The sequence below is a fragment of the Pelobates fuscus genome, chromosome 3 (assembly GCF_036172605.1).
Source record: "Pelobates fuscus isolate aPelFus1 chromosome 3, aPelFus1.pri, whole genome shotgun sequence".
Classification (NCBI taxonomy): domain Eukaryota; kingdom Metazoa; phylum Chordata; class Amphibia; order Anura; family Pelobatidae; genus Pelobates; species Pelobates fuscus.
The window spans coordinates 246264753-247418185 of record NC_086319.1 but is presented as its reverse complement, the minus strand read 5'-3'; the positions used below and the strand labels follow the sequence as shown (position 1 = coordinate 247418185).

The window sequence follows — 1153433 nt, the reverse complement described above, 5'->3', positions numbered from 1 at the left end:
CCGGACAGTTGGGAGGCAAAGAGCTGTCTCCATAGTCTGGGGCCATAGATTCTGTGGTTCCTGGGACTTCACTACCAGCAAGTTTACCTACAACAAAGCTCTGTTACAAAGTCAAGCAGGGAAGGTGTGAGATAAGATAAAGCCAAGCAAGAACAATCATAACCCTGGACTACAGGTTATGTAATGTTGTGGCCTAAGAAGCTAAGGTTACCCTCAAGTCACGGTCTTTTTAAAAGGAAACAAAAGGCACAGTTTCTCATGGCTTTGAATTGTAGGAACAAGAAGATATGGCTCTTCTAATTAACTCAGAAAAGATTGTGTTATGTAAACTAGTTGACTAGGAAGAATAACGTTAGAAAGTTAACATATCCACACAGGCTAATTACACTGACTAGTTGAAGATAAATAAAAAATTTTTTTAAAAAGTTACCGGTATACCTATACCAAACGCTACCAGTTCAAGTAGCAACCAAAGACTTTAAACTACTACAAACACAAATTGACCGGTTCATATGGGCCAACAGGCGCGCTAGGATAAGGATGGACATCCTCTATCTCCCGACAAGATCAGGGGGCCTCGGCCTACCCCACTTCCTCCACTACTTCCACGCAGCACAACTAGCGCAGATTCAGGCACTACATGCCCCAATAGGGTTAAAAAGATGGGCAGACCTCGAACACGACTTGTTTGGCCAGGATTTCCCTTCCCTTTATCTCTGGGTACCAAAACGAGCAAGACCACAACTCCCATAAACCACACCGGCACTCGATACTTCTATAACTCTCTGGAATAAACTCTCCATAAAACATGCACTCATGTCAGACCCCTCACCCATGACACCAATCTTGAGAAACGAACACTTCACACCAGGCATGACCCCAAAAGACTTCGCACACTATGAAGACAATGACCTAATCAGGACATATCAATTTTTCCAGAACCAAAAAATCATTGCATTCACGGACCACAAACCAGACCACTCACCACACACAACTTCTTCCGATATCTGCAAATCAAAAACCTACTGGAAACTCCTACATATAAACAAGCCAGACTTACACCCCTCACCGCCTTCGAAAAATCATGTATCCATGCCCCAATACAAAAAAGGCAGATCTCTACAATATATACACAACTGCTCAGAGCGACAAAAACCCAACCGTTAGGGTATGTCTCAGCATGGGAACGGGACTTAGGACCCCCCACCGACCCCACAGACTGGACTGCAATCTGGGAAGCCACAGCAACGATATGCGTGACCCACAAGGAGCAGGCATACAAAACTCTTATGCGCTGGTACCTCACTCCGTTAAAACTCAAGCAAATGGGACTTTCCACTTCGGATAGATGCTGGAAAGGGTGCAGTCAAAAGGGGACATACTACCACCTATGGTGGGAATGCCCACACATAACACAAATTTGGACAGACATAGTGGCCTTGGCCTCAAGAGTCCTACACGACTCCATCCCAAGGGATCCATGGCTATGGCTACTATCCAAACCGCTAGAAAGCACACCACAGGCTCACAACAAACTACTAGCCAAACTAGCCTTGGCCACTAGAAGAGCCATTGCCACCCACTGGGGCTCGCCCACAGTCCCGTCAATCATCGATATAAAGAAAAAAATGAACGAAGCTAGGTCGATGGAAAGTTTATCTGCACTCATTCACGACACCACAACACATTGTAACAAAATATGGGACCTGTGGCTCATGGAACCCACCACAGAAACTAAGACCCCAAGAGAGTCAAGGCCGAGCACCACGATTCACAAATCAAACTGAAACCACACTTCCTCCCCCCCCCCCCCCAAAATCCCAACCTGAACCCAATCCTATTAACCGGATAAAAAGGAAGGATCGAATCGACAGTATAATTATTAGACAGGTAACCAACCATGAAAATAGACACATAATCACAAATAGCCCATGGGGACCATAATCACAATCATAATTACGAAAGAAGCGTGGAAACATGCACAAAAACAAAAGGCCGCACACCACAAAGGTCAGGGATGCCGATTCCTCCCCTACCCCCCCCCCCCCCCCTACAATCCTATTGAAGACTCCAACAGACGGAGCCTCTCTAACACACCTCACCCACAAGGTTATTTATAATTTTATTTATTATTATTATTATTTTTATTTTTTTTTAAACCTTCAATTTCTGCTTCTTTTGCTGTTCCAATGCTACTTACAGTTGCATTCAAACTTGTTTAGCTCTGTATAATTGTTTAAAAATTTGACAGAACAGAACTGCATAGAAAGAAACTAAAGTTGCACCACCAGACAACAACCCTTTTTCTACAAACTTTTCTGTATAACGATGTACTGTTGAAATGTTTGAACTTTGGCTTTTGCATAAGCCCATGCATTACCTTTGCACGACATTCATGTGATTGTCAATTCTGCCACTTGAAAAATAGAATTACAAAAAAAAAAAAGTTACCGGTAGTTATCAAACTGAATGTAATTTGATCATCGGTTCTGATCCATGCAGGCCATGACCATTGGAATGAACAGTGACCGGTCGGTTCAAAAACTGCAGGCAGATTAGCAGCCAAGTGTCTACTACACACTCACAACCAATTTGCTGCTTTTGGAACTGGCAATATAGTGAAGTGTCCTTGTATGCTCTGAACGGCACCTCAGACTAATGAAAAGTGTAATTTTCCCTGTTGTGTTTTGTGTTTTCCCTGACACTTTCCCTTCTGAGATGACTATGCTCATCTTGTTTTTCAGGCAAGTACAAAACTAAGGTAAATTCACAAACTGGCACATCTAATCTTTTTTTTCCCATCTTTAATGTTTATTGAAATGTCATCAGAGTGGTACATAAATAAATACGTTGGTTTCAGGACATTCACATCATGCATATATTGGTGAGCGGCAAATAACATGACATATGTTAACATGTGGATTTAGCATTCTTATTGTTTGGCATACATATAATATCATCATATCTTGGTATGCTATTTGAAAAGTAGTGTTCCACCATCATGCCTTGTCAGCATATGTTATAATATCGTAAAAAAGGGACAGCAAAGCTAAGTTTTCCTCCTCTCTAGCTTTGCTGTCCCTTTTTTACGATATTCTAACATATGCTCACAATTAGTTTTTTATCGCGAACTAGGGGAAGAAGGGGGGGTTCCAGAAAGAAAAAGGGGGGTGGGGAGGGAGGGGGTTGAGTTCATGCAACACAGTATTTGACAGCATTTCAGTTATCATACATCATTTAATTTGACTACCTTGGTCTTCTTGACCTCTCAACAGCTCTTCTCTAGTGGCCTTTATCGCATCTTATACAGATATCCAACATCCCCAGTCCTTTGCAAATTTTTCTTCACATCCCTGGAGCCGATAGGCTATGTGTTCATATGAGCTGATTACGTCTAGTTTTTGTTTAACAACTGCCACAGAGGGAGTTGTTTTACTTTTCCAATGCAGCGCTACATTGACTTTGGATAGAGTCAGCATGTCTATGATCACTTTTTTGTGGGGATGTCCACTAACGCGGGCAGCATGTGCAAGAGATAGTGTTCTGGCCTACGTGCTAGTCTCACTTGTGTTTTGGTTAGGATCATTGCTTCTACTTGTTCTCAATAGTTGTGTAAGTCTGGGCATTCCCAGAACATGTGTAGTATTGTTCCTACCCCTCTGTTGCACCTCCAGCAGATCTCGGAAGTCCCTGGGTACATGCGGGCTAGTCTGTGTGGCACTAAATACCATCTCATAGCTATCTTGCAATATGCCTCCCACAGCGAAAGGCTTCTGGAGGCCTTTTTTGTCATTGCCATGGCTTCGTGCCATTGTTCTATGGGGAACTTCATGCCCAATTCCTTCTCCCACTGAGACATGTATGATAGTTTTGCATGTGTTGGACCCCCCAGGATAGCATTGTAGCAGAGCGAGAGGGGCTTTGACTGTTTGGAGAGAGCATTAGTGTGAGGCGCATCACATCTAATTGGGGCTTGTCGCAAATTAGTGTTAGTCCGTTCGTCAATATGTTTTTGACTCTAAGATGTAAGAACAGGTCTCTTGGTGTCACGGAATATTGTAGTTGGAGAGCCGGGAAGGTTCTCATATCATCCCCCTCTAACAGGTCCCGCACCTTGAGTGCCCCCTTCTCTGTCCATGTTTTGATCGCTAAGTCCGGTGAGAGAGTCGCTAGAGATTCTACCGGGGCCGCCTTAAGTAGTTCCTTAGTGGATCATATACTTGGGCTCCAGGCTACCCAGGAGGAGAGCAAAAAATCAGTGCAATGTAGCGGCCTCGCGCCTGCTTTCTTGTGGTTCGTGCTTACCCATAGGGAGTGAGTTATGTTGTATGGACGTAAACATGCGTTTTCTAGTGATAACCAGACAGGGCTTTGTTGTGCCTGTGGAGCCTTGAGGAGTCTTATACCTTGCGCTAGTATGTAATATGTAATATGCTTTTATGTCAGTCAGTCCTAGACCACCTTTCGTGTATGGGAGCCCAAGTTTGTGGCGTGCAATTCTGGGAGGCTTTTTCTTCCAGACGTGTGCATTAATTGTGGATTGGAATCTGTTCACTAATTTGGTTGGTAATGGTATGGGTAGTGTACGAAAGAGATATAAAATCAGTGGGAGTGTCATCATTTTTAGGGAGGTAATGCGACCCAGCCATGAGATCTCCATGGCGGCCCATCTTCCCAGGTTACTTTCGGCTTTCTTCAGTAATGGTATGTGGTTCTCTTGGGGAATGGCTTGTATGGTTTTGGTCAGTTGTATACCTAGGTACTGTAATGACTTTTTGCGCCAATCAAAGTTGAATTTACCCTCTAGGTGTGTGATTGTATCACGTGGTAGATTAATGGGTAATGCTTGGGTCTTGGCAGAGTTGTTTTTATACTAGGACACCTTCCGTATTGTCCCAGTAGGCCTACCAAATGTGGGATAGAGGCTTTTGGGTCAGTTAAAAATAGAAGTATGTCGTCTGCGAAGAGGGCTATTTTTTCTTTGGTCCCTCAGGTGTATCTAGGCCTGTTAACTGTGGGTTTTGTTTGATGAGGCGCAGGAGAGCCTCTAAACATAGTATGAAAATGAGTGGTGACAGTGGGCATCCCTGTCTTGTCCCGTTTTGGATGGTGAAGGGTTTGGATAGAAAGCCTGTGCTAAATACTTTGGCTGACTGGTCCCGATAGAGAGCTTTAATGCTAATTAGAAACGAGGGTGGGAATCCCATCCTGGATAGGGTTTGTTCCATGTATCCCCAGTGTAATCGATCGAACGCTTTTTCCGCGTCAAGCGCCATTATGAGACCCTCCTGTGAGGAGCGGTTTGCCCAATCTATGAGGTTAACAAAATGCCTTGTGTTATCCCCCACCTGTCTCCCGGGTACAAATCCTGCCTGTTCCTTCGAGATTAGATCAAGTAATAGCTGCTTAATACGTCCTGAAATTAACTTAGCATATAGCTTTAGGTCCGCGTTTAGGAGGAAAATAGGTCGGAGGTTTGCGCAAACTGTTGGGGATTTATTGGGTTTAGGAAGCGTTACTATGAATGCGTCCAGCATTTCTTTGGGGAGATACCCTGATTGATTGATTTGAATAGCTGTGTGAGGAGCGGGGTGAGTTGGTCGGCAAGTTTAATATAGTAGTAGTTGGATAGGCTGTCTGGGCCCAGGCGCTTTGTGTGTTGGTAGGGATTGTATTGTCTTCTTAACCTCATCTTCTGTAAATGGTCTCTGAAGGTGCTTGCCCTGGTCGTCCGTCATGCGCGGGAGTTCCACTAGGTCTAGGAACTGTGCTATTTCCCCATTAGTGGGTTGGTGGGTTGGTGGGTCTCTGTGTAGTTGATATAGTGATTCGTAGTAGTCAGCTAGAGTGTTCACTGTCTTGGGGGTTGTACAGTTTGTCCCCATCTTTAGATAATATGTATGGGATTTTTGTTTGAAGATGTCGTTGTTTGTTTTTTAGCTAACAATTTACCTGCCTTGTTTCCCGCTATGTAATAGTTTTGTTTGAGATATCTCATATGTTTCTCAGTGTCCTGTAATTGAAGTGAATGCAGTTCTGCCTTGAGTCTCCCCAGTTTGTTGTGACGTGCTGTAGTTTGGTTTTGTTTGTGTAGATTCTCCATGACGGAGATTTCTTGTTCCAGGTTATATTGAACACGTTTGCGAGCTTTCTTTACTGAGGAACCTAATTGTATGAAGTTCTCTCTCATTACTGCTTTGTGCGCAGTCCATTGAGTAGTGATTGTAGTTGTGCACTGAGCGTGGTCTGTGAAGTATTGTGTGAGCCACTTCGCTATTGTTGCTAGGGTTTTTGGGTTATCTAGTGTGACTTCGTTGAGGCGCCAGGCGCCTCTACCTCTGTCCGGGTGGGGTGTCTTCAGAACGATTATTACCGGAGCATGGTCCGACCAGGTGATGGGGCCTATTTGTGCTTGTTTTACATGTGGAAGCGTTCTGCTATCAGTTAGGCATAGGTCTATTCTAAAGTAAGTCCGGTGGACTTGAGAATAATATGTATAATCCCTTGCGCTAGGGTGAATGCTTCGCCAGACATCGTAATAGTTATAAGTATGTATTAGGTTGGCCAAGTGGGCTCCCAGCGAGAGAGACGCCTTTTTCGGTGTTCTGTGTTGGGACCTTCTGATGTCTAGGTACGGATCGTGTGTGCAATTAAAATCCCTGCAGAGTATGGTGTGGCCCATTTTCATTTGGTCTATTTTCCTGAAATCCTTTTTGAGGAATGATTTTTGTGTCGTTTGGTGCATATAGTGAAACTACCGTTCAATGTTCCTATTACTATCAATAGTCTTCCATCCTCGCTCGCGTGCTCTGTGGACATTGTAAAAACCCAGTCATCATGAAAGTATATCGAGACCCCCCTCGTTTTGGTGTGGGCTTGTGCGTGATAAGCTTGGGGGTACCGTTTAAAGTGAAATTTGGGGGTATTATTGTCACAAAAGTGAGTTTCTTGTAGACAGACAATGGTTGCTTTCGCTTTGGTGACTTTGCTTATCATCAACCTACGTTTGTGGGGATTATTGAGGCCGTTAACATTCATAGAGAAAACATTAAGGGTATCATCCATTGTCGTGGGTATAGTTCTCGCTAAGTTTGTTCGCTGACCTTCCTAGGATACTGATGAGAGCCGTGAACTCAAGGGAAAAGGAAAATACATAAAACAATTCAAACAGTTTCAACATGAAGCATAAACTAAAGTATATACATAGCGCCCTGGACGTAACTGGCGCTCTTCATGGACGGGATGCAAGCTCTGGCATATTGCCGGCTTGTGCTCACCTCCTTAGGGGCTGCCGATCAGTGCTACCCGATCGACCCAAGTATTATGGTGTATGACCAATTTCAGTTCCACCTCAGTTATAGAAGAGGCTATCGATTTTGTTTATTTTTCCCTTCACACTATCGGGTTCGGCTAATCCTTCTTTGTCACACCTATTAGCGTTTTGTCTCCTGACGGGAAGAGGTGTCCCATAGCTTCCCTTGCGTTATGCTTTGAGCTCATATTCACTTTGTACATGTGGCTTAGCTGGGACAATAACCTGTACCCCTGGTAGGTTACTTGATTAACTCAGACCTTACTAACTTAGTTCGATACCATCTAATTGCTAACATTTAGTTTGGGAACCTGATTATAACTCTTTACGTTTCATAACAAGGCACATCTAATCTAACGCAATGTCATTTTATTTTAATTATCTTGAAGGAGGAAGCCTCTGTTGGAGTTGAAATAATCTCGAACTATTTTTCACAAGTAATGATTCTATCCAGTAACATGATGTAGTTTTGATAAAAGGGATGTTTGACAAAACTCTAGGCAAACAGCATGTTGTTAAACTGCAGCTGATGAACATTAAAAGGACACTACAGTCACCATAACAATTTTAGCTTAATGAAGCAGTCTTGGTGTATATATTATGCCTATGAAGTTTTACTGTACAATTCACTGCAAAATTAGGAGTTAAATCACTTCTGTTTTTGTCCATGTAGGCCTAGCCACATCTCCCCTGGCTGTGACTGACATAGCGTGCATGAAAACAAAATGATTTCATTTTCAATCAGATGTAACTTATTATATCCCGTGCTCTTTACATTGAACTTTAATCACACACAGGAGTCTCCTGCAGGGTCTACAAAGCTATCAGCAGAACAAGCGATAAGAAATTATATATTAAACAGAATTTGCAATAAAGGAAGTGTAAATATTAGATGACTCATTACAGGAAGTTTTTAGGATGGCTGTGTAAGTCAAATGCAGAGAGATGTGATCAGGACTGCATGAACAAAGTGTTTTATCCCGCAAATGGCAGAGAATTGAGCAGTGAGACTGCAGGGGCATGATCTACACACCAAACTGTTTAAGCTTAAGTTGTTTCGTAGACTATAGTGTACCTTTAAAGGACCACTATAGTGCCAGGAAAACAAACTCGTTTTCCTGGCACTATAGGGTCTTTAGGTTATCTCCCACCCTCAGGGTCCCACTCCCGCTGGGCTGAAGGGGTTAAAACACTTGCCTTTCTCCAGCGCCTCCTGCCGACGTCAGCGCCGAATGCCTTGCCGCACATGCATTCAAACCGCCCATAGGAAAGCATTTCTCAATGCTTTCCTATGGACGTCCAGCGTCTTCTCACTGTGATTTCCAAAGTGAGAAGCGCGGAAGCGCCTCTAGTGGCTGTCAGTGAGACAGCCACTAGAGGCTGGATTAACCCTCACTGCTATGGTTTCAGCTGCAGGGTTAACACTAGAGGGACCTGGCACCCAGATCATTTTATTGAGCTGAAGTGATCTGGGTGCCTATAGTGGTCCTTTAAGGTTGGTGAAAGGAAAGTCATGGTAGTTTGAGTTTTATAGCTGCTGAGGTCTATCATTTAGTCAGGCTCTAAAAGATTACTAGTTTTACCACAGTAACGATACTCCTTTGTGTACAGTAGTTGTTTCATAAAACCTCACTGAAATTAAAATTGAACAATTTTCAGAAACTGCCATCAGTTAATAATTAAATTCTGCAAATATATAAAAAAAAAAAACTGCAGATCCCTTGTGTTTTTCATATCAGTGTTAAGGATTGCAAGCTATGGAGAATTGTTTGAGATAAAATATATAGGATTTATCATTTGTGTTAAAGGTGTTTTTTTATGGTTGATTTTGAGAGTTTATATTTAGGCTTTAAATCAAAGACTGTGTCTATGACTTTCGAAACAATTTTTCATTGGTGTCAGTTCTGTGGGTTTCCTTACATTTCTCATTGCAGTAAAACAGTTGAAAAGATGCTTGCCTTTTGTAACCTAGTAACTCTTCAAATTTAATGACAAAAAAATAGTTTAAAAGAAGGTGAAACTAAAGCTAGGATATTGTCTCCATGTCAAAACGGTGCCAGAAAATGATAAAAAATAGCTATTGATCCCTGCAGCTGTTATGTTCATCTTTATTGATCAGGCAAAGGAAAGATAAATCGCAGCCTAAATAGGATTATAGTGAATGCTGGCATCGTGGGGACAGTGGCTTGATAGAAGGCCATTCATCATCTCAAATGGAGACCTGTCCTCTCCTGCTCAGAAGTCTGTCTGCTGCTTCACCACATGCCTATTGATCTAATACAATGCAGAGCGAGGAGGCTGACTTTTAACTACATGACTGCCAGAGACAACTTTCTTTTTTTTTGCGCAGTAAGATCTGTTTATTTTTGTATTTGATTTCCCCTGTAAAAACCACAAACAACAAAATAACAGAATTAGACATTAATGTAACCATACCATTGTGATAAGTCTCAAGTGTTAAGTATGTTTTTAATTTTTTTTTTTTCTATAACATTTTTGCCCAGGGTGACTATAAATTAATTAGTAAGCATAAATACTGTTAGGTAGATTCATACTAGATTATTATTACTAGCTGGATAAGCACAAGGAGGACATATGATATGTACACTGCTGGATTAGTTAGTGGTAGCAAAGCAAAGGAATGGAGAGGGTGACTAAGAATGCAGAGGTGGTGAGTAAGGGGCATTATGGTATTACTAGGATATATATTTGTGCAATTAGTGTAAGGAGTTTAAAGATAGAAAACTAGTAAACTTGAAGCCTGTGGTCTATTTGGAGTATAGGGCGTGTAAAAAATTGAAGCATGTATAGAGTAGCATTTTTTGAATATGTTAAAGGAGTCCTCTAAATCTCTGGTTATCCACATGTTGCTGAGCTGCACCTCCCATGATTCTCTGATGATATATTGCTTTCAAGTATTTCTGGGAGTTGTAAGCCATCAGCATCTCGGCGTGGGAAGCGGGTGCAGAATTTGAGATTACTATGTTAAAGAATTGGAGATTTGAAGAAGGAATCATATAAGGTAGGACCAGTCATGTCCCTAGCTTTCGTCACCTTGGCAACTAGAAATGGGCTTTGGCATCAGATAGTGTTGTCTAGTGTATCGCTGATCATTTTGACATATTAAATATGAACAGTGGACAGAATTGTATATTGTAACATATACATTATGATGTATACTTTATGGGGGATATTTGTTGTGAAAAATGTCTGTTAAATTCCACCTATTTTTTTTTTATTTTTTTTAATCATTTATGAAAGTAATGTAAAAAGTGACAGCTAGCTATGTAGTATATTCTGCCAGTTTTCACTAACATTTCCCTTTAGGAAAATTGCCATGTTTATAGTGTCAGGAAGATTCTGCAATTTTTTTTCTGGGAAAAGTGGAGAAAAAAATGAATCCTTTGCATCAGCAGATATATTAGAAATTGATGGTTAAGACACAAAAAATGTAATAAAATCAGTAAAATTTAATAAATTGCACCAAAATGTAGACAGAAACGTGTCTGTGACAGTTTGATAAATCTCCCTATATGTTCTTAGAGGGAGGCTGCTAATCTTTACTTGCTTTACATGGCTTCTGGTTACAGGCAATCAAAAACATTTTGGATAAAGTCATTTAAAATTTGCTTTATTTCAGCGAATGTAATGAGTTGATTAAACACAATGTTTTTAGGTTTGTGTACTTTTTAAGTTAGACTACACATTCTATTTGTTTAAAAAAAGTTTTTAAAAATGTTTAATTGATATCAAATAAATATTTATATTTATATTGGCTGTGAGATCAGTTCTGATATGCAAATGGCCATGGTTATTTTTGTAATGACACATGATGAGCTAAAACCAGCTTAAGACCTGAGCGGAGACCCACTGAAGGGAAGGCTAATTGAGCTGTTGTCTGTTCTCAGTACTCTTGCACATTGTTGTTTGCTCTCTCTCGCTCTCTCACATTGGGTTGGGTACCGTACATCTCTTGCTCTGGGATTAGGACATGTAGCAAAATACAGTGTTCTGATTATGGAATGGGGTGCACCACCTCCTCCTCTGGGTATGGAGTGTGTTACATTCTGCTCTGGAAGATGTGACATGCTGCCTCTTGCCCTGGAAAATAGGTTCCCAGAGAGTTCAGCCTCCTGTTTGTAGAATCCTAACTATGCTTTCTCAGCCCTGCTTAAAATGATTTTAAAAGCCCTTTTACTTTCTATTACAGTAAAAAATAATATATTTTCTTCATTCTTTCAGAACTGTTAGAGAAGACTGTACTGGATAAATGCTGTTATTGATATTCAGGGCCGTCTTTACCACGGGGCAAACGGGGCAGCTGCCTCGGGCCCAGTTACTCCTGGGGGCCCGAAGCAGCTGCACCGTGGGCCCCGCTTGCCTCAAGCATTTCTCCCACCCGCCAGTGCAGCCACACACTAAGGAGGCCCACCGGGTGGCCCATGAACTAAGGGCCACCCGGTGGGCTTCTGTCAGCAGGGGCCCGGTCTTGCGCTCTGGCGCTTTAAGAGCGCGACCGGGCCCTCTTGCTTTTCGGCAGCCGGCTGGGAGGAAGTGACGGATGCGCATCACTTACTCCCATAAAGAGAGGAGCTGCGCGGGAGGAGGAAGAGGCAGAGCAGAGGAGGTCTGGGCCGAGCTAGCCAGACTCCCAACTCCCAGCAGCTTCAGCCACCCTCTAAGGTAGAAAACGGGGGGTGGGTTTTTTAGTGTAAATTGTGTGTGTGTGTGTGTCAGTGTGCGTGTCAGTGTGCGTGTCAGTGTATGTGTCAGTGCGTCTGTCAGTGCGTCTGTCAGTATGTCTGTCAGTGTATGTATCAGTATGTCTGTCAGTATGTCTGTCAGTGTATGTATCAGTATGTCTGTCAGTATGTCTGTCATTGTGTGTCAGTCTGTCAGTGTATGTGTCAGTATGCCTGTCAGTGTGTGTGTCAGTATGTCTGTCAGTGTGTGTGTCAATGTGTCTGTCAGTATGTGTCAGTATGCCTGTCAGTATGTGTCAGTATGCCTGTCAGTATGCCTGTCAGTATGTGTCAGTATGCCTGTCAGTATGTGTCAGTATGCGCGTCAGTGTGCGTGTCGGTGTGTGTGTCAGTATGCCTGTCAGATTGTGTGTCAGTATGCCTGTCAGATTGTGTGTCAGTATGCCTGTCAGATTGTGTGTCAGTATGTTGTATGTCTGTATATCTGTGTGTGTATATGTTGTCATTGTGTGTGTATCTGTATGAAGTCTGTGTGTGTATCTGTGTATCTGCCAGTGTGTCAGGTGTGTGTATATGTGTGTCTGTGTAACTGCATGTGTGTCAGTGTTTGAATCTTTGTGTATGTCAGGATGTGTATCGGTGTGTCTGTATGTGTGTCAGTGTGTATCTGTATGTTATGTTATTAGTATGTGTGTCTGTGTATCTGAATTTGTCAGTGTGTGTGTATCTATCTACTTGTGTGTTTGTGTGTATATGCGCATACATCTCAACATTCATACGCTAACACTACACACAAATACACCCCTGCATTCAAGCTTCAGCACTACACTCAAATACACGTCTGTGTTAAGCACCAACATTAAATGTATACACACCCCAGCAGTCAAAAACCAACACCAGACATAAATACATGCTTACATTCAAACGCCAACACCACATACAAACATATTCCATACAAAAACCTGTTTACATTGAAACATACAAAAACTGCTTAGTGTTAAATACAAACCTGCAAACATGGGTAAATGGTAGAGCCCCAGCTGTCAAGGCATTGCTGGAGTTGTACGACAGATGGGGATCTACCTTTTAAACATCCTTGCAATAGGGAGGCCCAACAAAAATATTCTTGCACCTCTCTACTTTAGGTTGCCACTGTATTAAGGGCGATAACGTGATTGCACGCCTGGGGAGGGTGTACAGGGTCCAGGGGCCCCAAGCAAATGCTTTGCCCAGGGTCCAATCAATATTAAAGACGGCCCTGTTGATATTATCTTCTCATTAGCACATGCAACCCGATATACAGAAGAGAGCAATAAATTTCAAGGATATGTTATCAAATACTGTTATTTTGTGGTTTTATAATGATTGCAATAGTAAACATGATAAAATACAGAAGTGTTTTCCTGATCAATACATTTGTAATAGGTTTTTAATCATTATTTATCTTGTCTTTTCAGAGTGCTCAGTTCTATAAAGTTACCACTGAGGAATACCAGAAGGCTGCTACAGGTGTAGAGGCTAAATTCAAGTAAGATTCATTATTTATTTTTAACATTACAATGCCAGCAATACCATTCAGATACTTCTTTTCTGTGCACTGATTCTGACTGGAACATACCACTAAAAGTTGCCAGTCAATCTATATATATATTTTAAAAAAAAAGCCCAGTAAATAAAATCACGCTCACTCACACAAAAACACAGAACATTTCTTCATTCATACAAAAATACGCACAATGAAAATTCTGTATAATGTTAGGTACCAACAATCAAATAGTTGTTTGTGTTCATATGTAAATGTGTTGGTATTCGACTTTTTTATTTTTATTATTATTATTTTTTATTTTTATTTTTAAACACATTCAGTATCTTAGTGAGTTAGCTTGTGGCCCACTGTATGGCACTTGTTTATTCTGTTTGTAAGTTAATATTGATGACAATCAACCATTAATAGGATTCTGATTACTGCGTGTGGGAATTATCAACAGGAAAGTAATTAATGGGAAAATATAGTGCCAGGAAAACAAACTTGTGGTGTAGAAGGAGTTAAAAACCCCTTCTGTTATTTACCTGGGTCCAGCGCCAGTGTCCCTTGGCACTAACTCAACTCCGCCCACGCTCATCCCCCACCGGCGGGGGAGACCTAAGACGCATGCATGGCAATAGCCGCGCTCGCATTAGGATTTCCCCATAGGAAAGCATTATTCAATGCTTTTCTATGTGGATTCCGGTGATGCTGGAGGTTCCCATGCATAGCGTCTAAAGTCATCTGAGCACTTCGGATGTCCCTCTAGTGGCTGTAAAAACTGCAATAATTACCCCTCTAGGGTTAAGGGTGATGGGAGTTTGCACCCAGACTACTTCAATGAGCTGAAGGGGTCTGGGTGCCTTCAGTGTCTCTTTAATGTTGTACTCTTTTGACTGATTAGCTACTAAGTAGCCAAACTGTAAAGTAATGGTTTGATTTCCTACCTGGGGTCCGCTGAGTGCCACTCCCCACCTCAACTACAGTTGTCCGAGAGCTAAAAGCTCCTGCCTTGTGAACTTCTGAGAGCCCTGTAAAACCAGATTTAGCCCAGAAAGAGAGCTTGCGGCTGTCTGTAGGCTGCAGTAGAGTTGACGAGCAGCGCCATTTGCTAACAGACTTCTAGTAGTCATTCTGTTAGCAAATGGTTGCACTAATTTAAATATATGGGGAGGTCTACACTACTGGCATCAAACCAATACAGGGCACTGTATTGGATTTTCTGTTTGTTACTTTAAGGGATTAGGTATGGTTTTATAGTGCCAGATATACATCCATCTTACAAAATTTGCTTCTCCCTTTCTAATTATCACGTGCATATTGCATTATAAGTCTGTCCAGTGCGTGTTACACATTCCTGTCTACTCTTTTATGGCACCAAGGTTTCCTAAACAACTTCATTGCAGCATAGTTATTACTCAAGTCTTCTGATAATATGTTCCAGGTAGGCTCAGTCTTTAATATGGTTGGTAGTCAAAGCTAGACTGTAGAATTTATATATATATATATATATATATATATATATATATATATTTTTTTTTTTTTACCTCATTTCCATGCTGCATCTGTTAAAACATTTTTTTGTATGAAATACATATTTCTTTTTTTAATAAAAAATATTAATTAAACCATATGAATTCCTATAATTTTAATGATTTGTGTTTTGTCAATCTCCACTACTGTTTATTTTAACTATCTGTGCATCATTCAAACAGACCCAAGGACTTGTGTAGTGCACCAATGGCATAGTCTGAATTCCTTTATTTTATATCGTATTATTCTATTGTTAATTTTTTTATAACATCTGATCTCAAAATCCTTATCAGAATGTTAAGTAGATTAGATCATCTATGTAGGTTTGAGTCTATCAAAACAAAGCAACAAGGATGAATTTGCATTTGTGGTCCCTCTTGAATCCTTGCTGTTATCATTTTGGATGATGACCTGAAGACTATTCCTCAGTATTTTAGGAAGACTCAAGTAAATTTTCCAGGTAAAGTGCTTGCTCTCGTGGCAGAAAAAGCATTGTAAATGTTAGTTTTATTGATGAACTTAGTACTTGGTTTCTGTAACCAAAGGCAGGCAGCAACTTCCCACCTTGTATGGACTATATGATGCTCATCATGCAAGCTGCTGAATTTGTATGAATAGATAAATACTTTAGTTAAAGGATCACTATAGGGTCAGGAACACAAACATATATTCCTGACCCTATAGTGTTAACACCACCATCTAGCCCCCCTGGGTCCCTGATGTCTCCATAAATATAGTAAAAATCTTACTATATTCAAGCCTGAAGCTGTAACTCTGCATGCTGTTAGACTCAAAAAAACAAGCAGTCTGCTGACATCATTAGAAGTGGTGACCTGATCCAATCACAGTGCTTCCCCATAGGATTGGCTGAGATTGACAAAGAGGCAGATCGGGGCAGAGCCAACATGATTCAAACACAGCCCTGGCCAATCAGCATCTCCTCATAGAGATGAATTGAATCAATGAATCTCTATGAAGAAAGTTCAGTGTCTGCATGCAGAGGGAGGAGACACTGAATGTTTGGATGCATTTTAGGCAGCCATGACCCAGGAAGGATCTCCAATAGCTATCTGAGGAGTGGCCAGTGAAGTTATCACTAGGCTGTAATGTAAACACTGCATTTTCTCTGAAAAGACCGTGTTTACAGCAAAAAGCCTGAAGGCAATGATTCTACTCACCAGAACAAATTCAATAAGCTGTAGTTGTTCTGGTGACTATAGTGTCCCTAACTGAGCAAAATAGAAATGATATGTTTGGCACTAGTGAATTGTTGACTTGTTAGTTAGTTGTATCATTATTGGCTTTAGATAACAAATATATATTTTGGCAAATTTGCCTGCCTATGCTAGAAAAAAAAGAAAACACCAAAAATACTGCTAATCACCATTTTCTTTGATTTATTCCTATTCTCTTTCAGTATCCCAAATAATGAGCACTCCTCAAGAATAGATGTTGATTGGCTAGCCTTGCTGTGCAATATTATTAATTAAAATATTATATTTTCTATATAAAGCACATATATTAGTTTATAGGTGCACTTCGACCTCTAATTGTACATATTTCCTGGGTGCAAAATATGGCAAAACCCCTTATTAGCTAAGATAAGTACAGTATATATAGCAATACAACCAAACTCACACCAGTAATGTATAAAAAGTCTATTATTTCCTCCAAGTTAAAATAACCATAAATCTCTTACATAATGAAACATAAATAAGACAAATTGTTCAACCTAATTCAGCCTCATATGCAGCAAATTTCAAAGTGCAGAGAAAAATATAGATAATGGAAAGAATTCCAAATAAAAGAAAAACGAAGCACAGAAAAGCTAAGCCACTGGTCTAGTTCAAGTGTTACCTTCACAAAACTTGAACAGGAGGAATGCCATTCCAATGTTTTAGCTAAATATATCCTTTAGCAACCAGGTCCTAATATATATATACAGGATACAAATATATATTTTTTTAAAGTGGTAAAACATCACAGAAATCAACTGATCACCCTGGGAGCATGTTAACTATGCTTCGTGTACAATATCCAGCATTCTGTTGTCATAGCAACATCTTCCGGATTTACATGCACATGTAAAGCAAGCCATAATTCACCCAACAAAATAAGTTAAATCATATAATGAGAACACAAAAGCAAGCCCTACTGGAATAAATCAAATAGCCATCAGTTGGTGGTCCTGCACAGAATCACCCAAAAAGCATGCAGGATCCGAGGTTCCCCACTAAAGGTTTCGCAGCCTGAAAGCTAAGAGTCCTAGAGACAAGGCTGCCACCCTAAAAAATGTATGATAACGCAAAGTGTTTTCATAGAGCCCTTCGAAAAAAAATGTGCCATGTATACATTAGAAGAAAAAAAAAAAGAGACAAAGGATCAAATGCAGTCCCCTACTCGGTATTTGAGTTATTGTCAAAGTAAAAAAAAAAAAAAAAAATCGACATCATAGAGCGGAAATGTAAAGAAGTGCCTCCTACTCTGGTTCAGGATGCAGGATTCTGAACCTATTGGAAGCAGGCAGCTGTTTGGCTTTAAGAAGTGGGTAATTGCACTTTGAATGTATGTGCAGCCACAAGGGAATCCTCCTCAACAAAGACCTTTGACCACCCCTTTAGCTATGCCAGTGGTTTAAATAAAATAGAGAGTGAAAGCTGTTTGGTGGTGTTCTTATGGGAGTAGATGTTCTGCATTGATTTCTGTACTCCAGATACAGTTTAGCATATTCTGGGGAGACGTGTGTTTCCATAGAAAGGATATTTTTGATAGACGTACTTAAAATGTCATTGAGCTGGTTTTCTTCATTTAACGTTCAATCGGTAGAAAAGTACTTTATGATTGACTAGAGTGTTTTACTTTATAAAATATTAACAAAACTGCAGTACTTTGCAGCCTCCATTCCCTCTAGTATATTAAAGTGATCTAATAGAGCTGTCTACAGTGTAATAATAGCTTGCTTCTTGATAACACTTGTGTTTGTGATCCTCGAGTAACTTTTTAACCCTTGTATATTTGTGTGCGTAAATGCATGAGTTAGAGGTGTTGTCTTTTTCTTCTATGTGAAAGATGTGTCAATACACTTGCCTTGCACCAGTTATAATTGGCTACATGTGTTCTTTAAACATTTTTGTGCTCTCTTTTTGGATTAGACTTGTGATTTATCAAAAAGGTTTAGCTATAATTTTTATTTCCCATCACGTCACAACAATTTCTTGTTTTCTGAATAATTGTATACATTTCAGTTTTCTGTCACTCATACTGTATTTGAAGGGACACTATAGTCGGCTAAACAACTTTAGCTTAATAAAGCAGTTTGGATGTATAAATCATGCCCCTGCGATTTCACTTTTGAATTCTCTATAATTTAGCAGCTAAAGCACTTTGTTTATGCAGCTCTAGTCACACCTCCCTGCATGTCACTTACACAGCCTCATAAACACTTCCTGTAAAGCGAGATTTAATGTTTACACTTCCTTTATTACATGTTTAAAGGAGCACTATAGTCAGAATATAAAAGCATATATATATATATTAATTTCCCCTTAAAAAATTTGAGTGATTATAATAATATAAACTTGCCTCCGATCCAACGCCTAGATCCCTTTTTCGTCAAAATGACAAAATAGCAGGGCTCAATCAGACGCTTCTCTTGGAAAAGCATCATAGCGATCTGGTACACCAATCACAAATGAACACGAAGCGCTGTAGCGCGCATGTACGCGGTTTGCGCGTTCACGAGCTGACTGACCGCTCAGCTCACTGTCTATGCCCGTCCCCCTCCTAAGCTCAAAGTTTGTGTGTATACAAACACTATATATATATATATATATATATATATATATATATATATATATATATATAGAGAGAGAGAGAGAGATCTCTATATATAGTGTTTGTATAAAAAAAGCACAGATTTTAAAAAAACGTACACACACACTCTATCCATCCATCTCACTCTATCCAAAACACCTGGTACCTGGGTGGAGGTGTCAGATCTCAGTAATAATTAGGTGCCGAAATATATACCATGTGCACTCTAATAACTAGCAAAAATATGGACTACTATTCTAATAGTCCTACAGGGAGTAAGCATAGTGTTTGTTGTGGTCGTGACTTAAATATGAATATTAATCTCTTAATACATAATAATTAAGCAATACGGAACAACATTAATATTTTTATAGTTCATGGTATTATGGTCGAATATGTGGATAGAAAATACACAAAACGTTGTAATATTAAATGTATATTTAATATAACTATAATAAATAAACAGATGCTAGCAGAATGTCAATTTACCACAATAATTATACAATACAAAATTACTTACAAAAGGTTACTAAATGTTTTACAAAAGGCTATTACAATTGCTAAATGTTACAATGGATTTATATTACTTACAAGGCCCCAGCCCTTTGGCTGGGGTAAGTCAGAGCTGGTACTACATCTTAGGTCCAGTCAGGTACAGGCAAAAAGAGCCAGAGTTTCTCCTACATCTGGTTTTTATTCAGTGTAAGTAGGCTGGCCTGTGATGTCACTGCCAGAAGCACATGTCTTCCTACACACTGCCCCTAGTGGTGCCTCCAAAGCATTACACTAAATATGCTTTCTTTATGATGTAAAGTCATTAATTAATAGATACCATTACAAACCACCCTTTGACTTATGTCATAAAACAAGCATTTATAAAACCAGTACATTTTGAATCTTCCCCATTTTAACACTACCTGCCCTACAACAAAACCCACCTTTTGAAGAACGATACCCATTTACCCATTAATTATTACCCATTCACATTTTATTTCTTATATAAATGTTCACCATTGAGCACATGCATTACCAGTTGGGAAACCTTGGCCTAAAGTAGGCACATACCCACCCTTATAATAATGAACAACTCAAACCATGTTTTATTAGATTAACCAATGATATTGTGTTCATGTGAGGATGTGTTTTGGAGCTTAATATAGTATTAGACACCACAAACTCATAACACCTATGAATCATGGCACCGACCGACTCGATTTCTGTAGCCTCTGGCTGGTCTGTGTGCCTGGAATTTTCACAAACATTAGTCCTGGAAACTAGATACTCTATTCTTCGACAGTCTCATAGAACATACGCATAGAGACAGGGATGAATGAAATAATTTGAGCAAACAAGGACGTAGGATTTTTGTATTTACAGTTCATGTGTGCAGGGACTTCTGTGTGTTTGTGGTCAATTGTCACAGTATCCTGCTCTGGCTGTATTATTTTACCTACTCCCATCACTCGCAGCTTCAGTATTTCTTCTAATAACAGTTCATGTGATCAAGGACTTTTGTGTGTTTGTGGTCACATTGTTTTGTTTTTTCTTTCTTTATACCATTAACCACCTTGACGTAACAGTTTCCTGCTCCTGATGCATTTTGTTCCGACTCTCACCACTCTTAGCTGCAATATTTTTTCTCCTTACAGCAACAGTTGAGCACAGTGTCCAGTGCTTCTTCTTAAAATATCCTTGCTTGAAAGTTCTTGAATGAAAACACAGGCAATGACGAACACAAACATAAATGGCAAATAACTGTGCCAATCATCACAAGTACCATTTGATTGTGGTGTCTTAACCATATTTTTCCCTATGGCGTTTGGATAAATACCTACACACCTCTCTTCACATCCAGCACACTCCTGATTCAGAGATAAACACAATATCACTGCTGTATCTACCAATTTAACTCAAACACTCGTTATTACTGCTGCATTTACCAATTTAATCTAAACACTCGTTATCACTGCTGTATTTACCAATTTAATCTAAACACTCGTTATCACTGCTGTATTTAACCAATTTAATCTAAACATTAACCAAAACAATTACATTCCTATTTACCACCCTTCTATTTAAACATGTATAGATAACCCAAAATGCCTACTTTCTCTTATCCCTCTTCCGTTTTTTGTTTGTTTTTTTTTGAACTGCAACCACTCATGCACTTTACACAGACACAAATCAAGCACCTACTGGACAATGGGGTTCCCTCGTTAGAGCCCTCCCACCCCAGTTTGGTTTACACAAAAATACCCCCTGGTCCCTATGGGTCAATTCCCCCTTTCCCAGGCAAGCATACATACATACAACAATAATACATAAGGGTTTCAATTGCAATACAATCACTAGAAATAAGAGAATAGTATGCACAAAATCATAGCATAGACATGTTAAATAGACAATAAAATAAAACATTCAATAGCTCATCAAAGGTCAACATTTAGACACTGGTCTCCATCTGATATTCTATCTGTGTTCCAATGTCCACCTCTGGTTTCTGCTACATCTGAAAAGGTTAGAAAACAGATCAGGATTACTTTCCTAGTCACTTATAGCGTATACTGCAAATATTTTACTTAGAATATATATATATATATATATATATATATATATATATATATATATATATATATATACACACACAGACATGTAAACACATTCCTTCAGTTTTTCATTTTATAAACAATTTTTTCAACAAGATTACTTTCTTAATTTTTTTTTTTTTTTTTTTTTTTTTTTTTTTCCAAGGCTCTTAAAAAACAATAAGCTAATAGCTGCTTTCTGCATCTTCTCTGCAATTCAGGAAACACATTTCTAGCCAACCTAAACATGTTTAATAACTCTCCACCCTTTGGTTAAATTATAGAGGAGTGAACCACAACACCTCTTCCGCCTCTGAAAGGATATAGGTCAATATGTCTCAAAGTTCAACACTTCTGACAGCTATGAGTGACTCCCTATTAATTTCTAGCCTTTCCACGGACATGCTTGCACCTCGCGGCTAAGGGCCTGCACAACTAACCATCCTGTGATGGCAGTGGCTTTCCGCATGGGGGTGACCGCCCCCGCAAAATTATAGAGGAGCAAACATACAGCAGCCTCTTTTCCGGCTCGATTAAAGGTTCTGGGCCAATATGTCTGCAATTTAACCAGTACACTCACGTATCACTTATTGTATATTTCCTGGTCTCTCAGGAATTTCTATTAAATAGCGTATCCCCTTCCCAGGGCAATATACAACAAAAACTAGTCACCAAGGGTCTCTATGGTCATGATAGGCCACCCTACCACTAGTGTAATACGCCCTTTTTAAAATATATTTCCTGGTCTCTCAGAGATTTTGCCTATCCCTTTCCCAGAGCAATATATATATAAACAATTACAAATAAGTTACAAAACGCTACTTATAAGTAATACAGGGTTTCAAATAATACAGGATAGAACTGCACAACAACTATTGGGTATGCTCCCCCTTATCCGGACACGTTTAAATACCCCCTAGCTCAGGTTCCCCACCCGCTACTGTAACTAAAATCACAGCCCACGTTATGGAGGTTCACCCGCTAGGCAGATACACCCTAATTCAAAGCATGGAAATATTAAAATCAGTTATAGATGGCTTCTAAAATAATATAAATCTTAATCTGAGCCCATACACTTACTTTGTTAAAATTGCTAACTTGTTAAAATATTCAGACTAAATAGGACAAAGGAATTATTTTACCATTTTTTTCAGTTCATTTGTTACCAGTTCCTGAAATTCCATCATATGTCCAGTAATTCCTTAGTCCTGGATAATAAGCTAAAAAGCTGAAAAACACTCCACAAATTGATTAGTTTAGGGAATTACATTTACAAAATAATGCATCCTTTACTATGCAGTTTATTTTCTCATACAGGTAAGACTACCCGCCCCCAACAAGGACAAATTCTCCCCCAGCTGTAACTGAAAAGGATGGTCTCTTACCTCACCAACCATCCCCCAAACATGTGCTTCACTGTTTTGATTAGGATATACACTACATGTTCACACAACTGTTACATTAAAAAGGTGGTCTTTCCTTCATGAGTCATAATCACATATATATATATATCCATACTAATATTCTATGTATACGCTCACATAAATCTAATATTCGCTCAATCTGCTTTACTAAACTTATCTTTTTCTTAACTACTAATTTAATTAGTTTAGTCCAAATATCTTTTCAACTACACAAATCCTTGAATGCCAAACAAATGTAAATGTGTACACAAACAAACAGGGTCCAGTAACCAGCAATAAAAACCTGATGAACAGGTTTAGTGAAAAGTCTTTTTCTATGCAAATGGTATTCACACCATGTGGTCAATGGTGGATTGAAACCCACATGGTCAGACAAAAAGTAAAATAGTTTTATTTGTATTTATTTTTTCTATATAAAAATGACCAAAGATTGGTAAAACGTAACAAGCAACACAATAATTCATCACTATGTTCTACAACAAGAGATACCTTAAAAACAAATATCTAATCCCTATCTACTATCTGCATTCATTCAATTAAAACCAAATCATCATTCATCATTACGTATACAGACAGACAATTTACTGTATGATTTAAGCAAAATGCATAACATTTATATTTTCCCCAATATTCAAGCATAATCCTGTTCACAGCGCCATATGTTGTGGTCGTGACTTAAATATGAATATTAATCTCTTAATACATAATAATTAAGCAATACGGAACAACATTAATATTTTTATAGTTCATGGTATTATGGTCGAATATGTGGATAGAAAATACACAAAACGTTGTAATATTAAATGTATATTTAATATAACTATAATAAATAAACAGATGCTAGCAGAATGTCAATTTACCACAATAATTATACAATACAAAATTACTTACAAAAGGTTACTAAATGTTTTACAAAAGGCTATTACAATTGCTAAATGTTACAATGGATTTATATTACTTACAAGGCCCCAGCCCTTTGGCTGGGGTAAGTCAGAGCTGGTACTACATCTTAGGTCCAGTCAGGTACAGGCAAAAAGAGCCAGAGTTTCTCCTACATCTGGTTTTTATTCAGTGTAAGTAGGCTGGCCTGTGATGTCACTGCCAGAAGCACATGTCTTCCTACACACTGCCCCTAGTGGTGCCTCCAAAGCATTACACTAAATATGCTTTCTTTATGATGTAAAGTCATTAATTAATAGATACCATTACAGTGTTCGTGATATCACTGCCGTTATGTCTAGACAGGTATACTGAATTCACAGCTGCCGTTATGTCTAGGCAGGTATACTGAATTAACAGCTGCCGTTCAGTTTAATTGAGTATACCTGTCTAGATATATGAACACTGTGCTTACTCCCTGTAGGACTATTAGAATAGTAGTCCATATGTTTGCTAGTTATTAGAGTGCACTTAATATATATTTCGAGATCTGACCCCTCCACCCAGGTACCGGGTGTTTTGTGCCTTTACATAGCACATGAAGGTGTCAGCTTGCACCTCTTCTGATAGGCTATTTTAGCATATATATATAAATATATATATATATATATTTATTATTTTTTGTTTAGTGTATTGTTTTGTCTTTGCACACATTTTTTATTTTTATTATCGTACTTGTCGTCAGTCTTGTCTTTTAGTCCATTGTGGGACTATTTTATCTTATTGATTAAACGTTGAGTTTTATATATTGCATCAGGATTTTACATCTGGATTTGTCCAGCTCCTTATTCCTTTCTGTTCCCAGTTGCACCCTCAATTTCCTCTCTCTTTGTCTGCACTCTCACTCTCTCTCTCACACACAAACTCTCTCAATCTCACACACACACTCTCACTCAATCTCACTCACTCTCTCACCCACACTCACTCTATCTCAATCTCACACACTCACTCTCTTACTCACACTGACTACCACTGGAGGTGTTACTAGCTTCCAAGGTAAACACTGTATTTTCTCAGAAAATACAGTGTTTACATGAAATGGGCTGCAGGGAGCTATTGTACTCACCTGAACAACCCCATTAAGCTGAAGTTGTTCAGGTGACTATAGTGTCCCTTTAGGTTAGAATTTCTTATCTCCTTTACTGTTAATAGCTTGATAGATCTTGCAGGAGCCTATTGTATGTAATTAGGGGAGATGTGGCTAGGGCTGCATGGGCAAAAACAAAAGTGGTTTAACTCCTCTATGGCAGGTAACTGAGCAGTGAAATTGCAGGGGCATAAAACTATACACAAAAAGCGCTTCATTAACCTCATAAATATATACGTACTGTATATAAGTGTGTTTGTATATATACACACACATAAATACACAGGGTGGCTCAAAAGTAGGTATACAGTATAGTTTATTTGCATTTTATTACAATGTTTTTTATATTTATTTAACACTATTTATTCTCGTAAGTGCTCGAAATGTCTTTTTCATCAATTTTGCGATATTCCTCGAATCTGTCCAGTACACTGTGACACACTGTACGGCACAAAATTCGGTCCGCATCATTGCCCATATATGCTTCCGATAGTAACTCTCTTAATTTGTCTATTGTCTGGGGCTTCATGTCAGAAACCTTGTTCATTATTACACCCCCAACAAAAAGAAGTTGCAAGTTTAAGTAATTGCTCCTATCCTCAGTTCTGCCGAAGAACAATGGTCCAATAATACCTTTGCTGGACAGTGCACCCCACATTGTGACGCTTGGCTGGTTCAGTTGAGATGTTCTTGTCAAATAAAGAATTTTCATCTGCCCAGTACACATAGTTATGCCTCTTTAAGTGGCCTGATAATTTGAAAGAAGCCTCACCTGACCAGATTATCTTTTCAAGAAGGTCTGATTTGTTAGAGGTTTGGTTAAGCAACATCTCAAAGAATTGCAACCGACTGTTTGGGTCATCCTCCAGAAGACCATGCAACAGTCTTGAGTGGTAAAGCTTCAATTTCTATTTATGCATTAAGCATTGCAAGTACATTCTCGATATGGATAGCTGCTGAGATGCACATTGTGTGGACTTTTTTGAACTGTTCAAATGTCATCTCATTTTGCTCTGTCAAAAGACGTCCAAATGTTAGTGCTCCACCACCAGTTGCTTCAATGTATCTCTAATACAATAAATTGTCAGACGTTTTTCAAATGTTTCTTGCCTTTGCATACCCTCTCAGCTATTTTATCCTTCCAGTACTGCTTTAGATCCACGTTTTTTGTTCTTGACTCAAGTTCGCTGCCACCATTCACAATAACCGTGAAGAAAAATAATTATTTTATCTGCCCTCCACTATTCTCTATTCTTTCCAACTACCATACTGATATTTAAATGTGAACCCAAAATAAATATACAATAGTACATAACAAAATTGGAGAACTCTACTTATAATAACAAACCACCCTAAAAGTGGATACATAAAAATACAACCTGCAAAGATATAGAAAATAGAATAAAAAAGAGAAAAAAAATCACAATAGTGTAATATGTACAAGCAAGAGACACTGGGTGGGGGAAGAAACACACTCACAAGATGGAACTTGAATGCAGGCCTGGCTCCCCTATATTTAAATGCGTGAAATGTAACTGCCACTTTGTTGTGTGTCAGTGTGCATGTTACCCATATAATCTGTTGTGATGAATTTAATTGATTCAGTTGTATACCTTCTTTTGGGCCTGTGTGTGTGTATACATATACAATCATATGTACAAAATCTCTCTCATTCTCTAAACGGCAATTTCAAGTCTCACAGAATGTAATAGTTTTTTTTTTATTTTTTTTTTAAAAAAACATCACCATGCAAAAAATAAAGAGGGTTTAGTTACAGTACATGATCATACATTGCATAAGCCTGCCACACCGTCAATGCATCCCCTTCCTGGCAGGTCTTACTCTAGCACTCAATGCCTGCTCTTATGAGACCCCCTTTATTTTTTGCCTAGGTAAGGTTTTTATTTCTTTTAAATAAAACAATTACATTCTGTGAAACTTGAAATCACGGTTTAGTGAATGAATACGCTGTATTTTGTTATATCAATTTCCCCCCCGAAATAAGCAGACCCTGGTTGGTATATGTATTGTTTTTTTAGTACGTTCACAGTTTCCTGTACTTAAACATATCCATCCTATTTATATTTACTTGAAGAAACAATTCAGTTTCACATATTTAATTGTTTGCACAAGAGACAAAGCCAATACTAGTTGTATTGAGCCAACTAGTATTTACCCAGGGGCGGATTGACCACTCAGGCAGATCGGTCATGGACCGAGGGTCCGAAGCAATCAGGGGCCCGGCTGGCTCTACAGCCATGCTCTGGCTGGGGAGTTCAGATCAGAGATCTCCCCAGTCAGAAAAAGTCATAATTGTAGATTTTCCAGCACAAGGTTGCTCCTGCAACCTATCACACACTTAGTATTCCTCCTCTGCCTCTCCTCCATCCCCACCTTTTGAGACCTAGCAGTGATCCTCCTGCTCCTGCCAGGTCTCCTCCATTTCATGCTGTGCGGAGCTCCATGTGAGCTGAGGAGGCTCCAGTGGAGGGGAAGTTACTTCACTTCCTGCCCTGCCCTCTCCTGCAGAATATGCTGAAGCCTGGCAGAGAGCAGGTATGTAAATATATATATTTTTTTAAGATACTATCCCCACTTCACCCATCCCAGCCTCTCTGCCCTCCTGCACCTACAGGCCCTGCAGGTGTGGGTTTCAGGACTGTTGGGCTCTCACACAGCCATCATGGGTGCTGGGTACCATGCACATAATATCTGTGTGAGAGCTGCACAAAGACCTTGCACCAGGAGGGAGGCCCTTGATCTCCTACTGAGCGAGGGCCCTGTGAGTTGTCAGTCCGCCCCTGTATTTTCCTCCCCATATGTTCTGGTAATCCGTACTCCATTCCTGTGCAATATAGAGCGCCCGCTGAAAGCATCTTGTTAGCCCTTTTACTTTTCCTGAATCAGCAGGCTTTAATTCACATTCATGGTAAATGTCTCTTTCCACCAGGCCCCAAATAGCATTGCACAAATTTGCAATGATCAAATAGTTTATTTCTATGAGCCACTGATTCCCATTGATCACAGCTAAATGATCAAGAAGAGTTGACTCCAGCAGGACACAAATTGCATTAAAAGGACATTACTAAAACATGCTACTGTTTCTAATGCAAGAATAATATTTCCAGCAGTTGCATTATAACCAGGTTTATTAGATTATGAAGATGTCTCTTTTGTAATGAAAAGTTTACACAAGAAGGAAAGAATGTGATCTTACAGGAAGAACAAGGCTTTGGGCTAGGATTTGGGCTTTTACAAACTAATTACATTTCTACATTTGTATTAGCTTTCCTCCTCTTGTAATTAAGGATGGTAGCAGGAAACTCAACAGATGCTGTAGTAACATTGTATTCCCCATGGCTCTAAAAGTATAACGGCTTTATTATTCGGTTATAATCACAGTAATTAAGGAGAGATATTCTGTTTTTAAGTTTTATTGTTTCATTAAAAAAAACGTTTTACCGTATTCTCTTTTAGAAATAACAGAATCGATATAGTAGGTTGTAGTACTCCACTGTCACCAAGGGCTATGATTGTCCAAATCCATTTTCCCCGCATAACTTTTAAATAATTCTTGTTGAATTTTACAAATGTATTTAATACACAAAAAAGGCAAAAATACTCCAGCTGGAGTTTGTGGGTAGCGTTTCAGAATAGGCCGCAATGACCCTTACACCTGAATTTTATTTATAAACACTGGCCTAATAGAGGTCATAGGGATGCAGCTGATACTACTGCTCTATGATGATTTAATGGGCACAGGAATATGTCCCAACACCCACTGTGGTAGATTGAGACATGATGATAGAGGGCATGGATGAGCAATTTAAAGCGGAACTTTCACCATCTGGGGACATTGCATAATTTGCAAAGACCCTCAACGTTGACATCACTTCTAAGGGTGCAGTGGCCGGGCGGGACGGTAAAGGTGAGTTTTACTTACCTGAATCTGTCACCCGCACAGGCTACCATCATTTTCCTGCCGATTGCCTTCTGTTCAGGAGGAGATGTCACCACTGTCCTCTCGGGCATGTGCTCTGATGAATATATTTTTTTCTTATAACAATCTGTGTGGGCAATGACCATACTGGTATGATTCAATGGATAACCCATTTTTCCGAGTAAATAAACTGCACATCACTCTGAATAATATATAAATTTTTATGTATGGGAAAAATTACAGATTTAGTAGATTTACCCCTTCCTTTATCATTTGATGATACATATACACTTTATAGTTACCGTAGATCACATTCATCATGTAATGAGAGTTTTCCTTTCTTCTGGCGATAATAAAGTGTCCGAACACTGGGTTCAAACCAAGTGGTTCTGATCCACTATTTGTCATCCCATACTTTAAGGGCCACCTTTTTACAATCAAGTAACCCAATTCCATAATCTTATGGTCACTCGATCGTTTGATAGCTTATTTTATTTTGATACTGCTCTACATTCCAAGGGGACGCCTGCCCGTGATGGGATTTGCTCTGTAGGACTGGGGGAAAAAAATGCCCCTCCTCTATACCATCTACTAACTATAACGAGATGAGTGTAAACACACTTAATTTGACATGTGTGTTTGTACCTTGCCAATACCCGGTGGAGATTAGAGGGGAGTTTTGAACCACCCACAGGTCATTCCCTTATTCACGCGATTGCATGATATCCCAGTGAGGGAGGAGTTTTGTTTCCCTCTTATAGCAGACACGGTTCAGATGCCTGCCAGCTCCTGAGAAAGGCGGACATTCTTGCCAAAACACGCGTCGAGCTCTCTGCTGATGCACTACTACTTTTTAATAAATTTTTCTTGGGGTGGATTTTCTCTGCCTGTTAGTTATGGCTCTTTAGTGTCTTTATGCTAAGTTCTAGATAGCAATTTGGGGCTTATCAGGTAGGCTGCGTTGAAGCAGGAGTTTTAGCTGGATAGTGAGTATAGCCTGTAGTTTGCACTTTTCTGGGGTGGATTTTCTCTGCCTGTTAGTTATGGCTCTTTAGTGTATTTATGCTAAGTTCTAGATAGCAATTTGGGGCTTATCGGGTAGGCTGTGTCGAAGCAGGAGTTTTAGCTGGATAGTGAGTATAGCCTGTAGTTGGCACTTTTCTGGCAGCTGGTCAGTCTACAGTGTGGGGGTTGACAGCTAGATATCACCTTGGATGAGTTCCTTTTCATTCCTGCCATACTGTTTGGCTTCTTATACAAGTCTATTCTATTTTTGGTGTCTAAGTTGCTCTTAAACTTGTACATTGTATCCTCTAAGACATTGCTACTATTCTAACCTTTATGACTATTCATATCAACTATCCTCTTTGCTAACAAGGTCCTTCTAGACCACTCTATTGTATGCAGCCAGGAATAAGTTACTCTTATAAACAATAGTATTTGTCACCTGGATACAGTAGGTTCTGTATCTAATTTTTACAAGGCACTTTGTCACCTATAGTTGAGACAGGGCATGAGATGAACCCAAGTTATCTCTTGATTCTCTGCATACACTTCTTATGGCGAAAAAGTAACATTCATATTATAGTGAACACATATACTCGTATTATTTTAAGTGTATGCACTTTTTTGAGCCTGACTTTGAACATATATATATATATATATATATATATATATATATATATATATATATATATATATATATATATGATTAAAGCACCATAGGTTCTTGGGCAGCATACTAGTTTAGGGACACTAGTTGCAGTCTATCTGGATAAAGTTTACATTTTACTTTTTGTAGATTGTAAACTCATTGTAAAAATCTTCTCTGAACCTCCTGTGGAACAGTGATCCTCATTGTTTTTCCTCCGAGATATTGCTAAAACTTTTATAAAGCTCAATCAACTGTCTGTAGTGCCTATCGTGTTTGTAAACTGTCCCCTGGTTTATTTGTCAGACTGTTTAGGAGTGTAATACATGTGCATTACCAATGTTAATTTTGTCAAATCATTTCATAATGGGTTAACCCAGCAATCTCACCCAATCAATGCAGTCTTGATTATATGAAATTGGCATTGATGCAGATGTGTTAAGTGCATAGATAATGAGGAAATAAAAAGCAGGCAATCTGCCAAGAAGAACCAAAGTTTGTCAGATGATTCCTAACACATTCCTACACTATGCCCAGATAGATAATTTTTTCCTCATTTTGAGAATACCTAATATGCCTAATATGGATTTGTACATGTTTTGCAGTTATAGGAATCAAAGCAAAACTATTTTAGATATTGATCTGTTTGCTAAGTTTTTAGTGGTTACTGGGCCATTGTTTCTAAGCAAAAATAATATATATATTTGTATGTATATTAAATTACTTGGCCCTTCTTCCAGCTCTCCTTCGCCAGTAGTAGAGGCATGAGGCATGAAGTGGCTCCTGGTAAACCCCAAGTTCACCCCAGGCTCTATTGATCTAGTGCGAAGTGCCTGTTCCTGTGCTGCTAGGATTAATGTCTTAGTGCTGTCTTTCAGTCATGCTTATTCTAACCACTAGTAGGATCTCGTAACTTGAGCCAGAACCACTGTACCCACACATCCCATAGAAGGGTTCGCTATACAACCATCCTCCTTATCTGCGTCCTCTATCTTCTGTTGGCTCAGACATTCCCTTAGCAATTTATCTTTGAGAGCCATTTTCATTATATACTTGTGGATGCTCTGTGTTTCATCCAGGACTGTGGTCTTGATACTCATTAGGCTCCTCCTTCCTTCTGGTGTACAGTCCTTGGTTGCTAGATTTCAAGTGAAATCCTTCATTCATCATGAGTAATTTCAGTGTCTACTCTCCTGGCCTGGTCCTTTTCCCAGCTGGGTTCCTGATGACTTGTAGAGAGGTATGTACTGATGATGTGGATCTGGTTCTTCCAATTGTGCTGGGATATCAGGTCTTTTCTAACTCTCTGGGGGTACTTGGACATTGCTGTCCTCCTTGCCTCTTCCTTATGGTGTCTGATGGGATTGTTGGGATTGTAGATCGTGCTTCATTCACCACTGCTAAAATACTGTCTGCTTTCATTGCATTAGGACATCAGATTTATTTATTTCCCCATATATATATATATATATTGACTTTTGACAAAGATTAGTTTTTTTGTGTGCAACTCAAGAATTTATTCATGGAACAATAATAGGATTACATTAAAACTGTAGATAGAAGGTAATCAGGAACAATGAACGTGAACATAAATAACTAAATCTAAAATACAGTCTTGGGTCAATTATACTTATGACTTTTTCTAGGTTTTTTAACACAATCTTAAAACTGAGAAATCTAAATAAATCTGGAGATATTTGCATTTATACTTGTGCAGATTGATGATTGACACTTGGTTTCCTATGCAGACACTTGCTTGTGTGTGTGTGTGTTTTTTTTATATATATATATATATATATATATATATATATTTATTTATTTTTTGTGTGTTTTATGGGTACTGATTTACAGTTGCAAATGGCAGCTGTGTTCAGAGTTATATGATGCTCAACTTTCATAAAGATGCAATGAAAATCTCTTGTACCCTTCAGATCTACTTTAGAAGCAGCTGTGCACATGCATTCATATATTCCTTTTAGCCATGACAAAGCAGAGCCCGTTATTGATTATGAAGGTTAAAGAATCTGAGTAAGAATGAGGCAAGTCTATTTCAAGAGCTCTTAATTTGTGGGCAACTGTATTGGATTGCGGATTAAACTAATGTGCCAAATGCTCAAAGCTTGCCAAGGCAAACACCTGTGGATGTTTAAATATTTGTCCCTTCATCTGACAGCAAAGCAGCCTGATGAATAATAAGTCTTATATTTCAGCCACTTAAAGCCACCTTCTTAGATGCGTGAAATTTCGTTTAGCCGTTAAGAAAATGTTCGAGAATGAAATCGCTTTGCTCGTATTGAAATTGATTTAATCCAAATAGGGCAATCGTTCATTTATAATATATCCAAGAAATAGACGAACCTCACAGAATAATATTTACAAGAAAATATATATATAACACATCAAGTGCTTGTAAGGACTACTCCTGATTGTCTATCTACCATTTTTATATCATACTCAAGCTGCTTATATACAGCATTCACATGAGAAATTATAGGAGTACTCGGGCACCCCCCATTGTAAGTAGTCAAACCATTTTTGTATAGTTTTTCTTACATGGGTTCCACCTGGTTCGACTCCGATCATTCGCTATATTCCTGCAATTATTTTAGCCTGTCTGTATAGATAAATGCCATAATATGAAATAACAATAATTTTTGTGAATGTTTAAAACCTGTTTTTTTTGCAAGCTGCAGTGGGTGACCATAAAAAAAATGAGGATACATGTCTGCAACAAATAGACAAAGATATTTAGCTTCTGCTTTAGAACACGATCTGGCACCTACTATTGCTGTGATTTAAAATTTCAAAGTGATGACCACAAGAACCTTCTGCCATAGTAGACTGCAGTATTCGTCTAGCTGTACATTTTTATTTGGATTGAAAACTTTGACTTGTACTCTCAATAACAAAATACCTTTACAATGATTACATTATCAACTTGCAAGGTAGTTGAAAAGATGCCCGAGTGGTATGAAGTCAGTGGTACTAATATATTAACCCCAAACAGTCGTCTTTTTTTTTTTTTTTTTTAAAGTACCTCTTGAGTGAATTTACTTATACCGTATATACTCGAGTATAAGCCGACCTGAATATAAGCCGAGGCCCCTAATTTTACCCAAAAAAACTGGGAAAACGTATTGACTCGAGTATAAGACTAGGGTGGGAAATGCAGCAGCTACTGGTACATTTCTAAATAAAATTAGATCCTAAAAAAATTATATTAATTGAATATTTATTTACAGTGTGTGTATATAATGAATGCAGTGTGTGTGTATATGAATGCAATGTGTATGAGTGCATTGTGTGTGTGTATGACTGCAGTGTGTATGAATGCAGTGTGTGTGTGTGATGCAGAGCATTGGTGGGGGGTGGGCATTTTTAATTTTTTTTTATTATTATTATTTTAAATTTTTTTGTTATATTATTATTTATTTATTTTTATTATTATTATTTTTTTCGTCCCCCCCTCCCTGCTTGATACATGGCAGGGAGGGGGGCTCTCCTTCCCTGGTGGTCCAGTGGCATTGGCAGTTCAGTGGGGGTGGGGGAGGGGGGCTGGCAGAGAGCACTTACCTCTCCTGCAGCTCCTGTCAGTTCCCTTCTCCTCCTCGCCGGTCCGTGCAGCTCTTCTGTCAGCTCACACTGTAAGTCTCGCGAGAGCCGCACTATGACCCCGCGGGTCTCGCAAGACTTACACTGGGAGCTGACAGAGGTGCTGAACGGACCGCTGCGGAGGAGAGAGCTGACAGGAGCTGAAGGATTGGTAAGTAACCGCACACAGCCCCCAGTCTGTATTATGGCAATATAAATTGCCATAATACAGACAGTGACTCGAGTATAAGCCAAAAAATGTGCTGAAAAACTCGGCTTACACTCGAGTATATACGGTAAGTTATAACACATCCAAAATAAATAAGATCATAGTCTATAAATATATCTCATACTATATTTCTGGGACTGGTACTCTCCAATCTTGACCAGAAAAAGGACTAGTTCACATTATTGGAAAGTAGCTACTCGCTAAATGACAAAGTGAATGAGCATTGTATCACAACTTTATTGAAGTGGTGTTGAGTGGATCTTATTTTTGAAAGCGAAGCCACTAGTATGTTTTCAAAGTAAAGCAATTCAATTCAGAGTTCATCACTTTTATGAAAGTATTGACATGGGTTAATTGTATGAAAGCTTTCATGTACATGGAGTGCAAGATGACTAGCTTCCCTTCTTCAATGAGCACCAACACAGAATGTCTTTTATCTGCTCAAATGAAAAAAACAAAACCAGCAAAATCTAAAAACTTCCCAATTAATCCATTGATCCTGTCAATCAGTTCTTTATCATGTATGTCATCATTAGGTGACATAGAAGAGAAGAACCTTGCCTACAGGCAGTCCTCCTACTATCCATCTTAGCAACTACAGCACATGTATTGTGGTATCTGTCTAGCCTGTGCTGCTAGAGGAATATAGGAACAGAGTGACTGATATCACTTTGTTTAGACACGATCGCACTGGCAATGAAGCCAGCAGGTTTGCGTCCTGGAGGAGAATTCTCCTGCTTTGTGAGGTGTCTCCAATCTAGGTCAATCCTTTTTGTGTTGTGGGCTGGCCTCAATCAGATCTGGAAAATAAATACAAGGTGTAATAAATCACAACTACTTTAAACTGGCAGCTACATACGTTTCACAAGCGTCTAAAAATGAGTGAAAGCTCAAAAATCAAAAAAGTATGTGCGCTCAACAGTAAATACTGTAGAAAATTTATAATATATTTATTGAGTTATAACTCATATAAGATCACTATAAATATAAATAAAATTGAAAATAGATATAGATAAATGAATCAAAACAAACAATAAATAAAAAAATTATATAAACGTGAACCCACATTTCGTGAACAACAATGCACAAATGAACTCTGTATTATAGATACATAGTATACATTGTGTAAAGTAGAATGTCAACCAGCTGCCTAATAAATGACACAAATGTTATAAAAAAGAAACAACACAAAATGTATACAGATGAAAAATAAAAGTAATAATAAATAAAGGAAAATAGTACCTGCCTCGGTGTGGGCCCCCCACCGAGGTATATATGTGTGGAAATCTGTACTTGAAAAAATAAAACTAAGTCGACAATAAATAAAGAAAAATGGTTGAGAGTTCTAAGCAGCAGACCTCTGTTAGATGGCAATGAAATACACCGCGGTCGGGATCTTCAAAAAAGACCGCGGTGCAGTTGTAGCAGACCACCCACAGTTGCAGCTGATGGAATATAAACAAACTGTGAACTTATACCGCGGTCGGAGTCTTCACAAAACACCGCGGTATAGGTAGATGAGACGGCGGTCAGTGAAACCGAAAGTCCTCACTTTCCAGGGATCCGGAGTGGGAAAGCACAGCGAACTTTCACTAACAAAAAAATAATAACTGGCTACAATAAAAAATAAAAATAGAATCAAAATAGGCAGCCGAAAAAACACAGCGGGTGCAATTATAAAAAGCAGCCTCGTCTACGCGTTTCGTCCCGCCCACGGGACTTTATCAAGACTAGATAGCTGCAAAAAAGACCTGATTTAATTACCCCCCAAAAACAAATGAAGTAATTAAACATTAAGGGGAAACACCCTAAATTAGGGAAATTTATCGGATACACTTGACAGAATAGCAACAATTTATATGCATATATGTATAAAGAATACTCTTTAGAAAAATATAAAATATATAATAGTTGGGCAACACAATATAAATAACTGAATGAAATATTAATCAAAAATACAAAAATATATAAACATATGTACAAAAAATCAATCAAATCACCATTTAAAGGGACAGACTTCATTATTACAAAATATAGTTACATTTGAGAAACCTTGATAGAAGTTAGGATGTCACTACCGATGACCAGAAACAATAGATACATATACATCTGATAGAAAAAATGCGGGGACAAATCTCCCCACTAGACATTGGTGCAAAATGAACCAAGAGTAAATTTAGATACTTATCCACCATTAAACAAAGGAGTAGAGTGAACTTAAATACTTAGAACAACTCCAACTCCTCATTCCAGCCAATCAGATCTGCCCATACATAGAGCTCTGTTGATTCTGTCCATTCTGCTTTTGCACTCTCCAAAAGAGAAACATAGGTTACATAATAGTATTTTTGAGTTTGTGTTGATATGAGGCTTCTGAGAAATTGTTTCTATGAGGAACACGTCTGCAGCTCTGCATCACAATTCTACCTGCCCCAAGTTTGAATTACCGTATTTATCGGCGTATAACACGCACCGGCGTATAACACGCACCTCATTTTTAGAAAGAAATTCCAGGAAATTTCCCCCCTCCCATAGTATTCCCCCCCCTCATCCCATAGTGTTCCCCCCTCATCCCATAGTGTCCCCCCCTTTCCATAGTATTCCCCCCCTCCCATAGTATTCTCCCCCCCCTCCCCTCCCATAGTATTCTCCCCGCCTCCCCTCCCATAGTATTCTCCCCCCCTCCCCTCCCATAGTATTCTCCCCCCCTCCCCTCCCATAGTATTCTCCCCCCCCTCCCCTCCCATAGTATTCTCCCCCCCCTCCCCTCCCATAGTATTCTCCCCCTCCCCTCCCATAGTATTCTCCCCCCCTCCCCTCCCATAGTATTCTCCCCCCCTCCCCTCCCATAGTATTCTCCCCCTCCCCTCCCATAGTATTCTCCCCCTCCCCTTCCATAGTATTCTCCCCCTCCCCTTCCATAGTGTACTTCCCCCCCCTCCCCTCCCCTCCCCTAGTGTACTTCCCCCCCCCTCCCCTAGTGTACTTCCCCCCCCTCCCATAGTGTACTTCCCCCCCCCCTCCCATAGTGTACTTCCCCCCCCCTCCCATAGTGTACTTCCCCCCCCCCCCTCCCATAGTGTACTCCCCCCCCCTCCCATAGTGTACTCCCCCCCCCCCCTCCCCTCCCATAGTGTACTTCCCCCCCCCCCCCTCCCATCCCATAGTGTACTTCCCCTCCCATAATTACTTACCTGTCCTGAAGCGTGGGCCGGCTTCACAGCGCGCACCGCGGTACAGGAACTTTAATTTCATGTTCCGGTTTCTGGCGGGACTGAAAGGAAGTGTGCACAATAGTGTGCACACTTCCTTTCAGTCCCGCCGGAAACCGGAACATGAAATTAAAGTTCCTGTACCGCGGTGCAAGCTGTGAAGCCGGCCCACGCTTCAGGACAGGTAAGTAATTATGGGATATCGGCGTATAACACGCACCCACGATTTTTCCCCTATTTTCAGGGGGAAAAAGTGCGTGTTATACGCCGATAAATACGGTATATTGCGTATGCCAGAGAAGAATTTACACTGTAAGCATTTTTTATAGCTATATTGCCTTTGTGTATAAGGAGTGAACATCTTGTTCAAAAGAACACTATTGAGTTATGAATACAAATGCGTATTCCCAGCGCTATAGTGCCCTGGTAGATGTTTAGGTGCCAATCAGGTGGTCTCTGAGACCTTCTGAATAAAACCCAGCTATTTGGATAGAGTGACAGCCACAAGAGCCATTTAAACATTCCAATATAAACATTGCCATTTTGCAGGGTTAAAACATTCAGATGAAGTCATCTGGGTGCCTATAGTGTGACTTCAAGTATTTTAGTAACCATGTGAGAAGGATTTATGGGATCATGTTATTTGATTGGTTATTCAACATTTAGAACATATAGTTCTTAAGTTTCATAAGAAGGGCTGTAAACAATTATTTTTTTTGTGGTACACACATCCCTATTAAACCATGGTAGCATATCACTCTCATTTAGTTTATAACAAGATTTGCTTCCATGTAAAATCTTCTGCTGGACCTTCCAGGACAGATCTTCTAAAGGTGTATGCTACAGCTAAGTGGCCATAAAATAAGAGTAGCACCTGGGTTGTATTTATTTACTTTTTACTTTCACCCCTGAGACCTCCCTGCCAGTGCTGAAGTTAAAGGTCAGACCTATCGGTCTGTCTGTCTGTTAAGTTACATCTCTTTTGTTCTTCTTTTTTAATAATATAAAAACAGGACGTTTCTTTAGAAAATAAACAACTTTGTTATAATTAAAATAGAAAAAGATGTTCATCCTTTTCTTGCTAGTCTAATTGATCAAATATATCAATGCTCTTTCATGCTTGCTAGCTGAAGTAAAAACATGTCCTTTACAGTTATCTCATTCCTTATATCCGTATTTAGGAAAGGAAAATAAAAACATGCGAAAAGCCCTGTACGTACGACAATCTCCTGGCTATGTATAGCATCTCTTTACTTGTCACACTCCTATCTGTGTACAAGAGAAATGGCGACTTTCCTAATATGTCTCTCACCTGCCCTGTCAGCACGCCTTGTATAAGTACAGTACAGGTACTTCAACCATGATAGCAGAAACATATCCTCTTTCTGTGATTTCTCTTATTGTGAGCATAGGCATAAATTATAACACTAGCGACGGTCACAAATTCTACATACTAGAAACTGGTACTAACTTTTTTTTCAGTGACTATTTTGTTGTACATGTCAGGGGATATTATAGTAGCTAACATGCCTATCTGGCATTTTTCTGTAGTGACATTTAGACTTTTTCCTCATTTATGACCGGTCTTCACGTTCTATCTCTTTCTCTGTTGTCTCTTTCTCGGTGTGTATTTATAGTTCTTCTGTCTTTCAATAGATCAGTAGTTCTTCCCACGTCTCCCTGTCCATACACTAATTTCTTCCCTCTTATATAGACTATCTTTTCCATAAACACACTGTGATCCACACATTATAAGAAATTAAAATAGATATGCCTTCAGTCTTTTTCTTAAATGTGTGTGCAGTTTGTGCTTTAACACGGCTCGACAAATCCCAGGCGCCAGGTCGCCATGGCGACAAGATCGTTTGCCCTGGAGCCTGGGATTTGAAGCCCTTTAGCTAAGTGCAGGCTGAGGGAACAATGGAGCTGGCTGGCTGTCCTGAGGAGCATGCAGGCGGGCGGCCATCCTGGAGGTAACAGACTGGGGCAGTGTGTGAGGGAGCAGTAATCTTATTGCAGCTCCTCTCTGCTCCCTAGTGCTGTGTAGTGATGCCGGGAGCCGGAATATGATGTAATTCTGGCCCTCGGCATCACTACAGGGAGCAAAGAGGAGCGCAGGTAGATTACTGCTCCCTTGCAATAACAATAGGATGAGGGAGCAGCCCCACTGGACCCCAGGGAAACATCCACTCTGCTCTTCCAAAGGTAAGGAGGCTGGTTGGATTACAATTTAAAAATGTCTGTCTGTCTGTCGGTGTGGTGTAAGGGATCGACCGATATTGATTTTTTAGAGTCAATACTGACAATCTTTGAACTTTCAGGCCGATAGCCGATAATTTACCAATACCGATATTCTGTACATTTACTGTTTTGAAAAAATAAACTATTTCTACACAAATCTACTGTTAACTGAATGTTTATTTATTTTTTTCGCAAATCTTTTTTTTTTTTTTTTTTCTTAAGGTAAATGCACAAAATATACATGCCAGTCAGAATTTTTTTGGTTTTCAAGAATATATGTGTGTGTAGTGGATGCAGTGAGAGTATTGGATTAGTGAATGCAGTGTGTGTGTGTTTGTGTAGTATGTGTATATAGTGAATGCAGTGTGTTAATAGTAAATGCAGTGAGTGTTTGTGTAGACATGTAATGTGTGTAAAGATTTTTTTTTAAATATTTAATTTTTTTTAACATTTTGTTTTAGTTCCTCCTCCCTGCTTCTTACCTCTATTAATTTGACAAAATTCCCTCGTAACCACAGCCTTTCCCTTCTACACTTATTAAGTGTGCATCTGTGGTGCGTTAACTCAGAGCTATCAGCTGATCAGTATCAAACAAGGATGGATGGATTAAACGTATTCTATTGTGATAGGTGGAGTTGCAGCTAGGGGCTAAACAACTTAACCCATAAATCTTGGCAGGACGGGGGTATATGGCTAATGAAGAAAGACCAGAATTAGAGTCTTAACTTCTTAAACTTCTATTTCCCTTCTCAGCAGCTGCCTTCAGCTCCCCTGTCTAACTCTCTTCCTGTGTGCCGCACGGAGCGTTACCATGGTAACCCGTGGCAATGCTTTGACTGATGCGGGACTCGCAAGATTTAGACAGGGGAGCTCTGAAGGGACATAAGAATATGCTGCTGGCCACCGGGCCCATGACAACCGTCCCGGTTCTCATGCCCTGATGGCGGCCCTGGTCTGCATTATCAGCAATATCTTTATAGGCCGATACCGATATTGCTAAAAATTCTGGATATCGGCCGATAAAATCGGCCAGACCGATAATCGGTTGATCCCTAACTGGTGCACTAAATTTAGTGTTTATAAAAAACAAAACATTTTTTATTTTTTTCACCTTACTCTCTACTCCTCTCTTTGACTTTGTTTAGAGTGAGAGTGGAGGTGACAGATTTTAAGATTTGTGTTTTTATTTTATTTTTATTTATTTTTTTAATATCTAAGAGTTGTTGGCTGCTTAGTTTTGGTACTAACTAATTTTATTAGATCTGTAAATTATGCCTCCGAAGAAACCTATACCAGTTGATAAGCCTGAAAAGAACAAATCTATAGATTTATTCTATTCTCCTAAATCAGATGCTAATTAATCACAATTCTATATAAGATCCTTATCTCCCCCTTCTACGGAGAGAATTCAGGCAAAAAAAAACACCTCCAGAAGCTTTAACAAATACCCATCCAGACACTATAACAAATTTAAGTCTCACAAAGATGATGGATGATCTTTATGAAAAGATCAAAAAAGATCTAAAACAAAATGTAGTTGAAGTCATTAAAGAAATTGCAGTCCTTAACTCTAAATTAGCAGATCAGAATAACGAACTTGAAAAAATACGGGTAGAGGTCACTCTCCTTCACTCTCAAAACTTATCTTTAAAACATCAGGTAAAAGAAATTGATGTTAAATTAACACAAATAGAAGATAGGTCCAGTCAAAACAATTTAAGATTCAAGAGTATACCAGAGGACATAAAAAAAATATTCTCTTTCTGAATATGTTACTGAATTTATTTCTCAATTTATCGATCCACAACAACTTATTTATTTTCATTTAGAAAGACGTCTCAGAATCTACAGAGCTAGGAATACTGATTCCTCTTCCCTTAGAGATGTTATCGTTAGGTTCTTAAACTCTTCTGTAAAAGATACATTCTTGAAAAATCTGAGATTCAATCAACAAGCAGTAGAAAAAAAATGAGCTTTTTTGAGAATGAAGATTAACTTTGATAAAAAAATACATTATGAATTAATGCACTTAATAACCCTTTATTATATTTGAGTAACACAAACACTTTGAGACACATGTAAGTAATAATTAGACAACTCAAATAGTTTTTTCATTTGACATGAAACGTTACCCTATATTCACTGAATTTGAATCTGTTGTAGATGCAATATGTGTGAGACTATTTTTTTTCATGTTTTTGTTTTATCCTCTTTATTTCACAAAGCTTTTTTATTTGACTCATTAATATTAATTATAAGCATTCACGCATATTTATAAGTTCGAATTCTTGATATTTGGACTATTTGTATGTTATTTAAATAATAGCTAAATAAAGCAGTTTTAGTGTATAGATCATTCCCCTGCAATTTCACTGCTCAATTCACTGTCATTTAGGAGTTAAATCACTTTGTTTATGTTTATGCAGCCCTAGCCACACCTCCCCTGGCTATGATTGACAGAGCCTGCATGAAAAAAAAAACTGGTTTCACTTTCAAACAGATGTAATTTACCTTAAATAATTGTATCTCAATCGCTAAATTGAACTTTAATCACACACAGGAGGCTCTTGCAGGGTCTTGCAAGCTATTAACATAGCAGGGGATAAGGAAATCTTAAACAAACAGAACTTGCAATAAAGAAAGCCTAAATAGGGCTCTCTTTACAGGAAGTGTTTATGGAAGGCTGTGCAAGTCACATGCAGGGAGGTGTGACTAGGGTTCATACACAAATGGATTTAACTCCTAAATGGCAGAGGATTGAGCAGTGAGGCTGCAGGGGCATGTCCTATACGCCAAAACTGCTTCATTAAGCTAAAGTTGTTCAGGTGACTATAGTGTCCCTTTAACAACTGGCTTTACATCCATACAGTATATCTTAGTGAAAATTTTTCTTTTTATAATATTTTAACTTTGGGTGGTTTAAATTGAACGATAAGATAGACATGATTATTCATACTAACACCTCTTCTGATTTTATAGTTTACTTAAAGGGACACTATAGTCACCAAAACAACTACAGCTTATTGAATTTGTTCTGGTGAGTAGAATCATTACCTTCAGGCTTTTTGCTGTAAACACTGTGTCAGAGAAAGAGCAGTGTTTATATTAAAGCCTAGTGATAACTTCACTGGCCACTCCTCAGATGGCTGTTCGAGATCCTTCCTGGGTCATGGCAGCCTAAAATGCATCCAAACATTCAGTATCTCCTCCCTCTGCATGTAGACACTAAACTTTCCTCTTAGAGATTCATTGATTCAGTTAATCTCTATGAGGAGATGCTGATTGGCCAGGGCTGTGTTTGAATCATGCTGGCTCTGCCCCTGATCTGCCTTTTTGTCAGTCTCAGCCAATCCTATGGGGAAGCATTGTGATTGGATCAGGCTACCACTTCTGATGATGTCAGCAGACTGCTTGTTTTTTTTTTTTTTTTTTAGGCAAACCGCATGCAGATCTACAGCTTCTGGCTTGAATACAGTTAGATGTTGCTATATTTATGGAGGCATGAGGGGCCCAGGGGGGTCTAGTTGGTGGTTTTAACACTATAGGGTCAGAAATACGTGTTTGTGTTCCTGACCCTATAGTGACCCTTTAAGATAATCTTGGTTCTCTCTCGTTGTATACCGCTCACTACATACCAGCCACCAGTGATTGAATGTCCCCGAGTTAATTATGTATTTGATTATTTTGTTTTTGTTTGTTTTCTTTTGTATGATGTTTTTTTTTCTCATGTTATCTTACTCGGGGCTACTACCGTAGAACTCTTCCCACTTGGGAGTATATCCATTGGTAGATTGTATTTCTGTTGGTCTTGTTAGTTTGTTGAAGACCGCTTTGGAGGGTAGGTCGGATTTTGATTGTCCAAGTCTTAAGGGGATTATTCCTGGGACAATTGCTGAGATAATTAATTAATGTCTATTAAGATAGCTTCAATCAATATCCAGGGCTTGAATTCTCCAACAAAACAGGGCTTTTTGTATAGATCGTTGGTAGTTGAGAAAATTGACCTTTGCTTTGTTGGAGGAGAGAGGAAAATTTATGGAAATTTACTCAATTTCCTTATATTTTAAGTGCAAATTATGTTGTATAAAGGAAGAGAGGAGTATCTATTATCTGCTCAGCTAAAATCACATTTGAACAGATTCATATTGAAAAGGACCCACAAGGTATATTTATTTAATTCTTGTTTGTAAGTTGTATGATATATTATATACGCTCCCAATTAATTTTCCCACTAATTTTTTCAAGAAAAACTTTGGAAAAATTGAAAACCTCAAAAAAAGGGGTCTTGCTAATTGGTGGAGATTGGAACCCAATCTTGTTGTCAAGCTAGATAAAAATTCTCTAATCGCATGTTAAATTTATATAATGTTCGATCGAAATGGCTTTCTGAGATTTTTAATAATTATGACTTAGCGGTATTTGACATTTTGAGAGTCCATCATCTGAAAGAAAGAGATTTTACCTTTTTTTTTTTCTAAAGTTCATCATCATTATTCAAATTTTTTTTATTTTTTTTTTTATTTTTTTTTACGGATTCAATAAACTTAAATTCATAAGCTCAAAAATTGGCCCTATCATGTGGTCAAATCACGCATCTATTAACGTATTAATTGACAACAATCCCAAATTTTAATTTTGACCACAATGGAAATTAGATAACACCATTCATCTATCTTTGGTTTGCAGAAGCTGTTGGTGTACATAGCTATGTTTCTTCTGCTGCTTCAGATCTGTAATATATGGACTCAGATGCTTCCTGCGTTAGCTCATAGGCTGAGAGCAATCAGCTGATATTCTTACTACAGGATTTAGCCCTGGAGAGCTAATGGCAATTAAGTAGAACCTTCCCGGCTGTCCTGGCTGCAGAGAAGAGGTTGGAAGTGTCAGCCAGCGTACAGATGGCACCTACACAACCAGTGTAGTTATCTGCAAGTGCTAAATGCACATAAAATATGAATGGAATAATGAGCTTTGGCACATAGTCCATTTCAATGTACCATCTGTATTGGATGTACAGTAACATTCTGAATAGTTTATAATATAAAACATATAGTACAGTTTAAACAAAAACAAGAACCGGTGAAATTGATAACTGTCTGTGCAGAGCCTTGAGGCATTCAGAAACTGGTCTTTTTTTTTTTTTTGTCTTTTTTTACAAGCCATTTGCGTATCTTGACTTTTTTCCCCCTTATTCAAATTTGCCCAAAAAAAAAATCACGAGGCTAAGGGCAGCATACACACAATTCCTTCCAAAACTGAAATTGTTTATTTTTCCCTCCAGCAGCACAGAGACATTTAGCTGGTGTGCTTTGATCAATACAGGCCATTATGAATGCAATGTAACATACCCAATGTATGAAATATTAATTGTGTGCAGTTAAACTATATAAGTGTACATTCATCTTATCAAATCGAAGAGCCTTTGGTGAAGTTATATACCATAGAAGCAGGAAGAAAAAAAGAAACCAAAACGATTAATATTTTACACATGATTGCAACACGTAGAAAGACGCAAGGAGTTTGAGCTGTCACGCTATATCTGCTGCATACTTTACCATATCAGTTATGTTAATTAAGTCATTTATTATGCTAGTGACAGTTTTGCTTAATAAATATATATATTTATATTCTGCTTGTGATGGGCATTTTATAGAGGGTATCTGCATACTGGTTACCATAGCAGAGAACGTATTTTCCAGAATACAGATTGGTTGGTGTAGAATGGTAGGTGGTACAGCCTCTGTCAGGATGGACACATACAGTGGCAACCCATCATTACTAACAGTGCATACAAAAAGCATTGATTACCCACCTGCACATATGCAGATTAGCATTGTCTTGAAAAAGGACCCATTATAGACATTGATGCTGCTGCTTGTCACTTTACTTATGGAATAAACATTTTTTAGACTTTGAGGAAATCCTGTGTGTGTTCCTATTTTGTTATGGCTTTGTACGGTGTGTTGCTGCAACTGGGGGCACCTGTACAATATTTGTTTATAAAGAAATTGAAACTAAAGTATTCTTCACAGCAATGAGCAATGAAAAAAATAGTGTGTATATGTGGAAGCACTCTGTGTACTGGAATTGAAATTATGATCTATGCACCAAGCCACTTGAAGTGGTTTGGATGCAGTTTCCCTTTTGCACCTAGTGTTAAACATTGCAGTTCCACCAGTGGATGTCTACCAGACAGACACAAGACGGCTTCCTGGATTGGATCGGACCTTTTGTCCGGTATCTGACGCTTGGCGGCCTCACATTCTGCAGGAGAACACCCAGCATCCAATTTTTCCCCATAGAAAAGCATTTATTCAGTGCTTTCCTATGGGGAGGTCTAATGCCTACGTGGCATTTGCCACACATGCACTTTAGAGCCCACTCGGTGCGGGACGTAGGAGGGGGCGGAGTGTCAACCCAGTGCCGAGGGACATCTGCGCTGTGATAAAGTAAATAAGGTTTTTTTTAACCCTTTATTTACACATGCGAGGGGGGGGAGAAAGGGTGAGGCAGGGGGAGTGATAGTGCCAGGAATACAGCTTTGTATTCCTGGCACTATAGTATCCCTTTAAGGAAATACACATTATTTATAATAAATATTTTGTGTAGTTTTATAAAAAATGGTACAAGCAAACAACAATAATGAACATTGCAATATGACAATGTTACGCAAAAAGAATATGTAGCGGAGTCAGAAATTCAAAGATAATTATGCAAGATTTTCCTAATAGTAGTCCATAATTTTCTTTTTTTTTCGTTCATAGAAACATTAATGTCAAGTTTATAAAAGCCACTTAGCCCAGTCCCTTCCGCAGCTATTGCAGACATTACTATGTCTGGCTTTCCTCTTTATCTTCATATCAAAAGCTGTATGCTGGATATTAGGGGGATGGGGTGAAGCCAGTTCCTGCTGGGTTGCTCTTTTTATTGTTATTATTATTGTAATGATTATTATTATTAGTCCATTTGCAGGCGGCAGAAAAGGGAGGTCAGTGGAGGTTATCTTTTTATTTTATTTTTTTATACCCACGGGATAACTTGAACAAGATGAAGTGAGAAGTGATCAGAGCAGAATGCTAGTACATGAGCATGTTCCCGTTACCTCACCAGCCACTTGCACAGCTGCACACTCTGCTGTTGCTGGTACCTTTTAGTTGCATGCAGAGCACAATATGCAGTAAGTGGTTGACATTTTCTAATGAAATACTGTACATATACTGAGTTTGTATGTGTGTGTGTATATATATATATATATATATATATATATATATATTTGTGTTCGGGGCCAGGGGTGTATCCTGGTTTTGTGCTGCCCTAGGCAGGACAAAACTCAGGCGCCCCCTCACCCCCCCCCCCCCCGCCACCCCCACCCAACCCTTCCCCCGCCTTCTAAATACACACACACTGACAGATACGCATCCATTAGCTAACTGTTAGCTAATGGATGCGTATCTGTCAGTGTGTGTGTGTGAGTGTATGAGTGTGTCTGTGTGTGAGTGTGTCTGTTAGTGAGTGTGAGTGTGTCTGTTAGTGAGTGTGTCTGTTAGTGAGTGTGTGAGTGTGTCTGTTAGCTGCTAACAGACACACTCACACACTCACTAACAGACACACTCACACACACTGACATACACACACTAACAGACACACACAGTCAGACACACACACACTCTAACAGACACTCTCACACACACACACTCTAACAGACAAACAGACACACTCACACTCACTAACACACACACTAACAGACACACTCACACACACTAACAGACACACTCACACACACTAACAGACACACACAGTCAGACACACTCACTCACACTCACTAACAGACACACACACACACACACTCACACACACTAACAGACACACACAGTCAGACACACTCACACACACTAACAGACACACACACACACACACTAACAGACACACTCACTCACATTAACTCATTTTTTTTTTATTTACCCCCCCCCAGCCTCCTTACCTTTGGGAATGCTGGGGGGGTTCTCCCTCTCCCTGGGGTCTAGTGGGGCTGCCGGTCGGGCTGCTGGGCTGGTTGCTGGGCGGGCGGCTGGCGAGGGAGCACTTCCTCTGAGCTGTCTGCTCAGCTCCCTCGCGCGCCGCAGAGTGAGGCTGGGAGGCGGAGCCGGAATATGACGTCATATTCCGGCTCCCAGCCTCACTCTGCGGCGCGCGAGGGAGCTGAGCAGACAGCTCAGAGGAAGTGCTCCCTCGCCAGCCGCCCGCCCAGCAGCCACCAGCCCAGGATGTCTGTTAGCCGCAAGGCTAACAAGGCATTTGCCCTGGGCGTTTGGGGGCGGCTTTTTTTGCCGCCCCCTGGAAAATGCCGCCCAAGGCAAATGCCTTGTTTGCCTCGCGGCAAATACACCCCTGTTCGGGGCATTCTCAGACGATATGGAATACTCTGGTGAAGAGAAATAAATAAAAAGGAAATAGTCGGTTGAGGTGTGCAGAAACCGATGTATGCTGTAGGCCGGTAAATAAAGTGGGCTTACATAGAGAAAATATAGTTAATGGGAGTGGAGGGTGGGGCTGTTCGTCTAGACTAACGAAGGTAAGTGAGGGAAAGGGGAGTCCCTTAAGTAGGTCTATAGCCCCTCCCACAACTTCAGGCCATGCCTTCCAATTTGTGTTTGGCATTCTCATATGATATGGAATACTCTGGTGAAGAGAAATAAATAAAAAGGAACTAGTCGGTTGAGGTGTGCTGAAACCGATGTATGCTGTAGGCCGGTAAATAAAGTGGGCAAAAAGAGAAAAGCAAAGTAACTATTTATTCAGAAGACATAGCACATTATTACATATTAAGTAGATATCTTAATGAAAGCCCTCCTAATCTCTTGGACTGGATGTGGGATGTAAGTGGCGTAAGCCGAGGACTTCCAGCGACCTAGTGTCTTAATAACGTGTGCTGTTATGTCTTGGCTAGAGGCCGTGGAGGCCGCTCCGATTCTGAAGGAGTGCCCTGAGTAGTTGCCAGGATTTAAACCAAGTCTGGTGATAAGCATCCGGACATAAAGCATAAATTTTGCCGTAGTGAGAATTGCATCGTGTATTAATAGTAGTGGTTTTGAGGGGTGTGTTGGTGTTGAGGCTAAGAAAACGTCCAGTGCTTTCACCGGACATCAATTGTTCCCTGTGGGGTAGTAGGTTATGTGAACCGGTTCCCCCATCTGACTTGTTTTGGTCTTAGGTAAGGTCAGGACATAGTAGTCTGTGTGTTCCGTGAGGTACGAGGTGAGGAGGCACCCTTGGCTATGGTGTTGGCCACTAATGGTGAATTCTCTTGGTCTAAGAAACCCATAAAAAGCTAGATACATGGCGGTTTTTATAACCGCGTTCGTATGGGGTTCAAATGGTGCCTGGTCGAGTAGGTTGGACAAGGATTTGAACATACCAATGTCAATGGCCAATCTATTGAGTGTTGCTGGGCCGTCTGCTTTTGCTATGCCCTTCAGTAGTGATCGGATGGTGTAAGAAGTAAAGAACCCTTTGTGGTTAGGGAAGGAGCAATACATATGGTGTTGTATCCCCGTGAGGTAAAGCTTAATAGTGTTATGTGAGAATTTAAGTTTAAAGTGGCAAAAAGATGCAAAAGCTATAAGTGAAGAAACCTCAAACCAGTTGGCTAGGTGATGGTCAGACATGAATTGTTTTTACAAGTGTAAAGCTTTGTGATATGCGTGTTGAGTGCTGGTGGATAAGGCTAATTTAGTGAGAACGTGCTGTGCTGAAGTAGTTCATCTACTCCATGATAAGGTCTTGGAAAGTTGGAGCTGGGGTTGCCACATGAGCTGCCGAAGGTAGGGACAGTCTGAGAGCCTGAAATTGAAACCGAGATAGCTGGTCAGCTGCCGTATTGTATATGCCGGGAACATGAGAGCATACAATGTGGAACTGATGGGTAGCTGCCAGACATGTCAGTTTCCTAAGGAAACTCATGATTGCCAAGGAGGAAGAGCGACCCTTGTTGATAATATGGCATATTGCCAGGTTGTCCGAAAAGCAGCGTACGGACTGCCCTTTCCACAACCTACACCAAATGACAGCTGCAGCAACTATCGGGTATACTTCAAATAGGGCTGAGTTTGTGTGAAACCCCTCAATGCCCTGTGTTTCTGTTGGCCAGGTTCCCCAGAGCCATTCTGTGCCGAAAATGGCCGCATATCCCGCGGATGATGCTGCGTCTGTCCAAATGACAGGTGACCGTGAATCAATCTGTGGGAGGAACATGCTCCTACCATTCCAGTCCGAGAGGAATTTGTACCACATCTGGAGGTCAGCGGTCGCAGGACAGTCCAAGGATATGCGGGCATAGTCATTGGAGAAGGTGGGGAACAGGGCGAGGAGCCTAGAAATGAAAGCCCTGCCCTGGTGGATTATGCGCATTGCGAAATTTAGTGAACCCAAAAGTGATTGTAATTCTTTACGATTGCAAGACCCCCTGTGCATGTAGTGACTAATGTCGTGTAGGATGTGATCGATCTTTCCTCTAGGGAGGCTGGCCATCATTGTTGATGAATCCAGCAGAATACCCAGAAAGTTTATGATTGTGTCTGGTCCTTCGGTTTTAGTGGGTGACACGGGGACACCAAGTGAGGTTAATAGCTTGACTGCTTTGTCTAGACTACGTGGGGGGTTGGAATTGGCTTCGATGAACAGAAAATCATCTAAGTAATGTATCACATTTGGGCACCTGCAGGTATTAAGGAGGAGCCAACACAAAGCTTCTGTGAACGTGTCAAACCTCCTCGGACTACTCTTGGCCCCAAAAGTGAGTTTTGTAAAAGAGTAGTAGGCGTCTTGCCACTTAACGCCATGCAGGTGCCACAAAGAGGGGTGTATCGGTAACAATTTAAAAGCATTCACAATATCCGTCTTGCTAAGCCAGGCCCCCAACCCTGCCGATCTGATGGCTGCAATAGCGTGGTCAATAGTGGAGTATTGTAGGGAAAACTCTTCACATAGAATCAATGAGTTTAGGCTGGGGATGGCTGAAGAGTAGGGTGCGGATAGGTCAATGATAAGTCTTAGTTTCTCTGAATTTTTGCTGGAAACCAGCCCAATAGGGTTAGTTCTCCAGCTGGAAAAGGGGGGGGGGTGCTACAAAAAGGCCCGATGACAAATCCCTGGTCCACTTCCAGTTGTAACAAGGTAGTGACTGCAGTAGGGTGATTAATGGCCGACTGCAAATTGTGACACTCTAACACCCCTGTTGGCATGTGCATAAAAATTCCACAAGGTGTTTGGAGTGTTTGGAGGGGACAGCATGTGTTCAAGTACAGGAACGTTCACTGGAGACACATAAGGTTTCTGGTACATTTTATTTGGGCACATGGATTTCGCATGTGCCCGGAAACAATGTGAGCATACGTATAATAATCGGCAGGCACTGTAACCGCAGGAGCCCTCATTGAAGTTGTTGCAAATCTGAGATTTGCCTAGGTACACTACTGGACGACCCAGTTTGTCTCTGGTCTGTTTCTCAGCCTTTGGGGGATGCTGTAAGGTTGAGCCGGGAGCGCGCTGTCCGGACAGAGTGGGCACAGATAAGCTGTGTGAGCTGGTGACGTACATATGGCACAAGCTGGTGTCCTAAGCCCTAAGTTAACATCCTTGCCTTCCAGGATGTCCTTCTTAACCCCTTAAGGACACATGACATGTGTGACATGTCATGATTCCCTTTTATTTCAGAAGTTTGGTCCTTAAGGGGTTAAGATTAGCCGGAACCATGTGGGCAGGATTAATAACGTGGGCGGCTGCCTTGGTGGATATGGAATTACCCGCTATTGCTGTGGGTATGACCGGGATTACTTCTGTGAGAGGCCCAGGAGGCAGTACGGGGGAGCTGCGGGCTTCCAGCCTTTCCAGCCTGTCGTTGACCTTCCCCATAGAAGAAATTAGGGAGGGAACCATAGCGTGGATTTGGCAGTGACTGGTGTCGCCCTCTCTATATAACTGCAAGGCGATTAACTATGATTTGGCCCGAGGGGCGTATAGTACCTCGAAGTGGAGGATGGGAGTTGGCCTCGCGGACCGCTAGGCTAAGGGGCAGGGGCAATAACTAAAGACTGCCGTGTAGAGAAAAGACGTGAACCAACATACCTGTAGAAAATTTTTCCCTGGTTCCTGTATAAGAGAATAAGAGGTCTCTTAAGTAGGGGGTTTAGACTAGATGACCCGTCCATACTGGGTATTCGGGATCCTGGGGGTATGAAAATCTAGATAAGGTACTCTTGTAGGACATACACATAAGATTGTATAACTGAAAGTAGTAAGTGTTAAGGGGGTGACTGCAGAGAGTACTGTCCCCCCTTCAGACATTTTGTTCCCAGTCACCTTGTACATTAACATCAGCAGGGGTTAATTATCCTAGAATTTTAAAGTTTACAAAAGCAGCTTTTGTATAGTGATCTCTAACCAGCCGTAAGTAATGCATATACCATTATCATTATTGTATCTGCAAAGCATGTAGTACAACATAATATGTGTTTAAACCAGAGTTCTATGCAGTAAATTATACAGAACAACACAATATTTAACCCAAATTAAAAGCATGTAATATGGATATATTGACTTCATTCTTCATGGCTGAAAAAGGGGTCAGCCATCCCTAACCAGAACAATGCCCTCCTTTCCCCTTAACTAGAGAATTAACCTGGGTCTAATACAGACAAACCAGCCCACCTCCCCCCTTCCCTGTGTAATATCGGCGGGAACAGGGACTCCTTACGGTATAGGAGTCTGTGAGGCCTGTTCCTGCCCATGTTGTGTAGTTGCACATACCCCCCTTCCCCCATTACATATGTATAGCCGGCGGCTGGCGGGAACAGGGACTCCTCATGGTGATGGAGTCTCTGTACCTGTTCCCGTCCGAGCCGTGCTGCCCAGCTAGCAAACATTCCCCCCGTGGCTTACCGCCCCCATCGAGCTGGGGGTGGTGGAGGCCGGGCTGTGGGGCTGGGCTGGGGAGCCGGTCAGGCTGTGGAGCCGGCGTGTAGGATACTCACGGTGTGACGTCAGGAAAGCGCAGCGTCTCACCGGAAGCGACATGACGCAACAGGAAACCGGAAGTGAAAGATGCCGGCGAGTATCCAAGCTGTTCGTCTAGACCAACGAAGGTAAGTGAGGGAAAGGGGGGAGTCCCTTAAGTAGGTCTATAGCCCCTCCCACAACTTCAGGCCATGCCTTCCAATATATATAATTTTTTTTATTTTTTTTTAGACTGTGCCTTGACACTTTTCCAAAATCACACTAAAAGCTTATATACACTTGCCTGGGTGCCACTTCATGTAATATGTAACAATAAAAAAGTGCACTCTTAGGTCGTAGAATTTAATGCTGTTCCAGATTAAACAAAAGGATCAAAGTTTCAACCATTTTGTAAATGACACCTGCGAACAAAAAGCCTAGAGATCTTCCACATGGGGAGTCCAAGTAGTGAAAGGAAGGCACCCCCATGGGGGCGTGTTGACGTGTACTGCAAGATCAGCATGATGATGTATCTGTGTGTATAGAATATTGCTAAGAAACAGTAAATCAAAATGATATGTGAATACATTAACGAGTGAGTCTAGCATTCTGCTGATTTAGACCTGAAGGAACGTACACAAAAGAGCACAGATATGGAAAAATGTTATCAAGTACATGGGTAAAAAGTGAAAGAAAAAACTATGAAACAGTGCTGAGTGCAAAAAAAATGTGTTAAATGAGAGAAGAATCACAACTTAACCCTCTAGCTCCAATATAGAATAAAACCAATATTCAATGATAAACAGTAAAACCTGCGGAAAGATACTAAATGGTTAGTGAGAGCCATATGTAATATCATATATGAAATATTAAACGGTTATACAAGGGCTACTGGATTGCCGTTACAACAACAATTACAAACAATGCATTCCCTTTTGGAGTGATGTGTTTAAACTTTGAATCCAGTAGCTCTCTCTGCAAACATATGAGACCTACTGGATTCAAACAAAATCACAAGAAATGTTGTGATTGATATGGATGTTATATACATATATGGAAGCAACCAATAAAAAAAATAGTGTGGTAAAATTACTTACCTGACTGTTGTCTAGAGATTCCAGGCAACATAATCACTACATTAAGCTGCTGGGAGGGCTGCATTAAGAGCCGATTGGTATTATGGGCCTTATTACACAATCTTATACATGGAAAAAAAACTTAATCATAAGTCCCAAGTGTCTTGTGTCTGGTGGCGATGCTGAATGTATTAATAAGAGTATACATACACTAATCTCTCACTTTTAGCTCTCAACCAACTCTATCTGTCTAGTGAACAAGCCCCACAGCTCTCAACTCCTTATCACTAATCACAAACTCTGAATCATCTTTGCTTAGGGCTCTCTTGTCCACTCCAGTCCACACAACGTTTGTTCCCCTGTATACCTCCTAGCTTTCTACACAACATTATAGCGCAAGTGCATGTTAAGAGTAGTAAAATAAAAATTAAAAGTTCCTATGTCATGGGCCTGAAGCTTCAGCTCCATTAGTCCCTATGTCAATCTGGTCCTGCTGAGTTGTAATGTTTGTTTAGTGTGTCCCTTTACTGACAACAACAATTCCTAGATTTTACTAGTAACATGACGTAAAGTCATGATTTTATTAAAGACACGGAGGCGAGTATTATGCATATCTCTTTCTTTATTTCCTCAGCAGCAAAGATAGAGGAATATAAATATTATCAAAAATGAAAGAAAAAACTGTACAGGCATAACGAGTAGCCAATCACATAACAGAGGAAGTAGCTATATAAGTCCTGTGTCTCCCACAATCCCCCTCTTTCTTGCGCAACCGAAGACCAGGTAAGATAAACGATGTCCCACTTGATCCAAACAGGAAACGGGAAACAAAACGAGAACTTCAAGCTAAAAAAGATAGAAAAATATGGTAATTTCCAAACTCAAACTGTAGACTTACCAAACATAAACGTGAGGGATCTACATGAAACATGATGCTGAAATAGAATATATATACATGATTAGAAATCAATATAAAACTGTCAAATCATCCAAGCATGATAAAAACTACACAGTACAAAAACATGAACTCAATACAGACCCAATTGCCCACGTACTCGTATTGCATCGAAGCATCTCCAATCCCAAATCCACACCGGGAGGGTGGGAGGGAATAATACTCGCCTCCGTGTCTTTAATAAAATCATGACTTTACGTCATGTTACTAGTAAAATCTAGGAATTTTATTAAAGACACGGAGGCTCCTATTATGCAAGTTTAAAGCTGTGCTATCACCTGAGATGCGACGTGTTCAATTGGTCTGAAATAGAAGTCTCTGAAGGTCGACTCTCGGGACCAGTCCGCTGTGCGCATGATGTCCTCTAGGCGGCAACCAACTGTGGATGCCTTCGAGGCCATAGCACCCCTTACAGAATGAGGCGTAAAGACAGATGTGTCTATACCCGCTAGGGATAAAAGCCAACGAATCCAACGCGCCAGCGTCGGAGTCGATACTGGGCGATGAGGAGCCTTAAACGAAATGAATAGGGGATGGCGTTCAGATGAGCGCACCGCACGTGTAGCCTCTAGATAGGCCTTCAAACAATCCACCGGGCAGAGCGCCGGACACAACGGGAATCTAGGATATACGAAGGATTTGGACGCCGACTTAGTTCTCCTAGATATGGTGAAAGTAACGCCATCCGGCGTAAACACAAAGGCACCCCAGTCAAGAGCCCTAACATCGGAGACTCTCTTACAAGAGACCAGGCAAAACAGCATAACCATCTTGGAGGATAGTTGTTTAAGAGTCAAGTCCTGGTTAGGGTACCAATCCGACAGAAAACGCAACACAATGTTGACGTCCCAAAATGTCGAAAACCGCGACCTAGGCGGACGGACGAAGCGAATACCCTTGAGAAGACGGCATACAAAAGGATGTTTGCCGATGGGTACACCTTCCAACCCACCATGACCGGCCGATATGGCCGATCGAAAAACATTGATAGTCCTGTACGCCTTGCCTGAGTCGAACAGGGCTGTAAGAAACCCCAGTATCAAATGGAGAGGGGCAGATATGGGATCCACTGCCCGTTCCATGCACCAATCAGACCAAGACTTCCATGCAGCTCGGTAAGCTGATCGTGTGCCCGGAGCCCAGGCGTTATCGAGGAGCAAGAGAGTCGACTGTGGAACGTCAGGGACAAGCCAGCGTCCCCTGAAAGGAACCATGCTACCAGGGGCAATTGGTGCTGGAGCACCAATTCGTGCGAGTTCCCATCCGGATCCCGAAGGAGGTCCTGGAAGTTCGGCAACAGACGAGGGAAGTCTATGGACAACTCCATCAGACGAGGGAACCACGGCCGTGATCTCCACAGAGGGGTGATCAGGGTCAGACAACAGTCGTGACGAACCAGCTTCGAGATCGTACGAGCGATCATGTTGAATGGGGGAAAGGCATACAGGTGGCCTGGAGGCCATTCTTGAAGAAAGGCATCCGTCGCCACTGCCGCCGGGTCCGGTCTCCAACTGAAGAACCTCGGTAACTGAGTGTTCAGTCGAGATGCGAACAGATCCATCTCGAACCGACCCCACAGCCTGTTTAGGCTTTGGAAGACCGAGGCGTGCAAATGCCAGTCTCCCGAGTCTCTCAAATGTCTGGAGTTCCAATCCGCACCTGAATTGTCCAGACCCGGAATATGTTCCGCCGTCACCGAGACGTTGTTTAGGAGGCAGAACTGCCAAAAGTCCTTCGCCAGCAGAGCCAACATTTTGGACTTGGTTCCGCCCAAGTGATTTATGTATCGGACTGCCGATACGTTGTCCAATTTGAGGAGAACACAACAGTTCGCCTTTCCAGGGGTAAGGCTGCGAATCGCAAAGGCCCCCGCCAGGAGTTCCAGGCAGTTGATGTGTAACGACTTCTCTGCGTCGGACCATCTGCCCCCCGTGGAGATGTCGCCACAACGAGCCCCCCAGCCGTGCAAGCTGGCATCTGATTCTATGACCACGTCCGGAACGGAACCGAAAATTGCTTTTCCGTTCCAGGCTTCCATGTGTGCCAACCACCATACCAGCTCGTCTCTGGACTCCTCGTCCAGACAAAGTCGGGATTCGTATGATCGACCCGAACGTAGGTGTGACCCCTTGAGCCGTTGAAGAGCCCGGTAATGTAAGGGGCCTGGGAATATCGCCTGAATGGAGGAGGCCAGTAGGCCGATGATCCTCGCCAACTGCCGGACTGACAAGTCCGAAGCGCGAAGAGCTCGACGGAGCTCCTTCTGGATGGCTTTTATCTTGGATTCTGGCAAGTACAGGAACTGCCGCACGGAATCCACCTGGAACCCCAGGAACTCCATAGACTGGGCGGGTGTCAGGACCGACTTGTCCCAGTTTACCAGAAAACCTAGGTTCTGTAAGAGGTTGATCGTCCAGTCTAAATGCAACTTCAGGCATTCCAGCGACTGTGACATGATCAGGATGTCGTCCAGGTAAATAATTAGTCGAACCCCTCGGGTACGGAGGAACGACACCACCGGCTTCATAACCTTGGTGAAACACCAAGGAGCCGAGGAGAGGCCGAACGGAAGGCATGTAAAACGCCAACGCCGTCCGTGCCAGGTGAAGTGCAAGTAGTCCCTGGATTCTATCGCTATTGGAACCGTGAAGTATGCATCCTTCAGGTCCAATTTGGCCATCCAATCCGACTGTCTCAGGAGGTCTCTGAGACAATGGATGCCTTCCATCTGGAAATGTTGGTAGCGTAGGAAGGCGTTGAGAGGGCGAAGGTTTATCACTGGGCGGACACCGCCCCCTTTCTTGGGTACAAGGAAGAGATTGCTCGTAAAGCCTGGAGTGGCGAACGGCAATTCTTCGATGGCGCCCTTTGAGAACATCTCCGCGACTTCCGCGGAGATCATCGCGTCCTGCTCCCGTGGGAGGGACAACTCCCTGGGGGTATACGTTTGGACAGGCAGGGAAACAAAATCTAGTTGGTAACCCTTTACGCATTGCAGAACCCAAGCATCTGAGGTAATAACTGCCCACCTTGGGTAAAATAAGGCTAGCCTCCCCGCCACCCGAACCTGATCGAGAAGGGAAGAAGGGGTACTCACCATAAGGGCGTCTGCCCGACGACCCACCACGGGGGTATCTAGAGCCCCACGATCTCCCTCTGGCCGGGAAGAAAGGAGGCGTTTTCGGGTCCTGGAGCCCACGAGAGGGGAAAAAGGAACCTCTGTTGGCCCTGAATGAGCCACGGAAACCACGGCCGGGAGGACGGTTCCTGCTACGCCCGGCCCCACCGAAAACCTTGGGCGCGAAGACGCGCTTCATATTAGCTTGCGCCTTGTCAATAGCCGTAAAGGTTTTTACATAGGACCCCATGTCCTTCACAAAGGATGTGCCGAACAACATCCCCTCATCGGCTGAGTCAGGTTCAGCTACGGTCATAGCAGCCAGTTTAGGGTCTATTTTCAAGAGAATAGCCTTGCGTCTCTCGGAAGACATAGCCGTGTTGGCATTCCCCACAAGGCATATAGCTCGCTGGACCCACCCGATGGCCACGTCCATATCTAGAACTGAGTCGCCATTACGGGCTGCCTCGAGGAGCTCGTACAGTTTAGACAGGGGGCCCAGCGTATCCAGAATTTTATCCTGGCACCCTTTTAGTGAGTGATCAAGACCCTTTTTAGGCTTCCACCCAGATTTATTAAGAAATTGGGCAATTTGAGGGTCCACTTCAGGGGTCTTACAGGCAGCGCCAGGGAGGGAGGGTCGTGGGCATTCGGCACGCAATTTATTGCGGCCTTCCTTTGACAGAGGTGTGCGAATCCTCTTAGCCACATACTGGGCGATATGGTCCGGAGGGACCCATTCGGCAGACCGCGGGTGACGCAGGTCGTCCGGGTCAAACAGGGGGTTCCCCTGTGGGTCTAAAAGCCCTTTATCATTATCCCCAGCGGGGTCAGGCACTTTTCTACGGGGGACGGCAGAGGACCCCGAAGGGGTGACACCCGTAAGGGGTTGATCCTCGCCAGACTCGTCCTCCCCATAGGAGTCATATTCCATATCATCGGAATCATTGTCCACACTCCGGTCGGTATCCGACCCATCATCCAGGGCTCTAGCCCGTTTCCACAATCTAGCCTTTTTAGCCCGGCCAGGGGCTCTTGTGCGCGTGGGATGCGCGCTATCTGCGACCGCCAAAGGCGTGTCAGTCATGACAGGCAAAGCCTGCATCGAGGAGTGGGACCCGAGATGTCTAGCCTTTGCCTTCGCCTTACGGGCACCCGGCACAGTCAGGGCAGGGGAAGGGGACCCCGCACCCAGGGGGTTAGGGGCAGCCATAGAAGGCAAGAGCACAGACTGAAGTGACTGGGCAAAGGAGGATGAGACAGTCCCCATAGCGGAGGCAATAGCCTTTTCAAGGGAAGAAGCCATAGTAGCTTCCAACAAGGCCTGGAGTTCCTGAGAGGCCATAGCGCCCTCGGGATTATCTATCGTAAAATCCCCAGAAGGGACAGTAGGCCCATCTTTGCAATCCTGCATAGTGAGGTACAACAGAAGCAAAATTGAATACTAGAAAAAAATGGGTTGATTAACCCAGTAGAACAGAAAAATGGCTAAACCTGATCGTTGGTGTAGCAAGGGGACCCGTAGGAAGGGACCGACCGCCCGGCACAGCAGGGTGAAACGAATGATCGCCCAAAATGGCCGCCGCACGTGTCAGGGTGTGCCCGTGGACCGGCTCCAGGCGGGGGAAGGGGCGCGTGCACCCACCCACGTGGGCAGCCCGCGAGAGTGGAAAACGAGCACACTCAGTCGCGTCCACAGAGAAAAGGGGGCACGCGGCTGAGATAGCGCCGAGAAGCGGCAACAGGGGCGGTATGAGGGAAAACAGCCCGCGGCGGCGGGCAAAGCCCCTAGGGGAAAACCCCCAATACACCAACGATGTAGGTACTAGATAGTAATCAACAATAAATAAAAACGACAATAATGAAACAAGCATAAGCAAAACATGAATCACAAGTAAACAAAATGCAATGAGTAGGAGAGCTCAAGTAAAATACTTAGCTGTCTGAGGAAGCAGCAAAGAAAGAGAGGGGGATTGTGGGAGACACAGGACTTATATAGCTACTTCCTCTGTTATGTGATTGGCTACTCGTTATGCCTGTACAGTTTTTTCTTTCATTTTTGATAATATTTATATTCCTCTATCTTTGCTGCTGAGGAAATAAAGAAAGAGATATGCATAATAGGAGCCTCCGTGTCTTTAATAAAATTAGTACTAAATTGAAAATTATTTAATTCTACATTTATCATTGGGCCAATAATGAATTCTAGAAGGGTAAAGCAAGTTTTAGTTTGTAGATTTTTTTTTTGATTTTTTTTTACCATCAAGGACTAGTAAAATCTACATTTAATAATTAACACTTCATTTAAGTCATATTTTCAAGTTAAAGGATCACTATAGTGTCAGGAAAACAAACTCGTTTTCCTGACACTATAGCATCCTTAGGACCCCCACCCTCAGGGTTCCCCTCCCTTGGTGCTGAAGGGGTTAAAACCCCTTCAGCCACTTACGGGCTCCCTCGGCGCTGGTGACCTCTCCTCCCCCGGCTGACGTCAGCTCCCGAGTTGAGCAAGAGCCGCGCGCGTATTCAAACATTCCATAGGAAAGCATTACTCAATGCTTTCCTATGGCGTTCTGCACGCTGGATGCGAATTTTGCGTCCAGCGAAAGAGGTTGGGTTAACCCTGCAATGTAAACATAGCAGTTTCTCTGAAACTGCTATATTTACATCTGAAGGGTTAAAACCTGGGGGACCTGGCACCCAGACCACTTCATTGAGCTGAAGTGGTCTGGGTGACTATAGTGTCCCTTTAAGTATTATTGTCAAGAGAGACAATCTAATAAGTAAAGCAATGTTTTAATAGCTAATGAAAATTATGCCAACCGCAAGCATTCAGAACACTACAAATTAATTTAGGCTAAAAGAAACTTATGAAATATATGCACGCGCACACACAATGTCTGACAAACATGTGGTTGTGAAATATGGCAGAATACAATGCGCACAAAATAGTATGCAATTAGCAAAAGGAGATTAAAGGTCTGTGAAGACTCAATATGATCTGCACAGCATTAGATCAAGGCGATTTTGAACAATAAAGTGTTCATTAGAGAAGAGGTTTGGACATTCTTACATTTAATTATCTCTGCAAGGCTATGGTATATTGTACTTTAATAATGGGATATGTATAAATTGGAGGTAGGGCTATGCACCATGGATAGGCAACCTGTAGCGTTCTCATATTGTTTGTTTTCGTTGCAAAACCTTTCTTTCCATCTGTTGTGGAATATGGAGTTATCTGTGAAATCACCATTTAGTATTAACCCGGGCGCTTACCAATGTTCATCTGATTCACCACTGGCTTCAGTAGCTGGAAAGGAGGTGAGGTTTCACGGGTAGTATTGTTAGTATTGCTTGTGAGCTTAGCCGAATTAAGTAGCTCATAAATTCAGTGTATTTATCATAGAACCTGCCTGGATCCAATGCCACAATGGATACTGGAGAACTCGAGGAGTTAAATATTAGTTATGTATCAACAAGGCTGTATATTCGAATTGTTAAGACAATTTAATTTGTTATTCAAGTATGAATGATTACCTATTGAATTGGAGATAGTGCTCTGACCTTACAATGAGTTTATAATTGTCTATGCATTTCCAATGGTAAATAACAAAATCATAACTGTTAAACTAATCTGAAAAGTTATTATTCTAAATATAAAATCTTCATCTGTTTGGAAATATTACAATTATTGCAACCAGCAAATAGTTAAGTTAAGTTAAAGTCTTTCTTACTAGTGATTGAAATAGTCTTGATTCCATTCTGTTGTTAAGTACATGTAAACTTTGATTTGGGCCATAGGGGACCAGATTTAGAATTATGACTTTAAATCTTTTTTATCATTACATAGTTACATAGCTGAAAAAAGACTTGCGTCCATCAAGTTCAGCCTTCCTCTCATATGCTTTTGCTGTTGATCCAAAAGAAGGCAAAAAAAAACCCTGTCTGAAGCACTTCCAATTTTGCAACAACGTAGGAAAAAATTCCTTCATGACCCCAAAATAGCAGTCAGATGTCTCCTCGGATCAAGCAGCTATTACCCCACTAATAAGAAATTATAGCCCTGTATGTTTTGTTTTTGCAAGTATTTATCCAATTGCAATTTAAACATCTGTATAGACTCTGATAAAACCACCTCTTCACGCAGATAATTCCATATCCTTATAGTTCTTACTGTAAAAAAAAAACAAAAAACTTTTCTGTGCCTTAGATTGAATCTCCTTTCTTCCAGCCTAAATGCGTGACCTCGTGCCCTATGTATAGCCCTGTTTATGAATAGATTTCCAGATAATGGTTTGTACTGGCCCCGAATATATTTGTATAATGTTATCATATACCCTCTGAGGCGCCGTTCTTCCAAACTAAAGAGGTTTAAATTTTTTAACCTTTCTTCGTAACTAAAATGCTCCATTTCTTTTATCAATTTTGTAGCTTGTGCACTTTTTCTAGTGCCATGATATACTTCTTTAGAACAGGTGCCCAAAATTGCACAGCATATTTAAGGTGTGGTCTTACCAACGAATTATAAAGAGGCAAAATTATATTTTCATCCTGAGAATTTATGCCCCTATTTATACATGACAAAACCTTAGTGGCCTTACCAACTGCAGATTGACATTGCAAATTGCTGCCTAATTTGTCTAGAACAGTTACCAAATCCTTCTCGTGTGTGGTTATCCCTAATTCATTGCCATTTAGGGTGTAAGTTGCTTGTTCATTCTTGACCCCGAAGTGCAGGGAGCTGCAGGAAAGGTAAGTTACAGCTCGCTGCCAACCCCCCTCCTGCACAGCCAATGCCACTGGACCACCAGGGAATAATATAGCCCCCCTCCCTGGCCATGTATCACGCAGGTAGGGGGGACAAAAAAATATAAACATTTAAATAATATTATAATAAAATGGAATAATATTAAAATAAAACATTTACAAATATTAAAATAATAATTTAATATTAAAATAATAATAAAAAATAATAAAAATGCCCACCCCCACCAAGGTTACACACTCTGCATCACATGCACAAACACACTCTGCATCACATGCACAAACACACTCTGCATCACATGCACAAACACACTCTGCATCACATGCACAAGCACACTCTGCATCACATGCACAAACACACTCTGCATCACATGCACACACACACTCTGCATCACATGCACACACACACTCTGCATCACATGCACACACACACTCTGCATCACATGCACACACACACTCTGCATCACATGCACACACACACTCTGCATCACATGCACACACACACTCTGCATCACATGCACAAACACACTCTGCATCACATGCACAAACACACTCTGCATCACATGCACAAACACACTCTGCATCACATGCACACACACACTCTGCATCACATGCACACACACACTACACACACTGCATTCATGCACACACACACACTGTATTCATTATATACACAAAATAAATATTCAATTAATGTAATTTTTTGGGGATCTAATTTTATTTAGAAATTTACCAGTAGCTGCTGCATTTCCCACCTTAGTCTTATACTCGAGTCAATTAGTTTTCCCATTTTTTGGGGGTAAAATTAGGGGGGTCGACTTATATTCGGGTCGACTTATACTCGAGTATATACGGTACTTGAAAAAAATGTTGGGATTGGTTTTGCATTCTTTGGCTACCAATTTCTCATTTTCTAGTTTAGCCACTTTAATTGTCTTTTTGAAAGCATTATTGGCTTCCTTATATATTATATAGGATGCCTCTGATTCGTCCGATTTAAATGCCCTTTTCTTATTTTTATTCTTTACTAAGCCACATTGGTTTCACTTTCTTTCTTTTATATTTATTACCCAATGGTACATACTGAGAAATGTACCTTTCTAATATTTGTTTGAAGAGTTTCCATTTATCCTCAGTGTTTTTATCACTAAGGAGTTTATGCCAGTCGATATGTTGTAGAGCTGCCCTAATCTTATTGAAATTGGATTTTTAAAAATTATACGTTTTAGTATACCCCACATGCTTTTGCTTTTTTTAGTTTATTTTACAAAAAATGCCCTATTTTGATCATCATTTCCCAAATGCTCCCCTACTTGAATGTTGGTCAAAAGATCAACATTGTTTGTTATAACGAGATCCAGACAAGCATCCTTTCTAGTTGGTGCTTGTACCAGCTGTGACATAAAGGTGTCATTTAACACATTCAAAAACCTGATTCCCCTTGCTAAAGTACTAGTCACTCTATTACAATTTACGTCCGGGTAATTAAAATCTCAAATAATTAACGTGTTACCCTGATTTGCAGCTTTCCCAATTTGCTCTAACAGCAGTTCTTCCTCATTAATATTTACATTAGGTGGTTTATAACATATTCCAACCAATAATTGATTTTCCTTTGTTTGCCCCAATCAGATTTCACCCATAAAGCTTCCATATTTTCCTCGTTCCACTCCACTTGCCTAAGATTTGACTAGGTTGACATACATTCCCCTCCCCCTTAATTCCTTCGTTTATAGCCAGGGCATATTCCACAAGCATGCAGGAGAGAACATAGATTGCATTACTACCATGTACATTTAACCAAGTCCTTTGGAATTGTATGCGGTATTGATCTATATAAACTAAAACACTTACCCTTTTCTGCATCAGAAGCAATGTGTGCTCTAGAAATACATATTTATGGATACCATTTAGTTCTTAGTACATTTCAAGCTAAGTTTATTGAAAGGTCACGTTACTTGACTCGGCATAATGTATCACATTTTAGCATTTATTAACTGCTCTTCCCATAAAAATTTATATAGCGTGACAGTGGATTTTAAAGATTAACAATAGAGCATCAGCTCCATGACAAGACCATTCATAAGATTCCTGGTGATACGGTAAAGACCTTTTTAAATAGCTGCCAGCTTTAGAGTATTGATAATGCAGACTAATGAATATTCTGGCGATCTGATGGACTTTACTGTTCACACAGATGTCTTTGTTGACACAGAGATATATTGGTTTTCAGTTTTGCTGCAAAACTTTTTTTTTCTTCTGGTGTATGTCCATCTAAAATATTATTTCAAAATGTACTGTTGTGCACAATCTACATATCTCAAGTAGGATCTTGGGAAAAGTCCATCTTGGCACAGTACTGCAGAAAACACAGTTTTAACCAATCCTTAGCAGCAACCACCCCTGTTTTAGTGATGGCAGTGAATACTATTATGTGCCATGCCACAATGCCAAGTGTATATGTGTGTGTGTGTGTGTGTGTGTGTGTATGTGTATATATTACATATATATATATATATATATATATATCACATTATTAAACCAAATTTCAAAAAAATAATCAATACTTTATTAGACAATTCCAAATGCAATGATAAAAATACAAATACAAATTTTAAAAAAAATGTAAGAGAGACTGGCAATTCTTGATAAACAATGAAATAAAGTCACCATGCAACACTTAGTCAATGCCCCTAAGAGCTGGACACATGCAAACCTATACCCCCAACGTTTAGACCCCTAAGAATGTGGGACATACTTGAGAACGGCACATCCTTTGGTTCCGAAACGTATCCGTATTGATTCTTTTTTGGAGACTTGGTTGGTGTGCATCCTTATGTATATATATTTGACTGTTTGACATTTTAGGGATGCCTTTTTTGAACAGCACCCATTTGCTTTTTATTTGTGAACAACTTTTACCATATTTAGTTGTTAACAATGCCAAGTATATGCATTCTGGATACAGTCTGAGGAAAGGTGAATGCATATCCTTACTGACTAATAGTTTTTATTTGCTTCATTTTTATAATGTAATGAGAAAAACAGAATAACTTAAAGAGACCGTTTAGGCACCATAACAACATAAACTATATGAAGTTGCTATGGTGCCAAGAGTCCGCTGGTCGCATTTTTCTTCAGAGGTTAAACCATTCTGGAACAATTTAACTCTAAAGTTGATTCCAACGCCAATCTCCACAGCCCTCCAGGCGCCATCGGGCTTCTGAAATTTCAGTTCCAGGAAGCGCGGAGTGCCAGGGCACCGCTGATTGGCTGAGAACAGTCAACTGACACTCTCTGCCAATCAGTGACTCCCTATTCACAAAACTGTCTTGGAAAGGGTACTGAACTTTTAGAGGCTAGGGGCCTCCTGGCACAATAATAAAATTTAGATTCAGTTGTTATGGTGCCTGGAGTGTTTCTTTAAAATTGTAAAAGTATAATCTCCAAATGGCTGTTGACAGCATACCATGAATATAAATGGAATAATATACATAGATATGTAAAACTCTGAAATACTGTAAATAATAGTGAATAAGGTTATTGTTCAAAGCATATAATGTCTTATAACTGCTTACAAATGGCCTTTCCTATTCTTTTTTCCTATTGTGTTTTGGGGAACTGTTCATTTTGAGTACATTATGGGCAGCAACACTGTAATGGGACAGCACTTATACCATAGCATGCACACGTTATGGTGATTGATAACAGGCAGGGTTCAGTGTTAACTTCAGCTGTCACACAGGCTGCAAGAAAAACTGCTTTGTATTGGCTTTTCCTTTGATTTATGAAAAGGGTGCACATGAAAAAGACATCACATTATATAGACGCTGCTACTATTAGCCATAAAAAACAGCACCATAAGAATAACAAACAATGATAATTACACCCAATGCATGTTTTACAGAACACAATAGTAGTTTGATTGGACCTTTTCATAAGGACCCAAAATAATGTAATGGGCAGTGGTAAAAATTCAACATTTTTGTTTTCAGAATAGCATTCATTTTTATTTAGTTTTTTTTTAAAGATAGTCATGTTTGTCTTTATCTCAGAACAGTAATACAATTAATTATCTATGTAGTGGAGTCGAAGTAATCTGATCAGTATATTTGAGGAGATCCTGAAAGGTTTTAGCTTTTTGGTCTTCTGGGTGTTGGTTCAGGGTGTTGCTGTGGATGGGAGCATTAGATGTGAGATGCATTCTTCCAAAGAATGTTTACATCTAAAGAAGTTTCAATAGACAGAAAAGAGTTTAGATTAAAATGATTGGGTTGAAAGATAGAGCAAAGAGAGTAGTTAATAGAGACATTTCAAGGTTGGCAAATGTAGTTAGTGGAATGTCTTGGAGTTCTACTGCTCTAATACATAAAAAAATATAAACAAATATATTTTTTGCAGTGGTCGTCAAAGGTCACATGCCGATAATATTATATATGATAATACAGTCTAAGGAAGATGTTACTATTTTGCACAGGAATTTGGATGATATGAGGTACTCGGCAGGGTAGATGAGATTCAGTATAGGTAAATACAAAGTTTATCCATTGTGGGACGTGAAGTGGTGTTGAGTTACGGGCATCATTAAACAAGAAAGGCGTACCTAGAGCATTTGGCACCCAGGGTGTGTCCTCATTTTGGCAACATTCACCCCCCATTCCACCCCAACATACTTTAAAATGTAAAAAAAAAAAACTTTTTTTTAATGTATGTGGCATTAAGCAGTGTTTGTGTGTTTAAATGTAAGCATGTTTTTGTATGGAGTATGTGTGAGCAAATGTAGGGGTGTTTGTTGTTACTTGGTGACTTGCACAGCGCCACTGTTTGAGCCTACTACATTTCTGAGTAGTCATTGAAACGTATCAATGCTGGACCTGCGTGTCCACACAGGCGGTCTCTTATACAATTGAAAATACTGAATAAAAAGAAATTCACAAAAATGTAGGGGTGTGTTTGTATGTAGTGTTGGCATTTTAATGCAGGCATTCATTTGTGTGTAGCGTTGGCGAGATGCAGTGGTGTGGTTATTGTGATGGACCTCCTGGCACCCCGACCGTGTACCTCAGTCAATCGCTGCTTCCTAGTACTTGCAAGCACCATAAGTACTGCACTGGACTACCATAACCACCGTACACCCCCACAGACTTGGTTGGGGATCTTTCTGCCCTACACCCACTCTGGACCCAAGACCAGAATCCAGCTTTCAGTGGGTGTACCTCTCTTACTCCAGAGAGTATAGCAGGAACAGCTCTTACACCCAGGAGAGTATTGAGAGCTGATTATTCCCAGGAGAGTATTGTGATATAGCAATCCCCAGAGTGAATATAGTTCTCAAATCCCCCAAACATGAGCCTAGACTTCATGTAGGGTAAAATTAATCTCACTTTAATGGTAGCCACACCGGCCTTTTATGCAAGGGCTACTCCCACATTGACCTTGTGGGGAACTTCAAGATAAAGTTACAGACCAATGACAAAGGTTTTTCAATGCATGACACTCCCATATACAACATACAACCCATCCCCTCTGCCTGGGAGATAATTGAGTCAGATACTGTATTTAACTCCATTATCTCCAGGCAAAAAAAAACACATATTATATAAAACCCCAAAAACACAGAAACCCCCCACAAATGTTACCCCTGATAGCCCTGATCTGGGTAATCAACATATCCAAAAATTATCCAGATCAATTCAGGGGTTCAGGAATTCTATGAAAGTTACATTTTGCCCGACTGCATGCATGGTCCCATGCCCAAAACAGTTCCAGAGAATCAGTCTACTTTGGGGGTTCGAAGTAAAATATAAAAAAACGTATAGCTTCTTAGTTTATGTCTCTCGTTCGGGAGTTTAGTCTTACCGAACGCCGTTCAACTCCCGTTTGAATAGCCAAACATCCGTGGAAGGTAAGTAGTTAGCGGTGTTTGTGCCGTCGAGTGTCTGATTTGAGTTCCATGTACTCGACGACCAACATCGCTCATTGGGCTTGCGGCTTAAGATGGCCGCCACGTGTTCGAAGTGCCGCTTCGACCGTTCGGGAGTTCGGCGTGCCGCTTCGAACTGTAACCATACAAGTCCCAAAAGGCACAGATAGTTTCTTTAACTACCGTTTTTTCCAGGGACCAGAGTCACAGGACAGGAGGCTGGCAAACAGGCTCCTCCAAGAACCAGTGACGAGGTTCAGTTCGTCACCACTATATATAATGGTGGTGTTTAAATACAGATTCTTGTTCTGGGATGGCTGACACCTCTTAACTTCAATCTTTGTCTAGCGGATAACTCCTGTATTTGCTGTCCTTATGTGGTATTATGATTAGGGATATATGGCAGGAAGGGGAGTATAATAGCAGGGAGGTTATTATGATTAGGTATGGATTATGTATTTATCACATGGAGGGTGTGGGTATAGGGTGGGGCGGCGGTAGTATGTGGAATGTAGGATGGTAATATAGGGCAGGGAGAGTGGGAGTATAATGGCAAGGGGGGATTATGATTATTATATGGCTATGCGGAGGGGGATGTCACAGGGTGAATTTACAATAATATTATTAGTTTACCATTCAGGGGGTTCAGCAAGTGCAGGCAGGGGATCTAGAGAGGCTGACTCCGATTCCCTGCATGTTCAGAGTTGCCGCGGGGGAGCAGAATACCAGATGACCCAACCCATAGGGTTATTCACTAGGATGGAAAATACAATTTATTTATTTTATTATTTTAGTCAAAATAGCTAAATCTGGAAAATATCTGGAATTATTTTCTGAAAAGGAAGTGTTTACATTAAAAAGCCCGCAGGAACAGGCTATAGATACCAGAATCACTATATGAATCTGTAGTTGTTCTGGTGACTATAGTGTCACTTTAAGTGTCATAATTGTAACCAAGCAGAACAGAAGTTCTGCCAGAACTTATTTTTGCATGATGATAAATGCCATAAAAAAAAAAAATATCCCATCATGTCTTCCTATTTTTACTACAAACTGACAGGACCCATTGCAAAAAAAAGTCATATTACACACGTGTGTGGTTTTTTTCCCCCCTTCATATATTGTTTCTCACATAATGTGCCATATTTTCACAAGAATCTGAAGGAGGCTGCTTGTGCATATGGAACAACTTCAAGCAGCAAGCTCGTAACTTGGAATAATAAATAGTTAATATGAGTGCAATTTCAATATAAACCACTGGAAATGTTCTTACACTTGTGTAATTGGATGCTGCTAGTACATGCATGAGTGACCCTTCAGTTAGTTATCAGAAATTACTAAGCATGGCATCATAATCGTTATGCATTCTAGCAGTTCTTTCAATTATTTGAATGTACGATCAAGGATTGGCTGAGATATCATTCAATACCTGCTAGTACAGTGTGACTGGAAGTAGATCAGGATCCGTAGACATTGCTTAAAAAAAAACACATTTTTAATGCACTGGCTTATGTGATCGGTTAAAAATGTGGTATTTTATGTCATGCTTGCAGTATAACTATTGAAAAGCATCTGATATTTCCAACTAATGTGTTAATGCTGTGCTTGAAATAATCCATTATTAAAATATTTAAACTTATAATTGTATTTGAACATTTGTTTTAAAATTCTATTTTTGAATATTTGTGGGTGGGGGAGGGGAGGAGGGAGAGAGAGTGGTATTTTCCAGAATATGACTTTCAAACGCATCAGTGTTATAAAAATTAGAAGCAATGCATCCGCCGTTTATCTTTGCCAATTCATCAAGTTCCTTTTCTCCACCCCTCCTTAAAAAATAATTATCCTTCGTATGACAGCCCTGGAAATTATCCATGGTAAGTCATTGCTAATAGCTTAAGTGGTTGGTTCATTTGACAGTTGTTAGGATGAGTTGTATGCAGGGTCACAGTATAGAAACCATTAATCCTGAGTTACCTCGTCTATTCCATGTTCAGAATAGTAATAGTGAACAAATTAAAGCTTCCTGCCAGCACTTTTTTTTTTTCTAATGGGGCATTGTAAGAACAGTTCCTGTTTTCTTTTTTTGCCAGTCAACTGTAAATAAACCAGCAGTAGGACACAAAAATGGAATCATTAAGTTGTTTTATATGAACAAAGATGGTTTGATTTTGCCTGCATTCTTCTTGGGAATTATACATACTCACTCAATCTGTGTATCCGTGTGTTTCCAGTGTAAAGCAAAGGCCAGTCATAGCATCAGGCAAGTATTGACACTGGATACGTGCTTCTCAGGATACCCAACACCTCTCTTTTTCATTACTATGGAAGCAAATATATTGTGTATTGATGTGCAGTTTAGAACACATGCATTATGTTTGTTGACCTGCAAAACTGGACATCTTCTATTTATTCCACCAATAAAGGGACTCTAGCTGTTTACATTTTCTTCAAGCAACACTACTGACTGGAAGGCTGCAGGCTATTGTTTTTAAAATAAAACCTTTAAATTAAGCAGCAGAACTATTGCAGCTTCTTGTAATGTTAATCATATATTAGTAATCTTTGTGTGTAGTTCTTTATCCAACTGTTGAGTGGTTTCACAAACCTTTTGGTTGGGTTCTCAGAACACCCAAAGCTTCCCCTTTTACTGTTAAGATAATGAGAAATTTTGTTTAACTGGACACCCCTCTGCCAAAATAAAAAATATATTGCCCCAATGAAAACATGCATACTTTTAATTATGCATATTTTTTTTCATTTGGATATATATAAAAACAGTTTGCAAATGTGGCGGGTCTCTTGTGTGCTGCCTTTGCAAACCCTCCCCTTCTAGCCCCGCCCAGACTTTCCTTGGCTGTCCAATCACAGACATCCCAATAGAGCTCAATGAGAAGTCTTTGCAAGGCACGTGCTTTGAGCAATTGCTGCTTCTTGAGTTTAGCTCCACTGAATTACCTGGAAGTAACATAACTGATAGGCAGTGTAGAAGGTTCATGTATATATATAAAAAAAATGTATTAAAAACTGCACATATTGCAAAATTTTAAAAAGGACACACTGTTCATACCTAAATAACTTCAGCACGCTGAATTGTTTTAGGGGTCTGGAGTGTCAAGTTAAATATACGTCCATGTTTGTACAGCAGTTATAGTCTGTGAGTGCTTATGGTGTTAATAAACAATAGTGGTTATGGTGCTTATAATGTCCCTTTAAGCTAATATTTAGGTTTCTGAAATATGATTGGGAATAAAGATAATTTTAAAGGAATACTTCAAGCACCATAGCCATTACAGTGCACCTCAATGTAAGTGGTCACATTTTAGGTTTTATTTGCTTATTATGTCAAGTCCACTAGGTGCTGTTCAGAGTCTCCTCTACAGCCTTCAGAGACACAGAAGCTCTTCGACTGAGCTAAGCCCAAGATGCTCTCAGGCACTGAGCTTGCCCGGCACTGCAAGGAACAGTTCAGAAGAGATAGCAGAAACTCTTGACCAATAGATACTGGCTTTGGTTGGGGTAGGGATCAGTTCTCGGCGGATCTCGGGAAGAACTTCTAAAGTGTTTTGACTACTAACAGGGATACCAGGGCACTCCTGGCACCTTGGTGCTTGCAGTGTTTCTTTAATGAGATACTATTGACACCAAAACAATGATCAATTAACAAAGCAGTTTTGGTGTACGTATCATGATGCCCCTACAGTCTCTCTGCTCAATTATTTGTCATTAAGAAATTACATCACTTATTTATGCAAGCCTTGTCACACCACCTCTGCATGTTCCCTAAACCGCTTTCCTAAACACTTCCTGTAAAGAAAGATCTAATTTTTTAAGGGACGCTCCAGGCAGCTAAACTAGTTAAGCTTAAATTAAAACTGCTAATCCCAAATACCTGTGATTAGTTTATTTTCTTTCAAATATGTGTAGTTTTCCTGCAGTGATGTAAAATGTTTTGCTGTTTTCAGAAGTGTAACCCAGTCTCCTTAGCCCTCTCACAGTTCCTTAACTTTTTTATTATTATTTCCATGTTGCATAAAATTATCGAGTCATGTGATTGCAATGTCCTCACAATCACATGACCCAAAAGAGCCGTAGAGCCTATACATTATACCCGTAGAATTGCTTTCAAATGTATATATATTTTTAAAGCCATGTAAAGATATGGCCCCACTCCTGTCAATCACTTTTAGTTGTTGAAGCTTATACCCTAATTTGAATAATGGGTAAGAGCAGTAGAACCTTTTTACAAGCAGTTCTCCTGCTCACTGCTCAGCTCTTTCTCTGACTTGCTAGAGGCATATGGGAATGGATTGATAGATGTCACTGAATTCTGATGCCAGTGTGCTGGCATTTAAATCAGTGTATCTGCATCGTGTGGAATGATTGTCCTACTTCTGACAAAGGGTAGTAGGTGCGCATAAAGGCAGCAATGGAGAGGATTGACACAATAGCTCCTTAAAGGCACACTCCAGACCCCTATAGCACTGCAACATGCTGAAGTGCTTGATAAGTGAAGTATCCTTTTTTTTTTTGGCTTTTCTTCATTTTACAAAAAATACACATTTCTATAGAAATTAGCATTCTTACATACCCCTGTCTGCCAATAAGAGAACCAGTCCTATAACTTCCTGGTTTTGTTAGCTCAGTGGAGCTAAACCAAAAAGGCAGTTAATTGCCTAGAGCACCTACCTTACAAAGACTTCTTCACTGCATAGGGAAGTCTGTGGTTTGACAAAAACGTCTGGGCTGGCTTAGAAGGGGAGGCTTTGCAAAAGTGTTAGGAAAGTTTTTGCAAGCTGAACAAATGCATACTGTTTTCATTGGCAGTATATCTATTAAACAGTGTATTTTTTATATTTATTTGGGCAGTGAAATGTATATTTAAAGGTAACTCATAGTACCAAAAATAATTGTTTTTGTTCGGAACTGTTAGTTTCTTTCTGTTGCTGTGATCTCTGTCCTCTTTAAAAAAAAAAAATACTTACCTCGCTTCCAGCACCAAGACACCTCCCCTGTAGCTGCCTGCTCTGCCTCTGTCTTCGTCTGCATGCCTGTTGACTATTCTGCAATCTTGTCCAATCCAATGTTTCTCTTAGAGAATCGTTGGACATAAGATACACATGCATGGCAAAACACCCCACTTCTAAAATCAAATGCTAGATTAACTTGTAAAGTATACATGGTTGTTTCTAAAAAAAAAAAAAAAAATGGCAGTGTTTTACTTTGAAGGGTTAAATTGACAGGACCACTGCATCCAGTCCTTTAAGTAACTCTGTTGGTATGAAAAATTATATAGTCATTGTTTTAGAATATTTTGTCAGTTGAGATGAACCCGTCATGACATGTTCACATTAGATATATAACAGTATTATCTAGTTAGATAACTGGAATACATATAAAGCTAAATCAGAAATGTCAAAGTATGAATTTATTCCCATGATATAGTTAGTTAGTCTTTGGGCCAGAGTACCCCGTTATTGTGTGCTCCTAGCATAATTTAATTTTATATTTAAGAGTGATGTATAAATGCATACTATACAGTTCTATGGCACCCTATGTAAATTGATCCCTCTTATGTGACCAAATCTCCACTTTTCACAATGAGTGCTTAGCCTTTTTCACATGCAATGCCAGATGCCCCCATGTGTGTTGTGTGTAACCTCTGGTTATTTCTTCAACATCCGTTCTCTCTTATATATACATTTTATTTATCTCTATCGTTTTCTTTCTCTACTGACTGTTTTTACATTTGTCAGATCCATTTTCTTTTCATTAGGAGATTCTGCAATCTTAGCTTGTTTTGAGCAGCTACTAAAGTGCTAGAGTATGTTAGCAAGACCGGGGAATTTGTATATTACGGAAATCAATTGCTAGCTCTCCATGAAGTATTTACTAGCATAGTTTGCCGTGGCTTCATGTTAGCATGGATCGGTGTCTGGCCCTATGTTTTATGACTGTATAATGTCTGACAGTAATCTCATTTTGAGTTTTCCCAAAAGCGAAAACTGTGCATTAAGCGAGCATAACAAGTATCTCCAATCAATACAGGGCCAGCACTTTGCTCTTGTATGCTAATCCAGGAAAATTCTTAGCCTCTGCTGGAGCAACTGGAGCCATTTCTGTTGAGGCCTCATCAATATCACATTGGAGTGCCTAAAGAGATTGGAAATGGATATAGGAGCGTATGAAAATACAATGAGCACTAGTCATAAGCAGGCAGGATGTCAAGGGACTGAAATGGGTATTGACTGTGGAATGAGAAAGCTCATTTGATTTATTATATGTCAGCAATGTTGATATGTGTGGGCCCCAGCTAATGTCACCTCTGGCATTCTGGAAAAGAATCTGGTCCCAGTTATGCTTGAAATGGCATCGGAGTATTAGTATTTTGTTTATTGAGGGAAGGGGAGGAAAACACCCCTTATAAATGTGATAATCTTTCCTTATCAAGGTCAATAATGCATTGCCATAGTGAAGCATACGTAAGTGGACATATTACAATATGCATACAATTTACTGTTTGTAAAACTGTGTCCAAGTTTTTTGTTTTGCTACATTTTAAGCTAATTTTCCAAGGGGAAAAAATACATTTTCAGTCTCAGATGAATATTTTATGTCTATTAAAGATTAAATGTAAGGTAAGCATAATACTTTACTTGAAGAATTTTTTTTTTATTGTATATAACAAGCTACCACTATGTGCCAGTGATGCACTGTAAGCTGTCATTGGAAATTATTGCTTATAGAGATGCTGTGCTTTTTCTTAGTTTTTTTTTTCTTCTTAGTAAAAAAAAACACACCATGTGAAAATGTTTCACTTCTATAGTGCAGCAGATGTTATCATTGATTCACATGTGTAACACTTTGTTTTCACTTTTAAGTGCACCTAGGTACAAAATGTATAAGGCTGTTTGCATTATTTTTGCCCTTTTCCACGCTGTGACTTCTAGGGATGTTGCAGATACATTTTAGCATACGTTGCAGTACCACATGTCACCTTTCCCATAAAATTCTACGTACAACACTTTATCTGTAGCCACATCTATTCCATCACACTGTTACTACTTGTCGCCACAATGGCTATTGACTGGCCACACTCCTATGAAATGGCAGGCTCCTACACCCCTTCCCCTAATTTTAGCAAATTCCCAAGTATACTGGAAACCATTTTAGCACACTCAGGCTTATTCTTTGCAGTAATGTCTGATCTTCTCCATGTATTTACTTTTGCACGCATGAGAGTTACCACATGCTCCCTCACGTTCTTGTCCAAACTCTATTATAGATCTTTTGTTACCGTTACTACTCTCCCCCAGAACTTTGGGGAATTCATTGGATTCTTACTCTACTCACGTTACAGGTATACCTAGTGCCAACGCATCTCTTGTCATTATATACTTTACTGTATTAGTAGAGGATAACTGTAGTTTTATCCCCAGATAACCACTACTAACAATTCCCTAAGAATCACTGTCATCGTACCTTTAAGGGGTCACTTTTGTTTCTATTTATGCATACACCTGCATGAAAACAGTATTTAATTTTCAATCGGATGTTAACTTGCTTTAGAAGTTTTTATATCCTGCTCTGTCAAGTGAACTCTAATCACACACAGGAAGCCTCTGCTCTAAAAGGCTATTAACACAACGGAAGATAAGAAATTCTAGGTTAAACCGACTGCAATAAAGTAGCCTTTTCAGGAAGTGTTAAAGAAGTCTAAGTAGGACACTTGCAGGGAGGTGTGACTTTGGGCTCTATAAACAAAGTGATTTAACTTTTAAATGGCAGAGAATATAGCAGTGAGACTGCAGGGCCATGATCTATACATCAACACTGCTTCATTAAGCTTAAGTTATTATGATGTCTACAGTATCACTTTAATAACATTAGGACATATCAGTACATCCCAACCATTCTGGGCTTTAATGCTGTGTGGGCATATTGACACATCTTAACATTTTGATGTGAGCAGAGCTAAATTCTACCCCCTGGGAGTCCCAGTTATCAATCGATACCTGGGGATGCTCTTTATTAGCTACGGCCATTTTTAGAGGCCCTGACTAACAAATGAGCAGTGTGTTTTTTTAACTATGAAACCCATCTGCTGATATCAGTAATGATATTAGCAGAGGGTTTCCGTAGGGTTAGTGTTAGGGGAAGTGGAGGGTTGGGGTAAGGTAGAGGTTAAATGCAGAGTTTAAATTAATGCTATTTTAGGGTTAGGGATAGTGTAAGGTTAAGGGTGAGGGTTAGTATTAGTGCAAGCATAGGTTAAGGGGTGCTATAGTTGATATAGCATTTGGGGGAGTTGGCAGAGGGTTTTTGTTAACGTGTTAATTACCCAAAAGTTTTTAGATCCCCACCATTTTTTTATTTTATTTACACTTTATGTTGTGTTAGGTAAAAACTTAGAATATTAAAAAAAAAAAAAAAAAAAAAGCTTCTTAGGTGCTTCAATAAAAAATATATATCGGGCCACTTAAAGCGAAACCCTTAAAGGAACACTATAGCCTTGTATACTGTGTATTCCTAATACCATAGTGCATACCGCCTCCTTGTCTGAGATCATAGAGATCGGTGATCTCAGCCATTCCAATGCTTACACAAAGGAAAGCTTTGGATGCCTATAGTGTGCATGGGCAGCAGAGTTTCGCACAGTTCAAATCACTGTCTAAAACACACCATCTAATAGAAATAGCTGAGCACAATGAAAAGACAAAAGAATCTCCAGGGACTCAAAGTGTCTAAACCTCACACAGGTTTATCGGATCAAAGGTGGCAGAGCTTCAACATTTAGACCTATGAAGATATTTTGTTGAGTGTATCCAACTAAGCAGATATACCCTTGGTACCATCACTGCTGATTTACTCGTTGCACGCATAGTCCTATTATTTCCTTAACTCCTAGTTGCTCCTAGAAAATCCAACACTTTTCTTGACACTTTTTCTCATAACCACCCTTACGGACCCTAACATCTCTACAGAGGGATTTGGATAAACTTTGGTAAATGGGCAGGCAAGTGGCAGCTGATATTCAATACAGTTAAATGCAAAGCCATGCATTTTGGCATAAGGAACACACAAGCCACTTGTACTTTAAGACAGATTGAGTTAGGGATAACATTAATTGGAAAGGACTTTGGTACAATTATAGATCACAAACTAGACAACAGTATGCAATGCTGGTCTGCCATTGCAAAAACTAATAAGGTGCTTTCATGTATAAAAGGAGCATTGAACCACACGATTAAAATATAATTTTGACTATGTATAAATTAATGGTAAGAGCCCACCTTGATTATGTGGTGCAATTTTTGGCACCAGTTTTAAAGAAGATATTGCAGAACTAGAACTAGTGCAGAGGTGAGTTACAACACTAATAGGGGAGATCAGGGAAACATTAGTTATGAAGAAAGGGTAGAAAAATTGAATTTGTTTTCTTTATAAAAAAGGTCACTTAGAGGGGATATGATAGCACTAGACAAATATATACAGTGTCAGTACCAACCGCTATGTGATAACCTGTTCATTAGCAAGAATACACAACAGAAAAGAGGTCACACATTGAGACTGGAAGGAAAGTGTTTTTACAGTAACAAAAAAAATGTGGAAATCTCTATATAAGGAGGATGTGTTTATCAATTTCTTATTCAATATTCAAGGATACCAGTCTGGGGGGTTGTCTCCTTTGGAACAACAGCACAGAATAATGGGTTTTAATGTACAACTGATGTAATTTAGTCTTTGTTCCACCTAACGTTTTTTTTAAGTGGTGGTGCAGGAATAGCCCTGCTGCTTGCCTTTGGTGGCTAAAAGCCCCCAAAAACCGCCTGCCTGGTGCCGAGAACTGCATGTGCTGGGCTTGAGACGATAGGAATCCCCCATCCTTGCAAACAAGGAACAGCGCTGTATAGTTTTGCTGTTTTGAGTGTCTCTGGAACTCATAGATGATCATCTCTGTAAGTTTTCCATCTGATGTCCCTGGTTAATTCCAGTTAATTGTAAAAATATTCAAAGCACACATTTCTTTTCTTTTCCAAAAACAAGATTGCTAAGTAGGCTAAATATGTACATATTTACATAAATACACATGCTTATAAATTAACTGGGTGGGATTGTTTAACACATTGTCAGAAGCATTAGCCCCTTAAGGACCAAACTTCTGCAATAAAAGGGAATCATGACATGTCATGTGTCCTTAAGGGGTTAACCATTTATGTACAAGACATATGCTACTCACCCATTTTGAAATTAAAATGTTTTGGGGGGTTTTTGTGATACAGAATTTACAAAAATTGTTGCCTGAAATTTACTTACAATAAGCTCTCTTGTCTTTCCTCCAGGAGATATGAAGCTCATCCAATTTGTGCTGACCTGCAGGCTAAAATTCTCCAGTGCTATCAGCAGAACCCACAGCAGTCTCTAAGTTGCTCAGCATTGGCCAGTCAGTACCTGCAGTGTGTCAGCAATGCCAAACAGGTAAGTTTAAAACTGGAAGCATTTGTCTCTGTATGCTGTAAGCAAAGGACAGGCAAGAGCCTGCAGGGTGGCATTCTATGGTAAGGAAGGGCTTGTGCATTAACAATAACAATTTCAGCATTCCAGAAGAATATATGCCTATGGTTGCTATAATCACACCACTCTCTCTCTCTCTCTCTCTCTCTCTTATGCAATTAGATATTTGCGTAAAGATGTAAAATGAATGTAGAATAACACATTATAGAGAATTAACTCACTATAAAGTGTTTCATGGAAAGTGTTACTGCTAGTTTTAAATGATGAATTATACTGTACCTGTAAAAGCACTCAGTGCATTTTAAAGAGCCCATTAATTTCACATTCATACAGTGTCACCTATGTTAAGTGCTGTGTATAAACAACAGAAGGAATTCAGTGGAGCGTCTGCTCTGTAAAGTCATTTAATATCACATTGCCCAGTATGTTTTGGCGAGTTGACTTCCGAAGTAGGAAAATACATTCATTTTTTTAAATTAAGTCTACTGAATCAAGGTTTTGTAAATAACCTCAAATCTTCATAGGCATATAGTCACTAGTGACATCCATGGGGATACATGTAGAGTCAAGGGAAAAATAATGTACACCTTATTTACATTTTATGTCTTTACATATCAGGACAGAACAATCATCTGTTTGTTAGCAGGTTTTAGGTTTAGGTAAATAAAGGCTCCGATGAACAACAGCACCTGACATATTACACCATGTCATGATTTATTTAACAAAAATAAAACCAAAATGGAGTAGCCATATGTGAAAAACTAAGTACACCTTATGATTCAATAGCGTGTAGAACCAACTTTAGCAGCAATAACTTAAAGTAATTGTTTTCTGTATGACTTTATCAGTCTCACGTGAAACTTGTGGAGGAATTTTGTCCCACTTTTCTTTACATTGTTGCTTCAGCTCATTGAGATTTGCTGGCATTTGTTTATGCACAGCTATGTTAAGGTCCCGCCACAGCATTTCAATTGGGTTGAGCTCGCGCAAGTGCAGAATATTTTTTTAGAAAGGAGGGTGTTTTAAAAAAAATAAATGTACGTACATTAATCTTTTATTTCTACTCTATGCATGTTTATAATGTTTTTAACTTTATAAAGTTTCATGAGAAAACAAAGTAAATTGAAATTGCCTTTACTAGTAATTAATGAGATCCTTGGAGACTAAATATTTGATATCTGGTTCGATTTTCGTGAGGAACAAACGAAGGTCTCCTCTTTCGGTGATATTCAGATGATTTCTCTGTTTGCTCATAATATGATTTCTCATCTGTGCATCAGCTCCCCTCCTCAATCTCCCCCCTCTTTTTCTTTCCCCTTTTTTCTATTTTTTTTAACCTTTTTTATAGCAATGCCCAGCAGAAAGGCTGAGCTAGTGTCAGGGCTCCGCGGGCAGCTGTAAGGGGAGGCTGCAATCCTCTCGCAGCACTCACCCTCGGTCCGTCGCCGCCCGCGGTACCCTCTCCCCTTGCCTGTCAGCGAGCGGCGTCCTCTCCTCCTCCCAGCGGCAGCATGTATAACGCTGGGAGCCGGCACTTATATCTGAACGCCGGGGTCACTCACGTGACCCGGCGTTAAAGCTACAGCACAATAATCACAGTGGGGGGTATAGATATCCCCCACGTGTGATTGTTAATTCTGATTGGATGTTATCCAATCAGAATTAAGCTCAGGATTTAAATACTTACCTTTCCTGTCTCTCAGTGCCCTGTTGTGGTCTTTGCTTGCTAGTATTGCTACTGAACTTGTGTTTTCTGGTTACGTACTCTCTGGCTTGCTTATCTGACTTTGTGACTCTCTCCTACCCTTTGTCCTCGGCTTGTTTCTCGTTATTCTGTCTTCTGGTTCCCCTTACTCGGCTTGTCTCCTGACTATTCTTTGTGTGCTTAGCCCGGCCACTCTAAGGTCCGGTACTGCACCTGTTCTGTGTGTGTTAGCGTGTTTGGTTCCCAGAATCGTGACAGCTAGGTAGCCCACTATTATTAACCAACAACAATTCTCTCCTTTTCCTTTTTATATTTATTTTCCTTCTTTCTCCTATTCTACAAATACTCTGCTCCTTCTTTCTCCTTTTTTACAAGTACTCTCCTCCTTTATTTTATCCCCTTGTTTCTATTTTTCTTCCTTTTTTTATCTTTTCCTGTTTATCTCCCTTTTTTATGCTTTTCTTTTACCTTCCTTATGGCAATGTCCAAAAGTAAGGCTGAGCTAGTTAACCCCATATAATTATTAGCCAACAACAATTCTCTCCTTGTCTTGCCTATAACTTTTCTTTCTCCTATTTTACAACTGCTCTGCTCCGCTTCTGCCTGACCCTGCTATCGTGCCTGTCCCACTCCTCCCCTTCCTCTTCCCACGTGTTACTCGCTCGCGTTGGCACGTTCGCGCGCACATTCCCGCGTTCTCTTGTTCGCGTGCATTCTCGCGTTTGCACGAGTTTGCGCGCGTTCATACTTTCAGGTGTGTTTGTACACTCTCGCCCGTGCACTCGCGCCCTACCGTCCACTCTCTCAAAAGGAGGAGTTGGCATTAGCTTGTTGTGCCGCCAAAACCCCTACTGCCCACCTGGAATCCTGAAACGCCCACTAGTGGGCGGTAGGGACCAGGTTGACAACCCATGATCTAAATACTCGCAAAAAATATACTGCAAATCAGTGGGGGGAAAATTACACTGTTATTTATGTGACTAAACTGAATACAGTGTAGGTGAGTGGATTGGTGGAAATTTAAAGCCCTTTCAAAAAGACAATGACTGTTATAGTTGATATGGTGTATCAGCCAACTGAACTATCTCACAAACTATATATATATATATATATATATATATATATATATATATATATATATATATATATATATATATATATATATAATCCCTTGTGTCTCACTCTCAATAGTTCCCCGTCTTGTCAGTGCCTCAGTGCAACCTCCGGCCTATTGTATAGAATTCGTTGATGGAGCGTACTCACAGGGCTCGTAATAATGAAGAAGGTGCTTTTATTTCAGCAATCAATTCATACATCAAACTTGTCAGTGTCAACGTTTCAGTCCAACCGGACCTTTTTCAAGACAAACAATAAGTGATACCATGGCAATTTAGATACAGGAAAACATGGTGCTCATTGGAGGGTGAACAAGAGTGCAAACGAGATTAGGTGATGTCATAAGTGACGTGTGCAGATTCAAAATACGTCATTTAATAAGTTAACCCTATGAGGTTACGAACACAAGGTAAACAAATGGAAAGTAAAGAGCATAGGAGAAAAATATATATTCTACATATTTACAAAATACAGGGGTGGTCATGGGAGCAATCTCGGAGTGGTGCATAGAAAGATAGAAATATATAAGAAGTTTTTCATCAAAGAAGCCTGTTAAAGATAAAAATTTGCAATACCACCCGAGAGAGAATCCCATGGCCCAGGAGTATATGTCCCATAAGGGAGGATCTTCCTCTCAGGATAAATAGAAAAACTCGGATACTGGGGTACTAAACATACTAGTAAAGAAATAAATAGCATAGTCGGATAAACCCGATAACTGGCTATATACAAATATCTAATATTATCCAGGAGACACTCCTGGGGGATTATCTAATCAGAATAATACATACTAACAATATAGATCGTAAGAAGGCATACACAAAACACATGAAACAAATGTAACAATATCAGTCATGAGTTATCTTCTTGGAAGGAAACAATAGAACGGGTTCTTCTTGTTAAGTCCACGGGGGAATAAAGTGTTTAAGGTTTGAATCCAAAATGCCTCTCTTTGTAATAGTCTAGTGTCTCTATTGCCACCTCATGTTGTCATAGGTACATGATCTATTCCCATGAAGCGTAAAGAGGGTGGCGAGTGCCCTGCTTCTAAGAAATGTCGAGCAACAGGCGTATTAGCGGAGTTATTGAGGAGAGTTAGGTGTATAGCTGACCTGTGCCCCCTCATACGTTTCCTTAAGTCATTTGAAGTTTTGCCTATATGGGCAAGTCCACATGGACACATAATGCGATAATCTACATGTGTGGTGGTACAGGTAATCCTGTATCTAATTTTGTATTCCTTCCCAGATCGAGGGTGAAAGAATGCTTTCCCAGGAGTCATAGAATTGCAGGCTGTGCATTTGAGGCATCTATAGCATCCCAAGTTGCTAGCAGGGGATAATAGCTGTGATAGTGCATATTGATCTGTATGTACCAGATAGTTGCGTAAATTCTTCCCTCTCCTATAGCTCATAAAAGGACTTTGTTGGAGAGAGGATGGCAGCGATGTATCTTTCCTTCCTAAGTACACCCCAGTTGTCATGTATATTAGACGCCACTTGTTGTGATTCAGTGTGTAGTGTTCGAGGGAAGATCAATCGATCGCCTATTCCAGAGCGTGTGGATGGTTCGGTGATTGATTTATATGCCTGTTGTACAGCCCGATTCAAGATGGGCTTAGAGCAGGGGTAGGCAACCTACGGCACTAGTGCCATGCACGGCACTCGAGGTGCCTTTGCACGGCACTCAAGGGTACAAGAGCCAAACAGGCTCTGGCCTGTCAGGAGTCCCAGTGAAACTTAAAATATCTGTTAATATGAAAAGGTGGTGAAGGACAATCCTCCATTTATGCATTGCAGCACGTAGAGGAAGTGATCTCAGATCACTTCCTCCCAGCACTTGTGAATAGGAATCCACACTGAAGTAGAGCAGCCCACAGCCTCCTGTTGCAGCTTCTGTCCTTGAGCTGTACCTGGCCAGCCTGGACCCCACTAAAACCCAGGGAAGCCTCAGAGCTGCAGAATAATCCTCCCCTCATACAAATAATACAAACACACACACAGTCCGCACAAACACAACACCACCAACAATCCACATCTGGTTGCAATAAACACACTCCTGTTGCTATAAACATACCTCTGGTTGCTATAAACATTAAGCCGGTTGCTGTAAACATTTCACTGGTTGTTAAATATTTTTCCAGTTACTAAATGCATATCACCGGTTGATATAAACATATCTCCTATTGCTATTCTCATGTCTATGGTTGCTATAAACAAACTCCTGTTGCTATAAACATACCTCTGGTTGCTATAAACATTAAGCCGGTTGCCATAAACATTCCAATGGGTATTATATACATTTCTGCAGTTACTAAAAGCATATCACCGGTTGAAATAAACCATAGCTCCTATTGCTATTATCATGTCTCTGGTTGCTATAAACACACTCCTGTTGCTATAAACATACCTCTGGTTGCTACAAACATTAAGCCGGTTGCTATAAACATTTCACTGGGTATTATAAATATTTTTTCAGTTACTAAAAGCATATCACCGGTTGATATAAACATATCTCCTATTGCTATTTTCATGTCTCTGGTTGCTATAAACATATACCTGGTTGCTATAAACACACTCCTGTTGCTATAAACATACATCTGGTTGCTATAAACATTAAGCCGGTTGCTATAAACATTTCACTGGTTGTTATAAATATTTTTTCAGTTACTAAAAGCATATCACTGGTTGATATAAACATATCTCCTATTGCTATTATCATGTCTATGGTTGCTATAAACATATATCTGGTTGCTATAAACACACTCCTGTTGCTATAAACATACCTCTGGTTGCTATAAACATTAAGCCGGTTGCTATAAACATTCCAATGGGTATTATACACATTTCTTCAGTTACTAAAAGCATATCACCGGTTGATATAAACACATCTCCTTGTGCAGGGGTAGGCAACCTACGGCACTAGTGCCATGCACGGCACTCGAGGTGCCTTTGCACGGCACTCAAGGGTACAAGAGCCAAACAGGCTCTGGCCTGTCAGGAGTCCCAGTGAAACTTAAGATATCTGTTAATATGAAAAGGTGGTGAAGGACAATCCTCCATTTATGCATTGCAGCACGCAGAGGAAGTGATCTCAGATCACTTCCTCCCAGCACTTGTGAATAGGAATCCACACTGAAGTAGAGCAGCCCACAGCCTCCTGTTGCAGCTTCTGTCCTTGAGCTGTACCTGGCCAGCCTGGTCCCCACTAAAACCCATGGAAGCCTCAGAGCTGCAGAATAACCCTCCCCTCATTCAAATAATACAAACACACACACAGTCCGCACAAACACAACACCACCAACAATCCACATACATGCACACAACCCCACATGCAGCCTCACATGCAATACCCCAAACAGCCCCACACATACACACACTACCAAATACACAATGTGACATATCCATCCACACACAATTCCACAAACAGCCCACATACACAGCCCAAATTCATAGGTATTATACATGATACCACAAACTATTAATGAACATATACAATATAATAACTCATATACGCACAAATACAACGATACAAAGCAAATGCAGTATAAATAACACAAGCAGAATATGGCAACATACACACCTCAATTTAAAGAAATAGGACCGGCACGCTACAGGACATCACAATCATATTTTGGCACAGTGCTGCTAAAAGGTTGCCTACCCCTGGCTTAGAGTATCACCTCTCAAGAAATTTTTGGTACATCTCTTCCATTTGTTCTTCGGCGTTATTAGGGTCAGAGTTATTACGTAGCACTCTCAGAAATTGAGATATGGATAAAGATTATTTTAATTTCTTAGGGTGAAAACTGGTAGTGTCAAGGATTGTGTTCCTGTCTACAGGTTTCAAGTATAACGTATATCCAAGTTTGTTATCGAAGATCCAAAACAGTCTATCTGAGAGTAACTGACTTGGTAGGTAAACTTAACTGGGGAATTCATATATATTATATCTTATATATAAATATATCATATCCTATATATTTCTATCTGTCTATGCACCAGTCCAGGATTGCTCCCATGACCACCCCTGTATTTTGTAAATACTGTAAATATGTATAATATATCTTTCTCCTATGCTCTTTACTTTCCCTTTGTTTACCTTGTGTTCATAACCTCATAGGTTTAACTTATTCAATTACGTATTTTGGATCTGCACACGTCACTTATGACATCACCTAATCTCATTTGCACTCTCGTTCACCCTACAATGAGCACCATGTTTTCTTGTATTTGAATTGCCATGGTATCACTTATTGTTTGTCCGGTTGGACTGAATCGTCAACGCTGACAAGTTTGATGTATGAATTGATTGCTGAAATAAAAGTATCTTCTTCACTATTACGAGTCCTGTGAGTGCTCTCCATCAAGGAATTATATATACATATATATATATATATATATATATATATATATATATATAATTTATTCCAAACCAAACAAAAATATGCCATTAAAATGGAGCCTTCATTTCTCTCTGAGATCCTCCCAAAATCTCTTCAGAAGCATATTTATAGAAATTGGAAATATTCAGTATTTCTGTATATATGCAACTGAACAATCTCATCTGCTTTAAAAAGGGGAAAAAAAACAGAGCAATATGGAAGGAGATCTAATATATTATAAACAGATTTGTAAATAAACCAAGATCATGATATGCATGATTTCTGATGATAACTGTTACACAGTTGTCCGTTATGTGGTGCTTTTTCATATCCTCCAGAATCTTTCTTAGGCCCGGCAGAGTGCTCATTGATCTGAGAAATGTACATGATGATGTAATGTCCTTTTCAAAGGAATCTTAATTTATTAAAAAGAGAGTACTTAAGCATGAAAAACACAGTCTGTCCCTGTCATGTTTTTAAATATCCATGATGAGAGCAAAGTTATATTTAGAAGAATGGAATCAATTACCGGCACTTGCATATATGTAATGAGGCGAAAGGCAAGCCTATGATGCAATGATTAAAGGTAGTCCCCATGAAAGAGTTTCTTCAGAGTGAGAGTCCGGTGGCTCTTGTTCCTTAAGGGATTCCTGTTATTTGACTTGCCTAGTGTAAAATACATGTCATCTATATTTTCTACCTTCAGTCAGTCACGGAAATAATCATCAAAAGTGTAAATTAAAACCTACACCTTGGTACACTTTCCTTAACGAGGTTGACAGCAATGGATGGAGTGCCTGTACACATTTTCATACTGTGCAACAGAAGCTAAGAGTCTTTTAAAAGCTAAAAGTAGGATCCAACCAGACTCCGAACTAGTAAGTCCCATTGTCCCATGGAGCAGGAATTAAAGTTCACTGAACCTTTAAAACTCTGTAGTTCGTAGGACCCTAATCCTCAGTAGAAGCAGGTAAAAGGGATCTTCAGCACTCAAGTTGATAGGGTGAAAATTAAGCTAAATAGACACATTTATTTAAATTGAAAACCTATAAGGCAAGAAATTTGTTTCCAGTCCTTGCACGTTTTGTCTTACATGTTCACATGATGTAATTTCCATCCTATAATCCCCAAAACATACCTACAAATATTTCAAATGGAAATTTGGATTTTAGGGGTGTTGCAAGAGTCTGGGCTGTTCTGAGAATGTTTAGGTGATTTACTGATGACAATTTATGCAACCAAATTGTAATTTAGAACAAGAGCAAAGTGTATTATTTACACAGACTGGTCACTGAACACATCTATTGTAATTTAAAGACACCTGTGAGTATTATTGCTGTTACATGCAGACACAGCAACAAGCTAAAGCTCATAGAAGATAGGGACACTAGGATAGAAAAGAGGGATCATGTAAATTAGGCCCAAAACAGGACACTTGGGAGGTATGCCAAGGCACCTCAGAATGTAATTATTCTTTTTCTGAGAATGTCCGTGCACTCATTGTGCAGACCATTTGAGACCAAAATAATTATCCATTTAAGAACCAATTACTGGCCCCTTTTCAAGACATATCCTGTTATGGGGGGAGTTAAGACCTATATTCTTTATCGAAGGGAACCCTTTGCCTTTGGTTAACATGACTTCATGGTGATGCCAGAGATATAGTCACTTGTAGAGTTAACTTTGCAACACTTGGGACTGGATTTCTGTATCAAGCCCTGTGATTTCCATTTTCAAGCAGACCTAAATATATAGAACAGCCTAAAATAAAGAATAGATGTGTACCACCAGTACTTAAGAGTGACAGGTTTTAATGTGATGCCTAAAGAATTTGAAATGGCAAAGAATGTAATCAAGAAAAACAAGCCAAGATCAAAGGAGCACAAAAGTCACAGAATCCATAATGCCAAGTTAGAAAACAGGATAATCCAGAGCAAGCTGAGTCAAATACCAGGGAATCAAATCAGGAACAATATGTTGGCATTATTGGGATCACAAGGAAACCAAAACAGAGCACTGGATAAGAATCAGCAGGGTTCAGTTTGTCCAAAATGTATGTGGATAATGCAAAATACAGAGGAAGGAGAGAATGCTACACAACCTGAGTAGTAAAAGGGAGCCGTGTGCCAGCATCTGAATTGACACATGAATAACAGACAGAACAAAAATTGCATGTGGCCCAGGTAACCTTCGCCAGGTTCACATAAATGGGACTTTTCAAAACAGGTGGACCACTTCAGAGTCGTAAGAATTCTCGACAGCCAATTTGATGACTGACAATAGTTATCAGTTTACACAGCTTATTACCCTGATTGGTGATATTGCTATTAATTACTTAAAAGGACACTCCAACCCATTAAAGCACTTCAATGTATAGTGTAAAGTGTGTCCTCTCTTTTTTTTTTTTTATTCTATCAAAAGTGCAAATTGATGCTTTTATAAATGAGCCTTATTACAGGCCCCTGGCTGTCAATCAGACAACTGGACCTGTTTCTTCCGGGTTTAGTTAGCTCACTGGCAGCAATTGTCCAGAGCATCTGCCTTGCAAAGACTTACCAGGGAGCTGCATTGGGTAGTCTGTGATTGGACAGCCACAGAAAATCTAGGTTGGATGAGAGGACATGAGAGAAAATTTCTTAAACGTAATAAAAAAACAAAAAAAACAGTAGTTCTCGTGATTGCTTATATTATTATGCCATTGTACCAGGTTTGAACTGCTTAGTATAAACAAATCTTCCATATAATCTAAATGTATACTTCTGGATGCTAAGGTTATGTGTATTGTGTATAATATTTGTATTGACATTTCCAATAAAAATGATTTCTCTTAAAAAAAACAAAAAAAGACTTGCACAGTTTTAATCACCAATGTTATTGAAGTATTGAGCAGTTTACTAATAAGATAAGCCAGGTAGTGCCTAAGAAAGGAATATATTGCACTGGAAATCTCTATTTAGCCAATGATATTCCCCGATGAAATGAATTGCTAAGAGATTATACTGCCCTTCTAAATTACATTTATTGATCACTTCATAGTCTTTCAGTAACAAAAATTAAATTTTCTTCAACATATTTGTGTGTGAAGTCTGAAAGATGATGCCTGTTTGTGTTCAAGTTGGGAATAGTTGTGGAAACATGATTTCTTGGGTTTCTATGCCCAAGGGGGACTTCCCAAAGTCCCAAAATGATATGTCTATTGTCTGCTCACCACTAATATACCAATTTCTTTATTTTCTAATTTAGACCCTGCTTGGAAGAGGAGGCTAGACCCCGTGTTCCTCAAGGCCAGCTACCCTGCAGTTTGTATCTGGGAGCATCTGTATTTCTTTTAGAGAGGCCGCACTGTCAAACAGGAAGGAACCGCTGTCATTTTACCTTAAATAACACCAGTCGTTCAGCCCCTACAATCCTTGTCTGCTGAAGGAACCTGTAAATGCTATAGTCCTGCAATAAAGGTTTCTATGCTCACAAGTAAAATCTTCATGCTAGAAAGATTACATAACTATTACACTGTTTCATTACATATACTGCTTACAATCATGTTTAATTAATAAACCAATGTGTAGTCTCTTTGTTAAAATGATGTTGCTGATGTCCCTTTATTTAAGCAAAACTTGCAGCTTTCTCTCTTGTTGTATACAACCATCTGTGCCATTTGCTTTTACATCTGGATTCCTGATAAAAATAAATAAATATATTTTCTGAATGAGATTATAACCATTTAAACCATTTTTTTAAATTTTGCATTTTGTATGATGAAAGTATGTAATGTACTTTAACCTCAATATAGGCACCTAAAGCCAAGTTTGATGCACATTATAGGTATATAAGACTGCACGAAAACATCCAATGTTGTACAAAGCAGACTTATTCTTAGGCATTCCTTCACTTTCAGTAGTTACATCAACTCACAATTTGGTAAATAATTGGATATCTCTGATTTACACATTTTTGACACCAGCAGTGATGCAATTTTTTTTTTTTTTTTTTACAATTTTTATTCATTTTGTCAAGTGAAGGCTTAAAACAAAATTCAATTGGGTTCAGAAAAGAAGGGGGTGGGGATGATTTGCATTTGTCACATCGTTGGTACATTGCAAGCAAGGTGGGGTATCAAAGAGAAAGGGGAGAGGGACATATAGATTAGTTCCACATTGTAACATCAGCTTTGTGTTCGCACACTGCATTGTGGGTAGTCACAGTCTGTCGGTGGGGAACCCCATGTAGTAAGGGCGATGTTGGTTTTGTTATGGTGGATCACTGGTACCACCAGGTTCACTTGATGAGGTTCGTTCGGGATACAGGTGCATTTGCGATACTCAGTGCAAGTAACTAAAGTTGGTCTGGTGAGAAGGAAGGGGGGGGCGAGAGGGAGAGCGTATAACTGGGTTAGAGGTCTAGGTGTGCCTGGCCAGTGGTAGTGTGTACCGTGGTTGTTGCCTCCATTCGGGAGGCTTCAGGTGCCCGTCTATTGAGGTCTCTAGGTAGCGGCTTGGATGGGCCTGCATTTATCCCAGATTTCCCATGCTACAGACCAGTAAGAGAGTTTGTGATGTGTGCCCCTTGCCATAATCTCGTATGTTTTGTTTGTGTCCACTACTTGAACACATTGGGTGATGGTGGGAGGGGAGGTTTGTTTCCACTTTCTGCTAATGACTGTTAGTGCGGCTACTATGATATGGTATGCTAAGTATCGGTGGTATTTTTTTCAGTGTGTGTGGCAGCAAGAGGAGTAGGAAGGTTTCAGGTCGGTGTGGCAGAGGTGTGTTGGTGCATTGGATCGTTAGATCCGCCACTTGTTGCCAAAATTGGTGGAGCTCCGAGCATTGCCACCATGTGTGCATCATGGTGCCTCTGTCCTTTTAGCACCTCCAGCAGGTGTCAGATGTGTTAGGAAAGTAGCATTTAAGACGCGTTGGGACTAAATACCATCTGTATAATATTTTTCGTGCTATCTCTAGGTGGGTTGTGCAAAGAGTCAGTTTTTTATGTGTCTCGAAGATGAGTCGCCATTGAGCTTCCGAAAGCTTTCTGCCTTTGTCAGTTTCCCACGCCACTATGTGGGAGGGGGGATGTTTTTGAAGCCGAGTATTCTCTGAAATGTAGATTGTGGATATGAGTTTGGCGGCCGGTTTGGGTGATAAGCATAGTCTTTCTATGGCCTGCCAGTGTGTGTTCGTTTCAGTCACTGATATTGGTTTTGGGTGCTTGTCAAACCAGGACTTCAGTTGCATGTAGGAGAATTTGGCTACAGTTGGGAGAGAGAATTCCAGTGCCAGGTCTGGGAATGTCTTCAGATGGGTGCCTTGCAACATTTGCGACATAGTCGTGATTCCATGTCTATGCCAGAGTGTGTGGTTGAAGTCTGGTATGAGATGTTTCAACGATTTCAAGTGGAGGGCAGGGGAGACTTGGTCAGGGTTGCTCATCCGCTTTTTGTAGTTGTTCCATATGGAGAGGGTGAGCTTGGTCGTGGGCAGCAGTGCTGCGTGTTTAGGTGCTTGATTTTTTGGCATCCAGGCCAATGCACATATGTGCATATCACTTGCGTGGTCTTTCTCTATCATGGCCCAAGTTTTCGATTCTCGTTGTTGGGATGCTGCTTTTATAGGCGCGATATGTGCAGCTCTGTAGTAGCCCATTATGTTCGGCATTCCCATGCCGCCTTGCAGAAGTGGTCCATGCATAGTGGATTTCGCTACACGCGGTTTTTTGTCTTCCCATACGTAGCTGTTGAGCAGATTTTGTAAGTCACGTATGTAGGTGCGGGAGAGTCTGATTGGGAGGGTACGGAAGAGGTATAAAATCTTTGGTAGAGCTATCATCTTTACTGAGGCTATGCGTCCCGCCCACGAATTGAATTTACCTTTCCATCCCTGGAGAAGTGTTCGGATTTCGTTGAGTAGCTTGAGGTAATTGGATTTGTATAGTGCTGTAGGTGTGGGTGTGAAGTTGACTCCTAGAAATTTTATGTGATCCTGTCTCCAGTCATAAGTGAAATTGGCTTTAAGTTGGTCGATCTCTCGTTTGGGGATGTTGATTCCTAGGGCGAGGGTCTTTGTCACATTCAGTTTATAATAGGAGCAACGGCTGTATTGGGTGAGGATGTCGTGGAAGTTCGGGAGTGATATGTGGGTTTGTGCTAATGTCAGGAGGACGTCGTCCGCAAATAAAGACAATTTATATTTGTGTCCTTTAAGCTTGATTCCGTGTATGTTAGGATCATCCCTGACCATTTGTGTCATGGGTTCTAGTGCCAATATGTAGAGTAGAGGGGAAAGTGGGCATCCCTGTCTAGAGCCATTGGAAATGGAGAAAGGTTTGGAGATAAATCCCCCATTTACCACTCGCGCTGACGGGGCTGAGTATAGCGCTGTGATGAGCGAAATTGAACGTAGGAGGGAAGTAAAATTTACGGAGGACCGCAAGGAGGAAAGGCCAGTGGAGCCTATCAAAACCTTTCTCCGCGTCCAGGGAAAGTAGTACACTGGGGACCCTCCCACCTTGCAGGCCGTACAGAATGTCTAGGACCTTACGGGTTCCGTCTGCCCCCTGAGTGCCGCCCACAAAACCTACTTGGTCTTCCTTTATCAGCGTTGGGATAACTGGCGCTAGTCTGTTTGAGAGGATTTTAGCTATTACGTCCGTGTTCAAGAGGGATATAGGGCGTAAGTTTTGGCACCTGTCTGGGGGTTTTCCGGGTTTTGGGGAGTGTGGCAACATGTGCCATTAGCATTTCTTGTGGCATGCTGCCTGTATTGAGAATGTGGGTAGGTAGGGTAGGTAGGGGCTTAATATTGGTGTAAATCGTTTATAATATGTGTTCGTTAGGCCGTCGGGGCCAGGTGATTTCCCCGTCGGAAGTGACTGGATGGTGTCCAGGATTTCTTGTGTGGTTATTGGATCTTGTATGGTTTGTGTGTGGGTCTCCGATAGGGTGGGCAGAGGTGTTTTTTGTAGAAAATCGTCTATTTCGTCCAATGTAGGCTGATGAGTAGCTGTGTCGTTTTTTTTTATTTTTTTTTAATTCTTTATTTATTTCAAGGTAGAACAGTACAACAAAAGTGTGATACTTCAATAAATTTTTAATGCATCGTTACATTGTGTATCCGCAGTCCCATCAATCTATTAAGAGCCATGGATTAACACATCCAAGACTGTTACTGTATCAATGTATCCTGCAATGAGAACCATAGACAGGATCAAGCTGAGTACCTGTTCTCCCTGGTATTTTAAGTTAGAATATAAAATGAGAAACAAATATAACATAGAGATGTAACCTAGTACCATACAGGCAAAGCTTTGGTCGATAGATCATGCCTCATCATTTCCAGGTATCAAAAATGCGTATCTAATATATCGGTATCTTAAACGCTTAAAAATCGATATCTATTTGTGTTATTGAGCATAGGCCCAAATCCTTTCGAAATGCAAGTCGGTTGCATTTTGTATGGTTCTATTGTTACATTTGCCATCATATTTTACGATAAGAATAGATATAGTGAAAGAAAAGAGAGAGGGCTGTGTCGTTTTTTAAATTGTAAAGCATATGGTAGTATACGGCCATCTCGTCGTTGATGTCCTGTGGGTTGTGGAGTTTCGCTCCAGACTTTGTAACTAGATAGGGGATTTTAGAGTTCGCTTGTTTTTGCTTTAACAGTGTTGCTAGGTGTTTCCCGGCCTTGTTGCCTTGAGTATATGTTTTCATTTTTAGTTTTGTCAACATATAGGCCGTTTTATGCAGGGCCAAGGTGTTGAGTTGGCTTGTGAGGCTTGCAATGGACTTGGCTTGTAGATCCGATGGGTTGAGGAGATGGGTGGACGTTACGTCCCTGAGTTGTCTCAGGAGGTCTAAGTAGTTTTTTTCCCGTTTCTTTTTCGAATACGATGCTCGGCTTATCAGCGTTCCTCTCATAACTGTTTTGTGAGCTTGCCACAGGGTTGCTATGGAAACCGCAGGTGAGTCATTCAATGCAAAGTACTCGTGCAAGTTGCTGGTAAGTTGTTGTACAAATGTAGTATCTGTCAAGAGTGTGTCATTCAGACGCCATGGGGGTTTGCCTCTATGTTGATATTGGTCCTGGAAGGACATCGAGACAGGCGCATGATCCGACCACACTATGTTTCCTATGGAGCAGTCTGTAATTCGTTGAAGGAGAGTCCCAGACGAAAGGACATAGTCTATTCTGGAGTAGGTCTTATGGACGCGTGAGAAAAATGTGTATTCCCTATCCTGTGGATGGAGTGTTCTCCAAACATCGTATAAACCGTGGTTGTGCAGTAGCTTCATGAGGGCTTTGTGCGTGTAAGGGAAGCGTGTCTGTCAGACAATGCCGGGATTGTGGAGTCTATGCGTGAGTCCATGGTGTGCTTGAGGTCACCACACACCAGGATTTGGGCGTTCATGTTTGCTGGCAGTTTGCTGGGTGGTAAATGTAGGGGCACGATTATGGACAAAGTGTGTTTCCTGTAGGCAGACTAGGTCTGCGTTGTTACGTTTTAAGTCGTCCAGTAGTATGTGTCGTTTATGAGGTGTGTTTAAAGGACCACTCTAGGCACCCAGACCACTTCAGCTTAATGAAGTGGTATGGGTGCCAGGTCCAGCTAGGGTTAACTAATTTTTTTATAAACATAGCAGTTTCAGAGAAACTGCTATGTTTATCAATTAGTTAAGCCTTCCCCTTTTTCCTCTAGTGGCTGTCTCACTGACAGCCACTAGAGGCGCTTGCGTGCTTCTCACTGTGAAAATCACAGTGAGAGCACGCAAGCGTCCATAGGAAAGCATTATGAATGCTTTCCTATGCGACCGGCTGAATGCGCGCGCAGCTCTTGCCGCGCGTGCGCATTCAGCCGACGGGGAGGAACGGAGGCGGAGAGGAGGAGGAGAGCTCTCCGCCCAGCGCTGGAAAAAGGTAAGTTTTAACCCTTTTCCCCTTTCCAGAGCCGGGCGGGAGGGGGACCCTGAGGGTGGGGGCACCCTCAGGGCACTCTAGTGCCAGGAAAACGAGTATGCTTTCCTGGCACTAGAGTGGTCCTTTAACCCCCTGACATTATGCAAATAGATTTTCATGATGGCAAATATGAATACGAGTCGTAGCTTGGGGTATTAAGGCGGGCCAGGAGTCAGATAAGGTTTTATGGCCTTGTACACACTAGAGTCGTGAGCGGGTGGGGGATGGGGTTATGGGGTAGGGTCTTGACCTTCGTAGGTCCGGCGTGTCCTGCACACCTTGGGGGGATGGAAGTCTAGACTACCAGTCAGTGGCTGTCTGGGCTCCAGCAGATAACATTTGTAGAAGCAGAAACATTTATAACATAAACATTGTAACATCATGACATTGAGGAACGGTTGTCATAAAACATGTACGATTTCTATTTGGCCATGCGGAGTGTCAGTCACATGCAATTACTTGTTGTGCAGGTGATACAAAAGTGAGGCTAGTACATAGCTGGTTGAAATGCCATTATCAAGTTTGATAAGTGGGAGGGTGTTAGCAGCACCTCACCTCAGGCAGGCAGTTCCCGTAAGGGGAGCTTCGAGTTGCATGCCGGTGGTTAAGCGGGGGCCGCTACTACAGGGTTGGGGTGCACGGTGTCGTGTCGTCTCATATAGAGTGGGGGTGCACTCCAAAAATGGGTGCCTCTGGGCTTCTTTTCATATGGTTAATGTTGTGTGCCCCGCTAGCGTTTGTGTGCCCAGTCAGGATTCCCACTAATATTTATGATGGGGAAATACAAAACAGACAGTGGACGTATCATGTGCCATAGGGTGGGTAGATAGGATGTTTGTACATATACGGAGAGGGTTCTCCCAGCTCCGTCCTGTGGTTCCAATTGCAGATTGCCCGCAAAGGGGCATATTCACTACCCTATCATAAAGAGCCTGGCTGTTTAAGGTATTGTATGATGCTCACTTGTCAATAAACCTGTGGTATCACATAAAGTTGCCGGGGGTGCAAAATTCAACATAGACAATTAAACATGAGGCAATTCAATCCAAGAGCACAACCCGAATAACCACCATCCACACTCGATTGTGCCACATCCACACCCAACTGAACTACTGTAATGCCATATTGTTATAACCATACCCTTAACCCTACTCTTTTCTCTTCTGTGAAAATGTTTACCCTTATTTTTTTGAAAAATGAAAAATAAAGAATCTTTAAAAAAAAAAAAAACATGAGGCAATTGAAATGACATGCTAGCTATGAGTCAGAAGCTATAAGAAGGATACTTGCGAAGTCTCATTGGTGACAGTTTTCCGTGCACGGCAGTCAGTCTATTTGTGGCCTGTGGCCTTGTTTAGGGGAGCGGTGGGCGTCTTGGGACGCGTGGTCAGGCGGGCCCCATTCTTCTAGTGCCTTCATACCTTCTTCAGGGCTGGATATTATTTTTGTGTCGCCATTCCGCGTGACAAACAGCTTAGTGGGGAAGCCCCACCTGTATCTAATCCCCCGGTTCCGCAGTTCTGTTGTGACCTGCTGGTATTCCCTCCGTCTCCTGAGGGTAGCCGCGGAGAGATCTGCCATTATGCGTACCGTGGGGTAGTCTTCGTGCGGGCTGGGCTTGCTGCCATGTGTTTTGAGTATTAGTTCCTTAATATGGTAGAAATGCACTCTGATGAGAACATCACGGGGCGCTGAGTCAGGCAGATATCGTGGTTTTGAGACTCTATGCGCTCTGTCAACTAAGAGCATGTCCGCCGGGATATCTGGCGCATAAGCGTGTAGCAGGCCCCTCACGAAGAGCGGTAGGTTGTCTTGGAGGACGGATTCTGGGACTCCTCGCAGCCGCAGGTTGTTCCTTCGCACTCTGTCCTCGTAGACTGCCATTTGTGCTTCCATGCTTTCCACTTTGCGTTTCAACGTCAAAACTTGGTCTGTCGTCTCGGCTTGCGCGGAGGCTAGATCATTGCTGCCCGAGAGATCTCTCACCTCCTGTCTGATTTGGTCCGCCGTTACCTTTCAGTTTTTAATCAGGTTAGCAGACATGTTCTCCATGGCCTTCTCAAAATGACTCCTCGTGAGGCAGTCTGGAATGCGAGCCCCTTCCGTGGTGGGGTATACGAGTTCTGCGTCTATGTCCTCGGCGCCTTCTTGGAACGCGGGTCCTGTAGGTGCTGTTTTTTGGCCAAAAAGCTCATTTTGTCCGCTTTAGCGGCGGATTTCTTCGATTTGGGTTGTGCCATGTTAGATGACGTTCCTTAGGTAGTTTACTGCTTGCGTTTTAGCATTAATTGGGGAGCCGGAGCAAATCCTCAGACGGCCATCTTGCTCGGCGGTCAGCCACGCCCCCCATGATGCAATTATTTTAAAAACAGCACCTCTTAACCAAACTCACAGGTGAGGGTATATAGAAAACAAAAAAGAGCAAAAAAACTGCATTTCATTTGATGCACTGCACTAAAAACATTATGTACGTGCACACAATGTAATACAGACAAACCCACAAAGAAAAAGGTGCTATCTAAATTACATCAGTAGATATCACCAGTGCTCTAGTCATTTTTAAAAATTAAACTTAAATTTCCTATGCGCAGTAGGGCCCTGGGTGTATGTCATTTCCAATGTGCAGTGGTGTATGTAGGGCCTGGGGTAGAACAGCATTTTGCATCCTCACTGACACACACACACACACACACACACTTTTATTGACAGACACAGTGACACACTCTTAAAGGGACACTCCAGGCACCCAGACCACTTCTGCTCCTTGGAGTGGTCTGGGTGCCAACTCCCACTACCCTTAACCCTGCAAGTGTAATTATTGCAGTTTTTCATAAACTGCAATAATTACATTGCAGGGTTAACTCCACCTCTAGTGGCTGTCTACTAGACAGCCACTAGAGGTCACTTCCTAGTTTCTAGCACAGAAAACCTGTGCTAGAGCGTCGCTGGACGTCCTCACGCTGTGTGAGGACCTCCAGCGTCGCTCAAAACCCCATAGGAAAGCATTGAAATGATTTTTCAATGCTTTCCTATGGGGAGACGTAATGCGCATGCGCGGCATTTCCGCGCATGCGCATTAGGTCTCCTTGCCGGTGGGCAAGATCAGTCTCGCCCACCGGCCGACGCAATCACAAGGAGGAGCGGCGCGGAGGAGGAGACAGCGGCGAGGGACATCGCCGCTGCCTCAGGTAAGTCCCTGAAGGGGTTTTCACCCCTTCAGTAACCGGGGATTGGTGGGTGGGGGAGAGAGGGACCCTCCAGTGCCAGAAAAACGGATCGTTTTTCTGGCACTGGAGTTTCCCTTTAATGACTTGAACAGACTCTCACTGATTTGAAACATTCCCTGACACACACTCTCAATGACAGACAGACAATGTCACCGATTTGAAACACTCACTGACAAACATATGCAGTGCCAGACTGATAGATATGATAGATATCACTGATAGATATGCACATACAATCACAGACACTCACTGACAGATAAACAATCTAACTGATTTGAAACAAACTCATAGACACACACACGCTCTCTCACTGACATACACTGATGCACACACTCACTGATTTGAAACATTTACAGAAACAGTCACTGACTGACACACTCTGACAGATACACTCTCACTTATTTGAAACTATCACTGACAGACACTCGCTGACAGACGCACACGTACATTTACACATTCATGCACACACGCTCACAAATTTAATTGCATTTCTACTGCCTATCTGATATTCTCATTGAAGCAGTCCACACCTCCAACAGCATTCATAATGATTCGCCCACAACTTGGTGCAGACAAGCCTTGCAGCCAAAGCTCTATGCAGAGCCTGTGCCCTAAACAATATTCAGAAAGTTTAACCCAGAACTCCCTACTGATCAGCATTGCATTTCTGGAGGATCATCTCAAGAACACCTGTTTGCTTACATTTAACTATCTTAATTTTCAATCTCTAAATGTTTTTCTTGACACTTTACTCCTTGCGTGATTGATTTCTTACCTCAATGTGTTTATGCCTCCTCAATGGATAATTGCTCTTCTGTCTGACCCCAAACTTTTTCTTACAGCTTGTTCCATAAACAGCATTTATAACGATTGCAGCCAAAGCCCAAATGCAGAGGTAGCATTTTGGAGGCAAATTGGTCCAGAGATGACTTGTAGTTGTGAAATTCCTCCACTTATAACATAGTAAAGTGCTACAGGATAAGTTGGCACTGTATACTAATAATAATGAACTGGTGCACATTTTACCAGTTGTGAATAGCAAACGTTTGCCATATAACGCTATCATGGTTTCCTTCCAACATATTCTTGATTACCAAATTAAAAAAAAGAATATCTTATCAGGTTTAAGGACTACATGGTAGACAGCTACATCTCCAGAAGCATGTTAATTCCACCCTCATCAGCAGAGTAATAAAGCAGTCCAATCTTGGTGGTCTTGGTTACAAAGACATTTTAGAGTTTCCCTCTTATACATGTGGGTTTGGGTTGCTTCTGATGGTTTTAATTAAATTTCAGAGATACGTTTTTGTTTGTAATACAGATTATGTAACGGCACACACATAAAATACATTTTAAAAATTTTACCAGGCTAATTAAAATTGCCCATTTCAGCAAAGAAATATAGGGATTCATCTACACCATTTGGCCATATTCTGTTAAGCTCAAAACTACTTTACAGTACACCATTGGTACACTAATTCCAACATGGGACACAAATTAAATAGTGCTGGTGCTAAATAAGAAAGTGTGTTTTAATCTGTTGTAAGAGCATTGTGAATATATATATATATATATCCAAGAAGAAAAGAGAGCACTCCAGAGGACTTGTTTGAAGCAATTTATTCCGTGAGGAAAATCGTGCAGAAAATCGACGTTTCGACCCGCAGGTCTTTATCAAGATACATAAACCAGTAAGCCTATCTTTATATACCCTAAAAGATTAAGGAGTGATTACTTGCCCTGAATAAGATGTGCAACCGAAAGCCATGTGTGTTCGATGAGCTGTGATTGGAAAACCCGCACTGCCTGTTCCGTCGGTGTATAGTGACGTCACCAATCGTGCGACGGGACGGAAAAGGACGTGAACGTGCGTCTGAGTAACCCAGGGCACCAAGTGTGGGCAAAAACTTCCGTGATGTGTGTGAAGTGTGAAGATAAAGCCAGTTATAGATGCATGAGAAGAAGATATACATTGATAAAACCACATATTGGGTTGGGCTAGTACTGATGTGAATAAATATAATGCTCCTGCAAATAAGTTCATCCAGTGATGAACAGCGCAATGCGTATGTGAGTTGAATACAAAATGGGAATCTAAGAGGATACTGATCAAAGAGAGACAGGTGCGAACAAATAGAGGACCCAGATTATAGAGAGTGTGTAAAAGGATGGGAAAGACGGAGAATGTGACAAAAAGTAGGTGAAACATAAGGACATACAACCACAACGTGACCAAAATAATGTGCACATGAACTGATCTGTATAGAGGAATCCAGGGGTGCTAAGCGAGATGTATGGAAGTGAGAAAAGAACTGGACAGGTAGTGGAGTGGCATGTGGGAAGATGTTATGTAGCTAGTGGTAGAAGGCTAGGAAACCAAATGTTAGGTGTAGAGTAAAGGAGAAGTGGTGAGATAGAAGGAAAGGTGACAGGAAATGAAATCCCATATAACGTCTAGAATGCGATAACCAAGTAGATGCATAAAGTTGTATATGCATGGACCGAACAGGGTCAAGCACTGCAAAACGAGCGTGTAACAATGCCCAATTTACCAATAAACAATATTATATGGACTGGAGACGTCACTATACACCGACGGAACAGGCAGTGCGGGTTTTCCAATCACAGCTCATCGAACACACATGGCTTTCGGTTGCACATCTTATTCAGGGCAAGTAATCACTCCTTAATCTTTTAGGGTATATAAAGATAGGCTTACTGGTTTATGTATCTTGATAAAGACCTGCGGGTCGAAACGTCGATTTTCTGCACGATTTTCCTCACGGAATAAATTGCTTCAAACAAGTCCTCTGGAGTGCTCTCTTTTCTTCTTGGATATACATATACGCTGTGTAGCACCGAGGCTTTTTTCTGCGATCTTATTTAAAGGTAGAGTGCCAGATTTTGAACATTTTATATATATATATATATATATATATATATAATGCAAAATTAATGTGATAAACGCAATAAAAATAAAATGCTGTGTCAAAACTAAACAGATAAAGTAATAGTTCCTAAATGTATATACTTACAATGCATATCATGTATCTGCTCTATGAAAATTATAATTAAAGTTACATTACTAAAACAAAAATTGGTATACAGCATACATATACCTTAAGTGGAGCGCTATAAGTATTTAGGGGGTTACCTAAATAAGATAAACTTTTATACTTTTAAAATTAGAAGTCCTGATGGCCTAAGCGTGTTTCACTCCTCCTGGAGCTTCCTCAGTCAGCTGTCGAAGCTGTATACCAATTTTTGTTTTTGTATTAATTGCATGTGGAATAAAGGGTAATCCACATTAGTGTACAGAGCTGCTTTACATGGTGTTCACTACAAGCACTTCTTTTGTAACACACACTCTCCCAAAAGGAGATGCTGGTTCTAGTTTAAAGTTACATTACTATCCGAAACCACCTCAAATTTAAACTTTCCTGTGGTCACCTCCAAAGCGTCAGAGTTGCTTTTTTTTTTTTCTTTTCATCTGTCTGCCACACATGCAGACAAGTGGATACTCAGACATACAGATGCACAGACACATGATCCAACCAATGACACACACAAAGATATATACATACTTGCTCTCCTGGTCCACACGCTCTCATCTGCGTGGCTTTTTGTTTGTTCATTTGGAGGAAGTAAACAGCTGTCACTTCCTTCTAGCGCTTCGATATTACAGGGGCCCTCTCGTACTGTTAAAGTACCTCAGCATACGACCGGGACACTAAGGACACATGTTAGGTGGGCCTTAGTGCATGGGCCACTCAATGGGCCACCACAGCATGCGGGCTTCTGTGCAATCGTACTGGCTTTCACAGCATTCAAACACTACATACAATTACACTCCTACACTCAAACACTACGCACAAACATACTCTGCATTCAAACTCCTGACACTACTCACCTGTACATTCACACACACATACTCCATTTAAAAACATGTTTACATTCAAACACACTCTGCTTACAAATCCAACCCTGCGTGGATGGGCAAATGGTAGATCCCCAGCATTGTGGGAGTTGTATGACAATTGAGAATTTACCTTTGGCCAACCTTGCACTAGAGGGAGACAAAAAAAAAAAATCTGGCACCAATGCCCTCTTATATATTCGTTCCACAACTGGTCCTTTGCACCTGATAGGCACGATAGCATATAGAGAAGAGCAGAAATAAACCATTTGTCTTCCTCATTATTTGCTGTGTGTACCCTGGCTGTGCCTGGTTTGCAAGTGTATTTCCACCTGTACAGTTACACAATAATGATGCACTGTAATATACTTTGTACATTTTTTTTCCAGAGATGGTGAGATTTCCACTCTAAGCCTACAAAGGCTTAATCCAAAAAAAGTAGGAACATACTTATGAATAAACTTTTTTAATTCTGTCTATAACTAAAATGGAAAAATATGATTTGAGCACTGCTGACACCTGGTGTTTGTGTCATTTGTATCCTTTTTCCATAGAAGAAGCTTTCAAGTATTCCCTAATGTAACAGTATAGGTTTTGACTACATATCAGAAATCTTTAAAAAAAATCAAGGGGTACTGCAAGGAATGATATCTTGTAGACACTGAAATATAAGCCTAACTCCACGTTGAATTTCACCATTTTAATATCTCAATTATTTAGACTGCTGGAAATGTTCTTTAACCGAAACCTGAACATGCCATATTTCAAGACCTGTATTTTTTATTTATTTTTTTCTCCAGTGTCCTTTAGGGGGCCTGACTGGTTTTCTTTTTCCACACTTTGTTTAATTAAACACATTTTTTCTGTTAAAATCTGTCATGATAGATATAGGTTTGCAGTTTAACTATCTGGCTTGACATGTTATGCAACTAAAGAGGCACTGTCACACACACCCTCCAAGGTGAATATTTCTATGAAATTTTAGAATTTCACTGAAATTCCAACCCAGTCCATAGATAGATATATTAATGCAAAGTAGGAACAATTAGGAATAACTTTTACAGTTAATCTAGTTAAATTCTACTGTTCTTAACTCATACCTGTTTTTGTTGCAATGCATTTGCTTGGGCTTTCCCTTAGTTAAAAGGGTAATCCTGATATGGACCATGTACTCACTGTGCCTAGAGGGGTATCAAATGAAGGTTGACACGATCTTTCGAGGTTGCTGGATTTCTCATGCAGAGAGAATTTGCAAACATTTTGGTTCTGAATGGCCTTTATGGGTGGGTCAGTCTGATCTGCAAATAGTATACAGTTGTAATCAAAATTATGCAACAAATCAAACAAAAGCAGTTGAAATAGTTTAACCCCTTAAGACCGCAGCCAAATGTACAAGTTGTGATCCAAAAAAAACGTAAACAAAACCTGGCATTTGCGCTACATGTCTGTCCAACCGTAATTCACCTCTTTCATCTCTTTCATATTAAATGCACACTTATTATATATCATTTTATTCAGGGGAAACAGGGCTTTCGTTTAACATCAAATATTTAGGTATGGAACATAATTTAATATGAAAAAAATATTACAAAAATGGGAGAAAATAAGATTTTTTTAATTTTTTTTAGTTCTACGTGACATTCTAACTGTGAATGTCATAATACTGTTTGCTTTTACTGCAATACAATACACATATTTGTATTCAGCGATGTCTCGCGTGTAAAACAGTACCCCCTATGTACAGGTTTTATGGTGTTTTGGGAAGTTACAGGGTCAAATATAGCGTGTTACATATTTCAGTTTTTTTACATTGAAATTCGCCAGATTGGTTACGTTGCCTTTGAGACCATATGGTAGCCCAGAAATAAGAATTACCCCCATGATGGCATACCATTTGCAAAAGTAGACAACCTAAGGTATTGCAAATTGAGTATGTCCAGTCTTTTTTAGTAGCCACTTGGTCACAAACACTGGCCAAAGTTAGTGTTAATATTTGAAAATGCAAAAAACTAATTTGAACGCAAATTTTGGCCAGTGTTTGTGACTAAGTGGCTACTAAAAAAACTGAACATACCCTATTTGCAATACCCTGGGTTGTCTACTATTGCAAATGGTATGCCATCATGGGGATAATTTTCATTCCTGGGCTACCATACGGTCTCAAAGGCAACCTGGCGAATTTTAATGTGAAAAAACTGAAACGCAAACCTTATATTTGACTCTGTAACTTTTGAAAACACCATAAAACCTGTACATGAGGGGTACTGTTATACTCAGGAGACTTCGCTGAACACAAATATTAGTGTTTCAAAACAGTAAAACGTATCACAACAATTATATCGTCAGTGTAAGTGCCATTTGTGTGTGAAAAATGTCACTGTCACTGACGATATCGTCGTTGTAATATATTTTACTGTTTTGAAACACTAATATTTGTGTTCAGCGAAGTCTTCCGAGTAAAACAGTACCCCCCATGTACAGGTTTCATGGTGTCTTGGAAAGTTACAGAGTTAAATATAGTGCTAGACAATGTAATTCCCTGAACTTTTGGCCTGGGTTGGCAGGCAGGTCCTGCAAATTGTAATTAATAAAATGACCTAATTATGTAAAATTATTACATAAATATATGCGTAGAATTATTATATATATATGTGTGTATATATATATGTGTGTATATATATGTATATAATTTTTTTAAATTATTTTTATTTATATATAGGTATATACATAGTGATATATACGTATATACTTATGTATATAGATATATATATTATTTCGTTCTACATGTATTTTGATATCAATATATATATATTAATTTTAAAATATAGTTAGAACGAAATTACGCATGTTTATATATTTTTTATCTATTTTTTTTTTATTATTTTTTTATTTATTTTTTTAACGTATTTATATCTTTATTTATTTTTTATTATATATAAATATATATATAATGAAAATTATATATATATTTAATCAATATCATTGTACGTGTATTTTGATATTAATATATATATATAATTATGTATATATTAATATTAAAATACACGTAGACAGTGTATGCATATTTATGTGTATGTGTGTATATATATACTTAGATCATATATATATTAAATATACATATGATCTAAGTATATATAACTTATTTTTACACTGTTTTAACATTTTTTATTTTTTTTTCAGACAGCAGGGGGAGTACCTGTCATTACAGGCACTCCCCCTGCTGGCAATGCCTTGGACGGCTATGCCGTCCATGTGATCGCGGGGTCCTCGCAAGGACCTCGCGATCACATGGCCCTGGGCGGCTGAAGAGGACGCAGGGGGACTCCCTGGGCTCCCAGGTAAGTCCCCCATACCGCGATCGCCGGCGTGGGATCACCGGCGACCGGGTAAGTACATAAGATCGCAGGACGTACTATGCCGTCCTGCGGCTTTTAGAGCCACCAAAATAAGGACGGCATAGTACGTCCTGCGGTCTTAAGGGGTTAAAATAGTCTTTGGAGAATGTTTTGCAGATTAAAGTATGTGTCTCTTTGTATGTACATTTTAAAGATGCTAGTGATTAGTAAAAATATATATATATAGAAAAATATAGATTATAGAGTAGAAAAAGCTGGGCACCCGGTATCATCTTGGCTGGAGGTAGGAGTGCAAAAGTTTTCAATTTGTCATATATATACATTTGTTCATTGGAGATAGAAAATTAGGTAGAAAATTTTATCTTTTACCTCATATTTGTTACCCTACCAACATAGTGCAAACCCACTGAATTAGCATACACATAGCTACCGTATATACTCGAGTATAAGCCGAGTTTTTCAGCACATTTTTTGTGCTGAAAAACCCCAACTCTGCTTATACTCGAGTCAGAGTCTGTATTATGGCAATTTGCATTGCCATAATACAGACTGGGGGGAGAGGGGTGCTGGCAGAGCTGTACTTACCTTTCCTGCAGCTCCTGTCAGCTCTCTCCTCGTCCGCGCCGTCCGTTCAGCACCTCGGTCAGCTCCCAGTGTAAGTCTTGCGAGAGCCGCGGCTCTCGCGAGACTTACACTGGGAGCTGACAGAGGGAGCTGCACAGACCGCGCGGAGGAGGAGAGAGCTGACAGGAGCTGCAGGAAAGGTAAGTACAGCTCTGCCAGCACCCCTCTCCCCCTACTGAACTACCAATGACACTGGACCACCAGGGAAGGAGCCCCCCTCCCTGGCCAGCTAGCAAGCAGGGAGGGGGGACGAAAAAAAAAAGATGATTTAAAAAAAAAATTAATAATAATTAAATAATAAATAATAATACAAAAAATAATAATATAAAAAAAATAATAATAATAATTAATAATATATCAAATGCCCACCCCCACCAACACATACACAAACACACACTGCATCACACACTGCATCACACACTCACACTTCATTCATATACACACACTGCACTCACACACACACTGCACTCACACACACACTGCACTCACACACACACTGCACTCATACACACACACTGCACTCATACACACACACTGCACTCATACACACACACTGCACTCATACACACACACTGCACTCATACACACACACTGCACTCATACACACGCACTGCATTCATTATATACACACACTGGAAATAAATATTAAATTAATATATACGCACACACACTGCACTCATACACACACACTGCACTCACGCACTGCACTCATACACACTGCACTCATACGCACACTGCACTCATACGCACACACTGCATTCATACGCACACACACTGCATTCATACGCGCACACACTGCATTCATTATATACACACACTGTAAATAAATATTCAATTAATATAATTTTTTTAGGATCTAATTTTATTTAGAAATTTACCAGTAGCTGCTGCATTTCCCAGCCTAGTCTTATACTCGAGTCAATAAGTTTTCCCAGTTTTTGGGGTAAAATTAGGGGCCTCGGCTTATATTCGGGTCGGCTTATACTCGAGTATATACGGTATGTACTATATTTTATTCCCAGCTAGAAGCTCCAATGTTCAAGGTCAAATTTAGGGTAGTCAATCTCCAAGTCTTCAGACACATCGAGGTGAGCCATAAATCTCTATGCAATGGAGATGCACATGTCGTAAAAAGCACCTCTGATAGATCAGAGAGGAAATAGAATGTAGGAATTACCCCGATGACATCAGAAAATTATGCCACTATTATGTCACAGCTAAGGATCACTGATCATCAAGAAGAGAGAACATTTTTATAATCAATATAAAAATCAATAAACATTTTATATTATTGTATACATAAATATATAACCCACTTTCACCCCCATTCGCTTCCGGAGCTTTACTCACTTTTGGTTGACTATGATGTTTTGCTTCTATACTTTTTGTTCCTGTATCATTCCACTTCCACCCATACAGTTATTCTTATATGCATCAAATTATATTTTCATGTAATTTTCTTTCAATGGAATATATTAATTAAACAGAAGATTTAGTAAATTGAAAACCAAGTAAATAGCCAAGTTGGAAAAATCTTGAGGCTACTTTGCTCTTCTGGCAAGACATTCGGATATCAGTTGTCAACAACCTACAATTCACTACTTGAATAAATACCATAACACATACTATTTGGATGGTGTTGTCCATGCAATTATTTCGCATAATGAATGGGTCTCCTCTGTTTTGGGGTTCATCTGCCAAAATACATAAATACATAGAGGTTTGCCTTGATGGGGCAGATGAACTTGTACTTTAATCGCCATTGGAATGATACTGAAAACCTCCTGTTATTTAAATGGGCATATGGATTTGGATAGTGCATAGGTAACCTTTTTGCTTTTGTTCAAAGCATTTTCACTATACAGAAGTTGCATTGTATTGTCACCACACCATTTTTGCATGATATGGCTACGTTTTCATTCACCAGCCTCATTTCAAATTTAAAGCGATATAATGTATACAGTGTTAGACAGCCTAAATCCATATATTGCTCGCAGATTTTCTGGTACACCCCTTTAACATTCACCCCTCCATGGACATCCTAACCAGAGTTTTATTATCCATCATACTCTGATTGTTTTCGTATTGACCAGTTCTAGCTCACATGTTATTTTATGTGCTTCTTACTTACTAAAATTCTGTTATCTTTTTTCCCCACAAAATCAATAACTGCCTTCATAATAATTTATGACTAGTATTAGAATAAATGGTCCAGAATAGAAAGATGTCTTATGCAGTTTAATGCCCTCCACACCAATGAAAATGAAATGAAAAAGAAAACATATTTTTAACCTTTGCAATTCCAGAGAAGGAGGTGAGGAGCAGTTTTTCTTTTAGTCATAGGTACTAGAACATTGATTCTATAGCTATTCATAGCATGCCAGTGCATGGCATGTATTATCAGTATATACAAAAAAAAAAAGAACAAGCAAAAAGGAGCTAAAATTTAAATGAAATGATAAAATATATAAATGTTAAAAAGGTAGAGCTGCACCTTAGCAGTGAAATACCTCAAAAACACCCAAACAACCATAAGAATTAAAGCTAAAAGGTGCGCTATACCTTCAGGCACACATTATATAGTATATTAAAGGTATAGCGCACATTTTTTCTATATATCATCAGTACACATGTGGGCCCAGCGGTGTATAAGCCGACCCACAATCGCCTTGGCAAATACCTTGCCAGCCTCTTGTCCTGGCAAACCCGAGGCTGGCATGCACTGATGTTGCAGGCGGCGAGGGAGCATTCTACCTTGAGCTCTTCCCTGCTCAGCCTCAGCAGGAGGATCAGAGCTCCCTCGCCACCCGCCTCCACCGCTCACCTGTCTGCCCAACCGACCGCCCCCCTGGCCACCAAACTGCAGCCAGCCCCACTGGACATTAGGGAAAAATCCACTCCAGCACTCCCAAAGGTAGGAGGCTGGGTAGATTGAAATGTTTTTTTGTTTTTTTAATTGTGAGTGTGTTCATGTGTGTCTGTTTGTTGGTGAGAGTGTGTGTCTGTGAGTTTAAGTGTGTCTGTTAGTGTGTGTCTGTAACACTCCCAAAGGTAGGCGGCTGGGTGGATTGAAACTATTTTCATTTTAAATTGTGAGTGTGTGTCCCCGTTGGCAAGTGTTTGTGTGTCTGTTGGTGAGTGTCAGCGTGTGTCTGTTAGTGAGTGTGTGTCTGTTATTGAGAGTGAGTGTGTTTGTGTGCCTGTGAGTTATAGTGTCTGTTAGTGAGCATTAGTGTGTCTGTCAGTGATAGTGTGTGTGTGTGCCTGTGAATTTTAGTGTCTGTTAGTGAGTGTTAGTGTGTGGCTGTTAGAGTGTGTATGTGTTAGTGAGTGTGTGTGTGTGTGTCTGTCACTGATAGTGTATATGTGTTTGTCAGTGAGAGTGTATAAATGTTTGTCTGTGAGTGCATGTCAGTGCATGCATCAGTGAGGGTGTGTGTCTGTCAGGAAGAGAAATTTGGAAGAGGGAGGAGGGGGCCTGGGTTTTGTCATGCCTAAAGCAGCACAAAACCAGAATATACCACTGTGTGGGCCAGTGAGGAAGACTTGCCATATCATATATTATGAGTTCATGTGTGAACCAGTTAGACAGTAGTAATTAATTCCAGTGCGAGGTATATATCAGCAGTTCCCAAACGGTGTGCCTGTGCAAAATATTGATCATAGCACTGGGAACCATGCCTCACAAGGGAGGGAGAGAGAGAGGACCCGGGGGGAGCTATATCCTGCAGCTCCACCGGGTTCTCCTCTCGCAAGCTCAGAACATTGCCACGGTTACCACAGCAGTGATCCGAATCTCGCGAGAGTGAGCTCTAGCAGCTCCTGAGGCTTCTAGAGTTCACTGTCACCAGTTGGACCACCAGGGATTTCCTTGTACTGTCCCCCCTCCCAGGCAAAGGTAAGCAGCGAAGGGGGATATCAAAATGTATTGTTTTTTATTTAATTTTTTTAGATATATTTATTAATCTACTCTACAACCCCACAGACCCACAATAATTCTCCCATATACCCACATACACACTGCCCCCATACACACAGCTCCCTATACACACACACTGCCCCATACCCTCACACACACTGCCCCCTATACACACACACTGTACCCCTCACACACAGTGCCCCACTCAAACACTCTTCCCCCCGCACACACTGTTCCCCTTAATTCACACACACTGCCCCATACCCTCACACACATTGCCCCATACACACACACTGTGCCCACCACACACACCATACCATAACAGAAAATACACAGACACACTGTACCCCTCACAAACACTGCACCCTTCAAACACACATACACAATGCACCCCCCCACACACACACACACACTACAATCTTCACTAAGACAATGCACCCCCGTACACACGCTGCACCCCTCACACACACACTTAACCCCACACAAATTGCACCACTCACACACACACACTACAGCCCCTATCCTGGAAGACTCCAGGTAAGTTGTCAAAGTTGTTTAACCCCTTAAGGACCAAACTTCTGGAATAAAATGGAATCATGACGTGTCACACACGTCATGTGTCCTTAAGGGGTTAAGTTCTTAAACAGTTTGACTACTTACCCTGGGAGGGTACTGCGTCACTCCTGGCACCATAACCACTACTGTGTGCTGTAGTGGTTATTGTGCCTATATTTTTTCTTTAAATAATCTACCAGTGCCCCTCCCGAGATTAGATTCTGGATCCGCCCCTGACAGGGAAAAATGCCGCAGTGCTGCACCTTGAACCTAAAATGTTTGGGAACCATTGGTATATGTTATCAGTGTGAATGTGGACCAGTTAGACAACAAGGTCTATTGTCCTAACAAGCAATTGAATAAACCATGAGCAAGTAAGGTATAACCTTAGTCTCTACCTTGATGGGTTTATTGCAGGAACATATACACAACACGGTGTTTAGTCTTTGATTACTACTTTTTAACTCATGGAGAGAAAATTGTGCTCTCTGTTTCTATGTTTGGAAATAATAACTGCTCACCTGTCTAATAGATGTTCAGGAAAACCTACTTCATGCTAATGTAGGTTCATGCAAACAAGCTCCCACACATAAATGCATGCAGATTAACCTCCCACATACTTATGTGTTTTGAGAAAGACCTTGATCTACAAAAAAAAAAAAAAAGAGGAAAAATTATATGTAATAACCCAATTTATGTCAAAGCAAGGCGAGCTGAGCAAGCACAATCTTAAAGAGCACTTAAATGCTTTATTGTGTAAGAACACATCTTCAACCTTTTTGTTTTCTATGCGTGGTAGCAAGGCTGCATTTTTTTTTTTTATTCCCTTTGGAAGCACATGGTTAAAATAAGTCGTATTAACTCTTATTTGTATAGGATTCTACTTAAAAGCAAGAATGTAGAATTATGTCTTACATCATGGATTGGTTGCTAGTGTTCCATTTCTATCACTACTTATGCCTCGTTTCCACTGAGGGGATCGGTTCCGGTTGGTACAGTTTGGAAGGTTTAGAATGGACCAGCCCATTCTGGTGAGGGTTTCCACTGCAAGTCAGACCTTTCAGGGCCATGCAGGGTTTGGGAAAAATGCTCTTCCTGTCCACCAATCAATGGATTGTATAGTAGCTCCACCCTAACCGAACCGTTCCATTTGCTATGGCCCTACATCTGAAGCAGGGCCCTGAATGGATCGGTACGGTTCGCTTGTATGGACTACTTTCATAATGGAAACACCCAAAATAACGAACCGTACCGAACCGATCCGCTCAGTGGAAACGAGGCATTAGGCTAGAACTTCAATATAGTCTCTGATCCTTCTTTGATATGGACCTTTAATAATGTAAATGTTGTTGTGGAATCTGACTCCTCTTCTTCACTCCAGCTGGTGGACAACATGTGAGGTTAATTGATAGGATATATAAAGGGAATCAGCCAGAACAAACCTTTTCAACTCTTATCTTTCTGTGAAAGTCCATATAAGATTCAGATGCTTAGGTTGATGAACTGGGAAGGATCCTAGTAGGTTAGTGATGCCATGTAAGAGAGCAAATGGAATTTTTACTATTAAGAAAAAACTGGCCACCTAATTGTCCTTTTTTTGTGTAACTGTGTAATATTAGACTTCTTCAGTTTTATTGTTTTCATGAATTTAAGCCATCTATTACAGATATGCAGTATCTCATAAAAGTGAGTACACCCCTGACATTTTTGTAAATATTTTATTATATCTTTTCATGTGACAACACTGAAGAAATTACACTCTGCTACAATGTATAGTAGTAAGTGTACAGGAGGTTACAGCAGTGTAAGCCATTAACGTCTAAACCAGTGGTTCCCAAACTTTTTAGGTTCAATGCGTCCTTAAAATTTCAGTATTATTCCAAGGCACCCCAAGTCAAAATTTCTAGGTTTTATATCTGTACAGCGCTGCAGCATTTACTGGTGCTATAGTGTAATGTACAGTGTTGGTGTTTAAAGGGGTGCTTGTATATAGTTATTGTGTTTAATACACGGGTGTGTTTGTATGTAATGTTTGTGTTTTATTGCAGGTTTGTGTCTGAATGTAATGTTCACTTTTAAATACGGATGTACATTTGTGTTAAAGTTTTTGTGTTTAAGTGAAGGGGTGTGTTTGTATATATGTTTTTAGTTTGAATGCAGGGGTGTGTTTGTATGTAATATTTGTGTTAGATTGTAGGTGAATGCTTGTATGTTGTGTTGGTGTTTGACTGCTTGGAAGTATGCACATACACTACGACATACATATCTATTTGCACAGATATTCATGCACATTAACACACAGATGCATAGAAATACACCGACACATACACACAAATTCATTTAGAGACCGACACATACACACATATAGATACACACCATATACACACATGCACCCTGACACACAAATACATTGATACATGCCCACACCATGACATATAAACACACACCCTGACACACAGATGCACATACACAGATGTGTGCGCAGACACAGAAGGACACTGACATATATATATATATATATATATATATATATATGTTGTAGAATTATTAAATTACCTATTATTGATTGCCTATTATTGATTTTCCTAACAGTATTTAGAATATTAGAAGGAAATGCTTTTCTAGAAGGTTATGAGCAGCACCGGAACAGTCAAGTTCCTGTAGTATGAAACATTGTATGCCATAGTTAGATCATGAGTTTGGTACTAATAAAATGTCTATTCCCTAAAAGCCCTGAGAAAGTAACCTTGAAGCTAAATGGTGCCAAGTACTCAAAATGGCTGGCTGCCAGATCCCCCCTCCCATCGAGCAAGCCTCGTGCTAAACAACAATGGCGCTTGTATCTTAATGTCCTCCCGTGTCAAAGATGACGACATCCCATGATGGGAGGATGCCCAACTGACCACTTAACCCCTAAGCCAATTAATAATATAGATGGGAGGGCATTTAACTTACCACTTAACACATAGACCAATTATTAATGCATAAACCAATGTTATCTCTGACAATGCTAGTGATGTAATAATGCCTTTGAAAGGGTCTGCGTACCCGCTTTTTAATCAGATGCCATTAAATTTTCTCGAAGTTCTTTTAACCTGAACCCCGTGTGTCAGTGTGAATTTACTTCTGCGTATACGCAATTTTAATCATCTCTAATTTGGACAGGAACAGATAGTCATTCAAACTTATTTGTTTGCTTAAAAGAATCTATATCATATATATATATATATATATATATACCCGAGTATAAGCCGAGTTTTTCAGCACATTTTTTGTGCTGAAAAACCCCAACTCGGCTTATACTCGAGTCAGTGTCTGTATTATGGCAATTTACATTGCCATAATACAGACTGGGGGCTGGCAGCGAGTGCTTACCTCTCCTGCAGCTCCTGTCAGCTCCCTTCTCCACCGCGGCGGTCTGTTCAGCACCTCTGTCAGCTCCCAGTGTAAGTCTCGCGAGAGCCGCGGGGTCATAGTGCGGCTCTCGCGAGACTTACAGTGTGAGCTGACAGAGGAGCTGCACGGACCGGCGCGGAGGAGGAGGGAGCTGACAGGAGCTGCAGGAGAGGTAAGTGCTCTCTGACAGTCCCCCCCCCCCCACTGAACTGCCAATGCCACTGGACCACCAGGGAAGGAAAGCCCCCCTCCCTGCCATGTATCAAGCAGGGAGGGGGGACGAAAAAAATTAAAAATAATAAAAAATAATAATAATTAAATTTAAAAAATAATATAATAATAATAATAAAAAAATATTAAAATAATTTTAAAAAAAATAATAAAATTGCCCACCCCCCACCAAGGCTCAGCTACACACACACACACACACACACACACACACTGCACTCATACACACACACTGCACTCATACACACACTGCATTCATATACACACACTGCACTCATACACACTGCACTCATATACACACACTGCACTCATACACACACACACTGCACTCATACACACACCCACTGCACTCATATACACACACTGCACTCATACACACACTGCACTCATATACACACACTGCATTCATACATACACACACACACATCACTCATACACACACTGCACTCATATACACACACACTGAATTCATACATACACACACATCACTCATATACACACACACTGCATTCATATACACACTGCACTCATACACACACTGCATTCATACACACATTGCATTCATACACACACTGCACTCATACACACACTGCACTCATATACACACACTGCACTCATATACACACACTGCACTCATATACACACACTGCACTCATATACACACACACTGCATTCATACATACAAACACATCACTCATACACACACGCTGCACTCATACACACACTGCACTCATACACACACACTGCACTCATACACACACACTGCATTCATACACACACATTGCATTCATTATATACACACACTGTAAATAAATATTCAATTAATATAAATTTTTTAGGATCTAATTTTATTTAGAAATTTACCAGTAGCTAGTGCATTTCCCACCCTAGTCTTATACTCGAGTCAATAAGTTTTCCCAGTTTTTTGGGGTATATATACTCGAGTATATACGGTATATGCACACCCGACACACACACACACACTCATACTCACACACACACTCTCATACATACAAACACTCATACTCACACACACACTCAAACTCATAAAAAACTTTAACACACTCATACACTCACACACTCATACACACACACACTCATACACATACACACACTCATACACATACACACACGCATATACATACACACACTCAAATTCATACACATACACACGCTCACACATACAATACTTTTTTAAGTATCTCCAGGAGATATTAGCTTACCTAATGTGCCAGGAGGGTGGCTTGGAGACCTGCTACTGCTTGTGAGATTCAGGGGTCTGGAGCTCTTCCTGCTCCTCTCCCCTCACGCTGCAGCTGCCTCCTCCCGCAGGCTGTCACTTCTTCCCAGCCGGCCGATATTACAGGGGCCCGGTCGCGGCCTTAAGGACTGTGGCACCCAACTGGGCCCCTGTTTAGCAGTAATGTTTCCCCGGTAATCATAGCACCATGGAAACATTCTGCTGCACCCTTGTGTACACTTCGCAGAGCCCCAGGGCACCACAGCACACAGTTTGGGAACTAAAACCGTTGGTCTAAACCGATGGCAACAAAAGTGAGTACACCCCTAAGTGGAAATGTCCAAATTGGACCCCAAGTGTCAATATTTTGCGTGGACACCATTATTTTCCTGCACTGCCTTAACACATTAAAAACACAATAAAAACACATTTTGGGGGGATATGGGGTTCACCAGAGCTTCATCGATTGCCACTGGAGTCCTCTTCCACTCCTCCATGATGACATCACAGAGCTGGTGGCTGTTAGAGACATGGTGCTCCCCCACCTTTCGTTTGAGAATGCCTCACGGATGCTCAATAGTATTTGGATCTGGAGACATGCTTGGCCAGTCCATCACCTTTGCCTTCAGCTTCTGTAGCAAGGCAGTGGTCATTTTAGAGGTGTGTTTGGGGTTGTTATCATGTTGGAATACTGCCCTGCGACCCAGTCTCCGTATGTCAAATGTTGGTTCCCTCAATAAACTGTAGCTCCCCAGTGCCGGCAGGACTCATGCAGTCCCAGAACATGACACTCCCACCACCATGCTTGAGTCTAGGCCAAGACACACTTGTCTTTGTACTCCTCACCTAGTTGCCGCCACACACGCTTGACACCATCTGAACCAAATACGTTTATTTTGGTCTTGTCAGACCACAGGACATGGTTCCAGTAATCCATGTCCTTAGTCTGCTTGTCTTCAGCAAACTGTTTGTCGTCTTTCTTGTGCATCATCTTTAGAAGAGGCTTCCTTCTGGGACAACAGCCATGCAGGTCAATTTAATGCAGTGCACGGCGTATGGTCTGATCACTGACAGGCTGACCCCCCACCCCTTCAACCTCTGCAGCAATGCTGGCAGCACTCATACGTCTGTTTCCCAAAGACAACCTCTGGATATGATGCTGAGCATGTGCACTCAACTTCTTTGGTTGACCATGGAGAGGCCTGTGCTGAGTGGAACCAGTCTTGTGAAACCGCTGTATGGTCTTGCCCACCATGCTGCAGCTCAGTTTCAGGGTCTTGGCAATCTTCTTATAGCCCAGGATATCTTTATGTAGAGCAACAATTCTTTTTTTCAGATCCTCAGAGAGTTATTTGCTATGAGGTGCCATGTTGAACTTCCAGTGACCAGTATGAGAGAGTGTGAGAGCAATAACACCACATTTAACCTGAGATCTTTAACACTAACGAGTCACATGACACCAGGGAGGGAAAATGGCTAATTGGGCCCAATTTGGACATTTCCACTTAGTGGTGTACTCACTTTTGTTGCCAACGGTTTAGACATTAATGGCTGTGTTGAGTTATTTTGTGGGGACAGCAAATTTACACTGTTATACAGGCTGTACACTTACTACTTTACATTGTAGAAGAGTATATTTTCTTTAGTGTTGCCACATGAAAAGATATAATAAAATATTTACAAAAATGTGAGGGGTGTACTCACTTTTATGAGATACTGTATTTGGTAATACAATGTTTCACACTCAAATTGTATGCTATCCCTTATCTAGCGATTATTTCAGAAGATGCTTTTTCTTGTTAAATTTATATCATTTTACAACAACGTTTTATGTGTTTTCATGGGAATTTCGGAAATGAGAATTATCGAGTGCCTTCAAATTCAAATTTGTAAAATCTTCCACGAAATGGATGGTAAAATTTAATTTTCCACAATGATGTACATTCTTAAAAAAAAAGATACATTTTTACAGAGATTTTCCGATCAGAAGGAAAGGGTTTATATTTTTGCATAATTATTATTATTTTTTTTTTCTGGCAAATTTAGGCCATTTCTATTCTTAAAGGTCATTCGAGAACAAATGTCTACATTGCTAATATTCAATTTCTGTTAATATTCACTTAGTTTATATTTAAATATGTTGACTGAGCGCATAAATCCAATTATTCTTTCCCTATATTTTTCCACCCTCTTTCAGTCTTGTGCTTGTAAGCTTTATAAATGCATTGCCCCATTAATATCTCCTTTCTTGGCAATCTAATAGAATGTAAAGCTGAGTTTCTGTAATATTTTTTATTCTTTCTTTACCGTGAGTGGAATGAGGTGTTAAAATGTACATTTTATAGTGGTATTTTTAATTTCACTGCACACTGATCTTATGAAGGGCTATTAAAATGATAAACTGGTGATAAAAAGTCAAGTGCTTGGTTCACTTACAGTAAATTTACGAGGAATAAGTATTGTTTGCATTTGACTGTCATCCAGTTTTGACTCTTATGCTGACCTCGCTATAATTCAGAGGATAAAGCAGGGTTATGGCAGAGAGATGGGAAATACCCGCTGATGCTACTAATCAAACGTAATATTTTAGGAAAGGAAAAGCATCTATGAAAGGTATGTTGAAAATTTATGTTACCGACATTGTAATCACTTTATCTTCTTCTCGTAACTCACTTACCATCTGCAGAGGGCCTTCTGTAACCCCTGGTATCTACTGGAGTGGGGGATGAAAGTAGAATTTAAGCAATGTAAGGTCTGGCTAAGACTTATGGGTAGATGTGTGCAATAAATGTTTTTTTTTGGGGGGGGGGGGGGGATGGAGGGCTGCTTACAGTTACATTAAGAAACAGTGCCCATTCTTTCCACAGAGATTGCATACATCCATATATCCCTAGTGTACATATTTAGGAGGGGCAGTCTGGTTTCTGGGTCCATATTCATCTGTTACTATTTTATCTTCCAATCTCCCTCATTTCTAGGAGATCTATATTGTTGGTGTGCCTGAGTGTATAACAGAGCTCAAAATCGTTAATACTCACAGTAATGTGTCTTAAAAATACAATAAATGTGTTTAGAAATCAGTCTGTGTAAATAAGATACATTGTTCTTGTTCTAAATTATGTTTTAGTTGCATACATTATTTGTAGGTAATCTTCAATTTCTCTGAAAAGTCCCGCCCCTAGCCACACCTTCTGAAGTGTTGGGAGGTATGTGTACCTCAAACTACAAGACTGTATGCAAGCAAATATACACAATAAAGTATACCTTACTTAAACCAAGCTCACAATGCACTAAGGGGGTTTAAGCACTAAACAAAGAAAAGCAAATATTACAATTCTGGTAAAGTAAGTAACATAGTTGATCTGGTTGAAAAAAAAAACTAAAGTCCATCAAGTTCAACTTTGAATCCCATTTTTTAACGCTGTTGATCAAAAGAGAAGGCAAAAAAACTGCAAAAAACTGTTGTAGAAGTTTCCAATTATGCCACGAAAAGGGAAAAAAACTATTTCTTGACTCATAATAGTAATCTGATTTTTCCTTGGATCAATAACTTGTTTACATACATATCAATTATATCCTTGAATATTCTGTTTATGCAAAAAAGTATCCTAGCCTTTTTTGCTGGTCTGCAGCCAATGGAAGTGCAGGCTAGAGGTATCAGACTCCGGCCAGCGAGAGAGAGACACGAACACCCTTGGACCCTCAGTCGGTAAACCTGGTATTCTTTGCTTTTAAATCTGGGACATTTTGATGCATTAGTCTTTTATATTTATGTGTGTTGTTTTGACAGTTTGTGTGCAAATAAAATTCTTTATAGTAAGCACTCTGTCTGCTACACTATATAATTGACACATCAACAAAGATTTTAACCCTTTTTGGGAAATCGTTATCATATTTGGATTTATTGTATCCAGTTCACACTGTGTATCGGTTCTTCCACTTTTTAAGTCAAAGAACCCTTACTAGATTATCACTCCAGCAATTTTGGATTCTTCCTACCCTCTTTATTGGAGGTAGTGATCTGATCAGCTGATACATTCTTATTACAAAGTGTAACTGAGTTTATATTTATCCTTTTATCATTTTATTACTCTTCTGTTCTGTTTATACTATTGATTTAATTCAGTAGGCACTCATTACTTAGAGGTATCAGACTGCCTACCATGCATTACAGAGTGGCAGACTAAGTATGTCACATAATACTGTGTTACAGACAAAAAAGTCACACATACACTCAGTTGCAGGCATACAGTCCCACACACAGGTACCGGCAGTCACACACACATTCACACAGTTACAAGCAGTCAGTCACACATGCTCAGTTACAGGCAGACAGTCACACACACAGTTACAGCCAGACAGTCACACATGCTCAGTTACAAGCAGACAGTCACACATGCTCAGATACAAGCAGACAGTCACACAGACACACACTTAGTTACAGGCAGACAATCACACACAGTTACAGGCACACAGTCACAAACAAACAGTCACACTCAGTTACAAGCAGGCAGTCACACACACTCAGTTACAGGCAGACAGTCACTCACACACACAGTTGAAGTCACACACAGGCAAAGTCACACACATGCACACACAAAGGCACAGTCAAACAAAAGCAGATAGTCACACACCGTTACAGTCACACGGTGACAGTCACACACAGATAGACAGGCAGTCACACACATAGTACAGTCACAAACAGTTACACTCACGCAGTCACACACACAGTTACAGTCACACACAGGCAGACAGTCACATGGTTACAATCACACACAGGCAGAAAGTCACACAAACACAGTACAGTCACACACAAACAGTTACAGTCGCACACAGGCAGTCACACACAGTTACAGTCACACTCACAGTCACTCACAGTCACACGAAGGCAGTCACACACACACACACACACAGTACAGTCACACACAATTAAAGTCACACACCGTCACACATGCAGTAAATCACAGACAGTCACAAACGCAGCCAGTCACAGACAGACACACGCACAGACATACAGCCTGACAGTCAGTCACACACACACACATGCAGACAGTCACACACAGACATACAGTCACACACAGAGGCAGACAGTCACACAGGCAGTTATACACACACACGCAGTCAAACACACACACAGACAGTCAGTCACACACACACACACAGGCAGACACACACACAGACAGACAGACAGTCCCACGGGTTACAGTCACACACAGGCAGAAAGTCACACAAACACAGTACAGTCACACAGTTACAGTCACACTCAGTCACTCACATTTAGTTACACACAGGCAGTCACACACACAGTACAGACACACATAGTACAGTCACACACTGTTAAAGTCAGATACACAAAGTCACACACACACACACACACACACACACAGGCAGACAGTCACACACACACGTGCGCAGACAGTGACACAAAGGCAGACAGTCACACACGCAGACACACACACTCAGTTTCAGAAGTTGGTTCTTGCTGGGGGACCTTGCATACCTCCCAAGTACACACACACACACATATATATATATATATATATTCAAATTTGTAATAAGGTGCACTCACAGGACTTTGTCAATAACTTGCTTTTATTCTAAGAAGTGAGTTACATGTAAAGAAATATCAGATCTTGAAAAAGACCCTACAGGGTCGAAACGTCGATTTATGATATTTCTTCACATGTAACTCACTTCTTAGAATAAAAGCAAGTTATTGACAAAGTCCTGTGAGTGCACCTTATTACAAATTTGAATATTTATACCTACGCTGAGGTTTGCACCCAGGCAAGAATATTGCTAGGATTTTTTGAAAGGGTGAGTGCCAAGTTTCTTTTTATAATTCAAAATATTAGTAGTTTCAGGGTAATTAAGGCTCATTGCCAGACAATCTAAATGACACACACAGACAAGGTTACTGGTACACACAAATTTAGTACAGACAAACTCTGATACACACACAAGCTTACTACAGACAAGCTCACTGTCACACACATGCTCACTTAAGACAAGCTCACTGATGTGCAAACACTCTCCCTACAGACAAGCCCATTGACACACACATGCTCCCTACAGAAGAGCTCACTAACGCACAGATTCACTACAGACTAGCTTACTGACACATATGGTCACTACAGACAAGCTCACGATCACACACATGCTTACTACAGAAAAGCTCATTGCACACACATGCTCACCACAGACAGGCTCAGACACACCCATGCTCCCTACAGACAAGCTCACTAACACACACATACACAGGATCCCTACAGACAAGCTCACTGAAACACATACAAGCTCACTCACTAGCAGGCACACACACACACACAAACTCACTCACTAGCAGATGCACACACACAGAAGCTCACTCACTAGCAGATGCGCACACACACACACACACACACACACAGAGGCTCACTCACTCGCAGATGCACACACACAGAGGCAGACATACACATACACGCAGGCAGGCAGACAGTCCGCCCCACACACACACACACAGTCCCCCCCACACACACACACACAGGCAGACAGTCCCCCCCCCACACACACACACACAGGCAGTCACAGTCACACACACACACACACACACAGGCAGACAGCCACACATACACACAAACACACACACTGACCAGCTTCTTACCTCCAGATCCCTTGGAGCTCCTGGAGACCAGTTGTTGGGGAAGCAGGGACTCCTTCCTGCTTCCCATTCTGCAGTTGCCCGGCTCATTTAGCCCCACCCCACCACACGCTAAGCCCCGCTGCATGCTAAGCTCCGCCCTGCCGCAATAGTGTTTTTTTTTTTTTTATGATCCCGGCCGTCCATGTGTGAGGTGTGCCGGCCGCCTAACTCCCCCTGCTCCCATGGGGCCCTGTGCAGCCGCACAGCTCACACATGGCCGGCCGGGATTACAGGAGCCTGAGCAATGATTAGGGCTGTCAGCCCAGCCGCCGCGGCCCACCGGGAAATTTCCCGGTATCCCGGTGGGCCAGTTCGGCCCTGCTCCCAACTGTCCATATTTAGGAGGGACAATCCCTATGTTAGGCCCAAATCCTTCTGTCCCTCTTTTCTAGGTGCTTCATATTGTTGGTGTGTCTGAGTGTATAACAGTCTGGCAGCAACAATACTCACAGTAATCTGTCTTTAAACCACAATAAATGTGTTTAGAAATCAGTCTGTGTATGTGTAATAAGGTACATTGTTCTTATCCTAAATAGGCCTGACTCATGCCTCACCCCTACTCACCCCCTTACCTCCCAAATTTAAAGTGTCCAATTAAAATGTTGGAATGTATGTTCTTGGTACCCCATTAAGTTGCTTCCCCCACAAGAACACCTGATTAACTTATATGATCAGTGTTCAGCCCCCTGTTTTTACACCAGTGGCTGTTGGCAATGTTTGATATTCCCAATGCCTTATATTAATCTCTGTTTGTAACTCATAATCAGAACTGATTGTGATTTCAATCACCATCTAACATGAATATAAAGGCCATCAGCTGAGCAACTTAGCAGGGAAAGGCTGCTGAGAATGTAACTGCACACTGTGCTCTCATATAGCAGAATGTACTGGCACAAACCTCACTATTTTCCCATTTAACCCAGCTCTTGTTTTATTTACAAACCTGTCATCATGTCAGATCAATATGATATACCTTGGCCACTATTTTTCAATGTGAGTTGCTATTTCCACTACTTCAAAGCTCTGTCATAATCACGGTAGCATTGCACCCTTTGTATTGACTCTTAATTAAGATTTTACACAATTTGTAACTATGGTTTAAATATTCTGTTATGTAATGGTATTGTGCTGCTTGCAAACCGTTCTCTAGCAGAGTGATTGTTGGAAGAGAAACTGTAGAAATGATTTTACACAATGCTTGGAAAAAAAAATTGTAAGGATAAGTATTTTCACTGTATATATTACAGTAATATCTGAATATTGAATATACCAGTTATGCTGTTTTATTGGGATTATTTTCATAGTCTTCTATATTCTCTCTTTCACTGAGAGGTTCTCCACACTTTTCATTCTTTTGTGCTCCCGTGATGACTTACCGCACATTTCAGGAATATTAATTGGTGGTGCTGGTATCCTGGAACAAGTTTGATATTTCGCAAATATTGTTGTAGGAATGTGCGAATGACTATTCTTTTTCTTTTTTCATTTATTATGTTTTTATTGAATATCTTACTCAAAGCATATTACAGACAGTTGATAAAACAGTACAACTTTCGGTATAACTGTAAACCGCGTAGGGAAAAGTAAACATTATATAAGTATTAACACAGATAGATTGGCTTTCAGCCCGTCCGTGCATAAGCAGTGTGTTCCTAAAATGTGCCCACTTGGACGGGGTTCGTCTTTTGGCCGGTTGATAACCCTCCGGGTGTAATATGGTAGTGCCTAGGTACTTAAATATTTTTCGGATTTAGAGCTCCTGGGTACCTGCTAGCGAACAATTTACCGGAGAATTAATTACTTTAGCATTCATGTCAGTGTAACGTGTGGATGTACACGGCATGAGGAAGGGGAAAAAAGTAACTGAGCCTTGATCCAGCAGTGTGTAGTTAGTTTCTACAAGAGTAGCAAGTACAGAGTCTGAGCCTGTGTGGTTGTTCGTTGGTTCCTGTTTTCGGTAGGTCACCTGCCGTTGTCTGTCGGTCTGCTCTGTGTGTCAGTCAGACGTCTCTAAATTGTTATTTGAGGTTAGGTGGGGTCCCCATATTCATCTCTCCTGTTGTGTCGCCCCTCCCTCTGTAGACCTCTAGACCTAGTGTCCTATGCTGCTGTAGCCGAGAGTGTAGTTACGCTGCCCTCTAGTGCAAATCATGCTATAGTCGTTTGGGGTATGGTCGTCTTGCTTATGTTGAGGTGTTTGACCCTTTTACGTATCTCTCGTCTCTCTCTACCCATTACCTTCAGCGTTTGGGTGGTTGTCCCTATATGGGCATGTATGGCCTGTTCGAGGTTGGGGCGCTGCGCTTCAATCTACCTTGATGGGTAGCCGTCCTCTGTATGTGGGAGTCGGGGAGCGCCGCTGTGAAGGAGCTGCATGTGTAGCCCCGCCCGTAAGTGATATGTGCTTCGTCCCAGTGTAGTATATGCTGTTGGTGCATAGTTCTAGATGTGTGCAGTATTGTGAGTGTCATCTCTCCGCAGGTCGGGAGGGAATTCCCTCTTTTTGGTCTTATAAGGTCTGTGCCCGCGGTCTATTCCTCTAGCTAATCTCTCTGCTCCTGTCGGGTCTTACTGGGTTGGATTGTCGCGCCCTCCGTCTCCTCCGCCCCGCTCGCTCTTTGTTGGGTGGGTGAGGGGATAAAAAAAAGGGGGGGGGTGAGGGTGGGAGGGGACACATGGGTGGGGAAATCTATGGGGAGAGGCAGGGCGGGGGGGGGCAATTCTAATCTGAAGGTGAATAATATAAAATGTAGCTATCAAAATAATTGTCATACGTTAAAATAACGTTATAGCTTTAGGAATGTAAATATGTATTCCTAACGCTATAGTTCCCTAGTCACTGTGTAGGTGACCGTGACCGGACCCCCGTTGCAAAGGCTACCTTTGCTTACCTTTTCTCCCTCGCAGTGCTTGTCTCCGGGATGCCGCTCTGCCTCTTTGGTCAAAATATCGGTGAGCTCACTAATCCATTGCTTTCTGATAGGAAAGCATTGGGAGGCTGGTACAGATACACAGCAAAATGCCACGCTGCGCCAAGCAGATGCGACCATCTGATGGAAATGGTGGATTTTAACTACAATATTTCGTAGTAACTTTCAGTATGACAGGTTAGCCCTGCAATGAAAACATTGCCGTTCCGGTTGGATGGAGAGGAGGGGAATATGGCACCAAGACATCTTCATTGAGATTAAGTGGTGTGGATGTCTATGAAGTCAGTCCATTGAAACCAAAGAAACCAAAGGTATGACTTGGGAACAAGTGTAGAAGCAGCCGAGATGCTGCTGTGTATGAGTAATTCATTTTCTTACTTTTTAGGAATAACTTGTTACCTAGAACTCATTCTAAAACATAAAAACATTATGTTAGATTATATTAACAGAGATAGCTACATCACTGGTAATTAAATGGCAATTTCCCCTTATATATCAATGGTTTATGAACATGTCCCCTCTACAAACAAATACAACAAAAAATTCAGTTCAGAGGATAAAATATATACAGATGGTAGACAGAAATCCATATGTTTTTATCGGCCTTGTTCATGCTTTATTTTACTATGACTATTTATTTGTTATACTTATCTATACTAATAGGCATAATGTTGCATATGTGAACATGTTGATTGGTGGGGAGAGAGTACTAGAATTATATAGATAAGTGACGGCATCGATGATTACTTCCACTGTTATAGACCATGATCGGCTGAGCATTAGAGGATAGGACAGTGCCCTCTATAACATCTGGAGTTGCATTATTATATAAATTTATGTTAAAGAAAACATTCATCACAGTATATATTTAAAATGTCACTTGCAAAATGGTACAAACCATTTCCCATCATTTGAGCATCTCTAAAATGGAGCTGTATTTATAAGGATTCAGTTTTGTTACAGCAACACTTTACATGTCAGCACTATGACATAAGGGATGACACATTTAGCGATAAATACATTTAAGGTGGCTGAGTGATGGAGAGATACAGTTCCAGGCTTGTAGAGCTTTTTAATGGGTACTCTCATGCTCTAAGTGTCGAGTGGTGTAATAATGATGCTAACGTTGTTTAAATGCTCTCACATTATGACATAGATATAATGCAACGTGCAGTTTTAAAGCCCACCTTTTAATGTTGACATGTTTAAAGTGAATGTAGTTGTATTGAGGATATATTATCTGTTTAAAGATACTCTCCAATTACAATTTGTTTTAAAGTGTCTCTGTATGTAACTCTCTTAATAAACATCTAGAAAGTTTAAGCACTTAGATTTATTTGCTAGTCCTATCTATTAACAAAAAGACTTAAAAACATTTCTTCATGTGGCACCACCAGTCCCTATGGGCTGTACATTGTGATATATATAGTATTCAACAATACAGGGAGTGCCGAATTATTAGGCAAGTTGTATTTTTGAGGATTAATTTTATTATTGAACAACAACCATGTTCTCAATGAACCCAAAAAACTATTAATATCAAAGCTGAATATTTTTGGAAGTAGTTTTTAGTTATAGCTATTTTAGGGGGATATCTGTGTGTGCAGGTGACTATTACTGTGCATAATTATTAGGCAACTTAACAAAAAACAAATATATACCCATTTCCATTATTTATTTTTACCAGTGAAACCAATATAACATCTCAACATTCACAAATATACATTTCTGACATTCAAAAACATAACAAAAACAAATCAGTGACCAATATAGCCACCTTTTTTTGCAAGGACACTCAAAAGCCTGCCATCCATGGATTCTGTCAGTGTTTTGATCTGTTCACCATCAACATTGCGTGCAGCAGCAACCACAGCCTCCCAGACACTGTTCAGAGAGGTGTACTGTTTTCCCTCCTTGTAAATCTCACATTTGATGATGGACCACAGGTTCTCAATGGGGTTCAGATCAGGTGAACAAGGAGGCCATGTCATTAGATTTTATACCTTCTTTTATACCCTTTCTTGCCAGCCACGCTGTGGAGTACTTGGACGCGTGTGATGGAGCATTGTCCTGCATGAAAATCATGTTTTTCTTGAAGGATGCAGACTTCTTCCTGTACCACTGCTTGAAGAAGGTGTCTTCCAGAAACTGGCAGTAGGACTGGGAGTTGAGCTTGACTCCATCCTCAACCCGAAAAAGGCCCCACAAGCTCATCTTTGATGATACCAGCCCAAACCAGTACTCCACCTCCACCTTGCTGGTGTCTGAGTCGGACTGGAGCTCTCTGCCCTTTACCAATCCATCCATCTGGCCCATCAAGACTCACTCTCATTTCATCAGTCCATAAAACCTTAGAAAAATCAGTCTTGAGATATTTCTTGGCCCAGTCTTGACGTTTCAGCTTGTGTGTCTTGTTCAGTGGTGGTCGTCTTTCAGCCTTTCTTACCTTGGCCATGTCTCTGAGTATTGCACACCTTGTGCTTTTGGGCACTCCAGTGATGTTGCAGCTCTGAAATATGGCCAAACTGGTGGCAAGTGGCATCTTGGCAGCTGCACGCTTGACTTTTCTCAGTTCATGGGCAGTTATTTTGCGCCTTGGTTTCTCCACACGCTTCTTGCGACCCTGTTGACTATTTTGAATGAAACGCTTGATTGTTCGATGATCACGCTTCAGAAGCTTTGCAATTTTAAGAGTGCTGCATCCCTCTGCAAGATATCTCACTATTTTTGACTTTTCTGAGCCTGTCAAGTCCTTCTTTTGACCCATTTTGCCAAAGGAAAGGAAGTTACCTAATAATTATGCACACCTGATATAGGGTGTTGATGTCATTAGACCACACCCCTTCTCATTACAGAGATGCACATCACCTAATATGCTTAATTGGTAGTAGGCTTTCGAGCCTATACAGCTTGGAGTAAGACAACATGCATAAAGAGGATGATGTGGTCAAAATACTCATTTGCCTAATAATTCTGCACTCCCTGTAGAGCACAGGAGCACATTGACATATATTACAAGTACATTTCAACACTTTCATAATGCTGCAGAACCCATATGATTCCTATGATAATTCTTGTCCATGTATGTCTCAATAAAAAAAAACAATGGGGGGGCGGAGCCAAACTGGCTAATAGACTAGTCGCACGCTGCATGAGCTCCCGCAGCGAGGGATAGTTATACCTGCAATCGTAACCCCAGACAAACATAGCATGTACACTTCAGATGTGCCTAACCTAATAATCACTACGTGTTCCACACTCCTAGACTACAGCATGCAACTCACTAATACATACACGCTAGTAATGAGTACTGTTATCCTGTTAACTTTATTTTTATTCTTGCTTAACCTTATATGTACATTCTCATGCACGCGCCATGTTCTCCTCCTATGTCTCTTCTTTAACTATCGCTCCATGGCATGTGCATTATGCTGCCATATTCCAAACTAACGTGAAACTAAACTACTGTTCCAGAAATCATATAAATACAAAAAATGTGCCCGTATATCATATGCCATAACATGTAATACCAATGTTCACCTATTCTACCGGACGTCGCTGTTGTGGCACAAGCCGGCTGTTTGTTCATCCTGTGCACAACCAAAATAAAGAATTTAAAAAATAAAAATAAAAAAAAACCAATGGAATCAAACGAACCATGCAGGGGGTGGGATGTAACAAGAAAGGGGAGACAAAGAGAGGAGATTAAAGTGGATCCATAGAAACATAGAAACATAGAAACATAGTGGATTCATTTTGTACCGGGGTCTCTGCGGCACCAAAAAGCACCTTTTTTTGTATCTCCTAGTGGGCTTGATACCTAGTTACACTTGAATGTTGAGATAAAGCCTGTTGCTATTCCATCATAGTAAATGTTCATCCCAGCTCTTTTCCCACCTCAATGTGTAACGCAAATTGATGGTGGCAGCATGCGTTTCCTACCGTATCTATGTAGCAGACACAGTTTTTCAGAAGAGGTGAGAACTTTAGCGTCAGGCAACCCCACACCCATCGAGTGTAAATTATGTTTTATCCTGTAAAGAGGTCTGTTGGTGGTAGCTGAAATTTGTTCCGCAGCTAAGTGAAGAGAATGACCGTGTCTTCCTGCACTAGGGTGTTAATATGGCTAATTAAGCCAATCCGTAATCTGGAGATTGAATGTTAAAACTTGTACAGTGTCAAGCAGAGCACACAGCACAGAGTATTCTTTAAAGGGTCTGAACCCACTGGATCCAGGTTTGCATAGCATATGTTGTGGTCTGTAACACCCGGGGAGGTAAGAAAGCTGTGTTCCAGAGAGCTACAGTTGCTGGTGCATACTGCATAGTTTGAACATATCATTTTAAAGAGTGAGCCATAGCTGTGGTAAAGTGGAGTGATAAGAAGCTAACATTGTAGCAATGCTGTACATCCCATGTTTAGGTGGCAACCATCCCACGGAAGACGCCTTTTACAAATGTAAAGAAACAAAAGAATTAAAGATTGAACATTACAAATAATGTGATTTAGAGTGGGTATGGGGGCAGTGCGAAACCCAGTATGGTCTGGAAAAGAGACATTTTCACAGAATGAATGCGGCCCATCCTGGAAAATTCATATTTAGATCAGGATCCTAATGTTGTTTTCGTGGAATTAATAATTTGGTATGGTTACGTTCTGCTAGCTGAATACCCAAGATGAGATCAAGTCAGACCTCCATTTAAAAGCTAATGAAGTCTTCAGAGTGGCCATCTCAGTTTGAGAAATTTTAAGTGCCAGCGTTTGTTGTTTTCTTGTGTTCTTTGTCAGAAAAAGGAGATACCTTAACGCGCAAACCTAAAGTAACCGTAAAGGAACATGTATTGGTCCCTAGAGTGGCCAGGCTAATGCCTGAGACAGATAAATTAAATGTCTGCAAGCAGACAGAGTATAAAAGAGAGAACGGCCGAGGTCTAGGATAGCAGACATACACAAAATCGATAGTCAGGCCAAGGTCAGGATAACAGAGAACAAGAATAGTCAAACAAGCAGAGGTCAGAAAATAATAAATCCAACACACAGTATGAACACACTCTCAGGTAACAAAACCATAAAAAAGGAAGGAAAACCAGGAAGTATATATACCCTATACTGGGTTATGATTGGTTACAGTGGACCAGATGTCACAAGTGTGTATGTATAATCAAAAAGCGCCAAATAGACTGATATTATAAAATGAGGCCAATGGGAGGGTTCCATGCCATATATGATTTCATAATGAGGCAACAGGAAGCTAGAGATAATTGGTTGTGCATCAGAACATGGAAGAGACATCATTTCAGTGACTGCATGGCACTGCGAGGGACAAGTGTCATTACATTCTTACAGCATGTACTATGCCTCAAGCATAGAGAATAGATTAGGCATAGCAATAGTAGTATTCTGCAAACAAATAAACATACATATAATCACCAAATAGAGCTATGTTATGTTCCACTCAAAGGAAACCTATGCCAGCGATGTTACAGTTTGTTTTAACCTTGTGGGCTAAGAGTTCCAATGTGAGTATCAATAACAGCGGGAAAAGGTGCATCCCTGTCTATTACCATTAAGTTATTGCAAAAACATCAGACATGATCGCTGAGTTGAAAACCCTGGCTGCAGGAAAGTTATATAATGCTGTCACTGGTCTTAAAAACCTGGTAGAGCACATTTTCTCAGTACAGTCAATGTAGACGATCTAACGATTTGTCAGCGTCAAGCTCAAAAAAAGACTGCTTATGTCTTGGGACAGGATCAATTTGTCTAGATTTAAAAAACATTTGGGATTGTTGGACACTTGATGCCCTGGGACAAACCCTGCTTGCTCAATGGGACACCAGGTTAGGTAGGAGTTTGTTCAACCGCAGCCCGGAACTTGGTGTACAGCTTAGTTTCAAGTTTAGCAATTCCATTGGTCTGAAATTGCCACTCTTGGTGGAGAGTTTTTCTGTCTTGGACAGAGTTACAATTGTTGCTAGAAGCATTTTCTTTGATATAGGGCCTGTGGACTAAATATGTTAAAATAAAAAAAAAGTCACGGTGGACAACACCAAGTGCAAAAACGTAAGCAATAACCAGTGTAACGCCACTCAAACAGGATTCAGCTAGTAACTTATATATACAGCATAATGAACGTATTGAGGATTCTTGTTCCCTTTCCCCCTCTTTTCTATTTCTGTTTTGTTTAGCTGGGAATAAAAAGTGAGAAAATAGAAAAAAAGAATACATTTAGATTTTTGATATTTTCTATGACTATTTTCTATTCTGTTTGTGTTTTTCTTTTTTTTTTCTTAAGTGAGTGAAAATATTAAAACTTAAACCCATAAACCTGTTCAGTTGTTAATTTTGTATACTAGTTCGATGTGGGCTGAGCATAAGTTGTCCATCTTTTGAGGTGGTCTTTTTCGATCTGAGCTGATTGTTTTCAAATGATTTTTTTCTACTTATCAGAGCCTTGATCTCTCTATGGAAGTCAGCTGTTATGGTTTACAGTTCAGGACTATCCTTGTGATGGGATCAGTCTGCTATGCACATGGTATAAGTTTCTTCTATGATGAAGATCAAGCTGATGAAATTGTCACCACTCTCAGAGTTCTTTTAGCCCATTTTGGATTATTAAGTTATGTTTTGGGTCTCTACAAGTGTAAAGTATACACCTTGCTTCCTGCATTTCATAGAAATTGTGAAATCAGGCGCTTAGCAAATACAGATCTACAATAAAACCAACAAACTGTGAATTCATTAACACCAAATTTAAGCTGCTACAATACTTCTCACATGTCACACTCTAATCCTTTGGGCTTGTGTGTTTTCTTTTAGGTAGTACTTAATGTTAAAGCAATGCAGCATTGAACAAGTATCAAGCAGACGAGGAAATAGCAGCATCTGATAGTGTAGCACCTTTAAGATGTGTTTGGACCAAACTAAAATATTGTATAACATGCTTACCTTGTATGAAGCCTCTAAATAGCCAGCGTCAGGAGTACAGACACTGGTGCCAAAATAGATTGGCATCTCCCTGCTTCAATGTGCAATGCTAACACCAGAGGGCCCAAGTATGTGGATCTAAAACAGTAAACTCCAATGTTTATTCCTCTAAGATCATAAATGGAAACCTTAAAATTAGATTAGACATATATATGCAATATACAAATTCAATTAGATTAGATTAAAGATATCTGAGGAAAATGATCACAAACACTGCCTCGCCCTGGGAATTTTATCTAATATTTGATTCTGTTGTATGTGTTCAGTTCCTGTGTTCCAGTCTCTTAAACTTATATTCCAGATTGACCCCAGCTTCTGTCTTTGTTTATCCTGATCTCTGGCATGTCTGGACTTCGGCTACACTTTGTTAATCCTGACCTCTGACATCCTTTGACTTCGGCTATCCCTTGACTATCCTGCTGTTTGTGTCCTTGTTGGTACTGCATTGGAATCACCTTTCCTGCACAGCCCCCGTGCACAGATTCACAGTCCAGGTGGCTTCTTATCTGGTCACCTAAGACTGTGTCTATCTGCAAGGGTGAGCAAACATATCTGCGTTACAGACTCCCATCTCAGGTAAGAGCCCTGACAGAAAGTAAACAACATAAGTACAAATGACACAACCATGCAGTAAAAATAACAAAACAAAAAATAACATAACTACTTGACAAGCATTTAAGGTACACAAGCTCTATGTTAGGAGCAAGACATTACTAAAGGACAGAAATGTGAGGATGGATCTTAATAGGTCTGGCCTCCACAGCAAAAAACCAAAGCATAAACCAGCTTGCTAATACAGGACATTAGAACCCTCGAAGAATCAAACAAAAGCACTCAATCCCTAGACACATCCAAAAGCCTACTAGCAAAGAGGTCAGAATTACAATTGATTCTCACTGCACAAGCCAAACGTAAACTCCTTCTGACCCACTCTATATACTACATGCAGGGAGGCAAATGTGGTAAAATGCTAGCCAGAAACTTGCACAAACAACGCCAAAGCTCCTTCATAGCCAAAATGACGAAACCCTCAGGTGAACAATCACACCTCCTTCCTGCTCTAATGGAATCGTTTCATATGTTTTACTCCAACCTATATAACCTTGGGAAAAAAACTCTGACGAGAGAAAAGTTATAGACTTTCTCCAAACAAGACTGAAACAGACTGTAGCGGAACTGGACCCTGCTCCAGAGTCTGCCCCAATTTCCTGGAGGGGACTGCTTGCTCACCTCCTGCCCAGTGATTATGGTCCCGGGAAGATGGGACCCTTTAAAGAACTGCATTTTGACATATTGTACTTTATTGTACTGTGCTGGCCTTTTAACAACAGTGAAGGGAAATACTGAAACTTTTTGGACACTTCCTCTTCCCCTCCCCCGGATCCATTGTTCTCCAGCAGGGTGCTGTCCCAGGGACACTGCCAGACTCTTGTGAAACTGGTTTGGGCCGGAAAGCCATGCTGGCAGTGGGTTTTAAAAATACTTTTGCTGACTTTTGAACCCCTGGTCTGATTCGTGCCATTTTTTTTATATGTTGTTCCCCTGAATGGATTGATTAGGAAAATGTATGTTTTATGTTTGTGACATGTATATTTTAGAAGTTATAAATATTGTGTAAAAACTGTATTCCTCTGCCTGTGATAATGAGATTAACCATTGTTTTCAGTAATCATATCACAGGCAGAGGGGAGGATTTTGTGTGGCAGTGCCTGTGTGTATTGTACGGATTGATTGGTTGTTCTGTAAAACCCTGTGGGCTGTACTGTGTTTGGGGACTGGGAATAAAAGAGGATGTATGGGCCAGGACAGGGAGTTCCTGTTTTAACCCTCAAAGTGAAGTGTCATCTTATTCTTGGGGGAGGATTTATTGTATGCTGTTCCAGTTTGACTGCTAGGAGTGTAAACCTATTCGTATGGTTTCCTATTCAACTGTCTACAGCATTCATATGCTTGAGAGGATTTATATGCTTCTTCGGTTCGGTGATTGTGGTGTCTGCCAGAGTGCTTGGAGTCCTCAGGAAACGCTAGGAGCATCCTTTAACGGAGGTACCCAGTCGGGGTGCCAGGCGATCCGTTACACAGACTATCCCCCTGACAGTCTCCCAGCCCTAGATGCACTCATCTCCGAGGACGAATGCAATCTGGCCATTAAACACTTAACCACAGGTAAAAGTCCCGGACCCGATAGCTTCACAGTCACCTACATTAAAAAATTTGCGCGGGGCGTGGCTTGGACGCTGAAGAAGATGGCAGCATAGACCTAGAGCTCCCTGCAAGGCTCCGCTAAATTACCGCCTAAAGCACACTTTCACCCCGAAAATGGGCAAGACAAATCGACCCTCTCAACCCCCTAAACAAGCGGATACCCCCAGGAGGTCTCAAAACCCCTCCATGAGGCAATTCTTGACCGCACAAGCGGACGCAGACTCTCAGGCCTACACGAGCCAAACGGCCCCAGAGGACACGCTCCCACTCACACCAAACGGAGACGGGATCATGGCGGACAACCTGACTGCCAATCCTGCCACCCAACACCCAGACTGGATGGAAATGCTACGCAACTTACCCACAAAAGCCGACTTAAAAGCGGCCAACTCGGAACTCCGCACCTCCATCTCAACGGAGCTTCAAACGCTCAAGGAGGAAATCCGAGGCCTACACCAGCGGGTCGCCCAAGTGGAGGCGGACTGCGACCACATGTCAGCGGCGCAGTCTGCGAACACGGACACGCTAAGACTCCACACCCTACAACTACAGCAAATGGCGGGCCATATGGAAGACCTGGACAATCGCGGCAGGAGGCAGAATATCAGAGTCCGGGGGATCCCGGAGGAAGCAGACAACTCCGCCCCAGTGCAGACCACGCTGACCGGCCTTTTCAATTCCATACTGGGCCGCACACACCATGATCCCATTGACTTTAAAAGGGCACATAGGGCTCTCCGGCCCAAAGGTCCGGAAGGGACCCCACCGCGCGACATCATATGCTGTTTGATGAGCTACCAACTCAAGGAGGACATACTCAGAAAGGCCAGGGACGCAGGAACAGTGCACCTTGGTGACACCGAGGTACAACTTTTTCCCGACTTGGCACCAGCCACGCTGGCATACAGGCGAGCACTACGCCCCTTCACCAAGCAATTACAAGCAAATAAGCTGCGCTACTGCTGGTGCTTCCCCACGGGGCTACAAGTACAGACACCAAACGGCCCCTTCCTGATGAAGGACAGACAAGACCTGAATGTCCTAGCAGCAGAACTCCATATCACGCCGGCACCCTTACAGTGGCCGGACCCGCTAGCACCGTACACGCCAGCTCGAGGGGCTCCACCCCAACCGCAGAGTACGCAGACCCGGAGAACTACGCGGCAACAGGCGCTGAGGCCCTCGGGGGCCCAACTTTGAGGAGACCGACGACACACGCCAAGATGGCGGACGACACCGGCCGACCACCACCAGTAGAGACTCCCCTGACACAATCGCAGAATCCTAACCAGAAATGGACTACCACAACTCACGCGGACTCCCCACACCTGGGCACGAGGAATGCCCACCTTATGGACTATACCTAATGTTTTATCTAGAACTTTGAATCCCCTCCTTCGGAGACACCTGCCTTCGGAACTAAGAAACCCCGGGTGCGGCCCGGACTTTGCAAATCATTCGATATACCGCAAGACTGCCGCCCCCAGCCACGACCGAGATGGCGCTCATATAGAAAGACTCGCAAGTATATGCTGGACTCTTAACACAAGACTGGCTAAACCACCTGGGGAGGGGGTGGAGGTTGAAGGGTGGGCAGGTACAGCCAAAAAGGTAACAGACAACGCATGGGCCGGGAGGGAGACGGGTACAAGATGAGGCCGACTGGGCTGGGCAAACGCTTCTCCTACACCGGACCCGTGATGATCCCAGCAGGAGCGGACGGGAGGGGAGAGGCGTGGGCCCGGTTCACTCGGGAACTGACAGGGCCGCTATTGGCCCGTGGAGGTGGAGGTTAGAGGAGGGAGGAGGGGGGGACATTCCGTGAGGCCTAGAGGGCAGATACACAGGAAAAGGGACCATAGGTCACCCCATGCGGACCACCTCGCACACAGGCCCCAACACATGCTCAAACCACTCATGATACCCATCCAGAGCACGGAAGAGCTGGCAGGGCACAGGGACACCTATCACCACGAGCTAGGGTAACTGGGAATAACTGGAGTCAGGGGGTGATCTATAGCCAACTTTGTAGGTATTAGCACTAGCATAACTATTATATTACGGCACCATCATCTTACTGTGGAAGGGGAGGGTGAGCGGGGGGGTCGGCCGGCCCACAAAGCCGCGCAGTAATAACTTGGATGTTTATGAAGGTTTACTTGTGTTATTATTTATTGTTTCTTGTTCTTGTGTTACTTGAAGATATGCCCAGGGTGACGATTCGACTGCAGAGATGTCCATAGGCGGAGACAACCACCTACGATCACGACTAGAGCCACTGAACAGGGAGGCAAGGGAGGCAGACGTTCCCAGACCACCCAGACTAGGAAGAGATCGAGAACCGGACCACTTGGGGGAGGAGTTTCCCACGTGGTCACGACACTTCTCGGTGTTCCTCCCACACCCCGACGGGATAGGCGCCACATTCAGGTGAGAGGGGCACTGGGCGCGCAACACGGCCCAGGCCCACGCAGACACCTCGACGCCATAACCCTAACGTCACCCAGGTGACGGTTACTTCATACACCTATTTATCCCCTCACTTCCCAACACCCTCCCCACCTTCCCCACCCCCCTCCCATCCTACGTCCCGAGACCAAACGACTGAAGACATAGACACACACACAGCCACACATCAAACATGTCACTCACACCAGCAAACCTCACATTAGTGTCCATTAATGCCAAAGGGCTTAATAAACCTGAAAAGAGGTCGACTACACTACGCGAACTCCACACTTTAAAAGCGTCCATAGCCTACATACAGGAGACCCACTTTAGAGAAGGGGCACGACCCCGCTTCTACGACCACAGGTTCCCGAAGGGATTTTATAGCGATTTCCAGGGGGGAAAGGCACGGGGGGTCGCGATCCTAATGCACAAGAGGGTCCCCTTCCTAGAAGAAGAGATACTGACGGACAGGGAGGGCAGGTACTTATTTGTGAAAGGGAAGATAGTAGGCCAAACCTACACATTCGCCAATATCTACGCCCCCAACCAGAGACACTATAGGTTTCTATCCCGCACATTGCGCAAACTCCAGAAATTTGCGGAAGGGGTACTCATCCTGGGGGCGATTTCAACGTAGCTATGGACCCAAGATGGGACTCCTCATCGGGGACATCTCATATCCCGACCCAACACTTAACAGCACTTAAAACTCTCCTATCTAAACAAAAGCTAATTGACTGCTGGAGGGCCCACCACCCTGATGAAAGGGATTATACTTTCTTTTCCCACCCCCACAACACCTACACCAGGATTGACTACTTCTTTATGACTCACTTCCACCTCCCATTAGTTGAGCGAGCGGAGCTAGGCACAGTGACGTGGTCGGACCATGCACCAATCTCCATCACGATAACGTCCCCGATGCACAGACCAAGGGTGACCAAATGGCGCCTAAATGAACACTTGCTAACGCAACCGGACATTAAGGCGGACATTAGCACCGTACTGAGAGAATACTTCACATTAAACACACCCGAACAAACGACACCGACTATACTATGGGAGGCCCATAAGAGCGTAGCGAGAGGTCACTTCCTCCAAAAAGGAGCCATGCTGAAAAAGCGTAGGGAAGCGGAGATATCCGCAATACTCACCGAAATCCAGGAGATAGACACACAAAACAAGGGCACCCAATCACACGCACTACAAGACAAACTTCTTACACTCCGTAGGGCACTGACCCAACTCCTACTGAAGAGACATCTCAGGGACGCATTGCGACACAAAGCGTTCTTTGCACTACATGGTGACAAAAGTGGCAAACTACTCGCTAGGATGCTAGCAAAACGCAGACAGCAGACATACATAGAGCGCATTAGAGACGACAAAGGCACATTACACCGACTACCCACGAAGATCCAGGACATAATTAAAACATACTATGCCAACCTATACGATCTGCCCCGCCCACCGACACAGGCTGCCGACGAACGCCTGACGAATAAAATAAATGACTATCTCACTACACAAGACCTACCCTCACTAGACAAAAACACTGCAGACCTCCTAGAAGAGGAGGAATTGGCCCTCGCAATAAAACAGACGAAACCGGGCAAAAGCCCAGGCCCCGACGGCTTACCCCGGAGCTACTACAAAACATTTGCGGACATACTCTACACCCCCCTAGTAGACACATACAACGCTATCAGGGCGGGACACCACTTTCCCAAACAATCACTCGCAGCTCACATCACCATCCTCCCAAAAGAGGGTAGGGATGGGGACCACTGTGGAAACTACCGACCCATCTCTCTCATCAACTGTGACCTTAAATTTCTGGCCAAAATACTGCCCAACAGACTGCAACCACACGTGCCCCGCCTGGTACACCCGGACCAGGTGGGGTTCGTGTCGGGGAGAGAGGCACGGGACAACACTATGCGCACCCTCACTCTGATACACAGCCAGAAACACACTCACGGGGGCCTCCTCCTGCTGTCCACGGACGCGGAGAAGGCCTTCGACAGAGTCGGATGGTCATACATGTTTAGAACACTAGCACACACCAGCATGGGCCCCAGAATTAGAGGCTGGATAGAGGCCCTATACACACAACCATCCGCACAGGTAGTGGTGAACGGGGCACTGACAACGGCATTCGAAATTCGAAATGGCACCCGTCAAGGCTGCCCCCTATCCCCATTGCTTTTCGTCCTCGCACTGGAACCACTCTTACAGGCCATCAGGACAAACCCAGACATCACAGGGGTGACGGTGGGTAAGACCCACCACAAAATCGCGGCATATGCAGACGACATGCTATTTTACATATCGAACCCGGAGGTTTCTCTCCCCAACATCCTGAAGGCACTACATGACTTCGGGGCCATATCTAATTTAAAAATCAACAGCACAAAATCATCCATACTTAACATCAGCATACCGGAACGCAGGACAACACACATGCGACAAAGCTACACCTTTAGGTGGGCAGCACACAAGATCCGCTATCTGGGCATCTGGCTAACCAGAAAGGCAGGAGACATGTACGGGGAGAACTTTACACCGATGCACGCACAGCTACACGCAGACATGAGGGAGTGGGCATACCCACACATCTCCTGGCTGGGCAGAATACAGGTGGTCAAGATGAACTTCTTACCACGCCTGCTGTATCTGTTCCAGACCATCCCCATAACAGTTCCTCGCTCATTCTTCACCACACTACGCTCCGCTCTGGGCAGATACGTGTGGGACGGGAAAAGACCCAGGATAAGCCACAACACACTTACACTTCCCAAAAACAGAGGCGGTCTAGCCCTCCCGGATTTCCACTTGTATTACAGAGCCTGCCACCTCCTGCGGATACTGGAATGGTCCAAGGAGGGGGTACACAAGCTCTGGAAGCAAGCAGAGGAGGGAGAGGCAGGGATACCGACAGCGATAATACCATGGATACCACCAGGATCAGGGAGTAAGACGCTAACACAATCACAATATGTGAGGGCTACCATCCAGGAATGGCAGAGGGCGAAGGGAAAACACAACCTGTCAACGCACCCCTCACCCATGCTGCCTCTGACATACAACCCTGAGTTCCCCCCAGGTCAAGACCCGAAAGCTTTCAGGGCCATAATTCCAAACCCCTTACCCAGGCTCAGACATATCTCCAGACCCGACGGCATTAAAACCCTGAGGGAGCTTAGAGGAGAAGCACCAATCACATTCCTGACGCAACTTAAATACCGACAGCTACGCCACTACATTGCCACACTCCCTCAAGGCACATCGCTCACGAGAACCCCAACGGCATTCGAAAGGGAATGCCTAGAACCCCAACCATTAGCACATGGAGTCTCTTTTCTATACAACCTACTACTGACTCACACACCAACGGCCACACCAGGCTTCATGGGAAAATGGGAAGAGGCACTAGGGCACACACTAGACGAAGCTGCATGGGAAAAAATCTGTTACCTCACACACCACTGCGCTAGCTATAGCAAGACTCAGGACACGGCATACAAAATCATGACACACTGGTACCGCACGCCAACGACTCTACACGCGATCTCCCCGACACACTCTCCACAATGCTGGAGATGTGAAGCAGAGAGGGGCACACACCTGCACATTTGGTGGGACTGCAAGAAAATCATCCCGTTCTGGCAGGGAATCCACAAGATGCTACAACTGTTCTCAGATGACCCTCCCCCCTTTAAGCCCGCAGAAATGCTCCTACACCATACTAAGATATCGAGATCCGCATACAAAAAATCGCTGTCCATACGAATACTGAACACGGCCAAATCCATCATCCCCAAATATTGGAAACAAACCACAACCCCACCACTGACCACTTGGTACGCCCATATGGAAGACCTCCGAATCCTAGAGGAATTCCAACACACAGCAGCAAACAGACATATTATAACACGTGGACACATTGGATATTACAGACCTCAAAACCAGACTTTACGGACCGCTTGAGACGGATAGACAGGAACGAACCATAAGGGACTACAGACGCACCTGACACCCCCCTAATTCCATGACCCCAACCCTCTATCCTCGACCTCTCCTACACACCCAGACCAAGAAGGACCAAGTCTACGACCTAGAAATAACAGATGGGCCTGACGGGAGTAGCAGACCGATCTAGAAGCTAGCATAGGTAACAGTTGCCATAGGCAAGCTGGCGCTAACTGACACCCATAACCAGACACTCTGAGAGGGCACTGAGGAGGCAGGGACAGACACGGTCAAGCCACGCGACAATAGCAGTTCCACACAAGACCTGACAAGGCACATAATCATATGTACCCCGACCTAGAATAGACAACACTAGGCCACAGGCGGCTGACAGGTGTAAGCCCAGCACACACTCAGATACCATCACACCTGTCGGAAGACTCAAACGCAGCACCCCGACTTGAATGTCGAGTCCCGGCTGGCAACGTCTATACTCAAGCCTAGACTCAGGGCGGAGATACCACAACTTCCACAGACCGTTAGGCCGACCCTTAGGACCTCCTACTACCCAAGGAGTGACTGTGCTGCCCACATTAGCATCTTGGAGCAGAGGGTTTACCAAGCCAGGAGTGGTAAGGGTTTTCCTATGTACAGCTGTTTCAGAGACTTGAAATGTCTAGATATGTTGATCATAATGCTATCTAAAGGAGACCGGTCTGTCTCTCTCTTAACACTTTACCTATGGAGATCACTCGAGGCCTGCGAGCCAAAATTAAGAACAGACTATGAACGGGCCTGCGTGCCCATGCGTACATGAGTGAGCTAGAGACCTGCGAGTCTCCATGTTGAATTTCTACGTTTGACACTACTTATTCCAAAAATAATAAAAATTATATTTACAAAAAAAAAAAAAAAAAAATTTGCCACAACACTATCTAAACCCTTCCTGGCAGCGTTCCACAAACTGTGGAAGCTACCTCCAGACCAGACTGTGTTGTGACACCTGCCTCCAATGCTTCTGCACCTGCACAAGAGTCAACAGTGTTGGAGGATATTGTTTCCTTGGGGAGGACCATGGGGCTGGAGGTGACTAATGAGGATGTCTGTGAGCTGGTGGAGGGACATGACCGTGAGCTAACCACCGAAGACCTGGTGGAACTGCAGAAGGAGGTGATGGAGGAGCCAATCTAATTCGAGGAGGAGGAAATGAGTGAGGAACAGCTCTCTTCTAGGGAACTCAAGGAGGCATGCCAAATGTGGGTAAAACTACAGACGTTTGTACAGCAGCACCACCCAGATAAGGCTCTAGCCCAGAGACTTGTTGTGACGGAACGCTGGCACTCCGAAAAAGTACCTCAGCCAATCGATGCTCCTAGTGCTTGCCGAGGACTCCAAGCACTCCAACCGACACCATCAGCACTGCAGACCCCACTTCCAGCGATGCAGCTGCGCTAGGGTCTCGCCGTCTTTCACCCACCCTGGATCCAAGGCTAGGATCCAGCTTCCAGTGGGCAGGCCTCTCTTCTCCCAGAGAGCATAGCAGGAACAAGAACAGCTCTTACAAGAGCTTACCCTGGGGAGTATAGTGTGAATATAGCAATCCCCAGAGTGTAGTTATCCCAATCCTCCAAGCATGAGCCAAGGCTTCAAGAAAGGGTCAAGTAGTTCTGTTTAATGGAAGCAAGCACTCACAATTTATACAATTCTCTGGGACAGAGGCACACCCCCTGGACCTGATGGTACACAGGCATACAAAGGACACAAACCAATCAAAACAATACAACAATGTCTGACACTCCCATTCATTACAGCAAAAACCTCCCCTTTGCCTGTGATATAATTACTGAACACAATGGGCTAACGTAATTATCACAGGCAGGAAAATATACAGTTTTACACAATATTCATAACTTTAAAAGTATACATCACATTCACATAAAACTTACATATTCTGAGCCAGCATACGCAGTATACACACATATGTCAAAATCATACAAATTGGTCCAGTCATTCAATAGTTAGGTGGAAGTCCTTTTTGACCAACTGGAAGCATGGCTTGGGTGTGGTAAGCCAATTATCTCTAGGTACAGAAAATATCTCTATTCACAACAACAGCAAAAATACACAAAAATACATAATTCCTATCATACTGAACAGAACCCCCACATTCAACCTATCCCCTGATAGCTTGGATCTGAGCGCTCAATATATCCGAACAGCCCTTAGATCCCACTAACACAGTCAAATTGCAATGGGGTTTAAGTTTAGCAAGGGCTGATGTAGAGATTGAGGAGGGACAAAGCAGCCAGTTTAAACTGGTCTGGCAGTGTCCCGGGGACAACGCCCTGCTGGAAAACAATGGGACAGTTAAAGGCACATTCTCCCATGGAATCAAAGGTGCAGAATTGTGCCAGTTCCAATTAAAAGGCCAGAACAGTCTTTTAAACACCAATAAGTCCAAATAGTGTTTTTAACTGGCAAAGTCTCTCAGGGGCCATAGTCACATGGCAAGAGGCCAGCAATTAGTCCTCTCCAGGCACAAGTGGCGAAGGGCACTTCATCACACTTGTGAACAGTTTTGACACCGACATCATGTCCCCTTTCAGAGGGATGCTTAAAAGACGGCAGAGGCAGCAGGCAATGGAAATGTTCCTACAAAAATAGCCTAGACATGAAGAAGAACTTGCTTGTGTTAGTACTGCCCAGTTGCCCTCCTCCTCTTCCAAAAAGTGTTGAATTGTTTTGAAAATGTTGAACAGTTGAAGTTTGCCATGTTTTCCCTGTTGAAGTGTACTGTACCATGTTTGAAAAGTTTGCCATGTTTTAACAGTTGATGTGTGATGTTTTAAAAGTTGAAGTTGGATGTTTGAAATTTTATTGCTTGATTGATCATGTCCCTGTCCAGTATTTATGCCTTTACGGTGCACTCTATAAAGAGTTTTGAACAGATAAAATACTTTTTTAAAACTTTTTTTCTGACCTCCGGAACAGATTAATTGGTTTTCAATGCATTCCTATTGGAAACAGCGTTTCGGTTTACGAATTTAATGCGTCTCGGAGAACGCATTAAATTTGTAAACCGAGGTACCACTATATATGTAGAGATTGTAGCCGCTTTAGTCCACTGATGTAGATGTAAGAAACAGATAAAATTTGTGTCTTGTAATACCTTTCCTCCTTTGTTTCTGTCTCTTGTATTACTGTGCCACCTTTTCCACGTATTATTAAATAAAGAATCTACCTGCCCAGATCTAGATTAGAGTATCAATTTATAATAATAATCACTCTACTATCACTTCATTGTATTTATTTAGAAATTTGGCAACAGTCAATGTGCGGTCTTATTTTTTTGTAGTTTTCCTTTTAAATCTCTTTATATCCAGTACATGCGCATCTTGTGGTGATATGTGTAAATGTCAGTGTTTATTTCACAATGTCAATAATTACAATTATTTATATAACATCAACATTCTACAGTGCTGTACAAAAGGTAAAACAAAACAAATCTAACAAAACACATTTGACATACCGTATATTTCCGTGTATAAAACGCCCCCATGAATAAGACGACCCCTATTTTTTAGCTTAAAATTAATAAATAAATATTTTAAATATCAAATATGACAAATTTGATATGTTAGAGGTGACTTCTGTGGAGAACAGCAAACTTCTGATTCTCATGCCTCCCCTGTGCTAAGACACTCTGTGAAGTTAATGGCTTCATAGTGCATACTGGGAGACTACAGCTCCCACAATACAGCAGGTGGTGTGAGGGCATACTGGGACATTTCAGCAGTATTCCATCTGCTCCCAATTTACATCCCTATAAATATAAATCAGAAAGCAAGAACTACCTGAGGTGGAGCATACCTTAATACGGCTGCTCTTTTTATGGTGTGGCATGTCTCTGGAGCTCTGTTAGTGGTAAGTGCTAACGTCTGCTGCAGCTCCCAAGCATATAGGGACCTCTTCCTCCTTGCCACAACATTCAGAAGTGGATCGGCGGTAGGGAAGCCAGGTATGTGTGTGGGTTGTGGCACACTGAAACGCGGCACACGCCATCTTGGCTTAGGCTCCACACACGTGTTTTGTTTTTGTTTTTTTACCTCTGTAGTGACATTCTGTGTATAAGATGACCCTCAATTTTAGACTAAACATTTTTTTTGAAAAAAACATAGTCTTTTACATGGAAAAGTACGGTACATTGACAGTAAGTGAAGAGGACCGTGCCCAAATGAGCATGCAATCTAAAAATAAACAATGAAAGGGTTACTTCAAACACCATGACCACTTAACTGATATGACGTGGTCATGGTGCCTGAAGTTTGTACGTGCAGCGTTTCACTATGAAATGGTGCACATATGGCAGTTAACTCCTCTGCTGCTGGAGATTTCTCTACCTCGGGCAACATCATAGGGGCATCATTAGCCAACACGGAACTAGAGTTCTGAGAGGCTATTGTTAATTCCATTCATAATTGGCGTCTGATGCCAGCACGCATAATTTTAGTTGGAGTAACCCTTTAATATTTTTTTCCATCAATGTCCCTATTCAGTCAGAGATGCCCATTTTATCTATACATAAAAGGTATACGGAACATCAGTAGTTATCACAGGAGAAAGAAAGGGACGCTGGAAAAGTCTCCAATGTGAGTATTAAATAGGAAAAAAGAACAAAGAATAAAATCCCATCATAGTATTTAGAAAAGGTCAAAGAACAGATGAACCTGCACAGTCTGCTCTGGGGGAACCTGCATCCAAACATGAAAGGTCAGTTGTATGAGAAGCTTTCAGTAGCAATATTTTGTACTAATTAACTGTAGGATGCCTGAAATCACGAGCATATTTCATGTTTTGCAGCTTAGAAAATTAGAGGGAACATTTTTACAAGCAAGTATGATCATCTTATGCAAAAATATTGCATAATATTTTAAATTAAAAAATGGTGACTAGTTATAACCTTATCTGGCAACAGCGGGGATATAGGTCCATGGGACAGAAATAAATATCAGATATGAAATTAAATAGAAAACGGTACAAAAGATTTTCAGACATCAAAACCTAGACATCAAAACAAGAAACTTAAAAGTTCACTGAAACAAGCACCAAAACCACTACATCTTAATAGGATACAGAAAAACCTCTTCTGCCTAGATAAACAACTAGGTATAAAGCAGACATTTGTAATATAAAAAAACAACAGGCAAACCGGACTAAAATATAAAATAATCCCAATGTTCTTCTGATGATCACAAATCGTATGTGATGAAATCCTCTCTCATAAGGTGCATATGCAGAAACAAATTTAACAAAGGGGATATATACTGATATTGTAGTATGTAGCACAATGAGTGGATAACATACAACATAAAGTCTGTAGGTGCCCACTCACATTTAGTAACGCTATCATACAAGCTCTGGTAGTTACAGTGTGTAAGGGTACAATCCCCACTAGTGGATGAAGGTATGATTTCTCCCATGGGTCACAGATAAATATGTAAAAACAAACCAAAATACCCAATAGCACATTATTGTTAACTTAAAGTGACTAACGTGCTAAAAATAGGAATTGTACCCCCAAACGTAGAGCTTTTACTAAAGCTCAAACTTTCCAGGTATAAGTGATATTATCCCCATCTACAGATATGACTGATTAACAGATTCTTTAACTGTGCTTGCATATATGGAATTAAAAGAAACCGTATATAGCGCTCTATATATGCAAGTACATATGAAAATAGATGGACATGTACTATTTTTGGAACAGTAAAATTGCTCTGTTTTGACAGCATGGATGGTACAATCAACACAAGGATCAGAGGATCAGATGGTATGCCAGTAAAAGATGGGTATGCCAGTAAAAGATGAAGATGAAAATAATAATTAAAAAAATGTACTGGTCCAAAAGATTAATGAACAACAGTTTTTTTTGAATATTAGGAAAAGGTTAAAAACAGAACAAATATAATATAATGCGTTTCACCAAATAAAGACCCTTTTGAAGTGGCTTATCAAGTGATTTAAATCCATTATTTCAGAGGAAGCAACTCTAGAGGCAGGCTTATCCTGTTTGAACGGCAATGTTTTCAGCTCTAAGGTTAAAGCAGGTGTGTGTGTGGGGGGGGTGGTTGGCAGATGGCATTGAGATGAAGTGGTCTGGGTGCCTATAGAATCCTTTTCAGCAATGTCAACAAATAGGTTCAAAACAGAATATTAAATATGATAAATATTTGAAGATGAATACTTTTGTTTATCACTTTAGGCTGTTCATTAGATATTGTGACATTATGCCATTAAATTGCTTTTGATGATTGACAGAGGCGGCTCTCTAATTAGGCAATTTAGGTGGCCGTCTATGGCCTTGCGCTGGCTGGGTCCTCGCGGCTGCCTAATTCATCTAAGGGCAGAGTGATTTGTTGGGTCCTCGGTCATGAGGACTTGACATCGGGAGGGGGCCCGGCGGCTTGCTCTGTGTGCTGCCGGGTGTGAGGCCCCTCCCATCTGCCCAGAGAGCCAGCCTTCAGTCTGCCCCCTGTCGTCCCCTCGCACACTCTGCACCATGTCACCCCCCAACTCTGTCACCCTCTGCCACCTGTCACCCCCTCCCACACTCTGCCTCCTGTCACCCCTCCAACACTGCCACCTGTCACCTCCCCCTTTCCCCACTCTGCCACCTGTCATGACTTCCCACGCTCTGCCACCTTTCACCCCCTCACTCTAACACATGTCACCCCCTCCAACACTGTCACCCCTTCCCACATTCGGTCACCCCCTCCCTCATTCTGTCACCTGTCACCCTCTTCCTCACTCTGCCACATGTACTTCCCACTCACTCTGCCACCCCCTCACTCTGCCACCTGTCACCCCTCCACACTCTCTCATCCTCTTTCACACACACTGTCACCCTCCTCCACACACTCTGTCATCCCCTTTCATACTCTGTCATTCCCTTCACGAACACACACACTGTCACCTCCCTTGACACACTGTCTCCACCATTCCACACACTGTCATACCCCTTAACCCTGCCACACTCACATTAAACCCTCCTTACACTGTCGCACTCACCCCCTCCAACCAAACCACACTCATCTCCCCTGCTCTGCCACACTCACCCCAACACATTAACCCCCCTGATGCTGTCACACTCGCATTTTCTCTCACTGTCAAACTCCCTCCTCCAACTGTGCCACACTCACCCTCAACCCTGCCACACTCACCCTGTTGCATTAACATCTCTAATCCTGTCACACTCACCCCTCACTTTGCCACACATACCCTGTCAATTAACTCACTTAAAGGAACACTATAGTCACCTAAATTACTTTAGCTAAATAAAGCAGTTTTAGTATATAGATCATTCCCCTGCAATTTCACTGCTCAATTCACTGTCATTTAGGAGTTAAATCACTGTGTTTCTGTTCATGCAGCCCTAGCCACACCTCCCCTGGCTATGATTGACAGAGCCTGCATGAAAAAAAAAACTGGTTTCACTTTCAAAGAGATGTAATTTACCTTAAATAATTGTATCTCAATCTCTAAATTGAACTTTAATCACATACAGGAGGCTCTTGCAGGGTCTAGCAAGCTATTAACATAGCAGGGGATAAGAAAATCTTAATTAAACAGAACTTGCAATAAAGAAAGCCTAAATAGGGCTTTCTTTACAGGAAGTGTTTATGGAAGGCTGTGCAAGTCACATGCAGGGAGGTGTGACTAGGGTTCATAAACAAAGGGATTTAACTCCTAAATGGCAGAGGATTGAGCAGTGAGGCTGCAGGGGCATGTTCTATACACCAAAACTGCTTCATTAAGCTAAAGTTGTTCAGGTTACTATAGTGTCCCTTTAATCCTGTCACATTCACATTCCCTTGCCCTATCACACGCATTGTCACAGTCACCCCAACCCTGTAATCAGGGCCGGCCTAAGGCCTTTAGGCGCCCTGTGAAAGTTTAGTTTGTATTAAATGCAAGCTATTGGGACACCAGATATGAGTGAGTGATGGCACTGGGCAGGTCCTGAAATGCACACTAGTGAAGGAAACTGACTGCTATTATATTACAGTCCAAAAAGTTTTTTTTTGTTAAATGCAAGCTATTGTGACACCAGATATGAGTGGTGGCACTGGGCAAGTGGGCACAGTATACGCTGCGAGCCTGACACACATGCTGGCAGACAACTAACTGCTATTCAGTCAATTACAGTCAAAATTGTATTTAAAAAAAAAAAAAAAAATGTACACTACTGTTACACCAGATATGAGTTGCACTGGTGTGACACTGTGCCTTGGCAGACCCTGAAACGCACATTAGTGAAGGAAACTGACTGCTATTATATTACAGTCCCCCAATTATTTTTTTTTAAATGCAAGCTATTGTGACACCAGTGAGTGAGTGGTGGCACTGGGCAGGCCCTGGAACGCACACTAGTGAAGGAAACTGACTGCTATTATACTACATTAAAAAAAGTTTTTTTTTGTTTGAATGCAAGCTATTGTGACACCAGTGAGTGAGTGGTGGCACTGGGCAAGTGGGCACAGTATATGCTGTGAGCCTGACACACAGGCTGGCAGGCAGGCAACTGCAATTACATTACACAGAAAAAAAAAAAAAAAACCTAGAAACCTAGAATGTGACGGCAGATAAGAACCATTCGGCCCATCTAAACTGCCCAATTTTCTAAATACTTTCATTAGTCTCTGGCCTTATCTTATAGTTAGGATAGCCTTATGCCTATCCCACGCATGCTTAAACTCCTTTACTGTGTTAATCTCTACCACTTCAGCTGGTAGGCTATTCCATGCATCCACTACCCTCTTAGTAAAGTAATACTTCCTGATATTATTTTTAAACCTTTGTCCCTCTAATTTAAGACTATGTCCTCTTGTTGTGGTAGGTTTTCTTCTTTTAAATATAGTCTCCTCCTTTACTGTGTTGATTCCCTTTATGTATTTAAATGTTTCTATCATATCCCCCCTGTCTCGTCTTTCCTCCAAGCTATACATGTTAAGATCCTTTAACCTTTCCTGGTAAGTTTTATCCTGCAATCCATGAACCAGTTTAGTAGCCCTTCTCTGAACTCTCGCTAAGGTATCAATATCCTTCTGAAGATACAGTCTCCAGTACTGAAACACACACTAGTGAAGGAAACTGACTGCTATTATATTACAGTCAAACAAGTTTTTTTTTTTCAAATGCAATCTATTGTGACACCAGTGAGTGAGTGGTGGCACTGGGCAAGTGGGCACAGTATATGCTGTGAGCCTGACACACAGGCTGGCAGGCAGGCAACTGCAATTACATTACACAGAAAAAAAAAAAGCAGACTGATGTTCTAGCCCTAAAAAGGACTTTTTGGGGTTCTGTCCTTACAGCAGAGATCAGATGAGTCCTTCAGGACTGTAGTGGACACTGAATACACTAGCCTAGCTATCAATTTCCCTATCAAATCATCAGCAGCTACACTGTCCCTCCTCTCACTAAGAATGCAGCTTCACAATGAATGTAAAATGGATGCTGTCCAGGAGGTGGGAGGGTCTGGGAGGGAGGGTCTGCTGCTGAATGTATTGTATGTGTCTGCTGACTGTGAGGTACAGGCCAGGGTCAAAGTTTACTCAATGATGACGAATAGGGGGCGGACCGAACAGCGCATGTGTTCGCCGTCTGTGGCGAACAAGCGATGTTCGCCAGGAACTATTCGCCAGCGAACAGTTCAGGACATCACTAAAACTGAATGCTATTATATTACAGTCCAAAAAGTTGTTTTTTTGTTAAATGCAACCTATTGTGACACCAGATATGAGTGGTGGCACTGGACAAGTGGGCACAGTAGATGCTGTGAGCCTGACACACACGCTGGCAGACAACTAACTGCTATTCAATCTATTACAGTCAAAATTGTATTTTTTTTTTTAAAAATGTACACTACTGTTACACCAGATAGGGGACGTAACAGGGATTAAACTGATAGGAATAGTACTACTTAATACACCACTCCTATCTGGTGGCACATTAGATTGCATGCGTAGTGCCCCAAATTTGAAGTAGGGGGACCGACCAAGCATGTTTTTCTATCTCCCGCTTCCTAAAATTGATGCCTTATATACACGTCCCCTGATAGGGGACGTAACAGGGATTAAACTGATAGGAATAGTACTACTTAACACACCACTTCTATCTGGTGGCACATTAGATTGCACGCGCAGTGCCCCAAATTTGAAGTAGGAGGACCGACCAAGCATGTTTTTCCATCTCCCGCTTCCTAAAATTAATGCCTTATATACACATCCCCTAATAGGGGACGTAACAGGGATTAAACTGATGGGAATAGTACTACTTAACACACCTTATAATAACGCAGAGAGAGGCAATGCAGAGAGAGGAGTCTGAAGAAGAGGAGTCAGAGGAGGAAGGTGGCTTTGAGGAGGTGGAAGACCAAACACAGCAGGCGTCCCAGGGGGCTTGTTGTCACCTTTCGGGGACCCTTGGTGTTGTACGTGGCTGGGTAGAGGAAAAGACCTTCAATGACATCAGTGAGGACAAGGAACAGGACATGGCTAGCTTGGTATCCAACCTTGTGCAAATGGGGAGTTTGCGGTTGTGCAAATGGACTGTTTGCGGTTGTTTGCGGTGCGTTAAATGGGGAGTTTGGTCTGTCACTGTGAAGCGGGCGTAACCCTTACACTACCTGATCGATACAACATCATACCTGATGTTTTAAAGCAGGTTATTCCAAACAATTTAGGAATGTTAGGTGATTTATGCCCTTTATGGATTAAAACCAGACTCTGCATCAACTATGTAATTTTCCAGGGGAGTTGTGCCATGGATCCCCCTCCGACATGCCACAGTCCAGGTGTTAGTCCCCTTGAAACAACTTTTCCATCACTATTGTGGCCAGAAAGAGTCCCTGTGGGTTTTAAAATTCGCCTGCCCATTGAAGTCTATGGCGGTTCGCCCGTTCGCGAACATTTGCGGAAGTTCGCGTTCGCCGTTCGCGAACCGAAAATGTTATGTTCGCGACATCACTAAATACAATACATGAGAACTCACATATATAATAATATACATGTAAAGGATTATAGAATATGTGGGGAAAATGTCTGACATTGTTTTCTTATCTGTAACTTTATTATTTGGTAAATATTTTGTTTTGTTTTAAATAACCCCTTCACACTGGCATTAATGTATACACGACTGCCAGGCTCTACAACCATACCACGCAATCGCGTTTAACCTCTTAGTGACCAGACACTTTTTCAATTTTCTTACCTTTAAGGACCAGGGCTCTTTTTATATTTCTGCGGTGTTTGTGTTTAGCTGTAATTTTCCTTTTACTCATTTACTGTACCCACACATATTATATACCGTTTATTATAAAATATGATGACAATTTTTTAAAAAACACACTTGTTTTCAAACTTTGACCCCCAAAATCTGTTGCGTATCTACAACCGCCAAAAAACACCCATGCTAAATAGCTTCTAAATTTTGTCCTGAGTTTAGAAATGTTAACACATTCTTAGCTTTTTTGGAAAGTTATAGGGCTATAAGTACAAGTAGCACTTTGCTATTTCCAAACAATTTTTTTTTTCAATTTTTTTTCAAAATGGCACTTTTACTGGTGATTTCATTGTCGTGATAAGTTCTACTGTTTAAAACACTCACATGGCCCCTGGGGGTCCTTAATTGGAGAGAGGGGACTGTCTGGGCTTAGCATTAAGTTTATTTTTATATTTTATATACATTAAAAAAACACTTAGTATGACATTTTTACTTTTATTAACTGTCAGTTTCAGCAGTCCCCCTGCTGGCAGCATTGTGGACACCTATGGGGGCCATGTGACTGCTCTTTTAGAGCGCTCACATGGCCCCTGGGGGTCGTAATTGGAGAGGTGAACCCAGATAGTCCCCCTCAGAAGCAGTCCAATCGCCAGCGGGGGAATGGCAGCAATCGGTAAGTACATGGAGAGGGAGAGGGAGGGAGAGGGAGGGAGGGAAGGGATTAATTTTAAAAAAATTTAATCAATTATTTATCTTTTATCATTTTTTATTTTAACTAAGTGCCTTGACCCGGAGCGATCATTTAGGTGCCTGGCAGTGTGGGAGGTTTTACACGATGCCTCAATATCAAGATCACGATCGCTTCCAGCCCTCAAATTTACCACGGTCGTATGAGGTACGTCCGCCGTCCTTAAGGACCGTTTTGTGTCGGACGTACCTCATACGTCCACGGTCCTTAAGGGGTAAAACAATAGCATAACGGCAAATTCGATTTGTTTATTGCAAATTATGCCAAAACTACAGTGTGAGAGCTCACAACACAGCGGCATATAGAGCCGTGACAATGCAAGCCTCTAAAGATGAATACAGAGACTAGCTCTCTATATTCAACGCTGCAAGCCTGCAATTTAATAAAGCTATCGCTCCTTATACAAACACACCTATTTCCTTCACTAATGATGTTAGTGTGGGCCTCATGTTTGAGTTTTGCCTAAGGCCTCGCAAAGTCTAAGGCCACCACTGATTGTTAATTACATATAATTTACACCTAAAGGTTGTGTAATGTAATGTAAAGGAGAGTGGAGCATGATTTATTTTAGTTTAACGTGATATAGGTGAAACCTTTCACTGTAACATTGTGTAGTACTGTGAGGTTTTGTTTTGAAAGCCTAGCTGTGGCTCTGGAACTGCTATCTGTGGTGATTATATAGATTACTGTGCAATGAGTTTGTCCTCAACTTTGTCCTCAACAACAACATATACTTCTAAAAGTTCTTAGGATTACCATCCCAAGAATGTAGAAGGTCTACCAGCCACAAACCCGTGTATATAATATAACACAGTTTTTTGTTTTTTCTAATTGTTGATTTTTCAGTAAAGAAGGCTTTATACTCACTTTCTTCATGAGTGCTGATATTTCCTTTCTTTGGTTCAGTCTAAAAGACCTGCCAAACACCAAATCAGGAATGTAAATGAGGCCTATGACACGGGATCTAAATGATCAACAGACCACCAACTCATAGATCTAAACAATCAACGCACTAGCAACACTACGATCAAAGCAATCAAAAAATGACAAACACCACTAACACAGGGATCTAATCGATCAACGTACCACCAAGACAGGGATCTAAAAGATCTAGGATAGTTATATAGCTCACCATTATAAATCTAAATGATCTACAGGATATACTACAGGATACCATTGGCTGGATCTACATGCAACGAATCATGAATCTAAAAGTTCTGCATATCATTATGTGGGAATCTATAAGATTTGTAAACTGACGACATTAAAGGGACACTATAATCACCAGAACAACTACAGCTTATTGAATTTGTTCTGGTGAGTAGAATCATTACCTTCAGGCTTTTTGCTGTAAACACGGTCTTTTCAGAGAAAATGCAGTGTTTACATTACAGCCTAGTGATAACTTCACTGGCCACTCCTCAGATAGCTGTTAGAGATCCTTCCTGGGTCATGGCTGCCTAAAATGCAGCAAAACATTCAGTGTCTCCACCCTCTGCATACAGACACTGAACTTTCCTCAAAGAGATTCATTGATTCAATTAATCTCTATGATGAGATGCTGATTGGCCAGGGCTGTGTTTGAATCATGCTGGCTCTGCCCATGATCTGCCTCTTTGTCAGTTTCAGCCAATCCTATGGGGAAGCACTGTGATTGGATCAGGTTACCACTTCTGATGATATCAGCAGACTTCTTTTTTTTTTTTTTTTGTTGAGGCAAACAGCATGCAGAGTTACAGCTTCAAGCTTGAATACAGTAAGATTTTGCTATATTTATGGAGGCATGAGGGGCCCAGGGGGCTAGATGATGGTTTTAACACTATAGGGTCAGGAATACGTGTTTGTGTTCCTGACCCTATAGTGATCCTTTAAGAATATGAATAACATACACACGAGCAAGCCTAAACAAGAGTATAAAGGATTTAATGCCTACCAAAGTACCTGTATAGAGGCAAGGGCCACTATTAAACATCTACGAAGAAAAGAGAGAGTTCTGCTTTTAAATTAAATATGACCTATAAACTGGATCATACGGCAGCTTTTGAATAATCAATTTGCATACTGGTGTTTGCTTTATTTTATAAGGAAGTAAAATAACTTTTTCACTTATTCAATTGCTAATAGAATTCAGTCTCTCTGAGAATAATGCAAATTACTATACAAAGAGGAAGCAAGAGGCAGAGCAGGATGTCTTTTTTTCTTGAGTAATGAGATCTGTTTATCATAAGTGGAATCTTGCAAAGAGAATTTCCAGTTACTGAAGCGCAAATAAGTCCATTAATAATGACAGGAAAAAAAATATCAAAATGTACACTGCAACTTTGTTACCAACTTCTAACAATGCAAATAAATAAATAATTGCATGCTCGTTACAGGGTTCTTCTCTCAAATATACCGTAATCTGTCTGAAAAAGTGCCAGAGCACCTCAATAGAAATAAAAAAAGTTTTTATTAATTTACATATTTTACCTCTAAAAAAATCTATACTTCCAATCCCATTAACGTATGTCCTGACTGCATGTATACATGTTAATACATACTACATCTCCTTTGTAATTACTGTTTGTAGTGGCATTGAGATTAATTGGGAGATATTTTAATGTACATAGATTTGAATTACTACATGCATATTTTTTATTTAAGGTAAAAGGAACAACATGTTTATTTTCTTTTACTTTCATGGTTTGATATGTCTGAGGTCTAACTTGTCAGAAATTTAAAATTAATTGCAAACTTTGGGTCATACTAGTTTCATTGGAATAATTTGCCAATTTAGTCAAACCTTAGGCCCTAGAGGTAGTGTTTTGGGCACCTGGAGTCCTTTGGTTTGAGCCAAACTATTCAATGATAGTTTGATACAGAACCAGGGGATGGAGTCAGTGCACTTTAGTAGTTATAGTCTCTAGAGTGCCCCTTTAACTGGCAGGAAATGTGTATTATTTATATAATATTTCTGTAGAGATGCCATATAAAAAAACCACAATAATCATTGAAAAAAACAAACCAAAAAAAACAAACTTTATGTACTGTATGTCCAATTGGAACAGCAATGTGGAAATCCATCTTTTTTTTTTAATTTAGAGATATTATATATATGCACCTATGAGCCTTGTTGGTCATTAAGAAATGTGTAGGGACAGACTAGTTTTAAATTCCATTAATAAGTTGAGAATAAATCCAATTGTTCCATATATGGAGCAATCTCATAATTCCAAAATTAAATAATACACTAAGAAATGTTGGGCATAACAAAACCAGCAATAAGTGTAATGTCTTGTAAAGTAAGCAAAGCATACAATGGGCTAGATTCTGCATTAGAGAAATATGCCCATCTATTGCAATGGGAGGGTTACCACATTTAAGTCCATTTGTTGTATTTAGTATAGTTCTATACCAGAACTGTGAAAATGTGTTGTATATGAGTGTAAGATTCTTTCTAACTCTGTTACTTTCTAATACATTTTGCAAGTAAGTTCTGAGGTCTTCAAAATTCTAAGGTTTAATTATTAAATTCAATTTTGTTTTACCCATCAGTTCATACCTATACTTCTTGCCCTGGACCATTTTACGATGCTCAGTTGAAGAGTATTCCTTACTGAAATAAAAAAATAAATTAAAAAAAATCTGCTCCAAATTCATCTGTCTACTGGTGCGTTTGATTAATGTTCATCCTCCTCAGTGCTTGTCTTTCACTCTTAGCAATGTTCATTTCATATTCTTATCCTGTGCTTAAGTATGCTTTATAATTCTAATTCTTCGCTCTATTGTATAATTGTAAAGCGATTTGAGTTCCTTTGGGAGAGAAGCACCAGATAATTAAGATTATCATTATTTTAATAAGTATAAATACATTGAGAGAGGAGGCAGATAGCTTTACTGCCTCTAGCACTGTCTAAACCAATCAAGCTTGGTCGATCCTTATGTCAGCTAATAGTTATATTATAAAATTGTCAACTCGGAGATACATCAAAGAAATAGAAGAGAAATAGAAAACAATGGTTTGGTTTTTTTATGATTGATTAGACAAAGGCAGCTTTTGTAATACTGCTAAACACATACCATATGATGAGCTTTACCTATAGGGTTCTGGAGTAGTAAGATAATTGCATGAGCTATGCTGACGAAGGAGGTTAAGTGGTGGGATTGAGAATTTTGGTGGTGGTCGAGACTTTACTCATGGCCAACACATCCAACATGAGTGAAAAGCTAAATAGGTATTAGCTATATTTCAGATGTCTGGAGCAATATAATCATGCATAATCCAGGGCCTGTGAAAGGAGGTTATCTCCCAAGCATGCAGCCCAGGGAGATTAGAAGGTACAGGATGAAGACACTGTCTACAACTCTGCAGCATCCAGGAGAGAAGGATCCATTTGCAGGACATTTTAATTGGACTTATTCTTATGACAGAACAGAGTAACCTGGGAAGGACTTGGTGAGATCTTGCCTTTATATTGCCCATGGAGAATTGTTGATTTAGATGGGGACTTTTTTCTAAGTTTGTGCACATTATTTTTCATACAATTTTTCCCTTTTTCCTTTTTTCTTTATTTTTAATATATATTGTTTCTCTATATGTTTTCCTGGAGGAAAAATTGCAGCCACTATATACAGTGGGGCAATACCTCAGTAACATGGACAAATCACCTAAGCTGTTCTTGATAATTTAGGGACAAAGTATTATTTAAGAGCTCTTGCTTACGAGAGGTTGAAATTAAATAATCAATTTACTCGTGGTAGTAGACGGGGAGTAAGTATAGATGCAGTCATATAAAAGATATACACGTTAAATAAACCGCTTGAGCCATAATGGCATAATTAGATGGATACCTCTCCTAAGTAAGAGATCTTAACTAATACTTTGTAACAATCTATCTGATATATTGCGACAAAGTTGCCTAGACAAAAAGTGTCCGGTTTGCTGACACTCCTCTTCTATGTGATCTAAATGCATTAACTAGTTCTTTACTGACCTTATATCTATCAGTGGTTAATCCCCTTTTTCTGTCAAAGAATATCTGTTGTTACATTATTTTCAGCCCACTAGCCACACTAGTTTGTTCACGTTTGTAGACACGTTTTTTCCTTTTTAATCTTAGCTAATAAAGTTCTATGTTTTTATCCTAATGAAGTGGCTTCTACCCATTTATAGTAATCTCGTAGTGAAACTTCCATTCTGCTGGGTTTCTCTAACTAGTTTTTGCTTCTATATTGATCAGTAAGGGTTACCCCCTGTTTGAGATTTCTTCAGTAACCATATGTGAGGCTCCTGCATATCATTCACATGCAGTAGTGACTCTCTTATTTATTTATTTAGGGACTTGTGTTTTGTTGTATATATCCTGGTCGCTAGTCTGCTAATGACATGCAATGAAACCCCATGAGAGGATATCTGCTTGGAGTTTGATTGATTGTACCTTCTTTATACTTTGTTTTCATGATGTTTGCACTCGCTTGGTGTGGGTTGAAGATATAGGAGCATTGCACTTTCAATATATAGTATATAGTACTCTGTTTAATATTTCAGAGAAAATCAGCTTTTGCACTTTCCAATTTTATGGCAATATATGTGTATATATAATGAAATAAAAAAAGATTCATTGAGATTTTCTCATATATTTGTGTGCGGTGTTATTTCTTAATTCTTATTATTTTCTGGAGGTTGTTTGAAGTGATACCTTGATACCTGCACCTTGGTTCAGAAGAGTGCTAGCTCATTATTGTTGTTTAACATAATCAGGCTGCCTGTTTCCACAAATAGATAATTCAGAAAAAGAGGAATCCGGCTCGAAATGAAGTAAGGAACAGTCTGGGCACCAAGAGAAGAATACGGAGAGGTGTAGTCACCCAGTTAGAAGGAAGATGGATCAGTCGCCAGAACTGTCCCAGCAGACAGGGGTCAGAGAGGTAACATAGACAGAAGGTACTCAGATCTGCACTTGTCTCAATCTTAAAAGATTAAAGGACCACTATAGGCACCCAGACCACTTCAGCTTAATGAAGTGGTCTGGGTGCCAGGTCCCTCTAGGATTAACCCTGGGGGCACTCTCAGGGCACTACAGTGCCAGGAAAACGAGAATGTTTTCCTGGCACTATAGTGGTCCTTTAAAGCCAGACTAGGAGTATGTTAAGGAATAAGTCAAATTACTAATGGAACATAAAATAGCAGTTAGCAGAGGCATAAAAGAAACAGGAACTATCTGGACTGCAGTGAAATTATGTTCCAGATTGGAAAACCAACTTCAATATCAATGTATCTGGCAGATTACAAGGACAATTGTTGGCTTTGCATCGAACTTTCAAACATCACCTTTACAATCTTCATCTATTCTGTGTTTAGTTGGAAGCTGACTTGTATCCTGACAATGAACAGCCACGTGCATCAAAGTTGACATGGTTCATGGAAAGATAAAACTGGTGAAGCAGCGTATGAGCATATCCTGTGTGAGGGACAAGACCGTAGGGTACTGTAATCACTAGATGACCACAACGTTCCATATGTACTTTTGTCAATACATAAATAGATGAATATTTTAATCCAACAATTGTTATTGTTTAATTATTTGATATATGCTTTTAACAGACTAAATATTTTAGTGTTTATCTGTTCTGTAGAATTTATTAATGTGAAAAGTAAAAAAAAAAGTATTTTCTGGCGCATTTCCTATTTGCTTTAATAATTCCTTAGTGTATTTCTTCTGTTATTATTTTTCCTCATTTTGATATTTTATTTTTTTTCACATATTTGTTGCATCAAGTGTATTATAAAAGAGGCACAAACGTGTGAGTTTGCTTTCTGTCTATTTTTTTCTCTGCTGTCAGATTGGGGGTGTTTGTGCGACATGTAAGCAGTTTTCACATTCTTCCTTTTTGTTTAATGTATAAAAACCCATAAAGTGGTAAATGCTCCTTTTGTTCTTACTAATATTACTCATTTGTCTTATTTTACAAATGTAATGCATGGCACAGACATCAGTAAAAGAAATAAATCTGAAAGAGCAATAAAAAGTGTTGGAAACTTTTCCGGCACACTACTGAAAAGGTGGACATGCACAACGGATGGAATAATGGTTTTAAACATCAAATAAAAACACATGCCCAAACTGTCACATCTGTGAAAGTGAACGTGACACTATTTATTTATAAGCACTAATTTTACAAATAAAGATGATAGAGATGCTAAAATATTTACCGAAAATTTGGTGCTGAAGAATCATCCTATCCCAGTCTCATTGCTCGGCACTTTACCCATATCCTCCTTGTTCCATAACGACTGCAGCAATACTGACTAAGCATCATAGACAATGTAGTTCACAAACACTAGTACACCGTTCCCCATTTACCTTTCTTTTTACAACTTCCTTCCCTTTCCTTTTTGTATTCCTGAGCTTCTCCTCTTTTTTTGTTTATTGTACCATTCCCCCTTTACCTGCAACATGTTTAAGGCATCACTCTAGGAGGAAGATATTCTTCTAAGGAATATTGCTACAGTATTTTTCTCCATTATGGTAACTATTGATATTACCATATTTTTCGCTCTATAAGACGCACTTTTTTCTCCTCAAAACTGAGGGAAATGTCTGGGCGTCTTATGGAGCGAATGTGTGTACACCGCAGTACAGGAAATTCTGTTTCCTGTACCCAGCTGGAGTGAAAGGAAGTGCTCACTGAGAGAGCACTTCCTTTCAGTCTGGCTGGGTACAGGAGACTGAATCTCCTGTACCGCGGGGCGCACTGCTCCGCTCAGCCATGCTGCAATAAAGGTAGGAGACTTACCGGTCCAAGGGGGAGAGAGAGAGTGGCACTAAGGGACGGGGGAGGGGTGGTAAGGAACACTATGGATCGGGGTGGGGGGGGGTGGAAGAACACTATTGGACAGGGGAGGGGGGGAGAACACTATGGGACAGGGGAGGGGAGTGGGTGGTAAGGAACTTTATGGGACAGGGAAGTGGGTTGTAAGGAATTCTATGGGACCGAGAGTCGGGAGAAAGAACAGTATGGGACAGGGGAGGGGAGTGGGTGGTAAGGGACAATTATTTTTCTTGTTTTCCTACTCTAACAACTATGTGCGTCTTATGGTCAGGTGCGTCTTATGGAGTGAAAAATACGGTACCTACTTTTCATATATTAGTATCCTATCATATATCTTATAAGATGTGGCTATTGCTTCTCGTGTGCTACTTCCCTAATTACAATGTTTGCAACTCATTGTATGATTTGCATTTTAGCCCTATTTAAAATAAACAGAAAAGAACATCTGGGGTGCCAAAAGGTATATCAAATTGTCTTCAGGGCCAACCTGACAGCCGAACTTTTGGGTTATTGGTCGCACTATGCATTGTATGATTCAATAAAACATATTTTTGGGATTTGTTTGGAACTGGTTGGGAAAGCTCAGTGAATATGGATGTCCATAAGCATTGGCCTAAAGCATTGTAATTGTGAATACCGTGCTTTTTATATATGATTTACATGGTCAAAGTTGTCTGCGCTTTGTGTAACAAAAACAATTATTTGAAAGAAATGTTTGCAGAAAACTGAATGTAGGCAATAGAGAAGAGAACAAAGTAATTTAACATTAAGATAACCTGTTACATGGATCTCAGCCACCACACTACATTATCGTTTGCCTTCTAGTAGTTTCATTAAAGGAGCAAAAAAATAAATAGATATAAGGTGTAATAAATCACAACTATTAAAACTGGCAGCTACATACGTTTCACAAGCATCTGGAAATGAGTGAAAGCTCAAAAATCAAAAAAGTATGTGCGCTCAAAAGTAAATACTATAGAAAATATATAATATATTTATTGAGTTACAACTCATATAAAATCACTATAAATGTAAATAAAATTCCAAATAAATAAATTAATCAAAACGGCAAAAAACGGCAAAAAAAAAAAACGGCAAAAAATGTTAAATGAAAATATATATAAACCTGAACCCACTGATCTCAACTATGCAAAAATGAATTCTATGTGTTAGAGATACATAGTATGCATAGTGTGAGATGGGATATCAAACCAGCTGCCTAATAAGTAACATAAGTAATAAAAAAAAGAAACAACATCAAATATAAACAAATAAAAAATAAAAGATAAAGAAAAAGAAAAAGAAAAGAAAAGAAAACAGTACCTGTCTCGGTGTGGGCCCCCCACCGAGGTGTATATATATATATGAAAGTCGATACTTGAAGAAGCAGAACAAAGTAGGCGATGAACGAAGAGAAATAAATGTGAATTCTAAACATCAGACCTCCGTCAGATGGCAGTGAAATACACCGCGGTCGAGATCTTCAAAAAAGACTGCGGTGTAATTGTAGCAGACCACCCACAGCTGCAGCCGATGGAACACAAGCAAGCCGTGAACTTATACCGCGGTCGGAATCTTCACAAAAGACCGCGGTATATGTAGATGAAAAAGCGGTCAGTCAACCCGAGGGTCCTCACCTTCCAGAGATCCGGAGTGAGATGGCACAGGGAAATGTTACCAACAGAAAACTAATAATGAATAGTTAAAAATAAAAATAAAAGTAAAATAGAAATAAATAAGGCAGACGGAAAAGCACAGCGGGTCCAGTAATGAAATGCAGCCACGTCTACGCGTTTTGTCCCGCCCACGGGACTTTATCAAGACTGAATAGCTGCAAAAAAGACCTGATTTAAATACCCCCAACACTAATGAACTAATTGAACATATGAGGGGAAAACACCCTACAATAGGGAAATTGTTTCAAATACATTTCACACAATAGCAACAATTTATATGCATACATGTATAAAGAATACTCTTTAAAAGGATATATAATAAATAAAATAGTTAGGCAACATAATATAAGTGACTAAATGAAATATTAGTAAAGAATACAAAAATATAAACATATATACAGAAAATCAAACAAATCACCATTTAAAGGGACAGACTTAATTTGTGCAAAATATAATTAAAGTTGAAAATAAAATTAAAATAAAAATAAAAATAAAATTACAATCCTTGATAGAAGTTCGAATGTCACTACCAAAGACCAGAAACAATAGATACATATACATCTGATGGAAAAAAAGGAGCTGCTCATTAAAGGAGCAGCCTCAGGCGACGACTTGGCTTATGCTTGTGCTGAATGTATGTTAAAAGATAATTAATGGTAATTAGCAGAAACCACAAAATAGATACCTATCTTTTTTAAATAAGGGTATCAAATATTAATTCACTAAGTGCATGAGTCCTACCTCAAATTCAGCCGTTCCTTCATTACAGAATAAACTATGACCCTGTAGGCTAAACACTGTATTTAGCTTTGAATTAGTGCTCCTAACACGTACATTACTCCATCTTCCATATAATTATCAACAAACAATGGGAAGAAAACATGTAATCCAACTGGGAGATGCCAGCTTTGACTTCATGTTTATAACATTGACTGTATTACAACTTAACCCTGCTTTAGAACACATTGCAAATAGCACAGATAATGCAAAAGTTGAGATTATGGATTTTTGTGATCAATTTTTTTGGAGGGCTTAGATGTTTTCTTTTTTCATATTAAAAATGTGACTGCAATTTCATCCTCACAGGCACGGTCCCTTCAGGCTTGGTTTTGTCTGTCCCCCCCCCCCCCCCCCCATCTGTGTATCCTGAAAGCCATGCTCCCTGTATCCTGGAGGCCAGAGTCCAAGAGGCCTGCTTGCTGTATCATGAGTTTTCCTCTGTTTTATTTGTCTTGCATTTGTGTTATCATTTGCTCTCTAGCGATTAATATATTTAGTATTCCCATTTACCTCATTGTGTTGAGTCATCAGTCCTCTTTAAACAAATTACTATTATTGCTGATGCACTGTGCCAGAACCTCTTCCCAACCAAACCCTGACGTTATACCAGATAGAACACTGTGTCTTAACAACAACATGGTCGGACTACCTCTCTAGATTACACTATGCAACCATGCTTCACTTACAAGAAAACCCAATTTCATACCACCTAATATATCATGCCTCATTTCTACACATTCATTATCACTACCTTCACACATTAGTTTTCTTCTATATGGCTTCATTTGTGTCACGCACGCTAGAGCCATCTCCTTCCCGTCAGGCATCAATTCTGACGCACTATGCTACACCTGCAACCTCAAGTGTTTGTGCAAAGTTACGTTATCCCTGCATTATATTTAACACAACTTAAAGTGCACCTGATGCATCACATCACTGGTGACGTGAAGCCTCTGCCTAATCTCTCTTGTACTTTTTAGTACACAGAAGAGTGAAGTGAACCATAATAATAATAATTATAACCAATAAGCTTTCACCTTTTGTTTATTTAAACCCATTCTGTCTCTAGCTAGGTGCCCTGTACTGTTCTTGGAGGCTGAATGGTGCGCTTGCTTGCAGTTCTGGTTTGTGGATGACATATAACTATCAGCTATACCAGTTATCACATTATTGTTTCAGCACTTCAAAGGTTCCCCTGTGTTAACAAAATTGACCCTACAACCTGGTTAGAATCTATGAAGGTAATGAATGGAAAACCGCCTTAAACAAATGAGATGGGCACTAAGAAAATACTGTCATGTAAGGCCCCAACCATGTTCCTGTCATGGTAATATACCCCAACACTCAGGAATAGTCCAGACAGTCAAGAGACAAGAAACCAGGATTCGTCTTACCGGACCTTAGAATGGCCGGACTAGACGAGTACAAGAAAAGACAGAGTCCAGAACAAGCCGAGGTCAAGGGAACGGAGAGACAGCGTAAAGTAGAACAAGCCGAGGACTGGTACACAGAAGACATACCAGCGGATAAACAAGCAAGGATAAAGAGAGAGCGGAGTCAGGAACAAAGCCAAGGTCGAGCACCAAAAAAACAACTGAACGATACAAGCACTAAAGGGAACTGGACAGAAACCACGATAGGGCAAGGTGCAAAGGAAACAGGTGAGTATAAATACCCTAATGTTCACTTTGATTGGCCCCTGTCATATCCACGCCCCCAAAACGTGAGTGTATGGGGAACGTGGCATGACAGGGGCCAATGGGAGACTGATTCTAATTTTGTCTCCCACTGTCCCTTTAAGAGCGCGCCCGAGATGCGCGGCGCGCTCTTAGTGTCAGGCGGGACACGTGACCGCTTCTCGCGGTCACTGCCCGCCCGACTGATCTCGTCGTTGGATGAGCCGCGCGCGGCTCGTGCAGGAGCAGGACCGCGCGCGGCGAGGAGAGAGGACCCCGGCCGGCCCCTGGAGAGGGTAAGTACTGCTACAGTACCCCCCCTGAAGACACGCCCACTGGGCGGGGAGGAGCAGGCCTGGCAGGAAAGCGAGCGTGGAAAGAAAGCACAAGGCGAGGAGCGTGAACAGCGCCAGCGGAAATCCAACTGCGTTCCTCAGACCCATAGCCCTTCCAATGTACCAGATATTGGAGGCGACCCCGAAGAAAACAAGAGTCAAGTATAGCAGCCACTTCAAATTCCTCATGGCCCTCCACAGAAACCGGAGGGGGAGGAGGGACATGCCGAGTATAACGGTTGCACAGGAGGGGTTTTAACAAGGAGGTATGAAACACGTTAGGAATGCGTAGATTCCTAGGAAGATCCAAGGCATACGAGACAGGATTAACCACATGCAAGATACGAAAAGGAACAATAAAACGAGGAGCCAACTTCATAGAAGGTACACGAAGACGAATATTGCGAGTAGAAAGCCAAACCCGGTCCCCCACAGCATAGGATGGAGCCGCCCAGTTTTGTTGGGCCCCCTCGGCCCTGCGACCTTCTCAATCCACCAACCCCCCAATTACGCCCAACCCCCAATCACTGACATATTGACACATACACACACAGACAGACATATTAAAACATTCACAGATACATACTGACACACACATACACTGACACAGAAATATATACTGGCCGACATATTGACACACATTCAGACATACTGACACACACACAGACTCACATACATACACACACAGACACATACACTGACAGATATACTGACAGACGTATTGACACACACACACAGACATGCTGACACACACAGGCATACTGACATACACACAGGCATACTGACATACACACAGGCATACTGACACACAGACATACACACACACAGCCACATACACTGACAGATGTACTGACACACACACAGAGACACATACACTGACAGAAATACTGACACACACACACTGACAGAAGTATTGACACACACACAGACATGCTGACACACACAGGCATACTGATATACACACAGACACACTGAAACACAGACAGACGTACTGACACACACACAGACAGACATACTGACACACACATAAATAGTGACACACACACTGACAGAAGTATTGACACACAAAGAAATACTGACACACACAGACATGCTGACACACACACACTGACAGAAGTATTGACACACACACAGACACACTGAAACACAGAGACATACTGACACACACATACTGACACACACAGAAATACTGACACACACACACACACACAGACATCCACACACAAACATACTAACATACATTTAGCCACCCTCCAACCACCCTTACCTTTTCGGGAGGGTGGTTTCCCTGGAGTCCAGTGGCAGGCTGAGGCAGTTGGGAGTTCCACTCTGAAACTCCCCTCCTCCCTGCCTTTCTCCTCCTGTGCGGCTCTAATCTCCGGTGGGAGGAAGTGACGCGCGGCACTCACTTCCTCCCATCCGGCTGCCGAACAGGAAGGGGCCCGGTCGCGCTGTTTAAGCGTAACAGCGCCCGACTGGGCCCCTGCTGGCACATGCCCACCGGGTGGCCCTTTATGCATGGGCCACCCGGGGGCCCTCTTTAGCATGCGAGATGGTGCGGCTCTGTGCAGCCACACTGCCGGGTCCAAGGGGGGCTGCGCAAATCGCGGGGCCCACGGAGCAGCTGCTCTGGGGCCCCCCAGGAGCAACTGGGCCCAGGGCAGCTGCCCCGTTTGCCCCGCGCTAAAGACGGCCCTGGAGCCGCCCTGCGATGCTTGTCTGCCTGAACCTTCTGGCGAGCAGCGGAAGCCACCAAAGAACACTGAACCTGCTCCCAAGTATTACGTAAACCAGCCAAATGTTCATCCAGAGCTGGCATGCCCTGTAAGGAGAATGCAGCTGGAAGAACCACGGGATGCCGGCCATAAACAACGTAAAAAGGGCTGTTACTGGAGGATTCATGAGCAGCATTATTACGAGCAAACTCAGCCCAAGGAAGAAGGTCAGCCCAATTGTTCTGATGGTGGGACACGAAACAACGAAGATACTGCTCTAGAGATTGGTTGGCACGTTCAGCAGCTCCATTAGACTGGGGGTGGTAAGCGGAAGAAAACGAGAGGGAGATACCCATCTCTGAACAAAACGTTTTCCAGAATCTGGAGATAAACTGGCTACCCCTATCGGACACGATCGAAGTGGGAATACCATGCAACCGAAACACCTCCCTGGCAAAGATAGAGGCAAGTTCCTTGGATGATGGCAATTTGACAAGAGACACAAAATGAGCCATCTTAGAAAAACGATCCACAATCATCAGGATGACAGTTTTACCATTCGAAGGAGGTAATTCAACAATAAAATCCATGGATAGATTGGACCACGGCCTCTCGGGTATGGGCAACGGATGCAACAACCCACAAGGAACTCTGTGGGAGGACTTCATACTAGCACAAGTAGTACAGGCATTAACGTAATCGGTGACGTCCTTGCGTAAGGAAGCCCACCAGAAATATCTAGAAACTGCTGAGAACGTTTTAGAAATACCAGGGTGTCCAGCAGTTCTAGTGTCATGATATAATGACATAATGTCTCGTCTCTCGGGTATATCAACGAACAGTTTATCAGCAGGCCTCTCCCCAGGAGCCATGTTTTGTTTAGCCCGTATAGCTTGTAAGAGGGAAGAAGAAATAGAAAGAACAGTAGTAGCTATTATTCTGTCGGGAGGAATGACAGGGGTAACATCAATTTCTAGTTTGTCAGTAGTCTCGAATTGTCTGGACAGAGCGTCAGCTTTAGTATTACGATCACCTGGTCTGTATGTGATTATGTAATTAAAACGAGACAAAAACAGAGACCACCTGGCCTGCCTAGAAGACAATCTTTTTGCTTCACTAAGGTAGGAGAGGTTTTTGTGATCCGTTAAAATGAGGATGGGATCCCTAGTACCTTCTAGTAGATGTCTCCATTCCTTGAGCGCCAAAATGATAGCAAGGAGTTCACGATTGCCTACATCATAATTCTTCTCTGCTTTGGACATCTGTCTGGAAAAGAAGCCACAAGGGTGTAACGGCTTTTCAGGTGAATCTCTTTGAGACAAGATAGCACCTACCCCAATCTCAGAAGCATCAACTTCAAGAATAAAGGGTAGTGAAGGGACAGGATGCTGTAAAATAGGGGCAGAGGCAAATGAAGCCTTCAGGAATTCAAAGGCCTCAAGTGCTTCTGGTTTCCAGACATGAGTATTACCATCCTTCTTGGTCATTCTGGTTATAGGTGCTACAATGGCAGAAAACCCTTTAATAAAACGCCTATAATAATTTGAAAACCCCAGAAAACGCTGAATGGCTTTCAAACCCTGAGGTAGAGGCCATTCCATAATGGCAGAAAGTTTCTTGGGATCCATACGAAACCCCTTGGCAGAGATTATATAACCCAAGAATTGGACTTCTGATTGATCAAATGAACATTTTTCGAGTTTGCAATAGAGACCGTTAACAAGAAGAGTTCTCAACACTAATTTAACATGCATGTGATGAGTCTGTAAATCAGTAGAATAAATTAATATGTCGTCCAAGTATACTATTACGAATGTATGTATATATTGACGTAGGACATCATTAATAAATTCTTGAAAAACTGCTGGGGCGTTACAAAGGCCAAAGGGCATCACAGTATATTCGTAGTGACCACTCCTGGTATTGAATGCGGTCTTCCATTCGTTATCCTTTTTGATACGTATGAGATTGTAAGCACCCCTAAGGTCCAATTTAGTAAAAACCGTGGCATGTTTAAGCCTATCAAATAGTTCCGCGATCAAAGGTATGGGGTACGCATTTTTGACGGTGATTTTATTTAGGCCCCTATAGTCAATACAAGGCCTTAATTCGCCATCTTTATTAGATACAAAGAAGAAACCAGCCCCTGCCGGGGAAGAGGATCTTCTTATAAATCCCTTTTCTAAAGATTCCTTAATATATTCCTCCATAACCAGATTCTACTGAGGAGATAAAGGATATATTCTCCCTTTGGGAGGCATAGTACCAGGTAGTAAATTAATAGCACAGTCGTAAGGCCTGTGAGGTGGCAACTTTTCAGCCTCCCTTTTATCAAAAACAGATTTAAGAGACAAGTACTGAGGGGGTATGACCGTAGGCACGGGAGGAATATTAGTAGAATTCAAAGGGGTGATTTTAACAATACAAGACTCTTGGCAAGCATCACTCCAAGTAACTATTTGTCCTGACTCCCAATCAATAGTGGGATTATGAGTACGCAACCAAGGATACCCTAACACGAGGTGAGAGGAAGGAGAAGTAATGATCTGAAACCGAATGGTTTCAGAGTGTAACACCCCTGTAGACATATGTAGTGGTACAGTTTCATGTGTGATAACTGGAGAGCATAATGGTCTACCATCTATGGCCTCAACGGCCAAGGGTGTCTCCTTCTCTCTAGTGGGTATGTTATTCTCCTTGACAAAACTGGAATCTATAAAGTTTTCGGCCACTCCGGAATCAACCAGGGCTAGTATATTCCCTGCTGTGCAGTTACTACCAAGGTGCAGGGAAACAGGGAGAAGCAATTTATTAAGAGGCAACTGTGAGGACTCTGATGTCACACCCAAGGCCAGTCCTCTATACGGTCTTAGGTGCGATAGTTTCCCGGACGCACGGGACATTCTTGTCTCATATGGCCCCTCCTACCACAATAAAGACAAAGTCCCTCCTTTCTCCTATAAAGTTTTTCAGCGTCAGTAAGTTTGGCAACCCCTAACTGCATAGGTTCCTCCTCTGACCCTTTAGATCCCTCGGGAGTCTCAGCTCTAGGTGGGTTAACGGGGACAAAGCGTCTATTTCTGGACCTGGTATATAACCTGTCACGGATCCTGTTATCTATATCGATGAGATAGTCAATAAGGTCCTCTAGGGGTACAGGGAGGTCCTTAGCTGCTACCTCATCCAACATAGTTTCAGACAGACCTTCCATAAACGCAGTAGTAAGCCCATTGTTAGTCCAATCTACCTGTGAGGCAAGGGTACGGAACTGAATAGCATAATCAGCTACAGATTTAGATCCTTGCTTAATTCTCATTAACGCCCTGGCGGCATTTTTTGACCTTTTAGTCGTGTCAAATGTTCTACGAAACGCTGTGAGGAAGCTATTGAAATCGTGTACCATAGGTCCATTAGCCTCCCAAATAGGATTTGCCCATTCAAGTGCCTTATCCGTAAGCTGGTGCATAAGAAAACCCACCTTAGATCTATCAGTGGGAAATGAACGTGGGTACATTTCAAAGTGGAATTCCACTTGATTAAGGAATCCCCTACATGTCTTAGCGTCCCCTCCATACCTAGGTGGCGGGGTTAGATGTGCTGAAGCATTAGGCATATTAGCTGTGTCTGGTATAGGGGTTACAGGAGGCGCAGGTACAGGTACCGGAGCTGATCTGGATAACAGTGTCTGGATGGCTTGAGCCATTTGATCCATACGGTGATCCTGTTCTGCGAATCTAGCCTCATGAGTGGCCATCTGTTGTCCTAAACCTGCGGGGTCCATGGCCCTATCGTAATGTCACGGTAATATACCCCAACACGCAGGAATAGTCCAGACAGTCAAGAGACAAGAAACCAGGATTCGTCTTACCGGACCTTAGAATGGCCGGACTAGACGAGTACAAGAAAAGACAGAGTCCAGAACAAGCCGAGGTCAAGGGAACGGAGAGACAGCGTAAAGTAGAACAAGCCGAGGACTGGTACACAGAAGACAAACCAGCGGATAAACAAGCAAGGATAAAGAGAGAGCGGAGTCAGGAACAAAGCCAAGGTCGAGCACCAAAAAACCAACTGAACGATACAAGCACTAAAAGGAACTGGACAGAAACCACGATAGGGCAAGGTGCAAAGGAAACAGGTGAGTATAAATACCCTAATGTTCACTTTGATTGGCCCCTGTCATATCCACGCCCCCAAAACGTGAGTGTATGGGGAACGTGGCATGACAGGGGCCAATGGGAGACTGATTCTAATTTTGTCTCCCACTGTCCCTTTAAGAGCGCGCCCGAGATGCGTGGCACGCTCTTAGTGTCAGGCGGGACACGTGACCGCTTCTCGCGGTCACTGCCCGCCCGACTGATCTCGTCGTTGGATGAGTCGCGCGCGGCTCGTGCAGGAGCAGGACCGCGCGCGGCGAGGAGAGAGGACCCCGGCCGGCCCCTGGAGAGGGTAAGTACTGCTACAGTTCCAGGATATGATTAACAATGTATTGCTTAAACTCCTCACTTTCTGTGTTATTGCTTACCTTGATGACAACTTAATTCACTTTATTCAGGGGAGTGTGCTGTGTTCTCTCAAAAAACAGCTCACAATCAGCCATCTCATCCATGCTTCTCTAGGAAATTGTCTAACTGTAAGAAAATTATGACATAGGTAGCAGAGAGCTCTTAGATATCATACTGTAGTTTAAAGAGTGGTGACACCTTCTCAAAGGTACGAAGAAAAAAAACAAACCCCCAATCACCCGACACAAAGGTGAGGCCTATAAGGACGGCGGGCACAGGAGAGACGGCCGCTCTCCTAACACCACGACCGACCAAGCTCCAGGCCTTGAGCCCCTGTTTCCTCCCCCCCCCCGGACCGGTGGGGGTTATCCCAGTCTACCCCCACAAGATACCCCTGGAAAGCGGTGGGAAAGTGACCACTAAAATGAGATCTACACTTGCCACCATAAAGCCTCCTTAAATGGCGGATACCGCGCTCACAGCCTGTACACAACTTGCCTGGCTGGAAACGGAGCACCGATTCAATACCATCTTCACCTCCTTCTGGCAGCAGTTGACACCTCGGTTGCAGCCTCCGGCGCACACAACACTGACTGCCGAGGGGCCATGCAACTCACCGCGAGGTATCCAGCAGAGGAAAGCAGGAGCTCCCCCTGACAATACACCTACGAAAGCAAAGCTACAGCGGAGTGCCCCCTCGAGACCACAACCGAGCCACAGGGTGAACAACAGCAGACCGGGGGCCTGGGTCCTGGAAGATACCAAAGAGAAGACCCCTACGACACCCTCACCAGCGACCTAAGCACCAGAGGGGCAAGACCAGCCTGACCCGACAGGCGATCTTGAGGGGTGAAAGAGCTAGAGAGGCAACTGCGGCAAGACGGCAAACATGGCGCTGCCCCAGTCTAAGACAGGTAACCCCAGCGCAGCATTCGGCCAGGAGGGCACTATACTTACCGACAACCACACTGCCGCAACGCACAGGAGCTCAGACCTCCCACACACCGGGGAGATGGCACAGGCTGCGACGAACAACACTGAGAGGAAGCACCCAGCCCCAACAAGGCATCGGCTGACCCCACAGTGACTGAGATCTAACACCAGGCAAAGTGCTCATTGTCATCAGTTCTTTATATGCCCCAATTGAACTCACACAATTACCTTATCTGAAGACTCTTAATTTATCTTCTTTAATTTATGTTCTCATGTTAGCTCACACAGGGGATCACAGGGGGGTCTCACTCATAGTTTAAATCGCTCAAATTCTAACAGTAACTAGACTCAAACACATATGCAAGCAAATTAAGGTTTCAACTAATTACCAACTCTCATGTCTGTCTTATCTCACTTACAATAGGCTCAGCATAACTCTCAGAACACACAGCATGTCATCCTAATGCCTATCTTAAACCAGTTAGCTGCATAGCATTAACCAGACAAGTCATATAATCAACACTTACACCTCATTACGATACATCATAGTCACTCTCGCAATGCTCACTACGATATGCATACTGATGTTACCGCTTGTGACTCTTGTGACTTACAATTAGATGTATGTACCCAGCTTGATTATCCTCATACAAATACAAAAGTGCCTATAACTCAATGCCATTTACTGAGCTTGTACCATGCTGTTGTGGCATCGTCAGCTGTTATGTTATCTCATGCACAATAAAAAAAATAAAAAAAAAAAATGAAGAAATGTCTTTTTATTATTTATTTATTTTACTCTTTCAGTTGTTTGCTACCCTTACATGTGATTGCCATATTTAAGAGTACCAAATTGGGAGCAATCTACTAAATAGTAGTAAGATCAAAGTGATGAAAAGCTTTTTTGGTTTGGTTTCTTGCAGAAGAATGTTGCAGAATATGTCATCGATAGGCATCACGGTGTAGTGCAATAAATGAAAAGGTTTCACTTCCTGTCTCTGTATTACTACCCCTCCCATTTTGATATCACGTGCCCTGTACTAGATGCTTCTGGTTACCATGGCAATCTGCTGTTTGCTGGCAGTTAAGTTCGCATTAGGCGCTTACTGGCCCAGTATCTGTGCCGCATGACTGCAGGCGATCATACACAATGGAGATTGTCATATCTTCTCTCAGCTCCCTTGTATTATCTGTTTCACGGTTTCTGTCACTATTTGATTAGTAAGCACAATGATTGAATAATCACACATATGTTGAGACAAATAATTTGATGATGTTGTTTATGGTTTCAATGGCAACTTGCCGTAACTCCTTCTGAGCTCTCTCATCACATCATAAATTCAAATGAGGCAGATGTTTTGGCAGTGATTCCTCTATACATACATGAATGTATTTGTCTGCTAATTCTACGCTATTCTATAAGTGATTAAGGCCAGAGGGCTGAAACTTTGTATTTTTTTATTTTGTGGTTATGATCAAATAAACCTTTTTTATTTATTGCCCTACCAGGAGGCCTATGGATTACTTCTTCTGACTATATTTTGGGGATTGCGAATCCTTACCATGGTGCACTGATGTTATAGCAGAATTATAATTTACTTGTGTGCACCACATCTCTGTATTCAGTGGCGGATCTAGACTTTGTGAGGCCTTAGGCGAAACTCAAACATGAGGCCCCCACTAACACCCAAAGTTGAAAAAAAATAGGAGTTGCATTGTGTGTATAAGTTGATGTAGTTGCATTGAAGGACACGCTTGCAGAGCTGGATGCAGAAAGCTTGTCTCTGTATTCATTGTTCAGAGGCTTGCAGTGTTGCGGCTCCCTGTGCCACTGTGCTGTTGTCAGAATTACTAATTGGTCCAGCACGTAGAAATGTATCACACATAGGACTAAAAGGTAACGTCTTACCGGGCTTTAGAATGGCCGGACTTAATGTACCAAAGAACAATCAGGATACTTGCCGAGGTCGGGGATACAGAATGGGACACAACGATAAGGGATAGCCAAAAGTCAGGGATACCAGAACACAGGGAAATCAAACAAAGCCAAAGTCAATAACCAGAAATAAACGCTCAGGAACACACTCTCGGACAACCACTAAGGGAAACCACGACAGGGCATTGCGTTAAAGTAAAATTGCATTTAAATAAGCCCTTTACAAATTTGATTGGCCGAATTGGCCTTTGACCCCAGAACGTGCGCGCGCCTCCCATGTGATGTCACACGCACGCCGACGTCATCATCAACGTGGGCGGACGTGGGGCTTTAATTTGGCGTGGATACGCAGCGGCCGGCATCCATCAACATGTTGCAGGAGTCAGGTACACAGACGCAGGGCCGCTGAGTGCAAATACCGCAAGGTGATGAGGAATACGTTACAGTTGTGAATTAATTTGCAATAAACAAATTTAATTAGCAATTATGCTAATCATTTATACACGACTGCGGGGTATGATTACATAGCCTTGCAGTCATGTATACATTACTGCCAGTGTGTGTATTTCTGAGTGTGTCTGGCATTGTCTACCTGTGTATGTGCATGAAAGTGTGTGTCTGAACGAGAGTATCCTTGTGTGTGAATGTATGTCATTATGAGTATGTGCCTGGGACTGTATGTGTGTGGGGTAGCTGCTTATGGTGTGTGGTGTTTATGGGGGCTGCCTGTGACCTTTGTGCATGTGTGTATGATGAATGTCTTCAATTTGTGACTGCTAAGGCCACACCTCTTCCTGTTAACTAACACATATTTTGACTGACAGACACACATTCACGGACCAGCACACACTCTCAGATACACTGACATACATACACACACACACACATGCACTCACTTATTTGACACAATCTGACAGACACATACAATCATTCAAACACACACTGACAGACACATACACTCACTGACAGATACATATAAGCACTGACAGACGCACACATTTTCTGACAGACACGCACAATCACTCAGACAAGTGCCGCAAGTGCCACACACGCATTCAAGCTGTCAATAGGAAAGCATTTCTCAATGCTTTCCTATGGACGTTCTGCGCGATGGAGGCATAATATGCCTCCAGCGTTGCAGATGCGCCTCTAGTGGCTGGCCGGAAGATAGCCACTAGAGGCTGGCTGACCTGTCCAGAAGACAGCCACTAGAGGCTGGCTTTTTTTCTTTGTTGTTCTCTGAAACTGCTATGTTTGCATCTGAAGGGTTAAAACCAAATCACTTCATTGAGCTGAAGTGGTCTGGGTGACTATAGTGTCCCTTCAAGGTCTAATCACATATTTTGCGTAACGTGGGAACATATCCATCAAGAATGGTACATCTTCTAAATTATATTTAGCCCTAATCTGGCAAACCTAATCAGCAGAGTTCATTCACAATTGGAAAGAGATGTATAAGAAGATCTGTGTATTTGGAATGTATGATCAGGACTGGGGATTCATGATTTAACGTCACTTTATGGATATTCAGTTTCTTTGACAATTTTGACAGTCATTTTAAATATTTAAAACATATATTTGATTGGATTTGTACACTATTTTTTTTTTCTTTGCTGTTCCATGAAAAGAAACAAACACTTGCAAATAATGACATGAACTCGGATAGACCTTGGCCCTCAAATCAAATTGGATTACATTGTCGCATGGGAAAGGGATCTCCAGAGAGAAATGTCTCTGGATGACTGGTTGGCTGTTTCTTTCAATTTGAAAGGTATCACCCAATGTTTGGCTCATTTGGAGAACCACTATAAAGTTTTATATCGGTGGTATCTGACTCCATCCAGGCTCCGAAAAATATACACAATTCTACAAATCTCTGCTGGCGTGGCTGTGGGCAAACAGGCACATATTCCCATATGTGGTGGCATTGTCCATGTTTACAATTATTTTGGAAGAATGTACATACAATAATCAGGGATATTACTCCTTCTGTTGTGACTTTGACTCCAGAACTATGTTTATTCAAGTCATTTCCTGAAAACTTTACCAAAGTGGATAAGATAATGGTAGGCTACGTCTTGATAGTGACCACTATGGTAATACCACGTTATTGGAGATCTGATGTACTTCCTGCTATTAAAGAGGTATTAACACTGGCCTAAGTGCTATGAGATGCACCTCAGATTGCCATCAAACACAACAAAAACATTAACTTACCACTGGAACATATGGGAGGATAATGTCAAATTAAAATACTCTTTATGATGTCTCTCCTTTTACTCTTGTTCTTTTTGTATACGCAACTGTTAGTACTGTACATTATTTATGTGTCTCTCCTTTTACTCTTGTTCTGTTTGTATACGGAACTGTTAGTACATTATTTATCACTGGTGCATGTGGAGTGCTTTTACACCTTATTTGACACTATGTAGTGTTATTCATGAAGCATACTTTATCAATTTTTAATATGGATGGATATCGTTTCTCTTTGTTTGTTTGATTTATATGTATTCTTATTCTTTATTTCATATATTTCAATGTTTTACAATGATTATTATTGTTAAAAATGAAAACCTTTAAATAAAAAAGATTTGATAAAACATGTTAAAACATGTTTCACTAATTCTTCAATAATAGTCTCAGTTGAGCTCTAAAATAGCTCACTAATGAATTAATAATGAAGTCACCACATTGCAGGGTCAATGACTGGCTCCTCAAAGTCTAAGCCAGGCATCTCTACGATGACGTTTAATGTGAAAATAGAACCCCCTCTTTTGTGGAATAACACAATGGCTAATATAAGATTGACAAATCAATGATATTCTTGTGTGTACAGAAGTGATAATGATAACAAATGGTTCAGTGGAGATTACGCTGGCTGTTTCACATACTGAACAAACTGATTGACTGGCCATTCTGGGAGAGAACTTAATAGAAAATCCTTTATTGACCCACAATCAATAGAGAAAAGCAAGTCAACGGCCATTTGGAAAGAGACATCATTGGCGAGATATGGGAGGAGGGGTAAACTAGAGAGCAATGACAAAGAGGTGACTTGACATCAGATGTCTGGTATAAACCTTTATCTAATGGTGTGTTAGAACTGAAGATGGAATTATGTAAAATGAAAGGCTGGTCACCCACCTGCTTATTAGTTTCTGCCTGAGCAGCTTTACTGGATGGACAAACTAAATATATGTGTTGTTCAGCTTCCACCCTCCCACCCCTTCTGCTGCTAATAAACCTAATTAAATAATCCAAGGTAATTATAACTGTAATTTATTTAATAGCACTGTAAAATGTCACAACCGCAAAACAGATTTTTTTTTTCTTGGGAAAATGCTAATTGCACAAATGTCAATCTGCAGTATTCTGTTAGGAACTATCCAATGAGCTGGAATTTTCTTTGTAGTTTTTACATGCTTTTGAAACACATTTGTCTTATTTATTTTTGTATATTTTATGAACAATTTCTTTTTTATGTTTCTAATGCCTTGATGGCAATTTACAGAAGTATGTGAGTGTGTGCATGCACGTTTTTGTGCCAAATTTGCAATAGCCATAGTTACACCTGATGCATGCAGTACAAAAAAACCAAAGACTATTATCCTTTTTGGGTAATACATGTTATTAACAACGGGGGCTATGGGCACCCCATTTACAATCTTTGTACAATAATATCCAGAGAAGATGGAGCAGAAAAAATGAATACCTGTACTATCTGTTGGACATTAGGTGCCAAGTGACGTAATTGCCAAGTTAGCTCCAATATCCTGTTGTGGTAACCTATCAGGAAAAGGTAGCTACAAACAGTGTAGTCTATCTAGTATTAGAAGTTCATTCTTTTATCTATCTTCATTACGTACAAAACGACTATGGACATGTGAACAAGTTATACCTACGTAGGATTATTTCATGAAGGAGATAATGAGTGGTGCCTCAATTCAAGGACAGGTTCGTCTATTCAGTGATTATAGATCAGCAAAGCCGTTATCATAACCAATAGAAGTGTGTTACATTGAAAAGATATGCAAATCTATTTTTAATGCATTTATACTATAATGATTAATACTCAACATCCAAACAGCTTTGATCCTGTCTGAGTTCTTGATTTCGTTGTAATCAATACTTCATAAAACATCATTAATATTATTATTTTTTTAATAAAGTACCAACACATTTCTCATCATTAAAGAAAAATAATAAATGAATATTTTTATTAAAAGCCTGCCTCCTTGCAGGTCTGGAAGAACTGACCTGGTAAATCGTATTTATACAGTTATTTTAACTCTCTAAACTATGTGATATTCCTATCCCTTTTAGATTATGCTTAAAAGACATATTTACTTGTATGAGATTGGATTTAGTTATAGATAATTGTGTGTTGTCAACAATTTGTGTGTGGGAGTCATACAGCAAATAATACCAATGACAAATGTAATAAAACAATTTCACAGTAGGAACAATCTTAAAGTTCATAATAACATTCTTCATAGTGATCCCATTAAACCTCTTATACAATGATAGCCTCAAAATAGTCTGAAATCTAACTAAAAGACTCTTGCTATTTTAAACAAGAAATTTAATATATCTGGCAAACTCGAATAAATAACATCAATTTGCCCCAAGTAGGTTGAGTATGAATGTGGTCTATGGCTAAAAATTCCTCTAGGCCTAAATCATTAGTAGTGCTGAGCAAATTGAACATCAGATGAAGCATTAGTGTTATCTAGTATACCCTAAGCTATTCATATAATTACTATCTAATAAAAGCAAAAAAAAAATAAAAAATTACCTACTATCCTAAATCCTTATGTACATGCGATGTGGCTATTAAAGTGTGAGTTAACCTGCCACGTCAAGGCAAACCTCTTTGATGAGTCCTACACTAACAATTCACCTCGCTGCTTTCAGCTAAAGACTCTAAACAGAGAGAAAGGGGTATTTTTATAACCCCTGTAATGCCCATTTCTGTCTCATTATAGATTAAGCATTTTAGTAGTGAGCAGTGAGGTGAATTGTTAGCGTAGGGCTCACCTAAGTGATTTGCCTTGATAGAGCAGGTGAGCGTACACCTAAAGGGCCATTGGGGATGATACTAAAACCCTCCTATTATATAAATCTGCATAGAGCTTTCGCATAGTGCAATGTAACCTTTTGTTTTATATATCTTAGCTGTTGAATACTGTGGCCATTGATCCTGCCCAGACATTGTGAGCATTTGAGTGCAGGCTTTAATTGTTGAGTGTTTGAATTATTATATCTCTTCTGATTACGGAGTGTATCATTGCAAGGGATTGAATAACACCATTTCACTTGACCTCTCTATTGCATTCTGAGGAGGGTTTAGCTAAACAGTTAAACTTTTCTAATAGGTTTTAGTAATTTGTGTAAGATTATAGCTCATTACCCTATTGCATTTTGAGCTGGGTTACCTAAACCTTGATTTTGTGTTCCTTAACTATGGTTCTCAAACCGATACTTAGCATCATCTACTGAAGGACATATAATACACCATGTGGATCACCATAGCAGGTTACAGAAAAATGTACAATGTTCTCTGTGTTTCTAGAAACTAAAAGCAGTGCTTTTAGCTTTTTTCAAACTCCCGTAAACTCCGGGCCCCTGTCGGGTCACTGTCGGTGCCGGGCAGGGTCTTGGGCGGTATCCCAGCGTACCCCAGCGGCTGGGGGTCAGTGTGGTAACCGTCGTGGGTAGATGCTCGCGGTTGACCTCCAGTTAGCTCGAATTTCGAGCCCTGGAGCGGGAGCTCAGACTGAGCACGTCTGATCCCGTCAGCGGTCAGGCCCCGCCCTTCTACTAGTTTTCTATGGAAGAAATTAGTATTTTAACAAATAACCCTAATGAGGCCAAATGAGCATATCAAGTAGCATTACAAACAGCTCTTATGGGATTTTAAAACAAAATACACAGGGTTACTCACTAAACTTTTTTAGTAAATTAAAGGGACCCTGTTTGCACTGTAATTGCTTCATCTCATTAAAGTAGTTATAGTGCCTTGAGTTTTCTGGCACGGTACATCCATTCAGCATTAAACAGTTTTTAATGTTTTAAAGCTAAACCGGAAACCCCAGCAGCCGATTGCGTCTGTGCTACTTGAGCTAATAAGAAAGCATTAGTATGAGCAGCAAGGGTGGCTGTGATTATCTGAGAGTGTCAGCTGACTGTTTACAACCTATCACAGCGCCCATTGCTGGTAGGAATCAGTACGGCTAGAAAGAAGTGTGTCCAGTAGGGGCCAGACTGTGGGTGACCAAGGACCCTTATTTAGTGTGAAATTGCTCAAATAGTTTAACACTGTCTGGAAGGACAGTGTAACACTGTATGGAAGGACAGTGTAACACTGTATGGAAGGACAGTTTAACACTGTATGGAAGGACTCCAGGCACTGTAACCATTTCAATGAGATGAGATGAGAGGGGTATAGTGCTGAAAGCGTACCTTAAAATCCAGATAGAAAAAAATTGAGGTTAAAAGCATGGCAAAAATCTCCATATATAACACAGCCACAGCTGGACTATTTTAGCCTTTATTTGGAATTTTTTATTTAATGTGCTAAAATGCAGAGTTTAATGGATTAACCTGTCTCTGCTCACTAATATGCATTTTCCTTATCTCCGTATGAAGCTGCGGCAGTGTATGTAAAATAAGATGATAACACTAAGGAAATATTTATAAAAATTACTGTTCCTTTACATTTATCCCTTGTTAGAGAATCCAGCCCCAGGACTTTGCTAGGGGCCACACGGCATGAATTGTATGGCATCATGCTAGTTAGATAAATACTAACATTTTGGCTGCTTGTGACCCTCAGGAACAAGTACTAGGTATATGAGTGGTCACCAAATTGAATTGAGTGAAAATCAGACAAAGCAGTCAATCCATTGCTATTTCAAACAGGAGCCATTTTGGATCATTTCCAATCACCTGGCAAATATCCCATTCTTCACAAAATACTACACGGAAGGTAGCAGCTCTGCAGCTCCATGTTTAAATTAGTGTGGATGTCTGAAGCAAATGCCATCTGGTGACGATAACTAGTGTTTACTCTGTCTATTAGCGCAAAATTTTCCCCACCTCATCACATTCCTGACACCTTTTAAACAGCAGCTCTCTTTTGTGGTTTCTGCAAGAATGCTCATTACTTTGCTAATAATTTGTAATATGAAATCTTAATAATGTTCTTTTTCTTTTCACCGCCTAAACGTTACTTAAAAAGTTTCAAGTTGTTTTCAAGTTCAAGCCCTTGTCTCAGACCCTGGGCAATTAAATCTATTTAAATTAAAGATACATGGAGTGCTGTGGAGTGGAACTCTCTACCTCATGTCTCCTGCATAGCTAACTTCCTGTAGATATGTTTAAGCATTGTGATTACTGTATTGTATTATCTGGTTCTGGGTGCATCACTCATCAATAGTAATTGTGTTTACCATCTGTTGTGGAAGGGTTGATATAGTAAAGGCAGACATACTGCTACTCTCCTTCCTTATTTTAATATCTAAATACATGGCTCTCTAGAGGTGCACATAAACAGCCTTTCTGCACAAGTGGAGATCAAACATAGTCCATGCTACAACTTGAACAAAGTATAACAATTTGGGCGACTAGAAAGTTTGTTTCTAGTAACTATCGAGAAAGTTACTCACCCCACGGAGTGACTAACTTTCTGACATAACAAAAAGGGCCTAACCCTAATCAATGATTCTATCGCACAAGGAGTGAAGTCCCAAAAGGGTCAAAACGACACAATTTTAAGTAACAAAAGCATCACTTTATGTGGTAATATATTTAATGAAAAAACAAAACCAGTCAATCAGAAAAGAAGGAAAAGAAAAACCAAGCAAATATAAATACATGTTAATAACACAATAGTGAGGTGATTGTGGTACATACACTTATAGAGGGGAGAGGATCTAGTTTATTGTTTGGGTATACTGTACGAGCATAGTACCTTAATAAAGAGCTTATATCTACAAGCAAAACTTCTAAACAAATAGATTTAGGCAATCGTGATGTGTTTGTATATGTTTAGTTGCAATTGCAAAAAATAGCTACAATGTAATAAACTAAGAGAGACTAGGCTAGAGCCAAAATAGGGTATCATTAAAGGACCACTATAGGCACCCAGACCTCTTCAGCTGAATTAAGTGGTCTGGGTGCCACGTCCATCTAGTGTTAACCCTGCAGCTATAAACATAGCAGTGTTTCACTGAGGGTTAATCCAGCGTCTAGTGGCTGTCTCACTGACAGCCGCTAGAGGCACTTCAGCGATTCTCACTGGGACGTCCATAGGAAAGCATTGGGATCTGACGTCGGCAGAGGGAGGAGCGATCCCCAGTGCCGAGGGAGCCCGGCGCTGGAGAAAGGTAAGTGTTTAACCCCTTCAGCCCAGCAGGAGTGGGACCCTGATGATGGGGGGACCTAAAGACCCTATTGTGCCAGGAAAACGTGTTTGTTCTCCTGGCACTATAGTGGTCCTTTAATTCAGGATAGTTATTAAAGGAACACTCCAGGCACCTTAACAATTTTAGCTTAAAGAAGCAGTTTGGGTGTAAAGATCAGGCCTCATTGTTTAATTATCTGCCAATAAAAAGAACAATGTTACATGATTTAAGCTAGGGAAACACAGCTAGTAATAAAGGAAAATAATTAAATCCTGATGCCAACAAGGCACACTCAATCCCAGCTACTATGAAACAATACAGCCCTAAGAAAGGCTAAGCTAGTCCTAAAGCATGCAGAGATTCTAGTCATTATAAGTAGGAGGGTTATAGTCCAAGGCAAAAATGTGTGACACTGGACAAACATCTATGTTCGATAGCTAGCGGCTTTACTTGGTAAGGTAAAACTGCACCATAACTACGCTAAAGGAATACCCTCCAAAACCAAACCCCTCACTGAATTCAACCCTTATCACAACCCAACATTGTGAAATAAAATGAATTAAAAATGACTACAGTTTGACTCACAATTCGGTGCTCAGAGGTGCCTTCATCTGGAACTTAACAGTAGCAGCTTGTCTCCCTTGCTTTTATTTGAGTTAACTCACCCACCAAAGACGTTAAAAAATGGCATTAATTTATGTTTGTAAAGAATAAAGTAATTGTGGTTGTTCATGAATTGGCGACAACATGAACTTTGGTATAGAAGTCATTGAGTGAGCCTTACTACCTCTCAAGATCACACAGCTATACCTGATGTTGTATGTGCAACTGTTTAATTGAAAAGATTGGCAGTAAGAATGAGTACAATTATTATTACCATGTTTAATAAAACAAATATACAGTCTAACTAATATAAAAACAAAGAACACGAGAACGCTGAGAATGGACAAAAGCTTAGAGAACCTTAATAGCTTGCCCCTTGGTAAATCCACGCTCAGGTCTCAAAATAGTTTTTGCTCACTTGTGCCATTACAGAGAGAGCATATTCCAAAGCATATCAGACCGATCCCACCTGTAAGGGCAGCCCAGAACCGAAATGCAGATAAGCTCTCTCTGCACGAGAGATACAGATACAGTGGTGTATGATTTCCCGGGTGATGATTTCTGCCTTCTTTGAGCCTCGTCACAGAGGTGTAGCTGATCCGCCTCTATATAATATAGCCTACATTTGACACACATTGAAGTTCTGATTATATTATACAGACTACAATTTCATATATCACCAAAATCTGTATACAGTAAAGTATTGGCCATGATAATCAGCCAGATCAACTAAATATAAGTTAGTAGCAGGCCAACTCACATTGCCCTACACCTGCGCCGCAAAACCCCCTTCATTAACATATTACATTATGTAACTCATTCTGCCGCTTTGTGCTACACTGTAATTACTTGTCCCACCATTGTGACATGTTAAAAGAGCTAAACTGGCTATTGCTCAAATCCAGATGCACCCTTTATCTTTCCAGCTTTTCTTGGAAGCCCCTGTCCTACCTGAGTAAGATGCTCTCCCCAGATGTTCCCACCTCCTATAAACTCTCATTCAGTACCAGCATGTTTAGCATACCACATTAAAAAATAAGGTGGCTTGATCCTCATTTTCCTACAGAGCCCCACAACTCTGGAACGACCTCTCGGATACAATCAAATCTTTCTCCAGTGTCAAATTCTTTAAGTTCTGTCAACATATCTCTAAACAGAGTGCACCTGTGATCATGGTTGATTATATTTATTACCTGTTCTGTGTTAAATTAATATTATGTTGTCATTTTTATATAACATTGTACCCGGTTGAAACAATGTCATGTTTGTGGACCCAGAACATACTTGAAAATGAGAGAAATCTCCTTGTATCCTTCCTGGTAAATTATTTATTCTTTATTTTTGTGTGCACATGTTTAACAGACGATCTTTCAATGCCCCAACAGCACTGGCAGGACAGTTAATTGGACAACGCATATTGGTTGCAAGGCATTCAAGTATACTGCACTTTTTTTTTGTTTTATGTAGTGTAGATCAGTGTTTCCCAACCCAGTCCAGGATTTAAGTATTACCCAGTTTTGTCTAAGGTGTTTTTTCTTTTTTTTCTAAAAACACCTTAGACAAAACTGGGTAATCCTTAAATCCTGGACTGGTAGGTGTGCCTTGAGGACTGGGTTGGGAAACACTGGTGTAGATTACAGGCTAGGCAGAACATGTCTAGGTTAACTATTAAGCCAGTGCAACTAGGCTATACAAAATCCTAGGCATATTGATAGAGGTGTGAGAATAAAATGAGTAAGACAGGCTAACAAAGTATGTCTGATGTGCTGGGTTGGCATAAAACCGAATAATATAGACATAAGTAATGTGAAATAAAACACATTAGCAGCAAATCAGTTAGATGGAGACTCTAGGCTATTAATGCTTTTGCCTACAATGATGCAGCACATCAGTCCCGCTAAGCACCACAGGTGAGCATTGTATTAGAGGGCCTGCATGGGGATGCTTAGCCGATGCCTGTTGATGGCAAGCCAGCAACACTAATTGACATGAGTTCCCATAGGCTTGCGATCCCGTTTGGTGGGCCTTCCTCTGATGTCCCCAGATCCGTGCTGGTGCCATCATTTTGAGGAGTTAGGAGACCGAGTGTCCCTCACCGTTGGGCTTTGAGTCTGCCTAGTTCTGGTGAGTTAGGGTGGTGAGTATGGGGGAGTCCCGTATGAATCTGTGGACCTGAAAGGGAGCTTTTCCAGGGTGGGTCGTGCCGTGGGGTGCGAGGCCCACTGGCATGGTGCCGTGTCCTAGATGGGGCAGAATGCAGGAGAGAGGGATTCTGAGGGGGTAGCCCCGGGGTGAGTCATTGCAATATTAGACCCCTGTCTCTGGGGCTTAAAAGCAGGCAAAATGCAGTCTGTTGCAGAAGTTTTGGCTGATATTAGGCTGTTAAGCCCAGAGCTTGTCTGAAATGTGACTGCTCAGCTTGGCTGCAAAGCTCCACCCCCCTCCCGCCCCCCCTGTAAATTATTTCATAAATAAATATTTTACATATTTTAACCAACTGTTGGCTTCATCACAACCTAAAATACTGCCAATATTTCTTTGATCAGCACAGTGTTATCCTATATATGATACCTGGCAGGCAGCCTTGTCAAGAGAAAATGTAGATTCATTATTTTATTATCTTTTAAATTGTTCAAATGATTTGCCCAGGAGTATGCCTTACCTACAGCCTTCTTCCTTGCTAGCTCATAGTTAAAACGTCTGTGACCTTGTATATTGAGTGTCATTAATCTAAATGCAGAAGGCCAAGTGAGGTCCCTAGCCAGCTTCTATTCTAACTCCTGGTCTATTAAACCACTATTGCATTTCATGATATGCTGCCATCCTGCTAAATCACTGGTATTTCTGAATTCAACATTTGCCCATCCTTTCTAGGAAACATGCATTCAATATTCCACAGCAGAGCAATGGGAAATCTAGCATATTGACTGACTGAAAGAACCTCAAGAGATTGATGCCTGCTTGATCACAATAATTCAATCATGTTAGATTAACAACATTAATTACAATCATTATATGAATAGTGTGCAGCCAAGAAATAGAGGAGAACATGGTTTAACCTTTTAAACACCAGAATGGGCTTCAAGAAGATTTGAGAAAAAGTGCATAATATAAAAATATTTTTATTTTTAAAGTTTTAAAGTTTTGTTTGTTTCTACAAGTGTACCTGACATGTTTTACACATTAGATTAGAAAGCAGTGCAAGATTTCTGATGAAATAATTTTAACTTCAAATCCAGACATCAACACATAGATAACAAAATGCATGTTTTGTCTGTTCTGTATGACATTTATATCCGTGTTCATTTTTGAGTGTCATTATATAAGCATCTTATTCTGTGTCTATATCATACATTCACCGTAAATGGCACAAGACCAGGCTTATCAACCACCTTAGTATTGATGACACATCAGACCTGCCATGACAACTGAAAGTGGCTTCAACTTCGTTCTGAGGAGCTTAAGATTTGTTACGCCTTTGTGTTTAATAATTATTGTTATTTAATTAGGAATCTGTAGAAAAGCTTGAAAATTACTGTACAGGTGTCAAGAAGAAAATGCAAAAGTCATAGGCTCCATATCAGAGCAGAATTAACCATTAGGTGACCTTTGGCAGGCGCTTATGGCCCAGGGCTCATACACGAGTCCAGGAACCAGGAATTATCTTGGCCCTATTCATTATCCCTATGTGAGGAATGAAGGAGGCGTCTCAAACCAGTAACATGCCTAGGGCCATGTGGGTTTCTAACTGTTATCTGATTTCTGTTAAGAGCTGGTATTACCTTATCCCAAAAGACTTCCAGCAGGAACTGTGTCAAAGGATAAAAGGGGGGATAAATTTGAGCCAAATAATCTAAATAGTACACTAGTAACCGGGGGGTAACCGCAAAACGAAACTATTAAATAAACAAAGAATAGTGTACCAAAGGGAGCTGGGATACAATATAATCAGCAGAGGGTGTCAACTACCTTCCAGACTTGGGAGTACAAAATAAGAAAATAAATACATTTTATTGCAAAACGATTAAAATTGACCCAATGTGAGAAACAGTTAAACAGTGCTTCTGTACAATAATGTGAAACAACAATTATTTGATAAGTATGATAAATAGTAATCAACTTGTATGGTAACACAATAGTTGGTTCTAACCTTAAGAAAAAGGTGATACTAATCGAGCTACCTATTAGGGGATTGAAATATAACATTGCTCCAAAGTAATATATATATATATATATATATATATATATATATGTTAGTGAGTTAATCTCATAAGAGCAGACATTAGGCTGTTAGAGTAGGACCTGCCAAAGATGGGGTACATTGACGTTGTGGAGGCTTATGCAATGTATGATCATATAATGTAACTAAACCCTCATTATTTTTGGCTAGATTAGATTTAAAAAAAACTACTAAAATCTGTCAACATTGAAGTTGCTGTTTAGTGGATAGGTGACTCACCTAGGATAGGTGCACTGGATCTTGTGTATTATATATATATATATATATATATATATATATATATATATATATATATATATATATATATATATATATATATATAAATATCTATGCACACATCTGTGCCAATATATATATGAATATATACCAAAGAAATATGGTTCTAATGGAGTAATGAAAAAAATACCAGGAAATAGGAAAATAAGGAGGAGGGTTAGTTTAACGGGCATAGCATTAGGTGCCCTTGAAGGCACGGGAGGGAGATTGTAGCAGTTACTATAGCTATTATTTGACAACTTGTATCACTGCAAGATCCATCCTCATACTATTTTAAAGAATGATCTTGCTTCTCTCTTTAGGGATTAACTGCTAATAGTCTATTACCAATACAGCAATAGGAGGCACGAGAGTGAGACTGCAGAAAGATTAGCATTGTATACCTGTTGTTTCACATTTTTTCACATTATTGTACACAAGCACTGTTTAACTTTTTCTCACATTGGGTAAATTTTAATTGTTTTGCCATAAAATGTATTAATTTTCTTATTTTCTACTTCCAAGCCTAGAAGGTAGTTGACACCCTCTGCTGATTTTATTGTGTCCCACTTCCCTTTGATACACCATTCTTTTTTTATGTAGTCAAAGGATGTTCCACCAAGTAATGACCAAAGGGAGTGAATACTTGCACTTCTAATAAGTGTTTTTTGTTTTGTTTAATTAACTATGCATCACAAAAAAATATATATTGCCACTGCAAAGTGTTAAGAATGCTGTACAATACAATTGGTTGAATCCCAATAAAATCCATTTAAGGGGGCGGGACCTGACAGCAATGGCGACTGGACATGCTTTCTGAGAGCTCCTCATGGATTACATGATTTCGTCCAGTCGCCCATGAGTTTATAGCTCTACCTTAAGCAGCTTGAGGCTCCTTTGTGACGGTCGTTGGCTGCTGCATGGACGGAGTTTCTTACCACTGGAGGGTGAGGCATGGTGGGCATTGAAGTGGGGGGAGGTGGCCGATCTCTTGTCACGACGCAATCCGACTCGCAGAATCATGGAGTTGCTACCCTTGTACCCCCCTATGGACCAGTGGGGGTTATCCCGGTTATCCCGGTCCCCATCCTGAGGGTCCCTACACACCATGGAAGATGTGTGGTCTAGCTGCAATACACAGTGATTCCCACAACTGCGTACTCAAAATGACAGTGGCCACATGTCCCCTGGTATATAGGGGGGAAAGACCTGAAATCATATCCTGACTGAACACCCTATTTGCGAAGTTTTGGAGGAAGCAGCAAGATATGTTCCTGCGTTCTGCTCCACGAGCCCCACCACCTTATTCACCTGGAAAGGAAACCGGGCGAGCATGGGTATAATATATTCATCCTCACCTTGCGGTATCTGGGCTCAGCAGCTATGCATCAGTGTACCTGACTCTTGCAACATGTTGGTTGACGCCGGCCAGATTCATGCCAACTTATAGCCCCACGTCCGCCCACGGTGGTGACGACGTCGGCGCGCATATGACATCACATGGGAGATGCGCGCACACTTTCTGGGGTCAAAAGCTGATTTTGCCCAGTAAAAGGCTTATTTGAATGCATTTTTAATTCTCCTCATTGCCCTGTCGTGGTTTCCCTTGGTGGTTGTCCGAGAGTGTGTTTCTGAGCGTTTATTTCTGGTTATTGACTTTGGCTTCATTTTGACTTGCCTGTATTCTGGTATCCTTGACTTTTGGCTTTCCCTTATCGTTCTGTCTCATACTGTTTCCCCGACCTCGGCAAGTATTCTGACTATTCTCTGGTACGTTAGGTCCGGCCATTCTAAGGCCCGGTAAGACGCTACCTTTTAGTCCTAGGTGTGATACAGTTCTACGTGCTGGATCCACTAGTAATCCTGACATTACAACATGGCCATAGATCCTGTAGAACTGTGTCAATACATAGCAGCTTGTCAGAGAAAGCTAGAGGAGAATGATCACTGTATGGATCAGTTTGCCCAGGCTTTGAGTATGCTTCTTACCTGAACAGCGCATTTACAGCAGGAGGTTTCTCCGAATACGTCACCTCTGCCTAATGTACCCCCACCTATAGTACATAAGGCATCTACTATTTCCCTATCTCCTCCCCCACATTTTGATGGTAATATTCAAGAATGCCAGGATTTCTTAATCAAATTGAGTACCACTTTGAGGCCTCACCGGGGTCTTTTCCCTCAGATAGAGCTAAGATTGGTTACCTAATGACCCAACCTAAAGGTAAAGCCTTAGCTTGGGCCAATCCGTTATGGGAGAGTAATAGGAGCATTGCACATAACTACCAGGAATTCCTTGCGGAATTCAAATTAACATTTGAACCATTAGGCAGGGAGGATGACGCCTCCACTGCCCTAATGCATATGAAACAAGGGAACCATTCTATCTCAGATTATGCCATAGAATTTCGCACCTTGGCTTCTGAGGTAGACTGGACTAGTAGCGGGTTAATCTCTGCTTTTAAAAAAAGGATTATCTGAGGCTATTCTGGATGAGATTGCTGCCAAAGATCTACCTAAAAAAATTAATGAATTTATCACATTTGTCATGCAGATTGATAATAGACTTAGAACCAGAGAAACTACCAGAAATAGAACCAGACGTATGGCTAAGTCACTAGCCCGTGGGTTCTCCAGATCAGGAGGTGGGTAGGGAGGAGTGAATATATGCCCTCTTCCTAACATGAAGAAAACTAATAATTTTGGGAAAGCACTTTTTGCAACAAAAGTGCACACACTGAAATATGACCTTATGCAGCAGTCAGCAACCTATGGCAAACTTGCCATTGATGGCACAAATGGCACTCAAATTTGCCAGACCCAAATGGGCCTGCTTGAAAGATCAGAGGGTTCCCCAGCTGCCCCAGTGTTTTACTCTGTTAGTGTCCCTCCAGCTGGTAGCTTGTAGTACTCCCTCACCATCTGGTGTTTCTGACTGATTTAGAACAAGCCTCAGGTTACCATGGCAACGTTCTCACTCACTGAGAATAGCCATAACTTAAGGTGCAGAACCTTGTCTTCTCTCACCAGACCACCAGAAATCAGCTCTATCTGAGGGAAAAGACCCCGGTGAGGCCTCAAAGTGGTACTCAATTTGATTAAGAAATCCTGGCATTCTTGAATATTACCATCAAAATGTGGGGGAGGAGATAGGGAAATAGTAGATGCCTTATGTACTATAGGTAAGGGTACATTAGGCAGAGGTGACGTATTCGGAGAAACCTCCTGCTGTAAATGCGCTGTTCAGGTAAGAAGCATACTCAAAGCCTGGGCAAACTGATCCATACAGTGATCATTCTCCTCTAGCTTTCTCTGACAAGCTGCCTTCTTCCTATTAACACAAGCAGACCCCCCTACGCAAGTACACACACACAACACAATCAGCTTCTTAAATGCACACAGAAGCATCCTCCTCAATAAACAACCTTACTTATAAACACCTCCTTCATTTACACATTAGCACTCTGCACAAGTACATAAAAAGGTAAATTCAATTTAATATGGCGGACTTGTCATTTTAATCATCTTTGTAATTGATCTCCCTTTATTAAGCATTAATTTTCTTAACACGTGTGCTCATTGTTTATTTAAAATAAATAGAACCAGCACGCAATAAAGAAAGGGATTTCAAAGTATTTATTTGATATAGCACAGCCAAAAGGTTGCCTATTCCTGATAATGGTGCAAAATTGAATGCATCGTGCATGGCAGCGTGTGTCATTAAACTAGAATTAACAATTATTGCACAAATCTCCAGGAACATTAGACTGTTCTCCATCCATCCCAATTTGCTCTTTTTTTTTTTTTTTTTTCATCTAAAATGTAACCCCATGTTCTTGTTTTTCTATGCAAAGTCGCTATCACAGGATTAGAAAGGCTCGATGCCAAGTTCTTTCAGTCTGTTCTCATACTTCGAGCACACTTATGGCTGGGAGGCTTTCTGGAAAAGGAAAAAAAAGCTTCTACAGTGACTTCTAAGATATTGAGATATTCTTAATGTTAAGGTAAAGAGGGCTCTAAGAAACAGGCATGGGCTGCTGAATATACTAAAAAAATGTAATTCAAATGTATCGAAAGTTTTTGTTTAGGGTGCCTGCAAAGCTGTATATAGTGCAATAAAGGACATCTCTTCACTAAGTATGTTAGATACCGTCTTTATTCTTTCAAATTATGAAAGTATGAAAATATGTTTTCATATAAACACCAATTATAGCATAATCCACGTACAGCCCAACTTCAAAATACATAAACAAATGCATACACTAAACAATGTATTATATTGAAATGCTGTAAAAAATTCAAGTCTAAAATATTGAAGATAAAAAAAAATTCAAACATTTCCAAATTAGCTAGTGTTTTTTTTTTCTCTATCTTGGCAACATGGACCTAAATTTAGTAACTCACGAAAACTCACTATTTGGTACCAATGGCAGAATGATTAAAACATGTGACAAACATTACGACAACAATTTCCAGTTATTGAATTTTTCAAAGTAAATAAAAACAAGATACCACAATGAAAGAGAATGAAATGTTCGTTTCAAAAATGATGTAAAGCGTTCCCATCATAGCACAATATCCTAAAATCGTAAATAAACACTTATGAACTGGAATAATTCTTATGTGTTCAATGTATAATTCCCAAGATTTTCCATTATAAGTTTTTCATGCCCTTTGTGGCAACACATATGGTCCTCGGAGAATGGCTCAATTCCACTCCTAATGGATTCTGCATTAGCTAATCTAGTAATTCAATTAGTCTTGAATACACTCTGATGGTTGGGCTGACCTCCTTCCCCCAATTACCTGGCTCTCTGACATCATGGGCCATTTATTACAGAGTTATGGACTGAACGACTGGAAAACACAGCTCACAGACAGCAGAGACTTTTCTATAGTTCTTAATGGTACCTCTACATTTGATGGTGATTATGTATGCTGATATCATGCACTTGTTTGAAACAAAATAATCATCTCATAGGGTAAGAAAGTTTCCAGCAATGTGAAAAAAACAACTCTGTAATGACTTAAAAAAACTTTGATGAAAAAAATAAAATAAAAAGAAATGATTAGAAAAATAAAGTGCTTTTTGTTTTAGCTTTTCTTTTTAATACAAAATATCTCTAAATTTTGTGTTATGTCTTATTTTATGTATTTATTTTGGGATCAAAGAAAATAAAATGTTACCTGCGCTTTCTCCTAATCCCTATGTATATTTAGACAAATGGAGGTCATTTAGTTGCTCCAATGGCCATTGGAGGGAATGCCCGCCTGCCAACGTCAAGGCAGACCCCCCTAAGCGGGTCCTAACACTGACCCTTCAGCCTGCTTCCTTGAGCTTCTGGCAAAGATATCTCTAATGAGACAGAAAGGGGTATTTTTTATATACACCCCTATACTTATTAACCCTTAATAGGGTACACATGGGATGGGCAGCAGCATTGTAACCAGGCTGTGTGATACAAAGTAAATACAAATACAAAAAGAGAAGTGCTGCGCTTAGTCCCATTACTGCTCCCATCCCATGTGTTCCCTATTAAGGGTTAATAAGTATAGGGGTGTATATAAAAAATACCCCTTTCTGTCTCATTAGCGATATCTTTGCCAGAAGCTCAAGGAAGCAGGCTGAAGGGTCAGTGTTAGGACCCGCTTAGGGGGGTCTGCCTTGACGTTGGCAGGCGGGCATTCCCTCCAATGGCCATTGGAGCAACTAAATGACCTCCATTTGTCTAAATATACATAGGGATTAAGGAGAAAGCGCAGGTAACATTTTCTTTTCTTTGGTTTTTACTATATATTGGGGCTGATGTGTATTGTAGTCCTTGCTGCTGGCCCAGCAGTAATGGGACTAAGCGCAGGACTTCTCTTTTTGTATTTGTATTTACTTTGTATCACACAGCCTGGTTACAATGCTGCTACCCATCCCATGTGTTCCCTATTAAGGGTTAATAAGTATAGGGGTGTATATAAAAAATACCCCTTTCTGTCTCATTAGAGATATCTTTGCCAGAAGCTCAAGGAAGCAGGCTGAAGGGTCAGTGTTAGGACCCGCTTAGGGGGGTCTGCCTTGACGTTGGCAGGCGGGCATTCCCTCCAATGGCCATTGGAGCAACTAAATGACCTCCATTTGTCTAAATATATCTAAATATAGGGATTAAGGTGAAAGTGCAGGTAACATTTTCTTTTCTTTGGTTTTTACTATATATTGGGTCTGATGTGTATTGTAGTCCTTGCTGCTGGCCCAGCAGTAATGGGACTAAGCGCAGGACTTCTCTTTTTGTATTTGTATTTATTTTGGGATGCTGATGCTGACTTATTGATTAAAAAGATTATTACATAAAAATTAAGTATAAAAGAGAATAAAATAAATAAAATAGAAATACTGATGCGTTTCACTTGTAACAAGGCTTCTCAAAGTGTTACACCCTGGACATACACAGTGTATGTATATATACAGTATAACGTAATTTAATGCATTAAGCTAATTACTATCAATGCATGATTATGACATCATGTGACCATTAGAGTTTAAATTGTGCTCCTTATATATTCTGTGTATGTCCAGGTGTAAGCAATTTGGATATTCTGCAGACTAAGAACCTATCTATCTAAGACAATATAAGTAATGCTTAGTGATATTGTTGAGGATGACTCTCAAGTTGACACCAATGCCACTGAACAAGACAACGGTTACTTCCTCCAGTAGACCTTTTATACAACCCCCATTTATTTTATTTTTTTCCAATGGAAATCTAAATATCTAAATACACAGAGAACCTAGCATTTTAACTCTTGCTCCTAGAACAATTTGAACATAGAAAAACATAGACTAATCATGTTACAAGAATAAAACAATCAGCGGCTCTGTATGGCTTTTTGTTAGCTTGTTAATGGGTTGCCCTGGGCCTCTTTACTCAAAAGCCACTAGCTCAGCCTTTTAGCTTACATAATATTGTTAGTGAAGGGGACATATGGCCAATTAAGCCAGACTATTGCACCATGCAGTGATCCTGTGCGAACAGTATGAGCCATCAGCTGACTTCATTTTGCTTTAGATATTCATACTTTCCTATTCCTGCTACAATGAGCTATCACGCTGATGTTACTTACATTATTAGTAGCAATAAATGGAAAATGTACGAAAATATTACAGAATATATTTAACTCTGACACGTGCTGTATGTATGTGTTTTCTGGCATAATCATCACATCAGTGCCATAATGAAAGAAATAAAGAGGTAATGAATATGAATGCATTCATTATTCGCTAATATAGAACTGGAGCAGAATGTAAGTGATTTGAGAGTATAGACCTTCTAGAATCCTTTGTGGAATGTTCCCAATTTGCATGCCGCATCACACCTCCCGGAGTATCGACTGTACAATAGTAGGAAAGAATATTATGTAAAATGTGTAGCCAGATTGGGAGCTGAGTCATTAGGACTTGATGTCAGCATTTTAGTCTGCATGCCATTTCTCAATCCTTCTCACCCCGAGCATGCGCAGTGCGTAAAGTGGATATGCGTACAATTTCTAACGAGCCAGATAAAGTAACTTAAATTATCCCATGTTGGTTTTTAACATTATTTAATTTGTATTAGTATTGTTTTTGCAGTGATATATGCAATAATTAGAACAGATTAATTTCTGCAGTGAAATAACAAAACATTGTTCCTTGTCATAATGCTACTGTCATCAATATGTAAGAGAGGACGTATTCTTGGGATTAAGCAGTATTGATGGTTTAACAGGCACAATGAACTCACACTGGTAATACTGACCTATATAATATATATATATATAAATGCTTTATCTGAAAACACAAATTATTGTTTATATTGTTATAAAGACATCATAAAATCTATATCTGCTTGTCTATTCCCTGGCACTTGACAACTAGTGAATGTTTGTTAAAATCTTTTATCATGACTTGAATTACTGTTATATGATTGTTAAATACCAGGCACTTGGTGCGTCATTATGACAATTCTAAGGTTGCTCACTTTTCTATTTCTGCGTATAGACAGAACCATTCATGTACAATGAACATATATATATATATATTGAGAATTGTTGGGCATTCAGTTCGAATCTCTAAATTTAGGCCAAAATAACCTATTAAGAAAAATTCTCTAAATCAATGCTGTTTTTACTTTGGATATTTTGGGATACATTTGAAATTCACTATGAATCCAATTTGAATTCCCAGCAATTCTTACTTTAGTAACTAACACTGTAGATGTGCACCTGTGCACATTGTATAGGTTGTGATGCAGGAGCCGAGATAGCCCCATGTACACAGCAGGTGTGTGCTAATCTGGCTGTGCAATAGAAATGCAAGCAGAACCCACACAGTGTTCTATGTATGTGAGTAAGAGGCAATGTTTGTGACTTTATGTCTATCTCACGTTCTGGTTGAAGTCTCACTCTGTGATCTCCCTTGGAGAAAGCACGGCCTCAGGTTATATATTGGATTTTGATGATAGCTGCCTGCTCTCATCCATTTTGTACTAAATAGACTGTAAACATCGTTGCCTGTCCCAACACACCTCAGTATCATGCCCCCATATTGTATCTTGAAATCCTGTTTTATTCAAGCCTACCTCACTAATGTGTGCTAGAAAACTATTCTTTGCAATATCTAATAGATTATATATTTGCCAATAGATATTGACAAAGAGACGTGCACATAAAGACATGTGTGACATACGACACGTAGTCCATATTAGCAGATTGTAGGACCCTTTATTTATAAAATTATAACAGAGTAACTGTAAACTGCGAGCTGTAATTTGGAGGTAAAGAACTGCTGATCTAAAATCCTTGTGCTAGCTTAGGTGACAATTGGAATCTTTTATTTCAGAGAACGTTGTGTTCTGCATGCTGGAAAGGCACAGACCCTGACATATGTAAATTAGCATTTAATAAAAGTCTAGCACTGGTAGTTTAAAGTACAGTTTGCTGTTTGGTAACTGCAAGAAAGAAACCCCATGGATAAAATCAGTAGACAGCAGAATGTGTTTTTTTAAAAACATTTTCTTACATGAAAGGCATACTGCCTCGAGTGTATTGCTCCCAGTGCCGTCCTACATAGGCAACTCGCATTTAAGTGAAGGTTTAGCCATTTTAGATAAAATGATTGACACAAATTCTAACAGCGCACAATAGGCCTAAACCCAATGAAATTCCAGTTACAACACAAAAAGAAATTCTACCTGTAAAGTAACATTGATTGGGTTCTACATAACTTGTTTCCATTGCATACTTTTATATTCAGGCTCTATTCAAACTAGCTTAAACAGCCAGAATCTTGTTTATATGTTCTGTCTCTTCATTTTCCTCCACCGTTTCTGTACAAGACTTTTCCCCAACCATTTTCATTTCTCCTTTGGCTGTTTTTTATGACAATTTCTGCATGTACATCAAGCCGCACATCGTCTCTCCCCCCATTCTGTTGTGACCATTAATTTCCTTACTTCTGTCTTCAAGCTTCATCCATCGTTTCTGCTTCCCACCTCATTTTTTCCAGGCCGTTTTCTATTCTGTTTCGTTACAATCTTCTTCATTCCTTTCCCACCTAAGGTATCATTCTTCTACTCCCCACCGTATCCCCATTTCCTTATCTTTCCCCATCTCCCTACCAGTGTTGTCACAGCCTTTAGTTTTCTCCCAGTCCTTACCTCTAATACCTGCAATCTTTAAACTGGCATTCTTCTTGCTCCCATTTCCAACTATTTCTCCCCCCTTTATTTATTGTGCTGTCTCTTGCCCTCTACTTTGTTTTTTGTTGTTGTTGTTCTTTTTAACTGTTTCTGCCCTTACTATTTTATTCCTTCTTGATGTCTTTTGGTCTGGCCTTACTCATTATTCTTTTCCATGTGTTTTCCCAGTTGTGTGTTGTGTCTCCTGAGTCTATTTAACTGCATGCACTCCCTGATCCATAAGCTTTGTTTATCCAATTTTTCCTTGGTGGGCCCCCTACCAAGTTTCTAAAATCCAGAAGAAACCCAAGTGGTAAATTAAATAATTCTAATTTAATGTTGATGCTTTCCTTTTTTGTATATTTTGTATCAATGTATGTTTTTACAGCAGCACTAGACTTAAGAAATGCATGCTATGTGTGTGCACCAAAAACTAAGAATATGAGAACTCTGGGAACAGACAAAAGCTTAGAAAAACTCAGTAGCTTGCCCTTTGGTAAATCCCTGTTCAGGTCTCAAAATAGTTTTTGCTCACTTGTGCCATTACAGAGAGAACATATTCTGAAGCATATCAGACTAATACCACCCATACGGCAGTCCAGATCCGAAATGCCAGCAAGAGAAATAAAGAAACCCCAGACAATCATATTGACCCTCTTTGGGCCTGTCAGTGAGGTGTAGCAGATACCCCTCTAGGTACACTGACCACGGGGCCACGTCTGGATTTGCCATTTAACTCGGGGAGAGCCAAGTTAATGCAATGCAACAAAAACAAAGCATATGAGTACTCTGAGAAACCGAGTAGCTTGCCCTTCGGTAAATCCCAGCTCAGGTTTCAAAATAGTGTGGGAACCTCCAGATCTTTTTAAATCTATTTTTATTAACTATGCATCTTTAGGGATATGAGCAGATTACTGTTTAGACATTAGACATGGTCATAGTAAAGCATAGCTTTGAGGAAAGCATTGTGTAGAAGATGAAGCAGTACGTTAGCATGTTTGTCCCCCATGTTAACATTAGAACAGGACTCACCAATATTGAGCTACTTTGTAATCAGTAGAAGCCTTAAACACAGTATGGCAATATGATGTGACTAGATCCCCAATTCTGTGTGCTCTGTTCCTTAATATAAAAACAATGCATGCTTTTTTGACTCAACTAATTCCCAAATGAGGTAAACAAAGCTGAAATAAATAAATAAATAAAAATGGAGATTTAACATGGCTTCAAGTTCTGAGGGTAGCAGTACGCAAATGTTTTGTGATATTTGGATGGCTAAGTGGAATAGGAGTTTTAATCCACAATGATCCCACAGGTATAGTTTATAAAGGAAAAAAGAAAGAAAGAAAGAAGTAGGCACTCAATCTTAAAATGATAAAATCCACATCTAAATACATTGACTTCTGTCAGTGTTTTTATTTTGATACCGCAGCCATTAAAGCCACAGATGTCAATATTATGACAGTATTTTAAATTATTTTTGGAAATTATCTTTTATTTATTTTGCAATCACTCGAAGCGTAACATTATGATGGTAAAACAATAAGATTATCAATGTAATTAATATCGCAACTTATTGAGAGCTTAGCCCTAGTGGACCCATCCTGCTGATCCTCCATTCTTCACTCTAACTTTAGAGTGAACTTAGGTTTGACAGTGGCATGAGAGATTGCACATTTTTATATATAAGTAAAACAAGTTTGGTTAAACAACGAAAACATAAGCATAAGGTAGTGTGCTCCACGTTGAACATAGCTAGGTCCACTTTGCTAGTGTTTGTGTGTTAGCCGCATGTTTATCATACATTTTGCTTGTCTATAGGCCTTCTGCTTTTTTTTTTTTTATACTATGAATATGCTCAAGCAGTGTACCATCTAGTCTATTGATAACAAAAGTGATCCATGCATACTGGTGTACAGGCCTAACTGGTTAGTCGGTAGTGCGTCAGCAGAGATAGTAGAGTCACAGAGTATATATGCTTGGTCAGTTATGTTAGTAAGTCTGCAATGTCGATCACAGTGAGACCGCAATATAGTCAGGCTAGGTTAATTCTATCAATTTAAGCAGCCGTTACATTAGTAGTGAGTCCACTAGGTTGCGCGTACGGCTTTGTAGTTGCAAGAACTCTTAACTATAACAGCTTTAGTCACAGTGAAAAACATTGACTTTGGGGGTAGTGTCCAGGGGTAGTGCGTTCAAGAGGTGCGTCTCAACAGTGTTGTGTAGTGCAAGTCCCCATGATTGTTCCCATCTGGTACAGGCGGTCAAGGCGACTCATGGCAAGAGTGAACAGCACATTTTTATAATACAATTAACACAGGGCTCGAGTCCTGCAGGAACGCGTGGGAACGTCGTTCCTGCACTTTTTCCACAGCAGGAACGCCGTTGCCATTACTAGTCCTGCAGGACCCAGGGCTGGCACAAGCGGCTGCCAAAGCAGGGGGGAGGACAAATCCGAATCCCCTGCCTCTGACTGGGGACTCGGATTTTTAAACTCACCTCTCCCCCTGCAGTCAGTGGAGTCATCCTGCCACTCCTGATGATGTCAGTAGGAGGGGGCGTGACTTTCTCTGCTCTTCTCACAGGACCGCTGGGGAGCAGAGGAAGTCACGCCTCCTCCTCCTGACATCGTCAGGAGAGGCCGGCTTACTCCACTGACTGCAGGCTGTAGGCTCCACATCCTGTCCCAGCCCTCCTGGCCCAAGGTAAGCCTCAGGGAGGGGGGAAGGCACTTTAGTTTTTTTTTTTTTATCCCTTCCCTCAGTCCCTGTCCCCCTATTTAAGGCCCTGTCCCCCCTCCTCAGTCCCTGTCCCCCTATTTAAGGCCCTGTCCCCCCTCCTCAGTTCCTGCCCCCTTTCCCCAGTCCCTGTCCCCCTCCTCAAGCCCTATCCCCTTAGTCCCTTTCCCCAGTCCCTGTCCCCCTCCTCAAGCCCTATCCCCTTACTCAGTCCCTGTCCCCCTCCTCAGGCCTGTACATTTCCAGAGTCCCTGTCCCCTTCCTCAGCCCTGTCCCTTTCCAGAGTCCCTGTCCCCCTATTTAAGGCCCTGTCCCCCCTCCTCAGTTCCTGCCCCCCTCCTCACTCCCTGTCCCCCTATTTAAGGCCCTGTCCCCCCTCCTCAGTCCCTGTCCCCCTATTTAAGGCCCTGTCCTCAGTCCCTGTCCCCCTATTTAAGGCCCTGTCCCCCCTCCTCAGTTCCTGCCCCCCTCCTCACTCCCTGCCCCCCTATTTAAGACCCTGTCCCCCCTCCTCAGTCCCTGTCCCCCTATTTAAGGCCATGTCCCCCTCCTCAGTTCCTGCCCCCCTCCTCAGTCCCTGTCCCCCTATTTAAGGCCCTGTCCCCCCTCCTCAGTTCCTGCCCCCCTCCTCAGTCCCTGTCCCCCTATTTAAGGCCCTGTCCCCCCTCCTCAGTTCCTGCCCCCCTCCTCAGTCCTTGTCCCCCTATTTAAGGCCCTGTGCCCCCTCCCCAGTCCCTGCCCCCTCCTCAAGCCCTATCCCCTTATTCAGTCCCTGCCCCCCTCCTCAGTCCCTGCCCCCATCCTCAGTCCCTGCTCCCATCCTCAGGCCTGTCCCTTTCATGAGTCCCTGTCCCCCTATTTAAGGCCCTGTTCCCCTTCCTCAGGCCCTGTCCCCCTTCCTCAGACCCTGTCCCCCTTCCTCAGTCCCTGTCCCCCTTCCTCAGTCCCTGTCCCTTTCCTCAGTCCCTGTCTCCCTCCTCAGTCCCTGTCTCCCTCCCCAGTCCCTGTCTCCCTCCTCAGTCCCTGTCCCCCTCCTCAGTCCCTGTCCCCCTCCTCAAGCCCTGTCCCCCTCCTCAAGCCCTGTCTCCCTCCTCAGTCCCTGTCCCCCTCCTCAAGCCCTGTCCCCTTACTCAGTCCCTGCCCCCCTCCTCAGTCCCTGTCTCCCTCCTCAAGCCCTGACTCCCTCCTCAAGCCCTGACTCCCTCCTCAGTCCCTGTCCCTTTCCTCAGTCTCTGTCCCCCTCCTCAAGCCCTGTCCCCTTACTCAGTCCCTGTCTCCCTCCTCAGTCCCTGTCTCCCTCCTCAGTCCCTGTCTCCCTCCTCAGTCCCTGTCTCCCTCCTCAGTCCCTGTCTCCCTCCTCAGTCCCTGTCTCCCTCCTCAGTCCCTGTCTTCTTACTCAGCCCCTGCTCCCCTCCTCAGCCCCTGCTCCCCTCCTCAGCCCCTGCTCCCCTCCTCAGCCCCTGCTCCCCTCAGCCCCTGCTCCCCTCCTCAGCCTCTGTCCCCCTCCTCAGCCCATGGCCCCTTCCTCAGCCCTGCCACCTTACTCAGCCCATGGCCCCTTCCTCAACCCATGCCCCCCTTCCTCCTAAGCTCCTGTCCCTTTTCCACAGCACTGTCACCTTACTTAGCCCCTGTCCCCCTCCTTAGCCCCTGTCCCCCTCCTCAGCCCCTGTCCCCCTCCTCAGCCCTTGTCCACCTTACTCAGCCCAGTGCTCTTACTCAGCCCCTGCATACGAGCATCAGCCCCTGTCCCACTCCTCAGCCCCTGTCCCACTCCTCAGCCCCTGTCCCTCTTCCTCAGCCCCTGTCCCTCTTCCTCAGCCCCTGTCCCTCTTCCTCAGCCCCTGTCCCTCTTCCTCAGCCCCTGCCCCTCTTCCTCAGCCCCTGCCCCTCTTCCTCAGCCCCTGCCCCTCTTCCTCAGCCCCTGTCCCTCTTCCTCAGCCCCTGTCCCTCTTCCTCAGCCCCTGTCCCTCTTCCTCAGCCCCTGCCCCCCTTCCTCAGCCCCTGCCCCCCTTCCTCAGCCCCTGCCCCCCTTCCTCAGCCCCTGCCCCCCTTCCTCAGCCCCTGCCCCCCTTCCTCAGCCCCCGCCCCCCTTCCTCAGCCCCTGCCCCCCTTCCTCAGCCCCTGCCCCCCTTCCTCAGCCCCTGACCCCCTTCCTCAGCCCCTGACCCCCTTCCTCAGGCCCTGCCCCCTTCCTCAGCCCCTGTCCCCCTCCTCAGCCCCTCAGTTCCTGTCCCTTTCCTCAGCCCCTCAGTTCCTGTCCCTTTCCTCAGTTCCTGTCCCTTTCCTCAGTTCCTGTCCCTTTCCTCAGCCCCTATCCCTTACCTCAGCCCATGTCCCCTTCCTCAGCCCATGCCCCCCCCCCCCAATCTCCTGTCCCTCTTCCTCAGCTCCTGTCCCCCTCCTCAGCCCCGTGCCCTTACTCAGCCCCTGCATACAAGCATATCTTTTTTTGGGGTGAGGGGGTGAGGGGGTGAGGGAGCAGGGAGTGGATCTTGGGTGAGTTCCTGCACTTTTTGACCCAGGACTTGACCCCTGAATTAACAGGATAAAAGTACTCATTACTAGCGTATGTGTGTTAGTGAGTTGCACGCTGTAGTCTAGGAGTGTGTGACACATAATGATTATTAGGTTAGGCACATCTGAAGTTTACATGCTATGTTCGTCTAGGGTAATTATTACAGGCACAACTATATATGTTAGTTTAACATTTCACTGCTGTGTATAACTCAACAAATGTTATGTTTAAAGCAAAGATGGAAGGTCTGATGTACCGCCAGGGGCGTACCTAGAGCATTTGGCACCCGGGGCGGGTCCTATTTTTGGCACCCCCCTTGCCTGCCCCCCTCAACTTTAAATATAAAGACAACTCAAATTTGTTTTATGTATTTAGCACTAAGCAGTGTTTGTGTGTTTGAATGTATGCATGTTTTTGTATGGAGTATATGTGAGTGAATGTAGCGGTGTGTTTGTATGTAGTGTTGGCGTTTGATTGCAAGCATGCATTTGTGTGTTGTGTGGTGTTTGAATGCAGTGGTATGGTTATATATAATGGTGGAGTTTGTATGTAGTGTTGACGTTGAAATGCATGAGTGTATTTCTGTGTAGTGTTGGCGAGATTTTTAGATGTCTGCACATATACACATACACACATGCAGATACATATACATATTTAAGGACACCAAATAAGGGAACTATCTGCTAAACAGCACCCTCATTTGGTATCTTTAAATATGGATATCTCACATAAGGGCAGCAATTCAGGGAATGATCTACTAAACAGCTAAAGGATTTAAAAAAACGCCCTTTTCTTATTTTCAGTTGTTTGGTAGATAAATCCCTTATTTGTTATCCTTATGTGGGATTGCAATATTTAAGGACAGGAAATAAGGGAGCTATATACTTAACACATATGCAGAGATACACACAATCACACACATAATCACAGATATACACAAACACAATCACAGACACACAATCACATACACACACAAACATTACATACATACACACATTTAATAATTAAGAGGTCCACCCAGCCTCCCTACCTTGCTCTAGAAGGGCTGGAGTTGATCCTCAGTCCCTGGTGGTCAGTGGTTGCTGCTGGGATCTCTGTGCTCCTTCTGCACAGGTCCATCGCACACCCTGTAATGACGCCGACGCCGCGATGACATTATATCCTGGCTGCCGGCTCACTGCAGGGCGAAGATCGTCAGACACAGTCAGATGCACACAGTCCCACACACACTCACATAGTCACTCACATACAGTTACAGGCAGACAGTCAAACACGCAGGCAATCACACAGGCAGACAGTCACACATACACACACAGATTCACAGACAGTCACACACACAATCACAGGCAGACAGTCACACACACACACACAGACAGTCACACACACACAGTCACAGACAGTCACTCATACACACCCACAATCACAGGCAGACAGTCACACACAGAGTCACACAGACAATCACAGGCAGTCACACACACACACACACAGTCACAGACAGTCACACATACACACAACACAATCACAGTCACACACACACACAATCAGAGGCAGACAGTCACACACACACAATCAGTCAGACAGTCACAAACACACACACACACAGTCAGAGACAATCACTCACACACACACACAATCACAGGCAGACAGTCACACACACACAGACACACACACAGGCAGGCAGTCTTACACACACATACACACAATCACACACACACAGTCACACAGACAATCACAGGCAGACAATCACACACACAGTCACAGGCAGACAATCAAACACACAGTCACTCAGACAATCACAGGCAGAGTATCACACACACAGAGTCACACAGACAATCACAGGCAGACAATCACACACACAGTCACACAGACCATCACAGGCAGACAATCACACACACAGAGTCAGGCAGACAATCACAGGCAGACAATCACACACACAGTCACACAGACAATCAAAGGCAGACAATCACACATGCAGTCACACAGACAATCACAGGCAGAGTATCACACACACAGTCAGGCAGACAATCACAGGCAGACAATCACACACACAGTCACACAGACAATCACAGGCAGACAATCACACACACAGTCACACAGACAATCACAGGCAGAGTATCACACACACAGAGTCACACAGACAATCACAGGCAGTCACACACACAGTCAAAGACAGTCACAATCACAGTTACACACAGCACACACTCTCTCACTTACAGTAAGCTTGGGCTGGAGGAGGAGTGGATTCAGTCCCTCCTGTGCTGTAGTTGGGGAAGCAGGGACTCCTTCCTGCTTCCCCTCTCTCTGTGTGCAGCAGTATGAGGCTGCATTTAGCTCCGCCCCCATGTCCGGCTTGGCTCCGCCCCCACGACCATTCTGGCTCCGCCCCTTAAATCTCCGTGCAGATCTCCTGCTCCTGCTGCCAGCCCCTGCGTGTGAGCTGTGTCGGCTGCCCGGCACCCCTGCTGCTATGGCAACCGGTGCAGCCACACAGCTCACTGAACTTCAAGCCTGGCCAGCCCTGGTGGCACCCCCCTGCCTGATGGCACCCGGGGCGGACCGCCCCCCCGCCCCCCTGTTAGTACGCCACTGTGTACCGCTAAGCTAGTTTGAGAGAAGTAAGCAAGCATACAATAACAAAAGAGTAAAAGCCTGAACTGACAAAAACGTTTGAACCTCGTCTAGTGTTAATGATATGTGGGCAACATCGCTCTGCCACCTTAGTTAAACAAAGGTGATCCATCCTGGTTGCAAGCTTGGCACAGTTATGCAGTCATTTAACCTTTATCCCAGCTGGGCTATGAGCTTCCATCATGCTGGGTTGTCAGTGTTCCGTTGGGCTACAGGTGCAGTTTTGAAGTTTGCCGGGGATGCCCAAGAAACGGAGCCATAAACAATGGGACACCGGCAGAGTCAGCCGAGCTGTTCCCTCTCAAGAGTTGCTTAACCCATGCCCTCTGTTGGTATAGTGTTGTTCTCCAGAGTGGCGTTGTGCGGATCTTCCTGCCAGGGTGAGAGCCGACCATTTGGTGGGCGGTTGAGGCCTCTGAGCCAAAAAAAAACCCAATAAAACCCAACATTCTATGTTTCTATAAAGGTTAAAGGATCTTAACATGTGTAGCTTGGAGGAAAGACGAGACAGGGGGGATATGATAGAAACATTTAAATACATAAAGGGAATCAACACAGTAAAGGAGGAGACTGTATTTAAAATAAGAAAAACTACCACAACAAGAGGACATAGTCTTAAATTAGAGGGGCAAAGGTTTAAAAATAATATCCGGAAGTATTACTTTACTGAGAGGGTAGTGGATGCATGGAATAGCCTTTCAGCTGAAGTGGTAGGGGGTAACACAGTAAAGGAGTTTAAGCATGCGTGGGATAGGCATAAGGCTATCCTAACTATTAGATAAGGCCAGGGACTAATGAAAGTATTTAGAAAATTGGGCAGACTAGATGGGCCGAATGGTTCTTATCTGCCGTCACATTCTATGTTTCTATGTTTCTAACGGATTACATGACAGCACCATCAGTCCAAAACATCTGAAGCTATATTCTCTATCCCAAAGAACCTCCAAATGAGACATATCTTTTTACTTGTTTCTATCCACAGCTAAGATAACTTGGAAGTAATGGAACATGGAAACAATCTGCCCAGCTTCAAGCAATGCTTTACTGATCTCAACGACAGAGATAGTTGCAATTTCTAGCAGAAAGTGACTAACAGAAATGACTATTGCTGGCTGCCCGCCCTGCTTATACCATACAGATTGACGCACGTAGTGAAACACATTCTATGCCCCGATACAGAAAGCAAATAGTTGAGGCCTCTGGGTAAGTCGATTAGGCCTATGGGGTGTCGCAACCGAGCACTCCGAGCAATAAGGTTTGTTGTGAGGTGCATGTAAGGGCCCTCGTTTGGGTCGCGGTTGCTTGGTGGCGCTAGCCGTTCTTTTTTGGTGCAAACCTCCAGATGCTCCGGCGTGTCGATTTTTCAACCCTGAAGGGCAGTAGTAAGCTTTAGGGGACTTTGGGATGACTGTGGCTCTACGGCTGTCTCTCCTCTCTCCTGATTTCTGTGTTTTGGGGGCTGGTTGGGCTTTCCGAGGTCCGCCCGTCTCGTGTTTCAGGCTACCGGGAGGCAAGTGCCGTTGCCTGTCGGTCTCCCCTGTTGTCTGTGCCCCTCTGCACCTTAGTTTCTGCCAGAAGTCGTTAAATAATGCTTCCAGCCACTGTTCATAGTTTTCCAGCAGGCCGCTGGTTACATGCATTGCGGTCGCCATTTTGGCTTTGACTGTGTTGCCGTGCGGTGCGCCCAGTTCAGGATGTTCCGCTTGTCTTTTTGAGGCAAAGTCTGTCTACTTGTAAGTCACTCGATGATGCCGGGATATCCCTCACCGGCGGGGGGGGGGAACAGGGCTCTGATCGTCGAATGGTTGTCCCGCAGAGCCGCTGGCGGGGAGGTCGGCCGCCTCTCCCACGCCCGCGCCTGCTGGTAGGCCGCAACTCTGTGTCTGTTTTAAAGTGCCATTCCAAGCTCGGCGGTCCGGCCAGTTGGGTCTCAGGGCAACACCAGCTCTCTGCAACGTCGGCTTAGTAAGTTCAATGTGGAATGTTGCGAATAAGTCGGTCATTTGTACATTCCAGCACGGAGCTCTGGTTCTGTGCGACCAGTCTGCTTGGCGGTCAGGCCCCGCCCCAGATTTGTGTGTTGTAATTGATCTTGTATTATAAATTATTGATATTTTATTCACTTTATTAGCATTATTTTATGAAATGGAACAGAACAATTCCAAAGAGAGAGATATAACCATTTTTCACATGTGGAACATCTGAAAAAAATCTACTGCAAAGAGTAGTTAATGATCAAATATTAAGGAATACTGAGTAACCCTATACCAGCTACAAAATAGATTTACTGCACATTTAATATCTTAAAGCATTGATGGCTATCCATGCTTGTGAACTGCATCTCCCACTCCCATTACATTCAGCCAGTTAACAGGTAAGTCAAAGTTAGCCATGACTATTGTATTGGATTATTGTATTCTGAATGTGAAATTATAGTCCACATACATTCACACGTTTCTGTTTTGTGTGCAGTTCTGTATGTGTACATGTGTATTGCTATCATTATGACAGTAATTATATTTCTTGGTCCCGCTTGTTTAAAAAAAAAAAAAACCCAAAAAACATGAACACATTTCTTAGATTTACATTTATTACAGTGCTGTAACAGGTGCCTTGCAGGAGTCCTCTTCCTGATTAGTGTTGTTCAATCAGATGTTTTTCATTCTTATTATTGGCATTTATATAGTGCCAACAAATTCCATAGTGCTTTACAATATTATAAAATGGGAAGATTTTTCACAAAGGAGTGTGACAGCACACAGAGCCTCTGTGCCAATACCTGTTATCTGCATAGAGAACCACTGGATGCACATATTGACTGGCATTAACTCAGCATACTTGACATGCTGATGCCAGACTTCAAATACATTTAAACTGAATCTACTTCTATCCGAAGCCCCTAGTGGCTGTCTGTAAACTGCAAAATGCAAACAGTGCTGTTACATATAATTAAATTATTTTGTTGCTTGAGAGTTTGAGAGTCCCTTTAAAGGATCAAAGCACCAAAACAACTTTAGCTGAAACAGGTTTTATGTATAACTCACAACCCTTCAGTCTCACTGCTCAGTTCTCTGCCATGTATGAGCCAGATCACCTTTTCTCTATTTTTGCTGCCTTAGCCACACATCCCCTGGCTGTGACTTACACAGCCTCCATCAAAAAATGGTTTTAATTTTTTATTAGGTCTCACAGCACAATATGTTTACTTTAGAAATTGCGACATCCTGTTAACTGAACTTTAATCATACACATGATGCTGTTAAAGGCTCTGACAGGCAATTAATAGAGCAGTTAATAAGAAATACTAAATTGAAACTCTATGCAATAAGGGAAGCTAAATAAATGACACACTTTTCCAGTATGGATATTGTGTGAGTTTCAGCCAGGAGAGGTGTCGCTAGGACTACATAAACAAAGCGATTTTACTCCTGCATGGTAGAGACTTGAGCAGTGAGACTGCAGGGGTATGATCTATACACCAAAACCATTTAATAAAACTCAAGTTCTTTTGGGGCTTATTGTCCCTTTAAGTTGCCTATAGCTGGAGGCTTTTCAGAGAAGCATTAGAGTGAGGTCTGCTGTCCAAGGTCCTGAAATCTTTAGCAAACTATCCCACAGACTCCATGCAAATATCCACTTGTTAAAAAGGGTGCTACATTAACCTGAGTCATGTTTAGGAATCCCTTGTCCTCTACACAAATCTGGTACTTTTGGGGCTTGATTCTCCCCTGATACATATTTATTTATTTGTGAATTCCATGGTCTATATGTTACCTGCTGTTATTCCACAGTATAAAAGGTTATCCAATGTGTTTAAAGGAGAACAACGAAAATAAAAACTCAATTGTATTAAACTGTATTAACATTTATTACACAGTTTCTTTAACTTGCAATCATGAATTTACACTAATGAAACAACCTACACACATTACAACAGACATTTCTTGTTATTACCCATCTAGTGCTATTATGAGAGAGAGAAAAATCAGATCTGCTTTGTCTGCTTGTTTTTGCCGACCTTAAATGTAATGGCAAGTAAAGACACACCTAATTAGTGCTGAAACGTACTTTTGCAGACAGCGCCTTCTCTTGCCAGATCATTTCAACCACTTATTTGGTCATTTTGCATGTGTTTTGCTAAACCATTTGTTATTGATTGAATTCAAAGACAGCAAACAAGCCCACGTGTGATCAATCACCGTGGTAAGCATGATACCAGTACTTTATTTACTCTACTCTACATATTGGCAAATGTCTGAAATCTGAACTGTTTCTTTATTTTATTTATTGACATAAACCATCCATAATGATATACAAATGTAGTTTTAACCTGAATGCTGTATTGAATATATGTATGTATTTATTGTAAGTTATGTTATTTTCAATGGTTTAAATGTACATTAACTGAACATTCCAAGCACCATAACAATTACAGCCCAAAGTAGTATTTTTGGTGACGAGTGCCCTGAAGCCACGGTAATTTGTGAATCTATTATAGCATGATTTGACAACTTAATTGGCTCCCCAGATATGGTCTAGCTGGAAAGATCCATCAGTTCAATATATATTTTTTATAATTTTTTAAAACCAATTGGTGCCAAATGAGTGGCCAGAACTGATATAATCTGTGAGCTGGCATGGAGGGTCCCTAAAATACACTTTGAAATGTAACTTTGTCCAGTGGCATAAGGCCCTCACAGTGCTGTACAGCGGTATTGTATAAAGTGAAAGTGACAAGAGTATAACTCTGCCCCTCATTCCACTCATAGTTTCTGTGACAGAGCTACCCTTTTAAAGAGGTCCAACTTCACTCCTTGATACTATTATCCCATAACAGACCTACAAGACAAGACAATATACAAGCCTGTCTTTTAAGGGTGCCAGTGGAAGCTGAGAGAAAGCCTGTTTGAACAGACTAAGCGTGTCTATGGTAAAAAAAATGCACCAAAATTAGTAGCTCCCAATCTTGCAGCAGCATCAATAAGTGGGGAGGGAGGAAGCTGTAGAACTAATCATGACAAAAACAACACTATTAATGGTTATGTCTGTCTGCTATCTATCTATCTATCTATCTATCTATCTATCTATCTATCTATCTATCTATCTATCACATATTACACTAACAGGAACGTTTATTCAGATACCAGCACTGACCACATTGGGATCAATTATAATAAATGAGTCATCCACTGACTCAGTTTGCATTCAATTATTTCCCCTGTCTAATAAAGGTTTAACTTCCCTGATAAATCCCATATCTCATTAACACCCTCAGTTTATTTCTCCAGCTCATCTTACAGAGTTTCATTCACCAACATGTCTACAGTACTTCAGTAGGCAGTTAATAATTTTACTTCAGTGGAACGTTGATGCATTCAGTATGTCCTAGGTCCTACACAGTGAGTTAATCCACACAAAACTCCCGGCTTAGCCATGCTTAGCCCCTGTATACTTCAATGAATCTTTTACTTAGATATAGAAGCCTGGCAGGATTAACTTGTAATTTAGATCGTAAATAACCAAGATGATAATTTGGTAAAGGTGAGATTGCTGACTTATACAGAAGCCATATTGAAGGTGTTTGCCAACCACAGCATACCACACATGCACAAACACCATTAAAGTTTTTTTCTCACCTCATACTGATTCCCCTCCCTTAGAGACTGTGTTTTACACAGTTACCAAGAATCCTGCTACATTGTTTCTACCTAGTTTCTACATCCAGACTAGCATTTGATCACTCAGTTAATAGACCTCACTCATTACTATTTTTTTTGTTACAGTTCTCTCCCAAAGTAGACAACTATTTGCTACTTCTTTACCCCAATGGATTCCGTTTTGGTTACTGTCAGGGGGTGCTACAGGGAGTGCTTACAGTAACTTTAGATGAGTTTTTTCTGCATTTAGGATACTATCCTGAGGTACTATTATTACTGAGAGACGGATATTATAGGGTGGGGGATTTTTTGTTTTACTTCATTCAATATCCCTTAGGCGATTTCCTTAGGATATTTATCCCCATCCAGGCATGACCTCTTATCTATATCCTCCTATATTTTAAATTTTTTCTTTTTCTCTTTACTTATAGACACTAGTATTTTATTGCAGTAATTATTAAAGGTTATATTTTATTGTTGTATATATGTATGGTAATCTACTAGGGGGCGCCCTATTTTCTTTGACCCACCAGGTATGCTTTTCTACTGGATTTAACTTGTAAACTAGTTCTAAAGCTATACGAATTTCTCATTGAATATCGGCGCCATATAAATCCCCTATTTATCCCCAGAGTATCACTCCCAAATTATTGACAGGGAAGACAGATATGTAATATTGGATGACACTTTGGCACAAAAAAAATGTCTATTGTTTAATTTATATGCCTCTAACTAGGTTTACAACTTTTTTCACCCATCTTTACGAACGCATTACTTCTTTTCCAACTTCCAATATACAAGGTTAGAAAATACACACATACTGCCTGGGCCCGTTCTTCTACATGTTTTGACAATTTTCTTATCTTCCACCTCCCTTCTATCACAAACATTTTATACCAAAATATATAACATAGTAATTTCAAATCATACTCTGATTGAGTAGTGGCTGTCATGGAGTCCGCTCTCACCTAAGTCTCCCTACTATCACTTTCCTGCACATCTTTGTTCACAAGAATATATTAAAAAGAATTTGGATGCTGTGCAAACAAACTATTTGGATGACAACGTTCAACACATTAATAACCTTGTGCCCTTATGACTTCTAAAGGAGTCATGAGGAGCCAGATCATTTCCTACATGGCCATGGCCAAAAAAAAGAAGACATCTATATATGAAAAGTGTTACTTAGCTCTTTCCCATGCACATACAACATTCCAGGAATCACTGATCCTTGAAAAAAATTGCACTAAGGCGCTTCAAGAAGCAATACTTTTGGAAAAGCTCAAAACTAACATTGGTTACACAGATAAACATTTTTACCAAAGGGGAAGTAAAGCTATCGAGTTGCTCATGCCTGTTGCTTCACCTGTACCTTTTAAGATCCCTATTGCTCAAATAGTTAACACTTCAGGTTGATCTGCAATTACTAACCCCGATATTACACAGTTTTTCTGTACTTGTTACCTGCATCTTTATAAAGAGGATCAATATTATCCCCAGACAGGGGATTACAGTAAGCTAATCTTTCCACCTTGCCCAACGTTCAAAGAGACTTACTTAATGCCTAATCACAGAAATCGAAATTACCTTGGCTATCTCCTTCACCAGCTCTAGGTCTCAAAATGCTGAAACCCTACCTTCTTTCATTTCTGAAACTGCACTTTAAATTCCATTTATGTAGAGCAGATTCCACTAGGTGAAATGAGCCAAACAAACTATATTACTTTTCAAACATTGAAAGAACCTGGAGTTGGTTAACTCTTACTGTCCTATCACTTAATCAATACCTGAAAAGTCTAACTAAAATTATTACCTGTAGATTACAAATGTTTCTACCAGATAGCAATCAATCAAAAGTGTTAGGAAGGCTCTTTCAGCAACAGTAGCAGCAATGGTATCTAACATCTAATGACTCCTTATTCCTAAGCATAGATGCTCAGGAAGTTTTCAATCAAGTTTCATGGTCGCATGTGTTTTGAAACTTGAAGTACCTTTTTTTGGGAATGTAAGTCTTTAAATTGATCAAAAACATATATATCTTACCATTAACAAAGATAACAGTCAATAGTCTTGACTTATTGCTTGTCCTTATGGAATGTGGGATCCATCAGGGATTTTAATTATCTCCCACTTTTTTTTAAACTCACTACTCAATTTACTCTATGACTGTGTTCAAACTATCTACCGTCCAGTAGTACTCATAAATGGACAGCATAATTCTCTCCCTTTCCATGTATGACATTCTCACTGTGACAAACAAACTATTCAAGCTCTCTCCAGTTCTTCTATGCCAAAAACGCATCAATAGATATCATTATATGCCTACTTAGTAGCTGACTCTCAATACTAACCGAATTTGACAGATTCCTCCAAGTGTCTAAATTGGGGGAGAAGCGGGCTGATCAGTTTCACTGTTTTTAAGATTGTCATTGCGTATGAGAATTCTGTAAGGAAGTTCGAACTTATCATGAATCCCTTGTACACTTCCCAGTGTCACTGTCCCTGGAGTGGTCATGGCAGCTATACTGTATTTAGATTAGATTGAATTCAGTCCTCCAAATATAGGGAACACAGAGTTTCTTACGTTTTTAAATATTGAGAAACATATACATTCTACAGATTGGCAACATTGGGCTCTTATCAGTCTATCACTCCAATTTACAGGTTGGTACCCCCTGCATTTTTGTTTTAACCTGACTGCATTGTATAATTTTCCTTTTATCCCTCATCAATTATAACAGAAGCTAACCTAAATTACTATATTTTTAAGTTAAATTGTTATTTTTGTATTTCCTATTAACCCCAACACCAACTGTATTTTACATCTCCCTACTGAAGCAATAAAATGTTTGTGAAAAAAATTTAGTTTAACGTCTCTGGTAATAATTAATTTAAACATATTCAGATAACTGACTGCAAAATATCTATTGAACAAATACATTTCTTAAAATTTAGCACCATATATCAATTGGATATGTTTTCTTAGATTTATATGGCACGCTTTACTGGATAGAAATATTGATACAATTACACCATAATTTTATTTCTAAAAATTACCGTTGGTGCATTGTATTACAGTTGGGAAAATAAGTCTTGCTTTTATAGGAATGCACAAATAATAATAAAAAAAAAAAGGATTACAAATTCTGCATATATTAGCTTTGTGTTAACAATGTTGAGGCTTTGTTTAGCTGTATTTATGTTTAATGTTGTGGTTTTTGGTGCATAGACACTGCCCTTTTTGTCTGGCAATGTAAAACATTGCTGTTTCTGAGAAAGTTGCTCCAGACAAACCTCAAGTGGCAGCCAGCCTTTACTTTTCATTCACACAGCATGATGACGTTGGACAATGCTAATGCTTTTCATAGAGAAGCAATGGATACTTCTCATAGTGCCATATGTTCTCTTACCTTCTCTACTAAAGGCACATGAATGGACACAAGTCATCAGGATTGATGCCTCCACAGGAGGAACATTGGGCTGCAGGAAGGAGACCTCTTCTGGAGCTGGAATTAAGTTAAGTTTAATAACGTTTGGTGCCTATTTTTATTTACTGGGGATGCCCAGTAATCTAAAATAAAAAAAGAATACTCTAATGTTAAAAAAATACATTTATTTTTAATATTGGATTGTTCCTGTACTAAAACAAATGATGAAAAAGAAGATTGACTCAAAGTAACTCCGAGCCAGCCTAGACAGATGGACAAAGTGATGAGAACTGATTATAAGTGTGTTAGCAGTAAGCAAGCTGGGTTTGTCAGGGCAAAATGTCTGCACACAACTCTTTATCATAGTTACCAGCTTGATTAAGTACCTAGGGGGATAAGTGGATAATTATTGCAGCTCTACAAAGCTTCAGACTGCCTCCAGAGTAATCATTTTACTGCTCTCAGCCCCTTCTGATGGACATGAACAATGTAATTGAAGATGGGACAATGTTATCTGCAGATATAAATATTGTAATTCTTATGAGTCTGTAAATCCCAAACCACAATAGTGTTTTTCAACTTTATTTTTAAGAAACAACCAGACTAAGGCTTATTTACATATCGTGATTTGATTGATGGCCATAATGGAGGATCCTGCAACTTCTTTTGGAATGGCTCACAATATTAGTGACAAAAACATCATGTTTATTAAGATGGGAAAAGCCAATCCGGTCAATGATTCCCATTACCGGTAATTAATTTTTAACACATTTAATCTTGAAGTGAAAATGTATAGGACAAAATCTATTTATTTGAATGGTTGCTTTGCTGAGAGAAGGGGTTAATTATCAGATGTGTGTGGTGATGTATATCAGGGAAGGTAGTGGTTAATCATTGGATGTGTGTAGTGATGTATATAGCGGGGAAGGTAGTGGTTAATTATCAGATGTGTGGTGATGTATATTGGGGAAGGTAGTGGTTAATTATCAGGTAAGTGTGGGTGGTTAATTATCAGGTAAGTGTGGGTGGTAATTATCAGGGGATTTGGGGATTATCAGTATTGGAGAGACATAGGGAGTAGCGCACAGTGGCATTAAGTGATCTCTTGGAGAATAGAGAGGCTTAATTAATAGATGAATGTGGGGTTCTATAATAGGGAGGGAGTTGATTATCAGATTAATATAGGTATGCCTTTTGTGGAATGTGTTTAATTGGCAGGAGAATGGCGAGAGAGGAATAATTGGTAGGGGGTTTATATGTAAATTGAGAGGGGAAATTATGTTGATGTAAATGAGTGATGTCTAATATATGCAGTGTATATGAGTGTAATAAATAGAGCTCCACACAGTAATATGCAGTTAGAGATCCTAATAATGTGTACTGTGTGTGATTTTTACAGAATTATAAACAACATACTTTTTTCTGTTTAGCTTTACCCCTCCCAAGAAAAAGACTGAATCCAGCCATGCCTCTGATTATCATTGAGGTATAGTTTTGGTACGTGGTTAATTACATTATTAGTTATTTTTTATACTGATATGATAAATGAAAGGAGCTGGCACAGCAACAAATTAAAATTTTGCAACTTTTAATTAATGTCATCCCCACTCTCTATGGGGTAAATTAAACTGAAGGTTTTTGTTGTTACTTTATTGGCAACTTTACAAGAAAAAACTCCCATGATCATATTAGCAGAACATTTCTCAATGTCACTCTCAATAGTTGGTAAAGCGCCCAAATAATTCATTTCTGCTTGGGAGAGTGAATAGCTAATCAGGATTTGGGTAACTATTCCAGAAGTTACCCACCACAGACATTGCTTTTAAGAAGAATCCTCTAAATACCTGGTTTCTCCAGAAAATATCAGGCCATTGTTAATATAATGAGAACATTTGTATGACACCAATGTAACCTGGCAACCAAGGAGAGAGGACAGGAATGCGCATATGTGAACAATGGTGATCTCACTGTACCAGTCAGTTGGGGCGCTATTCGTGTTTAGAGAACATGTGTCCTGTGTGGCTGTCGCATTCAAAATAACTGAGCAAGTACAGCAATGAATCTGCATCACATTTTGCGTTAAGCTTGAATATTCCTCTGTGGAAACTATTCAGTTGATTCAGAAGGCTTTCGGGGATGATGCAATAAGTGCAGTACAAATAAAAGAGTGGCACAAACACTTCAAAGATGGCCGAGAACCTGTTGAAAGATTTTGCGCCATGTGACTGCTGGCTTTTCCAAAACTAAAATCACCTTTGAAAGGGAAGAGATTTCAGACCGTTGATAAGAATCAGGCAAATATGATAAGGCAGCTGATGGTGATTCCAACAAAGGATTTTTCTGAGTGTTTTGGACAGTGGAAGAGATGCTTGGAACTGTGTGAGGTCCCAAGGTGCCTACTTTGAAGGGGACTGAGGCGTCTTTGTCCTATGTACAATGTTTCTTATATCTTGTATTTGTTTCAATAAATGTCTCTATTTTTCATATTACATGGCTGGATACTTTCTTGGGGAATGTAACAAAAATCGAAATGACGCTGAAAATTTGTAAATTAAAAATGTTGCTCATGACAAAAAAGACGCAGAGAAAAGGCTGGCTGTATAATTTTTTTCCCAAAATGTATGTTTTATAGCACTAGCCCAGCCTAACCTTAAGCCAAGCCTTATCTCTAACCCTAACCCTATTACTTGCCCCATCCCTAATCCTAAGTGTGTATGTGTCCTCTCTAATCAACACGGAAACAGCATCCCATCAAATAAGGTAACATTGCATCAACATTTTGATGCAACGCAGTATATTTTGACATAACATGGCTTTCAATGTCATCTGCAAAATTGTAAACAGGTAGCACAAACATGTACCATTGAAGACACACATTTCCTTTGCCTTGTACAAATATGTGGCAGCAACAGAGTCTCTGAATTAATACTTCAGGTATTTTAAGCTTATAAAACCAGAAACTGGCTATAATTCCAGAGGCCATCCAAATATAACACTGAGTTTAATGGGTTTTGGACCTGGTATGTTGCTTACTCATAAACATATGACTAAATGAGAGGCCATTTTAATGTATGTTATTTATATTCTTACCTGTATTTTTTTTGTTTTTGTTTTTTTAGAAAAATGTTTAGGAGCAATAGTAATAGTTTTTCTTTTATTGAACATTTTGCAAAAAGCATTACAAATAGAAAACTATTCATGAGACATCCATTATATCCTTTCTCTCATGAAGGCCATTTGTTGGTTACAATATGATTATTATGCATCTGTGCGTTGCGTTATATGTACAGTATTGAAAGGAAGTTTGTGTAACTTTTTACATGGACATAAATTATACATATAAAATAAATCATTTCTAGTCCGCAGCCCCAGTAGATCAGAAACACATACAAGGTGAACTGTGAAATAGCCCTCTAACGATCTGCTTTGACCACCTAGAGAACTGCTATAACTACCTGACCTCTTGGTTCCATGTTGCTCTCTACGCTGAGGCTATTGTAAACAAATTTTGTCTCACCCTGCGTATAGGAAATGTGGGGAAAATTAGATAACAGCTCAAACAGAGGATCTGTCCTGTCCTACCCTATTGAAAAGGGGAGAGATTATGAAAGAAAACCTGTAATCTGTAAACGATTTTGATGGAGTTTCAGAGATTAGGTACAGGGTTTTAGACAGAAAGGAGAGGTAGCAGAGTAAGAACATCCTCACTATGAGTGGGCGCAGAAAGTACTGCCAGGCTACTGATGTGTAAAACCCAGAATATTGAATTCTGGTAATGTTTATTATGTTGCATGTTTATTGTGTGTGTAATTTGTGTACGGACCACTTTTTGGTGTCAAAATAAAGCAAAACCTTATTTAGTGAGTTTTCTGATCAGGTGGGGTTCAAGATGTTGGGACAAAATGTTACTTTAGGTTTCGGGAAACATTATATGTTGTTCCCTTTATTTAATACGATATCCCTATAGTCCTTAAATAGTATTGTTTTCCTTAATACATTCTACATGACATAGTTAAGGCACAACAAATATGGTTTTCTCGGGTGTTTTATTTTTGGGGGGCAATGATATCTTCTTGCTGAGTACATGAGACTTGTTATTGATTTATTTACATTAAAGTCATTATGGGTTGTGCCTATTACTCTAATCTACTGGAATCATTGATAATGCCTTTTTCTATTGATCTCTTGGTTTGTGACAATGAGTTACAGACTCGGTTAAAAGACAATTATCAACATGTATAATTTACTTGGGGTGATTTATTGAACTACAGTAAAGCTGAGATTGTCTAACACAGGCAACTTCTCTACCGCTGTTTTCTAATGTTTGATCATTTCTACTCTGTTTCTAATTAATATTTCTAGATCTTCATCATAGGGCGTTAACAGCCAGTATTAACAACTGTACATAGTAACATAGGTACATAGGTACATTTTCATAAATATTTGTTTTCTTCCCCACTGTTAATAAAATGCCCATTGCCCCTGTTTAACCATTACTCACAGTAGGCACATCCTCAATCATACCAGATCCCCCGCCACGCATTTGAGGTAATCATATTTTTTAATATTTTGTTTTATCTTTTCCCCAGGTATATTTCAGAGACCCTCACCGACTCATACAGGTGTGACTGGGTTCCTGTACAGCTTTACAGACTCAGTGTGAGATTCATGTTCATGAGGAGTGTTCATATCCACTGATGCTGTTATTGTTTGCTGTTTAGTGCTGGATTATTATATAAATGTTAATAGAGCTGTAGCAATTTAATTCTCTCATTGCTGGTTATTCATTTTTGAAGATTGCTACTAATGAACAGGGATTGCGAACTTGGGAGCTCAAGTGTGCCTATTGGTGGGTTCATACATACGTGTGAGTGTGTATCTGTTTTTTTTAAACACACACACACACACACACACACATACACTCTCTCTTTCTCTAGTTGGGGTTAACATCTATCTTCACTTACTTGCCAATTTCCCATTTCCCCTAAAATAACTTTGCTCTATTCATGTGCTTTCTGGGGAATCCGGTACTGGTTATCTATTCCCAGATTCCAGTGCATGAGTATATTGAAGAATTTTAATTAGACATATTTTGCTGACAAGTGACACGTCAGCATTTGTTTTCAGCTTTATGTGTTTACAGGCAGGTGGCAAATGATAGCAAGTGGCAGCCCTGGGATTATACTCCTGTACAAGCATCATTATAGTTTGAATGCATGCTAAGATTGCCAGCCTTGAGCTTGCTAGAGTGATTTGACTTCACACAATAAGTAGTTAATCAAACGCTAAGCGATGGTTATACTCAAGCAGTTGTTGGACTACAACTTCCTTGATGCTCAGCCATGAAATGAGCATCATAGTAAAAATAACATTCTAAAGACTCATGGATCTCCATGTATCACTCATTATTGCATAAAACAACCAAGGCCATCAGATGAAAATATCAGAGAATATCAGGCGTATTGAATTAAACAGATTGAGGTATACAAAGGAAAATCTATTTCCCCCCTGTGATTACGTAAAACATATAATTGCTTGCCCTTCGTGGTGTATATATTCAGCACTAAAATTGTGACGCAAGTAATAAAAATGCATTAACATTGTGACATTTATGTAGGGTGCCTGGCAGTCATATGACCCTTGTACATGAAGTGCCACCAGTTTGTCTATTCATAGGTTGTGTGCGAACCAACACTTGCGTACATTGTTATCTTTAAAAAGCAATTATGGGGCAGAGCTCTAAATTACAGAGCAATCAGATGAAACCTCTAGAAATTTGACCCAAAGCTGTTCTCTAGAAGCAAAATCCATTGTATTCCTGTAATCAGTGTTTGATAAATGTGAAGGCTTGGCCTGCGTATGTGGGAGGAGCATGGTTCCCTACTTAAAACCCACTACTCATCTTCCTCTGTCTCGTTCGTGCCTTAGCAATTTGCATGACGCTGGTTCCGGTCGTTATTTACTCTCTTACCTGGTCCTGCTGTTCCCCCGCTGTTCCGCTTGTTTACGGTCGTTCTGGGCTCTGATCAGGCTCTCCTGTCGTCCCTGGCGCTCCAAGCCTCGGCTATCCGAACCAGACATCTCTTTTGAATTGTAAGATACTTGCGCTGCCGTTGCGCCGCGGTCACAGCCCCACGGCGTCATCACGGTTTGGGTCTATTCTCCGCACCCTCATAAGTTTGTTCCTGGTGTTTGGCTGACCCCTAGTGGTTCTTTTGGTTATTGTTTGTTAATGAAAAAAAAAAGTAGAAAGAATTTATTTATTTATTATTATTTTTTTTATTTTTTTCTTTGTTCTGGAGTTTTTTCTGTGGCTTGTTTTCCTTGCTGGCTTTATTTTTGTGTGCTCTCCCTCACGACATTTGGGATTTGTACGCAGGTCCGCTTTTTCATTTATGTTTCGGTTCTAGGTCCAGTTTGATACCAAGGTTCTTCAGCCCCATCGCTAAGTCTGACCTGTTTTCGTACACTGCATATCTGGGCCACATTTACCCTCCGTACTTCTCATACTACACTGTTTTCAGGAAGGTACGTTATGTGTTTTGTTACTGGGTATATGATCTGTCCTATATGAGCCCCGTGGGCTATACACCAACACAATTTCTATTATCAATTTCCAGGCACACTCCATACAGGCACAGTGCTTACTCCGCACTCCAGATACGGTCTGCCTTTCGATCCTCCCTTGTTCACTCCCACTTTCGTTACACGTTCCTCAGGTACGTCCTTTATCTCACTAGCTGCCCTCCCCTTTTAGTTAGCTGTGGCTGGCTGTTAGGGTCCTAGGTGTCCAATAGTGGTAATTCCCCTCACCTTAGGTTAGTGGTCCAGCGAGGCCAACACCTATCCTCATACTCGGAGGTACTATGCCCCTCGGGCCAAATTATAGTTAGTCGCCTCGCAGTGTGGCATAGAGAGGGCCTCACCTGTCACTCCCATTCTATCTTATGTTTAAAAGTCGCTGAGAGGCTTAAACCCTGCCACTATGTTCAGTGGCCAAGTTATCCCCTTGCGCCTCTCTTGCCAGTTGGCATCTAGCAGGGTCTCATCTGTCACCGATCTAGTTTAATTGTTTTGTCAATTTTGGTCCTCTAAACACAGTGGTCCTAATTGTCGATTCTTTTTTATTTAGCATGTCTCAAATACCAGATGGTTGTGAAGACTTATTCCTGCCCGGCACACCGGCTAGGTCTGGTACTCCTTCATGCAGAGGAGATTCGTCTACACCTACCTCCATCAGATCCTGGTCTATTCCTAGCATCACTGCAGAACTTAGGAGATGTCAAATTCTGTTCCCAGCAACCGCTAGGAAAGCGGAACTCTTCAAGTTAATGCATGCCTCCACGGATAACGCTGATGCAGGAGAGGGCCCGAGTCTTCACTCATGACATCTATGGGGCAGATCAATCAGACGTTGGAGAAATTGGAAACTGCCACTCTGGCTAAGTCACCAGCCAGTCTTCCTGCTCTTGTTCAGGCGGAACCTCCTGTGGCTCGACTGGGTAATTTGTTGTCCAGCATAGATACTCCGCTGGATGTCGATCATACCCATATGGTCCCGGCTAATATTAGGAAAGATATCTTGGAAGGCAGGGACGTAAACTTGGTTTTGCTGCTCATTGCCTCTCAGGATGTCGAGGATAATGGTGACTTGTTGTTTGTGATCAGGGCCCGGAACACCAGGCATAACAGGAAACTCTCCATCCCGAAGTTTGTCCTGACGTTTGGGTTATATGGGAATGTTTTATGCTCAGTCTACCCTGCTAGGAGACAAGAGTTGGACATTTACCTGCACAAGCTGGTGGACTTGGGACACAAATATGGCGGTATATCTTTTTACGATTACCACAGGTCCTTCTCTGTCTGCACCATTCACTCAGTTTGGTGTCAAGTTGAATTGGAGTAAACTGGACACGGAATTCTTCCGCAGACACTTTGCGGATCCAAGAACTCCAGCTTGTGCAGTTTACTCCTCCATGACTCATTCTACAAATCTTTTTCCCAATACGGCCGAGGTTTCCTCAGGCCTTGTTGTTCCCTCCCCTTCTACACAACCTGACAAGGTCATCAAGGATAAATTGGGACGCCCCATACTCTTTCTGGGGAACTCTGCTTGATTCTAGAATAATATTACATCCCTCTGCAGCTCGGTATAGATCAGACTATTCTGCAGTTCTGGAATTCAATTCTGTTAAGCTAAGGGTGACAACATCATTAGTTATAGACTTATACAGGATATCCTGTAGGGCAAGGATTTTAACAGTCAGGCAGTATGAATTTCCCACAAGCATTTCTTGAAAAACGACACAGACTGTTACTAGCTGTATGCTAGTTGCAAGCTGCATGATTAATAATCATATACATCTACTTTATCTAGTAGCAGGAAACGTATTTGTCACTATTTTGGTGACAATGACACAATGCTAACTTGTCAAAAGATTGCTATTGGCAAATACACACAAATGTACTCACACTCAAAGAACTAAAGCTGTGATTCTTTTGAGGAGCATAGTAAAGAGAGCATAATTGCAAACAGCATTCTGCAAATTTGCTTCCTATTTGGAACTAAAGTGGAACAAATTTTAGTCATTTTGTAGCAGGGGGAACAAGGATTTCAGGGCTTCAAACGGCTGCCTGTGGGGTTTTGTTCAGCCATCCATAAACTGCAATATCTACTCATTTATTCTTTTTCATTCAATTGACTTCAAATTACTTTGAACAACCTTACTAGCAGTAAGATGCCGGGCAAAGCATCATTAGTATGGACAGAATCATGTATAGATATTAATTGTTTAAGCCTTGCAGATAACCAGGCTGTTCCAGGAAGTGTTGGTTTAAATTAAAATAAAGGAGCATGGGAAAATATAAAACGTTAAAAATTCCATATCTCCATTTTATGTGGTTTTCTTACTACATAGAGGATTAGAACATAAAATCAATGTGTAATGGGTGCAAGGCAATTGCTATTCAGGGAATGAAAAACACTTGGACAATCGTATCAAATAAATAATTACTCTAGGCTAGTATATTTGACCTTGTGCACTTTTGCTTTGCTGGGAAAATTGGTACATTTCATCTGCAATAAACCACCTCATTTCTGCAGGAAGCCAATACAGAGTGTGTCAGTATTCCCGAAGTGGTATTGTCAAGTAATGCAAAGCAGAGTGCCTTTAGTCATTACGTGGAATATATTTACTGACAATACTTAAATGCATGTTTAGTTCCCTTCCCCCTGCTGGTACATGTAGGTCCATCCTGGTGTAATGTGTTAGTCCAGGGGTTCTCAACCCAGTCCTCAAGGACAGACCCCCTACAAGTCCAGGATTTAGGGATTACCCTGTTGTGTCTAAATTGTTTGTCCTCCCCCCCCCAAAAAAAAAAAACACATTAGACACAGCAGGGTAATCCCTAAATACTGGACAGTTCGGGGGTCCATGAAGACTGGGTTGAGAACCCCTGTGTTAGTTCATAGTTTCTATCCCCAGAAGGAACAGCTTCCAGTATCTTCTCTGCTCCTAATAGATTTTTGTGATAGTCTGTCAGGAGCAGTGGTAACATCACGGCCTTAGAACCAGAAAATATGTGGTTTGAATCAGAGTCAGACCACCTCACCAGTAAGTGTCCCTGGGCAAGACCTAATGATATATAACTGCCGACCCCAAATTCCTATAGATTGTATACTTGCTTGAGCAGGGCGTTCTTCATCTTCATCTTCCATTTTTATAATTGTAGAGTGCTTCGGAATATGTTGACGCTACATAAATGATAATAATAACAATCTGTCATGTGTTACCATGAGTAGCTTTATACTACCTCCACCCAGTCTGAAGATTCTGAATGTAAACAGACCTAATCTGAGTTCATCAGAGGGCAGAAGCTGAACAGCCTTGTCCAATACATAGCCAAGTGACTGGAGTCTCTGGAAATCTAACCGGCCAGAATGTAAGCACTCGGCTACTTGGCAAGCATCCCGAGAGACAGCTACTGACATAATGAGAAAGGAAAGTTCAACATTACCTCCAGCTCTATGCCAATGCTCTCACAATCTTTATTATTATCTTTCATTAGACAACTGACAACATTCAATGATAATGTGTTTTAGATGTGTTCATATAGCAAATCAAGAATAATTAGAAGATACAAAATGTAACACACTGTATGCAAGACACATTAAAAAACAACTGCTGGTTTAAAAAATAAAAAACAAGGAAGTAAAAATACCTACTAAAGCAACAAGACAAGACTTGTGATGGAAAATAGCAGCATTTTTAGATGCTCCTCTTGGATATACATATGAAAACCCAATGAGAAAAGATTGACATATCAATGCATTCATTTAATTTGTGGTTTAGCAGTTGGTGTCCAGCTGTGGTTAATTACTTTCATTCCAGAATCCTTTCCCAAATCTACCGTGATCAGAGGGTTATGGTTTGCAGATTAGGCAGTCATGGGATGCTTTAACCTTACTGTCTCATTCTGTCTATAGATGCATCTCATATAAAGATCACATTTTCGTTTCTCTTTTGCTCTCGGCTGCCGATAATGAAGAGAAAGATGATGACAAAGCCTGTTGGTCTAACTGTGATGGAATTCTGGCTGCATTGAATTTGTGATCTGATGCTATATCCTCCTGTCTGGGTACCATTTCCCAGATACTTTGTGACATGATTTAGGAGTCAGTTGGGGGAAAGCTTTAGTCCCAGGAGTATTAGAGATATATATTGAAAGACAGTTTTTCTCATTGGAAATTAGATGTATTATTCTTGCAGATCGATTGCTCCTGTTGTGAGCTGAATAGAAGTAAGAAGTTATGAGAATTTCACAAGGGAAAATTGCAGAGCAAGCTCTAATGCCTGTGACAAATGTGATGCAGGACACAGATACTTACTAGACACTTACAGAGCTGTTCTGGACATTCTGAACGCCTTCCCTGCCAGAAGAATTTCAGAAAATCTCAGCTCATGTGGACACTGTATCATGGTGCAGACTTGCAGGCAATTTTTATATAGCAAAGATTTTCACTAAAGTTTGAAGTTCGTCTTCAGTTTGTGGCTACGATTGTAATTGGTCCGTAATGTACTGTTAGGTAATAAACGTTAGCATGCATGTGCATGTACTTTGGAGATGTGCAGGGCCGGACTGGGAATTCAAAGCAGCCCTGGAAAAAGAATGTATGCCAGCCCCATAAGTCCTTGTGCAATGTAATGTGTATGTGTGTATATATATATATATATATATATATATATATACAGTTCAATCTTGCCTTGCACTCCCGCTTTAATATAATCACTGTTTTAATACCAGGTGCTAGAGACAGCTTTCTAATTAGGCATTTTAGGCGGCCGCCTCAGGCCTCGCGCTGCCTGGGGCCTCGCGGCCACCTACATCGCCTTAGGGCAGATTATGTCAGACCCTTGGTTAGTGACTGAGGACCTGACACCAGGAGGGGGCCGGCAGCTTGCTCTGTTTGTCACTGGTTGCGAGGCCGCTCCAGTCTGCCCGGCTGGAGAGTTTCAATGGCAGCAGGGCTGCCATCAGAAATTTTGGGGCCCCTGACAAAGCACAAGGACTGGGCCCCACCCCCCCGGCCCGCCCACAAGTCCGCCCACAGGACTCCTACCTAGTCCGCTGACAATGATGCAGGACTGAATGTGGTGTGTATAGTGGAAGTGAATTAGAATATGTGTAATGGATGTAGTGCTTGTGTGTATTAGATACTGTTTGTGCAGTGAATGCAGAGTGTGTGTTTGTGTAGCGGATGCAGTGTGTATAGTGAATGCAGCTTGTTGTTTGTGTAGTGGATGTAGTGTGTGTACAGTGGTGTAGTGTGTGTACTAGATGCAATGTGTTTAGTGGATGTAGTGTCTACCTAGTCCGCTGACAATGATGCAGGACTGAATGTGGTGTGTATAGTGGAAGTGAATTAGAATATGTGTAATGGATGTAGTGTTTGTGTGTATTAGATACTGTTTGTGCAGTGAATGCAGAGTGTGTGTTTGTGTAGCGGATGCAGTGTGTATAGTGAATGCAGCTTGTTGTTTGTGTAGTTGATGTAGTGTGTGTACAGTGGTGTAGTGTGTGTACTAGATGCAATGTGTTTAGTGGATGTAGTGTCTGTAGTGGATGTAGTGTATTAGATGCAGTGTCTGTGTATAGTGAATGCAGAGTTTTTGAATGTGTGGTGGATGTAGTGTGTGTACAGTTAATGCAGGATGTTTGTGTAGTGGATACTGTGTGTATAGTTAATGCAGAGTGTGTGTCAGTGTAGTTAATGCAGAGTGTATGTTAGTGAAGTGAATGCAGAGTGTGTGTTCGTGTAATGAATGCAGAGTGTGTGTGTGTTAGTGTAGTGAATGCAGAGTGTGTGTCAGTGTAGTGAATGCAGAGTGTGTGTGTTAGTGTAATGAATGCAGAGTGTGTGTGTGTAAGTGTAGTGAATGCAGAGTGTGTGTCAGTGTAGTGAATGCAGAGTGTGTGTCAGTGTAGTGAATGCAGAGTGTGTGTGTTAGTGTAATGAATGCAGAGTGTGTGTAAGTGTAGTGAATGCAGAGTGTGTGCAGTGTAGTGAATGCAGAGTGTGTGTTAGTATAGTGAATGCAGAGTGTGTGTCAGTGTAGTGAATGCAGAGTGTGTGTCAGTGTAATAATTGCAGAGTGTGTGTCAGTGTAGTGGATGCAGATTGTGTGTTAGTGTAGTGGATGCACAGTGTGTGTTAGTGTAGTGAATGCAGAGTGTGTGTCAGTGTTATGAATGCAGAGTGTGTGTCAGTGTAGTGAATGCAAAGTGTGTGTCAGTGTAGTGAATGCAGAGTGTGTGTCAGTGTAGTGAATGCAGAGTGTGTGTCGGTGTAGTGAATGCAGAGTGTGTGTCAGTGTAGTGAATGCAGAGTGTGTGTTAGTGTAATGAATGCAGAGTGTGTGTTAGTGTAGTGAATGCAGAGTGTGTGTGCTAGTGTAGTGAATGCAGTGTGTGTGCTAGTGTAGTAAATGCAGAGTGTGTGTGTTAGTGTAATAAATGCAGTGTGTGTGTTTTACACATAAAATGTAATAAGTGCTCTGCTTCTTACCTGGTTCAGAGGGGGCCCAGCATCTGTATGTTACAGCTCTTTGCTCACTCTAAGCAAAGAGCTGTAACATACAGATGCGGTCTGCTGGGGGCCCACAGCTGCACATATATATAGCGATCATCAATATATATATGTGCAGAGAGGGAATGTGGGGCCCGGGACTGCCAAAGCAGTTTGGGCCCCCCAGGACCGCCGGGCCCGTGACAACCATGCAGAGCTGCAGACCATGTGTCATGAGATCTGGCCAATCAGAGCCTTGCCACAGGTTACCATGGCAACGCTCTGATGGGATCTTGCGAGATACAGCTAATAAAAGTTTTTTTAATCCCTTACCATCACCCCCCTCCTCCCCTTGCAACATTATTACCCCCCCTTACTCAATCAATACCCCCCTCCATCAATACCCCCACTCCAACAATACCCACCCTCCTGTACACCATCAATACCCCCTTCCCTCACACCATCAATACCTCCTCCTTCACACCATCATCACCCCTCCCTCACTCCGTCAATAACCCCACTCCATGAATAACCCCTTTCACACCATGAATACCTCCTCCTTCACACCATCATCACTCCCCACCCCTCATTCCATCAATGAAGTGAAGGAGGGGGTATGGATAGTGTGAGGGGGGGATATTGATGGAGTGATCAATCACTCCCCCTCACTGTTCATCACCCCACTCACTTCATCAATACCCCCTTCACTCACTCCATCAATAACCCCACTCCATTAATACCCCCTCCCTCCCTCCAACAATAACCCCACTCCTTCACACCATCATCACCCCCCATCAGTCCATCAATACCCCCCTCACACAGCTCACTGACACTCACTACACAGTATATAAACCCTACCTGGCACTGGAAGCTGTGGGAGATAAAGTTCTCTCTGGGGTGCCATATCCAGGCTTCTTCCTGCCGGAGGGTTCCCTGCTTGAGTGCGGGAGGTGGAGCTTCCAAACGGTGGCGGGGCTTACATGCAAGGGCGGAGTTAACATGGCGGGCCGCGGTGTGGGAATCAGGAAGGGAGACTCAGTGCTCCCTCCTGCTTTCAGCAGCATTAATGTGGCCACACCAGCCCCCCTCTGCAGCCCCCAGCACCTGCCCTCTGAATTCCCAGGGACTGACAGAAGCTGTCACAGTCCGAGGGAAAAATGATTTAAATAGAACATAAGGGCTTCTTGCCGGCCCCAAGTGCAGCGGCCCACCGGGAAAATTCCCGGTATCACGGTGGGCCAGTCCGGCTCTGGAGATGTGCAGGTTGTTTGACTGCAGGTTACAGGAACAACACGAGCTCGAAGTTGGTAACAATTTTATTGCGCGGATACTATGTTAGAATTGTACTGTTAGAGTGTAGTACATGTGTGAGCCAGGGCACTTGTGTTAATAGTTACTTTGTGAGAAAATAACTCTTGGGACACTATCATTTCAGATGCCCAGGAATTCTCCAAACTCAGTTCTGGCCTACATTATGTCATAGATAGTATAGTTCAGTGGACTAATCTTTGGGTTTCCAGCTGTTGTGGATCACCATTTGCCACGCCGTCTGTTTTGGACTGTAATTAACAAGGAATATGTGTTCTGAGAGGCCTGTCCCCTGCGGCTCGTTTATGTACATCCATAACTGACGTGACCTATATCAAACTACAAATAAATATTTGATTAATTTACAGGACAAACTTACATATATTTTACAAATGAAGCAATGATTCACCACAGTCCAGGTACATATTAATGTGTGTCATAATAATCTATAGGTACAATCACTATTACTTACAACACAGGAACCATTCAATGGTAAACAGGCAGCTAAAATATTCTTTGGGTGCTCAGTATGAACGATAACATTGGTTACTAAAAACACTATTAGTCTTTTTTTCTCCACTGTACATATGTTATCCCAGAATGCCAATTTCAAATGGATACATTAATGTAACATAGCTGTTCCTTAAAGGGACACAATAAGCACTAAACCAACTGTAGCTTAATGAAATGGTGTTGGTATATAGGTAATGCCTTGGAGTCTGCACAATTCCCTGCCATTTAGGAGGTAAACCACTTTGTTTATGCAGCACTAGTTTCATCTCCCTTGGTTGGGATTCATGCAGCCTATCTATACACTTCCCCAAAAAGCCTACATTTTTTTAGGTTCCCATGTTGCACAGAGTGTTTAATTTAGAATGTCTTATCTCCTGCTCAGTTAATAGCCTGCTAGGGTCTGCAGGAACCTTCTGTGCATAATTAAAGTTCAATTAACAGAGCAGGAGATCATAACTTCTAAAGTAAACAAACTGTCCTGTCAAAGCTGAATGGAAATACATGTTTTCATGCTGGGATTGCATAAAATGAAACAAAAGTGATTTAACTCCTAAATGGCAGATAATTGAGCAATGAGACTGCAGGGGCATGAGCTATACAATAAAATAACTTCATTAAGCTAAAGTATCCCTTAAACTTAATCTTCAGAAGACAAATTTATTCTACAAATTATGGAGCTGGTGTTTAATTTAGCAATTCTGGCAACAATGGTCACTCATATTTACAATTTACTCTATTTGGAGTTTATACTTCATGCTGCAATGTGGCAAGAAAAAACTGTTCTTCACATCAGGATATATCCCACTCATTCATCGATATACCTATACCCATGCTTAGTTAGGGTATATTTACTATATACGCAATTGTAGTAAACCACATTTTAAAATGTAGCTAAAATAGCCTATGTGTGATTACAATTGAGTTGAACATCTCACCAGCACTTTTTGCTGGTTGTTTAGTGAATACACCCTTTTATTGTTTTATTGTAAAAAGGAAAATGTCAGATTTATTATGTAATTTTCCATCTACCCATCATCTATACCTAGATTTATTAGCCTATACTCATCCAGTTATCTTTAGACACACCTGTTACATTCCACCTACAAGCAGAACTAAAGAATACAAGTAGGACAACGTTCGTCAAACAATGTGAATGATATTTAAAAGGCATCTCTAATAAATCCCCGTTCCAGGTGGGCCTCCCTTGATATCTCTTCTTAGTAAACACAATCTTTTCAGGTGCACATGCATTCAATTCACAAGAGTACATTAAAATTCCTGCCCTATGTATCCAAACCCTTACAAACACCCATCTCCACTAGTTTTCTTGTTCCTAAATACAAGACAGTTTACCCTTGGAAACATATTCTTGCACCATGGACACAGTTCTTTCAGAAAGTTCTTATCACAGTTCAAAAATCCAGTCGTCATCTTTGAAAAGTAAGCATTTTCTGTAGCATAAGCATCTCAGTAAAACAGCAAATAAACTAGTTCGTGAAATGGAGAATACCTAAGGCAAAATGGACATCAGGCCACTCTACACAGACTTACTTATCCACCTTCATCCAGTCTCTCATGTCATATTATTTCAGCCCACCCCAAATGGATTTATCCATCCCTTTTAGAACACTTTTACTTACTACAGATTAAGAAAGATTTGCTTTTTAGGTGAAAGCAGCAAGGTGAATTGTTAGTGTAGGAACATCCTAGCAACCCTCATCCTTTACAGCAAACCTTTTGACAAACAGGCCTTCCTCTCCTTATCTGAAGGTGGTACTTGCTCTGATTTCTTTCTAACCCCCACCCAGTCCCAGAATATAGCAAATGCAGTGCCACAATGGGGCATTTAGTGTTGTTTGCAGCCAAGCCATCTGCATTATCATTATTTAGCTGAAAAGAGCAGTGTCCATATAGGACAGGGGTAAGGCGTATTAAGGTCAGCCTTTTTATGTACTCGATACCCATTGAAAATAATGACCTATTTTATGTTCTTGAGTTTTAGCAAAATTTAGCAGGCATGCGGCTTAATGTTTGAGAACCTAATGGCAACAAATTAATGATATATCTCATTATAATTTAAGTGGTTACTAATGGAACCACAACATTATTTAAAAAACAAACAAAAAAAATGCCATGTCTTTCTGGTTTCTCTATCTCACATAAAGTGCTTGTTAATGTTGGCACACAGTAGCCTGCATTAATACTCATGCTTGTTGGCCTGCCAGTGCCAATTTATGCTTTAACCCTTCACATTATTGATAATATCATACAGCTCCAGTCTCATGGTTTTGTTGATGCATATATCTCCTGTGTGTCCTCTAACCCAATGAAACCTGTGACCATTATGGCTGATGGTAATGAGAGAGACTATGTGTATTTAGCGTGAGGATGACAGGGCATTTGCCTTGGGCGGCACTTTCAGGGAGTTGGCAAAAAACACCGCCCCCCCCAAATGCCTTGTCAGCCTCTTGTCCTTGGGAACCCAAGAAATGGCCAGCTGTTTGTGTACTGTTTGTGGGCGGGCAGTGAGGGAGCACTCTCTCCTGAGCTCTTCCTCCTATGCTCCCTCGTGTGCACCGCAGTTCTGCTCGGAGCCGGAATATGATGTCACTCTGGCCCGAGGCATCACTAAGCAGCGCGCAAGGAAGTAGAGCAGGGAGATCAGAGCTTCTTCGCCACCTGCAGTGACCGCCCAGATGCCCAGCCACCCAGGGCAACAGGAACAAGCCCAGCAGCCCCATTGGACCCCAGGCAAATCGAGTCTCCACGCCAGCACTGCCAAAGATAGGGAGGCTGGGTGGATTAAAATTTAGAAAAAATAATAAATTGTGAGTGTGTTAGTATTAGAGTGTGCGTGTTTGTCAGTGACTGTGTATGCATGTGTGTCTATCAAAGAGTGTGTGTGTCTGTCATTGAGTGTGTGTATGCCAATGAATGTGTGTGTGTCTGTCTGTCAGTACATGCATGTCTGTCAGTGAGTGTCTATATGTCTCTCAGTGTGTGTGTGTCTTTCTGTCAGTGAGAGTGTATATGTGTCTGTCAGTGAGTGTGTCTGTCACTGAGAGTGTTTGTTTCTGCCAGTGAGTGTGTATGTAAGTCTTTCAGTGAATGTGTATGTCTGTCAGTGTGTGTGTGTCTGTCACTAAGTGTGTGTGTGTGTGTCGGTCAGTGGATGTGTATGTGTGTCTATCAGTGTGTGTGTGTGTATGCATCGGGGGTGCCTGAGTTTTGTCATGCCTAGGGCAGCACAAAACCAAAATACACCTCTGTGTATGTATACTGTATTATACAATGGGAAAGCTAGTATAGCAAGAGACACTTGTCAACAAGTGGAAAAGTATTACAATTCACAAAAAGGAAGACTTGACAGGGATTGGACAGGGATATGGTGCTGGTACCCAGTTGTTAGTCCCATCATCAGCTCCAGATGACATTAGTTTCATGATCCCATTGATGTGCAATCTCCATTAACAGCTTGATTCTTGATATTGAAAGGGTGTGTGCAAAACTGCTGTAAGCAGCAATTCAAATCATTGTAGTCAGTTAATCTGTAAAATAATTGCAATCCCAGTTAGCTACGGTCTCTGTTTTTAAAGAGGCACTATAGTTTTAGGAACACAAACATGTATTCCGGACACTATAGTTCTTAAACCACTGTTTAGGTGGCTACCCCCCCCATACCTTTTGTAAGAAAGGTGATTTGCTAACCTTTTTCCAGCGTCGCCTGGGACTCCTCACATCTGGCCCCACCACAATCCACCTCCTTGTCTGACATCATCAGAATTAATTATCTCAGCCAATCACAATGCTTTCCCATAGGAACCAAGGAGGCTGGGCAGTGGCGGAGTCAAACCGGACAATAAGCATCTCCTCATAGAGATGCATTGAATCAATTCATCTCAATGGGGAAAGTTCAGCACTGTGCAGCACTGACCCAGGAAGCACCTATAGTGGCCGTCTGAGGAGTGCCCACTAGAGGTGTTTCTAGGCTGTGAAAATCTGTCCCTAGGCATTTTTCTCTGAAAATGCAGTGTTTGCATTAAAAATCCCGAAGGGACTGCCTGTACTCACCAGAATAACTACATTAAGCTGTGGTTGTTCTGCTGACAAGAGTGTCTCTTTAAGGATATTAATTAAAGGGATATTAGTTTCCTAATAAGGAAAGTCTACATTTTCGGTATCTGACTACACCATCAATGCTATTAATGCAAGCATTTTATCAACCACAGTGTGTGTCTTCACTATAAAAGCAATAACTAAGTGAACACAATAGGCAATGTTTAAAAATTAGAGGTATACTAGGGGTTTACAGAATATTACCGAAGACTTGGCAAAATATATCTATTTTATGTACTTTGTCTATGAACATATATATATTTTTTCCAAAACCATTTTTATTGTGAATGCATGGTACACGAATAAAACACGAGTGACATTATCATTTATGCTTTTGAGCTGTTATTCGGTAAGTTACATTCACAATTTTGCGGTTTTCTCAACATAAACAAAACAGAAAAAACAAGCAAAACAAAACAAATAAGAGTTACCAAACCAAATAGGTCGTTGTTAATAAGCAAGAGGTTGCGCTTAGACAGGAACATATATTTTTAATTCTTAAAGGAACGCTATAGTGTCAGAAATACAAACAATTTATTCCTGACACTATAGTTCTGATATCACTATTTAGGCCCCAACCCTCCTGCCAGGAAGGTAAAAGGATAAAATTCACTTTTTTTCAGCGCCGCACAGTTCTGGTTGCGGAAAGCATTGGGAGGATATCGCGCATGGGCAGCAATACGCCTCGCTGCGCCAATCAGCAGCTCATTGAATCAGTGCATCTCTAAGAGAAACGTTCAGTGTCTCCATGCAGAGCGTGTCTAGCAACTGTCACCATAGGTGTTACTAGGCAGAAATGTAAACACCATCTTTTCTCTAAGGAAGTTTTGTGATGTTCAACCTTCTTGCATGAGGTCGTAGAACATCATCAAATGCTGATTTTAAGGAAGCATTGGATTTAATGCCTCCCTATGAGGAGTGTTTGATTGGATGCATGTGCTTGACTCTAGCCATACATGCACACAGGGACGGACTGACCACTCGGGCATATCGGTCATGGACCGAGGGCCCGAGACAGCCAGGGGCCCGGCCGCACAGCCATGCTCCAGCTGGAGAGATCAGAGATTAGAGATCTCTCCAACTGGAATGGCAAAATAATAATAAAAAAAGATATTTTCCTTTATTAGGTTGCTGGGGCCACTGATGGAGCGCGGGGTGCCAGCCACCTACCGCTAAGCATATTACCCCCCTCCTCCCTCCCACTTAATGAGACCTGGCAGCTTCACCAGCTCTCTGCCAGGTCTCCTGCTTCCTTTCCCTTGCGGCTCTCTGTGATAGGAGAGGCGGAGCCAGGAAGTGACCTCACTTCCTGTTTACTCCTCTCACACAGAGCCCGATCAGCAGGGGAAGGAGCAGCAGCCAGTGAGACCAGAGGGATCAGAGAGACAGGTAGGCATTACTCACCCCCCTGTCACTACTCACCCACCCTCTCTCTATCACTACTCACCCTCCCTCCCTCTGTCACTGTCACCACCCTTCCTCTGTCACTGTCACCCCCTCCCTATGTCACTGTCAACACCATCCCTCTGTCACTGTCACCCCCCTCCCTCCCTCTGTCAATGTCACCCCCTCTCTCTGTCACTGTCACCACCCTCACTCTGTCACTGTCACCCCCTCTCTCTGTCACTGTCACCCCTCCCTCTGTCACTAGTCACCCCCCTTCCTCTGTCACTGTGTCACCCCCTCCCTTACTGCCACTAGTCACCCTCCCTCTGTCACTAGTCAACCCCTCCCTCTGTCACTGTGTCACTAATCACTCCCTGTGTCACTGTGTCACCCCCACCCTCCCTCCGTCACTGTGTCACTGATCACCCCCACCCTCCCTCTGTCACTGTGTCACTAGTCACCTCCTCCCTGTGTCACTAGTCACCCCCTCCCTCCGTCACTGTGTCACCCCCACCCTGCCTCTGTCACTAGTCACCCCCTCCTTCTGTCACTAGTCACCCCTCCCTCCCTCTGTCACTGTCACCCCCTCCCTCTGTCACTAGTCACCCCCTCTCTCTGTCACTGTCACCCCTCCCTCTGTCACTAGTTACCTCCCCACTGTGTCACTAGTCACCCCCTCCATCTGTCACTAGTCACCCCTCTCTCTGTCACTGTCACCCCTCCCTCCCTCTGTCACTAGTCACCCCCCTCCCTCCATCACTAGTCACCCCTCCCTCCCTCTGTCACTAGTCACCCCCTCCCTCTGTCACTAGTCACTCCTCCCTCTGTCACTGTGTCACCCCCTCCCTCACTGCCACTAGTCACCCCTCACTCTGTCACTAGTCAACCCCTCCCTCCGTCACTGTGTCACTAATCACCCCCACCCTCCCTCTGTCACTGTGTCACTAGTCACCCCTCCCTGTGTCACTAGTCACCCCCTCCCTGTGTCACTAGTCACCCCCACCCTCCGTCACTGTGTCACCCCCACCCTCCCTCTGTCACTAGTCACCCCTCCCTCCCTCTGTCACTAGTCACCCCCTCTCTCTGTCACTGTCACCCCTCCCTCCCTCTGACACTAGTCACCCCCTCCCTCTGTCACTGTCACCCCTCCCTCCCTCTGTCACTAGTCACCCCCCTCCCTCCCTCTGTCACTAGTCACCCCCTCCCTCTTTCACTAGTCACCCCTCCCTCTGTCACTGTGTCACCCCCTCCCTCACTGCCACTAGTCACCCCTCCCTCTGTCACTAGTCAACCCCTCCCTCTGTCACTGTGTCACTAATCACTCCCTGTGTCACTGTGTCACCCCCACCCTCCCTCTGTCACTGTGTCACTAGTCACTACTCCCTGTGTCACCCCCTCCCTCCCTCTGTCATTGTGTCACCCCCTCTGTCTGTAATTGTGTCACCCCCTCCCTCTGTCATTAGTCACCCCCCCTCACTGCCACTAGTCACCCTCCCTCTGTCACTAGTCAACCCCTCCCTCCGTCACTGTGTCACTTATCACTCCCTGTGTCACTGTGTCACCCCCACCCTCCCTCTGTCACTCTGTATCACTAGTCACCCCTCCCTGTGTCACCCCCTCCCTCCTTCTGTAATTGTGTCACCCCCTCCCTCCATCACTAGTCACCCCACCCCTCCCTCTGTCACTGTGTCACCCCCTCCCTCACTCTGTCACTAGTCACCCCCTCACTCTAGTGACAGAGTGAGGGAGGGGGTGACTAGTGACAGAGAGAGGGAGGGTGTGACTAGCCACGGGAGGGGGACTCTGAGGGTGGGGGCACCCTTAGAACACTATAGTGATCCTTTAACATTTATTTAATGCACATATGTTTGTGCATTCAAAGGGCCTGGGATCTAATTTTGCCCGGGGGCCCCAAAGGCTCTCAGTCCGCCCCTGCATGCACATACCTTTCCCAAGGAGGATGAAGGACAAGCATGTGGCAGAATCGAGTGAGTCTTTGTCAGGCTTTCATTTTTTTTAAAATGTAATTTAAAATGTAATACATGTTTGTATTCCTAAAGCTATAGTGTTCCTTTGTACTGTTTGTCTTCTTATCTGGGGCTGCGGGTCTTATCTTATTGGCTGATAGAGATGCTGTCAGCCATTGACTTGGCTCTGCACTACAGCACTAACTCAGGAAAACTTCCTAAGCAGAAGCAACTGATAGACTCCAGTTAAAAAGTCAAACCGTTCTAAAACGGTTTAATTCTTGATGTTGGGGCGAGGTCACCATTACATTTGTGGCACAATAACCACTACAGTACACTGCTTTGAGTGTTCCTTTAAGAATCAGTCTGTTTTGTAAACATGCTATATATATATATATATCAGCGGCAGGGCAACAGCAATGCGTTTGTAGATCTTACAGTAACCTGCAGTTTTTCAATTTTTCTTTATCTTGTCTCTGACATGTCATTATCCACATCTGTGACCTACATTAAAATGAATATTCTCTTGCGTTGGTTTTGTATTTATTTTTCATATAAAAAGCCTGGTGAATGTTATAAAGTTAGTGTGACTATGTATATTTACCATTACACACTATTGTATTTTATCTTGGGCTTTTTGTTTGTTCTTTTTATATACACGATTTTTTACTACCATAGGCCAGTGTGTATTCTGTTTCCTTTTATTTGTTTTATCTATAGTTATTCTAATTCCCAACCCCATGGCGCACCCTATTATTCTGTATTTCTATTAAACCTTATGTGTTGGTCGTCCTCTTTTGGGACAGAGCAAGTGATGCAATCTGACCTGCCCCCTTTACCCACCCACTGGAGTCCTGATTTTATGGATGCCGGAGTTGGTTGGTATTAAGCTGTGCTCTTTGGCAACTTGGTTTCAGCATTCCCATGGGCCAGCCAAGAGCAAACCTGAGACAACGAGATAGAAGCATGAATTTGCCCAACATGAGACTGTTGGGAGGTATGGTGGTAAAGAAGACAAGCAAATTGGGGTCAGTATTCAGTTCTTTCAGCCCCCTCATAGCAGTGTCATTCAAATGATATTCATATCACTTTATTCTAAACTCAGTGACCCGGTGTTTAAACCTTATTTAGAGAATAGTTCATACTACGGTACTAGGCGATATTTAACTTTTTGAAATTACTCTAATGTGCGTACTCAAGTGCTTCACACAATGAAGACATTGATTGAACAATTATTTATTTTTCTTTTATACCAACAGTGTCCGTTTTTTCTTTTGTTTCATATCCTAGCTGCTATATGATGTGATGCATGACTATTTCAATTTTTATGATACTGTAATGATATGTGACATTGCTTTTTGTCTGTCAATTTTTTTTCATTGTGCATATATCTAAATGAAATAACCCAATGGGAGTACTTGAAGGACTTTTTCGTGTATGGCTTTGTATTTTGTACTTTGTATATACCACTTCATGGTGAATTAGAACAATTAAACAAAACAAAAAACATACCTAATTCTTTCAATGTTGCTTCCTAACTAACAGCCATCATTTATGCTCCTGACCATGACTTGACTATAAAAGTGACTTGACTATAGTATTCTGCTTGTGAAAACAAAAGTATGTGCACAGAAAATGGTCTGATTCCACAGAAGAAATAGAGGGTTCTGTAGCCCTCAAATACTAGATTTTCTCACATATTTCTTTATCAGAATATTACTCAAGATTTATCAAGATTCTTCACTTAAGTACACTACGTTACACTTAACCATTAACCCTGACACTACCTTTAACTCTTAAATACTACACTAACTTAACAGAACAATTAAACCCTACAAAGCTACAACACTTACAAGAACCCAGTGATAAATCGCTACCCTTACACTACTGTAAAACCTACACTAGCTTCAATCATATACTCTAAAACTTCAGAATCTGTGAAATTCCATGTGTGGATAGAAATGTCAAACCTAATTTGAGATATATAAACACTAATACCCAATCTATATGTATGCTCTTTTTTTATTTTTGATCATGTCTGGGAAGCTATCCTTTTTTCCCCCTGTTTAGTTTAAATGTAAGCGTTTTGAATTTTGCTATTTTTATCACAGAAATAGGTTTGAGTATCTCCCCATTATTCCAACAGAAAAACTATCTATGTAGCTGCATTTCAGATGCATGTCTCCTGCATCATGTATGTACAATTACATAACCCTTCATGGATGGCCAAAGACAACCTAGACTGATTTGTCAATACTATACCGAACACTGTCAATGCAATGAATTCAAAATATTCAGCCAGAACTAATGTATGTTTTGTTTGAAGGCATACACTGAAAAAGCATAACATTCTAGCACAATGTTCATAGGCGTTGCTGGGGAGTGCCTATGAGGGCTGATGCCCTGGATGTGGGGCTCTTTAGTCCTGGATCTCTGCAGTTGTTGTAGGGAGCTGGATAATATTATTTTTTTGTTTTTACATAAAGTTGCTGGTTTATGGGATAGGCATACGGCTAATGCAAGTATTAAGAAAATTTGGCAGTCTAGATGGGCCGAATGGCTATTATCTGCCCTCACATTCTATGTTTATATGATCCGGGACTATAGACCACTTTGATGAGCCGAAGTCGTCTGGGTGCCTATAATGTTCCGTTCATTAGAACTTGCTCAGAATTGGTTTCTCATGGCCCTTTTATTCTATTTTGTATGTTGTACGTCAAGGTGATCCAATTTGAGCAAATGGCAAATAAAATGTTATCTAAATTATAGGTCTCTTAAACCTGCAAAGGTAATTATTGTAGTTTGTACAAACTGCCTTAATTACCTTTGAGGGTTAACTCTACCACCTCTAGTGGCTGTCTACCATATAGCTACTAGAGGGACTTCTATACATACATGCAGAGCCCGAACCAGCACCAAAGACGTGACAGAAGGAGTTTTTAATAGGAAGGGTTCACCGCAAGGGAGGGGGACACTATAGGGAGCTATAGTACTTTGTTTTACTGGCACTGTAGTTTTCCTTTAAGCTCATGTAGGACATGTTACCAGCGGTTTTTGGTTTTATGACAATCAGTATTTTATATAATATGTTAATTTAATAACACATACGATAGTAAGGTGTAGGTTGGTTTTATATAATATATATAACACAGCTATTACAAAAGTAATCAATTTTATCCAAGTTGGAACATTTTGCTGGACAAAAGGATGGCCTGACTGATGGCTCTTTGAGTTTGTGCATCTCATAAGGGCTTTTTTTTGTAACTTTCAGACTTTAAAAGAACAAACATTTTATTATATTACCACATTGTTTTAAAAGAGTCCGCATCCTATAAATCTTCAGTTTATATAGCCAATAACAAGGGAACATCATATACTACTACTCTAGACAAATATATAACAGAACACTGTCATTTATTGGAATGGCTATAAATACCCCTTGTTGTGATTAAATTAGACTTTCTCTTGACAGTTATTTTCTGGGCCTAATATGGCGCTCTGGTTTAAAGACTCTATGACGGCATAAAAGTCAATCTGTCTGTTGCTACTATCTAACCTCCTTTGAGGTTAATGTATCTCTACAGTGTTTGATTGCAATGAAACCGCAGAGTGCATCAAAACTCATCCAGTTATAGGGGCCGAAAATAGTTGCTAATAAAGTGGATGTTTTCTATAGAGACGGTTATAGAAATCAAAGCCAACATATTAAACAATTAACTAATGTTCATATAACCTTCATGTCATGGATCACATGCAATAGACTCCATGATATTCTGGTTTTTATTTTTATTTTTTTTATTTAACAAGGATGCTACTTACTGTAATTTTTTTGAAAAAAAATATGTTTTTATATTCTTTATTTTTGCGTGCGTAGTTCGGCATACAAGCAGGCAACAACATCACAAATAACATAAAATGAAGGTATAACGGCATGCTAAACCTCAATGGCTAGAGAGTTAGTTTAATTTAGTGGCAGTAAACTATTGTCTAGATATTAAGGTTATAATAAGTAAACTTTGTGATTCAGGCTAGGCCAACACGTCTAAGTAAATTACACAGGAACAAATTTATAGCTTAAAGTCAAAGACATGACAGTCAAATATATAGGTATGGTTAAGGGAGGCTAAACTCGCTGAACTAATCTACATAATGGTATAGCTTAAGTGCCGCTGGGTTCGTTTTACATCATGAGCCAGAAGTGGATGAAACTATTTGAGCCCTTTCACCATACAAACAGGCTTGTGGCTAGAGTCAGGCAGGGTCTCCACTTTCAATGCCTCATAATTCATCCAATGCCACAAGTAGGCCGCGATATGGAACCCATCTCCTCTCCTTTTTGTCCCCTTACCTACATCACTCGATGTTGATATGGGCTAGCAGCATAAAGGGTCCCTCCATTTCGGTCTGCTCGCTACTTCTAGCCTGAGCCTCATATGGAGTCAGTCATATGGAGTCAGTTTCCCAGTGGAAGGATTGCGAGCCCACCGAGGTTTCAGCCATCTGGTTCTCTCTGGGGAGCGGGAATGGCTCTGTGGGATCAGCTCCACTTGGCCCCAGGCTCGGCCGTGGAACAGTGAGCCAGAGCAGTGTCGGGAGTCTTTGGTGGGGCAAGCAAGGTAGGTACCTTCATTCGGCATTCTATACGGTTCCAGAATTCTTGGCATATTTTGCCTTAAATACTTCTCTTCAGTCCTGTACTCCTGATTGTCTCAGAATATGTTGCTGTGTGGTGGCCATCTTGGATTTGCCGCGTGGTTGTATGGCAGGTCGGAGTTGAAACTTGGATGTGTATGTAGGATTAGCTTTGAGCTGTGCATTCACTGTTGGGAGATTGGCAGCCTCTCCCAACTGATAGACGGGCAGACTCGTTAGGCCACAGGTCCGGATGGCGGGATTACTCACCTAACCTGTGCTTTCTAGGGCTAGCAATGTACTCTCCAGTTAACAGCTTACAGTGTAGATGTTGTGCTTTTAGCTGCTTTTAATGCTTTGAATAGCCGTAGCTGTTGTCAAACCCGTCTGGCCATCTCTGTTGTCAGACCCCGCCCCCCTACTTACTGTAATTTGATGTTGAGGTATGATAAGATTAAATGTCAGCAAACTACCATAGAGGAGAAACCTAAGCCTCAAACATAAAATAAAACATCATACACATGAAAATAATGTTTTAAAGTACAATCGGTTATGTTCCCCACCCAAAAGAAAAATCTCAAAAAGTGTCTAAAAATAGTTTTTTACTTAACTTACTCTAGCGCCGGCTGAAGCTAGAACACTGCACATTCAGACTCCTACCACCATGACCACTTCAAAAAGCAGAAGGGATCATGGTGATTGAATTAACCCTTTAATTAGGTGCAATGTTCAGCATATGGCAGTTTGAGAAATCAATCACTGAAATCTAACTGACGAATGATCTTAAACACTGGTATTGATTGGAACACTGGCATCACATTTAGATGTCTCAGCTATGGTATCCACACTGCTATAGGGATCATCTGTTAATGGGCTCCTGTTACTGAAGTTGCCTAAAGGAAAGAGGGAGGAGTAGAGTCTAGAGCAATGTTAGTCCGTCACTGGTGTGATAATAATATTCCATATTAATTAAGAATGATTGATTGATCACTATTGAGCAAATCAAACTATTATAGTCAAGATGGTGCTGGTACACAGTACTGAAAATGTTAATAACCACAAAACACAGCACCAGGATGACTCATGCATAGCTTCATGAGACTATTATGAGAACAGAGCTAGTTTTTAGATAAGAGAATATTAACCGTACAGATCTGGCCTGGCATTTTTCTGGGACTGGAAAGCCTGGCCAGCTGCAGGTCCCATCCAACGCTTTTACAAGGTCTTTGCTGGGCTGCACTGATAAGAAGATTTGGTGGAAAAGTACAGACTATTCACTCCTTTGATTATTAAGTTTCTTATAAAAGAATAGAAAACTTGGCACTCACTTGGAGTACTACCCACCTGTTATACGGACGCGTATTGCTGGTTCTGCTGATTTGCTAGTAAGAGAGGGTACTCTTCAAGCCTGACAGCCAGAAGTTCTCTCAGTCGAGTGCAGCGAGCCTCTCTTATGGTGATGTATACTTGAGCTGGTTTTTATTAAGCTGTTTCTTTGAGCTGTTCCTTTAAGCTTAAATTTAAGCTGAAGTATTATTAATTAAGTCTTTGTTAGTCAATAAAGTTTGTATTATTATTTACAAGTACTTGATGTCAGTGTCTTTCCCTTTCTCAAATACTCAATTCACTGATCTCGAGTAGGGTTTTGGTGCCCACCAATATCTTAAAAAACCTTAGGATAATTGATTATTGCTTTTTGATATTGGTGCTTCATGAATTTAATGATCAGGCAAAACAACTGGTAAGCATAGCATTGGCACCCGCAAACTACAGTAATCCTGGTCTCTGAGGTCTCTTACATGAGGACCCATTTGTGTGTCAGCACAACAAGATTGCTCCACAGTCAAAAGGAACAATGGTGGAACATGAAAGTCGTATTCCTTTTCAGGAGGGTCCTAACAACCCAGCACTTTTTGTTTTAAAAAAATATTAACATAATGTTTATTTGAAACATAGCTCTCACATAAACATATAATAAAACAGGACATTTGAGATAATTTAGGGAAGGATGGATGGAGAGACAGACAGATAGATGTGAAGTTGTATTCACTTAAAATAAACTTGCAGTTAACTAAAAGGGTAGGAGAAAATAGAGTAAACGTTAGACAAGCCAAAATTCAGTAATACAGAGAACAGAATAAAAGGTAATCAAGCCAAGATCAGTAACAGGAAATCAGAACATGTCACGAACGCACTATTGCGATAAATATGAACCACAACAATGCAATTGGGACAATAAAGGCTGGGATTTAAATACTAGTGGTTGTATTATGATTGGGCCATGCTATAGTGGAGCACCAGAAGATGCAAGTCCGGCAATTAGCTGATTTTGCTTTATTTACTACTTCATTCATGTGTGCTTTATGTAAGTGCAAACGCATATAAATAAACGCGCATTAGCAGCATGCGGTGTCCGAATTATTGCCGGAGTGGTGAGGAGAACCCCCGAAATTAGTAAGTATGACAGTGTTCCTCGATATATATATATATGCATGTGTGGCTATACATACATATACATAAATGCATATTGTGAGCTTTTGTATGTCGATAAATGTTTGTGTCTTTTTTTAATATAGATTTATATAATACTCTGAATCCCTTCAAACAAAATGTACCCTTGGGCCGAAGCCCCCTGGTCTTTTTTGCCACCAGTAACTCCCCTGTCGAGGAGTATAAAGTAAAACAACCAAAAAAGATTTGCTACTTGTTTAAAAAAATATATGATCTGTCAAGCTATGCAAACACACATATATTTTTGCCAATGATGCAAAATGCTCTTTCACATCAAATCAATTTGTATTTTCACATTTATAAGCTTTTAACACATACTTGCTTTAGTTTTTATAGATTCTCTGATTGTGGCTTTGCAATCACGGAAATATTGTAAGGTATTGCACTGCATGCTGTATGGTGTATACCATTAATTTGTACATTAACTTTAAAGGCATAAATTATGCAATTGTTATATTTGCTGATCTCTGCACTGCACATGTGAAAAGAGTAAGGTATGTCAGCTTAATCACTTGGTAAATCAGAGTTCTTTGCACATTCCACATTTGGATGTAAAATGTATAAACATTCATCACTGAAATGTCATCAATGTTAATAAAAATTCTCAGAAACTTACCATTTGCATTCTCACACATATTATACTCTGTTATATATTGCATTTTATCAATACTGTATTTTAATCTGTCACTAACTCAGCAGATGTTCATACCCTGATCATTGGACCATATCTGATGAGCCAGAGGTGATGATTATCGATTTTCATATTCATTTTTTCATAGATTAATATTTTGCTAAGGGTATCAATTGGTTATATATATTTACATACACTGATCAACCACAATGTAAAACCACTGAAAGGTGAAGTGAATAACATTAATTATCTCGTTACAATGGCACCAATCATAGTGTGGGATATATTGGGCTGCAAGTGAACAGACGACTGGGTCAGAGCATCTCTAAAACGGTAAGTCGTTTAGTGTGTTCCCGGCATGCGGTTTTTAGTACCTACCAAAAGTAAGACAAGGAAGGGCAACCAGTGAACTTGCGTCAGGGTCATCACTAACCCATGTGGTGCAATCACACAGAAGAACTACTGTTGCTCAAATTGCTGAAAAACTTAATGCTAGCCTTGCTAGAAAGTGTCATAACACACAGTGCATCAGTTTGCTATGTATAGGGCTGCATAGACACAGACCAGTCATAATGCCAATAATGAATGCTGTCCACCAGCGAAAGCAACTTCAATGTGTATGTGAACATAAGAACTGGACCATGAAGCAATGGAAGAAGGTTGGCTGGTCTAATGAATCATGTATTTTTTTTACATCAGGTGGATGGCCAGGTGCATGTACGTTGTTTACCATGGTAAGAGATGGCAGGAGGATTCACTGAGCAACTTTCTGCTGGAAAACCTTGGTTCCTTTCATTCAAGTGGATGTTACTTTGCTCATACCACCTACCTAGAGATTGTTGCAGACCAAACACACCCGTTCATAGCAGTGGTGTTCCCTGATGGCAGTGACCTCTTTCAGCAGAATAATGCACTCTGGCACACTCCAAAAATTGTTCAGAAATGTTTTGAGGCACATGACAAAGAGTTCAAGGTGCTACCTTGGATTCCAGATTTCAATCCATTTGAGCATATGTGGGATGTGCTGGAACAACAAATCCGATCCATGAAGTCCCCACTTCACAACTTGCAGGACTTCACCTCCAAAGGATGAACAACCCAGTGTCTGGCGTAAAATCAGAAATTCACAGGTAGGCATCCCAAACAAAGTGTAGGTTTCATATGCTTATCAAAGATAAATAATTTACCAAATATTCTCCTATCTGTTCACATTGGAAGTACATTTGCAAAATAAATTAATTAAATTAATTATTCAACAAATTAATAGAGCAGAAAGAATATTACTGCTATTGTCATTACAAATATCCAGCCACATAGCTAAATAACTAAATTAATAAAATGAAACAAATAGACACCTAGACCCACTGCTAGAACTGGGAATAGGGTCAATTAGATCACAGGCAGAAGTATAAGGGTTAATAGAGTGGATGGGAGGTGGTCTGAGACAAATTAAAGGCACATGCCACTCAATGCCTTCACCTGCTGCTAAGACGTACAGAGTAAGTTAGTCAAACACATGGTACACAATGGTGAATCCAAGGTACTTTGTTCACCACCATAGGGCAACATTCCCTGCCTTGAGAAAGGCTTCTGAAACATTAATGGTGATGGAAATGCTTGAATATGTTATTTGTCTTGGCAACCATTTTTGCTAAATTATAGCTTCTATTTTAATTAAAATATGGACTGAGCCTTTGAAAATTCAGAAGCAGTTTATTGAGTTTAGTTCCAAATGGGAGCATTCTAAACCCTTCAGATGACCTAAAACCCAGTGTGTATTCAAATCCATTCAGGAGCTGTCTTATCGGAAACTGATAAGTGTTTCATTTTAACTTTAGTGTGTAAATCGAGAGTCCTCAAAGGATGGGGATGCATCAAAATACAAAAAAAGTAAATAAAGTCCTAGCTTGGATAAGTCCCTGTGTATACAGAGTCCAGGAGTGTGGAGCTGAAATATGGTACTGGTCTCTGAGGCCGCTGAGTTCCGCTTCTTGCAGTGGTCAAATATATAGGAGAAAGCAATAAGAGATGAGAGGAAATAATGGTGCAGTATGTTCTAAGAAGTGCCAATATAAAGGAAATGGTAAAATTCCTACTCACATTCAGTAGAGCTTAAGCCAGCTCTGGTGTGTATGGCTTACAGCGGTATAATCCCCGCTTATGGGATATGCAGTGAGTGTCCTCTTGTAGTATCAGGAACCCAAGGGGGAGATAATAAAACCTGACTGCACTTTAACAGCCCTATCAGCCGAATCACAGCCACTCCCCTTCCTAGTGCCACTATCCTGGCTGGCTTGCCTGTTGGCTGATACTATTACCGACATGTAGTTTACCTAAACACTATGCCAGTGTTTGTTTATTATTTTCTTAATGTGGTTGCTTTTATTGTTAAAACCAAAAATAATGCAAAGAGTAGGGTAGTCATCATGGGTTTTCTTTTTTAAATTAAAAGTTCTGTTCTTTCTTCTGTTATAATGGTATCTATTGTTTTGTTTAAATTAGCTAATGGGTAGTTTTTCTCAGTAATTTAAAAAAAAAAATTTCAATCTGCTTGTTGGTTAAAATCTTATATCTGGGAACAATTTCTCTTTAATCTTAAAAATTTTAACTGCACTTTAACAGCTCTATCAGCCGAATCACGGCCAGTCCCCTTCCTAGTGCCACTATCCTGGCTGGCTTTGCTGTCAGCTGATACTATTACCGACATGTAGTTTACCTAAACACTACAGCCCCCATAAAGCATAGTGGCCGGAAATGATGACGCACCTATGATGCACATCACGTGTCTCGGCAGATAATGCTGAAAATACTCTTACAAACTTTGTGAGTATATTTTATTATATCTTATATACCAGTAATATTTTATTGAGAGCACTATTGCTGTTTTTATTGTTGTCCTTCCTATATTTAATGGTAATGGAACACTCATCATATATCCCAAAGGCGGATTGTACCACTGTATGCTTATCACACCAGAGCATAAGCTCTACCAAATGTGAGTGTTACTACAATATTTTATCATTTTTTACTCACTGTGGAACATACTACACCATTATTGTTTCCATTTTTATTATCTCCCCCTTGGATCCCTAATACTACTACATACAAGAGGACACTCACTGCATATCCCATAAGCGGGGATTATACCGCTGTAAACCATACATACCAGAGCTGGCTTAAGCTCTACTGAATGTGAGTAGGAATTTTACCATTTTCTTTATATTGTCACTTCTTAGAACATACTGCACCATTATTTCCTCTCATCTCTTATCACCTTCTCCTATATATTTGACCACTGCAAGAAGCGGAACTCTGCGGCCTCAGAGACCAGCACTGGATTTCAGCTCCACACTCCTGGACTCTGTATACACAGGGACTAATCCAAGCTAGGACTTTATTTATTAACTTTTTTGTATTTTGGCGCAGCCCCAACCTTTGTTGCATGCAATCTCTCAATTACTCTCAAGGGCACGTGAGGGAGTCCTTGTTTGGGATTGCTGCCTTTTTTTCCTTAGGATTTACTAGCGTTGACTCTCTTCTGTTTTTTTTTTTTCTAAATTCTTTATTTTCTGTTGTGCATGGTATAACAATAGGCTTACTCAGCCACATTAGCAGTCGTAAGCAGTAATAGGCATAGCAATCAAAACATGGCATATGAATATACGGCACAATTTTTTAAGTTTTGTTGAGAGAAAAAGTAAACAGTGGATAGACATAGTAATTTACATTTGAGCTTTCCGGTCTATTTATGATGATCACGTTTAAAGGACCACTATAGGCATCCAGACCACTTCAGCTCAATGAAGTGGTCTGGGTGCCAGGTCCATCTAGGATTAACCCTATCTGCTGTAAACATAGCAGTTTCAGAGAAACTGCTATGTTTACCTATGGGTTAATCCAGTCTCTAGTAGCTGTCTCATTGACAGTCGCTAGAAGCGCTTCCGCACTTCTCACTGTGATTTTCACAGTGAGAAGACGCCAGCGTCCATAGGAAAGCATTGAGAATGCTTTCCTATGGACTGGCTGAATGCGCGCATGGCTCTTGCCGCGCATGCGCATTCAGCCGATGACGGAAGAAGAGGGAGGAGAGTCCCAGCGCCGAGGAAGCCCGGCGGTGGAAAAAAAGTAAGGGATTAACCCCTTCCTCTCCCTTCAGCTCCACGGGAGTGTGACCCTGAGGGTGGGGGCACCCTTCAGGGCACTATAGTGCCAGGAAAACGAGTATGTTTTCCTGGCACTATAGTGGTCCTTTAAGTGAAATTCTGCACATGTAATGTATACTAGGCAGGTAGGTTTAACATTTGTTTATGCTGATAAGGTTAAGTGGTTTAATGCTTATAAAGTATGCTAAGCAGATTACATGTGTATTTTCTATGTGTGAGCTAGTGTAGACTGCATGCTTATAAAACACGAATAGAAGAGAAGGCTACCAGGCAAACCGGCATATGAGTATAAGAGTAGCAGGTGTCCGGCCATCCGGGAACGCAACCCGCGTGTGTAACACAACATTTCACGATATGTGAAGAGGCTTAGGCATTGTGTAACGCTGTTATTTCTCAAGACTGTGCTGTCCTGATTTTGAGAATGTGTTAGGGGGTGGAGGTGAGACCAGATTTTCCCCAACGCTGTATTAAAGAGAGAAGGGGGTGTATGTTGGTAATAGCTGTGACAGAATTACACGTGTATAGTGTAGGTTGGTGGCTACATATGCTCAGCTTATTGGAGTACGTTTATGGATTATTTTAACTTCGCAATATCTTTCAGGGTGACTCAATTAAACCTATCAAATCAAATTAAAAGGTACAGTAGTTGTTCTTGGCGCTCCGCCATTTAAGTCTCGTGTAAAATATAGCTTACAGGTATGTTAGTTGTACCCATTAGGCAAAATCCCTATACAGAAAAATGCAGATTATTCCCCACAGTGATTTTGTGGTTTGGCCATCTGCACCCGCCATGCTGCTCTGGGTCTCGAGACTCCTCTACCTGTAGTCATCTGCATCGCTGAGTGGTGAGTACCTGGAGTCGGTAACTGCGCTCGAGGATACGTCCCCCTGTGTCCTGAGGGCCAAGGGCTGAGTCTGTCTTGAGTTGGTGTCTGTGCCGTTGCGGTGCAGTGTGCTTCCTCCCACCTCTCCACTGAGCTGGCTTCGGTCTGCCTCTACTCCACACCGTTCCCCGTCGGCTTAACCCCTTGGAGGCCCCTCACTGGTGCTGGCTACGTGCTGGTGTACGATTAAGGGGAGGAGGGTTTGCCTTCTTCCGCTTGGCCACCTGTGTCTGGACCCGGGGCAGGTCATTAGGTGAGGACGTTGGCGGTGGAGGTTGCATGCGCGTCTCCCATTGCTCCCAAAAGGAGGCAAAAATTTTGTTCAGCCGACATTCCGTCTCAAGCCATGCGCCTCATGGGTCAAGGGTAAGGGAGGCATCCGCCATTTTGAGAGTTTCTCCGGTTGGTGGTTCAGAGCCTCGAGTGGAGGTAGAGGTCTCCCTGTTGTGCTCGGGGAGTGTGGAGGTGGACTGGGATATCCCCCGCCGGTTCAAATGGGGGCGGGGGGACGCAGGCCCAAGGTTATGGTCGCTGCTTGTCTCGGCAGTAGGAGCGTGGCCGCCTCTCCCATGCCCGCCTTGCTTGTAGGCCTCATGGACATGTCGGGTGTGCATCGCTGGAACCGACTCATCTGAGGTATCGTTTTGTACCTGTCGATGTTGTCAGTTGCTTGGTGGCCTCCTAGCTTATTTTTATTGCCGTTTTATGGGCGAAATGTCACTTTATTTCTCTTGTTAGGCAGGAGCTGTTGAGGCTAGCGTCCTCTCTGCTCTGCGGTTAGGCCACGTCCCCTCTTCTGTTTTTTAAATCGATAGTCCTGCCTTTTTTTTTATCCATGTGTCTTCTTGAAATTACATGACAAGACATTTTAATGTATGTAAAAAAAAGTTGAAAACATATTTCTTGTGATGTGATGTGATGTGATACACCTAATGCACGATACACCTATCTTCTGTATGTTTGCAATTTCGTTTTAAATATCTCCATTTTCTTTCAAATGAAATGATTCAACCTTTAAACACTCTCTCTGGTCATTATTATGAAGGCTGCTCCACTAAAATGTTCTTTATGTAAACATTTTTTATGTCCAGGAAGATCATAATCACGGAATCATTATGCCCCTGGTACCTCCACCTGTCCCTTCTCATCAACTGTTGCTTCATACAGCCAGAAGATTGACAGTATGTATGTGTATGAACACATGTGGCATGTTCCCTTTCTTCTGCACTCACTACATACACGTTTTCTATGTCCCAGACTGCATAAGAAGAGCTTCTGCCTCCTAGAAAGAAGGTATGGAGATGAGTGGACCAGTGAGTGCTTAGAAAGAATAGAGCTATAGTATCATTAGATACATTTATGACAAGCTCAGGGTGCTGTCTGCACAGTATGCCCTTGGTTGGTCATCCTGCTTGATATAGCTGTCAGAAAACGTGCATTAACGCCAGGCTGACCATCTATTTCTTCGTGCAGACAGGCCCTCTTTTTGGGCATGTTTGTCCTTTTGGGCGGTTCTGGTTACATGACTCGAGTCAGTGGCCCATCCTTTTACACCACCCACTAGAAATGCTACACCGTACACTGCTGTTAGGGGGTATGGATTTACTTGAACGATGAAAGCGAGAAATTAGCATAGGATATGTGATTTCTGATAGCTATATCCTGTGAGTTTCCCTCCAGCACCACCTCCACCAGTTACATGATGCTTAGGAGATATGACTGGTTTAGTGTTTTATGTTGATAAGATTTTGTAATTAGGCCCATCATAATTGTCAGCACCAGGTCCAATTGGTTCTTAAACCGGCCCTGGCAATAACTGAAGGATTCATCGGACTTGAAGGGCTTTATTGTGGATATAAGGTTTGAGGGTAAACATTTTATGATAAAAATTATATTTATGGCTCAGCTGACTAAGTATCATGGGAAATGTAGTTTATAAACATTTGCAGTGGCAAGTCTGGCCATCATTGCAACACAAATAAATATAGACTGTGTATGTAGCAACTACCATGCTTTTCTTAATCATTTCTCGTGTAACATAATCATGTGCTATTATTTCTGTACATGTGTTTAATGGTGGCAATAACAGTACTCAGATACTAATGTTTTCTAAATTTATAATTAATCATGCTGTGGTCAGAGTTCACAACAAACCAGCACAAAAACAGGAAAGGGCTGCTTTCTGTTCTGAATCAATTATCGGAAAGTAATGAATTCTATAGTGAAATAATTATCGCGGATATTTATCCGTGCACTTTCTATTATAGTCTATGGAAGATCAAACCGATAAATCCAGAGATTACATTAATCACCGGTAATCCAACCTCATCGTTCCTTCCTTCTTACTCCTCGCTGCTCCATAATCTTCCCACATACCAAGGCATTCATTCCTCCGGATTACAAGCTACTGTGCTGTTCTGGCAGACGTGTACAGCATTTAAACCAGTCCATTGGCAGCAATGCCATATAATATCCATTACAGTCAATAATATATTCATCCATACTGTATGTGAAGCTTCAAGGCCTGTTGTAAATGCTGAAGGATGGTAGAAGCCTACTAAATTGAACTTAAGTTTTGATTGCACTAGATGTCATATTAAAATATAACACATTGTAATAGTAGAAGCAGCATCATTTCAGTAACAGGTTTCACTGTGTATTAAAAAGATTGCACTAATTATTCATCTGCCCTTTTAGCATGCAGTCTTATATTACTATTATAATGGACAGACACAATTTAGATCGCTCCTATAAAAACCTGCATTTATTTATCTTGTTTGGAAAACAACACAACTGCTGAGGGTTGTAGAGAACTTTGTCCTAAAGATCTTTACTTTTCCTGTCTTTTGGAAAGTATAACTTAGTAGTTATCATAATAATAATAATTTAACTAAACATGTATTTTAGTTTAAAGTGATGCTAGATGTCTCTATTTCTACGTAGAATCGTAGGTTAAAATAAACTGTGTTAAAAATATATTATGTTTCTTTAAAGACACATGAGATTTTACACATATTTCTACAGCAAAGCTGATCAGGCTTGAGCGGCAGTCAGAAAACAAGCTTTTGACTGGAGGCTGCCAATTTCTTTCACTGATGTCGAAGTAAGAAAGTCAATTTTTTTTTTCTTGAACCCAATAGAGGCTTGCCCATAGGAGCTGGTGAGGCAGTGCCCCGTCAATTTTTGTTTCAATAAAAAAAACCAAAAAAACAGTATTAAAAACTATATGCAGTGGTATATATTTGTATTGCTGTTTTGTTTAACGTTTCCTTATAAAAAAAAAAAATGCAAATTACACCTTTGAGATAACTGTGTATTTGCAGTATCTTCACCCCTCCACCTCCTCCTAGTGATGGATTTCTGCTGTTGCTGCTGGCATGTAAAATGAATTTTTCGGGGGAAAAACAACCAAATTCTGGATGGAAAATTTAATTGCTGTGATTGGCTGTCTGATGTTTATAATGCCTCAATTTTGTGCGCCAATTATACATGCCCTACAAAATAAGTCTGCATTCTGACAGGTCTTCTAGAGCTGCCATAAGCTCAGATCAGCAGGGGAGGAGTAGGTAGATTTCCTCTTCCCCTGGTATCCATAGCAGTCACCCATCTTGGCTGTCTGTGCTGGCCTGATCAGTATACTGACTTTCTTTCATTGACATCTGGTACAAAAAAATTTCTTGCACATAGAGAGCCTGTCAATCTTTGCATTCCCTCATTAGTCCTTAGTGCAAACTGAGTAGTAAGGGACAATTCTCAATTTACGCATTGCATCACTTAGAGGAAGTAATTTCACATCACTTCATCCCAGAACTTGTGAATGGAAATCCTCAATGGACTAGACCAGCCTGCAGGAGCTATCGCAGCTCCTTTCCTTGACCTGTATCTGGCCAGCCTGGTCCCTACTGGATCCCAGGGAAGCCACACACACAAGAAGCCCCCATACACTGCCCACATTTATGGGCATCTTAGACAATACCATAAACTACTCATGTACATATACTGTACAATATGACAGCCCACATATGCACAAGTAAAATGCTACAAATCAACTGAAGTACCCATAAATAACACAAACAAAATATGGCAACATAAACACCTCAATTTAAAAAAAAAAAACACACCAAGAGACATTTCATAGAGCAAGACCTGCTCTTGTATACAAACCCTTGCTGTTTATACTACAGCAAGTCCTGCTCTAGGAAGTGTAAGTACATTTCTTTATTTCCATCTGGTTCATAATAAGTACTTAATTCACCATCGGAATTCTTTTTGTACTTGCCTTCACATATATCCTGTATACTGCATCCTACCTGGAGTATCTGTGTCGTTTGGACCAACGTATATCCTAAGACGGGGGTCATACCGTCCATGCGCAAAACAGCAGAGCTCTGAGTTAGCTCTAATAAATGTGATTGTATTCTACACAAAAATGTAAGCACAATATTTATATACAACATATTGTGCTGCACTATTATTGTGTCTATTGTTGTTCTCTATTTTGAGGTCAATTGTGTTGAAATAATCCAAAGACCAATTTAAGTATAAGACTTGTACACTAACAATGGGCGTGGTATATGCTGTCTTCTTTTATCAGCCAATACAATGTTTTCCTATGGGAAAGCATTGTGATTTGCTGAGATCATCAATTCTCATAATGTCAGCCAAGGAGGCTGATCAGGGGTGGAAACAGAGCCGGGGGATACGCATGGCGCTGGAAGTAAGGTGAGCTTTTACTAGCTTTTAAGGGGGCAATAAAAGGCCGGGGGGCTAGATGGTTAGTTAAACACTATAGGGTCATGAATTCATGTTTGTGTTCCTGACCCTATAGTGTTCAGGGACAGCGCTACCAATAGGCGAATAAGGCATAAGGAAGTTTTCTGGTGGGATGCCCTGCTGCTGTCTGGGGCTAGAACGCTGGATGAGCGGCTCCTTAGCCACCCCCCAGTGCAGCCATTCACCTGCTGGGCTCCTCTCTGCAAGCAGGGGAAGCCAGGACAGGACCTGATATCCCGGCTGCCCCCTGCCTGAGAACACTGGAAACTCTCTGAGAGGAACTGGAAGCAGCCTGTGCTCACAGTGCACGACTCTCCTGCTCCCCCAGCAGAAAGAAGAATAACTTCCTGCAGTCTGGACCTCTTCTCTTCTTCACAGGACCCAGGTACCCAGGTATGGCAGGCTAAGGGGGTCTGTTTATTGTGTGCATGTTTGTAAATTGGTGTGTGTTTTAAATGCTGTATTTGTGTGTGTAAATAATGTGTGACTTTATGGTGTGGTGTGAGTTTGTTTTTGAGTGACAGTGTGTGTGTGTGTGTTAGTCAAAGTGTGTAAGTGGCACTTTGGCTGTGTGTGTTATTGAGAGTGTGCAAGATACACTGTGTGTGTGTGTGTGTGTTAGTGAGAGTGTGTAAGTGACTCTGGGTGTGTTAGTGAGAGTGTGCAAGTGACAGTGTGTGTTAGTGAGAGTAAGTGACAGTGTGTGTTAGTGAGGGTGTGCAAGTGACAGTGTGTTAGTGACTCTGGGTGTGTGTGTGCAAGTGACAATGTGTATGTCGGTCAGAGTGTGTGTATGTTAGTGAAAGTGTGTCTTTTTCTTTCCCTAAATGTGTGCTCACTATGTCTCTCTCCTAAAATGTTTCCCAGTCTCTGTTTCCTAAATATCTCAACAGTCTCTCTATCTTTTCCCTAAATGTCTCCCTAGGCTGTTTCCATTCTTTCTCACCGTGCGTCTGATTTCACTTAAAGGGACACTATAGGCACCCAGACCACTTCAGCTGCAATAATTACCATTTAGGGTTAACTCTAACTCTAGGGGCTATTTAAGGGGACATCCAGCATCACGCAAAACCCCATAGGAAAGCAATGCACAATGTTTTTTTGTGGGGAAAGAGAAGGTGGCTTCGAGCCAGCGCCGAAAGGCATCAGTGCTGGACCGAGGTAAGTGGCAGAAGGGGTTAAAAACCACGAAGGAGGGTGGGGAAGGGGGTTTGATGGAGGGGGAAGCTATAGTGCCAGGACAACAAGTTTGTCTTCCTGGCACTATAGTTTCCCTTTAATGTCTACCCAGTGCGTCTCTTTCCCTTAATGTCACTTCACTGCACTTCACAGTTTAGTGAATAAACCTCTGTGGGAATGTAGTTGCATTCCTAAGGGGGTGGCAAAATGGATTGTTGCCTAGGGCCACAAAAATCCATGCACCTGCCCTGATAGTGTTCCTTTGAGCGTCTGCTTTTTTGAAAGCTGGAGGCTCCCAAAGTACCAGAAACAACATGTCAGGAATGATGTATATTTAGCATACCAGAAACACGATGGATACAGGGCTAATATAGGCCTTTAGTAGCATGCCCCATACACAGGGAAGAACATGAAGGGTAGAACACAGAATTTGAGGTGAATCATACGCTGAAAGTGACAGAACATATACATATATGTTCTGTGGACTTCAAGGCTCTAATTCAGTTGTTAAGACTTAGATGCACAATAAAGGGTTTTATTTGAAATACTGAATTATGAGATCCCCCCATATTTTTTTTTTTGTGTGTGTATAAAGAAGCAAATATCCCTCTGATTTAGTCAGTGTTTCAGCATCAGTGGTTTCCCATTATCTTAAATACACCACATGATTGGATTTTCTATTTAATTGGAATTTTAACAGATAGTGGACTCTGAGCCAGTTATACGTTCTATTATACGTTCTATTTGGCTTAGACTTTAACAGTTTTTTAATGTATTTACCTAATAATTTTTCAAATCATGCTAGATTTTGCATGATATGCCCCTTACTATGTGATGGTTAAGGGAGTAATTAACACTTTTTATAATTGTCAATTAAAATCAGAATCTCTTCAGTTTTTAAAGAACAGTGCCATGCCGTTACCATTTTAAGTCCAGGGAGTGCTAGAAATTAGATTTAGGTATTCTTTAAGAATTGATTTTACACTTTACTGACTTTATGTGTACCTAACTGAATGAGATATAACATATCAAGATAACTGGCAATTCTAAAGCAAGATTTTCCAGCTCATGCCCTACATTATTCTGTAATTATTTGCCTATACGCATGTTATACTGTCAGCACCCATTAAGCATATAAATAAGCCAAAGTAAAGCTATAGAAACAGGCATCATTTTCTCCTGTGTATACAGCCCATTGAGAAAATTCTACATTTTATGTTTATTTTCTCCTACCTGCTTGGTAATTAAAAGGAGAGGAAACACTTGTCTAACGCACCAACGAAAGACCCCCTGAGGGACTACCACGAAGGAAAAATATAGCCACAACCCTCAGAGACTGATGATACAGCAAATCTCCAAGATGTGACATCTAAATCAAGATGGTTTCGCTCTACTCCCTTATGGACTCCAACGTTGATACCCTCCAAGCTTCACCCCAATCTACTCTTTGGCTTACCCAAGTTGACTAGTTTTCTGTTTTTTGTTTTATTATTAATGTGTTACACCACATCTGTGAAGACCCCAATCGACTTGGCCTCCTTACACCAACACTCCAACACATCGGCTAGAAATGATCCTGACGCCGAGGCACACAACCACTCATGGCAGGAATCACCACAGACCGGTCACCCATCAACCCTCCCCCACCCCCCCAAGCCCAAACCATATAAACATAAACAGACATACTCACACAAGGGGTTGGGAGTAGTCCCCAATAGGGGATGTGTACCAGCCAGAGGCAACTCACATCTGCAGTGACAGCTCTCCCTCCCATACTGGGGACCCGACAGACAGACAACATAGGGAGACACAACAGACCTCATACCATACACCCAAAACCTCGCCTTGTAGGTCAATACCCTAGAAAACACACACACACACACACACACACACAACACTACACCAGGGCCGGACTGGCCCACTGGGATACCAGGAAATTTCCCGGTGGGCCATCGGCACCTGGGGCCGGGGTGACCTGCGGCCGCAGGGAGAACTTGAAAGGCGGCCGCAGGGGAAGCTCTTCATGAGGCCGGGAGCAGGCTCTTCTGGGGGAGCAGGCTGTTCTGTCTCTGCTCCCCCTCCCTCGCATGCTAGAAAGAGACCGGGGCCGGAATATGATGTCATATTCCGGCTCCGGTCTCATTAAGCTGCGCGCGAGGGAGGGGGAGCAGAGACAGAACAGCCTGCTCCCCCAGAAGAGCCTGCTCCCGGCCTCATGAAGAGCTTCCCCTGCGGCCGCCTTTCAAGTTCTCCCTGCGGTCGCCAGCACAGCAATCAGTTTGCCCACCCACAGGTACTAAAAAATATGTATGTCAGTGGGAGTGTGTGTGTGTGTCTGTCTGTCATGGTGTGTGTATGTGTCTGTGTCATGCTGTGTGTGTGTGTGTGTGTCTGTATCATGCTGTGTGTGTGTGTCTGTCTGTATCATGCTGTGTGTGTGTGTCTGTCTGTATCATGCTGTGTGTCTGTCTGTGTCATGCTGTGTGTGTGTGTGTCATGCTGTGTGTGTGTCTGTCTGTCATGGTGTGTGTATGTGTCTGTGTCATGCTGTGTGTGTGTGTGTGTCTGTATCATGCTGTGTGTGTGTGTGTCTGTCTGTGTATCTGTCTGTATCATGCTTTGTGTCTGTCTGTGTCATGCTGTGTGTCTGTCTGTGTCATGCTGTGTGTGTGTGTGTCTGTGTCATGCTGTGTGTGTCTGTTTGTGTCATGCTGTGTGTGTGTGTCTGTCTGTGTCGTGTGTGTCTGTGTCACGGTGTGTCTGTATCATGGTGTGTGTGTGTCTGTGTGTCATGCTGTGTGTGTGTCTGTGTCATGCGGTGTGTGTCTGTCTGTGTCATGCGGTGTGTCTGTGTCATGCTGTGTGTCTGTCTGTGTCATGCTGTGTGTGTGTGTCTGTCTGTGTCATGCTGTGTGTCTGTCTGTGTCATGCGGTGTGTCTGTCTGTGTCATGCTGTGTGTGTGTCTGTCTGTGTTACGCTGTGTGTGTGTCTGTCTGTGTTATGCTGTGTGTGTGTGTCTGTAAGGACCACTAAGGGGGGGGGGTATAAGGACCACTAAGGGAGGGGGGGATTAAGGACCACTAAGGGAGAGGGGGGGTATAAGGACCACTAAGGGAGGGGGGGTATAAGGACCACTAAGGGAGGGGGGGTTATAAGGACCACTAAGGGAGGGGGGGGGTATAAGGACCACTAGGGGAGGGGGGTATAAGGACCACTAGGGGAGGGGGGGGAATAAGGACCACTAGGGGAGGGATGGGGGGATAAGGACCCCTAGGGGAGGGATGGGGGGGTAAAGACCACTATGGGAGGGAGGGGGGGTAAGGACCACTATGGGAGGTTGGGGGGGGGATAAGGACCACTAGGGGAGGGGGGGATAAGGACCACTAGGGGAGGGGGGATAAGGACCACTAGGGGAGGGGGATAAGGACCACTAGGGGAGGGAGGGGGGATAAGGACCACTATGGGAGGTTGGTGGGGATAAGGACCACTAGGGGAGGGGGGGATAAGGACCACTAGGGGAGGGGGGATAAGGACCAGTAAGGGGGGGAAGGACCACCAAAGGGGGGTAAGGAGGGAGGACTACTAAGGAGAGGGGAGGAGGGTGATTACCACTAAGGGGGTGGGGGAGTAGGGGAAGGTCTACTAAGGGGTTTGGGAGAGGGAGGACCACTAAGGGGTTTGGGAGAGGGAGGACCACTAAGGGGGGAGGGGGAGTGAGAAGACCACCAAGGGGGACTGCAGAGGGACAGGGGGCCAAGGCAGAGAACTAAGTGACAGAAGGGGAGAACACGGAGGGACAGAAGGGAAGGGGAAATCAATAATTGAGGGGAGAGCACTATGAATTTTTTTTTAAAAAAAAGAAAGCTGTTCCCATCTCAGTCCCTATCCTACCCCACAAACCCTCTCTTTTACACTACACACATACACAATGCATCCCCCCCCACACACACAGAAACATACAATGCATTCCTACTCACACACAGACACACCCGAAACACACAATTCATCCCTTACGTTCTCTTACATAATTAATGCACCCCTTACAGACACACACTGCATTCAATTACATACACAGAAACAAACCTTGCACCCCTTACACACACACACACACAGAAACATACAATGCATTCCTTACACGCAAACACACACTACATCCCCTATAAACATACTACATCCCTTACACAAATTGCACACATAAAACATCCCCAACTCATGGATGGGCCATGTAGGTGGATTTATGGGTGGGCATTGTAGGCGTATGCAGGGCCGGACTGGCCCACCGGGATACCGGGAAATTTCCCGGTGGGCCGCGGCTCCTGGGGGCTGCTCTGGCAATATGTGCCACCGGGTGGCCGGTCCGGTGGCACACACTTTGAGGGGGCCGGCCGGCAGGCAGGCGGCCGCATTGCACGCTGCAGCCTCACCGGTCCGGCGGCACACCTAATGCTGAGGGCTGAGGGAGGAGCATATCTCTACCATGCTCCCTCGCGGTTCCCACAATCCCCAGCAGCATCCGTGCTGGGGATTGTGGGAACCGCGAGGGAGCATGGTAGAGATATGCTCCTCCCTCCTCCTTCAGCCCTCAGCGTTAACAGTGCTGCCGGACCGGCGAGGCTGCAGCGTGCAATGCGGCCGGCCCCCTGACTCCTCTCAGGTGGGTGGGGGGGTGAATAGAGAGAGAGACAAGGGGGGGGGGTGAAGAGAGAGACAAGGGGGGGGGATGAAAAGAGAGACAGAGGGGGGGGGTGAAAAGAGAGACAGAGGGGGGGGTGAAAAGAGAGACAGAGGGGGGGTGAAAAGAGAGACAGAGGGGGGGGGTGAAAAGAGAGACAGAGGGGGGGTGAAAAGAGAGACAGAGGGGGGGTGAAAAGAGAGACAGAGGGGGGGGTGAAAAGAGAGAGCGAGACAGAGGTGGGGTGAATAGAGAGAGAGACAGAGGGAGGTGGAGAGAGAGAGAGGCAGAGGGGGTGAATAGAGAGAGAGTGACAGAGGGGGGGAATAGAGAGAGAGAGACAGGGGGGGTGAATAGAGAGAGAGACAGAGGGGGGGGTGAATAGAGAGAGAGACAGAGGGGGTGAATAGAGAGAGAGACAGTGGGGGGGTGAATAGAGAGAGACAGTGGGGGGGTGAATAGAGAGAGAGAGAGAGAGACAGGGGGGTGAATAGAGAGAGAGACAGAGGGGGGGAGAGTGCCACAGGGAGAGGGGGGAGAGTGAGACACAAGGGGGGAGAGAGGGGCGAATAGAGAGAGACAGAGGGGGAGGGAGAGTGCCACAGGGAAAGGAGGGAGAAAGAGACAGAGGGGGGAGAGTGAGACACAAGGGGAGAAAGAGGCGTAAATAGAGAGAGACAGAGGGGGAGGGAGAGTGCCACAGGGAAACTCTAGCCCTGGAGCTACGGGCTAGAGTTCACTCTCACCACTGCGACCACCAGGGATTCCTGGTGGTCCAAGTGGTGAGAGTGAACTCTAGCCCCATACAAACACTGCCCACACACACCATACACATTCACACACTGCCCCCCCCATACACACACACAGACCCCCATACACACATTCCCCTACACACACAGCCACCCATACACACATTGCCCCACGCACCCTACACACTGAACCTTTCACACACATTGCACCCCTCACACATTGCACCACTGCTCCTATACCCTACTACAGCCCCATATCCCAGCAGACCCCAGGTAAGTTGTCAAACTGTACTTAAACGGTTTGACTACTTACTCTGGGAGCGGGTCCTGGCACTCCTGGCACCATACCCACTACACAGAGCAGTAGTGGTTATTGTGCATGGATTATTTCTTTAAATAATCTATAGGTGCCCCTCCTGAGATCAGGCTCTGGATCTGCCACTGATTTATATTATAATATATAATATATAATATATATTATATATATTATATATTTAATATATAATATATAATATATATATTATATTATATTATATATTTATAATATATAATATATATATTTATAATATATATAATATATATATATTTATAATATAAATCAGTGGCGGATCCAGAGCCTGATCTCAGGAGGGGCACCTATAGATTATTTAAAGAAATAATCCATGCACAATAACCACTACTGCTCTGTGTAGTGGGTATGGTGCCAGGAGTGCCGGGACCCGCTCCCAGAGTAAGTAGTCAAACCGTTTAAGTACAGTTTGACAACTTACCTGGGGTCTGCTGGGATATGGGGCTGTAGTAGGGTATAGGAGCAGTGGTGCAATGTGTGAGGGGTGCAATGTGTGTATATATATATATAATTATGCCTATTATATTTACACATATATTAATGTACATTTATATATGCATAATACACTAAGAAATTTCATTGATATGTACAATATGTAATAAGCAGATATTGGCCCAGTCTTGTTGCTAGGTGCATAATCCAGCACAATAACATATTTAAAGTGAAGAGTGCACCCACAGGACCTCAAAATAAACAAGATAACGTCATTTTTTACAGTTGTGCCCTACATACATTCACCATTTCAGTCCCATTACCAAGCTTTCCTTAATATGTCATGGTAGTTGGACTGAAACATTGGCTATATGCAAAGGCACGTCTGCTTAAAATAAATCTGCACTCTTTTTTTTTTAAGCCTATATGTGCTTTTTTTCACGTTGGAGTAATAATTTTAATTTTAAGTTATCTTTTCTAACTCTGTATCTGCACACTATGCTGGCGCGACGCATTATGGGGCTGGTAAATAATTTTTTTCCAGGGCTGCTTTTAATTCCCAGTCCGGCCCTGGGCGTATGCCCCCTGGGGGCCCAGACCTTGAGCTGTGTAAGGGGCCCTAAAAAAATGGAGCTGCTTCCTGTTCGTTAATTGTTGTGAGCACTGTTAAAAACAGTCTCCAGAGAGCCTCTTCTACACCAGACCTGTGGAGCCAGACTGAGCCCATCATCAGCCTCTTGTCCTCATCTGGTGGTAAGTAGGCAATCCAATATATTATTAGTGGCACTAATCTCTAATTTACCTCACATTAAATGGATACTATAGTCACCAGAAGCACTACAGCATAATGTAGTGGTTCTGGTGTCTATAGCCTGTGCCTGTAGGCTTTTTAATGTAAACACACTGTCTTTTCAGATAAGACACTATGTGAAGACTGGCGTTGGCCCATATGGCAGAGCATATGGGCGGGGCATTGTGATGTCACATGGTGGGCTGGACATATGGGGGGGGCGGCAAAAAATGTTTTGCCTAGGGCGGCAAAAATCCTTGCACCGCCCCTGCATGGTGTGTGTGTCTGTCATGGTGTGTGTGTGTCTGTCAGGGTGTGTGTGTGTGTGTGTCTGTGTCTGTCATGGTGTGTGTGTGTGTGTCAGTCGCGGTGTGTGTGTGTGTGTGTGTCAGTCGTGGTGTCTGTGTGTGTTTTTAAAAATAGTGTTTTACTCACCTTTTTTTTTTTTTTCCAACGTCGTGCTGGTCTCTGCCTCTATGACTGAGATCATCAAGCTTGATGATCTCAGCCAATCCGCACTGACACAGGAAGCGCCTCTAGTGACCGTCTGAGTGTCTGTCACTAGAGGTGTCACTAGGAAGCAATGTAAACACTGCCTTTTCTCTGCAAAGTCAGTATTTACATTCAAAAGCCTGCAGGGACAGGCTATAGACACCAGAACCACTACATTAAGCTGTGTGTGTGTGTGTGCCTGCTAGTGAGCTTGCTTGCTTGCATGTGTATGTGTGTGTGTGCCTGCTAGTGAGTGAGCTTGTGTTTTTATGTCAATGAGCTTATGTATATTAGTGAAATTGTTTGTCTATGAGGCTGTGTATCAATGAGCTTGTGTGTGTCAGTGAGATTGTCTGTGTCTGCATGTGAGTATGCTTACTGTATAATTAAATGTTTTACTCTGAAAGGACCAATATATTATATTAGAAAAAGCAATATATATATATATATATATATATATATATATATATATATATATATATTGCGACAATATATGGCGCAATGACTTATGGGGCTGGCATAGATTTTTTTTTTTCCAGGGCTGCTTTGTATCCCCAGTCCGGCCCTGCACTACACATGCCTGATCTGCACTCCAGGACAACACAGTCACTGGTTCCCTCTGGACCAGTCATCCCGGCTTAATAGCTGACACCACGACAATAAAATAATTAAAATGTGCAATGTTTACTAATGCCAACCTACTGATGAAAACTGTTACTAAATATGCCTTTGTTTGCTGTTGTGGCACTGTGGGCACTTGTGTTAGTTCCGCACAATGAAAAAAAAAAGAGAGGAAACAATGCCTACCGTAACACTTTAAATATATTTTCCAGCGGCATTTAGTGCATTGCTTGTAGATCAGATAAATAATAATTTCTTAAAAATTGAAGAACATCAGGTATGTTTAAAGGAACACTTTAAACGTCAGTCGACTCAGGCCCCATAATAACGTAATTTCTTTAAAAATAGTTGTGCGTCCTTAAAACCTTGTTGTCATACCTTTTTATCCATTTAATACCAAATTTCTCTCCCTGGGCACTCATCACTCCACCTCCTCACTGCTCTAATTGGCCACTTTGCTTATAGGGAAGCATTGGTTTATGAGAGGCTGAGAGTGTCATCTAATGCTCTGAGCCTCTCATTGTTGCCCATGGAAAGTAATAATACGACTTTGTGTAGCAGTTGCTATGGCACTGGAGTGCCGCTTTAATTGTAATCAGGCCCAAGACATTGCATGTATTTTATCTATAAAATATTTTTTTTAAAATGTGCTTTTCAGGTTTAATAAAATTGATTCTAAGGTTATAAAAAAAATGAAAGCTTGTAAATTGAACATAGCTATAGAGATAGAAGGTATTGTTCTGTTTACATATATGTTATATGCATATATAGGCAATACATATTTGGAACAGGGTAATTAATATCCAATAAGCAATAGAAACAGAAAAACATCATAAACATACCGTATATACTCGAGTATAAGCCGACCCGAATATAAGCCGAGGCCCCTAATTTTACCCCAAAAAACTGGGAAAACTTATTGACTCGAGTATAAGACTAGGGTGGGAAATGCAGCAGCTACTGGTAAATTTCTAAATAAAATTAGATCCTAAAAAAATTATATTAATTGAATATTTATTTACAGTGTGTATATAATGAATGCAGTGTGTGTGTGTATGAATGCAGTGTGTGTATGAATGCAGTGTGTGTATGAATGCAGTGTGTGTATGAATGCAGTGTGTGTATGAATGCAGTGTGTGTGAGTGCAGTGTGTGTATAAATGCAGTGCAGTGTGTGTATGCGTGCAGTGTGTGTATGCGTGCAGTGTGTGTATGCGTGCAGTGTGTGTGTATGCGTGCAGTGTGTGTATGCGTGCAGTGTGTGTATGCGTGCAGTGTGTGTATGCGTGCAGTGTGTATGGATGAGTGCAGTGTGTATGGATGAGTGCAGTGTGTATGGATGAGTGCAGTGTGTGTATGGATGCAGTGTGTTGTGTATGAGTGCAGTGTGTTGTGTATGAGTGCAGTGTGTGTTGTGTATGAGTGCAGTGTGTGTTGTGTATGAGGGTAGTGTGTGTGTGTGTGTGTGTGTGTGATGGAGAGCATTGGTGGGGGGGTGGGCATTTTTTTTATTATTATTTAATTATTATTTTAATATTATTTTTTCTTATATTATTTTATTACTATTTTTTTGTTGTTTTATTAATATGGTAAGATTGTTTATTTAACAACCTTCCAGTCTATTTGCACCATTGTTTTCAGAAATTCAATACAAACAAATAATGGTATAATACAATTCTTCCAATCTGACTCTTAGTGTTTCTAATATCCCCCCGCTGTAAACATGGCTAATTACTTGGTTAACTATGCCTAATTATACACCCATACAGATAAAAAAAAAAAGTTTTTAATTAATATAAAATTATGTCTAAGTTAAACATTGTCTACTATCCTGCATCGCACATTTTTTTTTTTATTATTAATATATATTTTTTTTTTCGTCCCCCCTCCCTGCTTGTTAGCTGGCCAGGGAGGGGGGCTCTCACTCCCTGGTGGTCCAGTGGATGGGCTGTAGGAGGGGGGCTGGCAGGAAGCTGTAACTTACCTTCACAGCAGCTCCTGTCAGCTCCCTTCTCTCTCCTCCGGTCCGTGCAGCTCCCAGATCAGCTCCCTCTGCAAGTCTCGCGGTCGCGCGGAGCGTTGCCACGGTAACCCGTGGCAACGCTCTGACCCCGCGGCTCTCGCGAGATTTGCAGAGGGAGCTGATCTGGGAGCTGCACGGACCGGAGGAGAGAGAAGGGAGCTGACAGGAGCTGCTGTGAAGGTAAGTTACAGCTTCCTGCCAGCCCCCGGTCCTTGTCTGTATTATGGCAATGTAAATTGCCATAATACAGACAATTGACTCGAGTATAAGACGAGTGGGGGTTTTTCAGCACAAAAAATGTGCTGAAAAACTCGTCTTATACTCGAGTATATACGGTAATAACAGCATAACCAGATTGCTAATTTTGGAATATACTAGCTATCATAATTCACTGTGTAGATTAGCTTAAAGTAGTAATTTGACAGCAATGGCAACAGGAACCAAACTTAGAAACTGTGACTCCGTTTGAACACCTCAAGGCATCGTATAAGTAGATTATCCACAGGACAATTTCATCTCTTTTCTCCTTATAACATGAAATCTGTGTGTTGCAGATCTGGTATCCTTGGGATTTAATAACAATGTCATTGTTCATTTTAGGAAACATCTGTTAAACAAACTTTGATATTTCAAGCCTGTTGAATATACTTGATATGTCACAAAACCAAAGCAAGAATAATGAAATAAATTCTGGAATGTAGGCTGATTGTGCACTATTCATGAGCCATCTATAGTTTACTGCCTGCCATTTTCATGTAATCTTTTCACGTAATCCCTATAGCTATCTCTCTTACCATCCTGCTTCTTTAGGATGCAATCACCTGTCTATCATGTTCTATTTATCTATGTATTTATTTATTTATTTCCACCTACTCTTCAAATCAGTCCATGGAACGTCTGTTAATGCCCTAGTTGAATATACATTCATATTGCATCAGTTACATGTGGGGTTTCTCAATAATCTGGTGATAGTACTAAAAAGTTATGGATTTATTTTTTTCTTTAGCTTCACTGAACATGTGCAGAAGTTCCCAGACAGAATCACCATATCTCACCATGCCTGAGCTGAGCTGCACATGGACAAGAAAAAGTATAACAAGCAACTCGGAGCACCAAAGAAGGCAGGTGCCAGTTTCCAGAAATTCAAATGAGCAGAGAAGCCCTGAGCCTTTTTATCAAATAAATTCTCGGGGTGTGAGCAAAAACATTTCTTTACCATTTCCTGAAATAAATTCTGCTTTTTGGATATCACATTGTGTGCCTAGGTCTTCTTTGTTCATTAGAATCATTAAACCATGATGATGAAATAGACAGATATAAACGCATGAACCATGGTCCTGATCACATAAGGACAATTTACAATTAGTTACATGTACAAAATTCAAATACATTACAAACCACGTACGTACAAGCAGGATGGAAAATTAAGAGTAAAGTGAAGCTTGATTCAGAATTTGAACTTAAGGGAAGTAGGAAGTGGTACATATTACACTTCTTCTTGCTTGTGGTTAATTGGACCTCTATTAGAATATAGTTCCATACTTCCCCCTACTTCCTAAAGTGATGTGGTGAGATCTTGGTGATTGGAAGAAGGATGAGTCAGCTGAGAGTCATCATTCCATATCCTACTGGCAGTCTTGTTGCTAAGTCAGGAGATTCCTATACCACATATTGACTTGCAGGTTAGTGACACTATCAGATTAGTGATGTCATGTTCCCAGAGCAGATGGTCCACATTTAAATATGCACTGCTGTGTATTGTACTAATTGGCATTTCCAAGAAAATACTTGTGGTAGACCCATGTGTTAAACATTTGTATAGTCTAAACATACTTAGATGAAAGTATGCATAAATAATAGGGTGTTTATTCAAATGTCTTACACTCGTGTACAAATCTCTACATAATATTTTTGCAACCTACCACTCCTTAATCATCTCCCACTTCACTCCAAACCATTCTCTCTGCTTCTTTAACTCCAACTCTCATACCCAACACCCATGGGCTCCCTCACAATTCTGTTCATTTTCCCTCTTTGCCACCTTTTACTGGAAAATACTTCAGATAAAGGCACTTTACTAGACCACAACAAAATTGCACCTTTAGTATTGGATTTTAATGAGAATTTTAGAGAGATCAAACACATTGTATCCAAGCATTGGCACTTACTTAGAAAAGATAGGGAACTTAATGTTTTATTACCAGATAGACCTTTTATAACATTTAGGGGAGCTCCTAGTTTTAAAAGTATTCTAACTAATATCTATCCAAAAGAGGACAGTGGTAATAGGTTGACCAATAATTTTTAAACAAGTAAAAATGGTTTTTACTCTTGTAATAAATGTATTGGCTGTAGATGTAGTATTAATAGCACCTTGAAAGGGATTAGTAAATTTAAGAATAAGTATAATAATGTCGAACATCAGATTAATGAGTTTATCACTTGCTTTACAAGAAATGTGATATATTTACTAGTATGTCCCTGCGGACTGCAATATGTCGGTAGAACGATTAGGCCTCTGCACAAAAGAATAGCAGAACATGTTTATAATATAAGGAGAGGGTATGAGTTGCACAGTGTGTCAGCTCACTTTAAGAAGTACCATAATATGGACCCAAAAGGCAGGGGCGTACCTAGAGCATTTGGCACCCGGGGCGGACCCTGAGTGTGGCACCCCCCCCTTCCCCCCCCTCCCCCCATAATAAAAATGTAAGAAAACACCCACATATTTTTTCAATATTTTCAATACCAGTGCTTTTGTAGAAAGGGGCTGGTGAGAACCTTCTAGAAAACTCCTGCCCTGCCCCGCCCCTTTCTACAAAGCCCCTTGTCTCGCCCTTCATATAAAAACCCTGCACCCCGATCACATAAATTTCATTCACTCCCTACACATAAAAATCCTGCACACCCCCTTAATAAAAAACCCTGCACACCCCCTTAATAAAAAACAAACGTACACAACCCCTCTTAATAACAAAAAACCTGCACAAAAAACAAAAATCTGCAGTGCACATCCTCCCTTAATAAATAGAATACTGCAACCCCCTTAATCAAAAAAACCCTGCACCCCCATTATTTAAACCTCCCCCTTTAATTCTTTAATCCACAGCCCCCTTTAATTAATCCACACCCCCCTTAATTAATACACCCCCCTTAATAAATCCTCACCCCCCTTAATACACACCCCTTAATTAATCCTCACTCCCCCTTAATTAATCAACACACCCTTTAATTAATACACCCCCCTTAATTAATCCACACACCCCTTAATTAATACACCCCCTTAATTAATCCACACACCCCTTAATTAATACACCCCCTTAATTAATCCTCACTCCCCCTTAATACACCCCCCTTAATTACTCCACCCCCTTAATTAATCCACACCCCCTTAATTAATACACCCCCTTAATTAATCCACACACCCCTTAATTATTACACCCCCTTAATTAATCCACTCACCCCTTAATTAATCCACTCACCCCTTAATTAATCCTCACTCCCCCTTAATACACCACCCTTAATTAATACTCACTCTCCCCTTAATTAATCCACACCCCCCTTAATTAATACACCCCCTTAATTAACCCACACCCCCTTAATACACCCCCCTTAATCCACACCCCCCTTAATTAATACTCACTCCCCCCCTTAATTAATACTCCCCCCTTAATTAATCAATACACCCCCTTAATTAATACACCCCCTTAATTAATTCACCCCCCTTAATTAATTCACCCCCTTAATTAATACACCCCCTTAATACACCCCCCTTAATTAATACTCACTCCCCCCTTAATTAATACACCCCCCTTAATTAATACACCCCCTTAATTAATACTCACTCCCCCCTTAATTAATACACCCCCTTAATTAATACACCCCCCTTAATTAATACTCACTCCCCCCTTAATTAATACACCCCCCTTAATTAATACACCCCCTTAATTAATACTCACTCCCCCATTAATTAATACATCCCCCTTAATTAATCCAATCACCCCTTAATTAATCCTCACTCCCCCTTAATACACCACCCTTAATTAATACTCACTCTCCCCTTAATTAATCCACACCCCCCTTAAAGGACCACTCTAGGCACCCAGACCACTTCAGCTTAATGAGGTGGTCTGGGTGCCAGGTCCTTCTAGGGTTAACCCATTTTTTCATAAACATAGCAGTTTCAGAGAAACTGCTATGTTTGTGAATGGGTTAAGCCTTCCCCCTATGTCCTCTAGTGGCTGTCTCATTGACAGCCGCTAGAGGCGCTTGCGTGCTTCTCACTGTGATTTTCACAGTGAGAGCACGCCAGCGTCCATAGGAAAGCATTGAGAATGCTTTCCTATGTGACCGGCTGAATGCGCACGCAGCTCTTGCCGCGCGTGCGCATTCAGCCGACGGGGAGGAGAAGAGGCGGATCGGAGGAGGAGAGCAGGAGGAGATCTCTCCGCCCAGCGCTGGAAAAAGGTAAGTTTTTACCCCTTTCCCCTTTCCAGAGCCGGGCGGGAGTGGGTCCCTGAGGGTGGGGGCACCCTCAGGGCACTCTAGTGCCAGGAAAACGAGTATGTTTTCCTGGCACTAGAGTGGTCATTTAATTAATACACCCCCTTAATTAACCCACACCCCCTTAATACACCCCCCTTAATCCACACCCCCCTTAATTAATACTCACCCCCCTTAATTAATCAATACACCCCCCTTAATTAATACACCCCCTTAATTAATTCACCCCCCTTAATTAATACACCCCCCTTAATTAATACTCACTCCCCCCTTAATTAATACACCCCCTTAATTAATACACCCCCTTAATTAATACTCACTCCCCCCTTAATTAATACACCCCCTTAATTAATACTCACTCCCCCCTTAATTAATACCCACTCACCCCTTAATTAATCCAATCACCCCTTAATTAATCCTCACTCCCCCTTAATACACCACCCTTAATTAATACTCACTCTCCCCTTAATTAATACATCCCCCTTAATTAATCCACTCACCCCTTAATTAACACCCCTTAATTAATCCAATCACCCCTTAATTAATCCTCACTCCCCCTTAATACACCACCCTTAATTAATACTCACTCTCCCCTTAATTAATACACCCCCCTTAATTAATCCACACCCCTTAATTAACCCACACCCCCTTAATACACCCCCCTTAATTAATCCACACCCCCCTTAATTAATACTCACTCCCCCTTAATTAATACTCACTCCCCCCTTAATTAATCAATACACCCCCCTTAATTAATACACCCCCTTAATTAATACACCCCCTTAATTAATACACCCCCCTTAATTAATACTCACTCCCCCCTTAATACACCCCCTTAATTAATACACCCCCCTTAATTAATACACCCCCTTAATTAATACACCCCCTTAATACTCACTCCCCCCTTAATTAATACACCCCCCTTAATTAATACTCACTCCCCCCTTAATTAATACACCCCCCCTTAATTAATACACCCCCCCTTAATTAATACACACCCCCCTTAATTAAACCTCCCTCCACTTTAATTCTTTAATCCATTATCCACCCCCCCCCTTTAATTAATTTAGCCCCATCACATAAAATTACTACTTACATTTTATTGATGCCTTGACCGACTGGGTGCCTCACCGCCCGGATCCTTCCGCTGAAGATCCGTGAAGGCGGGCTGACGGCCCTGTGCACGATGTCATCACGTTGCGCGACGCCGCGGCCCGCAACACTCCTCCCCTTCTCATCCATGTAAGTCCTGCCGGGCCGCAAAGGTGCTGCGGCTGTGCGCAGTGTAATGATGGGGGCCGGGGGGTGACACATGACACCGGACGTCATGGCACCCCCCTAGTCAGTGGCACCCGGGGCGGGCCGCCCCCCCCGCTTCCCCTTAGTACGCCACTGCCAAAAGGCCTTGTGTTTTTAGGCATCCAGAATGTTAAGAAGTCATGGAGGGGAGGTAATTTTATACAACAAATAGGAAAAATTGAGATGAGATGGGTTTATAGATTGAATACCTTGCAACCCTCCGGTCTTAATATTGAGTTTGACCTTTTTAATTTTATGTGATATGGTCCCTTTAACAATTTTTGTTCCCCCTTTTCTACTATTGCCAGACGTTTTTAAATTAATTATGCACATGTAAGGTAATATCATTTGAAAGTATTTTTATTTAAAACGTATTTCCTAATAATGTATTTAATTATATGTATTTTTTTATGTTTTTATAATACCACTTGTAATTTTGAGTATGTCTCTTTAAGACTTAAAAGTTTTCTGATTAGCAGGCTGAATTCAGCCAGATGGACATATCAGACTTTTTTCTTAATGACTTTTTTCTTAATGACTGAAGTACGCCCACTTTTGGAGGCTGTTATAATGGGATGGTCGGCACACGAACACGTGATCTGAGGAAGCCTTTACGGCGAAACGCGTCATCACGCTAGCACGCAGCACGCAGCACGCAGCACGCAAGGAGGACTGGACGCTTGAAAGACCGAGGGACACTACTCACAACATCCAGAGAACCGGTATCTGGATGTCTGTTTGCCCGTTCGGAGTGGAGTTAAAGCGAGTATAATCCAGTCTAGAGAAGTTGTATATTGAAGGCTGCAGATTATTTTTATGCAATAAAATTTATTTTTTACTGAGACGACCGCCCCATCGTTTTTAACCTATTGGATTCCAGAGGTCTACTCCCTGGAGACACTGTTTACAGTGTACAAGCGATTACAGCCTGAGCAGTCTCTTTACCTGCTCTGTGTTTGTGAGTGTTATACCACATTTTTAAATATTCTCATGTGTTTTACAGTATTATACTATTATATGTTTTGTCTCCTTTTTATATGTAGAGCATCATTTACTTCTATCAATTTGGGTTTGTAAAACTACATTATTTCACAAAATTAACACTTTTTTATCACAATTTGTTGTATAAGAATCTATACACAAGTCACAACATTTATTGTTTTGCACTTAAGCACTGTTGTGAGTGTTGCATTTTGCACAATTTTGTGAAGGCATAGCTATTTAAAGACACAGCGCACTTTATGTTTTAACTATTTGGAAAATACTCATTGCCTACATCCATTCTGCCACCTCTCAATCATCTGTCCATAAAGATCTCTTCACACCTCTGTCACTTCTAAACCAGATACCTTACTTCTCCCTTACACATCAACATATCTGACCATATCCCCCATCCCATTATTGCTTCATTCCCATTAGTGTAGCCACAAGCCAGGCTTCTTCATACCCCCACAATAAGCTCCTCTATAAAGAATCAAATTTACTCTGGGCATTCTAGCTTCTTAGCAACCTAACTTCTATACTAAACTTACTATTCACTGAATGTTTTCTATTTTCTACACATTCACAGTATAGTCATTGTAAAACATTCCTGTTTTATTTTCTACTTTCAACATACTGTATAGAGTACAGTGGGACCTCGGTTTACAAATTTAATGCATTCTCCAGGATGTTTCTTATTGCAAAAAATGTGTTAACCGAAACGCGGTTTCCCATAGGAATGCATTGCAAACCAATTAATCCGTTCTGGAGGTCAGAAAAAAGACAAAATGAGCTGGCATGGAAACCAACCCACAATGCAGAACACACAATAAAAGGAATGCAAATGATGAAGCTCAGCTCCCTACCTTTCCACAGCTTGAGAAATGCACCAAAAAGTCCCAAAACAACTGCAAACAATTTCCAGAATGGCTCCAAAACTCGATGCAAAAGCCGCTCCAACACCTCCACACTCTACGCCACGTGCTACCCACAGACTCCAGCATGCAGGGGGTGGTGCTATAAACCTCCCAGGTGCAATGCATCCTGGGGAACCTTGCTTTGTATTACGAAAAGAAATTGTAAACCGTGGCATTATTTTCAATGGATTTTCATTTGTAAACTGAAAATTATGTTAACCGAGGCATTTGTAAACCGAGGTCCCACTGTATCGTGAAAGTAAAGCAGTACTCCTTATAGTGGCACAACTACAGATATATGTCTGTTAGTTCTACAGCTGCTGAGACAACCTTTTGTCTTAATGCATATTTATGTTTTCTTGCATAGCACATCACAGGAGATTTGAAGCCCCCGGGGTTCTCTACTACTTTTGTATCAGTATGTATAATTATATATTGTTCTGTCTATATAATCTCCAATGTTCTTTTTGCATAAATTGTAAAGTGCCCTGCATAAGAGCGCTATATAAGAACAATGAAATATCATAAACAATGTTCTGGTGTATAGCACAGATAGTCATGCAAATCTATTGTGATGTAATATCTAATTCCCATGGTATATGACTGTATTGGGAACATTTTAATTATGAGCCATTTAGCCTGTCTGCTACTTACAACCATTCTAACATGGGAAAATGCATTTGAAATTAAAGTACTGCAACACTTGCAGGATTATTTACTAAACTTTGAAATCGGAAAGACAAAATAAAAACCAAGCTGTTACCATAACTGAGTTTGAAAATGTCTCAGATCAGCTATTTTAGCCTTCATTTTGCAGTTCAAATTTTCATTTGCTACAGTTCAGGGTCTGGGGGAATAATGCTGTACAAAACCAAAATAAAAAAGAAAATGAATTGGCAGACGTTGTTACTTTGTTCTTGAGACTTCTGCTTGCGATCTAACAAAACTTTCACATTGTAATATCAAAAACAACCTTACAAAATATAGTGTAAAATGTGTAGCTATCTCGTTTATTTCTTTAAGCTAATTTCAGTTTCTGTATTCCAATTACTCAAGTTTAAAAACGCTTAAAGAGTTTTAGGAGCCTAGAACTAATTCTACAAAAAGCATAAAAATATCCAAAGTATAAAAAGTGACCTCAAGTTCTGATCCCTTTGGTGAAACTAGGTAGAATAATTTAAGGGTAATTTATATCCATGCATAAGTAATGCACATCTATGCCTTTCAGACGTCTTTCCATCTTCTCAATGATTTGAAATAAAGACACGCAAATGATCTGATCTTCCTCACCACAAATCAACAAAGTATTAGTCTTTTTCACAAAGTAATGATGGCGGAGGGAGACCAATCATATCTAATGGCACCAGAGATAGAAAAACAGCTGTATAACAAATGTTCCATTAGAGGAAACTAATGCACTTCACTAAATGTAGGATGCATGTTCAGGGTCGGTCAGACAATTTAATATTATAGCTGCAGGAAATGGAAGCCAAATCAGCATGGTAGGTCAAAAATGCAAATGCGATAAAGTTGCCAGAAGAAATTCCTGGAAAGAGAACAAGCATTAAAGCAATGTCCATTTCCTTTTAAAACATATAATGACCTATAGAGATAGCATCAGAGGGAACAATAACTTGCAATGTGCTCCAGTCAATAGACAGAGCAACTGTGATTCAGGGACCACACAAAGACAACAGAATGTAATTAATGTATTAAGGACATACAGTTACCAAGTGCATAGAGTGTAGAACTACTTGCTCTAAACTTTTCTTAGGACCCGTAGGGAGAAAAAAAATGAAATGAACAAATGTGAGACTTTCTTTTTAAAGATTTCTGACAGTGTGGGCCATTAACAAGTTCTATTTGAAGGTTTTAATAAGAAAAGCAGTAAAATAATAATAAAAAAAACAATAATAAAATTAAAGTGAAAAATAAAGGAGGTAAAATGTGTGTGCTTTTTGTAAATTGTGTTGCTGATCTTAAATCTTTCATAAGTTTTATATAGAAGAAATTAGTATTTATTGGTTTCCCCTTAGCAGTTATTAAACCCACCAAAATGTATATATTTTAAACAGAGACCCAAGATGTGTATAATGGACTGCTATTGGTTCACAGAGCATTTTCATTCAATCTATGTGGTAAGTGGAACTGCTGCAAGGGAATACATTATTTATTTATAAACCCATGCTGGACTTTTGGGATAAGAACAGATTCCATAGACCAGAATGAAAAATACTTTATTGGTGAGCTTATTCCTGCTGTTCTGCCTGACTGTTATAACTGATGTGAAAGTGACACTGTGATGTAATTCCAGTAAAATACAAGTTTAGCAGGCTAAGATTGCCACAAGGCATATGTATGTATATGTGTTTGTAGTATCAGTTGGTTAATTACACGTAGCTAAGATACTGTCATCACTGTACTGACCAGGTGCAGGAATGTAAGAACTGGAATTACGCGTCCCTCTCCTTTGTATCAGATGAGCCACGTGGTTAGACCGGATGGATGAGTTTAGACTCTATTCATTAAATAGGTTAAGGGTATGTGTGGGTGTAGTTAATTGTGGGAGGAGCTACAGTGCTATATAAGGAATGTACTCTATGTATTCAGTACTCAGACTTTGCTGTATTTTGGTGACGCTAGTCCCTCTGAGTCCCGATCGGTGATCCAATAAAGAATCTCTTCCTTCCTGAAGAAACCTGTGTCCATCTCTCTGTGCTTGGCTTCCGTCAGTTTCTCCGGTATCATTTGGTGCATTGGCCGGGAAGCTCATCGTTCAACGGTAGCTGAGAGGCAGAGGCGTGAGACGGTCTATCTTTGCCCACGTTCTCTACGGCTGCACCCCTGAACTTCTGCGTGGACCTCCCTTCGTCTCGGCGCCACTGGTCTGTTGTCCAGGAGATCATCGGCCTCTACGTAAGAAGTGCTGGGGTGTCCCCGTCGATGAGTGTGAACTCAGGTTCAGGAACGAGGAGGTAAGATAACTGCTGTTTTAGACGGCAGGACCCGCTAGGGGTATACCGATTGTGCGGTAGGCCCAAAGGGGTTTTTGAATCTGTATCTGCCCCCTCTGTCGGAGGGAAGGAGCGAAGGCGCACCGCTCGATCGAACGCTCTTTAGTCAGACCGTTTGATTTGGTTAGTCAGGCGGGGTCCTGGTGTAAATAGCCCTAGCCGGACACCGGTGTCTTGTCTAGACTAGCGTTCTAGGGTGTATATTACGTTCGCTAGGTCGGAGGGACCGGGAGACTAAGCGGCGCCTGTGTAAATTCGGTTCGCTAGTTCTCATCCTATCTGGGCTAAGTGGGAAGGCGTGTAAATTTGGAACCCACTAGACTTTTGATAGTACGACTAAGAGGCGCCTGTGTAAATTCGGATCTCTAGCTCGTTGTATAGTGCGACTAAGAGGCGCCTGTGTAAATTCGGTTCTCTAGCTCGCTATGTATATGTGGTGATTGGGCAGTGTGGCTAACCAAAACGGGTGTATATAGTTTTAGGTAGTCCATTCAAGGTACTGGCCAATAGTTTAGTTGGGAATTGTAAATGTGTTAATGATTGTTTAGTAAAGTGTATATCTTGTTAGATAGCGCGAGCTCAGCCGTCTAGCGAGAGTGTTAATAGTGTGTTGCTGTATTATAGTGCACGGTACCATAACCCTGTATATTTACTGACATTATATAATAAGTACTAATCATTGTCGTCCATTGCATGTTTAACACCATAACCACTAATAATTGTATTGTGACCTTAACTTGTGCTTTGACCTATGCTAACCGTACTGTAACCGCTATTTGTAAAAGACGATGTTACTGGGGTGTGTTATAGACGGGTAATTCGTATATAGAGAATTATAGCGTGGGTGACTGTGTAGTTACGCCAAAGGGCATAATATTGATTATATAGTGACTGGTGTAGCAGCTGTGTGTGTACGGGAATTCCCTGAGTGTTTATTGTTATTGTGTACGTTTCACTTGGTAACCGTACCACGTGGTGCTGTTGCCAGAGGAAACGGGTGTGACTGTTGAATAGTACGCGTGTATAGTAATCGTTGTCGACGACGTTCCACTGTTAAATATGGGTGCGTCGCAGTCAACGATTCCGGATCCCTTAGGATGTATGGTTAAGAATTTTAAAAAGGGATTCAAAGTTTGTGATTTTGGGGTTAAGATGTCCCCTGTACGTTTGGTCACTTTGTGCACTAGGGAGTGGCCTACTTTGGTTGCGGCATGGCCGCCACGTGGCAGTTTGGATCCAACTCTGGTACAGCGCTTACACGTGGCTGTATCAGGTAGGCCTGAACTTTACGGCCAGTTTCCTTATATTGATTGTTGGAGACAGGCCGTAAATGACTCGCCAAAATGGCTCCGGACATGCCACGAGGAACAGTGTCGCCTCATGGTAGCTAGGACTTGTTCGTCCACTAGGGCTGGTGTTAGGCCCATTTTGGACACGCCCCCTGAGTCCGAGATCCCTTTGCCGCCCCCTTACTTTCCGGTAAGAGGAAGTGACGCAAATACAGGAAGTCCTGTAACCCTTCCCTCATTACCCTCATCCACTTCCGCTTCCTCCTCCAGTACAGGATCCACCCCCCCTCATACTAAATCTCCCCTTCCGGAACCAGAACCCACCCCCATTAGAAACGAATATCCTGATTTGGCGCCACTTCAGACTTCCGGTCAAGCTTCATCTAGCTCGGCCCGAAGTGTTCTATTCACTACCTTTTCCCAAAACCAACCTCCCACATCCCCATACCCTATATCTCCCCGACCGGAACCCATGACTGACGCTTCCCTACGTAGCCCCATCCAAACCCGACAGTTGACTGGTGCCCAACAATTAAAGCACTATCAGATGCCTCTTCGCTTAAATCCCGGGTCAGCTTATATCGATGCCGCAGGTCAAATGGCACACGCTGACCCTGTCTTCGTATATGTCCCTTTCACCACTACCGACCTTTTAAACTGGAAGACCCATAATTCCTCGTATACTGAGAAACCACAAGCCATGACTGATCTGTTCACCTCAATAGTACAGACACATAATCCGACATGGGCTGATTGCCAGCAGTTATTAATGACTTTATTTAACAATGAGGAAAGGACAAGAATAAATCAAGCAGCCATTAAAGCATTAGAGGATAGAGCCCGTGCTTTGAACCAAGCCAATCCAGCAGCATGGGCCGCGACACACTATCCCAACACCGATCCCGATTGGAACGTAAATGGTGCTGATATGGTTCAACTCAGAGCCTATAGAGACGCTATAATTGCTGGCATGAAAGCCGGAGGAAAGAAGGCTATTAATATGTCAAAGACAGTTGAGGTGATTCAGAAAAGCGATGAAGCGCCCAGTGTCTTTTATGACCGATTATTGGAGGCGTACCGCTTGTACACCCCCTTTAATCCGGAAGACGCAGACAATTCCCGAATGGTTAACTCCGCCTTTGTCAGCCAAGCTTACGGAGATATTAAGCGCAAGCTACAAAAGTTAGAAGGGTTTGCAGGTATGTCAATCTCCCAACTAATGGAGGTAGCTAATAAGGTCTATATGAATAGGGAAACAGAAAGCAAGAAAGAGGAGGAGCGCAAGATGCGTAAAAAGGCTGATATGCTAGCGGTAGCGATCGCAGGCGTAGATAAACGGGGCCCAGATAGAGGCAATAATAGATGGAGTAGGGAGCCTTTGAGTAGGGATCAGTGTGCGTATTGCAAGGAAGAAGGGCATTGGAGGAACGAATGTCCGCAAAGAGAGCAGTACGAGAGAGACCAACCCAGGGCAGGCTACGGAAACTTTAGAGGCAGAGTGAGAGGTAGAGGAGGTCCCGGAGGGAGTAATGGTTATAGAGGGAGTAATGGGAACAGAGGAAGTGTTAGGGAAGACAGGTATATTCCAGCAGCGCAAAGGTCTCGCGATAGAGAAGGTAGGGACTTTGTAGGATTGGCTGACACGGTCATGGAGGACTATTGATACCGACCCGGCTCCATCCCCCTTGGTCGAGCGGAGCCTATGGTCGATGTATCAATAGGGGGGAAAAGGAGTGCGTTCATGATCGACACTGGTGCTGAACATTCAGTGGTGACTAATCTAGTTGCTCCTCCATCTGGAAGGACTATTACTGTGATAGGAGCAACTGGAAGAAGTGCTGAAAAACCGGTTCTTAAAAGTCGACTCTGTACATTGGGAGGCCACGTAGTAAAACACCAATTCCTTTATATGCCTGAATGTCCAGTCCAATTGCTGGGACGTGATATGCTATCCAAATTACAAGCGCAGATTACGTTCCTACCAGATGGAACAACATCTTTAAAGTTTAATGGACCTTCAGGTATTATGACTTTATCCGTACCAAAGGAAGAAGAGTGGCGACTTTATACAGTGTTGACTAGCCAAAACCCTAGGAGTGATGAGACATTGTTTAACATACCAGGAGTTTGGGCAGAGAACAACCCACCAGGACTGGCCCGCAATATTCCACCAATAAAAATTGAACTGAAACATGGGGTTTATCCAGTGAGCCTAAGACAATATCACATTCCGCAGAAGGCTAAGAAGAACATCCAATCCTATCTGGATAAGTTCATACGGTATGGTATCCTAAAATTCTGTACTTCCCCCTGGAACACCCCATTGCTGCCTGTTCAAAAGCCCGGCACAGATGAGTATCGACCTGTGCAGGACTTAAGAGCAGTCAATGATGCGGTTGTTAGCATTGTACCCAATCCATATAACCTGCTTGCTTTAATTCCGGGCGGGGCTACTTACTTCACAGTTTTAGACCTCAAAGATGCCTTCTTTTGCCTCCGAATTGCCGCAGAAAGTCAATGTATTTTCGCTTTCCAATGGGAGAACGCTGTAACGGGCTCAAAACGCCAAATGACTTGGACAAGACTGCCCCAAGGGTTTAAAAATTCACCTACCCTATTTGGTTCAGCCCTAAGTCAAGATCTATTGGATTTCGAGTCCATCCCAGGAGAGTGTGTATTGTTACAATATGTAGATGACTTGTTGATAGCAGCAGTTACAAAAGAAATCTGTCAGCAAGCAACGCACGATCTACTACACATTCTCTGGAAGGCAGGATACAAGGTGTCTAGAAAGAAGGCTCAGTTGTGTTTGCCAACTGTCAAGTATCTAGGATTCCATATCTCTGAAGGTCAAAGAATTATGGGGCCAGAGAGAAAAGAAGCTGTCTGCCAAATACCAATACCCAAGAATAGAAGACAAGTGCGAGAATTCTTGGGGGCAGCAGGCTTCTGTAGGATATGGATTCCCAGTTATGCGATACTAGCAAAACCTCTGTACGCAGCTATCAAAGGTACAGAGCACGACCCCTTCTTATGGACCCAAGAACAGCAAACGGCATTTGAAGATGTGAAGAAGGCTTTGATGAGTGCCCCAGCATTAGGTCTACCTGATCACACACGACCATTCTACTTATATGTACACGAGCAAAGAAGAATGGCTGTGGGAGTATTGACACAGTACTTGGGATCATGGCAAAGACCTGTTGCCTACATGTCTAAGCAACTGGATGCAGTGGCCAGCGGACTTCCACCTTGTCTAAGAGCCGTAGCTGCAGCCGCCCTGCTAGTAGCTGAAGCCGATAAACTCACTCTGGGTCAAGAACTTTATGTACGAGTCCCACATGCAGTACAGACGTTGTTGGATTACAAAGGAAATCATTGGTTTAGTAACAGCCGTATGACCAAGTATCAAGCAATGTTGTGTGAAAACCCAAGAGTGCATTTAGAGACTGTAAACACCTTAAATCCAGCTACCCTTTTGCCACAACCTACTGAAAGTCAACATGATTGTTTGGAAGTAATGGATGAAGTATTCTCAAGTAGACCAGATCTTCGTGATTTTCCCATCCAGAACCCCGATGTTCAATATTACACCGACGGCAGTAGTTATGTGAAAGAAGGGATCCGCTATGCAGGATATGCAGTGACAACAATAGACAAGGTGATAGAAGCTCGGCCACTGGCGAAAGGAACATCAGCACAAAAGGCAGAATTAATAGCACTAACACGAGCGTTACAATTGGCTGAAGGTTTAAGAGTAAATATCTATACGGACTCTAAGTATGCGTTTTTAACCACTCATGCCCACGGAGCTTTGTATAAAGAAAGAGGACTACTGAATTCAGAAGGCAAAGAAATCAAGTACGCAGCTGAAATCCTACAACTATTGGAAGCAGTGTGGGAGCCGAAAGAAGTCGGTATCATACATTGTCGAGCGCATCTGAGAGGAGATGGTGATGTAACCAAGGGAAATCGGATGGCAGATAGTGCAGCTAAGCGTGCTGCTGAATCAGGAAGACAGGAGTATGTAGGGCATATAGCTGCTCTTATACCAACTCCACTGTCCCAATGGACTCCAGTTTATACAGCTCAAGAAGAGGAGTGGTTAAAGACTGAACCGGGAAAGTATCTGGAGAACAAGTGGTATCAGCTAGAAGATGGAAGAATAGTTATACCAGCATCGCTAGCGGTAGAAATTGTCCAAAATTATCACAACGGGACACATTCTGGGAGAGACAGTACTGAAGAATCTCTTAGAAAACATTTCTACATACCAAGATTGTCCAACTTGACTCAGGCCATTGTACGCAGATGTGTAACGTGTGCTAAGAATAATGCAAGACAAGGACCAGTAAAGCCACCAGGAGTTCAGTTTATGGGGGGACTCCCCATGTCCGATCTACAAATAGACTTTACAGTGATGCCTAAATCGGGTGGACATCGTTACCTGCTGGTAATTGTGTGCACCTATTCAGGCTGGGTAGAAGCATGTCCTACTCGTACAGAGAAAGCAGGAGAAGTTGTGAGATTCCTGCTACGAGAAATAATACCCCGATATGGACTACCCTGTTCTATAGGATCGGACAATGGTCCAGCTTTTGTTCACCAGTGCCTACAACAACTGACTCATATGCTTGGTATAAAGTGGAGGCTTCATACTGCATATAGACCCCAGAGTTCTGGTAAGGTAGAGAGAATGAATAGAACTATAAAGAACCAGTTGGCTAAAATGTGTCAGGAAACCCAACTTAAGTGGAACGTTCTCTTACCTATAGCCTTATTGCGAATCCGCAGTACCCCTACCAGAAGGATGGGCCTCTCTCCTTTTGAAATCATGTATGGGCGACCACCTCCCGTACTTGGTAACTTAAGGGGGGACTTGAGTCAGTTGGGAGAAGGAATTACCCGGCAGCAGGTTGTAGAGTTGGGTAAGACTATGGAGGAGGTACAGAAATGGGTACAAGATAGATTACCTGTGAATATTTATCCCCCTGTTCATAGTTATCATCCAGGAGATCAAGTGTGGATTAAAGAGTGGAATAATGTACCGTTAGGGCCCAAGTGGAGAGGTCCTTATGTTGTTCTTTTGTCTACCCCTACAGCAATAAAAGTAGCAGAAGTGACTCCGTGGATACATCACTCCAGGGTTAAACCAGCAGCAGTCGATTCTTGGCAAGTTACAGCAGATCCAGAGAATCCCTGCAAGATCCGGTTAAAACGCACTACTCAGTCGGAGTAACGAGGAATTATTGTGGATTACAAATTTTATTGTTACAGGTGTGAGTGAGAAGGCCATAATAAAGCCTGTCCGCTTACCATCACATAGTGTATAAGCCAGGAAAGTCTCGAAGGGACACCTGTGAAGATGAGCAGAACTCCATTCCCTGCAGCCCCTCACATCCTGGAAGCTGAGGCGCCATCGCACGGACGAAGACTGAGGATGACGGCGAAAGATGTGCTTTTGATAGTGTTTATTTATATGTGTTTTTATATTCAGGAAGGTAGAGGTACCGACACTCCTAGCTGTGAGGTATGCATTAAGACTACGAGAACAGGTAACCATATTTCCCAAACCCTAATTTGGCATTCACAATACGAATGTAAAGGAGATGTATCGAGATGTAGATACTTAAATATAGATTATAGTGTGTGCCATTTAGGAGTAGGAGAACCTAAGTGCTTCAGTCCGGAGTATCAGCCTCGTACAATTTGGTTGACTCTCAGGAATGGAGATCCTCAGGGGACCCTAATTAATAAAACGGTGTTAGAATCCGTACATTCTTCGGGTGTTCTGCTATTTGATGCGTGTAAAGCGATATCGAGTGGTAGAAAGCCGTGGAATGTATGTGGGGATCTTAGATGGGAGAGGACGTATGGGTCTAACGATAAATATATTTGTCCCAGTAGCAAAAATAAATATGTAAGTCCTAGATGCCCAAATAGAGATTATAACTTTTGCCCATATTGGTCTTGTGTGGGGTGGGCAACTTGGGGACAGACAGTAGACAAAGACATGATAGTGACTAAGTTGCCGACTAGCCCTTATTGTAAGTCTATGGAATGCAACCCAGTCCATATACTCATTAATAACCCCGACAAGTTCTTAGATAAGTATGGAAATTTATTTGGGTTTCAAATATACGGGACGGGTTTAGATCCTGGGACATTATTGTTTATAGGAATAGAGACTGATACGGTATCCTCCCAGACTCATCAAGTATACCATTCCTTTTACGAAGAGATGAGTATAGATAATAAGATCCCCCATAATGCTAAAAACCTGTTCATCGATTTAGCTGAAAGTATTGCCGGTAGTCTTAATGTTACCAACTGCTATGTGTGTGGAGGTACTAACATGGGAGACCAATGGCCTTGGGAAGCAAAGGAGGTAATGTCCGGTTCTGAGGCAGTTGACCAATTAATATCTACACAAGCCGATTATCATATGAGTGTTAGAGGTAAATCTGAGTGGAGATTAAAGACCTCCATCATAGGTTATGTTTGCATAGCAAGGAAAGGAATAATGTATAATACTTCTGTAGGAGAATTAACTTGTCTAGGGCAAAAAGCTTATGATGATGATACAAAGAATACAACTTGGTGGTCGGCTTCAAATGTCTCAGAACCATCTAACCCGTTTGCAAGATATGCCAATTTAAGGGACGTATGGTTTGATTTATCCATCACATCTAGTTGGAGAGCCCCAGCAAATTTGTACTGGATCTGTGGTAAGAAAGCCTATTCGGAGTTGCCACAGGACTGGGAAGGGGCATGTGTGTTGGGTATGCTCAAACCATCCTTCTTCTTGTTACCTATCGAAACAGGTGAGACTTTAGGTGTTAAAGTGTATGATGTGAATCATAGGAAGAAAAGGGGACCCATAGAGATAGGCGCCTGGGAAGATGATGAATGGCCTCCCCAGCGTATTATAGATTACTATGGGCCAGCCACGTGGGCTGAGGATGGTACCTTTGGTTATAGAACCCCTATTTATATGCTCAACCGTATTATAAGATTACAGGCGGTGGTTGAGATTATCACAAATGAGACATCACAAGCGCTCAATCTTCTAGCGAAGCATAACACCAGGATGAGGACAGCAGTCTACCAAAATAGATTAGCCTTGGATTACCTTTTGGCAGTAGAGGGAGGTGTATGTGGGAAGTTTAACCTAAGTAATTGCTGTCTTCAAATAGATGACGAAGGGCAAGCAATAGCTGAGCTTACTAGCCATATGGTTAAACTAGCGCATGTGCCTACTCAGGTATGGAAAGGGTACAATCCAAGTAGTTGGTTTGGTAGCTGGTATGAGTGGTTTGGAGGGCTTAAGGCAGTGGTAGGTGGAGTCCTACTGATTTTACTGTTGTGTCTACTCCTACCGTGTCTTATACCCTTAGTAGTTAGGTCTGTGCAAAGCCTGATAGGAAGTATAGCAGAGAGGAAGGCTGCTGCACAGATAATGGCGATATATAAGTATAAGGCTCTAGATCAGGGAGAACCAATGCAAGAAGATGAATGTTGAAGATTCACATCATAAGATAAGTCTGGTCTGGTTCATGGTAACCTGAGGTATATGCAAACCAAGGTTAAGTGATGCCTCAAGTAATTGTGAAATATCAGAGGCATCAAAGGGGGGAATGTGATGTAATTCCAGTAAAATACAAGTTTAGCAGGCTAAGATTGCCACAAGGCATATGTATGTATATGTGTTTGTAGTATCAGTTGGTTAATTACACGTAGCTAAGATACTGTCATCACTGTACTGACCAGGTGCAGGAATGTAAGAACTGGAATTACGCGTCCCTCTCCTTTGTATCAGATGAGCCACGTGGTTAGACCGGATGGATGAGTTTAGACTCTATTCATTAAATAGGTTAAGGGTATGTGTGGGTGTAGTTAATTGTGGGAGGAGCTACAGTGCTATATAAGGAATGTACTCTATGTATTCAGTACTCAGACTTTGCTGTATTTTGGTGACGCTAGTCCCTCTGAGTCCCGATCGGTGATCCAATAAAGAATCTCTTCCTTCCTGAAGAAACCTGTGTCCATCTCTCTGTGCTTGGCTTCCGTCAGTTTCTCCGGTATCAACACAATGAACTTAAAAAGTTAAAGGGACACTGGTAAGCATAAAAACAGCTTTAGCTTAATGAAGCACTCTTGGTGTATAGGCAGGGCCGGCCTTGGGTGTTCAGGCGCCCTTTGCGAGATAACCTTGTGTCGCCCCCCTCGCCATCTTTGTTTGACACCCTCTAGACAATTTCAGGCACATTCACAATCTGTCGCCTGCACCCCCTTCAACAAAACCCTGCCCCCTTCATCAGCCCCCTGCCCCCCTTCATCAGTCCCCAGCCCCCCTTTATCACTAGCCCACTGCCTCCCCTTTATCACTGACCCCCTGCCCCTTCAATAAAATGCAATCGGTTTATATATATATATAAAAAAAAAAAAGGTAATAAAGACAAGCACCTACATTAAAGGCTGCTGCTCCCTGGATCCAGCTGTTCATTTTTCCCACTCCGCCAACTCGCCGACTGAAGAGCACCTGCCGCTCTGACACTCACTGAGCGGATCCTTCCGACCTCGCGCCCCTACCTTCCGCCTCCACGCTCCTCCTGCATTCCAGTTTGGGGTGATTTGTGAGTGACCGACTGCGAGCTGTGTCGGCCACCTGTAACTGTGACTGCTTCATCTCATTGAAGTGGTTATATTGTTTGGAGTCCGCTGGTGCTTCCTCTTTATTCGGTGCTAAACCCTTTTGAATGATTTAACAGTAAATGAGAATCCCCAGAAGCCCATCTGTATTTACTAATGACGAAGTATAAGCCTAAGCAGCAATGAGCAATAATTGGTTGAGGGCGTGATTGCTTTCAGTCATTGCTGGCATAAATAAGTATGGCTAAGGACAGGCATATTCTGAATTAGAGAAACCTTCAGTGGGGTATGAATGCTGTTGGCAGCCATGGACCCTCATTCACACGATTATTTACCGAAGTGTGAATTGTGGAATTCAATGTGAATTCAAAATAACATTAAATTTAAAGCCAAACTAGAAAAATCAGCTTTGCTCCAAGTTGGGCTACTTGGGCTTAAATTTCTAATTCACTTTGAATTCCAGACAATTCTTACATTAGTATATAACCCTGTCAGTGTTATACTGCTTGAAAATGTTGAACATCGAATGGAAGAAACAATGTCAGGGGACTCCAGGCACTATAACCACTTCAATAAGATGAAATCATTAATACAATAAAACAAGGATAACACCACAGACAATCCACATACATACACACAACCCCATGACCAGCCTCTCAGATGCAATAACACAAACAGTCCCACACATACACAAACCAAACACACAATGTGACATATCATCCATACAATTCCACAAGCAGCCCCCATGCACAGCCCACATTCATAGTTATGATACACAATACCACAAACTACTGATGAACATATAAAACAGCCACATACACACAAATACAACGCTACAAAGCAACTGTAGCACCCATAAATAACGCATCCAGTATATGGCAACAAACACACCTCAATTTAAAAAAAATAGGAACGGCACGCCAAGGGACGTCAAGATCTTGTTTTGGCACAATACTGCTGAAATGTTGCCTACCCCTGGTATAGTATGTAGTTACATATTAAAATTAAAGGGTAAACCTATACATCAACTAGAGCAATGACCTGGTCCAGTGTGTTGGACTTTAGGTGGAACAATCCCCACCTAGGGATACACTTGACGCGTTCCGCGGAAGATTTCTCAAAAGTGAGAAATGAGGGACTTGAACCTGGGTACTCTGCAATCCTGGACCTGCTCTCTTGCCTCTGAGCCACTATACAGCTCTAGAAATTGCCTGAAGTATAATCTTGCCTTGTATCCAGCACTGGGGGCTGGACGTTATTCTGTGGCTGCTCCAACATTCTCAGCACACCTGTGGCTAATCACCAATCAGCCAGGTATAAGACACTGCCTCTCCCTGAGGGCAGTGTCAGTTCATTGACTCTGGTTCAAGTATTGCTGTTTCGTGTTCCAGTGTGCTCCTGACCTTGGATTGTTATTTTGCTGTACCCTGACTTCTGGCATCCTCTGACCTCGGCTCTCTACTCGCTTATCCTGATTTCTGGCACCCACTGATCTCTGGCTTACCCACGACTATTCTCCTGGTTTATCCGTTTCTGTACTGCGACTTGGAGCATTAACCTGCACAGCCCCCGTGCACAGACTCACAGGCCAGGTGAGTTCTTACCTGACCACCTTGGCCTGTGTTTAATTGCAAGGGTGAGCATATATCTGCGCTACAGACTCCCAACCAAGGTAAGCCGTTACACCAGGTCATTGCTCTAGTTGATGTAAATAGGTTTACCCTTTTCTTTGACTGTGTATCTACATACTATACCATTAGATTTATCGTCTTCTTTTTATATGTGCTGACCTCTATCCACCTGAGAGCGAAGCAGTGCTGATATTCACCAAGAAATCCATAGACGGGGATAATTCCATCCAGGCTCCTAAAATAGAGCTTTTATAGCTCTATAAAGTGTGAGTGTTCCTTTGGCACTATATATACGTACATCTGCACTATTGTCATTACATGTTGCACTATTATTGGGTCCTTTTTCTTTAAGATATATATCTCTGGATTTTGTCCCATTCTGTCTCCGTATGTAATCTATATAATTAGCATTGTTCACCTTATTGTTTTATTATTAGTTTCAAGATGAAATCATTATAGTGTCTAGATTTTCCCTTTAAAATAGGGGTTCATTATACATTTCCCTTAAAAACAAAACAGACCAGGTAACCATAAGTGTTGCTAGGAAACAAGCCATGATAACTAAGAAGAGAGCACTCTGTTAGAGTCTTAAATATAGGATTTTGATAGAAAATGCGTAGCAGTAGCTTCTGCAGGTGTATGTCTCAACTAAATGTGGACTGTTATTATGATTAACTGATAATCTGACAGCCTCACCGAGGTTGCAAGAAGGAATCTCTCCTGTGACAGCTTTAAAGCACAAGTCCATGACAAGAGGTCCAGAGTTCAAGGCTAGGCAGTTATGGTGCTCACACAAACAGAAGGACTACATTTATTGAAAAGTGAGAGAACTGTGTTTGACACATGCAATCTAGAATCTAATCATAGCACAGTTTCGCAGTATTTTACTCCTTTTTCAGCATGCCCAATAAAAGCTAATTTTGTCAAAGGTCATATTTTTTGCAATTTCTAGATTTGAAAAACGAGTAAAATCCATTTACATTTTTAATGTCCGTTTAAATGATCAGGTACATACAAGGTTATCTACATCAAAATGACCATTGAAGTGTCAAAAAAAAGTTCAACTATATTATTAGCTTGATCATTATAATCTGTTTAAAATTGTTAATTGCTGATTTTATCAACATAGACACTAGTTACAGCTTTATAGAGCTACATAGCTCAGTTTCTCTGAAAGTTAGAATAAATAATATACATTTTTGAACAGATGGATTACGGTAAAAAACACCATGTTTTATTACAAAAAGGATTTCATCACCCCAAAAATTATGCAAGAAGGAGCAATGGGTAAAAATGAAAACACACAAAGAATTTCTTGGAAAATATCCTATTTGTTGATTATTTAACTTCACATTTCCTTGGACCGTAGACAAATGATCAGACTATTATGGAATATATTACATGACTTAGCAGCTGGAGAAAAAACAATGCTAATGAGGCTAGTTAATTAAAAGAAATTGGCTACACACACTCAGCAGAAATTACACATAATGCACATCCCAGGCACACAAGGTTTATTTACATTCCCTCTTCAAAAATTGCTCTTTTCGTATTTTAGCAAACGCTATTTTTCATGCCAAGTTCTCTTTATATGCAATGTTAGCTTGGTTTGATTAAATTTGGTTGTAAAATAATTTTTCAGGGCTCTACAAAGGTAGTTCAATTGCAAGATCTTTACAATTGCAATTGGATAGAAAGATTGGCTTTCAATATTCACAATAGACTCCGTATGAATGCTTCTCTATTCAAATCTTAAATGTTAGGAATTATAATGTGACAGTCAGATTTTTTTTCCCACTGCCAACTACATTAACCAGAAGTCACGCAGTGTTATTTGATGCATGCCTCACATAACTAAAAATACAAAGAATGGTTTCTGCCAGTGTATTGTCATTGGGTCACATTACTTTATTAAACATTAAAGTAGCGTGTTTCAATATGCGGTAAGACCCACATTCATGTATTAATCTAGGAAAGAATTACAGAACCATGTGATGCGAGTTCAAACATCTTCCTATGCCGCTTATTAAATAATGTTGCAAACATTACAGGCTAGAAACTAGAAGGTAAAAGAAGGAAAAAAGAGAGAATGAGAGAAGGTAGGAGGAAGGTAAAGAAAAAGAAGATGGCAGAGCTGCGAATTCAAGAGTGTACTGTTATTGTTAAAATGAAATGTCACTTCACTGAAAATTATACCATTTAATAAACCATTGAAACTCACCTCTGACCTGTGTTTACCTTTTTTAATGTGATTCTTAATTTTAAATCAGTAATGAAGCTCCATAGCTAATATAGCATGCTGCAGTGGTTATGGTGCCAGGAGTGCTCTGACATAGCCCCGATGTAAATAGTTAAACTTCTTGCTAACGGTTTTATTTCATACCTGGGCCAATCCATGCCTTTCTGCACTTTTAAGCTTTTAAACAAGAAACGCTAACAGTAGGTCCTAATAGAAGTTTTTGGTTCCAGCTTTCAGCTGTAGAAAGGCTGGGAGCAACACATGATGTGCTCCAGGAAATAAATCAAAATATTAGCACCATAACTACTACAGCGCACTGCAGTTCAGTCCAGGCACGGCCTGGCATTACATTAATATAGGTGAACAGACAGATACGAAGCGTGTTTCTATTACATGACATAAAACAGCAGAACTTATAACAATGACTGACAGGGAGCCAAGATGGAGTTCTCCATTCCAGGATAGAGATAAATAGATTGGTGTGGATTTTTTTTTTTCTTTATTATACATTTTTTATGTCAGACCAGACAAATATATTAAGTGTTTCTTTTAGGAGGACCCAAAGTAGAATCCATTTTCACCAGTAATGTAACATTGTTTGAAAGGTTCCTAACTAAACGATCCTGATGAAGTTATATGCCGTGCAGCTGCATAATGTTTACATACTAAATATTTCACCACCACAAAGCTATGAGCAACAGCAAAAAGGAACATTTGCTATTGACCAAGTAACAACATATTGAACTATTTATAAACTCCTATCCTCTGTGAGCTAGGCAAGGAGCCATTTCAGTGAAGGAGAATGGTAAATAAATTAATATTATACTTTTACAATTTACAATACCAGCTGCCTATGTTACCGCGAAGTATACTGCGGATTGTGTTTGTCAGGTATTTGAGAAACAGAGGGACTACGTGGTCATGTATTTAGGCAGATGAAAAGTAAGTCAATGTGGGCTCGTATGGTGCTTCTTGGACACTCCTCATATTAGTCATTATTCAAATATATAAATCTAGTAATGGGCGTTCATCATCCAAACTGCTGTAGATTAATCTCGAGCTACCTCTGTAATAACCTTTGAAACATAAATAAATCTAAGGATAATTAAAGAATTAAAGAGTATATTTTTTAATATATGTTTTGAAGCATATGCTCTTGCATTAAAAATAAACTCCATAGCAGTATATACTAGTTATTTCCCTACTAAATGAATCCCAGATCTCAGCAATCTTTCATGTAACAGTTTAGGCACTGAACTCAGCACGTCTTTACTAAGAAATTTGCAAACCATTGAATAGGTTGGCAACCATTGAGATACTTATTCTTTAGTACCTCAAATAGATATTTTACCATTATAGTGGAACCTCGGAACTCGAACGGTCCCTTACTCGAACAATTCGGTAGAATCAAAATTCAAGGAAAAAATGTTTCGGTACCAGAATAAAAACCTTGTTACCCGAACAAACCCCGCGGCATTAACCTCGTTGGCATGACGCATCAGCCGCTAGTTCTAAACATAGTAAACAGAGTTCCATTTAGTCAGCCCTTAGTTGTGCAAAAGCTCACTATGGGTCCCAAGAATATGAACATGAACAAGAAAAATAACATCTCTTCTCCTTTCCTCTTACACTATTAACTGTGTTTTCTTAAAACCCTAATAAATTCACTTCCACCTACTTAATTCAGCCATGCACATTAGAATTTAAGCTATTCTGCCATTGCATGATATGGTAAGCAGAGCTCTCTCCTGCCTCTCTCTAGCTTGAATTCCAGACTATAATGTCTCAAACCCAGCAACTGGGCCAATGTTAAAAATTCTGATGGGCATCAGACTTCAGAACTCTGACTCATAATGCCAATGTGTGCCTTATCTGTTCGATAGTGGCTTCCTAGCAGAAAAGTGAGCTCAACTACTGGATTTTAAAAACAATTTTAAAAAATGTTTCTTTTTTTTGGGGGGGGGGGGGGGGGGCCTTGAGCAACTGCCTCTCTTGCTGTGTTTTAAATACAGTTATTACCTGCTAATACATCTTGCAGTGGGTTGTATTGCTGATTTGCTAAGATGTGATTTGGCTTTCACTTTGCACTTCACAGCTGGGAACATTTAATACACATGAATGCGTGAATATATCTATTTTTTGTTCAGATAATAAATGAAAATGAAACAAGTAAAAATGTAAAACTGAGCCATAGTGTCCATTAAATGATATATTATGTTGGCTAGAAAGCAGCTTTTTTATCTATAGCACAGGTGTTAATATTTTCTATTGTATTTTTTCTAATACCAACATTTATACCAAGTCTTAAATTACTCGCTTACCTTCTTTTCTATAAATGGGATAATAAATATGCAGAATTATTTTTTGGACATACTTTGCTTCTTCTAATTATGGACATCACATTCCTCAGGTAGTGACAAAGCCGATAAATTGATATTTGTCCTCCAAATATAACTAAAAGTGGAACTCCTTACTTCTTTGTCCTTCCTGTTTTCCTAGACATCGGGTGATATTCCATGAATATTATCCTATCACTAGCCTGCAGTGGATGCACGCCCCCAACAATAGCTGCAAGTGCTTCATTTCAGTTCAAAGACTTCCTTATGCAAACTTAGTATGCATTTACTTTCGTAAAAAAAAACATTTACATAGCAATCTTTAGGCAGCCGAGCATCACTATCAGCTCTCAGCAGCCTTTTAGAAAGCCAGCTCTAGAAGCATTAGAAATGCATGACCAGAAACATCAGACTTTTTCCACAATAATATAACGGTGGTCTCTTCAATATGGAAAGTCTACAGAGCTAAGGGAAAGTAATGACGATTCAGCATTATTACAAGCCATCTGTGTTGCATATCTTGCTTGATTAAATACTATTCCTTAGGAGAGTTCCCCAAATCCTTCCTGGATTGACAGCTTGCCAATGAGCATTTTGTGGGTTATGAACAACTATACTTTAACCACTTGTGTGCTAGAAGGCCACTTATGATTGAATGTTTGTGTTCTATTTGCTCATTTTTTGTTATGCCAAGTTAACCTAGATGGAAAACCTTTTTTTATAACTCTTCAGTTTTGGCTTTAATTATTCAACTTTATTTAAAAAAACCCACAATTCACTGCAAAGTGAACGATTATTTTGCAGTTATGAATTATATGATTAATGCAAAAGGCAAGGTTTGTTTCACTTTCTAAGCTACATAATAATGGTACAGATTAAAACTGAAGTGGCTTGTTCACCACAATATAATTTTGGAGTATTTCATAAAAATAGAATCTTTATGAAATATTCATAGTTACTACGTTGGAATTTCACTGATATTAAAAGACACAAGACAAAGTAGGGATTGATTTATCATATGGTCAATCCTGAAGTAGACAAAACATGACAAAAAGTGGAATGTCTACATCCGATTTTGTTTGCTGTGGGAATCAGAAATCTTGTGTGCTATTGGTCTATGCAGGGTCACTCCAATCCAGACGATCCTTAATAGGGGGATATGGGCGGCTAGCAGATGAAGAGCCAGGAGATGAAAAAAGAAGTGGTACGCACATCGGAAAGCTTCAGGTAAGCATAACTAACCTCAGCTAACCCCCTGAGTTGAGGGGCAAAGATTTCAAAATAATGTCTGGAAGTATTACTTTACTGAGAGGGTAGTGGATGCATGGAATAGCCTTCCAGCTGAAGTGGTAGAGGTTAACACAGGGAGGGAGATTATGTATGTGTGGGATAGGCATAAGGCTATCCTAGCTATAAGATAAGGCCAGGGACTAATGAAAGTATGTAGAAAATTGGGCAGACTAGATTGACCAAACGGTTCTTTATCTGCCGTCACATTCTATGTTTCTAGGATGCCACTTAGTGTGACAAGACTGCTTTAACTGGGTTCTATTGTAAATTAGTATTTTAAACAAATACCCCAAAAACAAGCAATCAAGTCTATTGTTCACTTACTTCATTGTGCTCTGCCATCATAGTAATATATGGTAATTTGTAATCTGAGCACAGGAAATGAGAGGAGAAATTCCTATCCTGCAAATAGGTGGTGATATCCTTACTTTATGTCTCTCTGGGTGTCCTCGCCTACTAATGAAGATTGTTTTGTAATTCAGATCATTCAGTACTGTCAGTGGCTAAGATGTGTGCATACATTTGAAAAGGAAGTATGTTTTCACAGTGAGGGTATGAGGCTAAAGAGGCAGGCTTATGGTGCAGCATTCTGAAAAACATGTACTGTTGCCCAGAGTGTCCTTTTATTGAAATTTAAAGGGATACTACATTGCCAAATATGAAAATAAATAAATCACTATTTAGTATATATACCCCAATGAAAAAATACATACAAATGATGCATTTTTCATTGGGAGTATCTAGAATCAGCTTGCAAAAGCCCTCCCCTTCTATCTAGACTTTTTGTGGGTGTCCAATCACAGATCTCCCAATGCAACTCAATGATAAGTCTTTGCAGGACAGGTGCTCTGGGAAATTGCCTCTTGAGTTTCATTCCACTGAGCTAACCAAACCAAGAAGTAACCAGACCTGTTGTCTGATTGAGAAGAGCAAGGTGGGGAGGGATGAAATCTGTTGAAATCTGCACTTTTCTTTAAAAAAATTTTTAAAAAGAGGTCACACTCTTCACACTTAAAGCACTTCAACAGGCAAAAGTGCTGTAGGGGTCTAAAGTGTCTCTTTTGTGGTGTTTTTAATGATGTGTGTTGACTTAAAAAAAATATTTTGTCTGTCTGAGCAGCCATTTAGGGTTAGACTCTATGGTGTGTGTAAAAAAACTGGCGCTAATCATGAAGTGCAAAGAAGTACAACACAGTGTGGTGTAATGCGACTTGTTATCACCGTGAAACCAATCACTTAAATTCCAAAATAAAACAAAGATAGATACTGTATATAGAAAAAGTGAGCAGCGCAAAGAAGTGAAATAAAGTTTCACAAAGAGTGTGAGCACAATAAAAATAAGTATATACCCTCTTAAAATTCCTACCCTCTTAAAATACCAGAGCCTGTATGTAAAGTCCTCTTTTATGTCACACTCAAAGCGTACTTAGTAGAGCCAGTAGTACATACAGGCTCCGACAATGTGAGTGTGATTTTTACAATGTTTTTTATATTGATATTAACTGTTGGTACTAGCTGGATTGCCCTATGAGATTTTATGTCTGATTTTTTTCTTAGGAAATATCCAGGAATTTTAATAGGGTATATACTTCTTTTTATTGTATTCACACTATTTGTGGAACTTTGTTATTTCACTTCTTTGTGCTGTTGTCCATCTATGGTTATCTGACCAACTGCTGCTCAAACTAACTTACCTTCTGCCACAATTGCTTTGTGTAGAACTGCACCAGTTAGGTTGGGTTGAGGAGTAGAGTCTAACCCATCAAGGCTTTTAAAAAAGGTAAAACAAGCTATTGAAAAATATCAATATGCATCAGTTAAAATATATCAATATGCCATTAAATGTAATGAACTTTGAAATATGTATTGATAATTTATCTTTAAACAGACACTCTTAGCACCAAAACAACTTAAGCTTAAAAACTAGTAGTGGTGTATAGCTCATGTCCCCTGCAGTCTCATTGCTCAATTTTCTACCATTTTGGAGTTACACCACTTTGTGTACCCAGCCCTAGGCACTGGCGGAACTACTGTAGTTGCAGGTGCGGCCCCGACCGCGCAGAAAAAATGCGGGGCCACATTGAAGGAGCCCATCGAGTGGCCCATGCTCTTAGGGGCCACCCAATGGCAATGGATTTCCTGGGGCCTAGTATGTGTCTCTGTGTTTGTGTGTGTCTGTATGTATGTATGTATGTGTGTCTGTATGTATGTGTCTCTGTGTCTGTATGTATGGATCTCTATGTGTGTTTGTGTGTTTGTGTGTATGTGTGTCTGTATGTGTAGCGTTACTTACCTTATCCGGGGGCCGGCCGCGGTCCTCTCTTCAAGCCGCGCGCGTTCCTGCGGCTGCACGAGCCGCGCGCGGCTCACCCGACTCTCCTAACAGGAAGACGGGCAGTGACCGCGAGATGCGGTCACGTGTCCCGCCTGCAGCTAAGAGCGCGCCGCGAGTCTCGGGCGCGCTCTTAAAGAGACAGTGGGAGCCTAAATTGCAAAAAGGCTCCCATTGGCTCCTGTCATGCCAATCACCCCATACACTTACCTGTTGGGGGTGTGGAAGTGACAGGAGCCAATCACATTAGTTTGAAGGCTACTTATACTCACCCTTTTCCCTTAGTTCCTTGCCCTATCGTGGTTTCTGCTACAGTTCCCTTTAGTGCTTGTTGTGTTCAGTTGTGTTTCTCCGTATTTGACCTTGGCTTTGCATTCTGACTTCGTTTTCGCTTTATCCTTGTCTGTACTGTTTGCCGGCTTGCTGATTCCTGTGTACCAGACCCCGGCTAGTTCTCGTTTACGCTGTCTCTTTGTGCCCTTGACCTCGGATCGTTCCTGACTCTGTCTTCTCCTATTACGTCGAGTCCGGCCACTCTAAGGTCTGGTAGACGTATCTCTCCTCTGTGCTGTTTTCTGTTTGGCTGGATCCTGCGTGTAGGGGTATATACTCGTTACATTACGATAGGGCCATGGACCCCGCAGATTTAGCTCAACAGATGGCGTCCCATGAGGCTAGATTTGTAGAGCAGTATCACCGTATGGATCAGATAGCTCAGGCTCTCCAGACGCTCTTAGCTAGAACCATTCCAGCAACCGCACCTAACCCTCCTACACCCCTGCTTCCTGAAGTATCGACTGTGCCTAACGCTACGGCCCATTTAACGCCTCCTCCTAGGTATGGAGGGGATTCTAAGACATGCAGAGGGTTCATTAACCAAATAGAGTTTCATTTTGAGATGTATCCACGTTCATTTCCCACAGAGAGGTCTAAAGTTGGGTTCTTTATGCACCAACTTACCGACAAAGCACTTGAATGGGCAAACCCTATTTGGGAGGCTAATGGACCTATGGTGCATGACTTTCACAGTTTCCTTACAGCTTTTCGCAGAACTTTTGATACTATGAAAAGGTCTAAGAATGCCGCGAGAGCATTAATGAGGGTTAAACAGAGTTCTAGGTCTGTGGCTGATTACGCTATACAGTTTCGTACCCTTGCCTCACAGGTAGATTGGACCAACAATGGGTTAACTACTGCCTTCATGGGAGGCTTATCAGACTCTATATTGGATGAGGTAGCAGCTAAGGAGCTTCCTGTTGCCTTAGAGGACCTTATTGACTACCTCATCGATATAGATAATAGGATTCGTGACAGGCTCTATACCAAGAACAGGAATAGACGTTTTGTTACACCTATTCACCCCAGAGGTAATACACCGGAGAGTGTAAAACCCATGCAATTAGGGGTTGCCAAACTCTCTGATAATGAAAAATTACATAGGAGAAGGGAGGGACTCTGCCTATATTGTGGTAGGAGAGACCATATGCTAAAGGAGTGTCCTTTGCTCCCGGAAAACTATCGCACCTAAGACCTTATAGGGGACTGGCCTTGGGTGTGATTTCTAAGTCTCATACATTGCCTCCTAACCGATTGCTTCTCCCTGTTTCTTTACATATGGGAGAGAGTTGTATAGTTGAAAATATATACGCCCTGGTTGACTCTGGGGCAGCTGAGAATTTTATAGACTCTGGTTTTGTAAAGAAAAACAATATTCCCATCAGGGAGAAGGAGATACCCTTGGCCGTTGAGGCCATAGATGGTAGACCATTGATATCTCCAGTTGTTACTCACGAGACTGCACTGCTACACATGTACACAGGGGTTCTACACTATGAAACCATTCGGTTCCAGGTCATCACCTCTCCCTCTTCACAGTTGGTGTTAGGGTATCCATGGTTACGTGCCCACAATCCCATTTTTGCCATGAGTCATGTACTATTGAAGTCACGCCTGTGAATTCTATTAATGTTCCTACCATTCCTCCTTTGTCTACGGCTATACCCTCTCAGTATTTATCTTTAAAGACTGTCTTTGATAAAAGAGAGGCTGACAAATTACCGCCTCACAGACCCTACGATTGTGCTATTGACTTGTTGCCTGGCACTATACCTCCCAAGGGCAGGGTGTACCCTCTATCGGTTCAAGAAAACCGTGTCATGGAGGAGTACATTAAAGAATCATTAGACAAGGGATTTATTAGGAGATCCTCTTCTCCGGCTGGAGCGGGGTTCTTTTTTGTATCAAAGAAAGAAGGTGACTTAAGACCTTGCATTGATTATAGAGGTCTTAATACAATCACCATCAAAAATGCTTATCCTATACCATTAATAACAGAATTGTTTGACAGGCTCAAACATGCTACGGTATTCACCAAATTAGATCTTAGAGGAGCATACAATTTGATACGTATAAAAAAGGACCACGAATGGAAGACAGCCTTTAACACTAGGTCAGGTCATTATGAGTATACCGTCATGCCATTTGGGCTTTGCAATGCCCCAGCAGTATTCCAAGAATTTATTAATGATGTCTTAAGGGACTTTATTCACTCATTTGTTATTGTGTACTTGGATGACATTTGAATATATTCTACAGACTTACACACTCATCACAGACATGTTACGACAGTTCTGAAGACCCTTCTTGCTAATGGTCTTTATTGCAAACTAGAAAAATGTCTATTCGACCAATCCGAGGTCCAGTTTTTAGGGTATTTGATTTCCGCTAAGGGTTTTCGGATGGATCCCCAGAAGCTCGCTGCGGTCATAGAATGGCCTCTGCCGCAAGGTCTGAAAGCCATCCAGCGTTTTCTGGGTTTCTCTAATTATTATAGACGTTTTATCAAAGGTTTTTCGTCTATCGTAGCACCTATTACTCGTATGACTAAAAAGGATGGCAATACACGTATCTGGTCTACCGAGGCACTTCAGGCTTTTGACTTTCTTAAGACTACGTTCGCCTCTGCACCTATTTTACAGCATCCTGTCCCCTCATTGCCATATATACTTGAGGTTGATGCTTCCGATATAGGGGTAGGTGCTGTCTTATCCCAAAGAGAGTCTCCTGACAAGCCATTGCATCCTTGTGGCTTCTTTTCTAAACAAATGTCCAAAGCAGAAAGGAATTATGATGTGGGTAATCGCGAACTCCTTGCTATCATTTTAACACTCAAAGAATGGAGACATTTGTTAGAGGGCACTAAGGATCCTATCCTCATATTTACGGATCATAAGAACCTATCCTACCTTAGCGAAGCTAAAAGATTGTCTTCAAGGCAGGCTAGGTGGTCACTGTTCTTGTCTCATTTTAATTATATAATCACCTATAGGCCAGGTGATCGGAACACTAAAGCGGACGCTCTGTCCAGACAATTTGAGACTATTGACAAACAGGAGATTGATGTCACTCCTGTCATTCCCCCAGACAGGATAATAGCAACTACTATATTGTCTATTTCCTCGTCCCTCTTGCAGGCCATACAAGCGAAACAAAGCATGGCACCTAGCGAGAGGCCTAATGATAAATTGTTCGTTGACGTTCCCGAGAGACGGGATATTCTGTCACTGTATCACGATACTAAGACTGCTGGACATCCTGGTATTTCCAAAACGGTGTCAGCCGTTTCTCGGTATTTCTGGTGGGATACCTTACGTAAGGATGTTACTGACTATATAAGTGCTTGTACTACTTGTGCATGTATGAAATCCTCTCATAGAGTTCCTTGTGGGCTGTTGCATCCGTTACCCGTTCCTGAGAGACCTTGGTCTAATCTATCAATGGATTTTATTGTTGAATTACCCCCTTCGAATGGTAACACAGTCATCCTAATGATAGTAGATCGGTTTTCCAAAATGGCTCACTTTGTGTCTCTTCGCAAGTTGCCCACTTCCAAGGAACTGGCTCTTATCTTCGCTAGAGAAGTGTTTCGATTACATGGTATTCCCTTATCTATTGTATCCGATAGGGGTAGCCAATTTATTTCCAGGTTCTGGAAAGCCTTTTGTTCGGAGATGGGTATTTCTCTCTCATTTTCTTCCGCTTACCATCCCCAGTCTAATGGAGCTGCTGAACGTGCCAACCAGTCTCTGGAACAGTACCTCCGTTGTTTTGTGTCTCACCATCAGGACAATTGGTCTGACCTGCTTCCTTGGGCTGAATTTGCTCGGAATAACGCCACTCATGATTCTTCCGGCAAAAGCCCTTTTTACATTGTCTATGGCCAGCATCCCGTGGTTCTTCCGGCTGCATTCTCCTCACAGGGCATGCCAGTTCTGGATGAGCATTTGGCTGGTTTGCGTAATACTTGGGAGCAGGTTCAGCGTTCTTTGGTGGACTCTGCTGCCCGCCAGAAGGCTCAGGCTGACAAGCATCGCAGAGCGACTCCATCCTATGTTGTGGGGGACAGGGTTTTGCTTTCCACACGGAATATTCGCCTCTGGGTGCCTTCTATGAAATTGGCTCCCCGCTTCATTGGTCCTTATCGCATTATACATAAGGTTAATCCCGTTTCTTATGCCTTGGGTCTGCCTAAGAATCTGCGTATACCTAATGTATTTCACACCTCGTTGTTGAAGCCTTACGTACGCAACCGCTATACCCGGCATACTCCCCCTCCCCCTCCTGTCTCTGTGGAGGGTCATGAGGAGTTCGAAGTGTCTGCTGTTATTGACTCTCGTTTCCTTAGGGGTCGGCTTCAGTACTTGGTACATTGGAAGGGTTATGGGCCTGAGGAGCGCAGTTGGATTTCTGCGGATGCTGTTCATGCTCCCCGCCTTGTACGTTCTTTCCATTCGCGTTTTCCTGCCAGGCCTGGTCCTGCTCGCCCGGAGGGCGTGTCCTCAGGGGGGGGTACTGTAGCGTTGCTTACCTTATCTGGGGGCCGGCCGCGGTCCTCTCTTCAAGCCGCGCGCGGTCCTGCGGCTGCACGAGCCGCGCTGCTCACCCGACTCTCCTAACAGGAAGACGGGCAGTGACCGCGAGATGCGGTCACGTGTCCCGCCTGCAGTTAAGAGCGCGCCGCGAGTCTCGGGCGCACTCTTAAAGAGACAGTGGGAGCCTAAATTGCAAAAAGGCTCCCATTGGCTCCTGTCATGCCAATCACCCCATACACTTACCTGTTGGGGGTGTGGAAGTGACAGGAGCCAATCACATTAGTTTGAAGGCTACTTATACTCACCCTTTTCCCTTAGTTCCTTGCCCTATCGTGGTTTCTGCTACAGTTCCCTTTAGTGCTTGTTGTGTTCAGTTGTGTTTCTCCGTATTTGACCTTGGCTTTGTATTCTGACTTCGTTTTCGCTTTATCCTTGTCTGTACTGTTTGCAGGCTTGCTGATTCCTGTGTACCAGACCCCGACTAGTTCTCGTTTACGCTGTCTCTTTGTGCCCTTGACCTCGGATCGTTCCTGACTCTGTCTTCTCCTATTACGTCGAGTCCGGCCACTCTAAAGTCCGGTAGACGTATCTCTCCTCTGTGCTGTCTTCTGTTTGGCTGGATCCTGCGTGTAGGGGTATATACTCGTTACAGTATGTATGTGTGTCTGTGTGTATGTGTGTCTGTGTGTCTGTGTGTATCTGTTTATCTGCCCATGTGGGGGGTTGGGACATATGGGATGGTGATAGATGTATGGGGGCGGGGACATGAAGAGCTCCAGACCCCTCACTCCTCCCAGCAGGACCAGGACTCCAAGCCACCCTCCTGGCATATAAGGTAAGGTAAAAGGAGGGTGGTTGGAGATATATTACAAAAATAACTTGTATGTGTGTGAGTGTGTGTATGAGTTTGAATGACTGTGAGTGTGTGTATGAGTTTGTGTGTGTGTATATGAGTTTGTGTGTGTATGAGTGTAAATGTGATTGATTGTGTGTGTGAGTATGAGTGTGTGTATGTATGAGTGTGTGTGTCAGGGTGTGTGTGTGTGTGTGTGTGTATATGTCAGTGTGCTTCTGTGTATGAGCGTCTGTGTGTTTTTATGTCAGTGTGTGTATCTGTGTCATGGTGTGGGCATGTATCAATGTTTGTGTTTGTCATGGTGCATGTGTGTATATGTCAGTGTATTTATATGCATCTGTAAGTATGTATGTTTGTATGTATGTAGTAGTGTATGTGCATACATCCAAGTAGTCAAACACCAGCACAACATACAAGCACACTCTTGCAATCTAACTCAAATATTACATACAGACACCCCTGCAGTCAAACTAAAAAAAATATACAAACACACCCCTTCACTCAAACACAAATACATCACACAAATGTACATCTGCATTTAAAAGTGAACATTACATTCATACACACCCCTGCAATCAAACTCAAACATTACATACAAACACACCCCAGTATTAAAACACAATAACTATATACAAGCACCCCTTCAAACACCAACACTGCACATTACACTATAGCGCCAGTAAATGCTGCAGCGCAAACAGATACGCAACCAATAAATTTTGACTTGGGGTGCCTTGGAAAAATACTGAAATATTAAGGGCGCCTTGAACCTAAAAAGTTTGGGAACCACTGTTGTATCCTATTATATTGTAAGTCATTTTGCTTTACGTGTAGTTTTTTTTTCTTGAAATGGTGAATTGATTTAAACACTTTTTGTATTATGGTAAACATGAAATATTTTTTTTCATCATATACATTATTTGCAGTATCGGTATTAATGCCGTGTTTCATTTCATTATGAATTAATATAAATATGTTTTTTTTTTAACAACAATGGTATTTAATTATATTGTCTTATGTGTGTATTTAATGTGCTAACATTGGAATTATGCCCTGGAATATATGCTTTATTGAAAAATATGATAATGACAATAATTTAGAATACAGATCATTACAGTTACAACCTTCTAGAGTAGATTAATGGTACATTATTGAATGTGAATTAATTAGCATAGTTAATTTATGAATCTTGAATTTTTCTTCAATTTGCAAAAAAAATATAACAATTAAGTATAATTCATTTTGTACGTACAGGTTATAAGTCCTTAAATCAGAGCTATCAAGCTAATTTAAGTACAAATGGAGGGCTAAATGTAAAAGTAATAATTTTATACAATTGATTTTTGGACTTTGAAGCAATAACATTTAGTAACTGCATTACTGAGTTACTCTGTAATATCAGTGTATCACAGAGGTCCACATAAATACAACTCATACACGCTGCACATTTTCAGAGAATGTTATTGCTGTTGATCCCTATGATAATGTGGATTGTGTATGAATGGCTCTATGAGCTTCACAGCAGTAAAACAATGTTTTTACACACTACACTTACCGTGGGTTCATTTTCTGTGTATATCTATAATACACACATGCACAACAGACATTAAAGGAAAACTCCAGTGCCAGGAAAACAATCTGTTTTCCTGGCACTGGAGGTTCCCTCTCCCTCCCACCCCCCAATCCCCGGTTACTGAAGGGGTGAAAACCCCTTCAGTCACTTACCTGAGGCAGCAACGATGTTCCCTCGTCGCTGTCTCCTCCTCCGCACCGCTCCTCCTACTGTCTCCGTCGACCGGTGGGCGAGACTGATCCCGCCCACCAGACGAGGAGACCTAATGCGCATGCGCGGCAATGCCGCACATGCGCATTAGCGCTCCCCATAGGAAAGCACTGAAAAAGATTTCCAATGCTTTCCTATAAGGAAATGAGCGACGCTGGAGATCCTCACACAGCGTGAGGATGTCCAGCGATGCTCTAGCACAGGTTTCCTGTGCTATGAGTCAGGAAGTGACCTCTAGTGGCTGTCTAGTAGACAGCCACTAGAGGTGGAGTTAACCCTGCAAGGTAATTATTGCAGTTTATAAAAAACTGCAATAATTACACTTGCAGGGTTAAGAGTAGTGGGAGTTGGCACCCAGACCACTCAAATGGGCAGAAGTGGTCTGGGTGCCTGGAGTGTCCCTTTAATGTCTTAATGTTATGGAACTCCATGGTGCACTCACAATCTGTACATTAATGTATCATAACTCACAATAATGTGCACTATAAGTTTTTTTTTTAGCACTCCGCAGCAATAGAAATAGTCTGGAGCAATGTTATTGCTGTAGAACTCTGGTCAACACACTGTAGTGAACACCATCCCCATCTTCATGTTTATTTTACTTTATTAAATGAATAGACTTCCTGTTTGCCTACATTTCCATTGTGGTGGTGTAGTGAAGTTAGTGAGGACACTGAGTATTCCATCTCTCTGTTCTTCCTGGCATGGGTTCCTTGCATTGCACTGCATTCCTGGCAATTTGTGAATTTATCCCAGCATAGTGCAATGCAAGGTCCCACAGGAAATAGTTTCATAAAATGGTTCTTCTGATCTCCCAGATAGCTATGGGGTGTCAGCACTGTTAAAGCGGCACTGTCATGCCGAACTTACCTTTCCACAATCTCTTCCTCTTCTCACCCTCTCTCGGGATCTGTTATTCATTTCTTCCATTCTTCTTTAGTTTTCTTTAAAATCATAAGACAAAGTAGGGACTCTGTCTTATGGAGGATTCCTCCGCTTGACCAGCTCTGACCAGCGGAGGAGCAAAGTGTGCTTCATTTCCGCTGGTCAGAGCAATTTTCCCATGATCCCTAGCTTTCCTCCCTGTTCCCACAATGCTTCCTGTCAGTATTGCCGAACGTCCTGTCACTTAGACAGAACGCCGGCAAAACTGCCGAATTGCATCCTAACAGAATGAGCACTGTTTCTCCATTGGTGTTAGGATGCAATTCGGTACTTTGTTCGGATCGGAATTTCATTCAAATGAATGAAACTCCGATCCTATTCATTGCTGTGGCTGCATCTTGCAGCCGCTTAGTAGATAACTCCCTAATTCCCACAGTATCAGGGAGCTATCTACTAAAAGGCTGAAAGACCTAAATTGGTCTTTCAGCCAAATTTACTAACACCAAGTAAAAATGACTTGGTATTAGTAAATAATATGCCCCTACTCGCTATACCGCGAGTAGGGGCATGTCTAGTAAGCAGTGAGCAGCCTGTGGCTGCTCACTGTAGAAAAAAAAAAATAATAATATTGCCCCCCACCCCTAAATGACGGGTGGGGGCCGTTAAGTAAAATAAGGGAGGGAGACCTATTGTCCCCCCCCCGGCCCCCACCCCTGAGCGGTGGGTGGGGGCCATAAAGATAATGAGGGGGGGGACCTACTGTCCTCCCCCCCGGCCCCCACCCCTGGGCGGCGGGTGGGGGCCATAATGTTAATAAGGGGGGGGGGGACCTACTGTCCTCCCCCCCGGCCCCCACCCCTGGGCGGCGGGTGGGGGCCATAATAGTAGTAGGGGGGGGACCTACTGTCCTCCCCCCTGGCCCCCACCCCTGGCCGGCGGGTGGGGGCCATAATGGTAATAAGAGGGGGGGGGACCTACTGTCCTCCCCCCCCCGGCCCCCACCCCTGGGCGGCGGGTGGGGGCCATAATAGTAGTAGGGGGGGGGACCTACTGTCCTCCCCCCGGCCCCCACCCCTGGCCGGCGGGTTGGGGCCATAATAGTAATAGGGGGGGGGACCTACTCTCCTCCCCCCCAGGCCCCCACCCCTGGGCGGCGGGTGGGGGCCATAATAGTAGTAGGGGGGGGGGGGACCTACTGTCCTCCCCCCCGGCCCCCACCCCTGGCCGGCGGGTGGGGGCCATAATAGTAATAGGGGGGGGGGACCTACTGTCCTCCCCCACCCAGGCCCCCACCCCTGGGCGGCGGGTGGGGGCCATAATAGTAGTAGGGGCGGGGGACCTACTGTCCTCCCCCCCACGGCCCCCACCCCTGGGCGGCGGGTGGGGGCCATCATAGTAATAAGGGGGGGGGACCTACTGCCCCCCGCCCGGCCCCCACCCCTGGGCGGCGGGTGGGGGCACTAAGTAAATCCCCCCCCCCATCAAGGTGACTAGGGGTGCCCAAGCCCCTAGTCACCCACCCCCCACCCAAATAAAAAATGCCCCTACCTACCCCCCTCACCCTAAAAAATAGTGAGGGGGGAATAAAATTGCTAACCTGTAAAGTAAAATTAAACTTACCATTCGACGTCTTCTTTTTTCTAAAATCTTCATTTTTCAGCCCCAAAAAAGGCCAAATAAAAAACCATCATAGCCGTCGAACTAAAAATAAAATAAAAAACCCGAGCGCAAAAAAAAAAAACCCGACGAAAAAGAAAAAACCCGAGCGCACAAAAAAATAATCCATCTTCACCCATGGAGGGCTCCGCGCAGACTGAGCTCCGCAGGGCGGGGCAAGGCTTATAAAGCCTTGCCCCGCCCTGCAATTAGCCTAAGAACACTCTGATTGGTGGGTTTAAGCCAATCAGAGTGCTCTTTGTCATTTTACAAGCGTGGGAAAGTTCTTTGGAATTTTCCCACGCTTGTAAAATGACACAGAGCACTGTGATTGGATGGCTTGAAATCCATCCAATCACAGTGCTCTGTGTCATTTTACAAGCGTGGGAAAATTCTTTGGAACTTTCCCACGCTTGTAAAATGACACAGAGCACTGTGATTGGATGGCTTGAAATCCATCCAATCACAGTGCTCTGTGTCATTTTACAAGCGTGGGAAAGTTCTTTGGAATTTTCCCACGCTTGTAAAATGACACAGAGCACTGTGATTGGATGGCTTGAAATCCATCCAATCACAGTGCTCTGTGTCATTTTACAAGCGTGGGAAAGTTCTTTGGAATTTTCCCACGCTTGTAAAATGACACAGAGCACTGTGATTGGATGGCTTGAAATCCATCCAATCACAGTGCTCTGTGTCATTTTACAAGCGTGGGAAAGTTCCAAAGAATTTTCCCACGCTTGTAAAATGACACAGAGCACTGTGATTGGATGGATTTCAAGCCATCCAATCACAGTGCTCTGTGTCATTTTACAAGCGTGGGAAAGTTCTTTGGAATTTTCCCACGCTTGTAAAATGACACAGAGCACTGTGATTGGATGGATTTCAAGCCATCCAATCACAGTGCTCTGTCATTTTACAAGCGTGGGAAAGTTCCAAAGAACTTTCCCACGCTTGTAAAATGACACAGAGCACTGTGATTGGATGGATTTCAAGCCATCCAATCACAGTGCTCTGTGTCATTTTACAAGCGTGGGAAAATTCCAAAGAACTTTCCCACGCTTGTAAAATGACAAAGAGCACTCTGATTGGCTTAAACCCACCAATCAGAGTGTTCTTAGGCTAATTGCAGGGCGGGGCAAGGCTTTATAAGCCTTGCCCCGCCCTGCGGAGCTCAGTCTGCGCGGAGCCCTCCATGGGTGAAGATGGATTATTTTTTTGTGCGCTCGGGTTTTTTCTTTTTCGTCTGTTTTTTTTTTTTGCGCTCGGGTTTTTTATTTTATTTTTAGTTCGACGGCTATGATGGTTTTTTATTTGGCCTTTTTTGGGGCTGAAAAATGAAGATTTTAGAAAAAAGAAGATGTCGAATGGTAAGTTTAATTTTACTTTACAGGTTAGCAATTTTATTCCCCCCTCACTATTTTTTAGGGTGAGGGGGGTAGGTAGGGGCATTTTTTATTTGGGTGGGGGGTGGGTGACTAGGGGCATATTGACCCCCATAGAGTGAGGGGAGGACCTGGGGGGCTAATGAAGTGGTGGGGAGCACTGCTCCCTGCCGCTTCTGTCTTTACATATTGCAAGGAGGGAGCTGCACGCCGGTAGCTCCCTCCTTGTAATAAACCGAACAAACAAACGAACACTGATACACAGTGTTAGTTTGTTCGTCTGATTTTTTCTATTCATTCATTCGTCTGTTTGATGAATGAATGAATAGGTGAAATTCCCGTTCGCATGTCCAGGTGTTTCACTGGGCATGTGCGGGAATCTCACAGTCTGTGTAGTGTGGGTAGATGACGTGTCCCACAGGGACTTCACCTACCCACACAAAGATGGCGGCGCCCTGAATATAGATCGGGGCAGAAAATAAAGAATAAAAAATAGGTAATGTGGGGGGCATAGGGGCATTTGGGGATGACTAGGGGGTCGATTGGATGTAGTTGAGGCGGGAGGGGGGTTAAAAAAAAAAAACGGAATTCGGCATGACAGTGCCGCTTTAAGAGCAGATACTGTCTGGTAGTAAGAACAATCAGTGAAAGATATAACTTTTTTGCCACTTTTCCACTTCATTCGAGACACAGAGTCTGCCGTTAGATTGTTGCTAGGATTCTCAGAATCTACTGTACTGGATTATCTCTGTTTGTAATAACCCTCCTTTAACGTATCCAGCATTGCAGAATCATCTCAATCTATACAGATAAAGGTTAATAAAATAAACCTTCAAGTGTCATAGAAGAATACATGCCAAACATCACAAGTAAAATATGTCTTGGTCCAGTGCATATGGCGCACAGATGATACAATTTAATTACTGGAGTAAACTAGAATTTTCTCTATGATCTATCACTAAACGTTGAGAATGCCAAACCTTGTTTTATTTTGTAATTCTTCTTGCTTTTGTTATTAATATACAAAAATAAGCATACCCATTACCGTTCAGGATCAAATGTTAGAACTTTCCTAAAAACTAACAGGGTTACTAACTAAAGTGAGAATTGCTGGGAATATAAAAAAATTCAAAGGAAATTTCAAATTGAAGGCCAGAATAGCTGAACTAGTAAAATTACCCAAGTCAGCTATGCCTCCATTTTGGCTACTTTGGCCTTAAAGGACCACTAAAGGCACCCATTAATCTCAATGAAGTGGCCTGGGTGCAGTGGTCCTGCCAGTTTAATCACTTAAGGTAGAACATTGCCATTTTGCAGAAAATGAAATGTTTACCTTGGAGGGTTAAACTAATCTCCAGTGACTATTACACTGACATCCACTGGAGACACTCACTTCAAGAAATGAGTAAAACTTGTGGGGAAAAAAAAAGTGACGTTAATGCTTAAAGGGATCTTATAGTGCCAAGAAAACAAAGTCGTTTTCCTGGTACTATAGGGTCAATAGGTCCCCCTCTTATTCAATGCTTTCCTATGGGGAAATTCTGCGGCTAGAGGTCCGTGATAACGGACCAAACGTCTGTTAGACAGCTGCTGAGGGCAGACTTAGAGTTGAAATGTAAACATTGCAGTTCTCTGGAACTGCAATATTTTACATTGCAGCACTAAGTGCAAAAGGGTCACAGCACCCAGACTACTTCAATGAGCTGAAGTGGTCTGGGTGCCAACAGTGACGATTTACTAACAAATAAGCACACACTGTATATGGGGTGTGTTTGTTGCTAATAGTAGGATTAATACATCTAATTCACATGTCCAAGATCACTCAAAAGACACCAACTTTAAACAATAAATGCAAAAGTAACAACAAATAATTTACATCACAGAAAAAAGGAAGTCAATAGATTATACTTATATCAGCATTTCCCCTCAATTAGAGGTAATATCAGCATTTCCCCTCAATTAGTGGCAATAGGTATAAAGCAGACATGAAAAAACAATACATAGCGTAACAATGCTATAACATTTGGTAAAAATAAGAATTAGCAACTCACATTTTGCAGAGCTTTTTATAGCAGACTCTGACTAAAATAAGTTTTGGTTCCTTGTATGTTCTTGCACTCTCTCCTTGATTGTTCATCTTTTCCCACAATTAGGAACAATGGATGAACCTACAGAGATATGTATAGATAAATAAACTTTAATAAAGTATATGACAAACAAATAAATAAGGCACAAACCACCTAGAATAATTAAAACCAGTATAGGCACAACACAGTCTTCTTCTTGGTTCAGTTGAGCTTCCATCCATATAAATGTCCCATCCAGAAATTTGAATTGGCACCCTTTTCCTCCCCGTGCTTCTCCCCGTGTCTCCAATGTACGTCTTGACGCTTTTGTGTGTTCTTTCTGATATCATTGCAGATGATGTGATGCATGTTTGTCAAGGTCCATTGTATGATAATGTCTACTCTTGTATTCACATAGTTAAAAGAGGAAATATCGTTCATCTTTAAAAGTTCTATTGCATTTTTGTTAAATATATGATTTTGACAGTAATTACATAACATTACAACCTTTATTTTTATATGAATAGATAAAAAATATAAGAACAACCAATATAGAAATAAACGATATAGAAATAAAAATTCAAGTATAAATGACTATCACACATATGCTAAAACATGCAGAGGAAATATAAAAGCAAAAGGAATTAAAAGAGATATATTATATTAAAACACTCATCCCAAAATCAACATTTAATGCACTGGGGGATAATGTATCTAAATCAAATATCCATTTAATTTATTCTTATTTAGAATGGATGCTAAATTGCACAATCTCCAATATCCTTGAATTAATTGCATTATATAAAATAATAATTTACTGGCATCCTTATTATGGCATTCTAAAAAATGTTGGGATACATTATGATATGTATAGCCCCTTGTAATGTTTTATTTATGTTTCCAAATTCTCACTTTTAAACATCTGGAGGTTTTTCATACACTCTTGTAACTTAGTTACCTATATATGAGCTAAAATTCTTTTTTCTTTTTCTTTTATAACTGTTGTTTTGCATCCCATACAATTTCCACAGTAAAAGAACACTAGAAGGGGTTATACGTTGTTCCTTCAGACAAACTTAGGAAGCCAAGGACATTGGTTAAACAGGTTTTGGTTTTATGCATTTTTTTTTTAATTCTTTATTTTTCATTTGCAAGGTGTAGCAAGTCGGCTGGACAAGCCATGATCGCTATAACAAGCGTGGTAAAACAAACAGTATACATCAATTACATGGCCTATGTTTGAACTGCAATTTTATATTTATTTATCGAGTATCCTGCTTACCTATCTGTAATGTGGATAAGTAGTTTGTGGTGTGTGGGCTGGGTATATGTTACTGTAGGTGTGCTTGGTGTGCCGCTGATGCCTATCTGCGCTGCCTTGTTGTGGTAGTTCAGCTTGCTGCGCGTCAAGCGCGGACAGTGGTATTAAAAATAGTGTTATGTGCTTCGCATGGAGCTAAAAACTCGTGTCTCATGACCCTTTAGATGAGTTGGTGCCTTAGTGGCCTGGCTTCTGTGTGTTGGGTGTGAGCGGCACCGTGTGGCCTCGGGTGCCGTGGGTGCCTTGGGGCTGGTAGTATTTTACAGCCCCCATGTTGAGAGGAAAAGGGTGCCGGTTAAGTCAGGTCTACCATAATCTATGGCCGTACTGCCGTGTGTTAAGGAGTGCATGGGTGTATGGTGGTGGGTCAGCTCTATCCTGTCTGACAAGAAATACATTTTAACAGCTAAAACAAGAGAAACAAAGAAAACAATAAAAAAAAAAAGTATAGATATATAGAACACTTCAGGGAGTCCGATTGTTTTAAACTGTTTTGGGCTTTACAGTCCGTAGGGATGCAGGGTTCGTCCCTTCTACCCCTATGTTCAGCACTTCTCGTCAGGTCGTAACAGCTGCATAGTGTGCGGCTTTGCGTTGTCGGGGGACAAATGGAATGGACGTTGCCGGGTCTCCCATCTCAGGTGATGCGGTGGTTGTTTGTGATCCTCTCGAAGGTAGGAGTTCCTGGCGTATGCCTAGAGTAGGGAGGAGGTCTCGTGCGCCCTGCATGTCTTGGACCGTGTGCTGGGAGTTGCCGTGGAGGATTTGTAGCACTTGTGGGCCTTTCCATTTATAGGTGATGTTTTGTGCCCGTAGTAAAGATGTAAAAGGCTGGAAAGAGCGGCGCCAGGCCATCGTGGGCCGTGACAAATCTGTGTAGAATGATAGTGACATATTTTCAAACACATAGGGGGTCTGGTTTCTTGTAGCATTCATCACCGCTATTTTATCCCTATGATTAGGGAAGCGAACCACAAGGTCCCTGGGTAAGGAACTTGTTGCTTTAGCAGGCCGTGGGAGACGAAACATCCCCTCAGGGATCATCTGTTTGGCATGTTTAGGTGTCAGGAGGGCTGAGAGGAGCTTCCGTACAAGGTGGGGCAGCTCGGTCTCCGGCGTTTCCTCTGCTATGCCTCTTATCTTAATATTCTTGCTTCTCCTCTGGTCCTCCAGTACCGCCAACTGGTGTTCGAATTTTACATTTTGCCGCTGCAGCTCAGCAACTTGTTGCTGCAGCTGCTGCATTTGTTTGTCATTCTGGTTCGCGCCATGTTCCAGGGCGCCCATGCGGCCTGTCAGGCCCTGCAGGTCCGTTCGTATCTGGGCTATGTCGTCTGGAGTGCGAGCTGGACCCCAGCAAGTAGGTCCTTCAGTACCGTCGCCATGACAGGAGCTGAGTCAGCTTGTGGGGGCGACTTGTGGGGCTTTATTGATGCTGGTGTAGGCTCTACCTCCAGACTTGGTGTAAAATTGGCTGAGAAGTCGGAATAGTCATCCTGAAGGGCGGCCATGTTTGTGCCCATAGCGTCCTGTGCCTGTTTCCAGAGGTCGCCAATACTTGCTTGTTGCCGCAGCTTGTCGGGTTTGGATTATTTTGTTTTCCGCCCCATCTCTGCTCCAGCTGCCCTGGTATCTGTTTTAAGTCCGGTAAGTCGAGGGTAGCCGGTGTATTCGGGGTCGAAGTGGCTGTTTGGATCGGAGCTTAGACGGCGTGTGCGGCCATTCAGTTCAGTGGCTTGGCTCCGCCCCCCTATGCATTTGTTTTTTTAACTTTATTATTTTAATAAATGTGTTCTTTTCCCTAAGTACATTGGATCTTGCAAATCCTTTTTTTTATCCACTTGGAAGCAAAGAGGGGGTTAAGTGTTTTTCATAAACAGCACTGAATAATAATAACAATAATAATTTGCTATTTTTATAGCGCTGTTCTCCCTGTGAGTCTCAAAGCACTTTATAAAGGAAAAAAACATAAAGACATAAAAGTTATGAGTTTCTGATGGTCAGATGAGCGGATTGAATGCCTGATGGAAGAGGTGGGTCTTTAGCTTTTTTAAAAAGACTGTAAGGATGGTGCTGATTGCGCACGGTAAAGAGTTCCAGAAGGTAGGGGCAGCGTGGCTGAATGCCCTGGAACCGGAGTCTGTATTTATTCTTGGCACTGAAAGGAGGGTTTTGCTGGCTGACTGAAGTGAACGGGATGGAATGTAGGGTGTCAGGAGCTCCTTCAGGTACTGTGGACCTTGATTGTTTAAGGCTTTGAAGGTCAACAGGCCAATTTTAAAATATGTTCACCATTTAATTGGAAGCCAATGCAGGAAGTGGAGAACAGGTGTTATGTGGCAGGAGCGAGTTTGATTGGTCACTAGTCTGGCTGCTACATTTTGTACAGTCTGAAGGTGATGGAGTTCTTTATCTGGGAGGCCCAAGTAAAGTACATTGTAGTAATCTAACTGAGAGGATACAAATGCGTGGATTAATGTTGGCATAGCATCCTGTGGAATTAAGTATTAAGATGGATCCTTGTGGAGCTCTGCAGGTTAGTTCTGTTGGTGCCGATGAGGCTGATCCTGATGTTACTCTCTGTGATCTACCAGCGAGGACAGTTAAGGACTGTGCCCCCTAGACCAAAGATGTGTTGCAAGCGCTCTAATAAAATCCTATAGTCAACGGTGTCAAATGCAGCTGAGAGATCCAAGAGGATTAGGATGGAGTAACCGTCTCTCGCCTTAAGGAGATCATTTAGCACTCGGACTAGTGCTGTGTCGGCATCTGAAGCCTGACTGGAAAGGATCAAATGTGTTTAAGCTTGATAGATGGGCCTCCAGTTGAGTTGCCACTATTATTTTCCTCAAAAATGGAAGGTTGGATACTGGTCTGTAATTAGCCATGCAGTCTGGGTCTAATAAAGGTTTCTTTAGGAGTGGTTTTACCACAGCTTCTTTTAGAGGATCTGGGAAGTCTCCAGTTTTTAGTGTACACTGCACTATTTTTGTAAGGACTGGGGCTAGTGTTTCAATGCATCCAGATATGAGCTGAGTTGGAGTTGTTACATCCAGTGGCGTCACCCCTTTTAATGAGCGGTGTTTGACCAGGTTCTGAGGCTCGGGTCTGGTTCATTGTGATACAATGGAGAAGTAAATGGAGTGGTGGCCTGACCTAACAACTGGATTTACAGTTACTGGTGACACTTCTAGTCCAGACTGGAACACTAGATCAAGTGTATTCAATTAGTTTTCCTGGTGTTTACAAATGAAATCTGAGCATTGCTGAATGGAAGATCAAATCCAAAACCCAATTTACACATGGGGGTAAGTCGTTTTTTTAGTTTAAATGTACCTAGTTTAAATGTACCTTGTTTGTGGTGTTCAGCTGAAGGCATATCTTCCTGGAAGTAAGATTGTCCAGTGGAAGTATATTTCAAGCCGTTGTGTATCTCTGTTTTGTAATGCCATCCGTTCAATTTTGGTAAATCCAGTTGTGATATGTGGAGTCGATATTGGTCCTTGAAATATTTCTGAGGAATTATGATTTAAGGAGGTTAAAATTAAGATAATTCCTGGAGAGGTCAGGAGCCTGAGAAAGATGTGGCAGCCAGCAGGGGCACCTGGTAAAAAAAAAAACCACCTGGAACCGCTTTAATAGGCCCTTCCTTAAAAGGTATTACGTATTGTACATTATTTTTGTTTTTAAAGGTACTACACTAAATTATCATATTTTCCTTTTTAGCATTCTGAATCTTCTAAGAGTATACACGATAAGAGGAAGGTGTTGTACTGCCATAAGAGTACAGAAGTGTCTGTATTCAGAGTATGTATATAAGTTTAGATTTGCACACCTTTTTACTTCATATATTCACTTGCCATAGTGTTGCACTATTTGTATTTTTTTTTTATTTATTTTTTTAAGAGAAAAGTATATCAGTTTATTGAAAAGAGTGAGTGTTGCACTCAGCTATACTCACCTAGCGCTCCACAGTAATTTTGTGCAAATATTTTTTTTACTATTAACTACACAGTTTTCACTCCAGTTTTAAATGATGACAAAAAAATGGAGCTTTGATTTCTCTTTTGTTTAATTTGTTATTTCCATTTTTTTCTAATAAGTGTCTTTCAAATTCAGAGATTTTTCTTTTGTATCATCTATACTGGACTTTTATTTATTTTTGTGCTTTGTGCTTTTTAAAAAATATATTTGTTTGTTTGTTATATACTTTGTTAAAGTTCATTTATCCACATGTATCTCCAGAGGATCCTCCATTATTCTTTAATGTGTGGGAAAGCAAAACAATCAAGGGGAGAGTCAGAGAACATGCAACCACCCAAAAATGATTGTAGTCAGAGCCTGCTATATAAGGCTCTGCAAAATGTGAGTGGTCAATAATTCCCTCTAATTTCTTCCAAATGTTATAGCATTGTTATACCATGAGAGTCTTTGTACCTTTTGTTTTTTCTTCAGATCTACTTTACACTTTAATAATGTACTGTGGTGAAGCTTGGATGTACACAAGGCATTGGGCATGTGCATCAGGTCCCCAATTCTCCTCTATCAGGAGCATTGGATCATCGCAGAGCACCATTATGTTATGAGAGGAGGACAGGCAAATAGCGCAGTTGAAGCTTTTAAGTAAGTAAGTAGATAGCTTTTAAAAAATGTTATGGCACTTAGGGGGTCTATATAACTAGGGACAGAGACACCTAAGTGTTAGAAATATGGGTTTTTATTCCTAATGCTTTAATGTTCTGTGACAAACTACCCTGAAAACCCTGTGATTCCCCTAGCCCAAGTTATTTTCCCTTTATTCAGTGGTTCTACCTACCAAAGGCAGGCTGCCCTCTGGCTCATTATCTTCAAAGGACCCATAAAGTTAAGTAAGTTGGAAAACGTTGGCCATCTTGTCTCCAGAACTCAGGCATTGGTACTTGGTCATTGAATGCCGGGAAGTCCAAGCCAGACACTATAACTCGTGAACACTGGTAACTTTATACCGCCGCCTACTTCTATTCGTGACAAACCAGAAGAGCAATATTCGGTGGACAGGTACGCACGAACTAGACGAACAATCGCTACCTATGAGCCAGTGGAACCGCTTGCTATTTTATTCATTTTGGGACTCCCGGAAGTGACTGACCGTTATCACTGTTCTACTGGAACTATTTTGGGCAGACTCCACATGTGTGGTCGGTCCAAACTGTATTCGTGGGATCTAAGTGCTATTTGGATACTTTGGGCTATCCGGGGATATAAGACTTGTGGGGGTCCCTATTAATATTATGCATGTTTTGGGGGTGTTTTATGTTTTATTCATTGTACCTCTAGTGCCTGGGAGATAATTAGTTTAGGAAAAGTAAACTCACTTATAATTGCTTTGCAGCTGTACTATTTCTGGCTGCATGCAGACAAATATGTATGTATTTGTATAGTGTCATGCTCAGCTAGAAGCCAATGAAGTACTTTAACCCCTTAAGGACACATGACATGTTGACATGTCATGATTCCCTTTTATTCCAGAAGTTTGGTCCTTAAGAGGTTAAGGGTCATTTTATGTGTACGCATGATTTATTAGTAAAGGGAACATCATATTTGCCTCTGTTTCCTGTTTAGTAGTAGTTGTCTGTTTCATAAACTACAAAGTTTTATGAATAGTAATATCAGGTGAAGGTACACCAAGCATACAATATCTAGAGTGTTTTAGTTATTTGATGTCGGTTTTCCGTGTTATGGTTCAGGAAAAGCAAAATGACTTGATTATAATACTCAGTATTGAGGAACTTAAACACATCAGAAGCTTATCAGAATAATATAAATCTATTTTGGGCCCGTAAATGTATTCATATCACCTAAAAGCAAGTTGAAGTTGATCATAAGCACAGCAAAATTGCATAGTAATTGTGTTAAATTGATTTTACCTTATAATAGTACAATGCATATAGCTCATTACCATGCACTCATCCTCTTCATTGTAACTGCTTCAATTTGTTTATTTTCGACATGCATTTTCGATTTCTAATTCAAATGAAGGAAAAACATGCTTTTTAGAAGATGTGTAGTCTGCAGAATGTGGTGAAGAAATATATTGAATCCAACAGAACCACTTGTTAAACTATTAAGTTCTGTTGGGTGAAGTTTATCTCTGTAGTAGATCTAAATTTAAGGAGTAGGTCTGGCCTACAAAACAAAATGTGTTTTGCACTGCAAAGCATTATAAAATAAGTTCTAGTTTATACACAGTGTTGAGATGATAGTTGTGTTGTGATGAGTTAATAAAAATAAGTTTCATCATTAAAGGAACGTTACTGGCACCATATGACAACTTAATCTCAATAAAGTTGTTATGGTGCCTGGAGATCTTGGGTATTGTCTAACCTTAAAGGGGTAAACCTTTGCAATCAGTTTAACCCCAAAGTTGTTCAGACAGCATCCACAGCTCATCACCTCTTTCTCCGCTACAGTCCCCAGCTTCAATGCTGTTACCTTGAACTTGATGCCAGTGATTTGGCAAAGTAGATAAGCCCTGGAGATAAAAGATTCTTCCTGACCAGCCCATGCAGGGTCATCTCACAGTAGGCACTTTGAACTCTCCACTGGTCTGTGGAGCAGTAAAGATCTCCCTGGCCAGCCCAGCACACCCTTATGCTGTAGTACAGGGATCTGGTGATTTGAAACTCAAGCAGGTAAGTACCATCGAAATGCCTCCCGAACCATCAGATCATTAGGCATTAGGCAATAATCTAAAACCTTCAGTAGCGCCAGCCTGGAAGAAGTGCAAGTGGCCTACACCTGCTGGAGGTGCACTGCAGACCACATGCTCAACCTGCCAAAGTTCTATGAATTATAATGCTCCCTTAACTTATTAAAGGGAAGTAAGAGGAAGAGGGAATAAACCTCTTCTTTTCTCTCTTTTTTTTCAACTCTCAATCCCTGTACACACATGCACACTATAAAAATGTGCCATCCACACACTACAAACAGGCTCTATACACATTCATACATACACACACTCTGCAAACTGAACTTCATTTTTTTTTTTTTTTAATTTGTATTTTATTGGAGTTTCCAATTCCAAAAAATATCTGCGTCAAGGTATGAGGGTACAAAAGGTAAGAATAAAACATATGTACAGAACATATACAACATATAGCATATTTAACATTTATATCAAAGCATGTTTATCAAAGCATATTTAGGTCACGACGTCTTAGTGTGCATTGTGGGCTATGTGTGATAGACTCTTGGACCTTGCTCAGTAGTTTGCATAGACTAGGAGAGACCGTCGTTAACACAGTGTTACATATGCATCTAGGCATACAAATCGGAGCATGTGTGGGCCAAAAACTTAAGATCTAAGAAGGAGATCTGTTGCCTTTATGTTTGGTGTCTGTGAAGTCTCATTAGGTGTGGTGTGTGGTGGAGTATGATAAAACATATGTCAAGGTATAAGGTGATAAGATTAGATATGTACCATAAACAACATATAGTATAGCCAACTTGTATATCAATACATAGGTAGGTAGCGACATATTGATACCGGAGAAACTGACGGAAGCCAAGCACAGAGAGATGGACACAGGTTTCTTCAGGAAGGAAGAGATTCTTTATTGGATCACCGATCGGGACTCAGAGGGACTAATGTCACCAAAATACAGCAAGTTCTGAGCCCCGGACAATAGTGCAGGCTCCTTATATAGGCACATAACTCCTCCCATATTAAGCTCCACCCGCACATTCTCTTGACCAATCAAATACAAATAAGAATTAACTTCCTGCTTGACCGCATGGCCTGTCCAGCACAATGGAGGAGGGGAATACTATATCCTGTATTCTTGCACATGCTCCGTACACTACTGATCGTATCTTGCCTCGTGCAACCAACTGATCGATACGTCAGCATATGCACGTACACATGCCACGTGGTAATCTCGGCCTACTAAATTTATTTTTACCGAGATTCCACCACAATATCAGTGTGCAATGTGGTTTATACATGTTAGCTTCTAGGACTCTGCTCAGTAGCAGGCATGTACGTGTGGTGAACATCATTAACTCTGTAGTACACGTGCATTAAGGAATATAGGCTGGTAAACTAAATGCTTAAGAGCCAACAAGTAGGATTGCTCCCGGTGTGTGTAGTCTCTACAAAAGGCAGTCTCTTAGGTGAAGTGTGTGATACTCCCAGTACTAGCATGTAATATAAAACATTTAACTGAAGGGTATTCAGTAACTTAAAGCTAAGTGGATATTCTCTGGTTGGGGGCTAACAGGTGGTCAATATGATTGTGTGGCTGCATTTGCCGTTCATTTTGTTATGGGTTCATAATTATGAACTGTGGAATGTTGGGCAGGTATTATGTCCCGTTGTCAAGTAGCTGGCGGTCTTAGAGGACCGCTATGAGCGATGTATAGCTACAGGAGACGTGGTTTAGCCAGGGGTCGAGCTTGTGGGTTTAACGGGTGGATTCTGGTGAGTCCCTGTGCACCTATCCCTGGCTTCTGGACTTTCGCAGGTAGTATTGAGGTAGCTGTCAGTTTTTGGAGGAAAGTTTCTTTGTTCTCAGGGGATGAGAGGGTAAGTATGTCGTTACCCTGTGCTACTAGTAGAGAGCCGTCCGCTCCCCTCCGGTATCTAATCCGCACCTCTCTCAGCTGTCTGGCCACCGGTATCAGCTGTCTCTTGACTGCAAGGACGGCAAAAGGGAGGTCTCCGTATATGGCTATCTCACAGCCTTCAAAGTGAATGGTGCCCAGCTCTCTCGACTTGGCCATGATTGCGGATCGGGTTGTGATGTCTCTGGTCGTGGCTATCACGTCTCTTGGGGCATCCGCAGGGGCAGCTGCCGCTTTACGGACCCGGAACGCTGATGTCAGTGTTTCTGAGCTCGTGTTGCCTCCTATGCCTAGCGAGGCCATGAAGCGTCGAAGGAAGGGCAGTACAGCGTCCCCCTCAATATGCTCCGGAATGCCGCGGAGGCGGATGTTCCTCCTCCTGTGTCTGGACTCCATCACTAACATCGACTTGGTAAGTTTCTGTACTTGGTCTGTTAGTGCTTGCAGATTGTTGTGAGACTCTTGCATACTCTGGGCTGTAGTTGCTTCTTTAGTTTTGAGCGCTGCGACCCTCTGTTTGAGGGTCCCTATTTCCGTGCGAGTGTCTAGGAGGTCAGACTTCCACACCCGCCACATATCCAGCAGGAGGTTTTTAATGTCTCTCTTTGTAGCCGGTGAGGAGTCTTCCTCCGATTCCGACTCATTATAGGGGGTCTCCTCTGACTGTGTGGTCTGGGCGTCTTCCTCCTCTTGGTAATTCTCCAAGGCCTCATCCTCGCTAGGCGGGCCGGGCGCTATTTTGGCTTGGGCCCGCGGTGTAGTCCTCTCAAAGGATAATCTTATGTCTTGCAATTTTGGAGCCCCATATTACCTTCCGTGCAAGGGCGGTTGGCTCTCAGCTTGTTTAGGTTTTTAGTTTCCATGTTTAAATCGTCTTTTTCTGCTATCTGGGACGGAGCTCTGTATAAACACGTCTTCTCTGTTGCTCGGTTGGCCACGCCCCCCCTGAACTTCATTTTGACTGATTTTCCTCTCTAGTCACTCCTCTCATATCTCACCCCTCTGTCAGTCTTTCCTGTATCCTATATGAGTCAATTCAAAGTGCTAACCCATACCTATAAAGCATTGACCAAGTCTAGCCCCTCTTATATCTCTTTACAGATCCATAGGTATGTCCCTTCTCAGTCTCTCCGCTCTGCCCGTGACCTTCTCCTGTCCACTGCTCACACCCGTACAGCCAACTCACGCTTGCAGGGCTTCTCGCGGGCGTCTCCCTTCCTATGGAATAGCCTGCCTAGGAAAGCTTATGGCCTCCCAGAGTTACCTCTTCCTCACATACCTGTCTCTTGCTCTCTCCTAAAGGGCAGCAATCTACTCTCTCCTCCAGCTCTGCTTCACTCCCACCTTATTTGATAGCTTTTTACTGTCCTAATGTGTTTTATATCCCACCTCCTATAGACTGTAAGCTCATTTGAGCAGAGTCCTCTTCAACCTATCGATCCTGTAAGTTTTCTTGTAATTGTCCAATTTATACTTAAATTCTCACCTTTCATAATATTGTAAAGCGCTACGGAATCTGTTGGTGCTATGTAAATGGTAATGGTAATAATAATAATAATAATAATAATTAGTTATTTAATTGCTATATATTGGAGATTCACTGTGTTATGGGAAGACTTGTGAAAGGCCGGATTGCAGGCCAAATTGTTGCCTTCATATATGGTGTAATAAAGTGGAATGCTGGGAATATGCATGAATGCTCAACTGTTACATTTCAAGTGTGTTTAGCTGTACTGTGTATCCCATAATCACTTGCACCCTTCAACTTAGGTATTTTATTCCAAATAGAGTGCTCACTGCAGTCTTTACTGATTGGTTAAAACTTGACAAAAAGCAGTGCTACCACCATCATGTTTTATTACTTCTTCCAACCATTACATGCAACAGCTGTGGGAACTGGGCATTGTCTAGAGACAATATCTAGAGATCCTCAGTGGACATCATGCACATTCGAGACTAACCGCAAAATAATATCATATATTTGACGAGGAAAAAGAAAGTAAAGTAAACTAAAAGTCATGCTTAGCATTATTTTTATAACTAAAGCTATGTTATTGAGTAAATTGACAATGACTGTAAATTTCTCTCAAATATTGTTCACAAATCTGTCTAAATCTGTGTTAGTGGGCACTTCTCCTTTGCCGAGATAATCCATCCACCTCACAGGTGTGGCATATCAAGATGCTGATTAGACAGCATGATTATTGCAACAGTGTGCCTTAGGCTGGCCACAATAAAAGGCTACTCTAAAATGTGCAGTTTTATCACCCATCACAATGCCACAGATGTCGCAAGTTTTGTGGGAGCTTGCAATTGGCATGCTGACTGCAGGAATGTCCACCAGAGCTGTTGCCCATGAATTGAATGTTCATTTCTCTACCAATAGCTGTCTCCAAAGGCATTTCAGAGAATTTGGCAGTATTTGGCATCCCAGCCCAGGACCTCCACATCCAGCATCTTCACCTCCAAGATCGTCTGAGTCAAGCCACCCGGACAGCTGCTGCAACAATCGGTTTGCATAACCAAAGAATGTCTGCACAAATTGTCAGAAATCGTCTCAGGAAAGCTCATCTGCATGCTCATCGTTCTCATCGGGGTTTCGACCTGACTGCAGTTCGTCGTCGTAACAGACTTGAGTGGGCAAATGCTCACATTCAAAGGCGTCTGGTACTTTGGGGAGGTGTTCTCTTCACAGACGAATCCCGTTTTCCGCAGTACAGGGCAGATGGCAGACAGCATGTATGGCGTTGTGTGGGTGAGCGGTTTGCTGATGTCAACGTTGCGGATCGGGTGGCCCATGGGGTTATGATATGGGCCGGCGTAAGTTATGGACAAGGATATTAAGCATGTTTGGGATGCTCTGGAATTGCGTATACAACAGTGTGTTCCAGGTCCTGCCAACATCCAGCAACTTCGCACAGCCATTGAAAAGGAGTGGACCAACATTCCACAGGCCACAATCGACAACCTGATCAACTCTATGCGAAGGAGATGTGTTGCACTGCTTGAGGCAAATGGTGGTCACACCAGATATTGACTTGCTTTTGGATCCCCCGGATCCCTCCCCGGATCCCTGCAATACAGTAAAACTGCACATTTTAGAGTGGCCTTTTATTGTGGCCAGCCTAAGGCACATCTTTCTAAGGCATAATCATGCTGTCTAATCAGCATCTTGATATGCCACATCTGTGAGTTGGATGTATTATCTCGGCAAAGGAGAAGTGCTCACTAACACAGATTTAGACAGATTTGTGAACAATATTTGAGAGAAATAGGCTTTTTGTGTACATAGAAAAAGTCTTAGATCTTTGATTTCAGCTCATGAAAAATGGGGGCATAAACAAAGTGTTGCTCTTACCACAATGAGACACAGGGAATACACTCAACCTACACAGCCTAGCAAACATAGGCACCATATACATGTGTACACGCCTGTCATGTGCCCAGTGAAGTGTAAAAGTAAGCTCTTAGTAAACACACACAGCCATATATGCTTAGCCTTGCGCATAGCCATCACTGTATGCACGTTTAGCGTAGTTGCCTCCTTACAAATGTGTTTCCTACTGATGAATACTCAGACAGTTATCTAGCTTGCAATATTCTTGAATGTTTAGCCTGACACTTTGATCCTCTAATGTGTGTCTACAATGTTATATAGCCTACCAACTCACTATTTTAACAGTTTACCTAGATAGGCACTGTTTTTGGTTATACTATGTTTATGCTACACCACAAGCCAACGGAAAAATGTTTTAACAAAAAAAAGTGGCGTCTTCTAGATGTTTAAAGATCTTTAGCATATACCTGTACATACGTATTAACGTTGAAAGCTACTGCAAACACACGACTACCTGCTAATATAATACCCATTCTTGTTTTATGCTCAGTTTACGTTAAACGACTTACAAATTAATATAAAAAATGAGGCATTGATAACATGGAAATGTAACTAACGATGTTATTGCTATCTTAACCCTACTCTGTGAAAATCCTTGCATTTCCCTTTTTTTTCTGTACCCTTCACTCGTGCCTTAATAAAAGAAATATTGACAACAAAAAAAGTGTTGCATTTATCATTTTGTTCAGTGTATATCAATAGCTCAAATGTAAATAAAACAGTAATGATATATTACAGAACTGAATCTTATGTGAAGGCCATCTACTCTTTCCCTATTGCAGATATATACTGATGAGCCACAACATTGAAACCACTGACATGTGAAGTGAATAACATTGATTTTATTGTTACAATGGCACCTATCAAGAGGTGGGATGTATTAGACAGCAAGTGAACAGTCAGTTCTTGAATTTTATGTAATGGAAGCAGTAAAAAGTGGCAAGCAAAAACATCTGAGTGATTTTGGCAAGGGCCAAGCAGTGATAGCTAGACAAATTGGTCAGAGCACCTCCAAAACGGCAAGTCTTGTGGGGTGATCCCTGCATGCAGTGATTAGTACCTACCGAAATTGGTGCTAGGAAGGACAACTGGTAAACCGGTGTCAGGGTCATAGATGCACAAGGCTCATTGAAGCTGGCCATGATAGAAAGGTGTCATAACACACAGTGCATCGTGGTTTGATTCATATGGAGCTGCATAGCCACAGACCGGTCAAGGTGCTCATGATGACCTGTGACCACTGCCAAAATCGCCTCCAGTGGGGACATGAGCATCATAACTGGACCATGGAGCAATGGAAAAAGGTTGTATGGTCTGATGAATCATATTTTCTTTTAGATCAGGTGGATAGCCAAGTGGGTGTGTGTTGTTTACCAGGGGAAGAAATGGAAGCAAGATGCAATATGGAAAGAAGGCAAGCCGGCAGAGACAGGGTTATGCTCTGGGCAATGTTCTCCTGGGAAACCTTGGGTCCTGGCATTAATTTGGATGCTATTTTGACACGTACCACCTACCTAGAGATTATTGCAGACCATGTGCACCCCTTCATGGCAATGGTGTTGCTGATGGCAGTGTCCTCTTTCAGCAGGGTAATGCACACTGTCACACTGCAAAAATTGTTCAGAAATGTTTTTTTTTTTTTTTTGTGTGTGTATAATAGAAATATAAGGTACAATTGTATAATAGAAATACAATCGTTAAATTTAGGTTGAAATAAATACTAAAAAAGTATAAGAAAGAGAGGAAATTGAGAAAGAGATAGAAGATTAGGAACTTTTCCCTTAACAGTTTAATATGTTAATAATAAATATGTCAATTTCATTAGAAGTATAATGCAAGATTATATCTCATGTTGTGCACTACGATAACATCCTCTCTTTTGATAACATTGACCTGCTTGATGTGTACTATGATAACATGGTTTCTCTTTATACACCCCTCCTTTTTTTTTTTTTTTCTGTATCCCTTTGGATTTTATATGAAGAAACACAATAAATGGTAAATTCTAAAAAAAAAAGAAATGGTTTGAGGGCCATGACAAAAGGTATTGCTTTGGCCTCCAAATTCCCCACATCTCAATTCAATTGGGCATCTGTGGGATGTGCTGGAACCACAAATCCGATCAATGGAGGCCACACCTTGCAACCTGCATGATTTAAAGAATCTGTTGCTAATGTCTGAGTGCCAAATACCACATAACATGTTCAGAGTTCTTGTGGAGCCCATGCCTCAGTGCAGCAGAGCTGTTTTGGCAGCACAAAGAGGACCTACACAATATTAGGCAGGTGGTTTTAATGTTGTGTGTACTGCCACAAAAGGATATACTGGTAGAACTTCTCCTCCGAAAGTACACAGGATATTGCCATTTTCCCAATAATATGTTTGTTTACTATTCTCTCTTTACATGGGGAATAACACATTTTCCACAATAAGATATTGCAAAGGAGTCTTCCAGCTGTGAGCTGTTTACAATTTTTCCAGCATGAAAGGCTAGTGATATAGCAGGAGAGAGTGGTGCTTAAAGCAATTTGAAAGAATCTCTGGTCACCCTCATAACTGGAAGCTTAGAATTAATATATGCTTGCATTTATATAACATATAATATATAGTGCAAAAAAAATGACCCTTTTGGAATGTATTATAATCCCACTTTTACTACAGATTAAACTTTAAATGTATCATATAATATAATGTGAAAATGTAATATGAAAGGGTTAACCAATGAGTACCATTTCATCTTAGTTTGTTATGATTCAGGTCTCAACTCTTTGTTTTTTCCATCTGTAGAGCTCCAAAGCTTGAGGGTTGTGATCTAATTTCTTTTTTTGCCTTATAACCAAGTTAGTCAATCTACTTGGGTTGATGGATGATGGACCGAAAGAAAGGTGAAGGAGCAGAGGGGCCCTGGGGCTGAAGCTTGTCTACACTGCAGGTGTGCCTTCAGTTTTTAGACAGCTCTAGATGTGTCATCAGGAAAAGTTACCCAATGGACACAGTGTGGCAGTCCATCAGTCATATCTTTAGGTTTTCAGCATGTGTGGCAAACTTAGTACAGAGATGAAGAATCAATCCCCAATCAATTTACTGTCTCTCATCCCGTTAGTCCCCACATCTTTTAGAATGACTCATGAGTAGTATTTTGTGCTAAGCTTGAAAATGAATCTTTAATTCAAGCAGAAGCCAGTAGAGCAGCCTTGCGTGGCAGAGGGAAAAAAAACAGACTTACACGGATTGAGAATAAACACCAATCTAATCTTCTTCTTTATCTAATTTATAAAGAAACTATCATTTCACTTTTTTAAATGGCCCACATAGCACTGCCACCCACCAATCACTCACTTTATGGTAATGAAATAGAGGTTCCTTTCATCTTAGTAAGTTTTCCGAGGAACACTGTCACTCATTAATGAGTTACAAATAATATAACTTCCCAGCCCATGGACCTTATATAAAATAATGTATGTTGTGTATAATTTTTACTCAGGTCTTTCTTTTGTCAATGTAAAGTTACATTTTTACTCAGGTCTTTCTTTTTGTCAATGTTCTGAATGATTTTAATGTATGACACATTTATTTTACTCTTTTTATCTTCTTCTGGTGGTTGATGCCTTGCTTGTAGATCTTTCTGTCACCAACAATGACATATCAATATTTTTTATTTAATATAATAATTTCCACAGCTTTAGCTTTAGATCTTACAATAGTCAATGCACTGGGAGAACTACAGTGTGGAATAACCACCTATGCCTAAATTTTTAGACATCTGTAATTTTTTAAAATAATGACTAATTTTCCAAGATAGCACTGACGAAATATTCTTCCAGAATGTATTTTGTGTGCATAGGGAAACGATATATCTCAACCAAATCATGACAGCATTCATTCTACTCAAAATAAACAATAACTGGCTCCCTATTTAATTTCTAATATAATAAATAATAGTCCAGAAGTCCATTGTAGCCAATAAATATCAGGTTACTACATAACACAGATGAGTTGTAAACACACCTAATAAGCTATCCCATCAGCATATCATAGAGATGCATTAGATGTGTTTGGTGTCTTCATGCTGGGCGTCAGGACGCAGGGCCGCCATCAGGGCATGACAACCATAACGGTTGTCATGGGCCCGGCGGTCCTGGGGGGCCCAGACTGCTCAGGGAGTCCTGGACCCCACATTTTATTTGTGCACATATAGATAGCGATTATCGCTATCTATATGTTCACCTCGGGCCCCGGCTACCTGTAGAATGCAGACGGGGACCAGCCAGCACCATCTTAACTCTCCAGCTGCTCCTGCCCGTAACTCTCGCGAGCTCTGCGGCCGGCAGAGCGTTGTCACGGGTTACCATGGCAATGCTCTGTGCGGCAAATAGCACAGCTCGCGAGACTTACAGGCAGGAGCTGCTGGAGTGTTAAGATGTGCTCGTTGGTCCCCGTCTGCATTGTACAGCGGCTGGCTCCCTCCACTATACCACCGGACCACCAGGGATGCGATCTCCCCCCTCCCTGGCCAGGTAAGAAGCAGGGAAGGGGGAATAAAATGTAAATGCAACCAAAAAAGCTCCCCTCTCACCCCCCACCCCCCTATGCAGCACCCTATTTTACATACAGCCCCCACATTTACACACACTAAAACCACAACACACACACACTGCATACACACACTAAAACCACAGCACACACACACTGCATACACACACTAAAACCACAACACACACACTGCATACACACACTAAAACCACAACACACACACACTGCATACACACACTAAAACCACAGCACACACACTAAAACCACAACACACACACTAAAACCACAACACACACACACTGCATACACACACTAAAACCACAGCACACACACACTGCATACACACACTAAAACCACAGCACACACACACTGCATACACACACTAAAACCACAACACACACACTGCATACACACACACTAAAACCACAACACACACACTGCATACACACACTAAAACCACAACACACACACTGCATACACACACTAAAACCACAACACACACACTGCATACACACACTAAAACCACAGCACACACACACTGCATACACACACTAAAACCACAACACACACACTGCATACACACACTAAAACCACAACACACACACACTGCATACACACACTAAAACCACAACACACACGCTGCATACACACACTAAACCCACAGCACACACACACTGCATACACACACTAAACCCACAACACACACACACTGCATACACACACTAAAACCACAACACACACACTGCATACACACACTAAAACCACAACACAAACACGCACTGCATTCACCATACACACACTAAAACCACAACACAAACACGCACTGCATTCACCATAAACACACTAAAACCACAACACAAACACGCACTGCATTCACCATAAACACACTAAAACCACAACACAAACACGCACTGCATTCAACATACACACACTAAAACCACAACACAAACACACACTGCATTTACCATACACACACACTAAAACCACAACACAAACACACACTGCATTCACCATACACACACACTAAAACCACAACAAAAACACACTGCATTCACCATACACACACTAAAACCACAACACACACACACTGCATTCACCATACACACACTAAAACCACAACACACACACACACTGCATTCACCATACACACACTAAAACCACAACACACACACACACTGCATTCACCATACACACACTAAAACCACAACACACACACACACACACTGCATTCACCATACACACACTAAAACCACAACACAAACACACACTGCATTCACCATACACACACTAAAACCACAACACAAACACACACTGCATTCACCATACACACACTAAAACCACAACACAAACACACACTGCATTCACCATACACACACTAAAACCACAACAAAAACACACTGCATTCACCATACACCCACTAAAACCACAACACAAACACGCACTGCATTCACCATACACACACTAAAACCACAACACAAACACACACTGCATTTACCATACACACACACTAAAACCACAACACACACACACACACTGCATTCACCATACACACACTAAAACCACAACACAAACACTCTGCATTCACCACACAAACACACTCTTTATCTAAAACACACAAAACTACATTCATTATACAAATGTGCAATCTGTATCCATTTTACACACCACACAGGCCATCCTTGTGGGTGGACTCAGAATGGGCCCTCGGGGGCGGGCCCATGGGGCCCACACTTTGAACTGTGTCAGGGGCCCCGAAATTTCTGATGGCAGCCCTGTCAGGACGTGAAACATCCGTCCCGTAGACAATGCAGGACTGCAAAGAACAAACACCTTTAAGGGCTGCCTGAATGACAGTTCCTACATGCGTTCTAACAGCTCAACATAAACCTTGCCTTTTCACAGAAACAAGTGTTTACAAATAAGAGACCGCAGGGACAGGTTCTTTACACCAAAACCGCTACATGAATTTGTCGTGGTTCTGTAGCTTAGAGTGTCCCTTTAATAAAGTTGTACTATGATTTCTGATGGCAGTCATGGTTAGTTATGCTGGATATACATATATAGCACTTATAATTAAGGCATTGATACAGCTAAAACAATGAATGCCATTTCTCCAGTATTATGACATATCATGGATTCTACAAAATATTAACTTATCATTACATCAGCTGGGTCAACATGCAGAAGACATTCTTCATATATTCTGCAATGGCAATGATTGATGAATCTGTTTATTGTGTTATTCATTTCTCTCTAATGTGACCCAGGATATACATATAGGTCAGACAGATATTTTAATGTAACTTGTTTTATGGGAAGTGATAAATAGGGCATGAGATAGGAGGTGACAGTAAGATAAAGTAATGTATTGTAGATATAAGTAAGGACAGCTGTGAATATAAATCATAGTAAATACGTGATGGTAAAAGTTCAGCTGCTACATTGGGTGTATGTAAGCACCTTGAAAAAAAGTAAGCTACTTGAGTAATGAAAAAAATAAAATGACAATCTCATTGTTTTCATGATTCTCGCTGATTGCGCATATGCGATCTACAGATTATTCCTCTGATATGCACTCGAGAGCAAATTACTCCTGGTTATGGTCATGGTTCCTATCGATTTTCCTTGGGTACCAGATCATGATCATATCTCACCCAATGTGCAGACACACAGGTGTGAGTTGAACCATGGGATAAAGATTCCACTATTTCGTGAATACTTCCAGGTTTTCTCCGAAGAGCTCTGTATTTTTCTTTTCCTATGCTTTATATTTGACCCAGGTGGACACATCACTTTCTATCAACTAACTGTTTCTATGATTTTGTTTGTGTTGTGTGGCCACAGATGTCACCATGTTGTGTAAAATGCTGTTTCATGTCATACTATTTCATCTGTGGACACCTGACTGTCTTCCACAGCCAGCAAATCCTTCAGGGAGAAATCTTTGCAATTACGAGAAGAAACACACAAGCCTTGCCGTATTACAAAGTAATATCTAATTAGTAATGGTTAGCTTTATTCCTAGTGACATGGCAGCTAACCTGACAAGATGGGGAAGGCAAATAAAGTGAAAGCTACTTCTTGACTCACAGAACATCAAAGCCAGAGGACACATTCTTGTCAATTTATTTGCTGCCCTTTGTGAAATAGAGTATATTAACAATTCCCTGTAGGACAAGCTGGTACTTAACAAAGCCCTCGGGGTTATTCGGTAAAGGGTCAATTGTCAGGAATTCAAAAAGGAATCAAAGTGAATTTCCAGTTTTAGTCCAACATTTTGCCTAACATTTGGAATCTCTTGCCCATGTTCTATGCAGTCTAATGGACAAATATCCAGCCAGATACAGTAGAGATCATAAACACAAATGCTTCCCAAACAAGCCAGCATTTATTTTTGTCTAGATTGTAGGGGTCCCCTAACTGGGACCCAAATTATACTCATCAGTTAATATGTAAAAAAAAACATTTCCAAGGCTGATGTTCAGCAAGCGTGTTAGGCTTATAGGGAGAAGAGACTATGTTTTAAATCTGCAAAATATACAGCAATGCTCCTTCTACGTTTAGGACTGTAGATCCCCCCTGGTCACATTGAGATTTTTCCTGTTACATTTTATGAATCTGCCCAGTGTATTGTTTGAATTGTTTAAATCTCACAAGCCCTGAACCAATACACTGCAAACCTGCATTATTACAAACCAACAAGACGGAGGGTTTTATGCCAGACCTAGAGTAGGAAAAATGTTTACACATTTTCACCTTCTGAACCTGCAAATTAAAGTGAGCCCCCGAAGACTGTGTTTAATAATGCATTTGTATATTTAGCATAAATATTCATGGTAAAAATATAATTTTATCAGCACACTATCAACAACAGCAGCTGTTTAATCAATTAAGGATATTGTATACACTGCTGCTATATGTTTGTTCAGTCACCATTCTCGTCAGTGCTGCTTTAGATGCCATATATAAATTATAAAGGGGTTATGTCCTTCTGCTTCTAGAGACGCAGTGCTACCGTGATATCAGGATTGTTGCTTCACCTGCTATATTCAGACCAATGAAACCATTTCCTGAGCATCCCTTTAGGATTGGAGGGTGAGATCGAGAAAGACAGGACTTCGGCCAGTCGACACATGGTGAGAGGGTAGGTACGAATACTGAAGGGTAGTTACGAATCCTCGGAATGTAGTTTAGTTCAAAGTCAAAGGCATGGAGGTTCACTAGTGTCAGAGTATAGGAGTCTACAGCACTGATCATATCATTAACTATATCCATGTCCAGTGTGACTGTCTCAAAGTTTCCGTCATGTTCCCAGTGCTCACTAACGTTCTTTAAACCATTATGTAAAAAATATAAGTTCTAATGATTTTGTTGTTCAACTCACACAGCTCCTGAGATTACAATCTATACATATAGGGTTATTCACGAAAGTGAGAATTGTCAGGATTTCAAAGTGAATGTCATATTCACATATGCTCCATCTCTGCTATGCTTCCAGTTTGGATACGTTGCCCTTAAATTTTTAATTCACTTTGAATTTACATTGACATCCTGGCAATTAACAGTTTAGTGAATAACGTTTATAGTCTTTTTATTTGATTTGAACCGACAAAGAATTCCATTCTCTGAAAATTAAAGGGACACTGTAGTCACTAAAAACAACTTTAGCTTAAAGGGAAACTATAGTGCCAGGAAAACAAACTAGTTTTCCAGGCACTATACCTACCCCCTCTGTCAATGCCCCCTCCAGCAGCGCTGAAGGGGTTAATAACCACTTCAGTCACTTACCTGGGTCCAGCGCCGATGTCCCTTGGCGCTGGCTCAGCTCCACCCATGCTCCGCCCTTACCTACGTCCGCCGGTGGGGCAATGGCCGCGCTCGCATTAGGATCTCCCCATAGGAAAGCATTATTCAGTGCTTTCCTATGGGGGGGAAATCTGACGCTGGAGGTCCTCATGCAGAGCGTGAGGACGTCCAGTGTTAGATAATGGACCACAAGTCTGTTTCAATTCCGGAACTCCCTCTAGTGGCTGTCTGGTAGAGTTAACCCTCAGAGGTAATTATTGCAGTTTATAAGAATTGCAATAATTACCACTGCAGGGTTAAGGATGATGGGAGATGGAACCCTGTCCACCTCAATAAAACTGAAGTGGTCTGGGTGTCTATGTCCCTTTAATGAAACAGTATTGGTGTATAGATTATGCACATGCAGTCTCACTGCTCCATTCTCAGTCATTTAGGAATTATATCACTTTCCTTATGCAGCCCTAGTCACCTGGACATTTGAAATTCGATGCTGCAAAGAATCTCAGAATAAAGTTGGTTTAATTCAACTTTTGGCTGAAAGTGCATCCATTAGATCCCACGTGCACAAGGGGCCTATCCTTCCTGAGCTTTAAAGTTGCGAGTGGCACTCTTAGTTTGTGAGTTCTAGTGCAATATAACTATTTTATGGATTTGCAACAATATTGCACTTTTTGTTTTTTCCTGGACTCTCTTACCATGATTATCAAAATTGCAAGTATAATAGTGTGTTATAGTGCCTTTGAGTATCACAATACCACTGATCATTGTTTTTATGCAAACCTATTTGCACTACTACTTGGGCACATATCTGCTAAAGCGTGATCACTAGAAGTCACTTTTATTGATTTTATAGATTTTGCATCAGATATACTACAAATGTATTGGCAGACATTTAACGTATTACTATTTGACATTTTTCTGAATCTTATTACCAGGATTTTGCTTTGGTTGTTGCAACTGTTGCAATCTTATTTATAGATGTATTCTTGTATTTTAGCAGAATTTACTCTGCACCATCTTGTTCATACATTCATATATTATTATGGAAATCTCCATAAAGATACTAAGAGGTCTTTACTCAGCATTTTATGGAAGGCTGTCGAAAATAAAAAATAAAAAATATAGGGCAGCTACATAAAATAAAAGTAACACCTCTCCTTATATCTCTTATATTCAGAGACAAACTAACAATTCCTTTTGCTGCTTTTAGCTAAAAGGCAAAAACACTAATGAGACAGAAAGGGGTATTCTTATGAACTCCTGCAAACAAATAAATCCTTAAAAAAGCACACATGGTTGAGTTACATGTCACAGGTTTATACTATATATGGCTTTTTATCTCTTACGGTATTTCTTTTTGTGGATACCATAAAGATTTAACTAGCCTATGAATGTATATGTATATAGTATTATTATTATTATTATTATTATTATTATTATTATTATTATTATTATTATTGGTATTGGTATTTATATAGCGCCAACTTATTCTGCAGCGGTTTACAATACAATATTATGAACGGGAAAATTTAAAGGTGATTCTATTGTTTGGGAATCTTTTCAAAGACTCTTTGATTTCCTTTAACCCCTTAAGGACCAAACTTCTGGAATGAAATTAATAAAAGGGGTTAAAGGATAAAATAAATGTATGATTTAAAAGAGAATAGAAAATTAATAATAGCGTGTATAACTCCCATCACCAGTATTCCAGGTTTTCTAGAGCATGATGGTCAGAGACACTTGCGCGCAAATGAAGTCTACTCCTGCCAGTGTTTCATGGCGTAGAAAGCATATAGTGAGAGAATTCCTAGATCCATGTATGGATATTTTCTGAAACACATTCAAAAATATATATATTGTTTCTTTTTTTTTCTAGTTTCACTCTAGGGAAATAACAATAGTGTATAGTTTAATAGAATAAAATAAATGTTAGTGTTAGTGTGGGAAGTGGAAACATGCTCAGTGGAAGGCCTTGGAAGTAACACATATCCTTTTTCAGAATGGCAGGAAGCAAGTCCCTGGGGCAATCAGGCAGCTCAATCCATGGCGGAGATTGTGCGTAGGGGTCATATTGATAAAGCTCTGAAGTACGCTGTAAATTATGCTTTTATTTTCTGTATAAAGGCTTCATTGGAGCAAACAAACCAAATAAGTATGTTTCTCTGTAAAACACGTGCTGTTCATAAACTGTCCAGTGCTAGTCTCATAATTAAACTGTCCAAACTTGCCACAGTGTGGAACATGAAGACATAATCATGGCAGGGCTACTGTGACGCTATATATCGAGATTTTACATGTTTGGAGCGGAATAATTGTCTAGGCTGTCTCTATTATTGTTAAGAGTAGCAGCAATCCGCCACAGATAGGAAAAACAAGACGGGTGGTTGGATATGTTTGTATGCCAACTATGAGTTAAAGTCACAGGCATGTGTAGTGTGACAAGGAAAAGGTGGAAGCTTTATAGTAGATATCTGCTTGGGGCAAGCAAAGGGAACTCAATTATTGGTTGGGATATGTTATTAACCACCTAATGTAAATATTAATGAGGAAGAACAGCTTTTAGAGAAAATTGGGAAAGCTGCAAATCTGGGTAACACATTAATTATTGGAGATTTTAATTACCTGGACATAAATTGGAATAGAGTGACTAGTACTTCAGCAAGGGGAATCAGGTTTTTGAACGTGTTAAATGACACCTTCATGTCACAACTGGCACAAGCACCAATTAGAAATTATGCTTGTCTGGATCTCGTTATAACAAACAATGTTGATCTTTTGACCAAAATTCAAGTAGGGGATTGGGAAATGGTGATCTCAATATGGTAATTTTTTAAAATAACCTTAAAAAAGCAAAAGCGTGTGGGGTATGCTAAAACGTATAATTTTTAAAAAGCCAATTTCAATAAGATTAGGGCAGCTCTACAACATATCGACTGACATAAATTCCTTAGTGAAAAAAGCACTGAGGAGAAATTGAAACTCTTCAAACAAATATTAGAAAGGTACATTTCTCAGCAGGGGCGGACTGACCGGTCGGGCACTTCGGACATGGTCCGAGGGCCCGGCCGGGAGGGGGGCCGCCATCAAGGGGCCCGGCCGCCCCTTTAAATGCTGCAGCCGCCTGAGCGCTCTCTTAAGAGCCTCAGGCGGCTGCAGCTTCTCACCTCCCCTGTAGCGCGGAACAGGAGTTTCTGTTTCCTGTACCCGGCCGGAATGACAGGAAGGTGCACACTCAGTGTGTACCTTCCTATCACTCCGGCCGGGCAGCCCGGACCGGAGTGCAGCTCGGCCATGCTACAGGGGAGGGGGGTAAGAGCAAATGGGGGGGAGGGGGGGTAAGAGCAAAGGGGGGGTAAGAGCAAAGGGGGGGAGGGGGGTAAGAGCAAAAGGGGAGGGGGTAAGAGCTAAGGGGGGTAAGAGCAAAGGGGGGGTAAGAACAAAGAGGGAGGGAGGGGGGAGTGGTAAGAACAAAGAGGGAGGGAGGGGGAGTGGTAAGAACAGGGAGGGAGGGGGTTGGTAAGAACAAAGAGGGGGGTTGGTAAGAACAAAGAGGGGGGTGGTAAGAACAAAGAGGGAGGGGGGGTGGTAAGAACAAAGAGGGAGGGAGGGGGGTGGTAAGAACAAAGAGGGAGGGAGGGGGGTGGTAAGAACAAAGAGGGAGGGAGGGGGGTGGTAAGAACAAAGAGGGAGGGGGGTGGTAAGAACAAAGAGGGAGGGGGTAAGAACAAAGAGGCATGGGGGGTAAGAACAAAGAGGCATGGGGGTAAGAACAAAGAGGCATGGGGGGTAAGAACAAAGAGGGGGGTAAGAACAATGTGGGAGGGGGTAAGAACAGAGGGCTGGAGGGTAAGAAGAAGGAGGGGGTAAGAAGAAAGAGGAGGGGTAAGAAGAGAAAGGGAGGGGGGGTAAGAAGAAAAAGGGAGGGGGGTAAGAAGAAAGAGGGAGGGGGTAAGAAGAAAGAGGGAGGGGGTAAGAAGAAAGAGGGAGGGGGTAAGAAGAAAGAGGGAGGGGGTAAGAAGAAAGAGGGAGTGGGTAAGAAGAAAGAGGGAGGGGGTAAGAAGAAAGAGGGGGGGTAAGAAGAAAGAGGAGGGGTAAGAAGAAAAAGGGAGGGGGGTAAGAAGAAAGAGGGAGGGGGGTAAGAAGAAAGAGGGAGGGGGGGTAAGAAGAAAGAGGGAGGGGGTAAGAAGAAAGAGGGAGGGGGGGTAAGAAGAAAGAGGGAGGGGGGGTAAGAAGAAAGAGGGAGGGGGGTAAGAAGAGAAAGGGAGGGGGTAAGAAGAGAAAGGGAGGGGGTAAGAAGAGAGAGGGAGGGGGGTAAGAAGAGAGAGGGAGGGGGAGAGTAAGATGGGGGTATGAAGAGGGGGAGGGGGGAGTAAGAGGAGGGCAATTGCCGCCTCCCCTGTCCGCAGGCACCGTGCGGGCAGGGGAGGGAGGAAGAGAGGACCCGGGAGCTCAGCCTTCAGCTCCTCTGGGTCCTTCTTGCGCGAGCACAGATCGTTGCCGCGGTTACCACGGCAACATTACGGCTCTTGCGAGAGTAAACTCTAGCCCTGGAGCTACGGGCTAGAGTTCACTCTCAACACTGTGACCACCAGGGATTTCGGGTGGTCGCAGTGGTGAGAGTGAACTCTAGCCCCATAAACACACTGCCCCCACACACCATACACATTCACACACTGCCCCCATACACCCACACACCATACACATTTACACACATTGCCTCACACACACACATACACTGCCCACCCATACACACACAGCCCCCCATACTAACATTGCCACACACATACACAGCCCCCTCATACACACATTGCCCCACACAGCCTACACATTCACACACTACACCCCCTCACACACACTGAACCTTTCACACACACACTGCACCCCTTACACATTGCACCACTGCTCCTATACCCTACTACAGCCTCATATTATTATTATTATTTTATTATTATTTTATTATTTATATAGCGCCAACAAATTCCGTAGCGCTGTATCCCAGCAGACCTCAGGTAAGTTGTCAAACTGTTCTTAAACGGTTTGACTACTTACTCTGAAAGGGGGGCCCGGCCCTCCTGGCACCATAACGACTACACAGAGCAGTAGTGGTTATTGTGCATGGATTATTTCTTTAAATAATCTACAAGTGCCCCAGTAGCCAGCAAGCCAGCCAGCCCACAGGCCGGCCAGCCAGCCCACAGGCCACCAGTTAGGCTTACAGCCAGCAAGCCCACAGCCTGCCAACCACAGCCAGCAAGCCACAGCCTGCCAGCCAGCAAGCCAACAGCCTGCCAGCCGCAGCCAGCAAGCTGCCAGCCGCAGCCAGCAAGCCCACAGCCTGCCAGCCGCAGCCAGCAAGCCCACAGCCTGCCGGCAGTAGCCAGCAAGCCCACAGCCTGCCAGCAAGCCCACAGCCTGCCAGCTGCAGCCAGTAAGCCCACAGCCTTCCAGCAAGCCCACAGACTGCCACCCAGCAACAGTAATTAAGGTAAGAGGAGCCAACTTGGCCTAGGTATCAGCGAGCTATGTTGTGTTGCTATATTGTGAATAGGAACCAGAGTGTTGGAGAGACCCCCCTCCAGGCCCCATTAGACTCCATTGTAGTCTCTAATGGGACCTGGAGGAAACACACTCTCTAAAGGACACTGAGATAGCCTCTGCTAGAATGCTCCCCCCCCCCTCCATGGCCCATTAGCCCTCAATTGTAGTCTCTACTGGGGCCTGGAGGCGACTGTTTCCAGCAGGGACACTGAGATGGCCTCTGTTAGAAAGACCCCCTTCCAAGCCTATTAGACTCCATTGTAGTCTCTAATAGGGCCTGGAGGGGATTCTTTCTAAAACACTCTCTAAAGGACACTGGAGATAGCCTCTGCTAGAAAGACCCCCCTCCATGGCCCATTAGCCCTCAATTGTAGTCTCTACTGGGGCCTCGAAGGGATTATTGCACTTTTGTTCCTTGTGTCTAAAGATTGTGTAGGGTGTGGCTGGAGGCGGTGCATGGAGGCGGGGCATGGGTGGCGCTTGCTGCGGAGTATGGGTGGGGCCTGTTTGGGGGCCCTTGATTTATTTTGTCCGGGGGCCCTGAGAAATTGAAAGCCAAAAAAAAAAAAAAAACAACCCCCATTTTTTTTTTTCAAGTACATCAATTCTAAAAAAACAAAAAATTACAGTGTAGGTACACTGGAAACAGGGATGGGTTTGTTAGTTAATGAAGACCAGGAATAGGCAGAAAATTTAAATAACTATTTTTCTTCAGAATATATTAATGAGGATCCAGTGGCAAGAGATATGCAAATGATTGCTGAAAAAAATTTGCAGATAACTTGTGATTGGATGACTCGAGACAAGGTGATACAGCAGTTAAAGAAAATGAATGTAAATAAAGCTCCGGGGCCTGACGGTATTCACCCATGGGCAGGGACGTTTTAGCCGAAGGCAAACAAGGCATTTGCCTTGGGCGGCATTTTCCAGGGGGCGGCCTAGGGCAGCACAAAACCAGGATACACCACTGCCCATGGGTATTTAGGGAGCTAAGTGAGGAAATAAGTGAACCTCTGTATTTAATCTTTCAAGATTCTTTTGGTTCAGGTATTGTACTGGAGGATTGGAGGAAGGCAGATGTCGTTCCTATATTTAAAAAGGGTTTGTAAGTGAAGATTTCCTGCATCGGGAATTTTCCTTTATGTCATGCCATGGACTTCTAATCAATTTGGAACTCTCTGTAACCAGCTGGTGAGGAGCACCAATAAACAACACAAGACAATGTACGGTTCAAGGTGACTTCTTAAATTGAATAGGCTGTGTAACAGGTTATGTTCAAGAGGAAACAGGGGTTGTCTTAAAAACATTATCCAATAATTTATTTATTTATAAAATATTTTACCAGGAAAGATACATTGAGATTTCTCTCATTTTCAAGTATGTCAACATCATTCATCAATCTTATCTCAACATATCTCATCCTATAGCTAGCTTGCAGGTGTAATAGGGGAGTACTCATTATAGTTTCAGTTTAACTACACAGCTGAAATAAAAAGTTACTACGGATTCATAAAATAGATATGTTACTGCGCAGTTAGAAGACAGAAATAGAAAACAGGAAATAAAACCAACAATCTGACAGGAAAGTTTATAGCTCTGTCTAGGGGTATATTCACTAAGCATTGTATATAGACAAAGTGTATTGTTCCCAATAGCTGACATGCTCCAAGATAGCCAATTTGAAACAGACTGGACATCTGGCCATCTGTAGCTTGAGCCTTGGGTCACTAAGCATTATATATACGCAAAGTGTATTATTCCCAACAGGGTTCAAATTCCTTGCCTGGAAATTATAGACCTGTCAGCTTAACTTCTGTGACTGGGAAAATATTTGAGGGCTATTAAGGGATAATATTCAGAATTTCATTGGGAAGAACTTATGTTATTAGCAATAATCAGCATGGTTTTATGAAACATAGGTCATGTCAAACTAACCTAATTGCATTCTTCAAAGAAGTAAGTAGAAGTACAGCTCAGGGTGTTGCAGTGGATGTGATCTACTTGGATTTTGCCAAGGCATTTGATACGGTTCCTCACAATAGGTTAGTCTTCAAACTAAAAGAAATTGGTCTTAATGAATATTCTTGGGTAGAACATTGGCTTAAGGATAGAGTGCAACGAGTTGTCATTAATGGTAAATTTTCAAGCTGGACAAAAGTGGAAATTGGTGTCCCTCAGGGTTCTGTTTTGGGACCGCTTCTATTTAACATATTTTTAAATAATCTTGAAATAGACATTAAAAGCCATGTTTTAGTGTTTGCAGATGAAACAAAACTTTGTAAAGTAATAAAATGTGAGCAGGATATTGCTCTGCTGCAGAGGGATTTAGATAGATTGGGGGACTGGGCACTAAAATAGCAGATGAAATGTAATGCAGAGAAATGCAAAGTTATGAACTTCAGGGTCAAGAATGCACAAGCAACTTACACCCTAAATGGTAGTGAATTAGGGATAGCCACACACGAGAAGGATCTGGGAATTGTTAGAGACAACAAATTAGGCAGCAATATGCAATGTCAATCTGGAGTTGCTAAGGCCAGTAAGGTTTTGTCATGTATAAATAGGCGCATACATTTTCGGGATGAAAATATAATTTTGCCTCTTTATAAAGCGCTGGTAAGACCATACCTTGAATATGCTGTGCAATTTTGGGCACCTGTTCTAAAGAAGAATATCATGGCATTAGAAAAAGTGCAGAGACGAGCTACAAAATTGAGAAAAGGAATGGAGCATTTTAGTTATGAAGAAAGGTTAACAAATGTAAAAGGCTTTAGTTTGGAAAAACTGCGCCTCAGAGGGGATATGATAACATTATACAAATATATTTGGGGCCAGTACAAACCATTATCTGGAAAAAAAAAAATACATAAACAGGGCTATACACAGGACACAAGGTCACACATTTAGGCTGGAAGAATAGCTGCTTGATCCAAGGAGATATATGACTTCCATTTTGGGGTTAAGAAGGAATTTTTTCCGAGTGTTTGTTGCAAAATTGGAAGTGCTTCAGACTGGGTTTTTTTTGCCTTCTTTTGGATCAACAGTAAAAACATATGTGAGAAAGGCTGAAATTGATGGACGCAAGTCTCTTTTCAGATATGTAACAATGTAAATATTTACTTATAATTGAATATAAACTATATAGATTACATAGTTACATAGTTAGATAGCTGAAAAAAGACTTGCGTCCATCAAGTTCAGCCTTCCTCACACCTGTTTTTTGCTGTTGATCCAAAAGGCAAAAAAAAACAAAAAACAAAAAAAAACCCAGTTTGAAGCACAATTTTGCAACAAGCTAGGACAAAAAATTCCTTCTTGACCCCAGAATGGCAGTCAGATTTATCCTTGAATCAAGCAGTTATTACCCTACATTGAAAGATTATATCCTTGAATATTCTGTCTTTGCAAGTATGCATCTAGTAGCTGTTTGAACATCTGTATGGACTCTGATAAAACCACTTCTTCAGGCAGAGAATTCCACATCCTGATTGTTCTTACAGTAAAAAAACCTTTCCTTTGCCTTAGACGAAATCTTCTTTCTTCCAGTCTAAACGCATGGCCTCGTGTCCTATGTAAAGTCCGGTTTGTGAATAGATTTCCACACAATGGTTTGTATTGGCCCCGAATATATTTGTATAATGTTATCATATCCCCTCTCAGGCGACGTTTTTCTAAACTAAATAGGTTTAAATTTGTTAACCTTTCTTCATAGCTGATATGTTCCATTCCTTTTATTAATTTTGTAGCCCGCCTCTGCACTTTTTCTAGTGCCATGATATCCTTCTTTAGAACAGGTGCCCAAAATTGCACAGCATATTCAATATGTGGTCTTACCAGTGATTTATAGAGAGGCAAAATGATATTCTCGTCCCGAGAATGAATGCCCTTTTTCATGCATGACAATACCTTACTGGCCTTGGCCACTGCTGATTGACATTGCACATTGTTGCATAGTTTGTTGTCTATAACAATTCCCAAGTCCTTTTCGTGTGTTGTTATCCCTAATTCACTTCCATTAAGGGTATACGTTGCTTGTGTATTCTTTACGCCGAAGTGCATAACTTTGCATTTTTCAACATTAAATTTAATCTGCCATTTGAGTGCCCAGTCCTCCAGTCTATCTAAATCCTTCTGCAGCAAAGTAATATCTTGCTCACATTGTATTATTTTACAAAGTTTTGTGTCATCTGCAAACACTGAAACATGACTTTCAATGCTGTCTTCAAGATCATTTATAAAAATGTTAAATAGAAGGGGTCCCAGAACAGACCCCTGAGGGACACCACTTGCCACCTCTGTCCAGCTTGAAAATTTACCATTAACGACAACTCTTTGTATTCTGTTTTTAAGCCAATGTTCTACCCAAGAACAAGCATTTTCATCGAGACCGATTTCCTTGAGTTTGAACACTAATCTTTTGTGTGGAACTGTATCAAATGCCTTGGCAAAATCCAAATAGATCACATTGACTGCAACACCCTGATCTATACTTCTACTTACTTCTTCGTAGAACGCAATCAAGTTAGTTTGACATGACCTGTGCTTCATAAAACCGTGCTGATTTTTGCTGATAACCATATTCTTCTCAAGGAATTCTTGAATATTATCCCTTAATAACCTTTCAAATATTTTACCAGCCACAGAAGTTAAGCTCACAGGTCTATAATTTCCAGGCAAGGATTTTGAACCCTTTTTGAATATAGGAACCACATCTGCCTTCCTCCAATCCTCCGGAACACTTCCTGAAAGAAAAGAATCTTGAAAGATTAAAAACAGAGGTTCACTTATTTCTACACTTAGTTCCTTAAGTACACGTGGATGGATACCGTCAGGCCCTGGAGCTTTGTTTATATTAACTTTCTTTAGTTGCTGCAGCACATTGTCTTGAGTTAACCAATTACAATTATTCTGCAAGTTTTTAGTAGCAATCATTTGCACATCTATTGCCATGGGTTCTTCTTTAATATATACGGAGGAGAAATAGTTATTTAGAATTCCTGCCTTTTCTTGGTCTTCATTAACTAACACCCCCGTTTCAGTTTTAAGTGTACCTATACTTTCATTTTTGGGTTTTTTGGAATTTATGTACTTAAAAAATGCTTTGGGGTTGGTTTTGCTCTCTTTAGCTATCATTTTTTCATTTTGAAGTTTAGCAAGTTTAATTGCCTTTTTGCACGCATTATTTGCTTTCTTATATCTTTTATAAGATGCATCTGATTTGTCTGATTTAAATGCTTTAAATGCCCTTTTCTTATTTTTAATCTCTTGTTTTACTTCTCTACTAAGCCACATTGGTTTTAATTTGTTTCTTTTATACTTATTTCCCAATGGTACATACTGAGAAATGTACCTTTCTAATATTTGTTGGAAGATGATCCATTTATCCTCAGTGTTCTTTTCACTAAAGAGTTTATGCCAGTCAATATATTGTAAAGCTTCCCTTATCTTATTGAAATTGGCCTTTTTAAAATTATATGTTTTAGTATACCCCATGTGCTTTTGTTTTTTTGAGTTTATTTCAAAGGACACTATATTGTGATCACTATTTCCCAAGTGCTCACCTACTTGAATGTTGGTCAAAAGATCAACGTTGTTTGTTAAAACCAGGTCCAGACAAGCGTCCATTCTAGTTGGTGCTTGTACAAGTTGTGACATGAAGTTGTCATTTAACAAGTTTAAAAACCTAATTCCCTTTGCTGAGCTACTAGTCCCTATGTCCCAATTTATGTCTGGGTAATTAAAATCTCCAATAATTAAAGTGTTACCAAGATTTGCAGCTTTCTCAATTTGCTCAAACAGCTGTTGTTCCTCGTCAATATTAACATTAGGTGGTTTATAACATATCCCAACCAATAGTTGGTTTCCCTTCTTTTCCCCCAAGCAGATATTTACCCATAAAGCTTCCACATTTTCCTCATCGCATTCAATTTGCTTAAGATTTGGCTTTAAATCATGGTTGACATACAAACATACCCCACCACCCTTCTTGTTTTTCCTATCCTTCCTAAATAATGTGTACCCATTTAAGTTAACTGCCCAGTCATGTGTCTCATCCCACCATGTTTAAGTTATGCCTATTATATCATATTGTTTAGTGTATGCTAATGCCTCTAGTTCCCCCATTTTGTTATTTAGGCTCCTTGCATTAGTAAGCATACATTTAATATCATGCGTCTCTTGTTTATTTTGTGAATTACCAACATTACATAGCTTCTCTGTTCTGAGCTTGCCCCTCCCCCCGTCTCCACCCTCCTTATACTGTTCTAAAGCCCATCTCCTTTCTGTCCTATCTCCATTTTGTAGATTGCTATGACCCTCCCCCCCTACTACTAGTTTAAAATCTCCTCCAACCTTCTAGCCATCCTATCCCCCAGCACTGCAGACCCCCTTCCGTTTAGGTGCAATCCATCACTACTATATAGGTTGTACCCAATCGCAAAGTCGGCCCAGTGCTCTAAAAACCCAAAACCCTCCTTCCTGCACCAAGACTTCAGCCACGCATTAACCTCTCTAATCTCCCGCTGCCTTTCCACTGTAGCACGTGGCACAGGTAATATCTCAGAGAATACCACCTTGGAGGTCCTTTTCTTGAGTTTGCTACCTAATTCCCTGAAATCATTCTTTAGGACCTTCCATCTTCCTCTTACTTTGTCATTGGTACCAACATGGACCATGACCGCTGGGTCATCCCCAGCCCCTCCCAATAATCCATCCACTCTGTCAGCAACATGCCGGACCCGAGCACCCGGGAGACAGCAAACTGTCCGGTTGAGCCGATCAGAGTGGCAGATTGCCCTATCTGCTCTCCTAATGATAGAGTCCCCTACCACCACAACCTGTCTTGCCTTCCTTACATTTTGATCCCCACCCGTACTAGAGGGGCTGTCACCTCGGCTGTTAGAAGTAACAGCTTCCTCTAATACAGCTACTCCTGAGCTGATGCTCCCAACATCTTCCCTCAAACGGGCAAATCTGCTAGGTTGCACCAAATCAGGACTAGCTAGCCCTTTCCTCTTCCCTCCCCCCCTGCTTCCTCGCCCAACTGTCACCCAGCTACATGCCTGTTCCCCATCTGTCATATCTCCTCCCTCTCCACTACCTGTCCCCACTAAACTCTGCTCAGTCAGCAGCAGACTCCTCTCAAGATTGTCGATCTCCCTCAAAGTTGCGATTTGCTTCTCAAGATCTCCAATCTGAGCTTCCAGAGAAGCCACTCGCACACAACCATCACAGAGGTATGGACCATGGACGGGTACATCCAGGCATCCATACATGCAACAAGATGTGCATTGAGTTAAACTAACAATCTTGCTAACACTCATTTCCCCAGAAATTAAAATATGCTAAGAGTGTTGTTTGCTGTGCAATGTACACAAGCGATATGTTTTATTTTCAAACAGTAGCATTTTTTCTTTACGTTTGGAATTTTCTCACTGCCAACTGCTGAACTTGAAAGCCATGAACAAATTTATTGCCAGATGCATATATACACACACTATAAAAACTTGTAAAACCAGGGTATCATTGCTCAGTTATTATGTAGATAAAATGTGCTCCTGTTTACCATATTGTATCCTGGCTTTCTTACTTTTTCTTGTTGATTGGCCTTCCTGGTGCCACACTTTGGACACACTCCCTGCAAATAATTGTATTATAGTTCAAAGTATTTGAGTTTCTGTGTGCTTGTACAGGTGTATATTCCTGTTCCGGGGCACTATTGCGCCTGAGGACCTACTCTATAAAGTCTGGAACCTATCAACTGGCACCCTTCCACTCCAGTATGATATTGCATTATCTGCTTTTATTAATGTCTGGAAGTATCTGAAGTTTAAGTTGCATACGTTTGATTTATCCTTATGAACATAATTAACTCTACAAGGTACACTAACACAATAATATATTCAGTTTAATATGCACATGTAGCATCAAACAGGGCATACAAGAGACATTCCTTAGAACGTACCTGTCATGATAATTACAGCTTAATCTTAAATTATAGAGAATCAAATTTCATCTATACATTGTGCTAGCAGAACTGTCAAAAATTAAAGGTTAAAAACAGCCATTTGCCCCTTTCCTCTCAGGCAGTTAAGTCTGTGCTGATAGGCACATAGATAGAAACATAGAAACATAGAATGTGACGGCAGATAAGAACCATTCGGCCCATCTAGTCTGCCCAATTTTCTAAATACTTTCATTAGTCTCTGGCCTTATCTTATAGTTAGGATAGCCTTATGCCTATCCCACGCATGCTTAAACTCCTTTACTGTGTTAACCTCTGCCACTTCAGCTGGAAGGCTATTCCATGCATCCACTACCTTCTCAGTAAAGTAATACTTCCTGGTATTATTTTTAAACCTTTGTCCCTCTAATTTAAGACTATGTCCTCTTGTTGTGGTAGTTTTTCTTCTTTTAAATATAGTCTCCTCCTTTACTGTGTTGATTCCCTTTATGTATTTAAATGTTTCTATCATACCCCCCCCCCCCCCCGTCTCGTCTTTCCTCCAAGCTATACATGTTAAGATCCTTTAAACTTTCCTTGTAAGTTTAATCCATGAACCAGTTTAGTAGCCCTTCTCTGAACTCTCTCTAAGGTATCAATATCCTTCTGAAGATACGGTCTCCAGTACTGCGTACAATACTCCAAGTGAGGTCTCACCAGTGTTCTGTACAATGGCATGAGCACTTGCCTCTTTCTACTGCTAATACCTCTCCCTATACAACCAAGCATTCTGCTAGCATTTTCTGCTGCTCTGTTACATTGTCTGCCTACCTGTTACATATCTTAGTATCATCAGCAAAAAGACATACCTTACCATCAAGACCTTCTGCAATATCACTAATAAAAATATTAAAGAGAATAGGTCCAAGTACAGATCCCTGAGGTACCCCACTGGTGACAAGCCCAAGCTTCGAATATATTCCACTGACTACAACCCTCTGTTGCCTGTCACTCAGCCACTGCCTCACCCATTCAACAATATTGGAATCCAAACTTAAAGATTGCAGTTTATTGATAAGCCTTCTATGTGCAACAGTGTCAAAAGCCTTACTGAAATCTAGGTAAGCAATGTCTACTGCACCACCCTGATCTATAATTTTAGTTACCCAATCAAAAAAATCAATAAGATTAGTTTGGCATGATCTCCCTGAAGTAAACCCATGTTGTCTCTGATCTTGAAATCCATGTGTTTTTAGATGTTCAACAATCCTATCCTTTAACATGGTTTCCATCACTTTCCCCACTACTGAAGTAAGGCTTACTGGCCTATAGTTGCCCAACTCCTCCCTATTACCTTTCTTGTGAATGGGCACAAACTAAGGAACTAAGGCTAGTGGTGTTGTGGAGAGAGGCACTGAGGCTAGTGGTGTTGTGGAGAGAGGCACTGGGGCTAGTGGTGTTGTGGAGAGAGGAACTGAGGCTAGTGGTGTTGTGGAGACTATGGTGAGGCCTAATAGAAAGCTGTTGTTGTTGGGGGATTCCATCATAAGAGGTGTGGAGATGGACAATGGTGGTCTTGTGAGGTGTCTTCGTGGAGCTACTGCTCACAGAGACAGGAGACGTATCTGTAATATTGTTAAGCGAGCAAAGCAGGAAGGGGAATTGGATGTACTTGTCCATCTAGGGACAAATGACTTGGCTTGCAATGAGGTTTCAGAGGTTAAGGAAGTTTTTAGTGTTTTTGCCAATGATATAAGGCAGGTTGCTTCCACACTGTCATTCTCTGAAGTTCTGCCTGTGCATAACACTCAGAAGGACAGGCGGATGCGTATTAGGGACTTTAACTTGTGGCTTGGTGAATGGTGTCGGGAGCAAGGATTTGGGTTTATTTGTCATGGTAGCTCTGTTTGGAATGGAAATAAACTGTACAAAAAAGGTGGTTTGCATCTTTCTCAAAAGGGAACAAATGTTCTCAGTGAGCAGTTCAGAGGTTTTGCTAGGATGTATTTAAACTAGGAGGGGGGGGGGCAAAAGGGTGATAAAACATCAATCCAATTGTCCCCCAAAACAAGGACAGAAGGTGCCTGTAGCAAGTAGGTTAAAAAATGATAAGCTTAGAGTCATGTCTACAAACGCTCGCAGTTTAGGGAATAAGATCCATGAACTTGTGGCAATAATGGCAACTGATAGTGTAGATTTAGTCGCTGTTACTGAGACATGGTATAATGAGAAAAATGACTGGGTCATAGCAATACCAGGATACTCTTTATATAGAAAAGACAGGGAAGGCAGGAAAGGGAGAGGGGTGGCCCTGTATGGGAAGGATAGCATAACATCTAGCCTAATAAAAGTTAGTGAGGTGAACATAGTCAGTTTGGGTTACGTTAGAATTTGGTAATCACACAGTAATTTGTGTAGGTGTGATTTATAGGCCCCCAGGACAAATTGAAGAGTTAGATAATCTACTAGTTGAGGCAATAGCTAAAATGACAATGACGGGGGAAGTTATCATCATGGGTGACTTTAATCTTCCTGATGTGAATTGGAAAACAAAAATAGCTGCTTGTGCCAGGAGTACACATATTCTAAACTCCCTACTGGGATTGTCTCTAAAACAAGTCATTGAGGAGCCAACTCGTAAAGCGGCCATACTAGATTTAGTGTTAACAAATGGAGATTGGGTATCCGATATTACTGTAGGTGAAAGTTTAGGATCCAGTGATCATCAGTCAGTGTGGTTTAATATAAGAACAGTGACTGAGTCACAACACACAAAAACAAAAGTTTTAGACTTTAGAAAAACAGACTTTTCTAAAATTAGAATATGTGTAAAGGAGTCATTATCAGACTGGAGCAATTTAAATGGCGTCCAAGAGAAATGGGATTATTTAAAAGTTGCACTACTGAAGGCAACAGAAAATTGCATTAGGCTTGTCAGTAAAAGCAAAAAATTCAAGAAACCACTGTGGTACTCTGCAGATGTGGCCAAAATAGTAAAAAACAAAAAGTTAGCATTCAGTAATTATAAAAAAAACCAGAGTGAGGAAGACAGAATGATCTATAAGATTAGGCAGAAAGAGGCTAAGCAAGTTATAAGAGCTTCCAAATCACACACAGAAGAGAAAATAGCACAGTCAGTAAAAAAGGGGGACAAAGCTTTTTTTAGATACATAAATGAGAAAAGAAAAGTAAAACAAGGATTAGTTAGATTAAAAACAAAAGAAGGAAGGTATGTAGAAGAGGATAAAGGTCTAGCTGACTGCCTCAATGAATATTTTTGTTCGGTATTTACAGATGAAAATGAAGGAGAGGGACCTCAGTTAAGAAAAAGGATAAATTAGTTATTTATTACACGTGAGTTTACAGAGGAAGAGGTTCTATTTCAACTGTCAAAAGTAAAGACAAATAAGTCAATGGGACCTGATGGAATACACCCAAAGCTATTAAAAAAGCTTAGTGGTGTACTAGCAAAACCATTAACAGATTTATCTAACCAATCATTGTTAACAGGATTAGTCCCAGAAGATTGGAAGTTGGCGAATGTTGTGACCATTCACAAGAAAGGTAATAGGGAGGAGTCGGGCCACTGCATTCCTTATAGACTGTAACGGGACAAGTTGGGAACATGTAAGACCACTGAGAAGCAGATTCAGTAGTAAAAGTGAGAGAGGATAGCTACATGGACCAACACCTTAGCCGCATCTGGCATTAAATAGAAGTGGATGCATATAATGTGTTTGAGATGGAAGTGGCAGGATTTGGTGATCTACTGCACATGAGGCGTGAAGGAGAGGTTGGAGTCAAATAGAACATATCAGCAACCTGTGAGGTAGAGCTGATGGTTGTGCCATTGACTTGGAGGGAGATAGACATGCAAGTAACAACACTTGAGGGAGGAAAGACTAGAAGTTCTGTTTGGGAAGGATCAGTTTAAGGCAGTGAGCAACCATCCAGTTAGAAATAGCAGAGAGTCAGTCAGAGATGTGAGTCAAGAGGGACAGAGTAAGAGATGGGGGGAGGACAGATAGATTTTTATGTAATCCACATACAAAAGATTTTGGAAGCCAAAGGAGCTGATGAGTTTAACAAGGGAGGCAGCAAAGATCGAGAACAGTTGGGGACCAAGGACAGAACCTGTGAAACATCAACAGAGAGGGGAAGAGACAGAGCCAGATAAAGAAACAGTGAAAGAGCACAGGAAGAGGTAGGAGAAACACCAGGAGAGAGCAGTATCTCGTAGACTGAGATTACAGAGGATAAGAAGAAGCTGCTGATGATCTACAGTGTCAAAAGCGCCAGAATGATCAAGGAGAATGATGGTAGAATAGTGAGCACATCATTTGCAGTGATTAAATCATTGGATACTTTGGTCAGAGCTGGTTTGACAGAGTGATGTGGGTCAAGCAGAAAGTTGGATTTGAGGAAGCCAGTCAATCTCGCGTACACATTTCTCTCAAAGATCTTGGAAGCATACGAGAGTAGTGAGATTAAGGTGGTAGTTGGTTGGGGAGTTAGGGACAAGGTTGGGCTTTTTCAGAATCAGGTTACAGTTGCATGTGTGAAGTAAGCTGCAAAGGTTCTGGCGGTTAAGTTGGTAGGAGGAGGATAAGCAACATGGCTTAGAAGACTTAAAAGTGTGAAAAAGGAGTTTGGGTTTGCAAGAGTGTGTATGTAATGTTAAAAAAGGTAATATTTAGAAAAACATTACCTACTATAACAAATACACTGTAAAGCAGGGTTACAGTGTGCTAAATATTTGATTGCTGGTTCAAAATATAATATATGCTGTGGCAGTATGAATAATGTCAATGAAGCAAATAATGAGACAGACTAACAAAAGCATTATGTCATGGTTATATATCACATATTTTAATTACTCCAAAATTGAGGATACTTTTTAATAGAACAAAATAATGTGGATTCATTTATTTTAAAGCCGAAAGATTTTGTACTAAAATGCTGAATGTGTCACTCTACAGGAAGTCCCTGTGATGCTTTTAGGATCCCTTGAGACCTGCAGACAATCTGCATTATTTTCAAGGTCTCATGTCTTCTGTCCAACGATCATTAGCTTTCAAGGATTAAAACACTTGCTTTATCTTGTCCTAAATTATTAATTGTTAAAAATGTTTGCATTAATCTACTCTTTACCCTCCCTGGAGGTGTTCTAACTAAAATTTCTGGTATATTATTCATTGCCAGTAGTTTGCTGCCTAAAACCTAACATTAAGAGAACAGATGCCAAGGTCAACCAGTTACACCAAAGCTCTGATGTCAACATGCTCTGCACTGTATCTGTGATATATACCGCATGTGCTCTTTTTTTGTGCTTCCCCAGACTTTAAATTCAGTTGTGTATCTGGACATTTGGGCTGTATGATTCTAAGTAGAAAAGCCATTGACTAAATGAATATCTGCCATCTTACAAACAGATCTAGATTTCCTAAACTTTGAAGAAAACATAAGATTACATCATCATTTTTATAGTTATGGAATTTCCTAAAACAAATAGAAATATTAGAAAATCAGATCAATTCAATTATTGTCCTATGAGATGTTTCATTAGAACGTATTTACCACTGAACAATTCCTTATACGTCTTTGTCCATGTATTTGATTCCCATCACAAACAGAGCTGATAAGGTGCAGAGTAATTATTAGAAAAGCTAAATGACAAAGAGGTGTCAGAATGCTACTGGGATAAAACTTGTGAGGTATAAACACAAATGTGAATAAGGAAACTTACCTTGATCCAGATGCAAAGATGTAAGGAATAACAGGAAGAAATAATTAAACACTTAAATGGTTACCCATTTGCCAGAGGTGTGGGAATATTCCCAGACAAGTGGCAAGAGAAGTGAGACTTACATGTCAGAGCACTCTGGTTGGTTGGTTGCTCTAATGAGAAGTTCTAATGAGAAGTCAAAGTGTAGGAAAGCCTCAATAAAGGTTTTTCCCGCCTTGAAGCTCATTCTGCACAGATAATTTGTGATCATGCATCCTGCAAGCTGCATTTAGTCCCACATTTTTGTAAAACCAGAACTTATTTCGAATACTATATTTTGTGCATTGTTTGGATGACAACAGCTCTGATTTTATTGTGGACACCGAATTGTCAATTGTTACAGATTTGCTCGTATTGACCAAATTGTGGCAGATTTTGCTTCAGAAAATATCACAATTGCCATTCTGGTCTTTATTATCCATTTTCATAAAATATTGTCCATTCGAACAAAATCATGTGTTTAGTAAATAACCCTTATTATTCATATACATAGTGCACTCATGAGCACAATGGACCAGAACAATTACACATTACATTACGTATTCCTGGATCATAAGATCATCTAAGGAAGAGGTAGAGATTTGCGATGTCTCAAGTGCATTGAGTCACCACAATTTCTAAGGTAATAAAATGACCAAGTACATAATGTCTAGTTCTGAGTGTTGTTCTTTTGCATAGAGAACACAGTAGTGCAATCAGAGTTGGCATTGCATACCTCATTTAATAGAGAGAAAACATAAGCATTATTTAAAGGATCATGACCACGTCTGCCTGTGCAAGCGGTCTCAATATGCAGTGTTTCAGCTTGAAATGCTACCTATACAAAGAAATTACTAAATTTGTGTCAGACTGTAGCCCAGCCTCTGGCACACGTGACTTAGTCAATCTGGAACTATGCTAGCCATAATTTTCCAGTGTAGGGGCAGTACTCCTCTCTCATAAGGATATATTTCCTTGAGCAAAAATAATAGTAGTATAAACGTGGTGCTCCAGACCCTGGGATTGGCCTTCACCCCCCATAACAGTTTTCAAACGAAAGAAGATTCAGGCACTTTTAAAGATAGACAGTCATTTAACGCAACATCTAACACGATTTCACATGGCAACATTTTGGTCACAAACCATGACATTTATCAAGCAAAGATAAAGATTACGGATTAGGAATGAAACATTGCCTTGTGAAGCTTTGTGAAATGCTACATTAAACAACTGTCTATCGTTAAAAGTGCTTGGACCCTTTTTTGTTTGAATACTGGAGCTCTGTTCTGAGCTGACTAATGTCACTTTTGTGAAATAAAAGTGTTAATCATCAGCATAATTTGATTTCTGACATGCTATTTGATTATAAAAATTGAATGCAAAGGTATTGTCCTTGCAGGCTTCCTTTGGAGACGTGTTAATTTGGAGATAAACACTTTTTATGTGAGTAAGCCCACCTCCCTGGGTTGTCAGTCAGCCAGACAACCAGAATAATCTTCCTGTCTTACAATATTAGCTTTGTGCAACTTGTGTCTGGCATCTGCCCAAACAACATACCTCTCAACATATGGAAGTTAGGAAAGGTAGGCAGGGTCCTGAGGGTAGGATTCACATATAAAGAGCGGTCTTGTCCAAAAATTAGGTGTGTCAGCCTGAAAAACAGGACCAGGGAGCGCTGCCAAAGCATTCCCTGCATGGTCCTAGGGCTCGCTGCACAGCTCAAGCACATTTGATGTTCCGCATCTGGAAACAAATAGACACAGTTATATAGGCACAGAGGTGGCTCTTTAATTAGGCGATTTAGGCGGCTGCCTAAGGCCTCACGCTGTCTAGGGCCTTGTGGCCGCCTAAATCGCCTTAGGGCAGACTGAACTGTCGGGTTCTTGGTCTGTGACTGAGGACCTGACATAGGAGGAGGCCCAGCGACTTGTCCATTATGCTGCCAAGTGCAAGGCCCCTCCGCTCCCCTCCGGGTCAGAGCTGCAGACTGAAGTGACTTGCAATCTCAGCCAATCAGAGCATTGCTGCGGGTTACCACACCAATGCTCTGACTGGAGATCGCGATACATTTACCACGTGGTCTGCAGATCTGCACTCGGCGGAACTGCAGACCGGAGAACCAGCCCACAGACCACCAGGGACACAGCGAGCCCACCAGACCACCATGGAATTGGATAACAACAAGAAAATGTACATTTCAAAACCCTCTCACTCTTTCACCCCCCTCTCACTGTCACCCCCTTCTCACTCTGTCATCACCCCATCTCACTCTGTCACCCCCATCTCACTGTGTCACCCTCCCACTCTCACTCTGTCACCCCCTCTTACTCTGTCACCACCCTTTCACACTGTCACCCACCACTCACACTATGTCACCTCCTCTCACACTATGTCTCCCCTCTTACTCTGTAACCCTCTCTTTCACACTGTCACCCCCTTTCCATATGTCATCCCCCTGACTGTCACTCCCCTCTCACACTCTGTCACCCCCCCTTACTCTGTCTCCCCTCTCACACTCTGTCACACCTTCTCATACTCTGTCACCCTTCTTCTCACTGTCACTCCCCTTTCACACTAATGTCAACACCCATCTCACACTTTGTCACCCCCTCTCACACTATGTCACCCCCTCTTACTCTGTCACCCTCCCTCTCACACTATGTCACCCCCTTTCACTCTGTCACCCACCTAACACACTAATGTCACCCCCTTTTCACAATATGTCACACCCCCCTCACACTATGTCACCCCATCTCACACTATGTCCTCCCTCTTACTCTGTAACCCTCCTTCTCCCTCCCTTTCAATCTGTCATCCCCACTCACTGTCACACCCCCCTCACACTCTGTCACCCCCTCTCACTCTGTCACCTCTTCTCACTCTGCCACCCCCTCACTCTGCCACCCCCTCACTCTGTCACGCCCTCACTATGTCACCCCCTCACACTCTGTCACCCCCTTCCATACACATTTACACATTGTCATCACCCTCCACACTCTAGCACCCACCGCCATAAACATTGTCACCCCCTCCACACTATGTCATGCCCTCTCACACTATGTCCACCCTCTTACCCTGTAACCCTCCCTCTCACACTATGTCAACCCCCTTTCAATCTGTCATCCCCCTCTCACTCTGTCACCCCCTCACACACTCTGTCACCCTTCCTCTCACTATGTCACCCTTCCTCTCACACGATGTCAGCCCACCCTCTCACTCTGGCATCAACCCTCTCACTCTGGCACCCCACCCTCCATAACGCTGTCACCTCTCTCTGAATCCACTGACACCACTCTCCACACAAACTGGCACCCCCCCTTCATACACATTTACACATTGTCATCACCCTCCACACTCTAGCACCTCCCTCCATACACACTGTCACCCCTCCATACACTTTGACACCCCCTTCCATACACATTCACACATTGTCACCCCCTCCACACACTGGTACCACTATCCAAACACACTGGCTCCCCCTATCATATACTCTGGCACCCCCCTCCATACACACTGTCACCTCTCTCCGCACACACTGTCACCCCCCTCCATACACACTTTCACCCCCCTCCATAGACATTTACACACTGTCACCCCTCCACATACTGGCAACCCCTCCATAAACTCTGTTACCCCCCCCCCCTCCACACACAAACTGACACCCCCAGACACTTCCACCACCCACACACACACGGTCACCTTCCCACACTTATATTAACTCCTCGTGATTCAGTCACACTTACCCCCTCCAATCATGCAGCACTTACCTTATAACATGAATCCTGTCACACTCACCTTTTCTCGCACTGTCACATTCACCTCCCCACCCTATCACACTCTTACTCCCTTCACACTGTCACAATCACCCTGTCACATAAAGCCCTCCAATCCTGTTACACTCATCTCCCTCGCCATGCCATACTCACGCTGTCAAATAAACCCCTCCAATCCTGTCACACCCACCTCCCTATGTCCTGTCACACTCCCTCCTCCAACCGTGCCACATTCATCCCCAGCTCTGTCACCCCCCCAACCCTTCCACACTCACCCTGTCTCAATAACGCCACTAATCCTGTCACACATGCCCTCTCAATTAACCCCCTTTAATCCTGTCACATTCACCTCCCCTTGCCCTGTCACCCTCACTCCTCTAACCATGCCACATTCACCCCACCTCTTTGATACTCACGCCCCAATCATGCCACATTCACCCCAACCCTCTGATACTCACGCACCAACCATGCTACATTCAGCCCACCTCCGTGATACTCACGCCCCAAGTGTGCCACATTCACCCCAATCCTGTGGTATTCATGCCTCAAGCATGCCACATTCACCGTATCACATTAACACCCTAATCATGTTATATGTACCTTTTCTCACCCTGCAAGACTCTCTCCGCAAACCACGTCACACTCACCCTCCCTCATTCTGTCACACTCACGCCCTAACCCTGCCTTATTCACCCCCTTGCTCTATCACACTCACACTGCCACAGTTACCCCTTTGCTCACCATGTCACCCCCTGAAGACAATCATTATACATACAGTCACAAAACATAGCTGCGCCATGAACTCAGTGCCCAAAGGCCACAGGCAGCACATCTCCCCCTGACACAAAACAATGCAAGCAGCTGCCCCATACACAAATGGTCCCAGATACAAACATACACATGCTCAGAGAAACATACATACATAAATAGGGATACTCACTATAAGACAAACACTCTGAGGAACACACACAGGTAGAAAATGCAAGACACACTTAGACATACACACAGCCAGATAAATACACATTGTGACTGATTTTTTAACAAGCCCAACCAAAATTAAAATTTCTGTTTCCAATAACCCCTCCACACAAGCACTTATGTATACACAACTGCCAAGCTATGCAACCATACCTTGCAATAGTGTATAAACAATTAGAAATAATTGCAAATTTCAATTTGTTTATTGCAGATTATGCCAGAACTACAGTCAGAGAGCTCACATTGCAGAGGCACAGTGAGCCCCAACAATGCAAGCCTCTGAGTGATGTATACAGAGATTAGCTCTCTATATTCAATGCTGCAAGACCGCGCCCTTCAATATATCTACTGCTTCTTATACACACACACACAAGTCAACCGCTATTTTTTTCCCCACTAATGGTGCTAGTGGGGGCCTCATGTTTGAGTTTCGCCTAAGACCCCCCCAAGTCTAGAGCCGCCACTGTATAGGCACACAGTCATAAAGACACTTTGGCAGAAATACAGACAGGCACAGCCTCACAGTCATACAGACAGAGACATACTGTTAGACATACTGGCCAAAAAAAAAACCATTCAGGCACAAGAACATATTCATACAGCTACAACACCATACAGACAGACAATGACATACAGTTGTGAAAATATGCAGTCATACAGGAACACAATCAGACATACACACAGTCATATAGGTACAATTATACAGGTAAACAGCCATACAGACACAAACATACTGGCAAAAGAACATACAGGCTCACAGTCAGACAGATGCAGGAATAGAAAAATACTACCAAAGTATTTTATACACTCACAAATACATAGTAAGCCCACCCTATGTGCAATCGCGTCCCCTGATAAGACGTAGAACTTGTGTGGAAGCATGCTGGCTCTCTCTTGGAGGTCCACTATTTCTTGTGGAGTCCTAATAAGAATTGTATTCCACAAAAACAATTCATCATTTAATAGACACTTTAAAATGAAAAAAACTTGAACTAATACAACCCAAAAGTTAATTTTTTTTTATACTAATTCCTAATTCTCAATAATAACCGCCGTCTCTATGAAAGATTTTGGACTACAGATTGTCGTCAGTATTTTGCTCTATGAATTATTTGATTGGACAATGCCCAGCAGTAACAAGAAAGTAAGTGATTGTCAAAACAGGGATGGTTCTTCAATAGTTGAAGGGACCAGTTCTGCAGCTAATGGAAGGTAAGTTTTTTTTAATGCAAAATATTAAGGAAATATTTGTCCTGATACACACATTTTGCATCAATTAATTATATGCAATAAAAATATATACATTTCTGGACATAGAGTTTAAGTAATTTATTATCTATGCTCTTGGCATTTTTCAGTCAAGTATTCTTGTTTTCTGAAAATAATTCATAATAGGCTTCTGTCAGACATAAAATGACTTAGTAAGGATGTGCTTCTATGTTACATTGATTTACTTCTTGGCTTATTCATTATACTAGAGGGTAAATGTGGTTAAAATGAGTTTAAACCAACAGTATTTGTAAAACTGAGATGTTAGACTTACTACACTCTGTGCAACCAGCATTCTCCAGAGATATATTCTTCCTGCCTTGCACTTTGACATGCCAGGGTTTAAAAGATGTATGTGCCATGCATAATACATAGCTTTATTGATATCCCAATCCTAACATTGATACAAAGGTCTACCACATTAACATTGCAACAATACACAATGCACCTGATGTGTTGTACTTCATATTTCCTACATGTGCTGATATTTTAAGACATGGACTACCATGTAATCACATTTACTTTCCAACATTTAGCTGTTTATTCAAAAAGTTTCAAACTCTAAAATAAAAACATGTAATTATTTTAGATAATAATAAAAGGTGCCTAATCTCAACATGTACATCATGCATACTTTATATATTGCCCTTTCACATAGGCTGCTCTAGAGTTTGTGAGGCCTTAGACATAAGAACATAAGGCCCCCACTGACATAGATAACAAAAACAAAAATTAAAGAGATAATAAAATTAATTTGCCATGGTCCCTGGTGTCTAGTGGTGAGAACTCCTTCCTACTTCCCCTTCTGCACTCCGCACCCTCTGCCTCAATGCTCAGTCCATCCTGCAGAGCTGCCTTCATAACACTTATAGCCCCTACAAACACAGTCACTGAGCCCCCACCAATCCTCACATACTCACACACATGCTTCCAGACACATAGATACACAATCACACACACATATACATTCCAGGCACACTCATGTATACAACTGCCAGACAGACATACATTCACTCACTCAGTTGTTCTCAATCCCAAACACACTGACAAGCATACACACACCCACTGCCAGGGGTGTAATGGGCACTTTCGTTTTCCGGAATAGCCTCCTCTGAGCACTAGAAAGAATAGATCGAACACAACTTCCTACCAGTGTGACTGTGCATGTGGAGAGACTGTACCTTGTAAGGGGTCCATGCCATCAATGGATTCTGCAAGGTGGTATGATGCCAAACCAGACCAAGTACTATTACAGAACCTCTTTCAGGCCCCAAAGCATGGCTGACCCCCTTAACAGATTAGGGGGGGTTCTCGCATGAACATCGACGAATGCTCCCCCTGGCTGTTAGTGTATGAATGTTCCCCCTGTTTGGTAGTTCATGCCTTCCCGAACGCTGTTCTCATAACTGTTGGAAGTTGGATGGGCAGCGGTACCAGTTTACTGGGTGTTCGCAGGATCGAAAAATAGTTCCACGCCATCACTGACTATTTACCGCGTTTGGGAGACAAAATGACCACCACACAGGGGAAGCACTTTTCTTAATAAGCAATTTGTGGTTAACTGCCAGGGGTGGTCGGTTGTTAAAAGGTGCGAACAAGGGGACCACACAGATGGGGGTTCGGTAAGCGAACAAGGGTGTATGGACAGCCGAACAACAGGGAATAAAAGTGTATTAAGAGCGTCCATTCTGCTACAGGGCTGTATCTATACATTGTGCTAGAAGTTTTTCTAGCAAATGTATAGATTAGGGGGAAAAAACCAATTAAAAAATACTTTTTTCTCTGAGCTGTGATTCAATGCCTCGGCATACACTGACAAGGGAGAGCAAAAAAGACCTCTGCTCTCCTCCCATAACTTTCTAGCCTAGTTTTTATGGAAACTCCCTAGAACTGACGTTGGAATGGGAGAAAAGTCAGCAAACATTTATATTTAGCATTGAATACACTATGTATTTTTGTGATACAAAGCCGGACAGGGACAAAAATTCGGCCTGGGCATTTAAAGGAAGAGCAGTCCTATACAGGTGCGGGCGGGGCTAGAGAGGGGTGTGTTGTGTCATCAGTAATGACATGCACACTTCCTAAAGTGGGTATGTTACTGTGATGCCACTCCAGGGCAACTCATACTGAGAGCCATGTTTGCTTGTGACATGTCTCTGGAAAATCACAGGACAAAAGAGGAACAGGCCTTGGACAGGGAGTTGAATGGGTGTGTATAGGGAGGCCACTTCTGAATTTGTATGCATTTGGAGGTTGCTTATGAGGTCAGTACATAATGACATGCCCTAATCGAGGCAAGACTTTGAAGATGCTGAAAGTAGACATTTCACAATTTACAGACAGCAGGTTAAAATATAATGTTATTTTGCAAAAACCCATTTATCAATTCTGTACATGAAGCAATGCCTTACTATTTATGTTAACTCTTATCAAAAATGTATAATGAAGCATATGTTATTTAAAGAAATGCAAATTCATTTCATTGCCAAATGCATCAAGGCTGTATTAGTGAAATAGGAGAGGTGATATCTAGATAAACATTGCTTCATCACTTATATTATAAGTCTGGCGTGTTTATCTAAGAATAAGGAAAAAAAACAAAAAACGTCACATAAGGATCATCGAAGTTGTTTATATTTACAGTTTGATATATTTCATAGCAGACGTTGTACATTGTGTTGCTCAGCTGAAGGTTGGACTTTTGAATTTGCACGTGTGGGATTGTGTGGACGTTTCATTGTAACTGTCGTAGCTTGTGCTAATTTGGACTCCTAATCCGTGTAGGCAGCAGAGAGAAACTGGACCACAAATTGATTTTCCTGGGACTTCAATGGAGACAAAAAAAAAAACCTTCAATGACTAAAACTATTAATATACAGAAGATGTTCAGCTGGGAATAAGACAACTAGAATGCAGTCTGATATAGCTTACTGATGGCATAGACAACAAAGAAATACCCTGCAGTCATTCATTCTTTCGCTAATATTTTATATAGTGGATTTTTATTATGTTCAGGCAAAGTATTCCCATATTCACTACTGGTTTGTAAATGGGAGAGTTGATGTAGCATAGAAAAAAAGATCCTAGGTATATATACTAGTAAAAAAACGGATTGATGTGTCAATTTTAATACATCAGACAAAACACAAAGCTATCCTACTGTAAGTGATGTAAGACCAAAGAAAACTGTTTGGTGCAGTCACAAGCAGCAATCAAAAAGGTTTTTAAATTGAAAACCACAATGCAAAATATAGGCTGAATTTAGAAATGATGATAATATAGTAAGGTTGAAGAAATTTTCCAAATCAGCTTTTTTGTATCTACATTTTTGTATTCGATTCCAATTCACTACATAGCATTTAGTAAATAATCGTCAAATTCTGGGCTCAACTTTAGAAAGAAGGAAAAAAAAACAGTAGGTTATTCACTAAAAGCGTACTGTTGAGAACAAGGAATGTAGTACAACAAAGATCAGGAAAGTTAGAAATAAAGTTTTTTTTTTTTTTTTAAAGGCATCACACTTTTGATACAATTATGCTTTTCATTGCCTCTCTAATGTCTACATCCAGAAAGGTATTCCAATTATTCCAATTGTGTGTCACAATTAATTTTTTTAGACAATTAAAGCTCAACATATGTACTTCAGAGATTGTGAAGTGCTCTACTCCTCAAATGCTGTTCAGACAGCTAACGCAAACATTGTGGGTCAAGAAGATAAGTGTCCAGATTCAACACAAAGATGTAAATGGCTCCCATTATATATTAAATGTTACCATGTAAACAGTTAGCCTGTTCAAATCATTAATTGTTACAGAAATTGAATGCTCACAGAATCGTCTTTGCTGAACCCATTAAAGGAACTGGGAGGTAACAACTAATGAAATTAAAACATGCTGCTTTTTGTGCACATTTACCTATTTAAATGTCACATTAAATTAACCTACCCTCAATTTATTTTTGTCTATTTGAGTTTCATAGGTTCATGACAGAAATACAAGTATGCTCTGGATGGGAACCAATTTATTTAGAATGGAGCTGTCTAATGTATTGATTTCCAGCTGTTGCTGATTTCCAACTCCCATACTGCAGAGCTAACTTTTGGGTATTCGTTCAGTATTAGGAGAATTGTAATTAAAGTGGCACTGTTCTTTTTTTAAGACCTCTCCCAACTACATTACTTTTTTTTTTATTTTTATTCTTTATTTTATTTGTGCAAATAAGTAACAGGCAAATTTGTTCTGCCACAATAGCTGAAGCAAACCAGATGATATACAGAAAGAAATAACACTATGGCATGAAAGGCATTGCACATTTTTAGAGTTAAGTGACAAGAGAAACATATAATATAGCTTGACGTCACAATATGCACGGTTGTTGCTTGGATCCGTTAGTGATTATACATGTATGGCAGACAGCGTTAAATTACACAGCTTTGCTAGCGACTTTGTTGTCGTCTCTTATTGTAAGTGAAGGCACTGTATGGGATATTATGCGAATGTAGAGATAATACAATTTTTAACAGTTAACACCAGGGCCAGATTAACATAGGGGCTGATGGAGCTGCAGCTCCAGGCCCAGGCCCACGGAATAGGCCCATTTAAAAAAATATATATATCTTTTTTTTTTTTTACACACACTACTCTTTGCAGTAATACCGGCAATACAAATGCAGGTATTTTTCTCAGAATAAATGGAGATTACTCTGCAATACCAGCACCGGCCAGTAGGGGTCACTGTGTGTGGAGAGGGGCAGGGATAGGAAGTTACAGCATACCCCTGCCTCTCTCTACTACTTACTGATCCGTGAGGGAGCAGCAACACAGCAGAGTCCAGACAGCAGCTCTACAGCTCAGGTAAGAGAGGGATGGGGGGAAAGGCAGCAGGGACACATGGGGACACTAATACACTATGGGACACTGAGACACTAGGGGACATATATGGACACTGAGACACTAGGGGACACAGACACTAGGGGACAAATGGGGACACAGACACTAGGGGACACTGACACTAGGACACATGGGGACACAGACACTGGGAGACCTGGAAACACTGAGACACTTGGGGACACTGGAAAACATGGGGACACTGGGGCACTAGGGGACACATGGGGATGCTGTGAAACATAGGGACATTGGGAGACACTGAGACATTGGGACACGGAGACACTATGTCCCCATATCTCCCAGTGTCCCCATGTCCCCCATCCAGTGTCCCATGTCTCTCAGTGTGCCTAGTGTCCCCATGTGTCCCAGTGTCCCTTTATGTCCCAGTGTCCCCATGTCTATGTCCACAACTGTCCCCATGTCTCCCAGTGTCCCCAAGTGTCTGTCTCCCAGCCAGTGTCCCCCTAGTCTCCCAGTGTCCCATAGTCTCCCAGTGTCCCTATGTCACTTTGTCCCTAGTGTCTTAGTGTCCCTAAATCTTTCAGTGTCCCCATGTCTCCCAGTGTCTGTGTTCCTAGTGTCTCAGTGTGGCTAGTGTCCCAATATGTCCCAGTGTCCCCAGTGTCCCCATGTCTCCCAGTGTCCCCAGTGTCCCCTAGTCTCCCTGTGTCCCCTAGTCACTCAGTGTCTGTGTTCCCGTGTCTTAGTGTCCCCAAATGTTTCAGTGTCCCCATGTCTCCCAGTGTCTGTGCCCTAGTGTCTCAGTGTCCCCATTTCTCCCAGTTTCCCTAAATGTTTCAGTGTCCCCATGTCTCTGTGTCCCCGGGTCTCTCAGTGTCCCCATGTCTCTCAGTGTCCCCAGTATCCTAGTGACATGGGTACACACTGAGACATTGGGACACTGGGAGAAATGGAGACACTGAGAGACTAGGGGACTGGGCGACATGGGGAGACTGACACTGTTATACATAGGGACACTGAGACACTGGGTGACATGCGAGACTGAGACACTGGGAGCAATCCATCTATACAGCAGAATCAAACTGTGAGTAGTTTGTTGGTGATTTTACAGAATTTTCTCTGATGTCACTCCTTGTGATTAAATACATGATTAAGACTTGTATTTTTTTCCAAGAAAGGTGGCAACCCTAACTACTCTAAACATACTCTTGCTTAAAGGAGCACTATAGGGTCAGGAACACAATCATGTATTTCTGACCCTATTATGTTAAAACCACCACGTTGGCCCCTTCTTGCCTCCCTAAGTATAGTGAAATATAACTTGTATTCAAGTCTGCAGCTGCTGGCTCTGCCTCTGAACTGACTGTCTGCTGACATCATCAGAAGTGGTGGTCTGAGCAAATTACAATACTTCCCCATAGGATTGGCTGAGCCTGTCAACTAGGTAGACAGGGGCAGAGCCAGCACAATTCCAATCAGCATCTCCTCATAAAGATAAATTGAATCAATGCATCTGTATGAGGAAAGTTCAGTGTCTGCATGCAGAGGGTGGAGACACTGAATGGCAGTGCTGCACACTAGGCAGTACTGCCCCAGGAAGCACCTCTAGCAGCCATCTAAGGAGTGGCCAGTGGAGTTATTTTCTCTGAAAATACAGTGTTTACTGCAAAAGGCCTGAATGGAATGATTCTACTTACCAGAACAAATACAATAAGCTGTAGTTGTTATGGTGATTATAGTGTTCCTTTAAGTTTGAAAGCTTAAGAGGGATGTATGGGAACAAAACTTGTGTGGACTGGCTGACAATAAAATTAGATTAGGAAATGCAGATGTTGGTCTCTCTAACACTGTGGCATGTCCCCTTTCTTCTACACTCACTACATACACCTTTTCTCTGTCTCAGACTATATACCAGGGACTTCTGCCTGCTAATAAGACAATAATGAGAAAAGTGGACATGTGAGTGCTAGGGGACAGTCCTTAGAAAGCATGGAGTGAGCGCAACATTAGACGCATTTATGTCAAGCTTAGGGTGCTGCCTGCATAGTATGCCCTTAGTTGGACAGCCTGCAGGATTGGCGGGCAGCCTGACATGCATTCATGCCAGGCTGTCCTTCAAATTCTTTGGACAGACATGCCCCCTTTTTGGGCATGTTCTCCCCTTTTGGCAGGTCTGGTCACGTGATTCGCACCATTGGCCCACCTTTTACCCTGCCCATTGACTTCCTGCTTCACTGGACACTGCTGTTAGGGGGTATGGATTTACTTGAAAAATGAAAGCAAAAATTAGATAGATATTAGCATAGAGTATGTGTATTCTTATAGCTACATCCTATGAGTTTCCCTCCAGCACCATCTCTACCAGATACATGACGCTTGGGAGGTATGACTGTTTAGTGTTTTTGGTCAATAAGATTCTGTAATTAGGCCCATCATAATTGTCAGCACCAGGCCCACTGGGCTCTTAATCCGGCCCTGGTTAACACTATATGTGCGCTATAAGTGTAGCTGTCAACATGGCAGCTCTCAAGTTTGAATGTCGCTAAACAAGCCACTTATATATAAAAGGTGTGATGAGATGTCCCGGTTATAATCTGCGAGCTATGCATTAAATAACAAATGGTTATAGCATAAAAAACTGTATGTTAGCAGGCTGATTAAACATTAGGTTCAGTTCAAATTAACAATCTAACTGAGGAAACAGGCTAGGGTCAATTGTTACATTAGATTAGTTAATGTGGTTAATTCAAGCTTTAAAACATATATACTGTTATAGCTTTGATACCGCTGGGTTAGCAGTCCGGAGTCAGAGTCCCTGTCCGGTGACTGATCTCGGCCTGCAGCCATCTCCCAGAGTTATGAGGCTAGCCAATTCCCTGGTTGGGCACCTGTTCAACATACGTGCAATGTCCCCTGCAGCAATCCATGCTGTTGGTTGAGAGCGAGGTACTCCCCAGGCCCCAGGCCTCTTCCAGAGCCTGCACCTTGTTGCCACCAACTTGGGTCTTCTTGGAGTCCAAGTTGTTCCATTCCGGGAAGTCACAGGGAGCTGTACCATGTTGGCTTCGGCTCGTTGTTCTCTCCTGCATGCGCGGTCTGTGCTTTGGGGGTATTCCCCGGGTGACTCTAGGCCCAGGAAGGCATAATGTAGTGTGGTGTGTCATATGTGCGGTCGGGATGCCTTTGGGGGGTCTCTCTTGCCTCTTCTCTTTTAGCGTTTGCTTTCTCGCCCGTGGCGGCGCTGCAGGAGGCACTCGGTTCATCAGCTCCTATAGGTTGGCCCATAGTTTTCCAAAGGCTGCATCCAGTCGTGATTCAAAGTGATCTAGCGCTACAGTAAGGTCGGCCGGATTTTGCTCCCACGTTGGAGACATAGGCGCATCCGCCATCTTAGGTGTCTCTGCATAGTATTTCTTTTGTCGTGTAGGCGGTTCACAGCGATCCGGGGGGACCTTGGCATGCGGCCCAGCGGGGACCGGGATGACTCCCACCGGCCCAGAGGGGGGGAAAGCGAGACCTACGCTGCCTGCGAGTCGAGTAGTGGACAGGAGACCGGCCGCGTCTCCCGCCCGGTGTCTATTAGTAGGCCGCAAGGCGCCCTCTTCACCACGGGTGTGTTTCGCCATCGGGTTTTCACACCAATGCTGCCTGTTTGCTTCTGAGTCAAGGTAGATCCTTGCTGGGTGGTGTTGTGGTGTAGATTGCCTTTTTTTTGCATATATATGCTTTAGGGTTGAGGAGCTCCCTCACCCTGCGTCCTGTTGAGGCAGCAGCCAGGCCCCGCCCCCCCAACTACATTACTTTTTAGTGTGCCCCTAATCAGTCTAAAATTCCCCTGACTGCTGATTTCTCTTTTTTTTTGTTTGTTTGTTTCTTTCTTTCAAGTCCGGTGTTAGGGACCCGGAACCAGACAGAGACAGAACGTAGATGCAAAACACCTTTATTAATAAATAGCAACAAATAGCAACAGATGAAATAAATTAAAAGCAAAGTCCAGGAGGCAAGCAGAGGTCAAGTACCAAAGCAGGTAGTCAGACGAGCCGGAATCAGGAGAATGGAGAGCAGCGGAGTCAGGAACAAGGCCAGACTTCAGGAACCAGGAATACACAGGAAACAGGAAAACAAGCAAGGCAAGGAGGTACTGGAACGTGCTGCTTATATAGGCTGCACTGATTAGCATAAGGGCTGGCTATTAACAACCAGGTGAGTAACCGTGAAAACGGTAATGAGGGAGCTGATCATTAAAAATCAACTGAATAGCAAAGACACCCTGACAGTACCTCCCCCTAAACGACTCCCCCCTTCCCCCACGGGTGGATCCAGGTTTCATGTGAAAGCAGGCATGAAAGGAATGAAGGAGGGATGGGGCATGGAAATCGGAGGCTGGAACCCAGGAGCGTTCCTCTGGACCATACCCTCTCCATTGCACCAAGTATTGGATCTGTCCTCTGAACACTTGTGAATCAACGATGCTGAGTATTTCATATTCTTCATGGTTATCAACTAGAACAGGGTGTGGACGTGGCACCAAGGTGGTGAAGCAATTACACACCAAGGGTTTCAAGAGGGAAACATGAAATACGTTAGAGATGCGCATGCTTGGAGGACGGTCAAGTACATAGGCTACAGGATTGGCCCAACAAAGCAGGGTGCCAGTTTTTGTGAAGAAATACAGGTTCGTAGGTTGCGGGAAGACAGCCAGACCCTCTCTCCGACCTGATAGGTAGGCAGGTAGGCGTCTGTGGTTGGCCTGGAGTTTGTAGTTCTGCATTGCGCATCGCAAGGAGTTCTGAAACTGCACTCAAGTGGAACAGAGTTCCCGGAGATGTTCCTCCAATGCCGGTATCCTTTGTGGCATGAACATATCAGGCAACATGGACGGTTAAAACCCATAGTCGCCAAGAATGGGGATAGCCGGGAAGAAGCATTAAGAGCAACATTGTGGGCAAACTCTGCCCAGGGTAGCAGATCAGACCAATTGTTCTGGTGGTTAGAAATATAGCAACACAGAAAATGTTCCAAGGCTTGGTTAGCTCGTTCTGCGGCACCATTGGATTGTGGGTGGTAGCCCAAGGAGAAGGAAAGCTGAATTCCCATTTGTGTACAAAAAGCTCTCCAAAATCTGGACACAAACTGGCTACCCCAAAGTGCAAAGGCACTGTCTATAAACAAGCCTGCAGCCCAAGAATCGAGTAATGCCTGGATATTAACGGATGACTCAGGCCAAGAGAGGACAATAGGAACCAAGGTTTTGTCTTTATTGATCTCTCGGGTTGAAGAAAGGCCACCCAAGGTCTGTCCCTAACAGCATGCATTTTCCTGGATGAATCGGGCAAGACTTTAACAAGTGACCCTGATGTCCGCAGTATAGGCACAGGCCTTCCCTCCTCTTAAAAACCCTCTCTCGACACAGAGGTATGAGAAGTCTAACAACCTCAGCTCTACACCACCAGAGGACTCAGGACCAGGAGGCATGGGAGGTGAGGGAGGCTTGGGTGGGGAAGAAAAGCTTGGTGCCAAATATACAGGAGGCCTCCGCAGGCGCTCCCTGAATGAGGTTCTCTCTCGGAGTCTGATATCAATGAGGGATGTTCAAGATCTTTAGATACTTCTCTGGCTGCAAGCTCATCCTTTATAGCATCGGAGAGCCCATGTGAAAAGGCAGCCACGAGAGTCTCATTGTTCCAGCCACCTTTTGCTTCCAGAGGTGGAGTGAGCTGCAATATCAAATACCCTTTTAAAGGATGCCACAAATTCAGGGTTGTAATTGTAATTGATGGGTCTCTCTGCTTCTCAGAGAGGATTTGTTCAAGCGAGCGCTTTCTTAGAAAGCAAAGAAATCACAAACCCAACTTTGCTTCTGTCTGTAGGAAATGCCTTGGGATCCATTTCAAGGTATCCTCTAACCTGGTTTAAAAGTCCTCTGCACTGAGCTGGATTGCCCCCCAAAATGCTGAGGGAGCGGGACAGGTCCAGTCCTTCCTCTAGCCGCAACAGGTTCAGAGGCTACAACAGGTGTTAGAACAGAAAGTAAGGCAGAGGCGGCCGCAATCGCAGGCTGACCAGGTGCTGGATCCAGATGTGCAGCACGAATCAGGAGGATCTGCAGTGCATGCGCACACTGGTCCAAATGGTAGTTTTGCTGGTCCAAGCGAGTAAATAGGTTAGGTATAGGTGGATTGCCTGCACCATCTGTATTTATGGCCCTTGCCTAATGTTAGGGAGGAGTGGCCAGACAGAGGCAGAACGTGGATGCAAAACACCTTTATTAATAAATAGCCGGGAAGAAGCATTAAAGCTGCATTAAACCAGGTAGTCAGACGAGCCAAAATCAGAAGAATGGAACGCAGTGGAGTCAGGAATAAGGCCAGAAGTCAGGAATCAGGAATACACAGGAAACACAGGAAGCAGGAAGTCTTCTGGGAAACACTAAACCACACAAGGGGAAGGAGGTACTGGAACTTGCTGCTTAAATAGGCTGCACTGATTAGCATAAGGGATGGCTACTAACAACCAGGTGAGTAACTGTGGAAATGGTAATGAGGGAGCTGATCATTAAAAATCAGCTGAATAGAGAGGAAGGGTTGCTGTTTAAAACAGCAGAGACACCTTGACATCTGGATCTTTTTCATTAGCGCTGCCATTTCCTTAGTCCTGGCAATGATGATCACTGGGTCATCCTCTCTACCCACACTTCCTCCGTGTGGTCAAATTCCTGCTTATGCCCAGTAAACCAAATAGAGAAGACAATAGTATTGGGTATGTGCAGTGCACGGAAAGAGGGACTGAAGATCTTGCAGGGATACGTAGGAAGGTCTGCATAGAAAGGTGAGTATTCTGGGCGAAATTTAATTGACAAAGGAAGTGGAGGTTACTTAAGCTCCACCCAGTGTTAATAAAAAGTCTGACGTTGGGAAGGAAAATACATAAGACAAAGTAGTCCCTACATTGTCTTATTTTTTTAAATCTAGAAATGAGATGAGCAGCTTAGTAAAAAGGTAGAGAAGAGGAAACAATTTGAGAAATGTAAGTAAATAGGATGATAGTTCTGCTTTAAGGAACAGAAGCAGGGCTTCTTACTGAGCTGCCCTCATTTAAAAACAGAGATATATGGAGTTTTGTTTATACAATTGCTACAATATACACAAAATTGTATCCAAGTGCACTATTAAAACAACACCAACAATCATTAACACTATAAATATTATTTGGGTTAAAGATAAGAACGCTTTTATGGTGGAGTCCAACAGCCGCTAGCTGGATACGATAATGATATTCTCACTCATTGACACATACCCTTAACATATACTGTCATTTTTTTTCTTAAAATGTCATGTTTAAGCACATGTTCGTCCATGTAATATTATTCCGAGCTCTACACAGTGCAACCTTTAACTAATTGTCCTTGCTGGAACTCACCAAATGTCAAAAGCTGTACTATGATATATCAACATCTATGAGGTCCATCTATCATGTCAAAGGCAGAAAAATAAATAAATCTATATTTTCTGGTAGGAGGATCAACAGCCAAAAGATGCTAGTTATGTTGCCATTGTGAATTACAACAGGTAATTCAGCAATGAGATTACAGGGGCATGATCTACTGACCAAAACAACTTTATGCAACTTTAGCAAATATATGTATTCCTGACCCTATAGTGTTAGAAACAGTATCAAGACCCCATTACCCCCTCCCCTTATCCCCCTAAATATAGTAAAATCTTACCATCATTCCAGTCTGACCAATCAGTGTCTCCTCATAGAAATGCATTGAATCAGCACTGCACGAGGAAGCAACTATAGAAGCCACCTGAGGAGTGGCCACTGGAGGTGTCCCTAGGCTGTAGAGGTAACATTACCTTTTCTCTGAAAACACAGTTTTTACAGCAAAAAACCTGCAGGAACTTACTATAATCTCCAAAATCTTCATTAAGCTTTGTTCCTTTCAATTCTTACCACATGAACCTTTGAATAGCTGAATACTACTGAATCTGGTAAAACCTGCATAGTATTGATGAGCCTGAATTTTTCTGCTTTTTTCTAAATTATGTTATTATCCTATAAGTTCTTTCTCCATTCTATGTTTTTAGGTATATCCTGTTGTTTGTCCCTTGTGAGGCATGTTGGTGTGTGCGATCCATAATCCTTCTCCAGAAATCCTTGAAGAGCAAGATGAGCTTACAGAGGATGTCGGCTCTGGGTGGCACTCCTCGCTGAAATGCTTGCATATTAGATGCTTTTGGTTCACAGGTGTCTGCAGTTTCAGTTGCATGTGGTTGGGGCACCGGGATAACCCCCCCTGGTGGTGGAGGGTGGGACATCTAATGCTGATCTGTCCCAAAGAACGTGGGATGGAAAGATCAGCCACCTTTCTCACATCCCTGTCCTCGGGGAGGCCACAGCACCAATTCTCACTTTTGCCGCCAAATGCACTTCCAGCAAGCAGCGAAAATCACGTTTTGAATGCCAGGTAAGCTTCTAAAGATCTCCCAATCTTTCAGTTAGGGAAAATTCGCTTAAAAGAACGATTATTGGGAACTTGGAGCGGAGCTCATGCAAGGTGTGTCTGCCCAGTATGGCTGTCAAGCCTCGCCCCCAAAAAAATACATTTAAATGTTACTTTCCAGGACATACAAAATACTCGGATTCTGGGGGTGACTTTTCTGCAAACTGGTAGGTAGTGGAGTGGTTACGTTGACCAGAAAATTACTAGTCTTTCTCCACTGTCATATACCTTGGAAGTGCATTTTCTGTGCAATTTTATTTCAATGCTGATGAATAAAACAGTTGACAAAAAAATTATATTGGCAAGTAATTTACTCATGTAAATGACATGTGATTTAGATGCAATTGCAATATCCAGGAAAAAGAAGTGGCTTTTTCCACAATAAACCGTGATTGATATGTAGAATTATGCTTGGTGCCTTTTGAAAGATTTTTGCTTAAAATGTCCATGACTTTTAAGTGGGAAATGTATGCATTTTGCTCACCTTCGAGATATAGCACACATAACGGTATTACAGATACTCCAAGCACCAAAACAACTGTAACTTAATTAAGCAGTTTTCATGTATAAATCATACTCCTGCAGTGTCAATGCTCAATAAACATAGACAATTCTAAATTACACACAGTGTACAATAAAGAAATGTAAAAATTAGACCTTTCTTTACAGAAAGTGTGCAGGGGGGTTGTGGAAGCAATTTTAATTGTAAATTGCAGGGAACTGAACTATGAGACTACAGGGACAGTATCTGTACACAAAAAAAAACACTTAATTAAGCAAAAGTTGTTTTGATGCTTAGATTGTCAATTTAAACGGACACTATAGTCACCAAAGCATCTTTAGTTTAATGAAGTAGTTTTAGTGCATAGATAATGCCTTACTGCTCAATTATCTGTCCTTTGTGAGGTAAATTGCTTTGTTAATGCAGTCCTGCTCACACCTCCCTGCATATGACTTCCACAGCATTCCTATAAAGTGAGAACTAATGTTTACACTTCCTTTATTGCACAGTATGTTTAATTTAGAATTTCTTATCGCTTGCACTGTTAATAGCTTGCTGTGTGTGATTAAAGTACAATTTACAGATCAGGAGTAAATCCTTGTAAAGTAAGTTACATCTGATTGAAAATGAAACCATTTTGTTTTTATGGAGGCTGTGTCAGCCACAGCCAGGTGAGGTGTGGCTACGGGCTCCATAAAAAGAAACAAAAGTGATTTAACTCCTAAATGGCAGAGAACTGAGCAGTGAGACTGCAGAGTCATGATCTATACACCTAAGCTCCTTCATTAAGCTAAGGTTGTTTTGATGACTATAGTGCACCTTTAACCCCTTAAGGACCAAACTTCTGGAATAAAAGAGAATCATGACATGTCACACATGTCATGTGTCCTTAAGGGGTTAAATATGTTTTGTTTGGTTGTTGCACTATGTTTATGTGCTTTTTACTCCAGAGAAATGTATGTGGCAGTTTCAGTGCACGATCCATGATTTCCCATTAAAAACAACAGAAAAAAACCATAGTTACATTTTTCAAGGATTTTGCTTGGCACGGAAAAACATTCTAGGTGTAAATACGATTTTCCCCTTATATTATTTTGTATACTGCTCTCATTTGCTTGCAGGATCTCCATATTATTAATTATTATTTGAGAAGTGCCTGATTCTTTATATGTTAGCTAAAGCTATCTAAACTAAACTATATCTTCAATTATAACTCCATAACAAGTCTTAGACTGACTCTCTTAACTAAATTACTGTTTTACTATTTTTTAAATTGTTTTTTTAAATATGTTGTTGCCTATGGGATGGTATTAGAAAACATTCCAAAAGATTGATAGCTGCAAAAAGTGTTTTATGAAATTCAATGCAATTTAATACATTTCATTTTGATGTGTCATGAACTCACTCTTTAATCTGTACTCTGATGCTCAAACTCAGCATGTTACTTGGAAAATGAAAGCTGTAGAAGAAAGCAAGATTGTGATGAGTCTTTTCAAGCAACAGTAATATACAAGGTTAAGGTATAGCAGCAAATAAATGACAGGCATCAGCAATTCCATGAATGCTTAGCTATGATGAACTAATGATGTCACGCCTTCACATAATTTCTATTTTGCCTAGACGTCCGCTCTTCTTCATTCCAACTAGGTATAAAAAATAAAAAACAGCAGCACAAACATGGTAACAACAAGCAATGTATAAAAAAAAATCTTAAAGGGACACTATAGTCACCAGAACAGCTATTGCTTATTGTATTTGTTCTGGTGAGTATAATCATTCCCTTCAGGCTTTTTGCAGTAAACATAGTTTTTTCAGAGAACTGCCTAATGATATGTCTAGTGGCCACTACTCAGATGGCTACTACAGGTGCTTCCTGGGGCAGTGTCTCTACCCTCTGCATGGAGACACTCAGCTTTCCTAACAGAGATGCATCAATGCATCTCTATGAGGAGATGCTGATTAGCCAGGTGGCGTTTGGCTTGTGCTGACTCTACCCCTGATCTACCTACTTGACAGTCTGAGACAATCCAATGTTTTCTTATGGGAAATCATTGTGATTGGCTCAAATCATTACTTCTGATGCTGTCAGCAAAGCAGGCAGATCGGGGCAGGGCCAGCAGCAGACTGGAATAAATGTAAGACTGGGGGGGGGGGGGGGGGGAGGGGGAGGGGGGGGGAGATGGTGTTTTTAACACTATAGGGCCAGGAATACATGTTAATGTTCCTGACCCTACAGTGTTCCTTTAAATTGTTCACAAAAGTGAATAGGGGTATAGCAACAAAAACATGTTTCAGGCTGAAGTGTACTTAAATGTAAGTTTTAGGATTGGGTGCACTACTGCACAGAACGTGTTAAATTTTTGCTGCTGTGCCCCTCTGTTATTTGATTTGTTCTACACTTTTGCAAATAAATTGTGAAAACAACTTTATTGGATACATTGCTTGCTGCTCACAATGTTTGATCCTGTTCATGCCTTGAGGTGTAGGTGTAGCAACATGCTACAATCTGGAGTATGTCTGAGAGAGAACTTTATGTCTGAGAACTTCCACTCCCAAGATCCCACAAGAAAGGACTCCTTACCTGAGAACAAGTCAATTTATGAATTAGACATACCTTTGTGCTGATTAACCCCTCTTAGATTAATTTAGTTTCACTCATGGGGTTTGTCAAAATTTGTCTTGACTTATTGTCTACACTGTTGTGATTTCTATGTGAATACTGAATGTATTTTGCATGTTTATGCAGAATGGCACTATTTAATTGATGCAATTTATATTTGTCAGAGAAGATAGTTAGCCATACAGTTTTAAAATCTAGTAAATGGGTTTCAATTCCAGGATCTTTTATTTTTCTGTTCCATGGTCTCTACACCTTCGATCAATTACTGAGGGAGCATCCCATTAAAATAATAGTATAGTTACCTTTAATTAAGCCAAAGCCAGCAGATTCAGAACTTTAGCGGATACACCGGGATGTATACATTAAAATAATCTTTAAATGAACAAAAGTAATTAAAATCATCATATACTATTGGGTAATGATTAATTTACTCAAACTGCCCAAGTACTTAAATTCTTAATAGAAAATTTTTTTAGTTAACTTCGGAGGCTGGGATTATGCATGCAATAGAGAGGCTTATGTCCTTTGCCCTATAATTAATTCTACATGTGACCCTGAAGTATGGAGTGAAATGTAAGCAGATAAAATTAACAGGGCTTTAAAGAGAACCAAAAGAGCCCAGGGTTTTTTTTTTTTTTTTTGTCAAACTACTCAAAAACTAGAGGCACTTTAACCAGTTAGCAGAATAATTCCCTAGCACTGTAAAAAAGAAGGTAAGAATACAGCCTGTATCAAGAGTTAGATTGAATGATAAGGATACAAATGTCGGCTGACTTTATCAGTTAATGGAATGGCAGCCTAATGATAAAGATTTTACATTTAAAATCATTGGTTGAAACAACCAAATGCCATTTGGCCACCATTCAGCACTTAGTGAACAGACTTCACATCTGCAGTGGTTATGGTATTTTGAGCATCCACGAAAAAGCTAGCCAACATGCTTCACAGAGTGTAGGAAATCAAACGTAGGCTGTGAAGGAGAACAAGACTCTAGATAGAGAACTGATATTAAGCTGCATCATTTAACTCTTACTCATTTTCACCAGATTCACCAGATTTTTCTGGAGACAAATCACTCCTTAATGCAATCGTGATGGACAGTAAATGTTAAGTGTTTGTCTGTTATATGCATACATAACCTTCTCATGCTGCAGCTGATAAATCAATTATAAATATATTTAAGGTTGTTTCTATGGTGTCACTCATTGATTAAAGGGACACTCTGGACACCAGTACTACATCAATGCATTTGATAGATTTTAGTCTTATTAATATGCTGTTATTTTTGCATGCGCAAATCTTTATAGTTTTTTCACACAAAAAAAATAGATAAATGTTTTTCAGAATGTTTCACCATAATCCTGCCTTATACTTAAAATACTTCATTATCAAAGGTATGCACACAGCTTAGCCACTGACAGCACTGAATGATCTGAACAACAAAACAATCTGCATTAGAAGGAGAGGACATCCTGAGAGGCATAAAGTAAGGATATTATTACTGGTTTGCAGTTTTTTTCACTGCCTGCTGCCAGGCTGTGAATTAAAAAATGCTTACTCAGTACTGTCAGTGGCTGAGCTGGGTGCATACACTTGATAAGGAAGTATTTTTCTGGAGTGAGGGGGTGTGTCTAAGGAGGCAGACTTATGGTGCAGCATGCTGAAAAACATTTGTTTTTTCTTAGCAAAATCTCTAAAGAGTTGAACATGTAAGAAATACAGCATATTAATGAGGTCAAAATCTATTAAATATATTATAGCTGTATTGGTTCCCAAAGAGTCCCTTTAACAGATTTATTTCCAACAGGATCTATATTTCACTTACTTGGACGGAACACCATTAATAGGCCATCTATGTCTATAAAAATATGGCGGATCTGGAATATCCATACACCACAAAGAAAAATACACCACATAGGTGCTCCGATGAGGAAATGGATCTGTCATTACTTCTCAAAAGACATAGTAATGGCTGTGTTATTAAGTAATCAAATGTAATAATGAACAAAGTGTACGGTAAGAGTATCTGGTGTGTCAGATAAGCTTCTAGATAGGCACTTGGATGTTAATATTAAAACGTTCGGTAGGGGGTTTTCTGTTGCAAACTAAATCTAAACTGATAAATCTCATCAGCGTGAAGGGATTAAAGCTCTCTACTTCACATAGCTAGTGATAGTATAATTACGGCTGCATTTATTTATCCTCTGTACACCATAATTAGATAATTGCTAAAGATACCAACTGAAAACACCGAAACAAGTTGCTCCTTGAGAATTTTGTTGAAATAGAAGAAATTGAGGTCAGCCCCCTCACTAGGCATCTCTAATGCTAAATGATGATTACATTGTGTCTACATGACTTGGAGTGAATTAATCTGCATGCAAAGCAGATTGGATCCTAGCGCAGCATTAAATGGATACCAAAACTCTGCAAACCTCTGTACTTTTTAAGTGTCTACCTACATTACTGGGAGCAGTAAATTTGTTAATTTGATTCACTACTCGCTATGGGTATCTGCACCTGTTTTCTCTAAGGTATTGCCGTAGGTATCAATACAAGAGAAACAGAATAAAAAGTATAAACAATAAAATAATTATATTGTTGACACTTGTGGAGTAAACTAAAACTCCGTACTAGTCATAAGACACTCTTACAGAGAGAATACTGAATATAGTGTTACGGAACACGACGTTCCAGGGACACTCCAAGTTACTGCCTTAAAAGTATACAAAAAACAAACAATAAAATAAAATTCACGAGAATGTCTTACCGCAGTATCAAACCAGGAGGGCTGGAGAGACAACATTAAGTGTATGCATATCCTTAAATTCTTTTGGTTTACAAAGTTCATAATAACAAAATGCAGTACATGCATACAGAGCCACTTTCTATGCCATGAGATAGCATTTACAAACCTTATAAATAACAGATAAAACAAAGGTGGTATCTTTATGGACACAAGGTTTTCTGGTAACAATTTAACTACAATCCACATGTAACCAACATCACAGAGTAATTTATTGTTTTGTCAGAACAACAAAATGTATTATTTTGTTTTCAAAAAACTAAAAAAAATAATCTAAGAAAATCTCATCAAGCATATAATTTTATTTTCTAAAAGTGCCAATTTCAATCTGCGCTTTTATAAAAAAAAAAAACCTTAGTTAGTACCACCTGCCGGCTCTTAGACAGCCGACAGGGTTTCTTGCCTCATTCGCAATATATATATATTCAAAATATAGTTCAAAGCCGAAGTGAGACCTTCATATAAAGAAGCACTGGTCCCATTGTTGGTGTGTCCCAATACTTTGAGAAGCATCAATAATTGGACACAAGTCATCAGTAATAATGACTTCACAGTAGCACAACTGAAGTTGGAGTGGCGTAATTCTTTCTGCGCTGTAATAAAGATTGGTTTTATTGGTTTCAACCTTTTCATGGCTGAAAGTGGGTGGTGGGGAGTAATCAAAAGCGTTTACATTATCACCCTTATTATATGTATATATTTTGCAGTGTTCCATATGAATGTCGCAAACAGCAAGGCATGAGTTTTCATGGAGCACTATGTGTCATGGTGGATTTGATAGCCCTATGTATCACAGAGCCTAATGAGGTTGAACTGTAAGACTCTAACTGTAGATGCCGGCAGATATATTAAGCATGACCTATTAAACAGCTGCGTATTGTTGCTACATTTCCAGCATCCTTAGATGCTTAGAAACACTATTCATGTAGTTATAATGGTGGAACAATTTGTAACAATATACCATTGTCTTGCATTCTTTTTATAACTTTACCTTGGAATTGCGCGAGGATAACTGCTTTCTTGCGTTCTCATGGTATATTTTGATGTGTTGCTTCTTTTCACACTAGCAGGTACGTCTTTGCTAAATGTCAGGAAGACGTTTCGTTCACTATTTATTTAGCTGAGGGTCCACCCATTATTTTTAATGCTTTAAAAGATGAAAATACAATAAGTAATCATTACAAAAATGTATATACATGGTGCTCGTGGTTGACATTCTTGCATTTGCTGAAAATCAATATTTGCAAATTCCAGGTTCTCCTGTAAGCTAAGACCAGGAATAAATCTGCCAATCATGATGCTTGCTCGACTTTCTACAGCAGAATTTAGCAAATTCCATACATCCCTACATATAAGAGCTTTATGGATACAGCAGGAGTTTCTGGGTGATATAGTTTGATTTTATTTTTTCTTTGGTAAAAAAATTAACTACAACTTCAGAAACTTGTCATGACATCATACACGTCAGTATTATAGGATCAGTAATAGAATACTGCACGTTATTTAGCAAAACAATATGCGTAAAAAAGAGAAAAAAAAGATTGAATGGAATTCCTAAGAATTCACACTCTAGTGAATAACCCTGTGAGGACCTTGCTCTTGACATATGTGAAGGCTGGGCCTGCAGTTGTGGGAGGGGCATGTTACCTTCTTAAACCCCCTCCTCAGTCCCGTTCGTTTTTCGGCGATTCACATGTCGCTGTGTCCGGTCGTCATCTCTTCCTTGCCAGGCTCCTCGTGGTGTTCCTTACCCGGCGTACTGTTCCCCCGCTGGTTCACCCGTCTGGCGTCTGCCTTGGTTGGCTGGTTTGTCCGTTCTCCATTTCTGCTGTTGTGAGTACTTACCCTATCGCCGTGCCGCGGTCGCAGTTCCACGGCGTCATGACTGTCTGGGTCTATTCTCCCTCTTCGTTGTGTGTCCTTCGTATTCCTCCTTCTGTTACAAACTCCCAAACGCGTTGGGTTCTCCGTTCGGGAGTTTTTCCTTCCTCACCTGGTTCGCGTGTTTTTTTTCCCGCGAACGTCCCCTCTGTCTTCCATGTCCGGGCTTCACGTTTCCTTTTGGTCCGTGTGGATGCTATCAATCTGGTGAACGTGGACGACCCATGTGCGGGCAGACACTCCGGATACACCGTTACTCTCTTAGTAGGAACATGCTATTAGGGAGGGGGGACAAATGAGATTTGTATGTAATTTTTTTTTCTTTTCTTTTTATTGTAGTTAGCTTATTTCAGATGCCCATGGGCACAGGGTCCATTAGAATATGCCCACCTATGGACACCATGCTGGGGGCCTATATGCCATGTCCACAGTTTTCCTGGACACTCGGTGACGGCAGAGCAGTGACATGAGTCTGTGTTTCTGTCAGGATCGGGACAGGGATCCAACACGCAAAGTACAAACAGGTACAGGGTACGTATACCGGACCTTAGAATGGCCGGACTAATGTACGGAGAGTATAGAGAATGGTCAGAGACAAGCCGAGGTCGAGGGAACGAGAGGACAGGTAAGCGAGGAACAAGCCGGGTCAAGGATAACAGAGGTAAACAGAGTAAGACAAACGAGCCGGGTCGGAACCAAAAGGAAAACTGAAAAACACCAGAGCACTGTGTGACTAGACAGGCTAGAACCACGACAGGGCAATGAGCAACAGGGCGAAGTATGTTTAAATACCCTGGCTAGAGGGGATAGACACGCCTCCGACGAGTCCTGATTAGTCTCCAATGGATTGAGTGACAGGTCGTTCCGGATTGGCGTCATGATGTCGGTCTCCGGGCGCCATGCTACATAAGGAAGTGACTCCCTCGCGGCCGGCGTTTATGTGACCGGGTCGACCGCGAGGAACAGGAGAAACCTGGCGTCCGGACGGATAAACGTTTAAGTCTCTACCTCTCTCGGAGGCAGAGACTTCAGGTACCCTGACAGTACCCCCCCTCTCAGATACGCCCACCGGGCGGAAGGAACCGGGACGAGATGGGAAGCGGGCGTGATACGCCCTGCGGAGACGAGGAGCATGAACATCCTCTTGAGGTACCCAACTCCTCTCCTCAGGACCATATCCCTTCCAATCGACCAGGTATTGTACCTTCCCCCGGGATATTCGAGAATCAATAATAGAGTTAACCTCATACTCCTCCTGACCCTCCACCTGAACAGAGCGAGGAGGGGCTGTTGTGGAGGAAAATCTGTTGCATATAAGTGGTTTCAGCAATGAAACATGAAATGAGTTAGGGATGCGTAAGGTAGTAGGCAGAGCTAGACGATACTTAACTGGATTGATACGAGTCAGCACCCTGTAAGGTCCAATATAACGGGGAGCGAACTTCATGGAAGGCACTTTTAAACGGATGTTCCTTGTGCTCAACCATACCCTATCACCTGGAACAAAGACCGGAGCCGCCCTTCTACGTTTATCAGCGTGTTTCTTAACCAGCATAGAGTTGTGCATAAGGATTTGTCGAGTCTGATCCCACAACTTCCTCAAATTGGCAACATGAACATCAACCGACGGCACCCCCTGGGAAGGGGAAGCCGACGGAAGAATAGACGGATGAAAGCCATAATTCATGAAGAAGGGGCTTGAATGAGTAGAATCGCAAACGAGATTATTGTGTGCAAACTCCGCCCAAGGAATCAAACCGACCCAATCATCCTGGTGTTCGGAAACAAAACATCGTAAATATTGTTCAATTTTCTGGTTGGTACGTTCAGCAGCTCCGTTAGACTGAGGATGATAGGCAGAAGAAAAGTTCAATTTGATACCAAGTTGCGAACAGAAGGACCTCCAAAAACGGGAAATAAATTGGGAGCCTCTGTCAGATACAATTTGAGAGGGTATCCCATGTAGGCGAAAAATCTCCCTAGCGAATATCTCTGCCAATTCGGGAGAAGACGGGAGTTTAGGCAGAGGAATGAAGTGAGCCATCTTAGTGAATCTGTCAACCACGGTGAGGATAACAGTCTGTTTTTTAGAGATAGGTAGATCGACAATAAAGTCCATGGCCAAACAGGACCATGGTTTCTCTGGAACCTCTAAGGGGTGCAGGAATCCACATGGGAGCGTATGGGGTTGTTTGGTTTTAGTACAAACCTCACATGCAGCGATGAAATCTTTAGTATCCCTACGTAAAGCAGGCCACCAGAAGTCTTTAGAGATCAAAGCATACGTCTTGCGAATACCAGGATGTCCCGCCACTTTGCTGTCATGGAAACACTGCAACAGTTCCAGTTGAAGAGCAGGAGGAACGAAATGTCGACCCGCAGGAGTCTGTTTAGGTGCTAGATGTTGCAGCTTAATGATCTCGGCCAGTAACGGGGAATGAATCCTGAGATTCGTATTAGCAACAATATTGCATTTGGGAACTATAGAAGAAAGAACCGGTTCAGGTACAGTAGAAGGTTCATATTGGCGAGATAAGGCATCGGCTTTAGAGTTCTTAGAACCAGGTCTGTAAGTCAGCACATAATTGAAGTGAGTCAGGAATAAGGACCAACGAGCTTGCCTAGAGGACAAATGCTTAGCCTCCCCAATATAGGACAAGTTCTTGTGGTCCGTCAAAATAGTAATAGGGTGTAAGGTCCCCTCCAATAAATGTCTCCACTCCTTTAGGGCTTTAATGACCGCTAACAGTTCCCTGTCTCCGATGTCATATCTGCTCTCAGGACCAGAAAGTTTCTTGGAAAAAAAACCACAGGGGTGTAATGGTTTGTCCACCCCTAATCTTTGTGACAAAACCGCACCTACTCCTGTCTCAGAGGCATCGACCTCGAGTAGAAACGGCAAAGTCGTATCAGGATGGACTAATATCGGAGCAGAAGCAAAAAGTTCTTTGAGATTCTTGAAAGCAGCGAGAGCTTCAGTAGACCACGTCTTAGTATCCGCGCCCTGTTTGGTCATATTGGTAATGGGCACAATAATAGAAGAATAACCCTTAATGAAGCGCCTATAATAATTGGAAAACCCAATAAACCTCTGAATAGCCTTGAGTCCCTTAGGCAATGGCCAATCTAAAATAGACTGAAGTTTGTCAGGGTCCATTTTAAAGCCTTCCCCAGAAATCACGTATCCAAGAAAGTCTATCTGGGTCTGGTCAAAACTGCATTTTTCCAACTTACAGTATAAACCGTGTTGCAGAAGTTTGTGTAATACCTTTCTGACTTGTCTATGGTGGGTTTCAATCTCTCTAGAGTGTATGAGTACGTCATCCAGGTAGACAATAACACAATCATGTTGAAACTCCCTAAGAACTTCGTTAATCAAATCTTGAAAAACTGCAGGTGCATTACAAAGACCAAAAGGCATGACCGTGTACTCATAATGACCATAGCGGGTATTAAACGCTGTCTTCCACTCGTGGCCTTGCTGAATTCTCACCAAGTTGTATGCCCCTCTGAGGTCCAACTTGGTGAAAATTTTAGAGCCCTTTAGCCGATCAAAGAGCTCGGTAATCAAGGGGATAGGATAGGCATTTCTGATGGTTATTTTATTCAGACCTCGGTAATCGATACAAGGTCTGAGTGAACCATCCTTCTTTTTTACAAAAAAAAATCCAGCCCCGGCAGGAGAGGAAGATCTCCTAATGAATCCCTTGTCTAAATTCTCCTGAATATATTCCTCTAAAACAGAATTCTCTTTAGTAGATAGAGGGTATACATTGCCCCGGGGAGGCATGGTACCAGGTAATAGATTAATTTTACAATCAAATGTCCTGTGTGGAGGTAGTGTATCAGCGTTCTTCTTGTCGAACACTGCTTTTAAGTCCAGGTACAGAGGAGGTATCTGTATCCCCGTAGACTGGTTAGAACTGTCTGGTGTGTTAATTACAGCCAAAGGAGATACCCTGCGTAAACACCTCTCCTGACAACCCTGGCCCCATGAGAGTATTTCCCCTCTCTCCCAATCGATATTAGGGTTATGTCTCTTTAACCATGGGTACCCCAGGACTATGGGAACAGAAGGAGACGAAATGAGCATAAGTGATAAGTTCTCCTCGTGTAAGATACCAACCGTTAGGTTAATGGGTATAGTCTCACGAGAGATAACAGGCTCGAGTAGCGGTCTACCATCTATGGCCTCAACGGCCAAGGGTGTATCTCTTAACTGGGATGGGATAGTGTTTTTAGTAGCAAAGGCTTGGTCGATAAAATTCTCAGCAGCTCCGGAATCTATCAAGGCCATAGTCTTTAGTACTCCCTTCTCCCACGTTAAAGAAACTGGTAGCAGAAGCCTGTGATCTTTATAATTATGCGTAGAGGACAAAATAGAAACACCCAAGGCCTGTCCTCTAGAGAAACTTAGGTGCGGGCGTTTCCCGAGCGAATGGGACAATTCAGGCGCAAGTGACCTCTGACTCCACAATACATACATAATCCCTCCCTTCTCCTGTACTGTCTCTCCTCTTCTGAGAGGCGAGTATTGCCTATCTGCGTAGGTTCAGGAAACAGTGGGGTATTGGAATCAGGGCTTAGAAATGCGGGTGCTAATTTAAAGGCAGGTCTCAGGTTCCTCTCTCGAGTGTTCTGTCTCTCTCTTAAACGCTCATCAATACGAGAAATGAACGAAATTAAATCCTCTAAATTCTCAGGGAGCTCCCTAGTAGCAACCTCGTCAAGGATAACATCTGATAGCCCGTTCAAGAATACATCCATATAAGCCTGCTCATTCCACTTGACTTCTGCCACCAGAGACCTGAACTCTAGTGCATAATCCACTAGTGTTCGGTTCTCCTGTCTCAGGCGCAACAGTAATCTGGCTGCATTGACCTTTCTACCAGGCGGGTCAAAAGTTCTTCTAAAGGCAGCTACAAAGGCATTATAATTATATACCAACGGGTTATCGTTCTCCCATAATGGGTTGGCCCATCTCAGAGCTTTCTCAATGAGTAAGGTGATAATAAATCCAACCTTTGCCCTATCGGTAGAATAGGATCGAGGTTGCAATTCAAAGTGAATACTGATCTGGTTTAAAAAACCACGACACTTCTCAGGTGAACCACCATAGCGTACTGGTGGGGTAATACGGGAAGAGGCACCTACAGTGGCTACCTCTAGGCCTGAACTTACAGAGGAAATTGGAGTAGGACGCGTCTCCTCTGGTGGGTTATTAGCACGAGATAATAACGCCTGTAGTGCTAAGGCCATTTGGTCCATTCTGTGTTCCATGGCGTCAAACCTGGAATCAGAGGAACCAACCTGACTGTTTGTACCTGCAGGATCCATTGGCCCTGTCGTAATGTCAGGATCGGGACAGGGATCCAACACGCAAAGTACAAACCGGTACAGGGTACGTATACCGGACCTTAGAATGGCCGGACTAACGTACGGAGAGTATAGAGAATGGTCAGAGACAAGCCGAGGTCGAGGGAACGAGAGGACAGGTAAGCGAGGAACAAGCCGGGTCAAGGATAACAGAGGTAAACAGAGTAAGACAAACGAGCCGGGTCGGAACCAAAAGGAAAACTGAAAAACACCAGAGCACTGTGTGACTAGACAGGCTAGAACCACGACAGGGCAATGAGCAACAGGGCGAAGTATGTTTAAATACCCTGGCTAGAGGGGATAGACACGCCTCCGACGAGTCCTGATTAGTCTCCAATGGATTGAGTGACAGGTCGTTCCGGATTGGCGTCATGATGTCGGTCTCCGGGCGCCATGCTACATAAGGAAGTGACTCCCTCGCGGCCGGCGTTTATGTGACCGGGTCGACCGCGAGGAACAGGAGAAACCTGGCGTCCGGACGGATAAACGTTTAAGTCTCTACCTCTCTCGGAGGCAGAGACTTCAGGTACCCTGACAGTTTCCAAATAACTTTGTGCTCATTTCTAAAATAAATCCCATTAAATTAATCCTTATATCTGACTGCATTCTGATGCTTCCAAATTCCTCTCCCAATTAACCATCTGCCATAGGCAGAGGTCAAGTTGCCGACTACACTACTAGTGCCTAAATAACCACATGTTATCGAAAAACCTGAGAAGTCACAAAGCAGGAATCCCAGGCCCCCAAAAATGACAAAAAAAAATAAAAAATAAAAAATTACAATAAAGAAATCATTGCTGGCTGAGGATTATGGGACTCGTACTTTCTTTTATGTCACCACATGCTGGTCACTGCTCATGGTACATGCTGATATGCTGGCAAGCTATACTGTGAGGCTACCTGCCTACCTAGTTTCAGAGTATGTCTGTTCTATTCAGGGTTGGATGATTTTGTTTTCTCATCCCACAATTTCTGTTGTCTTTATACAGAAGAAATTTTATTGCATATATTAAAATAAAAATAAAAATGTAAAAAAATTAAAAAAAATTAAAAAGGGAAGGGGGAATGCGCATCTCAGTCTTTGGCTATCTTCGCCCTGTTTTTGCAATCGACTCAGCATGGTGGGATTACATATTACATTCCCTGCTTGGCTGGGTCACGTCTGACCGCCATACTCGTACTACGTTATTTGCCGGATGGAACGCTATGTTTTTGTTGGCTGGACACGCGTATGTGCTTTCTTTTTCTATTTTCCATGCGTACTCTATGCAGCCTGTCCACCTGGTCTCCGACAGGCTCACTCTGCCCTCCGGTTACGGTCGGTCTTACGATTTTCCTTGTCCCCATCCCCCTCGCTGTCATCACATGGTACGTCCCCTCTCTCACTCATATGCCTACTTTCTTAGTTAGCAGTTGCCACTCGCACCGGGTCTCGTGACCCCCGTGGGGCTTACCCCAACTCTGTTTCTGTTCCCTACTGCCGGGCTCGCTCCTTTTCAGCCGTCCGCCTGGACACTGTCGTGCTTGCTCTGCTTTCGGTTACGGTCGGCCCTGCGGTATTTCCTTGTCTCACACTCTCGTCTCCTATGCACATTCAACAATCTATCCTCTCACACTACTTTCCCTCCCCTCTTAGTTAGCTGTGGCTGGCTGTCAGGGTCCTAGGTGTCCACTAGTGGTAATTCCCCCTGGCTTCTTCGCCTTAGGCTAGTGGTCCCGCGAGGCCAACACCCATCCTCATACTCTGAGGTACTACGCCCCTCGGGCCAAATCATAGTTAGTCACCTCGCATGTGGCATAGAGAGGGCCTCACCTGTCACTCCCATTCTATCTTATGATTAACTGTCACCGAGAGGCCAACACCCCGCCACAACGTTCAGTGGCCACGTTATCCCCTCACGCCAACGCATAGATAGAGCCTCTCACGCCGCTTGGCATCTAGCAGGGCCTCACCTGTCACCAAACCTAGATTTTAATTGCTTCGCCTTTTGGCATTAGCTAGTATGCCAGCACGCTCACTCACTCACACACTTTTTCACACTCTTGCGCACATTGGGTCGTTTGTGGGCTGTTATTAGTATCTTTTTCGTGCGAACGGTCCTGTGCCTCTTCCTACTCTTTCAAAGTGGCCCTGCCTATGGCCTCTCCTGTAGCCGATACCTTTCCCGGCGTTTTTCGGGGCATGATTGCGGGCTGCTAGCCTCGGTAGCTCGGGGTCGTCATCGTTTCACGTCTGGCTCTCTCTCCTTTTTCTAGCACTCACAGTGCTCGTGTTAGGTCCGGTCTTCCCCTTGAGGGTCCTTTCCCACACATACTGTTACTGTCTCTGTCGATTATGTTGTCTGTATTCGATTTTCGCTTCTTTTGCCATCTCTTACTTACTTCCACTCTACTTATCCAGTCTACAACTTCACATGTTGTTTCAAGTTTCATTCACACGCAGTTTCATCTCCTCATACCGGCATTTTCCCATACTCAAGGCATTTCAGGTTCCAGGAATTTTCAATTTACAGATATCCCATCAACATCCTAGTATTTCGATCACAATCAGTCCTAATCATGCTTGTCATCACGAACCGGGCATCAACCTTTCTATGTAGGGTGATATCTGCTTGATCCAAGGATAATCCGACCGCCATACTGGGGTCAAGAAGGAATTTTTTCCCTAGCTTGTTGCAAATTGGAAAGCGCATCAAACTGGGTTTTTCGCCTTCTTTTGGATCAACCGTTTAATCACAGATGTGAGGTAGGCCGGAATTGGGGGACCCTAGTCCTCGTCAGCCAGGTAACTAGGTAGCCTAGTTGTCAAGACGCTTTACAGGTTCTCACCTATTCAAGCGGTCTATTGATTACCTTCTCTCCCCCACACTTAGTCTGCGATAGTTGGCCATACATGTTTTATTCCTTACTTCCCCTTGCACTAGTTAGACGGTCCATTATGAGCGCCGGGCACCTAATTTTCACAACTCAGCTGCCTCCATACATATAGATTTTTAGGTTGTTGATTGCTTTTATACAGGTTTCCTTTTTGCCCTCTTTTATTACAGGCCCTACCACGACCACAACCGACTTATTCCCCCCCTTTTTTATATCCTTTACGGCCTTATTTGCCCCTCACACAAATGTGAAGGCTGGGCCTGCAGTTGTGGGAGGGGCATGTTACCTTCTTAAACCCCCTCCTCATCTTCCTCAGTCCCATTCGTTTTTCGGCGATTCACATGCCCCCACCCTCCACTCCCTTTATTTATTCTTTTCATTACACCTCATGGGTGGGCCCTCTTTTATTACAGGCCCTGCCATGACGTCGGTTCCAGCACACCACAACCGACTTATTCCCCCCCTTTTTTATATCCTTTACGGCCTTATTTGCCCCTCACACAAGCTTTGTATATGTAACTCTCAAAGTAACCTAAATGCAGCCAAAATATGCAGCTGTCCATCAATGAATACTTAATATGACGGCCTCCTCCCACATCTCCTGTCTCACAGTTTTATCGACATTTTTGGTTCAGAAAAGCTGTTATTATATCATCTAAACATACATTCAAAACTGAAAGTGTTAATCCAAATGTGTTTGGAATCCCCACATTGCCATGCTCCTTTGCAACACATGACATTATTTATGTGATCTTAGTGTCCAATAGCTTCTTTAAAGTACCCCAGTAGGAAAGACAACACACAGGGGGATTTAGATGTTCATTTTAATCAGACCTACACCCTCCTTGTGCTTGTTTTTTTTTTTTTTTTTTTTTTTTTTTTAAATATGTTCTGTAGTTTTACTTTTTTTTTTTTTTTTTGCTACAATACATTGAATCGCCGTATAGCTGCTTCTTAGAAGTCTATCCAGGTTTTAAAATTAAATGTAATATGTGATCTATACAAAAGCCATGCATGTTTCATCTTTACAATGAAAGACCCCATGATGCTCCCATATTAAAGTGCACACACAGCATTAGGCAGATGGCCAAGAACTCTAACCAATTTAAAAGAAAGAAAGCCTTGCAAGTATACTCCTTAAAGCACTGTGCCTTTTAACATCCTTGTTAAATATTAAAATCCAGTACAATGGATATCATGAGATTTAAAGTGTTTTATGCTATATAACTAGGATTTAGAAATAAATTAGCTGTATTGCACATCACCCATGTGATCATCCTTAAGCACTGGCAGGTAATGCAATGCAGATGAACTTTCAGTTCAGGCCATCTGTAAAAAATGTGTCTTTGTTCTCTAACCTCCACAGCACCTTAGGTATTGATGGACTCCATAAAATTGGGTAAAACAATAGTGCATACATCAAAGCCTTCCTGCTCGCATTTTACGGAGCAATGCATGAGTAATAGAAAGGTGTGTGTGTATATCCTAGATATAAGGGCAAAAATGAGGACACCCTGCAATATATTCTTAATAGACAATCGGATCTATATGAACTCAGGAACAATGTGGAAAATATTGGTACTTTAAAATTTAACAGATAAATAAGAATATCATTGCTTGGTGGAAAATAGTAATTCAAATTCTAAGCAATTGTACCTGTTTATTCTATTATAGTATAATATATAGAACCAAATCCTCCAGATAAATGGAAATTGAAAAGAAAGAACTCCTCCAAACACTCAAATAAGAACAACCAAAAAAGGATGGTGTACAAAATATCTAATGTCACGACCAAATAAATGCTAACAGTTTTTAGCACCATCTGCTGCATAAAGGCAAGACAAATATTGAAACTTTAACCCCTTAAGGACAGAGCTTCAGAAGCTTGTCTTTCACTTAATGACACAAGCATTTTTTGCATTTTTTTGCTGTTTGCGTTCAACTGCAATTTGCATTTTACTAATTTATTGCACCAACGCATATTATATACCATTTTTTAAAGGACAGAAAGGGCTTTAATTTGATGTAACATATATTTACATAAATGCTTATTTATTATTAAAAAATAAAGAAAAATGCAAAAAAAATGAAAAATCTTGATTTTTTTTAACAGTTTTTGCAATAATAATGTGTGCACAATTAGTGCAGGTTAAGGAAAGTAATTAAAAATAAATTCATTTAGTTGTTCTGATTTACAGAATATATAATGTGTCTGGGATTTTAAGGTTTTTTTGGTAGTTACAGGTCACAAAGCACAAAATAAACTTTTAATGTGGAGCGATTTTAGAATTTGGTATGTTTGTCTTGTAAGCTTAATAGCCTTAAAAGAAAACAAAATTGCCACACAAAAGTATATATTTATATAAAGTAGACACCACAGGCTATTTACCTAAGGTTGTTTTGACACTTTCTACGAAGCCATTTTACCGCCAACCTCTGCTAAATATTGGAGTAAAATTGTGTTTTTGGGGGGTTTTCGCACACAAACTTATAACAAAGAACTTCTCATGTGTATTTTGTAAAGTTGGTGTGTGCTATTCCTGTACAAAGTTTTATTATGTGTTCAGTTACTTCTGCTGAGTACAACGGTACCCCCATTGTATGTCTTTGGCACTATTTTGTGAAGCTACAGTGCCATATAGGAGACCTGTCCTTGTCAGTATTCACAGTAGAATTTTGAGAGACGGATTTAATGAGCCTATGCTTCCATTTGGGGTATTATAACAGTTTAACTGTTCAAAAACCCCCCACAAAGGCCTACCATTTGTAAAAGTAGACACTCCAGGGTATCTCATAAGGTGCATATTGTGCCTTAACATGCCCCCATTTTTTTACCATTACATGCCAAAGTATGTGGTAAAAAATAATTTTGTGCATTTTTTACATACGGATTGCATTTTTGCTGGGCATTTTGTATATTTCATATGTGCCACTAAGTTCAAACCCCCCAAATTATGCTCAGCTAAGTCTTCTGAGTAAAAGGACATCCCCAATGTATGTATATGGCACTATTTCGTGAAGCTACAGTGCCATACAGGAGACCTGTCCTTTTCAGTATTCACAGTAGAATTTTGAGAGACGGATTTAATGAGCCTATGCTTCCATTTGGGGTATTATAACAGTTTGACTGTTCAAAAAAAACCCACAAAGGCCTACCATTTGTAAAAGTAGACACTCCAGGGTATATCATAAGGTGCATATTGTGCCTTAGCATGCCCCCATTTTTTTCACCAATATATGCCAAAGTATGTGGTAAATAATAATTTGGGGCATTTTTTTACATACGGATTGCATTTTTGCTGGGCATTTTGTATATTTCATATGTGCCACTAAGTTCAAAACCTCCAAATTATACTCAGCTAAGTCTTCTGAGTAAAAAGACATCCCCAATGAATGTCTTTGGCACTATTTTGTGAAGCTACAGTGCCATATTGGAGACCAAGCCATACCATACCTTATGTGTGCTATGACTGTATAATACTTTATATGTTGCTCAGCTATGTCGGCTGAGTACAAAAATACCCCCGTATGTACCTTTGCCAGGTATATGTGGACATCGGAGGGGCACATTTGGGACACAGCCATTCCATTTTTTTCAAACTTTACATTTTTACGCTGTGCCCATGTCCCATTTTAGAGTATTTTACCAGGCTATATAATCCAAATACCCCATAGAGCCATACCATTTCTTAAATAAGACATCCCAGGGTATTTCAAAAGGCATATTTTGAACCTTAGCGTGGGATCATTTTTCCGCTAGCTTGTACCAGGTGTAGTGGTAATAAGCGTTTTTTCTGCCTTTTTGACACACAAAGTGAGTTTGCACAGTATATTTTGCAAACCTTATGTGTACCACCACTCTATAATACTTTATATGTTGCTCAGCTATGTCGGCTGAGTACAAAAATACCCCCGTATTTACCTTTGCCAGGTAAATGTGGACATCGGAGGGGCACATTTGGGACACAGCCATTCCATTTTTTCAAACTTTAAATTTTTACGCTGTGCCCATGTCCCATTTTAGAGTATTTTACCAGGCTATATAATCCAAATACCCCATAAAGCCATACCATTTCTTAAAGAAGACATCCCAGGGTATTTCAAAAGGCATATTTTGAACCTTAGCGTGGGATCATTTTTCCGCTAACTTGTACTAGGTGTAGTGGTAATGAGCGTTATTAAATGTATTTTTTTAACTTTTTAAAACTTTTTTTACTTTTTAAAACAATTTTTTAAACTTTTGTTATGCTTATTAATTTTTTTAAAGTTTCTTAAACTTTCGTAAAACTTTTTTTACAGATTTAACATTTTTCAAAGCTTTTTTTTTTACCGTTAACCCCTAACTAGCAGTAAGCAGCACTAACAGTAAATTCCCCATTTTCCCATAACTCCCACCCACCCCAGCTAGCAAAATATTTAATTATACAATATTTAAATTAGTTAATTAAATAAATTTAACCCCTGAGGGTTAAAAAATAAATAAAAGTTAATCGTCAGGGGTTAAAAAAAATTAGATCACAGTATAATACTGTGATCTGTATTTTGATCACTGTAGGCAGTGATCGACTGGCAGGGAAGGGGTTAATTTTTATTTGGACTGGGTAAAGGGTTTATTTTTTTAATTTTTTACTTAAACGTTATTAAAACTTTTTTTAACTTAATTTTTTAACTTTTTAAAGCTTATTTTAAAACTTTTTTTAACGTTAACCCCTAGTTAGCCTAGCACTAAATCCCCCAATTCCCCACTAACTTCCACCCTCCCCAGCTAGCTAAATTTATAATTTAAAAATATTTAAATTAATTAATAAAATAAATTTAACCCCTGAGGGTTAAAAAAAAAAAAAGAATTAACCCTTTAGGGGTTCAAAAAAAAAATCAGATCATATTAAAATGTAATCCCTGCCAATTGATCACTGTAGTCAGTGATCAATTGGCAGGGAAGGGGTTAATTTTTTATTAAAATGGGTAAAGGGGGGGGTGGGATTTTAAATGTACTTTTTTTTTTACACTAGGGGGCAGGATCAGCACTGATCCGTCTCCCTGCACTTCGCACTGAACCCGGAAGTGCAGGGAGGCGGAGGTAAGTATACAGAGCACATGTGCTCGCTCTGACATGCTGTCAGAGCGGGTACATGTGCTGGGGCAGCCCGATCCGGTGCTCCTGGTCTGCCTCTAATACAGAGGCAGACCGGGAGCACCATTAACCCCACGATCGCCGCAATTGCGGCGATCTGGGGTTAATTTTATTGCGTGACAGACAAGGTCTGTCACCCGTCGTTAAGGGTATTCCCTGGATGACGGACCTTGTCCGTCACCCGTCCTGAAGGGGTTAATGAAAGTGTGGAAATGTGTGAGTTTTCTGATATATTTTTCCCCCCTCATTTATGACGGTAGCTGTCACAAAGAGGTTTATCAGCTAGTTGTGACAGTGGGGACAGTGCGGGCATTTACCGTCAGGGAAAGTGCGGGTCCACAACAGCCATAATATTTTAATAAAATAAAGAATAACTAACAGCGCACAACATAACAACAAACAATTGAACAGAAGAGACACATAAAAATAAACAACACAGGGTGCATACAAAATTCAAAAACAAAACACGACTTGAATCAAAATACAAAACACCCTAAACTTAGAAAGCTAATTTCTCTGCAGGAAAACTCAGACTTAGTTCTTGTCATAATAATGTTCATTGAGAATTCATAGAAGTGTTGATTGTATCACAATATATGGAGAGGCATCTTTTGTCTGGCAAGAGTCCTCCCTCTGCAGGTGACGAGGCAGGACAATGTTCAGGTTTGAAATATCCATCAATCACAACCAACAGGTCTCTCCTTATTTGTTGACTTACACAGTTAAATCTACCACTGAGACTGCAAATTGCATGAAACATACATATGCTGTGTTATAATTTAGCATATGTTCCCAGTTGTGCAGGCACTAAACATGTACAGTCATCAGATTTCAGGTCATTTCTTCCTATAATGTAATCCCATCCTGGTATTTGTGGATTCAATTTATAGGAATTAAACCAGATGAAAATCAGATATGCTTCAGGCCAGGAAACCAGATAAACTCAATCCATCACATTTTAGATTGTTTCACACACAAACACCTACACTCACACATACTGAAATCACGCACTGTGCTTGACAGTGCCTGTAAGAGTTGCTTGCACATTCCATGTGTCTCTATGCAGCTTAAGGAAATACATTTTCAAAGTTAGTTGCATTGCGTTAAAGGAGTTCTCGAAAGATAGAAATACTTTAACTCCATGCTCTGCTGGTCTTGCAGCAACCTCTAATCCTCTAATAGCTGAGATCATCCACGCTGCAGCATTGGGAGTCTCTTCCTTATGTCTTGCCAAGATTACAAGAACACAAATTGTCTGTATTGGCAGCGACCAGAGGATTCCTTATGTCAGAAAATATATTGCTTACATTGCTGAGACTGCAGGGACCGTCCCTTTGCATCAAAACCACTACATAAAGCTGCAGTGGATCTGGTGCTTAGAGTGTTCTTTTATTAAAGGAACTTTCAGTGATGAAGGGGACTCCCATTTAAATGCATTATATAGATTTTTGTGAATATTTAAAAACAAAATATTTTGTTAAAAAATAAAATAAAAATGACACTCACATTAAAAATTCCTATTGCCACTTCTAACCCACAGGCACACAGCAGCAGCAGCAGAGTGCCTGAGAGCAGGAAGGAGACTTACATTTTGGACTGTAGGTCTCATCGTTTCTCATACAGTACTGTCCATCAGGTTTAATGAGTAGACCTGCAGGATACATTCACAACAGCTATACCACGTAAGCTATCAGCCTATTAAAGGCCCCTTTTACAGTTTTGTGAATTAAGCTGTGCACAGTATTTGTTAGCCACTACCTGTGCATGCAAATAGGCATTGCTTCAACTCTCTTTTAACCCCTTAAGGACACATGACATGTGTGACATGTCATGATTCCTTTTTATTCAGAAGTTTGGTCCTTAAGGGTTTAAAGGGACTCAATTGTCAAATTTAAAATAATCACTATTTAGTAGATATACCCAATGAAAACATACATTTAAGTATGCATTTTTTTATTGTATATAAAAACAGCTTACAAACACTGTAGTCTTTCAAGTCCACCCTTTCTAACCCCGCCCAGACTTTCTGTTGCTGTCCAATCACAGACTTCCCAATGCAGCTTAATGAGAAGTCTTAGCAAGGCAGGCGCTCTGGGCAATTGGGTGCCCTTGAATTTAGCTCAACTGAGCTAAACAAACAATTAAGTAACATGACCTGTTGTCTACTTGAAAGCCATAGGCGTAACCAGGTTAATTTTGAAAAGTGCCAATTTCTATTGAACTATTTGTAAAATGAAAAAAAGAGGACACACTCTTTACACACCTTCATGCATTTCAGCAAGCTAAAGTATCATAGGGGTCTGGAGTGTCCTTTTAAAAGAGCCAATGAGAAAAAGTGAAGATTTGTACAACATAAACCCAGCACACCAGCTTTATAAATATTCATACATTTAGTGCAGGCTTAAAGCTGCAGGACATTTTGTTAAACCCTACACTTTTAAGTAACTACATGCACAAGGACATTTCCCTGCACCATAACATATTACATTTATACAGGCTGTGATTTATTTGGGGTGCCTCGTTAATATGGTAAATGATGTTGTATACCAGACTTTAAATTTGAGCTGATTAACTTTGGACTAAACATTTTTACTTGAAAATGAGTTAGGAAACATATTATGTTTTTTGACATCTGGTATTTGCTATTTTTTTCATTCCTGCTTTGTTATTGTGGGTTTTTGTTAAGTATCACATTTGGCCAAAGTTTATAGTTCTGCACTACACAAGCTAATAGATAACATCTTTATTTCAGGCATGAAATGAGATCATTGTTTACAGACAATATGACTACACACATCTGAGGAGCACTGGTAAGGGGAGCATGGGGCCATCTGCCTTCCCTTGGTCCCTGGCACACAACGTTCCCCTAGCACTGGGAAAGAGTCACCAAAGTTACTATAGCCCTCCCCCAAACACCAGTTGAGGCTTAGTATAGGGGTAACACAACATCTGCCTTTATTGAAAAAGCACATCTATTTATATAGCACACAGCTAATTAACATACAACAGAATACATCTAAAACACAATTCCTGGTACACTTATTAAATACATTAACAAACAGTAACTTGAGATAATATAATTAGCTTCCTGGCACTTGGCCAATGACTCCCTGTGGTTATATGTTGTCTGGTGAATACAAAATCTGCCACCCCGGGTCCTTCCAAGGAAGTACTCTTACCAGCAGGGTGTCATTGGATAGTTCAGGCTCCCCAATGTATCTAGGCTGAATATTGTCCCAATTGGGTGTTGGGGTGACCTAGCAACACCTCTTTAAAGATTTAATTTGATGGTCTGAGCTACATCCTGTTAAAGTACCATTGGGTTGTACCTATCGGCTTGGCAGTTTCACAGAGTTTTTAGGTTTGTCCTGGTTGGGCTCCCACATGGAGCCTTGTTAGCTGATTAATTTGTGGAAGTCTGGTTTGAGTAGATTAGACTGGGTTACCCAGTCACCATGTGCCTCTAATAAGCACAGGGTGACTTAGCTATATGAGGGGACTGGAAAAATGAGAAAGGGAGTTCCCCATGAAACTGCCATGGCTCTCCTTCCAAACACAAACCTACTCAGGGGGTTACCGTGATACCCACACACCCAACAGCAAATCTGGAACCATGTGTTTCCAGCCCAGGGAAATTCTAGTCACACGGAGGTTGTGGGCTCCTGACCCACAATGCCATTCTTCTGTGGATTAAAGCAAATGGACATGTGTTGGGATACTTGTTGGCAAAGTACTTTGTTAGCCCAGCATTGCATGGGCTTGTACTTGGGCATGTGGATTATTATCCCAATGCTCTTCATGCCTTGCTGGACTTGCTATTATGACATTTCCCAGGATCTCAGTACATAAACAATGATGCCAGATTATGATGAGAATGAATTATGTCCTTGGGGGAGTTTGTAAGGGAAATAAATGATAAATTAGAAGAAAAAAAATGGCAGGTGCTCACCAAATTACTGCTGCATTTGACACAAACTGAGCTATGAAAGAGTTATAGATTTTTTTTATTTTCCTATATATGTAACATTTGGTAACTGAAATAGAGGTTTATAAGCATTTTCAAGTAAATATAGATGACGTTACATACTGTGTTTTATTTGTAGATATGTATATTTATGTGTATGTATGTGTGTATGTATGTGTGTGTACATTGCATATTGTTGCTTTATATAATGTTCCCAAAACATTATTCAGTAAACAATATATATTAAAAAATAAATAAAAATACTGCTGCTGATAAGGTAGAAGAGAAAGGTCTCTAGACTGGGCCGGTTACCACAAAAACACCATGCTCCAACAGAGTACACAAATCATTGCAGCTTTATTAGTATTAACAATATCGGCATGAGGAACTGCCCCATGAGGGAGCTAAAGCCTAACATGTTTCAGACCCCAAGGTCCCGCTCTCCTCTTTGGTGCTGTTCCACAAGCCGATTTTGTTTGGACTCATAAAGCTGCAATGATTAGTGTCTCTGTAAGTGGGCATACTGGTGCTATACCCTGTAATTTCAAAAGCCTTGACCTGTCAAAGCTATGAGTAGTATAATGCACATAGAGATCTGTGAGTTTTGTGCGAAAAAGCCAACCATTCTTTTGTACCTGCACCTAAGCTCCCCCCAACAATGTTACAGTCAGTGCAGGATTCTATTAATATCTGCACTTTTTAAAAAAAAAAATTTTTACCTTTACTATTCCTAGAGCATCTCTTTCAGCACAATCATGTTGATCAATGTAATGAGGACACTTTCAGACTTTAAAGAACTGGGAAAGACTCACACATGGGCAACACAATTCAAATTGCTCTGTCATCAGAATTAATGCCTGCATCATCACATAGTTCTTCAGCATTGGGCTGTGCATGGTTTTAATAATGATGAAATACGTTCATGTGGCAGTTGAAGCGCGTCATGTACTGTTCTTCACACAGTAGACTGTTTTGGTGTTTTTTTCTTTGTTTTATTCAACTGCTGACTATTATTTCTTAACTGATTGAGGACAAGTAACATAACAGGACTGTTATAATGACATGGGATTTGCCGAAACTGTGTCATGTTAAAATGTATTATACAAATTCAAAATGGCCAAATACCATTTTAAAATATAAGATATTCAAGTGGTAATAACAGTTACTATACTTTACTAAACATTAGCTAAATAAAAATATCTGTTTGGAAAAAAAAAAATCTTACATTATTTATTTCCTTAGCTGTACTTTGTCATAGGTGAGCTAAAGGGACAATTCTAGTACTATTAGTGGATGTGGGGAACAGTGCTCAGCCGTCCGTAGGTAAAAAATGGTTTGACTACTTATAAAGGGTGATACCAGGGCACTCCTAACACCATAATCACTACTGTGAGCTAGAGTTATTTGTTTTGGAGTGCTCTTTTATTTAGGAAATAGGAGAGAACTAAAATCTGGACACTGGATTATAGTCAATGCTGCATAGTAAAATATGGAAATTGCATATAGCTTAAACTTAATAAAAAATAAAAGCAATAAATAATACTTACTTGATTTCATGTATTATAAATATAAAAAAGGATCCACTACGCACCATAACCCCAGTGCACTGTAGTGGTTATGACACTGGGAACACCTAAGCGCCATCCAACAGCAAGCGGTCAAAACATTTACAAATGATTTGACAATTAGACTTCGATTTAATATTGTTGGATAAGCTTTTTTTCAAATGATTCAATACTTTTGGATAAACTTTTAAAATTATTTTTAAACATATTAAAATTACATATATATCAAATGTAAAAAATTTATCAATATAAAAAAATGACAATATTAAAACATTCTGATATTTTTCATAATACTAAATAATTTAAAAAATGTATCCAAAAATATATTAAATCATTTTTAAAGTTTATCTAACAATATTAAATAGAGGTATTAATTGGCTGTGTCAGGCAACTGTGATCCTTCTTGTCTGCCATAATACTCTGAATCGTAAACTCGTATTTCAGTAGCTGACGCCTTCAGCAAAATATGGCTAAAAATTGCAAGTATGAACTTCCACTTTACCTGTATCAGACCACACCAGAAAAAATGTCCAACAGTACCAGGTAATGGTCAACCTGTTCATAATGAGTTTGACAGCTTACTGAAGGGAACTCCTGACACCATAACTACATATGCGCATGTTTTTCCTGTCATTTCTATTATTTGCAAAGATGAAAATTATTGCATGAGACGTTTATCCTGATTAGTGCATGCCTGATGATCCTACATTTAAAAACATTCCATAACAACTTGGGGAAAAAAGGCTAAAATATAAAAGTTGTGTATGCAAACTAGTAATCTCACACTAGAGGCAATGCCATGTCTAAAGGAACACTCCAAGCCTGCTGTAGTGGTTGTGGTGCCAGAAGTACTCTGGCATCCTCCCAGAGTCATTTGTCAAACCGTTTTAAAAAGGGTTTTTAATTTACCTGGGTTCTGCCAGGCACCAGTGCCACATCCAGTTTTCTCCCTCTGGATGTCTTCACTGAGATAAGCAGGTCCAATATAGCTCATAGGAGAATAGTACTCAGCTGACATTCTCAATCGATGAGTGCAGACCTGCATAGCTCAGAGCAGATAACAGAATTTTATTGCAATAAAAAGCAGAACCTCATTTAGAGCATATGTTACATGGTTACTTTCAGTGTAAAAATGCATTCATCTTCCAATATCCTTCCGCTTCAATTTATTCAAATTGCTCTTTAGTGAACTAGCATCCACAATATGCCATATTACATTAATTTTCCTTTTTTTTGCAAATGTTTAAAGATGACTTTTGATTAGACATGTGCAATTTGTTTCGTTCCAAATGTCAATTCAGACGAATTTTGGGCAATTCAGACATTCGGATACTTCCGAATGTCCGAATAGCTGAATTGCCGAAATTGCCGAAGTTCCAAAGTGACGAAGTTCCCAAGTTCCGTAGCTTAGTATTGCCGAAGTACTAATATACCTACCCAGTGGAAGAATGAAGAATGTTACACTGTACACAAGTTTAAATAAAAGTATGCAAACATAGCCAGGATTCAGCTGTAAGCATTTGCAACACTTACAACAATCAAGTAACACACATTCATATAAAATGTAAGTTACTTAGCCTGTCAATGGAATGACAGGAATGAATAAGTAGATAACTCCCTAATTCCCACAGTATTAGGGAGTTATATACTAAAAGGCTGAAAGACCTACATTGGTCTTTCAGCCACATTTACTAATACTAAGTAAAGATTAGTTAGTAATAGTAAATTATGCCCCTACTCGCTATACCGTGAGTAGGGGCATGTCTAGTAAACAGTAAGCCGCCTGTGGCTGCTCACTGTAAAAAAACAAAAAAAGTCCCCCCCCCCGAACCTATTGTCCTCCCCCCCGGCCGCCACCCCTGGTGGTGGGTGGGGGCCCTAAAGTAAAGTAAGGGAGGGGGACCTATTGTCCTCCCCCCAGCCCCCCTAAGCGGCGGGTGGGGGCCCTAAAGAAGAATAAGGGGGGCCTATTGTCCTCCCCCCCGGTGCCCAACCCTGAGCGGCGGGTGGGGGGCCTTAAGTAAAATAAGGGAGGGGGACCTATTGTCCTCCCCCACGGTCCCCACCCCTGAGCAGCGGGTGGGGGCCCTAAAGTAAAATAAGGGGGGGGGGACCTATTTTGTATAGTTTAATATCACAGGTATGTAAACCTAAAGAACCTAATGCAACCAATAACCCAGTACTTCCCATAAAGATGTTATCTTCATACAAACGTGCAACATTTTGTCAATCACATTCATGGCTCGATGCTCTCCTCTGAGATACCTAGATATCGAAAATGTAGCTCTCCTTAGTTAAAGCAGCAATTTCCTAGAAATATTTATGGTCCATGAGACTAACTTGATTGCAAAGTTGGGGACATTACAGCCTCCAAGACTTAATTATTTTGACAGGATACTGTATCTAAAGATGAATTGGAAGACATGTACAATAAGCTCACATTGTAATTATCTAAGTAGCTCTATATATTTATTTGTGATGTGAATACACTTTCACAAATAAATAATATGTACACTATGTAGATTTTTACCCCGTATCGTTAATGTCCTAGGGAAATCCCTACATCCTGCTTTCAATATACACTAAGGGTTAATTATTAAACAACTTAGCTTACTAGGGGGTTCAAGACAAATTCATGGTTTCGAATTTACTATCATCACAAAATGTTCTCTCTGAAATGGGTTGACTCCAATTAGCACCAAATTGTGACCAGATTTTATGAGTTAGCCAAGGAAATAAATCAGGAAATGCTTCATAACAGAACTATTTATCTGAGAAATGACAGTTAAATAAATAATTAAACAAGTAAATGTTTGCTTTTTAAATCAAGCATGAGTGCCCTGGACTTTATTAGCCGAAGGAGTCCTTGCAGATTAGTCCATTCTGTTCTCTCACAATATGTGGAATAGTCTTCCAGCTGAAGTGGTGGAGGTTAACTCAGTAAAGGAGTTTAAGCATGCGTGGGATAGGCATAAGGCTATCCTAACTATAAGATAAGGCCAGGGACTAATGAAAGTATTTAGTAAATTGGGCAGACTAGATGGGCCGAATGGTTCTTATCTGCCGTCACATTCTATGTTTCTATGTGTGGCAATATCAAAACAGGTTTACTTTAACTCTCCCCCCTCTACACCTAAATGCACTGATCATACATCACAGAGAGACATAATGTTTTGACACATAACTATTTGATATATCAACTCACCTTATTTCTGATCCAGCGCTTCCATCTCCTCAGCTATGTGGTTACTCATCTACTCATCTATTACATCGACTGTTAATTCTCCTTTGCTCCTTACACAGTCTTCTTTCATTTTCCCTGCTTGCGGACCAGGGCAGACACAACCATAAGTGGTCACTGGTCTGTGGGGCGCAATGTACGGAAGACTAGCAGGAGGGGAGTGCACAACACAGGGCCTTGGGGGAAAGAGACATACAAAGATGCTGGAGAGAGAGACACACTCATGGGCTCAGCGAAAGTGAAATACAGAAGTTGTGGGGGGCGGGAGAAAGAGACACACAGAGAGGCTGGGGGAAGAAAGAGGCACACAAAGGGGCAGCAGGGAGAAAGAGACACACAGAGGGTCTCCAGGAAGAAAAAGACACACCAAGGGTCTGGGAGGGAAAGAGACACACAAAGGGGCTGGGGGCAAATACTCTGAGCTAGGAAGAGACACACAAAAAAGGGCTTGGGGGAGAAAGAGACACAAAAGAGGGGCTTGATTAACCAGAGACACAAGGGTGCTTGAGAAGAGAAAAAAGAGACCCACAAAGGGGCTGGGGGTGAGACACACAGAAGGACAGAGGAGGGGAAGAGAGACTCAAATGGGCTGGGGGAGAAAGAGACACACAAAGGTATTTGGGGTTAGACACCCAGAGGAGCTGGGCAGGAAAGAGACACACAAAGGAGCTGGCGGAGTAAAAGACACTCAACAAGGGTTTGTAAGAGACACACAAAGAGGTGAAGGAAAACAATGGTGTAAAATATACACTAAACGTGTAAGACACATAACGGACATAAGATACACTAAAGGTAGTAAGACATTCAAAAGTAACACAAAAGGGTGGTTTAAGAGTAAAAATGCATTTTTGGGGGGATGGGAGGCAGAATGCATGTGTTGCCAAAATCCTTGCACTGGCCCTGTTCAGGAGACTTCCACTAAGCAGGGCTAACCCCCTCTTTGATGCCAATATGTTGGCTTCCTTGCCACTCAGTTCCTATACTTCCTAGTGAGTGCTAGCAGCAATGGCTATGCAAACCACAGCACCTGCTAAGTGTAAAGATTAGAAGTACCACCTGTCGTAGTGTCTTTTTCTATCCCATTTTTTTTGCAATAGAGTCTATGCTGAATGATTAATTGTAGATTGAAAAAAAGGACATAGTTACATAGTTACATAGTTACATAGTTAGATAGCTGAAAAGAGACTTGCGTCCATCAAGTTCAGCCTTCCTCACACCTGTTTTTTGCTTTTGATCCAAAAGAGAAAAAAAAAAAAAAAAAAAAAAAAAAAAAACCCAGTTTGAAGCACAATTTTGCAACAAGCTAGGACAAAAAATTCCTTATTGACCCCAGAATGGCAGTCAGATTTATCCTTGAATCAAGCAGTTATTACCCTACATTGAAAGATTATATCCTTGAATATTCTGTCTTTGCAAGTATGCATCTAGTAGCTGTTTGAACATCTGTATGGACTCTGATAAAACCACTTCTTCAGGCAGAGAATTCCACATCCTGATTGTTCTTACAGTAAAAAAACCTTTCCTTTGCCTTAGACGAAATCTTCTTTCTTCCAGTCTAAACGCATGGCCTCGTGTCCTATGTAAAGTCCGGTTTGTGAATAGATTTCCACACAATGGTTTGTATTGGCCCCGAATATATTTGTATAATGTTATCATATCCCCTCTCAGGCGACGTTTTTCTAAACTAAATAGGTTTAAATTTGTTAACCTTTCTTCATAGCTGATATGTTCCATTCCTTTTATTAATTTTGTAGCCCGCCTCTGCACTTTTTCTAGTGCCATGATATCCTTCTTTAGAACAGGTGCCCAAAATTGCACAGCATATTCAATATGTGGTCTTACCAGTGATTTATAGAGAGGCAAAATGATATTCTCGTCCCGAGAATGAATGCCCTTTTTCATGCATGACAATACCTTACTGGCCTTGGCCACTGCTGATTGACATTGCACATTGTTGCATAGTTTGTTGTCTATAACAATTCCCAAGTCCTTTTCGTGTGTTGTTACCCCTAATTCGCTTCCATTAAGGGTATACGTTGCTTGTGTATTCTTTACGCCGAAGTGCATAACTTTGCATTTTTCAACATTAAATTTCATCTGCCATTTGAGTGCCCAGTCCTCCAGTCTATCTAAATCCTTCTGCAGCAAAGTAATATCTTGCTCACATTGTATTATTTTACAAAGTTTTGTGTCATCTGCAAACACTGAAACATGACTTTCAATGCTGTCTTCAAGATCATTTATAAAAATGTTAAATAGAAGGGGTCCCAGAACAGACCCCTGAGGGACACCACTTGCCACCTCTGTCCAGCTTGAAAATTTACCATTAACGACAACTCTTTGTATTCTGTTTTTAAGCCAATGTTCTACCCAAGAACAAGCATTTTCATCGAGACCGATTTCCTTGAGTTTGAACACTAATCTTTTGTGTGGAACTGTATCAAATGCCTTGGCAAAATCCAAATAGATCACATCCACTGCAACACCCTGATCTATACTTCTACTTACTTCTTCGTAGAACGCAATCAAGTTAGTTTGACATGACCTGTGCTTCATAAAACCGTGCTGATTTTTGCTGATAACCATATTCTTCTCAAGGAATTCTTGAATATTATCCCTTAATAACCTTTCAAATATTTTACCAGCCACAGAAGTTAAGCTCACAGGTCTATAATTTCCAGGCAAGGATTTTGAACCCTTTTTGAATATAGGAACCACATCTGCCTTCCTCCAATCCTCCGGAACACTTCCTGAAAGAAAAGAATCTTGAAAGATTAAAAACAGAGGTTCACTTATTTCTACACTTAGTTCCTTAAGTACACGTGGATGGATACCGTCAGGCCCTGGAGCTTTGTTTATATTAACTTTCTTTAGTTGCTGCAGCACATTGTCTTGAGTTAACCAATTACAATTATTCTGCAAGTTTTTAGTAGCAATCATTTGCACATCTATTGCCATGGGTTCTTCTTTAATATATACAGAGGAGAAATAGTTATTTAGAATTCCTGCCTTTTCTTGGTCTTCATTAACTAACACCCCCGTTTCAGTTTTAAGTGTACCTATACTTTCATTTTTGGGTTTTTTGGAATTTATGTACTTAAAAAATGCTTTGGGGTTGGTTTTGCTCTCTTTAGCTATCATTTTTTCATTTTGAAGTTTAGCAAGTTTAATTGCCTTTTTGCACGCATTATTTGCTTTCTTATATCTTTTATAAGATGCATCTGATTTGTCTGATTTAAATGCTTTAAATGCCCTTTTCTTATTTTTAATCTCTTGTTTTACTTCTCTACTAAGCCACATTGGTTTTAATTTGTTTCTTTTATACTTATTTCCCAATGGTACATACTGAGAAATGTACCTTTCTAATATTTGTTGGAAGATGATCCATTTATCCTCAGTGTTCTTTTCACTAAAGAGTTTATGCCAGTCAATATATTGTAAAGCTTCCCTTATCTTATTGAAATTGGCCTTTTTAAAATTATATGTTTTAGTATACCCCATGTGCTTTTGTTTTTTTGAGTTTATTTCAAAGGACACTATATTGTGATCACTATTTCCCAAGTGCTCACCTACTTGAATGTTGGTCAAAAGATCAACGTTGTTTGTTAAAACCAGGTCCAGACAAGCGTCCATTCTAGTTGGTGCTTGTACAAGTTGTAACATGAAGTTGTCATTTAACAAGTTTAAAAACCTAATTCCCTTTGCTGAGCTACTAGTCCCTATGTCCCAATTTATGTCTGGGTAATTAAAATCTCCAATAATTAAAGTGTTACCAAGATTTGCAGCTTTCTCAATTTGCTCAAACAGCTGTTGTTCCTCGTCAATATTAACATTAGGTGGTTTATAACATATCCCAACCAATAGTTGGTTTCCCTTCTTTTCCCCCAAGCAGATATTTACCCATAAAGCTTCCACATTTTCCTCATCGCATTCAATTTGCTTAAGATTTGGCTTTAAATCATGGTTGACATACAAACATACCCCACCACCCTTCTTGTTTTTCCTATCCTTCCTAAATAATGTGTACCCATTTAAGTTAACTGCCCAGTCATGTGTCTCATCCCACCATGTTTCAGTTATGCCTATTATATCATATTGTTTAGTGTATGCTAATGCCTCTAGTTCCCCCATTTTGTTATTTAGGCTCCTTGCATTAGTAAGCATACATTTAATATCATGCGTCTCTTGTTTATTTTGTGAATTACCAACATTACATAGCTTCTCTGTTCTGAGCTTGCCCCTCCCCCCGTCTCCACCCTCCTTATACTGTTCTAAAGCCCATCTCCTTTCTGTCCTATCTCCATTTTGTAGATTGCTATGACCCTCCCCCCCTACTACTAGTTTAAAATCTCCTCCAACCTTCTAGCCATCCTATCCCCCAGCACTGCAGACCCCCTTCCGTTTAGGTGCAATCCATCACTACTATATAGGTTGTACCCAATCGCAAAGTCGGCCCAGTGCTCTAAAAACCCAAAACCCTCCTTCCTGCACCAAGACTTCAGCCACGCATTAACCTCTCTAATCTCCCGCTGCCTTTCCAAATATTCCTAAATAGTTTTTTTTTCTCTCTCCCAATTTATAATCTGCTTACACAATGTATAGATGGGATTCCATGCTCTTTCAAAAGAATATGCATTAAGGTTCTGTGATAGGTGCCCCTTAATAAATGTTTGTGCTGCACTTATCCAGCCAATACAGCCCATATCCCCCACGCTACAGCCCCTGTCTTCCCACTATAACACCTAATCTCCTTACCACAGCCGCTATCCACCTCACTATGGCCACTACCCCCGCCCCCCACCACTGTTCCTCCTCTTTTGGTTACTTGTTCTTACTTGAGCTGTGAACCAAATGGCGTTAAAATGCTCCAAGCAGTGTACTACTAAATATGTACATAATATAACATTATTATGTATATATTTATCAGTACTCTGATTAGCCTACTGTCGCTTCCTTTTAGCAAGTTTGCCAGATTCATTTCCCAAATCGTTTTTTTGGTGATAATATTCTGCTAAGCTAAGCAGACATATAGACAAAATTCAGGAGTCCTGGAAAATGTTATATTATTGAGAAAAAATGACTTGGGAATACTGTCTAAACCAGGTATGAATTAGTATAATATTGTAGAAATATGAACTTCCACTTTATCACAGTAACACAGATTGGTAGGAAAACACGGGGCTGCCCAACACAGCAATGTAAGTGTCAAACCATTTGACAGATTACCTTGAAATGGCACCTGGAAGTAACTTTAGAGAACTTTCTACTGGTGAGGAAAACTGTTCTGGTCCCAAGTGGTTTCAGATGCCTAGGGTCCAGAATAGGCTGTCTTTACTTGTGCATGATTTGAGCAGTCTTAAATGTGTTCTAATAACACCAATCCAATGCAATATATATGAATGTCAATGTGGACATAGTTTGTGAGAGTATTCCATATTTCACCCAATTTCATGTAAATATTTCACTTACATTTTTAATCTTTAAAAGCGGTGGGTTTAATAATCACAGTGTTTTGTTGAATATTATAGATACCATCACTTTGTTTAGTTATCAATGGCATTTGGGTGCATTAAGTTCACTTGGAGCCCAGCATGCTCCTTGGTGTGCATTCTTATTTAACATTTAGCATGCGTTCTTCAAAGCTTCTTATTGGATACCTGCCTTATAAAAAATAAAAGTGGTCCTTTCAGCAGATTGGCCCCTCACAGGCCATGACATACTGGATTAGATGCAAGATATATAAGCCCAGTTGCTATGGCCACAGAGTCATTTACTGCACGAGACTACATACAAATAAATTCTGAATAATTTGAGTGCGATGGACACTACATAAATAATTAAAATTCCCATGCACATATAAAACTGTGTTAGTGTTTGGTCAAATTATTTTCTGTGCCATAATTGTAATCTTGGACTGCAAAGAATTACACTGGGACATGCACATGGAAAATCAGCTGAGTCTGAGAAACAGCAGACTATATTTCATTTTATCATTGCATGCACTCTCTGCATTCCATGTACTGTGGCCAAATTAATGTACAGAATGAACATAGCAGTATGCCTGGGAAACATTCTCCACAATAGAAAAGAAGTTTGTTCAGAGAATTATCTCAGCAATATGTACTGTCCAGAGACCTCCCGCAACACCCCCATTCACCCCCCGCAAAAAAAAAAAAAAACAGTTCATGTAAGAAAAAAATAGACTTGTTTTTTTTGTGGATCACATTGTGTTAGCAGCACATTTGTCTGTGTACATGTGTAGAAAGTATTCACATATTTTAGACAGATGTGTAGCGCAAAGCATAAATGTTCTCTTGAAAATACAAGCAAACATTTAGATTATATTATACAGAAAATAACTCATACTGTTTGCAAGAACTCTAGAAACACACTTTGTGTTTAAAAGTTTATTATTTGTGGATGCAATCAAATACTACTGACAGATAAAACACTGTCAGGCATTGTAGATAACTATACACGTTACATCTTATTGCAAGCAGATATGTGACTGTGACCAGGGCCGGTGCAAGGATTTTTGGGTACACAGGCAAAGATTCATTTTGCTGCCCCCCTACCCCCAAAAAATCTTCACCTGTGTGCCTCTTAACCCCCGTTTTGTGTTTCGTATCCCCTCTTTTGAATGTCTTACCCCCTTTAGTGTATCTTATCACCTATTTTTTCCCCATTGTGTGTCTTACACCTCCCTTGAATATCTCTTACAACCCCCTTGTGTGCCTCTTTCCCCCCTCTTTGTATGACTCTTGCATCCTCACATATTTTATGTCTTACTCACTGCAGCGTGTATCCTTCTCTCCCAACCCCCTTGCATCTTTTACTCTTCCCAGCTCCTCTGTGTGTGTCTCTTTCACCCCCAGCCCATCTCTCTCCCGCCCAGGCCCTCTGTGTGTCTCTTTTTCCCCTTCTCTAGCCCCTCTGTGTGTCTCCCCCCAGCCATTCTATGTATTCCCCCAAAGGCCCTTCTGTGTGTCTCTTTCACCCCCAACTTGTCTGTGTGTCTTTCTCCCCCATCATGTCCCTCTGTATGTCCTTCTCCCCACTTATGCCCCTCTGTGTGCCTCTTTCTCCCCCACCAGCCCATTTATGTGTCTCTTTCACCTCTTCCGCCATTTCTTTGTGATCCTGGCACTGGAAATTCCCTTTAATTCTGGCACCAAAATTCAAATTTAACTGCCATTGCCACCTATATGTGCCAGGTCAATCTGTTTACACTTGAAAAAAGCTTTTATTGGTGAAACGCTTGTGTAGTATTTGTTTTATTTCTGTTATCATTAAAGTATATATGGTTTTCATTTATTATATGTGTTAGACCAGGGATAGGCAACCTTCGGCACTGCAGATGTTTTGGACTACACCTCCCATGATGCTGTACCAGCATTATAGCTGTAAGAGCATTGTGGGAGATGTAGTCCACAGCATTGGGAGTGCCAACGTTGCCTATTGACCTATTGACCATTTATTACACTTTTTATGCTTTTTAATAGTTTTTAACTATTTTATTTGTCCCTGGCACATCCAACTTCAATTTTGGACAACTACTCCAAACCATATCCCTGGTGGGAATTATACAACCAATGCGCAGATATTTGAGTATTCAAATGTGAGTAAAATACGTTCATTTATTTTTATAATAATTGTACTTACAGTGAGCACTGTTGTGTCTCTGTTTTTTATATAATCATCTGTACACTGAGACACTGGCCTTCAGAGTTTTATATCCATCAGTTGGGATTGTACCGCTGCAAGCAATTTTACTTAGAGCTAGTTTAAGCTCTACGAAATGTGAGTGCAGTTCCAATTACCATTATTTAGAGTTTTATTTTCCTGCTTAAACAGTCTGCACTATTATCTTTCATTTTGTATCTTTTTACATATGTTGACAAGCACCTTAATCAAGAACTGATACATATCAAGCAGCTGGGATTGTGATCATTGGACTGTAAATATTGGACTTTATACGTTTATTTATTATTTATTCTATATATACTTCTTTACTCGTTTTACCTTTATATCTATCCATTGGCGCAGCCTGTTTTTCTGTGTTTTATGTTGTTATTTTTGGTGGTTTTGAAGGTATACCCTATATCCAGCGTTTGCTGCCTATATTTTGTCAGTTGTTCTTCCAGCGCTTATCCATACCTGTGATTTTTTCTAAATGCACAAAAGTTTGGTTAGATTAAAGTAACAGTTAGTACATTGATGCCATCCCATGTTAACTAGTTAAACCATTTTAGAACTGTCCCCTTTAAAGTTATAGAATGTTAACATTTTGCAATTCCAGCGTTAGGTAAGGAAATAGCAACAACTTTGAAGTCTGTGCCTGCCATAATAGGATAAGAGTGGATTTCATGACTTTTTCTGTGCTTGTTTCTCAGCATAAATAACAAACATTTCAGGCTTTGCAGGATGAATCATAGAGCTGTAAGCATATAAAACCCATATTTACTAAACTGCATTATTTCCAAAGAATATTAAAAAAAATCACACACATTCCTTACCTATTACATGCGTGTCTAGGAGATTCTTTTTCTGCTTTCTCCCATAAAATAACTATTTGGTAGACTTCCTATCGATGAAAACATGCTTGCATTTCATGCCCTTTTTTCAATAAATATAATATTCACTTTGGACTTGCACACACCACAATTCTTTCCATGCTTTACCTGAGAAAGTCCCTGTTGGGATGAAACGCATAGTACTGGCGGTGACAGTACATGTTTGCTGTTATTAACGTCTGTGTAAATAAATAAATCTGGTTGGGTTTTTTTTGCACTTTATTCAGCATTGTTTACATTCTTGCTTCATTGTGTCTCTCTTCCGCTATACAGCATTGGAATGTTTAACCAGTATCTCTAAGATGGAGATCTTGGAAGGCATCTGGGTATATATACTGTTCTGAATGCTCCCTTGTGATCAAAAATTTCTGACACAAACCATCCTGACGTCATCCTGAAGAACCATCCTTAATTCATAAATTGTGAGTGGCCAACTGAAATATATTTTGCTTAAGTGTATATACAATCTTGCACTATGTTGTACCATTCGTATCTTCCCTAGCAGGACCCCCACTATGTATTATATAGCGTTAGGGTACAGGAAGCCAGTGTAAGGATCGACAGAGGGGCAAAGTGTGAGAGGAGAGACAAGAGAGAAAGATTAGCCTGGCAGCAGAATTCATTACAATTTGTAGTGGAGCAGTATGGCTTCTGGGGAGACCAATTAGGAGAGAATTACAGTAATCAATGCGAGAAATTACTAGAGCATGAAGAAGCTCCTTGGCAGAATCTTGCGTAAGAAAGGAACGGATGTGGGCAATGTTTTTAAGGAAGAATCAGCATGATTCCCAATAGACTGGACGTGAAGTGCAAAGGTGAGGCAAGGATCGAAGATAATACCAAGAAAGCAAGCTTGCAAAGATTGGGGGACTCCAACTGAGACAGGACGAGTGGAGGAGGTGTAATTGGAAAAGAAGCCACTTAATGAACGTTGGAAGAAATAGGAGGAAAATCACGAGCGGACAATGTCACAGAGACCGAGGGATTGAAAATTTGGGAGAAGGAGGACATGATCAACAATGTCAAAGGCAGCAGACAGATCAAGCAGAATTAGTATTAGTAGTGGTTTTGGATTTAGCTGTGATTAGGTCATTTGTAACTTTAATCAGAGCAGTCTCAGAAGAGTGGAGTGGGTTAAGGAGAGAGTTGGAATTGAGTAGGCAAGAAACTTTGACGAAAAAAGGGAGCATGGATATGGGACGATACTTGGAAGGGGAAGAATGGTCAAGAGATTACTTTTTTAAGGACTGGTAGAACAGTAGCATGTTTAAGAGGATCTAGAACAATGCCAAAAGAAAGAGAGCATTTGAAGATGGGTGTTAAGGGCAGCACAAGACAATGGAAGAGAGATCTGATAAGTTGAGATGTGACGGGATCATGCGGACAAGTGGTGGAACGAGAGGAAAGAAGAAGTGCAGCCACCTCCTGTTCAGTAGCTGGGGAGAAGGCCTGAATGGTATGAAAGGTACAGTTCAAGTGCAGTTGAGAGAGAGAGAGAGGAGTGAAGGGGGATTTTTTTTATCTTACCTGTTTATTTAAAACTATGCCTTTATTTTAATTTATATAAAAAGGAAATAGTAAAGACCTGGTAGTGAGTAACATCCTAATAAATTATTAATTACTCCTATTAAAGGCAAACTATAGGTTAGGAATACAAATTTTAATCCTAGCCCTATAGCCTATAGCACCGTATAGTGCTCCGTGCCGCGTGCGCATTTAGACAGCCACATAGAAAAGCACTGTTTAATGCTTTCCTATGGGCTTTTTGGCGATGTTGGATGTCTTCATTCATAGCGTGAGGACGTCCAGCGCCAGTTAAGTGGCCAAAAGTCGCTTAACGACCCATGATAAACAAAATACCAATAAAATAAATATTTCATATTTACCATTAAATGTTTTATTTCTTCCATCTTCTCTTCTTCTACAACAAAAAAGGACAAATAAAAATCGATAAGGTCCCTTTGCAGCTTTTAAATTAAAAAAAGACTGGTTTGCAAAACAAACAGAAAAACATGCAAAATAAAAATATTCCAGATCAAATAACAATCCATCTCATCAAATTAGGTCTCTGCGCAGACTGAACTTGCAGGGCAGGGAAAGCCTTATAAAGGCTAATGAGCCAACACATCAGAGTGCTCCGACAGGTAAATCTGGAGTTTCACAGGTAATTCAAGGGTGGTGACTTGAGGGGGACATTACAGCCTTAGTTAATTAATTTTATTTAGTGCCCCACCATGGGGGCATGGGATGGGCCATGTTCCCCTTTACTGGATAATCTACTGGGTAGCAATAGGATTGTATGATCACGGCCACTAGAGTGCAGGGTACAGGCTGTTTTTCACTGATCCAGTACACAGTAACCTCAAGTAGTCCTTACTTTATCCTAAGATATCTTTTGATTGCATTGGAATTTCAATGAAATACTGATCAACATGAATATATCATAAAGATCTTTTATTTAAAAAAAGTACACACAAAAATGACCAGAGGCGACAGAACCACCTTAAAACCTCTCTAGCTTAGAAAAACGTCACCTCAGAGGGGATATGATAACATTATGCAAATATATCCAGGGCCAATACAAACCACTGTGTGGAAATCTATTCATAAACTGGACTTTACATAGGACATGAGGTAATGCGTTTAGACTGGAAGAAAGAAGATTTTGTCTAAGGCAAAGAAAAGGTTTTTTTTACTGTAAGAACGATAAGGATGTGGAATTCTCTGCCTGAGAAAGTGGTTTTTATCAGAGTCCATACAGATGTTCAAACAGCAACTACATGAATACTTGCAAAAACAGAATATTAAAGGATATAATTTTTCAATGTAGGGTAATAGCTTCTTGATCCAAGGATTAATCTGACTGCCATTCTGGAGTCAAGAAGGATTTTTTTTCCTCGTTTGTTGCAAAATTGGAAGTGCTTCAAACTGGGCCTTCTTTTGGATCAACTGCAAAAAACAAATGAGAGGAAGGCTGAACTTGATGGACACAAGTCTCTTTTCAGCTATGTAACTATGTAAAATTAAGATGTAAAGAATATGTTAATCAAGTATAAACTAGTAGTATTTGCTCAAATACGTGACAAGTTCATTATTCTCTCTTGTGTCTTCCAGATAACAAGTCTAACCATGTATTCAGTGTTTACTTTTCACTCTGTCTGTACACGGCATTCCATTTTTATTTGAAGGATTTGACAAGTTACAATTAATGTTTGCTGTTTCAAGCATGTCCCAAGCAAGTTCTTATATTCAGTCCCGCCATCCATTATGCGTGCAGCGAGATGTTTATTCTTGATTTAATTGTACAGTACAATGTTTACATGGTGGAGAAGCCAAAACAATGTGCCGAACTATAACCAATTTAGAGCTTTTTTAGTCCAGTAAACTGAAAAAAACAAGTTCATAAACAAAATAAAAAATAAAAAAATCTGCTAAATAAAATGAAACACACTAACACACAAAATGAGTCAATGTGGAAATAGGCAATGTCCTGGCCATGCTAGGAATTCAGGAATAACCAGTGAAACAGGGAGAAATGAAAGATGGACAGGGAGAGGAGGGTGATGAGGTGAAAAAGGGAGAAGAAGAAAGGGAAGAGAGTCACAATGGTAAAACTGGTCTGAACACATCGCTGAGAATAATATTATAAAGACAAACTATGATGTACTGAAAATAATACCATTTGAAGACTAGAAAGGTCTCTTTGACTGCATTTAAAATTTCCCAATAAATTTGGTTCTAGTTAGCCACATAAGGTGAAGGTGCTGTGATGCTGGCACACACAGTACCAAAATGCATGCCAGTGTTGAAATTCAGTTGTCAGAGACATGGATTTGTCAGCTATTAAATGCATTGCTCTATGCTACACAGCGTTACTACATTACATGTTAATTAGAATCACCCGGAAGCTCTGTTAAGATAGGAATAAGAGAGAAGTAAGTTTGGCACTACTGTCTACATCTGTCTACCTAGAGGAGCTAAAGATAGAGAGGGTGTAAAGGAAGAACCCTCTATTTGTTAAGGATATACATATGTACGAGGGAATTCTATTCACTATAGTACAGTATTCCATTTGGTTCAGCTCAGCAACATTCGTATGTTTGATTATTTAGCCTAAATCCACTTTAATTCGCTCTTTCAAGAATAAACTTTTTTTGTAGTGAAATGTTATGATGCTTTCCAAATTGTCCAGATGTCAGGAACAGAACCTCATGTTTGTTTTCCCCAAATCATAACTGTTTAAATATGCCGTGAAGTCACATGCTCTTTGAAGTCCAGCTAAATGGATGACGGGAGGAAACCTTCTACTTTGTTTACTAAATGGGCTTTTTTAAAAGAAGTCCACAAATAAATAACAAGCATCACCAAAGCTGCTGCATGCTGCAACTCACATCACGTTCACCTGCAGAAGATTTTAACAAATTCAGGAATAGCTAGAAAAAAAAGCAATGGTCCAGAACCTACAAAGTTTTTTCAGAATAAGTTCAGTCTGTACCTTACAGGGTAATAGGGCAGATGTAAGTGGGTATTGTAATAGGCTAGCATTTGATAAAGTAGTGGAAATAGAATTGTCAGATCCACCATGTGTATCTGAACACTTAGCACTTATAGATATTGATTAACAGCACATGGAAAGTGGAAGTTGTGTCAATAGTCATACTGGTGGTCAGTAATTTTCATGTGCTGCTTCTCAACCTGAAAAAGCAATATATGACCTGGCAAAAATGCTGGATCTGGAAACCTTTTGTGGAAATTTAAGGGTTAAAGGCAACCAGATCTCAGGCTAACCTGCTAGTTTTTTTCTAAGAACACACACCACCAGAACAGAAGAAAGATGAAGACAAAACCTGTACTACAAGTAACACAATTTAAAGTCTATCAAGGTTTCTGGTTTTATCTGCCCTCACCAAGTCATGTGTAAAAGGACACTCTAAGCACCAGAGCCTCTAGCAGAGCTACGTTAGTGGAACTCATAAAATGAACTATATAAATTATATATAAATTAACTATAGCCAGAATTATTCATAAATAGAACTCAAAGTCACGGTAAAGGTGAGTTATGGTCATAAAATTCACTCATCAGTCCCAGTGACATTTAATATGTAGGCACTAATAATGCTAGGTTACCAGGTTGAGTGATCCCTGAGAGAGAAGCTTCCAGCTCAACTGGCTAAAGATATGAGAAAAAGTCCATATTTATACTGCATCAAGTGCTAGATAAAAGCCATAAATGGGACATGACTTAATGCCAGCATGTGAAAGGGAAGGATCTACACTTCACTTCAACTTCCAATCTTCCACCTTCAGGATTGGAGAGGTCTAACCAATTGGTGCCCATGTAAGATGTGTCTCTTCTAGATAGCCCTGACATATATTCAGGCTTGTCCCAAGTCATTCTTCCTTGTGTGTGGGGCAAGGGGAGGAGGGGGGAGGGATACCTAATGCATCACCAATGGAGTGTTTAAAGTGTATATTCATCAATTAATCAAATATATATAAAACTACCAAACATCTCACCTTTACCTACCGGGCAACTATCAGCCATTTCCATTTGTCAGTTATATTATCATCCAGTAGAGCATATTACAAGAAAATAGAATATATTCCTAATATAGGTCAAAGAATAGCTAAGCATAAATTTCTGTTTTGAAAAAAAAAAAGCAGAAGACCTGTGTGACCTTCAACCTATATCCTAGGGCAAGGTCATGATTTATTTACTCATTTAATTTTCATCTAGAACTTCTTTGGCTTTACCATCTCCTTTAGCAATTGGGTTCACATTTAGGTCACACTTATTTTATGGCGTGTTGTAGTTACTCTTATACACTAATATTGCCCATGTCATTCCATTGTGTCTGTCTGGACACTGCTGCCCAGAACTTGTCATAATTCTGCCATCTACAAGGTCTTTGTCACAGCAGATGTGATGATGCTCCTGCCATTATCTGTTACCCTTAGTATAGTTATCTTAATTCTATAAATATCTAGGTATTCCTGTAGTATAGACACATCAAGTGAATCAATAAATAATCTATAAACTCACTTGCCATCCACTTACAATTACAAATGCATACATATTCTATGTGGATTCGCCATGGGAATGGCACCTGTATTAAAGAGGAACAGTCAACTTGGAGATAGAAAAAAAATCCCTTCTTTCTTCATACCATTAAATATTACTGTTTTATTAAAGTAGGTGTAGTGAATGTAAGTATAAACACATCGACTGAAGAACGAGCACTGATATCTTATCACCATACCATAATGCCATACAGGTATATAATAACAAAGTATTTATTCAGGAAAAATACATTCAGATTATTCTGGTTTCCATGTACATCTTGGATATGTACATCTTCTTCATTAAAGCGTATCAATTAAACTGTCAGCAGGTTTCTCATCCCCCACCCCATGACTCCTTTCATGCAACTGTCAAAAATGACCTACCAAGCACTCAATAAACCCTTCTCTAACAAACTATTTAATTCCCTTACTTTAACCCTTTGTGTCACTTTACCCCACTCCCTCTAGCATGTAAGCTCATCGAGCAGGGCCCTCAACCCCCTCTGTTCCTGTACGTCCAGTGGTCTGATCTCAATTATGTGTCTGTTAGTCCACCCATTGTACAGCGCTACGGAATTTGTTGGCGCTATATAAATAATAAAATAATATGTTACTTTTGTCCAGCATCCAGGGGATGTCACTATTACCCGGTTTAATGGCACTAATGTTATCTACCTTGGAAAGATGAACAGCTGAGTCATTGCTGCTGGAATTAGAACCCATGATGTCCCAGTGTTGGACAGAATCTATTGAAGACATGTTAGCCCACTGAGCCATGTTACCAGCTGTAGCTTGATATTATACAGAAAACATGGCACGTGCACGTCATCATATAAATAATGAGCATCATATGTCAGGATACTTAAAAATCCTAAATTTTAAACAAATCAGAAATATAGAATAATCAAAACTAACAGTAAGTTACTAAGTTGTCAACTTACTTTTAAAATCTTAATTAGTTGCTGATTTTCTACGGTATTTTGAATTTATCAATTGCTTCCCAGTCACTGCTTTGTACTCAGACTGTACTATGCTTGATGGCTGTCTTTCCTGCCATGTGCACAACTTTAAAGTGTGCGGTTTCATCATCCATCCATTTGGATCACCCTTCAGATCACATGCAGTCCAAAACAGCTATTGCGACAATTAATATGCAAATTCAATTTCTCTCATTAAGTCATCAATCTTGCAGCTCCAGGATCAGGAAGCTCTAAATCAAGCACTGCATTGCACAGCTGCATGACAGCCACCAGCGCTCTACAGGGTGCATCTCTTGGGAGCATCAGTAGTTGGATGGGGCTGTATGGTCACTAGAGATGCCTCCCTTTTTTCTAAAACCAGGTTAAATTCTGCATTCCATGAAGCGAGGAAATGAATGTGCCTCCTGGCAGTATGAATGTACTCCTGGCAATAAATCAATTATCCCAAAATAAAGCCTATGATTATTTCAATGATTTCACCTCCGGGGGACATGAATTTCACACATCACAAAGCTGTACCCGCCAGAATGCTGAATTCATAAGCACCCCAAAACAATGGTGGCCATCCTAATTTCCACCCTCTTTAAAAGTGAATAATTTCTTGGGGGGCGGAGCCTAACCTCGGAGCTGAGCGGACGTGTGCCGCACGAGCTCCCGACCGCTGATCCGGCTTTTTGGGGAAAAAACCCAGGTTTCACACAGCGACTGATGCCACACTGGGCTACGACAACTGGGCACACAACGACAAAGCGGCAGACACCCTTCCCCAAGGCCTACGGTACCAGAAACCGCGGCAGCGAGTTGAGGCCTGCAGACGGCTACGAGGGGGAAGTGCGGCCGACTTCCATACCGACTAGTACGCCCAGCAGACCCACTCTTCTCCTACCCCCCCCCCCTGGACCGGTGGGGGTCATCCCGGTCCCCGCTGGCCGGCACCCCGGAGTCTCTCTGGAAACAGAGGTATTGCACGCGGAGGAGCCGCACCCAAGATGGTGGCCCAGCGGCAAACCACAGCAATGGACACAAACATTAAGCCGAACACATGGCCCTTGGAGGCTTTTGATCAACAGTGCAAAAGCTTCTGGGCGATCCTCTGCAACCAGGGCCTGACCCGCAGACGAGCGATGAAAGTGGTGGCACCCTGGATCAGACCGGTAACCCGGCGCCGCTATTATGGGCCCCTACCACGAATCCCCAAAACGACCACCCAGCAGGGTAGGCAAAAGCGACCGACGAAGCAGGCAGGGGAGCCGCATGGCATTAGTGCCGACACTCGCTCCCACGATCACAGGAGCTGGAGCGTCAGGCGGGCCCAACCAGCGTGTACCTCCCACAGCGCCAGAACCTGGAACCAGCACGGTGCACCCCCACATTCCACAGCCCCAGCGACACACAGCAGCCTAACTTGGAGGCCCAGCCCGGGGTCTAACATCAGAGCTAAATTCCGACCGAGGGGCACCCTAAACGACACGCAACTGGAAGCCCTGCAGGAGAGATGGGAGAAACATAACCCCCACAAACCGAGAACCAGTCGAAGCAAAGCAAGCAAGCCGAGGGGTGACAACGGAGAGGGACTAAAGCATCCACCCGCAAGCAACCCCCCCTCCCTGGGCATTGGCTGAACTTTCTAACTCATGGACTGCATCAGAGCAGCAGGTTTATTAGACCCAACAGCTTCTATATGCTCCCTAATGCCACTTTGCTTACCTATAATATAAAATTGTACACAATCCTGCAGCCATTATGCCTTTAGTCTCTCCCCTCTATTGTTGCAGACCCTGCACGCCATTCTTCTTATTTTGTTTAGTTACTCTGCTCATTATTTAATTTATTATTTAAGCCTTTGCCTTGCTCAATCACCTCTTATCATTGTGAATGCCCTCTGCGAGCATGATCTACCTACCCTTGATGCGGTTGGGGGGTCAATATATTAAGGCATTCAACTCTATCCGCGCTAAGCCCCTATAGCCACCACTGTAATATAGAATGTGCCCATCCGTTGCCGTAAAACCTACTACTACTGTTGTTAATGTATTCAGCACAGTCGAGGTATCATTGTCCTTTTCAAAGTCAGATAGTAATGCATACTGTAACTCTCAACATATATATAGCGGTCATATCTGTTATGTAACATGGAATTTCTAGCACAACTAGCATGATACCCTCACTACTTACTAGCAAAGTCTCTACAGAAATACCACGCTATGTAAGGCTACTGAATAGAAAATACCACGCATGTAGTCAGCTGAACTAGCTCGACAACCTACGCCCTCGCTCCTTCGACTACTAAGTTAATCACTCTTGTTAACCTTAACACTTAATGCTAGCCTGACCAGCAAGTACTTGTATTGTTTTATTACCTAATCTTAATGTCAGTATATATCCTGATTCTCAATGTTTTCTGTTGCCTGTTATACTGACATAGCTACAGTTTAACCCTGAACCAAGCATGGCACTTATAACAAAAAATGTGCAGATGTAACCTATGTCGATTAATGGCCGGTACCTGCTGTTGTGGCAGTGCCGGCATGTTTGTCATCATTATGCACGCCAAAATAAAGAATTTAAAAAAAAAAAAAAAAAAAAAAAAAAAAAAAAGTGAATAATTTCTTGAGATAACTTTAATGCTCCTAAATAGTCTGATGTCTGATTCATTCACAAGATTACAGTTAATCGCTATAGAACAAAAAAAGAACAGTATATTATGACATTTGAAGCAGATTGCAAAGAAACTTCTAAGTAGTGTGAGAAAGAGCAGATAGATTGGTTGACGTTTCTTATAAGAGTAGCAGAAAGAACATTCAGCACACAGTCTCTCCTCGGAGCTTGCCAACGTAAAACCCAACCATTTGCTGCCAACTCAATAACAGAAAACTGCTAAAGCAGCACCTTCAGCACAGTTCTGCTGAACGGTGTAGGGCACTACAGGTGGCTGAACAAGGATCTGCCAAAGAGTATAGAGCAGTAAATGTGCTACAGATACACATTCTCTCCAGAACAGTGTCAGGCAAGGAGCTTTCTCAACATGTCCTAACACTGTAACTAAAACGTTTCAAAGAATAACACAACAAATAACTTATCGACTTCCCTACAAAAAAACACTGATAGGGAATGTGTCTGGTGGCCTGCAGCCAGTGTTTAAATGCATAATCATGGTTTGCTGATGAATATGAAATCAGCAACAAAAATAACAGGTTACTCTGCTCAAGCTGCTTTATATATATATATATGTAGTTTTTTTTTCAGATGTTCCAAGTGACACATCAAATACCACGAAACAATATAGAAAATTACAGAAAAATTCAGGGAATCAAAGTTGTCAGAGTGACCACTCAACATTCCCTAAAAAGATAAATAAGAATAAGTGAAATACACTAAACAGGGCTAACCCCCTAACAAATGATCACATCATAAAACCAGATTCTCCCAAAAGCATTACTCAATATATAAAAATTGTATAAGATTTATCATAAAAGTCCAATGAGTATTTAAGTCCAAATATCAATGAAAAAAAAACTTTGTAAAAAATTAAAAAGTCACAAAAACAATACCAACTCCAATCGCATCAAACGGAGTCTGTGAAAACAAAACGAAAATTACCTAGTGCTCTCTGTTTAAAAAAAGTAGCGGCCAAATTAAGAAAAGCCCTTTTATCAATGTTGCTCTTTCAGCTATTTATTATATTGCTCCCTAATTCACACACAGTTGGTGGGCATGGTGAAAATAGTTAGTCCAGTGATATGAATCACATCATTAGCACTGCCCAAAGAGTTAGGGTTAGTGGTAAAGGTAGGGTTAAGGGTAGGGGTTTGAGTTAGGGGTAGGGTTAGGGTTAGGGTTATGGGGTATGGTTAGGGGTAGGGTTAGGGAATTGCCAAAGTCCCAAAGTCCTGAATTTCGAAAGTGCCGAACCGAAGTGCAGAATTGCCAAAGTCCCAAATTTCGGAAGTGCCAAGCCAAACCGAACCAAAGTGCCGAATTGCTGAAGTCCCGAATTGCCGAAGTTTGGAATTTCGGAAGTGCCAAAGCAAATTTTTTGCCCATGCACATCCCTACATTGTATGTTGTTGCCTAGTTGGTTGTCTATAGCAATTCCTAAATCCTTCTTGTTTTTTGTTATCCCTAATTGACTACCATTTACAATGTAAGTTACTTGTGCATTTTTCACCCCGAAGTACATAACTTTACATTTTCTACATTAAATTTCACTCCCCCAATCTATCTAAATCCCTCTGCAGCAAGGCAATATCCTGCTCAACAGTGTGTTACATTAAAGAGTTTTGTGTCACCTGCAAATACTAAAACATGGCTTTCAATGCCTCTTTCAAGATCATTTATACATATGTTACATACAAGTGGTCCCAAAACAGAACCCTGAGTGACACACCTTACAACATTTATGCTGCTTGAAAATTTACCATTAATGGAAACTCTCTGTACTCTATCTTTAAGCCAATGTTTTACCTAACGACATGAATTTTCATCTAGACCAATTTCTTTTAGTTTGAACACTAACCTTTTGTGATTAATTGTATCGAATGCCTTGGCAAAATCCAAGTAGTTCCCATATTTAATTCCCTCTGCACAAAGCAGAACACAAGAGTAGTAAAATAAATTATTAATATTTGTTTTATTTTTTTAAATCAATGGGTCTAATACAGGAGAATGGGCCTTGGGCTTCAGCTCCTTTAGCCTCTATGTTAACCTTGGTCTGCTGGCAACCTTAACTTTGCCTGCAAGTTTGTGTCTGAAACACATCTTGGAGTCTGTGTGTTTTCCCGTGTTATGGTCTGTATTATAAAATATGAATTGTCTTTTATTACTGAAAAGTACACAACTGTATGAGCATGTTTTTCAAGTTTTGCATTTAGACATGCACTGTGTATTGGAATAGAAAAAAAAAAGAGTGGAAATTCTATTTGAAAGATACAGAACAATGGTTGCTAGGAAATGTAGCAACGACCACAAAACACCCCCTTCCTTCTTGTACAATAAACAAAAACATCAAACATAGAAAACAGTGATTATACACTCTCTTATATGAAATAAACAAAGTAAAAAATACAAATAATGCAAAGCATTGTATCTTCCACTACTTGGTGAAAATAGAAAATAGCAGCCTAAAGATATGTGGGTCTATAATACTCCCACTTATTTGAAAGAGCTTTTTCCAAGCTTTGTAGAAATCAACAATATTAAGCACCCTTCAGGGTTAAAGTTTAACCCCTTAGTGACCAGGCCATTTTTCAATTTTATTACCGTTAAGGACCAGGGCTCTTTTTACATTTCTGCAGTGGTTGTGTTTAGATGTAATTTGCCTCTTACACATTTACTGTACTGCAATTTGCCTCTTACACATTTACTGTACCCATACATATTATATACATTTTTTCTCGCTATTAAATGTTCATTCTAAAGATACCATTATTTTCATCATATCATATAATTTACTAGAATAAAAAAAGTAAAATATGACAAAAAAAACAAAAAAAAAACAGCTGGCCATCATGCAATCATGCACCCATGTCCCAGTTGGAACATGTCTGAAGCCGGCCAATGTAATTCACCTCCATCAAACTGTATGTTTCTGAAAAGTACACACCCTAGGGCATTTCACATGGTGGCATTTCAACACTTTACATGCACTAATTCTACCACCAGTCTCTGTCAAACGTTTTGGTGGTGTTATTTTTCACTCACACATTCTACTTTGGGCATAGATTCTAAGCTCCTGTTAGGTGTTACTGCCAAAGGACACCCCAATATGTACTCGGCATCATCTCCCGAGTACAGCGATAACACCCATGCATACGTTTGTCGGGTTCACTGGGGGGTGCAAAGCAAAATGTCTGATATGCGTTTTTCAAATTTTACATATCTTGTTTGCCTATGTTCCTTTTGGGTGCCTTATCAGATATCCCAATGTATTTTCTTGCCATGAGCGTGCATATATTTGAAAAGTTGACACCCCACAGTAGTTGAAGAACGTGTGTGGAGGTAATTGTTCAATCCTCAATTTTACACACGCACACCACTTTTTGACTGTGATTTAGGAGAGCCCGTTGTTGATTATTGCAAGAAAACACCCCGGGTTGTTTTCTGCAAGGCCTCCTTAGGACACCCATGCCCCCCATGCATAGGTTTGCCAGGATTTTGGGAAGGCACGGTTACAATTGTATGACTTACAATTTGAGCTGAAATTGAGAGTATTTCTTTTGATTGGCCTATCTTTAGCTTGGGGCTTATCACATACCCCAGTTTTATATATCGCCACAAAAGGGTACTTACTTGAAACATAGACACCCCGAGGTATTGCATGTGGAGTGCTTTGATGCAACTTTTTTTTAGCCAGACAAAAAATAAAAAAAGTTGAAGAACGTGTGTGGAGGTAACTGTTCAATCCTCAATTTTACACACGCACACCGCTTTTTGACTGTGATTTAGGAGAGCCCGTTGTTGGTTATTGCAAGAAAACACCCCGGGATGTTTTCTGCGAGGCCTCCTTAGGACACCCATGCCCCCCATGCATAGGTCTGCCAGGATTTTGGGAAGGTACGGTTACAATTGTGTGACTTGCAATTTGAGTTGAAATTGAGAGTATGTCTTCTGATAGGCCTATCTTTAGCTTGGGGCTTATCACATTCCCCAGTTTTATATATCGCCACAAAAGGGTACATACTTGAAACGTAGACACCCCGAGGTATTGCATGTGGAGTGCTTTGATGCAACTTTTTTTTAGCCAGACAAAAAATAAAAAAAGTTGAAGAACGTGTGTGGAGGTAACTGTTCAATCCTCAATTTTACACACGCACACCGCTTTTTGACTGTGATTTAGGAGAGCCCGTTGTTGGTTACTGCAAGAAAACACCCCGGGTTGTTTTCTGCGAGGCCTCCCACCAAAAAAAATAACTGAACGGCAAATAAAAAATGGACCAGCGTGTGGTATCGTTTGAAGCAGTCGCCAATGCAGAGTCCAGGCTGCCCAGGGCAATCAGGACAGTAATATACACACATCTTTTCTCTGCCCCCTCTTAGAACAGACCCTGCATCTTTTTGGGGGATTCTGCTTTTCCGCAGTAGGGGGAATTTTAAAAATAAAATGTGTAGCCCCAACTCTGCTCTCTCCCATCACCGCCCGGGGAGCAGGTGCATCACGGTACAAAATCTACGAAATGATCTGGAGCTGAAACTGTAAAAATCTCAGTTGCGTCCCGGGGTTTGCTTTTTTGAACAACAAGAAAGCGTTGTGGGTTGCAATCTACATTAGGTAGATTGCAACATTTTTGTACCAGGCCCTTGTCTTTCGTATAATTAGGTAGGGCTGCAGCAGCTGATCTGCCAGATCAACCCCACCCATATGACGGTTATTGGCCTTGATGCACACTGGCTTCCTCGTTCTCTCAGCTCTGCCACGTACAGGGACCTCCACAGTCCCCTCAGTGTGGATGGTGGTAAGAAGGTACACATCCTTCTTGTCTCTGTACTTAACTGCCAACAGCTCCTCTTGGCGCAGAGCTAAGATCTCCCCCCTTCGTAGCCGGGTGCGTGCAAGTTGTCCTGAGAAACCTGTGCTGTTCTTTTTAATTGTGCCGCAAGCCACTGTATCAAAACAGTACAGTAGCTTGAACAAAGGGACACTTGTATAAAATTGTCAGTATACAAGTGGTACCCTTTGTTCATCAGGGGGAATATCAGGTCCCAGACAATCTTGCCACTGGTTCCCATATGTTCTGGGCAACCTGTTGGGTCAAGGTGGCTATCCTTTCCCTCGTACACCCGGAAGGCCTGAGTATACCCAGTCTCGCTATCACAGAGCTTATACATCTTTACACCATACCTAGAGCGCTTGGAAGGAACATACTGCTTGAATCCCAGCCTTCCCTTATACTTCATCAGGGATTCATCCGCGCATATATTCCTTCCAGGTGTATAAGCCTCTGCAAACCTGGCAGCAAAGTGGGTAATCAGGGGGCAGATTTTATACAGCCGGTCAAACTGGGGATGCTCCCTAGGGGGACACAGGCTGTTGTCGCTGAAGTGCATGAAATGCAGAATCATTTCATACCTCTTCCTCGACATACATTGGGAGTAAATGGGGGTAGAGCAGATGGGGCTACTGCTCCAGTAGGAGCGGATGGAGGGCTTCTTTATGATGCCCATCAGCATAGTCAATGCCCAGAATCTTTTAAATTCTGGCACATCGATGGGGGCCCATTGCTGCTTTGCCAAAAAAGAGTCCGGATTTGTAGCTCGGAATTGATGGGCATATAAATTAGTTTGGGCGACAATGTTCCCCAATAAATCATCGCCCAGAAACCCCTCCATAAACTGCTGAGGGCTAAATCCTGTGACATCCAAATTAATGCCAGGATTTGCAGTAAAGGATGGGATGTCTGGCCTCTGGCGATGAGGCACTACCCACTCCTCAGCAGTTCTGCCAGCTGGAGCAGCACGTCTCCTTCTGGCAGGGGGACTAGCAGGCACAGATACAACATCACCAGATACATCACTAGCAGTAGACACTGTATCTAGTGATGATGTATCTGAGCACCTGTCAGGGTCAAAATCAGGGTCAGAGTCTGACATAGACACGTCAGACTCTAGCACAAGGGTGGCATATGACTGCTCAGCACGGGTTGAGTTCCATGACCCATGGGACATGATCACAATCACTTTACTTAGTGACCTGTCACAAAAAAAATTAACCCCTGAAAAAATGAACAGACAGCAAAATAAGTGATGCTGTGCAAGAGCCTGTGATCTGTATAGTGATCACTGGCAGGACAGGGGTTAATCGTTCTGAAAAGAGCTTTTGGGTCTCAAAAAAGAAAAAAAAGATCACAAAAAAATGAACCCCTAAAAAAAAAGGCACAAACAGCAGAAAAGTGCTGCTGTGCAAGAGCCAGTGATTATAGTGATCGATGGCAAGACAGGGGTTAATGGCTCTGAAAAGAGCCTTTGGGTCTCATGATTTTACAAATCCCTACCTATAAATACCTAAATCTCTCTAGCTAAACCACAGATATCTCTCCCTCTCTCACTAAAACATAAGTGAAGAGAGGGAGGCAGATCCACACTAATCAGAGAAATGGGGAACACACTTGGGATGAAATTGCTAATGGGGCAAGCTGTGATTGGATGACCCCAGCCTGCCCCTTATGATGCGGCATGCTAGGGACGCCCCCAGAAGCCCCATGATTCACTGCCTTTAGAAAAAAGGGGGGGGGAATTAATATTGATCATTTTATTTATTCTATATTTATTTTTTTATATATATTATTATATATGCACTGAGTGCCAGGACCCCTCAAGGCACTCATCACATGCAGAGCATCACTGCTATACTATCAGAGCTTCCAGAGCTCAAAATAGGTGCAGACGTACCAGATACGTCCAAGGTCATTATGGACTGTTTTCTGCCAGACGTACCTGACACATCCGCGGTCGGGAAGGGGTTAAAATGTTTTTTTTCTTTTAGGTATGCATATATCCTTATAGGTGTCGGTGAGTCATTTTTGCCAAAAGATAACTGGTGATTGAGTAAAATGTTAAACTAAAAACTTTTTAACACATTTATAAAGAAATGTATGCAGTTGTAGAGTACATTGAATTTTATCTGAGCTATAAAGTGCTCTGTCTCTTATATTTGATAAAAGTGGAATTGGGGGCACACCCAGATCATGCATTTCTCAGCAGCGGTGCTACCGTAGAGACGAAAATGTATTTAAAAAAAATACAGGATAGGATTGCTTAGGGAGTTTAGTGTAGAAAAATAAATACCACTGTTTTTAATATTTCAGGATTCTTTTCTTTCAGGAATTCTAACAGAGGATTGGAGAAAAGCAGATGTGGTGCTTATGTTTAAAAAAGTTGCAAAAGCTCAACTCATAAACTACAGACCCCTGAGCTTAACATCTGCGCTTGGGAAATCGTCTAAAGGACTGCTAAGTGATCACATGGAATAATTCATTTTGAACATACTTATCATTAGCATGAATCAACAAGGAAAGGTTATGCCAAACTAACTAATTACATTCTATGAAGAGGTTAGATGAGGGTGTTTCAGTAGATGTGATCTACTTCGATTTTGCTAAGGCATTTTATACAGTTCCACACAAATGGTTACTAGTAAGACTGAAATTAGTTGGTTTAGATGAAAAATTGTGTTCTTGGATAGAACACTGGCTTAAAGATAGAGTGCAGAGAGCAGTTGTAAATGGAATATTTTCAAATTGGACAAACTTGGTAAGTGAAGTGCCTTAGGCTTCTGTCTTGTATTCACTTCTCTTTAATCTGTTGATAAATGATCTTGAAGTGGACACCAAAATTCAATTGTCTATGTTTGCAGAGGACAAAACTTGGTACGAAAATACAGTCTGAACATGAACCTCCCTAAAAAGGATTTGGATAAATTAGGAGACTGGGCAGGCAAGTGGCAAATGAGAATCAATGCAGATAAATGCAAAGTCGTGCATTATGGAATAAAGAACCCACAAGCCACTTATACATCAAATTGGGTAGAGTTATGTCAGGGTATTTATATCGGCAGACATTTTGTGCTATGATAGATATTAAAGTGTATATTGTCAGAGTCACTCTGAACAGACCAGACTCCATTTTGTTATTGTCAAGTTAACAAAAGAAACAAGATTTCTATCCCTTCTGTAAAACTAACCACTTTGCCAGAAGCTAAGGAATGTATTATATAAACAAACCCAGTGATACAATGAGTCTAACAGAGAAGGGGGTGGAATACTTTTCTTAATGTTAGCTTCACACAAGAAAGCCAGACACCAGTGACCAGATAAGACTTAGTAATTAATTTTACTTTCGATATTGTATAACGTCCCATTGTAAGTTTAGGGGTCATACTTAGTTATAACTGTCATATTAGAAATTATAGCAGAATTTGCCAGACACATAGTCTGGATAAAACTTAAAGTAACTCTTGAACTGACAGAAAACTTAAGTTATAGACAACTATAAAGATAAGGTAAATGACGTCAAAATAGCCACCAGGAAAAGTTAACTCTTTCCTGGATAGGTATGTTTAGTGGGACGAGACTGCCCTCTATAGACCAAATACTTAAATTGTTATCTGGAAGGTAACCACACCCCCAGTGTTTCTATTGGTCTATCACCTAGTAACGAACAGAGAATTTTTCCCTTTAAAAGTTAAGACAAAGGGAAGAGAGAGGTATGCAGAGAAAACAAAGGATGCAGAGAAAGCAAGAGAGTGAGCAGTCGGGGGCAAAGAGTTGGAAGCAGGCTAAGTCAGGAGACAGAGAAAGAGACCCATGACATTCAAATTCCTGAGAATACCTACTAATCTGATGAAAATATCTACTCAACTGGTAATTATACTGGTTTCATTTAATTAATCTAAATTAACTTTCTATTCTGCAGATAGAAATGAATAATGATGTATTAATGTGACATATCACATGTTAGCATATCGTGATATTTATCCAGGTGTATTGATTTGCTCTTAAATAAGATAAAATATCTGTTTAGGCAAGTTAAGATTCTGCTTATAGAACATAGTAGATTACTCTTATTGGATGATTCCAGGAAATGACTAATAAACTGGTTTAAATGTTATTTTATTTGAAATCACATGAGAATAGGTCTTAATTACTTAGGAGGTCTAGCCAGCATTGCCAGGGTTATTTTAACTGTCAGCTAAAGTTTTATGGCTTTATGCTGCAAACTGTGTGAAACTTTTTCTTTGTCTCTGTGAAGCCCATCATAAATCTTCTTGACAATTAAGATTGCTGTGTTAGCCATCGGGAGATGTTTTTACATTACCATTGTATTGCATACCATGTTATACTAAATATTCATTGATTATTATCACGCATGTTACATATTATTATTATTTAAATTGTAACAATAAATTGTATCTATTTTTTTAACAAATTGTGATTTTATTTATATGGAATACATTTCACTTACACGATAACGATCTTTGGGATCTGAGAATTGAAATAGTGGGCAATTCTCAACTGTTTACTATTATTAGCCAATAAATATCCCCACAGTTAGGATAGCATTAAATGAGAACTACTGGGGAATAATTATAGATCACAAAATAGACAACAGTATGCAATGCCGGCCTGCTGCTGCAAAAGCTAACAAGGTTTTTTTGTGTATAAAAAGGGGTTTGTTTTACGTTATCCAAATATAATTGTGCCTCTTTACAAATCAATGATAAAAATCAAATGTGGCACAATTGTGGGCACCAGTTTTAAAGGATATTGCGAAACTAGAAAAAGTGCAGAACAGAGCTACAAAACTAGTAAGGGAGATGGAAAACATTAGTTATGAGAAAAGTCTAGAAAAACTGGAATTGTGTTCTTTAGAAAAAAAGGTGTCTCAGAGGGGATATGAAAGCACTATATAAATATATACAGGTTTAGTACAAACCGCCATGTGCTAACCTGTTCATTAGCAGGAATATACAACAGACAAGAGGCCACTCTTTAAGACTGGATTTAAGTTTTCACTTACAGCAGAGAGGAAAAGGTTCTTTACAGAAAAAAAATGAAGATGTGGAATTTTCTGCCTAAAATGGTTGTGTTATCAGATTCTATAGATACATTTAAAAAAAGGCTTGGGTGCTTTTTTGCATAAGCATAATATTCAAGGATATAATTGATATTTATGTAAACAGGTTGTTGATCCAAGGAGAAATCTGATTGCAGTTATGGAGTCAAGAAGGAATGTCCTTCCCTTTTTGTGTCATAATTGGAAATAACTATAATTTTTTATTTCATTTTCTTTGCTTTCTTTTGGATCAACAGCATAAAAGATTGGGCTTCATGGTTGAACATGATGGGGGAGTCAGTCTTCCTTTAGCATAGACCAGTATTTAACATTTAAAATGTACACGGCTATATAAAATTACCTTTCTCAGCAAACAAATATGGGAATTCAGTCCCACCATATAGCCATATTGTGTTAAGGTAGGTGATTTTAAGCCTAAAAAAACACAAATTATAAAAAATACTTTTTGTGTGTGCGCAGTTCCTTAATCTGTATTTTGTATAAATTCTGGTCTCTACGGCAACAGCACTACTGAGAAATGCTCCAGGTGGGCTCCCAATTCCCTTTTTTTCTATGTATGTTTAGCGTCCAGACCAGATTCCTTTTGAATTGAGCACCCTGCCTTGCACCCAGCTGCAGATGAACCTTTGGAGGTAACAACTGGAAAGCATGAATTTGAAGATGGTTTGGCCACATAATTCAATAAATGCAAGCCTTTGAAAACATATGAAACAGCATTAATATTTTGTCTTAAATGTGTATTTATATGTTGGTATGGTTATCTAGGGTGGGTGGACAGCAACATAGAAACAAACAAACACATTACTGCTGATCTAAAAAAATGCACCCTGTTTGTGTGTTGTTACTCTTGGGATCTTGCAAGATAAAGTGATATTGATTTGTGCAGCTAGCATGCATGTACACTACTTTACACTCCAGATAGCATCACACGGACTTGCCTTATCTATATGATATATAAAAGGTTAACATATTTTCACCAATAAATAAATGCATCAGTGTGTTTATCACTATCAAATTTACAGTGTGTGAATTGCAAGAGTGTATTATTTGTAGACTGGCCACTAGACCAATCCTGTGCTTGGCTGCCTTACTTTCTCTGCTATGATATAATACTTGCTGTTGTTTATCTATGTTGGTATTCTCTGGTTTTAATGATCTGTTGAGAAAGAGCTACAAACATACTCAGAGAAGATGGTTTTCTCCCTCTCTTTCTCTGTATTTCTTTGCAAATCTTATTTATACACAATGTTTGTAAAACTAGTTATGCCAGATTCACACAGGCACATTCCAACACTTCTTAAAGGGACACTACACACATCAATAATTTTTAAAAAGTTTTTGTTGGTTTTTTGGTGTGTGTGTGTGTGTGTGGGAGGGAGGGGGGGCAGGGATGGTGGTTTCTTAAAAGCCTTTGCAAGCCCTCTCCTTTTTCCCCAGAAGAGAATTTCTTATTGAAGGCTACGAAGTTATCCTCTGTGCATGCGCGTACACTTTATTCAGAAAGAACGCTTTTTGAGGTTTGAGAAGAAGGCATGCTAACGAAAGTAGGACAACAAACCACCAAGGCTGTTTGATTGACAGTCAGGGTATGTTCTATTATTTAATAAATCAGCACTTTTATAACGCACCTTTTAAATGGGATAGACCTCAACCATAAAGGATGGGTGTGAAGTGTGGATTGGAGTGGCTGTATAAAATAATATAAATTTGCTCCATCAGATATCTTCTCCTTAAATGTAACTTACAGCCTTTATACATCCTTTCACTGCTTTCATATTAAATCCCTGATTCCCTTCACGAAGGTAAAAACAACCATATGCTCTATCTGACGCTATTGCCTGATGTCATAAATGAATTAGATCCCACTAAATCTGGGCATTGTTCAACAACAGACTACAATGACCTCATATCCATTCAATTACATTAAGGCTGTTAATGCACATGTACACAGTTCTTGATTTGAAGATCTAAGGGGGCATTAAGAGACATTGAAAAATATAGATCAAGAGGAAGACATGGGCTTGGGATTCATACTTTGAGTAGGGCAAAAGAGGGCAGAGGCTAATTTATAGTGGAATATCATGAAACATAAATTACAACCCCACTAAACCAGCAGTCACCAGCAGCTGTCACTTGGTAGTATGTACAAAAAAACTGATATGTGAATATAAAAAATGTGGAGAGATAAAGTAGTTTGTGTTGGCGTATCGTACTTTCATTACAATGCTTCATACATACAATACAGTCTTTAAAAAGATGTGTTTACTGCACCTCCGGAAAGCCATGTAATTTATTCTAATGATCACATTTAACACATTTTGCAAATGTTCTACTTCTTAGCAGTATGTTGTTATTTTATACAAAAAATAATTTTGTGATCTAGCCCAATCTTGAACCCTTGGAATAAGAATTTAAGGATGACTTAATGTAAATGTATACGTATTAAAGTATGGAACTCGTATTTCTCTTTTGCTCTCTTTATTTACAGGCCTACCCGTACGTAGGTTTCGGCACACCACAACCGACTTAGTTTATTTATACTAATGGTTATAGGTATAGATCCACAATTATACGACTTTCTTCCCTGACCACAAATATATATATATATATATATATATATATATATTTATATTGAATGGTGTTTTTGCTATTTGTACTCATTTTCATAAGTGAAAAGCATGATGGGAGTGTTCTGGAAACACAGTTTTTGCTACTATGTACAATAGTTTTTTTCTTTACAGGAACACTATAACGTTAGAAATAGAAATGAAAATGTATTCCTATGCAATAGTGCCCTAGTCAGCATTTAGCTGCTGCTGCACCGCTTTGGCTGAGATCATCATAGGAAGGCATTGGGAGGCAAGTGTGCATTCGTGAGCAAAAGCCACGCTGTGCCAATCACACAGTCTCTATGAGACCATCTGATTTAAATAGTTGAAATTAAACAACTGGTTAATTTATATGTTGAGCTTTAATAAAACTATGCCTAATGCCAATAGGAAACATAAGAAATGAGGTCTGGAAAAAAAAAGTTTTGCTATTTGTATATAATTGAAAATCTTAGAAGATATATAAAGGTAGAGACACACATATATTCAGTACATAATAGAGAATTTATAAAGGGCAATCAATTATCATGTATTGAACAGCTAAATGTCCTGCACTATAGAGCTAGAAATACGTTATACAAAAATAACTGCAAGAAAAAAAAAAGTGATTAAAGCGATGGGTGTGAAAACTAACATTTGCTTTACATCAATACACATATGTACATTTTGTCACAATTGTGGTAACTTTGTCAATGCTGCATTTTTGATCATTTTCTTTCATATCTAATTTTCAACAACCAAAGCTATTGTGTCTAAATAGTAATAATAATAATAATAATAATAATACTGTGTGCACATCACCCTTCCAAATAACTATTTCTTAGCTTAAGGACGACGTAATAATTTGTTTTCCTGTAGGTGGCGCTAGCATGTAGATATTCAGCATCTTCGAATGTTAGCCTATATGGAAGACTGACTGACTGCTGCATTGCTTTCTCCTCTTTGATAGCAACCAGCAGCAATTCGATTTAACAAGCAATCGTGCCTTCTATAAGCCTAAATAGCAGTTCTGTTTCCAGCCCTGCTAGCTCAGAAAAGCAAAACTTGTTGTTGCTTTTTCAATTGACTCCTACACCCAGCAATTAGGGATAATTGAGACACGAGCTATGAAAATGTAATTTTATGAGCTGTAACCCAATGTAGAATTGTATAATGAATTATGTGTTCCGCAATGCCCTTCTGTATGAGGATAACAATGCAGGGAGAAAACAAACCTTTATCTGTAGCAGGTTGTAACAGAGTAATCAGAGGGAAAAAATAACCATTTCCGGGCATGTGTATCCCAAACCTCTCAATTTATGGCATTTATTAACAAACTAAACTGTGTGTTGTCTTTTGCATCCAAAAGATCACATCACTGAAATAGACCTGCCGGCTCCTGGATCCTTCTTAATAAAATATACAGTTGCAAAGTAAGATGCAATGGTTATTGACAAATGTCTCATGACTACAAAACTGTGGAAAACAGAATCACAGAAGCAACTTCAGCCTTATTAAGAAAAAAAAAGACTTATTGATTTCTATGTAGAGACATTTATTTAATAAGCTACACAGAGAGAGAAGAGTCCTGGGAAATATCTTAATGTAAAGTGGAAAGAAGCCCCAATACTAATTTTTGTAATATTATATCTAATATAAGAATTGGATCTCAGCTCTGTATCCATTATCTGCTTGTGTGCTGGGGCAGAACTATGTAATTTCTAGTCTCCGGGGCACACTTGGCTCATGAGATATTTACCTTCTTATGTGTTGGAGCTTGTTCGGGATAATTATGACGTCTGTATGAGGCTCGTGTCCGGAAAGCAATAAAACTGAAAATGTTCTTGAAACAACGCTATGGCAAGATGCCGCATGATGTTATTTTAGGCCACGTTTCACTTTATTTACTCATTTACACCAAGGGTAGTAACATTTTCTTTCTGCTATTCACTGACACTTTCACTTGACAGTCAATGCCAGTTTTTTTTTTTTTTTTTTTGATGCTGCCAAGTTATACTAGAATGTGATTTACTAGCTGGCATATATGTCAGCAATAAAAAGAAAAATAATTGACCTGAGCAAATCCATTTTACAGGAAACTATAGAAATTGCGATGACATGAGCTACTCACTAGGCATTGTTTTTTCTCTGGTGTAAATGTTGAGCCTAGGGGACCATGTATAAGGTCTAACTAGCTGAATGACCCCAGTCTGGCTTCCTGATATTGCTTAACTAGGCATGTGTACCATTCCAGTCCACAGCAGGAAGGGCCACGATACACTGATCTCTTCAAAATACACTTAAGTAAATGTAAAAAATGATGACTTGGAGTGGCTTTGGTCACAACAATGAACACTGAGAGTGCTAAGGATTAAAAGTAAACAACCCAGGACATACTTAAAATAGAGAATTCTCAATGCATCCTTCCTGGTAAAATATTATATAAATAAATGTTACCAAATCCCAACATTGACCTGTGAGGGTCTGATAAATCCTCTGGTGCTATTTAGGGGAGGGGGTGGAGGTTCATTTTAGAATTAGTCCCATAGGGTTTGGTGTCACACAATGTCTGTTAATGCCAAAGGACTGGTTACAGAGTGCTGAGGTGCATGGTGCGTAAAGGTTAACACTCTGCTGATTCCATAGCCAAAGTGTTCCAAACTTCCACTTGCTTTAATATCAACCGAAAAACTAGGAGCTTCATCAAATGGGTTTCCATTGGCGAGCAGCTGCATGCAAGCCTCACATCACCAATATCACCATAAAGGACAGACAATTAAATGCTACCAAGAACGGTTATTCCTTCAACAAATCCAAACTTGGCCGCAGCAATTATTACTAACAGGAAATTGATAAAGGGAGGAACTCCCAAAAGCTCATCATCACTAGAAACTTCTGTTAGTTCCATAAAAATAGTATTAAAAGAAACTGCCTTATTATTTCGCACTTACATTACTGGAATAATACGGCAACACAAAAATCAAGACAGGTATCAAAGTAAATTCTTATGGCAATTCATACAAGGAAATACCATTCGTCCAACATTACAGCCATTGTGTCTGATGTTTTTTACATCAATCTAAGAGTGGTGTTACATAGGGGGTTGAGAAAACTAGCATATTAGGCAATGACATAGAGGTGTATTCAATAAACACAAATCATACTAACATGCAATTGTAAAATGTAGGCCAAAAAGATTTTATTTGGAAACATTCTCCAGCTCAACAATAGTTACAGCTCGTATAATTTTGCCCAAGTTTTAACTCTTGGTTTTAAGTCTGCTACAATTCACTGTTAAGTGAATAAGCCTCTGAGATGACTATTTATCAATGTAATTCCTGCATAAACATGCTACAGTTTGTAGTAAATGTATTTTGTTTTCACAACAGCCCAGTCTGATTGACTGACAATTGAAGAAAATGGTTATTGGTTTGCAAAGATTTAATGTAAATTCTTCCAGTAGAATGTGCTACCAGGAACAGAATACAAATGCTTTGACCTTGGAAGCAACTCAGTAATGATTAGTGCTGGCGACTGGTGCACAGTCACATATCTAGTGCACATCCAAAACCTGTTTAAGCTACAAAATAGAAAGATTGGATAAAAAGCCAAGCCTGTATATTGAATTTGGAGGGAGGCCATAGGCCCCACAGACTACTTCCTCTTATTGAATAGGTCTGGGTGCAGTGTTCCTTTCCCCATCCCGCCCTTAACCCTGCAGCTGAATATATTGCAGTTTTGGAGAAAGGTGCAGAGTTAAGACTACCTCTAGTGGTAACTCCATGAAACGATGCTAGATGTCCTCAAGGATCGGTTCAATGCTTTTCTATGGGGAAGGCCTTATGTGTGTACTAGGTTCCCCCTCATGTTGACATTGGAGGAGGTGGAGACGGAGCCAGCGCTGACGGACCTTTAAACAGTGTTTAACCCCTTAAGGACACATGACATGTCTGACACGTCATAATTCCCTTTTATTCCAGAAGTTTGATCCTTAAGGGGTTAACCCTCTGATTGCAGTATTCATAGCACTATAGTGTTCCTTTAATATCAATATAATATGTTATAAATTGCATTGTACACTGTAAGTATTTTGAGCGGATTAACATACAGGCAAATTATTGATCCCAAGGAAGATACAAATGGAATTTATTGGTGTCAGGAAGAGTAAAATATAATTTTGTCCCATGTGAGAGATAACAGGAAAATGTTGCACCGAGGATTTTATTTGCTTTTCTGTGGGTCGATAATAATAATATAAGCATCTTGACAGGTTAAAGAAAAGCATTTTTAATTCTAAAGACACATCTAGTGTAATTCACTAAAATGGGAATATCAGAAATTGAACAGGGGATCTCAAATTGTATTCCAAAATAGCTGAACTAGAAAAATGATCCATCTCAGTCAGTTGTATTTCTAGCTCAGCCATTTTCGTCTAAAATTTGATATTACCTAGTTAATTTCTGAGAATGGCATCTTTAGTGAATAATGCTACTGGTTTATTTAATAATCTACAATCTCTTTTACATTACGCAATCACATGGAGCTGTTTGCATAGTACATAGAAAATAGCCTCGGTGATGGTGATTTTAGATATTGAATAGTAAGCTCATATGCTGACCTCTACTCTAACCTTATTTCTGAATCTTTCCTAAAATGTTTTTTTTTTTCGTTTACTTTTTAAAAGCATTAGCAGCACTTTTTCCTACACAAAGTATGTTATATAAAAGAGACAAAAATACCTTGTGCAAAAGTCTTAATAGCAAGGGGGTAGAGGGCCAATTTGGGCGCTCCTATTGCCTCATACTGTAACTGTGGGATAATGGTTAATAACACTGCACAGCTCCTGGTCCTGTATTGGGGGGTCCGTTGTATTTCTTAATAAAGTGGGCTGTTTCCTATCCACTCATTTTATATGTTGCTGGTGATAGATCAATAAGATAGTAGTGATTACTCAAGATTCTACCAACCAGGTGGCAGCCTCAGTCTAACTCCTATCTCCTAGCCATAAGTGCAAAATGAAAAAAAGGTATTAACAACAGTCCACAAAATTGCAATTAAAGGCGGTGAAGAGTCACATGTCTCCCCTACCATTGCACCACATTTATGTGAGAAATTACCAATGGCATACATGATCTCTAGGGATTCCTCTAGGATCCTGTCCCCAGTATTTCAGGAATAGCTAAAGGGTAGTCAAGGTTAAAAAGGAAATCTTAAACAGTTATATGGACCTGCAGAGATGGGACCTCTAGTTCATGCTTGAATTTATACTACGCTAGCCTAAGAGCTGAAGTAAGTAGCTGAGGCCCCATGTACCATCATCCTCTTAATTATTATTTTCTCTGCTCTGTTAATATGGGTTCCCGCTGAGGTAGTTTTTAAAAACTCCCCGCCTTGCCCTAGCACATAAAGAGATAGTAGTGATACCTTCCACCGTCACTGCTTTCTTCTGCTTTATGAAGGTCCCTGTTTTTTTTACCTTTCTTTTGAATGAAGAGCAACGGAGCAATCTTCATTCCATATCTTAGCTCCATCCTGGTACTAAGGTGCACTCAGAATGTTGTAAAATTACTCCCTTAGTATTGACTTCAGATTTAACCCCATTAACTTATTCTGCTCCATTAACCACTATAAGAGACCTTACTCTACAAAACCCTCATCAACTCATTCTCCTTCAGTATCTACAAGATTTGCCCTTCCATTAATGCTTTAGACTCCATGTCCACTCTGAAAGATTTCGATCTGTGTGGACCCCCTGTTTAACTGACTAATGTCTGGTAAGAGCATAGAAAGTGCAGGACTGCTATGGAGTGCCCAGGTTGAATAAGGCAACAGTTACCGTAGTTGCCAACATTTTGGGAAGGTTTGTGTCATCCTCTTGAAAAAAAGATAAGGAATCTGTTGCAAAAACATTGCAAGTTTTAGTTACATTCATTTGAACAAAGGAAACAGCCAGTTGCTAATACCATGGGTTACTTGCTAAGTAATCTTGTTCTCCGATCTGTAAGCTAAGTGTATGTGGTTATTTTTTGTTAGAATTTATTGGGTGTAATTTGTCTTAAAGGAACACTGTACACATTTATAACATATCATTCTTAGAGTGTTTTAGGGGTTAACAGAATGTCCCCTTTCTCACTTTAAGTTTCAAGAAAAATCTACTTTTATAAAAGTGCTAAGTCAATCAGACAGCTGGGAAGGTGATCCTCCTGATTGCTTTGTGCTCCTGTACAAAGTGGAAAGTAATGCTTTATATTCAATGCTTGTATATGTGAAATACTGTCAGTGTAGCAATTGCTGCACATGTGCACTGACTCTCAATGCTTCTCTTTGAGAAGTATCTTAGTAGGTGGGAGATTATCAGCATTTACAATCTCCTGTTGGCAGAGTGAAGCTGTAACCAGGAGACCCTCTTGCTGCTGGATTTTATGTTACAGGTTTTGCTGGGAGAAAGGACAGGAGATTAGCCAACCCTCCAGCGTTATATATAAATATAAATCAAAACGGGACCACCATAACCATAACTACAAATCGATAATGTAAACGTGGTGATGAATAACCAGGTGTGTAAGTGACTGAATATACCTCTAGTTACACATAAGTGCAGTAATAGGGTTGATATAACTGTATATATTGATAGCACACAGTTTACAGTAAACTTAAAGGGACACTATAGTCACCCAGACCACTTCAACTCAATGAAGTGGTCTGGGTGCCAGGTCCTGCAGGTTTTAACCCTTAAAGGGAAACTCCAGTGCCAGAAAAACGATCCGTTTTTCTGGCACTGGAGGGTCCCTCTCCCTCCCACCCACCAATCCCCGGTTACTGAAGGGGTGAAAACCCCTTCAGTCACTTACCTGGGACAGCGGCGATGTCCCTCGCCGCTGTCTCCGCCTCCGCGACGCTCCTCCTAGTGATTACGTCGGCCGGTGGGCGAGACTAATCTCGCTCACCGGCCGAGGAGACCTAATGCGCATGCGCGGAAATGCCGCGCATGCGCATTACGTCTCCCCATAGGAAAGCATTGAAAAATCATTTCAATGCTTTCCTATGGGGTTTTGAGCGACGCTGGAGGTCCTCACACAGCGTGAGGACGTCCAGCGACGCTCTAGCACAGGAAACCTGTGCTAGAACCCAGGAAGTGACCTCTAGTGGCTGTCTAATAGACAGCCACTAGAGGTGGAGTTAACCCTGCAATGTAAATATTGCAGTTTATGAAAAACTGCAATAATTACACTTGCAGGGTTAAGGGTAGTGGGAGTTGGCACCCAGACCACTCCAATGAGCAGAAGTGGTCTCGGTGCCTGGAGTGTCCCTTTAACATGTAAACATAGTTTCAGAGAAACTGCTATGTTTACATTTGGGGTTAATACAGCGTCTAGTGGCTGTCTTTCTGACAGCCACTAGAGGCTCTTTTGCGACGCTGGATGCAAAATTCTGCCAGCGTGTAGAACGACCATAGGAAAGCATTGAGAAATGCTTTCCTGTGGACTGTTTGAATGCGCGCGCGGCTCTTGCCGTGCCGTGCATGCGCATTCTGCTCCACTCGGGAGCTGACGTCAGAAGGGGAGGAGAGGTCACCAGCGCCGAGGGAGCCCAGCGCTTGATTAAGGTAAGTAGCTGAAGGGGAGGGGGGAGAGGGACCCTGAGGGTGGGGGGGTCCTAAGGATGCTATAGTGTCAGGAAAACAAGTTTGTTTTCCTGACACTATAGTGATCCTTTAACTGTTTAAGGTCCTTAAAGATAGAAAAGGATGTTCCACAGCAATATGTTATAATAATTTATTCCTACTGGACTTCTCCAGAAAGAGGGGTCGTTTATTTATCTATAATGCTGGAGAGTTCAATTAAATATTCTATAACTGCTGGTGTTACCAGTGTGCATGAGAAAGTATTGCTTTGGGTTTTGTTTTGTTTTAGCAGTTTTGGAGTGAATCTCTATACTCATTGAACCATGCATTCACACTCCATAAACAATATTGTACATATCATGCCATAGTGATTTCCCTTCATGTCACGCTGCTGGGATTGTGCATTAAGCTGCAGTGTATTCAGAAAATCTGTTATAATGAGTAGGCTGAAGGACAACAGGAACAGTAAGTTCATTGCACCATGGCCTATGCAATGAACATAAATTGTTACAGCATATCTACCAACTGTCCAATATTTAATGGGATAGTCCTGATTTTAATGCCTTGTTTTTTTTATTTTAGGTTGGCACCCCTCAAAAAGTGCAGTATACCAAAAAAAATCATCATTAAACTATCCCTGTTTCCCAGTTACAAATCTCCCAATGTTTAAAGGTATGCTTATAGTGATTGAAGTCTCTCCTTAATGAAAGGTGTTTCAAAAATTCACTGATTGATTGGAAGGTATGTGCTTAAGCAATAATGCCCTTATATCATAGTTTGTTGATAGGTCTGTAATTTTCTTTTTGTTCTTTCTTTTTTTATATATATATTTATATAGCGCCAACAAATTCCGCAATGCTGTACAATGGGAGGACTAACAGACAAGTATTTGTAACCAGACAAATTGTAACCAGACGTACTGGAACAGATGGGTTTGATGGCCCTGCTCAAATGACCTTACATTCTAGAGGGAGTGGGGTAAAGTGACACAAAAGTGCAAGACAGTTAGTGAAGGCAATGTAAAGTAAGCTACAAAAAAGGGTATCACACAATTGCAAACTAAACAATCAAAACCTTGTTTTGTAAAGTAAAGAAAGACAGATAGACCAAAGGCCTAAATGCAAAGAATACATATACCAGTGACTATAAATCAGACAAGCTGAAAACTTTGAAAGCATAGTAGATAATTTAGTAAATAATGTTTTCCTGACAATAAGACATCCCCGAAAATAAGCCCTAGCTTATTTTTGGGGGATGCTCGTAATAGAAATAAGCCCTAGTCATCAATCCCTAGTTCGCTAATATACGTTCAGGTAGTTTTCCCCGAACATAGATTCGCGGGATTCCATTCGCAAGTAAGCTAAGCTATGTTTGGGGAAGTTTCCCCGAGAATAGATTGGAATGATTCCATTCGCGAGTAAACTAATCTATGTTCGGGGACGTTTCACCAAACATAGATAGGCTGGATTCCATGCACTATTGAACTAGTCTTTGTCCCCGAACATAGACCTGCTTTCTAGTGCATGCTTTTAACTGTTTTTCCCCGAAATAAGATATCCCCTGAAAATAAGCCCTAGTGTGTTTTTTTGGGAAAAAGTAATATGACCCGGTCTTATTTTCGGGGAATCGCGGTAGAAAATAAAAATATAGAAATAAACTATGACTGCATAATTCTCTGCTGTAAGTAAAGGGTTAGTCCCTGATACTCAACTTAGGAGACAAATGGACACATTTGTTGAAGGGGACCATAGATCCTTTCTCATTCCTTTTTGGAAGTATGATGTCACAAATATAGCTAGGAGATGGGTGGCTGCAAAGCCTCTACAAGCATTTTTTTACAGGGACCACGCAAGCGAAATATGGCTTGGATGGCCACGAGAATTTAGACCACAATACATGTATTATCAATAATGTTGCTGACTTTACATATACTGCCCTAGACTAAAGCCTTGGTTGGCTTAGGGCAACATAGCACTGTATAAACTAAAGAGTTAAGTAGAATTTACAGCCTTTTTCAATAATTGTGGATCCTATATATTAAAAGTAATGCTAACTTGGTTTCCCATCACTGGCCATTAGTGTCAACCCATACAAGCAAGGTCAGACTCTGTACTTATATATTAATCAATCTGCCTTGCTTGTTCCTGTGTCACTTATCTCATTCTAATGCAATGCACTGCATGTTAGCTCTATATAAATGAATGTTAATAATCTTAATAATGCAGATCTTACATCGTCAGCACATCATAAATGTTTTAATGCAATTTATACTTTCATAGGGAGCATGACAAATGGTTTCGGTAAAATTAACAGGAAAGACCAAAGGTGTAAATAATTAATTTTTTTTAACCCAATGACATTATATAGAGCAACCTACATGTTCCCAAGTTCTGAATGTCGGTTGGAGAATCTGGTGTAACTTATATGGCAGCCATCCAATTTTTATGTCTCTGCCAAGCATCAATAGGAGATTTCAAAGCATATAGCATTCTGATGACATTATAATCTCCTAAGAAATCAGCTCTAGATATAACAGAGCTGATAACCTCATTTTAATCTGATCATTTCAGTATCCACTGAAAATCCTGATTATCTCTGAGCTGTTCAACGGTCTAATTCTTTAGCCGGAATTCTGCACAGCTCTATATTAACTTTCTAGTATAATGAAAGAACCCAAGGGCGGTTAACTATGCATTTTTTTTATTTTTATTTCAATATATTATAAAAGTGGTGGCTATTTTAATATTATTATTTGCATGCCATTTAGTAATGCAATTATTGGTGAAAAGGGTAGGAGGGTATATATTTCTTTGAAAAACTCATTAATATGTGTTGCCTCTACTCAAATGTAATCACATATCAAAGGAAGAGAAAAAAAATGTAACCAGCACTTTCTTAATGCATGATTATCTGCCTCCTTAAAGGCTCCCAGAAATCCTGAATAAATCCACATATTCCTGTAAGTCTCCTTACATTATGCACATTGTATATTTTGTATCTCTGTGGTTGTATTACTAAATTACTTATATTTAAATGTTTTACATCTATAGTTTTATTTATTTATTATACATCACTCCCTGAGGCCCAAAGCACAGTATGATCATTTTACAATTACTATATAATACTTCTATTATTACATCATGGCAGTTTTACAAGTCCATTGTTCCAACTGTTCATCAGTTAATTGCTCTCCTTAATTTCTATGGTTGTATTGATAATTAACAGTATATTACTCTGAGGGTTATTTTCTAAACAACAAATTTGCTACTACGAATTTACAAAAAAAATACAGCAATTCAATTTCTTTCATTCAGCAGGAAAAAAAAATGTATTTTAATTGAGTTAAGATAGCCAAAGATACAAATAAACCAAATATGCTTATCAGTCATTTTTCAAGCAATTAGTGAAGCATAAATACATAAATATAGTACAAATCTTACTATATTCAAGCCTGAAGCTTTAACTCTGCATGCTGTTAGACTCAGAAAACAAGCAGTCTGCTGCCATCATCAGAAGGGCTAGCCTGATCCAATCACAATGCTTCCCTATAGGATTGACTGAGACTGACAAGGAGGCAGATCAGGGGCAGAGCCAGCATGATTCAAACACAGCCCTGGCCAATCAGCATCTCCTCATAGAGATGAATTGAATCAATGAATCTCTATGAGAAAAGTTCGGTGTCTGCATGCAGAGGGAGGAGACACTGAATGTTTGGATGCATTTTAGGCAGCCATGACACAGGAAGGATCTCTAACTGCAATCTGAGGAGTGGCCAGTAGAGTTATCACTAGGCTGTAATGTAAACACTGCATTTTCTCTGAAAAGACAGTGTTTACAGCAAAAAGCCTGAAGGTATTGATTCTACTCACCAGAACAAATTCAATAAGCTGTGGTTGTTCTGGTGACTATAGTGTCCCTTTAAGTAAACCATCCTATCTGGTTGACTTAGAATAATACACTCATAATTTTGTCATGTCCTCTATTTACTGATGTTTCTGTCTTTCATTTTACATTCTATAGTATTTTTACAAAAACACATGATATAATGGAGGAAGTCGTGGATGAATAAACTGACATAGCAAATGAGGAAAATTGAGAGAAAACTGTTGAAGACACAAGTAAGCGAAAGGGAATATCACAACTGTACTGCCCTGTTGCTCATGGTGCCGGCCTCCCTGCATCTTTTTCAGTTTCTCTTTGGATTTAGTCTGTTTTGCGATTTAGGGGTGCTGCTCTGTAAGGGCTTTGCTTTCCCCACTCTTTCTTACCTTTATGCCCTTCACTCCATGCTGGGATTCGGTCAAGATTCTCTCACGGCAGCCATCTTGGTTCTCACGTCTTGCGAGATCGTTGCTGCCATGTTTGTTGTTGCACACATTCCGAACAAGAGGAATGGTTTAATGTTTGCCTAACTCAGTCTCTGCTCCATATAGTAGAGGTATTTGATAGCTGGGTGGCTACAAACAGAGCCACTATCTAGTAATGATGCAATCTCCAGCATTCAACCCTCTCATGCTGACCTTCATGGCATGCAGAGGCCAAGACCCACACAAGGGAGTCGAGAAGGGCTTCAAAGGGGCTTAGGACAAGCTGTTGGATGCTATTGGACGGACCACTGTCCTGGATTATGTAACTGGCGGATGATGCCTTTGCAAGAGCAGATTCCTTTGAAGCTGGTGCCATATGTGACTGTGCTTATGACATAAGAGGTGCTTCTGTTTCTTAGGAAACACAAATATCACTTTTTCTTCAGAGAAGCGGAAGACAGCCTTGTTCAGAATCAATGCAAAGTTGGCAGACTTTGGTTCAAGGGAGCTTGGACTCCAGACACAGGGTAGATTTTGTTGCCCCTTTATGCCTGCTGGAAAGGATTGTGGGGCTCCGTTTTGCAGCCCAAGTTTCCGTTAAAGATGTTCCTCTTGGTAAAGACCCCTTGGTTTGCCATTTATTGTGAGGTATTCGCCTCCAATGTCCTCTGTGTCCCAAGTACATATCTCTCTCATTTCAGCGTTTTCTGAAGATTGACCTGAGATCGACAAGCTCTCTCTCTGACAGTTGTGTTTGGTATCCTTTTTTCGGTTATCAGATGTTCGGGCATTTAATGTTGATGTCTTTTCGGGTTTTCCCCTTAGGGGGTTACCTTTCAGATTTCTCATTGGACGAAGACAGATACTTTAAAAAAAAACTCGGGATTAAATAAAGCTGTCTTTCCAAAATGTTGCAAGCATGCAAATTTATTTACAAGCAGGCTTGCAAAATGTTATCTTTCTGTATCAATAAAACACCTCCATGTTCTGTCCATATTACTGTTGGCGTGGACAATTGTAATTGATTAACTATAAAAAAATCTGATACAATATCTGGGTATTAGGTTTCACGCAGGTATAGTTGAAGCAAATAGACAACTCAAACACCCAAACCAGAGTCTCTCTGTTCCGATCTAGTAGATGATGCGTAAAGCCTGTTTCCATTCCTAGCCTTTTGGAGTCCCTTGGGGTACCAGGTAAAAATCCTCACAACAGTAACTTAAGTGGTCCTTTAAAAATTAGTTGGAATCAAACTTCCTATAAAGAGCTATACAATACAAAGAACAAAATTAGTTTAAATGTTGATTGCACCGCTCTCCTCACCACTTCTGCACACTCTAAAATGCAGACAAAACCAGCTCATTTTAAAACATGTTCTAACTCCTCTATAGGAGGAGCCTACATTTTCCAATTTCACTTTCATTACACTACAGTTTAGCTCTTAGCAAATAAACCGGTTGTAGGCAATTCACTAAACATAAGTGAAACAAAGTGAATTCCATGATTTAGGCCAGAACAGTCGCGCTGAATAAAATGTGAGTTGGCAAATTTATCCAGTTCAGTTACTTTGGACTTAAGTTAAAAATGTACTTGTCAGTTTTCAGCAAATTCAGTCTAATGATTATCCCATCCTGTCACTCACATTTGCCTGTTTCGTGGATGGCAGAATCTCTTCCAGGATACAGCAAGGAATTGGGAGCTGATTGGGATACAGACCATGAAGGGTGCAATATTTGAGCAAATTTCATCATTTTCTGTCGCCTTTACGAGTCCAAGCATAGACGTACCTGGACACTATAGATACAGCTGTTCCACTAGTGCTACTTGTTGTCTACCCCTGGACCAATTAAATTGGAAGAAAAATCAGCATTTCACATCTGTCAAGTTGTCACCCAGTAAAGATCGTCCATGCTTTGTCATGTTGCTGCAGTACTGTACAAAACCTGAAGCAACCCAGTGCATTCATCTATTTCCCTGAATGAAAAAAAATGACACAGTGTGAATTCAGTGAGAGATAAAACCTAATAAATACATTTCATGAACCAACTGAAAAAGGGGCTCGCCATTTCTATCCATCCATCATGACATAAAGAAGAGTGTTTGTTAAAATAAACAACAAGAGCACAGAGGGGAATATAAATACTCCCTTCTACAGAGGAACAGACACCCTTGTTGTATGCCTCACATCTTAAGAAGGACCTGCAAGCAATTCCAACACACCAGGTTGTGAGTTGACAACTGGCGTAAAGACATGTTAACCTCTTAAAGTGACACTGCGACAATTCTGTTGAAAATGACATGGTTTTCTGTTTTCCATCCCAATGCTGATAGTGGCTGTCATACAGATAGCCACCGTGGGGTTCAGACTATATATGAATAATTGAATCTATTTTAAACATGCAAAGTATTAGATCCAATGCTCCTCAAGGAGATAAACTGAATTGGTGATAGCCCCTCACGTGGGGAAGGGGGGGGGGAAATGGGGTAAGGCGCAGTGAGGAGTCAGTCCTGTCACTGGAATAATGTTTAAATCAATCAATTAATAAATAAATAAATCTATACAATAAATCGATCAATCGATACAATAAATTATGTTTTTGTACATTTTTAAGAAACTAATGAGTCAACTCCAGCCTTCAGAGTCCCTTTCACCAAGTATTAGACTCAATATTTCATTGGTTATTTGTATTACAAACTAAACTACAGATGTTAACTGATGTTAAAATGCAGCAGTGTAGAAAGCAGAAGTTTAGTTTACATTTAGTATACTCGTTCTATGAGCCTGCCAATGGCTCTCCTTGTTTGATTTAACAAGCCAATGGTTCTCATTTTCTAATAATATTATTTTAAAGAATACGAGGAGTGCCTTCCAAAATAATTAATGATTTGGGGGTCTAGCTTTAAGACAGTTCATAGTCCACAGAAACCACAGCGTTTGCCTATCCAGCCAAATGTTGTTATCTCTGGAAGAGAATCCCGCAGCTGAACTGCATAGCACATCTAAGGGTCCATTCCCTCATCAGAACCCATGGGGTTATTGTTCTAATTTATCAATGACGAGCTCAATGTAAAGCAGTTTGTTTGTTCTAATAGGTGTAATCATATATCTCCATTATATGCCTATTGCCTGACATTAAAAGAAAACCAACATATTACTTTTTTTCTCTACAATAGCTCCCTGGAACATGAAATAGTCTTTTGAATGGCCTTGTGATATGTAACTATCTTAGCTCAGTGCTTTCTTTAGATAATATTTGAGTATGAATAAACATTCAGCTGCATGAACTGTGTAGGAGGAAATTATCGCCATTGACACAAAGGGTCTCGCTCATGCCTTTCCCTAATTACATGCTTTTTTTTTTTTTTTTTTTTTTTAATGCTCTTTTTAAAGTTTAGAAGGTGCTTATGGAGTGTTATTAGAAGCACAATTGGGGCTTACTTTTCTTCAGTTGTCTTCATTTCTAATATAATTCCAAAATTCTACAGAGAATTCTCAAAAATGTGTGTATATATTAGCCACCCACCATGTGAAAAGCAAGATCATCATTTTAAGTAATTGCTGACTCCAGCATAAAGCATATATTCCATAAATCCTTGTTGAACAAGGCAGAGAAAAGGGTAATTGTTAGCAGGGGCCTAACCTGGTCTACATCCCAGAGTGGGGTCTGATTTAGGTATTTCGATGTAGGCCTCGACGCCCATGTAATACTGACAGAGAAATTAAAACTCCGTTTACATAATTTGTAATACTGTCATTTAATGGACACTATTTGTTAGTTAATTGTACAGCGAAATGTATGGGAGTAACTGACAGTTTTCAATCTCAACCCAAGCATGACTGAAGAATCCTGTCATATCATAAAGGTTGGGAATATGTTTTTCAAATTTTTATATATACTTCATTTAAAAAATATATATTTCCTTTCTGATGAAAGGGTTATTATAAAATATCATTTTAATTTTGAGGTTATGGTTGTTCTTGAAGAGGATAAAAAGCTTGAGAGGGGTTATAGCTGTGTTGTAAGGATTGTTTAGTATTATTTGGGGTTAGGGTGAGATTACATTTAGTATTTGGGTATAGTGGGTGTTAGGGATGATTGAGTTTAGATGTAGAATTGGGTTACATTTAGTATCTGCAGGCCGGGACAGCCATCAGGTAAACTGAGCAAATGCCCAGTGGGCTGTGATGGCCATGGGCCAAGGCCAACGGCAGATCCAAGATTCTCCCCTGCCAGCCCATGCAGAGTCGGCACTATCCAAGTGCCAGCATTGGTGTGTGCATTCACAAGCTGGTGGGGAGATAAAAAATCTCCCCCACCGCCCACTGGCCCTTTAATGTGGAGAATGAGGGGAGGACATGGGAGGCTAAATATTCTTTCTGTCGGTTGGGCAGCTTGGAACCATGAGCACAAGACTTATCTTTGTGTATTTGTATTTGTGTTTGTATCACACAGCCATGTTACAAGGCTGCCACCCACCCCATGTGTTCCCTATTAAGGGTTATTAGGTAAATAGGGGTTAAGAAAAATATCCCTCTCTGTCTCATCAGAGATTTTATTTACCTGAAGCTGAAGGAAGCAAGGTGAATTGTTAGTCCCCCTAAGGGGTTTGCCTTGATGTGGCAGGTGGGCTTACATTGGAGTGATAATAAAAACCTCCAGTTATTTAAATATGCATAGGGATTTAGGATAGTGCGCAGGAAATGTTCTGTTTTTTTTTATTGTATGTATCGGGGATGATGTGTACTATGTTCATTGCTGCCACCCAGGAGTAGTGGGAGTTTCAGCGAAGACTTATCTTTGCAAATGTGTTTGTCAGTATCACTCCAGTATCTTTCATACTACATTCCCTAAACACATGCTCTCTACAGTCCCTACACACACTACATCACCTACACCTACATACACACAGGGCCGGATTTAGATGAAAAGAGGCCCTAGGCTATTCCACTTATGAGGCCCTTTCACCTCCCATTTTTAAGTTTGTAAATTACATGAGAGACAATAAAATACATCATTACTGTGATATATATCAATATGTTAAATGAAACATGTTGTGATTGGTACTAACCTTTATAAAAAATGTGGCACGGATAATAAATTTAAAAAAAGTCGAGATGAGGAGAGGGGGGTTGATTGTGAGAGGGAGAGGGGTGATGAGGAGAGGGGTGGTGATTGTGAGAGGGAGGGGGTGATGAGGGGGGGTGATTGTGAGAGGGAGGGGGTGATGAGTAGAGGGGGGTGACTAAAAAAATTACCTTAAATCCCTGGTGGTCCAGTGGGGGCTGCCTGGTGGTCCGTTGGGGTCTCTGGTGGTCCGGTGGCCCTTATTTCCAGTCTGCAGCTCCGCAGAGCTGCCGACCATGGATCTCGCGAGACCCAATCAGAGTGTTTCCGTGGTAACCCGCGGCAACGCTCTGATTGGGCAGTGCACGCGAGATCCATGGTCTGCAGCTCTGCACATTGCGGAGCTGCAGACCGCCGGTCTTGGCGATCGCGGCAGGAAGGGCATTGCAGTCTGCCCCGGGAACCCCCCTAGTAAGTGGCACCCGGGGCGGACCGCCCCCCCCCTCCCCTTAGTATGCCACTGGTCATATCATATGCGTAGAATTTCTCCTTATTTTCGGTTCAGTGTTTTAGTGTTCACTGTTTTTAGAATAGTGTAATTTTCATTTTGCTAACAATTTGAATGTAGGCCCCTCTTGATCTTGAGGCCCTAGGCTGAAGCCTAGTTAGCCTATAGGAAAATCCAGCCTTGCATACACATATACTAAAGTCCGTATGCACACACTCGCTACATTCCTTTATGCACCCTAAACAAACACTACAGCACCTATACACACTACAGCCCTTAGCCACACACATTATACCACCTCACAACACAAGTGAAATAAAGTAGACCTATTTACACAAAACACTACACTCCAATCAGCTCACTCTACACACATGCAATCCTACACACAGCCTCAAAACACATTCACAATACACTTTTCTGGTCCTACACCTTTTCAAGTTACCACTGGGTTTGAGAAAGGCTGCGTGTGGCACCCTGATAAAGGACCTGTGGACTGAAAGGTTCGTGCTGGACATTCCTATTCTTTCTATATTATTGTTGACTGGGGGCATAGCAAGGGTTCTTGCCAGGGCCAGATTAAGAGCCAAGTGGGCCTGGTGCTGACAATTATGATGGGCCTAATTACAAAATCTTATTGACCAAAAACACTTAAACCTCCTACCTCCTAAACGTCATGTATCTGATTGAGATGGTGCTGGAGGGAAACTCATAAGATGCAGCAATTAGAAAACACATACCCTATGCTAATCTCACGCTTTCATCTTTCAAGTAAACCCATACCCCCTAACAGCAGTGTCCAGTAAAGTAGGAAGTCTATGGATGGGGTAAAAGGGTGGGTCACTGACATAAATCACATAACAAGAACTGCAGAAAGGGGAAAACATACACAAAAAGGGGGCATGTCTGTGTCTCCCAGTCTATTAGTGTCTGTGTCCCCATGTCTCCCAGTGTTCCCATGTCACTAGGACACTAGGGGACATTAAGAGACATTGGGACACTGGGAGACATAGGGACACTGAGATACTACAGAACTCTGGTCAGACCTAGAGACAGTGAGACTCTTGGGGACATTGGGAGACATGGGGACACTGGAGACTTGATAAAGACCTGGGTACAGGTCAAAACATTGTGGTGTCCAATAAACCTGCTTAAATCTATCAGTGTGTGCCTGAGATTTTTTATTTTATACTAGGGGACACAGACACGTGGGGGCACTGTAAGACATGGGGACAGTGGGAGACTAGGGGATTCTGAGAGACTAGGGGACACTGAGGACACATACACTAAGGACACTGAGACACTAAGAGACATGGGGATACTGAGATACTAGGGACACTGGCTGGGAGACATGGGGACACTGGGAGTGCCCCATATCTCCCTTTCTCCATGTCACTGTGTCCCTAGTGTCTCATTGTCCCCATATCTCCCAGTGTCCCCTAGTGTTTGTATCCCCATGTCTCTGTGTCCCTTAGAGTCTGTGTCTCCATGTGTCCCAATGTCACTAGGACACTAGGGGGGTGTGTCTTGGGGACACTGAGACACTGGGTCAGACATGGGGACACTGAGATACATGGGGACACTGAGAGACTAGGGCACTCTGGGAGACTAGGGACACAGACACTAGGGACACTGAGAGACACCAGGCACACTGGGAGACATGGGGACACTGAGAGACACCAGGAACACTGGGAGACACTAGAGAAACTGGCTGGGAGACATGGGGACACTGAGAGACTAGGGGCCACTGGGAGACATGGGACCACTGTGTCTCTAGTGTATCAGGGTCCCTATGTCTCCCAGTGTCCCAATGTCTCAGCGTCCCCAAGTCTCTCGCCGTCCCCATGTCTCGCAGGCTTGAAACTGCTGTCTGGACTCTCTGTGCTGCTCCCCGCGGATCAGTGAGTAGAGAGAGGCAGGGAGGTTGATGCTGTAACTTCTTATCCCTGCCTCTCTCCACACAAATAGCGACCCCTACTGGCCGGCGCTGGTATTGCAGAATAATCTCTGTTTATACTGAGACAGACATTTGTATTGCCGGTATTACTGCAATACCGGCACCGGCTAGGCAGCCTCAAATACCTGAGAAATACCTGGCAACCATAAGAAATACTTCTGAGAAATACCTGGCAACCTTAAAAGTAGTGTGTGTGTAAAAAAAAAAAGTACTACCGTCCTCCCCCCCGGCCCCCACCCCTGAGCGGTGGGTGGGGGCCCTAAATAAAGATAGGGCCTACTGTCCTCCCCTGGCCCCCACTCTTGAGCGGTGGGTGGGGGCCCTAAAAAAACAATAAGAGGGGGGACCTACTGTCCTCCCCCCCTGGCCCCCACCCCTGAGTGGTGGGTGGGGGCCCTAAAAAAATAAGGGGGGACCTACTGTCCTCCCCCTGGCCCCCACCCCTGAGCAGTGGGTGGGGGCCCTAGATAAGAATGTGGGGGGACCTACCATCCTCCCCCCCGGGCCCCCAGCCCTGAGCGGTGGGTGGGGGCCCTAAAAAAACAATAAAAGGGGGGACCTACTGTCCACCCCCCCTGGCCCCAACCCCTGAGCGGTGGGTGGGGGCCCTAAATAAAGAGAGGGGGGACCTACTGTCCTCCCACCGGCCCCCACCCCTGAGCAGTTGGTGGGGGCCCTAGATAAGAATGGTGGGGGGGACCTACCGTCCTCCCCCCAGGCCCCCACCCCTGAGAGGTGGCCCTAAATAAAGAGAGGGGGGACCTACTGTCCTCCCCCCGGCCCCCACCCCTGAGCAGTGGGTGGGGGCCCTAGATAAGAATGGTGGGGGGGCATACAGTCCTCCGCCCGGCCCCCATCCCTGAGCAGTGGGTGGGGGCCCTAGATAAGAATGGTGGGGGGGACCTACCATCCTCCCCCCAGCCCCCACCCCTGAGCGGTGGGTGGGGGCCCTAAAAAAATAATAAGGGGGGGAACCTACTGTCCCCCCCGGCCCCCACCCTTGTGCGGCGGGTGGGGGCCCTTAATGAAACCCCCCCCCCCCCCAATCAAGGTGACTAGGGGGCCCACTGCTCACGGCTTACTAGACATGCCCCTACTCGCGGTATAGCGAGTAGGGGCATATTATTTACTAATACTAAGTAATCTTTAGGTTACTGGCTATGGGGGGGATAATGTATAATAAACACTGGTTACTGGCTATGGGAGGGATAATGTATAATAAACACAGGTTACTGGATATGGGAGGATAATGTATAATGTATGGAATGTGTCTGCTGACTGTGAGGTACAGGGTCAAAGTTTACTCAATGATGACGAATAGGGGGCGGACCAAACATCGCATATGTTCGCCGTCCGTGGCGAACGCGAACATGCTATGTTCGCCAGAAACTATTCACCAGCGAACCGTTTGGGACATCACTAAAGAGTAATACAGACATGCATCGTTCTTATTGTTCCTAGATGGATATCAGCAACAATTTCCTAATGAAGCCCATAGAATCCAAAATGATTATATGTGGTTTCTGTATCTCTTGTGCAGAGGGTACTTGCTAGTATGTTGGATCTTGCGGGTGGGATCAGTCTGGTATATTACAAGCCTAGGTTCTCTCTGTCCTTGTTCAAAAACCTGTCTGGAGGCTAACCAACGGGCAATCAACTAGGTTTTGCCTGTTCTCAGTGTTTTCATATTTTCATTCGTAAATTGCAATAATAACATATCAATTTGAAAGCACTGTCTAAGAGGTTAAACATGCACAGTATGGCAGAAAGATAAACATCAAATTGAGTATGTATCTGCAGAGCGAAGATTTTAGACTGGGTAATTTAGGTCAAGTGGCCCTTATCAGCCAGGGAAAAATTCGGGTATGTTTTGCTGTAGATGTGTGATTAATTGCACTGGCCATTTTGTTAATATGCCAAGTAAAATTGCATCTATAAAAGATAAATAGAAAATCAGAATAAAAGGTCCAACAGACTGTTTATGGTGTATCGGAATAGGTCAAGGAAAACTCAAGATTAAAGCTTAGTTTATCCATAACACTAAAATGTAGGATAATATTTACAATAAACCATAACATATCATTGACTATGACGCAAGACTTGACAACTTAAGGTCTCTACTCTTATGCCAGTGGGACACCACTAAAAATGACTGGGCATAAAATCCCTCAAATATATAATATGAGCACTGAAATAGGTAAAAAGAAAAATGTTCTGCCCAGCTGGAGATTTCCTCAGTAGTGTACAATTAAGACACTTTCTGTTTAATGTTAGTCGCAGCTACAGAGTGTAACGAAAACAGTCTAAACACACCTATACAATGCTCTCCGCCTATGTGGAAGGCATTGTACACACCAAAGACCACTACTATGAAAATAAATATCTTAAAGGGACACTATAGTCATCAGAACCACTACAGCTTAATGGAGTTGCTCTGGTGTCTATAGCATGTTCCTGCAGTCTTAGCACTGTAAGCACTGCCTATTCAGACAAAAGGCAATGTTTACCTTACTGCCTCGGAACACCTCTAGTGATAGTCACTCAGTCCAGTCCTGAACAGTGTGCAGTACCTATGTTCAGTGTCTCCCTGCTCTGCATGGAGACACACTAAACGGTACCCATAGAGATGCACTGATTCAAGCTCGGTTTTGACGCACATGCACAATAGCCTCGCAATGCTTTTCTTTCAGAGATTGACGATCTCTGCCAAATTTGATGATCTCTGCCACAGCCACCTGCTGTGAGGCCAGCGCAGCAGTGGAGAAAAGGTAAGTTTAACACCTTTTTACTCCACAGAGGTGGTGCCAGACACCTAAATAGGTATTCCATCAATATAGTATTAGGAATACATGTTTATAGTCCTAGTTTTATAGTGTTCCCTTAACTATAACCTAGTGAGAAAATTTTCATTTGGGTGGGGAGTTTTTTCGTTCTACTTATTTTTATGCTCAATAAACCACATATTCCTTATTGACAGCAGCAAGCAAGGATTTTGATTCCAGTTCCACCTCCTGAGAACCATAAGAATAGAAATATATGGATTCGCTCTCCTATCTTGCAACCTATTGCACACTTCTTTCTTTCATTTTCTTCCACATTTTCTTTATCTTCATGCATTATTTAGCTAAATACTAAATGCAATATGGTGTATAAAGCTCCAATATGGTGTATAGCTTTATTTAATTTAATTTTACAATCAATATATATTGAGATAATGTATCATAATTATCATGGAATGATGTGATTCGAGGTTTCTTTAGATACTACTAAAAAAACTAAGTCATTGTATCCTGTACTTTTTATGTAGGTTTATTCTTCTGCATTGTCTGAGAACACTGGCCGTTCAATTGTTTGCAGTAACAGCCAAGTCATGGTCATGCCCTTTAACCTCCAGTAAGGCATACAGAGCTTGTGAACCAGACTGCTAATGATATTAACTCACTAATAGCTGCAGGACCCTAAGTCCACATGTTTTGCATACACGCATAGCTTTGTAAGTCATTCACATTCGTCAACTGGGACATAGTCTCTTCACTGCTATGGAGTCTGAACTTTCACCTTTGGAGAGGCATGTGAGGATTTGTTTTGTAAGAAGCAGAAAATGCTGTTTTCTGGTGCATGACACAATCTGGAAAAAGCCACACACAAAAAAGACTCCTATATATTTTCTTCCAATGTCTTGCATCCCAGAAAATTCAGCCACCCTAGTAATAAAATATATCTTCTGATTTACAACTTTCTGCTGGATCTGTCCACAGTAACCCATGGAAATATAAAACTTCCAAGTTCTATACGAAAGATGCTATTTTCAAGCACAAACTACGATTATTTTTAAAGTCTTTTTGACACCTTTAATGTCTCCATAGTAACCAAATACTCTGGAGTGATATTTACAACCTATTTCTAATCTCTATGGGTAATAGGCATAAAGATGCTATTTTGCACAACATTCCCAGTATTGATATTTAAGGTTTTTTTATATTTTTAGTTGAATTGCCACAACACAATATTTATTAAATGTGCCACCTTAGACCTTTGAGAGCACAGAGAGGAGAATCGAAACCACACCAGTTCTCACTGAAGCAGACATTCAGATGTTTATTAACAGAACATATTATCGATAAAAATAATACATTTAATTTTATCTACATTTTAATTCTTCTCATTTTTACTTCTGCTTCCTGCAACTTCTGCTTCAACTTTGTGATTAAAACTGAATAAATAAACAGAATAAACAAAGAACACACAAGAAGCACAATAATAATTTCAAAAAAAGAGAGCAATGTCTAAGCTCTTGTGACCATTTGTGTGCCAGTGTGATAGACACTGTTCTATGTTCTTCTCTGGATCTATCAAGAAGAACCATCTCACCTAGTTATGGTCCATATATACTACTGTTTGTTATATGTTAAATATTCTGGCTTTAAACCAATAGCTCAAAAGACAGCTATTATCTTTTGGGTTCATTTTTTTAACATAAAAAAAGAAAAAAATCATCCTTTTCTATTTTTATTGATACCTTTTTATATATTGGGACTAAACTTCATATACTCCATTGAGCAATGCTGCTAAACCGTCCTTTCAAAAAAAAAAAAATATATATGAATATAGGACAGTTTGCAATGATAAGCAATGTAAATAATTAGGTACCTCCATTGGATGACATCAGAGGAGGCAGAGCACAGAGCCAGCACCGAGGAAGATCAGCGCTCGAATTTGGTGAGTAAATAAAGTTTTTTTTAACCCTTTAAAGGGAAACTCCAGTGCCAGGAAAACAATCTGTTTTCCTGGCACTGCAGGTCCCCTCTCCCTCCTACCCCCCCCAATCCCCGGGTTAAAACCCCTTCAGTAACTTACCAGAGGCAGGGATGATGTCCCACGTTGCTGCTTCTCCTCCGCCGCCGCTCCTCCTAGTGATTGCGTCGGCTGGTGGGCAAGACTGATCCCGCCCACCGGCCGGGGAGACCTAATGCGCATGCGCGGCAATGTGCGCATGCGCATTAGAGCTCCCCATAGGAAAGCATTGATAATGCATTTCAATGCTTTCCTATGGGGAAATGAGCGACGCTGGAGGTCCTCACACAGTGTTAGGACGTCCAGTGACGCTCTAGCACAGGTTTCCTGTGCTATGATCCAGGAAGTGCCCTCTAGTGGCTGTCTAGTAGACAGCCACTAGAGGTGGAGATAACCCTGTAAGGTAATTATTGCAGTTTATAAACAACTGCAATAATTACAGTTGCAGGGTTAAGAGTAGTGGGAGTTGGCACCCAGACCACTCCAATGGGCAGAAGTGGTCTGGGTGCCTGGAGTGTCCCTTTAAGTGCTGGGGGCAGTGGCGTACATACCGGGGTCGCAGGGGTCGCGGCTGCGACCGGGCCCGGCCCACCAGGGGGCCCGGCCGCCCCTGCGACCCGGTATGAACGCTCTGGGCCAGCCTCTTCTCCTGGGGGGCCCAGGAGCCGGCCACCTCCGGGCCCCACGAGGCTGGCCCTGCTTACACCCGCGGCCGGTTGGTGCGCGAGGGAGCACTCTCCCCTGAGTGCTTCCTCTTCAGCTCCCTCGCGCACCGCACTGATACCGGAGCCGTAAGATGACGTCATCTTCCGGCGCCGGTATCAGTACCCGGCGCGCGAGGGAGCTGAAGAGGAAGCACTCAGGGGAGAGTGCTCCCTCGCGCGCCCGCAGGACCAGCCAGCCCGCCGGGTGACCGGCCCCCCCAGGAGCCCAGCAGCACCACTGGACCCCAGGGAATCCCCTCAGCACTCCAAAAAGGTAAGGAGGCTGGGGGGATTAAATAAAAAAAAAAAACATGTGTAAGTGTGTGTGAGTGTTAGTGTGTGAGTGTGTGTTAGTGTTAGTGTGTGTGAGTGTTAGTGTGTGTGTGTGTGTGTTAGTGTGTGTGTGAGTGAGTGTTAGTGTGTGTGTGTGTGTGTGTGTGTGAGTGAGTGTTAGTGTGTGTGTGTGTTAGTGTTAGTGTGTGTGTGTGTTAGTGTGTGTGTGAGCGTTAGTGTGTGTGTGTGTGTGTTAGTGTGAGTGTTTGTGTTAGAGTGTGTGCTAGTGAGTGTCAGTGAGTGTGTTACTGTGTGTGTCTGTTACTGAGTGTGTTTGTGTGTGTGTGTGTTAGTGAGTCTGTTTGATGTCTGTTAGTGAGTGTGTGTTTGTCAGTGAGAGTGTATGTTTTGTAAGTGAGTGTGTATGTATGTCTGCCGCTGAGTGGGACAGCCGCTAGAGGCTGGATTAACCCTCAGTGAAACATAACAGTTTCTCTGAAACTGCTATGCTTTCAGCTGCAGGGTTAAAACTAGAGGGACCTGACACCCAGACCACTTCATTGAGCTGATGTGATCTGGGTGTCTGTAGTGGTCCTTTAAGTGTGTGTGCATCTGCATGCAGTGGCGTACATACCGCGGTCGCAACCCCTGCGACCAGGTGCCCGCCGCCATGTGTTGCTGCCCCGGCCCACGCAGAGTAAGCGCGAGGGGGGGGGGGGGCCCACGGATCAATTTTCGCACCGGGGCCCCATGGGTCATGTGTACGCCACTGGCTGGGGGCATGAATATGAGGGGGGGAGGGGGGAAAGGGAAGGGAGAGGACACACCAATGGACACACCAAAAGTCTCTATAGTGTTAGGAATACAGATTTGTATTCCTAACACTATAGAATATCTTTAAAGGGACACTATAGGCACCCAGATCACTTCATTTCATTGAAGTGGCATGGATGTGGTGTCCCTTTCCCACTTAGTCCTGCAATGTACAACAGTCCTAAGACTTCCTCTTAAACGATGCTGGACATGATGTTGTGCATGAGTACATCCAGCATCAGTGAATTCCCCATAGTAAAGCATTGGTTCAATGCTTTCCTGTGAGGAGGGCCTAATGGGATTGTGTCATTCGCCACGGGTTAGGTCCCTCCATTGAATGATGTTGGAGGAGGTGGAGGGCCGACAGAGTGCCAAGAGAGATCAGTGCTGGAATCGGGTGAGCAAATAAATGTTTTTTTTTTAACCCATTGTGTGCTGGGGAAGGGGGAGGCACGAGGGAGGGGGTGACCAGAAGGCACTATAGTGTAAGGAATACAAGTTTGTATTCCTAAAACGATAGAATCCCTTTAAATGTACACAGCCTGTAAATTACATATTTACCCACACAGGGTGGACACAGGGAGACAGAATTTTATTCAGATTTTTTTTTAATGTGACAAAGGTACATCTCAGAGCAGCCAGCTGTTTCACTACAAATATTACTAGGTATCCAGCACCTCTAGTCCCCCACCTCCCAATGTATTTGTTTTTCACTGCAAGAATCCTTGTACGTACCTAAGCTGTTTAAATTTGTATTGGGCAGACAATACCTCAGCACCCAATAAGGTTTTGGTCATGCACAGAACTACTTTAGTTTGTGTGTTCCAGGTATGGAGTATAGTTTTTATTTTATAGAATGATATATAGTATACGTTTCTGCATTAGAAAATCTAATATCAAATTAGCTTTCCGTGGCCCATCTACCTTCACATCTATACTGCAGCATGAATGGTCCATGTGGGAAGATGGACTTTAACCATGTTCTCACCTGACTGAATGCTTGTTCTACTTACTGACTTTTTGTTTTGTACCATGTTATAATTTATTTTTTTAATTTTATTTTTGCGTCTATTCATACTCTATTTATGTCATTTATATAGGAAACTATAATTTGTATGTGTATTTCACTTATTTATCTGTTTTATTTGACAACAGTTCATACATTATTGTATTTATGTTATTATGATATCTGATATACTATTTAAAAAGAAAATAAATAAATAAATATTTTAGACAAGAAAATCCAATATCAATATTGTCCAATTTGGAGGGTAAATTCATTGGCAGAATGTGTCAGCTGATGTTTGCAGCCAATGAATGCAGTCCACATATAAACATAATAAAAATTGCTTAGGTGGAAATGTAACATAACCAATAGCAACATGACAAGCAAGGGAACAGATCACTGATGCCCAGAGAGCCCTCAGTTTGTGTAAAACCTTTTGAACATTGTTTGGTACATACCTGTGGATGGAGTTAGGGGCAAGTTGACACCATAACCACTACAGATAGCTGATACTTGTATGGTGCTTAGAATGCCCTTTTAACAATTGGCATTCTCAAATCATGTAATGGTTGTCGTGATACTTCGAATGCCTTTTTATGCCCTGGTAACCCATATACTATTTCTGTGCTATTTGCACCTAAATATTGATTTGCATTAACATACCCCAATCTATGTTCTGCTGTGAGGAATAATTATTATACAATAAGATGTAGGTGGGCTGTGAAAACGGCATATTATGCAGTTAAGCTATTCCTACTTGTTAAGTTAACTAATCCAACTTAAATGAATCTAATTCGACTTGCAGAGAATCTTTATTGCACAGGTAATGAGCTGAGGTTTTTCAATTCACATTAACCTGCATTCAAGCCATAAATGACTAAATAAAACCCATGGTGCTCCAAATTGATAGTTAAGTAAAATGACCTAAGCATCCAACTTAATCTCAGACATTAGTGAAAATACTTTCTCAAATGCACCACAGGCCATCATCTGTCCCTTCCCATTCCCCAACAATTTATGTAGACAGGAATCCATCCCCCATATCCTATACCTATGTCTGGTTGAGGAGCAGTCTATTCTTTACTTTTGAATGTACAGCTCTATTATTGCATTACATGGTAAGATGTGTGTATGTGTGTGTGCGCGCGCATACATGCATGCCCATTGAATCCCATATAGTCATCATGAAGTTCAGATGTACACAGAAAAAAAGGAGAAAAAGGTGCATAAGGTATTGAACAATATAATTACACCAAATGGGAAAATTACAAAAACCATAATGAAAAAAACCAAATGTATATAAAATACTATAATGTGGTTAGTTTATAGCTATATGTAAAATAAAAAAAAAAACAGTTTTAAAAGACATGCCACATATTATAGAACTGCATGCATGGGACCCCTCACATGGAAATATTCCACTACTCAATGATGCTTAATTAGCTATACTATCTCACACATATTCGCCTAATTAGCCACACTCTCTCACACACAACAAATTAGTTATGCTTACGCAGGGTTATTCACTAACTCTGAATTTTAGTTAACTATGGCCTTAATTTAATATTTTTGTATAACATTTTAAAATGATTTATTATTTTTGGATATACTTTTCAAATGATCTGTAAAAAAAAAATATATATATATATATATATATATATATATATATAGAGAGAGAGAGAGAGAGAGAGAGAGAGAGAGAGAGAGAGAGAGAGAGAGAGATATTCAATATTTTGATATTTTTTAATATACTGATATTTTTTTTATATATGATGTATTTTTTATATTTTTATGTAAAATTATTTGGAAAGCTTATCTAAAAATATTAAATCCAGGTCTACATTTAAAAAGGGCAGATTGAGACTAAAAAAGCTGATTTGGAAAAATGTGCAACTTTGCTATAGTGACAACTATTGTAGCTTCAACATGGACATAAATCACTAGATTTCTGAGTTTAGTAAATGACCCTATCAGTTCTCCCCCTCTCTCACTGACGCTGAATACACACACTCAAATCAATACATTAATAGTCAAATTATTATGCACCTAATTTGCCACACACGTATACACAGTAACACATTTAATTTACCACCCACTTGAACATATACCTAACAAGCCACACAGGCACTAACTAGCCACAATCTCACATCCCTAATTACTTACACACCTAGCTATGTCCCATATGGCCAAACACCAGTGCTGGCTGGTGAAGTTTCAAGATGGTGGGGTGCTAGACTTTCAACCTAAAATTTGACTTTGCCCACTCAAGTCTGTGTACTCAACCAATGACCCAATGACCCAAAAAATCCCTGTAGATTTATGTATTTGGAAAACAACCACCACTTCAAAGGAGTCTGAATGCACACTTTGATGATTTTGCCCAATGACAACCCTATACAAAATGTGCTTTAGAGCATGCAGGCTATGCCAGCTCAATGCAAAGCTAATGAGTGGTATCAGAAATCTGTTAGATTGAACTAAGCAAGTCTGAAGTAGTCTATATTCAGAAAATTGGGCATTTTTGTTTTCAAAACTGCTGAAAACTCTTGACATGGTTAATTGTCATCAATAAAGGGAAGGGGAGGTGGGACAAATAATGACAGGCTCAACATGTTTTTAGTTAACACACACACGCATATTATAAATCCTTACCATGACAATAGATTTGATTTTTTTTTTGCAGAAACAACTGGGCCCCATCAGCTCCAATGGAAGAGTCTCGAATCTGACTCTGTAATATGTAACAGCACACATACATATATGTATACATATGTTACTGTTGATCAATTGATAACACTTTGTACAATACTCTAAGTACAAGCACTTTATATGAACTGGTATGTCACCTGCTTACATCCACCCTTTTATATACATTCATAATTTGCTACACTCCCACACACATACATTTAGTCACACCTAATTAGCCACACTCATACATGCACACATGCCTCTGTTAAGCCACACTGACACACATACCTAACTAGTCACACACACAGAGCAGGATAGCTGAGCCTTTGGCCTCCTTCCTGCTCCCCCTCAACATGTTCCTCTTTCACATGCAAGGGTAATAGGGATATATTATCATATTCCAGCCCCCCGCTCCCTAATATAGTGTGTGCCACCTAATGAACACTTCTCCTCAGGGCCGGTGCAAGGATTTTTGCCGCCCTAGGCAAATAAATTTTTGCCGCCCCCCCATATGTCCTGCCCACCATGTGACATCACAATGCCCCGCCCATATGCTCTGCCATATGGGCCAACGCCAGTCTTCACAAAGTGTCTTTTATCTGAAAAGACAGTGTGTTTGCATTAAAAAGCCTACAGGCACAGGCTATAGACACCAGAACCACTACATTATGCTGTAGTGCTTCTGGTGACTATAGTATCCATTTAATGTGAGGTAAATTAGAGATTAGTGCCACTAACAATATATTGGATTGCCTACTTACCACCAGATGAGGACAAGAGGCTCAGTCTGGCTCCACAGGTCTGGTGTAGAAGAGGCTCTCTGGAGACTGTTTTTAACAGTGCTCACAACAATTAACGAACAGGAAGCAGCTCCATTTTTTAGGGCCCCTTACACAGCTCAAGGTCTGGGCCCCCATGGGGCATACGCCTACAATGCCCACCCATAAATCCACCTACATGGCCCATCCATGAGTTGGGGATGTTTTATGTGTGCAATTTGTGTAAGGGATGTAGTGTGTTTTTAGGGGATGTAGTGTGTGTTTGCGTGTAAGGAATGCATTGTATGTTTCTGTGTGTGTGTGTGTGTGTAAGGGGTGCAAGGTTTGTTTCTGTGTATGTAATTGAATGCAGTGTGTGTCTGTAAGGGGTGCATTAATTATGTAAGAGAACGTAAGGGATGCATTGTGTGTTTCGGGTGTGTCTGTGTGTGAGTAGGAATGCATTGTATGTTTCTGTGTGTGTGGGGGGGGATGCATTGTTTATGTGTGTAGTATAAAATAGAGGGTTTGTGGGGTAGGATAGGGACTGAGAGGAGAACAGCTCTTTATTTAAAAAAAAAAACAAAATCATAGTGCTCTCCCCTCCGGTCAATTATTGATTTCCCCTTCCCTTCTGTCCCTCCGTGTTCCCCCCTTCTGTCACTTAGTGCTCTCCCTTGGCCCCCTGTCCCTCTGCAGTCCCCCCTTGGTGGCCTTCTCACTCCCCCCTACCCCCCTTAGTGGTCCTCCCTCTCCCAAACCCCTTAGTGGTCCTCCCTCTCCCAAACCCCTTAGTAGACCATCCCCTACTCCCCCCACCCCCTTGGTGGTAATCTCCCCCCCCTTAGTGGTCCTTACCCTCCTCCCCTCTCCTTAGTAGTCCTCCCTCCTTACCCCCCTTTGGTGGTCCTTCCCCCCCTTAGTGGTCCTCCCTCTCCCAAACCCCTAGTGTACCTCCCCACCCCCGTTCCCCCTGTGTTCCTTTACCCCCCTCCCCCAGTGGTCCTGACTCACCCCTCCCCTAGTGGTCCTTACCCTCCCCTCCCCTAGTGGTCCTTACTTCCCCCTCCCCTCCCCTAGTGGTCCTTGCTCCCCCCTCCCCACCCCTACTGGTCCTTACCTTCCCCTCCCCTAGTGGTCCTTACTCCCCCCTCCCCTAGTAGTCCTTATCCCCCTCCCTCCCCTAGTGGTCCTTATCCCCCCTCCCTCCCCTAGTGGTCCTTATCCCCCCTCCCTCCCCTAGTGGTCCTTATCCCCCCTCCCTCCCTCCCCTAGTGGTCCTTATCCCCCTCCCCTAGTGGTCCTTATCCCCCCTCCCTCCCCTAGTGGTCCTTATCTCCCCTCCCTCCCCTAGTGGTCCTTATCCCCCCTCCCTCCCCTAGTGGTCCTTATCCCCCCTCCCTCCCCTAGTGGTCCTTATACCCCCCTCCCTCCCTCCCCTAGTGGTCCTTATACCCCCTCCCCCTCCCTCCCCTAGTGGTCCTTATACCCCCCTCCCTCCCCTAGTGGTCCTTATACCCTCCCCCCCTCGTGGTCCTTATACCCCCCCCTCCCTCCACTAGTGGTCCTTACACCCCCCCTCCCTCCCCTAGTGGTCTTTATACCCTCCCCCCTCATGGTCCTTATACCCCCCTCCCTCCCCTAGTGGTCCTTACACCCCCCTCCCTCCCCTAGTAGTCCTTACCCTCCCCTCCTGCCCATGTAGCGTGGCCGGGCGGCGCGGAACGCGGGACTGGAACCTCTGTTTCCTGTACCCGGCTGCCGGCGGAATGACAGGAAGTGCTCACTCAGTGAGCACTTCCTGTCATTCCGCCGGCGGCCGGGTACAGGAAACAAAGGTTCCTGTCCCGCGTTCCGCGCCGCCCGGCCACGCTACATGGAGAGACCGGCAGGAGGGAGCGCTCTGCGCTTCCCTCCTGCCGGTCACTCAAACCCGGCCGCCCTCCATGCAGCAGTGCTGCGCCGCCTGGGGCTTGTTAAAGCGCTCAGGCGGCGCAGCATGAGGAGGCGCAGCGGGGACAGGGATCCTGCGCCCCCTGGTAAGTTGCGCCCTAGGCGGCTGCCTAGGTCGCCTTACAGGTGGCGCCGGCCCTGCTTCTCCTGCTCCCTACTATACTCTAGGTCGGATGAAAGTAACTCACACTATAGAGCTTGAGCCTCATCTTTGTTCTCAGATAAAATAATGATTACACCACTCATATAGAGAACAACTCAGATTAATCTGTGCATGACTGGAAAACAAAGGTACGCAGAAATCAGGATCGAAATTAAGTTCCAAGGAATCAGATTCTCAATGTGAAATTGTGACTGATATTTTGAACTATAATGAGAGTAATAGGGAATGTGATAATAAAATGCAATAAAATATAATTTAACTGCTTACATAAAGCTAAGCGGAAAAAACTGCCTATACCAATTCTCACCTAAACATTTAATAGAGGGGGCTTAAAGTGCTTATGGACACTACTTATTGCTTCATTTACTATGATGTGTTGCTGGTGGCTGCTATCTTACTATGGAGTGTAAGGTGCAAATTTACAAATGTTCTGGGGTGAATGCAGCACTTAGGTCTGTACCTATTTAGAATGTATGTTATAAGATCAATGGCTAAATCATGTTTCCAAATTCCATGTTGCACAGTGTGCATAGACACTATCTATTGTGGAGGCTGTCATCACCAGGACATATATATTTAAAGAAGAAAAACTACCACAACAAGAGGACATAGTCTTAAATTAGAGGGGCAAAGTTTTAAAAAATAATATCAGGAAGTTTTACTTTACAGAGAGGGTAGTGAATGCATGGAATAGCCTTCCAGCTGAAGTGGTAGAGGTTATCACAGTGAGGGAGATTATGTATGTGTGGGATAGGCATAAGGCTATCCTAGCTATATAATAAGGCCAGGGACTAATTAAAGTATTTGAAAATTGGGCAGACTAGCTAGGCCAAATGGTTCTTATCTGCCGTGACATTCTATGTTTCTATGTTTCTATGTTTCCATACACAGTCTGTCTCTTTCCCTAACTCCTCTCCAGTCATACGAGTAAGGGGAAATGGACACACAGATATGAATTACTTCTGCTCAGAAATGTGCCGCCCATCAGAATCACATTGCTAGGGGGTGTGCAGGGCCGGCGCGTCCATAAGGCGGCACAGGCGGCCGCCTTAGGGCGCACCGGCTCCGGGGGCGCAAGATTTCAGTGACCGTCAGGAGGGAAGCTATCCCTCCTGCCGGCCACTATTTCCGCCCCCGGCACGGCAGTGCTGCGATCAGGCGCGGCGAGGGAGCTCTAACCTCTCTGCTCTGCTCCCTCGCGCGCTGTCTAGTGATGCCGCAGGAGCCGGAATATGACGTCATATTCCGGCTCCCGCGGCATCAGCAGACAGCCCGCGAGGGAGCAGAGCAGAGAGGTTAGAGCTCCCTCGCCGCGCCTGATCGCAGCACTGCTGCACGCCGCCCAGCAGCCCCACTGGACCCCAGGGAATGATCCACACCAGCTCTCCAGGTAGGGAGGCTGGGTTGATATTATTTATTAATGAAAATAATTTGTGAATGTATGTGATGTGTCTGTGTGTGAGAGTGTCTGTGTTAGAGTGTGAGTGTGTGTGTGTGTGTCTGTGTGAGTGTCTGTGTGAGTGTCTGTGTGTGAGTGTGTGTGTGTGTGAGTGTCTGTGTGAGTGTCTGTGTGAGTGTCTGTGTGAGTGTGTGTGTGTGTGTGTGTGTGTGTGTGAGTGAGTGTCTGTGTGTATGTGTCTGTGAGTGAGTATGTGTCTCTGTGTAAGAGTGTCTGTGTGTCTGTGAGTGAGTGTGTGAGTGTCTGTGTGTGTGAGTGTCTGTGTGTGAGTGTGTGTGAGTGAGTGTATGTGTGTCTGTGAGTGTGTATGTGTCTCTGTGTGTCTGTGAGTGTGTGAGTGTCTGTGTGTGAGTGTCTGTGTGAGTGTGTGAGTGAGTGTCTGTGTGTCTGTGAGTGTGTATGTGTCTGTGAGTATGTGTCTCTGTGTGAGTGAGTGTGTGCGTGAGTGAGTGTATGTGTGTCTGTGAGTGACTGTGTGTCTGTGAGTGACTGTGTGTGAGTGAGTGTATGTGTGTCTGTGAGTGACTGTGAGTGTGTGCGTGAGTGAGTGTATGTGTGTCTGTGAGTGACTGTGAGTGTGTGCGTGAGTGAGTGTATGTGTGTCTGTGAGTGATTGTATGAGTGTTGCATGTGAGTGTGTCAGTGTATGTGTGTGTCTGTCAGTGTGTGTTTGTGAGTGTCTGTCAAATCAGTGAGAGTATCTTTGTCATTGAGTCTGTGTGTGACTATCAGTGTGTCTGTCAATGAGTGTCAATCAGTGTGTGTGTGTGTGTGTGTGTGTCAGATCAGTGAGTCTCTGTGTTTGTCATTGAGTGTGTGTGACTGTCAGAAGAACACTAAGGGACAGGGAAGGGAGGGGACCAATAATGGACGGGGAGAGGGGCTGGTTAAGAGGCACATAGGTGAAGATGTTATTTTTGAATGGGGGGGGAGGGGCGGAAAAATGCATCTTCGCCTATGTACCCAAAAATCCTTGCACCGGCCCTGGGGGTGTGTCTGTCTCAGTATCTGTGAGTGTGTGCATATGCATGTGCATTTTTTGGTATATATTGTGTACTCCTGGCCTGCAAGGGTGTTTGATGCTTCCTGAACCGGTCAGTGACATTAGTTTACCATAATGAACACATTACCAGTATGTATTGTCTCTTACTCTCTCTGTTTTTTTGTGTTTTTTTAACACCAGTTTTTGTTTATTCTGTTTAAGAAGGTATTTATAAGTCAACATTATTTATAATTACAGATTTTCTTGGGAATTCGTACATATGCCACATGCATTTAAGGACCTATTCCTTTTTAGACACATTTATATGGATGCTGCTCTGTTTATTTTACATTGCTGTGAATTATACATATAAACAACATAGATATTTTTTTATAATTATACAAAGGGATCATTCTGCATTATGAGCCATACAGGGAAACAGTCAGTTATGTTTTCTCAGTTATGTTATCTACACTACAGATAACATTTATAATGATCCAAACAGTCTGCAAAATATACATTTTTGAAATCTATAAATTCAAGCCAGGCTCTCCCCTTTCTCATTAACCTATGCTGAGTTTACTGTTATCCAAAACAATATCTTTTTTTTTGGTCATTATATGCATGACCTGGCATGAGATGCAAATGACCTGAAGGGCAAGATGTAACTTAAATTTATTAAGATGAACTCTGGCTCATAAAACCACCACTAATCACACAATGTGCCAGACACTGAAAAGAATGGGCCTGGCTCTCTCATAGTAAAAGAACCCATTGATTGTGCCTTCAAAAACCTTGCTGAATCCTTAAGTGCAATAGCATTTAACAGCATGCTGGGATAAATATATATATATTTAGATGCTTTTTATGAAAGTAAAATGTACTTATTACATATTTCACATTATATATGACTTATATACAGGAAAAATAGAAAGGTTAATGGTAAATGTGTACTTAAGCAAACTGCCACTCACATTAATAAGAGCCATCATTTTGGCTCTGGAGGGGATATTTCTAATCTTTCATTTTCATATTTCCTCAGTTTGATTAGTTATAGAGAAGAATAGAAAATATGTATTAATATTATAGCCTTATCATAATAACTCACTAACTGTGTAGGTAATAGCAGTTCAACTCGCATAAAGCAGATAGCAAACAACTATACTGTAAGTCATGTGACTCCTTATAAATCCCTGATAAGACCACATCTTGAATATGCTGCGTAATTATGGGCACCTGTTCTAAAGAAGAATATTATGGAACTAGAAAGGGTGTAGAGGCGGGCAAAATTAATTTAAAAAAAAGGTTAACATATTTTAACCTCTTTAGTTTAGAAAAACAGCACCTTAGAGGGAATATGATAACATTATACAAATATATCTGGGGCCAATGCAAACCATTATCTGGAAATCTATTCACAAACAGGACTATACATAGGACACAAGCTCATGCATTTAGACTGGAAGAAATGAGATTTAGTCTGAGTCAAAGGAAAGATTTTTTTTCAGTAAGAACAATAAGGATGTGGAATTCTCTGCCTGAAGAAGTGGTTTTATCAGAGTCCATACATATGTTTAAACAGCTACTCGATGCATACTAACAAAAACATAATATGCAGGGATATCATTTTTAATTTGTGGTGTCATTGTTTCTTAATCCAAGGATAAATCTGACCTAGTTTGTTGTAAAATTGAAAGTGCTCCCGAATGGGCTTTTTGCCTTATTTTGGATCAACAATAAAAACAGATGTAGGAAAGGCTGAACTTGATGGACACAAGTCTCTGTTCATCCTATATAACTATGTAACTGGTCTTAAGTCGATGGTCCTAAACCATAAATTCGATTTATAGTTGAACAAAAATAATGAAACCCAAAACAACAAAACTACCACAAGGGCAACAAAATACGGAAGTTTCTATACAAACCAGTAATGTAATGTAATAATAATAATACCCCTTCCTATGTATTTCTCTTTTTGGTATTGCTCGTTCCTGGGGCTTCCTGAACTAGATAATAATCCAATTGGAATCCTGCTATGGTTGGCTTACTCTCCCTTACCCCTATCACTGTATGCTTTGTATACCACTGAAAACAGCATGTAGACAAATGGCCACTGTATTGACTAGGGCTAGCTGATATTGTCCATTTGAATTGACTTAAATATAAGAATTTTCAGTATGAAAGTATACGTGATCTTCTCCATTCATATACTGTTTTGCCTTAGTGTTCTATGAACTCACAGAACTAACTCTATGTTTTTACTATCTGTCTGTATTTTATGTTAGAAAAGTGTTAAACGTGTTGTGTTTTACATTTAATGTTCCAAAAAAACCCTCATGATTTTGTCCTACTCACCTATTGTTACTAGATTTGCAGGTTGGGTATCACTTACCACAATATATATACCACACTATAACACAATAAATTGGGAATTATCGGAAATTCCAAGGAAATTTAAATGTGTTGTCAAATAACCAAATAGTAAACATTATCAGCCGTGTTTCCAGTTTGGCCATTTTCCCCTTAAATTTTTTAAATTATTTTTAAATTCCTTATAGCTCACTTTAGTGAATATCTTGTCTATTTATGGAGTAGATCCCTGATTGTAAAGCTAAATAATTTTAAAATCTGCGTAGAAAAAGAAGCGTCTGGCCAGGATTACATGACTCAGGCAATCTATCCATTCAAATTCAGATTGGATTAGAGACCCTTGTAAAGTAAGAAAGTTAAAGAACATTCATTTCTAAAAAAAAAAAAAATGACAAAATTACACAATCATGTTATTAATCTCATGTACAAGAGCATCTGCATATGAGTCATACACTAACATACAAGCATTTACTAGTATATATAATGACTTATTTAATTTGCACAGTAAAACCAGAATAAATATAGTTTACAGTGAAATGATTATAAAGGGATAATTATTAATAAACCAAATATGTTGTATCCATGATTTCACCAAGCTTGGAAGAGAAGAAAATAAAATGTATGCATCTCCTTTTTGTAACGATCTTGCCTCAGTGCTGGCAATAAAATGTTACAATTAGCCCAATCAGGCTGCAGATCCTAGATGTCACTGGTGGTGAGTAAGAAAGAATGGGAGGACTTAGAGGCTGAAGCCAGGCAGCTGGAACTTGCAGGCATTGGTAGTGTTTCTGTGCAAAAGAGCACCACACATGCAGACTCCACACTCACATCTATACACAGTTTGGTGTCTGCAACACCATCTCAGCAAACTTTACTGTACATTGCATAGAGGGGAAGGGAGCATGGCAGGAGCAGCAAGCAATGCCTAGGGGATCTGCTGGAGTGTCAGTTTAGGAAACAGGAACAGGCACAAGGAAGGTGCATCTTGCATAGAAGTGGGAGCACAGAAACCTCCACCTGGTGATGAATAGCCTTATCATTTGCTTATTATAGGGGATCTAAAACCTGTGTATTTTGGGAAGACTGTGTTTATTGGCTGGATCCTTCGCCCCCGTTGGAAGTAAGAGAGCAGATCTGTGTGTTAAAGCAGGAGGCAGTGCGAAGGGAGCGGGAGGAGGCTGGACAGGCAGCCGCTGCACATGCTTACAGAGACGGATACAGATCACCCGGTAACCCTGCAGCTTCTCTCAGCTGGCTGTCTACATCCAAAGGCGGCAGCGATCCGTCGGAAAGGGGGTCATATTTAACCGCCAAGGACATCTACCAACATCGGCTCACCCTGCCAGTGCTGGTTCTTTTTTATACTAAAGGTGTGTGTTTTATTCCACGGCTGCTGCATCGCCCGGGATCGCTGTGTTCTGGGGATCGAACGTTCGGGGAGATCTGGAGATTCTTGGAACGCTTTCTTGGAGTATTGGAGGGTTGGGGGATCTGCAGTGTCAATGCGGCTGTACTGAGGGAAGGGGGAGAACAGGCTCATCTCCCAGGTAAGAAGTGACGGGGGGCAGGGTCTGGGGGCATTTTTCGGGCACTGAGCGTTTTAAGGAGGCGGTGAGATGCCGTACGACTGGACCACCTCCAGCCCCCCGTGCTCGGCTTATTGCCATGGCCATACTCTGGGGGGTAAATCTACCTGCTTGTTGCCCTAGTGACTCTGCGTGCACCTAATCAGATGTAGGATGGCACAGTCAGTGCCAGCCTTGCCCTGCTCCCTGTCTGGCGTGCCTCTCTCACTATTCTAGCTGGCAGGGTAGCTGTGGTGGGAATTCATTGCATTTCCAGACCACTTGAGTTAAAGGAGCAGTATTGCGGTATAATAATGAACCCCTATACTAGCACCACGATGTTGTGCAAAGCAATACTGAGTATGACTGCGAACCACTGCATTTAGTTTCACGGATATTTTATTCTATTATATTATTGAGGGGTGAGGGGGGGGGGGGGGGGTCTATGCTAATTTATTTCAGCTGATGCCCCTTATGTCCTTCAAAATCCTAAATATTAACCCCCCACTCCAGTTCCTGAACACACACCCACTGCAGGGAATGGTGGCTAGCTCCATTCATCTGTTGGCACTGGGCAGAAAAAAGTGAATAAATGTAATATTTCTTCTATGATAATTCTCCACCAGGTTAGGCTCATTAACCCACTAACACACATAAGAAATCAATTTAGGGCCTTTGGAATTACTAAGAAGATTATACCGTGGCATTATTACTGTCTGAATAGGAGCCCCTAGTAAACCGAGCTCAGCTTTCCCCAGTGGCAGGTTAATGGGCATAGGAGAGCATTGGATCTGACCCAGTGTGAACATTGCAATGTGAGCTAAGTGAGGACGGATGTGTAGAGTAACCTCAGCACCAGCATACGATATAGCCTGTTCATAAGAGAGTGGGAAATCATTGTAATACTGATTGTGATCCTGTAATGATGGTGACAATCACCTCCACGGCTACTAGGAAACGCACAGAAAGTAATATTAACACATTTACACATATAAAACATCTATCTACTTTCTAATTTTATACATATATATATATATATATATACACAATATATTGTTATATTTGAAACACGTACAGTTAAAAAAAAAATCTTTATATATATATATATATATATATATATATATATATATATATAAACATTATAATTTATTTTCCAAACTACTGTGATACAGAGATACACAAACAGATTCACATTACATTTACACATTAAATGTATACAGTAAGGCTTTATTTTATCTATCTATCTATCTATCTATCTATCTATCTATCTTTCTTTTTTCTTTCCACACACATATCTACTGCCCCTTAGAGGCAATACAAGTTTAACTGGCCCCAACATTCACTGTGTACCAAACTAATGCAGTGTGTGTCTCTCCAGTCACACACAGTGGATAGACCCCTTTGCAGTAAAATGTCTTGTGTACAAATCTGTATATCAAGCTACAGTAGTCCATGCAGGAGGAAGCAGGCACTGTAATTAAATGTTGGCTATGACCAAATGTTGGTGTCTATTCCAAAAGCATAGATACATTTTGTGACTGGTTGCATGAGCATAGTTATTTTCTGTATTTCTTTTTACTGCAGCATGCTCATTTAATATGGGTTGGCAGCAGTTAACATGCAATGTCGCTTTTCAAAAATCCCACAGATCTGTGGCTAGCTAAGCTCCCTTCTGCTGCACTGGCTGGAGAGTCATATTCCCCGATCACAGCTTCATTTAAACCCCCTTACCATTAAACTCTGTAAAGCTTGACAATTGTTGTGTCTTCAACATTATACTTTGTTTCTCTTTAATGTTTTTTTGTTTTGTTTTTTTGCTAATATTTGGCCCATCTTAAAATGTTTCCAGTGACAAGTTAATTTAATTTTATAAAATAATTGCATAGTGCAGAACTGTTTTATTAAGCACTGGACATTCTTGCCATTGTCCTACATCAACTGCACATTTATTCGTTAAGTTCATTTATGTCGTGAATCTGGCTAGTCGTTTCACTGTCACTGGGACACATTGCAGTACTTAACTAAGCACGCGTCTGACAAAAGTGGCAGCAAGAGGACTCTGCACGTGGCAATGGCTTCACCTGTATTTAATTCAGAATTTAGCATCTTCCATATCCCCCTATCCAAAAGAAAAATACAAGCATTCCATCCTCCATGCAACGTGGGTACTTTGATGAGAAGGCATCCTCTTTACAGATTAGTTCAGTTAACACTTTAGCTTGATGGCAATATCAGCTCTAAGATAGGGTTTCAGGCAATAATTGGTTCTCTTCTTCAGCTTGTCAAACAGAGCCAGCCATCTTTGGGCTCAGAAAATGCGTTGGAATCAAATATTTGAGGGGCATAGTAGAAAACAACAGAAGGTTCCCCTGTGCCTAATTGTCAATAAATATTTGAGCTCATCAATCCCTCATATCCAAAAGTCTTTGATCGCGAGTAATGACCAGGTTCCAATCTACCCTTTGCCCAGGATGCATAATCTAAAAGTTGTAAATCCAAGTATATATAGTATTTTAAACACAACATTTACCAATTCTATGTTATTTTATTCTACTTAAGTTCTTTGGAAAATATCTACAAGATTTAAAGGCAAATAGTGGTGCACCCTTGTGGCTTGGTAGAGTATTTTTCCATACGTGTATATACGTATATGCTCCCCCTGATATCCAGACTTAATTCATGCATGATTTCCAAAGTTTTACTTAGGAGTTCTGTTCATTAACACAGGATGCCAATCAATATCTTTCGTGCCTTCATTTGTTGCCGTGCTCCATACATAATGTTCAGAATAGATGTCCACTTGAAGGACCACTTGTATTAGAAGTAGCATGACTAATACTATTCAGGCTTTCATTGCATTCTGTACAGCTTCTTATTTAATGTGTTTATGATTCATCATGGTTTTGCAGAATGTCAAGCCTGCTCTTTTGAGAAGATAGGTGCTTAATTTCGCTTCTGAGAAACTTAAAGAAAAAGTTTGATTTCTTCATACAGTAAGGGCTAAAGTGGGTCAGGTTGAAGGAGCATTGATTGTCTGATTACGTTCTTAGACAAGGAATGTCCACTAAGTCTGGTTAATTTGTGACCAACTAAGACTAGCATGGAGAGCAGCTGGTCTAAAATAGCTCCACTTCTGTGTTGAACTGAGCTTACATGGAGAATCACCTAAAAAAAATAAAAAGAGTTTCCAGGGAGGCTATGTATTGAACAAAAGAAATGTTTGTCAGTATCAGTGGTCAGATTAACAAGCATTTGTAACCTACTGATCTAACAATCAAAACGTTAGCACTATGTTCCAATTTCAGAGTCTCATTTGGTGGTAGAATGCTTCTAGAGTCTTTGTTATATTCATGTTGTGTGTGCACGTTTATATTGTAATAAAGGCAGACAGACCATTTTTGTACATACAGTATTTCTGGTCTCCAGGAATCTCGAGCAGGGAATAAATGCATTTCTTCAGATCTCCTTTTTCTTTATTTTTATGAATCTAAGCTATCCAGAAATGTGTTGTACAATGTCCACCAGCATCTGGCTCTCAATGTATTGAATGCAGCAATAAGTCAATCTTCAGAGCTAGGAAGAACACGCACTGTACTGTCTGTCTGTGTAGAATCTGTTTTATGTTATTTAAGATATGTATACTTGCCTTATTTTTTAGATGGGGAAGATTTTTAATGATCAAAATAACAGGTTTCGTCCAGTATTCATGTAAATGTTAAGGTAAATACATTGCCAGTACAATTTCTTTTTTTTTTCTTCTTCTTTTTGTTCTTCAATTAAATCCTGCACAATCAAAAGTCCTTAATCCACAATATGCTCTGGTAGTTATTCATAGCATTATACCAGTGCCTGTATCCATACAAAGACATAATGTAAACTTTATGTGACTATATCTCATGCTGCACTTCTTTAGAATAGCTGTTCCTACATACTTTCCAGTCAACAGCCTGGGCAAGACTTTCCAGTAATTCAGAAAATGATGGGGCCCTAACAGTACCTAATTCCAAAAGTCATCTTGCAGGACTAACTTTACATTTGAACTTTTAGACACTGTACTATAGGTTTATTTGATTGATTTTATTCATGATTCTTACCGTTATTACTGTGGATTTCATTATTACTGTTGATATATACGGTATATTATAAACAACTAATTGTGCAAAGCTGGCCGTGAAACAGGTTTGCTGATCAACTCAAAACCTCTGGTTATGTAATAATGTGGCTAATTTGTCTCAATCTGACGTATAGTAAATTACTGTGAGATTTACTATGACAGTACTCTCTACATCTGCAATAGAGAGAACCAGAGGCATACTCCTGGAAACATGGCCCTATAACATGCATTATGCAATACATTCAACCTTATGGAGTTTTCGGGATGGCAGGGGCATGATGAAAGTGTTTCAGAGATGCCTGCATTCTAGAATGAGGGTTGGTTTATGTGTCTACCTGTAACATATTGTACTGGATGAGTGCGCCTTAGTTTAAAACATAGGGTGTATGTAACATGCAAACTGGAAAGACTCATGTCACCAGGATGAACAAAACTACTTGCATAGCTTTAAGACCATAAAAAAATGGATTGATAACCCATCTATCACTGATATAGAAACTCAGAATGTGACGGCAGATAAGAACCATTCGGCCCATCTAGTCTGCCCAATTTTCTAAATACTTTCATTAGTCCCTGGCCTTATCTGAAGTCTAGTATAGCCTTATGCCTATCCCACACATGCTTAAACACCCTCACTGTGTTAACCTCTACTACTTCAGCTGTAAAGTAATACTTCCTGAAATTATTTTTAAACCTTTCCCCCTCTAATTTAAGACCTCTTGTTGTGGTAGTTTTTCTTCTTTTAAATATAGTCTCCTCCTTTACCGTGTTGATTCCCTTTATGTATTTAAATGTTTCTATCATATCCCCTCATCTCTAAGTGAGGTCTCACCAGTGTTCTGTACAATGGCATGAACACATCCCTCTTTCTACTGCTAATACCTCTCCCTATACAACCAAGCATTCTGCTAGCATTTCCTGCCTTTAAGTCATCTAGCATTTCCTACCTTTAAGTCATCTGAAATAATTACTCCTAAATCCCTTTCCTCAGATGCTGAGGTTATTAGGGTATCAAATATTCTATACTCTGCCCTTGGATTACGCCCAAGATGCATTATCTTGCACTTATCCACAATTAATGTCAGTTGCCACAGCTCTGATCATTTTTCTAGTTTACCTAAATAATTTGCCATTTGGCTTATCCCTCCAGGAACATCAACCCTGTTAAATATCTTAGTATCATCCGCAAAAAGACACACCTTACCATCAAGACCTTCTGCAATATCACTAATAAAAATATTAAAGAGAATGGGTCCAAGTACAGATCCCTGAGGTACCCCACTGGTAACTAGAACTTTGAATATACTCTGTTGACTACAGCCCTCTATTGCCTGTCATTTAGCCACTGCCTTACCCATTCAACAATATTGGAATCAAAACGTAAATATTGCAGTTTATTGATAAGTGTTCTATGTTAGTATACTTGTTAGTATAGTGGTGAGTATCCCCGCCTGTCACGCGGGAGACCGGGGTTCGATTCCCTGACGGGGAGCGCTACTTACCTCAGGGATCTGTACTTGGACCTAGTCTCTTTAATATTTTTATTAGTGATATTGCATAAGGTGTTGATGATAAGGTGTGTCTTTTTGCGGATGATACTAAGATATGTAACAGGGTTGATGTTCCAGGAGGGATAAGTCAAATGACAAATGATTTAGGTAAACTAGAAAAATGGTCAGAGTTGTGGCAACTGACATTTAATGTGGATTAGTGCAAGATAATGCATCTTGGACGTAAAAACCCAAGGGCAGAGTACAGAATATTTGATAGAGTCCTAACCTCAACATCTGAGGAAAGGGATTTAAGGGTGATTATTTCTGATGACTTAAAGGTAGGCAGACAATGTAACAGAGCAGCAGGAAATGCTACCAGAATGCTTGGTTGTATAGGGAGAGGTATTAGCAGTAGAAAGAGGGAAGTGCTCATGCCATTGTACAGAACACTGGTGAGACCTCACTTGGAGTATTGTACGCAGTACTGGAAACCATATCTTCAGAAGGATATTGATACCTTAGAGAGAGTTCAGAGAAGGGCTACTAAACTGGTTCATGGATTGCAGGATAAAACTTACCAGGAAAGGTTAAATGATCTTAACATGTATAGCTTGGAGGAAAGACGAGACAGGGGGGATATGATAGAAACATTTAAATACATAAAGGGAATCAACACAGTAAAGGAGGAGACTATATTTAAAAGAAGAAAAACTACCACAACAAGAGGACATAGTCTTAAATTAGAGGGACAAAGGTTTAAAAATAATATCAGGAAGTTTTACTTTACTGAGAGGGTAGTGGATGCATGGAATAGCCTTCCAGCTGAAGTGGTAGAGGTTAACACAGTAAAGGAGCTTAAGCATGCGTTGGATAGGCACAAGGCTATCCTTACTATAAGATAAGGCCAGAGACTAATGAAAGTATTTAGAGAATTGGGCAGACTAGATGGGCCGAATGGTTCTTATCTGCCGTCACATTCTATGTTTCTTTGTGGAACAGTGTCAAAAGCCTCACTGAAATCTAGGTAAGCAATGTCTACTGCACCACCCTGATCTATTATTTTAGTTACCCAATCAAAAAAATCAATAAGATTAGTTTGGCATGATCTCCGTAAAGTAAATTTATGTTGTCTCTATAGTTATTGGGCTGCTATTAAAGGAACACTATAGTCACCTAAATTACTTTAGCTAAATAAATCAGTTTTAGTGTATAGATCATTCCCCTGCAATTTCACTGCTCAATTCACTGCCATTTAGGAGTTAAATCACGTTGTTTCTGTTTATGCAGCCCTAGCCACACCTCCCCTGGCTATGATTGACAGAGCCTGCATGAAAAAAAAAAATGGTTTCACTTTCAAACAGATGAAATTTACCTTAAATAATTGTATCTTAATCTCTAAATTGAATTTTAATCACATACAGGAGGCTCTTGCAGGGTCTAGCAAGCTATTAACATAGCAGGGGATAAGAAAATCTTAATTAAACAGAACTTGCAATAAAGAAAGCCTAAATAGGGCTCTCTTTACAGGAAGTGTTTATGGAAGGCTGTGCAAGTCACATGCAGGGAGGTGTGACTAGGGTTCATAAACAAAGGGATTTAACTCCTAAATGGCAGAGGATTGAGCAGTGAGGCTGCAGGGGCATGTTCTATACACCAAAACTGCTTCATTAAGCTAAAGTTGTTCAGGTGACTATAGTGTCCCTTTAAATATCTCCTACGTAACGCACTCTCCGGCACTGAAACTGTTACATTGTAATTAAAAATAAATACATGTTTATTTATTGTAGACCAGATAAATATATGTATTTGCTGATTAATAATACAGAAAGAACATAAGCATAGATAGCACTGTCTGGGCTTAAGTGTTCTGCTCTAAAGAGCTTACAATCTAGTCAATGTATAAAGCGATAATCTATAGGAACTAACTAGTGCCGATCACTTTAATTTAAGAAACGTTACTTTGGGCACATGAATCCCATCCTTATCTTATAATTGTAAGGTAAATAATGGTGCAGTATTTATGCAGTACATGGTACTTTCATTGCCTTAGCTGTATAATAACATTGACTTTAACAGCATATTGTAAATCCTGCCTTGTAAATACAGCCCGTCTTGCTTTCTGGGTAATGCCTTTTATAATGAGTATACCTTCAGCTTTCCTAGTGACATTTTTTCATAGCAAGCAATTGGAAGCAGTTGTTTTACAATGTGCATATCAAGATAATATGTTGTATATAGAAACTGTATTTCATGGCTGACATGGGGATTGATCCTAACAACCGCTAGTGAGCAAGACATGTCACATAGCAAACTAATTGATGCTTATCCTTTCTCTGTTGGGGTTGTAATAGTTAAATCCTTTTTATCCCCCAAGAGGTACATCCTTAGATTTGCTTAAAGCTCCTGAGTAGACAAACTGCCTAATTGCCTTTATTTTGGTCTAAAGGCCCACTGCCCATGTTTTTTACATGTCGGGCCACGTCATATTCACCAGCATATCCTGAGAGGGTTATTGGGGTGTGAGCTAATACTTAAACAGAATTGATGTCTGTTGTGTTTCAGTTAGGGAACTAACATTTCCCTGGTCTTTATTGATTTTAATGAACATGTGCATTGCAGATTTGCAGAAGTTCCTTTGAAGGTTTTTTTCCTAGTTTTTTTTTTTTTTTTTTCGTAGATCCAATCGCAAATCACAGCTTGTAAATGTGCTGAGAAAAAAAAAAAGAATATTGTACGTGAATATATAGTCAAGAGAAATCTGATTATATATTTATATCCTGACCCCCACGTGTACAACATGTCATATGCAAATACCTCCCTGCAATGCAAAATAATAAGCTAGCATACGATCCTATATGATTTGGCCACAGATTAGTGGCAAATAAAATACTTCTTGTTTCCTTGAGTTTTACATGTGCTACTGCTTGCGATTCTGTGCACATTAATTTCATTATTTTCTACTCGCTGTGTTCATCCTATAAGAATGGTTACTCGGAGTAGGCAGTTAAAGTGCACCTGCCATGTTTAGCAGTTTAAAGAGCATTACATCTAATCTCTAAATCATGATGGCAGAATTGCTAGAAAATGTGTAGTTATTACAAAAATAAATCAAACTAAAATATGACCCTTTACCTGCTAATCATTTTAGGCATGCATGCAGGGTTGTGCTGTGTGTGCAGAGAATTGAATGACAGGTGAGAACTGGGGAACCCTCCTTAAGGCAGTTCTGCTCTCTTTCACCATGTGCGCTGTAGTCACTGTTATTATTCCTGTTATTAAAGTCTTTCACTTTTCCAGAAGAATATAGCAATGCTAAAGCTAAGCAGTGATGTGCATCCCAAGCAGAATCAATCAGATGTTTGGTTGGTGGTAGGAGACAATGAGAGGTTACCACTGTAACGCCATAAAGGCTCCATCATGGCAGCTGTGACAACACTGTAGAGAGAGTTTATTATCTTAATAGCTATTTATGAAATGGAATATATCACTTTACCTTTTTGATAAATTACGGTATATATTCCCTGCTTAAAGGAATACTTTAGTCACATAAATATAACCTTGTAATCTTGTCACTATAGTCCTGAAAACAACATTGAAGTCCCCTGCCCGCCTGTCAGGAAAGTGAAAGGTGATTTTACTCACCTTTCTAACAGCGCCCTGCCAGTACACCCCCTCTCCGCCCCCTTAGTTGAGATCATCAAACTTCCTCTAGTGGTGGCCACTCTAGTGAAGGTCAGTAGCGGTGTTCCTAGGCAGCAATGTAAACACTGCTTTTTCTCTGAAAAGCCAGCGTTTTCATTAAAAAGCCTGCAGGGACAGGCTATAGAGACCAGAACCACTACCTTAAACTGTTCTCGTGACTCTGGTGTCCCTTTAAGGGACTGAAATAGGAAAGGTGAACCTGTCGTGGCTGGTTCACTTTAATGTGTTTATAAAAAGAAAAAGGAGTAATACATAGTTAACACAAGGTAGATAATAAGACAAGATAGATCATTTTCAAGGATGTAAATTCCAGAGAAGTGGTAGGTCCCATTTAATTTGCACTCTTATGTATGAGTTTTTAATAAAGATACAGATATTTAGCGAAGTGAGAATTCAAGTAAATTTAAAATTTTAAGGGCAAAATAGCAAAACTGAAAACATTCTCTAAGTCAGCTGTGGCTTCAGTTTGGCTACTCTGGCCTTGAATTTAGCGAAGAATTCAGTTTGACCTATTTATTGTTTTGTTATAATATTCTTTTAAATAGTTTTTAGCTTAAATGTTGTACTTTGGTATACTATAATCTACTTTATATCAGTGTATGTGCTTGTAGTCACGTGAGTTACCAATGATTGATGGCTGATGTCGTAGGTATAGCATAATAAAGAACGCAATAGATGTCATTGTGCGTGTGCTAGTCGGTCACGTTGATGCCAATGTTTTGACTGGTTTCTCCACGGAGGTCCAGACAATTAACATGTCCCCACTTTTTCCAGTGGAGCGAAGAAAGAAAAATGTAGTTAAGTATTTAACTTATGATGAAACTTGAATTAAAATGCTACTAAAACGGCACTATGACTTCTGTGTTACGACTGTGGGTGGAGCTGTCAGAATTGATCACATGACCATGCTTGTGAATTACCGTGAATTTGATTACTTTATAGTGAAATATGTAAAAGCTGAGCATGTTCCCTGCGGTAGGGATTCGTATAGTATGCACACGCTCAGCTTCTTTTTTTTTCTGTGATGGCACTGGCAGACTGGGCTAAAGTTGCAGTGTTTTTGTGAATTGATGCAGTCTAGTCCTCACAGTCAGAATTATGTTCTTTCAAAGACTTCGACTGGTTCCTTTTTATAGTCACTTCCCATTATTAAAGGACCACTCTAGGCACCCAGACCACTTCAGCTTAATGAAGTGGTCTGGGTGCCAGGTCCTTCTAGGGTTAACCCATTTTTTCATAAACATAGCAGTTTCAGAGAAACTGCTATGTTTATGAATGGGTTAAGCCTTCCCCCTATGTCCTCTAGTGGCTGTCTCATTGACAGCCGCTAGAGGCGCTTGCGTGCTTCTCACTGTGATTTTCACAGTGAGAGCACGCCAGCGTCCATAGGAAAGCATTATGAATGCTTTCCTATGTGACCGGCTGAATGCGCGCGCAGCTCTTGCCACGCGTGCGCATTCAGCCGACGGGGAGGAGAAGAGGAGGATCGGAGGAGGAGAGCAGGAGGAGATCTCTCCGCCCAGCGCTGGAAAAAGGTAAGATTTAACCCCTTTCCCCTTTCCAGAGCCGGGCGGGAGGGGGTCCCTGAGGGTGGGGGCACCCTCAGGGCACTCTAGTGCCAGGAAAATGAGTATGCTTTCCTGGCACTAGAGTGGTCCTTTAAGGAGGAAGTGAACCAAAATACACAGTCACATTGATTCTCCATGTCAATGCCTTCACTGACAATTTCTCATTATGTTTTTCTTTTAAAATATATTAGCATTATATTTATTTGAAATATGTTGTGCATAGCAAGCACACATATACATATATATAATAACTAACAATTTTTTGTAAAGATTTATGTCTAAAGATTCCTACAGAATTATGAAAATTATGTAGATGTACACAATTTTAGTTTTTCATTTAGTAAAGGACCACTATAGTCACCCTGGTCACTTTAAAACATTGCTTAGATTGTGGATTAAGTCCACCTTTAGTGGCTGTCATACTGGCAGCCACTAGATGTGTTTCCACTGTACTAATCGAATAAAACTTGTCACATGATGTGAAAGTCACCATAGGAAAGCACTGATCCAATGTTTTCCTATGGAGACGCTTGGATGCACACACATACAAGCGCATCAGGGCCCCAAATGGAGGGACACTTTGGACACTGAGTAATTCTGAGATATTTTAGGTGATTTACTAATATGAAATTATGCGACTAAAAATGTAATTTAGAACAAGTACTGCTTTCTTAACACATTTATTGTAGTTAAATAGTAAAATAAGGATTGTCCCTCTTAAAGATGGACAGCTGGCAGGTATGCATTTAGCACCTTGCACCCAAAATGACATCTGTTTGGCTTTATTAATTCCCCCCGCCCTCTCCCCCCCCAGCCCCATTTTAACACTATGTTGTGCAGAAAATAAGGGCAAAAAAAAAGTAGCCATTGAAATTAGAGTAATATATCTGAAATAAGCCCAGTGTCTATATATAGTATTTCAGTTTTAGTTCCCTAAAATGGTGCATCTTGTCAATAAATCCTAAAGTATATTTAAAGAGAAATGAGAAAGCTTCTTTAGACTAGAGATAATCCAACCAGTCATCTACGCCCACTAACCCAACACAGATTAACACTGTCTTTAACTGACCTAAATAAGTCTTGTTCACTAAGTAATATAATACCTTTAACTTGTCTCTGGCTGTTGGTTACCTGTTTTGGACAGGCTGTTTTACACTGCGCTTTCCTATTACAAATATTGTTATAAATAGTATCATGATGTCTGCCAGAGCTCCCTATAATAGGCTCATTACAAAACAATGTACGTAAGACTGTTCAACACAGTAATATTTCCAGCAGCTCTTTTCAGCCAATTTATTCAGTTAGACTATAAAACCAAACGTAATACTAGCACCCATTAACCATTTGAGCTTCAGTGTGAAGATCCGCAATGTTGTAATAATTACCAACACCAGCAACATATTAAACAGATGCTATATTTTTAACAAACAATCTACGCAATAATTAAACCTTTTTGTTCCCATTAATTTCTTATCAGGATGCTATATTAGTTAATTTAATATTTATTTACATAAGGTCCGAACAGTTGTCACTTGCCAACTTTGCCAGTCCTCCTCCTTCATTTCTCGGAATGAGCTTTCTAGTATTCGGAGATTCTGAGATATTGCCCTAATGGTCCTTATTCCGAGTGATATGATTGTGACTGATGTTTGCAGTTGCTATAAATGGAAACATGGTATACAAATATTTCATGATGGGAAATGCTTTTGTTTGTATATTGTTTATCCACCACATACAAGCAATGTAAGGAATGCATTGTGGGTTATGGTGAGTTGTTGGTCAATTTGCGAATTGTAGGCCCCAAAAAACGAATTTTCCCTACTTTCTCATTTAGAGTAGTTTGTTTAAATGAGAGAGCATTACTTGTGATTCTAACGGATTGGCACTAAACAACATTTCAAAAGGAACAGATTTGAAGTAGCAAATATTTTTTTTAGACTCTCGTTCACACATGCACATAGTGCAGTGTTACAAATGATGAAGGAAGATCACTGGGTACACAAGGGCCCAAATAAAACAAGATTTTTGTCATCCTGACCACATCACAGAGGGAGGAAGATCATCAATTGGAAGTAAATGAAGCAGCCCATCAATTTAAGGCGACCAGCAAAGAGCTGAATTGATTTCTGGCTTGAATTGTGTCTCATTCTCGAGGAACTGCAAAGTGGAAAATCTGTTTTTTAGACAAATGGGGTTCATTTTGAAATTATAATTTGCATATTGATGGAGTAGACGCAACATATCAAGGGACAGTGTTCCGCTCTGTAAAGCAAACCTCAGCTAGGGACCTATTTAAAGGGCACAGTGGGTGAAATCTGTCTAAATGGGTGCTGTGTGACAGTATAAGAGAGAGCAAAATGATGGCAATATCACATGGCAAACTAGCCTTAGCAGATGTTTCATTGTAAGCCTGATTAAAGGCAGGTAGAAGTACTTTGTTTATCAGTTACAAGGGTCTACAGCGCATATCCATTATCATCTCTAACAAAGAGTGCACAATCTAACATATTACAATGAATAAAAGCCAATGCAAGCTGCAAAGCTTTCATTTTAGACATCGCTTTTTTTTTTTTTTAAATGCAAAAAAAATAAAATTCGCTTTCTCTATTCCACTTTGGTTAAAAAATACAAAAATAAAGGAATTTTTATACTAAACCCCCACTGGTAGCAAAACTGTACCTTTATGGTCAAAGATAGAACTGGCCGTTCCGACATTTCGCCTGATACTGTGTTACACACACTTATTGAAAGCAGTGCTAAAGATTACTTCCTGATACATATTTCACAAGCTAAATTATCGTCATTCCTACCGGTAAAATAATCTCTCAGGAACTAGATGTTTTGTTGCAAAGAAAAAGAACAGGCTCTTTCTCCAACAGGCTAAGTCTATTGGTTAATATTTAAAGAAGACTTGAGCTGTGAACATACATCGGACATCTAATATATTAATTTTTTTAAATTAAATTATCCGGGTCTTGAATGCTAAAATTCTGAAGTTTAAAAGGGTATTATAATTTCCCAGGATTTCTAATATTATGTGTACTTATCCCCTATATTTCAAGAGTCAATCTAGACTCTCATGGTAAGTAGTCAAAGTGTTTAGTCCATTGGCTGTGCCTTGATTAAACAGGATTGCGATGGACTGTCATTTTTTTGAATATACATTTAAAGAAAATCCTGTAAATATGTACCCATATTACAAATTATGAATACATTTCTAGGTTTCATTTAATGGCGTAAATTCTAAAGATGTGATAGATTGACTTTAAGAATATGATTTGGTGACAGCTGTTTAGATGCCTACATTAAGGGTTTTTCCAACAATTTTTTTTCCTTCTTCACACTGAAATCTGATCTACCATATGTAAATAAAGTTATTGCTGTGGATTAAATTTATAATGTTATTTTTTTAATATGAATTCGGAATATTGGGGGTATATGCCTTGGGTCAGCCACACTTGCAGTAGATTAATTTGAATAATAGGGAGAAATGATGACTAATGAGAACAGATTGTACACAGTGAATAATCTTTTTCATAACAAGAATTCTCGAAATTGATGACCTTTCCCTTCCTAATGTCACTATGATGTGGACTTTCGCCACACAGGGAGCACAGATTACATAGTCTGCGGTGACGGAGTGAGTGTGAATGGTGAGTGTGACGTTGTATGCTCTGAATGTAGAATTCTATCTGAGCAGCTGTTGCAGATGTCTGGAGAGTTTACTGAAAATGTTTTTTAAGTCTGAGGGCCCAATATAATTGGATGGCGTGCAACAGGACATTTTTTAGATTAACAAGCTTGTGAGGAATGCAGACTCTGTGATTAGAAAAGTACATAACCATTGTTCCTTTTAGGGTGATTCCAGCTGAGGACCGTATCTAAATGATAATATTTGCTGTATTTGTTTTTTTTTTATATACTTTTAGCACTACTAGTATTTTTTAAATTAAATAGTCAGCTATTGCTGCGTTTCAGAACTGCACAAATATATTCACCAATTGGAATGATTTTAGCACACCAACTTTTTGGCCTTTAATAATGGATGGTAATGTGTTCTTTTAACACTATGTTGTGCAATTTATGTGATATTTACAGTGAGCTTATTCATTCACTAGTTAACGCAGTAGTGCAATTATGCTTGCTATATTGATTTCGACAATCAAACTGCAAATAAGCAGACGTGTTCTAGTGTGACTTTTTTTTTTTACAAACCATTCATTATTCTGAATATTTTTCTAACATGACTTTTCACTTGAAATTGTTCATAATAGATGCGTAAATGGTTGTGATTAGGACTATGTTCACATATAGGATTCTTGGTGCAGAGCTGATAATAATGCCAGTTGTGTTGTGACCTACAGTACACGCACCCACTAGTACCAGCTTCAATATTAAGGATCAGGTAGGTATGAGATCACCTGCCAAGGTTAGTTAAGTGCCAAAGCAGCAAACAGGAGAATAGGCAGGCAAATACAGTTCACAGGCAATCAAGCTCAGTTTCAAGTAAATACTCAATAATTAATACTCACCAGAATCGTTCTGTTCGAGTGAGCATCAAGTCATTGGACTGACCAGCTATAGAAAACTTGGTCCTGTTTCCACACACTGTGCATTGCTACAGTAGTGTAACTTTTTATATATAATGCACACACATGTGTGCATGCGATAAGCTGCTATGCTGGATGTGTGATCATATACCAAGCACAGCAGTCTCTCAGTAGTCATATTATTCACTACAATATGGTAGTGAATTTTGAGGCCACAGTATACTTGGACAGTCCTGATTCATACTTTTTGGATGGGGGCGGTGGGGTGGGGGGTCACGGTTACTGTAACCTTGAAATGTAACCAAAAAAGCCTGGACACAAACAATATTTCTCCTAAAGAAAAAACTTTCAAGGTTATTCACTAAAGTTATTCATTAAAGGATCACTATAGTGTCAGGAAAACAAAGCGGTTTTCCTGACACTATAGTGCCCTGAGGGTCCCCCCACCCTCAGGGTCCCCCTCCTGTGGCGCTGAAGTCCAGGATTTAGAGATTACCCCGTTGTGTCTAAAGTGTTTTTTTTTTATTTTCTAAAAACACCCTAGACCAGTGGTTCCCAACCCAGTCCTCAAGTTCCCTGTAACAGTCTAGGATTTAGGGATTACCCAGTTGTGTCTAAGGTAATTTTAGAGGAAAAAAACAAAATCACAAAATCCTGGACTGTTAGGGGGGTACTTGAGGACTGTGATTCTTGCTATGCAATGTGATCCTTGCTATTCAATGTGATCCTTGCTCTCCCTTTATAATTTCTCCCCAAAAGTTTTTTTTTGTTACCCCTTAAGGACACATGACATGTGTGACATGTCATGATTCCCTTTTATTCCAGAAGTTTTGTCCTTAAGAGGTTAAATTAATATTTAAAGAGTATTTTTTTTTCTCCCTCTGGCAATTACACATTGAAAAATCCCCAGTAACTTTTTTCATGTGATACTCCATTTTCATTGCGACAACCGTTTCAAAAGACAGAGCTTATAACAATGATTGACAGGGAGCTAAAAAGGAAGCACCCATTTGCAGGATCAAGGATTTTTCAATTTAACTTTATTTTTCAAAAACTCACAAATACACGATTCTTGAAAACCGAAGAGAAGTAAATATAGTATAAAATCCTGGGAAATAATTAAGGTATTAAGTATGTACTTCTATATGGATATTAAAAAAACAAAAAACTTACACAAGAAGCAGGCACCGTGTTCATATTTCTATCCTCTTCAAAGTGATCACAATGCCTCAAATATTTTAATGAATTAAAACCGGCAATTGTTTGCGAGGATTTAATACAAATCCTAAAGTATTGAACTAAATCCTAAAGTATTGAACCTCTGAGTTCTCAATCAAGATACTTTCAAAGAGATTTCTGAAGGTTGTTGTGATTGACAGCTGTATTTCTTTAATGTTGATGAACCGAGTACTGGAAAACATCATAGATTGCCATGTTACTCTGCTTTTCCTTTAAATAAGCACAATGATATTCGGTATCGTTATACAAGAGAAGAAGGTTGTGTTACTGCTTGTAGCAAGAGCATCATAAATGATTACACTGGTGATTTTATCGACATAAAACTGTTTGTGGCGTTCAGAATGAGGGGATATAGGGCAATGAATTAGCAGTGAATCAAGTCCCAGCTGATGTAATGAGAGTAACAGCAGTTTACTATAAATTAAAAATATCTGGCAGGGCTGAAGGGAGCATAACTCACATCCTGGCATTCTGATCGCGTCTGTTTCGGTTAAGTAGCTTCGTGCAAAGCAAATTGTGACTGTGCTAGTGATTGATCCTCTCTATTATTTGAAAATAGCTGCGAAAAATGGCGCAATTTGACATCCTCCCTAAAACCTATGCCCTGCTTTCCAGACTGACCACATATATAATTGCAAATCAGCCGAGTGCTTCTGTGTTAGGCAAAAATGTTTATGTATGCGTGTATATGATGTGCTGAGCTGTGCACTTTATGTACACAGTACAATTTTCATGCAATACTGGCAAAATAATACACATAAGGTAACAGCTGGAAAAGGAGAACAGGGATCCTGCCCCTAGAGGTTACACTCTGATTTACATATTAAGCAAAACCCCCAAAAAATATATACAAGTATTTTTTTTACCTTCAGATGCTATTGCACAATGCAACAAATAGTAATATAAAGACATAATCAAGGTTTTATTTACTGAAAAGAAAATAGCGGGTAAATGACAATTGACTTTATTAAAGGGACACTATAGTCACCAGTGCAACTACATGTATTCCTTACCCTATAGTGTTAACACGACCATCTAGCCCCCCTGGGCCCCTCATGCCTCCATAAATATAGTAAAAATCTTGTATAAAACTGTATTTAAGCCAGAAGCTGTAAATCTGCATGCTGTAAGACTGAGGAAAAACAAGCAGTCTGCTGACATGTGATAGCCTGATCCAATCACAGTGCTTCCCCATAGGATTGGCTGATACTGACAAGGAGGCAGATCAGGGGCAGGGCCAGCATGATTCAAACACAGCCCTGGCCAATCAGCATCTCCTCATAGAGATGAATTGAATCAATGAATCTCTATGAGGAAAGTTCAGTGTCTGCATGCAGAGGGAGGAGATACTGAATCACAGGATGCTGTGCACAGTGCTGCCCTGTGCTCTGCTGACAGCAGATCTGAGTGGATGGAGGCATATTATGCCTCCATCAACACAGAAGTCCCTCTGGTTCACTCTGAGTGACTGCAACTGGAGGTGTTCCTAGCTTTCAATGTAAACACTGTATTTTCTCAGAAAATACAGTGTTTACATGAGAAAGGCTGCAGGGAGCTATAGTTCTCACCTGAACAACCTCATTAAGCTGAAGTTGCTCAGGTGACTGTAGTGTCCCTCTAAGGCAAGTCTAAATAGCCAAGTTAGAAAATAATCTCAAACTAGGTCTACCAAAATTTTCCAAATGGGCTATCTGCTGCACACAAAGCACAGCTTAGTGCATAAACTACCCAGTCACTTCTAAAAATATATTAAATCATTTAACAGAGCTTAGAAGGGATTACTCACCTACAGACGGTTTCATTTTTATTAGGTAGATGAAAGACAGAATATATTGCAGCATCCCTTCTTTCTTTAGTCCACCACCACCTGTGGAACTAGTAACGTTTCAGTAAGGCGTTCTTAAAAACACCACAATGGTCGAAACATTGCTGGGTCCTCAGGTAATGGTTGTAAAAATAGGTCACATTGCTATATTTAAATGTCTTATGGGAGGCTTATATCTAGCTTACTCTTCATGGGGAACAGAAGCTGGGGTCCATGCACACAAAAGCAGTTTTTCTTAAACTGTATAGGTTATTCTGCTTGTCTGTCTGTCTGTCTCTCTCTTTCTCGACCCTTTGAAAGTGTCTGTTTTACACCATATTCATTAAATAAGTGAACTTGCAACCAGTCTGTTATCTTTCACCTGCAGTTTCGATTCAATTTTTGTGAATGGGATAGCAGGAGCAGACACGTATGTGTCTGACTTTTCATTCCTGTGTTAGGAAATCATTGCGCTTGACTTTGAGTAAGAGGTCAGATAGGACAGTTTTCTAGTAGCTGCTAAGTTGCACTGGCCATAACATGCATCTGGCATTAAATATTGATGATTATTTCAATGTTGCTCTATTGGATTGTTGGTAGCACTTTAGATACCCAGATTGTCCCTTGAATTTAACTTCTAGTGATTTTATACCAGTGCCAAAGAGGACATGACCTTTTAGCACTCTATTTTTTTTTTCATGAAAGTAAAGGAAACCTCAGACTTCTGAGAAACCGCAGAAGTACTTTGCCATCCAGAGGTTAGACAGCTTAGTACATAATCCTAGCCATTCACCAATGTATAGGGCAGCTGTCTTGGCAATGCCCTGTCAGTGAATCAGTTAATGTGGAATAGCCATGTTTTCTGCTAATACACACTTGCCTGGTGATTCCCCCAAAAAACAACCATACTTCTCTTGCCCTCGCTGTCCCATGGGTCCTCACACAGTAAATGAGGCTTTTAGAGGAAACGTGGCCTCCCCCTTAGGGAGGGAATGGAAGACACTAAATAATTAAATAATCCTTTCACTGCTTTATAACTGAGCTTTACTATACTGAGTGAGATGAGCTGGGGGCCTCTTGCACCATCTGCACTTAGAACTAATCTTTCGATAACCCACTAACACATTAAACAGAGAGCAGGGAGCTGTCATATATACATATAGTATTCTCTATAGAATACTAATTACTGTATGCTGATGTCTGATACACACATGTGTTCGTATATAACTGTATCTTTTAGTAGAACATACGTTCATGTTTAAAATAGTATGCTGTAATACAAAATTTAAGATATGTTTTTGTATTTCACATCCTCTATAATTTTCAGTCTTGTAAACTGTTATGGTACTTGATTTTGGAAACTTAATGTGTGACTTAAATGGGTCACAGGAAAATGTATTTCTGTGTGTCAATCATCATGAAACTTTAAATAGGTCAATACCAACATTTGTACAAATGGTAAAAAAAAAGGTATTTTGTGTTCACAAACCAAATTCAGTGCAAATCAAATAGTTTGTCGAATTTTGTCTGGTTGTCTATTTGTCAGTCTGTATACAAAAAAAAACCTCAAAACTTTTTTTGGATTGACAGCAGGAGAATTCCATTATAAAAATAGGAAATCTATTGGCAGGAGGCTTCCTTGAGTAGGTGATATATAGGTTATACCTTTTTATAGTTCGTAAAATAGTCCTATTAAAAACAGGTGCAAAGAGTATAAGCCGCCAGTACACAGGAAAAGAAAAAAAAAAGGTTTTGCTTGCATGGTTAACATAGAAAACCACAAAACAATTGGGAAACAATTGCAACATTATACAAATGATTGTGACTGTATTGCCAATGTTTTTCTTGAATTAAAGGAAAGACAACTGGAAAATTAATTATGAATTAAATAAAAAAAACTAAATTAAAAACAGTCTGTGGGTAATTGAGTGAACCATTAAACAGTACAATTGAAATCCTTTTAGCTCTGCTTCACATCATACTCTGCCAAAACAAAGGTAGACTCTTTCAGTGATGTGACTAACCGTGAGATTCATTCACCAGGCAATGATAAATCAATAATACATTTGTAAATTTTAGGCAAGCTGGAAAAATAGGTGAACTGGAGACATTTTAAAATGTACTACTCTAGCCATTTCACGTGTTGACTCTCAAGAATTTTGGGATTAGGATATAGATTTTTATACCTGTAACATGTGGAACTGACTTGACTTAGCAACAGGGTGATGGCTTTATTGGTTTTATCAGATATACTAAAATAATGTGTCAGGGCTTTAATAAATAAGGCATGACAAACATGCCTAAGTGTTTATTTTATCCAGCACAGCCTTTAAAGGGACAGCTGGACACTATAACCACTTCATCTCATTGACGTTCCCTAGCACCCTTCCAATGTTCAATGTTAAGCCATGTTTGAATGATTTTGATACAGAATGAGGGTTCCCAGCCACTTGCCGCTTGGCCCCTCTCTGCTTCTAGGACTGTCCTGAGCAGTGATGATTGTGTGCTTGTCTTAGCCCATATCTGGAATGACTTATTTTGGCTAATGTGAACTAAAACCTCATTAGCTATACAGTCCATTGGGAGCAATACAATTGGAAACCCTCATTGCGTGTCAAGCAGTTTGAGAATTGTTTGATACTAAAAGTGATGTGACACCAGGGGACTCCAGGAACCATAATCACTTCAATAAAACATCCCTTTAAGAATGCATTTTATAAGTGTGCCTGGATAAAATCTGCTGTGTGCTCACTCTAAAAACAAGTAACATATAAAAAAAAAACAAGAATTCAAAAAAGCACATATTAACTAAGCATGCGACATTAAAGAGCAGGGAATTTCATACATGCATTGAGCATGTATATGTATGGATCAAATCCTGTTTAGATGAATAGTTTGTGTTGCTATCTTACATACGAATAAATAAATTTACAATATATTTTAATTTTTCAACTATAGGTAGCACAAGCTGAAATATTTTAATGTATGCCAACCAGTCATATGAATTACATGTTTAATTTTGAAGAGAAAATGCTTGAATCAAAATGTACTAGCCATACCTCTAGCAAAATATTTCTTTAAGATATTAGCTTATTCCACTTGACTGTACTGTCTGCAGACAATTGGATGCATACTTCATATTAATATACTCATCTATACATTTTCTGGTGGATTTGCTTGCAGTAGGGAACATATTATAATTTTGTCATAAACTACTAGAAACTGTTTGCTTTAAAGCAGAGGGATTGTCTTTTAGATGGCAAATGAAATATACATTGTTATTTACTAAAGTGTGAAAAGTCAGATTTCACAGCGAACTTTAAACTTTAGACCAAAAGAGATGAAATGGTAAAATTCTCCAAGTCGGCTAGTTTTCCTTTTTGGCCTAAAATGCGAAATTCACTTTGATCTCGTAGTTCCTAATTCTGTGTGACTAAAGGGGGAAAGGGCACTTTATGTGAATATGAGCATTAGTCACTTGTACTAAATATATGTCAACAAATTGCATAATAGTAACACATAGTAGAAAAACTTCTAAATAAATATTAAAGGCCACCTTATCTGATTACCATTACCCATCATGATTGTATCAATGTAAATATGTGTTTAAATAGTGCAATAGGTCTTACATTTATCATTACAATATAGAGGTGGATTGGGCAGAAAGTGCATATTATATGCGGTGTACAGTAACTAGAATGTCTCTGCCCTGCAGAATTTAAAATCAGTCTGTTTGGGAGGCAAATAGGGAAAGGGGTGGGGGTCATTGTATTATCCTCTATCATCCCAAACTGATTGCTTTAAAAAATAAGAACTGTACATAATATATAATTACTAAATAAATGTTAAAGAAACAAAAAGTGGAATTCTAGATATTCTAGATATTTCTATTTTTTAATCATAAAATAGTATAATAGCCCAGCATGCCAATAAGTGACCAATTAGCAGCCTATTGTTTGTTGGGTATGTAATTATCATTATGCTATGTGTTCGGAGTCCTTACTGGGTCTTATTTTCTGCTGAATGCTTTACCAGTGACACCATGTCACACGGCGCTAATCTCATATCACTTGAAATACTCGCTCTCTGTGCAGAGGTCAGGCCTCGGGTGGACGGCAGCCCTTCTAAAATATATATATATATATATAAACATGAAAACTGGGATTGTAATCCATTTGTGAGGAATTGAGAAATGTCCTCTAGGGCGAAACACATACAATTTCTTTGTAATTGTTTTGCAACGTTGTGTATTTTTTTCCCCTTTAGTTTGTTTTCATGCATATTGTGTAAAGCTCAAATGTATCTTTCTAGAAATAAAGGCTGACACGGCACATTCATCATTATTTGAGCTTGGGTCAAACATCCTCAGTCTTTCCATCACTACAGTGACAAGCACATATTGTCCATTTAGTCATTTGGATGTTTTGGTTGGTGATCAGGAGAAATTGCAACAAAACACATTATATGACAAAGACCATATTTTTTGATGCAGTTATAGTTAATTAATTAAATAATTAATAAAAAAAATGCATTAACTAATTTAAAAAATGAACAACTTTATTGCCTTACATTAGCACAGAAGCCAGTTTTACCTAAATAATATCAACCCCCTTATTTGCTCAGCACTTAGCTCCTAGTTGCACTGGGCATTGCCCAATCAGATGCTTCAAAAGCAATAAGGAAGCACTGGATTGGGAACAACGCAAGGCCACAGCTGGTCAGAGGAGATCCAGATTGCAGAGTAGGGGAGAGACGTAGGAGGTGTCTACACCGATGCACACAGCACAATGTATTTCAGTGTCCTTGTTTGCAGGAGCATGCAGGTCCTGCAAGTAGAATAGGCCATGTGATTAGCATTAGCATGCGATGCATGATAAAGTCAACATTCAACATTAAACTTTCACAGACTGAAACATGGACGTGATCCTTGTACAATAACTACTTTATCAAGCTGAAGATGCTTTAGTGTTTTTACTAATCCTTTAAAACATTCATATTTGTGATAAAGGTTTTACACTAATGTAGGCATCAGGCTTCAGTAATCTGTTGTATAGAAAGCAATTAAAGACTGCCATCAGCTCGTTCACAATATCTGGGTGCGGACTTGCAAGGGTCATGGGGGTCAATTATACAACATCTTTGGTAGGGGATAAACAAGTACTGCCCAGCGTCAGATTGTGGTATAGCTAAAACAGGCAGGATGATGTTTATGTAGTCTCCTGTATCCAGAGTATTGAAGGTGCTACCAGGCAATATATACAAATCATGTGCATCTGGTATAAGCCAGATAAATGGGTCAAAAAGGAACCACTGTGTTGTTTGTATTGATTTCATACAGAGAGCACATGGTTTGCCCAAGCTCTGCTTAACAGTCTCTAGAATACATGTGTCTGTAACATGGTGATCTGACAGCCCTAGCTATCCTCTACAAAGAGCTAGGAGTCAAAGGTTGTACACCCCTGGGCTAAAAGCTGCATTCTTATAGTTCTAGGGATCGAAACCACACATAGTGATGCTTTGAATCTCACTGTGATTAATGCACTGAATGTTTCTTATTAAATGTGTAATACGATTTCCAATGTGATCTAATCTGCTCTCCAGGACATACAGGAAAACAAGGGAAATCTTAATGTATTCTTCCTGGTAAAGCATTTTCAAAAAAATGGCTTTTTGTGCTGGAACACAGAAGCAAAACTGGCAGGATTATTTACTAAAGTGAGAATTCAAATTGAATTTCAAACTTTACAGACACTTATTCCTGTCACTATAGCTCTAAAAACATAGTTTAGGTGGTCAGCCCCCCTCCAACCTATGCTAAAGGTGAGTTTACTTACCTTTATTCCAGAGCTAACATCATCAGAGTTCATGATTTCAGCCAATCACAATGCTTCCCCTATAGGAAAGCATTGGATTGACTGAGATAGTCAATTCTGATGATCTCAGCCAGGGTTGCGGGGCGGGTGGGCAGAGTCAATGCCACCCTGGCCAATAAACATCTCCTCATAGTGTATCCCAATGAGCAAAGTTCAATGTCTCCATGCAAAGCGTGGAAACGCTGAACATCAGACCCAGGAAGCACCTCTAGTAGTCCTATGAGGAGTGGCCACTGGAGGTGTCCCTAGCCTGTAATGTAAACACTGCCTTTTCTCTGAAAAGACAGTGTTTACAGCAAAAAGCCTGCAGAAACTGAGTATACATACCAGAACCACTACATTATGCTGTAGTTGTACTGGTGACTATAGTGTCCCTTTAAAGCCAGATCATCCAAAGTGAAAGCATAGTTGACTTTGTCATTATTTTCAAGTTAACTATTTTGACCTTAAATTTCAAATTCTCTAATATTCACTTTGAATTCCCACTTTAGCAAATAACCTGTGAATTATTAATTTGTTGAGGGTTGCTTTTTCAGTAATGTATGTGTGACCAGCAAACAAGCCTTGTCCTATAGCCAAATATGTCCTAAATAGTGGCATAGCTGCATATATAATACAGTGCATTCGGTAGAATAATGTTCAGTAAGCCAAATTTTCTATATCATTTCGATAATGACTTGTCATCTACTTTTCACCTAGAAAATGTATTATACCGTTTAAAAATGGGGAGATAAAAATGAAAGCCAAATCAATTGTGAACTGTAATGCAAGCAGCAGAGAGGGTCAGTGGTATTACTCTGAAATCGCTGCAATATTGCCGCTTTAAGAAGTAATCTTTATAGAGAAATTCATAATGCAGCATTGTATTGAAAACATGGGGACTTCAGTGCAGTCCTCCCTTACAGCCATTCAGCTTTCCGAGACGGTTTTAAACTGCTACAAAATTGGGATTTTAAGTGGGCAGTGACAAGCTATCACATCCTATCCTAGTCTAGGGAAAGCAGGAATTTTAGGGGAAAATCTAGATTGTTCAGATTACAAGCCATAAGGTGACTATTCAGCTAGTGAAGAATCTTACGTGAACAGTATATTTTTTTCATGAAGGTTGCTTACATTGTGGGCTGTTTGCACATCCATATTCTACAATGCCCACTTGCCCATTCACTAACATGTGAATTTTAAATTTAAAATAGCCCAATTGGAAACATTTCCAAAGTCATCTATGCTTTTAGTTCAGCTGGTATGGCCTCAGATCTGAAATTAAATTTTAAATATCTACAGCTCACAATTAATTGAAAACCCCCGCTAACTTGTATCTCTACATTGCCTGTAAACGTAGCCAATACAATTTTACAAATATATATTTATAAAGCCGTTCTTTTGAAAGACATTTTAAGCACTGCTAATAGTGAAAATTCAATGTGCAAACTATCACCCTACAGTCATTTAAACGTGATGTAATGCACTAGGGAGGAGCCACTCAGTCTATAATGACTATATTAGGACCACGTACGAGAAGATTATCTGTCATGCATGTTTGAAGGCTAGCAATGAAGGGCTGATATGGTTAAGTACCTTAATCATAATCTTGGCCCATGCCTGTGTAATCTGCATTTGATTTTCTACTGATATTCCTCTTCCTTTTATCGGAGTTTATTTATTGCCTTAATAACTGCTGCTGAGAGCTCAATGTATGCCAGCCTTGAATGTTGGGATTGAATGTTTTTTAAACTGCAAAAACCTTTCAAATAAGAAGGTTATAAGAAGGTTAATTTTCACAAAATTCAGATTATGGGGATTGCTTAATTAATAAAAAAAACACCCTATTGTGTGCCATTCATTTTTAATGCACCCTGTGGTATACATTTTTCCATAAGTATTGTTTGTTAAAGGGACATTTGGTCAATTAAATAATGATCTGTGTTGCCATTGTGTTTTGGTCTTTTTGCCTTTTAAAAGATGGAGGGTCCTGTCATGTTAGAGACCATTTAGAATGTTCCATGAACAGTTGATTGTCACCAAGTTAAAGTTTAGTTGTTCTGTGCTGCCTAAGTTAAGCAGAAACGTTGCACATACAGATTCTTACCATCATTACCACTTCAAATCACTGAAGCGGTCATTGTGGTTGTTGGTTGGAGCAACTCTTTAATTGTATATGTTTACAGTATCAGGACATTAATGCATTGTAACCGTGTATGGAAACAGTCTGTCTCTAGGATCACTGTCTATATTTGCCAGGATTAAGCATAGTGAGTTGAATTTAGTAGTCAATTTGACGTTTTTGGGGATATTGGAAGATGGTAAGCCTCTACCCCACCAGGGGCCTTATGAAGAGTTAATCCTTCTCTGGTTAAAGGAGATAAAGTCGACAATATTCTCATGGGAGCTCTATCAGCAGGTTACGGTGGTAGACTTTCGAACACCCCTTTCGTTTTCCTGAGATGTGTCATGACCTACCAATCTGAACACCACACTGCCCCAAGGTATAATGTCCTCCTCTTGCCCTCAGTAAACGGCAAAGGGGCTTGAAATAAGATAATGGGGTGCTTTAATTATCTGACATTGAACTGTCAGCATGAATTTAGAGAGTGACCCATTTATAAATAGCAAATGCATAATATAGCGTATATAAAACCTAATGGCTTTATTCACTAAACTGTGTTTAACTGAAATACAGAGCAAAACAAATGTGAGTTAGAACATCTTTTCTGTTCCCTAAAATTCAAAGTTAAATGATTAAATTCCAAATGTATTAACAGTTGAGATCTTTTACAACAAACTCTGTTAAACAATATAGCATTGCTGATCTAATCTCTGAACAGAATTATTAGAATATTTACATAAAAATATGCAAACCGAGTATGTTCCTAAAATGTGTTCTCTACATAGTCCTGAATGTCTTGTATCTGCAGCGCACATGTCTGTTTTTTTATTTTCCAAGCAGCTTCTATTTTATCTAATCTTTTTAGAAACATGTCCTCCAGCAATGGCCGTGGTATTTAAAACTATGCCCCACCAGTGATCCGTAAAGGGGCATCACTGTTTCATTATTTTTGCTGGTAATCTGCGTCTACACACACAGCCCAGAGCCTGACCCTTCTCTCTGCTTTCTAAAGGCTTAGCTTTAAGCAGAAAGCGATAGTGAGTCCAGGGGCCACAGCAACTACACAGGCCACATGTTTTTTTAAGGGTCCCTGTAGCAGCAGAGAGTTACATTAGATTAATATCTCTACTGCCAATGCTTTCACTTTATCTGAAGATGCTGGTAAGTTGTATTTTTTTTTTCTGATGTTGACTGCTGGAAGGAAGTTTTTATATTATTTATCGGTGACCTTTTAGAGCTCTGTTGGGTCCTGTGATTTCCCGCTCTGTCTCACAGCCTTGCATGACAGTACATGCTAGCTTAGAATAGTGCTCAAAGCATTTACATGCATGCCAACAATTGCCAGCAACCTTAGTGTTACTGATCACTTCGGGAACTTCGAGTCTAAAGTGCACTTTTTTTGCATTCATATGTGTCAAGAGAGGACAAATGTGACTAGCATTTTACAGATCTCAAAAGGAAGGTTTCTTTGGTGGCAGTTTATGACCTATCTTTATGATTCAGCAGGAAACCAGTGAATTAGACACATTTAGACAAGTTTTTCATGTTCTAGAATACTGCCTCCCTGTGGATCATTTATTCTTTAGGTAACATAAAAAGCAATTTTGTTGTTGTTGTTTGTTTATTACGAACAAAACTATTTTTTTCCCAAAGATTAGGTTATTGTTTTAATATGTTTATACATATTTATAGGCTTTCTCTTATGTGTTTGTCAGCTGTTATGCATGCTGTAATCACAATTCACTGTACTACTTAGAAAGCATCCCTTAGATAATCCTACCCAACATTTCGAAAACAGTAAAAAAGAATGAACATTTCAACACATTTCATAATGAACAGCAGGTTAGAACGTACTACGTGTATTATATTGGTGTTTTAATACCTGTCCTATTTCTATTTTCACTTTTGTTATCCCTTGCCTTAGAGCTCAGGATGTTTGATGACTGTGAGTATGCAGAGAGCTCCGCCACAGCAATAAAACTCACAGTATGAGTGTATCACAGAGCTCTGCAGCAATATAAAGAATCCCTACAGTAATGTGATATGTGGTTGAGTGTATCGCAGAGCCCTCTCATCAATAAAGCTCAGACATAGAGTAATGTATGGTGCGCATTAGTTTGTCACAAAACTTCACAACAATATAACCGATTTGTTATGTTTGCGTGCCTGTAACTTGCTATGTGTGAATTAAACTAGTGCTTTTCTTTGAAGTAACTTATAAACACGGAAGCGATCCACTGATCATGAAGTCACGCATACTGATAATGTTCTGATTACATTCAAAACAATGAAGAAAAAAATGTCCCTCTTAGTTCCTCTTTTGGTAATTAAACATTTATTCAGGTAAAGGTTTCAAGAAGAGCATAGAACATTAACCCCTTCATGACAACCTATCAGGCAAATTCCTGTAGATCATGGCTGCCATGGCTGTCTTAAAGGTATTAAATTGGGGCAAATTCCCCCGGGACATGGAGCCTGCACTAGAGCTTGTCCCTGCAACTCTCGATACTTGGCAGGTATGTAACATGTACTCCCCAAATTGAAAATAATAGGATTCTTTCTAATGTCTGCTTCATACATCATTTCTGATAGCTATAAATGGTCATGTTGCTGACCTCGTTCCAGAGTACCAGTCAGGTTTATTTTTAGAACACACTGGAGACACAGTGATGATATCTATAATTCCATTGTATCCTTGTAAGTGAAGCAGCACCTTATGTACCCCAAAAATTAGAAACACACTAGCAACGTAAATAAAAGTCCCCAATACATGCAGTTACAGGGAAGTGAGCAAACTTTGTTTGACATGTTCTAAACAGTTGCGTACACATAGTGTTTAAAAAAATTATGGGATTTATAAGAATAAATATTCTTATGAACTTTCTTTTTCTCCTAAATGTAGTCCAATAGAAATCCTCTTTGCTGTCTAACTGATGGAGCTGTGCATCCCTCTCACACTTAAAGGGTAAATGCATTTTTACAGTGTCCATTTAAAAAGAAGGATCACATTTGCATAGTATTTAGAAATGGTCTGAAACACTGAAAGGCAGAAGTTCTCCATATACATAATGAGCAACCACAGGTTAAAGATTGAAACATGCAGACACAAGTCCAGCAAGAAGCCAACAGACGGTGCAGTGACAGGTATATAAATTGTGAGCACTCTGGAAATGTTGGCTAGGGTGATGACTAGAGGCATGGGAGGAAACCACAACTTGCACAACTTTAGCTATTTACTAAAATGAGAGTACAAGGTATATACTCACGTAAAGAGTACGTGTGTGTGTGAATGTGTAGCAGTGCACGTAAATGTGTCTGTGTGTCACTGTGTTTGTGTGCAACAATGTGTGTGTGTAACTGTGTAGGTAGCAGTATGTTCAGTAGTGTGTCTAGCAGTGTGTGTACAGTGTGGTCAGAAGCATGTGTAGAAGAAGTGTATCTGTCTAGCTGCTGTGTGGGAAGCAGTGTTTATGTGTAAGGACATTGTGGAGAGCAGTAGTTGTGTTAAACCATGTTGGCATCAATATGAGTAGAAGTTTGTGGATAACAGTATGTGCTGCAGTGTGTGAACAGTATTGGTAGCAATAGGTATAGCAATGTGTGTATGTACAGTCTAGGTAGCAATATGTGTAGCAGTGTGTGTATGTGTCATTTCTTGCCCCAGTGCCCTCCCTTCTCCTGGCAGACCTCTCCCCTGTTCCTCCTGGAGATTGCTGTGTTTAACTGAGGGGGCAAGGCCATGCCATCCCTTAATCCCAGAGTCATGCAGTCAAACACCTGTCAGGAGGTAGGGAGTGGACTTTGAACAAGCAGAGCAGGTGCCCCCTTTGACTATTCTGCCAAATGTGAAATATTTTATACATTATGCTGAAGCGTACCAGTGCCAGAGAATTTAAAAAAATTGTGTAATTTTGCAAAGCAGGACCAGAGAAAAAAATACTTAATGGACCATATCTAATCAACCATTTTAGAGTTCATCTACTGTACTATATTAGTCCCTCCCCAAGTGCTCTAATTCACTTTAAGAAACAACCTTTTGTAGACAGGGCTTTGATACACAGCCAAAAATATTGACACACTTTTCACAAACCCAATGAACTGTCCATGGAGAAGGGATAAGTATACCTAAATTATCTATTCCTTTAAAGGGCACCTATCATGCCCCAAACAATGTATCCTCCTTAGATAGAGCATAAGATTATATCTATACATTGTGCCAGCAGTTTTGAAATCACATGTATAGATCAGAAGAAAAACCTATTTAAAAATAGTTTGTCACCGCTGTCAGTCAATGCCTTGGCATGCTAAGGCTTTGTCTGACAAGGGAGAGCAGAAAAGACCTCCTACCGGACGTCCCTCTGCTCTCTTTCCATAGCAACCACAGCGGATGCGTTTTGGTTGCTGTGGAAACTCCTTAGCAGGTGCTTCTAGCGCTAGCTAGGGAGTATAACAACGAAGTCAGAGTGCTGACCTCACAGACGAGATTTGTCCAAAGAAGAACAGAGGCAGAGCTGAAGACGGTCAAGAGGTTGGTCGTGACACCAAGAGTAATACCCACTAAGTGACACTGGAACGGAGGAAAACGGAGTAAATCTTTATATTTTACATTGAATACACCATGTATCTTATTGGTTATATGGTGTATTCAACGTGTATGGGAATGATTTAAGGTAAGTTGTTTTTCTCATAACACTTTAATTTCTGCTTGAAAAAAGCCTGGACTGATTGTTCCATTGTAATCCTGACAGTACCAGCATGAAATTTTGCATATAAACAGTCATGTAGCTCTGTTATTGCTTCCTTGTAGAACTGTCAGTCTAATCTTATGACATCACACAACTGCTTTGTATGGATTTGGTGTACAATGCTGATTTTAATTGCCTTGTGTAAATTATCATTACTCTACTTAGCAGAGCATTTTGCATTTTTAACTTACTGCTGCCGGTCCTTTTTTTGCAATAGCAACAATTGAATGTGCTGTTAAAAATGCAGTTTTCCAGTGATGAATGGGTGCCATGGCAGAAACAGAGGTGTTCTGACCTTGGATCTAGAAATTCCAAACTCCATCAACAATAATAAACAATGTAGTATGGAAAATTTATGCTGAGATTGGCAAGTCTTTTTTTACTTTTTTTAATCTCAGTAGTAAAGAGACCTTTTTTCACATTTTCTTATCCTCACAGAGCAGGAATACAAAGTATCCTTGAGTGTGAGAAGCTGTTAAAGGAACACTACAATGTGCTATAGTCGTTATGACTCTTGGCACTTTTCCATGGTACGGAGTCAAATTATTTTTGAATGTTTTGATTTCAAGTGGATATGGTGTCAGGAAGAAAATTGGTAATTGATATTGATACTTATTTAATTATTCTGAATTAAATCAGCCAAGTTATGTGTATGTGTGTGTGTGATAAAGGCCGCTTGACGGTTGAAACGTTGATTTGTTTGCTTAATATTTAATATAAGATTTATTTAAAGCCAGTGAGTGCTCTCATTTCTTGGATTATATATATATATATATGTAAAAAACAGATTCAAGGGGGCGGGGCTGGACTGCCAAGCTGGACGGTCGCAACTACGAGCAGCTCCTACCAACTAAGACTCTCTAAACCCTCAAAAACGTGATTATTAATCTTTCCAACCGACAGCATGGGTACTCAGCGCACAGGGGGCACTGGCTCCAGGGCGAGGCTGGCTCCTCGAGCTCCAGTCCCCTGGAGGGGAAATCTTCTCTGCATCGGAGGGGGCTTTCTCCGGTGGTGAGCTGGGCGGACGGCCGCTGCCCTGCTATCCTACCCAGCAGCACCCGGCCAGAGACCTGAATCGGTGAAGATCTGGCCCTGTTCCCCCCCCTCTGGACCGGCAGGGGGGATCCCGGTCCCAACTCTGAGGCAAGTCATTTGAGGCCCAACAGAGCTACCACCACGATCTGCGGCCTATACCCCTCTATTAAGATGGCAGATACCACGCGCGCTGTCAGCACTAAGAGGGCCGGCAACAACACAGGGCTGGCAGCACACAGCGCCCACAGACACAAGCTAACCTGCTACCCACAACAGTCGGAGGTTAACCCCCATCAAGGAGCTCTGACACAACATCTGCTCTCTGGGACGCAATACTGCACTTCGGCACCAACACCAGGGCAGGCTCAAAATGGCGGGAGAGATGGGGGCACAGCAAACCAGTACCCACAGCAAAACGAACACAGAAAGCAAAAAGCCAGGAAAACTTACTCCTCGGAAGTGCAGGGGTGCCGGTCTCCCACATGAAGTGCCGCACCCCACTCTGGGAGGGCCACACATCTCCTCACAGCAAACACAGATGAAGCCGGGCCACGATGGGGCCACAAAAAAGACCCCTGAGGACGGCAACACAGCGGAGACCTGAGAAGCCACACCGCTCCACTACCTTGCAACCATCCCACCAGTGACAGGTCCAGAAGCGACTGAATATTCTTTTTAGCCATAATGTGGTGCAGGACGATGAGTCCCTGAGCATAAATGGGACATATATTGGTGGACATTTTATACACACGGAAGCAGAGCGCTCAGCGGCTGACTCTCCAACTATAATAGCTGGCTGTCGATCAGGCTACGTCTGACAGGAACCTTCACCCGAGATGACAGATCCAGTGGCACACAAGTGACAACCGTAGTACTACCTGGTTTAAATTTTACTGTATGATATTATGTGTAAAGAAAAAAATAAAAAAATGGAGTAATAGGCGCTCTCTATAGTAACTAACGTGCAGGCAGCAGTATACAAACAAGGATTCCCAAACCTTGTGAACAATATGCAGAAAAAAGGAAAGGTGTATCCCGCGCCTAGTATATTATATGTGCAAAAAATACATACATATATTCTCAAATATATCAGGAAGGAGCCGAACCTCAGGATAAAAACAGAGAATAAAACACAATAGTGCAATACAGTAATAAAAAATATATTTTGTGGTGGTGAGTACGGCTATATATAATCCACTCACATTTATATGAGCTGTAACAGAGCTCAGCTGTGCAGCGCTTGGACGGTACAATCCCCGTCTTGGGATATGTTGTAGTATATGCAGGTGCTTCCAAAGTGCAGTATGCGTGGTATATGCAGACAAAAGGAAAAAAATAGCAGCCAATAGTGAAGTACGTCCCAATAATGGTGTAAATAACGAATAGTATTGTACTTACAATTACTAGAGCATGTAACCTGCTCTAGTGTGGTCAGCTTAGGTGGTATAATCCCCACCAAGGATATACTGGATCCAGGAGGTAAAAGAATGAGTATAAAAAGTAACTTAAAAAGTATACTTTAATATTAATACAATATAAACAAAAACCATAAAAGGTATAAAAAGTAATGTCCCACTTAACGCGTTTCGCCTCACAGGGCTTCTTCAGAAGTGTAGATAGACCTAACTTGCTCCATTTAGCCCTACACCCATAATATACTGCCTAGGATATGTATGGGTACAACCTAGAATAACGCACTAAGCATACCCCACACCCTAGCCTCTCCCGCCACGGCTCCGCATGGAGGCATTAACACCACTTTGGCCAACTTAATTAAACTAGTGGGCTAGGCACTAAGATAAAGCGCTGCCACATGTCCCATGCCGATCCCCCTTTTTTATTCACAAATCACAAAACGCCTCATCTCACTGCACACCTTTACATTGATGCAAAGATGTTATATAGCAAAATGGGAGGGAGAGAACACCGCTATAACGGTCAGTACCACGCTGAGCAATGAGCCTACCTGCTATAACCTATGTCTAAGCTTGCTTATATATAAACGTAGGATGATCGGATAGCCTAGCATTTATTCTAAACGTGAAACTTAACCCTGCATTATAATTACAGACACTAAGAAAAGCCTGTACCTTCTGACTAAGTTTTGCCTCTCCACTGTCTCTTTTTCCTATCACTATAAACTAAAAATGTGCTGAATATCTGTAAGCCATGTTATGACCATAATGCTTATTCTGATTGTGACAGCTATCGTGGCTGAGCAAATCTACTGTTATACCATGCACAAAAAAAAAAAACAGATTCAATTTGTATCTTGTAATACCTTCTTTATTTGGCTAAACACATTTTTTTTAATGACAAGCTTTTGGGAAAACCTCCTTTTCTCAAGTCTGAAGCATTTCTGAGCAGGACAACACATAGAATTCAAAGATGAGTTGTGATACAGGGTTTAAAGCTACACGAGTCCAGATAAGACACAGGTTTGATAGAAAATAGACAACCTTCTTGTAGAGGGTCGTAAATATTTTTCTGAAGGTCAGAGTGAGAGGGGATAGGGAGAAAAAGAACAAGCAGACAGTGCAGAAGATGGTGAACTTTATACATACAAACACATTTTTGGTTGTTGGTATAAGAGAGGAAATGGAAGAAAGCATTGATGACATCTGTATGTGGATTGTTGCTGTACAGAGATTACACGTCCATGGTTACAAGGATGGTGTTAGCAGGGAGACTGGTGATTTGGCTGAGTTTGTTGAGGAAGTCAGTGTCTTTTATGAAGCTGTTGGTGTTGATGACTAGAGGTTTTAGGGTATTTTCTACCAGTCCTGAGATCCGTTCTGTGAGTTCCCATTCCTGTAATTATGGGTCTTCGAGGAGTGATTGCAGTTCTAGATGCAAATTCTCAGGGAAAGATTTAATGAGCTCCCTAAGTTGTAATGTATATTCCTTGGTGGGGGTCTTAATTTAGTTTTCTATAGTATTTGTCATTTGACAATTGCCTGTTCCCCTCTTTTATGTAGTCCTGGGTGTTCATTATCACTACTGCTCCTCCCTTGTCTGCTGGTTTGATGGTGATAGCATGATTATTTTTCAAGTCATTTATAGCCGTTTGTTCCTGTACTGAGAGATTATGAAACATTTTCTTTTGGTTTTGCTCGGTTGTCAATGATACTGATCTTAGATGGAAGCTTTCAATGTAACTGTCCAGTTTGGCATTTCGTCCTGGTGCTGGAGTGAAATTAGTGTTATTTCTCCTGTTGTTGTAATCCATTGTGGTTTGAGTTCTCTCTTTGTCATGGAAGTATTCCTTAAGTCGCATCCTTGTGAAAAATTCTTCCACGTCAGAGTAGAGCCCAATGTCAGCAAGTTTTGTGCTAGGGCAAAATGATAATCCTTTGATGCTTCTGAGTCAGATAGTTTATAATCCGAAATGTTAACAATACCAGATTTCTCTTGCCATTTCTCTTTCTCTGCCAGATGTTTGTAATAATCCTGCTGGAATCCTGGTGAGTTTATTATTTTTCTTCTTAAAAAGGTCCTGTTGTTGCTTTTTGTAAAAATAGCGTAGATCATGTTCTAGTTGTTCAGCAATATATATATTATCCTCACATAGATTTTGGAGTAAATATTGTTTTTTATGTTATATGCTATATTTCTTGTTGTAGAGCTGGTGGATGAGATGGTTCCTTAGTTTCTTACTAGTGTGTTTACACAGGTTTTCAGCATACTGCGATTTGTGCGTAGTAGCAAGTGGATTTTTGATTTTTAGGCTTTTGGGGGATCAGCTGTCTTTTTTGGGGGGGATAGAAAGTGTATGTCGTTGTTGAGCTGTACTTCTTTTGTGGTCATCATGCTTTTTCAGGCGGCTGTATGCGGTATCTTCCATATTGTTCAAGTAGAGATTGTAGCCGTATTAGTCCAGTGATGTAGATGTAAAAAAACAGATAAAATTCGTATCTTGTAATACCTTTTTTATTGGACTAGCAGAGTTTTTTAATGACAAGTTTTTGGGAGAAAGCCATAGCCCTACTCCCTTTTTCCTCAAATCTTATAGAATGACTTGTCTTTACCCATCTGGCTTGCTTTCTCAATTCCAACATTCTCCTCGACCCTCTTCCATCTGGCTTCTGCCCCTTCCACTCTACTGAGACTGCTCTGATTAAAGTAACAACTTATCTAATTGTGGCTAAATCCTAAGGTCACTAGTATTTACTAATTCTTCTTGATCTCTCTGATGTCTTTGACACTGTTGTTCATGTCCTCCTTCAAACTCTTCAATCCCTTGGTCTCTATGACACAGTTTTCTCCTGGTTCTCCTCCTATCTCTCCCAATGTTCATTGTGGGTCTCCTTTTCTAATACCATCTCCTCTCCTCGTCCTGTCTCAGTTGGAGTCCCCAAGGTTCTGTTCTTGGTTCCCTTCTGGGTTTTTTTTAATACTACTTCTCTTGGAAACCGTATTAATTCCTTTGGATTTCGCTACAACCTGTAAGCCGAGGACACCCAGATATATCTCACCTCCCCTTTGATGCCCTTCATTTTGTGTTTTTATACCTCCCCTCCTATAGACTATACGCTCCATTGAGCAAGGTCTTCATCAGACTGTTGTTCCAGTAACATTTTGTAATTGTCTAATTTATTGTTGAATGTATCCCATTTATAATATTGTAAAGCCCTGCAGAATACATGCCAATAATAATAATCTATATAATAAAAAAATAGTATCCTGTACAGATAAGACTGTCTCTAGGAATATTTTTTAAAAAACACTTATTTTACAGTGTAATTTTTCATTTACCAAAATATTGAGTAGTTTTGCTAGCAGCCTTTAAAACACTTGCTGTTTCAGTCAAAGGCCGAGAATGATGAAATGAACAGTGTAGTTCTCTGCAGTTTATCTAGTCTGACGTTCTCTTTGTAAGTGTCTAATGTGACATTTATACTGTCACAGCTATTGAAAAACCCACCAGATATTTGGTCCTTGGCATACAAAACATACAAAATTGTAGTAAATAATGCATGGCAGCAATCCTCGCTTTTGTTTATTTGAAGAATAAGCTCTTTATCTGCTGGTCGATCAGCTCTTGGAATATAGAGCATTCTTAATGTTTTAATCCAAACTACATCCACGCAGCAGGTACATCTCTGTAAGTCAATATCTTTAATTTATAGAGCTACGTGCCACCAAACCTCTCAAACAAGAGCTGCATAATTATTAACTATATGATGGCCTTCATTAATTTCCTTAATCTTCTAATAGCCTTTTAAATCACAATAATGATTAGAGAGCCATCATGTTCATATTATAATGTATGTTCTGCATGCATTTCCCATATTCATGGACAGGTGGAGTAAGGGGGAGCATGTATGTATAAACAAACCAATATTTAACAATATTGTGTTGTGGATACACTTTAGAGATGAGTATTATGTATCCAAAGCCATCCTAAGTGAAAACCATCAAAATGAAAAGCGGATATCAATAAAATAAATGAAAATAAATCTCATCAGGACCTATAATGGATCTGTGTATCTTCACAATCTTTAAATAGTTTAGAAAAGACAAAATAAAATATACCTGGTGTAAAATTGTAATTACAATATTCAGTGTAATGAAATGCAGTACACTTACAAACGAGTAACGTTGAGAGTTAAAACAGAGCAAAAAGAGCACAAAATAGCCCTGTGGACCCTTTCCCGTGATAACTGTGTCCATGTACATTCCCCTAAAGCCAGCTGGAGGTTCAGATCTGGGTGCTATGGAGAGGGTGTCAGCCATTACACAGGCTCTCATCTGAAAGTGTGAAAGTGCAATACTCCAATTCAACCGGTTTCTTCTATACAGACTTTATCAAGGAAAGCTTGAATACATTTCAAACCCCTAGCCTATAAATACTCCTCCAATTAGCCCTTCACACTTTTTGGTGAGTGTATGATCTTGCATGATATTCGCATGAATGGCGACCAGGGTCCATATTGGCGACCTATAGTAAGCTATTACCATTTACAAATGAATAACATGTTAACCTCTTTGCACTGGCCAAGAAACAATTATTATATAATAACAAAGTATTTAACTTTTAGATTACTCTGGTTTTCAAGTACATCCTAGGGATGTTACCTTTGCCCAACATCCAAGGGTTGTTACTTTTACCCAATCTAATAGTACTCATTTTATCTTCCTCAGAAGGTAGTTAACCCTGCTGGGATTCGAACGTGTTGAATAGAGTCTACTGATGATGCATTAGCCCACTGAGCTATCTCACTGGCAATAAGCTGCATCTAATCAATTCCTATGGTATACGATAGGAGTTGTGGAATGTAAATGCATTATTTGGCAATGAGATGGCTGGCACGTATAGATGGAAAAAATATGCTGGTGGCATAGTAGTAAAGCCTAGGAATGTCAAAATGCTTGATAAAGAGAATACTTCTCCATCTTAAGTGTTACTAATTTTACTAGCACACTATATCGATGTAATGGTGTTCTCTTGACAGTCATGTTGAGATTGACAGGTGTACTTTAAACTCCTGACATCATTGGTGGATCAGTGGCCTAGGGCCCTCCTTCTTCTTGTTATGTGTCAACCCTGTTACAGGTAGGACCATAAGATATAATATCCGTGTCATTGAACAAGAAGCATTATAACACCCAAAGTTACAGTTTTGCAGAACAGTAAAGTAACACTAGATATGTTCTGAATTGTCGATAGGTGTAGAGATTGGAACTGCAATATAATATCAATATCCCACAAGCGAAACGTATAACTTAACAGGAGGAAGTATTCATGTGAAAATGGATATTTCATTTGTATACATTAAATTTAAATGTGCTATAAAGTTTGATGATTATTTGAACATGCTTCTATTTATGTTGCATATCAAGTCGTTTTAAAATCTCTAATAGATGAGAAGATAGAGTTCTAAAAATATATACTTAGCAAATGAGTATGAGAATATTGCTAACTGTAAAGATGTGTTTCTGTTTGGTTCCATGTATATTCTGAAATTACTGAAACATATATGTAGATGTAGAGATAAACTGTTACAAAAAAAATGAATGAGAAACTGTTAGCTCTAAAGTAACTATACCTGTGGTTATGTTAAAAAAATATATAAAGTAACACAACTATAACTATTGAGAAGAGAGATGAAAATAACTTAATTGCAGCAATTTATATAAAATCCATTTCATAGGTTAACAACATACATTGCATATAAGTCATTAAAATAAGGCTTTTCTTCCTAGAATTGAATATTTCTGTGGTAAAAAAAAAATACTGGGATTATTTTATAGTATGCTTTAATATTCCCCCCATCCCAAACAGTGTGTTAAAGATTAACATTGGTCTCCCAGGGGTGGAACAGAGAGGCGACAAGGGACGCACTCAGTTCTGCATTAAAAAAAAAAAATTTTTGTGCTTTTTTTTTTTTTTTTTTCAACAGGGCACTGTGGGGGGCAAAATAATCTAAATATAGTTTTAAACACTCCAGTGTAACAAATAACGTTTTTTTTTTTTTTATTTAAAAGACTGTCGTGTTCCTTAAATCGACATTTTAGGACAACTTGTGATTTAGTGCAAAGAGCAAAATAAAAATATGACTACCCTGTAAAAACCGAGGCAGGGTGCCTCCATAATTGAATTGCGGTATGCTATACCATGAAAGTATTGGCTGTTCAGCAAAAGTTCAATTTTAAAGCTCAGTATTAGATTCCTCTGCATCACAGGCCGTGTGCATTTTAAATCAATCCTGTATTGATCAGGAAGATTGGTTTGAGAATTAATTTATTCACTGAACAGGATAATATAAAACAGAAGTGTTGTGACCTAAAGAATAATGATTACCATTCTTTTGGATCAAATCCCTGCTCTACCATGTAACCCTTGCAGATTGGGAATGAAAGTGGCTGAATACTAATACATTCTACGCTTTATTTTATCAGATTGTTTAAAATGTGCAGCATTTACAGATTAAAGTTGGCTAATTGCTGTTTATCTTTATTTTGTTGTCCTTGCTGATAACTGAGAAGCATAATATATTATAAAATTTTCACCTACTTTACACGATACAGGAAAACGTGTAAGAAGGACTGGCCTACAGACAGTGGTGTATCCTGGTTTTGTGCCGCAAGGCTAACAAGGCATTTGCCCTGGGCATTTGGGGGCGGCGTTTTTTGCCGCCCCCTTGAAAATGCCGCCCAAGGCAAATGCCTTGTTTGCCTCGCGGCTAAAACGCCCCTGCCTACAGATGATGTGCGTTTAAAAGAAAAGCGCCAACAAAAAGTGATGGCTGACTGAGGGAGCCAGGATCTGTACTATCACAATTCGACAATTTGTGTATATGTGATAGATCTAATAGAAAAGAAGAATTCAGTGTACTTACAACATAGCCTTATATGTATAGAGAGTATGAATTCATTATTATGAATTTGAGACTTTACGAGGCAAACCTAGATATATGTATCTAGGTTTGCCTCGTAAAGTCCCAAATTCATAATAAAAGTTTGATACCCTCAGCCTTAGTTCCCAACACAGGCGCACACGAATTTGAGGACTTAGGCATATGTCAATTGAGTTTCTACAAGGATACTAGTGAATCCTGAACCATTGTTGGGTTTTGAGTAAAGGGAGATTTAAAGTTTAAAAGTTTTAGAGAGGGGGTTAAAGAGATTACATAAGGTGTTTAAGTGGATTTATTGAGAAAGGTTATTAGTTGTGCTTAGAATTATTGAGTTTAGGGTTAGAGTTGGGTTCAATTTAGTATCTGGGTACAGAATGTGTTTAGGAGTATTAAGTTTATAGTTAGATTTGGGGTAAATTTAGTATCGGGGTACATGGGGATGTTTAGTGATAATAGGAGTAAATCCTGGATTAAAGGTGATCTGTTTAGGTTTGAGTGGTTACATTTAGAACTAAGGAAACAACTTGGTGTTTTGGGTAAAGTCATGTACACACATGGAGTTTGAAGAGTTATTTGCAAAGTACTCACCATTCTTCTGCAGTCCAGTCAGTCTCCTATGAATCATAGTAGAGCTGCAGCAGGTGCTATACAGTGTGTATCACTCAGTGCTGTCCCTGCTCCGTTTGTGAGCCATTTCCTGTGTGAGAGGCTGTTAGTGGGCAGAAGGGAAGTGATCCCTTTCACTTACTGTCCAGCCTCATAGTCAGACACTGGAGGAGCTGGGACAGCACTGAGTTTTACACTCTCTATAACCGTTCCTGTTATCAACCATAGGAGGCTGACTGGACTATTATTATTATTTTATTATTTATATAGCACCAGCAAGTTCCGTAGCACCTGACAGTGGAACTATAGAGGGCACTGGTCAAAGCTCATGTTACTTATCTGTCCCCATCATCCTACTTGATCTCAAAAAGCACCTTAGTGCTGATAACAGGCGACCCTCACAGGGCTGGTGCCTACTGTGCCTAATGGGAAATCCGGCAATGTTAATTTACATTTACTGAGAACATTTGTACTGGTTTAAAGCCAGTTAGACCAAAAAGAAATGTATTGACTTTATGTACAAATATGCTTATTTAACTTTAGCCTATTTACATATTTCACATAAGTTATTTAGTATGGGTAGACTAAAGAATAATAAGCGCTGGAGTCTGAATACAAAGTCTGTATACTTTTCAGAGTAGTCCTTTCGGTACGCGATATGTAGTCTTTCTATTACATATCATAGTCACGTAAAGCATGTTTTGATCCATTGAAACAATGTGTCTAATAGAACTCTCATTGCTGGCAGATGGCATAGTAAATATTGTACACAAAAGAACAAAGGGGCAGCGTAGTCAAAGTAGGTAAGATTTATTGGCTGTTCTGTCATCTGCAAGTATTATATCCATATAAATACACACACACACACATATATATACACACATACATACATACCATGGGCTGTTATATATGAAAAATACAAAACAAAAAAGTTAAACTATGTAAGGCCATTACTAGATGGGATTTTTAATTTTGTGCAAATATTTCCTTTATTATCGGTTTGCCATTACGGATATGTCCTGTTATAAGGTTTCTCTTCATATACAAAGTATTATATATATGGATTACATATATATATATATATATATATATATATATATATATATATATATTTTTTTTTTTTTTTTTTTATTATTATTATTTTTACCTCTTCATAATTACCATTTACTCCCTTTTGGAATAACATGAGATTGTAAATTCACAGTCTGTACTGACATAGAATATGCTGTTTCTCTTCACTTCATATCTTTTTATTGATATCTGATATCCATTGCTTGATGAGAAAATTAGATTAAACATGGCTTGTATTGCTTTAGGAGATGTATGTTGCCATCTGGGCTAGGCCACGGCACAGTGTAATTGTGTATTAACTTTGTTGTTGATGTTAGGACGATATCTATCTATCTTTCTTTTTTTTTTTTTGCGTCTGGCCGGCTCTGACAGAAGCTACTTCCACCTGCTCCTGTTGAAATAAATGCTAGTTCACATCCATTCGTAGCAATGCTTCTTTTCAATGTGTTTCTGTCTTGCTGGAGAGAAGAGTTGTTTGACCATTGGGAGCTCTCAATATGTATTTTTAAAATGATCTGTCAAGGGAGCAGATGGCAGAACTTCTTCCAGTTCACACAGAGTGCCGAAGGATGATAGAGAGAGAGGTTTTTCACTGAGAACTCTCCAGACATGATATATTTCTTATAAACCATTTACATAAAACATTATGCAAATGTGTATTTCAATGTATTTGAGAATATTAGCGCTTAATGCTGTGTAATTTGTTTATAAGGTTGGGGGTGGGAGATGGGTGCAGTTTGTTACAACACACAAGGATCTATTGGCTTTTCATGTAGGCTTCACTTGAGGCCTATAAGTTTAGAGCTATATATTTCCCAAAATGTCAAGTGGAAAAAGAGGGACACTTTAATATCAGGGGTGTGAGAGGGGGTGGCTAGGTGACTTACTAATAACACTTTATGCAACTAAAATATAATTTAGAACAAGAACAATGAATATTACTTACACAGACTGGTATCTAAACACATTAATTGTAGTTTAAAGACACAGTACTGTGAGTATTATTGCAGTGGAGCTCTGTTATATACTCAGACACACCAACAATATGGAGCTCCTAGAAAAGCGGAACATTAGGATAGAAAAGTCGAACAGATGGATTTTGGTACAAAATAGGGACTGTCCCTACTTAATAGGGACACTTGCGAGGTGTGGAACAGCAATACAATAAAGAAATTGCTTTCTTCACCCTAAAAGGTAAAAATAATACTTAAAATGCTAAAATAAACATTATTTTGTTATTAATATTGTTCTGAGAGCCCGCCTCAATGAGCTTACATGCTAGAGGGAGTGGGGTAAAATGACACAAAAGGTAAGGATAGTATTAGACTAATGACAGTTGCAAGAGAGGAATCAGGCAGGAGCTATTAACAGTTTAATTGATACACTTTTATAAAGAAGTGGGTTTTTAATAATTTTTTGAAGGAGTGGAGACTGTGTGAGCATCTACAGGAGGAGGGAAGTGAGTTCCACAGGAACGGTGCAGCCCTTGAGAAGTCTTGAAGGCGAGCATCAGAGGTGGGAGTACGGACAGAAGATAGACATAAGTCTTCAGCAGAGCGTAAGGGCCTAGACGGGGCATACTTGTGTATTAGGGAGCATAGATAGGTGGGACAGGAAGATGAGCTTCGCCACCGCAATCATTATGGACTGTAACGGCGCAAGTTGGGAGCACGTAAGACCACTGAGAAGCAGATGACAGTAGTCAAGGCAAGAAAGGGCAGTGGAATGGACCAGCACCTTAATTGCATTTGGCATTAAGTAGGGTCGGATGCGGGCAATGTTTTGAGATGGAAACAACAGGATATATGGCAATAGACTGAACATGAGGCGTGAAAGAGAGGTTGGAGTCAAAGAGAACACCTAGGCAGCGAGCCTGCGTGGTGGAGCTGATGGTAGACAGACAGAGACAGGAGTAGCAACACTTGAGGGAGGAAAGACCAGAATTTCAGTTTTGGTCAAGTTGAGTTTAAGGAAGTGGGCAGCCATCCAGTTAGAAATAGCAGAGAGGCAATCAGAGACACTAGTCAAGAGGAACAGGAGAGGACAGGTAGATTTGCATGTCATCAGCATAGAAATGATATTGGAAGCCAAAGGATCTAATGAGTTTACCAAGGGAGGCAGTATAGATAGAGAACAGTAGGGGACCAAGGACTGAACCTTGGGGGACACCAACAAAGAGGAGTTGGGTAGAAGAAGCAGAGCCAGAGAAAGAAACACTGAAAGAGCCCTGGGAGAGGTAGGAGGAGCACCAGGGGAGAGCAATGTCTTTAGACCGATATTGCAGAGGATGAGAAGTTGTTGATTATCAACCGTGTCAAAAGCCGCAGACAGGTCAAGGAGACTTAGGATAGAGTAGTGACCACGAGATATTGCAGCGAGTAGATCATTGGATACTTTGGTCAGTGCCGTTTCCACTGAGTGCTTAGCGCGGAAACCAGACTCGAGGAAGTCTGTCAGTTCTGTCAATCCTGCATACACAACTCTTTCAAGGATCTTGGATGCAAAAGGCAGGAGCGAGGTAGGACAGTAGTTGGATGGGGAGTTAGGGTCAAGGTTGGGCTTCTTTAGAATTGGGGTTATAGTTGCATGTTTGAAGGGTGATGGAAATATGCCAGAGGAGAGAGAGAAATTGAGAATTTTAGTGAGAGGTGGAGAAAGAGAAGAAGACAGAGTACGGATGAGATGCGAGGGAATTTGATCTAGGGAGCAGGTGGTGGGGTGGAAGAACTGTAGCAGACCAGAAACCTCTTCCACTGTAGCGGGAGCGAATGAACATAGAACAGCAGAGGTAGTGACATTAGGGGAAATATTGTAAGGGGAAGAAGAAAGATGAGAGATCTCTTCCCTGATTGTAGAGATCTTGTCAGTGAAGTGAGTTGCAAAGTCTGAGGTGGTCAAGTTAATAGGTGGAGGAGAAACAATAGGGCGAAGAAGAGAGTTAAATGTGTGAAATAGTCATTTGGGTTCGTGGGAGAGTATGGTTATGAGGGTATTGAAGTAATTTACTTTTGCAGAGGAAAGAGCCAAGCTGTATGAGCGCAGCATAAATTTATAGTGGAGAAAGTCAGACGCACAGTGAGACTTTCTCCAACAGCATTCAGTAGTTCTGGGGCATTTTTGGAGTTATTGAGTCAGCATGGTGTGCCAAGGTTGTTGTTGGGGGCACATGCTGCGTTTAAATTTAGGAGGTGCCATGATGTCTAGTTGAGAGAAGAGGGTGGAATTGTAGAAGGAAGTTGCAGAGCTATGACAGGTGAGGTTTGAGATAGGTAAAAGAAGAGCAATACATTGAGTATTTGCTATTTCTTTCGTATTTATATATTGAAAACTTAGCATCACCATTTAAGGTTTTAACCCAATTACTTTCCTGCTCTAATTTATATGTTTTTCACAAAATTAGAATTGTACATTTCTTACTGCGAACAGCGCCTTATGTTGAAACAAGCAGCTGTGATCTTTCCAAGTTTCTGTCTGTTATCCATTTTAAGATAATATGGTAACATAAAGGGTTTCCCACACACTAGCTAAACTAACAGGAAGTGTTAATTGTGCATCTATGCACATAATAGAATTCATAGTTACTAAAGACTCCTGTTCTATCACTTCCTATGCTATATAAATAGAAGAACATTTCTCCATCCCTGCAATCATAGCAAGCAGATGGGGTGGAACAGCATGCAAAGGAAACCTGTTTAACTCATGGCAACATGCTCTGATGCAGGGAGAATTTTTTGATCTTCACATTCTATTTTTGACCTAGTAAATAGTGTGAAATAGCAATGTTTGTTTCAAATGTTATAGTGGAAATGTTAATTAAAATACAGTTTAAAGTCCTTTTTATATTTTTTATATTGATATTTTATCATGTATTCAGTGATGTCCATTCACGTTTTACAGTAAACCTTTACATTTAAGGAAAACAAGAAGGGATCTCCTGGTGTCTGCTAATAGTTACATAGGCTGAAAAGAGACACGTGTCCATCAAGTTCAGCCTTCCTTACATCTGTTTTTTGCTGTTGATCAAAAATGTTGAGTGTTTTGCTTATGAACAAAGAAAAACATTTCTTTATTTACAATTGTATTATAACCAATGTATCTGCACTCCTGGAATCCCTTTGCCCACAGTGACTTATTGATAATGTTTTAAGACGTGCAGAGTACTTCCATTGAAAACAAAAAGAGGATAATGATAAGGATAAGAAAACACTGCCACTTTATGGTTCATGGATAACCTAGAGATTATGCCATGCCATGGTAAGATGCCAAGCTGCTTTAGTATAGAGTGCCAACCTACCTGGGCCTCGCCATACATCCACAGCGAGATCTCTCGCATCTAGTCTTTGCCAACAGAAAAGCCAGATGTACCTTTAGAATAATGCAAGGCTGCTGATCTGTGTACAGCTATATATCTATAGATTTGCAGAGCAACCAGATTTTGCAAAAGATCTAACTGTAGGATGCTGCTAGGTCCCAGGCACTTTCATTGGCACCAAAGTCACTAGAGCAGGTTCCTTTAATGGTCATATACAATACTTGCATTGTTGGTTTAGTGTAACGATGGGTACTTGTGTAATGTAACATTGCTGCCTTCATCTGTCTCTGTGCAATACAGTTAGGGAGCCATGGCAACATGTCCCTTCACAAAACAAAATTGCCGAAAATGCACGGTAAGGTAGCAGGCTCGTTAGTTTACCAACATGTAGATTTTTGTGGTAGACAGTAAAATAAGTCAAATACCCACTCATTTTTATTACTTTACTGTCCCTTTAAGCATTGTTAATGGTCCTGAAAGCTGCAGGGTTAATAATTCAAATTTAAATATAAAAAATGAAAATGATCAGATTTTTTATTATTACAAAATGCACATAAAACAGTCACGGTTTTTATGAATCTGTTGATTCACACTGAGGCTATAAATCATTGGTGAATGCATTTTCTTTAATACAATTCCAAATGTATTTAGTAAGGCAAGATAGTAGCATGTTTGTATAATTTCTGAAAAGGAATCAAGCACAAATATATTGCTAACGTTTTGTATATGAAAATCAAAGCTAATATTTTGTTCTGCATACCCTTCAGAGTTTGAAAGCCCCGTGTATGTGTGCTAATGGGATTCTTAATAATTTATGGGCGCTTTGATTTCAAGTATGGCACAAGATTTGTTGTTTTTTTAAAGAAGGTTAAAGGAACACTTCTGTCCTCATAACATCTTAAAGCGGTACTGTCAACCCTATTGAAAAATTAGTATTTCACTCATTTTACTCAAATTCCAACCAGTCAAGAGATATACTGAGACAAAACAGGGACTACTTTCTCCCAGTATTTCTCCTCGGCCTGACACTTCTTGACACTGGATGGAGCAACCGCCGTCAAGAAGTGTCCCCCAGACATCAACAGTGATGGAATCAGGGAATTGTGGGATCCTCCAAAGGGCTCGGTGCTATGTACACGAGAGTTCAGCAGTGATGTTTAAATAGGATATACAAGGAGAAGATGGTGAGTAGAACTCCTTTCCCTGACCTCTTCTGGCCACCAGACTAACAAGCAACGATGTCAACAATGGCAGTGCCGTTTTAAGTTCATTTACTTTTTATGGGGGTAGTTAGGTGACTACGTACTCTCGGGGGTTGAACGGTTTAGCAATGATTTTGCTATGAAGTTGGAGCTTTGGTGCCTGGCACCTCCGCCTCCTAAGTTTGTTCCTCTCTACTCTGCAGTATGAGAAATGAATTTAAATTTTAATTATGTGGTGGGAGTATTTCTTTAATCTACTAATTTAAACCCTTAAGTGCAATTTGCAATTCTCTAATGTATATACTAAAGTGGGCTTTAACTGCCAACCATGTTGGAGTAACGTGGTGACTTTTTGCCTCCCATGTGCCAGCTGCCAGGGTACATACCTTAGAAGTCTGTACATAGAATGTTCCAGTGCCGCTCATTTGTTGTGGTTATTTTGGGTTCTATAAGTATAACGCTAGCCTACAGGTTATATTATGGCAATGCATCAAACTGTATAGCTTTGTGTGCAATTTAAAATGCAAACTACAGAATATTATTATGCCCATGAAATGGATACATGCTCTATCTTTGTATTGTTTGCCTGGGAGAAGGTTTTCCAACTAGATACAAGAAAACAATTTGTTATGCAAGGATACAGTGTCAGTTCACCAAGTTGTATCTTACAATAAAAACAAAATAGATTTTCTGAGTAATGAAAATGTCTGTTTCTGTCAGATATACTATTTTCATACTTCAAAACTTTCCTGTAAAGTAGATATGGCCAGAAATCCAATTCCTGACTGATATATGGCAACAGCTTTTATAATGCACCACCAGTCAGCCAGCACTACAGCCGCTATAGCTCATAGTAGCTGTTTTGGTGATGTAACTCTACAGGTGCCGGCCTCCCTTTTCAGTCAAACTGCTTTTAAAGGGACACTGTAACCACGTCAGCTCTTTGAAGTAGTCTGGTTGCTGTGTCCCTTTTGCACTTAGTGCTGCAATGTAAAACATTGCAGTTCTACAGAAACTTCAATGTTTACATTGCAGCTCTAAGTCTGCCTACAGTGGCTGTCTACCAGACAGCCACTAGAGGACTTCCGGAATCCACGGACCTCCAGTGTCAGATTGAATAATGCATTGATAATGCTTTCCTATGGGCAGATCTAATACGCACGCGGCCATTGCTGCGCATGCTCATTGGGTCTCCCTAGAGGAGAGGGAGGAGTGTGGGCGGAGCCTGACCCAGCACCAGGGGACATCAGCGCTGGATTCAGCTTAGTGGCTGAAATAATTTTAACCCCTTCAGTCCCGCGGGAGGGGGGCCCCGAGGGAGGGGGGCACTCCAAGAGCCTATGGTTTGTTTTCCTGAAGCTATAGGAACCCTTTAAGCAATGTCAGAAAAACACTCAAAGTTCCAACTTGTACTGTGATAAGCTGTGAGTGCTGGGCTAATCTACCATAGTGCTTGGCACATGTTTGGGTAGCATTGAATGGGTAATATGGAAATTAGTTTTCTGCATTATCCAAGTGGTTGTAGAAGCATCCGTCTTAAGGTGCTAGGGAGAGGAGAACAGGGTTTAACAGAAAACAGGGGTATAACATCCAAAGACCCACAGGGTTATTCACTAATGTGAGTATTTAAGGTGAATTTCAAATTTAAGTTAAAAATAGCCAAACTTGAGCACTGATCTAAGTCACCTGTCCTTTCAGGTCAGCTAGTCTGGCCTTAAATTTTAAATTCACTTTGATTTCTCACTTTAGTAAATAACCCCAACAGTGAGCAGCAGTGTTTATAGTGCCTTTAAGTTTGGGAAAGCTTTACGGGGGCTTTAATTTAACTACTAAGGAGCTTTATTTTGCCTTCTTAGATCTAACACATATCCCAATGTTCCCCATATTATTCAACAATATCAAACATACGTAGATTTAAATAGTTACGTCGGCCGTTAAGAGTCATACACCCATCAAGTTCAGCCTTTTAATTTAATTTTTAAAGATTTAATTTAATTTACCACTCCTGTCAGTTTCCAGATAAATTATTTTGGAATGCCATTAAAGTGTAAGCTATCTCCATCATGCATACCAGTTAATGTTTCTTATATCCACAGTCAGTGCCATCACTGAATTCTGACCATTGTTAGTAAAATTCAGCTATAGTGTATGAATTGTTTAGACGAGGGCCATGGTGCATTGATAGGTGGGGGAGTAGATTTGAAAACCACTGCCCGTGGATTAATTGGAAAGATAAAATGTCAAACATGTTCAGCCTGAAATAATTGTATTCCACGAAACTCTGTCTTAAGGGCAAAGTTTCCTAGCTTGATAAACATGCCGCTTGAAGCAATGTTAATAAAGAAGACACAGGCAGCTAATGTATATTTATATTTATTTTCTTTTTTTTCTAAATATAGGGAGATAAAATGGCAAATATGCATAATTCCCGAGCATTATCCACAAAGCCTAGATTATTTATTACAATGTTTAACTGTTTCAGTGCTTCAAAAATATACCTCCTCTTTATATTCCACTGGCAGTCCGTTTGGACTTTGTTGTAATACTCATTTTGTTGAAATGGCTCTGAATTACTCATATGTGTGATCGGGCCGAAAGAATATCAAGTTGCATCTCTACAACAGTTGGTGAAATAGAACTCCCATTACTCATAGGCCATTTCTGTCTGTTACAGTTTATTTGACTTGCACTCCAACATTTGACTAGTGTATGTTGCATGGGCTTTAGTCCGCATTAACTTTCCATGTCTGTTGAGATAGCCAAGGATGTCAGGAATTGTAGTCCTTACTGCAAGAGAGCCATTCTTGGGTGTATGATGAGACGTGTATTCCAATATTATCTGCTGAAATGCATGTAAGGGGGCTTTTGCTCCGCAGCAGCTTGAGACACATATGTTGGGTTATCTGAAGATGATGACAGACATTTTCCAACAACAGCGGAAGACACGAAGGCTAGGCTGAATGAGGAAAGCTGTACTTCAAGAAATATAGAAATCCATGTAACAATGGCTTGTTGACTGTCCAATAGGAATTCCATTATATACCATGATATTTGATTTGATTCACTCCTTAAGTGACATACTGGGGGGAATATGCACACACACAAACACACACGGAAAGTAAAATCCAGAATAGGCAATCAGTAGGTAACTCTGAGACCTGTATATAGTAATCCTCGTATTATTGGTAAATCAATCGTGTTTAGATTTCAGGTATTTCAGTTTCTTGGGGTCAGGTCTAATCAGTATCATCCACTAGTTTTCCCAGATATTCCAAGCATACAGGGACAGATGGAGGGTAAAACGGATAGTATGTACTATATACCAACATTTAAATGGCAATCATATATTGGTAAGAATGTGCCCAATTTCTACAAATGCATCTTTTGCCCTCACATTTCTACTGATAGTGCCTGCATTAATTATAGGATGTCAGGAAGTTGAATCCACCATCTGCAACAGCAATACAATAATTAAAATAGAACCCTTGTGTGTTTTGTCAGAAATTGCTCCATCTTTCTCTGGGTATCAAATGCCCTGGTATCTTGCCATGAATGGACGACACCTGGAGTGGTACTGCAAAGAGGATCATAGCATATTCTTCCTATGATGTGGGATCATTGAAATCTGTGGGTTTACCTTGGATGCCAGGATGTGCCTTATTTTTATGCCTTTGAAGGCAAATAACTTTCAAGTTATCATCATAATCTTTTTCTGATAGACCCCGTTCCAATATGGAATGCCCATCTTCTTTAGAAGAGGCAGGTCTATGCAGCACTGCTAGTGTAGCTGAGTGATATATTTTATATTTATCTATTTTCTTGAAAGACACAGATGCTGTGATGACAAAATACCATCATTTATCTTTAAAGGAACACTATAGTGTCAGGAACACAAACATGTATTCCTCAACCTATAGTGTTAAAACCACCATCTAGCCCCCCTGCGCCCCTAATGCCTCCCTAAATATAGCAAAATCTTACTTTTATTCAAGCCTGAAGCTGTAGCTCTGGATTCTGTTTGCCTCAGAATAGCAAGTTGTCTGCTGACATCATCAGATTGGCCTGATCCAATCACAGTGTTTCTCCATAGGATTGGCTGAGACTGACAAGGAGGCAGATCAAGGGCAGAGCCAGCATGAGACAAACACAGTCCTGGCCAATCAGCATCTCCTCATAGAGATGAAATTAATCTCTATGAGGAAAGTTAAGTGTCTGCATGCAGAGGGTGAAGATACTGAATGTTTGGATGCATTTTAGACAGCCATGACCCAGGAAGGATCTCTAGCAGCCATCTGAGGAGTGGCCAGTGAAGTTATCACTAGGCTGTTATGTAAACACTGCATTTTCTCTAAAAAGACAGTATTTACAGCAAAAAGCCTGAAGGGAATGATTCTACACAACATTATTATTATTATTATTATTATTATTGTCATTTATATAGCAAAATTCAATAAGTTGTAGTTGTTCTGGTGACTATAGTGTCCCTTTAATGGGTTTTTTAAATTAATTAATTTCATTTTTTTTTTTTTTTTTTTACAAAACTTGCAAAGGTGACCATTGCTCTTTAATCATATACTACATGTGTAGTCGGTAGCTTTATAATTATTTTTAGACAAGTATATGTATAGGGTTATTGTAACTTTCACTGTAAAGTGAATTATTGGAAATTCTGAGTAAATTTCCAATTTTAGAAATTGGTAAATTATAGCTGGCTTGCAGATTTTTTTCTCCAATTTGTAAAATTTTGTTTAAAATGTAAAATTCTATTTAAAGGACAATTTATGCTTTAGTGAATAACCTTGACAGTATTTAACAGTAAAACCAAGTTCAACTAAAAATAAACACCATCTCCACTGCAATCGTGTCACAGCGTGATGAGTTTCTTATTTGCAGTGCTTAATCCAAATCCATTTAGGTGCAATCAATATAGGTAATTTAATTTTGGTTCCGTGTCATGCCTAGAAATTGATAAATATAAATTTATTAAACAGGTTTGGGCGAAGGCTTGAATAAAAAATAAAATATGTCTTCATATTGTATAACTACACAATTCATTAGGGCCGAATAGCACAAAGATCGAATAGGTTCAATCTTCATATGCGACTGTATATGTTGTGAATTTTCTTTCTTTAATATTGTCATTTGAGGCTAGTCAGTCACAGTTTTCTCACTGTGGATATTTTAATAAAACTGATTTCCATATCCACCAGTAAGTCATTTCCATGGTTTAATTTTGAGGCTTTCATTTTCTTGTAAATTGATATAAATATATTGTATATGGCAGTCAGGAATCCTAAGGGGGAAGCCTTAGGAATGTCTGATTATTTATCTGGCACCTGTGTGCATAAACAGGGAACCGAAATCAGCAGAAATACAGAGAGCAGCACTATATGAGTAGATAAATACCAGGCAAGATGCCGGATGACTTGGGTTATTCAGTAAAGTGTGAATTCAAAATGAATTTCAAATTTAAAGGGTTGCTCTAATCACCATTACCACTTCTGCTTTTAGAAGTTGTCATGGTGGTGAGAATCTAAAACTAATTTGCTCAGTGATATTTTTCTAAAAATTAATGCCTTATCCATTAGTTTTCTCTAGATTTCTCCTTTTGTTCATGTGAAAAGTGCATAAAAAGAGTATAAAACTAACCTGAAATCTAGCGCCATGCCAAGTTCTCCTTGAGCTCTTCCACGCCTCCCCTTTCATTTTTTTCCTTGGTTTGATCCAATCAAATGCTCGCCTGCACACAGTCCAAATGATTCACTGTCTCCAAGTGAAGAATCTGATTTAATCTGTTGCCAAAACGCAGAGCGTGCTAACAGTTGAATTTTGCACATAATTGACGCTAGGCAGTCTGGAACAGAGTTCAGTGCTGTAGGCTAGTTACTGCAAATATCTCTGGGTGTGCGGTGCGTCAAACAGAAATTACTATTCTGGCCCTTGTCAAAGTCACTCGGATCTTTCCGCTTGCCCATTTTACCTGCTTCCAACACATGAAATTCAAGAACTAGCGGTTCACTTGCTGCCCAATATATCCCACGCCATGACAAGTGCCATTGTAACAATATAATCAATGGTATTCACTTCACCTGTCAGTGGTTTTAATATTGTGGCTGATCAGTGTATGATCAGGGAGCACCTTAACCCCTGGGAGCCAACATTTTAAAGCACATGCAGTATTTTCCAAGCCTTATCCATAATGCTAAAGCGAAGAAGAGATACCATCGTAAGTGTTATAAATGAGCTTTTCAAATCCACAGCCAATAAAATTATAAACAGCTTAGTAAATATGTGAGTGGCTCTCAGCCAGCGCATTCACTGACAGTGAAAAAAGCTTCACCCCAAGCTTTCCAGAGACCGAGCAGAGTGGAGTGAAATTCTTACAGTGGTAATGATAATGATACTCCTGGCGCATCTGACCTGCTGTAGTTCTCGTTAATTGTAAAACAAATCAAGCCTCCGGTGCATTATAATTTATGCAAATCATTAAGAGAAGCAGAGAATATTATTTTCCAGAATAAGTGAATATTAAAGAAATGTTTTACTTTTTGTGTCAGTCGGACGGTATATTTATACTATTGATTGGACACCAGGCCATATAGGGCAATTCTTTCCACACAGTCATGTAAATGCAAGGACGATTGAGGAACCAAAATCATTGTCACCTATGGCACAGCCCATGCAAACCTCAAGCCCAGCATTTTTACTGTTTCTGATTAGAAATGTCCAGTTGACTTAGGACAGATTACATCATATTCACTTAAAGTCATTTCCTGCATTTTGACTTATTGACTATAAATCAACTGATGCTGAGACAGTGCATTGAGTATGATGGGAATTGCAGTCAATCCACAGAAACTGACATTGCATATATTGTGTCTCACTGCTGGAAAAACAACTCTAGTCTATAAACTAGAAATCTTTGCAGTCATCATTTTTTTTTTTTTATTTCAAATAATTCTACTGCAAACAGTTACCAGAGTACCTAATAATCTACTTGTGTGATAACCAGGATTTATTGGATGGTAAAGCTACTGTACAGCTTTCCCTTACTGCAGCAGTTTCTCAATGCTTAATAAACCTAGATGTACACGTTCTTAAAATAGAAGCAATGCAAAACTCCTTACTCCACAGGCTGCGAGGCTGCGATACTTTTTAGCAGAATGTACTTGTTGCAGTAATTGCTCTGTTGGTACCAATGATGTAGCCTGGAGTGAGCACAGAGGGATTGAGCTGCGTGCATTGTGGGAGCGTGTCCATGCATGCATATCCCAAGAAGAGGACTTCAGGTAATAATATTGCTTAATCTATACATTTGCAGATGAATACATTTTATTTCTTACCTGACAATGAGCTTATCCAGAGAAGCATCCCTTTACATTTTTTGAAGATCTACCTTTTCTTGTCATAATCCTATAGACTGTAAGCGCGTTTGAGCGGGGTCTTCTTCAACCTATCGTTCCTGTAAGTTTGTAGCTTATAAGTGTTCTATTTATAGTTAAATCCCCCCTCTTATAATATTGTAAAGCGCTACGGAATCTGTTGGCGCTATATAAATGGCAAAAGGGCAATAATAATTATTATTATCATCATATTGGGTACCTATCATCTTTTAATTGTATGAAGATATTTAATAGAAACGGAAAAAAATGAAAAGTGGCGCTAGAAATCAATATGACGTACAATGTGGAAAATGGAATATAGTATATCCCAGTGCATCTAAACACACCCAAGTGTAATGTCCCAAAAAACACTTACATAAACGAATGGGTACAAGAAAAAAGGTGGTTTGCGCGCACAATGGCATGTAGCAGTTGCTGGTTTTATATCTGGAAAGTACAAGTGTAAAAAAACATCATAGGACAATATGTATTTACAGAATTTAAAATGAGAGATCACTTGGAACACTCACAATATGGAGAGCCATATAAGTCGGCTCTAAACTATGATGGCATATTCATACATCCGATGTGGATACTGGAAAAGATGCAGGTCCCCAAGACCGTAACAATATTCCTCTGAATGGTAATGCAGGAACCAAGCATGAAGTAAAAGGTCATTCTTTATTTGAAAAAAGCTGAAAAAAGCTTAAACACAACGCGTTTCAAACATTGACAATTGGTCTTCCTCAGGTGCAATACTGACGGGTAAATATGACAAACTTATATATCACATACATTTTTATGTGATATATAAGTTTGTCATATTTACCCGTCAGTATTGTTCCTGAGGAAGACCAATTGTCAATGGTCGAAACACATGTTCCAAACTACTGGGAAAAAAATAAAAAAATACACTACACAAAATGTTATATTAAATCCTCTGCATTAAAGGATCATGGATTTATTTATTTTTACATTTTTTATTATTGTTATGCATATGATTACAGAAAAGGTTGCAATGCAACAACAGTTAAAGCAAGCATGATATCGTTATGCATAGCAAAACATAAGCATGGCATTGAAACAGTGGTATAATCTTGAGAACATAATGAACATAAAGCATGGTATAAACTGGATCTACTATAAGCAGAGCTGAGAAGATTTTTGTAGCACATGCAATCATAAACAAAGTAGTAGTAATGTTGATGGGTACTTGTTACTGAATGCAGGTAAGTGGATAGAAATAAACAGGATTAGCTATGCAAGATCACCATCACCCGAGCTTAATCCCACGCCACACAAAGGCTACACCATAAACTCTGTGTATGATGCATTCCCCCTTGTTGTACTAGGAAAGTAACCAGGCTCCATGTGTTCAAACTGTAGTAGTTCAGCTGCCCCAGGGTCTTCACCTCCCCCCCCCCCCTAAAGCCCAGGCCTCAATGGGAACCGTCACTACATGTCCAAGGACATCCTGTTCCATTCAGCAGGGCCTCAGGCTCAAAGAATCTCCAGAGGTTGGGTAACCTGTCGGATACCTGGACTACTAGTTGTGAGTTCCTCCAAATGGGCTCCCAGCCCAGAGTTGGGTCGGCAATGCGACATAGCAGTTCAGGGTTCGGGTATTTCAGGCAGAATAGTGTCTGGAAATCTGCTATAGATGAGCTCCCAGAACTCACTGAAGAGCCTGTCAAATTGGATTTCAAAGCTTTCTCCAGTTCAGGGTTGTTGCGTTCTCCTGATGTTGTTGGTGCTGCGATGCGGTGGCCATCTTGGGTGCACCACAAGGTCGATTGTGCAGCAGGAGATTACGCTGTTGCAGCAAGGTGATTTTCCCCAGCAGGTACTGGGTTATCCCCCACCGGTCCAAAGGGTGGATCTTGAGGCTCCAGGAACATCTTTGTTTGCAGCATGTCCCATGCCGGGACTTCCTCCCCAGGGCACTAGGCAGCAAGACAAGCTAGGGCTCAACGTAAATTCTCAGTATTTCGAGTCAACTCAAGTATCTTTGTGTTCCTGCTTGGTACTAGTTGTGTGGAGCTGCATCCAGTGTTGGTTTGAGGATTAAAAGCTTGATTTGTGCTCAGTTGTGTTGGAACTATCACAGGACATGTCTGGCCATCTTGGCTGTCAGGTCTTTCTACTCCCCACCCTCCCCCAATCATGGATAATTGCCCATACCCTACTGAAATGCATGCATACTCAGCCATGTGATCTTCCACTCGTAGCACTAACTGTATCTCTTAGCCCCATACATCCTGGAGAAATCCCTCATGTACTGTTAAGTTCTTTGTCTTTTTATTTTCCTTTCCTTAAGCACTTCTATATTAATGTTTGCACTAGCCCCCTTGCAACATGTATTTCTTTATATAATCTTTCCTACCAATATCTGGTTGTTTCCATTTTGTTATCCTTTGTCCATAATCTCTGCAGTTTGCCATTCTGTGGGAGTCTTTTAATTGATGGATTGTGGGTAAATTTGTTTAGTAATTCGTTTTTGGGTAAAATGAAACTGTACTTAAGTTATGACCACTGTAAAAAAACATGTTCTCCAGAATAAGAAGTAGTCCCTGCATTTTGTTAAAGGGAAACTATAGTGCCAGGAAAACAAAGTTATTTTCTTGGCACTATAGCTCCCTATAGTGCCTCCCTATCCTGAGTCCAGTGCCAATGTCTCTTGGCGCTGGCTTGGAATTCGCCACCCAATGTTCGGGCTCACATTAGGACTTTCCCGCATTATACAATGCTTTCCTATGGGGTTTCGGGTGATGCTGGATGTCCTTATGCATAGCGTGGTATTTATTACAGTTGATTAAAAACTGCAACAATTCCCTTTGCAGGGTTAAGGGACCTGGGACACTGCACCCAGATAACTTCAATGAGCTGAAGTGGTGTGGTTGCCTACAGCGACTATTTAAGTATAACTAAAACAATGAAAAAAACAGATGAATTACAAAAAAAGAGGATAAGAGACATTAAAGGAATAGCAGAAAACCAAAACCTGCAAAGTGACAGTGCTGCGGTAATATCAATTGCTACAAAATTATTCAGCTGACCCAACTATTCACAATCTTCGTTCTTTACGCACATATTTCATTCCAATTCCTGACCCCATATTATCTTGTCATGTCCTCTCATATGACCTCATCATGTTTTATTCCCACCTCTTAACATCTACTTGCCATTTCCACCTGATGCCAATATTAATTTAGTTGAATGCATGTAATGCTAATGCTATATATGACCTCACCTCTGAAAGACTTAGGCTATAGTTGACATTATTTGTAAAGTGTTCTGGATATGAGTGCTATGTGCCAAAAACAAAACAAACTTATATATAATATTATTTGTAGGCAAAGTGTAGGGTCAATATGTTCTTGAAACTAAAGGCACTAAATGCCCAATATTTGAATGCCTTAGAAAGTGAAATGTTTATTTGATCATTGCAGAGGATTTGTGAAAAAGTCAAAAATTAGACAATCTGTGTATGCCTTTCAGCTACACTAAGTTTGTCTTCCTAAGGGATCGTATTTCAAGGATCTTATCTTATTTCCTTTAAAAATCATCTGTGTTTATGGTTTGTGATGGTAGGTTTTATGACTGCCCAACTTTTGAATGATTTTTGTTGACAGAGTCAAACACATCATTGCTCGTAGTTTTTTGTTCTTTTAAATCTCTGTTTATTACTTAACCAATATTTGTTTAATTTCTTCCTTGTTCCAGTGAGAACTTGTTTGTTCCATGGCATATTCTGTTTGATTTTTTCCTTTATTTACTTTGCTAATTCATAAGTGTGGGAAGGCATATTATTCTTTAAATTAAACTGAATTAAGAGGTTTAATCAATAATATAAAATATGATCTTTAAAGGGGCACTATAGTCACCAAAACAGCTTTAGCTTAACTAGTCAGTTTTGTGTATAGATCCTGCCTCTGAAGGCAGAGAATTGAGCAGTGAGAATTCAGAGGCAGGATCTATTCACCAAAACTGCTTAATTAAGCTAAAGCTGTTTTGGTGACTATAGGGTCCCTTTTAAGTAATTGTGTAAACTAACTTAACTTTGTAGTTTCATTCATGATTACTTATTGAGAGATATTCAGAATGCCATCATTCTTGGACTGAATCTTGCTCTTCAACTCTTCCAAAGACTGAAATGTCATGAACTAGGACATATGTAAAGCCTGACATAACAGAGAGGTTTTATTAGCTTTGATGTGAGATATGGGGCTTAGTGAGCTCATTGTACCCAGCATATCAAGCCGTGATCCACCCAGGATTTAGACTAGCAGTAACAACAGCTTAATTTCCGCACACATAGGATTTGTGTCTCCCCATGGCTAGCAAATTATCATATTCCTGAGTTTTGTTGCATAACAACTGGAGAGCAGTCTGTTGGCTACTGCTCTAAGAAAATCTATTTATTTTTAGCAGTCCTACATGACAAAGGATTTCAGAGTGGGATGTTGGGCTATCCTGGTAAAATAAATATAGAATGCTTTATATAATTGGGTGCTAAGCTGATAGGCAGAGGAGGTGGGAGCTTTGGAGTCTAAAAACATAGTTTGTTTCTGAATGCTGAAAACAGTACCTGCATATAGGAAGTTAATTATTGTGATAGAATTATCAAGGTCTACCATGGTACTCGCCATGGACCAATATAGTGAGAATGATGCTCCGTATCACTAGTAAAGCAAATAGTTTCATTCATTTGAAATGTATACGTTTTGACAGGTTGGTGTAATAGGACATATTTTTTTGACTTAAGGGAATATTACACATTCTGCTAGTAACATTAATGAAATATTTTTGGCATTTTTCAGAAGTGTCTTCCATACAGCTTTACTCACATGTGATTTCTAACACAGATTTTCACACTGTAAGTTTTAATTCATGTTAATTGGTCTCTTTGACAGCTGTCATGATATGTTTAGGCTAAAAACTGAAAACGTATTGAATCTCAGCGTAGCATCATGTAGGATCTTGAACTACAAACCATTTGGACGTTACTTTTTCACGATGCGTCATAAAAAGTAAGTTACTTCCTCGTTAGTAACATTCCAGTATGAATAAAGTATTAGTTGTTCTTATATAAAGAAATAGTAATTTTCAGGAATCTGGAGTTTACTACACAGCAATTTGAAATGGGTTGAAAACTGAATTGCAAAATTGAAGTGAAAATATCACTATTTCAGAAGTTATAGTTCCTTGTTACCTCACCCCAGTAAACATTGTTGAAGCGTCTAATTGGGTGAAATGTGCAGTGAAGATAAGTGAAAACATAGTTATGGTCCAATTCTGTGTTTAGCGTTAATGTGCATTGAGGTAGCTACAGGAAAATGCCCAACTGCAGGTGTACTTGGCAGTCATTAAATAGTGCTGTACATGCCCATTGCAGTGTAGCAGTTCATTTAATGTGTTTACCACTTTGGTGAAACATGTTGTGGATATTTAAACTGTTTGTTTTACATTGTATTTTAATAAAGGTATTTTGGTCTCTTTCCACTGTGAGTGTGCCATTTTACTTTTTTATTATTTTCTACCTGGCATCCGATTTTAAGTTCCAGTGAGGACTACTCTAAAAGAATCCACGGTGGGGATTATACCACTTACGCCTACACATTGAGCAGTTAGTCTGCCCAATTAAATGTGAGTACCTATTCTTTATTCTATACTCCTGGTACCTTTTATACTGTGAGCACTATTGCTGTCTCTTTTATATTTTTTATGATCTTCATACTGATGATACATCTGCATACCTACACCGTCTCACGTATCCTATAAGTGGGGATTGTACCACTGTATGCCATTCAGACTAGAGCTAGGTCAAGCTCTATCAATTGTAAGTAGGAACATAGACGTTTTATTTACTTTTATGTTATTCTGGGATTTTCTGCACCATTAGTTCTCTCTTTCTGTTACATATATGGTTGCCAAGAATACTCTGATCTGACCCCATTCCAGAGGAACTACCCTGACTCTTTGAGGTTTTATCTTCCAGCAAGTTTTACCATTTGGATTCACACTTGGACTTATATTTGAACTTTCTTTTGCTTTTTCTTTGTTTGTTCTTTTATATATATATATATATATATATATATATATATATATATATATATATATATATATATGTTATAAAACATCTCTTTTTTATCATTTCTGGCGTAACCTTTATCCCCCATGTTTGACTCATCTCTGTTGTCTATAAGGCTTAGAGGAAGCCTTATGTTTTAAGGTGTGTTGCCTTCTTTCATTTGTTGTATTTTTATATATATCTTTTAGTTAGGTATATTAGCACTGATCCTTTTTTATCCTTTTGTCTAATGTGTACGCCGTGCCTGAACAGCCAGACAGGCCAAGTATATTAACAATTAAAAACGAGTGAGAATTTCTGAATACAAATAGCAAGTAGCAAACATTTAGCTGGCTATGGGATTGTTCATAAACCTCTATAATTACATTTCTGATTTAAAGGAACACTCCGTGCACAATAACCACTACATTGTTTAAATGCCCTGCCCCTTCCCAATGTTAGTCAAACTATTTTAGAACTGTTTGACTCCCATTTAGAGGGCTAATCTTAGTGGTACATGGCTTATTTTATTGGTTGAGAGTACTCAGCTAACCTTCTCAACCAAACCAATGAGCAGGCCCTAAACTACAGACTTAGTTCAAGTAGGCTAGTGGAAGCTCATAAGCAGGAGCGAGTTTGACTGCATGCAATGCAGATGGGGTGGGAAGAATGCACAGCGTATTGTGCTAGTTATGTTGTTTGGAGTATTCCTTTAAGGCTAAAATAGGCAAACTATAACTACCGTAGTTGGATTTTTTTTTTTTTTTTTTTAAACAACTATTTTCAGTTTCAGTTCAGTGTACAATTCACGCCTGTTTACTGTTTAGTGAATAACTCAACTTCCCCTATTACTTTAAACTGTGGAACATCTACTGTTGAGCAACCCTTGATAACCACCACATCTATAAAACAGAAATACATTTTCTTCCAGATTCTGTACGTTTTCCGTAAACTGACACAGAGTAGATTTGTTGATAAACCTGCTTATAAGATGCTTAATTATTGTCAATTAAATGACATTTTGTTGTTTGCCCTATTGATTTGTCCCTTTCACTAGTCACATAACCACTAGACAAGTCACTCACCTGTCTCAGTGGTGTATATGAAAAACTAATCTGTATTGATATGATATTAAAGAATTGTCCGAGACAGGCAAAATAATACAGATGATAGCTTTCTGCAGAACTCTTCTACAACTGACTTGTAATTTTTCCCCCTTAATTATTTTCTCTTGCAAAACACAAACAAATAAATAACTAGTGTGACACTGATTGTTTGTGATTGGCATTCTGTGCTGAGCCTGCTTGTTTTTCTTCCCATACAGTGATGGGCATTCTCTTAACAAGTTAGTGCCTCGGGTCCATGCTGAGATTTCTAGGCTTTGACCCTTCGATTCCCAGAATAACTGAGAAAGATAATCAGTTCTGCAGCCTCAACGGAATCGTAGAAGTCAACAGTTGTAGGCAGTATGAGGATTCGTCATAACTGTGATAACACTGTTTTATACTTTTTTTGTTAGCCTCTTCATTATGTTCTAAAATAGTTACCATATGAGCAAGGGAATGCTGATTAATTCATCATACAACTAAAAGAGCTGATCTGAATTCAGCAATAAACCAGGGGTGACAATATTTTATATATCTCTTATACACTTTGGGAATTAAGGTGTTCCAAATTATCTCAAGCGTTGGGAATCCCTGCATACCGTATTTTATTGCTAGCGCAATTACTGATGATAAATGTATCCCCAAGGAGGTCAAAATGGCAGCCAAATCACATGCTTCACAGACTTAACCTGTACTCATTTTACATTTTAGTATTGCTATTTGCATACACTGCAGAAATAAAAGTTGTTTTACCTATATCTAGTGTAATCCTTTGCTGCATCAAAAAAGGATATTTGTCACTGTTTATATGTGGATAAGACATGATCACAACATAAATGGAATCAATGCTGTAGGGAATAATTGTGATTGACACCATTGCTTCTTTAAAAGATTAGAAGGGGTATTTATCAAGGCAAAAATTTGAGCTTTCTGGGGCAAATAACTAAATTGGGGAATCATTTTCAAGAGAACCAATAAAATGTGTGATATTTATCAAAATTTTTCTAATATTCTATTCCACAAATTGTGCAAACATGTAAGAGGGAAGGAAGTATGAGATGCGATAGCTGGTTCCAGTGGTTTAGATGGTGCTTGTCCTACTTTTAGTGCTTTAGACTACCTTTTAGAACAGAACACTTTGATACATTTTCCCCATGTTTCTTACAATTTAGCACTTAGCAACCAAAATAACACTTGTGTTTGTCTTGATACATCTTCTCCACGTATCTAATCATATACAATGGGAGCATCATGTACAGTTGGAATTAGAAAAAAAAGGATCTTACATTTTATAGTACAGAGAACGGAGCCAATTCTATTGCAAAGATTTCATCAAATGAATGCTTTAGTGGTAACCATTTAGCGTTTCGAATTCACTGCAGATTTGTAGTATCAGTGTGCAGTATTTGGATTTGTTTATCACTTAATCCTACTTACATGGATCAAAACACATCACTTGGATTTCTGAAAAAGTTAATAGTTTAATGATTAATCATAATTATCAGTAAAGTAATTTGGGATTTTGATAACCCATGTTCCAATAATGTTCACAGCACCAGCTGGGAAACTGTTTGATGACTCCAATACTTCACACTTGTGTGGGCTCAGTTTCTCTGCTCTATATGTTTAAAAAAGAACCAATCTTTTTAATTTTATTTCACAGAAGTGCTGGCTAAGTTTGAAGTTAAATGTCATGAACCTCCTGGCTTGATTTGATGCCTAATTAAGGACGTCAGCATGAGAAAAGTGAAACAAATGTAGGGGAAAAAATAGTATTTTGCTATTTACACTAGTTTAGGTTAAGGGTTCTCTGTACTAAATGGAAAGTTCACAACCGATGTGTAAAATTTAGAAGAAAACAGGCGAGTAAATGAATAATCTTCAACCTGGCACAGCTGGGCATTTTGTTCCAACTTTGTTTTTGGTATTTCCCAAACCTTGGTGGTCAAATCACCATGTTTTACAATTTAGTGAATACATTTCCATTTTTTTTTTTAAAGTGAATATAAATGAAGTTGACTAGGTTTAACAAAGGGTGTCTAAATAAAGTAATTTATGTTGCAATATTGATATTAGTATAAATAATATTTCATGAAGAATGGATGAGCTGACCTAGTTTTACTGCTAAAGAATGAGCTCTTGAGTGAATTCCATGTGCCAAAGTTCAATCCCTGTCAAAAAAGTTCAACACTGCTGTTCTGGGACATTGTGAGTGATGCAAAGGCAGTGTACATTGTGATTAATATAGAACAGGAAGTGAAGAGTGCAACAGACATTTCTTCCCCCAGGCTATAATAAAAAAAATAGTTATTTTCAAATAGCAGTGTGCCAATAAACTGCCAATAAACTGTAAATTACAATGTGCCAAAATATTATGTTTGATGTAAACAGCTTTTCCATTTAAGATAACCTTGTATTTTAGCCATGGCTTCCCTCAAAATGAATTAACCTGATAGAAAGCAAATACAGGAGACAGAAGCATGAGCTCAATGACCCAGTTCACTGTGAGATATCTCATTGGCACAGATTGTTTTCCTTCTGCATTGCTGCTGCCGAGGGATATCAGTGACATGGTGTTGTCAGGCATGCTCCTGTTCAGCTGTCTGACCTGTATCAGAAGGTGAAAGATTAAGCCCTTATGCTTGGAATGGGTATGTCACAGTACATTGAGTATACAAATCAAGAAGGAAGGACTTGGGAAGAGGCAATTTCTACAGGGATTGATGGACCATGCTTTAATATGGCCCTCCAGTAATAAAAGTGACTCTGGAAAAGAAATACCTTTGTGTGCCTAATATGTAACGGTTCCGTGACTGCCAAATTGTTTTTCTTTCTTTTTTTTCTTGACTAAAACTTAACACATTTGCTGTTCAGTCACTGGGGAGTTAGAATTTATTAGGTCCTCTGAAATGGGTTTATTATGTTGACTAATTCATAAAGTAAAAAATATGTAAATATCTCAAATATATATTGATATAGAATGTACTCTCTTAGTGAGATAGTGTGGTACCAATAAATGCTTTGCCCTGTTGTCTGCTCTTGTGATAGTTCTAGAACTTACATTTGTTGTAAATGTCATCAATAATTATTCATTGAAATCTTGCAGAAATGTATTATTATAATTATAAACATTTATTTAAAAAAAAAAATCAGAAATTAAATTTTCTGAATATTTAATACAACAGTTTATAATGTTTATCTCAAATTAAAACCATAAAAGGAAAGTGATGGAAGTAGTACATACATTCTGGGCAGGGCCGGCGCGTCCATAAGGAGGCACAAGTGGCCACCTTAGGGCGCCCCGGCCAGGGGGCACTAGATTGGAGTGACCGGCAGGAGGTGGGCGCACAGCGATCCCTCCTGCCAGGTACTCTGTGTAGCATGGCCGAGCGGAGCAGTGCGCACTGCGGTACAGGAACTTATGTTTCCTGTACCCGGCCAGACTGAAAGGAAGTGCTCACTGTACTAAGGGGAGAGGGAATTATGGAGGAGGGATGAACACTATGGGAGGGGGGAAGGAAAACTATGGGAGGTGGGGATGGAAAACTATGGGGGAGGAGGAAAACTATGGGAAGGGGGGAGAAAACTATGGGAGGAGGAAGGAACACTATGGGAGGGGGGAGAACACTATGGGACAGGGGAGGGGGGAAAGAATGCTATGGGACAGGGGAGGGGGGAAAGAACACTAAAATGAGGGAGGGTTGATGAACACTCAGGGGGAGAGAGGAACATTAAGGGGGGCACTAAGATACAGGGGAGGGAAGGGAAATGAACACTGGGGTAGTGGGGGATCACTAAAAGAGAAGGGAGAGGAACACTAAGATTGGAGGGGGTGGGAGGAACATTAAGGGGAATGGGGGGAGAATAAGAGACAGGTAAGGGGGAAGGAAGAGGAACACTAAGGGACAGAGGAGGGAGGGGATAGTAACACTAAGGGGCAGGAAAGGAAGGGGAAAGGAACACTAAGGGACAGGGGAGAGGAACACTAATGGACAGGTGAGGGAGGGGAGAGGAACACTAAGGGACATGGAGGGGACCACAAATGGACATGGAGGGGAGGAGAGAGGAACACTAAGAGACATGGAGGGGAGAGTGGCACGGCACACAGGGGGGCCTGAATGGGGAGAAAAACACAGAGAGGAAAAAGACACAGAGGGGCTGTGGGGAGATTGAAGGGTTGGTGATGAAAGAGAAACCCACAAAGGAGTTGGTAAGAGTAAAAGACACAAAGGGTCTGGGAGAGAAGGAGGTACAGAGGCTGGGGGGAGTAAGAAACACAAAGTGGGATAGTAAGAGATACACAAGAGTGCTGTAAGACACACAATGGGTAGAAAATAGGGTATAAGACACTAAAGGGGGTAAGACATTTAAAAAATGGGATAGGAAAAACAAAAGGTGGGTTAAGAGGGACACAGGTGAAGATGCTTTTCGACTGTGTACCAAAAAATTCTTGCATCAGCCCTAATTCTGGGTATTCTATTACAGTCACCATATTTCCATTTGATGGGCTGTAGAGCAGCACATTTTTTATTCAAGAATGAAAACTATAACCTATGTAGTCATGGAAACAATCTAGAATTTGTGTTTGTGAACATTTTTCTGTGTTGAACAAAATAGATCTAAAAACTATAAATCTGTTGTCCATTTAACTACCATAATTAATAAATACAATTTTACTAACTATAAAGTTTTCACAATTCTCACAATTATGTCAACTGAGCATCCTCTAGTTACTACATTTTGTATATTTTAGTATATACTACATATACTCCAAGTACTGGAGCCACTGGAGGCTGGATTAACCCTGCAATGTAAACATAGCAGTTTCTATAAAACTGCTATGTTTTCAGCTGCCGGGTTAAAACTAGGGGGGCTGGCACCAAGGCCACTTCATTGAGCTGAAGTGGTCAGGGTGCCTATAGTGGTCCTTTAAGCTCATTATGCTTTATTTTATGACGTAAATCATTATATTATTCCATTACACTAGGGAAATGCGTTGACTTGATCCTCTGGAGATTTTAGTACTGAGTTGAGTAGAATAAATAACCAAGCTCTACTAAAAGATTATTTAAAAGGAAACATGGTAAAGAAAATGACCAAACAAACTATTACATGGTAAGGAGTTCCAGAAATATGGTAGCGCCTGTGTAAAGTTTTGTAGGTTTTGTTGATATGGAGGTGTGCATGTTCAAGGCATCAGAGTTATGGAAGTCTTTGTGATTCAGAGTTAGGTCTTTAAATTTGAATGGAAAGAAGATCAATGTGGAAGGAAGATCAGCTAGTTGGTGGCACTTTGTGCAGATTGAAGTTGATTAATTTGCATGTCAGGAAGGCTGATAAGGAGAAGGTCCATAAGTCAAGTTATGAGCAAGTGTTTCATAGTTGAAGCAGCATCTTGAGTGAGAAATCGGCCGATCCTGTACATCTGGTAACATTCGAGAAGAGATTTGAAAGATGTTTGCATATAGAAATAATAGTCCCATCTCCAAAGGTAAGAAGGCAGTGAGTTATTAGAAATAAAATGAATGGTTGGGTATGACAGTATACTTATAAGGTAGAGCAGGTCAAAAACAAGCTGTTCATCAAGAGTAACAGAGGCAGCAGAGAAATCAAAGAGAATTACTAGGGATCACAGTGAGTGCAAATAAAATAACTCCAATCTGTTTATTTCATCTTAGCTCACAAGAGCCCCATAGCCTTAACACATGCTGTACTTATATGTGTCAGTCAAAGGCTGGTGAGATGAACACATATCAGATGGATGTTATCACCACACTTATTGTGTTATTTCTCCAACTCAGATGAAGTACAGTAAATGTGCACAGTTCATGAATAACAGGCTTTGTAATACAGAGCAATATCTGTGGGATGGACAGGTTTTCATCATGTATCTCCCTAGCTATTATAGGACTACACATCTCATCATCTCCATGGGCTAGATGGGCCATCTCCATCGTCACTGCCAGATGTGTGTCATAAAGGAAACTGACGGGTTTTTGTTTACCAGTTAAAGCTTTAAAACACAAGTTGTCAAATATGGACCCCAAGTAGATATTGGTATGCAACTCCCCTAAACCTCTGCCAGTTAGTGTCATTTGAAATTATTCATGGCAATATAACCACAATATTGCAGTATGCAATGATCTCTTTTTAATTGGGCTATCATAGTATTTAAAAGATCAGCTTTGGAGTATTTCCTCTCTTCCTCAGGTCTAAAGCAATACTGATCAACAACTGATGTTATATAAGGGGAGGGAGGTGAGTGAGGTGACATATGTAGCAGGAGATGGGCCTAAAATTAAACAATGCAGAGTGGTTGAGAAGGGCCAGAACAAGAAAATTAAATGAGAAAAGACAATTAACATATTAAACAGCAGAGATTATTAAAAAAAAAAAAATACATAAGACATAAAGATGTATGTTCATACTTGTATAACTACAATAAATACATATAAAGTTGTGGTAGTGTGTCAGAAAACCAAAAACTATATGAAGTCCCTCATTTATGGTATTGGAATGTGTACCCTTTAAGCACATTAGTCTTGAGGTTTTGGAAGGACTAATCAGTGTGGGTGAAATAGTGTCCAACATGGGTACAATATCTGTTTTCCTTGTGGTGTTTGAATGTCTGTGCAGGTTCAGCCTAAGATGCAGTTTCTCTTATATAACTTTTGTAAATGTGCAAAACTATTATCACTTATAGGGACACTATAGGCCAGGGTCAGGCAGTCTTTTCAGCCCTCCAGATGTTGAGGACTGCATCTATACTTTTACAACCACAGTGTCGGCAAAGCAGCGTGGGATAAAAGTTAAGTAATACATTTTTAACCCATGCCAGAGGGGGTTGTTACCTAAACAGTGACTATGACAATATATGGCGATAAGAATACAGAACTGTGTAACGAACGCTATAGTGTTCCTTTACTCTTGTATCATTTTGTTATTGTGTCTGGCTGTGTTATTGTCACATACATGTTAGTAAAGTTTGCAGAGTGATTTTTTGCATCGCCCAGTCACATTCTGTGTGAGCTGTTGTTTTAGGGTCCATTTGCTGCGTATATGAAGTATGTATCATTCTACCCATGCTTTAGAATACCCCCCCCCCCCTTTCCCCCAATTCTATTGTTTTCAGGAAAATCTAAATAGCGACTAGGGGATTAGCAGAACATGAAATTGTATTTATTCCAGAGTTAAAGTCCCTTTAATGTCATTGGAAATGTACACATGAAAACTGCAAAATGTGCTTTTATTCCAACAGACGAGGCGGCAGCAAAGATTGGATATTTGTTATATGGAAACGTCTCCATCCTGGTGCTTCCTGCGTCCCTGTTTATGCTGCTTGCCTGCAAAGTTTATGGCTGTTAAAAGCCCAAGCACTGCTGAAGCTAGAGTGCTAATTACACTTCAATTAGCCAGAACACTGTTGCCAAAGGACCTCCAATGTAGATAAATGGTAATGTCATACATCAGATTTATCTACAGTGTTTGCTGTGAAAATCAAAACACTCATAGTGGTTACATCCAAAATATCCATTATTGTAGTATTTATTTATTGCAGAAGATAGAAATCAACACTACATCATTAGTTTTCTGAATTTGTAGATATAAAACATCAAAGTGCTCTGTACCCGAATAAAAAATAAGACAAGAAATAATAAACAGTGGCTTAAAATAATATTATAAACTGATGGCGCCTCTTTTAGAACACTCTGCATAATTAAATGATTACATTTAATCTGGGTTTGTAAAGCACTTTTAGAAAACCATAAAGTCATTTTGGCACTCCCATTGCTGTTTGTTGTGGTTTATACGATAAGTTTTGTTTTTGTGATGCTTTTTCCTTAAATGGGATCAAGGTGCATGCTCTCTAAGGTTTAAGCAATAGGACTACTGGTAAGTAGACTCAATGGCACTTATATAATTGACCTTGAAAGTAACTCTAAACTGTTGAGGATATACGATGTGATCCTAGATTCTATTGCTCATACTTAAGTTAGAGTGATGCGGTGGTTTCTAACTCTGGGTTTTTGATGCCATGGTTTATTAAGATTTTGACTACTGCTAGCTGTTATTTAAAATGATTATTGTGCATAAGCTTCTCGTTAGTCTTTGACATGTGTTTTCGAGGCAGTGGGTTAAAATGCAGGTGGAAATATCTGAAGGTTTGCTAATCTTCTTTTAGCTACTGTTTTTATTTTCTACCTTGTTTGAATGAAAATGCAATTGTAAAATAAAAAATATAAAAAAGGTTAGAAATGGCTTATTGTCAGTGCAAGGAATGTCAAAAGTATCTTACCCACCTCTTAGCTATACAGAAGCGAGTAACTGTCACCTTGGATATTTTCTAGTTAGTCAAAAATTCCAACTAATTCTAAATTAGGATTAAAGAAATACTCCAAGCACCATAACCACAACAACTAGTTTCTGTGATCTGCAGAGACCTGCAGTGGATCATAGGAGAATTAAATGACAGTTTATTAAGTAGATTTAATTGAACACTGGAAGCATTGTAGCATGAAATCAAGTTTGAGTATATATGTGGTTAGGACGAAGTATAATCTCCCAATTTAGAGTCATCTTTTCACTAGCCTGGATTTTGCCAAGCCCAACAGCTATTGCCACGATACTTGAGGCAATCTACACAAGAACACACGTGTTGTTGACTCCAGAGTGGTTAATAGCATGATTGTAATTCCTGTCGAAATCACTAGGAATTTGAGTGACAAAAAAATACAATCTATTTACAGTGTGTTCACAGAGATCTTTGTTAGGTGATTTAGAGAAGAAAACCCTTAGCCTGTATCTTGGTTTGTCTCTTCTCAGAATGGTGATGGGCAGCACACAAGTCACAGTTCCCATTAGCTGTATCGATTGAATTGGTCTGTCCTCTAAAAAAGTGAACAAAATCTGTAAAAAAAAAAAAAAAAAATATCATCAATGGCAAAATGTTTGAACTGTAAAAAATTGTTAGATTGAACCCCCCCGAATAAGTTTTGCATTTCAATGTTCTGGTTTTATGTTAATGAATACCTGAATGATAGCTGAGTCTAATTGTTGATGTTAAAGGTAAATAATTGACCCCATTTATAAGTTATTCTATTTTTTTCTCAGCTGTTCAACTTGTAAACATTTAAAGGACCACTCCACACCCATAAAGGACTTCAAGCTTGCTTATCAGTGAGAAGTATCCTATTTTTACCCTAGTTTAATTTTATTAAAGTGCCAGTTTATATGAAACAATTTCTATGAGAAAACTCTAAAAGGCTATTTAATAGCTAGTTCATATGAACTGCACTTTTTGAAGCTGTTTTAATATACTATATTAATATACCTACTAAGGTAGTATATCTACTAAACAGTGATTTTTGTTTGAAAATAAACACTTAGCATGGATTGTTCTTTTAATTCTACACTCGGAATGACCAGCTTGGGAGGTTAAGCAGTTAAATCCTCCATTCATGGAATACAGAATAAGGTTTAGGATTGCAGTATTGTTACTATGTACCTATTGCCACTTCCCCTGCTTGATGTTCCTGAGTTGGGAGTTGAAACAGCCAAAGACTGTTAAGGAGATATTGAGGCTTCTTCCTGTTCTTGCAAGTGGCTGGGATTTCTCTCTCTGCTGGTTTGATAAATGATAACAGAAAAGATATGAAGGTTCATTTGGTATAGTGTATGGAGTTGCCTGCCTGTGCATTGCTGTGTGAAATTGGTAGAGTGAGATGTGACTGAGAGAATGGCTTGATCCAGATAAAAAGTTCCGCATCGCTTTTCCTATTCACAGAGCTGTGACAATATACTCAGCCTTTTTGCTGCACACAAGTCAGCTGGACTAGTGAGAAAGCATTAAATTAATTCACATTTTGCAGATACCAGAATTAGCACTGGATGTTCTCATTCACCAGCACTGAGAAGGTTAAACCTCAGCATGTAATTGCTTGGCAAAGTGCTGAACAAAGTAACTAATACAGTGTAGGCCGAACGAAAGGCCGAGAGGCCATATGAGGCGCAAATGACCCAGAGTAACACATACATTTTGACAATACATCGCTGGTTTATAGGGTCCCACATCGTTTGAGTACTATAAACTTATGGAAATTAAATGCAATGTTTGTTTTAATCTTGAACTGACAAAATGAAATACTACATACCACAATAAGTAACAATATCTGTACTTCGCATAATAGACATCGTCAGATGTACATGTGAAATATAGAAACAAATAAGAACGGTAACTGTATCAGATGGTTGTGTCCTATGTAGACTGTTACCGGGGTTCTTCTCTCTGATTAATGCTCATTAAATTAAGAATTATTTTGGAAAAAAAATAGTTTTGTTTTTAGTATGATTGTTTGCGATCATGTCTTTTTGTCTTGAATTCACTGTTTAGTGCACAAGCTCCTAGTTGTGTTTCCCTTTTCTTTTTTCTACTTTAAATGTAGAGACTATTTATTCTCATGGGCCTTTCTTCCTCCTAGCTCTTTAAGAGTGTTAATTGGTGTGTGGTGTGTGCAGCTGAGACCACCAATACTAAAAAGTGACATGTGGGGAGTTGTGAGCAGATTGACAGAAGCACTGGATAGTAATTAGCATTCTGATTTTCTCTGCTTCAGAAAGAAGGCACATAAGGTTACATAAGCCCCACATTTTCACAGCAATAACCACAAAACAGGGGTACATTTAGAGTAATCCAACCCTAAAATAAACAAATAGACACATACAGTTGACCTATACTATAAACAAACATACAAAAATACAAAAATAAATACAACAAACAAAAACAAGACAGATACATTTTTGAAATTCTAACAAACTAAGATCGCCATACTTATTGGTAATATAGCATCTGCAAAACTACAAACAAAGTTTACGTGGCGATACCTCAGATGTAACTGATAACACAATAATCCAAATGTAATTAACATCACCCCAAATGCATATTAAGTTTCCATATGTTCATGTTGATACATTACATTTACATTATCCGGCCTACATGATTCCAATAGATATTGATCAGAAACACTGTGTATTCAATTCTAACTCACTAAGCAGAATGGCGGTTTATTTCATTTCTACTCAACGCATACGTATTTACCTTTATATTTTTTTCAACCAACTTGCTTTTGCCTATGCTTTCCAGGGAGTTTGAAAGAACCGGTTGTTTGATATCTGCTGCATCTGATAAAATAGAGGCATGTACTGTTTTTCCTCTATTAAATGATCAGGTTTGGTTAATGCAGTCTCATAATTAGAGAATATTTACTTTGATCTTCTGATAGTCTACAGCAGGTATATGCAACCTTCGGCACGGCAGATGTTTTGGACTACGCCTCCCATTATGTTTTGCCAGCATTATGGGTGTAAGTGCATTATGGGGGAAGTAGTCCACAACATCTGGAGTGCCGAAGGCTGCCTATCCCTGGTCTACAGCAGACAGATTCCTTCCCAAATTGTAGTGTCTGCAACATGTTTAATCTGACATGAACTTCAACCCTCCAATAATTCTGGACATGCATCATCCTCTGTATTGATATTACATAAAATGCAGCCTAATACAAAGGAGCGTTTCTAGGTGGCAAACGTCAAGGGGCTTTAGACAGAGGGTATATTTTATAGCCCCTCCCACATATATTGGCTTAACAGGACTCTATAGATTCCCAGACCATGCCCTCCCCCTCCCCCCCCCCCCCCCTGTTTTAAGCCTGCAGCTGAAAACATTGCTGTTTTCTAAAACAGCAATGTTTTCATTGCCGGGTTAACCTGTCTCTAGTGGCTGTCAGACTTACAGCTACTAGAGGTGCTTCCACAAAATTGTGGAGTAAACCTCCACTCTTTCAATCAGATTGTCTCAGAGAGATCAGCTGATTGGCGCAGCATAGCATTTTCTTCGCATGTGCACTAGCAGCACAATGCTTTCCTATAGGAAAGCATTGGAATGGCGGAGCTTCCCCAAGGAGCCCAGCACTGCGCATGTACATTTGTATTCTTAACGCTATAATGTTCCTTTAAGCCTTTAAAAAAACCGCAACCTCTAAACCCTAACTTGTACTTTAAATCACACTGTGATGTTACAGAGTATTATAGAAACATCTATTTAAACAATCCACACCTGTTGTATTCAATGATGTAATTTGAAGTTTTATTTCTTATTCAATATTACAGGCGAATCAGAGCAAATAATAAAAAGGTGCCAAAACTGTTACTCACATTTTATTGATTAAATATGCAAACCGGTGATTGTTAATGAACAGATCCACCTATATGATGCATATTGGAGCATATATGCAAAATGGTTTGTTTAAAAAAAATGTTATCACCGTGTTCAAGAATTTTAAAAATAATTGTAGGATTTTCTAAAAACAGACACATTTCTGTTTGAAGGTTAGTGGTATATTGTTAATTGGTATAGTGTGTTACATATCAAAAGATTACAACCATATGATTTAAATATTATGGCTGTATACATTTTAGAATGTAGTAATAAACAAATTCTGACATTCCTTTTAAATTGATGTTGAATATTGTAGGCTTACATTGTGATTGCATATACAAAAAATATATAAGTGGAGCTCTAATATACCTGAGTAATATCGTTTTCAAATAAGTACAGTAGATAGGTAGTATGTACAAATCTGTAAAAAAAAATACAAAACAGGACAATAGTGCAGATGGTATGAACTAAATAGAAAGTGTGGGTGATAAATATTCAACTCACAAGGAAAGAGCCAATAAGTCACCTGGCTCTAGTGTATATCACGTTTGGATCCTTTAGGGAGATCCACAGCCCTCTTCCATATCCTTGTAACCCAGTTAGTCATCAGTAGGGAAATGCAGGGAACTTGTAGGTATAGGTAAATAAGTAAATGTATTGGTAAAAATAAAGCAAATAAACAAACTCTGATCAAATGATCAGTAAGCTATAAAAAAACAAATAGTATTTCAGTCCAAAACACGTTTCATCATAAACTGGCTTCCTCAGTTTGTGAATAGTGTTAAATTGGAGTTTTGTCTCTTATATTATATTATATAATATTTTATTATATATTATGTTGATTGAAAGATCTGTGTTCCCGGAAGTAGATTCTGTGAAACGCACGTTCCGTCTATTGGAACGCACGTTATATCTGGTATCCGGTCATGCGGGTCAGGGGGATGCGATCTACATCTTAATTCAAATTGTCACTTTCTTCTTTATGTAAGGCATGTCTGCGTTTCATTGATGTGCTTCTTAACCGGAAGTGCTTATCAAATGCTTGCGATATTATGCATTACATTGTGATTGGAATGGGCAGTATAAAATATCTTAGTTCTGAACTTTTGATCTTCAAGTATGCGCTGCAGCTTAATCAGTTGCCTGACACTGTCAGCAAAGGTTCACCTTATAGATGGGAACTCATCTAATTGCCTCCATATACATTTAAAAAGCTTTTTTTTTGCCTGACATTTGATTGCTCATTCTCTAACTTCATTGAAGTAATCTTTTACTGGATAAGCACAATATTTTGTGGTCAAAATAACAAAAGAAGTTCTAATACCACTGTCTTTCCTGATATATAAACAGAATATGCTTAGATACAAAAGGCAAATATCACACTTCTTTGTAATAATGGTACTCCTCACTTACCGCCTGGGTTCTGTTCCTACGACCCGGTCGTAGAACTAATTGGTCAGTAAGTGAGGAGTTAAGGTATTCCCTGCTCTGGTGCGCTTGTCTATGTTCGGGGAAATCTCACCGAACATAGACGAACACACTAGAGCAGGGAATCCCTCTAATCTATGTTCCCTGCTCTTGTGCGTTCTTCTATGTTCGGGGAAATTTCCCCTTGCATAGATTTGAGGGATTCCCTGCTTTGTTGCGTTTGGCTATGTTCGGGGAAATGTCCCCGAACATAGACAAACGCAGCAGATCATGGAATCCCTCTAATTCCCACGACGGCTCGCACTTACCACCATGCGAGAGAGCGGGTCGTAAGTGCAAGCCGTCGTAAAACAGGTAGGTCGCAAAACGAGGACCACCTGTATAACAACGTTAAATTCAAAGTGTCATTTAACAAAGTGTATTTAACATTTTGGGAAATAACAGCCTACGCTTTTTGTTTGGATATTTTGGTTCAAAAAATAAGAATTCATTTTAAATTATTAAATAACTTTAGTAAGTAACATAAATTTAGTAAGTAACTAGAAACCAGTGAGCACTTCCTGTGAGACCACGGACCGCTCTGGCACACTACATACAGTGACCACCAAGAGGTGGAGCACTGTGCTCTGCGCTCTCCTCCTGCTGGTTACTCAGCAACCATGCATACTGGGCCCTGAAGTTATACCGGAGGTCCACGGTTGCAGGGGTCGACAGGATGACCAGGCCCCCTTGAGTGACGGGCCCCGTTGCAGCTACGACCCCTGCGACCGTGGTACTTAGCCACTGCCTGTGAGTATGAGTTTTGAAATGAGAAGGATATGTAATTGGTGAGCAAGAGAAATGTAATTGAATGAAGGAGCAGCACTCGGGGTAAAAAGGTCTCTGTAGGACGTGAGGTCGATTTTGTTTGTTTCATAATCTCTTCATCTTGTATTATGTATAATTTGTTCATTATTAATAACAGGCAATTTAATTCTCCGTCATCCATACTGTTAATCCCCAATAACCACCTGGCACAATGTGTGTTTTTAAAGATTAGTGAAATGTCCAAATCCTAGCTGAATCTCTAGTTAAATCCCACACATTCTTGGTAAAGTCAGATAGGCCTTTGCTGAGAATTTTTAATTCTGTAGACAAGCACCAAATCCGGAGCCATGCAAAATTTTAGAATGTAATGTATATATCTGTAAATGTTCCGGATGTATTTCATGTAAAAATTCAAGAGTTATTTTGGTGGGAGTTAAGGGCCACCTGTGGGAGAATATTATGTAAAAATGCTGATAAATAATGTTTATGCATACTTCCAATTTTCATCTCTCTTGTAGAACTCTTTCATTGTAAACAGTGTTTAATAAGGCACAAAACAGTGTTTAGTTTTACAGCTGAAGTCTATTGCTGTGTTTATTACTATTGTGAAGTGCTCTATAAGTGTATAATGCTGTGCAAATCAAAATATGTACTTTGAAATATGCAATTTTCTGAGTTGTTAGTTCAGGACTCCCGGCTGATACATGACTACAATGCCCATTATCCTTCTCAATAGTAATTTTAGAGGTATGCTCGCAATATGGTGTTTGGGTGCTGCATTTGGACTTCTGGGAAACCTATGTCTCCATATACCATTCTTGGTGGGAACAGGCCAGCTGTGAAGAGTGAGGTCCTAAATTTCAGGGTTTAGTGAATACATGTTTACCCTCTTTGATTCATGAGCTCCATAGCTGAGGACATTTTTCTCACAAAGTCTGTTTTATGATAGTTTACAGAAACTCTCATTAGAGCTCAACATCTGTTACACCCACAACCAGCCAGAAAACATTATGCAATTGCACATAATATTAACCCCGTCAAAGTACTTTGTATTGAAGGTCCGGGTAATTTTGACATTTTTGCCATGTGTTTATAGAACTGCAATCTTTCTATTTTTATTACAGGACAGTTAGAAATTCCTTTTGATACCACACCTAGTCTGTAAAAAAAAAACATGTGTTGTGTATATATATTACAATTATAATGCATGCTTACGATTTTTTACATTTATGGCAGTTACACTTTGTATATGAAAAGCAATTAATTAAGCAATGAATTATTGTTAAGAAGCTGTTTGAAATTTGTTGGTGCTGAACTTTTAACAAAAGTCACCAAACACAAAATCAGTACACAAAAAACTTTTGACAAATAGACACACTAAGGTACTTCCCTCTGCTACCGTCATGCTTTCCGTCCAACGATTTTCCCTCTAATTGCTGGTACTGTTTGTAGCAATATTTTTTTTTTTTTTGTATGTTTTCCATAAGGGAAAAAAAACAGTTTGAATCCAGAAAAACAAGTTAAAAATAATGGACACATTTTAACAAGTTAAAAATTCTGGAGTGCAGACATAGATGGCATTGGGATTGTCATTTATTTTTGTACATTTAGTATTTTATGGGGGGGGGGGGGGGGGGGGGACGCGGGGATAATTTCTGGAGAATTATTGCTGTTTGTAGAATCATTTTGTAATCTATCAATTATTAACAGCAGTGCAATTTAGAAGGAACATTTTATGTCATCATGACCTTTAGTATTTTATTTTTATATATATATATATAAATATATTATAATAAAATATATATAAATATATTATAATATATATATATAATATTTAAAAAAAAATTAGCTTTTGTTTGGTTTTCCTCTAAATAAAGTCTCACAACTTTTCTATTTTTCAGGGTCAATAAGGAGCAAACAGACTTTAATATATATGCTGCAATATCAAATAAGAAAGGTCCACTGTGCACTAGGTTATACAAGCATTGTTATTTGCACTGCCTGGAATTACATTGCAGCTGGGATAGGGGTCAATCCAGCTATCATCCATTCACAGCCTCCCGTGTCCTGGGAAACTCCCTAGCTATGAAAGCACAGGGAGAAAATACACACTATAAAGCATTGCCTGATTAGCAGTAGGCATTCCGCTGGGTTTTATTTACTACACAGCCTTTCCTTAGGTGTCCTCTGGCAGAGTCACTAAGCTCTTTCTCCATTGCTCGCTGGAAGGGATCTGAAACCTATACTCTATCTGTTTTCCCAGGAACAGCTGGGCACTTTTTGGCATCGATTCTCCCACACATAAAATGGATACAATCAGACGATTACCTCGTTTGGTGTCTTTCACATCTACTTTTTCATTCCTCAAAATGAATTCAGCTTCACGATGAATGTGATTAAATCACTTGATTAAATATTGCAGAATTTTGGGATTAAGCCTGGGTGGGTTTCAAAAGATCTTACTGAATCAGACTTGGATTAGCGGATATATGTCTTTATATCCATCATTGTTATGGAGTGAGGCTGTACAACGTGATATTCCACATAAGCTTGGATGGAATCATTGTTTAATAGTGTAACGGAATCATGGGAGTAACAAGTAATAGCCATTCACGTTGTAACCATAGGAATGTTACAGACAATATAACTGATGTCACATCAGGAATGAAGGCGATCGGCACATGGCTTGTGTTGGTACTGAGCATTACTATGTATAATAATAATTCATAGTAGTTAAAGCAAACCCATCATCTATAGAATGTGTGAATACCTCCCAATAGTCTTGAATCCAGTGTGACAGTCCTGATTTGGCATATGGATTTTTGGCCTAGTTTTTTTCCTCTTACATCCTACTACTGTGATATAAACAGTGCATCATCCATCTTGCATGCAGTTGTGTAAGGCAATTTCAGGGTGTTTCTACACACACAATAATGCATCAGCAGTGCTCTGGCTATAGTTATTCCTTGTCAAGCCTGCAGGGCTACTTAGCAGATACATCTCCTTTCCTGCAGGTAAGCATTAGGAATTATGCTAATTGCATCACTGACTTGCTCCCATGTTGTCTTCTTCCCCATAGTTCCAATTCCATACCTCTTAATGCCGAGAGATGTGTGTGGATATCAATGTCACCCCCAGATGGCTATATATTTAATATATACATTGTGCTGGTGAAACCATATACTGTAGCTAAAAATATATGATTATGCCACTTTAAAAATCACAACCACTCTGACTCACCAACTTACATATCATTTGAGGGTGGGAGAGCAGTGGATGAAACTACATACATCTGTTATATTTGTATCTTTAGCACTAGTGGGTTAGACTGAGACAGTAATGATCTTTGATCTATACACATGCTAGCAATATATTTTGCACAATACTAAAGGGACACTGTAGGCATCCAGATCACTTCAGCTAATTGAAATGGTCTGGGTGCTGTGACACTTGGACAGCCACTGGGGGCACTTCTGGAATCTAAATGGACTTTTGGTCCGTTATCTGACGCTGGACGACCTCACGGACCTCCAGCGTCAGATTTTCCCCATAGGGGATCTGCACGAGGAGCGTGGGCAGAGCCTGACCCAGCGCAGAGGGACATTGGCGCTGGGTTCAGGTAAGTTAACCCCTTCAGAAGGGGGGGTATATAGGTAGGGGAGGACTATTAAACCTATAGTTCCAGGAAAACAGGTTTGTTTTCCTTGCACTGTAGGATCCCTTTAATGTTACTACTTGAGGGTCACAATCATTTCCTTACTTTTGTGGAACCAGACTGTAGAAAGGAGTATCAAATGACCAAAGTTTTTCACCTGCTCTGTTATATGGTGCTGTAAAAACGTGATAAACTTTTTACATAATGCAGATTTATATACTCGGGCCTACCAATCCTGAGCATGCAGAAACACAGGAACACAGAGATTTTATTTAATGAAATGTATATTATATATGTTATTTTATATTTTACTATATTATGTTACATTAACTCGCACTCACCTCCGTAATATATTGTTATTGGACATTGCTCTTCAACCTCTTAACCCCAGTTGTGCCCACTACATTCTTGTTAAATTGCTTGGAAACCTGGATTACTAATGCCGTGCAGTATATATTACATATCGTGTTTAGGAAAACAGTATGGAAAGGGTCTAATCACTTGTAAATACAAATAACTGGGTTTCAACAGATTGCACGTTGTGTACCGATTTATAAACAAACAAAAAAAGAAAATTAGAAGTTGATGCTTTTTCTCTCAGTTCTATCATATTCAATTTGAAATTATAGCTACAACTGGGTATAACTTGTTACGTGATGATATCGATAGTGTGGAAGCTTCATGTGTAAAAACATTGTAACATAAGTAACAGTGTTACTGACAAAATGTCAAACTGGATCAGATATATCATACATTCTATGCATCTATTGTATTTGTAACAGAATGTCTTGTAGTCTACATATGCTTGCTGTTGCATTGTTTTTATATTTACATGTAACAATGTTTTTTTGTTTGTTTGTTTTTTCCACAGGCCAAAACACAAGTGTAATATCTTTTGAACAGCAAACAGATTTAAAGTTACAATTAGAAATATGGAAACCACAAGAAAGACCTGGTTCAGTGTAATCACCCAGTGTGTATTATTAACTATAGTATCAGCCATCTCTCGACAAAACTCACAAGTAAAGAGAAATTTCACAACTTTTCATGCTGAGCAAGCAGACTGGAGTTTTAACCATATGGTGGTTGATGCCAGAAGTGGATCCATTTATCTTGGGGCTATCAACAGAATTTACAAACTTTCTGAAGACCTAAAGGTCTTAGTGTCTCACCAGACTGGGCCAGACGAAGACAACCCAAAGTGTTATCCACCAAGGATAGTTCAGCCTTGCAACGAGCCACTGGCTGTTACTAACAATGTCAATAAAATGCTTCTTATAGATTACAAGGAAAATAGGTTAATAGCTTGTGGAAGTCTTTACCAGGGTATCTGCAAACTTCTCAGGCTAAGTGACCTCTTTAAACTCGCTGAACCTTTTCATAAGAAAGAGCATTACCTTTCTGGAGTAAATGAGAGTGGATCTGTGGTCGGAGTTATTGTACCTCACAACAATCTCAATGATAAGCTCTTTATTGCAACGTCAGTGGATGGAAAACCAGAATACTTTCCTACAATTTCTAGCAGGAAACTCAGTGCTAACTCAGAAGATGATGGAATGTTTGCTTATGTATTTCATGATGAGTTTGTTGCCTCAATGATAAAGATTCCATCAGATACCTTCACCATTATCCCTGACTTTGACATTTATTATATTTATGGCTTTAGCAGTGGCAATTATGTCTACTTCTTGACTCTTCAGCCAGAGATGACGTTTCCACCTGGCTCTGCCACAAAAGAACAAGTCTATACTTCCAAACTAGTTCGTCTGTGCAAAGAGGAAAGAGCTTTCAATTCTTATGTTGAGGTGCCTATTGGCTGTGAAAAAAATGGTGTGGAGTACAGACTTCTTCAAGCTGCTTATCTGTCCAAAGCTGGGTCTATACTTGCCAAATCTTTGGGAATTAAACCTGGAGATGATGTTTTGTTTACGATCTTCTCCAAGGGTCAAAAGAGGGGAATGAAATCGTTGGATGAAACTGCTTTATGCGTATTTGTTCTCAAAGAAATTAACAACCGTATTAAAGAGAGACTACAGTCTTGCTACAAAGGAGAAGGTACATTAGACCTTGCATGGTTGAAGGTGAAGGACATTCACTGCAGCAATGCGGTAAGTATCTTTATTATTGATTAACTGGAATTTATTTATAATGTACACCAACAATTTCTTGCTCTATAAAATGATTACTATACAGCAGTAAAGGGTAGTTTGCTAACATTTTTCAGAGATCATTCTTTAATAAACTGTTATATGCTAAAATATTAAGTAGATGTTTATACTTTTCCAAGTTCTAACTAGGTGAAACATTTTGCCATAATATATGGTTTACACATTTCTTCAGATATTTTTTTATTATTCCAACGGTTTTTGGCAATTCTCTTGTGATATACCAACCAATTAATTTGTATATTTGTTCTTTAAAAAATGGATCCCTTTCATGATGAAAAGTTATGTCCCTAAAATGTAATATGGAGGGATTCACTAAGTACTACATATGTATGGCTGCATTTAATTTAGATATTTAATTTTAGCTATTCTCATATTTACTATAGGCAAATCTGGTGGATAATTTGGTATTTTCAGCCATTCAGTCAGTAACATTTGGTATGTGGTTTAAAATCAGTCAGAATCATCTATGTCAGGGATAGGCAATCTTAGGCACTTCAGATGTTGTGGACTACATCCCCCATAATGCTCTTACATCTATAATGCTGACAAAGCATCATGGGATGTGTAGTCCAAAACATCTGGAGTGCCGAAGGTTGCCTATGCCTGATCTATGTGATGGTGAGCTTCCTATATAGGATTTAAACCTACTATTAATTGTATGAGGATCATATTGACCCCCATGTGCATTATATTTATATATTTATGTATTTGTTTTAACGTGTCTGCTGGCCTGTATTATATAGTAGCTGCCTGCTGTATACTATATTACATGAAAACATGTGTCCATGTTTTACAATTAAGTTCTATATTATCATTATCATTCAGATCTGTATTTCACGTATGGTCATGTCCAGATAATAGACAGATATCATTAGGAGCCAGTATTGCAAAATCTAGACATTGGTAAATAGTGTGAACATTGTTTCCGGTTTTGCTTTTCAGAGTAAATTTGACCCTTGTCTGTATTTGCAAAAATCATCCTGTCAGACTTTAATAAATAACTCTGTTTTTGACATTTGTGAAAGTGCATTCTTGTGTGGGATTCGTATGCCCATGATCAGAAATGTTTTTGCATCAGCATATACATCTTTTAAAATTACTTTATTTAAATTCTTTTAACTTAAAATGCATCAATGGTAGCAATGCCATCATCACTCTGAAACGCCACTACAGTCCTCCCTTCATGCAATACACTATGCATATTCATTGAACCTGGAGTTCTCAATCACTCTTGTGTGTGAGAATAGCATCTATCTCATAATTCTTACATAAAGGGTTACTCCAGATACCATGACCACTTCAGTAAGTTTAATGTATGTGCAGTGCTTCACTTTGAACAAAATGCACATAATTTAACTCCTCTGCTTCCAGAGGTGTAACTCCACCTATGGCAGCATCATTGAAGTGGCATTAGCCAATCCCACATAACCTATGTCATAGGCTGAGAGTGGTCAGCTGACACTCTCAGCCAATAAATGATCAGCATGATCGGCATCAACTTATGCAGCTGTGCAGAAGTTGGATGTCGTTAATTCTGCTGCAGAGGAGACCCGGTGCCAGACATGACCGGGTAAGAGGCCAAATCGCTGTGAAACTAATTTTCCGCATTACTAGGAAACAGCACCATTGTATTCCTACCATCATAACCACTACAGCCTGCTGGAATGGTATTGATGGTTGGAGTAACCTTTTAATTGGATTAGAAGTTTTTGTCTTTCATAAACATACCAGAAAACACTGATAATAAAACAGCAGGCTGAGGTCTTCCCTTTTCCAATGGAAGTTCCGAAAATCGGTGGACTGGGTTAATTTTGAAAAAACCTTGGGAGAACCCCACGTGGCACAGATATTTCTATAGTTTTCTTGTATTACCTTTAAAACCACCTGCTAAAGAGTGTTGCTAAAGGCATTTGTATAACATTAAAATAAAAAGGAAGTGAACTAAATAAATTAAAATATTTTTACCGGATGCCAGTTCAGTCATTGTTATTTACACATTAATATTTAAACAGAGACTAATCAGCTTCTCACAGGATGCACGGGCAAGGTCAAATATCAATTTTCTACAGGTCCCATTATGCTGTAGAGTATTCAACCTAGGAAAAGATAATGCTCACTTTGAGTAAAACATACCAGTTGTCTAGAGGCAATGGATTGCTTTTTTTGTAGTGAGGATAGATACGCACTAGAGGTTACAGATCAAATTTGCATGAAAATAGAGGATAAAAAAAATGTATAACTTGCTTATCCCTCTTCAGAGTCTGAAATCTAAAGGAAAATTCTTCAGACGCATCCAGCAAGAGAACAGATTGTTATTCTGCCTAAGTATGTTAGCGAGGATTTAAAATCTCTCTCGTCTACAGTACACTACACTACAGAACTAGCATCAGCAAGTATAAGACATCAGAAGCAGGGTACCAGAATCTCATGTGATCAGTGCATCACTAGAACACAATCCATTTCTGTTTGTCTCTTAAATAGCAATGTCTTAATTACCACCAGGATTCCAACCATGCTTTTAGAGATTACAATATGTAAAATTCTTTAGATTATAATCAGAAAAAAAAGGAATTGTATAGATGATCTGTTGTCAATGTTTCTGCAATCAGCCTATCACCCTTGGTGTTGGCATATCTCCTTAGCCATCAAGGTCATGTAAAAAAGAGGATCTATTAAACATATCAGTCCATACACTTCAAGTGCTAATAATAGATAGATATGTCAAGCACCACTTTGATAAAAGCCATTTCAAAAGAGCACAGGATCTTCTAAAATGCGAATATTTCTGTCTTGTTAGACAGTGATGCACCTGTAATGACAGGAAGCAAGATGCAGGCAATGATTATAATAAGCTATAATGCATTGTAAATGGAAAATAAAAGAGGCCAGAATGAAAAACGTGTTAAAATAAGCCTTGACGTGAGTGTTGAAAACACATTACTTCTTATTTCAGTCACTTTACAGATACTTACATGATAATGAATGAGGCAGATTTAAAGCTGGTAATGCAGTGATATGTTGGTTATCAGACTGTCCCTCTCTGTGTGACACAAACAAAAGCCTTGATCAAAATAAAGATCATTCAACGTTTCAGCACAAGTAAGGACATTTACAAAATCATTTATGCTCAGGCTTAAAAAATGCTCAATTGTAGGCATGCACTTTGTGAGAGGAAGACAAAAGTATTAGGAAAAGATCAAAACATTCCCTTTGGGAGTCACTCGCTGAGACACTAGTAGCATGTCATTATTCCAAATACATAGACGTATGGTTTATACAATTCATGGATAGATGGATAGACAGACAGACAGATGGCAATGGTTAGTAACTAAGATTGATAGATGGAGATATGGACATATCAGATTAGATGAGTATATTGATAAGCTAGATGCATTGTTTCCCAAAAACTGAGGTGGTGCTGTGTTCTACTTTCTCTATACATAGAAAACCTTTTAATTAAATTAGTAAAATCAGAATAAACCATATTCTATCTCCATACCTCCTGAAGCCTTGTTTAAAAGGTTACTCCGTGCATCATGGCCACTTCAATGTTCTGAGATGGTCAAGGGTATTGGAGTCTGTATGTTAAATTTGAAACGTTTCACATACAGAGCTATAGCATATTGTTGGCGGTGGTATAACTCTACCTCCAGTAGTGTCATTAGCAGAGTTCCAGGCGTGCAAATGTTAGAAGGACACTGTAGGCACTGTAACTGCTTCATCTCAGTGAAGTGGTTAAGTGGTTATAATGTGTGAAGTCCCCTGGTGCTGTCCTTTCATTCAGTAATAAACAGTTTTTAATATTTTAATGCTGCAAGCATTAGCCTGAGCAGCAAAAGGTGGCTGTAATTGGCTTAGATAGACCACTCTCAGTCTATCACAATGCCTACTCAGGTATGAACCGATATGGCTAAAAGGAAGTGTGTAACCCCTGCCTTAGAAACACCTCCAGTTGGGCCAGAGCTAGCCGCATCCAAAGACCCTTATTCAGTATTAAACTCAGGGCCGTCTTTAACGCAGGGCAAACGGTGCAGCTGCCCTGGGCCCATGCAGTAATGGCCACCTGGTGGGCCTTTGTAAGCAGGAGCCCAGTCGCGCGTTGTAGCCCTTTAACAGCGCAACCGGCCCCATGCTTCTCGGCAGCGCTGGGAGGAAGTGACGGGCATGCATTACTTCCTCCCAATGAAAACACAGAGCCGAACGTGAGAGATAAAGGAGGCAGTGACACTAGGGAAGGCACCCTTTAAAAGTGTCAATTCTGCATGTGTGCATGTGTGATTGTGTGTCAGTATGTCTATCAGTGTCTCTGTGTATGTGTCAGTATGTCTGTTAGTGTGTGTGTGTGTCCGCATGTCTGTCAGTATGTATGTGTGTGTGTGTCAGTATATGTGTCCATGTGTCAGCATGTCTGTCAGTGTGTGTGTCAGTATGTCTGTTAGCATATGTGTGTGTGTGTCTGTATGTCTGTCTGTGTGTGTGTAAACCCACATTAGCTGTCTCCCCAAATGTGGAACGTGGGCTACTCTGCTGTACCCCACTACAACCTTTTTCTTTTTTTGCACTGTTCAATGACTCTGAGTCTGCGGTCATATGAATGCAGCATCATTATGATGTGCTACTTATCTGCAAGTATACCATTTATAAAGTGAACAAGTGTACTATTATAGAATTCTTCTTTTCTGTGCTTTGCTGCCCTGTCTGATACAGTGATGTTTAGTATATTAAAGTATCTGATCTATGTCATGGAGTTTGCTATTCGGATTACCAGAGATATGTAATCGATAAGACATATGAGAATTCACAATGTCAGGTAAAGATTGCATAATAGGAAATCATATGGTGCTGTTTGGCATTGTAACTCTTTTAACAGATGCAGAAGATGTTCTGTCATTGTAAAATGCTTAAAATGCAAACATCTGGATAATCTCTTCATCTCCTGCCCTCACACTGATCTTGTAAATTGGTTTCACTGCAATCTTCCTCTAATTCGGCAGTCCAAGATTGTATATGTTTCTATTTAAAATCCACAAATGCGCTATAGACTCGTTTTGACAGATCACAGACATAGTTCATTTTCCAAAGTGCTGTGCCCCCTATGGAATTGAAAGATAAGTTAAGAAATTTTCAACGGACATGTTACATAAACGTACCCATACCATACTTTTTTCTTACCCATAGATGAATTAATGATTGATTTGTGCGATATCAGCCTAGTTTGACATTGTGTGATGGTAAGCATGGAGGCAACTGTAAGAAATATATTAGAAGCTACGTAGTCCTTTGTGAGTAGTGTTAGCCAGAGAGGCTATAATCTGTGAATCCAAACTGCATTTGGTTCTATTTGCTGTCTGTCTACGTTACTTGACATGGTTCAGACTTAGAATGTATGGCATGGAGAAACCGTGCAAACACATATCATTTGGAAGAGTTAAACAGAGGCTGTTCTGTGATACATCAATGGTTGGAAAATGTTGTCAGGGTTCAGGCAGCGTTTTAGGTGATTATTGTTGACCTATTGGTTGAAATGTGTCATTTATGTAACTGAAATCTATCTTAAACGTACATTTAGTTATTAAAAGACACATATTGTGGGTTTTACAACATTGGAGCTCTACACATATCTGCAAACACTAACATTTCAGAGCCCCTAGAAAACCAGTACAGAAAAGAGGGAGGCATAGATACATGTTTATAGTCATACGTGAAGATCTCAGGATCTTAATGTTTTTAACCCCTTAAGGACCAAACTTCTGGAATAAAAGGGAATCATGACATGTCACACATGTCATGTGTCCTTAAGGGGTTAAACACTACAACATGACCCAGCTATTATGCATGCAAAAACAATGGTGACAGTAGGGCACTGCAGACCCTAAGGGTATTTACACATAGCTTCTCATAAACTACCAATGCTGCCACCAGGAGTATAGGACACGGCTGCTTTTTTTATTGGTGGAACTCAATCAGAATACTCAAAGGACTGCCAAGAGAATAAGAGAAAACAGCCTGAGTATACATTGTGAGACACAGCATTTCTTAGTATCAATGTTCACTGCATATAAAGTGTATTTATCTCCTTTATGGCTTATAGTAGGATTAAGAAACAAAAATTGCCAATTCTCCAACGGCCATAGCTTTCACACAGAGAGAAAAATCAATATTTAAAAGTTCTCATGTTATTTCAGATAATTTTTAAAAGGTATAACTTGCTCATTTTAACATACTATGTAGAATACAAGAAGAGGTAAGTCAGATCACAGGGAAGCTTATATGCTTGCTCTTAGAAAGGGTCACTCCACCAGATATATCTCATAAAGAATGATATTCTATATATAGACTTTAATTACACAGTGATAGAGGTAACGCTGTGGTATAGTTGCCTATACTTCACAGTCTGATTTTTATTTTATTTTTTAAATAAAAATAGCTGATTATTTCTAAAACTATTATTTTCTTTCATTTGTTTCTCTTATTATCATAGTTCTAAGTAGCTATATTTTTTGTCAAGTCCGTAATTCAGCTTTGACAATGTGCTGTTAAATTAACGGACGTATATAAATTAGACTTGTTATGCAGTTTCTACATGAGAGAAAAAGAAACTTCAGGCATGAAAAGAAATAGCATCGACATAAAGTGCACTGAGAGCAGTTGGATCCATAGGAAATTGTTCTGTAGAAAAGTTACATATAATATAATTTAACAGGGAGTTGAGTTTTAAGATGAGAAGGTGTCACCTTTCTGCCTGCTAATCGTATCCTCTAATGATGCCTTGTCCAAGTGAATCACACATCGGTCAAAATAGGCAAAACTGTTGTAATACAGTGCACGGTTCCCATTTTTCCACCAAAGGAGCAGATTTTGACAATTAAATTACTATATTCAAGCCTTTCCTATTTCTAAGAACACTGCATATATATATGGGAATAGTTGAATAAATGAGAGATGAAGGAACAGGAAAAAAGAACACAGGATACAAATTTAGATGGGAATGGATGGAATGGAAGGTGGTGGACTTGAGGACAACTTGGTCGGTAGTCAAGGAAAAATGAGAAGACAAATCACATACAGTCAACATTGTGCTACATTTTAGAAAATGAAGTAGTTGGAACTACAAATATCCACTTTTGTCACTTCTCCTTTACTTGTGTGGTGTAAGTGTTCCAATATCTTTAACTGGGTGATCAAGAGAACATCCTTTAATAAATTTGTTACTGCAGCAGTATATATGTGTGCATATATATATATATATATATATATATATATATATATATATATATATATATATATATACTGAACAAAATTCTAAACGCAACACTTTTGTTTTTGCCCCCATTTTTCATGAGCTGAGCTCAAAGATCTAAGGCTTTTTCTATGTACACAAAAGGCCTATTTCTCTCAAATATTGTTCACAAATCTGTCTAAATCTGTGTTAGTGGGCACTTCTCCTTTGCCGAGTTAATCCATCCACCTCACAGGTGTGGCATATCAAGATGCTTATTAGACAGCAAGATTATTGCAAAGGTGTGCCTTAGGCTGTAAGTTTTCATTGAGGCCCAGCTCGGGTAAACTCAAATTTGAATAAACTGCTATGACTATAGTTTTCAACCAAGTTCAAGAACTCATGACAGCTTCCACTTCCACTGAACTCTGTCAAGAAAATGGCTACAAATACAGCAAATGATAATAAGTTCAAACAGAATCTCCCTAATTTCTCTAGTTTGTTCCTCACACACAGTAATTTAGGAGTACATGGTTAGCATTTTTTTTTTTAAATCCATGTTTGTGGGAATCCCTAGACAAGGTGTACTGAGAATGTGAATGTATGGTGCATATGTCTGCCACTGTCACAACTACAAACCTAGAACATCATATTTGAGAGTTGTACAGGGTCTGCCTCCATTTTTTCCACAGACTGCTATTTATCAACAAGGTAACTTCTTCTTTATTGGGTGGCATACTTCTATTTATTTAAGTGCTAACTGCCACAAGGGACATTGTTTTATGAAACAAATGGTGTGAATATTCTAGGGTTTCCAGGTCATAATTGTTTCGAGACACTACCAAATGTGAACCACCATGATGGTGTAGTTGGCTTCAAACTCGTACTACATACTTCAGGACTGCACTTTTAATACCTTTACAGTAGAATATGTGTACATTATAAAATAATAATCTCGAAACATTTTTATATTAAGCTATCATTACATTACGATATATTACCCTGCCTTTTCAGCTGGCAGATAAAAAAAAAATCTTATCATAATCTTATTCAGAATTCAAATACCCAGTCAAGGTCAGATTTTGCATAGCCAATCATCTTGACATGGAGGTTTAGGAAAGCATTTCATGTGGCACACATAAAGTATTTCTGCGTGAAAATGGCCAATAAATAGTCACACAGGTGGAGTGCCTAATAACCTATATTAAAGGCAATTCTGGGACACTTTAACATGGGTGCTTTGTTGCATATATTGTATTTATGAGTAAAATGTATGAGTGTAAAAGGTGGTCTTGGTTAATGCAATTCGTTTTGACTAATGAAGAAATTACAGCAATTATCATAGTGAGATTAACAAGCAAGCCAGCCCAGCCTGAGTATAATTTTATTATAGCACCCTGGCTCTAATTATTTCCCCTAAGGCTAACATTCTTTATTACAGAACCAACAGTAGAAACATATTTTAAAATAAGGGTAAGTTCCAAACTAGAGCTTAGGAGACAATAATTTAATTACTGAATGACTCATCTATGGTTAAGAATTAAAAACGACATTTGCCAGACCCTTAATTTTGAGTTTTATCATCCACCCTCGCTTCTCAAAATGCATTAAATTAAGAATCAATTAAAATAAGATCCATGATATAGATATACATCCTGCATAGTTCAGGGTTAATTATTTCTATTATATATTGATTTTTTTTTTTTTAAACAAACCCCTGGAGCCAAATATATTATTATACCATGTATACAATTGATAATATATATTTTTTAAATATATGATGTTTCACCTAGAACAAACATCACTTCTAAATTTGCTGTGACGTGTTAATTTTAATGGTCACTCCAAGCACCATAACAACCTACACATGTGGCACAGACATATCAAGTCCCTTTCTCATTGCATAGAGTGGCTTATAACTACATCATATTTTACTTCCTCCTTACTGTCCATCCAACTTGGGTAACATTGTCTCTATCCAACTCGTTTAACTTGAGTTACCACATGTGTAGACACACACCGCATTACATAAGCAACAGTCTCAGACCTATATGGTGAACAGCCTTGAACTCTGATTGTGAATAGGCTTATAGCATCTGTGATATGCTTAAAGTATATGGTTGTCATGTTTACCCCCTTTTCATTTAATTGCTCATTATACTTATTAAAAAAATGTACATAACTTTGTATATGTTTATGTAAAAACATTGTCATTTTCTGTTGAAGATATATTTTCATGCAAATTAACCTTATTTTCTGAAGGACATGAGGTTAATTTGAATTCAAACTGTGCTGATAATGCCTCTTTTGATGTCTGATAACTGAAATATAAATCTGAAAGGCTTACATTTCAATACACAACCTGTATGGGCTGCGTGAGTGACTCAGTACTAATGTACATGTGCACAATCCAATGTATAATTAATGTAAGGCATTAAGTTTCACACCTAAGACACTGTTTATTGTTTGAGACTATGACAAACTCATTGTTAAATCCATAATCAAGTCACCATTTATGGTATTGGTCCAGAAAGACAAAATTGTAGGAAAAGGTAGCAATAGCGAATACAAAGTTGGCCCTTGAGCTGGTGGGAGGGAGGGGTGCTAATGCACATGCGTAGCAAACACTGCAAGCACTTTAGGTCTTCCCATAGGAAAGCTTTGCTGCAATATTTTCTATGGGGATTTGACCAGGGTGACCAAATCCACCATGTTTACAGGGACACATATACATTTCTCGTATTTATGGCAATGCATGAAAAGGGTTGCCCTGCAGTGTGTATAATGCATATTCTGCTTTATTGCCTACTGCCTAATTGCTTAATTACAGGATTCCTCATTGACTAATTGCTTAATCTAATACACCTTCTTCACAATTCTACACATTATAGGGCTACCCTTTTCATGTACTGCCTATCAATATGCATATGTGATATGTGTCCCAGAAAACATGGTGGATCTGGTAACCCTGGATTTGACTGATGCTGGATGTCCTCTTGCAGAGTGTGAGGATGTCCAATGTCAGGAAGTGCCTCTAGGGGCTGTGTGATTTACGGGGACATTGCACCCAGACCACTTCAATAAGATGAAGTGGTTTGAGTGCCTATAATGTCCCTTTAAGAGAATAGGAGAGATGTATTTTGAAAAGGTGCTACAGCTCTTAAAGAAAATAAATGTAAATAAAGCTCCAGGCCTGATGGTATTCACCCAAGAGTACTTAAGGAGCTTAGTGGGGAAATAAGTGAACCTCTGTATTTAATTTTCCAAGATTTTGTTTCAGGTATTGTACCGGAGGACTGGAAGATGGCAGATGTTGTTCCTATATTTAAAAAGGGTTCAAAATCCTGGCCTGGAAATTATAGACCTGTGAGCTTAACTTCTGTGACTGGAAAACTATTTGAATGGCTATTAAGGGATAATATTCAGGAATTTATTGGGAAGAACTATGTTATTAGCAATAATCAGCATGGTTTTATGAAACATAGGCCATGTCAAACTAACCTAATTGCATTCTACGAAGAAGTAAGTAGAAGTAGAAGTAATTAGTGGGGTAATAGCTGCTTGATCCAAGGAGACATCTGACTGCTATTTTGGGGTCAAGAAGGAATTTTTTCCTAGTTTGTGGCAAAATTGGAAGCGATTCAGACTAGGTTTTTGCCTTCTTTTGGATCAACAGCAACAACATATGTGAGGAAGGCTGAACTATGCAACTATGTATAGATCAGGGTGTTGCACTGGATGTGGTCTACTTGGATTTTGCCAAGGCGTTTTAGTTACGAAGAAAGGTTAAAACATTTAAATCTCTTTAGTTTGGAAAAACGGCGCCTCAGAGGGGATATGAAAACATTATACAAATATATTCAGGGCCAGTACAAAGCATTATCTGGAAATCTATTCATAAACAGGGCTATACATAGGACACAAGGTCACACATTTAGGCTGGAAGAAAGGAGGTTTTATCTAAGGCAAAGAAAATGTTTTTTTTACAGTAAGAGCAATAAGGATATGGAATTCTCTACCTGAAGAGGTGGTTTTATCAGAGTCCATACAGATGTTTAAACTGCAATTGGATAAATACTTGCAAAAACATAACATACAGGGATATAATTTCTAATTAGTGGGTTAATAGCTGCTTGATCCAAAGAGACATCTGACTGCTATTTTGGTGTCAAGAAGGAATTTGTTCCTAGTTTGTTAAAAATTTTGAAGTGCTTCAGACTAGGTTTTTATTGCCTACTTTTGGATCAACGGCAAAAACATATTTGAGGAAGGCTGAACTTGATGGACGCAAGTCTCTTTTCAGCTATGTAACTATGTAACTATATTAGTTAATTTGTGCTTGCATAAACTTAATTAGATTGATAAATTGCTTTCCTTGAATGCAAATAAATAATTTTAACATCTCCCAAGTAGGTTTCAGATCAGCGAGCAAATCTGAAATGTTTGTGCACCTTGTTGCGCTTTTTCTGATTTAATTAATTCAGATGTGATAATATAGGGGTGGGGGATGTTACTTGAAGAAAGTCATCAAAAAAGGAAATGTTATGACCTGCAATTGATTAGATCTCTATGATTAATAAGTGTCCATCAGGCACGAGATAATTCAGAACACTTATTGTATTTAAGAATTCTAATAAGGTTAAAAATGGGAAGAAAAACAGATCTGTGTGGGTTGGCAGCTGGTGTCCAGCAGGTCTGGCCGAATTTGACGGGAGGATATTTATAAAGGTCAAGTTGGTGAATAATTAACTAGCTTCTGTTCTGTTGATGTTTACAAGACAGGTTTTGTTCCTGCTCTTTCCCTTCCCCTTAATATATCCTCTAAAAAATAGATTAAAAAAAAAAAAAAAGCACTCTACAATAATAATAACAACAATAATAAGCCGCTAAATAATTATGGAAAAATTAATAAAAATAGAAAAAGTATGATTTGGGGATATTTACATATGTGAATATGAATGCCTTATGAATATTTATTGGTGACAATGTAATTGGTAGGTCTGGCCCAGTTGTAAGTGTTTTATAACCATTCATTTTTTAATCACCAGGGTATTTTACAGTCTAAAGTCATACCATCAACACAAAAACAGCGAGTATTAAAATAGATGAGGGACGGACACGCTTAAGACACACTTAACTATTGCTTTCATTAGTAGGTATATAGATTAAACAAGCACTCTACAACTGGCTCTCATACAAAAAAGTAAATCATACATTAGCACTGTATTAATTAAACTAACCAACAGATAACTAACTGTATTTTACTGCATTTAAGCTAATATTTCAAATCAATTAATAGCCCATTCTAGAGACATGGACTGCACGTTTCCTCAAATTATTTGATGGCTCTGACAAACAGTTAAACACACTTGATTAATGAAATACCATGCAGGTTAATACAAAAACATCTTATAGAAAATCCCGTTTTTGCTATGGCTAGTGTTTTATTTTTTTCTAAATTCTTTATTTAAAAGGGTTTTTGGTTCACATAAAGAGAAATTTACCCATCACATGACAATGTACAGTTGGTATTACATGTTGGGTATAGGTATAGGGCATCTTGTGGTTGAACATTGTTTATATTACATTTCTGACAGTAATCGCGGTGTTAGACACAGTAGCTGTGTTTGCGGAGCAAGTGCATTTTGGGTGTCTAGGTGCCCCTTGTGGGTGGGACTTTGCACCGCTGTTTATCCGGTCGAGCAGTGCATCTCAGCCTGAGTGACTCTGTTGTGGTATCGTTCATGGGGACTTAGGGACGGTTATTGAGGCCAGGTCTACGTCTGTTGTAAGAAATTAAGACCCTCTTACAAGATTATTCTATTAGGGAATGTGTTACAAATAAGACACAAATACAAGTGTATAACATAAATGTATATTTAATATTGATTTAGGAAACTGTTACAGATTTTAAAGGAATATATATGATATTATAACCATATCCAGTCTAAAACCAGAGGATACATGGTAAAAGGGCAATACTTAAACATTTAAATGAAGATCTTCCCCTTGCGCCTTCATCTTTGGAAGTCTGGGACAGTCTCTCTCAGTTCACCATGGCACCTCTGCTTGCTGCTACCCTCCCAAAAGAGACAAAGAGAGAAAAAGAGTCCAAGAAACTGACCTCCTTGGCTGTCGTTCTTTAAGGACTGATTCTGGCAGTCCTTAACTACATGTCCCAGAATCCCTTTCACCTCCCAAATGTGGTTAATCCAGTGTCCTTTTCTTTGATCTCTTCCTTTTCTTTGATCTCTTCCCTCCAGCTATATTAGAATTTATGTAAAGTTAGGTTGACCAGTTAGGTTAGGCTTCTGGGTAGGTTGAACAGGATGGCTTGGGAAAACACATACTTACATGGTTACACCTAGATGTTAATTACTCTGATCTTCTGATTTCCTGATAACATGACCCTTGATACCTTTATAGTAAAGATGTACACCTATTTGTACTCTTTGATGACAACCTCCTTTTGATATGTAAATGGGATTCCATTGTGAAACCAGATAGCTGTCATGAATGTTGGCTGGAGTGTAGAGGGGGAAAGGGAAGTAGTATAGAGTGGTGAACCTCCACAAGCTGGGTATGATTGGGGTTTGTTTCTGGAGTCTAGTGTTTCGAAGGTGGTGTACTATGGGCATGTGTTAGTGCTTAGTACAGGGATGTTCTCTGTGGCCCCTTTGCATTGCGGTCCCTAGGTAGGCTGGTTGTGCTCAGATTCTAATGAGGCTATTCCTGTACTAGGCTTAGTGCAAATGTTAGCTATGACTAGTGTTTTAATACCATAAAATAACCATTTCCAATTTTAATTGAATGCAGTTTCAGAGTGACATCTCCTTGGTTTGCATAACTATTAAATTTTTCAAGTAAAACTAGTTGTATTAATGTAATTAATTCACGATTATTAGCTTACTGAGTGACGAGTTTATAGAATTAAACTGGCCATTACAAGTTGATGACAAAACATTAGGTTACTATTTAACTCTTGTGCACCTATTAGTAAACTCTTGTGCACCTGTTGTGAATATTTGTAACACAGAAAAATAATGTTGAACACAGTAAATCAGTTAAATCGTTATCAGTTACCGAGCAACATCTTTACTACAGGAAATACGTAATAAACATAGAGTAAAGTAATATGAGAGTAGCAGCCTATGAATCTTCTAGAACAGGAATGGCTAAAAATGTATACCTAGCTGTTGTGGAAATATGAATCCCATGATGCTCTACCAGTCTTAAAGGAACACTTTAGTGTTAAGAATAAATAATATATATTCCTAACACTATAGTGTCCCTCTGTCCCGTTGAATCCTCCACCGCCTCCCTCCCTGTCCGTGAAAGACCTCAAAAACCGTCTCCATTAGTTACCTGTTTTCTGGGTCAAGCTCTGGGGCTGGGTCAGGCTCTTCCTCCGCCAATGTCAGCCGACAGGGGAAACCTAATGCGAGTGCCGTACATGCATTATACTTTCCACACAGGGAAGCATTGACTCCATGCTTTTCTAAGAGGCTTTGCTTGATGCTGGGTGTCTTCATACACAGCGTGAAGATGTCCAGCATTGTTTCATAGAGTCAAACTACATGAAAATACAGGAACCACCAGTAATGACTATCTGGATGTCAGCCACTAGAGACAGTCTTAAAACTTCAATGCAAACATTGCAGTTTCTCTAAAACTGCATTGTTTTACATTGCAGGATTAAGGGAACACTGCACCCAGACCACCTCAATTAGACGAAGTGGTCCCGGTGCCTATAGTGTTCTTTTACATCTGACAAAGCATCATGGAAGTTGAAGTTTTAGAACAGTTGGTGATCTACCTTGTTGTCACCCCAGAAAACGTGACATCACCTACTTTTTTTGGTATAACATGGCCCAATAAACGATGCAAAATGAAACTGCTGTAAGCATGATCACGTTGTATTTGTATGAGTGACTGATTGCTCAGGTAACATCAACTTAATACACTGCCATTTATGCAGTAACATGTAATTACATTTACGTTACTTTAGCTCCATTATAGTAGTGTATGATGAGACAGTAGGCTGTAGTGTTGGCTGTTATGAATTTATTTTCCATTATGTTATTCCTCATGTAATGGCCCTAAAGTTTCTTCAGTGTTTACTGCATAACAATTTGTGGTTTTCTATGGAACAAAAAATGCTGCATTTATAAAAAAGCTTGTGTACTCTAATAAAGATAAATAAATGTAATTGTCGTCATGCCTTTCTGAGAACTAAAAAATCTCTTCAGTTTAATACTTTTCAGAGAAGAACAGATGAAAGGCCATGTATACTTCACTAAACAATGAAAGAATGATCATTATGTATTCATTGCCACATGTATGTAGGAGGTAGTATGTAATAAGACTTTTCAAATTAGTATTTAATGGATCACAATAGGGTCAGGAACACAAACATGTATTCCTGACCCTATAGTGTTAAAACCACCATCCAGTCCCCCTGAGGCCCTCATGCCTCCATAAATATAGCAAAATCTTATTGTATTCAAGCCTGAAGCTGCAGCTCTGCATGTGTAACGAGTATATACCCCTACACGCAGGATCCAGCCTAACAGAAGACAGTACAGAGGAGAGATACGTCTACCGGACCTTAGAGTGGCCGGACTCGACGTAATAGGATAAGACAGAGTCAGGAACGATCCGAGGTCAAGGGCACAAAGAGACAGCGTAAACGAAAACTAGCCGGGGACTGGTACACAGGAATCAGCAAGCCGGCAAACAGTACAGAATAGGATAAAGCGAAAACGAAGTCAGAATACAAAGCCAAGGTCAAATACGGAGAAACACAACTGAACACAACAAGCACTAAAGGGAACTGTAGCAGAAACCACGATAGGGCAAGGAACTAAGGGAAAAGGGTAAGTATAAGTAGCCTTCAAACTAATGTGATTGGCTCCTGTCACTTCCACTCCCCCAACAGGTAAGTGTATGGGGTGATTGGCATGACAGGAGCCAATGGGAGCCTTTTTGCAATTTAGGCTCCCACTGTCTCTTTAAGAGCGCGCCCGAGATTCGCGGCGCGCTCTTAGCTGCAGGCGGGACACGTGACCGCTTCCCGCGGTCACTGCCCGCCTTCCTGTCTGAACAGTCGGACGAGCCGCGCGCGGCTCGTGCAGCCGCAGGACCGCGCGCGGCTTGAAGAGAGGACCGCGTCCGGCCCCCGGATAAGGTAAGTACCGCTACAGTACCCCCCCGAGGACACGCCCTCCGGGCGGGCAGGACCAGGCCTGGCAGGAAAACGCGAATGGAAAGAACGTACAAGGCGGGGAGCATGAACAGCATCCGCAACTGCGCTCCTCAGGCCCATAACCCTTCCAATGTACCAAGTACTGAAGCCGACCCCTAAGAAAACGAGAGTCAATAACAGCAGATACTTCGAACTCCTCATGACCCTCCACAGAGACAGGAGGGGGAGGGGGAGTATGCCGGGTATAGCGGTTGCGTACGTAAGGCTTCAACAAAGAGGTGTGAAATACATTGGGTATACGCAGATTCTTAGGCAGACCCAAGGCATAAGAAACGGGATTAACCTTATGTATAATGCGATAAGGACCAATGAAGCGGGGAGCCAATTTCATAGAAGGCACCCGGAGGCGAATATTCCGTGTGGAAAGCAAAACCCTGTCCCCCACAACATAGGAAGGAGCCGCTCTGCGATGCTTGTCAGCCTGAGCCTTCTGGCGGGCAGCAGAGTCCACCAAAGAACGCTGAACCTGCTCCCAAGTACTACGCAAACCAGTCAAATGCTCATCCAGAACTGGCATGCCCTGAGAGGAGAATGCAGCCGGAAGAACAACGGGATGCTGGCCATAGACAACGTAAAAAGGGCTTTTGCCGGAAGAATCATGAGTGGCATTATTCCGAGCAAATTCAGCCCAAGGAAGCAGGTCAGACCAATTGTCCTGATGGTGAGACACAAAACAACGGAGGTACTGCTCAAGAGACTGGTTGGCACGTTCAGCAGCTCCATTAGACTGGGGATGGTAAGCGGAAGAAAATGAGAGGGAAATACCCATCTCCGAACAAAAGGCTTTCCAGAACCTGGAAATAAATTGGCTACCCCTATCGGATACAATAGATAAGGGAATACCATGTAATCGAAACACTTCTCTAGCGAAGATAAGAGCCAATTCCTTGGAAGTGGGCAACTTGCGAAGAGACACAAAGTGAGCCATTTTGGAAAACCGATCTACTATCATTAGGATGACTGTGTTACCATTCGAAGGGGGTAATTCAACAATAAAATCCATTGATAGATTAGACCAAGGTCTCTCGGGAACGGGCAACGGATGCAACAGCCCACAAGGAACTCTACGAGAGGTTTTCATACATGCACAAGTAGTACAAGCACTTATATAGTCAGTAACATCCTTACGTAAGGTATCCCACCAGAAATACCGAGAAACGGCTGACACTGTTTTGGAAATACCAGGATGTCCAGCAGTCTTAGTATCGTGATAAAGTGACAGAATATCCCGTCTCTCGGGAATGTCAACGAACAATTTATCATTAGGCCTCTCGCTGGGTGCCATGCCTTGTTTCGCTTGTATGGCCTGCAAGAGGGACGAGGAAATAGACAATATAGTAGTTGCTATTATCCTGTCTGGGGGAATGACAGGAGTGACATCAATCTCCTGTTTGTCAATAGTCTCGAATTGTCTGGACAGAGCGTCCGCTTTGGTGTTCCGGTCACCTGGCCTATAGGTGATTATATAATTAAAATGAGACAAGAACAGTGACCACCTAGCCTGCCTTGAAGACAATCTTTTAGCTTCGCTAAGGTAGGATAGGTTCTTGTGATCTGTAAATATGAGAATAGGATCCTTAGTTCCTTCTAGCAAATGTCTCCATTCTTTGAGTGCTAAAATGATAGCAAGGAGTTCGCGATTACCCACATCATAATTCCTCTCTGCCTTGGACATTTGTTTAGAAAAGAAGCCACAAGGATGCAATGGCTTGTCAGGAGACTCTCTTTGGGATAAGACAGCACCTACCCCTATATCGGAAGCATCAACCTCAAGTATATATGGCAATGAGGGGACAGGATGCTGTAAAATAGGGGCAGAGGCGAACGTAGTTTTAAGAAAGTCAAAAGCCTGAAGTGCCTCAGTAGACCAGACACGTGTATTGCCATCCTTTTTAGTCATACGAGTAATAGGCGCTACTATAGACGAAAAACCTTTGATAAAACGTCTATAATAATTAGAGAAACCCAGAAAACGCTGGATGGCTTTCAGACCTTGCGGCAGAGGCCATTCTATGACTGCAGCGAGCTTCTGGGGATCCATCCGAAAACCCTCGGCGGAAATCAAATACCCTAAAAACTGGACCTCGGACTGGTCGAATAGACATTTTTCTAATTTGCAATAAAGACCATTAGCAAGAAGGGTCTTCAGAACTGTTGTAACATGTCTGTGATGAGCGTGAATGTCAGTAGAATATATTAAAATGTCATCCAAGTACACAATAACAAATGAGTGAATAAAGTCCCTTAAGACATCATTAATAAATTCTTGGAACACTGCTGGGGCATTGCAAAGCCCAAATGGCATGACGGTATACTCATAATGACCTGACCGAGTGTTAAAGGCTGTCTTCCATTCGTGGTCCTTTTTAATACGTATCAAATTGTATGCTCCTCTAAGATCTAATTTGGTGAATACCGTAGCATGTTTGAGCCTGTCAAACAATTCTGTTATTAGAGGTATAGGGTAAGCATTTTTGATGGTGATCTTGTTAAGACCTCTATAATCAATGCAAGGTCTTAAATCCCCTTCTTTCTTTGATACAAAGAAGAACCCCGCTCCAGCCGGAGAGGAGGATCTTCTAATAAATCCCTTGTCTAATGACTCTTTAATGTACTCCTCCATGACACGGTTTTCTTGAACCGATAGGGGGTACACCCTGCCCTTAGGAGGTATAGTACCAGGCAACAAATCAATAGCACAATCGTAGGGTCTGTGAGGCGGTAATTTGTCAGCCTCTCTTTTATCAAAGACAGTCTTTAAAGTTAAATACTGAGAGGGTATTGTCGTAGATAAAGGAGGAACAGTAGGAACGTTAATAGAATTCACAGGCGTGACTTCAATAGTACATGACTCATGGCAGGCTTCACTCCATGATTTTATCTGCCCTGTCTCCCAGTCAAAAATGGGATTGTGGGCACGTAACCATGGATACCCTAACACCAACTGTGAAGAGGGAGAGGTGATGACCTGGAACCGAATGGTTTCATAGTGTAGAACCCCTGTGTACATGTGTAGCGGTGCAGTCTCGTGAGTAACAACAGGAGATATCAATGGTCTACCATCTATGGCCTCAACGGCCAAGGGTATCTCCTTCTCCCTGATGGGAATGTTGTTTTTCTTTACAAAACCAGAGTCTATAAAGTTCTCGGCTGCCCCAGAATCAACCAGGGCGTCTATGTTTTCAACTATACAACTCTCTCCCATATGTAAAGAAACAGGGAGAAGCAGTCGGTTAGGAGGCAATGTAGGAGACTTAGAAATCACACCCAAGGCCAGTCCCCTATAAGGTCTTAGGTGCGAGAGTTTTCCGGGAGCAGAGGACACTCCTTTACCATATGGTCTCTCTTACCACAATATAGGCAGAGTCCCTCCCTTCTCCTATGTAATTTCTCAGTATCTGAGAGTTTGGCAACCCCTAATTGCATAGGTTCCTCTTCAGATACTTTAACACTCTCCGGTATATTAACTCTGGGTTGAATAGGTGTAACAAAACGTCTATTCCTGTTCTTAGTATAGAGCCTGTCACGAATCCTATTATCTATATCGATGAGGTAGTCAATAAGGTCCTCTAAGGCAATAGGAAGCTCCTTAGCTGCTACCTCATCCAATATAGAGTCTGATAAACCTTCCATGAAGGCCGTAGTTAACCCATTATTGGTCCAATCGACCTGTGAGGCAAGGGTACGAAACTGTATAGCGTAATCAGCCACAGACCTAGAACCCTGTTTAACCCTCATTAATGCTCTAGCGGCATTCTTAGACCTTTTCATAGTATCAAAAGTCCTGCGAAAAGCTGTTAGGAAACTGTGAAAGTTATGCACCATAGGTCCATTAGCCTCCCAAATAGGGTTTGCCCATTCAAGTGCTTTGTCGGTAAGTTGGTGCATAAAGAACCCAACTTTAGACCTCTCTGTGGGAAATGAACGTGGATACATTTCAAAATGAAACTCTATTTGGTTAATGAACCCTCTGCATGTCTTAGAATCCCCTCCATACCTAGGAGGAGGCGTTAAATGTGCTGTAGCGTTAGGCATAGTCGATACTTCAGGAAGCAGCGGTGCAGGAGGGTTAGGTGCGGTTGCTGGAATGGTTCTAGCTAAGAGCGTCTGGAGAGCCTGAGCTATTTGATCCATACGGTGATCCTGCTCTACAAATCTAGCCTCATGGGTCGCCATCTGTTGAGCTAAATCTGCGGGGTCCATGGCCCTATCGTAATGTAACGAGTATATACCCCTACACGCAGGATCCAGCCTAACAGAAGACAGTACAGAGGAGAGATACGTCTACCGGACCTTAGAGTGGCCGGACTCGACGTAATAGGATAAGACAGAGTCAGGAACGATCCGAGGTCAAGGGCACAAAGAGACAGCGTAAACGAAAACTAGCCGGGGACTGGTACACAGGAATCAGCAAGCCGGCAAACAGTACAGAATAGGATAAAGCGAAAACGAAGTCAGAATACAAAGCCAAGGTCAAATACGGAGAAACACAACTGAACACAACAAGCACTAAAGGGAACTGTAGCAGAAACCACGATAGGGCAAGGAACTAAGGGAAAAGGGTAAGTATAAGTAGCCTTCAAACTAATGTGATTGGCTCCTGTCACTTCCACTCCCCCAACAGGTAAGTGTATGGGGTGATTGGCATGACAGGAGCCAATGGGAGCCTTTTTGCAATTTAGGCTCCCACTGTCTCTTTAAGAGCGCGCCCGAGATTCGCGGCGCGCTCTTAGCTGCAGGCGGGACACGTGACCGCTTCCCGCGGTCCCTGCCCGCCTTCCTGTCTGAACAGTCGGACGAGCCGCGCGCGGCTCGTGCAGCCGCAGGACCGCGCGCGGCTTGAAGAGAGGACCGCGTCCGGCCCCCGGATAAGGTAAGTACCGCTACAGCATGCTGTTTGACTCAGAAAAACAAGCTGTCTGCTGACATCATCAGAAGTGGTAGCCTGATCCAATCACAGTGCTTCCCCATAGGATTGGATGAGACTGACAAGGAGGCTGATCAGGGGCAGAGCCAGCATGATTCAAACACAGCCCTGGTCAATCAGCATCTCCTCATAGAGATTAATTGAATCAATGAATCTCTATGAGGAAAGTTCAGTGTCTGCATGCAGAGGGAGGAGATACTGAATGTTTGGATGCATTTTAGGCAGCCATGACTAGGCTGTAATGTAAACACTGCATTTTCTCTGAAAAGACAGTGTTTACAGCAAAAAGCCTGAAGGTAATAATTCTACTCACCAGAACAAATTCAAAAAGCTGTAGTTGTTCTGGTGACTATAGTTTCCCATTAATTACTCACATGCTTTATTGGAACAAAGATCGGTAGACTAATATATGAATATTTTTTCCCGATTAGCTATAGAAGTTCATATTGGTTAACCGCTACCACTTTCAAGTTCTTCTAAGCATGACAATTATTGGACACACGAGGGTATATGTTAAAAAATAAAATAGTTCTCCTATAATATTTGCATTATCACTCACTTATAGTTGGCTTTTAGATTCTGCTAGAATTAAGGAGGCTAACATTTATTCTTTATATATTTTTTTGTTCCAAGCTAGCATAGTAAGTGATTTTATGAATGCAGTGTGAAATAGTACAGAGAGACAATATAGCAGCAGATTAACACTCAAAAATGAAGGGTGCATGAGCTTCCCCCCTACAGCCAATAAGGCATCTCCCTCCCTGCGGGCCCGCCAATAGGTTGGGCCTTTCACAGTCCAACAGCCAATAGAATGTGTTTCTCCTTATGCAAAGCTGCCCCTTTGCCTGTTGTCATTGGACAGAAGAAGGGTGATACATTATAACAGCTGGGCCAATAATTAGGGCAATTAAAGCTGATTTGTAAAACCTGAAGGTTTATTTTATCCAAGTCTTATTGCCACATGTTGCATATAAATAATGCCATTATCCTCTATCACCTAGAGTCTCAGAAATGGACATTTAGAAAGTAAAATTCCATCTATACCATATCTCTCCAAATATACTTCAGTTTTGGGGTGCATGTTTAAATGTATTTTATCTAGTGTTATGGATGCAGATAGATTAACTTCCTGACTTCGATTAAAGCTTCACCTAACTATTTTATCATGTCCAGCCGGTGCACCGTGTCCCTAGACAGAAATTGAACTTGTAATCTGTAAGTTTCACATTTATCAAAGGTGCTTCAGACAGCAGCGTAAGCTGAATATCGTCTCTGCTTTTTACAAGGCAGCATTAATATCTCAGGTTTTGCCTTCACAGGAAATGCTGTTAGTATTCTGCCCTCGAAGGCTGCCGTCCCACAAGCTTTACACCGGCCTTTTGATTTATTTATTTCCTGAAACCAAATGACAGTGGAATCCCGATAGACAAAACATGCTTCAGCCTTAACACCTTCCCAGTACAAATCGAGACTATAAATTTCTCTTTTTCTGTGAGATGGTCTTTGTAAAAATAAAAAAAAAGGAAGGAGGGGGCAATTTTTACTGAAATGTGCTATCGATAGTTTTTCAATCCCATGATGCTCTTCACAAGCTCAGATCTTTGTAGAAATATTTTGAGGGATGGCTGGCTGTGTGAACATTGCAATGAATTATAGTTTGCTCACTGTAATCGACGTCTGTTGGGGTTTTCTGGCAACCATCGAAAAATTGAGCATTCTGGGTCTTTACTGTGCTGTATTATAAAATACTATAAATTGCCACAAGCAATCCAAGTTCTGAGCAATGTAATAACATAACCAAACTCTAATTAGCTTTGTTGGTAAAGTCACAGTCTGAATCTCATAGGATTATGCCGACAATGATAACATAACTTTTAATGTAAAATTGAACTTATCATCAAATTTTGGATGAGCATGTTTACACTTTTTTTTTTTAATTCTTTATTTTTACTGTGCGTAGTTTTACATACATGTTTGTCGCGCCCCAAAGGCTGGTAACAAACCAAAGAGTTAACAAAGCTTACAATCACCTTTAGGGCATTGATACAACTTGCACATTTTCTTTTTAAAGGTAGATAAACTAACGTTGACAATTGTAAGAATTAACTGTGTTATCCGACGATATGTGCTAAAAAGCAGGCTAGATATAGATGCATAAACAGAGCATAGGCTTCTATTAGTTACACATTACAGTTGAACTTGTTAGCTTAATCTGCGCATTTTATGAAAAGTAGGCAAGCTAGGTAAGTACAGTGCTAGTGGATTAACTGTGTGAGGCATGAGTTAAGAGCACCGAATTGAAAAGAAAAAATCACCTAGTTACATTAGCATCTTAGCTTAATATGCATCAATTCTGGCTACAAGTGATGGGAGTTATAGAAGGAAAAACACTGTATTGGAGGTAAGCTGACTTAACGGAATGCGAGGTGGGTGCATAGTCTGGATGTCAGGTCAGTCCAGTTGAAGATAGTCCTCTCAGCCTGTGCCTGTGGTGGTCAGACCTAATGCGGGTATATTGTCAAATAACTCTCAGTAGCAGGTGTATCCGTTTGGTGGTGGTCACAGCCAGGGTTTCTGTTAGTAGGGCTGTCAGCAATGGGTCTAGCAGCTTCTGCTTTAATTGCCGTCTGTCACAAGGAGCTGGGGTACTTGTCGCTTTAGTATCATGGATGGTGTTGAGCAGTGTCCTTTTCTCCGGCACATAGATAGTCCTTTGTGTGTTTGGGACCCTCTGCAGGTCGAAGTGTCTACGGACCTTCTTGGTTGAGTACCCAGCCGGTTTGTGAGTGCGGGTATGTTGCTTTACGGGTCGCAGTACCCAGATGTAGGTAACGCTGTAATGGGCTGGTCGCTTGGGGGCGTTCTTTCCGGGCACTGCCTCAGTTTGGTCTGCGGCATGAGTTGTCAAGAGCTCCAGTGAGGCACGCTCAGTGAAGGTAGGCGCTGGGTCCTCTGCTGGTGTGTAAGTTTGCTTGTGGTATGACTATTCAGCAGAACGGGAGGTCTCCGCTGTCGCCCCGTCGTGACTGCTGGCAAATGCTATGGGTGGTCATAGCCCTGGCTGTGTGTTGTGGGAGCTTCCCTCAGCGCTCCTTCTTCAGCAATGTACAGGTTAGGTGCCTCGCTGTTGGACATTTTGTAGGGGCCGCGTGGTAGCTATCGGCGGCTAGTCGCCCAGAAGCCCCCGCCGGCCCAAAGGGGGGGGGGGTAAGCGAGGCCAGGGGCCCCAGATTCGTCATGGGTCTCGGTATTTGCCGGGACGGAAAGCAAGGCAGCGGCCATCCGCCCCACTCCTCTCCCGGGTAGGCCTCAGTCTCCCCAGACCTGGAGCATCTCACCAGGACCCGGTCCACCCGTTATCAGGTGCTCCAAATGCACCGGGACACTCCAGGGTCAGGTATCACGCACTTCCAGGGGGTTCCAAGCTGATTATGATGGGTTTTTACCCATTATTAGTCAAGATTCCCTGGAGCCATAGTGACTTGCAGCCTGCTGGCATGGCCGCCTGGCCCCGCCCCCAGCATGTTTACACTTAAACAGTGGTTAAGTGTACTAGTCTGTTTAAGAAAAAATATTCATATATTACATGTTATTACTGCACGGTGAGCCTCTTTGGTTGAAGTTATATTTCTTATTTTTTTTAACCCAATATATCAAGTAATTTACCATAAATCTGATAAGGTAGTTGTTACTTTGGGTTGAAAGAATTTGGAAGTATGAAGCCAGAGCAAAGAAAGAAGGTGTGCCAGTGATATGGTTACATCACTGTTGATACCCAAAGGGCTTAAAAATAGGCTGGGCTCGTTTACAAAAACATGCCAGGCTGACTGGCCATAGTGTTGGCCAGCAGCCCCATGGGCAGCACTTTCACAGACCGTTGTTAAAGTGTTCTGTCTGTGAGCTGAATACACTCAGTACAGGTTGTGCAGTGCCAACATGTGCTCTAATGGTGTGCTCGGACTGTGCCATCTGGGCACAGCAGAAAGCAAACCCGGGTTGGTGAAACAGGATCTTTCATTTATAACTTTCCCACTGAACACAGGATTGTTGGAAGATATACATGCATTAAAATCTGTTCAAACGATAGTATTTCATAAACAAATGATCAACAGATGTTGCTTAGGAGTAATTTTTAGTAATAAAAATTGACCTACCTGCCTTATTCTACGCATATTCTGAATGCCTCATATATCTGAGACATTCATTTTCTTTCAAATATTTTGACCGGTTAAACAATGCAAAATAATTAAAACTATAAAATAAAGAAGTCATAGGTCTCAAATTAATATTTCTGTTAGAAACATTTAAAACTTTTCACATGATTAATCTTTAGAAGTCACAATTAAATCCTGTTGAATTTTGAAAGGTTTTCTAACAGATTGTGATCATTTGAAAAGCTTATCTAAGTATATTAAACCAAGGCTATGGTGTACAGTGTGTATAGTCACAGATTATACAGTGAGCAGGATTGAGTGGGCAAATTAACACTGACAAAATGTTGATCAGTGCAGGCAATTCTTCCACCTTGGCCATGTTCAGTGTCAATTCCACACACCTCACTATTTAATGAATAGAATCCTTTAGCTTCTGCCGACGTAAGGATTATCTGTTGGTTTAGTTATTGTGATGAACAAACCTGTGGGCTTTTGTCCTGTTAACCACATTAGTGAGATAATGTTCTCTGCCCATGGGTATGTTATTAACTGAGCCTAGAACAATAGCATCTTAAAAACTCAAATTCAATAAAAATTAAATACATTTGATATTCAGCTGTATGCTATAAAACGTGTTAAGTACTTTTGTAAAAGACATTAGAAGTTAGTGTGCATTTTGTCTTCTGTACTAATTATTTTAGCTTACAGGAGTGGTGGCATAATTAGGGATCAGATGCATAACTATATAAACATTTCTTACTAATATAATATTATTATTTATAAAGTGCTGACAAATTCTGTAACACTGTATAATTGATATTGAGCTGTATGCCATATCCAGCAGGAAGAAGATGTCCTTAAGTACTGGCAGATCTTTTTTTTGCACAATTTGATAACGTAACTGAAGGTTAGCTGTGGTGTTGTGCAATTTAAAAACAAAATACTGAAACTTTTGAATAACTTTATTTACACCATATTCCACACTACTGAAGCGCAGCAAGAGCATATAATGCACAGATTAATGTAACTCCTTTGGTGCTGTGCATGGAGCACGGGCAGGATGCTTGCCAATGTGTGGCACTTATGTATAAGTGTATCTGAAGCATCACAGATCTTGGCATTGCTCTGTGTGTGAGATAAGTGTGGGCTTGCAGAGCAAGGAACTGCTATCAGAGGAGCAATTATTGCTCTGAAAAGAAAATGCTAATAATATAATTTGTATTTTTGTTTTTATGACACACATTTAAAGGGGAGCTATCACTTTTCAGGATTTGTAATACTATGTTTACTTATCCCTGTATTTAATAAATATGTACTTGTATGGTGTGGAAAATAAAATGAAATGTAGAATTCCACAACTCTTTATCCTGTAACTTGGAGCCACCATCTTAGCTCCCTGTCATTTGTTGTTATAAGCTCTGTCGTTTTCACCTCACAGTCAGCATTAGGAAATTTTAAAGGGAAGAGGGAAAATGGAACAATCAGGATAACTCATTAAAGTGAAAATTCAAAGTGCATTCAATGTGAATTTCAAATTTAAGATCATAATAGCCAAACTGGAAAAATCTTTTGTCAGCAAAGCTTCCAGTTAGTCTATTTCGGTCTAAAATTTTCACTTTAATTATTTGAATTCTCACTTTAGTGAATAACCCTTATTGTTTCATTTATCCTCTTCATTTCAAATGGTTAATTCGGCCTTGCCTTCTCTGAACTGGAGTATATTGTAATCTACTAAAACCTTAAAAAAACTATAAATGTAAAGGAAAACAGAGCATCTCATAAAAAGATATACACAACTTATAGATGATTTCAAGTATTTTATTCAATGGTATAAGTTCAAGAGAAATTACAGTTTCCGTTTAAAATATAGAAAATATAGGGGTTAGAAAATATGCAGCTTTTGATGTCCTATTGCCTGCATTTGTATAATAATCATTTGTCATGTACTTCCTGCAGCTTATTACCATTGCTGATGATTTCTGTGGCTTGGACATGAATGCCCCACTTGGAGTATCGGAGATGGTTCGAGGGATCCCCATCTTCACAGAGGACAATGATAGAATGACCTCTGTTATTGCCTACGTCTACAAGAATCACTCTCTGGCGTTCGTGGGTACCAAGAGTGGCAAGCTGAAAAAGGTAGGATCCTTGGTGAACAGAATTACAGGGCTGGTATTTCCAATGCATTACAATCACGAGTTGTCTGAAGGTCATTATTGCATTTCAGTAATGTATATAACTACATACAGACAGTTGCCTGTAGACAGAGAACAGGTTTCGTCACCAATGGTTTATTATGGATTTGAGGATATGAATGGTTTCTAAGTAACAACAAAATAGGCATTATATTAGATTGACTATATGCACTATAATTAACCAGTATAATTCAAAATAACATGGAATTGCTCTATTCATATGAGATAGCATAACCGTATTGTAGACTGGAAAACCATTGCTTATTTTTCACCAAATTTGGAATTGGGAAGAATAAAAAAACAAAAAACGGAAGAACTGAAGATTTAGGGTAGAATAAATTAACTGGAAAATAATTAGATATAATATTTTTTTCCAGTGTGGCTATTTTCCCTTCAATTTATAATTTCCTTAACAGTTTAATGAATAGAGTCCCGCTATATCCCATTAGCCAATGGCAGCCTAATATTGGACAATGTATCCCTTACATGTGACACATTGTTGTGATCCAAATGTATCATAGAAGTGTCTTTCTGTCGGAAAAGGGCCTAACCCAGTCTGTTTCCTGAAATTAGAAAGAACTCTGATACAAGAGTAGCAAATAAGATTATGGGAAGAGCACATCAAACAAATATGTCTTTCTGGTGTGCCCTTATTTAAAGTACGACACAGACACACTCAAACACTCACACAATAACACAAACTGTTTGCTTTGTTGTTTTATTCACCAATGTCATGATGACACTTTTTTTTTTTTTAAATTAAAACGGTATAAAGGTCCTCCTACACTCATTTTGATAACATCATTAAAAATACCACTAATGCCATACCCTCTGGATACTTCCTTCTCCATCATAACCCAGTTACTGCATAGATCCTTGCATTTAAGTAATAATCTGCTTGAAGTTTGCTTTGTGTTATAACCACACAGAAGTTAATACATCTAAGTATATGCTAAGATATCAAAGGTTATTTTATGAGTATTAAAAAGTTACTGTCACTTCTCAGGATTTTTAATACTGTGTTTACTTATTTCTATATTTCACAAATATGTATTTGTGAGATGTGAAAAAAACATATCGGCTGGATAGGGCAGTGGAAATGTCACTGGGAACACAGCTTCGAATCCCGGTCAAACCACCTTACTTGTATATTGTCCCTCGGCAAGGCACCAAGATATATATATCTGCCTACCTAAAATTATAGGTTGTAAGCTCATTTGGACAGGGCCTTCGACTATCTGCATTCTATAACTGTAAAGGAATATGTTGGCGCTATACTCATGCTAATAATAGCAAAATTAAAATATAGAAATCCACACCTCTTTATACTGCAAATTAGTTCCTCTTGTTGCTCCTGGCAGTCAGAATGGATAAATTATACAGAGGAGGAGAAATTAAACAATCTTTCTATTTCTTCTAATCATTTTCAGTGTCTTTGTCTGGACTGAACTAGATTATGATATAATTTGCTAAAATCATTGATTAATACATTTAAAAGAAAAACATGCATTTTACAAACAAAGGTTTACCCAAATTATATGGGATGTTTTTTAAAATGTTTTTTTTATTCAGTGATGTAAATCCAGAGAAGTGACAGGTCCTCTTTAAGGAATTTTGATCTCTGACTCTATGATACTCGTTTTACTTAAGTCTACCAACACTGGCCCACTGCGGCCTCTACAATGCATGGGCAGCAAGCCACATGCACAGCTTTCCATAAATTCTATGTGATTTCTGAAGACAATTTGGACCAGAAATGAATGTCATGCTTAAATGATAGCAAATAAATGATTGACTGTGTGAATGAATTGTTGTATTTTACAGGGTTGTACGGCTCTGATTTAATGTTGACCTACTTCTGAGACAAATTGAAATAACTACTATCATAAAATAAAAAGAGACCTGCTGTCTAATGAGCAGCTTCCTGTCATGATGTTTATTTCCCATAGATCATAAAGAAAGCATGAAACGTAATTATTAACACTTTCTATGCAGCCATCCCCCAGTATAAACAGCTCTGTCTGCTGACCGGAAGAATCACTCAGAGATGGGTTGCTTTGTTCTATTGTAAAAATCAGATTCATTCCCACTGAATCCATCTCACTATGCTCACTTTGTTTAGGATATTGTCATATTCAATAGTGAAATAACATTTTATGAACCATTTACACTACTTTATCACTATTTACACATGTTTGGAAGTGTGTAGCCAAAACCAATATATGTTTGATGTGCTATTTCAGCATTTCCCCAATTCAGATGAAGTTCTTAGAAAGAAGAAAAATTGAAAAGTGGTCTTGGCTAAGGGCTACTTCCCTACCCAGAATTGCATTATTTCACAGATTGATTGACACCTTTATTTGCAGTATTTAAATATATTTCCAAAAGCTAATGTTACTGAGCAGCTATATTAGTCCAACGATATTGGTGTAAAAAAACAAGTATTCTAGTATCAATTTATATTAATTTAATTCAATTCTAAACAGGCTTTCAGTGCATGTATCTTTCATCAATGGCGGATGCTCTATACTTGATAAAGTAAGGGTCTCCTGAAAGCTTGTCTTTCCAACCTTCTGTTAGTCCAATACAAATACATTACAAGATACTGCAATATCATTTTACCCTTTGAAGTACCAACAAGATGTATGAGATGCGTTTATCACACTTCTAGAACTTAAAGTGCTAAAGGAACACTACAGGCATTATAACCACTGCCGCTACCCAACCCCCCATTTAAAGTGTTTGTTTTAGAACAGTTTTATTTCTTACCTAGGGTCCGCTGGGTGCTGCTCCCCGCCACCACTAGTTCCTATTTAGAGCCGGAAGTTCCCTACCTGAGCTATACCAGGATATATATATATATCTACTGTATATATAAAACATTCTGTGCCCACTGTTGCAATACTGAACTGCATTATTTCTGTTGTCAATCAATGAATTTAGTGAGGGCATTATACTTGTAATTTGCTTGCAAACAGTTCACATTAATGGAGTTCTGTCTTAATTACACTGTTTTGTTTATGGGGGCACCATACGTCCTGTCAATAAGCTTGACCATTCGATCTATAGCATTGTCTTAAGTGGAGAACTTTCAGTCTCCAAGTTTAAAACCACAGCACAAGACATTAAGTCATAGCCGGCTCATTATGAAGGATAATCTTATTAATTTTAGGTGCTGCCATGAAGAATGCATTAGCATTTTAAGGCTGAGAGATGATTTGAGGATAATAGACTTCTTGTCATATACGATAAGGGATGTTGATTCACAGAAAGTGTTACAAGCAGGCTGTTGGAAATCAAAACAGGAAGGTTAATTTAGTTTAATGCTCTTATGTGAATCATTTCTCTGCACCCACAAGTATGTTGTGTATGGGAAATAGTTCAGACTTAGCATAGCAAATCCATAATGCCCAGCTTGCCAGGAAAGGCATGCACATTATTTTCTTTGCGTAGCTAAAACCTATTCCTTTCAGACCTTTTTTTTCTGTATTTTTCTGTAATACAGCACTCTGCAATTCAGGCAGATTAAGAAGTCTTTATGTGTCAATAATTACATTCCTTCTTATTAAGTCCAACATACATACACCCTTCTATATTGAGAAATACTTAGCTCAGATTCATGTGAGTGAGTTTCTATATGATTCTCTTTACAATATACTATTTCTTATGTTTTTCACATAAATATTACAATAAATTAGACTCCTTATCTTCGTGCGGTGACTGTAACTGCACAAATTTATATTTATATAGTGCTGGGGGGCTCAGGGTTATGGGAGTGATCATATGCTTTCTGTTTTTAGTACACATATGTAATTCAGTGTTGTTCTTTTACATGTCAGGATTTTAAACCTTCTGTCATTTACCTGATTCCAGCGCCTATGTTCCTCGGCGCTGGTTCAGGCTCCGCCTCTGCCAATGTTAGCTGGCGGGGTGACCTAATGCGCATGCATGGCGATAGCTGCACTCACATTAGGTCTTCCCTACCATAGGAAAGCATTATGCAAGGCTTTCCTATGGGGTTTTGATTGACGCTGGATGTCCTCATGCACAGTGTGAGGACGTCCAGCGTCAGTTAGGCGACCGAAAGACGCCTAACCACCCAGGAGACCCTCTAGTGGCTGTATGGTAAAGAGCCACTAGAGGTCGAGCTAACCCTTTAAGGTAATTATTGCAGTTTCCTGGAAACTGCAATAATTACCATTGCAGGGTTAAGGGGACTGGGACACAGCACCCAGACCACTTCAATGAGCTGAAGTAGTCTGGGTGCCAATGGTGTCCTTTTAAGGTGGAGCTGCTTAGTTTCAGCTCTTCAATTCATAGAAGAGAGAGATTACAATCTCCCCAGCTTTACTACAAAGTGACCCCCTCCACTTTACCAGGCCCCATATAAAAGTAGAACATTCACCACTTTGATGATAGACCTGATTATCACATGTAAAAGAAAAGATCTATAATTCTGGGCTGCTGTATTTGCTGCATTGACAGATAGCCATTACAGTTTGTAATCTTATTAAACCTGTGAGTGCAAGAATCAGAGAAGGAGGGGTGAAGAACTCTGTGTTAAAGTGATTAATACTAATTTGTGATAACACATGAGAAAAAAATTAAACAGTGTACACAGGGCAGCACAACAAATATAAGATCCAGATTAATAGCCTCCGTTTTGGCATTTCCATATTTCTGATCGCTCAGAGCATCAGCATTTTGGAGAAATGCCCATTTCAATGAACTGTTTGTTTTATTACCTGTAGTTAATCACCATAGCACATATCTGCAATAATCAGAAATGAAACATACCCACATGGGAATAATTCCACGACAGATATGAGCCAAGAAGATGATGATGACCATATAGAATGATGTGTTTACAAAATCAATAGAACTATCAGCAGATACAGGATTTCTGAACGGGTTAAGTCATTCTGTCTTCTATGAAGCATTTGTGGCTAAATTGTATTGCAGTTGCTGATGCTGACTCCCTGTTCTTTGGAAAGTCTTTGTTCAGCTTGGCTGGAGTCCCTACTCTTTTTATTTCCCTTTACAAACCTGGACTTGACTGCAGTGAACATTCTAACAAAGAGAATTGATTAAGCAAATAAACACCAGGAATAGGTAGTGCGAGCTAGCAATACAGGACGCATGCTCTGTGCATTGACATTAGTCTCTTTAAATCGGAGACTCCACATGTGTAGAAGCATACACAGGGTGCACTTACAACATCTATAAAGGCATTCATATACACCTGGTCTAAAATGGCAAATTACCAATAATTACAATGTTTGTGGTTGTGGCTGGATGCGTGATGGGGTTTCGCTATTCTGCAGTTTTATCACCTGCAATGTATCCATTTGTATAAGCTCGTTTGAGTAGGACCGTCTTCACCACTGTCAATACTACTATTCTGTGTCACTCATAATTAAATATCTCTTTGCATAATTGTAAGGAGCTGCAGAAAGCGGTTCTATTGCACAAATGATAATAATAAAAATAATAATACATTATTAAGTGCATTCCAACAAGATCAATATATTACACAAACTCAGCTCTAAACACAAGTGCCATTCTTTACAGACCCAAATATGAGTTCCTGCTGTAAAGCTCTGCTATACCTTAATATATACCAAAGATTATCACACCCTAGAAAAGTGTGAGATTAGTCTAGTCAAGATGGACTTTTAGGGAATTTTAGTAATTTATTCTGTTGTAACAAGAGAAATCAGTATTATGTTCCGGCAAAGGGTGAATTACTTAAGCTGTGTATATTGCATTTTCATAAAATGGATTTATCGCCAAAATAACTATCTAGGTAATGTTAACATTTTAAACAGATTCAGCAGCTTTCAGATCCTTTTTATTGAGATGTTTCTATTTACTTTATATGTCTCTACTATAGGAATCTTACTCCAACAATTTGTTGCTTGTTGTGAATTCTATAATGTTTTTGCTAGAGCACGGCTCCAGATAGATATCAAGCACCATAGCAACTCCTAGGTTATGGTACAAAGATGTCCCCAGTCACTGTATCCCCTGCACACATTGGTTTACAACTCTAGTGTTTTGCTGCTGCTGGAAATATCATCTACTGCTAATTCAGTTATGATTAAAATTGTGTAGAATTCTATATGTTGTCATTATGTATGTGGTCCTGTGCGCCAGCCACCATTAACTATTGGTAGCAGCTGATTTGGATTGAATGTCAGGTCATTGCAATAGGAAATTGTTATGATGTAAAGCATATACGGAAGACCAAAAAAATCCACATATACAGGCACATGCTCTTCCCAGGAGGGTGAAAGACCTGACTGACACACTCTCTACTTTGTTGCTCTGCAATGGAATCAGTGTAGTCATAAAAAGTTTTACAACCATGCAAGATGAGAGAAATTGGGAGAGAGGTAAGCAGCCTCCTGCTAACAGCTTGCACATGGCTGTCATGTGTTACGTGCCCCACGGGAACAGTGAAAGGTGTAGGGTTTCTGAGACTCTATATATATTTAGGAATCAAGCATTGCACTTCAATAGGCAGGGATCTCTGTGTGCGGCTGCAATTAACAGCAACCTACAATCTCGTTCTGACAAATTAGAACATTTTCATGAGCTCATTTTTTATAAACTGTCGCTCCTGTTAGAAAAGGGTAGATGGGGGTGGTGAGGGAGTGTCACAGTCAGAAGCAGACTTGAACGTATCTGAGCAAAAAAAAAAAAAAATATAGCTGCACAAGCAGACATCAGATACTTTATCTTCTGGGTTCAACATGTGCAGCAATTTCAATGCAGTACATGTAATGCTGCGATACTCTACTGTGCGGCAGAATATGTATACAGCGTGGCTGACTCTACTTAGGGAGGCTTAAACACTAGCCCGCACCATAACCCTAACCCTAAATCTAGCCCTAGCCCCAAATATATCAAGATAGATAAAATATATGTAACAATGAGAAATATTTTAAGGGATTCTGGATTCATTCTATTTTCTGCCATGTGCTTTAACAGTATTACCTGAAATAAGTGTCAGGGATACAAATGCCCACCTTGCAATGTGAGGGCTCAAAGTTGAAGTTTCCACCCTGCTGGCATGCCTATTTGACTAAAATCGATTATCTCAGGCAATCCAATGCTTTTTCATTGGAAAACATTAGGAGGCTAGTGCGCATATGCTGCAAAAACACTGCACTGCGCCGATCAGATGGTCAGTATCAGACCATGTGATAGAGGTATTAAAACCCTGCAATGTAAACATTGGTGTTCCTACATAATGGCAATGTTTCAGCTGCAGAGTTAAAACTAGAGGGACAATTCACCCAGCACCCTTTGTTGAGAGGAAGTGATCTGGGTGCCTTTAGAGCTACTTTAACCGTATTTACCTAATTGGACACTGTGAATTGTAGAATACCAAGATCTTAGTCTTCATGACATACATGTCCAGGGCTAAACAGCACTGATGTGATTTGCATTCCAAAGCGGTAGCTGCGATTTGGTGCACAAGACATACAGGTACTCTCACAGACAAGATAAAGAATACCTGCACTGACGTTTACAAATTTGATAGTATTATTTTTTTACAAATCGCTTCAATTCTAAGTGAGAGATTTATTGTACACAGGGACAGAGGACCTCTTTGCACCATCACTAACTAGGTTAGCAAGCGTGAGCACAGGTAGTTGTGGTGGCTAATGTGTATTATTTTCATAACACAATATATATCTTCAGGAAAAATAAGTGCATAGTATCCATGTGTTCCTATTTAGGAGGGACAATCCCTATTTTGGGCCCCAACCCCTCTTTTCTATCCTACTGTCAACTCTTTTATAGAAGCTGAGTTTATAACAGAGCTCCACAGCAATAATACTCACAGTAATGTGTCTTTAAATGTGTTTAGAAATCAGTCTGTGTAAGTATGATACCTTGTTCTAAATGATATTTTAGCTATATAAATTGTTTCTAATAAGTCTCCTAGAATTTCTCATCAACTGGCCAAACCTCCACTCATACCCCTAAAATGAAAGTGCCCCCTTTGTCAATTTGACATCCTGGGAGGTATGTAACAGAATAAGTTAGAGAATGTGAACGTTTCACACAAACCGTGAAATATAACAATTACAGATATAGTGACTCTATTACTAATATCTTAAGTTTATCTGTAAATTAAAGTTTAATTTGTGCCATTTTAAAGGATGACTATAGGGTCAGGAACACAAACATGTATTCCTGACCCTATAGTGTTAAAACCACCATCCAGTCCCCCTGGGCCCCTCATGCCTCCATAAATATAGCAAAATCTTACTATATTCAAGCCTGAAGCTGTAGCTCTGCATGCTGTTTGCCTCAGAAAAACAAGCAGTCTGCTGACATCATCAGAAGTGGTAGCCTGATCCAATCACAATGCTTCCCCATAGGAATGGCTGAGACTGACAAAGAGGCAGATCAGGGGCAGAGCCAGCATGATTCAAACACAGACCTGGCCAATAAGCATCTCCTCATAGAGATGAATTGAATCAATGTATCTCTATGAGGAAAGTTCAGTGTCTGCATGCAGAGGGAGGAGATACTGAATTTCTGGATGCGTTTTAGGCAGCCATTACCCAGGAAGGATCTCTAACAGCTATCTGAGGAGTGGCCAGTGAAGTTATCACTAGGCTGTAATGTAAACACTGCATTTTCTTTGAAACAAGCAGTGTTTACAGCAAAAAGCCTGAAGGTAATGATTCTACTCACCAGAACAAATTCAATAGGCTGTAGTTGTTCTAGTGACTGTAGTGTCCCTTTAAGCCTTCCGAAGAACTTTTAGCAGTGTATTCCTGCTTTCTGAAATCCCAGCCAGAATCAAAGCATAATTGAACTAAATTATGAATATGAAAATAAACACTATTGTCAGTGGGCTCTTATCACTGACACACAGTCCAGCTGAAAAGTCCAGTACCTGCGTGTTGGTCAGAAAATTGCAGTTGATAGGTTGTTTGTTGTTGTTTTGTTTTTGTATTGTTTTTATTTTTCATTGTGAATGACAAAGTTGCTATTGAAATGGTCTGTGTTAATGTAATTAACTTTTCGTTCGTGAGATATTAATACTGAGACATCAAGCCTCTGTGCTGCAGTTTTCACCATGTGCCTCTAACTAGATTCATTCTTAGCCTGTGCATTTCACCCTGATGTGCTTTACAATGTGGAACTATTCCTTTTCAAGAACACAGCCCAGCAATCCATTATTCTTCTACAACTACATTAACACTTTGCTTCAACTGCATTGTCCAAGAGTCAGATCCATGGCAACATGTTCTCTTTAGGTAATCAGTTTAGCTTTAATTCCGCAGCTCCAGGTCTCAAATGATGACAAAGTGATCCAATTTAACTGTCAGGCACTTCCTCTGATACCCATGTGGAAGGGCTGCTGATTGTATGTGACATTGTGAATGTGCATTAACCCCTTCACTGCCGGATAACAGAGCCAAGTAGTTTTAACTAATTAAGCCTGCCTATTTATTTCTGTGTCACTCACTGACTCCATTAATGTTGTTTCTTATACATCTTAATTTAATTTGTAGTTGAGCCAGAACTTGCATATAATTAAAGTACTGCTATTGGTTACATAATAGAAAGACCAGTGTTTTTCCTTATTCTGTTGATAACTAAATAAATCCAGCATTTATACACTGCATGACATGTACACTTTTAACAATGTCACGTGTAATACCAAAAATATGGTATTTGCTAAGTATACCTTTAGTGGCACACGTTTGAATCTTGAAGTGCAAGAGGCAAATTGCAGAGGGTTAAATCGATGAATGTATTAGCTCATCTTGCTATAAATAAAAGGCGAGACAAAATGATTGGAGAGGTGGCTTGAAAAACACAATGTATTTTGTTTCATTTGATGCACCATTCTAACTGACTCAGTTCCTTCCCAATAGACTATCATTAGCATATTTGATTAAACTTCCTACTTATCAGTGAGTAGGAATAACATAAAGACTGAGATAAAACGCCAGTGTCTGGGTGCGTGCTGCGTCTTCTTATCCGCTGATCTGTTTATCCTTGGCTTATTGTTGACTTTCTCAACGGGTATTTCATCTCATTTATTTCATTTTCTTTTACTTTTTTTTTTTATCAAGTTTACTATTTTCCCAATAGGGTGTTATTTTAGCATTTGGATAACACAGGCCACATTTATTTTGGTAACGCATGAAATGTACTCACACTGCAAGAGTCTGCTCAAATTGCAAGAAAATGGCCTACCACTGTTCGCTTAAAGGGTTAAGTGAAATCAGCACAAAGGATTTTATTTTCATTGTTTTAACAATTTGCATAATGCCATATTATGCACAACGTAACCATTCTTTTTATATATATATATATATATATATATATATATATATATATATATATATATATATATAATCAAACCAGGAATAATTGGGTTGCACTCACGGTCTTGGATAAAAAGTTATAAATTTATTCCATAAATTGATGCAAAATCGACGTTTCGGTCCTCTCAGGGATCTTCCTCAGGATCAAATGGATCAAATTTATTTTTTGAGCAAGAGTGCATGGACTATTCCATTTTTTGTATATATATATATATATATATATATATATATATATATATATATATATATATGTATAAAGCAAGAAACCAGCACAAAATTAGATTTGTTAAAAATCAACTGTGTTCAATCTGTGTTGCTGTGTTGATTACAAGTCAATTTTCTATTTCTGTAACAAAACAAAAAAAGCCATTAATACTAATTACTCATACTAATCTTCTCTAAGTCATGAATTTAAATTTGAATTGCGAAATTTCAATTAAAGTAGCCAAGCTCTGACTATAAATTGAGTTGGGAAATTTTTTCAGATCTGCTGTTGTCACCGAACTTTCGCAATTCAGTTTTCAATTCGCTATAGTTCAGAGTTCAATGAATAAACCCACAAAATGAATTACTAAGTGGTGAAAAACACAGTATTTCATGTCTAACATTGTTGCTAAAATTATGTGGTTTTGCCCATTTCCTTTGGTACATATTTGTTGAGGTTCTTTGAAAGATTTTTAGTCCCACTGGAAAAGGTGTCAAATTCCTACACACAGTTTAATTATTTCTGCTTATTATAACACACCTTTACCATATGTTTACATCCACTTCACACCAATTTTGGACTCTTTAAAAAGAAGAACATAATAGATTCTCGTTCCCTACTCCAATTTCCCCAGTATAGAGCATGTTTATCATCTTAAAAAACAACACCATAAAGATTAGCAGCGATGGCTAATCTTTATTGTGTCGATGTTTGTGTATTGTATTTTCCCATGATGCTCTCCAGCACTCCTTCAGAATTATGGGAATTGTAGCACACAAATGACACTGCTCTCAAGAGTGAAATCTCTGAACTCTTTCATAATGAATCATTTTTATTATTTTTGTCATTAGAACTAATCTTGACAGCACACCAATTTTATGTAGTAAAATAAAAAAAATAAACATTTATTTCACAATTTAGCAACTTTCAAAAGGTATTGTTTTATTTGTTCATACATATGCACTAATTTGCCTTTATTTCTATTTTTTTATTCAGGTCTTGCACTTTTTACACATACTGCATTACATAAAGGTTATTTTTAGAAAACAGTTCCATGTTATATATGTGTTTGTTTATGTATACTATATATAAAGGAAATGATGAATGAGGTGAATATCATCTCACCTCTTCCAGTTTTCCAGTTATCACCATGCTATACTGTGCGTCTGAGCTAGGGATTTATTTAAGTAACATATTTAAATTACAGTAAGTTTTTATAAGTATTACTGGATATAATTAGATATTGCAACTTAAAATATCTACAGAAGACATTGCAACTGGAGTGTGTGTGCCAATTACCATGGCGGAATACCAGTGATGTTCTGACAACCTGCTGAGCTGGAAATAGGGCTCCAAATGATGTCAGACTGTAACCAGTGTAATAGGTAGAAAGCTGCGTATAACTAATTTAATTGGTGTAAACACCTAAAGTTGTTGATTCACTAAAAAAAGAGTGAGTAATGGTGAGATGACAACCACTTTTACTAAATACTTTTAGACCACTTAGCCAAGTTGCATAAATACCAAGAGTCCAAAGTTAGGCAGGACAGTCTCGAATTTGATGTCCTGTCCATCCAACTCAGGTCTGGTCTCTGTTGTGCCTTCTTCTGTAGACATTAGAAACCAAGTCCCCAAATACAGGGCCGGTGCTACCATAAGGCGGCAGTGGCGGCCGCCTCAGGGCGCACTGACCCGAGGGGCGCAAAGATGTCCGAGTGACCGGCGGGACCACCGAGAACTCTGTTCCTTGCACTCAGCAATGCCATGGCAGTAACTTACCAAGCTGGCTGGTTGTGTGATGGGGGGAAAAACATACAGCCACTGAGGTAGGGGGGTGGAGCAGCGAGGAGCAACTGCGGCCCATCTCTTCATGAGCTAAAGGCCGCTGGGATACGTGACATCATATCCCGGTGGCCAACTGCTGTGGAGAGCGGATGGAAGCTACTATAGTGCAGCAACACCTGGGGACCTCTATTTAGAAATTATAAGAAACAGTAAGTCTGTGTGTGTATGCGTTGATGTATTTAAGAGTCAGTGTGTGTGTGTGTGTTAGAGCCACTGTGTGTGTGTGTGTGTATAAGCTGTATGTGTGTGTGTTAGAGCTAGTGTGTGTGTGTAAGAGTCAGGGTGTTTGTGTGTGTGTGTAAGAGTCAGGGTGTGTGTTTGAGTCATTGTGTGTGTTTAAGAGTCAGTGCGTGTTTATGTAAAGGCAATGTATGTGTGTAAGAGCCAGTGTGTAAGAGCCAGTGTGTGTGTGTAAGAGTGAGTGTGTTTCTCTGTGTGTAAGAGCCAGTGAGTGTGTGACACAAGGGGGTAAAGAGACCACAAAATTAGGATGAAGACACAAAAACATGAAAAGAATGCCAAACAGGAGATACAATATACAAAAAGGTGTCAAGATGCACAAAAGGGGCAAAAGAATGGGTAAGAGGGGCAAAAGGAGGGATATTAGACAGACAGTTGAAAAAAACATTTTGGGGTAGCAAAATGTGTCTTCGCCTGTGTAGACAGAAGTCTTTGCACCGGCCTGCCCAAATAGCACATTATTCAATGCTTTTGTGCTGTGCAATGTGCATTCAGTTTATGAGCTGAGCACTATGGAATTGCTTTGTTAGTGTGCATCCTTGAAAGGGGATGGCCAATAGTGGCTGCCAGTCTGCTTGAACTGCATTGCTGATTGACTAACTGGCTCCCTTTCTGAGTGGACCCTACCCATTTATACCCTTTGCACATCACCTCTTTCCAATCACAAATTTGTATCTTACAATGTTGGGCAGTATGAAGTTTGAAAAAAATAAATGTTTTATTTCGGTGTTACATTTTTTTAAACTGGTTAACTCATCACAAATAGCTATTAAATGATATGCCCCAAGCTGAGATTTACGTATGACCTATTTTCTTTCTATTTATCTGCCCATTTTTCCATGCATCCACCTGCCTATACGTCCATCCATCTTGAATTTGTCATTAGAAAGCCATACCTCTAAATTTTCAAATGTAATTATTTTACGTGAATTGCAAAATAGCTGGTTACCGATGAAGCGCGGTCGGTTCCTAAGCTCTATAGCCATCTTCCTTATCTTCCCACTAAAAACAGAAACAGATTTGTTTGTCAGAGGGAATAACAGGAAGTATTTCAGCAACTCTACTAGCAGATGCACTTGCAATAACACCGAACGCAAGCCCCTTCTGTCTCTGTAAGCTCTTCCTCCTAATAATCTGATTGCAAGATCTGTAGGGCAGACCTTAAGACCATGTGTTAGTGATATGTCTGAAGATCATCCAAAATAGAGATCTGTGCAAGTCTGTATGTGCATAGTTAATTTTGCAAGCTATGCTCCAGTAGATAGACTTTATAAAATGTGTGGATTTTCAGGCATTACAAAAAAAAAAATAAGCATACATTTCTATGGAGTCTTTACAGTCTCACATCTTAGTTGTGATGTGGAATAGATCAAGTAGAGAGTAAATTAAGGGGTTAATGGAAGCTGTGCTTATGACATGCCAAGATACCCTATTGAGAGTCTGGTGAATGTGTGAAACTGCAGAGAGCTCAGCTGATGGCAGAGAGATGTCAAATGGGGCACGCAACTTCTGTGTCAGAATCCTTTAAACAATGTGAAAATGTCCCATTCTTCTCATTACAGCTCTCCAAATCTCACTTATAATGCACAATACATATGTTTGCTATGTTATTTAGAAGACTTAAGTGGTACTGTCACCCCCTGAAGAATAGTATTTTATAAAGATAAAATCTTTATGAAATACTCATAGTGACTGTGTTGAAATTTCATTCAAATTCCAACCCAGTCAAAAGATATACTGAGACCTAAGTAGGGACTGTCTCGCTGGATTCTCCATAGACCTTTGTGCTGTACCCTCACATGCGCAATAGAACAGAGGTGATGGCAGAAAAGGACCAGCCAGCAGAAGATGGCAGTGCCAGCGAGGGACAGGTTCAGGTAAGTAAATCTCACTTGTCACCCAAACCCCTGGACAACCAGTAGCAATGTCACCGTCAGGGGTCTTGGCAAATTGGCAATGTCACTTTAGTTGTGACATTCTTGTGTATGAAAGTGGAAAAAATCAAAACAGGACACACAAAAAAAACATAAATCACAATGCTTATTTTTCCACTAACCATTTAACTATTACTGTTTGGTGGTTAAATATAGTTAAATATTTAACAAGTTCAAATTTGCCTTAAAGGGACTCTCCAGTGCCAGGAAAACAAACCCGGTTTCCTGGCACTGCAGGATCCTGCAGTGCCCCCCTCCCTTCCACTGCCCATCCCATGTTGCTGAAGGGGTTAGGCGCTGGGTCAGGCTCCGCCCACGCTCCCCCCCGCCGACGTCAGCCGGCAGGGGAGACCTAATGCGCATGTGCGGCAATGGCCGCACGCACACATTAGACCTCCCCATTGGAAAGCATTCGATGTTGGAGGACCTCATGCATAGCGTGAGGACGTCCAGCGTCATTTAAAACACTTTTTGTGTTCTAAGAAGAAGTCTGATAGACAGCCACTAGAGGAGGACTTAATCCTGCAATAATTACACTTGCAGGGTTAAGAGTTGTGGGAGTTAGCACCCAGACCACTCCAATGAGCAGAAGTGGTCTGGGTGCCTGGAGTGTCACTTTAACTTCAGTTTGCTTTGAAAAAATTCCTAATGCCAATTTGCGACTTTAAAAAGAAAATCTTCCACGTTCTAAAAGTTGTCAGAATCCTCTATGGATAAAACTTTTAAAGTACCCGTCTAGATAAATATAACAAGGTGCCACTTTTCTGGGGGAACTCTGTAATTCAGAGAGGCACTAACAGCAGATGCTATCTAGGAATCCTACCTTCGATACCAAAATACATAATAAACAAACAAGCAAAAACTGTAATCTAGGAAACCTTAATTACTGCACCCAAAAACGATCTCATAAGAACACTATATAAGAATTTCATAAGTAAAGTTTCAAAAACCTTTGGGTAAGATTATTATTTTTTTTTAAAGGAGGTGCTATCCTAATTGAGATGTCTTTTCTGCAGGAAGTGGCTGAAATATTTTAGCTAATCCATATTAAGAGTACGTGCACACATGTGATATCACACACATCCTTTGCAGCATTTGGCTAGTGGACTAGGAATGAATGTGTGTTGCTTGCGCTTTTGAAGTCAAGATTGAAATAGTTCCTATTCATTTGTATGGAAGCCCTTGCAGCTGTGCACTCTATATGTGATTCTATCTATATGGCAAACCACCAGACTATTGTGAATTAACCATGAAATAAATTAAAGTTGCCTCTGATTAAAATACATAGTGTTACTAAAAAAAAAATTACTAATAGTCAGCAGTTGTTTCTTAAGACTTAACAGCTAATATATGTGCATTGCTTTAATTCAATACATTACTTGTAAAATTTGCATTCCATTTGAAAGAACCTGTACATCTGTTCCTGGGGGAAATTAGTATCAGCTCGCAGAGAAGTGTTACGTTGAACAACCAATAGAAGCCTCCCAATCACAGCTTAACTCGTTTTATTAGAAGAGAAAAGAGTAAACTGTCAGACACCCCAGATAGTGCAAATCAGATTAGATGGAATGGTTTGAGACTGTAAAATGTGTGAACTACAGGGTCTATCACCCTATTGTTCTGCTCAGTGTGGTACAATGTGTATTTTGGTTTAAAATGTGAATTATAACGATACCCTACTAAATGAAAGGTTTTAGTAATCTGGAATCAGGTACTAATAAGAAAACAATTCTAATTATTACATTTTTTTCTGATTGATTTTATTTACCAAATATAAATTTATTATGGCGAGCTTTCTGCGCACTTTGCGTCTGCGATTTATGCATATACTGATAACTGCTAGGAATAGGTAGGAGTACATCACAATACTGAAATATAAACACACTAATTATTGGTTAAGAATATTGGGGTAACATGTAAAAACGGGGCTATGACTAACAAATCTTGATTTCAGATACAGATTTAACTTTATTGTCATTGTACCATGTACAAACATGGGCAATGAAACACAGTGGTTGTATTTTTGCCTTCGTGTCTGAACGATATTTGTAAAAACGTCTGAATGTCTTTCATACACGACACAACTGCCACATTTGATTTTCTCATTAAAACTTAGTTTTCGTATCATGAGTTTTTATGCAGCTCAAACGATATAAGGCACAAGACAGTGAAGAATTGTAGTGCAATTATTAGATGGAAAAATGGGCTATTAAAATGTTTCACTTTGTGATCGCTTTGTTTCTTGTCCCCTGTTTCTGTGGATATGGCTACGTTTATGGACTAAATTACAGTGATTGCAGCCTGCAGGAGAAGTGTTTGTCTATTTCCTTGTCATATTACTGTCAATTTTTGGTTGGTTACTAGGCAAGTAACCCCCATATTGGGCTCTCGAGGAGTTTCTGGCTCTCGTAACTGAACTTCAGCTAATGAGAAATTGATGCTCTCTCTTGAGAGGTTACAAGAAAGGCCAGCAGAAATCTCTCTATATTAATTTTTTGCACCTTTCATATGAAATCTAATTAAAGCTGTGACCTAGCGGTTTGCAAATCTTTTTGTGTTTGCGGCTCTTGTCATATTGATGAGGATGGAATGGATATACCAGGGCAGGCATCAGAGCTATGGCGGAGACTCCAATATGCTCTAGACATGCAATCAATGGCCCCAGTGCTTGGTTACTTGTCTGTGATTTTATCTTAGAATGGTAGATCACACACCTTGGGAGATACTGGGAAGAAATAAAAGCCTTTCTGTGTACTTTATGGCGTGTGTCTCGAAGCCTGAGATATTGGTTACACACTGGCAGCTACTCCCTATCCTCGCATGTAACCCTAATATGCATCTGGCATTAGAGGACTTGGGGGCGACACATTAACTATTTACACTTCCTGTAGTCCTGCGACGGATGATAGTATTATGGGGTTTATTCAGTAAATAGTATGAAGTAATAAACCCAGTAATGAGTTGCAGAATTTGGGACATAATAATTAAGCTGAAAATGTTCTCCTACTTGGCTATTTTTAAACTAACTTCACCCATGTTTTCCACACACATTGATCAATACACATTGCCTTAAAGGAGCACTATAGTGTCTGCAATGAAAACATGTATTCCTGACAGTATAGTACTTAGCTCAGTGGCACCCCTCAGATTTCTCATGCCGTGCTGGTCATGCTGCGGCTGGCCCCTCCTCCTTGGCTGACACCATCAATCTTGATGATCTCAACCAATTCAATGCTTTCCCATAGGAAAGTATTGGGAGACTACTGTGCATGCATGGCAAAATGCCACACTGTGCCAATCAGCATCTCCTCAGAGACATGTGGATTGGATTAGTGCATGTCTATGGGGAACATTCAGCATCTCCATGCAGAACGTGGAGAAGCTGAACGCGAATACTGCACACTGTGCAGCACTGGACTAGGAAGCAGCTCTAGTGGCCATCTAAGTGACTGTTACTACAGGTGTTCCTAGTCAGCAATGTAAAACATGCCTATTCTCTGAAAAGGTAGTGTTTACTTTGAAAAGCTTGCAGGGACATGCTATAGACACCAGAACCATTAATAAGCTGTAGTGGTTCTGGTGACTACGGTGTCCCTTTAAGTACACCCTCTTTTTCAGAGAGATTATATTATGCCTAATGCTGTTCAGGGTTAATAGAAAAATATTTGTAAATTAGAAATACATAATTCTATAAATCTGTTCACACACAGTTCTCTTATCAGATAGTAAGGGTTATTTACTGACCTTTAGATTGTATCAAATTGAAATATGAAACATTTTTTTTTAGATGAGATGGAGATATTTTCCATTTCATCTATAGTCACAGTTTGGTTATTTTAGCATATATTTGGTTCATTCACAACAATTTTTAGTTTAGTGAATAACCTTCATTGTGTAATTCTGAGCGATGAGTGCTAGGTAATGATGTACTAACAGGCTTGGAAAACTGAATGCTTTATTTTAACCTCTTTCCCCCATTTTTTTATTGCACAAAGGGTCTTTTCATGCATTTAAATAATAATGATAAATCTGAGGCATTTAAAGAGAGAGAAAGGTGAAAAAATGCACAAATTACAACCGGTAGACTGAAATACCTACTTAATATTTCAAGTGGGATTTTATTGTAGCACTGCGGGGGTGAACATTCTTTTTGCTTTAATGAAAGGGACACAGATTTAGTGGTGCACTATTTGCTCTTTCTGAAAGGGATATAGTATGTGGCATAATTTTTAATTGTGCATATCAAACACTCTGTAGAAGAAATGTTGTGTGTATAATAGTTCATTACATCTCAGTGAATTTAACCTCTGACATCCTAGAAGGGATGGTTTGCCAAAAGAATTGGTCGTTATTCACAAATACCATTCTATATAATGATACACACAGACATATATTATATATATATATAGCATAATTTTAAATGTCCTTGTCCTGGGTGGAGGACCAAAATGTTTCATTTTTTAAAAATAGATTTATTTTATTTTTTCAAGACCCTTTAAATGCTGGATATTTCTAGGATATTATATGTGTGGCAGAACTACCGCGGTCGCAGGAGTCGCAGCTGCGACTGGGCCCATCACTCCAGGGGGCCCAGCCGCCCTGCGGATCCCTGCGACCACGGTGCCCGCTGCCATGTGTTGTGGCCCCGGTATAAACGCCGGGGCCGCACGTTAAGGGGCCCATCGGGTGGCCCATGCTGTAAGGCTATGGATTTGCAGGTGGCCCGGTCAGCGCTGTGGCGCTTTAATAGCGCGACCGGGCCCCCCATGAGGACATCAAACGCTGGGAGGAATTGACTGCCCTGTCACTCCTCCCAGCTTCCAACGGGAGCCGCGCGGGAGGAAGGAAAAGAGGGAGTCAAAGTGGGACCTCAGACTCCCATCAAGCTGAGCCACCACTGGACCCCAGGGAAGTCACTCTCCTGCATCTAAAAGGTAGGAAACAGGAGGGTGACTAAAATATTTTTTATATGTGTGTGTTAGTCTGTATGAATGTTTCTCTGTATGTGTGTCTGTATGTATGTGTGTGTGTATGTCTGTCTGTGTGTGTGTTTGTGTGTGTGTCTGTGTGTGTGTTTGTGTGTGTGTGTGTGTGTGTGTTTGTGTGTGTGTGTATGTGTATGCGAGTGTGTGTCTCTGTATATGTGTGTGTCTATGTGTGTGTCTGCATGTGTGTTGGGGGGCCAGGGCAATTTTTGCACTAGGGCCCATGGTTTCTAGTTACGCCTCTGGTGTGTGTGTGTGTATATATTTATCTTGTGTTTATGTACAACATATATTATATGTTGTACCTAAGTATATGTATTTTATACATACATTGGTATCCTGTGTATTGTGTCACTGGCACTGCCCAAAACGGGCAGGCTCAACACCCAATATATTAGTAGGACAGCCTGGCATGAATGTATGCTAGGTTGCCTGCCAATCAATTGGACGTAGAGATACTTTTTAAATTTAGGGGTGTAAGTGAGGGTGTGGCCAGGGTTGTGGCAGTTTTGAAAAGTCAGAATGGCAGAAAAGGAACCTTAAAGGGACACTATCGTCACCCAGACCACTTCAGCTCAATGAAGTGGTCTGGGTGCCAGGTCCCTCAGGTTTTAATCCTTCAGATGCAAACATAACTATGTTTACTTTGCAGGGTTAATCCAGCCTCTAGTGGCTGTCTCACTGACAGCCGCTAGAGGCGCATCTGTGACGCTGGAGGCACATTTGCCTCCATCGCGCAGAGCGTCCATAGGAAAGCATTGAGAAATGCTTTCCTATGGACACTTTGAATGCGCGCGCGGCCCTTGCTGCACATGCGCATTCGGCTCCGCTGGTGTCGGACGGGGGAGCTGACATGGGGGCACCCTCAGGGCACTATAGTGTCAGGAAAACCGCTTTATTTTCTTGACACTATAGTGATCCTTTAACATTTCTCTGTTACTGTATTCCTGTGCAGTGATTAGCAAATATTACTGCAGTTATAAAACTGTTCCTTCTTCCTCTGACGTTAACTTGCTCATTTTATTTTTCCCCTTGTATGCCATCCACATTTTTCTGTCTTGAGCACCGCTCAACAAGGCTGTACAAGGCTGTTTTCCCAGAACTGGGCTGTCAATGAACTGGTACTAGTTGCAATATGGTTGCTCTCAGTTTTCTCAGAATGTCCACTCATCTAGTCTGCCAGTCATGGATTTATAAGGTCAGACACCAGCGACCATTAATGAAAGGCTTCTAGTGGTGTCTCTGCCTGTTCTGGGAGGGGACTGTCTATTGTGCAGTGTGCCCATGTAAGTGCAGCAGTTTGGGAATTTTAAAGATTTTTTCTTTCATTCTCTCTTTTTTTTTCTATGAGTATTATTTTGAAGCATTATCTACATAATGCATTAGACTATAAGTCACACCCAGCCTTGATTATCTCTTTAACAAGTGTATCTTTTCTGCACTTCCACTCTTTTAAATAACATAATTTTCATTTGTGAGAAAGCATTGAAAAGCTGTGGATGAATACATATGTAAATTCCTGGTTTAACAAGTAATGTTCCTGCACTAACAATTCAATCCAGACTTCCGTTCCTTGTTGCCATTTAAGTGATGAGTGCTGTGTTAATGCCATTGACATCCTCATGCATTTTATACAGCTTGATTTAGCAAAGAGGTAGAGAAATATTTTTGGATTCCAGCACCAGAGAGACATTTTCTATTCAGCACTCAAAAATATTGAGCATAGGTTTATTAAGTTAGAAGCTACGGTAATATAATACATGAAACAGCAAGGTATAAACTACATATATATATATATATAAAATCAGTAATGTATCAGCCCAACTATTGTATTAATGCATAAAAAAATCACATTTGTTTAGTATCATATGCAGAGGTATTGCCAGATTCCCAATGTAGCCCAAAATAACCCAAAATAAAACCTCATGACCCCCTTCCCAATTATACTCCATAAACATGTAAATTTCTCCCCTTGACCCTATTGGACCTTACTAGCAAAATAATGTACATACTTTATATAGACACATGTTGGCAAAGTAGCAAACAAACTAGGTGGAACATTTTATAATAGAATTATTAAATTAATTCACATTAATGTCCATAAATCAAGCAAATTACCGTACATATAAACTAAAACATAACCAAGCAAGGACAACTATCTATGTGGTGTTCACTGGCATACTAGCTCTTTCTTATCATTTGTTCCCCTTTTTCTCAATATTCCCAATTTTGTATTTTCTATCACCCCTTTTCCAGACTTTTGAAAGCCACTCTTACTTTCTACCAAGCTTTTCTATCCCTTGATGATTTTGTGGATGAGTTTGTTTGAACCTTGTAACTCTAGCACACTCAGACGTCCATCAACAATTCTGCTTTTTATTTGTAACTTGCTCTTTTCCTATTTGTCTGTGGAGCCTCAGTCTACTTTTGCTTCTAGTTTTCCCATTTTGAACCTTCCATTTCTTGCTCCATATAAAACAAGACACTCTAAGCACCAAAAACTAGTAGTTTTAGATGTTGTCTTTTTTGTTTGGCTATCTAAAAGATAGTGGTTTCTGAGAAATGGCAGATATCATACCTTTTATAGTGGATCAGCAACCTCTAGCATGAGGTGCCTTAACTTAGCACAACACTCAAAGCTGCCAGACTCAGTTGGTGAGATCTAAGGATATCTTCTGGGGCTGACCTACCAGGGATCCCAGTTGGACATCTTTAGATATCTGCTAGTGCCAACTAAACATTCGTCACAAGCAATGATTGTAGTAGGTGGTGAGGGACAGTCCTTAATTTACTTATTGCAGAGAGCTTGTACCATGCCAGCCTGGTCCTCAATGAACTCCTAAGACATCACAACCACAGCCAGACATACAGAAGAAACCTCCCCTACATGCAAATAGTACAAACAGCTCACACTGAAAACACCACTGACAACCCAGATATTTGCTTACATCCCCACAAGCAGCCTCCTACAAGCAATACCCGTATATTTACATTACACCACAGATCCAATATGACAAATCACCCACACACAATCCCACACGCAGAATTCAGAACTCACACCCACACACATAGCATGATACACACACAATACCGCAAACCGCTCACACACAAATACAAAATAAAATAGCCCACATAATCAAAAATACAACCCTACAAAGCAAAGCACACATACACAACCATAACAGAACATGGCAACATTTACACGTGTTAATTTAAAAAACAAAATTAAATATAGGACTGGCACGCCAAGGGGCTTGACACAGTATTACTAAAAGGTTGCCCACCTCTGCTCTAGAGGCTGTCTATTTGAACTCTGTTTTTCTCGACTCACTTTTTCACCTGGTCTTCACCCTTACAGTTTGATTCTACTGTTTTTCTCTGCTGTTCTGTTGATCTCCATCCGGTCCTTTTAGCCCTTTGGCTTTGGTTTAATCTTTCATTATTAAACCTTCCAGGGCAGAAACATATGAAGAGGTTTTTTAAAGTTCATGTTACACTAGAATTAGTGAAAATTAATAATATATCGTAAGTGCTAACTCCATTAGGTACTTGTATCTCTTTGGATAACTGCTGGGTGGCTGCTTCATGCTCTAATCTGTCTATTGTCACTACAGCATTAACTATGCTTATGAATGGAGTGATATTTCAAAGCATGTTAGAGACACATTCCACTGAAGGGGTAAGGAGTCCCCTGAAAACATCTCTGGTTTCAGACTCTAAGGCCTCCTACCTAGAAATGCTTCTATGGGTATTTATTCTTAATAATAGTGCCCATAGGTACAATGATACACACACTATGGGTGAAAGAGTGTTGCCTAAAGGTGGCCGAGTATCATGGATAATGTATTTCGCGACCATCTCCAGTTGATGGATTTAGCCATTATTAATGAGGGATATCCAGCTGAAAAAAACCCATTGAATCTACAGCTTGGACTCTGCTTACCTGCCAATACTGCACTAAGCAGGTAAAACCTAGGAGACTGGATGGGTTAACATTCACCTATCCACGGAATAATGCAACATAGGGTTGAGAGGTTGCCCAGTGTAACTGCTCTGGTATGATGTCAGGTGCCTGCCAGACTCACTGTGAACAAACACCAGGGATGCTCTTCATGACAGTATGAAATAGACACTCAACAACCTCCACACCAGGGGAGACCCTGGGGAGACTCAGTACTAACTATGAATGGATAGCAGTTTCCTACTGACAGACAGAGAGGCTGGCTACGCTCTCTTTTTCAAAGGAAAAACAAGGAGACAGACACTCTTTTCTAGCATGTAACTTCAAACATACATTGTAAAAGCAAACCGTGTGTTTACCTGGCGTTTAGCAGCTGTCTCAGTGAGGGTTAGCATATTAGTCATGCTGGGTTGCGTCTGCTATAGGTTAACTTCTTTCTCCTAAATCTTTTTAATGGCACTTGGTAAAGGAAAAAGGAAAGAGAAATAATGCAGGAGAGACTTTTCCAAATGAGATCAACAAACCAAATGGTACATAGATTAGACAATGGGTCCTCAAACTCCGCCCCCCCAGATGTTGCTGAGCTACAACTCCCATGATTCTCTGGCTATCTATGTAATTCAAAGAATCATGTGAGTTGTAGTTCAGCAACATCTGGGGGGGCGGAGTTTGAGGACCCCTGGATTAGATGATACAGGTAAAAAAAAAGGGTAAACCATGAACGTATCTATCTATATATCTCACTCCCGCGCTGCTGATGTCAGAGGTAATGTTAGTGGACTAGCTAAAATCTTGGCAGGCTGCGTTTGCTTTTTACCTTTTGCATTGAGAGAGTTAAGCTGATGGCAGTACTCCACTGTGTATAGGAATCCCTGAGCTGTGCTTGGCAGACAAGGCAAAGTGCTGGAGACCGTCCCCAGGTGTCCCCATGCTGTTTCTCCTGTGTTAAGCTGTCACATGAGTGCAGGGCAGAGATGCTGCTAGATGTCACCTAGAATTCACATGCTTGTCACTTGACATGATTCCCATCTTGAAGCCGCACATCAGCTGGATGCTGTTGAAGATTAGCAGTTAAGACTTATCTTTCGGTGCCCCAGAGCAAGAAACAGAGTTTGTATGAGGAGATAGAGTTTTAGAAAAGTGTATTCTGTAAGATGTCTGGATGTGGTTTGTGGGTATTCCATGTCTAAAAAACTCTTTGTAACCAGTTAACGTGTGTATTCTCTATTCCATATGGAGGAGATTATACAGTGTATATTTTTTGAAGCGGCTTCTCATACATTTCTACTATGCACACACATGAATACACACACACGAACATACACACTATCTCTGCTAAGTGCTAACTAAGGTCCAATTACCATGGAAACCATAGAACATGTATTAGCGTTTACCACTTTGCACTTAGAATTGCACCTCTTCCATAGACTGTATACTGTTTGCATTCCAAATTATGTCTTTTTTATAATTACAACTGAAAACTAAAGGTTGTTTATTAAGTTTTACTAATTTGTAATGAACGTAGTTAGTGAGTAAAATCAACTGACCATATGTTTATATTTACATTTAAAATGCTTATATTTAAAATGTATTACAACATTTTCTCACAATAGCACAATATAACACAATTTACAAGGATGAGCTGAGACAGTTGCACTCGGTGCATTTGTCCCCTAAGGCTCCTAGTGCTGGCTTCTTCCTTTATTTACACAGATTCCAAGAGTTTTGTTTTATCCATTTCTTTTGGTTTGCAGCTCCCCCGTACTGACATCACATAGAATCAGTATAATTACACTGACACTTTGCTTTGAAGCAGAATTGTACTGATAGAATAAATACAATAGTATTACCTGCAAACAGTTTCCCACTGGTGATCTATGGGTAATTACTATCAGGGTTATTCAATTACGTGTGAGCCACTTATGATATCAATATCTTGTGTTACGTCAATTTTGAGTCATTCTAACGACGCACATATGGTGGCGTACAGCCAAAATGAACCTCAATGATGTTAAAGAGACACATGAGTGAGGCAATTGCCGAACTGAAAACAGAGCTTCCGTTTTAAAATTTAAAGGGACGCTATTGGCACCCAGACCACTTCATCTCATTGAAGTGGTCCGGGTGCAATGGCCCTGCCCCGTTAACCCTGCAATGTTAATTATTGCAGTTATTGAGAGACTGCAATAATTACCTTGCAGGATTAACTCCACCTCTAGTGGCTGTCTAGCAGTCTAGCAGTCTAGCAGGACCCTTAGCGGTCTTTTGGCCCACTAAATAACGTCGGACATCCTCACACTTTGCATGAGGACATCCAGCATCAGCTAAAACTTCATAGGAAAGCATTGATCCTATGGGGGAAGTCCTAATATGACTGCAGCGATCGCCGTGAATGCGCATTAGGTCTCCCCCGTCGGCTGACGAGCAGAGGCAGAGAGAATACTTTGTATTCTGGGCATTATAGTTTCCTTTTAATCATTTTGGTCTGAAAATTGTTATTTTATTGAATAACTCTGATGGTAATTACCCATAGTTTACCAGTGAGAAACCGTGTGAAAGAATGGGATTAATCAAGAAAATAAACTCTTCTCCACAAAAAAAATAATTAAACTGGACCACACAAATCCTCACGGGAAACATTTTATAGTTGTGATGAGCTAGGGTGGACACAGTGGCATATTATCTTTGCTTACATTTTGCAATGTAATGCACTTCATTCAAAAAATCGTATTTTGAGAATTCTGGCAATATCAATAACATTGCCAATATTTGCTTACCGGAAAACCATGTTTCTAAACATACAAATAACCTGTTTACTCAGTGTATAGCGGACTAAATACAATGGAATTCATTCTGTGCTGAACTATTTTTATTCCTCCAGAAAAGCACCTTAGCGTCTATTGAAGAGCAATATAGGAACAGGGAATTGAAGGCCAATTGAACCTTTTAAAGTCTTTAAACTGTTATAGTCAGATTGGGGATATATTTGGCAGGCAGTGAGCACTTCAGTAACCATAAGCAAAATGTGAGGTTTGCAATACTCCTGCTTTTGTAAGTGAAACATTCTTATATAAGAGAGCACAGAGCACCAAAGGCTTAGCCTGTAAGCAAAAACATGAAAACAGAGGATTAACAAGGTGGTAGGTGGTCATGTGCACAATTTCAGGAGTACCCCATTGCTGAATCTAGCCTTTTTGGGATAGTGATGCCCAGGGTTCCTGTTTTAAGTAGGGGAATAGGGAAGCTGTGCATTGGCTCCATAGCTTTCTTCTCGGATCCTTATCAAAGCACTCTGATGTACTATTGGTGGAGCAAAGGCATTCTATCATTTGACTACGGGCACTGTTTGTAAGGATAGAGATACGACATATATCCTGATCATAGCACAGATTCCCATTACATCTTGGAAAAAGGTGGTGGTTGGTGCAAAGGGCCTAAGGACCTGTATTTTTGTATATCGGAGGTGAAAATATGGGGGTAACAGGGGAAATTTAGCAGTTAGATCCTTAAAAATAAAATAAAAAATAACTGTAAGCACCAAAACAACTTTAGAATAATTAGGTAGTTTTGGTGTATAGATAATGCCCCTGCAGTCTCACTGCTCAATTCTCTGCCATTTAGGAGTTAAAACTATTTTGTTTCTGTCCATGCAGTCCGAGCCACACCTTCCCTGGCTGTGTCTCAAACAGTCAACGTAAAAATATGGTTTCATATTCAGTCCGCATAGTATGTTTACATTAGAGGTATGATCTGTTAATTGAACTTTGATCACATACAGGAGACTCTAGCAGGCTATTAACAGAGCAGGATATGTGAAATTCTAAATTAAACAGATGCAATAAAAACAGGTGCAATAAAATAAGTTTAAACATTAGATCTCTCTTAAGTAACATGCAGGGAGGTGTGACAAGGGCTGCACATACACAGTGATTTAAAGGAACACTATAGTCACCTAAATTACTTTTGCTAATTAAAGCAGTTTTAGTGTATAGATCATTCCCCTGAAATTTCACTGCTCAATTCACTGTCATTTAGGAGTTAAATTACTTTGTTTCTGTTTATGCAGCCCTAGCCACATCTCCCCTGGCTATGATTGACAGAGCCTTCATGGAAAAAATAGTTACAGAGTTACATATATAGTTACATAGTTACATAGTTACATAGTTACATAGCTGAAAAGAGACTTGCGTCCATCAAGTTCAGCCTTCCTTTCACTTTCAAACAGATGTAATTTACCCTAAATAATTGTATCTCAATCTCTAAATTGAACTTTAATCACATACAGGAGGCTCTTGCAGGGTCTAGCAAGCTATTAACATAGCAGGGGATAAGAAAAGCTTAATTAAACAGAACTTACAATAAAGAAAGCCTAAATAGGGCTCTCTTTACAGGAAGTGTTTATGTAGGGAGGTGTGACTAGGTGTAGCGGTACTTACCTTATCCGGGGGCCGGCCGCGGTCCTCTCTTCAAGCCGCGCGCGGTCCTGCGGCTGCACGAGCCGCGCGCGGCTCGTCCGACTGTTCAGACAGGAAGGCGGGCAGTGACCGCGAGAAGCGGTCACGTGTCCCGCCTGCAGCTAAGAGCGCGCCGCGAATCTCGGGCGCACTCTTAAAGAGACAGTGGGAGCCTAAATTGCAAAAAGGCTCCCATTGGCTCCTGTCATGCCAATCACCCCATACACTTACCTGTTGGGGGAGTGGAAGTGACAGGAGCCAATCACATTAGTTTGAAGGCTACTTATACTTACCCTTTTCCCTTAGTTCCTTGCCCTATCGTGGTTTCTGCTACAGTTCCCTTTAGTGCTTGTTGTGTTCAGTTGTGTTTCTCCGTATTTGACCTTGGCTTTGTATTCTGACTTCGTTTTCGCTTTATCCTATTCTGTACTGTTTGCCGGCTTGCTGATTCCTGTGTACCAGTCCCCGGCTAGTTTTCGTTTACGCTGTCTCTTTGTGCCCTTGACCTCGGATCGTTCCTGACTCTGTCTTATACTATTACGTCGAGTCCGGCCACTCTAAGGTCCGGTAGACGTATCTCTCCTCTGTACTGTCTTCTGTTAGGCTGGATCCTGCGTGTAGGGGTATATACTCGTTACACTAGGGTTCATAAACAAAGGGATTTAACTCCTAAATGGCAGAGGATTGAGCAGTGAGGCTGCAGGGGCATGTTCTATACACCAAAACTGCTTCATTAGGCAAAAGTTGTTCAGGTGACTATAGTGTCCCTTTAACTACTAAATGGCAATGATAGAGATGATTTTTTTTGTCACTGACTAACTCGGTAAGGACCAGCAACATCCCATGCTGTCATCACAACACGGTGCTTAAAGAATCTTTGCTAACATGGAATGTCCCAAGACTTGCTGTCATGGTTTTAGAAGAATACAACATTTTGAAGCAGAATCAGATGGTTATGAAATATAGACCATTCTGTTTTTTTATGGATGTAATATTGTTTATACACAGGATGAGTACTTGATGCTAGGAAATCTATATGTTATTAAATAGTGTTCACCACAGGGTGTGGAGGTCCGCTCTGTGTTTCTTAGCCCACTCTTTGAAATGCCCTAAAAGGGCAGGGTTTACATATTTTAATGTGAGTCCTATTGACAGATGTGCAAGACTCTATAACAGCGTACCAATGTGAATGGACAAATTATGGAAATTAGTTAATGACAGTGCTAGAGACTAATAGAAAGATTTCAAGATTTATATGTTTTAATGCTAGAAAAAATAAAAAACTGGAAATCTCAAGCATTGTTTATTGTGTCCTCAAATATACTAGATCAGGTTTCCAATACCTGTCTGATAATGAACGATACGATACCATATGACCTGTATTTAAATGTAAAAATATAACAATAAAAGAACACAAAACTAAAATAAAAAAAAAGAATCAATGTTTTATGTATTGGAGTATGAGAAGCACTCACTTCAAAGTGAGTGAGGCATGAAGCCACCCTGTCTGTCTACTTAAAAGTCCAGAGACTTTTTTACCCTGCAAGAAAATGTAGTTAGCCGCTGAAGTGCTTTAGGGAGACAGGAGTGTCACTTTAATAGACAATACTACTATTCGTACTACTTAAATTAGTGTTCCTATACTAGTTATATCATTTTTAGAATGAGACATACTTGCTGAGACTCAGACTTGCCACATTGATGACTGAGCAGATGCTGATGTTGAGGTATTTGCCCTCTGCGCCATTTCTTATCACAAAGCAACGGTACATTAAAAACCTCCTAGTTAAAACTCTAGAAACACAAAATATGTGAAAAAAAAATCAAGAACAGATAGTGTGTGAATATATTGGGAGTAGTGCCAGTGTACCTCTGCAGCAAAAATAGATGTTAGCATTGTCTAATTAACAACATCCATTACATATGCTGCACTCTAAATTGGACACAAATATAAGATAGTTTCTACTTAATTGCAGTACATCCATGTTGAACTCATTTAAGTAAATTATGATTAGGCACGAAGTCCATCGCCTACTGAGACAATTCTAAATCCATGGATCATGTGAATTTGAGCTAAAGCTTAGAGAATGGAGGAGGCAGAAGTCAGTAGGAAATAGTAAATATAAATACTGTGCTGGTAGGCAGCCATAATAGCAATCCTAGCAGAATGACAGTGAATGTTAGCAATGGGTACTTCTAAGACAGGTATGCCTCACCAAACATAAGACCCCATCTAGGCCCCTACGCTCTACGTCTAACCTCTGTTCATACTTCCACCTCTGATGCTCGCCTTAAAGACTTCTCTAGGGCTGCACTGTTCCTATGGAACACCCTTCCCCTCTGTGTTAGACTTTCACCCAATCTCCATTCTTTTAAGAAATCTACTTCTTTAGGAAAGCATATCAATTAAACCGTGAATAGCTTTCCCTCCCCAGGCCCTGATTCCTCGCAGAGGGCAAATACCTCAACATATATATATATATACACATAATGCCAGGTGTTAAATCTTTTTTTGTTTTTTTTAAGAATTTGCATGGCAGAAGTATTTTGCAGAACTAAGGTGTGCAGACACTACGACAGGGCACCCAGAAATTGGAAATTACACTTGGTCCCACACAGATTGCTAATGAGACAAGAGCATACTACTTAACATTTTCCACCTCTGAAAAACACCCAGTAATGTAGATAGACATATGGACAAAGAAACTGGTAGATACACATGGAGACAAAAGATGGATGGATAGATTGATGGACAGATAGATTTAGCTTTGGTTTACCTTATATAACAGATTTCTGATCATTTAAAGTTAATGGATTTCATAAAATGGATAATGTAATGACAATGCCATGAAAACCTGCACGCTTGTATTCGATCTCTAATGGACAGTGGCTTTTCTAAAGCCAAGGGTCAGCCTTTTTATTGGATAATTAAATGCCAAGCACAATGAATGCAACGTGCACACATTTTGTATGCTTATGCTACAAAGACTTTAGCCAGTATTCACTCAATGCGTCCTGGAACTCCTTAATCATAAACAGGCATTTAATAAGTTCAGAGAACCCATATCTCTAGCCATTTATCTGCCTGATAGATGCATCTTCTCTCTCCTCCCCTCGCCATCCCTTTGCTTTTTCTGATTATTTCCTAAATGCATCCCGAGTGGGCCTTGCTAGCACTTCGCCCCTCTTCTTATCAGCCCACCGCACATTCATCTTCGAGCAGTAAAAGCATCATAATAACATTTGTCATCTGCTTTAATTCCATCACTGTCAGGCACATCTGATTACATTCCTCCTTCTTCTGTTTGACTGCAACCTTGTCCTTAACCCATTTACTTCCTGGGGTGAATAAAACGAACAGCCGCATGTTTATTTTACTGGTTCTTTACAGTTTAGATCAGCTTAAAGCTTTACAATTTCATCCTTCTATAAATAATGCACAAGAAAGTTGAGAAATGTATTGAATGAAATTTATTGAATTATCATATAATAATTTTTCATAGCTCCGTATCGGTGTGGTTTTAGGAAGACAGATTGTGCTCATTTTGAAGTGCTATCTAAAAAGGTGTGAGTTAAACTGCGGGTCAGAGACTTAAAGTGCGTGTCATAAGAAAATGGTGGCATTCCTACAACAAGACTTAACTATTTCAGGTTTTTAAGTAAAATCAAAGTTAAATAAAAAATGTTAGGCCAAAATAGTCAGACTAAAAATGTAAAATGTATTTTCCCATTTTGGCTATTTCTTTGTAAAATTCAACTTTTTGTTTAAATAACCTATTCGGAATCTTTGGCTGCAATTCAGTGATGATGGTTAATGATCCCATATAGTACCATAGGCCAAAGCCAGCAATATATGGTTCTCCATGGCATGCCATATGGCAGAAAGACTTAGGACTTCAGCCCAAATGATAGCTCTTCCACATGTGTTGCTCTTCCAACCTTGCTAAATCCAGCCCTATACCGTGTCCTAAATCCAACTTTAAACCATAACAAGTTCTATAATTTACATTGTGACACTACATTTGAATGTATTCAGTATTAGATAAACCTACCTTTATAAATTCCACTTCTTTTGTGTTAACCATACACCATGCTCTGTATTAACCCTGCACCACACTGTATTAAAACACTGCATCAAGGGCAAAACTCCCACACTGTGCTCTGTAATTCACTTTAAATATCGAACATTAAGGTGGCACTGTCACAAATGTTGTAATTGGGGTTGGGGGGTTATTTCTCTCTCAGTATTACATGGGACTTAGGGCTAACAATGAAATGAAACCAGAATTGGATCTGGAGCTTTTTAGGATCCTTAGTAAGCCCCTGACACCCCCCAGTAAAGCCACTGGGTACTGCAGAATTCGATTCATGCAATGTTGATGTTTACAAGACATACATAATGAATGCATCTTCTGTAGTGTGAAATGTTTATTGTTACTGTTATTATGTTCTATTATCCTGCATTGTAGATAGCGTCACTGAGCTGATATCTCCAGAGTAGCAGGCGAGGGTGCTACTATAAGAACTTTTTCTGCAGCCTCCTGGATTTAGTCTCATTAACATGTCTGTCAAAGCCAGAATCAATTCAACCAAGTGAACAATCGGGACTGCTGCCATGGCAAAGGGCTGTCCAACAGATTTAAAATACTTGACCCTGTCTGACCCAAATAAGAAGAGATCCTCTCTACTTCTCCTCCATTAACAAAATGCACTTCATTCACAGAAGAGCAAACTAAATTGTTACCCCCACTCCCCTTAGCCGCCCATTTGTATTGGATATAGATTGTTCTTTGTAGTAAAATCCTGATGCTTATGGCCATAATTTGTAACGGTAACCAAGACATATAACAGAAGGGACTACTTGTTTCTGTATGCAGTAGTTCATTAAAAATAAAATTTCATGTTATATTTTTCACAGATTTGTCACCATGTTATTATTATTAGTATTCATAGAAGGTTAACAGATTTCACAGCGCTTTGATACCAGTAGGCATATACAGACACCTACAGCAAGGCACATACATACCAGTACATACACAGTTCAACACTAAAATATAAACAGTTACACACTGCCAAAGACACACACACACATGTATTGGATTTTTTTTTTGTCCACCCTACTATTTACCTGCCTTTTTGACACAGAAGGGTGGCTTTCCTGGTGTCCATGGGAGCTTGCAGGTATAAGTTGCTGGCTTCCTTATTCTGACACATGACTTTTTGCACAAAGGAAGATATGTCATTTCACATCTTCCCATAAATGTTGTACATATGTGGACCGAAAACACATGGTCTGGCTGCTTGGTGGGATATCATTGTGGCCAGATTTAGAAGGATATTTTTGTCCCTCCGACTAGACCTCAAAGTGATACAGGGCTGAAAGCAGGACCCCCTTCTTCATTGGATTCCTTACACGTAAACGCACAAACACTGTATATGGCTTAACAGAGGAAACATATATTTTCTATTTCCTGAAAGCTTATCTCTCTCTTCCTTTTTGATGTGGAAGATATCAATGTAGACATAGAAGACTTTTATGAAAACCCCAAAACTAAAATAAAAAATGAAAAAGGAAGTTTTGAATCGTGTATATTTGTTCATATTTTGCAGTTGTGCTATTTCTTTAAGAATAAGCTTAGTATGAGTGTTAGCCTACAAAGTACAGTAAAATATTGTAGCACAATAGTTTATTTCATTTAACTCACCACCTCCCCATTGCCAGGTCCCTAATGTACATTCTCTGGAACAGCAGGAGTTTATTGTCATATCTCTTTGTTAATTAATTGAATGTTAATTTGACAAGCTGCAGGCTTCATGCAAGTTGCTTGTGTTGTATGATGCTATGGCGATGCTGCATTAAATTGAGGATTTATCCAGAGATCAGCATTAAATGAATCCAATTAATGGAGTTCATCATTCATTTATGCACAGGGAGGCTGTCTGCGGCATAAACTTTTAGGAAACCGGGATTGAAGACTCTTAGGAAAGGAGCTCATTTGTAAATATTTCCATGCATTTAACATGTTAGTATCGTCTACAGTGTGTATAGACCTTTTATAAGCTCATTTGCAAATCTAAAATTTGTTTTCTATGAAGCCCCATAAATCCCACCAATTATCAATTAAAATTACCCTGCTATTTTTTTTTTTTTTTATCTCAAATTCTGGCATCTCCTTCAGATTGTTTGCTCATTAAGTGCCTATAATCAAGTGGACAAGCATATGTCTCTGTTACTTTTGTGGAGGAATATTTAAAATGACACTGAAGTCACCCAGATCTCTTCATCTCAATGAAAAGGTCTGGGTGCAGTGGCCCTGTCCTTTTAATCCTGGAATGTAAAAGATCGTATACCCCCCAGTTGGCAAACAGACAACCGATCCTATTACTTCCTGGTTTGGTTAGCTCAGTGGAGCTAAACCCAATATGCAGACTGTTGCCCAGAGCACCTGCCTTGCAAATACTTCTCATTGAGCTGGATTGGGAAGTCTGTGATTGGACAACAACAGAAAGTCCAGGCTGGGAAAGAAGGGCGATCTTGTAAACTGTTTTTTAGATTAAAAAAATGAATAATTAAATGCATGTTTTCATTGGTGGAATATCTACTATATAGTTATATGTATCCGAGCAGTATATTTTCTCTTTAAATATACCCTATTAATAAATTTGGATGTTGGCAAACCCTGACCCCGTATAGAGCCTTAACCTATTTGTATAATTTAATGTTAAAACTGGTTTGTAACTATTGCTCGTAATGTACTATTGTATTGTACATGTATAATAATAGTAAATAATTTCAGTATTGTTAGACACAAACATGCACAATTTCCTTTAGCTGTGTCTTGTGAAAACATGCTAAGAATATATCCCCTGAGCTGTGTTGGTGGGGAAGTAAGTGTTAATGAAGGTGCATTTGGTTACCAAGTGACGGCTCTCATTCATCCCTTACCCTAGAGATTCACATAACTTCCCTCAGGTGTGCTGCTAAAATATTAGCTGAACAAATGGCTGCAGTTAATCTTCTGCCAATTACTATAATAAGGTAAAATCCTGCTCCATAAAGAGGACTACACTTCTCTGGAATAAGATGTATGACAGGAGGAGAAATGTTCTCTGTGTCATATATTAAGACATTTTATTAAGCTTTAGTTTTGTTAAATATGTTTCCTTGGTGCATTATATTCTTTATATTGCGTATGCTGATGTAAGTTTACAAATTCTGCACATATTAAAAGTATAACACTGATTGTAACTTACTAGTTTAAGTTTAGTTGAATGGGCAGAAAAGACCTGTATTATTTCATGTTCAACAACTCACTCAAGCTGCACATATCGGGACGTTTTCCATGATGCCTCTCAAACTTGGACAGTAGAGAAGAAACCAGGATGGCTGGACATAGGCAAGAATGTTATTAAAGAGGGTTTTAGTAAAGGACATCCTTAATATCCCAAAACTGTCCATCTGACAGATTCACAAGCATTCTTACTAAGAAATCTTGAAATGAGTTTTTGAGAACCTTCCTTTTCCAAGCTGAAATCTTCTTTCCTCAAATCTTTGGGGATGAAAAGGCCCCTAGAGAGCTAGGAATGTATCGCATTAATCAAACACCCACATAAACAGAAATGAAATAAAAACTTCTTTAATCTGTTTTTAATAGCATCCAAGGGAGCTGGAACTGTGATTGTGAGACATAACCTCATTCCTGAAAGTAGTTGCTTTGTAGTTGGAAAGCATTGTATTGAAAAATGTAGACCAGGATATCCTAATCACACATTTGAGACAGTTGGCCGATGCAGTAGAAATAAAGATGTTTATAGAGTTGTAACCCCGACCAGTGAGAAGCCATACTGCCTTTTTGCACAATAAAACTTTTAAAACTAAACACAAAATTGTAGACTTTGAATAGGCTTTTCTTCTTCCTAGCCAGAATTCGTCATGACAAACATTATTTTGAGCTTCCTATATATTCTTTAAAGTTAATTCTATCTGCTCAGAACAGAATTCTTTTCATTTTGTTAGGTCATAGAGTGTTTCACTAGGACTTTAATTTTAGACTAGGGGTGGATTTATGAAGGCCAAAACAGGTGCTAATCTGGGGCAAAGTGCCAAATAAGGACTACTGACCATTGAAACCAACAGAACGTGTCTCACAATATCGCAATTTGCACACAAAATAGCACCTGTTTTGCCTTGATAAAACTCATCATATTTCTCAGCAATTGTACATAATTGCACATGTCTACACGTTATTCCAAACAATTTAGGAATATTAGGTGATTTATGCCCTATATGGATTAAAACCAGACTCTGCATCAACTATGTAATTTTCCATGGGAGTTTTGCCATGGATCCCCCTCCGGCATGCCACAGTCCAGGTGTTAGTCCCCTTGAAACAACTTTTCCATCACTATTGTGGCCAGAAAGAATCTCTGTGAGTTTTAAAATTCGCCTGCCTATTGAAGTCTATGGCGGTTCGCCAGGTTCGCCCGTTCGCGAACATTTGCGGAAGTTCGCGTTCGCCATTCGCGAACGGAAAATTTCATGTTCGCGACATCACTATCAAGAAAGATTAAACGACACTTTTCCGTCTATGCAGGATCAGTTCTCAGTAAGCTGACCTTTCATGATTGGCTATCAACCTGGCGTTCCTTCATACCAGACTGACCTGCCAATAATTCAGGTGGGCATGCCCAACCATTTTTGTCAGAGCTAGTGAAACAATTGCATCACTGGATAGGCCCCTTTACCCATCTCCCACCGGTGTCCCGATTCTCTGGATGCTGGAGTTGGGAGGTATGCATGCATCTTTTGGTTCTTAGAATGTTCCTTTATCTATCTATCTATCTATCTATCTATCTGTCTTGTGTAAACATTGTCCTGATGAATAATTTGTTGTTAATCTGAAAAGTTGTTCTCAAATAAAAAGCTTAAGCAACGGGTAAAAAAAATACTCTTTTTGCATACCCTTGAGTACAGATTCTTTCTCCACTATGTGTATATATGTTTTAATGCAATTTATTGATGACATGGAAGTGCAACATCTGCCTTATATGGGTAATTTACAAAGAAAGGGAAAACTAGACAAATACAAGTTAATGTATTTTCATTTGTTCTCACTGAGGAGCATTGATTCACATGTGTGAACATAATTGAACTATCGACTATTAGGCTTGAGCCCTAGGAAGACAAGAAAACTAGAGTGTCTCTATTACTAACTTGTTTATAAAAGATGGAGAGTATCCTGGCATACTCTAATGGGAGTCTTCACAATTTATTTTAAACTGTATGCTTATGACAAAGTATGTACCATTGTAAAACTGTTTGCAATGATTAAACAATATGTTTATTCACAGTGTTACCTCCTGTTACAAAGTACAGCATTTCTGACTTTAAATGGTGATATATCTGAAAGACTTCATCTGGATGGGCATCATGTGTGCAGCCCTTTTTACCATTAACAAGCCTTTGACAAATGCCCAAAGGGATCAAAACATTTGCCAGGCCACCTCTTTACTGTGACTGCAATAAGGGCTTGTTAATTGTGAGATGCGCTTGGTTTAATGATGATGCGATGTTGGTGCCCAGTAGCAGTATATAATAGATATGTTGCTTTCATTCTAGTGCTGCCAACAACTTGATTTAAGGAACATTCATAGCAGCTGTATAGAAGGCTTTAACTGAGGCCTCTTTTGCCATGAGGCAGTGCAATTTATTCCTCTGCGGGTAGATTGAAGTTCAACACCAGCTGGTCATGGGAAAGAAGTCTTCCATTTTATATGAATATGTGACCGTATCTACCACAGCTGTGATCGGGCAAACAAAACAAGTTATAGCACCACGGTTGTTATGTATAATAAACTTTACGCACAAAAAAAAAAAAAAAAGACACAATGGCAATTTCTTTGTTTAATGTTATATTCATCCTGTCAATTAGGAAAAATATGGCCTTGTTTGATGTTTTTATTATTTCCCTCATGTATGAGTCCAGGTGGAGAAAATGTCAAAGAATGAACATCTCTATGATTCACTAGTCTTAAGTTTGAATGTTGGTTAGCTGGAAAAGGAGACACTAATTATGTTTTACTGATGGTAAAGAGGAGATGTTTTATTTCTGGAATTACACCGTTACACCAATAAAACATTAAAAATTACATTTTGTTTTACATGCAATACTCCATTTATTTAAATTTTTTAGCAAATTACATCCCAGTCCAGTAAATTCTTGTCAAAGCTAGGGCACACATGTATTGGAGATCTCTCCATCTCCACATTTTATGTTTAGCAGGAGAAAATGACAGAGCACTGGAAAGCACTAAATACAACATTGTGGATTTCTACATGAACATTTATTTTCCAGACCTCACAAACACATATTTGTTAAATCTAAGGGATAAGTAAAGATGATATTAAAAATAAAAATCAGCTTTTATCTTATAATGGAGGCTTGGATTTCACAGTAAACAAAGGGGATTGGTGGCTTTCCATGTGTTGTGCAATATGCCTGCTTAATTTGCAGCACATTGAAGATCTACAAAATGACTTGTGACATTTTAAAACCCACATGACAGGAAAGTGGGCGCTCAGTGTTACTGAGAGGTTGGAATTCACACTTTCAAGGTTATGTAGCCACCTGGGCATATGACCTTTCACTGTTGTACCTTAAGCAAAACAGCTAAAACGATTAGTGAGGTGAGTCGAGACGGACAAGCTGTCGCTAAGGACTTGGGGTTCAGATCTCTGTTATGCTGTCAATAGTATTTTTCTACAGGCTAACTATAAACAGGCATTTTCACTGATTATAACATGCAAGCTTGCATGCTGTTAATCAGCATACAATAGGAAGTCGACAGAAGGGAAAAATTGACAGAGCAAAGTAATAAAACACGATATACCCAGGGCTCCATGTGTTATATATAAAATGCCCCGAAACACAGAAACCACATTTTAAAGTCCTTTTTTTCATCCTGCTTTAATTAAATGAAAATTGGAGCCCCTTGACCCACTGGGGAATAGGAATTTTACATTGGCAGCTAGGGTAGAAGGATAAAGCAGAGTGTCTGGACAAGGATACTTGGATAATTTACGCGTCAGACCATGCACAGGAAAAAAAGAAATAATATTTTTTATAGTCTAATCCCTATGGACTTTGTCATAAACAATTATGCAAATGTCAAAGTCAGCTTTCAGCTAAATGTATCCATTTGCTCTCATGTTAAATTATGTGTATTGCGGAGGCCCAAGTTAAATATAATCCTTATTAAAAATGTACAATAGTTACTTAAAAACATTTAAACTGATTTCAGTTGACTAAAGAACACAATTTCATTGATTAGCATTGCGGTTGCATGGCAACTGCTTCATTTATAGAATGTTGCTCCAGCTTCCTGCTAGTGAGATTTATATAAGTTTCTCCAGTGCATAACTCCCAAATGTTCCAGGTCTGTTTTTTTTTTTTTGGTCATCAGAGTCCTCACCCATCTTCCTGTGATTGTTTAGTGGCGTTCCACATCTGGGGACACCAGTGAATGTCCCCAATCAGTATACTACTATTAGTTCATGCTTAGTGTGCTTCAAAAGCACTCTGTGTATGTTCTGCTCTAAATGACAAGCTGGCACACTCCTTTGAAAAATAAGAATGATGTACTTGTGCCAATCATTTTGGGGACCTAATTATGGGTCCTGAGTCGGGTTAAGTACCACAGGACTAACATATGAAAAATATGTAGATTTGTGCTATATGTATCTGCATTCAGTTAGCACAAGAATGTATACATTGTTAAGGTGTATATGTATATATTACATTTAGATAAGAATATTTCCTATACTTTATTTTGTCGAAATTTCCTGAAAATATATAGATTGGAAATATACGTATATGAAACCCTGAGTATAAAAGCCTAATGCATATTTTAATTTAATGTTCAAATCTATCTTATTTGGTTCTCATGTGCAGTATACATTTATTGGCAATGACATTATACTTTCTAAATCTTTTTGATAGACACCTTTGGCACTGTGGACATTCCTAAAATAGAGACTTGGAAAAAAATACTTATATGAATAGTTTATCTACCCCTTCTGTGATGGCCAGCACAACACAAGTTAAGGCGTTTTTATCTGCCCTAAATCAAATTATGTACCTGGTCCCGTGCAAGGTTTAAGAGCATTAAATAAAGCTATACATTTGCTTTCATAACATACACATGAAATCATTAGTACATTCAGTCATATTTAAATACCAATACATGCCAATAAATTACTGGGGCCATACAAGTGTTTATGTCCAAAGAGCATAGATGATCTAAAATTGCATTGTAGTTTCGTAGACTAGGTCTGAGATATTGAAGAAAAATTATACAGTATGTGATGGGGAAATATGTCAAATTCTGGGGTTTAACATCCACTACTATTCCATAGCACCTAATTCTCAGTTGGATTATAAATTCCAAAGATTTTCTACAGTTTAGTAAATCCTCTGCTTGATTTACTATTTGTCTTCAATACAAATGCTTCAAAGCACATAAAGTTGAGGTTTTGAAATTGGACGCTTGTTTCGATTTACATGGTTTATCCAAAAAGTATGCTTAGAAGCTATACATTATTGTAGTATGTTTAATGTTGGTTTCCTAATTAACCACCTGAAACATTTGTTTTGCTTTTGATCATGGAAGCAATAATACAACATGCAGTAATAGAGAACCATAATTCTTCCATGGCCATTGGACTCCGTTCTGGCAATGCATGTTATAACATAGCTGCATTTGTGCTCCAGGCAATTAGGAAACTTCTAAATTAGGTGCAGCTGTTAACATTATTCTAAACTGCAATAATTCAAAACAGGTGCTTATGTCTGCCGGTGATACATTGCTAAATGATACTTTTTTGGATATATGTTTTTCGACTGCTTGTCAAAGTATTTACCCCATTCCTGTTGTTAATATGTTTATCACATAACTATAGGTCTTGGGAATTTGGATTCTGCTAGCTAACCAACTACCTCTGCCAAGATCTTCTTTACTCCAGCCAGTTTGGTTTATTTGTTTTTGTGATGAGGCCGAATGTAGTTACATAGTCCAACATCCTATACAAAAACGTCATATTCTGCTGATTGGGGTGTTGTGCCACTTTTTTTTTTTTTTTTTGTCAATCTTTATTTTATTGAAGCTTTATGGATACGTTACAGAAAGAAAAAGTAAGGATACATGTATCGTGGTAAATGCACGTATAAACAGTTGTTAATAACATTGGTACATTCTTACATGAGTGTCCGCTTCATTTTATTTTATAAAACGTCTTTGTGTTGTCAGGTGAAAGATCCCTATATAAAGGTGGTGTATAGTGTCGTCCGGTTGTAATAACAGGCTACATGTGTAAGAATAAGGAGCGTGGTTCGTTTGCCTTTGCCTTGCTCTTGTGTCGTGACATGGATCATTATAGTCGTGACAGTACATTAAAGCTAGCACTGCGTTCATCGATAAAATATTCGGTGCAGTCGGGGGGTACACTTTCATGTGTGCTAAGGCTATCTAGTGCTCTTCAATGGTAGGAGTCAGTGGGTGACCTGAGCTATTCATGTAGTTAACATACCCCGGAACCTTCTACGTGCTGTATTGGTTCTGTTTGTGTTGTTCGTGTTTTCCCATTTGTAGTTTTGACAAGTGATAAGACGTTCACATACAAAGTGAACTTTAAAGTCGTGTGAAATATGCACGTATATAAAGTGAATTTTGAGAAGTTTCTCGGGTGTTTATACGTCCGTCGTGCGTCTAGTCGTGTGCTGCAGTGTTGAAGGCGGTATCAGTGTGCCTACCCGGTGTCATTTACTCTGCCCGGTCGGTTGTAGTCTGCGCCTTAACATAATAGGAAGTGTGGGCGCCTGTGGTACCTAGTGTAATCGTTTATCTGTGGTGTTCGGTATAGGGTGTCTACTGGTGGCAGAGACTTATGTTTGTGTGGGTGGAGTCGCCACAGTGGTCTTATCTCGTGCCGGGGTTCCGTGAGGGTGGGTATGAGGCCATTTCAGAGTTGTTTTAACCCCCCCGTGTAGTAGAGTATCTGAGTGTGTTGGTTTGTGTCTAACCTTTGTGCATAGAGTAACCTATGTCACCGTAAGCGTTGTAAGTGTGCATTGCGCCACATTATTATACAGGAGAGGTATTATAGAGGCAAACAAGGTTAAATAAACTTAACGTTAAACGATAACATGTGAGCGGAGTGTATTTAGCCAAAGTTCAAATTGTGCCGGGTACCACTGTTCCCTGTTATCGAGTACAGTTCTTTCAGGTTGGGGCCGCTGGGCGTTCGCTGACTCTCGGGGTGAAGGGCACCGATCTCTCTGGGTCCCAGTCGTGTGTGCCCGAGGTAGTTGCTCTTTCCGCAGGTAGTGCCGGGAGACCCATAGATTGCAGGTACGTGGTTGCTTCTTGTAGGTTGGACAGTCTCTTCGTGGTCCCGTCTCTGGTGACTAGGAGGGTACGTGGTAGGGCCCACCGGTAGTCCACACCAGCGTTGCGGAGTTGGCTGGTCGCTGGGCCCATCGATTTACGCCATAGCATCGTGGAGCGGGTTATGTCTTGGTAAAACGATAGTTGCGCATTTTCAAAATTAAGCGGGGTTTTGCCCCGGATTGCTGTCATCATTTGGATTTTATCGGTGGTCGAGTGGCATCGAACTATCACGTCCTGTGGTGCTCCGGCTGGTGCCTGCCGTGGTGTCGGGATCCGGAAGAGGCTCTCGAAGGTAAGTTTCTTTGCCTGCGTGTGTGGCAGTATCGATGTGGTGAGCCTCCTGATGTAGTGGGGTAATTCCGTTAGAGTGACAGAGTCAGGGATGCCCCTTATCTTAACATTGAGGCGCCGGTGGCGGTCCTCGGCTTGGTCAGCTCTGGTTAGGAGCGTGGTTTGGGATGCTTGCAATTGATTAATGGTGTCTTTTATGTCCTGTACCTCCTGTCTGAGCTCTAGGATGCCATCTTCGGAGGTCTGAGTATAACCGCTGTGATTTCCTTCTTGAGTAAGTCCAGGTCAGCAGCATGTAACCGCCGCATTTCTTGTAGTAAGTCCGCTATGTCCTGTTTCGTGGCCGGCGTTTTGTTGGGTACCAGTGCCTGCTCCACCATGTTCAGTTCGGGCTGTGTGGTGTGAGTGGGCCTATCTGCTGGTCCCTCTGGAGCTTTCGGGCCCTCAAATTGCCCCTGAGCCGCCGTCGCGGTAGCTGGGCGCTGTAACATCGCGCCTATGTCCTGGGTGTCTCTGGTTGTTGACAGGGGGGCTTTGTGGTTTTTTTTGCCCATGGTTTCGATGGGCTTTGGGGTGTGCTGGGTCTGGTGTGGAGGGGAGTACAAGTAGGTCTCCGGCCACTCCGGTATTTCCCACGAGGTTCGAGCGTTACGCGGTCCGGGGAAGGCCCCAGGCCTCCGGCGTGTCTTCCTACTGGGTTGCGGGAACAGGAAAGGCATCGGATTGTAGCTCCCGACCGGGGGTATCGAGGTGGGGGGTGTCCACTCTCCGTGGTGTGTCTGGCACGGTAATTTACTCCTGTCTTTCGTTCTCCTTTGTCGGAGCTCTAGTTAGTTGCGGCCATTTCGTTTGAGCGCTCGGCTCCGCCCCCCCACTTTTAACAGAAAACTACTGATATGGGTTTAAGAATCCCCTCAAAATCTGAGGGATAGCAATTTACTAAGGATATCTGATGCTACCTCAAAGCATACATCAAACTATGTATCTTTGAACTGATAAACATATATTCAGAAATAAGAAATACACAATACACTATAACTATTATTATTATTGATACAGTGGAACCTCAGAACTCAAACTTAATCCGTTCCAGAAGGCTGTTCGAGTCCCAGTGTGTTCAGGAACCAAATCAACATTTCCCATAGGAATTAATAGAAATTTGATTAATCTCTTCCAGACATATCATGTACCAGATGTGATCATGTACATGTACATCCAGTTCATCCAACCCTTCCTGACTACTGTATTGCCAACATGCAGTCACTACAGTACTTGTGTAACGTGGAACAGCGTTGTCCCAAAAGATTGCTCAACTCCGTCATGACCCCCAAGTTGCTGCCACTCATGTGGACATAACTCGTCCAGTCATATTTTCTAGCTGGAATGGCAAAAAAATAAAAAAATAATTTCCTTTAATAGGTTGGTGGGGCCCCTGATGCAGCGCAGGGCCCCAGCAACCTACCGCTCTTTAAATCCCCCCCCCCCCTTACCCTCACATGAGACCTGGCAGCTTCACCAGCTCTCTGCCAGGTCTCCTTCTCCCTGTCCCGTGCGGCTCTGTGTGATGAGGAGAGGCGAGGCCAGGAAGTGACCTCACCTCCTGTACTCTCCTCTCACACAGAGCCCGATCAGCAGGGGAAGGAGCAGCAGCCAGGGAGACCAGAGGGAGCAGAAAGAAAGGTAGGCACTACTTACCCCCCTTACCTCCCCCCCACTGTGTCACTACTCACCCTCCCTCCCTCCCACTGTCACTGTCCCCTCCCTCCCTCTGTCACCCCCTCCCACTGTCACCCCCTCCCTCTGTCACTGTCACCCTCCTCCCACTGTCACCCCCCTCTCTCTGTCAATGTGTCACCCCCTCCCTCTGTTTAATGGGCTTAAGAATCCCCTCAAAATCTGAGGGATAGCAATTTACTAAGGATATCTGATGCTACCTCAAAGCATACATCAAACTATGTATCTTTGAACTGATAAACATATATTCAGAAATAAGAAATACACAATACACTATAACTATTATTATTATTGATACAGTGGAACCTCAGAACTCAAACTTAATCCGTTCCAGAAGGCTGTTCGAGTTCCAGTGTGTTCAGGAACCAAATCAACATTTCCCATAGGAATTAATAGAAATTTGATTAATCTCTTCCAGACATATCATGTACCAGATGTGATCATGTACATGTACATCCAGTTCATCCAATCCTTCCTGACTACTGTATTGCCAACATGCAGTCACTACAGTACTTGTGTAACGTGGAACAGCGTTGTCCCAAAAGATTGCTCAACTCCGTCATGACCCCCAAGTTGCTGCCACTCATGTGGACATAACTCGTCCAGTCATATTTTCTAGCTGGAATGGCAAAAAAATAAAAAAAGAATTTCCTTTAATAGGTTGGTGGGGCCCCTGATGCAGCGCAGGGCCCCAGCAACCTACCGCTCTTTAAATCCCCCCCCCCCCCTTACCCTCACATGAGACCTGGCAGCTTCACCAGCTCTCTGCCAGGTCTCCTTCTCCCTGTCCCGTGCGGCTCTGTGTGATGAGGAGAGGTGAGGCCAGGAAGTGACCTCACTTCCTGTACTCTCCTCTCACACAGAGCCCGATCAGCAGGGGAAGGAGCAGCAGCCAGGGAGACCAGAGGGAGCAGAAAGAAAGGTAGGCACTACTTACCCCCCTTACCTCCCCCCCACTGTGTCACTACTCACCCAACCTCCCTCCCACTGTCACTGTCCCCTCCCTCCCTCTGTCACCCCCTCCCACTGTCACCCCCTCCCTCTGTCACTGTCACCCTCCTCCCACTGTCACCCCCCTCTCTCTGTCAATGTGTCACCCCCTCCCCCTGTCACTGTCACCCCCCCCCTCTGTCACTGTCACCCCCCTCCCACTGTCACCCCCCTCCCTCTGTCACTGTCACCCTCCTCCCTCTGTCACTGTCACTCCCCTCCCACTGTCACCCCCTCCCTCTGTCACTGTCACCACCCTCTCTCTGTCACTGTCGCCACCCTCCCTCTGTCACTGCCACCCCCTCCCTCTGTCACTGTCACCCCCTCCCTATGTCACTGTCACCCCTCCCTCTGTCACTGTCACCCCTCCCTCTGTCACTGTCACCCCCTCCCTCTGTCACTGTCACCACCCTCCCTCTGTCACTTTCACCCCCCTCCCTCTGTCACTGTCACCCCCTCCCTCTGTCACTGTCACCCCCTCCCTCTGTCACTGTCAACCCCTCCCTCTGTCACTGTCACCCCTCTACCTCTGTCACTGTCACCACCCTCTCTCTGTCACTGTCACCCCCCTACCTCTGTCACTGTCACCCTCCTCCCTCTGTCACTGTCACCACCCTCTCTCTGTCACTGTCACCACCCTCCCTCTGTCACTGCCACCCCCTCCCTCTGTCACTGTCACCACCCTCCCTCTCACTGTCACCCCCTCCCTATGTCACTGTCACCCCCCCTCTGTCACTGTCACCCCCTCCCTCTGTCACTGTCACCACCCTCCCTCTGTCACTGTCACCCCCTCCCTCTGTCACTGTCACCCCCTCCCTCTGTCACTGTCACCCCCTCCCTCTGTCACTGTCACCATCCTGACACTATAGTGATCCTTTACATTTATTTAATGCACATATATTTGTGCATTCAAAGGGCCTGGGATCTAATTTTGCCCGGGGGCCCCAAAGGCTCTCCGTCCGCCCCTGCCTGAGGTGCCAAAATTAGCTATTACTCTCCTATGTGTTCTCTTATATCTATAACTCCTTCCTACTTAAGCTTTCCTTACCCAAATGATGTATCTCTAATAGCAAAGTCAACCATCTGTTCAGTTCATGATTTCTGAGAATTTCTACATTTTTTATATTCAGTTTTGTGAAAAGCGATTTGTTAGATATCTCAGATTCTGTTTGCAGCATATATACTATTTAAATCTTTCAAGTGCACAAAGAGTTTGTGTGTTGCCACAGGGTGCCTTCGTCGTATGTAGCTCTTGCTCCGCAGTGCTAGATCATGTGATTGCTAGGGTACTGCCTGCTATAGCAGCATGTTATGTTTGGTCTGTGTCCCAGACTTGTGCAGAGAACAAGAACTGAAGTGGGTGTTTAGAAATGTTAGTGTATAAAAATAGCAAACCAACTGTGTGACATCTGATATTTTAAAGATTTGCAGTCCAAGATGCTCCAGATTGCATAATGCAAACATGCACAGGCCTGGTTCTGCACCCTTCATTTCTTATTTATTTTGTCACTTTTGTAACTTTTTGTGATGAATGATTGTTAAGATCTTAATGTTAAACATCGCACAGGTGTATAGTACAGTATGCGTTCCTGCATTCATTTTATTTTTTTCTGATGACTCTTGCATTTCCATCTCTAATCTGTTTCCGATCCTATTGAACTTAAATGATGATAATCAGAGTGATTAAAATAATTTTCGGAAATAATAAACTGAAAACCTGCCATTTTTGTTTCCTGAAATAAAGAAATGTTAAGGAGCCAAAAAAATGATTTCAGATTTTTTTTAAAGAGCTGAAATGTGGTTATTGAAAAAAAACAACAACATACTATATGAGACAGGCAGGGTATAATGTAATAAATGCTATATCTAGGATGAACCTTTTACTCAATCGCTGGTATGAAGAGAAGGTAGCCTCCAATTGTTATTATAGTCACCCCTGCTCAATCCCATTACCTCTATCACTACCTATTCAACTCAGTAAAGAAAATTCAGGTCTCATTCCAAGAGGCAGATTAGCTATTACAATGCTCCTGCAGAGAGAAGACATAACATAGACTTGTGCAATTGGATGAGAATAATAAAAATACATTATTTGCAAAGTTATGCATGATGAAAACTCTTGTTATTTTTCTGTTGAGCCCAAGTGGACAACCATAAAAATAATCTTTGCTAATGAGTGATTCCCCATGCTTTCTCACGTTATATCGATATAAAGTCATTTTAACATCATCTAATTTAGAGCTTTGTTTAGTTGGGCAATCTCTGAGAGGCAATTAATCAATTGCATCTTTTAAATTCTAGATAAGTGGGAGTCATTTTGTAGGTGTATAAGTATAGCAGAGACTGTAGCAAAGAAGAATTGCGTAAGCAATGTCCACATTTATGTCTGGGAAAGGTAAACCACGAATGATGGTGAACTCACAACTCAACTGCAAAATAGTGACAACAATTGTTGAACATTTGTCCATTCTTTATGACATAGTGTTTGGAATTTGGCTAAATGATAATTTGCTGTTTAGTGAATAAACCCCTAAGTATTGCCATGCATTAAAGTTAGGGGCAAAACATATAATTAACTTAAGAAACTAACTTTGGGCAGAGATTTTTAGATGCTGAGGTTGTAACAATCAAAACAAACTTTTATCCATTTGATGAAGTAAACCTAGTTATATCATGTTAGGTGGCTGAATGTGTCATCACTTCTAAAGTGAGAGTTCAACGAATTCCAGTTGCAAAAAGGCTAAAAATGTATTTCAAAAATGTAGTTGTTATTGTAAAATTGTAGTTCGTATTTATTTAAAAAAAACAAACAAACAAACAAACAAAAAAATAAATATATATATATATACACACAAATGATTTTTCAAAGATTCTTGAAGGAGAGAACTGGTTTGCGCAGGACACCTTGCTCCCTTCTGACAAACCAGCATTATGTCACAGTATGCAAATTGCTGCGTCGGAGAGTACTCGCAGGTGTCTATGTATGATTGATCTCGAAGGGTTGGTTATTTATGCAAATTGTGACTAGTTAGCGTTTCATGTAAGAAAAAATGTAAGGCATATTGAGCCAGAGCAACATGATGAGGGATTGTAACTTTCTTTTTCTTTTAATAAAAACCTACACGTGTACAAATAAGTCACTCGGGACATAGATAAGCCTATCGAAACATACCCTTTTTTTTCTTCTAAGCTTTTCATTCATTATTCATCCTAAATGAGAATATGTGCCACATGCAGTGTGTTTGTTTGCTGTAGGACGTTATGTGCATGTTATCAAAATTAGCTAAGACTGGGCTCAATTTAAGCATTATTGTTCCAATTTGTTTTAAAGGAAAATGCCACCATAATTGGAATATGATATTAAAACACACACACACACACACACACACACACCTCTTTAATTTCAGTTTAGGAGGTTTTTGACATGACCGAAGAGAACATAGATAAATCCAGTGCTCATAGCTTGCTGTTGTTTATTCAAATGTATAGTAGCTATGCATGGTACCCCAGGCAGGTATGCACAAACCCACTTCATACAGCACTGTGTAAGCACAATGAAATGTCACTGGAGTTCAGATATCAGAGCAGGCCAAAGCCTTAGTTAATGTAAGAATGAATAGTTGTCATAGCAACAGGTTTTTTTGTCCTTGCATTTTTTCTACTTTTTTCTTTTATTGGCGTTTTCTCCTCATTCTAATCAGAACATTGAACTGTAAACATAGAGAATATAGTGAGATCAATTTGCTTATGCTGCGTTTCAGCTATTTAACCCCTTTATTGATTTCTCAGTTATTGCATTGCCATATGTTGGGATTGTTATTAGTAATCGCAAATCTAAATTACTGTGAAGTCACATAAACATTTAGTGGCCAGGCCTGCACTCTGAATATAGAAAGCACACTGCAAACATTACATTGTTCTTACGCAGTATATATATATATTTTAAGTGTCCTGTGCTGAAGGGGAGATAAAAATGTTTAAATATAAATAACTGTTATATGCAAAAATAAATAAATAAAATTTAAAATACATGAACAATACATGAACATTTTAAATAGTTTTGTAGAAGAAAAGAAAAAATTACCTCATCGGTCGAGAAATGACTAAATGCTCTTATTGATGTAAGTTATTTGTGCAGTTTGTGTGTTGATGATATGTATGGACATTTCTTGGAAGTGCCATGAAGAGGGACACCAGATAAGGGATGGCAGGCCAAGAATCCGGTGGGACAGCGCAAGACATTGGTATACTAGTAGTAACATACTATAGTATCCATCCATCATTGTGATATGCTGAAACTCTTGTATCAAGATGTACTCTTCACCTTTCTTGTTTGGTTCATATCCACTTCTTTGGAAATCTCTGTCTGTACCTGAGCTGTATGCTCACTCCAGTTGCCTCTACCATTTATGTCCACTGCTCTAGTTCCTACTCCTTAATCTCCATTCCTCAACTCAAAATGGCGGTCATTGGAATGGCTTTCCCCTACAGACTGCCACAAAAATATCAAATCTGCCACCAGTCTGAAGTTTCTGAAACATCTGCATCTACGTTAAATCAAATAGCAGCTGCACTCATCGTTAATTTACATTTGCATTGTTTTGTATATATCTCCTGCAATAACGGTGTATTTGTGCATGCTCCCTAGGAGACACTTACAAATTTGAGAAATCTCAATGTATCAATCTCAATGGTTAAAGATTGAATAAGTAAACATTTTGTTTTTGTGACAATTTTTATGCTTTCCAAGTAATGTTTTTTTTTTTTTTTTTTTGTTGGAGCAGTCATCTCAAGTGCCACAGTTTTTTTATTTTTTATATTTTTTATGTATTTAATCCAGCCAGCACCCTTGTTTTATATTGAATCCTATTATTTCACTGGGGGGGAGCAGTTAAAACATAGTGTTAGATTGAATTGTAAAGGTTTCACCCATCTGCAGATAAAAAAAAATCCCATGCTAACACGGCACAGATTTCTATGCAAGCTTCCCTATGCAGAGAGCTGTAATTATGTAATTATTTCTCGTTATTCTCTTAATTGTTCCCTGCACTGTTTTTTTTAACCTGATTAGAAAGCAAGTGCAGCCCAGGAAGCAGTAAGGAGGATATACACGCCTGTGGCATAGTGCCAGCCTCATCGTATGCCCCAGGGATATACTATGGTGTCCCTTGCCGGCTAGCCAGCAATTTAGGGCATACCTGTATCTATCGGGACTGGGGTAGATGGCACTGTAGATTTTCTTTAATCTAGGGAATGCCAACTCTCAGAATACTTGATGTTTGCCTTGTCACCAAAGTCTCAGTGACGTAGGTAGGGTCCTTTAGGATCCTGTGAACAGCCCTTGGAGATTAACGATGCAGCCTCTTGCCAGAGCTTTGTTTGTGTTTTCAAGCTAACGAAACTCAGGCTCCTGAAGCCCTCTGGGAAATAATCTATGCAAACCTATCAGGTGTGCCACTTCTGTTATTCTTTGTTGTTACTGTGATAATTGATATGGTGGACAGATCAATGCTTCCAGGAGCAGAGGATTCAATAGAAGAGTGGCATCCATTGTGCTTTTTGTAAATTAAGAACTCTCACGATGGGCACAGTGGATATTCACATTTATTTTTTTTCTGTGTGCATTATCATTATGCACATGTCAGATAAGGAATGATTAATGCAGCCAATATATGCACCTTACTGAAAACCTTGGCGGTTCATTTTAACTCATGAAAGAGACGCTAGCTTCTGGGTGAGATCACATGAAGGCTTTGAATGACTGCTTACTCACCCAGAAGACAAAACCATCCGAGAAGAATTTACAATAGAGAAGTCCACTGGCTGACTGTGAGATTCTTTAGCAACATATTCACTTATTTTCCCACATTTTCTGCCTTATTTCTTTCCTTTGTCACCTTTGAAAAGCAAAGTGCCAGTTGGTAACACAAAATGAACTTGCTATTAATCTGCAAGAACTCAGCTAAGTGCCATCTTTTGTTACGTATATTAGTTTTTATAACAAATAGGCTACTTATTCAGGATGTTTGCCACATCTGATGTTGGCTGCCCTAAATGGCTAAATTAAAAAATGTGTTTTATGTAAATACAGACTAAATAAGCTTGTTCTCTCAGAATTATAATTGAGCTTCTATATACCAGATACTGCTATGACTAACCAGGGATATTCATGTTTTACTCAGGACCGAGTAAGAACATCTGAGGCATATCTGTAAATATGGACTGATCTTTGCCCTTTAAATAACTCCCACTACTCTAACACATACTATTAAGCACTGAATACCCAAACATTTCTGTGTGAAATCTATTAATATTGTTGGCCTCTCCCTCATAATTGCCTTTTGCAAAAACCAACCTGTCCAATGATACCACCACTCAAACAAACTTTTTACAGACTTTTACATTTATTGTCTGGTATTCAAAAATATCACGTTTTACTAATGCAACTCAAATAGACAAATTTACCAGACGTTAGTAATTTTCCACTTGCCTGATGCCAAAATCATTTTCCTCCTTTAGTGACATAACTGGTCATCTCTATACATGCAGTTCCATTGTTTGTGTCTGCATGTAAATAAATGTCCTGTTTACCAAAGAACCATCAACAGAGCAATGACTTAACAACTCTGGCACAAAGAAGCATCACATAAAACCAATGTCCAGTGTCCTAGACCTGAAAGCACACCACTACATACTCCAGGAACAGGAACCAGTCACCATCATAGCGTGAGATATCCACTGAGTAGCCCACATGAAGAGTTGATCAGTCCCAGGACCTAACATGATCCACAAAGAAACTATAAATGCTGCACAAATGAACCAGCTACGAGCAACGGGCTCCCAGCCTGACCGGCTAACACAAGGCAGAACAATGGTCACGAAGAACCCTCAGAAGGGAACAACACCATCCAACTACCAACCAATCACCTGCCTCCCACAACATGGAAGGACCTGTGAGGTATTGTAGCTTCCAAGATCTATAGGCAAATGAGTCAGTACATGAGCAAAAATGGTTTGAAAACAACACCAGCGGCTCAAAACACCAACTGCTGGTAGACCAGACTAAGACTAATCTGTGAACAGCCTGCATTGACTACACAAAAGCCTATGACACAATTCAACACACATTGAAATGTATATATACCATCTGGAGGGGTGAGAAAGTCAGTTATCAGAAACACCAACTTTGTGTCAAGTGCATATCTAATTTGATCACTGAATCAGACCCCGGTTAAATTTTTAAAAATTCTTTATTTATGAGCTAGGGCATACATATAGAGCAGTTTATCACAGGCCAACATGAATAAGACATGCATAAAAATTACATAACAGTAAAGAACATTCATAATTAACACTATGTACAGTGCATGGGTGTAGAAACAATATTAAACGTAATTTTTTTTAATACCGAAGAAACATTAGTATATAAATTGAGTTTGCTTGAAAACAGGGTGTAAAATTTTGTGATAAAGGCAGTATTGATATTGTTAGGAAGAATTTTTATTTTGGAGTGTTGCGTAGTTGGCCCTGTAATACGTGTTAGGTAGTTTTAGTTTCTCTGCATATGCAACAATATGTTTTCTTTTGTGTTGAATGTATCGCAATCACCCAGGTTCCATTTTTGAGCACTTGCACATGACATTAGAACTTACAAACATACACCAGTTCTTGATTATTAGTATGGTTTTGTCAGCTAAGTTGTGCTTCTGGGCAGGGCAGGCGCTTCCATTAGGCCACTTAGGCGGTGGCCTAGGGCGTCAGTTCCCTGGGGGTGCTGGGGAAAACCTCCAGCTAATGGTGTCTGGGTCTGTCCGGGCGACTGGACCGCCCAGACAGACCCAATAACAAGTTGTAAATCTGGCCATTACAGCCAGGCGCCAGCGGGCGTTACTGCAAGTTGATGAATAAACTCCTGGCTGGCGCCTGGCTGTACTTTATCCCATGAGGTAGCATGTGGGTGCAGCATCCATGCGCTCCCGCCCCCTGCACTTTGCCTGGGTACATACCAGAGAGGGAATCAGAAAGTGGGGCAGGGCGGGCAGCAGACAGTGTCCTAGTAGGCCTTTTGCTGGGTGCACTTCTCACTCGCTGCCGCCCCCTGCCTTGTGCTTGGTGGCAAGTGGGCAGGAGCACAGAAAGAAGTGAGGCGAAGGCAGGTGACTAGATGCCAGGGGCACTCATGATGCCCGGAGTGTGTGCACATGCAACTGATATATGAAATGAAGGTAAGTGTTTGTTTCAGAGAATGTGTGTCAGTGTGTGTCTGCATGGGTCCATATTTGTGTCGGTGTGTGTGTGTCTGCATGGTTCAGTATGTGTGTGTTTTATGTCAGTTTGTGTCTGCATGGGTCAGTGTGTGTGTGTGTGACTGAATGGATCAGTGTGTGCGTGTCTGCATGGATCAGTGTGTATGTCTGCATTGATCAGTGTGTGTGTCTGCATGGATCAGTGTGTGTGTCTGCATTAATCAGTGTGTCTGCATGGGTCAGTGTGTGTGTGTGTGTATCAGTGTGGTTGTCAGTTTGCATTGGTCAGTGAAGTTATATGTGCATGGGTCACTGATTGTGTGTATCTATGTATGTATGTATGTATGTATGTGTCAGTGATTGCATTTGTGCAAAAAGGACAGTTTTAATTTAAAAAACAAAAAAGCTAAACAATGCTTTTAAAGGAACTTATATATTATAGTGTTAGGAATATAAACATGAATTCCAAAAACTATAGTGCTTCTCTCCATATATAGATTCAAACCCCCACCCATCTCCACCCCTCATAAAAATAGTGCAAAAAGATAAATACAATTTTAAAAACAAGCAAATGGGGCGGAAAAATAATTTTTGCGTAGGGCGGCAAAAATCCTTGCACCGGCCCTGCTTCTGGGCAATGATGCATAGTAATGTTACTTTTTATGTATATATTACAAAAATATGTCTTTTAATTAAGAATAATACCTTTGAATTTTCATATGAATGAGCAACCCATGTCGTCTACCAACAGTGCATACAATGGCATTTTTTATACATATAATAGTAAAGCAAAACTTTCAACAGGCTAAAACCACAAATTTACCTCAGATCCTTATTATCCATTAGACAAAGAAAGATCAATCCAACAGAAAATTATCAGCACTGTGAACTTCTGTTTTCAAGTCAATCTGCACAAAATGCAGCTCCATTGAGTTGAGTTGAGAAGTCATATGTACTAAATCAATAACATTAACACTATGATATTATATTAGTAATACGGTTAATTGCAAATCAAGGTATATTCTGTTAAAAACTAAACTAAATACATTATAATAATAACATATGGTTAACACAGTATTTTTATTCAATGCTTCATTTTGAAGAGTTTTGTCCTTTGACAAACTAAATACTGCCTCACAAAATGGGTACTTTTTCCCATCATTTCCTAATTCTTCGGTTAATCAGGTAATTTGAGAAATAAAAAAAGGTTCTCAGAAAGGTTCTCTTTTGCCCTGTGTTTAATTTTCCTGTGACAGCTCTAGTTATGCAGGGGCTAAAAAAACAGGCCAGCTGACATGTTGTCGCAGTGACTGTGTGTGCGTGCGTGCGTGCGTGTTTTTTTTAAATTTAGTTGATTACAGAGATTGGAAAGAAGTGATAGTTTAGATCTTGATGACAAGCACAGGATGCCAGCTGGTTGGGCCTGGCTTTGAGTTCAGAGGCCAAGAAACAAATATGTGTTCGAGAATCCAATTAAGATGAAATATGTGGAAAAAGACAGGGAGATAACTTTTTTGATTACTATTCATATCATTTTATACCAAATGATAGAAATGAATAATGCAGTTTTTGCTCACAGAATATGTATCACACTGTTTTAAAAGTCTGATAATCTTGACGATAAAGGGTGTACATCTGGTTGATCCAAAGATGGCTCACATTGTGCTGAAAGATGTTGGCATATAATTTGGAAGCATCACTTGATTTGAGGTTCTGTTCCACGTTCTCTGTAACATTAATCATTGGCATTGAGAGACCTATGTGTTTGTCTGTCCTTGTGAGGTAATTTGTAGGATGAGGTCCAGCAGCTGGGGTGCCATAAAGCTGCGAAATACGGGCAAAGTATAAGTTTCATAAACAACCCAATAAATCAGGGCTGCCGGCTACAACAGTGTCCAATGAACCAGTTCATCTGGCCTGGTATCCAATGGTAATAGAACTTGCACTGCATTGAAGACACACCACACTAGCAGACTAGGTTTATATAAACCTGCCTTACAGACAGCAGGTGCTTTCACTCGGTAATTATTGCTACCAGGTGTGATTCTCAGAATTGATAATGCAGTTTTAAAGGGAGATTGCAACACAGTTCCCTCTAGTTGCAGACCAACAAGGAGAATGTGCATGGCCCTGGCTGGCTGGACACCTGCAACAAACTGCCCTCTACTGGTAGGACAATAAGCAGCATGCACATTATCCAATCCCCCACCTGTTAGCTCACACATACAGGGTTATATTCACTAAAGTAAGAGCTCAAGGTGATTTCAAAGTGAATTTCAAATTCAGGGTGAAAATAGCACAACTGGAAGAATTCTCCACGTCAATGATTCTTTCAGTTCAGCTAATCTTGCCTTAAAGTGGAAATTAATTTTGAATTCTCACTTTAATAAATACCGTGATAGTCTGTTTCCCTCTTTCTATCATAGTGATGTTAATTTTCCTTAGAAATAGTTATGCAATTTACATATTTTGCATCACAAATTGCAAATGATAGGTACTCAAAAATTAGGCAGTGAATCATAACCATAAAGAACACTCAGAATGATTTTTATGTGCATTTTATTTTGCACAAATTGTTCACATATTAACTAAAGCACTTATCCTGAAAAGCTGCATGATAAAGTTATTGCTAAACTACATAGATCTTATCAAACGGAGGATGGTAATTTGCTGAGCATCATGGGAAACGAAGTTCATAAACATCTGCAGAGTCACTGCGGAAACACATGGCATAAATATGGTTAGAAATGCATTCAGAGTATAGCTTAGCATAGCCTGGGTATCAGTTTAAATATTAATGCTCTGGAATAGGACTTTAGCACATGATGCTAAAAATATAGATTCATCTTTTTTCTAGACCATTCACCTTTGCAGTCAGGATATTGTGTGGTGTAGAAGGCAGACAGCCAGTACTCTCAGGAGAATGAAGTGAGGATGCTAGCAGTGTACATTTCTCACCTCTAATAAGCATGTTTAATAGGGCAGTACCCTCGGGGCCGTGTGGCATCAGATGATGCAAAGCTGGAAAGGCCGTTACAACTTTCACTTTTCTGACTGTTAACTATGCAGGTGAGTTAGAGTAACACAGAAAGCATGTGTCAAGGAAAAAAGGGTGCACAGAGGCATTAAAAAAGAAACTATTTTATTCCTAAGGCTTTATGGTACACCTTACTTATTCTCTAGGTTAAATGCTAATTTTTGTGGTTCATTTCCTCAGGCCTGCACAAATTACACTTTGAATGAAAAAATGAATACAGAATTGGGGGTATATAAAAATATAATTTTTCAAATGATGTTTCACATTTCAGTCTATCTGTGCCAATTTCATTGGAACGTATTAAAAATCTGTACAATCTTTTTTATTTTTTTTCAATACCTATGTCTAACAAGCTCTCCTGCATCAAGTCTGCAATTTATTGGTAATATTTACATTAACCAGGAAGTGGCAAGGTTTACTTAGCCAGACGAAGTTCCCCAATGGAATCCAGTGGTAATAAGCACTGCTCATGTAGCAATAAATAGAAGCAACAGCCCCTATACAACCAGAAAGTCTTATTTGTACAGGTTAAAGGGATTCTCTAGTGATAGGAATACAAACTTGGATGCTTAATTTGCCCATTGGCCTATGGCATGAGCCTGCATTTTATAAATACTTCATAAAGAAATGTACACAGTGCACATGTTTTGCAGGTGTTGAAAGCTTAAAAAAAAATGACAAATACATGACACTTGCTGTCCTTTTCATAAAAATACATCGAGTTTCAATGTAATAATATGCTTTAACTGATATGTTGAAATTGAACCATTGGCAGGGCCGGTGCAAGGATGTTTGACGCCTTAGGGCATAGGCAAAATAAAAATTTGCCCCCACCCATTACATCACAATGCACCACCCATGTGATCTGCCATATGAACCAACACCAGTGTTGCACACAGTGTGTGTTTACATTAAAAAGCCTGCAGGGACAGGCTATAGACACCAGAACCACTTCATTAAGCTGCAGTGGTTCTGGGGACTATAGTGTCCCTTTAATGTGAGGTAAATTAGAGATTAGTGTCACTAATAATATACTAAATTGCCTACTTACAACCAGATGAGGATGATGATGGGCTCTGGCTGCAGTTTGGCTCCACTGGTCTGGTGTAGAACAGGCTCTCTGGAGGCTGTTTGTAACTGTGGTCACAAAACTCAATTTCCTGGGGAAATGGGAAGCAGCTTTTTTGAGGGGGCCCCTTACACAGCTGAAGGTCTGGCCCTCAGGGCCTGACGGTGAGTATGTCCATAAGCCCACCTACATGTTCCACCCATGAGTTCGCTCACAGGGAGTGCAGTGTGTAGGGGATGTGTTATGTGTTATTGTAGAGGATCTAAAGTGTGTGCTTATGGAATGTAATGTATAGGGATACCAGTTTGTGTAGGTGATGCAGTGTGTGTGTGTAGTGGATTCAGTGTGTTTTTGTGTGAGGGATAGAAAGCAGTGTGTGTTTGTGTGTAAGGGATATATTGTGTTTTTCTGGTTGTTTGAGTCTGTGTTTGTATGTGTAAGGGATGCAAGGTATGTTTATGTGTGTCTCCCCTCCTATCCCTTAGTGCTTTTCCCTCCTGTCCCTCAGTGCTCTCCCCTGCCCCACTGTCCCTTAGTGAGCTCCACTGTCCCTTAGTGATCTCCCTGCCCCCTTTCCCATAGTGCGCTCCCTTTCTGTCTCTTAGAGCTCTCCCCTCTTGTCCCTTAGTGCTCTCCCATCCCTTGGAGCTCTCCCCTCCTGTCTCCTAGTGCTCTCTTCTACCCCCCCCACCCCGCTGTCCCTTGGTGCTAACCCCCATCCCTTAGTGCTCTCTCCTCCCCCCTTCGCCCTAGAGCTCTCCCCTGCCCCCTGTCCTTTAGAGCTCTCCCCTGGCTCTTAGTGGTCTCTCCACTCCACCTCTGTCCCTTAGTGGTCTCTCCTCTCCCCCACCCGATTAGTGGTCTCTCCTCTCCCTCCCCCACCCCTTAGTGGTCCCTACTCTCCTCCCCTGTCTCCCTTAGTAGTCTCTCTCCTCTTCCTCCCCCTTTCTATTAGTGGTCTCTCCTTTGCCCCTTGCCCCTTAGTGTTCTCTACTCTCCTCTGCCCCCTCAGTGGTCTCTTATTCTCCCCTTTCCATTAGTCATCTCTCCTCTCCCCCCCCTTGTTGTCTCTCCTCCCTCCCTCTCTTAGTGGTCTCTTCTCTCCCCCCTTCCCCTTAGTGGCCTCTCTCTGCCCCCCCCCCCCTCCCAGTGTGGCCTCTCCTCTCCCCCCACCCTTAGTGGCCTCTCCGCTCCACCACCCTTAGTGGTCTCTTCTCCCCCCACACCTCCCCTAGTGGTTTCTCCTCCACCCATCCTCCCCCTTTAGTGGTCTCTCCTACACCCCCCTCCAAAACAAAAACAAGTTTAATAGTTATCATAATTATAGCAACTTATTTTGGATCACTTCTTTCAGGGTCCTACAAGCTCCTTTAAACACACCAAAATGTATTTCGATACTAGAGAACCTTCTACTAATCACCTAAATTTAAAGCAGCTAATTAAATCAGTTTCACACAAAGTGCTATCCAAACTGTTATTGGCACAGAAGTGTGCAAAGAAAATATTTAAGGGATAAAATACAGCTGAAGTAAAATCATTATTTATTTTGTGCAAGTTTTGTGCAAAACAACATAGTCATCTATTTCACTTTTTTTTCCATTTATTTTCCTCAGCAAGGTGCTTACTTAACACCTAGTAATTTATAATAAAGGTCAAAATATACTCTGGCTTACACAATGCCTTTAATTGGGTTTGTGTATGTCTTCGTTCTTGGTTTTATCTCAGATTCTCTAGTACAGAAGAGATTTAAAAGGACTTTTAATGTTTTTTTGTTTTGTTTTTTTTGTAGTTTATTTACTTGCATGTATTTTCTTGGTTTTTTTTTCTCAAATGTTGACATTTTCATTTTAAACCTATATAACTTTTTTAAAACTTGTCCACCTTTTTATCATTACATAGAAAAAAAAATCTTTTGTTTTGCCTAGCAGAATTTTGTATTTAAGCTGCTTTCTAACACCGTAAAATCATGTTTCCCACTCACAGTATCATTTTCGGATTTTTTTTTACATTTGAGAGTCAAATGCTAACCCGGTGTCTTGTAACACCCTTAGCCAAGTACTTTTTTAATTCTCCTCTTCTCCTTTTGTCCATACTTCCTGTTCTATTTTTTCCTTTTTACTGATCAAGGGTCTCTATCCCAACTGGCAGCTTTCCTGGTCCACCATACTGAACACTCCTAAGCATTTCATTCCCATATTCTGGAAAATGTCAGATCCACTATCTATGCGGTTTTGGTTTTCCAGAATAGAAAACTGGGACTGAGGAGCTCATATTTAGCTCATCAGGTCACATTCAGATGTACACAGCAATATTGGACCAGTGGTTGACTACCTTCAGAATCTGATGAGTTTCAGGCAGTCCTTGATGGATCATAACTACCCATTTGTAACCCCACGTTTTAATTAATTCTTGGACTGACATAGCTGACATCCTTGATCGATATTCCTCTTCTCCTCATCGCCCTCTTTTCTCCTCTGTCTTTTCTTTTCTGGGCATTGGGAAAAGTTAAGTAAATCCCTTACTTTACACATTTTTTGTGCAATTGCTATAGTGTTCCATTACGTCAAATATTATATTTACATAAAAAAATGAAAAGCCATAAATTATGTTCATCATAGCAATGTTATTCTGCACTGGAAGCCCACTCAACGAAATTATTTATTATGCACACAGTATATAATAGTGTAAAATACAATTTCGATGACCAATCCACCTTAAAAAAAAGTTCACTATTCTTTATGGTGTAGAGAAATAAAATTGCTGGGAGTAGCACTTTAAAGAATTAGCTAACAATTCTTTAAAAATATGAGATTATTTTATTCTGTTATCTCCATAGAGGAAGGTGTTACTCTTTTGGAGTTGTCATGCTGTCTGTCAGCTCATATCCGGCAGGACGTATTAAAGGAAACTAGTAGAGCAAGTTAGTGCTTGCTGCCTATAGCTACATTGTTTCCATTTAGATTCCTTTAGCAAAGTGAGTGGGCAAATGAAACCTGTGACAACCATCACTTAGTTTTACATTAAATTGACAACTGAAGGCTGGTATTTGATAGCAAGGTAGAAGAGACAGTGTCAACAGCGAGACAATGTTACTGCACAAACATATGGGTAAAAATAGGTTAGAAAGCTAGTTCTCGAAGCGATGAATTAAAATTTGTGCTATGCGATGCCGAAAAGGGTTTGGAATGCATTGTGATCCGACATTTATATTGAAAACTGAAAACTGTTTTTTACATTCTCTAGGCAAGATATGTTCCCCCTGCAAACATCCTGAAAAAATATGGTCTACATTTCCTAAAAGATTAATTAAAGATGCATATCCAGGCACACATATCTAAATAATAAATAAACAATGTAGATACTATAATAAGTCCATTGCTACTCTGCTTGCACAGAGAACTTTTTTCAACTCTCTTTTGGCATTAAACCATTAAAACATGTTTAACACTAAACGGAAGGATGGCGCAAGGGGCACATACTATAACCACTTAATTAAGATGAACCAGATACTGTGCCTTCAGTGTTCCTTTAAATAACAATATTTTGGATTCCCCTAGAGGCCATATGTGATACTACATCTTAGATTCTACAAATAATACTAGCACAGTAGAAATATTTTCCCTACCTCCAGGCCTCTTAGCTCTCCCACCAGTCTCTTTGGTCTGATCTCACATTTAGACTATGCAAATACAAACTCATTTTAAGTATCCATCGAACATATTTCCTTTAGTGTGCACCGAGAAAATCTGTATGTTAAGGAATAATCTTTTACTGTCACATTTGTCTTTGTTTGTAACCATATATTTTCCTTTACGTCTGTACCCCTTTTTTATTCTGTTTGATGTCTGTGAACTAATGTGACAGGTTTAAAACAGTCACAGAGAAGAACCAAAGTTGCACATCAGTCAGAAGTGGGAACAAGAGTGTGAAAGGACATGCAAGAAAAACCAAAGGATATCAATAAACTAACAGTGTCAGGAAACAGAGATTGTGGCTTTGTTATTCCAGCAATCTATCCTCGAGTTTCCTTATTCACCCTAATGCATCATTTAGACTTTCTGTGTTTTCCCAGTTCCTAGGCAGCTTTATATTGTTCTTTTTTTCCATTTGCTTTCATACTGGCATTTTTTGGGGGGTTGTCGGTATTGTTTTCTCCCTCGATAGATTAATAACAGTGTATCCTATACATATATTTATTGGGTCTCAACTTGCTGCCTTGCAGTGAGATAAGCAGTTCAGCCTGGCAGGTAGCTTCTAGGCTTCTTGTTCTTCCTTTGCTGGTAGGAAGTCTGGAGCTCCTAGAATTGTTATTGCTACCGTCTACAGCAGTGGAAGCGTGCTCCGTGGTGAGCAGACAATAACTAGGAGGTTTGGATTTCATTGGAGCTAGTGTTTAATAGAAATATAAAACAAAAACAGGCCTGAAATTCCAGACAAAACATTCCTTTTATGTTTTCTTTACCTTTTCCTAACAATTGGCCTTTCTTTCTTTGTGTGTGTGTGCTAATGATCGGGAGCTAGATTGAGGAGCTTAATAAAGTGTTGTTCCATTGCTGGATTATAGACGTGCCAGTTACAAAATATCAGGGAAGGAGACTGAGAAAAATCACGCTGTCCTTGTCCATGTCTGGGAACAGGCTCATAAAATTCTGTACATAGCCAGATGTATAGGAACTTTATGGATTTAAGGAATCATGCCTCAAAATATTGCTCAGAAAACTCTTCTCAGAGCACTGATATCCTCTTAGCTGTAGTTACCTGAACGTTTTCTCTGGGAAACTTGAGATGCAATAACATTGTGCAATGAGGAGCGAATGAATGAATGTTGAAAGAGAATGCCCATTAAAGGTTTCCCTTAATCCTCTCATAGTCTGTCAACTAGGTGGCACTACAGAGTACGCATAATAGCTTCTTGAATTTCATGGTTCTCTCTTTGACACTTATATGGTTATCCACTAGACTCTAAAATGTAGAATATGAAAATTTGAATGGCAAAAATGAAACTTAAATTTCTCATTTTGAGAAATTGTCCCACTCCGCTATAATCATAGCTTGGCTATTTTAATCACTGTTAAGCCATTTGGTTTTTATTTGCTGCAATTCATAGTTTGCTGGGTATTTAAAGTGAATTTCTAATTGTAACAATATCAAATAAGCTTTGTGATCACTTTGAATTCCTGACATTCACACTTTAATAAGGAGTTGTGTATAACCCTGTTAGTTCTATTGGGGAGACAAAGCATTTTACAAAAATGGTTCAGATATTCCTTCATGTCTACTGTGTATGTAAAGGACTCTATTAATGTTCATTTTATTTTCTTTTTATAATGTAGGCAAATGATCTGTAGTTAAAAAGTCTAAATACAATAAGCACTTTGCAAAATACACTGTGCTTAGTGCACCCTGAGCCCACTCGTATCTATGAGAATGGGCTTTAGGATTTGTAAAAATTACTGCCAGCAAAGCAGGCTACAAGAGTTATCAATCAACCTGCACTGAAAACTTTAGTATAATCCATATTCTGTGTGTAGCATTAGATGGAGAGGAGTCTGGGTGGCACATGCTTAGTCAGTGCCTTAGACAGTACTACAAAAAAACGTCCTGGTACACTAAACAGTGAACTGGGCAGGGCTTAAACTGGTCACAGCTGTATACTGCAATCATTTTAAAGAGCAGCTCAAATCATCCTGTGTGATGATGTGAACTGCTCTTTGTCTATAAAGGACTTATCCCATAATCCGCTGCTCAACATAGCAATATAGGATAAGATCTATCCCCATAAACCAGAATGAGATTCTCCTGATTGGACCTACTAAGCATTGCACCAACAGGCAGACAAGTAACATTTTTTTCCCTTCAGTTTTTTGCCATTATTTTTTAAGAAGCAAAATATATGTAATGCATTCCAATTATTTGGTCAAAATTTACCCAATAAATCCCTTTAGCAGACCCTCTGATAGGAAGTACATACTGCAGGTTTTTATTGAATATGGTGCAGACTCTCTAACTGTTGTGATTCGGATCCCATTCACTCTCTCTCACATCAGCAATATATTAACTACAATAAATAAATATATTCAACACAGGAGGCATCTTTAGAATTACATTTTATGCCGTATACAAAGATAAAATGTTGTAAGTCAATAAGGTTTTCTACTTTGTGTATATGATTTATTTTATGTCAATGGCTTTATTGTTTATATTTATTTTTGGTCATTTTCTATATATACAGTAGTGTGTGTGTGTGTGTGTGTGTGTGTGTGTGTGTGTATATATATATATATATATATACCGACAAAGGCTTCAGAAAAGTAGAAATGGATTTTTTTGCCTAATTGTTTCTATTCTGTGGAAATAGGGCATGCTCACAGTGTGAGTTCGGCTTATTGTTAAACCTGACAAAGTGTAATGTTCTCATTGCTCTTCTGTCTGTGTGATTCTGTGCTATTCTATGATTCCATGCCTGTGTGCATAAAATGTAGCCCTGTGCACACACTTTCATATGCTATCACAGTAAGTTTCTGTTTTTCACACCCACTCATGAACGTATACTAAGCATACAGATTGAGTGAGATAACTTTACTTTTCGCCCCAATTCTTAGACGCTGAGACAGATGGAGAATTAAGGAATTCAGTATTCCCAGCGATGTGTGTATGTGAGTATTGTGGGTGTACTGTGTCATGAACATGTCTCTGCATTCAGAAACCGAAGTAGAGGTCCAGGCACTCCAAGGTACTAACCAGGCAATTTTATTGAACCTACTCCATCACAACGTCTCGACTTTGTTAGCTTGACAAAGACCGTGTAGGTCGAAACGTTGTGAAGGAGTGGGTTCAATAAAATTGCCTGGTTTGTACCTTGGAGTGCCTGGACCTTTCTTTTTTTTTTTTTACTCAGCCTTTGGTCTCTGGTACTGAGACTGTCCGAGTTGCAACCAGCTACACACTACTTAAAGGGACATAGTGCAGTTCCACACCCTACCATAACTGCATTAAGAAACCAACTCTCTCACAAACCATATTTTGTTTGTAGTGAAATGTAAAATATCGTTCAGTGAGCAATACATCATTTGTTAATGGTGACTATTATTATAGAGGAACTGTCCCTTCCGTGCAATTTACATAATTGAATACAACATTGAAAATCACCTATACCTTGTGTTAAATGAACAATACCACCTCAATAGCAAATTAAGCTTAATTAAGTTGTTATGGTGGCAGGAGGCTCCGGGTGCCTTCTTACCTTTAGAGGTTAAACAGTTTGGTGGCATTTTACCACCAAAGTTGGAGCTCCAGCATCTGGCCCTTTTGCATCCTGGCTTCTGTACCTCTAAGCACTGCAGTAGAGGAAGGGTTAGGGATGAAAATGTTAGCTGACCATGTTGAAGGAAATCACATCATTAATCAATGAACATACAAAATCTACCTACAGCATGGCAGCACTATTCATATCTTGCCCATCAATATAAAGGAGTGACGTAAGTCTTGGAAATCATGGTGGCTATGACAACCACAGCTTTATATTATGTTATCTTTGTTCATTCATTTGACTTAATGTTGTATAAAATGTATCCTTAATTTATGCTTTTTATATTGCTTTAGCCGTTCATTCTTACTAGCTTTATGATACTTTTAGATAATTTATTTGCATAATAAATGATCTAATAATTATTTGCTATAATATATCTAGTTACTGAAGGTAAACAAAAGAACCCAAAACCTTCCCATTATACTTGGCAGTGGTATGACTTATATCCATTTGTGTTTTTCTTTTATCGTTTATTGCATTCTGCATCCTTAATGAAATTTTAAATTCTACTCTCTAAATATTTAAAAGCACACAACAGACTTTGCCATTCCACTTTCAACATTGATGTATTTATCTCAGAAATACATTTAGACCACTAATGCTTCTCAAGATATCAATAAGAATATATCATAATAATTGCATCTAAGTTTGTTTTTTAACCCCTAAGTGCCAGTGGTCTGAACTGTATACAGCAGGGGTAGGCAACCTACGGCACTAGTGCCATGCATGGCACTCAAGGTGTCTTTTCACGGCACTCAAGGCTGCTAGAGCCAAACAGGCTCTGGCCTATAAGGAGTCTCAGTGAAACTTCAGATATCTGCTAATACGAAAAGGTGGTGAAGGAAAATCCTCAATGTATGCATTGCAGAACGTAGAGGAAGTGATCTCAGATCACTTCCTCCCAGCACTTGTGAATGGGAATCCACACTGTAGTAGAGCAGCCTGCAGCTGCTGTTGCAGCTCATGTCCTTGACCTGTACCTGGCAAGCCTGGTCTCCACTGGAACCCAGGGAAGCCACCCACACTGCTAGATATACACAGACCTGCAGAGTAAGCCTCCCCTCATACAAATAATATGAACAGCCCACTCACAAACATACACACAATCCCCACTAATGCAACACCACTAACAATCCACATACATGCACACAATCCCACATGCAGCCTCTCACATGCAATACCACAACCACACAATGTGACATATCCATCCACAAACAATTCCACAAGCAGCCCTCATACACAGCCCACATTCATATGTATCATACACGATACCATAAACTACTAATGAACATATACAATATAATAGCTCATATACGCACAAATACAACGAAACAAAGCAATTACAGTAAAAATAACACAAGCAGAATACGGCAGCATACACACCTCAAATTAAAAAAATAGGATCAGCACGCTACGGGACATCACAATCCTTTATCGGCACAGTGCTGCTAAAAGGTTGCCTACCCCTGGTATACAGCATAGAAATCTTGTACTCAAAAATATACACAAAAAATACAAAGTACAGGGTATATAAATTGACATTTATTTTCAGTATTGTGGGCTACTTTATTTTTAAAATTCTGAGCTTTCTATTTTAAACAGGTTGTTGTTCTGGTGTCTCTGCGATTTGCGCTATACCACCTGAAGCTTCTGAATTTTACCATTGTAAATCAATAGTGAGCTGTGACAATTTTTGTGTGTCACTAATTTCGGTCTATTTAGGGATGCCTGTTATATTTTCTATCACACTGGGGTGCCTGAGACAACGACGCAATTAGAGGTTCAGAAAAAAAAATAGTTTTTTTTTTGAGTATTCAAACAAAAGAAGAAAAAAATACTTATCCGCTTTTCAACAAAAGTTTAGTTGCCAAATCTGTAAACTGGTCCTTTTATAACGTACCCTTTTTTGTGTGTTCACAGTCGCAAAAATTATGCAAGTAGAAAAAAATTCTGACCGTGAAATTGGAGTGAAGGTAAATTATGCCAGCTCTTATTCCCCAATGACCCGGCTCATGGGCAGCCTTTCCCACAAAGATCCAAGTTCTCTTATCTGCTGGGCTGAAACCCTGACAATGTTTTAGTTACATGAGACCCAACTGAATGCAAAAAGAAGAGAGAATTAAAAACTCAACTGCAAGCTTAATCAGCTGCTTTAAGCGTACTAGAAGCACTTTAATCGACCTTTGCGTTTTCCATTGTAGCTTTTTGCTAATAAGGGAAAACTTTTTTTTTCTTTGCAAAGCGTAATTAGCATTTTTCTTTAAATTACAGTTTTTAAAAATACAGCTAATTAGTTGGTTACAAAATTGCAGTCATGAATTTATGTTTGGATGACTGCAGAAGTTGGCTGCGTGCAATATTAACCATCTGTGTGTTACTGTACGTCTGGGTTTGTATTGCTTTTCACTGTTGCAATATGGAATTCTAGGAGTGGTGTAGAAAAACTGCTTATAGATGTAGGCAATTGATTTCCTGGGAATTATCTAGGTATCAGAGATTATTGATGGCCGGGTCTCTCAATTAAATATTCTTTACACAGGTGATGGAAAGTGGGCGATCACAGTGAATAATGAATTTGGTTTGTTGCTTTGTCAGTGTGTTTTGTTAATGAATTGCAAGCTGTGTTCTTTAGGATAGATTATTATTGTAGTTATAGATTATTATTGTTTGACCCAAGTTTAGATTTGTATCCAACTACTCATACTAAAATCATTGACATTGGCTATCCTAGCTCCATGTTAGTCATTGTTATAAGCCCTGATTTTTTGTCATTGAACAGAGAAACAGGAATAAATTTATCAAAGATTTGTCAAAGTTTTGCTACCACTTTCATGTCTAATTTGGGGCAAATTCTTCTGCAGTTTACTTGATCTGTTGGATTTTTTACTCCACTGCTCTTTTTTTGCACCCTAAACATCATTGTTTAATACTGTATACGCCATTTTTTCAGCAACAAAATTGATTTATGCCGTCTTTTTGTCAGAAAGAAAGTGATACCTTTTTTTCCCACCTATGTATATTTGGCAGTGTTCTTAAATTTAAAATTCTCCGAAAACTGGTGGAATTAACTAAAAAGAAAACAGTCACTTTTTAGAATTCTTTAATAATTTTGATTAAAATAATGATGTTATTTGACCATCACTTTTCAGAACATCCCAATAAATATTCTCCAATGTTTCTATAGTTTTAATACAATGAGGGCTCAGGCTGTGCCAGGAGACAACTGAATTGTGATGCAATTTGCTAAATATTTAATATATAATTTAAGGGAAATTGAGCAGTTCATAAAACATGGTTTCACAGTTATAGGTGAACTTTAAAATTTCCCCTTTAAATTGAAGATTAAACTGCCCTTCATTTCCAAATGTGTGGAGTGAAGAATTTGATCAAATGGAGGAAAGAAAATCTCTCTGTATGCTATGGCAATGCAACCTGGAAGATATGCACTTGGCCATCTTAACCCATGACTAAGGTCTGCATCAAGGTTGATGATATCATATAATATTTCAAATTTCACATGATATGACACAATATTTTTTGGTGGAAACATTATCAGTCTTATTTTTTTTCCCCAATTAATAGATAATGTCTTTGAATTGCTTGAGCATGCTCCAATATATCATTTCCCATATCGATCTGTTTCCGATATATTCTTCCCTTTATTGATCAGTCCTTTCAGGCTGCCTACAGCTATTATCACAGGCTGCATGTCTATTTTATTGTCCTGGTGGAATTCTCCAAGAAGGCTGTTTATAGCCCCTCCATATTGAGTGATTGCTATTTAACGCAGTACAAGCACTTTTGTTTGTTATTCTGCTTAACCTTAGCCTGTAGATGGACTATTGAAATGATTATACATTGTGCAATGAAGAACGTATCTTCATTCCAATTGTTCTCAGTTGTTTTGCTGAATGTGACCAAATAATTACTATGACATTGTTTTTTTCTCCTTCCATGCCATGCAACAATTGCTCTAATTGCACATAGGTTTAACTAGTCCAGCAGTAGTGACCATCTTCAGCTCTTTTGCTGAATGTGACCAAATAATTTCTATGACATTGTTTATTTTTTTCTCCTTCCATGCCATGCAACAATTGCTCTAATTGCACATAGGTTTAACTAGTCCACCAGTAGTGACCATCTTCAGAACACTTGGCCAGCTGGTCCTTCTTCCCCCGGAGGTCTACCACAAACCCAATGGGGAGCAGTAACTTAGCAGTGACTGACCCAATAGGCTGTATGTACAAACACATTATATTTTTTCAAGACACATAGTATTAAAAATAGAAATCCTCTCCATGGTATTGAACCAAGGGAGATGTTGCTGATAATTGCTTCGCATAAATGTAAAAAATGATTGTCCTACAAAGCATATATCTTGACTGTCTTATTTATGGGAAAATGGGTTTCATTTTATGTATATTCATGCCTGGAGATTGTTTTTGTATAGCCATCTACATCTCAGATGCATGACTGGGATTGTCTTGAACATAACGTTTTGTGGTTCAGTGTGTTTACCTTTTATAAACAGCGCTGGGCAAATTGTTGAGCTCCAGATGTTGTACAGCTACAGCTGTCACAATGCTTCCCAAGCATATAGAATGGCAAACCATTATGGATGTTACAGTTCTGCAACATCTGGGGATATACTATTGGCCCACCCCTACATAATATACTTCATGTCCTTGGGTAATTGCTCATGGTTATATCATAACATCACATTATACTGACTCACTAAGGTAGGATATTCTAAGCAATGTCAGCTAATTATTGGCAAGTGCCAACTATGGTTTTACTACCCTGTAAAACTGTACTACATTGAGATGTACTGAAGAAAAATGGGTAGAACACAATCGCAAACCAAACCATAGAATAACTTGAAATACAGTTATATCTAGATATACTCACGAGTTTTCACCTATAGACTGACACACCTGTATGACAGGTGCAATCTCCTACAGCTATAAGGTCGATATGTTGTAGAAATGTTGATATGTTCAATTGAAATTTATCCAGATCTGTTGTTGTTTTTTTTTTTTTGTTTGTTTGTTTTTTTATTGATTTCTAAACTGAACAAAGTTATAAACACAACACTTTTGGTTTTGCCCCCATTTTTCATGAGCTTAACTCAAAGATCTAAGACTTTTTCTATGTACACAATAGGCCTATTTCTCTCAAATTTTGTTCAAAATCTGTTTAAATCTGTGTTAGTGAGCACTTCTCCTTTGCTGAAATAATCTCGAAGGTGTGGCATATCAAGATGCTGATTAGACAGCATGATTATTGCACAGGTGTGCCTTAGGCTGGCTACAATAAAAGGCCACTCTAAAATGTGCAGTTTTACTGTATTGGGGAGGTCCAGAGAGGGGGTCTAAAAACCAGTCAGTATCTGGTGTGACCACCATTTGCCTCACGCAGTGCAACACATCTCCGCATAGAGTTGATCAGGTTGTTGATTGTGGCCTGGGGAATGTTGGTTTACTCCTCTTCAATGGCTGTGCGAAGTTGCTGGATATTGGCAGAACCTGGAACACGCTGTTGTATACGCCAATTTAGAGCATCCTAAACATGCTCAGTGGGTGACATGTCCGGTGAATATGCTGGCCATGCAAGAACTGGAATGTTTTCAGCTACCAGGATTTGTGTACAGATCCTTGCAATATGGGACTGTGCATTATAATGCTGCAACATGAGGTGATGGTCGTGGATGAATGGCACAACAATGGGCATCAGGATTTCATCACGGTATCTCTGTGCATTCAAAATGCCATCAATAAAATGCACCTGTGTTCATTGTCCATAACATACACCTGCCCATACCATAACCCCACCGCCACCATGGGCCACTCAATCCACAACGTTGACATCAGCAAACCGCTCACCCACACAACGCCATACGCGCTGTCTGCCATCTGCCCTGTACAATGAAAACCAGGATTCATCCGTGAAGAGAACACCTCTCCAAAGTGCCAGATGCCATCGAAAGTGAGCATTTGTTCACTCAAGTCGGTTACAACAACGAACTGCAGTCAGGTCGAGACTCGATGAGGACGACGAGCATGCAGATGAACTTCCCTGAGACAGTTTCTGACAGTTTGTGCAGAAATTCTTTGGTTATGCAAACCGATTGTAGCAGCAGCTGTCTGGGTGGCTGGTTTCAGATGATCTTGGAGTTGAAAATGATGGATATGGAGGTCCTGGGCTGGTGTGGTTACACGTGGTCTGCGGTTGTGATGTCGGTTGGATGTACTGCCAAATTTTCTGAAACGCCTTTGGAGACGGCTTATGTTAGAGAAATTAACATTCAATTCACGGGCAACAGCTTTGGTGGACATTCCTGCAGTCAGCATGCCTATTGCACGCTCCCTCAAAACTTGCGACATCTGTGGCATTGTGCTGTGTGATAAAACTGCACATTTTAGAGTGGCCTTTATTGTGGCTAGCCTAAGGCACACCTGTGCAATAATCATGCTGTCTAATCAGCATCTTGATATGCCACACCTGTGAGGTGGATGGATTATCTTGGTAAAGGAGAAGTGCTCACTAACACAGATTTAGACAGATTTGTGAACAATATTTGAGAGAAATAGGCCTTTTGTGTACATAGAAAATGGGGGCAAAATCAAAAGTGCTGCGTTTATAATTTTGTTCAGTGTATTTATAGTAAAGTTGTGTCAATTGCTTACAAATAAAGTTGCTTCTGAATTATCTCTGCTACTATAGTTAGAGGTGGGCTTTTACAAATACTCGGCACACATCTACTGTTTTATTTCATTCTCTGCTTCATTAGTGTGACTGTACATCCAATGCCACTTTTTTGTTTCAGTGATAACAGTCAAGCAATCCCTTCTGTGCTGTATTCTGCTTCTCAGTTCTAAAGATGACTAAGATCCCTAATTAAAAGAAAAAAGAATTATATGCTTTCCCTCCTAGCCCCAGCTAATGATTCCAGCTCGTTTACCTCCGTTCACAGAGTTTCGGAGTCCAACACTAATTGCTGGCAAGGAGCCATTTATTGTCTGTTTTAACAAGAAGCTTGTTTATCTATGTAAGACATATTAGGAATTACATGCATTAAAAAGACACCTAGCTTACTCTATGTGTATTAACACCCCTGCTACCTCACATTTAACCCCTTCATGAGACGTAATAAAAAATGGTTATGCATTTAGCCTTGAACTATTGCCTCATACCCATCACAGCCCCAACCCCATCCCCCTTTACCGACCAATTAATATATACCCTCTGCACCCACTATTGCCGTTGGCATTAACTACAGTCCCTATTACCCCCCTCTAACCATTGACGCTCCTATTCCTTCTTTAAACCCACTAAAGCCTCTATACCTCCCCTGCACCCTCTGTAGCACCATATCCCCTTACACCTCCTAAGCCCCTAATAGTCCTTGCATCCGCCACAACCGCTTACCCCCCTGCACACTACAGCCTCTGGCCCTCCCCTACACCCACTACAGCCCATATCCCCATGCACCAACTAATGCCTCTTTCTCCCTTGCACCCACTACAGACCCAACTACCCCCTACAGGCTACAGAACCTTTCTCCACTTCACTCACCACATCCTCTATCCTCCTGCACTCACTACAGCCCACATAAACTCCTGCACTCACTGTAGCATCTGTTCCTTTGCAACCACTACAGCCCTTATCACCCTTATGTCCCCTTTTAACCCCTGCACCCACTACAGCCTCTATTCCCATGCACCCACTACAGTGTTTATCACATCCTACAGCCCCTATATCCCACTGCACCCACTACAGACCTTACCATCTCTTACAGCCGCAAACCCATTTGCACCTACTACAACCCCTATCCCCGCTGCACCCACTAATGTCCCTATTACCCCCTACACACACTTGTTTAGAAGGCATAGAATGGCTGTAGCCTTAGCATTCCTTATAAAATATCAAAAACCTTGTGTACCAGCTGTAAAATGTTAAAAAGCCATGCTCCCTGGCTCCTGAGATTTACCAGCCCTTTACATGGGACTGTATGTTTTTATGATTGCTATGTGCAAATAAAATTTCAACAGATCTGGGCCTTGCATTCTTTGTTGTTCGGGATATTTGTGTTCAGTGGGATAGGAGTACGGGGGAAATGTAAACGGATGTAATTGAACATACCTGAAAATCGCATTACAACTTTTTAATGAAAAGAATAGGCCATATTACATCACCTGCAACAGGATTTCTGGGGATATAAAGCATTGACAAGCTTTCCATAAGTAATAAAATATGATCCAATGTGGGAGAAACCCAGCTCCAATAATATCTGAGTTTCTTATAAAATAAAAAGAATAGAAATGTAGTAAATGAAGAATTAAATTGCAATTCACATTTTTTTAGCCACAGATTCCCATCCAAATTGACCACAAATATAGCCATTTGGAGGCAGACTCCAAAATTTCAGTACACCTGTGTTCAGATCAGTTGAATTACAAGGAAAGTTACAGTTTGACCTAAATTAGCAAAAGACATCATCAGGTAAGTGTTAATGAACATAAATGAAGTCATGAGCAGGTTTTTCCCAGAGGTTCATAATAATCTAAAAGTAGCGTGGCTATTTGAGCCTAAATGCTGTCCTTTTCATTTTCATTTGCTAGAGTTTGAAGTTTAGAAAAATAATCCCTTATTGTTTTGTTGTCTCTTTAAAACATTTCTGTTCTGATCAATAAAACCATTTGGCAGGAGAGCAATAGGCTGGAGCTCTCAAGGAAAAGGTTAATCACTGTGCACTTGGCTCTTACAGTGAATAAACAGGGAGAGGAAAAGAAAGATGTAGGTGTTCAGTGTCTGGAGAGGATGCACACATTCCTTCCAACCCCCTGCCAGCTGTCCATCCAAAATGCCAGTGTAGTTTAATGATCTGCCAGGCTATTGGAAAAACGCCCTGTCATTAAGCCAGTGTCATGAGCCATGACTGTCGTGCTCATAGAGACCCACAGCAGCTGATTTCTGTTTGAGTCTATATTTGGACTGATTGTTGGTGCTCTGAGACCAAGGGGGGAGCATGGGAGTCTGTGTTAAAAATAGGTAAAACGCTATAGATACAGAATGCCTCAAAGCAATCTTAGGTGTTCTGTATATTTATCTCCATCATATCTGTGATACATGCAGAATGTACAAGGCTGTTCAAGTAATTAACTGTAAAGCAGAGGCAGAAAGTCACACACAAAATAAAGTAAATTTTTTATATATTTATATATATATATTATGTCTGTCTGTCTATTCAGTTACCCATCCTTCCCTCTAAGTCTGTCTGTCTGACTAGAAAAGTCTGCTCATAGACAAATTTCTGAGTGCCAACTTAAATTAAACTTAGAGTGAGCTTTTCCAGAATTCCTGGAATTGTTCCTAGGTTTAACTGCACGTCCCACTGTTTTGCTGGAGCCATGTTTTCACATGACATGTCTTTCAGCGTGTGTTCCCTACAATGTAATAAATATTGTCTGTTTATCCTGATCTTGTATGATTTGCAGCTCTGTTTTGGCTGATTATGTTTTTCTTTAACAGCATCTCAGCCCAAATTTTGAACTGCAACTATTTCTATTTCGTTTTAAAATATATACTCTAATGTGACGACTACTAGAATGCGGTCGTATTTCTTCAGACAGCATTCTGTGTTCAAGGTGTAAGTGAATTAAATTTTAAAATCAACAGGAAATAAATTGTATAACATTCTTATATCAATCATATTATATGGTACTTTACTGTCTGTCTGTATCTCTTTCTGTCTGTCTGTCTATCTATCTAGCTAACTATAATCGGTTCTATCTACAGTATCTATCTATCTATCTATCTATCTATCTATCTATCTATCTATCTATCTATCTATCTATCTATCTATCTATCTATCTGTTATACATATCTATCATCTGTTCTATCTACCTGTGCTATCTATCTGTTCTATATAATTTTTTATTTAATTTGCCATTTGGGTTCAGAGGGTATTTTTCTTTCGACATTGCTAGGATTATCTTCTAAGGACCATATTTTGGAGGGAAAAAAAATCTGTTTTCAATTTTACATGCCTTGTTTTTTTAGAATACATTTTTACAAAGTAATTTGTCACTTTTCTGGAATTAATTTGAAGGACAAAGAGGAGCATATTCATGCCCATTTAGTGCTCACGGTGCAGGTGAAGTCCCTGCAGCTGAATGGGCATCAAGTCAGGTGGAACTGTTGGATGGTATCTACAGCAACCTGGGGCCAGGTTGGCTGACTCCCTGAGGATGTTAGATAAATGAATGGATAGAGTCACATTTCCTCCAGGAAAACAAAGAAATCTGTTTCTTGTTTGCTGCCGAGTAAACACATACATCCTTGCCAACTTCACCTACGGACTGGGAGATGGTTTTAACGTGCCACAGCTGCCTATATCATGTGCCTGCTTGCTGTTTATCTGATTCTTGTAAGTAGGCTGTGCATTACAAAAAAAAAGGAAACAGTATCTATCTATCTATCTATCTATCTATCTATTAAGTGTTAGTAATTGGTGCTATCTAAGTAATATATGCAATATATATTAACCATTCATTATACATTATATGCCCAGTCCATTTATTTTAAATAATAACTCAATTTTTACAATTGGGAGGTTGTATAATAGGGCAATAGGTCTGGTACCCCAAGTCCACGTTTTAAACAAGGCAATAGTAAATGAGTTAAATAAAGCCTTGCTCACGTTCCTCAGCATATAAAATGTACTTTCACTGAAGCTTGCATCGATCTAATTAAACTGTATGTGACTTGAAGTGATTAAGAAATTTTGGAAGGATTGTCATTTTTTTGGAGAAGGGATTTGATTGAAATGTAGAGGTCACACCGTAGAGGATATTTTAGCAGAGCTGCAATCCTGAGACTGAATGCCTCCATTGAAGTCCTCTGGAGCTGGGAAAAGCGCTGTTCAGTGATTATAGCCTATTCCCCCAGTAACTGGGCGATACACAGTTCTGGGAGTCAACTGAGGTTTATTATGCCACACTCTTCCTTTTATGCAAAGACCCCCAGCATTGGGTCTCCATAGGAAAAAGTACAAACCCCTCCCAGGTGTCTGTGTCTGGAAGATAATTGAGTCAATAGAAGGATAACTCAATTATCTTCAAGTTACAGGAAACCATACAATTTTACACAAAACATGTAAAACATATAAAAAAATATGCAGGAACCCTATCTTATATCCCCGAATAGCCTGAATCTGAACGCCCACTTTGTCCAAATAACGCTCAGTTCTGACCGGCCAGCCATGAGGTGATGACCCAAAATAGATCCAGAGAAACGAGGGCAACATCCGGTCTGCTTTTGGGGGTTCCTAGGCGAACACTGACAAACGCTCCCCCTGGCTCTTAAGTAGTGAATGCACCCCCAGTCGTTAGTTCTTATTTCCCAAAAATCGTTCGTCTAGCTGGTCGGGAAGCAGTACAATCTTTTCCGGGGTTTGTGAGATTGCGTAACCAAAAGGAGTTCCATGCGCTCGACAACCAAGTACTGCTGCCTGTGTTCGGTAGACAAAATGGCAGGGAAAATCACTCGAGTTAATCACTTAATTGCGGTTAACAGCCAGGGGTGGTCGGTGTTCTAAGAGCTATTTAAAGGGGAACCACACATATTTTGTTTGGTCCATGAACAGGGGGATACGAATGAGTTTGGAAAACTTGGAGATAGGTACGGGCAACCAAAGTGAATATTACCAGATCTGCCACAGATATCATGTCTAGGAGTGATACCTACACCAACATATAGCATGTCGTTGGAGTTGGCGGGACATTTCACAGGAAGGGCCAATCCTTCATGTCAAACACTATTTCAACATCCACGCCCAAGACCATCATCTTAGAGTTTAACTTATTTGATGAATCAGTAAAATCAAGAACCAGTTGAACGGCATCTGTTGCCTCTCTATTTATGATAAAGCTGACTTGGTCTGCATGGACTGGGAAGCAGGGGACTCCGTCTGTTAGCTAAAATCTTAATGTCAACATTAATGAGGGATAGTGTGAGGTTTTTGTAACACAAAGAGTGGTCCTTTTTCTATTTAGGGAGTATCAAACAATCAGCATTTAGAAACTCACCCGGGACTTTGTCACCATTCAAGAAGCTGTTCAATAAGAAATGAAGATGAGGGTTTAGATTATTGCATAATTTCTTGTAGTATGTGTTGGCGCTTTCCCAATTTTAAGATCTTTAATCCTTTTTGTTATTTCCTCAATAGGTTATAGCATCAACCAGAGACATAGAGGGGGCTGCACAGTCAAATGTTATAGGCACTTTGTAATAACTTTATATTAGCTACCTCCTTGTATTAAAAACACGTGTATACCTAGGGTCTCATGGTTTAACCCTGAATCTCACTCCAATCTCGGGGTCTCAGTGCGACCTGGCAGAGTCTCTGGGCTCAGTGCGACCTGGCAGAGTCTCTGGGCCTGGAGGTCACTGTGATGCTATATAAAGATTAGTAAATACTCTATAGAGAAAAGCCCTATTTTAATACGTATGACTTATTTATTGATATCATATAGTTAGATGTTCTATCCATCAGGTTTAATATAATTATCTGCAACAATGCATATTACCTAGAATATCTGAAATAGGCTATTTTAAGAATTACTATTTTAAAATGTCTCATGGTCATGTCACTTAGGCGCAGGCATGTTTATACAGATATATATAATATTATATATATATATATATATATATATATATATATATATATATATATATATATATATATATATACTATATATATAATGTACCTAAGTCATTTAATAAGATTTATTTAGTTTTTATGTGACAAACTCTAGACTGGAAGAGAATATTTATTCTGCACGCAAAGCTGACGTGTGTTTAATTCATGGCATATGGATGGGCTGGAAAATCTCTGTTTAATATCTTTCTGAAATAAGCCATGTCTTTGCCTGTAGCTCTTTATTTAAAATGAACATCTGAAATCCAGGGCTTCTCAATAAAATATTTTTCTATAAGGAAATGTTAGTCATCGAGGATGAAAGAGTAAGCTCGATATATGATTCACAGAATAAGTAAATGTTAGCACATTCAGCTGATTTGTTGTATACAGTAGCACCAATTTGCTGACATCGTCTACCTCTTTAACAAGTCCTCTAGGGGGTTACACGGTATATGCAAGTTGTGTTCTATACCATATCCTATTGTACAGCGCTACGGAATTTGCTGGCACTATATAAATAATAATAACAATATCGTACTGCTAAATTATTCAATTTGTATATACTTGTAGCACAGACTATACTTTCTATATAATCTACATTCCCAAAATATATTATACATTTTAGCTAAACGAACCAATTTACTACAAAAAAAAAAGTGCTAATTTATTAAGATACTTTTCAGTTTGTTTAGACTGATTTAAGTTTCCTATAATTAAAGGATTACTTAAACCAAAAAAAACTGTGTTTTATGAAAACACTGTTTTGGATGAGAGTAACCCTTGCCGTGCTGCCCCCTACCCCAAAAAAAAGCGTAAACATTCCTCCGTTCCATTGCAGAGGCCAAGTTCTCCCTGCAGCTCGATCTCTTCGGCTGAAGTTACTACCCTTTGCCAGAAGGGGAGGAAAATCAGAGAGGGTAGGCTAACATGGCAGAGCCTGTGTAGCATGGAGGGAACATTCTGCCATTGGCTGTCTAGTGCCAACATGCTGTGCATGGTGGCATCAGGCGCCAAGTATGCACAGAATTGATATTAGACAACCAGGAACTCTTCTTCTGGTCTGGCTAATGACACCCATTGACTGTCTAGTGTCAACATGCTGTGCATGGTGGCATCAGGCGCCAAGTATGTACAGAATTGATATTAGACAACTCTTCTTCTGGTCTGGCTAATGCCACCCAGATATGCTGCCAGAGGCGGCGTTACACCTTCAGCAGCAGAAGGGTTAATCTCCATAACAGCTGTGTGTCATAGCAAAACCCTATGCATACAGATTCCTGGCACCATGACCACTTGAAATCACTGGAGTGGTTAACATGTTTGGAGTAATCAATGGTAGATTGTGATGTTTGGACTAACCCTTTAAAGCATTTAACTATTTCCTTTAATAATAATAAGAAGATGTTCCGGGTCAATAAAATAAATCATGTTTCCCATCAGGATTCCCTATATAAAAGTGCTACAAATGTTAGACTAAAGTAAAGCAGTCTAGATTAGAGTGCTACTTACAAACTGTTAAATACGTAAGTAAATAATTTTTTTGGGGTTTATTTACTAAACATATTTTTGGGGTTTATTTACTAAGAATGAGCTATAGCTCCTAGTTTTCAATAAAATGCTGTTATTAAATTATTGTAATAGTGGCTGGAACACGATACTCAGAGAAACAGCTTCTTCTAGAGCAGTCTTCCCCAAACTCCGACCCTCCAGATGTTGCTGAACTACAACTCCCATGCTTCTCAGCCTATCTATTTTATTCATAGAATCATGGGAGTTTGGGGAAGCCTGTTTCTAGAGGACTAGCTGTCAGACGTGCAGCCATTGATTAAAATACCACATCAACATTTAATTTTTTCTCTTTATATGTTTTCATTACTCTTAAAAGTTAAAATGTAAAGTTTATAATTGATTATAGTATACAATCATGCACAAAAATATTGTTAAACATTCCTAGCGAATAAAGCCATGAATATCGTAACTCTGTATTGCCCGAGAGGGTCAGTCATTGTATTATCAAGTCATGCACTTGTGTTGTGAAAAGGTCAATCAATGTATTATCAAGTCCAACACTTCTTCTGGGAAAGAAAAATAATAATTTGCGTTCTAGAGAACATTGTTTGTGACCTGGGTAAACTCACAGCATCCCACAGCTCAGTCAAACAGTCTCTGTGGTACAAGAGGTTAGTTTGGCGCACACAGAGCTATGCCTTTTAGTTTGTTCTTGTCCATCAGTGATTATATGCTTTAAGTAAAGAGAGCAAATAATCATGGAAGTACACATATAGTGGGTAGCGTTGTATTAGATGAGTCGATTAAGAAACCAAATGTTTCAAGACAGCACTGGCAGTTTGAGTCCTGCAGTGCAATACAATACAGTTCCTGCAAGCGACTCTTGACAATGGACCAATTGTATTGTTATCACACAATCTGGGATTAAAGTCTCTATTCAAAACAAAATGACAGTAGCGTTTCATGGAGTTTTGGATATACTTTTATTTTCTTGTATTTTCCTTCAATATGAAAGCTTGCGTTTGTTAGTTAGAATGAGGAAGGATATACTGCTGTCCTTGCACAATTGTCATTTGACTAGTCTCTGGACAGATATCAGTATTTGAAAGGACTCAATGCAATTAAGTATTTCAGTATTTTGAAGTATAGAATAGAAGTGTAATGTTCCATCATTATATATAATAATAACAAAGTATTTAACCAGGGAAGGTACATTCAGATTACTCTGGTTTCCAAGTACGTCCATGGGGAGGGACCACTTAAGGCAGGAGCAGCTTGCCCTGGTAGGTTTTAGAACAGGGCTGGGCAAAACAATAGCTAGTAGATCCCCAGATGTTAAAGAACTACAACTGCCATGATGCTTTTATAGGCTTTAGAATGGCAAATCATTATGAAAGTTGCAGTTCTGCAACATTCAGGGATCTACCATTTTCCCATCCCTGTTCTAGAAGACAGCATGTTAATTACCTTCAACACACCTCCTCCTACTGTCCCCTAAGGCTGTTCCTACAACAAATCATATTAAGCAGTAGAGTACGTTTTAAGGGTTGATAGGTGGCCAGGTCCTGAGTAAATATATATAAAAAAAAAATAAGAAGTAGGATCAGGCTACAGAGCGAAATAAGGCTGGTGCCAAATAGTAACAAGTAGCAAACTCTTTACATGGACAAAACCAACTGGTGGCGGTATGTTAGAAATAAGCAGCAATGAGTGCCTTTAGCGGAAGTCACGGGTAGTATACAACCACCATAAAGCTCTGTATAGCTGTCTGGTAATTTTAGGTGAAAGGCCAGTTTTAAAGTCAGATACCAATTTCTCTTTTCCAAGCCATGAAAAAAATCCCTTTGTGTCTGTGGCTAAGGCCATTTGGATAACTTTATGATGAGTACCAAGATGGTAAGGGAACATGCTGGACAAGGCAGTTTTAGATGATAGAGAAATGTTATAGTGGTAATAAGCTGAATAATGAACGTTGTATGTTATCACATACCTACAGACAGTGGAGCAGATCTGCAAGTCAGCTGTGTTGCCAATTCAGCTATTGTGGCCTAACATTTTACATTAAATATTAACTGATTTATCACTTTTAACACATCTACCCTTTAGGCCCACATTTGTCTGACAAGACTTTATGAAATTAAGCCATGTTTAACCTTGTGGTTTTGGGATGCAGTCAGGGCTGGATTCACCCTCCCTGGTGTTCCAAAGCAAGTTTAGTCAATATACCCCCTGATATATATATATATATATATATATATATATATATATAAATCCCAGTAAATATATATTGGTGGAAAATAAAACATTTTTGTTAAAAAAAACTACAAAAAACCTCCTCAAAACTAAATGTATTCTCCCTCCTTGAGGCTTACCTTAGCCCACGGGGAGGGGTCCTGATCCCTAGTGGTCCAGTGGGAAATGCAGCATGTCTCACTCCCAGTGGGTGCAGCTACCTTGTTCCGGCCGGCACCGGGAAATGTATCAGTGTTGCTGTGGTAACCTGCGGCACACTCTAACCCGATGAAAAGGAGAGAAACCCATTTGGGCACAGGACCTGCAGGCACCACAGTGGGAGAATTGGCTGGCAGGTGAGGGAGATCTTTGATGCCGCCTCTCTCCTGCTTGCCTTTCAGAGACTGTTGCCTCAGTGACCTTGTGGGAAATCTGACCCTGGATGCAATAGTGAAAAGAATCAAGCTTTCAGATGCCAGGTGCCAGACTTGGTAGCTGTGCCAGGACTTCACACTCAACATATGTTAATCGTTTTACTCATTATTGATATCAATTATAGGATTAATTATGGGATTAAGATTTATGGCAGGTTTGTTAATTTGAAGTTCTTTCAACTTTGCACAAGGAATGCACATTGAACATATGGTAGAGTTTATTAATAAAGAACAAGCAGATATGGCTGTTAAGAGAGCACAGACCTCTTCTTGTCAACCACATAGACCTGCAGTCTTGCACACCGTACACTTAGTATTCTCTGCAATTTAATACACAACATGGATTTTACACTTAAGATTATTTATTTAACGCCAACATATTCCGAACTGATGTACAATAGATAAACCAAGACAAACAATTCATTCTGACAAAACACGTTTGACATACAGGAACAGTAGTTGAAAAGGACCCTGCCCAAATGGATTTTCTTGACTTTACAGATATTTTACATGGAGACTTGGCTTGTGATGCCAAGAAGTTATAGAAATGGAATAATGTAATGGAACTTCATCACTGCTCTCAGAATTTTATTATTATTATTATTAATAATTTTATTATTATCATAACCTTTTCAATTGCCATATCTTGAATTCAGATTTGTAGCACTATTGTTCAATCATGGACATTCTAGGCAAAAATACACTTGTAAGATGGAGAAAGAGTGGCTTGTGAGTGTCTTCTGATCCAGATGGTGCTCAGTGCATGTAAAAGAGCAGGAGACACAATACAGTGTAGTAGGTACTTATACTTGGTAAAGAAAATATAAAAAAATGCACATACAGTTTTTTGGAGCTTCTGATCAGCTCCAAATAGTAGTGCTTGGGCGGTATGATTCTCACCTGTGGGTATACTGGTGCAGCAACAATTTTCCAGGAAGTGTGTCAGGATCCAGATGCACTGTATGGGAGTCCTGGCGTGGGTAGTAGAAGCTCACTGATGCAGATGTGGCATAAAAGGAATATAAAAACAACCAACAGTGGCCTAAAAGGAATTTATTTAAAAATACACTTGTGCAAGCAGGTTTTATTTATATTTCAGTAAGTTAAATTGAAGGGAATCATGTTGCTGGGATAAACATCGGGGTACAGAAATATATGATGGTATTAACCATATAAACATACAACATAGTGAGCAATGTGTGCCTTCCTCTTGCACCACAACTCAGCATATTCTCGTTAATTAATCTAGAACTTTGATAGCTTGCTGGGCTAGTGAGATTCGAAAACCATTGCATACTGCATCAATCACTGTATGAATACATTCAATAGGAGTGTTTTTTTTTTTAGAATTATGGGTATCCGTGTACTTTTCCAATTACAGGCAATGGAAATCTTAGGCCAGTGTGTTTTTGAGACATGGGGACCAAGATTTGACTGCATATATAACATTATGTCTCATTCTTTATTTATAAATAGGCCATATAATTATGTGTACATTTCACACTGAATACATGATGATTGTGCCTCCCTTGAGGACAAGAGTCTGACATTTTTTTATATTTTTCTCAGAGACATTTAGACAAACAGAACAATCCCTTTGAAAAATATGTATCCATGTTTAGAAGCATTTCTTAAAGTGTGTTTTTGAAAATACAAATAATCATTGTTAAAATGAAATAGGCTCAACCACTTCTGGATCAGGCCTAAATGCAAAGATTGGTTCCTTAGACAGTCGTTTAATGAACATTTTGCCAAAATGTTATGTATTAAACAGGAGGTCAGACCATCTTGATATATATAACTTGGGATATCATCGCTCTGCAGCCAGCAGTACGGCAGTTCACATTACATTAGCTGTGATTGCTTCATTTGTTCTACTCCCCATCCATCAATTGATAGCATCTTATCCAGGGTAGGCTGATGTAGCTTTGATATGTAGGTAGCAGGTGAACATTTTGAATTTAGTACCATGGGGGCCATTTCTGCTAGCATGTTCATGATGGATCTGATTGTGTACTCAGTACCCGTGTGTTAGAGGTTAATGGAATGTGAAGGAGGAACACTTAGGCACCCGTGGAAGAGCTGATTTATGTATGATTCATGCCGAAAGAACTGCAAAATAGATACATTCTGCAAATTAATTACTGGAAATCTCTTTTTATGCTGGAATTATGAGTGGATATTAAAGGTGAGGCAGCACAGATGTGGGGGTCAATGTTGCATGGTGTCTGAGTATTGGATTTATGGGCATGTACAGATGGCAAAATATTAATACAACTGCACTATTCCCGGTTGTGGCTGTGAATGGCTGTGATTTTTTTTTTAATACCACTATCATTTATTATTGCTGTTAACTGTAACTGTAAGATTTACAAAGCTATGGCAAGGTATATAGATTTCTCTCCAATACAAAAAAAAGGCAAAACAAAACACTAATTTGTTATTCCACATTGTTTAATTATTAGCAGTCGGTTATAAAATCTGCCGTAATAGTTTATTTCTGCCAATACCATTTTAGCGTATCTATTGCCGATGACGAATCAGACCATTATCAGTTTTACACCACCGGTTTAAGAAGTATTGTTTTAACTAAAGTGATGAAAAATGTAGGTAGTGCAGATTCATGGAAACTACATATTCCATGATGCTCAAGCAAATTCCAGGCTTTGTTTAGGCCGTATCAGACTGGGTTTATATTGCAAAGGGGTGAAATGTAGGTCGGGGTAGGGATCAAGGCTAGTGAACTGGAGAATTTATTTGATAATCCTTATTAAGGCTTCCCATATACACTCATTCTTTCAACGCAAGTGTTCTTGCATCCAGGCAGACAGCAAGCTTATAGCAAAGCTGTCACTACATAGCCTCCCATTCATTGCTGGCTTGCAGATTTAGCACCTGATCACTTTGCTGCATTGCACATCCACAGACCTAATTCTCGTGATTAATAGCCCTCTCCAGTCTATTCCCCTTATCAGCAGCACTATCCCTGTCTCGGTGTGCATATGATAAACAAACAAAAAAATATCGAACAGTTAAAGAACCTTCAAGCAGCTTCTTCATCTGTAGCTTTCTAATTATGCTAAATATGATTGGTAAAAGCATATAAATATCATAAATAAGGCTAAAGGGTGCAAGGAGCTTGGGGGAGGGGGTCCACCACTAGAACTCTGAAATGCAGAGCTTTCTATGCTAAGTAACATATCTGAAAATTAAAGAAATACTAGACATGTTAAAAAAAGCACATTATCAACATTATTTTATAGCATAGCTCCGAGTAGTATTATTCTATTTTTTGTGATATGTCTCCAACAGTGGCGTGGATTTTTTCCCCCCTATATGACATTCAGTGCGTGTTTCATTGTACCTCATACCTAAAATATTCTACTGCAGCACCCATTTGGGAAAGTTTCTGGCTGGAAATTAATCCCAAAGGGACTTCTAAATTCTGGAAAAACTGTCTCTGACTGTCTGTTTATTGTTATCAAGGATATGCCTGAACAATATTTTTTGACTGGTTATTATTGTTGGAAAATGTATTGTTAGATGTTGATTTGAATGTTAATAGCTTACAAGCAAGAAAGATCTAAAACGATATGAAATATGTTTTCAGGACAATGTATTTTTTCATCTGTATAAGGATCCACATGACACTTTATTTAGGTATACTTTTTAGCATCTCGAATGGACAAACAGGGACACTTTAATTGGAAGGCTACGAGTGAGGGTGTGGCCAGGGGCAAGATGGGGCTGTCCTGCAGCATTGTAATTTAGAACAAGAACATTGTAACTTATTTATACAGATTAATTATTATTGGGAGTATTATTGCTGTGGAGCTCTGCTATACACCCAGACATACCAACAATATGGAGCTCGTAGAAAAGAGGGACTTCAGGATAGAAAGGAGGGACAGAGAGATTTATGAGGATTTATATAGTGCCCTAAACAAGCAATAGCCATACATATGATTGTCTACACTAAGCAATATACCATCTATTAGCAGCACCTTGGGTGTCATTGGGGAAAGAATGCTATATAAATAATAGATCATTATTATTGTGTAATACGTATCTAATATACCATTATCTTCCAAACATATATTGACTACATGTGTCATGGTCCCAGGACTGCTTTAGAATGTTGCATGATAAACCGCAGATATCTAAACAAGCCAAATAGTGTGCAAGTCCATAAAAATATAGCGTGCATCAGGACACATTGCAAGTACGCAAATAGGCCAATGACACATCTTGCTTTGTAGAAGGATGGCCCAAGGCAGTACTGGAAACCCAAACAAGTTTAGGTCAAGACGTACAGCTATAAAACATCAAACTGTTTTGTTACGCCTGTTTCATATTGCGTGTCTGATTTCACATTTATCGTTATCACATGCAAGAGCTCGAGTTCTATATGTACGGAACCTCTATGTGTGTGTGGGTTAAGTATACGAGGGTAGAGGTGGAGAGTTCATTACATACAGTACAGCGTGAGTACACTGGCTGTACCTTCCAATATATCAACTAGCTAAGTCACATATTACTTAAACCTCGGAAATAACATGTGAGTAGGAAAAAACACCCGTCTTTTGTTGTAAATTTGCATCATACAGCTATTTGTATAGTTGAGAGTGGATGTTAGAGAGAGATTTTCTGTTTGCAAATGTGACGAAGGTGTCATACACAATGCTGTTACTTTAGTTGAACAAGTGGGGCTGTTCTCTAAATCCATTTTACAGTTAGCACTGATTAGCAGACTTTTCACGGCTCTGTTTCCCCGGCATTCTAATTTATCCTATTGTATTTCCAACGATTAACTCAACAATCAAAAATCCCTTTTGGGTTTTGGTGTGCCAATCACACAGGCGTTTCAGTACTATGTCTGGCGACGTTTGAATTTGCAGGCTTGGAAAGGAAAGGATTATATAGCCCGGGGTTTAAAAAATATTTAGTTTTCTCAAGATGTGGTATCCAGATGTAGGATTGATTTTTTTTTTTCCGTCCCAGAGAAAGAATGAAACCTCGCAGCAAAGTTTTATTTCTACCACTGGGGATTTTTATACAATAAGCATCAGGCTAAAATCCTTTCATTTAACTCTTTAGACGCAGCATGAGCAAAGGAAGTCTGACATACAAACCTCTAGTCATAGAGATAAACTATGAATTTATCACTGTGATATGTCTGTTCCCGGCATTGATATAGCTATACCTGTCAGAGCTGTTTTAATACACTTATAAGATAGCTCGGAAGTTAATGCCCCATCTGCAGTAGCTAAGGTTCAGGTTTGATCCACATCCCATTTATAACACTTGGTATCCAAATCTATTGCAAATTGTAAAGTTAAATGTACAGGGAGTGCAGAATTATTAGGCAAATGAGTATTTTGACCACATCATCCTCTTTATGCATGTTGTCTTACTCCAAGCTGTATAGGCTCGAAAGCCTACTACCAATTAAGCATATTAGGTGATGTGCATCTCTGTAATGAGAAGGGGTGTGGTCTAATGACATCAACACCCTATATCAGGTGTGCATAATTATTAGGCAACTTCCTTTCATTTGGCAAAATGGGTCAAAAGAAGGACTTGACAGGCTCAGAAAAGTCAAAAATAGTGAGACATCTTGCAGAGGGATGCAGCACTCTTAAAATTGCAAAGCTTCTGAAGCGTGATCATCGAACAATCAAGCGTTTCATTCAAAATAGTCAACAGGGTCGCAAGAAGCGTGTGGAAAAACCAAGGCGCAAAATAACTGCCCATGAACTGAGAAAAGTCAAGCGTGCAGCTGCCAAGATGCCACTTGCCACCAGTTTGGCCATATTTCAGAGCTGCAACATCACTGGAGTGCCCAAAAGCACAAGGTGTGCAATACTCAGAGACATGGCCAAGGTAAGAAAGGCTGAAAGACGACCACCACTGAACAAGACACACAAGCTGAAACGTCAAGACTGGGCCAAGAAATATCTCAAGACTGATTTTTCTAAGGTTTTATGGACTGATGAAATGAGAGTGAGTCTTGATGGGCCAGATGGATGGGCCCGTGGCTGGATTGGTAAAGGGCAGAGAGCTCCAGTCCGACTCAGACGCCAGCAAGGTGGAGGTGGAGTACTGGTTTGGGCTGGTATCATCAAAGATGAGCTTGTGGGGCCTTTTCGGGTTGAGGATGGAGTCAAGCTCAACTCCCAGTCCTACTGCCAGTTTCTGGAAGACATCTTCTTCAAGCAGTGGTACAGGAAGAAGTCTGCATCCTTCAAGAAAAACATGATTTTCATGCAGGACAATGCTCCATCACACGCGTCCAAGTACTCCACAGCGTGGCTGGCAAGAAAGGGTATAAAAGAAGAAAATCTAATGACATGGCCTCCTTGTTCACCTGATCTGAACCCCATTGAGAACCTGTGGTCCATCATCAAATGTGAGATTTACAAGGAGGGAAAACAGTACACCTCTCTGAACAGTGTCTTGGAGGCTGTGGTTGCTGCTGCACGCAATGTTGATGGTGAACAGATCAAAACACTGACAGAATTCATGGATGGCAGGCTTTTGAGTGTCCTTGCAAAGAAAGGTGGCTATATTGGTCACTGATTTGTTTTTGTTATGTTTTTGAATGTCAGAAATGTATATTTGTGAATGTTGAGATGTTATATTGGTTTCACTGGTAAAAATAAATAATTGAAATTTGTATATATTTGTTTTTTGTTAAGTTGCCTAATAATTATGCACAGTAATAGTCACCTGCACACACAGATATCCCCCTAAAATAGCTATAACTAAAAACAAACTAAAAACTACTTCCAAAAATATTCAGCTTTGATATTAATGAGTTTTTTGGGTTCATTGAGAACATGGTTGTTGTTCAATAATAAAATTAATCCTCAAAAATAAAACTTGCCTAATAATTCTGCACTCCCTGTATCTTACCTGGTTATATAGGATGATATTATGATTGATTAATGTCAATGTCCAATATTAAATTATATCCACCTACTTGCATTTTATTAAAATTATTCTTTATTAATAAAGAGATAACATATCGGAGAGAGTTGTTCAGCGACCACGCGACAAACAAGCAACGGAAATTGAAACACAAAGAGAACAAAGGGAAATTGTGTTTGCCAACTTATGCATCACTTTATAGACCTGTGAATACAGTTACTCACTCCTCTCAATACGAAAATCATGCTAAGTTTAGGGTTTTAACCATTCTTGGAAATGCACTTATAAAGTACAAGTTGGTTATTGTTGCAACTGTCTCAAGGCATGCTTTCCTTGCAAGGCATTTCATTTGGAAGAATTTGTTGGCAGCTCAGAGTAATAAATGCCATATAGAAAGTGCTTTATTTGGTGGATTGTATTGTTCAGAATTTTCCAGTTCTCGCGCAGAACATTACAACATTTCATCCTTTGTCGTTCTATATCCCCCCAGTTAAATATTGTATTAGGTACCCCACCGTGGGAGTTTAGGGGATCATTTCCATGTCCTCCTTTATTGGATTAGCTACAGCCCAGTTGCTAGACTTTTCTTATGACAGCTCACTTTTAGTAGACATGCCACTACTCAAGGCACGGTGGATAGGGGCAGGAGGGAGGATTTAACCTCTCTTCTTTACTAGTGCTAATTATTTTTTACATAGTATTATAAAGTTGTCTGAAAGACCAACTTAACGAAAAGGAGGGCTTATCGTAATCTTGCTCTTTCAGTATCTTAGTAGATAGCTTCCTAATTCTTGTGTGATTGCCATAAGAATAAAAAAAATTAGCTATCGATTAAACTACTCATTAATTTGGTACCCTTAAATATAGCAATGCCAAATAGGGTACTAATTTAGGGAGTTATCTACTAAACGGCTGCACCTTGAAGCCGTGACCTGCAGCATGGAATTTCATTCGTCCAAATGAAATTCCGAAACAAAAATAATGACTGAATTTCATCAGAAAACAAATGGACAAACGACATTTGTTTCGGATGAAGCAAAGATTTTTTCAGACTAAACAAAAATGTTGGTAGAACCCCAGTGTACTCTGTATTATGATTTTAAAAGGTGTCCTGGTGTGTGTTTGTTTCTCCAGAGAAAATCCCTGTGACAGATATATGGAGAAACTGAACAAAACCATGTTTGCCAAATAGTAATATCTTATAATTTGATAAAAAGAAGGTTTGAATCACAAGGTCCTACCTCAGTTTTCTGTGTTGGTAACTGATCAATATTGTTTTCTGCTTATGTTTTCAAAAATGTGACGGTTAGCAAAGCCGTCACAATCCAAATTTAACAAACCATTGTTCTACTGGTAATGCTACTGACGTCAGGAAAAGTTACAGGGCCTACACCTTGACTTCATGATGTCAAGTACATAGGCTATTTGATTACATTACAGATTAAAGGTTACAGACAATCAAATGCCTTGATGATTCTAGTAGGTAGTGGGTTTGTCATTAACCTGTTATGTTTAATGCAGACATTGCAAACTGTGTGTGTGTTTTTAAGGATCTCAAAATCAATTTACAAGTATTGTGCAAGAGCTAGTCTTATTTTAGAAATTTTTCTTTCTTTTTTAATTTTTCTTAAATTTGGATTAATTTATTAACAAGGAATTGCTAACTGCCTGTGTACTACTTTGGGTTATTGGTGATATTTTGTAAAAAGTGTTTTTAAATCCTTTGAGATACTGAGCTGGCCAAGTTTTCAATTAAGTGTTAATAACTGTTCTTCAGTAGCAGAACGATCCTCGAAACTTGAATATTTCATGTGAGGTGCAGGTTCTATTTTTACCAGTGAGATAATGGTTAAAGTGGTAAAGTACAGCAAATATCTGATGTATTGCAACAGGACTATATACGTGTTATATATATATATATATATATATATATTGCTTATAATATGTGTGTATATATATATATATATATATATATATATTTATATATATATCAAATTAAATAGTTGGACTTTTTGTAGCTAAGTATAATGTAGGGTGTTTCACTATCTCAACACGTCTTTAATCCCTTAAGGACCAAACTTCTGGAATGAAAGGGAATCATGACATGTCACACATGTCATGTGTCCTTAAGGGGTTAAGCTTCCTTGTCACAATAATTAGATGCAAAAGTCTAAGAGCGTTTGGTAAGTGCCCTTTTGTAATATCTTGAAAATGCAGTAGTGACCTACATTTAAATAATGAATTGACTCTTCGATCAATGAGAGGGCTAATTAGTGAGTCTCACGAGCTGAAGTGTAAATCATGAAAAACTGAATGATAAGTTCTGCAATAAATTGGCCAATTGTTTGAGAGATACATATTCATGTTAAAATGTCAACCATATACATACAGGTTACTAGGCCAACTGAAGTTATCCGTGAGAATTACATTTGATTCAAGATGTCCCTATTCTTTTATTTGTAGTCTACATTGATCAACCTCAATATTAAAACATATGACAGGTGAAGTTAATAACAATCATTAAATAGTTACAATGCCACCTGTCAAGGGGTGGGATATATTGGACTGAAGGGAACAGTCTGTTCTTGAAATGCATGTGTTGGAAGCAGGAACAGTGGCCAAGAGAAGAGGTTTGAGTGACTTTGATAAGGGCCAAATAGTGATGGCTAGATGATGTGGTAGAACAACAGATCTTATCTATGGAAGCTTCATCTCACAACTTGCAAGACTTAAAGGATCTGCTGCTAAAACCTTGGTGCCAGATGCCACAGGACATGTTCAGAGGACTTGTAGAGTCCATGCTTCAAGGAATCACAGGTGCTTTGGCAGCACAAGGGGGACAAATGCGATATTAGGCAGTTGGTTTTAATGTTGTGGCTGATTAGTGGTGTATATCTGTTAATTTCAATTAAGCATTACCAAAAACACTTTTTTTGATGTAGAGATATAGGAAGAAGAAATGCTAATATAATAAAATGATCATTGAACTCTGTGGCAGGAAGTCCACCATGATATGGAACCACTGCTGCAATATGCTATAATAGTTATATAGATTGTGTATTTTACAATGCTTGCCCATATCAGATTTGTGTTTTTTTTGTTTTGTTTTTTACTGTTATGAAACCGCCTCAATAGTATGCTGGCTGTCTGGTTTGGGAGAAGTGATTGCCAACTGAAGCTGGCTAGGAACCAGCTCTCATATTTCGGACCGCTGACAAGAAGGGCAGCGGAAAAATGAGCAGCCTGGCAGCAGATTGCTATTCTATTGGGTCAGACATCATATTTGGCAGTGAATTCGAAGAAGGTCTTTTGGTGACAGCATTGCAGCCCTCTGTGTGTATCATCCACAAGCAAAGGTTTTCTGTGGCCTAATCTGGAAAGATTAGCTGGAGGATGTTTTGTAGAGTGTGTAGGACTTAATGTTCCTGATATCTCAGTTTGCTCTTTGTGCTATTCTCCTTGCGGGAGTTTTTATTGAAATTCAATACAATACCATAAAATCTAACTCTAATGTTTTAGTGGCAATGCAATAAGCGAGCCTGAGCACATTTTGGTGGGTACTGCTTAAGCAGCTGCACTATGGAATGATCAAATACTGTTTGCAATGGTACTGAAATGTACGATTCTTGTAATGAGAAGATAAAGGAATTAACAGTAAGATGCTAGCAGCATATGTGAGCATGGCCTCCTTCCTAGAAGAAGCATTAATAGCAAAATGTAACAGAATTACAAGCATTTTAATATCACACAATTTTAGCGTTACTCACTTCTATTCATTAGGGGCCTTCAGAAGGCACATCATGAAGGTAGATGGTCAGTTATCTAGGAAAACAAAAGTTAGAAGACCTTGTTGTCCGTAGTCTCTGCACTAGACCGGTGGAATATTTCTTTTTTTTTTTTTATCACCAGTGGTTTTTAACCATTTAATTATGATAAAGAAGAAGTCAGAAACATATGTGTGAGATATGTAGCAGCTTGTGTGACTTGTACTATTACTTAATTCTATGCCTTGAAAATTTCACAAAGTCATTCCCAAAGGCTTCTTTATATGGGCCACACGTCAAGCGAAACGTCAACAGATATAAACACAAAGTTAACAAGAATGTATAAACGTCAGGGAAATGGATTTAACCACATATCTGATTAGTCAGTGAGAATGTTTAATAGACTCTTGTTTGAGAACATTTAGTCTGATAATCGTTTTAATTAAATGGCAAATTTAAAAATGTATATTGACATCTGTCTTAGTAGAAGAAACCATGCACCCCTTAAATGAATGAAGCATTATTTTAAAATATCTAGCCATCAGAACATTGGAGTGGACCAGTTTTCCTAAAAAAGCAAACTTAGTATCGTGGCTGCCCTTGGCAGTCTGAGCAGCAGGAAAAGTTGGGTCATTGCATGCTGCATTGCAGAGGTTACCATGACTGGTTTAGAATGTCTGATCAAGTTTACTTGAGAATTTATTTTTCTGTTAGAACTGATATAATGGTACAAATGGAAAACATGCACAAGAGCTATTTAAGAGTGTTGCAGTTTATCTATATCTAGCAACATTTTAGGCATATATATAGATCTTTAGCAATTTATTTTCATTTTCAGTACACCTTTGAATCCTAATTATAACACTGCTTAATTTCCATGCCTAACTAGTGCTATTACATGCTAATTCACTGGATGAGGCTGCACAATATTAAAATCCAGCTGCCTAAAAAAAGCTTGGAACTGGGTACTTGTTGCATCAAAGGAACACTTGCATGTAACAGGAACACATATGAGTTGAGAACTTCAAGTTTTGGTGTCTTTTTCTTGTTTATTTTTATATTATAGCTCTATAACTGATATATAAAAGTTCCTAGGCTCTTAAGAGTGAGGAATCTTATTTTTGTGAACTTTAAATGCTTTACAGCAGGGGTGCCCAAAAGGTAGATCCCCAGATGTTGCAGAACAACAACTCCCATGATGCTGTAGTTTTAAAACATCTGGGGATCTACCTTTTGGGCACTGCTTCACACGATGGGAGACTAAGACTGATGTAGCTGGGGTTGTTTGACTGCAAGTTCCATAATCCTCTGCCAAGCTATTGCAAACAGATAATTATGGGAGTTGGAGCCCAACACATTTTTATAATCTCTTTACCAGTTTAAGGGTTAATTGGGGTAGCTTCTTTCTATTTGTATTTGAGAAATGTGTTTTTAAAGGGTGTCCAGCCCAGTTTTGTGAAAAACACTGTGCTGCAGCAAGAAGTCTTTGAAGCACATGTTCTGCCACTGAACATCTCGTCACGGAACGTAAAAACACGACAGCTTATTTTGCAGTGATTTCTGCCGTTTGCGCTCATGCACCGTGTGGAAAATGAGACATTTTGTCTGAATGTGTAATACGCCAGCTCACAATAAATTAACGGACAGAACAGCCCTGAAGCTGTTGAAGGGGAAAAAAAATCTATATAATCATTTTTGTTTGCTTTTATGTGAGATTTGATGCAGGGGTATAGTAGCTCTAGAGACATGGGCAATTAAAATCCAGCATGTGTAAGCCGGAGGATCTCAATTTAAAGTCATCATATAATAATCATACTCAAAATATTACAAGAATAAAACATGCCATTTTAACAAGAAGAAAAAAAAAATCTTTGTGTTATGTTTTTGGAATTAGATGCAGTTTTAGCTCAAAAGGACAATTGTTAGATATAAAATATTTTACATTCCCATCCTTGCATTGTAATATTGTTATTGTACAATGCTTACAATGGATATCACATGATCTAATGAAGATCTTGGCTGGTCATTCGTGGATATCAGTCAACAAAGGTATGGACAACATCCATGAGGTGGATGATAACAAGGAGACCATGTAGTGCAATTTTCATAATCTAACATCTGTGTTAGCTATTCCTGAGACCAGGGCCGGCGCGTCCTTAAGGCGGCACAGGCGGCCGCCTTAGGGCACACCGGCTCCGGGGGCGCAAGATTTCAGTGACCGGCAGGAGGGAAGCTTTCCCTCCTGCGGGCCACCATCTCTGCCCCCAGTGCGGCAGGGCTGTGATCAGGCGCTGCGAGGGAGCTCTAACCTCTCTGCTCTGCTCCCTCGCGCGCTGTCTAGTGATGCCGCGGGAGCCGGAATATGACGTCATATTCCGGCTCCCGGGGCATCAGCAGACAGCCCGCGAGGGAGCAGAGCAGAGAGGTTAGAGCTCCCTCGCAGCGCCTGATCGCAGCCCTGCTGCACGCCGCCCAGCAGCCCCACTGGACCCCAGGGAATGATCCACACCAGCTCTCCAGGTAGGGAGGCTGGGTGGATATTATTTATGTATTAAAATAATTTGTGAATGTATGTGATGTGTCTGTGTGTGAGAGTGTCTGTGTGTGAGAGTGTCTGTGTGAGTGTCTGTGTGAGTGTGTGTGTGTGTGAGTAAGTGTCTGTGTGTCTGTGAGTGAGTATGTGTCTCTGTGTGTGTGTGAGTGTGTGTGAGTGAGTGTCTGTGTGTCTGTGAGTGTGTGTCTGTGAGTGAGTGAGTGTGTGTCTGTGTGTGTGAGTGTGTGTGAGTGAGTGTCTGTGAGTGTGTGTGTCTCTGTGTGAGTGAGTGTGTGAGTGAGTGTGTGTCTGAGTGTGTATGTGTCTCTGTGTGAGTGTGTGTCTGTGAGTGTGTGTCTGTGTGTGAGTGTCTGTGTGTGTGTGTGTGAGTGAGTGTCTGTGAGTATGTGTCTGTGTGTGTGTGTGTGTGTGTGCGTGAGTGAGTGTATGTGAGTATGTGTCTGTGTGTGTGTGTGTGTGTGCGTGAGTGAGTGTATGTGTTACTGTGAGTGACTGTTTGTCTGTGAGTGACTGTGTGTGTGAGTGAGTGAGTGTCTGTGTGTCTGTGAGTGTGTATGTGTCTCTGTGTAAGTGAGTGTCTGTGAGTGTGTGTCTGTGTGTGAGTGTCTGTGTGAGTGTCTGTGTGTGAGTGAGTGTCTGTGAGTATGTGTCTCTGTGTGTGTGTGCGTGAGTGAGTGTATGTGTTACTGTGAGTGACTGTGTGTGAGTGTGTCTGTGAGTGAGTGTGTGCGTGAGTGTGTGCGTGAGTGTATGTGTGTCTGTGAGTGACTGTGAGTGTGTGCATGAGTGAGTGTATGTGTGTCTGTGAGTGTGTGCGTGAGTGAGTGTATGTGTGTCTGTGAGTGATTGTATGAGTGTTGCATGTGAGTGTGTCAGTGTATGTGTGTGTCTGTCAGTGTGTGTTTGTGAGTGTCTGTCAAATCAGTGAGAGTATCTTTGCCATTGAGTCTGTGTGTGACTATCAGTGTGTCTGTCAATGAGTGTCAATCAGTGTGTGTGTGTCAGATCAGGGAGTCTCTGTGTTTGTCATTGAGTGTGTGTGACTGTCAGAAGAACACTAAAGGACAGGGAAGGGAGGGGACCAATATTGGACGGGGAGAGGGGCTGGTTAAGAGGCACATAGGTGAAGATGTTATTTTTGAATGGGGGGGGGGGGGGGGGGGCAGAAAAATACATCTTTGCCTATGTACCCAAAAATCCTTGCACCGGCCCTGCCTGAGACATCATCTCTGTTCTGTCTTCAAAAGAAGGTTATATGGAAAAAGAGCAACCATCCAATATACCTAAACCCTCCACCACCTGTCTGGGACACATTTTTCTACTATGTGTAAACCAGTTTAACTGGGATAGACATTAGGCAACTCAACCAGAAGGCATTTAGTAATGTATAAAATATAGAGCTAAATATGTGAGTCATAATAAAGGTTGATTTACTTTACCCCCCTTTAAGAAATAATTATTGTATAACTGATATAAGCACAGTTTGTAAAATTATATTATTTGATATCTAAAATTGTATTTATTTTAGCCCATTACATTTGCCACTTACCTTTACTTTGCTCTCGTGCTTATCCTCACCTGATGAAGAAACAAATTTTTGTGCACAATTTCTAGGCAATCCCACTGCATAACAAATTCAGGGGTGCATTCCGTCAGACAGGAATAGAATAAGAACACAGTGCAGGATGTTTTTACATACTGGTCTGCAGACTACAATATTATTTATCTTTCGGAGAACAGCAGTCCATACATAAAATTATACTTTCGTCCTGTTATTTGCTTTGCAGGTGGCAGTGCCAACAGCACTATACTTATGCAGCTAGAGCCAAGACATTAGTTTGAGTTTCTGGACTTCCTTTAAACTTTTTATATGGTATGCTACTGAATGTAACCTAAGGCTGCTGAGTATCTTGTACTTTAGTAATATTACATGATTGCCCTCTGGTTTTGAAATATAGTGCATGAAAGTCCTCTGAATTAGGAAGCTACATATAATTACGGCTATTGTAATTGAATGAAGCCTGTCTAATTTCGTTATCTCGAAGTGAAAATGTTTCCAGATATGTCATCCTTATCACTGTTGTCTCCCTTAGTCTACAAGAAGGGTATTTTAATCCATTTATTTTTTTCCGTTCAAAGGATTTATTCACTAAATGGAAATGTGATGAATTGAAATGTGACTTGCAAAATGATGCCAAATTAGGAAAGCAGTAAAAAATATATTCACATCACCTAAATTAAAGATTTCTTCTAAATTGAGTTATGTTAGCCTAAGTTTTGTAAGTTTATTGTCAATTCACTATAACTTAATATATTCTCTAATAATAATACATTCCTAATAAAGCCAATAGTTGTGGTGCTCATGGCCATTTTAAAGGGACATTCCAAGCACCATAACCATTACAACAGAATGCAATGGCAAAGTATCTTCATTTTTGTTTGCAACAGTCTTCAGTGTCGATGTCCACTCCCCTCTGGCGGCATCTGCCTTTTGAATTTTCAGATTATCAGAGTGACGCCGGGCAGGAGCACTGCTGATTGGCTGAGAAAAAACATATCTTTCTCAAGCCAGTTTGGGAATGGGGAGTCACTGAGTGAACACCAGATGACCGCTCTCAGCCAATCAGCGGTGCCCCTGCCTGGCAGCACTCCTGAATCTGAAACTGCTGAAGCCTACTGGCAGCATCCGGGGGGAGGGGAGTCCACATCAACACTGGAGACAACTCAGGGGTTAAACTGTTCCAAAACGGTTTAGCCCCTTGAGGTAAGAGTGCCGCTGGGGGACTCCTGGCACCATTATTATTACCTCCTATTAGAGAATCTCGAGTCTCACCACTGCTGAAAATAAACATCTGGCTGTGTTTGTGTACATGTGTGCATATAGTCCATTATTAGACTGGCTAATGAAACATCATCTGCTTCAGCCATACACAGGGAAGATCTAAATCATACTTTTATTAACCAGTGCTGTTTGCTGAGGTGTGTGTTGGATTATTTCTTTTGAAGTTTTCTTTTGAAGATTTGAAAATCAGACATTCCATACTCATTGTCCATTTAACTCCATCAAACGTTTCTTGAAGACAAGAAATGGAAGAGATTTAAATTGTTACTCCAACCAAAAACCATATGGACTCCCCCACCGAAACAAAAAAAGTAGAAAACAGCTTAAATGTCCACTCTTTTACCAAGTTCACGTTCCCCCTGCAGTCCCATATTCCTCCGCTGGCATCCTACCCCTCTGCCACAAGGTGGACTTACACCTCTATATGTGAATTGTTTAATAGTGAAATGTTGCAGACATACAGACTTCAGAGACCATGACCACTTAATATCACTGAAGTGGTCATGGTGCTTGGAGTAAACCTTTTAGTTTAGTGTATTACAGATGTCACATCTACCTCCTTCTAAAACTACTGCATGCATAGCTCAGCCTTTTAATGTCTTAACACTTAGCTGATAGGGGGGCAAGCCGCAAGTCAACCTTAATTACTAAATATGGTTATACATGCTGAACCATGGAGCAATGGAAGACGGTTGCCTGGTCTGAAGTATCACATTTACCTGGATAAGATGCATGTGAAGAAAGGAGGCCCACTGATGCAGTGTTGTTGTCACGATACCTTACCTGTCATCCTCGGACCCACGCAGTACAGCATCCTCCTTCACTGAGCGGCACGGCACCTCTGACGCCGGCCGCTCACTCAGAGCGGAATTTCTAACTTCGGCGCATGCGCGCCACTGCCGTCGGCTGGAAGCCGACAGAATCATGACGCAACCACGCACCCGGACCTTTTGGGGGCGTGGTTTTAAAGCAAAACACACCACACTATAAAAGGGCTGTCTTGACAGCAGTAAGACGCCCTAGTGTGGTTCTTGCTAGTTCCCATAGTGCTCTTTATGTTTATTGGTATTCTCTCCTGGTATTTGACTTCTGGCTACTCTATTTGACTATTCTACTCTCTGGTTCCCTGTACTTTGGCTTGTTAATCGTTATTCCGTCTTCTGTTATCCCTTGACCTCTGGCTATCCCATTTGACTACTCTAACGTGAGCCCGGCCATTCTAAGGTCCGGTATACGTTCTATAGTTAGGTTGCACTCTGCGTGAAGGGGTCACTGTCGTGACATTACACTAGGGCCATGGACCCTGCAGGTGTTAACCCTCTTGGGCTTGGTGCGGACAATAGGTTTGAGGAGCTGGACCATCGTATGGACCAGATCGCCCTCGCCGTACAGACCTTAATTAACCGCACTGCTTATCTCCAGCCGGAGGAGCAGATTCCTAGTCTGAGACCCCAAGAACATCCCATGGAAGTGCTACCTACAGGTACTTCCAATCAGGCTACAGCACCTCTCAGGTATGGGGGTGATCCTAACGGATGCAGGGGGTTCCTAAATCAGATAAGCATATATTTTGAACTCCATCCTAGAGCTTACCCTACCGATAGAGCTAAGATTGGGTATATTATAACCCTGTTAGTAGATAAGGCTTTAACCTGGGCTAATCCCTTGTGGGAGAATGACAACCCCATAGTCTTTAATTACACTAACTTTGTTGCAGCTTTCAGGAGAACTTTTGATACCCCAGGCAGAAAGACTAACGCTGCTAAATCCTTATTGCGTTTAAGACAAAATACCCGTTCTCTAACAGATTATGCCTTGGAATTCCGTACTTTAGCTGCAGAAGTCAGATGGAACGAACAAGCATTCGTAGATGTGTTCCTGAATGGAGTATCTGATAGAATCCTAGATGAAGTAGCCACAAGAGATTTACCAGATACTCTAGAGGAGCTAATAACATATTTAGCTCATATTGATGAACGTCTTAGGTACAGGCAGAACACCAGAGAGAGACCTAGGAGAGTACCGGAACGTCTTGCTCTAACCTATCCCTCGTCCGAAACCCCTCCAGAACCCATGCAATTAGGGGCTACAAGATTGTCTGAGACAGAGAGACAATACCGTAGGAGGGAAGGTTTATGTTTGTATTGTGGCAGGAAGGGACATACACGAGTGAATTGTCCTAACCGGCCGGAAAACTCTCGCACCTAAGTTCACAAGGGGGACAGGCCTTGGGTGTTATGTGTATGTCCTCCTTCAATGATAAAAAAGATCTCCGGCTTCTTCTACCTATTACTTTAGAATGGGAGGGAAAGAAAATATCCACCCTTGCTTTAATTGATTCTGGGGCTGCTGAGAATTTTGTAGATCTCTCATTCGGGCAGAAAAATACCCTTCCATTCCAAAAAAAATCGGCACCCTTGGCCGTTGAGGCCATAGATGGTAGACCATTATCGATACCTCTTATTACCCAGGAGACCATTCCTCTAGTATTATCTACAGGTCTTCTTCATAGGGAGGTTATCATTCTGCAACAGATAACATCTCCTATTTTTCCTGTAATACTTGGGTTTCCTTGGTTAGTCCAGCATAATCCGTCGATTGACTGGGAAAAGAAGGAGATCATTAAGTGGGGAGATTCTTGTCACAGTAAATGCATTACTCCGATTAAACCAGTAGGCTTAATCAATATACCTACTATGGAACCATTGACTACCCAAATACCCAACCAATATATTGACCTTAAAGATGTCTTTGAACCTAAAGAGGCAGAAAAGTTACCTCCCCATCGTCCCTATGATTGTCCTATTGAATTGTTGCCTGGTACTATGCCTCCAAGAGGCACGGTTTATCCCCTGTCGATGGCCGAGAATAAAGTATTAGAGGAGTACATTGCCGAGAATTTAAAGAAAGGGTTTATCACTAAATCCTCATCGCCCGCGGGTGCGGGGTTTTTCTTTGTATCTAAGAAAGAAGGGGATTTAAGACCCTGTATTGATTACAGAGGGTTGAATAAGATTACTATCCGTAATGCTTATCCTATTCCCTTAGTGACTGAACTATTTGACAGGTTAAAAGGAGCTACTGTCTTTTCTAAACTAGATTTGCGGGGAGCATATAATTTAATCAGAATAAAAGAAGGGCATGAATGGAAGACTGCTTTTAATACTCGTTATGGTCATTATGAGTATCGAGTTATGCCCTTCGGCTTATGCAACGCCCCAGCAGTCTTTCAGGACTTCATCAATGATGTGTTGCGAGACTTTTTACAAATGTTTGTAATCGTATATTTGGATGATATCCTGATTTATTCTAAAAACATAAACGAACACTATGAACATGTCAGATTGGTTCTTTCAAGGTTATTAGAGAATGGTCTCTATTGTAAATTGGAGAAATGTTTGTTCCACAAGGAAGAAGTGCATTTCCTGGGATATATCATTTCTAGTACGGGTTTCCAAATGGAGCCGAAAAAGTTAGAAGCCATTCAGCAATGGCCCTTACCAGTTGGACTCAAAGCAATCCAACGCTTCCTGGGGTTTGCCAATTACTATAGAAAATTCATAAAAGGATTCTCTTCAATAACAGCCCCTATTACTGCTATGACTAAGAAGGGAAGAAATCACAGGGAATGGTGTACTGAAGCTAAAAGAGCTTTTGATTTATTGAAAGAAGCCTTTTCCTCAGCACCAGTATTAAGACACCCTGATCCTTCTCGTCCTTTCATACTGGAAGTAGATGCATCCGAGTCAGGGATAGGAGCAATACTATCTCAAAGACCTTCGGATGATCAACCATTGCATCCTTGTGGGTTTTTTTCAAAAAAATTAACGGAAACTGAGAAGAGATACGATATAGGGGAGAGAGAGTTGTTGGCAATTATTTCTGCCCTTAAAGAATGGCGATACTTGCTTGAAGGGTCACCCATCCCTGTTACCATTTTTACAGATCATAAAAACCTCTCTTACTTCAGTGAAGCCAAGAAAATGTCTGACAGACAAATACGTTGGTCTTTATACCTCAATCGTTTCAATTATGTTGTTACATACAGGCCAGGGTCAAAAAATACTAAGGCGGATGCTCTATCCCGCCAATATGAACCTGTTACTTCCTCCAATGAAGTTATGTCCTCTTTAATCCCTCATAATCGTATTGTAGCAACTGTCTTTGCTAAAGTCTCATCGGGATTAATAGAGGAGATCTCTACATTCCAAGATCGTACTACCTTGACTGTTCCTCAAGGAAAACTATATGTGCCATTAACCTATCGGAATAAAGTATTATCCCTCATGCATGACTCCAAAATGGCAGGACATCAAGGGATACATAAAACCACATCATTGCTGGCGGAACGATTCTGGTGGCCTTCCTACAAAAAGGATGTGCGTGAGTTTGTCCTTGCTTGTAATATTTGTTCCACTACAAAATCACCTAAGGGTCGTCCTATAGGACTCCTTATGCCCTTACCTGTTCCAGAGACTCCATGGTCAAGTATTGCTATGGATTTCGTAGTAGACCTACCCCCTTCTAAGAACTACACTGTCGTATTAACGATAATTGACAGATTCTCCAAGATGTCTCATTTGGTTCCTCTTTATAAATTACCTACATCATCTGAACTGGCGTATATATTTATAAAAGAAGTGGTCCGTTTACATGGGGTACCCCAAGATATTGTCTCTGATAGAGGGCCTCAATTTATTTCTCGTTTCTGGAAATCATTTTGTGGACAGTTAGGTATCAACCTTAACCTTTCCTCTTCTTATCATCCCCAATCTAATGGGGTTACAGAAAGGATGAACCAATGCCTGGAACAATACATCCGTTGTTTCACTTCGGTTCATCAAGATGACTGGGTGGACCTGTTACCATGGGCAGAATTTGCTCACAATCATCATATCCATGAATCCACTTTACACAGCCCGTTTTTTATTAATTATGGGTTTAATCCTACAACTTTACCGAGTTCCATTCATTCTACCGGAGTGCCAAGTGTAGATGACACCGTTAGGAACATGAGGGAGACTTGGTTAGGGGTTAAACAAATATTGACTCAAAGGGCTAGTGTGTACAAAGCCAATGCGGATAGGCATCGGAAACCTGCTCCCACGTTCATGATCGGGGATAAAGTGTGGTTAAGTACCCGTAACATTAGACTTAAGGTCCCATCTATGAAATTCGCTCCCAGATTCATTGGTCCATTTCAGGTTCTCAAGCGTATCAACCCTGTTTGTTACAGTCTTCGTTTGCCCTCTAATATGAAAATACCGAATTCGTTCCATGTCTCACTTCTCAAACCATTAATTTGTAATCGGTTTACTCGTAATACCCCTCCTCCTCTTCCTGAAGTTGTGGAGGGACAAAACGAATATGAGGTGAGGTCTATTTTGGATTCTCGTTTTTCTAGGGGTAAACTTCAATACCTTTTAGACTGGAAGGGTTATGGACCTGAGGATCGTTCGTGGGTGGACGCTTCTGATGTGCACGCCCCCCGCCTGATTCGTTTATTTGAAAGGAGGCGTTCTAACCGCCCTGGGGGCGGTCCTTGTGGGGGGGGTACTGTCACGATACCTTACCTGTCATCCTCGGACCCACGCAGTACAGCATCCTCCTTCACTGAGCGGCACGGCACCTCTGACGCCGGCCGCTCACTCAGAGCGGAATTTCTAACTTCGGCGCATGCGCGCCACTGCCGTCGGCTGGAAGCCGACAGAATCATGACGCAACCACGCACCCGGACCTTTTGGGGGCGTGGTTTTAAAGCAAAACACACCACACTATAAAAGGGCTGTCTTGACAGCAGTAAGACGCCCTAGTGTGGTTCTTGCTAGTTCCCATAGTGCTCTTTATGTTTATTGGTATTCTCTCCTGGTATTTGACTTCTGGCTACTCTATTTGACTATTCTACTCTCTGGTTCCCTGTACTTTGGCTTGTTAATCGTTATTCCGTCTTCTGTTATCCCTTGACCTCTGGCTATCCCATTTGACTACTCTAACGTGAGCCCGGCCATTCTAAGGTCCGGTATACGTTCTATAGTTAGGTTGCACTCTGCGTGAAGGGGTCACTGTCGTGACAGTTGTGCTCTGGACAATGCTTTGCTGGGAAATCTTGGGTCCTGGCATTCATGGGGATGCATCATTTTTTTCATCATGCCTAAGGAAATAAGGACAAGAAGACGTGAATATTGCGAGTGTGGGTATATGTACACTTAGTATAGCACTTATACTTTATGCTATAGGTGCTGTACTTGTTCATTTTGTTTCGGCTGAATTGTAATTTGTCTGAATTTAGGAATTACGTATCTCCAAAGCATAATATAACCAAGTAAACAGCTAACGCAATAGACGAGCATGCATATTTGCTTTTGGATTTGGAGCTGTGATCGTGGTGCAAAAAAAAAAAAGAAAAGAGCTGATTGATGGGAAAAAAAGATTACTAAATGTAAGGGGACAGACGCTAAATGTTGTTTTTATTCACAGGTCAAGTGAGAAATGATCAAAAGAGGAAAAAAGAGCAGTAAAAAAATATAAATTATTTATTAAAGGAACAACATTGTGTTAGGAATACAAACAAGTATTCCTGACACTATAGTGCCTGTGTTTCTTAGATCACTCTGAAAAGATGAGTTTACTCCCATTTCTTCCCATGCCATGTTGGTCTCCATGCGGTTGGCCCTGCCTGGCTCCACCTCCATGGCTGAGATCATGAATCTTGATGATCTCAGTCAATCCAATGCTTTCCCATTGGGAGGCTAGTATGCATGCACAGCAAAGTGCTGCTTTGCTCCAATCAGCATCTCCTCACAGCGATGCATTGCATTATTATTGTTATTATTTTATTATTTATATAGCGCCAGCAAATTCCGTAGCGCTGTACAATGGCTGGACTAACAGACACGCAATTGTAACAAGACAAATGGACGCACAGGAACAGAGGGGTTGAGGGCCCTGATCAATGAGCATGAGCATGAGCATGCTAGAGGGAGTGGGGTACAGTGACACAAAGGGTATAAGTAGTACAATCATTTTGGAAGCGAATACTTACAATGATTAAAATCATCACAGGTGTGACAGTACCACCCTCCCCGGAATATCTATTGTTTCTCCTGCCCCCCCTCCGATATGAAAAAACAAACCCTAACACTCACCACACACCTACATATGGCAGCAAACCAATTGATCCCAGTAAAATGGAAACAAGCAAACCCCCCATCCATAAGGGAATGGATAAACTGGATCGACTGGACATAAAGGGTGAAGGAGAGGTTGGAGTCAAAGAGAACACCTAGGCAGTTAGCATGCGAGCTAGAGGTGATGGTGGCGCGTTGACTTGGAGTGAGACAGACACGTGAGTAACAACACTTGAGGGAGGAAAGACCCGAAGTTCTGTTTTGGACAGGTTGAGTTTAAGGAAGTGAGCAGCCATCCAATTGGAAATCGCGGAGAGGCAGTCAGAGATACAAGTCAAGATCGGCGTAGAGAGATCAGGAGAGGACAGGTAGATTTAGCAGTGATTAAATCGTTGGATACTTTGGTCACAGCTGTTCAACAGAGTGACAAGCGCGGAATCCAGACTGAAGCTGGTCAAGCAGAGAGTTGGATTTGAGGAAATCTGTCAATCTCGCATACACAACTCTCTCAAGGATCTTGGAGGCAAACGGCAGTAGCGATATAGGGCGGTAGTTGGATGGGGAGTTGGGGTCGAGGTTGGGCTTTTTCAGAATTGGCGTTATGGTTGCATGCTTGAAGGGGGAAGAAAATGTGCTGGAGGAAAGGGAGAGATTGAAAACTTTAGTCAGAGGAAGAGCATCTTCTATCTATCTAACCTAATTGTAGAAATCTTCTTAGTGAAGTGAGTTGCAAAGTTTGAGGTGGACAGGGTGGTTTGAGGAGGGGGAGCAACAGGGTGAAGGAGAGCATTAAAAGTATGAAATAGGCATTTGGGTTGGTGGGACAGTGTGTGCTTCTTAGGGGTTTAAGTAATTTACTTTTGCAGAGGAAAGAGCCAGAGTGTAGGAGCACAGCATAAACTTATAGTGGATGAAGTCAGGTGCAGAGTGTGACTTTCTCCAACAGCGTTCAGCAGTTCTGGAACATTTTTGTAGATGTCGGATCAGCTTGGTGTGCCAGGGTTGTAATTGGGAATGCTTGCTGTTTTTAAATGTAGGAGGTGCCCTTATGTCTAGTAGAGAGGATAGAGTGGAATTGTAGAGTGAGGTTGCAGAGTTAGGGCAGTGAGATTTGAGATGGGTAAAAGGAGAGTTTGGAGTATGGTGGAGAAATGCTGGAGATCAAGGCTGTGGAGGTTTCTGAGAGATTGGAGAGTTGAGGGTGGTGAGATTTGGGTATGGGATATGCCGATGTCAAATGTTAGCAGATGGTGGTCAGATAAAGGAAATGGAACAATTGAGAGATTAGAGGTGGTACAGAGATTGGTGAAGATGAGGTCAAGAGTGTTTCCTACTGTATGAGTTTCAGAAGTAGACCACTGTGTGAGGCCGAAGGAGGAGGTTTCAGAGAGCAGACGGGAGGCATCAGGGTAGTTGAGGTTGTTGATTGGGATGTTAAAGTCTCCAAGTATGAATCAATGCATATCTATGGGGAATGTTCAGCGCCTCCATGCAGAGCGTGGAGACACTGAACGTAGGTTCTGTACACTGTGCAGCATCGAGATAGGAAGCACCTAGGCACCGATGTATTCCTAGGCACCAGGGTAAACACTACCTTTTCCATGAAAAGGCAACGTTTTCATTGAAAAGCCTGCAGGGACATGGTGTAGACATCAGAGCCACTAGATTAAGCTGTAGTTGCTCTGGTGACTATGGTGGCTCTTTAAATATAAAATATATAGAGATTTATTTTACTGCTTGTCCACTTTTTCCTTCTATTGGCTACTTTTTCTAACTTGTTCTGTAAACCAGATGTATATATTTTGCTGTACACTCATTATTTTGTTTTTCAGAAATATTTTCCCAAATATTATCCTTGAACAATGTTTGGAGGAGCCGAACTCTTAAATGGATGAGGTTAAAGGTCCCGACAGTCTCAAACTAGCAGTTGTAGATTAAATTACCATTTCATGCCAGTTAGCAGTTATTTTGCTCACAGGAATTATTAATAAAGACCAATTACCATAAAACTGAAATATATATTTTTTAAATATATTGTTCTGAAAACGTGTATAACTGTACAACTACTACAGTGGGTATACTAAAATATCACATGCCATTTAAAGCATATCTGTCCATCAAAATATTTTTGTCATAATAAGAAAGCTAACAATTGATTACATTCAGCTAGGCTACAAACACAGGTGGCTTTCCTTGACTTGTATGTAGGTTGAACCAGCTATTGTGCATCAATACAGTACTTTCGAGGGGAGCTCCTCGAACACTATCATTTGAAGCATTAATAGTCCATTTTATACACAAGAGTGTATGTGTGTAGTGTGAAAAATAGATTGTGAATTCAATATATAAGAAATTGTCCAAATGAATTATCCCACATACCCCATGCACAATGACTTTGATTAACCTGTCAAATGAAGCAAAGTTCAGAGGGATTAAGTGGACATCATACAAACAACAGGTCGAAGAAGAGAGTTAAAAGTGTGAAATAGTCGTTTAGGTTGGCGGGAGAGTGTGGTTTTTAGGGTATTTAAGTAATTTTACCTTTGCAGAGGAAAGAGCCAAGCTGTAAGAGCACAGCATACATTTATAGTGGAGAAAGTCAGATGTGGAGTGAGACTTTCTCCAGCAGAGTTCATCAGTTCTGGAGCATTTTTGGAGGTATCGAGTCAGCTTGGTGTGCCAAGGTTGTAGTTGGGGGCGCTTGCTGCATTTAAGTGTAGGAGGTGCCATGTCTAGTTGAGAGGAGAGGGTGGGATGGTAGAAAGATGCAGAGCTAGGGCAGGTGAGGTTTGAGATAGGTAAAAGGATAGTATGGAGAATAGTGGAGAAGTGCTCTAGGTCAAGACATTGGAGTTTTCTGTGATACTGATGTGCTGAGGGTGGTGTCAGTTTGGTCCTGGTGCTGATGTCAAAAGTCAGCAGATGGTGGTCAGATAGAAGAAAAGGAATATTGGAGAAATTAGAGGTGGTACAGAGGTTGGTGAAGGCGAGATCAAGAGTGTTTCCCGCTGTATTGGTTGCTGAATTGGACCATTGTGTGAGGCCAAAGTAAGAGGTTACAGAGAGCAGACAAGATGCATCAGTGCAGTTGGGGTGGTTGATTGGGATATTGAAATCCCCAATTATAAGGGAAGGAGTGCTAGATGAGAGGAAGTGAGGTAGCCAGGAAGAAAATTGCTCAATAAATAGCCTAGGATAACAATGGGGGTGGGGGGAGGGGAGGTTGGATGATAGCAATTCTTAAAGGAGTGGGTTTAAAAAGGCAGATAGTGTGAATTTCAAAGGAAGTAAATGATAGGCTAGGGGAGATTGGTTGAAAGGTACATTGAGGGAAGAGAAGGATGTCTACACCACCTCCTTTACAGTTGGATCTTGGAGTGTGTGAGAATTGTAGCTAACCAAAATATAAAGAGGCAGAAGTAGCGCTATCAGAGGGGGAAAGCCAGGTCTCTGTGAGTGCTACTCGTGTGACTAAGTGAGTGCATTATGGACTCCGCTTCAGAAGGTATATATGGATCATCTGTATATTGTGCTGGCCAAACAACCAGTAAATGTATGAACTAAATTATACTTAATGGAAGATTGCATATACAACATCACCCCACTTAATTGTGTAACATTATATGCTTGGTTGGTCGAAAAAACAATGTGGGCAGTAAGTTGATCAAAACGTAACCTTTGCAACAAAAAAAAACCAAAATCAGTCATTGTAATGTTTTTATATAACATATTAAAATAATAGAGAATAAAAACTAAAGTCTGTTTAGGGTGAAAACCTTTTAAATAAATAAGTTGAATTTTAAATGTTGCTCCCACAGGATGCTTTGTTTACTAAAATGAACTCTACAGGAGTAGGATTGCATTTCTGGTGTATGTTGTTTGGTCAGTGCAGTAAACCTCTTCAGGGGATAGCGGACCATCTGTACAACTCAAAGAACAAGTGAAAATGTTTAATTTCAGGCGCTATCAGAAAGGAATGTTTCCCCCACACTAAGAGGAAATTGGTAATGGTCCAACATGGGGATAATGTAATACAGTGATCTCTTTTTTCAACATCATGTGACTGTGCACTTCTAAGGCTTTCAAAAATCATAGTATGTTTAACTTGATGCAGAGGTTTGAGTATGTACCAATTTTAAAATGTGATTGACATAAATGCCATGCAGCTCTGCGAATCAATATATCAATGATTGTGTTCTACTCTTGACCTTTAGAATGCATAGTGCTAGGTAACAACTGTGGAAATCTGGTGTTCAACAGAAATTAAAGGGCAAGTATCACTATCATTATAACCTTTCATACTTTTTATTTGAAGACAATGGTATCTAAATTGACAGAGTTTTTTTTTGTTGTTGTTTTATATTTGCTATACATATTTGTCTTTATAACCTTTACCACTCTAAATCTGCTAAGAAGTCAACAATTTTTTTTGACAGAAAAAAACGTTGGGTTTTGGACCCGAGGGATCAATTCACTCATATGATGGATTTACATTGATTTGCTATAAAAAATATAACATTGTTTTTTGCTTCAGTGCATTTGCTTAGGCTTTCCCTAAGTTAAAAAGGTAATTCAGATGTGGACCTCGTGCTTACTGTACCTGCAGGGATGTCAGCTACATGTCACTGATGAGGCCCAAAGATGGCTGATATGGGCTGCTGTATCTCTTGTTCAGACGGTATTGCCGGCCTTTTGTACCCTTGGGGTGGGATCACTGTGATATGCAAATAGTATAGGTTCTCTCTGTAATGGCACAAGTGAGCAGAAACTATTTTCAGACTTGACTGGGGATTTACTGAAGGGCAAGCTATTGAGTTTCTGTCCATTATCAGAGTTCTTATATTCTATGTTTTTCCTTATAAAATACATTTATTTTGTAGGTGCCTAATAAGATAGTGAATTAGGAATAATGAATACTCTCTTTTCAGAACTTTTAATACCAGGGGTGGATCAGAGGTTAACTTGTGTGTAGTGAGCTTTCTGTAGGTGAGCTTGTGTGTAGTGTGTCACGATTCGGGGAACCCAACACGCTAACACACACACAGACACACACACAGAAAGTGTGCAGTACCGGTCCTTAGAGTGGCCGGGCTAAGCACACACAGAATAGTCAGGAGACAAGCCGAGTAAGGGGAACCAGAAAACAGAATAACGAGAAACAAGCCGAGGTCAAAGGGTAGGAGAAAGTCACAAAGTCAGTATAACAAGCCAGAGAGTACGTAACCAGAAATCACACGTTCAGAATCAATACTAAAAAGCAAAGACCACAACAGGGCAGGGAGGAACAGGAAAGGTAAGTATTTAAACCATCAGGTTAATTCTGATTGGATAATTTCCAATCAGAATTAACAATCACACGTGGGAGATATCTAAACCTCCCACTGTGACTGAGGCACTGTGCCTTTAATGCCGGGTCAGGTGACTGACCCCGGCGTGACATATCTTGGGCAGTCCTCCAGCGTGCAGCGTCATGCATGCTGCCGCTGGGGGGCGTGGAGGAAGACGCGGGCGGCATCCGAGGCTGGAGGGATGCCGCTCGCCGAGACCCCGTGGAGAAGGGGACCGCGGACGGCTGGAGGGTGAGTGCCGCGAGCGGACTGCAGCCTCCCCTTGCAGCCGCCCGCGGGGTCCTGACATTACCCCCCCCCGAAGACCGCCCAGAGGGCGGGAAGCAGAAGGCTTTAAAGGAAACCGGGCATGAAAGGAGCGGATCAAAGAGGGAGCGTGCAGATCAGAGCACGAAACCCAAGATCGGTCCTCAGGGCCGTACCCCTTCCAATCCACCAGATATTGCAGCCGACCCCTAGAAACACGAGAGTCGAGAAGGGCAGCCACTTCGTACACATCACTGGGGACAGTGCGAGGGGAAACAGGCCGCCCGAGGGGACGAGAGAACCGGTTGCAAAGCAAGGGCTTCAAAAGCGAAACGTGAAACGTGTTCGGAATGCGCATGGAAGAAGGCAAGTCCAGGGAGTAGGAAACGGGGTTAACCCTACGCAACACCTTGTAGGGACCAAGGAACCTGGGAGCGAACTTCATCGAGGGAACCTTGAGGCGGAGGTTCCTGGAGGACAACCATACCCTATCACCCGGAACATAGGAAGGGGCCGCACCCCTATGGCGATCAGCAAACTTCTTCTGAGCAGCCGCTGAACGGGACAGCGCAACATGGACCTGATCCCACATCTTCCGCAAAGAGGCGAGGTGCTGGTCCAAAGCGGGCATTCCCTTGTCGGAGAACGCACCGGGAAGGACGGAAGGCCGAAACCCATAAGCAACCTCAAAAGGACTTAAGCCAGTAGACGAATGAGACACCGTATTCCTGGCAAATTCAGCCCACGGAAGGAGGCGAGACCAGTCATCCTGGTGCGCATTAGTGAAGCAGCGCAAATACAATTCCACAGACTGATTAGCACGTTCGGCTGCACCATTAGATTGCGGGTGATAGGCGGAAGTAAACGACAAGGAGACCCCCATCTCAGCACAAAAACCCCTCCAAAACCGAGAGACAAATTGAGGACCCCTGTCAGACACTATATCTTGAGGTACCCCATGCAAGCGGAACACTTCCTTGGCAAACACCTGAGCAAGTTGAAGCGCAGAAGGCAGTTTCCAAAGCGGAATAAAGTGCGCCATTTTAGAGAACCTATCCGTCACAGTTAATATCACTGTCTGACCATCGGAAGGAGGAAGGTCTACAATAAAATCCATGGATAAGTGGGTCCATGGTTTCTTGGGTACCGATAGAGGCATCAGGAGACCCTGGGGTCTCACATTAGGGGACTTACACTGCGTACAGACCCGACAAGCCTGCACAAAATCCACTACGTCTCGCTTGAGTGAAGGCCACCAGAACTGTTGAAGGAGGCCCTTATAAGTCTTGGTAACCCCCGGATGACCAGCAGTTTTGGCGGTGTGAAATAAAGCTAACAACTTCTTTCTGTCATTCACTCTAACGTATAGTCTGCCAACAGGCGTCTCAGGAGGTGCTTGAGTTTGGTATGTCTTAATATTATCGAGAACAAGGGACGAAACAACCAAACGGGTAGCAGCTATTATCTGAGACGCAGGTACAATAGGTTCAGGGGTCGGGTTAACAGATTCTAGAGGTTCATACTGTCGAGAGATAGCGTCAGCTTTGGCATTACGGCAACCAGGTCTGTAGGTAATCACGTATTGGAAGCGTGAAAGAAATAGAGACCATCTAGCCTGCCGGGCGGACAACCTTCTAGCATCAGCTATATAGGAGAGGTTCTTATGATCTGTTATAACCATGATTTTGTGTTTAGAACCCTCCAACAAGTACCTCCATTCCTTAAAAGCTAACACAATAGCCAATAGTTCCCTGTTCCCAACATCGTAATTCTTTTCCGGATCAGATAACCTTTTTGAAAAGTAGCAACAGGGATGGAGGGGTTCGTCATACGATGACCTCTGTGACAGTACTGCTCCCACACCTGATTCAGAAGCGTCCACTTCCATAACAAAGGGAAGAGAAGGATCAGGGTGGCGCAGTACTGGAGCAGAGGCAAATGCCTTCTTGAGAGTGTCGAAGGCCTTAAGGGCTTCAGGAGTCCAAACCCTAGGGTGTAGACCTTTCTTAGTCAGCTTCGTTATAGGGGAGATAAGTGGTGAAAAGTTTCTTATAAATTTCCTGTAATAGTTGGCAAATCCTATAAAACGCTGGATAGCCTTAAGACCTTGGGGAAGCGGCCAGGATAGTATGGCTTCTAATTTAGCAGGATCCATACTGAAACCCTGTTCGGAAATTATATATCCTAGAAATTGCACCGAGGTCTGATCGAACAAACATTTTTCTAATTTACAATAAAGTCCGTTCTGTAATAACCTTTTAAGCACCATCCTAACATGATTATGATGTGTCTGTAAATCAGGGGAATATACAAGGATGTCGTCAAGGTAAACCACGGCACAGACATGCAATAGATCCCTGAGGACATCGTTTATGAGGTCCTGGAACACCGCGGGAGCATTACACAGTCCAAAAGGCATGACTAGATACTCATAATGTCCGCTACGGGTATTGAATGCTGTTTTCCACTCATCATTCTCCTTTATACGAACAAGGTTATAAGCCCCCCTGAGGTCCAATTTAGTGAAGTATTTAGAACCTTTGACCCGGTCAAACAACTCCGTGATGAGGGGAATAGGGTAGGCATTTTTAATCGTTATATTGTTCAGGCCCCTGTAGTCTATACAAGGCCGTAGGTCACCCTCCTTTTTGGCAACGAAAAAGAAACCAGCCCCAGCAGGAGAGGAGGACCTTCTGATAAAACCTTTAGTTAAGGCTTCCTGTATGTACTCCTCCATTACCTGGTTCTCTTTTTCAGAAAGAGGGTATACCTTGCCCCTAGGCGGCATAGTACCAGGTAAGAGGTTTATGGCACAATCATATTCACGGTGCGGGGGTAGTTTATCTGCCTCCCTTTTTTCAAACACCTTAGCTAGGTCTGCATACACAGGGGGAACATAAACAGATAGTGGTTTGGCTGTGGGTACGTTAAGCAAGCCAACAGGACAAACACGAGTCATACATTCCTTTTGACAAGATTCCCCCCAGGAGAGTATCTCCAAACAACCCCAATCAATCATCGGATTGTGTTTAACCAACCAGGGGAAGACCAAAACGATAGAGGCTGTAGGGGAGTTGATTATTTGAAAGGACAATCTTTCCTTGTGCAAGGCACCCACAGACATAACCAGTTCTTTGGTCTCATGGGTCACCAGAGGCTTCTCCAGTGGTCTACCGTCTATGGCCTCCACAGCCAAGGGAGTGACCCTTTGGATCAGAGTCAACGATGTGGCTTTAGCAAAACACTCATCCATAAGATTGTCAGCAGCCCCTGAATCTATCAAGGCTTTGGTTATCACGGAGGTATTTCCAACAAAAAGGGTAACCATAATAAATGGTCTAGTAATGGGGGCGTGAGGGGTAAACGACATAACGCCCGAGGCCGACCCCTCTATAGGCCTTGGGTGCTGCAGTTTTCCCCGCAATTCAGGGCAGGTTCTTAGAAGATGTCCCCTTTTCCCACAGTAAAGGCATAACCCTTCCCTTCTTCGGTATGATTTTTCTACCTCGGTTAACCCAGTAACACCCAATTGCAAGGTATCCGGGGGAGGTAGTCTAGAAGGGGGTAATGCCAGTAACGCAGTACTGGGTAAAGCAGGTGACATCTGTGTAAACATACGCCTCTGACTACGTCTCTCTCTAATACGATTATCAATACGGATGATATAATCTATAAGATCGTCCAGAAGGACAGGCAATTCCCTGGATGCTATTTCGTCCAGGATGTAAGCGGCCAAACCCTCCTGAAAGGCTGTAACGAGGGCATCATTATTCCATACCACCTCAGCTGCTAGAGTGCGGAATTCGATAGTGTAATCCGCTACAGATCTGTTAACCTGTCGGACCCTAAGCAGAGCTTTGCCAGCAGAAGCAACCCTACCGGGTTGATCAAACGTGCGTTTGAAAGCTGTCAGAAAATCTGCGAAGGACATAGGAGACGTATTCTCCCACATGGGGTTGGCCCATGCTAAAGCTCTCCCAGACAAGTGGTTTATCAAAAAGGCAATTTTAGTTCTGTCAGTGGGATAGGAACGTGGATTCATTACCAAATGGATGTCAATTTGATTGAGGAAACCACGACACAAAGTTGGGTCACCACTATAGCGCTGTGGCGGTGTCATATGGACTACATGAGCAGGAACGGGTACTGGAGTGGCAATGGGTTCGGACACAGCAGCAGCCACCTCCTGGACGGCAGGCTGCAAGTGTGCAGTATGAGTCAGTATGGTCTGTAAGGCTTGAGCAAACTGAACCATACGGTGGTCCAAGCCATCCATTCTAGCCTCCTGATTAACCAAAAGCTGGGGTATGTCAGCAGGTTCCATTATGGCCCTGTTGTAATGTCACGATTCGGGGAACCCAACACGCTAACACACACACAGACACACACACAGAAAGTGTGCAGTACCGGTCCTTAGAGTGGCCGGGCTAAGCACACACAGAATAGTCAGGAGACAAGCCGAGTAAGGGGAACCAGAAAACAGAATAACGAGAAACAAGCCGAGGTCAAAGGGTAGGAGAAAGTCACAAAGTCAGTATAACAAGCCAGAGAGTACGTAACCAGAAATCACACGTTCAGAATCAATACTAAAAAGCAAAGACCACAACAGGGCAGGGAGGAACAGGAAAGGTAAGTATTTAAACCATCAGGTTAATTCTGATTGGATAATTTCCAATCAGAATTAACAATCACACGTGGGAGATATCTAAACCTCCCACTGTGACTGAGGCACTGTGCCTTTAATGCCGGGTCAGGTGACTGACCCCGGCGTGACATATCTTGGGCAGTCCTCCAGCGTGCAGCGTCATGCATGCTGCCGCTGGGGGGCGTGGAGGAAGACGCGGGCGGCATCCGAGGCTGGAGGGATGCCGCTCGCCGAGACCCCGTGGAGAAGGGGACCGCGGACGGCTGGAGGGTGAGTGCCGCGAGCGGACTGCAGCCTCCCCTTGCAGCCGCCCGCGGGGTCCTGACATAGTGAGCTTTCTGTAGGTGAGCTTGTGTGTAGTGAGCTTTCTGTAATGAGCCGTGTGATCTTGTGTGTGTGTGTCAGTGAGTATGTGTGAGTTTGTGTGTAGTGAACTTTTTTAATTACGCCTGTGTGTGTCACTGAGCTTTCTGTAGTAATTTGTGTATAGTGAGATTGTGTGTGTAGTGATTTTTCTGTAAATATTTTTGTTGTTGTAAAAATACATCTAAAAAATAAATATGCCTATGAACTATTACCCTTACTTATTTCAGAAGTATAAATAAAAAATAAGTAGAAATTGTTGAGACAGAACCTCAGGGCTCCCATGAGTGCATCCCTTTTACACTCTTACACTCTTAACACATAAATTTAGAAAGCTATGTAGTTCACCATTTTGCCATCAATCATTGGTGGTGTGAGTTTTCTTCCTGTTACTAGCGCACACATTGCTAAAATGCTCCTGACAGGTTTATATCTAGACTACATGCTTTGTTTCTTTTAAATATCTTATGTATTTGCATGGTTGTGACGCAAACAAGAACATATTTTAAATCATTTTGTTTCACATTTTCTATAAGTTTACATTAAATATATGCATATATTTTTCAAATTATAAATGTAGACTTAAAATCTGCAAATAACTTGTTGGTTCATTTGTAGCTCCGATAAAGAAAAGCAGGTATATGCTAAGAATTAGCAAAAATCTTTTTTTTCTACACTTTTTTTTGCATTCAGCCTACATATTTCACTAAAAAAAAAAAAAAATGTTAGTAGATTCCATAGCTGATTAACTATATTTACAAAATAAAGCTATTTTAGTATTTGAAATATGTGCATGCGTTCCTTCAACACACAATGCATTTTTAGTAATACTTAGTAATATTTAGTGCACATTTTTCATCCGCTGAACTATTTCATGCTTCATCTTGAACTGCGTGGAGGAAATGTCTAAATTATGGAAATACTGTTATGGTGTAATCTGCTATATATACAATGAAGTATGTATTGGCAGACTCACCTGCCGTATATTTCATTTGTAGGCTAAAAGTTCTGCCAAACAATTCTAATATTTAAATAGATACTATAAGCACCAAAACAACTTTAGCTATATGGAGTGGTTTTGGTGTATAGATCAGGCTCCTTCAGTCTAACTACTTGATTCGTTGGAATTAGTAAAATCACTTTGTTTTTGCAGCCCTAATCACACCTCTCAATGTGTGTGACCTACACAGTCTCCCTACATACTTCCTGTAAAGAAAGATCTAATGTCTAAAAGAGATTCGGTGCTGGAACACAGACTTTGGGTTTAAACCATTCAAGAATGGTTTAACCCTTAAAGTAGAATCAGCACCGGGGACCTCTTGCCACTATAACAACTTAATTTCGAGGAAGATTTTATAGTGCTCCCTGGCAAGTGTGTCACAATTTTTTTCATGAAACTATATGTTGATAGGTAGTTCTGTAAGTGCATTGTTTATATTTCTTTGCGCTCTTCATTCATACTTTACATTTTTATGCAGTTTTCATGTTTTGGTCATCCTCCTGCTGTGGTACATTTAAAGCAGAAAGCTTGGTACGATGGAAAACAAGTTCCTGATGAGCGTTTTTATCACATATCCTGCACAGAGTGGGATCATTGCTGTTTTTTTTACAAACAGCATCAGTTGCAGCTCACAGACCTGGAAAAACAGTTGAGGGGAAAAGCTAGCCGCATCCATCTTTTTCTGTGATTGGGAAAGGGAGTATCAGCGGGGGCTTGTTATGGAACCCATATTGAAAAGCAGACTTCTCTTTTTTCCAAACACAGAAAGGAAATAAAAAGGTAAAATGAGAAAATGCTAAATTTTCTGCAAGAGAACTCATTTTCAAGACATACGTGTGTCCAGCAGCAGTATGCAAATTGTTATATCAGAGAACGATTTGACATTGATACAGTACAAATTATCAGGTTATAGTCTCTTTACAGTGAGGCTTAACAGAAGGCATTTACAGGGCAGAATATTTACAAACATTCACAAATATAATTGTCTAACTATATCATCATAGTATGTGGGTTAATTTTTTTTTCTTACAGTGTACTTGTTTTAATGGCTTCCAAGACACTAAGACACAACACACACATATATACCAAAAAGATTGTGATTAGACCAAACACTATAAAACTCCCCACAGCGCCAATAAAAATCCTTCTTGGGCATAGATACTCGAGAAATCATGTTTCCACAACTATCTCAGAGTTCCCAGCTTGCCATGCCAGTCAGCACAGACAGGCATTGTGAGCACAGACGTCATACTGCATTTCTACAGATATCCTCAGCAATGGACACAGATTTTAACACAGATTTTTTAAACCAAAGCATGGGCCAAAAAAATTGGTAACCAGAAACCCACCATGAATGCAGTTTTGACTTTGTTACATATTTTACATAGTTACATGGCAATTGAGAGTCTCGTCATCATGGTGCTGGTCCTGGGCTTGAAGTTGAAGTCTCTCTGAAAGCATATAGCTTTTTTTGTACCTACACAAAACGATGCAATGCTATATTCTATATGCAATATACAATAACCTGTATGTACACAAACACAAACAAACCTGTTTTGTGAAGAAATGTAGTTCATTTCAGAGTAGCAAATTCCAGATATCATTGAAATCCTTTTCAGGTGTTTGTCATTGGTACTTTTACTAGAAGGCCTGCTAACCTCCTTCTGACCCAACCTGTTGATAGCCATATAATATCACATGATCATCTGTACTTTTATACCCAGGCACTGTTTAGTAGTACAGAACCTGATTAGCTGTTAGCTGGTAAGCTGGTAAGTTGTGGCAATAACATGGGTCTTAGTTTTTATTAAAGGCTTCTGATTTTAGAAGTAGTCATGGTGGCAGGAGTGTGTATTTGCAGCTTTTCTGCTTGAAATGCTGCACATTCAAATATAAAGAGTTCCAGGCTGCGCAATGACAATTCTGTGTAAAATTATGATGTTAGCACACACAGCTCATCGGCAACATGTGTATTGAGTTTCTCCCTTGCAGGTTCGCTTTAAAAAAAAAAAAAATAAATAATTCCTGTCCAATCTCCCTCCCACTCCCCTTCCTCGCTGGCTCAGAGCATGTGCATAGGCTACAAGCCGGTGAAACGGTCCAATCAGATGCTTCTCTTTGAGAAGCCCTTAATTAGACTGTGAGAGGCTCCTTGTAGACTGGAGATTCAATAATCAAAAAACAGCTGAAGAATGTGTGATCTTGAGAATCTCCCCATTCACCCCAAGACTAGAGCTTGAGCCAGAGGGACCTCAAGTTAGGGGGTCAAACAGTAAAAGTTCCCTGGCTTATTCATCTCGTCGAAGATGCGGTTTCTGAAAAGCAAATTAACTTCCTGGACTTCTGCAAGGTTACAGAACCACCAAATGACTTTCTATTAATGGTTCTAATGTTCTAGAATTAATTCGAATCAATTAATAGAAGTGTGGTAATTTGCAGCACTAATTAATAGGTCATTATTAATGCTCTATTTTAGCTTTCTGCTAATAAAGTAGGCCAGTCTGTCAAAATAAAGTGTCTTGACTCTCATTAATATTTTCCTTTTTCTGTCTGACTTAGCATATACGCTTCAACGACAGTGTAGTAAATTGCTTTCTCTATACGTTCTGCTACATATTTTTTTCATCTTCCGCATTTAACTTTATTAGTCTTAGTTATTGGTAATCACCCCAAAATTGCATGACAATATGCAAGAGCTGTATTTTTTTTTTTTTGTTGCTATGCATTTAATAAATTACTATACCTATTTTTGTATTATTATTATTATGCCAGCTAATGCAAGGTTTATTCCTGTAGTCTGGGAAACACAAAACAGATCATTTGGGTTATAAATAATTTGCTAAATGGGAATCATTAAGAGACAGGTACCCAACAAATATATACCTTTTAAAAGGTATCAAGTTAAGGATGTTAATTTTGAGAAAGACGATTTAATACGTCATAACTGGTTGCTTGTTGCAAAATAGAACAACATAATTGAATACTATCTATGCTTCCTCAAATTAGGAAATACATAAGAAAGAAATAGTGCAACATTTTAACTAACTTAAAAAGAAAGGCTTATCTCAGCTGCCCAAATAGTTTTTGTTGCTTTTACCACACAGTACATAATAAGCTATTAATACAATGTCATTTTATCATATTTCTGAAAGGAACCTCGTTCAGGGTTCATGTACTTACTTATAGTGTTCACAAATGTAAAGGGATATATACCTCCATATATATTTAAGACATAACGTGCATCATATTATCTTTATTCATTTTTTTTCTTTGTAGTCTGCAGAGTTACACATTCTTGTCTACTGGTGGAATTCTGGGTAATGGCATTGCCTAATAGATCCGTATAGAACATTTACCAGAAGCGTATTATGTTCCGTGACATAATCCTTTTTTAAAATGGGCAGCAAACCTGTCATTCGTTTGACTGTTCAGCTGAAAAGCAGTCTAGGAAAAACAGCTGCAAGAACCATAGTTATCAAAAATGCTGTGTAATGGTTTGGTGAGTCTTCGAAAACAAGACAAATAGTGACAGCAGTCTGAACGCAGGCCTTAAAACCACACTCGGAATGGCCTGTGCAAAGTGATGCTAATGTGGTAATTGCAAGCAGTTTGATTCTTCTAAGATTACTCTTTAAAGATTCATGTGGCACAGGAGAGCTACAGGCACATTAATATATATACCAGCTTGCTGGTATTCTAGAGGAAAAAGCCCACACGAACAGGGCTTAAACCGCTAGAGAAACTGTATATTTATGCTAAAAACCAACTTGTAAAATAAAAGGTTCTGCTAGCCTAGAAACCCCATCATTTGTTTTTTTGCCTTCAGTTTGTCAGTTAGTTTCCATACATGAGAAACAAAAAATATATATATTAGTACAACAGTTTAAAGAAGGCATTTCAAGCTCTGGCCTCACAGATTCTGTTTGCCTACAACTCCAGAATTCTTGGAATGCTATAAATAGCCAGAGACTCATGGGAGTTGTAGTACAGCAAGTGGGAAGAGTTTGATATGCCGGGTTTAAAGTATTTCCAAAGGCTTGCAGTGAAATAATTAGTGAAATCTAGCTATTGTAATCATAAAAGCTTGAAATATGTATAACTGCTTATATTATTTTGAATGACTGATGAGAGCTAAATTTTGGAACATTCCGATATCTAAATATTCTATAGATCCAACCATTGATTATTCAGCATAATACATGCCATATTCTTAGTACTGACATTGTAGAGTAGTGATGGTGGTATTGCAACAAAACCTGATTGATACCACTACAAGCTGTACTTAAACTTACATTACAATTGCTATATTCTTAATTTTGGACAACATTATTGGAAACATGTCTCTGTAAATGGGAAAGTATTCTAGAAGAGTCACATGTTCTGCTATAGTAATTATAATTCACAAGAGTAATAGTAGATAGTAGTTACAAATGCCTAGGGTCAAATGTACAATCAGTTCATTCTACGATGCAAGTAGAATTATATTGTGCCTATGCTCCCCCCATCCCGCAAAAAAGAAACAAAAAAAAACTATTATCAAAGGCAGGTAGCATGTGGATATTGTTATGGATGTAAAAAAAGATTGATTTATAGAAAATATACTAGTTAATATATTAGTTGAAGAACATGGTCACACCTCAGGGTCTTAAGTTCAGTTTCCGGTATGCTTTGGCTTTCATCCTTAAAACAATGAAATAGGCGCCTCTGAGTTGGATATTAAAAAATATATTACAATCTATACTCTATGTCTTTGACATATTTGAATAGGCAAGTAGGTAATTCTTCATGGTGGATTATTTTATTTTTATTTTTGTATTATTATTATTATTATTATAATTATTATTATTATTATTATTATTATAGAATAGTAGTAAGTGTTTTGTTGGAAGTCATATGCTTTTTTTTTTTTTTAAGAACAAACATTAGAACATTGTAAAGTTACATATCCCAGAATAAATTATTCTATTCATTTTACTTAGTAGGCATTGTAAAAAGTAAGATTTTCATTAATATAGGTCTACATTTGAAAAATCTGATTTTATTAAATTTTATTTTAAAAGAAAGCAACATGACAGATATATTGCTGCTGTTTTGCTCTTTACGCAAGGGAGACACAATTTTGATAAATGTTTCCAAAATTAAACTGCTTAGCTAGTAGAAAGTCAAAGCTGCTCTGCAAATAGTGAATTTGCTGAGCGCTGTAGCTAACGAAGTCACTGTGTTTTAATAATCCCCTTATGCTTTGGCTAGTAAGACAGCCATGTTCTAGCAGATGTAATAGAACTAAATAAAGCAAGGACAGAAATAAATGAAATCCATAGTTCTCTTAAACTTTCTAAAATCAAGCCTATTGAAATCAGAAGTCTTCTATTTTCCATATGAAAATATGGGGTCTCTCTTGACAAATTTACAGCCAACATTGGTCCGGTTTTACATGGAAATGTGGAATTTCAGTAGCCACGGACTCCTGGGGCCTTTTGATTACTAATCTTTACTAAATAATAGCATTAAAAGGTTATTCCGACCCTTTAGCAAAACCATATTTTTTTGGTTAGTGTAGCCATGCTGTTACTAACCTCCCCCCCCCCCCTTTAAAAATAGTGTAATGATGATAGCAATTAACTTTTAATGTACCACTATGGCCAAGTTCTTCTGCCATCAATTACGTCACCCTCCGTTACTCTGCGGTCTGGTGATGTAATTCTCATAAAGAAGCAATATTGGGCGTATGTGCGACTGTGTGCCAGTGAGGTGGAAGTGGGGACAGGGACAATTGATTTATTTTATGCACTATATTAACCAGCCCAGAACTGTCATGATCCTGCCAGAGCAACAATATCTCTGTATGTGCATTTGTGCACAATTTTATTTTGAAATATTGCACATACAGTCTCCTTGCATCATAATCACGTCAAAGCTGTAACCAGATTTTGTTCATACAAGTTGAACAATAGGCTTGGAGATTCGTTTTGTTATGAACTGCAGTTTGCCCAAATTTGGGCCAACCAAGTTATCAGTTGAACTCCCGATCTCCAAGCGGAAATGTATCTGACTCACGAACCAAACAAAATGTGCAATGGTCGAGCATGTTTATTCCTCTGTGGTACCAAAAAAGAGATTGATTGGAAGAAAGATGATTGATGGCGAGGGGGCAGTCACTAAATGTTAATTTTGTTCACAGATCAAGTGAGAAGTGACCAATAGAGGGGGAAAATGGAGTAAACACAACAAACAGCGTATATGTATACATATATAATATATTTAACTATACAAATATAATATTTTTACCACACCTCTTTTTTTCTCCATTAGTTATGTTTTCTCACCTGATCTGTGAACCAAAAGGTGAGAAAATTAATCTATCAGTGTACTGTAAAATATTTACATAATATTTAGAATATTCTGTGCACTGAGTGGCACATTGTGCCGCCATTTTTTGCGTCTGATTTGTTTTTACTGAATCTTTCCTAATTCATGGCCAAAGTTTAGGGCCGAAATTTGTCCGTTTTTTGGGGGGCAGCAATTCACTAAAACAAATATTTCTGCCAGGCACAAGTCTCTCGAACAATGTAAACATTCAGTATTGGGAAAGGTTATTGTACCTCATTTAATGCCAAATCAGTTTTTTCCTTTAATTGGAAATTTTACAATGTTTGTGTCCCTCTGAGACCCAATGAGAGGAAAAGCCTTGATCTCATTCTGTAATATACATTTGAAAAGTTGCTTGCAGCGTAGGAATTCCAACTCTCTTAGCTTAAACAGTAATGCAAACCCAGTTTCTAGGCAACAGACCCTTCTGACCTCCATCCTGTGATATGAAGTCATTACATAAAATGCAGGAAAATCAGCTAATATTTAGCTGTCCCTACACAATCTTACTGCTAATTGCTGGCTGTCTTTTCTGAGTTAAATTCATGGGGCAAGGGTCTAACTGGGTTTAAGATAGAGCTAAGTAAAAAAAAAAAAATTATAGATAAGATTTCCTGTTAAAGCATTAAATATATAATTGTGTATATATATATATATTTTTTACAATACACTATTTTTCGTTTTGACTTTTAAATGGACTTTTATTTGCATCTTAGCCTTTTTTTTGCTGACTATTAAATTCAATAAAGAAAAAGATGATGAGTGGGAAATAAATTAATTACGGTATTTAGTTCATTTTAAGAGAACATTATTGAAAATTGCGCCAAGTTTATTACACAATGGGCCACTTTAATAAATATGGCATTTGGTAAAAATATTATACAATACTTGTGTTTATTGCTTCATCACAACATGGTTTATACTTTACCCTACTGTTATTTTTTTAAAATCTTGTTTCCTTGTGTAGTTCAATATATTGATTAAATAAGGAACAACTACTGTTATTCAAATAAACAAAATAAATAACTGCTACCGTGGTCCACCTGTATAACAGGGTCTTGATAAGTGTAGATTGATAACTGTAAGATGTAGCCAGTAATGTGTCAAGTTTTTAATATTATTTATATTTATTATGGACACGCTGTGACCCTTCTAGTCTCTTATAATTTAACAGGATCCAAGTGACTTTCATATGTAATGAAAAGGATACTTATGGGATTGCCAGAAGCCAAGAACATTTTGCTTTAATTGAGAATGTTACATTGTTGGAATCCCTTTACCATTTCCTCTAATAGAATGTAAGTCTCACTCATCTATTAAATGCACATGTGTTCAGTGACCCTATGGGGTGGGGACATTGGGAGGTCAATTCCTTAGATTAGAACATGCTATAAAGAAATAATAAAAATAAAAAAAATTACATTTGTTTTATCCAGTTCATCTATGTTAAGACAATGTACAAAAAGAAGGGATACATTAGTCCTAAAAAAAAAAAAAAAAAAAAATTCTTTGGTTTTTACTGTATGTATCGGGGCCAGGGCCGGACTGGGAGAAAAATTCGGCCCGGGCATTTTTTTAGCACAGCGGCCCACTAAGGGGGTGGGACAGAGAGGGTGTGTTTCGTCATCACCAATGACAAACACGCCCCCTCTCAAAGTGAGCATTGGGTCAATGCTCTTCCAGGGCAGAGCTCTGCTAAAGAGCTCTAGCATGAGAAAAAAATGCCCTGTGTTTGTTCTGCACAGTGCAAGCAAATTTAATAACATGCTTGCACTGTGTTTCCTTGCAACTTGTCTTTGGTGTCTCTATAAATGGATACCAGGAGACAAAAGGGCCAGGAAAGAGTATTGTGCGTGTGTTTGGACCCTGCTTGTGGTATTGCGTGTGTGTAGAGTGAGCTGATTGTGGTGTGGTATTGTGTAATAAGGTCGGTTTTAGTCAAGTTGTGTTTGTGGTGTAATGCATATGTGGCTAGGGGCTGTAGAGAATGTGTGTGTATAGGGGATGTAGTAAGTGTGTGCATACAGGCTATAGTGTGTGTGTGTGTGTATATAGGTGATGTAGTGTTTGTAGGATTTGTAGAGAGTGTGTGTTTAGGGGTGTAGCATGTGTTTGTTTACAATTAATCTAGTGTATGTATAAGGGATCCAGAGTGTGTATGTTAGGAATGTAGTGTGTGTGTGTGTGTGTGTGTGTGTATGCAGGAGTCTAGTGTGTGTTTGAAGGACCCAGAATGTGTAGGAGATCTAGTGAGTGTGTGTATATAACGGAATCAGAGCGTATATAGGGATCTAGTGTGTGTATATGATCCAGAGTTGGGTAAGGGATCTAGTGTGTGTCTGGAATGTAATGTGTTTAGGGGTGCAGTATGTGTGTGAGGGGTGTGTGTGTGTATATATATATATATATATATAATATGTTTGGAAGTATTGTTTGTGTGTGTGTTGGGGTTCTGTGTGTATGTGTGAGGGGTGCAGTGGGTGTCTGTGAGGGGTGTAGTGTGTATGTGAAGGGTGCAGTATGTGTGTGTGATGGATGCTGTGTTTGAGTGGTTCTGTGTGTGATGTGTGTGAGGGTGCTGTGCGTGAGGATGCTGTGTATGTGTGTGAGGATGCTGTGTGTGATGTGTTTAAGGGTGCTGGGTGTGTGATTTGTGTGTGAGGCTGCTGTGTTTAAGGGTGCAGTGTGTGTGATTTGTGTATGAGGGTGCTGTGTGTGATTTGTGTGTGTGTGTGCTGAGTGTGATGTGTGTGTGAGTGATGTGTGTGATGTGTGTGAGAGTGCTGTGTGTGATGGTGGTGTGTGTGTGATGTGTGTGAGAGTGCTGCATGTGCTGTGTGTGAGAGTGCAGTGTGTGCTGTGTGTGAGAGTGCAGTGTGTGCTGTGTGTGAGAGTGCTGTGTGTGATGTGTGTGATGTGTGTGCTGAGTGATGTGTGCTGTGTTTGCTGTGTTTGCTGTGTGTGATGTGTGTGATGTGTGTGCTGAGTGATGTGTGCTGTGTATGATGTGTGTGAGAGTGCTGTGTGTGCATGTTAAAAGGGATTTTGTGTTGGGGGTGGTAAAAAAAAACAACTAATAAGAAGGCATTATGCCCCCCCCCCCTCCCTTCTTACCTTTACCCTGGGAGGGGGGGACCGGCACGGTGGTGCCAAGGAGAGGCGGGGGAGATGACACCGGCAGTCGCACACCATCTCTGGCGGTCCAGTGGGTGACTGAACTCTAGCCTGCGAGGCTAGAGTTCACTCTCGCAAAATCCGGTCGTTGCCATGGCAACGATCCGTATCTCGCGAGAAGAACCCGGTGGAGCTGCAAGATAGAGCTCCGCCGGGTCCTCTCCCTCCCCAGCCGGCAGCTGCAGGTCTATTATAGTGGCCCGGTGAGGGAGATCTCTGATCTCCCCACCGGCCCTACATGGAATACAGTGGGGCCGGCGCTCAGATAGTACTACATAGACTGGCAGGGGAGATCCTGGGACCTCCCCTGCCGGCCTCGGCCCATGGCCACCGCAGCCCACCGGGCATTTGCCCGGTGTGCCCGCTGGCCAGTCCGGGCCTGATCGGGGCTGATGTGTACTGTGGTTGTTGCTACAGCCCAGGAGTGATGGGAGGAAAGTCCATATATTCAGTGTTTTAGATTGGCATCTACTTTACCATCTACTTTACCAACAGCATTCAAGAGGTCCTTAAATCCTATAATGAACATATGAAATGGAAAAATAAATCATCGATCCGGCATAAAGCACAACCACCCCCTTACTATTTATAATTATTATTAAACACAATAGAGATGTAAATATATTGATCAGTGACTTCTCCCTCAGCTTACAATTCTCTGACTTACACAATTTTCCATTGTCAGTGGCTTATTTAGGGGTAAGTATGATGGTTGTAGTAACAGTTATCGAAAGCAATAATGCATTACGAGTTAATAAACACATCTCAGTAGTCAGCTGTTAACTAATGCAATTTCCCAGTCTGTGTTCCCAGTCATCTCATCCCAATGGCCAATCAGCTAGTGTGATGCATTCTTATAAATTATACTAAATTAGGGATGTGTTACCATTAAAGGAACACTATAGGGTCAGGAACACAAACATGTATTCGTGACCCTATAATGTTAAAACCACCATCTATCCCCCCCTGGCCTCCTATTTCCTCCCTAAATATAGTAAAATCATATTTGTATTTAAGTCTGAAGCTGCTGCCTCTGCCCCTGAGCTGCCTCTGTCTGTTGATATTATCAGAAGCGGTGCTCTGAGCCTATCACAATGTTTTCCTATAGGCAGAGGTATAACTAGAAACCATGGGGCCCCGGTGCAAAAATTACCCTGGCCCCCCTACCATACATCTACCTCCCACCCCATATGTCCCCCCCCCACACACACATGAAGACAAAGAGATACACATGCAGGCACACACACAGACACATACATGTAGACACACACATACAAACACACACACACACACACACAGACCCATACATAGACACACATAGATACACACACACAGACATGTAGAGACACACATATACAGACACTTAGACATACACACACACATACATACAGACACACATGCACTAACAGACACACATACACTCATATATACACAATCACTGACATATACACACATACACTCACAGACACACTCACAGATACACATACTCAGACACACACACACATACACTCACAAATTATTCATATTTTTTAATTTTAAAAGTGTCCACCCTCCCTACCTGGAGAGCTGGCGTGGATTTGTCCCTGGGGTCCAGTGCGGGTTCAGTGAGGCGGGCGGCCACTGGACCCCAGGCCACTGGACCACTGATCTGTTAATATTAAAGTGATGTGAGTGTCTTGAAAAGTCTATAGTCCATTTTGCTCCATTCACCTTCATGTTATAATGCCATTTGTAGACCGTACTCCGGAGAATACATGATCATGCAAAAAGCTGTACTAAGGCCAATAGATAGCACCTTTCCATGTTACTATTTACGCTATCTTATTTGTGTGGCTCCACGATGCTGAGCATCAAAATTAGACCTTTTTAATACTTAAGTAATTTGCAAAACAGATGTGTAAAAATCTCTCCATTTTAAATGTAATGATTCCAGTTTGCCCAATAAAAAATGTATTCTGATTAAAAAATACAAATCCCTGATTTAAAGTGTTCTTGAAGCTTTTTTAAACTATCGGAGGAGAAAATATAAAATGAAGCTAACTGATTATTTTTTTTAACAAAATGTACAAGTGTAATTTATCTCAATTTATGACAGCAGGGGAAGAAAGTGGAGATCTAAAATAACCTGGTCAATCTCTGTCATGAAAATAAGAATGACATGTCTCATTGTAAATAATACAATTTTATTTTGACAGAGGCTGTGGTAGAGAGGAAGGTCACATTAGATAATATGTACCTCTTTAGCCTTTCTGTCACGACACATAGCTCATTTAAGCATCCATCATTTTGGGATTCAGGCTCATAACACACCAGTCAATTTGGCAATGTGGATGTATTGTCAAAGCCCTAAATTAACATGTCTGTCAGGCTGGGTTGAGAGAGAGCTACATGGATACATTGCTGGTAATTTTTGAACTGATTTGTAAGATGGAAGAATAAAAACACAAGATACGTAATTTGCTAGGCCATTTCAATTTGTTGCTGGATATTGTTAGCTGCTGTTTGGCAATTTGTACACCTCGCAGAGAATGCAATCTTGGAGTTAATTATATGCAAATTGTAGAACATGTTTGGAGCTAACTACCTCCAAATAAAACATACAGGCTCTATCCAATCAAAGTTGAGTTGTGGCATTGACTTTGTGGTGGACTTGAACAACTCCATGTAAAATTATTGTTATTATTATTATAATGGTTTATATAGCACCATCAAATTGTGCAGTGCTTTACAATAATAGAATGGGTATAATTGACAACAATGAATTGACATAAAAAAATGAACACAGGCAAGAGATAAAAAAGGCCCTGCTCAAACGAGCTTAAACTCTATGAAATGAAATAGACAAGTAAACTGTTAACTAAATACATGGTAGGTTGCAAAGTACAATCTATTGCAGCCAACATGTTTCACATGTTATAGTCCAAAAAGAGTATGTCTCACTAATAAACGTCATATCTATATATATATGTCTTGTTATTCCAAATGTAGCAGGTCAGGTTTTTAGTGAACTCTAATTTCTACGTGGCTTGTGAAGCTATACCAGTCTGATTGTTCATATCACATATGTCAGGCCAGACTGTATCAATATATGAAGAACCTGAAGTGAATGTTTAATGTTCGCAGTGAAAAGATAACTAAAATGAAATATACATACATTAAAAAAAATAAGATTGAGGGTCACTTGACTCTTCATTGAAGTGGAGAAGCACACAAGGTGTTACTGTAAGAAATAAAGAAAACAATTAATGTGTTGCGTCATGATGTCTATTTACCATCAGTGACTTAATAAATGATCACCCGCCACTTCCTTCTCTCATTTTGTAGCAGGTATATTAAATTGGGACCCTGACAATTGTAGTTATTCATTTTCATATCAATTTAACTATATAGCGCCAACAGATTCCGTAGCGCTTTAAAATATTAACTATATTTAACTATAAATAGGACAATTACAAAATTACAGGAACGGTAGGATAATAATAATAATAATAATAATAATAATATAGCAAGTAGAGGTGCATTGACAACAAAAATGCAAATTGAAATAAATAGTTCCAAAAATTCCCAACACTGTCAGGGTCTTTCATTAAAGTGAGAATGGCTGTAAATTCAGTGTGAATTCAACATGAATTTCACCTTTAAGGCAAGGAAACCCAAACTGGAAGCATAGCTGAGTTGAAGAATATTTCCAGTTGGGTTACTGTGGTTTAAATTTGAAATTCACTTTGAATAACTGATAGTTCTCATTTTAGCGAATAACCCTGCATCTCTGTGGATATTTTGTTCCAACTTGGTCATTTCAGATTGTCCATTTTGCAAGTCAGGTTTCACCATATCAGAATTCACTGTTATTTGAATGGACCTTCTGCTATTAGTAATTTTAACCACAATGGATTTATGGTTATAATGACTAAAGGTGACATTTTTATTTTCACATCATTATTCTGAAAAATAAAGTACTGCTTCTGTGTAATATCATATTTTTATATGTATTTTAAATGTGTTAGAAATCCTCACCTGCTCACAATGCTTTGTTGGCCAATGGAAAATTACTCTTTTTTACTACAGTCTGCTAAAATACAGATTATTCTTACCTGTACCTCTACATGAGACCTTATAATTAACCACAAAGTCAAGGCAGTCCAAGTCTGTTGAGTTTTTTTTTTTCTAAATCCCCATACTAAAATATGTAATGTGCAATGTATATCTGAGAACTTCAAACTCCTTTAAAGGAACACTCCATGCGTGGGTTTTCAAAATGCAAAGTTCACAGCTTAATGTGCCATTATTTTCATATTTTCCAAGCTGAAAGCTGAATTGCTTTTGCGTTAAATATTATTAAAAGATTCTGTGTAATTCCCTTGGTCTTTATTTGCAATCCAGAAACTTGGCTTGGTAGAACATGTGCTATGTACCCCAGTGCTGAATTTTATTATTCGAGGGAATTAGAAAGTCATAGAAGTGCGAGTAGCTTCTAATTCAGTTATACACAATTAAACTAGGGTCACTCATACATGTCATTAGAACAGAGTAATCCCATACGAAGCTCTAGAAAAACCCTGACTGGCTAGGTGATCTCTGCCATTCCACATCTGAAACATATATATTAGTGGGCAACACGAAGAATTGATATTTTTTTTATATAAATTAAAAAGTACACAGCATGTATGAGGAAGGCTTAGAAACTAGAAATTTGTAATGAATGGGAGACATGACAGTATCGTTTTTTTGTGAGTTTTTTTTTAATACATTGTTTGTTTATTACGCATTTAAATGGGGTAGTAAACCCTTCTGAGAGTCTTTTCAACAACAAAGGCATGCTTGCATTTCAATGTGTTGCCTCCCTTGCCAATATTTTGCAGCTGACAAATACTATCGCCATACGTAATGAGGACTTGGAAACAAAGTTATCACAAAGTGTATCTGGCAAACTAACACTTAGGAATATTATTGATAAAACTAGGAATGCTTGATATTTTGTCGACATCTGGATGGTTTTGTTAATTAGTCCATAATGAAATCCGTTCAGCAGGAAACAGCACTGTCCATAATTTGATAGCTGTATGTAAATTTTTGACTTTTTAGATGAAGTGGGCTCTGGTACGATAACTATCAGCAATATTAATGCCAAAAGAACAATTGGATGTGTTGCTACTTTTTACAAGTCAATTGTCAAATCACCATAATGTTCTTCCATCGAATGAATGGACACAGAGATCCGACCCTTCTCTACAGCTCATTTAGCACCCAGATGTGCTTTTTCTTAAAAAGTGCAGAACAACAAGTAATGGTAAGAGAACAGTTCTGTAAGAGAGGAACCTTCAATTGCTCCTCTGTATCCAATGCTCCGTGCAGTGCAACCTGTGAGGTACTAACATGCCTGGGACAGGTCTGTATTTAACAAAGAGACACGATATGCTCTATATGCCCATTGTTGTACATCCATAGGTCTGTGGTGTTTACTATTTATAGTCATGGTTGAGTAGGCCTTCCACAAATCCTGGTTTTGTCAGGGCATTTCATAATGTGTGTCCCTGACCTATTTTTCTGGATTTGGTCTCAGGAAATGGTTTGACCGGGTCTTGTCAGATCTAGCACTATTGGGGGTATACTTGTCCTCAATTCGCACAATGCGAGTGTATCATAAAACATACTTGTGCTACACAAACTGAACTCCATTCATTCAGCCTGCATCAGAATGCTTTGGAAGAGCTCTATTCCTAGGCAACCTTGAGTTAGGCTTACCAGAGTGGCTTAAGGTTACTCATGTTGTACATCCACATCAGGCTCTCACCTGTCCCTTTTTCACAAAAAGTCTGCATATTGCATCACCAGTAATGTATGCATTCACTATCATGCACCCTAGTGAGGTCATCCATATCCATGCTTCCCCGTTTACGGTGCGGTAAAATAACATAACACCATAAATCTATAGGACGATGATAATTATTAACACTGTTACACCTGACAAAAAGTATAAATTCTATCAGACTACTGTGCTTAGCTGTCCTTGAAGTATACATATTTAAGGTATGAGTTTTTAGAACTGAAAAGTTTCAAATCATAAAGTTGCAAATCTATATTGAAAGTTATCAAAATCCTTTTCAGTAGCTTTCAATAAAAATAGCAAGTTTGACTATCTAGAATGAAAAATAATACCTTTTTAGAACTTCATTGTAATTTATTAAGTAGAGCTACTTGTGAAATACCCTATAAATGGGTTTTAGTTGTCCTAATACTGTTGGAAAATACACAACATCATTGTTGATTAAGATGTATTTATTTAAATCCTCTACTTTACTTTGATCCATAGCAGGTGGTGCAAAAGTTCTTTTTCATCAGCAAGTAAGCTTTATTTAGCTTATGCTGGCACCACTGAGAGTTCGGCTTTAGATAGAAGTCAGTAATTGTGTGAGAGATTGTGAAGTGCTAACTTTTTACTATAAATCATGATTCCTTCTGGACAAACAACATACAATAATCCCAGCTGATTCTCCAAACATTAAATGAGCTGAAACTCTTCATCATGGCCTTTAATCTTAAATCAAACTCATTCAAACAGCTTCACTTTGCAACCGTAAATAATTGTCTTTTTAATGCATGTCTAAATCATTTCATCAGGTTAAACTCCCGAAAAAAAATCTGGCCTTGTTATTGCTCCCTTGGATATGTCTAATAATGTTTTTGTGTTTTGATAATAGCTACGGGTTAATATTTAGTACAATCAGGACTATTAGGAAACTTGGCAAATGATTTGTTAGCTGTATTAAAAAAACAGGACAGGGTTTAACTTCAATAACTAAATATATATATATTTTAAAATACTTAGCTGTTGTCAGCTGTCTGTTTTACTGGACTAAACCCACTAGCTATCCTATGGCTCTGCCTCTAGAGGATACTCATACTGTGGCTGAGCAGATAAATTGCAGAGTTCAGACTGGGAGTCCTGTCCCTTATTCACGTTGTATTGCCACTTTGCAAGAAAGCTTCAGTATTCAGAGTGAAAGCTGCTGAGCCTGCACTGGGAGTTTGGCAGACATTAAGTGTTTAGTGTGAAGGCCAAGGAGGGGTGGAAGATCAGAAAAGACAATAAATGGGAAAGGAATATGGTAACAAACCCAAAAATGTGGACAGACACAGAACTGGGGGTGGGAATGAGAAGGGAAAGGAAAAAAAAATGATAGATGACTTCAAACACATATCTGTGGGCGATGGGGGGTACATGGGACAGACATAAACTGAGGAGGTTCTAGATGGAGACAGATGGAGAAAGACCTAAGACTGCTGGGGTACATGTGGACGCAAAACTAAGAAGTCAGATGGATACTGACACATAATTCGTACAGAACACACAAATTGCACGCGCACTGTCACTACCCTGTGTATAAATCCAACCAAGCGCACTACATAAATACACACTAAGTATATACACCCCGAGACACTACATAAATACACACTAAGTACATACACCCCGGCACACTACATAAAAACACAATAAATGTATACACCCTGGCACACTACACAAATACACCATGGCACACTACATAAATATACCACGGCATACTACACAAATACACCATGGCACACTACATAAATATACCACGGCACACTACATAAATACACCATGGCACACTACATAAATATACCACGGCACATTACACAAATACACAGAGGGACACTACATAAATACACCCTGGGACACTACATAAATACACTCGGGACATGATATAAATACACACTACATAAATACACCTCAACATTCTCACACTTACCACAAACAGATCCCCCACCTTTTTTCATATATTCTAGCTTGCCTGTCTCTGGCCTACCCACACTCTACCACTATAACAGTAGTGATCTGCAAACATTGCTTCAGCTTTACGATCTTTTTTTCCATAGACTTCCCTCTATCAAGAAATATAATATTTTTCTTCACAACTGATTTTAACAATATTTCTCCATCTCAGAGCACAGAAGCATGGAAAACTAGTGTCTCCCTGCTCTAGACATTAACTCTCAAAATTCCTGCATTTAGTTTTTTCAATTGTGCAGAATAAAGTATTATGCCTTCATTGGCAATAGAAAAAAATGTTACAAAACTGCAGAGTTTGCAAACACAACCTAACAAGACTAATGCCCACAGAGGTAATCCCATGTCAAAGCAATAACTGAAACTGACCAGCTTTGCAAACATGGGTGACTTAATGTCAATCAAATCACTTAGATGTTATACACTTTCTTAGCTGTAGCTGTACACTGGGGGTAAAAAGAATAACACAATGAAAATCAGTATGTATATTGTTATTGTAGACTATGAGTATTACTTCTGCTTAGGCTTTCAGAGAACAGATCTATGAGATGAAGAAGTATAGAATAAACTGAACACGTGAACGTTATGCTTTCATATTTCATAGACTAATTTTTACCCAGTCTAACAGGCTCCATTTAGAGATAATGATCACACCTACATTGAATTTATGGTTTGCCATCCAGACTGAACCTGCTCATGGCTGACTGTGAATTATAGAACTGACATGTTCTATTCTTGTAATCACCCTATCAACCTAATTTACTACCACAAGAAGAACATCAATATTTACCTTAGTGATTAGCTAAGAAAACCAAGAGAACTACGTCATGTAAAGACGTGCAATTTAGACTCCATTTGTTTACATCTAATTGTCATTGACCACCACGATTGACTTTCCATGCAATCTCCTGACATTGAATCTTATGAAATCACATTACTTTCCTTTTCAATTGACCCATCTTTGAAAAACTGTGTTTTGTGTAGATCCATAGGACATCGTTCGGACATTTCCTTTAATTACTGTCCATCATTTCACTATCCCGAGAGAAGGTCGCTGTTATCATAATGATGATTACCTTATTATGTCGCTGGAAACCAGGTTGAAAGAATGTGCTAAATCAATAGGATCACAACTTTACACTTCAATTTTGCAAGATGTCACTCATGGAGATAATTGCAGGGTGACACTGGAAAGCATTATCACAAGGGCATTTACTGAACAGTAAACTTGGCTTATTTTAACCAGAGTGCTCTAATTAATTTCAAATGTTGACCTATGGTTCTAGCATTACATTTCTTATATATATATATATATATATATATATATATATATATATATATATTTGTGTGTGTGCATGAATACATGTATAAGTATTATGTATCCATCAATCTTAGGACAACCCTGGGGCATTTGCTCCCCCTGTGTAGTGGATGCTGTACTCAAAGAGGCACACTAAAAAGGTTTTCCAAAGACAGATGCAACAATACAGTTACTGTAAGGTCTTAAAGTGTAACTAAAAAAAAGTAGCATGTTCACGATGGTAGCATGCAAACACAGTCCCATGAGCCAAGGACCAGGTGTTGAGTTGTTTGAGTAACATAAGAAGAACCCTGAGAGTCATGTAAATGCATTGCAGTGATTTAGTGGCCACAATGTTAGCCATTGATGTGTTTCTTTGTCTAAGTTGTGTGGTGGCTATATGTAGGGTTTTATTTGTCAAGACAAAATAGGAGTTATCATTGAGAACGTGCTACACCTGGAGAACAACTCTATAGTATTCATCGTTTTGTATTTTACCCAGGAAGAGATTGGTATATTATATGTTAGACAAGGCTTACTACTTGGACACTAATATATTTTCTCATATATGCTTACAGAAGAAAATACCCTACTGTAGGGGAATCATTATCAAGAGAGTTACTGTGAATATATACAATTCATGCCTTATTTGTTGGATTCCCTGCATTAATGAAATGTGTTTTTGCCCCAGCCTTAACTGAATACTGACATTAGAACGCTCTGATCTAGACATATATTTCATACCAAAAGCTTCTTTTTTAGATTTTTGAATTGGGAAACTAAATAAAACATAACGTTCTGTAAAGAGCATTGGAAATGAATGGTTTTTATACTGGATTTATCTGTAGAGAACATTAGAATTCAGGAAGAACACGGCATGATATTTTATTCTTCATTATGTCAGGTTTGTATACTTAATAGAGCAGGACCATTTCCTGTAGGAGAACATCTGTTCTTTGAAGAATCCATTTAAATGTGAATGGATCAAGAGATGACCTTCATTTGCAATATAAAGGTGAAAACTGCATGCCAGCCCTGATCCTGGACCCTGTGGACTGTCTATAGTTTCATGGATTTCATAATAGTACATAAATAGTACAACTAGGTGCAATCAAACATGGAATTGCAATTAATAGCCATTTAGAAGAGTGTGCAATGTAACCAGTTAAAGTGTACCTATTGTAACTAGCATTACTAAAACATACTATGTTGCCAAATGTATCTATCCAGGCAGGCAGAAGATAACAGCATTTATGTAAAGTTGTTCTGGGATAGACCTTTCATTGGGGATGCCTTAAGAGGTAACAATATAATGCTGTATTGTGATTGTTAGGACTGTGGTATATGTACCTCTGGAAGTTCATAGGGAGTGCAGTCTGAAGTTTGTAAATTGCTCAAAGCACTTGGACACTTTTATTTATTTATTTATAAAATATTTTACCACGATGGATACATTGAGATTTCTCTCGTTTGTAAGTATGTCCTGGGTCCACAAAACATATACATACACACATATATAAATTTAATATATAACAGGTGATAAATATATTCAACCATGACAGGTGAATTATGTGCTGAGGTATACTGCCATAGATCTCTTAAAATATTTTAGATTGAATGAAGATTTTACTGTGTCCCTGAGGTTATTCCATAATTGCGGTGCTCTGTAGGAAAAGGAGGATCGAGCGACTTTATTTTTGTATTGCGCTATGCTAAATATCGTGCTAGTACTGGATCGGAGGTTATAGGAGGTAGGAACAGCTGGGGAGAGCATTCTACTAAGGTAGGGTGGGAGCTTCCCAGAAATGCTCTTATGCACAAGGCTGGAAAGATGAAGAGTGCGTCGGGATTACAGCGATAGCCAGTTTATCTAATTTTTCATTTTTAAATTATTAAGATATGTATTAACGACACTAACAGGCACAGGTCTAAAATTGAATTTCTCTAAATGAGGATTTTGAAGATTTGGCAGGGCCTGATCTTTATTTGTGTTCTGAAAATGAGCGTCATTTATTATCTTAGCAACCAGGGTGGTAGCACATCCAACAAAATAATTATTAAATGCATTTTCTACATCTAGGGGATGTTGCAGTGTTTGGTTGTCCATTTTGACAGTGCATGGTTAGGAGTGGATTGTGGAGGTTTGTATGCTATTTATAATTTTCCAAAAGTTTCTTGGGTTTCATAGGGCCTTTGCCATTTTTGTTTGTTTTGTGCATGCATTTCGCCATTGTCTGTAGGTACAGTGCCAGTACGCTTGAAATTTGACCACAGTGAATCTCTAAACTGGTACATTTGAATGAGGTCAGCTGTAACCCAGGGCAGGTGTGCCCCTTTTATTCACACTTTACGCAGAGGGGCATGCAAATTCCAAACACACAAGAGCTCGGACTGAAAAAAATGCATTTGCAGAGGTATGTTCTTGAGATCATTTAAAAAGGATTCAAGATTACATTTTTTGAAAGACCTGGTGATTATAATCTTGGGAGGGCATTTAGTGGCCTTTATTTTGCGTATGCAGTACACTAGACAGTGGTCACAAAACTGTTAGGGAGAACGCCGCCTCCTGGATTCTGTCAGGACAACTGGAGAGAATCCGATCTAGCAAGGTATGGTTCTGGCTTTTAATATGAATGCGAGTTGGGGAGGAAATTAATTGTGTAAGCTGCAAAGTCTTAAACAGCGTACATGATTTATTATTTTTAGGATTCAGCCAATAAATATTAAAATCTCCAAAAACCAACAGTTCACTTTTTTGGTTTTGAGCTACAGTTTCATTACGTAGTTGTCAGAAAGGGAGTGCAGGGCGGTAGATTCCAGCAACAAAGATAGTTTTACTGAAAGGGATCTCAATTGTGCCAGAAAGGAAATCAAAGGCAGAAGGGGAGTTATACTTTTTTAAAGGAGTACATTTTATGGACTTATCAACATAAATAACAATACATCTTCCTCTCTTTCTAAAACATGAATACCCCCTGTATTGCAATGGCAGAGTCTGGTATTTTAGTTGTTAACCATGATTCTGAGAGCACAAAGATTTTTGGTTTATAATGGGAACACCAGGTTAATATCATATCAATAATGTTTTTTTTGTACATAGTTTATTACTTTATTTTCCATTGTTTCACTAAAGGTTGGTCCCTTTTAGCCCCTTTCTCCCTTTGGGAAGGAGGGAATTGAATTTGTTTTTTAATTTGCTTGGGTTAAGCCCTGATGCCCAATTAAAGGGGGTGGAAGTGTCTGTTTTCCAACAGAGATATTTAACTTTGTTAACATCTTTATTATACTCGTACAAAGCATGCATCTAATCACTTCTACCTGTAGCCACACTGTCCATACCCATGTTGCACAATTTTTAAATAAGAATATTACTTTTTTAACCTATATATTTGCTGTGTTTTCTTTTAGCACAGTGTATATATTGCATCTCTGCCTAAGTAATGGAGAACTTAAAGCGGCACTGTCATGCCGAATCCCGTTTTTTTTTTAACCCCCCTCCCGCCTCCACTACATCCAATCGACCCCCTAGTCACCCCCAAATGCCCCTAAGCCCCCCACATTACCTCTTTTTAATTCTTTATCTTCTGCCCCGATCTTTATTCAGGGCGCCGCCATCTTTGTGTGGGTAGGTGAAGTCCCTGTGGGACACGTCATCTACCCACACTAGACAGACTGTGAGATTCCCGCACATGCCCAGTGAAACACCTGGACATGCGAACGGGAATTTCACCTATTCATTCATTCATCAGACAGACGAATGAATGAATAGAAAAAATCAGACGAACAAACTAACACTGTGTATCAGTGTTAGTTTGTTCGTTCAGTTTATTACAAGGAGGGAGCTACCGGCGTGCAGCTCCCTCCTTGTAATATGTAAAGACAGAAGCGGCAGGGAGCAGTGCTCCTCGCCACTTCCTAAGCCCCCCATGTCCCCCCTCACTCTATGGGGGTCAATATGACCCCCATAATAGGACAAGGGAGATTAAAATCTCCCCAATGCCCCTACTCGCTATACCGCGAGTAGGGGCATGTCCACTAAACAGTGAGCAGCCTGTGGCTGCTCACTGTAAAAAAAAAAAAAATGGTAATAAGGGGGGGACCTACTGTCCCCACCCCCGGCCCCCACCCCTGCGCGGTGGGTGGGGGCCCTAACAATAAGGGGGGGGGGACCTTCTGTCCTCCCCCCCGGCCCCCACCCCTGAGCGGTGGGTGGGGGCCCTAATAAAAACAATAAGGGGGGGACCTATTGTCCTCCCCCCCTGGCCCCCACCCCTGCGCGGTGGGTGGGGGCCCTAATAAAACAATAAGGGGGGGGGACCTATTGTCCTCCCCCCCTGGCCCCCACCCCTGCGCGGTGGGTGGGGGCCCTAATAAAACAATAAGGGGGGGGGACCTATTGTCCTCCCGCCCTGGCCCCCACCCCTGCGCGGTGGGTGGGGGCCCTAATAAAACAATAAGGGGGGGGACCTACTGTCCCCCCCCCCTGGCCCCCACCCCTGCGCGGTGGGTGGGGGCCCTAATAAAAACAATAAGGGGGGGGGACCTATTGTCCTCCCCCCCTGGCCCCCACCCCTGAGCGGTGGGTGGGGGCCCTAATAAAACAATAAGGGGGGGGGACCTACTGTCCTCCCCCCCGGCCCCCACCCCTGCGCGGTGGGTGGGGGCCCTAACAATAAGGGGGGGACACCTTCTGTCCTCCCCCCCGGCCCCCACCCCTGAGCGGTGGGTGGGGGCCCTAATAAAAACAATAAGGGGGGGGACCTATTGTCCTCCCCCCCTGGCCCCCACCCCTGCTTGGTGGGTTGGGGCCCTAATAAAACAATAAGGGGGGGGGACCTATTGTCCTCCCCCCCTGGCCCCCACCCCTGAGCGGTGGGTGGGGGCCCTAATAAAACAATAAGGGGGGGGGACCTACTGTCCTCCCCCCCTGGCCCCCACCCCTGCGCGGTGGGTGGGGGCCCTAATAAAACAATAAGGGGGGGGGACCTACTGTCCTCCCCCCCTGGCCCCCACCCTTGCGCGGTGGGTGGGGGCCCTAAATGGACCCCCCCCCCCCCCATCAAGGTGACTAGGGGTCCCAAGCCCCTAGTCACCCCCCACCCAAAACATTCTATCCCCTACCTACCCCCCTCACCCTAAAAATAGTGAGGGGGGAATAAAATAACTAACCTGTAAAAAAAAAAAAAAATAAACTTACCATTTGACGTCTTATTTTTTCTAAATTCTTCTTACTTCAGCCCCCCAAAAGGCCAAATAAAAATCCATAAACCCGTCGCACTTTAAAAAAAAAAAAAAAAAAAAAAACCGAGCGCAAACAAAAATTAATCCATCTTCACCCATGGAGGGCACGCCGCGTACTGAGCTCCGCAGGGCGGGTCAAGGCTTATAAAGCCTTGCCCCGCCCTGCAATTAGGCTTAGAACACAATGATTGGTTGGTTTAAACCAATCAGAGTGCTCTGTGTCATTTTACACAGCGTGGGAAAATTCAAAAGAACTTTCCCACGCTGTGTAAAATGACAGATCACTGTGATTGGATGGTTTTCAAGCCATCCAATCACAGTGCTCTGTGTCATTTTACAAGCGTGGGAAAATTCCAAAGAACTTTCCCACGCTTGTAAAATGACACAGAGCACTGTGATTGGATGGTTTGAAATCCATCCAATCACAGTGCTCTGTGTCATTTTACAAGCGTGGGAAAGTTCTTTGGAATTTTCCCACGCTTGTAAAATGACACAGAGCACTGTGATTGGCTTAAACCAACCAATCATTGTGTTCTAAGCCTAATTGCAGGGCGGGGCAAGGCTTTATAAGCCTTGACCCGCCCTGCGGAGCTCAGTACACGGCGTGCCCTCCATGGGTGAAGATGGATTAATTTTTGTTTGCGCTCGGTTTTTTTTGTTTTTTTTTTAAAAGTGCGACGGGTTTATGGATTTTTATTTGGCCTTTTGGGGGGCTGAAGTAAGAAGAATTTAGAAAAAAGAAGACGTCAAATGGTAAGTTTAATTTTTTTTTTTTTACAGGTTAGTTATTTTATTCCCCCCTCACTATTTTTAGGGTGAGGGGGGTAGGTAGGGGATAGAATGTTTTGGGTGGGGGGTGACTAGGGGCTTGGGACCCCTAGTCACCTTGATGGGGGGGGGGTTCATTTAGGGCCCCCACCCACCGCGCAGGGGTGGGGGCTAGGGGGGGAGGACAGTAGGTCCCCCCCCCTTATTGTTTTATTAGGGCCCCCACCCACCGCTCAGGGGTGGGGGCCGGGGGGGAGGACAGTAGGTCCCCCCCCCCTTATTGTTTTTATTAGGGCCCCCACCCACCGCGCAGGGGTGGGGGCCAGGGGGGGAGGACAATAGGTCCCCCCCCCTTATTGTTTTTATTAGGGCCCCCACCCACCGCTCAGGGGTGGGGGCCGGGGGGGAGGACAATAGGTCCCCCCCCTTATTGTTTTATTAGGGCCCCCACCCACCGCTCAGGGGTGGGGGCCGGGGGGGGGGGACAGTAGGTCCCCCCCCCTTATTGTTTTATTAGGGCCCCCACCCACCGCTCAGGGGTGGGGGCCGGGGGGGAGGACAGTAGGTCCCCCCCCCCTTATTGTTTTATTAGGGCCCCCACCCACCGCTCAGGGGTGGGGGCCGGGGGGGGAGGACAGTAGGTCCCCCCCCCTTATTGTTTTATTAAGGCCCCCACCCACCGCGCAGGGGTGGGGGCCGGGGGGGAGGACAGTAGGTCCCCCCCCCCTTATTGTTTTATTAGGGCCCCCACCCACCGCGCAGGGGTGGGGGCCGGGGGGGGGGCAGTAGGTCCCCCCCCCCTTATTGTTTTATTAGGGCCCCCACCCACCGCGCAGGGGTGGGGGCCGGGGGGGGGGCAGTAGGTCCCCCCCCCCAATCTTTAACCCCGCGCAGGGGAGGGGGGGTGTTTATTGTTTTTTTTGTTTTTTACAGTGAGCAGCCACAGGCTGCTCACTGCTTACTAGACATGCCCCTACTCGCGGTATAGCGAGTAGGGGCATATTATTTACTAATACTAAGTAATCTTTACTTAGTATTAGTAAAGTTGGCTGAAAGACCAATTCAGGTCTTTCAGCCTTTTAGTAGATAGCTCCCTGATACCGTGGGAATTAGGGAGTTATCTACTAAGCGGCTGCAAGATGCAGCCGCGGCAATGAATAGGATCGGAGTTTCATTCATTAGAATGAAATTCCGATACAAACAAAGTACCGAATTGCATCCTAACACCAATGGAGAATTCTGTTAGGATGCAATTCGGCAGTTTTGCCGGCGTTCTGTCTAAGTGACAGGACGTTTGGCAATACTGACAGGAAGCATTGTGGGAACAGGGAGGAAAGCTAGGGATCATGGGAAAATTGCTCTGACCAGCGGAAATGAAGCACACTTTGCTCCTCCGCTGGTCAGAGCTGGTCAAGCGGAGGAATCCCATAAGACAAAGAGTCCCTACTTTGTCTTATGGTTTTAAAGAAAACTAAAGGAGACAGGAAGAAAAGAATAACAGATCCCGAGAGAGGGGGAGAAGAGGAAGAGATTGAGGAAAGGTAAGTTCGGCATGACAGTGCCGCTTTAAGAATACAAGTTCCCTTCATAGTTCTTTTCGGGAATATAAATTAATTGTAAGGTGTAATTAGTACTTAATCGGGTATAGAGATGTCTGAAAAGCATCTCAAAAATACAGATATGTATCCACTAAACCAAGAATAGTTGAGAATTGATAAGCAAATTGTAATTTTATAATAAAAATAAAATGTTAACGTGAGTGTTTTTTCATCTCACTCATAATACCTTAAATTTCCACATCTTTTGTAAGTTCTGAAACTATCCATATTAGTGAATAAGCTCCCATGTATGTATTGCCCATCTGGGGGATATTATTTCTGACCATGCCAAATCCAGCTACTTCTGAGTTTGCAGTGCCAGTGACTAAGGGCCGGCACTTTCATTAGACCACCAAGGAGGTGGCCTAGGGTGCTTCTGGCAAACCGGCAGCTATAATTATGTCCGGGTCTGTGTATGTGTGTGTCAGTCAGTCAGTATGCATGGGTCTATGTGTGTGTGTGTGTTTGTGTGTCAGTCTGCATAGGTCTGTGTGTGTGTGTGTGTGTGTCAGTCTGCATGGGTCTGTGTGTGTGAGTCAGTCTACATGGGTCTCTGCATGTGTGTGTCAGTCTGCATGGGTTTCTGTGTGTGTGTGTGCATCAGTGTCAGTCTGCATGGGTCAGTGTGCGTCCGTTTGCATGAGTCAGTGCATGTGTGTCATTCTGCATGGTTCAGTGTGCATGTGTGTGTCTGTCTGCATGGGTCAGTGTGTGTGAGTCAGTCTGCTTAGGTTAGTGTGTGTCAGTCTGCATGCGTCAGTGCTTTTGTATATGCATGGGTCACTGATTGTAAGTTTGTGGACCATTGAATGTGTGTGTGTGTGTGTATGTATGTGTCAGTGATTGCATTTGTGCACAAAGGCCAGTTTTAATTTTAAAACAGAAAGCAATACTTTTAAATGAACACTATAGTGTTAGGAATATAAACCTGTATTCCAAATACTATAGTGTCTCTATTAGTAAACATAGATTCATAGAGTCTTGACCCCCCACCCACCATAAACATGTTTAAAAAATAAACAAAAATGAAAAAATAATTAAATAAAAGGTTTATTTTAATTATGAAGCACCAAGACTTCCTTTGCACTGCTTGCCTCCCTACCTCCTGCAATGTCACCAATGGGAAACGCTGGTTCAAACTCATGCAGGAGCACAGGACACCTGATGCACATGTATGGCAACGGCTATGCACTTCCAATGCGACTCATAGTTAAACATGGCATTGCAGTGAAGGTGCCTCTAGGTGTATTTAACCCTTTAAGGTAAACATTGCTGTTTCAGAAAATGGCAATGTTTTACCTTGTATGTTTCAACCTACAGGACCACTAAACCGAGAACACTTCATTGAGATAAAGTTGACTGGATGACTCTAGTGGCACTTTAAATTGTGGGAGAGGATTATAATTTATACTATATATATTATATTCATATTTATATGCACTGTGTATATATACACAGAATATAATTTCTACACAAAAATTACTATAACACCCATGCATTAACATACAAGGATAAAACATACTATTTCTCTCAACTGGCAGCCAGTGATAGGCTGAGATTGTCAGAGTTTGATCACAGACTATCACTGACACCCTGGCTAAAACTTGCTTGGAGTGATCCTATAATGAAAAGTACAATTTGAACTATGCTTTAACAGCGTTATTCACAAAAGTGAGAATTGCTGGGAGTTCAAAATGGATTTCCAGTGAATTTCTAACTTAGCCCAAATTAGCCACATTGGAAAACAAAAAATCTCCAATTCAGATATATTTTCAGCTTAACATTTATTTAGAATTCCTGATAATTTTACGTGATGTCATGACATGGGAGGATCATATGGGTTGGGCATTGTGATGTCACACCATGGGTGAAGTGAATGGGGCAGCAGAATCTTTCTTGCCTAGGGCGGCAAAAAGCCTTCCCCTGGCCTTGCAGTGACCTGAGTTTGCTGTGCCAGTGAACTGTTTCTTTCATGGCCCACAATGGATGATATCACAGGACAAACCTAAATATGATTCACTAAACAGGACATTATGAAGTGCTGACAAGGGTTTTGCAAATTATAGACCAAAAGGACAAAAACATTTAGAAAAATCTCTAAACTCAGCAATTTTCTGGCTCAGCTGCTTTGGATCAAATTTGCAGTTCTCTTGTCAATTCTCTGCAATTCTCAGTTTAGTCACTGAATTCTAATGAGTGTATTCCTTTCCTAGGGGACTCAGTATTTGCATATTTTAGGCTAAAATAGCCTACAGTAATTCTCCATCGAGGCTATTTTCCTGTTTTAAATGGTATAAATGTTGTAGTTGTCTAGTCAATTCTTTATAACTCTCTATTTAGTGATTAACTCTGTCATAGAAAAGTATTGTCATGATCAATGTGGAGCAAGGGGACATTGATACTCATTGATTTGGAACGAGAAGTGAATAGCGTAACTCCCAATATTTCAATTGGACAAAGAGGGACACTTTTATTATAGGCTTGGGAGTGGGGGTGTCGCCAGGGGCAGGCTGTTCTGAGAAAATTTAAATGACTTGTCAATAACAATTTATAACAATTTATGCAACTAAATTTAATTTAGAGCAAGAACAATGTATTGTATTTACACAAACCTATTTTTTTGTGTGATTCAGTCTTATTGAGCATCAATCATGCAAGCAGGTCAAAGAAACAACCCAGCAATAAGGGGAAAAACAATATAGTACAGTCACCGTAAGAACAATCAAAATGTGGGTCCGATATAGTGACTGTCCCTCCTAACGTGGGACTCTTGGAAGAAATGGTATAACTTGGGGACGGTGCTCATTCATTTCTTCAGCTTCCATAAGTTAAATTGCAGAAATTTCAATATCTGAAGCAAAAATGGATTTATGCAACATATTCTTTTAAAACAATTCCTTTTTGAGGCAGGCATCAGAATATATACAGTTAATGCCTTTGACATAACTGTGAACGATGCAGCGTTTACACATGAAACTGTAAAGGAAAAAACAACAGTAACACGGACATAAAGGAGAAAAACAATAAGGAAATGGTAAAGTAGATATTAGCTGTGTACAAAGAATAGCTTTAATCAACTCGCCATCTGAACACAATGATCTCTAATGCAGCTTCCCTTGCATCTGGGTAACATATCCCTTCATTAAAATGATCTATTATCCGTGAGTTTTTTAATATCCTACATTGTGGTTAATGGGTTAACTATTCTTTGCCTTCGGGGAAGCATAGAGAACAGAAGTAAATCAAGGCTTGCAGCAATTTATTAAAAAGTTGGTGGTTTCAGGTAAGCTGCCAAGACGTGAATATGTATAAATATTGATCAGCACTGTCTTCGCTTTGAGACAATGCCAGGCACAATCACTTCGAGCATGACGTATGCACAGCAAAGGATTCAGCTTTAGCCGTGCCCGTGTGAGGTTTGAGAGTGGTTCATCAAAAAGTTTGCAAAGAGCAGGCAGTTCGATGTAAACCGAACTTTTTTGCTCTTAATGTCCCGACCTCCCATTTTTAATTGCAGTAGATTTAGCTTAATTGAATGTCTAGGAGCCATGAGTGCCATAGATAATTAGACAAATTAATGTCAAACCATGTAATGCCACATGCCAACTGAATCTGCTACTTGAAGGGATAGTTATCCTAGTTAGACTTGACAACACAAAATAAGGTGCAATTACTGTTCTGCATTAAGTGGGTTTGTCAAAACATTTGGGCATTTTCTTGAGAGCTTTCTAAATAAGTAGTGTTTTGAATTTCTTCCGTTCAAATGCAGGTGTCAGGCCAGGCAATCCGGTGTACCTCTGCACATTTGTATGATAATTTTTCAAGTTTTACCATTAAAAACGTCTGTTACATTTTTTTTTTTACAGAATTCCTTCCTTGTGTAGTAAGACATAATTGCTATAGATTTTTTTTAGCCATTAGCTCATTTTGTGTTTATTGTGAAGTTCGTGTGAAAATATTTCCATTAAAAAAGCAATGAAGTTTAAAGTAGCCGTATGAGTCCAAAATACATATGTAAGTCGTAGTATCTTGTAAGAATATTAACCAACAGTATTTGAAGACAGTGAGCTTTCACTAGTTGTTCAAGACTAATTCATATCGGAAATATATGCTTAAAACTTTCAAGGATATTCATTAAAGAGAGAATTGTCGGGCATTGAAAGTGACACTCTAAGTTCTAAAACATCTTTAGCGGAATTAAAGGAACACTATAGTCACCTAAATTACTTAAGCTAAATAAAGCAGTTTTAGTATATAGATCATTCTCCTGCAATTTCACTGCTCAATTCACTGTCATTTAGGAGTTAAATCACTTTGTTTCTGTTTATGCAGCCCTAGCCACACCTCCCCTTTTAGTATATTGGTCATTCCACTGCAATCTCAATGCAGAATTTCCTGCCAGTCAGGAGTTAAACTACCTTTTGCAGCCCCCGACACAACTTCCCTGGCTGTGATTCACACGGTCTCCATGAAAAAAAAATGCTGTCATTTTCAATTAGATATTACAGCACAGTGAGTTTACTTCAGAAGTGCTTTTCTCCTGCTCTGCTCTGTTAATTGAGCATTGATCACACACAGGAGGCTCCTGCAGGGCCTAGCAGACTATTTATGCAACCCTAAAGTGATTTAACCATTAAATGGCAGAAAATTGAGCAATGGGATTGCAAGGGGCATGATCTATACACGTAAACCACTTCATTAAGCTAAAAAAAAATTGGTACTTAAAGTAATAAATAAAATTATTATTAATAATAATAATAATAACAATAAAAAGAAATAAAAAAAAATATTGCATGCCTTTAAAGATCCACAGGATGTGGGCAGACCCATAGATGCTACAGTCAAGAGCATCTCATTCTTTAGATTGTAAGTTCATGGGAAGGATCCTCTACCTTTTATATTGGTCTGTCGATATTGAATTGTCTTTCTCCCAATTGTACAGCGCTTTATAAATACCAGTAACAAATAAATTAAATTAAAGAATCTGTTCTTTTGAGTTTGATCTTAACCCATAAACACCTGCCCAACCAATGTTTATGGGATATATATTTTATATTTCACCTGCAATTCATCTTGTCATTTAGGATGATTGGATCTGCAATTTAAAATGATAGCAACTATACCTCGTCTGGTGTCAGATAACACACAGCCGATTCACTGTTTAGCAGCAGGGATTTTTACAAATCACTGCGACTATAAAGCACTCTTAAAAAGGAGAGTGGGTTGATAGAAATTTAAACACAGTGCATTTTGTATTAATGCACAGAGGATATAGTGCTTAGACTGACCTTTAATATTGTCTTTTCTGTTGCTCTGTTTATAATCCTTGTTTGTTTCTTATCCCTGTAAAGCTTAATCCCCTCGAGTTCATATTTTGAGTACTGCATAAAGTCATTCCAGCAAGCATAACTAACATTGAACTCTGGAATAGTTATTTTCTCTATGATTTCAAATACACAATCATGGTAAGGGGCACACACTTTCTGGTTCCAATTACCCTTTCTTTCACTTGGATAAAGTTTAGAAGCTCTCTAGACATGCTACCCAACTCTACCTTGTTATTTTGTTTTCTGAGAGGCATTATCCCGTCAGAATTCCATGTAAGTGTTATCTCAATAACCATGTTTCAAGAATTGCAGTTCTTGTCCTAGATTCTCATTGTAGACTTTGTACCACCAACAGTACAGAGTATAAGCTAAGATAAAAGATGGGTCAAGGAGATACAAATGGTCTGCCAATCTTGATAAAAATAATTTTATTTGAAATAAAGTCTCACACAATCAATATAGCATAATCAATATATGAATTCCTTTGTTGGTGTTATTGACCTCTACATGTATAGTATTTGGTTATTATTTCATTTATAAATGACCAATTGTGTGTTTTAGTGTGTTTTTATCAACTTTACTACCTGGTATGTCTTAACCAAACGCCTACTAAATCATTAAATAATTATTATCATCAAAATAAACATTTAATTGTGTAACTTTATGGTGCGGTATATAAGACCGTGATAAAAATTTGCAACAATGAAATGTTATTCATAGACCTGTATAAGAGTCCTGGTAGCAAAAATAATTTACAATAAATTGAATTGGAGTGATGTACGTAGGACAAAAGAAATATCAATTATTCTAATCTATTTATAACCCAAGTGAATGTATACAAATTGCCACTAGAGTTAACTGGGATTTCATTGAGGAAAGGATACTTTTAGAAATTTATTCTGCACGAACAGCCCCAATTTACACAATGCTGTGTATGCAAAACTGATTTTTGCAAAGAAATGCCAGTTCTTTAGCACACAATGGGCATAATGTACATCTCTCTATGCACAATAGAGCTATAATTGCAGCAAAGGACCTGATAAATGAGAAAGTGAACTGAAATTTAATCTGAGTCATGAAACAGCATCACAGAGAATTAAACCTGTTTGACGAATGTGTTTGAATAGCCAAACATATGCGAATGGCAAAACCTATGCACAAACCCCACTTTTCTGGTCTGTGATGTTCCCCTTATGAGTATAAAAGCAGAATTGACATCTAGTAAAATGCTGAACATCACATAAACACGATGAATGCTTGCAGTGTGTCAGTAGGCACAACTAAGCATATGCTTTGCAATAATTAATTGGAAAAAAATAGTAAGGACGTATTGTATGTTTCAAAGGTTTTTTGCTGTAATTGGGGTCAGAAATGTCAGAAATAGCATTTAATTATTTAGAAAGAAGAAAATCTAAAATGGTTTCATTATATTAACATTTTCCTTTTTTTTTTTCTTTCTCTATTTTTTTGTGCACCCTTGAAATCCTGTAAAGGTGAGTCGAATTGCTTATCTCTATGTATAATGCTATTATTGTGTGGATTATTTAGATTTTGTTGCCTGCAAGTGAGGGTGGAGTGGATGCAGGCTTTGGGTCTAAAACATGGCTACAACTGTCTGTGCTGCTGAAAATTAAGTAATTTATATGATTTTTTTCACGTTTTTTTTTTCTAAAGAGTAGAAATAAACAAGCTTCACATGCCCTTTTCAGTAAGATGCCATGTAATAAGTCTTAAGTAAATACATGTTGGATGTCATTTAAAAATGACTAGCATATCAGATTACTTAATTCTTCCAGGACATCCAGCTGATCTCTTTGGCTGTCCACACCTAGCTAGCTGTAATCCATCCAACAAGCTAGTTCAAACATGGATTTTGGTTTGGTGTTGTTGGATTGATGTTTCTTATTTATGTAAAACATATAAAGATAGAGATGTTTTTTTATAAAGATCATTAACAGGACAAAAATATTTGTGCAACACCATTACAATGGCTTTTACCATGTTAATAGTATAATAAGAGATGCAGTCATTTTGCAAACAATTATTATTATTATAGAACTTCTTAATTCATTATCTCTCAATAATCCAATAAACGTGATTATTATTATTAGGTTAGAGGAAATATACATAGAAATAAGCAGTGTATTGTAATTGGATAGGCATTTTACATTAAGTAAACACAATGAGAGAGTGTTTGTTCAAATTGGTGTGTTTATGAAATGACAAAGTAAAAAAAAATAGACTTAAATAACAATACTACTTTTGGATACTGTTTTGCTTTACTAATAGAGAGAGTTCTAGGAAAAAAAGTGAAACTAGTTACTCCATCTGAGTAGTTTCTTAATATAATACAATGATGGACCAGGGGACAAGTCCTACGAAAAAAGTGCAGCAACTCATCCAAGACACATGGTGGGAATCTCGCATGAGTTTGTTTTGTACAGCGCAAGCAAATGTAATGATATGGTTGCACTGTGTTTGCTAATGTCTTGTCTCTGGTGTCCCCATAAGTAATGGTTTCAAGGAATGTTTGCATGCACAGACTGACCCATACAGAGTGCACACTCACCTGCAGCTGCCTGGATGCATTATGGATTTCCTGTGCAGAGCCGAGCCTCCTCCTCTCTGTCTCTCTCCCCCGTGCTGCTCTTGGTGACCCAGGAGGAAGTGAAATATTATCACTTCCTTCCAGCACAGTGACAGCTATGGCTGCATGGGGGAACTGCAGTCTAATTGGCAGGTAGTCATAATGGCTTGCCACATTAACATTTTGTGGACTGGTGATGGAGATATTTGATCTCCCCACCTGGCCTTCAGTTTTCCTGTGCAGGAACGGCATTACTGTTCCCATGTGTTCCTGCAGCTCGCAATCTCTGTCAAGGACGATATCTATCTAAGGCAACCCTGTAGTTTAATGTTATATCCCACACCTAAATTATAACTCAAAATATGTTCTAAGTGTGACCGTTACTCCCCTGAAGAACCACTCTTACGCCAAAACATGAGTTGACAGAGGTAAATTAGATTTTCAATATATAGACTGTGTACTTCGCTACCCTAGATGTAGATGAGAGTCTAGCAAAAAAAACAAGCACAGATATATTTTGCAGAGATAGATTAAGAAAATATTACTACCAGTTATTCAGAGGTTCAAGAGTTATTCACAGTTATTGGAAAATAAAATATGGGGTTTAATAAGTGCATTCAGCTTCTCACAGCATGCATTGTATGTGATATACAGTTTGTTATGGAACCCCTATTGCACATAGTGTCATACCTAAATAACATAAGTACAGTTTGATGGCTGACCTAGGAATTTAGAGAGGATCCAGTTTTTAGCATGCAAATAACATATTTTGAATTGGAATTATCTTCTGGTGTGTGTGTGTGTGTGTGTGTATATATATATAATTCCAATTCAAAATATGTTATTTGCGTGCTAAAAACTGAAACCTCTCTAAATATCCTTGATACATATATAGTCAGAAATAACAAAAAAGAAACTCTTGTCCACAATACATTACACGATTTGAAAGTGCTTATGACTGCTGATGTATGAAGGCCATCAGAAATAATGGAATTTGCAGTTGAGGACAGCAGCAGAGTTTTAAATGTAAACAACTAAGACAACTTTTAAAAGGGTATAAATATGGTGCAGATTGCCTGATTAGTAATCATGTAGAACATATGACTCGATTACACCTTAAAGTGCCTGTCAGTCTATCGGTGCTATTTATCAGTAAATCTCTGCAAGTTCTTTGCTTAAAGGGAATTTTGCCTGTCCTGACCTAGCGGTATAGGTGCCATCTGGAAGTGCCTTTTTTCCTCACTCATGACAGAGTGACAAATGGTGACACAGGTGATGTGATGTTGACAGCTGCTTATCTTTGAATGCCCAATAATTCCATTACTACACATTAATTAGTTTGCATCTGTTAGCATAACTAAACGGCATCTGGTGCTGGTTACCATTATGTTCATTGCCTCATATCAGGCTGGCAAAGAAGAGGGGGACAGACAATTGGAGCAAATATGGGTTATGAGTTTTAAATGTGTTGCAAAATTAGTTTATAATTAGAACAGGCCCACAGGAGTTGTTGTGAGATGTGAATCGAACCTTACTCCATTGCATCATTTTAAAGAGGCGGAGGATATTTCCACATATAACACTAATCTGTTGCATGGCTATTTATTCTAGTCACTATCTGGTGCTCAGATGAAGGTGTCACTCAAGTGTGAAATATCAAACTAATCCACAAGTGTTTATTTATTTAAATACGGTGTGTATCAGATGCGACAGTAGATGCACTGCATAAAGGTAATGAATGGTTATACCTGTCTTAGGAAATGTAGAGAATTGTCAAGGGAAATATACATTTTAGACAAAAATTACCAAACTGGAAATATTGTCCAACCCTGCTATTTTTTTCATTATTATTATTTTGGCTTCAAATTTGCAGTTTAGTGAATTAAACCCCTGCCCCGTATCAATGTGCGTATTTAGTCCTTTCAAATCATAAAAATGACTGTCCCTTTAAAAGAAAATATGGAGGTTTATTAAGTTTATTCAACATGTCACAGCCAGCATTGTATGTGATATAGAGATCATTGTGGAAAGCCTATTGTGCAATATGTCTTCCTGAAGATTCAGTATGTTGAATTAAAGGTGGTATTAGTATGACACACTATGCACTTTTTCTTTACTGAACCTGCAGTGGAAAGTCTTCAGAGGTATCATAAAATTACAGATATGAATATTTAATGTTTTGCTGTGGGTTTATAACGGTAGACAGACAATCAATATGTCTGGGATGTTGCTTAGAGTGATATTATTACAATGCCTGTTTTGTTTATACAGATATAAACAGTGATATATGATGATTGCTATTGACAATTTCATATGCAAGCAGATTGCTGAATGCAGCGAGGCATCAACGTGCAGTGATGATGTGTTATATTAAACTCCTTAGGCTGTTCTATTAGACTGCTAATCCTGTGTCCTCACTTACCCAAACCAAAAGGGCATTGCTGCCAGCAGAGTTGATAAACAGCCCATATGGAGTTATTTAAGTCCTATTTAGCTCTCTTTTTTTGTAATCATAATTACTGAACGTTCGATAACAGCCTGACGGATTTGACTTTGTTACTCAGTTCAATTCAGGAAGTTAAAATAGCCTTACCTTTCCTAATGATGATTATATACTGCAACTTTGGTAAATTTAAAACGTTAAATTCAAGTGCTCACTTCGTCCAATTTCCTTTTGATAGCAAGGGAGCATGGTAAGAATGGATAGCAATTTAAAGATAAATCATTCTGTCAGTGTTCTCCTGGATCCTAGTACCTCTGTATGCTATTGGGCACTGCTTGGTAGTATGCTACATGCATATATAATTCTAGGATGAAATTAGCTAATGTTGGTAGTTCTCTCCTTAAAGAATTCCAGTACCCATTTAAATATTTCCAATTTCTTTTCCTTATGAATCTTTAGTTTACCTTGCTATACAATGCAAAAATGAAATGTAACCTATAAAAACACCATTTACTTTTCTATTGGCTCCTGTGCTGTTTTTCACCCTGCAAAAAAGGGTGAAATTTTGGGTGAAAAAAAAGGGTAAATTTCACTGTCAGGGTCCAATTAACATCTTTGCAAAGATGACCGTAAACAGCAACCCCCCTTCCTTCTCGAATACTTTACAGGTATCTATAAAACACACTTTATGATAAAAGGGAAAGGAGACTGGAAGGGCTATTAACACACTGAGCAAACTATATGTATTGTACAGATGTTTGGTGTAACCAGGGTCAGCCCAAGACAGTTTGCTGCCTAGGTCCAAGACTCAAATGTTGTACCCCCACACTCATGCACCCACACACATGCACGTTGACGCAGATATATACCACACATATACAGAGACACATTCACTCATAGAAACATTCACACACTCACCAACACAGTCACAAATGCTTGGTTCGGTCCACCTCCTCTGCTCTTCGCACGCCATGTTCTCTGCACCTTTTCACACTTGCTGCCTCTTTTCACAGCACTAGATTGCACCCACAGCATTTCCCACAGCACTAGATATTCAACCCAATGCACCAGACTGCACCCGACTTCCATGTCACTCTCCCTTCCTTCCATGTTTCTCCTCCATCCTACCATGTCTCTCTTCCCCCTGTTCATCCATATCTTTCTTCCATGTCTTTCTTACTCCTTCCACGTCTTCAAACCTTCTATCCATGTCCCTATCCCACCTTCCATCTATGTCTCTCTACCCCCTTCCTTCCATGTCTCTCTACCCCCTTCCTTCCATGTCTGTCTACCCCCTTCCTTCCATGTCTCTCTTCCACCCTTCCGTCCACGTCTCTCTTCCCCCTTCCTTCCATGTCTCTTGTCCTCCCTCCTTCCATGTTTCTTGCCCCCCTTTCTTCCATGTCTCTCTTCCCCTTTTCACCCATGTCTCTCCACCCTTCCACGTTTCTTTTCTCCCTTCCATATCTCTCCCCTCCTTCCATGTCTCCCCCCCCCCACCTCTTCCCAAACTTCAGTCAGCTGCCACCCTTACAGAGTCTGGAAGATAGATCCTACTCAGCTCACACACAGATTGGTGCCCCCCCCCTCCCCCTCACTGTTGTTAAACCTGTCATGGCAGGTAGGAGAGTCTCCATGTCTGTAGTTTTAGACTGAGCACTGGGTAGTGTCGTGACACCAGTCACTCAAATGCAGAGTGCAAGTGGGGAGGTAATTCCATGTGCATGCTCTTCCCTTGTGAAGCCGCAAGCTACCTGTAAAAATGTGGGTGGCACATTCCCGCCTCCATTAAAGTGCCACCTGGGGCCATGACCCCAACTGCACCCATTGTAGGGCCAGCTCTGGCTGTAACTATATTAACTGTGCATAGGTATTGTCAATGAAATGGTAAGACTGACATTTAGCTATATCTGAGCAGCAATTTTTAACTGTTTTATGCTATGATTATTAAATTAAAAAAACAACAATAAAACAAAAACCTAAAAGAGCTTGGTATTGAATAATTAAAAAGGAGCTTAAACTAAGATATTACAAATGGTTAATTCCAATCCTGATACTTTAATTTTAAATTATTCTCACCGTCATATTATAATTGACTAAATCTACTTTTGGAATTCAAAGAGTCATGTAAATAAGGAATTAGTATGAAGTGAACTGATGCATTCTATTATCTCAGACCTCGAATTCTGTCATCTCACAATGCCAACTGTTTTGGGCATCATTGTTACCCACTAAAACTGTGTGATGTGTTGATGCCAACCAGGAGTTTGAATCATAAACAGGAGTTCTGTTCATCAAAGTGCATTGAAGCATTAAAGTTTGTCTCTTGTCTGCACTGATATAATTGCTTTCTGTATGTGTATTTAATTCTCGTCACATCCAATAATGCCTTAAACATGAATTTTGAAATAGATAATGGTCAAACTCTTTGCATGTAAAGTTCATTCTCACTACCAGGAACAAAAAAATCTTTGGATGGATGAAAACATTAAACAAACAGCTAGGCATCTGCAATTGAATTATTTGTGTATAAGGGTAGTGATCATGTTTGCTGTTTCCAAGGCAACCCTTTTTTTCTTCCATTTTAAAGGCAGGCATGCTTAACAAAGACTAACGTGAGTCACTGACTCTCCACACAGCTTGGTTCTAAATTTCTTTAATTGACTTCCAACAAATGTATCAAATGCTCAATAAAGAAGAAATAGATAAAATGTGTATTTTTTTCTTTTTTCTATACCAGCTTAAAATAGATTTCGAACATGTTTTGGGGCAAACACAAGTGTGCTAAATAATAAAACTTTTTGCACCCAGAGGAAAGTTGTGAATCAAAGGTAAAATTTAAATAGTAGCGCTTTGTTTTTGTTTTTTGTTTTTTTTTCTAATCAAAAGAATCACACGTTTACTATAAAAAATACCAGTGAACTAGAACCTCAATTGTAATTGTAGTGTAGATTCCCGTTTCCAAAATAGTGTTGATATATTCATGTGCTAAGCTCTTTGCTGTATATTATTATTGATTTTTTTAACTATGGAGGGACCATGCACAGCAGTCAATCTATTTTTGCAGATCTAGTCTGATAACTACCATTTTAGATTGGACAGTGAAACAATGAATGATTGATGTCAATGTCTATAGGCTGGTCATTCATTCCAGTATATATATATATATTAAATATTTTTTTTTTAAAAGTCTTTTCTTTCTGAGCTTTTAAAAAAAATAAATTTATAAAGCTCAGAAAGAAAGGACTTTAAAAAAAGAGGTAGGCACAATAAAGCAAAAATGGCTCAAATGCAAGAATAGTACAACAATGTACCAATTTGCTTTACATGAAAACAAAAACAACATCACTTTGAGTGGCTAGTGGGGATCTAGAACATACCGCTCTGTTTACAGAACTCAGAGCAGATCTGCAAAATGCTGTAAAAGCAATGTATATTCCTTAATGAAGGATGTAAACAAAACCTGGAAAGAAAAAATAAAAAAAAAGAAGGAAGGAGAAAAAAAAAAAAAACTTTAAAATTAAGCAGCTAAAGTAGTTCACCCCCATCCAAGGGCCAGATCTGCCCCCTGAAGCATGATAAGCCTCAAAAGGAGGATATTAAACAACATACACAAAGTAATTCTTTACTCTTTTTATAGTATGGTGAGCACGTGGTCCTCAACTAACTATTAAACAATTTAGGAATACTGTATCTATCATGTAATGACCATGCTTCAATTTTAAATTCATTCTAGTGAGTACTATCATTGTTAGAGTAATACATTTTCATAGCAATACACGTGACAAGCATCTATTTCTAATTCCACACTGAGGAAAGTGATGCTACCTAGATGTTTTATTATTGTGAGAATTCAAAGTTGATTTAAAGTGAATTTCAAATTTATGGTAGAAATAGCCCAATCGGAAAAGTGCTCTAATTCAGCTATTCTTCCAGTTCAGCTATTTTTCGTCTTAAATTTGAAATTCACTTGAGTGATAAATTAACCATGCTATTTAGTGTGAATTGAATTGGCTCCCCATCAAAAATGAATAAACAGATAAATAGAAAATCAAACTTTGCTTCTAAAAAATGTTAGCTTGTCAACATTAAATTCTTATGCTGGCAGATCACCATATTAATATTTCAGAATCATTACCGGATTCATATTAGGACAACTGAGCACTTGCACTATTTAGTAACAAAGTTTTACTCCCCTGGTTAGTTTACATTTTCATATCACAGTAAAAATATTATGATGCGCCATGCTAGTGCCATGAAATCAGTGCTGATAAAACAGTTTGTATTAAATGATATAGGTACTATTTAAGCTATAAATATCTTGCCATAAGCTCAGCTCGAAAAAAAAAAGCCAGAAAACTATAATATTCACATATGGTCTTTGCATACTTAGTGTTCATTCTTTCCTATTGACATTTCATCTTCTTTGGGAATTAATGGAAATTTATCTTTTCATAGTTTTTGGTGACACTGTGTTTTCAGAAAAGAATAGCGTTCTTATGAGTGACTGTGTTTTAATTACGGCATCTTCTATTTCATGTTCAGCAGCCTTATGTCGCAAGACTGTAGCCTAGGATTTAGGCACAGGAATGACTGCATTAAACAGATGCTTGAGTGCTAGCCAGCTGTTCATAGAATGCAGAAGGACTATCCAATGTTCCAAATTTGTAAGCAGTGATTAAATGGCAACTTTCTTTTTCCAGTGTGTGCAGTATTCATAATTTTACTGATTTTAACCATTGTGCAAACCAGTGGGTCTTTGTTATAGGTTGTGAATAGAAGAGATGATCTCACATGCAGAGCTTACTACATAGTATAGACCAGGGGTAGGTACTTAATTGTTGGACTACATCTCCTATAATGCTCTTATAGCCATCATGTAGGCAAAGCATCAGGGGCGATGTATTCTATAATATCTGGAGTGGTGATTGTTGCCTACTCCTAGTTTTGAGCATAGTTATTCACTTTAATTTTGTAGATAACAATCTGCAATTTCCAGGTTTCTATGCCAGATTTTGGCAGAAATTGTCCAACAATAATTGCCGTATGAAGGTTTGACTTGTAGTGTACACTGGTTATAATATACTCAATGATATAGTGTGATCTGTAGCTGATCAATAACTTCTGTGATTCTGTAATATAGATCCATCAACTCAAAGGGACACTCTAGACTGGAGTAGAACTCCATTTGATTGCATTATATGTGCAAAATAAATTGAAAAAAAGATATTTAAAGATGTGCATTTCATGAAAATCCCCAGGGTTTTGATGAGTGATCTTCATTAAACTTTACCACAAACCTCTACTAATAACCCAGTTCTCAAAGAACCATCAATAGTCCAGTGATTACATCCAATGGGTATACTGATAAACACATGGTGTTCTATATATTTTATTTGAAATAAGAGAAGTACTAGCGCTAGTTGAGTGATAAATATTTCTTAAAAATAGAATTTATTAAGTATTTTAAAAAAGCTGCTATAACACTGTGGTATTATCTTTTTGGCATAGATAGTCAAAAGGAAAATGTGTCTCGGTGAAGCACTTATTTAAATAATAGATATAAAAGATGTAAAAATAGTGAGAAATGTGATAAAGTAATAGCCCAAGGGTATACCCAAGGGTATACCTTTAAAATTATATTCTCTTTTCCAGAGGCACAAATAGTTTGGTATATCCCTTTAAATATAAAGCACACAAATACAAATCATACTGCTAACTGTACAGTATAAATAAGGCGTAAGAGATAATGCTAAGTGCCAACTCACAATTTTCTGAGCTAATCAACTTAGCTCAAGTTCTTGCGCCTTAGGGTCCGTTAAGGCGACCCTCTCCTTCCTTTACGTCCAGAATTCCTTACAGGTTTGCCCTAGGTGGTTGGTGTAAAGGATATATATATACCTTTAGTGCAATATTGTTTGAATAAAGAGTGGGTGATATAAATATACATACTGTACAGTTAGCACTATGATTTGTATTTGTGTGCTTTATATTTAAAGGAAAATACTGAAATATTTGTGCCTCTGGTAAAGAGAATATCATTTTAAAGGTATACCCTTGGATATTGGGCTACTACGTTATCACATTTCTCACTATTTTTACATCTTTCATATCTATTATTTAAATAAGCTCTTCACCGGGACACTTTTTCCTTTCAACTATATATTTTATTTGTTCTACTTCCCATCTACTAGAAGTAATTTTAAAGGAAAAGGTGGAACTTAAATTCGTTACAATATATATATGTATATAGTTATTGGTGAATAAATTACTCTGTTTATATTGTGGATGTCATTATTCCAAGAAAAACAACTGACTGACATGTTTGCTATAACAACTAACAGACACTTTTATACTCATTGTTTTCTTGACCTTCACTTTCAACCTAGAAACACAGTTGTCTGAGCATGATACCCTATGTCAGTGATGGCGAACCTATGGCACGCGTGCCACAGGTGGCACGCCGGGCCCTCTCTGTGGGCACGCGGTCATAAGTTTGCAATCACTGCAGAGTAGGCACCTGCCTGCCCAAAACGGCAGGTGCCTACTCTGCTTCCGTGTCGGGAGGACCGGAAGCAGGGGGGAGGGATCGAGGAAGCAGCTCTCCCGTCCTCCCGCGAGCTGTGTGGAGCGTTGCTGCGCGTTACCATGGCAACGCTCCACACAGCATCGCGCGGGAGGACAGGAGAGCTGCAGGACCTGTCCTCCTGTCCTGCATACCACCACCGGACCACCAGGGATGGCTGTGTTCCCCCCCTCCCCTTCACCAAAGGTAAGAAGAAGAGAAGGGGGGATACTGATGTAATAAGTATTTAATATGTTTAAACTTTTTTTTTTTTAAATGTTATGCATCTTCAACTCCTCCCCCCACACACAGCACCCCCTACTTCCCTACCTCCAGCACCCCTACCCCCCTACCCACAGCACCGCTACCCCTAGCACCCCTACCCACAGCACCCCTACCCCTTATACCCACAGCACCCCTACCCCCTTACCCCCAGCACCCCTACCCCCCCACCCACAGCACCCCTACCCCCCCTACCCTCAGCACCCCTACCCCCTACCCACAGCACCCCTACCCCCTACCCACAGCATCCCCTACCCCCCCTACCCACAGCACCTCTAGCCCCAGCACCCCTACCCCCCTAACCCCAGCACCCATACCCCTCCTACCCCTAGCACCCCTACCCCCCCCCCAACCCCCAGCACCCCTACCCCCCCTACCCCCAGCACCCCTACCTCCCCTATCCACAGCACCCCTACCCACAGCACCCCTACCCCTCTTACCCACATCACCCCTACCCCCTACCAACAGTACCCCTACCCACAGCACCCCTACCCACAACACCCCTACCCCCAGCAGCCCTACCCCCAGCAGCCCTAGCCCCAGCACCCCTACCCCTCCTACCCATAGCACCCCTACCCCCCCACACACAAAGCACCCCTTCCCCAAAACACACACAGCACCCTAACCCCCACACACAGCACCCCTACCCCCCCCCCACACAGCACCTCTCACACACACAGCACTACACACAAACACATACACAGCACCCCTCAATGCAGTATATGTGTGTGTGTGTTCAGCATTCTATATGTATTCAGCAGTGTGTGTGTGTGTGTGTGTGTGTGTGTGTATTCAGCTGACTGCGTGTGTATTCACATGACTGCGTGCGTACTCAGCAGACTGCGTACTCAGCAGTGTGTGTGTGTGTATTCAGCAGACTCTGTACTCAGCAGTGTGTGTGTGTGTATTCAGCAGTGTGCGTGTATTCAGCGGACTGTGTGCGTGTTTGTGTGTGTGTGTATTTAGCGGACTGTGTGTGTATTTAACAGTCTGTCTGTGTGTCGGTGTGTGTATTATGTATTAAGCAGTTGGTGTGTGAATGTGTTCAGCAGTCTGTGTGTATGTATTGCATTTGTTGGAGATACTAATAAATATAAGCTTAATTTATATCATTATTTATATTTGTATAATTTAACTCTCTGTTGTGTTCTTCTTTTAAAACAAAAGTTGTTAACCGTACGAGTAGTTTTTTCTAAACGTAAACCTCAGAATTCAGGTTTATTTGCCATGTTGGCACTTTGAGGGAAAAAAAGTTGGCATGTATTGCAGTTTGGGCACTCGGGCTCAAAAAGGTTCGCCATCACTGCCCTATGTCATTGTGTCATTAAGGAGCTCATACAATCCATTGTTAACACATTCATTGATGTGCGTTTAGCTGGAGGTAGTTCGTGGGTTATCAGATCACCCTCCTCTGTCAGTACAATGAGTGTCAGTTGGTGGGGCATATGGTTGAGGAAAGGTGAAGAGAGTTCTAAAAGGCTTTTTAGTGAATAGAAAATTGAACGGTGTATTCAATAAAGCATGCATCAATGATGGACAAAAAGAGTACTACAACAGAGGTACTTTATGTGTACTTTAAGAGGATTCTGCATGCTGGAGTTGACCCTGTAATTTTGTGGAGATTTAAAACATTAATAAAACATTCAAACAATAAGATAAAAAATAAAAAATTACTCCATATTTAAAAGAAGAAAAACTACAGCCAACAAGAGGACATAGTCTTAAATTAGAGGGGCAAAGGTTTAAAAATAATACCAGGAAGTATTACTTAACTGAGAGGGTAGTGGATGCATGGAATAGCCTTCCAGCTGAAGTGGTAGATGTTAACATAGTAAAGGAGTTTAAGCATGCGTGGGATAGGCACAAGGCTATCCTAACTATACGATAAGGCCAGGGACTAATGAAAATATTTAGAAAATTGGGCAGACTAGATGGGCCGAATGGTTCTTATCTGCCGTCACATTCTATGTTTCTATTAAATGGGCCTCATATGAACATGCTGAACAGCTCCCCTAGGAATGTCATGGAATATGACTAGGCAAACAGTAGATCTCCAGATGCTCCAGAACTTCCACTGCCACGTTGCTTTGTCAGCCCTTAGAATGACAAACCATCATGGAAAGATGCAGTTGTACAACATTTGGGGTTCCACCGTTTGCCCGGCCCCGTCCTAATGCAAGAGATGGGCGTGTAGTTTTACAGAATTTTGCACATCACTACAGATATGACAAATAGAAAATAGAAGCGTATATGAAGTGTCTAGCACCATAACCATAACCGGAATTCATCAATAGTTTAATGCGTGCATTGTCCCTTTAGGGATGTGGTTCGTTTCTGTGAAGAGGCTGAATACCACTGTCCCCTGTATTTGTGATGTGGGAAGCCATATCCTTTTTTTTCTTATTTTTTTTTTTCCTTTGCCACAGATGACATGACAAGTGACATCCTGATTCATAGCATTAACACAATTAGCATTTGCTGTTTTTGTTCACTTGAATGTCAAGTTAAAATAATGGTTTGCTAGATTAATGTGATATTTTGATTAGTAAAATTGATTACAGATTGCTGCTGGTCTTTCATTTGATTTAGGAAACATGATAATTTACATGTGCCAGTTGAATTTCCATTCTTTTATTGTATTGTAAGAACATGGTGATCTTTGTAATTGGACTCTGCGTGGGCTTGTTACCATGTAGGCTGAATGAATAACGCACACAACATAAGCAACACGTAAAATGGAGTCTAAAGGTAAATGGTGTAACACATTAGGATATATTTGCTAGAAGATTCTGCTTAACATTAAAGACTCTCTAAGAAGTTTATTCTCTAAACAGGAAAGTTTGTTATGTACACAAATAAAATTTGCATATTTCAATCACAGAGTAATGGCTTCATTTCTCAGAGCTCTGCATGACTTCTGAGGAATGAAACTGAGCCACAGCTTTAGACTTGCCATATTGTTGTGATAGAGAGGACGACTTTCCTACTAAATAGTTTTGTAGCTGTTTTTGTTCATATGCAATAAAGAGAAAATAAATAAATAAGCACACAAGTAAAAAATGTACAGATTATATTTCAGCATATTTTAAAAACATGTTTTCTGGTAAGTGGTCAAAAAACCACTAGCGATCATTAATGAGAATTTGGATTTTGAAGATGAAGATGGTCGGTCATGATGTCAGAGAAGTACTGAACATCTAAGCCTTGTGTGTTCTGAACAGGCTATATTTGTACATAGCGCAGAAAGCCATTGACTTACACTTTTATAAACCAGTGATACACATCAGAATCACAATAGTCTATCTCTCCATTACCATCCAGACATTATCTGCATATTTCCTATAAAGTTTAGTTATTCATTAAACAGAGAATTGTAGAGCATTGATAACAAAACTGGAAATTATAGGTCAAACTAGCTCAGCTTTAAAAGTAGCCTAGTATCCAGTTTCCTTGACAATTCTCCACAAATCCAAGGTCAGTGAATAACCCAGGGGTAGGCAACCTTCGGCACTGTAGATGTTGTGGATTACGTCTCCCATAATTCTCTTACAAAGCATTAGGGTAGTCCTCGACTGGAGTGGAGAAGGTTGCCTACACCTGGAATAACCCAAAGTGTGCCTCTCCATTTATGACCAGTGGTAGTCTACGTCATCGTGTCATTATTATCCATTAAGTCTCTCAGCCAGCATGGAATGTCTTTCTTATTTGCTGCTAGCAACTCTGTAGAATATTCTTAACACTACATGAATAGGCAACATGCCAGCAAAGGGTCTCCCTAGTGTTATAACAACAACGTGATCTTCAGATTTCAAGTAATAATGGGTCACTTACCCATGAATGGAAATGGGCATATTGTTCAATTACCTACATTTCAATAGGAGTTAGTATAACTAATATTCTAAATACTATGAGGTGTAGTGGGAGTCTAAACGCAGGACTTATTTTTGTATACTTGCATTTGCTTTTGTATCACACAGCCATGTTACCATGCTGCAGCCCATGTCCATGTGTTCCCTATTAATAAGTATGTAAAGGTTTACAAAAGTCCCCCTCTCTTTCTCATTAGAGATTGTTTTTGTCTGAAGCTGAAGGAAACCAGATGATTTGTTAGTGTAGGACCCACCTGAGAGGTTTGCCTTGACGTGGCAGGTGGGCTTACACCGAATGGCCAGTGGAGTAAAACAAAAACCTCAATTTGTTTAAATATACATAGGGATTGGAGGTAGTGCACAGGTAACTATTTTCTTTGATTTTTATTGTATGTATTGGGGCTGATGTGTGCTATGGTCGTTGCTGCCGCCCATGAGTAGTGGGAGTCTGAGTGCAGGACTTATTTTTGTGTATTATGAGGTATATGCTTACAGGTCTTGTGTAGCCCTTACAGGTTTTCTAGTTCTCCTGTCCCTTTTTAGATGTCTTGTCTGGATCAGCCTTGCCCCTCCAAAGCCTGGCAGAGTATTATTTGAAAGCACAGAAAGAGGGTGTACACCCTCAGTATTATTTCATTCTAGTGCCTAACCCCCTAAAGTAGGGTATTAATACTCTAAACACTGAGCACATTACCATATAATCAACAGAGAACATTTTTATTAATTTTAATATGGTAAAAAAATAGCAATACGGATCCCTGCTCAGCAGTGTAAAACTGTTACGGTGATATTGTAAACTTTCATAATATCCATTATGTTCTCATTTTTCTTTATTCAACATGCTTGGAAACTAAGCTAATTTTTTTTATCTGCCTCTTGAAGGTGGAAGTGTGGAATACAGCCTGCGGCAATGTTTGTTTAAAGAATAAATCTTGCCCGTATGTTCTCTCTTCATCAAACAAGAATGTCAACAAAACCTCAATTTCCAAGCTCATGCATTTTGCAAACCTTCTCCTTTCTTCTTTTTTTTTTTTCCTTTCTAGACTCTAGAGCTAGTCTGGTAAAATATGTCATTTGTATCAATAAAGAAATGTGCTGCAATTAAAATATATTTCAAACAAGTATATAACATCACATTGATATAAGTAGTCCATTAAAAATTCCTGCACCTACTCGGTCACATTGTTTAGTCTTAGCGGCATTTTCTAGAGGTCACTACATTTGCTTCACTGTCAAAACAAGAAATGGGTACATTTCACAATGAATACAAAGCAGTCCAGAAGACCTTGTAAATGTATAAACTTTGGAAAACCCAGCTAATCTGGACTCTGTATAATTCTAAACAATATTTTGTCTATAAAGGCAGCTATGGCAAGGCTACCTTGCTCACAAGTGTTGCATCTTTACCACTACCGTGCCTACTCTACCTTATACATCTGTCTCTTGCTCTCTCCTATAGAGCAGCACTTTACTCTCTCCTCCAGCTCTGCTTCACTCCCACCCTATTTGGTTGATATTTCCTGTCCTAACCTGTCTTATACCCCACCCCCTATAGACTGGAAGCTCGTTTGAGCAGGGTCCTCTTCAATCTATCGTTCCTGTAAGTTTTCATGTAATTGTCCTATTTATAGTTACATCCCCCCTCTCATAATATTGTAAAGCGCTACGGAATTTGTTGGCGCTATATAAATGGCAATAATAATAATAATAATAATAATAATAATAATAATACACTTTTGGTGGTTTTCACCCACCTGCTTTGTGTTTTCCTTGGATTGACAGGGATATCACAGTGTATGACTGTTGTGTTTAACTTAGTTAAATTGCTGTGGATGTGAGGATACGCTGCCACTTATATTTTGTTAAAGGGAAATGTTGATCTTACCAAATAGAAATGCTAGATAGCTGCCTTGTCTCCAAAAACTACAGCCCAACTTACTCAGTGCTGGGGATCTATATCATTATTCTCATAAAAAAATGAGGAAATTGTATCCAACCTTGGGGTCCTTCAGAAATCTTGACACAATAGCAGTGTGAGCTTTCCTAAGATTGCACAGTTATAATAGATGTGTTTCTCAGTCACACAGAGTATGGCACCTAACTGATATCTAGAATGCCTGCACACTCAGACCCAACATACAACATTTTTCTCTGTTCATTGAAAATCAATGGTGCAATGTATAAAGAAGTTTTACTTTTTAATCATAGTGTAGCTTTGATGACTTAAAAAAAATACCAACACAGGATTATAGTCCTAACTAGAACTATGAAATTAAAATAATGATAATAATTTGCTCAGGGAGTAAACATGGCCAGAATGTGATTGTGACCAAGATTAAGTATTTTGTAATTACACACACACATAAGATGATTAAGCATTCATGACATTTGTGTCATGCAAAGATTTATTCAATCTGTAAAAACATCTCCCAATAACTTACAATAATATCTTTTAATAATTTTAGAGTGCACCTATCGTTTTTTCGGGGCATCCATCTTTATTTCAACCCTGCTGTGGTAGAAGCCGATTAGTATTAGAGAGAAGGCGAGATGAACCTTAGGGAGGTCCATATATAGCTCTCGTGGCAAGGTTTAACTTCAAGCTGTACAGTGGTAAAAACAATCACATCTAATTACAATACAAGAAAAGACGTATACTAAGTTTTTATCATGACATAAATACTTGTGTGAAAGTGGACAGTTTGAGATAGGCAGACACTTCATATAGTCAGTCACTGGCACTATTCCACTGTGTAAGGAACGTAGCAATTTTCATATTAAAATAATGCCATAGGCGCTGCCATATCGGTTTTATCATAATAGTATATCAGTAAATTTTATTTTTAATAAACAATATTCACATATATAACTATTTCTAGCCAAAACATGCAAGTACACATCTGCATGTGAATATCTTTACTGACAATTAGTATGTCCTTTAACCCCTTAAGGACACACGACGTGCCTGACATGTCATGATTCCCTTTTATTCCAGAAGTTTGGTCCTTAAGGGGTTAATATACTTGTGTAACAGGAATTATTACCAATGGAATTATAATTGTGTGACATATAGAGCTGTAAACACAGAGATCAGATTCATTTGAGAGTATTTTTGTACTTTTTCTTTTGGGATAGGTTGTCGATGTATTAAATAGGCAGACAGACATGTATTAAAAGCATGAAGGTGCCTTCCAGCAGTTTATTTAATTTCAAGCTGCTACCGTGTAAGAATTCATGTACTGACCATAAAAAGACAAATTAAATCTAATTAGTTGGGGAGCTTTCAGTATAAATGAGGTTTGAGCTTTTGTGATGATCACATGACATAAAAATGAATCCTTTAGCACTGGCTCACCCAGGAAGGAGATACGCATTGACACTATGAGCCATCCGTATATGCACATTAATAGCATTTTCTACACAGCTGACTTCAATAAGGAGCATGTGAAAACATTGTGCGTCTCTTTAGTTATTGAAACTGACCTTTTCAATTCTCCCCAGTTGTAATATCTGACTACAGTACTGAGATGTGGAAAGAGAGGCGTTTATAGCATCTCTCGTCAGATCATGTAGGTTAGTTTATGACGTGAAAGCTTTGAAATACTATTTATTTTGTTGTGCTGGGATGACAACTTAAATTCAAGTCATGCTTTGAAAAATACATGGTAATGGCGATAAGGTGAGGGAAGCAGAAGGCTTTGATGTTTAAGATCAAGGGTTCGTGCCCAATATTAGCTGAAAAGCTGAGGAAATCACTTAAACTACAGAGGAGTACACACGGAAATGATATGATGCAATGTACAGTACTTATAGTCAGCATGTCATTGCTGCAAACATTGTGCACTTTAAAGTGGATGATGACAGGTCTGCTTTGAGAAGAGAATGACATATACATTATGCTACGCCAGGCTGGTAGCAATGTGCAAGTCAAGAATATTCTTCTGTGCTGGATCACAAATAACTCGGTGTAAGAGCATAAATGTTTTTACAACCAGCAATGAATCTACGAATCTTTATAAGTACTTTCTAGGTACTTTGGGATACATGTTGCTTATATAGAGGAGTACAGAGGAAGGAAGTGGATAAAGTATAAATAGATGGAGGCCAGTTCATCAAGGGCATATGTCAGGGTACCTGCAGAACCTGATACACATGGACGAGAGGGAATTAAATAATCGGTTGGTGATGAGGAAAGTGACCGCCATTGCTTTTTTTTGCCGCATTGGTGAGCGTCAGTGTACCCAGTGGAAAGAGATTGCTTGCCTGATTCGTAATTGATCCAAGTTTGGCTTTCTTATGATTGGTCTGAGAAAATAATATAAATTGAGAGGGCTAATGCCCATCTTCTTTTACATTCACATGTTGACTTGTTGAAATGTTTCCCTTCTCTCATGGGTCCCTGTTAGCCTGAATCCTGACAGCAGGTAAATCTTTTGGGCAAAGTTAATAAACCTGCTGGTTGACACAGTGGCATTTTACTGGGAATATGAATCAAACTGATGTCTTATTGTGGAGATTAGTTCAGTCTGTGCAACTGATTTTGCCGTAAGGCAAAAAAGGAAAGTTGAAAGGAGATTTATCAGTCTCAAACTGTGGAGAGGATTCCTTCCCGTTGGAAAACATCTTTAAAGATGGAACTACATTGATATCACGTTCAACATTCAATGGGCACCTGCTAGCTAGCAATGTAGCTATTTATTATTCAAGAAAAAGTGCTCTTATTACATGTGAAAACTTGTGAGAATTTAGACTTAAATAAATTAATTTAACTCCTATTATCCTTCTCCATCACGCCAATTGTATTACTTTGAATGCTGATGGCATCTATAATAATACCAGTCAAACTTTGCTATGCATCCCATGTTTCTTAGCTAGTTCTTACGTTGGTAAAATTTACAGTATCTATTAGTTTCCCACTCACCACCTTCATATCTTCTCTTTCAATACACAGTGAGCCAGGAAATATGCTCATTAAAATGTGTTATCTAGGTTTGACATGCTTGCAACGCGTAACAGTCATATACCTACTAATGTGCCAATAAATAAAGCAATCCTTTTGTACACATTAATTAAAGGGTTACTCTAAGCACCATGGCCGCTGCAGAGATTTGAAGTGGCCATGGTGCAGGGAGTCTGTATGTACAATGTTTTGCAATAAAACGCACATACCGAGATTGACCCCTCTGCTGCCAGAGATGTAACTCTATCTCTGGCAGCATCACTGGAGTCTTGGAGTGGCTGATGTCAATGATGTACATATTCCTATTCACAGAATTGCCTTCATTTACAAAGAGCAGTCAGATAGAGGTATGCAAGGTTAAGAACAGAAGCTATCTTACCTTTCTGTTTCATCTTGAAATTTCACTTTTGCATTATATAAAATAACCTCTATACAATAAAAGTTTTCATCTATTATTTGTTGTTTGGTTGTAAATGATATGATTACGTTTGGCAATTTGCTAGGATCCAAGTGACTTAATTACTATTTTATTTTTTTCGTAATATTACCTATTGTTCACTATGTAATATGGCGCATATTTCAGCAATGAGGCTCTAGTCTATGGTTATTGGATTACAACACCGGGTACATCCCCATGAGATCCAGACAGTTAGTGTAAAACATGTTTCATAGAATAAATGTGAAATTCCCTCTTACATCCAAAATAATGGGATGCATACTTTGGTTCTAAATATCAATACAGCACAGTCTATAATTAATATGCCCAGAAAAATGCCTTTATATCAGTAGTTACCAAGCCAGTCTTCAAGGCACGCCAACAGTTTAAGCATTTAACAGTTTTGTTCCAAATGGGATAATGTCAGGACCCAGGTGTCAGATACCAGGTAATTAGAGGATCCCTAACTGCAGGTTTGGGCAAGGAATAGAAAGAAGAATAAGCCCAGAGTGACTGGGCTTAAAATACCCTGATAAAAAGACACCAACACAGTGTACACTAACTAGACAAAATGAGAAAATGACCAAGGTCAGGATTCGTGATAGCAGGTAATCAGACAAGCCAAGGTCATGGCAGGCAGCAATGATATCACAAGGATGCAAAATGCTTGAAATTGCATGCAAAAAGTGGCAAGGCAAGCAGAAAAAATAGGACACAAGGTCCTTTAATGTCCAGAAAGGAAGTGGACTTACTGACTCACCTAAAAAATTACACAGCCTTGCCTCAAAAAGAACACAGACGTGCGTCAAACCGGTGAGTCATACCGGACAGATACTAACAAAAACTGAAGCACTGGCGTGAGGACTGAGAACCAGTGCTCTGTATGATATTTAATTGTGATTATATTTCTTCGTATTTAGATGTGCATGCTTTACATATTTAGTATAGCTTATTCGTGTCCCTATTTTTAAAGGGACAGCGGTTCTTGGAGACTTAGATTCTTCTCTATGACATTGCTATCTACATTTTTCAGTAAAAAAAAAAAAAGATTTAACTACAGGATGGACCAAGACAATATACTTAAAAAAACGTAACTTATTCTATATGGTGAAAGGGCAACTTTGTAAATAGTGTTAGTGTCCATCAGCTATAATAGATCTATATCACACATATATTAAATACTATATAATCTCTCTCATCCTTATCATTATTATTTAATATTTTCAATTAGTTACACTTAAAATATTAAATGTTATAAATTAATTGCATGCACATATACGGGAGGGACGATTACAAGCAAGCTACGTACTGGATCATGCCCCGGGACACATCTCAAAAATATTAAGAAAATTCAAACTTTTATAGCCTATAATCTCCATTGTCATTTATAAAACAAATAAAGGTTAATGACAAATCATTGTGGAGTATATTTTCCCAATCAGGAAGGCTAGGCCTATTATAATGTTTTAGCTGCAGGCCCAATATGCCATTAATCTGGCGGTTTTTGTAACATGACTGCTTGTAAAGTGATGTATAAACTGGGAGATAATTGCTATCGCTTGGATCTCTGTTTATATGACACTTTGGAACCAGTGTTATTACAAAAAGGATGAACTGTTTTATTTCCCAGTAATAATCGGCAAGCTACCGCAGATGGAGCCTATTGATAAGCAAGATGACTTCTACCAGTGGTCTTATTGTCTTGATTTTATTCATGTAAAAAAATATTACAGTTCGGCATATTAAAAAGTCTTAGGACAGGAATACACAGAATAAATGTAATTATGTAGAGTGGTGTTAGATATTATTTTGAATCTCCAAGATTGCAAGCTCAGAGGATATCTTGCAATCCACTTTGTATATAAGTTTTACAACTGGTAGATTGTAAGCTCGTGGGCAAAGGGCAATATATATGTATATTGTGATAACCACTACACTGTATAGCACTGTGCTATATGTTAATGCTTAAATATTAAAGCGTTACTCCAGGCATTATAACCACCACTGCCTGCTGTAGAGGTTATGATGGTCCGCTTCCTGACATTCAGGCAAATTATTTTACAGTGATCTGCCATTTTAACGAGGTCCTAGTCAGAGGCGTAACTAGAAACCATGGGGCCCCGGTGCAAAAATTGCCCTGTCCCTCCCCCCCCCCCCATACATCTACCTCCCACCCCATACTTCCCTGCCCCATAAAACCCCACCCCCCACATGTCCCCGCCCCCCCACACATGCAGACAAACAGATAAACATGCCGACACACACATAGGCACACACACAGACACATACATACAGACACACACATACACACAGAGACCCATGCATACAGACATACATACAGACACACATAAATACACACACACACACACACACAGACATGTAGAGACACACAGACATGCAGACACACACATGCACTAAGAGACACATACATACACTTACATATATTACACTCACAGACATATACACACACACTCACAGACACACACACTCAGACACACACACACACATGCACTCACAGACAAACACATACACACACACTCACACTGGGGTACACTGGCATCTGGCTGAGTGTGATAGGAGTCTGGTCTGGGCTCCCATTCCTCTTTGGACCTGGCTCTCAGTCCTACCATCTGTCCTGCGGGCTCGATGTTAACCTGGAAGGAAGTGACTTGTACTCACTTTCTCCCAGCACAACGGCATTACACAGAGCAGGGGGCCCTATCATGCTGTTAAAGGGCCTGACCGGGCCCCTGATCAAAGATGTCCATTGGGTGGCCCGAAGTGCATGGGCAACCCGATGGACATCTTTGGTCAGGGGCCCAGTCAGGCCTTTAACCCTGTGTATACTGTGCACAGAGTGCTAATAGTGAATCAGGAGTAGCTGAAATGGCTGGAGTCTATCAATATTGTGATGCTTTAACCATGTGAACACTGTGTGCTGAAAGCTAATGGAGTATCTGACATGCTTTTATAACAGCAATATTTAATAAAAAGCTAAATGTATCATAACAGGAGCACTACTGAAGAGGGAGAATTAAGAGAGGACTTGGAAGAGAGAGTGAGAGTGAGAGAGAGGTAAAGCATTTTACGAAGACATATGCTGTGTAGGGATCCCTGTGTTGCAGCTCTGTGAACCTTTGCTTCATATTTATCTGTATTTTACACAGAACTACCTGTTGTATCTCTGTAGTCTACCCAGCTCTGTGTATTGTATAAATATTGTTGTGTTGTGCCCAGCTCTGTGTATTAGATCTCTATGTTTTATCAGCTCCTTTTGTGGTATGATTATCTTTCTATTGTACTCAGCTCTATGTATGTTATAGCTATCGTTAAGTTGTACCCAGCTTGTTTTATTGTATGATAATCTCTGCTTTATGCTCATCTCTCTGTACTGTATAGGAAGCAGTCAAATTCTGGGTGAGGAGTCAGGCACCCCAACCATCTAAAAACATCACCAGCCACCAATGATCACACCACATCTCTTCAGAATTTTCCTAGTCACACCTCCATCAGTAGGCCTTCTTATGGTCTTGTCATGATTCTTATAGCAGATACTGTGAGATTAGTGTGGCCTGAACGAAAAATCAGGACCTGTTCTCTCTCCAGTGTTTCATAATACTATGAATCTAATATGCACTGCTAGATTTAACTTTATTTGGGCACAGAGGACATTAAGCATCAAATTGCATACACGTAGCTCTTAGTCTCTGAACAAATACCATGTGTGGGGATAATCAGTTCAACATAGGTTCAGATTAGCTTCTTGCACTATATACCCATAGTAGCTATTTATTGTCGGTGGCTGTTTAAAGCATACATATATTCCAAAATGGCCTCATCTGCACTGACAATCTGTGATATCTCCGTGTGAGTAATTACAGAAAAATGTACTAGCTTGGTTAGATGTAAACGGTGTTTATATGATAGGAATATTTTTCTAAGATTTTAGGTGCAAAGCTGCAGTCTTTAGTAAGGGTTGTTTAATATACTGTGTATTTGAATTAGAAAACAAGGATCATGCCAATTTCTAGACACCAATTTATGGCAGAGAAATGAAAAGAGGGCCCCCACGCACTGTGGCATATGGCATTTAAACCACCTTCCCAGCTGATATTTACAGACGGAAAGGTCAAGGAATTTGCAGGATTTCTCTGTTCCAAGAGGCTTCAGTGATGTCTGCTGACCAAATGGAATCCTCTTTTTTTTATTTTTTCGAACTTCAAAGCAGCTTTGTGTGTACCCAACATGTTCACGCCACATGTTTGGTTTTTTATAGTGTAAATATGTTACAAATAATATGCCACGGTAGTGACCCTGCCAGTTCTATCTGCAGGGTAGCATCTGAAGCACTTCTCATTAGTGCTTCTGCATTGCAAAGATTTCTTCTAATGGAACCATATTTTATAACCATGGGCACTGTGCTTTGTATGATAAACGTGAATGGGAAAACGCAAGACACTCGCGTCATTTACAAACTGTCCGGCCTTCCAGTCTGCGTACTATGAGCAGAAGAATCCGCAGCAGTTCTAGAAATCCCTCTCAGCAACTTATTAAAAAAGAGAAGGGAGATTTTTGTCAATTCCCACTGTAGTAAATAACGTGTGTTAGGTTGGAAATACCAACACCCTGTGAATATTTTTGTAATATACTCTTAATATGCTCAGTCAGCCCATCGTTTACAAGTGCTATTCAGACATGCCTGCATTTGAAAGGTTGGATATGAAGGAACACTTCTTCTTGTGCAACAATAATTCTTTATTACCGACTGAAACCCAGTTGGAATGAAGCTAGATGGTAGGCACTAAGAAAAATAAACAAAAATTGAACACAGGAGTTTTGCATTGTGAGAACTGCTTCTACCTAGTTATTGGTTTCCCAAATAGTAAGGAATTATGGAAGTCATTGCTAGCAGTTTGACGCCCTTAATTAAAATGTTTTTTTGGTTTTTTTTTTCAAAAAATGTGCAAGAGTCACCTCTCCCCCCACAATTGCTCTTTACTCCTTCCTCCCCACCGACAACAATCCTTACTCAATGTACATCTAATTCAATCCGACTTGGTGTTATCTGCACTCCTGCATGTGATATAATGTGCGCAAGACTTAACTCTATGAAATCAGCTGAAAGCGAACCTAACTTCATTGTCACAGTAACAAATTGTGACGTTGGCTGGGATGTGAGCCAGCTTCATAAAGTTGCACCACATGATACTAAATGCCACAGTGAGCTGTACCCAACTTCGGCATCGATTTAATATTTTTGGGATGAGCTTTTTAAATGATTTGATACTTTTGGATAACCTTTTAAAAATATGTTTTCTAAATGTGAAAATATTTTTTTAAAAAAACCAATATGTGAAAATATTAAAATAATAAAATATAAAAAAAAAAAATGAAAACCGTAAATAATTTTAAAAGCTTATTCAATAATATTAAATTGAGGCCTTAGGACTCGCTTTAATAAGCTTTCCAAATTATTCAGTGCTGCTAGGAACACTTTCCAAATGATTTGTCTACAGAAATCACCATTAAAGTCTATGGAAATGTAGCAGATAAATCATTTGGAAAGTTTTGATAATGGAATTGAATCATTTGGAAAGCTTATTATTAAGGCTTTCAAATGTATGTGCTGTAAACCTTCAGGAGAGGGATGGGAAATGTGATTTAGCATCTTTTAAAAACAAGTTTTCATTATATATTCATTGTATAAGATATACTTTTATTGCAATATATATATATATATATATTACATACATTGGTCGGTAGGTAATAGAGTATTTTTTTCTAAAATATGTGTACATGTGTCAAGTAAGGAAGAAATGAATGAAGTTCTCGTTTCCAAGAAATAGGAAAAACAATGAAATTGTGGAAAACAAGAGATTTTCGTTTGGTTTAGTCTTAAGAAAGTGGGAAAAAAATATGTTAAATATGCAACTTTCTATAATACAAACCAGAAGTTAAAAAAAAAAAAAAACGCAGAAAGAATAAAAGTAAACTTTAAAAATAAGTGTAAGGCAAACCCATGCCATGGCTACTTTGATTTCACCCCATGGTTTTAATTAGATGCTGTAAATAAATGCATTATGCTCTTCCTGGTGCAAAGCTGGAAGATGTTCAATGTGTTTTTTTTTTTTTTAAGCATTCACATCTGTGACTTTCATGGTTTTATCAGGCCTGTAAATAGAAAACTTCTTGTGCACGCTTATATTTCCATACCATTGCACAGGAAATGCACTTTTATAGACCAATAATCTATTTTTAAGAATATGTCCAACATTTAAAGATAATTAAAAATCAGCTAATATAACAAAACTGTATGCAAAGAAAAATATGATGATGTGAAACTAACAACATTTCTGCACAGTCACTTTGACATGGTCTGGGATCTGGACCTGGTAACACGGTGTCAGTCCATTGAATACACATATTATATTGCATGTTCTAACTGACTTTTAATTCAATTATATGAAAAGCAGCATTAAGATGAGAAAACTATCATAGCAACACAAGGACAGCTTTATTGTATTTTGAATTAGTTCAAGTTCTACTTTATTTTATTTTGCACAGAGCGAATCTCTTGCAATCCTTTCAGTTGCTAAACATCTACAGGGAGTGCAGAATTATTAGGCAAATGAGTATTTTGACCACATCATCCTCTTTATGCATGCTGTCTTACTCCAAGCTGTATAGGCTCGAAAGCCTACTACCAATTAAGCATATTAGGTGATGTGCATCTCTGTGATGAGAAGGGGTGTGGTCTAATGACATCAACACCCTATATCAGGTGTGCATAATTATTAGGCAACTTCCTTTCCTTTGGCAAAATGGGTCAAAAGAAGGACTTGACAGGCTCAGAAAAGTCAAAAATAGTGAGATATCTTGCAGAGGGATGCAGCACTCTTAAAATTGCAAAGCTTCTGAAGCGTGATCATCGAACAATCAAGCGTTTCATTCAAAATAATCAACAGGGTCGCAAGAAGCGTGTGGAGAAACCAAGGTGCAAAATAACTGCCCATGAACTGAGAAAAGTCAAGCGTGCAGCTGCCAAGATGCCACTTGCCACCAGTTTGGCCATATTTCAGAGCTGCAACATCACTGGAGTGCCCAAAAGCACAAGGTGTGCAATACTCAGAGACATGGCCAAGGTAAGAAAGGCTGAAAGACGACCACCACTGAACAAGACACACAAGCTGAAACGTCAAGACTGGGCCAAGAAATATCTCAAGACTGATTTTTCTAAGGTTTTATGGACTGATGAAATGAGAGTGAGTCTTGATGGGCCAGATGGATGGATTGGTAAAGGGCAGAGAGCTCCAGTCCGACTCAGACGCCAGCAAGGTGGAGGTGGAGTACTGGTTTGGGCTGGTATCATCAAAGATGAGCTTGTGGGGCCTTTTCGGGTTGAGGATGGAGTCAAGCTCAACTCCCAGTCCTACTGCCAGTTTCTGGAAGACACCTTCTTCAAGCAGTGGTACAGGAAGAAGTCTGCATCCTTCAAGAAAAACATGATTTTCATGCAGGACAATGCTCCATCACACGCGTCCAAGTACTCCACAGCGTGGCTGGCAAGAAAGGGTATAAAAGAAGAAAATCTAATGACATGGCCTCCTTGTTCACCTGATCTGAACCCCATTGAGAACCTGTGGTCCATCATCAAATGTGAGATTTACAAGGAGGGAAAACAGTACACCTCTCTGAACAGTGTCTGGGAGGCTGTGGTTGCTTCTGCACGCAATGTTGATGGTGAACAGATCAAAACACTGACAGAATCCATGGATGGCAGGCTTTTGAGTGTCCTTGCAAAGAAAGGTGGCTATACTGGTCACTGATTTGTTTTTGTTATGTTTTTGAATGTCAGAAATGTATATTTGTGAATGTTGAGATGTTATATTGGTTTCACTGGTAAAAATAAATAATTGAAATGGGTATATATTTGTTTTTTGTTAAGTTGCCTAATAATTATGCACAGTAATAGTCACCTGCACACACAGATATCCCCCTAAAATAGCTATAACTGAAAACAAACTAAAAACTACTTCCAAAAATATTCAGCTTTGATATTAATGAGTTTTTTGGGTTCATTGAGAACATGGTTGTTGTTCAATAATAAAATTAATCCTCAAAAATACAACTTGCCTAATAATTCTGCACTCCCTGTATATATATATATATATATATATATATATATATATATATATATATATATATATAAATATATATATATATATATATATATATATATATATATATATATGGGTTAGGATTTACATTTACTGATTTCTACATTGAGGTGCTTCTCTTTTTATTTATTTTTCTTTATTTATTTTGCTCCTCCTATTTAACACAAATCCCAATCTAGTGTAGTATATCCCTATACAGAAACTGCATCATCTTATTCCAAAGATCTTCAGAAATAATGGAGCAAAAACTTAAAAAGTAAGGTTTTGCTTTTTTTGTTTTCTTCTACTTTGCTTCTCTCGTTTGAATCCTGTTGGTAATGATTCGTTTTTTTTTTTTTCAAAGACTGATAAGTGTTGATGCCTGCATCCCATGGTTTTCACCCTATTCCACATGGGACACAGTATATTTTACCAAAAAGTGACAGGTGACACTAAATCCTTTCTCCTAAAGCATCAGTATACTCTGACTGACTCACACAAAGTGTCTTAAGCTTGAAGCCAAATGCATCATTAGAATTATGTTTCTCTGATCTAGAGTTTCTAATGATATGGTTCAGGAAAGTGACTTGATTCTGTGTTTTGAAAGCTGTGAGATGTTCCCTCTGGATCAGCAAATGGGACAGAACAGTAGCCAACAGATTGAACTCCATTAACCAAGTGAGTTTCTTTTGGATTGTATTACAATATTACTAAAAATCAAGAGCCGTAATCAAAGAACCAGGGTATAGTGTGCCAACAGGGAATTTCTAGGGGGTGAAGGACTCAGCAAATCTGGGCATTTGTTCAACTTTCATAAACCATGCACAAACAGAAGCCAAATCCAAGAATGCAGAGCGAACAAGTCATTTTCACCGAGAGCATCATTCTCTTGATTACAATCCTTCATTTTCAGACAACACAGTTATTCTTAATGTTACTAGCAGACATGGCCAAAGGCGTAAAATGTCATAGTCCATTGCTTTGTCTATATATCATATCACTACCAGCAATAACCTCACGATAAGGAAGCTTAGACCTTGTGGGACCTGGGATACTGATGATCTCAGCTAAAGCTGGTATGCAGCCTCAGCAAACGGATAGGGGCATGCCAGATGAATCATTTCTTGGAGAAGTCATTTGCCCATTAGCGTTTGTTTTAATGCATTTTTTATTACATTCATTTTCATTAGTTTCTTTATAATGTATTCAAAACTCTTCAAGGGTGCCAGATCGTTGGAATATGCCACTGCTTGGGAAGAGTGACCGGGAAGGTTAATGGTCTCTACATATTTTATCTAATCTACTGGTGCCCTGTGTGAAAATGTAGGGCTTGCCTTATCCGTTTTTGATTTATTGTTCCCATTATCATGTATAATAATAAATGAGTTTGATAGAGAATTTTGAATGTATACACAGGCCTCATTTAATGGTAAGCTACAGCCTACAGGCAATGATATAATGTGCAGAAGGAAAGTCTGCTCAAAATAAAGCATTATTGATGGTTATCAACAGTGAGTATGGGCAAAATGAATAAAATAAAAAATTCTGAAAGTTATATTTAGCTTACATTTATCTTTAAAAACCCTTCACTGCCTTGTGTAGCCTATCTATATCTTGCTACAGAATTAGGTTCCCATTCAATATCTAATAATCAACATTTGATACCCATTTCCAATATCAATATTTACATGGCTCCCCAACCATTTTCCACTCTCACCTCCACAACTGTTTTTTTACATCTTGACCTCCTGGTCCTTTGTCACGTTGTTTGAAAATGTGTGCAATAGAGCATCCTCAGAAAAATGTAAGCTCACTAAATGTGAAAGAGAACTTCAAATAAACTGCAGGAAAGAGAAGAAACAAGCAGAAATGACCGTTGAAGTCCTCCAGCAGCTTTGCTTGTTCTTCCTGTAGTCCCACGTGTCAGTAAAAATATTTATCCACCCACCCCCTCCCAAAAAAATGAAACAATCAAACAAACAAACAAAAAATTAATAAAACCAGAAAAACAAAAAACAAAATACTTGTGAATACAGCATATCAACAATGTTGGTGTGTATGGCTGGACCTTTTATCCCATGACACATAATCCTTTTTGTTCCTTTTTGTTCCCCAGAATGTGAACCAGACAGGGTTAATAAATGTAAAGCATGTTGGGAATTATGTACCAATAGAGACACATAATAAAATAACAAACACTAGCTATATTATCTCTGATATTGTTTACATGTTACATATTTTTCCCCGTTGACTGCTTTGACCTGAGTTTGCAATTCCTTGTCAATTTTCAACAATTTCCACTTTAGTGAATAAACAACATTAATCCACAGAATCATTCCAAAACGTTTGTAGTGGCAATATAATTTAATTAAATTGTAGTAAAAAAAATTGGGAAATAGATTTTTTTTACCATGAATCATAAAAAAAAACCTATAAAACTACATTTTTATTTATAGATACATAATGTCATAATTACCAGTATGTCTCCATTTATATACATACATAACTCATCACTCGATCTCGATCTGGAGTTTTAGGAATGTTGACACAGCACTGCACAAATAGTTCCCTTTCAGAACTTGATTTATTTGAGTTCTAATAGGGTTGTGGTGTAGGGATGCAAAGTGATATGCTTACCTTACTTGAAATTGGAACTACCAGTAATGTTTTATTACCCAATTTATCTTTAAATACAGCCTGAAGGATAGTTTCAGAAAAATGGCTCTTAATTTGCATACAGTTGCAATTTTTAATGCATGGGTCTGCTCATTTAAATCTGAGAGAGTGATCGAAAGAGAGAGAGAGAGATAAAGCTAGAGAGGTAGACACACATATGAGAGACAGACACACGTGTATATATTAGTGAGAGAGCACAATATAGAAATAGAGAAATAGAGACAGCTATACAGACAAAGATAGTGATATATAAAGAGAACTTGGTAGAGGGATAGAGAGCCATAGATATTTGCGTGACAATGTCCTTTTACTACTTTGCATATTTTTTATATTATTTGAGTTTTCTTGGACAAACATGGTAAGAACACATACATACACAGACACAAACACACACACACACATACAGAGATCTGCATTTCTGTGTTTATAGGTGGATGATTATCCTTTTTTTTATATTGGGGCAATCATTACAAAACCATGCAAATTCCAGTTTGTTCACATTAAAATCAATGCGAATTGCTTTGTGTGCTGGATTTCTCCAAGCTTTTTAGTATATGTCTGCAAGTGACTGTAGGCAAAAATGCAAATATATGCAGATTTCTAGTACAGGTCGGCCTTAATGCAATAGAGAACAGGGAATTAGAAGAATAATCTGGTTAAGAAGTATTATATCAGGCATAGGAGTATAATATTGAAAACGTATAGAATTATTCCAGCTGGATCATTTAATTTTGTTTTGAGATCATGGGAAGTGGCATATTTGAATATACATCCCTCAAGGGGATGTGTTTGTTAAACATTATAATTAACCTCCAGTGATGAATTTTGCAGCTCGTAAATCTACAGCGATACACATCACCATCTTTAGTAGAGATCCCATCATTTCCATATGACATACAATTATACCTCTTGAGTAGGTCAATGCTCCCAAGTGACTGGCTTTATTAACTAGGGCTAGCCTTTCTGCAAATTATTTTACAAAGATGCAAATACAAATTAATAAACTATTTGGAGTCATGCTGCTATCCTGTTTATAATGCAATTTTAATAGATCAGTATATTAGTCAATCTCTCAGTCATAACCTGAGGACTGAAATATTTAAAATGTGGCAAAATAATACCATATTTTGATATGTCATCCTATGTTGCAGACATGTCTTTTTCTATTACTGTTGCGCGATTAGAGTTGTAGTTTTACTATGTGTTGACCTGTGGCTGCACCATGAGTTGTATGTTGAACATAAAAGTAACAGGCCAAGAACCACGACCACTACAATACGATGTAGTAGGGGTGGTTCCAGGAGTGCCCTGGTACTCCCCATTTGAATGGCTTGACTTCTTACATGGGGTCACACCTGTCATGATGCTAATGTGTCTAGTACTAGAGTACCAGCATAACAATAGCATTGACGGACCCACATCAAAACAGGACCAACTTGCTAAGAATGATGCAGGGAAATCTTTTTATCCCCTCACTTTTAGAAACATGTGGTGTCCTCTTCTCCATCTAATGGCTGAGGTAATTCTGCTAATAGTACTGTTTGTACTAGATTGTGGTTGCATAAATTTGGCAACAATGTAACGTAAATGACAAGAGTCGCAATCTTTGTCTCTTGTTATATTTGATTGCTTAATTGATTTGCATCCTGACTGCAAGCCAATGAGCAGCATTGCATTGCAGGACTGAGCTCGTGAGAGCAAATAGAAGCCCTGCTTACAATGTCAGCTCTCCTTAGGAAGTAGTAGTGGTGGGGAGTGGAGCAATATAGACCCCATTTAAGAAGTCAAATCATTCTAAAAAAGGTTTAACTTGTTGGGGGGTTGAGGAAAGTTGAAGGGGCACCAGTGCATTCTTGGCACTATACAAACTGAGCTGGTTATGGGGCTTATAGTGTTCCTTTAAGCGTTAAATTATTATATTGCTTGTGCTTCAATTGATGCATGTGGTAGCTACACTCATCCGAATGAACGTTACAAATCCATACATGTGAGCTTATAAATAAATAAACGTAGGACCGCAGGGAATAGCACATTATCCTCTTTTGTATTCCTGGCCTATTCGAGCAACAGCAAAAACAGACAACATAGAGGCATGTTTGTTGTATTTTCTGTGGTAAAATAGCAAAATAATTCTGTAAACATTTAAGTCATGGATAATTATCCCTTTCAAGATGGATTGAGGCATTGATACCTTGTCTCGTGCTTGAATTAGTGTTTATAAAGTTTGATTGTGCGTGAAAGTTTAGGGATAATTTTTGCTATTCATAAGGCACTTATTAATGTTTACCATGTTCTAATTGGTGTCATTAAGCTTAGGTGATGTTATTAATATTGCTAATTAAAATGCTGCAAACCTCGGCTGCACACAGCGACTATTATTTTCTATTCTTTTTTTTTTTTTTTTTTACGCTTTCACATTAAAGTGGCTCTGAGAAGGTGTTAGTTGCTATGGTGACTGCAGTGAATTATACAAGGCCATGAGATTTTACCATCTTACTCCAAATTATAGCCATAACAATGAAAACATGTGACAAGTCTACATCACAGAGTGTATCTCATGCAGCAACATGTGCATCTAATGAGTAAAACTACCCATTACTGTGTAACTTTCCACTGATCTTCAGTGGAGGCTAAGAGGGTTACATAGCAGAAGGCTTTTATTAAGCTATACCATGTTGCTAATTGGAAAATGAGCTCTAAATTATTTTTAGAATTTAATTAAAACGATATTCGTGTTCAAGATTAGCACAATGCACAGAAAAGACAATGTTTAAAATATTAGGTTTTGCTACCAGCATGGGAACAAAATGTAGCAGGCTAATAAAATGAATTTAGTGAAATATTGCTGATTTACTTACTTCTTAGTATTTGACACCAAAATGCTCACAATGGCTACAGCTTTCAGATCCCTGCCAGACCAGAAAGAGTTCACCAATCAGGAGCCTTTTTGGAAACAAATCAATGGGGTTTATACTAAGGTACTCTGCATCATAACTGATACAGTCACAAAAAGTTGTTATGGAGGTTATAATGGACCATTATTTCTTTTTTTCTAAGCAATCATTGTCTGTTACTTGCAATGTGGATTACCAATGCTTATTCACAGTTAAGTTTTTCATTTTTGCTGGGGTGCCAAATAAGACTCATCTGGGCAAATTGTAGCCCTCACTTGTACAACAGCCCTTCTTCAAGATACAGAAATAGGGCTGTACTAAGCTCATTTATATCGCTGACAGGGACAGCATTCAAAAGAAAGATCCCAGTGATCAAGGGAAACAATCACACAATAGCACGTTCTGTTTATTGGATTGTCATAGTATCAGCAATCATCTCTATGAGCATGCTAGGTGCGCCCTTGTATTAAGTGGACACTGTAGGCTCTGCGACAGCTTTGTCTCATTGAAATGGTCATAGTGTCTGCAAACCCCTTGGTGCTGTTCTTCCATTCAGTGTTGTTAGATATTGTTGAAATCGAAAATAGTTAAACCAGCCTATCCAATGTTTCAGCAAATACAAATAGGAAAATGCCAACATTGGTGTAACAATAACCAATAAGCATTAATTAAATACATTTATCAATTACGGATATTAAAATACATATTTCCTATTTGTGACTTCAGTGTAGAAACAATGTGCCATATTGCACTGCCAGTGTAAGCTGTGCTTTTATTATGGGAGATGATGTGGTCTTGACTATTTTTGGATAAACTTTTTTAAAAAAAAATGTTAGGCTCGCGTGCAGCTGTGACAATAAAGATAGAGAAATACAAAACAAAAAATGGCTGCAATATTAGATAGGCGGAAGTAGGACCTGCTGCAGTGTTGCTGTAGTCAGTGGGTTGTCCGACTATTATAGCCTTTATGCATTGTTTACAAATATAACGTTTGATAGCTCCAATCAACACCTTCGTTACATTCTGACTGCCAAAAACAGCCTAGAAATCATGAACCTTGTCTCTAATTGGTCCAGGGGTTTTCCGAGAGAAACATGCATCTGCCTATCTCAAAACATTAGAACATCACACACTGCAAACTGCCGAAAAGAGAACACTTTTTATTCCAAGGGGAGTGGCTTCATAGATTCTCATTCAGAGATGCATTCATGACTTGACGGCAAATTTGTAAAGAATTCTAATTTGTTTCTTCCTACTGTGAGAACGTGAGTGTTCTCTCTTTGCAACAAATAAGATTACTTGCTGACAAAATCCCATCGCAAGGAGCATAGCAACTAATCGTATTAATTATTGCAAGTTCAATTACTGTATAGTTACAGGGGAAAATAGCAAGACAAATGGAAATCACTATATATAAGGAGCAACATTAGCCTTCTTTGCAATTTCTTATCGCTACAAGGCTGCAGAGGTTGCTTTTGGATGGTTATGAACTAATTAAATGCATTGCACTCTGGTATTTTATATATTCTTTACTAAAGAGTAAAACAAGAACCAACTACAAAGTTAGAACTATCATAAGACGTCCTCCCTGATTTTCTACAGGAGCTAAAAATGGACTATGCATTAAATACAGCATTGAGCGAACACAGACCTAGATAAGAACACGCATCAAATACAGTATATCAAGTTAAATATCTGTGCAATATGATGATATGTTACTTAAGTACTGTACAGTGGTGGAACTACCGGGCCCACCAGCTGGGGGGGGCATCAGATATCCCATGCACTTAGGACCACCTGGGTGTTTTTGAATGGGGCCTCAGTTGTGTGCAGTCGCCCTTTAACAGCGCGAATGGGCCCCTGTAATATTGCCGATGCTGGGTGGAAGTGAGTACCTGTCACTTCCTACCAGATACAGAACTGTGCGGGAGGGAGAGACAGTGCCAGCCCCAGGTGCGTATATGCGTGTCATGGTGTGTGCATGTTAATGTATGTATATGTGCATTTGTGTGTGTGGTTCAATGTGTCAGTGTGGGTATATGTGTGTTTCTATGTACAAGTGCATCTGTGTAAGTATGTATGTATGTTTCAGTGTACGTATACATGTGCATGCATACCAGCAAACACCAACACCACATGCAAATACACCTTTGCAATCAAACGCAAACATTAGAAACAAATACACCCCTGTATTAAAATGCATTAATTATATACAATTATTCAAAAACTACATACAAAAGTACACCAAGACGTAGAAGCTAACACTACATACAAACAAGCCCCTGCATTCAAACACAAACATTACATAGAAGTACACCATTGCATTTCAGTGAAAACAGTACATACAAATATACCCCTACATGTACAAACACTGCTCATAAATACAACCCTGCAAGGATGGGCAAATAGTAGATTCCCAGCTGGCATAGCATAGTGGGAGTTGTATGACAGATGGGGATCCACCTTTTGACAAAATGTTTTGCACCAGGGCCCTCTACAGATTAGTTCTACCACTAGTACTGTATGCTTATATTGCAAGATTTCTTAGCATAAGGGTACCTTGGTTTAACATGTAATGTGATGCTAAGCTAATTGGCTTTGAACACTTTTTTTTTTTAAATTTTAACCCCATAAATTCTTAAGGGCTAGAAATAGACCCTGTTTGTGAACCTTTTCTTTCACAGAATACGCAAATTGATAGATTAAAGCAATGTGTGACGTGTGTCTGAGAACAAGCCTATCAACCTACTTATTTTAAAGGACTACGAGATATAACAGACCCCAGCAGACTGGTGTGCAAGCTGTATAAAATGTTTCATTTAAATCGTGGTGTTGTCATGGAAACAGCATCAGCTTGATTCACATGTGTAGCAAACTATCAAATCTCTCAATAGACTGTGCCTCACGTAATATTGTATGCATTGTAAAGATGAATTGAAGGAAGCTGAAGGAAAGAGAGTATGATCAAAATATGAAAATCAAATATATATTTACTGTACTCTGAAAACAAAATGTATTTTTAGAGTAACAATAATAGTAAATGTTTGTGTATTGATCCATTTTCAGAAATACATTGTGGCACGGAACATATTATTCTTCCTCTCTGGTAACATTAAAGAGTTATATTAATATTATGAGGGTTACGATATTTAATAACAAATTTGCCTACATTACCCATGTCATGTGATTATTTAAAGATATTTTTATCTTCAAAAATGGTCACTCAAAGCACCGTACAGTATCTCACAATGCGAGTACACCCCGCACATTTCTGTAAATATTTTATTATTTCATGTGACAACACTGAAGAAATGACACTCTGCTAAAAGGTAAAGTAGAAAGTGTACATCCTGTATAACAGTGTAAATTTGCTGTCCCCTCAAAATAACTCAACACACAGCCATTAATGCCTAAACCGTTGGCCACAAAAGTGAGTATACCCCTAAATGGATATGTCCAAATTCGCCTCAAAGTATCAATATTTTGTGTGGCCACCATTATTTTCCAGCACTGCCTTAACCATCTTGAGCATGGAGTTCACCAGAGCTTCACAGGTTTCCAATGGAGTCCTCTTTCACTCCTCCATGACAACATCACGGAGCTGGTGGATGTTAGAGACCTTGCGCTCAATAGTGTTTAGGTCTGGAGACATGCTTGGCCAGTCCATCACCTTTACCTTCAGCTTCTTTAGTAAGGCAGTGAACATCTTGGAGGTTTGTTTGGGGTCGTTATCATGTTGGAATACTGCCCTGCGGCCCAGTCTCCGAAGGGAGGGGATCATGCTCTGCTTCAGTATGTCACAGGACATGTTGGCATTCATAGTTCCATCAATGAACTATAGCTCCCCAGTGCCGGCAGCACTCATGCACTCCCACCACCATGTTTGACTGTAGGCAAGACACACTTATCTTTGTACTCCTTACCTGGTTGCCGCCACACACACTTGACACCATCTGAACCAAATAAGTTTATCTTGGTCTCATTGGACCACAGGACATGGTTCCAGTAATCCATAGTCTGCTTGTCTTCAGCAAACTGTTTGCAGGCTTTCTTGTGCATCATCTTTAGAAGAGGCTTCCCTCTGGGTCATGCAGGCTGACCCCTCACCCCTTCAACCGCTGCTGCAATGCTGGCAATACTTATATGTCTATTTCCAAAAGACAACCTCTGGATATGACGCTGAGCATGTGCACTCAACTTCTTTGTTCGGCCATGGCGAGGCCTATTCTGAGTGGAACCTGTCTGGTCTTGCCCACAGTGATGCAGTTCAGTTTCAAGGTCTTGGCAATCTTCTTATAGCCTAGGCTATCTTTATGTAGAGCAATAATTCTTTTTTTCAGATCCTCAGAGAGTTCTTTGCCATGAGGTGCCATGTTGAACTTCCAACGACTAGTATGAGAGAGTGTGAGAGAGATAACACCAAATGTAACACACCTGCACCCCATTCACACCTGAGACTTTGTAACACTAACGAGTCACATGACACCGGGGAGGGAAAATGTCTAATTGGGCCCAATTTGGACATTTCCACTTATGGGTGTACTCACTTTTGTTGACAACGGTTTAGACATTAATGTCTGTGGTGTGTTGAGTTATTTTGAGGGGACAGCAAATTTACACTTTTATACAGGCTGTACACTTACTACTATACATTGTAGCAGAGTGTCATTTCTTCAGTGTTGTCACATTTTGTGAGATACTGTTGATGGTGCATTGAACAGCTATCTGGAAGAGTGGCTAAGACCTGCAACAATATGTAAAACACACTGGAGCACTGAGCCTGCCCTGCGACTATAACAGAGGTAACTAGAGACCACACCAACTAACTCACACTAGACTCAGTCATAGTGCTAACAGAACACACACCTGCACATCTACCCACTATGTACAAAGTTCTAGTTCATCCCTTTTCTCCCCCTTTTTCTTGCTCATGCTTCTTTAAATATACTTTATCTTATGTTTATTTCCTACATGTTTTTCTCACCTTTTTTAAAATATGGAAAATCACAAGGCACGGATTCGGAGGAGAGGGAGTGGGGGGACTGGGGGAACGAATGGGTAAAAATAAAACAAAAAAACAACACAATGTCTGGCACTCAGTTACTTAGACCACTACAATATATACAAACCTATACTGAGACCTACAATTGTGTTTTAAGGGCCAAACTAGAAGCACTTACTGAGTCAAGACAAGCAGAAGTGCAAAACAAACTTAATACAAGCAAAATATCAGATGTAAATTTTGATCCTTTGTACTGTATTCCCTATATTGTAACATAAACTTGATATATGTTTCCATACGTGATGTAAACTAACCCCTGTCATACCCTCTTCCTTTCTGTACCTGGGCACAGAAGCACCACACCTTTTTGCCTCAATAAAAATTGTCAAATTGAAAAAAATATATATAATAGTATGGGATACTTGAAGCAGATAAAGAACAAAATAAATTATAATTCTATCCAAAGGAAATGCTAACATTGCAATGAAAAACCTTGATTGAGTTATGCAAATATATAAATCATGAAGCTTAAAAAAATAAGCAATGTGCATACCTGCAACAAAGCAGCCTTCAACGAACATATACTGTTTCACAAAACAAAAGGTCCATGTGAATTTCCGTGTTCACAGTGCCCTGGTCTAGGCTCGCTAGCAAAATGTCTCTGAGTCAATAAAGGGCCTATAGTCTGTGGCTAAGAGGCTACTTCCAAGGACATTCCACAAGCAATATATTTTATACTTAGATTATGCATGTTGATGAACAACTCTGATAGCTGCCCATGGTATTATAGCAAAAGGTATATTAAAGGACCACTATAGTGCCAGGAAAACAAACTCGTTTTCCTAGCACTATAGTGCCCTGAGGGTGCCCCCAGCCTCAGGGTCCCCCTCCCGCTGGGCTGAATGAAGAGGAAGGGGGTTAAACACTCACCTTTCTCCATCAACGGGCTCCCTCGGTGCTGGCGACTCTCCTCCTCCTTTGGCCATCATCGGCTGAATGCGCATGCGCATGCATTCTCAATGCTTTCATATGGACGCTGGCATCTTCTCACTGTGAAAATCACAGTGAGAAGCGCGGAAGCGCCTCTAGCGGCTGTCAATGAGACAGCCACTAGAGGCTGGATTAACCCTAAAGTAAACATAGCAGTTTCTCGGAAACTGCTATGTTTACAGCAGGCAGGGTTAATCCTAGATGGACCTGGCACCCAGACCACTTCATTGAGCTGAAGTGGTCTGGGTGCCTATAGTGGTCCTTTAACAAGGGACAGATGGGCACCCGAAGAAAACTAGTGAAAATAAGGGTGCTCACTCCCAAAGCCCCATTTCCAAAAGGCTACTAATATAATTATATAATACTAAAAGGAGGAGCACAACCGAGACAATACAAAAAAAGCTTTATTATTAAAAAAACATATATATATATAACAGGTATCAAAAAATACATCTTAGAGTGTCAAAATGCTCAAACATATCTGTCCAGTATACAAGCAATGTCTAGAAGTAAAAAAAAAGAAAGAAAAAAAACAGATTATGATTAAAGTGATCAAATTGGAGTGGTATAACTACTTATACAGAAAAACAGCATTATGATACCTGTATATAATAATGAACAAAAATATACATACCAAAAAACAAGGAATATGAGAAGAGAGTACAGACGTCAACATTTCGGCGTTATCCGCCTTTATCATGGGAGCTTATAGCAAAAGGTAACCTGGACCAGGAGAAGTGGAGGGGAGTTTCTGTTACAATATTATTTACTAGTTTTGCAGTTGACTTTTGCTTGTTCCTAAATGACTTTTGAGTATCTGGATATAAACATAGCAAGACAAATGAAAATTACTATCTATAAGGAGCAACATTGACCTTCTTTGCAATTTACCTTCGCTATAAGGTTGCAGAGGTTGCTCTTGGAGGGTTATGAACTAACTCAATGCATTACACTAAACCAAGAACCAACCATAAAGTTAGAACCATCCTAAGACATCCTCCCTGGTTTTCTACAGGAAATTAAAGAGCCAAAATTGAGTATGTTGTTCCTAAATTACTTCTGAGTAATCTGTATATAAATTATTAGTTCAGAAGGTGGCAACAATCCCTAAAGGTCTTCAGCATTATTATATTAAAGGAATGGTTTGGGCATCTTTAATATCTGCACGTAACATAGAGTGATAAAATATGTGGGTGGAAATCAGAACCCTGACCATACAAATACGAGTATGGGTTTATAATATATTGTCAATATTTCATATACTGTATTCCATAATTAGTGCTTTAAAGCAGCTATATGTTCTCCAGAGCGGATTATTTCTTTGATAAGAGAAGAAGCTTTTGGATAAGATATTGTGTTTTGTACATGCTGGTGTTTCTCTGTGTGAGTACCAATAAATGCTGTATGATACTCATTGAGATCGGGAAATACGATGTTTTCTTGTCATTAAATATCAACATGACAGCATTCTTCGAGATGGCTTTAAACAGCAGCAGATACAATCCATAGCTTGAATGCAAGGTTTTCAAAGCATACCAACATATGTCTAAACTGTATTCTTAAGTGTACAGTGAGAAATATAGGAAAATCACAACCTTTAATTTAGATGTGTAAAATGTATGGAACACTTTATAAAATCCCAAAACAAACCAAGAACATTTTTTAATGGTTTCCTTCTGCTCAGCATATTGAGTTGGAATATTACACACAGATGGAAAATGGTATGACCCATTGCTACCACAAAGGCACAGAGTTAGTTGATATATAAACACTAGTTTTTTCAGGATAAATGTATGTGCTTAATTCCAAGATTGTGTGATTTAATACACTCCAAAGTAACAGCTCATACCATAACAGTGGGCTATTCAAATGTATTGATTCAACTATATAACAATTTATTTGGTATCGTAACCTGGCATGATATGATATGATGTCATTGGACCAAATAGTTGCTGTTCTAATGTTGCATTATTGCATTGATGTAATTAGGGTTTATTAGGGTTTATTAGGGTTTATACTGGAAACATTGAGTTTTTGATATTAGCTACTAAAGGAAAACTCACGCTTAAAATGATCCCTTCTTTGTTGATGGATTATATAAATATGGCATTTAAAAAACGTTCAAAAATAAACAATACAACATATATAAAACTAAAGATACTCACATTTGAATGGACTGCACTTGCAAGAAGTCTTACTGTTAGAAATAGTTGTCCAGCAATCCATTATTGGTTATTGATAATGGAATAGCACATTGTGTGCGTAAATTGGCAAACTGGAAAATATTACAATTCAGCTATTTTCCAGCATCGCTGTTTGTCTTAAAATGTGCAATTCCCTTGTCATTTTCCAGTTTATTGAATAACCCATCTAGCGTTTCACACAGATCTTGACAGGATCTGTTACTGTTAGCCCAAACTAATTAGACTTGTAATGCAATGTTAGTTCTTTGGGTTATACAAAATAATTATTGCTGTTCAATATAAACTGATGAAATCAGCATTTGTGAGAGAACCAGAAATCTTTGCTTCATAAAGTCACATCTCTAATAATTTACCCAGCCTCCTTTATCTGAAGGTGTTGGTGCCATGATGTCTGAGGGTGATGATGAACTCTGTGAAGGATTGTGTTGTGAAGGTTGGGGCTTAGGTAGTATGAGGATTGTCTTTACTCAAAGATTATATGGCCCTACACTAGAGGACAAAAAAGTAAAATTGTCCCATGCAATTCAGCAAATGACCTTCCTGTGCTTTGTTGATTCAACAGAATGTGCACTAGCCCATAGGTGAATGAAAAAAAAAGACATTTATGGATCTTGTAAAAGGGCTAAATATATATTTTTCTATATTTTATTGTATAAAATCAATGTTTTGATCACTCACAGACCTTTTAGAAAACATTACCTATGTTTATTAATTACAAAAATAATTTCTCATAAATTCCTTTAAGTCCCACCCAGAAGATTTGTTCATACGAGAAAGCAATATATAGTACATGCTTCTCTCTCTCTCTCTCTCTCTCTCTCTCTCTCTCTCTCTCTCTCTCTCTCTCTCTCTCTCTCTCTCTCTCTTTCTCTCTCTTGGGGAAGACTTAAAAACAGATTCTACTTAAATGAAGCTTACTGAGCCTTTATTCCAATTAAGTGTCTATATAATGTCAGAAGAAATGTATGTCAATCCTAATATAACAAATAAACCTTAAAATAGAACTCTGTTATTAGAAGCCACAAGGTTTAATTGGATTTTCAAGATCAGCACTAGACTAATAGGACTGAATTAGCCCCCTTTAATCTGTAACTGGTCTTATAACAAGTATTATTATCAAAACAAAAAAGATCTAGGGGTTTTCATTGTCTTATTGAAATGATCAGACATTGAGGGGGCAAATGCAGAAATCAGAGCTAGATCTTCTCAAAGACCATCAATGCAGTGGGTTTGCACCCTTCCACTACACAATAAGGCATTTTGTATTTTATTGAGAACAGTATTAACAGAATGTGAAACATTTCCTATGGTAAGCCTCTCAACCTCCAACCCCTAATATGTTGTTGAACTGCAACTCCCACTATTCTCTGGCCATTTAGGTTATGTCTCTTCAGTTTCTGTCAAACTGTTTTTGAACCGAGACTCTCCAAGTACTTAAACTTGTCCTGTCTGATTCTGCTTAGCTAATGCAGAAACGTACTTCCATAATATCCTGGTTGACTTTGGGTGGCAATGCCAGGCTAAGATTTATTTGCCCAAAAGACTCTCTGTCCCCAATGGGCTGTCCTTGCAGGCATCCAAACGTTCAGAGCTTTTCCAGTATTCATTCAATGTGAAGTTTTATGGAACTGATATAAGTTACTACCAATAAACTCCAATCATTCATGTTAGGATTATTCAATAAACTATGATTTTTTGAAGATTGACTTCGGCATTTAGAACAAAATAGCTGTATTAGAAAAAAATATCCTACTTAAAGGGACACTATAGGCACCCAGACTTCAGCTCCCCTTCGTTTTTGAGAAACTCTACCAGACAGCCACTAGAGCCGTTTGTGGGAGTTTTTCCGGACTCTGGGTGCCTTAAACAACGCTGGACGTCCTCACGCTCTTTTTGAACACATCCACGTCTGTGGAATTCCAATAGGAAAGCATTGATTTAATGCTTTTCTTATAGTGAATGCCTACTGTGCTTGTGGCAGTCACCACACATGTGCATTAGGTTCCCCCCTTCGGTTGATGTTAAAGCAGGCAGACTGTATGGGATTCATTAGTTCTCTTCTGACTGAAAAGGCTGATATTTTGGGTGATCTTGTTAAATAAAACATTGGTGTATTATGTGCACTTTCCTGGAAAATCTGTTTGTGGCTACACAAGAAAACTATTGTCTTGATGACTGTATTCAGTATGTGTGTCTAGTCCGAAGGAAGCCTTTTAGCTTAATGACACAAATGCACAAATGTTGCACCATAGTCATTGGACTAGCATTCAGTGTACAGAATAAGCACTCAGAGTTACCATCATCCTTAATCAAGCCTGAAGCACTAATACAATGGGGTATACAAATCCTATAGAAATAGCTCAGTAAATATGATTTTAATACATTAGGATCTGAAAGCAAACTTCAGAAAACCTAGGTCTGCTGAAGGTTATCTTTTAATGAACTATATTAGAGACATTCAATTCTTCCTTACTACTTAGTAGTTTTAACCCATTTCTTCCGTACAGTATGTCTGTCAACCTGCTACTAATTTGTACAGATATATGTATGGCTTAGCAAACAGGTAGGTCTCTATCTGTAACTTTGGCACAGTTATATGATGACTGCATGTTATAGGAGCTATGATCCAGGAATGGTGCAGAGTTATCCATATATGTTAGATATTATTACCAAAATTCCTATAAATCATTCCTTCGCATTTTACTATTTCGTTTCAGTCTGTCTTTTCTTGTGCGCATTTCCGTAGACTGGCTTTATGTGAATCATAATAGAGGTTCTAAATTCAGATAGTATTTCCCTATGTCGGTGGCTTTATTTGCTAGAATTGTTATGTTGCTTTCTGAAAATATATCTCACTTTATTACTGTTCTATTGTTTTTTTTTCTCCACTTATTTTCTGTATCAATATTGAAAATCAAATAAATATTTAGACGTAAAATTGCTGATTTTATTTCAAGTCAGAAGACTTTATTAATGTGCAAATGCAATATTATGATGGGGTCTAAACAGGAATGTGACATAAAGTAGATGGCTTTGTGCGTGAGCCGATTTGGTCATGCTGGAAAAGCATCATTCTAGCTCGCGGCCCTTGGCCGTGTAATAGATCATTGTTTTTAACAGAAGGACATGTGAGTAAGCTGCTGAATTTCAGATTTTAGGCTTGCCCTGGGTCAATTCATGTGCTATGCATTGTTTGCATTATTGCTTTTGATATTAACTGGCAGAAACGTCATGTTACATGAATCGTTTTCAACAACCAATAAACATATCGTTGGATAAGTCATTTCTGTTTGTGTGCAATATGCTTTAAAGTGCAACATTTCTTTTTTTTTTTTTTTTACTTTCTAGCCTTGGGAAGTGCTACATTTATTCCAAATCACTTATCTTTGGATGTACTGAAAGTAACAACCGTCCATAAACGAAACATGCACTTCAGTTTGTAAACAACCTAAGAAAACTACTTAATACATTAGTGTATATATATATATATATATATATATATATATATATATATAAACATGTATGTTGAGTTTGTCCTTTAAAATGCTTAAATAGCAGAACATTCCTCTTTTTGTGTGCTCTGGGAGGTATTGTTGTTAATAGGGAATTTGGACACAAATGCAAATGCATAACTGTACAACCGTGTTATTACTGATTACCTTTAAATAGTCCATCGTGTGATTTGTGCCATTTAAAAATGTCCCTATTATTTTACAAATGTATCCCTTGGACTGCCTGAGCTCCACAACTGAGACACTGTTGCTGCTCAAAGGGTTACATAAATGTATTTGTTTTTATTTAATACTATTGATGCATGTGTGCCACGTATATATATCAATCTTTTTTTTTTTCCTGTGACATAGACCTTTATTCACCTGTACATATGTATACTTTTCACAAAACATAAAGCAGAGGACATTTTTGCCAGATGTATTTTTTTATATCAGTTTTTGTTGCATTAGATGGAAATAAATGTCATTATCTCTTGCAATTCCTCCAGAAATCTTTCTGGCAGATAAAAAGGATAGAAACATATGTGTGATTGAAACATCTATGCAAAAGCAACCTAGGTATTTCAATTCCAACTTCCTTTAAGGCCTCATCAGGATATCTTGCAGGTAAAACCATCTTAGTAGTGGGTGGTTGCCATGGAAATAACTAGGCCGCATTCTGTTTTAGCACTCAAACCCTTTGTTATCGTGACTTAATGTTTTTTTTTTTTTTATCAGCGGTGTATTATCAGCAGTGTAACAAACCATTTAATCCTGGTTGCACCTCCAAAAGACAAAACAGTAAAATGTTTTCCTTTGCTCGTTTTGTTGGCCAGTTATCCCAAATATTATAAACAGAGAAGCAAATTAGATGTAGCTTTGTAATGTCGGTGGTAATCGTTTCCAACCGTGCCCAGCTTAGCTGTAGACCAACAAAAGAATCTGGTTTTCTCCTGTTTTTATTTTTCTCACTCTCTTTCTTCTCTGATACATTTATTTTTCACAATACTTTCCCGGAACTCAGAATACTCACTACTTTGTTTTTTTGTTTGTTTTTTTGCAATGCATGAAAGACCTACTGCCTTTGACTACAAACACTGTCAACTGCTACATAATACTATTCATGCTAAGTGAGCAATTATCAAATAGAACAATTCTCACATTTTCGGCAGTAAGTCTATAATTATAACTTTCAGAAATGTTTATTTCTCAAAGAATTTCCTAATACTTAATGAAATCCAACATTACTTTAAAGAATATACTTTTACATATTTTCAACTGCCATATAGAATGAAGTGTGTTAAAGGATAATTGTAGAATGAAACAAGAATTTCTTTCCTACTGTGTGAATAAAATTATGTATTTATATTTGTATTGTTTAGTAATGCAGTCTATAAATCACATGCTTGTTTGTAACTGAGAATAGAGAATTATTCGTAGAAGTTTTCTTTTTACTCTGTGGGAAATCTGTAACGTATTTCATTGAGATTGTACATTTGTGGGACTTGAAATAAAACTTGCTGTATCGGTTGTTCTGGTACATTATTGTCATTAGGGTTGTTAGTTTTGTGGGAGCCCATTATACCCCGCAAATTCATTACCTGCAACTTCATAAGATTCATCACCTGCATCTTCACCTGAGCTGTAACTACAACATTTCTCGATAACTTCATGTGGCGATACTATACTATAAAAAGGTGAGCCAAAGGCCTTTGCCAACATATTCTGCCCAGTGGTTTCCTCAAATCCTTCTAACTTTGGTAGAATCAATTTGAAAAATAATGGACAAGTCATATGCCTTCTTTTTTTATTTTTTGGGGACTTATATTAGCTGTACTCTGTGTTTAAAAGTTTCATGTTGTGCACTGTTTTTTTTTTTTTTTTAATCAATGTTTTCCAAAAAGTTTTAGTAAACAGTTTAGAGAAAGTCACAGTATAGTTCCACACGAGACAACAGAACAATAATGATTATTGGACATTTATTTGGACAATAATGCAGTACAGTTTTTTTATGTTAATGATAATAAAAACATTTTATATTTATGTTATGATATTCAAGTTCTCAAATAACTGGTGGTGTAAATCTGGTATATCATTTTTAATATAAGTTGTTTAATGTGAGGTTAATCAGTTATGTTAGTTATGTTCTAAAATAAATGCTGGGTGGGAATCCTGTATATTTATTTAATATAAGTTATTCATATAAGGTTAATCAATTATTAAGTTATGTTCCGAAATAAATGTTGGGTGGGAACATTTGTTTACGTTTTGATAGCATGCTCTTATTGAAGTACCTGAAATGTCTTTATCATGTTTTGTATTAACAAACATCAATTAAGATAAGTAGGATTATTATTATTATTATTTATAAAGCGCCAACAATTTCCGTAGCTCTGTACAATGGGTGGACTAACAGACACGTATTTGTAACCAGACAAATTTGACGCACAGGAACAGAGGGGTTGATGTCCCTGCTGAATGAGCTTACATGCTAGAGGGAGTGGGGTATAGTGACACAAAAGGTAAGGGTAGGATAGAAAAGTAGGTTGCTTGGATAGTATTCACTGAGAGGGCTTAGTGTTTTGATGAAGTAGTAGTTTTTGTTTTGATAAAGTAGGATCAATGTAGTGAGCCCCAATATGGAGTTCTCTTGTCCTAGCATATTGCCTGTCCCATGACACAGAGTGGCGCTCATTGTGGGCTAATCCATAGGTCCACGGCTGAACCTGATTTGTGCAAACCTCTTTACCCGGCGATTTCTATTGTGATTTTTATTAGTTTATAACTGTTATGCTTAATGTACATGTACCTATCCATGTTTAACCAACATTGTCTGCAATATGTAGAACTGCAGAGTTATTTTGCAAGAACACTCGAAGAATCAACATTGGCTTCTGTTGATTTACATGATTTAAAACTCAAGCCGTCTACAATACTCCTGCAGTATAAAGATCATGTTTTCAAAAGTAATCTAAATCCCTTTTCAGTGTCTGGACGTCTGACAGCATCCATTTTTACTTTGTTATCCTACACATAAACATCCCACTGAGAATAAGACTGTATGGGAAAACAAACAAAAACATTAAAATATATAATCACATTCAAATACAACTGTGTGTGTCTAGCTTCCATCTCTTTACAGCGCTATCTTCCATGTTTATTTTAACTGCATTGTAACAGGTTTTTTTTTTATTTGTATCTTTGCAAGTGTGCTTTAGTGCACACTGCACTGATTATATCTACTATCTCTTTTATTTTGGAAAAAGAAAATGAATTAAAGAAGCACTATGCAATTTAACCTTTACTCTCCCCAGACACATGACCTCTCGTTTTCAGCTGATTAAATATCAGCTAGCATACAATGCAGCAAAGCAAAGTCGATGTTAGTAGACTGGATGGATCTACTTTCGGAAAGCCCAGCTTTTACTTCCATTATTGCGATGTGACATTAGCTATCATAATATTGTTTACAGTTAATTGTATCCGGACAATAATGAAGTTAATTATTTATAAAATTATTCACAACTACATTCTGCTTTCCCTGAGAAGAATACTTAATATTGCCCTGGTAAAATATAAAATGATTCATAAATAAAACTTAAAGTTAATATTGTTACATTATTTATTTATTTTCAAACCTGACCTATTAATTTTTTATTTTTTTTGTAATTATATCTAGGGTACAATTATATACATCACATACATATATCTTTACACATAAAGAAAAGTCTAAGTAAATGCATATATTGTCCTTTTCTGACTATAAAAAAATAGCATCAATATGAAATACATTTCAATACAAGAAATTAATTTATTGTGGTTAGACTAACAAAACTCAGATATCAGACAATACAATGTTAATGTATTATAACTAAGGTTGGGACATTCATCAATAAGCTACATATTTATCAAAGTATTTCAGTGTTACGTCTGTCCTAGGTCTTTGGCTGTTTTCTACGTCTTGGTGTGTTATTGCTACCACAAAGAACTTCAGTGCTAAAGACACCAAATGTAATACTCTTTAGATGGATTGGTCTACATTATGGGGATTTTCTAAGACAAAATCCTGGTGTCATTATTTGGACTTAATTTTTTGCTTTTATTACATCTGTACATTTATCAAAAATGCATGAATAAAGTAGGATTCTTACATTTCTACTCAGCTAGGTAACCAGTACAATCTCCAAACCATTTTTCTTAAAAGCAGAATGCAGTAGATGGCTTATACCTGCAAACAGTTTCCTACCTGGTTCCCAAACAGACTTATTCAACCCAAAAGTCAGAGGAAATATAAAAAAATCCCCCCCCCCCCACACCGCAAAAAAAATAAACAATAACAATACAATAAAATAATAGAAGTCTCTAACCTAAAATGTTCTGTGTACTTACCTAGGTAGCCCCCTAAAATTTAGGACTGAGATCTGAACCATTCCCATGGTAAACTGACCCTAAAATTTTATATTTCAATGATTGCAAGCCTTACATTAAGGAGTTAAGATGGAGGCACCTAGTTCGAGGATAACCAAGTGTGGATTTCTACATTTAATTTTATTTTAAACACTACACATAGACATATTTGTTGAAAATAGCGATAAATATATTATATAATATCAAAATCCATGGAAGTGACTGTTCGACTTTAATGTGTATGTTCTTATCGCCTTTTATGATGAAGTACATCATTGTACAGCTTAATGTAGTTGTTCTGGTGAGTATAATCATTTCCTGCAGGCATTTTCATGCAAACACTGCCTTTTCAGAGACACATTACATTGCCTCTTAGAGACACCTGCAGTGGTGACTCCTTCAGATGGCCACTGGAGGTGCCTTCAGGGGCAATGCTGCACAGTGTGCAGCACTGCCATTCAGTGTTCTCACATTCTGCATGAAGATGCTGAAATTTCCTCATAGAGATGCATTGATTCAATGCATCTCTATGAGGAGGTGCTGATTGGCCAAATCGGCGTTTGGCACTGTCCCACCTCCTTACCTTCTAACACTATACATGCTTGTGTTCCTGACCCTATAGTTGTCCTTTAAGTACCCACACCTTCATTGTTCAGCTCACTCTCCCACCTTCCATTGTTCACTTGTTCTACTTGCCACTTTTATAAACTTATTTCAACACAAGCAACTTATCCATCAATTCCTCCTCCACTCTGACATGCTGGTATCCCTTGTGTGTGTCTATTGTTGTTTTAGCCTTGCATTTATATATGATTGCATGTATCGTAGTGGAAAAAAACGATTAAGTCATTTTCTAGATCTATTTCAACTGCATTAGTATCGTTGCTGTAGTGTAATGTATAGGTCATATAGCTTCAGTAGATGACTTGTCAGTCCAACTATTGCGGTAAGGCATAGATTGCTCTGTAATTGATTCTACTTCCCCACAGAATGTTAACAATGCTAGAGAAGGACATCTGTGAATGGGCTAAAATGGATGATAATGGAACAGAAGCAGGAATAAACTCTCAGTACGGCTATATACGTATCTTCTAATATCATAATAAATATGGATATGTCTAACAGATCAGCATTATGATTCATTAGATAACTTGCAGAATTGGTGTATTATGGTGAAGAGAACAATATCTGTAATATGTTTACATAAAGGACCATTACTATTTAATCATGAAAATCTGTATTTTTCAAAGCTTTAGCTGGACCACTTTGAGAGGCTTTAGTGCTGTTTTCTCCCCAGCCTCCACATATAAGGAAGCTATAATTAGTTGTGTTATTGTCAAGTTGATGGTATCGATGGAGGGGGTAGGAGGGACAGAAAGACAATTCCAAGGCAATTGAATAATTTATGATCTCCAATCTGTTACATTTGACCACTAGGTGCGCTTGGTTTATAAGAACATTTGTTCAGATATCATTCTGTTATGTGATTACTTGTAATACAAATCACTGGATTGTTTATCATGGTAGTTAGACTTGGCAGTATTTCAGAAAAGTCTGACATAGTTATTCACTAAAATGATTATTCCAAATTTAAGGCCCGCATAGCCAAACTGGAAAAATTCTCAAATCAACTATGCTGTTAGTTCTGCTACTTTGGTCTTCAATTTAAAATTAACTTGAATTTGCCTGAAATTCTCACTTCAGTGAATAAACAAACCACTGATACAGTCACTGAAATAGTGTGCGTTGGGGAGATGTATCAAAGTGTCACAGACAGTATTGTGCCTTTTGGTGTTTTTTGTATGTTTTTTATTCCTCGGCACAGTATATAAACATGTTTTGTCTGTTGCATTATTTAAGCCATAATTTTTCATCGAACACTTTTTTTCTCAGCAACACAAATATTTATCGATCTTTTCTTTACCTTTTCCACCAGAGCGTTCTCTTTACCTTCTCATTTTCTGGCAGCCTTTTTTTTTTTTTTAATATATATTTTTGCAAAAAAAAAAAAAAAGGTGGAATTGAGTTCACATTTTTTAGACCATTTTTACAACAATTTAGCAGTTGTTAACAGAGTTTAAACAGAAATATGAGACACTTTCTAGATCACTTTGATAAATCACCTCCTAAATGTTGAAAGGGTTTTTACGGCATGCTCATGCTGATCACTTCACTTTCAGAGCTTCCACTATGGCCGCCATTATCACTTCTGTTCCCTGGCCTTTTTCTTGAATTTGCGCACAAGTCCTTTAGTAAACAGCACAATTGGAAATGTTACGCCGAGACCCAGCTTTATGTGAGCTGATTGACATGCTACTTCATATCAACTTGTAGTGACTGACTGCATTTTTCTGCACAGACTTTGAATGCAACTACATTGTGTAAATCTACTAACCAGTGGAGTGCAGTGAGTTACTATTTAGTTACTACTTAAATATGTGGGTTTAGAAACAGAGCCAGAAGGGCAAGTGGGACTTAAGTGGCACAAATATAAGCTTTATGACCTAAATACATGTTAATAAAGTAGCGTTGTTCAATAATGGTGCTATGTTGATCACCAAGTCCAGAAACATGGCATCCAAAAACCTCTGGCTGAATTATATGTAAATAAATAAAAAAAAAATCAGAAATCTTGGCAGTTATAGACAATCAAAAGTAGTAGAGTTGAGTTGCAACTCAAATATTATTAATCCAGTTCAATCCAAATTTTAGTAATCCTTTTTGTGTTAAATACAAAAAAAAAAACTTTGTGCCACTAACCCACTGTTTTTTTTTGTTTTTTTTAATATGTTTTAAAAAAAAGGGATGCATTACTCAGGTCATCTACTTGGAGTCTTCATTAAATGTTGGATATGCTGGCAAATGCATTACAAAGCTGTTTACAGTGTTGCCTTGAGTTTTAGTAGTTCCCCCTCCACTATTCATTGTTGATAGACACCGTTGTTTGGTTGCCAGCTGATTGTGTAAGATATGTTTTTTTTGTAACACGCATCTGCATTTTTTTTGTATAGATTCATAGAGATCATTTTGAAGGTCTGATCAGGGAAATATTGTGCTGGGTTCAGTTTTGTTTGCGAGGAGGTCCTGGATTGCTCAGTAAATGCATATATTTGTCATTGTCAGACCAATTTATTGTCAAAGTAGAGACACACAGAGCTTCCACACTCTTGCTTTTCAATTAATGCTATAGTCAGAAAATGGACTAAGTCAAGGTCCTTTGGGAAAAAAGTGTTGAATTCTCTGGTAGAGCAGATCTTCTCATTTTTCCCCTGCATAAATGCGAGTGTTAGATTCTCAGTTTAATTCTTGTAAAAAATGTGTTTCGGTATGTATGAATATAGAGAGAGTCACTATGCTGTAATATTTATTCATAAAAAGGGACATTTTAGCAATATAGTTCACAATAGTCTAACAATGGACATTTAATTACAGTACAACTTTGGGCCACAAAATGAAATGTTCAATGCCATACAAGATAATCACGTAGAGATGGGAACTCACATTTATATTTATTAATTAATATACACACTTGAACACAATTCATTGAATTTTACCTAGCCACATTTGAATTTCTTTCAGAGTAAATGGAGAGATGTAAAAACACTTAAAACCATTTTGCACTGGCAGCTGTGATCCACATGTCTTGTTGGCAGAATTTCTGCTAAATGCATAATCTCTAGAACTGTTTCTGTCCATACATTTTTATGTAATTGGTATACAATACTACACATTATATGATGGTATAGTGTTCATGCTAGACTTACACTGATTTGGCATGACACATCCACTTAGTTTTGGCTTTATATATTGTTCTATTGTATTCTTTTATACATACTTGTTTGTTAGTTTTTTCACAATGCAATAAAACTAAAGGAAGAACAGAAACAAAACAGAAACAGAAAAAGTAGGCAGGACTACATATTCTACATACAAAACACTGCTGAACCGCAAATATAGTCAAGTCAAATATAGGGCACACAGGACCGCTACTTCAGTGTTTGGATAATACGTAGCAGCTACCAGCAATCCCATTGAGGTGAGTAGGCCCAGCATGCTTAATTGACTGGGCACATGACTGGTTGCTTAAGCACTCAAGGTTCACACTATGATAGACTGACTCTTCCTTTATTAAACTCGTGTAGGAAGAGTCAGTCTATCATAGTGTGAACATTGAGTGCTTAAGCAACCAGTCATGTGCCCAGTCAATTAAGCATTCATATAGAAGATTATTCAAGAGACTAACCGATCAAGTATCTGATTAGCTCAGGACTTCTATAATTAGCAAATAACAATTTTCATCCCCTTCCCTCCCAGCAGACTGGCATTGCACATAGCCCCTTTACTCATCTTCTCTCCCAGTAAGAAATCCCTCTGGTGTCAAGTACTCCCATCCATGCCTACCACAGCTCCTCAACAAGAATGTCCATGTAAGAGTCCGTACGGTAAAGATTTAATCCTGCCAGAGGTACCATGGGATTGTGCGAGATGATTTGGAGAGAGTCCTATGTGTTGATATGGTGTTCCAAACTTTGCTATCCAACCATCTGAACAGGAAGGTCAGATGATTTCTAAGCTCTGGCTACACTAAGTTGTGCCACTATGGGGATGTGAAGGAATAATGCATTTACATTGGGAAGTATAACCTGAATCTCATCTCAGTTATTTCCCAAAGTGGTAGTCCATGGACTGTCAATTTACTGTGTGTAACTGCTAATGCATCATTGAACAGGAGCTGAGCTCACCTCAAACACGTCTTCCTACATCAGCTTCATGTCACCCCATAGTTTTTTTTATTTGTATATGAGTTACTGAGCAAGAGAAGATCATAATGACTTGTCTACTAAAAGCAATCCTTTCTATGTGTATTTTTTATTGCAGTGAGTGTTACTATGTACAGAACCACAATCTGCAAATCACGTTACATGATGTCGCTGTCATGGTGCACTAGTATCGCAACTGTGCGCTCATGTAAAACGGAAATATCCCCAACTCCACATCAAAGGCTTTTGACTTCCTGGCATTCAAAAGCGCTTCTAATTGGCTTAAAGACATGTAAAGGCGATTTGTTTCCATGAAATAATTTATTTGATTTAATTTCATGTGTCTGTAGCAGAGGATCGACCAGATGCTTCTCTTAGGGATTGCGTTTGTGCCTGAGGGTCAGTGTTCTATCCAGCCAGAGACATTAATAGTTTCTCTGCGCTTTTCAAAGAGCGCTTGAGATCACTTAGATTTTCATGAACGGTGACCTTGTTGCAGTTTTGCTGTAATCCCGTGTGACTCAGCCAGGGATAATACAATAGTATACTGCAAAATCTCAACCTTTTTTTTTATTAACTCTCTGAGAGCGAGGGGATTGCTAATCCATCTATCATGTAACCATTCGATAATATATTAAATTAAACCATATCTTATTTAAACTCATGACATTTTTATATGTGCATATACTTACCCTTTGGTTCAAGAGACAAATCTGTGACAATCTGTAGATCATAGGTAGATACTGGTGACTGTCCTTCTATGGTGTTTATGTTAAGAAATCATTGTTTACCTTTGTTACCTATACAAGTCATCAATTTTAGATTCTACTTTGTAACTCATACTTGCAGCGCTTGTGGAATTAAAGAGTTAAATCTCACGTGGAATGCGGAATCCAGCTCTAAAGATGTGTTAAAAAGTAAATTAAGGGGAAAAAGTCTATATTTGGAGGTGGTCCAGGGCAACGGAGCTTATGTAGTTATCACTTAGACGTAATTAAGGTTCAGGAATAAGTATTTCTTGATTGTGTTCTCTCTGTAATCACTAGCTATGAAATGAAGCTATATAGACTGCACACTAAAGATAGGTGTATATATAATCTTCAAAGATGGAATGCTAGCATGTACAGTAAATATCGACACTGCTCCTGTAATCTTCGGATTGAGGGACTATATGTAAAATTATTGTTTCTGTTAAATGACATAAGCTTTTTTTTGGCAGGTGTTGTGTGCCAACATGGACATGATTTGAGATGGTTGCTTTTATTATGCAGAATTTTGTCTCATTTCAGCTCACACAGACAATGAGATCCCAAAAAGTACACCTATACGTTTGAGCTGGCAAAGCCTCTTTGTAGACTAAATGCATATGAATACATAAGACGAAAGATATATCTATTAACCATAAATGGCATGTAGCATACAGTCCAGATGTATTGCTAGATACGGTATCACGTCTGTTAGTGAATCATTAACATGATTCTTCATATTCTCTCCAGACATCTGGCTGTGCAGATTGGGTGTTTGGTGCTTGTATTGGAGAATGTGTTTTGACTTTGTATAGTTGTGTCATGTTGATGAAGACCTTTGTCTGCTAGTTTTAAAGCTACCTTGGAGTATGCACATAAATAGGAGAAATGATAGGAGCTCTAACTTATCAACACGTAGTAAGGCACAGACTGAAAGTTTTTGTCATACTATTAACTACCTCCCGGCTTCATTTCGCTATCTGCTTCTTCAATGTCCTGGGCAGCGTGACTCTGAAACATTGTGGGCTCAGCCATTGCATATTAATGGTTTTGCTAGCAGCTGCATTGCAGGCTTCTCGTAGCTTTTCGAGTGCAAAATGCATTCTTCATTCCCATAGATTTAAGTTTCCTAAGTCATGCAACTCATTTTGAATATGGTTTGTTTCCTGTTATCTGCTCTTATTTCATTTTAAATGGGCAATAATGTATCATTGAAAAAAACAAAAAACAAAAAACCTTAAAATGATCTAGAATGTCTTGTTCTTTTGTAACAGGCGACCAGTATATTATGACATCTAAAAAGCGCAACATGTTTTTTTATGCTGGTTCTCTTCCTAATATCGTCCTAATTACAAAAATGCTTAATTCTCGTTACTTCTGAAAGTACTCCCGTTGTGACACATAACTCTGCGGCACTTTGTGGGTAATAACATTTTGCCTATACATTCTGCTTACCAAAACAGGAAAGGAATTTAGTGTGGGACAAGTGTGCCTGCAAAACACAGTGTTCATTAATGCGTCAACATATGCACACCTTATTACAAAACCATATGTCTTTAAACCCTGACAACAGGGTGGCCACAGTTTTCAGCCGTGTATACAGAAATGAAATCCATGTTTTGCTTTCACGTGAAATGTGTTTATTTTTGAATGCATCTGCAGTTTGCTTTCACAGGTGATATATCACACCACCTTTTAATCAATGTCCATTACATTACTTTCACCGTCACTGTTCAAGATATTGCCTTCCATCTGACATGGATGGAAAAGATGCACTTTAACCCACTCACACTTGAACTGCTCAACTTATCTGTGATTGATTTGCTTGCTGATGTTGATGTCTCATATTTGACACAGACATTGTAAAAAGCTGTATTTATATCTGCTCTTTAGATTTTAAAAATATTTTCTTATGCACTTGGCTGCTATGAATTCTTAATACATTTTGCTACTTGTATATCAATCTTTATACGTTGTTTAATTTTATAACATTTTCTTTGGCTGTTGAAACTTTACTTTTTTTCTGCATTCTGTATTTGGAACTCATGAGCAAGTCTTATTGGAAATATACAAGCTAAATTCAATATGTCTAAAATAAATTAAATATTATTTCCACTGTCCAGATTGAGCATGGCTTTGTGTTATGCTATTTGAAAAAAAATGTTTTTGTGTATAATGGACACTGTGTTTGCTTATTATATTTAACCTATTTTGAAGGAGGCAACTTTCTCTGTTAAACTGTTCAAAAACAGTTTAGCCCCTGAAGATTAAGAATGCGCCACGGGGCCTCCAGAAACCATAAAAACTTAATTTATATGAAGTTGTTATGGTGCTTTCAGATATAATTTATTTGGCAATGCAGCTGATATATATTTTTTTTGTTGTTGTTGCAATTTTGGCCTTAATTTAGCACCTGTACTTCAATTCATAGTTAACAAATATAAATGTAATTTAAAATATTTAGGACTAACACCACTGTTTCTTCTTTTTTTCCAATTTATAGTTTTTATTGCGTTATTATATGCTGTACATAACCAAATCAAAATATAAGAGCATTGAAGTGTGCAATGGTAGTTAACATACAACACGGGGTTTGTGCTTAGTACAACATAACATGGCACTTGTCATCTGTCTAATGGCACTAAAGGTGCTGTTTGTATGTAACATTAAACATTGAGTATCAATGGTGCAAGTTAACATGCTGCAAGCTAGTGTAATGCCTCTAGGGAGAAATATCTAAGGACAAGGATATAAACCTAATTACAAGGAAACGGGGAAACAGCCAAGGTCCAGGAGTCCTGTATGGCAGGAGGTTTAGATTATAGACTGGACCTTCAGGTGGGGATTATCACCTGGAGGGTGCTCCCCCAGTCAGTCTCGGGAGTCGTTGTATGGTGCTGTTCCTTGGTCCACCACTTTGGTGTAGCTTGGTAGTAGGCTCTGGTTGTGTTGGGATCTGCAGACTTAGATCCCTGAAGAATGCCTCTGGGTCATCCGCCGACGTCAAAGTATGGAGTTCTTCTCCATGTGTGGCCACAATAGACCCTTCCAATCCCAATCTGTATTTAATGGAACTGTCTCTGAGTCTTTTAGCTGCTGGTTCCAATGTCCTTCTTTCCACCAGGACAGAGAAGCGGATGTCACCATATACAGTCACCATGCAGCCATCAAAGGATATAGGTCCCTGAGCTCTGGAGTAGTTTAGTATAGCATTCCTCACTGCTTCATCTCGTGTATCTGCAATAGTGTCTCTCGGGGCTCCCTCTGGCGCCGCAGCGGATTTGCGCACTCAAAATGCTGACATGATCTGTGGGGGATCCATGCTCCCCCTGATACCCACAGTGGCAATCAGGCTCTGTGGGAAGTCCAGCAGACTCTCTCCGCCGACCGTCTCAGGGATCCCTATGAAGCGTATGTTGCGGCGCCTATAGCGTGTTTCCAGTGTGTTTACTGCTCGGCTGAGCCGCTGTACTTGGGAGGAAAGGGCTTCAATTTGCGAGTTGGCATCCCGCAGTTGTCTCTCTCTGGCAGTCTCCCACTTCTCCACCGCTCGCACTTTCCGTTGGACAACCCCCAACTCAGCCTGAACTTCCTGTTGATCCAACTTCCAGACCTGCTGAAGGTCTGTGAGGAGTTTTTTTATGTCTCCGTTCGCGGACGGAGAAGAGTCCTCGTCAGAGTCAGATGCTTGGTATGCACCTCCAGATCGTGGCGAGGTAAGAGAATCTCCCTCCTGGAGCTCATCACAAGCCTCTGATTCACTTTGGGCCTCGGGCGCCATCTTTGGAGGTGTCCGCGGTGCCGGCCTTTCAAAGGATAGCCTGATGTCTTGCAGACGGGGGTTTCTGGGTGCTGGTGTCTCTTGTTTTTGCGCCCCATTGTGTCTACTTGTAGGGGGGTAATGATGTCTCGGCTAAAGATTAGATTTTCTGTGGTTAAAGTCTATTTCTTGTAGTCTGGAAGCGGAGCCTCACAGTAAGATGTCCGCTTTGTTTCTCTGTTGTCCATGCCCACAAACACACCACTGTTTCTTAAATTAACCAGTAATGGAATCAGTTCCCAAAGAATAAAGGTTTTATATATAAAGTATATATTACTGTATCTCCAAATTAAATAAAGTGTGCAGTCTATATTACAAACATCATAATAATGTAGTCATATATTATATATTTATATATTAGTATATTCTGTAGAGTATGATTGTGTTTATGTTGAGAATCAGCCATTTCTACGAGCATGTATTGACAACATACATTTTACTTTGTCCTTTGGCAAGTTTATTGCATTTGACTTATTTCTGAAAATCTCAGACAGAGCAGGCGAAAAGTCTATGATTCAAGTGGTAATTCCAGTTACCCTACAGGCATTTGTCTGTCTTGTTCATTCCAAGATATGTTACTGTTGGAATTTGGTAATATTAATTTTATGAAAGCATTGGATGCTACTTTAATTTCTGTATTTTCTCATGGCTTGTAAGACAAGGTAAAAGCAGGCATTAGCAGAAGGCATGGCTATGTTATCCTTTCCTATTTAGCTTTAGGCTTGTTTGTGTTAGGAATTGATTCTAATTTGAAGCTTGTGATTGAATCATTTGGGGAATTCTCCTAATCCTGACTGAAGCTGATCCTTGCTGTAAAGAGGCTGATCCAGGAACGAAGTAAGCCCCTCAGTCCCCACAGCCTAATTGTCCAAGGAAGCTGTACCTGTTTAAAGAAGAATAAAAAATAAAAAACACGCAAATACTTTTAATGACACCCATTGAGTGTCACATTTATGAAAAATGTATCTATCACTTAAATAGTCAAATTAATTTATACCCTATATCGGAAGGGTCATTATTCAACTCGGCGTACAACAGTCTTAACAGGAGGTTACACATACCCTATTGTTTTGGTATAGAATATCTATGCATTATTTAGTAAATTGCCAGGGAAACATTATTTATAATTAATGTGATATATGTGTAAGCATTAAGAATTCCATTTCAATGTAAAAAAACATATATATCTATATAGATAGTTTCCTGTGTCCACTGTTGGAGTGTGTCATGTACTGTTGAAAAGGAAGGTTTTCCACATTCTTGAGAGGCATACAGTAATCATTTGTATACATTTATCTCTGTTGCGCTTTTTTTTTTTTTTCTACCCTTTTAAAATTCTGTGTGCTCCTCTCCTGCCGATCAGCCAAATATTGCGCCCCTCTAGGCTGGTGCATCCTAAGTTACTTGATGATTGAGGGTATTGATGTGGTATGAATGGTGAAATTTTGGCCCCAGAGGCTCTTTAACATGAGGTTGGGTTATTTAACATAACCAGTACAGATATGGTGGTAATGGCACGTGGTATGAAAGGGTATAGTTGGTAGCAGAAACAAACTAACAATTCAAGAGATGAAAGACATAAATATGAAGTAAAATCCAAACTATCCCCTTGTACACAAAAAGCAGCATTTACCTGAATATCATTCCCATTTTAGATGGATTAGGTGGCACAATATCTATCACGGTCTCTGAATTATTATCCTCTGAACCAAAAATAGAGTAAACCCCAATAGCATTAAGGGAATAAAATCTCGAGCATATTCCACGAAACCTGTTAGAAACATCTTTTTCAAAGCTTAATTTGACAAAGGGACATGTACTGCTTTAGGGAGCACAACAAAAGAGAACCATTTTGGTACAGTACACCATTCAGGACAAGTGGTTAGCCAACACTATAACAGCATGTAAGTCATCACATGTCATCTGTCATGAACAACAGAAAGATTTCATGCACACTGCATGGCTATAACTCGGGGGTACACAACTTTTATTATATTAATAGGAATATGAAATGGACCTAAAGAAAAACAAAATAATAAAATAGTAGTTGAAAATTCTGGAAAGTGCTAAAAAATGTGTTTTTAATAAGAAACTGTTTTTTTTTTTTTTCTAATATTAGCATTTTGAGTCATCTGAGTTATTCTCAGTTACATATCAGCAGTAACTATGATATTCATTTTACTGTCTTGTTGTTCTGGTTAGTTCCCATGTTTAAAGAGATCCTATAGTCCAGCGTCAGAGGATGTCCAGCGTCAGATAACGGACCAAAAGTCTGTTTGGATTCCGGTAGCGCCCCCAGTGGCTGTCTGGTGGACAGCCACTGAGGGCAGACTTAGAGCTGCAATGTAAAAACTAAGTGCAATAGGGAGACAGCACCCAGACCACTTCAATGAGCTGAAGTGGTCTGGGTGCCTACAGTGTCCCTTTAATTTACTGGGATACCACTGATGATGTGCTTGGGAATCAGCAATGATAAGAAAATGGCACTTTTATATTTTTCTTTCCCGATGATCTAAAAAATATAAACAGCATTTATATGAGGATTATTGACATATATAAACAGATTATTTTTAACTGGCTTTTTGAAGAAGGGATATGTAATTCATTTTGCTGTAAGACACCTTAAGACGCTTAACACAAAGTTTAAATGGATTTCCTTAGTATGGAGAGGGCCTCTGTTCTTATTGTATGTACAGCAAAGCTTAGAAGAAATGACCTTTGTTTAGGTTTAGCCTTTTCTACAAACTAGGAACATTGAAAACATTTATTTATTTAGCAATTTAAGACTATTTTTTAACCTGCTGCCAAAGAACTACCACTAGTTCTATGTTTCAACAAAGAAACGTGAACATTAATAATACATGCTAGGAGGGAGATGATGCATTAAAGAAACTAAATAAAAATCTAAAAATTTGTAATGGACAAAGCAAGACATCCTCATTATAGGGGTGTGAGAGGGTGTGTGGTTATAGGCAGGGCTGAAAAATTTAGGTTACTTACTAAAACAATTTTTGCAACTATAATTTAGATCAAGAACGATGTATCTTATTTACACACAGACTAAACACATTTTATTGCTGTGGAGCTCTGTTACATACTCAGACAGAGGGATTTTGGCCCAAAATAGGCACTGCTCCTCCAAACTGAAACTGACACTTAGAAAATACTATAGCGTTAGGAATACAGACATACAATATACAAACCTTCTATAGTGATCTACTCCCTATTTAGATAAGAAGGCTTCTAATGGGGAAAAAAGGCTTCTACTCACCCTTTTTCTAGTATAGAGAATTACTCTGTGCAGCTGCCTGCTCTGCCTCTGGTGATGTCACCCTGCAAACAGTCTCTTCTTTTATATAATCCAATGCTTCTCAAAGAGAAACATTTGGAATGAAATGCACGTGCATGGCAAGCGCCGTGCTTGGCCAATCAAATGCTTCTCATAGAGAAGCACTGAATCCATTACTTCCCTCTAATCAGCATTAGTGGACGTTCAAAGTTTTCATGCAATGCTTGAGGATGTTGAACGGCACATGACCGAGCCCGACTTATTTGTCACAGTGAAAACACCCAGGAAAACAGCCACCAGAGTTGTGTTTAGCCCTGCAATGAAAACATCTCCATATGCACAAAACGGCAATGCATTATTACATAGTGGAACTAAAAGTACTAAAACTCCCTTTTGTGAATAACACTTTAAGTTAAAAAATGATGCTATATAGTAAAGATGGTAAATAAGACCTAGTCAGTTCACGTAAACTAACCACAACTTCCTGTTTGGTGTTTATTAAGGAAAGAGAAAAAAAAACCCATCTGTTTGTCTACATAGCTGCTGTGACAGGGACATGGCATATTAATTGATTCTTAACAGATCGTTCCTTAGTGTTCATGTTATCGATGCCTTTATATTTTAAAGCTGCATGAGTAAACAACTGTCACATGAATAGTTTTTTGTTTTCCTTCACCTGCTGCTACATGTCAATATCTATCATAGATAGTTAGATAAAGGGATAGTGCTTTCATAATTGTGATGCACTAGTTCTTCCTTTAATATCAGGCTTATTTGTTAGGAGACATTTATTAGCTCTTTCAGTCTGTCCCAAGAACGTATACCTGCATACGCAGTCCATTACTTTCTAACCCATTTGTCTTAATGGAATCTCAGGGTTAACTTCCTGCATTTCAGAGATATATAGTGTTAGCCTCTAATATAAAATGTAACCTTGCTTTCTCCTCCATCAGCAGTTTGGTCAACACATGTTTGTAGCTGTAACCCCTCAAGTGCCACAGGATTGCTAGTGATGTTCTTTTTTCTAAAAAGGTACATTTTCTACATGGTTGTATTTATTACAAAGAAAAACAGTTTTAGTGTATAGATCATACCCCAGCAGTCACACTGCTCAATTCTCTGCTATTTAGGAGCTAAATCACGTGTATTTCTGTTTATGCAGACCTAGCCACACTTCCACCGGCTATAACTCTCTCATCTTGGACACAAAAATGGGTGTCACTCTCAATCAGATGTTTACTTGTTTTAGAAGTTATCTCCTGATCTGTAAATTGAACTTTAATCGCACACACGAGGCTCCTGTAGGCTATAGCAGGTTATTAACAGAGCAGGATATAAGAAATTCTAAATTAAACAGACTGTGCAATAAAGTAAGTATAAACATTAGATGTCACTTTACAGAAAGTGTTTAGTAAGGGTGTGCAGGTTACATGCAGGGAGGTGTGACTAGGGCTGCATTAACAAAGTGATTTAACTCCTTAATGGCAGAGAATTGAGCAGTGAGACTGCAGGGGGCTAAAGTTGTTTTGGTTACTATAGTGACTATAGTGAAATGTAAAGATTTCAGGCAAGATACAGCCAAGGCAAACATCAAGAGGAGAAATAGAAACATTGTTTAACCCCTTAAGGACGCAGGACGGTTCAGGACCGTCATCGGCATTTTTCCATTGCCGACCGCTGACGGACCTGAACCGTCCTAACTTCAAGATTTACTTACCCGATCGCCGTCGTTCCCCCGGCGGCGAACGGCGTTGGTCCCGGTGTGGGGAGACTGCCTGCAGCCCAGACAGTCTCCCTATGGCAGATTAGGACCCCTGTGGCCATGTGATCGCTCAACAGGGCGACCACATGGTCACAATAGGTGTCCATGTGTCTGCCTGCAGGGGAACTGTCTGTGCTGACAGGCAGTCTCCCTGCCAGTGTAAAATCAGAAAAAAAATTAAAGTTAAAGTTAAAAAAAAAAAAAGTGTATTTTTATATTAATATGTACATATAATACAAATTTAAAAAAAAATTATATATCTATACGAAATTTTATTCTAACTGTATTTTGATATTAATATATATATATATATATTTATATCAAAATACACTTAGAATGAAATTGTATATATATCTATGTATATATAAATAAATAAAAAGAATACGAACTATTCATATGTCCATATACAAAATTACATAAATAATTATATACATATACACGTAGACTTCAAATATTACATAAATATTACATAAATACGCACGTATAATTTAAATATATGCATATATATTTAAATTCTACGTGCGTATTTATGTTATATTTTTACATAATTAAGTTATTTTATTGATTGCAATTTAAGGGACCTGCCTGCCAACCCAGGCCGAAAGTCCAGAGAATTTAATTTGCTATCACTGTATTTTACCCTATAACATTCTACGACACCCTAAAACCTGTACATGGGGGGTACTGTTTTACTCGGGAGACTTCGCTGAACACAAATATTAGTGATTCAAAACAGTAAAACATATCACAGCGATGATATTGTCAGTGAAAGTGACTTTTTTTGCATTTTTCACACACAAACAGCAATTTTACTGATAATATAATTGTTGTGATACATTTTCCGGTTTTGAAACACTAATATTTGTGTTCAGCAAAGTCTCCTGAGTATAACAGTACCCCCATGTACAGGTTTTATAGCGTTTTTGAAAGTTACAGGGTCAAATATATGGGTCAAATATTTTTACATTGAAAATGGCCAGGTTGGTTACGTTGCCTTTGAGAGCGTATGGTAGCCCAGGAATGAGAATTACCCCCATGATGGCATACCATTTGCAAAAGAAGACAACCCAAGGTATTGCAAATGGGGTATGTCCAGTCTTTTTTAGTAACCACTTAGTCACAAACACTGGCCAAAATTAGCGTTCAATTTAGTTTTTTACTTTTTTCACACACAAACAAATATGAACGCTAACTTTGGCCAGTGTTTGAGACTAAGTGGCTACTAAAAAAGTCTGGAGATACCCCATATTGAATACCCTGGGTTGTCTACTTTAAAAAAAATATGTACATGTGGGGTGTTATTCAGCGATTTATGACAGATAATAGTGTTACAATGTCACTATTGATACATTTTAAAAATGTATGTTTTGAAACCGCAATATCCTACTTGTACTTATAGCCCTATAACATGCAAAAAATAGCAAAAAGCAGGTAAACACTGGGTATTTTTAAACTCAGGACAAAATTTTGAATCTATTTAGCAGTTTTTCTTATTCGCTTTTCTAGATGAGTAAAAGATTTTTCACATAAAAGTCAAAAAACATGTATTTTTTTAAATTTTTCATCATATTTTTTCATTTTTTAAAAATGTAATTACATGAGATTATATAAATAATGGTATGTAAAGAAAGCCCCTTTTGTCCTGAAAAAAACAATATATAATTTGTATTGGAACAGTAAATGAGAGAGCGGAAAATTACAGCTAAACACAAACACCACAAAAGTGTAAAAAGATGCCTGGTCGCAAATGTACAACATCGCAAAAACAGTCCGGTCCTTAAGGGGTTAATTTATCCTGTTCTCTGTATTATTTATGTATGCTTACTATTATTTGAAAATAGCAGCACTTATAACAGTGATTGATTGACAGGGCACTAACATGGGGACACTCAGCTGTAGCATAAAGAGGTGTGCATTTCTATTTTTCAAAATTCACAGAAGCATTGTTGTTTAATATAGAAAGGAGTAAGAATGATATTAAAAATCCCAAGAAGTGATAGTTCTCCTTTAAATCACTACAATTTGACGTTTGACAAATGACAGAGATTTTCAGGGAAAAATACCTGAACCACAAGCATAGTTGACTTAGACACTGTTTCCAGTTCATCTATTGTAGCTTAAAATTGAATTCCCATCAATTCTCAATGAAAAACCCTGAAAAGGGTTTTGCATCCAGGAGTGTGCTTTTAAAAACAAATGAAATGCTTAACCCCTTAAGGACCAAACTTCTGGAATAAAAGGGAATCATGACATGTCACACATGTCGTGTGTCCTTAATGGGTTAAACATATTTATGTAACATTGTGCATGCGTCCACATTGTTTTTATTTTTTTTAATTTATTTATTATAGCACAAGGTGTTTGTTACACATCTAAATTTATTTTTTGTAGGCATCAATAGAGATCAGTAGCTTGTAAACCAACCATGTTAAAATTAATATTAAAACGAAACCGTCAATAACCGTAACAATTCTAATTGTGACATACCATGAAAAACATACATATCTGTATATCACTACTTGGTAATCCTGGGAAGTTTTTTTTTTTTTTTTTTTTTTCTGGGATGCAGACATTTTCTTCAAGCACTCCCTTGGTGGCAAGAATCCAGTCCAAATGTTAAGGTGTGGTCTTGTCACAAATGTGGATGTGCCAACATGAAATGGCTGCCACCATGAAGAACTAGGGCAAACCATTACATACCGGGGCAAACCATTACATACCGGGGGCTGATATTAGGTATTTCAGGTGTGCATAACTACAGGTAGGAGTTTGACCTACAAACCCGGCAACAAGCTGTTCAATTCCGAGTGTCTTTTCCAAACCTGGTAAGCTCCTAGTTCTAATTAATAAAAAGATTGCTTTATTTGTCCTAGTTCTACCTTCTAAAATACCAAATGTTCTTCCAGCATCACAGCCTTACAGTACACCTACTAGCTGGGGAAATCAATAGACAAGGGCAAGTTAAATCATTCCAACTGCACAATTCTATTATTTTAATTTGACCCTAGTTACATGCCAGTTAAAGCAATCTGTATTCAAAGTGCAGCAGTAAATCCTGTTGTACAGTGAACGCGGAGCACGCAAATTCACTAGCTCTAATGTCTGGCCTTGTTATCGGCTGCTGTTTACAGGTATCACATTATTTCATGAAACACCGGGGCTCTGAACCACCAGCAGGGTGCTGAGAAAGTGACTGACTTCAAGTAATAGGATTGTGGTATTTAGATTTTATACCAACATTAACCTCCTCAGACAGTGTTTCAGCCAGGCTTCTGAGCTTGTGCAATACACAGTGTCTTGCTGTTAGATGATAGGCTTCCATTAGTACTTTTTATCAGCCCCAAATTAACTGGCGGGTTGCCAGGTTGTGGATAATGCTGGCAATACTCTGGGAGAAAGAGTTTGATTTGTGCCACATGCAGGGCAGGCAAACAAAAATACGGAGTGCAGCTGATATCAAATGGTACTGCAGAAAAGCATATTGTGCAACATAATATTTTCTTTTTCACTCCATGTTCTGAATTTATCCCAGTTTAGAGTATCTATCTATCTATCTATCTATCTATCTATCTGTCTGTCTGTCTGTCTGTCTGTCTGTCTGTCTCCTTGCATGGTGGATTTATGTGTTGACTTTATTAATTGGAATTTTGGTACCACGTTAATACTCTAGTTCTGTGTATGTGTGCTCATGCCTGCCTATTTATTGTTATGATACTTGCCTACATATAAGGACAGGGGTTATAGCTAAATTTGTATGTGAAGGATTAGAGTGTTATGGTTTATAGTACATCCTAATCAATGTTCTGCCATTCAACTGGCAGAGATATGGTCCATCCATCTGATGGTGAAAATGTGACAAAGGTACGTCTGACTGTCAGGTATCATCAGGGCACCATCCTTTGCTGAGTTTTTGGTAAGATTTTGCATTTGTCATGTTCTTGTTTCTAATGTTGAAATACAGAGTGCTGGGCTACAGTTACATGATTCATGTTTCTACAGTTGCGTCTTGATATAAAATGTGTCCTTTATTAATGTTTATTATAACTTCCTCCATCCTTTACCATCTAATTACACCATAACCACACAATATTGCCATTGTCATGGAGGAAGACAGATCAATGAAGTCACGGCGGAAGTAAAGTCAGATGACAGTCGAGAATGCTGCAATAGTTTTCCTTGGCTTGGAATTGTGTCACTTTGATAATTTCGTGCTAGAGGCTAAATCCATCTCTTGGAGTGTTGTAGCTTATTTCTAATTGAAAAGATTATTCACAGGATAAATGGTCTCTTTGCCTGGTTGTCCTACATGACCTTATGCCTTCAGGGGGATTTCAGTAACATTTTATAGCATTTGGTCTGGAGTAACTTGTTTGAGCTCATTCAGTTTTTGAATATTGTTGATTGTGTTTCTATATCTTATTATCAAAGAGGAAGGATATATTTTAAGCATGCAACTGCTCTAGGAAATGAATGTCTTAGTACTGCCCCTATGTTTTATATAGGATATTCATGATTATTTATTAAAGTGAAAATACAAAAGGAATTTCAAATTTAAGACCAAAGTCTTAGAGAATATTTCCAGTTTGGCTATTTTGACAAATTTCTAATTCTTTTTTAATTAAATTTGAATTCTCACTTTAGAAAATAACTCTAATTATGTCACTTGTGTGTAGTGCGATATCTGCTATTTGTTGCCTGTCTATTATAATGATTACTAATTAAACGTCTATAATGGGAAACTAACACCATCAAGAGATTCTTGAGACATCATGATAAACCACAAATCTCGAGTCAACCTATTTATAGATGTCTCGAAAAACTTGTGGTGCCATTATTTGCCCAATAATATATGAATCATTATTCTACTTTTACATATTACATGATTTAAAAATAAAAAGGCTCAGGTTACGGTTAGCAGTAGGGTTTCTTTAATCGTAGGGCAAGAATGGGACATACATGTCCACACCTGACCATGATTGGTCGGTGTTAAACTCGCTGGCAGAAGGTGCTGTCTGGGGTTGTTGCTGTTAATTCAGTCTCTCTCACATGACTAAAGTAATAGAGGTCCAGGCACTCCTTGGTTCAAGACAGGTGCTTTATTAGGAACCACAACAGCAACGTTTCAACCCCAAAAGGTCTTTGTCAAGCTCACATTACTGACATACAGGGAGATAAAACTCTTTAAGATTCTTTCTTTCCTTATGGAATTAATGTTGGCAGCAGGAAATAGAAGCTTCTGCCTGGGAACTCTGTCTGTCCATCTGTCTGTATGTCTGTGCATAGATCCAATGATTAATGTATTAATTTCCCCAATGCAGCATATTAGTTCTATATACTACAGGGGTAGAAATTTACATGTTTAATCCATCAGTATAAGTACACATCTAGAAAAACAATTTGAATTAAAAAGATCCCTAAGGATATGTGTGGCAATGAAGAATTAAATGAATAAGTTTGCTTCTATTAAACTTCAGTATCCCACAAAGTGCTGGTAAATAGCCTTTCCCAACAACAATAAGAGGCAGCCAAATTTATCATTGCTAGTAGAATGTGCTTAGCGCTCCTGGATTTTAATTTTACATAGAAACAAGCAATTTATAATAACACCCCAGGCTTGGCTTAAAATGCTACGCACTTTTAAGAGCATTAACCTGGGACTGGAATTACTATGTATTAGATCTGTTAATGAAGCTGAGCTACACACGTACACATTATCCAAGAGCCCAGAAGGGCACGAAGACATTTTTAAGCCCCTAAGGAAATGACTTGCAAACAAAGTGTGAGACACATTTTGTCACAATTGCAATCATGTAGGTGTTTTGCTGTCATAAATGTTGTTAGATCCAAAGAAGATGTTCAACAGCTACTTATCGATGCTTTTCCAGTCTTAACGCTGCCCTTGTATTATAGGAGTTATTGTTCTCTTCTACAACATCTTGTGTTCTACCTGGTGGGCATCTCTGATTTAGAGTATCAAATAAACACAATATAAAACATAAATAACAGTAAGAATTGTTTTTTTTAAATATTGAATACAAACCATAAATATATTACTTACAAAATGGAGGCAAGTTGTCTTATTTTTTTGGTATATTTTGTTTCTCTTGAATTGTTTATAGATATCCCAGTTATACACAAGTAAGATTTCTAAAGTTCCAAAATTCAAAGCAGAACTATATTTTAAATAAGCTCAGTTGGAAATTAAAGGGACACTATAGTCACCTGAACAACTTTAGCTTAATGAAGCAGTTTTGGTGTATAGAACATGCCCCTGCAGCCTCACTGCTCAATCCTCTGCCATTTAGGAGTTAAATCCCTTTGTTTATGAACCCTAGTCACACCTCCCTGCATGTGACTTGCACAGCCTTCCATAAACACTTCCTGTAAAGAGAGCCCTATTTAGGCTTTCTTTATTGCAAGTTCTGTTTAATTAAGATTTCCTTATCCCCTGCTATGTTAATAACTTGCTAGACCCTGCAAGAGCCTCCTGTATGTGATTAAAGTTCAATTTAGAGATTATTTAAGGTAAATTATATCTGTTTGAAAGTGAAACCAGTTTTTTTTTTTTCATGCAGGCTCTGTCAATCATAGCCAGGGGAGGTGTGGCTAGGGCTGCATAAACAGAAACAAAGTGATTTAACTCCTAAATGACAGTGAATTGAGCAGTGAAATTGCAGGGGAATGATCTATACACTAAAACTGCTTTATTTAGCTGAAGTAATTTAGGTGACTATAGTGTTCCTTTAACCCCTTAAGGACACATGCCATGTGTGACACGTCATGATTCCCTTTTATTACAGAAGTTTGGTCCTTAAGGGGTTAAACTATATGAGAAGACAATAGAATATACAGGAGATCAATATGAAATTAACATAAATCGTAAACAATAAAACATACACAAATTGAATTATGTCCAGAATACATAGGGGATTTAACCCAGACTGATCAATTTTGGAACTTTAAACTGTCCCACTACATATGAAGGAGTTACAATACTAATCTACTTTCATAAAGTGTGAGCGAAGACAGAAATGAATCCACCTAAAAGTGCTATCATGAGTGTTGCCAAGAGAGTAAATTAGCTATTGAGATCACCAGAATTACCTCAGAAAATGAGAATATCCCTAGATTCCTTTTGTGAGCAATTCAGCTTATGGTGATCAGACACCTCTGATCATTTTGTCAGCAAATACCATATGTGTGGACATATGCTAACCTCATAGCACATGAGCTCTGTGTAAATCTGCCTTGTCTCTTTCTTTTAAGAATGTCAGTTGAAGAGCAACAAGACATATTGTTGCTGTTCCATAATATATTTATATCATAGGTAAAGAGCATTGTATTTCTATGGCTGCCAGTAAGGTATCTTTTTAGTATAGATTGGTAATGGTGAACCTATTCTCCTACTGCTGGTGAACTATAAATCACTTGATGTTTGGTCTACCCAAGTGAAGAACACATTGAATGATCACTCCATTACTAAAGACCAAAGCACATAGTTCTTTATTAGATATATCAATGTAGATTTAGCATTAAAGTAACACACCAAGCACTGTAACCACTACATCGTGCTATAATTATTATGGTGCTAGGGGTTACCAGGCACCCTCCCAGGGTAAATAGTCAAACCATTTGCAAATGGTTTCACAACTTAACTGTGGTCCACCTGATGCTGGCCACCTTCTCAAAGAGAGCCAGAAGCTATCTGAACAGAGGTAGCGGTGCAGGGCTTTGATCATTGGCGGAGAGTGTTCATCTGGCTCTCACTATCAATGAGCGGGCTGTACAATGCAAGGCCTAGCTCAGGCGAGCTTATTATAAACCCATACAGAAGCTTAAAGGAACACTATAGGGTCAGGAACACAAACATGTATTCCTGACCCTATAGTGTTTAACCCACCATTTAGGTGGCTTGCCCCCCCATATCCCTCCTATAAAAGTTTAAAACTCACCTTATTTCCAGCACTGCCTCCGCCCCCTTTGTGACATCATCAAAATGGAAAAATTTTTCCCATCGGGAAAGCATTGGATTGGCTATAATCGGCACAGGGGCGCGGCCGTTTTGGCCAGTCAGGACCTCCTCATAGAGATGCATTAGGCAGCACTGACCTAGTGAAGCACCAAGGAGAGGCCAATTGGAGGTGTCCCTATGGGCATGTTTACATGAAAAAAGCCTGAAGGGAACTATTATACTCACCAGAACAACTACATTAAGCTGTAGTTGTTCTGGTGACTATAATGTCCCTTTAAGGGAATCCTGGTGACAGGCACTCAGGGGACCCCAGGTAAGTTGGCAAACTGCTTGCAAATGGTTTGATTACTTTCCCTAGGAGGGCACTCTTTAACTATAGCTTTAACTATATGACAGCATTGTACCCAGGAACAGCAGGGAAATGGTAAGTATAATATAATTATACTTTGCTTTAGTTATGTATGTGTATATATAGTTGGTATGGTACTCGTGATTTCTATACGTACAAAAATGAAAATGATGCATTAGATCTATAGCACTGCTTTTATAGCAACATGCATAACAGTTTAAATGTTCTTTTCCTCTTTTAATGCCAGTTACCTTTGTTACAACAACAACAACCACAAAAAAAGCATGTTTTTGTGTTACATACCATTTTTAATGTTTATTTAAAGACTCGAACAAGGAGGTCCCCTTGGAAATATGTTTTCTGTGGGATCGTTTTAGGGCTCTGAATGTGAAATTGATGGCATAATGTTTGTGAAACCTTTCATAGTAAAGAGATGAATGAGCATCAGAGATGTTATGATAGATGAGTTTCGAAGCCTGCAAACGCCTCTTGGAGGATGTGATAAGTTAAGGACAGAAGGCTAGTGAATGGGACAGGTGAATGAATGGTTCCCACAGCGTGATTTTGAACCATTGTCAGCGGATCCCATATATCTCCAGCACAGGCGTTCTTTTGATGCCAGGTTATAAATTTCAGAGATGCCAGAAAAGTGAAGAGGATATTGTATTTCAATGCTGGCTGTTTATTAGCCTCTTACTCACCTTCTGGATTCTAGGAATGCAATAATACCCTGTGTGCTGTCTCTAAAGGTGCAGGATTCATTTGTAACATTTATTGCTGTGCAACAATTACAATTATTTATATAGCGCCACCATATTCAACAGCGCTGTACACTAGGTACACAAAACAAGCAATTCCAGAAAAAAATCATGTTTGACATACAGGAACGGTAGAGTAGGTGGAGCATGATTTTAGGGTTGGGGGGCAGAAAACATTTATAGAAACATGGTTGATACGGCGATATATGGCTCCTCAACTTGAGAATTTGAGAAAGGTTGTTTTAGCAATAACCTCAAATGCATTTTTTAATAAAAAAAACTTAAAGGAGTACACATTTTGCAATCTCAGTGTAAGCTGACCTAGTGGAATTTAAAGAAGTGGCATAAATGTGGGATTTGGTGCAGTGGCTGGATATTGGAATTTCAGGATGTAGCTGGTGGGGTTTGGACAGAGACTTGTGTGACTTTGGGTCAAGTAGGATATTGGACATGGTGGAATGATCATTGGAGTTGAAATAGAGTGGATTTGGGGAAAGGCAGTTGACATATTGTCAGTTGGTGAAAAGTGGACAGGAGAGAGAATGTTGTCACAGGGCAGTAGGCTTGTGGGCAGTGGCAGGAGTGTGGGAATTGAGGCACTGTCAGGAGACTGGATTTTGTGAATTGGAGGAGGTGTCAGGATTGTGTCGGTTGAAACAAGGGCAAAATGGTGGACTTTAAAGCATTGTGGAGTAGTGGAAGGTGGAGTAGTGGCAGGAGTGTGAAAGCTGATTCAGTGACAGGATAGTGGCTGTTGGCTAGAAATAAGGGTTGACATGGAATTGCTGGACGATAGTAAGATGAATTTAGGATAAGTTTAGGAACTTACCTTGGACATTCTGGCTTAGCTCAGAGGCAGGAGCCTGTGGCAGTAGTTGAGGTGTCAGTGGGTCCCTGGTGTGACCCAGGTAAGTTGTCAAATTGTTTTTAAATGCTTTGACTACTGAGTATGGGAGGGGGCCAGTGTATTGTTCCATACCACTATAGCAGGATGTTTTGATTACAGTGTATATAGTGTACCCTTAGATCTAAATAATGTTACCATCCGGGCATGCCTGGTATTAGTGACAGTGTATGTTACTGCACATTCTGGTTGTATAAGTATAAGGTGAAATTATATTGTACAAATTTCAAGATATTGATTCATTGAGGCTGTATTGTCCTCAGTACAATACTGTAACCACCGAAACCAGAAGATGAATACATTTTGCACCATCCTGTTGTAAGGATGATAGGGTCCATAAGATAATATAAAGAACACATTTCTGTTTATAATAAAACATCTTCTTTTATGCAGCAAACATTATACAAATATCGCAGGAGAGTAACAATACGGAAGAAAAAAAGTCTCACTGAGAAAAAGCATTGCTTTTGTGTGCTGAAAGAAGCCTTTTCAAAGAAATTTAATTATACCGCCTTTGATCAATTTATTTAAATCAAAGGCAAGCCAAAGCAATTTAGACCTTTTTGAATGCAATTAATAGTGCGCCAACATTACTCGAGCTCTGCAAATTCTGCCTGTAAGTAAACAAACTGCATTTGTAGACAGTTTATAAACATCAAGTGTCGACGTAACATATAGCTTACACATAACTAAATGCTCCCATTCAAAACCCAAATATAGAATGGGAGGCAAACAGAAAGAATCAGCTGCCACAGTCTGTCCATTTCCTATCTACTTACACAGCGCAGACATATAATTTACTTTTCAGGATTACCTTGTGTCTGTCCCAGAAATACTAAAGTGTCACTAAAACAGGTCTGTAATATTAGGTATGAGAGTGCTGATTTACATGCATTAATGCAGCTGGTAGTGTTGCTGCAGTGCTGTATTCCATATAAACCAGGATGTTACATATTAGGCCATTTTTGTTATTTTTTTTATCAAAGCAAAGTGCTAAATAAGGATAAATCACCATGGAAACAAGTAGAGTATTTCTTCACATTTAGCACTTTGCCTTTGAATTGCTCCAGTTTTGCCTTGATAAATATGACCCATTATGTTTTGCGATGTGCAATCACTTCCTCCCTGCAAGTAAATGCAATTTATTATTCAATTTTTTTCCCCTCACGCTGCCTTGTCACATTGTTTAAAAATAGCAGTAATGATAAATTAGAGTCAACATAGAAAATAACAAGCATATCAGTATTGCCCTAAATAGAAAATGCACAACAAAAAAGGAAATATGCAGTGTAATTGAAAGAGACTATTTTATTGTTGTATGGTACTCAATAATGCACCCAGTGGTACTAACAATACTGGCTAAAGTGAGCCTGGGAGCAAACGGCAAATGACGTATGAATGTTATATAAATGTATACAATATATGAATGTTAGATGCTAGGTTGGCTTTTGGTGTTGGAAATGGGGTAGGAGAAAATAAAAATGAACTCTAAATTCATCTCTTTACTATCTGAAAGTCTTGTTTTGGTATTTATTCAGTAAATAGTCAGCTGACTTGGTTATAGTCCACAGATTAGAAACCTTAAGGGATTCTATATCAGATGAATAAAGTAATATTTGCCCAATTGTGGTTGCAAGAAGCTAACTTGGACTCATGCTAGTCCTATGCGTGTGTCTACCTTGAGGAAACAGATTATATGTGTATAGTAAACTAGCTGAATATACAGGGAGTGCAGAATTATTAGGCAAGTTGTATTTTTGAGGATTAATTTTATTATTGAACAACAAGCATGTTCTCAACGAACCCAAAAAACTCATTGATATCAAAGCTGAATATTTTTGGAAGTAGTTTTTAGTTTTTTTTTTTTTTTTAAATTCTTTATTTTTGGTGCAAGTTGCAGGAAAGGTATACACTGCTTCGAATCATTTGATATATCTGTGTGTGCAGGTGACTATTACTGTGCATAATTATTAGGCAACTTAACAAAAAACAAATATATACCCATTTCCATTATTTATTTTTACCAGTGAAACCAATATAACATCTCAACATTCACAAATATACATTTCTGACATTCAAAAACAAAACAAAAACAAATCAGTGACCAATATAGCCACCTTTCTTTGCAAGTACACTCAAAAGCCTGCCATCCATGGATTCTGTCAGTGTTTTGATCTGTTCACCATCAACATTGCGTGCAGAAGCAACCACAGCCTCCCAGACACTGTTCAGAGAGGTGTACTGTTTTCCCTCCTTGTAAATCTCACATTTAATGATGGACCACAGGTTCTCAATGGGGTTCAGATCAGGTGAACAAGGAGGCCATGTCATTAGATTTTCTTCTTTTATACCCTTTCTTGCCAGCCACGCTGTGGAGTACTTGGACGCGTGTGATGGAGCATTGTCCTGCATGAAAATCATGTTTTTCTTGAAGGATGCAGACTTCTTCCTGTACCACTGCTTGAAGAAGGTGTCTTCCAGAAACTGGCAGTAGGACTGGGAGTTGAGCTTGACTCCATCCTCAACCCGAAAAGGCCCCACAAGCTCATCTTTGATGATACCAGCCCAAACCAGTACTCCACCTCCACCTTGCTGGCGTCGGACTGGAGCTCTCTGCCCTTTACCAATCCAGCCACGGGCCCATCCATCTGGCCCATCAAGACTCACTCTCATTTCATCAGTCCATAAAACCTTAGAAAAATCAGTCTTGAGATATTTCTTGGCCCAGTCTTGACGTTTCAGCTTGTGTGTCTTGTTCAGTGGTGGTAGTCTTTCAGCCTTTCTTACCTTGGCCATGTCTCTGAGTATTGCACACCTTGTGCTTTTGGGCACTCCAGTGATGTTGCAGCTCTGAAATATGGGCAAACTGGTGGCAAGTGGCATCTTGGCAGCTGCACGCTTGACTTTTCTCAGTTCATGGGCAGTTATTTTGCGCCTTGGTTTCTCCACACGCTTCTTGCGACCCTGTTGACTATTTTGAATGAAACGCTTGATTGTTCGATGATCACGCTTCAGAAGCTTTGCAATTTTAAGAGTGCTGCATCCCTCTGCAAGATATCTCACTATTTTTTGACTTTTCTGAGCCTGCCATGTCCTTCTTTTGACCCATTTTGCCAAAGGAAAGGAAGTTGCCTAATAATTATGCACACCTGATATAGGGTGTTGATGTCATTAGACCACACCCCTTCTCATTACAGAGATGCACATCACCTAATATGCTTAATTGGTAGTAGGCTTTCGAGCCTATACAGCTTGGAGTAAGACAACATGCATAAAGAGGATGATGTGGTCAAAATACTAATTTGCCTAATAATTCTGCACTCCCTGTATCTATTTTTTGGGACAGAATCCGCATTGGCTTTTCAAAAATGTAAAGCCAAATGGTTAGTGGATGGGTCTACAGAAAGGCCAGGGTATCAATTTCAGTGTACCACAATTCCTACAGAGTGCAGTGTGAACATATATATTAGTAGGTGGGACTGGAAATAAAAACAAGCCTGGCAGCCCATTTTTTATACCTGAATCCAAACTACCCCTCATCCCTAATTCTTTAAACAAAACTAGCTGCGGTGTTGCTGTGTGTTTTAATGCGGTGATGTAGCCCCACTCACATTTCACATCCTGTCATTCAGCACCACCCATTAATTTTACAGTTTCCTCTCATTTAGTCTTCAAACCAGCAATTCTCTTTTTAATTCCAATTCTTTTTGCATTCCCTCCTAAAGGACTTCTTTACCCCTCTCTTGTATAATGGCAGATCTCCTATCTTACTAGGTGTTTTACAGTATTCTCCAAGTAGGTCTGGTGCTGATGCGTGGTCTAGCGCTGCCTGGGGGGCAAATAGTCAGAATTTCAATAAAGTCACTTATTAAATAGCATTCTCATGCAAACATTTTAAAGCAGACACCGAATGCTACCAACTAATTGGTGCTCGTTTGGTCAGAAGGACCAGATGCAATAGTATTGTATTTAGTAAATATGAGAATTAAAAATATGTAGTCATAGGCAGCAGAACAAAAAAAAAATGTGTACACAGAAGTCATTCTGCAAAATAAAGATGCCTGAAAAAATCTATTATGGCATGACGTGAGCACAATCTCCCCTATGAATTGGCTTAGCAATTAATCTACTAACACCTGGAAGCATAGAATTATACAGATATACTGACTTAATCCAGGGCTCCATTTATCATCTATGATGCTAAGCAGATACTAAAATCAACAGGGTGGCAAAATATTAAAGAGAAACTGTCACTTTTATTAACATTGCCAGGAGTTTTTTTTTATATATATATATATAGTGTACTGTGAACAGTAATTTCCTCTTTTATGTACCAGAGGATTGGTACCACCTATGTTATACCCTACCCCTCCTTAATAAGATGTGGCACAGAGCATATGGCTGTAAGGGAGTGTACAGTTTCAGATCCTGGAATGAAGGCACTAAAATGCCACCCAAGATTGCATTATACTAATACAATCCATTTTACGTATGTCTCACATGAGGTCCTATGGAGTATAGGGCAGTTCACCAGCATCTTGTGACACCATGGAAATAATAAACAGGCAGTGGTGAGGCTGAGAACCCAACCTTCCACAGTATATAATAATAATAATAATAATAATAATAATAATAATAATAATAACGTATTTAACCAGCAAAGGTACATTCAGTTTACTCTGGATTTCAAGTATCCCCACTTAGCACTGGTCTATGGTTCCTCATGTGGTAAGTCAGGTCATGATGCACCACCAAGCTTTCCTCCTGTAAAGGTTATTGTTTTGTTTTGTTTTTTTGCTTTTCAGTGCTGCTGTTTAGAATTGCACTTCTGTGGCACTGAATGGTTTACTTTGTTCTGACTTGGCTACTTTGTCAATTTACGGCCTCCTCCACATCTCCTGATGTACTGGCTTGTCTCCTGGTAGCGCCTCCATGCTCTGGACACTACGCTGACAGACACAGCAAACCTTCTTGCCACGGCTCGCATTGATGTGCCATCCTGGATGAGCTGCACTACCTGAGCCACTTGTGTGGGTTGTAGACTCCGTCTCATGCTACCATTAGAGTGAAAGCACCGCCAGCATTCAAAAGTGACCAAAACATCAGCCAGGAAGCATAGGAACTGAGAAGTGGTCTGTGGTCACCACCTGCAGAACCAATCCTTTATTGGGGGTGTCTTGCTAATTGCCTATAATTTCCACCTGTTGTCTATCCCATTTGCACAACAGCATGTGAAATTGATTGTCACTCAGTGTTGCTTCCTAAGTGGACAGTTTGATTTCACAGAAGTGTGATTGACTTGGAGTTACATTGTGTTGTTTAAGTGTTCCCTTATTTTATTTTTTTAGCATTGTGTGTATATATATATATATATATATATATATATATATATATATATAAATATATATATATATATATATATATATATCTTGATATATATATTTTTTTCTTGCCCCCCTCTGTGTGGGAGCAAACACTTCAATGTTCTATAAACTCCTTAAGTGTACAACATGAAGATGGTATAGCAATGCTGATGTATGTTTTTAATAGAGATTTGTAGATTTTTAGTCTGCTGTTACTATGAGGGGAGGTGGTCATTCAGCACGTGTGAGCCCTCTAGTGGACAAGCCATGCAAACTGTACTAAATGTGAACCTAACATAAGGTGTATTAGTGCAGTGCAGATTTAAATCCTTAGATCTGTTATATTTTGTTCAAAAAATGATAAATATACAAAATATTGCAATAGCACACTGACTGTCCAGTTCACTAAACTGAGAAAATTGTGGAGAATTGATACTGGAACTGCAAAGTGTAGGGTAAGAATGTAGAACTTGAATATTTCCATTTTGTTTATTTTAGCCTGAAACTTGTAATACCCTGTCAATTATCCACAATTCCTAGTTTACTGAATAGCCCTGTATGTGTACTAATTATGTCACCATATGCAGTCATTTGTAATATAGAATGCATAGTGACATTACATAATAGTAACCCAATATAAGTGATTGTTTTTGAAGTTTGGTTATTGGGTGTTCTTTTTTATATTTTGGGATTTATTGCATCTCTATGAAGAGATGCTGATTTGCCAGAGTCATGGGAAGGCATTGTGATTATCTGAGATAATCAATTCTGATGATGTTAGCCAAGGGGGTGGATCGGAGGCATGGACAAATGCTAAGAGATCCGTTGGGTGCTGGAAAAGATGAGTAAATCAGACGGTGGTTTTAGAACTGACACCGCAGTGTCCCTTTAATATTTTGAGCAGTTTGCGCAAAGAATTTCTTTTTAAAATATGTATGTTCAAACATTTATGTTTCATAAACTACGTACTACATAGTGATAGAAGCACTGTGTTTACCATTAAATCATATACCTTTAAAGAGAGATACAAAATATACTTGGTTATATTCAAATCATGTCTATTTTAGCCAAACTCCATCCTATATTAATCAATATTCTTCTTATACCTACTCTCAAATACTTTTGTTTTAAAAAATAAATGCATATTTCACATATTTCCTCAGGTAGTAGTTTTTAAACTAATATTTATATGTTTAAATATGTTTTATTATAGAAGGATAGGGCAATCAGTAAACCTTGACAGGCAGCAATGTAAAATGTGTAATCTTTCATTAATTTGCTCAAGTTTAGAACAAGCAAAAAGTTAAGTCTAGGGAGAGTTCTCCTACATCTTCACATTAGGCCAATCAGACCTATTCTTTTGGAATTTGTCACGCTTAGTTTATTTTTACTATGCTATTTGCATTGCTGATTACATATGCCTAATATGCTTTTTTTCTCATTTTACTGTAATCATCTTCCTCTGCTGATCTATTTTATGGTCTTCTGGATAACACTAGCAAATCTTTAATGCGTTCATCTCAATCCAATGATCCTTGATTGTCCTTGCCGTGGAATGGACGCGTCTTCCTTTATAAAAAATATTAACCAGTTCAGTATTATTTGGTTGTTGTTACTATTATATGCAGGCTGTGTCCAAAGCTGCGTGGTTTGTTCACAAAAGAATGCGCGGTAGTGAATTGGGAGTAAACAGCATTATAAAATCAGTAAAGATGCATAAGCCAAAGTGGTTTGGAAAATCTCTTAGGTAATAGCTACAACCATTAGGTGTAATAACAGTTTCACTAGATGGCTGCATTTGATAGGTGTATCAAATCCCTTAGCCTTTGTAACAACAGGCACTTGTATTGTCTCTGAACTACTGACCTTGCCTTGTCTGTCTCTGACCTCATGTTGAAACCGCTTTGTCTTCGGTTACATTGACCGGGTTACTATAGCTCCCAATCTGACAGATGATATCTGTATTGCCCCGAGTTCACTTTGTAACATACACTGTGCCTGCAATAAAGTGAAAGCATTTGGATACTTAACACTTACTCTAGTGATATTAATTGATTGATGTGTTAAATATCAGATTGATACTTATAACATAATATACAAAATATGATGTACAACATGTTTAAGTTGTTGTTGCACTGTGTTTTCATTGTTGATGTCTTATTATTGGCACTCAGTTCAGCAGAGGAACTGTAACAGAGATCTGGGTTCATATTTTAGAAAGTTGTCGCACAGGATATTTTTTGACCTATGCATGTCTGCTACAATGAAACTCAAAAAAGTTACAAATACACATGGACAAAAAACCCAACAAACAAAAACAAGTTATATAGATCATTGTAACATTACTTTCATATCTATCTATCTATCTATCTATCGATCTATCGATCTATCGATCTATCGATCTATCGATCTATCGATCTATCTATCTATCTATCTATCTATCTATCTATCTATCGATCTATCTATCTCTATCTATATATATATATATATATATATATATATATATATATATATATATATATATATATATATATATATATATAGGTAATGGATTAAAATGTATAATAAATTATTTTAATGGAAATAATCTCATACTTTCCAATAAACCCCTGCCATTGTGTTTAGTTTTATCCACAGTGAAAGACGTGCAATATATCTCAATCAATAAATATTGAGAGTCGATTGCATGAAAGGGCTTTAAGCGTTTATTGTAGAGCATGTTTTCCATAATTCTTTTTCATCATTTGTTAAACATCACAGAAATATTAGTCCACAAAAACAAGAATATCAAATGGTGTCAAAAACTGTATAAAATAATGGATAAAATAGAATGGATAAAAAAAAAAGACTTATCTAACTTAGCTACTTGCACACCATGTTCTTTTCATCATACCACCCCAACTGACCCTCTTTGCTGAACACTCGGATCATATGATTGTGAACAGTCTCAGAGACAACATGTACAGGATAGGAATCCTTTATCCCACCTAAATGTGGCCTTGCTGCAATTATAGATTACTACACCAGGAAATCCCGAGCACTATACAACCAACTCCTTCTTCCCAAATCCTTTCCTATACAAGCTATATGTCAACTTTTTTTGCTGTCCTTTTTTTCTTCCTTTCAGAAAATATCTCAATAATGTCCAGCAGACTGCTTCCCAACAACTTTTTGCAAAGGCATGAACCCTTTTAAAAATGCTTATTTTGGTCTTTTATACACTGAAAAAAATTATAAATGCAACACTTTTGGTTTTGCCCCCCATTTTTCATGAGCTGAACTCAAAGATCTAAGGCTTTTTCTATGTACACAACAGCCCTTTTTTCTCAAATATTATTCACAAATCTGTCTAAATCGGTGTTACTTCTCCTTTGCCGAGATAATCCATCCACCCTCACAGGTGTGGCATATCAAGATGCTGATTAGACAGCATGATTATTGCACAGGTGTGCCTTAGGCTGGCCACAATAAAGGCCACTCTAAAATGTGCAGGGGTCCGAAAACCAGTCAGTATCTGGTGTGACCAGCATTTGCCTTACGCAGTGCAACACATCTCCTTCACATAGAGTTGATCAGGTTGTTGATTGTGGCCTGTGGAATGTTGGTCCATTCCTCTTCAATGGCTGTCCAAAGTTGCTGGATATTGGCAGGACCTGAAACACGCTGTCGAATACGCTGATCCAGAGCGCCCCAAACATGCTCAATAGGTGACATGCCCAGTGAGTATGCTGATCCACCCAATCAAAAGCAGCTGTCTGTAGCTGAGGATTTTCATCCCTAGTAATCCTTTTTTTTTCTTTTTTTTTTAAATATACAGCAATCCGGGATCTAGTGCGGGTTCAGTTTATCTATCCCATGAGAAAACTAGACCCTCTCACTTTGCAAACAGTGAATTGCTGTTGATGATGACTGGCCATACTGATGTGAGGTATAGACATTCCCTCACATGAATAAGCCTATATCCTAAAAAATAAATACATAATTATATCCCCTTTCTAATGGCATTTTTCATAACTGATATTACTGCAAACATGGCTCTTTAAATTTAGTTAACATGTTGAACTTGTTGTTTTATCACCTAGTTGTTCCAGTGTATATTGTAGGAGAATACTTTTTATGTAGCTGTATACTACTCTAGTAAGGCATTCAGAACTAGTGCTCTGATTAACACCATCTGTTTGATTACTGACAAATCGTGTTAAAGGAATAAAATTGTATTGCGACATTTTTTGTTTATCGGTTTAACTAAGAAATCCTTTCATTAGTCTGTAAACAGCCCAAAGTGCTTCTTGACAAAAGTACAAATGCCATCTATTCTCTGTCTCATTCCATTTCCTGTTCGTATTACAGCAAATTTGCTTTTCATTTTATCCTTTGTCTTCTGATAAATTGAATGGAGAACAAGTAAAATTCTCCATATGGAATCAATGTACCCCTGTTTTGGTCCAAATATTAAAAATGGCTTAACATGAAATGTGCAGCCACAGACACGCATTGCCACATCATGGACGAATGGAAAATAATATGTGATTAATTTTTTTTCTGCATTCAAAAGTGGATCATTCTTAATTAGCCTGTGTGGAGTGTGACATCATGTTCTCCTGTAAGCATACATTTCTAAAGACAAGGGCACCTAGGGAGAAACTGGACACCAAAGGAGCTGGTCCGACTTCGAAGACATCTTGTGTATTGAGATTGGTAATGGTATTGAATGACAGAAATCTGATTCCTTCTCCACTGAATGCCACACATAGCATTCAGATTATTCTGCTTTGCTCCTTCAGAATGTATCCTGTTTGCAAACAGAGGCATGCGCCTTATATTTACAGAATAACTATTTATTCCTTGTAAAGTGAATTAGTTGGTGATCAACACATCTATTTCTTGATGGAACTACTAGCAAGTTTAATTTTGAGCTAAATGTTATTTTTTGGATATTAAATTATAAAAAAAATTGTGTTTTTGAGATTAACATGTACATATGTTACAGTCATTGAAAAACACGTGGTTTGTGTAAATTGTGCAAATTTCTATGAGTTACACACTCCGATTGTACATAACACAATGTACAGATTTGCCTCTTTATAAATTAAGAGCAAGACCCCACGTTGAATATGAGGTGCAATTTTGAGCACCAGTTTCAATAAAGATATTGCAGAAAAAGTTTTGAAAGTAATAAGGTGGATGCAAAACATTATTTATGAAGAAAGGTTAGAAAAAGTCAATTCATTTTCTAAGAGGGGGCATGACAGCACTATACAAATATATACAGGGTCAGTACAAACTACTATGTGCTAACCTGTTCGTTAACAGGAATATACAACAGACAAGAGATCATCTATTATAGCAGGCTCGCTGCCTAGGTGTTCTCTTTGACTCCGACCTCTCCTGCAAGCCTCATGTTTAGTCTATCGCCAAGTCCTGTCATTTCCATCTCAAAAACATTGCGCGCATCCGCACCTACTTAACGCCTAAGGTATTGGTACATTCCACTGTCCTTTCTCGCCTTGACTACTGTAATCTGCTTCTCAGTGGTCCCAACTTGCGCCGTTACAGTCCATAATGAATGCAGGGGCGAGGGTCATCTTCCTGTCCGCCCGCACCTGCTTCATCTATACAACAATAGATTTGCTGCAATTAAGAGACCAAGAAACATAGTTATGTGCACATCATTTTGTAATAGTAAAAATGACTCTGCCCATGTACAGACATTCCATCTCTGTCCTGGTGGCATTTGAAAATCGTTATTCCAGAAAAATGTTATCTGGTACTCATAAGCAAGATATTTGTCTATATTCCTCATCCCTATTGTACTGTGCCCTTATGTAAAATAATAGATCACATATACTATGTAAAATGATTTATCCCTCTGATATTCCTGTAAAGGATGAATGAATAACTTATATGATATAACATTAAATTTGTAACAGGGCTTACATTTTATATCGCACCATGACTATCAACAGCTTACCCGCCATTGAGTAAAAATGTATTACATACATCAGTTTCTGTTCCCATTGCTGTTATTTGCATAACAAAGGACATCTCCTGATTTCTGCTTCTTGATTCACGACTGTCCAATTTGTTTTAGATGCAATAACCTAAAAAAAACAACCCTTTGCTTAGAGTGCGTAAACACAGATTACAAAAGGTTATGAAGGCAGCAGCAGAAGTGTGATCTGATATATAACAGTACTAATATGTCATGTTGCATGGCCCACTCCAGCTCCCATGGCATTAAGAGATGCTATCACATCTGACCTTTTTAATATATCAGACTGAGCCAAAGTCATGTAACCTGTAATTAAACTGTAAGACCCCCTCTTGACATACACCCTCCTTAAAGCCTCCCATTCTTCTTGGCTTGGCATTAAATAAAGATGCTTATTTTGCTAGCATTTGTTTTTGTCTATAACCTGAATTAAAGACCGCTCTTTTTTATTTCTATTGTTGTATTTTAGATTTGTTTTAGATTTGTATTACATTTCACAATATAGGTTAAATAGATTTTTGTTTAAATATCCATCCCTGCCAAATCAGCTGCTTTAAACTCCATTTTGAACGGCGACTGCCAGTTATCTACAATTCTCCAATTAGTGAATAGACCCCCTAAGTTTTAAAATTCCTTCTGGAAGTGACCATTTCAAACCCCAGTACTGCCCTCTTTTGAAGTTTAAAGTTGGTGTTACTCCAATTGAAAAAGGACTGAACTTTAAGAAAGGATTCTCTGTTCTCTGGAAAAGCTAAGTTTGGCGCGCATGCATGAATGCTACCTATAATGTCTGCACTTCATACTGTCGCCACTGTCTTTCTAAAGCAGAAAAAGGAAATGTAAAAAGCACTGAAACCATACTGTGATATTGTTTGCTACTATGAGATCATTGAGTTCAGCGTGGTCTCTACCAGTTTTTGCATGGCAATATCAGAGAGAAAATTGGACATAATGGCTGGATCAATGTCTTGCCTTATTCATATTAAAACTTAAATCAATGAAACAGTATGAATGCATCATCATAATAACACTGCTCTGACATGAGATTATGCTGCTATATTTTACCTTGCTCTTACCACTTTTTTTTTATCAATTCCTGGCTGCTACTTAGATGTAATTGCTCAATCATAAAAGGAATTTAAAACTATTAACTCATACATACCTGCTTCATTCTAAATTACTGAAAATTATAATTCTTTGGCTTAAATAGACCTGCCAATAACTCTGCAAAAACAGTCTATATGTTTTGTTAACATTTTCTTTCAAATACTTTAAAGTGGGTTCTGATAGGACAGGATAGAAGTGTGTATTGTGGAAAAAATATGTTGACCCTTTGTCACAATTGTCAAGTTTTGGGACAATACATAAGACAAAGTAGTCCCTACTTTGACTTTGTCTTAGTCCCTACTTTGTCTTATGTATTAAAGAGAAATAGATTAGAAATGAAGAAAAGAGGAAGAGGAAAGGAAACAATAGGAGAAAGGTAAGTTTGAGGTGACAGAGCCACTATAAGTAATACATTATGCTCGGTGTGCTAAGTTATTATTGGGTACAAAAGATAGAGCAGGTTTAGTGCTAAACAACCAGATAAGGCAGGGCAGCAAACCAAAAACCAGCGGTATCTTACTCACATTTAATGGAGCTATGTCCAGCTCCAGTTGTAGTAGCATACAGTGGTATAATCCCCACTTGAAGACTTGGCGGATATCTGTAATCTTCTTTTTGACCTTATTGGAGAGGGAGAGACACACAAGACATAGTGCACCAGTATAATATAAAACAATATTATTTATTAAATTGCACTCACAAGAAAATGGTTGAAATCCAGCATATCAAACACTTAAGGATTCACAGTGTCGACATCCCTCCTCCTGTAGTGAATATTGAAAAAGGCCGGGTAAAAAACATATAAAACAATCAAATTAAACAAAATAATTCAAATAACAGGATAAAATAAAAGTTCAGTAAAGTGCTGTCGTGGTCCCTCCGCCCTACGCTGTCTGTTGCATTAAAAAATGCTAAAATAATAATTGTAGTGAATACTCACAAATAAAGAGCAGGCAAACTGCTCTATGGATAAGGCGCCGGTGGTATGATCCCCACCTAGGATTTCTTTGGAGTAGTCAGGAAGCAAGGAAGTAATTAGGATCCGATAAATAATTTTAAAACAAAAGGTAATTTGGCACAGTACCGAAAATCCTTTATTAGATAAAAAATAAGGAAGTAAAAATTTCCATAATGTGTTTCACTGCATAGGGCTTTATCAAATTAAATGTTTGCTCCATTCTCCATTGATAATCTCAACCAAAGAGGAGGAGCAGTAGCAACTTACCGTTTAAGCTCCTACAATGGGGGATAGAGGACACTTAGATAGGTAGAGGAACACTAGAACATTAGGAATACATGTTATATGAACAGTTATATTAACATGTTAGAAACAGTCAGATAGATGCATAGAAAGACAAACTTTGAAACTGCCTTTTTTTGTAAATTATAGATAACCAATAGAACCTGGCAACTAGAAATGTTTACTCCCGCCATACCACCTTGTGCATTACATTGTTTTCTCTCTAATATTCCTACTTGTAAAAATAACCATATGTTTTGGAAAACAGACATGTATTCTGTCGCTTTGTTTTCAAGGAACATTTTGCAGTTACCATTCTATTAACCCTATACTGCCAGGCATTAATCCCTGGAGTGGGTTGGAATTACATGAGCTTTCAAATGAGTTCTGCAACTTGATCAACCAAAGCAGAGTCAAAGGAACCTGGCTTATTCAGTGTTTTATTTTAATTCTCAGTCTCATAGAAAACCATAGAATGATAATCCTGTTGAGAGAGTTGATATTTGTTCAGGTATTTTGTGTTGAGTCAGACAGGTTTTCTCAGGTCCATGGATCAAAGAAAGTTTACAGTTTCATTCTTTTCTCCACTCTGTGACACTAAAACAAAAGGTCAGAAACAATCCATGTTTGGAGAACCGTTACTTGGCCTTCGCGAATTCCATGTACTTTAATCCAAGGACAATGGAGATGAAGACATACAGCAAGCAAACAATGTAGTATAGAGTTGACTTATTTTTCTTTCAATAAATAATGTTTTAATTAATGTGCAGGCAATCTACAGGTACAAATCTTTATAAGATAGACACTGGGTTATTTACTAAAGTGGAAATTCAAAGAAAATTTCAAATTAAAAGACAGAGTAGCAAACTGAAAGCATAGTTAATTAAGAGAATTATTCCAGTTTGGATATTTTTACTTTAAATTTGAAATTCCCTTTTAATTCACCTTAAATTCTCACTTAAAGCTCAATGAAGTGGTCTGGGTGCCAGGTCCCTCTAGTGTTAACCCTGCAGCTGTAAACATAGCAGTTTCAGAGAAACTGCTATATTTACATATGGGTTAATCCAGCCTCTAGTGGCTGTCTCATTGACAGCCGCTAGAGGCGCTTCCGCACTTCTCACTGTGATTTTTCACAGTGAGAAGAGACCAGCGTCCATAGGAAAGTATTGAGAAATGCTTTCCTATAGACTGACTGAATGCGCGCGTGGCTCTTACCGCACATGCGCATTCAGCGGATGACGTTTGAAGAGGGAGGAGAGTCCCCAGCGCCAAGGGAGCCCGGCGCTGGAGAAAGGTAAGTATTTAATCCCTTCCTTCCCCGTCAGCCCGGCGGGAGGGGGGACATGAGGGTGGGGGGACCCAAAGACCCTATAGAGCCAGGAAAACTAGTTTGTTTTCCTGGGACTATAGTGGTCCTTTAAAGGGACACTCCAGGCACCCAGACCACTTCTGCCTATTGGAGTGGTCTGGGTGCCAACTCCCACTACTCTTAACCCTGCAAGTGTAATTATTGCAATTTTTTATAAACTGCAATAATTACCTTGCAGGGTTAACTCCACCTCTAGTGGCTGTCTACTAGACAGCCACTAGAGGTCACTTCCTGACTCATAGCACAGATTATCTGTGCTAGAGCGTCGCTGGACGTCCTCACGCTGTGTGAAGACCTCCAGCGTCGCTCATTTCCTCATAGGAAAGCATTGGAAATCTTTTTTTAATGCTTTCCTATGGGGACCGCTAATGCGCATGTTTGCCGCATTGCCGCACATGCGCATTAGGTCTCCTCGGCCGGTGGGCGGATCAGTCTCGCCCACCGGCCGACGGAGACAGTAGGAGGAGCGGCGCGGAGGAGGAGACAGAGACGAGGGACATCGTTGCTGCCTCAGGTAAGTGACTGAAGGGGTTTTCACCCCTTCAGTAACCGGGGATTAGGGGGTGGGAGGGAGAGGGAACCTCCAGTGCCAGGAAAACTGATTGTTTTCCTGGCACTGGAGATTTCCTTTAAGTGAATAACCCTGATATACATTGTCTTATTATTGATAATTATGAAGTATCCATCGTGCATGATATCATTTTTTTTTTATATAGTCCTACCTTATCAATAAACCCACTTGGAAAAAAAATATGAAATCATATTGTTCTAAACCTATTCAGTGCCAGTGGGGTATAGCCTAGATTGGACATAGTATAGAACACATTATATAAATTGTGGATCTTCTATAACAGCCATTCTGCTGTTATTGACGCATGATGCTATATATAACAATAACTTGATGACCCACATTGTGTTCCCAGATGCCCATGAGACATAAAGTATTAAAAAGTGTTACTGGCTAGAATAGGTCAGAATGACAGCTCTGTGCTTTTTACAGAATATTTGAACGATTGCTGAGCAATATTTTTGTGTAAATAATTCATATATACTTTTTTAATTTATTGATTTGGAAACTTTATGTAAGACATGTACTACCTGCATCTATTTTAGTGTATGTTAAATAGTTTCTCTCATCAGAATATTTTGTTTAACTTGTATTGTCTCTATATTTATGCAATACGCTAAGATCATTTTGAATGATAGATAGATAGATAGATAGATAGAAGGAAGTTTAAGAAATAACCGTAAAAGAAAAAAAAAGTGTTGACTCTTGATTAATCCTTTCCTATCACCTTCTAAAAATGGAGTTCAATTAGGAACAAATAGACAGATAGAACTGTTAACGTTTTGAGTGGCCTTTTCTTTCATGACACATCCTAATTAATAGTCATATTAACCTTTTGCAGAGTCTGATATGACTGTGAAATAGCGCTGCCACTTAGCCAGGTAATAGTCTATGTGGAGACATTCTAGTTATGTCAAAGTTTCACAGTCTTATAGTAGAAAGCAACCATGTGTCGTGTCAGTAATATATATTATGCATTGTTTCAGAGATATTGTGTCGGTTCTGTGTAGTTGACATGCAGATGATATTTTCTCTCTCCCATTTTCATACTACACCACTTTTTGTGCATAATTTTCAGCTCTAATTGATATACTGTGTTGCATTTCCCCCTTCCTTTTTAATCTCCTCTTCTTTCCCTTCCAACTTTGTATTTTTATGTTATATCTGTTATATGGGAACATACCTTGACATGTTGAAATGTTAATGTTTCTCCAAAAAAAAGAACCTATTTACTTAATCACAAACCTAGCCAGATTTGCAATATTTTGTGAAAAAGTGCCTGCTTTGCAAGGAAGTGTCAGATGCTAGTTGGAATGGGTAGATGTACTCCTCTTGCACACCTAGCTGTAGTCTTTTCTGCCTATAACATATCTTTGAAAAAAGTTTCAGCCCACCACACAAGTGTAAAATTAAACGAGCACTGTAGGGTCAGGAACACAAACATGTATTCCTGACCCTATAGTGTTAAAACCACCATCTAGCCCCCTAGCCCCCTTTGCCTCCCTAAAGATAGTAAAATTGTACTTGCTTTCAAGTTTGAAGCTACTGCCTCTGCCTGTGAACTTCCTCTGATCTCTGACATCATGAGAAGTGGTGGCTTGATCCAATCACAGTGCTTCCCCATAGGATTGACTGAGACTGACAAGGAGGCAGATCAGGGGCAGAGCCAGCACAATTCAAACACAGCCCTGGCCAATCAGCTTCTCCTCATAGAGATGAATTGAATCAATTAATCTCTATGAGGAAAGTTCAGTGTCTGCATGCAGAGTGAGGAGACACTGAATGTTTGGATGCATTTAAGGCAGCCATGACCCAAGAAGAATCTCTAACAGCCATCTAAGGAGTGGCCAGTGAAGTGTAATGTAAACACTGCATTTTCTCTGAAAATACATTTGTTTACAGAAAAAACCCTGAAGGTAATGATTCTACTCACCAGAACAAATGCAATAAGCTGTTGTTGTTCTGGTGACTGTAGTGTCCCTTTAATTCAGAGTTTGAAATCCCAGAGTAAGTGCTGGGCATTATTTCTAAATTACAACTGGAATAGGATTGCAAGTTGCACATGCTTCAAAACCTTGCACAATGCATTTTGCAATGTTAATTTCAACATGAATAATTGGCTATGGATTCATGGAGATAAGTAAGGTTTTGCTAAATTATACTTAACAGCATTTTGGGAAGCATTTTCTAAATATATGCAACTGAAGAGAACTTACTGAAAGCATAATTAGTTAAGTGGTTAAAATATTTTAATTTTGAAAAAATAGCCTGAATTTGACTTGTTTTAAACTATAGGAGAAAAAACAAACAAACTATGAGCTAAGAAAATAAGTCCATTGATATCTAGTTCAAGGTCAGTACCTAGAACTCTCAAACGACCTGTTTATAGTGCTGATAATACAAGCTGATATCTCTTGGGATTATAGCTTGGGAGCTTTCTCTACATTAAAGGAAATGGTTGTTTACACTAAAAGTAATAAATAAGTGAAGTCAACTACCATTGTGTATATCGTGTTGGCAGATACGCTTCATATAATGAAGAAAGAGCTACCTGTGTAGCAATTCAGAACACTTGCAGAATCACACGAATTATATAAAACATTGTTGATCCAAGGGCAAACCTAATTCCAATTTGAGTCTAAAGGGATTTCTTTTTTTGTTCCTTTTGGATTGAAGCTAAACATGGTGTCTATGCTGTGTTTATTTATCTGTTGGGTTGAAGGGACACATACTTGTACATATATTGTATCTTAGAAGAACCCCATTATTATTATCTAAACTGAGAGAATAGTGAAGAATTGGCAAGGGAATTGCAAACTTCAGGAAATCGGCATATAGCTAAACTGGTAAGATGGATAAGTAGGCCATATTTTCCAATTACGCTTTTCTGACCTCATTTTGAAGTGTCATTGTTAATTGTCCACAATTTCCCATTTATTGAATAAGCCCTGGGTTTATTTTTACTTATAAATTATGCTTGTAGTATCATCTTGCCATATTTTCACATATGCAGCATTATACATTATTATTATTTTTTTTTTTTTTAAATCCACCTTTTGCTTTATACGTTGTTATGCATGATGTTTTTGTCCGATGATAAAAAAAATAAAAAATAAAAAATAATGTTTATCGAGAGCATTGCAAGAAAAACCTAGCATAACATTTTTCCAATGCACATAAAGAACATAAAACCTTTCCAGAGGCTGCTACCATATATTACAAAACCATCTCTATATATTACAAAACCAATAGACTTTTTTTTTAACAAGTGTGTCTACGAGCCATCCATATAGTTGAAATGCAGCACAGATACGTTGACAGCTGCTGGCCATTTCTGGGCGATAAGACCTTTCTAGCTTGTTCCTTTGAATATATGACAAGAAGCCGCGGTAGCACCGGGATGCGGCATTATTGTGCAGTATATTGTTTTCATTTCCCACTGCACTCGCATACACCAGCACACTGTTATTAATAGTGTTTCATTAATTTACTGTGATGGAATGTGCTTCACATTGCAGATGCCTGTGGGATTGCTGCAGACATCTTGAAAGCTGGGGTCAGGATCCTTACAAACAGCCCTATGATGTGTTTTCTACTGTTTGTACCCAGTGTTTGAATGCAAACCTTGTCGCTTTCTGATCGGGCTCGGTGCATTTCCTGTGCAAAATTGGGGACTGTGAGCAACTTCCCTGGGAACTGCAGTCTAGACCAACGCAAATCACAGCATGCTGCGGGCCACCTAAATAACATGTAGATTATATGGCTGCACGTAATGCTCATTATGCAAGGAATGCATGTGTCAGTCCTGATTAATAATGCACTTGAAACTGGAGACTGGTAGCTAGTAGAAATTAATTTATAAACATTTTTTTTAATTTATTATTATTATTATTACTATTATTATATATATCATTGTATTCGTTTTTTTAATTTTTGAGATTTTTTTTGTAATATAGATGTTTATTAGATTTTATAAAGGTATATAGACAATCATCAAAACTCCATGACATAGGCATGGATACAGAATAAAATGCTCTTGGGTATTTTAATATCATCCCCAACATGGCAGAGATGGTAGAACTTTAATCTCAATGTCAGGTACTGATTGCCAGAGTCAGACTTACATTTCACATGCCTCTAGGCACAAAATTGTAAGCTGCCCTCCCCCCAAATGAGGCAGATAAAGTAAGTATTATTAATTTAGTAACTGGACATTGCAGGCCTAAAACCACTCAAAAAACATAATCATATTTGACAACAGCGACAGTACCCCAATATTGATGGGTCCTACACTAATTTTAAATGGGAGCCAAAAGTTGGTGTAGGACCCACTGATATTGTGGTAGTGTGGCCCAGTGGTGGGCTTAACACGATATGAGCATATGGTGGAATTGAATCCCCATATTTGTTTGCGGACATAGGTTTTAGGTAGCCTTTTAAAATTTAAAGCTGTATTTTTGTATGCGCCATGTTCCTTAATCTGTTTTTCGTATTTGTTTTTGGTCTTTACAGCAGGACCACTGCTAAGAATTCCATGTTCTGGATGCGCCCCCCCAAATCTCCTTTTTCTAGAACATTAATTAACACTTCAGCATGCTGGAGAGAACATTATTTCAAATATTCATTTCTGGCACTCGTGACCCACTATTTACTGCTGGAACATAAAGTGTTAGCTACCCATAATTGGCTCTTGACACTCTGCACTCAAAGGGTTACCATAAGTGATACTCAATAAGCAGTTTTCATTCAGTTACAGTCATCTGTACTATAGTGGGCCATTCCATCAAGTACCACCTCTCATTTATCTTAAACATGATACCCTCTTTCTTAACACAAGTCTCTGATAGCATAAAGGGAGCTTTCATCCTCCAATGCCTGAAAGAAGAACAGGTTCCTATTGTGCAGAGTGGACATTGGAACGCTCCATGCAACAAAGGGCCATAGCCAGTGACTGGCAGCAGTGAATCGGAGTTCCCGTTTGAGAGCCAAACCTGGTTCATCAAATACAATTTGAGAACACAAAACTCTGTGCAAAGCAGGTGTTCATTCCAATGGAACGCTGAGTGTGCCTGTTACCTTCTTCCTCTTACATCAAACCTTCTACATTCTGCACCTGCTTGCAAGGTGCTTTAAGACATTCAAATTAAAACATTGTGCTGCAAATGAATAGTCCATATCCTAAATGCTATTCTAATTTAGTCTTATTGATAAGATAACAATGCTTGCGGTGCTTACATTAACACTATAAACATTCCCCAATTTGTGCCAAGTTGCACGTGTTTTTAATTGGCCGTACAATTAGTATGACAAAGCCCGCTCTGTTGTCTTAGCATGCTTGTCTGACTGATTCGGTATGATGAACAATGCCATGTTCATGTGATTACATTGCTGGATTTTTTTATTTACAGTAATAATACTGCTCACTCATCACTTTGTCATATTGCTGTAAAATGCATAATGCATCCTCCGTGATTTATGATTCCCAAATGTATATAACAAAATGGGCATATCTGAAGATGTCTACAGATACAATTCCAGATATTAAGCAAATTGGACATTAATATGAGGTCACATGGAGTATTCTTGATAAAGAGACAAGGAAACTGTTCATACTTGAAACCTTTTTTTTTTTCTCCATTTAGAAGTATATGCCACCAGATTTAACAGTGTGGATTTTTAGGGTGCCCCTGTAACAATATCCTAATGTAAAGGGTACCTGCATGTTTTATAAGTAAAATGTTAGTGTTATTGATTGCTACAGGTCTTAATCATACCTAATAGCATCCCTACTTAGGAAAGACAGTCCCCATATTAAGCCCAAATTGTCCAGTCTTTCCTTGTTATCCTAATGTCCCTCCTTTCAAGGCGCTCCACGTTATTGGTGTCTGAGTGTATTACAGAGCTCCACAGCAATAATATTCACAGTAATGTGTCTTTAAATTACAATACATATTTTTAGTAATCATTCATTGTAATAAGACACATTGTTCTTGTTTTAACCCTTTAACCCCTTAAGGACACATGACATGTGTGACATGTCATGATTCCCTTTTATTCCAGAAGTCTGGTCCTTAAGGGGTTAAGGACCAAGGCTTTTTTGAGATGCAACACATTTGTGGCCAAGGCCTGTTATGGCATTTTTGTCATGCATTTATCCTAGCACAATTTCCTGCTTTCTGTTCAACTGCACCAATACAAATTTTATACCATTTTAAGGGGCGAAGAGAACATTTTTTGTTTATTCCCTATATGTATACATAATGTTATATTAAATAATAAGAAAATATTTTTTTAAATATGCTTTTGAGGAGTGCTCAATTTGATCGCTGATCATTGCTCATCTGTCAAACTGTGGCCTTAACTGACAGAAGGGTTTCGATACCTGGGGGTCCTTGGTACCAGCAAGGATTTAACTCCTGCTGGTACCTTTACTGCATGATGATTTATGCCGTCACTGGCATATTAGTTATTGTTATTATTAAGTCACCTAGAATTTCTCAGAAGAGACCTGTCCCTGGCCACGCTTCCACTCATATCCCTACCATTAAAATGTCCAGCTGTGTCCAATTGAAATGTTGGAAGATATGTATAATGTATCAATAGGTGCATATCTCAACAATGGAGCTATAGATCAGTTTTACAGTGTCATAGAACAATATGATGTTACTTGCCAAGGATTGCCCCAGGAGGTGCATAATAAAGAAATAATATCCGTTATGCACTGCTTATATTGTCACATTTATAAAGGAATGCACCGATGGAGCTCAAGGAACAGTACCGGTTAAATATTGTAACTGTCAAGTTGCAGTAATGACTAATGGAAAATATACTGTCGAGTGCAGTTAAAGTGTCACAGTCTCGCTCTCAACATCTCATAGCAATCAAAGGCTTGTAGCTTTCAATCAGAATGTCCGTTTAGTGCAAAGTTATTAAGTTTTCTCCAAGAGAAACTTCAAAATTAGGGTCATTGAGTGAACTGCAGTGCCTGCAGCTGTACAGCAAAACAGCTATACTGGAGGTTAGATGTAAAAAGTTATAATAAGGCAAAGTTCTAGAAGTGGAGCAATCAGCGGGAACATTCTATTTTTTTCTACGGTGATTGCTCCATTTTTAGAATGTTGGCACAGGATTATTCTTCATATATAGCTTGCATTGTGTAATTTCATATTATGTAACATCAGAGATTCTTGCAAAACTACATTTAGTACTGCTGTCCGGGTTTATTCAAATATAATTGTATTATTTAGTGTAGGAACTATAGATGTGTAGGCCAATGTGTTGTGTGATGTAGCTAAGAAACAACTGAATGTGCATTTCAAAATGCCACCGTTTGTATGCCAAATGATAAAGTATTTAAGAAAATTAAATAATATGTGTTTCTGTGCTTATAATACCAATTGAATTAAGTGCAGACTAAAATGAGTTATCCCTTTAGAAATAGATATACCATCACACATATCATTTTTATTTAATTATTTTTTATTTATCGTTTCATGTGTCCGTTGGTATGGTCTGCAAACTGCAGTTATGTTATTATATCAATGCAACTACTCGATCTATAATTTAGCATAATAGCACATGATAACAGCATTGTATGCAAGTAATGCACTTTAAATAAACTGCCTGTAATTTCCAGCAACATCCCTGGGCAGCAAATGGTCACAATAAATCATCCCATTCCACAATAATTCACCTAGAGCCATAATAATCATCCAGGTCTGTCTGAATGTATATCTGTAATTTAATAGAAAATGCCTGACACGAATCACAATAATCAGGAGAACCTTCTCCGTAAAAGCCATGATCTTCCTATAAATCCTCTGCAATTTACAGGGACTGGCTTTGAGAGCCTTGGGTCATATCAGATGAACCAGGGTTGCATGTTGTTTCTCAGACCAGTATATTTAGCTTATGGGGCAAATCACTGCACATGTTTATTTTGTATTTAAGGTTAACCTACAATTGTATTAATAATACTATTTAATTAAAATCCATTTAATATCAGCTCTTATTGCACCCCTATGTTTTAAGGCCTGTTTGGGAGAATTCATTCACTCATTCACTTATTTTATATTTTTTATTTTCGCCTTTCCCCTTTTTTTCCTCTTCCTCCTCTGCCTTTGTCTCTTTTCTTTTCTATTCCCTTCCCTTCCCACTTTCTGTATTCCTTTAACTGTACATATATGATGACATACTTTCATGTCACTTTTTTATATTTTAGTTATATCTGATATATATCTATATATATATCTACATAAGTTGTTGGGATTACTGTTATGGTTAATGTTAGATGCTGATCCCGTTACGATTATGTAAAGATACATAAGTGTATGGACTGTGCAGTATGGTTTTTATCATATCTATCTGTATATTTTGTTAAATAATTTTTACATAACAAATGTAAAAAACTGTAAGCCAATCAATGTGAGTTTCTAGATAGACTGCTCGATAGTATCAGTGCTTACGACACTCAAGATAAGTAGCGGTAGGTACCAGTAGGTTGGTGGCTCATGGCTTTATTTAAATGGGAAAGATCAGGGCTGGCCTTGGAGGTCTCCAACCTGAGCAAAACATCACACGCAGATAATCTTATGCAATTATGTATGAGTGATTTACTGTTTTAGGTCAATCAGTGCAGCATTTAAATTATTAAAATAAGGTAATATTTAATAATTGTGGATTTGTGGACAATGTGGGTCTTAAAAGGACACTAGAGGAACGCAGACCACTTAATTTCAATAAAGTGGTCTGGGTGCCATGTTCCTGTCATTTTAATAGTGCAAATGAAAAAAAAAAATCTATTCTGCAGGAATGGCAGTGTTTACATTGCATTGTTAAAATGCTACTAATGGCTTTCTTCTGCTGAAATAGCCAAGTTAAACAAACCTATTTCAATCAGATGGTGATAGAGAGATCAATTGGTTGGTGCAACGTGGCATATTGTTCCGCAAGGTGATGTCAGACAAGGAGGCAGGGACCAGCCATGGAGAGAGAACCGTGGTATAGGAGAAAAGTTAAGCAATTTTTTTTTTTACTACTTATGGAGAAGGTCGACAACCGCAAACAATAAGCAGGACACTATATAGTTAGAAATAAATGCTTATAGTCCTAACTCTATAGTGTTCCTTTAATTATAAGTTTCATACAGAGAGCCTGAAGGACCAAGGCCACCCCTGAAAGAGTCTGACACCTGACCACAAAAAGCTGTGACTTGCACTTTGTATTATCTAATAAGAATAAGGGTGGATAGCGAAATCCAGATCGGTAATTAATGGTACTGAAATAAAGGGACATTTTCCTGAAGGTAAACTTGGAGCAATACTAGAGTAAAGTAATATTTCCATATTTGTTAGAGAAATGCTTTATAGAAAATTATGTAATTAATAAATCTGTTACAGCATCTAGCTAGTATATATAGATTTTTATTTTTTTTTTTCGTTTGCGAAATGTTAGAAGATATGTAACAGGTTTGAAAAGAGGGTGTATTGTTGCCTACGCAGAGGCATATTACTTCAAATAAACAAAAGGAAGGCTTATTACATATTTCGTAGTGGTTCCGACCTAGGTAAAGGTGGGCAATTCTTAACATTTGATAGAGAACAGTTTACCCACGCAGGGGTAGTGTTGTAGGTTGGATAGATGGTTTGAGATGCATGGTTGTTACATTTGTAGCTTTGCAACATTAGCCTATGCAGAGGCTTATAACGTATGATCCCTGTGATTTTTGAGGTCGGCATTTTGTTTCATTTTGTATTGTACCTTTCTTAAGTACATTGGGTGTGTGTGGTCTCATGGGGCATAGTTACTATGGTGATATTGTTTAACGGTATATTGCATAGTGGTCGCTGTTGCGTGCATTCCATAGGGAACCGGTTAGCCGATGTTAGAGTGCTATATAATGTCTCTAGGTCATGTTTCGTAGAGGTGTAAAGCGGTACGTCTCTATTGGTTGCCTTGTAGGAGTGTCCATGTTCAGAACCCGTGTCGTGGGGCCCTTGTGTTATTTCTCTCTATTCGAGGCTGTCTCTGGGTTGGGGTCAGTCGGGCTAATTGCGTGTTTTCGTGTGGTTGTGGGTATGGGGGATGTGTGCTTGTGGGTGTGCCGCTGGTGGTGTTAGTTTAGTATTTTGGGGGTTAATGGCTTATAGTCCCGATGGGTGGGGGGCTCATTTGGCGGGTTTCTATGGGTAGTGTTAGCCTCCCATTATCTAGTGTGGTGCCCTGGTCTTTGAGTCCGGTCTCATTCGCCCTGGATCTCAGTCTCAACCTTCCCATGTCTACGGTCGGGGTTCAGTGTTGGTTCAGGGCAGGTTCGTGTCTCGACTCATCGGACCGTGGGCGCGTTAGGGGTGTTGAGTTGGCGAGTGATTGAGTCGGGGTGAGTTCTTGCGTGTCCTCCCTCCTCCTCTCTACTTGTGTGTGATGTTGTCACTTATGTCTTGTGGAGGTTAGGACAGTGTGGGGCGGGGGGGGGGGGGTCTGGTGTTCTGTGTGGTATATAGATTATTTAAGCAATTAATGATGGAACCATGTAAACAGCAGCTAAATGACTAAAATTATCTGCAGAATCATCATATGAGGGTGATAGGGAGAGATCTAAATAGGAAGCAATATACAGAAAATATATTTAAATACAAATCTGTTTATTTATGTAAATATGTGTATCATATGTATTCTTACAATGTGTCAGCTTCTATTCTTTACTTTTTTTAAATTGAAATTATTCCCCTTTCATTTTTTTTCCCCATCAAAGTAGATTCTTGCCAGAATTGGGATGAAAGTATATTTGATGGATTTGTTATAATTTTTGAAACCTGTTATACTAGAGTTAAATTGAAAAGAAGTTGATAAAATAAAAACATAATTATGTTATAGTATACTATAATTGTTAGAGTTTTTATAAATGTAAAGTTCTAAAATATATTAGGTGTTTTTCATTTCACAAACTGTATTTATAATGATTCTATAATAAGGGTTAATTATAATCAGATGTGTCTTCTAAATATATTCCTAGACTTTTCGAAAACTCTTTAGCCTCAGAACTTAACATATGTTTGACTTATTTCTTGCCAAAATAATTCATGATTATGACCATTTTGAGTTATTTTTAGATAAAAATCTGCTTATTCGGAGACTACACTTTTGTACAGGATCTGTACTGATCTCCTGCAATTAACTATAGTCTAGCTATACTGATATAAAACTATAGTGTTCTTGGCTCTAGATTGGGTCTTTACATTCTAGATTGGCAAATCATCTACAGTGTCTGTTACATCTTTAGAAACTATATTGCTAGGCCAAAATTAAGTGGGTATAAGAGTCTGTAATTTATTATTTTTTTATTTGTCAGTATCTTTCTACAACGCTGTCATGCCATCACTAGTCTATAGGATTAAATAATATTAAAATCAGTATTACGTAGCTTATTATCTGATGATACCACAGGGCCAACATAGGGCTAGCTCAGGGATGGTGTTTAAATATAAAAAGGACTATATATGATGTGCATGATATTGATACAATTATACTTTGTCCTATTTTTGAATAGTTGGGTTGCATATGGATTATTGTTAAGATGCCATTGTATTTTAACTGGATTTTGCCAGTATAGGATAGCTATGTATTACAGTCACACCAACCATGTTTGGTGATTTGGGGAGATGAGAGCCTGGGTATCAAGGAGAAAACCCCCAGGCAATGCAGCTTATCCTTTTGGTATCAAAAGAGAAAATAGGAGATTGAGTTAGTTTAAATATGTACTTTTGTACTATTACTAGAGTCTTGCGATTATCTCATGAATGCAAAAAGTGCCTGCAAAGTAAACCATTTAGCTCAGCACTGATTTATGTAAAAGCCACCTGACATAGGCTTGCACCAGTTTCATTAATAGAATGGTAATTGAGCCAATGTGTCTTTTTTGTACTTGAGATGTGCAGAAAATAAGCAGCAAGTGCTTAGTCTGACCAAAGAGTTTAGGGGTCATTTCCATTTGTAACCTCATGTCGATTTCTACTGCATCAGAGCCTTTTACCTGCTGAGTTACAACTAGATGACTTTGAATGTTACCTCTTTATAAACTGATTAGGGACCCTGAGACATTATTGGCAACTCAAGCTTTCTAAAGTGCTGACAAATGCTTTTGGCTCCCATATTAGAGAGTGACCTATTTAACTCTGCAAGTGTCAAGAAGAATGTTTAAGTAACAGTCACTTTTATTAAACAACTATACAAAGAGCTAAGGAGAAGCTAGTGCGGCAATTGAAAGCCTCAGACATGGGTTCATGCAACAAAGTATAAATATATGGGATGAAACTGATGGAAAGTTGTCTGTCTGTCTATCTATCTATATTACTGTTTGGTTACAGAATCTGTAGAACCTGTTCAATCCTTGGAGTTCACGTTAGCTTCCAATAGCACCAATTCAGTGTTTCATGCTTGCTGGGTCAATCAAATTATTACCACTGATATTAATAATAATAAAGAAAAAAAATAGAGAGATCTAAATGAAATCTCCATGTTTAGATAATTTGATATATGTTATGTAGAACTTTGTAGAACTTTGCTACTCAAACATTTGGACTGTTACAGGTCCATAACATTGAGTAGATAAACCACCTTTCTCTCTATTGTTCTACTGTGTTCTATTTTGTGCTTAAAAATGAAACCCCAGTAAACCTTGTTTAATTTGTATTTGTTTTTTAGATTCGTGTTGATGGTCCTATCACTGGAGCTTCACAGTATGAGATAATCCAGGTAGTGGACTCCGGACCTATACTACGAGATATGGCTTTTACAAAGAATGAAGAACAGCTCTTTGTCATGTCTGAAAATCAGGTTGGTTCTGCTTGTTTTTTTAATGTGTCTCATATTTAAGGAAGCTGTAATGTTCTTTTAAAAAAAAAAAAAAATAATTTTAAAGAGGTATTCTACATTTTTATCAGTGTATGGTATATGAACAGATATTAAGTATTTGTCATTTAAAATTACTTGTGGATTGCAACCTAAGGGTTGAAACTCTGCAGCAAATGCAGATGCTATAGCTTTCTGTTTGCTGAGGACGGGCTTCTTATGCTAGCATGTCAGATATGTAAAATATGGTGTGAAAGACAGATTTAAATGCCACTGTAAGCCACCATTGTCTCCTTCATTTGATGCTTATCATTGACATGTAATGGTTGAATTTTAACTCAGGAACAAAAATACAACATATTATTTAAATACTGATCACGTGCCAGATGGCTGTCATCTGTATGTTTACACACGTGTACTTATATTCCGCATAACTGACTATTAAGCTTAATCCTCAAAGATGCAGATAATGACAACTGTCACTCAGATTATATCATGTGATGGCTAATCAAACAGTAGTGGATTCCAAAATAATATAAAAAGAACAATTGCAAACCACCAATAGTAAAAGGTTAGTGCAAACACAAATGTATTAAAATAACTAAACTTATAGGTAGTTGGTAACCATATAATACAGATATATCGGAAGATAGGGTTTTTGGGATATCGCTGAAATGCCTATAATAAAAGATAGAAAACGTAGTGCAATATTGTTTGAAACCAGATAAAATTGTAAGGTGTAACATTACACTCACAAATTCCAAGCGTTTTTAAAGCATATCAGAGGTGCCTCTCCACAGTAGAGATGGGGGTTGGAATAGAATGCCTCCTTTAATAATGACCGCAGGGTACCCGGTTGCTAGGACGTAGCAAGTATCCAGCCTCACCAAACAGCTCCCAAAAAACGGTTTTAATTGATGAATAAAATCAAATACAATACAAAATAACAAATTGATTCAATATAAGAATAAAATAAAATGGAATAAAAAGTCCACAGGTCCTACGCGTTTCGTTCTATGCAAGAACTTCCTCAGGGACCGAAATAATAAGACAATGATTAAGATTCATACATCAAAAAATCAATCAAGTAGTGGATTCCATAATGAATGTTTACTAAACTTTTGGCCCTAGTTGCAAAACTGTTAAGGTATGGTTTACGTGGTTATGGTGCCTAGAGTGCCCTGTCAAGGATACGTTTAAAAATGGATTTGCTTACAAAGGCAATAAATGCACATATATAATTTTATTAATTCTCATTGTTCAGAAATGTCATTGGTGATGTGCAACTCTGGAGTAGCCATTTGTGATGTATATTCCAAGACATTTTCAATATACTTAAAAATTACAACCAGAAACAAAATGGTGCTTATTTTCTCTGTGTGAAGATAATTGTTTTAGTTGTTGATTATTGTATATTGATATTATATAAAAAAGCCTTGTCCATCCACAGTGTGCTACCCAGGGTGCCATTCTGGCTAACTATGCCATAAAATAAATGTTTATAGAATTTGCAGATATATCACAGTCATAGGTAATGTAGTGCATTAAGTTCCTAAATCAGCCATTCTACACAACAATGCAAATCAGCAACAGAGATAACAGGACTAAATGAAAAGGATTGTAGGTGTTTTTACTGACTTCTTAGCACATTTGCTAGATGGGTACAGTGTTTTTAGCAACCACGATTGCAATGAGCATTTACTGTCTACTGGGCTGACCTCTAGGTTCATGTTTGATGTTTTCTTTATTTCCCTTTTGTAGTCATTTTGTCCTATGCCAGATGCCTGTGGCTAAACAATGCATAACACCATGTGCTAAGAGGAGCATTGACTTGGCATATCTCCAGTCTTGCCTTCTGTACCAGGATACAAGCACATGGTTTTACGCCCATCATCTGCCTGGATCTCTGACTAAATATGACAGCTGATCTCTGTAGACCAAGATGAGTTTCCCAAGATAGATGTTCAAGGATACAGGATTCTTGACCTAACATTTTAGAGCTTTAGATGACAACGTCAGCTCTGGGTATTTTATGGGTCTCTCTCGATTGCTTTTTAGATAAATATGGTGGACAAGCAATTTTATATCATTGGAAGAGAGTAATGTCTTTAAGAGTGCTATAGGTACTACTCCGACATGAAATATTGGAAAGAGCTACAGAGATCGGGTTTGTTATACCAACTGATAATTATCTGATTAGCTCGAATAAATTGTAGGGAGCTTTTGTGAAGCACAGGTTAAATATAAATAGACATTATTATTATTATTATTATTGCCATTTATATAGCGCCAACAGATTCCGTAGCGCTTTACAATATTATGAGAGGGGATTTAACTATAAATAGGACAATTACAAATAAACTTACAGGAACAATAGGTTGAAGAGGACCCTGCTCAATCGAGCTTACATTCTATAGGAATCGAGCTTACATTCTATAGGACATGTATTTAATGGGTACATTTTCATTAAACCAGTGAGTTTACTGACGGATAAAGGGGCAAATCAATGTACATGACTCCAGTCTGGATTATTTGTGTTAGGGACAGACATTATTTGGTGAGGCAGAGAACCCAATCAGTTATAAATACCAGAATTCTAATGGGAAATTATAAGCAATGAGTTTTCTTTGAATCCTTGCAGATTTGTCAAGGTTACATGCATGTTTATAAGACAGAGTCAAAACCAAATTATCAGCAGTCAATCTGCAGTTCAGATCTAAATCATATAATGAATGTTATAATGTCTGTTTTTGGCAATTAAACTAATTGAATGCCTGAAGGATGATCAATAGTATACCAAGTGTTGTTCAAGACACAGGGACTAAGGGGGTTAATAGAAGATATTCTAGCCAGAATGTGTGTTGTGGCAGATTTATTCTGTCAAATAGCTTCATTTCTAGAGCCCTGTGCAGTTGATCCAGAATAAAACAATATTGGCCAAAGTAAAATAACAAAAAATATATATGAAATTAAATTTGGCCACAACATGAAAGCTATATTCCAGACATTGTACAGTAAATGTCAATCTGATTCTCCCCGCAGCGACATCCTTCCAATGTTGATATGAGCCACTGTGAGTGGCCCTGCAAACATTTGTATTTCTTTTAACCAAAATATAAAAATACCATCTTTCTCATTCATCACTATCTTTCCTGTGTATATAATTCAAGAGTTTTTCTGCCTTTACTGAAAATAATATTTTCCTGCTCTCCTTACCTTTCTGATATTGTGTGTTTGTGTATGTATGTATGTATATATGTGCACATACACACACACACACACACACACACTATATATATATATATATATATATATATATATATATATATATATGCATAGGTTATTTCTTGTCCAATGCTTTGTTAGTTCTTACATTTTCTATAAAGTAGATTAGAATTCTGGGCCAAAGTTATAAATATTGCGCAATATCCAAAAACCATTCCATCGCCTTTCGTTAGTATTGTTCCATGTTTGGATGATTGCCCTAGAATTACTGTTGAGACATAACCCACTATTGTCCTTTATGAAGTGGAAATGCTGTAGGTTTTAAAGCTAACCATTTCTTTATATCCACGAACATTACAATTTCAACCGATCTCTAGCATAATACTGTTTCCATTTTTTATAGCACTTTTGAATCATTAAGATGACTGTATGTTGGCAAGGAAGCCAGTGTACATAAATAGTGGTAATACCTAAAATAAGACTCACTAATGTTTAATAAAGCATTAAGCCATATAAGCTGGATATCACTGAAGAATGATCTCACAGTACACATTGCCATGTCTCTTTAAGACTGAACATGCATTGTCAAAAATCTAATTCCAAGCTGCACAGCTAAAAAAAAATTTTTTTTTTGTCTTTTGCTATGTTTTGGACTCATGTCACTGATAAGTGACCAAGATAAGCAGGCATTTCCTCCAACAGAATTCTAGGAAGCAATCAGCTTTGACATTGTTTGTTCTGCCCCTAGGATTAGTCAGTGTTCTGGATCATCTAATAATAAATATAATAAATATGTTGGGGGAAAAAAATCAACTGTTAAACCTCGGGGGAAATATAGAGTACAGAAAATTCTGACATGGCTTATCTTTAATATAACTCTAATTCTTAACATCGAAATATCCAATTATGTCAATAACTTTAAAAAAACTGAGATAACTTTCCCCCTGGTTAACAAAGTACCCACAGAACAGGTTTTGATTTGTAGTTTTATTCTGTGATTAGTGTGTTTTTTAGTGGTAATCTTCTATTTATATGTTGTAACATTATTGGGCTTATTCACTAAATGAATTAACAAGTCACTTGCCAAATGCAAGTCTAAATATTTGGAAACATAGCCTATCAGTTTTCCAATCTGGCCTAGATCTTTGCATTTGCTTTCAATTTACCATAATGCACTACTTAACATATAATTTCCCAAATGAACTGCAGATGTTTCAATGTTCTAAGAATTCAGAATAAGTATTATATGGAATTGGGTAATGTCCCAGTGTATTATTATTTATATAGCACCAACTAATTCCGCAACGCTCTACAATATTATGAAAGGGGGGTGGGGGAATTTACAATAAATGAGACAATTACACAGTGACACAGGAACAAAAGTTAGATGAGGGCCCTGCTCAAATGAGTTTACAGTCTAGAGCAGGCTTCCCCAAACTCCGGCCCTCCAGATGTTGCTGAACTACAACTCCCATGATTCTCAGCCTATCTATTTCATTCATAGAATCATGAGAGTTGTAGTTCAGCAACATCTAGAGGGCCGGAGTTTGCGGAAGTCTGGTGTAGAGGTAGTGGGGTACAAAAACACAACAGGGAAGCAAGGGTGACAGCCACCGAACAAGGTGTAGTGTAACCTAGTTGTTAAACATACTTGCTCTGTACAAGAAGATTGCAGAGCAGTTTCCATGCAAAGAAGCTTCTGCAGTACCTCTTTTATTAACTGACAGAATTGGCTACCCGCCTGGTGCCTTCTTTTTGGTGAGCTTTTCATATAAAGCTATGTTTTGTACATTGTGTCAATGCAGTTCCCCACGCCATCCCTACTACTTCTGGTCCTAATTTGACACCCAGCATGTTGGCTAGAAAGGACGCATATTTCTTAAATAAAATAAAAAATACAGAAATGTAGAATGTATAGTTGCTAGCAGTTTTTTTTTTATAGAATAAATAAGAAAAATGTGTATATTTAGAAGCATCTTTAATATATTAATGATTACATGTTTAAAAAAAAATAAAAATAATAATCTAGCGATGACATCTGAATGTTGTAAAAAAAAACAGTACGTGAAAAGAAAATCGCTATCACTATGCATTGTTCCATAAATAAACACTAAACATTGTGTTTACTACACATGTTTGCTGATACTAGTTTACCTAATGCCCCTTGGAGCATTTGTTTCATGGTTATATAAAACAAAACATATGGGCTTTAACAAGATTAGTAAGCAAAATGGAAATATTAGCTATATCCGTTAGAATATAATGGAATTGGGAATACTGTTTCTCTTTACAAGTGAACAAAGTGATTTTAGTTAAGTAATGACATTATCCATGATTTAAAAGGATGAGGAAAACCATTGAACAATAAAACACAGATAAAAGCTTTGAACTATTCCCTTTACGAGTTGAAAACATAATCATATTTTGAATAAAGCTATTATACCTTAAACAAAAAATTGTAGCTTTGTAATTTGCGAAAGGCCATCTCCCACCAATGCACCTTACACTTTTATCCAAATTCTTTATTCCCTAAGCTCTGAGCCTACTTGAAAGTGGAGCTTTATACCCATTTTGACAAGACAGCACCTCAAAAGCACGTCTGCCTTTATAGTATTTAATATTTCTTATGCATTTATTATTTTCATATTATATGTTGAAGGACTAGAAGCTTAATGTGCAAAGATAAGAGATGGGTGCTGGCTTTTTCCTTGTGAACTGTTCTGCTTAGTGTTTCATTACTGTAGACCCTTTTATAGACCTTGTAATCCAAGGTCAGATGGATGTAAAGCCTCACTGTCCACAAGGCTAGGTGATCTGACACAAAAGACAGTACATCTTGCCTGTATCCTGGGAGCTGTAAAGACTATTACTGGAGCTTAGCACTTTATGTTATCACTAACTATATATTGGATATAACCCTCGTGGAGCTAACTAAAAAGCATGCGACGTGATGCAATCCTTAGGTCCTAAAATCCACTGCTGTCCTAAAGATACACATTGCTCTAGTCAAATTGGGCAATTCAACAGATTGCATACATTGATTTGCCATATTCTTGAAACCAATGTGAAGAAAAATATATTTAAATTAATGAAAGTAATCAGCCAAGACCTTGAGATTTTCATGTCACAATTTATCCCAAAAACGTTGACGTAGATGCAGCAGAAAAGAACATGAAATTAAGTGTGGCAATTATTGGCCTATAGCTGTTTATGCATGTTGTTGCTGTATCTTGGGTTTGTATAGGCCTATTTCTTAATATGTTTAGGTGTTTGACTATGAAAATGATGTATCTTTATGTATAATAAAAGACAAATCTTGTTAATTACCCTGAGTGGTTTGTCAGTTGAATTCCTAATGCTTGGCTTAGCCTTCATCTTTATGTCCCCGAACGGGGGCTGAAACGTTGATCAACAAACTTTTAAAGTTTCTTCAATAAAGAATGGAATTTTAATCTAAAGATCGCGAGTGCAAGCCAATTTGTTTACAAATATACAGTATATATATATATATATATATGTATATATATATATATATATATATATATATATATATATATATATATATATATTGCAATAGCTTGCACTCCAGGTTAACCGTAGAGATGCCCGGTGCTGGTCTGGAAAAAGAGTACAGAAAAAAAACCTAAAAAAATGCACTCCAGGGATTTGCAATCGATTAAATAAATTGTCCTGATGAAAGCTCCGTGTTGGAGCTGAAACGTTGACATCTTTTATTATGGAGTAAATAAAAGCTAAGTTTTATTCATCGATTTCATGTCCCTAGAGTGCATTTTTTTTGTTTATATATATATATATATATATATATATATAAATATCAATATCGAGAACTCCGCACTCAATGTACCGGTCTTGTGCTCGCCTCGGTGCTGCCTCAGCCGTCAGTATATACAATGAAGAACGAGTGCACTCAAGAGGACTTAGTAGAAAGTAATGTGTTTATTCACAAACGTGCCAGTGATAGGTTCAACGTTTCAGTCCTCGCAGGACTTTTATCAAGACCTTGATAAAACCTTTTACCAAGAGTCTTGATAAAAGTCCTGCGAGGACTGAAACGTTGAACCTATCACTGGCACGTTTGTGAATAAACACATTACTTTCTACTAAGTCCTCTTGAGTGCACTCGTTCTTCATTGTATATATATATATATATATATATATATATATATATATATATTTATTTATATATTTTTTTCGATGATCTATCCAAACTATACAGGCAATCTTGATAGATACAGTGATTTTAGTATGCATTACCAGGACTTTTTATTTAGCAATTTTGCTGCTGTCACATATTGATAAATACTAACTGTTCTACCTCTTTTCTCTGATGTTTGTAGTCTTTTCCTGTAGACAATTATCACATCATGCATTTTAGAATTAAAAATTCCCAATGCTCAGCATAAAATTCCTTTTTCACCTTTTTATATACCCTTAGAGAGCAATTTTAAGGGGCCCCGCAGGTTTGATTTATTTTATTTGAGGGGCATGGTGTGATAAGATATGCCTGATTAATCTTGTAAAACCAAAATCTAATAATTAAGCTACAGAGTTTCAAACCCGTTCAGAGAAATATGCTAATGTGTATTGATTGCAGAAGGGGCTTTTTCATTTTATGAACACACTGCGAGGTGAGAGCATGGAATTTTAATTGAGGGGAAATCTTCTCTGTGCAATAGGAGTGATGGGTTTGGGTAATGGCAGTCAGAAATGATGTCATTTTTGGAGCCATTTACTTCATATGAAGCCCGTATTGTGTCTGCTGGATTACTATGAGTTATCAATTCAAATTTTATCTTACGGATCTTTAAAACTGTTTATATTTGCATTTAGTACAGCAGTGATTAATATCTTTGGCTTCCACGATGCTTGTGAATTACCCATAATGTTTAGCTAGTATTTAGATTATTATTGCTGAGGTTAAGCATTATTACACTAGGGAATAGACATGGCATTATTGTTCATTACTGTGTCTAATATGTATAATATTTATTCATTATACATCACTGTTAGTTGATATTTTACGTCCCTCCCTTTATTGCCATTCATGGTTTTTTTTTGTTTTTTTAATATACATAAGAAAAAGTAGGGACTACTTTTTATTCTTCTGTAGGACATGGTCTTTGGCAAGCTATGACAATGGGAGGAGCTTAAGCAAGACTCCTTATCTATTTACAAATCTAAGTTACTCACAATCCATCAGACAAAAAGCCAGCAGCTGGGCAAACTGCAGACGCAATGTCAGAGGAAAACAAATTGTAGGCACCCAGGTTTTAACTGATATTACAAAAATATTAGAGTACACATGCAACATGTTTTCAGCACCACATCTCCGAGACAGCTCCTTCAAAGAGATGTCAGTGCTAGACTTTGTTTTGTAATATGCGGAGTCTTAAAAAAAGCATTGGGATTGAAAAGAGTTTGATGGGGAAAGAAAGCTGTTCCAATATTGGCTAGTAATGTCACTGGAAATGGAAAACCTAGGTTTGAATCCCAGTGAGACCTTACTAGTAAAATATCTTTGGGCAAGACACCTAATGATATATATATATATATATCTGCCAACTCAAATCTTTATAGATAGAAGTCTCATTTGTGCAGGGCCTACTGTACCTCTAAATATCCCCTTTCTATAATCATAATGCACATTGGAATATGATGGTGCTATAGATCACGGTTCAAGCATAAAATACATCATATATATGTTTGAACTAGTAGGCAACACCATCTATTTTCAGCTCAGTGACAACTTAATTCACTGTGTTTTTAATTGGAGATTTGGATACACGTGCCCTAAACGTTTACTTATCACTGTACTGAAGGGGCAGGAGAGGATTTTTGCAAACCGCTGCAGGTAAAAGCAAATTTAGGCAGAAAGTCAGGAGAAATCCTTAGATAATAAGGCAGCACCCCTCGTTAGACTTTTAGCATTCGTGTGAAGTTGATGGAGGTACTTTTTAGAAAGAAAACTTGTGGGGTCAAGTTCTATAAGTGGAACAATCAATCATTAGTTTTCATATTGAATGAACTTCTACTAACTGGGGATTGATTTCCTATATGTGTGAATAATAAGAGAATATTTTTTTCCCCTATGCCCCACATACTTTGTAGTTCAGATGAAATCATAGAGCAGGATCCAGTTTTCTAAAGTACACATCTAACAGACATATCACTGGGATCTGTAATTGAAATCACAGTCTTCTCCATATATCGTGCTGTTTCAAAATATCTGTCACCACAAACAGCAATCCTAAATTCAGTGTTTATATTGATTGGTAACTTAACCCCATAGGTTACCAAGGGACATGGAACACAATGCCTTTTGTATGATATTTATTGATTTTCACTTAATATTATTTAATGTGAAAAAGCCACAAAATAGAAAGACATATTTTTTTTGTTTTCCAAAATAAGCCATATTCCCTGGGGGGAGATAGCATTAGTCACTCAAACATGGCATTGTTACACTTGCACAATGCTTTGAGAAAGCCGCACAAACTCCTTGCACGTTAGATGAAGGCGCAATGTTTTACTCTTTTGTTGTGTACAGCTGTGTATTATTGAAAGTAACTGCAGTAGCATCAGGGACAATTCATTGCATTGTCTATTTAAATACACTTTCAGAGATTCATATGTGTATACAGAGACTGCAATAAGTGATCCGGGATACACATTAACTGGAGTGGCATTATTAGGACAATCATCCGGCTGCAGACTGCAAAGGAACAGGTTGAGCTATTCCAGGCTTTGTTCTGTAATATTGCACCTGGGGGAAACAGTACTGAGTTCTGTTCAGAGTAATTGTTACGACATAGGAATAAAATGATGCTGCCTCTGCTAGTCTTAAAGGTGATCAGATAATTCATCACTTTAACCAGTCATTCGCTAATGCAGCACCTTTATTACTAATGTCTAATGAATATTAACACTAATCGCTCAATAACAATAACATAGTCAATCAAGTTCTACCTTTCAAACATATGTTTCTGCTTTTGCACCAAAAGAAGGTGACAACATCAATTTGAAGCAATTTTACTATTTTGTCATACGATTTAAAACATTCCTTCTTGACCCGAAATGGCAGTCAGATTTCTCCTTGGTTTGACAAACTGTAAACCCACATAGTGACTGTAATTCTGTAATGTTTGAAGATAAACATTGTTAAAAAGAAATCTCAAAGAGCCTAATTGCGCTGACTTTGCTACTAACTCTATGAAATAGCCTTTGTTGGTATTTTCCAAATCCGCTGTTTACTAAAGGCAAGTTGGCTGCAAAGTCATTAAAACACAAAATCGCCATCTTTGTAAATTTGGATAATGCCATATTATGTATTATTTAAGCTTTGGTAATCTTAAACATTGCTTCTGGGTGCATGGCTACCCACGTAGCTGAATGGATGCACACTAATTGAGCTCCAGGCCTTAAATGATTTAAATCCGCGATAATCGAGACACACTCACAACATGGGGAATCCCAAAAGATTGCAGAGTTCCCACGGCACATCGTAGAAAACCCAGGCAGGAAAGTCATGCTCCCTAACCAAATAATTTAAGGACACAGGAGAGAGAGGCCTGCACCACACGGCATCAAACATGGTGCCACTGGCCGCAATGGGGGACTACACTCCTCCGAGTCCAGCACCGTCAGACGACTCATCTATATACCCAGATGCCGATCTGAAAGACCAACTCCGTGAGTTACCCACAAGAGGGCATCTTGCCGCAATGTTCGGCAAGCTCTAATCATCCTTCCAGACAAAAATAGACAGCCTGGGGATGGACATCCGCCACGTGGGCCATCGAGTCTCGGAGTTAGAGGAAGACAGAAACATGATTCTAGTGCAGGCACAAGATCTCACCTCCACAGTGGAAGCCCACTCCACTTATTTCACGGCCTACCAATGCTCCCTGGATGACTTGGACAACCAGGGACGCAGGAATAATTTAAGACTCAAAGGCCTTCCTGAATCAGCAAGGGAAAACCTGATGCAAATCCTGCCTGAACTCTTTAATCTAATCTTGGGCAAACCAGCTGACAACCTAGTGCTTCTGGACAGGGCTCACATCACCTCCCCTACTCTTCCACAGAAACCCAATACAAATACACCCGAATCTTTCCTGGCTCACACTCCAAGCCAGAAGAGCCCTAAAACTAGTAATAGAGCAATTGAGAAACCGTAACCTAAAATACTGGTGGGGCTTTCCATTTGCCCTTATAGTCTCGCACACAGGAACAACTTACTCTATATCCTCAATAGTGGACGTAAAGCCATTCCTTCAAGCCCTGAAGACTTGAAGTAAGGGACTGTTCCTCACCGCAACCACCCAATACTATCAAACACCTACCACAGTGCCAAAAGTGGCAATATCCGTCAAAGAAGAGATGCTCGGATACGACTGCACAGCCGCATAGGATGGACTCAACAAGAAGATCACCGACGCACCACTGATGGACACTATTTTGCAACTCCACAGAATCGGAACGCATGTCCCATTCATATAATCTACAGTAATACCAGTTGATAAAAGGACATTGTCACTTGCATCTCCACAACCATCAACTCAACTTCTACAATTAAAGGACTCACTTCCTACTCACCTCAGGCCTTGTTCCGACTTTTTGGGACATGGTGACCCCCCTCTCCAGAACTGCTATGGATCTCTCCACATGCAGAATCACATAATCTCCCTCCTCCTCTTCCGACCGTCCTATGGACATACCACGAACTAGCACTGCAATTTATCATACATCACGGAACAGGTTGTATACCATACTTCTTGTAACTGCTCCAGCAGTGGCTAGAAAGTTTTTTATTTTATTTTTTTGGCACTAGCGCATTTGTAATTTCCATATTGTCTATGGTATATTGCTCCACACCATGAGATGTCTGGTTGTCATGACAATGTACTAGGACACACTGCTCTTTTTTCGGGGTCATACTTTTTGCAGCTAACTTACTTTTTACTTACAAAGACCACATCTTTGACAATGCAGGTAGATACATACTGGTCAAATGCAAGGTGGGTAACACAATGATCACCTTTGCCAATGTGTACCTATCCAATAGAAAGCAAAACCAATCGCTCCGCAAAATTCTATGAAAGCTGGATGAATTCTCGGAGGGTATGACAGTTCTAGGAGGAGACTTTAACATGACACTAGACGGCACATTAGACACATCGTCCATATCCCAAATTTACCAGACTCAGACCCACAAACAATTATTGAACGTGCTAGACCAAGTACACCTGTATGACTTCTGGCACATTCTACACCCATCCACCCATGACTACTCATTCTATTCTCCATCAGCTGATACATACACCAGAATTGACATGTTCTTCCTACTACACAAATTTTGAAGTCTCATTCAATCCTGCTCCTACAGGTCAATTACATGGTCTGATCATGCGCCCCTGTCTCTTGCCATTACTATCCCCTACCTTAATGAGACGATACACCAATGGAAACTTAACAACATCCTTCTCAATGACACTGAGGTCACTACACAAATCACCGAAACCCTGTCCCAATGCTTCCAAAATAATTCCATGATGGATATATCATGTCCCATTATATGGGAGACTCATAAATGTGTCCTGAGAGGAACGCTTATCAAACTCACTTCAGCACACAATAGAGCCGGAAAAGTCAGAACAGAACTATTACTTACACAGATTAGAGCTCTGGAAGAAACCCACAAAGTAGACCATAACTTCAACATCTACAATGACCTTATAGCAAAAAGATCTGAACTCCAAATTTTACTAAATCTCCAAACTAAACGTAGACTTTGGTTCAAACTGGTTGAAAAAGGATGGGAGTCATATACTCCACTCCTAAACTCCGCATTAATGGGCCTTATCCTTGGTACACATTCGGAATGGCACGAGACAGTGGTATCCCCTGTCCCCCCTCCTATTCGTTCTAGTCGTAGAACCCTTCTTACAGAGCATTAGGGACAACCCACAAATACAGGGCTTTCAAATAGCAGGAGAAGAATATAAAGTCACAGCCTTTGCCGACGACCTCCTCTTCACAGTAACTCAACCCCACACAACTCTCTATCATATTTTACGAGAAATAAAACATGTACAATCAGGTTTCCAACTTTCAAGCCAGTCTAGCCAAATGTGATTTTGCTCTGAACATTCTTCCACAGACAAAACAATCCCTCCGAACTTCCTTCCTATTCTCCTGGGCAGACAAAGAAATCAAATATCTGGGTATATATCTATTCGAAAACTTATCCCTGTTGTTTGATCTTCATTTTCCACCTTTACTGCAATCAGTGTCAAAAGATCTCAAGAAGTGGCACTTGCCTCACTTTGACTGGCTATGCAGGATTAATATCCTAAAGATATCCATACTCCCACCTCCCACCAACAAGTATTAAGGCCAACCACGATTGTCTTAATGTATACTTGGTATCAGAATCATAGAGAATGTCTGTAGTATCTAGTATATGACCTTGTATTAGTTATACAATTACTGCACACCGAACAGACTGCATGACTCACGGAGCACTATACCCATGTTGTACTGTGATCCACACCAAACCTGTAGTGCCTTCACCAGTACCTACACAGTTCATGAGCTATATCGATGTATAATTATCTGTTTTTATACTTCTGTACTTCTTTATCTAAACATGCTTGGAACTACTTTTTGAAAAAAAAAAAAAAAAAAACAATACAAAAAAAACATGGCTTCTGTACATTTGGTGTTCTGATTTGCTAGTAAACACAATATTCTGGGTAACCCCTTGCACTAGGTTGCTGGCTATTGAATATAGGATTTGGCTGATTGGCCAAATTAATGATATCACTCTGCTTTGACCTCTGCCAAAATAACATTTTAGAATATTAAAACCATATATGACACACTGCACGGCCAAAAAAATAAATATATATTAATAGGCAGCTGCATGCAGTGGCTCCACTTACAGGGCCTACGTGCTGCTGTGGCTGTCTGCTCCCTTAAAAACTGTTGACATCTGGGGAGGGTGTTCCTGCAACAAGCAGGGTAGTAGATATAGATCAGGAAGGATCAGGAGTGGATATGAGTATGAAGTCAGCTGAGGAATGTTGAATGATGAGTGAGGAAGGCATAGTCATTGCTGAAATCAAACGCATTCAAGGCAGAAAATGATAAAGGAAAAAGAAAAAGCCAGAATGTGAACCCCCTATGAATATGGTCAGAGCTCATGTATGCTTTGCCCATTCTACCTTGCAGGTAGGTGGGTTCATAAATCAGTTAAAGTATGAGCCATGTGTTCTCAACCTTCCAGTGGACCATAGGTATTGAGTCCAACATTCCTTCTGTAGAATGACAGCAGCATGCTACATCCCCTGGCAAACAGCGTGACCAAATCCAGCTAATCATGAACACCGTGTGTCCTGTATATTGTGTTAATTTGTATACATATTTTAGTAAAGCAACTCTTATTGGTAAGAATACTTTCCACAGGGGGGATTGTCATGCAATGAGAGGGGTAGTTTGTTGCTTTTTATTAAATGCTCTTAAAGGGGAACTTTTGTGATTTTTATCTGGTAAGTTGTAGTAAACACTGCTGAAATATGTTGTTCTAATAGCAAGGTTGAGTCTGTATGAAACCATCTTATTTCTAATAACTCCACTTTAAATGTTCTCACATGTTGCTTTTACCTTAATTTCCCTTACTTGAAACGTGCTGGTAATGAGAGTAATTTCTAGTTAAATGCAAGGCTATTAGTCGCGTTGTGAGATAAACTTAGTACTTTCTTTAGAATGAATGTAATAATCCACTATATGTAACGGGTCATAATATTGGCCATTCATTATTACAATCATTAGATTGAATGCCAAGATGGAATACATTTTCATTTAATGCCATGAAATGAAATTTTGAGTACAATTGCTTTGTATAGACTACCTTATTCTACGAAGCTCTTAATAAAAACAATCCAGAAAAAAAAACCCCTCTGAAAGCCTTTAGTTTAATTTCTTTACTGTTGCAAATATTGGTTTCTACATTGCCAGTAGCAATGCACTTATTACAAGCACTTATTTAAGTTCTGTTTACTGCGCCATAACCAATAAAATCCTAGGCTATATTTTGAGTGCTTGTAGCCATAAGTGGTTCCCATTACTGCAAACCTCCTACTCCTGAGCATTCAAGAAAAGTACTGATAAATGCTCATTGCAAAGAGACTTGACTTAATTTAAAAGGCTTCAAAAATACAAGTGGATTAACTGTCGAGGCTCCATTCTTTGTGAATGCCTAGGAATGTGGAATTTAACTGAGTTGAGGTCCTTCAAATTTTAACCCTTGAGATTAACCTTCACATACTTTCATACTTTAATAGATAATAATTAAAACAATAGAGAGTCTTTGCAGTTGTATCCACTCGGCAATACCTCAAAAAGTAGATCAAAACCTGGTTGTAAGTTTTGTTGGTAGAGTGTCCCAGATGTGAACATCTAACTCTACTTCTTGAGAGGTGTATTTACCTATTGAATACTAGAAACTGCAAGATAGCTTTCAAGCAGTAAAGACATATTCAGACGGTATGTATCGTTGCCATTATATAGCCTATTTTGCTAGATACATATCAATTATGCTGTTTATATGCTGTTGGGAATATACAGTTATCAATCAACAGTTATCAGTTCATTATTCTTGAGGATTGTCAAGGGAGCTATGATGATTAGCTAATTGAATTTAATTCTGCAACATATAAGCACTACATACAACAGTGAAGTATGTGTTATATGCCACCCATCAGCATGGAGAAATTATTATTATTATTATTATTATTATTATTATTATTATTATTATTATTATTATGCATTCTGTGCAGTTATTCATCATTGTTATTGTACTGTTGATTTTATGGGTTAGAGCATTGATCATGGTCAGGATAATGGACATGCTTATGCCTCTACTTGTATGAGTGTTAATATCACAAATTCCTAAAACATGTCTACTTTAACAGAGTGATAACTGACTACAATATATAAAGCAAGGGGCGTGTAAGCCTGGGCAGAGGCTTTAGTGTTAAGAAGGGAATAAAATAACTTTTTATAAACTTAAAAGGAAATAATTGCGTTTTTACTGTACCCATGACCTATCAATCATATTATATACCATGTTTTTGTGAAATAAGTGTAAAGTAATGCAGTAGAACTTTTAGGCTGTTGGTTCTTTGTAATTATCATCTTGCCAATTAAAGTTCATCAAACCTTCAATTTTTACATTCTTTTGTCTAAAGTCATTCTACATTTGTTGTCTGTGTCATTATTTCTTTTCCCTCATATCCAGGTGTTTTAAAATTCATTAAGAACACAGAGAGTCGACTTGTGGATTTGATGAGTACTTCAATTATATTTCCCCTTTTTCTCTGTTTGGCAATTTGTCCGGACCGAGACTGTAATACGTTCCTAACAGTGACAGAACTGATGAAAACCTGGAAATTGACCACTTGCCGTGAAAATATTGCTTGCCCAGAATAAAACCTTGAAATCAATAAAATCTTGAACCAGCCATTATTGATTTTTTGATCATCTGCCGGTTAGAGGCAAGAGCCGAAGAAGAGAAATGATGAATTGTGTCCCTTCTTATTCTACTAAAAGGTGCCTACAGTGTACAGAGAGATTGGTGGACTGGAAATAGCTAAGAAAGCAATAAAAGAAAGCTTCAGGGAAGTGCCAGACATATCAGTTTATTTGTTTGTGGGGGAAGATTACACTGGTGATTTAACCCCTTCAGTATAGATGGAGTTAAATTGATATATTAAAAACTTTTTTTACGTGTCATTGGTGTGAATAGCAGTGTATAGCACTGTGTACAAACTTTATATTTGACTCTTACACGTTTATGCACTTACCTCTGAAATACAGTCAATGGAAAAAATATAGTGAAAGGTAGCTGATATGGAAAAAAACTAAATTAAGCGAGTTTAACTCCATGAACTGACATTGGACAGTCTCCCTCTCTGCCTGAGGACCTCCAGTGTCTTCAGAATCCTATAGGAAATCCTTTATTCAATATTTCCCTATGGGAAAGCTCTAATGTGCGCACACGCGCTATAAGTTGCCCCCTCGGCGTGACGTCGCTGGAGGAGGAGAAGGGATCCAGCCCCAATCCAGCACCAAGTGTTAAAAAGGGGAGGCAGAGCGAATACAGTTTCGCATTTCTAATGCTCTAGTATTGTTTTAATGAATAAAACTCTAAACTGCGAATTTAAGAAATTCTAAATAAATTCCAATTGAATTTCACATTTTGGTCTAATAAACTGAAAATAGCTGACTTGGAATTATTTTTTTCCAATGCATTTATTTTTGGCAAAACCCTGATTTTCACCTCCAATTAACGTAGAATTCCTGTCAATTCACACTTAAATGAATAGCCTTGATAAACTTGTAATTAAAATATGTTTGTGAAACGTTAAGGATGTACTAAGTGGAATATAAACACTTTACCAAAGGCAGGCAAGTGTTAAACCCAGAATAAAATGTAGACACAAAATCTAAAATAAAAACAAACACAACAAAAATCTGCAGCCTATATTTAATAGATTGAATAGTAGTTGCATTCCATTAGATACCATTACTTTCTGCAGCTATCCAGAGGGCTACCCATTGAGTTGGCAAATCAATTAAACCCTACTCGTTTTTTTAGGTTCTAGCAGGCTATTAACAGATCAAGAGATAAGGAATTCTAGAAAGAAAAACACACTCTGCAGTAATGGAACATAAAGAATTAAAAATAGACTCTTTTTCATGAAGTGTGTTGTGAGACTGCTTGTGTCACATGCAGGGAGGTGTGGTTAGAGCTGCATAAACAGTGTCAATTTTAAATGGCAGCACATTGAGCACTGAGACTGCAGGGACATGATATATATATATTCCAAAACTGCTGTATTAAGCTTGAGTTATTTTTCCGCTTGGAGTATCCCTTTAAATATAAGTATCAGAAAATGTGCTTAGTAAAGCCAGTGGCAGGGAGGAAATTCTATGCAGGAGTCTAAAAATTAAATACATTGTTTTGGTAATCAGATATTGCTGGCTGATTGCTGTTTGATGTGTTGATGTACAGGCGGCTGTTCTCTGTACTGCATGCATTGATATGGATGGGTAATTGCATAACTGCTGGGGCTTGCAAAGCATTGTACTGCACGCCAATTACATCCTATCTTTATTCAGTTGGTAAATAGGATCCAATTATATTATTATTTTAAATGTATTATGTATTCATTACCCATTTCCCAAATAAATATCTACAAATGTCATTATTTATAAATGTATAAATTCTCCCCATGCTTTGATCTCCAGTATATGAAAACACTATTCTAGCTGCCTATGCTGGTTCTATTTTTGCATGCACTAATCTGTAATATATCATGCTTTGCAGTCATTGTTTGCTCACATATAAAGCTTTTTATATACCATATATCAGCTCTGTTATCCTTTACTATCTTTCAAGAGACAAGTACAAGAAAAGGATTAGTTCACTAAACAGTGAAGGTGAATTGTTTAGTGACACAAACAATATCTAGATCAAAACAGCAGAGCCAAAAAAAAAAATCTACAAATTTTGAATTATTTGTTTTACTCATAGTATAGACATTTATTGTTTTGTTTGTTTGTTTGTTTGTTTTGTTTGTTCTTCCTTTGCGATGTTCAATGCAGTCTTTATTAGTTTGTTACCACTGTTGGCCAAAATCATGTTTATAAAAGGTCCCTTGGCTAACATGACCACTTTGAATTAATTATTACTTTGTAGAAGGTTCTGTGTAAAATATGATATATCTTTTTTTTTTTATTAATTCTTTATTTTTGGTGCAATAAAGTTTACAGATGGCCCGTGGTGCCACGACAGCAGTCACAGGCTGAATGATGTAGACAATGTCAAGATGATATACAATTGCACATTTTTTTTTTTAAAGACAGGTTGTATACATAAGTGAATTCGTTAAGAGTGAGTTGATTATGTTGGCAATTGAGAGATACATACATATTAATGATTAGGACACAGTGTGTATGCTTTGCCGTTAAACGTAGATTTGCATGCGCGTAAGTTGCACGTGTAAAGATAGAATATTGATAATGCTCGAATATAGAAATGCTGTTCTACATGTTTCTCCAGCGCTAGGTGTCTATGTTGCCTGCATATGCTGGACTATAGCACCCTTCCGTGTAGGTGTTGGGTTGCTATCTAGTTAGGCGGTTGCTCAGGTAAATGCTGTTATATGGGAACATAAGTATAATGTATGCTTCTAAGATACTAGTGCCAGAAAGGAAAAGTACCACACGATTTGCCAGGCAGTGAGGTTAGAAAGCATAAGATAAGTAGGTGATAGGCTATTTGGGAGCATGACTGGCATGAATTGTAAGACAGTATACAATTTTACAAAAGTATTCTGAGGATGCTAAGTCGTCAGACAGTTAAAGACCATTAAACAAATAAAGACGGACAGGCATTAAAGATTACTGTAAAGTTCTCTTGTTGTTATAAGATCAGGGAACACTTTGTTCTGTCGCCGTAGATGGAATAGATAAAGTCCTCTGTTTTCTGCGCTTAGACATATCCGCAGTGTAGGTGAGGTCAATAAGTGTCCCAGAGGAATACGGGGTAGGTGATGGGCTCTTGTTGCCTGTGGGAGGTAGTCAGCTAGCCGGTTTCGGATCTTCAGCGTCTGTAGTCCGGTCTCAGGGATCTACTGTGCCACCTGTGGTTGCTTGGTTCGACCTGGGTGGTTGCTGACTGTTTGGTGCGTTATTAGCTCTCCGGTCTTTGCTTTACTGCATGGTTCCCTCTTGTGCGTTTATCTGTGAGCGCGAGATAGTTCCCTCTGCAGCGCCTTCTCAGTGCTCTCTGTGGTCATGGTGCGACGTGGCAACATTCTGGTATATTAAATGCCCCCATTTGCAGTGTCCATAAGCTTTACTGCTCTGTAGTAGGCTGGTGGGATAATAGTAGGTGCTTTTATCATTAGCTGTGTTGGGTTCCTCACTTTTGAGCAGGCTTAAGCATGGTCCTTCTGGCAGCTCATGCACATGGCGGCGGCCATCTTGTGGACTGGAGTACGGGGAATGTTCCCGGCTAGAGCGGCTGATTGAGCCCAGGTTGGTGCGCTGGTTAGTGCCTCTGCAGACCGGGATAACCCCCCCGGTCCAGAGGGGGGGGGGGAGCCTGCCACCTGTCAGGAGACCCGGGAGAGCGGCCGACCCATCCCGGCTCTAGCCCCAACTAGCTCCGAGCCCAACTGGGTTATTGTCAAAGCCGGACAGGTTCCCATGCTCTCCCCAGTAACTGGGGGTCTGTGGTGACGTTGGTGGGGTTGCTGGTCGCGGTTATCGTCCAATTTGCTCCGGTTTTAGGGCCTCGGAGCGGGAGCTCAGACAGAACGTGTCTGATCCGTCGGCGGTCAGGCCCCGCCCCCCCCAAATATGATATATCTTGCTTGATATTTGTAACATCTCTAATATTTAATTGGTACATTACTATTAGTTACGGTGTAAGAGGATAAGCCCTTCACAGGGAATACAGTACCATAGTGGTTCCCAACCTTGTCTCAATGACATACCAGCAGGCTTATTAAACAGAATCGGAACTATTGGTGTACGTTGAGCACTGCTGGGAAACACTGCAGTAAAAGTATTATTGGAGATATTTTAGGATTGATTCCTTCACTACCAATGTATGTGCATATTGGTGATTTAATTTTGCTTTGTTGTACCCTTCCCTCCCTCCAGACATTTGGTGTTTTCAGGGACCTTGAACAGCCTTAGGACATATGTACAATCAAGGCCTTTGCAATGCCCTTTAAAATTTAGATGCCAGGTTTTTGCAGACATACCATTGTTACATTTTCTGTAGTAGTAATGCATATACTGGAGATTTATCTAGACAGTAGTCTGGAGAAGAGTGCTAAATAATGATCAATCACCAAAGGTGATTCCTTTCTGTGTCTCATCATTTAGCATGTGTTTTCCTATTGATACATTAATCGATTGTCAAACCTCCACCATAATTTGCTGGCTTTTAGGGAATCTGCATGAGATTTTCAGAATGTCCCCACATTCCTTACAAATACTATTAAACAGTACATTTCACCACTTTGTCTGTATTTGCCTAATCATCCAATTTGCGCTTTGATGCAAAAAATTTTATGAACATTAAAGCGACACCGTAGGCACTGTATCTGCTTCATCTCATTAAACTGGTTAAAGTGTCTGAAGTCCCCTGGTACCATAATTTCTTTCAGCATTCAACAGTTTTTAATGTTTTTATGTTTTAATGCTAAACAAGAGTTCCCGGCAGTCCATCCCCTCTGTGCTGCTTTGGCTAATAAGGAAGTATTGGCCTGAGCAGCAATAGGCAGCTGTGATTAGCTGAGAGTGTCAGCTGACTGCTTTTAGCCTGTCAGAGCTCCAACTGACGGTATGAATGGGTATGACAACAAGAAAGTGTGTAATCTCGGCCTTAGCTGCACATACAGCAGGGGCTGGACTGTAGGTGTCCAGGGACTCTTATTTTGTGGCATACTGCACGAACATGGCACAACACTGAATGGAGGGACAGTGCCAGGGCACTCCAGGCATTATAACCAATTCAAAGAGATGAAATGGTTATAGTGACTACATTGTCCCTTTAAATACTGAAAATCAAATGTTGTAACTGCAACATTTTTGTGGATACTCCCATAATTATACATGGCTTAGTTTATGTTCATAATATTTGGAATATGTTAGGTCACCAGAAAAACAATACCATTTGGGCATCAACCGTACCAGCCAGCACTATTTTTTCTTCTGACTCTAACACCCTTTATTATTTTTGCAGTGCATGATTTTTTCATAAGCAACACACATAAATATTTATTTTTGCGGGTTTTTTTTAATACAGCAAACATATGATGTTTATATCGTGCATCCGTCCCAGCAATTTAATTGGCTACGTTCCTGGAGATGAAAGGTTACTGCCTGGACCAGCATATTGTTTAGGGCCATGGATTGTATTATGGAATAACGCAATAAATTCAATCTAGAAAAGCTGGATATCGGCTGCCTCATACACATTCATGGCCAAAATCAGTTTAGCAACCCTGCAATCATAATAGTAAAACAACATCTGTATCATTCACTGATTTGCAATATAAATCCTGCCTGGGAAAAGGCTTTCTTTATTAGAGGGCTTTAAGGGAATAAATCACAGTTGACACCTCTTACGGCATTACACCATTTTAAATAACAATCTAAAATCGTTTATCTCCAAGGTATTTTTAGGCCGAACTGGAGATCAGGAGCTTCCAGGATAGTTACAAGGCGATAAATCTTAGCACAAGAAGATGGATCTCTGTGTATTACACGCAGTACAGTATGTTTCATTCTTGGCTGTTATGCCAGCTGTTGCTTGTGGGTGAACTTTGTGGCAGGGCTGGCAAATATATTCTCTGGCTACTTATGCACAATGATTGCAGAAGGCAAGAGGGAGGTTTGATTTCGAAAGCTGATTGATGTAATAGCATTCGCATTAGCTTCGCTGGTTATATTGGGAACGCAATTATTTATTTATTGTGCTTGCCAAAGTGCTGCTTAGAGCTTTATTTCCTTTTTCTTTTTGTTTCCTTCTAGTGTATTGCATACTGCTAAAGAGCACAAATTATTGTTATTAACATTTGTATAGCTCCAAAATAATCTGCAGCTCTTTACGACTTTAATGGTGGCATATAACAGAAAATAACTACAGGGCAAACTATCACAAGTGTTAACAGGACAAGAGGTTATTGACGACCTCACTTTAATTAGTTTACAATCTAGACAAGGTGACGTAGGAAAATGCAAGAGGGGGTGAGACAGTCGTGTGTGTGGAGAAACTGTAGAGTTGGAAGGTAGGAGAACTGCGGAAGTGAAGCCACTAAGTATGTTAGAGAGAGGGCAGAGAGATTTAAATGAATACTCCAAGCATCATGAACACAACAGGCCACTGTAGTGGTTTTAATGCAGAGAATACCCTTAATACCCACTTAGTAACAGTTTGTCCTCCTACTTGGGCTCCTCTTGGGCGCCGTGTCTCCTGGACTAACTGGCTTTCAGAGCTGCAGAAGCCAGAAGCTTATCTAGTTGTCATTCAGACAAGAATTGACATTAACCAGGCTAGAAATCTAGTTCAGGGCTAGCTGATGACATCTCAAGATGCTGCCTGAGGTGGAGCTACATCTCCTACAGCCAATGGGTTAAAATTGGTATATTTAGCATTTTACAGCTAAACACTGTGTATACAGACACTAGGCACCATGGTTCTTCAAATCATTCAAGTGGTCATGATGATCAAAGGAGGTTATAGACTTACCTGAAGAAATAAGTTTTAAGGGATGCTGTACCCCCTACCATAGAAGAGATATTTCCAGAATTTCTGAGTGTGGATTTACCTTAAATTTTATTTTACTGCATTCAAGCTTTTGGGGTTAAGAAGCTGCTCTGCAATCTACTTAAGATTTGGAGCAATCTTGCATATTAATTTGAATGTTGGTTGGTAATTAAGCCAGCACAATGCATACATTAAATGTTGATCTACATTTTGGTGACCTTATCATTCCATTTTATCATAACTGGCCTTTAATTCTTTCTTATCATGCCAGAACTACATGGTAAACTTTATATAGCATATGTTTTCATTTACATATATTGAATATATAGCTCACAATATATTTCTAGAATGAGTATGCATTGTATAACTCTAAAACTTCAATATAATATAACTGCTGTAATAGGTGGACATGCAGTCATGTAGATTTCAATTAACACTTTTAAAAATTCACCTGGTTATACCCCCTTGCCTTTCAAGCACACAACAGGTTCAGTTCGTTCCTGGTTTGGTTAGCACAGTGGAGCTAAACCCAAGAGGCAGCAATTGCCCATAGCACCTGGTTTTGCAAAGACTTCTCATTGAGCTGCATTGTAATGTCTGTGATTGGACAGCCTCAGAAATTCTGGGCGTGATTAGAAGGGGAGGATTTACAAAGGCATAAGGCAAGAAAATTATCCGCTTTGCAAAAAGCATAATTAAATGCATGCAAATTTTCATTGGGATTCAACAGTGATTTTGATTTATTTTGTATTTGGGCAGTGGAGTGTCCCTTTAAATGTAAAAGTTATTTTGAATTCACCAAAAGTTATTTTAAATTCCTGACAATTCCCACTTTAGTAAATAACCCTGAAGCTTATTAATTTATTCTGTCTACTATAACATGTATTTCACATTCCACATGAATCACTAAAAGTCTAAAATAGTTTTCATACCTTCTAAACATATAGTTGAACTGCAAGAAAATACTTTTATATTGAATGTAAGGTAAAACATTACTTTTAGCCCACAAAAAATGTTAATGCAATTTTCTTTTTAACATCCGCTGTCATTTTATTGAATATCCATACACAGTGTGCTAATATGTCACACAAATTAATAGATCTTATAGCAAAAGATCTGATCATATCTACACAAATAGACATTAAATTAGTATGGAAATTTAATTAGCATGAACAAAATTAATGTTCATGTTACTATTGTAATTCTAGGCTCACTCTTGTTTAAAGTGAAGTTCAAATATATTACACTATTAAACCCAAAAGAACATAGATAATCTCACATATCATATAATTACCATTATCAGTCTTGATATATATGCCACTCAATAAAAAAAATGGGATTTATGATGTCTGCAGTTTATCTGTTAGAGAACGGAGCTCCCCACTCTTCTGTGCCCCACTGGGGAGTACATTAATTTGGCTGACATTGATTTATCATCAAAGCTTAAAAGCAAGCAAGGAGCTGTGGGAACTGAAATATTGTAAGCACGTTCGCCATACTTACAGGAAAGGCGGAAAGTATTTTTTAAGACAGCAACAAGGTGAAAGATAGCTAGTTAACAAGAATAACCTCACTTTTAATCGCTTAAATAAAGCTATTCATAAGATTTAAATAAAAGAGGCTTGTAAAAAATAAAAAAATAAAAACAGATGTGTAAAATGGCAGAGACGTGAAATTTGGAACCACTGTTCCAGGTACATGTAAATAAAGACTGGTAAACCCATGTATGTAAACAGGTATGATTACATATTGAAACTTCAGTTTTTGTACTGAATTCGCCAAATTAAAGAGAAGTATTTCATCAAATCTTAATTCCACCATTATTTTCTGTAGAAGTGTTAAACACATCCTGTAAAGCTCTGTCTAGCAAGGCTTTATGGGAGATGTAGTTTAGCACTTAGTGGCTATTTCATGCATATAATTTGATGTAAAGCTGTGAGAGAGTCTTTACAAGAAATGAGATACTTGTGGAGCATATGCCAACTTTGCTGGTACATAGCATGCAATTACTTTCATGGCCTTAGAGAAGCTTCTTTCTATGTGTGTGTGGGGGGGGGGGAGGAGGGGGGGAGGGAGGGGGGCTAGGGGATTATTTTAGATGCTTCACATTTTTTTTTTGCACATGACAATAATTATATGCATATGACGGATGGGAGTCAAAGATATTGGACCTCTTTGTACCATGACCTGTGCAAGGAGCAAGTATTTTTTAGTTACGGTATGTTACTTACAGGGTTATTTACTGAAGTAATAATTCAAAGTGAATTTCAAGTTTAAGGTCAATATAATCAAACTGGAAAAATGCTTGTAGTCAACTAGGCTTTCAGTTCAGTTACTTTGGTCTTAAACTTAAAATTCACTTTGAATTGTCACTTTAGTAAGTAACCCTGTTAGATACCGACCACTTTCATGTGTTGGAAAACACATGTACATGTCCAACCACGTAAAGGTAGATTTCTAGATTATTTATGATCTTCTGGAAACACTTGTTATATGTGCATTATACAGTGGTATATTAGTCACTTTACGATCAAGGCTTCCAGCAATCTAGGACAACAGTAGTCATTTACTGTACTCTGTGATTGGAAAGTATACAGCATAGTTTACCTCATGAAAGATTAAATATATTTCAACTCCAAACCTTTGTTTCTGTTAGCCATGAATAGACTTACAATGATGGCTAACCTTGACACCATAAATTGTTTCTGGACTACATTTCCCATGATGCTCAGCTAGCTTTTACGATCTAAAAGCTAGCTGAGCATCATGGGAAATGTAGTCCAGAAACAATTTATGGTGTCAAGGTTAGCCATCACTGATACTATTATAATCTCTTGAGTACAATGTGGGTATATTCACTAAACAGCTTTGAATGTGTGGTGAGCTCAGCAGAATTGGAGAAACTCCAATTTAAGTCTTGTTGTTACAGGGTATTTGCCAGGATACCACAAACTGTTATATAATGAACAAACTGCATTGTGTAGAAGCACCTTAATGCCTGCAATATTGTTTCTTGGATTTTTGGACATATTATTATTATTTTTTTTTTTTAAGTTTTGGTACGATAAATACCAGCACATATATGTGCTAAAAAAATATTTGAATTCAACACTTTACCCTGGTCTTCTAGTTTCTTATTAAAAAGTAATCATTGAGGTTTGAATCTCCATATAAATGAATATAAATGAACACACAGTAACTATGAAATAATTAACCCCTATTTAAAGGAACACTCCATTTATACTTCTACTTCTGTTAGAGTGGAGTTAACAAAAGCAGAGTTAAAATACCCTGACTGTATGATTGGGACACAAATGGAATGTGACCGTCCCACTGAGAGACAGTCCCATTTTTAGTAATCCAGACCATTTTTTTGCAACAGAATACATTAACAGATTCCCCCCACAGAGTTGGAAAATGTATCTATGGACTTTTCTGGTTTATAATTTGCAAATTTCTTACAATTACCAGTTATGACGCAGTAAACGGTTTATTAATATTTTGCATAATAAAAACCGATAGTGAAAACACATATGCTTTGATAATAAAGGTTCTGTCATGCTAGATTACTATCCCTTGTTGAATATTGAGTAGTATAGATGTCAACAGTTCCAAACCTGCTTGCACAGCCCTGCATGTTGCTGCTGTCTCTGCAAAATCAGGTCCTGTGGAGACTTTAAGATCCATAAAGTGACTGGGCCTAGTACAAAGCACAGAGTGGGTCAGCATTGTGCCATGCATGATCTGCTCTGAGGTTAGTCTGGCCATCCTCTATTGATAGTCCCATCCCTTCAATAGGCAGACCTGCCCTTGCACTGTGTCCTGGGAAGGAGGGCAGGCAAGATTGGCAGGTATGGAATAGTAGTTGTCTACAGCAGTGCTTTGTAACTTATGTGCAATAGAATGATAACATGTTTAGGAATGTTTTATAACATAGCTTAGTAACTGGGAATTTTATTAGCAAGATTTGCCATAGGTGGCAATTCATTTCCCCAGATATTCTAGAAATCATAGTCAGTTTAAGACACAGTGCCCTACTATTTGGCATGGAGGAAGGGAAGGGAGAAAGGCATGGAGAAATTATGAGAGGAGAAAGGGAAAGGATTCTGAATCTCCCATTCTCAATTTACCTATATGTTTATCATCCTTTTGTTTGTGGAGAAAAACTGCAAGGAAGTGCTCACTCACAGCAAGAAGTCACTGGTGGAAGTGGAACATGTATCAGGGCGTCTGGGAAATAGCAATGGCGCCTTTAGAGGTTCTGGTACAAATACATAATTTAGAAGTGTAAGTGAGATTCCATTCAGGGTTTAGGGTAGGGAGCGATTGTTATCATAATAGAAGAATAATTGTCATCAGTGGCAACATTCTTAAGGTCTAGTAATACAGCAGTAATCATTGGCCAAGTTTATTGATCAAAGAGAAACAAGGGGAGGAAAACAGGACATTAAGAGACAACATTAACAATGTCAGGTACCTGAACACTGGAATGAGCCTGGGATCTATTTAAAGAGATTTGAAGCTTTAAGTAGTTCTCTATGTGTGGTCAATGGTTACATGTGCATGGAATCATGGTAAACAATGCTCTGTATTCATACACATGTGGACATCTTAGGAAAATGACAGCACTGGTCACCTGGAGATGCAGCCTAGATACATTTGTAGTTATGTCAGGTGCAGGTCTTAGTCCGATGGCTGATTGAATTGTAGGTATGTTGAGTATAAATGGAATAATCAATAATAAGTCAGTGCCCTTGAAGCTGAATTAAAGCATCTAATTTCTAAATTTCTAGAACTACATAAATATATATTCATACATTTATATTTATGTAGTTCGAGAAATTAAGGGACATAACGTTAGGTCATTGTTTCAGTAGCACAAAAACTAAAATGATTCAAATATGCTTGTTCGGGGTTGTGCTGTTAACGTGCTCCCGTGCATGATGATTTTCTGTATGTTTGAATCCTTCTAACTTGTTAAATGTCAGAGTTAAAATGTACATTGCTTAGCAGACATGTTCTGTTCATCAATTGTTCACCCAAATTGTCAATATCCACTTCAGAAAAGAAGCAATTATTCTCAGATGTTAAGACCATAAAACATTTATGAAGTTGGAAAAAATATGACTCGGAGCAATGAAAAAAAGCTTAACCAATAGCAGACTTTATATCCTTTTAGTATCTCAAGGAATTTTAACCATCATGCTAATAATAAAGCTTAACAGAGTCATAAGAATGAGAGACAGTAACACTTGTGTGGTCTAGAAACTGCTACATTTCACAGAATTAAACCAGATTTTTTGTGTTTGAGATCTCTTTGTTGAAGAAGTCAATATACCAATGCTCTGAAGACTATTTGTCATGCGTGGGAGTAGCAGAACCCTTTCCAGATTCCTCTCTGTCCTTCTCTAGCCAAGCTAATTAGATAAAGCCGAATTCCTGCCTATAAATTGCTCAGTTTTGTTACACAATACCATTATCAGTACCACTCCGACTCATACTTCACGCTGTGTTTCCCTATATGAAGCTTTATACATGCAACCCTGTCTTTTTAATGGTAAATATGGAATAGCTATAGCTGAATAAATGAAACTGGACATACTAACTAAACATATTTTGTCATTATTATATGTATATATCAAAACTACCCACCACTTGTGCTTTTAATCTTCAGTTGACAGAATTATTTTTTTTAGATATTTGCAATGTTATTCACTAAAGTGAGAATTCAAAATTAATTTAAAATTTAAGGCCACGGAAGCTGAACTGGAAGCATAGCAGATTTAGAAAATATTTCTATTTTGGCTACTTTTACCATAAACCGTCTTGTTTTTTTTATTTTGATGGCTGGTTTAATTCCTTGTTCTGACATCACTTTTAAGATCTAAATTGTAGACTAGCAGAGTCAATAAGCTTTCCCAATGTGGAAAGGAGTAAAGGAACACTATAGCATAGGAATATAAATGTCTATTCTTAACGCTATAGTGCACTGTTGGCTGTTTAGGTCCACACCTGTAAGGCGTAAAGATGGTATTTAACTTACTTTTTCTCCTTCACAGCTCCAGTCTCCATAGGGAAGCACCACCTCCTTGGCTGAGATCATTGAGTTTGAGGATCTCAGCCAATCCAGTGCTTCCCAAAGGAAATCGTTGGGAGGCTAGTGTACATGGGCAACAAAATGCACCGTGTCAATCTGACCATCTGAGTTTTACTCTGCAATATTTTTAGCTGCAGGGTTAAACTAGGGTGGGGAGATTGAGATGAAGTGGACTGAATACCTATTGTGTCCACTTAAAGAGGAAAATGATCCGGCTCCTTGGTATGAGTACAGTAAAAATTGGCTATTTTCACTGGCATACTTATAAAATGTATTTTCTGTTGCAGATTCATTTTTTAAAGTAGACTGATCTGTAAAATTTAAGACTTGCTAAAGTGATATTTCCACTTTAACAGTAGCTCAAAACCATAATACATTTACTCTTTTTTTTGAAACACGTTTGGACAAATTAGAGCAAGATTATATCTTCCTAAAATAAATGGATGCTTATAGTAATGTTAAGTAAAGAGGACAATTAATGATAAAGGAAATGATGCAGTGAACTAATGGGTGAGCACTGGAAAAGAGTTGAGCTGATGCTCTCTTTATCAATGCATGCACACTGAGAATAATAGTACATACTAGTTTTTTCAGTCGGTGCTCTCTTATAGGCTAATGCTCTCTACCTAAGATTGGCCACATGGCTAACTCTTCCTCATGCTGCACTGCAGAAAGCAACTGAAGCAATGCCAAATGCCAACTTTGGTGTGAAACCATTGCCAAATGGATTAACCCATTGAGGTACGGTGGCCCCCAGACATTCTTACCCTTTAACAACTTATATAATTTAATGTATGTGGTGTGAGTGTTTCTTTAATGGATCGAATGCGAGTACTGTTCTTTGCCATGGAGTCTGCACAACAATCAAATGCTGCCTATATTTACTCATTATTCCCTTTTTGCCCTAGCAGTTAGATAGCTGACTTTATATAAGATATAGAAAAAATAGTCACAAATGTCAAGAAATCATTTTAAGATAGAGAATAATAGCCAACAATTCTATTTAATTGAATTACAGCTCACGTCTCCTGTAAAATGTCGGGGGAAGAAATAAACAATTGGAATCTTTGGAGCCAAAAAGATAGACAGTTACAGGGGAAGGTGATGCTTGTATTAAAGAGAGATACACATTATTTGACCTTCAGTTTGACATTGTGTGCAATTGACCGGTTAATGCTCAGTTCTGAGTCCAATTAAATGTAAACACTCTTTGAATTAAAAGGATTTTTATCTCACACTGTTGACAGTATACAATTTGCAGAAGAGAAATTGGCTATCTAATGATATTCTTGTGAGTGACTGAATATATTGCAACACGCTCTTGTATGTTAACTGATATAACACATACCTTAACAGAAAATGCATTTTGTCTTTCTATGTAAGAAGGTTTGTATTTATTGGGAATATTATACTTCATCACACTGTATCATGTACACTGTTGTCCTGATGTGGTCTCTTGACTGAAGTCCAAAACGTTAGTATGTACAGTTTTGAACCAACTTTTTTTTTTACATTGCTTTATCCCAAAATATAATTGTTGAGCTAAAGTTCTGAAATTCCATCAATCCATTAAACCAACTTCTAATACTAATCTTAGTTATATATTAATGATCTAACACTAACCTCTTAAAACCGACTGCCTAACCATAACCGTATCTTTTTTTTGGCATCGTTATTATTTGCTGGATAACACTTGCTTTATCTGTTTCCACTTATTCCTTTTTAAAATCTGAACTAAAGGTGTCACTAATGCTTATCCCTAACCTTGATCCAAAACTTTCACATTTTGTTTCCTGGCCCTAAACTCCTAAATTTGTAACCACCACACTAGCCATATATCCAAAAAAAATGTATGTATGTTATACCCTAACCCAAAATATACACTTAGCCCTAAATGTCATTCTACCTAAATCTATGATGCTTTGCCAGCATTATGACTGTAAGAGTATTATGGGAGATGTAGTCCACAACATCTGGAGTGCCAAAGGTTACCTACCCATGCTGTAAACAAACCGTCACAATTTAGATTTTAGCACCATTATTGGGTTTTTCTCATCATGTTAGTTTTTATTTTATTGTTTCATTATATTGTTCTTAGCTCTTCCTGTTCATTATAAAACTAACTGCAAATTTAATTGAGATATATTTTGAAATTTTTCAGTATCATATAGTTTTAAATTATAAATGACTTTATTTTTGTAACATGTTTTAATTTAATGAAAAATCTAAGAAATGCTAGTACTAAGAAAAGTATTGTGGGATGGAAATCATCCCTGGGGGAGCCAGTAAACCGTTCAATGGAGTAGTGTAAGTTTGATTGACAATGATCTTGTCCCATCTTTGTAAGTTGTGTGCACTTAATGAAGTTCTATGTTTATTCTTCATTGATCTTCCTTCGTACCAATTTTCTTTACTCTTCGTGAGACTCTAAAACCCATTATGATCTCTTTTACATTTTTTATACAAGTATTTTTCCTAATATAAAACCTGATAACTGCACTAATAATTAATTAAAATGTTGCAAACGATAAATCTTAGTGCTGTAAAATACATTAATATTTTGCTGCCATTTGCAGAGTGTAACATCTTTGGGATTTTTCTCTAGTTTGGAAATTCTCCGGAGCTTTTATTTTTTTCCAGGATGAAAAACAAGCTTTGTAGGAGTTGTGAAAAGAAAATTGCAGCTGTTCAACCTGGTTTTCCCCAGCTAAAAGACCTGCTGTTTAGTTTAACATAACTCCAAGAGCAAGTGATGAGAGAGGCTCTTCCAGAAGGAAAGTGGAGTGGGAGTTCTGTGTAACTCAACAGAAAAACACTTTGTTCACTTAAACCCATGTTTGTTTGTTTTTCTGGATTTTTTTTTCTTTTTCTCATAATTGGCAAACGTATATTCAGACTGTTTAAAACCGGTTTTGCAATAGTGAAGTATATTTCTAAATTCAATATGAAATTACTTATGTGGGATATGTAACAAACTACTTTTATCAAGAACTCTTCGTTTTTATTTTATTTATTTAGCTATTTATTATTAGGTGATGCACAATTTATAAAGTTTATTTTATGTCTAAATAATAAAATAATAAAAAAAAAAGGTTAAAAAAAAGAATTTAGCCAACTTTATTGATTTATTCCAACTCAGATATTTTAGTCTGATTATTGCAAGCTGTTATTTTCTCACTGGTACTAATTATTTAGTAATAGACCTTACAAAAAACGATTTCCGTGAGAGAAAACTATCACAGAGCCTGTATTGGTTAGAGGGTAATTGTGAGACAAAACCCCATATAAATATTCATAAAGGAAATCGGATCAAGCTTAAATAAACAAGCCCGGTTCCAATAAATTATCCGCAAAACAGTAAGTATTCAATACAAGTCTAGAGATACAAGAATATATTTATTAGAAGGACTAATTGTATGGTGATTAACTGCTTTATTGGCTCCCAAATTGTCAGGATCCCGCGGGCGGCTGCGAGGGGAGGCTGCAGTCCGCTCGCGGCACTCACCCTCCAGCCGTCCTAGGTCCCCTTCCTGGCGTGCGCTCCGGGGGCAGCATCCTCCCAGTCACGGATGCCGCCTGCGTCTTCCTCTACGTCCCCCAGTGGCAGCATGCATGACGCTGCACGCTGGGAGACCGCCCATTTTAATAAACGCTGGGGTCAGCCACCTGACCTGGCGTTAAAGGCACAGTGCCTCAATCACTGTGGGAGGTCTAGATATCTCCCACGTGTGATTGTTAATTCTGATTGGAAATTATGCAATCAGAATTAACCTATGGATTTAAATACTTACCTTTCCTGTTCCTCTCTGCCCTGTTGTGGTCTTTGATTGCTAGTATTGCTACTGAACTTGTGTTTCTGGTTACGTACTCTCTGGCTTGTTTATCTGACTTTGTGACTTTCTCCTACCCTTTGACCTCGGCTTGTTTCTCGTTATTCTGTCTTCTGGTTCCCCTTACTCGGCTTGTCTCCTGACTATTCTTTGGGTGCTTAGCCTGGCCACTCTAAGATCCGGTACTGCACCTTTTCTGTGTGTGTGTTAGTGTGTTTGGTTCCCGGAATCGTGACACAAATGGGGGCAACACACTCACACATGTAAAAAAAGTGTGAATTTAGAGTGAAAAAAGGGAAAAACATTTAAATTGGATAGCTACTAGAAATTTTATTAGATAAGTAGATATGCTCTGTATATAGACTTTAAATTGTATCCCTATATACGTTTTAACGTTTCAAACCTGCTAGCTTGAATTGCTATTAAAGTAATGGTATACATACCATGATAATGTTGCAATCCAACTAGCTAAAGTCGCTACTTTGGTAACGTTGCAACTCTTTACGGCTAGATATCCTTTGAGATGTTCAGTATTAGAGAGTTGTTATAACTGTATTGACTAAAAAATCTATTAGAAATAACGTAGTTGATTTATTCGATAAAGTAAATGCAAACTGCTGAATGGAAACAGGGATGGTATTTATACCCCTATATAACATAGACTTCAAGGGGAATAAAGCAAATAACCCCTATATAAATAATGAAGGTTAATAATAAGAGTTTAGGAATTAGGGAATACCTAGGGAGGACCCTTTTTTCCACATATTCACTTTGAAAATTAAGGCCACTCATTTATACAGAATGGAGTTTTTAAAAAAAAAAATATTATTATAATTAGAGTAGTGGAAAGAAAAATTGGTACCAAAAGTGGTGGTCATGGTGGTTGTAATAACCCTCTAAAAAGAAGCCTGTAAAATGCAAACCTTAAATATTGCTATTTCTTAATTCTATTTCCCCAACCCTATGCCATCACAAATTTACATTTTATCAGTCACTGGCCACATTTAGAAAAGCAAACTATACAGCGCATTGAATTGTGATATATATTGAAATTTGAGATATATATGCCATATATTAATTTTAGTTTGAAATACATATAATCTTATCTGGGCTGATTCTGTGGATTTAATATAGGGCCTCATTAGCCTAGAATATTGCAAAGTGGTTGTTGTTTTTTTGTTGTTGCAATTTTACCACAGGCTAACCTTGCTTTACAAATATCATGGTAGGCCCTTATAGAATGCCTTTTAGGACAGGTTGATGATCCCAAAAACAAGGTGATGGGGTCTTGTCTCTTCAGGTGCATGTCAGATTGATTGTCCTCTACTGATTGGTTTGGTGGTAATCGTATCATTTGTCCCATGTATTAATTTACATTTGAGCTGTGGATTTTTAGTGTCTGCTACATAATTATAGTATGACTAGGCCAGGGATAGGCAACCTTTGGCACTCCAGATGTTTTGGACTACATCTCCCATAATGCTCTTACTGTATAATACTGGTAAAGCATCATGGGAGGTGTAGTCCAAAACATCTGGAGTGCTGAAGGTTGCCTATGCATGGACTAGGCAGTACACAAGGTAACAAAAGTCAGAACCATAACAAAGTCAACATTTGGAAGAGACATGCATGGAAAATATTCAAAATACTTTGGAAGCGGCTGATATGAGTCATACTGTGCATTCCATTCTAATCTGTATGCTAGATAGTACCTCCCTCTAACTAATCCCAAATGATACTGATACCGTGTGACATTCTGCACTAATCCTACAAGTGAACGTTACATAAAATGGAATGTGTATAATTTTAAATGTTTGCAGTGCTAATTAAATGTATTCTAAGCATGAGACTGACAGTTTCTGAGTTCCAGTAGTAATACCATTCAATGACAGACTCCAAGTCACAAACATAAAAACACTGCACACACAGACACACAAAAATTCTGTATTTTTTAAATGCAAAGCTTTTATGTGTCATCCACAAGTGTTTTGAGCCAGCTCATACTGTACACCAGAGGTGTGAAAAATGGGTGGCGAGGGCTAGCATGAAATGGATAGGCTGCAGTTGTTGTTTTTGGAATTGGATTAGACTTGCAGTTTTATACATCCTGTGGAGGTCACTCTGTAAGAATCCAGTGCCCTCATTAGAACTAGTGCCATTACAATTCAATACTTAACATGAGCCTCATAATTTGACACCCTCAGCATTAACTCAGCTCTTCCAACCCGTACAATACACTCAAAGGATTATGGAAGCTAATCTTCTTCTGAACACTCTAATTCCTCTGGATTTATACACAGATACAACACTAACCACAAACAAGGAGAAATACATATGTAACTAGTAACACAGTCTCTATAGCAAAAACTAGTTTGTTGATCTACTAATGGGTTCCAGCTGTGACCCAGCTGAACATCTTCTCCTTGACCTAAAAGTGCCAAGGTTATAAATGTAAATATCACATCAAATCTAATTTTGTTTGACAATCAGCCTTTCCAGTAAATAAAGAGGAATTTAAATTCCATTGATTAAAACCTGTATATTGTTATATTAGAAAAAGTTATATGTTCAGTAAAAAAAAAAGGAATAGAAACACAGTGCTAAGTGAATACAATTAGCCGCAACATAACTTGAATGATGTCAAACGAGACCTGAAAGAATTCATTTGTTTTGTTTATTTGTCACATACACAATATGTTCATTATAGATACTGTTCTTGTCCTTGTAGAAAGAATAATGTGTCAATCCATAATGTATAGAATGCAATTATCAGCACTGGAGTCCCCATATCACTGACTGACTGCTAAATGGAATATTTCAATTCTTTATTTAAGCTGGTAAACAAATGTAAAAATAATAATACAATGAGGACTATATATATATACAAAAATGATGGGAGTTGCACTCCAGCCTTCCCTCAGTGTTATGCCCGGTGCCAGGGCCAGATTAAGAGCCCAGTGGGCCTGGTGCTGACAATTATGACGGGCCTAATTACAGAATCATATTGACCAAAAACAGTAAAACACTCCCAAGCGTCATGTATCTGATGGAGATGGTGCTGGAGAGAAAGAAAACAGCAGCTATAAGAAAACACATACCCTATGCTAATCTCTCACTAATTTATGTTTTCATCTTTCAAGTAAATCCATAACCCCTAACAGCAGTGTCCAGTCAAGCAGGAAGTCAATGGGCACGGTAAAAGGGTGTGCCACTGACACAAGTCATGTAACCTGCCAAAAGGGGCGAACATGCCCAAAAAGAGGACATGTCTGCCCAAAGAATTAGAAGGCCAGCCTGGCATGAATGCATGCCTATCATGCAGTTGGCCAACTAAGGGCATACTATGCAGACAGCACCCTGAGCTTGGCATAAATGCATCTAATGATGCGCTCGCTCAAAGCTTTCTAAGGACTGTCCCCTAGCACTCGCTGGTCCACTTGTCTCCTTACCTTCTTACTAGCAGGCAGAAGCTCCTGGTATATAGTCTGGGACAGAGAAAAGCTGTATGTAGTGAGTGTAGAAGAAAGGGAACATGCTACAGTGTTAGAGAGACCAAAGTCAGCATTACCTTAAAGGATCACTATAGGGTCAGGAACACAAACATAAATTCATGACCCTATAGTGTTAACACCACCATCTAGCCCCCCTGGGCCCCTCATGCCTCCATAAATATAGCAAAATCTTACTGTATTCAAGCCTGAAGCTGTAACTCTGCATGCTGTTAGACGCAGAAAAACAAGCAGTCTGCTGACATCATTAGAATTGGTGGCCTGGTCCAATCACAGTGCTTCCCCATAGGATTGGCTTAGACTGACAAAGAGGCAAGTCAGGGGCAGAGCCAGCATGATTCAAATGCAGCCCTGGCCAATCAGCAGTTCAGTGTCTGCATGCAGAGGGAGGAGATACTGAATGTTTGGATGCATTTTAGGCAGCTATGACCCAGGAAGGATCTCTAACAGCCATCTGAGGAGTGGGCAGTGAAGGTATCACTAGGCCGTAATGTAAACACTGCATTTTCTCTGAAAAGACAGTGTTTACAGCAAAAAGCCTGAAGGTAATGATTCTACTCGCCAGAACAAATTCAATAAGCTGCAGTTGTTCTGGTGACTATAGGGTCCCTTTAACCATATTCATTGTCAGCCAGTTCACACAAGTTTTGTTCCCATACATCCCTCTTAAGTTTCCATACTTAAGTAAGAGTATGTGAAAAGTAGTTAGGGTTGCCACCTTTCTTGGAAACACATACCGGCCTTGCTAATTTGCATAATTAAATATGTATGGATGACATCACATGATGTAAATCACAAGGAGTGACATAAGAGAAAATGCTGTAAAATCACCAAAAAACTACTTAGTTTGATTCTGCTGTATAGATGGATTCCTGTGTCCCCATGTGTCTGTATCATAATGTCTCCCAATGTCCCTTAGTGTCTCAGTGTATGTCTCCTTGCAGCCTTTCCCCCCATTCCTTAGTTCGCTGAGCTGTAGGCTGTCTCTGCAGGGTGGAAGTTGCTATCTGGACTCTCTGTAGCTGCACCCCTGCAGATCAGTGAGTATAGATAGGCAGGGAGGGATATGCTGGAACTTCCTATCCCTGCCTGTCTCCACACACAGCGACCCCTACTGGCCAGTGCTGGTATTGCATAGCAGTCTCTTGTGTATACTGAGGAAAATACCAGCATTTGTATTGCCAGTATCACTGCTCTATTGGCACCAGCCAGGCAGCTTCAAATACTGGCTGTGCCAATAGAATAAAATCCAGGTGGAATCCCTAAGAGTAGTGTGTGGGGAAAAAAAATGTAAAAAAAAAAATTTCTTTTTTTTTTTTAAAATCAATGGGCCTATTCCATGGGCCTGGGCCTGGAGCTGCAGCTCCATCAGCCCCTATGTTAATCCGGCCCTGCCCGGTGCTCAGCTGCACAAGTATACAACATATGGAAAAAGCTAGCACTCAAGGACTTCAATAGGTAAAAAGTAAAAAACCTTTTATTCCAGTGTGTCAAAAAAGCAGGGTCGACGTTTCAGTCCACCGTTGTGAACTTTCCTCAGGACATCGATGGTTAATATTCACGTCATTCTTTGCAGTTGCATTGTTTTGTGTGGCATGTCATCAAGATATTACACGTATTGTCAGTTTGGTTTTTCTATTTTATTCCTTTACACCTCTGCAATCATTGTAGGATTTGACCTCTACCGAGAGTCCGATTTGAGGTTTCCAGTGGGTCAGTGTGGTGTAAACCTGTGGGGAGTATAAAAGGTGTGGTTGGGGGGGTTTGTGGGGTAGGCAGTCAGGTGATACCCGTGTGTGACAGTTTTTTGGAAACGTCTCGTGGACCATGGTTCAGTTTAGATATATAATATGGTATTTGACCGGGTGTCCCCTTCAATACTCTCGGATATTCCGATGGGAAGTAATTACTTTTTACTCCAAAAAAGCAGAATAATGTCTCAAAAGATCAACATGCTGTTATCCTACAGATTAACAATTATATACATGAATATTTCCCCAAAAGTCATCCATGTTGGAAAATTAGTTGAACCAATTTATTTTAATAGTAAGTAGAAAGCTACATTTCCAATAAATACTATTGAGTATTGCATTGTCAAGGAATGTAAGTGAAAAGAATGTCACTAACACACTGGGTTCCAGGCTTGACTAGGTTATATTTTTTATTGTGGCTCTGCTTTCACTCATATCTAATTAACAGGGGTGGAGATGTGATTAAATGACCACCAAAGTCTTAGTCTTGGATAATTAGTGCAATCTCCAGGCCTGAATCCAGTTGAACATTTGTGTTTCTTAAAAATCAAAATCCAAAAGAACTTTTGAATATGCATAGGGAGTTATTTTCAATATAAGTCTGAGCGAGAAAAAATATGGCACAATTGCCTTTGTTATCTTTCTGTTGTTGAATGTACTATTGCATATTATAAATTGCAGATCTGCTTCTTGGAATGTTTCACCCATTGTCCATGACAGCTAACTCAGACTTGTAGAAAAGAGACATACTGACTACAGTATTTCCATTTACAGTTTAAACATTTAGTCTAAAGTACACAAGGGTATGGAAAGGATGATGGGTGAAACATGTGCACACATAATTGTTGTATGGATTGCTATGTGTTCAGAGTTGGAAGCAGATTAGGGAATTAAGAATTCTGAGATAACTGCCCATCAAAGAATGTTACTGTGTGTCTGGTACAATGTGTAAAGAAAATATTACACATTTAGCAGAGTCCTTTTAATGTGCATCTGTAATAAATGATAGGTTGAATTGTCTATTCTTCCATTTCACTATTTTTTCAGGTCTGTTAGTACAGCATAACATTTGCTTTGCTGGCTTTGAATTCACTGCTTAGGGAATAGATGCACTGTTCGTATGCGCTCCTCATCACCCGTGTAGTCCTATTTTTCCCAACTTGCTGGCTGGCGGGCAAAAACCCACAGGGTAATTTTCTAAAGTGAGAATTCAAGGTGAATTCAAAGTGAATTTCAAATTTAAGACCAGAGTAGCTGAATGGAAACCATAGATGACTTAGAGAATTTTTAAACTTTGTCTATTTTGACCTTAAATTTCAAATTCCCTTTGAATTCAGCGTGAATTCTCACATTTGTGAATAACACTGTGAGTGTTAGCCCAAAGTGCACTGCCACCCAATTAGTCCAATTTAATCATCTACTTTCCCACCCTGCTTTTATGTCTTGCAATGTTTCAAGGCATGTTGGTGTGCAGAGAAAATAATTTCCTTTCAATTCAACTAATATCCAGAAATGTCACTCCTGGTCATGAATGCTAGAGCAAATCGCCTCAGGCAGGATAAAATAGCTGTGACTATAGTTGAATTGGATTTATTTTTCAAAATTAGCACTTTTTATAAAAGCACACTCCACTGCCCCAATGAATAAATAAATACATACATAAATGACTAGGTAGTTGTTATACCCACAATGAAAATAGTGTACATGTACTTATGCATTGTTTTAATTGGGGGCATATCTGAAAACAGCTTGCATAATCTGCATATCTTAATTTCTTAAGTCTTTGAAAGCTGTGCCATTCTAACCCCACCCAGACTTTCTGTAGCTGTCCAATCACAGACGTCCCAAAATCCAGGAAGTAACAGGACCAGGCTTGGCATAACAAGGTTAAAGGACCACTATAGTGCCAGGAAAACATACTCGTTTTCCTGGCACTATAGTGCCCTGAGGGTGCCCCCACCCTCAGGGACCCCCTCCCGCCGGGCTCTGGGGAGAGGGAAGGGGTTAAAACTTACCTTTCTCCAGCGCCGGGCGGGGAGCTCTCCTCCTCCGACCCTCCTCCTCTCCTCCCATTCGGCTGAATGCGCACGCGCGGCAAGAGCTGCGCGCGCGTTCAGCCGGTCTCATAGGAAAGCATTATCAATGCTTTCCTATGGACGCTTGTGTGCTCTCACTGTGATTTTCACAGTGAGAATCACGCAAGCGCCTCTAGCGGCTGCCAGTGAGACAGCCACTAGAGGATTTGAGGGCTGGATTAACCCATTTATAAACATAGCAGTTTCTATGAAACTGCTATGTTTATAAAAATATGGGTTAACCCTAGCTGGACCTGGCACCCAGACCACTTCATTAAGCTGAAGTGGTCTGGGTGCCTATAGTGGTCCTTTAATTTATAGAAGTTTCAATTTATTTTTAAATCTGCACTTTTTGCTAAATGAACATGAAAGAGGATTTATTTACTAATCACCAAATGCAAGTCAACTGAACAAAAACTGAATTAGAAACTAAAAGGGTCACTCCACACACCTAAAGCACTTTAGCTTGCTTTTAGTTTAAAATTCAGTTTTTCAGTTGACTACAATTTGGTGATTAGTAAATAAATCACTAATCCTTGGAGACACACATTTGATGAAGTAAAGAACATCCACGACATAGCTCATTGATTGGGAACGTGCAGATTAGATGAATCCAGATTGAAGGAGAAAGGAGAAAGTGTGAGGGGCTCTTAATCTACAGCCGGGTCCTCAGTCAATGTTATTTCAATCAATATGCTCTTAAAGAAATATGCAAGCACAATTGCTGTGTCCAAATATTGTTGTTTTTATTTTAGCATTAAACGTGACTGACGGTAACATTGTCCATACATGAATTTAGTATACATGGTGTGATTTTAGGCTAGCTGAAGGTCATGGGAGTTTTAGTCCAGACAGGGATATTTGCCAAAGGTTCTCAAACCCATTTAGGGCTAGGAAATTGATTTCACCTTGGCAGGAAGAAAAGGCATACATTATTTAGTTTGCAGTAAAGGATGTAGTGAATGAGAGGCAGAGTATGAATGAAATATGGCTAGAGAACTGCCCTGTATGCTGCACAATTACTATTCATGCTGTTATTAATGCTGTAGCCTGCACATTAAGGTGTACATTACACCATGGGCCTAAACATTGTCTAAATGCATGCTAACACATAAAGATAGGAGTATGTAATCATTAAACTAGCAAATCTGTATATGATGGCATATACAATATAATATTGTATTATATATATATATATATATATATATATATATATATATATATATATATATATATATAGCCTAATTGCTGCATAATGGGAATGTATGTAATAAAACTGAATAAAGTACAATTTCACCATTCATTGAGTAACTGATAACTTAAATGTTAAATAAACATAATGTAATTAGAGTAGCATGTAATGATTTGGTATTTTTATCATTAAAATGTTTTACTCACATAACTTGTACATCAGTGTTTCACAAAAAGAAAATATACATAAAAAAACATAAAGTTTCTTTCACTGGAAGAGAAAATAGCAATGTGATTTTATGCCGTCACTCGACATATATTATGTTTCTTACACCTTTTCCCTCTGTTCTTCACAGCTCACACGGGTTCCGGTTGAGTCCTGTGGACAGTATACTTCCTGTAGTGAATGCCTGGGCTCTGGGGATCCACACTGCGGGTGGTGTGTTCTTCATAACATGTAAGTTTTTTGATTCAGTTTCTGATTATAGCCCATCACATTAAAGACTACAACCTGTTTACATGTGCTTCTTTAATTCTGAATTTCTAGTCACTGGCATATTAAATGGATCCAGTAGTAGTAGTAATAGCAATGTTAATATGACTTGTAGAGATGAATAGTTGGACTGGCTTGAACTTGCAAGTGCCAGGTGTGAAGTGGCAGCATTTTTGTGGCTGATGGGGCTTATAAGACAGGTAGCTGTAAGGAAATCAAGCTTTAAAGAGAAGAGATCTTAAGTCTTGGCAGTGTAAGGAACAGTGTCAGTAGAAGACGACTAGGAGTGGCACACGCCCTGTGCCATTTTGTCATTTATTTGCCATTATATTTTTTGGGGGGCAGGAGTCATCCTCCTGGAGCGAATTGATAGAGGATGGATTTTGTTCCAAGTATTGATGCATTTTGGCTGACAGATTTGATTTGAAAAAAAAAATTCTAATGAATTATCCATATATCCTGGAGCTCTGTGTAAAATTTTGCCTACTGTGTGTCATTAAAGTTAAATTAAAGCAAAAGATGAGAACTTCTGTTTGAAAATTTAAACTTTTTTTTTTTTTATGATGGCTGTTTGGGTCATAGCCAAGGGAGATTTGACTAGGGCTGCATAAATACGGAACACTGTAGCCTTAATAATACAATCCTATGTTTCTAACACTATAGCGTTCTCCTCTTTATTTAGGTTTAGGGCCCTCTTCATCTAAATAAAAATTTTAATAAAGGGTATTAATTACCTTTTTTTTTTTCAAAGCTGAGATTGAATCCCTGCAGCTTCTCGATCCTCCTTATTTAAGTTTATTCCATTGCTTTTTAAACAGCCAATCTAATGCTCCTCCTAGAGAAGCATTGGGGATAAAAAATGCATGGATGGTCAGTGCTGTGAATACCGAGTTTGACTCAGTTCTCACAGCTGAAGTGCCTCCAGTGGCTGTCATGAAGACAGACACTAGAGGCATGTTTAACCCTGCAATGTAAGCAGTCCTATATCTACTAAACAGCAATGTTTTACATTGCAGGGTTAACATGAAATGACCACTTAATTGACTTGAAATGGTCTGGGTTCCTTTATCGGTCCCCTAACATCTAAATTGCAGTTAATTTAGCAGTGAGACTATACTGGCATGATCTATACACCAAAGCTGCTTCATGAAACTTAAGTTGCTATAATGCTTAGGGTATCCCTTCAAAATGTTTTATTGAGTTATGTATTGATGTAGTCTAAAAAGCCCTTTTAATAAATGTCACGGACTTAGCCCACTCTAGCTTTTATGCAGTATTTTTATTGTGTTTAATATAAAATAATGCAAGCAAATACTTTGCACATGGTGGACCCAGTTTATACTGAATAACTGTGTACAGGTACCTGCTAGATACGGCTTGTACTGTAGTATGTCATAATGAAGAAAGGTAGTAATTTGATATCCTTTGTAAACTGCACAAAGGGATTACTGGAGATCAGTGCATGTTCTGTTGTATGTGTTGCTGAGTAAAATTGACTATTGCAACTCTCTGACTCGATTTTGTGGAATTATGGATATAATCTGCTTATCTCCAAAAGCAATTGTTATGTCAATTCCTTTCCCCTTTTATAGATCACTATAAAAAGTATAGTCTGGGACTGTGGCTTTCTCCAAGGTGGAACAAATTGAGCACTGATTTAGTCCATTGGACAGAAGAAATATAAGATTGGGCTACTTGTAATAACCTCTAAATTAAAGCTCTTGGTTATCTTCTTAGTATCCGGATATGTCTCCTCTGGTACTTATATTGAGTTATGGACATAGTCCCTTATGACCACCCGTTGTCTTGAGTTAAAAAAGATGCAAAAAACATATCTGCTGTAAGAAAGACATCTAGCTGTAGGGACATCTGTTTCATGCTAAAACAAAACAAAATGTGATTAGATAGAAAGAAAGTGACATGGATAAACAGCAGTATTAATACAGATGTACATGTATTATTATTTATTTTTCTATTTAATATATGCTACCTGTGGAGAAGCGGTGTATTAGATAAAGCCTGGGTGCCAGGGTTATTAGAATTCGACATGGGAAAATGTAATTATAATTAGCATTTAAATAGCAGACGAGTATGCCAATTAAAGTCCCATAAAGATAAATTTATATAACACGGGAACAGGATATTAGGACAAAAATCAGTTTATTTTATTTGTCATTTGCATCACTTTACCGCAGATGATGGAATATTGATATACATAGAAATACACTTTCTAATGCTACAAATTATCTTTGTAGGTTTTAGATGCTTTTAATGAGGATACAAGGTCATTTTAGTATCATTACCTTAATTTTTGTTACATAAAATCAGCATATTTTCTGGTTACAGTTGGACAAATGTTTCCACCCCATTACTTTGTATTTCCGTAATACAATGAACAGCTGGCAAAAGTTGTATTACTCCCATGAGCCTTTGCTACAGGACGAGTGTAGATTTTTGTGGCAACTTCTTTGCTTCATTGCTTTAAGTTTTGATTCCAGGATCTTTGTTTCGAAGGCACCATGCCAAGGGTCTGTAATTAATTTCCATGATCTGTTCCAGTTCTACATTAGTAAAGTCAACTCTACTGAATGAGAGCTTCAAACTACAACTGACATATCCTATATTCATTTATATTTTAACAGAAGTAATCTGCAGGGGCCACCTCTACATCTTTTTATTCCTAAATCTCCAAATGGTCATATCATGTTTTCATATCAATTACTTTAAACTCTGAAAGTCAGAAGGGCATCACATTTAAGTAGTTATTAGATGAGACACATTATGGCTCCCAATAAAGTCATACTTAAGTCCATCTAGAAAATAAAGGTGACTTGTGTTGTGTAACAAAGTAACATAGTAATCTAGGTTGAAAAAAAGTCCATCAAGTTCAACCATTCATACATCTGTTTTCGTGGTTAATCCAAGAGAAGGCCGAAAATAATTCCTTCTTAATCTCAATCACACATGTCTTTGGATCAACACACTGTTTCCACCTGCATTAATTATTCTACTTTACAATATTCAGATTTTTTTGCAAAAACATCCAAACTTTATTTTAAGAATCTCTGCAGAAACTATTAAAACAACCTGTTTAGGCAAATGATTGCACATCCGTATTGTACTTACTGTGAAGAATCATTTAATTTGCAGTAGGTAACATTTCCTTTCATCAAGAATGGCCTCTTGTTCTGTGTACAGGGTTAATGATCAGATTGCCAGATTGCCGTTAGTATTAATCCTTTATAGATTTGTATAGGGCTGTTTTATCTCCTATCTCCTATCTTATGCCCATTTTTTTCTAAAGTAAACAGTGTCATTTTTTTATAGACTTTTTTTATAACTTTTATTTTTAAAGTATAACTGCACTTACATCCACAAAATATTTCCAATTGAACTCTCCTTTACATTCAAGGCCATTTACTAACTAGGCGTTGTTGGAAATCCAAAATAATTTATATTTAAGACCAAAGTAACCAAGCTGGCAGTATTCTTCAAGTCAACAATGCTTTCAGTTTGTGTACTTTGTATTTAAGCCATTCTCACTTTAGTATGTAACCCTGTTTGCCAGTTCAATGTAAGCTTCTCAAATGAGGAGATATGAATCGGAGCGATGGACTATGGATCTACTGTGGAATTTGTTCCAAGCAGACATTTCAAGCATAACCTGGCATTAAAAAGAAATTAAAAAGGAAATGATAACACGGTGTGGCATGATGACTTTTCATGTGCTTCTGAGTGACAAAGATGCAAGAATACCACTCATTGCCTTTCCTTCTAGCGGTCATTAACAAGTATGTAATTAATTAGTTTTTGCTCTGCATCTACTCAAAGGTTTCACAGTGTGAGGTGACTTGCACAAGATCCTTTTATATCATTCGTATTGCTCTCCAAACCAATTAATTTACAAACTGGAATACTTCTGATCTTCATAGGGAACATCACTGCCACTGGTGCTATTATTGCAGATTAAAATATCACATAAAATTACGCAGTTACTGCATGAAAGACTGTATCAAGTGTAAAGATAGCTTTTATTTTTAATTTTTAATTGTTATATATTAGTAATGATACTGTTTAATAAATATTAAATAACTCTTCTTTGTTATATATATATATATATATATATATATATATATATATATATATTTATTATTGCAGCATTTTATCAGAATATATTAGTTTTCTTTTTAAATAGTACAAAAAAAATTAAAATTACATTATCATTGTAAAACTAGCATGCCTTACATTATAGTGATCCCTTTTGGATAATTACAGCCTGCAATTAATACTATTTTAACATTACATTTATTCCACCAGTTAAATCTTATACCACTCTTTCTTCCTTGTCTGATTCTACTGGCCATTAAAGAGTTAACTGCTGTTTAGTGGGTAAAATAGCAAAAGGCAAAGCATCAACAGTAACAAAGTTGAAGCCACGTCTACTGGTCCTTAAAAGCAGCTCTGAATCACGGCCATGCAGTGACTGATAAATCATTTAGATGATGTGAAATAAAATCGTGGAGCTTGGCTGCTAGTGGAATCTCTTGGGATGGACTGGAGCCTGCCAGATCTAAACATTAGCTGGCATGGAGTAGATTCTATGCCTAGGTCTCCTACAATTGGCAGACCAAGGGCAATGTCAAGGACAGAGGTATATCACTGAATCTGACCACAAAGGTTATTTGGAATTAATTGGAAGAGGATGATATTGCCATGGAAAAAGAAGCAATCAATAGTGTTTTAAAATGAGAGAATGGTGACTGAACATTGGGGAAAGTCATCACAGGACAACAGCAACATAAATGACACATCTATAATGTTATGTAACTTGTTTATCACAAAAATGGTCAAGTTCAATGGATGGAATCTCATCATATTGATAAAAAAACATGTTTTTTAGCCTGTTCTACTAAATGCAAGCATGGCATACAGGGATATATAAGAGACACGTAACAGTAATTGTTTTTTTTGTTTTTTTTTTTTAAGAAGGATTATCCTGTATTCTTAATACAGTAACCTGCTATTCAGGCACTGTTTATGTGGGCTTGTGATCTTATCTTAGCTTGCTAGGCTCTGATGAGAATTTATTTATTCTTGCAATGGTTATTCTTTAAGCTCCAAATGAGGCTCTGATGTGCCTATTTCGACCACTAAATTGCAATTCAGGTATTCACTAAAGCCATTTCACGGTCTAATCTGGAGATTAGTGCTAAATGTACAAGTGCAATATAGAGCAATACTGTATCTGCTGAAAAATGAGTTTGCAAATGTCAGATTTACATTTATCAAACACAGGATTGTTGCATATTTTGGAGCCTGTAAAATACAAACAATAATTTCTAACGGTATAGTGACCTACTCACTTGGTTAGTGTACCAGCATTCCCATATGAGGGAAAGTAGTAGTTTATCACCAGGAAAGCATTGGTAGGCTACTGTACATGCAAAATAAAATTCAATTTCTCTAGGAAACCATCTGAGTGAATAGCCAAGTTGAACTCACCTATTGTAGTGGTAGTGTCTCTAGTGGCAGTCAGTTTGACTGCCTCTAGAGTCATGTTAACCCTGTGATGTAAACATTGGCGTTCCTGCAAAATGGCAATGTCTTCTGTTGCAGGGTTAAAACTGCAGGGGCATGGCACCGAGATCACGTCATTAAGATGAAGTTGTCTGCGTGCCTACAGAGTCCTTTTAAATACAGAAACATGTACATTGTACATTGGCACTGTCTTCTCTGAACTTAAATATGATCAAACTTATTACATTTTTAAAGTGACAGTTCCCCATCAAATCAAGTTCTGTGACATAAGCATAACACATGGGGATAATACAACCGCCCTTCCCACTGCTTTTCATAGGAAGCTGCAGCTTGGCTGGCTAATTGTGGTGATATTTGTAATTTAAAGTATCTGTAGTGCCAGTGATTGCCAATTCCTTGATATCACTAAAATAATACTCAGTACTGTTTAATGAATTCATCATTTTAGTAAATACAAAACTGTCAGATGTTCAACGCAGAAACCCAAAACTGTTTAAAATAGAAACGCATTGTGAAGAGAACATGGGATTTTTTTTATTAATAGATGATGTTAGCACAATTTAATATAGATACTCTGAATTAAAGAGTTAGCACTGTGTTACAATAAACCCTACTGCAGAACATGTTCTACATTTTAATGTTTGCTGAAGACTCCCTGGATAGCTATTTAAACTAATGGATAGTATTGCAATGCAGTGTACAGAAGCGATTAATAACAATAGCTCAAGTGAAGCTTATTGCTAGATCTTTAACTCTTTTAATACAGCCTGTGCTTTAATGCTTAGTGATTAACCGTATAACCGAATACTACAGGGTGGGCCAAAATTCAGAGTAGAGTTTGAGGAGTCAATAACTTTTTTTTTTATTAAGGAACCAATTTTATTGATAGTACATACAATGTATGTGTAACATATGGAGATTTATTTGACTAGGTACGCAAGATGACATCTTTGCCTTGCAAAATTGGGATCTTTCCATTGGATTGTTCATAACATTAGTTAATGTTTGAGATTCTAGCTATCGAATTTCTGCACAGATATGTTCCTTGAGTTGTTCAAGTGTACGTGGTTTGTTCAATACACTTGTTCCTTCAGATATCCCCACAGAAAGTAATCGGAAAATGAAAGGTCGGGCGAACATGGGAGCCAATTAATCTGGGAATTTGTTGAAATTATCCGCTCACCGACCAGTTGTCTCAGGAGGTCTATTGTGGCCCTCGCTGTAAGGGCAGTAGCCCCATCCTGTTGAAACCACATTTCAGGACAATTTTCCACTACACGATATAAACATTTTCAATCAGATCCGGATATCTCACACTAATGAAATTTCACAATTTTTAATTTTAATGTTGAATCCATGTTGAATCTCCCAAGACTCAGCTATAATATGTACCTGCAACAACAAAAAATGGAACTACAGGTGGAATCCTACTTTTGATTTTGGCCCAGCCTGTAGAATAGTCCATGATGCTAGAAAAGATTGATTCACTAATTTGTAAATTGGCAATACATTTCAGGTCAAAAATAGCCTATATTGGAAAAACGCTAATTTTAGCCTATGTCCTTCTTAAATCCCCACAATAGTTGATTTAGTGAATATAGTTCCATGATATATTTACTATTGTGCTGTGATCACATCGCTCTATACCAGAAACCTTGGGGCCAAATACCCCTTGCCAGGCCTCTCTTGAGTATTTACCACTGGCATGATTGAGTGTTCAATTTAAGCAGTCAGTTTCCTATATGATTTAATACTGTTACAAAAAAGTATCAAATTATATATCTACAGAAAACACTATTTTAGTTTATGGAAATTTGTGTGGATAAATAATTTGGAAGACCTTTCTAACAGTATTAAATCATTTTGAAAACCTATTAAATGGAGACCATATAGGTCTGCATGGTTCAATGTGCCCTACTGTTTTTTTTTTGCCATTTATAGGTATATCATCATTTTATAATACTTTTAAAATGACATTTACAGCAAAAGACTAAAATATTTCCTCTATGTTTTTTACATCTCATTTTTTTTCATAAATAGATATGATTAAATTCCTAGAGCAGTATATTTTTTTCTTATCTTTTCCTTCTTACCCTTATATTTTTTTTTGCGTTTTAAATTATTCCCAACTTTTTGGCTGCTGGCTTTATGCCTGGTCTAGAGAATACCTACACTGTCTGTTCGTAGAATGCAATATAACCCGTACAGCAATGCACGGTCTAATTGATTGACCCTAAATTTACCTTTCTTGGTGAAAGTCTTCTGAATTATAGCTAACAGCGTTCAGGTAACTCAAGACATCTACAGAGAGCGAGATAGAATCTCTCTCTCTCTTTTTAAAACCGTGTTGTGTGGTTGACTTTCAGTCTGCAGAACGCAGGCTCCGTCTTTGATTTCGCTTTTCTCCTTTCAAACTTCTTAGCTGGAACCAGAGAGGGAAAGAAAAATATGTGGTGCATGATTGGACGGAAGAGAAATATAAAGCCTTTTGTTTGTCTCTGATGTTTGTAAGAGGGTGGGCTAAGAGGCTGTCTTTTCAATGCAAGCAATGAGATATAGAGAGCTCATTATTGTGCAATGTCAGAATGGCTTAGAAAGTGAAAATAGCCATCTCTCTCCAAACTACTCAGGTCACAGTGGCATTCAGTCACTTTTGAAGTAGAGCTGTATTTGCATGATATTAGTGAGTGCTAGGTTGTGCATTCGATTACTGGCCCTGACAAATTCCGCTGCATTGTTTGGAATTTGAATATTTTGGATATAGCAATACATTGTGACCTACAGCATATTTAGTATTAAAAATGTTAAATTCTTGATGTAATATTCCATCAATATGCAAATGTTATCAGTTCTCTATTTATGCACAGCAAGCATTTCAAACTCAAAGTCTAGCATGGGTCACATAAACAAAGTTTAAGTTTATGTGGGCCACAAAAAAAAAACCTTACATTTTCATAGAAACGCAGGCTTATTTGGAAAAGTACAGTATAAAAAAAAAAAAACATCATCCCTTTACTAAACCACAGCACCCCCCTATACTAATTCCTAGTCCCCCCCCTCTACTAAATTTCAGTCCCCTCCATATACTAAATCCCAGCACCCCCCTCAAGCCAACAAGCAGACTCCACTCACATTGCCGCTGCCAGTATGCGACTCCGGAGTCCGGCATCTGGTATACCCCAAATGATGCCGTCCGCACCCTGTGCCAAATCCGATCCTTCACGCTACTTCTTGAAACCCTGTGAAGGTGGAGCACGTCGATGTCATGTCGGAATGTGACGTGGCATTGCGTGCCTCCATGCACCTCCAGGTCCTCCACTGTCCAGTCGCAGCCAATTCATCACTGACCAACACACACACTCACTGACATACACACACACTGACAGATACACAGACACACTGACATACACACACTCACTGACAGACACACACACACACAGACACAGATGCTCACAGAGAGACACTCACAGACAGACACTCACAGACTGATAGACACAGACAGAGACACACACACATACACTCACTGACAGACACACAGACAGACACACAGACAGACACTCACTGACACACACACACATTAACAGACACTCACTGACACACACATACTCATGACAGACACACACACACACACGCACACACTGACAGACACACACACACATTTACACATCATTTTATTTATTGCTCCCAACCTTTTGGGAGCTGTTGTGGGCCCTCTTCTATCTGGAGATCTCCTTCCTGCTTTCACTGCTCCCTTGCGCGCAGTTTAGTGATGCCAGGTGCTGGAATATGACATCATATTCCGGCACCCATCATTACTATAGACGGCGCGAGCAAGGGAGCAGGGAGGAGCAGGAAGGCTGAGCTCCCTCGCTGCTGCCAGGAACCTCTCCTCCCCGGCCGGGTAACTTTCAGCATAGTAGGCACCTGCAATGTGGAGAAAGCAGGTACCTACTCTACTTTAACACTAAGCATCCACTTGAGGCTCGCCGGGCAGCAAAGATGTCCATTGTGGACCGCATGCGGCCCGTGGACTGCATGTGGCCCACGGCCCGCGAGTTTGACATGTTTGACATGCTTGATGTACAGGCTTCATTTGTGTGTGTGATTCTCTTCAATAAACAATTCTTATAAATAGATTTAAAAAAAAACAATCACCATCAAGCCTTATACTTAGAAATAGTCTGAAAAAATATAATTTTTGTAATATTTTTTTTTCTTCACACTACAAATTAAAACAGTGTGGCTTTTGTGAAAGTAACTAGTAAATCATTAAAATGACCTGAGCAATATTTAGAAATGACTATAGTTTTAAACGGGCAGCCATGTATAAGCTGCCAAGTGTGTATTTGCATGTGTGTCTATGTGTGTTTACATGTTACAAAGATACATAGTTACATATCTTAAAAGAGACATGCCTCGAGCGTTCAGGCTTTCTCACATCTATTTTTTATTTTTGCTGTTGATCCAAAAGAAGGCAAAAAAAAAAAAAAAAACTGTTTGAAACTATTCCAACTATGCAACAAACTAGGGGAAAAAAAATCCTTCTTGATCCCAGAATTGTAGTCAGATCCCTCCTTGGATGAAGAAGCTATTACCCCACATATTAAAAATGACATCCCTGAATATTATGTTTTTGGTTTCCACATTAGCTGGTATTCCAAGTGTTGTGGAATTAAATTCAATCAGAAGACTTAAAATACATCACAAGGCTGAAGTTTGTACTAGGAGGAAACTAGAATAACAGTTATGAATACATCCATAAACCACTCAAAAGTTGGCCATGTGGCCTATGATGAGTCCAGAACCCCTCAATACACTGTTAGCCATAAAATATCCTCTCTCTATACGGGTGATCAGTATACAGATGCCCAGCTATCTAATATATAGGTTACAGTTCATATATGTTGGTTATGACACTAACAGCATAAGTGGAGAGTGCTAAACTGCATACATATCCTGTTTACATTCACTTGTCTCCCGTGTAGTTCGTAGCAGTTTGCAAACTATTATGAACATTTTTTTTTTCAGTTTGTGTGTATAGATTGCACATACAAAACTTTGTTTCTGATACATTTATTATGTGACAGTAATGATGGATGGCCACTTAAGTGTGACCAGGTCTGTAAAAAGTGTCATTTTTTTATCTTGATCTTTTTTTGGTCCCAAATTCTGAAAGATTTTTGCAGGAAAAAAATGATGGTTTGACCTTCACACCTTTGCTTAGCATTCCCTGTGACATAATACATTGTTTCAGGGATTGTGGCAAACAGTATTAACATTTTTGTTTTATAGGTGTGAAATAACTGCCTGTCATGGCATGAAGGGGTGCTGCCCTGCAACAGCACTGTCCCTTTAAGTGTGGGAACCAACTTAGCAGAGAAATAATTCTAGGACACGATAAATGGAGTAATAAAGAAAATGTATTAAGGCAAACCAAAAGGATATAGATAATATATACAAAACAAAATATGACAATGCCACAAATATATAAATATATACAATAACCCAATATATACAATAGAGCAGGCAGAGTCCACGATAGTCCTAGGCAAAGGTAAAGGCTTAGTCAGGTTAGTGCAGCCACCAAGTACAAGATGAACATCAAGGGGCAAAGTCCTAAGCAGGTCACACAGAAATAATGCAGCAAGGTCAGAATCACTGGAGAAGGAGTCTAGACAGGAACATTGCAGGCGAACACTGGAACAGGAGGCACAGGACACAGGACCATAAGGACATCGGAACACCAGATCAGGAAACACAAGATACTCAGGATACTCAGGAAACAGGAGCCAAGATCACGGGAGCCAGGAAACAGCAGGTACAGGGTCAAGGATAGAGGATAATGATCTGACAGGGAGTGAGGGGAGAAACCAGAATATATAGGTGCTAAACAAGGGCCAGGTGTAGTGCCTAACGAAAGGAAATGAGAACAGTGCCAAACAGAAAGAGTGGTGAGTGCGAGTACTGCACGAGGGCATGTCGACTAAGGAGTGTCGTGACACTGCCTTATGAATGATTTATGGTAACAATGTACAGTACTGGGGCTTTTCAGTTTTCAAGTAGGGGATCTATATTGTAATCCATCGGTTGCCAAAAGGTAAGCTTGTTGCAGAACTACAACCGTTCATTGATTTTTATCAGCTTTAAAAAAATTTTTAAGGTTGAAGCCATGTATAAGCTACCGAGGTGTATTATTTAGCAAGCAAAAACAAAACAAAAACAAAACTATATAGACTCAGCAAGGATTTCTGAAAAATAAAAGTGAATAAAGAAACAAATCAACCCAGTATAACTAATTGCAAACTAGCCAAGACATTACAACAAACGTGTGTGCCTTGATTTTCCTTTTAAGGGTTTCAAAGCATCACAGGAGCTGGAGTTGTACCTGTTTGCTCCACTAAAATATAAGGGTTTCTTTTTAAGTGACCCCATACATATTATATATTGTTTTCTAAAGGACAGAAACAGCTTTCTTTTAATATATACCTAACACAAAATTAAGTGTTAATAAAATGTAAAAGAAATGTGAAAAAAAGGGGGGAAATGCATTTTTTCCAAAATCTTTGCGTAAAATTTTTTTGCACATCCAGTGCAGCTAAAGAAGAAGAAGATAAACTCAAAATAGATTCACATATAATAATAATAATAACAAAGTATTTAACCAGGAAAGGCATATTCAGATTACTCTGGTTTTCAAGTGCATTCTGGGGATGTTAACCCCCCCCCCCCCCAATGCTACACCAACTTTACTCCTTACCCTATGCTTACACAAACTCTAACCATTTACTTACCCTAACTTATCCCTAAACCAGCATTAACTCTAACCCTGCATTTACCCTTACCGTACCTCAACACTAACCCTACATAAATCCTAACCATACAACAAACCCCACCTCTAACCTCACCCTTAATTCAGAGGAAACCCTCTTCTAATGTCAGTATATCAACAGATACGTTTTGTAATTAAAACAGTAGAGACTGGTGTGCGATCACCAATTGCTGGCTGTTTTCAGCATGAAAGGGAGATCCCTCCAGCATGTCAATTATACTGTGATCATTGTTAGGCAACTAGAGGTAGAAAATAATTGCTGCTTAATGTGATCACTTAGCCATAGTGATTTCGATGAATTTAAAGGGCTGTACTCATTGGGTAGTGTAGAACCACTAAACACATAGCAACCACAGGCAGTGGTGTATTTACCATGAGGCTGACAAGGCATTTGCCTTGGGCGACACTTTCAGGGGGGCGGCCCCCCAAATGCCCTGGCAAATACCTTGCCAGCCTCTTGTCTTGAGGGTGCACTCTTGTCTTGGGCTGGCCACCTCAGGCCCCCCATAGGTTGGCATTACCTGATCTGGGAAGCAGGTGGTGAGGGAGCACTGTCCCTGCTCAGCTCCCTTGCGCGCACCGCAGTGATGCCGGAGCCAGAATATGACATCACTCCGGCCCCAGCATCACTGAGAGCTGTGCAAGGGAGCTGAGCAGGGAGATCAGAGCTCACTCACCACCTAAATTGACCACACGCCTGTCCCTCCGGCAGTTAAAGGATCCTCACTGTACCCCATGGAAATGGAGAATCCACTCCAGCACTCCAGCAAAGGTATAGAGGCTGGGTGGATTGAATAAAATAAAAATTGTTAGTGTGTGTGTGTCAGTGCATCTGTGTCTGTTAGTGAGTGTGTTAGTTTGTGTGTGTGTGTGTCTGTTGGTGAGTATGTTAGTGTGTCTGTTGGTGAGTGTGTTAGTTTGTGTGTCTGTTGGTGAGTGTTTGTGTGTCTGTTAGTGAGTGTGTGTGTCTGTCAAAGAGTATGTGTCAGTGAGAGTGTGTATGTCTGTTAGTGAGTGTGTTAGTGTGTCTGTGTCTGTTAGTGAGAGTGTGTGTGTCTGTTAGTGAGTGTTTTAGTGTGAGTGTGTGTGTTAGTGTGTCTTGTGAGTGTGTTAGTGTGTCTGTGTTTGTTAGTGAGAGTGTGCGTGTGTGTGTCTGTTGGCGAGTGTGCCTGTTAGTGAGTGTGTGTCTGTCAAAAAGTGTGTCAGTGAGAGTATATATATATGTTAGTGAATATGAATGTTTGTCAGTGTGTGTCAGTGAGAGTGTATGTCTGTAAGTGAATGTGTATGTCTGTCAGTGTGTGTATGCGTTTCTGTCACTGAGAGTGTGTATCTGTCCGTCAATGTGTATATCTGTTAGCGAATGTGTGTGTCTGACACTGAGTATATATCTGTCTGTCAGTGAGTGTGTATGTGTGTTTGTCAGTGTGTGTCTGTCAGTGAGTATATGTGTGTCAGAGTGTGTTTGTGTCTGACAGTGAGTGAGTGTGCATCTGTCAGTGAGTGCGTATGTGTATCTCTCAGTAAATGCGTGTCTGTGTGTCTATCGGTGAGTATGGATGTGTGTCTATCAGTGAGTCTGAATGTGTGTCTATCACTGAGTGTGCATGTGTGTCTGTCAGTGAGTGTGCATGTGTATCTGTTAGTGAATGTGTGTGTCAGTGTGTCTGTAAGAGGATGTGTATGTTTCAGTGAAAGTGTGTGTTGGTTAAACAGTGTGCGTGACAATCACTGTGCATCTGTCAGTGAGTGTATGCCAGTGTATGTCAGTGTATACATCAGTGAAGGCGTGTGTCTGTCAGGCAAAGAGCGTGTTGGTTTTTAAAAGGAAGACAAATTTAGAAGGGGGAGGGTTGCCTGAGTTTTGCCATGCCTAGGGCAGCACAAAACCAGAATACACCACTGGCAACAGGCATTTTAATGCCCACTTAAGGGCTTTTTGCAGCGTTCACTTTAAAAATAGCCCTTGGTAATTAATACCTGGGCCTCCCTGGTGTGAACAGGAATTTAACCCTGCTCACACCAAAACACTAACAAATGTTATTATACCCTAACATCCTTAAAACCCACACTCTGTAGGACATAATGACACTTCCAAACGTCCTAACAGGTTAAACATTCAACAAGTTGTGTTGAGCGGACCAATCTTGCAAGTTTTAGGTCAAATTACACAAGTTAGAAAAAGATCTGTCCCAGCATAGTTGATTTCAAATCCATCTCAAATTACTTTCACACAAATATTTGGAAATATGTGCAGCCTTTCTTTTAAAAAGAAGGATGGTTGCAAAAGTTGCCGAATTGCTGGGATCCCTGTTTGCAACTAGTCAATCAGCATTCACCACCCTGTGCTTTAGTTTTATAGAAGGTCAGCATTTTTTGAGTTTAAGGAATCTCTCCCCAGTGCTATATTCAAATTGTTGTGTGTATCTATCCAATCTACAAGATCATTTTCTCAGCACAGCCCTTCCATTTACATGAACAGTTATCATCAATCTCTGTGAAATACATCACTCTGGACTGGAAATGTAGAAAACAGAAGATTTATTTGACAGTGATCACAGCAAACAGTAATTCCCTTGTAATCATGGCTCAGCAACATACATCTTCCCCTTCCTAGCATTTGATTTATTTATTTATTTATTTTGGACTGCATTGCTCAAAGACTGTTTTGGGCTGATAGGGTTGATAGTCTATCCATAGACGGTGAGGGGATTGGTAGTCCATCAATGCCTTTTAAAATTGTGATATGTTTCGAGGCTGTGCAGAATATGAAGCAGCCTTAGCAGGATTAAGTGCCTGTTAACTTAAGTTACTGTTGCTTTAATTAGGTCAAAGTAATGAGCAGGCTTTGCTAATTCTCTGCAGGTGCCAGGTGTCCACAGTAGACATGACAATGTGTTTGTAAGGACAGAAAATGAATGATGGCGACAGTTTCCAATTTCATTGATGGCAAACGTTCCACTAGCTAGCAGACTGACCATCAGGCATGGACAATACAGCCACTAGGGGGTGCATAACTAGTTAAAAACAATCATGTGGGTTGAATTGTTAAATGTCCCTCATAAACGAAAAAGTATTTTTAGATGGTCAGCCTTCATTTTGCCAAAGAGCTCTGATTGCTGTCAATCTATCCCTGCCCCTTAGGCACTTAGCAGTAATAACAGAAGCAATATTGATTCAGAGTGTCTGTGAGCAGTGCCGTGATGCAATCAATGGCAGCGTGTATTGCAGAGTATGGAAGACGTTTCTGTGATTAACTTGTAGGACTTACAAAGCTCGGACATAAAATTGCTTTTAATGATGACAAGACAACATTATGCATGCAGTTATTTGAGAATGAATCTGTTACTTAGTTTTAGTCATATGATTGTATTTAATATTTACTAAAGCCTCTAACAACCAGATGCTGTTGACTGATGAATATGAATCTGCATTTAAGATCCTGGATGCCAATGAGGGTGAAGCGTAGTAGGATTTACTTTCAAACACTCTATATAGGAGCATGCCTATTTACCAGGGACGTATAAAACAGTGATTAAGCTCTAACACCTGTGTTGATCCAATGTGGAAATACGCACACACCTTTATCTATCTGTATTTATCTATTTACTTACAGTAAGCAAAATATGTTTAATTACACCTTAACTTCAATTTGTTTATACTTTTACGGTGTTGTTAATAATTTGCAGGTTCAGTTTATCACACTGCAAGTCTGGGGTGAATAATTACACAGGATATTACAAGTGAAATCAAATAGTGTCTAGGATTTTGCGCTATTAACAGGCTTGTCACATCCTGGTGCCATTTTAGAGCCACAATGATGGCGGAAACAATGGTTACTTTACTTGTATTAAATTACATTTTAGTGTCAACAGCTGGTATTTTGGGACTGATTTTAAACTTTATTGTTTTCATTCATTGCACATAAAATTGACTTAATAAAGCAGTTGTTCTGGCATTCTAATTGCTTTTCAGTCACATAAACGGTGTCAAAGAACTCCTCAAGGGCCAGATGTGTAAAAAATGCTAAGATATTTCATTTATAATATGTAGTAATAGTTTTCAGTTTTGGTTTAGTAAGCACGTTAGAACTTGATGAGGTGTACAATGACTTGTATCAGATGGGGATCTTATGTCTGGAATTGAGGCAAACCTGTTTCACTTTGATTTAAATAATCACAATTAAAACAGGTAGGCACACTCTAATAAGCTAAATAAAGAACAGTAAATAACAACTTATCCTGGGTGCTCACTCGTATAAGGCCGTATTCCAAAAAGGCCAAAAGAATTGCATATATTACATAGACAAGGAGCACAACCCCATGAGTATATGAAAAAAAGTTTATTACATGGGTCAAAATAATAGGCTTTCATACACAGTATCAATGCATAGAAAGGACAGTAAATGCCCAATACAATGTAATAGCAATAGATTCTTGAGTAGCATATAAGCAGACTACATAATACATAAATAATTACATATAAGAGTACTAAGTGGTTATATGAGATACCAAGTTCAGAAAACCCCACAAAAAGAAATAAATTACACAAAAGTAACCACAAACATAACAATATACCAGACCTAGTGAGAAGAAGGACAAGAGTCAACCACTGGACCCACTTTGATTTAAAAGCAACTTAAGGTAGATTGAATGCAGGTGATCCTCTCCCAAAAACATTATAAGGGAAATAACAAGAGATTATTGATAGAAAGTGTGTTAGAAAGTCAATGTGGGTATTCGTTGAGGTATGAGGGTGAGATATAACAAGGCAACAGATGCTGCTATTTAGATACTGAATAAGGATCGATTACAATGGAAACCTATACCTTAATACCTATATCTTAACGGACTCCTTCAGGCACCATAACAACTTAATTGCAGGAAGCCTATTAGCAGCTCCCAGTCCAAGGCTTCCTAATGGAAGCAACAGATCAATAGGGGGAGTTGCTTGGCAGAACAAATGAATGTCTTCAAAAATGTGTGGTTAAACTTTTCTTCAATGGTTTAACTCCTTAAGGTAAGATGGCACCCGTGAACCTCCTGGCACCATGACAACTTCATTGTGATGAAGTTGTTATGTTTTCAACACATTTAACATTTAGCACTTTGCACCCAAATTAGCACCTGTTTTGGATTCATAATCTCCAATCAATATGTTCTAAATTTGAAGCAATCAGCAAGGACATTCTTTTGCTTTGTATGGTGACCTGATCAATTTTAGAAAATTGCTCTTTACAAAAAGAACTTCCAATCTACATGGCGGAAAAACAAAGAAGAATATGTTTATCTTGTTTTTCTTAGGTATAACATTTAGATATTTTTTCATACTTAGAATAGACTTTAATGTTAACTCAGACATAACTATAGTTCCAGGCAGCAGAGAGCAGGACAGGCTCTCTGGTACACTGGACAGATGTATCAACTCTTGGTAAAATATTATCTCCTATTACCTTTGCATCATAACTATTGCGTATATCTAATTCACTTTCGGTAAATTATATTCTCACCTAACTTCATAACATATTTTATGATCATCTTCTTTTCTGTTAATATTTCCTTTTTTTTTTTTTTTACATTGTTGAATAACTTGATCCTTAAACTATGAGCCCTTTCTATAAATGTATTCATTCATACCTCTGGATGGTCATCTTAAATAATTGAATCCTAATCTGTAGAGAGCATACCATTATTTGACTCCTTGAAGCAAAGACATAGAGCCTTCTCCTCTCTAGAGATTATTTCTTTACCAAAAGACTACAGTGTTTGCACTATTTAAAATACACTTCTCATCAAATGATCAACTTCAGAAAGATTAATCCTTTAATGTGAAATATATGTCTCCAGGCCAAGGTGATTTGCATAGATGAGGGTAATTGAACATGTATTTAATTTGCTGGCAATGTTTTCTAAGAGAAAAAAAGAACAGGCGTAGTGCATACTTCCATGGCTGTCACTTGCATTAGGGAAGACACTGGCTACTGTCCAATGTTCTGAAACACTTACTCCCAAGGACAAGTTAAAGTCTGGGGCTTGTGTTTTCATGGAATTATTACATGAAACAAAGGACTGTTCTGGTTGGTGGTTGAAATGATAATAATAAACAATGATAGAAAGAGAAATATTCATTCCACATGATGTTGTGTCTTTATATATAGTAGTAATCACTATGCTTTATTACAATGTTTTATGTGTAGTTTGCAAACATAAAATCAATATTCCCAATGTTAGCTAACTTTACGACATTGTTATTAATTGCATGTCATTTTAGTGTCCAATCAAACCTTTTATTAGAGATTTAATAAATTAAAAAATCTTTATTCATTTACAGTACATTGACACGGATAAAAGACAGCATTTATACTTCTAATTTAGAAACCAAAAACAGCTAAAAAATCTCATCTTATGCTTCTGCAAACCAATTGTGATTATGTAAAAAATTATTTTAAAAATAACAAAAAACTATTTTACTATTTTTCTCTATGTTGTGGCAAGAAAAAAATGATCTATTTTAACAAGGTTGAAGATGTTTTCTAAATCTGATATATTGGTCTAAATTCTGCAAGTCACTAAAGTCTGCTCAGTCATCAGAACTCACTCTTTAGTGAATTTACAAAGTTTTGGCTTTGTGGAATATAAGCACAATTTAATTACAAAGGTTGGTTTTACTGTCTTTTAATGAGCATACTATATTTCTGGCAGCCCATTCGGTGTCTCCATGGTTATTCGTCATAGATCCTTAATCCCTGGTTGAATTGCAGAGGTTAATCTTTTCTTCGGTGATTGCTTCTCTAATTGTTGATTGGAAGTTGAGCTTTACCTGAAAAGGCTGCAGGGGGTGCCCTAAGCTCCATATTTGAAGCTGGGACATTCTGTTTAATATAGGAAAAATAACATTAGAAATCAAATATGATTTAGTTTAATCAAAATCTAAAATTTCTGCTGCATGAAATATGAAAAAATAAATAAAGGACAAAAAAATCTTCTACCTAAAGTAATCTGCTTAGCCCCTGGAGCCCAAAAGTGAATGACACCCATAGCTCTTGGTAGATACCATAGGGCTGGGGAAGGCAACCTTTGGCACTCCAGATACTGTGGAGTACATTTCCACTGATGCTTTGTCAGCATTATGGCTATGAGAGCATTATGGGAGATGCAGTCCACAATAAATGGAGTGCCGAAAGTTGCCTACCCCCGCCACACAGTTTGTAGGAATAATAGGTTCCTTGCTATCTACCACTGTGTTGTTAGCATAATCTAAGAAAGAATTGATCTTACACAACCCTTTGCTGCTTGATGATAAATAAGACTAAAGTGGTTATGGTAAGTAGGCGATGGAAAAGGCTGAAGGAAAAGACATGCTGTAATAAATGATACTCAAGTTCTGCAAGAGGCTCAGAGTAGCCCTGATTACATTAATACTTTAGAATTATGAACAGCCTTTCATAGTTTTATGTCCCTCAGTATATCTTAAAATAAATATGCTTATCCTTATAAAACAGTGTCTTTAACATTGTGCCAGGAAGGATAGGCATATAAAATTTACTAACCATGAATATGCATGCCTTTTATATAACGCATGTGTCTAATAGGGAGCCCTTGCCTAAAACACTTCACCTATGAATATACATGCATCCTATAGGGGAATTTGGTGTGGTAATGCAAAATGAAATATTTTGTGCAGCACTGAAGAGGTTAATACTGGAGTACTTTATGTATGTTCTCTTCCCCCCAGGAAGGGGAAAGAATCCAGATCAGGGACGGTGTGCTTACTTATAGAGTGGCACACTTAATACAATATTGATCTTGGCATGTGTAATGAAACCATAAAAAGGGCATCCTTCCAAAGTAAATAAATAACGCAAATAGGATGAGCAAGCCACTGCAACATATAGACTTGGCAAGTGTGTTGCGTGTGTAAAACGAGGGATGGGAAAATCAATGAGTAATAATACTAGCTATTAAACCTATTATGAACTAAAACTTTATTGGGCTGGACAGGAGAGGTAATAAAGCTTCTGGCATGATGATGACATTATTGCTATGATATAAGAACACATTTAATCACATTATATCTACCAGCCGCAGCACTGCTTCAATCAATATTTTTAGAAAGCTAATGAATAAGTGAACCCTTGCATATTTATAGACTTTATATATTTGCTCACTTTTATGTTAAAACTTTTATGTTAAAAGTTCAAAATCCTAGAAAGATACCATATATTATTATAATCTTTCAGTTTTACAGAATCCTGGCATGTTTATAGCTGGAAAGCATGTTACTATAACCAGGTAGATTGAAAAATGAAGTGGACTTTTATTCTGCTGCTAGCCCGTCTTATGTAGAGTTTTCCGAAATACTGATAAGGATTAATAAATAAAGAATTGTGTCAGTCACAAAAAATGACAAGAGGAATTGGGAGTGCATTAAGTTATTTAGATTTAATTTTATGTGTCAGACCTCGAAACACAATTTCAGTTGATGACTGCTTGGATTAGTTTACTAATTCACATGAAACTATAAATTGTTACATTTGAAAAGTAGACGGTTGGGTATAAATAACAGTGTGCCGGTGAAGATACAATAAATCCCATCTGAACATGTCCATGTACTTAAGCCTGTTTTTCCAATGTGCAACCATCCGGTGCTTCTCATAAAGAATTATTGAGTCCAATGCTTCTCTGAGAAGCATGAGAAGCATTTGGCGTCATCATGCAGTGTGTGAAGAGACAGCATTTAAAAAGCTTACATTTTCAGAGGTGTTCAGAAGGAAGTGCCTCCACTAGAGTCTTTGCTCTCTGGCAAATGTCGTTTCTCTGAATTTGTTTCTCTGTTTTACATTGCCAGAGAAAATGGACTACGTATCTACAGCGAAACCGCTATATTAGATGCAATTGTTTTGATGCTTAGAGTGTTTTATCACAAATAAATTGTATTGCATTTTTATAAGAGGTGCTGAATATGAGGAACAATTTGGAGGCCTGTTTAATGACCACAAGATTCCCTAAATACAGAACAAATGTGACAAGTGACACATTATCTTGAATAGTGTCCTAAATTTCTCCACGTAACCATAAGGGCATTATAAAATGAGTTGGGACCAGCAGTGACTTTGCCATGGTACTGTACGAAATGATGACCCTCTTACAAGGATATTCTTTTAGGGAATGTGTGAGAAATAAGACACAAACACAAGTGTATACAGGGAGTGCAGAATTATTAGGCAAATGAGTATTTTGACCACATCATCCTCTTTATGCATGTTGTCTTACTCCAAGCTGTATAGGCTCGAAAGCCTACTACCAATTAAGCATATTAGGTGATGTGCATCTCTGTAATGAGAAGGGGTGTGGTCTAATGACATCAACACCCTATATCAGGTGTGCATAATTATTAGGCAACTTCCTTTCCTTTGGCAAAATGGGTCAAAAGAAGGACTTGACAGGCTCAGAAAAGTAAAAAATAGTGAGATATCTTGCAGAGGGATGCAGAACTCTTAAAATTGCAAAGCTTCTGAAGAGTGATCATCGAACAATCAAGTGTTTCATTCAAAATAGTCAACAGGGTCGCAAGAAGCGTGTGGAAACACCAAGGCGCAAAATAACTGCCCATGAACTGAGAAAAGTCAAGCGTGCAGCTGCCAAGATGCCACTTGCCACCAGTTTGGCCATATTTCAGAGCTGCAACATCACTGGAGTGCCCAAAAGCACAAGGTGTGCAATACTCAGAGACATGGCCAAGGTAAGAAAGGCTGAAAGACGACCACCACTGAACAAGACACACAAGCTGAAACGTCAAGACTGGGCCAAGAAATATCTCAAGACTGATTTTTCTAAGGTTTTATGGACTGATGAAATGAGAGTGAGTCTTGATGGGCCAGATGGATGGGCCCGTGGCTGGATTGGTAAAGGGCAGAGAGCTCCAGTCCGACTCAGACGCCAGCAAGCTGGAGGTGGAGTACTGGTTTGGGCTGGTATCATCAAAGATGAGCTTGTGGGGCCTTTTCGGGTTGAGGATGGAGTCAAGCTCAACTCCCAGTCCTACTGCCAGTTTCTGGAAGACACCTTCTTCAAGCAGTGGTACAGGAAGAAGTCTGCATCCTTCAAGAAAAACATGATTTTCATGCAGGACAATGCTCCATCACACACGTCCAAGTACTCCAAAGCGTGGCTGGCAAGAAAGGGTATAAAAGAAGAAAATCTAATGACATGGCCTCCTTGTTCACCTGATCTGAACCCCATTGAGAACCTGTGGTCCATCATCAAATGTGAGATTTACAAGGAGGGAAAACAGTACACCTCTCTGAACAGTGTCTGGGAGGCTGTGGTTGCTTCTGCACGCAATGTTGATGGTGAACAGATCAAAACACTGACAGAATCCATGGATGGCAGGCTTTTGAGTGTCCTTGCAAAGAAAGGTGGCTATATTAGTCACTGATTTGTTTTTGTTTTGTTTTTGAATGTCAGAAATGTATATTTGTGAATGTTGAGATGTTATATTGGTTTCACTGGTAAAAATAAATAATTGAAATGGGTATATATTTGTTTTTTGTTAAGTTGCCTAATAATTATGCACAGTAATAGTCACCTGCACACACAGATATCCCCCTAAAATAGCTAAAACTAAAAACAAACTAAAAACTACTTCCAAAAATATTCAGCTTTGCTATTAATGAGTTTTTTGGGTTCATTGAGAACATGGTTGTTGTTCAATAATAAAATTAATCCTCAAAAATACAACTTGCCTAATAATTCTGCACTCCCTGTAATAAAATGTATTGTTAATATTGATTTAGGCTACTGTTACAGATTTTAGAAGGATATACAAATTACACATTATAACCATATCCAGTACATAATCAAAAGATAAATAGTAAAATGTCAATACTTAGACATTTAAATGAAGATCTTCCCCTTGCGCCTTCATCCTTGGTAGTCTGGGACAGTCTCTCTCAGTTCACCATGGCACCACTGCTTGCTGCGCTGTCCTCTCCAAAAGAGACAAAAAGAGAAAGAGAGGAGTCCAGCCTCCTTGGCTGTTGTTCTTTTAAAGACTGATTCTTGCAGCCCTTAACTACATGTCCCAGAATCCATTTTCCCTCCCAAAAGTGGTTTATCCTTGTTCTTTTCACAGAGAGTTCCATCTTTACACAAGCCCCTTTTCTTTGATCTCCTCCCCCCAGCTATACGATAACGTTGTGTAAGAAGTGACCAGTTAGGATTGTTTTTTGGGTAGGTTGGGAACTTGGGAACAGGCCTGGACTTCTTTTAGAGACAGGATGGCTTGGGAAAACACATACTTCCATGATTACACCTAGATGTTAATTACTCCAGGTCTCCTGATCTCTGATCTCCTGATAACATGGATGGAAAACTGGTTGGCAGGAGAACTGCTGGAGGGATGTAAGCTTTTGTTTTAGATGCGTGTTGTAAAATGCAACTGAAATCTTTCATAATTATCACACTGTTATCAAGTAGATGACCTCCAAGTTGTGAAAGCAGTCACATACACATGAAGTTATATACAATATTGCAGTTTTGCATATTAATTTCTTACAGTACAATGCAATGTGGATGATGTGCGGTTTGTGTCTGATTAGCCACAATGATGTAAGTTTGAACAAGTTGTTCACACGCTAATTATAATGCTACAAAAAATAAGTACAAATATTGAAATGATCTATAGTTTGTGCATATATGTTCTTGTAATTTATTATTATTTATAGAGCACAATATATGGCATAGCTTTCAAAAATAATGTGATGAATAACCATGTTTAAAGCCATAAGGTTGGTCTGGGTTATTAAAAGTCTCTTCAGCCAAGTATTAAATACTGTGTATTGACTTATACTAATATATATATAATATGTGGATATTATGTTATTCAAAGCCATAGCTGTATTAAGATATGTACATGTCACTGATTTTAAACATAACCAGCCCTTATTTTATCCTTTATGTCTTTTGTGTTGTGTATTTAATTACATAATTGCTGTACTCCTATAATGAGATTCATTTTACGAGATGTAGTATCTAATTTAATAGTTATAATACCCTTGTTACCTTTATTGCATATCAATTCATGCCAGAGGGACAATAAAAGGCTAAAGAGGGTAAACCTTTTTCAAAACTATTTTGATGTACAAGTCCATAACTCAAAAAACATTTATAATTTCATAGGGCTAGTAAAACACTGCTCTTGGATCATTTCACAAGCGCATCAATTATATATTTGTTCCCAAGATATAATTGCATTGGTGGTGGCCATCCCAAAGTGTTGAGAGTTGAATGTCTATTTACATTTTTATTTATTGTATATTAATGACAATGTTTAAAAATAGAAAATGAGCTGCTATAATTTAGACATGCACATGGAAAATTTTGTTTTCATTTTGTTTTGTTTTGGAAATTCCAAATTCGGATTAGACTAAAATTAGAAAATTATCAGTTCGGAATGAAACAAAATTCTGTTTAATAGCTCCTTAACTTACATGTGGGATTTCCCTATTTAGGATACCAAATTACAGCGTTGTTTAGTGGATAGCTCCCTAATTTGTTACTCTTATATGTGAGATTACCCTTAAACATACTAAATTATCGAACTATCTGCTAACAGTGTCTTAACTTTGTATCCTTAAATAGGCAATCCCACATATACGGGTACCAAGTTAGGGAGCTATCTACTAAACAGCTCCATACCTTGTTGCCCTAATAGGGCAATCCCACATAAAAGGATATAAAGTTAGGGAACTATCTTCCAAACAGATACATAAATGTACATATATGCATATAATGACAAATACCTACACGCATTTATACTATTAACTCTCTCTCTGCTATCACATACAAATCCCTCTGCGACCTCTTGTTTCGTCTCTCCAGTTTAACCTTTAGATTGTAAGCTCACGGGCAGGGTCCTCTACCTGTTTTATCGGTCTGTTCTTATTGTGTTTGTCTTTTTCCCAATTGTACAGCGCTGCTGAATTAGTTGGCGCTTTATAAATGCCAATAATAATAATAATAATAATAATTTAAATGCCCATTTCCTTATGTACTGAGTGAGGGACAACAACTTTAATAATTTGGATGCAGGCATTTGGGTACAGAATCAGAGTTACCCTTACGTAGCCTACTGCTGCTGGCCACACATAAATTCCCCTGTCTATTTGGGGGGAGCATTCGCCCTGGGACTCCCCCTGAATGCCCCACTGACTGTAGAGCACTATTTTCAATTACAGTATAGAAATTATTTTTTTCCTCTGCTTGATGCAATGTTTGTTGGGTGTAACATAGCACCTGCAACCTAAGATTTTGTTGAGTAATAGATTCAGGAATTTTAGATTTCCAACCACAAAGTCAGCCTTGCTTAAAGCAAACTTTCACATATGTTTATACAACCCAGTAGCTAAATAAAGTTAGCTATGGGTTGTGTTGTTGTTTTTTTTTAATTATTCCTAAATGCTTTTATTTTCTAAATTACACTGTACACCAGGTTGATGTGGTTTTTATACTTAAAGTATTATAGACATAAGGAGTGTACCAGTTTTGCACAGGGACACCCTAGATTAGGACTGAACTGTTGCCCCCCTGAACCCGCCCCCACCCTTGCCCTTTTAGATCCTTACCTGCACTTTTCTGCCAGTATTGTTGCTTATCTTATTTATGATAATTTGTAATGACATTTTCTGTAATATTATATGCCTGATTATTGCTAGAACAGCATTTGGTACTTTGTTGCTTAATTTTTAAGCTTAATCAGTTAAATGTATATGTAATCTTTTTTTTTTTTTTATAAAAGTAAAGATAGTTTTACTTGAATAAAATTAAATGTTCTTTATGCATGAGTAATCAATATGTCATAGATGTATAATAAATCCTCTGGAAATGTGCAGCACATGCTCTAATTACAGAGTTTAACCATTGCAAGTAAAATGCTTAAGTAATAAAACTTTCATTTTTTTTTTCCTAGACACTTTTAGAAACAAATAACAGGACATTAATTGCAGAGTAGGATAGTGATGCCAAACCAATACACTTCTAATTCCCTACACGTATTAAATGTACAATTGCCACTAACACCACTCTTACACCATCCTCCTTGCCCTGTTATTTATCCAATACGTCAGTTAATCACTGCATCATAGGTTTGTTAAATGTCTATTCACACATTGGACTATTGTTGAATTGTAAGCCAGCAATAAATGTTATCCGATGGGATACTTATGATTACTTTTTCCAATAATATCCAACGTTTCAAAAAATGCAGCAAATTTTATCCTGATGAGAGATAATGAACAAGAGTCATTAGCACTCAGAGTACTTTAAATCTGCTAATCTACAATATACCCATATCCAATAAGCCATTTGAGTTTAAGATCAATGAAAATTTATCACAATGCAAGACATGAATGGGCAATTAAGCCTCAGTCGTATTTTAATTAAAACAGACTTTCATTACCGATGAACAAGCAATCTTCTTTGGATATATGCTTCCTTGTCGCATAAGCCAATATTCTCTCTGTGAGACTATCGACCCTTACATATTGATTTTCATCATATTCTCCTTTCTTTTCATCTCCTCCCAAGATAATCACCAATAGTTAAGATCCAGGCAACCAATGGGAGCTGTGAAAAAGCGGTACTGTACGGCATTAGAAGTTAGCAAAATTAAACTATTAAAGACAGAAACACAGTGGATAATAATTAAAGATCACTGCTGAAGCTTGTTTTACAGTGACCTAAGATACTTACTATGTAACTAGAATTGTGTGCATGCATCCCATCAAATGTAAGTGGGATGACGCAATGGTCTTTATGCCATTCGTTGATTTCTCCCAGGACGTTACTAAATATAGGTTGGAGATTGTTTCCAAATCCGCACTTTTCCATTAGTTTTGTGCTGGGGTGAAGTATATGCCTTTTACAATGTATAAAAATAATATATACATATATATATATATATAACATTATTATTATTTTTATTTATTTCACTCTATCCTTTTGTTTATTGTCGAGGAGTTGTGATTTCTGTAGTTGGCAGCTCTGAAATGACTGAACTCTGTATGTGCATTTCACAGCACGACACATTGTTATTCAAATATTCAGCTACACATCCGATATACCTCAGCTTACATAGTCAGCGAGTGCTGTGGACTTAAGTGTGAATTGGGCTTTATCTAATTAGTTCCATTGAAGTCTAATTACAAAGCTAAGGGAATACGGGTTTCTTTAAATCAAATAAGCAATGGAGCAAATCAAATTTCATTTGCTTTCTGAGGGACCTGCATATCTTTTATCAAGTAATGATGAAAATGAGTATGTTAAGTATTCTCCCATTTGAGATAAGCTCATCATCGAGTGTTTAGAAAAGATGAACCAAATCTGTGGTTTTGTAGGAACATTAATCTCCTCTGAAACACATACATGGTTATACACTAAAGTGAGAATTGCTGGGAATTCCAAGTGAATTCAAAGGGAATTTCAGATTTGAAGCCAAAATAGCTGAATTTAAAACATTGACTTAGAGATTTTTTTTTTTAATTCAGCTATTTTAGCCTAAATTTAGAAATTGACTTTGCATAAACTTTGATTTCCAAGTAATTCTCACTTTAGTGAATAAGTCCAATTTAACTCTGATACAAACAAAACAAAACAAAAACAAACCATACCCCATGCAATGTATTATACAATTAACACATTAAACAAATAATGCAAATAATAAAATACAAATCTTACATACCTGTATAGTTACCTAGAGATCCACCGTTTAGTTTGTCTACCTGCAGCTACTGCCAGGCCCCTCTCTAACTAGGAAGAAACCACCAATCAGGAGTGTTTCAATCTAATCTGTGTGTTCTATTCTAATGTAAACACAGCATAGAATTTATAGGAGAAAAAGTTTATCACACAACAGTTCACCTCATATAGGATGATTGAAACTGTTATATCCTCCTGAGAACCAGCCCATTAACTTGTGTCCACTGTACTGGACATATTGTTCCCATGCATATCTCTCTCTCTCTCTCTCTCTCTCTCTCTCTCAACATCCTGGGCTTTACAGTGATATGTCATGCTGGGAACTTCCTCTTCCTTTTCATCAAAAATGGATGGCATATTGAAAGACAATTTTTTTCCCTCAGTTCCCAGGAGAATATAAATGTTAAAGGAACACTACAGGGTCAGGAACACAAACGTGCATTCATGAACCTATGGTATTAAAACCACCATTTAGGTGGCTTGCCCTTCTTAAAAGGTTAAAAAAAAAAAACTGTTATTTCCAGTGCCTCAGGGTCCACTGTGCTGGCCCCTCCGATATCCGCTTCCTTGGCTGACATCATGAGAATTCATAATCTCAGCCAATCCAATTCTTTCCCATAAGAAAAGCATTAGATTGGCTAAAATCGTCAAGGATGCAGCGTGTGGGCAGGGCCAAACCCCGGCCTAGCCAATCAGCATCTTCTCATTCAGATGCATTGAATCCATGCATCTCTATGGGGAAAGTCCAGCACTATGGAGCACTATGGAGCACTGACCAGGAAGCACCTCTAGTGACCACTAGAGGTGTTCCTAGTTTGTAATATAACCACTACCTTTTCTTTGAAAAAGCAGTGTATACAAAAAAGCCTACATGGACTGACTACACTCAACAGAACAACTACATTAAGCTGATGTTATTCTGGTGACTGTAGTGTCCCTTTAAGAAGCTATATGGCTGTTTTTTACATTTATACAAGTTTCACTCATCCTATATAAGTGGAACTGTCGCTGTGTGGAAAACAGTTCCACAGTACAGTTCAAAGTTTATTGAACTAGACTTTGTGCTATTATCACCAGCACGATGCATGCGTGGTTCACAGTTTGACTTTCTCTTTTCAAAAGAGAGGTCATGCTAAGGTGTGTGTTGGGTGCACATGCTACACTCAGATTGAACAAAATGAATATGGAGGAAACAAGTATTGTGAACTCTGATGGCCTAACTAGCAGTTTTTAAGAGTTGTCTACTTTGAGCTAAACAATTCTCAGAGCTGAGAGTTAGTTATGTGTACTTTTACAATGATGTAAATCTGTGACAGTGCTAAATGACCCTTTAAGACTTTTTGTTTCCTAGCATGTGTTATTAAGAGCCTTGTGATACAAACATCAAGAATGTACAAACATATAGTAAAAGTGTGCATAGTTATAATGATACTGATCCCAGATCTGAAAGAAGGGATTGTATAAATTGTAAAGCTTTTTTAATTTAGCATATACTCGAGAGTGGATTTGATCTGCCGCTTTTTGTATGTCTTAGGTAGCCAATACATATTCAAATAAATATATCGACATCTAAGTCTGAATGTACCTGCTTATCAGTGGTTTCTAACATTCTGATCTGCCTTCTGTGCCATTTCATGCAATCAGGAACTAGTTGAGGTCTCTCTGCCAATCCCTGGATATCTCTTCCAATGAATGCTGGATTTGGGAGGTAGTGACAAAAAATCATCGATGATGATTGTGTCATCTTTGTTTCATAGAGTCTTGCACAGATGAAGACTAAGGAGTGGTATCAGATGTCTATTGCAACCAGAGTGATTTTTACATGGTTTTATTTTTTGCACCTTAGATGCTTGGATATCAAGTCAACACATTTTTTATCTGAATATGAAGCTAGTGATGTTTAGTTTTCTTTTGTTTTCTCCTTAGCTGTAAGCCATGTGCAGTTCATTTTACTATAAACATTACAGGCTGCTTAAGACTTTAAGACCACTGATGTTCTTGCAGTCTCTTGGATGATCAAACACCACATGAACAGAGCTCAGTAGGCGTCTGGCCAGGAGCCAGGATCTTTTGTCTCACTGTAAAACATTGACTGAAGCAGCACAGTCTAAGGCCTGAGTGCAGGACACTTTCGATTGACTTTCAGACACGTTTCAAAATGTAAAAATGCCTTTTTTTTCCTTCTGCCTTGGCAAGAATCAGGTATATGATATAACAGGGGATAGTGTCTTACATGACTTCTCCTTGTATGACACATAGTACAGGGTACGTTTCGAGCTGCAATGATATGGCTTAGTAATATTAGGAAAAGTGAACATTAAAATTTATCAAACAAAACTGTGAATTTTCTACAACAAAATCACCAAAAGCACTAGACTTACTGGATTTCATATTCGCACAGAGAGGGTTTGCCGGTCTGTCTATGTTTGCATGCTGTGATATGTTCTGTTAATGCCAATACATATGTTCCAGGGTGTATGTTCCTAGGGTGGACATATGGTAATCTTTTTATTTTGGCCCATAGAAAATTCCATGGAAATGAGGGACCTTGCTGTGTGGCATCCTATGCAGCAGCGCGCTCAAAATCTTCATTATAGTTAGAATACATTTAAAATGCATGTCATCAATAGTTACACTTGGAATACATCAACATTAAATGAATTTACAATCTAGGATGAGGTGAGGTAAACGAAGGTACAAGAAGCCAATGTAGGCACTGGTAAGAGAATGAGATGTCAGAGGAACAATTGATGCATTCATAACATACCTAATATTGTAGTGGGGCAATGTGGGCATTTTGAAGGCTACTAAGGAGTGAGTTGCAGTGGTCAAAATGCAAAATGATAAGTGCGTGAACAAGTGCCTTACTAGCATCTTGTGGCACATGGGTAAATATAATCCATAATTTTAGGGTGGAAATTGCATGTTTTGGAGACAGACCAGATGTGGAGAGAAAAGGTAAATATAGAACCAAAAATAACAACAAATGCCTTCAATTGATTTTTAAGGGAAAGAGACAAAGATGGTGGGATATTTGAAGGGAAAAAAAACCAAGAAGTTACATTTTGGAAAGATTGAGGTTTGTAAAATGGGAAGTCATCCATCCAGTTAAAGACAGAAGAAAAGCAGTTAGTGACAAAGTTCAGGAATGCAGGAGAGAGACTAGATGGGAGTAGGTAAATCTGAGTGCCATCAATGTGTAGATGGCATTTAAAGGTTGCAAAGAGAGGCAGTATCAGTTATCAAATCAAACTATATTAGGTACTTGTCCTACAACAGCCAATGACAATTTAGTTACTATCTAGGAATTACATTTTTATTTTTTGTTCCTTTTATTTAATTGCTATATGTACAGTTAAGCTATATTTTTCTTGCTTTGTGTTTTTTTGCATAGAAATTCATCAGAAACATCAGCTGTTTCTATGTTTCTTAGTCTTATCACCTTGGTGATAATAGAACAGTTAACAAAGTAAATATCACAACCACTACGCTATATAAAACATCAATAGGGGAATTCAGAGAATGTGTATAACATTCAAAAGTGAGACTAACATATCTGTTACAGGACTCTCTTGATGATTCTACTTTGTAGTAAGAGAACACTAAATATTAAATATTACTATAGAAAACATAACCTAGAGATATGCAAGGATACTAAATGCATTGCGAGGGTTGTTTTTATTTAAATAGACAGGTCCTTGGTTAATGACCTCAATATTCACACATTCACATATAGGTATCTTAGTATTGTAGCTGCAGTTATTCAAAGCTTAATGGAAATGTAAGGTGCTATAGTTTATTTTGACACATAAAATCGTAGTTACATTAAAAAGAAAAAATACTGCTATGGCACAATACAAAAAACAGAGTCAAAGAAAATTGCCTGTTGTTGGCTTAGCACTTGATTAATATATTTTGCTCATGGAACTTGTACATTTAAATTGAATAAAGAAATGCAGATTTAAAATGAATCTGCAGTGATAAACATTACAAAAAGTATTTCCCTTTAAAATAATAGTATTTAAAATTGTGGCTGCAGGGGACCAATGTGCTGGGTATGCCCCAGGTAACAACTAATTGGACAATCCATAAACATTGCATTGACAAAGATCTGGCATCTGAGGGTTGGTTCATTCACTCACATCCAGATGACATTTGTGAGAAACTACCAACAAAACCTTTCTTTACCAATGCTGTGTTTTGGAGCTGAACAAAAATTACCCACATGGGCAATTTAATATCCACAACTCACTAAACCATCCACTTTGCATCCACTCTGGTATCTAATACCCAATGTAATATGATAGAATTAAAGGTACAGTTCAAGCAATGTAACAACTTCTGCATATTGCATAGGTTATGGTGCACAGAGTCCCTGGCAGAATTGTACAGGAGGGGGTTACAGGTGGCAGAGCATGCACATAGCACTACATAGCTTTCTTGTGAACCCTTGTGCCGATGTTGAGACTGGGATATGACTTAATAATAATAACTAGTATTTATATAGCACCTTTCTCCCAGTGGGAATCAAAGCGCTTTTCAGCACACGCTTTTGGAATTAACCAAATTGGCAGCTGAATAGTAATAGATGTTATTATTACCCAATTGATGGTACTCATTTTATCGACCTCGGAAGAATGAAGGGCTCCGTTGACGCTGCCAGGATTTGAACCTGGGACCTTGCATCGTTGAACAGGCTTTGAACTGAGCTACCTCCCCAACCTAGTATCCAGTATCACTTCACCCGAGCTCCAGTATCACTACTGAAAAGAAGGGATCTAGGCAATCAGTGCAGAGACTGATCCCAGCAGCAAACCACTGGATGAGGTTCTACTCCAGTTATTCTTATCAATTGTAAAAGTGAAAAGTGAGGCCAAATGGACCCATTGTGAAGTCCCCAACCAATATAAATAAATAAATGACATGAACATTGTGTGTGTATATGGAAATGTCTGTGTGTGTGAGTTGGTATGTGTGTATGAATGTGTGTCTCTGGATGTGTCTGTGTATATATATGAGTTTGTGTGTGTATATGAATGTGTGCTTAAGTATGAGTCTGTGTCCATGTGTTTCTCTGGATGGATGTGTGTATGAAATTGAAAGTATATTTGAATATCTGTGATACAAAAATGTATGTGTATATCATTGTGAGTATGTGCATATCATTTCCCTAAAGAAAAGGAGTTGGGGGGTTGCATAGCGAGACACACATGGCAAACAAATTCTGTAGTTCGTAGATGCCATAATACACTTCTGCCCCTTGCTACAGTTTACAATGCATCAACATAAATATACCTGCTGGAAGGGATTTTAATGGGATGAATAAAAATCAGAAAACAAAAACTAGCCAAACACTAAGACCATATTAATAGCCATAAAAGCCTGTTAAGTGGGGTAATCTTTCTTGCTCTAGGAGGGATCTACCTTCAGCTTCCAGTTGCAGTATGTTAGTAGAAGCAGCTGAGACATTGAAGGCAAGTTTTTTTTTTTTTTAGGTGGATTAACCCAGTATTTATGCCAGTTCCTTTACTGATCCCTAACTAGGCGGTTATTGTGGTGTTAATGTTATAGTGGTCACTATTTTACTATTACCGTATTTGTTCATTATTTATTGGAGCGCTCACATACCAGATATATAAAGTTTTTTTTTTTTTTTTTTTACACTTTACTATAAGCTCTATAGTCCAGTGTTACGGGTGTAATGGACTGGGACAAATAGAAAATGAGTAAGAAGCACGGACTGTTTGGGGTTGACTAAGGGAGAGTCTTATGTGTAATGTGTCATTGACAGTCTTTTACTTGTTTATTTATTTTTGTGTTTATTATGTTGTCGTATCTCCTTTAGCATTCAAGAAATCGTGAAAAATTTGAAAAAGACGTTGCTGCTGTTGTAATGTGCCGACAATCTACACTGCTGTGCACATAATTACCGATATGAAATGAAAAATAAAAATATCTACATTGATTACCTTTAATGAGTTCCTTTCTGCATACATATTTCTTTGAGACCAGAAAGAACAGAGGTTCATTAGTATAAAAGAAGCATTTAGAGGAAAGAAGACAAAAAAAAAAAAAAGAAAAAAGAGGAATCAATAACATTTAATGTTTTATCCAACTGGGGCTGATAAATGCAGAAAGCTTTGAATTGATGACCCCCTACATTATCTGAAAATCAATGCAGACACAATGAGCAGTATCTACAGAAATGTATGATTTTACCCTTTAATTGCCTGCAAAGTTTTAGCATATCTGCAACTGCTATTAGGAAAGAGAATTTATGTGAATACTAGAACAGGGTTGTCTTAATGGATGCTTTTGGTTCACTTGTGGCCTTACTTAAGCTTTGCATTGGCCCTCATCCTAAAATCAATCTATGTTCTCTATTCTATTCCATTCCATTATTGTCTGGTCAGTACTTCCTTTCAGTATGTGAGGTTGAAGAATTTACTGGCATGAAAGTGATGAACCTTGTGGTTAAAGGAGAAAGAAAACACGATGAATAGAATTTGCTTATCGCATTTTAAGGCAAATTGGCTTTTCTCTTGGTAGTTTCTAGTATATGAATTTTAGGTTCTTAACGGCAATCAATATCCTGTCTGACGTGCTAATCATACTTGTAATATGAGCACAGTTACACCATCAAGACAAAGGTAGCAGGATGTCCATGGGACCTATGAGAGGGCAATCTTCTGTGTGTATTGATTTTCTTGTGGACTCCTGAGCAGGAAGTGGTGGAAGAGCTACATGTTTTTAGGGGAGGCGTATCAGAGCTAGACCATGGAACAATAGAAATTGCGAAGGTTTTCTGGCCTGATAAATCACATATTTTAGACCAGGTAGATGGCCAAGTGCATGTACGTTGTTTACCTGGGGAAGAGATGGCTGCAGGATGCACTATGTGAAGAAGGCAGGCCAGTAGAGGTAGTGTTATGCTATGGGTAATTTGCTGCTGGGAAACCTTGAGTCCTGGCATTCATGTGGATATTACTTTGATACGTACCATCTACCTAGAGATTGCTGCAGACCACATAACCCTTTCATGGCAATTGTGTTCCCTGATGGCAGTGGCCACTTTCAGCAGGCACTTGCAAAAAACTGTGTTAGGAGGTAGATGATAGTATGTCCATCCCATTGTATATTTTATCAATAGCACCCACCAATAGGTAGGGGATGGGGGATCTCAAGTCCCCCTAGGGTAATATTAATATGAAAGCCTCCACCTGCCTTAGTATGGGGACATAAGATCCCCCTAGTTATTATTAGTATTTGAACCCCCACCAACCCCTCAATGGTAGAGGCTGGCGGGCACAAGAGGTTCCCTCTTTGCTATAATTATATACTCCACCCATTGACCAACAGTGGTGCTGGAGGGGGTACTAAGTCACTAGTTTTTTATCTTGTTAATTGCTGCAACCATGAAGAAGTTGTCATGTGTTTTTTTTTTTTTTTTCTTTTCATTTAACATTTGGCAGAGAAGCAATAGCCGGTTTGGCTGCTGAAACTCTAGCTGGAAATCCAAAAAATAAAAAATAAAAAAATACAGTTGATATTTTGTAACTATTTTTGGTTGAAATCATTCTCCTATTATAAAATATCCTATTCATTCTTTAATAATGATCTATGTTCCTTCATTCTATGTGATGCATACTTTACGGAGGTAGAAAGTCATCCTGCAATGCATGCCATCATCTTTTATCCATGCCGACTACTAAGTTCACATTTAAGCCAGCTCACGAAGAGAATCATTGAATTGAAAGTGGGATTCAGGGAATGCTGGGATAGAGAACATAGAATCCTTTCAGTGTGTTATAGCTGTGCAAATTGAGTTGGTGTTTAGTACCACAAGAAACATTTCAGATCATCTGCACTAAAAATATTAAGTAAAGCTATTTTGAATCACTGTTGATCCATTATGAATTTAGTGTCTACGTTGTTTCCTGCACTATAGAAATAAAATATATTTGAACCAGCTGTTAGCTTGCCCAGACCCACCCTGTGATGAATTTGGCAGCAATAGACTTCAAGTTAAGCAATAACATATGTAACAAAGACAATTAAAAGCTTATATAACAACCACATGACGCCTACATTAGGTTGCAAGAAGGATTTGCAAGTGTGCACATTGTTGCCTTCTCCAGCAATAATTTGGTTAAAAATGTACTACAATGAAATATACATTCCTCTCTGAATGCATGTATTTCTGTCTGTATTGCTGTCTGGTTGCCTGTTTGTCAGTACATGCGTCTTTTTGTCTGTTTCTGTCTATTCGACTACCTTTTATATCTTTTCAAATAGTTTTTATTAGGAATTTAACATCATAATAAAATAAAAAGAACGATAATTAAAATGAACTATAATACAAAATAGGGAAGGGAAACCTTTATTTCTAGCTAGCCATTTCAATATCTGTGGCTAGCACAATTGCATCACTAGATGGCAGCACTACTGCCTGGTTTAGAGTTAGATGGAGAACAGGCAACAGAGATGAAATATATGTCAGTTTATATCTGTGTATAGTTCAGTATATGTTTGGTTTGGGACAACAAGTGGGGTAGCAATATCTACTCTAGTAAGCTATAGACGTGATGGTAAAATGCAGTCCCCTAATATAAAAAGACGGATTAATATAGTAACAATGAGGAAATGTGTGAGTCTCTGCCATTTATAGCTAGCACTGCACAAACAGGTGATGTAACTCCTAAAGGGCAGATAATTGAGCAGCGAGACAGCAGAGGTTGGATCTTTACACCAAAACTGCTTCAATAAGCTAAAGTTGTCTTGGTGTCCCTTTAATAAACAAGAGTATTATTTTCTACTTTCATTGCTCCCAAAAATGAAATTTTCTATTTAGCTCATGCTATGCTATTTTACACGTTACTTCTTTACGGAACAGCACAATATTATAATACCTAATGTCAGACCATGTAGATGGGTAACATGCTATGTAAGACCTGATTGAAATCAATCACTGTAATTGCTTCAAACTGAGAAAGAAGATGTTGCAGGTTATTAGTGGCCCTTTTATAGAGTGAATGGATTAATCTGTGTGTTTGGCAGCCTTGACAACCTATGATATACTGATCCATCATAAATTGTATTACCAGCATGACAACTGTAGGCAGGTGGACAGTGGTAATAATGTGTTTTCATTACAATTGCATTCCATCCTGAAATGTAAATTCAGATATTAAAGTCAGGAGCGACGATGAGTATGTTTTTATTTTTATTTTTAAATTACACCTACAAACAACTGCATCAGATAAATCAATGGAAAAAATAGATAAACCAGTGACAAAAAGAAGAAAACAGAATGGATTTATATTACCCTAATTCTCTCTTTTTTTTTTTACATTTCTTTGTGTCAATAGTATTTTTTATTGAAACACTATATAATAACACTGTATATAGTTATCCTATATAATGTTTTATTTAATAACTGTGAAGAAAATAGACTCATTTTCGGTATTTTCTTCTTCATTTTGGGATTTTCTGCTTTATTTCGGTTATTTTGTATTTACTGGTTTGGTAGATTAATCTACCGAACACCGACAACCCTCCTGGCTCATTATCTTCAAAGGGAACCGTCTATTAAGCGCTCTCTGGGCAGCCGCCATTTGTATAGTTGAATGCCACGTGGAAGATAAAATGGCGGCCATGTTGTTTGCACGAAAGGAGGCAGTGGAACTTGGTCATCGAGTGTCTGGAACTAAATTCGGACACTCGACTGAAAACATACGAACGCCTGGTTGGGAATAGTTCAGGAATAGTTTCACCTTTAGTCTGTACTCCTACCACACCAAAGTGTTCTACTCTGACTGTATATAACTCTGAATATGGTTATGCAGCAGTATGTACAGCTTATAAAAAAACCTCACATACTGGTGACGTATAGTTCCTTGAGCACCAGTGGAGAAGTGATAAGCCAGTTTGGGTGGCTAGCTTGGCCATGCTTATCTTCTTGTAAATCTTCCTCCAGGCTTCAGAAAGCAAAGCCACAGCTTGATAATTAGATCTATCAAGCAATACCATGGCACCCAGCGATTTTCCAAGCATTGTCTTTGCTTGTTCTTGCTGTGAATTTTATGATTCTCTCTGTTCTCTATGTGCCAAAGAGCAGCCCACACGAATGAAGCTATTCAAATACTTGTAATAGCTGTAAACATAATAGGTATATATCAGTCTGTTTTTCTATGTCTTTGCAAAGCATTATAGGCAACATTAAGCAGTGAAAGTTGTTATTTTTTGGGCAGAAGAACTTGTCTGTGCTGCACAGAAATGATATTGCTCGAGCACCACAAAATGCTAAGGTGGAACTGAAATAATTAGCTTAATTCTCATGGCTATTGCATTTGCGTCTTGGCTTCTCACCCTGGCACCAATACTGCAGACTCTAAATAAGCAATAGTATCATTGAATAGTCCAGCAGACAGCAGTTTAGATATTTTGTCTTGAGATAATGGAATAAAAATAGACTTAGTTCACTTGATGGTTAACCTTGACACTGAATATGTATTTGAACTACATTTCCCATGATGCCCAGCCAGCCTACAGATATAAAGCTTAGCCTCAGGTGACCTCTTGTGATTGTAATTCATCTGACTGTAACAATGGTACCTAATGCTGTAAAGAACGGGAACAAAAATTAAATGATTTGTTTGAACCTTCATCTACTACCATTCTTTTGGCCAGCAGTTTTTATGAGGTAGCCAGTGTTAAAATAATAGAGAAACAAGGAATTAAGAATAATTTAATTAAACACAATTTCACACTAAACATACCAAAAATATATTGAAGACATCAGTACCGTTCTTGTCAGAAAGAACATTGAATGTTAATGTCAGGAATACAGGATTCCAATTACATAAGTGAGATCATATGTGGTTACTTGGAACAGCACCCATTAAAATCAGTTTCTTCTAATTCTATTTGAGGATTAAACACATACTTCCTCAAGTAGATCCCCCAACATCCCCCAACATCCCTAGACATGAGTTTCAGGCAGGCCAATATCAGTTCTGAGTGTATTGACCATCTGATGCCAGTACAAACAGCATACTGGCAATAAGCGCCCAATGGTGGCACAGTGCACCTCCATGCTGCCCATGTCCTTTACTCAACCCGCCATCCTCCTACATCACCCCCTTTCAGATAAAATGGAGTTGAATTTTAGCTTTATTTTTTAATTTATTTATTTTACATTTGGGGAAGGACTAGGATGAAAACTCTTTAACTTTAACTTTTACCCTTTTTGTGACATACACTAATAAAAAACAGCTAGTCCAAATAGAAAAAAAGCAACAAATTAATTATTATTATTATTGGAAGAATTGGTCAAATGTATGTAGGAACAGCAAAAACTACCTGGATATTGTAAACCAGACTTGTGCAGGGCAACAAAATGTATTTTATTTGAAACACTTTGTGCGTAAATAAAAAGCAAACAAACAATATTTGGGACGGCCTAATTTTGGCATATAGCGGTTTGGCTTGTCCAAATTTTGTTGACAAAAAAAGATTTTAAAAACAAATAAGATAAACCAAAAGGGTGCAAAATGGGTTAATCAGTGCACTGCAAAATACGTACTTAGTATAAACATTTACCTGCCGTTTGGTTAACAAATCAAGTGGGAGAAAGTAGCAGTAAAAAAAAAATATATATATATATATATATATATATATATATATATTCTACATGTGCATGTTTATAACTCCAAATAAATTGGACAAGTATTCTCCTTAAATTTGTGAATATTTGTGATTTGGACATATTTCGACTTGAAGTTCAGGAATTCACAAGATCATGTGATCAGCCAAAATCTGGACTAACTGCAGGTCAGAATGAAATGAATCTCAATGTCTACTGGAAACGACTTCATTTACCCAACCTATATGAATGTCATAGGGTTTAAGGGACACTCTTAGCCTCATCGTCTCATGTTTCGGGTGCAGTCCTTTTTTTTCAAAAGGACTTTGACCGGTCTGACACAAAATATCTGGATTCTACTGTCATGAACTATAATAAATATATAAATGTATCACTATATTTTTCGGCAAATGTTTCTAGTCTGTGTAGATGTCTCTTATGAAGAAGATCTCCAGGCTTTATGCTGAAGTGACTGAAATATCTCCTATATAAGTCTTTATCCTGGGTGGCTATTGTGTTATGTCAGAGCAGGGCTGGTTTCATGCCACAAATCACAGATTGCAGGGAGACAGAGATAGGAGAAACAGGAAATTGAGCATAGATATGTGCTTAGAATGTCACTTTAATGCCTGAAGTAGCGATAAAAAAAAAAAAGAAAAACGGGAATAAAAAATCCCAGTGAGGCTTCAGTATCCAAAATACATTACTAGTAGTGGCAGGGAATATGTTCATAACAAATTAATTGTTTGGCATGTTCTCAACAGTAAGGGGAATACACTATTATTTTGGCAAAAGGCTTCATTCTTGAAAAAAGAATTTCAATCACTTTCACTGCGAAACACCATTAACCTTTAAAGCAGGATTAGATTTTGCACTTTACAAAAGTAATAGTGGTGGATTTGATGAACCTATTCCATCTTGGAAAGAAAAATCAAATATGTATTATCCCAGTTTAGGAAGGCTTTCTACTCTTTAAAAGGACACTATAGTCACCAGAACAACTACAGTTTACTGTATTGTATAATCTTTCCCTTCAGGCTTTTTGCAGTAAACACTGTTTTCAGAGAAAATGCAGTGTTAACATTACAGCCCAGGAAAACCTCCAGTGGCCACTAGATGGCTACTAGAGGTGCTCCCTGGGGCAGTGCTGTACAGTATGCAGCATTGCCATTCAATGTCTCCACCCTCTGCATGGAGACACTGAACTTTCCTTGTAGCGATGCAGTGACTCAATTCATCTCTATGAGAAGATGCTGATTGGCCAGGGCTGTGTTTGGCTTGTGCTGGCTCTGCCCCTGATCTGCCTCCTTGACAGTCTTAGCCAAACCTATGGGAAAGAATTGTGAGTTTTGCCAGCTTCCGCAAACTATTCATGAACATTTATTTTGCAGTGTCAGGGTGTATTATACTGCAGAAAGAGGCCATCAGGGAACACCATTGCCATAAAAATTCTGCAACAATCTTTAGGTAGGTGGTAATGTCACAAGGTTTCCCAGATGAACATTGCCCAGAGCATAACACTGCCTTCTTGCCACTGGCCTGCTGGCATCTGCTCCCCAGGTAAACAATGCACACACACCTGGCCATTCTCCTGATCTAATCAGGACCATGGTCTAGTTCTGACACTCATGTCCCCATTGGAGGTGCTTTTGGCAGTGGACTGAGGTCATTATGGACACTCTGACAGATGTGTAGCTACGCAGCCCAATATTCAGCAAACTGTGATGCACTGTGTGTTCTGACACCTTGTTATCATGACCAGCATTAAGTTTTTAATGATAACAAGATAGGCTAGCCTTCGCTCCCCGTGTGCATCAATAAGCCTTGGGCACCTGTGACCCTGACGCCAACTCTCCAGATGTCCTTCCTTGCACCCCCACATTTGGTAGATACTAATCCCTGCATACCTGTTACTCCCCACAAGACTTGCCATTTTGGAGATGCTCTGGCCCAGTCATCTAGCCATCCCTATTTGGCCCTTGTCAAAGTCACTCGGATCTTTTTGCTTGCCCATTTTACCTGCTTCCAACACATGAAATTCAAGAACTAGCTGTTCACTTGCTGTCTAATATATCCGACCCCTTGACAGGTCCATTGTAATGGTATAATCAATATTATTCACTTCACCTGTCAGTGGCTTTAATGTTGTGGCTGATCAGTGTATATATCTGGCATAGCACAGTTTATTCATTTGTTTACAGTGTCACTATTTCCTGCTAAGGCCAACCACAAGGTGAAGTGTGCATTCTCAGTGCGTCTTTTTTTGCCAGCAGGGTGTAGTTGCTATGCTTACAACTTAAACAGTGTGTGTTTCTGCACTTTACCAGCAAGTGGCTACTATAAGACTGCTCAGAATTTTTGGGATCAGATGTTAGTGACTAAAAATAGTGACCAGATTGGAAACCTGCTGGCAATTATTAACTGCTACAAGCTACTTGCTGTTGTAATATAAATTTTAAGGGCAGCTATTTCCAGGCAAAATTAGAAAAAAGTCCTCAGTTACTAAACTCTGAGCTTCGTAAATAACTAACTATCACTTGCATGATGCAACACTTTGCACACAGTTAACTGTTTAATGTTTCTACTACAAATACTTGTGTGACTGACATTTTATTAAAATACATTATTTCTTCTAAGACAGCCCACATGCATCTGCCTGTTACTATATGGTATATAACTAAGAAACGAAAATATATGTAATTATTCTGCAGCATGCTAGCAAGTCTGAAGGACAGAATGCTTTCTGAGTAAATGTTACAGTGCAGATCCTCTGAATAAAGTGATTAAAATAACCCCCTTCCAAACAAGCCGGCTCAGAACACAAATACAAGAGAAAATCACAATGCAAGAAACACCAGATTATCCTCAGGAGTCACCTTTTGTGCCTAAAGCCTCTTTTTTTTTTTTGTTTGGAATGGAAAAAAAAAAAAGATTTGTACAGTTGTAGGTTAATTGTTTATCGCTGTCCAAGTATAGCATAGTAAACGCATCTCTCGTTGATCTGCCCTTTTCATAGCTTGATGTTGATAGTCCTGTAAATAGATAAACTAGGTTCTCAAAGGAATCCTGAAGAAGTGTGCACAATAAAGCAAAAACTACATCTGGGGACTTGGGACTGAGTCCATGATCATTTACTTGATAGCTGCATCACTGTGGGTCTCTGGAAGAGATATTTAGGGTTGTTGATAATTAGAAGACTATGCAGTGCTACCCCTGTCTTTACTTCCCTTTTTGTCTTTTATTTATTACATTTTATTTATTACATTAGCTTTGCTTGGTAACAGAATTATTGACTAAAATGGGAATTCCAAGAGAATGCGAAGTGAATTTCAAATGTAATTGACTTGTAGTCCAACAACTTATAGACACAAGTGTATAAACGCTAATGCAATATCATTTAATGTCAATGAAAGGCGTGTGCAATAGAGCATCTTGCAACACGCCTCATATATATATAAATAATGTGATCATGGTTCATTAAGTGAAAGGAAGCCAGTGGCAGCTTCTGCTTATTTTCCTGTGCATGCATTGCATTCTGGGTATATGCAATACAGATCTTTACTGTGATGCACGACTGTCTTGTTATACCTACTTTCACATATCCCAGATAAGACTGCCTCTAGTGGTGGAATGTGTATATAACCAACTTAATCCAATCTGGATCAGAAACCATTTCAAATGCTTAAAGATCAGGCCCGCATTCTAGCAGTACTTTTGAAAGAATCTTGTTTTGTGATTTCAAGTACCTTTAAATTCTATTCACCAAAACATAGCTCAAACACAGATATTATTTCTCTGCCAGTTTAAAAAGTCATGAGTTCCAGACTTCGGCAGAAATGAATCAAATATTTGTGCGTGCATGAATAAATGCCATTCATCTCCCAGACAACACTGCTACCTTTAATGCGGCAGTGTAAGTGATCTGATTTTCTGCCCCACATTCACTTTTTCCCAAACTAGAAGCCTCATATATCATGTGCTGATAGCAAATTGGTCTCAGTCAGATCCTTCTCTCCCTGTAACTCTGTCGGAGCTGTCATCAAGAAGGAAGATGAATGGATAGGACTGGAAAGCTGCTGGGTACGAGCAGGCCTCCTTCTTCCATCTTAACCCTTTGAATCTACATGGGAACCTACAAAAGCAAGCAGAAGTGACGTCTACAGCTGGTTCAATTGAATACACAAGAAACATGTGACAGCTACTCCTGTGCATAAGAGTATTAGACACCACCAATAATATCACGATAGAAAAAACTTATACAAGACACAGCAGAATGCACATTCTTTGCAAGAATAGTCTCTCTCTTTCATGGTAACAATAAATAAAGTCAACAATTCATCTACCATATGACTTCGGCAAGCCGCTTTCCATATCTATGAAAGGCAACATTTCAAACTAATATTGGTCTTCTACTAGCTACAAAACCAGTTGAAACCTGATGGATGGAGAAAGGATCGATCAATGGCATCATCTTAACTTATGTTACGTTGGCACAGTAAATGCCATTCAATAAAAATAGTAGGAAACACACATACATACATAGCCAAGACATGACTGTAGCTGGCTTTTTATAAACATTTTAAATTTTATTTTGGTTTGAATTTTGCAATTTGTTTTTTTATTCACTGTAGAGTGAGGAAGAAGGAAAGCAACTTCCTATTACTTGTGGGTCATTCAGACCCCTGATCAATATTTCTTTTAAAGGTGTAATACAGTTATAAGTGTTAGTTTACTTAACGTGGAGTGGAGGGTTTGGTATCCTAAAAGGTGTTTATGGTTATTTCTCTTTGTTTTTGAATGGCAGTCAACTCATATGAGAAAAATATTTATAATGTAAACTGCCACAATGTAGGCTTCATCTAGCCCTATTGCACTAATTGCAAAGGCATTTAATTAAAAAGAATATATATATTCTTTATGTAATCCGTTCGTGATTTAAATTTTAACTTGCGTTTTAACATATAATATATAAAGTATGGAGAGACTACTTAATGGTATAAACAATAAACTATAAACACTTGGGTGCTATTCATCACCGGTATTCCCTCTAATACCGAAACAAACAATAGTTTGTAAATGAAAAGGAGAATGCACACCAGAAACCATATAAAATCTCATGAAATCTCAATCTTGGTTTAATAAGCCAATATTAGGTTTACAAATATAATACAATAATAAGTGATAGTAAACAGGCTAAACATAATAATCAACAGTAGATATTTACCAAAATTCCACAAACCTAATAGGGCAGAAACACGGACCAAAAGAAAAAAACAAACAATGTTTTGGCACCTCCTGGCTGCCTTTATCATGTGCGTTTTAACATCACATACAAAATTTCTGCCAGAAATCACAGCATTTGTTGACTGGTTTTGTTGCTGTGAAACCACCATATTTGATGTCTTATAGTGTCTGCAGACGTAAACGTGTTTATGTGTCACTATGTTACCATTCACTTTGTCACCATGCTACTATTCTGTTTATTATTTGGTGCGTGGGCACTGGAATGAAAGTCACTCAATCCCCCGGTGTCTCTAGAGTTTTATTTAAATATTTATATATAAAATAAAGTTTATTCTGTTAACTGAAAGTTATCTTGAGTTTTTCTATTGGAATGCAATAAAGATTTTCTGGATGAATATTCACATGTGGAAGTCGTTAATATGTAATTGCTTCTGGTTTACTCCTGCCCAGTTTTAGGCGATCACATCTGTAACTAAGATTCGAACATTTTGTTCCATTGTAATTAGTGATTTTGAATGCAGTGCAGCTATACCTTTAAATCATTGGGAGGTCTCATTAGAATGTTGTGTTTGATACGTATTAATGGTAGTTTGTTTCTTTTTATTTTTATTTCTACTATAGACCTGATGTAGTGCTTCTGCTATCCATTCCAATGTCATTAGATTTCTTGGGTTATCCTAAAAATATAACAAAACAATAGAAGCAAGAACACTCTTATACATTGAAATACAAGCAATTTATTAATGTACCAATTAAAATACCTACATATTTGTAAAAAAAAAAAAACAGAGATGTTCACAGCTTTAAAATAGGTGCAAAGCCCAGCACTCACCATTTACATGGCCCAGAGCAGAACCTTAGAACAGTGGGTGATAAATGCAGCACAATGGTATAAATGCGTGCGTTCCAACTGTCCGAAAACCGGAAGTGACGTCACACGTAAAACCGGAAGTGCCACGACACCGGTATGAAATTGAATCCAGGTGAACGGCAAAGATAGGACCTATATAAGAAGACTCAACAGGACATGGAGATAAGGACTGGAAGAAGGCTGCTAGCCGAAACGCGTCTGCTTTTATACTTGTTATTTGTGATTTCATGTGTATTTCTACACTCTGGGCTACTATACAAATAGGGGTAAATGGAATTCCAATTTTGTCATATTTTATTCATTTCTGTATTGGGTTCCATCCCCATAGTGCTCTGTAGTGCATAATTTTTATATATATATTTTAATAATAAATATATTTTGCACTTATATTTGGAGTCTCATCTGCCTAAATCACCTGAATCGCTAGCCAGTATTTGGCACCCCTGAGCCTGATTTACAGAGCCTGGTATGGCTCTGAAGAATTCTATATCCCAATCAAGCTCTACGCTGTTTGTATTACAATCAAGTTTCATATTGGTAAAATTATCCATTTTTTTTGTTGTGATCACATTGGGGAGGTGTATATACTGGTATATGTCTTTTTAAACTTTACTACTAATATCTGGTGCATAAGGGAAGCACTAGGGTACCGGTTACACCACTTGTTGTATAATTTCACTATATACGAAACTGTCATAATTTCTGTGAAGCGCCTACGCACAATTTTTTTCTTTTTTATATCAATGGTATAAATGCCCAGCTCAATAATCCTATAGGTTTGTTACTCCTACTATGTAATTACTGCAACAACATCTAGTGGGAAACATGCACAGATATGAATTATACTGCCACTGCAACGTGTATACAGTGGTGCTGGTAAATGTGTAAGTCGATTTTGCTTATGATTATCCTGTTAATAAAACAGGATGGTTGCTTACTGATGGAATATCTCCATTTTTATTATATAATAAAGTGTCTATTACAGTAAGTCGGAAATGTTAAGGAGATCCGGCTTCCTTTTTTGACCTTTGAGCTTACTGAAAGCGCCCTGACGTGGATACGTGTGCAGCTTAGATAAGAGCAGCTGTTTTGCATTTCCTTAATGTTGTGCAAAAGCCAACCAGATGCTGCGTTGGTTAGTGAAATGCTGACAAATTCAGAGAGCCAAGCATAAAGCATAGGATATAAACTGTGCTGTTAACCAGTGATCAAAGCACCATTGCAAAATGCCTCGTGTACTATTAGAGGAAAGCTTCTTAAATTTACTGGAAAGGTGTAAGCTGCACATTATAAATTGTCAGATTACCTTTTTTCTCTCCGGTATTTACTTTAATCCAAAAATAGAGTAAAACGAAAATGCAGATACCCCTGTAGACTGTAAAATCAAACATTTGTGTTTTCTAGAGCAGGGTTGGTATCAAAATGCTAGCTACTGTCTGGCTGATGAGAGATGTGCGTGTTTCAGCTACATTTGGAGAACATCAGGTTTTTCCACTATTATTTAAAAGGGGGTGATACATAATCTAGAGCTTTTCACAAACAAATTGCATGATTTAGGTAAATTCATTTAACTTTTATTTTGTCTTAAAAGGGACACTATAGTCACCTAAACAACTTTAGCTTAATGATATATAGATCATGCCCCTGCAGTCTTCTTGTCCATTTAGGAGTTAAAACACTTTGTTTATGCAGCTATAGTCACACCTTACTGCTTGTGACACAGCCTTCTTACACACTTCCTGTAAAGAGTCATCTAATGTTTACACTTCTTTTATTCTAAATTATGTTTAGTTTAGAATTTCTTATCTCCTGCTCTGTTAATAGCTTGCTAGACCCTACAGGGGTTTCCTGTATATAATTAAAGTTCAATTTACAGAGCAAGAGATAAAAATTTTTAAATAAGTAACTTTTTATAAATAACATTTGAATAATAATGAATCTATTTTGTCTTCATGAGGTGTGGTTAAGGATGCGTTAATAGAAACAAAAGTGAGTTAGCTCTTAAATGGCAGATAATTGAGCAGTGAGACTTCAGAGGCATGATCTATACACTAAAACTGCTTCATTAAGGTAAAGTTGTTTTGGTGACTATAGTGTCCGTTTAAATTTGAGTTCATCAATAAAATAAAAAAATGGCTTCGAATTCTCTACAAGTTACTATTCTACCATGAAAATCAGCCCTATATTTTCTCAACATAGATTCTGTAATTTTATGGTTATTAACTAAACTGGCAGTTGCAGAGAGTTAAGCATGTCATTTAAAAGCTCCACTCAGGTGAAGTGCAGTGGACTCCTTATGTCATATATTCATCTTCAGTTTGGATAAAGATGATGCTGGTCAGGGGCATCACTGGGGGAGGACAGAGGGGACCCTGGCCCCCCTACATCATGCAGTGCCCCCCCTTGTGCCCAGCCAATTAAAATTGGAGTCGGGAGCACCGAGTCTCTGTTTACAAGCTGCAGTAGCACTGTCACTGTGGAACTTTGTTCCACCCTTTTCCCATGAGCGGCCAGAGGGGGCACTGTGCTGGGAGGACATGGAGAGGAATCCCAGCTCTGCATAGATGCATCCAGGCAGCTGCTGGTAAGTGTGAGTCAGTGTGTGTGATTCACTGTGTGTGTGTGTGTGGGGGCGTGGGGGGGTTGTCAGTCTGCGTGTGTGTGTGTGTGTGTGTGTGTGGGTCAGTCTGTGTGTGGGGGGGATCAGTATGTGTGTGTGTGTGGGGGGATCAGTCTGTGTGTGTGTGTATGGGTCAGTCTGTGTGTGTGTGTGTGTATTGGTCAGTCTGTGTGTGTGGGTGAGTGTTTGTGTGTGTGTGTATATATGGGTCAATCTGTGCATGGGGGTTCAGTCTGTGTATGGGGGGGGGGGTCAGTCTGTGTGTGGGGGGGATTACCACGCCTCACCCACCCGAATTACTCACTTAGGTTTTCAAAGTACAACTATTGTCCAGGGGGTCTCTGGCAAAGAAAGATGGTGACTCAATTAGAATTAGATTCTGACCCTTAAGCAAGTACACTAGCACCCTTCAGGATCATTAGAGATATACCCTGTGGATTACCACGCCTCACCCAGAGGCGTATCTATAGAGATACTAAATGACCACCCCCTTGTGTCCAGACCCACATCAATCCAAATGGAAACATTTGGTTCTATCTTCTCTTATGTACCTGCCACAGAAATAATAATTGCCTCTATGAATTTGTTATTATTTTCCCATTCTATTCATATGTTGCATGCCGGCCCTGTGATCCGCTAGGATGGACACCACAATTCCTTCCCCTACGGTCAAGTTAGGCCACTCATGTTTGGACTTGGTTAGAAGATGGCACTTGTCACATTCCAAATATAACAAAAGTGAAGCTTTATTATTATTCTGTGGGGTACATATGAATGTTTTTGTCCTTCCTTTGGATATGATACTGGAACAAGGCTAATGGCATTTACATATCAAAGAGATTGACTCATCGCTTACAAGGTACATGCCAAATGGATGAAGAGGCATTCAGACTTTTTCTAAGTGTAGAACCTCACACCTTGCAGAGCCTTGATTACTTCACATCCATATCGTAAAATCTTTTTCACATTCACATTCATACTACCCCTTCTGTCATCTGACCTCTGTGGGGGTCCCAGCTTCAAAAAGATGTAACCCCGTTTGACCTCATTGAACAATTGCCATCATTTGAACAATGCCATCTCTGTAATTTGTGCCATTTACAACACAAATTACATTAAAGGATAATATTCCATAGTGTAATATTAAATTATGCACCCCTGCCGTGACAGTCTTTCCCTGGCATCCAGTGTGTCTCCTCTCAATCTCCCTGCAGTTTATCTCTGCTCCCGCGGCTTAGCAAAGGGCTAATAAACGCCAGGGCAAAATGTCTAGTCGCCATGGAATTTGCCTGGAATTTGTAATATATATATATACACACACACACACATATATATACATGTCTAATAACTGCCCCCCTACTTTTGTCCCTGGCCCCTTATGTGCCCCCCCTAAGTATGAATCCTGGAGACGCCACTGATGCTTGTCTGCTATAGACAATCACATTGCCATAGTTTTTCCCAACTGATCTCACTGCAAAGTGAAATATGTTAAAGTGATTATAAATGAATGGAGCAGTGCAAGGTTCTTTACAACTCAACTAAGTTTAATACATACTTTTAGTCCATAGTCAACTAAATATTCAGTTAGTTTATTTGATTTACAAATGTTCTACATGTTTGAACTAAACTATTGTGTTTTTATGGTATTTAGTCATCAGTCAGGTGGCTTTAAATGACCCTTTGAAATGTAACTATTAATGCTGAATCCAAAAGCGGTTTAATCATTTAACTGGGAACGGTCCTGAATTCAAATTTTAGGTTAAAAAAACTGGAAATATTCTGCTGTCTTCATTTGGACTATTTTGATCTAAAATTTGAAATTTACTTTGAATTCAATCTGAATATCAAACAATTCACAGGTTAGTCAGTGACCAAGTGTTAGATGCATACCTTGTTTAAAAAATGTCTTAGTTTAGCTATATGTTAATGGTACAAAAAATATATTAATAGAGAAATATGTACCCCCATTATAATTTACTGAATATGTTTCTTGGGCCAATGGAACCCTATCACTTACTCGTGTTTTTGACCAAATTATAACTGAAAGGAGTCATTTTATAGAGACCACTACAGATGCGTAGATTAAGAAAAAATTAGTGATAAGTCTTCACAAAGAGCTTTCAGGGAAAACTAATTAAACTTGGCTTAGCTATATTTTTCTAGAGAAGGCAGCCTGCCAATACATCAAAGAGAGCGGCCTCAAACTAACATATATTTTAGGGAAACCACAAGGTAGATAACATGCAGTTAATGCATTAAAAATAAACACTGAACATTTTTTTTTTCTTCTTCAAAGATACCTCTGCAAATCTCTATTTTTTGGCTTTGTATGGCCAAACTCATGTTTTGACTGCAGCAATAAAGATATGGCTGAGATGCTAAAGCCAATTCCTGTTCTCCTATTTAAACTGTGAGAAGCACTTATATGACTCTGCAGTGCTAATATCACAGGGATAATAGGAAGTCATGCAAGCACCTTTGAGGATTAAGTCAAGTGAATTCATATACAAATACAACACTCTACATTTTATATGTATAGTGGTATTAATGGTATGCATCCTAATATGTTTCTTGACACATTCTGCTGGAAATAAGACACATTCGTTTTTTTAAACAAACATTGTGTCATTCATCATAAAAAAAAATTGATTTACAATAAAGTAAAGCTAATGTATCAAGTCCTTTCAACAAAAGTCGGTGTATTATTTATGTTGTGCTATACTAGACAAATGATTGACACCAGTTTGGAATCAGATTTATCATGATTATCTTTATAGGTAAATCAATCTATAATCAACAGTTTTACTGTATGATGTGTGTTATAATTAAATGAATTATCCAAAACAAGTGTATTCTTCAAACTGAAGTTAAAAGTATGGAATGTTCCTAATGTGGTATTTTAGAACAGACTTTTGCACTCAGATTCTAATTTGCCACAGTTTGGCTTTTGGTGAATGACCTGTATGTTACCTAGCATAATTCTTAATTAACCATCAAACAATTTGTAGAAACTGTTAATCATAACAATTAAAAAAAATGATTTCCCCACAATTGGGTAACATTTTCAGATGAACATGTTTGGCCTTAAAAGGCATTTTTTGCTAAATGTTGCTTGAAGTACAGATATATGCATATCGACTGTATAAGTGTGACGATAAGATGCTGGGCCTGAATATATTCCATCTATTTACCTCCATATGACCCAGCCCCTTTGCGTGTGGTTGTGTGTTAGATTATGTATAGAATTCTTCTGTGACTGTAAAGGCATCCAAAGCACTTCAGCTCAATGAAGTGGTCTAGGTGTTATGCCCCTGTCTTTTTAACCCTGTAATTTAAAACATTGCCACTAGAGGCACTTTCACCCCAATAGTCAAGTTAAACTCTGCTATTCAATCAGAAAGTCCTATTTGGGAAACATTGGATTGGCTGAGATCACCTACACTGATAATCTCAGTAAAAGATGTTGGAGCGGCATTGTGAGATGGGCTCTTCGAGGGGTTAAAGGTTTGTAAATCTCACCTGTTAAACTCTCACGCAGCGGTGGACCCTAAAATAGGAAGCTGAAAACTACAGCATTAGGATTACATAGTTACATATGTTGTAAAAAGACTAAAGTCCATCAAGTTCAACCTTAAAAAACATAATTTTATGCCGTTTATCCAAAATAAGTCATTAAAACAATTGTAGCCATTCCCAATTATTCCACAAGAATGGAAAAATCCTTCTTGACTCCAGAATGACAATCAAATTTCTCCTTAGATTAGACAACCTGTTACATATTTGGTATCCTAACACTATAGTGTTCCTTTAATGCTAGAAAACTTATTGTGAGTATTCCATCCTACTTAATCCTTATATCCTTAAACTGGTTCATGGATTGCAGGATAAAACTTACCAGGAAAGGTTAAAGGATCTTAACATGTATAGCTTGGAGGAAAGACGAGGGGGAGATGATAGAAACATTTAAATACATAAAGGGAATCAACACAGTAAAGGAGGAGACTATATTTAAAAGAAGAAAAACTACCACAACAAGAGGACATAGTCTTAAATTAGAGGGACAAAGGTTTAAAAATAATATTGGGGGGGGGGGCGGACCGCCAAGCCAGACGGTCGCAAGACAGACCAGCTCCAGCAAAACTTAAACCATTCAGCCACAAAACTACAATTTCTGCCCAATATGCCGACCGGCAACAGCGCCCGTGGATGGACAGGGTGCACTGGACCTAGGGCGAGGCTGGCTCAACGAGTATTAGTCCCCTGGGGGAGAAATCTTCAATGCTAAAGTTGAGGCCTACCCCGGCAGTGAGTGGAGCGGACGGCCGCGCCCCGCTATCCTGCCACAGTGTCCAGCCACGGGCCCAGACCCTCAAGGAACCGGCTCTGTTCCCCCCCCTCTGGACCGGCGGGGGTGATCCTGGTCCACACCCCGGTGCCCCGGCCGCTACAACAGGGACTGAGTCTAAGGCCTAGCAGCACGGTCAAACTGATATGCAACCTAAGCGATGAATCTAAGATGGCGGAGGTTTGGCACAACAGCACCAAGAACGGCGTGCATGAAAGCTGCCCCTCCACATCCAACGCGGACCAGAAGCACCAACGGTTCCGACAAACACAAAGCCCAGCTGCACGCGCACATACTAACCCCATAACGGGGCACTTACCTCTGTAGACCCTCCTCTAGCTCTCAGCTCAGTTCAGGAGATAGACCAGCAGCGATCAAGGGCACAGCCAACCACCGCTTACACAGCAGGGACCATCAGCCCTCAACCCGCGACACGCTAGTCTCCAAACTCACCGAGATCCAAAACCATCGAGCCGGATGCCGCATATTGCCCCCGGACTGTCGTGACGCACATGTCAATCAACCCCGCGAGAGCCGCAACACAGGCAGATCGCCGAACAACAGCGGGAAAATGCTGAGCCCACAGAGGGCAAACGCTTAACAGACACAAGGGGACTTTCGGCACCCAAAGACCGTCAAGACTAGTCCTGGTACAGCAATGCAATATTGAACTACACCTGTCATAATGTACCAGCCTTGCTATCATCACTCAGGGGTGGCTGTGGAAGTAATGGGGGGGATGTTAACTCTCAAATTTAAGCAAGCAAATCGCAAACAGAAAATAACACATGCATGTACCTTTATCTTGTAACTATTAACAAAACAAAAAGTGCAATGCTTAGCAACTACCCTAATTGTTAGACAAGTTAAGTAGCTCGAGGAATGCCGTTGGGGTACCTGGAGCCCGTTTGTAACTGTTATTTGCACTGCAAAAACAAAGAATAAAAAAAAAAATATCAGGAAGTATTACTTTACTGAGAGGGTAGTGGATGCATGGAATAGCCTTCCAGCTGAAGTGGTAGAGGTTAACACAGTAAAGGAGTTTAAGCATGCGTGGGATAGGCATAAGGCTATCCTAACTATAAGATAAGGCCAGGGACTAATGAAAGTATTTAGAAAATTGGGCAGACTAGATGGGCCGAATGGTTCTTATCTGCCGTCACATTCTATGTTTCTATGTTTCTATGTTTCTACTATACAAAGAGCTGTTTGTGAAGAAAGCTGGTGCAATATAACTAAATGGTGGAGATTTTTTAATTTTTTTTAAATAATTTAATAATTTTCAGTTTTATAATCTGTGAAGTGTAATTCAACCCACTGTGTATTATAAATAAAAAATACCCTGGCTGTGGTGTGATTTCATGTTTTGCCCCAGGTGTATTTTTTCAGATATATTTCTAATGTGCAGTGAAGCAGTTCTGGAAGCAGTTGTGATAGTTTCATCTACTTAATGGGAAAGACAATGTCTTGAGACAGAGAAAGCAATCAGATCTTATTCAGACGCATCCTGTGCAGTGCTTTAATGTTACATGGACCCTCGGGCAGCAGTCCTTTGGGTGAAGTAGATTTAACTCCCTATCTAATGCAGCTACAGAGATGGAACTTTTCATAGTAAATTAACCACATTGTTTTACACAACAGCAGTATACAGTCCAGTAAGTACTGGATATGTAAAATGAACATGTAATCAATTGTACTATAACGTCCCCAAAATGTCATTTTGAAAATACAATCTACTGAAGCCTGCAAATGTAAGTGTGTAAGTTCACACATTTTAGATATTGAAATTTTTTATTTTATTTTTCATTTATTTGTCGATAGAAACAAGGGGTCTTGCTAAGGTATGCAATGCATTAATAACAGATTTTTAAACAAGTATTTCAAGATAACTAAAATTGCCTAATAAACCATTTATGACATGATATTTTACATTCTTCATACAACACTTTAAAACTTAGAAATGTAACACTTATATGCACAGACAATGTAGATCCCATTATCCAGAGGGTGAATTTTAATTACTGCGTATTAACGTATGTAAAGCCTGGGCGAGCTGGTCCATACGATGGTTCAGTTGCTCAAAGCTAGTGTTTGGTTATAGAACGAGATATTTTGGATCATAGAGTGGCCAGGCTCAAGCAAATAATGCACAGTAGCACAGGTCACACACCTGCTTAGAGTTCCCTTTGGAAGAGCACATATGTATAAAAGAGTTTAGAAACTGACATTGCCGAGGGTAAATGGATGTAGGATAGATAGAGAGTATAGACTTGCTCAAGTTCCCCTCGAATTTAGGTATTTTGGATTTTCATCATTTAAATCTTTTTTTTTGCATGCAAGTGAATTTTTTTCTTTTTTTACTTTGTTGACAACTGCTTGAATATTTGTTTTTATAATTTTTTTCTGACACAGTCAGAGACACTTCGTCATGTTTGCAGTTTTGTTATATGTTGTAACATGAATACTTAATGATGTATGAGGACATGTCAGTAGAAGGATAAGTAAATTAGCTCTAGAATGTTTTGCGTATGAAAAGAGACCCACAGTAATTGAAAATATGAAGCCTAACGGGTTTGGTATTTTTCTTAACGTTCCTCTGATTGAAGTTATATCACTTTACAAATGAACAGTGAGATGTAATCTAGTTTTTCATCTTCATCACAGGTTCTCAGATCTCTTCTTGTAGCAGCGCAGTTAAGTACAATTAATTTGCTGTTACACAATATATGTGCTGGTTTAATTGGAGATTCAAAAGGATGGTTTCTGTGCCACTTTACCCAGCATACAGATTGCACTAGGAACGGCTGCTACTGGAAATTATGTGAACCATATTTGAGGGCAGCGACATCAATTCATTGTTTATTCTAGATACATTTTCAGGAATTTTATTCACAATGAAGCTGATGCCAGAGCTCCCTGACTGTTATGTGGTTTCAAATTTGGATGGATTTGGACAGATAATGACTAAGTAAAACTTTAACAGCATTAACAGTATCATCTCAGTGACAGGAGAGGGTCTGGGCTTTGTAACTCTTTGAGGATCTGTACTCTTGGTGCTATAACCATTATAATAAACTGTTGTGGCTATGGTGCTTAGAGCATTTATTCAGTGGCAGTTTTATCAGTTAATTATAAAAGATGACCCCAATTTATTTGCAGCGATGAGGTTTTTTTTTTTTTTGGGGGGGGGGGGGGGGCGTGGGGTTTGCTTGAAACTATATATATTATGTTTTTGCTATTTTGTTTGTATTGTAACTTGTACTAGTTAGGGCAAATGAATAGAAGTACAATAATGGGTGCAGCTCTCCATGATATGCACATGTTGAGTATACTAAGGTGTCACATGTAGTAATTTGCGTCCCATTGTTCATTTAATACTTTTATTAAAAGAAATATGCCACTAGGACGTGACTGATTCTGTGGGAGAATATAGTCCCACTAAGGAATCTAAAAATTGATGTACCACCTGCGTGGCAGATAAGATAATAGTATTTAGAGGACTCATTTAGATAGAGTCCTGAAACTGATTTTTATTACATCTTATTCAACAACATCAATGTGTTCAGCTAGCACACACAAAGTAGTGAATGAGGTTCCAAGCTCTCAATCTGAATAACATCCAGCGAACCTTGAATATTCCGAATTTTAAGTGTCTCGAAAATGTCACTTTTTAAGGAAATCTCACATTAGTGCAATGAACACCATTATATTGGGCTAGGCTAATCTCCCTAATGTAGCAATGCTCTATTGATCCAAAAAAGACTACCAAATACCTTTGGATTCCATACTATCCTGAGTACTTACTGTGTCACATTACTAATAAGCATTCTATAAAGTTATAAGAGTATCTGTCCATGTTATACAAATTATAGATATTTACATAGGCAAAGTCTATGATATTATGGCAGCCCTGACATGTAAGCTCTCCTGTAGGGGTTAATGCATTGCTGCCACAAGGCACTTAAAGGGTTAATGTTTTTTGTATTCTGGGTTCTATCTTTATTTTTTGCACTGAACCCAGCTGTATTAATCACCTCCTTTAAATTGAGCTTTTTGAGCTTTGGCCTTTGACATATGTACCTTTTGATGTGTGCCTGTTTGCAGGTGTTTGTGCTGAATTGTTCCATTCTCTTAGAATGTGTTGAATGATCCTGTTATGGTGAGATCTGTGTATTTTTCATCTTCTGAATAGTTTCTGCTCACTTAAAAAAAAATGCGGAGATATTAAAGGTTCCTTATAATGCACAGGTTATCTAAGGGAGCAAAAATATCCTTTTGGCTTGCTTGGCAATCATTCTCCTTCACAACGTTTCTACACAATTACTTATTATCAATAGAATGCATATTCATTGTCAGATCATAAACCATCTTAACAAGAAGACATAACCTTGTGGCTAGGTTTGCGCCACAAACGGGAGTCCAGCTTCGCCATTTCCATGGACTTTGTTCCAAGCATGCATTCTTTCTTTGTAGCACAATGGTTGAAACACAGACCTGAGATCTCTGAGCTTGCTTTATTCCCTACTTGCAACACAACACTATTTCTATTGCGAGAGATTTGCTAAGATCTAAGCCTTTTGCATTCTTCATGATTTCAGGACCGGTGTGAAATGAACACACAGTGTTGTGCTCAGCACTGCTATAAGTGATGTGTCAGTGCCCCCTCTGGTCAGTAGACTCCAATTTAACACAGGACTAAAAGTTTAACTTTCCTTGTGATGATCTGCAGACTTAGTCATTATTTACAGCATGTGAACACAGTATGCAATCAGGAGACAAGTGTTTTGCAACATAAAAGTGCACTTTAGAAAATGAATACAAAGTTACAAATTATCGCAAATAATTTCCCCACGTAAAGACTGAGATTTAACGCTAATAGCGAAGCTTTCTTTTTAGAAAATGATTTATTATACAGAACAAATTGAATGACTGGTAGCACGGCTATCTCTACCAATAAAGGAATAAGTATTACCTTCGTAATGATTATGCTGTTACTTGCAAAAATAAAGATTTCAAAATGTTCCCTGTCGTCGTCTGTTCCCAGTGTTTAGCATGACGAACATAAGTAATAGGTACGGAAAAATCAAAATGTCCTGAATTGAGAAATGTTCTAGACACAGAGAACATCTTATATTTTTACATTTGCTGAGCAGCCAGAGTAACATGTAAGTTTGTGGACTTACATACTTGTTGGTCTGTATTTACTAAAGCAGGAATTACAAAGGAAGTACACGTTCCAGGTCAAAATAGCTATGTATGTTATTACAGTAATATATGGTAAAATTTATATATTTAAAATAAACGCATCAATGGCTTATAGATGCCGCTGTGACATTACTATATCTTGTTTCATTTAAAGAAATATGACCTTTGAATATATCATGTGCACAGGGCGTACGCGTGAAGGAATACCAGCTTGATACCCATGCGCACATACGATTTATGGGTGATGGTGGTGCATCAACATAGAAGTGCAATGTTTTGCACTCACCTATTCTGCACTATTCATCAGTAAAAACCTGTATAGCAATAATTGGGTTGAGGGGACTGTCCCTTTCAGAGAAACTATAATTCCACTTTCATATGGCAAATTCATTTTGTAAATGCATCATCCTTATATTATATAAAAAAATTAAATTGACATATATACTATAATATTATTATGATATTTTACTTGTCTGTTAGGAACATAATGCTTGGACTGATAGATTGATTGCTCTCTGTAGACCTGTATTTGTGATATTGTGCTTGGCAAGTTGTGGGTGACTGAGGGATACTAATCAGTTGATAACTGAAAAGTTTCAATTATCAAGCAACCTTTATCAGTTTGTGAATATACTCCAGCACTTTATGACCCAATGCCTCTTAACATTTAATGTACATTAGCAACATGGGAGAATGTGAACCGCATTGTATTTGTACAAATTGATCATTTGCTTGTTTGATCAATCAATCGTATATTTATACCTAACATGTAGCCAGAAAACTGTGAGAATTAATTTATATGACCTTGGGAATTTTCTACCATGAAAGAAATCCAAACATTAACATATAAAAGCTATTCCATGAAGCCATTATTTTCTATAAAAATAATCATGTTTAAGTGACAATAAAGGGACCCACACTACTTTATCTGAATGAAGTGGTCTGGATACGGTGTTTTAACCCTGCAATGTAAAAGTTGCAGTTTTGCAGAAACGACAATGTTTATACTGCAGGGTTATCACAGCCACTGACAGCCACTAGAGGCACTTCCACTGCAATAACTAAGTCAAACTGGGTTACGGTATTCTCTCAAATGTGTCTCATAGAGAGCATTTGATTGGTGCAGCCTGGCACTGTGCCACGCATCAACATAAGCCTCCCAATGCTGTGGAAAACCATTGGATTGGCCAAGATCATCAATATTGATGATCTCAGCCAAGAAGGGGAGGTGACCATGGAGAACCAGTGTGCTGCAGGATATAAGGTATGTGAAACCTACCTTGTAGACCCTCATGGCGTTTGTATACCAAAAATGTTTGTATTACTACTGCCATGGTGTTTCCTCACATTTGCTGTGCTATGTTAAAACAAAACAGTTGATACCTTGGTCAGATTTATTATGCAAGACTTAGTAGACTAGCAAGCATGCTTTAACAGTCACCTTGAAAGTTTCATTCTGCATTGCTACATACTTATTCCCCACACACAGCAACTCTTAATGGTAGCTAAACGTAACACAGTATGGGAAATGTACTTCTATTACTCCAAGCAATATTATTTTTTTTTTAATTAAATAAATAAAATAAACGAAACATTGCCATTAGCATAGATTAATTGACCTGGGATTCTTAATGAGTTCTACATTTGAGGAGGCATATCCCAATAATGTATTCCTCTGACTTTCTGCTAATTAAATCATATCTGATTGGTAGAATTTCAGTGGGTGTCTGAGCTGTGCCAAGCTGCCTTTTCTCTTTGAAATATCTGATGAGAGAGGTTTTATTTTCACAGCTAATAGCTCCCCTGCTGCATTATCGGCAGCTGCCTCAGTTTTCAAGAGGTTTATACACTTAACCCAGTACAGTGGCTGCAGTACCTTAGAGAATTACCATTAGTATATGATGCATATTTAAAATATGTAGTTGAAAAAACACAAAACTTTACATCTAATGGCATACTTTAGGTTTCTCGTGGACTCTCACACATCTGTTGTAGCTCTAATTTGTTTTAAAGGGACACTATAGTCACCAGAACAACTACAGCTTGATGTTCTGGTGAGTATAATAGCTCCCTTCAGACATTTTCATGTAAACACTGCCTTTTTAGAGAAAAACATTGCCCCTATGGACACCTCCAAGTTGCCACTTCTTAGATGGCCACTAGAGGGGCTTCCTGGCTCAGGGCTGCACAGGAAGCAGCCCTGCCATTTGTGACAAACAGCCATTTGCCACTGGGCATTGGAAAGGACTGATTGCCAGCCTCCTGCCGTGCGACTATGGCCCTGGGATTTAGTGCCCTTCTAGGAACAGATTTGGGCATACTTGATTCTTATATTGCTGTTTCTGGCCCTTTAATTCCCAGAGAAAGGCTTTGTACTTTTAAACTGGCACTTCAGATGCAGTCGAAGTGCCGAAGTCATCGAAGTGGCCACCATTCGAATACCGAACATGTGGCGGCGGCCATTTTAACTTATTCGAACGCGGTCAGCGGTGTGTGCAGCCAAATCGATGGAACTGTTTTCGGCTACCCAATTGCACGAACACCGCTGACCCATACCTTCTACTCTACTTCGACACTGTGGCTGGAGACTAAGTCCCGTTCGAGGATTTGAACGCTCGTTCGAATGGGACTTAGTCATTTTCTCAGTGTAAAATAGACCGAAATAGTGACTTATATCTATCTCCCGAATGGCTGAACGGATTCAAATGATTTTTGGGTATGTTTGTATTTGAAATGTGCTGATTAATAATATGTATAATTGTTGTGATACGTTTTACTGTTTTGAAACACTAATATTTGTGTTCAGCGAAGTCTCCTGAGTATAACAGTACCTCTCATGTACAGGTTTTATGGTGTTTTCAAAAGTTACAGAGTCAAATATAAGGTTTGCGTTTCAGTTTTTTCACATTAAAATTCGCTAGGTTGCCGTTGAGACCGTATGGTAGCCCAGGAATGAAAATTATCCCCATGATGGCATACCATTTGCAATAGTAGACAACCCAGGGTATTGCAAATAGGGTATGTTCAGTTTTTTTAGTAGCCACTTAGTCACAAACACTGGCCAAAATTTGCGTTCAAATTAGTTTTTTGCATTTTCAAATATTAACACTAACTTTGGCCAGTGCTTGTGACCAAGTGGCTACTAAAAAAGACTGGACATACTCCATTTGCAATACCTTGGGTTGTCTACTTTTGCAAATGGTATGCCATCATGGGGGTAATTCTTATTCCTGGTCTACCATATGGTCTCAAAGGCAACGTAACCAATCTGGCGAATTTCAATGTGAAAAAACTGAAATATGTAACACGCTATATCTGACCCTGTAACTTCCCAAAACACCATAAAACCTGTACATAGGGGGTACTGAGACACGTGAGACATCACTGAATGCAAATATGTGTATTGTATTGCAGTAAACGCAAACAGTATTTTGACATTGCCAGTTAAAATGTCACGTAGAACTAAAAAAATTAAACAAATTCTTATTTTCTCCCATTTTTTTTATATTTTTTTCATATTAAATTATGTTCCATACCTTAATATTTGATGTTAAACGAAAGCCCTGAATAAAATGATATATAATAAATGTAGGTGCATTTAATATGAAAGAGGTGAATTACGGTTGGACAGACATATAGCGCAAATGCCAGGTTTTATTTACGTTTTTTTGGGATCACAACTTGTACATTTGGCTGCGGTCTTAAGGGGTTAAGTGTGGAGATTTTCTCTTATTTCTATTTTTTACTGTGTGCATTCACAAGCAATTATTTCTTGAATTTAATTTTTAATTGTGATATATAGGTTGGGGCAGTGTAGAGACTACTATTCAATTGGCCTGCTTTTTTACCGTTTGAATACAGTGCGTGTGAATTTAGTTTGCGATTGTGTTTTTTTGCCGTTTTCTCTTCTCCGTTGTCCTAAATGACATTGCACATTACACAAAATTTCGACACAAGTTGGTTCTCAGATAGTTATTACAACCAATTTTCTCTCAGTTTACCTCATACCTTACACTATTGTTTCTTTTTTTCATTTGGCAACATAGTTTACCTCAATTTATTTCACTCTCAGTAAGCTTATTTGAATTTGGGAATTGTCTAAATAGTTTAATTTTCATTTATTTACGTACTGTTTTGCTGTAGTTATAAGTTCAAAAGAACCCAAAACACCTGCAATTGACATGTCTGTCCCTGTAACTTCTGTAGACAATAACTATATTTCAGAGGAACACTTCCCAACTATTTTAGATAATACTGTAAATAAAAACAGAGAATATGAGAACTCTGAAAACGGACAAAAGCTTAGAGAAACTCAGTAGCTTGCCCTTCAGTAAATCCCTGTTCAGGTCTCAAAATAGATTGTTCCATTACAGAGAGAACATATCTGAAGTATATCAGACTCACCCATACGGGCAGTCGGAATTGATGGCAAGTTCTCTCTTCACGAGAGATATAGCAACCTTTAGATGATCATTTTGGACTTTTTTGGGCCTCATCAGCGAGGTGTAGGTGAGACACCTCTAGACACAGTGAGCATGGAGCCCACATGTGGATTATCCTTTCGAGCACAGAGTATATGAGAGCTCTGAGAACGGATAAAAGCTTAGACCTTTGGCACTTTTGTCTAGATTGGAACAGTATTCTGCAAGCAGAGTACCTTCCAGGTCCAACACCATAACAGACTGGAATTCATGTTTCCTGACAGATTTCAGTGATTGGATGTTGAATCCCATAGTTTTTTAACAACTCATATCCTTAAGGGGGCTGTTTTTCTACAAAAATCCATCAGTTGAATAACTTTTAAAAAGTTTTATTTTAAACCAGAAATGCATGTATCTTCAGTGATTCTGTAATTGTTTCTAATCATTATATTTTATGTTAGCTTTCAACATGCATAACATGCATAATATGAGCCTCCTGTATGAGACAATATTTAATATTCCTAACCTCCGGTGACAGAAAATATAGTTTTTTTTAAAGACAGGAGGCGAACATTATTCCACTTGAATAAACCACCCTTTAATTTGATCTTGATGTTTCACCATTAATGTTTCTTTCTTCAATTTCTTCACCCCGATGTTCATTATGGATTGGTTATTCTTATATTTCTTTGAATTTTGCAGCACAAAAGAGGAAGATCAGTGGGTGGTCGCAATTAAGTCCAAAATTCGATTAAGATAAAGTTAAAATATGTATAATATCAAAGTCACAGAAAAAATACTTATTTGTTCATGGAGGAGCAGCAAAGAAAGAGAAAGATCAGCTGGGGGTCATCTCCTTTATAGACTGTGCTTCATGTTGATTGGTTCCTGAATGTTCTACATTTGCTAATATCATGTTTGATTGTTTTTTTTTTTGTTGCACCAAACTTTATTAACTATTTTGCTACTGGAGTAGTAAAGATGGAATTTAATGCATACTATTTGCCTCCTGTATTTAATGAAATCTATATTTTCTGTCACCAAAGGTTAGGAATATCTTACATTTTCTACATGTCACATAGGGTTATTATTAAGTGAATGTCAAGAATTAAAAGTTAATTTCAAAACTGAAAGCATAGCAGATTTGCTGTTTCTTTTCCAGTTTGGCAATTGTGGTATTAAATGTGAAATTATCTTTGAATTCATGACAATTCTCACAGATTTTTTTTTTTACTTGAGTAAGCTTGGAAGGCATTAGGAGCACAGTACTTTCAGGTTTTACATTTAAATGTGTCCCTTGCAATTTGAGTAGTGTGAACAACATTATTAGGCACATAAATACAAATTGTATCTTGCTTTATAAAAAATATGTGTGAATAAAAAAATATATGAATGCGAGAGGTGATATCAATAATGTTATAATAATAAACCAAGAAGGGTACATTTAGCTTTCATTAATTTCCGCATGTCTTGTTGTACAGGGACCTCAGTTAAGAAAAAGGATAAATGAGTCATTTATTACACGTGAGTTTACAGAGGAAGAGGTTCTATTTCAACTCTCAAAAGTAAAGACAAATAAGTCAATGGGACCTGATGGAATACACCCAAAGCTATTAAAAGAGCTTAGTAGTGTACTAGCAAAACCATTAACAGATTTATTTAACCAATCATTGATAACAGGAGTAGTCCCAGGAGATTGGAAGTTGGCTAATGTAGTGCCCATTCACAAGAAAGGTAATAGGGAGGAGTCGGGCAACTATAGGCCAGTAAGCCTTACTTCAGTAGTAGGGAAAGTGATGGAAACCATGTTAAAGGATAGGATTGTTGAACATCTAAAAACACATGGATTTCAAGATCAGAGACAACATGGATTTACTTCAGGGAGATCATGCCAAACTAATCTTATTGATTTTTTTGATTGGGTAACTAAAATAATAGATCAGGGTGGTGAAGTAGATATTGCTTACCTAGATTTCAGTAAGGCTTTTGACACTGTTGCACATAGAAGGCTTATCAATAAACTGCAATCTTTAAGTTTGGATTCCAATATTGTTGAATGGGTAAGGCAGTGGCTGAGTGACAGGCAACAGAGGGTTGTAGTCAATGGAGTATATTCGAAGCTTGGGCTTGTCACCAGTGGGGTACCTCAGGGATCTGTACTTGGACCCATTCTCTTTAATATTTTTATTAGTGATATTGCAGAAGGTCTTGATGGTAAGGTATGTCTTTTTGCTGATGATACTAAGATATGTAACAGGGTTGATGTTCCAGGAGGGATAAGCCAAATGGCTAATGACTTAGGTAAACTAGAAAAATGGTCAGAGTTGTGGCAACTGACATTTAATGTGGATAAGTGCAAGATAATGCATCTTGGACGTAAAAACCCATGGACAGATACAGAATATTTGATAGAGTCCTAACCTCAACATCTGAGGAAAGGGATTTAGGGGTGATTATTTCTGATGACTTAAAGGTAGGCAGACAATGTAATAGAGCAGCAGGAAATGCTAGCAGAATGCATGGTTGTATAGGGAGAGGCATTAGCAGTAGAAAAAGGGAAGTGCTCATGCCATTGTACAGAACACCGGTGAGACCTCACTTGGAGTATGGTACGCAGTACTGGAGACCGTATCTTCAGAAGGATATTGATACCTTAGAGAGAGTTCAGAGAAGGGCTACTAAACTGGTTCATGGATTGCAGGATAAAACTTACCAGGAAAGGTTAAAAGATCTTAACATGTATAGCTTATAGGAAAGACGAGACAGGGGGGATATGATAGAAACATTTAAATGCATTTAAATGCATAAAGGGAATCAACACAGTAAAGGATGAGACTATATTTTAAAGAAGAAGAACTACCACAACAAGAGGACATAGTCTTAAATTAGAGGGACAAAGGTTTAAGAATAATATCAGGAAGTATTACTTTACTGAGAGGGTAGTGGATGCATGGGATAGCCTTCCAGCTGAAGTGGTAGAGGTTAACACAGTAAAGGAGTTTAAGCATGCGTGGGATAGGCATAAGGCTATCCTAACTATAAGATAAGGTCAGGGACTAATGAAAATATTTAGAAAATTGGGCAGGCTAGATGGGCCGAATGGTTCTTATCTGCCGTCACATTCTTTGTTTCTATGTTTCTATGTTTCTATGTTATCATTTCCCAACTCACTGTTACCGACTTTATTCACCTCGTAAGGATGAAATAGAAAGTATAACTTAAGTACCAGAGATAATTGTCATCTAACTCTTTTTAATATAAAAAAACAAATTCACATTTTTTTTTACAGTTGGGGAGCTTTGGATATCATTGTAGCACACATTTCTCTGGCACTAAACTTAATCATGTCATCAATGCCTACTACGCAAGCTACAGGAGACCATATAGCACTTCTCATTACACATGGCTACAGTGACACTGATTCAACTGAAGTTTCCATTTAATCAGTGTATATACCTGAGCCAGTTTTATGCATAGAATAGTAGTTGCTAATCACATTAATTGGTGAAGCGTGATCATACATATTCAGTGGATAAAGTATGCATATTCTCTGTGTTGCAGGTGTACAAGGAAAGAAAGATGTGAGCGTTCGCATGAACCTCGAAGATTTGCATCCGAGATGAAGCAATGTGTGAGATTAACTGTCCACCCAAACAACATCTCTGTCTCCCAATACAATGTGCTGGTAAGGATTCCTCCAGTCTTTATATATTATATGTATTCTGTATTTTTAATGTCTCAAGACTGTATATATTGTATATATTATAGACTATGTATGGTGCCTATAATATACATTGATCATTGGTTCAAGACTTCACTAGAGTTGTGTTCATGTGTTACACACCCCCATTCACAATCCTTCAATATTCAAAAAATCTAAATTCATGTGTAATATCTAAATATCTAAAATTCATGCTTTAGCAACCGGTTTCTCAACTTGTGTTGTATGTACCACTAAAGCAGGGGGTATGCCAAGAGCTAGCCACCTGGCTTCCTTAGGGCCCAAAGGAGGTGGCCAGCTGTGTGCTAAGGCAGAGTAGGCACCTGCTTATCCGTACAGCAGGTGCCTACTCTGCCCAAATACAGTGTCCGGAGGAAGGCTGTACCCAGGACATGAGTGCTGTAATTGCTATGCTCTTCTTGCACTGCTCCCTCGTGCTCCCTGCGGTGATTCCGGGAGCAGGGTTATGATTAGGCATGTGCATGGGGAACATTTTCGGTTCGGTTCGGCTCGGCATTCCAAAATTCGGAATTTTCGCAATTCGGGAATTTGTGCAAATCGGCACTTCAACACTTCGGAACTTCGGCAACTTCGGAACTTCGGCACTTCAGCACTTCGGAACTTCGGCACTTCGGCAGATCGACACTTCGGAAAGTCGCCAACTTCGGCAACTTCGGCAGTTCGACACTTCGGAACTTCAGCAACTTCGGCACTTCGACCCTTCGGAACTTCGGCATTTCGGAACTTCGGAATTTCGGGACTTCGGCACTTCTATTGCAGCCGCTTAGTAGATAACTCCCTAATTCCCACGGTATTAGGGAGTTATCTACCAAAAGGCTGAAAGACCTAAATTGGTCTTTCAGACAAATTTACTAATACCCTGAGCAGTGGGTGGGGCCCCTAAATACTAATAAGGGGTGGGGACCTAATGTCCTCCCCTCTAGCCCCCACCCCTGAGCGCCAGGTGGGGGCCCTAAACTGGTATAAGGGGGGGACCTAATGTCCTCCCCCTGGCCCCCACCCCTGAGCGGCGGGTGGGGGCCCTATATACTAATAAAGGGGGGGGACCTAATGTCCTCCCCCCTGGCCCCCACCCCTGAGCTGTGGGTGGGGGCCCTCAACACCAATAGGGGGGGACCTATTGTCCACCCCCCGCCCCCACCCCGGGGGGGACATTGCCCCATATAAAGCCTTGCCCCGCCCTGCAATTAGGCTCAGAGCACTCTGATTGGTGGGTTTAAGCCATCCAATCAGAGTGCTCTGATAGGTAAATGAAGAGACTGACAGGTAAGTCTCTACATTTACCTGTCACAGCACTCTGATTGGTTGGTTTGAAATCCACCAATCAGAGTTCTCTGTGTCATTTTACACAGCGTGGGAAAGCTCTTTGGAATTTTCCCACGCTGTGTAATTTGACTCATAACTCTGATTGGTGGATTTTTTTTTTTAACAGTGAGCAGCCACAGGCTGCTCACTGTTTAATAGACATGCCCCTACTCACAGTGTAGCGAGTAGGGGCATAATTTACGAATACTAAGTAATCTTTACTTAGTATTAGTAAATTTGTCTGAAAGACCAATTTAGGTCTTTCAGCCTTTTAGTAGATAACTCCCTGATACTGTGGGAATTAGGGAGTTATCTACTTATTCATTCCTGTCATTACACTGACTGCCCAAGTAACTTACATTTTATATGAATGTATTTTACTTGATTGTTGTAAGTGTTGCAAATGCTTACAGGTGAATCCTGGCTATGTTTGTATACTTTTTATTTAAAATTGTATACAATGTAACATTTTTCTTCTTTCACTGGGTAAGTATATTAGTACTTAGGCAATACTGTGCTTCGGAACTTCGGCACTTCGGCACTTTGACACTTCGGAACTTCTGCAACTTCGGCACTTCAGCACTTCAGCACTTCGACACTTCGGAAATTCGGTAATTTCGGAACTGTTGACCTCTGCAATTCGGCACTTCGGTAATTCGTCACTTCAGCAATTCGGACATTCGGAAGTACCCGAATGTCCGAATTGCCCAAAATTCATCCGAATACATATTCGGAACGAAACGAATTGCACATGTCAAGTTATGATGCCACTCTGGCCCCGGCGTCACTAAACAGGGAACAACGGAGCAGAGGAAGAAGACCATGAAGATAACACGAGGCAAACTAGAAAGGTAAGGGATGGTAGGAAGGTTGTATGTGTCTGTCAGTGAATGTGTGTGTGTCTGTCAGTGTGTCAAATCAGTGAGTATGTGTCTGTCAGGCAGGCAGTGTGTGTCTGACACTGTAATCTGTGTGTAAATGGGTGTGTGTGTCAGTCCCCTCTATGTGTACCTGTGTGTGTGTGTCAGTGTCCTCTGTGTGTAAATGGGTGTGTGTGTCAGTGCCCTCTATGTGTACTTGTGTGTGTCAGTGTCCTCTGTGTGCAGCTGTGTGTGAGTCAATGTCCTCTGTGTTTAACTGTTACGTGTGTATTATATTTTAATTTTGTGACTTTTATATTCGATTATTAGTTCATACACTCCTCCTTACATACATAATATCCACATTATGAATTTTTTATTTTACAAATATTCATTACTACCTTTAATCAGGCTTGTTTGCCTATATGAGATTGTCTTAAAAATATGTATCTACACATTTCATTTCATTTAAAATGTAAATAATTTTTAGACCTGCGGGGGTAGTTCTCCATAAATAGTTGAGAAACACTGCTTTCGCAGACACATTGCCTTTGTGTTGCACTTGATCTGTATCTTTTTAGAACCAAAAACAAAATTAGAAAGCAAGAGTTCCAAATTTTTTTTTCTCCAGTTGTAAATGCAAAAAAAATCCAAAGACTCAAAAGTGCTTGTTGTGTAAGTTAAGATCTAACTGCGCAATCTGAGACTGAACCATCAAATTTTCCACGGAAAAAAAGAAAAATCAGGAGGAGAAGGGAAATTTTTTAATGAAGGTTTTTAATGAAGGTTTGACAAAACAATTACGCATGTTTTAATAATTTTCAATGATGAAGTGGTGTAACTGAGTCATTAACAATTTATTTAAATAGGTCCTCACCCAGGCACATTCAGAAAATGTAATCCCTGTTAATACTTTTGATTTCTTTTTTTTTACTGCGCATGATAAACTGACCTTTGGTTTGATGTTCAGGGACACTTAAATTAGATTTTTTTTTTTTTTTTTAACCCCTTAAGGACCAAACTTCTGGAATAAAAGGGAATCATGACGTGTCACACACGTCATGTGTCCTTAAGGGGTTAAACGACTACTACTGAGCAATTTTAGACAGTCATTCAACATCTAAACTCATTCAAATGGATCTATTACACACGTAAACCGGGATATGTTACTCTATATTTAAAATGCTAAGTGTATATTTGTTGGTTAGTATTCTGGGACATAAGCAAAGCAGACATTCTAAAGCCCACTTTGTTCAATTCACTAAGCAAAGATAGAAAATCTACAATCCTCTATATTGAAATCACTTGTCTAAATCCTAACACTCTGAGACTAAGATGCTGTACTGTATGCATGCTATTCACTTGATAAATAGATTTCCTTGGATAGCTCATCAAATACAGATTTTTAGCCCACCTAGCTAGGAGTGAAACATATAATTTGTATCTGTATGTATTATCATAAGCACATTATTGATTGATCAATATGTAATAAAGACCATTTTTATTTTGTTTTGTTACATACACATCCAATATATCAATCCCCCCTTTTTAATAGATTCTAAACCTCAGTGACCCACAGGCCACTGTGGTTTAAGAAAGTATTTTTTGTCTGTTGATACTTTAAGGGTTACCCCATACCGTGGAGCCTCTGGGTGAGGTTTTACCTAACCCACAGATTCATATTCACTATATACAGTTTCCAAGATCAAGATGTCTGTTGTCTGTTACTGACAGTGCTCCCTCTTTCACTTGTAAATATTTAGCAAGTAAATACTCTTCATTGTCACAGCTCTCAATGTCTTGTGACATCACATCTTGCAAAAATAGATTTTGAAAGAAATGTTGACAATTTAGTGTAGTCCAGGATAAATCATTCACACACAAGTATATATACTTTAACTTCAAAAAAAATCTGTGTTTATATTTAGTGATCAGTATTTGCAAGAAATGCATTTGCCAACAAAGGAAGGCGAGATAAGGCGGTGTATCTGATGCATTTCAAATGATGCAGATTAAGGTTAACCATTCGAATAAAAAGTAAAAGTACTTTACATTAAATGAGCCCATAAAATGTAAATGTGGTGTGTTGATATATTATTATTATTATTATTATTATTATTATTATTATTATTGTTTATAAAGAGCCAACAAATTCTGCAGCGCTGTAATATGGGTGGACAAACAGACACGTATTTGTAACCTATATCTGAAAGAGATATACAGTATCTCACAAAAGTGAGTACACCCCTCACATTTTTGTAAATATTGTATTATATCATGTAACAACACTGCAAAAATTACACTCTGCTACAATGTAAAGTAGTAAGTGTACATCCTCTATAACAGTGTAAATTTGCTGTCCCCTCAAAATAACTCAAAACACAGCCATTAATGTCTAAACCGCTGGCAACAAAAGTGAGTACACCCATAAGTGTCAATATTTTGTGTGGCCATCATTATTTTCCAGCACTGCCTTAACCCTCATGGGAAATGGAGTACACCAGAGCTTCACAGGTTTCCACTGGAGTCCTCTTCCACTCCTCCATGACGACATCACGGAGCTGGTGGATGTAAGAGACCTTGCGCTCCCACACCTTCCATTTAAGGATGCCCCACAGATGCTCAATAGGGTTTAGGTCTGGAGACATGCTTGGCCAGCCCATCACCTTTACCTTCAGCTTCTTTAGCAAGGCAGTGGTCGTCTTGAAGGTGTGTTTGGGGTCGTTATCATGTTGGAATACTGAACTGCGGCCCAGTCTCCGAAGGGTGGGGATCATGCTCTGCTTCAGTATGTCACAGTACATGGTGGCATTAATGGTTCCCTCAATGAACTGTAGCTCCCCAGTGCTAGCAGCACTCATGCATCATCTTTAGAAGAGGCTTCCTTCTGGGACAACAGCCATGCAGACCAGTTTGATGCAGTGTGCGGCGTATGGTATGCCACGCTGAACTTCCAGTGACCACCACACCTCCCCCCCTGTTTTATGGGATTTTGGAAAGTTACAGGGTCAAATATGTCCAGTCTTTGTCAAGAAAGGGCTATAAAAGTCTAAAAATAAGAAACAATCATATTGGTTTCAAAATAAAACAAGTCATAAGAGTATTATTTCTATAAAAATCTACAAATATTGGGAGCTTGTGTTTTGTGCAACTGAAGTCAAAAAGTCTTAAAAATGTAATGTAAATGATCAGTGTATTTTCTTGAAAAATTAAACCAGGTATTTCAAAGGTTGAACTTGATAGACTTGTATTTTTGTGAACAATATAATAACTACACTGTACACTTAGGAAAAAGAGTCTTTGTCATGGGGATCTGACAACGTTTAATTACGCATTTTTTCATTAGTGTTATATTTAAACGCCGCTTGCAGTTCTCCTGTCTGAAACCTTTGCAATTCCTCACCTTTTTCCCCCGCCCAGACTTTCTGTAGCTGTCCAATTACAGACTTCACAAACCAACGCAATGAGAAGTCTCTGCAAGGCAAATGCTCTGGGCAATTGCCTTCTTTTTGAACTGACCTCCACTGAGCTAAACTACCAGGAAGTAACAGGACTGGTTGTCTGGTTGATAACCCGACAAGTAATAAGTGTCGCAAGCTTAGTTTATAAAAGTACCAATTTCTATTGAAATCTGCAAATTGAAAAATAAGAAGGCACACTCCACATATAAAGCACTTCAGCAAGTTGAAGTGATTTAGCTATCTGGAGTGTCTCTTTAAAAAAATACTGTGTTTTTTTTATTTTTGTATGTGCACTACTATTGAGTAAAGAATAAAGTTACAGACACCCTAAATCTTCTCTGTTTTACACATTCAGCACTTACCAGCTGTTGGTCGACTACAATTTCTATAATTCTCTGTCAGCCATAGGCAAATTCTGGAACTCAATTGGTCAGTACAGGCCTATAGAATACTAATATTTAGAGCCACTAGCCCATGTGCTAACCCACACAGGGAAATGCTGGCAACATCCTTGCATGAATCCTGCCTGATGCCTGACTCCAGCATTACTATGCCACAGACATCCCAATGAACCTGCTATCTTCAGAAAAATGGTGTGAAAACGCAGACCACAACCCATGTATGCTACTGAACTAACAGGCAATCGCCCCGCCCTTCCTCTGCCAACCCTCCCATGACCCCAAGGGTTAGACTGATGGGTCTAGGTTATTTTCACAACTTAACAGTATTGATAGGAAATGTTAAATATGTGAGTATAAATTGAAAATGGTGTTATTAAATGGACAGACTGCATCATAAACACATACAGATTATGGTAGTGGTTATGGTACAATGAGTCAGAGGGTGGTATCGCCTGTTTTTTTTTTATCAAGCATTTTTGAGCCGTTTTGAAAAACAAACAAACAGGCCTTTCTCTTGTACTCATAGGCCAACTCCGATTCAGTCACGGCAACCTAAAACCCTCAGCAATCAGCATGGTCCTAGGTTGCACTGCTTTGATCAGATACTGTTTAAGTGTAACTTCCTCATTACTCAAAAATGGTTTGACAGAAAACCAGGAAAGGCAACCAAAGTCTATTTTACACCACAACCACTACAATGAGCTGTGGTAGTTATGGTACTTAAAGTGTCCCTCTAAGTACTGGATGAAAATATCTGTTTCTCAAACAGTTGTCTAGTAGGCCGTGTAAGGGCTATATATATTTTTACATCATTGCATTGACATTGAACATCCTGCTTAGTTGGAAAGCATTTAATAATCTCAATTAATTGAAGGTAAGAGCACAGCTTACTAAAACCGGGCCTTTCTCTCTTGGTTTTTCTCCCTTTAGTGATTGTGTTTTTCAAGAACCTACAGTTTTAAAAAGAGTAATTGATTTTCTTTTGCAAAAATGCACTTGATTGCAGTCTTCTGGGGTAATTATTTGCAGTAGAATTATTTTAAAGATTTGCAAGATCTATTATAAATGGATCTTCGGCTCACAGCAGCAAAGAATAACAATACTATTTCAGCATAATGTACTCATCCTTGAAATCGTCAATTTCTTTGAACATTTTATATTTTTCTTACTTTGAATGGACCAATTGTATCCACGATGCGTGAAGCATTGGCTCCAGCAAATACTATCATTGCGCTAGTTCTTTTCTTTCTTTTTTTTTTTGTTGGACAAAAAAACATACAGTATTGAACAGTCTCCAAGTTTAACCGTTAAACATTACCAAAACATTTTAAGTATATAACTTTGAAACTTTTTTCATCTTGTCACTTGTTTCACTTTTAGTTAGATACCCTTCAATGGCAGTTTTCCTTCAGTATTATTTATTGTTCTGATTATTGAGGTATAAGATGTTAGAGACAGGTTGCTGTCTCTAACCTTTTCTGTTTCACCATCGTAATTCTTGGGTTTGAGGGTATCCCAACCACCCGTGTTTGTGCCCCACAAGTTAGCGCTCTATCTACTCTCTCTCTTTTAGGATATTGAGGTATATCATTCCAGCTTTAAAATATTTAGCTCTATGTTGTGCATACTGTGTTGTATGCGGTTGTTAAAACTTCAGTATTGCTTTAGATCTGCTGTGTGTTAAACTTACAGGGTTATTCACTAAACTGGGAATTGTTAAAATGTCAAAGTGAATTTCACATTTTAGACTAAAATAGAAAAACTGGAAGCATAGTTGACCTGGATAATTGTTCTATTTTTGCTATTTTGACCTTAAATTTGCAGCTTACTTTGAATTCTCAACAATTCTCACTTTAGTAATCTGCCCTGTTAGGGATAAATCGTTAATAACCTACTTGGTTACCTAAACGTTTGTGTTTATTTAATTAATTTGTTTAATGTGTATATGTTTTTCATTTGTGAGTGTGAATTAATTCCTCTTAGCCTTGCACTTGTTGATGTGAGTACCTGCGTTTTGATTCATTCTATGCATTTGTTATGTGATGTAATGCATAACGTTTAGGACTGAAAAAGTGAATTTTTCTACATTAAATTCCTAATTCATTTGCTTCAGATCTGTGAATAAATATGTGTAAATGCTATGTATGTATTATGTGTGTATGTAAATATGCATCTGGTGAGTTTATATGAAGCTAGGTATTAAAAGGTTTTATTTTCCTTACAAAAAAAGTAACACATTTTTTTTGGAAGGAACACAATAGTATGTATTGATCAACTTATTATTGTATTTCTTTGCCATAATGGAAATAGCATTTGCTTAAAGGGACACTCTATGCACTGTAACTGCTTCATCTCATTCGAAATGAATCCCCACCAGCAGTCCATCCCCTCTTGGTTCCTAAGGCTAATGAGGATGCAGTAGCCTGATCAGCAATGGGCGGAGTTGATTAGCTGAAATTGTCAGGTGATGGCTTTAAGCCTCTCACAGTCACCCAATGCTGGTATAAATTGGTATGGCCGAGGAAGCTTATAATCACTGCTTTGGGCCCAGTTGTGTCTGGTCAGTGTTAAACTTCTTGAAAATGGTTTAGCACTAAATAGAGGAACAGTGCCAGGGTACACCAGGTACTAAAACCACATAAATGAAATAAAATATGCATAGTGCTTACAGTGTCCCTTTAAAATAAGATATGTTTTGTTTTATTGTAAGTTATTACCTACTAGTAATTTTTCGGGATTCAGTATACATTCATAAAGTCGCAGCACAACAAATCAACACAGCAAAAGTAGACGAATGTACAAATTCTAGAAAATGTATCAGTAATTGAAAAATGTGAGCATGATGCAAAAGTTGATCTTGACATTGTCAAATATGTCACTTCCTTCACAGACTGAAATTGGTACTTCTTTCCCAAAGCAGACAGTGACACATTATGTTTAGTGTAAAACTAAAATCATAACAATAACTAAGCATAGCTTGTCTTCATTTTGTGATGCTATTAGAAAAGGAAACAGAAGTTTCTGTAACGGTATAAGTATTTTTATTTATTAATTTTTATCGTATTGGTTGCAGCTGGTGTTAGAGGCCTACAATGTACCAGAATTATCTGCGGGTGTCAACTGCACCTTTGAAGATCTTTCAGAGATGGATGGCTTAGTCGTTGGTAATCAAATTAGATGCGTCTCGCCAGCAGAGAAAGAAGTACCCAGAATTATCACAGAAAATGGTAAGAGAGTTTTATGGTTTTATTGAATTCTCACAAACATTTTTTCTTTTTTTACAGAATTATTTATCATATCTTCTATCTGTAAGGATGATGAATTTTACCTTTACAATAATTTCAGACCACTTTATATGAAAAAAAGAAGTAAAAACATTACAATGATATTGATGTTAATTCAAAAACATGTTTTTATCAAGAATATGGAGAAAGGTTGCTGTGTTTCAAGCTAATAAAAAAATGCTTAAAATGATTTTACCCATGTATGCCCTATAACTTTACAACAGCCCTACTATAGATCTTATTCTTGTGATTCTTGTATATAAATCAAATATGAATGAGCAGACTCATAAAAAAAAAAAAAAATTAAATGGCAACACTGATATAAAATATTAAGGATGAGAAAAAGGTCAGTTTCCGGATATAATAGCAAAGAAAATAAATATGTTGACCTCACGCTGTGAGAGAAAACAGAGAACAGAAAAATGGTTTGAAAGGTTTCTGGGCTTTTAAGATATATTCAGGTTTAATCGAGGTGAGAATCAAAGTTTACAAAGTAAATCCATTATTATATTCCTTTTGGGTCTCATCTCTGAATAAAGCTCAATTGAAATAAAATCTAATAGATCTTTATGAATTATCGAGTGCACAGATTTTATATATATATATAAATATATTTACAAAATACACAATCCAGCGCACTCGCTTATTCACTAAACAATTATTTCAAATCTTACAGATTTTAATATTTTTACTTAAAAACACCTCACCTAGGCAAAAAATAATGGGGGTTTAGTTACATGATCTGATCATACATTGCATAAGCCTGCCACAACATCAATGTACCCCACATATATAAATATATATATACATATATACAGTGGGAACTCGGTTTACAAATTTAATGCATTCTCCAGGACGTTTCTTATTGTGAAAAATGTGTAAACCGAAACGTGGTTTCCCATTGGAATGCATTGAAAACCAATTAATCCGTTCTGGAGGTCAGAAAAAAGTCAGAATGAGCTGGCATGGAAACCAACCCACAATGCAGAACACACAATAAAAGGCATGCAAACTCTCTACCTTTCCACAGCTTGAGAAATGCTCCTTTTATATTTTCCACAGCTTGAGAAATGCACAAAAAAAAATCCCAAAACAATTGCAAACAATTTCCAGAATGGCTCCAAAACTCAATGCAAAAGCTGCACCAACACCTCCAACACCTCCAACACCTCCACACTCGACACCACGTGCTACCCACATGATCCAGCATGCAGGGGGCGGTGCTATAAACCTCCCAGGTGCAATGCATCCTGGGGAAACTTGCTTTGTATTGCGAAAAAAAATTGTAAACCGTGGCATTATTTTCAATGGATTTTCATTTGTAAACCGAAAATTATGTTAACCGAGGCATTTGTAAACCAAGGTCCTACAGTATATATATATAATATACAAATTTCCTAAAACCTCATAAAAACACATGATGTTTTTAGTATTCTAAATATATATATAATATATATATCTGTAATAATTTAGAATGTATTTTCATGAGGTTTCTGGAGATCAGTTCATTGTTTTGTGGCAAATATGGCCAGGTCCTGTATGTTTTTCTATGATTGATACCAAGAAACTAATAGCTCTTTAGTCTTTTACCTGTTTGTCCCTTATCACATCTGTGTTCTTTCCTGATTGACATTAGCATCATTTGGGATCCAAAATATTTCCCTAGAATAGAAAATGACCTGCCTGGAAACTACAGAAAACAATAGATTGTGCAGTCACATGACAATGATTGCCCTTGCTATAGAAGACTGTTTAATTTAAAAAAAAAAAGGGACAGTTCATTTTATATTATCATTACTAGTTTTTGGTTGGAAGCAGACTCAATGCACCCTTATTTAATTAAATGCTTCCCTTTTCATGTTTTGCCACTCTGTTGTATGTGATTGGAATGTGCATGGATAAGTGGTGTTCCACCCTGGAGGTATATTCTCTGCACATAGCTGCTGAACCTCACATCTACAAACTGTGGATAACCATTCACATGTACCCATCCTACAAGTTAAGCAATATAACTGTTTCATCTTGCTGGTTGGTTATAGTGCTTGAGCTCCTTGTCACTGTCCCATCATTTAATGTTTAACTATTTTCAAGCAGTTTAACAAAAAATAAAGGCTCCTGGCTTCCAGTAGCCCTACCCACACTGGAGGTTTGGTTAAAGCAGAGATTATGCACTTCCATATATCCATACCAATTCATACCTGCAATAGGCACTGTGAAAGGCTAAAAGTAGACAACTGACACCCTCAGCCAATCACATCTGCCCATTGCTACTCAGGCTAATGTTTCTTCTTAGTCTAAGCAGCACGGGAGGGTGGGAGAGGGGGACTGTGGACTCTTGTTTAGAATAAAACCATTAAAACAGTTTAACACTGAATGAAAGGAATGATGCCGGGAGACTCCAGACATTATACCTACCTTAATGAGATGACGCAGTTACAGTGTCTGGAGTATTCCTTCAAGGCTGTCCAGCATCCCAGCTACACCAAAAGTTACATGCTTTTATTATTTTATTTTCTGCATAAAAAAAACAAACAAACTAACAAACATTAATCACTTGTCAGCCTGTGTGTTTTTGTTAAAAACCTGTTTATTACTATTTTATTTTTAAGAAAAGCCATATCATCGACATTAACAATAGTTTTTTTGTGCCACATTGGGGTTACAAACTGTGCATATACATTTTTCTGAAAACCATTACTTGCAACATGCGACTTGTGTGGGTAAATAATCTCTTCACTACTGAGCACTTTTTGATTGAAAAAATATTAGCATAAAGTATTTAATGCAAGGGATGCATAGCAGGCATAATAATATATCATAAAACAGAAATGGTGTGTATCGATTGCTTTGTAAACAAACGTAAACATTTAATTTATATACATTTACATTTTTAATTTTCACTTATTCATTCACCCTTTATAAAACATATTTAGGAAATGAACAGGTTGTGACAGTATACAGCAGGGGTAGGCAACCTTAGGCACGCCAGATGTTGTGAACTAAATCTCCCCTGATGCTCTACCAGTATGCTATTACCAGGTAGGCTACCTCTGGTATACAGTGTCCTTGCTCTTACAATATATCTCACAGGATTTGAAATGTTAGCAAAAATACTATTTTTCTCACATACGGTAGATGAATCAAAAATATATAAATACCTTACTTATAAGTATTTGTAAGGACCCTGGTGGTGTTACTAGCAGTACAGCTAGCTTACCAAAATTAGCAGCAGACTGTAAACAGAATGCCTGCATTTGAGCACAATGCCCACATACAGTAAATACAGTTCAATAATATGCTAACTTAATTTAATGCTGGCAGTGAAATGCTAGAGTCCATTCACTCCTTAACCTCCTGTGTAGGAATTATATGACCCATTGAAACTGTTTAGAGTAACAATTATTATTACTATTCAAAATAAGGTTTTTGTAATTCATACTCTGCCTAATGCAATAGGTATGATTATGAGCACATTTCATTTGGTAATCAAGCACTATAATGTACTCTTTTATGTAAAATTACTATTGTTTATGAATCTGAGATTTGGAACATGGTGAGAGGTAGGGAGCTGGATCTTATATAGAACTACACTCTTCGCGGTACTTTCAGCTATATCTGAATTCCATAAGCTCTAGATGTGAGGCTTAATAAGGCACTACAACTGGTCATGCATAGTTATTCGGCTAAAGATGTTTCGGTTTATAGGTTATTATTAAAAAGTACACAGAGTCTCAGAGATGAAGAGACTCTTTCAGAAGATCTGCAATGAGCTGCAATGCCTCTGGTCACGAGGGCAGATATTGAGAATTTTATTAAGAATTTTGATTATGTGCCCAACAACACATTTTTATTACCACATGTATATGTTGATAACTGTGTTATGTAGCATCATCCTGCCCTAGATGACTCAAAGACACAGATCTCATTCTTTACCAAAAAAATTATCTTATAGCACTCAATTTTTACTCTTTTCCTTCAATATTATTTGCATTTCTTCAGCACCGAGCCATTAAATGAAAACCACTTAACAAGGTTGTCAAAACAACAAGTGGCAGATGGGCAGAGGTGCAGTGCTGTTGACAGGTAAATTTACACAGCAAACTTCTTCTGCCTAGATTAATTGTCAAGGTCAATTTGAACTGATTGATTAATGAATCTTTTGCAAGTGGAGAAAATAATTGAGGTGCGAGGTCAAAGAGGTCAAAAGCTTGCATTTAATCATGGGCTGCTTAAAAATATATTTTAATTAATTAACTCTAACTATGCCTCACACCTAATAAAATGATTATAGTTTTTGCCCATTTATATCAGTTTTTGAAAGACTCGACATTAATAGCAGACGCTGGATAAAGACTATGACTGTCATGGTCTATAGTTTTTATGGGATATATCGTTGGTAAAAAATAATTTTGTAAATATTTTCACGTTTATATGAATTATAGTTTCTTTTTATTTTTTTACTTTTTTGAATATAAAATTTATTTCTGTCATTTGAACAAAATTTAACTTTTTCCTTTATACACAATTTTAAATTATTTTTTTAATTTACTTGTTATAACCCATAAGCACACTACTCTAGTCAGCATGATTTTTAAATATCAGCAGAATTTAGTCTTTGTTTCTATAGTTTACAGTATATGCACAGTATTTCATTTCAACTTTAGAATGTATACATTTTACCAAAAAAAATGCTTAATTAAAATTAATAAAATTATTTAATATAACTTATTCTTTATAACTCTTTTTGTATGTAAATTGTCTTCAATTAAACAATTATCAAATTATAATGTATATGCTTTTACTTTTATAAATATTGTTTGTGAATTTCATTTTTAAAGTTTGCTTGTAACAATCAATAAACAGAACTCTCTACATGCCGATTGTTAATCTTCAATAAAAGGTGAAATTACTTTTACCTAGCATTTACATGTTTGATTGAATAGAACACAGGATCAATAAAAAAACACATGGAAAAAAATAGCTCTATTAAATATCAATGCCGTTGTTTTCCAGATAATATGAGATTATATATGTTAAATTATCTTTTTTCTTTCCTTTGCTTTCTTCCCTTGCTTATTTTCTTCTTTTATGTCCTTCTTTTAAGTGTAATCCACATTGTCTGGTGTTAGTGTTCATCAATGGGAAGTCTCTAGTACTTGGCTGCCCTTAATGCTTTCTTTAGATGTCTTTTTTTTTTTTAAAAATCCAAGTGAAGCACCCAAGAGGAGATCTTAACACAGGGTCAGTGCCTGATAATGACAGAAAGTTGTCAAGCTCAGGGTTTCAGCTCTCAGAGGAAAATAAGCTGTAATTCATATAGCAAGCATTTTTGGAAATATGAGCACAAAATAAATTGTAAATCAGGCTTGGGACCTGCAGTTGAAAAATACACATACTCTTAATTCATGTACGTTGCCACCTTAAGTCTACGTTATCATTATTCTTTTCCCAGTCCACTGGCACTAGCCTGCTATTACTGTATAAATCATGTATAAAGAAAAGTGGAAAGTGGCAAATTGTGTAGTACTGCGAGTGGGGCAAGGTGTGAAATAATGAAAGCTTTATTGTGATTGATCTTGGCTCACTCTATCTTGCTGATTGGATACCCTAGGACCACACACAAGATCTCCTAGATTTAGGGTGGAATTGCATATATAGTACATAACACCTTTGTAGCTGGGTTTTTTATATGAATGGCTGTGTATGTAGAGCACTGACAAATTCAAATGGAATGAGAAGTCTATACGTCTGTCTATACACTAGACCCTGCTCTAGATTTGACTTGTGTTTAGAGAATTTGTAGACACATGTGTCTCACTCAAACATGTATATCTACATGGAAGTCAAATATCTGCTACATTCCTGTATGTCAATATAGATGATAGAGCCATTTGCTAATGACATTTTTTTATATATACGAATGGTATAGTGGTATCACACTGTACCATATCGTTTATTTTTTTTAAAATACATTTTACTAAAATTCCAAAGACAATTATAATTAACAAGAAGAAAACAAGTTATAAAATATATGCAATTACAGAGCGAAGACATAAATAAATTATGCATAATTTTAGACACTTTTTTTTAATTGCAACTTAACATAGCAGTACAACACACAAGCACGTTTAAAAAACAAACACACGTTAAAATAACCCTTAAAATTACCTGTAATCCAGTGCAAATACAGACTCCTCAATGCAGCCTGATCTGCCTACTGTGAATTCATCAAGCATGGTGACGTTTTTGCTGCTCAGATTGTTGCGGACACATGGTGCATGTGTGGCAATTGCAGCAATCAACCAATACAGTGCATTAAGATGAAATGATTTTGGAGCTGAGGAAGTCTCTTCAACAAACACATTTATTATTAATTAAGAATTATTGGAACGCTATAGTCACCAAAACAACTTTAGCTTAATGAAGCAGTTTTGGTATACAGATCTTGCCCGTGCAGTCTCACTGCTCAATTCTCTGCCACCTGGGAGTTAAATTGCGTTGTTTATTCACAGCCCTCCTAAACACTTCCTGCAAAAAGTCATCTAATGTTTACACTTCCTTTATTGCTAATTCTGTTTAATATAGAATTTCTTATCTCCTGCTCTGATAATAGCTTGCTAAACCCTTTAATGCCTCCTATTTGTAATTAAAGTTCAAATAAAACAGCAGGAGAACATTTTAAAGTAAGTCACATCCAATTGAAAATGAAACTATTTTATTGTATGCATTCTGTGTCAGTCTCAGCCAGGGGAGGTGTGGCTATGGCTACTTATACAGAAACAAAAGTGATTTCACTCCCAATTGGCAAATAATTGAGCAGTGAAACGTCAGAGGCATGTTCTATTCACCAAAACTATTTTGTTAAGCTACACAACTGTTCTGGTAACTATAGTGCCCCTATAAGTGTTATTTAGTATTACAAATTAACCCAACATTTGTTTATTCTTTCATTTTGTGTGCAATTACCACATTATAAAGCTTTTTTGTGTTATTCCAACATATCTCTTATTGAAACTGTGAAATACTCAACCTGCAAATGTTATATTTTTCAGGTGACCATCATGTAGTTCAACTTCAGCTCAAGTCCAAAGAAACTGGAATGACTTTTGCCAGTACAAATTTCGTCTTCTACAACTGTAGCGTTCATAACTCGTAAGTATTGTGTACAAAAGTACATTATTTTGCAAAAGACTGCAATTATATATCTTCATATCTCAACTATCCTGTAATTCTCCATATAATGGCCATCATTTTCTTTAGTGTTCTGGAGTGCAGATGCCATTATTAACCTACGTATTGGTATACAACCTATCAACCACAGAAGAACAAAAGTTTGAGATGAATATGCAAGGAATAGATCAGATAAATACCCCAAAGGCTTGGATAAGCACTAAATGGGATGATTTACCAAACTGAACTGTCTGTATAACTATACAACCTGTAGAAGCAAAAATTATTTTAATGGTCATTTCTGATTGACCATGTATTTATGGCTGATCATCAGTTTGGTAATGTGTCAGTTATTGTCAGATGGATGAACAAATACTGTCCTACTTTGTGTGTGTTATTAAGTGTGTGTTCTACTTTGTGTGTTCTTAAAGTGTAGCAGAAGATCCTTCAAGGATTACCCACTAACTGGTTTTGCATAACACTCACCTGTTGATCTATATCTAAATATGCTTATAGCTTAGGGCATACAAGGTAAAATTGTAAAACAAGTAATGTGCCCTTGCATAGCTGATGCAAAATCTGATTCAACAAACACTACTGTTATTTCCAAATGGCACATTAGCAGAAGACCTAAAAGAACACTACTTGTCTGCTTGTACTGAAAGAAATATAGTACATTAATTACTTAACACAGAGTTAAAGTTATATAGAAAATCTATGGGGCAACATTCTAAGAGCGAAGCAATCATTATAAACATTCTATTGGTCGCAAGGCCTCCCATTTACAACTTCCCATAACTGTTCATTAAAAATAACCTTCACTCTCTTCCAGCTTTACAATGACTCTTACATTAATTCATTAATAAATAAATACGCAGAAGCCCAGCTACCATATGCCCTTTACATACTTAATAATTCAAACTGCTTCATTTTATCATCCTACATGTTACACAAACATAAACTACAAGCTTTAGTGTAGGTGAATATAATTGTGCATATACATTTAATTCCTGTGGCTTGTTGTTATGTAAAAAAAAAAAGTGAAACGAAAAAGTTAATTGAGTCATTTTAACAGTTTTTGTAAATTTTATATAATTTCCAAACTAGGTGCAGAAATAGTTTTTTGCAGTGAATTACAAATGCCTTTGTTTCCTAATCATTGCATTTTGAACTCACGACTAAATTGCAAAATTTAGGCTAAAATGCCTGATTTGAAAACAATCTCTTGCTCGGCTAAGTCAGTGGTTGGCTATTTTAGCTGGATTTTTGCTGTACAGTTTCCAATTCATCATTGCTTAGTAAATAAGTCATAAATAAGTCATAAAACAACATAGTATTTAACTAGTTCTCTAACAAGTGAAGTAAAGTCCCAAACAGTGGATAAGAACTTCCGATATTTCCTTAATTAAAAAAAAATATAGATATCACTTTTAATTAGTAACGTATACATTATTTCAGTCAAAAAAGAAAAACAAAGCAATATATCAATAAATGAATTAAGAAGAAGTGAAGTGAACATGTGAATTGTGACACACACAATTAAAAAGAACGGGAAACATTTTTGCATCCCTATACATCTCAGTAACAGTTTATAATACAGCAGCCAGTTACAAGGTTAAGATACAATTTCTAATTTGTTTAAATTTTGCAGATTGTGCAACACTTAAAATAGTAATTTGTCTCATTCTTGTTGGCTTTTGCATGTATATCTACTATGTTGCTTACTCGGATGTCACTAATTTTATTGGTGACACTATTTATCATTTCTTAGTAACTATTTCTCTACCATCCATTTCTGTACTTATGGTTTTGTTTTGCCTTGTTTTGTAATAGAAAATTGAATTTTGAAATATAACATTTATTTTAGCTAGTAGTGATATAATTGTACCACTTTCAGAAATTACCTTAGTTCTCCAATACATTTTCCCACTATGAGACTTTCATTTAATTACATTACTTTTTTTTATTTATGCATGCAAGGAATGCAGATATAATTACTTTAAATAGCAAATTTGCAAACCACCAGTGTAAAAGTGATCAGTGCAAAACCAAATATTTTTAAACAACTTAACTTATAGGTACACAGCACCCCACGGTTGCCTCCCAGTTAGCAACCACACAAACAGATATATACAAGATAGGATTTTTTGGGATCTCGCTGATGTGCCTAAAATAAAGGACAGAAAACGTAGTGCAATATTGTCTGGAACCAGTTATAAAACAAGATATTCCATTACACTCACAAATTCCAAGTGTTAAAAGCGTGTTAGGTGTGCCTCCCCACGATGTAGATGGGGGGTAATTGAGAATCCTCCTTCAATAATGACCGCAGGGTGCCCCGGTTACTAGGATGATCCAATGATCCAGCCACACCAAACAGCTCCCATGAAACGGTTTAATTGATAAATCAAATATGAAGGATTACAAAACTGCATAAAAACATAAAATTAAATAAAACATAAAAGTCCACAGGTCCTACGCGTTTCGTTCTATATATGAACTTCCTCAGGGACCAATTAATAAAATGCAATAATCAAAAAAACAATCTAACATTTCGCTTCAATTAACTGCTTTAAATAGGGCTAATCCCTTACAATCCATTGGTGGAAAGAGGTGGGCGTCTCTTCTTGGGACCTCCGTTATTTGCTCGTAGATTTTCTCTCATGTGTAGAACGTTACCAGCTTGATGAGCGTTCCGGTCCTATCTTCTAGCAACACTTCCGTGTTGGTACACGTGTTCCGCTTGCGTTCCAATTGATATGGCCGTGCATTCCAAACGGCAAGGATATGTAAAAGCTTACGAGCTCCCCCTCTGGTCGCCAGAGGAATTTATCACCAATACATCGAAATGAAAAGCCTATTAATGTGCAGTATCAATATATTTACATATTAAACGTCCTTTTAATCTGTATACATAAAAGATTCAAACATTTTAAAACAAGATGGGGCTCCCTATCTAAGTATCCCACTTGTTAATATAAAAACTTATAAACAACATAATCAAAAAAATATTTCACTCAGTCAGTTTTCTTGTGAAACTGTGATAAAGTGCCAATTATGTAAATTATTTACATTGTGTTATTAACATTACTATTTATCTATTAAAACACTTATTATCAAATGTATTTCACAGTTAATGCTAACAAAACATTAAATCAATAAATAAATAAATAAATAAATAAATGGGAGTGTAATGGAATATGCAGATATAATTATAGGATTAAGTCTGCCTTCACCAAAACCCTTGCCTTTACCCAGTTCCAGCTGGTGAAGTTAAAGATGATGACCTATTAGACTCCTGCCTACTCAATGCCATATAAACATAGCCACCCCTGATCCAACAAGACATTGGAGCAGCCTCCGTTGCCTTCACCATGTTTTCTAAAATGTTACATTTACATTAATATTAGACTTTTGCAAATAGGAGTAATATCTACTTATAGTGAATACAGCATATTCCCAACAGTGTGCACTGTAAAGATTAGCCCTAGGGTTCATTTACCATCCACACTTTTCAAGTTCTCCTAGGGTCAAAATACCCTGTCTGTCACTATGTGCCTTTGTGTGCCAAACCAGCAATAACCTGGTACATGAGATTCCTCCTCCAGTACCTAGTCTCCTGTTGCTTTAAATGATACATTATATAGTGTGTGCAAACGTATGCACATGTTCAATGATTTATGATTGAAATCCCCAAATGTCTTGTGTGCCTGTCACAACCTGTACTTCATTCTTTGTAAAACAAGAATCAATATAGCTATAAGAAGTAAATGGAGTCAAGAGGCGACTTATATGGTTTTGTTTTATTCGATAAATAAAAAGCTTTTCTCCGTAGATAGAAACGTGCATTGCTCTGCCGGTTACAGAGTTCTACTAGGAATTAGGTTAGACATGAGTTTTGTATGATGTACAGCTGTGTGGTTTGTCTCGAGCTTGCCTATCTTTTTAGAATTAAGAGTGGAGTTGCTAGCAAATAGTTTTTTTTGTAAAATTAAAGTAGATGGCATAAAGAAAAAAACAAACGATGAGTTTAAGATGCATTCTAGTAACTTTAGGGGTTTATTGACTTAAAACCAAACTGTAGTAGTTGTAAGCCAAATTTAAACTAAAACAGCCAAGCTATCACTCTAGCTGAATTTTTCTAAATCAGCTGATTGGCCTAAATTTTGCCATTTGATATTTAGTCAATAAACATGTGTGCTTGGAGTGTCTTGTACATCCATTGAGACTCACTATAATGTTTGCCTTTGAAAGCAATCGAGTCAAGAAAGAAGGATTATGAAATAATTAGTTAACAGTATAGAACTGTCAACACCAAAACATTTTTTCATCTTAAAAACCAACTCATGTTATTATCGTTTAGTTGTACTAAGTTAGAACTCATATACAGGCTTGCATTGTAATGAGCGCTCATTTTCCATTTAGTATTCTCATACATTGTTGTACTTTCACAGTGATAATTTCATTACAAACATTTCTATGTTGCGTCTTCTATGTTCTCTGGAAGCAATAAGAACAAAAAAAAACAACTAAAATTAAATATTCATGGCAGTCTATGTTATGACTTGACACAAAATGATACAGTATACATTTTTAATTTGATTTATCAGAGTGAGTGCTTGTTATCAATTTGAATAACAAGTATGTCTTTGCCACAGTTGGGCTTTTTTAAGAGACTCCCTCTCCTGCTGGTTAAAAAAACTCCTTGTACATCTCCATATATTGCCTTCATTGAATCAGATCCGTATTGGTGTCTGCTGAATGCAGATGTTCTAGTGCACAGGCCAAGGACGTTCAGTACGCACCAAAAAGAGAACCTTCTACATAGAGAAATGGCTTCACATCCTTTATGTAAGAGACAAAGAAAGTACAGCTGTATGAATATCTGTATTGTGCTTTTTAAGTATGCCTGCAAACACTTACTATGTAGGGAATTTAGATTGAGTGTTATGTTTATTAATATACAGTATATTGTAATTTAAAAACAAACAGAAAAATGTATTGTAGCATTAAATTTAAATGTGGAATGCATAGCTATCATATACATATTGACAAAGTCACATTGCTCAACAATGGGAGGTATGGTATCAGGATGGGGTGGATGATGGAGCCCCGAATGGGTGTCGCCAGGTTATGTCACTGGCGATAATATCCATAATGATCAGGTTTGCCCAAAAATGGTGCCTAATTTGCTGAGGGAGGACTGTCTGGGCTATCATGCAGTCCCCCCAGAACGGGAGCAACAGCGATCGCTGGCGGGGGAATGGCGTCGATCGGGTAAGTAGTATTAGGTATGTCCTAATAGGTATAGTAGCTAAATAGCTTTTATCCATAACCCCCAAAGTGTATTGCATATATAGTGGCACTCCATAGCAACCTACACACTGCCTTAAAAGGTTTATGATCCAAAAAAGAACAGATATTTTAAAGGATTATTAGGGTTAAGATTATTATTATTTTCATTTGAAAGATGTACCATTCTTATTAAAGCATTGCAGCCACAGGAGATAGCAGTATTGAATAAAAATTATGTACCAAAATAGGCAAACCACTGCAACCAACATCGGATCTGATGTCCTTTATGAGCTTAATCAATGAGGACAATGATCAAAAATAGTGTTGTAATTAGTGATGTTTTACATATCTGCATCACTATTTTGCCATTTATTAAAACATATGCACATTTGTTCCATAAATTGTACCAGTGCAATGTAAATGATTTACATTTATAGAATGCTGTGAATGGAGAAAGACTCCTATTTTTAAATCTGCTTAATAAATTAGCTTGGCGTATTAAGTCATAATTATTACTAAGTATGCTGACATATAATGTTTTAATATTTTTACCTATTGTCAGGTGCCTGTCCTGTGTGGAAAGTCCATATCAGTGCCATTGGTGTAAATATCGACATGTGTGTACTCATGATCCTGAAACATGCTCTTTTCAAGAAGGAAGGGTCAAGATGCCAGAGGTAAATATTGTTCTTTCAAATGATTTTAGTGACCAAGAACCCACTATATTAAATTATACGTTATTATTTCATTTGCAATAACTTCCCTTTTAAAAGTCTTAAAGTCCTTACTAGGGATATGCAGTATTTGGAGATAAGATAAAGGACATATCTATCTGAAGCAAATGTATGCAATATATTCTTGTATTTTCTATTAATACTTTGAAACACCTTATTATCATAGTTTAACATTACTTTTTCAATGTTATTGTCGTACTCAAAACTGATAACATCAATAACAGGAAATTTTTCTTAGTAATTGTGTAGGTATGTAAATCCATGAATCCAGCAGGGGCATAATTTGTTGTTATAGATACACAGAGCAGTCAAGTTACTGTTTCGTCTGTTATTTTAGATACTTTTTGTATTGGTAATTTTAATTGAACTCACCAGAACTCCAGTACTGAACAGTGAAAAGTTCTGGTTGTATCTTTCTACAACACGGAACACAAAATAAATAGAAAAGGCCTTGTTTAATGTATTTGGTTTTGTTTGTTACTGTAATTATTCTCTATTCTACTTTCTCCAATTTCAACAACAATAAACCTATATTAGTCAAATTTAAAAATAAATACATTTTAAATTGAATTGGTTTATTGGCTATTCAATATTTACATACAGATCATAGAGTAAACTTGAGTTACTAAATTATTATCATTTGATTATTTTTTTTAATTGTACTTGATATCTTCAGCTTAAAGGAACAGTCCATGTTCTATAGAGGTTACAGCCTGCTGCAGTGATTATGGTTCTAGGAGTCTCCTAGCACAATTCTATGATAAGAAGTCAAAGCATTCCATTTTAGCAACATTTGACAACCTACCTGAGTCTACCAGGTGTCTACTTTGTATCTCATCACCTTCTCCTACCGGAGAAGCTGAATGTCTCTGTAGAGAAAAGCATGGCTGATGCAGAACTGCTCATTAACAGCCAATCAGCACTGTTCTGGTTTGTTTTAAGCAATCTGGCCTCTATTGATGGGGAATACCCTGTTTGGATGCCTGGTGGATCCTGGGTACATTTTCAAACCATCTGGCATCTGACAACAGCGTGGTTATGGTACTTGGAGTGTTCCTTTAATAGACACTAGGAAGATGAGTCTATTAGGTGAAGCAGTTCATAAAAATGGTATCAAAAACAACATTTTTCTTAAAAGTCTATTTCCTAACGTATATGTTAGTTTTAGCACCACACATTCTTGCTTGACTTTTAAAACAGATTTTGTTTTCTAACCCTCACATCTACTGGCCTATTTAATCCGTCTTCTTGAATATATAAATGTTGGCTCAGGAAATAAATATGTCAGGTTGATAATGTCAAGCTCGCATCATATATATCGGGATATGCACATTTTCTTTCTCTTGCTGATGCTGCTTATTGGCACATGCCTGTTCACTATACATGATGAATTGGACATTGAAAAGGTCTTCTAAAAGTAACTGGCCTTTATGGCTGATCTGAATTGACTGGAAAACATAGCAGAATGCCGCAAGTTTATCATACTCACCGACAGGTTACTTTAGGAGTCCTGATCCTGTCACCAGTAAGAAAATGTCATCTGCGACACTTTGGCTTAGCTTTTCCCACCATAGTGCAAACGTTATTGGTAGAAAACAGAAATAGAAAAAAAAAGTAAATGTCAAGATTTATTCTCTTTCTTTTATAATTCTTTGGCAATAGCCACTTGTTTATTTTTTTTAAACTGTTCCTTCGACTCCATATGTGTATTGAGCTATAATGGGGAGTAAGCAATATTGCCAAGGCCTAAATGCTTATTATCTATGAGATAACAGCTCTGTTGTTCTCTGCTCTTGCCTACAATAATTCTCTGAGGAAGCTATTATTACTGTCATATAGGCTGCAGCACAAGTAAAGATAAGATGAGATTGGGGAACTTTCTCTTTAATTCTTTCTGTGTCTTTTAGTTTTTTCACCTGAACAAGTTGCCATGGAGACATGTTTATTGCCTTCCCCGGCCTCAGCAGATACATAATGGGTATTACTGTACTGTAGAGTCAGCTTTGCCCCTTCAATATTAGCATTAATCCTAATATTGGGTGTATTTTATTTGAATAACACATTTTTTTCTGCATTGTTCACTATCAGAGGCTTGTTTGGCTGGCATTTGTTTGAAGAATGGGAGTTGGCTGCTCAATTTTAATGAAATCTCTGAGGTATCCCTTTAAGAATTAGTTCCACTTCATCCTTAACAATGAGGTGGTTAAATGCTGTAAATGATTCCCTTGGGAAAATGAAAAGCTCCCTGTTGTTTAACAAGAAGAACATAAAAATTATTATTAGGCGCTTATATAAAAAAAAGGTATAAGCGCCTAATAACAAAATAGCATACTACACATTATTCTAACCCTGAATATGCATTAAGGTAATACAGCAAAACAAAGATGTAGATGCACTATACATAATTCTACATATACACTAAGTGTAAACACAAATCGACTGAAAGCTTAGTTAAATTATATTTTTATGGAGTACATGGAAATCAGAGGGAAATATACACCTGACTATTCAAAAATGAGCATATATCAAATAAATATGCACTCACATTTATCAGAGCAGCTTAGTGCTCATAACAGAAGGCATATATAGTCACAAATGGTGGATGTTTACTCCTCTGTTTCTCCACATGCAAACACAAACAAGAGCAATAGTGTAAAACTGCATTAAGGAGATATACAGGGTTATTCACTAAAGTGATAATTAAAAAAAAAATGTCTAATTTAAGGTCAGAGTAGCCAATCTGGAAGCATAGTTGATTTAGACAATGTTTCCATTTTCCTTTTGTTTCAGTCTGGACCTGCAGCAGTGTTTCAAGTCTCTGCCCTTTCTTGCAGATCTCACTTAGAGATTCCTTTATGTTCCCTTTCTCCACAATATATATTGGAAGTACGACCTTTGAGGAGATCCAAAAAGGGGGGTGTATGTTACCCTAAAACATACCAGCTGAAAAGTTTAGAGCCTATCCCTGAAAAGGCTCGTTACCATGTGAGTTTGCTAATTTACAGACAACTCTAAATTGTGGTTTAAACAACTCTGCACTATATATTTTCTATTGTGTTTTCTCTATATATGTCCAACTGAGTTGAACCACCCAATCAATACCAATAGGGTCGACTTTATCCTTAATTAGCGCTGCACTAATATCTCACGGAGTGGAGACGATTCTTTTATTTTCTATCCTCTCTGTGGGTTCTGTTTTGCTTTAATGTTTCCAGATCAGCTATTTTTACCTTGAATTTGAAATTCACTTTGAATTCTCACTTTAGTGAATAATTCTGATGGTAAATAATCCGACAAATGCCAACTTACATAATATAGAGCTACTCTGCTGCTTTAACAGGGTGCATTGTGGATATAATCCCACCAACGGATTTACTATAGGAAAATGGAGAACCAATAACGCTATATCTAGTGTTATATCCAGCAGGTGTAGAGAATGCATGGAATATATCCCTTCATTATCGAACCTCCTTGACTGTAAAATTATAGCCTTTCTGGCATAATCCTTGCTTATGATATGTATAAGATATGATATGTATAAGTAATATGTGTCCTGTGCAGATACGTAGATACGTAGAAAGACGATATAATGCAAAAAAAAGCAACCGTTTATGTCCAAAGAGAACATGACGATACTCTGGAAGACATTTATGCTTCAAGAGTTCTTTAACATGACAAAAAAGGGGGGGCGTGTCTGGCTTCCGGTGTGAGCAGCCGCATGGAGTAGGAGCTCCGGCGTTAAACCGTCCTGAAAGCTACAATTCAAGCTACCTAAAGCGATAACTCAACAGATTACCTTACCTTATCATAGCAGAACTTCGGTGTAAGAAATATGTCTTATCCCAAGCAGCCGAGAACTCGAGAATCGGCCAAAATAAAGAAAAAAGACCGCCAAGTACTTACCCAAGATGGCGGCGAGGAGACAGAAACTATGTCGGACGGAGCTTCCGATCAAGAATCCATCTCTTCCAAATATACGGACTCTCCAGTAACGGAGAAGAGCCTCCATAAAATGCTGCAAGAACTGAGAGCTACCATAAAAGCTGATTTCCAGCGTATCGACAAAGAATTGCGGAAAGAAATCACGAGCCTAGGTGACCGGACTAGCCACCTGGAGAATAAAACAGGAGACCTATGCAACGCCCATAACGAAGTTGTAGACAAGCTCCAATCACTATCAGATGAAAATGAAGCACTAAAACTGAAGCTGGCTGACCTGGAGGACAGATCCAGGCGGCAAAATATAAGATTCCGGGGTATTCCCGACGACATTTCCCACGATGCTCTCCCAGCGTATGTTCTTTCTATTTGCAAGGCCTTGGTCCCGGACTTACCAGACTCTGCTTGGGCCTATGATCGTATGCATAGACTCCCTCGACCGTCTCGTCTACCTCCTGAATCGCCCAGAGACGTGATAGTAAAATTTCATTATTATGTACATAAAGAATCCCTATTGTCAGCAGCGAGGAAAACGGCGAACCTTCCAGACCCACACTCTGCAATTGCTTTATTTGCGGACTTGTCTGCTGCCACCATGGCGAAGCGCAGAGAATTTATTACCATTACAAAAACTTTGCGGAATAATAATGTGAATTATAAATGGGGTTACCCTACAAAGTTGATCGTCTGGAGACAGGGATCAACCCGTATTTTCAGCGACCCTAAAGAAGGTATGAAAACTCTCTCCGAATGGGGACTATGGCGACCAACAGGAGAAAATCAAGTGGCACCCGGGGAGAGATCTCCGAAGAAAATCCAAAATGAGTGGCACATGGCAGGAGACCGAAACACAGCGAAATGAACTTTTACAGCTATCATGCACCACATATTTCGAGCAATATTGGTATAGTATTCCATTGTATGCTCCATAGAGGTCCCTATATTGTATGTGTACACCCACCTGGTAACTTAGTGCATATACCACGGCTAAGTCTTGCTATAGGACCATAGAAATAAGAGCAAAAGCGAATGTCAGTATTTTACACCCTGTCAATATGGTTACAACTTCCACCATTTATTTAGTTCTTGGTCGGAAATATTAATCACTTTGCAGGCCTTGGGTCTGAAGTTACCATCATGGGCTATGTCACACGTAGTGTTCCCTTAGAAGGCGTGCAGACGCTTAAGTCGACCCGCACCCTTGGCCATGCAGATGGTTCAACTTTAAACACAATGTTCATGTTTTATGTTTTATTTATACTGTTTATTCTTTTACTGCCGTGATTAATGTAGCATTGGCCCTTTCAATGTGCTTTATATGTGCACAGGTCGCACTACGACTCACGTGTCATAATCGTAGGCTCCGTCTGATATCCAGACTTCCATTTAAATTTTAATGTTTAGCTTCCGTGTATACTTTTGACCTAAATTAAAGCTAAGCTCGGTTATACAACCACCCTGACCAATACAACCTAACGATTATAACGACTCCGAACTAAGACCAAAATTAACTTGTTACTATGTACTGCAGTTGGACCCAGGTTTATTTATTTGTTGTGGCTACCAACCGTACTTTATTCGAATCACTTGTTATATTGATGTTTAATAGTGATGTTTCCTAACATGAGCAGGGCGCGACATACCCGCCATGATACTACCCGCTAGGAAAACACGTTCTCTCTTTTTCTGCTTTTGAGTTATATACCACCAGGGCGGTAGGAGCTCCACGTTCCCACGTTCCCACCAACTTTTCAGGTCACCTCTTGAGTGCATCTTTCGGTGCACTCTATATGACCCTCTCTCATCTCCTTCTGAAGGGAGATAATTGTATATACTTTTGTTTGCTGTTCCCCTTTATTTTTCCCCTCTCTCCCCCTCCCCCCGCAATTTCCACACTCCTGTACATGCTACCAATGGAAGATGCATTTATCATTATTGGCTTGCGAGGGAGGCACAAACGCATCCCGATCACTTCGCAAGGCGGTTTATCTGTAAAACAAACATCCACTCAAATTACAGTTCAATTTTCTCATTTGCCCATCGGACATTTCGGTCTTGTCTTTAGCACTTTCTCTATACTGTTGTTGTTATGACTCGTAATATAATGAAGATTATGTCCCTCAACGTTAAAGGGCTTAATAGCCCAAACAAGCGGCGGCAGGTATTACGAGACATGCATGCCTCTAATGCTGCAATCGTTTGCTTACAGGAAACTCACCTCCAAAAAAAAGGCCCGCCTAGGCTATACTCGCCACGTTACCCAACTGGGTTTCACGCACATGCACCAAACAAAACCAAGGGAGTTGCCATATTCTTCCACTCAGACTGGGCTTTCTCATTGTACAAGCAATATGTAGACCCAGCGGGTAGATTACTAATTTTAGTGGGTGAATTGAACGGAATAAAAGCTACAGTAGTATCCCTATATGCACCTAACGAAGCTCAATATCCTTTCTTAAAAAAAGCCTTTAATAAAATCTCCAAGCTTAAACAAGGACATTTAATAATTTGTGGTGACTTCAATTGCGCCTTAGATCCACAGTTGGACACCCAACGCACGCATAAAAAACCCCCCACCAAGGCATCTATACAGAATGGCAAACTATTTACCCACCTTCTACACACATCTGATTTATATGATGCCTGGAGAAATTTATATCCTACGGGCAGAGATTACTCCTATTTCTCACACGTCCACACAACTTACTCGCGTATAGACCTTTGTATCATAGACAAATCTACTCTACCACATCTAGTCAGCCAAACCATAGGCCAGCGCACCTGGTCCGACCATGCCCCAATTGAAACCACCATCGAGGTCCCGTACCCCGCCAAAGGTCGGGGAAAGTGGAGGTTAAACGAATCACTTTTAGACTGTCCGAATAACCTTAAAACAATTGCTGCTGAATTAGACCACTATTTTCAGACTAACTCTACCGAACACACCTCCGTTGAAACACAATGGCTTGCCCATAAAGCAGTCATTAGGGGTGCATTTATAAAACTGGGCTCAAAAAACAAAAAACGCATCCAAAACTCCATGATTAAACTTACCCAACAGCTGGAAACATTGGAAAAATCCAATAAAACTTCCCCCTCCAAGTCCATATCCAAACAAATAGCTCAAATACAAGAGGCCATTCATCATCTACATGCAGACGAATATATTAACCATGCTCGAAAATTGAAACAACATTTCTACCATATGGGTAATAAAGCCGGCAAATTGTTGGCGCGCCAATTAAAATCTAAGTACATCCAGACTAAAATTCCCTATATTACATCCAAAGACGGAGTGAAATTGTTTAATCCTAACGATATTGTTAACGAACTATCCCACTACTATGAAGACCTCTACAATCTGGGTAAACACACTGACACGCACACACCCACCATAGGAGAAATTAAGCATTTCTTAACAAATATAACTCTCCCGCATGTCACATCGCAGCAAAACGAGTTGCTGAGCACACCATTCACGACCGAAGAGGTTGAAACGGCTATCCGCTCCCTCCCCAAACATAAAGCCCCTGGCCCTGACGGCCTCTCCAATTATTATTACATCAAAATGGCATCACATCTGTCCCCTCACATTACAAACATGTTCAATGCAGTCCAAAAATCTGGGTCTTTCCCGCAAGAAATGCTGGAGGCATTCATCATAACTCTACCCAAACCAAACAAACCCCCTACGATCTGCAGTAACCTTCGGCCGATTTCACTCCTAAATGCTGATGTTAAATTATATGCCAAGATCATCGCTAACAGATTGAAACCTTTACTGCCCAATCTAGTCTCAGAAGAACAGGCAGGTTTCGTCCCAGGTAAACAGGTGGGAGATAACACCAGGTATTGTGTAGATATATTAGAATGGGCCATGAAGAAAAAAGTACAAGGCGTTTTTATGGCATTAGACGCTGAAAAAGCGTTCGATCGCCTAAATTGGTCATACATGGAAAGTACGCTATTGGCATTTCAATTCTCCAGCCCCTTCATTAATAGCATTAAAGCCCTATATTCAGCGCCCTCTGCCAAGGTGTTCAACACTGGTTTTCTTTCTCGTAGTTTTCCTATAACTAATGGGACTAGGCAAGGGTGCCCCCTTTCTCCCCACATTTTTATCCTATGCCTGGAACCACTGATCAGAGCGATCAAACAAGATCCCTTAATACCTGGCATATTCACACCAGCAGGTGAAAAGAAGGCTGCACTTTTCGCAGATGATATCATGTTATTTCTTACCAAACCGTCTCATTCAATTCCGCATGTTATAAACAAATTGCTAGAGTATGGCAAAATATCGTACTATAAGAACAATATAGTTAAAACACAAATTCTTCCCTTTAACCTGGATACACAGCTGTTACACACACTTCAAACCCAATATTCATTCGAATGGCGCAAAACTTCTATCTCCTACCTAGGTGTCAAAATAGCTCGAACAACGAAACAAACTATCCTAGAAAATCACGAAGTGGTACTAGCAAAAATCTCAAAACAAATTGCATCATGGGATGGGGCAAATGCCTCCTGGATTGGCAGAATTAACTCCCTAAAAATGATGGCTTTACCGCATATCCTATATTTATTCAGAACATTGCCTATAGCCCTTCCTAATGCCCTGCTAAAACGTTTTCAAATGACCTTAAATGCTCATGTATGGAAAAAAAAGCCCCCAAGGGTATCCTTCCGTTCCCTGTGGTACCCCATTAAAAAAGGTGGCCTTCAAATTCCTAACGTTAAAAACTACTATATAGCGTCTGCTCTGGCTCAAGGTATAGATATAATGACACTCAAGTCGACACCTGTCTGGCTAGATCTGGAAGTTAAATGTGGTACCTCACTCCCCCTGAGTTATAACTTATGGTCAATGACACATCCAACATCACCAACCATGCTGTCTACTACAACTTTTTTATTGAAATCATGGAGGTCTTGGGGCTCATTGCTGGGGCCCTGCACGGAGCTACTCTTCGCGGCTCCCTTGCAGGCGCTCACGGCTATCTCCCCAGACTTGCCACTATCACGTTGGATCTCCAGCGGTATTTCACATGTGTCTTCTTTATATACAAAGACAGGTTTAATGCCATTTCCTACCTTACAAAAACTCTTCCAGCTGCCACCAAAATACCTTTTTGTGTACTTACGTTTGAAACATATTCTGCAATCCAGATCCATCGAATACATCAACCCACGAGAGTGGAGCAGGCTAGGGCACTTGTGCTTCTTGGCCCGCCAAAGCACACCCTCTGTAAGATCCTTATCCTTTTGCTACTCGTCCCTATCATCCAATCCAAACGAGAACAAATTGCCATACATGGTCCGATGGGAACGAGACCTAGATGAAATATTTCCCCTATCCACTTGGGAAACCGCTATCACATACACTAAAAAATCTTCACAATGTGTTACTCACTGGGAAGCCTATTTCAAAATATTAATGAGGTGGTATTTGACTCCTTCCAGGTTAGGATTAATTTATCCAGGCTCAACCCCTAACTGTTGGAGATGTGCTGATCCCAATGGTACGTTGAAACATATATTTTGGGATTGTACAGCTCTACACACGTTTTGGGACTCAATACGACTTTTGATCAAATCAGTTAGTGGCCACAATATTCCACTCAAACCAGCCAATTATCTGCTCCATTTACTGCCTGATTTAGGCGACCTCTCATCAAAAGCAGCGGTATTAAACATTTTGGTAGCAGCAAAAATTAGCATAGCCACTCATTGGAAAAGTGTAAAATGTCCCATAGTTCAGGAGGTAATAACCAAAGTCAACTCCATTTATGTCTTTGAAAAAAAATGGGCAATGGGAAAAAACATGAATTCCTTTAATGCAATGTGGTATAACTGGGAAGCCATTGGTAATCCGTACTCGTTTACGGACATCACTTAATTTACGGACATCACTTAATTTACGGACTTAACTTAATTTCTAGTATTAGAGTGTTATTTCATTTTATTCACCAGAGGTACAAAGGTTGTATGATGCAGGCTGAACCCCTGCATAGTAAAAAAGGTTTTGTAAATTTCTATGCTTAACAGTTGCCCTACATGTTTACTGTGATGTTTCACTCACTCCTTAATTCTACAAGGATTCCTTATCCCTTATATAAATCGGCTCCACACATAAAATTTAAACCAGTATCTTGACACTCTTACCTGATTGAGAACCACTTGCAGATCTTCTTTAACGTGAGCCATAAAAGAGCAAGGTATAATGTATAATGCTAATCTATTGATGTTGAAATATGCTATTGTACTGTCATGGCGGAAATGTGATCGATTATATGATTGCTTATATGATTGCTTATATGTCTCTTTCCCTCCCTTATCTATACATCTGTAAATCTGTGATTTGAGAACAATGTGCTTCACTGTGTGTATTTTGCTACATCTATTGCCCCCCCTCCCCCCCCTTTTTTCCTTTCTGTATCCCCCCCCCTACTAGTATTTTTGTATGAAAAATTCTTCAATAAAAATCATACATTGAAAAAAAAAAAAAAACATGACAAAAAAAACCAAAAAACAATAATAGAGGTAAATTTATATGATACTAAAAAAGAAAATACAGGTTGCTTTTTATGATACCAAAACTATTCTGTTAAAGATATTTTTTTAAATTCTGCAAGTTATTCTTACTGGTGTCAGTGAGAGCAGGATTCGTATATGGCAAAGGATGGTTTGTTGTAAACAAGCTTTTAGACCACAATTTTAACCCCTTAAGGACCACACTTCTGGAATAAAAAGGAATCATGGCATGTCACACATGTCATGTGTCCTTAAGGGGTTAAAAGCTGGACTGTTCAGTGAAATGAACATAAAATGCTTGCGCGGTCTTTGTGTTGTACATATATGTGTATTTCTAGGTGCCAAGAGGACATTTAATAGCTGTGACCAAACGCTTTTGTAAAGTATTGGTTTTCCCTACTCTAATACAAGCATTGAGGCAGTCCTATTTTAAAAAGGGCACCAGAGGGCGAAAGTTTTCCATTCTTTTCATGGATTATATAGGTAAATAGATAATGCATTCAAGCATGGATAACAATTATTTGAAATAATTATATGACTTAAATTCTTCCCCATTCCAAATGTATGGACAGAGAGACACACACACACTGCTTCCTACATAGTCAAGAAAAATAATGAATTTAGAATTTCAGACAATTCTCAGTAGTGAATACCCTAGTTCTTGCCATAAACTGACTTAAAATTACGATTTATTCATGTATCAAAGAAAAATGTATGGGAATTAATAATAATAAGAAAAACATCCAGGTTGAATTGAAGTTAACACAAGACTTAGTACACAGGATACATGTTGTGCATATGCCATTTTGATTTAAGGGTCATCTACATATTGCCCTTTAAGCTAAATTAAAGACATACAGGTGCACGTCAGGCAACCCCCCACTAAGAAATCATGTTATCAGGTTTGTGACAAGGCATTCCTGCTGTGACCTGCTAGGTTATTTTCCTTCTAATGCCAGGAAACATCCAACTGAGGTTCTAAAAATGTTTTTGTGTTCCTCAGAGAACGAGGTGCCAGTATAAGACCTTTTATGTTTATTTTTTTTTTTACTATGTGCAAGCTTATCCAGGCAGCTTTCTACAAGAGCCATGTGTTGTTGTTATGGAAACCTGTAGACTTCCTGCTGTGTTAACGGAAGAGAAAATGGATGGCTAATAGTGTAAGGTAGTGCCTGCTCTTAGAGAATAAAGATATATTAGAATGATACAGAAGGAAAGGTTAGATTTTAAACAGGATTACACATTTTAAAGCTTTACAAAAATGATTTGTGAATAGTACGCAGAAATGATAATAAATATAAAAAACCAACCCAGCACATACGCGTGTGTTTAGGTATAAATATTGTATTGAGTACAAGCAGACTATTTGGTGCTTTAATAGAGATAATGTTTTACAGATATTATAGAAAGTTTAAAATAACACATAGTAGTACTGAAGGGGTTTGCAGGGGAAAGGACATCTTATTGGGAGGAAAAATATATGTTTGGAAATGATGGCTTATTTTGGATTCAATATGGCAAATTTGGGATTATTTATGGCTAATTTTGAATTATTTATGGGAGATTTCTTGAATGCACGGGTATGGGCTTTCCTGGAAATGTGGAATATGGGAGAGAGCCTTAGTGATCTAAGGAATCCCAGAGGACAGATACCGCAACAGAAAATTCTTTGAAATGAGGAGAGTGAGAAAGTAATGAGAAGAGATCAGGGTTGCTGGTGCTGGTTAAAACATAACGAGTATTTGGAGAACGCAGAAATATAGAGATGTTCATTGTTATTTAGAGCTTGGTAGGCAATGATGAGGACTTTTCATTGTGAAATGATGGAGATCCAGACTTCATCAACAATTGATTTGGTAACAGGTATGTCATTTTTGTGAAATCAAGATAGCCTTTTGTCTATCTAACTGTGTGGGCCACTGGTAGACTCAAAGATCAACTTCTTCTTGATTTTCTGATAACTTTTATGAAGCAAGCTCATAACTTCTCATAAGCTTTATGAAGCAAGCAAAAACTTACAATTATTTTTCTTTTGTCCTTTTAAAGTTAATTGTATGTTTGTGAAGGACACTTTATCCACCAAAACACTATTTGTTGTCTATATGTGTGCACAGTTTTGGCTATAATGTTTGCATTAGAAACATTGCATAGAATATCCTATTGTTCAGTGTTAATCTCTTAAAGGGACACTATAGTCACCTGAACAACTTTCGCTTAATGAAGCAGTTTTGGTGTATAGAACATGCCCCTGCAGCCTCACTGCTCAATCCTCTGCCATTTAGGAGTTAAATCCCTTTGTTTATGAACCCTAGTCACACCTCCCTGCATGTGACTTGCACAGCCTTCCATAAACACTTCCTGTAAAGAGAGCCCTATTTAGGCTTTCTTTATTGCAAGTTCTGTTTAATTAAGATTTTCGTATCCCCTGCTATGTTAATAGCTCTCTAGACCCTGCAAGAGCCTCCTGTATGTGATCAAAGTTCAATTTAGAGATTGAGATACAATTATTTAAGGTAAATTACATCTGTTTGAAAGTGAAAACAATTTTTTTTTTCATGCAGGCTCTGTCGATCATAGCCAGGGGAGGTGTGGCTAGGGCTGCATAAACAGAAACAAAGTGATTTAACTCCTAAATGACAGTGAATTGAGGAGTTAAATTGCAGGGGAATGATCTATACACTAAAACTGCTTTATTTAGCTAAAGTAATTTAGGTGACTATAGAGTTCCTTTAAGTGTTTACATTGTATAAATTAATTAATTTGTGTGATTTGTTGTATCTCTCTGTGCTCTTTATGATGCTGTGTCTTCAGTTAGTGCCTTGTGTGTTGCAGTTTATGTCTTCATTTAAAGCGAATGCTTTTTATTCATTATATTTTGTTTGATTAGTCAATGCTGTTCTTTTGGTTTCCATAGCAATGAGTCAGAAGCAGTAAGTAGATGCCCTCCTCCTTTTACTGTATTCTATTATAAAGATGTAACTGAATGCTATATCCAGTTGGTTACAACAACAATAGAGGGAACATTGAGAGTCTCCAATCACCTTCTCTCCCAGCACACATTTCTATATTCATTGTTTTAATCTATTCACCTGATCCAGCACTTTTAGTGTGCATTGCTATAGTGTGCTGCTATTAATAGAGATACCATAGTTGTGGTTGTCTTCATAATAGTTTGTTTTTGCATTCCACAAATCATTTTTAATAATGATAGAAGGTATGTATTTAACCCCTTAATGACCAAACTTCTGGAATAAAAGGGAATCATGACATGTTACACATGTCATGTGTCCTTAAGGGGTTAAAGGTGATTTTATAACGGTTAAGGCAACATGCATACATTATTTCGCTAATGAACTGTATAGAAACATGTCGTATTACAATGAAAAGGAACACAGACATGTTAGCTAGGAGATTTAACTATTGATATACCTTAAATTGTAAAAGATTATGGCCTGTGAGGTCAAAGCTGAATACATTTGCTATAGAAAAATTGAAATTCAATTCAAGATTTTATGAGGTGCATTATAAATATTGAGCAAAACATACTAACAAAATATTACAGGGCATTTCTGCTTATAAGAGTGTTTTGGCAGCACACTTTATGGAGAGTCCTGATTGGCTGCCTTTCATCCTCAAACAGCGCTTGGTTATATCATATGCCAATTACATCATGGGCAAGCCCTCCATCTGAGTGGTCTTTCTCATCTCTCATTATTTTTCTGTGGTGTGAGGGATCAATATACAAAGTCCGAGCTCTAGCCCTTTTCCCCATTCCTTTGTCCAATTGAATAGAGTAGTAATAAAAACATTGTACATGGAGGTCTCTTGGCTTACAATCACACTCACATAAGGACCAGCGGATTCCAGTACTAATTAGCCTGCCTCAGACTTCCCAGCATGCAATACAATCATCAGTCTCTTGCTGGCAAATCAGCCTTCGTAAGGACTAATGGGAAACTCATGATCATGTCAGAAATGGAAAAGATGACTAGGCAATCTATTTTCACATGAGAGGAAGATTATGATGTGAATTTCTGACATGCCAGGAATATAAGGAATATAATGGTGGCACCAAGAAAGCAGGACTTGAGGTAAGTATAGCTTCTTCTACCTTCCTTCTCCGAGGCATCACCATCTAATATACGTTTCCCAAACAGTTTGCCTGCTTTAAATAAGATAGTGGTGCTCTATCTATCTATCTATCGATCTATCGATCTATCTCTCGCAATCCTTTTAGACCTATTAACACTCCATTTGTTACAGATTTGTTTATATTATCCAGTTTGTCTTACATTTAGTCTTGTTAATATCAGTGGGCATGAAGAGCTGATGAAGATAGCAAGGTGCTGATTAAAAGCTGGCTCTCATGGATGGTATGACTGCGGACAAGCATCCATGATTAATTTCTGTACAACCCACTGAGTCAGACAACACTACTGCTGGTTTTTCTGTTAAACCACAGGGGTTCTTGTGCTGTCAGAGAAAGTTTAAAGGTAACTCGAGAATTTTATTGTTCCAAAAAATATTTTTTTTAGGACACAGCATCTCTCAATTGATGATTCTAACAAATGATACATTATAAGCAATTAAATAGATCATCCATATTGAAAGAATAAGGAATCAAAGGAAGCTGAAGAACAAAGATGCAGACCTGTGGGTGAAATAGGCCTGCCATATGGTATAATAGAGAACACTATCAGAGAGAAAAAAAAGCACAGCAAGGACATTTAGCAAAGGTGTCTTCTTCATACATTTATCTTTTAAAAGTAGAATCAGCTATGATTTATTGGATAAAATAATGCGAGAGTGCATTACAGAAAGTGCTGTTAAGGACATGAAAGACTACCAAGCGCTCTCATGAAGTTACGTCTCTTATGCTGAGTCCGTCTAAGAATGAGCAGTATTGGTTCTGATGAAAAGAACATTGTAAGAAAATTATTTCAACTTTGTTATACCAAAAAAAGCATCACAGGGAAAATTGAACACAAAGAATAAAAATCAGCAAGGAAATATTCCAGATCCCCATGTGCGTATCATCTTATTAGACAGAATATATTATCCTTTGCTTGTATAATGTAGGACTATTTATTAGCTACAGTGATTGGTAAAAGCAAATGTCCAGCATTTAAAATGTTTCTTCAATGATATGGTTTATATAAAAAGAACATAAAACATTTTGTTGTGTATTTGGGCTATCCAGCATATCCAGGTATGATGCACACATCATTAAAGGAACACTCTAATGTTCAGAATACAAGCACATATTCTGTAAATTTTAGGTGTTTCTAACTATTTAGATGATAGCCCTCCCCCATATCCCCATACAGAAGCATAAGGGGATATTGCACATGTGTGGCATTTGCAGCTCTGCACCAATCAGCATCTCATCATAGAGATGCATTGGATCAAGCTCTATGTGGATCATTACGCGTCTTCATGCAGAGTGTGGAGATGCCGACCGTCGGTTTTTCAGGATTGTACCAGGAAGCTCCTCTAGTGGCTGCCTGAGTGACAGCCACTACAGGCAGTTTTAGGCCCAAATGTAAATACTGCCTTTTCACAGAAAAGGCAGTGTTTAGAATTGTTAACTTGCAGGAACAGACTATAAGCACTAGAACCACTACAATAAGCTGCAGTGGTTCTTGTGCTATTAGCTATAAGTGTTAATAACTGAATGTAGAAAACCTAAAGGAATATGTTTCATTCGATTGAGTGAAACATTTGTCATTCTCATGAGGATCCAGGCCCAGACTGGCCATCGGGCAAACCAGGCAAATGGCCCAGGATGGCCACAGGCCGAAGCTGGCAGGGGAGATAAAAAAAATCTCCCCTGCCAGCTCAAGCACAGCAGATTGGCCCCAAGAGAGGGTCTGAACAGCTCCGTTCCCTCATGGTCCAGAAGGGAATTTGGTTACGGAGCAAAGGGCCTCCAGGCTGCACGCAGGGCAACCCTCTTTCGATCTCCGATATTTTCAGAGTGTTGCCGTGGTAACCCGTGGCAAAACTCTGAAACTCCAGCTCTCACGAGAGAAAGGCATGGTCTGTACCCTGCAGAGGTACAGACCACATCACTAGTCGACTGGATCACCAGGGATTATCAGCAGCATGCTCTCTCTCCCTTTGCAAGGTAATAAGGGGAAAAGGGAGTAAATGTGTAATTTTTTTAAATTTGAATTTAAATAATGAAATAAGCAAATTAATTATTCTATCCTATCCAGCCCTTATATACATAAATTTTACCTAACCCCTTACAGACTACACCCAAAATACACCACCTATATACACACTGCACCTACACACTACACACACTATACACCATATATGCACGCTACCACACTACACCCTCTGCACCTACACACTACAACTGTTATATACACACACACTACACCCGCTGCACCTGTACCCCCTGCACCTACATACTACACACCCTGCATCTACACACTATACCCCCTCTACATACACACTACACACACCAAATACACCCTACACTCTATACTCCCCATAAACACACACATTACACTTCCTGCATACACAAATGTAAATGCACTACACACTCTATACCCCCTATAAACACCCTACCACTGCACTCATACTATGCCCATATACACCTTCTGTGCACCCATTGTACCCCTATGCACACACTACATTATTACCACACCAATACACACATGTGCACAACACCTATACGCATACACACAATGTCATCCCCTGCAGCTCCTAGATACACAGAATACAGCCCTTACATGCAAACGCAACATACCACTATGCACACACATCCTAAGGCCCTATAAACACACACATACCCCTGCCCCCCCCCCCCCTAAAAAAAACCCACACCTATACGCTACAGGTCCTAGCTACATATTATACACCACAAACAGACCCCTTTACACTCTACAGCATAAACAATCTCCTCTACACACATGCAATCACATAAAAAAACATCCAAACACATACAACACCGCAGGGAGCATCCCCACACGTGCAAAACACACTTTAACAATACTTTTGCACTTTCGTTCTCTGGTACCTGATATAGAAATTTACGATGAAAAAATCATCTAAGAGATAACCAGAGGCTTCAAATTAGATGTACGAGCACTCGGGAGAACCGATAATAAAACCACAGACTTACTCCTTTGTAGTTGAAATATCATCTCATCTTTTAATTGGGAGAGCATTGCATATATAAAATGCCATTAGTCCACTGCGCATGTGTACACGAAAACAAGCAACAGTTACTTAAAAGTCTTATCTAAGCTATGCTAGAATACCAAGGGTTAACAAAAGTAACTTTTCAGACTGCTGATAGAAGCAGAAATGAAGGAATTAACTTTGAACCCTTTCAGATGTGGAAGGAATCAACTACGGCAAAGGTTTTAACCCTTTATTTACATCTATGATATACCCACTATTTGGGACAACTGAGACAAATCACTAGTACATTTTCTCCATCAGAGAGCACTGAATGCTCTGGAGGGGAATCACACTAACATATCAATTGGGAGGGCAGTGGGTGCTTGTCGTTGGTGGCGACATAACACGCCACATTTCTGGCCCACCCTTGCTAGTGGGCTGCTCTGCCTTTAACTGCCCTGGCTGAATTTTTGTCCCAGTCCAGCCCTGTGGGTATCTACATATGTACTAAAGTAACAAACTTTGCAGATTAATTAAACTAATTGTATAATATCTAATTGATTATTGGTTGTAGTTGGATTGAACAACAAATGTATTGCAGGTGTCGTATTAAGTGTAAATAAAGTTAGATATCAATTACAACCAAAATACTAGTTGTAATTTGCTTACATGAAGATATTAATTACATATATGTTGTACATATCTATGTGTCTGTGTACTAGAAGATAAGTATGTATACAGGGAGTGCAGAATTATTAGGCAAATGAGTATTTTGACCACATCATCCTCTTTATGCATGTTGTCTTACTCCAAGCTGTATAGGCTCGAAAGCCTACTACCAATTAAGCATATTAGGTGATGTGCATCTCTGTAAGGAGAAGGGGTGTGGTCTAATGACATCAACACCCTATATCAGGTGTGCATAATTATTAGGCAACTTCCTTTCCTTTGGCAAAATGGGTCAAAAGAAGGACTTGACAGGCCCAGAAAAGTAAAAAATAGTGAGATATCTTGCAGAGGGATGCAGCACTCTTAAAATTGCAAAGCTTCTGAAGCGTGATCATCGAACAATCAAGCGTTTCATTCAAAATAGTCAACAGGGTCGCAAGAAGCGTGTGGAGAAACCAAGGCGCAAAATAACTGCCCATGAACTGAGAAAAGTCAAGCGTGCAGCTGCCAAGATGCCACTTGCCACCAGTTTGGCCATATTTCAGAGCTGCAACATCACTGGAGTGCCCAAAAGCACAAGGTGTGCAATACTCAGAGACATGGCCAAGGTAAGAAAGGCTGAAAGACGACCACCACTGAACAAGACACTCAAGCTGAAACGTCAAGACTGGGCCAAGAAATATCTCAAGACTGATTTTTCTAAGGTTTTATGGACTGATGAAATGAGAGTGAGTCTTGATGGGCCAGATGGATGGGCCCGTGGCTGGATTGGTAAAGGGCAGAGAGCTCCAGTCCGACTCAGACGCCAGCAAGGTGGAGGTGGAGTACTGGTTTGGGCTGGTATCATCAAAGATGAGCTTGTGGGGCCTTTTCGGGTTGAGGATGGAGTCAAGCTCAACTCCCAGTCCTACTGCCAGTTTCTGGAAGACACTTTCTTCAAGCAGTGGTACAGGAAGAAGTCTGCATCCTTCAAGAAAAACATGATTTTCATGCAGGACAATGCTCCATCACACGCGTCCAAGTACTCCACAGCGTGGCTGGCAAGAAAGGGTATAAAAGAAGAAAATCTAATGACATGGCCTCCTTGTTCATCTGATCTGGACCCCATTGAGAACCTGTGGTCCATCATCAAATGTGAGATTTACAAGGAGGGAAAACAGTACACCTCTCTGAACAGTGTCTGGGAGGCTGTGGTTGCTTCTGCACGCAATGTTGATGGTGAACAGATCAAAACACTGACAGAATCCATGGATGGCAGGCTTTTGAGTGTCCTTGCAAAGAAAGGTGGCTATATTGGTCACTGATTTGTTTTTGTTATGTTTTTGAATGTCAGAAATGTATATTTGTGAATGTTGAGATGTTATATTGGTTTCACTGGTAAAAATAAATAATTGAAATGGGTATATATTTGTTTTTTGTTAAGTTGCCTAATAATTATGCACAGTAATAGTCACCTGCACACACAGATATCCCCCTAAAATAGCTAAAACTAAAAACAAACTTAAAACTACTTCCAAAAATATTCAGCTTTGATATTAATGAGTTTTTTGGGTTCATTGAGAACATGGTTGTTGTTCAATAATAAAATTAATCCTCAAAAATACAACTTGCCTAATAATTCTGCACTCCCTGTATATTACAAACACAGATAAACGGATGGGTAAATGGATAGACACATAAATCCATAACATAGATCAGGGGTAGGAAACCTTTGACCCCCCCAGATGTTGTGGACTACTTCCCCCATACTGCTCTTACACCCATAATGCTGGCAAAGCATCATGGGAGGTGTAGTCCAAAACATCTGGAGTGCCAAAGGTTGCCAATCCCTGACATAGATATAGGAGATAGAAAGCATAGATATACAGTTAGATGATATATAGATAATATATAGATATACATAGATAGACTAAGGTAAAATCAGTTTTCATTACGTTGAAATACATGGTGGCTATCAATCTGCCACATTTGCCGTAGTGCCTTAGAAAGGCTTCTACAATATAGTTCTGAAATATTTTACATGACATGCATTATTCTCTACAGATCAGATGCTGGATATGTTGCCATTCAATTATAGTTCCTTCAGATCACACTTGTCATAAATTATATATATTTTCTGTAGCTGAAGCACCTACTCATAGCATTTCTGCATCTACAAACATGGGATTTGTGTGCAGTCTATCAATATAATGGCATCGTAAAGTTTTGGAACAGAGATAAATTATATGGGACATTCTGCATTTGTTGGCCAGTTGCATATCATCATGGTTTGATTGCTTGTAACGGTTATGTAAATATGTGTAGAAATTTATGAGGCTTGGAAGTCTGCCTGGATCACATCGACCTGTCCTGCTTTACAACTTAATGACATGTCTGATTCCTTTTCTTGGATACTTGTATATGACTAAATGGCGACATAAATTGATGGTATATTACTGTAAATATACAGAGAAAGTTATTCTGTGGACACTTTAAATAGCACTCAAAGGTTGTTGAAGATGATTTATGTTAATAAAATCAATGTGGTCTAGGTGGTAGAGATTGGGTGTGTACTAAACACAGAGAAGACTTCCATTTGTATGAAAACACATACAACACTGAAGAGAAAGCTAGCTGGATTAACTAAACACTCAAGGAACAGCTAGTTACACAATGTGTAAGCATCAAGAGAAAGCTAGTGTTACAACTAGAATTAGATGGACTACACAAAACATAATTCATGAGCCACGGTGAGGAAGAAATTCCCATACACACCAATATTTACAGGGGGTTTCCAGACTGAATCTTTGCCCTAATGTAAAGACAAAATATAAGGTGGTTAGCAAGCTGGATCAACTTCACAGAGTAGCCATAAATATTGGCTACTGAGGAAATACAAGTGGACACCAAGGGCACTAGAAATAGCTAAGCAAAAGCACTTTCAACCAGACTGAGCAGATACACCAGAAAAGCAGAGGCTAGGAGAATATTTGCCCCATGTATCAAAGACTCATCCAAGGTCTATGCACAGCTGCAGGGTAACCACAACATATCCACCCACCCAGAGCAGAGACTGAACTGCACTGGAAGAATATCTGGGAGAAAGAAGCATTACATAACACCAAGACCCAGTGACTACAACCTGAAAGCAGGCCCCTGCATGCTCTCAGAACATGAACCATTACAGTGGGAGATATCCAACAACAAGTAGTTCAAATAAAGAGTTGGATAGCCCCAACACCTGACATAATCCACACTTAATAAAAAAAAACTAAAATTTCTGCATTAACACCTCAAAGCAAAAAGTAAACCAGTTACTAGCAACAGGCTCCTGCCCTGACTGGCTAACACTAGGTAGAACAATATTGGTTATGAGGACAATCACAAGGGAACAACACCATCCAGCAACCAACCAATCCCCTGCCTTCCCACAACATGGAAGGTCCCGTCAGTGATCAAAGCCTCAAAGATCGATGATCAAATAAGTCAATACATGAGCAATATTCTTAAGGGGACTGGAAGCAACACCAGAGGATTAAAACTCAATGTCACACACACAGAGTGACAGACAAACAAGCAAGTACTGTCCAACCAACCTGACATTGTGGTGGTAGACTGCAGTGGTGGTGGATGGGACAATACCCAGTGACCATAACATCAAGAAGAAGGAACATGAGAAGGTGGACTAAGGAGGAAAAGAGGAGCTAAAAAAGATGTGGAAAGTGAAGGCAGTAGTAGTCCCAGTTGTGATAGGAGCACTGTGACTCCCAAGTTAGGTGAGTGAATTTAGCAGATTCCAGATGAGACCTGAGATCTGATCTGAGATCGCTGTCCAGAAGAGTGCAGTTCTAGAAACAGTTGAGATACTTTGCAGACCCTTCAGACTCTGGGTCTCTGGTAGAGGACCAGAGAATGAGAAATACAAAAAACTTATCACCCAGAGGGGTGTGAAAATCTATTTTATATATATATATATATATATATATATATATATATATATATATATTATTTATACATAATGTCCAAGTGCTCGTGTCTTTAAAGGGTAACTGTTATGAGAAATACAACTTAATTTCAAATGTTAGAGAATCAACTTTCATCTATATATTGTGATAGCAGAATTGTTAGCAAATATCTAGATGTTTCTAAAGTCAGAGGTTATAAAAAAGGCTCTTTCCCTTTCCTGAGCCGATCCTCTGTCATTTATCACAGAGATAAGATGGCAGCGCTCTGCGCGTCTGTTGTCAGGGAATCCCTCCTCTGGGCGTCTTTCCTTCTTGAATTCAGCCCAAGGAAAAGCAATTCATTTAAAGGGAAGTAGGGAGAAGGGGCAGGGTCTGTGTGATGGCAACTTGGAGAAGGAGTCAGAATAATGTATTGCAGTAGCTTTGGACAAACAACCTGATAATGGAGCAAAAACAGATAAGCATTATTAACATAGAACCGATGTAAAGTGTTAGGTACTTTATCCTGCTATGAAAGCAAATCTGTGACTCCCAAACAGAGGTAAGCAGGAGAGGTGTGTCTTACAGCAAGTTTAACACCCATTGAAACATGACGCTACCAGCAGGAGATAATAATAGGTAATAATAATGCATTAGAAATATGAGCTTTTAGTAGTATTAAGGGAAGAAACACTTAATTGTAAGTTAGTGAAGACATGTAGTTACAAAATGCAAACCTATATCTGTGATGACCAGTTCACTGTAAGGAGAACCAACATGATCAGGGTTTTGAAGGAGATGAAGACCATTGGCAGGCTTGCAACAAATAAAGAAAAAAGCAAGTGTGATCAATGCCCATCTAATTCCTTTTAATATCAGAGATTTTGATTACTAACTTCAAGCTTTGAGAATTTAATAGGTTGAACGTGTGTGACAGGTGATAAAAGGCAAGTACAAGATAATATCATACAAATATGTATTACATTCCCTCTAAAGCAACTTTTGGAAAGTAGAATAAAAATTATAATTGTTGTGTATTATTTTTGTAGCAGTTATATAAAACATAACTCAAATTCCCGACATGATAAGTACGGCTGTACTATACTATCATGTAATTATCATTAGAGTTTGAAGTCAATGCTGGCTCATACCCCTTTGATCTCTAAGGGTACATTAGGAATGGACCACGGATTTGTCATGCTCAAATCATCTAAAGCAATTACCCACAACATTTAATTAGCAGTACCTTAGGTAATCACATATAGAATGTTACAAAATGTACTTCTGAGTGATGCTTGGCTTTTTAATTATCTTTAACAAAATTTTAGACATTTTTATATGCAAGTAAGTCTAACTTGAAATCAAAGCATTTAAATGAAGCACATTGATGCAAGTATTATGATTATACGTAGCAATAAGTGGATTAAAAAGCACAAAACCAGTCTTCATAAAATAGATGAAATTATTTCAAATGGCTAGTGTCAAAAGAGCAAGAGTGCTATGCACAGATTACAGAAAAACCAAACACACGGGAGATGTATTTCGGACACGCATTTGGAATTTATATAATTAACATGCAATCAAGCAGTTGTAGATGTATTACTGGGTTATATATTATACTGCAAACCCCAGTGGGGATTATTTACCAAAATGGGAAATTGCAAATTCTAGGCAAAAATAACTGACCTGGAAAAATAGATGGGTTGCCTAAAATGGAAAATGATCTTGTCTATCCTAAACAATTCCCCTGTTGGACCCTATGGGTAGGTGGATGACATAAGCAGATTCAAGAGTCTATTAATTAATCTGGAATTTGTGAAATAGTGAGAATTTTTCTTTTGCTAAATTGTTTGTCATTGGAGAACAAATTTTTTAATAAACTGATTTGGAAATGTCTTTCCAACTCAGATGTTTACATAACTTTTACAGTTGACTCTCAACTCACATGCTTATTATTATAGGACAATTAGTTTTCTAGTCTGTTCTGTATGAATCTACACTGCGCGCCAATGTAGAGACAAGCAGCTCTTTACTAGAACTTGCAACGCTTGACATTTTTCAAACTAAACCAATCTAGAAAGTTGACCATGACAAAACATATCAATAAAATTGAGTACTATTCAACAATTTTATTTAAGTAGGATCTTAGAACCATCAATGCCATTATGTGAAAGCAAAAAGGGGAAACATTATAAAGATGATTGGCAGGAAACCAGCACAAACATATATTTATACACTAGCGGATTTTATTTTATTGAAACATTTTACTTCCATTGAGTTGTGCTGTTTATAAAATGTACAAGAAGAAAAAGCGATTGTAGTTTACTGTAGTGAATATATCTTTACAACTTTGAAAATGCTATATCATTTTTAAACTAGCCACATAAACTAGGCAACACACATCATAATGTAACTTATTGTAAGTACTCTGAGTTCATACTCAGCTCAGTTTGATATGAGTTGCTGACATTTATCTGCCATGCATCCAGTCACGGTCCTCTTATGATATTATTTCTCCTTAAAATAGTTTTGAAATACTATGCAGCTATCCATGCACAAGCAGCTTTCGTGTACATATGCCCCTTCAATCTCACTGCTCCATTCTCTGCTATTTAGGAGTGATATAATTTTTGTTTCTGTTTAGGCAGCCTTAGCCACACCTCCCCTAGCTGTGACTGACACCGCCTTCATGAAAAGAGGTTTTATTTATTTACAATCATATCTGACAGTACAGTGTGTACAATGTCATGTTCTATTAATTGAACTTTATTTACATGAATGAGGTCCCTGCAGGCTCTAGCATGCTATTAACAAAGCAGGAGATAAGACATTCTAAATTAAACAGACTGTGTAATAAAGGAAGTGTAAACATTACATCTCACTTTAAAGGGTGTAGGGAGACTGTGTACATCTTTGTTCATCACATGCATAAAGAAAGTGACTTAACTCCTAGATGACATAGAATTGAGCAGTTAGTCCACAGGAGTCTATACACCAAAATCACTCTATTAAGCTAAACTTGTTTTGGTGCTTACAGTGTCCCTATATGCTTCCTATAAGCATTTTTATGACAAACCTTTATAAATGTTTTAACCTAAGTTAAAGGAGCTGAACTGTGCCTCCGCCGCCCCCCCCTCCTTCCCCCCTCAGCCACATTGATAATGCTGAATTTAGAATTCTGCATTGTCTTGACCATTTTGTCCAACCTAGGTGGCTGTGATTGGCTGAGAGTTCTTTAGGCTGCTAAATTGTATGACATTGATTGACATTCATAATGCAGAAATATCAATACCATGTTTTCATTGGTGGTGAGGGGGTGGGGGTGGTTTCCAGATGACAAGAATAATTTGTCAAATCTTGTTTAAATGGTTAGACAATATACTGGGGGAGGGCGACTAGAGATTCTAGACAACATGACCATTACACAGAGCTGTAATGGCTATATGTTGCAGAGAGTGTCCCTTTAATGGTGTCACAGTTGGGAGCCTGGCATACAAGTGAGGCATGCTATTAGATATCATTTATGTTGAATGAGTTGCTTTATAGCATTTTGAAGACCCCTGTCCTAGGTCAACCTACCATTTCTATGTTTCTTCTCATTTTAACAACAGACCCATCATTTGCAGTCTATTTATTTTCTGAATTGGTCTTTTAGAAAACTGATTTCTTTGCAGTTCTTTTTTTTCCAATTGTTGAGAAAAAATAAACCTTTTTTGTTTAAGTTTAAAGAGTTGACTCAAAGGATTCATCAATAAAGGAGAGCAAAGTCATGTAAAAAAAAAAAGCTTTTACTCAAGTAATATTGAGCTCTAATCATGACTGAGTGCTCAAGCATCACCTGACTTCCTGCCAGCATTCTATTTCTTTCTTTAAAATTGCTCTCAGAGGATACCAGATCAGGTTGGTTCAATATCACAGACTTCTGTTAGAACATATCAACAAAGAGCTAAGTTTCAAGCAAATTAAATAATGTTTAGGAGAATGAAGAACAAAATGTGCACTTACAACTAGTGAGGGTGAGAATTACATTTAAACTGAAAAGGTATGTAAGTGGGTATGCAAGGCTAGAATTATTGGCTATTGCTGTTCAGAGGCAGAATATTCCCTGACCTTTAAGTAAATCTGATTTATTTTGCATAATTATGAAAGGCAAGGCAAGACAAGTGCATGGGTTAAGTTAAATCAATATATACAATCAGGGCCGGTGGAAGGATTTTTAGTACACAGACGAAGATGCATTTTGCCGCCCCCCACCCCTCCTTTAAAAGAAAATAAATGCATCTTCACCTGTGTGTCTTGTTGTAACCCACCCCTTTTGAATTGCTTACCCCTTTTGTGCTCTAGTGTATTCTATTCCCCCTTTAGTTTGTCCTACAACCCCCTTTGTATGTATCTTACTTGCCCCCAACCCCTTTGTGTGTCTCTTACCTCCATCCCCTTTATGTGTCTCATTCTTACCTCCATCCCCTTTATGTGTCTCATTCTTACCCCAGCCCCTTTCTGTGTGTCATTCTTACCATATCCCCTTTGTTTGTCTCTTACTCCACCACAGTCCTTCTGTGTGGCTCTTTTCCCCCTCAGTCTGTTTTATTTTTCCCTCCCCTCCAGATCCCCTTGTTTGTCTTTCCTCCCAAGACACAGGCACACAGGCATAGTTTTTCAGGCACACATTCAAAGTCATACAGGTACACTGTCATACAAACACAGAAATAATCATACAGAGTTACAGACACAGAATCTTACAGTCAGAGACATAAAGACACACAGACATACAGACACAGTCACACAGAGACATACAGGCAGAGACATACACACATACAGACATGCATGCATACAGAGACATATATGCATTCAGAGGTATACCATCATACAGACACATACATACCTACAGGCATACAGAAACATACATACAAAGACATACAGGCATACAGAGACATACAGACACATACAAACATGTGTACATACAGAGACATACATGCATAGAGGAACATTCATACAGAGACATACAGGCATACAGAAACATACAGTCATACATAGACATACATACAGAGACATGCATGCATACACAGGCATACCATCATACAGACACATACATACATAGAGGCATACTGAGACATACAGACTCATACACGAAAGAAGAAAGGACCACAGGCACTCCAAATTGAAACCGTATGCAGATTTATTAGGAAAGCTTGAAAAAGACCTTTGTTGGTCGAAACGTTGCTTGGCGTTGCATTTTTTCCTAATAAATCTGCATACGGTTTCAATTTGGAGTGCCTGTGGTCCTTTCTTCTTTCGTGTATAATTCTGGGATTGCTGGTCCTGATCCGGAGCACCCTTGGCCGTTGGGATTGAGTGCGGTTCCCACCATCTACTTTGCGTAATACAGACTCATACATACATACATACATACATACATACATATAAAGACATACAGACTCATACATACATACATACACAGACATACAGGCATACAGAAACATACATACAAAGACATACATACATACAGAGACATACATACAGAAGCATACCGTCTTATAGACACATACATACATACATACATACAGGCATGCATACAGAGACATACATACATGCATACAGAGACACATACATACATACATGCATACAGAGACATACACACACACACAGACAGTCACAATTGCATACTTACATCTGTTCAATCTGGTCCATGGGGTGCATCATGTCCGACTCTGTGGAGTCCTGCCTTGCAGCCCTGCCTCATCACTGGGCGCCAGACGTGCTTTGTGGTACATAGGGAGCAGGGATATGAATTACTTCACACACACAGCCTGTGGCACACACCAGTGTAGGAGCAAACCATAGAAGGCTGGGCGAACCATAGAAGGCTGGGCGCCGCAGGAGGTAAGACCTGGACTGCACTCGGCCACGCTACAAGAAGTAACCAACTGGAGGGAAGCGCAGTGCGCTTCCCTCCTGCCGGTCAGCCTGACATTGCACCCCCAGGGCCGCTGCGCCATAAGGTAGCCTTATGGTAGCAAAAGGGGTGGCGCTAAACAAAAGATGTGCTAATAATATAGCATGCAGCAAAAAGCACCTTAGTGTACAGTCACAAAATACACTTACATATACACATGAACAAAAAAGAATATGTGATTGCGCAGGTTGAATATAGCTCTACAAATTGTTGTAGAACGTCTCTAGGTTCTGTAAATAACCTACACCTGGCTACCTGGTTCCTGATCTACCTGACTGAGGACTGCAAACACCTCCTGGGGGACCTAGCCTTCACATATGTACATCTGATTGATGCACTCTGCCTATACAGTTTAGAGCAAACTTATAAATGCTCAAAAAATTGTGAGTTTTTCCAAGCTTCTCATCTCAATATTATGTGTCTAGCATACTACCCTATGTTGGTGTTTTTTATTTACAGAACCTAGGGACGTTCTACAACAATTTGTGGAGCTATATTCAACTTGCGCAATCACCTATTCTTTTTTGTTCAGCCTTATGGTAGCGCCAGCCCTGTATACAGTATTATTAAGTAAAGGGTAATGCATAATTTTTGCAAATTATTTGTGAATGGAAAACTGAGGCCAGAATACCAGATGTGGAAAAATTATCCAAAACAACCGTAGTAAAAACCTGGATATTTTTGCCTCAGTTTTTTCCTTCTGATTTATTTGTGAAAATTTGGAGTTTAGTGAATTACCCTGTAAGAGTATATTATATGCTTTGTATCTCTTATTAGTCTGATGTCATCACAAAGTATGATTGGTAATCGAGATTCAGTCAGATGGGTTACCAGTGTGTAGTTAATTTAATGGTCCATAGATCCAGAAATTGTGGGGACAGTACATTGGAAGGGTTGTGATAATTGAACTATTTGGAGAAAATAAAGTTTACAAAATGTAACAGTAACACTTCTTCAAATAGTCAGTGGAGAGATTCTTTATATTATTTGTTTTGTGGGTTGACTGTTGGGTTTGGAAGAGTTGCTACAGAAGTAATTAAATATATCAAGCCTTTTAATAAGTTTTTATTGACTTAACCAGTTGTTTGCAAATTATTCACAAGGGAATATATTTTTATCCACTCAATCCATTTAAAAATGATGTTAGAAGTTAATAAGTGTCTATTTCAGCCAGTACATTTTAAGATTCAGATAGTAGCATACTTCCAGTAGCAGGGGTGCCCAAAAAGGTAGATCCCCCAAACCTCAATGACATTCTATGCCATTCTGAAGCTTGCAAAGTATCATGGGATTTGTTTCTTCAAAACATCCAAATAATTACCTTTTGAGCACCTTTATAGTAGATTTTCATCTTATATTCATAGTTGGTTTTGTATAAGTCATATCACTTTGCACTTGCGTAGAGTGTTTATCTTGTTTATCAGTGTCTTGTTTTATAGCAATCGGTATACACCAATAACACATGATAGTGTCTCACCTTTGGGTAATGTAGTGGAAAATATTAAGTAATATATGTATTTTAAAAATATACAGTCAAAATCAGCCTGTCAATATATCTATCATAAAGAAGTTAATATGAATTAAAGATGCAAGATTTTATTAATTCACTTGGTCTTTCATAATCAATCATACCTATGTTCAAAACATTTGTTTCCATTATAACTTTTTTTTAATTCAGCGCCAGCATTATAAATGGAATAGCTATCCCCTTGTGTATGAGCTAATTTGTTATCCTGTTAAAGTGGTTCATAAAATTAAAAAATAAATTTGTTGCCATAGCAAGCGTAAAAACTTATTTGTTATCTCCTCTTGCAGGAATGTCCTCAGCTGCTTCAGACTGAGAAGATCCTTATTCCTGTAGAAGTGGTCAAGCCTATCACCCTCAAAGCAAAAAACTTACCACAGCCACAGTCTGGCCAGAAAGGCTATGAGTGTATCCTGAATATCCAAGGCAATGAGCAGAGGGTACCTGCCCTAAGGTTCAACAGTTCCAGTGTGCAATGTCAGAATACCTCGGTAAGTGTGACTTGTAACTGTAACCAGACATAGAACTTGACTCTGCATAAGTGTTTTAATCAAGTAAGGAGATACGTTTCTGCCGCTAATGATGTAGGTAATGGCAGGAACCTGAAACAATCCAAACCAGAGTCTCTCCTGTCCTGGTCAGAAAACGCATGTATACAAATGGACGGGGCAGCACCTACAGTGGTCCTTAGAAATAGGCCAAATCTGAAATGAAAATGAACACAAAATCGAGACTGTATAGTGTAGTACATTGGTGATATCTACAGAAGGAAAAAAGAAGAAAAACACTTACAGTATGTACAGCTTCCAGTAAGCTTTACTTAAAAGCGCCTGGGTGGTATGATCCCCGCCTGTGGATATGCTGTATGGTGTCTTGGCTTCCTGTTCTCTCACATGGTAAAATAGGACGTGTCTATATTTGTATGAGGTCATGCTAGATTTCACATCTGTGCAGATGTACAAATATCCACAGTTTCCAAGTGTGCATTCACTTGAGCAATTAGACTGATTGGGCATAGTTAATTATTAGAGGACCATATCCATCAGGATTTCATGTTCCCTCTTTCTAATTGTATTCTATAAATAAATAATTATAAAAGAGCACAAATTTGGGAAACTACGTGATATTCTTAATCTCAAGATAAAAACATATGAAGAAATAATATTTCTACATTAGAACAAAATAAGATTGTAAACTTCACATTCACAAATGACAATGGTACACAGTAAAGGAGTTTAAGCATGCGTGGGATAGGCATAAGGCTATCCTAACTATAAGATAAGGCCAGGGACTAATGAAAGTATTTAGAAAACTGGGCAGACTAGATGGGCCGAATGGTTCTTATCTGCCGTCACATTCTATGTTTCTATGTTTCTATGGACCAGGCGACTACAGTACATTTTAAATAAGTAAAACGTTCCCCCACAGCTGCCTTTAAGCCACAGCATTGCTTGCTTTATTCAGTGCACTGTAGATACAGGAAACCAGGAACAAAAATAAGTTGTAGGTGCAAATGGCTAATGCAAGGTGCAGATCCCCACAATGTATTGAAGGTAACAATGCATAAAGTAGTATAAACCTTTTGGACACAATGCCCTTTATCAATGTACCATGCCCCCAAAACAGTGTACAGTGAGACTACCGTCTGCCAAATACTCTAGCAGCAGACAGATTTTTAGGCTAACCCCTGCAAGAAGGGACAAAAGGAGCGGAAAAGCCTACAAGGATAGATATAATCTTACCAAGGAGCAAAAACACTCTAAAGAGACTCCAAGACAAAGGGTATTAAACTTACCTAACAATGCTTTAACTAATATCACGATTATGGATTCAAGCAGAGGATTACATGTTTTTGTGCTGTGCATTAACCAAGTACATCTACAGCTTTATTTATTTTGGTTAACATTTACTTTCATTACAGGATATTAGATTAGGAGCATCTTTTGGTCAATTCCCAAAAAATTATGATTTAGAAAATGATAGCTTAATCTCAATGCAAAATATCAAGACAAGGATGATCATAAACGTCTCCTGGTTCTTTTAGAAAGTTAAAAGCTTCTCTTTATAGGTAAGATGATGGGCTTGTGGAGTTTATTGAAAACTCTAAATACTTGTTATTTAAGAGTCAATTGCAAGTCCATTCATTGAACAGAATAAGCACTGGGCACGTAGCTTCCTTTGCTCTATCCTGCCAAAGGGGAAGCAGGAGACCTAATAACACCGTAGGCATGCCAAATTCTTTAAACAGGTTGCTAAATGGATGGCATTTTTAGTTTATGTTTTGATTAGTGTGTAAATTTAGGTCCTTGAGCAATACATTTCTCACTCTTCTGGTACATAAAACATTAACAAATCAATAGCTCATAAAGCAGTCACTTAAGTGCCAAAGAATAAGTAGTGCCAAAAAAACAAGTATGCAACATCTCAGCAATGATTCCTCTCTGGCACTTTTAGGTTTAAGATGCTAATTCACACATATTTACTTATGGCATACCTGCATCACATTTACAACAAACCCCCCCAGATAGTCTCAGAAACACATCTCTTTACACATCTGAAATTAAGTGCATATTTCTTTAAGAGGAACATATATATATATATATATATATATATACACACACAGTGCCTTGCAAAAGTATTCACCCCCCTTGACTTTTTACCTATTTTGTTACATTACAGCCTTAAGTTCAATGTTTTATTAATCTGAATTTAATGTGATGGATCAGAACACAATAGTCTACGTTGGTGAAGTGAAATTAGAAAAATTTACACATAAAACTATTTTTTTAGAAATAGAAAACAGACAATTGGCATATGCGGATGTATTCACCCCCTTTGTTATGGCCCATTAAAAGCTCTGGTGCAACCAATTACCTTCAGAAGTCACATAATTAGTGAAATGATGTCCACCTGTGTGCAATCTAAGTGTCACATGATCTGTCATTACATATACACACCTTTTTTGAAAGGCCCCAGAGGCAGCAACACCTAAGCAAGAGGCACCACTAACCAAACACTGCCATGAAGACCAAGGAACTCTCCTAACAAGTAAAGGGACAATGTTGTTGAGAAGTACAAGTCAGGGTTAGGTTATAAAAAAATATCCAAATTTCTGATGATCCCCAGGAGCACCATCAAATCTATCATAACCAAATGGAAAGAACATGGTACAACAGCAAATCTGACTGGGCAAGGAGGGCATTAAGAGACAGAGACCTGAATTAACCGTGGAGGAGCTGCAGAGTTCCACAGCACAGACTGGAGTATCTGTACATAGGACGACAATAAGCCGTACACTCCATAGAGTTGGGCTTTATGGCAGAGTGGCCAGAAGAAAGCCATTACTTTCAGAAAAAAAAATGGCACATTTTGAGTTTGCGAAAAGGCATGTGGGAGACTCCCAAAATGTATGGAGGAAGGTGCTCTGGTCTGATGAGACTAAAATTGAACTTTTCATCCATCAAAGAAAACGCTATGTCTGGCGCAAACCACAGTGAAACATGGTGGCGGCAGCATCACGCTGTGGGGATGTTTTTCAGCAGCCGGGACTCGGAAACTGATCAGAGTTGAGGGGAAGATGGATGGTGCTAAATACAGGGATATTCTTGAGCAAAACCTGTACCACTCTGTGCGTGATTTGAGGCTAGGACGGAGGTTCACCTTCCAGCAGGACAATGACCCCAAACACACTACTAAAGCAACACTTGAGTGGTTTAAGGGGAAACATGTAAATGTGTTGGAATGGCCAGTCAAAGCCCAGACCTCAATCCAATAGAAAATCTGTGGTCAGACTTAAAGATTGCTGTTCACAAGCGCAAACCATCCAACTTGAAGGAGCTGGAGCAGTTTTGCAAGGAGGAATGAGCAAAAATCCCAGTGGTAAGATGTAGCAAGCTCATAGAGACTTATCCAAAGCGACTTGGAGCTGTGATTGCCGCAAAAGGGGCTCTATAAAGTATTGACTTTAGGGGGGTGAATAGTTATGCACATTGACTTTTTCTTTTATTTTGTCCTATTTGTTGTTTGCTTCACAATAAAAAAAAAATCCTCAAAGTTGTGGGCATGTTCTGTAAATTGAAAAAATATATATAAAAAACACAATGCTTATCACAATGTCGGAAACAATTGTGACTCACTGTGTATCCTGGAGATGTACAGTAGTCTAAACGGAGATACTTAAATAGTACTATGATATCCCTAAAAGGTAAGGGTTATAAAATAAAAATAAATATAAAGTTGCCCAAATGCTTCACAATGTATGGAAATATATAGATATTAGGATTGTATCAGGTATCTACTATGAGCTTTATTGTATCTGGCTCAGTTGGTAACCACAATGCTATCTATATAAAATCTAATATATTAACCAAAAGACGAAGAAAAAACACAATACTCTAAAGTGCTATCTCTAATTAGCACAAGAAACACTCCATATTAGCATGTATATCCAAACTGGCTTAACTTGCCCCCCCCAAAAAAGATCCTCTATAAAGATCCTCTATATTAATAACCAAATAAAAAGAAATAAAGTATATACAAGGCTTCAAGAAGTAAAGGAGTCTTGTCTCTCTCTATATGTCTAGTTTAAATAAATTAGGGTGTGTTAGATATAGATGTCATGATGCTTAGAATGCTCAATGATACATCTATAGATAGATAGATAAAGTATAGAGTATATAGTTATAAGAAGGTAAAGGAATGTAGATGATATAGTAATAAAGATATACTGCATATCAAATTTGCAGTGACAGATAGTAATAACCAATCTCTCCCTTCCCATGTACCCTTCTAAGCAAAAAGTGGAGCCTTAGGCGTTTTATTTTTATTATTTTTTCACTTATGGAAGGCGTTTTATTATTTATTCACTTATGGGCACTTAAAACGTATCACGACATAATATTTAGCTTGCCTTATAGGGTTTTCTATGTTTACTTTTTGTTTAATTTAGTCTTCTCCACTTTTTGCTTAGAAGGGTACATGGGAAGGGAGAGATTGGTTATTACTATCTGTCACTGCAAATTCGATATGCAGTATATCTTTATTACTATACCATCTACATTCCTTTACCTTCTTATAACTATATACTCTATACTTTATCTATCTATCTATAGATGTATCATTCAGCATTCTAAGCATCATGACATCTATATCTAACACTCCCTAATTTATTTCCACTAGACATATATAGAGAAACAAGACTCCTTTATTTCTTGAAGCCTTGTATATACTTTATTTATTTTTATTATTTCTCTGATATATGTATTTTTTTGCATAAAATTACCAGCATTACATATCCAGCATAATTTAATCTCTAGACCTCACTATAGAGGATCTTTTTTTTGGCAAGTTTAGACAGTTTGGATATACATGCTAATATGGAGTGTTTCTTGTGCTAATTTGGTTAGCATTGTGGTTACCTACTGAGCCAGATACAATAAAGCTCATAGTAGATACCTGATACAATCCTAATATCTATATATTTCCATACATTATGGAGCATTTAGGCAACTTTATATTTATTTTTATTTTATAACCCTTACCTTTTAGGGATATACTAGTACTATTTAAGTATCTCCGTTTAGACTACTGTACATCTCCAGGATACACAGCGAGTCACAATTGTTTCCGACATTGTGTTTTTCTTTATATATTTTTTCTTTATACAATTCCCGGGGTTAAGCCGCTTGAGACCCCTGGAGTCTCTCTTTTGGTACTTTAGCTGTTTTTTTTCGCAATTAGAGCACCGACACAAGTAGCTGGTGTTCAGTTGCGAATTATCAGAGTATATATATGTTTTGTAAATTAAATTATGCATATCCTCAAACAATCCATGATAATTCCAGGTTTTGAGGCAACAAAACACAAAAAATGCCAAGGGGGTTGAATACTTTTGCAAGGCACTGTATATATATATCCTCTCTTGCAACTGTCATTAGTCTAATACTATCCTAATACTTCCCTTACCTTTTGTGTCACTTTACCCCACTCTTTCTAGCATGTAAGCTCATTGAGCAGGGCCCTCAATCCCTCTGTTCTTTCGTGTCCAACTTGTCTGATTACAACTACATGCTTGTTCGTCCACCCACTGTAAAGCGCTGCGGAATATGTTGGTGCGATATAAATAATAACATAATAATAATAATAATTGCACCTGCCGCACGTAAAACAAGAGGAAGCATTACTAAAAGAGGGATCAAATTTGTCACGTTTTGTCAAGTGAAGAAAAAATACAAAAGACAAACTAGTTCCTACTTAGTCTTTTAGGAGAAAAAGATTCAAAAAGAAGAAGAGAAGAACAGATAGTGAATGAGAAAAAGAAAATGAACAGATTGAAGCAAGGTATAGGTTAACAGAACATCTTTAAATATTAGTTAGGCAGGCAAATCTCATTTTGTCCATGTGAATCAGTGACAGAAATTATGATTTTATTGACTTTCCACAATGTTTAAGTCATATGCATCATAGAAATTCCACAGTCACTGTTATATCCCCAAGTCTTTTATGCTTCTCAGAATCCAGAGCCAAACTCAGCTGTCAGAAACATCACAGAGTACCCCAGAAACTAATGGTATATGTCTCTGTTGCATAGGGTTTGAGCTTTTATGGCAGGGGTTTCAAATTTATTAACTATTTTATGGCAGGGGTATTGAAATCATTAACTATTTGTATAAAGGTAAAATGTGTAAATATTTCTATGACTTGGTAGATAATCAAGGAGAAATAGTTTTGTTTTGTTTATAAGCTAAAAACCTGTGAACTAGTATGTGAAACTTTATCTAAAACAATATTTTTCCTTCTAGATAAAGGGAAAAAAATACTTATTTTGTTGTTGTAAATATTGAAATTGCCTTGGGGACTAATATGAATAATATGACTAATATGACTAATGAATTTGAGCCCATGGCTTCATTTTGTATGTCTCAATTTAATATTGTTAGATACAATTTCCAAATGATTTAGTGTTGTTGGATACATTTAATCCTAATCTTTAAATTTATCAGTAATGCTTATATATAAATTATGCTTACATGAAAAGTTACTGAACCAAGTTCAACAATATGTGTGAAAAAAACTGTGATATATGCTTAGTACTGGAAGGAGAACACAAATACTGACAATTTTCAAAAAGCTATATCATTATCAGTATACCTTTGCCTTTTGGACAATCAGAAAACAATTCATATTATGGTAAATTCCACATTAGGAAATTAACTAACGTCACAGCCTAGTCAACTGTATACTAAAACCGTAATTCCTCGGGCTCTATACACAAAAATAAATGTGTGAATGAATTGTGCACATATTTGAAACTTTTTGAAATGATGTCCTTGATATACACTGAACCCGTTTGATAATTTATGTTTCTTTAAGGTGCTTGCAATTTCCTTCCCTATTCTACTACATTGATTTTCTCATGTGTCTTATAGCTGCTTACTAAAGAGAAATAAATTAGGAAGAGAAGAGATCAACAATAGATAATCCCCACCACCAACACTCAAACTACTATTAAAAAAAAATAGACCTTAAAAATAATTTCTGTTGACAAATAAGATTCTTTGCATGTATATTCAAAGCCTGCTGCAAAGTATCCCTTAATATTAAATAAACTTGAATTTCAGCAATGTTCTCTTTGAATTCTGAAAAATGTGTACTTTTGAACAAGTTGGTTCAAAGAAGTTCTAACAAGACAGGACCATTGTAAAATCAAAGTACGTTTTTGTACCATAAGGCCAACATGTCCTTATTATACAGTAGTTGGCTATTTTAGCACTGCTGTTTCTCTTGAAGTGAAAAGATCAGTACTTTTTCCAACCAAAGCAGAGTATTTCAAATATATCATTACAGAGAGAACTGTGCATTAACCCCTTAAGGACACATGACATGTGTGACACGTCATGATTCCCTTTTATCCCAGAAGTTTGGTCCTTAAGGGGTTAAGAAGTCCACACTTCGGAGCAGGGGCTGTGACATGGAGAGAGGGATTGATAAGCGATTTTGGCAGAAAGCAGAGACATTTTGTATAAAAATGTTCATAAAATACCGATTCAGTAGTATCTTGTTTCTGCAAGTTTAGATGTCTTTTAAAACTCTTCTAATCATCAGATCTTTTGGTGACCTTTATTTAATTTTCTGTTCTGATTTCAAATGTCAGCTGAAGGCTATTTTCTCCTCTGTTTAATCTGTATAATCTTTGTGCTACACATGGTGAATGCAAGATAATTGAATAAGAAATAAATGTGTAATTAGACAAAACATATGAATTATGGGTACGACATAATATACTGAATGATGAGTGTCAGAAAAAAATACTTTCCCATCAAGGTTTTGACTTGGCTAAATTTAAGCTTGAATGCCTTGGATGGATAATAGCAAACGATGGATGTTAATCTTAAGTGTAATCATTCCATAACCATGTTTATGTTATCAATACTATTGTCGAGCTATTTTCATACCTGCTCCCATCATGCAAATGTAAGAAATTGTCAGCGTTCCAAAAATTGAAAACTGGTTACTTCTGTTTCATTGTTGACCTCCACTGCCCTCAGTGTCCACATGATATCCAATGGGTGTAAGTTCTTCCCCTTTTCGTATGAGCAAGCTTAATAATACTTCAACCACATTTATACCCGTGTCCTGCTTTTTGTTCAAAAGTATGTAATAAATGGGGAGTAAACATGTACAAAAGTAAAGTTTTCTACTAGTGCAAATGGAAATATCTCCAACTGCTGATATATTGTACTTATTTCACATTATTTAAATTGGGGTAAGGAATGCGGATGATACTGCAAAGTATTTTAGTTGTGAGATTATGTTATCCTATAGTAGATATCCTTTATGAAATAAATACTCAGTTTTGATCTAGCATATACATCTCACCCAGATATTTACTTAATATTCTCTGTTATATATTAAATTGTACCTGTCGATTTGCTATTAATTATTTTAGCATACACTACTTAACATAAATGAACTTTAATCCTCAATAGTCAATAGCAGGACATATATTGGATATTTTTATCCACTGCCCTACAACGTATAATTTTTTAAAATATATATCTTATTTATTACTCAACGACAGTACTTTGAGCAGTCGTTACAGTCTTGTTACTGACTCCAATGATTTGCCTTTGGGTAGATTCATAGTTTGGATCTCACCCAAGACTAAATTGTGTGTTATTTTCTCTTTTCTGACTCCTCCTGGAGGTTCTGCCTGAACATCTTGGAACAGCTGTACCTCCTGAAAAGTGCCTTTTGTTACATGAATAATTTGCTAATATAAAGAGGCAGCTGGCAGCAGATTCGCTGTGTTAGCCTCACTGAGCATTAAAGATGGGAATTCTGGCAGTGAGCAGGTTACGTATGGCTCCCTTCTAAGCAAGCAGAGCTACAAAATCATTAAGTTTTCTCTTATCAGGAATTCTTGATCCATCGTAGGACAGCTGTGATGGATTGCAGGATATGCTCATGTCCTGTTGTTCTATCTTAGAATCATGGGAATTATAGTTAAACAGAATTAAAAATGTAAACTCCTTACTCTGACCTTGAAAGCACTTCACATCTTGGTTCCTATTTATCTGCCATCATTATTAAATAAGCCCAATTTTGGCTTCTCTGGTTTTTGCATAACTTAAGATTCTCTGCCTCGTTCATCATTCTTCACCACTTCTAATACATTTCTATAGGTGTTTCATATCTTTACCAAATGATCTCTGATGATCTTTTTCATCATCATGAAAATTGAGGTGCACCTTTATGTGTTGTGCACCTTTTATTTCCAAAAAAACACAATTGATATGGTTCAACTTAATACACTTAACATGCTTTGTTCCATATAGCACTTAATCATGGGTGTCACTTATGATACTTATAAAAGATGCAAAGAGAAACATTTTTTTTGGAAATGCTTCTTTTTTTTAACATAAGAGTGCACCTCAATTTTCATTTTGGAGATTCGGTGTTCAGATATATCATTCAGATCTTTGAGGAGGAAGCACCAGTATAACTGTAAAGTTATAAGGCATTGTAAACCTTAAAGATAATACTTAAGTTTTGTTTTGTTTTTTAATGCCCACCAGTTTTTTCAGACAGGAATATATTCAAATGCACTTCTTGTTTTTCTGCCATGAACGAGAAAGCTTTTTAGATCACTTAAATACATATATTAAATATTAAATAATGATGGGATTTAACCTTCACTTTTTAGAACACCTTGATAAACATCTCCCACTGTTTTGATTGCTTTATGTGATGTATTTAACCAAACTCAACTATACCATGCATGTCACATATTTCATGAAAGCTGTAACAATGCCCTAAAATGTACTTTATTTGTACACGTCTACCTGTCAAACACTGAAACTAGCACTTTGGAATTTATTGTTCCTGTATAAATGAATGATGATACTATTCAAATAAGGAAAACAGTGTGCCGGTAGTTCTGTATTTTGATTTTTTTTTTTTTTTTTGAGCAATAGAAGCACACTCTTATACTAGAGTTCTCACAGGAGATGACATGTGACAATTCTACTAATTCTTCTAAAAATTTGGATACTTCAACCAAAGTTACTGATCACTTGCATGTCTCTTCCTTTCTTGGCACTTAAAAGCCAGGCATTGAGAGTCACTTTCCTTTCAAGAGCAAAAAGTATGGTAGTAATTTACTAGGAGTTAATTTCTTTTAACTCAGTGTTGTTCATCAGGCTCAAACAACCTGACATGATACCCAATCTCCTGGTACTAGAATGTATGACTATAAGGCGGTAAACTATCAAAAGTTAAAAGATACAAAAGATTACAGCTTTCTACTTCCCTTTACTTTAACTTTACCAAGACTGAATTTAATCATCACCATCAAAACCAGTCCTTCAAAATCACTTTTTAGTTTCTAATGGAATTTTCAGTAGTTAAGGTCATATAATACTATATCTAAAATGTGATATAATTCTACAATGTATATAAGAATAGTATTTCCATTAAATGGAATGGAAAAGGGAAAATTGTGTATTCAAGATAATAATATTTTGCTCTGCACAACCTTCTGACTTTTTTACTGAAAAGATTTAAAAAGTCTTGTGTTGATCAATGAATTAAATATGTCCACTTTCTCCAGGGCTGATATACTCTGCGGTTTTGCAGTGATATAACTTAACAAAGCAGTAGCAGGTAATAGCAACCCTCAGGCCATACCAGTCTGCAGAATGCTTGCCATTAAAACTACATGAGCCTCTCATGTTCACGAGTTGGACAATAATTGTATTAGATGTAATTTATGTTAAAGGTTCTCACTCCAAAGCCAATGCTTTCAAGAATTATCCGTCCAACAAGTTATTTAGCTTGAGAGAAAGAAAAAAGAAGCAATAGACATGTTTTGTTATTAAATAATTCCTCTGGGAATTAAGCCCAATGTTAATGTTACATGAAAATCAATTTTCATTGGTACAAAGAACATAACATATTATGAACTTTACATTGTTTTTCTATAGGCTTCTTCTCCATAAATGAAAACTACATTGTCAACTGTGTTGTTGGAGTTGTTTATCTTTACTTTTAACTTTATTAATACTAATTCATAACAATTCTCACTTTAGTGAACAACCCTGTAGGTATTTAGCCATAGGTATCGCTAGATACCATACACATCTCGGGCTTCAACCCAAAGAAAATCTTGATGACCTTTACACTGACATAGAACTAGAGATATGTCATTACATACCTTTGCCTTTCTATGTCATGTTCTCTTCTCTTTACCTGTGAACAGCATTTGCTGATTCTCTCAAGATCTTAATTAAAGCATAGCTGGAAACTAAGACATGCTGCACAGTCAGGTATTTAATACTATCCTCCCACACTACACAACCAGTAGAGGTGTATGCTGAGGTTATGTTGTCCAGCACCCCTTCACAACAGTGACATGAGGGTAATCATACTTTTTCCTTTAAGTGGTCTAGCACTATACTACTAATCTTTTTATTATAGGCAGCTTCCTTAAGAAATAGCCGCCTTGTTAAAAATAAAAAAATACAAAATAAAAAAACAAGCAAAACACTTAAATTCACCTGTCCCCTCCACCGGCTGTAAGATTCAGAGTTAAAGAACCCCACATCTGGGGCCTCAGCCCCTAAAGCTTCTCCTAGCAAAGCCTATGTGTTGGACAAACCCTTTGCCATGAAGGAGTTAAATTTATTTGTTTAATAACAACATGTTTTCCTGTATTCATCCCTTACAATTTTAATCTATTTTTTTAAGGAATACTGACAGTTTATGGAGTACGTCTGTGGCAGAAATCATAATATAGCTGCACTCTAAATATTCAGCACACAGACTTACATTAAGATGATAATGGCTTCAAATAGACATACAAAAACTTTATTGAGAAAAAACATGCTTTGAGATACAAACTTAACAATATTCCAAATATATCTACAGTCAAATTGCTACTTTGTCTAGGAGAATGTATAGGGGATTTAAAACATATTTAACATATATAAAGCCTGCTAAACATTTAATTCAGAGATTCAGAGACTAAACAAACCACTTTCTCCTTTTATGAAGTATTCCTATGAAGGGATGGAGATCGACAGCCTGCCAGTGGAGCTGACCGTTGTATGGAATGGAGACTTCAGCATTGATAATCCAGCCTTAAGCAAAGGTAACAGTTTTCTAAACCTTAATTAATTACCTGCATAAATATTACCTTTACTTTAACAAATAAACATTGCTATAAGTTCTGGTCTTCCAAGCATGATTAGAAAAAGGTAGTCCTTATATTGCATCTATGCAGAGTGTATGGTTTTTTGCCTTCCTGTCTAGAATAACCAGTTGATAAGGTTCCTTGGTGAACATTTTATTTCTCTTTTTTGTCTTCAGTTCATCTTTACAAATGTGGTGCCAAGAGGCCAAGCTGTGGTTTATGCCTAAAGGCTAATCCAGATTTTGAATGTGGTTGGTGTTCAGGAGAAGGAAAATGTACCCTCAAGCAACACTGTCTACCTCTCGAAAACCCATGGTTAGAAATCTCAGGGACTCATGCAAAGTGCACAAATCCCAGGATAACTCAAGTAAGTAAAGAATGATCTTGCTGTATTGTTAAAACCTAGAATATTGCTGTTATATTGTTAAACATTCATTTTTTTTTTTTATTTATTTGTCTATAAGATTTTCAAACATGAAGATTAGATTAAGATGTACATTATTTATAACATTTATAAGGTTATTCACCACAGTGAACAGTCAAGGTGAATTCAGAGTGAATTTTAAATGTAAGGTTTATAGCCAAACTTAAAAAAAATACTTTCCATTCAGTAATGTTATCCAAACATTTTTCACTGGGAATTATGCAGAGTGTCCGCAGCAGTATAGGCGTCGGGATTACATTTCTGAATACCTGAGATGATCAATTCTATTAAATAAAATAAACAAAAAGAAACAAAATAAAGTGTCACATTATGTATATCTGAAAGTAGAAAACCTAGTAGGGAAATGACAGAGAAACCACTGTGAAATAAACAGTAACTTTGTGTCAGTTCAGGAAGGATAGTACAGGTAGGCTGAACACGTTTGGTCCCATGGTAAAATATAGGGATATTGTGCCCAAGCTAGGAAAAGAGGATGAGGTAGCATCCCTATCCAGATGCATGTTCAAGCGCTACACACTCCCTCCCATTAGAATTTGACTGTGGGCTGCCCCTGAAGTATTCTCAGGAAATGGTAGCTAGTGCATTGACATATTTTTTGAATGAATGCATGAATATATATATATATATATATATATATATATATATATATAAATATATATATATATATATATATATATATATATATATATATATATATATATAAACATTGATTTTCTCACCCTTCCCGGGTGGTATGTTCATTCTCAGGTCCTCTACTAGAGGTCTGGGAGTTTGAGGGTTCTGCACAGTATCTTAGCTGTTCCTAGAACTGCACTCTTCTGGACAGCGATCTCAGATGTCCCACCTGGTATCTGTTGAAGCCACTCACCCAACTTGGGAGTAACAGCCCCGTTTGCTCTTATCACAACTGTGACTACTACTGCCTTCACTTCCACATCCTTTCAACTTCTTCTTTCAGTCCTTGGTATTTCTCCACCTTCTTATGTTCTTTCTTCCTGATGCTACAGCCACTGCATATTTCCACATCCACCATGACTGCAGTCTTCGCGATGTCGCATTGGTTGGTCAGAACTTGCTTATCTGTCTGGATATTGAAGTCCCACAGGATCTTAGTCCTGTCATTCTCCACTACCCTTTGTGGTATCTCTCATCTGGACTTAGGCAGGTCCAATCCATATTCTGCAGAAGTTTTGGTACACAATCCCAGCAACTTGGTTGTGTCTCTCTGTGTATGCTGTTCCTGCTAACATCTTGCATCCGGCTACTAGGTGCTGGGCTGTCTCAGAGTGCCTGTTCCTGTGCTGCTAGGATTAGTGCCTCAGTGCTGTATTTTAGTCCTGCCTTTTCCAACCACTGGTAGGATTTTGTCATGTGAGCCACATACACTATCTGCCAGTGGTACACCCCATGGAGAGGTTTGTCTTGCCAAGGGACCTCCTCTTTTTCTGCATCCTCTATCTGTTGAAGTCTCATGCATTCCCTTAGTAGTTCATCTTTGGGAGCCATTGTCGTGATGTACTTGTGGATGCTCTGTGTTTTAATCCAGGACTGTGGCCTTGACACTCATTAGACCCCCGACCTCCTTCCTTCCGGCAGGTGTACAGTCTCTGGGTGCTGGACTTTGGGTAAAATCCTCCATTCATAGTGAGTAGTTTTCTGGTCTTGACATCCATGGTGACCAGTTCTTCTCGTGGCCAGGTTATTATTCCAGGGCATATGTGTTGATGGCTTGGATCTTGTTCTTGCCATTGAGCTGGGTCTTCAGGACCTCTTCCTTATGGTTGCCTATATAGTTGTATTTGTCTGGAATACATATTTTTTTATATCTTTTGCTTTAGTTTAAGATAAGAAGGATTTTTAAAGCAAAGAAAATTCATGTAACTATAGATTGAAAGAGTCAACCCTAAAAAATTTTTTATCACCTTGCTAACAATTATTTTAAGATCCTGTAAAACTTACGTTAACTAAGTTATAACACTATAATAATACTAATAATCGATAATATTTATACTTATGTAAAAAGTAAATTCACCTTTGTTTTATGACAGCCAAATGAACAACTTAATCTTAGCTTAAAATTGTTGTTAATTGATTTATGCAATGTATATTATTTCCCTAGCCTATTGCAAATTAGATGCTGAGTTTATTATTACTAGTCATTATTATGTCAATTAAAACCACGGTGCCACATTCTAAAGCAAGACAGTAACCACGCATATTTGAGAGTAGGACTATATGGGCAAATACGGTATTTAAACACCTACACACATACATGCACACACACATTTACTTTCTCTCGACCATTAATCAAAACTAACTCAATAGATAAAAAACAGATGAAGAATGAATAGTATTTTTTGAACACATAGTGTTTTTTTCACTGGCAGCTTTCCAAAAAGAGACATGCACCGGAAAGTATGCGAGCAGGCTTTGAAATCACCTAGCGTTATTTACGGGTGCTTGCATTTATATTGACACACTGTGAAATTAGATGGCTATAAAATTGCCCCAATGCTAAATACTTTGTAAGGATGACAAGCTGAGCTGTAACATTTTGCTACTGTTAGCAGCAGGTGTAAATTCTGACAGGTTGTTATGAGTCGATGTGTTTATTTCCATACAGAAACAGTGCTTCAGATTTCACAGTTAAGAAACGCCTGCTCCATATTTTTCATGAACTCTACATTATAACTGTTATTCGCTTTTCAATTAAAATGCAGGCAAACACATTTAAGATTCAATTTCTATCGCCATTCCCTGTCTACTGCACTAATAATTGTAATTTACATTTATATAGCACCGACAATACATTCTGCAATTTGTTCATAGATGCTAAGGTACTACACCTGCTTAAAATAATCAAATGTTTACAGTTGAGACACAGGGAAAGTCATGTCACGAACACTGTACGAATTTAGACAGGGCACAGTGACATTGGCTAGTTGTTACTTGTACATTATTTTGTCACAAGTGTGAATTGTTATGGCAAACATAGCATGTTCTGCAATTTATGACCACTTGTGACTGACAATGTAATTACCGTAAAGGATGCTACACTCTTCTGGATCCCAAGGTGCAACCGGGCCTGGGGTTGGCCAATCCTCACAATGTAATTTGCAGAAAATAAATGATTGTCCAGGCACTCAAGGTAAATCCAAAGTGAACAGGTTTATTGGAGCAGATGAAGGCAACGTTTTGGCCCACAACAAGGCCTTTGTCAAATTGTGGGCCAAAATGTTGCCTTCATCTGCTCCAATAAACCTGCTCACTTTGGATTTACCTTGAGTGCCTAGACCATCATTTATTTTCTGCAAATCACTTATTACTGATATACTTATCAGTGGAGTCAGTAGTGGCCCTACTTGCTCATGAAATAAAACCTGCATTAATTGTAAAGACAATGAAATATTTTATGCTGCCTGCCTTCAGTCTTATCTCATTCCTGTATACATAATATATGGGTTAACTGGCACTTTGAAGGATTTAAATGAAAAGACTTAGGTCATTATGCATTGTCATTTATGTGAGAAATACACGGAGGTTCCTGTTGTGAATCCACTTTAAACGATTGTGCAATAGATCAGCGGCTAATAAGCAGGTACTAGAATCCTTTATACCACATGCATTCCATTAACATGTGAATTTTTTGGCTTACACTGATAATTAGGAAAATGAGTGATAATTAATTTCTCTATTAGCAGAGTCAATATAATGGCTCATTATTAATTATATTCTACAAAATATTCAGCCAAGGCACGGCAAAAATGTCTATAAAAAAAAAAAATGATGAACTTTGGGAATTTGGTATATTTTATGAAATGTTTAATGTAGTTAAAAATACATTCAGATAAATGAAATGTGAATCAAATTAGTTTATTAAATAATATATGATATTGGATAAGCCTTCTCATCGCCCATTGATGCTATTAATTATTTAAGTGTAACTTTTAGGAGACATTATTCACTAACCCCATGGCATTAGCATAGAAATGTCGCTTAATCAACTAGTTTCTGTTGGAAAGGCAATTTTATTAAGCTTGATCTGGAAGGACTTCATCAAAGGACAAATGTGTTATATTCAAGTCTGAATGACAACATACTTGGATCACCAAAATCACCATGAATTAAAACTTCTCTACACACACACACGAATGAATGCATTTGTGCACTTCTCTTATATGGTAAAATAGTTTGTAAATGACATGGTGTCCTATCATGGCATAAACTGTATTGTAAATATACCTGACCAGAACCCAGGCATTTTTTTTTTTTATTTCATGAAAAGTCCAGATGGAATATAAATGAGTCTTGAGTGCTTATACCCAACTCTGCAACTAACTGTTGGCTAACACCATCTGTCAATCAAGTTATGCAGCAAAGGAAACTATTTACAGTCTAATATTACAATTAGAAAGCATAATAAAAATAATGTAAAACATAGACAGGAATAGGATGAAAAGTGTATTAGTCAACATTTAACAACAATGTAAAAGTCATCTGTTTTAATACACCTTTATTCATGAAAATCATAATTTCCCAACACTACAATGTAATTTTATATAAGTAGAAATAATGTTTCTGAATTTGCAGAACACAAACCATGTCAACCAGTCATATAATGGACTTTGCAATTCAAGACATTGTAACCTAATGTATTTCTTTCTATGTCACCTGTGGATAGAGTTCAATTAATTTATTTTTCTAATTTCTTTATTGCATACACTTACTATGAAAAATAAATAATGTATACACACATAACATTTCAATTCAAAGTTAGGTAGAATGCATATTTATTTTCAGTGTTAATCGTCTGTTGTATTGTGCCAGTTCCTCAATATTCCTACAGATTCCTACAGATTTTTTCACCATACCATTTTCTATTATTTTGTCTTGAGAATTCAATCTATATGTAATGTTAATTACCTAGTATTGTCTTTATCATTGCTTAGTAACTGTACGTCTGTGCGATGCTGTTAAACATTAAAAAAAAGTCTAGCCCAAAATGTTGGCAATTGTAACCAGGTTGGGGCAGTGTCCTGTCATTGACTAATTGTGTTTCACAAGCTTTATAAAATTTCAGATGAAGTTATTGAATAGATAGAATTGAACAAATTGTCCCATTAGATAAAAACATTTAAATGCATATTCAGACAGATAAAGAGATGCTTATGTTTCCATGATAAAACTCTTTAAGAATTCCAGCCTTGTACTAATTACAACCTAACACAAGTGCGCAATCCATCAAACTCCAGTGAATTTAATAGCTTTATAATGGTTTGTATTGCATTCAAATGAAATCAGGATGATACATTTATTGGCATGCTAACCAAGTATGTATACCATAATTAGACCTGTAAGGGCTGTCTTGAAAAAAACGGGAGGATGGTGCAAATGGTCACACCTGTAAGATTTTTGAACATGTAACAGAATGAACAATAAAACATTTAACTTTCTCAGTCAAAAATGTGAGATCACAGTTTACGGTGCATATTAATTCCCCAGGGAGCTTATATTCTTGCTAAATTGCAACATTTTATATTTTATGTTTTTTTTCCAGATAATACCCGTGACGGGTCCTCGTGAAGGAGGAACAAGAGTGACTATACGGGGAGAAAATTTGGGCTTGGAGTTTTCAGAAATCCAAAATGATGTAAAAGTTGCAGAGGTCAAATGCACACCTATCGCTGATGAATATATTCCCGCAGAACAGTAAGTGCTGATGTTAAGCGTGCACTGATAATCCTATTTATAAAGCAGATTAAGTTCTCAATAGACTGCATGATTTCTACACCTGGAACATGCTCCACTTGATCAAGCAAACTGAATGCAGGTTCAATGAACACCTGGAAGTGCTCCAGTATACCCTCCAATAATGCAGTCACCCTTCTGTGTTAATGATCACAAAGCTCTATGAAAGCCAGCATTAACTAGCAATTTTTCATATGAGATATTATGTCAAAGATTGAACTGTAGCGTTGCTTTTATCTAAAGAATATTCGTGAACTAAAGGATTTAGATCTGCTACTTGTGTTGAAGTGATTTGGTACATGAATTCATATTTCATTTAACTGAAAATACAGTGTGATGTTTTTTCCCCATGCCTACCTCAAATAATATTAACACTGAATTGTCAGGATTTTTTTGACACAAAGGAAAAAACTAAATCTCACTCATGAAGACATTACATTCCACAACTCATGAAGACATTACATTCCTCAAGGTAACCTTTCCACTAAAATTATTTTTTACAAGAGCAAAGCCATCTGAGTTTATTTGACCTCAGTAACTAAATGTGTTGATAAAGTAGCTACTGTAGCCTTTTAAACTTTGAAAATCATCCCACAACAAATTTTTATTGATAGACAGGCTGGAATGGATCTATGAGGCCAAAACTATTTCAATACATAAAATATAAATTTAACCCCTTAAGGACACACGACACGTGTGACATGTCATGATTCCCTTTTATTCCAGAAGTTTGGTCCTTAAGGGGTTAAAAGAGCCATTTTCTTGTAAAAGAAAATATACATGTACTTCTGCTGATCTAATTTAAATAAAGATGTTAGGGAGTTATTAACTAAGCATTAATTCATAAAGTGTATATATATATATATATATATATATATATATATATATATATATATATATATATATATATATATATATATATATATATATATATATATATATATATATATATATATATATATATATATATTGTGATTGGTTTTAGTATAAATTTTGCAAGTTAATTCACTGAGAGCAAATAAAACACCTAATAAACATCCAAATATGCAGCATCAAACCAATTTGTCAGTTTTAATGTGTTAAATAAATGTAGCTGTAATATAGTCACCCATCATTGAGGATTTTATCCTATCACAATGGTTGGCCCCTGCTCTGTTTTTGTTTGCTTTGTTTTACAATAAATTACCATAGCCACTGCTTGCTAATTAGTAGTTTTGGTGTCATTAGACAGAGTGGCCCAATGTCAATTCCATGCATATTGTGCAGTCATTTATTGGCTAACTTGGTCAGCTGTTGGCTCTCAGCCAATGAATGGCTATAAAATATAGAAAATAATATATAATATAGATGAAGCTGATCTTGCTATTGCAGAAGTGCAACTGCTATATTAGCAATAGTTGAGCAAGGTAGAAGCCTTCGGCCCCTAGTTTTTGCTAAAACTCTCAAAAACTAAGGTTTGACTTTGTTTTGAAACAGGATATGGTCAAGGCCATTTTTAACATTGATTGGACCCTAGGCAGGCATTTGCTTGGGGCCCCTGGATCCTTCACTCCCGTCCACACACTTCCACTCCCTGGCTTGCAATCCTGCCCTCCACCCCAACACAGTGGCAGAACTAATATAAAGAATGCCCTGGTGCAAGAGAATTTTTTTTGGTCTCCCCTCCAGCGCAAGAGTGTACAAATCCTACGATGCTGTGCCAGCTGGGGATCAACCATTTGATAATTTTCTCAGGGCTGTATTTATAAGCATTTGAATGTGAGCATGTTGTTGTATAGAATATGTGTGTGCATGTAGGGTGTAGTGTTGGTGTTTGAGTGAAGGGGTATGTTTCTATATACCTTTTGAGTTTGAATTCAGGGGTGTGTTTGTATGTAATGTTTGCAGGGGTGTGTTGCATGTTGTGTTTAATTGCTTGGATGAATAACATACATTTACAGATATACATACACATTAACACATTAACACACTTATACATGCACACATCTGGACACATGCACACACTGACATAAAGAGACTGGTGTATAGACACACAAACACATACATACACACACACTTCCTCCCAGCAGGCAGGTAGACAGGGGCCTGTCCGGAGCACTGCAGCTGCAGTATCCCAGTGGGCTGTTTAGACCTGGTTGTGGGCAGGGGGCCCACAGGGCAGCTGCCTGGGCCCCCCCAGAAGTAACTGGGCCCAGGGCAGCTGCCCCGTTTGCCCCGCGTTAAAGATGGCCCTGGAGATGGTACCTGACGCCTAATGGCAACATAACCCCTGTATTAATATGAAGTGGTTATGGTGCACAGAGTGGTCCTTTTAATCATTGATTCTACACATTTGTTGTTCATAACATGAGTTCTCTAATAGAGATAATGTGGTTGAAATATTATTATATTCGTATTTGCAATTTATAATCTTATTTGTAAAAGACTATTGTAACATAACAAATTAATGTTAAAAAGTTTAATGTTATTGTAAAGTAAATTTAAGTAATTTATAAATATTAGACTTGTGCATGAATTGATTGTCCCCCCGAAAAAAAAGGAAATATAGCTTAGTTGGTCCAAAATCCGTTCAAATGGTTTTTCCATTTGCACACATTTTGTCCATGCAAACGATTCTGGAAAAAAATTCGGACAAACCTGAAGGGTGCAAAAATTAGCCAATCAGTGTACTGCAAAACATAAATATTATAGATATATTTTTCAGTACTGTTAAAGGTACGTTTTCGTGACATTTGGTTCACAGATCAAGTGAGAATAAGTATATAAAAGAGTGATCAATCATCTTTTTCCCATCAATTAACTTTTTTTATGGCTCCAGTGATGGAAGTCTGAATCATGTAGCAAACAAAAATGTTTGTCCATTGTCTCTCTTGTTTGCTTCATGTGCCATTTTGAATCTCAGAATTCAGATGACGCTCCAATCACCCAAAATTGGGATGAATTGAAATATGCTTGATTAAGATTAGCAATTATCAGTTGAATTTTTTTTTTTAAGTTTGAGGTAATCATCTTTGAATTTTAAAATGTTTTAAGGACCACTCCACACCTTAAAAGCAAGCTGAAGTGCTTTATAGGTGAGAAGTACCCTCATTTAACCCCAGTTTATAAAAGTGCTGATTTCTATGAGAAATCAGCACTTTTATAAATTAACTGGGGAACTCCCCCCTGGCTGTCAATCAAACAGCCAGGGAGGATTCCTTCCTACCTCCATTAGCTCCCCTGAGCTAACGGAAGTGACAGGCACACTCTATTTGTGTGTGCCTGCCTCCCCCTCGTTCCCTAAGAGGCCTCAGATCAGCTTCAGCAGTGTACCAGTGTGCACAAGCTAGCACACGTGCGTGCACCTGGGGACCAAGTCACGGGCTTCTTAATGAGGAGCCTCTGTTTGGTTATTTCCCTGTGAAGAGACTGAAAGTCTCTTCCGGGAAAAAGGGTTAGGGGCTTACAAAGGCTGCAGTTATAAGAACTGCAGCTTTAGTAATCTATTCTAGACTATACGTCCAATAAATACATATGCATGTATGTATTCAATTGGTGTATATCTACTAAACTATCAGTGTTTATGGGGGGTGGGTTGGAAAAGTGGAGTGGTTCTTTAATGAACATTACTAATAAAAGATGTGCACAAAACATGTGCTGTTAGCAGCCAATCAGAATCTGTATTCCACTGTGCAACTCCTAGCTTATTGCTCAGCAGGAAAAAAAGAAACGGTTTTGGAATCCTGAGTTTATTCGGTTAATATCTAGCGCATATAAATATAACTCATCTTGTATGGAATATCATCATCTAACTTTTACAGTGTATAGTTTCACAAACTATAGTATTTGTCAGTTTATCAGTAGCTAGAATACCTGGGTCTGCTCTAATAAAATGACACTGAAAAAAGATTTTTGTTTTTACCAACAGAATTGTGTGTGAAATGGGTGATGCCAAACCTAGCCAGCATGCTGGATTTGTGGATGTCTGTGTGGGAGAGTGCAGACCACAATTTATGGCAAGATCCTCACTGCTTTACTATTTTGTGGTAAGTACAAATCCAACAGTTCATTGTACAGCAATTTAATGTTAAACAATTCAAATGATTATTCAAAGCTGTGTTTTCTGTTAAGCATTTTTATGCATGTTGTGTGTGCATGATATTGAAACAGTTAATCAAGTAAACTTGTAACAGTTACACCAGACAGGTGCTTTATAATGAAATACACAATTCATATTCTGTTGTGTAGTAGATTCGGATTGATTTCAGCATTGTCAAGTGCTGGACAGCTCGCAAATAATTAGTTTAAACTGCAAGTCACTAGTTTTGACACCATAAAACCACTTTATCATGCTGTTCTTAAGTTTACCCCTTTATCATTCTGGGATTTTTTTACGTGAGACCCTATAGAAAAGGCCTTCAGAATGCCACTAGCACAATACTGTTTTATATTCATATAGTATTATACATAAATGGTGTTTAATTTGGTTAGTCCTCAGATGTTTAGTGGCAGTGGTTCTAAGTCCCAGAATCAGGACTGAATAAAGGTTCAAAGCTAATGTCATGTATTTAATTTTCTCCCCTTTCAAAAAAAGGTTAACAACCTCTAGAATAGTACAATTAGGGCATAAATAAGCAAGAGGCCCTCTAAATGAACTGGTAAAGACTAATAGCAGGCTTCAGATTTTCAACAAGGCAATCCATAAAAACAGGAGAGCAATCCAAAAAAACAAGTAGGAAGGAAACTTCCTCATTATCATATTGGCAGCCAAGGATGTCAGTGCCACACACCATAACCACTATAAAATGAAGTAGTTTTTATAGTGCTTTGAGTGTCCTTTTAAGAAGATTTCAAAGTAAACGTTTTCTAGGAGAGCATCAGTCAAGCAAATATCCAGGTACAGATGAAAAGGTCACTCAGTGGTTTTCAGACATTATCACTATGTAGTTAAACAAACCAAAAGGACTGAAACAATTAGATTTTTTTTTTAGATGTTATTATTGAATATTGGAATGACAATATCTATAAGGGACCCATACTCATGTTGATCTTCTACACTACACAAAGATCCTTCTATGGAAACGTAAGCCTTGTATTTGGACTTTACAGAACTTTAACAACAACTCTAGGCTAAGCTAAAATCTTATATAGATAATAACATTTATTACGACCTTGTCACCACATTTTTCTGTAAGGTTTTGTTAGATGTAATGTCTACTCTCTAACAGGGTACATTTCTTATAGATAGCTTCTGAAGTTTCAGAATTGATGCTTCTTCTAAATTTATAGGAAACGTACTGGCAAATTTACCTCAAGTTTTGTTTTGCTTTTTTGAATTGAAAAAGTAGATGGGATTACATGTGTTCTTAAACTAGACTTGCAAACTGTTTTTCAATGCTTGAAACCAAAGAATCTCCAGAGCCTCTGATGAAAAGCATTGAAATAAAGAGTGATTTCCCCCCCCCTGTAACTTTGTAGTTCATCACATCTATTGTTGCAACAACTTAATCCGGAAGTGTTTCTAAGTGTTCATTAACACTAAATTGCATTGGGATGCCTGTGGGAAAAGCATGCGAGATCCGCACAAGGATCTAATGAGTTTGTAATGATGGAACATTTGAAGTGAAGTGTTACTGAAAATTGACTGCATTGCACACTTTCCTTAATTATTTCATCTGAAAAGGGCACATTAAGAAACAGAGTTTATCTCTCAGAGAATTTACCTCTGCCTCTTCATAGTTATGGGTAATGTGACTTGATTTTAGCAATTCGTTTCCTCTTGACTAGCACAGAGCGAGAGCTGAATTGGCACCAAATCGTCATGTCAAGCTCAGCAAAGATTTTGTATGCATTTTTTCATACAATTTGGATCAGTTCTCCAGAAAATATTATTAGAACTATGTAAATGCTATCAGGCTAAGCGTGCTAATATCCAGAATGCAAACAACATGCTATCCAAATGCCTGAATAAACTGATGTTTAATATGGCTATGTGCTTGTATTAGCATGTGTGTGTGTATATATGTTCTTCCTTACTTTATATGTGCGCCTATACTTCAATGAAATTGAAAAAAACAATATTGCTATCAGACATTTTGGAGTGCTCTGTGCATAGATTGTGTTTACCTCCAGTCTTTTTTCATGCTTTCTTCATTATATCCCCTTGTTTTCATTTCCCAATCTCTGCAATCCTTTTCTCTTTCCCTTAACAATTCCTTCTTCGTCCAGCAGTTCCTTTATCTTGCTCACCATTTTTGTCTTTTTAAGCCCCCCATTCACACCACAATACAGATTAATGAAGAGCACAGACACACAACAAAAATGAAAACAAAATAAATGTTTACATTTTGCAAGGATTCTTAAAATCACCTATTATAACAAATAAACATGGGGATTCAGTTACAACACATTCAATTACAACATATTATGTACCACTACATCTCAGTAACCCAATATCGGTGCGTCCTACACTAATGTTAACATGGGAGATTAACATGCTAACTGCAATACGCACTGCTTAAACTGATTCCAGAGACTCCTCAATTTATGCTTTCCTGTGGTCACCTCCAAAGGGGCACCTATAATGCAGAGGAGGGGTGCTCTGCCCAAAAGGAATCTGGTATGGATTCCAAATCTACACAGAAAAAAATGGGAATATTTGTTGCTAAGAAAGGTTATTTTAAGCAGCCTTGTAAAATTTAAAACTTTATTTTTTATGTGTGTGCACAGTTCCTTTATCTGTATTTTGCACATATTTTGGTGTTTGTCTGGGTGTGCTACAATTTCCTATTTTCCCAGCTCATGCCATCTTGGTAACACTCCTAGGTTATATATACACAGGAGTAGGCGTTTCCTTGAGTCCACGAGTCTGAACACAGATTCAAGCAGAGTAGTAAAACAATTGTATACACAACACTGCTCGGGTAATAATTTCCCACCAAACCCCACAACTCTCTCTCCTCACATGTAAAATTTGGCTGTTTTGGATCAACCCATGTATCTGTATTCCCCATTTTTTTTTTTTACAAAATGTAAACATTTCCCTTTCTAAAAATGATGTTTACATTTGCTACACATTTAGTGCTGACAGACTGATAGCCTCTAAAAGGCACTTCCTCTCTAAAGAGTGTTGAAAATCAAAGACATTTTTGTTCAGGTTCATCATACACAGGATGATGCATTTGGAATCATTGCTTCTCTATGATATAAATCTGACTGACAGTGCAGCAATTGGCACACATGCACTGTAGGCCCCCCATGGACAGATATTAGCAAACCTGGTGATCTCACAGAAGATTGTGTATCTGCAGAGAGGAGTCTTTCCAGAAAGATACATTTTGTGGCCTTTATTTTTATTAGGTAAAAAGTGTGTTATTTGTTTGTGTGTGTGTGGACTGAATATGTGAGAGTAGGGAACACACTAAAAATAAATGCATTTATGTTCATTTTTTCTAATTTTAGAGTGTTCCTCTTAGAAAGACAGAACATGTTCAGCACCTCAGTTGTGAAAAATGCAGGAAAGATATTATATACATATTGTACAACATATTTAGAATCAACAGGTTCATCAACTTTTTAGTCCTTTTCAAAAGAGAAGAGAAATTACAAATGCTCCTTTGTTTTCCTTGCAGTACATTACATGAAATCAGAGATGAGCCTACAGCTGACATCTAGGGGTCGTTTCCTATTTTCCTCTGTTTAATATAGATTGACCAAAATCATTTTTAGCTGTAAATAACTTTAGTCAGTAATGAAACATATTGATTGTGATTCAGTAGACACCGGTGACCTTCAGTCTATGCATGGTTGGACATGTACTGATATTTGTACAACGTTAAGGACAAAACAAGTATTGCAGAATTGTATCAGTGGCAATAAGTACGATCGATATAGGCTGGGAACCTGCAGAGCTTCTTTTCTGCAAACCAAGATAAACATGTTTGGAAATAATTGTTAGGTTTGACATTTGTATCATACTCATGTCCTTGGACTGGATCTTAATCGCATACAACTTTCAATCAAGTGGCTCAAACAACATTTCCAACAGAAGTGTGATCATACAATACGAACAACATACGCAGCAACTTACGAGTTTTACTCTTCTTCCACTATAAGTTGTAAATTCCTCATTTTATACGTATGTCTGTTATTTATTTCTAGAAAAAACTTTTTTAGGTATGGCAGAACTCAGCCGATGCAACTTTATTGTTTTTGTATGTAAAAGTATCCTCTATGTATTGTCTTATTTACATGGAATACAGTAAAACATTATAAAGATTGCTGTCAGAATATAAGAGGAGCTAATTTAATTCCTCATTTAAAGTCTGATTTCATAAAATTATTTTGAATTTTTGCCTCATTAATACCCCCTTAACCCATGTGCAGCAGGCGCGTGATTCAATGTAAGCAGTGGGAGTCCAGTGAAGATCCTAATAGCCATGAAGCATTCATACATTGTTCCTGCCACTCTCCTACAAAACTAGCAGAGGTAATCTAATGGAGTAGGTGGAATATGTCAGTTTCCAAACTATATTTGCAAATCCATCCAACCCATTCAGTAAACATTAACCTCAAGATTTCTTCAAGAGCTTTTCATTCATGAGGAATATAGCCAGTAGGCTAGAGATTCCAGATTTAATTTTATTTTGCGATAGAGGGATATTTTATATTTTGTACAGTTTAATCAGGTTATGTCTTTTATGATAGAAGATCTGCAAACAAGGACAATAATTTATTTATAAAAGGTTATACCATCCGCCTTTCCTTCCTAATCACTATTAAAGATTGGCAGGGTATTTACATTTTGAGATGCTTTGGTAGTTTGGTAGCTCAAGTGTAGGGACTCTAATTCACCAGGGTGGAAGGGGTAGCGCCTGGTTCTATTTGGTGTAATTGGGGCATTTGTATTTATTGGGCCCAAACTGATTGGACATGTCATGATTTTGTTAGTTTTGGGCAAATGGCTTGGGTAGCCCTTTGTCTTTATTATTATATTTGCCTTCACTCCAACTTACACAAGATGGAGAAAGTGGCAAGGGCTCATCATTATTAGTATTATAATCTAGCCTATTACAATATAGAGTTGAGGAAGGGGTTGGGCTATTTGGTGACAAATATCCAGATTAACAATTCTCTCACTCGGGGATGGGGAGGCTGTACTTTGACTTCCCTGGTAAGTATAAGGCTTTTGTGCAAAACTATTACAGAAAGTTCACCATCTCATTATAGATATTTTCATTATATGAACTTATGGATTTTTCCATTTATGTCTTGTGGAACCTTACAGTTAGTCACATTTGGTCACACAAGACATAGAATTAACCCCCTCCACAAAACATGCATATACACCCTTTTTGTATTTCCTCCTTACTTATTTTATTCACATTTTACTCCGATTGGAATGCACACTTTACATGCACTTATTTTTTAATACCGCGTCACTATGGCAACCAGACGCCTTCCCGACCTTCTGGTCAGGTATGATGACATCACACGCCGGTCACACGCGCACAGTACAGCATTCACTCAGGGATCTGGGGATCACACCTGCACTGGGTAAGTGATTATCTTTATAATTTATGCCCTATATACGATTTACTCACTTGTATTTACATCTTGACAAAGACCTTTTGGGTCGAAACGTTGATCATTTGGTATCACATATAAAGTTTTCTAAACAAATCCTCTAGAGTGCTCTTTTCAACATCCTGTATATATAATATCTATCTATATATATATATATATAGATATATATATATATAGATAGATATTATATATACAGGATGTTGAAAAGAGCACTCTAGAGGATTTGTGTGATCCCCAGATCCCTGAGTGAATGCTGTACTGTGCGCGTGTGACCGGCGTGTGATTTCATCATACCTGACCGGAAGGTCGGGAAGGCATCTGGTTGCCATAGTGACGCGGTATTAAAAAATAAGTGCATGTAAAGCGTGCATTCCAATCGGAGTAAAATGTGAATAAAATAAGTAAGGAGGAAATACAGAAAGGGTGTATAGATGTATGATACACAACTGATCTATCAAATCATACGAAAAATGTCTATTGAATGAAAAGCCCAAACCAATGGAATACCGAAGGAAAGATTGAATGAGGATGTAATCATGAGTGGATGGATGGGGTGGATGGGGAGTGGATGTTGTGAGTAAAGCAAAAAAATGAAATATGTGTGTGCCCAAAAGTAAAACTAGAAAACGTGAAAATATCCCCATAAACAGGTGTGTAATGGAGGACAAGGGTGATAAAAAAAAGGGAAGTGATGTGTAAGTGAGAGGGAGAGGAGATGAGGAAAGAGTGTAATCGTGGGAAATGAATAGAAGAGAGTGGAGAGGCGTGGGCTATATACAAACCTAAGTGCATATATACATATATATAAAGATAGATCAATGACTTATATGGCAGGGTAGAGAATAATACAGTCAAAGGAACATGAACATATTACTAATTTCTGAACAGAGAGCAAAACAAACTTAGATGGAATATGAAGATATTCACACGAAAGTGATATGAATAGTAATCTTAATAAGAATAATAACATTGTTAAGACTATGGCCACAAGAATCAATAAAAGTATAAGGGAAAGAGATATGAATATAAATATGGAAATGTGCAAATGAATGGTCCGAACTAATGAAGAAAAAAGAAAAAAGAAAGAATAATAATAAAAGATAATAATGATGAAAAAAATACATAAGGAAATATATAAAGAGACATGTAAAAACATATAAGAAAATATAAGAAACTGTGTACAATTATGATCACAAAACAAATTCAAGTAAAATTCGAAAAACATTCAAAAGAAGGTTTTGAAATGATCGTGTCTCCAAAAACGAGTTGAAGGAGATATATTCATTAAGACCTTTCGGTTGCACTGTGTCCAATGTCTTAATCCAGTAGGTTTCTCTTACTTTATATATATATATATTCCCGGGAACCTGAATGCAATCTAGTGAATATCCAGTCACTCTGTTCGGAAGCCATTTTTGTAACATAGTTGCAGCTAGGCTATCTAGTAAACTGCATTGGCATGAACCTATTAATTGATCACTTAATGTGAAGTTCTTTAAGGTAGCAATATATCTGTATTTCCGAACATAAATGCCAGATTGCAAAGCTGCAGAAAAGTTTTGAAACTAAAGTACTTTCTAAAATTATAATTTACTATCTATTATCTCTCTCTCTCTGGTATTCTTTTGTTTGCATGAATAAAACAATTTAGACAAGGGGAAAAAAATAATCTTACTATGATTGTATTGCAAATAGAAAATAAAACATTCATAACTACAGCCTTGAATTATTAATATTTCATTTAATATTTTTCATTCTTCATAATAATGTAAACTACTGTTAACTTAAAAATAATGGATTTTTGAAACTACACACTTGGTTACATGAGGAACTGACATATTGCACTGCAGTTGATAAGGCAAGCATTATGGAATATATTGTTTACGGCATCTGTAGTCCAAGATATTCTATATTCCTAGGTTAAAGGAGAAAAAGTTCTCAACGTGACCCAGTATGAACTTGCCTGAAGTGACATTTGTTATGAAGTACCACTGAAGTCAAGTATTCATGGCTTCATAATAGTCCTGTTTAAATACAGTGAGGGAAAGAAGTATTTGATCCCCTGCTGATTTTGAAAGTTTGCCCACTGACCAAGAAATTATCAGTCTATAATTTTAATGGTAGGTGTATTTTAACAGTGAGAGACAGAATAACAAAAAAAAAAAAATCCAGAGAAATGCATGTCAAAAAAGTTATAAATTGATTTGTATGTCATTGACTGAAATAAGTATTTGACCCCTTCGACTTAGTACTTGTTGGCAAAACCTTTGTTTATTGTAACATTTATTGTAGTTGGCCACCAGGTTTGCACACATCTCAGGAGGGATTTTGTCCTATTTCTCTTTGCAGATCCTCTCAAAGTCATTAAGATTTCGAGGCTGACGTTTGACAATTTAAACCTTCAGCTCCCTCCACAGACCTTGCGGGCGCTACAGGGTTTCAATCCTTCACGGCGTAGTGTGTTACCAATTGTTTTTGTGGTGACTATGGTCCCAGCTGCCTTGAGATCATTAACAAGATCCTCCCGTATAGTTCTGAGCTGATTCCTCATGATCATTGAAACTCCACAAGGTGTTTCTTCCATTTGCGAATAATCGCACCAACTGTTGTCACCTTCTCACCGTTCACTACTTGGTGATGGTCTTGTAGCCCATTCCAGCCTTGTGTAGGTCTACAATCTTGTTCCTGAAATCCTTGGACAGCTTTTTGGTGTTGGCCATGGTGGAGAGTTTGGAATCTGATTGATTGATTGATTGCTTCTGTGGACAGGTGTATTTTATACAGGTAATGAGCTGAGATTAGGAGCACTCCCTTTAAGAGAGTGCTCCTAATTTCAGCACGTTACCTGTATAAAAGACACCAGGAATCCAGAAATCTTGCTGATTGATAGAAGATCAAATGTTATTTCACTCATTGACATGCAAATCAATTTATAACTTTTTTGACATGCATTTTTCTGTATTTTGGGGGGGCTATTCTGTCTTTCACTGTTAAAATAGACCTACCATTAAAATTAAAGACTGATCATTTCTTTGTCAGTGGGCAAACATTCAAAATCAGCAGGGGATCAAATGCCTTTTTTCCTCACTGTAGATACAAAGTTCAGCCTATTGCCTTTCATGTGCTGATTTCTACCTCTACTTACTTAATTTATCTTTTATATTATGCTATTCTTTTTGAGAGAGGAATATTTAGTAGTTGTGCTTAAGGGCACATTAGGTATAAATATGACTGAGTAAAGAGTATTTCATAAAAACTGGGTGGGCAAAGCATGCTGGGACATGTTCTGGGCTTTACAAAAATAACATTTGCCATCTTATTAGTGTAATGTTGTACTGACATTATTAAGACAATCCCCATGCATTATACAATGTACAAGACGCTAAAGGGACACCAGGCTTTGCTAGGGGCGGGCTATACTGTTACTACTTAATAATTATTCTAAGTTAGAAGACACATAATGCTGCTTAACAATTAATTTTGCTTAAATAAAATAACACATTTATCTGTACCTTCTTTGTTTTAATCAATATGTGATTACACTTCCGATTTAAGTGATATTATTGAATCTGGGATATCTTTGCATTAAAGCATCAGGTTCCACATTATGTGATTTAATGATATATAGATAACACCTTCTGGAGTGGTAAATTATATTTATTGTTAAAATATATTGTGCTGTCAACCATTTTAAAGTGTGCAATTGCAATCTAATACTGAATATAATGCAGTTATTGGAAGCAACTAACTTAATTTTATAGCGGTATACCACCGTAAATAAAACATTAATGTTTTACACATACATTATTTTACTAATGGGGTGGTTGACAAAGATGTTGGGTTTTTTTATTGTCACAAAAAACATTTTGAAAAGTCTAATGGGAAATTCAATAACACTCTTCAGCCTATATTTCCATTTTCAGAAGACACAATACAAGCCACTAATGCATGAAAAATAAAACAAAATAAAACATTAAAGTGGGCGGTGATCATGGACCAAGTTGGATAGTTTAAATAAAGCACACACTTGATGCTCTTGGTTGTACAACCTCATTCTATTGATATCATGTCAAGGAGCCCATAGACTTTCCAACAGGGCTTTCCAATAAAGTGGGAATCCAAAGTGAATTTCAAATTTAAGATCAAAACAGCTGAACTGGGAAAACTCTTTAACTCGGCTATGCTTTTAGATGAGCTAGTATGGCCTTAAATTTGAAATTCACTTTGAATCCACTTAAAATTCTAACTTTTGTGATTAACCCTGCAAGTTCATACTACAAGCTCAATCTTGGTTGAAGATCCAGTCTGGAGCTGAGTTTGGTGACTCACAGAAGCTGGTGGTTCAACGTGTCCCACAATTCGAGTAGCTAGGTTTTGTTTTCTTGTATGCATTGTGTATACTGCAAGGTCACCAGATCTAGAAACATAGAATGTGACGGCAGATAAGAACCATTCGGCCCATCTAGTCTGCCCAATTTTCTAAATACTTTCATTAGTCCCTGGCCTTATCTTATAGTTAGGATAGCCTTATGCCTATCCTATGCATGCTTAGACCCCATCACTGTGTTAAACTCTACCACTTCAGCCGGAAGGCTATTCCATGCATCCACTTCCCTCTCAGTAAAGTAATACTTTCTGATATTATTTTTAAATAATAATTATTTGTTAAGAAATGTTACTTTAATTGTTAATAATGCTGTGTTATAACTATGAATCATCAAATCTAGATGGCTCTTGTTTTATTTCCCTTCTTGTGGTTAGACTTACCAGTCTTTAATATGAACTGGACTCTATATTTTACCACGCCCAGGGATAGCATGTAGTATTTTTTATTCCTTAGCACAAACTATCTCTAATCTGATTTAAAATGCCACCGTGAATTCTCCATGTACCAATGTACTCTGGTCTGCTGTAATTTCCATTTAGATGTCATTACATTACGCTACATTGCCGGCAGCAATTAAAACATTTACCTTCATCATGTTTAGAGGACACCTAAAATTCCCACAATAGGAAACACTCAAATATAAATGAACTGAATACAGCAAGGCGGTTCAGATTTCGTATTTCATAAAGTGATTGAATCCATTGCTTGGGAATGTTCTGCCATTCCTTCCTAGCTATAAAAGAAAGCTCATCATTTGAATGCAGACATTCTCTTCTCACACGAATCTTATGAGTATTTCCATTAAAATGCTAATCTAGTATACACTCCACATTTCCATCTGCGAAATAGACATTTCTATATGAGTTTACTTTTATATCATTGAAATACTCAGTGTCAGGTTATAATCATATGGTGTCACGTTCTAAATCCAAAAATGAAGCTCTTTAAGATGAAGGGAGGCCAAGGTTAAACATCAGCAATGTTAAATAATGTCAGAGGACGATTCAGCCTTGCACAGTGTGAAGTCAGGGGTCTTATTTAAAGGTGTTAAACAAATAATGCATGCGGTAAATAATAATCCAATCATACATCACCATCAGGTGGGAAAATGTACATTTTCCCTATGTGTTTAACCTCCCTTTTCAATGCCAGTTAACTACCACAATGCATTGCCTTGCTAAGTATTCACTCCCTTGGATGATTCCACATTTTTCTAGTGTTATGATCTAGAATTAAAATGGATTTATTGGTCAATTTTACAAACTGATAAACATAATAAACATAACAAAAAGTCCATTAAACATTAAAAATATTAAAAAAATCAATAAAAAAAATCTATAAACTAGACATTTAATTGATGCATAACTATTACCCCCACTACAGAGCAAATTCTTCTTAGGAAAAAAAAAATAGTTTGACAAAAAAATATATAAAAATTCAGAAAAATAATGTAATAAATGTATTTATTGACATCATATTATACATGTTCTACTGTGCTCCTAGTGCATGCTTATGTTTTCCCCATGTAACATATTTCACTCACATATTCTGTATTCCATATTCTAATTCCCTAAAAGCAATTGTGCAATTGTTACATTGCCATTTGGTATCCATATTACTACCTATATTTTTTCATATTAGCCCATTTATTAGCTCATATTTTGACATGTTGTCAATTCTATATTTTATCATATTGCTCCAATATTGCTCATGTGTGTTGCCATTTTTCCTATTAATTTCCCTTTGCTTGTTGTATTTATCTTAAATATGTTGTCATCTTTTTCCACATTGTCCCCCTTAGGTTGCTATAATGTCTCAGCTCTGCATCCCATATATTGCCATATTGCTCATACATCATGTGTTGCCCCATGAATTATCTTGCAATGTATTTATTCCTCTGTATTCTGCCATATTACCCCTATGCTGCCCCATGTGCTGTCTTGTTTGCCCCTATATTTTGTCATACTGACTCCTGAACATACGTTATCATATTACTTGCAGTGCATCCTATGTGTTGTCATGGGGCATTCTTGTATGCTGTTATATGTCATTGACAGTACTCTCTCTCTCTGCAGACAGAGAGACACACCCACACTAGGTGACACACACACACACACACATGGGTAGAGACAAGCACACATAAACACACATTCAAGAAGACACTGTAACACTCAGTTATGGAGGCCCACACAGATGTCTAGAGACACAAAGTGGGGCAAACATACTCTTAAACATAGAAAGACATAGACAAGGAGTGATAAGGAGATGAAACACACAATCATTTACCTTTTTATCTGTGTATTAGCAGCAGCTGGTAATTCTGATGCACACAGCACTTCCAAGGCTGCTCGCAAGTGAACTGCAGCTGCCCTTATGTAAAATGAGAATGTTAGACCAAAATATGTGAGTTTGCAATAAATAAAATTTAATTTGCACTAGTGCCAATTGTGTATACACAATATGCCTGTGAAACTCCCTTCCCTTTTCCGTTAGATGCTCCCCAAGTCTCCACTCCTTCAAAAATCATTAAAAACTCACTCAAAAGCATATAAATTAAACTGTTAATGGCTCCAAAACCCCCCACACTAAGCCTTCATTGAATACTATTCTACAATCTACTTCCCTAATACTTCCCTTACCTTTTTTGTGACTTTACCCCACTCCCTCTAGCATGTAAGCTCATTGAGCAGGGCCCTCACCCCCTCTGTTTCTGTGTGTCAAACTTGTCTGGTTACAATTACACCCACTGTAAAGTGCTACGGAATTTGTTGGCACTAAATAAATATAATAATAATAATAATAATAATAATAATATTGGAACAGGGAGTATCTAGTTAATAATAATACTCTATATTATTTAGTATACACATGTATAATAGGATGCATTTTTGCCTGCGAACAGGATTGTGCAGAGTATCACATAAAGATATGAGCACCGCCTTATACAAGTTTTATGTTCCAGTTCAGGATTTTGATAGATGCTATATAGTTATAAACATGGGGTGCCCAGAAGATAGATCCCTAGCTGTTACTGAACTAAAAGTTCCATGATCCTCAGGCAGACTCAATGCCACCAGAGCATGAGGGTAGTTCTGCGACACCTGGAGATCTACCTATTGGGCACCCCCATGTTATAAACTGTTGTCTCTACTTTTTTTTATTTTGTGCCCTCACCATGTAATGTTTTGCTCTTTTATCTAAATAATCATTTTTGTTTGTTTGTATTGTATTATTCATGTCAACCATTTCTAAAAGCAATATTTCTACTGTATTATGTTAAAAAACGTGTATGGTAATTTACAGCAATTCAAGAGTCACCAATTGCTGGAGTGAGCAGGTTTTTTGATTTTTAATGATAGAAAACTAGATTGTAAGTTGAGATAGAATTAAATCCTAACCAAACACAACTGGTTATAGTTATAGATTTCCTTACAGGAAGATACCCACACTTACAGCATTACATCAGAGGTACTGTGGCTTACAGATGTATTTTGTAAACCATATCATGACATTACATTGAGAAGGGACCAGTTCTGCTGATCCACTAAGCAATGCATGTAAGAGCAAGCCAATGATGTGAAAATATTTGAGTACTATAGTTGTCTGGATAGAAGCATATAGAACGTTTCATTTTTGACATCCATAAAGATTGATATATCTCTGTTATCACAGACATGAGCTAGATAAACACAATACTTATGACCATTAACAATTCTTTCAGCTACTCTAACGAGCTCTTCATTCATGTATTGTTTTAATAAATTTGTCTTCTTTACAGACGCTGTCTCTGTCTAAACTAGAGCCTTCCCAAGGACCAGTTTCAGGGGGCACTCAAGTAACTATCACTGGCACAAACCTGAGTGCCGGCAGCAGCGTGAAAGTCATGTTTGGACAGCAGCAGTGTATATTCGACAGGTATAATTAATCTTCCACATCCTCTTCCTTATTATGTTTGCTGTCCTTTGAATTCATTTGCAGGTGTTTTTCTTGGTGTAGACTTTCCATTATAGATCCGACTGATTCAGCCAATAGGTATCCTTGTACACAAGTCACAAGGTGGCCTGTTTGGACAATAGTATGAGTTGTGCTTTAGAAGCTATACTATAATAGAGGTGAAGATTGCTTTAATTTACTCTCCAAGGAGAAAATAAATATTTGTATTGCAATAATTGTTAGAAATCTTTATTTGTTAATTTTCCAAGCAATTGTCTACCTTCTAAATTTGTTTTATTACATGAAAAAAAAACAATATAAGGGCTTAGTATGCCTTGCTCATTTCCAGCCTTTGGTTCCAAAAGTGGCATGATTCAGAGGAGAGTTAGCTTTCCATTTGAAAGTAATATTTACATGCCGACCTGGTTATGCTAATATTTACATGCCGACCTGGTATATTTACATGCCGACCTGGTTATGTTTGTAGAAACAAAAATAATTACAGGTCTTGAACTAGATCAATAAATTATATTTCACTAAAATTTGTCTAGGAGACTCAATACGACAATATTTGTATATATTTTATTCTTTTAGCATATAAATATTGCAAGACAGTTTGTGTATAAAGATTTCACTTTTCCCCTGGCACCTGCTAATAATTTCCTCCAATTAATGGTGATGTTTTTTTCAAACATTCTCTTGATTACCTGTATTGCATTGTCAGGAGAACAGCGAGTGAGATATTCTGTAACACCACAGCTTCCACTGAAGGTTTGGAGAAAGTGAAAGTCACCGTTCAGATTGACAAGGCCAAGATTCCACAGGAGCTACAGTTTGAATATGTGGAGGATCCAAAAATCATAAAAATTGAGCCAGAATGGAGCATTGTCAGGTACAATTAACGTGTTTGGCATTTTACTGCGATGCATTAATATGAATTATTTTATGCTCGTTTTTAAGTGCTCTAGTAATATATTTTTATGACCTTTCATATCTACATTTTTATCTGTTCTTGTTTTCCTGTTGTTCTTTGTTTTACTGTTTTCTCTCCTGTCTGACAATGTCTTCTTCTCTCAAACGTGTTTTTGCATTTTTCTAATTTTTCTAATTTTCCTGCTTTGATTTGCCTATATTGTGCTGCTTTGGCTTCATCTTCCCTCTACTATATGCTTACATGTAGATACATAGATTATGTAGTCAAATGTGTGTTTGTTCACTTTTTCTTGAATTCTTTGTGACAACTAGCTCCTGGAAATATTCCTTAAGGAACTTTCACATCTAATTTTCGAGATAATGTTGGAGCAATATATTTAATCCGATTTTTTCTAACTTTAGCTTTTTTGCATCCTAATTATCCCTTTTTTAATATATGCCATTTTTTCAGTGACGCAGCAGATTTATGATTTTTGTTTTGACCGAAAAGTGTTCTGTTTCATTGCCTTTTCTTGCCACTGTAAATTAACTGTGGTCTGAAATGTATTTTTGTGCAAATTTTTTACAACACTTTGATAAATATCTCACTTTGCTTTTTGATGATTCGATGGGCTTACTAGTTTTATATAAGCGAGACTGGGTAAATGTGCAGGAAGTTTATTTATTTTGATTGAGTGTTTGCAGAGCACTCTTGAGATGATACTGTATATTCATCGTGATTTGGCTCCTCCTTGTCAGTAGATTGTGGCAACAAATAATGCACATATAAGGAATAATGTTTTCACTGAGATATTCAGATAATATCTACTTTATATTAAGGGATCCAATGCATGCCACAAACATACTACCCATGCTATTAGTTCATGAACAGTAATCTGTGCTATTGACTCACAAGATGATGGCTTCACATCATCACGTAGTGGTGATCAAATAACAATGTAGTAGTCCTGTCACCCTTGCCATTGGTGACAGGAGGGGAGCTAGGTATTACTGTAGTCCATCATTTTAATGCTCAATACATTGAATGTTCAGAGCCACCTTTCAGCTCACAACTATTGTAAAGAGAGTTTATTTGAGGTTTTTTGTCAGCTTGATGTCTGGACTTTATTTTCAAACCCCATCTTCTTGAAAACATGCTTTTGCCCACAGACCTGTTGGTCACAGGGTCTTTCTTTTTATTATCACACCATTCTCTGTAAACTCTAAGGGGTACATTGCATGAGACAGATATTAATAATAACTTGCACACCAGTGAATTTTAGGAGATGTTATATTTGTAACAATAATAATGATCATAATTCGTACATAGCAATAAACAAGCCAGATTATTTTAGTAGATGTAACATAGTAAATGTAACACAGAGTTCTGAAAAACAGAGAAGATATTTTGGGATATGGGTTTACGTAATACATTGTACAATTATATCATACACCATACCTCTTGGCAAAATATTTTACTTTGGCATAGTTGCTGACCTGGTATTGTTCAAAAAACAGTCCTAAATGTCTATGCCTTTTGGCAAGTTTAGTTTGCAGGAATTTGGAGATATTTTATTATGCAGGTTCTATGATGTTTCACACAGCTTGTTCCCATATTTTCCCGTTGTACCTGTCAGTTCCTTCTTTCACAAAGTAAAACAAACTAAAAGAGGTATTTAGTGTTCATGCCAAGTCAAAGATCTAAGAAAAGGAAAGTTTCACTTAGGTAAAAGAGCTGACATATATACAAATCCTTCCAATTAGCATCTCCTGCACAGGCAATATTCTATGAATCTATGTACTTGTTTTATCTGGAGGCTGCAGAACGTTTTATGACTGCAGCACAGACTCAGATTGCTTTGTGCAATTATAGCTTGCAAAGATGCCCAGGTGCAATGCAGCACAGCAGGGGATACAGGCAAACAAACTGCATACAACCTATGTCAAAGCAAAGTTTTTGTGTTTGCTGCTCCGAGTTATAAAAATTCTATTAAATGTATGTGACTTGTTTTCTGTTTTTGTATCAGACAGGCTTCCAAGTATCTATTTTATGGAAATAGTTGAATATAGATGCATTGTTTAAACTATTCACATTTGCATACATGTCTTATTTGTTAGTTTTTTTATTGTTGTGAGGTTATGTAAGGTTGTTATGTAAGGTTGAGTGCTTAGTACAGCCCTTTGCACCTCTTAGAGGCTCGGTTATTGGTTTTCATATATAAATAAACAGAATTAATAAAAAAAAAAAAAAAAAAGAAAACCAATAACCGATATATAAAAATTACAAGTGGTGTTGCACTCACTGAAGAAAATGTTCAATGCCGGGTGCTTATCTGGCAAGAATATAGTGGTAAAGATAGACAGCACTCCACGGACTCCAATCTTCAAATAAAAATTAACTTTTATTGCTCCAAGTTTAAAAGAATCAACGTTTCAGTCTGGACAATCAGACTTTCATCAGGGCTTTCACCTTGTCCTGATGAAAGTCTGATTGTCCAGACTGAAACGTTGATTCTGTTAAACTTGGAGCAATAAAATTAAATTTTTATTTGAAGATTGGAGTCCGTGGAGTGCTGTCTACCTTTACCACTATATATATATATATATATATATATATATATATATATATATATATATATATATATATATATATATATATATGTATCTTTTTATTGACATTTTTTATATAATACAAATACAATAATAGACAAAGAAAAAAAAATGTATAAAAAGCAAAGTAAGCTATGTACACAAATGCATAGGTAAATACTAACATATAGCCAAAAGTAAATTTTAAATACATTTTAATTGAGATTTTAAAGTATAGATATACAAAATAAATATTTGTTTTTTTGCTTTGAATATTTTTATTGGTTGCGCAAAAGAACATGAGCAGGCACAATTTAAAGCGATAAATGTAGTATGTGGTTGCCTGCGCAGAGGCATATAAATCAGAATGAACAAGCATTTCTGAGAATTTAATCCAACGTGCAGTACGGTAATCATATATAAAAACAGTATTAGAAAAGGCAGGCGTCTCAATGTAATGTATAATCCTATCTATAGGCATTATGGCAGCGGCCAGTTAAACGCAAAATAACCATGTCGCAGATTGAGTGCAATATCATCAGAGCTGTTAGTTTACAAATATATGCCGCAATGAGCATAGTTATATCTATAATTAGGATGAGGCGTAATGGTTTACGTTGTACATTGCAATCGTCTGGCCATTTTAATAAGCAACCATAGATGACGTATGCATACTGGAGCTAATGCGGAGAGTCACTCAAGTATGTCTATGTAGCAGTGACGTATAAGGCTGAGTGACTAAGCTGTTAATATTATAATTTAGCCCCTGCAAGGGCATTCTAGCCATTCTAAGCCATACAAATATACAATTACTGCCGGTTACTAAGCAGCTTAAACTGGTTCTAAATGACAGAGTGAGAAAATGTTCGCATCGATCATGAATTTAAAAAAGCGTAAAGACTAAAAACCTTAATATGCATCAAGAACTTATAGTAGGTGCGTTGGTCGCGCATTGCGCGTCTCAGCTCTGGCTTACTATATTAAGGAATGCATAAACAAATAACTATAAGAATAACAACAATATTATGGCAGAGCTGTCCATAATGTCAGTCCGATGGGGGCCTCCCATGGCTTGGCCGTGGTGCGTCTCCCGCGACGCCAAGTCCCCGACAGTCCCCCCCGGGACGGTCCCAGCCCAGCACCTGAGTCCTCCGCGGGAGCAGGGATGGCCCACTGGGCCCCCACACCTAGAGTCCGCGGGCCGCCCGCGCCCTGCACCTCCCCAACACCACCCCAGTCCCAGTGAAGGTTGTGTCCCAGTGTCTCTCCCGGTGCCGGCCTCATACTTGGGACCGGTGCGCGCAGCCCCCGGCCACCGGTGCGCCGGAAAGGCTGCGCAGACCCACCCCACAGGGCTCTCAGCATCAGGGACATGGCTCTCCAGGGACCTCCCAGACCCGGAGGCCCAGACACTCACTTCTCCTGCGGGTCGGCAGGCATCGCGGGGGGTCCATCAGGGACCCGGCAGCGCTGGGGTCCGCCCAGGCCGTCAAGGTCGTTGCCCCAGAATGGGTTGTCTCCTTTGGTGTCTCTGCACTCCTCTTTCAATAATGCCTTTACAGAGAGGCCATGTTAGTAATATGGCGCGGTTGCGTCGGATCACCGGCCTCCTGGGCTTCTGTGTCAACGTATATCACCTCTGTTCCTGCCAGGTTACGTTCCCAGTGTAATTTATTGCTCCTCAGTGTTAATGTCCATTACATCTGGCTGGCTATCTCTTTGCCATTGCCAGTTTAGGTGGTCGGCACAGTGTCCACGTGGGGGCTCCCGCCGTAGTACATGTCGCCACCATACGGTCTCTCCACGCCAGGAATATTTATGTTACAGCGGGTTGGCTCTGTGTTGCGCCATTTCACGGCGCCATGCTGCATGCAGTGGCGGCCGATGCCCAGAAGCCGTGTGCAGGCCAGACCCAGTCTTCTCCGCCCGCTTGCCACTCAGTCGACTACTTGCAGGTATCAGGTGGGTGTCGGAGCTTTCCCCCTCTTAAATGCAGCATGCTTTGCTTTTTTAAGCGGTTTTGGGCCATGTTTGGTGCTATTTCGGGCGATTTGCCGCTGGAGCCCATCCAGATGGCGTTCTGTCGACCCGGCGGCCCGGCCCCGCCCCCTCAATATTTGTTTTTTTGTAATTACACATATACCACGCTATATTGGCATCTTGTAGTACAGTTCATGTTAAAGCATAATTCAGTTTAGGCATATTTTCCCTGCACAACTTTCAAAAGGCCAGGCACATATCCCCCTTGCTTCTCCCTAGCAAGGTACTATCTTCCTAGATCAAATATAGATAAGCTTTAGGATTGAGAGACTAGGAAGCAATACGCTAAGTTTTACATTTAGAAATATGCAGAAACATAGGTTAGCATTAATGCTTTTGAGACCACCAAGTCACTGTTGTAAAATATCAAAATATTTTGTTGTGTTACCTCGTGATTGTCTGGTGTACAATAATATAGACTTCATGTGCTACAGTCCAACATTATATCTCAGGACTACAGTCATTGTGAGAGCATGCCCATGAGTGAGTAAGGAACAGAGAATTGCTTGATCGCACAAATTCCCACACATCAATTTCCTCAATATTCCCTCACCCCTTTGCCAGCATGACATTTGCAAAATAGTTCTCATATTTTTCAATGTGAAATTGTGTTCTGAAGCTCTTTTCATAATCATAAACTCTATCAAACAAGCCATTCTTACACATTGACCAATCACATTTAGCCATGTTCTGAAGCTGTTTTCATAATATAAACTCCATCAAACAAGTCATTCTTACACTTTGACCAATCACATTTAGCCATGTTAAAGTCACACTCATCTTGGCTAACCATCCAAAGAGCATTTGCCAGAATGTTAATTTCTAAACATTATTATTAAAATATTTTATATAATTGTTTTTATGATTTAATTATTTAAGTTTTGAACCATTCTTAATAGATTCTAATGTTCTGCAGTATCAGAATGACTACAGTATGTTGCATTCAAGGACATAGAAGCCACAAATAAATGCGTGCTGCCTTTTCCCCCTGCTAGTGGCACTTGCTTTTTCTAAATAAATGAATGAAGGATTTAAGAGCAGAGCAGCTGCAGATCTTCTTTATATTAAATCCCACTGAGAAAATAGCCTAGCTTTGTGCATGATCCTACTATTGGTATTCTATGAATATCTCAAGGTAATAGATATCTGTTGTATCAATGCACTGCAGGTCTACATATATGGGTTTTACACTTTACAGTCAAACATGAACATTTTTAATCTAGTTTTTGTTGAGCAAAGTTTGTATGTTTCTTAGCTTAACATTCTATCTCTTAATTGTGTGTCTATGTTTCTTTATTTGTAGTGGAAACACACCTATATCTGTGTGGGGAACTAACTTGGATATAATAAGGAATCCCCGTATAAGAGCCAAACTAGGTGGAAAAGAACATATTAATGTAAGTAATTGTGAATGCTAATATGACTTATTTACATTATCAATTTGTATTCAGCCTGTGTCACTTTGCTACCGGAATTGTGATATAGCAATGTAAATGTTTAACTTCAGTCTTCCATATGCTACATATCAGTATTACAGAAACGTTATATCAGTAGTAGTTTAGGCTGATTGATAACACAAGAAAATATTGTGATCCCTGAAAATGCATGCTAATTCTGTTTAAAGACCGTAAAATTAATGGTTGGCATGATTCACTAAAAGGCTATTTAAACTGAGTTGAGTGTGTTAAATAAAAACTCCATGATATTTTTATATTTTTCCATTTAAAGGACCTTGCCAACTGTTTGTTTTATTAAATTTAACATTTCATGTCAAGAGGTAAATAAAGGAAATTTGATACTTAGGTATAATAGTAAACAAGGCAAAACGGTTAATAGTTAAGTCAATTTCGAATAACATTAAACCAGATGAAAGGACCAAGAACCATAACCACCATAGCTCACTGTAGTGTTTATGGTGCAGGAGTGCTTTAACGCTCTTCCCCATTGCAAGTAGTCAAACTGTTTCTGACTGGTTTGACTTCTTACCTAGGTTCCACTGGGCAATAGTCTACACTAGTAGCTTCAGTTAACTCTCTTGAGGTAAGAGATATTCATAGTAGAGGTGGGGAGTGGGTGGGTGCTTGGAGTGGTCGTTTAATTATTATACATGCCTGATAAGATTCTATTAGTAACCATTTCTATCACAAAACAATGAGAATTAAAAAATATTAGATCAGTGTTTAAGCTGTAATTTTTAGAAATAACAATAACAAGTCCTTATGAATTAAAGATAGACTAAAATGTAATCTCATTTCACCTCACCTTCCTGTTATTGGAATCCCACGACATTTCCTTATCTGACAGGACTGAGTTCATTGGGACTCTTGTCCCTTGTTGTTTTATATTTCCATTTTTTGTTGTTGTTTTTCCGAGTCACCCAAAAAGGTCCCAGCATTGTGCCAAACGTTAGCAAATGTCTATGTGACTGCAAGAAGCCTTTGCATATTATTCCTCTGTGCATGTGCACTCTGTATGTCTGGCAAGGCATTCACATTGGGGTGAAATGCCTCCTTTTTGAGATTTTCTCCTTCCAAACGCAATGTATGGCACTTGTATGCGCCCGCTTTTACCCTTGCACCTGTCCTGCTTTATTGACTACAAATTATAGGAGATATGCTTTAGATATGCATGGTACAGCTGAAAGCATAGTCCTACAAATATATATAATTATATATAAGTTTAACATTACAATGAATCCAATTAAATTAAATAGAAAAGTGATAATAAAACATTATTTTTAGATATACTTGCAGGACTATAAAATGTGCTAACTACTGCTACATATAACAGCAGTAATTATTTACTGACATCTATCCCTCTTTTCTTTGTTAGATTATTACATGCCTCCTGTACTATTTTAACTCAATAAGATTAACGTAATACTTTTCTTGTTTTTTGACTGACTGTACAGTTTAATAACAAAAGTGTTATCAGTGAAAATACTGACCTTTAGAAAATCAAGCTGGAAATGAGTTGTAGACTTCTTAACATCACTTTATAAATATGACCTACTTAAAACACTTCTACATTAGTCATGGAGCTTAGGACGAATTATAGGAAAATCGAAATGAATAAAGAATATTATGTTTAAGAATGTTAGAAACATGCATATCTAAACTCTTAAAACAAATAAAAAGACCAGCAACTATGCCAGGTTTTATTGGAATTACATCTTTTGCTATTGCAAAGCTTCTTTCTCAAAAACTAAATTCAGGTTATGAATCATTGGAAAGTAGTTTTAGTGATGAAACTGTAACCATGAATATATTGGACATATGGAGGTGTCTGCATTAGCAACTTGCTCGATCACAAAATCTTTCTCATAGTAGTCCAGGCAAAGTAATGAAGGCCATTAAAGATCTTTCAATGTCACATCTTCCCTATCATCCTCTTGACATGTGGGTTAAATTACTTTATGGTCAGCCTGGTTTGTGTGCAATTGATTCTTGCTGCTCTATTGCTTATAAGTGCTGAACAAATAGACATAGAAGTGGTTAATGACTGAATTCGAAAATTTGTAACAGAAAAATATCCCATGGATATTGATTCAACCTAGGTCATCCATCCATTGGCTTGACATTAGTCTAAACCTAGGGTTATCAACAACACATATAACAACACCGCAAGTTGTACAGAATGAAGAACAAAATAGTCTAGTTTGGAGATTCACAGCTGTGCTGCATCATGTAAGAACTTCACAGCATGGCTTCTTATGTTGTAGACAATTTTTTTTTATTCTGCACATAACATGCTCCAAAGCAGGCCGTGATTTGCACCACATGCTCCAGCAAATGCGAAAAATGGAGGGAGTTGGCATTGTCAGCTGTTGCAAAATGTAAAATTTTTAATCAAATATGGGATTGTTTGTGAACTTTTTATGTTTAGTCCAACTCAGGCAATAAACCCCATTCAGGCCTTCATGGATGTAACATTAAAACTACAATTTTTTCTCTCTCAGTCCTGTATAGACCAGGATTAGCTTATTGATAGAGCTCATAGAAATCTGAATTATTCTCCACTGGGGGACCCATATAAGTTGACTAAAGAGGGAACTCCTGGCACCATAAACACAGTGGACTATATGGAGTGTTCCTTTAAGGGATTATGCATACTAAAATTCTGAAGAATATAATTTATTATACCATTCTTCAAGATTGAAAAAAAAAAATTAAACATTTAATAAATACTTCTGCATTTAGATATGTATGTATAATGGTAAACTGCGCATTGCAAGAAAGTAATAGAAGAATACCCTAAAAAAGCATTATTTTCCCCAAATATGTTTTGCAGTTATATTATTATAATATATTATATTACAATATATTTTTTAGATTCTGTTTAGTGTTCGTTTAAATGGGGTGCCTAAAAGGTAGATACCCAGATGTTTCAGAACGACAACTTCCATGATGCTTTGCATGCCTTTAGAATGGCAAAGAATCATGGGAATTTTTGTTCTACAGCATCTGGGGATCTACCTTTTGGGCACCCCTGGTGTAAGTTTTAAGTTAGTGTGTGAATTAATGTTTAGTGTGGGTGCAATGTAAGGGTTAAAGTTTAGTCATAGTGTAGAGTGTTAAAAGAGGTAAGAAGTGTAAACAGTGTAAAAGAGGAGGACTCTCCTGTGAGGGGGGCTTCACTGGGATATACAATCCAGTGTTTAGGGGTAGTTACAGACCTGGGTCTCAACTGTTTTATCTATATATTAAGATAACGGCAAACAACCTAAACATGTACCAGTTCTGCCTGAGACTAGTTGGAGATACATCCTCCGGTGGAAGCTATTGCAGTTCCCATCTTTAAACTGATGGCAGATTTGCAGACTATATTTATAACTGTCCAGTGGAAACTGGTAGTCCTGGCAAGTATGATGTGTATACTCATGTAATGACATTGTGATTTGGGAATATTCTACAATGTTCTTCAATGCAAGAAAAGTATATGTTTAATTGCAGATGCTGTGTATATAGTTTTTTTGTGGAACCTGTGTATCTGTGTCCTTCTGCCAAATTCAAGCTATGTCTTCTTTCTGTGTGTCACAGAATTGCACCGTGCTAAACTCTACAGAAATGATGTGCCAGGCTCCTGCATTAGCTGTGAGCTACAACCATTTGACTGATGTTACAGAACGCCCAGAAGAGTTTGGCTTCATTCTGGATAACGTTCAAGCCTTACTTGTCCTTAACAGGACCAATTTCACGTATTACCCTGATCCGGTGTTCGAGTCCTTCAGTCCAACAGGGATTTTGGAACTGAAACCCGGTACTCCCATCATTTTAAAGGTAAGTTTAGCTTTATTGAGCATGTGCCTGTGCTGATGATGAGTGGTTACAAAACTGCCAAGATTATTAATTAAACTCTGAATTTTCACAAATTAAATCAGAATTGCACAATTGAAACATAAATAACTGATCTGGGATAATTTTATAAGACAGCCATAATCAGATTATGGAAATTTTTGCCTCCATATTTTCATTTGGAATCAATTCGCAAAAATCCAGGATTTTGTGAATGGCCCTGTGAATATTTTGTAGATTGGGACTAATACACAAATATTTTAGAATGAAGTTGATTCACGTTTATACAAAAACACATCAAGTATATTAGTTTAACTGTGTATTTTAAATCTTACAGTGCACAGTGAACTCTTTAGAGGTTCTCCATTTTCTATTAAAATTGTGTAAAATACGGTAAAACAGTATTATCATTAATATAAAATAATACAAATCATAGAATGAGTACCTGTATGCAAATCAGCTGTGCATTGTGCTAGGCATTGTGAGTCCAGCTCTAGACATTTTTGTACACTATGGAAAAATTCATAGTAGCTGCAGCAGCAAGCTCCGATAAATATGTTTGAATCAATACATTTCTAGATTATATTTTAAATACCATCTAAACTTTTGTAAACGACAGTGTAACTGTATGTGAAATACATTTTAAAAATTTGGAAAAGTTGGCAATACAAAAAAATACTTCTTCAAATAAAGATATATTGAATACTATTTTTTTCAATTTAAGTGCAAAACAGATCTGTAATTTAAATAAACCAAACTAGTGTATATAATATGTTTAGCCATTTATGCACTAGTAATGCTTTGGAATACAATTTGTAGCAAATGTTCCAATACTTCCCTTTGCAATCTGTCACTCATGCAAGTACCATTTTAATAAGATTACTGCATCCTTTCATTGGTATTTGTTGTAGAAGAGATATTCAGTGCGTGTAAAGTATTCATGCTGTTTTTACTGTTTTGACTTTGTTCTAGGGAAAAAACCTTATCCCACCGGTGGCAGGTGGCAACATGAAGCTAAAATACTCAGTGTTCATAGGGGATAAGCCATGTACAGTGACAGTGTCAGATGTTCAACTGTTATGTGAGTCCCCCAATCTCACAGGACGTCACAAAGTGTTGGTGAGTGAAAAACCAAGGAGAACACACAATAAACATTTATAATTCTTAAATATCCTGTCTCATATATAAGCAACCATTATTTTAATTGTTGTCCAAGCATGAAATATACAATGTAGAGAAGGTATATTTCTAAGACTGGACCCATTCATTAAGTTTTCCTATTTTTTCAGCATTTGCAGTACCTGTTCAAACCTCCAGGTGGCAGTTCTTTACCCATAAGGGCCGAGCCAGGCCAGCATATAATTCTTCATTTAAAATAGTTGTATTGGCTTGTGTAATAATAACATGCACTCCAATACAATTTATAACATGAGAGGATTCGCAAAGTAGCATTCAGGTTGAAACTTTAACTTTCACTGCAGTACATAAATTTGTCTTAAACAAAAATAAGGTATTATGCAACAGTATGATTACCAAGATCTTTATCTGGGTAAATACTGTCTGAAGATACTGTGGACAACTAATTACCAAAACTTGGACTGTTCTATTCTAACTCCTATTGGCCTGCAGTGGTATTAAAGGGAATCTATCTTGAAAAATAAGAACGAATACCTTATCTCTAAGAACAGCATTATACTCTGCTGCGTGTATTTAAGCTGCACATATAGAATACATATTTTAATGTGCAGGTAATCTAAGCTGTCATATAATCTTTTCTATCTTCAGGTTTTCATTTTGAATGACTGTAAACTGCCACCTCACTGTTTAAATAACTGGCATAAAATGGAAATTCTTGGTTGGTACAGATAGATTGTGGATATATTCTGTCTTGGCATCTGTTTTAGACTTTTTTTTTTCTTCAGTTGAAAGATTAGAACATTTGGGTTATTAAATCTAGTGTGATTAGGAAAGGTAATAAACTGATGGAATGCTGTCAATATGTTATGGGGTTAGGCAGTCCTTAAAAAAAATTATGTCAGATAGATCTGAAATGCTTAAAACAAAGACTTTGTTTTACTTAATAGAACTTTAGTTTCTCCACCTTACAGTTTAAGAGCGAGTGAGACACCCACCCTATCCTAATTAAGCTAGTTTAAAAGGCCAAAGAGGATAAATTATGCACAGTCTGGAGATAATAACATTAAAAATGGTAACGAGTATCATTAATATGACACAGGCTATTCAATGTGAATTAAGAATTTGCCATAAATATCTCCATAAAACCCCTGCTGTGTCGAACTGCTGCAAATCATAAAGAAGACAAGGTTATCGGTTAAAGGTAGTGGTTTGGAAAGCAGACAAAACTGGGCTGATTTCAGTTCCTTGTTGTATTTTCTCTCTGATATACAACCAGTCTGCTATATATTCCTTCACTTTTTTCTCTTATCATTCAAAGGTTAAGATTTATTTGATCCACAGTCTACCAGAGAGAAGTTAATATTTCCTGGTCTTCTATAATGATTTCACAGCCATTTATTTAGTGTATCCCCAATTAAGTTAAAGTTAAATGTCAAATTATATATTTAGTTAATCCAAGTTATTTAATATAGTTGGGTACACTTTTCAAAGGATTTCATATTTTTGGATAAACTTTCAAAATATTAAAACAGTATAAAAAAATATAATATTAAATAATTTTAAATGTTTATCCAAAAATATGAAATAATTTGAAAAACATATCAAACTATATTAAATAATTATTTATTAATTAAAGTAACCCTCTATGCCCTCGCTAGAGAGTCCCCCATTATAAATAGTCAAACCATTTGTGAACATTTTGCCTTATTAACTTGGGTCTGCCTCATGAAACTTTCCTCCTCTATTCCTATGCCTGACTCTCTTTTTCTGTGCATTCTAATTTTCATAAAATATATAGGGAAAAGTAAATACTGTTTTTCCATATGTATAGTAAAACTGACAAAATGTGACAGTGCTTATATGTCAGCAAATTACTGTGACAGGTGCCAATCAAATTAACACACACTCCATCAGTAAAATTAATTATGCAGAAAAAATAACCAGACATCATATACAGAGTATAAAAAATGGTTACACCCAGATATTGAGATCTGATAGAAGATAGCAAAGAGGTTACAAATACATAAAGTTAAGTGGCAAGAGGGATGGAATACAATCATTCTGATACAGGGTCATAAGGAAAGGAAAACCACACAAAAAAAGAAGAAATGATGACAGGGCTGCATTAATGGACATGTGTTTCTATACATAGGCTAGTGCCTTATAACTTAAAATGAATATCAATAATACAAATAATAAAGGATTTGTTATCCAAAATGTTTTCCAGAAAAGCTCTTCAAGAAGTTTCTCCACCACTAATGAGGCATAAAGTAACCGTAGTCACAGCGTTCTGCTGAAATGTGTTTTCCATGGCCACAAATTGAAAATGCATATGTATGTTTGATTTTCATAGTCACAATAGATATTAGCATATTACAAATAAATATAGAATTCAGTCACAATATTGTCTCATCTTGCAGCAATATGCTCTAGCCTATCAGATGAAAAAGAACAATGAAGCTGATGCGTGGCATATCTTTGCAAGACAATCTCATGGGATCTATACAAATGCTTAGTAGGACTATTGACATAGAATGTTGTTCTCTCATAACTTTGTTCCTGTGGTTTTGGCTGCCTGGCTAACTGCGGGGGGCTGGATCAAGCAGCCTCTATTAATAACATCTATCACATTCTGGAGTGAATAGTTTACAGGAAAAATATGATAGGTGTTTTTAACACGGAGTTCAAGGTACTAACTTAATGAAAGAAAATAAAATGCAATGTCTAGATGTGTATTACCTGTATGCACAGAATAATGGTCTGATTTTATATTATCTTAGACATTTGTATTCTCTTATCAACATGTTCCAATATGGTCACATATGTTTGAAAAGAATAAATGCAATACACTTATATTGAAAAGTGAAGCTTATTTACAGAGTTACTTTGTATTTTTCCCTGTGAAATGTAACCAATGGTCCAGTGGTACCTTTTTCCCTTCAGCCTCATCAACCATCTCCTGACCTGTCATGGGCCATGAGATGTGAAGGTTTCCAAGAAACCTCTAAAAAAGTTAGCTGGAATTTCATGTTATCAGTAAGGGAGTAAACAACATCAAGTGTATAGCTTTTTGGTTATGTTTCTGCATATTTTGTAAGTGACATTAGAAACTCCTATATACTTATTATTATTATTATTATCGCCATTTATAAAGCGCCAAGAGATTCCCTAGCACAACAATATTATGAGGGGGGGGGGGGGGGTTAACTATAAATAGGACAATGACAAGATATCTTACAGGAACGATAGTTTGAAGAGGACCCAGCTCAAACAAGCTTACAGTCTATGGCCGTTGGGTGTTTAAAACACAATAGGCCAGGAAGTAATAATCAAAAAAGGTGGGAGTGAAGCAGAGCTGGAGGAGAGAGTAGAGTGCTGCATGTTAGGAGAGAGCAAGAGACAGGTATGTAAGTTAAAGGTTACTCTGGGAGGCCATAAGCTTTCCTAAAGAGATGGGTTTTAACGCACTTCTTAAACGATTGATGGTGGTAAGCAGGCTATTCCATAGGAAGGGAGCCACCCGCGAGAAGTCCTGCAAGCGTGAGTTGGCCGAACAAGTGCGAACAAGGGACAGGAGAAGGTCACGGGCAGAGCTGAGAGACCGAGAAGGGACATACCTATAGATCTGGGAAGAGATATAAGAGGGGCTAGAATTGGTCAGTGCTTTATAGGTGTGATTTAGTACTTTGAATCGACTCTTATAGGATACAGGAAGCCAATATAAGGACTGACAGAGGGGTGAGGTGTGAGAGAACAGACTAGAGAGGAAAATCAGTCTGGCGGCAGCATTCATTACTGACTGTAGTGGTGCAATACGACTTTTGGGAAGACCAGATCAGGAGAGGGTTACAATAATCCATGCAGGAAATTACTAGAGCATGGACAAGCTACTTGGTAGCATCTTGCGTAAGAAAGGGGCGGATGCGGGCTATGTTTTTAAGATTGAATCTACAGGATTTGGCAACATACTGGATGTGAGGCTCAAAGGTGAGGCCATAATCAAGTATGACGCCAAGACAGCGAGCTTGCAAGGATGGACAAGGATGTGGATACCACTAACTTGAAGGTAGAGCGAAAGAGGAGGATCAGTATTAGGAGGAGGAAAGACAATGAGCTCAGTTTTAGAGAGAATGAGTTTCAGAGAGCGGGAGGACATCCAGTCAGAGATGGAAGAAAGGCAAGTAGTGACACGTTGCTGGACGGCAGGAGAGAGGTCCGGGGAGGAGAGATATATCTGGGTGTCATCAGCGTACAGCTGGTAGTGGAATCCAAAAGAGGTAATACGTTTGCCAAGAGAGGCAGTATAAAGAGAAAATAGAAGGGGACCAAGGAAAGAGCCTTGGAGACTCCAACCGATACATACAGTCACTAATGTGGGAATATTAGTATTTTATCGATCTATCTTTACATATGATGTGAATAGTGGAGAGAGAAGGACTATATCAGAAAGGTTCTAGTCTTGCTTGCCCTTTATGATCAAAGATGCATAATTAGATAAACATGCACAGGTTCTTGGCAGTAATGCCATACTATCCAAGAGCAATATAGGCTTTCTCCAACGTTCATTTATGCACAACATAGGAGAATACATGCATGGTTTGGTGATGTGAGAGTTATTGATGATTTAAATAAAAAGAATTACAATAAAGTGATGTTTTTAATTGATTGAAGTTGGGTCCAATGCTGGGACTTAGCTTTATTGATTATTATAACTAACCATCCACTGAACATTATTTTGAAAATTTACATTTTCTTTGATCAATTATTTTTTTGTACATTAATTACAGGCTCGAGTAGGAGGAATGGAGTTTTCACCTGGAATGGTCTATATAACGCCTGACAGCCCTCTAAGCCTTCCAGCAATTGTCAGTATTGCGGCAGCAGGAGGACTACTTATAATTTTTATTGTAGCCGTACTCATTGCATATAAACGGAAATCCCGGGAAAGTGACCTGACGTTAAAGAGACTGCAGATGCAAATGGATAATCTGGAATCACGAGTGGCCTTGGAATGTAAAGAAGGTGAGATGTTTTTATTAAAAGGTCAAGTGTGGAAATGGCAAATAATGTCAGATTGTATGTTTAGTTATGTGTATATCTTAAAACTTTTTTTTAAAATTGTATTGTGTAGAATTTATTTTCTGTTAAAAAGGAAAATTTAGATGATTTAGTAGATTCACTAGAATAAACCAATACCAGTCTGGTATACTGATGTGATTTACCAAGTACACGATAACCTGTCTCTATGTGCTATTTTAAAAAAGCTGCATTTATAGAAGAAACAAAGGATATGGATTAAGGCTACTCTAAACCATATTTAAAACATATTTATAGACAATACAGTATATTACAAGGTATTGTATGGAACAACACTTGCAGTTAAATACAAGTTATTCATAAAAAGTTAAAATTTAGAAAAATGTACCATTGGATATGTAATGAAAGTAGGTGTATTCACAGTGCTATATAGAAACCATGGATTGAGTAATATCAACCTATGCATATACTGAAGCGTTATACACGCAGGATAAACATGTGACAAATTATGGGATACTTTGGTAAAACATAGAAGAGGAGGATATGTAACGCTCACATATATAAGAGCTGCTCAGAGCTATATATAGATGGATGATATAATGACATCTTATAGATGAGTAAAAGAACTTTTCTAAGGGGAGGTGCCTAGCCCAATATTAGAAAAACACAAGACAAATGCACAGAATATAACATAGTTATATTAAAATATAAAATAGCTTGTACACTCATATTTACTGAACCAGTCCGTGCTCTGACATCCAGCAGGAGATAGATGCTCCCAGCAACATGGGAAAATATATATCGTAATACAGACTGTCATATAAATATTAGAACAAAATGTATTAAAAAGTGAATAATATACTCAGAAGGAGTTCTTAAATGTCTTCTGGTTAATGTTTTTATTTCCATTGTTCGTTTATTGAGCATTTTAATGTATCTACATTTTTTTTTTTTTTTTTTAAATTCTTTATTTTTGAGTGCAGGGTAAGTGGTACATACATGTCAGTGATGCCCCAACAGCGGTCACTGACTATTATTGGTTAACAGAGTTATGACATTACTGCACAATTTTTGTTATTAGTTTACAAGCGTAACTTTGTGTAATACAACATGAAATGCAAAAATCCACGTATAACATAAGCGGTTATCAGCCCATCAGAGCTGTCTTATTAAGTAAGTTAGGAACAAATCTGTGCGTCTAAGGCTAATTAATTAAGATTTAAGAGGTACATGTCAGGTTACAAGAGGGTTGCTGTAAGCATTTCACAAGAACGGAACATTGTGCGTCTCGTTATCTAACTGTTGAGTAGTATGTTGTTCTGCGCGTAAAGGTAGGTATGGTCTACATCTAGTCTGGGATCAGAATGGAATGGCGTAATACCTAAACCCTTGTACATCATATAAGTCTTCTAAGGAGCTATGTGGGTCCCAATTTTGTCTGGGTGGAGCGTTCCAGTAGTAGCGGTAAGGTTAATGAGGAACTTACATATAGGTACGTTGAGACATTAAGTTTAGGTGGTGTTTTGGTCTGACAGCACTGTCATATAGAGAGCGATGCCCCTGTTACCCTGGGGTGGGGGGGGGGGAGGGTGGTATGGTTTGGGGTCAGCCTGCTGTCAGTCGTTGTGGTGTCCTGCGTCAGTGCGGGGAGGTCCTCTAAGTCCGGTGTCTGGGTCATCTCTTCCGTCATGTTAGGGGTACCTGTAATCCAACTTAACTAACAACCGTACCCTGCTTTAAGGTCTCGGGTAAGAGAGTAGTGTCCCGGAGGTGAGGGAGAAGAAAAAGAAAAATTGAAAAGGAAAACAATTGCGTTGTAAGTCCCAATTTCTCCTCAGGTTGCTCCTGTGGTTGAGAGCGTTCCAGGTGGGCATCGGGGTACGAAAGCTGGAGCTTCAGCGTTGCCCCAGTGTGGATGGTGCGTGGGGTTCGGTGGGGGCTGTAGTGCGGTAAGTGAGTCCAGAGGGAGGTCCAGTGACCTCAGGGTTCTCTCAGCCTCCTGCATATTACGTATGGTGTGTGTGGTGTCGCCCTTGGTGATCTGCAGGGTGTGGCTTGGGCCCCAGCGGTACCTGATCATCTTTGTTCTCAAGAGGGATGTGAACTGTTGTAGGGATTTCCTCCAGGCCATGGTGGCTCCCGAGAGGTCTGGGTAGAAAGTGAGGTTCATTTCTTCGAAGGTGTAAGTCGGGTGTTCACGGACCGCTGTGAGTACCGCAGCCCTGTCTCTCAGGTACTGGAATTGCGTGATAACGTCCCTTGTAGCTGAAGGTGGGGCCTTAGGAGATTTAGGGATGCGGAATATGCCGTCGAGAGCCACCGATTTGGAGAGTTTCGGGGAGAGCAACGCTGTCAGTAGCCTCCTGATTAGGTGAGGTAGCTCAGCGTCTGGTATGTGATCTGCTATGCCCCTGATCTTCAGGTGTTTCAGACGGCGTTTATCCTCCAATGAGGCGAATTGCAGATCATACATTTGGTGTTGCTTCCTGAGTTCCTGAACCTCCCGCTGCAGTACCTTGATTTGGCCTTTCTGTGTGTCCGCAGCTATTTCCACCGCTCCCAGTCGGCCATTCAGACCCTGCAGGGTCTCTCTGAGGGAGGCCACATCGGCCGCGATTTTCTGGTGGTGATCTGCCATTAAATCCCGTATTGCCTCCATGCTTACCGGTGTGTGGGAGGTAGCAGGTAGTATTTGCTGTGTCCGGGCTGGCGGTGGCTGTGGCTGGGCCTGCGTGGTGTCCCCCTCCGCTTCATCCGACGTGTCTTCATAGAAGTCGGAGCAGCCGCCGTGGAGGGACACCATCTTAGAGTTCGTGGCTTCTGAGGCCTGCCGCCAGAGCTCTCCTATATTCATGCCTTGCCTCGGTTTTTCAGGCTTTAATTTTTTGGTCTTCCTGCCCATGGCGGATCAATATGTGGCTGGCACTGTGAGTGGTCGCCTTGCAGGAAAGCCCCTAGGCTCCGAAGTTTCGACGCGTAATAGGCCGCAGGTCGGTGCCGCGGTTCAGCGTACTTGCCGGGTTCGAGAGAGGTATCAACCGGTGCGGTATCGTTCTGGCAAGACCCCTGGAGCGTTACTATTGTCGGATGGGGCTAAGTTTAGAGGATGTTTGACGGATTCGGGTTGTGTGTAGAGGAGCTCTCGATTATGGCGTCCGTTCTAGTCGGCTGGCAAGCCCCGCCCCCATGTATCTACATTTTAATATGCAGTCATTGCCAATTCTTACACGGTGTGCAGAGTTAATTTTCTGGAGCTGCACATGAAAGTGATGTAATGTGAGCCTAATTGGAATGTGATATTATGCTAATTATTTATTCCTGGGGAATAAATGATTTTATCCTAGTACACAATGCATGTGTACTATAATATAACCTACACAATTCTAAATGCACTTGTATAATACAAATATAGATGAGTTGTCACTGGAACACACAAACAACTTTTTTATTGCTATTTTTTTTTTTTTTTATAATAACCAGTGGAAAAGGGGTTATGAACCTCAGCTACATAAATGCAATTAGTTAAGTAAGGAAGCATGAGTCTGTAATAAGTATTTGGATTTAAGCCATGATTGGCCCTGAAGTCAAACTGATTTGAAAAAGCCAATGATTTACATGAAGCTTGATGTCATTTTCAGATAGAGTTACAGCGGAGACAGATGTAGATATCCGCCAAACAATAATGGCAATGTTGCAAGAGCAGAATAAACCATTAGGTGACTCTAGGCATTTGCCTAGGGCCCAGGGGTTAAACAATAATTTTGCTTGGTCATATTAACAATCATTACGTGAAAAATAACTAGGGTGGGGGCAAACTGGTAACCTGCATAGAATGCCGTGGGATCTTAATCCTTCTCATTATGGCTGGCTAAATTTGTTTTCAGATATTATTTCAGCTTTTCTTTTTTTTTTTATGTGTACAAAGTCTCTATTCTTGACTAATTGTCAAAGCTACAGACAGATAAGACAAACCTTCTAGATGCGAGGCCCAAATATCTGTATCTGCATAAAGTATATTTCATTTGATTTCTTTGTCCAATACAACGTAGGTGGACATTAAGACTCTGGTGTCAGTAAACATGTTTAATTGCCTTTCGAGTGGTAGAACTGCAGCTAACAACCAAGTTCTTAAAGTATTACCCATCTGGTTGTATTTTAAATGTCAACAAGACTTTCATCATCTCCATAAAAACAACTCCTGAATTTCTATGGCAGCCTTTTAATTCATGGATACATTTTCCATCTTAAAATGGCATTGTACACAATTAGGCCTCAAGAGATGTGTAAAAACACATGCCACATTTATTTCATTGGAAGGTGCAACACACATGGAAGGTAAATACACCTGTATTTTTTTGCAATTTAGCTTGCTTTCACTTTTTTTTTTTTAAATATAATATTTCATATTATTAGCTGAAAGTAAAGTTTTTTTTTTTAAAGAAACTGTCTGTTGGGAAACCTAGAGAAATGTTTTTTTTGGATCTGTCCTGAGATTGTTAAATTGCTCCCCCTAGTGTTTTCTCTCAATCATATGGATGTATCATTCCCTTAATTTTTATAGTCTCACATAATATATACTGGCTCTGCTGGTTAATGCACAAGTTGTAGCACCTGTTCAAAACGTTTCCAATCAAACTTCAGATGATACTATTATCAAGGGCAACTCGATCAAGTGCTGAAGTCTTTTAACTAAATACTGGGTGCAGAAGGAGATCTTAATGTCACATTAACAATCACATTCTTTCAAAATTTGATGTCTTGGATTATGATGGCAGCTGGAACTTTGCTAATAACAAACACACAGGCAGAATGTAGCAAGGCAAAGGATACACCTGTACCTTTGACAGACTCAACAAGGGTATAAGAAGGATCAGAAGTTATATCAGTAACTTATCAAAATAACCCACTCTTTACATTTCCTAGCACTTTTAATCATATGGAAATGGTGTCTTTTAGTCTTAGGAAGTTACGTAGCCGTGGATAGATGCCTTCAGAGACTCAGATAGGGGCAACAAATATACTATTAGCACTAACTTAGTTACAGATAATATTCACTAGGCCAGTGCCTAGTTCCTACCCAATCCTATCTTCCTATCTCAAAAATCTGACAAAGGTCTCCTTGTGTGCTATTGCTGTACCCAGGGGTAGGATCAGGTTTTATGGTCTGTGAAACTTTCTGGAAAACTGAATTTTGTCTAAAAAAAAAAAAGAAAAAAAAAGGACTAGCTCTAAAACCTCAATTCACTCCAGTTCCAAAAAAATAAATAAAAATAATAATTACAATCCTAGACATATGCAATAGAACAATAAAATAGCAAAGGTACCAAAAATCCCAGTCACTAATAAATTAATTGTCAGAAAAGTTTCAGTCACTATGTGGTTAAAAGAATACATAAAAACGGCAGAAGATAATGATTAAAGAATGCAAGAGCAAATCTTTAAAGCAGTGTTTATGGTATGGGCATTCTTTTAAAAGCTTGAGCTTGAGCTCTTCATTCCATATATACCCATGTGTGTGAATGTATACATATACTCTGACTTTCCATTTAACAGCTTTGTTGAAAGCGTGTTGCATTATAAATAAATGATTATAATTAATTAAAGGCACTACATAAACTTGGGAATGAAAAAACATGCAGCTAACAAAGAGAAATGACTTATATTTATGAAAGTAAAGGTTGGCTTAGTAATTAGCATTCATTAGCTCTCATTAACTAATAAAGATTAAATGAACACATGTCAAAAGATCATAATAAAATGTTTCTTTCCTCTTGTTCTGCAGCATTTGCTGAGCTTCAGACAGATATTCATGAGTTGACTAGTGATTTGGATGGAGCTGGGATACCTTTCTTGGATTATCGCACTTACACAATGAGAGTCCTGTTTCCTGGTATTGAGGACCACCCTGTCCTAAGAGATCTCGAGGTATTACATGGAATTCTCGAATATGTAAATAGTACTTCAAGGAAGCTGTTACATGCATTATTCATTTGCTTAAATTTAGTAACTCAGTATTTTATACATTTTAATGTACCCATCACATTTTCATACATTCTGCACGCAAATGCCAGAACCCAGGTTCGTAGGTGTCCCGGAAAGCAATGCATTACATGTATTTTTACAAAGGTTGTCTACCTTGCATGTACAGATAGATGTCACTTTTGTGCATAGAATTCTGTTCAGAGTCAAGAAAATGTAATAATTACATGCAGAGGTTTGTGCATTTATTAATCTCTTGAAAAGATGTTACCTACATATCAATTATTACTGATTGTGATGTATTCTGTGATCTCCATTTCTTACCATAAGTTCTAAATAATTAATGCAGAAGCATATTATCAGTTTAAAAACATAAAATATGTAAAGCAGTGAAAAAATCTATGCAAATTCGCACATATTTTGATCGCAGAAACTGGAGTTTATGTTTGGGAATTCAGATTCATAAATGTCAGCACAATAGGTTAATGTATACATATGTGGCCATCATGTTGCCTAAATTGTATACAGAAATCTATGTTATCTGATGCATCTAGGTGTATCACTTAGCAGTAGTCTGCTGTCTGTGAGTAGTCTGTGAGACTATGTTTGCTATGCAGCTGCTGTGCACTGTACTATACCATAAACCTGGCAGACCTGAAACTATATTTTCCTACTTTTTGACTACATGGCTACACCATAACTTTCTTCTGAACAAGCATAATAATATTAATAATAATAATAATAATAATAATAATAATAAAAATGTGCACAGAAGTTACTTATATAATATTAGCTTAAATATGCAATTTTCTCAAATACATAATACATAATATACAGCTTGGGTTCTTAGTATATGTCCTTGTAGTTCTACTGGTACAATGTGATCACTGGTGGCTATATTTGCCACTACAGTTTATTTTAACATCCTGTGAAGTGTAGTTCTTAAGCACCAACAGTGCCATCTTAAAAAAATAGTGACCAATGATTATCATTTGTGAAGCCCAGACTATTTCAGTACATTAAAGGTACACTATAGCATTAGGAATATAAACATGTATTCATAACACTATAGTGTTCTCCTCTTTCTTTAAACCCCTCAACCCAAATATATATTTTTTTTTAAATAAAAGGTTTACTCACCTTCTCTTTCAAGCGCTGAGATCCAGTCCCTGCAGCAGCATGATCTGAGATGTTATGAGAGGAGCATTGGGGGCCTTAAGCGCATGTACGGCCAGTGCTGCACTCATACAATGAGATGGAGGTCAATTGTAAGAGAAGAATTTGACTTTTTTCTCACTGCTGTAGCGCCTCTAGTGGCTGTCAGGAAGAAAGCCACTAGGGGCGTATTTAACCAATACATAGTAAATGGCAATGCTTTACATTGCTGGGTTTTAACTAAAGTAGCATTGCGCCCACACCACTTCATTGAGGTAAAATAGTCTGGGTGCCTTTCATGGTTCTTTAAAGAGGTCCGATAACTGCCAAAATCCACCAAGGAGTAAATGGAGAGAGGTTTTGCCTGAAATGTTAACTGATCCCTAATGAGCATTTTTAAGAAATTAATTGAAAATGATTTAAACGAAATGCACTAGTTTATGCAAAATACAGAAAAACTCTAATGGAAATTATTTTGTTCTACACTCCCTTGCTAATTGCCTCATGGTAATTAGTACAAACAGGAACCATTCCCTGGAAGGAATGCCTTTTGAAGTTAATTGTTGGAAGAGGTCCCTCTGAAACCTCCTTTCTGAACAGGTTATGCGGCCCACACATTTCTAGTGAATTTACCAATTACAGTTACATCCAGCAGCTTTGCACGGGAAGAAAAACAAAGTACACTTTTCTCAGATCAGCAAAATTCAGTTAGGATTAGTTATTACTTGTTGGCGCCCTTCTCATAAACAAGCCTGATACTTGGAAGAATCTGCAGCCTACATACAAAAATTCAATCAAGCTGCATTTGCACATGCCAAAAAAACACCTAATAAGTCAAACGTCTACACAGATCTTTATTTGCAAAGCTTCCGAAATCTAATTTGTTGTAAAGCAGATCTAAGGCTGCTTTTTAACGCTGTTATCAGCTTGACGGTGCAGCATGGAGTCTCAGATGAATGTTGAATATTCCTGAAACTGCAACAATAAAGCAATTGTGTATTCAATTTATATACACATGGAGTAAAATAGAATTCATGGCTTTTGTGTCTAGGACATTATATTACCCATATATAAACCATCAAAGCCATGCATGCCTCTTGTATAATACATCATTCTGAGCATTTAAATCTGGGGTAGTATCTACAAATGATGTGATAGATGAAAGATGTATTAATATTCTTTTTATTCAAGTTTAATAATATTTCTGATATAATAAGCAATAGTAGATTAGAAATACAGGTTTCTATCTTAAAAAAAAATAAAGGCTCTTGGCTCCATCATCTCTTATGTATTGATTTTGAATGATCATTGTTAAAATTACAACTAAAGAATGGCTGTTTTAAAAGTATTAAAATAACAACCTTACAGCTAATTAAGAAATAAAGATTAGTACTATAGCTGACAGGTGGAAAAGTACAATTAAGGTTTAATGGCAGCTTCATAGATATGAGCATCTATGTCTTCATTATGAAATAACAATGTTTTGGGGCCAGAAGCACCCTAATTTAAAGGGACACTCTAAGCACCAAAACCACTTTAGCTTAATGAAACGGGTTTGGTGTATAGATCATATCTAATATGTTCTAAATGTTTTTGGGGAAAAACTTACCATAGCAAAAATTACTTTCCATCCTGTTAGATCAGGATAAAGATAATTTGCCAATGGAAAAAAAAATCAGTATTTAACCCTTGAGTTCACTAATTTTCTTACTTGTTCCCCCCCATTTTGTTTTTAAGTAAAAGTTTGTCCTCTTATGTTTGTAGGTGCCTGGATATCGGCAGGAGCGTGTAGAGAAGGGTCTCAAGCTGTTTGCACAAATGATTAACAATAAAGTGTTTTTGCTGTCCTTCATCCGAACTCTGGAGTCTCAGCGAAGTTTTTCCATGCGGGACAGAGGCAACGTTGCTTCACTCATTATGACTGTGCTGCAAAGCAAACTTGAATATGCTACAGATGTTCTGAAACAGCTTCTCTCGGATCTCATTGACAAGAACCTGGAGAGCAAGAACCATCCCAAACTACTTCTGAGAAGGTAAGACACTAAGCTATCTTACAAATTGTTTGATGGACAACCGTCAAATCTCTAGGATTGATAACAAGTAATGATCCAGAAAAGAAACCCCATCAAATATGTAAACATCACTGAATTTTTCTAGCAAATCTAAACCATTTCTTTTTCTGTGCTGGTCAAAATGTACTAAGTTGACTAGAATGAAACAGTACAATGTATTATTGAAACTATATTGAAGTTGGTTTGTCATGGTTCCACATTTTCAATTTTGTAATTCAGCAAAACAAACTACTTGTAACGCATGATGTTATACACAACATGCATGCCAGCAATAAAAGTAACAATACAAATGGAGTAATGAAAATGCTTCACTTAAATCCATGTTGTGACTGGTGGGTGGATTGCAAAAAAGCATTGTGATGCCCTGAGGACCCGAGTATTAACAAGGTGAGCAAGTTGAGTTCCTCCACTTTCTAGGCAGGGATCTTGCCCTTCTTTCCTCATTAAAATAGTAGTAAAAAAACCCTTACTATGCAAAGGAAAGGGGCTATGGTTGAAAATGTGTAATTGTACTTAACTACTTCTGCTATGTTTTTCCCACTAAAGCACTAACCAAGTACTTTCACCTGCAAAAACCATGCACTAGAAGTAGTGATTTACATTTAGAAGTCAGCCCTTGAACAGAAGAAGTAAATAGCAGAGAGGTTATTTTTTCACAGTTTGAAAAAGTAACACATCTAATGACTTATGCCACTTTCAACTCATGCTGGTGAATAGATTCTTAAGAATTGGTAATATGTATCATTAGCGGAAACACCCCTTGAGAGATAAAAGATCATATTCTAATAGAAAAGAAGAATTTGTGAACTGATAGTGATGCCAGTGATGGGATCAGATGTAACCTCTGTTATTTCTGAATGTAATTAGGGTTGCCAAAGAGAGAGAATTCCTAAGAGATTTCATAGTACAGTTAAATGCATGCATTTCATTTTGATTTCACACACAACTTTCACTAGTCTCAAATGCACAACAATCCATTAACTGCACATTGATGGCTAAATTCAGTTTTTTTTAGATGTCGTACATGATCACTGCATTGCTGTTTTAGTGACCGCAATAGACATGAAAGAGATTGATTCAGTCTGCTTTATTCCATTTAAGATATATCTTTTCAAAGAGTTATGTTTTCTAACTCTCAAAAGCAATTTGAAAATGTCTGCACAGTGCTCCAGTAACACTAGAAATCTTAATTTAAGAACCAATGAGCTACCAGCAGGCAACTCTATAAATGTTTGTGGTGTTTTTCTGCAAATATCATAAAATCCTCAGTGGTACGGTGACAGCAAGGACTTGGATAAGTTATTTGTACCTTTGCTGTGTTCTCGGAGGAGCCATGTCAATTGAGAAGAGACTGAGATTTTATTTAGTGTTCCTTTATAGTAGAAATAGTTTATAGGGTATTGTCTCAGAATCACTGTAGGGTCTCAGTAAAAATGTAATTGGACCCATCTTTCAGAGTTTAATCCACTAAGTAAGAATTGTGTACTTGAATCAGATTGCACTTTAATTTTATTTTACTGTAACAGATGTCTTTGCTGTAATAATTCTAGATTACTCTGTTAGTTTGCCAGTAAACCTATGTTTCTTGTGTTACTCAATCTTTTCAAATTATTTTCTTATTATTTTTCCAGGATTATTTGTACTGTTGTGGTATTTTTCTTTCGTTTCACCTCGTAACAACTAACTGAGTTTGCCTTAAAGTATGTCGATTTGTAAAGTTTGTGACATTGGGCTAACAAATTAATGTTTAGACAGCAAAACCCATTATTTTGTGTTATTGTGCTTTGCTTAGATGCAGATCCAATCTATTGACTAAACTCTGAGAGAGGGGTCCAATCTATTGACTAAACTCTGAGAGAGGGGTCCAATCTATTGACTAAACTCTGAGAGAGGGGTCCAATCTATTGACTAAACTCTGAGAGAGGGGTCCAATCTGTTGACTAAACTCTGAGAGAGGGGCCCAATCTATCGACTAAACTCTGAGAGAGGGGTCCAATCTATTGACTAAACTCCGAGAGAGGGGTCCAATCTATTGACTTAACTCTGAGAGAGGGGTCTAATCTATTGACTAAACTCTAAGAGAGGGGTCCAATCTATTGACTAAACTCTGAGAGAGGAGTCCAGTCTATTGACTAAACTCTGAGAGAGGGGTCCAATCTATTGGCTAAACTCTGAGAGAGGGGTTCAATCTATTGACTAAACTCTGAGAGAGGGGTCCAATCTATCGACTAAACTCTGAAAGGAGATCCTAAAAAAAGTTGTTTTATGCATGTTGAAAGTGGCTAATAGGGTTTCAAATTGGCTTACCTGATAACCGAGAATGATTAACAATTCACTAAACTAAATCAGCATGAAAAGATGAAAAAATGTTTTTATACTTATGAGCTTGAAATTTATTATTGTTTACGTATGAGTTTAAAATGTATTTTCCAGTCATGTGTCTCATTTATTCTCGTTTCTTTCTCTGTATTTATTTATTTAGTTATTATTTATTTTTATTTTTTTTTAATGACTTAACCACACTCATTTCTTTCCCTGCTAAATTACGTATTACAAACAGTATGCTTGTGAATTGTTATTGAGGGACAGAATTTTTTAAAGGTCAAATATTTGCTTGGTGTACTGAAATGATTATTCCCTACTGGGTAGCAGTGGTGCAGAACATTCAGATATCATGACTGAACATGAAATCCCTGTACTGCATTACTTGTTTGGAATTCAGAAGAGGTTGCTTTAAATCTGATGTCCATAATTAGACCAGTCACCCTTGCAGTGAACCCTCTCCACTTTGACTTTAACATTCAGCAACATAGTCAGTGTATAGAAGCTGTCTTATAGAAATAATAATTGAAAATGCAAGCAGAATGCTTATTGTAGATTGCTATTTAATACATTGCATATTGAACATCTTGAAATTACTCTTGGTTTCTACAATTTGCATTCTTGCTTGCTGTTCTATACTTCATAGTAGAAAGTATTTGTGAAATTTGTTCAAAACATACAGTAATATACACTGATTTCTTGTAAAGTGAAAAGTTCAAATTAGTTATTTGGACTTGTCTTTGTCTAATTTTGCATTTTCATATCATCATATTTCCAAATTTAGTAAGCAAACTTATTTTCTATTTTATTTATGGGGTAATTCACTAAAGTGAGAAATCAGGGTGAATTAAAAGTGAATTTACATTTTAAAGAGACACTCCAGGCACCCCAGACCACTTCTGCCCATTGGAGTGGTCTGGGTGCCAACTCCCACTACCCTTAACCCTGCAACTGTAAATATTGCAGTTTTCATAAACTGCAATATTTACCTTGCAGGGTTAACGCCTCCTCTAGTGGCTGTCTATCAGACAGCCACTAGAGGGCACTTCCGGGTTTATGGCACACATTTCTTGTGCTATAGCAACTTGGGATGGGGGGTGGGAGGGAGAGGGGACCTGCAGTGCTAGGAAAACGGTTTGCTTTCCTGGCACTGGAGAGTCCCTTTAAGTTCAAAATATCAAAACTGAAAATATCCTGCAAGTCAGCCATGCTTCCAGTTCAGCTACCCTGGCCTTAAATGTGATCACTAATCTGAATTCACTTTGAATTCACACTTTAGTAAATAAGCCTGTCAGTAATTTAGGAATTGGTGAATTCAGAAGAAAATAGTAAAAAAAAAATAGGGAAAAATAGGCAAAAAATAGCTGTATCAGGTCAACTATCCAGTTTGGCTATTTTGGTTTAAAATGTACAATTTTCTTTTCAATTCTATACATTTACTGGTACATTGAATATGCCCATTTATTTATGTATTTATTGTACTCTGGCATTTTATACTTTGACATTATTTAAATAATGTAAATAGTTGAGAGGCTAATACAGTTTAATGGAAATATACATAAAAATAATTAAATATTTTACTTTAAATGTATATGTACTACTACGTGTAAAGTTATATTCTAGGCATCAGCATGCAACTCATGTAAAATGTATTGCCAATCCCATAGAAGAAGGTTTATTCAATTATTATCATGTAATTATGAATCACCAGCACTTGCACATTTGTGATATATATCACCAAGTGTGGGTGGTATGCAGAATTACATTCCCTCAACTTTACAGAACAAAGTATTTTAAAACTCTATGTCCATGCTACTTAGTCTTACATAAGGCAACAAAGAAATTCCCCAGGCACTTAAGGTGTTGAAGCCGTGGGTAGTTTTATTGAAACAAAAAACAAATGATTTTTTTAAAACTGCCTGCGGCTTCAACACCTTGAGTGCCTGTTGAATTTCGTTTTTGCCTTATCATTGTGGGATTGCTGGTTCTTGCTCCAGAGCACTGGGTGGCTGCTGGGATTGAGTGCGGCTCCTACCATCACTTTTGCAACTTAGTCTGACATAGGCACATGGTGATGCAATGTTTATTTAGTATACAGATACTATTTTAAAGAGGAACTGTCACTTCTCTAGAACCACCGAATAAATCACTAAAAATCACTTGTAACTGGTAACCTGTAATGATTTTCTTTGTGTGATGCTCCACTCCCTTTTAAATGTATATGAAAGAGTTAGCAAATAACTTCATAGACCAGTTCAGCAAAGGCAAATGTTGGGCAAACATTGCACATGAAGAGGATAAATAGAAGCATTATTTTATTTCTCCTCTTCACTGAATGCTTTCTACATTTAATTTTATAATTCGCACCTCACAGATAAATAAACATAATATTAGAAATCGTGGGAAATGACAGTCAGTCTCTCTTTAAATGTGACTTTTATAATTAGCTGTTTCCTTATATGTTATACATTTAATATGTCTTGTGAGTGAGGAAAGGAAGATTGGGAAATTATTGTGTCAGAACCCCAAAAAGAAATCTTTGAAATACATAGCACATACACAGGAAGCTTACAAGAAAAAATAGAACACTAAGCAGATACACATCTGTTGCTCTCCTTGGTGCTGAAACGTCTGCAATTTGGTTTTCATTGCGGTTTAAGCCAGATAAATTGCAGGTACATAGTATATGGAAAGAATATATATGTATTTATCTTACAAATTGTACATAGCACCCTTATACTCTAACGTATTACATATTTCATACAATAGTGAGATAGAAACTTGATTCTTAAAGCAAAGATATGTGTTTGATTCATCTGACTGTAATGCTGTCCTGTTGTACAAGTAAAGTAATTTGAGTTTATCATATGTTTGGCTGTCCATGGCTGGTGCTCAAGCGTTTTATATTTTCAGATGCTTTTCTAAATGTATTTTTCAATTCACTTTTCATCTACACTGGTTATGATATTCCTGGATGTGTGGAAAGCTATTTTTTACTCTGTGTGGCTGTCCAAAAAATGTTTCACCATCAAATTTTCTTGAGGAATCTGTTTAACCCCTTAACCCCTTAAGGACCAAACTTCTGGAATAAAAGGGAATCATGACATGTCACACATGTCATGTGTCCTTAAGGACACATGACATGTGTGACATGTCATGATTCCCTTTTATTCCAGAAGTTTGGTCCTTAAGGGGTTAAATTAAACCTCAGATTTGAAAATCCTACTTAGATTTAAAATATACTATATGTATATCTACAATAATATAATGTACATGTGCTTTATGTTTATATAAATATGGTATATTTTTAAATGTATTTTTATCTTATACAGAAATATTAGAAGATTGCATATTGTTTAGTCTCGATCAGTATAGAATTGAAAATGTTTTTTGTGTCGGTTTTTAACACATAACAAGTAAATAACAAGTTTAATAACAAGTATACATTTGCATATCAGACAGATCCCACTCAAAAGAGTGGTACAAATCCAAAATGCAGGCCGGATCCCTTTACATAAGAGATACAGCAACCCAAAATGATTTTCAGCCTTGTTAAGCCTCAAAAGTGAAGTATAGCCAATACCCCTCTAGGAAAAATGAGCAAGGAGTGCACACCTAGATGATCCTTTTACGCTTAGGAGAGCAAAAACAAAATCACACACAGTGCTTCACAATAAAAGCAGCACCACATGTGTGTGATTTGGTGGGGGAGGTGTGGCAGTACACCCCAGAGACTGACACAGAACAAGTACCAGTTGACTGGCACAGACACTGACACAAATCAGCATTACAGACACTGGCAGAGGCAAGGACTGACACAGAACAATACTCTGAAGTTTGGTACAGGGATTAACACAGAACAGCACCCCAGAGACAGGAAGAGACACAGATCTTTAAAATCTATATGGGTCAGTGAGTGTGTCCGGTTATGTGTGTTTATTTCAGCGAGTGTGTGTGTGTGTGTGTGTGTGTGTATGGGTTAGATTTTTCTGAGAGTATATTGCATATATATTCAATAGTAAATGTGCCACAGGTGATTATGTATTATGAATATATACATATATAAAATGTATATACAAAAATATGTGATATTGCAAAATATGTAAAGACCCCTGAAAGTGAGAGCTACATTAATATAGTGCACATGCATTAGTATACATAATACATACATAATACACAAACTATATCTATGTATAATGAATTGAGGGCTTCACACTCCTCACAGGATTTTTAATTATTTCTTACTGGTATGAGGTAGATTTAAAAAAAAAAAACAAAAAAAAACATTTATGCTGCCGTGAGGTACTCTCTCTTTCTTTTACAGCTTTTGCTGCTATGAGATGCCTTCTCTTATTTTTGCATGTTTTGTACTTCTCAAAAGTACATTTATTGCCTCTTCTGTATTTTGGCTAGTTTATGTTTTCCTATGTACATCTGATTAAAGAGATCTTTAATTATTTATGTTATTAATATTAAAATGTGATTTGTTATTTCATTTCCTTCCCATGTTTTTTTTTTTCTTTTAATAGTGAGCTGAGATGTTCCATAATGGGCCTCTTGGTTATACTTGCCCCTTTGGGCAAAAGTTGCCAGTCAGTCCCTGATGCCACCATATAGTTAGTACAGTTACACCAAACATCTGCATTATGTAATGGCATTGCTAATGCAGCCTGCAAATAATCCATGTGCTGTTAGTTAGTAATATGTAAAAAAAAATTAAAAGTTCAAAATACCAACATATGGTTCTCACCAAATGGGCAGGGATATGTTTTACTTGTTATACAGTACAAGGATGGCAATCCAGAAGGTTAGAAACAAAAGCAAAACAAAAGATTTGGCACACATGCATTTCCAAAACAGTTACTTTATTCAGAACATAAAGCAATGAATTAGTTCCAATAAGGGGTTTAATCAATCCCTGTTAGGGCTGAAACATTGCTGGAGGGTCCCAAATAAAGTCACTGCTTTTTGCTTTTGTGCTGTATTAAGTGTCCTCAAGCCTTCACAAATTCCAAACAGTTTAATTGAATACAGAGAAGCTTCATAGTATAAAAAAATGTTCAAGTCATTTCATTGTTCCTTTTTTGTCTATCTAATGAGGAGAGATGATAATTATCATCAAACCCAAAATGTTGTGTATTTTGCGTCAAAAAGCATAGATTAAACTCTAGACAAAATTGATCAATGGCTTTCTGTTGTGAACTGCAGAGTAGATTTCACATTCATTTGTATAATGGAGAATTGTGCATGGAGTGTTTGGTCTTAGTTGAAACTAATATATATATATATTTTTTTTTTTTTTCCATTTCAGGACTGAGTCAGTTGCAGAAAAAATGCTTACCAACTGGTTTACATTTCTCCTATATAAATTCCTCAAGGTAATATAAATACATAATTTTCATTTAGATGGTTGTTTATTTTACAATTTCCATTTCATTTCACTTTACGTTATTGTTTGTGTCCTTTTGTATCACATTAAAGCTTAGGTTAAATGATTAAAAAAAGAAATTAGAAAATTAATGTAGTACAGTGGTTAATAAAGTATGCAAGATATTATATACCTGTACTGACCTTAGCCTACTAAAGCACAGCCTTTTATAATCATCAAGTCCTTTTATCCTTACAATGTTAGTAAAATAAGGACTATTAAGTTCAGTAATGGTACATACTTAGACCTCATGATGTGCTTGTGAAAGCTAAATGTACCTTTCCTAGTTAAATATTATGAAATTATTAGATTAGTTTATAAAACTATACACACCATTTTCTGAATACTACAAGACATTTCCTGGCCATACTTTTTTTAATCAAATTCATTAAAAATAAATTTTTGTTGATCTCAATAAAACCAAACCTGTGCTAAGTGAATACTACCCAAGGTCAACATGAACTACTATTTTCATTATGTTTTATAGTTTGTTTTTTGGGGGGATTAGTTTACCATTTAGAATAGATAACTGTGTTTTATTAAAAATAAAATTGCAACATTCAGGCCAAAAATTGTTAAAACTAAGAAAACTAGATTAATTTTGCTATTCAATTTTCTACACGCCCTAATTCACCATTTAATAAATAGTTTGCTTTGTTTTGATTTTGTTAATCAAAATAAACAGTTGCTGTTTGTTTGCCTCTCAGTTTACGTTTATGATTAGCTTAATTAAGGATAAAGAAAAATCTGACAACTTCCCTTGGTTTATTTACCCAACACATCAACCTACCAACAAGTAATGTGGCAAAATCACTCTCCAAATTGCTGTGATTAAGCACACAATCCATTTTTTCTTTGTCCCTAACACCTGTATCTCTAGAATATGTTGCTTGTCTGTCTAACTCTCCACCCTGTTAGTAATAAGCGGGAGACCAGCTCCCAACACAGGCTCTCACACAAGCTGCAGCATGTTCCCCTCTTTCTTTTCAGATGTTAGGTTAGGTCCAGCTGTGCCTGGGCATTTTTACAGCTTTCGTGCTTATGTAAACATTATACATAGCATGTAATTATCATGTAATACAAGCCAGTGAACTGCAATTACCACATGATATCTGTGCCATGGTTTCTCAGAGATAAGGGCACATTGCTGCATATTTAACAAGTCATTTTCTTTAGTTAATTTTTATTTTAAAACTGTTTAATGCTGAATATTATATTACGTGATGAACTCACAATTACATTTGCAAGGTTTATAGTAAGAAATCTGATTGCCATTATGGAGTCAAGAAGGATTTGTTTTTTGCCTTTTTTGGCACAGTTGAAAATGGCTACAATTGGGTTTCAGGGTTGAATTTAGTGGACTTTTCTTGGAGGTTTTTTTCCACCTAGACTATTATGTAACTATGTAACAAGAGACATAATACATTAATAAAAAAAAAATTATTAAGTTATTATTATTATTATTATTTTATTATTTTTTTAAACCCTAGAGTTATACAAAGTAAAATTGTGCAACTTCAATTGCAAATTTAAGTATTGTAATCAGGTTTTAAAATATAAAGTCCTATCCCATTAGCCAAGCCTTGAAAGCTACTCACCACTGCAAGTCATAGAATACCATCCAGGGGCGAATTTCTAATCTCCAGGGTTACATTTTCACCCACCAATGACTGGCTCACAATTTTGTAGGCTATAGAATTTGTTACGTGCGTGGGCTTTTGTGGTGCCTATTTTTGTCAATTGTGTAGAGTGTAGATCCATCAGTCAAGGTACATTGATGTGTAGTTTCAACGGTGCAGCATGTTTAATTCCCAGTTTACTCATTACTTGTTAAATCTGTTTCTCTGTAAAGGAATGTGCCGGAGAGCCACTCTTTTCCTTGTTTTGTGCTATCAAGCAGCAGATGGAAAAAGGTCCCATTGATTCCATTACTGGGGAAGCACGCTATTCACTGAGTGAAGACAAGCTTATCAGGCAACAGATTGACTACAAGACATTGGTAAGTTATGTTATGTCAAGTAAAAGCCCTGGAGGAAAATGCAATTAGAATTGTCATTTTTATTATCTTGGGGAAAGTGCAATTTCCATCTGATACACTGGTGACAGGATGCCAAGTTGAGTCTGAAGTTTCTGACTATAAAAAGGAATAGGACTTATAGAATAGTATGTGATGGAATAGCCTTGTGAGATTTGTGGACTAACATTAATGGTATAAACTACCCTTCTGAAATATGATCTGAAATAACCGTGCTAAAAAGGAAAAGGAACGTATAAAAAACACTTAGATAAATATATATACACACAAGTACAATATAATGGTCAGGGTTGGTGGTCACAGGTGGACAGCACAAAATTAAGTCTGAATAGGAAACCTTGCCAAGGGGATATAGTCTTTAAGGAAAATGTCCTTTGTAGGAGCCGGGTAATAGATAGTTCTTGGGATCCGTATGTGGGGACAAAAGTTCTGAGAATTTCAAGTGCAATATAAAAATGCCATTTATTTGTACTTGCTTTCTAGGCCAAAAATTAGTAGCCCTCTGCTGACCCAGTGTATGCTGAAGCTTCCATAAAATGTCCTTCTGCTCTGGTTTTTTCAGCCAGTGTCTATACATGTCACTACAGTACTTCTTCTTTCTCATTCCCTGGGGGTATATAACAGTCATTCACAGCTCTGGCAGATTATATAAGGACATCATCTTGTCATTTGGAGAACCAAAGCAATACATTTGTTACACAGACAATTTTAACAATGTACATCTGGCGATCAAGAAATGTAAATTGGAGTCAAGCTGGAGACTGAACTCACCAGGACTCTTTTACTTTGGCAAGTTCAATGCAAGGTCCGTTGGTTTCTTTCTTGAATCCAGCACTTTGTGTTAGAAATATTCATAGCCTTAAATTGTTTTAGAAATAGATAAAGGTAAAATTTAATTGAAAACAATATATATATCTGCTGACACTGAATATGCAATAGCAGATCTCCATGTGAACACAAGTGTGTCCTAGTGCTAAGTGCATGTTCCTCAGTCCGACCAATCCATCTTCTATGATTCATACTCTCTTGACCATTCTGTGTCTTCATAGTAGTCATTTTAAGATTCTTTTCATGACATTTTTGCTAAACTTTAACAAAGTGATTGTTGGGAAAAGTTTGCAGAGGTGAATTCAGGCAATCTCTCACTATTCTGTCACCTGCCATGCTTCAGAACTGTAGCAAATATCAAACACTTTTTCTTTCCTTTTTCTGAGATTTTTTTTTGTATAGAGTACATTACAGATCTCAGTGACTAATTGAAATCCCACTAGGCTCTTTAAATGAATAGGTCAAATTACAGAGAGCTGGCTGTGACTGAATTGATGAATAGGATATGCTGCAGCAGATGATAGATACCCACCTACGATGGAAATGAATGAATGAGAAAACACATGAAGCCTGAGGGAGGAAACACCATAGCTACTAGCCCAGAAAACAGACTGTGTTTTAAGTATTAATGTGTCATTTAAAACAGTTACTTCAATCAATCAGGAGTTTTTTTGCAAAGAATGTAGATATAAAGTAAAATAAGTTTTCTTGTAATTTCATTTAAAAAAAAAAAAAAAAAAAGGAGTTTACTTGCATGTAGCCAGTATAGTAAGCAGTCATATCTGTAGTGGATAGCCCACCATGTGTTGCACTTTGCCGCATAGTGACACTAACATCATCACGTGGGAACAAAAATAAATAAATATGAATGCAGCAGTACATGCTAACTACATACAGCAGAGGTAGTAGTATATCTTGCTGTCTACCTGATACCCAATTTGAGATATTATACTCTCTAAACAGCACACGATTGGAAATTGAATATGATTGTAAGCTCTTTTGAGCAGGGTCCTCATGAGCCTATTGTTTCTGTAACATTTTGCAATTGTCTCATTTATTGATAAATTTCCCCCTTTATAATATTGTGAAACGCTGCACAATCAGTTGGCGCTATGTAAATGCCAATTAATATAATAATGATCCTATTGGCATTTGTAAAATACATAGACATCTCATCTAATATTAGTGAGATTTTTTTTAATGTGCATCTTGATTATTATATACGAAGCAGCACAGACCCTCCCTTATGATCTATTAGTAAAACGTCATATTATAGAATAAGGCGTTTTAATTGTCTAATGCAAAAATATTCATCCAGAATAAAAACAAAAACCAAAACCCAAGTTATAATAGGAGAGGGGAGACAGAGAACTGAGTACTGTCAGCATGAGACTGTAACAAGGGAGAGTGAGAAAGTTAAATGAGAGAACAATATACAGCAATAGACATTGTGGGAAGGTTCGATAGCATTACAAACAGTGAGTATAGAAAGCGATAGAATGCTATCAAGGAACAGTGAGCAGTATCAGAAGAGAATCAGTGAAAAGCACCACAGGAGAGGCAGCATGAGAGAACAGGGACAGCTAGATCAGGAAAAAGAAACCAATTTGATGATAAAAAGTGAGTAGGTAAACCTACAATACAAAATGCATTGCTCTAAGGAAGTCCCCGTTTGAAAGACACAAGAAGACAGTTACAATAAGAGACAGACAGTGAGAATAAAACTATGACAGAAAGAGATTTAGAGGAAGAGTCACAGCAAGAGACGGGAAGTCAAGAAACAAAGTGGATACAATGACAATGAGCGGAGTGAGGTGGTGAAGGGTGGTAATGATGAATAGGATGGATAAGCTTAGGAGAAGCATGAAAAGAAAGGTACAAGAATAAATTGGACATTAACGTGGGTTTCCCATCTGTCTGATTCACTTTACTTAAACCGTTCCTATTTTGACATGTTCCATGGTTATTCACTGAGCATGCAGGCCTGTGCACGAGGGCTGAGTGTAATTAGCGATATTAAAGTGAAGGACAAGGTAGGTTCATTAACATGGCCTTGGGTGTTCGGACACCAGGACTTTGGATGTTCATTTGTCTGCTCTGCTCTAGTTCATGCCATCAATCAGCTGGACACCGTAGCCACAAATTATCTGTCATTATAGTTATTATTCACTTTTTAATTACTAATATTTGCACACCAACAAAATTAATTACATACAAAACCACATCTTTCACACGTATTAATCAAATCTAACATTAGTTTCCAATCAGATGGGAACATCACTCATTGAACATACACAAAGCTAGTGTTTCATCATTTTGTATTATTTTATTTGTTAATCAGGTTTTATTACATCAAATCAAATGACACAAATCAGCTAGACAAACCTTGATATAACTCATCAGAGTTATTTACTTTAAGGCAATTGGTTTTGCCTAATGAAATCGAAAATAAATGATGCAGTTGCATCTTGTTGATCTTTGCTGAGATATGTTCTTGGTATACTTTCGATAGATTGCTACTTTAAATCCTTTAAATTAATTTATTTAAATATCAGGGAGGTATGGCACTGTCCTGCACATTTAATAATTCACTATGCTCACTTTCTGACATTTTGATTTGAAAATTAAAATCCTGACGTTCTCCAACATACAGAGTGTTCAGTCTACCAAGATGGATATTCAACACATTCAAGCTTTTTTGATACCCCTATATTGCCTTATCCCTTTTAGTATTTATGGGATTTCAAACCAGATGTAATTCTGAACAGTGTTAGTATTGCTTGGACCTGTTTTGTTTTTGTCATACAATAAAAAAAACAAGATTAAAGTATACACTCAGAATACCATTAATAATATAGAGGAGAGTAACTGATATAAGGAGGATTGCACAAAACGAAAATGCATCATAAGTGTATAACTTTAAGTATAGCAATGCTACAAAGTATTTAAGGAGTAAGAGAGTGTATCCATCGAGTAATACAGACTTGCATGTACTTTTTCTGTTGTTTTCAGGTACTAAACTGTGTCAACCCAGACAATGTAAACAGCCCTATGATTCCAGTAAAAATCTTGAATTGTGATACCATTACTCAAGTCAAAGAGAAGATCCTTGATGCCATATTTAAAAACCTACCCTGCTCCCATCGACCAAAGGCAGCAGATATGGATTTAGGTAAGTAACTGTAAAACAATGTCTCTATATCATATTGTGCATTGTCATTCATATATACATTGCATGTTTCTAAATGTTAAATAATAAAATTGCCAATTGTATTTAAAATGAAGACACTATCTAGAAGAGTACCATGCTAGCTAATTGAACGAAGAACTGGGGGACCAGAGTCCCTAATAGGAGAGTAGTGCAAGGGAAGGAGTCCCTACCTTTAATAATCCTAAGGACAAAAAGTTAAAAAGGCAGGAAAAAAGGTCTTAATCAGGGATATAGAATAAGGCTAAAGCTATATAACCTTATTCTAATATATGAAAAGGTAAAAATAGGTAATTGAGGGGGGGGGGGGGGAGAGATGAATGGAAGGGGAACAAAAGCCTCCTAAATGGAGGATTAAAGTTTAACCAATAAGTAAACCAAATCCCCAAATTCACAAAATTCCCAGAAACCCCAAACTTCCCCAAACTCCCCACCTTAAGAGAACACTTTAACCGTTCCCTAAATACCTCGGCACTATAGTATAAGTGCCTACCTATTACCTTAGTGACCTTACTGCCTGAGTAGCCAAAATAATAAACTAAATCATAAGTCAATCCATAGTGCTACCTAAAATGAACAAGAAATTAAAAGTGAAAAGTCTAACTCGACACGCGTTTCAGCGTTCTAACACGCCGTCGTCAGGAGTAATGAGCTCTTCTTGCAACACAGTATCCGTTTATATACCGTGTAAATCACCCTGTAAATCATAAGCCGGTGTGAGTGTATCGCGTGAAAATATCACGAGAGTACCATGCTAGCTACATACTTTAATGCAAAAATTCACACAACTTTTCTGTAAAAATATTTAATGGAATACTTTATTTGTAGCTCTCTAAGAAATAGTTTACATTTTTTAAATGATTTTAAGAAATGTTTTCATGTTGAACCATATGCGCACACATTCATGCATGCACACACAGACAAACAAGTGCGTGCGCACACACACACGCATAAATGATTAATATTCTTTTTTGGACACAATGTATTTTTTAAAGATCATTAGAACAGTAACCCCTGCAATAGTTTAATGCGTTGTGCATTTTGTAGGGAATGTTATCTAAGAAATGCAGTTGACCAGAAAATTAGTTAGTTACCATTAATTGGAAATGTAAGAGAAAATAGAAGGCAAATTAACTTGGAAACAGAAAAGAAAATTAATAAACAAGATTATTTTTATAATTGTCTTTACTAAAATGCAGATCACTACTAATGGAATAATGCATTTGTTTATTTCAAATTATTAACAAATGTGTACGGTAAGTATGCAATGTCATATTTCCACTTAGATATATATTTCCATTTGTCGAAAAATTATACCCCCACAAATTCACCAGTGGTTACTTATATTTATTTTGTAGTATCCTTGTCATCAGCATATTTGATGTACATTAAAACTATTCAGATTTTTTTTGATAGCAGGTCTAAAGTAACAGTTCAGGCAACTGATCTAGATAACATCATTCTTTAGTAGTCTTTAAAAGAGCAGAAAGGTTCTTTCTATGAGACCCATCTTGGCTAGGTTTGCTGTTATGTACACCACATCAAGGGAACAGTTGTTGATTTGAATGCGTACCATTTTGGGAGAGGTTTAATATTTATAAATCCTAATAATTGGGATGATTTAAATATAGAAAAGAATGTTGGTGAAGTTTTTGAAAATAGGTACATAGATAAATAAACAATGTTTCGAGGGGCATTAAGCACCATAACAACTACAGCTTATTGTAGTGGTTTTGGATAAAAGGATCTTTGGGTTTAAACCTAGACCCAAGATTTTGGGTACATATGTTAATATGTATCCCCACATAAAGAGAATAGTTGCTGATTTGAATGCATTCCATTTTGGGAGAGCTTTGATACTAATAAATGTCAATATTCAGGATGCTTTGCTCTGGGTATAGAAAGGAATGTTGGTAAGGTTTTTGAAATAAGTAAATAAATAAAATATGATTAAAGGGACATTTAGCACCATAACAACTACAGCTAATTGTAGTTGTTTTGGATCAAGGAATCTGTGAGTGCTTTTGCAGTTTTCTTTTAAACCATTTTTGAACCTAAACCCTCACTAACCATTCAGCTAGCTCACACATTATCTGTACAGAGCAGTCCAAATGTGGGTAGCAATTAAATGCAGTGGGTGTTTCTTTCAATTTAATCACAATGCCTTCTTTTCTTGGGATTGATAAACTTATAGTATACATAAAACAAAGACATGGCATAAAAGAAAAGTTTGTATCTGAAACATATACCATTTAGAAATCAGGAATTTAAACTTTTAGAATGATATTTTTTATTTTGGAACTTTTTTTTTTACAATGAGCGGCTTGCTGTCTTGCTATGTTTTAATAGTGATCCTGCAGTCATTTTTGATCATTCTTTCTTTTGCACTTTGACTTTTTTCTGCAAGACTACATGCCGTTTTTCTTTGATTAGACAGAAATATTTCTAACAGGACAGAGATCCAATCATTATTTTTGAAATGTTCTCTGACCTTTCTTCAAACAGTAAAATAATAGTAACAGTATGAAAGTGTAAGAGCACTCCCATGTATGATTATTAGTCATAAATATAAAATATGACATATTTTAAAATTGTAAGCTTACAAATAGATCTAAGATATTGGTAGGGCAGTTATACTATGGGTTGATTCCTATTATAAAGTGATCAATGGTGTTTTGCAATAATAAGGCATTTTTAAATAGAAATAACTATAGGTCAAATTAGATAACACAATTACATATTATTAATTTCCTAAACAAATGTAATAATGTATTACTAACATTTGAATTTAAAGAAGAATGTTGAAAAACACCAAAAACCTGTGTTCCCATTGTATTCTAAATATTTTAATCAAGGTGGCTTTACTGGGCAGTAGCACATGTTTTAAACACACCCTGAAGCCATAAAGCCACATAGACGTGGTAACCCCAATTCCAATATACTGTATTCCTTAGCATTGAGAGAAGTGCAAAACAGTTTCAACAATGTTTAAGTTTATGTGGGCTGAAAAAAAAACGAAAACCTTAAATTTTCATAGAAACGTAGCTTTGTTTTAAAGCGTACAGAATAAAAAAATCTGCATCCCCCTCTACTAAACCTCAGTCCCCCCTCTGTACTAAATCCCAGTCCCTCTATACTAAATCCCAGTCCCCCCTGTCTATGCTAAATCCCAGTTCCCCCCTCTCTACTAAACCCCGGCCCTTGTTTAAAAAAAAAAAAAAACAACAATATTAGCCAACAAACAGACTTCACTCACGTTGTTGCTGCCAGTATGCGACTCTGGAGTCCAGCCTCTGGTATACCCTGTGCCTAAGCGGATCCTCCTGCTACTCCTTGAAAACTTGTGAAGGTGGAGAATGATGACGTCACGTCGGAATGTGATGTGGCATTGCCTCCGTGCACCTCCAGGTCCTCCACTGTCCAGCCGCGGCCATCGCAACACTGGCCAACATACACTCACTAACAGACACACACTCTCTGACAGACAGACACACACTCTCTGACAGACACACTCACATTCTCTGACAGACAGACACACACACACACACACACACACACATTCTCTGACAGACACACACTCTCTCTGACAGACACACACTCTCTCTGACAGACACACATACTCTCTGACAGACACACACACATACACTGACAGACACACACACTCTCTGACAAACAGGCACACACACTCTCTGACTGACAGACAGACACACACACACTGACAGGCGCACACACACACTGACAGACTCACACACTGACAGACACACACTCACTGACAGACACACACACTGACAGACACACCAACACACACTGTCAGATACACACACACTCACTCTCTGACAGACAGACAGACAGACTCTCTGACACACACACACACACACACACACACTCTGACAGACACACACACTCTCTGGCAGACACACACACACACACACACACACACACACACTGACAGACAGACATACACACACACACACACACATTCTCTGACAGATAGGCACACAACTCTCTGACAGACAGGCACACACACACACTCTTTGACAGACAGACACACACACACACACACACTGACAGACACACACATGCACTGACAGACACACACACTCGCTCTCTGACAGACAGACACACATTCTCTGACAGACAGACACACACACACTCTCTGACAGACACACACACACACATACTCTGACACACAAACTCTGACAGACACACACACACACGCACTCTCTCTCTCTGACACACACACACACACTCTCTGACAGACAGACACACAGACACACACACACTGACAGACACTCACACACACACACATTTCCACATTCTTGCACACACTAACATCATCTGATTTATTGCTCCCTACCTTTGGGAGCTGGTGTGGGGCCTGATCTCTCGGGAGCTCAGTCTTCCTGCTCCTCACTGCTCCCTCATGCGCATAGTTTAGTGATGCTGGGTGCTGGAATATGATGTCATATTCCGGAACCCGGGATCACTACAGAGGGAGCTCGCGAGGGAGCAGTGAGGAGCACGAAGACTTAGCTCCCTCGCTGCCATCACGGAATTCTCCTCCGGCCAGTACCGGGTAAATTTGAGCAGAGTAGGCACCTGCAATGTAAGGAGAGCAGGTGCCTACTCTGCCTTAGTAATCATGGCAAACTTGAGGCTTGTGGGTCACAAATATATTCATTGTGGACCACATGCGGCCCGTGGGCCGCGAGTTTGACATGCTTGCCCTAAACCCCGCTATATATCGAGGAGGCCTAGCAAGTAACCTTCTGTCTTCCTCCACTCTGTCTGTAAGGGGTGGAGAGGGAACTTAACTGGGCAGGGGCCCAGTGAATGGTCTCTACAATTACTGTGCAGGGAGATGAAGAGTAATGCAGAACTCTAACAATTGGCCTCTACTCCTTTCCACACTACCTTAATGGTGGGGTTGATTGGTCCCTTAGCCCAATAAAAGAAAACCAGGAGATTACTAGTCTCCTACTAGTGTTAACAGCTATAGGGACAAAGGATGTCCTGTCCTGCAGTCCAAGAATATTCTCATATTCTCCCTAAATAACACCAGGGGAATTAGGGGATATTGAAAATTTAGCTTCCCTGTCTCTCCGTTAGAGGATAGAGACACTGACATTTTTCATTAATTAGTAATGGATTGATCCATCTATGTGAAGTTTAAATATGTCTGTAAGATTATATATGATCTTCCATTTGCTTTTTATTGCTGCAAGTATCCTGTTATTTAAAGCAGGAAAAACTAAACTTCCCTACTAGAAATGAAAGCTATCCATTTTCCTTAGTTATTGTCTCTATTTAAATTTTTTTTACAAAAGGTTTATTAAAAATCATACAACTTAAATAAATGAAAGCTGTATTCCAGTTGCTTGATGCTTCCAGCTAATCTGGATATAACTAAAGCTCACATCATTGTCAAGGGCAAAAAGAAACATTATGTTTGAGGATAAACTGGTGTCAGTCCCATCTGACATAGTTTAATGTAATACATTTTGTATAATGCTAAATAATAACTCGGCTAAGACCATCTTTCTGATAAAGTTCACTGCCTTTATCAAGTGTCCCCCAGCTTACTCTGTTTCTGGTGTACAACTATCTGTTTGACTGTATATGATGGGATTTGGAGGTATCCTACATTGTAAGTGTCCGTGTGTACTGTAATAGCTGCATTTTGATTGACATCTCTACGTGAACATGTGCGTATTGTGCACCCAACATTGGGAAATCATATGAAAATGCAATTCTCATACCACTTATTTTTTTTTTCTTAATTCACTTCAACTCACTGTTTAGTGAATACACACTATATCAACACTGTAGCAATATTATAATTCTGTAAAACCAAAATTCTAGCTGAACGGGTGTAACCTGGCCATTCTTGTGTAGAAAAGCTTTCTTTAACAGGTCAATTGCGTCTAGCAGCACAAAGAGTTAGAGATTCGAAATTTTGCATGGAATATGGTATATATTACCAAATGCCTTTTTATGTTATAGAATGTTTCATCTCCAAAACACAAAAACGTAAATAAATCCATTTTTATTTAACCCATTCACTGCTGGTGTTTAGTAAGCTGGGTCTATTGTTAGCAGTGTGAAATGTATATTTCTTATCAGAAACATTTTTTTTATTAAATGTAATAAAATCAACTAGAGTAAAAAAAAAAAAAACACAGTACAGGAAAAAAAAAAAAAACGTCTCCTTCCACAACAAAATATGTATGTATAAGAAAGTGGAACAAAAAAATGGTTCTAATAACAATCCATACATTGCTAAATAACGTAGAGGCCTATAGTGAATAGAGTCTCTTAATTTAAATAAACATTGTCTTTGCTCACTCTAATCTCAAAAATGTATTTTGTATGTTCTTAAAGTTTCTGGTAGTGGGCAGGCTTGTTATTGGCAGTGTCCTTGGCTTTTATTCACAATATTTTCTGAACGGAAGCTTACTTGAAGTAAAAGAAAAATTCAGCAATTCATGTATGCAATGAAAGATACACTATCTCTTCTGAATGAAATATAAAGAGTTCACAGCAGCTGTCTTCTGAGTTTGCATTCAGCAGTACTTCTGATTGGAAGGAGAGATAAAGATAATGGGATTTTTACTTACCTCCCTCTCTGCAAGGTAGAACTGTAACAGATTGGACTGGAGAGTGTCTGTCTTTAGAGCTTCTGCCTAGAGGAGCTCCCTGATCTGATGACAATGAAAAGGACAAACTTTCTCTACCGCTATGCATTGAATAGGATTACCTAGTGGAGGTCACCTTTAGCTGAGTTTTTCATAGCAGTTTATTGGATCATTCATTAGAAGTAAAGCCACTACGGTGGAAAAAAAAGGTCTCTTTTTATACATTACACTATAATGATATTTTTCTTAAATCGTGACTGGGTTTAAATTTCAAGGTTAAAAAATGTATTTAAAGAAATCTTTGTGCACTTTGCTAATAGATTTATAGAACCAATTATATCCTGCACATTAACGTTCATAGACTGCTGACGTATTTCATGTAATAAAAGTATTTTTGACACTTTGGTTGTTGGCTTTGGAGTAGATTAGAGTGCTGTTATCATTATTACCAAGTCTTATCAAATTTGGCCATAATTGTCACTGTGAAGGCTAATCACACCATTTGAAAATCACAAAGATCCTAAGTCTATATAGAGATTATTTCTATTACCTCTCACCAATACACATGTAATATTTCTATAATTTTTCTTTAGTTAACTTTCCATTGGTATTTTCACAAGGCTCTGGCCAGTGCGGAGAAATTATGTCCTTCTTACTTTCTGGATGCTGCTGCTAGAATAAAAGGAAGTAAAAGATGCAGAAAACACCACTAGTGAAATATAGTAAATGTATATTATTGAGTACATTTATATGTGGACCTCACATTTCCAAAGTGTACACATGTGACATATGCCAAGTATTGGACCCCCAGTAGAAGTTGCTAAGAGATATACAGTGACACTTACAGAGACTTTCAACTAAGAGAGTTAACAGTGTTTCAACACAGAATGAGTTCAGCAAGCATGTGACTGCTTGCTTGCTTGCTTTGGCTAATATAACATGATAGTGAATTACTGGAGATAACTGTTGAACACATCAATTTATTTACCTTAATTTAGGCTATGCAAGACTGGAATATTATTGCCCAATACAGTCTGTATCAAAGTACATTTTTCTAGAAATCAAATAAGTGAATGTGTTTCTGTTGCTTTCTTTATATTTAAAATGATAATAATAAATATACATGTTGGAAAATTGTTACCTACTTACCGATATTTTCCTTTCCCGGTAATGGGCCATGGCAGCACTAGTCCTATTTTATAGGAGCCATTTACAAAACTGGGAAGTAGAATATTGAATATGCACAATACTGTATAACTGTCAAGTGGCTGTTCAGTATGGATTTGCACTGGCATGTTTTTCAGTTGAATAATGTCTGCTTTGGTGTATATAGTTTATTTATAGAGGCCGCTGTTCTTTACTCATAGATGGTGAATATTCATCCAATGGACCTGGTTTTAGTAATGAATTAACTTATTTTAAAGCAGCTTTTGTAGCAGCACAACATTTTTTAAAATTAAACACAAGATATAGATATATGTATTTCCCGGCCATGGGCCATGGCAGCACTACTCCAGGGTTAGCTCCCCCCCTCACTCCTATTGGACAGGACAAAATTTTAGCCCATAAAAGGCCACATGGCCATAATACCCCAGTTCGTAACAAGCCAACGACCAGGGATGGTGCGCAGTAAAAACCAAAGAAAAGAAAAAGTTACCTGCACTCTCTCCTTAATCCCTATGTATATTTAGGCAAATTGAGGTCATTTAGTTGCTCCAATGGCCATTGGAGGGAATGCCCGCCTGCCAACGTCAAGGCAGACCCCCTTAAAGTGGGTCCTAACACTGACCTTTCAGCCTGCTTCCTTGAGCTTCTGGCAAAGATATCTCTAATGAGACAGAGGGGTATTTTTTATATACACCCCTATATACTTATTAACCCTTAATAGGGAACACATGGGATGGGTGTTACAAAGTAAATACAAAAAGTTAAGTCCTGCGCTCACTCCCATGGGATGGTGCGTAGTGCTGCCATGACCCATTACCGGGAAAGAAAAATATCGGTAACTATGAAACAATTTTCATGGCTATGGCAGCACTACTCCAGGGCAATGCATAAGCTATAAAACTTTGGGTGGGAAAAAAAGAGATACAGAATACGCTTTGATGCTGAAATCTATTAAGTGACAAATTAAGTTCAAGAAGTTGATAAGACGGCAAAACCAAATTGAGCCTCTCTACAGGATATCACATCAGGACGATAATGCCGGATTCTGAGACGGCCATGTCGGTGCTCTGCAGATCTGATCAGAAGATACTTGTGCAACAGCTGCCCAGGAAGTGGCTAGAGCTTGGGTTGAATGGGCTTTAAGACCTTGAGGAACTGGAACCGATTTAGTCTTGTAAGCCTTAGTAATGGCCGAGATCAGCCACCTAGAGATGGTCTTAGGAGATGCTTGCAGGCCCTTATCATGCCCTCAAGGGAGATAACCTGTTGAGGTAGACTGATGAACAGTGAACCACATCCAGGCTGTTCAATGTAATGAAAACCAATGTGAATGGAGTAATATTTTTTTTTAAAAAATTACATTTCCTTGAATACCATATGTAATTTAGTACTGTTCTAGAAAAATGACATGAATGTAGTAAGATATATTTTCCTGATAAATTAGGAAATATTAACTTGTTTTTGCTTATTAGATACTGTAGATTATGTTCAGTCACACAAAAATGATCTATCTATCTTTGTTTTACAGAATGGAGGCAACCAAATGGAACTCGGATGATTCTCCAGGATGAAGATACCACAACAAAGATAGAGAATGATTGGAAGCGATTAAATGTTATTGCACACTATCAGGTATTCTTGTTAGAATATTCTTTTTTTCCATCATATGGTTCCCAACATTTGACACAGACAACATGTGATTGTACGGTTATTTTCTGTTAAGGTTATGTGGCATGTGATGTTCATGCTTATACCAGGTGTGCTAATTTATGGGTCTATTCTATACATGTCAGGCCAAAATATTTACCTGATCATTTTGTAGCGTGTTTTTCAGATCAAAGTACAGGATGTGAGTAAAAGTCCTAAACTTTGAACACTCAACACAGAAAGCAGTAGAATGTTTTTGCCAATTGCCCAATAATTGCTCTTTATACATATTGTCCAATTTATCCTCTTTTATCTAGTCAAAGTCTCCCTTTTCTGACATACACATTTAGTAAAAAATAGCACAATTTACAACTGTGCCAGGTGTCAACGAGAAGATAAGCAATAAAAATTGTGTAACATTTTATTTTTGTACTATGTTTGTTCCTGTTACTGTATGAAAGTCTTTTTTTTCTTTTCGGTGCTGGAATCAGGTAAGTGAATACAATTTTTTTTTAACCCTTTTGCCAGGGAGGGGAGGCAGAAGAAAATTGTAGTGTTAGGAATACAGTTTTGTATTTCCAACAATATAGTGTTTCTGTAAGTCCAACTAAATATCTGCAAGAACATTTGAAATTCTATGGACGTGTTCCTCCTCCCATACAGTTTGAATTAAAAACTTGTTCATACTTTCTACAATTAGGAGAAGGGTTAGATGGCTCAGTGTGATCAGTAAGGAACATTAATTATCCGTTATCTTTGAATCCTGTATAGTGTACAGTAGTTTAGTTCAAATGTACCACTGATTATGGGCATTAGACCCTCAAATATACATTATTTTTACATTCCATTTCACTTATATAAAGCAGAATCGCTTTTAATTAGCAGTTCTGCAATGCTATGAAATTCATTACTAATACCTGTTATCTATCCAATCCTTTTATTATTGACATTTATATAGTGCCCACATTTTTCCACAGTACTTTGCAATATTATAAAGGTAGAAATTTAACAACAAATAAGAACCTATTGCAAACATTGGCAGGAACTGGAAATTGATGATTACCCTGCTCAAACAAGCTTACAATCCAGAGGAGGTGAGGTATAAAAAAACAATTGGATGGGCAGTGTTAGGGATTGAAACCAAGCGACAGGGTAGGAGAGAAGCAGGATTTGAAGGTGAGAGTGAATGGGAGTGGAAGAGAATGAGAGATAACTGTTACCCTGGGAGGCCATCGGCTGTTCTGGGGGCCTTTTTTGGGACTTTTTAAAGGATTGAATATTAGAGGGAAGTCTGATGGGAGTAGGAAGTCTGTTCCAGAGGAGTAGAGGTTCCAGCAAGAAGTCCTGTACGGACCAGTTAGAGGTACAGGTGCATGCAGAGAAGGTCACCCGCAGAACAGAGAGACAAAGTAGAGGTGTATCTATGAATTAGTGTAGTGGGGGTAGCACTGTTGAAAGCTTTGTAGTTAAGCGTTAATATTTTTAATTGAATCCTATAAGGAAGTCAAAGTAATAATTGGCAGAGAGATGACATGTAAGAGGAGCAACAGAATGAGAAAAATAAGTCTGGCAACAGCATTCATTATGTCTTTTTTATGCAACTCTGAACAGCAGTTTATTTATGCAAACTAAAAGTTTTATATATTTTATGTGAGCTATAGCTAACTATATATCTAGTACCTAATAGTGAAAATGATAATAGGATAATCGCAATATAAAGCACTGACGTTTTAAGGAATTATATACATTGCCTCTCTTTTAGGGTGAGTCTTTTACAAGACTCTTACCCCAAAAAAAGTATGACTTGTCAGTTGCTGGCATACATTTGACATCTTCAGAGAAGAATTAAGATCCCACAAGACTCTAGGCGAGTTACCAGCTGGCCACTCCCTACATTCATCACATAGTGATTGTGAATGGAGCCAAGCAAATTCATGGTTTCAGGGCTCCTGTCTCAGTCCTGGGCCTTAAGCGGCTGCCTAAGGTCACCTAATGGTTAATCCTGATCTGGACTTCCTCTGAAAACCTTTTCTTAGAGTTCAGAATGTTTGGCATGCACAAGCAGTCATCACAGAGCTTCATAAATCCAATAAAGTATACATCACATGCAAGTTGTAAGTAAAATAAAGTAAATGTCAGAGCCATGCAGTATTACAATTTACAGGAGTAAGCAGTGTATACAATTATATCACAGAGTTTTAAGCAATTATACCAAATGTAATGTGTTATTCCATTGCATCAGTACAATCATAGGCGTGCGCAGCCTATTGCATTAGGGTGTGCACCCTAAAGCACAAACACACGCCGCATGTATATATACACACATACATATACTGCTGTTTGTGTGTGTGCTGTGTGAGGGTGCTGGTAGTGTGCTATGTGGGTGAGGGTGCTGGTAGTGTGCTGTGTGTGAGGGTCCTGTTAGTGTGCTTTGTGTGTGAGGGTGCTGTTTGTGTGGTGTGTGTGTGAGGGTGCTGTTTGTGTGGTGTGTGTGTGTGAGGGTGCTGTAAGTGTGCTGTGTGTGAGTCTGCTGTTTGTGTGAGGGTGCTGTGTGTGTTTGTGAGGGTGCTGTTAGTGTGCTGTGTGTGAGGGTGTTGTGTGTTGTAAGGGTGCTGTGTGTGTGTGTGTTTGTGAGGGTGCTGCTAGTGTACTGTGTGTGTGAGCGTGCTATGTGTGTGTGTGTGTGAGGATGCTCTGTGTGTGATGGTGCGGTGTGTGTGGGTGCTGTTTGTGTGCTGTGTGTGAGGGTGCTGTGTGTGCGCACTGTTTGTGTTAGGGTGCTGTGTGTGTGTGGGTGCTGTATGTGTGTGAGCTGTATGTTTGGGGGGATTGTGAAGGTGGGGGCAGATTAGTAAATAACACCCCTCCATTCTTACCTTATGTAGGGAGGGGGGATCCTTGATGTCAGGTGCCATCCCTGGTGGTCCAAGGGAGAGTGAACTCTAGCCTGCGGGGCTAGAGTTCACTCTCGCGAGATCTGAGCATTGCCGCCGCACCGCTCAGATCTCGCGAGAGGAACCTGGCAGAGCTTCTGTCTAGAGCTCCCCGGGTCCTCTCCTGCCTCCCTCCATGCTGCTGTGGGCTGGTGAGGTAGATCTTTGATCTCCCCGCCGGCCCATGGAGGCTTAGAGCAGAGCCACACTTTATTCCTGGGGAATAAAGTGTGGGGACTCTCCCAAGATCCCCCCCCCAAAAAAAAATATACACTTGTGTGTGTGTGTGTGTATATATATATATATATATATATATATATATATATATATATATATACACTCACACACACATACTCAGACACACACACATACATTCACAGACACACTCACAGACTCACACATACATTCACAGACACACATACACACATACACACACACACTTACAGGCAAACACACACACAAACTCACAGACACACACACTTACAGACACACTCACACACACACACTCACAAACACACAAATTATTATTTTTTAATAAAAAATTGTCCACCCAGCCTCCCTACCTGGAGTGCTGGCGTGGACTTTGTCTCTGGGGTCCAGTGGGGCAGGCGCCTCTCTCCATATCAGCCGCGGCAAGGGAGCTGTGTGCTGTCTGCTCCCTCTCGCCGCGCGGGCTGTCTACAGTAGCTGGGAGCCGGAATATGACGTCATATTCCGGCTCCCGGCATCAGCAAGCGGCGCGCGGCGAGAGGGAGCAGACAGCACACAGCTCCCTTGCCGCGGATGGTGACAGGCACCCGACCGGGGGGGGGGCATGGGGGGGAAGAGTGCCTGCAGGAACAGTGGGAACATTGTTCCCACGCGTTCCTGCAGGACTCACAGGCGTGCCGCGGGGATTAGGGTGTGCCCAGGCACACCCGGCACACCCCGTGCGCACGCCTATGAGTACAATGTACATTGTGTATGACTGTATCACAGACCTCCTTAAGAGCAGGACTGTCAGTAGGGTGCTTTGTGAATTAGTATACGGCAGAGCTATATAGCAATAACACTCATGTACACCACACATTACTGCACGCGTATCCCTGAGATCCACAGCTTACAACTCAAAGTTGCAATCACATTCAGTATGTATGAAAATAGTGCAGAGCACCATAATAATATAATTAACACAGGTTTTATAATGTTGTAAATGCTTATTTACATATCTGACATATATATAGACATAGTGATGTCAGTATGTATAGCTAATGCATTGAGAATTAAACTTCCAGGAACCCATAAAAAATCTACCAGTGTTTAAAAGTTATACTTCTAGACTTCACTATACTCATTAATAACTAAAACAAAGTTTCTTATTCTACGTGTCATCTTGTATTTACCTAATATAAAGCTATCTCATAATTACCTGCAATTAGCTTGTGCTCAAACTGCCAATTCCATGTCATTAGAACAGTTAACGTAGGTGTACTGAAAATCACATGCTCCAAAGCTTAAAAGGCATTTAACTAATAGGCACAGGGAGAAAGTAGCCATTAAACGCTCGCAATGGCTTAGCATGCAAAGTGTCAAAGCAATGTCTATTTGGAAGCAAATCTACATGTGCAGTGTCTCAGTATGCAAATACCTCTGTAACATTGAATCCTGATTTCTAATTTCCCAAGAGTGGTTTGTTAAATAATAAAAAGCAATATGAAGCTATATTAACTCACTGGAGGGTTGTTTGCACAGTTCTGCAGTGAATCTTGGTTGCCTTACATTTAAAAGATTGACCTTGCTCATTAACAAGATTCACTTTAAGTTTAAAAAAGAGCAAGGCATTTGGATCTAAAAAAGGGCCGTATAAATGTGACACTCTGAATACTATTACACTATAGTTCCCATCTTCCTGAGTTAGCACCTGGACCAAGGGTTATGAGAGCTGGTTTAAAACAACAGTTGGAAGGCCATCATTTTATTTCCCTGTTCTATAATAGATAGAACACACAGTCAAGTACCAAAAGACAGAAAGGTTTATTTCCTGTTAGGCTCCTGTTCTTATCTCTCTCTGCTGCAGCCAAAAGAACATGGTCAGCTCATAAGGTCACAGAGCCTTTCTATCTATAGAAATACACATGCAGTGCTACAGTGTCAGAATCTAACAACATCGAAAGAAATAGAAGCAAGAACTGAATAGAGGGGAAAGGGGCATGGAAAGCACTGTGTTAAAAAAAGAGATAAAACATTTCCTTGTCATCTAGCTGCCAATCATGACGAAGGGCTTCCCTCCCACATGCTGCTGGCATTGTCTGTCCTGTTGCCTTTGCCAGGCTTTATAGCCTGATCAAAATCTCCCTCTGTTCATTAAAGTGCAAATAAATTTGGAGATAAGCCGACCAGTCTTTCATCCGCAAATCATGACTGCGGTGTTGGCTTGGCCACTAAATTAAATGTCAGGGTGTTGACTGTTGGTGTGGGAAAAGGAAAGAACAGATCAAGTAAAAGATTGCAATCTGAGAAGAAATAATGAGGGCAGAAGATAAAACCAAGGGATAGTATCAACATGTTACCATTGCATGGTTCTAACAAAATGGAACATTAAAAGCATTTGTTACGGTGATTCATATATGAAGATTTGATACTGCAAGGTGTTGTAAATACTAGGTTATATGAGTATAATAAATTAAATTGATATACAATAGATTTCTAAAAATATCCTAAGCAATTCACACCATAACGCGTAGAATGATTTCTCATTATATGGAAATGTAATGAGGCGCAATTAAGAAAAAACTAAACTACACTGAACAAAATTGTAAACACAACACTTTTGTTTTTGCCCCCATGTTTTATGAGCTGAACTCAAAGATCTCAGACTTTTTCTATGTACACAAAAAGCCAATTTCTCTCAAATATTGTTCACTAATCTGTCTAAATCTGTGTTAGTGGGCACATCTCCTTTGCCCAGATAATCCATCCACCTCACAGGTGTGGCATATCAAGATGCTGATTAGACAGCAAGATTATTGCACAGGTGTGCCTTAGGCTGGCCACAATAAAAGGCGACTCAGTGCAGTTTTACTGTATTAGGAGGGTCTGGGGGGGATCTGAAAACCAGTCAGTATCTGGTGTGACCACCATTTGCCTCATGCAGTGCAACACATCTCCTTCGCATAGAGTTGATCAGGTTGTTAATTGTGGCCTGTGGAATGTTGGTACACTCCTCTTCAATGGCAGTTGCTGGATATTGTCAGGACCTGGAACACGCTGTCGTATACGCCGATCCAGAGCATCCAAAACATGCTCAATGGTTGACATGTCCGGTGAGTATGCTGGCCATGCAAGAACTGGGATGTTTTCAGCTTCTTGGAATTGTGTACAGATCCTTGCAACATGGGGTCGTGCATTATCATGCTGCAACATGAGGTGATTGTCGTGGATGAATGGCACAACAATGGGCCTCAGGATCTCGTCACAGTATCTCTGTGCATTCAAAATGCCATTAATAAAATGCAAATGTGTTTGTTGTCTATAACATATGCCTGCCCATAACATAACCCCACCGCCACCATGGGCCACTAGATCCACAACGTTGACATCAGCAAACCGCTCACCCACACAACGCCATACACACTGTCTAAAATCTGCCCTGTAGAGTGAAAACCGGGATTCATCCATGAAGAGAACACCTCACCAAAGTGCCAGACGCCATTGAATCTGAGCATTTGCCCACTCAAGTCGGTTACGACGACAAACTGCAGTCAGGTCGAGACCCCGATGGTGATGACAAGCATGCAGATGAGCTTCCCTGAGATGGTTTCTGACAGTTTGTGCAGATATTCTTCGGTTATGCAAACCGATTGTTGCAGCAGCTGTTCGGGTGGCTGACCTCAGATGATCTTGTGAAGATGCTGGATGTAGAGGTCTTGGGCTGGTGTGGTTACACATGGTTTGTGGTTGTGAGGTCGGTTGGATGTACTGCCAAATTCTCTGAAACGTCTTTGGAGGCGGCTTATGGTAGAGAAATGAACATTCAATTCTTAAGCAACAACTCTGGTGAACATTCCTGCAGTCAGCACGCCAATTGCACTCTCCCTCAAAACTTGTGACATCTGTAGCATTGTGCTGTGTGATAAAATTGCACATTTTAGAGTGGCCTTTTATTGTGGCCAGCCTAAGGCACACCTGTGCAATAATCATGCTGTCTAATCAGCATCTTGATATGCCACACCTGTGAGGTTGAATGGATTATCTCGGCAAAGGAGAAGTGCCCACTAACACAGATTTAGACAGATTTGTGAACAATATTTGAGAGAAATAGGCCTTTTGTGTGCATAGAAAAAGTCTCAGATCTTTGAGTTCAGCTCATGAAAAATGGGGGCAAAAACAAAAGTGTTGCGGTTATAATTTTGTTCAGTGTATTTACAATCAAGTGCCTCTTTAAATTAAATATACTTTTTATTATGTTTAGAGATGTCCAAATCTTGTATAGGCTGTGTTTGATTAAGGAAAGTTCATGCTGGCTAGTTTCAGTCATGGTCATTAATGATATCTACAGACCCATATAGTAATTAAATAAAATGGAAGTTTAATACTTGATCCTTTTTGTGGCCGGGAGAGGACATACCATATGAATAGTATTATGCATCATAAAATATAGAATGTTAAATAATCTTTTAAAATGCATAATTATTTTGGCTTTGCACTCACATCTACCACAGTTACTAGGGCTAGGAGCTAGTGCTAGAGTTATGGATGGTAGTATTATGCACATGTTTATTGGTGTTAGATACGGTTTAACGTTCTGAAAGTAAGATGGTTGGTAAGGTGTTGGTAGTTTAAGGCCACATCATCTGAAATACAACATGCTTTGCTTCTCTACATGCTCTGTAGACACATTGTCGCCTTCTGTAATGACACTGTAAATGCTCTAGTGATGAATACTAGGAAACTGATCTTATACAAAAATAGTTCACATATGGTATTGATTCGCTTTGTGCCCCTTTTTGCAAGTTTTATAAAATGAGTTGTCATAGTAAATGTAATGCCTTGAGACGTTCTTACTCCCCCAATGTTACATAATACAACGTTTTAGAAACAAGTGTATGTAGATCACTGCCGGAATTATTTCAAAGTTTGATATAGTGTAACATTTTCAGAAATTTTGGATTCTCTTCAGGTCTTTTGACACACAGAATCAAAGTCTCAATTAAGAGGTCAGAGTAATAGTTTTCAAAAAATACCCATAGATGCAAAATTAACTATAGCTGTTACTAGATTTTTTTTATTTATTTTTTTTAATGGAGAATTATCAATAGGAGTACAACCTCTAGGATATAGATTTCTGATTCCCTCTGTATTTCTAAGAAACAAGTAACATATTTTCATATTTCTAATGACTACTTGTCTGAATATTTGATCTTTATTATTTACAGGTGCTGGATGGTTCTGTGGTAGCACTAGTGTCAAAGCAAGTAACAGCTTACAATGCAGTCAACAATTCTACAGTTTCCAGGACGTCAGCAAGTAGATACGGTAAGACATTGTGTACTAATGTCTTAATATATCTTTAACAAATGGTTGATGCCTGGGAATTACTTGATCCAGTAACTGGATCAATTTGTGCAGCAAACAACATTTGGGTTTTAATTTTCAGAATGTAATCTCAAATGGGCTTGTATAGGACAACCACCTTACCTAATGGTAGTCACTGAGATTAGGAGACTAAAAATGAATCTGCTTCAAAGTCATAACCAGGTATGTTAAACAAATGAGGAGTGACACATGCCATTTACACCCTCATCCATTGTTCAGACCTGGAGAACTACATCCAGTACAGTTAACATAAATAGCCGAAGCACTCAAAGGTAAATCCAAGTTATTGTATTCACCACCAACACTGAGACCCACTTTATTTACCCCACAAGACTGACACAGGCTTTGCCCATAGGTGGTGAATAAAATGCCCTGGAATCACTATTTAGTGCAATGTTTATTTTGTCTATAACCAGATAATCTGTGAAAAAAAGCAGGAACGCAGTTCAGGGTTCTGGCAGAAATTCAGGAGCAATGGCTACAGCACATTTGTGAGTATAGGTTATCTATTGATAACTAAGCCACTTGTAGGACCATTCAAGTAGTCAATTAAACTGTTTATCAGTATTGATAAGTTCAGCAATCTAGTGAGACTGTGAAAAGCTGAAAAAAACTGGCCTGCTTCAGTGGATGTCTTACAGACAAACAGAAAGTTAGAGATTAAATATAGAGAAGAATTGGGGTAGTTCTGGAGTAATTGCCACCTAGCTTGCCCTTAGCACTTCTAGTATCCATATATGGACAGGCAAAGCCATGTTGCAACAGCAGAAAAAGTGATGCTAAAACAGGCATCAAATTGCCACATCACAACCTATGTGCTATGTCTATGCAAACAAATGAATGCTAAGAACAGAATGGAAATTGTGTTGGGTTCCTGGGACATAAAACTATAAACACAAACCATAATAATATTTTTTCTACTTAAACAGCTCACAAAATGTTGTCTCCCGTGCAAAAAAATAAATCTATTATTCAATTACAATCTCGAGCTAGTTGTGGCTCCCTAGATGTTGTTGAGCTACAACTTTAATAACTCTATTTTTGTTCTTGTATCATGGACATTAAGTGTGGCATTGTAGTATTTTCCTCTCAATTATTCTTTAATTTACAATGTCAAATTTGATTGAGTGTAGCCCAGGGTCCAGTGACACATTCCATAATGTATGCTACAGTTTATCATTACTAAATGCAGATTTAAAAGTGTATAATTCAGTAGCTTTCAAATTCTGCATTTGTAGTTGTACTATTGCAGTGGAATGTAAGAAAGAATTCATTTTAAATCAAGTAAACATTCTACTTTACAGCTTAAGGATTTCCACATACGTGGTTTACTGCAGAGTTAAATCGTTTTATCTTGTTATAGACTTTAAATGAAAAGAAACACTAGCATAGAGACTCACTTTGTGGCACAAAGATGTGGGAGCCTAATGCAGAATCTATAATACAGGCATTTATTTCCACTTGTTCTTGGAGATAATACGAACTTCGGAATACGAGTAAATGTCTGACTGTAAGGATTATTCACTAGAGCAAGAATTCTAAGTGAATTTCAAATTTAAGGTTGAAATAGCCAAACTGACAAAGTTCTCCAATGCTTCCATCTTGGCTACTGTATTTATTCCCTTGATTTCCAAAATATTATCAGTTTAGTGGATAGCCCCCTGCATGTGTTTATATTTAGGACAGACACCCAAGAATGTGATCAGTTCCAACCAAACTCAACATGTATGGGTCTCAGATTAATAGACTTGAAGAGCGTTTACAGAATCTGTGGATTACAGTTGGATCATAAATAACTATCTGCAAAGCAAAAATGTAAAGAGTATTATATCTTGGGAACTGATACAGTAAAACTTTTTCTGCTTTAAAATTCTTTGTAGGACCATGTTTGTCATTTAACCCCATGTGAAGACTGACTACAATATTAGTTGTACTTATATGCAAAGATAAACTATCAGGAAAGAGGTACTTAACTGGAGTCAGGAAAATCTTTATCAGTTGCCCAAACTTTGCTTTCCATGCTGGACTAATAATTAGGTTTGACATCAGCTATTATGCCACTTTGACTTGCAAGATCAGGTTAATATTCACACCGAGAACATTTAATGTCAACTTCAATGCAGTGTTCTTAAATGACTTCTCCCAGAATTGTCATGTCCTAAATGGCTGATGGACCTGATATGACCTTTGAGATAAGTTGGATAGCAGTGAAGCAGTAAGCAGAAAAAAAAAATCATCTCCTGGTTGGTTTTCAGTTGAGTGAGATTTTATACCATTCACAGACTTCATACTGCTCTTCACATGATTTCTATAACATTAAACATCATATTTACGGAAATTCTATTTAAACACCATGGTGGGAGTAAATAAATGCACTTTAGGGACCTTTTAGTAGATGTACTTTTTGCAGTCTGATGTTCATATAAATATTTATTTATGTAAAGCTACAGTACAGTAATCACCAACATTAAGCGGGTATGATATGAGTATATTAAAGTAGAAAACTCTAAAGTTTATGTCTTAAAGGCAGGACAATTGTTTGTGACAGGGAATTCTGGGAGATCTGTCGGCTAGTTATTCCTATCATGCTATGTCTGCATGGATCTTACGCATCATTAGTTTCTCCTTTTAACCCCCAACCTCTTTATTAAGGCTGCCACTTACAAAACCAAATGTAATGAGGCATTTGTGATGTCAACAGAATTGCATCATGAGCCTGGCTGAGCCTTTCAATTAATCTCCTTTGGTACATTAACCCACTGACTGAAATAAACTTTTTTTTTTCCCACTGTCTGGTAAGTTGGCTGCTGAACGACATATTGATTACTTTCCTTCCTCCAATGTATTTTTGTTGTAGAGCTACGAGAGACTGACTCAGTATATTGCCTGGTACGTTATGAAATTCTACTCTGTCCCAAGATAACCCAAAATAGGTCCTTTCAGATTTCATATATCTTCCTCCTGAATGTTCTTTGGTAAAATAATTCAGTATGTATACGCGGATAATAGAGTATTTTACAAGCACCCAGGGTAGCACTAAATCACACACACTTTATTTAATTCAGAAGAAAACACTGTACAACAAAGCAATAAATATAGAAAAATCAAATGTGCTATGCCATAGCCTTCTTGAGTATGAATATATAAAGGCAAGGACAATGACATTAGTGCAAAGATGAGTTGTAAATGGCGATAAAACTCCCCCCACTACAAACAATGATGAAGCACATTCACCATGTACAATAAGTATACACTTCCAGAAGATTCTGTGTAATTCCCACAAAAATATATTTATTTATACATTAAAGATATATGCAAATATAAGTACTATTAGTTTAAAGTATATTTCTTGCACAGGCTATATGACTCAACAACTTGTTTTATAGGTTACTAGGTGAATTTGTTTGTTTTACATGTGTTTTTAGAATTTTTTCCCCTTACTGCATCTTTTTCAAAAAAATTTTTATCACATTCTGGGGTATTCATTAAATCGTGATATAACACGGAACGGCATACTTGAGCTAAAATAACTAAGCTGGACAAACTATCAATGTCAACTATGTTGCCAGCTCAGGTATTTGGCCTTAAAGGAAGACTATAGTCACCAAAACCACTTTAGCTTAATGAAGTAGTTTTGGTGTATAGATCATGCCCCTGCAGTCTTGCTTAATTCTCTGCCATTTAGGAGTGAAATCACTTTATGCAACACTAGTCACACCTCCCTGCATGTGACTTACACAGCTTCCTAAATACTTCTTGTAAAGAGTCATCTAATGTTTATACTTCCTCTATCGCAAATTCTGTTTGAATTATCATTTCTTATCTCCTGCTCCTTAATAGCTTGACAGACCCTGCAGGAGCCACCTGTATGTAGTTAAAGTTAAATTTACAGAGCAGGTGATAAAAATAAGTTGCATCTGATTAAAACATTTTTTTTTCATGCAAGCTGTGTCAGTCACAGTAAGATAAGGTGTGACTAGGGGTGCATAAACAATAACAAAAGTGATTCAACTTCTAAATGGCAGTGAATTGAATAATGGAAGTTCAAGGGGAAGATATCCGATATACACAAAAAACTGCTACACTAAGCTAAAGTTGTTTTGCTGACTATAGTGTCCCTTTAAAGTTTGTAGTTCCTTGCAGAATGCCTAACAATTCACAATTTTGTGGATTATTAATTAAACTCTGAATTATAGTGAATTGCAACCAAATTTATCGGCAAAAATACCCAAACTGTAACTATAACTCAGCTGAAGAATTTTTCTATATCAACTATTTTTCCCTAGATTTTTCCAATGTTAGAGTTTAATGTGAGCAACCCTAAACATTTTAAGTGCCACTATGATTTTTTAACTTCTGTGTTTCGTTATTTCCATTTATTTAGTAAATTACTTTTGCTACAGTAGCAATAAGCTGGTCTTCATATAATCTAACAGCTGTTTAAAGATGGTAAGGATAAGAAAAGGTTAAATATATTTCAAAGATATTTAAAAACGCAGGAAAAAAGACATTTTGTGTTGAAACAAAATATTTTCTTCAAACATAGGGAAAAAGCACCATAATAACCTTAATCATAATAATCATAATAATCTTGGTCTTTTGTGTGATTTTAAAGGCAAAAGAGCTACTGTGAAAGACAGATAATCTATTCTTTAAACCCTTCATGACAAGGGTTAGGCAAATCACTTTTAATGTTACAATCCAGCCGTGTTATCTGTCACAAATGGGTTAGGACATATGTAAGTTGACCTTCAATCAGAATTTCTCTAAACAATTTATAAAGCATGGAAATAATGCGAAATTAATCAAACCTTTATGTGCTTAAAAGGGAATTGTCACATGCCAGGATTTTCACTACTGTCTTTTATTATTATGTTCACTATATTTAACAAATACATATTAGTGAGGTGTGAAAAATAAAATTAAATGCAGACCACAGCTTTTTATCTGGCAACTGAGTGCCGTTATCGTAGCTTCCTGTCAATCATTGTTACAAGCTCTGTCCTTTGCACCTGACAGTCAGCTTAAAGAACGCTTTGAGAGAAGAGAAAATTAAACAATGTTTTTATCTCTCCTCCATATTCACCCTGGCTTTGCCTTGTCTGATCTGGACTATGATTTCACAATGTCACTAGGACTGTGTAGCAAATCACAAAAATATAACTTACCAACTTGAGAGCATTGTGGTTCACGTTACAGTTCTATTCTGTGTATTCCATCTATATATGCATTCCTGTTGTTGTACACCCAGTATTCAGAAGAGACCAGTGGAGCTCAATTTGCAGGTGTTTGCATAGGATATTCAAATAAACTCCTTAGTCCGTTCATTGATCAATTTCATGACTGATTCTGCTTATATAGTTCTTAGCAAGATAATGCTGTAAAAAAAAAAATCACATTTGTCACTAAGAAGACTGAAGAATTTATTTGGATATTCTATCTATATGGAAATGCATTTTTACCATAGGTGACCCAAACCTGATTTTCTTGGCAGTCTTATTGCCTGCCAGATACTATTTTATATATATTGTGCATGAATGCAATTGTTGAAAGTTATCCATCCATTGGTGCTGTAACATGCAAATTAAACTATGATTAGTGGATAGTTCCTGAGCTTGGAAACTCAATTCAGCAACAAACTATTTACTGATATCAAACTTTTGTTTCAATATGGCATTAGTTGGCATGCATTTTCAACAATTATTCACATAAGCATTTGCTTTAATTTATTTTTAAGTAAATTAACTCCTGAGTTATGTAAAACATGGGGTATATAATTGAAAGTTTCTTTACTGTTTATTTGTGATTGCATTCTTTAACCCCTTAAGGACACATGACGTGTGTGACACGTCATGATTCCCTTTTATTCCAGAAGTTTGGTCCTTAAGGGGTTAAATATTCTGCATGTTTCTGTGTGGAGTAAAGCATAACTGTTCTCACCTTCTGGAGAAATTATGTTGGTGCTATTGAGGTTCAGAAATAACTTTCTCTGATAAACTGCCACATGCTATGTGCTTACTCTTGATCTCTATGCAAATATTCAGATCCTCCAACATGACTTGTGCTATTCTAGGTGCCACATACCCACACTCAGCATTTTAAGTTGGATATGCTGGTTAAAAATCATACCTGAGAACTTTGACAACCCATCATCTGATCTGCTTTGGACATTTCAAGGTAGTGTCATATAGACCTGCCCATTATCTAACTGATTCTACCTAAGAAATATTTGCACTGAACATATCAGGGCCCTTTTCCCTACACTACTTTTTAATAATCTCCATCCACAACCAGAAGTTGGATTGCCTCTTTCTATCTGTGAACACCACTTTTACTTTCATCTTGAAAAGAGTGAGAGTTCATTTTTTTAAAGTTTGCTGCATTAACACAATCATTAGAACTTCATTACATCTGTTTTCATAAAGTTATGAACTATAATCCATCATACACACTATAGAGATGGCATATTTCAAGTCCACAGGGATCCGTTCTCTGCTGTGTCTTTAAAGGGGTGACAATGACATATTTTCACATTTGCATTTATTTCCATAAATCTATGTATGTCAGTAACATGAGTCATTTTTGTTTTTATTTTATATTAAAACCTGGTGGCACACTATTACCTATAATGTAGGGACCTATAAGGAGGGACATTTTAGGTAAATGCTTTAGTCATGAAAGCAAAAGCTATAGGTCTACATACACTGATATGCCTGCAATCAATTTGGGTTTGTGAGTGGATTTCTATTTCTGTTTATTACACTCCAATATATACAATATTGCCCTATGTTTTTTGTTTTTTTTTTGCTATTCTTCTGTATTGTAGATAACCTGCTTTTGGTATTTGCATCTTGTATTGAGGATTAAGAGGAGTCCTTGATCTACAAACCACCAGTGTACAGGGGTAATTAGTTAAATTACTTCCCCCTATGTGCTTTTTTCACTGAGTATAGGTGTTTCTGTAACATATATGTGGTATAGGTCTACATTTTACCAGTATCCAGGACCAACCTTTGAGTGGGTGAGTGTATCTGTGGTCCTTAGTTTATACTTCAGTGTGTCTGTCAGGTGTAGGAGCCATAATTGAGTGGTTCTCAGAAAAATGTATAGGTGTTTGGCCGCATGCTTAGCATGCAGTATGAGAGCTCCTAAACCTACAGAGCCCCTAAAGTGTACGTATATCTGTAGAGACAGCTGTTGAATGTGAGAGAACGCTGTGCTGGTCAGTGCATTGCTTTCTCAAGTCTGGTCACCAGGGCAACCTCTCCACAACAGACAGGCGTATGTTTAACTTTCCCGTCGTCCTATTTTTCTGTTCCTCATCAGTTACGGAAATATAGCACTGAATAATATGTTTTCTAAAATGATAATTGCTGAATTTGAATATTAAATTACAATAAATGTTCACATTTGCATTATATTTAGTTAGACTGCTGATAACCAAGCTTGCTTGGTGAGCCTGCAGCCATTTTGTTTGCATTAGCAGCGGCTGAGATCTGCTGTACATTACAATGCTTGCATGTGGTGTAATTTGACATCAAGCAATTTTGCTTTTCAATTTCTTCTGAAGTACATGAGCTCAGATACTCCTGTTCAGCATGCTGTGAATTTGCTGCCCGCTGCTGAAGTATACATTCGTTCAATTTAAATTAATATAGATAATGTTTTCTTTGGCCAGATTGATAGAGCAGGACTAAGTATATATTCTTTTACATACTTTGCAATTTAATTTTAAACCAAGACCTAGCAAAAATCCATAACCTTATTTAATAATCTGGACCTTTCAGGTACAGACAAAGCTTTTTGTTTCACTAAGCATAATTTAAATAGGGTTTAATGCAGATATTTGACATAATCTTAGTTAATTTCCAAAATGGTATCATAACATGACATCCATTTTGTTCCTTATACAACCCCATAAGTACACAACATTGTGCAGCAATATTATAAAGCAGTGGTGTTGTGGCCGTGACTTAAATATGAACATTAATCTTTTAATTAATATATTATAATTAAGCAAAAAGTAACAATTTTTTTATAGTTTGTGATATTATGACCGAATATGTGGATAGAAAATACACAAAACAGTGTAATTGTAAATGTATATTTAATATAATTATAAAAACAAGTAAACAAAGAGGAATGTACATTTACTACAATAATTATACAATATAAAACTACAACATATTCCTTACGAAAGGCTATTGCTAAATGTTACAATGGATTCATTTTACCTACAAGGCCCTAGCTCACCTGCCATTTTCTTCAAGGGATTGCTCATTAAAATCCAAGCTGACATTTGAAATATATATAAATAGTTATGAATTTATATCATGGTAGGCAATGAACATCCAAGATACAGACTAAACATATACACATGATCTATAGGAACAGAAACGTATTACAATGTCCTTCTTAAAAACACCAGATGAAAATAACAAATGCAAGAGGAATGTGTAAATGGTGGTGTGATTTTTGATAAATCAGAGATGTAATTTTGATATGTATATTGTAAACCATGAGCATGCTGTGAAGCAATGATCACGAAGGACTTTCATTATTATTTTCATCTTAAAACATTTGCAGTCATTGAGATATATGCATTATGTTTTTACGTATCAGCATCCTCGTGCTCATCTAGGCTGTGTTTAAAGTTAGACCACTTCTTATTTCTGCAATGCTTTTAACTTTGCCTTCAAGAGATTTCCTTAGCACCACCGAATCTGCTAATGGAGCCTTTAAAAGAATATCATCTGTAAATCCTTCCTTTAATAAAAGGTGCAGCGTTATGAGCCAGTTTATATTCTTACAGTATATGAGAGTGTGAAGAACAGGAAGGTGAGAACAGTGTAAAGAAGAAGCCATTTTTATATATTTAGATATAGCTCCGATCATTTTTATTATTTATTCATTCATGTTTACATTATAAATACAATATACAGTAACTTACATTAGTTAGAACTGGAGATGTGCCAGTTATATGCACTGACACAGGTTACTAATATATAAATGGAGGGGCATTGTTATCTTTTGTCAGGGAAGAGAAATATAGTATTTTTTTGACTGAGATTCCGTATATTGGTAGCTACCCACTGCAGATAACAGAAAATACTGAAGCCACTTAATCTCCTGGGGAGCTCCATCCACTGACGCGAACGAGCCAAGACGACTCATTAATATTAATTTCTGAAGTGTTGCTGCAATTAATGAAAGACACTGTGACCTTTTCAAAGATATTTTTCCCCTACGTTCCTTGTTATTGCCAAGTTGGGGGAAAAGTTGGAGGATGAGATACAATCATTGATTTCTGTATACAGCAGTCAGTGTCGAAATGAATACGGCACTTACCCAGTAATTATAATGAAGCTCAGAAAGCATTAACAGTGCTCTTTAAGACAATGTAAGAATCATCAGTAATGCTGCTGTGTGCTAATAACCATATAAAATACATCATTAAACATGGTTAAACTTTACAGGAGCATAATTAGCTATATTAATTTTATTCAGCCAAGCATTGCTGTAAGCATCATCGATAGTCATATTCAATTTTTTTTTGTGTGTGTGTGTGTAATGACCTCACTACATTAGGTGTACTTCGATACTGCAATTATGGTAGAATAATGTACATTAAGTGCATTATTAACCTGTAAAGGTGCTTTACAAATATGCTGTGTATTTTGTGAATCAGACCAGTAGTTCTACGATGTGGGATAGGACTATGACACTTCAAGTTAATCCCCATTTTTGGTACAGGAATATGTCTGTCTTAAGACCCCAGGCAACTGCCCACAATTAGTGGCTTATTCTAGTAGCAGTTAATACCCAGTGTAATGGAGACGTTCTACATTATGACGTATTTAGTGTTTAACGAGGGTGTTTTAGAGATTTTAGCTATAACTATATTTCATTTGAAGAATATATCATGGAGTCAATTCTATGTCTGAATATTTGGTTCCCAAACTAATACTAGGTAGTTATAAGAGATCCTGCAATTGACAGAACCATCCCTGGGACTGAGAGCTATCCAACTGGTGTATGTAGCACTTGCTACAATGACAAAAGGCTCCAACTACAGGATTATAGACATTTATAAGACATTTGGGGAATTAATTGAGACAATCTTCACAGATCTTTCAGTGGCATTCCCAGTTTGTTGATCCAGTCTAATTTAAGATTTCTGTTTTGCAAGGTATAATTTAAGGTGTATTAATGCTTTGTGCAAATTTAACTTAACTCATAATATGCATACAGTCACTGTACATCTTGAATTGCTTGAGGAGTGAAATTTTATTATAATTTTTTATAAATTGAATACAGTGCGTCTTGGGTGTAATGAATCTCTTTATCTTAGTGTACTGGTTTTCTCAAAAATTGAAGTTCTGAGTAGAGGGAATATTTATTGAAATAATTAAAAACAGACACCAGAACCTGGCAGAATTTATGATCCAGATCCCGGTGCTGTCAGCATACAAGTACAAATGGATGACTAGTATATTACAATAAAAAATACTATTTTTATTATTTATGATCTAGCTAGCATTAAAGTTAAAAAAGGTCTGATTCACAAGAGAAACATACAGATGAAATAATTATTTTAAAAAAGTATCCCAAGCTGAATATTTCACATTTATGTACAAATTCATCCCAGGAAATATGTTAACTAAGAAAATGGAGGAGAGTCACACCATATTGAGACAGGTAAAAGTATGTAATTATTTAATATTATTATTTAATTTAGTAATTGCAGCACATGCCAAATGAACACAAAACATTATAAAAAAAAAAGCAAGGTAACTAAATTAAAATATACATTTTGAATATTTAATTTCAGAGGCTTTGTAAATTATATATTAAAAATCTGCAGAATCCAGGAAGTGGCTGAGATATCACAGTTTTGAAACGTTGCACTATACATGACCCATGATGCTTTGTATGCCTTTAGAATGACAAAGCATCATGGAAGCTGTAGTTTTAAAACATCTGGGGATCTACCTGTTGGGCACCCCTGGTTCAGTGGTTATGTAGTTCACATATATCTTTATAACTGTTAAATGATGGCAGGAAACTGCTGTAAAGTTTTTTTGCTTGATACTGAATAAGAAATTTGGTTTGAGTTCATCCTGACTTCCACATAACAATCTGTACTGAGATTGTTTGTTTGTATGAACATCAATTCTAAAGTAAGGCTCACATCTTGTGACTTTACTACTTGGCTCAATGCATTTGTAATATTATTTTATGGCTGCTTTTCATATGCCATTACGGTTCAGCATATGAATTATTGCTGTTGAAGTTCTGAGCAAATTGACATTAAAGGAGCAGCATTCTGTAATTTCACAAAATAAATTGTAAACAATGGTTTCTAACTGGTAATTTCCATGCATGATTATGCTACATGCTGCTTACTGATGGTGTTTTCTTTGTATAAGTTTGCATGGTGCAATGAGCGTGGATAACGGCTGTTTTATATTAAGCCGAATGGGGAAGTTACGGTCCTTAGTAAAGTAGAAAAAATTCTGCATGTCTTGTAATAATAAAGACAAACAATATTTCTATACAGTCCATAATGTTTTATTGAACTTGGTAATTTTAGAAGATATTTTAGATACGTTGATCTATTGATAAGCCTGTGTTGCATGCCAGCGTTCATAATTAAAATTCTGTACTTAAAACCATTTTCTTTATCTTTACTTGCAAAGGAGCACTGTAGGTACTGTAACTGCTTCTTATCATTAAAGTGTTTATGGTGTCTGGAGTTCCCTGGTGCCATCCTTCCATTTCATGTTAAACCATTTTTAATGTTTTAAAGGATCACTATAGAGTCAGGAACACAAACATGTATTCCTGACCCAATAGTGCTAAACCCACCATTTAGGTGGCTTGCCCCCCCTTAACTCTCCTATAAAAGTATAAAACTCACCTTATTTCCCGCTCCGCCGGCGCAGGCTACGCCTCCTTTGTGACATCATTGAAATTGCTGATTTTTCCCTATGGGAAAGCATTGGATTGGCTAAAATCGGCACGGGGCGGGGCCAAATGCCATTTTGGCCAATCAGGACCTCCTCATAGAGATGCATTGAATCAATTCATCTCTATGAGGAAAATTCAGCGTCTCCATGCAGAGCGTGGGGATGCTGAATGGCAGGGCTGCTTACTGTGCAGCCCTGAGCCAGGAAGCCCTTCCAGTGGCCATCTAAGGAGTGGCCACTTGGAGGTGTCCCTAGGAGCAATGTAAACACTGCCCTTTCTCTTAAAAGACTGTGTTTACATGGAAATGCCTGAAGGGAGCTATTATACTCACCAGAACAACTACATTAAGCTGTAGTTCTGGTGACTATAGTATCCCTTTAATGCTAAACGTGAATCTGGCTGTGGGAGTCCAGGAACACTAATTTAGTTTAGTTAAACTGCTTGATAATGGTTTAACCCTGAATAATGGGCAAATACCAGAGGACTCCTGATTCTATATCCAATTCAGTGAGATGGTTGCAATGGCTGGATGAGATGGTTATAGCGCCTACAGTATCCGTTTAACTGTATATTGCCTCTATATAACACAGTATACATATTGTGTATATATAACACACTGAAACACTCGTAAAATTACTTTTTAAATAAAAATTAAACCCAAACCAAAGGGTGTGATTGGGTTTATCAGAGTGAGCAAAGCAATTAAGTAATTAAATAATACACATATAATAAACAGAATTAGAATAGTGGCCTATGTTAAGCAAATACATTGGTTATGCAGAGTTATTTGTAAAATCCTCAAGTTTCAGAAATTCAGCGTGACTTAGGTTTGACTTTAAAATGGTTTACATTTTGCAAATGTAGAAATTATCTTTGAATTCCCTTCCTCTACACCTTATTGAATAGCTGTGGCAATCATGATTTGAGTTTAATTCATAAAATGAAATCAGAATAAGCATATACAAAGAAATATGCAAAAATGGCAAGTTTATTTTAGCAGTGGACAAAGCACAATAAACCAGACAAACAGACAAAAGTTTGCTTTTGAAATCTACTAAAAATCTTAGTTTCATGCCTTGTGTGCTTTATCATAGGTCCAAAACAGTAATGGGTACACGCATACTAATATTTTAAAGTTCGAAAAGGTAACATGCTCTGTGTCTTCAATTGAGTATCCATGTAAAGACGGTGGTCTTTCTAATTCCATTGCTAAAGGCAATATCTTTCATTCAGTGGTATTGCTAGCTCATCTTCACAGACAATGTTTGGGCTAAACTCTCATTTTAAAGTACAAATTATAAGTGTGAAGTATGATTTTTATTGTTTATACAAAAGTAACATAATTTACATTACAAAGTACATTATCTGGTGTTAAAATCCGCTCTATACTCACAATCAGATTTATTTTATGTGGTAGTAATAGTACTATGTAGTTTGTGCTGATACATAATTCATGATATTTGCTATAGGCTCACAGTTATAATATGTTACAGTTGTTTCTATAAGCATACACAGTTGGATATTTTTCTTTACACTGCTGTGAGTCTTTTTACTGGCATTGCTTTTTTTGTGTGTGTTTATGTGCATGTGTGTGTGAATATGTTTTTGCGTAACCCATACACATGTAGCTCAATGTAATTTTCTGTGTTTCTGTATATCTATCATCTATTATGTCCAGAGACAGGCACTGCGGTCACTGATGTAGCTGAATAACCTTTAATGTGAACCGATCCTAGGGTGGTGCAGAGTAATTTAACATTTTACCACTTTGCCTATCTAGCGTTTGTAATCTACTGGTTTTCACTGTAACTGTATACCATAAAAATATGTCATTAGTTTTTCACAATCTATAAAACAGAGCTTTGCACAGTATGACAAACCAGTAGAGGCAATAGCATCTGTTACATTTGTTTTTTTGTTTACGACTTACCTCTAATGGGTCTGTCAGACTTTTTGATTGTATGTCCTAAAATGCCTATGCTGCAAAGTTAAATATTAATAAAATGATGGTTTTATAAATTATGGCCAAAGTCTTCATCTAGCCCCCTGTATCTCTTTATGGTATGTCTTTGAGACGCGTATAATTTTTGTTCTCGTTTTATGTTCCGACCTGCTCCACAATTACCATAATTGCACACCTCCTGCTGTAATACTACCCCCCTTCTTCATGCACATCGCTTCATTGACTGACAATAATTAGAATGCAGATGCAACCTGTTCTGATCTACAAACTAGTACTTTGTTGTGCTGCTTTGTCCTGAGGATTGATTAAGAAAGAAGCAATATACACCAATTGAACCATAATTGCATCCAATACACGTTGCTTTTACTTGCCTTTCAGTTAATCATTTCATTCAGACAGCTTTTATTCCCAGTGGGAATAGCTAGAATAGATAGTTTCAAGCATAGAATCCATTATGTTCTAACTATCATAAACAAATGTGTAAATGAGGGATATGTCTTGTCTCTGTGAAACACAATGGCAATTGATTGTACGATTCTGGTTTTGATATTGATTCTAAGAATGGAAGAACATCCACTCAAGCAGAAATCCTAAATCAAATGGTGACCTTGTAAAAGTTACATTGGGGGTGGCAGGGAGAAAACAATCTGTAATATAATATTGACTTATGTAACAAAGATTGACTACTAGTAGCTGTGAATATCAGTGACCTTTCTTCTGCTACTCGTGAGAGCTGTGACCTATTACACTTAGCTTTGAAAGACCACACTGAGAGTCTAGTAATGGTGGAATGGCACATTGCAAGGATGAAATGTCATCCTCTAAACACTGGACTGGATGGTTTAGTTATGGAAGATAAGCCTAAACATCAATTATTTGACATCCTTAGATATTATTTGCTTATATTCCCAAGGGAGTAACTGCGAAAATGCCGTCTATGGTCACCATCAGATGCAAAAAGGACTGCAACTTTGGCATCTCTAGGCACGACCAGCTATGTAACTTCCTTTAAAGATTTTACAATTGCTTCTGCTAACCAATATTTATTTTATGGTTTTTTTTTGTAATTTTTTTGGCAATGAGTATGCTTTCTTATGACAATGTGACCTGATTATCATATACTCATTTTGTTTCTATTTTATACTCGTTGACCTCTACTAACCTAAGCTACTGGTATGTTTCAGAAAATATGATCAAATACACTGGAAGTCCAGACAGTCTTCGTTCTCATACTCCTATGATAACACCAGATCTTGAGACTGGTCTTAAAGTATGGCATTTAGTTAAAAACCATGAACATGGAGACCAAAAAGAAGGGGATAGAGGAAGCAAAATGGTGTCTGAGATCTACCTAACAAGACTTCTTGCTACCAAAGTAAGTGTGGTTATTACTTCTTTAATGTTAATGAATGAACATATTCTGCAGTTCTATACAATGTTTTACATAATGCGGTGTTAATTAAGAGTTTAAGAGAAATAGGCTTTGCTTATAAAGTCTAAAGCAGCACTTCTCACATCAGCCCTTAAGGACTAGACTACAAACAATCCATGTTTTCAACAGAATTGATCATCCCTACTAAACCTAAGGGTTTCCTTTGTGAATGCTGCTCTGGATAATCAGTTCATAAGGACAGCTAGCAGTATATTTTTTTGAGTGAGTGGCTGCTATAGTACACAAAAACAAAAACAAAAAAAAAAAAACAATAATTTATCTTCAGTACTTTTACTCAATCCAGTCACCAAGGACCCTAGAATGTCCCTTTTCTTTATCATTATACTACTAAAGTAGACAGGTTGTTCTTGGACTGGGTTGGGATCTACTGAATTATAACAAAAAAGTTCTGAGTATTTGGTTCAAAGAGTTTAACATTTGAGTTTAACATTTGTGATAGGCCATGTTAGTGATAGTTGAGTGGTTTCCAACCATTTTGTGTAGCCCTTGGCAGCTCATTTCCATAAATTGCACCCCTTATATTAGCAAAATGTTTGTAATTAATATAGTTGCTATTATTTCAAGTTTTTATGGTTTTCTCTGCCCAATCTCCCATTTTTTTCTGCCCTGGTATCCCCTGCTTCTCCTCTGCCCCAGACTCTACCTGCTGCTCCCCTGCCGTAGGATCTTCTCGCTTCTCCTCTGCCCCAGGCTTCTCTGCTTATCTGATAAAAATCACTATAAACCATTATAGAATCCACAGTAATGTGGGTAATTAAATAATAAAAATAATTTACCCTTAAATGTTGTTGATAGATTGTAAGAAGATCCCTCTTATTTTCAAAAATAGCAAACAAATATACAATCTAAAAAAATAAAATTGTAAAAGGGAAGCAAATATGTTAAAAGTGTAATATTGTATATCACCAGAATTATATAAATCAATTATAACACTCACAAAGGTGCTATTCGTAGTAGGCACGTAGAGAGGCTTTATCGAATATGACCTTCTTATTTCATCTTTTCCTCATGAGAGAGACAGAAACATAGTGTAGATGTTGAAATGCAATTGACAATTTTATTAAAGTTGCACTCACAGGATCAAAGACAATATATATATATATATATAGAGAGAGAGATACAGACATAAACAATGCCACACATGAGGATACAGACACACAGATACAAACACTTCCACACATGAAGATACACAGGCACACAGGTACAAACAGTACCACCCATACAGATACATATACAAACACTGACACACATACAGTTACACAGAGTCACTGATGCACACTGGCATGCATGCAGATACACAGATACAAACGCTGACATACATACAGATACACAGACACACGGATACAAACACTGCTACACATGCAGATGCACAGATACAAACAATGGCACAGATATAAACAGAGACACAGATACACACACACTGGGATACATACAGATACACATATACAAACACTGACACATACACAGATACACAGGCATAGAGATACAAACACACTGACACACATACAGATACATAGATACAGACGCTGACACACAAAGATACAGAGACACAGAAAGGCACAAAACAGGTCAAAACTTTAGCCTCTCTCCAGTTTCTGCTGGCTGGGGCTGTTTGGAGTTAGGAGGCTCCGTCCGTCCATCCCTCCACTCTGTCTCTTCCTCTCCTTCCTGTGCGGCTTGGTCTGTGGAAGCTGAGAGAAAGTGATAGTCTCTCACTTCCTCCCAGCACTGCAATATTAAAGTGCTGTTAAAGCGCTGCAGTGCACAACAGGGCCCCAAATAACACATGTCCATTGAATGGCCCTAAGTCTATGGGGCACTCAATGGGCCCACTCAGCCTGCGGGGCCTTGGTGCAGCTGCATTGGCAGTAGTTCTGCCATTACAGAAACTGATTCATACCACAAGTTGGGATCCGCTGGGCTAGATGAATAGAGTAGAAATTGATCAATATTCTATATGGATGATTATTGAAATAATGTGTAAGGTCTTGAGGGGTAAAAAGTGTATGTAGAAGTAGGCTTCAGATAGCAAGTTGATGGCACAGTTGACTGAGTGAGTTAAGCTAAGTGTATTATAAGAATAGTCTGCCATGATGGGGTCAACCTTATTTTATTTGAGTCAAAAAACACACAGTTGTTTGTGAAAGTGTATAATATTTGTCTAAATGGCAGATCCAGATGTCAAAAAGTTGGAATTATAAAAAAATAACTTACACATGAGCCATCCTGTTTATATACTTACTACCTTTATCCAGAGTTTTCTCTTGATCAGATAGGTCCTGTCTACAGCTCCCAAAGAAACGACATTCATTTCAATTTTCCTTCCCTTTATCTCAACTCATTCTCACTGTCTTCACATTATCCCAGCATATACCAGCCCTAAATTAGCCATTTTCTGTGTATGCACTGCTCACTTTGGCTCCCTATTTTATCTCTTCTTCTCATCACATATTGTTCACCTTTTGTGTGTGTTTATGTGTAACCTTTTGAGTGGCAGAAAGCCTAGTTTAGGGAATTCTTCTTCCAATATTTCAATATTTCTCATAAAATGTAGCAGATGTAAGTAAAACTTTCAAAGTGATGCACAATATGGCAGTAATTACAGTAGAAACAAAAATAGTAATTGAAAATGGCAGAACTTCAAATAAAACAACAGATATAGTAGAGGCAGACTGGAAAATAAAATGCATCAAATAAAGCTGCTCTTCTCTTTTGCAGCAATAATCTCTTCTAGGAGAATGATTGTCTAACAACTCTATAACTTTCTACTATTTATTTTTTATTTCTTAAATGCCAGAAACTGTGTATGACATCAGCCACATACCTTAACATTATTATATCAGCATCTTTTTTTTTTAATAGGGTTCAGATAATATGCTGCTTTGGGGGTAGCAGCCTAAACTTTTTTTTTTTAGATTTAGTTATTGGTTTGAAAATATTAATTTTACAACTAAACAGCTAACCAACCAGTCAAATAATACATTTGTTAAATTTTAGACATTATTGTGCTTTTGCCACATTGGCGACTCCTATTTTTGTAACTGACTTTTCTTTTGTGCAACACACATATATAACCTTACACATATATAATTAACAAAAGTTATATTAGTTGGTTTTTCAGTTTTGGGGAATATAAGATATGTAGAGACGTCAACTTTTTATAACATATATTATGTTCAAATTAATTGAGTGCCAGTATTATCACTAGATTCTGGGACACTGGTCCTGGGACATCGTATTTCATCGTTAGTATGATCACTAACTCAATAACTCAGACCTATTGCATGAGCAACAGGGATAGCCTTAACTGTGTTTAGCCCTGTTGATGCAGAAGGAAAATGTACCTTTTATTATAATTTTAAATTAAGTAGAGATAGAAACATGAATATTTCTGTAAGCCAGAGATTTATAATGAATTCCCAAACTGCAAAAGACCCATCAAATCCATAATGTGTTCATTTAGTAAAGTAATGCTCATATATTGCATTTATAAGTTGCATTAAAGTTTCACATTTCTATGGCACATCACTCTATTATAACAACTATGCATAAATCCTTATAATCTTGTCATTTACTAGTGCATAAAATCTTTTGTTGGTACATGAGGAGTTTGTCTGCTTTGCTAATGAAGGAGAGCAATACATTTTCCCTACTACAAGCGTAAGAAAAACTATATAGATTTTTCTTTTTCTTTTGGCAAGCCACAAACTATGTTACCCATAAAACAAACTGGATTTCACACTCTCTCAATTTTCATTCTACAGATATTCTACTAAAGATGTTAGGAATACATTAAAATTATAACCCCAAATTAAAGGACCACTATAGTGCCAGGAAAACATACCCGTGGCGCTGAAGGGGGAGGAAGGGGTTTATCCCTTACCTTTTTTCCAGCGCTGGGCTCCCTCGGCGCTGGGACTCTCAGGAACACAGATAGCAAAAAGGTGGCATAGCCAAGAAGGCAGGCTTATGCTGAAAAAGTAAAATAAATAAAACTGAGCATTGACAAAAATACAACATATCTATGAGATAAGGGGGTTTGTTGGGCAAGGAAAAAAAGGTTCTGTTTCAGCATTGAATGAAATGACTTTATTTGCTCAATGAATTCCTGACTTTATTTTCCCCTTAAGGCTGTTAAAAACATTGAATCAGATCAACTAGACCATATCACAGCAGTGTTCAGTGTGGTATGCAGCATTAATAGATCATCTACATGTCCCACCGAGAAAAACACATGTTATTAAAAGCGATATTCACACATGTGTTGTACCAAAATATTAAAGGAATGTTTTGTGGTTCCATTTTTAGCATTACCGTATTCCCCAAAGCACCTCAAAGTGGACATATATCCCTGTAAATATCAGACAGGGTAAACAGATGATATATACAAAAAAACAACAGCAATAAAAACTGTTGTTAATGTGGGCGGGGCCTGACTGCCATGGTGGAGAGACATGTCTAGCATGAGCTCCTCTCCATTATTAGCAATTCAAGAAGTTTATAGTTTCAAAATCCTGATTTGAAACTCACCCAGTGACTTACATGTATCTCTGCCCAGTAGTGGGCCACTACTGCATACAAAGTCTCTAAAGCAGCTTATTTACAACTTAATCTGGATCATGCGGCCTAAAGTGGGCGGCCGATCTCCCAGTTCAGAGTTGCCCAATGGCTTCAACCGCTGTGCAGGCACCTTGTTACCACCCCTCTGGACTGGCGGGGGTGAACCCAGTCCACCCCTGGGAGACTATCCTGACCTACTGAAAACAGGAGGGGAGGCCACTGAAGCTGCGGGGACACCTAGCGACTCTTCAAGCATGGCGGACGCCACACGATACCCCGACATCAAGGAAGTCCAGCCAGATATCATGGTCAGGCTGGACAGAGGTTTTACAAACTTCTGGCTGAACTTGGCAAAGAGGAGACATCACACTGCCCAAAAGCAGTTGTCTAACTACTCACCTCCACAACCTATCCGAAACCAACAGCAGATATCCGCGGCCCCGGCAAAGATCAAGGCCCCAAAATGGCTGCGAGGTGGGAAGTTCCCAACTCTCCACCGGAAGGTGGCTCGCAGAAGGAAACCGCTTTGAACCACTACTGGGACTACTGGAGTGCCGAAGGTGCACCTGTTGAGGCCCATGAATGGGTCATAATATGAGCCTTAGAAACGGCAGTGGACCCTGACCATGTCCATCGCGAGTAACCATCAGCTTATACCTGGGCTCGAGGCCCTGTGGTATTCCATCCTGTCCTGGGACTGTGCTTTACCTGTGGTAGGCGTGGGATGAGTCGGACTCATGTACAGGGGGCTGAAAGGTTTATAGCCACTCACATTCTCCCCTTCACCAGAACCCAATAGGGGAATACCATGTACTATTGCCACTCCTTATGGGCTAACACTACACAATTTCTGAAAGCTTTAGCATGGTACATTTTTTATATTCTTATTAACCTAGGGGCTTCCTAGGAGATTTAACTAACTTATTTCAGTGTTGTACTAACATCACTTATCACAATCTACCCTCCTGAGTTCAACGTTAGGCACACAGCCTGTGTATTCAATGCCATAATGTTTTACCCAATTTTCACTGTGTTCCTTAAAGAAACACTATAGTCACCTAAATTACTTTAGCTAAATAAAGCAGTTTTAGTGTAGAGATCATTCCCCTTCAATTTCACTGCTCAATTCACTGTCATTTAGGAGTTAAATCACTTTGTTTCTGTTTATGCAGCCCTAGCCACACCTCCCCTGGCTATGATTGACAGAGCCTGCATGAAAAGAAAAACTGTTTTCACTTTCAAACAGATGTAATTTACCTTAAATAATTGTATCTCAATCTCTAAATTGAACTTTGATCACATACAGGAGGCTCTTGCAGGGTCTAGCAAGCTATTAACATAGCAGGGGATAAGAAAATATTAATTAAACAGAACTTGCAATAAAGAAAGCCTAAATAGGGCTCTCTTTACAGGAAGTGTTTATGGAAGGCTGTGCAAGTCACATGCAGGGAGGTGTGACCAGGGGCGGACTGACCGGTCGGGCACTTCGGACATGGTCCGAGGGCCCGGCCGGGAGGGGGGCCCGCCATCAGGGGGCCCGGCCGCCCCTTTAAATGCTGCAGCCGCCTGAGCTCTCTTAAGAGCCTCAGGCGGCTGCAGCTTCTCAACTCCCCTCCCCGTAGCATGGCCGAGCTGCTGTGCGGTCCGCGGTGCCCGGCCGGAGTGATAGGAAGGTGCACACTCAGTGTGCACCTTCCTGTCAGTCCGGCCGGGTACAGGAAACAGAAACTCCTGTTCCGCGCGGAACAGGAGTTTCTGTTTCCTGTACCCGGCCGGACTGACAGGAAGGTGCACACTGAGTGTGCACCTTCCTATCACTCCGGCCGGGCACCGCGGACCGCACAGCAGCTCGGCCACGCTACGGGGAGGGGAGGTGAGAAGAAGGAGGGGGGGGGAGATGAGAAGAAAGAGGGAGGGGGGGCATGAGAAGAAAGAGGGAGGGGGGCATGAGAAGAAAGAGGGAGGGGGGGCATGAGAAGAAAGAGGGAGGGGGGGCATGAGAAGAAAGAGGGAGGGGGGGCATGAGAAGAAAGAGGGAGGGGGGATGAGAAGAAAGAGGGAGGGGGGATGAGAAGAAGGAGGGAGGGGGGGATGAGAAGAAAGAGGGAGGGGGGGCATGAGAAGAAAGAGGGAGGGGGGATGAGAAGAGGGAGGGGGGGATGAGAAGAGGGAGGGGGGGATGAGAAGAGGGAGGGGGATGAGAAGAGGGAGGGGGGATGAGAAGAGGGAGGGGGGATGAGAAGAGGGGGGGATGAGAAGAAAGAGGGAGGATGAGAAGAAAGAGGGAGGGAGGAGGGGGGTGAGAAGAGGGAGGGAGGAGGGGGGTGAGAAGAGGGAGGGAGGAGGGGTGAGAAGAAAGAGGGAGGGAGGAGGGGGGTGAGAAGAGGGAGGTAGGAGGGGGGTGAGAAGAGGGAGGGAGGAGGGGTGATAAGAAAGAGGGAGGGAGGAGGGGGGTGAGAAGAGGGAGGGAGGAGGGGGGTGAGAAGAAAGAGGGAGGAGGGGGGTGAGAAGAAAGAGGGAGGGGGGGTGAGAAGAGGGAGGGGGAGGGAAGAGTAAGAAGAGAGGGGAAGGGGGCAAGAAGAGGAGGGAGGGGGGTAAGAAGAGAGGAAGGGGGGAGTAAGAAGAGGGAGGGGGGAGTAAGAAGAGGGGGAGTAAAAAGAGGAAGGGGGAGTAAAAAGAGGAAGGGGGGAGTAAGAAGAGGGGGGAGGGGGGTAAGAAGAGGGGTAGGGGAGTAAGAAGAGGTGGGAGTAAGAAGAAGGGGAGGGGGAATAAGAAGAGGGGGGAGTAAGAAGGGGGGTAAGAAGAGAGTGAGGGGGGAGTAAGAGGAGGGCAACTGCCCCCTCCCCTGTCCGCAGGCACCATGCGGGCAGCCTGCAGGGGAGGGAGGAAGAGAGGACCCGGGAGCTCAGTCTTCAGCTCCTCTGGGTCCTTCTTGCGCGAGCACAGATCGTTGCCGCGGTTACCACGGCAACGTTACGGCTCTTACGAGAGTAAACTCTAGCCCTGGAGCTACGGGCTAGAGTTCACTCTCAACACTGTGACCACCAGGGATTCATGGTGGTCACAGTGGTGAGAGTGAACTCTAGCCCCATAAACACACTGCCCCCACACACCATACACATTCACACACTGCCCCCCATACACACACCATACACATTTACACACATTGCCTCACACACACACACACATACACTGCCCACCCATACACACACAGCCCCCCATATTAACATTGCCACACACATACACAGCCCCCTCATACACACATTGCCCCACACACCCTACACATTCACACACTACACCCCCTCACACACACTGAACCTTTCACACACATTGCACCCCTTACACATTGCACCACTGCTCCTATACCCTACTACAGCCTCATATCCCAGCAGACCCCAGGTAAGTTGTCAAACTGTTCTTAAACAGTTTGACTACTTACTCTGAAAGGGGGGCCCGGCCCTCCTGGCACCATAACGACTACACAGAGCAGTAGTGGTTATTGTGCATGGATTATTTCTTTAAATAATCTACAAGTGCCCCAGTAGCCAGCAAGCCAGCCAGCCCACAGGCCGGCCAGCCAGCCAGCCAGCCCATAGGCCGGCCAGCCAGCCCACAGGCCACCAGTTAGGCTTACAGCCAGCAAGCCCACAGCCTGCCAACCAGCAAGCCACAGCCTGCCAGCCGCAGCCAGCAAGCCAACAGCCTGCCAGTCGCAGCCAGCAAGCCAACAGCCTGCCGGCAGTAGCCAACAGCCTGCCAGCCGCAGCCAGCAAGCCCACAGCCTGCTGGCAGTTACCAGCAAGCCCACAGCCTGCCAGCAAGCCCACAGCCTGCCAGCCGCAGCCAGTAAGCCCACAGCCTTCCAGCAAGCCCACAGACTGCCAGCCAGCAACAGTAATTAAGGTAAGAGGAGCCAACTTGGCCTAGGTATCAGCGAGCTATGTTGTGTTGCTATATTGTGAATAGGAACCAGAGTGTTGGAGAGACCCCCCTCCAGGCCCCATTAGACTCCATTGTAATCTCTAATGGAACCTGGAGGAAATTCTTTCTAACACACCCTCTAAAGGACACTGAGATAGCCTCTGCTAGAATGCTCCCCCCCTCCATGGCCCATTAGCCCTCAATTGTAATCTCTACTGGGGCCTTGAAGGGATTATTGCACTTTTGTTCCTTGTGTCTAAAGATTGTGTAGGGTGTGGCTGGAGGCGGTGCATGGAGGCGGGACATGGGTGGCGCTTGCTGCGGAGTATGGGTGGGGCCTGTAAGGGGGCCCTTGATTTATTTTGCCCGGGGGCCCCGAGGGTTCTCAGTCCGCCCCTGGGTGTGACTAGGGTTCATAAACAAAGGGATTTAACTCCTAAATGGCAGAGGATTGAGCAGTGAGGCTGCTAGGTCATGTTCTATACACCAAAACTGCTTCATTAAGCTAAAGTTGTTCAGGTGACTATAGTGTCACATCACATGTGTGACATGTCATGGTTCCCTTTTATTCCAGAAGTTTGGTCCTTAAGGGGTTAACTTAATTTGTCTTTAAAAATAATTGTGCAGACATACAGTATGTATACATTTATTCTAACTAGACTTGTAAGCTCATTGTAGTATAGGCACTGTATACTGGCTCCTCTTTGGTATTATCCAGCACAGGAAAAACAAAGAATTATATAAAAAAAAAACAAAAAAAAACTGTTGTTAATAACTACAAACTTGCATACTGACTCCAGGAACACACCCTTAATGTAGTGGTGTCAAAACGAAGTATATATAGCTTGCACATTACTTAGTTATGGCATCTCTATATTGATAGTGTGTTCCTGGAGTCCATATGCATGTTTTTAAGTATATGTCTTAAGAACATTGTTTTTGTTGCTGTTATGTTGCCTAAAGCCTTTTGGCATGATCGTTCAGGTTTATGTTGAAGAATTTAAAAGTGGTTTGAAAGATCAGAGCTCTCATAGCATCCCTCTTCAGTCATATTCATTTTGTGCAACCAACACTATTACATTATCAATGTAAATTTTGTCCAGCCAGCATGGCGTTGATAGAATAAGAGCTCTGGGCTAACTCTTATAGCTCACGTTAACACAGTAGTACAGCAGGAGGAACACGGGCTAGCATTTCCTCTGCTCGATAGATATAGGCTGACTAGACCAATATCACATCATTTTCTTTCTGTCAGGTGACCAATGCTAAAACAAAGGAGAAAGTAAGTGGACTTAAAGTGTGGCTTATGATTATTGGGACAATGTGATTATTGATAGAATTACAACCACAAAACTGCAGATAAATGAAATGTCTTTGCACAATCTATGTCCCCTCATGTATTAAAATATTACATTTATGCATGCTGTTTGCTGAATGTTATGCAAAAAGGATTCACAATGTGCAGGTGTTTGGAAGCTGGAATATTCATATTTATGTGGCTTGCATAACACAAGCAGGTGTTGTCAAAATCCAGATTTGATTAAATTCATTTCTGTACTATACCCAAAAATATTTATTTTTCATCTTCATAGAACAGATTGATGACATATTTTTCTCAGATTAGTTATTTTTTTTTAGTTTTTTTCCAATTTAGAAATTCATATATATTTAGAATTAGAATAATTAGAAAAACAAAAACAAAAAAAAACCTCACTATATACTAAAATATAATATATACATACATTAATACTTGCATACATATACACCTTTATCTGCAAGTATGTCAATAGATTTTGTGTTGCTTTTGCAATCGGTATATGTTTATATTATATGATATGGAGGGACTGATTAGCATAGTTTGCTGATCCAGTTTAGGCATCTTTTTAGCACTCATAAGACTCCCCACCTGCCCCCTACTAAATTATGTTAACCAGTGTCCCACAGCACAGAGTGTGGGGAGACTCACTCTGACTCCCATTCTCCCATTTATTAACTTTTCACTCATTACATATAAGTGTGGTGCTATGACAATCACTGACTGAATTTGATCTGGTACATAAGAAGTCCACCATGTTAATACTAATTCATTCTTAACTACCGACAACCACCACGCATGGGTGAGAGTATCGGCAAAACCACTCTAATTTTGCCTACATTTCACGCAAATGAAAAGTTTCTATTTTTGGAAAATCCCAGAGGTGTCTCCTGCTTGGATTATTATTTTTTTATATCAATTTTGTTGAAATTATTGGTGTTTTTACACACATGGACACTACTTTATATAAAGAATCCATTCTTTAATAAAACTACAATTTATTGCTAACTTACTGTTGTAGCTATTAGGATGTAAATATAGTCAAATGATAGTTACACTTTAAATATTCGCTCACAAACAATGTTGTTGTTTTTTTCACAATTTAGTAGCGTACATACAAGCTTTTACATTTATAGTCTATTCTGTTAAACAGTAATGGGAAGAGTAAAGGTTCTAATTGAAAACTCTAGTAATACATTCTAAAATTTGTTTACAGACTTCTCAGAACACTGTTGTGAGAATACTAAATGAGCAAGTGGGAACATGATCTCTGAATTTATTAGATATTTAGTCCCATCAAAGGAACTCTTAGTGTTCCTTAATTCAACCACAATATAACCTCAGTTAGAGAAACAGAGAAAGGTTAGAGATGAACACTTGGGGCTGGTAAAATATTTTGTCTCAATGACTATGGGACTTCTTTAGAATTTTATAATTGAGTAAAAGCTCACAAAAGTAAGTATTCTTGCTCTTTTTTTTTCCTCTAGATTTTGGATTACTTTCTGAACAATAAAGCATTTTTACATAGGTTAAATAATATTTCACCAGGTCCAAAACTGTTCTGACAAATTTTTAGAATGGCATTTTTAGAAGTTCAGTTTTAAAAAAGATTGATTTTAGATAATGGGAAGACATCCAGTTAGAGAAAGTTACATATTTTATGAGGGCAGGGGAGAGATCAGGGAATGAAAGATAAATCTGAGTGTTGGCACCATGTAGGAGATACTTAAATCCAAACGAGCTTATAAAGTTGCCAAGAGATCCAGTGGATAGAAAACAAAAAGATGCCAAGAACTGACCCTTAGGAAACTCCACCTGAGACTGGTTGTTGGAAGGAAGAGACATTTAAAGTGGTATTAAGTAAAGTGAGAATTGCTGAGGATTCAAAATGAATTCATAGTAAGTTTCAAATTTAAGACCAAAGTAGCCAGACTGGAAAACTATTTAATGTCAACTATGCTTCCAGTTCAGAGAATTTGGCCTTACATTTGAAATCCATTTAAAATGGTCCAGTAAATGTGATTTGAGAAAGATAGTATGAGTACAGTGTCATGGAGGCTAAGGTTGTGGAGAGTCTGAAGAAGAAAGACATGGTCAAAATGTCAAAAGCAGAAGAGAGGTCAAGGACAGTATGGCTAATGGCAAGGTTATTCCTTGTATTCACAGTTTAAGCAAATACAAAATGGAAGGCAGACATGTAGCTTTTATATGTGTTACATGATGCTTAAATTATTCAACAGTCTGCACTTTGCTGTGTTTTGTTGATAACTTAATTTAATGAATCGATTCACTTGCACTTTATTACTGTCAGAAATGTTTTAAATGATATGTATACCAGATGTGCTGCATTTTGCTTTGTATGAGTTTTCTTTATAGCAATATGCAGCACTTGATAGAATATGCAGCACTTGATAGAATGTGAAGGCCATGCCACCATTGCTATATTATATTTTTTTTTCAGCTATTAATTGAAATTAAATTAACTCAATGAAAAGTTTTTCTTACATGCCGTGACCTGTCAACGTACCGTTGGTTTAGAAAAGCATAAACAAATAAATATAAAGCAATATTACCCTTTTTAAAGGTCATAATGGATGCACATGTGTTCAACCCATTACAAATTGACAGATTGCTGTCAAAATACTTTTCCATCCATTAGGACCATTACAACTACACATTTCTTTCCCCTTGATGCTTATTGATGTAGTGGAGTAAATAATGTCTATATTCTGACCAAAGAGGTTGCAAGAGATATGGGTGTGTAACAAATATTACAATATAATATGAACATATTATTGTATAATATGTCCACTATTAAAAAAAAATGTCTCAGGGAAATACTTAAAAATTAGCACTTTAACTATCACACTTGAGGCACCGTTTCTGGTTAAATGTTTTTGTATATTTATTGTATGTCTGTCAGAGTTGAAAGGTACTAGAAAAAAATATAGTTGCTATATATAAATATAATATAAAATATTATATTTATTTAGCAATACTTTTTCTAGAATGCATTTTACAGGTTATTAACCTCTGTAAGACCATAATTATTGATACCAACTTGGTCAATAACATTTTCATTTCACATTCCCCTTTCTCTTTTTGGTATAGGGCACACTGCAGAAATTTGTAGATGACCTCTTTGAGACTATATTTAGCACAGCGCATCGTGGCAGCGCACTTCCTCTTGCGATAAAGTACATGTTTGATTTTCTGGACGAGCAAGCGGACAAGCACAATATCCATGATCCTCATGTTCGGCACACCTGGAAGAGTAATTGGTAAGCTAAATTCTTAAAACGTCCTCTTTTGTATAATTGTCTGCAAGTGAAAAAAATGTGTAAATGTGTATGAGATTGTGTGACAAAGGACCGACGGAGGTCCAAAACGTCGACTTTGCTTGTTTGTAAAATGGAATAAAATTTAACTGCACATGAGTGCCCATATATATCTTGATTTAAGATATATATACATATGTATCTAGCTAGCACGATTAAACTCCCCACAGAGCACATAGAATTACTGTTATGAATCATCTGCATATATGAAGTTGTATTTTGAGAAGTGCTTCATTGGCACCGTAAATCTATTTATCATGTTGTATGTTAATTATGTTTCCACAAATATCCCAGAGTTCCCAGCTTGACATGTAGATGAGCACAGCCAGGAATCTTGTTTCAAACATCACATTTGTGTGCAAATTCCAGATATTTTTTTTTTAATGAATCAGAAAAATACCACTAGTATGATGATGGGTTCTTCAGTAATTAGAATACATTCTATTTCAATCCAGTCACATGACTGTGCCTATCGGGTTCGGGGAGGAAAATGGACACTTACAGTGTGGTCAGAACAGCCATATGATTGAGGTAGACAAATGGTACTGACTTATGAGAAAGCTCCACCGCATAGCTAACCTGAACATAAAGAGGAAGCCACATTGGAAATAATGGCATACTATTTACATGAATGAATTGATCCAGGATTACATATTACACTATTTGAAATTTAGCATTTTTCACATATATTTTACTCCAGTTGTTTATCAATGATGAATGTTGCCTAATATGCTCAAAGTTAAATGTAAAATGTATTTAATGTGTTTAATACACCTATTATTTGCATTTGACATTCACATTTGATTTGTTAAATGCATATTATGACAGGAAACCCTGTAGTTTACAGAAAGCACTACAAAACACCAAAATCCATAATGGGTTATGTTTTAGCTATACTACAACCTCCCTATTAAACTGACAGGATTATTCACTGAAGTGTGAATTGTCAGAAAATCAAAGGAAATTCAATGTGAATTTAAAAATTTAGGTAAAAATGACCGAATTGAAAAAAAAAAATTCTGTCAGGATTATTTTTAGCTCGCAGTTTTGAAATTCCTTAAAATTCTGACTTTAGTGTATATCGCTGTCAGCTAATTTATACTTGTTAAATACATATTTTATATTTGCTATTTCCAGGTTAAGAGAAGTCAGTATTATCCCTGCATTGCTTGTCTGAGGAAATAATATTATTCCATGGGGCACATTAATTATAAAGTGACATTAGCAATTCAAAAATACACCTGAAGATGGTACGCAATCTGACTCAATAAAAAAACGCCATTAATATTTATCTGTTCATAAAAAATGCATCTCATTTGCATTCACTTACGTGGCAATTTTCAGGATTATTTTTTGCTTAGTTAAGAATAGTCTGGTTTAAACATAGATTTATAGTCTTAAGTGATGTGTTGAATATGTGCCACCTTGAATCTGGAGTTACGAATAAGGCAGGGGACCATTTTTGAGCAAATAAACTTAATTAAGATTATTATTTGATCAAAAATCAAAATTCCACTTCAATCTCTGTTGTGTGAGAGATTTACTAACTGGTAAAAAGTGGAGTTCTGTCCTGATTTTCTATATTTTACAGCTAAGTCTATTTATCAGCTTGAGATATAAAACATTGTGAGTATATTGTGAGCATTGTTATACACCATGACATTTGCTAAAATTACGGTGAGAAAAGATAAAACTGACGACTGGTATTTGAATTATCTGTGATATATATATTTCCCACTCTTCTTTTTCAATGATTATTTTTGACTCTGATGTTTCCTTTTTTTAATGTTACTGCAGTTTGACCTTTGAGAGTTGCAGGGTATGCAATGTATTGCTTTACCCATTCTCCTCTCTGAGAAACTCAAACTGTTACTATATCATCAAATGTTTATCTTTAACAAAATGTGTTAGTCATATTTAAGGATTAAATATATTGTTCCTATTACTCTATTTAACACATGCTTATGCTTAATTTACTTATTAATTATATTATCACATATAATTAAAAGTATACTTAAGTGCTAGAAAAACAAAGATGTATCCCTAACACTATAATGTCCCTCTGCACCCTCGGCCCCCCTTGGTCTTCCTTCATCCCTGAAAGGATTTTAAAAAAACTTTCTCTCTCTTACCTGATTTCAGCGCCAATGTCCCTCAGCACTGGGTTGTGCTTCTCCTCTGTCAGCATCAGCTGCACATGCATTAGGCCTTCTCCATAGGAAAACAGTGACTCAATGTTTTCCTATGGGTTTTGCTTGACGCTGAATGTCCTCATGCAAAGAGTGAGGATGTCCAGCGTTGTTTCACGAAGTCAAACTCCGTGAAACTGCAGGAAGCACCTTTAGTGGGTGTCTGGATTTCAGCCACTAGAGGCAGTCCTAACACTGGAGGGTCATTGCATCCAGTACACGTCAATGAGATGAAGTGGTCTTGGTGCCTATAGTGTCCCTTTAAATGCTCACATTTCAAATAGAAACAATTTTTGTATCATGCCAAATGCTGCCTTATCCATATATTTCACATGACTCTGGGATAAGAATATAATAGGCTGGTAGGATTATGTTGCCATATCAGAAGGAATATCTCCAAAAATATTGTTACTACTTTCATTTTTTTTAATGCAGTAAAACAAATTTTTCAAATTGCCTCTGTTTAATATATTAAAGCATATAGTTATTGTTCACTGTTAGTGTTACAGCACATTTATATTGTATATTCCCTGCTATTTGATATTATGTTTAGAATTGCTTGTATTCTCTGTTATAATTATGCCATTATTATTGTTATTATTATTATTATTATTGGCATTTATAGAGCACCAACCTAGTCTGCAGTGCTTTATGAGCACAAGCTATGTATAATAAAGAAGTGACATATGACTTCAGAGTTGATGGAATATGACAATGTATACTCTTCCTTGATGAAATGTTCAACGTACCAAGTATGGCAGACTCATTGATGATGAAGTCTATAAAATGTGACTCAAAGTTAATTTAATCTGATTGCAAGGAGATTATTTCTTCACTTCATCACCCCCTCCTCCCACCCCTTTAAATAAACCTCCTGCTCATTTTGCCAGAGTGGCTGCAATCAGCTTGAGATTAAAAGCACAGATAATGTTAATAAAATGCTAATGCTTCATTAGTCAGACACTTATTGGTGCCCAAGTTACGTGTATGTCACAGTTATGTACAGACCTAGCCCTTGTGTCAACCAGAGACAGCCAAATAGTCTTATCCCTTATTTATCTGCATACTAAAATGGTCATGGCCTCTATACTAATTACCACCAACAAAAATGAATATTAACATGCAATTGTGGGGTCTTCTGGTTAGTTCAGTTACATAGTTCAAAATGTCTACAGCACATATAATATTAATTACCCGACTGTCAGTCAAATTAACTGATGAGTTAAAGTAATATTTCCATGACTATTACAGTGGCCATTTTTGCCATGATAAAAGCCATTGAGGAGTATGCATGAAATAGGATAATCTAAAATATGATTTCATAATGTGGGCTGTACATTTTCATACAGTATATCACTAAACTGTTACCCTGTTTATAAAGATTAAATCTTAACATAAGCATTTACTTCCTTTTACAAAGTATTGAACCATTTAGCCAACGAAAAGCAGCAATTCTGTCACTTTTCATGAAATTTATAATGTATTTGGAATCCCAAACAATTGCAACAGTTATGTAGATTGTAAGCTGGTTTGAGCAAGGCCTTCTTCATCTCTAAATTCTATGTTTGAGCAAGACTTTCTTCATCTCTTCATCCCTTTCTATAATTGTAAAGCGCGGAATATGTTGGCACTATATAAATGCAAATAATAATAATAATGTGAAATGCCATTCAAAATAACAACAGCATTTTCCAATTAAAACTATAAAGCTATTATATTATAAGGCTCTTACTTGGCCTTGAGTAGCTAAAGGCTGATGTGATTTTATCAATTCAAGTGTGAATAAGAATTCCAAGTATTTAATATATTTTTCATGTTATATTCATTATATTTTGGCACTATGTCTAGTTTTGAATACCCATTGTGCTTTTTTTCAGCCTACCCTTGAGATTTTGGGTGAATGTTATCAAAAATCCCCAATTTGTCTTTGACATCCACAAGAATAGCATTACAGATGCCTGTCTTTCTGTGGTGGCACAAACATTCATGGACTCATGCTCAACCTCAGAGCATCGTTTGGGCAAAGACTCCCCTTCCAACAAACTTCTCTATGCCAAGGATATTCCCAGCTATAAGAACTGGGTAGAACGGTAAGTTATATGTTCAGTTAAAAAGCTTTTACCCATACTTTTTTATTCTACAATTTGTATTAAAGATTTGTCTCTTTTCTATGCCTGGCAGTTTTTTTATATTAATTTTGTGGTGTAAATAGTAAAATTATATTTGCATATACTTTTTATTCCTGCACATTTTGATGAAAAACCCTTTTAGAAATGTAACATAAAGAATGACTGAAATTACATTACAGCTATTACTCTTTTCATCTTTTACAAGATTCCACAACAAACTTTCACTCTTGCTGGGTTACCTAGTAAAGTGAGAATTATCCGAAATTCACTGTGAATTCTAAGTGCTTTTCAAATTTAAAGGGATACTATAGTCACCAAAACTACTTTAACTTGAAGCAATTTTGGTGTAAAGATCATATCCCTGCAGTCTCACTGCTCTATTCTCTGATATTTAGGAGTTAACAATTTGTTTATGCATTCCTAGGCACACCTCCCTGCATGTGAGTTACACAGTCTTTCTAAACACTTCCTTTAAAGAGTCATCTAATGTTTACACTTCCTTTTTTGCAAATGCTGTTTAATTAGAATTTCTTATCCACCTGTATGTAATTAAAGTTCAATTTACAGAGCGTGAGATAAAAAACTTTTAAAGTGAGTTACATATGATTGAAAATGTCAGTCACAGCCAGGGGAGGTGTAGCTAGGGCTGCATACACAAAAATAAAACTGATTTAACTCCTAAATGGAAGAGAATTGAGCAGTGAGACTACAGGGGCATGATCTATACACAAAAACTGCTTAATTAAGCTAAAGTTTTTTTGATGACTGTTCCTTTAAGAAAAATTCTACTTGGCCTTAAATTTGAAATTCACTTTAAATTAATTTTGGATCCCATCAGTTCTCACTTTAGTGCATAAACCCTGTCTGATAGTATGGTGCTAGAAAACAAATATTTTTTTTATTTTTTTTTCTAGTCTTCTGCATGCATGTAATGGTGTGCATGGTGGAAACTTGCAAGCCTAATGTATCCACCTATCAGTTGTTGCAATTGCAGGTAGTTGAGATCCGTTTTTGAGCTGGCACAATTTTCAATCTTTGTTTTTTCATGCCGTAGCTGTAGGTTGTAAACCTGAATACGGTGGAGGCCACATGCTTCTTCTACTGTAATAAGACAAGCAAACAAATAATTAAATCATGATTTATTTCACTCCTTGGATTTCTTTTATGAATGATATTACTAGAAAATAAAAATGCCAGAAGGAATATAGGCAGAATGCTTGCAGTCAAATCAATGATATTTGCACAAATTGCTGGATAACCAGCCATATTTCTCAAGTGCCTAATTCTTTGTTATTGAAGAATGGTTCTGCAGGAGTGTTAAATGGACACTTTGGGCACCAATAAATGTTTTCCAAATTTTTTTTTAAAATAAATAAATGTTTTGCACAATGTTGGATCATAAGCCTGCATCCTTAGTCACGCCCCCTTACTTCAGAAAAATATTTCCTTATCAATGGTATGCACACAGTCTCAGCACCAACATCATAACAGTGATCACAGTGCTTGAAGTTTGAAGTGAAGTGTGAAGTGTTCAGTAACAAATGCTTCACAAATGCTACCCATATAGAGATACAGAACTTGCTGCTGGTGTGTAAGTTCATCTCCGGCAGCCTAGTTAGCAGCCTGGAATAAGAGTTCTAGACTAGTGATGTCCCGAACTGTTCGCTGGCGAATAGTCCCCACTCCCCAGCGAACATCGCTTGTTCGCGTTCGCCACGGACGGTGAACACATGCGCTGTTCGGTCCGCCCCCTATTCATCATCATTGAGTAAACTTTGACCCTGCCTGTACCTCACAGTCAGCAGACACATTCCAGCCAATCAGCAGCAGACCCTCCCTCCCAGACCCTCCCACCTCCTGGACAGCATCCATTTTACATTCATTGTGAAGCTGCATTCTTGGTGAGAGTAAGGACAGTGTAGCTGCTGCTGATTTGATAGGGAAATTGATAGCTAGGCTAGTGTATTCAGTGTCCACTACAGTCCTGAAGGACTCATCTGATCTCTGCTGTAAGGACAGAACCCCAAAAAGCCCTTTTTAGGGCTAGAACATCAGTCTGCTTTTTTTTTCTTCTGTGTAATGTAATTGCAGTTGCCTGCCTGCCAGCCTGTGTGTCAGGCTCACAGCATATACTGTGCCCACTTGCCCAGTGCCACCACTCACTCACTGGTGTCACAATAGCTTGCATTTAAAAAAAAAAAAAAAAAAAACAGTTTTGACAGTAATATAATAGCAGTCAGTTTCATTCACTAGTGTGCGTTTCAGGGCCTGCCCAGTGCCACCACTCATATCTGGTGTCACAATAGCTTGCATTTAACAAAAACAAAACTTTTTGGACTGTAATATAATAGCAGTCAGTTTCCTTCACGAGTGTGCGTTTCAGGGCCTGCCAGGGCACAGTGTCACACCAGTGCAACTTAAATCTGGTGTAACAGTAGTGTACATTTTAAAAAAAAAATACAATTTTGACTGTAATAGATTGAATAGCAGTTAGTTGTCTGCCAGCGTGTGTGTCAGGCTCACAGCGTATACTGTGCCCACTTGCCCAATGCCACCACTCATATCTGGTGTCACAATAGCTTGCATTTAACAAAAAAAAACTTTTTGGACTGTAATATAATAGCAGTCAATTTCCTTCACGAGTGTGCGTTTCAGGGCCTGCCAGGGCACAGTGTCACACCAGTGCAACTCATATCTGGTGTAACAGTAGTGTACATTTTTTTTAATTTTTTAAATTTTGACTGTAATAGATTGAATAGCAGTTAGTTGTCTGCCAGCGTGTGTGTCAGGCTCACAGCGTATACTGTGCCCATTTTCCCAGTGCCACCACTCATATCTTGTGTCACAATAGCTTGCATTTAACAAAAAAAAAACTTTTTGGACTGTAATATAATAGCAGTCAATTTCCTTCACGAGTGTGCATTTCAGGGCCTGCCCAGTGCCACCACTCACTCATATCTGGTGTCCCTATAGCTTGCATTAAAAAAAAAAAATACTTTTTGGACTGTAATATAATAGCATTCAGTTTCCTTCACGACTGTGCGTTTTAGGGCCTGCCAGGGCACAGTGTCACACCAGTGCCACTCATATCTGTTGTCACAGTAGCTTGCACGCATAGTACCACTAATCGAAATAAAAAATGACAGGCAGAGGCAGGCCACCCCACAGGGGCTGTCGTGGTCGTGGTGCTGTGATTCCCTTTGGCCCTAGAATAATGCCCAGTGTTCAGAGGCCATGTACCCTGAACTTGAAAAGTTCTGAGGACATAGTTCACTGGCTAACACAGGACACCCAATCTTCTACAGCTTCTGCTTGGAACCTTGACGCACCATCCTCCTCCAGCTTAGCTTCGGGCACCTCTCAAGTTACCACTCGCTCGCCTGCCACCACCACCAACACTAGCACCACAGCCGCTTCACTTGGTATGTCAGAGGAGTTATTTACACATCAGTTGGAAGAAATGAGTGATGCGCAACCATTATTGCTCGAGGATGTAGATAACAGGGATACGTCTCAGTCAGGCAGCATTACACACGTACGGTGTGATGATGATGATGTTGTACCCACTGCTGCTTCCTTTGCTGAGTTGTCAGATACAAGTGAAGCTTTTGATGATGACGATGCGTCCGTGGATGTCACGTGGGTGCCCGCTAAAAGAGAAGAAGAATAGGGGGAAAGTTCAGATGAGGAGACAGAGAGGAGGAGGAGGAGACGAGTTGAAAGCAGGGGGAGGTCGTCGCAAGGAGCTAGTGGCACAGTCAGACAGCATGCATCGGCACCCGGGGTCAGCCAGACAGCACGCCAATCAACGCATGCTGTTGCCACCACCAGAATGCCTTCATTGCAGAGCTCAGCAGTGTGGAATTTTTTTTGTGTGTCTGCCTCTGACAACAGCGATGCCATTTGCAACCTGTGCCAAAGGAAACTGAGTTGTGGAAAGTCCAACACCCACCTAGGTACAACTGCTTTGCGAAGGCACATGATCGCACATCACAAACGCCTATTGGATCAACACATGAGTACCAGCAGCACACAAACTCAAAGCCGCCATCCTCCTCCTGGTCCAGCATCTTCAGCCATGTTGACCACTGCTGTCCTCCTTGCCCCCTCTCAACCATCCGCCCCTCCGTCTCTCGCCTTGAGCAGTTCCTGCTCATCTGCCCACAGTCAGGTGTCTGTCAAGGACATGTTTGAGCGTAAGAAGCCAATGTCACAAAGTCACCCCCTTGCCCGGCGTCTGACAGCTGGCTTGACTGAACTCTTAGCCCGCCAGCTTTTACCATACAAGCTGGTGGAGTCTGAGGCGTTCAAAAAATTTGTAGCTATTGGGACACTGCAGTGGAAGGTACCCGGCCGAAATTTCTTTGCACAAAAGGCAATCCCCAACCTGTACTCGATTGTGCAAAAGGAAGTAATGGCATGTCTGGCACACAGTGTTGGGGCAAGGGTCCATCTGACCACTGATACCTGGTCTGCAAAGCATGTCAGGGCAGGTATATCACCTACACTGCGCATTGGGTAAACCTGCTGATGGCTGCCAAGCATGGAATGCGTGGCTCTGCAGAGGAGTTGGTGACACCGCCACGACTTGCAGGCAGGCCTGCTGCCACCTCGTCTACTCCTCCTACTCCATCCTCTTCCATAACCTCCTCGGCTGAGTCCTCTTCTGCTGCTGCGTCTTGCTCCACATCAACGGCAGCCCCCCAGGTTCCCAGGTACTGTTCCACATCCCGGATACGGTAGTGTCACGCCATCTTGGGGTTGACTTGCCAGAAAGCAGAGAGTCACACCGGACCAGCACTCCTGTCCGCCCTGAACGCACAGGTGGATCAGTGGCTGACTCCGCACCAACTGGAGATCGGTAAAGTGGTTTGTGACAACGGAAGAAATTTGTTGGCGGCATTGCATTTGGGCAAGTTGACACATGTGCCGTGCATGGCACATGTGTGTAATCTGATCGTACAATGCTTTGTGCATAAGTACCCAGGCTTACAGGACTTCCTGAAGCAGGCCAGGAAGGTGTGCGGCCATTTCAGGCGTTCCTACACGGCCATGGCGCACTTTTTCGATATCCAGCGGCGAAACAACATGCCAGTGAGGCGCTTGATTTGCGACAGCCCGACACGTTGGAATTCAACACTCCTAATGTTCGACCGCCTGCTCCAACAAATAAAATCCGTTAACCAGTATTTGTATGACCGGGGTGCTAGGACAGCCTCTGCGGAGCAGGGAATTTTTTTGCCACGTTACTGGACGCTCATGCGCAATGCCTGTAGGCTCATGCGCCCTTTTGAGGAGGTGACAAACCTAGTCAGTCGCACCAAAGGCACCATCAGCGACATCATACCATTTGTTTTCTTCCTGGATCGTGCCCTGCGAAGAGTGCTGGATCAGGCCGTAGATGAGCGTGAAGAGGAAGAGTTGTGGTCACCATCACCACCAGAAACAGCCTTATCAGCATCACTTGCTGGACCTGCTGCAATGCTGGAAGAGGATTGTGAGGAAGAGGAGTCAGAGGAGGAATGTGGCTTTGAGGAGGAGGAGGAAGACCAACCACAACAGGCATCCCAGGGTGCTCGTTGTCACCTATCTGGTACCCGTGTTGTTGTACGTGGCTGGGAGGAGGAACATACCTTCAGAGAGATCACTGAGGACGAGGAACAGGACATGAGTAGCTCGGCATCCAACCTTGTGCAAATGGGGTCTTTCATGCTGTCGTGCCTGTTGAGGGACCCACGTATAAAAAGGCTGAAGGAGAACGACCTGTACTGGGTGTCCACGCTACTAGACCCCCGGTATAAGCAGAAAGTGCCTGAAATGTTACCGAATTACGGCAAGTCGGAAAGGATGCAGCAGTTCCAAAATCAATTAAAAAGTATGCTTTAGACAGCGTATAAGGGTGATGTCACAGCACAACGGGAATCTAACAGGGGAAGAGGTGAAAGTAATCCTCCTCCTCCCACGACCACGCTGGCAAGGACAGGACGTTTTACAGATGTTTTGTTGATGGAGGACATGCAGAGCTTTTTAAGTCCTACGCATCGCCACAGCCCTTTGGGGTCCACCCTCAGAGAACGACTCAACCGACAGGTAGCAGACTACCTCGCCTTAACTGCAGATATCGACACTCTGAGGAGCGATGAACCCCTTGACTACTGGGTGTGCAGGCTTGACCTGTGGCCTGAGCTATCCCAATTTGCGATAGAACTTCTGGCCTGCCCCGCTTCAAGTGTCCTGTCAGAAAGGACCTTCAGTGCAGCAGGAGGTATTGTCACTGAGAAGAGAAATCGCCTAGGTCAAAAAAGTCTAGATTACCTCACATTTATTAAGATGAATGAGGGATGGATCCCGAAGGGACTGACATTGGGCGATACATTCGATTAAAAAATGCCTGATGAGGGGGACTACTTAACACACCATTCCTATCTGGTGGCACATTAGATTGCAGGCACAGTGCCCCAAATTTGAAGTAGGAGGACCGACCAAGCATCTTTTTCCATCTCCCGCTTCCTAAAATCGATGCCTTATATACACGTCCCCTGATAGGGGACATAACAGGGATTAAACTGATAGGAATAGTACTACTTAACACACCACTCCTATCTGGTGGCACATTAGATTGCACGCGCAGTGCCCCAAATTTGAAGTAGAAGGACCGACCAAGCATCTTTTTCCATCTCCCGCTTCCTAAAATCGATGCCTTATATACACGTCCCCTGATAGGGGACATAACAGGGATTAAACTGATAGGAATAGTACTACTTAACACACCACTCCTATCTGGTGGCACATTAGATTGCACGCGCAGTGCCCCAAATTTGAAGTAGAAGGACCGACCAAGCATCTTTTTCCATCTCCCGCTTCCTAAAATCGATGCCTTATATACACGTCCCCTGATAGGGGACGTAACAGGGATTAAACTGATAGGAATAGTACTACTTAACACACCACTCCTATCCGGTGGCACATTAGATTGCACGCGCAGTGCCCCAAATTTGAAGTAGGAGGACCGACCAAGCATCTTTTTCCATCTCCCGCTTCCTGGGTGGAGGAAGAGAGACCTTCAATGACATCAGTGAGGACAAGGAACGGGACATGGCTAGCTTGGTATCCAACCTTGTGCAAATGGGGAGTTTGCGGTTGTGCAAATGGACTGTTTGCGGTTGTTTGCGGTGCGTTAAACCGGGAGTTTGGTCTGTCACTGTGAAGCGGGCGTAACTCTTACACTACCTGATCGATACAACATCATACCTAATGTTTTAAAGCACGTTATTCCAAACAATTTAGGAATGTTAGGTGATTTATGCCCTATATGGATTAAAACCAGACTCTGCATCAACTATGTAATTTTCCATGGGAGTTTTGCCATGGACCCCCTACGGCATGCCACAGTCCAGGTGTTAGTCCCCGAAAATGTTATGTTCGCGACATCACTATTCTGGACTGCTAATGTCATTTCTATGCAAAGATTGTGTTTGTCAGCACACATAGCATACTGGTGATGGATGTCCCCCTGTCTGTGCTGCCCAGGTCTACCCTCAGTATGACCTCTGGATCATCCAGAACAGCAAAGGATAGTGGTGTTACTGAAGAAGGGCTAAGCTGCAAGGAGAACTTTGCCTCAGCACTGGGCTACATTTTATAAGGGGGATTTTATAAATGTTATAGGGGCTATAGTGTGTCTGCGGGGGAGTATAGTGTGTTTAGGGGATGTAGTGTGCGTGTACGGTATGTAATATGAGTAGAGGAGGCAGTCACTATATGGCCTTATATTCAGGGTACAAGCTCCCCCAGCACAATCCTACAAACACCCCGCTACAACCGAAGAACTCTTTATGGTTGAAGTAACCCTTTAATCAAGCAAGCAAACTAAACCTAAATACTAATTTAAATTAATTGCAATTGTAAATCTATATAATGATGTATGGCTGAATTGATGTTTTTTTATTCTCTTAATTTAGAGAGAGTAATGATAACTCAGCCCGGTATGATTGTGTACTTTAAAAAAATTTTTTTATAAACTTGTATACATAACTCAATTTACTGTTGCTCTGCTGCATCCAAGATTTTACAATATGGAGGGTACTGTGCTCAGGTTTTCCTGTTCACTAATTGGCATTTCTTTATATAATTAGAAATGTAATTGTCTCCACTCAATCTAACTATTATCTTTTATTACATAACATGTCACCGTCCAATTTTCATACCTCCTGATATGTCACTAATCTCAGCAGGTGTCACCGTGATGTTTATAGGACACCTGTCAGCTATTTTAGTTTATCAGAGTTTTACTTCTAATTATAAAACCATGTATCATGTTGTATACTTCTTTGGTGAACAGAATGTCAGGATGAAGGAATTAAATATGTAAATGATTGAGTCTAATTAGCTAGTTGACAGCAGTGCACAGATGTGGATGGCAATGACTGATTGCCTTACTCATCGAATGTCCGCTCAAACTGGAATTACACAAGAGATGAAGGGCATGGAGAATGCAAGTTTCCTTAATGAATCAGAAGAAGTGGAAATCTTCAGGGAGGTAGCATAATACATTGTAAATGGAATATTCATGGTTGGGAATCATATTCATAATATATAATTAGTGTACCAACTTGTGGATAGAATGATATAGATACAGATGCACACTGTCTTTTGTTTATACTTGTCAGAATTGTGAATAGAGTTAAGCTCTTCTAAGAGTTGAACAATAGAACAAATTGCTATCCTGACATAGCTTCATTCTCCTTGGGCAGGCTTATTTGACCTTGGATTATTAAATTGGATCAAATGTGACAATAGAAGTGAACACATATACTTTCTGTAATTTTGTTAAATATTACTCATGGCAGCATCATTAGTGGTTATTTGGTTAATTTTAAAGTGCCTGTAAAAACATACAAATGCAAGGAAGCTGATGCTGTCATTAATAATAGTCAGGAAAAATATAGTAAGTATGGAAACATTTTATCCTTTTTTGTTAACCCATAGCAGCATCACCATAGGCTAACATATGCTAAGATAGCAATATATAGAAAATGGTGATGAAACAATGATCTATAAGATAACCATGTCTGGTACCTGACCAAATGGACAATACAAATACTGGGGACCACTAGGAGGGAGATTATTATTATGAGTTAAAATCTAAAGGATGGTCAGACAAGAAACTACTTATGGACCTTTATTAAAAAGGCAAGAACAGAATGTATTCAAAAGTCAGATGTCCTAAATACTCCCCTGGTTGCAGTTATCATTTTATAGTGTTAGAGGATGGTGCTAAGTAAATACCATGTTCCTATCTAAAACTTGAATCCAAAGGAACCTTAAATATGTTGGATGTAAAACTAAAATAAGCTCCAATGCCCATGAATGGCAAAGCCCTTGAAAAAGTAAAATGTTTGCAGATGATTTAAACAGTTGGCTTCGGTGAACGTGAAGAGCAAAATAAGAAGTGTAGAAGACTATAGGGTCAGTGTATATATTAATAAGCAACTGAATTCTGTGTATTTGACTCTGTCAGTAGCCTGTTATTTTCTTTGAGGGGTCAGTTGGGGTCCTCTGCAGGAGACCAGTTTCCTATCAGGAAACCACCACTTTATTTGTCTCTAGTTCTCTCAGGTCAATGGTTACCCATGATCTACCCCTGTTTCTCCTCAATTTTGTTTGATTTTTTTCCCTATTGCTTATAAGGTGATTGGTCACAACTAGGCATCCCAAACTGGCAGCTCCTAGCCTTGTTGAAAATAGGCATGCAGCTCTGTGGAAATACATAATTGTACTCCTTCTATGTTAACTGGGCCATGACATAATAGTTTTGTTTCTTCTGGGGTTTGTTTTGCTTATTTCCTGGTTATAATTAAAAGGGCACTTCAGTTTGAAATCCACTACACATTTTTCTAATGCATTATCTAAAAAAATGTGCATTTAGAAAACGTTGTCTAAATATATTCTAAATATTCCTTCTATTTTTTTCTGTAGCCAACCCACACAATGCCAGGCTGTTGTATGCTCCGAACACTCATTGGCATCTAGCACTTAAGCTCACTCAGAGCTGTCAGTGGCTGAGCTGTGTGTGTACACACTCACACGCACACACACACACACACTTTCTCTCACACACAATTAAGTATGTTTTAAATAGAAAAAAAACCAAGGTGGTAGACCACACCATGCTCAAAGTAAATGTGATAAAATAATGGTATATGCATACATAAAGGCAATCCAATATTGTAACAGTGTATGTAACCCTCAAAAGAGATAAAAACAGAACAAAATAATAGTGCAATATGTCATATAAATAATTTTAACACATATATGTATATAAAACCAGATAAAAGACTAACTCACACTTTACAGAGCTACTAAGAGCTTGGCTGTATAGCACCTGGATGGTATAATCCCCGTCTTAGGATATGTGGCTTTGTTTGATGTCCAATTCTCATCAGCTGTATATGTGGGAAAAACAGAATAGAAATCCGTTTCGCCCAAGTGTGGGCTTCTTCAGAAGTATGAGTCCGTCTGGAACCCATCTGGTGCTTTAATTTGCTTCCTGCTTCCGGTGCAGTCGCGTGCATCGCCCGGAAATGACACGCCGCGACTCCCAGTGCATGATAGAGCATGTGGTCCATTACTACGTCTCACACGCTAGCCTTAATAGGAAATAGTCCGTGTCATTTAGAAGTGACTTGTTTCGGCAATTTACATGTTTTTTATGATGATTAACATTAAGTTAAAACACATTGGCTTTCCCAAGAGAAATAGGAAGGGGTTAGAAGAGGAGAAATTAGAGAATAGATCATATATATATATATCTCATATCCCTTCTCCTATATTTGTATTCATATGTGTTTACATATCTGATTAGGGTACTAAACATTAAAAACATTCTTAACCAGCCTTTAAAATCATAATGTACTACTGAATAAATACATATAAAGTGACTTATTACATTCCTCCAATAATGAAGTGAGAACATGCATAAGTTTAGCATTAATATTCAAGATGATATGAATGGGTTAATAGGACATGAAAAAGTATTGGGTCACCACAAGCAGGTATTGGGAAGCCCTGCTGGTTTACTGCTGCCTTACATTTGGTTACTTTAGTGAGCACCTAAATTCCTATTTTCCGATTTTCTTTAAGTATGTTTTAGTCTATCAAGATGTGGAAAAGGAGTCAGGATTATGATGGAGCATTCTGCAAAACATTATTTATTCATTTATTTATTTTTGCTAAAACCGAAAAGAAAAAACATAATTCCAATTTTTTTTGGAATAAAGACAATGCAAGTAACTTGTACCTGGAATACATGCCCATTAAACCTGTACCATCAGATTATACTACTAATACTACTACATGGTACATTAAAACATTTAATGTACTTTCTTATGATATTGTGTCATTCCAAAGGACTGTTGTGTAATTGCATTTAATAATATAACTGTAATGCAGTATACTGATGTTCACTTAACATATTGCAGTGTTCTACATATGTATAGTATACAGTAACAAAGCATATGGTAGTACATGCAGCATGACATTAAATCCTGAAAGTGTCAAAAGTCTATTCTGTATTACTTCCCACATAGAGAGATTTTTCCTAAATGTCTTATTAATTTTAAAATGTGCATATCTTTTTTGCTAATATTGCTTCTTGCTGTTTGTTTAAAGTCTTTCATGTTAACAGACAAGCCATATGGGATCTGCTTAAAACAGCTATTTTGTTCACTATATTTCAAGCAATATTTTGTAAACATTATATTTATTTATTTTCAGGTACTATTCTGACATTGGCAAAATGCCAGCCATAAGTGACCAAGATATGAATGCTTATTTGGCTGAGCAGTCTCGTATGCACATGAATGAATTTAACACAATGAGTGCCCTCTCTGAAATCTACTCTTATGTTGGTAAATATAGTGAAGAGGTAAGTGCCATTCACGTGACTGACCTATTTTCACTTTTTAAAGTGTGCAGTTCACTGCCTTCCTTGTGTGATTGGGGGTGATTCTAGTTGGAGTCTCCATATAGCTGGGTAAAGCAGAAAAAGAAAATCCCTAGATTTGACTTAATTTATTACTTTTCGTATGTTTTTTTACCTAAGTGAATCTCTAGCACCCGTTTCTTTGTAATGTTAGATGTTAATTGTCATAGTCATATGCATCTTTCAAATAATGTTTAAAGGAACACTCCACGTACCATGACCACTAGATACTGCTGTAGTTATTATGGTGCAGGACTGACCTGATGCTCTACCAGCGTAAGTAGTCAAGCCATTTGAGAACCCACTACCACCTCCTCTCTAGTGGAAGGTCCATGCACTGAGCTAAGCGCAGCATTGCAAGGCTACGCTCATGGGCTAAGTGTGCTGAGCTGGTGCTCTCAGCCTATGATCCTCCCCTGCATGGGAGGGCTTAGCTCAGTAGAGCTAATGAAAGCTCCTTATAGGAGATTCTGGCTCCAGATAAGAAGGCAACGCAGGTAAGTTGTCAAACCATTCTAATATGATAACCAATATAGCCACTATAACCAATACAGTGGGCTTTAGTAGTTTCGGTGCTTGGAATGCCCTTTTAATACATTTAATGTGCCCCATAGCTGGAGTATACAATTTGATAGTGCTGGTTATTATTATTATTATTATTTAGTATATAAAGTAATTAGGGGCTTAAATTAGATGATTTAGTTTAAGGCCTGACAAAAAAATGAATTTGAGCAGTATTATATTACGCCTATATGCATTGTTATTGTCTAGTTATGCAAATAATTTCTGCTTAGTGTGGTTGGTACTAGCAGTATATAAAATGCATATGCTAAAAGAGGTGAATAAATAAAATAAATCAATGCAGTTATTTTTGCAGTGGCTAACAGTACGTGAATTTAAAACAATTCAGAAAATCCAAAAAATATAGCTAGTATAATGGCTAGAATCAGTCTTGCTATGCTGTTGTGTAGTACAAAACTCAGTCTTCCCCAACTCAAAAGTGAATTGAATTGCTGAAGGTTAAGTAGATCAGTTAACAGTGGTATTATTTAACATTGTATTTGAATTTTGGGAAATGATACAAAACTTGTGAAGTTTTGCCAATTCTGTGATGAGCAAAGCATTTGAGACTGACACAAAACATCTGGGGAGCCATAGAGATATCAACAGAGAAATTAAGAACCATATGGACCCTGTTCAAAAATATGTTTCCAGGATACATAGTAACACACAGACATGTGCTAAAAATAGTGCATATTGTATCCTTTATGATAATGGCTCTCTGGATACACAGTGATTCATGTGGTGTAATGATTTCTTGTTCAACTGGCAAAGTCAAATCAAACTTGTGAGTTTAAATCCCAAAGCGGTAATGTTTTTTTCCCCCCTGTTTTATGGCAGGATACATCTCATTGCACAAACCTTCTTAAATCTAGCAGGAAATTCTTCATTCTAATTAAAATCTTACTTAATTATTGGCAGAGGGAAATTAATTGGCTGCCTCTCTGCAATATCAGTTTGCCAGCTCTGCTGGAAAGAGTAACAGTGGAAATGGCTTACCTTTTTTGGACACAAGTGCTTTGTTTTGCGAGCATCGCTGTAGTTCAGTGCTTGTTAAAGTAAAATTGCTACAGGCAAGGCATTCCTCTTATCCACAATCACAAAAAAATGTTTAGATTGGCGAAAGTATTTGTTTAATCATTATCATCCAAACTGGTATTTATAGGGAATAGATAAAGAATTGGACATGGCATGCCAAAATACATAAGTTGGAATTTTTTTCTTTATATTTCCAAATCCATGGCCTGTTTCTGACCGTTACAATTTTTGTAGATAAACCTGTTAAAACTGATTAAGGTGCCGAAATTTTTTTGATAGCGTATTACATGGGGACTTGTTCAGTTAGGATGTTGTGAGGAAACTACTGTTTTGTAATGTAAAGACCAAAATAGCTGAGCTGGAAGACTTTTTGGACTCTGCCAAGTTGAGGCTCTTTTCTAATGCATCTAATCTTGCCCACATTTTGCAATATATTTGTCAACTTACCACCACTGCATGCTGTTTGGTGAATAGACCATTCTGTCTCTCTTTATGCACTGCTTATTTAATCAATGATAAAGGCTATATTATTAATTACTTTAGTATTGATGGGGGCTCTGTTGATACCTTTGGTGATTTATTGGAGGATATTATATATATATTATGTTTTGGTATTATTATTTTTTTTATGTTTATGTTTTTATGCTTTGTTCTGTTGAACCTTTCTCCGTTAACCTGATTAATGGCTATTGTTAATGATTCTACCCTTACATTAAGTATTTTATAAAGAGCTCGTGTAACAGTGTATGTATGCACTGGCAAACATGGCATATACACATGCTATGCATTGTATATAAACTAGAAATTTACTAAAGGTAGCCCTCTAGTGGACAAAATGAGCCAGATACTGTATTCTGTTAACACTACGTAAGTTGGAAGGATCATTGAGTTGTATTTCAACTGCTGTATTAAAAAAAAATAAAAAAAATGTTCCCTGTCTTTAAATATTTCCTATTTATAGAAATAGGGCTCACACTAAACAAACGTAACTATGTTAATTTTTAACCCTCTGAATGTTGAATGGGTGAACAGATTTTAGTGAAATAGAGGGCATTTAAAGCAGATATAACCGTAACATTATATAACCGTTCATTTATCCGTAACATGTTCAGTGAATAATTTTGCAGATTCATGAGTGAATTTAATAAGATTAATGTATTTTCAATTTTAATTGCATCAGTAATGCACTTTATGATTATTTATATATATATATATATATATATATATATATATATATATATATATATATATATATATATATATATATCATAATGGGCATTATTGATGCAATTAAAAATGAAAATACATTAATTATGAATAAATTTACTAATTATTATGTTATTCTTTTTTTAACCCCTTAAGGAGTAATAATGATCTATATCTGGTGTAGGCAACCTTTGGCACTCCCGAAATTCTGGGCTACATCTCCCCTGATGCTTTGCCAGCATTATGGTTACAAGAGCATTATGGGAGCGGAAGTCCTCAACATCTGGAGTACCAAAAGTTGCCTACCCCTGTTGTGTGTCTGTATAAGCATATGTTCTTCAAGGATCCTTCACAAACTAGAATGACCGATTTAACTAAAAACTGCAGAGCAGAACATTATATTGCATCTATTTTGAATTAACTATTCAAGCTCTCCTACACATAAATACTATATGTTCTCCCTTGCTTGAGAATGTTATTAAAAGAAAGTTCTTTCTTTGAGGGTAGAAGGTATCTTGCATCAAACATATGGGGAAATGGGGAGTATATAGGCAAAATGATATGCAGCATAAGCAAATCATTTGATGGTATTCTACCCTGTCCATGACAACCACAAGTCACTGTGTTCTCAGAAATGGTTAGCTTCAGGTAAATGACTTACTGGATATCTGACTCTCTATGGGGGACATTTTTCCACTGGTGAAAAGTGTAATATCTATAAAGCATAAGAGTGATAATTGTAATAAAGTTTTTTTTTTTTTTAAAGCAGCAAAATAGGCTATGAAAGGATAGTATATCACATACCCATTGTCTACACAAATACTTAAAGGAATTTGGCATGATGGTCTAAACTTCTTTCTGTTTTCTTGTTACAGATTTTAACCGCTCTAGATCAAGATGACCAGGCAGGAAAGCAAAAACTTGCCTACAAATTAGAACAAGTCATTGCCCTGATGAGTATAGACAGCTGAAAACTGTTCTTCCAGGATATCCTGGAAGGGATAAACCAAGCCGTGCCTCAGTCAAGATCATCATCTTTACCAAGTGCAAGTTTTGATTGGCTGGATGCAGGGTCTTCTCTTTTGCTTCCTCTTCTTCCTTTTTTGAACCTCATGGATATGTCATACCATCCATCGGATTAAGGGAGAACATTCAGTGAAGCTGACTTTGGGATATAAAAAGATTCTGGTTAAGACCTCTGCTTACAGATAAACAATCGCATTATCAGTATCAGTATGGGAAACTTGAAAGTCTCATCCGCTGTGCTGCTTGGAGTTTCTCTCCTTACCATGACTTGGTACGGATGGAACATGAACCCAGTATTAATTCATTTTAACTAAAGACAAAAAAGAAACAAAAAAAAAAAACAAGAGAAACCTGGAAACCTTCTTTGGCAGAACATGGCAATTTAAATATCACAAAATATGACTTAGAATTTGTCTTCATGGGAACAAATTAATTAACATGGCGCATGAAATTAAGAACATATACATTTCTGTATTCAATCTCTCAGAGGCAGTTAGAGGTAAACAGTTTTGTTTGTTTATTTAGTTAATATTTTTTTCTCATTTTTTCTTCCCTTTGGAAATACATATACAGTTAAATGTGAGTCTTCTCCGCGAGCTATATAAACGTCTGCATTGTTTATTTGTTCATTAAAAATGTAAAGTGTTGGATAAATTCTGGAGGAACAAACAAGTAGTCTAAATACCCCAAGGTGACTATTTTTTTAAACAAATGTTAATAATGAAGAAACATAGACATAGGTCCTCTTCATTCAAGTGTCTGTTACAATTGACTGAATATTTTTAGTCTACATCATCATGTGATCTAGAACCAGCTTTCTACTTCTACAGATTGCTCCAAGATATGTACGCAATTATGTATACTGTGTCTTTACTAAACTATGTATCTGAAGAACCTCAAATTCAAAAGAGAAAGTTTGTCACACATAAAATATGTCAACTTAAGTTAAACAAAGGCAAATGCATTTTTAATAGTCAAATTGTTTAGAGGAGCAAAGACATTCTAAAATCATGGAGATTAAAGTCTACTAAATGTATAGTAACTGCCATATGGAAAAAGGAGCACAAAACAAAATAAGCAAGCAAAAAAAAAAAAAATACAAAATAAAGATCTCAGCACAATTTTTAACCGGCATTAGAAATGGTAGGTTATAGTACCTGCTTAAAAAGTTTTCAGTATAAGAGGTCAATAGCTGGTATGAGTAACCAATTGTTACTCTTTTAAAGGCATCATTTTAACTTAAAAGTCTAATACTTGTAATTGTTATATTAATATATTTTGTGTTCTGGGGGCAAAAGTAGTACATTCAACCATTGTATATGTTTAATTATCATTGTATTACTAATTAGTCTGGATGTGATAATCAAGGAAAACATGAATTATAAAAAGTCCAAATTAATATTTTAGGTTAATTAAAATAAAAAATAGAGAAGATCCATCATTCTCAGCAGAGAATTAATCAATATAAACATTTACCTCCCATGTTCATTAATAATTTGCTATTGGCACACAAAATGATGTAACCTCTGGATCAGGTTATATATTTTTTGTTTTTGTCAAAGCACTTAAATCCTTTATGCACCTTATTCAAACTTTACATTAAAGCATTTCAGAACAATTTCAAAACAATGAAGATAAGGGAAAGGAAATAGTGTATTTAAAGAATTTTAGACAAAACCAAAGGATATAGTGAAACAGTCTTACCTGGATACGGATTGTGATAACTAGCTTCAGGCACATATGGGATATCTATTCCATTTGAGTCATTACACATTAATTTTAAGAAGATGACGAGTGAGATACAACCCAGTGTATAGAGATGGATCCAGAAAAAGATGTTGATGCTTCTTAAAATAAATCATTAACTTTTTTTTGTATAGTAAATTTTCCCCCCAAAATAATTTTTAAAACAATGAAAAGAACTTTCAGTGAAAATAAAAAAAAATAAAAAATGAAGCATAACACAAGTAAAAATATTTAAAAAAGGAAAAAAAAAAACATAGTACATAGAGAAAATTGTAATTTCTGTGTGGACCATTGTGAGCTTTGAAGCTATCTGTCTGATTTCCTTATTTTTATTTATTTTGTAACTCTGATCTCCTCTTTGCCTTGAAATATGCCAGAATTGTGCTGTGAATGTGTAGGGTTGCTGCCCTTGGAGTTTCAGAGGAATAACTTGGCTTTCATTTTGTTTTTAAATTGAAAATAGCGCATGTTAACTCTGAGAGAAAATCTAAAAAATTGCGAATGATGTGGTTCCATTTATTTTCTCCTCCTTTTTTGGCTTTTTTTAGTTTATATGCGTTTATTTTAATTTTATTTTTTTTTATATTATTATTATTACTATTATTTGTTGTTCTTTTTAAAATCTGCCTGAAAGCATTGTTCTGAGTGGTTTGTCATGTGACTATTATCTATGTCAACTTGTTAAGGTGGAAACTTTATCAAAGACTGATATGGAATAGGCCTTTATGTACAATATACCATGTTGCTTATTCTATCGATATATTGAATTGTATTATACTATAAAAGCTTTAAGGTATACAATGGTTGAGGTCCTAGATTTAAGTTGCCATCCAAGCAACTTGAATTAAACCATTTGTTTCTCTGGCACTTTGGAAATGAAATTGTTCCACTGTCATTTCCCCTTCATTAGGGACCAGTGAAACCTATTGTACAGAAAATATAATATAACAGACTCTGTGTAAAGATCTTTATGGCAAGTGAAGTGAACAATTATTTATTAAGGTATTAATTTGTAACATACATGGAAGGGACAGTTAATTACAGATAACTGATTGGTCTTGTCCCACGTTTGACCAAAGTCTGTCAGAATCATCTAAATGGTTTTAGAAAAGTGTTAGACCCAATTTTAAATTCTATATAAAGATCAAACCTTTGAACTGGCTAGGTATCTCTGAACATGCCAGAATCATAAATCACTGGGATGGATATTGATGGATATAAATACTACCTATGCATTAACACATGCGCTATTAATGTGTTTGCAGTATGACACATTAATATTTAGACATGCATTATGTTTCACTAGTACAAATGGAGTCCTATGATATAGCCCTACTAACCTTTTTCTTTCAGTGATCTCATGACTTGTGTGTGGGGGTTATTTTTTTTAGTTGCGCAACAAATGTTTAATTTTTTAAAAAAAAAAGAAATCAGCAGTCTTGCACATGGGTATATCATTAACTGATGTAAGAAGATCTCTACATTAGGTCTCTAAATATAACATAATGCCTTAGATACTCCATGGGATTAAATTGTGATCTGATACCATCACATCAACAAGACTTCATTCTGGCTGAGTTTGTATGCTTTTGAGCCCAGTTTTTTGGTTAAAATACCTGTTTATTGAAGTAATTGAATAGAGCATTTATCCCAACCCAGTCCTCAAGGACCAATAATTCAGGTTCTGTCGTTATCCCAATTGAAACAGAACCGAGAATGTCTAAATCCTGGACAGTTGGCATTCCTAAAGAACTGGGTTGGTCATCTCTGGAACAGAAGTCTTTTTTCATATTTATGGAAAGTCTAAGGATTTAGGGGACTTTTTCAAATATTAACTTTGGATCAAGCCTTGCATTACATCACCTCTTGGTAAGATTGGACTTCTGGAATTTCATGCAGAGCAAAGTACACTAAACTATCCAGTTTTAAATTGTATTCAGTCATGCCTGCCATTTGCACACCTGGTACTAAAAGGATGCCATTTTTGATCAACAGTGTACAGTATTTTATTCTGTCTGGTCCTTTTTAGTTAATGATATGCTGCAAAAAATAATCCATGACACTGTTTATATATACAATTGCATTATCTATTTGTAGCTACTGATATGGAATAACATTTCAAATGTAAATGTAAACATTTTGAATTTAATGTTCCTTTGGAAACATTTTTTTACTATAAAGGAATGTGCACTTCTTCAGGTTGGAGGAGTTACTTAAATATCATACTCGAAATTCTAATGAATCCTGTGTTTAATAAATAAATATAATTTGTTATAAATTAAGACATATAAATATATATACATCTAAATATACATATGCTATAGGATGACTTGAGGAAACAATATATGCTGAAAAATAATAATAGAAATATATATTTCATGAAATTCAAATAAAAGATAACCCAACTAAGGAAACATAGAATGGGTATGTATATGTTTCACTAAGTGCTGATAACCGATAAAATAAATACATATATTCATAAATAAATAAAGGGAGTAGAGTTCTAGGACCCCAGTATACTAACAGACAGTTATGATTTTCTTCAAAATATGCTTCACACATTTGATCTTATAGGTTAAACCTTGTGATTGAATTAAACATATAGTTTGTACTACAAAGTATTTCAGTGGTATAGCATGTGTTTCCTGTCAGAACAAAAATATGTCTTTTCAAAAAAAGTCTACAAATACATGGGTAGAGAAATTAGTGAAACTATATTATTGTGGGAAATGCTATTTTGTAGAAATCTCACTTTTTCTCACTCATATTCACAATAAATGATTACAAATATTATCACTTAAGTTTTACAGCAATTTCTCCAGAAAAAAAAAAATAGATTAATTATTCCTTTACACAAAATTACATTTTGTTTTCATGTAATTTTCTGAGAAAGAAGTGTATTCTATATGGTTAAATGGAAAATATAAACCTAATTTATATGGAAGCAAATTTGCAAACAGAATTCGAAATTTTATGAATACATTATATTTACCACAAACATGAGTGACTTGTGTGTTAATTGTGTTAATTGCCAAAAACATATGCGATATATAATTGCAAGATATACTGTCAAACCACTGTAATAACATATGTCCTACTTTTGATTTAATTTAAAATCAGTAGTTAGATTTAAGATTCCCCACTTTCTTTTCTAATGCCACTGATTTTGAAGACAAAGCATGTACTTATATTTTTGGATATCCTCGACAGAATGTTTTTGAACAACTCAAGCAAATTAAGTTTACTACTTAATGTAAAACATAGGGTCCCAAAGGTTAAACTGCTGCTAATGTAGACACCTTCCACAAAGGCTTAGTAAGTATGGCCCATTGGGGCCCATTTAACAAAAACCTTGCAAATTGTCTTCCATCCTGGAAAGCTGTCTGCAAGAAAATACTTCTCATTGAGCCATATAATATAATTCAATATGGTAATGCTAATATGGAATAGGATGGTGTCAAATACTTTTAAAACATCCCCTTGTCTTCCTGTGATAGTATAACCTCTTATAACTCAGGATTGGTTGTCCTAAAGATTTCTGACTGCTGATGGACCACAGTTCCCCTTTCAGGGCCATATTCTTTGGCAGACAGTCCAAAGGTACTAGTATTACAGTCTCTATAAAATAAATGGGAAAACAGAAAGTAAGAAAATGGCATGACATGAGCATGGCAAAGACAAAAGAGAGTATCTGAAAAAAGTGTAAAACTTTCTTCTTATACGCTGAAAAAAACCCTATTTTAGTAAATGCAAATTCAATTCAACAGATAATGTAAAGGTGATGGTTATTGAAGTCTCACAGTAGACAGAGAGCTGCAACTTGATCATCTCTAACCAATAAACTCCATATTGTATTAGGTGAGTATGAGCTGTTGTGATTATGATCTCATATTAAAATATACTGTATATCTTGCCTGTAGACTGTGATACTCTTGCATAATGCCTGTATGAATCCAAATCCAATTCTTACGAGGTAAAGGCATATTTTATAGCACATGAACCCTGTGCAAAAAGCTGATTTCTGTGAATCTCAATAGTTTTTTGATAAAGCTTCCACCTTCAAATTCATATCCTTTAGAGTCCAGTGTTACTGCGAGCCTCAAAGAGATAATAAAAAAATGCATAGTAGAATGGAGGTTTTTGCTATCCTAGGTATAATATTTAAATTGGAAAAGAGTTGTAACTTGGTAAAGGCAAGCTTCTGTACCTTTGTTATAATTAATTGTATACCTGTGTATGTAAATATAATGCATTCCTATTTTGCAGTCCAAAACAAAAACAAAATTATTTGTATTATAGAATAAAGTTTATTAAAAAAAATTGAAAATGGCATTTTGTCTGCATTGTCTATTTTTTTCGTAATCTGTTCATTTACCAGTGGTGTTTTTTAAATTAACTTGAATATCAATATTTAGGTTGGTTGTTCACAGAGGCCACAGAAAATTTAAAATTTGTTTTTTGTTTTTTTTTTAAAAAAAAAGTAAATTATTAGTGAAGAAATTGACTCAATCATATGCAATACGAGCATTATTCTGCCTATTCTGAAATTTCCTTGAAGCAAAACTCTTGATATTGACACTGATCATTGGAATTCATTAATAAAAACAGGTTTCCTGATGTTTTATTTATGAAGATCCATCATTGGATACACTCATACACAGTACAGTAGACATATGTAAACTGACTATGGCAAATCAAAATGGGTTAATAAGAGCTTAGCTTTCAGGAAACCAAAGCCAGGAGATTAGCTCACACAGAGACACACCAAAAAAACAAATCAATGCAAATTAAGAGAACAACAAAGAAATCACAATATACACCAACCACTCAAAAGAGACCAATAGAAACAAGATATCACATGCTTGAAAGAATGTGGGAAAATAATGTAATTGTTGTAAAATATATCTCAAATGTTAAAATAAATAGAAACATTACAATAATGAATACACAAACACAGCATATGTCAAGTTATATTAATGTGGGTAATAAAAATGTATTGATGTTTGCACTGGTATTTTTAGCAAAGTATAACACCAAACCCACCACAATACCAATGTACCCCGTTTCTGGCAGGATCTATTCTAGCAAACTAATACCTGCTCTTATGAAATTAACCTGATTACTCCCAAAATCGATTCAGGTGGGGCTCTCAGCAGTGCAAGGTTAAGGAGGACCCTAGAATGAGGCACCCGTATCATGGAGTTGGTCATCCATATTTTAATGCACCGTTACATATAGAGAGTTATAAAGGCACTGGCATCTTTTACGCAAGCTGTATTGATGTTGGTGTTTACTTGTTTTTGTGCCCCAGTTCTAATTTTTCATTGTAAGCCATTTTTTTCCAATACCATTCTTTTATAAGTCCTTTAAAAACATTCTTGCAATGAAGGATTAAATGTAAATTAATCCGCATTAAAATGAAAGGAAGCAATATCGGTAGAATTCTCAAGTGTGCAGAAATACTAACTACTGAGCAATTATACTTTAAGGCATATATTTAGATCTTCCTGGAAGATGTGAATTAAGATAATAAATACTTATCGGCACAGAGTAATTCAATAACATCCATATTCGTACACCTCACAAAGTGCCAGATTGAATTTCTGAAGAAAGAAAAGATAATTAAGGACATGTCCTGAGAAAATATTTGATGAAAGATAGAAGAGAAGATAACCTGCAGAGCCAGAGTTGTGTAAAGTGGTGTGGAACACTTTAGCAAATCATATTGTAGCAGAGGGCATTTCAGCAACCTTTCAGTTAGCAATGAGACTGACAACTGCATAAACATCCCATATCTATGTTATCAGTAATTCCAACACCTTCTCTAACTGGGAAATACCATCTTAGATGAGTGGGCCATGCACTCATTAAATGTTAATACTTTTTTTTCAAGCGAGACTAGCACAAGCATTGAATGATAAACATTATTATACATATATATATTTGTTTCAATAAGCACACATAGGTTAATAAGAATGATTGGTGACCACAGCATAATTGGTTAATGCTACATTATTATTTGTTATTTGGAAGATGTGTGTAAAAACGTTATTCACCAAGTGGAGCATGACAAGGCTGTTAAATAGGATCAAGCGTGGTGGGCCTCCACCATTGGCACTGGCATATATGTGTGCTATCATAACCTAATAAACCGAATGGCAAAGAACCCATACATCGCCTCCAGTTGATATATCAAGAAGAAATTACATACTGCCACACAATGATAAAATATACAATTCTAAGCTCTAGCTTTCCATTGTTCCATAAAAGTATGATTTACACAATTCAGGGGGGACATCAGAATGAAAACATCAATATATTTTGTACCCCGGAGGACACTTTATCATAGGTGCTTCTGACATGTTCCCTGTAACTTAACTTGTCTATTGTAATCTGTCCGAAGTTCTTCTAGGGTCACGAGCATTTGTTGCAACCTCCACCTCCTTTCAACCCCTGATCTTATATCGGATGTAATATGCTTCTCACTTGAATATTGTGTCTGTTCATTGATCAATGTGGTGTGCATAATTTAACTAAGTCAGATGACATGTACACCCTTTGCAAAAACATTAAAAGCTATTTTTTGTCAGAAGAAGGATACAGGACAGGGAAAGGGGTAACCCTAATTTAGAAATGTAAACCAGAACGAAGACACACTGTCCTCAATAGAAAATGTATCATAAAACATAACTTTTAATATTAATTAATAAAAAAATACACAACTAAATAAACCTAAGTATGTGAACAAAAGTCTTAGCAGTGCAACCTAAGTGAAAAAAGAAATCACTGAGCTAAGTAATTAAAAAAAAAAAAAACAATAAAGCAGAAAGAGACTAGTCTAAGGTACAGAGAGTAAATCTTTGCCTTCGAGGGCACCTATCAAATGTAAAAGTAAGACTAGTCTAACTGCCTATCTGATCACACTGTCTTCAGCAATTGAAAAGCGGTAGTGGATATATATAGGTATGGTCTTGGTCTAATATCACTACAGGAGACAGAAGTGTAGAAAACCCCAGCAACCCAACTACAGAAAAATTTAAAAAATCCAAATAATGTCAGAAAGGTTATTACAAATGGTGTGTAGATGTTGGGAGCAAAAAGTTTTGCCGGAATAAGCCCTGACGCACGTTTCGCTGGTAAGCGTCTCTTCAAAGGGACAAACTGTTACGTTTATTGCATGTGCATCCTATTTAGATATACATGTGTGCGTTTATGCGTTTACTGACCTAACTATTTTTTACTCACTTTCTTTTGTACACTCTTTGCCTTTCATCATAGAAACATAGAAACATAGAAACATAGAAACATAGAATGTGACGGCAGATAAGAACCATTCGGCCCATCTAGTCTGCCCAGTTTTCTAAATACTTTCATTAGTCCCTGGCCTTATCTTATAGTTAGGATAGCCTTATGCCTATCCCACGCATGCTTAAACTCCTTTACTGTGTTAACCTCTACCACTTCAGCTGGAAGGCTATTCCATGCATCCACTACCCTCTCAGTAAAGTAATACTTCCTGATATTATTTTTAAACCTTTGTCCCTCTAATTTAAGACTATGTCCTCTTGTTGTGGTAGTTTTTCTTCTTTTAAATATAGTCTCCTCCTTTACTGTGTTGATTCCCTTTATGTATTTAAATGTTTCTATCATATCCCCCCTGTCTCGTCTTTCCTCCATGCTATACATGTTAAGATCCTTTAACCTTTCCTGGTAAGTTTTATCCTGCAATCCATGAACCAGTTTAGTAGCCCTTCTTTGAACTCTCTCTAAGGTATCAATATCCTTCTGAAGATAGGGTCTCCAGTACTGTGTACAGTACTCCAAGTGAGGTCTCACCAGTGTTCTGTACAATGGCATGAGCACTTCCCTCTTTCTACTGCTAATACCTCTCCCTATACAACCAAGCATTCTGCTAGCATTTCCTGCTGCTCTATTACATTGTCTGCCTACCTTTAAGTCCTCAGAAATAATCACCCCTAAATCCCTTTCCTCAGATGTTGAGGTTAGGACTCTATCAAATATTCTGTACTCTGCCCTTGGGTTTTTACGTCCAAGATGCATTATCTTGCACTTATCCACATTAAATGTCAGTTGCCACAACTCTGACCATTTTTCTAGTCTACCTAAATCATTTTCCATTTGGCTTATCCCTCCTGGAACATCAACCCTGTTACATATCTTAGTGTCATCCGCAAAAAGACACACCTTACCATCAAGACCTTCTGCAATATCACTAATAAAAATATTAAAGAGAATGGGTCCAAGTACAGATCCCTGAGGTACCCCACTGGTGACAAGCCCAAGCTTCGAATATACTCCATTGACTACAACCCTCTGTTGCCTGTCACTCAGCCACTGCCTTACCCATTCAACAATATTGGAATCCAAACTCAAAGATTGTAGTTTGTTGATAAGCCTTCTATGTGCAACAGTGTCAAAAGCCTTACTGAAATCGAGGTAAGCAATGTCTACTGCACCACCCTGATCTATAATTTTAGTTACCCAATCAAAAAAATCAATAAGATTAGTTTGGCATGATCTCCCTGAAGTAAACCCATGTTGTCTCTGATCTTGAAATCCATGTGTTTTTAGATGTTCAACAATCCTATCCTTTAACATGGTTTCCATCACTTTCCCCACTACTGAAGTTAGGCTTACTGGCCTATAGTTGCCCGACTCCTCCCTATTACCTTTCTTGTGAATGGGCACAACATTCGCTAACTTCCAATCTTCTGGGACTACTCCTGTTATCAATGATTGGTTAAATAAATCTGTTAATGGTTTTGCTAGTACACCACTAAGCTCTTTTAATAGCTTTGGGTGTATTCCATCAGGTCCCATTGACTTATTTGTCTTTACTTTTGACAGTTGAAATAGAACCTCTTCCTCTGTAAACTCACGTGTAATAAATGACTCATTTATCCTTTTTCTTAACTGAGGTCCCTTTCCTTCATTTTCATCTGTAAATACCGAACAAAAATATTCATTGAGGCAGTCAGCTAGACCTTTATCCTCATCTACATACCTTCCTTCTTTTGTTTTTAATCTAACTAATCCTTGTTTTACTTTTCTTTTCTCATTTATGTATCTAAAAAAGGTTTTGTCCCCCTTTTTTACTGACTGTGCTATTTTCTCTTCTGTGTGTGATTTGGAAGCTCTTATAACTTGCTTAGCCTCTTTCTGCCTAATCTTATAGGTCATTCTGTCTTCCTCACTCTGGGTTTTTTTATAATTACTAAATGCTAACTTTTTGTTTTTTACTATTTTGGCTACATCTGTGGAGTACCACAGTGGTTTCTTGAATTTTTTGCTTTTACTGACAAGCCTAATGCAATTTTCTGTTGCCTTCAGTAGTGCAACTTTTAAATAATCCCATTTCTTTTGGACTCCATTTAAATTGCTCCAGTCTGATATTGACTCCTTTACACATATTCTAATTTTGGAAAAGTCTGTTTTTCTAAAGTCTAAAACTTTTGTTTTTGTGTGGTGTGACTCAGTCACTGTTCTTATATTAAACCACACTGACTGATGATCACTGGATCCTAAACTTTCACCTACAGTAATATCTGATACCAAATCTCCATTTGTTAACACTAAATCTAGTATGGCCTCTTTACGAGTTGGCTCCTCAACGACTTGTTTTAGAGACAATCCCAGTAGGGAGTTTAGAATATGTGTGCTCCTGGCACAAGTAGCTATTTTTGTTTTCCAATTTATATCAGGAAGATTAAAGTCACCCATGATGATAACTTCCCCCTTCATTGTCATTTTAGCTATTTCTTCAACTAGTAGATTATCTAACTCTTCAATTTGTCCTGGGGGCCTATAAATCACACCTACACGAGTTACTGTGTGATTACCAAATTCTAACGTAACCCAAACTGACTCTATGTTCGCCTCACTAACCTTTATTAGGCTAGATTTTATGCTATTCTTTACATACAGGGCCACCCCTCCCCCTTTCTTGCCTTCCCTGTCTTTTCTATATAAAGAGTACCCTGGTATTGCTATGTCCCAGTCATTTTTCTCATTATACCATGTCTCAGTAACAGCGACTAAATCTACACTATCAGTTGCCATTATTGCCACAAGTTCATGGATCTTATTCCCTAAACTGCGAGCATTTGTAGACATGACTCTAAGCTTATCATTTTTTAACACACTTGCTACAGGCACCTTCTGTCCTTGTTTTGGGGGACAATTGGATTGATGTTTTATCACCCTTTTGCCCCCCCCTCCTAGTTTAAATACATCCTAGCAAAACCTCTGAACTGCTCACTGAGAACATTTGTTCCCTTTTGAGAAAGATGCAAACCATCTTTTTTGTACAGTTTATTTCCATTCCAAACAGAGCTACCATGAGCAATAAAGCCAAATCCTTGCTCCCGACACCATTCACCAAGCCACAAGTTAAAGTCCCTAATACGCATCCGCCTGTCATTCTGAGTGTTATGCACAGGCAGAACTTCAGAGAATGACAATGTGGAAGCAACCTGCCGTATATCATTGGCAAAAACACTAAAAACTTCCTTAACCTCTGAAACCTCATTGCAAGCCAAGTCATTTGTCCCTAAATGGACAAGTACATCCAATTCCCCTTCCTGCTTTGCTTGCTTAACAATATTACCGATACGTCTCCTGTCTCTGTGAGCAGTAGCTCCGGGAAGACACCTCACAAGACCACCATTGTCCATCTCTACACCTCTTATGATGGAATCCCCCACCAACAACTGCTTTCTATTAGGCCTCACCAAGCCTCTCTGCACAACACCACTAGCCTCAGTGCCTCTCTGCACAACACCACTAGCCTCAGTGCCTCTCTGCACAACACCACTAGCCTCAATGCCTCTCTTCACAACACCACTAGCCTCAGTGCCTCTCTTCACAACACCACTAGCCTCAGTGCCTCTCTTCACAACACCACTAGCCTCAGTGCCTCTCTTCACAACACCACTAGCCTCAGTGCCTCTCTGCACAACACCACTAGCCTCAGTGCCTCTCTGCACAACACCACTAGCCTCAGTGCCTCTCTGCACAACACCACTAGCCTCAGTGCCTCTCTGCACAACACCACTAGCCTCAGTGCCTCTCTGCACAACACCACTAGCCTCAGTGCCTCTCTGCACAACACCACTAGCCTCAGTGCCTCTCTGCACAACACCACTAGCCTCAGTGCCTCTCTGCACAACACCACTAGCCTCAGTGCCTCTCTGCACAACATCAAGAGTGATCCATATTTTTCTCACTCTCTACCTCACCTTTTTGTATTTTCTGGTATGTCTACTCACTTACCTATCCCCCTTGATCTTAGGTAACATGAGTACTTAGATCTGGGGGACCTTTTCTCTGCTCTCTAACTTTTATTCCCCTCTTCCTCTTCCTGCCTATGATTTCCTTGCTCTCTCTACTGCACCACTCCTCAACCCTCCAAGTCCATTCCCTGCCATCTCCTCTCCACTCCATCCCACCTATCACTGCAAATATAATTGGATAATATCTTGCCAGTACCAACTTTGTAGATCCCGATCACATACTTCAAACAAATGTTACTCATTACATCCCGTAACTAAAAGAATACAAGTTTTGGTGTTTGTGTTTTTGGAAAATGTTTGGTGGTGAAGGAGTTAATGGCAAATGCTTATCGGATAGCAGCTCCCTATTATCTATCTCATGTGCCATGGTGTTTAGTTGATTGATTAAGCTGAAGGCAATCAATGGTTTGCAACTTGACTCAGTTTAACTGCAAAAGTCTCATTAAATTTCTTTTATAAAGTCACCACTGCTTAAGGGGATTCTGATTACTGAGAAAACACAAAAAGCATGCAGTGTTAATAACATTATTAGGTCGTTCTTATGGTTCGTTATTTTGACTGATTAGATTCTCTTTATATCAATATCTATAAATGTTTGTATTATTTGTTTTTGCATATATTGTTTGACAAATATATGCTCTTTTTATACTACAGAAAATATTATAAAAATATTCATTGTATAGATAAAAAAGAATGTATGTATTGTTATGTTAATTTAATTAGCTACAACTGCTGTAGTGAAATTGAGGTATCATACGCTATCAATATAGTTGTGCATTTAAATGCAAAACAGACCTAAATAAATGTTATCTCTTACTATAGAATCTAGCCGTAAGTCTTAGATTGTGATTTTATGGATTAGAGATTTCTGATTCTAGGTTCTATAAGCAGAGATAAATTAGTATTACTGGTGAATGGATAGCAGAATGCCTTACTCCTAGTAAAACTTAACAGCAAAAGTACATGCCTCAATAGATGCCTAAATGTACAACCTTTTTTTTTAGATAATTAGACTTTGTTGATCCACAATTTAGTTCAAAATGTGTAACATTATAAGAAACGATATATAATAAAAAAATCCTATATATAGTTAAACTAAACAAAGAAATATAGGGTGTGTAGTGAAGCTGTGAGTGGAAATAAGAAAAAGTGAAACAGGCTGTGGAGCCTCTGAATATGTTACGAGAGACCGAATAATTAGATTAATTTTGAGAGTTTTCTCAAAATGCTAGATACTAGATAATATGTTATAGAATTAGGTAGTCTATTTCATAGTAGAACTGCTGCCCTTAAGAAATACAATGAACACAAATGATCACCTTGGGTCTGAACAGAGTGCAATAAAAGGTGGGGTGATTAAGAAGAGGTGTTCTTGGAAATTAGTGAATGGGACAGAGCTCCTGAGTACCTCTGCCGGGAGAGCTTCCTTTCTGCTAACAGGGACTACTTAGCACTTCAGACCCAGTGTCCAAAGTTTGACTGGCGTCTCAGATGGCCTCTTCCACTGGCCCAAGCTGCAACTCTCTTCTTCCAGGCAGGTACCATTCCCTCTGCCTTTGTCTTTTCTGTGCCTCTCCTAGGCAGGTTTAACAACTCTGCCTACACTGTCTTTACAAAGGCACTTGTGGCTCGAAGTCCTAGCTCTTTTTAAACTTGTCTCAGGAATCAAGGGCCAATGCAGTCAGCCAAAAGGTCCAAACACTCTATTACTGGGATCCCGACACAAAACAGATAGGACACACACTTCTTTATTTTTGGACAATGACTAAGCCTAGGAGACTTGTCCTTAAAATTGTGGTGAAATCAATATAAATATAAACACACATACATAACTTGAAGAACAGGCAACATAATGCCTCAAATATATAACACAGTCTGATAGTGAGGAATTTTCTCTGTCAGGAATTTTTCCCTTGCCATGATCTTTTGCATCAATTTGCAACTCTCTGTATTTCTCCTTGTCCCCAGACCAGCTAGTGAGGAGCCCCCAATGAACAAGACAAGACAATGCAAGGTTCAAAGTGACTTTTCACATTTAATGAGCTGTGTAACAGTTTATGTTCAAGAGGAAACAGGGGTGGTCTTGCCATCATTATCCAATCCTAACAAAATCATCTATCTTATCTTCACATCTTAACCTATAGCAAGCTTGCAGGTGTATCTTCATGTCCGGGCCTTGCTCAAAGCTAAATTTCACTATAACTACGCACTTCAAATTAATATGCATGCGCACTGCGAATTAAAGCTATTTACTACTAAGTTCTAAATTTTACAACATGACAGGAGGCTTCATATTTGCATATCTTTCTTTACTGAAAACTCCAGCAGCATAGAAACATAACAACCAATCAGAAAAAAGATATGGTGCCCATAAAAGGCCCTGTCTATGACATCACTTCCTCTTTCTTTGCTGCTCCAGCCATACAACAGGTCAGGGTACTTTTACCTCTCTAGTATACTTATATGATTTGCACTTTATTGTCACTTTGTACTTAATATTACCCCTGGCTATCTATACCTGTCTCCCTTTCCCCCATACTCAGTGTATCCCCTGCAATTACTTTATATTCTTTGTCTCCTTTAATCTCTATTGCTGGTCTGGTGGTCCACGGGCGTCACGGCTGTCCGTGCCGCACTCGCCGCGCGGACCTGCCCTTCTGACA

At 39.3% G+C, this 1153433-nt stretch overlaps 2 protein-coding genes across 2 annotated transcripts in view; both read left to right on the top strand.

Moving 5' to 3' along the window:
* The window catches only part of CHCHD3 (coiled-coil-helix-coiled-coil-helix domain containing 3), a 286257-nt gene extending 196212 nt beyond the window's left edge, over window positions 1–90045 (top strand). The window contains exons 6-8 of the mRNA XM_063448299.1: window positions 13473–13543; window positions 78952–79087; window positions 89572–90045. Of these exons, the coding sequence (XP_063304369.1) occupies window positions 13473–13543; window positions 78952–79087; window positions 89572–89595 (231 nt within the window). The 3' untranslated portion in view covers window positions 89596–90045. The remainder of the gene's footprint in view (window positions 1–13472; window positions 13544–78951; window positions 79088–89571) is intronic.
* Window positions 90046–470000: 379955 nt separating this feature from the next.
* Window positions 470001–1143785, top strand: PLXNA4 (plexin A4). Its single transcript, XM_063448298.1, has 32 exons — window positions 470001–470756; window positions 552086–553322; window positions 580904–581086; window positions 833199–833330; window positions 875754–875854; window positions 941924–942047; window positions 951205–951358; window positions 958468–958567; window positions 964443–964557; window positions 994591–994791; window positions 1006853–1006949; window positions 1007168–1007358; window positions 1012994–1013145; window positions 1017092–1017209; window positions 1030914–1031050; window positions 1031793–1031960; window positions 1037913–1038006; window positions 1041649–1041888; window positions 1042876–1043022; window positions 1047828–1048062; window positions 1053860–1054002; window positions 1056976–1057244; window positions 1064917–1064983; window positions 1066886–1067032; window positions 1070909–1071068; window positions 1080435–1080538; window positions 1088901–1089000; window positions 1104178–1104368; window positions 1117354–1117523; window positions 1121647–1121859; window positions 1133674–1133824; window positions 1137562–1143785. Exons 2-32 carry the CDS (start codon window positions 552147–552149, stop codon window positions 1137655–1137657), a joined length of 5676 nt encoding a protein of 1891 aa, XP_063304368.1. The 5' UTR covers window positions 470001–470756; window positions 552086–552146; the 3' UTR covers window positions 1137658–1143785.
* The last annotated feature ends 9648 nt before the right edge of the window (window positions 1143786–1153433 follow it).

What these genes read in the sequence shown, in the direction of transcription:
- PLXNA4 (XM_063448298.1), top strand. Translation starts at nt 552,147, where the DNA reads ATGGAAACCACAAGAAAGACCTGGTTCAGTGTAATCACCCAGTGTGTA. An exon ending in GGCAGCAGATATGGATTTAG is followed by an intron (nt 1,071,069 to 1,080,434) that starts GTAAGTAACTGT and finishes TTTGTTTTACAG; the next exon opens with AATGGAGGCAACCAAATGGA. An exon ending in TTGGTAAATATAGTGAAGAG is followed by an intron (nt 1,133,825 to 1,137,561) that starts GTAAGTGCCATT and finishes TTCTTGTTACAG; the next exon opens with ATTTTAACCGCTCTAGATCA.